This window comes from Bufo gargarizans, chromosome 4, assembly GCF_014858855.1.
Source record: "Bufo gargarizans isolate SCDJY-AF-19 chromosome 4, ASM1485885v1, whole genome shotgun sequence".
Classification (NCBI taxonomy): Eukaryota; Metazoa; Chordata; class Amphibia; order Anura; family Bufonidae; genus Bufo; species Bufo gargarizans.
The window spans coordinates 284,569,740-285,723,172 of record NC_058083.1 but is presented as its reverse complement, the minus strand read 5'-3'; the positions used below and the strand labels follow the sequence as shown (position 1 = coordinate 285,723,172).

General features: G+C 42.8%; 7 protein-coding genes and 1 long non-coding RNA gene across 17 annotated transcripts; 4 read left to right on the top strand and 4 right to left on the bottom strand.

The window, feature by feature from the left end:
- The first annotated feature begins 30,295 nt into the window (after positions 1-30,295).
- BEND3 (BEN domain containing 3) lies at positions 30,296-51,277 on the top strand. Its single transcript, XM_044290892.1, has 4 exons — positions 30,296-30,643; positions 39,012-39,071; positions 39,697-39,893; positions 48,812-51,277. Exons 2-4 carry the CDS (start codon positions 39,029-39,031, stop codon positions 51,041-51,043), a joined length of 2,472 nt encoding a protein of 823 aa, XP_044146827.1. The 5' UTR covers positions 30,296-30,643; positions 39,012-39,028; the 3' UTR covers positions 51,044-51,277.
- Positions 51,278-70,694: 19,417 nt separating this feature from the next.
- On the bottom strand, positions 70,695-88,978 carry MTRES1 (mitochondrial transcription rescue factor 1). Its single transcript, XM_044291822.1, has 4 exons — positions 88,882-88,978; positions 81,468-81,934; positions 79,085-79,157; positions 70,695-71,107 (listed from the first exon to the last, which is right to left on the bottom strand). Exons 2-4 carry the CDS (start codon positions 81,920-81,922, stop codon positions 70,892-70,894), a joined length of 744 nt encoding a protein of 247 aa, XP_044147757.1. The 5' UTR covers positions 81,923-81,934; positions 88,882-88,978; the 3' UTR covers positions 70,695-70,891.
- Positions 88,979-109,692: 20,714 nt separating this feature from the next.
- LOC122935844 lies at positions 109,693-114,759 on the top strand. Its single transcript, XR_006388833.1, has 2 exons — positions 109,693-110,038; positions 112,000-114,759. It is a non-coding gene; the product is annotated as an uncharacterized LOC122935844 (long non-coding RNA).
- Positions 114,760-334,921: 220,162 nt separating this feature from the next.
- Positions 334,922-389,772, bottom strand: QRSL1 (glutaminyl-tRNA amidotransferase subunit QRSL1). The gene is made up of 11 exons (XM_044290260.1): positions 389,620-389,772; positions 385,056-385,215; positions 382,478-382,576; positions 382,064-382,160; positions 365,835-366,011; positions 363,012-363,187; positions 362,811-362,923; positions 355,657-355,849; positions 353,917-354,034; positions 343,732-343,937; positions 334,922-335,162 (listed from the first exon to the last, which is right to left on the bottom strand). Exons 1-11 carry the CDS (start codon positions 389,641-389,643, stop codon positions 334,951-334,953), a joined length of 1,575 nt encoding a protein of 524 aa, XP_044146195.1. The 5' UTR covers positions 389,644-389,772; the 3' UTR covers positions 334,922-334,950.
- A 58-nt stretch (positions 389,773-389,830) lies between these two features.
- RTN4IP1 (reticulon 4 interacting protein 1) lies at positions 389,831-432,612 on the top strand. The gene is made up of 9 exons (XM_044290261.1): positions 389,831-390,288; positions 391,050-391,201; positions 395,336-395,404; positions 397,579-397,703; positions 399,229-399,277; positions 399,379-399,515; positions 420,771-420,954; positions 422,336-422,428; positions 432,002-432,612. The coding sequence occupies exons 1-9, from the start codon at positions 390,030-390,032 to the stop codon at positions 432,119-432,121; spliced, it is 1,188 nt and encodes a 395-aa protein (XP_044146196.1). The 5' UTR covers positions 389,831-390,029; the 3' UTR covers positions 432,122-432,612.
- Positions 432,613-455,371: 22,759 nt separating this feature from the next.
- On the bottom strand, positions 455,372-782,364 carry CRYBG1 (crystallin beta-gamma domain containing 1). 3 transcript variants are annotated; one of them, XM_044292529.1, is made up of 23 exons: positions 782,325-782,364; positions 761,594-761,636; positions 645,403-645,529; positions 534,158-535,824; positions 500,764-503,590; positions 491,326-491,373; positions 491,116-491,234; positions 487,968-488,118; positions 486,075-486,214; positions 481,222-481,348; positions 480,709-480,744; positions 479,938-480,092; positions 478,572-478,698; positions 478,195-478,340; positions 476,566-476,692; positions 475,104-475,133; positions 474,183-474,295; positions 472,336-472,465; positions 471,789-471,928; positions 468,788-468,911; positions 468,217-468,375; positions 460,246-460,408; positions 455,372-456,640 (listed from the first exon to the last, which is right to left on the bottom strand). In XM_044292529.1, exons 1-23 carry the CDS (start codon positions 782,347-782,349, stop codon positions 456,552-456,554), a joined length of 6,813 nt encoding a protein of 2,270 aa, XP_044148464.1. In that variant the 5' UTR covers positions 782,350-782,364; the 3' UTR covers positions 455,372-456,551. The 3 variants fall into 3 exon arrangements, with proteins under 3 accessions (XP_044148464.1, XP_044148463.1, XP_044148466.1); XM_044292528.1 differs by lacking the exons at positions 761,594-761,636; positions 782,325-782,364 and adding an exon at positions 723,086-723,850; XM_044292531.1 differs by lacking the exons at positions 645,403-645,529; positions 761,594-761,636; positions 782,325-782,364 and adding an exon at positions 585,902-586,194.
- A 138-nt stretch (positions 782,365-782,502) lies between these two features.
- Positions 782,503-934,795, top strand: ATG5 (autophagy related 5). 3 transcript variants are annotated; one of them, XM_044289697.1, is made up of 8 exons: positions 782,503-782,526; positions 793,492-793,670; positions 800,969-801,096; positions 810,722-810,800; positions 814,565-814,727; positions 858,819-858,913; positions 898,395-898,512; positions 932,948-934,795. In XM_044289697.1, exons 2-8 carry the CDS (start codon positions 793,563-793,565, stop codon positions 933,082-933,084), a joined length of 828 nt encoding a protein of 275 aa, XP_044145632.1. In that variant the 5' UTR covers positions 782,503-782,526; positions 793,492-793,562; the 3' UTR covers positions 933,085-934,795. The 3 variants fall into 3 exon arrangements, with proteins under 3 accessions (XP_044145632.1, XP_044145630.1, XP_044145631.1); XM_044289695.1 differs by lacking the exon at positions 782,503-782,526 and adding an exon at positions 782,698-782,762; XM_044289696.1 differs by lacking the exon at positions 782,503-782,526 and adding an exon at positions 790,156-790,216.
- Positions 934,796-1,040,785: 105,990 nt separating this feature from the next.
- PRDM1 (PR/SET domain 1) lies at positions 1,040,786-1,055,508 on the bottom strand. 6 transcript variants are annotated; one of them, XM_044289587.1, is made up of 7 exons: positions 1,055,386-1,055,508; positions 1,050,502-1,050,753; positions 1,048,192-1,048,311; positions 1,046,455-1,046,704; positions 1,043,578-1,044,680; positions 1,043,361-1,043,489; positions 1,040,786-1,043,243 (listed from the first exon to the last, which is right to left on the bottom strand). In XM_044289587.1, the coding sequence occupies exons 2-7, from the start codon at positions 1,050,682-1,050,684 to the stop codon at positions 1,042,683-1,042,685; spliced, it is 2,346 nt and encodes a 781-aa protein (XP_044145522.1). In that variant the 5' UTR covers positions 1,050,685-1,050,753; positions 1,055,386-1,055,508; the 3' UTR covers positions 1,040,786-1,042,682. The 6 variants fall into 6 exon arrangements, with proteins under 6 accessions (XP_044145522.1, XP_044145520.1, XP_044145519.1 ...); XM_044289585.1 differs by lacking the exon at positions 1,055,386-1,055,508 and adding an exon at positions 1,052,021-1,052,291; XM_044289584.1 differs by lacking the exon at positions 1,055,386-1,055,508 and adding an exon at positions 1,052,087-1,052,291.
- Positions 1,055,509-1,153,433: the final 97,925 nt, after the last annotated feature.

The window sequence follows — 1,153,433 nt, the reverse complement described above, 5'->3', positions numbered from 1 at the left end:
AGTTCAAATCCAACCAAAGACATCTGCATGTAGTTTGCATGTTCACCTTGTGTTTGCGTGGGTTTCCTCTGGGTACTCCGGTTTCTCACACTCCAAAGACAAACTGATAGGGACCTTAGATTTGGGGACAAAAAATTATAAATATGGGATAATGCTATGGGGTTGTTTTTCAGGGGTTGGTCTACACATCTTAGCTCCAGTGAAGGCAAATCTTAATGTTTCAGCATACCAATTGCTTTCAACTTTGTGGAAACAGTTTGTGGAAGGCCCTTTCTGTACCAAAATGTCTGTGCCCCAGTGCACCAAGCAAGGTCCATAAAGGCATGGTTGGGTGTCTATGGTGTAGAACGGAGGTCCCCATCCTTTTGTATGCTGTGAGCCACATTCAACTTTCAGTGATAGTTATGAGCAACAGCCTATTCAAAAATAGAGGATAGCACTTTTGAATGTGGAGAAAAAAAAAAGAACGTTTGCTGATAAATATTTTTAAACTTTTACACTAATATTATACCATCTAAATTGGCACTATTCAGTGATAAATATAGGATAGTTCTGCAACAATGTCAATTACCAGTACATATGGTCATAACTTAAGACTCCCATTGTGAGCCACACAGCAAGGGTTCGCGAGCCACATGTGGCTCCTGCGTCACTGGTTTAGACCACTTGTGTAGAAGAACTTGACTTGGAGCATCCAGTACTTATGCACCTGGCTGGCAGAAGAAAGCGTCTTCCTGCATTCAACTGCATCCTCAGTATTGTACTGTGTATTTGGTTCTGCAGAGGCAGTATTTTGTGCTGCATTACAGTATTGTTGTTCCTTCCTACTTTTGTTGGCCCTGCGCCTTCTGTCAAAGTGGACCCACCTACTTTTAGTGTTTTTTTTTCAGGGCCACTTTAGGTTCCCAAGCCGCCCCTGGGGCCGAGGGCCGTCTTTACCAAGGGGCAAAAGGGGCAGCTGCCCTGGGCCCAGTTCCTCCTGGGGGGCCCGGGGCAGCTGCCTCTTGAGCCCTGCTAGCTACTGCCCCGGGTGTCAAGCTGTCTGTGTACTTTAACGTTGTGATCTAGGACCTTAGATGACATCATCACCATGTGACCAGTAACCTAGCAATTACTGGTCACATGGCTATGAGGTCATCACAGGTCCTAGCAGGAGTGTTGCAGAAGTTAACTGTGGAGCTTTTTTGTGTGAAGATTACATCAGAAAAAGGTGACAGGGGCTGTAATGTTAATATACTGTAAACTACTGTATAGTGGGGTGCTGTATATTGTGTGGGGGCCTGTATACTGTGGGAGGCTGTATATTGTGTGGGACTGTATACTGTGTGGTGGGCTATATACTGTGTGGGGCTGTATACTGTGTGGGGGCCTGTATACTGTGGGGGGGCCTTATACTGTGTGGGGGCCTGTATACTGTGTGGGGGCCTATATACTGTATGGTGGGTTGTATACTGTGTGGGGGCCTGTATACTGTGGGGGGCTTTATACTCTGTGGTGGGCTGTATACTCTGTGGGAGGGCTGTATACTGTGTGGGGGGCCTGTATACTGTGTGGGGGCTGTATACTGTGTGGGGGGCAGTATACTGTGGGGGGGCCTGTATAGTGTGGGGGGGCTGTATATTGTGGAGTGCTATACTGCTTTACTGTATACTGTGGGGGTCTGTATACTTTGGGTGCGGTATAGTGTGGAGTGCTATACTGCTGTACTGTATAGTTTGGGGGGCTGTATACTGTGAGGTGTTGTATACTGTGGGGTGCTGTATACTGTGGGCTGCTATACTGCTCTACTATATACTGTGGGGTACTGTATAGTGTGGGGTGCTATACTGCATACTGTGTGGGGCTGTATACTATAGGGTGCTATACTGCATACTGTGGGTTGCTGTATACTATAGGGTGATATACTGCATACTGTGGGTTGCTGTATACTATAGGGTGCTATACTGCATACTGTAAGGTGCTGGGGTGCACTGTAACACTAGGGTGAGCCGAGCCCCAGTCTCCTTCCTGCAGAGCGGTGCCCACTTCCAGCCTGAGCCCAGAGCTCTGATCCTGAGCCGCTGGAGTCTTCAGAAATGGAAGTATTTACAGTCATTCACTGGACTCTACCAGATGTGTGGATTTTTTGTGTGTGTGTTGTGGTGGAGGGCGCGATTGCCTGCTAAGGTGTGGGAAGGCGGGATCCAGGGGGCCCAAGTCAATTTTTGCCCAGGGTCCAATCAATATTAAAGACGGCCCTGCTGGGGCCCTGGCTTCAACCACATCAAACACCTTTGGGCTCAACTATAATGGGGACTGCGAGTGACAACTTCTTGTTTAACATCAGTGTCTGACTTCGCAAATGCTCTTCTGGATGAATGGGCAAAAATTCCCACCCAGACTCCAAAATCTTGTAAAGTGCCTTCCCAGAAGAGTGGAAGCTGTTTTAGCTGCAAATATGGGACCAATTACGTATTGTCTATGCATTTAGAATTGGATGTCATAAAAGCTCCTGTATGTATAAGTACCATATTTTTTGCCCTATAAGACGCACCTAGGTTTTAGAGGAAAATAAGAAAAAATATATATTTTTTATCAGACCACAGCCCCAATCAGATCCCCAATGTTAATCAGACCTCATATCAGACCGTCAGTGTTAATAGGACCCCCAATTAGAACCCAGATCGGACCCCCATTCAGACACTCAGATCAGAACCCCAATGTTAAGACCCCTATTCATACCTCAGATCAGACCAGCATGTTAATAGGACCCCTTTTCAGACACTCATATCAGGCCCCCATTCAGACCCCAGATAAGACAAAAAAATAAATCAACTTACCTCTCATGCTCTGGACGCCTCAGTCTCTCCGGGGATCCAGCACTCTTCTAGCTCTTCCTGCTGCACTGTGCTTTGACCCGACACTGCACAGCGTGAGGTCACAGGGTGCCGACGTCCTCACGCTGTGCATGAGTCACAGCACAGCGTGGAGCCGAAAGAAGATCAGGAAGTGGTGAGTACAGAGCTCAGGGAGCACCACATTCACCGCTTCCCGATACTACTGTACTAATGAGCGCTTCCATAACAGAAGCGGTCATTAGTATTCGCCCCATAAGATGCCCTGACATTTTTCCACCACTTTGTGCGTCTTATAGGATGAAAAATTTTATAGGTGTCCTTATATTTTTGACCGTACAGTGTATTTGCAGGATTATTTTGTAATTTGCTTAGTATATTAGTCTTCAGGTTGACGTTATACTAGTAGTAAACATCTAAAATGCTCATTCTCACTATTGTGAGCAAAATAATTAGTCAATAGCAGTCATTTAATTGTACATTCTCTGTTGGATGCATTCAGCGGGTTTGGAATTCATTTTATCCTGTCTAAACAAAGAAATAGCATGCTCACTGTGAATGCTGCTGGGAGTGCAAATAGGTCATTGAATTCAATGGACACAAGAGCGACTGGCAGAAAACACGATCAATTAAGCTACGTCTGACATGCTGCAACATTTCTTCTCTCTCTAGTAGTATAAATAATTCTTAACATTTATAGCATGAAAATATTTGGGTTTAATTTCATTTCTTCTGTCTGAACGATCACTATGTTACCTTTTCTTTTCCTTAGTATAATTAGTGCATGTAAAAGGGTGTGGGCAGATTTATTAATACAGTCTATTAATAAAGTCAATGTAAACTGTGCCAGATTTATCAGTGACTGATAATGGATGATAAATCTGTCACATATTTAGACTGTCTAGTCTAAGTTTACACCACCTACCTGTTGGCTACTTTTACCCAAAAACGCAAACATTTTCCCACACAAAGGCTCATTTAAACCACACCCCTTTCCCACAAAGCCACTCCCCTCTCCATTAAGGTGCAAACCCTTGACCACAGAGGCATAAAAAGATTACAACAGTATCTAAAACACTTGATAAATGAAGTGTAAACCATAATTTTCAATAGTAATTCTGACCCAGAATGTTTCATTCTTAATTTCTTACTTGTTGCCTTCCAAAAGCCATACATTTTTTACTTTTCCATTCACAAAGCCATAGGAGAGCTTGTTTTTTGCAGGACAACTTGTACTTTTCCTGAACCACCCTGCTTTTAATAAATTGATTGGATCTTCTGCCAATAGGGTTTTTACTAACACCAGTGTGTGAAACCCCAGTCTTAAAGTGTGCCTAAACCTTTACGTATGCTTTATTGAAACCTTTAGTAAATGTGCTAAAAACAAATATTTATAATGCACTTTAATAATTTTTTACTTGTTCATACAAAATAGGCACCTGAAGTTCAGGTGCCGATTGTGCTTTATAATCTGTACTGCCATACAGCGCTGCATTTGGGAATACGGATACGGATTGTCCTGTGGCAGTACTAAGCGCTGTACAGGCAGGCGTCCCATAGCTCATTGCTGCTCCTGTCTGTACCAGAGCTGCTCTGCTAAAGCCTGGCATGGAAGTGTCATGTCAGGCTTTAGCAGAGCGGGCACAAGCAGTAGAGCAATGTCTTATGTGAGCTTCTGCCCTGCTCTCACTTCGCTCAGCTAATAGCCTGGATGAAGTACTCAAAGGTTTAGGTACACTTTAGGCAAATGACCCCACTGTTTTCAATTGTACAGCATAAAAAACTTGATACATTTTTAAAGTTGTTCAATATCTGTTTAGTAGTCGCATTCTTTTATTTGAAATATTGAAAACAATGGCACATATGGTATTTGCAGTACATAGTCTATGGCTGAAACTAGACCCAACAACAAATTTACATTAACGGAGGTATTACCTTCATAATCATGAAGTCATTGGCCGCTGATGGTGGGTGGGGTCTTCAGCCACACACAGCGGCCACATCGCGACGACATGGAAACCCAGTCTAGTTTACGCAACCTGATAGTTGGGCAGATTATCAGGGACGAACGTTCCTGCAAACACTCGTTCTCGGGAATCTACCTGTTGAAACTGCTGTTCATACAAGCAAGTAAACTATAGTTTTTGGGCAGCAGATTGTGCTGTCTAAACAGCGATCTGCTGCCCAGAAATAATGCAGCTGCATAAGGACGAGAGATTGCAGTAGTAAGTTTTTGTTCTCATACTATGGAGGTGATCGCTGCATGTAAATGCAGCACTTCACTCCCAACGAATGAGCAGCCGATAATCGGCTGCTCCTCGTCCCGTGTAAACCCACCATAATAGTGCAGTAGCAGATTTTCAAAAAAATTAACAGCTGATTTTTTTTTTTCTATCTTTATACATTTTTTTTTTTATCGTTATCCCTGTAGAACTGATTCTCTTTTTCTCCATCTGCATGTGGTCTTAGTGTCCTGCCACATACGGTATACCCCATATGGGTATAAAAATATTTTGAGTATATGGATAACATGAACAGCTCAAACTCCTCCCTCCCAGTATAAGCAACAATTAGTCTTCAGCAAAGAGGAGAGACGGTGCTCTGTTGGAATGCTTCTGTCTCCTTGTTTTAGCTAAGCAATACTTTTCCTCTTGAAGGTTGTGGGTACATCAGCCTGGCAAGAACAATTTTATTAATTAAGTTTTAACCTCCTAACGGTCACGCTAGAATTATAAAAACCCTCCCAATTTTTTTTTATTTATTGTAGATAAATGTGTGTGTAACAGCAGGGGAGCACCCAGGAATTTTGTCTAGGGGGGGTCCGAAAGGCAAAAAAATGTGGCATGTGTAGTGTGCTGTGCTAATTAAATTTTTCAAAGCCCCCTTTATATTTAAAACTGCAGGGACAGGGGTGTAGTGTGTTGCGCTGATTCTTTTACTTGGCAATTCTAAAAGCTTTGCAGGAAAAGAACAATGCAGCGCGCGAAGCGCGCCGCAATTTTTTGGCCCTGCCCATTATTAAAAGCCCCTCCTACATATAATAGGCCACTCCCAACAAACACTGTACAGCTGACATTCTATAGTTGCGGCCTGTCTCTACACATCATACTGAGAGAGGGGGAGTCTGTCCTGGCTGCACTGCCTGCTTCACATCATACAATAGACAGCCGGCTGCAGACAGGAAGCTCCTCCGCTCTCCTCCCTCCCCAGATCCTGCTCAAGGCCTGTGGTTCCCCCCACCATCTGCCTGCTGCCCCCTTTGGCTGTCCTCACCCAGCTCTGAATCCTCCTTCTGCAAATGGCAAGGGAGGAGCCGGAGCATCTCCTCTCCTACATAGCGCCCCCTACCTCTTACATCCAGTGATGTCACCTTTGTTGTAGACGTTCTCTTTCCTCATCTTCTCCATTCAGACCAGACCGCCATAATGATTTTTCAGCCATCTCCCGTCTCTGCAGAGATTAACAAACAGACATTAGTTTCCCACATTTCCATCATCTTCTGAACCCCCTTTCCTGCCACCCCCAATACTGTGCCCGCTGTGCCCCCAATACTATACTGCTGAAACAGTCCCCCTGGAAATACTACTACCACACAGATAGTGCCCGCTGTGCCCCCAATACTATATTGCAGAAACAGTCCCCCTGGAAATACTGCTACCACACAGATAGTGCCCCATTCAACAATTATTGGCACACAGTTCTCTAAAAAAAATAACTGCGCCCAGACACTAATAGTATAAAGATAATGTCCCCCAAAAATGATTGTACCCCCGCTTAGTACCCGCTGTTGAGCTAATGTCCCCATAATGTATGCCAGTATAAAATACCCCTATATAATGCCCCAGTAAATGCCCTCATAGTGCTCCTCTCCCCTTCCCCATAGTGTCGCCCATAATATGCCAGTAAAAAATGCCCCTTCTAAGTGCCACCATATTCCCCAATAGTGCTCCTTTCCCCCATAGTGCCTACCATAATGTGCCAGTAAAAAAAATGCCCCCTTAGTGCCACCAGATGCAATAATGCCCCCATAATGTGCCAATAAGAATAAAGAACACTTTAGAGCCCCCACTTCCCCTTAGTGCTTAGTGCCCCTAAATAATGTCCCTATAGTGCCACCAGATGCCCCATAGTGCCATTCTCCCCTATAGTGCCCCCCCATAATGTGTAAAAAAAAAAGCCCCTTTAGAGCCCCCATAGTGCTCCTCTCCCCCATGGTGCCCCCCAAATAATGCCCCCATAGTGCCGTTCTCCCCTTTACTGCCCCCCATAGTGCCGTTCTCCCCTTTACTGCCCCCCATAGTGCCGTTCTCCCCTTTACTGCCCCCCATAGTGCCGTTCTCCCCTTTACTGCCCCCCATAGTGCCGTTCTCCCCTTTACTGCCCCCCATAGTGCCGTTCTCCCCTTTACTGCCCCCCATAGTGCCGTTCTCCCCTTTACTGCCCCCCATAGTGCCGTTCTCCCCTTTACTGCCCCCCCATAGTGCCGTTCTCCCCTTTACTGCCCCCCCATAGTGCCGTTTTCCCCTTTACTGCCCCCCATAGTACCGTTCTCCCCTTTACTGCCCCCCATAGTGCCGTTCTCCCCTTTACTGCCCCCCATAGTGCCGTTCTCCCCTTTAGTGCCCCCATAGTGCCGTTCTCCCCTTTAGTGCCCCCATAGTGCCGTTCTCCCCTTTAGTGCCCCCATAGTGCCGTTCTCCCCTTTAGTGCCCCCATAGTGCAGTTCTCCCCTTTATTGCCCCATAGTGCAGTTCTCCCCTTTATTGCCCCATAGTGCAGTTCTCCCTTTTAGTGCCCCCATAGTGCAGTTCTCCCCTTTTTTGTGTGCCCCCATAGTGCAGTTCTCCCCTTTTATAGTGCCCCCCATAGTGCAGTTCTCCCCTTTTATAGTGCCCCCCATAGTGCAGTTCTCCCCTTTTTTAGTGCCCCCATAGTGCAGTTCTCCCCTTTTATAGTGCCCCCCATAGTGCAGTTCTCCCCTTTTATAGTGCCCCCCCCCATAGTGCAGTTCTCCCCTTTTATAGTGCCCCCCATAGTGAAGTTCTCCCCTTTTATAGTGCCCCCCATAGTGCCAGCTCCCCCCCCTCAAAAAAAATAAAAAATAAAAAAATACACCGATACTTACCAGCAGCGATGCGATGCAGCCTCTTCCGGCCCGTGTCCCTGCTGTGTGCTTCCCGGCTCAGGCAGCACGATGATGACGTCATCGCTCCGCCAGAGCCGGCCTCTGATAGGCTGCAGGCATATGTGCCTGCGGCCTATCAGAAGAACAGGGGAGGGACACACCTCCTCCTCCCCTGCCGCAGCACAGATATGGAGATGAGCGCTTCCACAATGGAAGCGCTCATCTCCTACTGCCCCCCGCCGTAGCCGCCACTACAATTACATCCAGGGCCGCGCCGCCTGTGGTGATCGGCGGTGCGGCCCTGAAGGATTAAAAAAAATAATTTTTGCCTGGTTGTTCTAGGGGGGGTCCAGACCCGCTGGACCCCCCCTGTAGGTGCGCCAGTGTGTAACAGATCTCCTGCCACCCCAAATGGGTACCTCCGTTGATGGATGCTCCCAGTGCTTCCCAAGGACTCCAAGCACTCCACTTGACACCGTAAGCTCTGCAGACCCCACAAACTGCCACAGCTTGGTTGGGGTCTTGCCGTCTCCTTCCCACCTTGGACCTACGACAAGGCTCCAGTGGGTGAACCTCTCTTCCTTCAGAGAGCGAGGCAGGAACAAGCTCTTAAAAGAGCTCATTGATTATAGCCAGGGGAGTATACAGCGTATAGCATTCCCCAGTGTAGATACAGCCTTTCCCCCCACACATGAAACGAGGCTCTATGTTGAGGGTAAAACAGGCACTTTTTAATAGGGCTACAGGTCAGCCTTTTATGCAGGTCTTCCAGCAAGGGAAACTCCCCCTGGGGACCTTGTGGAAGACTGCGACAGTTTATACATTAGCCAATCACATGCATTTACAGTATTGAAACCTTCCCAGCAACCACCCCCCTCTGTCTGTGACGCAATCAACAAAATACAATGGGCATTGCCTGTGATACAATTACCAAACACAATTAACAAAACAAGATAGGCTCTGCCTGTGATACAATTACCAAACATAATGGGCTAACTTGTCTTAATCACTCACAGGCAGAAAACACACATTTTTCCTAAAACACAGAAAACACCTCAAAACCCCACATATCCCCATAATTTATACATCCACGGATAGCTCTGATTTGGGCAAACAACATATCCAAAAATCACCCAGATCCGAGGAGGGGTTACCGAATTCCATGGAAGTCACAAGGCCGGTCTATCTTCTCATTCAAAGTTAGTATTGGGGCCATCATCCTCAGGCAAGAGGCTGGCAAACAGGCCCCTCCAAAACCCAGTGGCGAGGTTAGTTTCGTCACACATCTCCCCCTTCCAGGGAAGACTAACAAGATACCTGACCTCATGCCGGTCGGTACCTGAGTTAGTCTGGCAGCCCACCCACAACCAAATATTGGACCTGTTGAAATGGGTAGCCTGTCTCTGTCCAGCGAGTCCTCCAAGGTTGAGTTGGTAACTGGTACTCCCGGTCTCTGTGTCGCTCTCTGGCTGGGAGTGGAGGTTGCTTTGTGGGCAGGGATCAGCGGTACTCTGCCCTGGTGCCAGCGCATCAGCTAGGGTAGCCTGTGGGAAGTCAGGCTCTAGACAAGAGGATAGGGGAGGGCAGAGGCCAACTGCACTCTGCCCAGATGCCAGCTCTTCCGCTGGGGTAGCCTGTAGAGTCAGGCTCTGGACAAGAGGATAGGGAAGGGCAGAGGCCGACTGCACTCTGCCCAGATGCCAGCTCTTCCGCTGGGATGGGGTCAGGGAATCCTACCCCCAGGACCTTGTTGCAGATCGGCTGTGGAGAGGAGGGACCGCTTACCTCCTCCTGGCATTCCTATCCTGTTGGTTGGGGATCTGTACCGGCCGTCCAGCATCCCTGTAGGTCTAGTGCAGAGACCGCGGTCCCATCTGGACCATCAGAATTAGGGGTGCTGTCCCCCTGTGGTTGGGGAGAGAGACCGGTTGTCTTCTCTCCCTGCAAGGTACACTGCCGCTGGGGAATGGAGACGATGCTCTCCTCTCCCTACAAAACATACTACCGCTGGGGAGCAGGACTGACTGTCCCTACTCCCTGAGACTCCGGCTGCCGTTGGGGATCTGGGCCGACCGCCCAGAATCCCTGTAGGCCCGGTGGAGAGACCTCGGTCCCATTTCCACCTGCCATATGGGGTTCTCCCCAGGACCAGTCTATGAGGTCCCCTACCTCCGCAGCTGGTACTGAAGCAGGGGATACTTCAGTAGTGTCTTCCCAGCTGTACGGTTGTAGGTCTGAGACTGCCACTCAGCTCTCCGGCAGTGTATATTGGGGCCGAATTGAGCTGAGGAAGTATTGCTAATTGTGATCCAGCTCCCACTCTATTGTCACTAGAGATGCCAGGTCTTGTTTCACCTCTCTCGCTGAAGCCAAATCATGCATACCCTCCCTGTAGTCATAGATATCCCAGAACCGGGACTCTCCAGCATCTCTGAACTCTGGTTCTGCGAAGGCCTCAAACAACAGGCCAGGGCCATTGTAATCCTCACCCTTGGGTCTGTCGTGCTGAGTCATCCAGGGGGAGTGCCGAATCAAGTTCCACCAGAGTGCCTGGTTGGCGTCATCTAGCCAAAGCTCCTTCCATACCAGGCTCTCGAGTTCTGTCACCCACTCATCCAGGGGCTGCTCTCCCAGAAGAGGCATTTGCAGGGCCACTCCCATCTGCAACCGCTGCTTCTCACTGGGAGACTTTCGCCCCGCCGACGCTGTACGTCTGCCAGGGCCAGACGCCTTTCCGGACTGCATCCCTCTAGTCCGGGTCATCCTCCTCCTCATAGTGGAACGCTGTTTGGGAACTAGCTGATTCCATACTACTGTAGCCAGGGGCACTGTACGGGGACAAGCGTTGCCCTCAATTTTGTAAATCCACGAACGGTGTCTCTGAGCTGCTTCTACGCTCACTAGGACACCATCCCACTGCTTGCCACCAATGTAACGGGTCTCCTGGCACCCCAACTGGTTACCTCCGTTGATGGATGCTCCTAGTGCTTCCCAAGGGCTCGAACCACTCCACTTGACACCGTAAGCACTGCAGACCCTACGAACCGCCGCAGCTTGGTTGGGGTCTCGCCGTCTCCTACCTACCCTAGACCTACGACAAGGCTCCAGTGGGTGAACCTCCCTTCCTTCAGAGAGCGATGCAGGAACAAACTCTTAAAAGAGACCAATGATTATAGCCAAGGGAGTATACAGTGTATATCATTCCCCAGTGTACAGCCTTTCCCCCCACACATGAGACGAGGCTCTATGTTAAGGGCAAAACAGGCACTCTTTAATGGGGCTACATGTCAGCCTTTTATGCAGGTCTTCCAGCAAGGGAAACTCCCCCTGGGGACCTTGTGGAAGACTGCGACAGTTTATGCATTAGCCAATCACATGCATTTACAGTATTGAAACCTTCCCAGCAACCACTGCCCTCTGTTTGTGACGCAATCAACAAAATACAATGGGCATTGCCTGTGATACAATTACCAAACACAATTAACAAAACACAATAGGCTCTGCCTGTGATACAATTACCAAACATAATGGACTAACTTAATCACTCACCGGCAGAAAACACACATTTTCCCCAAAACACAGAAAACACCTCAAAACCCCACATATCCCCATAATTTATACATCCATGGATAGCTCTGATCTGGGCGAACAACATATCCAAAAATTACCCAGATCCGAGCAGGGTTACCGAATTCCATGGAAGTCACATTTGGCCGACCGCAAGCATGGCTTTCCCATCCAAAACAGTTCCACAGATTTAGGCTGTGTGGCCGGTCTATCTTCTCCTTCAAAGTTAGTATATGGGCCATAATCCTGAGGCAAGAGGCTAGCAAACAGGCCATCCAAAACCCAGTGGCAAGGATAGTTTCGTCAGTGTGTCTGCAGTAAATCTTGTGGGCGCGTAACTCTGGGAACACAATTGCATTTTTAACCCCATAGGAACAAATCATTTTAACCTTAAGGACCATTAATATTTCTCCCTTTGTGTTTCAGCAGTGATAACTTTTTATTTTTTATTTCTAACATTTTTTATTTATTTAGCGGGATTAGTTGTAGGTTTTTTAAGGAACCATTTTGTGGTATATATAGTGTATTAAATAATTTTTATTATTTTATTTATAGAGGTAAAGATAAAAAAAGCAATTTTTACATTATTTTGTTGATTTTTTTTACACAGTTCACTATGTGGTAAAAATAACATAATTTATTATGTTGGTTCGTCACATTTCTATATATTTTCACTATTTATCCTTTCCTCCTGCAGGCTGTCAGCTCTCCAACTGCCCCCCCCCCCCCTTCTCCTCCAGACTGAAGGGGGCGGGGGGCTGCTTTAACTGCTCATATCTCTGTATTGGTACTAGCTAGAGATATGATCTTCGTATTGTTTCAAAGCTGGCAGAATGACAGCAATCTGTTCAGTACATGGGAAGATATCACTTTTAGAAATCAGGATGCAGTTAATGTATCTGAAAGTGAAAGTAAAAGCAGGTTTTACCCACGATTATTCCCAAATCGATTTCTAACAGTGATATCTCCTCTGTTGCTTGGACTTTAGCTCACTTTGGTCTTGAAAGTCTGGAATATCAGCTTTCAAACAAGACCAGTTCTATGCTTCTAGCTGCTACCATTGAGAAGATATCGGCATCTAAAGCAGCCCTCCCCCACCACTTTCTGCCAGGGCAGAACAGTTAAAGGGGTTCTCATGAATAAAACATGACACCCTCTTTCTAACAAAGCTAGAACCAGCCCTGCACCTCACATGGATCCAGAGATCTCCACATTCTTTGTTCTGCTAGATTTATATCAAGCTGACAGCTCAAGGGGAGTTTCTTTTCTGCTGCAGCTCAGGGGGCGTGTCCATGCTCTCCCAATCACAGCTCAGGAGGCAGTTGAATGATGAAACCGAGCATGTGCGGCCTCTCAGTGAGCAGGACAAAGAAATAAGAAAAAGAACAAAGAGCAGGTGGCGCTATACAGATACATTTAATTTAATAACTCAATGTCTATGCTAAATTTTAATTACATGCAATTACAAAAGTATTCAGATCAAGGAGCTGGTTTCAAAAATGTTTAATATTTTTTGTGGGACAACCCCTTTAAGTACTTTTCTTACAGCCCAAGCTGAGCTCGGGCAGAACAGTTAACTAAGTAGATAAGGGAGAGTCCGCACTGTAGACAAAACAGCTTGAAGTTGGATGGAACTACAATTCTGGTTGCACCCCCATGTGTCTGACCAGGTCTATGGGAGAAATTTACCATGAGGAGAATTTTTAAAGTCAGTTTTACAGGAGTCTGACTTGCCATAATTTTCACCAAATATATCAAATTTTTCACAATGTGTGATAAATCTTGTTCTTCTTTAAGTCTAACACTTCTGTCTTGAGATGTTACTCCACTTACTACCCCACGCCATCACTGGAGTAAGATTGCAACAATTATTTCAACTTTTTAGAAAGTTCCAGTTTATAAATCTGGCTTAAATCTGCTCAACAGGCTAACCACGCCTCTTTCCTACCCACTTTGAAAAGTAGAGTGTTGTAAAAATGCAAAATGTTTAAAAATCTTTGCACACATAAGCCCAAAATGTTGAAAAGCCCGATTGTGTGAGTTTTTGAAGCCAGAAGTGAAGTGCAAGTCTTGATGACTCCCCTTTGCTATGGGCAGCATAGTACATTGACAGTCCCACTCATTTCAGTGGGCTGTCACATCTGGGCTAGTATTCAGTGCTTTTATAATACTGACAGGCCAAACCTCGCATTGTGCTGTCTGCATCAATATCTCCATTTCGCCGGCCCAGAAATAAAAATAGAACATGTCCTATACCTGTCCGTTTTGCAGACAAGGGTAGGGCATTTCTACAGAAGGGAGAAAGAAAATGGCAGCATGCATAAAAACTGGCACACAACTTAAATAAACTCACCAATAGATGACAGGAAGTTAAAGGGGTTGTCTCACGTCAGCAAAGTTAATACTAGGCACTTACTAATGTATTGTAATTATCCATATTGCTTCCTTTGCTGGCTGGATTTATTTTTCAATCACATTATACACTGTTTATTTCCATGGTTTCGACCACCCTGCAATCCAGTAGTGGTGGTCATGCTTGCACACTATAGGAAAAAGCACTAGCCTATATGCGCTCCCATGATTCCGGCCACCAGAGAGGCCGGTGCTTTTTCCTATAGTGTGCAAGCACGACCACCGCTGATAGATTGCAGGGTGTTCATAACCATGGAAAAAAGCAGTCCATAATATGATGGAAAAATGAATCCAGCCAGCGGAAAAAGCAGTATGTATAATAACAATACATTAGTGTCTTGTACTAAATTTCTCTGATAACTACCAGTTGCTTAAGCGAGACAACCCCTTTTAGTAAAGATAGCCATGGATGAAGGATATGGGAGTCTGGCAATGGAGTAGAAGTTAGACAGTAATGGCATGTACTGTAGGTTGAATGTGGCTGACTTACAGTGAACAGAAATAAAGATACACTGGACTGACCCTGCTCTGAAATGCAACCTACCGTATTTTTCGCCCCATAAGACACACTTTTTCACCCCCAAAAGTGGTCGGGAAATGCCCCTGCGTCTTATGGGGCGAATGCTGCCATTTTACATCGCAGACTGCGATTTATCAGCTGGAGGGGGAGGGAGGAGGGGCCAGTGTCATGCAAATGCGGCAGGGCCGGTGCGGTCACTGTACTCCGGCCCTGCCGCTCACTCACTTTCTTAATGCCTAAACCTTTTATATTAAACCTTAATTTAAGTTCCGATCCCCAGCCCCATCTGTACTACTTACTAAATGTCCTGTAGCAGGCCGAGCAGGGCGGGCGGCCGGACGTAACTCACTGATGTCACGTGCCTGCGCCACCTACTTTATGAATGAAGTAGGCGGCGCAGACACGTGACATCCGTGCAGCATCCGGGATTCTGGGCGCGTCAACTCTAATCTTTGTGGAGTAGAACATGAAAAATGTGGCAGGGCTGCTGGCCCCACCCCCTCCTCATGCCCCCTTTTCGGAAAAGTGGCGGGGCCAGTGGAGAAATGCCACTTGCACAAACATTTTTGTGCAAGTGGCATTTTAAAAAGTTTCATATACGTGACTTTTTCAATCCACAAAAGTGGAATTTCCTCATGATAAATCTGGCCCTATATGTATGCCTGTCTGTCCCAACTCAGTATATATCCTAAATGTGTCTGTGTGTCTCCCCACATAGTATATACCCTGTATGGATGAAAAGTACTATTTTTTTATTTCCTTCAATGGAGATGTTATTTTAGGAAATGTTATGTATAGTGCAGATTAAATTTTTTTGCATTTTTTTTATATTGCTGTTGTTTCCCCCTTTTTTATTAGCATTTTTTTACTGTTTTTGTCTAATTTTAGGGCTACACAGCAATCGTCGTACGATCACGAAACGCTGAGTAGCACTGCAATCATGTGTGAATGATCTTTTATAGGGAAATAAATTCTTCTTTAAAATGTTTAGGCCATGTTTACATGGTAGATTTAGCACTGGAATTTTGGCACTGATTCAGGGACCGTTCCTGGGTGTCCCTACCTTCTAGATCACTGAAAATACAGCTTTGAAGGAGAGCTGTGTATTCAGCTAAGGAAGCAATATGCCGCTTCCTGTTCCGGACCAGTGGTCAAGAGCAAGGGGAGTGCAGAGGCTATCGGGTCTTCCTTAGACCTCAATCAGCCCTGCAATAAGGCTGAACAGCGTTGTATAGTGCTGTACAGCCTCTCTGGGGGGTGTATTCCCCCTGTAACTGAGGCTACTATGTCAGCCCCAGTTAGAGGAGAAATCAATAGTGTGGGAAATAAAAATAAAATTATGTTAAATATCCCCTAGAGGTCTTGTGTGACCTTATCGTGGGCACAAAGTGTAAAATAAAATAAAAATGTTTTATAAAAATAAAAACTAAGTTTTACATGTTAAAAAAGCTCTCTTTTCCCCAATTAACCCCTTAAGGACTCAGCCCTATTTCACCTTAAGGACTTGGGCATTTTTTGCAAATCTGACCAGTGTCACTTTAAGTGCTCATAACTTTAAAATGCTTTGACTTATCCAGGCCATTCTGAGATTGTTTTTTCGTCACATATTGTACTTCATGAGACTGGTAAAATGAAGTAAAAAAAATGATTTTTTTTGCATAGAAAAATACCAAATTTACCCAAAATTTTGAAAAATTAGCAAATTTCAAAGTTTCAGTTTCTCTACTTCTGTAATACATAGTAATACCCCCAAAAATTGTGATGACTTTACATTCCCCATATGTCTACTTCATGTTTGAATTATTTTGGGAATGATATTTTATTTTTTGGGGATGTTACAAGGTTTAGAACTTTAGAAGCAAATATAGAAATTTTTCAGAAATTTACAAAAACCCAATTTTTAGGGACGACTACAGCTCTGAAGTCACTTTGCGAGGCTTACATAATAGAAACCACCCAAAAATGACCCCATTCTATAAACTACACCCCTCAAGGTATTCAAAACTGATTTTACAAACTTTGTTAACCCTTTAGGTGTTGCACAAGAGTTATTGGCAAATGGGGATGAAATTTGAGAAATAAATTTTTTTGCCTAATTTTCCATTTTTTCCACTAACAAATCAAGGGTTAACAGCCAAACAAGACTGTATCTTTATTGCCCTGACTCTGCCGTTTACAGAAACACCCCATATGTGGCCATAAACTACTGTACGGCCACACAGCGGGGCGTAGAGTGAAAGGTGCACCGTTTGGTTTTTAGAAGGCAGATTTTGCTGGACTGGTTTATTTACACCATGTCCCATTTGAAGCCCCCTGATGCACCCCTAGAGTAGAAACTCCCTAAAAGTGACCCCATCTAAGAAACTACACCCTCAAGGTATTTAAAACTGATTTTACAAACTTTGTTGACCCTTTAGGTGTTGCACAAGATTTAATGGAAAATAGAGATACAATTTCAAAATTTCACTTTTTTGGCAGATTTTCTATTTCAATATTTTTTTTCAAGTAACAAAGCAAGGGTTAACAGCCAAACAAAACTCAATATTTATGGCCCTGATTCTGTAGTTTACAGAAACACCTCATATGTGGTTGTAAACCGCTGTACGGGCAAACGACAGGGCGCAGAAGGAAAGGAATGCCATACGGTTTTTGGAAGGCAGATTTTGCTGGACTGTTTTTTTTGACACCATGTCCCATTTGAAGCCCCCCTGATGCACCCCTAGAGTAGAAACTCCAAAAAAGTGACCCCATTTTAGAAACTACGGGATAAGGTGGCAGTTTTGTTGGTACTAGTTTAGGGTACATATGATTTTTGGTTGCTCTATATTACACTTTTTGTGCGGCAAGGTAACAAGAAATAGCTTTTTTGGCACCGTTTTTTTTTTTTTGTTATTTACAACATTCATCTGAAAGGTTAGATCATGTGGTAATTTTATAGAGCAGGTTGTCACAGATGCGGCGATACCTAATATGTATACAATTTTTTTTATTTATGTAAGTTTTACACAATGATTTCATTTTTAAAACAAAAAAAGTTTTAGTGTCTCCATAGCCTAAGAGCCATAGTTTTTTCAGTTTTTGGGCGATTATCTTAAGTAGGGTCTCATTTTTTGAGGGATGAGATGGCTGTTTTATTGGCACTATTTTGGGGTGCATATGACTTTTTGATCGCTTGCTATTGCACTTTTTGTGACGTAAGATGACAAAAAAATTGCTTTTTTTAAACCGTTTTTATTTTTTTTACAGTGGTCACCTGAGGGGTTAACTCATGGGATAATTTTATAGAGCCGGTCGATACGGACACGGCGATACCTAATATGTATACTTTTTTTTATTTATGTAAGTTTTACACAATGATTTCATTTTTTAAACAAAAAAAATCATGTTTTAGTGTTTCCATAGTCTAAGAGCCATAGTTTTTTCAGTTTTTGGGCGATTATCTTGGGTAGGGTCTAATTTTTTGCGGGATGAGATGACGGTTTGGCACTATTTTGGCGTACATGCAACTTTTTTGATCACTTTTATTACCTTTTTTGGGAAGTAAGGTGGGGAAAATTTAAATTTTCTCATAGTTTTTATTTTTTTTATTTTTATGGCGTTCACCGTGCAGGGAAAGTAACATGATCGTTTTATAGATCAGGTCGTTACGGACGCGGCGATACCAAACATGTGTAGGGAATTTTATTTTTTTCATTTTTAATTAGTGATAAATGTGTTTTTTGATTTTCACTTTCTTTTCACTTTTTCTTACTTATTTTTTTACCCAGACCCACTTTGTTCTTGAAGATCCAGTGGGTCTGATGTCTGTATAATACAGTACAGTACAATATATATTGTACTGTACTGTATTTTACTTACACTTTGTCTGAACAGATCTATGTCTTTAGCATAGATCTGTTCAGCACCATGGACAGCAGGACGCCTGAGAAGGCGTCATGTTGCCATGGGAACCTTCCCCCGCTGCGAAGTTTTGGCCACAACTTCGCAGACGGGGAAGGGTAAGGACTGGGGCTCCCTCCCTCTGTCACCCCATCCTGTTGGGGGGGGGGGGGCTGCAAAGGCACAGCAGCCCCCCGATGGGAGAGGGAGGGAGCCGCATCTTACTGTTAACTCTTTCCATACAGCGGTCCGTATGGACCGCTGTATGGAAAGGGTTAAACGGCTGACATCCATTCACAGATGTCAGCAATGTGCTGACACCCTGGTATACCCACTAGAAGCCAACGATTATTCGGCGGGAGGCTTCTAGTGCCGCACCGCCCGCAACACCCCCCCTGCACCTCCCACCAGGCTAAAATCATGCAGGGGTGCAGGGGGGGGTGGGGTGATACATATATATTTGTGCCACACTAAAGTTTCTGATGGCCGCGGATCAGAAACAGCAGAAATCGCAACAAACCGCAGGTCTGAATTCGGCAATTGTTTAGGATTTTTGGCCAGAGAGAAAACTGCAGCATGCTGCGGTATTATCTCCGTCCTGAAAAGGCAAAGACTGAACTGAAGACATCCTGAACGGATTACTCTCCATTCAGAATGCATGGGGATAAAACTGATCAGTGTGAAAGTACCCGAACAGCAAAAGATAAAAAAAAAATTGTTCATACATTAATATTCGCTTTATAGCACACGCTGTAACTCTTATGACATAAATTAAGAGTCAAGCTGCTTTGAATAGGTGCCAGTAATTGGACCCCCTCATATACAGTGGCATGCATACGTTTGGGCATCCCTGGTCAAAATCACGTTTAGGCCGCTGGCCGTGGCCGTATTGCGGCCCGCAAACAGCGAGTCCGCAAAATGCGGGCACCGGCCGTGTGCTCCGCGCATCACAGATGCAGACCCATTCACTAGAACATGTAAAAAATGTTTGCGGTGCGGACGGATCATGGACTCATTCAAGTTGAATGGGTATCGATCCGTCCCGGCCGCCGCACGGACATTGCCCCTGAATTTGCAGTCCCCAATGCACGGAACGTCCGCGTGCATGAGGCCTTACTGTGAAGTTAAAGAGCATCAGTCAGCAGATTTGTACCTATGACTCTGGCTGACCTGTTACATGTGCGCTTGGCAGCTGAAGACATCAACCCATGTTCATATGTGCCCGCATTACTGAAAAAAAGGATGTTTTAATATATGCAAATGAGCCTCTAGGAGCAATGAGCTCAGCTCACTCTGCAATGTCAACGCCCCCGTTGCTCCTAGAGGCTCATCTTCATATATTGAAACATAATTTTTCTCAGCAATGCAGGCACATATGAACATGGGACCAACACAGATGTCTTCAGCTGCCAAGCGCACATGCAACAGGTCAGCCAGTTTCATAGGTACAGATCTGCTGTCAGATGCCCTTTAAACATGTTCAGGCCCCCTGCACACGAACGTGTGCTTCCCATTGCCGTATTGCCGACCGCATTTGCGGATCGGCAATACACAGGTGCCGTTCTGTGGGCATTCCGCATCACGGATGCGGACCCATTCACTTGAATGAATCCGCAAATCCGGAGATGCGTAATGGTACGGAAGCACTATGGAGCGCACACGTTCGTGTGCAGGGGGCCTTAAGATGAGATGAACTCCAATGATTGAAGCATAAAGTTAAAGCTGAAACACACTCTTTAACATTTTAAGCAACAGCAGTGTATTATTTGGGTTTTGTACAATTTTAGAGTGAAAAAAATTAAAGGAGTACCTTGCAAAAGTATAGGAACTGTAAAATAGCATACTAACACCTTTTAGTAATACTAATAAGGCAAGTTAGGGGTATTTTGAGGACCATGTGAGGCCAGCACTTGTGTTGAGTGTCAATTTTTGACAGATCTTAAGACTTCAGTAATAGGTGGCAGGTTATAAACCCACCTACCTCATCATGTCATTGTAAATATTTTATTATATATTTTGTAAAGTAGTCAGTGTTTAACTGTTAAGACAGTGTTGTGTCCTCAAAATAACAACACACAGCCATTAATGTCTGAACCGCTGGTAACAAAAGTGAGTACATCCCTAAGTGAAAATGGCTAAATTGCGCCTAAAGTGTCAATATGTGTGTGGCCACCATTATTTTCTGGCACTGCCTTAACTCTCTTGGGCATGGAGTTCACTAGAGCTTCACAGGTTGCCACTGGAATCCTCTTCCACTTCTCCATGATGACATCACGGAGCTGCTGGATGTTAGAGACCATGCGCTCCTCCACCTTCTGTTTGAGGATGCCCTACAAGAGGCCCAATAGGGTTTGGGTCTGGAGACATACTTGTCCAAACCAGCACCTTTACCCTTGGTTTCTTTTGCATGGCAGTGGTCGTCTTGGAGGTGTCTTTGGGGTTATCATGTTGGAATACTGGCCTGCAGCCCAGTTTCCAGAGGCAGGGGATCTTGCTCTGCTTCATTATGTCACAGTACATGTTAACACTCATGGTTTCCTCAATGAACTGTAGCTCCCCAAACAGCCCAAACCATGACACTCCCACCATGCTTGACTTTTGGCAAGACACAATTATCTTTGTACTCCTCACCTGGTTGCCACCACACACGCTTGACACCATCTGAACCAAATAAATTTACCTTGGTCTTTTTATACCACAGGACATGGTTCCAGTAATCCATATCCTTAGTCTTCTTGTCTTCAGCAAACTGAGGTTTCCTTCTGGGTTGACAGCCATGCAGACCAATTTGATGCAGTGTGCAGCTTATGGTCCGAGCACTGACAGGCTGACGGGGGGTCTCTTTAACCTCTGCAGCAATGCTGGCAGCACTCATACGTCAATTTTGAAAAGACAACAATGATGCACAGCACATGCACTCAACTTCTTTGGTCAACCATGGCAAGAGGCCTGTTCTGAGTGGAACCTGTCTTGTTAAACCGCTGTATGGTCTTGGCCACCGTGCTGCAGCTCAGCTATAGCCTCGGCCATCTTTATGTAGAGCAACAATTCTTTTTTTCAGATCCTCAGAGAGTTCTTTGCCATGAGGTGCCATGTTGAACTTCCAGTGACAAGTGTAAGAGAGTGAGAGCGATAACACCAAATTTAACACACCTGCTTCCCATTTGCACCTGAGAACTTGTATAAGTAACAAGTCACATGACACCAGGGAGGAAAATGGCTAATTGGGCACAATTTGCCCATTTTCACATAGGGGTGTAGTCACTTTTGTTGCCAGTGGTTTAGACATTAATGGCTGTGTGTTGAGTTATTTTGAGGGCACACCTAATTTACACTGTTATACAAGCTGTACACTGACTACTTTACATTGTATCAAAGTGTCATATCTTCTGTGTTGTCCCATAAAAAGTTATAATAAAATATTCACAAAAATGTGGGGGGTGTACTCACTTTTGTGAGATACTGTGTGTGTTAGGATGTTAAATTTGGGATACAATGTAACTATGGGGATTCAGACTTTAACCGCCTAACGCAGATCTGCAGTCCGGAGGCGGCAGCTCTGCGCAGAGTCACGCATATATGCGTCATCTCGCGAGAGCCGTGATTTCTTGTGAACGCGCGCACACAGGAGCGCGCGTTCACAGGATCGGAAGGTAAGCGAGTGGATCTCCAGCCTGCCAGCGGCGATCGTTCGCTGGCAGGCTGGGGATGTGATTTTTTTAACCCCTAACAGGTATATTAGACGCTGTTTTGATAACAGCGTCTAATATACCTGCTACCTGGTCCTCTGGTGGTCCCTTTTGTTTGGATCGACCACCAGAGGACTCAGGTAGCTGTGTAAAGTACCACAAAACACTACACTACACCCCCCCCGTCACTTATTAACCCCTTATGAACCCCTGATCACCCCATATAGACTCCCTGATCACCCCCCTGTCATTGATCACCCCCCTGTCAGGCTCCGTTCAGACGTCCGTATGATTTTTACGGATCCACGGATACATGGATCGGATCCGCAAAACACATACGGACGTCTGAATGGAGCCTTACAGGGGGGTGATCAATGACAGGCGGGTGATCACCCATATAGATTCCCTGATCACCCCCTGTCATTGATCACCCCCCTGTAAGGCTCCATTCAGATGTCTGTATGATTTTTACGGATCCACGGATACATGGATCGGATCCGCAAAACACATACGGACGTCTGAATGGAGCCTTACAGGGGGGTGATCAATGACAGGCGGGTGATCACCCATACAGATTCCCTGATCACCCCCCTGTCAGGCTCCATTCAGATGTCCGTATGATTTTTACGGATCCACGGATACATGGATCGGATCCGCAAAACACATACGGACGTCTGAATGGAGCCTTACAGGGGGGTGATCACCCATATAGATTCCCTGATCACCCCCTGTCATTGATCACCCCCCTGTAAGGCTCCATTCAGATGTCTGTATGATTTTTACGGATCCACGGATACATGGATCGGATCCGCAAAACACATACGGACGTCTGAATGGAGCCTTACAGGGGGGTGATCAATGACAGGCGGGTGATCACCCATATAGATTCCCTGATCACCCCCCTGTCAGGCTCCATTCAGATGTCCGTATGATTTTTACGGATCCACGGATACATGGATCGGATCCGCAAAACGCATACGGACATCTGAATGGAGCCTTACAGGGGGGTGATCAATGACAGGGGGGTGATCACCCATATAGATTCCCTGATCACCCCCTGTCATTGATAACCCCCCTGTAAGGCTCCCTTCAGACGTCCGTATGATTTTTACGGATCCACGGATACATGGATCGGATCCGCAAAACGCATACGGACGTCCGAATGGAGCCTTACAGGGGGGTGATCAATGACAGGGGGTGATCAGGGAGTGTATATGAGGTGATCACCCCCCTGTCAGGCTCCATTCAGACGTCCGTATGCGTTTTGCGGATCCTATCCGTGGATCCGTAAAAAACATACGGACGTCTGAATGGAGCCTTACAGGGGGGTGATCAATGACAGGCGGGTGATCACCCATATAGATTCCCTGATCACCCCCTTGTCAGGCTCCATTCAGATGTCCGTATGATTTTTACGGATCCACGGATACATGGATCGGATCCGCAAAACGCATACGGACGTCTGAATGGAGCCTTACAGGGGGGTGATCACCTCATATACACTCCCTGATCACCCCGTCATTGATCACCCCCGTAAGACTCCATTCAGACGTCCATATGCGTTTTGCGGATCCGATCCATGTATCCGTGGATCCGTAAAAATCATGCAGACATCTGAATGGAGCCTTACAGGGGGGTGATCACCTCATATACACTCCCTGATCACCCCATCATTGATCACCCCCCTGTAAGGCTCCATTCAGACGTCTGTATGATTTTTACGGATACATGGATCGGATCCGCAAAACGCATACGGACGTCTGAATGGAGCCTTACAGGGGGGTGATCAATGACAGGGGGTGATCAGGGAGTGTATATGAGGTGATCACCCCCCTGTCAGGCTCCATTCAGACGTCCGTATGCGTTTTGCGGATCCTATCCGTGGATCCGTAAAAATCATACAGACGTCTGAATGGAGCCTTACAGGGGGGTGATCAATGACAGGGGGGTGATCACCCCATATAGACTCCCTGATCACCCCCCCTGTCATTGATCACCCCCTGTACGGCTCCATTCAGACATTTTTTAGCAGACAAGTTAGCGGAATTTTTTTTTTTTTTTTCTTACTAAGTCTCATATTCCACTAACTTGTGTCAAAAAATAAAATCTCACATGAACTCACCATACCCCTCACGGAATCCAAATGCGTAAAATTTTTTAGACATTTAGATTCCAGACTTCTTCTCACACTTTAGGGCCCCTAAAATGCCAGGGCAGTATAAATACCCCACATGTGACCCCATTTCGGAAAGAAGACACCCCAAGGTATTCCGTGAGGGGCATATTGAGTCCATGAAAGATTTAAAGATTTGTCCCAAGTTAGCGAAAAGGGAGACTTTGTGAGAAAATACCCAAAAAAAAAATCAATTTCCGCTAACTTGTGCCAAAAAAAAATAAAAATCTATGAACTCGCCATGCCCCTCATTGAATACCTTGGGGTGTCTTCTTTCCAAAATGGGGTCACATGTGGGGTATTTATACTGCCCTGGCTTTTTAGGGGCCCGAAAGCGTGAGAAGAAGTCTGGGATCCAAATGTCTAAAAATGCCCTCCTAAAAGGAATTTGGGCCGCTTTGCGCATCTAGGCTGCAAAAAAGTGTCACACATCTGGTATCGCCGTACTGAGGAGAAGTTGGGCAATGTGTTTTGGGGTGTCATTTTACATATACCCATGCTGGGTGAGATAATATCTTGGTCAATTGCCAACTTTGTATAAAAAAAATGGGAAAAGTTGTCTTTTGCCAAGATATTTCTCTCACCCAGCATGGGTATATGTAAAATGACACGCCAAAACACATTCCTCAACTTCTCCTGAGTACGGTGATACCAGATGTGTGACACTTTTTTGCCGCCTAGGTGGGCAAAGGGGCACACATTCCAAAGAGCACCTTTAGGATTTCACAGGTCATTTTCTACACATTTTGATTTCAAACTACTTACCACACATTAGGGCCCCTAGAATGCCAGGGCAGTATAACTACCCCACAAGTGACCCCATTTTGGAAAGAAGACACCCCAAGGTATTCCGTGAGGGGCATGGCGAGTTCCTAGAATTTTTTATTTTCTGTCACAAGTTAGCGGAAAATTATGATTTTTTTTCTATTTTATTTTTCTTACAAAGTCTCATATTCCACTAACTTGTGACAAAAAATAAAAAATTCTAGGAACTCGCCATGCCCCTCACGGAATACCTTGGGGTGTCTTCTTTCCAAAATGGGGTCACTTGTGGCGTAGTTATACTGCCCTGGCAATTTAGGGGCCCATATGTGTGAGAAGTAGTTTGAAATCAAAATCTTTACAAAATGGCCGGTGAAATCCTAAAGGTGCTCTTTGGAATGTGTGCCCCTTTGCCCACCTAGGCGGCAAAAAAGTGTCACACATGTGGTATCGCCGTACTCAGGAGAAGTTGGGGAATGTGTTTTGGGGTGTCATTTTACATATACCCATGCTGGGTGAGATAAATATCTTGGTCAAATGCCAACTTTGTATAAAAAAAATTGGAAAAGTTGTCTTTTGCCAAGATATTTCTCTCACCCAGCATGGGTATATGTAAAATGACACCCCAAAACACATTCCCCAACTTCTCCTGAGTACGGCGATACCACATGTGTGACACTTTTTTGCCGCCTAGGTGGGCAAAGGGGCACACATTCCAAAGAGCACCTTTAGGATTTCACCGGCCATTTTGTAAAGATTTTGATTTCAAACTACTTCTCACACATATGGGCCCCTAAATTGCCAGGGCAGTATAACTACGCCACAAGTGACCCCATTTTGGAAAGAAGACACCCCAAGGTATTTTGTGATGGGCATAGTGAGTTCATGGAAGTTTTTTTTTTGTCACAAGTTTGTGGAATATGAGACTTTGTAAGAAAAAAAATAAAAATCATCATTTTCCGCTAACTTGTGACAAAAAATAAAAAGTTCTATGAACTCACTATGCCCATCAGCGAATACCTTAGGGTGTCTACTTTCCGAAATGGGGTCATTTGTGGGGTTTTTCTACTGTCTGGGCATTGTAGAGCCTCAGGAAACATGACAGGTGCTCAGAAAGTCAGAGCTGCTTCAAAAAGCGGAAATTCACATTTTTGTACCATAGTTTGTAAACGCTATAACTTTTACCCAAACCCTTTTTTTTTTTGCCCAAACATTTCTTTTTTATCAAAGACATGTAGAACAATAAATTTAGCGAAAAATTTATATATGGATGTCGTTTTTTTTGCAAAATTTTACAGCTGAAAGTGAAAAATGTCATTTTTTTGCAAAAAAAAATCATTAAATTTTGATTAATAACAAAAAAAGTAAAAATGTCAGCAGCAATGAAATACCACCCAATGACAGCTCTATTAGGGAGAAGAAAAGGAGGTAAAATTTATTTGGGTGGTAAGTTGCATGACCGAGCAATAAACGGTGAAAGTAGTGTAGTGCAGAAGTGTAAAAAGTGGCCTGGTCATTAAGGGGGTTTCAGCTAGCGGGGTTGAAGTGGTTAAAAAAGCTTCACCTCATGACATTGGGAGGGCATTTTTTGGCAGACACCCGTTGCTCTCTTCACACACACATTTTTCTTTGGGGAATTACTTTTTCATTCATTTTATACCATTTGAACTTCTTTATTGCTTGCATGTTTTCTTTGCTATGTTCTCTCTCTAAATTTTGTAACCTTTTTCTTTTTGTGCAAATTAAATAGTTTTTACTTTTATTTTTCACCAAGAACTCTTTGTATTTTATTGGGCTCATCCTTAAACATTTCCTGCAAACTGAGAAGTGCTGGACAATATTTAACAAGAACCAGAGGAGATTTGAGCACTCAGATAACATTAACTGAGGTCTCACACCTTAGGCCGAGTTCACACTTTAGTTCTTTGGTCAGTTATTACCATCAGTTAGGCCTCATGCACACGACCGTTGTGTGCATCCGTGTCCGTTGTTCCGTTTTCCGTGATTTTCTGCGGACCCATTGACTTTCAATGGGTCCGTTGAAAACTCGGAAAATGCACCGTTTGTCATCCGCATCCGTGTTTTTTGTCCGTCAAAAAAATAGGACCTGTCCTATTTTTTTGACGGACAACGATTCGCGGACCCATTCAAGTCAATGGGTCCGTGAAAAAACATGGAGGCACATAAGATTCTCATCCGCGTCCGTGGGCTACTTTCGCACAGACGGATCCGCAGATCTGTCTGCATAACAGCTTTTCAGATCTGAGTTTTCACATCGTTGAAACCCCCCCCTCCTCTGTATTAAATTCATTGGTGGCCAGTGTGGCCCCCCCCTCCCTCGTATAAAATTCATTGGTGGCCAGTGCGGCCTCCCCTAATTAAAATCCCCCCCCGTACATTGGTGGCAACGGAGAGTTCCGATCTGAGTCCTAGTTTAATCGCTGGGGCTCCGATCGGTTACCATGGCAACCAGGACGCTACTGCAGTCCTGGCTGCCATAGTTACTTAGCAATATTAGAAGCATTATACTTACCTGCACTGTCTGTGACTGGCTGGGCGCTCCTCCTACTGGTAAGTGACAGGTCTGTGCTATAAGCAATGCGCCGCACAGACCTTTCACTTACCAGTAGGAGGGGCGCCCGGCCGATCACAGACAGCGCAGGTAAGTATAATGCTTCTAAAATTGCTAAGTAACCATGGCAGCCAGGACTGCAGCAGCGATTAAACTGGGACTCCGATCGGAACTCTCCGCTGCCACCCATGATTGGGGGGGGGGGCGCACTGGCCACCAATGAATTTAATACTGGGGGGGGGGGCCGCACTGGCCACCAATGAATTTAATACTGAGGAGGGGGCCGCACTGGCCACCAATGAATTTAATACTGGGGAGGGTGGGGGGTCTGCCCCCTGCTGCCTGGCAGCACCTGATCTCTTACAGGGGGCTATGATACATACAATTAACCCCTCAGATGCACCCCTCAGGATCACAGCCCCCTGTAAGAGATCGGGTGCTGCCAGGCAGCAGGGGGCAGTCATGTACACAGTTCTTAGTATACCTCTGTGTTAGAATATACTGTCGGATCTGAGTTTTCACGATCTAACTAAAATCAGATGGTATATTCACATGGTGATGGGGACGCTTCAAGTTAAAATATACCATCGGATTGGAGAAAACTCAGATAGGGACTCCTGACTTTACATTGAAAGTCAATGGGGGACGGATCCGTTTGCAATTGCACCATATTGTGTCAACGTCAAACGGATCCGTCCCCATTGACTTGCAAGTCAGGACGGATCCGTTTGGCTCCGCACGGCCAGGCGGACACCAAAACGACTTTTTTTTTAACTCTTCTTCATGTCTGGTGATCCTCCAAAAATCAATGAAGACACACAGAAGAAAAAGCGGACACAGAACAACGGAACCCCGTTTTGCGGACCGTGAAAAAATACTGTTGTGTGCATGAGGCCTTATTGTGAGCCAAAACCAGGGCAGGGTCAAGAACACAGAACAGGTGCGGATCTTTCCATTACACCTGATTTCTGTATAGGCTTCACTACTGGTTTTGGCTCACAATAATTAATCAAAATAACTGAAGTGTGAACTCAGCCTTAGGGCTTGTTCACATGAACGTATTTTGCCTTCCGTATATGGGCCGTTTTCTGCGTTCCTTATACGGAACCATTCATTTCAATGGGTCCGCAAAAGATGCTGACAGCACTCAATGTGCTGTCCGCATCCGTTGCCCCGCAAAAATGATGAGTCCTGTCCTATGCTTGTCCGTTTTGCGGACAAGAATAGGCATTTCTATAATGGGACTCCTGTTCCGTTGCCATCCGTTTTTTGTGAATCCGCAATTGTGAACTGTGACTGTGAATAAGCCCTCAGTCTGTTAGGGTTAAAGCTTGTTCACAATCATCATTAGGCCAGGTGATGTACATTTCAAACCTTTAGGCCTCATGCACAGGACCGTTGTTGTGTTCCGTTATCCGTTTTTGTTTCCGTGTCTTCCTTTATTTTTGGAGGACCACCAGACATAAAGGAAAGTAAAAAAAAAAGTCTAAAGACAGGTTTGCCATGCAAATGATAGGAAAAAAAAACGGACACGGACGACAATCCTGTGTGTCTCCGCGTTTTTTAATGGTCCCATTTACTTGAATAGGTCCGCGAACCATTTTCCGCGAAAATAATAGGACAGGTTATATTTTTTTGACGGACTGGAACCACGGATGGCAAACGGTGCATTAGCCGAGTTTTCAACGGACCCATTTCAATGGGTCCGCAGAAAATCATGGAAAACGGCACAACGGACACGGAATAAAACAACGGTCGTGTGTATGAGGCCTAAGAAATACCCAGACTCCTCTAACCTTGTCCCAAAAAAATATAAAAACTGCCATGGGTTCTTCTAAGCAGCTGCCTGTCACTCTGAAAATGAAAAATGGTTGAGGTTGACAAAGCAGAAGGCTATAAGGAGATAGCAATGCATTATTTCCTCCATTTGAAATGTAATGAAGAAACTACAGTAACAGCGGAGGTAAAAGAAGGTCTGGAAGACCAAGACAAATTTCACAGACAGCTGCTTGTAGGATTGCTAGAAGGGAAGATTTAGCAGACTCTGGAGTTGTGGTACATGGTTCTACTGTTCGGAAACTCCCGCACAAATATGGCCTTCATGGAAGAATCATCAGAAGAAAACCTCTCCTTCATCCTCACCACAAAATAGCATCAGAAGTTTGCAAAAGAACAAGCCTAATGCATTTTGGGAAGAAGCCTTGGCCCAATGATGACCTGCTTCGTATTTTGATAGAGTAATTTATGTCAATAAACAAACTGATGTGATAGAAGTGAGACAATATAAGTCTCTGCAATATTTGTAGAAACGCCAGAAAGACCTCCGCGGAGGACATACATTTTAGAGTAAGGCGGAGCCGATATTATTAACAATATTTGAAATTCATATCCCAAATTTATAAAGGTCCACGTGCCTCAATTGTAAATGTCTGACATTATGACTGAGATTTTTATTCTTAGAGCGCGATAGTAAATGTGCCCCAATGTGAACACAGCCTTATTAGTATCTCCAGCCATACCACAAATCTAGGTGTGCAGTAGCTCCATTCACTTCTATGGGAAGGTGTGCACACTGGATAAATACATCTGCATTTAGATGTGAAATGCCTGCTCTATATGCTGTACCTAGTCTATCCAGAGTAAACGTCGCAAACACAAGTGTGAATGTCCTCAACAAGAGGAAGGAGTGGGGTTTACAGCGTGGACGTGTCTGGGCGGGGAGGCAGACAGAAAAGTTTGCTGAAAGTCATGTGAGGGCCGCGTGTTACTATGGAGCTGCCGTTCACCCTCCAGTGGGCAGCGCACAGGGACTGTGTCCTTGAGAAGTGATTCCCCCCACCCCCCGCCGTGTCCTGGCAGCCTGAGTGGAGAGAGGGCAGGGGGCTGTTCCCACCGCAGCCTCGGTCTCTCTGTGTCCTTCTGCGGAAATGACACACACGGAGTCCCGTCACGTCACGCGAGAGCGCACGGACACGCAGCACACAAAGACACGCAGGGGGGAGGCAGTGGGGAAAGAACCCGACAAAAAGCTGAGGCGAGCCCCTCTCAGACTGCGCCTGCACCACACACAAGCGCGCGGCAGATCCACAGCAAACACGTCTCTATGTGAGGTAAGTGGGAGCTCGCAGCGCGACCTAGAACACAGACTCGGCTCTCCGGGCCACTAGGTGAGCACCTAACAGCTGCTAGAAGAAAGCCGTCACCAGACAGAGCGCGCCCTGCGGTGAAGCCGACTCGTTCACCTCACACATTGCCTTGTGACGTCATAGCCCACCGAACCGCCGCCTTTATAACGTGCGGGGCGTGGTCAGCTGACGTCCCCGCCCCTCCGCTATTAGCAACTCTTTAATGGGCCGTGTCTGGATGTGCCTGGCCGACCCACGCGCTGCTCCACAGGAGGATGTCCCAGCCCAGGGAAGGCAGCCCACAAAGAGCACTAGAAGTTATCAGTGCAAAGAAATATGGGCATCACTGACCTATAGACAAATAGAGGATGCAGAGTGGAAACTATATAACATGGTGGAAGGGATTGTGGTAGATTTGTGGGGACTGCCCCTACTTTTCACAGCCAGTCCTGGCAAATTTGGGCTGTCAGAGGTTGAAAATGGGCAGGGCTTGTGTAAGTCATGTTGTGGTTGGTCCCATGCAGGTTTGCTCTCTCTGGGGCGGGGTTTACATGCCCCCAATTTATCAACTGCGATATTGGTAAGTATATTTTAGGGCAGGAGTCTCAAATTTGGCCTGATATATGGGCCAAACATAGAAAAAAAAAAATCCAGCTGACATGCCATAATCAGGGGCATACATGTAAATGATTGGGCCCAATAGGGAGAAATTGAATTGGGCCCCATGCCCTGTTTTCATGCCCCTTCCACTACCCACACCTGACTCTCCTACTTGCGTGGAAACCCAATGGACCCCATTATAATGAATGCAATCAAATGAGTGTCGGCAGTGTTCTGCATATGGCAGATACAGCAATTCAGGTAATTCTTCTTGTATGCTGGAACAGAATACCAGAATCTGATCACAAAAATTCACATAGTCTTACCCAATTAACTGTGCCTCCTGATTATTACATAGTGTGCCACTGCCACCCCCCCCCCCCTCATTAACTGTGCCTGCTGTGCTGCTTATTATATAGTGGTGCACTATATAATAGGAAGCACAGCAGACCCAGTTTATGGGGTGGGGGGGCTATGGTGACGCACTATATAATAGGAAGCACAGCAGACACAGTTTATGGGGTGGGGGGGCTATGGTGACGCACTATATAATAGGAAGCACAGCAGACACAGTTTATGGGGTGGGGGGGCTATGGTGACGCACTATATAATAGGAAGCACAGCAGACACACTTTATGGGGTGGGGGGGCTATGGTGACGCACTATATAATAGGAAGCACAGCAGACACAGTTTATGGGGTGGGGGGGCTATGGTGACGCACTATATAACAGGCAGCACAGCAGACACAGTTCGTGGGGTAGGGGGGGCTATGGTGGCGCACTATATAACAGGCAGCACGGCAGACAGTTCATGGGGTGGGGGGGCCATGGTGGTGCACTATATAACAGGCAGCACAGCAGACACAGTTCATGGGGTGGGGGGGCTATGGTGACGCAAAATATACCAGGCAGCACAGCAGACACAGTTCATGGGTTGGGGGGGCTATGGTGACGCACAATATAACAAGCAGCACAGCAGACATAGTTCATGGTGTGGGGGGGCTATGGTGATGCACAATATAACAGGCAGCACAGCAGACACAGTTCATGGGTTGGGGGGGCTATGGTGACGCACAATATAGCAAGCAGCACAGCAGACACAGTTCATGGGGTGGGGGGGCTATGGTGACGCACAATATACCAGGCAGCACAGCAGACACCGTTCATGGGGTAGGGAGGCCATGGTGGTGCACAATATAACAGGCAGCACAGCAGACACAGTTCATGGGGTGGGGGGCTATGGTGATGAACAATATAACAGGCAGCACAGCAGACATAGTTCATGGTGTGGGGGGGCTATGGTGATGCACAATATAACAGGCAGCACAGCAGACACAGTTCATGGGTTGGGGGGGCTATGGTGACGCACAATATAGCAAGCAGCACAGCAGACACAGTTCATGGGGTGGGGGGGCTATGGTGACGCACAATATACCAGGCAGCACAGCAGACACCGTTCATGGGGTAGGGAGGCCATGGTGGTGCACAATATAACAGGCAGCACAGCAGACACAGTTCATGGGGTGGGGGGCTATGGTGATGAACAATATAACAGGCAGCACAGCAGACACAGTTCGTGGGGGGGGGCTATGGTGACGCACAATATAACAGGCAGCACAGCAGACACAGTTCATGGGGTGGGGGGGCCATGGTGGTGCACTATATAACAAGCTGTGCTGCCTGTTATATAGTGCGCCACCCTAGCCCCCCCACCCCACGAACTGTGTCTGCTGTGCTGCCTGTTTTATAGTGCCCCAATATTGCCCCCCCACCCCACGAACTGTCTGCTGTGCTGCCTGTTATATTGCCACCTTAGCCCCTCCTTATGTCTGCTCTGCTGCTTATATATGCAACCATAGCCCTGCCCCCTATAAATGAACTGCGCCTGCTATTGGTGCTTATAATGAATACTGCCCCAACTGATGAACTTTGGCATGTCAGTGCACACTGCTGCTAACTTGCTGTTGCTCTCACTGTGTGGCAGAGCGGCAGGTAGAGCAGATCTGGAGGAGATGACGAGTCACTCTGTGCAGGAAGACTGGTGCCTGGAGGGTGATGCTGGTCCCCGGTCATGGCAGTCAGGTCACAGCAAGAAAAAAACAAAACAAATAACCCTTTAAAACAATATTACACAGCCCACTCCAATTGAACAACAACCTATACAAAAACCCTATAGCAGGGGAAAAAATAGGCAGAACTTAGAACCTTGTATATAAAAAGTATCTTTATTGCAGCATATATAAATAAATATGTAGACATAAATCATGTAAAATGGGGACAAACATCTAGATATGGAGCAATGTACACAGATGCCATACTGAGTATGGATCCCAAAGCACTCACAAAACATGGAAATACATGAACACACAGCTAGGTAAGTCTGTTCCAATCCAAATAGTATCAGGAAATAATGATATCTGTGGGGTACTCCCCGCTGTGCTGCCACTCTGCCTAGTTTTTAAAATAGCGCTGCTGGGCCCTATTATGGCTCCCCGCAAATTTCTCGCTCAGTAGAGGGAGGAAAAAGCTCCCTGGCTGTGACTCTCTGCCCTGCGATTGGACAGCGCTACAGCCAGGGGAGAAGGAGACGCCCACAGAGAAAGACTGTGTCTCCTCCCCTTTGCTCCGATGCTCAGTATTAGCATTCTGAGCGCGAAATTTGCAGGGGGCCATAAAGGGGCGCAGGAGTGCTATTTTAAAAAGACAGGCAGGGTGGTAGCATAGCGGGGGGGGGGGGGGGGTTGTACCCCGCAGGTACAGATATTTATCTCCCTTACTACAAACCCATGAAAGGTCCTCTTTAACCACCCCTAAGTCATTGTAGGACTCGGAGAAACATAATAAAATAAATAAAAAATAACTAACAAAAACCGAGGTCAGGACAATAACCAACCTGTGGATGTGTTTGAGGGAGTGTGGGGCAAGGGGTCCAAGAACACACCTCGGCGCGCGTTTCACTTGGCTTCATCAGGAGGCTTAATATGGACGGCGTGGGGACGATTATATAAAGGGGGGAAAGGCCAATCCGCTATAGAGCACACAGTGACATGCATCAAAACATCTGAATGTGACAACACCAATCCACATTTAAGTATGCAATCACATGTTCAGAGATAAGTGCATGTGATCCAGTATTCGGCGCATGTCCAATGTCAGTTCGCCACATCATGGCTACTTCCGCCCCAACCTTGAGGTCAGTCAGCCAGTGATGGCAAACAGCCCAGAAGCACGCTTCATAGCCGGTATCAGACGTCACATAGACCCCCTATGGGAAGGAGTGGACGCGCCCATTGTACTTGCACCACGCCATGCACACTCTGGATACAGCAGGGACAATTACACGTAAAATATACACAGATAAGGAAAAACCAAGAGTAATAATTAGAGATGAGCGAATTTCATGTTATGAAATTAGATTAATATTGCGTATGATGCAGTAAGCTGGAAAAAAAATTCCAAATGGTGTGAAATTGGGGAAAAACAAACTCTCCATGAAAACTAATGTGTGGCAGCCACATATCATTGAGGAATACAGAGGCTGACACACACACTCCGGCTTTCCCAATCCTCACCAGGGGGAGCTGGAACACAATAGGAAGTGCACACTTCTGGGTTTTTGCGCCTCCAGATGTCGTCGTCAAGTTTGACAACAGCATCTGAGGGGTTAAAAGTATGCGATCAATGTTATTGTTGATTATATACATCAGTCCTGAGTGTCTGCTGTTTAAAATAGTAGGCACCCGGCAGCTATGGCGTCTGCCGCACTTGCGACCGGGCGGCGTTTCTAAAATACATGTACGCTGCTGGTCAGGAAGGGATTAGTAAGTGATAACGTGTTGTTTCTTGTCAGTTGATGCTGAAAATTGCAAAACTGGAATACCCCTTTAATGGCCTTGGCAGCATTTATTGACAGAACTACCCCATACAAACCTCTCGTGGAAATGGCCAAATTGTTTGCTCAGATTGACAGAAGTTGATATAGATTGTATAAAATCAGTTTGGCCCTCATCATAAAGGGCATAATTACTATTGTTAAACAGCTTGCCAATAGTCTTGCAAGAATTTTAATGTCACTATTTAAAAAGGAGGTGTGACAATAGGAAACCATGTTCAAGAGATCCTTGTTCTACTCTAAAATCACAGTGATTAACGCCTTTCTCATAGACCTTGGAACACCAGGGGAGTAGCTATAGGGGTCTCAACGGCTTAAAGGGATGCTGTCACCTCTTTTTACCCTATAGAGATGTGGATATGCACGGCTAGATTGCCACTAGCATGTCCGCAATATACCTGTCCCATAGCGCTGTGTGGTTTTATTTAGGGGAAAAAAAGATATTTTATATATATATATATATATATATATATATGTAAATCAACCTGGTAAGGAGCCCAAGGGGCTGTACTAACCGTTCTGGAGCCCAGACACGCCCCCTGTGTAGGAGTCCAGCACCGCCTGTAATCTCACGATCTGCAGTGCCGGCATAGTGTTCCTTCCCTGTGCTGGCCATCAGCCTCAGGGAAGGAACTGCGCATTGCGAGATTACGGCGATCTGACTTCATGAGCAAGGAGGAGATTCCTGGTTACAGGCGGTGCTGGGCTCCTTTACAGGGGGACGTGGCTGGGCTCCAGAACGGTTAGTGCAGCCCCTTGGGCTCCTTACCAGGCTAATTTACATATATATAAAATCATTTTTCCCCCTAAATAAAACTACACAGGGCTATGGGACAGGTATATTGCAGACATGCTAGCGGCGATCTAGCCGTAAATGTCTGCATCTCTATAGGGTAAAAAGAGGTGACAGAATTGCTTTAATTGTAACCGGGCCCCTAAGCCAGGGGGACCCACAGGGCTCCCCTTGATAGTGGTATACCATTAATTATTTATCGTCTTTGTCAGGTCAGTGATACAGTTAGGAGCTGCGTCAGGGCATGGGAGTGATGTCTCCTTGCCCAATCATTCCCTCTTATAGGCTTCAGGCCTAGAGCCCAACACAGGTGGCGTAATGACGTAATCATCATTGCGCCTCCTAAGCCAGGCAGTGTATAGCTCAAGAAACAGGCTGGAAGAGGCCTGCACTGCATCGTTGAGAGCCGCATGGAGGTGGGTATTTGACTTTATTGTTTTTTTATTTGCCACCACGCTGTTCGGCCACCGCAGGTGGGATAGGAACACTTTGGGGTCATTGGTACTGGCACACATTACGGGGGCACCATGGTGATATTGGCTCTATTGGGGGCACTTAGTGGGAGCATTTTATACTGGCACACAGAAGGGGCAATTTTTGTACTGACACACACATTTTAAAGGAGCATTTTTTACACTGGAATGCTTTATAAGGGGGCATTTGTTGCACTGGGGCACATTTTAAGGGGGCATTTTATGCAATGGCAAAAATTATAAGGGGGTATTTTCTTTACTGGTGCACATTGTAAGGGAGTATTTTTGTACTGGCACATGTGGGGGGAATTTTTCTACTGGCACACATTATAAGGAAAATTATTATACTGGGAGGGGAACATGATTACAATTCTGGGCACAATAGGGGTATTATTGCTATTGGGGCCATTGTTAACACTAAGTGCAGATCATTATTTCTATTGGTGGGACTTTGGGGAGGACTATAACTGTGAGTGGCACCCTGGCACAGTTGCAGCTTAGCTGAATTATTTTTGGTGGGCATTGTTTACACTTGTAGTGTCGGGACACTATTTGCTGGTTGCAATTTTTTTTTTAGGGCACTGTGTGCCAGTAATTATTGACAGGAGCACTATCATTGTGTACTAGTATTTTCAAGGGGACTGTTTCTCCAGTATAATGAGAACAGTGGCCACAGAATTGGAGGTGGCAGGATGGGGTGTTGAGAAGGTGGGAGGATGATGGAAAAGTAGTAAACGAAGATGTCTGTCAGATTCTGCAGAGATTAGAGATGGCTGAAAAAACAAATCATCATGGCTGTTTAGTCTGAATGGAGAAGATGAGGAAAGAGAAGATATACAGTGTAGACATCACTTAGGGCTCTTTCACACTTGCGTTGTCCGGATCCGGCGTGTACTCCATTTGCCGGAATTACACGCCGGATCCGGAAAAACGCAAGTGAACTGAAAGCATTTGAAGATGGATCCGTCTTCAAAATGCGTTCAGTGTTACTATGGCAGCCAGGACGCTATTAAAGTCAGGGTTGCCATAGTAGTAGTGGGGAGCGGGGGAGCAGTATACTTACAGTCCGTGCGGCTCCCGGGGCGCTCCAGAATGACGTCAGAGCGCCCCATGCGCATGGATGACGTGCCATGCGATCACGTCATCCATGTGCGTGGGGCGCCCTGACGTCACTCTGGAGCGCCCGGGGAGCCGCACGGACGGTAAGTATACTGCTCCCCCGCTCCCCACTACGCTTTACCATGGCTGCCAGGACTTTAGCGTCTTGGCAGCCATGGTAACCATTCAGAAAAAGATAAACGTCGGATCCGGCAATGCGCCGAAACGACGTTTAGCTTAAGGCCGGATCCGGATTAATGCCTTTCAATGGGCATTATTTCCGGATCCGGCCTTGCGGCAAGTGTTCAGGACTTTTGGCCGGAGCAAAAAGCGCAGCATGCTGTGGTATTTTCTCCGGCCAAAAAACGTTCCAGTCCGGAACTGAAGACATCCTGATGCATCCTGAACAGATTTCTCTCCATTCAGAATGCATTAGGATAAAACTGATCAGGATTCTTCCGGCATAGAGCCCCGATGACGGAACTCTATGCCAGAAGAAATAAACGCAAGTGTGAAAGAGCCCTAAATGTAAGAGGTATGTGGTGCTCTATTACCTGTATGTTTTGTAGAGCTGTATGTAATGTTTTCCAAGTATGTCTTTAACAGTGGAGTTGGAGGGAAGGGGTTAGGTTGAGAATTTGGCATGGGGGGAATGCCGTTTCAATGTTTGCCTCAGTCAACGGAAAGGCTAGGTACATTCCTGCCACAAAACACTGAGGTAAGGGCGGCCCAAGTTGAACTCTTGCACCAGGGCCCATGAGCCTTTACACATTTTTGGACTTATTTAGATTGAAAAGACAAATGATGAGCAATTGTGGAAGTCAGTTTAGGTTCAAAATACATCAAATGCAAAGATGGTAATTAGAAAAAACAAAGTTTGTCACTTATATTGATAACCAACTTAGTTTTTTCTATAACAAAATGACTTTACCATTAGTTTTCACTTTTTTTTTTACGTCCCCCCCCCCCCCCAAGTGTTTACTTGGAACAGTTTGTAAATTGACTCATCCCCCCCCCACCCCCAAATCAAGTGTAATGTGATGACTTCATCTTAAAAAGGGGTTTTCCCACAAAAAAATATTCTACAGTTTTTAAACCAGCACCTGGATCTGAATACTTTTGCAATTGCATGTAATTAAACATTTATTATTGCTACTGAGTTATTCAATAAAATATATCTGTATAGCGCCACCTGCTGTATTTTTCCTTTTTTTTTGTCCTGCTCACTGAGATGGCCACACATGCTCAGTTCCATCCTTCAACCTCCTTCTTAGCTGTGATAGGGAGAGCATGGACACGCCCCCTTAGCTGCAGCAGAAAAGACACTCCCCTTGAGCTGTCAGCTTGATATAAATCTAGCAGAGCTAGGGCTGGTGCTAGCTTTGTTAGAAAGAGACTATGTACTATGTGGTGTCTGATTTTCATTTTTTTACATTATCTATGGGATAACCCCTTTAAGTTAGCCTGGTGATAATATTTTTTTATTTTCTTATACAGGAAAAGTAAAAAGGAAAATGAATTCAGTTGAATTCCGAGACGAAGATGATGATACTGAAGGTATGTCCTTAGACTTCTTCACAGTTTGCATTTTTCAAGAGCACTACAAAAAAAAGGCTAATTGTTGGTTGCGTGCCGTAACCAACAGACAGTTTTTCTTTTAGACAGTTTTCGTAAATCTCTGGTGGACAGCATTTATCTCTTCAAGGACGTTTCTGAATAAAAAGGTGGCTTGGCTGTTGCTCTGACTGTGAAAGGAGAGAGCCATGCACTTGCACGGCCACCTCTTCGCTCACTGTCCACCCAAATTTAGCAGCCAATGGGCCCCCCCCGTTATGGAGATAGACTGGCTGACAAACACAACTGATCATGGTGGTATCGGACAACAACTGATCTGATATTGATGCTCTATCTTGAAGAAAGGTCATCAGAAGCTACATCTTGGAAACCCCTTTAACTGCCATCTCCTGGGCAGGAATAAGTCCATATAAAAGTCAAGCGTAATACTTACTGACTTATGTAGCATGATTACATTTCTTGCAAACTGAGGCTTGCATTATTGTAGGACCTGACATCGGATATTTAGAGCAGTTCCAGCATCCACTGAATTACTGTTGCATGAACTGTATACCTAGGTACCGTAATTGTTCAGAATGTAATGTCCGTGTTATCTAAACTTTTACAGTCAAAGTTGTAAAAGTGGAATCGTCAGGTGAAGAAGATCGACTGGTTTATTCCCGGTCTGTTTCTGTACGGAGGCTGATTCCAGAGACTACCCTTAACTGTCAGTCCAGTAAACGGAAAGTTCATAACGCATCTGAAAGTTCAAGCAATGATGCTGAAATTCTTACAATTTTGAAGAAAAAACGACTCGTCCAAGAGGTGATTGAAGCACGTTTTCTGGGAAACATTTGGGCAAATTTACTAATTATTGTCGAAAGTGTAGACTATGTAAACTTATACCAGTGTAAAGATACGTCAGATTTATCACTGTGACTAATGCTGGATGATACATTTGGTAATCTTTACTGTCTAGTGTAACTTTATACCATCTATTGGTTGGCTTACTTTGCATTAGTGGTGCAATTTTGGCGCACTTTGACTCATCTTAAGTCACTTCTTTCCTTCACATCCTGCTAAGCTACACCCCTTGTCATATGAGCCAAGAAAATGTCTAAAGCACATAAAGGAGCACTAGCACCTGTAACTACTTGCATTCCCCATGTCATAACAATTCTGGATCATCTTTTCTTATGACTCTGTGCCATTTCTCTGTTTTTCCTACTAGACGTTTCTGAATGAATTGGCAGCAGCCTACAATAAAGGTCCATCTGGGTGTTTCCAGTTGGGGGATGTGTCACTGCATAGTGTGATACTATCTTATCAGCGCTGCCAGTGACAGACTGCAGGGACATACCCCCAACTGGTAACAGCCAGTTTGACCTTTATTACAGATTGCTGCTAATTCATTCAGAAATTTTTAATGGGAATAAGAGAAGAATGTCATAACATAAAGTTATATGAAAAGATGCTCCAGAATTGATATTACACGAGGAATGCATGTAGTTACTAAAACTAACATGTCAGGAGGAGACAGGTCCTCTTTAATAAAAGTGGCACAAAGCATGCATGCTAGGTTTTTGGTACACATTTTTGATTGGTAAAGTGTTTTTTTTTTTTTTTTGCTTTAACTATATACTCGAGCTTGGTCATAAGCAAGAAGAAAACATTGGGATGTTCTAAAACTAATAGGTAAAGTAAAGTCTATAGGCTTGGAAAGTATAGTTTGTAATTGGATTGAAAACTGGCTGAAGGACCGTGTCCAGAGAGTTGTGGTCAATGATTCCTATTTAGAATGGTCCCGGGTTATAAGTGGTGTACCCCAAGGTTCAGTGCTGGGTCCTTTATTATTTATTTATTAATGATATCGAGGACGGGATTAATAGCACCATACCTATTTCTGCAGATGACACTAAGATACAGTGCGGAACAGAAGTATTTGAACAATCTGCGATTTTGCAAGCTCTCCCACTTAGAAATCATGGAGGGGTCTGAAATTCACATCGTAGGTGCATTCCCACTCTGAGAGACAGAATAATAAAAATAAAAAAGGAAATTACATTGTATGATTTTTAAAGAATGTATTTGTCTTGCACTGCTGAACATAAGTATTTTAACACCTGAGAAACAGCAAGAATTCTGGCTCTCAAAGACATGTTACTGTGCCTTTAAAAAGTCCACCTCTACTCCACTCATTGATCTAACTTAGTAGTACCTGTCTGAGCTCTTTAAAGATCCCTGTCCACCCCACAGTCAGTCAGACGCCAACTACTACCATGGGCAAGACCAAAGATCTATCAAAAGACATCCGAGACAAAATTGTGGACCTCCACAAGGCTGGAAAGGGATACGGGGCAATTGACAAGCAGCTTGGTGAAAATAGTTCAACTGTTGGAACGATTTTTAGAAAATGGAAGAGGCTAAAGATGGCTGTCAGTCTCCCTCGGACTGGGGGTCTCACCTTGTAGGGTATCATTAATGATAAGAAAGGTTAGGAATCAGCCCAGAACTACAAGGGAGGAGCTGGTCAATGACATGAAGAGAGCTGGGACCACAGTTTTAAAGGTCACTGTCGGTAGAACCCTACGCCGTCATGGTTTCAAATCATGCATTTCACAGAAGGTTCCCCTGCTCAAGTCATCACATGTCCAGGCCTGTCTGAAGTTTGCCAATGACCATCTGGATGATCCAGAGGAGGCATGGGAGAAAGTCATGTGTTCAGATGAGACCAAAGTAGAACTTTTTGGTCTAAACTTCACTCGTCATGTTTGGAGGAAAAAGAAGGATGAGTTGCATCCCGAGAACACCATCCCTACTGTGAAGCATGGGGGTGGTAACATCATACTTTGGAGATGCTTTTCTGCGAACGGAACAGGACGACTGCACTGTATTGGGCCTCATGCACACAGCCGTTTTTTTTTAAGGTCCGCAAAAACGCGGTCCATAGGTCCGTGATCCGTGACCGTTTTTTCATCCGTGGGTCTTCCTTGATTTTTGGAGGATCCACGGACATGAAAAATGAAAAAAAAATCTAAGTCAAGTTTTCCATTGAAATGATAGGAAAAAACGGACACGGATCACGGACGCGGATGACAATCTTGTGTGCATCCGTGTTTTTTCACGGACCCATTGACTTGAATGGGTCCGTGAACCGTTGGCCGTGAAAAAAATAGGACAGGTCATATTTTTTTCACGGCCAGGAAAAACGGATCACGGATGCGGCTGCCAAACGGTGCATTTTCCGATTTTTCCACTGACCTATTGAAAGTCAATGGGTCCGCGAAAAAAAACGGAAAACGGCACAACGGCCATGGATGCACACAACGGTCGTGTGCATAAGGCCTTAAGGAGAGGATGAATGGGGACATTTATTGTGAGATTTTGAGCAACAACCTCCTTCCCTCAGTCAGAGCATTGAAGATGGGTCGTGGCTGGGTCTTCCAACATGACAACGACCCGAAGCACACAGCCAGGATAACCAAGGAGTGCCTCCGTAAGAAGCATATCAAGGTTCTGGAGTGGCCTAGCTAGTCTCCAGACCTAAATCCAATAGAACATCTTAGAGAAACCTGACAGATCTATCGGTGACTACAGGAAACGTTTGACCTCTGTAATTTCAAACAAAGGCTTCTGTACCAAATATTAACACAGATGTTTGTCATGCAATGTGATTTCCAGATTTTTTTTTTGTAAATTCTCTCTGAGTGGGAATGCACCTACAAGGTGAATTTCAGACCCCTCCAAGATTTCTAAGGCCTCTTTCACACTTGCGTTGTCCGGATCCGGCGTGTACTCCACTTGCCGGAATTACACGCCGGATCCGGAAAAACGCAAGTGTACTGAAAGCATTTGAAGACGGATCCGTCTTCAAAATGCTTTCAGTGTTACTATGGCACCCAGGACGCTATTAAAGTCCTGGTTGGTTACCATAGTAGGAGCGGGGAAGCGGCATACTTACAGTCCGCGCGGCTCCCGGGGCGCTCCAGAGTGACGTCAGAGCGCCCCATGCGCATGGATGACGTGCCATGCGATCACGTGATCCATGCGCTTGGGGTGCCCTGACGTCACTGTGGAGCGCCCACGGGAGCCGCACGGATGGTAAGTATGCTGCTCCCCGCTACACTTTACCATGGCTACCAGGACTTTAGCGTCCCGGCAGCCAAGGTAACCGACGACGGAACTCTATGCCGGAAGACAAGAATGCAGGTGTGAAAGAGCCCTAAGTGGGAGAACTTGCAAAATCGCAGGGTGTTCAAATACTTCTGTTCCTCACTGTATGTAGTACTGTGCAGTCTATGGAAGATATCCATAAACTACAAGCTGACTTGAACACTCTGAGTGATTGGGCATCAACTTGGCAAATGAGGTTCAATGTGGATAAATGTAAAGTTATGCATTTTGGTAGTAATAATCTCCGTGCTTCATATGTCCTAGGTGATGTAACACTGGGGGAGTCACTTATAGAAAAATATTTGGGTGTCCTTGTAGATGGTAGATTAAATAACAGCATTCAATGTCAATCAGCTGCTTCTAAGGCCACCAGGATATTGTCATGCATTAAACGAGGCATGGACTCGTGGGGCAGGGATGTAATACTACCACTTTACAGAGCGTTGGTGCGGCTTCATCTGGAATATGCAGTTCAGTTCTGGGCACCAGTCCATAGAAAGGACGAACTACAGCTGGAAAAAGTACAGAGGAGAGCGACTAAACTGATAAGGGGAATGGAGGGTCTTCGTTATAAAGAAAGATTAAAATAATTTAATTTATTTAGTCTTGAGAAGAGACGTCTAAGGGGGGACATGATTAACCTATGCAAATATATAAATGGGCCATACAAAAAATACGGTGAAAAAACGTTCCATGTAAAATGCACTCAAAAGACAAGGGGGCACTTCCTCTGACTGGAGAAGAAAAAGTTCAGTCTCCAGAAGCGTCAAAGCTTCTTTACTGTAAGAACTGTGAATCTGTGGAATAGACTTCCTCAGGACATGGTCACAGCAGGAACAGTGGACAGTTTTAAAAAGCGTTTAGATGAATTCTTAAAAGTAAAAAACATTAATGCTTATGAAAATCTGAGTCTCACTTCCTTCTGGGATTTGTGTCACTACCTGTGCCTTGGTTGAACTTGATGGACTTATGTCTTTTTTCAACCGTATTAGTATATAGTATAGTATAATATAGTTATGTTAAAGGTACATTCACAATAGCTCATTATCATGATTAGCTTGGTTTCCAGTGGGAATGCAGGAACAGGTGAATGTTAAATAATAGATCTATCTTTTATCTTGATTGTTCCCACAGTAAAAATCCTGTTATGAGTGGAACTATCTGTAAATGTCAGTGCGGCTCTTAGTGGCATTTACAGCAGACATGGGTATCTAGCATGTGGCTCTAGTAGGAGCCAGTGATGGTCAGTTCGCAGTGTTCGCCAAAAAACACATGCGGGCTGCCATCTTGACTCACCCGTCCGGCGATGCACAGGTAAGCCCTTACCTGTGACGGGAGCCGGTCTGAAATCAAATGCGGTCACCATGAGCAGGCAGTTCCGAGAACAGCCCGATGAAGGCTCCCAGCGTCTGTTTTCGGATCTGCCTGCTCCCGGTGACCGCATTTGATTTCAGACCGGCTCCCGTCACAGGTAAGGGCTTACCTGTGCATCGCCGGACGGGTGAATCAAGATGGCAGCCTGCATGTGTTCTTTGGCGAACAGGTAGGAGCCATCATTAAAAGCAACAGTGACATTTTAAGGAAATCTGACACTCTGGCTTTTAAGGGGTTGTGCAGTTGAATAATATTGATGACTTATCGTCCGGACAGGTCATCAATATCAGATCAGTGGGCGCCTGACTCCTGGAACCCCTATTGATCAGCTAGTTGAAGAAGTTGCAGCACTCATGCAAGCGCAGCTTTCTCTTCAAAGTTTACCTTTGTAGCGGCGGCTCAATGTAATTACTCCATCCCATTCAAGTGATAGATGACAAATTGCTTCACAGCACAACCCTTTAAGCCATTCCTGCATTTCCACATGCCGGTACATTTACGTTGAGGGAAAAATAAATTTCCCGCTTGCTGACAAACATGTAGATGACTGTGCTTGTGTGAGCATTATGGGTATAATAATGGGATTCTTGTCAGTGTTACATTTACAGGCATAATACATTGCAGTAGAAAAGTATACAAACTATGAGGCCAGAGTCACATGTGACTGATTGGCTGAGGATTTGCCTGTGCAGCTTTTCAGGCAGCAAATCCGCAGCGTTGTATACTTATCAGCAAAGTGGATGAGAATTTCTGAATTCTCATCCACATGCTGCGTAAAAAAAACTGCAGCAGAAAAGCTGTGGTATTTGTGGATTTGAAATAAATCAGCAGCATGTCGATTTATGCAGCAGATTTTGCTTGTGGATTTCACCCTTCTCAATGGAGAGGGTAAAATCGTCTGCGTTTTTGAAGCAAAAAAGGCATGTAATACGTGCGGTTTGGTTTTGTTGTATGTTGCGCAGATTTTTCAGCTATATTTTCCATCATGTGTCCTTACGCTACTCTCAGAAAGAGGTATTTTTCTATTCATATAAAAAAAATATATATCATTTTGGCAGTAATATACCATTGAAAATTCAATATTGTCCTTGTGTAACAGTCAGCATAGAGAAAGTAAACTCCTATAGAGATATTTAGTTTGCTGCTGCTGTGGAGGAAAGATGTTCTCTATTAGTACAGGGCGGCCCATGAAAAAGTAGCCTTCCTTCAGCAGTAGTATGACAAGATGAACGAGCAGGTGGATTGCTTTTTTGTTTTCTAATTACCCACACTGTTCACCTCTATGTATCTTTGGGCACATCGGATTATTTGGCTAATACTGCCCCCAGCTCTTCAGCAGTGATGCTGGAGAAGAAAAAATGTCCTGCCTTTTTCAACAAGGTAGGGCAGCATGCCACACCTCACGGAACTCACTGGCACAGGTTCATTAACTATTTACAGAGAAGTGAACTGTGAACAAGGAGTTATGGACATCACGTTCCCCAGACTTGTCCACATGCTAACAATCCACATCCCCTGGATGAACTTCAGGAAAGCATCACAAACACTATCTGCAGCATCACTGCTAAGGACCTATCATCCAAGCAAGCAGTATCATCCAACATAATCCAACGTGCCCAAAGATGCGAAAGGGAACCATTTTCACCATCTTTTGTGACTTGTGAGTAATAAAATAAAAAATAATCCACTTGCTCGTTCATCTTGCCATACTATCGCTGGAGGCGGGCTACTTTTTCATGGGCCATCCTGTATAATAGCTGATTGTTGAGTTTAAATAACAGTATGACAGCTTTATGTTCTCTTGATAGGCCTCAGTAAAAATGTTGACAGTTGTCCCTTAAACTTATCAGTATATGGTGTGATGCTCTTATTAAGTCTCCCCTTCCCTCTGCGGCCACAGTGAGTAGTCAGACTGAGAAAGTCAAGTGAGGCTGTTTGCCGGGCTAAAAATGCAACCAAAGGACAGGAAGTATAATACATTGACTTCCAAAAATTATGTGCAGAAAACCATGATGATGCATGTGATCAGTTGTTTGAGGAAACTGACGATCTATTGAGCGCCGCTGTCTCCTTTAAGATTACCAAGCACAGTGCCGTACATTGTATAGTGGCTGTAGATAGGACACAGCTGCAGTACCAGTCACTTGAATGGGATTGAGCTGCACCTAGGGTCATTAGTATAAAATTTTAGAAACTTAAAAAAAAAAAATATAACTCACCTGCTCAGTGGTCATGTGCCCTTACTGCACAGGTTATTGCTGAGGTCATTGATTGGCTGACAGAAGCAGTGTTCCCTCTAAGCCTTGGCAGCTGCTGAGCGGGGTCGGCTCAGAGCTGGGCACAGCGCCATCAAAGATGGGCGATAGGGAAACCTAAGATAATTATCACATTAAAGAGCATACATTGTAACCCCTACGCCATACCGTACAATACAGTATAATGCCTGCACCATGCTGTATAATATACAGTATAATACCTACACCATGCTGTAGAGAATACATTATAATCCCTGCACCATGCCGTACAATATATAGTATAGTTCATATACCATGCTATACAATATATACAGTACAACTCCAGCACCATGCTGTGTAATATACATTATAATCCCTGCACCATGCTGTAATATACATTATAATCCCTGCACTGCTGTACAGTATACATTATAATCTCTGCACCATTCTGTACAGTATACATTATAATCCCTGCACCATGCTGTACAATATACATTATAATACCTGCACTATGCCGTATAATACACATTATAATCTCTGCACCATTCTGTACAGTATACATTATAATCCCTGCACCATGCCGTACAGTATACATTATAATCCATACACCATGCCGTACAATGTACACCATAACCCCACAGTGTATATTGAATGGCGTGGTGTATGGATTATAATGTATATTGTATAGCATGGTGCAGGGATTATAATGTATACTGTACAGCAAATGTATGGAGGTTTTACCATGCAGGGCAATATAACCGCTGTGGGATGGAGAGATATACTTATATACGCTGTATATAGGTATAGGCAGTATATAGTTGTAGGCTGTGTATAAGTATAAGCTGTGTGTAGGCTGTGTATAGGTGTAGGCTGTATAGGTATAGGTGGAGGGCATGCTGCTACAGAACACAAGGGGTGAAACCACTGGCAGGAACACACCATCCCAGTGATAGTCTATCGATGGGATGGTGTGTTCCTGCCAGTGCACCCCTTGTGTTCTGCAACACCATGCCCTCCAGGTCTGGTCCCAGCATACTTATGTAGCAAGCAGCTCTCAGTCTCAGGAGAAGTCTAGCTTCTAAGATGGTGCCAATGCCGCCTCCACGTTACCTCTCCCTGTGCACTGCTGCTCCTCCTCTTCGGTCAGAAAAAGGAAGCAGCAGTAGCGCAGGAATATGTGGTAGGCGGCACCCTGCTTACCAGGCACACAGAAGGAGGAAGTTTGCAAGAACTCATCTCTAGTGTGGGCAAGTGTATGGGCATTTTGCAAGCAGGGTGAGCGGGTGCTGAGCGGACTTATTAAACTTGTGAGCGGGGGCACAATAATTGCTGCGCGGCCGCTCACCCGCGCAGCTTAGAGGGAACATTGGACAGCAGTGACATTGCATACAGATGGCACATCACGTTTCATGTCCAATGAGGATCAGAAGTGGTAGAGACCGACGTCTTGGAGCTGGATCTGCCGCCCACTCTGAGCATGTTTGCTTTTTTTGTTTAATTTGTACTTTTGCATCTTGCCCGGCTCCATTGGTTCTGTCTGTGTACCCCTTTAATGTACTTTTAACATTTTTAGTATTTAAATTTCTCTTGATATCATTAAGGCTCCATTCACACATCCGTAATAATGGGTCCGCATCCGTTCCGCAAATTGCGGAACTGGTGCAAACCCATTCATTCTCTATGGGGACGGAATGAATGCGGATTTCCGGAGCGCGCCCCTGATCTTCCGGCCCGCGGCTCCCCATAAAAATAGAACATGTTCTATTCTTGTCCGCAATTGCGGACAAGAATAGGCATTTCAATGGGGGTTCCAGCCGGGTGTATTGTGGATCCGCAATGCACTACGGATGTGTTAATGGACCCTTAATCAGTTATAGATTCATGCTCTTACCATATACCATCACACTTTAGTGCTTCCAACACTGGCTCACATGTATTGATTACCTATCTTTTGCATTTTAGAATCTTCTGTCATGCATCAGAAATAGAGAGTCTGAACTTTCAGACCTGGAGTTAAGAAATAATTCTGAGCGCAGTAATGCTTCTTCAGATGGAGATGAAATGTTCAACGAATTTTCATCATCTCACAAGAAACCTTTATATGGGATTTCACATAAAATAACAGAGAAAAGAAACCCTATTACATCAGACCTCGTGTCCTCTAATGACCATTATGAAAGAGGAAATCAGGTCAGCACTTCGAATATCCGTGTATTTACTGACTTGCGAAAACGAGATTCTAGTAGCAACGGTATGGGCTCTCAAATGAGTGATGACTCAAACATATATTCTTTAATACAAAAAATGTTTTTCACACTCAACACTCTTAATTCCAATATGACACAACTACACAGTAAAGTTGACCTTCTGTCTTTGGAGGTAAATCGAATAAAGAAAAAAGTGAGCCCCCATGAAATGGTTGCAGAATTTCATCCACCACCTGAGTATCAACTAACTAATACTGAGCTAAAGCAGGTGATGGACCAAAGTTCCTCGGCAGGTGATCTGGCATGTCGGTTATTAGTTCAACTGTTTCCAGAGCTTTTTGGAAGTAATGCATTGCTTAGAAGCTGCAGCACTTGTGGATTCTTTAGTAAAAACAAACTTGAGTCCCTTCATCTCCAGCTCATAAGAAACTATGTTGAAGCATGCTATCCATCTGTCAAGAACAATACTGTATGGCAAGTTGATGTCTTGCCTCAGATCAATGACTTCTTTAACAGATTTTGGGCTGAAAGAGAAATGGAGAGTAGCCACCATGGAATACAAGCCACCACTTTTTTTGAAAGTTCACCAAGTCAAAATGCTGACTTTGTTGAAAATAAGGAGCAGGAGGAAAATGGAAGTTTGGAGAGGGTCAATCCTCTTGTCTCAGAGTATGCTCTTAATTCACAGGACCTAAATGAATATTTAGAAGAGGCCTCATCTCCCGGTGAATTTGCTGTGTTTTTGTTTCATCGATTATTTCCTGAAATATTTAACCAAAGAAAATTTGGAGAGAGGTATTTTGGAGATCTGGAAGGTTTTACTCTAGACCCACATCGGTTGCAATTGATTCGCCAATATACTGAAATATATTTTCCAGAAGTACAAGAAGAAGAAGTTTGGCTACAGCAGTGTATACACAGAATAAATGATGAGCTAGAAAGCATGTTTATGGACGGTAGTGAATGTGATGATGCTAGGGATGACAGCTTTGAGTCAAACTTGCCTGATGATTTGTCTATTGTAAAGGTAGAAGATGGTGCAGAAACTGAAAAGCTAGGAAGGAGATCTAAAAAAATATGGCTTGTTCCATTTGACTTTGATAAAGTTGACATTCCCCCACCAGACTTTGAGGTTCCTTTTCCACAATTCCTGCTTAGCAAAGAGCAAATTAGAAGTATATATGAGACTAGTTTGTCAATCGGTAATTTTGCATCACGACTTTTGGTTCATTTGTTTCCTGAGCTATTCACACATGAGAACTTGAGAAAACAATATAACTGCAGCGGATCACTAGGAAAGAAACCGCTTGATCCTGTTCGTGTAAAACTTATTCGACATTATGTTCAATTACTTTATCCCAGGGCAAAGAATGACAGAGTTTGGACTCTGGAATTTGTAGGAAAGCTGGATGAGAGGTGTCGCCGAAGGGATACTGAACAAAGGAGATCTTACCAGCAGCAACGGAAGGTCTACGTTCCAATGCCTGAGAGGCAAGACTTTGCATCCTTTGATTTGAATACGGATAGATATAGAGATCTGATTGAAGGACCACCACTTCCTCCTGAACGTAGTACAAAGGACTTCTGCAAAATACCACTAGATAAGATTGCAGTTCCTCCACCAGACTTTCCTGTGCCTTCAGTGTATCTTTTAAGTGACAAGGAAATTAGGGACATTGTGCAGCAGAGTCTTTCTGTTGGAAATTTTGCCGCCAGACTGTTGGTTAGACTTTTTCCAGAGTTATTTACGCCAGAAAATTTAAGACTTCAGTACAACCACTCGGGTGCATGCAATAAGAAACAACTCGATCCTGTAAGGCTGAGGCTAATTCGGCATTATGTCGAGGCAGTGTACCCTGTGGACAAGATGGAGGAAGTATGGCATTACGAATGCATTCCTAGTATTGATGAAAGGTGCAGACGCCCAAACAGAAAAAAATGTGATATACTAAAAAAAGCTACAAAAAATCAAATCAACACCTGCTGATAAAAACCATTAGTAAAATATTTGAATTGTCTTTGTAGAAATTTTAGAGTGCTGCTTTAACGTGTTTGTCTTCTGAATATTACAGGTATAGGACAATGCTTTTAGTACTTTTCCAGAATGTGAGACTGACTGCATATTTGCACTCCATTTTTAAAATTAAGGATTTTTGTTTTGTTTTTACTTATGTCTATTGTATTTTTTTAATCTGTTGATTTCCTGGGTTTTGTTATATTTTGTAATTTTTTTTGTTTTCTATATTTTATTTTTAATGGTATAATATTTCAGCAGCTTGTATTATTTTTTTTAGCCCCTAGGGCAGCAGTGGCGAACCTATGGCACAGGTGCCAGAGGCGGCACTCAGAGCCCTCTCTGTCGGCACCCGCGCCCGGGAAAAAGTCTATGGTGTACCAATATGCCTTAGACTTTTCCTGTCATTCATCAGCTCAGGGCACACTATGCACGGCGCAGGCAGCGCATTGAATGTAGGCAGGCTATTATAGCTAAATGATAAAGTACATGGAAGATACACTATATTGGACTGTAATATTCAGGTTAAATTGCCATCTTGGCACTTTGCCATAAATAAGTGGGTTTTGGGTTGTAGTTTGGGCACTCGGTCTCTAAAAGGTTCGCCATCACTGTCCTAGGGTATTTGGTTTGTTGACTGGTATATTTACTGAGTAGCAAAAGATTTATTACAAACATGAAAACATCATATAAACTTTGTTTTACTGTCTTGGTTTTCCACAGAACAGTGTTTAAGCCCAGGTTGTAATAGTTTCACTATTTTTCTGATTATTTGTGCTAGAAATACTATATTTTATTAAAAAATAAAAATGTTGTTGAGCTTCAAAGGGTTGAATTGGGTTTCAAAAATAGGGTCATATATATTTTGAATACATAACAAAACAGTATCTTCTTAGATCTGCAGATTTAGATTTATGTTTTTCTGTAATATACGTTATGCAAATGATGCTTAATGTGGTGTAAAGAGTGGATACTAGTAGATAACACTAAGTACATGTTTACACAAGCGTACTTTAGCTCTGCATTGCCTTACATATTTAGTTTTTCAACAAAAATCAGGAATGGAACTCAGCAAGACCAAGTATGAAGTCCCATAGGCCCAGTTTTTCCTACAATTTGACTGCCTGGAGTAAAATGTATAACATATATATATATATATATATATATATATATATATATTTATTTTTATCCATTTCCAGTGCACATGTAGGCAAAGTGTGAGCTTGAGCTTTAAAATCGTCCACTTTACAAAATATTTTTGGTAGGAGAGTGCCAACTGCTAGGACCCCAAGTGATGCAATCAGTACAGGAACCTAGTAGCAACCATCCAGTTCCCATGAAGCATCATTTCACATTGCTGGTTGAAATCGGTTGTCCATGTAATCCAGTGGTCTGCAATGCTGTTTGACAAAATCACAGAATAGCTGATTTAACTCAAAATGTATCCTAATCTTATCCCTTTGCAAAAACACTAATTTTCAAACAAAACCTTAAAGGCAACAAATATTTTATCCTTAGGGCAGAGTACAGAGAATAAGGTAAATTACCCTGTAGACCCTGCAACCATCTACTGAATGCACACATGACACATCCAAGCTGCATCCCTGCCATATATATATTACATTGAAGCTGGTTGATGGTTCAACAGTCATATTATTAATATTATATATATATATATAATTTTTTTTTTTTTTTTTTTTTTTTTTTTTTTATGAACAATCTTTTTGTACACCTTTTAGCCTATACTGGCAATTGTAGTTGTTTAAACTGGCCATACACATTCATTGGAACTAGAAGATAAATAAAAGATCTTTCGGAGAATGTTCCTTCAATGAAAGATCTTTGTCTATGAACAATCTTTCTTTGAACAAAAGATTATCGGATGAAAATTTCATACACAAATAAAGGTCTTTCATCAGACTGCAAAGGCGACTTTCACATTTGCGGCACAACTCTCCGGTAGGCTGTTCTGGCAGAGAATAGCCTGCCCGACTTCTCCAGATCCGGCATTGCTGGATGTTACCAGAATGGCTGCCGGCCCTTTTGACTGTAACACTGGACGCAGTGATTTTTGTCCAGCCGATTCCTGGCATTCTATGCCGGAACAGCCTGCTGGAGAACTGTGCAGCAAATGTGAAAGTAGCTTAAGGCCCCTTTATCACGGGCGAGAATTCCGTGCGGGTGCAATGCGTGAGGTGAACGCATTGCACCCGCACTGAATCTGGACCCATTCACTTCAATGGGGCTTGTGCGTTGCGTGAAAATCGCAGTATGTTCTATATTCTGCGTTTTTCACGCAACGCACACCCCATAGAAATGAATAGGGATGCGTGAAAATCGCATAACATCCGTAAGCAAGTGCAGATGCAATGCGATTTTCACGCATGGTTGCTAGGAGATGATGTTAGTAAATTGATAAAAGTCAATTTACTGTATTATTTTCCCTTATAAAAATTAACTCACTCCATCCACTTGTTCGCTCAGCCAGCATAGTCTTTTTTCTTCATCTTTCAGGACCTGCAAAAGGACCTTTGATGATGTAATCATGTGGTGAGCGCGGTAACGTCAGCGCAGGTCCTGCTGAATGAAGATAGAAGGATCTACCACGTGGTGAGCGCGATTACATCATCAAAGGTCATTTTGCAGGTCCTGAAAGATGAAGAAAGAAGACTATGCCTGCTGCGCGAACAAGTGGATGGGGTGTTAAATTATATATTATTTAACCTCTCAAACAACATCTTAGTAAGCATTCTGTATTACGAATGCTAATATTTTCCTTGATAACCATGTTATAAGGGAAAATAATAAAATGAATAGAACACCTAACCCAAACCCGAACTTCAGTAAAGAAGTCCGGGTTCGGGTCTGGGTACCACATTCATTTTTTTCTCACGCTCGTGCAAAACGCATTGCACTCACGTGTAAAAAACTGAACATTGGAACGCAATCGCAGTCAAAATTGACTGCAATTGCGTGCCTACTCGCACGGTTTTCCCGCACACGCGACACATCCGGAGCAAATCCAGGACGCCTGTGTGAAAGAGGCCCAAAACTATTGTTCTTTGTTAAATTTCACCTGATGAATGATAGTTTTGGTTGAAATCATCTGTTTTGATCAACTTTAAACTAATGTGTATGTGTACATTATTTGCAGAGAATGGAATTCCTTCATTAGCTGACAGGTCCGTTCTCTCTACCCCGAACTGATCATATATCTTAATGCAGGTTTTGGAAGATAGATGAATAGCAATGTGCATGGTCATCTTCTAAACTCAGTGTGACTGGTCACACAAGCTCAGCCACTCTCCCCACTGCCATGTTTATGCATAGTGATCTTCTGTGCACTGCAGAGCAACTATTATGAATGGCTTACTGCAGGGGAGATAGACATTTTTATTAGCAAACAGCAGGTGGTGCCATGTTATTTGAGTAAACATGAGATCTCTTAACCAGATCGTTATTGACATGTAATGATGGGACAACCCCTTTAAAGAGGACCTTTCATCAGGCTAGCTCTAGTCTTAATTATTTTCCTACCTTATAGGGCGGCCCCCACTGATGCCATGCCGTTCGTCCGCTGTTCACCCCGTATATTTTGGCGCCTTATATTATAATGAGGCAACTCGGTTATACTAGGCGGAGACATGTATTTTCCCTGGAAGTGGTTATCTTCTCCCTGGCTGTGAGCGCATCCAATCAGAGCGCCCTGCTCTTAGCAAGGGAGAATGAGCTCAAGGATGTCTATACGCTCAAGTACTCGCAATTCTCGCGAGAACTTGAGCAAATTCTCCCTGGCTAAGAGCGGGGAGTTCTGATTGGATGCGCTCACAGCCAGGGAGAAGATAACCACTCCCAGGAAAAATACAAGTCTCCGCCTAGTATAACCGAGTCGTCTTATTATAAGGGGCCAAAATATACTGGGCCAACAGCGGTTCTATAGAAAAAAACAAAAATGCCATTACATCAGTGGGGGCCACCCTATAAGGTAGGATAATAATTAGACTAGAGCTAGCCTGATGAAAGGTCCTCTTTAAGCAACTTTTGATATGTCATAGTAACATATCAAAGGTTTTGATCAGTGGAGTTCCGCGCACTGAGACCCTCACTAATTGCTAAAATGAGAAGTTAGTAGCGCTCATTTGAGAGCAGTCGCTTCTCTCTGCAGGAACTTGAACAAGATGGCCTCAATAGAAAGTCTATAAGCAGTCTTCAGCAGCGAGGAAAGACCGCTCTCAGCTGAGCTCTTCTGACTCCTCGTTTTCATGATTGGCGGGGGAAGTCTCTGCACCCTGATTCCCCACCGATCAAAACCTTTGATATTTCGCTATGACATATCAAGTGTTCTGGTAAAGTGCAGTTAAACTTTAAGTAATTCAGGCAAATTTGTTTCTGCCTTGTGTCTAGTACAGGCCTGAGGGAGTGGTGCATGACTGGTATTGTCTCTTTTGGTGCCATGCAGTCACTTTTACCTCGTGCTCTTATAGTCAGCTAGCTGTTATCCCTTGAAATATTCTTTCAAAAGGAGTTATCTAGGAATTTAATATTGATAGCCTATTCTCAGGATAGGTCATGACTAACAGATTGGTGGGGGCACCCCGACTGATCAGCTGTTTGCCGTGTCTCTTTACAGCTTACCAAGCACAGTGTACTCCATTGGATAGCGGCTGTACTTTGTATTACAGCTCAGCCCCGTTCACTTGAATGGGGCTGTGCTGTCCCTTGGCCATGTAACCGATGTACAGTGATGCCACTGGCCTAGGAAGAGGCTGAGAGATGTTGGAATTGGGTCATCAGACATGTGTCTGTTACATAAGTCATATGTTGTTATATCACTGAACCTAGGCTTTAATAATCGCTGTATTCATAATATCTCTTTTTCTTTGCCTTTGTAGTCTTCTCCATGTGGCAAGAAGCTGCATTAAATAAGACAGAGATCTTAAAAAGGTTTTCCAAGACTTTAGGATAGGTCATCAGTATCTGATCGGTGTGGATCTGACACCCGGGAGCCCCAAGATCAGCTATTTGAGAAGGCACCGGCGCTCCTGTGAGCGCCGCGGCCTTATTAGTGCCTACGAAGCACAGCGCCGCACATTGTATAGCGGCTGTCCATGGTATCGCATTCAGTCTATTCAATTCTAGTGGTCTGAGCTGCACCTAGGCCATCTGACCGACGAACGTGTTGTTACAGGCTTAGAGAAGGTTGCGGCGTTACTGCGAGAGCCGCTGCCTTCTCTAACAGCTGATCGCCAGGGATTCCAGGTGTCAGATCTCCACCAATCAGATACTAATGACCAGATTAATTTAAGTATTAATTGTTCCCACAATAACCCTAATCTGTACAGGAATCCACAGAGTACAGTATCTTAGAGAAAAAGAACTGCACAAATATAACAACAATGTGCTGTCCGCATCCGTATTTCCCTTCCACGGATCTGCAAAAGAATAGAACATGTCCTATTCTTGTCCATTTTGTAGACAGGGATAGGACTGTTCTATAGCGGCCAGGACGTTCCATAAAACGCGGAACGTAATGTTTTGTGGAGATCCGGCAATGCCCGTGTGCATGAGCCCTCATTCTGATTGGCCGATTGGAATCTGGAAGGAACTTTTTTCCTCTAAAATGAGGACATTTGGCTCCTACCTCTTGTTTTTTTTTTTGCCTTGCTCTGGATCAGCTTGCAGAATAACAGGTTGAACTAGATGGATGGATGTCTTTTTTCAGCCTAACAAACTATGTTACTATGTTTGCTGCCATATAGGCTTTGTTTGCACAGTAATGGCACATGGATGGACCCTAGTGACAAAAAAACTGAAGTTATTGAAGCAATGTATTTATGAAACAGATTTTTATAATGGCTTTAGGTGTGGGCCAAAAAGCCTTATACACTGCGTCATGTGCCTAGTAAAGTCTACACATGTATACCAGTAATTCCCATATGTTGAAACGTGGCATTTACTAATATGAATAATTATCTCCTAGCAAATCTTGCCCGACTAGATGTTTGGTTATAGTGCCAATGCATATGCAACATGCTTAATAAAGTGTACCTATTCTGTCGGATAACTTTTCAGAATGAGTTGCCCGTGTACATGAGTAACAAATTGGCCATTATAATAACTTGTATGTGCCATTTTTAGCAGTTTTCTCCTCTTCCGGCTATATTTCTTATTCTCAGTTGTCTCTGAGCTGCCCATGTGTACATGAGTAATAACGCGATTTCTGGCCATTGGAATGACTTTTGTGTGCCATTTTTTAGCAGTTTTCTCCACTTCAGCCTTCTCTGTTTTCTCTGAGCTGGTGGGTGGAAAGATGTATTCGATACAGATCACATATAAAGCAGAGGAAAATCAGCTCCCATGTCACTATCTTAACCATAAAAAGCAGAACAGAATTTATGTGAAACCAATAGCTGTGAGGCAGTAAAACACTGTTAGCTGCTGAAGCATGTCTGGCTCTCTCACTCTGCAGTTTACTCCTCCTCTCCTCTCAGACTTTTATGGGAGTTTGGGATCTGGTCTTTCATTGAGCCAAAAGCCCGATCAAGACGGATTTATCACAGAGCTCAGAGTGGATGTTAATTTAGGAGGGGGTTGAGGAAAAAAAGCTGATAACTGGAGAAAGAAAAAGCATTTTTCTCTGATGAAATATATCACAACATTTCTTATAGTCACCTGTACCATTGATTTATGCAAACTTGTCTGAGTGACCATTCAAACCAGAATTTGGGAAATGTTTTTTTTTTTACAGTACAAATTAATTTATGAAGTTATTGCGCGAAGTCTGGAACAAAGTTTTATGCAAATCGACTTCGGATGTTTCATCTAAAGTCGATTCGCTCATCCCTAATTTCTATCATAGGGCAGAACATACCAATCCGCAAAATGCGGAACGCTCACGAACGCATCTGTGTTTTGCAGGTCCGTGTGAATGACCTCTAACTCTGAAACAACATAGCTTGCTTGTGCTACACTGTTTTCATTGCACCCATGTACTGCCATAGGAGCTACTGAAACAGTGGAGAGTCAGCCCGCTCGGGTGTTTTCCGACCACCATGTGTTCGAAGTCTAGTCCCATCTTACCTTCGTAACATTGAGATGAGAGAACCATTTTAAGGGAAACATTACATTTACTTTCACATGGAAAGGCATTGTCTTCATTAGACATATTTTTTTTTTAAAGCCCAAATTTTGTGCTGTGGGTGCTTAACATTTTTTCACACGCTTAATAAAGGGCCTGGAAACAGCACACACATGGAGCTAGTAAGATGTGCAGATGTCCAATGGTGTAATATGCCTAATTTATGTTATTAGCAGATCCTAATCCCTTCTAGTCGGCACTGCAGTCCCAAAATGGCTGCTGATGGAGTGTCATGTGGCCAGTCCCAGACATCTGCAGTGTAAATAAATAGAGGATGGAAATGGTTACATGACCATTTTGGGACCACAGTTCCGGCAAGCAGGTAAGAGGACTTTCTAATAAACATAACACAGGTATAATACACCATTAGACATTAGCACCAATGGTTTAATAACCCATATTACAGTAGTTGCATGTATGTACTGTACCGGCATAAATGTAGCTAGTAATGTAAATACTGGCCAACTCCTTTGTGGAATGAGATTTCCATAAATACATTTATTTATTTTTTAAGAAGAAAAAAAGTCACTAACTTTCAATGCTTTATTTTCATTTTACATTTAGCTGTATGATACAAAAAAAGATTGTATTTTGTCTGTGTTCGTTTTAAGTCACACATTTTTATTCTGGCAACTTCTATCTGACTGACATTCCTGTAGCTATGTTTTCTTAGTGTGATTCCTACTGAATTATTATTATTGTGTAAAGATATGAGATGCCACATTTACATCTGCGTGAGAACTTTTTTTTTAAATGCCGTGAGGCAACTACAGTAGCAGTGTGATATTTGCACTGAATACTGTGCTACATCTCAGGTTAGATATTCGATATGCAGACATTGGTTTGTTTTTTTCATATTTATAGTTTCACCTGTGTCATCTTTTTGCTTTCAGGCCTCAGGCACACAACTGTAGTTTCTTCAGTGTGCTTGCTGTCTGTTTCTACAACAGATATCACAATGACCCATGCAAGTCATTGGTCTATACATCCATGTGCCTGATCCAGGAATCTCACTGCAGGTCCTATTCTTGTTCGTTTATACCAGGTATCCTCAAACTGCGGCCCTCCAGCTGTTGTAAAACTACAACTCCCACAATGCCCTGCTGTAGGCTGATCGGGCATGCTGGGAGTTGTAGTTTTGCAACAGCTGGAGGGCCGCAGTTTGAGGATGCCTGGTTTATACGGATCAGAATGACCCTTTCTGCTGATGGGAGTGAGAAAAAATAATGCACACATAAGCTATCTGTTTTTTAAGGATCTGTTATTTGCAGATTGAAAATCTGATATGGCCATGTGCATGAGGCCTTTGTATAATCTGTTATGTTAATGTTTTCTATTAGTAGTAAAGTGTAACGCACCAATGTTGTTAGCCTGTACTAGGGTTAAGTAAACAGGATTTTTACCAAAGGAAACAGACTTTGTGTGTTTATTTCATACTGGACAAGACCTAACGTGTTCTTCAGCTTCTCTAACTTGGACTGATGCAATCAAGCACTACATTTACAGGTTTTAATAAAATATTTCTGTTGAAAATGTAGTTAGTCCTCCATTCTTCTTCACCAACTGGCTTCTGTAGGTACCAGTCTTGTGAATGAGCATTTGCCATGACCCGATTTCCTCTATTTTGCCAATTTGTCACATTTAAATGTTTCAGATCATCTCTCTCATTTTAACATAAGATAAAGACAACATGAGACGACATGGGCTCTCACAAGCGGTCCAAAACGGATCAGTTTTTTTTTCCCCTAATGCATTATGAGTAGAAAAGGATCCGCTCAGAATGCATCAGTTTGCCTCCAATCAGTCTCCATTCCGCTCTGGAGGCAGACACCAAAACACAGCCTGCAGAGTTTTGCAGTCCGCTTGACGAAACTGAGCCAAGCGGAATCCGAGAAAACTGATCCATCCCTATTGACTTACATTGTGTGCCAGGATCAGTTTTCTCTGGCACAATAGAAAACTGATCCGTCTCTCATTGACTTTCAATTGAGTTCATGACTGATGCGTCTTGGTTACGTTACAGATAATACAAACGGATCCGTTCATGATGGATGCATGCGGTTGTATTATTGTAACGGATCCGTTTTTTGAAGATCCATGACGGATCCGCCCAAAACGCGAGTATCAAAGTAGCCTAAACATAAAATTAAGCTTTTAAATGATCACTCCATTTATTGAAGATAAAAATTACGGTAATTGAAAACTGGTATCATCCATGAAAAAAAGTAATTGTCCCCCTAAGTCTAATAACTGGATGTGCCGCCCGTGGCCATAACTATTGGCAAACATGTGATGTGTCTTTTATGCTTCATGCACACGGACGGTTTTTTTTGCGGTCCGCAAAAACGGGTTCCGGGATCCGTGTCCGTTTTTTCTTCCGTGGGTCTTCATTGATTTTTGGAGGATCCATGGACATGAAAGAAAGTCGTTTTGGTGTCCACCTGGCCGTGCGGAGCCAAACGGATCCGTCCTGACTTACAATGCAAGTCAATGGGGACGGATCCGTTTGACGTTGACACAATATGGTGCAATTGCAAATGGATCAGTCCCCCATTGACTTTCAATGTAAAGTCAGGGTATATTTTAAAGGGAACCTGTCACCCAAAAAATCGCTTACTAAGCTGTTAATAGTACCTTATAGTGCTGCATAGTAGTTTCCTAATGCACTTTTTCATCGTTTAGCCGCATCTAGCCTCCTTGAGAAATCAATGTTTTATTCAGCCGCTGCACTTGCTTCAAGTCAGGTTTGAAGGCAAGGGGGAAGCGGCCTAGGCGTCTCCAATCCTGCTCTCCCCGCCTCCCGCTGCCTTTATTGACACGGCGGATCTCGGTGCCGGGACTGCGCTCCCAGCCCGCATGCGCAGTAAAGGGCTGCTGTAGTGCAATCCTGGCTACGGCTCGTACACTCAGCCGGCTTCAGTTTCGCTACTGCAGAGCAGGATTGGAGACGCCTAGGCCACTGCCCCCTTGACTTGAAGCAGGGGGCAGCGGCTGAATAAAACATCGATTTCTCAAGGAGGCTAGATGCGGCTAAACGATGAAAAAGTGCATTAGGAAACTACTATGCAGCACTATAAGGTACTATTAACAGCTTAGTAAGCGATTTTTTGGTGACAGGTTCCCTTTAACTTGAAGCGTCCCCATCACCATGAGAACACCTCTATGTTAGAATATACCATCGGATTTGAGTTACATCGTGAAAACTCATATCCGACAGTATCTTCTAACACAGAGGCGTTCCCATGGTGATGGGGGCGCTTCAAGTTAGAATATACTAAGAACTGTGTACATGACTGCCCCCTGCTGCCTGGCAGCACCCGATCTCTTACAGGGGGCTGTGATCCGCACAATTAACCCCTCAGGTGCGGCCCCCCCCTCTCTCTACTGTATTAATTTCATTGGTGGCCAGTGCAGACCCCCCCTCCCTCCCATGTATTACATTCATTGGTGGACAGTGCGGCCCTCCCCTGTATTACATTCATTGGTGGCCAGTGCAGCCCCCCCCCCCTCCCTCTACTGTATTAATTTCATTGGTGGCCAGTGCAGGCCCCCCTCCCTCCACTGTATTAATATTATTGGTGGCCAGTGCGGACCCCCCTCCCCTGTATTAATTTCATTGGTGGCCAGTGCGGCTCCCCCATCATTGGTGGCAGCAGAGAGTTCTGATCGGAGTCCCAGTTTAATCGCTGGGGCTCCGATTGGTAACCATGATGCTACTGCAGTCCTGGTTGCCATGGTTACTTAGCAATATTAGAAGCATTATACTTACCTGCTGCGCTGTCTGTGACGGGCCAGGAGCTCCTCCTACTGGTAAGTGACAGGTCTGTGCGGCGCATTGCTTAAAGCACAGACCTGTCACTTACCAGTAGGGGGGGGGGCTGCACTGGCCACCAATGAAATTAATACAGTAGAGGGAGGGCCGCACTGGTCACCAATGAAATTAAAACTGGGGAGGGAGGGGGGTCTGCCCCCTGCTGCCTGCCAGCACCTGATCTCTTACAGGGGGCTATGATACGCACAATTGGCACCTGAGGGGTTAATTGTGCTGATCACAGCCCCCTGTAAGAGATCGGGTGCTGCCAGGCAGCAGGGGGCAGTCATGTACTCAGTTCGTAGTATATTCTAACTTGAAGCGTCCCCATCACCATGGGAACGCCTCTGTGTTAGAATATACTGTCTGATCTGAGTTTTCACAAAGGGAAAACTTAGATCTGAAAAAGCTTTTATGCAGACGGATCTTCGGATCAGTCTGTATGAAAGTAGCCTATGGACACGGATCACTGACGCGGATGACAATCTTGTGTGCATCCGTGTTTTTTCACTGACCCATTGACTTGAATGGGTCCGTGAACCGTTGTCCTATTTTTTTGACGGACAGGAAACACGGGCCGCGGATGAACAACGGTGCATTTTCCGAGTTTTTAACGGACCCATTGAAAGTCAATGGGTCCGCAGAAAATCAAGGAAAACGGCACAACGGACACGGATGCACACAACGGTCGTGTGCATGAGGCCTTAGATTGCTGTGGAGGAATTTTGGCCAACTCTTCTTTGGAAAATTTGGTTACATTGTAGGGTTTCAAGCATGAACTTCCTGTTTTAAGGTCTTGCCACGGCATCTCAATGGGATTTAAGTTCAGGACACCTTAATGTTTTTTCTTTTGAACCATTCGGAGTTGGACTTTTCTTGTGTGCTTCAAATCATCGTTCTACTGCATTAACTGAACTGCACTTTGGCTTTAGGTAAGGATTTTCTGATAGCAGAATTAATGGTTCCATCAATTATAAAAGCTCCTCCAGGTCCCTCAGAAGCAAAAGCAGCCCCACTATGGCTACTTTCACACTAGCGTTCGATCGGATCCGTTCTGAACGGATCCGATCATAATAATGCAGACGGAGGCTCCGTTCAGAACGGATCCGTCTGCATTATATTGGCATATAAAAGCTAAGTGTGAAAATAGCCTCGGACGGATCCGTCCAGACTTTCAATGTAAAGTCAATGGGGGACGGATCCGCTTGAAGATTGAGCCATATTGTGGCATCTTCAAACGGATCCGTCCCCATTGACTTACATTGTAAGTCTGGACGGATCCGCACGCCTCCGCACGGCCAGGCGGACACCCGAACGCTGCAAGCAGCGTTCAGTTGTCCGCCTGTCCGTGCGGAGGCTGAACGCCGCCAGACTGATGCAGTCTGAGCGGATCCGCATCCATTCAGACTGCATCAGGGCTGGACGGAAGCATTCGGGTCCGCTCGTGAGCCCCTTCAAACGGAGCTCACGAGCGGACAGCCGAACGCTAGTGTGAAAGTAGCCTATATTTGACTGTTGGTATGATCTCATGGTGGATTGCAGTGTTAGCTTTACTCCAGATGTAACAGGACTCATGTCTTTCGAAAAGTTAGAATATTATCCCATAGGTCTTGGGGGGTCATCTAGAAGTTTTTTGGCAAATGCAAGAAAAGCTTTTGTGTTCTTTATGGTCAGTGCATTGCAACTCTCCCATTTTTGTCCTGTTTTTTTTTTTTATGTGCAATTGTGTACACTGACCTTTAAGTAAGGCCTGCATTTTTTTTTTTTATGGTTTGAGTTCTTTTATGACCTTCTGGATGAGTCATCAATGCGCTATTTGTGAAATTCTGTGAATAGGCCTGCCACTCCTGGGAAGGTTCACAACTAGTTTTCTCCTTTTGTGGATAATACCTCTTAATAAAGTGGTTCACTGGAGTCCCAGAGCCTTAGGAATGGTTTAGTAACCCTTTCCAGGCTGGAATATTTCATTAACTTTATTTCGCATCTGTATTTGAATATCTTCAGAACGTGGTATCATATGCTCTCTGAGACATTTTACCTGCTTCACATTGCCAGACAGGTTCTAATTAAGTGAGGTATAGATTCAACAGATTAGGCAGTAAACATGCCTGTGCATAGCTAGTGAAATTTAACTCAAATGAAATTGGTAAAAAGGGTTCTCTGGGCTCTCCTATATTATTGATCTATCCTCAGGATAGGTCATCAATATCAGATCGATGAGGGTCTCACACCCGGCACCCCCAACGATCAGCTACACGAGGAGATGGCGCGCACGTGCCGTCTCCCTTCCTGCTCACCGTTGCCATCTATGGTAAAGCAGCGGTGAGCAGGAAAGGAGACAGCACATGCGCACTGCGTGTCCTACAGCTGATCATCAGGGATGGCGGGTGTAGGACCCCCAACGATCTGATATAGATAGTTCATCAATATAGGAGAACCCCTTTAACTGATTGATTTTGTTGTTAAGGGGGCAATCACTTTTTTTTTTTTTTTCCCCCAGGTAGGGCTGAACAGCACATTTCCTTCAGTAAATGAAATAGTTTAAAACTGAATTTTGTGTTTACGTGGGTTATTATCTAATATTAAATGTAATTTAATCATATATGGAAAAGTAGAACACTTTCGGAAAAAGTGAGGATGCGTTTTAACAGCAGTGTAGGATATATACATACATCAGGTTCATAGATTTAATTGAACTGTCATTTTATATTACTTTCCAGAATAAGCAACTGTGTGTACATGAGGAATAACACTACATATGACTTGTATCCTACACTTTTTCAACAGTTTTAAACTTTACAAGCTCCAACTCTAATTGAGGTCAGCTCCCATATATAGCTGTGGCACACCGTGAGAAGAAGAAGCAGCTGCTGCAGCATGAAAGATATACAGCAGTGTAGCTGTAAATCCAGGATTGGGGCGATTAAAGCACCCCGTGACAGAACTGTGAGACTGCAGGAATACCAGCACAAAAACATTTTTATATTCCCATAAAAACAATTCTTAGAAATGATTGCATGCAGTTGTCATTGTGGCTTGAATGATAAAAATTGCAGGAATAAAACAAAGCAGTATAGGGCATTTTCAGAATTAGTAAAATGAACCTACTAGGGTCAAATTAAAGGGAGTCTGTCATCAACTTTTCATGTTTTACACTGCTTATATTGCGTTCTTGCACACACACGATAATAACGGTACCTTTCCCTTTTTGGTCGAATTCTGTAAAGCTGCAAAAACAGGGTTATAATAGTATGAAAATGAGGGCTCGTAAGTGCCCAGGCCCCTTGGTGTTTTGCGCGCCTAACTCCTCCCGAGTGTATCATCTGGGCAGCCCTTTCATGATGTTACATCATCCTCTCCGATTCCCAAGATCCCGTGCGTTCACAGTTCACCACCTGGCCTGGGCAAGCGCACTCTGATAACCATGTTGCTGTCTCTTCCCGCTCCGTGTCTTCCATCTTTGCCAATTTTGCACCAGTCGCATGCATACTGCTGCAAACGTAGCCAATGCCCTCAGTGGTTTTTGGAGAATGCATGCCTGGGTCAGGCAGTGACCTGTGCACACACATCATGAAAGGGCTGGCCAGATGATACAATGGGGAGGAGTTAGGCACGAAAAACACCTAGGGGCCTGGATGCCTATGAGCTCTCATTTGCATACCATTATAACCTTGTTTCTGCAGCTTTACAGAATTGGACCAAAACAAGAAAGGTACCGTTATTATTGTGTGTGTGCGCGCAGGAACACGATATAAGCAGAGTAACACATGAAAAGTTGGTAACAGACTCCCTTTAACATAGCAAGGCTAATAATTCAGCATTATGTGTTGTGTATAGGGATGAAAGAATTTCATATTTTGAAGTTCGTGTGCGGGTTCATGGTGTGGTATTTACTGAATTGCGTTATGGATTCCGTTACCATGGGCCATAATGCAATTCCACGACACAATGCCTTTAGAGGCATTCCGTTATTCATTCCGTCATAATAGAAGTCTATGAGCTGCAAAACGGATCCGTCATGCTGGAGTCCTCTCCTATACAATAAAATGATATTACTTATTCTTTATAATGAACATCATACAATTTTTTTTTTAAAACGTTTCAAAATTTCCAATTTTTTTTTGTCCATCAACCTCATGAAAAACGCATCTGTGAATTCTAGGTGATGACCAGAGGTGCCCTTTTGCCTATGCATATGTGACTCTTCACATATAAGGGGAGATTTATCAAAACTTGTGTGAAGGAAAACTGGCTTAGGCAAGATTCATATCACCATTTATTTTGCCGTTCTTTTGATCCATCAGAATAAAAGAAAAATAAAGAATAAAACAGATTCTGTATTTAAAGCATTTGTTATGCGCATTTATGCACATATGGCCTCTATTTTAGCCATTTCCATCTGAGATCCATTATTTTATGAAGGAACTTTTTTCCCCCGGTCTAAAATAATGGATCTCAGATGAAAATGGCTAAAACGGATACCAAATGTGCATAACAGGTGCTTAAAATACAGGATCACTTTTTTTCTTGTTTTTAATCTGTTCTTCTGACGGATCAGAAAAATGGAAAAAATAAATGGTGATGTGAACCCAGCCTTAGCTGCGCAGAGCAACCAATCAGATTCCACCTTTCACTTTCCAAAGGAGCTCTGAAAAATGAAAGGTGGAATCTGATTGGTTGCTATGGGCATCTAAGCCAGTTTTCATTTACACCAGTTTTGATAAATCTACCCCAATTGTCTTGTACCATGCTTGATTGTGAGAGCCAAGTAAGGGTACTTTCACACTAGCGTTTTTCTTTCCTGGCACTGAGTTCCGTCCTAGGGGCTCTATACCGGAAAATAACTGATCAGTTTTTATCCCCATGCATTCTGAATGGAGAGCAATCGGTTCAGTAGGTCATCAGTTCAGTCACTGAATGGCTTTTTGGATAGAGGAAATACTGCAGCATGCTGCAGTATTATCTGCGTCCCAAATTCCGGATCAGTTGCAGGAACGCTGGATCCGGCGTTAATTTACATTGAAATGTATAAGTGCCGGATCCGGCATTAAAAATACTGCAATGCCAGAGCCGTCCTTCCAGTCTGTGCATGCGTTGACCGGTAAAAATGTAAAAAAATATATATATATATATATATATATATATAATGCATTTGTAAGGCTGATCCGCATGCGGGTCCATCTACAAATGCTGTCCGTTTGCATGCAGATTGCCTGATCCGGCAGGCAGTTCCTGCGACGGAACGGCTTGCCGGATCACTCTGCCGCAAGTGTGAAAGTAGCCTAATATTGAAAGCTTGCTATTTGTTATCATTGTTTCAGTTTACTATTAAAATCTATTACTAATGAGTATTCTCCGTTTTCACTGCCCGGGATGAAATCAAAATAGGGGTTGTTCGGAATTTAGGAAGATTTTGTTGGCTTAAGGGCATTTTACGTTATTAGATTATCTGCTGAAAAGAACATTTGAAGCTAACCATTGGACCATGGAGAAGGCCTGCAAATGCTGGTTTGATGGTTGACTGGATGATCTTTTGGTGGCAGCACATCTCCCTGTGTAAACAAGCTGTATTGTTGCTGTGCCAGCATACAATCATTCATACGTCTATTCATTCAGGCAATTATCCGCTTTGTGAAGGTCCTCAAACGAACGCTAGTCGACATGCTAGATCATCGGTCGGCGCTTGTTTCCAGAAATCTGCCTGTGTAAAGGGACCCTTAAACTGTTTCATTTATATTGAAATAATCATATGTAAACTCTTCATATATGTGTTAAGTTGGAGCTTATTTCTGTTTCAACCAAGTGGGTCACACATCAGGCTTTTTTTTTTCACTTTAAACCAAAGTTGGTCCAAAAAAGAGCAGATATATCTTAATCCCCGTTTTATAAATTTCCTTCCTCTTGAATCCACTGCTGGCTTTGGCCTAAAAAAATAAAAGTGCCTGCAAGGATCCAACTTAAGAAAGTTTCAATCCAACAACTTACTGCATGAATCTCAACTTGCCAACACAGTAATTACTTGGAACAGGATATGATGACCATGGCGCCTTCCTGATTTATACTAGAATATAACATGTGGGGTAGTCTAACGCATTCACTTTAAAAGGGAACCTGTTGTCAACTTTATGCTGACCGTACTGAGGGCAGTATAAAGTAGTGACAGAAATGCTGATTTCAGCAGTCTGTCATTTATGAGCTAAAAGTAAGAGGTTCCTGAGAACCAGCATCATAATCATTGCAGACTGGGCCTTGAAAAGAGTCCCGGCCACCTGAGAAGAGTCCTGGTTATTCATGAATTCCTGCTCTCCTGCCCACCTGCTGATCACGGACAGCATACAGTGCAGTAATGCCGGCAAGGGACCAATCAGAGTGGCCTCCTGCCGGCAATCGATCCGATTGGTTAGTCTGTGCAGACTAACCAATCGGATCACGGCATTGTTAAAATGCCGGTTTCAGGCTCTGATCTGTGCTCTGCAGATCAGAGCCTGAAAGCCGATAGTGTTCCTCATGCCCCTCGATCCTCCAAGCCCTTGGTGCCCCTCTGTGCCCCCCCCCCCCCCCCCGAGATCTGTGCCCCCCCCCCCCCCGAGATCTGTGCCCCCCCCCCCCCCCCCGAGATCTGTGCCCCGCCGATCTGTGCCTCCTGCGCTCATCTCCTTCCTGCCCTGATGGCATGCGATCCGCCCCCTCCCGCATTAATTTTCTAGCCGCCCCTCCTGCCCCATTGTAGTCTGTACCCCCCGACTCCCCCCCCCCCCCTTCCAGTGCTGCCCCCGATTCCACATTCTGTGTGTGATGGCGGCGGCAACATTACTGAGCCGCCGCCATCAGCAGAGAGTGTCAGCTCTATGCTGACACTCCTGTAACCCCATAGATGCCGCGGTTGCGGCATCCATGGGGTTAACAGAGGGAGGGATTGCAGCACCCGATGGTTGCCATGGCAAAGGCGTCCAGTGCTGCCACCTACAGGCAATCTGGAAGTATTATACTTTGCAATGCAAGAGCATTGCAAAGTATAGTACAACTATCAGCCCCACTGGATCTTCAAGATCCAAGAGGGAACTGATAAAAAAAAAGTGAAAATAATAAAAGTAAAAATAAATAAATAAAAATGTAAATAAAAATAAAAAAAAAAGACATTGCCTTTTCCTATAAAAAAAATGGAAAAATAAAATAAAATACACATATTAGGTGTCACCGCATCTGTAACAACCCTCTATAAATATATCACATAATAGACCCCGTCCGATAAACACCATAAAAATTAAATTAAAAAAAACTGTGCCAAAAAAGCTATTTTTGTCACCTTACATCACAAAAAGTGCAACAGCAAGCGATCAAAAAGGCTTATGACCCCCATAATAGTACCAATCAAACCGTCACCTCATCCCGCAAAAAATGATACCCTATTTAAGACAATCGCCTAAAATATAAAAAAGCTATGGCTCTCAGACTATAGAGACACTAAAACATCATTTTTTTGGTTTCAGAAATGCTATTGTGTAAAACTTAAATAAATAAGAAAAAGTATACATATTAGGTATTGCCACGTCCGTAACGATCTTCTCTATAAAACTATCACATGACCTAACTCCTCAGATGAACGCTGTAAAAATAAATAAATTAAAACTGTTCCAAAACAGACAGTTTTTGGGTCACCTTGCCCCATAAAGTGTAATAATGAATGATCAAAAAATCCTATGTATTCAAAAAAGGTACCAATAAAAACCTCAACACTTTCTGCAAAAAACGAGCCCCTGCACAAGACGATCGGCAGAAAAATAAAAAACATATGGCGTTCAGAAAACCAATCCAGCACAATTTGCCTTCCAAAAACCGTATGGCATTCCTTTCCTTCTGCGCCCTGCCGTGTGACCGTACAGCAGTTTACGACCACATGTGGGGTGTTTATGTAAACCGCGGAATCAGGGTAATAAATATTGAGTTTTGTTTGGCTGTTAACTCTCAATGTGTTAAAGAAATAAAAATATATAAAATGGAAAATCTGCCAAAAAAGTGAAATTTTGAAATTTCATCTCCATTTTCCTTTAATTCTTGTGGAACGCCTAAAGGGTTAACAAAGTTTGTAAAATCAGTTTTGAGTAACTTGAGGGGTGTAGTTTCTACAATGGGGTCATTTATGGGGGTTTCCACTATGTAAGCCCCACAAAGGGACTTCAGACCTGAACTGGTCCTTAAAAAGTGGGTTTTGGAAATTTTCTTAAAAATTGTAAGAATTGCTTCTAAAATGATGCCAACATAAAGTAGACATGTGGGGAATGTTAAGTAATACATATTTTATTAGGTGTGACTTTCTGTTTTAGAAGCAGAGAAATTGAAATTTGGAAAATTGTGAATTTTTCCTAATTTTTGGTAAATTTGGGATTTTTTCATAAATAAAAGGTGAAATATATTGACTCAAATATATGACTATCATGAAGTACAATGTGTCACGAGAAAAACAATCTCAGAATGGCGTGGATAAGTAAAAGTGTTCCAAAGCTATTACCACATAAAGTGACACGTCAGATTTGTAAATTTTGACCTGGACACTGGGGCATCAAAGGGTTAATGACACACCGCTGAAATCAGCATTTCTGCCACTACAGTAGCCCTCAGTAATGTCAGCATAAAGTTGATGACAGGTTCCCCTTTAACATACATAAAAAAACAACTTCTTGGTAAAGTATTTTTATGAAAACAATAACATTATCTGTGCAGTATGCAAAAGCCAGAAGGACACTTCAAAATCCAAGAAACACTCAAATTCTTGCAGTGGGATATGACTCTTGTCTCCCAAACATCATGCATGGGTATAGTAAAAATACCATTTTAATGTCTCTCTGTAGAATTGTTCTTTTCAATGGCAGTGTCAGTTGTCTAAATCAGTTGTGTGCATACCAGTTGGTTTTGGAGCATCTGAGGTCTTTGGGACAGTTAGCCTTTTCCATCGCCGCAGCAGAACTTTAAATTTTTCTGTTGAAGTTTTATCCTTTAGCACATCGTTTAAGATCGTTCTCATCACAGTTATAGTCCCTGCCTCCCGGTTTTCTTCAACAATTAAGTCCAAAGTGTCTCCAACTTTCACCTGAAAATAATTACAAAAAGGATATTCAATATATTTCCCAATATATTAGACTTTGCCTACACCTGATAGAAAACGCAGCGGAAAAGTGCACTGCAGAAAAAAACAATAAAAAAAACCCTATTGCCAATTTCACATGACCATATTCAGTGCAAGAAATGTGTGTCAGAGGTACTTCCTGCACTGAATGCTGCTCCTATGACATGGACACACGACATTATTATTTATAATGCTGTTTCCGGCCTGATCTCAATGCTATTGAATTATACTCAATGCAGTTATACATATAATTAGAGTTAAGGTCAGACAGGGTTGCACCGGGTATCGAATTTGAGACTTCTGTATCCAGATCGTTGTCCTGAGTCGACACAGTGGATGAGGAGGGAGTCCCTCCCCACTTTGACGCGGCTGCCGCTGGCCAACAATGAGAACATAATACTGAGGAGGAGGGGAGGGGCTGTATCACACATTGGCCTCGAAGACACTTAATCCTGCGAACCGCGTCTATTAACCCCTCAGGTGCCGCACAGCCCCTCCCCTCCTACTCAGTATTAAAATAAATGTTAATTATATTCATTGGTGGCCAGCAGCTACATGCACCGCACCATTTAAAGAGAACCTGCCACCACAAAATGCAGTGCAATCTGCATGCAGCATGTTACAAAGCAGGAGGAGCTGAGCAGATTGATATATGGTTTTATGGGAAAATATTCAGTAAAACTTGTAATTTATACATTTATATATTTGCTTTTCCTAACAGATCAAGTTAAACAAAGCAGAGATACAAATTTATCTATATATATCTTGACTGAGCTCATCTTGCTCTGTAACATGCTGCCTGTGTATTGCACATCCTTTTGTGGCGACAGGTGCTCTTTAAGGCCTGTTTAACATCTGTCACCTCCATTTGGCCATATACAGCGCTTACATGGCTCTGTAGCACACCTATACAGGATTGTAATGGTACCTTTGTTCTTTTCTTTATACTTGCACCAGCAGGAAAAACAAAGTTCAATTCATATGCAAATGCGCACTCGCAAGTGCCCAGGGGCGATGTTCAGTGTGTAGGTGCCCAGGCTGCTCTGCCTTCTTTTCACTTTACTCCTCCCCAGTCTCTGTCTTTGCCCGCCCTCCAAGTCTCTTGCCTCATCGATAGGTCTGGACTTGGAGGGCCGGCAAAGACAGAGACTGGGGTGGAGTAAAGTGAAAAGAAGGCAGAGCAGCCTGGGCACTTACACACTGAATGCCGCCCCTGGGCACTTGCGAGTGCTCATTTGCATATCAATTAAACTTCGTTTTTTCCTGCTGGTGCAAGTCTAAAGAAAAGAACAAAGGTACCGTTACAACAGGGCTTGACAAATCCCAGGTGCCAGGTCGCCATGGCGACCAGGAATTTAGTCCTGGCGCTTGGGAATTTGTCAGCCCGTTTTCAAAGGTGCCCGGGCGATGGGCGCGGAGCTGCCGTTCTGTCCGGAGGCAGCACCGTTTGAAACAGCTCCGTCACAGCACACAATAGCAGAGCCGCTGGCAGCAGGGAGGTGAGGGACTTGGGAGGAGTGTAATCTGATCCTAGAGTGGAAGCTGCTTCTGCCAGCTCCTCCCCTCCCACCAACCAATCAGAGTCTGAGTCACTGACACAAGTACAGGGAGTCTAAGAAAGAATCGAATGAGTCTCAGGTTAAGAGAATCTAAAGATCCGACTTAGGCTACTTTCACACTAGCGTTCAGAGCGGATCCGTTCTGAACGGATCCGCTCATATAATGCAGACGGTGGCTCCGTTCAGTACGGATCCGTCTGCATTATATTGTCAAAAAAATGTCTAAGTGTGAAATTAGCCTGAACGGATCCGTCCAGACTTTTACATTGAAAGTCAATGGGGGACGGATCCGTTTGAAGATTGAGCCATATTGTGTCATCTTCAAACGGATCTGTCCCCATTGACTTACATTGTAAGTCTGGACGGATCCGCTTGCCTCCGCACGGCCAGGCGGACACCCGAACGCTGCAAGCAGCGCTCAGGTGTCCGCCTGCTGAGCGGAGCGGAGGCTGAACGCCGCCAGACTGATGCATTCTGAGCGGATCCGCGTCCACTCAGAATGCATTAGGGCTGGACGGAAGCGTTCAGGTCCGCTTGCGAGAGCCTTCAAACGGAGCTCACAAGCGGACAGCCGAACGCTAGTGTGAAAGTAGCCTTAGTTAGTGACTCATTCGATTCTTTGAGTTAAAAGAACTGTGAGTCAGACTCTAGAACAGTTTACACTGAGGCTGATGCTTTTGTTGCAGCAGTGATAAGATTAAGGGGCAGGGGCAGGAGCAGAGAGATAAGAGAAGTGACAGGACACACAGCTTAGATTACAGTTTGAATTAACCCTTTAGGATCAAATTGGCTTCTCAAGGAGATATATATGTTAAAGGCATCCCTTCTTCTGTCTCATTCAGTAGCTATATAACTAAGGGTACTTTCACACTTGCGGCAGGACGGATCCGGCAGGCTGTTCACCCTGTCGGATCCGTCCTTCCGCTGTTTCGTCGGACCACCACTCCGTCCCCATTGACTATAATGGGGGCGGAGCTCCGGCGCAGCACGGCAGTGCATGGCGAAAGGCCGCCGGACTAAAAGTACTGCGTGTCCAACTTTTTAGTCCGGCAGCCTCTCACCACGAACTGCCGTGCTGCGCCGGAGCTCCGCGCCCGTCCCCATTATAGTCAATAGGGTCCGGGGACGGAGCGGCGATATATGTAACATGGTATACAGCATTATTGGGGGGGGCTCTATGGAGGCACCTACTGGGGGCTTTATGACGCGGCTCCGCCTGGCTCCTAACTTTTTTAGCTGGCTCCTAGATTCCAAGGAAATTTTTCAAGCCCTGCGTTACAATCCTGTATAGGTGTGCTACAGAGCCATGTAAACACTGTATATAGCTCGCTGGAGGTGAAAGACTCCCTTTAATAAGATCAGGCAGGCTGTTCCAGACGGGAACAGTCTGCCAGATCCATTACTGCCATGCACTGCCGGAATTGCGTCCAGCCCAATTCACTATAATGGGGACCAGTGGAGACTCGGCCACAACCCAGCAAATACGCCGAGAAGCGGCTGAACGAATACCGCTGCAATTAATACATTGACTACTGGGTTCAACGGAGTTCAAAGGATTCATCTTTGGACTCCTTTTAACTTACTTTCCGTAGATGAATGCTTATGAAATCCATTTAACTCATTAAAGTCAGTGTACCAATCAGGATATATGTCTGAATACCATTTTCTGGTATTCAGATGTACATCCCGATAGAAACAATGTGAATTATTTCCAAGTAAAACTTTATAGTTGCAAATGACCCAATAGCAGAGAATTATCTTGTAGTCCTGAAAAAAAGCTTGAGATAGCGTATTTTTCGCTACATAAGACACACATTTTTCCCCCAAAAGTGCGGGGAAAATGGCAGTATGTCTTACGAAGTGAATTTTTAGTTTTTTATATTGAACATTTAATTTATTTTGGTACAATGTTTATCATAGCCAATTGGCAACACAAAATATTGTATAATAACAATTTACCATTCTAACCCTACTAAAGTTATTTCCAAACCTTATTTCAACTCAAACCCCCCCCCCCCCCCGGTCTGGATCTGCCTCCAATCTAAGTCTCATAGTCCAATACAATGTGATAAAGTATCTATAAAACCTTAAGATGTCCCAACTGTCCTTTGATATCCTTTGTCAGGTCCCATTCTGTGTGTTGAAAATTATGCATGAGATTTTGTATTTCTACATTTGCCAATAAAGGTCTGCCATTTGTTCAAGAAGATAGTTAAAATGTTTTTTTATTTTTTTCTGCTTCCAATTGGTCCATTAATAAAAAGTATCGCATTTTCCCCTGGAACTTCCTGTCAGATGGTGTATGTGGCGTTAGCCATTTGTTTAATAGGCATCTCAAAGCTACCAATAAAACCCCATCTATCAGTCTCGGTATCTTTTTCCCTTCAGGAAAACTATGAAACAAAACTACGAGTGGCTCACATGGTAGTTCTATCTGCCAAGTCTGTTTGATCCAAAATAATATCCAAGTTCAGTAGGTTTGTACCATTGGGCAGGACCATATACAATGATCCAAATCTGCCCTTGATTGGTTACATTTTGGACATGCTGTTATTCTTTCGGGAGCCATATCCGAGGCAGGTAGATTAAACGCAAATATTGCTCTGGGTGTGAGCGTAAACTGCGTCTCTCTCCATCCCTCACGAAGTGAATTCTAATGAGCGCTTCTATTATGGAAGCACTTGCTAGTACACAGTAGGACTGGGGAATGGTGAATATAGTGGGTGCTGGCTGTACTTACAGCTCCCTGGTCTTCTGCCAGGTGCCCGCTGTGCCTCGACAGGACGTAGTGTGCACTATGACCTGACTCTGTGCAACGTCAGTGCAGAGCAGACAGAAGACAAGGGAGTGGTGAGTGCAAAAAGAAAACGCTTTTACGTCTTATCTGAGGTCTGACTTGGGGGTCTGATCTGAGGTCTGATGAAAAAAAATATATTCTTATTTTCTGCCTCTAAATCCTAGATGTATCTTATGAAGTGAAAAATACAGTAAAAATACAGGATGAGGCTTTAATATTGTTACTGAAATATTATATTTGGATTTTGCCAAGTACAGAGGAGGAACATACCATGAACATTGATGGGCTTTATGCAGAAAAATGTTTAGATACCAGCCTTATACAGATACATTAAAACATACATTAGCAAACAATTTCTGTAGGTGGGCTTGAAAATGAGGGAATGGGGGGGCAGTTTAGAAATCATGTCCTGATTTTTAAGCTCACACTCTAGCTTTTGTCACTCTGCTGGCTGCTCACACACCTGGGTTCCTATGGCAACTCAGTCTACAGCAAGGGCAGAGAAGAGCATTAAAAATAAACTGCTCTAACTTGCTCACTTCACTGGCAGTTGCCATCTTCAAACAGTTGTAGTTTAAAAATTATAAATGCTACAGCGAAGAGCTTTATATTGTGAGAATCACAAGACCCAGACCTACATTTTGATGCATGTATGTCTCTGAAATATAAAAAATTTAAAGGCACAGTCGCAGTTTAGAAATTTCCCTTCAAATTTTAGGTAGCTAGAGTGGAGTTTCACTGAATGTCAATGGGCGGCGTGAGTTGCAAACAAATGGTCATATTGTGAAAAATATCAGGACTATGGCTTAGCCGTGGACATTTTTTGTGGCAGCAGGGATAGCTGAACGAATTTGTGTAGGTGGGCTTGAAAATGAGGGAGTGGTGGCAGTTTAGAAATCATGTCCTGATTTTTCCACTCACTCTAGCTTTTGTCAGCTCCCACTCTAGTTTTTAACATTCCACCATTCATTCCTATGGGACCAATTTCGCCACAAAAACGCTGATATTTCGTGAACCATTTGTCGAAACGTTCCACAAAGTAATAGCACACCAATCGGGAACAATCCGCAAGTTTCGGTATATTAATGCCTATATAGTGTAAAAACTGTGGGAGGAGTTAGGGTGGTAAATTTGGCTATAATAATATATATGTGAGATAACAGTGGTCTTGCCATGCAAGAACACTTAAATAGAAGAAACAAGGGGATAGTTGCTATGGTTAACTGATACTTTATTAAAATTTCTAATGGAGTACCACAAAATGTTTCACCTCTAATACATCTACTACATTTTAAAACTCTTCTTAGCCATGAGTCTTTCCAAAATTTTTGAGGTAGGTATCCTTTAGGCTACTTTCACACTTGCGTTCAGAGCTGATTCATCTGGTGTCTGCACAGACGGATCCGCTCCTATAATGCAGACGATGGGATCCGTCCAGACTTTACATTGAAAGTCAAAGGGGGACGGATCCGTTTGAAATTGAGCCATATTGTGTCAACTTCAAACGGATCCGTCCCCATTGACTTACATTGTAAGTCTGGACGGATTCGCTTGCCTCCGCATGGCCAGACGGACACCCGAACGCTGCAAGCAGCGGAGGACAAACGGTGCCAGACTGATGCATTCTGAGTGGATCCGCATCCACTCAGAATGCATTAGGGCAGTATGGATGCGTTCAGGGCCGCTTGTGAGAGCCTTCAAACGGAACTTACAAGCGGAGCCCCGAACGCTTGTGTGAAAGTAGCCTAACATGTTTAGTGCATTTTGCTTAGCAAATGTACCCCCAGTGAGTGTTGTCTATACTGTAGAGGAGAGAATGACTGATCACATGATCACCATACGAGCAAATAATCAGACCCAGTACAGCTCTAATAAATTAGTTAAATACAGTTGCAAGAAAAAGTATATGAACCCTTTGGAATTATATGGATTTCTGCACAAATTGGTCATAAAATGTGATCTGATCTTTATCTAAGTCACAACAATAGACAATCACAGTCTGCTTAAACTAATAACACACAAAGAATTAAATGTTACATTGTTTTTATTGAACACACCATGTAAACATTCACAGTGCAGGTGGAAAAAGTATGTGAACCCCTAGACTAATCACATCTCCAAGAGCTAATTGGAGTGAGGTGTCAGCCAACTGGAGTCCAATCAATGAGATGAGATTGGAGGTGTTGGTTACAGCTGCCCTATAAAAAAAATAAAAATAAAAAAACAACATACACCAGTTCTGGGTTTGCTTTTCACAAGAAGCATTGCCAGATGTAAATAATGCCTCGCACAAAAGAGCTCTCAGAAGACCTAAGATTAAGAACTGTTGACTTGCATAAAGCTGGAAAGGGTTATAAAAGTATCTCCAAAAGCCTTGCTGTTCATGAGTCTATGGTGAGACAAATTTTCTATAAATGGAGAAAGTTCAGCACTGCTGCTACTCTCCCTAGGATGACTGCAAGAGCACAGCGCAGACTGCTCAATGAGGTGAAGAAGAATCCTAGAGTGTCAGCTAAAGACTTACAAAAGTCTCTGGCATATGCCAACATCCCTGTTAGCGAATCTACAATACCTAAAACACTAAACAAGAATGGATTTCACGGGAGGATACCACAGAGGAAACCACTGCTGTCCAAAAAAAACATTGCTGCATGTTTACAGTTTGCACAAGAGCACCTGGATATTCCACAGCAGTACTGGCAAAGTATTCTGTAGACAGATGAAAGCAAAGTTGAGTTGTTTGGAAGAAACACACAACACTCTGTGTGGAGAAAAAGAGGCACAGCACACCAACATCAAAACCTCATCCCAACTGTGAAGTATGGTGGTGGGGGCATCATGGTTTGGGGCTGCTTTGCTGCGTCAGGGCCTGGACGGATTGCCATCATCGAAGGAAAAATGAATTCCCAAGTTTATCAAGACATTTTGCAGGAGAACTTAAGGCCATCTGACCACCAGCTCAACGACCCAAAGCACAGAAGTAAATCAACAGCAGAATGGCCTAAACAGAAGAAAATATGCCTTCTGGAGTGGCCCAGTCAGAGTCCTGACCTCAACCCAATTGAGATGCTGTGGCATGACCTCAAGAAAGTGATTCACACCAGACATCCCAAGAATATTGCTGAACTGAAACAGTTCTGTAAAGAGGAATGGTTAAGAATTATTCCTGACCGTTGGGCACGTCTGATCTGCAACTACAGGAAACATTTGGTTGAAGTTATTGCTGCCAAAGGAGGTTCAACCAGTTAATAAATCCAAGGGTTCACATACTTTTTCCACCTGCAATGTGAATGCTTACATGGTGTGTTCAATAAAAACATGGTAACATTTAATTCTTTGTGTGTTATTAGTTTAAGCAGACTGTGATTGTCTATTGTTGTGACTTAGATGAAGATCAGATCACATTTTATGACCAATTTGTGCAGAAATCCATATCATTCCAATGGGTTCACACACTTTTTCTTGCAACTGTATTATATTTGCCCTAGATGACTTACCTTAACCGGGGCTGCTACATTTTCTAGAACCTTTACATGGCCACTAAAATACACTGAATATAAGATGCAGTATACAACTAGTACCTACCGCTCGGCTTTTCTTCCATAGCTTTTCTCCATTAAGGCGTAACTTGCCATCATAAAATGCTTCTTCAATTTTGCTTCAAAAGTAAAAAAGAAAATAACAGAATTGCACAGCAGAACAGAAAATGTACAGTGGAGGTTACAAATGGCATAGATGTAAAAAAAAAAAAAAAAAGCTAAAACCCTATATGCTGGGAAAAAGGAAAATCCATTCAGCACATTCAAAGAAATTGGTCCATTGGAATAGGCCATCACTGCATCTCTAAATTGCAGGATGCTTTTAACATCAACAAATCCTGCATTTATCAGCATTAGACTTCAGTCCCGTCCCCGTCCCCCAATTACAAGATGCTCTTAAAAAAAAGACTTGTGTATATAATGGAGGGGGGGGGGGGGGGGGGGGGCGCGGAGTGTTTCTCCATTCGGGACCTCCCTGTATGAGCAGAAATGGAGAGCTGCTTTATACAAATTCCTCCCATTCTGGGGAACTCACGCCGTTCTTGTATTACGCGGAAGACCTATTAGTCCTAATGGCCACCACACAATTCTATATTTCCAAGGTTTCATTTTAATTTATCCTCATTTTACGGTGGGAAAAAAAATCATCTGTTTGCCAACTGTGCTGGGAGTGGGGAGAGACATTCGGCAGCAATAGGTGTGGATTAACATAACAAATCTTAACAGCAAGTATGTCATCTCAGTGAAGAATGGCAAAAAGGTATATATGTGTGTGTATGTCAACTGTTCTGGTTTAGTGACAGGTCCTCTTTAACCTGTCCATATAGGTGCTCATTAAAATTGAGTAATTATTTATTTATTTTTAATTAAGTGTATTTATAAAATCCCTCCCATGGTGTCCTCAGCATTGAAGATCGCGGAAATGTTAACATGCAGAGGCGCTCAGCTCTCTTAATGCCACGTATGATTTTTCTTGAATACATGCAATTCAAAAACCTTCTTATTTAATAAAGCAGCTTTAAAAAAAATTAATAAATAATAAAATAAAAATTTGAGTTGATGGAAGCGAGCTTCAGATGATTAATCCGAAGTCGCTTTGTTCAAAACTTCGGAATAATACTGTACGGAGATTCGTCTAATGAGCCGAAGTTAGTTATTCACAAAGTCGCACATGACTTTGATGAATAACTTTGGTAGTTGATAGGTGGAAAAACACTTTAAAACTTGAACGTTTTCCACTTTAAAAAATCAACTACCGAAGTTATTCAACGAAGTCACGTGTGACTTTGTGAATAACTAACTTCGGCTCATCGGAGCCCATACATTCTAATACTGTACAGAGACGAATCTCCGTACAGTATTATTCTGAAGTTTTGAACAAAGCGACTTCGGATTAAGCATCTGAAGCTTGCTTCGCTCAACTCTAACAACAATCATGGACAACCCCTTTAATGGGCCTTAGGCTAGGCCTACACGGTGACCTATAGGGTACAACTACACTGCAACATGTGTCACGCAACATATTTTATAATGCTAGCCTATGGTGTGGCACTGTGACATGCTGCAACTGCGACAGTCGCACAAAAATCCATGCAGTGCGACACCATAGACTAGCATTATAAAATATGTCACGCAACATTAATATCAGATAGGCAGGGCTCCGACACCCGTCATCCATGGCAAGCAGCTGGTTGAAGAGAAGGAAAGACATAATACAACCGGATCCGTTCATGACGGATGCATGCAGTTGCATTATTGTAACAAAAGCGATTTTACAGATCCATGAAGGATCGGCAAAAAACACTAGTGTGAAAGTAGCCTAAGAGTCTCTCTTTAAAAAGTATATGAGTCTGAAGTCTTGCTCTTATCAGAGAGGAAGGGAACAGAGAAGCTACTGAGCATGTTAGTCCACGTCTGTATGCAGGACAAGGTAGACCAGAAAGAAACAGCAGAGGGTGATACCAGAGAAGAAAATGTAATGTACATATAAAACCTTACAATATATATTTTTTCATGATAACACATCATTTGCCCTATTTATTGCATAGTAATACTTTTAGCAGGATAACTCCTTTAAAGGGATTATCCAGCCACTTTTTCTTTAAAAAAATGCTTTAATATAATAATCAGAATGCTTTAATATAATAAAAGTAATACTCACCTTACCGATCCCCCGCCGACCCCGGTCTAAGGCTTCTGTGGTCCCCGCCGATCTCCGTCAACATGGAAGTATACTGCTCAGCTAATCACTGGGTGTCACGGCTGTATCCAGTGTAGGTATGGGAAGGCGGCAGATCGATAAGGTATTGCTTTCTTTATTATTTTAAAGCATTCTTCTGCATGTTCTGAGTGGCTGGACAACTCCTTTAATGCCACCACTTCAGACACTATGGACTAAAGTATAAGTAAGAAGACCTTGCAGCACTTACTTCCGTGACATGTCTAATCCAGCAGTGAGTATAACATCAAAACGAAAAGACTGCACAGCTTTTTCTAGGTCTTTATAGTCCTTTGGTATGCTGGGGTCTTCGGCTGGCTCATCGTCATAATCACTAATGTCTTCTTGGTCAGCCTCTTCTTCATCTTCGTCATCATCTTCTTGAGATGACTGTGACTTGTTCTGTTTTTTACTTTTCTTACCTTTATGTCTCACAGCATATAGGAATGGCTTTACAGGTGAAGTAGTCAAAAATCCATTGGAGTTTGTGTGAAGTAAGCCATTGCTTGGTTGTCTGTTGGCCAAACAGTTTGATAAGGGTCTACAATGTGTCCAACATGTCAAGCATTGTGTGGAGCTGTATGTGAGTGAACTGGGTCTCTGACAAAAACTTGAATAAAGTTGCAAGTTTTTGAAAGCTCTGATGGACAGTCTGATTCCGGTCATTTCATAGCCTGTCTAATAGAATAAAACATATCAAATGGTTAAGTGTACACATGCACAGACACTATATGGTGGCACAGGCTCTTACAGAAGGAACCATACATGGTGGCGCATTATGAGTCAGTAGGCTTGGGTGCTGATTTACAGATTTGTAAACCACAGCAGGGTGCATGAAGCCTATGTGGTTCCTAAGTACTCCCCCACGTTATTGCACAATACATACCATACACAAAGTTCCTAAAATAAATGTATTATCTATGTATTGCATACATTAATGTGAATATCATATACAATCATATTTACTAAAGGGGTATACCCCCTAGTAGACATAAATATATTTAGAAGGTGTACCCTCTCACTTTAAAGGGGTTTTCCGGGATTTACATATTGATGACCTATCCTGAGGACTCCCGGGACCCCCACCAATAAGCTGTACAAAGAGGCTGCGGTGCACTTAAGCCTCTTTCTAGGCCATGACGTCACGTTCATCGATCAAATGGCCTAGACAACTGCAATACCAAGCACAACCACTATCAAATGGACGGCACTGTGCTTGGCAACTGCGAGAAGGCACTGTGACTTCCTCAAACAGCTGATCGGCAGGGGTGCCGGGAATCAGACCCCCCCCCCCCCCCCCCATCAATCTTATATAAATTCCGGAAAATCCTTTTAAAGTGGCACTGTACTTTTGATCTGTCGTAGTGAGTGACATATGAAAATTTTGACTGGTAGCTGAGAGTGACCCTTAGCAGATCTCTAGAATGAGGAGAGAAGTGCTGATATAGCGCACTCTCTCCCTGCAGGAGACAGATTTAAGATGGGCACATAGACTCCATAGAAAGTCTGTCTCCTGCAGTGAGGAGAGAGGGTGCACTATGTAAGCACTTCTCCCTCCTAGTTTTAGCCATCCGTGGGGATTCCACCACTTAGACCCCTACCGATCAAAACTTTTCATATGTCGCTAGGACGTTTTCGCAAAGTGACACTAGATAAATAAGAATGCAGACATCAGCTTTCCACAAAGCCATGAGATTTCCCGGCCGCTATGGAAGTGTCGGCCTACTCACAGTGCTACTGATTTTATAATGTAACAGCTCAGCCATGAAAAAATAGGTCACAGTAGCTTGGAGATACATTTTCAACAAAAGCTAAAGCACACTCATAGTGTGTAAGGCTACTTTCACACTGGCGTTTCTGGGTCCACTTGTGAGATCAGTACTTTCAGGGCTCTCACAAGCGGCCCAAAACGGATCAGTTAAGCCTCAATGTATTCTGAATGGATAAGGATCCGTTCAGAATGCATCAATTTGGCTGCATTTGGTCTCTGTTGCATTTTTTTTAGACGGTCACTAAAACGCAGCTTGCAGCGTTTTGGTGAGCGTCTAACGATGCGGAGCCAAGCGGATCCGTCCTGACTTACAATGTAAGTCAATGGGGAAGGATCTGTTTTTCACTAACACAATATGGTGCAATTGACTTAGACTTTTCTTTGAATAAATGATGCAAACGGATCCGTTATTAATGGATACAAGCGTCTGCATTATTCGTGCGGATCCGTCTGTGCAGATACAAGACGAATCCCCAGCAAACGCGAGTGTGAAAGTAGCCTAAGACTATATTCACACGCAGCAGATTAGTTGCAAAAATTTCTACAACTGTCCCATTGATCCAAACCGGGCTTGAAGAAATCAATGTGCTTGGAAACAAAACCACCCCATTTCGATATTTTCAGTTGCAGAAGTACAAATATGACATGTGTGATTATATCTAGGGATGAGCGAATTGACATCCGAAGTCGATTCGCATAAAACTTTGCTTCAATACTGTACGGAGCGAGGGCTCCGTACACTATCACAATGTATTTGCTCCGATGAGCCAAAGTTATTATTTTGCGAAGTCTCACCAGACTTCGGGTAATAAGTTCATAAATTGATTTCTACTGTAAAAAAAAACATTTCCCGAACTCGGGTTCGGTTCCAAGTAGTACCTTGGAACCGAACCAGAGTTCGGGAAATGTTTTTCTACAGTATGGGGGCATGTCTGATAGGTGCACCTCCAACAAGAATGGAGCGGGGAATTGAATAGAGGGCGCACTGCGCATGCACCGCCGCCCTCCATTCATTTCAATGTGGCCGCCGAAAATAGCCAAGCGCTGGCTCGGCTATATCCATCTGCCGATAGAAATGAATGGAAGCAGGGGCCACGCGTGCACGCGTGTAGTTGCGGGTCCCAGAGGTGGGACAAGTACGAATACCCCTTTAAGGAAATTTTTATCATTATCAATGCAACTGTTGTAACTCACATCCAGTGGGTGGGGGGTGGAGGGACAAGATGAAATTAAAATATATTTCACACTTAGGCTACTTTCACACTTGCGTTCAGGGTTCCGCTTGTGAGTTCCGTTTGAATGCTCTCACAAGCGGCCCCGAACGGATCCGTACAGCCCCAATGCATTCTGAGTGGATGCGGATCCGCTCAGAAAGCCTCAGTTTGGCACCGTTTGGCCTCCATTCCGCTCAGCAGGCGGACACCTGAACACAGCTTGCAGCGTTCGGTTGTCCACCTGGCCGTGCAGAGCCAAATGGATCCGTCCAGACTTACAATGCAAGTCAATGGGGACGGATCCGTTTGACGTTGACACAATATGGTGCAATTGCAAACGGATCCGTCCCCCATTGACTTTCAATGTAAAGTCAGGAGTCCCTATTAATATACCACCGGATCGGAGTTTTCTCCAATCCGATGGTATATTTTACCTTGAAGTGTCCCCATCACCATGGGAACGCCTCTATGTTAGAATATACCATCGGATTTGAGTTAGATTGTGGAACTCAGATCTGACAGTATATTCTAACACAGAGGCGTTCCCATAGTGATGGGGACGCTTCAAGTTAGAATATACTGAGAACTGTGTAATAACTGCCCCTCCTGCCTGGCAGCACCTGATCTCTTACAGGGGGCTGTGATCCGCACAATTAACCCCTCAGGTGCCACACCTGAGGGGTTAATTGTGCATATCATAGCCCCCTGTAGGAGATCAGGTGCTGCCAGGCAGCAGGGGCCAGACCCCCCTCCCTCCCCAGTTTTAAATTCATTGGAGGCCAGTGTGGCCCCCCCCTCCCTCCCTCCCCAGTATTATATTCATTGGTGGCCAATGCGGCCTCCCCTCTCTCCCCCCCCCCCCCCCCCCAATCATTGGTGGCAGCGGAGAGTTCCGATCGGAGTCCCAGTTTATTCGCTGGGGCTCCGATCAGTTACCATGGCAGCCAAGACGCTACTGCAGTCCTGGCTGCCATGGTTACTTAGCAATTTTAGAAGCATTATACTTACCTGCGATGTCTGTGGTTGCCATGGTAACCGATCGGAGCCCCAGCGAATAAACTGGGACTCCGATCAGAACGCTCCGCTGCCACCAATGATGGGGTGATTTTAATTGGGGGGGGGGGGGGAGAGGGGAGAGGGGAGGCCGCACTGGCCACCAAATGAATTTAATACTGGGGAGGGAGGGGGGCCACACTGGCCACCAATGAATATAAAACTGGGGAGGGAGGGGGGGTCTGCCCCCTGCTGCCTGGCAGCACCTGATCTCTTACAGGGGGCTATGATACGCACAATTAACCCCTCAGGTGCGGAGGGGTTAATTGTGCGGATCACAGCCCCCTGTAAGAGATCGGGTGCTGCCAGGCAGCAGGGGGCAGTTATTACACAGTTCTTTTAGTATATCCTAACTTAAAACATCCCCATCACCATGGGAACGCCTCGGTGTTAGAATATACGATCTGAAAAAAACTGTTATGCAGACGGATCCGTTCTTAACGGATACCATCGTTTGCATTATAGGAGTGGATCCGTCTGTGCAGACACCAGACGGATCCGCTCCGAACGCAAGTGTGAAAGTAGCCTTAGTATGTTATAAAAATGCTATGCTTTTTGCTTTGTTATTTATTTTAGTAACAATACTTTTGCAGAAAATTGTAAACTTTACCATAAAAGAAAAAATGCTGGAAAGTAAACAGTCTATCCTTCTGCTATAACTCTTACTATAAAAACTATTCTACAGGTCTCAATGAGATTTTAACCCCAGACCCTCTGTACAGTAAGCAGCTGCAATACCCACTTCTCTATAGAAAACCTCTGCAATTTGCACATTGGATGCGGACTCATTCATTCACTGTGTCCTGTCCGCATCCGCTTGTCCATTCTGCGGCCCCGCAAAAAAAATAGAACATGTCCTATTCGTGCTTGTTTTGCGGACAAGGAAAAGACATTTCTAGAGGAGTTTGAAAAAAAATGGTTGCACTGAACTCGCTCGTCTGTGTCTGGCCTTAGGCACTCAGTTGAGGCCTCCTCAAATGGCTGATCCGACCCCCATGATCAGATAACGAGGACCTATACTGATAGATCAATATTAAACAATTAAGGATCTAACGCCCTTTTATTGAATCCTATTCAATTTGCAAGAGTATATACCGGTAAATTATTGGTGGTTATTATCACGTTTTCCTACAGTTTACACTTGGGAGAGGTCTGTCTCGAATTTTATATTACAGAAGTTTAGTCTTTTTAGATCTATTAACCGGGCTAGAAACTGTTCTGCAATGTGGAAATATTGGAGTAAATTGAATTGTTAGAATTTGAAATTATATTCTCAATCTCTCCTGTCCTGGTGGCTCATCTGGGTGGGATATTGGGGGGGGGGGGGGTAATTTATTTGTATTTTTTATATGTTACCAATTTACTTAACATCCAACTGTCAATTTCATTACTTTTTTGTAAGGGGGAGTGACAAGGAAAGTTTTTCTGATTTACTTTCAGCGAATTTGTAAAAAATTGGCTTTAAAATATCGTTTAGCAGCGTTCTCAAAATGAGTGTTGTTAAAGGGGTTGTCTCACTTCGGCAAATAGCATTTATTGTGTAGAGAAAGTTTTGGGTTTTTAAATAGACATCTGTTTATTACAACACATTGAGAACAGGATACACAAGAAGTGGGTGGTGAGCTTAATGCTGTGATTCTTCTATCAATCCATTGCAGCAAGTCAAGGATGACATTACATTGTGATCTTACTAATAAGGTGTATCCATTAAGTCACAGAAAGCAGGTGAGACTTGTCTCGCACAATGGAATGCTCATGGGCCATTTTGCAGGCCTCAGTGAAGAATCTGTGTTCTGGGCCTCTCAAACTCTCTTCTACTGCTACATGCGTTTCCCCCCACAATTCGGTTGAGGTGCTCGAACAAAGTGTCAGCACCTTGGTCAAAAGCCCGTTCAAACAGCACAACCCCGAGCATGATGCTGAGGGTGAAGGTGCGGCGGAAAACAGAGTGGTACACAGTGTTCAGCAGAGACATGGTGACAGTCGGCTGCATATGAGAAATAGTTAATACAAGGCACTTACTAATGTATTGTGATTGTTCAGATTACTTCCTCTGCTGGCTGGACTCATTTTTCCATCACATTATATACTGCTTGCATCCATGGTTACGACCACCCTGCAATCCATCAGCAGTGGCCGAGCTAGCACACTACAGTAAAAAGCACCGTGCCTATGTGCGCTCCCACGCTCCTAGCCACAGAGAGGCCTGCACTTTTTCCTATACTGTGCAAGCATAGCCACCGCTGATGGATTGCAGGGTGGCCATAACCATGGAAACGAGCAGGGTGTAATGTGATGGTAAAAGTAATTAAGTCAGCAAAGGAAGCAACATGGGCAATCACAGTCATTAGTAAGTGTCTAGTATTGTCTTTCTGTACATGATAAATGCCATTTGCTGTAGTGAGACAACCCTTTTAAGAAAAACCCAGCGCACTGAATAACTAAGGAGCCGCCAGAAGGCCTCATGCACAAGACCGTTGTTTTGGTCCGCATCCGAGCTGCCGTTTTTGCGGCTCAGGTGCAGACCCATTCCCTTCAATGGGGCCGCAAAAGATGCGAACAGCACTCCGTGTGCTGTCCGCATCTGTTGCACCGTTCCATGGCCTCGCAAAAAATAAATAAAAAATAGCATGTCCTATTCTTGTGCGTTTTGCGGACAAGAATAGGCATATCTACAATGGGCCGCCCATTCCGTTCCGCAAATTGCGGAAGGCACACGGGCAGCTTACGTTTTTTGCAGATCCGCGGTTTGCGGACCGCAAAAAAAACAGCACGGTTGTGTGCATGGAGCCTAAGATGCAGGAGCTCGGCCAGTCAGCACTCGCTATTGAGAAGGCAGGGAGAATACACCATATTTATATAGCTATCCCTGTAGACTGTAGAACAGCTTCCCTATTAGCTCTGACTGCAAGAAGACAGGGCTATGTGTGTATATATATATATATATATATATATATATATATATATATATATATATATAGTCAGTTCTAGCGATATATATATGGGGGCAGCGAGTTCAGCAGCAGTGGGCCCAGCTTCTTCACAGGTCAGTACTGTGCTGTGAAGGCAGGTCTCATTTAGACAGAGCTGCTAAGGGACACGTCATTCACTTCATAAAGTATATTAGATAAACTTTCCTTACTCTACACATTGCAAAAAATATATAAAAAATGACAGTAACACTTTAAAAATAAATAAAATTAATCAAACCCCTTTAAACTCAACACGTCCGCTCCTTCTTCACCTGTTATCTGCAGTGAGGGGAGAATCGCCCCCATACATGTTAGAGAAGTTCAGCTATGGGCCCCTTAAGACTGAGCAGGTAAGTAGATGCAAGTGACAGGTGACATAGCTTGCAGGCAGGGAAGGGCATTATAAAATGCAGAGCCTGATGCACAGAAACCTGAGGAGACATACCCAGCCCTCAATAAGATGCAGCAAAAATAGCTACACTGCACCCACTGCCACAATGTCAGCAGCCGCGGCCATGCCCACGATTACCTAGTGGGCATATGGCAGGCAGCTGACATGACTGGAGCCGCTGCACAATACTGCAGTCTTCCGCAGCCAGGCTCGCACTCACTCACCTCACAGGTCGGGGAAGAGCCAGAAATCCGCACACTTGCCCGAGTGTTGACCTCCCCGCAGCTCTGCGCTCCAAGCCTCCTTCTCAGTCCTCTTCCTGTTCCGCCCTCCGACCCGTTCTCTGTACTTCGCGGGCATGCTGGGGTGCGCCACCTGCTGGCAGCACGCCTCACTGCAGTCTGGGGGCCCCGGAGTAGGAAGGTTGTGATTTACCGCACCCACGAGTGTGAACAGGGAGATGATTTGTGTATAGAATTGTAGATTGTATACAATCGCTACAGCCCTGTATGTGAATGCGTGTACCTCAGCAGTTTCTTTATAGTCCATGTATAGTTTGGTAATTTTATCAAATCCAGGCAGAGTGCCACATAGAAGCTAACGATAAAAAAATGGTGACACTTCTATAAGCATAAGGCCTCATGCACACGACCCTGGTGTGTTTTGCGGTCTGCAAATCGCGGATCTGCAAAACACGGATGGTGTTCGCGGACACAATTAGGCATTTTCTATTATAGTGCCGGCGATATGCTGGCGGACTGCACATTGCCAGTGCTTGTGTTTTGCAGGTCCGTAATTTGCGGATCCGCAAAACACTTACGGACGTGTGAATGGACCCTTCGGCCTCATGCACACAACCGTGCCGTTTTTTGCGGTCAGCCAACTGCGGATCCGCAAACAACGGAAGACGCCCGTGTGCCTTTCGCAATTTGGAACGGAACGGGCGGCCCATTGTAGAAATGCCTATTTTTGTCCGCAAAACGGACAAGAATAGGACAGGTTATCCGGAATGGTGCAACGGATGCGAACAGCACACGGAGTGCTGTCCGCATCTTTTGCAGCCCTATTGAAGTGAATGGGTCCGCACCCGAGCCGCAAAAAATGCGGCTCAGATGCGTACCACAAAAACATGTGCCTTAACAACATGTCCTGGGTACACGTACAGTACTAGTAAGGCCTCTTGTACACTAATGTAATTCCGTGTCCGTTCTGTTGTTTTTTTTTGGACCGTATATGAAACCATTTATTTCAATAGGCCCGCAAAAAAAAAAGAGGAAGGTACATTCCATTTCCGTATTTCCATTCCGCAAAAAAATAGAACATGTCCTATTATTGTCCGCATTACGGACAAGGATAGTACTGTTCTATGAAGGGCCAGCTGTTCTGTTCCACAAAATGCAGAATGCACACGGATGTCATCCGTATTTTTTGCGGATTCGTGTTTTGCAGACCGCAATATACATACGGGTCCGCAACACACCAGCCCGGCACCCCCATAGAAATGCTTATTCTTGTCCGCAAGCTGCGGACAAGAATAGGACATGTTCTATCTTTTGTGGAGCTGCGGACCCGAAGATCGGGGACGCGCTCCGCAATTGCGGATGCAGACAGCACACTGTGTTCTGTCCGCATCCATTCCGTCCCCATAGAGAATGAATGGGTCCGCACCCGTTCCGCAAAATTGCGGAACGGATGCGGACACATTCTGCGGACGTGTGAATGGAGCCTCATAGGTGCTTGCACTTCTTGCTATAAAAATATCTCACATTAGCAAATATTGAACATGTGTAAAAATGTCTGCAATGTCTGTGTTGAATTTCATATAGTAGCCAGCAGATGGCAGCATAACTCTGGAAGTGACTATCCAGTTTAGTTCCACTTGGAATATACTATCTGGAGAAAAGTATTGGGACACACCTGTTAATGATTGAATTCCTGTGCTTCATTTAGGGCTCATGCACACGACCGTTGTTGTTTTGCGGTCCGTTTTTTTACGGATCCGTTGTTCTGTATCAGAGTTTTTTTTTCTCTGATTTAAGTTCTCTTCCGTTCCGTTATTCCACAAAACATATCCGTATGGTTTCTGTATGCGATTTGTTTTTTGAGAATCGGAAACAGTAACTTATCAATCACCAAACACATGAGTAATATGGGCTGGGCATAGCATTTCTACAGTATGGATCTGCAAAATACGGATGACATACGAATGTGTTCTGTGTGCGTTCCGTATTTTTTGCGGACTCATTGACTTGAATGGGGCCTCGGACCGTGATTTGCGGGCAATAATAGGACATGCACTACTTTTTTTGCAGAACGGAAATACGGAAATGGAATGCACACGGAGTATCTTCTGTTGTTTTTGCGGACCCATTGAAGTCCGCATACGGTCCGCAAAAAAACGGAACGGAAGCAGAAAGAAAATACGTTCGTGTACATGAGCCCTTAGTCCCATTGCCACAAGAGTATAAAATCCAGCACCTATCCATGCTGTCTTCCTTTTCCGACTTGAAAGAATGGGTTGTTCTAAAATCAACTGTGAGTGGTATTATTGTAAAATTGAATCTTTTAGGAACCACAGCACCTCAGCTACAAAGTGGCAGACCACGTAACGTTACAGAGTGGTCGAGGAGCAAAGTGCATAAAAGTCACCAACGCTCTGCTGACTCGATAACTGAGTTTAAAACCTTCTCTGCCATTCACATCAGCACAAAACTGGAGCTTCATGGCATGGGTTTTTAATGGCCAAGTGCAGCACCCCAGAGCAAGGGGGTATCTGCAAACGATTTGTTATTCAATGTGTTGTATTGTTATTTAAGGTATACCCAGCATAGCAATGTATTGATGGCGCAGCCAGGGTTAACAATCCTGGATCAGCCCTTGCACGTTACTACATGGTGGCTGGCTCCACCCCTTGGGAGTCCAGAGTGATAGTTCAGAGAGGAAGGAAAAAGTGACCTATGTTCCTTCTTCTCAGGCCCAAAAAGCCACAGAGACTAACTGATCTCTACATGATCTACAGAGGGAGAAAGACAAAGATTTTACTGCTGTGAGGGACACCATTAAGACCCTGCACACTTTGACACCTCCTTGCCAGATGTGCCTTCAAAACACTGTATCCCACAGTCAGGGCCGGCTTTTGGGGTGTGCGAGCTGTGCGGCCGCACAGGGCGCCATGGCAACAGGGGCGCCCGGCGGCCGACACAGCTCGCAGTCGGTCTCTTACAGCAGGCCGGCCCGAGATTGTGTGAGGCAAATATGCAAATTACCTTGCTACCAGCAAGTGTTTTTTTTTTCTCAGGCTATGAGCTGAGCGCTGCGATTGGCCAGCACTACAGCCTGGGAGAAGGAGACGCCGGCAGGCTCCACCCAGTTGAGCCGAACATATGAAGATACCGGAGCCTATACCGGCAGAACGGAGCGGCGCCCAGGGATAATAGTAAGTGCAGGGAGATCCCTGGGCGCCGCTCTCCATGTCTGTATGCTTAGTTTACATTTTGTATTCTAGTGAAAGGTCCTCGTTAACATCCAGGAAAATGGATTTGGTTTTCCTGGCTAATCAAAATTGGGTCATATATTTTTTTATTATTACTTTTTATAATTATTTTAATGTATTGCTTATTTGGGCAAAAATCAGCAAACAGTAAGATTTTTTTGAGATTTTATTGAAATATTTAAAATAACTGCTTCTTTTGACCATTTTTTTAAAATGTAAAGGATGGTCTAAATATGAAAAAAGCATAATATTACATCACCCTCTGGAAATAATTCTGTAGGAGATCAACCCATACCTGGACAAAAACTGAATTTCCTAGTTCTTTGCCTTGATATTTACTTTAACCCCTTGCTAGACATGTATGGAGGATGTTGGGTCTTTAAAGGGCATCTGTCACTCCCAAAACACAATTTTTTTGGGGGGGCTTGTTAAAATCCTTATTTAACGACTATTCCCTATATAGGGCTCTTACCTTTGTCTGTGGCTTTGTTTCCTTAAAAATTGATCTTTTAAAATATGCAAATCACTTCACTACCAGCAAGTAGGGCGTCTACTTGCTGGTAGCCGCCGCAAAAAACCGCCCCCCCCCCCTCCTCCTGTTAATTGACAGGGCCAGCGAATGCTCTCCTCCTCCGGCTGGCCCTGTCAGCATTTCAAATCCCGCGCCTGTCTTCATTCCGCGCAGGCGCTCTGAGAGAAGGAGGCTCGCCTCCTCAGCACTCCCTTAGTGTGCCAGCGCCGATGATATCTTCTCTTTCAGTGACGTCATCGGTGCAGGCGCACTGAGGGAGTGCTGAGGAGGCGAGCCTCCTTCTCTCAGAGCGCCTGCGCGGAATGAAGACAGGCGCGGGATTTGAAATGCTGACAGGGCCAGCCGGAGGAGGAGAGCGTTCGCTGGCCCTGTCAATCAACAGGAGGAGGGGGCGTTTTTTTGCGGCGGCTACCAGCAAGTAGACGCCCTACTTACTGGTAGTGAAGTGATTTGCATAGTTTAAAAGATTGATTTTTAAGGAAACGAAGCCATAGACAAAGGTAAGAGCCCTATATAGGGAATAGTCGTTAAATAAGGATTTTAACAAGCCCAAAAAAAAAATGTGTTTTGGGGTTGACAGAAGCCCTTTAACCACTTCAACCCCGCTAGCTGAAACCCCCTTCATGACCAGAGCACTTTTTACACTTCTGCACTACACTACTTTCACCATTTATCGCTCTGTCATGCAACTTACCACCCAAATTAATTTTACCTCCTTTTCTTCTCGCTCTTTCACACCTGCGTTATAGTCTTCCGGCATAGAGTTCCGTCGTCGGGGCTCTATGCCGGAAGAATACTGATCAGGATTTTCCTAATGCATTCTGAATGGACAGTCCGTCCTTCAGGATGCATCAGGATGTCTTCCGTTCCGGAACGGAACGTTTTTTGGCCGCAGCAAATAGCGCAGCATGCTGCGCTTTTTGCTCCGGCCAAAAATCCGGAACACTTGCCGCAAGGCCGGATCCGGAATGAATGCCCATTGAAAGGCATTGATCCGGATCCGGCCTTAAGCTAAACGTCGTTTCGGCGCATTGCCGGATGCGACGTTTAGCTTTTTCTCAATGGTTACCATGGCTGCCGGGACGCTAAAGTCCTGGCAGCCATGGTAAACTGTAGTGGGGAGCGGGGAGCAGCATACTTACCATCCGTGCGGCTCCCGGGGCGCTCCAGAGTGACGTCAGGGCGCCCCAGGCGCATGGATGACGTGATCGCATGGATCACATGATCCATGCGCATGGGGCGCTCTGACGTCACTCTGGAGCGCCCCGAGAGCCGCGCGGACTGTAAGTATGCTGCTCCCCCGCTTCCCACTACTACTATGGCAACCAGGACTTTAATAGCGTCCTGGGTGCCATAGTAACACTGAAAGCATTTTGAAGACGGATCCGTCTTCAAATGCTTTCAGTACACTTGCGTTTTTCCGGATCCGGCGTGTAATTCCGGCAAGTGGAGTACACGCCGGATCCGGACAACGCAAGTGTGAAAGAGGCCTTATAGAGCTTTCATTTGGTGGTATTTTATTGCTGCTGACATTTTTACTTTTTTTGTTATTAAATCGAAATGTAACGATTTTTTTGCAAAAAAATGACATTTTTCACTTTCAGCTGTAATATTTTGCAAAAAAAAAAGACATCCATATATAAATTTTTCGCTAAATTTATAGTTCTCCATGTCTTTGATAAAAAAAAAATGTTTGGGCAAAAAAAAAAAAATGGTTTGGGTAAAAGTTATAGCGTTTACAAACTATGGTACAAAAATGTGAATTTCCGCTTTTTGAAGCAGCTCTGACTTTCTGAGCACCTGTCATGTTTCCTGAGGTTCTACAATGCCCAAACAGTAGAAAAACCCCACAAATGACCCCATTTCGGAAAGTAGACACTCTAAGGTATTCGCTGATGGGCATAGTGAGTTCATAGAACTGTTTATTTTTTGTCACAAGTTAGCGGAAAATGATGATGATTTTTTATTATTATTTTTTTTTCTTACAAAGTCTCATATTCCACTAACTTGCGACAAAAAATAAAAAAATTCTAGGAACTCGACATGCCCCTCACGAAATACCTTGGGGTGTCTTCTTTCCAAAATGGGGTCACTTGTGGGGTAGTTATACTGCCCTGGCAATTTAGGGGCCCAAATGTGTAAGAACTTTGCAATCAAAATGTGTAAAAAATGACCGGTGAAATCCGAAAGGTGCACTTTGGAATATGTGCCCCTTTGCCCACCTTGGCTGCAAAAAAGTGTCACACATCTGGTATCGCTGTACTCAGGAGAAGTTGGGGAATGTGTTTTGGGGTGTCATTTTACATATACCCATGCTGGGTGAGAGAAATATCTTGGCAAAAGACAACTTTTCCAATTTTTTTATACGAAGTTGGCATTTGACCAAGATATTTTTCTCACCCAGCATGGGTATATGTAAAATGACACCCCAAAACACATTCCCCAACTTCTCCTGAGTACGGCGATACCAGATGTGTGACACTTTTTTGCAGCCTAGATGCGCAAAGGCGCCCAAATTCCTTTTAGGAGGGCATTTTTAGACATTTGGATCCCAGACTTCTTCTCACACTTTCGGGCCCCTAAAAAGCCAGGGCAGTATAAATACCCCACATGTGACCCCACTTTGGAAAGAAGACACCCCAAGGTATTCAATGAGGGGCCTGGCGAGTTCATAGAATTTTTTATTTTTTTTGCATAAGTTAGCGGATATTGATTTTTTTTGTTTTTTTCTCACAAAGTCTCACTTTCCGCTAACTTAGGCAAAAAATTTCAATCTTTCATGGACTCAATATGCCCCTCAGCGAATACCTTGGGGTATCTTCTTTCCGAAATGGGGTCACATGTGGGGTATTTATACTGCCCTGTCTTTTTAGGGGCCCTAAAGTGTGAGAAGAAGTCTGGAATATAAATGTCTAAAAATGTTTACGCATTTGGATTCCGTGAGGGGTATGGCGAGTTCATGTGAGATTTTATTTTTTGACACAAGTTAGTGGAATATGAGACTTAGTAAGAAAAAACAAAAACAAACAAAATTTTTTCGCTAACTTGGGCCAAAAAAATTTCTGAATGGAGCCTTACAGGGGGGGGGGGGGGGGAATGATCAATGACAGGGGGGTGATCACCCATATAGACTCCCGGATCACCCCCCTGTCATTGATCACCTCCCTGGTAAGGCTCCATTCAGACGTCCGTATGATTTTTACGGATCCATGGATAAATGGATCGGATCCGCAAAACACATGTGGACGTCTGAATGGAGCCTTACAGGGGGGTGATCAATGACAGGGGGGTGATCACCCATATAGACTCCCTGATCACCCCCCTGTCATTGATCACCCCCCTGTAAGGCTCCATTCAGACGTCCGTATGATTTTTACGGATCCATGGATACATGGATCGGATCCGCAAAACACATGCGGACGTCTGAATGGAGCCTTACAGGGGGGTTATCAATGACAGGGGGTGATCAGGATGATCATCCTGATCACCCCCTGTCATTGATAACCCCCCTGTAAGGCTCCATTCAGACGTCCGCATGTGTTTTGCGGATCCGATCCATGTATCCATGGATCCGTAAAAATCATACGGACGTCTGAATGGAGCCTTACAGGGGGGTGATCAATGACAGGGGGGTGATCAGGGAGTCTATATGGGTGATCACCCCCCTGTCACTGATCACCCCCCCTGTAAGGCTCCATTCAGACGTCCGTATGATTTTTACGGATCCATGGATACATGGATCGGATCCGCAAAACACATGCGGACGTCTGAATGGAGCCTTACAGGGGGGTGATCAATGACAGGCGGGTGATCACCCATATACACTCCCTGATCACCCCCTGTCATTGATCACCCCCCTGTAAGGCTCCATTCAGACGTCCGCATGATTTTTACGGATCCATGGATCGGATCCGCAAAACACATGCGGACGTCTGAATGGAGCCTTACAGGGGGGTGATCAATGACAGGGGGGTGATCAGGGAGTGTATATGGGTGATCACCCGCCTGTCATTGATCACCCCCCTGTAAGGCTCCATTCAGACGTCCGCATGTGTTTTGCGGATCCTATCCATGGATCCGTAAAAATCATACGGACGTCTGAATGGAGCCTTACAGGGGGGTGATCAATGACAGGGGGGTGATCAATGACAGGGGGTGATCAGGGAGTGTATATGGGTGATCACCCGCCTGTCATTGATCACCCCCCTCTAAGGCTCCATTCAGACGTCCGCATGTGTTTTGCGGATCCGATCCATGTATCCGTGGATCCGTAAAAATCATACGGACGTCTGAACGGAGCCTGACAGGGGGGTGATCAATGACAGGGGGGTGATCAGGGAGTTTATATGGGGTGATCAGGGGTGATCAAGGGTTCATAAAGGGTTAATAAGTGACGGGGGGGGTAGTGTAGTGTAGTGTTTGGTGCGACTTTACTGACCTACCTGTGTCCTCTGGTGGTCGATCCTAACAAAAGGGACCACCAGAGGACCAGGTAGCAGGTATATTAAACGCTGTTATCAAAACAGCGTCTAATATACCTGTTAGGGGTTAAAAAAATCAGATCTCCAGCCTGCCAGCGAGCGATCGCCGCTGGCAGGCTGGAGATCCACTCGCTTACCTTCCGTTCCTGTGAGCGCGTGCGCCTGTGTGCGCGCGTTCACAGGAAATCCCGGCCCTCGCGAGATGGCGCGTATATGCGTCGTCGTGCGCAGGGCTGCCGCCTCCGGACCGCCCATCTGCGTTAGGCGGTCCGGAGGCGGTTAAAGATGGCGCTGATGAGCTGAGCGAGTCACCATGTTTCTGATGTTTTGCACAGTTCACACCTAGAGGCAAAGTCTGTGATTGATGGTAACACTGATCATGGACTTCTTAACTCTCAGTTGCTGTGGTCAATTGTGACCACAGCATCTGAGAGGTCTTTTCTAAGGGTCATCTCACTCCCAAGGCCCGAATGGCTCCCTAACAGCAAGATCGAGCGAGCTGTTTGGTTGCTATGGCATAGGAACATAGCACATCTCCCATAGGCTGCATTGGCTATTCACTGCAATCCCTAGAGGGGCTTAAAAAAAGTGTAAAAGAAAAGTAAAAGAAAGTTTAAAAAATATAAAAATACCCCAAAAATATAAAAATGCAAATCACCCCCTTCTCCTATTCTAAAATTAAAGAATAAAAAAATAAATAAATCATTGACATTGTCGCGTCCTAAAATGACCGAACTATTAAAATATCAATGTATTTATCCCATACGGTGAACGCTGTAATTGAAAAAAATGACTGATTTACTGTATTTCTTTGCTTCATTTCCCCCCAAATAAAAAGTGGTACACCTGAATATGGGATCACTAAAAACTTAAGATCACCACACAAAAAATTAACCCTCACACAGCTCTGTAGACATAAATATAAAAAAGGTATTGGGGTCAGAATATAGTTATACAGCAAAAAAAAAAACGTTTTTAAAAGTTTTTGTTAAGTATTAAAACAAGTAAAGTTAACTTCTCCGTTTTAACGCATAGGGAATATAAAAAAAAAAAAACTGTGGCAGAATTGTGTTGTTTTTTTTGTGGTCAATATCCCCTTATTACATTGTGTATAATACAAAAAAATTATGGCTCTGGAGGGAGGGTGTAAAAAACTAAAATGGAAAATCGTTCTTTTAGGAAGATGTTAAAGGGGTTTTACGATTGCATCAACATCTTTTAAAATAATAATTTATGAAGGTAGCTGTAATTTTGTAATACCAGAATATCACATACTGTACACTACACAATAGAGATTATACCGCAGGGAAGCCACGTGACTAGATACTGGGGAGCAGCATGGAGCCCGTGCACTGCTGTAAGGCTTCTATAAGCCCTTAAAATCGATAGTATAAAAAACATTATATCTTCCACTTTTGCATTCCTTTTGTAGATGAAATCTACCAAGCTAATGATCAACGGGTTATTAATGAGCTTGTTCCATTTTATAACTCTGCCGACCAAATAAGTGGGTTTCTAGTAAATGTATCCCTTATCAGCAATTTTTTTTATTTTGTAAATGACTCACATGGAGCTTTGTTAGATTGTAAAAATCCTGGAGAGTTTCATGCCTTTCCACTAGGATTTGGTTACATGACTCATTGCCATCACCAACAAATATAGATCAGAGTTAAATGTTACATAAAGTGCCTTCTGAAAGTATTCACCCAATGTTTTCTGTTTTGTTGCATTTCAACCTGGAAGTAAAATTGATTTTTTTATGGATTTTGTACGCTAAATAACATCATGCAGTGTCAATGAGCTGCCAGCAGAATACTGTTGGTTATAAAAAATGATATGGTCTTGAAGGACGGAGGCATTCAGGGAGGAGGGAACATGATTAATTTATATAGAGTACTGGGCAAACATTTTAGGCAGGTGTGGAAAAAATATAATCGGCTTGTACAAAAAATATAGCGAAAAGCTGTCCGATGTAAAATCCCCTCAATAAACTTAGGGAAAGCTGCCTCTGTCTGGAGAAGAACAAGTTCAGTCGTCAGAGGTGATAAGTAGTGATGGACGAACATTAGCCGGGATGTTTCACGAACGTGCGTTCGCGATCAAATGTTTGCGAACCACGCGTTCGTGGCGGACCCTATTGACTTTAATGGCAGACAAACCTGAAAAACCTTCAGGTCATATTTGCAGCCACCAAATACTTACTAGAAGTGCACAAATAGTCCCACAATATGGACAGTGATATACCAGAGGGGGATCTTTGGCAAAAATTCCCACAAAAAATATGTCGGGCCATTTTAATCAGGGGCCATTTTTATGCGTCTTAAAGGGAACCTGTCACCGGGATTTTGTGTATAGAGCTGAGGACATGGGTTGCTAGATGGCCGCTAGCACATCCGCAATATCCAGTCCCCATAGCTCTGTGTGCTTTAATTGTGTAAAAAAGAGCTATGGGGACTGGGTATTGCAGATGTGCTAGCGGCCATCTAGCAACCCATGTCCTCAGCTCTATACACAAAATCCCGGTGACAGGTTCCCTTTAAAGGGAAACTCTCAAAAATGTGTCATGCTGGGGCCTAGAATTTTTTTTATTTTAGGCCACGCGAGTACAGGCCCCAAAAATTAGGCATTCACCTGACAGAAAATAACTTGTGATGATGTGGCTGGAGGTACATTTGGTGGGCACTGGATAAAAATGTTACTGTAGGCCAGTACAGGCCCCAAAAATTAGGCATTCACCTGACAGAAAATAACTTATGATGTGGCTGGAGATACATTTGGCGGGCACTGGATAAAAATTTTACTGTCGGCCAGTACAGGCCCCAAAAATTAGGCATTTATCTGACAGAAAAGAACTTGTGATGATGTGGCTAAAGATACATTAGGCGGTCACTGGATACAAATTTTACTGTAGGCCAGTACAGGCCCCAAAAATTAGGCATTCACCTGACAGAAAAGAACTTGTGATGATGTGGCTAGTGGTACAATGGGCGGTCACTGGATACAAATTTTACTGTAGGCCAGTACAGGCCCCAAAAATTAGGCATTCATCTGACAGAAAAGAACTTGTGATGATGTGGCTAAAGATACATTAGGCGGTCACTGGATACAAATTTTACTGTAGGCCAGTACAGGCCCCAAAAATTAGGCATTCACCTGACAGAAAAGAACTTGTGATTATGTGGCTAGATGTACATTAGGTGGTCACTGGATAAAAGTTTTACTGTAGGCCACTGGAGTACAGGCCCCAAAAATTAGCCATTCATCTGACAGAAAAGAACTTGTGATTATGTGGCTAGATGTACATTAGGTGGTCACTGGATAAAAGTTTTACTGTAGGCCACTGGAGTACAGGCCCCAAAAATTAGCCATTCATCTGACAGAAAAGAACTTGTGATTATGTGGCTAGATGTACATTAGGTGGTCACTGGATAAAAGTTTTACTGTAGGCCACTGGAGTACAGGCCCCAAAAATTAGCCATTCATCTGACAGAAAAGAACTTGTGATTATGTGGCTAGATGTACATTAGGTGGTCACTGGATAAAAGTTTTACTGTAGGCCACTGGAGTACAGGCCCCAAAAATTAGGCATTCACCTGACAGAAAAGGCCTTTTATGCCGCTGTATATACATAAGACAAGGACCATTCTTTTTCTGGGTGGTAGTGGATATGCGTGGGCTGGCATGAGGAAATTCAATTACACGTGGTCGTCACAGGTGTTGTATTCCTCAGAGATCCATGCCTCATTCATTTTAAGAAATGTTAGGTAGTCCACACTGTCGTGAGCTAGGTGAGTGTGCTTATCAGTCACGATCCCTCCTGCTACGCTGAACACTTGACGAGGGGCAAGCCAAGAGTTCCATGGCAAATTGTGCCAGCTCAGGCCACAGGTCAAGCCTGCACACCCAGTAGTCCAGGGGTTCCTCACTTCACAGAGCATCCATATCGGCCGTTAACCCGATGTAGTCGGACATCTGTCGGTCTAGGCGTTCTCTGAGGCTGGATCCGGAGGGCGGCTGTCAATAGGTTGGCTGCAAGAATGATCTCATATCCAAAGTGACCAACACATCTTCAAACCACCCTCTTCTTGCAGGTGCGGTAGGATTGGTACCCGCACCTGTTTCACTGTTGTTGGAAATTCCTCTGCCAGTGCCCGCAACAGCAGAATGCAGCATCTCTCGCAGCAAGGCCTGGAAATGCTGCATTCTGACAGCCCTCTGTAATGCTGGTAACATGTCTGCATTTTATGTTTGCACCATTGCCACCTGGTCCTTGCCCTTTATGCTTTTTATACGGGGGTCCCTCTTCAAACACTGGAGCATGAAGGCCCCCATTTGCACTAAATTGAAAGCGGTGGACGGCCCTGGCTCCTGCTCATCGCCGAGGAGAATGTCGTCCTCGGTCTCCTCCCCCAGCCACGGACAACACCAGGGATCCCCGAAAAGTTTAAAGTCCCCCTCTAAGCCTACTCTTCTTGCTCCTCCTCCCCCCAGCCACCATCCTCCTCTGACTCATTCTCAGACTCCTGATGACTTGTCTCAGATGGAGTAGCCCCACCATGGAATTCATTCAGCATTACGACTTCCTCATCTTCCAGCTCCTGCTCCTCGACAGCTTAACATAGAAACATAGAATGTGTCGGCAGATAAGAACCATTTGGCCCATCTAGTCTGCCCAATATATCTGAATCCTATGAATAGTCCCTGGCCCTTATATGAAGGATAGCCTTATGCCTATCCCATGCATGCTTAAACTCCTTCACTGTATTTGCAGCTACCACTTCTGCAGGAAGGCTATTCCATGCATCCACTACTCTCTCAGTAAAGTAATACTTCCTGATATTACTTTTAAACCTTTGCCCCTCTAATTTAAAACTGTGTCCTCTTGTGGTAGTTTTTCTTCTTTTAAACTACCACCAGCTTGATCAATGACACGATGCAATGCACGCTCCAGAAAGAAGGCGTAAGGTACGATGTCACTGATGGCGCCCTGGCTGCGACTGACCAGTTTGGTGATCTCATCAAATGGCCGCAGAAGTCTGTATGCATCACGCATGAGCAGCCACGGGTGCGGTGAAAAGAAACCAAGCTCCCCAGAACCTGTCCTGCTGCAGAGTTCATACAGGTAGTCGTTAACCGCACATTGCTGCTAGAGCAGCCTATCAAGCATATACAAGGTGGAGTTCCAGAGCGTCGGGCTGTCACAAGTCAGACGTCTGACAGGCAGGTGGTGTTGCCGCCGAACATCAGCAAGGCGAGCCATGGCCTTGTAAGATCTATAATGGCCAGAGATTTTCCTGGCCTGCCACAAGACGTCCTGGACCCCGGGGTATTTGGCAACGAATCGCTGCACAACTAAGTTCAGGACTTGTGCCATGCACGGCACGTGTGATATTTTGCCCTGTTTCAGCGCGCTCAGCAGATTGGCACTGTTGTCGCACACCACTTTACCAACTGTAAAATTGAGCGGGGTTAGCCACTGATCGGCCTGTGACCGCAGAGCTGAAAGCAGTGCAGGACCTGTGTGGCTCTTGGCTTTCAGGCACAAGAGCCACAGCATGGCAACGTCTCACCTGGCACATCAAATAGGTTCTGGGGAGCTTGGGGGACGCAGCGGAAGAGGTGGTAGCAGTGGAAAAGGAAGAGTCATCAGAGGAGGGGATGGAGTAGGAGGAGAAGAAGAAGAGGCAGGCCTGCATACAATCCGTGGTGGTAACACCAAATCCACACCAAAGCCACAAGCTACATGCTTGACAGCCGTCAGAAGTTTCACCCAGTGGGCAGTAAAAGTTATGTACCTTTCCTGGACGTGTTTGCTAGACCACGTGTCTGTGGTCAGATGTATCTTGGCACCGACACTGTGTGCCAGAGATATATTCACTAGCCGCTGAACGTGGCCATATAGCTCTGGGATGCCCTTCTGGGAGAAATATTTCCTTCCGGGGACCTTCCATTGCGGTGTGCCAATGGCCACAAATTTTTTAAAGGCCTCCTAGTCCACCAGTTTATATGGCAGTAGTTGGTGGGCTAGCAGCTCCGACAAGCCAGTGGTCAGCCATTGGGCAAGAGGGATGTCCGGCGTCATTAACTTTTTACGCTCGAATATATGGGCCACTAAAGCCTGCTTTCTGCCAGATGAACGTGACGATGGTTCGGTGGAAGGTGGAGTGGAGGACAAATGGGAGGAGAGAGGAGAAGGATAAGAGGCAGGACGTGGAGTGCTGGGAGTGTGGCTTTGTGGGTTCTGACAGCATTGCTCCCACTGGGCTCGGTGATGGATAGCCAGGTGCCTTCTTAAGGCGGTCGTCCCTATGTGAGTGTTGGGCTTACCGCGACTTATGCGTTGACAGCACAGATTGCAGATGGCAATCTTATGCGTTGTCAGCAGCTGACACGTTAAAAAAAAAACACACTGCGGAGCCATGTGCTGGCATCTTGGGAGCGCCAAAAGTGACCGTGCATGGTGGATGGCTCGTTCCAGATACATTTGCAGTTTGCTTTTTGGCTCCTGTGCCCTGCGAACTCTGCCTGCTTCTCCTCCCTCTATGCTGCTCCGTCTCTCCCTCTGAATTCCCCTCCTCTTTCTCTCTTGTGTGCACCCATGTGACGTCCATCGACACATCATCATCGTCACCTTCACCACCACTGACATTTAAGATCTTGAAATAGGCAGCAACAGTGGGGACCTCCCTCCTTGGGCTGATCTGGGTACTGTCATCAGACCTCTGGGTGGCGGCCGTTGCAACCTCCTGTTCCTTATTCGATGTCAACAATGGCTGCGCATCGGTAAGGTCTGGGAATGGATGGGAAAATAACTCCTCTGACTCGAGTGGAGGGGCTATGGTGGTGGTGTCTTTTAGGGGGCACACAGCAGAGAGTGAGGAGGGTGCAGATACAGAAGATGAGGAGGGTGCAGAAGCGGAAGGCTAAATGAACCACTCAACCAACTCTGGTGCGTCCTTTGAAGTAATCACATGCGCCTTCTCCAACTTCCCACTTAGGCTCCGGCATGGTGCATCTGCCCAACCCCTACCACCCCTGCGGAACGATCTGCATCTTCCTCTGCCTGTCATTTTCAAAATGACCCTGTGCCTAAGTCCCTAGAGAAGAGCAGTATTTGTGGAAGCAGGTATATCGTAGGCCTCAATCAGTATTTGTTTGAAACAGGTTTATCAAACCCCTTAATCAGTATTTTGTGGAAGCAGGTTGTGACAAATTCCCCTCTTTTGAGTTTGCCACGAGTACTTGGAGAGGACTACTTGCCAGCCTCTTACCATGTGATTACGGTCCCATCTTGAATGTACCTGTTTTATGTAATAGCTGCATAGTTATATAAGTTCAGGTATTTTGCTGTCTTTTGCTTCCATGTGGCTTTGTTGTGACGGTATCATCCACATCACATAGGTATCTTGCAGGCCACAATCAATATTTGGTGGAAGCAGGTATATCGAACCCCTTAATCAGTATTTTTTGGAAGCAGGTATATTGCAGGCCTCAATCATTATTTGGTGAAAACAGGTATATAAATCCCCTTAATCAGTATTTTGTGGAAGCAGGTATATCACAGGCCTCAAATCAATATTTGGTGGAAGCAGGTATATTGAACCCCTTAATCAGTATTTTGTGGAAGCAGGTATCTCGCAGGCCTCAATCAATATTTGGTGAAAACAGGTATATAAATCCCCTTAATCAGTATTTTGTGGAAGCAGGTATATCGCAGCCATCAATCAGTATTTTGTAGAAGCCGGTATATCGCAGGCCTCAATCAATATTTGGTAGAAGCAGGTTTATCAAACCCCTTAATCAGTATTTTGTGGAAGCAGGTATCTCGCAGGCCTCAATCAATATTTGGTGCAAACAGGTATAGCAATCCCCTTAATCAGTATTTTGTGGAAGCAGGTATATCGCAGCCATCAATCAGTATTTTGTAGAAGCAGGTATATCGCAGGCCTCAATCAATATTTGGTAGAAGCAGGTTTATCAAACCCCTTAATTAGTATTTTGTGGAAGCACGTATATCGCACCCCTCAATCAATATTTGGTGGAAGCAGGTATATCAAACCCCTTAATCAGTATTTTGTAGAAGCAGGTATATCACACCCCTCAATTATTATTTTTGCCACAACAGTTATATCACACCACCCTGTTTATTTGGGGCAACAGGTACGGTATATCACAGCCCTCAATCATTATTTTGTGGAAGAAGGTATATCACACTCCTCAATAGTTGCTGCACAATACAAATGCACTATATACTTTCTAAGTTAGAAAGTATACTATAGGTATTTCACACCCCTCAATCAGTTTTTTTTTAGGCAACAGGTATATCACACCCGTTCCAATTAGTTGTTCCAATAGCACTTGTCCCTCTATATAGCTGCGGTATCGCAGCAGAACCGCACACAACTGCTGCACAATACAAATGTACTATATACTATGTTAGAAAGAATATTATATATATAGGTATATCACACCCCTCAGTATATCACACCTATCATTAGCACATTTATACCAGTTCTTAAAAGGACTTTTGTGGCCCTATTAGCTAGCGTTTGGTGTCCCTAACAGCCTGTCCCTGCTCCACAAAGCAACCTCTCCCTACACTGGCAAAACACAGAATGAAAAATGGCTGCCAGATCAGGTTCTGTGATAGGGTGGGGGTGTGTACATGTGCTGAAATGTCTCAATTGGCTGTCCTGTGCCTAATGGATGTGTCATGGGTCAAAATTCGGCGCAATGCAAAAGAATATGGCGGCGACGGACATCACCATATGTTCGCATGTTCGGCGAATCGCGAATGCACAAATTTCGCCACGAATCGACCGCCGGGCAAACCGCAAGACCATCTCTAGTGATAAGGCTTCATCACCATGAGATCTGTAAATTTGTGGAATAGTTAGGACTGGTGTTGAGGGAATCAAGCTTCGGATCCAAGCTCTTAAGTCGATTAGTTTAGAATTTCATTTACAGCATTAAAATGTATGGGCTCAGGCGATGTGAAATTTGTTATCATCAAAGTCTTGCAATAATTCGGTGAATAACTTCAGTCATCGATTTTTAAACTTAAAAAACATTTTAAAACTTGGATCCCAAGTTGGCTTTGGTACCAGCTGGCACCTTGGTATCGAAGCCAACTTCGGATCCAAGTTTTGAACTTGTTTTCAAGTTAAAAAATTGAAATCTGAAGTTATTCACCAAAGTCTTGCGGGACTTCAGTTAATAACTTCAGACTTTTTACAGGTCTTGAGCCCATACATTTGAATTCTGTATGGAGGAGGATCTCCATACAGCATTCAAACAAAGTTTTGACCCAAGCAACTTTGTAGTGGCAGTCACTACCACTGAGGAAGGGGCAAGTACCTCGAAACGCGTTTGGTGAAGAGACCCCCAAAGTAATCCCAAAGCAAGTCTTACTGGAACTTCAAAAGCTGTGCTGCTATTTCGGACCAACCGAGGATCCTGTGCCTCACTTAATCCCTGATACATCGGCAGCTACAAGCGCAACACACGAGGCTACCTAGTATCTTGGCGCAGTTTATCCGACGTGGGGAGAGCGAATACAAGCCCTAGTGCCTGCCGGCTCTTAGACACTACGGAGCGGCAGCCAGAGGACCAGACACGGGCAAGCAAGCTACAGCAGTATCCAGTGGCGACAGGAGCGGACAAGAGCAACCTTTGGATTACAAGCCGATGATCTGCAAAAGACTGCACTGCACAGTGAGTACAAGCGGGACGCCGCGAATATACTCACTCAAGTGAATTTCTATAAACCGCAGTATCGATACTTTTCTCCAAAGGAGTAGGACTGTGTATTGTATAGGACACTGCAAATTCCATCTGTAATCACCAATTATCGCCAACTACCAGTCTGATGCATATGGATTGACTATCCCTCATTTTTGGATCCATTTTTTAGCATTTAGTGATTTTAGGAGTTTTTTATCTATTATCTATTTTATTATATTATTGGGATTGTGCGTTTATGGGTGAATTGATTATATGTACTGAAATAAATTGTATGTTTCTGCATAAGTGAGAGTGCCCAGTATTTTTTAATTTGTATTTATTCCTTACTAGAGGAAGGGCGGATCCTCTTTACTGTGAGCACCTCCTCCATATTTTTCCTCAGTCCTGTGCGTCTCACAACTCTTTGTTCTAAATAACATTAATGCTTATGTAAATGTATAGAATTCTGGTTCCCACTTCCCTTCTCTTAATTCAGATTCCATCCCACGTTGAAGTTGCTAAATATTTTTTTCCTTTGAAACAAAGAATAAATAAGACAAAAAAATTGAAACTTATGGGGTCATTTATCAAACTGGTGTAGAGTAGAACTGGCTTAATTGCCCATAGCAACGAATAACATTCCACCTTTCATTTTCCAAAGGAGCTGTCAAAAATGAAAGGTGAAATCTGATTGCTTGCTATGGGCAACTAAGCCAGTTCTACTTTACACCAATTTGATAGATGACACCAGTAATGTGCATATAAATTGAACCCCTGAAATTGAGAGCCATCATTTGCTGAAATTACAGATGCAAGTCTCTTAAGGTATGTCTCTATTAGCTTAACACCTATAAATTGAGATTTTGCCCATTCTACTAGGTAAAGCTGCTGTAAGGTTTGTTTCACACTGCCGGCAGCCTGTTTCAGCAGCCTGTTCTGGCCAAGAAGGCTGGGAATTGGCCGGACAAAAAAAGCTGCATGCAGCGATATTTGTCTGGCCGATTCTCAACACTCTATGCCGCATCACCGCTGGACCCCATTATACTTAATGGAGTTGGACGGCATTCCGGTAGTGTCCGGCAATGCTGGATCCAGCACGCTGCTCCTGGCCGGAACAGCCTGTCTGATCAGCAAACACAAATGTGAAACAATCCTAACTCCTTCAAGTTAGATGGATTGTATTGGTATTACAGCATGAAGAAAAGATGGCTTGAGGATTGAGACAATTTAATTGAGGTCTGGGCTTCACTATGTCATTCCAAGACAATTTTTTCTCCTTGAACCACTCCATTGTTGCTTTAGATCTATGTTTAGGGTGCTGGCACCTACCAGCCAGCATTGTAATATAATATTAATGGCCTGTGAATCTTATACAGGCTTAGGCCTATTACCAGTATGGGCTATCTTCCCCAGTCTCAGCCAGGGAAAGGCGGCCTGGGCCAGAAAGCATGCTGCTACGGGTTTTAGCATTCTCAGATGCCATGGTGACATTTGTCTGCGGCATCTGAGGGGTTAAATGGATGTGATCGGCATTACCACTGATCGCAGACATCAGCCCCAGGCCTCTGCTGTTGAAGACAGCAGAAACCCGGCAGTTGTGGCATCCGCTGTGTTTGTGAGCGGTTAAGCAATGTCTTTTTGGCCACTGATCACTTTTCCATAAAGCTCAAGTCTAAAAGTGTACGGCTTACAGTGGTCCTGTGGACAGATACTTCCATCTCTTGCAAGATTTTATGAGCTCCTTCAGTGTTATTATTGGTGTCTTTGCTGAATTTATGATTAATGCCTTCCTTGATGGGTTTGTGAGTCTTAATGGGCAGCTTTCAGTTGTTAGGTTTGTAGTTTTGCCATATTCTTTCATTTTGTTATATTGGACTTAATGGTGCTATGTGGGATGTTAAGTTTGGGTTGTTTTTTGCAACCCAACCCTGATCTATACTTTCTCTCTGACTTGTTTGGAGAGATCCTTGGTCTTCATGTTGCTCAGTAGTGTTGCAAACCCGGGTCTTTCAGAACAGGTGTATTTATTTTCACATCATGTGATATTTTGTTTGCACATTGGGGAGGGTGGGTAGGAATCATATTCAACTAATTACATGACTTAGGATGTTTTATTCACTTATTTTCTAAACAAAGTTTTTATATTTTTTCCATTCCTCTCTAATAATATGAACTATTTTATCAGGTCTGTTACATTAAATCTAAATTAAAATACATTTTAATTTCAGATTATAACGCAAGAAGACAAGAAAAAACACCAAGGGGCTGCATACTTTCACAAGACTCTGTACATTAGGGCTTTATGTTTGCTGCAGCCAAAACAAGATGCAATGTAGCATTTGCATTTTTAGTTCAGATCAAAATCTCAGGAATGTGTCTCATTTTCTACTTTACTGGTTTACAGATAATAGTGACAACCTTTAGGTGTCACTGTTGTCATTACTGACACTGTGCTGTGCTTTACCTAATTACACACTTCTAAAACGTACTATTCTAGTAGACAAATATAACAGAATAATTGTCTTATGTTAAATGTAGAACAGTAATTTTTTAAATATATATTAGTAAACAGTTAAATATTAATAACAATAATAATGTTAATCCAATTTAAAAACAGCCAATGTTAAGTAAACTAAAAAGGTACAGTAATAAAAATTAGCTAAAAATTAAATTGTGTATTGTTTAGTGAAAGGAACTGTAGATATAAAAATATATTATAAACATGCCAGGATTATCATTGTCATAGTATTGCAAATGTCATAAGCTGCAACTGCAAACAGATTTAAAAAAACATCATATTGACTAAACCAAAATAGTAAGAAAAACAATAAAGTTCAGAAACAAAGGCAATAAGCACAAAAAGGTGAATAGAAAGCGGTCTGGATGAAGGAGGTGTAGTACCATGTGATGGGGAGGGAGGAAACCTGCACGTCATGGGTATTGATATCTCCTGCATAGCACATAAAAACCCCTAGCAGAGTCAGTCAGCCTTCTAAACCGTAAGGAACACAACAGCTGCAATAGGAGCGAGACTAAGAGTACTATTGTAAGAAATTGAAATCAGGGGCACAACAAGAACTGTGGACAAGATGAAACAGATCACAATTCTCTGTCTAGGAATTGTCCTTTTGGCTTTACTCCTACCCAGCCAGGTGAGACTTCTACATTCATTACATTGTTCTGCACAATGCTGATGCACATAATGCACTTTATTGCAAGAATAACTGATCTTATTCCACTAATATATGATTTATTTAATGCTTTTGGTCCTAAATGGTTAATGAGGTTGAATATACTACATACTTAGACATATTGGCATTTAAAGAGTGTCTTAAAAATGACAAATGTCCAATGCGATCCAGATTTTACACCAGTTTACCATGTAACATAGGATTCACAAATGATCCTTATTACTGGATATGCTAAATATCTGAGTTACAATCTAAAATGTGTACTTGTAGAGCCTGTTCCCCTGAAATTTTACTCCAGACCTAAGTAACATATGGACAAGAGTCTAGATTCTTTTCCTGATTTACAGCTGAGACATGAAAAGGATTATATAGATGTGACTCTAATAGAATATAATACAGATTTCAAACATGTCAGCAGAAAAAGCTATAAATTGTAAGTTTGTCAAAAACAACTTCTGTAGATATAGTCCATCAGTTTCACAAGTTATGCATTGGAAAATATACATTTAGAATCCTTGATTCTGATATTTTGGCTACATTTAGTTTCAGGTCCATGATGCTAGTTTATTCCATATGAAGAGTTCTTCTTTTCATTACTGCTTCTTTAGATGTCACTATAACTAAATACTGCACTTTGCATTGGTCTCATCTTTTTTACAACTAAAGGAACATGTTTAATACACAGATTTTGTAATAAGATTCTCTTTAGTGAAAGTTTTATGTCTCTCTTTATGCAGTGTCATCTTCGCCTGACGTGTACAATTAACCGATTCCCCTCCCGAGCTTCTATTCTGTTTCCTTTCCTCATGTTCCTTCCTAATATAAATTAATATTCATTTCTATTGTCAAATATTTGCTGACTACAATGTGAAAGATAAATTCACTAAGGAACTGGAATGAGGACAATAGCATGTTCATGTTACATATGGCACAGTCTAGGTGGGATACTGCACTCATACAGTAGCAGATGTTGACTGTTGAAGCTACTAAAATACTCAATGGCCTAAGTAAGGAATCCCACATTCAGTTTTTGAGACAATTTTGGATGCAAATTTGAATGCAGTTTTTTCAGTAAAACACAACAGTGAATACAAAAAAGGGAGGATGTATAAGTTGTTCTCAACATGGCAAAAATGATTTTTCATGAGGAGTCAGGAATATTATTTGTGGCTGTAAGATATGTTGTTGGACAAAACTCATCATTACGATTGTGTATTAGACCAAAGGAGCACATTTAAAGATAGAAGGTGGGGAGCCATGTAACCTAGTAAATAAAAGTCCATAAAAGATGGAGTAAAACATGTTTTTAAAATAGATTTCAACAACTTGCTTTACAATTAATTACTAATAAGAAATGAAAGCAACACAATGAAAATCCCAGCATGAGATTGCCAAAGAGCAACGTCCACTTGAGTGGTGCTACCTGTAGGGGTAATCTTCTGTATTGTGATATGGCGTCACTGGTGAAGAATAATATTTGCACCAGGGCATGGAAATACTTGTGGGGAAACCTGTATTAGACCAATTGGCATACCTATGCTGTATTAGGCTAGTTTCACATATCCATGGCATGGTATCCGGCAGGCTTTTCTGGCATAGAGCTGCCTGCCAAATTCTCTGGATCCGGCACTGCCAGATGCAACCGGAATGCTCGCCGGACCCATAAACTATAATGGGGTCAATCCAGCCGCAATCTGGCAAATATGCAGAGAATCGGGCAGACAGAAACCACTGCACGCTTCGATGTCCAGCCAATTCCTGGCATTCTCTGCCGGATCACAGTGCCGCAGATGTGGTAGATGCCTTAGTATCCTATCTCTCTGCCATCTTTATTTTCTGTCTGCCTGCCCATCCTGTATAAAGTACAGTACTACATGGTTTTGAATGTATAACCTATTCTTTTTTATATACACTTATTTTAGGTCCACAGCCAGTCTACTCCAAAATACAATACTACCGGTACAACTCTGGCAGGGAAAAATGTGTCATCCTCTTCAAACTCTAGTGGAGCATCACTCGTCACAACCTCCACGAACATTACAACAACGCATGGGAGTGCAGGTTCCCTGTACTCATCCTCTGCTCTCATCCTGCTCATTGCCTCCGTCTTGGTTTTAAATGTTTGCTGTTAATAGATGATGTAAATGCAATGTAAATTCAACTATAGCACTCTCTCACCCCTCTGCCCTCTTGTCTTCTCATAATCAAGCACACCGTGGAATGGCACATGTAATCCTAACCAAGTATAATGTACAGCCCGTCTGACTGAGAGGCTTGTCTTCACTTACTCAGGCTTCCCCCACTCCGAATGAGCATTGTGCCGACACAGGGAACTGAAAACCTTGAGCGTCTACAAAGAATCTCCAAAAACGTCCAAAAGTTATGAATGAATTGATATTCCACAAAGAACTCCAGCCAACAAGACATACAGTTGTGGCATGTTTGAAACCTCTTGCTGGGATAAAAATCACCTATGAAACTGGAAGGACTTGCAGACCGCATTGTACATATTTCTGAATAGTAGCAGATAAATTCGACTCTATTACGTACCATTTGTCATTTTACTGAATGAAAATATGTGGTAAATGCTACTTAGATTATTTTTTTACAGTGGAATATTCCACCTGCAGGTATGTCAATGACTGCTACATAATCTGTACCTATATGAAGCCTCATGGAAACTTCCGCTGAGATGGAAGGGCGAGCTCCTCGACATGAAAGGAGTCATTGTACTAGTATTATGGACAAAAACTGCATTGTCCTTTTCGACTTATCATCGCCTCAATCTGGAGTCATAGCCATGCCAGCTAGTCTTTCCACAAGTATGTCTTGTCAGTTCTGATTTGAATCACTTATTTTTACCAGAGCACCACTAAATAAGGTCCCATAAATGGGACTATAAATCTAATTTTACAAGGGGGTTTCAAGGGTTTACCAAGATGAGGGTGCAATATTTGCAACGAAATACTGAAAGTTTTTGAGGTCACCTCACACAGTAACATCAGTACCACATAAAAAAATGTAAAATCTCCTTTTGCAATGCAATGATTTGACTGAGCCATCTTACAGTATGTGTACCCTCAGTTTTTTCCATGTAAAGGGGTTATGCCATCTCTGATGTAAAAAATGAAAATCAGCCCTGTACCTTACATGGACCCAGAGACTTCCCCATTTATTGCTCCAATTTCTCTGCTGTATTCTCTTCAGGCAGGCATGCCCTGTTCAGGCGTGTGTCCTTTCTGCTTCAGCTATCGTTATTACAGCTTGGGGTGTTTCCTTTCTGCTGCAGCTCTCTATCATATCTCAAGAGGCATGTCCTTTCTCAGGGGGCATAGTCTTTCAGCTGCAGCTATCTCCCTATCACAGCTCGGGAAGGGGGGGGGTGTCCTTTCTTTTGAAGCTCTCTCCCTGTAACGGTCGCAACTTCTAATTCTAGATACGGCGGGTGGCAGTTGAAGGAACTGAGCATGTGCGACCACCTCAGTAGGTGCACATGCACTTTACTACAGAGATTAAATACCAGGGGGCACCATTATAAAGAAGTAAAGAGAATATCGGCAACTGGAGTATTTTTGTAACAGAAAGTAAATTACAAAAGTAAATAGTATACTAAAATAACATTTAATGGTGACTTATTCTCATTGAAGTAGATACAATACATCAATAACAATGGAAATTGTGTCCTTTCCTTTAACTTTGGTCATGTAGTGCAGGTCAGGATAGATATGTAATGTCATCTATGCAGTGGGTTGGTATGAGTTACCACTGAGATGTTCTTTTTTGCTCCATAGACCTAAAATTGTAGTTTCTCATTGAGAAAAAATTCCTGAATTGAAACACGGAATTTGTGAGTTTGCACCAACTTTAATTCTCTTTTTTTAGGTGTACCATATAGAACACTGCTTGTGAAGTTATATTGCTTATTAACTTTTGTTGCAGAGAGAACTAAATATCACAAACACTTTTCTTTAAAATTATAGGAAAAATATGATGTCTCCTACGTAAAATAGAATGTGTGAGGTTTCCCAACATATAGTATATGCAGTAGTTTTCTTTACAATATTAAAACATTAAAGGGACTCTCCGAACAAAACTGACGTTTTATGAAGCGCCTGAGAGAGCGGGACATGACACAAGCATTCTGTGGTCTTTTTTTAATCCAAATTTTATGCATTGCCCCTTGGACCATGTATTAGACATAACACAGTGTATATGTTATGCTCAGAGCATTCCTTTAATGATTTTTATGTTCTCACATATGTTTTGCAAATTTATAATTCTTAAATTTACTAAAATCGCTTAGATAGCTGTAAACCAAATTTATATGGAAACCTTTCTTTTGCAATGTTTATGTGGGGGAAATTATATTTTCAAGTGTCATTAACCTGTAGTCATTGACTGTGCTGTGATACAACTTATTGTTGTTGGATATGACCGGTACAGAGTCATGATATACTTGTTACCCAGAATACCAGCTAAATCCACTGGTTGAATGCCATTCTTTATATTAGCATCAACATAGGAATATATATTTTAGGACTCAATTGACTGGGAAATCTCTGGGTATGATGTTCTGTTAACTGTCTTACTATATGTGCCAGGATATATATTGACCTCTACAATAGTGACTTATCATTTTGTAAGTTTAATTTAATCAAATTAAATAAAATCAAATAATGAAATGTGGTGTTCTTTAAATGAGTCCACACATAAATCTTTATAATGCTATGTCTGATCCTCTAAACAACCCATATACATAAGTTTTTGATTACCCAGAGTGTGACTGATAAATCATCTATGGGATTGTTCGCACAAACAATCCTGCAATCAGCCATTATAGACTAACCTGCATGATCAGGGATTCAGATTTAAAAACCTTACTCCCTGAGGCTTGTGCAAAGTTTCAAATAATCGGCTGACCACAGCCTAAATTTTCCAGTTCACAATTGACCAGTTCAGCCGACTTTTATACTATGCGAATGGGAAGCTTTACACACAGAGCAACATTTAATATACCTATAGGCATATCAAGCATTGGGAAGGTCATCTGCTTTGAACGTAAGACTACTATCATTTTATAGACAATCATCGTGGCTATCTCATACATAAATTGGACTTGAAACTATTTGGCATATGATTAGTTATGCAGATTCTTGTGATGCAACTGCATTGTTACTGTTTTGCTCCTAAAATTCAAAATTGAAACTTTTATTTTTTTATTAGTATTTTGTAAATCCACCTTTGCCTTTCAACACTGCCTGAATCCTTCTGGGCATGCTCTCGATCTAATTCAAACATGTCTTGACCAAAATCTGTTCCTAGGTCTCTTCTACATGTTCCCAATGTTGTGCATACTGGTCGACTCACTAGGGTACGAATACAGCTTTTTCTTCAACTCTACCCACAAGTGTTCGATTGGGTTTAGGTCTGGCGACTGTAGGGGCCAATCCAGCACCTCTACTTCATTGTCATTGAACCATTTCTTCGCCAATCTCTATGTATGCTTTAGGTTGTTGTCCTGCTGGAACACTATGTCATCCTTTTCATACCTATAGTTCTCGAGTGTACGAAGTAGCTCGTCTTGTAGGATACTCACATATAGCTCAGCATTAAGACCACCATCGATCCTGGGCAAGTATCCAACTCCGTTAGCTATGAAACAACCCCATATCATCAGGCTTCCCCCACTGGACTTGACAGTTTCTTCAATTTCTTGATCCGTTAGCCCCCTTTTCCCTTGTTTCTTCCAGACCCATTTGCACCCATCAAAGCCCAGTCTAGTGACTTTTGTCTCATCTCTCCAAATCAACCGTTTCCAATCTTCTACTGTCCACTGTTGTACAAACTCAAGCCAACGCTTATGACGATATTGAAGTCGAGGCTTCTTCACCATTTTTCGTGCCACCATTCCAGACTTGTGTAATGCACATTGCATGGACGTCTGTGATCTTACTATTATGAAGCATATGAGCCACACCCACTGCCATGTTTGTCGCACCAGAACTGATAGACCTGGTGATGAACTGACTTGTTGACTCCAATATTTTGCCTGGATGTCCACCTCTTGGTTTTGGAATGGATGGACAGACTTCATTTTGTATTCTTCCAACTGTCATTGCACAAACATGATGCATTTTGACAATTTTATTGGCCAAGATACCGCTATCGATGAGCTGGATGATGTTTTCTCTTTTATAGGGAAATCTTCTTCATAGCTGCTCTTGGATTCAAACCAGTGACCTTTCACTTGGGAATGAACCTAATACCACACTGAACTATTAGGGAATGTGAGAACAGGTTGTAATTTGTAGTATACAAGAAGAAAAAGATTGTTCCACCACCAGGAGCAAAACAGTAACAATGCAGTTGTATGACAAGAATCTACAAAACTAATCATATGCTAAATAGCTGCAAGTCCAATTTATGTATGAGATAGCCAAGATGATTGTCTATAAAATGATGGTAGTCTCACGTTCAAAGCTCTAGTGGACGTTGAGATAGGGAGCCTGAAAGCAAACAGTGTTGTGGGAGTGACGGAAGGACACTGGGGAGGGACTAGTGGAAGACTAAATAGGATGACAGACATGAGAAGTGCACCACAATGTCCTGCTTTATTTTGTAAGAAAATACATTTTAAAGCCGTACATCAGCTGTTGTTGGAACTCCCACAGTGGTAAATGGACTGTGACCATGCATGCACGGCTTGCTCTTCCTTCCCTCTGGGGTCCCATTCTGGAGATAGGTGCAGGTTCCAGAGATGGAATTCTAACATTTGTGGCATATCCTAGTGATATGCCTTAAAGAACCTTATCTATCTCCAGAACAAGCGTCCCGAAGGGAAGGAGAGCACATGGTGCATGCGCAGGTGTTCTCCATTCACTTATTTGGGAATTTTGAAAATAGGCGAGTGAGCATCCTCTGCTATTTTCTGAAGTCCTATAGAAGTGAATAAAGAATGCGCCACAAATATAAAGCCACCTCTCTGATAACCACTATGCGACTGCTGGAAATATGCTCGGCTATTTTCAGAACTCCCATAGCAATGAAAGGAGGATGGCTGCACTTGCACAGTGCATTCTCCTTCACTTCTGGAGATAGGTGTGGGTCCCAGAGGTAGGACCCACACCTATCTACTTTGATGGGATATCCTAGCGATATGCCATCAACGTCTGACATGAGACAACCCCTTTAAATGTTCCATAAAGGACACCCCCTTTAAGATTTAATCTCCACCACTAAGCAACTTTCACACAAGGCATATATCTGAATATTAGCCATGAACTATATCTTACCAGGGCTTTCAGTAGAACATATGAAATAGGAAAGCTTAACCAGATACATTTATACTTTATATTTGACTAATTTTTAATGAGCATGAAAATGAGATCCGTCTCATTGTATATATATTTTTTTAATACGCGTTTTGAACTAAAATTCAGTATTTTTTTAAAAGAAGTTAATTGGCAATTAAAGTAACATTGTTATTTTTGGAGTTAGAATTTGTTGAGACTGAAATTAAATCATAGGAAACAAAAAATCTAAAAATTCATGTTTGTCTGCAGTTAACCCCACCCTCACCAGCTTCTATCTAATTTAAAAAAACATGCATTAGCATAGTTGTTTTTTATTTTATCAAATATAATGTACATTATTTTATAGAGCAAAAATATTTAGATGTTAAGCTGCCAAAAATATGCCAATAGATAAAATTGTATAGGTATATTAAGTTAGGAGTTAAATGGGCCTTCTGCCTAGCATCTGCACTGATGTTCCTACTTCAGTATAGAGGTGCAGACCACTAATTAAAATAAGCACAAAGGCTTACTTTGAGGAAATAATATGCACAAGGGAGGAAGAATGGAAAAAATCTGTGTACTTTTATTTTGTATATATCCCAGGTGCCCAAACACAGTTTATCACAGTCTATGTGGTTTACCTGTATCTGCATTGAATTGAATGGGATGTCATTTTTTCCTTCAATATTTTTTTTAATAATTTTAGATCAATGGGAGAATGTATGGAAAAAAAACAGACTTTCTGTTGTTTCTGCTGTCTTATGGAATCCAATTAGAAAAAAAGCTTAAATTAACATTGCTTGCCCTGTTTTATTGTATGTTGAAAATAATAGTTGTTCCCAAAACAGAACATGATATTTTATTTCGAGTCATTCTGAGAATGAAAAAAAACAACTGAAAAGCAGGGTCAGACTGGCCCACCAGAGTACCAGGGATCCTCCAGTAGGACCAGACCATAATGGGCCCCAAAGATTCAGGAGAAAAATAAAAGCAATTGGCTGTCTTTGGATCTGATCACTTGCCACTGGGATCTATTTCTTTGATTCAAAACATATTAAACTTTATGGATGATATAGGGGTTGGGCCTTGGGAATCATTTCCTCTGGTGGGACCAAGGAAACCCAGTCCGACATTGAATAAAGGGACATTCGGACTTCTCTTTTTAAATGTATTTTGGAAAAAAATAAAGGTTGTAATAGTTGACATATTACGGTTAACATTTTGCCATGAGACTTTACTGGAAAACAGTCACACATTATATTATTAAAGGGTATCTGAATTTTCAAATGTTTTTGCATAATGGCTCTGCTTCTTTGTACAATCATAACTGTGAAGGAATAGGTCATTTTGGCTTCCCTAATGTATTTTTTAGCCTAACTATTCTCCTCTTCAGCTGAACAGCTAGATGCATTTCTATCAAAAGCGGGGGGGGGGGGGGGGATCTGACTTCTGTCGAATTGGCCACCACTGCATTGCTGTGACGTCCATTCCCTTACGTCCAATTTTTTTTTTTTTAGCTCTGGAGCTCACAGAACAGTTAAGGAGGGGAAATCACACTTACAGAAATGCAGGAGGTTCCTATAAATTCAGAAGTAGTATAAAAGCATTTATTTTATTAGGCTCAGGGGATGTAGCCCTTATCTTTGCGTTTCAAAAAGCTCATATACACTCATTTAAGGGCTCTTTTACATTGACCTGTGTAAAGGTGCCGCCAATAACCATATGAATGAGCAAAAGCTCATTCATTGGATGTAAGCCTCATTGAAGATGACACCAAAGCCATAGTTTCTGGCCAGCAGATTTACTGTGTAAACAGCAATCTACTGCCCAGAAACGATGATTCACTCTTGGATCCAAGCTGAGATAAATCTGGCTTTAAGCTAGTGTCAGTGCGTTTTGATACGTATGGATAGTGTGTTAGTACCCCGGCAATTGTTCATGCTGGTTGTTTGCTCTGTGTGTGGATCTGAACTACATTTGTTCTTCTCTGTAATCCTTGGTAAAAAGGAATAAAATGCTTTTAAAAAAAAAACTGGTTGGGTACTTTTGCTTTGGTTCACTCTACAGGCCAGCAGGTTTTTCGTTAAACATTGATATGTGTATCCCTCACTTTTTAACCTGAAAAGAACCATTGTCTGTTTCCGAACAGCAGCCACAGTTGCATTTTCTTTCACAATTGAAAAGCTGCCAAGTGTGAGGCCCTGGTAGTATTTGGTTTCTCTGGGTTATGTATATATCGGATATAAAGCTAACTACAGAGACATTTATAAAGCAATACAATTCTATATTTACCTGTTAAATTCTGTATTGTATAATAGCATCTCACTTCTATTCTCAGATGTTATCCACCAGAGGGAAAAAAAACTTACAAAATGGAAAATGAATGCAAATTAAATAATAATAAGGCATGTTATGCTCTTCCCCTGCCATTTAATTATGCATCTTGTACAGGAAAGTGGCACAGAGAACAATTTGTTCTTAATTAACTGTCAGGGAGAAAATAAACAGGACTTAACTGTTTAGTGGAAAGTGAAGAATGGCATAAAGGCAGCAAATATATTCCTCATAATATATTTAAATGGGTTCTCCTTTACCTAGGTCTTTACCTACAGTTAGATCCATATATATTTGGACACTGACAAAACTCTTGTTTTTATTACCTGTTTACTAAAAGATATTCAAGTTATAGTTATATAATGGACGTAACCATAAAATCCAGACCTTTAGCTTTCATTTGAGGGTATCCACATTAAAATTGGATAAGGGTATAGGAGTTTCAGCTCCTATACATGTGGCACCCTGTTTTTAAAGGGACCAAAAGTAATTGGACAATTGACTCAAAAGCTGTTTTGTGGGCAGGTGTGGGTGATGCCTTCATTATGTTTTTCTTAATTAAGCACATAAAAGGCCTGGAGTTGATTTGAGGTGTGGTGCTTGTAATATAAAGATTTTGCTGAGAAGTAAACATGCGGTCAAAGGAGCTCTCCATGCAGGTAAAACAAGCCATCCTTCATCTGCGAAAACAGGAAAAAAACATCCGAGAAATTTGCACACTATTAGGAGTGGCAAACTCTACAGTCTGGTACATCTTGAGAAAAAAGAAAGAAAGCACTGGTGAGCTCAACAATGCAAAAAGACCTGGCCGCCCACGGAAGACAACAGTGGTGGATGATTGCAGAATAGTTACCATGGCGAAGAGAAACCCCTTCACAACAGCCAACCAAGTGAACAACACTCTCCAGGATATAGGCGTATCAATATCCAAATCTACTATAAAGAGAAGACTGCATGAAAGTATATACAGAGGGTTCACTGCACGGTGCAAGCCACTCATAAGCTAGATTGGACTTTGGTAAAAAAAAATCTTAAAAAAACAGTACACTTCTGGAAGAACATTCTTTAGACAGATGAAACCAAGATAAACCTCTACCAGAATGATGGAAAGAAAAAAGTATAGAGAAGCCATGGTACAGCTCATGAGCCAAAGCATACCACATCATCTGTAAAACACGGCAGAGTCAGTGTGATGGCTTGGGCATGCATGGCTGCCAGTGGCAGTGGTTATTGATGATGTTACACAGGACAGAAGCAGCCGTATGAATTTTGGGGTTTTCAGGGACATACTGTGTGCTCAAATATAGCCAAATGCAGCCAAAACGAATGGTCGGCGTTTCATAATACAGATGGACAATGGCCCAAAACATAAAGCAACCCAGGAGTTTATTAAAGCAAAGAAGTGGAATGTTCTTGAATGGCCAAGTCAGTCACCTGATCTGAACCCAATAGAGCATTTCACTTGTTAAAGACTAAACTTCAGACAGAAAGGCCCACAAACAAACAGCAACTGAAAACCGCTGCAGTAAAGGCCTGGCAGAGCTTAAAAAGGAGGAAACACAGCGTCTGGTGATGTCTATGAGTTCAAGACTTCAGGCAGTCATTGCTAACAAAGGGTTTTCAACCAAGTATTAGAAATTAACATTTTATTTACAATTATTTAATTTGTCCAATTACTTCTGAGCCCCTGAAATGAAGGGATTGAGTTTAAAAAATGCTTTAGTTTCTCACATTTTTATGCAATCATTTTGTTCAACCCATTGAATTCAAGCTTAAAGTCTGAACTTCAACTGCATCTGAATTGTTTTGTTCAGAATCCATTTTGGAAATGTACAGAGCAAAAAGTGTCCAAATATACATGGACCTAACTGAAAATCCTCTTTTTCACCGAACTTGTGGAAGGAAAAAAGTTTTATCAGCACTCACCCTTCCATTGCACTGCCGATTCTGCAATCTCAGCTGTGATCAAGTACATGTATAGCTGAGCAGGAAGACAAAGGAGCTGGTTGGACTTCAGCAGAAGAGCCCACATCAAGTCTGGCTGTCGTGTGGTCACAGTCGAGATTGCGGAATCGGTGGCTCAACAAAAAGGTAAGTACTGCTGAAACGCTCTTCATTCCACAGGTTGCCGAAACAGAGAATTTAGGTAAAGCCCCGGTGAACCCCTTTAAGCAGCACACAGAATTAGGATGAATTCACGAGTGGCAGATTTGTTATATTTTCTGGGACTGTCCCATGGGGCTTTCAGAAAATTGCTGCCTAAACAAAATTATTCAGATGAATGGCACTGATTTTCATTTGCAGAAATTTTGCAATAATTGTGCCACATGTGACTATACTCTTGAACAGCAATAACTTATCAAAGTTAATGGAAAACTGTTATCACATTTTCAGCCCCTAAACGACATCTACAGCCCACTACATGATGGTAATCTCTTTCTAAAGGTGCCACTGTATGGGTACTGTATGTCCGCACAGAATTGCTCCATTGAGAATTTTCCTCGTTGGAAAATCCACAATGTAGCTGCAGGAATTGTGTACCAGATGGTGGGACTGCATTGCTGATCACCGTGGAAATCCACAGCATAAATTGACGTGCTGTGGGATTAAAATCTACACCACAGTTCAATTTAATGTGTGGAATCCAGATTTTTTTTTTTTTGCAGTGTGGATTAGATTATTTATAATGTCATACACTTTGCTGCTACTGTATTACACTTTAGATTTTCTGCATGCTGTGTATACAGAGCCTTGCTCACATACTCACTTAGTTCCCAAGATTTCAGCTACATGCTTGCCACATATTCCCACTATATTAAACTATTTTCACATGATCTGTATTTTATCTAGCAATCTGCACAGCTTCAATTTGCATTCCTTTCTGTTCAATAATTTCCCTCTTTGGCTAAATCTTTCAGTGACTCCATTGTAGCTAAAACAATTGTAAATCTCTCTCTTTTATTCTTCCAAAGACCTCTGAAACTGTATCCAGCCCTACTTTTATTACACACCCTTACAACACCACAAGTTGCTGTGCCAGAGCGGGGTGTTGTTTATTAGCTATGTTACTAGGACCGATGGACCTAGTAAAGTAAGATCCAATAATCTTATGTATTTAACGCGTCCGATCAATGCAAATTGATCCTTGTTTCCATTTACTAAGTTCTGATTAACCAAAAAATGTGTCAAGGAACTTCCTGCCCAATGAATAAATACTCGGCAAGTCTTTTGTTTCCTCTTTGCTCTTTCTAATTCTTCACTCAATCTTTCAAAACAGGATGTTATTATCATGTCACAGAGAGGAACATATGTAGACTGAATCCACTTTAAAAACAAGAAAATTATAATAATACCTTTTCATTCTTCCTGTTTCTTTCTCTTGCTCTTTCTTGTCTCTTCTGCTACAATGACACAGATTGAGGACGTAGATCCCCGTCACCATTCTCAAGTTCAAATTGTGTTCCTTAAAAATTTGATATGTTTTTTTTAAATACGTTATTTTATATACTTATTGAACATTTCAATCAATACTAATTTTGGGGCTCAGCGCTTTAATATTTTTTCCTTATCCTATCTCAATTTAGTCTCTGGAGCTCGGAATAGTACAAACAAGAGCAGCTAAAGTGAAGTCATGTCGGGTCTTGGGGCCCTATTACACTGCCCGTGTTTCAGGCAGTGTGAGCGCGGTTCGATGATAACACATCCATCGGCACTCGTCTGCACCAGCCTGATTACACAGGCCAATGCAAACTGGATTTGGGAGGAAAAAATTGCTACCGCTGTTGTTCTTCCCTTCTGCTATATTCATTATTGGTAGCACATTCCTGATTACACAGGGAGATGTGCTGCTGATAATCGGGCATCTTTCATCCCAATGAAATATACAAACCAGCCAACAAACAAGCGCTTGCTCGTTCATCAGCTAACCGGCTGTTTGATTATATGGGCCAATTTTCAGGAACAAACGTTCCTATGAACGCTCATTGCCGATAATTGGCTCACAAATCGCGCAGTCTAATAGGGCCATTAGTTATGAGCAAAGATTAAAAGAATTACATTTATATAGTCTTGAAAAGAGATGTCTAAAAGGGAAATGATTAACCTCTATAAATATATAGCTGGCCGATATAAAAATATGGGAAAAGCTTTTTCATGTAAAATCCCCACAAAAGACAAGGTGCACTGTCTGTGTCTGTCTGAGAAAAAGTTCAGTGTCCGGAGGCAACAAGGCTTCTTCACCATAAGAACTGTGAAATAGTCCTCAGTTGACAGTATAAAAAAAGGCTTAGGTCAGGTTCACATCACCATTTACCTTTCAGTTCTTCTGAAGCGCTGTCAGTCACAGCAAAGGGGCAGGGAAGGGGGCGTGGTTATTGTGACTTGAAGCAAGGAGGCCGCTGCCCCCCTGACTTCAAGCATTGCTAGAGAAGCGCGAAGGTAGGGAATAAAAGAACGTTTTCTGAGCTTTAGCCGCATCGGCCTTCAGGAAGGAAATTATCGTCGGAATCACGCTGCTGGCTACTGTCCGGTACTGCTGGCGGCTTGGGATGGTTTTTGGAGGTGACAGGTTCCCTTTAATCATACGTCAAGGCCAGGGCTATATAGCAACTTGACCATTACAAATGTCGTGCGACCAAAGAGATTGCCACAGTGTCAAAGTGCTGTGTATATCCAATATCCAGCAGAGGAAGGTGGAAACTATGTTCAGGACACTGCTGGGAAAGATGTTACAGCCTTGACAGGAAGAGGTCTGTAAGAGTGTTAGGGAAAGAGACGCATGTGAGTTCTGTACTCATAAGTAGCAGTTTCTGAGGACCACCCACCACCAAATGTATCCACCTTAGTCCAGTGAGCAAAAACAGTGCAGAGGGTACTATAGAGAATCACTGCAAGCTGAGGTGGCAGTACAGAACCAGATCACAACCGGTGTACCTACCTCATAACAGAGAAGTGGGCGTGATTATAGCGCTGCCTATGCCATCAATCAAGTGAATTGTGACCACCCCCAGAATGAACTGAAAGTGCACAGCTAAAGATCCACGCTGTGCTCAAATTGCAAGGTGAGACAACCCCTTTAACTAAAATGTCACCTAGTGGAAACGCTGCTTAAAGAAAATCACAGAAATAAGATAATAATGCACTTAGTAAAAGTAGATGCAAGCACTATGTATGGACAAAGTCCTCACTCTGATATGATAAAATCTGAGACACTTAGCCAATATATTTTGATCAAAACACATCTGAGCCCGCCTACCAAGCGCCAAGGTGGTCTCAGGTCAGGCGGGTCCTACGCTAAACCTACCTAAGCCATTGGGCTTCTATGTTCAGGAGCGCAGACGCCGCACATATGGTGTGCTGGTCCTAGTCACCTCCATGTGCATCAAGCAACCAATGGGAGGAGGAGCAAGCACACCTATATGTACCACCTAATCAAGGCGCTCTATTGGATAGGAAGGGCAAAAGTGCAGAGGAATGCTACTCCCAAGATAAAATAGGTGCGCATTCACACTTGAAGGTGCCACTCCCTCAAGCAAATACTACATAGACAAAAAAATCCACAGACAAAACTAAGATAAAAACATCCTGCACGTTATGATATACAAATGTGCGGATGTCCCTGGCCATATTATTGAAGAAAACCACAGAAATAAGATAATAATGCACTTAGTAAAGTAGATGCAAGCATTATATATGGACAAAGTCCTCACTCTGATATGATAAAATCTGAGACACTTAGTCAATATATTTTGATCAAAACACATCTGTGCCCACCTACCCAGTGCCAAGGTGGTCTCAGTTCAGGCGGGTCCTACGCTAAACCTACCTAAGCCATTGGGCTTCTATGTTCAGGAGCGCAGACGCCACACATAAGGTGTGCTGCTCCTAGTCACCTCCATGTGCATCAAGCAACCGATGGGAGGAGGAGCAAGCACAGCCATATGTACCACCTAATCAAGGCGCTCTATTGGATAGGGGAGGGGGGCAAAAGTGCAGAGGAATGCTACTCCCAAGATAATAGGTGCGCATTAACACTTGAAGGTGCCACTCCCTCAAGCTGCTTAACTATAGATAATCTTTAGGACTATGCTGGCTGTCTTATATTGCTGTGATTGTCACTGGCAACTGAATATTGCTTCTAGGGACTGTTCTCATACATATTTAGATGCAGACATTTCCAATTTGTGTGATGGTTGCACTTTTCCAGCTGGTTGTTGTATTATAGTAATCGTCATAAAGGAACTGTTAATTTCACAACCATCTTTAGTGTTATTGTCACCATAGTTCTGCATCATAACATGGCTTTTATGTAATAAAAGGTAAATAATATATCACCTTATTTGTAAGCGTGCTTTTAGACAGGCCAATGTCCAGCCTAAACGAGTTCTGATCTACTATATAATAGGTCAACTGGAACCTGTTAGGAGATTTATCCTGTTTTAACCACAAGCAGCATGAAATACTGACAGGCTCCCTTATTACAGTGATCTGTTTTCTACTTTGAAACACTTTCATTGAAATCATGGTTTGGAATAAGGAGCCGAGCCACAGGGAGATGTGTCTTCTGGGTGGGCCTCCTGTAGTTTCTCCCTGTCTCACTGAACTTGATTGACCTCCATGTTTGCCTATAGGGAGAGACCAGTTAAACTAAGCTAAGCAGAGGGAAGCCGAAGAGACACTTTATCCTGTGCCAGAATCTTTCTCAAAGCGTTTTCTCTGAAACTCTGCAGTGTTTCAGAGCAAAACAGATCTGTCTAATGGGGGATCTTGATGTAGTGTCCCACTAGGTAAATGTGGGCACTACACAAGGGTCAATTGGGCCACGTTGTTACCCACTTTTTGGGGGTGATTTAGGCAATTTTGAGCGTGGCATGGTTGTTGGTGCCAGACGGGCCGGTCTGCGTATTTCACAATCTGCTCAGTTACTGGGATTTTCACGCACAACCATTTCTAGGGTTTACAAAGAATGGTGTGAAAAGGGAAAAACATCCAGTATGCGGCAGTCCTGTGGGCGAAAATGCCTTGTTGATGCTAGAGGTCAGAGGAGAGTGGGCCGACTGATTCAAGCTGATAGAAGAGTAACGTTGACTGAAATAACCTTAGTGCCAATTGGCCATTGTTTAAATGCCACGGGCTACCTGAGCATTGTTTCTGACCATGTCCATCACTTCATGACCACCATGTACCCATCCTCTGATGGCTACTTCCAGCAGGATAATGCACCATGTCACAAAGCTTGAATCATTTCAAATTGGTTTCTTGAACATGACAATGAGTTCACTGTACTAAAATGGCCCCCACAGTCAGCAGATCTCAACCCAATAGAGCATCTTTGGGATGTGGTGGAACGGGAGCTTCGTGCCCTGGATGTACATCCCTCAAATCTCCATCAACTGCAAGATGCTATCCTATTAGTATGGGCCAACATTTCTAAAGAATGCTATCAGCACCTTGTTGAATCAATGCCACGTAGAATTAAGGCAGTTCTGAAGGAAAAAGGGGGTCCAACACTGTATTAGTATGGTGTTCCTAATAATTCTTTAGGTGAGTCTATATCTCTGTTCTTTCTGACTTCAGTTGTACATGGCAGCCATCTTATCAATTATTGATAGCATTCTCTGTGTAAGTGTGTATACAGAGATATATGTCAGTCACTGATGGTTGTACACAGGTGATGTATAATTAGTGATTGATAGCATTCTATGTGTAATTGTGTATATACTGATATCTGTCAGTCACTGATAACTGTAGACAGGGAGGTGTTATCAGTGATTGATAGTATTCTCAGTGTAAGTCTGTATACATACATAGCTGTCAGTCACTGATAGCTGTACATGGAGAAGGTGTTATCAGTGACTGATAACATTCTCTGTGTAAGTGTACATTCATAGATATCTGACAGTCACTGATAGCTGTACATGGGGTAGGTGTTATCAGTGATTGATAGCATTCTCTGTGTAAGTGTGTGTATACATAGATAGCTATCAGTCTCTGATAGTTGTACACAAGGGAGGTGTTATGAGTGATTCGTAGCACTCTCTGTGTACAGGTGTATACAGAAATAGCTGTCAGTCAATGATAGCTATACACAGGAGAGGTGTTATCAGTGATTGATAACATTCTCTGTGTAAGTGTGTATACATAGATAGATGTCAGTGACTTATATTTATACACAGGGGAGGTGTTATCAGTTATTAATAATATTCTATGTATAAGTGTGTACACAGGGGAGGTGTTATCAGTGATTGATAGATAACATTCTCTGTGTAAGTGTATATACATAGATAGCTCTCAGCCACTGATAGCTGTATGCGGGGGAGGTGTTATCAGTGATCAATAGCATTCTCTCATAAGTGTGTATACAGAGATAGACGTCAGTCACATAGCTGTGTATACAAAGTTCTATAGGAATTTTCCTTTCTACAAAGCAATTATTATTTTATGTATCATGATGTCATATTTAGTAGAAGTACTTGAGGCGCATATTCATACTTAAACCAGAAATTCCATTTTTGCTGCCAGATAGGGGAAGATGGCAGCCAGTTCCCAACACTGGATTTCCTGTTTCTTTGCAGCTATGGGGGAGGTTGTGAGTGAGGTAGTGCCAACAGAGGACATACTGTGTATATCTTCCAGAGTTCTTTATGTAAGTACATAGTGCACAGCAGTGGAAGTTAATTATCATTGACAGCCAGTCTAAGAAAAAAGTATTATTCTATTATACGGTATGTTGTCTGTTTCTGTTGTTTTAGCTTCTAATTATCCACTACATTTTCTGCTTCTTATTTAGTTTCCATGTTAACATAAAATGTTTATAACACATGACATCAAGAAGAGATGGGAGGAAATATATATCGATAAAGAAATCAGCAAATTTCACATAGTTATAACCTCACACTGCACAATTGATGTAATCTGCTAGAAGCATCTCAGAGACCCTTTTCAATACTGTGTAAATTAGCAATTATAGCCACAAAAATGGAGGATCTCTGTTAGACCTGGCTTCCAGATCTGGATAATAATGTACCGTATTTTTCGCCCCAAAATGGGGCGAATACTAATGAAGCGCTTCCATTATGGAAGCGCTTCATTAGTACCGGAGGACTGGGAAGCGGTGAAGGCTCTGTACTCACCGCATCCTGGTCCTTGGCTCGGCTATCGGCTGTGGAGGGCTGCGCACAGCGTGAGGGAGCTCTGTAACCTCACACTGTGCGCCGCGATACACAGCCGACAGCAGGATGAAGAGGATCGCGATAATGAGGAGTGGTGGCGTCCTGGAGCAGGAGAGGTAAGTGTTTTGCTTTTTTTTGCACTGTAGGCTGATGGCTGACATATAGGGATTGATATATGGGGCTGATGGCTGACATATGGGGGCTGATGGCTGACATATGGGGGCTGATAGATGGCTGACATATGGGGGCTGATAGATGGCTGACATATGGGGGCTGATAGATGGCTAAAGGTTGGGGGTTGATCTGAGGCATTGGGGGTCTGATCTGAGGTCTGATTGACATTGGGGGGTCTGATTGGGGCTATAAGCTGAGATCTAAATAACTTTGGGGGTCTGATTGCTGGTCTGACCTAAGGTGTAATGGAAAATATTTTTTTCTTATTGTTCACCTCTAAAACCTAGGTGCGTCTTATGGGCCAGTGCGTCTGATAGGGCGAAAAATACGGTAGTTCATATATATATATAAGAATGACCAAAAGTTACAGATAAGTATACACAAATAAAGTGTCCGAACATTAAAAAGGGTTTTCCAGGAGTTGATACCAAGCAGAATGGGACTGAGCTGCTGAAAATAAGGAGAGAATAAAAATGCAAAAAATCCCAAAACAACACCTTTATATCACCTTTATATCACATTTCGAAATTACAGACCAGCCACTTGCCCTATTTATCAAATCTAAAAAGTCTAAATAAATAGTAATATAACATTCAAGTAAGACCTCTTCCAATCCTGAATTGCAGAAAAACTAAAGGTCACCAATAGTATTGTGCACCACAAATTACAAGCTATATACTCTTATAAATTAAATAGGACTTAACAAATGCAGAGTTAAATTCCCCAGGATACAATACCATGGATCAAAGGGGATACTAACCCCGCATTGTCATAAATATTCTTAAGAAACTCTTGCCATGATGAAAAGGTTTGCGGAACGCCACACTTGGGTACTGGTTAGAATCTCCCAATTTAGTATAGAGAAATTTGGCCAAATAATATATTCTATGTATCACCTTCATTTGCGTTAATCGGTAGTTAGAATTCTTTTATATGACTTAACCATCTATCCAACGTGCAAAACAGAATTCAGATGGATCCAGGGGGGAGTTGGCAATGTACCCCACCATGAATTTTTCAGGTGGGCTGATTGCCTCTTACTATGCATTGGGACACTGGCCTTCAATGTGCATTACAGTGTATGTGATGTGTATTACAGTGTACAGAGACACAGGGCCTTGTTCTGTCATGGGTCAGTGTCTTAAGGGTTCCAGTGCTTCTTAGGAGTCCCTACTCTGGGAGTCTCCTGCCTGACTCCATGTTTGGCTATCTCCATATATGGAGTCACTGCTTTGGGAGTCCCATGCTGACTCTACACATGGCTATTTCTATATATAGAGTCATCCATAAACATTGTTAGTATTCTGGCAGGGATACACTTGTATGTATAAAATTTAGGCTACTTTCACATTAGCGTTTTTGCTGGATCCATCATGGATCAGCAGAAACACTTCAGTTATGATAATACAACCGGCTGCATCCATTATGAACGGATCCAGTTGTATTATCTCTAAAATGACCAAGACGGATCCGGCACTAAAACCATTGTAAGTTAATCATTTAAAAGTAGAGACAGAATAAGGCTACTTTCACATCTGCATTTTCCTTTCCGGTATTGAGATCCGTCATAGTATCTAAAACCAGATGAAAACGCTTCAGTTTTGCACCCATTCATTATCAATGGGGACAAAACTGAACTGAACGGAGTGCACCAGAATGCATTCAGTTCTGTTTAGTTGCATTCCCATGATGCACAAAAAAGCTCTGCAAGCAGCATTTTTGAGTGCGTTGTGGGATACGGAGCAAGATGTTTTCTTGGGGGAAAATCGGCTTATTTTGCCCTTTTGTTGATTTACTTCCCCCCAAAAATGTAATATAAAGTCATCAAAAAGTCATACATACTCCAAAATGGTATGAATAAAAACCACAGATCGCCCCGCAAAAAAATATAATAAAGTAAAAATATTTTTAAATTCAAATCACCCACTTTCCTAATATTAAAAATAAAAATAAAGAATAAAGAAATAAAGATAATTTTCATACTCGCATCTCAAAATGCCCATAATATTAAAATATAAACATATTTATCCTATACATTGGACAACATAGTGGGAAAAAAAATGGCTGATTTTCCTTTTGATTTTACCCCCAAAAATGTAATATAAAGTCATCAAAAAGTAATACATACTCCCCTCACACAGCTCTGTATATGTAACTATAAAAAATTATGGTAGTCACAATATGGTGAGCCAAAGCAAAATATTTTTCCCCCCCAAAATTTTAACTTTTTTTAAGTATTAAAATGCAAGAAATACTATATGAATGTCATATCATTGGAATCATACTGACCTGGAGAATAAAGGTAACAGGTCAGTTTTACACATAGGGAATGCCGTAAAAACAAAACCTATAAAACTATGGCAGAATTGAATTTTTTTCCAATTCCGCCCCATTTAGAATTTTTTTTCAGCTTACATTGTATGCAATTTTAAATTTGTAAAGTACAACTAGCTCCCAAGTCATATCACATTACAAGTCCTAGCTCACTATATAAAATCACCACTGGAGGTTGATGTATGACATATATCGCAGTCTGCCGGCAGCCCGGCTGTGCTGTCATTATCATGTATAGGATAATAACTGACAGCAAAGCAGGGCAACCTGCTGCCTTCCCTAACTGCTCAGATCAGCAGAAGTGCCTATCCCAGCTTAGATGTCAATAGCAACTGCGGTATCTAAATGGTTTCAGAGGGAAGGGGCTCATGCCATCATCCATTGGCACCACTACTATTGCGATCATAAGGCCCTCTTGTGGGACTACTCCGTGGTGAAACTAAGAAATACAGTTTTGTTTTTAAAAAAATCAGTTAGGCCTCTTTCACACGGGCGTGAGTTTTTTTGCCCGGATAAGAGCCGGGTGCGTTGCGGGAAAATGCGCGATTTTCTCGCGCGAGTGCAAAACATTGTCATGCGTTGCACTCGCGTGAGAAAAATCGCGCATGTTTGGTACCCAAACACGAACTTCTTCATAGAAGTTCGGGCTTGGGATTGATGTTCTGAAGATTGTATTATTTTCCCTTATAACATGGTTATAAGGGAAAATAATAGCATTCTGAATACAGAATGCATAGTAAAACAGCGCTAGAGGGGTTAAAAAAAAATAAAAAAAATTTAACTCACCTTAGTCCACTTGCTCGCGAAGCCCGGCATCTCCTTGTGCCTCCTCTGCTGATGAACAGGACCTGGGGTGAGCTGCTCCATTAAATACAGGTTATCACATGGTACGTCACATGATCTTTTACCATGGTGATTCACCATGGTAAAAGACCATGTGATGACCGGAGTGACGTCATCGAAGGTCCTTAAGCTCTATTTAATGGAGCAGCTCACCCCAGGTCCTGTTCATCAGCAGAGGAGGCACAAGGAGATGCTGGGCTTCGCGAGCAAGTGGACTAAGGTGAGTTAAATTTTTTTTTATTTTTTTTTAACCCCTCTAGCGCTGTTTTACTATGCATTCTGTATTCAGAATGCTATTATTTTCCCTTATAACCATGTTATAAGGGAAAATAATAATGATCGGGTCTCCATCCCGATCGTCTCCTAGCAACCGTGCGTGCAAATCGCATGGCATCCGTACTTGCTTGCGGATGCCATCCGATTTTCACACACCCCATTCATTTCTATGGGGCCTGCGTCACGTCGAAATCGGACAATATAGAGCATGCTGCGATTTCAACTGAACGCACAAGTGATGCGTTAAAAACAACGCTCATGTGCACAGCCCCATAGAAATGAATGGGTCAGGATTTAGTGCGGGTGCCATACGTTCGCCGCACGGATCGCACCCGCACGGAAAACTCGCCCGTGTGAAAGGGGCCTTAGGGGTTAAACACACACTCAATTGAAAAAATACTCAATGAAATCAATGAAAAAAAATGAAAAAAATAAAAACCCTTTCACATATCACCACATCTGTAATGACCCAAACTATACAATCATCATGTTATTTATCCTGTCTGTTGAATGGTGTAAAAAAAAACCTCTCAGATTAGCTTTTTTTTTTTTTTTTTTTTATCTGCCACTAAACAAAGGGAATAAAAAGAGCTCAAATGTATATACTCCAAAATTATACCAATGAGAACTGCAAGTCGTCTCATAAAAATCAAGCCTTCTAGAAAGCCCTCACACGCCTCTCTAGGAAGAAAAATAAAAGAGTTATGGGTCTTGGGATGTGGTGAAAATGGGTTTTTATTGTGCATAAGTAGTAAAATGTAAAAAAAAAAACTAAGGACCTGTATATATTTGGTATTGCTGCAATCATACTTAAGTAGAGAGCAAAGTTATCATATTATTCTTTGAATGTCGCAAAATTTACAACTTCAAACTTTACCCTGTATTCTGTTAAATATTTCTGATACGTCACCTAGATCTGATACTTGTGCTCCATCCACCAGTGTACTGACCTATTAGCATGCTTGCATCACCTACAGTTCTATTGCTTTGGCCCTGTCTACCAGTGGAATGCCTTGCTTACTTCTACATTAGACGTGCCTAGGGAATAGGCTCATTGTTTGCATTGGCCCCACCAGCTAGCATTATGGCCATGCCTAATGGTTTGCTGACCATGTCTACTTGGCTTGGCCACACCATCTATCAGTTTGGCTCCACCAACAACTTGGGGCTACACTTTAAGTTCTCAATGCCCCTGCATGGTTCCACCTTCAGTAGCACCAAATGCAGCCTAGATCTGAAGTCTTTATTAAGGGAACTTTGACTATAAACTGTTGGACTGTACCTGGAACAAATACTAATGTTTAGTGCTACAAAAGGCATAATGTAGTTGACTATAACAAAATCAATGAACTTCTATTTTCAGTAGCACCAGATACAGCTTAGATCTGAACCTTTTATTAGGGGGATTTATGACCATAAAGTCAATTGAACAGTTGGATTGTACCAGGACAAATACTTATTTTTGTGGTAGAATATAACAAAATCTGTGAACTTCTGTACAGTCTTGAAATGCTGTAAAACCCTCAAAGGAAATAAAAGTACCCTCCCTGAACAACTGTGAAATCAGTGTCACCCCCTTCTTTTTAGTGCCTTAATATTAAAATGATCAAAGTTATACTCACATAATTATTCCATAACGGTGAAAAAGATAAAGACCAACCAACATCTAGTTTCATTGCAAACCTGATATGATAGTTTATATAGCCCTACCCTACTTAAATGCAATCTAGTGTATTAAGATGTTCTGCATTCAAGACCTGAAACATTGTGTATGGATAATATACAATTTTATTAGGAGCCAACTGATCCCATATTTTCAGAACCCTCAAGCCACCATGAGATTTATCCAACTGACAAAGTGCAAGTTTCATTCTAGCAAGCTTACCCTTCCATATCACTATTAATTGCCTTTCAGACACCATCCAAACCGGGATATTTGACGGGATATGCAAAAGTTGCGGCAGGTTAACCATGTTGATCAATGCCAACCTATCAGCCATACTGAGGTAATTTAATTCATATTTTAACCTTCCTACGAATATCGGCTAATACTGGAAAGACATTTGAAGAGACATATTCAGGTTATCATGAATAAGTAGACCCAAGTATTTAAAATTCCCCCCTGGCTAAACCACCTGTAATTCAAAGGAGTTTATAGGAAGTTTATGTAAGGGGATAAAAAAAATAGGGAACTGAGGTATTTTTTTTTTAATAGCGCATCATCCGCACAAAAGAGAAGTCTTTTTTATTGACCCTCCAAAGTCAAAACCCCTTATGTGTCTATCCTTTTTAACAGCTATCGCTAGTGGCTCTATAATGAATGAAAAGAGTAAAGGAGATAGAGGGTATCCTTGCCTGATACCGTGCTGCAAGCTAAACTGAGATAACAATTTCAAGTTAGTCTTAACCTGGAATTCGCTAAAAATGGTGCACTACACTAGTAAATGCAATTAACAACATAAGTCTAAACCCTCACACTGATATTAAAATGAGACTTTCACTAATATATTCTTATATCAAGAACATATCGGAGCCCGCGCACCCTACTAAGTTATCTTAAAGTGGCACGGGACCTAACACTAACCTACCTGTGCCATATGGGCAATTACAGGGGCATAAGGTCCGACACACAGCGAATAACTCCCAGTTACCTCCAGCATGAGATCACACATACAATGAAATTAGGGAAGAGGCTGTGAGTCCCACCTTTCACTGACTCATGTGACGCAGGCCACACAGGTGCACCTGAATGTTACCTATAGATCAAAGCACATTTAAACCTGGAGTTGCCACACCTCCAGGCAGGCATGTACAAACAGAATAACAGAATAAAGTGGTCTTAGGAGGCAGAAAATGCTCAATACCCCATATGCTATTGCACATTTCTAACTGGGGGAGCAAATCCTGCACATGTGGTCCGTAGCTAACAGTAATCCCCAGCAAAAGTGCATACAATGGAGGATGCCCGCAGAAGACCACATGTACCACAAGGACATCCTACACAAAAGATAGCCAAATGTGTGGATGTAATTGGCTATAATAAACAGAAATTTACAACAAAAAAATGGTGCACCACACTGGTAAATGCAATTGACAATATATGGCTAAACACTCACACTGATATTAAAAGACTTTCGTCAATATATTCTTATATCAAGAACATACCGGAGACCCGCGCACCCCGTCAAGGTATCTCAAAGTGGCACGGGACCTAACGCTAATGTACCTGCGCCATATGGGCAATTACAGGGGCATAAGGTCAGACACACAGCGAATAACTCCCAGTTACCTCCAGCGTGAGATCACACATACAATGGAAGGAGGGAGGAGGCTGTGAGTCCCACCTAGCAACGGACGCCCAGTTAGAAATGCGCAATAGCATATGGGGTTTTGAGCATTTGCTGCCTTCTAAGACCACTTTATTCTGTTATTCTAGTCTTAACATGGGCAACAGACTGTCAAAAGCCTTAGATATATTCAATGTCAAAATTGAGTAGTGTGTACAATCACACCCAAATGCATCAGGCAATTGAAGATTAAGAAATAAACGCCTTAGATTTAGATCTGGGGTGCACAACCTTTTTTGGTTTGGGGGCAACATTGTCACATCGCACTATTTCAAGGGGCCGCAAAATCAGCTAATCAGCGCTTGTTTGCATCAGACTATTACACAGGCTAATGCTAATGCATTTACTTCTATTGATTATCAGCAGCACATTCCTGATTACACGGTGAGATGTGCTGACGATAATTGTACATCTTTCATCCTGATAAAATATGCAAATCAGCCGACAAACGAGATTCCTTATTTATCGGCTGATTAGTGGCACGATTATACCACCAGATATCAGGAATGAGCGTTCCTATGAAGACTTGTTCCCAATATCGTGCCGTGTAACAGGGGCTTAGAGATTTCTTGGTAAAAAAATTATTTTTAACACGTTTCTGCAGCATGGCCCTGAAACAGAAGATTCGTACTTTCCTGCTCCCTGCTGCTCCCGCTGTCTCCATCTTCTGGTTCCGGCACTGTTTACATCCAGTTGGATATGGGCCTAGTCACTTGTTTACATCCAGTTGGATATGGGCCTAGTCACTTGTACCTCTCCAGCCCATGACTGGCTTCAGTGGTGATGTGGCCACAAGCAGCGTGTCACCGCTAATGTCAGTCATTTTCTGGAGAGGTGCTCCGGGACCCCAAGATGGAGACAGCGAGAGCAGCATGGAGCAGGAAGGTAGGGCTCTTCTGTGTCAAGGACTACGCTGTAGGAACTTGTTAAAAATCATTTTAACTAGGAAACTCCTTTAAGTGGTGACATTTCCTTCCTGCCTTGTATTCACAAATAAGTGCTTTACTTCACTGCAGAGGACGGCGCTCACTGGTTATTACCACCTCCTGCACCCCCAGATATACTGTAGGTGCCCTGCAATAACCAGTAAGCACTTTCCCTGAGGGCTCACGCACACAGCCATTGTTTTAGTCCGCATCTGAGCCGCATTTTTTTTTATGTGGCTTGGATGTGGACCCATTCACTTCAATGGGGCTGCAAAATCTGCAGACAGCACTCCATGTGCTGTCCGCATCCGTTACTCCGTTCTTCAAAATACAGAACACACATGGCTGGTGTCCTGCGAACCAAAAGAAAAGGTAGTCGTGTGTCTGAGGTCTTACTAGCCGGGAAAGCACTTATTGGTTAACCCTTTAATGACCAGGTCTGAAAAGGCCTTAATGACCAGTCACTTTTTTGTGAATTAGCACACGTGGTTTAATTTTTGGACTACCAAATAACTTTTGCAGCTTTTTATTACATAACACAGGGAATTTTAATATTTTTTTTAGTTTTGTTAGGGGAAAACTGTACAATTATTTTCTTAAGTCATATTTATTTAAATATGCAAATGATTATCATTAGTTCCCTATATGTGTTGGATCATTTTATTATACAATAAGTATAGTTTCACATGAATGGGGTGATAATTGTAATGGTTTTGGTTGGTGTGGGCATTTTTTTCTTTTATGTATTTTACTATTTATTCTTTTTTTTACTTTTTAAAAAAAATATATTTCTGCTACAAAAAGATCTTTGGGGCACTGCCCTTTTTTTTGCACATTTTCCTTTTCTTCCTTTTATTATATTTTTTTGTATTTTTTTATTTTTTTATCCTAAAATATATTTTTGCCACATGATATGACAGTGAACTATTTTATTTTGCACTTTTTCCCTTTTATAGTTATTTTACTTGTTTATTTATTTTACAACTTTTTGCTAAAATGCTTTCTTTAGTTTTATATATATTTTTGTAGCACTGTCTGTCCCCCAAGAGGTCTTTAAAAGGGACACTGACTTTTTTTTATTTTGCACTTTTTTTTCCATTTTTATTTGTCTATTTTTTTAATTGTGTTTAAAAAATTTTTTTTTACTTTTAATATATATATTTGCCACTTAATCTGTCCCCAAAAGGTCCATAAAAGAACTTTGGGGCACACACTTTTTTTTTGCACTATTTCCTCTGTAACTGGAGCATCCAAAGGAGCCTCAGTTACAGGGAAAACCAGCCTGCTGAAGGGGCTTTGTACAGGGTAGAGCTGGTGAGGCTCTGCAGTCCTCTGCCCCTGACACCCGGCGATCACGTGATCGCCGGGTCTAAACTGCACAGTGCGCAGCTCACCTGTGTAAGGAGAAGGCAGAAGCGCTGATACACTGCTTCTGCCTTCTCCTCAGCTCCCCCGCTGTCTCTGACAGCCAGGGACCCGTCCTGCTCCTGCTACCAGGGGCGTTGCTAGGGTCTGAAAACATCCGGGGCACAAGCCCACTGTACCACGCCCCCATGAAGCCAAGCCCAACCCCATGAAGCCACGCCCCCATGGGGGGCCTTCACAGTAGTTATTAACCCCCTTCAGCAGACCCCCCTTCAGTGAATGGGGGACTGCCGAAAGGGGTTAATAACTACTGTGAAGGGCCTAGCCATCTGGGCAACCCCACAGATCATCCCCCGACCCCCCTTGTACTTGTTCCGCTACTTAACTGCTGCGCCGGCATGAGTTCAGTCACTTCGGTGGCATCGGTGCTCAATCGTGCTATAACGCCTTTCAGCAGTCCCCCCTTCACAGTAGTTATTAACTCCTATCAGCAGTCCCGCCTTCACAGTAGTTAAGGTGGGAATGGGGGACTGCTGAAAGGAGTTAATAACTATTGTGAAGGGCCTAGCCGTCTGGGCAACCCCACAGATCATCCCCCCACCCCCCTTGTACTTGTTCCGCTACTTATCTGCTGCGCCGGCATGAGTTCAGTCACTTCGGTGGCATCGGTGCTCAATCCCATCCTGCAGCGCATGATCCCGCGAGTCCCGTGACCTCCCTCGGCAGGTCTCACAGGATTATGCGCCACAGGACGGGATTGAGCACCGATGCCACCGAAGTGACTGAACTTATGCCGGCGCAGCAGGAAAGTAGCGGAACAAGTACAAGGGGGGTGGGGGATGATCTGTGGGGTTGCCCAGGTCCAATCAATATACACTCACCTAAAGAATTATTAGGAACACCATACTAATACTGTGTTGGACCCCCTTTTGCCTTCAGAACTGCCTTAATTCTACGTGGCATTGATTCAACAAGGTGCTGATAGCATTCTTTAGAAATGCTGGCCCATATTGATAGGATAGCATCTTGCAGTTGATGGAGATTTGAGGGATGCACATCCAGGGCACGAAGCTCCCGTTCAACCACATCCCAAAGATGCTCTATTGGGTTGAGATCTGGTGACTGTGGGGGCCATTTTAGTACAGTGAACTCATTGTCATGTTCAAGAAACCAATTTGAAATGATTCGAGCTTTGTGACATTGTGCATTATCCTGCTGGAAGTAGCCATCAGAGGATGGGTACATGGTGGTCATGAAGGGATGGACATGGTCAGAAACAATGCTCAGGTAACCCGTGGCATTTAAACGATGGCCATTTGGCACTAAGGGGCCTAAAGTGTGCCCAGAAAACATCCCCCACACCATTGCACCACCAGCCTGCACAGTGGTAACAAGGCATGATGGATACATGTTCTCATTCTGTTTACGCCAAATTCGGACTCTACCATTTGAATGTCTCAACAGAAATCAAGACTCATCAGACCAGGCAACATTTTTCCATTGTTCAACAGTCCAATTTTGGTGAGCTCGTGCAAATTATAGCCTCTTTTTCCTTTTTGTAGTGGAGATGAGTAGTACCCGGTGGGGTCTTCTGCTGTTGTAGCCCATCCGCCTCAAGGTTGTGCGTGTTGTGGCTTCACAAATGCTTTGCTGCATACCTCGGTTGTAACGAGTGGTTATTTCAGTCAACGTTGCTCTTTTATCAGCTTGAATCAGTCAGCCCATTCTCCTCTGACCTCTAGCATCAACAAGGCATTTTCGCCCACAGGACTGCCGCATAATGGATGTTTTTCCCTTTTCACACCATTCTTTGTAAACCCTAGAAATGGTTGTACGTGAAAATCCCAGTAACAGCAGATTGTGAAATATTCAGACCGGCCCGCCTGGCACCAATAACCATGCCATGCTCAAAATTGCTTAAATCACGTTTCTTTCCCATTCTGACATTCAGTTTTGAGTTCAGGAGATTGTCTTGACCAGGACCACAACCCTAAATGCGTTGAAGCAACTGCCATGTGATTGGTTGACTAGATAATCACATTAATGAGAAATAGAACAGGTGTTCCTAATAATTCTTTAGGTGAGTGTAAATGGCCCCTGGAATAGCCAAAACAATGCTACCAGCAATCCAGCATAACAATCGGGGCACGGGACAAAACACCCGGGGCTCAAGCCCCGAATGTTTGGACCTAACGACGCCCCTGCCTGATACAGTGCGAGAACAGGAGCTGTAAGCCTGCAATTGTGCGGCGCTCCGGGCAGAAACACAGCTGATCACACGATCAGCTGCGTTTCTTCCAAGCAGGACGGGGGCAGCAAACCATGGCTCTGACTGGCCAAAACTTTAGCCAGTAGCTTGACATTGGCATTCATAAGGAAGATAGGCCTGTAAGACCGTGGATTACTCAGATTACAACTTTCTTCCAAGATTGGAAAGGTTTATTAATAATGAACACTCCCTTTAGAGTTTAAAAAAAGAAAGGAAGCAAGGACTCTTGGTGTCTTTGCAAAATATCAAAAAAAAGAATCCATTGGGGTCAGAAGCCTTATTACAGAGATGTTATTCAAATCTTCCTCCAGAGACACCAGTAGACTAATAGGAGCCCCTAATAATTTTGCCTCCTCCTCTAAGAAACAAGGGAGATTAAACCGATGTAGATATGAATCTATTTCAGATGCAGTAGTAAGAGACTTGAAAGTATAAATCTGCTTATAGCAACTACTAAAAACATTATCAATGGAGACCGGATTATTAAACAAAACACAGCTTCTACTCTTAATATAGGGTATGTGACAAATCTTTGCAATTAATCACATAGGCCAGTAATTTACCCAGGCAGCCTGCCCCGCTAAAATGCATATATTCTTGGAGAGAGAACGCTATCTGCCTTGCATTGTGCCAATTGCAAAGTTTGTCGGATGAGAAATATGCTATAGTGTTGTTTTTTTTCAGGGGTTGGCCTAGACCTAGATCTTTTAGTTCCCCTTCAGCTTACCAAGACATTTTGAACAATTGCTTCCAACTTTGTGGGAACAGTTTGAGGAAAACCCTTTTCTGTTCCTTCATGACTGTGCACAAAGCAAGGTCCATAAAGGCATGGTTGAGTGAATTTGATGTGGAAGAGCTTGATTGGCCTGGCCGGAGCCATGACCTCAACCCCAATGATTGTGAGCCTGGCCCTCTCATCCAACATCAGTGTCTGACCTCACAAATGATATGCCTGATGAATGAGCAAAGATTCACACAGACACACTCCAAAATCTATGTTAATATGTTACTAGCATGCACATGAATTTCTTTAAACCCCATTGAGATGAATGGAACAGTTACAGAAAGTTGTGCTACAAATCCTCTGTAGTTAAAATACCCTATTTGTCGTCTGTCCAGATCAGTAAATGTAATGGAAATTATTACAGAGATATACCGATATATTTTCATTTTTTCTTGTCTTTCTCTACAGTATATCTATAGTAAAGTACTGCAGAGTGGGCATGTTGACCTGTGTTACTTTATTTTACTGAAGGAAATGTGGATTTTGGAAAAGCGAAAAGTGGAAAAGTAAAGACCATGTGGGATTGTATTGTGAAGTGAATTTATTGTGCTTACGTCAAAGAACTGCCATCTATAAGCATCTGACCTATGAAATTAGTAATATTGTACACATGAATGTATTCATTAGATCATATGGGTGATATTTTATACTTCATATCTTCACTTTTCACCTTGACTACTATGTTTTCGGTAGAAATGTATCTAATATATAAAGCTGAGTGCATGTGTGTATGTATGTCCGCTAAATGAATCCGCACCATTGCATTTACAATCATGAAATTTGGCACACAGGTACATCAGGTGTCCAGGAAGGTTTTAGTCTGGGTCTCAGCTCTCTAGCATGTACCATTCCTGAGATATTCCCAAAAGATGCATTAGCCAATAGAAGCCTGGTCACATGACCCTTATCATCCAATAGAAGCTCACAGGCCCTTAGTCTCTACATACACACAGTTTTACGCCAGGTTTCCATAACAACCCAGTGATTTTTCTTCACTGCTGTAGGTCATCTTTAAAGGGGCAGGTCGCTGTGGATGACACTGTTAAGGGAGCGGAGTGCTGGGGAGGTCACAGTTAAGGGGGCAGGTAGGGTGGCCATTCAGGCCACCATCAAAAGACTGACTTAAAATCTCTGCCCCCAGGCCCCGCTAAGTCATGCCCTGACCTGTTAGGCCACGCCCCTCCCACTCCACAGCTGAGGGGATTTAAAAAAAATGAAGGTAAAAATCAACTCCTGTCAGCTGCAGGGGTGGGAGGGAGGGTGACTTTCTCCCTGCAGCTCACGTTCAGACAGCACAGTGCTGCTGTCTGAGAGTGAGCTGTTCAAAAGGACATTCCTATGTTTATCCAGCCCTTGCGCCAGACAGAGGATAGAAAGTTTGAAAGCCGGACCGTCCAGCTTAAAACTGGACCTCTGGCCACCCTAGGGGCAGGCTGCTGTGGAGGTCACAGTTAAGGGGATGGTCCGCTATGGAGGTCAGTGTTAAGGCGGAAGTTTGCTCTAGAGGCCACTGTTAAGGGAACGGGGTGTTGTGGTAATCACTGTTAGGCCTCATGCACACGACCGTTGCGTGAATCCGCAGCCGTTGTTCCGTTTTCCGTTTTTTTCCGCTGACCCATTGACTTTCAATGGGTCCGTGGAAAAATCGGAAAATGCACCGTTTGGCATCTGCGTCCGTGATCCGTGTTTCCAGTCCATGAAAAAAATATGACCTGTCCTATTTTTTTTACGGACAACGGTTCACGGACCCATTCAAGTCAATGGGTCCATGAAAAATCACGGATGCACACAAGATTGTCATCCGCGTCCGTGATCCGTGTCCGTGATCTGAGTCCATTTTTTCCTATCATTTCAAAGGCAAACTTGACTTAGATTTTTTTTTTCATTTTTCATGTCCGTGGATCCTCCAAAGATCAAGGAAGACCCACGGAAGAAAAAACAGACACGGATCACTGAACAACGGAAACCGTTTTTGCGGACCGCAAAAAAAAAAGTCTGTGTGCATGAGGCCTTAAGGAGATGGGGTACTGTGGAAGTCACAAATAAAGGGGCAGCAACTGTGTAGGTCACAAATAAAGGGACGGGCTGCTGTTAGGGTCACTGTTAAGGGGGCGGGATGCTATGGAGGTCACTGTTAAAGGGGCGGGCTGCTGTGGAGGTCACTGTTAAGGGGACGGGATGCTGTGGAGGTCACTGTTAAAGGGGTGGGTGCTGTGGAGGTCTTTGTTAAGGGGGGCAGGGAACGGTGGAGGTCACAGTTAAGGGGACAGTCCGCTATGGAGGTCAGTGTTAAGGTGTGTGGTGCTGTAGAGGTCACTGTTAAGGGGGCGGGGTGTTGTAGAGGTCACATTTTAAGGGAACAGAGCTCTGTGGAGGTCACTGTTAAGGGGGTGGGTTATTGTGGAAATCACTGTAAATGAGACGGGGTACTGTGGAGGTCACTAATAAAGGGACGGCCGCTGTGAAGGTCACTGTTAACTGGAAGGGCGCTGTGGATGTTAATGTTAAGGGGGCAGGACACTGTGGAGGTCACTGTTAAAGGTGCAGGTTACTGTAGATGTCACTGTTACAGTGGATACTGTCAATATCTTTTAACCATACACACAAACATTAAATGAAATAGATGAAATATACCCGTGCGAAAACTGGATATCTCTCCTTTTACAGGAATATGTAGTTATTAACACTAACAATTTAAATAATGCAATCTTCTATGGAAAGATCAGATTTCTTTTACACTCACAATTGTTGCACTTAATTATATGTATCAGTGTTATCCTTGTGTAATATTAGTATACCTTTAACTTCTTTACTAGGTTTAGCTTGAACAGTTCCTGACTTCTCTGACCTTTCAGTCTACTTTCACACGATACCATGTATACAAATGAATGCACGTCATGTAACCTGAGAAGAATCTGGTTTAGCACAGTTTATATAATGGGACAATGAGCTAAGAAGGGATATAGTAATCCAGGATAAAGTAATGGCTACTTCACAAATGCTGGTAAAGTTAAAAGCAGTGAACTACTTTGCTGAAACGCAGTCTAAATGGAAATGTTATATACTGGGGGGACATTTTCTAAACCTGTAGTAGCTCAGGCTGTATGACAAATTTGGTGCATAGCTAGGTAGTTTTGTCTACCTCTATATAACTATTGGTTAGCTTACAGAATTTTCCTAGTAAGTCCCATGTTCCATTTTTGAGCTAGACGCAGATAATTTCTATAAACCTAATTACCCCAAATTGTGCCACATTTTAGCACAATTTCCACCATAATCCAGGTGAAATCGCATTAGCAAATATGGGCCATCGTACAGTAATGTTGTTGGCAGAAGTCATAATAATGCATGTGCAAGCTTTTTTACTCTCTAAAAAAAAGTCTCATGTTTATTAATACACATGCAGACCTCCCAAGAGTCCCTTTTTTGGAGGGACAGTCCCTCTTATTCACCCAAGTCCCTCTGTCCCTCTTAGCTCCTTATATGTCCCTCTTTTTAATTTAAAGTATAGATTTGCATTATTACAGTTACAATTTTGATCCAGAAAATGCTTGTCTAGTTCCCCTCTGTATTTAAGAGCCGCCTTGTATATTACTTTATTATTTGATGCAATTAGAATATTTGGAAATTTCTATATTCTGATAATTTTTGTGCTATTGTGTAAAATAAAACTATTGAGGTGTATAAATATGCAGGGGAAATGGTTATTTCAGACAGTGAATCAAAATTGTTCCTCTTTGACCTTTCAAAAAGTTGGCAGTTATGCGCATGAGACTTTCCTCATTATTAGGGTCCATTCACACGTCTGTAGAATCTCTATGGGGCCGGAAGAGATGCGGACAGTGTGCTGTCCGCATCCATGTTTCCCGAGAGCGGCCCGATCTTCCGGTCCGCGGCTCCCGAAAAAATAGAACATGTTCTATTCTTGTCCGCAATTGCGGACAAGAATAGGCAGTTCTATAGTTCTATGGCAGTGCCGGCCGGGTGTATTGCAGATCCGTAATTTGCAGATCCGCAATACACTACGGACGTGTGAATGGACCCTTACTGAGCCCACTGCACGCTGTGATTAGGACAAGCAGCACAGCAATACTATTGGTGCCTGACATATCCAATAATGAAGCTCCTTACAATAAGAAGATTTGTTATTTGTAAGGAAGCTGCTGATTGGTCAGTCTAGGCAGGCCCCAGAACCATTCGGCGCACTGCTCTTAGACAGCTGTGGAAGGAAACGCAGCCTGGTATGATAAGCAGCCTCCCAGTGGGCAGTGGACATTAGTTTGTAAGTCCCTGGCCTGTAGTGATAAAGGACAGAGAAGTCAGACTACATTGGACTGTGCCACAGTACAATATATTGTGTATGAAACTATTTTATGACTTGGCTATAGCTGCCTGCTGTGCATTTACTCCAGACCCCTCCCAGGAGCTTATTAACAGTAGCCTGGAGGGAGAGGAGAGCTATTATTTACAGGAGATTGTATGTTGGAGCTGTGGAAGGAGACCAGTGGTGTTATTTACATGGAGCTGTATGTTGGAGGGGCTGAAAGGAGGGAATGATGTGTTTTACATGGGACTGTATGTTGGAGGGGCTGAAAGGAGGGAATGATGTGTTTTACATGGGGCTGTATGTTGAAGGGGAGTGATGTTTTCATGGGACTGTATGTTGGAGGGACTGAAGGGAGTAATGTTTTTCCTACATAAATACCAATCTGCGTTCACTCCACCACCATTTATTTCGGTTGTTCTGTTCCATTAGAGCAGCAAAACAAAAATAACGAAAATTCTGGATTTGTCACATAATTAACACAAACTGAGCTAAACAGACTCCATTGACTATAATTTAGAATCATTTTCTTTACCGTGCACAAAAAAAGTCCTGCATGCAGTACTTTTTTTGCCTGGTCTTTTTGATAGAAGAGAGTCTCCAATGCATATGCGAACAATCTCATAACATTATGCATGCATGCAAGTTTTGTACTTCTCCTCGGCTAAAAATACGGATCCAAAATACTAAGAAGAAGTATTTTTTGTGTGAATGTATGTGTAACGGATCTCCTAGCACCCCGATCGGGTACCTCCGTTGATGGATGCTCCTAGTGCTTCCCGAGGACTCCAAGCACTCCGCTCTACACCAAAACCACCACAGGAGCCAGGAACAGCTCTTACAAGAGCTAGTAGTTATAGCCAGGGGAGTATAGCAAATCTTCAGCGTATAGCAATCCCCACACACATGAGACGAGGCTCTATGTTGAATGTAAAATAGGAACTCTTTAATTGGTAATTTTTCAGCCTTTTATGCAGGTCTCCTAGCAAGGGACACTCCCCCTGGGGCCCTTGTAGACGACTGTGACAGTTTATATTTTAGCCAATCACATGCATTTACAGTATTGAAACCTTCCCAGCAATTGTACACAAAACCCCCTTCCCTCTGTCTGTAACGCAATCAACAAAATACAATGAGCATTATCTTTGAGGCAATTAACTAACACACTGGCATTGTCTGAGACGCAATCAACAAAATACAATTACCAAGCATAATGGGCTAACTTAATCACTCACAGACAGAAACCACACATTTTTCCCAAAACACAGAAAACACCTCAAAACCCCACATATCCCCATAATGTATACATCCATGGATAGCTCTGATCTGGGTGAACAACATATCCAAAAATCACCCAGATCCAAGCAGGGGTTCCAGAATTCCATGGAAGTCACATTTGGCCGGCCTGCCCAAAACAGTTCCACAGATTTAAGCTGTGCGGCCGGTCTGTCTTCTCCTTCAAAGTTAGTATGGGCCATAATCCTGAGGCCCCTCCAAAAACCAGTGGCGACGTTATTTTCGCCACAGTAGGATAAATCAGGGCCTCAGAGTTTAGACTGTCATGAGGAAGAGATTCAGGCTGAGGCGAGGGATCCCATGCATAACTGTGTTGTTGATGGTGGTTTTAATAGTGTCACTTGTAGCCACGGTAGTGGCAGAAGGGGCAGTGGTAACACAGTGACACTTGGGGCAAATACAGAGCAGTGAATCGAGAGGGAGCCAAGGAGCTCATGATGACATATTCCAGTCTGATAAAAGTGTTGGACAGGACCTGGGAGCTGGACCATGGTGCTTCAAAGGGAGGAGGTGTCATCAGAGGAGGAGGGAGGTGGTCGCAGCAGTGGCAATAAAGAGCCAAACCTCCCAAAAAACTGCCAGGGCCAGATCTACTTCTATTATGGTCAGTTCAGGAACTACTGATGCTGCTGATACTGTGGGAGCAGGCTTGGAACGTGCCAGACCTAAACAAGCTTGGCTGCCATTAGCTCTGTACAAATATCTCCCATCTGGCAGTGCTGGAAGACAAAAGCATTGCCCTGTGCAAAATCAGCAGGATTAAAATAAGGTAAATCTAACTAAGTTACAGTGGCTCTACCAACCTAGAATTATAGTATAGGCGCACTCTCCATGACACACCCACTGTCAAATTAACAAAGAAATTAGAATATATAGGTTGGAGGGCACTTAGTTATCTCGTGTTACATAGTAGTAGTCAGATGTATATTTGTAAAAATATAGATATATTTTTATTACCAATAAAACATAAAAATGGATACAAAATAAGAGAAATAAAAAATTTGGATAAAAAAATAAAACTAAAAGACCTTTCAAAAGGAAATTAGATCCGCATATATCATAGTGAGCTGTGCATCAGCCTTATACAGTGGTGATTCACAGTCTTACAGTCAGTAATACTGTGAGGGTGTAAATCTGCATAGTAACATAGTATATAGGGCTGAAAAAATACATTTGTCCATCCAGTTTGGCCTGTTATCCTGCAAGTTGATCCAGAGGAAGGCAAAAAAACAAAAAAACAACTGTGAGGTAGAAGCCAATTTTCCCCACTTAAGGGAAAAAAATCCTTCCCGACTCCAATCAGGCAATAAGAATAACTCCCTAGATCAACGATCTCTCTCTAGTAGCTATAGCCTGTAATATTATTACACTCCAGAAATACATCCAGGCCCCTCTTGAATTCCTTTATTGTACTCACCATCACCACCTCCTCAGGCAGAGAGTTCCATAGTCTCACTGCTCTTACCGTAAAGAATCCTCTTCTATGTTTGTGTACAAACCTTCTTTCCTCCAGGCGCAGAGGATGTCCCCTTGTCATAGTCACAGTCCTGGGGATAAAAAGATGATGGGATAGATCTCTGTACTGACCCCTGATATATTTATACATATTAATTAGATCTCCCCTCAGTTGTCTTTTTTCTAAAGTGAATAACCCTAATGTTGATAATCTTTCAGGGTACTGTAGTCCCCCCATTCCAGTTATTTCTTTAGTTGCCTTCCTCTGTACCCTCTCCAGCTCTGCTATGTCTGCCTTGTTCACAGGAGCCCATAACTGTACTCAGTACTCCATGTGTGGTCTGACTAGTGATTTGTAGAGTGGTAGGACTATGTTCTCATCACGGGCATCTATGCCCCTTTTGATGCAACCCATTATCTTATTGGCCTTGGCAGCAGCTGCCTGACACTGGTTTTTACAGCTTAATTTGCTGTTCACTAAAATTCCTAGATCATTTTCCATGTCAGTGTTACCAAGTGTTCTACCATTTAGTATGTATGGGTGGCTTGCATTATTCTGTCCCATGTGCATAACCTTACATTTGTCAGTGTTAAACTTCATCTGCCACTTATCTGCCCAAGCCTCCTATCTATCCAGATCCATCTGTAGTAGTATACCGTCCTCTTCTGCATCAATTACTTTACACAGTTTAGTGTTATCTGCAAAAATTTATATTTTACTGTGCAAGCCTTCTACAAGATCATTAATAAATATATTGAAGAAAATAGGGCCATAACTGACCCCTGAGGTACTCCACTAGTGACAGTGACCCAATCTGAGTGTGCACCGTTAATAACCACCCTCTGTTTTCTATCACTGAGCCAGTTATTTACCCACATACAGACATTTTCTCCCAGTCCAAACATTCTTTTTTTATATACTAACCTTTTATGCGGTACAGTGTCAAATGCTTTGGAGAAGTCCAGATTTACGACATCCATTGATTCGCCGCTGTCAAGTCTAGAACTTACTACTCATAGAAACTGATTAAATTAGTTTTACATGACCGATCCCTCAGAAATCCATGCTGATATGGTGTTATTTGTTATTTTCATTGAGGTACTCCAAGATAGCATCTCCTAGAAAACCTTCAAACAGTTTACCCACAACAGATGTTAAACTTACCGGCCTATAGTTTCTGGGCTCTGTTTTTGGACCCTTTTTGAATATTGGCACCACATTTTCTATGAGCCAATCCTGTGGAACACTCCCTGTCAGTATAGAGTCCTTAAATATCAGAAATAAGGGTTTGGCTATCACATTACTTAATTCTCTTAGGGGGTGCATGCAATCTGGTCCTGGCGATTTGTCTATTTTAATCTTTTTAAGACGCCACTGTACTTCTTCCTGGGTCAGAAAGGGCACTTTTAATGGGGAATTAACTTTTACATTCTGCATTTCATCTTACAGTTTATTTTCTTCAGTGAATACAGTGGAGAAAAAAATATTTATTAGCTTTGCTTTCTCCTCACCGCTCTCTGCTTACTATATTTATATAAACTGAAAAACATTTTAGGGTTAGTTTTGCTCTCTTTGGCAATTAATCTCTCGGTCTCCATTTTAGCTGCTTTTATTAGTTTTTTACATATTCTATTTTTTTCCTTATAGTTTTTCAGTGCTTCCCCGCTACCCTCCTGTTTTAGTGATTTAAAAGCTTTATTTTTGTCATTTATTTCTTTACAGTTCTATTTATCCACATTGTTTTTTCTTGTTCCTTAACCTTTTATTCCCATAAGGTATGTACCTCTCACAATTAGATTTTAGGATGCTTTAAAAAATATCCCATTTTGTGGCTTATTTTTATTTTTAAGGACTTTATCCCAGTTAGTTATGCCTATGGCCTCTCTTAGTTGGATAAATTTAGCTTTTTTGGTATTTTTGTTCCTCCCGGAAGAAAGACTCTTTTGAATGATAATTGGAAGGTTATTACTTTATGGTCACTATTTCCCAGGTGTCACCCGACCTGCACATCTGTTATTCTGTCAGGTCTATTGGTTAATACTAAGTTCAGTATGGCCGTACCACTAGTCGGTAATTGTCTTTGGTTATTGACAAAACCTGTTTCCTTTATGAGATATACAAGTTTCAGTTTCCCAGTCTATATCTGGGTAGTTGAACTCCCCCATAATAACCACCTCATTATGATTTGCCGCCTTGTCGATCTCATTTAGTAATAGATTTTCTGTGGACTCTGGTATATTAGGTGGTTTATAATAAACTCCTATTAGTAATTTACTATTGTTTTTGCCTCCATGTATTTCTACCCACAGTGACTCCACATGTTCATGTCCCTCACTTATATCTTCCCGAAGTGTGGACTTTAGACAGGACTTTACATAAAGGCAGACCCCTCCCCCTCCCTTGTTTTGGTGACCTTTGCTAAACAGACTGTAACCCTGTACATTAACCGCCCAGTCATAGCTATCATCCAGCCATGTCTCAGTTCTTACCACTATGTCATAGTCCTCCTCACACATCACTAATTCTAGTTCCCCAGTTTTATTAGTAAGGCTTCTGGCATTAGTATACATGCATTTAAGAGGTTTATGTATATTTTGTACCCTACACTTTTCCTTCTGAGCTGTTCTAGTCCCTCCTTCCATTTCTCCCCCAGTCCCATTACCTTGCCCCCGATCTCTATCTGCATCTTCACATCCTATAACGTAATTCACCTCCCCAGTCCCTAGTTTAAACACTCCTCCAACCTTCTAGCCATCTGCTCCCCCAACACAGCTGCCCCTTCCCCATTGAGGTGCAGCCCATCCCTACGATAGAGCCTGTAGCCAACAGAGAAGTCAGCCCAGTTCTCCCAGAACCAAAACCCCTCCTTCCTACACCAGTTCTTGAGCCACTTGTTAACCTCCCTAATCTCCCGCTGCCTTTCTTGTGTGGCTCGTGGTACCGGTAGTATTTCAGAAAATACTACCTTTGAGGTCCTTGCCCTAAGCTTTTTACATAAATCCCTAAAATTATTTTTAAGGATGCTCCACCTACCTAACTTTGTCATTGGTTCCGATATGGACCATGACCGCTGGATCTTCTCCAGCCCCTCCCATTAATCTGTCAACCCGATCCGCAATGTGTAGAACTCGAGCACCAGGAAGATAACACATTGTTCGACGATCCCGGTCTTTGTGACCGATTGCCCTATCTGTACCCCTAATAATTGAGTCTCCCACTACCAGCACCTGTCTGGCCTGCCCTGCTCTCCTGGTCCCCTGCTTACCGGAGCTGACATTCCCCTGACTGGCAGAGGAAGTGTCTGGCTGCAGCAGTGATCTCCCTGAACGGACATCCCCCTCATCTGTCAACCGTGCAAACTTGTTGGGGTGTTTCAGATCAGGGCTAGGCTCCCTGGCACTCTTCCCTCTACCCAGCTTTCTAACTGTTACCCAGCTAGCTAGCTCACTTTCCTGAGCCTCCTCGCTACCACCCTCCCCCACATCTACTCCATAGAGTGCTTGCTCAGTGAGCAGCAAACTCTTTTCCAAATTGTCAATGCATCTCAGTGTTGAAATTTGCCTGTTTAGATACTCAATGTGCGATTCCAAACAGGCAATTTTCTCACATTTTGATCAAATGGCTGTTCCAGGACTGCATATATTATACAAGATGTGCACTGGACTGCGCTGTCAATAATGGAACACATACTAAGTGAGGATTACGCAAGAAAAGAGAAAAATACAATATAGTGCAGTGATAAGAATCTAACTGACTGTAGTCTCCTCCTAAAGTCCCTGAATCTCCAGTCACATAATCTAAAGTCACACACAAACACACACTTGAACTCAAACACGCAAACGCTCACAAACTCGTGTTATTTGCCTGCTTGTATAAATGAAGCTCTCAAACCAGCCTGCTTTTTTTTCCTCTGGATTCAAAGGACTGAGCTTCCCTCAAGACTGTCTATTTAACTTCTAAATTGACAGCCTCACCCTAATTACTCACCTGGTCAACACCCTGGAGAAGGAAGAGAAAAAAAATATATAATCAAAGTATACTCTCAGCTGCTATGCAATAAACCTGGCAGCAAAAGCAAGTCACAGTGTACAATAAAGTCAGGCACAGCCACTCAGCAATGCACACAAATAATTTAGCCCTCACAGATACTCCCTCACGTAATCTAAATTCACTCACTTAATTCAAACACACACTTGAACTCAAACACGCGAGCACTCACAAACTTGCGCTATTTGCCTGCTTGTATAAATGCAGCTCTTAAACCAGCCTGCTTTTTTTTCCTCTGGATCCTCTATATTCAATAAAACCTTAATTATAGGCATAAGAATATAAAGAAGACAGTCCTTATAATGACATAAAAATGCAGTTAGTAGACAGAGAATGGATCACTCTATTTGATTTTCCTCCAGCTTCAATATGGTAACAATAATATAGTGACAGAAATATATGTAGCTATCAGTTGTCCGCAATTTTCACACACCAACTGTTAGTATTTGCAAATGCTGTGACAATATAATCCTTCTTTTGTTATTTGTACAACTGGTATGTAGATCAGAGATATCCAGTATAGCATTTATAGTCCCATTTATTTAATGAAGGAGTTTGTGACTCTGAAACGCGTCTGGTGCCTTTGAAGCAGTGGATTGAAGAACACAATATGTTAATTGTGGCTTCTATCAATATCGCAATTGAACATTTGCTCCAATTTAAGGGATCGCTACAGCACAACAGAAGGGACCGACTGAGTCTTCTCTAACACTCTGTGAACAGGGGATTCAAGTCGAGCCACATACATACCATTACCTTGTGGTCGAATCAAGCAACAGCTTCCCGAACATGTGGAATGCCATGTGGCACGCTGTACAAGCCAAGCCAGCACATCTCAGCAGTGTTTCAAACCTAGCTGCATCCCAGACGCAGAGACGGCTAGCTCACACAAAGAGTAGTAATGTAGACAGCCTGTTTGTAACAGTATAAAGCAACTTATGCGCTATTAACAGTCACAGAGCTTAAAAGATCTAAGAGACTGGCTGCACGTTAGGTTATCTGACAGCCTATCTGTTTTCACTTGTTGCAGTGTTGTTGTTGGTAATGACCACACCTCTTGTCTCAGGTGTAGCTTGTGGTCATTACTGCTCCTCTATTTAGTCTGGACTCACACTTCATACCATGCGGTTGATATTCTCTGCCTGGAGTTGGAAGAGCTGGTGTTTTGTCCTCATCTGAGTTCCTGCTCATCCATTTTCTATTGAAGATAAGTGTACTTTTCTTGGTATTTTGTTGCTCCCATTTGCTTGTTGTTTACTAGGCCTAAGGGAGACGCTGGTTCGTTCATCTGGGAAGGAACCAGTAGTCTCACACTCTGTCACTAATCCTAGGGATTTTCAGGGTTTTTAGGGTATGATTATTCCCACCTTCAGGGTCTATTCATACTGACAGGAGTCAGGGCTAGCTTTAGGGTTTCCTTAGATGTCACCATTTCCCTTTCCCTAGCCTTAAAGGCCTAGTTCCTGGTCATTTTCCTTCTGTTGACATTCTAGTGTTCCTCCCCTCCCTCTACACTGTGACATTAATAATAGCTGCTACAGTTATAGACAAACTGTATACAACTAATACTATGTCATTATTATAGAAGACATATGAACTACCTCTAAGTATAAACTTTGCAGTGGGATCGCAAATTCAGGACATGGTACTATAAATGCTAGACTGGATATCTGTGATCTACATACCAGCTGTACAAATAACAAAAGAAGGATTATATTGATACAGCATTTGCAAATACTAACAGTACTTCAGTTGGTGTGTGAAAATTGCGGACAACTGATATCTACATATATTTCTGTGACTATATTATTGTTACCATATTGAAGCTGGAGGAAAGTCAAACTGAGTGATCTATTCTATGTCTACGAACAGCATTTATATGTCATTAAAAGGACCGTCTTCTTTATATCCTCTTGCCTATTATAAAGGTTTCATTGATTATATGTAGATTTACACCCTCACAGTATTACTGACTGTGAGGCTGCGAATCACCACTGTATAAGGCTGATGCACAGCTCACTATGATATATGGGGATCTACTTTTCCTTTTAAAAGGTCTTTTAGTTTTATTTTAGTTTTATCCGAATTTTGAATTTTTCTGCTTCTCTTGTTGAGACTAGTCCTACTCCACTCCATTGTCAGCCATTGATAACAGAATGTGTGGCCAAGAAACAACTCCAAGCACCCAGCAATCCGATGACAAGCTGATAACAGTGCAGTCGCTGCCTTAACACTTAATGGATTCTGCTGCCTTTAGGAGTGGATGGAGTGTGCTTGGCCTTGCTGAAAGATACCTAGTAGCCATTATTTTTCAAAAAAAGAAATCCCTGCGTTGTACTATCACGTGAACATGAGAACATAGGCTGCTCCATGCAAATCTCACTGTGCAGAAAGGTGCACACCACCATGGGCACCTAGAGTAGCTGTTACATGTCTTTCATGGCCCACTGAATCAGTTTTTTGCAGTAACACAATACTGCAGCAACTAGACCAGGTCCTACTGACACCTCCACGTTTATGTGTTTTCAAAAGGTCGGCACTGCTCCTTAAGCGATATGGCGGTGCACGTGTCAGCGGGCAGGATTCCCAATAGACAATTTGTAGAGAAAGGACCGGCACTCGCACTGTTGATATATCATGCAAATTTATTCTGTCACATATTATAGTATTATAGCATAGTGACGCGTTTCAGCACACAAGTGCTTTCATCAGACTATATACATACATCCTACCCTTGTACCTTTTATAGACACAAATGGATACAAAGGAACTGACGTCACATCATTAGACTCCTCCCACATCTGAAATTCTACGGAGTATAGAATAATCGAAAAAGATCTCCCGAATGTGATACATGTTTCGCTATGAAGAAAAAGAAGGGAACAAGATTTCAGACAATCGTATCATATGAAGCCACATACATTTTAATCTCGATTTAGGCCTTTTGGATCCATGGTTTGCAACCGATGGATCCAATATGCCTCTCTTTTCAATAACAATTTATTTCTACCACCACAGAAATTCCAGGATTCCTTCTACCAGCAGTGCCGTGGGACCGCAATGGGATCGAACGTTGCACCACCATACGCAAATCTGGCATCCACTAAAAAATCTATCACTTTTTCTCAGGTCAAGAGGATTGTCAGTAATCCAGAAACCGGCGTAAAAAAATTGGAAGAAATGACCAATACATTTTTAGAAAGAGGATTTTCTAGACGGCTGCTAGAGGAACAGAGGAATAGACTGGAGGGTCCACAAGAAGAGAAATCTGCGAAATTACCACGGGTCACGTTGGTGGTCAAATACCACCTCTGGATCCAGAAGGTTAAAAGCATTGTTAACAAACACTGGTAGGCAGTCTCCCGGTCATATCCTCAAATTGATGAATTTCAGAGGCCCCCTATGATGTGCTTTAAAAGAGCAGACAATTTACGAGATAAGATAATCAGAGCGGACATAGGTAGTAATAAAACTGGCCTTCGACAAACTACACTATCCTCCCCCAGACAAGACACATTCCCATATTTTGAATTGTGTTAATTGTTCAAGCGTTATTAAAGGTAATCATTTTTCACATCCGCATTCTGGTGAACAAATTCCAATTAGGGGAGTCTTCACCTGTGATAGTAGATTCATCGTATACATTCTGAAATGTCCCTGCAGTTTGCTGCATGTGGGAGAAACCTCCATGAGAATTAAAGATCGATTGAGCAAACATAAATCGACTATTAGAAAGGAGAATTTATTACTCCCACTGCCGTCTCATTTTCATAAAAGGGACATGCAATATCAGAATTACGCTATCAAGTCATTGAGAGTGTTCCATTACCTCGACGCGGTGGTGATAGAAATAAATGGTTATTGAAAAGAGATTCATATTGGATCCATCGGTTGCAAACCATGGATCCAAAAGGCCTAAATCGAGATTACAATGTATGTGACTTCATATGATACGATTGTCTGAAATCTTGTTCCCTTCTTTTTCTTCATAGCGAAACTAGTTTTTCGGACCATGTATCACATTCGGGAGATCATTTTCGATTATTCTATACTCCGTAGAATTTCAGCTGTGGGAGGAGTCTAATGATGTGACGTCAGTTCCTTTGTATCCATTTGTGTCTATAAAAGGTACAAGGGTAGGATGTATGTATATAGTCTGTTGAAAGCACTTGTGTGCGGAAACGCGTCACTATGCTATAATATGTGACAGAATAAATTTGCATGATATATCAACAGTGCAAGTGCCGGTCGTTTCTCTACAAACCTCCACGTTTATGTCAGTCTGGTTCCCACACCAGGTGCTTATTCGCCTCCTCCACATCCTCTTTCATGGACATGCTACTATCTGCAGTGCAACAAAAGCAGGGCAAAGTTTCACCCCCACTCCCCTCCCTTCAATTATATCTGTAAAGTGAAGCATTACCATGCGATGTTAGAGCTGATTAGCCTGGGCAAGAGTAGCCTCACAGACAATCAGTTACTAAAGTGCATCCAGCAGAAAACATGCCACTGGCTGTCTCCCCACTAACTCCAACTGGTAAGGTGGTCAGTAGTGTTGAGCGCAAATATTCGTATTGTGAATTCTAATTGCGAGAATATGAGAATATTTAGAATATAGCGCTATATATTCATAATTTCAAATATTCTTTTTTTTTTTTAAACAGTACACATGATCGCTCCCTGCTTCTAGATTGTGGGCCAATGAAAAGGCTGCAGTATCTTTGTCAGAGCTTAGCAACATCCCTAGCAACCAATAGAAAAGTTGCCTATCCCTTCCTATATAAGAACCTCCCCAGCAGCCATTTTGTGCTGTTTCATGCAGTTGTGAGAGAGAGAGAGAGAGAGAGAGAGAGGAGTGTAATTTTTGTGCTTTGCTGAATTCCTGTGTCATATTACATCTGATACCTCATATATATAATCCAGATAGTTAGTGGTAGATAGTGTAGGTTAGTGAATAGGTTAGCTGATAGGTTCCTGTGGAGGGTGTTAGGTACATTAGTTAGTTAGCTCAGTCATATATATAATCCAGATAGTTAGTGTGAGATAGTGTAGGTTAGTTAGTGAATAGTGTAGCTGATAGGGTCCAGTGCAAGGTGTAGTGTAGGTTAGATAGAGATACAGTTGCAAGAAAAAGTATGTGAACCCTTTGGAATGATATGGATTTCTGCACAAATTGGTCATAAAATGTGATCTGATCTTCATCTAAGTCACAACAATAGACAATCACAGTCTGCTTAAACTAATAACACACAAAGAATTAAATGTTGCCATGTTTTTATTGAACACACCATGTAAACATTCACAGTGCAGGTGGAAAAAGTATGGGAACCCCTAGACTAATGACATCTCCAAGAGCTAATTGGAGTGAGGTGTCAGCCAACTGGAGTCCAATCAATGAGATGAGATTGGAGGTGTTGGTTACAGCTGCCCTATAAAAAACACAAACCAGTTCTGGGTTTGCTTTTCACAAGAAGCATTGCCTGATGTGAATGATGCCTCGCACAAAAGAGCTCTCAGAAGACCTACGATTAAGAATTGTTGACTTGCATAAAGCTGGAAAGGGTTATAAAAGTATCTCCAAGAGCCTTGCTGTTCATCAGTCCACGGTGAGACAAATTGTCTATAAATGGAGAAAGTTCAGCACTGCTGCTAACTCTCCCTAGGAGTGGCCGTCCTGTAAAGATGACTGAAAGAGCACAGCGCAGACTGCTCAATGAGGTGAAGAAGAAACCTAGAGTGTCAGCTAAAGACTTACAAAAGTCTCTGGCATATACTAACATCCCTGTTAGCAAATCTACGATACGTAAAACACTAAGCAAGAATGGATTTCATGGGAGGATACCACAGAGGAAGCCACTGCTGTCCAAAAAAACCATTGCTGCACGTTTACAGTTTGCACAAGAGCACCTGGATGTTCCACAGCAATACTGGCAAAATATTCTGTGGACAGATGAAACCGAAGTTGAGTTGTTTATCAAGACATTTTGCAGGAGAAAGGCCATCTGTCCACCAGCTGAAGCTCAACAGAAGATGGGTGTTGCAACAGGACAAAAACCCAAAGCATAGAAGTAAATCAACAACAGAATGGCTTAAACAGAAGAAAATACGCCTTCTGGAGTGGCCACAGTCAGAGTCTTGAGATGCTGTGGCATGACCTCAAGAAAGCGATTCACACCAGATATCCCAAGAATATTGCTGAACTGAAACAGTTCTGTAAAGAGGAATTGTTAAGAATTACTCCTGGCCGTTGTAAGCGTCTGATCAGCAACTACAGGAAAAGTTTGATTGAAGTTATTGCTGCCAAAGGAGGTTCAACCAGTTATTAAATCCAAGGGTTCACATACTTTTCCACCTGCACTGTGAATGTTCGCATAGTTTAAGCAGACTGTGATTGTCTATTGTTGTGACTTAGATGAAGATCAGATCACATTTTATGACCAATTTGGGCAGAAATCCATATAATTCTAAAGGGTTCACATACTTTTTCTTGCAACTGTATAGTATAGTGTAGCCTTTTGCTGTTTGTTTAGTCTGTGAAAAAAAAAAGTATTTTGCTGTGTTTTAGGGTTTCGTGTGCTAGGATTATTGTTAGCGTCTTTTGTCTGTGAAAAAAAAAACTAAAAAAAAGTATTTTTCTGTGTTTTAGGGATTTGTGTGCTAGGATTATTGTTAACGTCGTTTGTCTGTGAAAAAACCCTAAAAAAAAGTATTTTGCTGTGTTTTAGTGTTACTGTTTTAGGGTTTTGTGTGCTAGGAAGGGATCATTGTCAGCGTCTTTTGTCTGTGAAAAAACTAAAAAACATTTAAAAAAAAGTATTTGGCTGTGTTTAAGTGTTACTGTTTTAGGGTTTTGTGTGCTAGGGTGGGATTATTGTCAGCGTATTTTGTCTGTGAATTTTTTTTTTTTAATTACAAAAAGTCTGGCTGTGTTTTAGTGTTACTGTTTTAGGGTTTCATGTGCTAAGGAGGGATTATTGTCAGCGTCTTTTGTCTGTGAAAAAAGATGAAAAAAAGTCTTTGGCTGTGTTTTAGTGTTACTGTTTTAGTTTTTTTTGTGCGAAGGAGGGATAATTGTCAGCGTATTTTGTATGTGAAAAAAACAAAAAAACAAAAAAAAAAGTCTTTGGCTAGTGATGGACGAAAATTGTCCGGGACGGTGCGCGAACGCGATCAAATGTTCGCGAACCGCAAGTTCGGGGTGGGCCCCATTCACTTTAATGGCAGGCGAACCTGCAGCCAGCAAACACTTACTAGAAGTAAACAAATAGTCCCACAACATGGACAGTGACATACCAGAGGGGGATCATTGGCAAAAATTCCCACCAAAAATATGTATTTAAATCAAGGGCCATTTTTATGCGTCTTAAAAGGAAACTCTCAAAAATGTGCCCTGCTGGAGCCTAGAAATTTTTTATTTCCTATCGGTTTGATGTATTCAAATGTGCAGCACTCCACGTTTTTGTATCTTACAGAGTCTATTAAAAAAATGCATACGTTAACGTAATTTTTTTTTCTACCATGGAACTGTATGGTGAACGGACGCCACCGTACTGCATCAGTCTGAGGCATCTGTTAACGCATAAATTTTTGGTATGCATTAAATGGATGGCACAAATGGGATGTAAACCCAGCTCTAGTGTCAGAATAAGCACCAGTACACAGCGGAGCAGCGTGGTGGAAAGGGGAGGCCGCCATGTCCTGACAGAGCGCTACCTGGTCCTGGTGGTTAGGGAGGAGGACTGTGTTTCACAAGGATCGTTTTCTACTGGGAAATACAGGGCACAGTATAATACACTAGAATCTATATAATATAAAGATATTAGCCCTACCCCCGAATGATAATACAATTAGGTGTGCAAAGAAAAGGGGGTTAGTCAGCACCTCCCAATGCGCAGGTGCACGCTGCCATGGCAAAAACCTAGAGGAAAAAAAAGACAATGCAACAGCACCCTGCTAACCAGATAAAGTACAATAATGCCATAGTCACAAAAATTATTATAGTGCTAATGCTAAGCTTATTTATAAAGAAAGATGCTTGGCAAATGCATTTTGTACAAAACCATCTGAGCCCGTCTGGTCCTGGCGGTCAGGGATGAGGACTGTGTTTCGCAAGGATCATTTTCTACTGGGAAATACAGGGCACAGTATAATACACTAGAATCTATATACTATAAAGATATTAGCCCTACCACCGAATGATAATACAATTAGGTGATCATTTTTTATATAGAAATACGTCTATGTTAGGCGTATTTCTTACACAGATTGTGGCGCAAAAGACCTTAGCACCGCAATCTGCATATTTTTACCGCTCATGCCAGGTGTAAAAATGGATTGCGTGGGCAGGGAAAGGGATACAATTATGGCCACCCGGATATCAGATATTGGATACCACCGCCATACATTGACCAGATAACACTGCCATAATGTGGACGGATAAAAGAGTATAAAAGGGCACAGTACAGGGAATGACTAGGGGCACTGCACAGGGTGTGGTAAGAGGGCACAATGCAGGGTATAAGGGGGAACAGTATGGGGTGAGGAGCACAGTACAGGGTGGGGGCACAATCACATGACCCTGTGACATTAGAAGGTCCTTATGGTGAATTTGGTTCATACGCCACCATAATGAGAGGCAGAGGAGTGAGACAAGGGTGTGATTATGTGGCTATAGATAAAAAATGTAACTGTCGGCCAGTACAGGCCCCAAAAATTAGGCAATAGGCATTCACCTGACAGCAAAGAACTTTGGATTCTGTGGCTGGAGGTACATTAGGCGGTCACAGGATAAAAATATAACTGTCGGCCAGTACAGGCCCCAAAAATTATCCAATAGGCATTTACCTGACAGCACAGAACTTTGGATTCTGTGGCTGGAGGTACATTAGGAGGTCACAGGATAAAAATGTACCTGTCGGCCAGTACAGGCCCCAAAAATTATCCAATAGGCATTTACCTGACAGCACAGAACTTTGGATTCTGTGGCTGGAGGTACATTAGGCGGTCACAGGATAAAAATATAACTGTCGGCCAGTACAGGCCCCAAAAATTAGGCAATAGGCATTTACCTGACAGCACAGAACTTTGGATTATGTGGCTGGAGGTACATTAGGCGGTCACAGGATAAAAATATAACTGTCGGCCAGTACAGGCCCCAAAAATTAGGCAATAGGCATTTACCTGACAGCACAGAACTTTGGATTATGTGGCTGGAGGTACATTAGGCGGTCACAGGATAAATATGTAACTGTCGGCCAGTACAGGCCCCAAAAATTATCCAATAGGCATTTACCTGACAGCACAGAACTTTGGATTCTGTGGCTGGAGGTACATTAGGCGGTCACAGGATAAAAATATAACTGTCGGCCAGTACAGGCCCCAAAAATTATCCAATAGGCATTTACCTGACAGCACAGAACTTTGGATTCTGTGGCTGGAGGTACATTAGGAGGTCACAGGATAAAAATGTACCTGTCGGCCAGTACAGGCCCCAAAAATTATCCAATAGGCATTTACCTGACAGCACAGAACTTTGGATTCTGTGGCTGGAGGTACATTAGGCGGTCACAGGATAAAAATATAACTGTCGGCCAGTACAGGCCCCAAAAATTAGGCAATAGGCATTTACCTGACAGCACAGAACTTTGGATTATGTGGCTGGAGGTACATTAGGCGGTCACAGGATAAATATGTAACTGTCGGCCAGTACAGGCCCCAAAAATTATCCAATAGGCATTTACCTGACAGCACAGAACTTTGGATTCTGTGGCTGGAGGTACATTAGGCGGTCACAGGATAAAAATATAACTGTCGGCCAGTACAGGCCCCAAAAATTAGGCAATAGGCATTTACCTGACAGCACAGAACTTTGGATTATGTGGCTGGAGGTACATTAGGCGGTCACAGGATAAAAATATAACTGTCGGCCAGTACAGGCCCCAAAAATTAGGCAATAGGCATTTACCTGACAGCACAGAACTTTGGATTATGTGGCTGGAGGTACATTAGGCGGTCACAGGATAAATATGTAACTGTCGGCCAGTACAGGCCCCAAAAATTATCCAATAGGCATTTACCTGACAGCACAGAACTTTGGATTCTGTGGCTGGAGGTACATTAGGCGGTCACAGGATAAAAATATAACTGTCGGCCAGTACAGGCCCCAAAAATTAGGCAATAGGCATTTACCTGACAGCACAGAACTTTGGATTATGTGGCTGGAGGTACATTAGGCGGTCACAGGATAAAAATATAACTGTCGGCCAGTACAGGCCCCAAAAATTAGGCAATAGGCATTTACCTGACAGCACAGAACTTTGGATTATGTGGCTGGAGGTACATTAGGCGGTCACAGGATAAAAATATAACTGTCGGCCAGTACAGGCCCCAAAAATTAGGCAATAGGCATTTACCTGACAGCACAGAACTTTGGATTATGTGGCTGGAGGTACATTAGGCGGTCACAGGATAAATATGTAACTGTCGGCCAGTACAGGCCCCAAAAATTATCCAATAGGCATTTACCTGACAGCACAGAACTTTGGATTCTGTGGCTGGAGGTACATTAGGAGGTCACAGGATAAAAATGTACCTGTCGGCCAGTACAGGCCCCAAAAATTATCCAATAGGCATTTACCTGACAGCACAGAACTTTGGATTCTGTGGCTGGAGGTACATTAGGCGGTCACAGGATAAAAATATAACTGTCGGCCAGTACAGGCCCCAAAAATTAGGCAATAGGCATTTACCTGACAGCACAGAACTTTGGATTATGTGGCTGGAGGTACATTAGGCGGTCACAGGATAAAAATATAACTGTCGGCCAGTACAGGCCCCAAAAATTAGGCAATAGGCATTTACCTGACAGCACAGAACTTTGGATTATGTGGCTGGAGGTACATTAGGCGGTCACAGGATAAATATGTAACTGTCGGCCAGTACAGGCCCCAAAAATTATCCAATAGGCATTTACCTGACAGCACAGAACTTTGGATTCTGTGGCTGGAGGTACATTAGGCGGTCACAGGATAAAAATATAACTGTCGGCCAGTACAGGCCCCAAAAATTAGGCAATAGGCATTTACCTGACAGCACAGAACTTTGGATTATGTGGCTGGAGGTACATTAGGCGGTCACAGGATAAAAATATAACTGTCGGCCAGTACAGGCCCCAAAAATTAGGCAATAGGCATTTACCTGACAGCACAGAACTTTGGATTATGTGGCTGGAGGTACATTAGGCGGTCACAGGATAAATATGTAACTGTCGGCCAGTACAGGCCCCAAAAATTATCCAATAGGCATTTACCTGACAGAACAGAACTTTGGATTCTGTGGCTGGAGGTACATTAGGCGGTCACAGGATAAATATGTAACTGTCGGCCAGTACAGGCCCAAAAAATTAGCCAACAGGCATTCACCTGACAGCAAAGAACTTTGGATTCTCTGTGGCTTGAGATACATTAGGCTGTCATAGGATAAAAATGGAACTGTCAGCCAGTACAGGCCCCAAAAATTAGGCATTCAACAGAAATAAAAGGCCTTTTATGCCGCTTTATTTACCTAAGACAGGGACCATGATTTGTTCTGGGTGGTGGCGTATATTTGTGGGCTGTCATGAGGAAATTCAATCAAACGTAGTCGACTCGTCATATGTGTTGAATTCCTCCAAGATCCATGCCTCATTCATTTGTAGAAATGTGAGGTAGTCCACACTGTCATGAGCTAGGTGAGCGCGCTTATCGGTCACGATCCCCCCTGGAACGTCCTTACGGACTGCACTACCTAAATGCACTATATAGAAAGTATATTATTGGTATATAACACCCCTGGTTTTTTTTGGGGGGTGGGGCAACTTGTTAATCACACCATTAGAAATCATTTCTTCAAATAGTGTTTTTCACTCTGTGTAGATGCGGTAACACAGCAAAACCGCAGACAAATGCTGTACTACCTAAATGCACTATATAGAAAGTATATTATTGGCATAGAAAATCCCTACTTCAATCATTTTTTGGGGGGCAACTGGTAAATCACACAAGTAGAAATTATTTCTTCAAATAGGGATTTTCACTCTGCGTAGATGCGGTAACGCAGCAAAACCGCAAACAAATACTGCACTACCTAAATGCACTATATGGAAAGTATATTATTGGTATATAACACCCGTGCCTCAATCAGTTTTTTTGGGGGGCAACTGGTAAATCACACCAGTAGAAATTATTTGTTCCAATAGTGTTTGGCACTCTGTGTAGCTGCAGTATCACAGCAGAAACGCACACAAATGCTGCACAATACAAATGCACTATAATATACTGTACTTTCTATGTTAGAAAGTATATTACACCCTTCAGTATATGCTGATCATATGCTGATGATCAATCTAGGTGATAGATCATCAGTTAAAAAAAAAAACCCGCAGAACCCCTTTAAGTGTTTGAATGGGAAATATTAGATTTAATGTTACCGTTATAAGATCGGATTGTATTGCAATTATATGTGTGTGGGGTCTGAGCAATCGGATATTGGCCAGCTGAGCAAAGATGTACCTGTCTAGTGAAGTGACGGTACGGTATGGGGTGTAAAACTGAATATGGTTGTAAGGCAGCTCTCACCTGCGTTGTTGTAATCACCCTTTGTGCATGGATGCCGCACCTGGATGCAGTAAAATCCAGAAATTTTCAGAGAAAATATCCAGCTCAGTTCAGGTGAAGTATGGTAGACTTTATTCCAACATCTAAAATCCGTACAGCAAGTGTATATCTACGCGTTTCAGACCTCTTAAATATATGGGTCCTTCCTCATGACAAGCATGAATATGAAGTGGGAGCACCTATATATATATCCTGAAACTAACCCTAGGTTGATAGATATCACCTGGGAGGAGGAGACATTAGGAGGCGTTCCCCTACAAATTAGATAGGTTAAAAAACCTACAGGCCAAAGCATGAAAAAACTATGGAAAGAGGCTGAGGTATAAATCCTGACACTAAAACAATAGTGATGAATAGGATTCAGTGTTCATAAATAAACAATATGGGAATATATATAAATTAGAAAAACAAATATAGCATATAATCAGTACTGCAAAATGAGGTCATGACGTTTGTTAAGTCCCTGTGGCTGGCGGGATCCCAGCTGGAAGATCCAGAAGGCTTCCCTATTCAGGAGCTTCCTTCTGTGATCTCCCCCCCGGGTGGCAAATGAACCCTTTCTATGCCTTTAACTTTTAAACAAGACACATCACCCGCATGTGCAATTGCAAAATGCAGGCTGGCTGCAGAGACATTACGGTCCCTGTAGTGTGGCACGTCGGATATGTGTTTACGTATCCGATTTTTTTATGGATTAACAGTACAGCCTACATATTGCAAAGAGCACATTGTGCATGTGATAAGATAGACCACATGTATAGTGTTACAATTGATGTAGGATTGTATTTTGTATTCTTTATTATTCAGTAGTGGTGTGCTCGCAACAAATACATTTCTTGTGTCCACATTTAAAGCTGCCTTTAATAGTGGAGCCATGTGGCTTGTGGTCTTTCCCCATCTGAGAAAAAACTTGGGCTGATAATATTGCCTAGAGTGGGTGCTCTCTTAGCCACACATTTTATTCCATTAGACACAGTTGCTGACAAATTGTCATCAAAATTGAGGATATGGAAATATTTTTTCATGATCCTGCAAATGGCAGGAAATTCTTGGCTGAACTGTGTAATGAAATAGGTGGCCTGTTTGTTGTTACCAATATTTCCAGAAAGTCTGGATTTTGGAAAAAATTCTGGGAAGACTAGGGATTGTCTATTCATGTCATAAACCATTTTAGTAGCCCACTCTATATTAATGCGTGAATATTCCCTGCGTAGGAGTCTATCACTTATATTGGAGGCTTCCCTCTCAAAGCCCTCTTGGTCAGTGCAATTGCGGCGGGCACGAATCAATTCCCCTTTGGGGATATTGCGAATGGTGTGGGAGGGGTGACATGAGTGGGCTAATAGTGTGGTATTTCCAGCAAGCTGTTTCCAATAAGTAGACGTGCTGACTCTGTGGGTGGAAGTATTCCCCCTCAGGCACAAATCCAAAAACTGAATTTCAGTGTCATTCGTTTGGAAAACAAATTGTATGCAGTCAACACTAGAGTTAAAATATCTAATAAGGGACTTCCGGTTCCGGCGCCGCCATGTGAGGACGCAGCGCTCAGAGCTCCTGCATATCGCCGAATACCCTTGTCATTTTGCAGCGCAGGGATCTGCTAACCGATCCTGAGGGACGTCTGACTGACACCACTTACCTGCATTAAGGAGCTGATGGAAAGATACCTCCTCCGGAGCGGGCAGAAGATCACAGGTGCGCAGCTAGCAGCCTCACAGAGCGGGGCAAAAATGGCGGACACTCAGCCACTATTATTTAGGGAGGAGGGCTCTCAGAGCACCCAGGGAGAGGGGTCCCCGTTAGGTGGCTCGGCCACGCTGGACTATAAACAACTAGCCATTGAAGTGGCGTTACGCATAATGCCGGACATCCAGAAAACGCTGGAAACAACAATACTGGCCTCATTTAACTCCCTAAGGGAGGAGGTAAACCAGACCAGCATGCAAGTGGGGGCCCTTGAAAAAGAGTTACGCTCCTTGCAGCAGCAAGCAGGGGACACTGAGGCTGTTTTGAAATCTCAGCAGCATGACCTGGAATACCTGCGGTTTAAAGTTGATGATCTTGAAAACAGGTCACGCCGCAATAACCTGAGGGTGGTTGGTTTGCCTGAATCCATTAAACAGCTGGACCTTTTGGATATATGTGAGAGAGAACTGCCTGAGGCCCTGGGCCTAAAGTTTTTCTGTCGAGTGGAGAGGGCCCACAGGATCGGCCCAGATAGAGGAGTTTCTAGGGACTCAAACCCTGAGTCTCCCCATGGTGGGGATGGGAGGCCTCGTCAGGTTATTTTTAAATTGCTGGACTTCAATGATAAGGTGGCGTTACTCCGCAGTTTTCGAAAAAGACGGCATCAGATAACAATCAGGGGCCACAAAATCTTATTGTTTGAGGATTTCTCGGCTGAGGTGGCGAAGAAACGCAAGGCTTTCAGCCCAGTCTGCACTGAGCTATACCACAGAGACATCAGATTTCAGCTTCTTTTTCCGGCGGTATTGAAGATTCACAGAGCAAATGGGGGGACTATTACCTTTAGATCCCCCACTGAGGCAAAGGAGGCCTTGGATGGGATTATGGATGCGGAACCGCATGATGTGCCCCTCTCTCCCCAGCGGTCTACTTTGAAGGACTCTTTGGATCCAGCTGTTCGACGAGGGAATGACCGTTTGCGCAGTGGCCTGGAAAGGCCCTCCAGAAGAGGGCGTTGATACTCCTCAATTTAAAATGTGGTTGGGACTCAATCCTGAGGGGCAGTATTTGTCAGTGTTGCTGACTTTGTTCGAGATTAAGGTTGTTTTGTTATTTTGCTCTGTGCTCCACGCTAAGGCCTTTACTGTTCAGTCGTACAAATTGTTATTGTTTTAGGCCAGGTATGTGAGAGCTCTGCCATGGCGGAAAAAAGGAAAGTCCATAACTAGATTTAGTTACAGCTGCCATCATATAGCTGTATCCGGCCTGGCGGTTTGGCTTCTGCTGCCACTCATCTAGGCAGGGCTATTTGGTTGCTCGTATTTTGGTTTTTGTCTTGTGTTTTTTGTTCTCCTTCCCTCCCTCCTTTCTCCTTCCTTCCTCCCCTCTCCCTTGGCTTTCTCTGCTCAGGGATCCGCACGTACCAGGGCTACAATGAAAATGATCTCCTGGAATGTCAAGGGTTTGCGCTCCCCGCAGAAGCGGTCAAAGATTTTGCGCCACCTGAAGCGTTTTCAACCTGATATAGTTCTCCTGCAGGAGACTCATTTGGAGGATAAAGATTTCTTCCGAATGAAAAAATTCTGGGTTGGTTCCGTGTGCGGATCCTCGGCCAGGGAGCGCAAAGCTGGAGTGCTCACATTGCTACATAGGAATTTTTCAGGGAAAATATTATCAGAATCTCATGACAGTGAAGGCAGGTGGCATAGGTTATTAGTGGAGATTGGTGGAATTTCTTATAGCATCCATAATGTGTATGCCCCGAACGATAATAATGCCCCCTTTTACGCTCTTCTGGAGAACAGACTGCATCTGGATGGAACTCACAACAGAATTGTGGGTGGCGATTTTAACTCAGTCGCCTCTGTTCTGGAAGACCGGAAGAGGGATTGTATGATACCTGGCGCTCTATACACCCTGATGACAGGGAATATACGCATTTCTCGCATGCGCATAATGTGTGGTCCCGTATTGATTATCTTTTCCTTCCCTTACACATGTCATCTAGGGTGGTCTCCGCTGAAATTCATGACTTACTTATTTCCGATCACTCACCTATTTCCATTTCCCTGCAGGATACCTACCCTAGAGGAACTGATTTTTTATGGCGCTTTCCTTCTTTTCTGGCCAGAGATGACAACTTTAAAGATACACTGCAAGGTTGGTGGTGGGAGTTTCAGGGTGACAATCCCCGGGATGCATCAGATGTTTCGACCCACTGGGAGACTGCTAAAGCGGTCCTGAGGGGTCGAATTCTCAGTTATGTCAGCAATTTGCGCAAGGTGATAGCTAAACAATACCAGGAGGCTAGCTCGGCCCTTAGACAGGCATACACTCAGTTCCTTCGGGTGGCCACCACTCGGAATAAGGAGGCCTGGATCGCAGCTAGAAACAACTTTGAAGTTTGGGTGGATAAAAGGGAGGCGATGTACAGGTCGGAGTTCCAGACAGATCTGTTTAGATTTGGGAATAAGTCAGGCAAAATGTTGGCTAACTTAGCGCGGGGCAGAAGGGCTCCTACAGTCATTACAGCTCTGAAAGAGGAGGGGGGAGTGACCCAAACAAATCCTAAGTTGATAAATGATTTGCTGGGAAAATACTATGAGCGTCTCTACAGTGACACTCCAGTGGACCCTGAAAAGGGTAGGCGGTTTCTGTCAGACGTTAAATTGCCTTCCCTGACGGAGGAACAACAGGGATCTTTGAATGCGGAAATAACTGCTGAGGAGGTGCTACATACAATACGTTCCTTACATAATGGTAAGGCGCCAGGCCCTGACGGATTCTCAGGAGAATTTTATAAAGTCTTACAGGACAACCTTGCCCCCACGATGACGGATTATTTTAACCATCTTCTGCACACAGGTAGTTTTCCAGCTCATGTTAATGTTGCCCACATTAAACTGATACTTAAACCTAATAAGGACCCGCAAGATCCAGGCTCGTATCGCCCGATATCACTCATTAACCAGGATCTCAAGATATTGACTAAAATATTGGCTGACAGATTGAGTCTCTTAATGCCTGCCCTGGTAGGCCCTTCCCAAGTAGGTTTCATTAAAGGGAGGTCGGGGGTGGCGAATATTAGGAAGGTATTGGCAACATTGGACTGGGTCAGGCGCCGCCCTCAGCCAGCCTGGGCCCCTATTTTGTTGGCTTTAGATGCGGAAAAGGCTTTTGACTCAGTGCGTTGGGACTGGTTGGGGGCGGTGCTAGATAAATTCCAGATTGTTGGGGATATCCGTACTTTTTTGGGAGGTCTTTATTCTAGTCCAGCGGCGCGCATTCACACGGGAGGTTTTTTGTCTCGGGTTTTCCCCCTTCAGAGAGGGACTAGACAGGGCTGTCCGCTTTCCCCCCTTCTTTTTTTTTTTTTTATAATAATTTTTTTTATTCAGATCAGGCATTTGGCAGAAATGTACAGAAGGAAAGTTACAATACATTCCATGATACACATCATACAGAGAGACATGACAAATATATATGTCATAAGATGCAAAGTTGACCTTAATCACAGCATACCAAAGAAAGGACGGCCTAGATCTTTTTTTTCAATTTTCAACCCTCCCAACCCCCCCTCCCCTCCCCCCCGAGAAAACAAAAACCAGTCAAGACCCTAGCGACACGTTGATATTGATTTCACAATCAGATTCAGACTTATATGGTCTCGACATCTATATCCCCTCCTCTCAATTAACCAACAAGAATGTAGAACAGCACCACAAATAATCTAGAGTATCTTTCCTGAGTCATATCAATAGATCTCCCAAACTACCTGCCAATCTCGCTTTCATGTACCATGTCGTATCCACAAATGGCTTAATAACTTCTTTCTTTTCGTACATTGTTAACGATTTCTCAATGAACGGCCTCCACTTATGGACAAAGGATTTGATGGATAATTCCTTGTTACGCTCCGCATCTAGTCTATCCATATACATGAGCACTTTCACCGTGCCTATGACTTCCTCCAAAGTGGGCACCTGGGGTTGAAGCCACTTCCCCAGAATGCACTTCTTTGCTGCGAGTAGTATTACATGAGGCCCCTTGGTGCCCACTATGGGTGAATCCACTTCCTCCTGGTCTCTAGGAATGAATTGAAAAACACATTGTTGAGGTGTATCTTTGACTTCAACCTTCCAGACGTCATGGACATATCCGCAGATTTGCTCCCAATACGATCTAATTTTACTGCATCCCCAAATCCCGTGCAGAAGGTCAGCTTTGTACAAATCACACTTGGGGCAGTTTCTCAAGTAATGTGCTGGTGCATTACCATAAGATAAGTTATAGGCGTATGTAGCCCTATGAATTATCCTGAATTGAGATTCTCTCCAATGCTCACTACTGATAGCACATCTAATTTTATCCATCCCTTCCCGTATCTTAAAGGTAAGTTTACCATCCTTTATCTGTTTCTCCCATTCCTTGAAAACCATCTGCGCAACCCCTTCGAGTTTGACATTCATCAATCTCTTATATAGTGTAGAGATATTATCCACAGTGTCTCCTTGGTTCATCAAACTGGCAAACCTAATAACAGAGGTTTCAGTACCAAGAGTTCTCGACTGGGCTGCACAAAATGTCTGTATCTGCAAATATTGTAAATACTGAGTTGGTAGTATGGAGTGTTTGGCTCGCACTTCCTCCCAAGACAGTAACTTTAGTCCATTTGCCGTCAAAAGATCACCTAGGGTCCTCACATTTTTCCTACGCCACTCCTGGAATAATCTGTTAGAGCTTCCCTGCGGAAATGATGGGAGGGACCATAGTGGCATGTAGGATGAGATGTATATCGGTAGTTTATATAATTTTCTGACATGTTTCCACGTCATTATTGTATCCCTCAATATCAAAGCCTGTTTGGCTTCCTGTGGGAGTAACGGAAGTTTTGTGTGCAATAGAGCACGTAGTTCAAGTGGCGCTACCAGTTCCTGCTCCAAAGCCCTATCAGCGTAGTGTGAGGTCCCTCCCACCCAATCCCGTACATACCGCCATAGTGCAGCCAAGTTATAACCCCAGATATCAGGCAATTGCAAACCCCCTTCCCATTTTAAAAGGCAAAGTTTTCTGTATGCAATACGGGGTCGTTTTCCCTTCCAAAGGAAAGTTATAAACGCGGATTGTAATTTGTTAACATCCGTGTGTTTCAATAGAAGCGGCACCGTCTGCAATGGGTATAAGAGCCTGGCAAAGCTCGTCATTTTAATAAGGCTCGCTCTCCCTAATAATGTGAGTGGGAGTTCTTGCCATTTCTGTAATTCTTGAATAATTTTAGTTATCAAGGGGTCGTAATTTAATTTGTACATTTTGGTTGGGGACTTGCCTATTTTAATACCCAGGTACTTTAAATGGTCTCGCGCTATAGTAATCAGACCATCATCGAACTGCACTCCTATTCCTCTCCCTATGTCTAACAGCTGACACTTAGCCACATTGATCTTATATCCCATAAAAGTACGCACTTGATTAAGGGCCTCTAGGACCTTTGGCATATCTGTAGTGGGATCATGCAGAAACAAAAGCATATCATCCGCGAAACATGTCAGTTTAATCTCCCTATTCCCCACCTTTATTCCTTCATACACCCCCGAACTCAACAGGTATCTGGCCAGTGGTTCCAGAGCAATGTTGAACAAAAGCGGGGAAAGCGGGCACCCCTGTCTCGTCCCCTTCTGCAACTGGAACTGAGCAGACAACCAACCAGGAACACAAATCCTTGCCTGCGGTGTGGTATAAATCGCACGAACAAAGGCCCGAAAAGGACCCTGAATTCCTATTTTATCCAATACTAAATCTAGCCACTGCCAATTCACATTGTCGAAGGCTTTTTCGGCATCTAAAGCCAAAAGAGCCTCTCTTCCCATCTCACCCGTCTGCCGCCTCCTGAGGAGCCAGTCCTGCACTACCAGAACAGTTCGTATGTTAATTGTGGCTGACCGACCTTTTACAAATCCAACTTGATGTGGTCCAATTATCTTTGGCAAAATATTAGCCAGTCTGTTCGCCATTAGTTTCGCTAGGATTTTCAAATCCTGATTTATCAAGGAAATGGGTCTATAGGAACCCGGAAGAGTGGGATCTTTATCTGGTTTGGGTATCAATTTAATATGTGCCAAGTTTCCTGAGGGCATCACCGTACGAGTTTGAATAATAGAGTCAAATAGTTTCAGCAAGCTAGGAACTATCTCCGGGCCCATGGATTTATAAAATTCCGCAGGGAAACCATCGGGTCCCGGGGCCTTCCCATTATGTAGGGATTTTATCACTAAGCTAATTTCTTGTTCTGTAACCGGACCATTCAACATCAACAAATCCGACTCCTCAACAGACGGCAAAGAGACCGAGTCTAGGAAGGCGCGGCCTTCCGTAATATTGCAAGGGTCTTGGGCATATAACTGCTCATAATATCTTTTAAAAATCTCCAGTGTGACTTTTGGGTCACTAGATATGTCCCCCTTCTCTGTTCGTAATTTGGGAGGCGGTATCTGTGCTCTTCTCCCTTGTGCAAGCCTAGCCAGTAATCTACCCGACTTATTACCAAATTTAAAAAAATAAGCCGACGAGTGATCAGCATGGATCCTTTCTACTTTTTCAGCATAATGGTCGTAATTATGTTTGGCCGTAACCCATTTAGTTTTATTGGCCTCTGTGGGATTTTGTTGAAACTCCGTATATAGCGTCCTTAAATTATTTGTGGCTTCTAACAACTTGGAGCGTAAATCCCTCTTTTGGGCTAAAGTGTAAGAAATAATCCTTCCTCGTAATACAGCCTTAGCCGTGTCCCAAAAGAGGGGGGGATTGTCCTGATGTTGCCCATTCGTATCTTTATATTCCCACCACCACCCTAGTAGTTTGGACTTGAAAGTTTCATCCATGGCTAAATATCCCGACAATCTCCATAGAATATCCTGCCCTTTTGCACTAACCTCTCTCAGTCTCAATGATACCGGCGAATGGTCAGAAATCACCATTTCCTCTATCTTCACCTCACACACTTTGGAGGTCAGTAGACTGGAGCCTAAGAAGTAATCTATCCGCGACCAAGCACATTGAGCGTGAGAGAAGTGAGTATATGCCCGCTCCGAGGGGTTGCAGTGCCTCCAGATGTCTGTTAATTTAGTGACTTCCATCATATTTGGCAGTATGGAAAGCACGCTCTGTTTATCTTTTGTGCCAACCTTTGTTCGCTTTCTATCCTCCAGGACCGAATGTACCATGTTCAGGTCCCCACCTACCAGCACTAGGCTATTGGGGTCTTGCAAAATCTGTCTTTCTAAATTCCCGATAAAAGGACCTGCGTGTGCATTGGGGGCATAGACATTATAAATTGATAGTGTCCCTGCAGGGGTTTCAACGGTTAGGGTGACCAGTCTTCCACTATCATCTGCCTCCTTCGTCAGAATTTTATAGTGCAATTTCTTATGCAGCAGTATAAGTACTCCTGCCTTCTTCCCCTCAGATGGGGATCCAACCACATCTCCCACCCATAGTTTCTGCATTCTCTTAAAATCTGCCGCCTCCAGATGCGTCTCTTGCAACAGGGCAATATCTGCATGTAATTTTTTCAGATGATGTAGAACCATCATTCTCTTATGTGGAGAGCGTAGACCTTTAACATTCCATGTAACTATATTGACCATATTGATACCTCACTAATACCCTTACCACGTGTATGTAGATTATCTGTAGTGCTATAGGAGCCCAACTCCCTCCCTTCCCAACTGAACAAAAACACAATAACTACTGTATCACCAAAAGTGAATGCGAACTTATGAATCTCTGACTTCACTTTTTTCTCGCCTATTTAGAGACTTCGCTATCTCTCCACCTCCTATATTCCTATTTACCAGAATATACAATAACTTCCTCCGTCCACCGTTAGAACCTTTGCTCAGTAGACATACTAGAGGTCTTCTACTCAGCCCCTATGTATACACTCCGTTTGTATTTCCGAGACAATCACGAAGGCGAGTCAACTTCAAAGCTGACTAAGACGCGTCCATGAGAGACACGGAAATCCAATATAACATAGCCCATCAGTTAAACCGCAAATAGATCAACCGCAGCATATGCTACAGCTGCTGAACATAGCTACCATCTCACGTAGAATCAAAAAGTTCCTCAGAACCGTTAGTTATCATTTTAGTCCCTTCTGGCACGCCGATCTTCATAACTTCTATTCCCATTCCCTCGCCGGCGTGGTGATCGTGGCCTTTGTGAGGCGGGCCTGTCTCTCTGTGGCGACGGTGTTCTTCCCGATGATGTAATCCGTGCAGGGGGCCTTTCTGCAGTGTCTTGTAATGTTGACATGTCCATACACTTCTCGGTCTCCTCTGGTGTCTCAAAAGTCTCTGATGAACCATCCTCTTTAAAAACTTTCAATAACGCCGGGTAAATTAGAGCAAACTTTCGTTTCTTCCTTACAAGGCTCGAGCATATCGCCGAAAAAGCCCTCCTTCTTCTCGAGACTTCCGCACTGTAATCTCCGAACAGCAGAACTTTATAGCCTCTTACATCGATCGGCTTTCCTCTTTTCTTAAAATGTCCCAAGATATCCGCTTTCTCTGCGTAATTCAGATACTTGACAATAGTGGGACGGGGCCTCGCAGATATCCCCCCTTCTTTTTGACCTAGCCATCGAGCCTTTAGCCAGATTTCTAGAGGATTCTGACTTATACAAGGGCATTACCATAGGCAAGAAGGAGGTCAAACTAACCTTGTATGCTGATGATCTTTTGATTTTCATGGATACCCCCCAGCGTCACTTGGGCCCCTTAATGGAGTTCCTGAGTTTTTTTGGGTCCTTCTCGGGGTATAAAATAAACTCGTCTAAAAGTGAGATTCTTGAGCTACACGCCACTAACCCACCGCAGCTTTGGCGGGATGCTGGTCTCTCTTTATCTGTTGTTAAGAAACAGGTTACGTACTTGGGGGTCAAAATCGGTAAGCTCCCGGGGTCACTGTATTTGCTAAATTATCCTCCCCTCATAACGAAAATAATTTCTGAACTAGAGAGATGGCATTCACTCCCCTTATCCCTGCTGGGGAGGTGCCAGCTCATCAAGATGATGAGTTTTTCTAAGCTGCTCTACCCTCTCCAGACGCTTCCGATCCTACTGAAACATACAGATGTCACTGCACTAAATAAGGCTTTTACCAAGTTTTTGTGGTCTGGCAGGCGCCCTCGTATCTCTCTTTCGAAGCTTATGCTATGGAAACCAGAGGGAGGAGTAAAATTCCCGAATATACGGGGATACAATCTAGCATGTCTCATGCGTCACGTATCCGACTGGGTCCACGACACGGATCTTTTCTCTAATAGGGAGGTGGAACAAAATCTGGTTGCCCCATGGAACTTGGTGTCGTGTCTTCACTCTAACCTGTCTGCATTACCTGGGGATATTAAATCTTTGCTTTTATTGAGAGATACGATAGCAACCTGGAAGGCGGTTAGGAAGACATTTAACTTGCCTCATGCAATCTCCAAATGGATGCCGTTATGGGGTCATCCGGACTTCCCTTCCGGAACTAGTTTGAGACCTCCTGAGCTGTGGATATCTAGGGGTTTGACTAGGGCGGAGCATCTGATGCATCTGGGGGACAAACGCTGGCTGACTCCAAAAGAGCTGAAGGAAAAATACGCTCTGCCGGATTCCCATTTCCTGCAAATACTGCAGATTGTGGGTTTCTGTTCACATAGATTGCGCAATTTGTCGAGGGAGGCGACCAAAAATTCCTTCGATGAAGTCCTCAGTTTCTCCCCCCAAACAGTTTCGCTCTCTAGGCTGTATAGGGCCTTTTCAGGAAATTTCACGAAGGTCAAGGCTTCCACACTTTTTAAGAAATGGGAACACATCACCATGGATGATGAGATTGGGGTAAAGATCCTGGAAGGTTGGAGTAAGGTACGCCAGTGCGTGATAGGTGAGACTTGGCGTGAAACTTTTTTTAGGATGATGCATCGGGCAATCTATGGTTTTAACTTTCCGGCCTCTCCCCAGTTTCCGGATCGTATCACACATTGTCCCAATTGTAAGTTGGCGGCTACGGATTTCTGGCATGGCATTTGGACGTGTCCTGAGGTAGTCAAATTTTGGGCCGCTGTGATAGATTATATTAAGAAGAACTGGTCGGTGAAATTGTCTATGGAACCCCAGGCCCTGTTCTTCCATTATATCCGCCCGGTGAACCAAACTCGGATCCCGATTTTGTTGCACTCAGTCTTATTAGTAGCCAAAAGAGTCTTGCTCCAAAGGTGGCTTACAGATGCCATGCCAGACATCCCTGATGTGGTCTCTGAATTGAAAGTTCTTTTGGGATTTGAAAGGATTGAAGCGTCTAGGCACAAAGAAGGTTCAGCTTCCAAATTCTTTAATAAATGGCGTACTTTTATTGCCGCGCACTTTAATCCGCCAGAGACTAGGGAACTGGTGAAGCCCTTTCAGTATACCTCGTGGTATCTTAAAGCTTCTCTGGGTAATACCCTGGGACCCCTGGCAGTATAGTCCTGCCTCCCCCCCCCCTCCCCCCCCTATTTCTGTCTCTCCCCCCCTCTTTCCTTTCTTTTCTTTATTTCTTTCTGGTTTCTATTTGCTTTTACTTCTTTCAGGAAAATTGAAAAATGCAGTCAGATTCATGTATACTAAACTCATGTTCCTCATGTAACTGTTTGTGACCCCCTGGCTTCCTCTGGAGACCATGTGGGGAAAGTATGTGTAATCTATGATATGTGGGTACATGACCCGTGCCTTGTTTCTTTTTGATGAATCTGCTCCAAATAAACAGACTAAAAAAAAAAAAAATATCTAATAAGCTCTGGTATGGACGCCACATCACCAGACCATACTATCAGCAGGTCATCGATGTAATGTCCATACCAGAGCAAATGATCCAAAAAGGGAGAGGTGTCGATGAGGAGAAATATATTAGCAATGGAGGGAGAGAACTTGGCCCCCATCGACACCCCCGACACCTGCAAATAAAAAGTATCATCAAATAAAAAATAATTGTGCCTGAGGAGGAAGTCCACCACCAGAATAGCATTCCTTGAGTACCGCAGTGTAATCACTATAATGGTCAAAAAACCAACTCAGTGAGGTGATCGCCAGGTTATGGGGGATGTTGGTATAAAGGGACGTAATGTTGGCTGTTATTCACAAATGCCCTTCCCTCCAATCATAATCTGAAAAAGCCTGTAACACAGATCTTGTATCCTTTAAAAAAACAGGGATTAATGGTACCAAGGGTTGTAAAAGAGAATCCACCCACTCAGAGAAGCACTCAGAATAAGAGCCTATTCCAGCCTGAGGGGTGGAGGGAATACATTTTTGTGGACTTTGGGTAGCGCATGAAAAATATGAGCTATGGATGTTCCACAAAAATGTATTTCTTTTCTCTGATACTGAGACAACCAGATGATAACCCCAGCTCCAAAACCTTCTTCATTTCAGACTGAAATGACAATAGTAGGTCATTGGATAATCGGGTATATACCCTAGTATCACTAAGCATGGTGGTCACAAGACATTTGTATAATCCCCTGTCTAAAACGACCACAGACCCACCCTTGTCTGCCTCCCTGATAATGATGTCGTCCCTCTCCCCTAAGACCCGTAGGGCAGTTCTTTCAGCTGGAGTTATATTGGATTGACCCCGTGCCCTGGTGGTGTCATATAAAAGACATAGATCCCTTTCCACCAGTTCTTGATATTTATCAAGAGCTGCCGACCGGGACTGTATTGGGTAAAAATCCCTATTGTGTGTTCTAAAATGTGGGGAAGAGTTAATATGACCCCCCTCATTTTGAATTGCAGTCTGCAAAGAGCTACAGTGAACCATTTCAGCGAAACTCATTGTGTTGCTACACAATGTAGGTACAACATTATCAGTATCAAAAGCATTGTGGTGATTACATACAGATGCAGTTGGAGGAGCCGTACTGTCAAGTCCCCGAGCTGTATCAGAGTCCATTGACACTTGCGAGCAGGAAGGCATAGTGGTATCCGGTGTATCCTCAAAGGGTTCCCCCTGGAAATGCTTCCGCAGTGTGAGGTTTTGGGCAAACTTATTAGCGTCCAAAATGGTGCGGTAAAGATCGAAGTGGTGCGTGGGTGAGAATGATAGTCCCTTTTGTAAGACTTTTATCTGCTTCAATGTAATAGTGGATGCCGACATATGGGTGTAAAACTGGTTCGCCTCCCCATGGTGAACCCTTGGTAACTCTAAATGAACCAGCAAGTACTGGCGGTAAGACAAAGAAAGCTTCTCCTGAGTCCTGACCAAACCCTAATCTTTAGAGTGTGTGTGTGTGTGTGTGGTATATAGTGTGCGACAGGAAAATGAATGTGCATGTGAGAGATATTTCTATGCTGTCCATACATACATGCTACAGACATAGTGCTGTGATGTCACAACAATACTTAGTGCACCAATCAGTAATATCTACTTAGACCTGATAAAATGTGAAGTTGTATGTATTGCGAAAAAACATTTGCATCATAAGTGGCGATTTTCGCAATCGTGAATATTTTATAACACTCTATCTGCATATAAAGCGATTGTTCTGACATGCATGTGACATGTAATCAAATACAGTGCTGTAATGCCAAATTACTTACAGTGATCAGGAGTTCTTCCTCAGTGTCGCGAAAATTGCTACCAAGCATGTTTCCTAATCTCCTCAAATTTTAGACACACACACACCTTTTTCGCATGCGCAGTAAGCAAATTTTACATTACGATTTTCGCATTGAAAAAAATAATGAGCGTAGATAGCGAATTCGCGAATATATTTAAATATTTTTTATATTTAAATATTTTTTTATTTCATTTTTTTATTTTAATAATTTTTTTTTTCATTTTTTCCGGTCTGAGCATGCACAGACCGCAATGCCGGATCGAAGTGAATACATCCTGATGCATACCGAAGTGAAGACATCCTGATGCATCCTGAATGGATTGCACTCCATTCAGAATGCATTAGGATAAATCTGATCAGTTCTTTTCCGGTATTGAACCCCTAGGACGGAACTCAATGCCGGAAAAGAATAACGCTAGTGTGAAAGTAGCCTTAGACTGTTTTTTGTTGCATTCCCGGGGCACACAAAAAATGTGACAGAATTATTATTTTCCATTCCCACTAAAGAAAAATTAATAAGTGGCAACAAAAAAAAACTAAAATAATTTTATTTGCATAAGATTCGCTATTAATGTCTAAAAGTAGTCAAATATAAAAAAATCTACACATGTTTGGTATCATTATACAGACCCATTATCCCCAAAAATAAGAAAAATTAATCAATAAATTCTTCCCCAATCACACCAGGTCTAAAAAAGTGGGCTTGTGCATGGGCGTGGAAGGGGCAGGCCGGTCTCATTTACCAGAATTATAGCTTGCAGCATTCTCAAAGTGCAGCATTACTAAGTGTATCTGAGATACTCAGGAGGTAATCTGAAGGTGGATACTTGAAGTCTGAGATTTGTAAATTAACTGTTAAACAAATTCAGACTGGGAACGTTGCAATGCCACTGCCACAGAGGCCCCCTAGAAATGGAAGATGGGTTACTGCAGGTTTTGGTAGACTTAGAGTTGTGGATAGAAGACATGTCCCACAGTCTGTGGCTCTCCATAATTCATTTGCAGCACTTTCAGAGTGCAAGAGCAACATGGAGGATGTCTCAGGCACAGTGAGTGAGGAACAATCATCTTCTATGCCTAAAGTATGCAAGACTGCAGCCAAAGCCAAAAAGGATAAGGTGAAGACTGATAGTAAGCAGCTGTTGGTGGGTGATTCTATCATAAGAGGTGTGAAGTTTGAGGGAAATGGTTTTGTAAGATGTCTCCCTGGTGCTACCGCTAGCAGGGACAGACGACGCATCCTTAATATTGCTAGGCAAGCAAAGCAGGAAAGGGAGGTGGATGTTATTGTCCATCTTGAGACAAATGATCTGGCTTGCAATGAGGTTTCAAAGGTGAAGGAAGCTTTTCACACACTTGGTAATGATATACGGGAGATTGGGAGATTGCATGGACTGTTTCATTATTTGCAGCTTTGCCTGTGCATAACCTTCAGCATGACAAGAAGATGCGCATTAACCCCTTAAGGACTCAGCCCTATTTCACCTTAAGGAATTGGCCATTTTTTGCAAATCTGACCAGTGTCACTTTAACTGCTGATAACTGATAAATCTGATAAATCTCATTTAGCATGTCTTTCAGAAAAGTTTCTCCTTTCACATCAGAGGCAAAGCATTTACCCACACAGCTATGAGAGCTGTATTACCAGTTACTTAAAAAAAAATATAAGACTTCTACTGTAGGTAACTTTGATACCTAGTGTACATACACATGACAGCTGCCTCAGCACACTGTGTATGGATGTAGCAGAGCTGGGTGTGGTTGGGGCAACTGTCATGTGTATGGTTGTACACTTGGTACCAAAGTTATCTACAGTAGAAGTCTTATATTTTTATTTAATTTTTTTAAGTCACTGGCTGTCATAGCTGTGTGGGTAAGTGCTTTGCCTCTGATACAGAAGGTCATGGGTTCGAATCCCAGCATAAACTTTTCTGAAAGACAGGCTAAATAAGAACACGAGCACCAAATCTTCAACACTAGAGGCTGCATCGCTGACATGGAGGTAGGTATAAAAGTGTATATATATTTTTTTTAAATACCGGACTGTTACTTTACTGCCACGGGGAGGGGGGACTATTGGCGCCATGATACTGGCACATGGAGGGGGGGAGGAGAGAGGCACTTGATACTGGCACATTAGGGGGCAGGGGAGAGGATGGCACTATGATATTGGCACATGGGGGTGGCAAGAAATGGACATGAATCATGACGGGCAGAAATGTGAAATGATGGGGGGGCAAGAAATGGACATGAATCATGAGGGGCAGAAATGTGAAATGATGGGGAGGCAAGAAATGGACATGAATCATGAGGGGCAGAAATGTGAAATGATGGGGTGGGGGCAAGAAATGGACATGAATCATGAGGGGCAGAAATGTGAAATGATGGGGGGGCAAGAAATGGATATGAATCATGAGGGGCAGAAATGTGAATGATGGGGGGGGCAAGAAATGGATATGAATCATGAGGGGCAGAAATGTGAAATGATGGGGGGGCAATAAATGAACATGAATCATGAGGGGCAGAAATGTGAAATGATGGGGGGGGCAAGAAATGGACATGAATCATGAGGGGCAGAAATGTGAAATGATGGGGGGGCAAGAAATGGACATGAATCATGAGGGGCAGAAATGTGAAATGATGGGGGTGGGGGCAAGAAATGGACATGAATCATGAGGGGAATAAATGTGAAATGATGGGGGGGCAAGAAATGGATATTAATCATGAGGGGCAGAAATGTGAATGATGGGGGGGGCAAGAAATGGATATGAATCATGAGGGGCAGAAATGTGAAATGATGGGGGGGGGGCAAGAAATGGACATGAATCATGAGGGGCAGAAATGTGAAATGATGGGGGGGCAAGAAATGGACATGAATCATGAGGGGCAGAAATGTGAAATGATGGGGGGGGGGGCAAGAAATGGACATGAATCATGAGGGGCAGAAATGTGAAATGATGGGGGGGCAAGAAATGGATATGAATCATGAGGGGCAGAAATGTGAAATGATGGGGGGGGGGCAAGAAATGGATATGAATCATGAGGGACAGAAATGTGAATGATGGGGGGGGGCAAGAAATGGACATGAATCATGAGGGCAGAAATGTGAAATCATGGGGGAGGCAAGAAATGGATATAAATCATGAGGGGCAGAAATGTGAAATGATGGGGGGGGGGGCAAGAAATGGATTCGCTTGTGTTGACAAAAATCCTTGCACCGGCCCTGGATAGGTGTATAGTGTGAATCCAGCACAGTAGTGTGTGTGGTGTATGTAGCAGAGCTGTATGCGACAGAGGAATGTATAATGTGCACAGCACAGCTGTGTATGTAAAATGTGTAACACAGTGATATATAATGTGCCACTCAGAGCTGTGTGTGTAGCAGAGCTGTGTATGTAAAATGTGTAACACAGTGATATATAATGTGCCACTTAAAGCTGTGTGTGTAGCAGAGCTGTGTATGTAAAATGTGTAACACAGTGATATATAATGTGCCACTCAGAGTTGTGTGTGTAGCAGAGCTGTGTATGTAAAATGTGTAACACAGTGATATATAATGTGCCACTCAGAGCTGTGTGTAGCAGAGCTGTGTTTGTAAAATGTGCAACACAGTGATATATAATGTGCCATTCAAAGCTGTGTGTGTGTGTGCGCATGTAGCAGAGATGTGTATGTAAAATGTGCAAAAACCCTGATGCTCTCTAAAAGAGCAAGCAATATAAAACATTGTAGTTTGATACCTTTTACCCCTTGAAGACCGGGCCCATTTTCATTTTTACATTAGCCATAACCTTTTTATTTTTCCATTCACATAGTCATATGAGGGCTTATTTTGTGTGGGACAAGATGCATTTTTTTAAATGTCGCCACTTAATTTACCCTGTCTTGTATCAGAAAGCAGGAAAAAAATAAATTCTTTGTGGGTTAAAAAAAATAAAATAAAAAACACACACAATTCCGCCAAGGTTTTTGAGGTTTTAACATCACGGTGTTCACTAAAAATTACGTCTTTATTCTGCGGCTCAATACGATACAAAACTTGTATAGTTTTATTTGGTTTAATTACTTTAAAAGATTACTTTTCTATATTTCGGTCTATGTGACGGCTTGTTTTTGTGTAACGATCAGTAGTTTTCTTGGGGGGAGGGGCCCCATACAAAAATTTGCTGTGGGGCCCAGTCACTTCTAGTTACGCCCCTGAGTAAGGGTTAACAGCCAAACAAAACTCAATATGGGTTGCCCTGATTCTGTAGTTTGCATATGTGGTCCTAAACTACTGTTTGGCCGAATGGGAGGATATAGAAGGAGGGGAACGCCATATGGGTTTTGGAAGGCAGATTTTGCAGGACTGGTTTTGTTTATACCATGTCCCATTTCAAGCCCCCCGTTGCACACCTAGAATAGAAATTCCAAAAAAGTGACTCCATCTAAGAAAGTAGAACCCTTAAAGCAGGGGTGTCAAACTCAAATTCATCGGGGGCCGCATCAGCAGTTTGGTCACCCTCAAAGGGCCGGTTGTATCTGTAAGACTATGTGTCCACTCTTTATTATCATAAATTATTGTCACTGCATTCAATTATTACAGTTTTTGTAATAATGTAAGTAATAACTAGCTCTGAAAGCTTGACCTGCAAGCGCTGACTGGGGTCACATAGCATTATACTGATTTATGATGCTATGTAACCCTTACAGTTCTGGAATGTGTTGGATAACACTGACATAATGCTGTCAGTGTTATCCAACACATTCCAGAACTGTAAGGGTTACCGTATTTTTCGCCCTATAAGACACACCGGCCCATAAGACGCACCTAGGTTTTTGAGGAGGAAAATAAGAAGAAAAATATTTTGAACCAAAAGGTGTGCTTTTGGTGGGTTTTGAACTAATTGTGGTCTGTGGGTGGCACTGTTATGGGGGATCTGTGGATGGCACTGTTATGGGGGATCTGTGGGTGACGCACTGTTATGGGGGATCTGTGGGTGACACTTATGGGGCATCTGTGGGTGACACTTATGGGGGATCTGTGGGTGGCTCTTATGGAGGATCTGTGTATGACTGTTATGGGGGGATCTGTGGATGACACATATATAGCATCTTATGCTATGTGTCATCCACAGATCCCCTCCATAAGTGTCCCTGTAGTGAATGACCCTCAATACACGGCTAGGGGTCAGCATCTGATTTTATAATGACAGCGGGGCCCGTGCAGTGACTATTCTACTACACGGGCCCCGCTCACTGTATAATCGTATCTCTAATAGTTAATGGTTACCGTATGTATATAATCGCATAAGGAGCGCTGTGTATTACCGGTACTTACAACTACAAGCGCTCGCTGAGAGGAGGGAGGAGGCAGGAGGCAGGCCGGGAGGACAGGCGCTGGCAGTGTGAGTCATACGTCATGCGCCCACGCCGCCTGCTTCATTCATAAAGTGGGCAGCGCGGCGCGTGACGTATGACTCACACTGCCAGCGCCCATCCTCCCAGCCTGCCTCCTCCCTCCTCTCGGCGAGCACTTGTAGTTGTAAGTACCGGTAATACACAGCGCTCCTTATGCGATTATATACATACGGTGACCATTAACTATTAGAGATACGATTATACAGTGAGCGGGGCCCGTGTAGTAGAATAGTCACTGCACGGGCCCCGCTGTCATTATAAAAGCAGATGCCGGCCCCCAGCCCCTCCTCCCTCACAGCTGATACACCCGATACAGGAGCCGGGAGGAGCGGGAGCCGCCTGCAGGAAGTGATAATAAAAGGTGAGGTCTGGCGGGCCGGATTCGGCCCGCGGGCCTTGTGTTTGACACCCGTGCCTTAAGGTATTCAAAACTGGGTTTACAAACTTTGTTAACCCTTTAGGTCAGGGGTGGCCAACCTTACAGACACAAAGAGCCAGAAAAAAAAAATCGTATGACTGCCAGGAGCCACAAGCTATCCGTTTACACAAATATGCGTGCACACGACAGTATTACTGCAATTGAGTTATCAAACATTTAAAAGTTCCACCTTTCCTACCTGTAGTGTAAACAGCTTTAGTGAGAATTCTGGCAATCTTTGTTTTTCACAATGTGTTTCAAGATTGCTCAGATGACCGCCCCATGCTCAGATGACCGCCCCATGCTCAGATGACCGCCCCATGCTCAGATGACCGCCCCATGCTCAGATGACCGCCCCATGCTCAGATGACCGTCCCATGCTCAGATGACGCCCCATGCTCAGATGCTCAGGGGTGATTTGACATAGGGGAGATGTGAGCATGGGGTGTCCGATTTTTCGTGTCTTATATGAGCACTGGTGAGGCTTATTTTGTGGGTCTGATGAGGATTTGGGGGTCTTATCTGAGCTCATACTACACCCATGTCAGATAAGACCCCCAGATCAGTACTTTAATAAAATAAAACTGTGTAGGAGGCTTATCCTACCTCTGCTGCCGCTGCTCTGAAGACTTTGGCGCCCTCTCCACAGTGACCTGACGTGCACAGCGTCAGGTCAGAGCGCGGGCCTTCACGTATTAAGGGGGGGGGGGCACTGCGCCACCAATGACATGTCAATTAACTGCCGCGGATCTCAGCTATAGAGGTCGGGTGCGGGCTAAATTATTCTGCAGCCTGCACCCGCCTCCTGTATTTGAATAAATGAGTGCGTTACCTTCATTGGTGGCAGTGGCCACAGCCCCTCCCCTCCTCTTTCCCTCTGTCTTCTTACTGGTGGCAGCGGCAGCAGCACAGGGGGTAGGGCGGACTGCTTTCTTCTTCCTTCTCCCCTGTACTGCTAATATTTTGATCCCCGATCCCCTGCGAGCCGCATATGTAAACGAGAGCGCGCTCCTCTGAGAGCCGCAGGTTAAGGTGCAAGGAGCCGCATGCGGCTCGCGAGCCGCGGGTTGGCCACCCCTGCTTTAGGTGTTCCACAAGAGTTAATGGCAGATGGAGAAACAATTTTGGAATTTCTATTTTTGGGAAAATTTTCAATTTTAATCAATTTTTTCCAGTAATAAAGTAAGGGTTAACTGCCAAACAAGACTCAATATGGGTTGCCCTGATTCTGTAGTTTTCAAAAACACCCTATATGTGGTCGTAAACTACTGTTTGGCCAAACGGGAGCACATAGAAGGAGGGGAACGCCATATGGGTTTTGGAAGGCAGATTTTGCAGGACTGGTTTTGTTTATACCATGTCCATTTCAAGCCCCCCGTTGCACCCCTAGAATAGAAATTCCAAAAAAGTGACTCCATCTAATAAAGTACACCCATCAGGGTATTCAAAACTGGGTTTACAAACTTTGTTAACCCTTTAGGTGTTCCACAACAGAGATGGAGAAACAATTTAGGAATTTCTATTTTTGGGAACATTTTCCATTTTAACCCTTACTTTATTACTGGAAAAAATGGGTTAACAGCCAAACAAAACTCAATATGGGTTGCCCTGATTCTGTAGTTTGCAGAAACACCCCATATATCGTCGTAAACTACTATTTGGCTAAACGACAGGACATAGAAGGGGAATGCCATATGGTTTTTGGAAGGCAGATTTTGTTGTACTGGTTTATTTACACCATGTACCCTTTCAAGCCCCCTGCTGCACCTCTAGAGTAGAAACTCCATAAAAGTGACCCCATCTAGGAAACTACGGGATAAGGTAGTTGTTGTTTTGGGACTATTTTAGGGTAAATATGATTTTTGGTTGCTCTATATTACACTTTTTTGAGGCAAGGTAACAAAAAATTTAAATTCTAAAATTGTTTCTACATTCGCTATTTAGTTTTGTGGAACGCCTAAAGGGTTAACAAAGTTTGTAAAGTAACTTTTGAATACCTTGAGGGGTTTAGTTTCTTAGATGGGGTCACTTTTTTTGGAGTTTCTAGTCTAGGCTACATCAGGGGGGCTTCTAATGGAACATGGTGTAAAATAAACCAGTCCATCAAAATCTGCCTACCAGAAACCATATGGCGTACCCTTCGTTCTGTGCCCTGCTGTGTGGCTATATAGCCATTTACGACCACATATGGGGTGTTTCTGCAAACTACAGAATCAGGGCAATAAATATTTAGTTTTGTTTGGCTGTTAACCCTTGCTTTATTACCGGAAAAAAAGGATTCAAATGGAAATTTTGGCAAAACATGGGTGTTTTGGCACAATTTTTATTTTATATTTTTAACGCTGTTCATCCGAGGGGTTTGGTCAAATGTTATTTTTATAGGGCAGATTCTTACGGATGCGGCGATACCTAATATGTCTACATTTTAAAATGTATTTAGATTTTATACTATATTATCATTTTAGGAACAAAAATACATTATTTTAGTATTTCTATAGCCTGGGAGCTACAGTTTTTTGTTTTTTGTTGGGCGAATATCTAATGTAGGGGCTCATTTTTTGATAGATGAGATGGCGATTTTATTGGCACTAATTGGGGATGCATATGACATTTTGATCGCTCGCTATTACACTTTTTGTGATGTTAGGTGACAAAAAAATGTTTTTTTTTACACTTTTTTTTTTAGCGCTGTTCGTCCGGGGGGGTTGGGTTAAATGTTATTTTTATAGAGAAGATTTTTACTGATGCGGCGATGCCCAATATGTATGGCTCTCAGACTTTGGAGATACTAAGCAGGCATCCTCAAACTGCGGCCCTCCAGATGTTGTAAAACTACAATTCCCACCATGCCCTGCTGATAGCTGTAGGTTGTTTGGGCATGCTAGGAGTTATAGTTTTACAACATCTGGAGGGCCGCAGTTTGAGGATGCCTGCACTAAAACTAATATTTTCGGGAAAAAAAAATTGTTTCCGTGTCTCCAAAGTCTGAGAGCCATAGTTTTTTATGTTCTCTAGGGGACTGTTGGGGATTATAAAAATGTTGTACTCCATGGAAGTGTGATACTCCCTGAAGCAATCGATAACGCAGAGGCCCGGATGATCGGGGCAAGTGTCACATTGAGTGGTGGTGTCCTTCCGTATCCCCCTCCTGTGACACACTCTGCATCTAGACCCATGTGCAGCATGAGGCCCCAAAAAGTCCTAATCTCGGCTGCACTGACTGGCGTCCAGCCACCGGGTCTAGCCAAAAAGCAGCCGGTGCTGAGCAACCAACTGTTGGGCGTGCAGGTTCGTCTGCTCCACCATCAGATTCACAAATGGGTCACTGAAGAAAAAAACTAAAAAAAGTCCATTTCAGTGAAGCCCACTGTTGGAATCTGGATTGCCAACAAAATCCGGAATCTCGGCCGGCCACAGTCAGCGCACGCAAAAAAAAATGTGGTGTGGTGGCTGATGGTGGGGGATGCTGGGAGGCTGGGGGGGGCAAGTGGCAGCACTCCTGGGTGGGTCTAGGGTCTCACAGCTAAGTGCTGTGGACCCCAACCACCAGAAATAATAAATCATATAAAACATTTTTTTTAAAATTCCCCCCCTAACTAACTTTTCCTTCTATCCCTGCCTAATCGTGCCTCTCCCTCACTGACCCTAACCTACCTGGAGGGTGATGGGTGCCGACGGGCGGATCACAGGAGCTGGTGCAGAACGGTGCAGGAGCAGCAGCAGGAAAAGGAGGGGAGAGAGGAGCGCCGGGAGTTTGAATCTCCCACCTCTCTCCCTGCACCAATCAGCACCAAGGACAGCACCGCCAGCACCAAGGACAGCACCGCCGCCCCGAAATGCTCGGACTGTGATTAGTGGTGTGTAATCACCGTCCTTTTGCGGTTCATCGGGTCACCGGAGACCCGAATGGACTGGAAACGCAGCAAACCGCAGGTCTGAATTGACCTGCGGTTTGCTGCGATCTCCGATGCGGGGGGGGGGGTCACATGACCCCCCGGCGTTGTAACAGGATGCCCGCTGAATTATTTCAGCGGACATCCTGTTCCAATTAACCCCCGCAGCGCCGCAATGTAGTTTTAAAGTTATGACATACCGGTACGTCTTGGCTCCTTAAGGACTCGGCAAACATGCCGTACCGGTAGGTCCTAAGTCCTTAAGGGGTTAAGGAATTCAATGAATGGCTTGGTAAATTGGTGTCCGAACCAAGGCTTTGGCTTTGTGTCTCATGCTAGCTCTCGTTGGAATCGAATAGAACTGTACAAGAAAGATGGTTTGCATCTTTCTCTCAAGGGAACGAATGTCCTCAGTGAACAGTATATATAGACCACCTAGCCAAGTCAAAGAATTAGATGATCTACTAGTTGAGGAAATAGCTAAAATGACATTGAAAGGGGAAGTTATCATTATGGGAGACTTTAATCTTCCTGATGTAAACTGGAAAACCAAAATAGCTAGTTCTGCCAGGAGTACAGATATTCTAAATTCCCTACTGGGATTATCAGTAGGAGGCAATTTTAGACTTAGTATTAACAAATGGGAATTTGGTATCTGATATTACTGTAGGGGAAAGCTTGGGATCTAGTGATCACCAGTCAGTGTGGTTTTCTATAAGTACTGAGTCACACCACACAAAAACAAAAGTTTTAGATTTTAGAAAAACTGACTTTTCTAAAATTAGATTAGTGGTATACGAGTCCCTATGAGATTGAAACAGTTTCAATGGAGTCCAGGAAAAATGGGACTACTTAAAAGTGGCTCTATTGAAGGCAACAGATAATTGCATTAGGCTTGTCAGTAAAAGCAAAAAAAGGAAGAGACCACTGTGGTACTCAGCAGAAGTGGCCAAAATCATTAAAAACAAAAAGATAGCATTTAGTAATTATAAAAAATAAAAACAAACGAGGATGACAGGCAACTTTATAAGATTAGGCAGAGAGAGGCCAAGCAAGTTATAAGAGCTTCTAAAGCACAGGCAGAAGAGAAATTAGCTCAGTCAGTGAAAAAAGGCGATAAGACACTCTTCAGATACATAAATGAAAAAAGGAAACTTAAACAAGGAATTACCAAATTAAAAACAAAAGAAGGAAGGCATATGGAAGAAGATAAAGAACTAGCTGACTGCCTCAATGAATACTGTTAAGTTTTTACATAGGAAAATGAAGGAAAAGGACCTCAGTTAGGAAGGAAGACTAATGAATCTTTTGATGCATGTGTCTTTACAGAGGAAGAGGTTCTAAGTCAACTGTCTAAAATTAATACAAATAAGTCACAGGGGCCTTATGGGATACACCCAAAGCTATTAAAAGAGCTTAGCGGTGAACTAGCAAAACCATTAACAGATTTATATAACCAATCACTGGTAACAGGAGTCATCCCAAAAGATTGGAAATTAGCAAATGCTGTGCCCATTCACAAGAAAGGAAGTAGGGAGGAATCGGGCAACTATAGTCCAGTAAGCCTGACATCAATAGTGGGGAAATTAATGGAAACCATACTTAAGGAGAGGATTGTGGAATATCTAAAATCCCATGAATTGAAAGATGAAAAACAGCATGGGTTTACTTCAGGGAGATCATATCAAACTAATCTTATTGATTTTTTTGATTGGGTGACTAAAATAATAGATGGTGGAGGTGCAGTAGACATCGCTTATCTAGACTTTAGTAAGGCTTTTGATACTGTCCCACATAGAAGGCTTATCAATAAACTACAGTCTTTGAGCTTGGACTCCCATATTGTTGAATGGATTAGGCAGTGGCTGAGGGACAGACAACAGAGGGTTGTAGTCAATGGAGTATATTCAGACCGTGGTCTTGTTACCAGTGGGGTACCTCCGGGATCTGTTCTGGGACCCATATTGTTTAATATCTTTATCAGCGAAATAGCAGAAGGCCTCGATGGTAAGGTGTGTCTTTTTGCTGATGACACAAAGATTTATAACAGGGTTGATGTTCCTGGAGGGATACACCAAATGGAAAAGGATTTAGGAAAACTAGAAGAATGGTCAAAAATCTGGCAACTAAAATGTAATGTTCATAAGTGCAAGATAATGCACCTGGGGCGTAAAAACCCAAGAGCAGAATATAAAATCAGTAATACAGTCCTTACCTTAGTATCTGAGGAAAGGGATTTAGGGGTCATTATTTCAGAAGACTTAAAGCTAGGCAGACAATGTCATAGAGCAGCAGGAAATACTAGCAGAATGCTTGGGTGTATATGGAGAGGTATTACCAGTAGAAAGAGGGAGGTGCTCATGCCTCTCTACAGAGGACTAGTGAGACCTAATTTGGAGTATTGTGCGCAGTACTGGAGACCATATCTCCAGAAGGATATTGATCCTTTGGAGAGAGTTCAGAGAAGAGCTACTAAACTAGTACATGGATTGCAGGATGAAACTTACCTGGAAAGATTAAAGGATCTTAACATGTATAGCTTGGAAGAAAGACAAGACAGAGGGGATATGATAGAAACTTTTAAGTTTCTATCATATAAAACACTGCTACAAGAGGACATAGTTTTAAATTAGAGGGACAAAGGTTTAAAAGTAATATCAGGAAGTATTACTTTACTGAGAGAGTAGTGGATGCATGGAATAACCTTCCTGCAGAAGTGGTAGCTGCAAATACAGTGAAGAAGTTTAAGCATGCATGGGATAGGCATAAGGCCATCCTTCATATTGTCACCACCAGACATCTGAGAAGCTCTGACAGACGTTCTTCAGAACCTCCTGCTTGAGGTTCCTTTTGTTTTGCTTTCGTTTTCTCATCTTGTTAGCCTCTCTCAGCTGTCATGTAGTTGCACTGATTGCATCCCTTTAAATCCCTTCCCATACTGCATTACTTTGCAGTTTATACAACTTCCCGGAGTGTGTGCATGCTGGATGCTACTACTGAGTCTTCTACAGATAAGTTTGTTCATTCATTTGTGTTTTCCTGTTTGCTGGATCCTAGGTGACCCTGACTCCCTCCGTATTAAGTGTAGGGAGCCGGTGGTCGTGTCCCCTCACTATTATAGGGTGTTCAGGTGTAATACAGTCGAGGAACGAGGATATGCAATCATCTACCATAGAGATTTTTGCATAGGCTGAGCAGTAAGGGAGAGAGCCAGGTTTGTTACAGGGCTTACCCTCTGGTTCCTTAGTTTTGGATCCAGTCAGTCGGATCTTCATTTTGTGTCTTCTAGCTTCTGTACACCTTCCGTGACATTATAAACTGCCAAAACCGTCTCAAGCATGGATCCGGTTTCACTTTTGACTGAACACATGCAGGGTCTTTCATTGGAGGTAGCAGATCTCCGTAAAACTGTTTCTCAGTTTCAGTTGACCGGTTCAGCTTGCGTTCATGGAGTTTGTTCTGAGCCTAAGATCTCGCTCCCGGATACGTTCTCCGGGGGTAGTGAGAATTTTGTTCGTTTTAGAGAGGCTTGCAAACTCCATTTTCGCCTACTTCCCCATTCCTCTGGTGATGAGGAGCAGAGGGTGGGGATCATCATCTCGCTGCTCAGGGATAACGCTCAGTCCTGGGCCTTTTCGCTGCCGGTGGGGGCACGGCCCCTCTGTTCAGTGGATGATTTTTTTTTAGCCCTGGGTCAGATATATGATGATCCGGATCGTATTGCTCTGGCTGAGTCTAGACTACGTCTTTTATGCCAGGGTAAACAGTCCGCAGAGATATACTGTTCAGAATTTCGGAGATGGGCAGCTGATACTGGTTGGAATGATGCTGCACTCCGAAGTCAATTTTGCCATGGTCTTTCAGAGGGATTGAAAGGTGCATTTGCCTTTCATGAGAGACCTACCTCCTTGGACTCTGCCATGTCTCGGGCCGTTCATATTGACAGGCGTCTTAGAGAGAGAGGAGAGATCACTCCTTCCTGTCATACTCAGTCCAAGGACAGTGAGGCGGTCTCATTCAGTGCACAGGGGTCTCAGTCGCTCTCAATCCCTTCTGAGCAGGAGCCCATGCAGCTGGGTTTGCTTGCCTCTGACAATAGAAGATTCAGCTCTCATAGGAAGGTTTGTTTCTGTTGTGGAGGTATAAATCATTTGGCAAATGTTTGTCCCTCTAGGAGATTCAGGCAGGTTTTTTAGAGTAATAAAGAAACAAAAAGAAAAAAATCCTCTAAAAACGTTCCATCTGTTACTATTGGCAAGGTTGATGCGGAAATTGAAGGTTTTCCGTTTGCTTGTAGTTCCCGTTTTGTCCTACCTGCCAGGGTGGCGCTAGAGAGCAAGAAAAATTTTTGTGAGATTTTTGTAGATAGTGGAGCAGCTGTCAATCTCATTGATAATCAATTTGCTATAACTCATGGTTTCCAGGTATGCACTTTGGGAAAGGATATACCTGTTTTTGCTATTGATTCCGTTCCACTTTCTCAGAAATCGTTAAAGGGCATAGTTCACAATATCCGTTTGATTGTGAGTGATACTAATGTTGAGGATGTGTCATGTTTCGTCCTAAGCGGGTTTCCTACTCCTCTAGTGTTGGGGCTACCCTGGCTCACTAAACATAACCCCACCATTGATTGGCAAGCGAGGCAAATAAATGGTTGGAGTGACTTTTGCAGAGAGAATTGCCTCACAACATCTGTTTCAGAGGTTTCTACTAAGACTGTACCATCTTTTCTCTCTGAATTTTCAGATGTGTTTTCTGAGAGTGGTGTTCAGGACTTGCCCCCTCACAGGTAGTACGATTGCCCTATTAATCTCACCCCAGGTGCCAAGCTGCCTAAATCTCGTTTATACAATCTCTCCCAACCTGTGTCTTCTAGTTTCTGTACACCTTCCGTGACACATATAAGATAGGGCCAGAGGCTATTCATAGTATTCAGTATATTGGGCAGACTAGATGGGCCAAATGTTTCTTATCTGTCGACACATTCTATGTTTCTATTTTCTACACCTGTTTCAAGGGTAGAAAAAGGTCTAAATGTACAACAGCTAGGAAGCTGTCTCCCATTTAGAACTGGCAGGCTGGTGCCTCTTCATAACTTTGGCAGAACCACCACCACCAGCTTAGGGGTTGATTAGGACCAGCATCTAAAACACTGGTCTTAATAAATGTGCCTTAATGTTTTTAATGTTTTATTTGGGAACTTTATGGTTCAATATCTTTTTATTGGAATGCAAAGTAGATATTAGCATAAATCAAGAGAATGCTATCATGAAGATGATGGCTTCATTAGGTATCAGGAATAAATCTTTCTAGGCTAATATTGTCAATGTATTAAACCTGAGAGACCAAAAGTATAAATGACTTGAGGGAAAAAACTTACATAACAATCAAGCTAACTAAAAAGGGGGGAGAGTGGACAGACAGGAACATAAGGAAAAAGGGGGGAGAGGTAGGAAAAAGCTAGAGCTTCAACCAGGTAATATTACAAGGCACCTGATGATACGTTGCCAGTAGTTAACCAACCCGAGAATGCTGTTGAGGAGCGGAACTGATACCAAGATTCCCAAATCCGCAGAAAGGCCGGATTTGTATTACGGTCAGTAGCACCGAATTCCTCCATGTGAACCAGGAGGTCAAGCGCTGTGGCCCAATGAACCCTCTGTTTCTCGGCTAGGACAAACAATCTCAACAAACCCTTTTTGACCTGGGAGATTCGGCCAGGGAAAATTTACAAAAGAGATATAGCAGGAGATGCCTGTATATTAGATCTGTAAATATGATGGTGGAGAGAGAAGACTTCACGCCAAATGGGGGGCGACTCCCGGACAGTCCCACCAAATATGAGACATTGTACGCACATCCGAACAGCACCTCCAGCACGTGTCTGATACTAAAGGATAAAACTGATGTAACTTAACCGGGGTCCTATACCATTTGGTGAGTACCTTATAATTAAGTTCTTGTAAGTTGCAGGAAACCGACAGAGCATGGGAAAGAAGTAAGGACCTTTTTCACTGCTCTGTGGTAAAGGCGCATCCCAGTTCCGCTTCCCAATCAATCATAAATTTAAGTTTGGAGCGGAAGGGGTCAGTGGCGGTAACTCCAGGCTCCTCAGTGTTCAGCATGGCATATATCAAAGAAACAATGTGTCTAGGCGAAAGTCCGCAACACACATTTTCTCAAAATCTGTTAGCGGAGGGCATGACTGTAATCCAGGTATCAGGGAGTTTACAAAACTGCGAAGTTGTAGATGAAGAAACCTCTGTCCTGGGGCAGAGGGAATAATGTGTGAGAGGTCGCTCAAGGATAGTATACCCTTTTGATTACATATGTCTTTCAAACGTAATGAGAGCTCACTCTGAGGTCTGAGGGCCAGTATTTGTTTGAGGCCTGATGGTAAATCTGGTTGATCAGTCAGGACAGTGAGGGGGCCTGGTAAATTTGTAAGGTGGAGTTTTGTGGCGAATCTGTTCCACGTTCTAGCTAGCGAAAAAAGAAGTAAGTCTGATTGTGTGAGGCAGCTGGTTCAAAACATTCCACGGTAGCCAAAATATACCATTCGCCAAATGAGTGGTAATTTCGTGTTCAATTTACACCCATAATTTTGAAGAGCAGTTGTGATAAAGGTCTAGGATACAGGTCATAATCGTAGCTCTGTAGTATGTGAGGAGATTACGTAGGCCTGTTCCTCCCGCGTTTTTAGGTCGTGTCAGTAAATTATAATTCAGTCTAGCCCTGGAGTTTTGCCAGATGAAGAGTGAAATTAGACTTTTAAGTCGGCTGAAGTAGTTGAGGGGCACACCACAGGGAATTGTTTGAAATACATATAAAAGATGCGGCAAAATGTCCATCTTGATGGCATTGATTTTACCAAACCATGATATGTAAAGTGGTGACCACTTTTGAAGTTCCGCTTCTATAGATCTAATCATGGGTTGGTAATTCAATTTAAAAAGAAGAGAGATTTGCTGGGATATGAACATCCAAATGTTTGTGGCCCACAAGGAAAATTAATCCTTAAGAGAAGCGGTCTCCCGTTGTGGAAGTGTGATATTCAATATTTCTGACTTCTGAATATTAACGTGGCGGCCGAAGAGCTCAAATTCTTTGAGTACAGATGGCAGACCAATTCTAGGGGATGTCAAGTATATAAGCAAATCATATGCAAATAGGGATAGTTTATGTTCGGTCTTACCTAGTTTAAATCCTTGTATGGAGGGGTTAGCTCTGATGGAGTTCGCAAGGGATTCCATCACTAAAATATAGATAAAGGGTGACAAGGGACACCCCTGGCATGTTCCATTTTGTAATCATAAAGGGAGTAGATAACAATCTATTTACCCGCACACAGGCCGAAGGGGAGGAATATAGCGCTAGAATTCTATGTAGCATCTTAACCCCAGACCAATATGAATCAGTGTTTCTTCAAAAAAACGCCAATTTACTCTATCAAATGCCTTCTCGGCATCCACTGCGAGAAGGCACAAGGGCAACTTATGTAATTTTGCTCTGGCTATCAGACCTATGGATTTAGGGTATTGTCCCGGGCTTCCCGTCCCGGCACAAACCCAACTTGTTCTCTATGTATACAGTTTAGGATAAGAGGATGTAGTCTCAAGGCCAGAAGCTTGACGTAGGCTTTAAGATCTATATTTAGAATCGACTTAGGATCTCGCCCGGGTTTGGGAATAACCGTTATATGTGCTTGTAAAGCCTGAAACGGGAAGGGACAGTCTTTGGAGATAGAGTTAAATGTGTCAGCCAATATTGGAACTAAGTCCTCCTCCGTCTGGGCCAGGGCACTTTCCATTTTTGAAGTCCCTAATGGCATATCGAATCTCGGATGGGTAAAATCCTCCTCTAAAGAGGCCGCCATCGTATTGGAGATAGGGGAGGGGGCCATATTGTGACAGGTAGTGTCGGATATCGTTCCCATTAGGGGATACGTGTGTGTTTCCCCCGGGTTTGAAGTTGTCGAGTAATAAGATCTAAACTCTGAAGATATCTCTGATGTACCAGTCCTCCTGAGGGTGTGTTGAGGGCCGCTAGATGGGCTAGGAGAATCCTAGGATTCTCGCTAACCATTTCCCACTCTTGTTGCTATATTCAAAATAACCGTGTTTAATTTTATCCCTAACACATAACGATTTCTGGTCTAAGATCTGTAAGATTTGATGTTGTATGAAGGAGATATCTGTTTTGAGGATATCTGAAGGGGATATCTTATTCCGGGACTCTTTTATATTGAGATCGGAAATGAGAGCCGACAATTTACTTGTATGCTTTCTTTTCAGTCTGGCGCCATGAGAAATACAAATGCCTCGAAGCACACATTTAAGGGCTTCCCATTTCAACGGGGTAGAGGTAGGATCAGCTTGATAATGTATTCCAAAGTCTTTGACTGCTCTTTTGATGTCAGCTAAGCAAATAATATTGTTTAGTAGGTCGTCGTTTAATCGCCACGAAAAGGAGTGTGGGTGAGTTCTGTGAGCTGTAAAGAGGCCAAAGACTGGGGCATGGTCAGAACAGATACGCGTATCTATGGAGCATTTGGGGCCTGTAGCTAGGAGCTTTTGTGACACAAAAAGAAGGTCTAATCTCCTGTAACTGTTATAAATTTGAGAGTGGAAACTATAATCCCTGATACCTGGATTCAGTGTATGCCAAAGGTCAACCAGCCTGAGAGACGATAGTTCAGCTTTAAATTTGTGAAGAGACACCAAGGAGACTGAAGACTTACCAGAGGAAGAATCTACAGCTGGATCCATCACCATGTTCAAGTCCCCTCCGAGAAAGATTGAGGATCCCTCTGCGAATCTGGAAAGCCGTCTCAGAATTCTAGACCCAAATGATAGACACTAGCCACCATAATAACAGATTGATCAACCAAGAGTTTCAGAAAGAGGAATCTGCCATTAGGGTCAATATCGGAAGATAAAACCGAGTACCGGAAATTCTTGTGAAAAGCCACAGACACATCCCTAGCCTTGCTGGTAGGACTGGGACTATGGGACCATGTCTGATAGTATCTATTATCACATTTTGGAATGGAAGTCGCCTTAAAGTGGGTTTCTTGGAGCATAGCTATCATAACCCTTTTCTTATGTAGGCGGTACAGCACCTGACTCAGTTTCTCGGGTTTGTTAAAACCACGCACAATACAAGTACAAAATGATAGGGGTGCCATCATGAATTACGTGTAAGGACCCAACTATAATTAAAGGAAGCTCACACCCAGAAAAGCAGAGAATTCGTACAAGGGGCAGAAAACACTAGGAGTGACAGACAAACACACAAAAACATAAGAAGGGGAAATAAAAAGGAAATACAAGAGTATAAAGGAGTCAACTCAGTGGTAACCTAAATAGTGGCTGCAAATAGTAGCCTCAAAGTCAACTCAGTGGTAACCTAAATAGTGGCTGCAGTCACTAGCAACATCTAACGTCGCCGTCCCTAAGTGGAGGAGAAGAGGACAAAGGCGCAGCAGCCACCTTACTAAACTCAACGGCATGTAACAATTAACATTAGACTTAACAGGACAAAGAAGGCAGTGATAGAAAAATCACGGCATGTAATATCTATAAAAGGATGACATTAATAATAGATTAATCTCAATGAGATAATAGGACAGTGTCCCCTGCTACAAAAGAGAGGATATATATCTAAAACGGCATCAACATTCAACAGTCCGGGCCTTGAGAGCATCTGGAGGGCCTCTTCTGCTTAGGTGGATTCTTCTGCCATTGTTCCCTGTGTGAAATGGATAAGGTCTCTCTTGGACGTGGCCAGTCTGGCAGTTCAAAGCGAGGAAGATCAAAGGTCGCCAGGAAGTGTGGCAGGTTCACTAAGGATTTGAACACCGCCGACTTGCCGTCCTTTTTAGCTATTAATTGGAAAGGATAGCCCCATCTGTATACAATGTTATTGGTCTTAAGTGCCTCTAGGAGTGGTTTCAGGGCTTTACTTAGCATCAAAGTACGCCTCGCCAAAACTAGGATCTCTTTATTCTCGAATAAAGTTGGTTCTGCATTCCTGCACGCTTTCAAGATTGCTTCCTTATCTTTGTGAAAAAAGTATCCTACAGATGACATCTCGCTGACGGGAGGGGACCCCGGATTTAGGGCCCAAGGCCCTTTGTATTCGGTCAATTTCTATAGGATGATCAGCTGATCTAGATAGTAGGGAACCAAAAAAGGAAATGGCCCATGGCAGGACGGATTCCGGAAGTCCCCCGCGTGGGATTTTATGGGCACATAGGAGAACTAAGACATCAATCAACTGCACATGGATGTGCCAAAGGGTGAGAAGACAGAGCCTCTAGGTGCTGCAGCAACGCCCCACTAGCACCTAGAGGCTCATTAGCATATTGAGGGAACAGCGGCAGAAAGGGAGTTAAAAATCATACAGTTATGTTCTGCTGACAGCCAGATACATAACGATTTTTCTGATGACAGAAACCCTCTAATGCAAATAAGATAGATAATTTATATAAATGTAAACATATCACATTATCATGGGGCTTAAAATATTATTTAAATGATTAAAGAGCAAGTGACTTTAAAAGGGTTTTCCAGTTCAGTAAAATCTAGGGCAATAGGTAAATGTGCTAAAATAACAAAAGAGATACTTACTCCTTCTCTCCCCTGCTGCTTCCAGCGATGAGCTCCAGTTCTCACTGCTGCTGTGTTTTTCCTGGCTGCAGCAGTGACATTCTGTGCACACAGGTCACTGCTGCAGCCAGTCACTGGTCTTAGCACTAATGTCCTGCATACTGCTGAGGCCAGTGATTAGCTGCATGGTGACCTAGAAGTACGGAATATCACCGCTGCAGCCTGGAAGATTACATCAGTGGCTGGAAGGTCTGGCAACATAGAAGCGGCAGGGGAGAAAAGGAAAGAAAAGCGTATTTAGTTTTGTTAGCACAACTTCTTGTGTGAGAGCAGTTTGAAGATTTTTTTTTTATTCTTTGGACTAGAGATTAGCGAATCGAAGTTGACAAAGTGGAATTCGATCCGAAGTTCAGGAAAAATTTTATTCGCCCCAAATCCGAATTTACTCACGCTTCTTTGCTTTTTCCTAAAATGGCTGCCGCACATGTTTGGACATGGAGAACTCTGGGAACAAGAGATCACCCACAATGCCATGCATACAGACAATCAGCAGCCAGCCCTGTGATGTCACAGCACTATAAATAACCTCAGCCATCTTGGATTAAGCCATTTTCCAGTGTATTTTGTGCAGGGAGAGACGTCAGCAGGCGCTAGGGACAGTGGTAGAAAAGACTGTAAAACTTTTATTTTGCTATATAGAAGTTCAGGGAAAGGATAGGGAGGAATCATTCCACAGTATTGAAACAGAACAAGGTTCAGTAGAGAAGTTACAGCCTGGGTAATAGGAACAAACCTATTACACCTTGCTGCACTGACTGCGGATCCAAATTGCCATTATACAGCTCAGTAATTCCAGCAAACCGTTCTTGTTATTGGGGTGCAAGTGCTGTTTGATACAGCCATTAACAGGGTTTATTACAAGGAAATATTTATATGTCTTATTTGCCCTTGTGCGGTGCAGTTATATGTTCTAAAGCATTTTTTTTTTGGCTTGTATTAGTGGGAAAAAAAGGGCTTATTAGCCATTGTGTGGTGAAGTTAGAAAATTACAGCCCTTTTTGGCGTGTATTAGTGGCAAAAAATATATATATTTGCCATTCAGCAGTGCAATTATATGCTCTAAAGCCCTTTTTGGCTTGTATTAGTGGCAAAAAAAATATATATTATTTGCTGTTTAGTGGTGCAGTTATATGTTCTAAAGCATTTTGTGGCATGTATAAGTGGAAAACAATAAGGGCCTATTTGCCGTTAAGAGGTGCGGTTATATGTTCTAAAGCCCTTTTTGGTGTGTATTAGTGAGGAAAAAAAGGGCTTATTAGCTGTTGTGTGGTGAAGTGAGAAAATTGAAGACTTTTTTGGGGTGTTTTAATTTCATCTTTATTTATTTTTTTGATCTAACAGTATGTTAGACAGAGAAGTGACAGGCCCTGCACAGGGGAATGGCAGAGGCCTAAATGTTTCTGGCGCAGGCACAGGTCACAGCAGAGTAAGGGGGCGTGGCATCAGGAGTCGCAGCAAGAGGCCTGAGCTCCTGGTGTCATCTAGCGGTTGTGTCTTGACCAGCAACCCAGTGGTTCTTGATTGGTTGACCCGGTCATCCACTTCGTCCCAAGTGACATACACTCCCAGTCAAGGGTCGGTGGGTTCCTCAGACACAAGCCTTAGTTGGCATGGCCCGGGAGAAGGCCCTGTGCCCTCACCTGTCCTTAACCTGCCTCTGTCCTTTTCTGTTCCCTTAGCCAGAGAAGTATTATATGCGGTGGGCTCAGCACCACTATACAGCGAGGACAAGCTACTAGAGGACAGTCAGCAGCTACTGGCCAGCCAAGATATGGAGGAGACATCCGCAGCTTCCTCCAGTAGCCGGGCAAGTAGTGATGAGGAGAGTGGCGTGGGAGCTGGTGTTTTGAGCGGTCAGGCTCCTGACCCAGAGACCGTTGAGGAGGACATCAGTGACGGGTAGACAGTACTCGATGATGTAGCTGGGATCCGGGTGAATTAGAGACTTCATCATCATTCATCATCATCGGGAGAAGAAGGTGGCAGCTTGCCCATAAGGCAGCGGTGAAGCCAGCAAGTTTCTAGCATGGCTGGGACTGGGAGTCAGTAGGGTGGCAGCAGTGGGAGGTTGGGAGCCAAATGTGCCCAGGGTAGACCACCCGCTTTGCAGGAGCCTACCTGCCCGGAAAGTAGTGGTGCAGGGGTTCACGGAAGCAGCAGCGGTAGCAGTCAGTCAGTGCGGAGTGTTGGGGGTAAAATCATCTACTCAGCGGTGTGGCAGTTTTTTGTTAAGCCGCCGGAGGAGGTGAACATAGCTATTTGTAGAATCTGTGGGCAGAAGGTGAAGCGTGGCCAGGCACCACGGCCCTGCATAAACATATGCAGTGTCACCATAAAGTGGCCTGGGAGAACCGTGGCTCCGATGTGGTAGTGCAGCCTGCTCAGCATTTGCTGCATCACCCAGTGGCACGCACCTGATTTCAGACAGTCAAGGCTCCACCACCTCAGCCAAAGGGAGCTGTCTGTCCTTCCCATCATCTGCTGGTCCTGATGCTCCTGCTCCCCCTACTCCTTGTCAGTCATTCCATCAGCAATCGATCACTGAAGTGATTGCCAAGAGACAACAGTATGCATGCACTCATCCAACGGCGTAGAAGCTGAATGTGCTTCTGGCCAAGTTGCTGATGCTGCAGTCCTTCCCTTTCCAAGTGGTGGTCTCTGCACCTCTCAGAGAACTGATGGCTTGTGCTGAGCCGAGGTGGAGAGTCCCAAGCCATCATTTCTTTGCCAAAAAGGCAGTACCAGCCCTGCACACGTATGTAGATCAGAAGCTGGGCCAGTCCTTGAGCCTGTCGATGTCGGCCAAGGTGCACGGCAGCGCCGACTTGTGGAGCTGTAACTACAGTCAGGGACAGTACATGTCTTTTGTGGCCCACTGGGTGAATGTGGTTTCTGCACAGCCACACCAGCAACTTGGCCAGGTGATGCTGCCTCCGCCTCCACATTCTCACGCCGTTGGTCCTGTAACAATGTCCGCCTCTGGCTACTCATCCTCCACTGCAGGGACAACTCACAGTGCCCCTCCAGCATACCACATGTGCGGGGCACGGTGGTGTCACGCTGTCCTGCACCTTGTTTGCCTGGGCGAACTGAGTCGCGTCCTTCATCAAGAAATCAAATCCTGCCTTTCTCAGCGACAACTCAAAATTAGAACCATGGTGACCAACAACTGTAAGAACATGGTGTCGGCACTGTGTCAAGGAGGGCTGAGCCATGCACCCTGCATGGCACACATGTGCAATCTGGTTGTCAAGCGGTTGCTGAAGTCTTCCACCCATCTGCAAGACATCCTAAAAATGGCGAGAAAACTTTGCACGCACTTCAGCCACTTGTACACCTTGAGCTGCAGCGGCAGAACGGCATCCCCCAACATAGGCTGATATGCAACGTTTCCACCCGTTGGAATTCCACCCTCCATATGTTGGACCAACTATACGAACAGAGAAAGGCCATAAACAATTTCTTGATAATCCAAGCGAACAGGAGTACTCCCCTGTGTAACTTCGATGTCAGCCAGTGGCAGCTCATGCGTGACACCTGCCATTTGTTCAAGCTCTTTGTCAGTCACCAGGACTACGGGATGAACAACGTCATTCCACTGTTTCATGTCCTGGAACAGATGCTGGTAAATCTGGCTGGTCAGGGAACTGGAGACGTGGCACCTAGATCTTACGGCCACATGAGCCCTGTGGGGGCTGAACTGGAGGAGGAGGACATTGGAGCACAACCAATGTGTAGCAAAATGGGTGTTTTTTCTACACAGATGACAGAAGAGGAGGAGCAAAAGCATCCAGAGATGCTACAGGGCGATGAGTAAGACGAGGCAGAAGACCTAGACACACCGTGGCAGTATGCATTGGAGATGGAGGCAGGGAGTCCCTCCGAGTCACTTACACAAACGGCCCAATGCATACTCACTTGCGTAGTGACAGCAGAATTGTCACCATTCGGCAGAGGGATGACTTCTGGCTCTCCACCTTGTTGGACCCTCGCTACCGGTCCAAAATGGGGGCCTTTTTTACACCCGCTGAGAACGAGAAAAAACTGAACTACTATAGAGACATCCTATGTAGTCAGTTGGGCGCTGCCTATCTGCGCCATCGTCCATCCTCTTGCAGGCCTGACCGGGAGGAGGGCCCTCTGCGCTCACGTTCCTCTGCCATGGCTGCTGTGGCAGGGTGGGGGGGTAGGAGCAGTTCCAGCTCCATCAGCAGCAACTTGAGTCTAGAGTCGCTGATGACCAGCTTTCTTCACCCCCCTAGTGAAGAAACTACTCACCAGCAGCAGCAGCTAGACCTGGAGCAGGACCTGAACCAGCAGGTGGTGGCATACTTGGACAGCACCCTGCCACCCTACATTGAAGATCCACTGGACTACTAGGCAGCCAAACTGGATTTGTGGCCGCAACTGGCAGAGTTTGCCCTAGAAAAGCTGTCCTGCCCGGCCAGTAGTGTGGCATCAGAGCGGGTGTTTAGTGCGGTGGGGGCCCTAGTTACCCCAAGAAGAAATCGCTTGTCCACTCAAAATATGGACAGACTGACCTTTTTCAAGATGAATCAGGCGTGGATTAGCCAGGATTCCCACCCACTAATGCCCGATGCATCAGACTAGATCATCCATGGTGCCACACCAACACTTTGACAAAAAAGACCGGTTTCTTCTGGCTACCTGCCTCAGCTACACTTCTGATGCTGCCACCCGCCTGATACCACACATCTGATGCCAGGTGCTCCTTCTTTCACCCAGCATCTTCAGCTGGTACTGGTATTGCCACCCACCTCCCCACTCTGTCACCAGGTCACTCTGCGGTCTCCTGATGCTGCTAACACCTCCACACTATGTCACCTTGCTACTAGTGTTGATCGAGCACCAAAGTGCTCGGGTGCTCGAGTAGAACACCTCAGAATGCTCGGTTGCTCTACCGAACACCCAAGCACAATGGAAGTCAATGGAAGAACTTGAGCATTAAACCAGGCACCCTCTGCTCTGAAGATGGTAGGGTGTCTGGTTCACATAAAAAGGTCAGAAATTGATGGAAACACCACTGAAATGGTTCGGGAACAGCATGGGGAGGATGTCTGGATGCATCTTGGACTCCCAGGTCGCTGCTGGGAACGATGTTGTCTGAGTAGTGCGCCAATTTTACAGACTAACAATAATACGCACAAAACCGAAAATCAAATACATTTTTGAGGAAAAATTATTAGGAAACATTCTTTCCTGTATATTTACTTGTATATAAAGTGCAAGTGCTGCGACAAATTACAAGGAAAATGCACTCTGATACAACCTGTATATCACACTAAGGAGGGCCTCATTCACATTGTGGTACAATTTATGAGACTATGCACTAAGTGAAAGGGCTGCCAAAAATTACAAGGAACTGGCACTCCAATACACCCTTTATTACATCATACATCATACACACCCTTAAAAAATTATGATTGATGGCCTGCTGGTGACCCTCAAAAACATTAGGAGCAAGGGTCTGCTGGTGACCCTCTAAAACATTAGGGGCGAGGGCCTGCTGTTGATCTGACCATGGAAAAAATTATGGGCGAGGGCCTGCTGCTGACCTGACCATCTAAAACATTAGGGGTGAGGGCCTGATGCTCAGCTGACTATCTAAAACATTAGGAACGAGGGCCTGCTGCCAAGCTGACCATCTAAAACACTATGGGCGAGTGCCTGCTGCTGGGGTGATCATTAAAAAAATTATGGTTGAGGGCCTGCTGCTGAGCTGACCATCGAAAAAGTTATGGTTGAGGGCCTGCTGCTGAGCTGACCATCGAAAATGTTATGGTTGAGGGCCTGCTCATGAGCTGACCATCGAAAAAGTTATGGTTGAGGGTCTGCTCATGAGCTGACCATCGAAAAAATTATAGTTGAGGGCCTGCTGCTGAGCTGACCATCGAAAATATTAGGGGTGAGGGTCTGCTGCTGAGCTGACCATCTAAAACATTATGGGCAGGGGCCTGCTGCTGAGCTGACCATCGAAAACATTAGGAGCGAGGGTAGCCTAATAAGCATGTTGATATGATGGAGGAGGAGGACGACGAGAAAAGGAAGATTGAACCATATACTCTTTTTTGTGGTGGAAGGGGTGCATGGGAATACAGTGTATTCAATACACCATAAAAGCCACATTTAAAGTGCCTATGTTCAGCCGCTTTCCTATGGTGGAGTAGAGAAGTCAGGGGCAATCCAGGCCTTGTTAATTTTGATAAGAGTTAACTTGTCAGCATTTTCAGTTGATAGTCTGATGTGCTTATCAGTTATTATGCCCCCAACAGCACTAAATACCTGCTCTGACAAAACACTGGCAGCAAGGCAGGCCAGCACCTACAAGGCGTAGAGCGCCAGTTTGCGCCACGTGTCCAGCTTGGACACCCAATAGTTGTAAGGCACAGAGGGAACATTGAAGATGCTGACATGGTCTGCTGTGTACTCCTTCACCATCTTCCAAAACTTTTCTCTCCTTGTGACACTAGGCTGTGCATCAGGGTGAGGTTGCTGGTGGTCATCAGGGTGAGGTTGCTGGAGTGTTGCCTTGCCTCTGTTGGAACTGCTGTGTGTTCCCCTCCTCAGTTGCCCAAGGAACTACGTACTCTGCTGCTAGCGTTGTCAGCTGGAAATGTTTTGAGCATTTTTTCCACAAGGACCTTCTGGTTTTGCCCTATTTTGCTAGTCCTCTCCACCACAGGAATGAGAGATGAGAAGTTCTCTTTGTAGCGGGAGTTGAGAAGAGTGAACAACCAGTAATCGGTGTTGGCCAAAATGCGTATATTGCAAGGGTTACGGGAAAGGCAGCATAACATAAAGTCAGCCATGTGTGCCAGAGTCCCAACAGACAAGACTTCGCTGTCCTTATCAGGAGGATGATTCTCAATCTCCTCATCCTCTTCCTCCTCTTCAGCCCATCAACGTTGAACAGATGGAATTAACCTGCTGTGGATATTACCCTCTCTAGCGGAGCCAACCGTCTCCTGCTCCTCCTCCTGATCATCATCATAATCCAATTCGCGCTGAGAAGACGAACGGAGGGTGGTCTGGGCTATCACCCTGTGTACTGTCTTCCGCCATTTCCACCTCTTCCACATGCAAAGCGTCCTCCTTCATTGTGAGCAGCGAGCGTTTCAGTAGACACAGAAGTGGGATGGTTATGCTGATAATAGTGGCATCGCCACACACCATCTGTGTTGATTCCTCAAAGTTGCGTAAAACCTCACTGAGGTCAGACATCCATGCCCACTTATCACTTGTGAAGAGCGGAAGCTGACTGGAAAGGCGACGACCATGCTGCAGCTGGTGCGGATGTAGTAGGGTTAAGACTCATGCTTTATGAGATGTGTTAACTAAACTAAAGTTAACTAAACGCGTTAAGCAATTGCTTTTCAATGGCTTTTGTTTCAAGATAACACGATGAGATAATGAAATTTGAATTAAGGGTTTGAGTGTTACCCCTGCTACATCTGTATTGGAGGCTTGGGCAGATAAGTGGCAGGTGAGGTTTAACACTGACAAATGTAAAGTTATGCACATGGGAAGGAATAATGCAAGTCATCCGTACTTATTAAATGGTAAAACACTCAGTAACACTGACATGGAAAAGGATCTAGGAATTTTAATAAACAGCAAACTAAGCTGCAAAAACCAGTGTCAGGCAGCTGCTGCCAAGGCCAATAAGATAATGGGTTGCATCAAAAGGGGCATAGATGCCCGTGATGAGAACATAGTCCTACCACTTTACAAATCATTAGTCAGACCACACATAGAGTACTGTGTACAGTTCTGGGCTCCAGTGAACAAAGCCTACATAGCAGAGCTGGAGAGGGTCCAGAGGAGGGCAACTAAAGTAATAACTGGAATGGGGCAACTACAGTACCCTGAAAGATTATCAAAATTAGGGTTATTCACTTTAGAAAAAAAGACGACTGAGAGGAGATCTAATTAATATGTATAAATATATCAGGGGTCAGTACAGAGATCTATCCTATCATCTATTTATCCCCAGGACTGTGACTGTGACGAGGGGACATCCTCTGCGTCTGGAGGAAAGAAGGTTTGTACATAAACATAGAAGAGGATTCTTTACGGTAAGAGCAGTGAGACTATGGAACTCTCTGCCTGAGGAGGTGGTGACGGTGAGTACAATAAAGGAATTCAAGAGGGGCCTGGATGTATTTCTGGAGTGTAATAATATTACAGGCTATAGCTACTAGAGAGAGATCGTTGATCCAGGGAGTTATTCTGATTGCCTGATTGGAGTCGGGAAGGAATTTTTTATTCCCCTAAAGTGAGGAAAATTGGCTTTCACCTCACAGTTTTTTTTTTGCCTTCCTCTGGATCAACTTGCAGGATGACAGGCCGAACTGGATGGACAAATGTCTTTTTTCGGCTTTATGTACTATGTTACTATGTATTCTACTACTGCCCTCTCCTGCTCACAAAGCCAACATGTGTAACGTGGAGTTCCAGCACGTGCTCACGTCGCACAACAGTCGGTGAGCTGGCAATTACAAGCGCTGCTGCAGCGTTGCCAGACCGGCGGCAGCTGTAGATCACTTTTGGAAATGGGCACACAAGCGGCGCACCTTCACCAGTAGCTCAGGCAAATTGGAGAAGGTTTTCAGAAACTGCTGAACCACTAAGTTGAGCATGTGGGCTAGGCATGGTATGTGTGTGAGCTTGCCAAGCTCCAAAGCCGCCACCAAGTTACGGTCATTATCAGACACAACCATGCCTGGTTCTAGGTTGAGTGGCGAGAGCCACAGTTCAGTCTGGTCCCTTATACCATGCCACAGCTCTGCGGCGGTGTGCTGTTTGTCACCTAAACATATTAGTTTAAGCTCGGCCTGTTGCCGCTTCCCCACTGCAGTGCTACACTGCTTCCAGCTACTGGCTGATGGCTGACTGGTGGCAAAGATGATAATTCAGAGGTGGAAGTAAAGGAGGAGGTGGAGGTGGATAAGGGGGGTTGCAGCCACTAATGTACGTGGTGGCGTAAATCCTGGTGGAAGTAGGGCCCGCAATCCTTGCCGTCGGTAGCACCTGTGCCATCCCAAGGTACGACTCGCTCCCGGCCTCCACCACGTTCACCCAGTGTGCCATCAGGGAAATGTAGCGTCCCTGGCCACAAGCACTTGTCCATGTGTCAGTCGTTAAGTGGACCTTCCCAATAAGTGCGTTGGTCAGGGCATGGGTGATGTTACCGACACATGCTGGTGTAAGGCCGGGCGGGACGGCACACTGGGAAAAATAGTGGCGGCTGGGAACTGAGTAACGAGAGACCGCCGCCACCATCATCAGGCTGTGGAAAGCCTCACAAGTCTAAATGCTAACATTTCCAGGGCCAGCAATTTGGAAAGGTGCGCATTTAGTGCTATAGCCTGTGGGTGTGTGACTGGGTATTTGCGCTTTCGTTTAAAGGCCTGGGGTATGGACATCTGTACTCTGCGCTGTGACACAGAAGTGGATGTGCTAGATGATGGTGCTTGCGAAGGTCCAGGTGCGGGGCGGGAGGCATACGGGCCTGCGTCTTGGACAGGGGATTGGCCAGCATGTAACATAGGGAAAGAGGAGGCAGTGGTGTGACCAGCAGACGCTGATTGCGGACAAGGCTTTGGGCCCACCTATTAGGGTGCTTTGATGCCATGTGGCGGATCATGCTGGTGAGGTTGCTAGTGTTCACGCCCCTGCTCATTCTTTCATCGTCCGCACTTTCCTTAAAAAAGCGCCAGACTTCAGAACACCTAGCCCTTGGCAAGGGAGATTGTCAGAAGGGGGTGCTCCGGGGAACAGTGGCGGGCCTGTTTGGTGTGGTACTGCTGTCCTCGCACGGCTTGCCACCTTCCTAGGTTGGGTCAGTGATTTCATCATCCACCACCTTCTCTTCCACTTCCTCACTCTGGTCATCCTCCTAACAACAACTTCACCTATTGACAACTGTGTCTCATCCTCATCATCAACCTCTTGAGACACAAATTGCCATTGACTTATTGGCAACTGTGTCTCATCATCATTATCCACCTCGTGAAACACTAACTGCCGTTCCCCACCACCATCTTCTTGTGACTGTGGATGCTCAAGAGTTTGGGCATCAGTGCACACGATCTCCTCATATCCCTCTTAAAGCGGGCTTGGCGAGAGGTCCAAATCAAAGAAATGGCGATGAAAAAAGCTCCTCGGAATATCCAAGTGTGGGATCACTTGTTTGCCAAGACTCTCCATGGTGGGAGGAACGAAGATCAGGGTTAGGATTCTGTTGACCAGACTCTTGGCTACTGAGACTGGACTTTGTGGAAGACAGGGTGGTGCTTAACCGACAGGAAGCATTATCTGCTGCAATCCAACCGACCACCCGGTCGCACTGGTATGACTTTGAGAGTGGTGTCATCAGCCACCCTGCAAACTGGGACATGAAGCTAGGTATCGTGGATGAGTGTGTTTCTTGTGCTCTTGCAGCAGGCACAGTTTCACCGCGCCCAGAGCCACGGCCTCTGCGTGCACCATCAGCAGCACGGCCACTTTCTTACTGCTCGCCTTCTGCATATTAAATCGTACATATGCTTGCAAGTATGTCACACGTACACTAGCGCAGGTTTTGTAAGTGTATGCGCAAATAAATTAAACTGAATGTCACTGATATTTAGGATGTGCAAACGCTATACAGGAGATGTAGCGCAGGTAATGTAACTGTCCGCAGCGTCTACAGAAAAAGTACACTGGATGTCACAGATATTTTTAATATGCGCACACTAAAATAGGAGATGTAGCACAGATAATGATGCTGTCTACGGAAAAAGTACACTGGATGTCACAGATATTTTTAGGCTGCGCACACGTTACACAGGAAATGTAGCGCAGGTAATGTCGCTGTCTGCAGTGGCCAAACAATTGCAAGCTATTTAGCGCAGATTGCGCTAAAAATATATATTGCTGCCAGATACAACAATAGTCCTTAAAAGGACTTTTGGGTCTCTAATCACAGCTTTCCCTGACTAAGATTGGGCGAACCACGTGTCATCGGGTGCTTTATAGCACCCGATGATGCATTCCGGTCAGCCAATTAATGTGATGCCAGTAACCAACATGGCTATGACATTGCAGTGAGTGGCAATACCTACCTGCAATTTTATTGGCTGCTTAGCAGCCAACAAATGCGCGGGGAGGAGACTCAAGCATGTCGCTCGAGCACACGCGGTATTCAGCCGAACCCCGCGATGTGCCGAGCATCGTGATGCTCGAGCTGAACTGGTGTTTGGTTGAGCATGCTCGATCATCGCTACTTGCTATTCTGTGGTCTCCTGATGCTGCTGCCACCTCCACACTATATCAACTTGCCACTATGTGGTCTCCTGATGCTGCTGCCACCTCCACACTATGTCACCTTGCCACTCTGTGGTCTCCTTATGCTGCTGCCACCTCAACACTATGTCACCTTGCCACTCTGTGGTCTCCTGGTGCTGCTGCTACCTCAACACTATGTCACCTTGCCACTCTGTGGCCTCCTGATGCTGCTGCCACCTCCACACTGTCATTGTGCTACTCTGTGGCCTCCTCCTGATGCTGATGCTGCCGCCACCTCCACACTCTCTCATTGTGCCACTCTGTGGCCTCATGCTGCTGCTGCCACCTCCATACTCTATCATTGTGCTACTCTGTGGCCCTCCTGATGATGCTGCTGCCACCTCCACACCATCATTGTGCCACCCTGTGGCCTCCTCCTAATGCTGCTGCCACCTCCAAACTCTGTCATTGTGCCACTCTGTGGTTTCCTCATGCTGCTGCTGCCACCTCCACACTGTCATTGTGCCACCCTGTGGCCTCCTCCTGATGCTGCTGCTGCCACCTCCACACTCTGTCATTGGGCCACTCTGTGGTCTCCTCATGCTGCCTTCAAGCTGTAGGGCCTGCATGACATGGTCCCTATTTTGCATCAGAATTGGCTTGTGATTTGGTAGACAAAAGCAGGAGTGGGTACAAAACACAGAAGACATGCAAATATTCCATTCACATGTCATATTTTAGATCCACTCCTGTTTTTTTGGGGCTTTAGCAATACTGATGGATTACTGACCAAATGCTGACCGAGTGAAGGCGGATGCTCCACAGATAGCATCAGTTTTTTGGGGGTTATTGTTCTGATGGATCAGAGGAAGGGCAAAATAATCAGTGACGTCAACACAAACTTACTGCTGACACCCTCCCCACTTTGTCGCAGGGGTCTACTTGTATAAGCATTTAATAGAACAAGTTCTGTAGACATCTATATGGAATCAGCTGCCGACGGTGTAAAAGGAGTGTACTTCTTCTTAACGCTAACATCGGCCTGTAAGGCTGAGTTCATACTTGAGTTATTTGGTCAATTTTGGCCCCGTAACTCCCCAAATAAGTAAAGCGTGCAGTGATTCCTAGAGCAACGCCTGTCATCTGTATGTCATACTGACTCACAGTATTGTTTCACTACCACAGCAGACTCCCTATGCGTGTTACTGCAAGGCACAGTGTTCTACACACTATACAGGCTCTCTGCAGCCAGGAAATAGCTGTTTTTTAATGTGCTTCGCCACAAATAAATTTGGATCAAACTGAATTTTTTCAAAAAATAGGCGAACCGGCAGAATAGAATTTTTGAGAAATTCGCTCATCTCTAATTAGGACATTATTGCAAAATTGAGATTGTATAGGCAATGCCATATTTCTCAAGATTCTTAAAACTTCCCTTGTTTTCTCTTACTACTTCTCTAACATTTCTTACTGCATTTAGTGGTATAATAACATTGTATTTGCATACATTTATTCAATGGTTTATGTATCAAGAACTAAGCTTGCATTAGGGCCACACTGAAAGAACTGTGTGGAGGAGTTTTGCTCCCCTAAAGCTGATCTGACAATTGTATCAAAATACTGTCACATGAAACGAGGAAGGACTTATAGTGACACACAGTGCTGATTTAATAGTACCATACTGTAAAAAAATAACAGTGCCATAAAATGCCTTAAAATATCACAAATCCAGCTCAGACTGACAATATGTTGTTTCTGTTGTTTTTCCAAAGTGCTGCTCTGAGTAACCACAGCAGGACCGGTAGAAAAAAAAAGCAAAAAATAAAATAAAATAAAAAACAGCACTGGTAAACAGCACTGTGGCTCCACTTCTCCTGGTGGCCACGGACTGCTGCCATAACAGCCTAGAATCCGAGGTTTCCCTGTAGAACATTGCCTAGATCATCACACTGTCTGCACTGGCTTGTTTTCTTGCCATAGTTCATAAAAATGCAAAAGTATGTAAAACACAGGCACCTGGCATCCCAAAATGTGATCCTTAGTCCAATTCTGTTGCTCACATACCCATTGTAGGTGCTTTAGCAATGTACAGGGATGTACGGTACACTGACCAGTTTGCTGCACTGTCTGTTCAGTTTTTATTTTTTTTATCATAGTCAGTGTTATCATTTTCACAATTGTATACTACAATAGCTCTTCTGTGGGGTCAGACCAGACAAGCTAGCCTTTGCTCCCCACGTGCATCAATAAGGGCACTTTCACACTTGCGGCAGGACGGATCCGACAGGCTGTTCACCATGTCGGATTCGTCCTGCGGCTATTTCGCCGTGCCGCCGGACCGCCGCTCCGTCCCCATTGACTATAATGGGGACGGGGGCGGAGCTCCGACGCAGCACGGCAGTGCACGGTGAAAGCCGCCGGACTAAAATTACTGCATGTCAGGCTTTTTAGTCCGGTGGCTTTCTCCGTGCACCGCCATGCTGCGCCGGAGCTCCACCCCCGTCCCCATTATAGTCAATGGGGACGGAGCGGCGGTCCGGCGGCACGGCGAAATAGCCGCAGGACGGATCCGACATGGTGAACAGCCTGTTGGATCCGTCCTGCCGCAAGTGTGAAAGTAGCCTAAGCCTTTGGGTATCCATGAGCCTGTTGCCATTTCACTTGTTTCCTTCCTTAGTGTTGACCACTAAACAATAACAAGACCCTATCTGGGAAGGGTTTACTATAAATAAACAATTCTATCCTGTTAATGCTAATGACCTCTCTTATCCCGGATAATAAAACTTAACTTTTATTAAGTCTACTAAGATTCCTGAGTGAAATAAATGTGAGCACTACTAAACTTTCTGATGTCCTGTCAGTATTTCAGCAGTAATGTCCTAGGTGCACATCCCATTCATTCACACACTATATTGCTGTATTCACAGACACATGTAGTATCATACTATCTATTTTCCATGGAAGATTCCACATGCAGACACTGAATGTGTTGAAGGCTTGCTATAGCAATCTTACTGAAGGCTGACACTGACAAAGATCTCAGAACCTAAAACATAAGACTGTCCCCAACATGTTTCGCCAGCTAATCTGGCTTCATCAGGGGTAACGGACAGAATTGAATGAAACGCAGTTTGAGGACCTTAAAAAGGCAGTCACGTGATTGGAGGCATGTTACCAAGACCAATCACTTTAGAGTATACTGGTAGGTGAGTATCAGATAGATGCAAGTAGCCAATGAACGGCCTGTAAGTTGCCTCTGACGCTCCACTAGCATCATCCATGTGGGAGTGTTCAGATACGTCAGATGTGCACACGCCCCCTGCACCAAGCCTTACCTTACCAGACCATTCTATCTAGGCTCTGCGACTGCACGGGGACTTAGCATGTGGAATCTTCCATGGCAAAATAGATAGTATAATACTACATGTGTCTGTGAATACAGCAATATAGTGTGTGAATGAATGGGATGTGCACCTCAGGTTCTCATGCTAGCTAGGACATTACTGCTGAAATACTGACAGGACATCAGAGAGTTTAGTAGTGCTCACATTTATATCAGGAATCTTAGTAGACTTAATAAAAGTTAAGTTTTATTATCTGGGATAAGAGAGGTCATTAGCCTTAACAGGCTTGAATTGTTTGTTTAGTGTTGACCACTGCACATTGTGACCACCTCACAAGAACCATGGCTTTAGAGATGCTCTGACCCTGTTGTCTAGCTATTACAATTTAGCCCTTGTTTAAGTCATTCTGGTTTTTAGTTTAGTGTCATCTGCAAAAATTGGTATTTTACTGTGCAAGCCTTCTACAAGATCATTCAAAATATATTGAAGAGGATAGGGCCCAATACTGACCCCTGAGGTACTCCACTAGTGACAGTGACCCAATCTGAGTGTGTACCATTAATAACCACCCTCTGTTTTCTATTACTGAGCCAGTTACTTACCTACTTACAGACATTTTCCCCCAGCCCAAGCATTCTCATTTTATATACTAACTTTTTATATGGCACAATATTAAATGCTTTGGAGAAGTCAAGATATACGACATCAATTGATTGGCAGCTGTCAAGTCTAGAACCTACCTCCTCCAAGACATTCTGAGATTGTTTCCTTGTGACAAATTGTACTTCATGTTAGTTGTAAATTTGAGTTGACACGTTTTACCTCTATTTATAAAAAGTCCAAAAATTTACAGAAAAAAAAAATCCATTATTTTCTTAATTTGAATATCTCTGCTTTTAAGACAAATAGGGACACCTCATAAAATAGTTATTAACATTCACCATATGTCTATTTTATGTTGGCATCATTTTGTAAACTAAACCCGTCAAGGAATTTATTGAGGGATGCAGTGCTTTGACCCAATAGGCATGTCACAGGATTTAGAAACACTTGGCTGTGAAAATGAAAAATAAAATTTTTTTTCAAATCAAATGTTTCTTTAGCACCACATTTTTAATTTTCAATACAGCAACACCTCATATATGGTTGTAAACTGCTGTATGGGCACACCACAGGGCTCAGATGGTAAGGAGAGCCATATATGTTTTGGAGTGCAGACTTTGCTGGAGCATCATGTCACATTTGAAGAGACCTTGAGGTACCCCAAAAATTAACCAATTTTGGAGCTACACCCTGATGGAATTAATTGAGGGGTGTACTGAATACTTTGATCCCACACATGTTTCATAGAATTTAGAAACACTTGGCTGTAAAAATGAAAATTACAATTTTTCTTATAAAATATTGTTTTAGACCCACATTTTTCATTTTTACAAGGGGTAACAGGAGAAAAGTGCTTGTTTTTATGGGATGAGGTGATATTTCCATTAGTACTATTTTGGGGTACATGATTTTTGGGAGGTGAGGTGACAAAAAATGGCTGTTCAGGCATGGTTTTATATATATTTCTTTAGAGCATTTATCTGATGGCATTCATGTAATAATACGTTTATAGGGAAGTGGTTACGGATGCGACAGTACCAAATATGTCTTTTTTTATTTTTATTCAGTTTTATATAATAAAATAATTTTTAAAAGAAAAAAAATCATGTTTTTGCATCACCATTTTCTCCATATTTATATTTTTTTTTCCTAGCGATTATCTGGTGTTAGTGTTCATGTTTTGTAGGAGGAGGTGACATTTTTATTGATACCATTTTGGCTTTTTGATCATTTGATATTATGATTTTTGTGACTATATGAGCTGAAAACTGTCAAGATGTTTCTAAAGTTATCTATAAATATGTTAGCTCTGTTCTTATGGAATATCTCCCAGCTTTTGAAGGCCACTCTCAATCTTATTATTTATAGCCAAAACACAGTGTTTTAATATGAAATAGGAAGTTGAACAATATGCCACATTCTCTTTAATCAGCCTTTGTCCAGATAGATCTTCAAGACATGTAAATAAATAAGGAAAGTCAAGACATAGATGATTTCCTTGTTTCACATAATAACGACTCCGTTCATGTAAACTTGGCAACCCAAACTGAAACTTTGTCACAGTTCAGTTGAAGTTTTGGTTGGGTGGTTGCATCATGAGGCAAGCGATAAGCAGCAGGTTTCTTAAGTATCAACTTCTTCCTTCAGTTATCATAATTTACAGTGTTGTTTCTCAAGTACAAATAGTGGAATGCAGCAAGAAGACCTTAAATGACTGTTATATTTGAAACATTTGCTGCATGTTGCAACACTGATAAGAATAGAAAAGATGTGAATGCCATCAACATGTCAGCTATATACTAATTTATAAAGCAGACCGTTTACTTACTTTTAATATATACTTTATATATCATTCAAAGTGTATTTTGGACTAAAGCTGGTCATACACATTAATGCTTGCTGAATCAGTTGATTTCGGTGTGAATGGCCGACCACCTTCTATGTATAGGGGCCTCATAACTGTACCCTGATGGCAGGTATCAAGAAAGAGAAGGACAATGCTGTTGAATTTTCAATTTAGAAAATGTGGATATCTCATCTAGTGCTAGGCCAGGAGTCTGTGCCTGCCATTGTCCAGCTGTCCTCGGCAGGTGGGGGTGTTGTTCATCTCTCCCTGTGTGTGTTAGAACTAGTAGTCAGTGAACTTTCTTTCAGCGCCGCAGCAGATAACTCTTTTCTCCTGCTCCCTGTTCAGTTTCTGACTAAGTGCTAATCAACCTCTCAGCAACGGCGTGATCTTTCATCTGACTACCAGTGTACTGTACACTACCAATTCTGCTTCTTGCCATCTGCCCCGAACTAGGAATTGCTGACCTTGGACTGTATTCAGATTATGGCTTGTGTTGGATTCTTGGTCCTTTACACCAGTGTCTCTTCCCCCCGTGGGTCAGCTGCCATCTACACCAGTTCTACCCCCGGAGATAGCAGCCTGGTTGGGTCCCTACAGCAAAGTTTAGATCCCTGTACAGGGTTTAAAGGGTGAATACCAGGACAATCTCATTAAGATTACAAACAAACAATATCTTGCTTTCTCTCCAAGTTCCTATCTGACCTGCATTTAAGGACTGAAAAAAGCATATCTCTATCCTGACAATAGTGGAATTACATTGAGTCATTTAATTTCTAAAATCATGTATGGCTTATGGACTACTATACCTAAGCCTATGATTGGACGGTTTCACTACATTAGTGAGGAAAAAGAAAGATCATTTCAGTTTTAAAGTTTACAGTCACAGCATGGAGCTTAACATCTTTGGACTGCCCAAAGATCGCCAGGAGGTCAGCGTTGAGCTCTTCAAGAACTTTCGTAAATGTCCTTGCGAAGAGAGCACTTGCATCTTAAGTGTGCAGCTCTAGGAGCAGAGAGCCCACTGTCACTGACTGCTCATAGAGAAAGCACAGACTTTTTTTTTAACAATCCTTGCCTTCTCCATCACTGTGTATACATATCAGGCAGTGATAATGCTGCTTCCTGCTCCAGTCCCAGCGACCACATGATCGCTACATGCTGGGTATCCACACAATCTACTTGGTCTTAGCTGATGCACATCAGCTCTGTAGGCTGTATTTCTCCTGTAACTGGGGATAATATATCGGCCCAAGTTACAGGAGAAATCCACATACAAAAAATGGAAGCATAAAGCACACATCCTGCCGCACTGACAATACAAGAAGAAAGCATGTATCTCCAATATGGTGGCCACCCCAGGATATAAAAAAAAAAACAAAAAAAAAAACGAAACTAAATAGCTACAACATTTAAAGGGATTCTATCAGCACGATTTTTCATATAAAGCTGCCAACAGGTTCATGGAGGCCTCCTTGTGTATGTTAGAAATATACCTGTGTTTTATAAATTAATGTTTTTGCTTGCCTTAAAAAACTAATTTTATATTTATGCTGATTACCTGTGAAAAGAGCCCTAGGAGCTGTTGTAATGGTTAGTGGAGCTGAACCGCGCCTATTCTGACTGAGCCCTACACCTCCCATCCTGTAGTCCCCCCCCCCCCCCCAGCTCCTCTGATGTCAAGCAGACCCTCCACCGTTCTCCTGAACGCAAGTATTAGTACAGTCACTTCCAGTTCAGAAGAACTGTGCACACATCTGGCGCATACTGCCTGTTAGGGTTGATGATGGTGAAAATGATATCCTTCTTTTGTTTTTAGCTTGTACCACTGTGAAGATATCATTACTTTTATATTACAGCTTTCATCGGATCCAGGGATGCAAGTACCAACATGCATGCTGGCTCCAGGAGAAGTATATAGTGGGCTCAGCAGCATGCACTTTGTGTGGCTGTCATGGCCCATAAAAGGTAGGAACTAGTGTTAGGGACCACTCATTAAGGCGACCTTGACGTGGTGAGTGGCTTATTACGCTTTGGCCAAAATGTACACCAATGCCTTATTCAACATCCAGCATAAAGGCAGGGCAGAGTACTGGTTGCAGAGTGCAATTGCATTTTGTGTTTTTGCGTTTGTATCTGTACTTCGCCATAGCAATCTGCACCTGCTAGGGGTTGTGCGGGCTGAATCCCCCATATTTACTTTATTGTGTTTCCTTCCTGGCTTGATTCTAGGTGACCCTGACTCCATCCGTATTAAGTGCAGGGAGCCGGTGGTCGTGTCCCCTCACTATTATAGGGTTTTCAGGTGTCACAAAGTATTAGGTACGTGGGCATGCAATCGTCTACTATACAGACCCTTGCATGTGCACAGCAGTCAGGGACAGCTTTTAGGGTTTTATAGGGCTCACCTATAAGCATCTTGGTTTGGGATCAAGCCAGTCGCTCGTTTATTTCTATGTTCCAGCTATCTGCTAACTTCATCCGTGACACACTGGTGCTCAGTACACTCCCCCCTCTCATTCGATGGCAAGACATCTTGTCTTGCCCTGGCTTCTTGTGGCTCACAAACTTGAGCTCCAGATCTACTGTGGCTGTCATAGCCCATAAAAGGTAGGAACTAGTGTTAGGGACCACTCATTAAGGCGACCTTGACGTGGTGAGTGGCTTATTACGCTTTGGCCAAAATGTACACCAATGCCTTATTCAACATTCACAATAAAGTAAATTACTTATCTGAACAAACAGCAGAAGCAGCCTGCAGCAGTGAACACCTCATCCAGGAAGTAGTATAAACCGCAAAGTGAGGCAGTATGGGAGGTATTATAAAGGAAGACGATTAGTCGAAATAAGTGACAGCTAGCAGAAGGGAATGAGATGAGAAAGTGAAACCAAAACAAAGAACATCATACAAGAGGTAGAGAAGAACGTCTGCCAGATCTTCTTACAGAACTGGTGGTGACAGTACTCCTCCCTCTACAGCTGGACTCCGGACACTCAGAGCCCACCTTCTCAGGATGAGACCTATGGAAAGCCCTGATGAGACGAGTGGCCTTAATGTCCGCCACTGGGACCCATATCCTCTCCTCAGGACCATAACCCTCCCAATGAACGAGGTACTGAAGAGAACCGCGGATAATGCGAGAATCCACAATCCTAGAGACCTGAAATTCAAGATTACCATCAACAATAATCGGAGGAGGAGGCAAAGAGGAGGGTACAGTGGGTTGGATATAAGGTTTTAATAGGGACTTGTGAACAACATTATGGATCTTCCACATGACGGACAAGTTCTTGTAAGGCCCAATAAACTTAGGACCCAACTTCCAGGAGGGAACCTTCAGTTTGATATTCTTTGTAGACAACCACACCAGATCACCAACATTCAAGTCCGGACCAAGCACACGTCTCTTATCCGCTACACGCTTATATCTCTCACTCATCCTCTTCAGATTACCCTGAATCTTTTGCCAAATAAATGACAAAGAAGAGGAAAATCTCTCCTCATCAGGTAAACCAGAAGACCCCTCTCCAGAGAATGTCCCAAACTGTGGATGAAACCCATATGCACCAAAAAATGGTGACTTATCAGAGGACTCCTGGCGACGGTTATTTAAAGCAAACTCAGCAAGGGACAAAAAAGAACACCAATCCTCCTGATTCTCCGCCACAAAACAGCGCAGATATGTTTCCAGATTCTGATTGATGCGTTCGGTCTGACCATTCGACTGCGGGTGAAAAGCAGAAGAGAACGACAACCGAACCCCCAAGCGAGAACAGAAGGCCTTCCAGAATCTGGAAACAAATTGCGTGCCCCTATCAGAAACGATGTCTGAAGGAATGCCATGCAATTTAACAATATGATCAACAAACGCTTGCGCCGGCGTCTTAGCTTTGGGTAACCCAGGAAAAGGAATGAAATGTGCCATTTTGCTAAAACTGTCCACTACCACCAGAATTACAGTCTTCCCCGAGGAACGAGGCAGGTCCATAATGAAGTCCATGGACAGATGCGTCCAAGGACGGGAAGGAATGGGTAACGGGAGGAGAGAACCCGATGGCCGTGAATGAGGGACCTTGGCACGAGCGCAGGTCTCGCAGGCTGCCACAAAATCCTCAACCGTCTTACGAAGAGCCGGCCACCAGAATCTCTGAGCAATGAGATCCACTGTGGCTCTACTCCCCGGGTGCCCAGCAAGGAGCGTATTGTGGTGCTCCTTAAAAACCTTGTGTTGTAAAGCGAGAGGCACAAACAACCTCCCAAGAGGACAAAGATGAGGAGCCTTTGCCTGGGCTGCCTGAACCTCTGCCTCCAAATCAGGATAAAGAGCAGAGACGACCACCCCTTCAGCCAAAATGGGACCCGGGTCTTCAAAGTTCCCCCCTCCTGGAAAACAACGTGACAAGGCATCCGACTTCACATTTTTAACCCCAGGGCAGAACGTAACAACAAAATTAAACCTAGAACAGAACAAAGACCATCTGGCCTGTCTCGGGTTCAGGCGCTTGGCCGATTCCAAGTAGGCCAGATTCTTATGGTCGGTAAACACAGTAATAGGGTGTCTGGCTCCATCTAACCAATGGCGCCATTCCTCAAAAGCTAATTTGATGGCCAAAAACTCTCTTTCTCCCACATCGTAATTTCTCTCTGCAGAGGAGAGTTTCCTTGAGAAAAAGGCACACGGTCGCCATTTGGCAGGAGAGGGACCCTGAGATAAGACCGCACCCACACCCACCTAAGAAGCATCCACCTCAACAATAAAAGGTAGAAAGAGATCAGGTTGTACCAAAATGGGAGCAGAAGCAAAACTCTCTTTAATACTAGAAAAGGCTTTAAGCGCATCTACCGACCACGAGGAAAAATCCACCCCCTTTTTAGTCATATCAGTGAGTGGCTTAACAACAGAGGAATAATTCAAAATGAACTTTCTGTAATAATTGGCAAAACCCAAAAACCGCATCAGCACCTTCTGATTCTCAGGAAGCTCCCAATCAAGCACAGCGCTCAGGGTCCATCCGAAAACCAGAAGTGGAGAGAAGAAAACCAAGAAATTGAATCTCCAGAACCGCAAACACACATTTTTCCAGTTTAGCGTACAATTTATTCTCCCGCAGAATCAGCAAGACCTGACATAGGTGGTCCCGAAGAGTCTTGAAATCAGGAGAAAAAATCAAAATGTCATCTAGATACACCAGTACAAATTTCCCCATTAAATGATAAAAAATGCTGTTCACAAAATGTTGGAAGACGGCTGGAGCATTCATCAAACCAAAGGGCATAACCAAATTCTCGAAATGACTCTCAGGGGTATTGAAGGCCATCTTCCATTCGTCCCCTTCCCTGACCCTGACTAGGTTGTATGCCCCTCTTAAATCCAACTTAGAAAATACTTTAGCACCAATAATCTGGTTAAACAGGTCTGGGATCAGAGGAAGCCGATATGGGTCACGAATCGTGATACGGTTCAGCTGCCTGAAATCCAGACAAGGTCTTAAAGAAGCATCTTTTTTCTTAACAAAAAAAAACCCCAGCAGCAACAGGTGACTTCGAGGGCCGGATGTGTCCCTTTCTCAGGCTCTCAGAGATATAAGTATGCATAGAGACTCTTTCAGGTTGGGAGAGATTGTATAAACGTGATTTTGGCAGCTTGGCGCCTGGGATGAGATTAATAGGGCAGTCGTACTCCCGGTGAGGGGCAACTCCTGGACACCACTCTCGGAAAACACATCCGAAAATTCAGAGAGAAAAGATGGCACAGTCTTGGTAGAAACCTCTGAAAGAGACGCCGTGAGGCAATTCTCTCTGCAAAACTCACTCCAACCATTTATTTGCCTTGCTTGCCAATCAATGGTGGAGTTATGTTTAGTGAGCCAGGGTAGCCCCAACACTAGAGGAGTAGGTAATCTGCTTAAGACGAGACATGACATATCCTCAACATGAGCGTAACCCACAGTCAAACGGATATCGTGAACTATGCCCTTTAACGATCTTTGAGAAAGTGGAGCGGAATCGATAGCAAAAACAGGTATATCCTTTTCCAAAGTGCATACCTGGAAACCATGCGTTGTTGCGAATTATCAATGAGATTGACAGCTGCTCCACTATCTACAAAAATCTCACAATGGTCTTGCTGTCTAGCACCACCCTGGCAGGTAGGAGAAAACGGGAACTACAAGCAAACGGCAAACCTCCAATTTCCGCATCAACTTTGCTAATAGTAGCAAATGGAAAGTTTTTAGAGTTTTTTTTTTTGTTTTTATTACCCTCAGAAAACACCTTGAATCTCTTAGAGGGGCAAACATTAGCCAAATGATTTATACCCTCACAACAGAAACAGACCCTCCTCTGAGAGCTGAATCTTCTACTATCAGAGGCAAGCAAACCCAGCTGCATGGCCTCCTCCTCAGAAGGGATTGAGACAGACTGAGACCCCTGCGCACTGAATGAGACAGCCCCACTGTCCTTGGGCTAAATATGACAGGAAAGAGTAGTCTCCTCTCTCTGTCTAAGACGCCTGTCAATACGAACAGCTAGAGACATGGCTGACTCTAACGACGCTGGTCTCTCATGAAAAGCGAATGCATTTTTCAATCTTTCCGAAAGACTATGGCAAAATTGACTTCGAAGTGCAGCATCATTCCAACCAGTATCAGCTGCCCATCTCCGAAATTCAGAACAATATACCTCTGCGGACTGTTTGCCCTGGTATAAAAGACGCAGTTTAGATTCAGCCAGAGAAATACGATCCGGGTCATCATATATCTGCCCCAGGGCTACAAAAACTTAATCCACCGATTTGAGGGGCCGTGCCCACACCGGCAGTGAAAAGGCCCAAGACTGAGCGTTATCCTTGAGCAGCGAGATGATGATCCCCACCCTCTGCTCCTCATCACCAGAGGAATGGGGAAGTAGGCGAAAATGGAGTTTGCAAGCCTCTCTAAAGCGAACAAAATTCTCAATTATCCCGGAGAACGTATCCGGGAGCAAGATCTTAGGCTCGGAATAAACTCCATGAAAGCCAGCAGAACCGGTCACCTGAAACTGAGACACAGTATTTACGGAGATCTGCTACTTCCAGCGAAAGACCTTGCATGCGGTCAATCAAGGCTCAAACCGGATCCATGCTTAAGACGGTTATGGCGGTTTATAATGTCACGGATGAAGTTAGCAGATAGCTGGAACATATAAATAAACGAGCGACTGGCTTGATCCCAAACTAAGGAGCTTATAGGTGAGCCTTATAAAACCCTAAGTGCTCTCCCTGACTGCTATGCACATGCAAGGGTCTGTATGGTAGACGATTGCATGCCAGCGTACCTAATACTGTGTGACACCTGAAAACCTTATAATAGTGAAGGGACACGACCACCGGCTCCCTGCACTTAATACGGACAGAGTCAGGGTCACCTAGAATCAAGCCAGCATGGAAACATAATAAATTAAATGACTTATCTGAACAAACAGCAGAAGCAGCCTCCAGCAGTGAACACCTCATCCAGGAAGTAGTATAAACCGCAAAGTGAGGCAGTATGGGAGGGATTATAAAGGAAGGCGATTAGTCGAAATATGTGACACCTGGCAGAAGGAAAGGAGATGAGAAAGTGAAACCAAAACAAAGAACATCATACAAGAGGTAGAGAAGAACGTCTGCCAGATCTTCTCACAGAACTGGCAGTGACACAGTGCGTAGCTGTGACAGTGCTACAAAATAAGAGCCAAAGAGAGGAGGAGATTAAGGGAGGAATTAACTAGGATATTTCTTCGTTTCATTGTTAAATTTCTACAAATTAGGTTTAGAGTTCCTTAATTAGATTAATTGAAATAGACGTTTACATGAATTTGAAATTAAAGGGGTTGTGGCACAAAAAATATTTACTTTTTTTTTTAAACCAGCACTGGGATCTTAATACTTTTGTAATTGCCTGTGTGAGGAATATGGATTAATATTTACTGTCAGCCATGTCCTCACACCCCCATCTGCTGACAGATAGCTCCACAGGAGGGCCCTGCTTCAAAGATCCAGCCCTGATTGTAATTTGATACACCTCTTGGCATGTTCAGTGTACATGCAAAATGGGTTTCCATTTTGGCAAGAAGGGAGGCCCCCAGGGGGTCCAGGCTTCAAGGAGAAGGTCACACCTCAGTGCACCAGTTTGGAGCCAACTGAATCTTGCAGGAAAACCCCCAGCGTCGGGTATCTGCCCTTGCCCAGGATCAATGAGACCTCCCAGACATGTTGGCACCTACCTTTTATAAGGAATTATGAATCGCCTGGCCATCGCAGGCGCAAACCGGATACATATTTGTGTCCCGGTGGCCACGAGGTACGTTCCCATGGTCTTTGATTACTGGGACAAGGTCGGGGTAGGGAGATATCCATATCTCCCCATAGAAACCACATAACAGTACCAGGTTTGGGCTCTACTTGTAGCCGGAACCCAGGCAGGTCCATTGGTCCCAGAACCATCTCCCTGTGACCCTCTGGTCTGGAGCTATGAACCCTAAAGGGTTTCATGGGTCATTTGCTGCCAGCCCAGAAGAGGGGGAGTGGACCCATCCCTGAGGCCGGGAGGGGAGGGGCCGGCTACAGGTTAAAAGTCTGGTGCCAGCAAGTAGGCGGGTCTTTCTCTGAAGAGGGGTCACATCCTACACATGTGTTTAGAGGGACCCAGGAAATAGCTGAGATCACGGCCCTTCATGTGGACTCCAGCAAAGAACATCTCAAAGGAACTTTCATCATACTCGGTAACTGACTTTTACCCTGCTTAACCCCGTTGTAACCATATAACCTGTATCTGTAACCTCAGGCCACTGTATATATTGTCTGTGTATATTGTGTTAAATCTAGTGTGCCTATACAGCGATTAAATCTATAATTTAATCTTGTGCTATCTTGTATCTCGATCACGAATCCCCACGTCCGTGTTTTGGCCTAGTTATAAGCTACCGCGGGTTGGTTTCTGACCCTATATAATCCCGTTAGCGGACCGGGCTTATATCAAACGAGACTGGTGGCAGTTACCCGGGCTGAGGGCGTGCTGTTTTCACTGCAGTGAAAAGGCTCTCTCAGCTTGTTGCCTCTCTGTGCCCGCGTGGACAGGGTGTGTGTGTGTAAACTATACCAGCCTGACCTTACGTGCTCCTCTGGAGGGCGTAACTTCACGTTTTTGGTAAACCCTGTGATCATACCAGGTCTCGTGAGCTCGACGTGGTTGACGTCAAGTGGGCACGAGCTGTGGTATTCATCACAGCCTGTAATTAAAAATTTAGCATAGCCACCAAGCTATTAAAAAGACATATCTGTACAGTGCCCTGTGCTGTTTGTTCTTTTCCTTATTTTTCTCTCCACCTCACTCAGATGGTCGCACATGCTCAGTTTAAATCTTTAACTGCCAGCAGTGGTATCTTCTATTAAAAGCTGTGACAGTTACAGGGAGAGGGCTCTAGCTGAAAGGTCATACCCCTGAGCTGTGATAGGCAAAAAGAACAATTGGAACAATGAATGGGGAGGTATCTGATTCCATGTGAGGTGCAGAGCTGGTTCTAGCTTGGTTAGAAAAAGATTGTTATGTACTATATGACATCTGATTTTAATTTTTACTCAGTCATGACATAACCTCTGTAAATTGCTGCAAAGTGATCTACTTTCATTACAATTACTAAACTTAAAATCATGAAATGAGAAACTTCAATAGTCTTAGGAACCACCGAATGGCAAGAATAAAGGCTAAAGAATAAAGACACCCCGATGTGGCAGATGATTGTGAGGAGGGAAGTATTCCTTCCATGCAATCACCTGCTCACTAGAGGAGGAGACCGCTGCTATTACATGCAGCGATCTCCTCCGCAGCATGGGGAGGAGCCATCTCTATGCCATCACTGGTCCCCATGCAGTGGTTTGCCAGCAGCAGATAGTAATTAGCACAATCTGCTGTCGACAAATCTTGATCTTTCAGCATGCTGGAAGATCTAGATTGCCTGATGAATGAGCGTTTGCTTGTTTATTGGGTAATCGGTGGCAATATTACACTGCAAAATTATCGCTAATGAGCGTTCATACCAACGATCGTTAGCGATCTTCTGGCAGAAAATCTGCCCATGTAATACATCCTTAACATACTGAAGTAAAAAAAACACTTAAGATGAGTTAGTGAGAAAGTTATTGAAGGTACCTGTCAGGGACTGGGTACAGGAAAAAAATCAATAGATATCTTGATAAAATATGAAAGAAAGTAGAAGACTCCTGTTGAGACATGTCTGCATTATAGACATATCCATTTATACCACTAGTGTGCTTAGTTATATTATTTGACTTGTATTATAGTAGACAGAAAATGTCATGGTTAGCTGACTACATTCCAGACCTATACTGGTCTAGTCAATCCATTCAGGGCCGTCTTTAATATTGATTGGACCCTGGGCAAGAATTTACTTGGGCCCCTTGGATCCTGCCTTCACACACCCTAGCATGCAATCACGCCCTCCACCACAACACACAGTGAATGGGTCCGCATCCGAGCCGCCAATCGGAGGCTCGGATGCGGACCCAAACAACGGCCGTGAGCATGAGGCCTAAGCACATGCAGTCTCAGGAGTCGTCCACACCACACCCCTGCCTTGCAGCCTCACAGGAGTACAGGACCAGTATCTGTACACGTATGTATGGTATAATTGGGATGCACATCACACATGACATGACACAGGTCTTTACCAGACACATTATTATTGCCACATGTGTCACATGCCACTACCGACTGTACAGCCGTTCAGCGTTCAGACAGTTCAGAGTTCCACTTCCTTCAGAAAAGCGAGCCTGCCGTGCACTCCAGCGACTTACAGATAGAGACAGTGGCGTTGCTATGGCTGGTGTCACCCTTTGCTCAGGGGGGTCCTCATGGTGTGGACTTGTCATTTTTTTCTAAGGAATATAGTTTAACCGTTTATGTGCAAAAGAGAAAAAAAGAGGTCACTAAGTCAGCTCCAATCAGATATCTGCATAGACCCAGAGTCTTGGTCTATGTGCAGATATCTGATTGGAGCTGACTTCTTATTTTCTCTTTTGCACATAAATGGTTAAACTATTCCTTAGTGAAAATTACCAGTCCAGTCCACACCACACCATGAGGGCCCCCCAGGCCCCCCCGAGCAAAGATTAGTAAATGTGGCAAGTGGTGGCCCCAGGCCACAGTTCAGCAGCACAGTCAGACAGAGAGAAGAACCCAACCCCTTATGTATCCTGGGGCTCTCTATAATAATCCCCCACTAATTTATGAATGGTCGGATCTGGTGACCTGACCGGATTAGGTGACCTGACCGGTTTCTTCTAATATAAAATAAAGTCAATATATATATATTATTATTATTATTTATTATTTAAGCGCCATTCATTCCATAGCGCTGTACATATGATAAGGGGTGCACATACATAATACAGACAATTGCACTAATCATAAACAAAATGAGTTACAAACTGGTACAGAAGGAGAGAGGGCTCTGCCCGTGAGGGCTTACAATCTACATGGTATGGGAGAAGGACACAGTAGGTGCGGGTTAAGTTGGTCATGGCGGTATAGAGGCAGCAGGGTCACTGGTTGTAGGCTTGTCTGAAGAGGTGGGTTTTCAGGTTTCTTTTGAAGGATTCCACTGTAGGTGAGAGTCTGATATGTTGGGGTAGCGAGTTCCAGAGTATGGGGGATGCACGGGAGAAATCCTGGAGTCGATTGTGGGAAGAGGCAATAAGAGGAGAGGAGAGAAGGAGGTCTTGTGAGGATCGGAGAGTGCGTGTGGGGGTGTATCGGGAAATTAGCTCAGAGATGTAGGGAGGGGACAGGTTATGGACGGCCTTGTATGTATTTGTAAGTACTTTGAAGTGAATTCGTTGGGCAATGGGGAGCCAGTGAAGGGATTGGCAAAGGGGAGAGGCAGAGGAATAATAGGGTGAGAGGTGGATTAGTCGGGCAGCAGAGTTGAGGATAGATTGGAGGGGTGCGAGAGTGCTAGATGGAAGGCCACAGAGGAGAATGTTGCAGTAGTCTAGGCGGGAGATAATGAGGGCATGTACAAGTATTTTCGCAGATTCAAAGTTAAGGAAAGGGCGGATGCGGGAGATGTTTTTGAGTTTGAGACGGCAGGTGGTGGAAAGGGCTTGGATGTGCGGTCGGAAGGAAAGGGCAGAATCCAAGATCACTCCAAGGCAGCGGGCTTTGTTGACTGGGGATAATGTGCAGCCATTGATCGTGATAGATAGGTCTGTTGGGGGGGTTGAACAAGATGGGGGAAAGATTATGAATTCTGTCTTATCCATGTTAAGTTTAAGAAAGCGAGAGGCGAAGAAGGATGATATAGAAGATAGACATTGTGGGATTCTAGATAGTAAGGTGGTGATGTCTGGACCAGAGAGGTAGATTTGTGTGTCATCAGCGTAGGAGTGATACTGAAAGCCATAGGACTCTATGAGCTGTCCCAGGCCAAAAGTGTAGATAGAGAAGAGCAGGGGTCCTAGGACAGAGCCTTGCGGGACACCAACAGAGAGGGAATGAGACGAGGAGGTGGTGCGGGAGTGGGAGACGCTGAATGTCCGGTCTGTGAGGTATGATGTGATCCAGGAGAGGGCCAGGTCAGTGATGCCAAGAGATGAGAGAGTTTGCAACAGAAGGGAGTGGTCAACAGTGTCGAAGGCAGAGGACAGGTCAAGGAGAAGGAGGACAGAGTATTGTTTCTTGGTTTTGGCTGTGAGTAGGTCATTGGTGACTTTGGTAAGGGCAGTCTCGGTCGAGTGGTGGAGTCGGAAGCCAGATTGTAGGCGGTCAAAGAGGGAGCAGGAGGAGAGGTGGGAGGACAGTTCTGAATGGACATGTTGTTCAAGTAGCTTTGAGGCATACGGAAGAAGTGATATGGGGCGATAACTGGACAAGGAAGATGGGTCAAGTGAAGGTTTTTTGAGGATGGGTGTAATGGTAGCATGTTTAAAAGCAGAGGGGAAGACACCAGAGTTTAGTGATAGGTTGAAGAGATGAGTTAGGGCTGGGATAAACACTGCAGTGAGGTTAGGGATGAGGTGGGATGGGATTGGGTCAAGTGCACAGGTGGTCAGATGAGATTTGGAGAGTAGAGTGGAGAGTTTACCTTCTGTAATGGTAGAGAAGTGGGTTTTGGGAGAAGAGGACCGAGCAGTTGTGTAGAGGGTCTGTGGGGACTGTGTAGTAAAGCTTTCTCTGATGTGGACTATCTTTTGTTTGAAATATTTGGCAAAGTCCTCAGCTGAGAAGAGAGGAGAGGGTGGGGGCGCTGGGGGACGGAGAAGGGAATTAAAAGTGCTAAAAAGTTGTTTAGGGCTGTGGGACAGGGAAGATATGAGAGATGAGAAGTAAGCCTGTTTTGCATCAGCGAGTGAGGATTTGAATATGAGGAGGGATTGCTTGTATGCGGTGAAATGATCTTTAGAATGGGATTTCTTCCATTGCCGCTCAGCAGCCCTGGAAGCTTGTCTGAGTTTTTTGGTCAGGTTGGTGTGCCAGGGTTGACTGTTGATTTTCCGGATTTTGTTGTGTGTGAGGGGGGCAACAGTGTCCAGAGCTGTACTTAATGTGGTGTTATATAGGGTGGTAGCAGCTTCTGGGTCTTGGAGGCAACAGATGGTAGAGAGTGGGAGAAGAGAGTCAGAAAGCAAGCAAAAGTCAAGCTGTTTGAGGTTCCTGCGGGGGTGTGCTAGTGTGTGGACTGGGGGAGCTGCAGAAGAGACCAATGAAGAGAAGGTGAGTAGATTGTGGTCGGATAGGGGGAGAGGCAAATTAGAAAGGTTAGATAGGGAGCAGAGGCGGGAAAAGATCAGATCCAGAGTGTGACCATCTCTGTGGGTGGGAGCTGAAGACCACTGTGATAAGCCGAAGGAGGAAGAGAGCGACAGGAGTTTAGAGGCGGCCGAGTGGCATGTGTCAATAGGGATGTTGAAGTCACCCATGATGATAGTGGGGATGTCGGCAGAAAGAAAGTGTAGTAGCCAGGTGTTAAAGTGGTCAAGAAATATGGTGGCTGGGCCTGGGGGGCGGTAAATGACTGCTACTTGAAGGTTGGAGGGAGAGTAGATGCGAACAGAGTGTACTTCAAATGAGGTGAGCGTAATGGAGGGTGGCAGTGGAGTTGGGCTGTAGGAGCAGGTGTCTGATAGGAGAAGACCAACTCCTCCACCATTTTTGCAGCCAGGGCGGGGGGTGTGAGTGAATTGAAATCCACTATAAGAGAGTGCAGCAGGGAAGGTGGTGTCTGAGGGTGTCAGCCATGTCTCTGTGAGACCCAGAAAGGAAAGGTTTTGAGAGATGAACAGTTCATGGATGTATGACAGTTTGTTACAGACGGAGCGCGCGTTCCATAATGCTCCTGCAAGAGGAACTAAAGGCACAGGGGTCAGAGGAATGGTTATTAGGTTTAAGGGGTTGTAGAAATTTGTAGACGGAGATTTGTAGTGGGACATGGAGGTGATAATGGGGATTTGCTGAGGGGGTCCTGGATTTGGAGAGATATCACCAGCAGTAAGGAGAAGCAGAGAAAGTGTTAATAGATGTGCCTATGCGCAGCGTGCCACTGCTTTTTGCTTACCTCCTCCTCAGTCCTGTCCTCCCCTCCTGGGCCTGGCGCGGCAGTGTCAGGTCGACTCTGGCTGGCTGACTGTAACTTAAGGTACTATTAGGTAGGTCAGGTCAGCAGGTGACGTGAGACTGGTCTGGTTCTTGTCTGGTCAGTGGTCACATGAGGCTGTGACTCACTGTGACTCACCACCACCGAGACCCAATCCCTTTAGCTCCGGACCGGAGGTGGGGACTTAGTCCCTGCTGCTGGCTGCTCCGCCGTGGTGCCCCACCAGGCTGCGGTGGGTCACACACACGACACCCCCCCCCCCTTTTACCACGTAAGTGATGGGGGCCGAAGTGCTTCGCTGTAAGTTCAAGTTGTTCTAGTGAAGAAGAGTAGACTGCTGCGCTGCTGCATAGAGTCAGAGTCGCGAGTCGGGACTTGGGAAACGGAGCTCCCTTGGGCCCCCAGGAGCAACTGGGCCCAGGGCAGCTGCCCCTTTTGCCCTGCGGCAAAGACGGCCCTGAATCCATTGACATCTGACAACTGGTATTTCTGCTTCTATTGGATGAGACAGATCGGCTCTGCCTTCAACAGGCTTCTGTGTTCCCCTGTAAGCGAGCTGCTTATTTAAAGGGTTATATCCATCCCAGACATGAATGGCATATCTTTAGGGTATGCCATTAATGTCAGATAGGTATAGGTTCCACCTTGGGACCTGCTCCTATCTCCAGAATGGTGCCCCCGAAGTGAAGGAGAGCACACCATGCAGGATCTATCCATCCTCATTAAAGGGACTCCCCCCCCCCAGTGTGTCCTGTGAGCATAGAGGCAGCAAGAAAACCTCTGTACAGCTGTAGCCTCTGATCACAAAGATCACACTCCTCCTAAAAAAATGAGTAGTGTTGAGCATGAATATTCAAAAAGCTATTTTTTCCTCGGGAATATCGACACTTCGAGAATTTGCGAATATTTAGAATATAGTGCAATATATTCGTCATATCGAATATTCGTCATTTTTTCCATCTGAACACACATGATTCCTCCCTGCTTCTTTCTTGTGGGCCAATGAGTCATTGGCCCACAAGCAACTTAAGTAGGGAGGAATCATGACTTCCGATGGAAAAAAATTATTAATATTCTAAAAAACAAATATATAGCACTATATTCAATATTATCTACCCGCTGGATATACAGTCTTAATTGTTGGATTCCTTATAATAATATTTCACATAGAAATTTATGGGATTGTATACAGAGCTCTGCTATGTCTAGCAGAAGAAGGCTTTTTTTCCCCGGTAAATATTATACTTTTTCTTCTGGGATGACTATAGCACTATAGTACTTTTTTGCTTGTTATGCACTCTAGTATATGGGACATCTCGCTGAGTAGGTGCATCCGTTACTCTATGGGTAAATGCATTTTTTGTGCTTCCTGGTGGCGGGCACATTTCGCTGTAACCCCTAATCTAGGTATCCTTAAACATGCACTATTATATTTGTTCTTTATTTCCTTAGTCCCTTTATATAATATAAAAATAAATACTTTATTAATGATGGCATGTTGTATGGTAGCGCAGGGTAGTTTAATGATGGTTGTGTGCTGTGTGTGTGTGCGCTGCCCATATGCTGCGCACTGCCGTCTCTGGGGCTGGTCCATGTCACTGATTGATAGTGGTGCATATCCACCATCTGCCATCTGCTCTACTATGAGAAGGAGAAATGAGGATTCGAAGCTAGTGGAATGGAACAGAATCTTGCCGTCAGAGTTCAAGGTGAAATCTTTGTTGGTGAAGTGTTTCAGCACTGAACCAGTGTCTTCATCAGGCTGTAATACAAGGCGGATTATATCTATAAATGTTCCAAGGTCTGATACTAAGCTCTACCATCTATTAGAGTTAAACCCCATATAGTTCCACCACAACCTTCTTAAAAATATGGTGCAGGAGGCATATGTTGCTGGTATATTGAATAAGTATGATTACATTATTCCCAAAAATACCTAGATCTATTTTGTACTGGCTTTAGAAAACTCATAAATATACAGTACATCCCCCTGGCCGACCATATCAGGGTTAGGGTCGTAACCTGTATCCTTTCTCATTATATAGACATACACTTACAAAAATTTGTAGTACAATTGCCCCCATACTTACATGACTCCTTCCAACTTATTTCCAATTTGAGACTTTTGCAGTGGGATGCCACTAAAAAACCCAAACAGAGCCAATTTATACTTGATGGTATCCAGTTTATTTTAGAGCATAATGTGTTCTCATTCCAATCCCAGGTTTATGTACATACTTTTTTTACGCGATACATTGATGACCTTATTACCATTTGGGAAGGTACCAAAGCAGAGGCCCATTAATTTGTAAAACTCAATCAAATTTGTTGGGGCAATAACTTTATTTTTTATGATTTTTTTCTGACACCCAAATTGAATATTCAATTCCTAATCAAAGGTGATCCGAATGACAATTCCATCAGTATAGAAATATTCTTTAAGAGCATATATACGAACAGCTTTTTGGATTTCTCTAGCTTTCATTACCGTAAATGTTCTATTCATGCAGTACAAAAGAATTAGAGGGAATTGCTTCTGACGTTTCCTTCAAGCAACAATTTAAGATCTTGTTGAATCACTTTACCCAAAAGGGCTACCCAAAAGCTATCCTTCAAAATGCTTACAGCAGGAAAGTTAAGTTGACACAAGAACAATGTCGACAAAAAAACAAGTTATCACCTATACCACTGAGGACCAACAGATTAGGAAAGCTCTCAGTACGCACTGGCACATTTTGAAACAAGATTGTTCAGTAGGCAGTAATTTCCCTCAAGAACCTATGGTCACATTTAGGAGAGCACCTACACTGAAGAACATCTTAGCACCAAGCAGATTGCGCCCGACCAGACGAAAAACAATTTCTGATCAGCCATCTATGTGTTCATCCATTGTGCGTTCCTATTGCGGTGGACCTCCTAAATGTCTGACTTGTCATCCGGCATAGGGTGAAGTTAGTTACATCTAGAGCCAATTCTGCCACATTACCAATCATGTCATTCATCAACTGCTCCCCAGAATATATGGTGTCTGTACAAGAATGCCCACGTGGATTTCAATAAGTAGGATGCACATCTCAATCCCTGCGAGAGTGTATGAATACACATAGGAGAAAAATAAAATCAGCATATCCACTACACAGTGTGTCCAGGCACTTTTCTATCCACCATAAATCCAATCCCAACCTGTAATTTCTCTTGAATAGATCTCCCTGGGACATCCAATCAGACTGGGTTCACTTGCTGAAAGGGAGAACTATTGGATATTTAAATTAGGCACCCTACACCTAGGGGACCTCAATGAATTTATTGAAAATGTCTGATCCCCCTTTGCAAAATAGGTGGCATACGTTTTTAACATTGTTTGTAGTATTTGTATAATTTTAATTTCTTGTTAGTTTTAATGTATTGCATTATTTTGTACATTGTACTCCAGAAAGAAACATTATTGGCTCCATTTGGATTTATCACTGTTTATCCCTCATATGTTTATACCCCATAGATAGTATACCTTTTTCAACTAAATGTCCAACTATTTTATTTCACATAAAATATGAGTGTCCTAACCTGTTTTATGCAGATCACGTTAGGGGTCAAAAATATTTGCCACCTTCCTATACACATACAGCCATGCTGGCTTAGTCTTAGTACTTCATCTTCTCACTGTTGGAGTTATGGGTTAAAATCCAACCATTTAATTTTTATTTTTATTTCGAACCTTGACCTCATTCTATGATGAAATTTCCTATTCCTGTTTTATCTTGTATAAAAAATCCCCATTTCTAGTGGTAACTGTATTACGACCAACTGAAGGCACTTGTTCAGAGCCAAAATGTGTTGTCAGTAATAAGGCTTTCATCTTAAACCCTGGCGGCAAGATTCTGTTCCATTTCACTGGCAAAGCGGCTCCAACTCTTCATTTCTCCTTCTTATTGGATCAGCTTTGCTTTCAAGGAAGATGCTACGGCCAGCCATGCTTGGTTTTTCACCACATTGCCTTCATTAGAGTGCCTTTATTAGCACAACCGCTCAAGGTGAGCTTCCACCTGTTTGATTTTTATATTATGTCATTCCTATTGGCAATACTACCTAAGGTGCACTGTGTGTGATCTTCTCATCTGGTCTACTATGACAGCTTTGAGATGCTTTGTATTTGTGTCACTGACAGCGCTGTGTGGTACCATGACAACATAACTTTTTGTATGCATTTGATGCATCACATTCCTGACATGCGTAGTGTAGATGTAGATACACAGATGGTGCCATGTTTGTAGCTACAGAGACTTACTAGCATGCATGTGGGCTGATACTGGTGAGTGTGCCAATTCTACCGGTTATTATTTATACATATATGTGATGGTGATCGATATGTTCGATATTATCACTAATTAGCATGTATATTTCAGGCTTTTTAATACAGACCTTGTATCTAGTGTTGAGCGAATCAAAGCATCTGAAGAGGAATTCATTGCGAAGTTTAGGAAAAATTAGAACTTCCTCGTGCTTCGTGGTAGCGAATCAATTCTTCTTAAAATGGTGGCTGAAAAAAAATTATACTCACCTCATCCACTTGTATCACAATGTTATCATGACATGATTTGCACTTATACACTTTATCTATAATGATAAATTGATTGTATACTGTATATATTTGGATACATTTGTTTTGTGTCTCATTTCCATTTATCTGTCTACCTCATATCCATTGTGGGGATTCGCTCTGGTAGGCAGGGTAAGCAGACGCAGTACAGAGAAAACTACCAGTTCTTAAATCAAACTTCAGTGTTTATTGACACACGAGGCACACTCACAAAACAAAATGTCACTTTGCAGTCTTAGTGTTAATTCACACACAATGGCAAGTTCATACAGCAAAAATCACCTTGTAGTTTTTTTGGTGTTGGTTCACACCTTGCTGGCAGTTCTGCCTCAACAGTCCATAGCATTGCACGTGAAAAGGGGGGCAGTGACTTTATAAAACTTAACTTTTAATAATATTCTTAGATAAAGGCTCCTACTTGACAAACGACACAAAGAAACAAAAAACTTGTGTGGGGGGCTCAGAGCTCAACTGGCCGTCGGTATAGGACTGTCTAAAGCACTGGGTGGCCCGTTAAAGTGGCTGGATGGGTGCTGAGTATGACTACTTGACACAAACTAACATTAATAATTGTTGTGTCACCATTTTGGAAGTATCCACAATGGAACAAAGTGTCACGGATGGCACCTTACGCGGACTAACGGGTGGCTGGTGAAGACCTGAGGGAGGGAAGCTGACCCTACCACACCCTACTTGGCCTAGTCCACCCTATAGAATTCTAGGTGCTGGGTCCAAAAAGCAAACAGTCCATAGCAGGCTTTAGGCAGCCTGTTTCCCCCTCACACGGGTCTCAGCCCTCCAGCACGGCACAAGCCTCAGATCCCAGAACACACACTTTGTCTTTTAAGGACAGCTAGGTGCTGCCAAACCCGGACCGGTACTTAAAATCCAGTCCGGTGTTTCACCCCACCTTGCTGCAAATCAGCCCAGCAGCGCACACTGGGAGGAAAATAACTGTTTTCCCAGACCATACCCTTCACTGTGTCACACCATCTATACCCAATAAGGAATCCCTCCAGTGTGTCCTGCGAGCATAGAGGGAGCTGGAAAATCTCCATACATATGTGCTGTAGCCTCTGACAGTGTAGGTCAGCCTTCTGCAAAGAAATGAGCAGCCCCAATAGTGTATGGTATTCTGATACAAAGGTCATCATTGTGATGTCATGGAATGCTGAGACATCATGTGTCCATTTGCATATGAAGCTGCTATCTATCTATCTCATACCTATCTGTCTGATAGATATGAGGTAGATACATAGTTAGATATCTATTTACAACCAATAATAAATACCCCCAATCAGGGCGTAGATAAAGGCTCATGAGCCCTGGTGGAAGAGTTCAGCTTGCCCCCCCCCCCCCCTTCCCTCAGTGCTTTTTGGCCAGGGGAAGGGGAGCAAAATTATGGACCTAACCCAGGGGCGTACATAGAAATCACTGGGCCCCATAGCAAAAATCTGAATTGGGCCCCTTAACCCCGCCCACTACCCACCATGGCCCCTCCCACTTCCTGACCTGGCTCCTCCCATGCCACACCCCCATTAAATAAATTTATACATGACCTACAGAAACTGTTAGGGATAAACATTTTTATTTTTTTTATATTTTCATACAATGGGCATGTCACTTGCCAGGCTTTAGCAGAGTGGACACAGGGCGCAATATGTATGCCACACAACTGAGTGAATGCAGGGCAGGAGCGCATACACATCACTCCTCCTGCCTCTGTCCACTGTGCTAAAGCCGGACGTAAGCCATCCCCCACATCTTAACCCCTTTGCTACCTGCGCCATTTTGTCATCACTTCTCTTACCCCAAACCCCTTTAACTCCTTGCTGCTGAGTGTGCACATATACGCATGTGTTTGTGTGGGGGGGTGGGGGGTTGTTAGGAAGGAGTAGGTGTAGGAGGAAAGCACACTGTCCTCTATGAGCCCCCCCAACCCCTAATGCCCCCCCCAAAATTCTCAGGACAGTGTGCTTTCTTCCTACTCCCCCCCCCCCTACCCCGGGCACGCCCCTTTTAACAAATACTGTAGTAGATCACTAGCAGTCCTATGTAACACAGTGATAACTCTCTGAGTACAGATAATGTAGATGGGTGTGAGGCCCCAGAATTCAGAACACACACAGTGTGGGTCAAATTCTATATACCCCTTACCCTACCGAAAATACAGATATGTGCATGGATAATATTATTACAGGAGAATGCCGCACCATACCTGTTACTTCCAGTGACGTCTCCGGTGATGTAGACTTTTCTCAACGTCTTCATTCGGAGATAAGATCGCCATGATACCTTCTTTCAGCCGCTTCTCGTCTCTGCAGAATTTCACAGAAAAAAATTTAGGTTCCTCACTTTACTATAAACCTCTCCTTCCTGGTGTCTCAACAACTCCTCCTGCTGCCCCCCAATATTGTGCTAGAGCCAGACATATAGTCCCCCATTCCCCATAATATTATTCCCCCTGTATATTATAATGGCCCCCACTTTGTTATTAATATAATGGCCCCCACTTTATTATTAATATAATGGCCCCCACTTTATTATTAATATAATGGCCCCCACTTTATTATTAATATAATGGCCCCCACTTTATTATTAATATAAGGGCCCCTCTTTATTATTAATATAAGGGCCCCTCTTTATTATTAATATAAGGGCCCCTCTTTATTATTAATATAAGGGCCCCTCTTTATTATTAATATAAGGGCCCCTCTTTAATAACAAAGAGGGGGCCATTACATTAATAATAAAGAGGGGCCCAGGGGGCCATTATATTAATAATAAAGAGGGGGCCATTATATTAATAATAAAGAGGGGCCATTATATTAATAATAAAGTGGGGGCCATTATATTAATAATAAAGTGGGGGCCATTATATTAATAATAAAGAGGGGGCCATTATATTAATAATAATGTAATGCCCCCCTCTTTATTATTAATGTAATGCCCCCCTCTTTATTATTAATGTAATGGCCCCCTCATTCATACTATGACGTCCACTGACTGAGTACTGTCAGTGGTCCTCCTCTCGTGCCCCCAGTGCCTCTGCAATAAGGGAAGAACGTAGGGTACATAAAAAAAAAATTATTACTTACCTCTCTAAGGACAGCTTGTGGCATCCTGGTACAGGATCGCTCACTGTGCCTTCCCGCGCCGCGTCATCGCGTCATCTCGCGAGATCCGACGCAGGAGGTCACAGTGAGGTACGTGACTAAAAGTCCTGCGTCGCACCTCAACTGAAGCCGCTCCCCAGGCCCCTCCTCACTTCGCTGCGTCACGCAGGGCCCCTCCTCTCGCCGGCCTCCGCTCCGCCCCCTGTAAATCTTATTTTAGTTATTCAGCTGCGGCTGGCCGGCTGCGTTCTAACTTCTCCTGGCTTGAGGGGGCCCTGGGAGCCGGGGGGAAGAATAGTTGGCTCAGGGCAGGCTGAGAATAAAAGCAGCCGCATAGCGCTATAGCCGCATGTCAGTGGGCGGGGCCAAATAGTGTGGGCGGGGCCTTATCTGCGCTCCGGGCCCCCCAGTGCCGCGGGCCCCATAGCAATGGCGTGGTCTGCCTCTATGGGCGGTACGCCACTGACCTAACCCCTTTCTTCCAGCCAGAGGTGTAACTTGAGCAGCATGTACTTTCTATAATACCAGTGTCTTCTTATACAACACAAGGGTCTTTGGGCCCCCTCAGGCTCCTGGACCCGGTAGCGACTGCTACCTCTGCACCCCCTATAGCTACGCCCCAGCCCCCAATGTGTCCTGTGAGCATAAAGGCAGTTAGAAGCCTCCATCCATACCTGTTGTAGCCTCTGACCACACAGGTCACCCTCCAGCAAAGGAATGCGCATTCCCAATATTGTTTGGTGTTTTGATACATTGTGATGTCATGGAATGCTGTGATGTCATGGAATGAAGTGACATCATGTGCTCATTTGCATATGCACCTGCCAATGTGTTATTCAAACTGTGGAAAACTCATTTTATTGTTTCCCAGACTAACAACTGCCCACCCATTAGCTCCTGTGTACCCAATGTGAAAAGAGGACAAGGTCAGCTATCAGCTACTACAACTATCTATCTGATAGCTATATATCTACCTCATATATATATCTATAAACCCAATGTGATCATTGATCGCATACATTAGCCCCAGGTGTCTGCTCTAAAAGAGCAGGCACCCGGCGGCTATGGTGTCTGCTGCCCTCAAGAGCGGGCACCATCTTTAAATACCCACCCTGCACCATACATGTACGGCGCTGGGTAGAAAGGGGTTAAAAAGCTGTTGGCCAAACACTTATGCAGCTGAAAGATCTCTCGCCCAACTCCCCCATACACATACACGCTTGACTAAATTAGTCATGCATGTACAGTATATTCAATGGAGAGAGATGAGAAAGCTGCTACCACACATTTCTGGTGGCTTTTCTCTTCGGAGAACAAATGGTTAGGGCACTGAAATTGAATGCACCCAATCCTTCTCTCCTCCAGTATCATCTGTAGTGCGAGAGTTGGGAGCTTCCAATACACAATAGATTATCAGCTGACCTCACTGAAAATCAAGGATTCTGCTGACAATAGGGCACGGATGCTCAACCTGTGGCCCTGCAGCTGTTGCAAAACTACAACTCCCAGCATGTCCTTACAGCTGTAGGCTGTCCAGGCATGCTGGGAGTTGTATTTTGCAACAGCTGCAGGGCCTCAGGTTGAGCATCCTTGCTCTAGGGTGTATGGGGACCTTTACTCTGAACTGTCCTTTCTATATTCATGGGGGGTGGGGGTGATAGAGAGTGCTATAAACAAAGTCCACAGAGAAGTAGTGTATTGTTAACTGTAACTTAAGAACCAGACATGTACTGGGATAGCATAGGGGTGGTGTGGTGCTGGTTTGACTGCCATGCTAACATTCAATAGAGAAAGTTAAAGACTCCTGACAGGAAGTAGTATACATGGAATGACTTCAAAAATGATATCCATTACATTTTTTTATGTAAAAAAACAAACTTACTTATAGTAGTTACTGTAGTTACACATGAATTGCTAGAATGTGATAGCAGTTTCCTGATGGAGGTTTCCCTTTAAGAACACTGGAAGGTATAAAACAAAAGACACCTGAGTATATCTCCATCTCTACTAAAGATATATTCCAGTAACTGGATTCCCAAGTTAACCAATGCATAATACAACAGTCTATCTCTATAGCAACTAGCTCTTCTGATAAAAATTAGACTTTGTTGTTCTGTAGAAGTTGGAATATTACTATATCCCAAAAATTATTTACTGCATCCTGTTACTGGGAAGATTTCAGCATGCTATGTCATGCAGTCATGTTCGTTGGCTACTACTTTACCTTCTGATTTACTATATAATGTGTCTATTTCTAGCAATTCTAGCCAGCTTAATTGCCCATATAAAGTTAGGGAATAGAGATGTGAGAGAGGTGAAAATGTAGCTTTTGTCCAAGCGGACAAGTCTAGAGGACCTGTCAACACTCCTGACATGTCTGTTTTAGTAACTACTAGTATTCCCCATGTAATAACAATTCTGGAGCATAAGTATTCGTATGCCTCTATTTTGTACCATTACTTTATTATTTCTGATAGAAGTTATGAATGAATTGCTAGGAGTCTTCAGTAAGGGCACAGAAGGGTGTTAACCAGTTGGGGGTGTAACCCTGTGCAGTCTTGACAATGGTAGCACTGACTCTTTAAAGAAAACCTGCCACAATGGGAATGCAGTCCAATCTGTAACATGTAAGTAAAGCATACTGGAGCCGACACCATTATTGATAAAGCAGGGGAGAGACTACTGTAGCTGCAGAGTGAAGGTGCCTACCGCTCCCGGCACCTCTGAATAAACTACAGTACCGCACACTAATTCCACACTGCATGTGGTACTGTAGGCAAGCCCCTAAACTGGAGTATACATTATAAGGCGTCTAACTGGGGGAACAGTACATGTAGCTAGAAGTGACGCCACTCAAGAGCCAGACAGCAGTGATGCTCTTCCCAACATATTTCTGAGATAAAGAATCCTACTTCATCAGGGATACGTAGCCCCACTGCCTTTCTGACCTAAATACACACTGAAATACTTGGAAAACCGGAGATGGAATCAATGCCTTATCTAGACGTCCATATAGAGATTGTTTAGAGTGACCTGGCTTCCCTAGGTGCTGATAGTAGTATAGTGATGGATAACTCGTCAAACTCAAAGTGACAGATGGCCACGCCCCCTTTCTGCCCATAACCCCGCCTACAATCCCACCCAAACCACGCCTAAAATACCGCCCATTCAAATCCCCTTTTATTCTTTTAGAACCGATAAAACCTCAGCAATTTAATAAAGTTTTAATATGTTTAAAAATAAAATGATATTAAGCTTGTATCAACCTCTTATTAAGCGATTATAAATAATGACAATAGCTATTTGATCAGTCTATCTAACTATCTATAGGACCTTCGATGATGTAACGAAATGTCATGCAAGGTATACGATGCAGTTCAACACGTCAGTAATTTAATTAAGTTTAATATGTTTAAAAATAAAATGATATTAAGATTGTATTAAACTTATAATGACCTCTTGCTAAGCTATTATAAATATTGATCAGTCCAGCAGGAGTACCCTGTTTATTCGTTAGATAATTAAATTTAATAAGAAGTTAAGAATTTACATATACACATACATATACGGTTCTATGCAATTGATCCAAGGAGAGGCCAGAGTATGAATCAATACTTAAGGTGAAGGTATATAAAGCGGGAGGCCGGGGAAGAATATCCCTAGCACTGATTCCCTGAACTGGTCCTCTGCCCAGGGACGTCTCCTAGTGGTGGGGGCGCCCTGTCCACGTGCCTAATCTCCAACTCCTGGCTATCCCTGGTGAGGTGAGTGGTGGAGTGAGACGGTAATGCGTGGTGTCTAAATGGATCACTAACACAGATAGAAAGGATTAGTTAAAGAGGTGTCCACTGTATACTACCCTCGTGGCGTATCCAGGAGGTACAGGGCACACCAAGAGGATAAAATTATTGTTAGAAATAAATAAACGCACAAGCATGGATATATTGAGATAAGTAACCTACAAGCCCCGACGCGTTTCACCCATACAGTGGGCTCATCAGGGGGTTATATGTGGTAGGTGTATTGAGGTACTGGGACCCTTGCCAGTGGTTGTGGCCGTCCCAGTTCAATGATATGTGCGTAAATAAATACAAGAAAAAACAATCCTTTTTGACACAACAGACCCAGAGTAATTAGATGATTGCCACATGGCAGTTTACATACGGTTTTTTGGCGGCATGGTTAGTGACCTCGACTGCCTACATACACACTGAGGTTGGCAATGGAAGATTGCGTACAGATCGTTATTGAGAAGGCTCATAGATAAGAGCATGTATCTGACTGGCTGAGATGCACCACAAAAGATACAGGTGCCCCAGTTTAAATCAGACCCATTCCTCCACACTACTGATCACACTATGTATCTCCTAGGTGGCTAGCCCTGCATCTTGGGTGATTTAAACTGGGGCACCTGTATCTTTTGTGGTGCATCTCAGCCAGTCAGATACATGCTCTTATCTATGAGCCTTCTCAATAACGATCTGTACGCAATCTTCCATTGCCAACCTCAGTGTGTATGTAGGCAGTCGAGGTCACTAACCATGCCGCCAAAAAACCGTATGTAAACTGCCATGTGGCAATCATCTAATTACTCTGGGTCTGTTGTGTCAAAAAGGATTGTTTTTTCTTGTATTTATTTACGCACATATCATTGAACTGGGACGGCCACAACCACTGGCAAGGGTCCCAGTACCTCAATACACCTACCACATATAACCCCTGGCCCCTGATGAGCCCACTGTATGGGTGAAACGCGTCGGGGCTTGTAGGTTACTTATCTCAATATATCCATGCTTAATTGTGCGTTTATTTATTTCTAACAATAATTTTATCCTCTTGGTGTGCCCTGTACCTCCTGGATACGCCACGAGGGTAGTATACAGTGGACACCTCTTTAACTAATCCTTTCTATCTGTGTTAGTGATCCATTTAGACACCACGCATTACCGTCTCACTCCACCACTCACCTCACCAGGGATAGCCAGGAGTTGGAGATTAGGCACGTGGACAGGGCGCCCCCACCACTAGGAGACGTCCCTGGGCAGAGGACCAGTTCAGGGAATCAGTGCTAGGGATATTCTTCCCCGGCCTCCCGCTTTATATACCTTCACCTTAAGTATTGATTCATACTCTGGCCTCTCCTTGGATCAATTGCATAGAACCGTATATGTATGTGTATATGTAAATTCTTAACTTCTTATTAAATTTAATTATCTAACGAATAAACAGGGTACTCCTGCTGGACTGATTGTTTTACACACTGATACCCCGTCTTAGTATAAGCTTGCTATTTGTATTGCTGGACTTCTACTATTATAAATATTGGCAGCGACTAATTGATCCTTCTATCTTCCTAAAAGCTAAAAGACCTTTGATGATGTCACCGAAAAGCCCACTCAGACCACAACCCCACCAATCGTGATGTCATCGAAGGTCCCGCAAGGCAGCAGTCCCTTTGTTAGTGGACAAGTGATCTTTGAAATTTGCTTTTAATTATATACGATCAGGTTTATTAAATCGAAGGCTGCCGTGATTTAAGCAAAATATTTGATCACCGCATCTAACACAGAAATGTATCATTTATAAATATTAACAATAGCTAATTGCGGCACCCAACTTTCCCGGGGCCAATTCTGTCTACCCATTTGTCCTATTTCATAGCCTATGAACAGAGGTTCACAGACATGTCCAGCGTCCATTTTGCGAAGCGCGTCAGGGTACGTCCGAACGTGTTGAAGACATGTTTGGGCATGTCCTAAGATGCTATTTGAGAGTTCATAACCACGCCGTACGGTGTCCCCATAACCCCTACCAGTCCAGACCATAGGAAATTTGTTTTGTTACGTAATTATGTTTAATAGAAATCAAAGGCATACGTGATTTAAGCAAAATGTCTTTATTTACGACGCATCACGGTGAATTTTTCAATAACTCAGTAGGGTAGACGTTTTTGTGCTTAATCACTGCAATGTATACATAATTGTTTCATGCGCTTTGTTACAAAGGAGAGTACAACACGGTAATTTTTTCTAAAATCACTCGTAAATATTTTTGATACATTTTCAAAAGACATGCCTTTAGCGATACAATGTAAGATATATATGCAGTAATGCCCGCAGATGGAACTAACGGCGTTCTGTATTTGTCTCTTTTAATACCTTATACCTTAGAATTTTTAGATAAAAATGTCATAAATTCCCGGCAGGAAATATTTCATTCGCGGGCGATAATCCATAACTATCAAATGCCATTCGGGTATAATATAATTAAAATCCAGTGCTTTCCCCGCTGATACGAATTGTCCGTATTTACAATATAGGTCGCCGGGCGGTCGATGATTTTATTTTCCGGTACGGAAATACACCTTTAAATATGCGTCGGGCATGAAAGTCAGCTTTGATAACACAGGTCATTTCATAATTATTAATTTTATTGAAAATTAAATCATATAAAACTTCTATTGTTTATTTCAATAAACGGAATACACAATCATATTAACCCCTTCCCTACCAGCGCCGTAATAGTACTGCGCTGGCCGGGTCTTTAAAGATGGTGCCCGCTCCTGAGCGCTGCGGACGCCATAGCTGTGGGTTGCCGCCTGCTTCTTATAGCAGACACCAACGGCTCATGTCCGCCACCAGCAGTAATACCAACCGCGGACATTTAACCCCTCAGGATTGACTGAGGCATCTGAGCGCGCTGAAAGCCGAAAGCGCGCACTTCCAGTTATGCTCCGGCTCCCCCGTGCAGCAATCGGAGGAGCCGGAGCGTGTGTGCCGCACCCCCTGTCTTTGTGAATGACAGGAGGCTGCTGCATAGTATTTCCTATAGAGTCCTTGCCTGTAATAGGGTTCCATAGGAAAGTAATAAAATCATCATAGATTCCACTGCAAGTGCAGTGGAGTCTATGATAATACAGTGGGATGCGAAAGTTTGGGCAACCTTGTTAATCGTCATGATTTTCTTGTATAAATGGTTGGTTGTTACGATAAAAAATGTCAGTTAAATATATCATATAGGAGACACACACAGTGATATTTGAGAAGTGAAATGAAGTTTATAGGATTTACTGAACGTGTGCTATAATTGTTTAAACAAAATTAGGCAGGTGCATAAATTTGGGCACCACAAAAAAGAAATGAAAAAAATATTTAGTAGATCCTCCTTTTGCAGAAATTACAGCCTCTAAACACTTCCTGCAGGTTCCAATGAGAGTCTGGATTCTGGTTGACGGTATTTTGGACCATTCCTCTTTACAAAACATCTTTAGTTCATTCAGGTTTGATGGCTTCCGAGCATGGACAGCTCTCTTTAAGTCACACCACAGATTTTCAATTATATTCAGGTCTGGGGACTGAGATGGCCATTCCAGAATGTTGTACTTGTTCCTCTGCATAAATGCCTTAGTGGATTGTGAGCAGTGTTTAGGGTCGTTGTCTTGTTGAAAGATCCAGCCCCGGCGCAGCTTCAGCTTTGTCACTGATTCCTGGACATTGGTCTCCAGAATCTGCTGATACTGAGTGGAATCCATGCGTCCCTCAACTTTGACAAGATTTCCAGTCCCTGCACTGGCCACACAGCCCCACAGCATGATGGAACCACCACCATATTTTACTGTAGGTAGCAGGTGTTTTTCTTGGAATGCTGTGTTCTTTTTCCTCCATACATAACGCCCCTTGTTATGACCAAATAATTCAATTTTAGTTTCATCAGTCCACAGCACCTTATTCCAAAATGAAGCTGGCTTGTCCAAATGTGCTTTAGCCCACCTCAAGCGGCACTTTTTGTGCTGTGGGCGGAGAAAAGGCTTCCTCTGCATCACTCTTGCATACAGCATCTCCTTGTGTAAAGTGCTCCGAATGGTTGAACGATGCACAGTGACTCCATCTGCAGCAAGATGATGTTGTAGGTCTTTGGTGCTGATCTGTGGGTTGACTCTGACTGTTCTCACCATTCGTCGCTTCTGTCTATCCAAGATGTTTCTTGGTCTGCCACTTCGAGCCTTAACTTGAACTGAGCCTGTGGTCTTCCATTTCCTCAATATGTTCCTAACTGTGGAAACAGACAGCTGAAATCTCTGAGACAGCTTTCTGTATGCTACCCCTAAACCATGATGGTGAACAATCTTTGTCTTCAGGTCATTTGAGAGTTGTTTGTAGTTGTTGCTACTCTTCAGAGAAAATTAAAAGAGGAGGGAAACTTACAATTTACCCCCTTAAATACTCTTTCTCATAATTGGATCACCTGTGTATGTAGGTCAGGGGTCACTGAGCTTACCAAGCCAATTTGAGTTCCAATAATTAGTTCTAAAGGTTTTGGAATCAATAAAATGACAACAGTGCCCAAATTTATGCACCTGCCTAATTTTGTTTAAACAATTATAGCACACTTTCTGTAAATCCAATAAACTTCATTTCACTTCTCAAATATCACTGTGTGTGTCTCCTATATGATATATTTAACTGACATTTTCTATCGTAACAACCAACGATTTATACAGGAAAATCATGACAATTAAAAAGGTTGCCCAAACTTTCGCATCCCACTGTAGCTATCTAGTGATTGCCTGTTATAGTTCCCTATAGGAACTATAAAAAAAAGTGTAAAAAAAAGAAAAAAGTTTTTAAAAATAAAACAAATTTATGTGAGGACCCATTCACTTCAATGGGGCCGCAAAAGATGTGGACAGCTCTCTGTGTGCTGTCCGCATCCGTTGCACCGTTCCGTGGCCCAGCAAAAAAAATATAACCTGTCCTATTCTTGTCCATTTTGCGGACAAGAATAGGCATTTCTACAATGGGCCGCCCATTCCGTTCCACAAATTGCAGAAGGCACACGGATGGCTTCCGTTTTTTGCAGATCTGCGGTTTGCGGACCACAAAAAAAGGCACAGTCATGTGCATGAGGCCTTAGGGTAATAACCTGATTTAACAAATAACTCTCTGACAGGGTCATCGCGCCGGGTGACGTAGAATACACTATCGCCGGTCCCAAAGGTTTTCCACGTATAGGAATAATGAATCTCGACTAACGCTGCTTCATAAGGACCACGAAGATAGACCGATTTTGCTAATTTAGTGGTGTAATCGGTGATGGTATTTTCGGGGTAAAGTTTGGCGGAGGCGTTGCAGTGTAGCGTAATAAAAAACAAACCGTCTTCCATAGTTTACACGCTCACCAACTGCTTTTCCGGCACCCAAGAGTTAAAATTTTCGTGGTAACCGACCCACTTTACAAAATACTGCGTTTTTCCCCTAACCTTCTTTTTCAAGATTTTTTCTATCCAGTAAACGCACCGCCTATCGAGGGGTACTTTTTGGAATTCTTCCGCATAGAACGATCCTTCAATGATCTCGTCGGACAGGTCTTTGAACATATAAAGGGGTCTGAGGCCCCTAGTGTTTACAATGTAAATGGTAAATATCTCGTCCGTACAGATTTGTTCATAACCCTTCGCGAACGTCCCCTTATAGCGTACAATTCTGATGTGGTCACCTATTTTTTAATAACGGTTTCACTTTTTTAATAGAGGCGTAATCGCCGTTGATATATTTCCAAACGGTTAAAGAGTTCCCTTTTGTTACATCAACAGGGCGACACCTTATGGTTCTGTGGTACGTGTGATTATAGCTATACACCAGGTCTTGTAACTGTATGTGTTTTGTTCTCTAAGATAACGCCACTTTCTTGTTTTCAGCATTCCATTAAAATGCTCCACCAACGACTCTTTGACTGTATTCAAAGTTAAAAAATGATGCATTTTAAAGGTTTCAACAAAGTTTTCTCATAGGTTTGTTGATAAACTCTCGACCCCGATCTGTCTGAAGTTTCCTGGGGGACCGCCCACTTAACGTAAATACTGTATCTGCTCAAAAGCGGCGGCCACTGTTGTACCGGATTTATTGGAAAGATCCAGACACACAAGCGTATCTGTAACAGAAGCGGAGTTCTGCATTTTTCCTATACCTTAGGCCTTATACACACGATTTGCGGAACGGAACGGGCGTCGGCAATATAAATGCCTATTCTTGTCCGCAAATCGCGGACAAGAATAGGACATGTTATATTTTTTTTTGGAAATTAAATGAATGGGTCTGCATCTAAGCCGCCAAAACGGCGGCGGACCCAAACAACGGCCGTGTGCATGAGGCCTTATATTAACATTGTCAAGTATCTCTTTAACACGTTAGTGTATCTCTTAATTTTTTCATCATCTGAAAAGTCATTTCTGTGTAGTATTTCGCTAATTTTGACGTCCAAACGCTGCGTAATGGTTTAGCGTATGTCTTGTGTTTCTACAACAGTTTTTTTTTTAAACAGTCCAACTCGTGTTTGGAAACCAGGAACATTTTCTCAGCATACCCCATTATGAGCCGCCGACTCTATTAGCTATCAAGCTAGTGATTAAAAGTATCGCAAAGCCTCGCTGGTTCACAATGCGCTTCTTGTCTTTAATGGGACAGCTTTTATCGCTTAATTTCTTTATAGCCTTGCACCATATTTTTTTGTCGCTCTCTAAGAGGTATTTTCCTTTAAGGATATTGAGAGCCTATAGCGGATATCAAATCATTACTGGCGCTGTGTAATATTGATTTTCGGACCGTCGGTTTTGTTTCGACCAACGCTCTTATAAGATCCCAATTACGTCGGATCCTGTTCAACATCTTTACAGGAGCGGCGATGCTACCAAGAATGACAGTCGAGATGAGAAATAATAAATAAATAATTTAAAAGGGAATAAACTAGTTCTTAGCCATAGTTCCTTGGGCGTGTCAAATCTTAAATCTACGAGTAAATAGCCGTAAGGCGCGTGTGTAGCATCTTCAAAAGCTTCTAAAAAGAAACGCGTTTTACCGGGGTGCATTTGCCAAGCCAACGTAATAACTTATATAATTTATCACGCGGGTTCTTAAAAAGGACCATGTATTTAGTGTTTTAATTTATGGTCTGGCTTTTCTTACTCTGACAAAAAACGTTTTGAACGAGATACATGATGCTCAAATTTCTGTGGTGCACGTATTTGGTGAAAGCGCTTTGCATTTCAAGATTTTCTCAAGCCGACTCCATAAGATCATCGACGACCACCAAATTGAACTTGTCCTGCGGGAATAGGTCATCGTCTCAAAAATTTTGCGGTATTCCCTTGATAAACCTGATATTTGTAAACAAACCGGTTAGCACATCGTATAATTTCTGCTAACACGCGTAAAGCCAAATGACATTGTCGGGTTTGCGTGACATTAGCGTATCCGCTTGTATTAACAACCGTTTTACAGAAAAAACTCTTTCCGGAATTTTAGGGCCCTGCTAAAATACAAGAAAACGGGTGTTGAAATTGCGCTGCCATGTATAATAGCCGAAAGGTAGCGTCGTAAAGTCGGTCCTCAGTCGTCTCTTTGTGTACACGCACTTATGCATTTTAGGTAGCAGTCTTGTCCCGATGCTTCCTATTTCTGAAAATGCAGTTTTGCTCTATACCTATCATTTTCAACTTAAGAATATGAAGAAGTCTATGTCGTGATAAAGACAACGTTCTTGCAATCTGTCTATGAGGCTGTATAATTCGAGTCTGGCATAGCCGGATGTAAAACAGGCTATAAAAATATTAGCGTTTTTGTTAAGCGTGTAGTGCTCTTTTATATAACGCTACGGTCGTCTCGGCATAGATTAAATTAACCTCGGAGGGATCGTAGTATGGTACAAACGCTAATTTGAAAAGCTTGTCAGGATCTGTGACTATACTGGTGCGCGGCAAGTTAGAACGCTATCGTGTCTAGCCAATTATTGGCCATCGTCTCTTTTTTCAATCTCGTCGATATGGGTGATCAGGCTTGTATATTTGAGATAGGTAGATAGATATGTAGATAGAAAGATAGATAGATGGATAGATATATAGATAAATAGATAGATATTAGAAGTTTATATTTTGTATATTTATATAGATTTATAGTTTTTAGTTAGATTTTTATATTTGCATATTTTGGAAAGATAGTTAGCTGTATAGACTGTTAATAGATGGATAGCTGTGTAGATAGATAGATATGAAGAAGCTTGATTTAACTGTGTTATTCTGGCTCCTTATTGTTTCAGCTGTTTGTGCAGCATGATGCCTATGCCTTGTAACACATGTATAAACAGTACTATTAGGTTTGTGGAACGCTTGGGTGGGTTATGGGTGGGGAAAGTGGCTCATCAAAGGTCCTAGATAAAATAGATAGAAAGATATATAGATGGATAAGTTGATAGATAAATTGATAGATAGATATGCTTAAACCACGGCAGCCTTCGATTTATTAAACATGATTGTATATAATTAAAAGCAAATTTGAAAGGTCGAGGTCCACTAACAAAGTGACTGCTGCCTTGCGGGACCTTCGATGACATCACGATGGCCGGGGTTGTGGTCGGAGTGGGCTGGAGTTATGGGCGGAAAATGGGGCGTTTCAGTGACATCATCAAAGGTCTTTTAGCTTTTAGGAAGATAATAGGATCAATTAGCCGCTGCCAATATTTATAATAGCTTAATAAAAGCTTAATACAAGCTTAATATCATTTTATTTTTAAATATATTAAACTTAATTAAATTACTGACCCGTTGTCACAGCTAAAAGAATAAAAGCGGATTTGAATGGGTGGTATTTTAAGTGTGGTTTGGGCGGGATTGTGGGTGGGGTTATCGGCAGAGCGGATGGGGTTATGGGCAGAAAAGGGGCGTGGCCACATATCACTTTGAGTTTGACGAGTTATCCACCATTATACTACTGCTGACAAATAGCAATGTGCATAGGATATATGTCCCTTAAACTTTCGAAAGGCAAACAAGTCTCGTTATTTAATGCATTAGTGTCACCGCCAAACATCTGAGAAGCTCTGACACACGTTCTTCAGAACCTCCTGCTTGAGGTTCTTTTGTTTTGCTTTCATTTTGTCATCTCGTTTCCCTCTCTCAGCTGTCATCTAGTTGCACTGATTGCATCCCTTTAAATCCCCTCCCATACTGCATCACTTTGCGGTTTATACAACTTCCTGGAGTGTGTACATGCTGGATGCTACAACTAATGCTTCTACAGATAAGTCTGTTCATTGATTGTGTTTTCCTGTTTGCTTGATCCTAGGTGACCCTGACTCCCTCCGTATTAAGTGTAGGGAGCCGGTGGTCGTGTCCCCTCACTATTATAGGGTGTTCAGGTGTCATACAGTCGAGGCACAAGGGCATGCAATTTTCTATCATAGAGATCTTTGCATGGGCTGAGAAGACAGGGAGAGTTTCAGGGCTTGAATAGGGTCACCCTTTTGTTCCTTAGTTTCGGATCAAGCCAGTTGGATCCGTATTTGTAATTTCTTGTTTTTTGTTACACTATCCGTGACAATTAGGCACTAGGGTTGTTGCGGGTATCGAAATTTCGATACCCAATCGATACTTTTGTCCCGGTATCGATACGATACCGGGATTTCCGTTTTTTCGATACTGGGCTGCGCTTCTGCGCAGTCTAGTATCTCTGAACATGAGCGCGCTGCTATCCGCGCGCTCATGTTCTCTCAGCAGCACGGGGAGAAGGAAGCTGTCCTCCCTCCCCCCTGTGCTGCTGCCGCTGCCACCAATGAGAAGAGAGGGGCGGAGGAGGGGCGGCAATGAGAAGAGAGGGGCGGAGGAGGGGCGGCACCACGGAGGAGGGGCGGCAATGAGAAGAGAGGGGCGGCAATGAGAAGAGAGGGGCGGCAATGAGAAGAGAGGGGCGGAGGAGGGGCGGGCGCACTGCGCCACCAATGATAGGTTTATTTCCACACAGAGCGGCGCCCAGCGATGTCTCAGCACTCACCATTAGTCCTGGGCGCCGCTCCGTTCGCCTGCAGTGCTCCATTACTGTCTCCTCTCCTGCTCCACATGCTGCTGATTACTATCGGAGCGATGGGAGGAGACATCAGCTTCACTAGTGGGCGTTCCTTTTCCCTGCGCTGCGATTGGACAGCGCTACAGCCAGGGAGAAGGAACGCCCACTAGTGAAGCTGATGTCTCCTCCCATCGCTCCGATAGTAATCAGCAGCATGTGGAGCAGGAGAGGAGACAGTAATGGAGCACTGCAGGCGAATGGAGCGGCGCCCAGGACTAATGGTGAGTGCTGAGACATCGCTGGGCGCCGCTCTGTGTAGCCTAATAGTGAAAGTCTGGAGTCCCATATAGTAGTCAGTCTTTAACACATACAGGAGGCGGGTGCTGGCAGCAGAATCGCATTGCCGGCACCCTGCCCCTGACAGGGAGCTGCGATCAGCGGCAGTTAACTGCCGCTGATCTGCCAGTACCCGCCTCCTGTATAAAGGGGTAATTATCATTGGTGGTGCAGTGTGCCCCCCAACCCATTAAAATCATTGGTGGCACAGTGCGCCGGCCCATCTCAACCCCCTAGTATTAAAATCAGGGACCTCTCCCCTCCCCTCATTGGTGGTGCAGTGGCAGCTTCTGATCGGAGCCCCAGCAGTGTAATGCTGGGGCTCCGATCGGTTACCATGGCAGCCAGGATGCTACAGAAGCCCTGGTTGCCATGGTAACATCCCTGATGCTGTGTGCACAAAGCACAGAGCAGCAGGGACAGTGTGAAGTCCTATTCACCCTGATAGAGATCTATCAGGCTGAATAGGAAAAGGGATGAAAGATCCCAGGTTCTAGCCCCTAAGGAGGGGAAATAGTTATTAAATAAAAAGTGTAAAAAAAAAACAAAAAAACACTAAAATATGAAGTATAAATCACCCCCTTTTCCCAATTTCACATATAAAATATATAAATAATAAACATATTACGTCGCCACGTCAGAAAAGTCCAAACTATTAAAATATAAAAAAAAATCTAGGTGGTGAATGCCGGAACAGAAAAAATAAAATAAAAACTGCGCGATTCGCCATTTTTAAAAATGAGGAATGCACGTGGCTTTTTTTGTTTATTTTTTTTGCGTGGTATCGAATGGTATCGAGTATCGCAATACTTTTTCATGGTATTGAAACCGAATCAAAAATTTGGTATCGCAACAACTCTATTAGGCACCAAAGAGTTTAGGTAAAATATCCACTTTCAGCGAGAGAGAGAAAGAGATTTTTTTATTCTAGTTTCATTATATGCCCCACACTTCCTACAGGAAAAGAATGGGTGGTTGGACTTAAAGGGGTTTTCCAAGACTTATATACTGATGACCTCAAACAGCTGATCGGCGGGGGTCCTGGGTGTGGGTGCTAAACAGCCCAGGTTTATGCTCCCTGACTCCTATTTATTATTTAAATGAGCTCAGGGAGTTATACAGAATGCACCACACAAGCATAGTTTCATCTTATCGTATGCCAGGTAGTCATATTCATTAGGTATCAAACCATAGAGCCTTCATGTTTGGTGAACTATAAATGCTATGTATGTTTTAATAAAGGCGGACTCAATGTTTTAATAAAGGCGGTATGCTTTGAAGCTACTTGTGTGGAGCATTCTGGACACATGGCCTAAGTGCAGCTCAGCCCCATAAAAAAGAATGGGGCAGAGCTGCAATTCCAAGCACAGCTGCTGTACAGTGTATGACACTGTGCTTGGTAAGCATGGAGAAAGCTGAAGTGCTCACAGGAGCACCGATGTCTTCAAAAACAGCTGATCGGCAGGGATCCCGGGTATATATATGTATACTAGCAGAAGGACCCGGCTTCGCACGGGTATATTTCATTTTATGTTTCCATGTGTCGTAAAAAGATATCGACAGTTTCCCCCATAATAGTGACCTCTACAGTACCCGCCCCTTTAACAATGACCTCCACAGTGTCCGCCCCTTTAACATTGACCTCCACAGTGGCCGCCCCTTTAACTGCTACCCGACCGCCTAACGCAGGGATGCGTCCTGCGGGCGGTCGGGTTATTCCTCTTCGAACGCATCGGCGCGTCATCTCGCAAGACTGCGCATGTGCAGGCCGGGAAACGTCGCAGCAGAAGTTCGTCACCAGCCTGCCAGCCAATGATCAGCGCTGGCAGGCTGGTGACTTTTAAAAAATCGAATCAAAAGCCATATAACACATTATATTTATAAATATAATGTGTTAAAGGGTTTCCACCACTTGCTGTGGACACATTTCGTTTTCAGACACTAGCGATCCGCTAGTGTCTGATGTACCATACAAGCCAAGTATTATATTCCTCCGTTCCGCCGTTTTCTTTAAAAAAGCACTTTTATATTTATGCAAATGAGCCTCTAGGTGCTATGTGGGCGTCTTTTCAGCACCTAGAGGCTCCGTCTACCTTCATAAACTGCCGCTCAGACATTGACTGCGCCTGCGCCGAATGCCGCCGAATGCAGAGACGAACGGCGCAGGCGAGAGATTTCGGACGCCAGAAGCAGGGGGAGGATCGATTTCACTAGGAGATGGGCGTGCTGGAGCGAGGAGCTGGGCGGCAGTTTATGAAGGTAGACGGAGCCTCTAGGTGCTGAAAAGACGCCCACATAGCACCTAGAGGCTAATTTGCATAAATATAAAAGTGCTTTTTTAAAGAAAACAGCGGAACGGAGGAATATAATACTTGGCTTGTATGGTACATCAGACACTAGCGGATCGCTAGTGTCTAAAAACGAAATGTGTCCACAGCAAGTGGTGGAAACCCTTTAAATGGCTTCTGTGCTCTCTGCTGGTTCCTTTTCGTCGGTTGGTTCCAGCAGAGAGCTGGACCCCCTTGATCACCCCTGTCAATCACTAGTGAACGGGAAAAAGTGATCAGTGAAAACTGTCACTTTTTTTTTTTCACCAGTATTGACTGTTAGGTTTTAGGTTAGTTTAGGCCCCTTTGGTAGGTAGTTAGCGTCGGTTAGCGCCCAGCCCACCGCACCGCAGTCACTGATTCGCTGATTAGCGTATCGCTAATCAGCATTGGTACTTTTATAGTATCTGTAAGTGATCAGAACTGATCAAAGTCAGATCTATAAATAGTATTAGTGTCACCTTAGTTCGCCCTCTACCCAAAACACAGTGTTTGCCCGATAAAGCCTGATCAGTCGCCCACACGTGCGTTCACCCACGCCCGCCCCGCCGCAGGGACAAAAATGTTATTTTTTTTTTATCACTGCTCAATCAATACACAAGCGCTGCGGCGATAAAAAAAATCAGTTTTGATATTTTTTTATCAATCGCAGCGGCTTCCTGTACTTCGCTAGCCTCCCATTTGCAAGACAGGCTTGCTTTTTTTCTTGGGTAGTCTCAGGGAATACCCCCTAAATTTAGTTGACCAAATGGCAAGTAAGGGGTATTCTTCTGAAGAGGCCTACAGGCTTCTGACCCAGTTGGATGAGGAATGGGAACCCTCATCTGATGAATCCAGCGGGTCAGAATACGAACCTGTAGAAAGCAGTGGCAGTCTGACCCAAAGTTTGGACGATGAGGTTGAGGTCCCTGATACCACCAGGCGTACCCGGCCCCATGTTGCTAGACCACAGGTTGCGCAGGATCCACTTCAAAGGCAGCAGAGTGGGGCTGGCACTGTTGGATTATGTGGTGAGGCATACACCAGCAGCGCAGCCCATCCTGGACCTAGTACCAGCACTGCCGTAGAACATGGTGAAGTGGCGAGCACCAGAAGGGCAGTTGAAGCTGGTACGGTGGCACGTGCAGTAGTTCCCCCGTCGCAACCACCGCACAGACAGGCCCGTGGAGCCCCTAGAGTCCCTGAGGTGCTCGCAAACCCTGATAAGCAGCCCCCATCTTCAGCCGCACCAGTAGTTCCCCCTTTCACCGCCCAGTCTGGAGTTTGGGTTGAGACAGCTCAAATCGGATCGGCACTGGGGTTTTTTGAGCTGTTCTTTACTGCGGAGCTCTTTGACTTAGTCGTGGCAGAAACAAACCGGTATGCCACTCAATTTATAGCCGCCAACCCAGGAAGCTTTTATGCCCAGTCTTTCCGGTGGAAACCCGTCCAAGTTTACGAATTTAAAACTTTTCTGGGCCTTCTGCTCAACATGGGCCTGACAAAAAAGCATGACTTGCAGTCATATTGGTCCACGAACCCAATTCCTCACATGCCTGTGTTCTCTGCTGCCATGTCCAGGACACGATTTGAGACCATCCTGAGTTTCCTGTACTTTAGTGACAACAGCACCTCTCGTCCCAGAGGCCACCCAGCTTTTGACCGGCTCCACAAAATTCGTCCCCTCATATACCACTTTAACACCAAATTTGCAGATTTGTATACCCCTGAGCAAAACATCTGCATAGACGAGTCCCTGATACATTTTACCGGGCGCCTTGGCTTCAAACAATACATCCCAAGCAAGCGCGCCCGGTATGGGGTCAAATTGTATAAGCTCTGTGAAAGGGCCACAGGCTATACCCACAAATTTCGTGTCTATGAGGGTGAAGATCAGACCCTGGAGCCGGTCAGTTGCCCTGACTACCTGGGGAGCAGTGGGAAGACAGTCTGGGACTTGGTGTCACCCTTATTTGGCAAGGGATACCATCTTTATGTGGACAATTTCTACACAAGTGTGCCCCTCTTCAGGCATTTGTTTCTAGAACAGATTGGCTGCTGTGGCACTGAGCGATCTAGTCGCCGGGGCTTCCCCCAACGGCTCGTTACCATCCGTCTTGCAAGGGGGGAGAGGGCTGCCTTGTGTAACGAAGAAGTGCTCGCGGTGAAATGGAGAGACAAGCGTGACGTTTACATGCTCTCCTCCATTCACGCAGACACGACAATACAAATTGAACGAGCAACTGGAGTCATTGAAAAGCCCCTCTTGGTCCACGACTATAATTTGCTCATGGGAGGGGTGGACTTCAATGACCAGATGTTGGCTCCTTATTTACTCTCCCGCAGGACCAGACGCTGGTATAAGAAGGTGTCTGTATACCTAATTCAATTGGCGATGTACAATAGTTTTGTTCTCTACAGTAAGGCTAAAATTTCAGGAAGAGATCATTGAGAACCTCCAGTACCTGTTTTTTTTCTCCCTTACAAAGTCTCATATTCCACTAACGTGTGACAAAAAATTAAATTTTACATGAACTCGCCATGCCCCTCACGAAATACCTTGGGGTGTCTTCTTTCCAAAATGGGGTCACATGTCGGGTATTTATACTGCCCTGGCATTTTAGGGGCCCTAAAGCGTGAGAAGAAGTCTGGAATCGAAATGTCTAAAAATGCCCTCCTAAAAGGTACTCATTAGAATTTGGCCCCCTTTGCGCACCTAGGCTGCAAAAAAGTGTCACACATGTGGTATCGCCGTACTCAGGAGAAGTAGGGCAATGTGTTTTGGGGTGTCTTTTTACATATACCCATGCTGGGTGAGAGAAATATCTCTGTCAAATGACAACTTTGAATAAAAAAAATTGGAAAAGTTGTCTTTTAAAGAGATATTTATCTCACCCAGCATGGGTATATGTAAAAATACACTCCATAACACATTGCCCTACTTCTTCTGAGTACGGCGATACCACATGTGTGACACTTTTTTGCAGCCTAGGTGCGCAAAGGGGCCCAAATTCCAATAAGTACTTTCAGGATTTCACAGGGCATTTTTACGCATTTGGATTCCGAACTACTTCTCACGCTTTAGGGCCCCTAAAATGCAAGGGCAGTATAAATACCCCACATGTGACCCCATTTTGGAAAGAAGACACCTCAAGGTATTCTGTGAGGGGTATGGTGAGGTCATGTAAAATTTTATTTTTTGGCACAAGTTAGTGGAATATGAGACTTTGTAACAAAAAAAATAATAATTTTCCGCTAACTTGTGACAAAAAATAAAAACTTCCATGAACTCACTATGCCCACCATCATACCTTAGGGTGTCTACTTTCTGAAATGGGGTCGTTTGTGGGGTGTTTCTACTGTCTGGGCATTGTAGAACCTCAGGAAACATGACAGGTGCTCAGAAAGTCAAAGTGCGTAAATAGATTTTTTTGCACCATAGTTTGTACATAGTTTGTAAACGCTATAACTTTTACCCAATAAATATACACTTATTGCATTTTTTTTTATCAATAACATGTAGAACAATAAATTTAGAGAAAAATTTATATAGAAATGTAGTTTTATTTGAAAAATTTCACAACAGAAAGTGAAAAATTTCGATTAATATAAAAAAAAGTTAAAATGTCAGCAGCAATGAAATACTACCAAATGAAAGCTCTATTAGTCAGAAGAAAAGGAGGTAAAATTCATTTGGGTGGTAAGTTGCATGACCGAGCAATAAACTGTGAAAGTAGTGTAGTGCAGAATTGTAAAAAGTGGTCTGGTCATTAAGGGGGTTTAAGCGAGGAGTTGAGGTGGTTAACATTGACCTCCACAGTGCCCCCCCTTTAACAATGACCTTCACAGTGCCCGCCCCTTTAACAGTGCCTGCCTCTTTAACAGTGACCTCCACAGTGCCTGCCCCTTTAACAGTGACTTCCACAGTGCCCGCCCCTTTAAAAGTGACTTTCACAGTGACCTCCCCTTTAACAGTGACTTTCACAGTGACAGCCCCTTTAACAGTGACTTTCACAGTGACCGCCCCTTTAACAGTGACTTTCACAGTGACCGCCCTTTTAGCAGTGACTTTCACAGTGACCGCCCCTTTAACAGTGACTTTGACAGTGACTGCCCCTTTAGCAGCGACTTTCACAGCGACCGCCTCTTTAACAGTGACTTTGACAGAGATCGCCCTTTTAACAGCAACTTTCACAGCGACCGCCCCTTTAACCCCATAGGGACACAGCCTTTTTTCACCTTAAGGACCAGGCCATTTTTTGCAAATCTGACCAGTGTCACTTTAAGTGCTGATAACTTTCAAACGCTTTGACTTATCCAGGCCATTCTGAGATTGGTTTTTCATCACATAATGTACTTCATGACACTGGTAAAATTAAGTCAAAAAAAATATTTTTTTTTTGCACAAAAAAATACCAAATTTACCAAAACTTTCAGGTTCTCTACTTCTGTAATACATAGTAATACCCCCAAATTATGATGACTTTACATTCCCCATATGTCTACTTCATGTTTGAATTATTTTGGGAATGATATTTTATTTTTTGGGGATGTTACAAGGCTTAGAAGTTTAGAACAAAATCTTGAATTTTTTCAGAAATTTACACAAACACAATTTTTAGGGACCAGTTCAGGTCTGAAGTCACTTTGCGAGGCTTACATAATAGAAACCACCCAAAAATGACCCCAACTACATCCCTCAAGGTATTCAAAACTGATTTTACATACGTTGTTAACCCTTTAGGTGTTGCACCAGAGTTATTGGCAAATGGGGATGAAAATTGAGAATTTCATTTTTTTGTCTAATTTTCCATTTTAACCCATTTTTTCCACTAACAAAGCAAGGGTTAACAGCCAAACAAGACTGTATCTTTATTGCCCTGACTCTGCCGTTTACAGAAACACCCAATATGTGGCCGTAAACTACTGTACGGCCACACAGCAGGGCGTAGAGTGAAAGGTGCGCCGTTTGGTTTTTGGAAGGCAGATTTTGCTGGACTGGTTTATTTACACCATGTCCCATTTGAAGCCCCCCTGATGCACCCCTAGAGTAGAAACTCCCTAAAAGTGACCCGATCTAAGAAACTACACCCCTCAAGGTATTCAAAACTGATTTTACATACGTCGTTAACCCTTTAGGTGTTGCACAAGAGTTATTGGCAAATGGGGATGAAATTTGAGAATTTCATTTTTTTGCCTAATTTTCCATTTTAACCCATTTTTTCCACTAACAAAGCAAGGGTTAACAGCCAAACAAGACTGTATCTTTATTGCCCTGACTCTGCCGTTTACAGAAACACCCAATATGTGGCTGTAAACTACTGTACAGCCACACAGCGGGGCGTAGAGTGAAAGGTGCGCCGTTTGTTTTTTGGAGGGCTGATTTTTATGAACCAGTTTATTTACACCGTGTCCTGTTTCAACCCCCCTGATGCACCCCTGGAGTAGAAACTCCCTAAAAGTGACCCCATTTTGGAAACTACAGGATAAGGTGGCATTTTTGGGGGGGCTATTTTTAGGGTACATATGATTTTTGGTTGCTCTATATTACATTTTTGTGAGACAAGGTTACCAAAAATTGAAATCCTGAAATTTCATCTCCATTTGCCATTAACTGTTGAGGAACACCTAAAGGGTTAATAAAGTTTGTATAATCAGTTTTCAATACCTTGAGGGGTGTAGTTTCTAAGATGGGGTCACTTTTAGGGAGTTTTTACTCTAGGGGGGCATTAGGGGGGCTTCAAAAGGGACATGGTGTCAATAAAAAAGGCCATCAAAATCGGCCTTCCAGAAACCATGTCGGTCCTTTCCTTTTGCGGCCTCTCTTTTACTGATACAGCAGTTTACGACCACAAATGTGGCATTTCTGTAAACTGCAGTATCAGGGTAATAAATACTAACTTTTGTTTGGTTGTTAACCCTTGTTTTGTTACCGGAAAAAAACAGATTGAAATGGAAAAGTGCCAAAAATAGCGGTTTTGGCACCGTTTTTTTTTTTTTACTGTGTTAATCTGGTCATGGGATATTTATAGAGGAGTTTCTTACGGACGCGGCGATACCAAATAAGTCTATATGACTTTTTGACTATATTATCCTTTTTGATACCCAAAATTTTTTGGGGTATCTCTAAAGTCTAAGTGTCATTTTATTTGTTTATTTTTTATCCGATTATCTTGGGGGCTCATTTTTTGAGGGATGAGCGGACGGTTTTATTGTCACTATTTTGGGGGCTATATGACTTTTTGATCGCTTGCTATTAAACTTTTTGTTATGTAAGGTGACAAAAAAATATATATTTTTTTCATATTTTTTTTTCTTTTTTTTGACCATGTTAATCTAGGGGGTTGGGTCATGGGGTATTTTTATAGAGGAGATTCTTACGGACGTGGTGATACCTAATTAGTCTACTTTTTTACATGTATTTAGGTTTTAGACTATATTATCCTTTTTGATATAAAAAAAATATTTTTTGTATCTCTAAAGTCTAAGAGTCATTTTTTTTTATCCGATTATCTTATGTGGGGGGCTAATTTTTTGCGGGATGAGACAATGGTTTTATTGGCTCTATTTTGGGGGCTGTATGACTTTTTGATCGCTTGCTATTAAACTTTTTATTATGTAAGGTGACAAAAAAAAACTTTTTTTGCACCTTCTTTTTTTTTCTGGACTGTGTTAATCTGGGGGGTTAGGTCATGGGGTATTTTTATAGAGGAGATTATTACCGACGCGGCGATACCTACTATGTCTACTTTTAATAAATTATTTTAGTTTTTTTGGGTGTCTCAAGTCTGAGAACCAGTTTTTTTATCCGATGTCAGTGCTAAATTGGGATATAAATTTAGTACTCCATGGAAGTGTGATACTCCCTGAAGCAACCAATAATGCAGAGACCCGGATGATCGGGGCACATGTCACATTGAGTTATGGTGTCCTTCCGTATCCCCCTCCTGTGACACACTCTGCACCTTTTTTGGGTTCGTCCTTTCTTTCCAGTATGAGGGACCACACCTGGAAAGTGTTGGCCAGGGACGATCCGGGCACCTACAGTTCTCGAGGTACTCCGGCCTGCTCTTTCCCGGTTCGAAAAGATCAGGGCCTTGAGGACTGCCTCATAGAACTGGAGGAATGTCCCTGTGTTGCCAGCACTCTGGGACAGCACAAAAGAGATGTACATAGCAACCTGTACCAAGTAGACCACAACTTTTTTGTACCATGCCCGGGTTTGGTGCATGGCATTATATGGCTTGAGGACTTCAGAGAGATCAACTCCTCCCATATATATTGTAGTCGACGATACATTCGGGCTTGAGGACCGTTGCCGCAATACCTTGCACAGGGACAGGGGTGATGCCGTTACCATGAATTGTGGACAGCATAAGGACATCCCTCTTGTCCTTATACCTGGCCAGCAACAGGTTTCCAGTGGTAAGGGCACGGGTCTCACCCCTGGGGATACGTACCTGGAGGGGGAGGGCAGGGAGGCCGCGTTGATTTTTCCGCACGGTCCCACAAGCGGACGTGGATCTGGCGGCAAGGGACTGGAACAAAGGGATACTGGTATAAAAGTTATCCACGTACAGGTGGTAACCCTTATCCAGCAGTGGGTACATAAGGTCCCACACAAGTTTCCTGGTAACACCCAGAGTGGGGGGACATTCTGGGGGTTGAATCCGGGAATCTCGGCCCTCGTATATATGAAATTTGTAAGTGTACCCTGAGGTACTCTCACAAATTTTGTATAGCTTCACGCCATACCTTGCCCGCTTGGAGGGCACATACTGGCGGAAAATGAGTCTCCCTTTGAACGCAATGAGAGACTCATCAACCGCGACTTCCCTTCCAGGTACATAGGCCTCCATGAATTTGGCCCCAAAGTGATCGATGACCGGCCGTATCTTATACAGACGGTCATGGGCAGGATCACCTCGGGGGGGACATGCTGCATTATCGGAATAATGCAGACATTTCCAGATGGCCTCAAACCGGGAGCGTGTCATGGACGTACTGTAAAGTGGGGTCTGGTATAGGACATCCCCACTCCAGTACAGCCTGACACTGGGTTTCTTGACCAGGCCCATATTTAGCATGAGGCCCCAAAATGTCCTCATTTCAGCTGCACTGACCGGCATCCAGCCTGGCCAAAAAGGAGCCCAGGTGTTGAGCAATGAACTGTTGGGCGTACAGGTTCGTCTGCTCCACCATCAGATTTACCAGTGGGTCACTGAAAAAATGACAAAAAAAAGTCATATTCAGTGTAGCCCACTGTGGAAATCTGGATTTCTGATTGGCCTACAAAATCAGGAATCACGGGTTCGTATCGCTCTGGGCTACACCGGTGGATTTAACTGGTGGGCCGGGAAACCAGTACGAGCCCCATAGCTGCTCGTACTAGGCTGGGCCACAGGGTCCCTAACATGGCGGTCCCCTTGCTCCGCCTGGCGGCATCTCCGCCGCCTTGGGGGCTCATCATCATCGCTAGATGATGAGGAGGACGCGGATGACAACAGGAATGTGGGGTCATCCTCATCCTCACTGGGACTCTCGCACATACACACGCAGAGGTGTGTCTGCGTGTGTATGTGCGTGTGTGTAAATCTTTATTTGGTGTGTGTGTGTGTGTGTGTGTGGGGGCACGGGTGTTCACGGACTTAACCCTAAAACTAACAGAAAAAATTAAAAAATTAAAAAATAAAAAAAGGGCAAAAAATTAGATTTTTTTTTTCAAAACCGCTGATCAACCGTCCGAAGTTGATCAGAGGTGGGGTGTGCGATTCGCTAACAGTGGCCGGACGCTAAGAGTGCCGGCCACAGTCAGCGTACAAAAAATGAAAAAAAAAAAAAATCCTGCACCCCAAAAAAGTGGGGGGGAGGGGCAGCACCCCTGGGGGGTCTAGGGTCACACAGCTGTGCTGTGGACCCCAGACACCCTAACGTAGGGTGATGCAATCAAAGCTAATGCAACTAACTTTCCCTTTTTTTTCCCTGCCTAACCCAAACTTTCCCTATGCTTTCCCTATGTACCTGAAGTTCAGATGGGGGGTGCTGGGGCACAGATTGGGTCCTGGGGGGCACATATGGGGTGATGCTGGCACCGATGGACGACACGTGTAGGCAGCTTCTCTCTCCTCTGGCTCCGGAACACAAAAGGAGGAGGAGAGGAGTGCTTGCATCATTTGAACAGGAATGTGGGGTCACAACGCAACACCTCCTGACGAAGCTGAGGCAAAACGCGCATCGGGGTTCCAGCCTGTGTGTCCGCTGTCTCTGCCCTCCATCATGTCTCTCGGTATGTTATGATTTTCCAGCAGGTGCCTATGGGCGAGTTTTAGTTTATAGCCTCTATTAGATGGTTTGGTGTATGGGGACTTATTTATCTGAGTACGTCAGATTGATATTGTGTAACTTGTTTGTTACTATTTATGTATCACTCAGGCTCCTATACCTGTATATACCCGCTTAATGGCTAGGCAATGGAGTGATGATCACAGTTACTCGTAGCGGTTAAGTACCAGATACTGCTTACTTGTAAATCACCCCACTGCACATTATACATACACCTGACATGTGTTCCACCTTTTTGGCGGGTTATTGAGACACAGGCCGGGGGACTATGGCATCCAGGTTGTTTGCTGACTTTTTCAAATGAATTTGGTGTAATCTCTTATCTGTGCAATCATGATCTATTTATGATATAATAAAGTATATATATATTTTTAATATACTGGGCATTCTATGGTTGTTTTTTTAGCAACGGTTTTTAGGTTTATACGATTGGTTCTTCGTTTGCCCCACTTTACGGGTTTGTAGTGAGGCCTTCTTTTTTGGTTCTACATTAATGATTACTGTTCTAATATTCAAGTATCTTACATTTCAGAGTTATCATTTGACTCTCATTGTGAATATAAAAATTGTGATGGGGGTCACTCAATATTAGGCAAACACACGGTGATTGATATCCATATAAATTTTTATAGGCTACATATAAATTTTATAGGCTACAAATAAACAGTTTTACATATAAAACATTTCATAAAAATAAATGAGTAAAAATATACTTATAAAGCCGCACTAAAGACTTTTAGCTCTACAATTCGATATATAAAGTCTCTCAAGAGCTATTTTCTAATAGCCCTAATTCATATCCAGGGGCTATAACTGTTGGCAGGTAGCTGCAAGTTCAATATTCCAGAGATGGCAATGATGGTAAGGATAAATCTCACAATTATATTATAATGTACTTTACCGGGGGGCGTGGCCTGCGCGTTGATGGCGGCGGCTGCTTGAGTCTGTAGCTCCGCTTACCGCATATCCACAGCGGCTCATATATTACTTCTGAGAGGTCCTGACATATACTGTGCTCTCCTACCTGATTCCCAGAATGGGGAAGATTAGAAAGAAGCAGGCGCCGAAGAAAATGACAGAGTTCTTCCCCAGAACGCCACCGTCAAGCGCCGGTCCTGAGGGATCTCCCGCCTCTTCTCCCCGGCACCCTGTGACTTCTGCTCCCTCCCCTGCAACGTGTAGAGGCCCACCGCTTCTCCTTTCTGCTGCAGATGGGGTTCTCCCGATTACAGAGGACACACTGCGTACATTACTGGATTCCTTGAGATCCTTGCTGAAAGCGGACATCTCGAGCATGTTTAAAGATCTGCAGCGTGATATACAGGGAGTAGGTGACAGAGTCACACACGTGGAAAACAAAATGGCTGAATATGCTATGTCACACAATTCACTGATTGATGCGCATGAAGCGCTGGAAGAGGATGTGGCGGCCATAAAAGAAAAGATCCAAGATATGGAAGATCGTCATCGGCGTAATAATGTGCGCATTAGAGGAATCCCGGAGACGGTAGGCCCAGCAGAGCTGGAATTTTATCTGCAAACCCTGCTTAAAGAAGCTGTGCCTGAATTATCTGAGCGAGACTTGCTGATTGATAGAATTCACCGCATCCCTAAGCCAAAGGGACTAGATCCTTCTCTTACGCGTGACGTTATAGCGCAAATTCATTTTTACCATGCCAAGGATCACTTTCTCCGAAACCTGCGGCAAAATCCGACACCAACTGAATCCTTTAAGGACATTAAAGTGTTCGCAGACCTGTCCGCAGCCACGCTAGCGAAGCGGAAGGAGTTTGCGCAATATACACGTACCCTTCGTGAAAAGAACGTCCGTTATCGTTGGGGCTTTCCTGTAAAGCTGCTGATCTCGGTGAAGGGGCAGATGATCGCCTGCAACACTCCACAGGATGCCTCAGTCCTTCTACATAAGATGGATCTGCTCTCAATTGGAGAAAACGCCAGTTCTGCAGAAGACCGTGGAAATAAGTCGGCAAGAATTGCGCCAGAATGGGAACAAACATGATTTCCAGGACTCCCTCACCTACTTTATCCTTCTGGATGTGCGGGATAGGAGATACGTAAGAACTTATCTCTTCTCTCCCCCCATTAGGTCTGCTCTCCTGGTATTAGGGTGGTGGTCACCCCCCTAAGCAGACCCCCCGCTTTTTAGACTCTAGAATCCTGCTCATTGCAGTTTTAGGATGTCTAACCACTGTTTTCTTTCCGTTGTTACCAGTGGCGACTCTAGGAACAATATATAGGGGGGGCACAAAGATACCACAGTCAAAAATGGGGGGGCACAAACAAAATAAGTATATATCAATAAGATTACAAAATACGAGAGAATTGCGATATGCAGGGATACAGTTATAATAAAGCAATTTACTTACAAAAGAAGCTATTCAGTCGTCTGCAGTGCCGTCCTCTGTTTGCTTCCACGGATTCTTTCCCCTTCTTTCTGTCTCTCGTCAGTGCACAGGCGCACTGTTATGGTGGATCTGTGGAAGACACACTGTTATGGGGGCATCTGTGGATGACACATTATGCCTCTCATTAGCCCTCATTATGCCTCTCATATCAGCCCCCATATCAGCCCTTATGCCTCATTAGCCCCCATATCAGCCCTTATGCCTCATTAGCCCCCATATCAGCCCTTATGCCTCATTAGCCCCCATATCAGCCCTTATGCCTCATTAGCCCCCATTATGCCTCTTATTAGCCCCATTATGCCTCTTATTAGCCCCATATGCCTCCTATTAGCCCCCATATGCCTCCTATTAGCCCCCATATGCCTCCAATTAGCCCCCATATGCCTCCAATTAGCCCCCATATGCCTCCAATTAGCCCCCATATGCCTCCAATTAGCCCCCATATGCCTCCAATTAGCCCCCATATGCCTCCTATTAGCCCCATATGCCTCCTATTAGCCCCATATGCCTCCAATTAGACCCCATATGCCTCCAATTAGCCCCCATATGCCTCCAATTAGCCCCCATATGCCTCCTATTAGCCCCCATATGCCTCCTATTAGCCCCATATGCCTCCTATTAGCCCCATATGCCTCCTATTAGCCCCCATATGCCTCCTATTAGCCCCCATATACCTCCTATTAGCCCCATATGCCTCCTATTAGCCCCATATGCCTCCTATTAGCCCCATATGCCTCCTATTAGCCCCCATATGCCTCCAATTAGCCCCATATGCCTCCAATTAACCCCCATATGCCTCCTATTAGCCCCCATATGCCTCCAATTAGCCCCCATATGCCTCCAATTAGCCCCCATATGCCTCCAATTAGCCCCCATATGCCTCCTATTAGCCCCCATATGCCTCCTATTAGCCCCCATATGCCTCCTATTAGCCCCCATATGCCTCCTATTAGCCCCCATATGCCTCCTATTAGCCCCATATGCCTCCTATTAGCCCCATATGCCTCCTATTAGCCCCATATGCCTCCAATTAGCCCCATATGCCTCCAATTAGCCCCCATATGCCTCCAATTAGCCCCCATATGCCTCCTATTAGCCCCCATATGCCTCCAATTAGCCCCCATATGCCTCCAATTAGCCCCATATGCCTCCAATTAGCCCCCATATGCCTCCAATTAGCCCCCATATGCCTCCTATTAGCCCCCATATGCCTCCTATTAGCCCCATTATGCCTCATATTAGCCCCCATATGCCTCCTATTAGCCCCATATGCCTCCTATTAGCCCCATATGCCTCCTATTAGCCCCATATGCCTCCTATTAGCCCCAAATATGCCTCCAATTATCCCCCAAATATGCCACCAATTATCCCCCAAATATGCCACCAATTAGCCCCCATATGCCTCCAAATGCCCCCAAATATGCCTCCAATTAGCCCCCATATGCCTCCAAATGCCCCATATGCCTCCAATTAGCCCCCATAATGCCCCCAGCAGCCACATTTTCTATAAAATAAAAAATAAAAACACTTACCTCTCCTGCTCCTGGACGGACGCCGCCTGCCATTTTCTCCTCAGTCGACTGTGCTCTAAACTGGCGCGCACAGCGTGAGGTCACAGAGCGACCTTACGCTGTGCGCAGCCCTGCACAGCCGACAGCCGAGGACCAGGAAGTGGTGAGTACAGAGCGTTCACCACTTCCTGGTCCTTCGGTACTAATGAGCGCTTCCATAATGGAAGCGCTCATTAGTATTCACTCTGGGGAATCAGCGGGGGGGCACCCGGGGGGGCAAGGGACAACATAGGGGGGGCAATTGCCCCCCCTCGCCCCCCTCTAGCGACGCCACTAGTTGTTACCTTTGCTAATGTTATGTTGTTTTTTGTTGTCCCAACTTGCTTGCGCTCTGATATGTGGCCCACATATTATGGTCTTTACCTCAACCTCATAGTGCCCTTTATGCTCACACCTAGGTCGTTATGTATTTTCTTATGGCGGGGCTGAAATTTTATTCTAACAATGTTCACGGTCTGAACTCCCCATTTCGCCGCTCTCAGTTGTGGCGGGATCTGCTTCGCAGCAAATGTGACGTGGCTTTCATCCAAGAGACGCATTTGGTGGAAGCAGATCAGCACAGATGTACTCATCGATTGTATCCGCATATTTTTCACTCTCCTGCTGCCCAAAGACGCAGAGCTGGCACCCTCATATGTATAAGGGGCTCGGTTGCGTTTACATTACACCAAAGCATCACAGATAAGGAAGGAAGATATGTTATCCTGATCTGTTCACTTGAAGGTAAATTATGTACGATGGTTTCGGTTTATGCACCAAATAACAGACAGATTTCCTTTTTCAACAGATTACATAAGAGAGTCTTAAAGGTAGCGAAAGGTGCTATTATAATGGGGGGGGGACTTTAACGTCCCAATTGATGTGGAGATGGACTGTCTCACTCATGCTGAGCCCCGACGGAAAGGCCTAAAAGAAGCTCTAAAAAACACTTCTTTGCATGACATCTGGCGGTACCAGCATGGGGGAGAGAGAGATTTTACGCACATTTCTTCTGCGCATCACACGCAGTCCCGGATTGATTACTTCCTGGTATCTAGGGATATCTTGCAAGGGGTACTTAGGACGGACATTCTGCTAGCCACTTGGTCTGATCATGCCCCTATAGTAATGGAACTTAATATGGGCTTGCCCTCTTAATCACCCCCAAATTGGAGGCTGAATCAGTACTTGCTCAAAAGTGCTAAGAGATTAGAAGAATTCCGCGCTAGTCTGAAGGAGTTCTTCCTTCTGAATAGCACCCCTGATGTTTCGACATCTACCCTATGGTTGGCCCACAAGGCCTATATGAGAGGTATATTCTTGCAGGCAGCCTCTCGTTTGAAAAAAGCTAGAGATCGGCAGCTTAATGAGACGTTATCAGAGCTGGAGTCAGCACACCAACGATTCAAGGATGATCCCTCTTCAGGTCACCTTTTGGAACTGCAGAATGTCCGTTCTAAGCTGAGGGCGCATCTCTTATATGATCATGAGCGAGTAATCAGCAGACTGAAGATGTCTCATTATCATATGGGAGATAGGGCAGGTTCCCTGTTAGCTAATAGACTTAGGAAAAGGGCGGCTAACTCCAGAATAGAGAAAATGCATTATAATGGATCTGTTTTTACGCATCCGCAAGAAATCACTAATGCCATAGCTTCATATTATGCGAAACTTTACAATTTGAAGGACGATGATGCAACCCCTCAACCAACAGAAGCGTCCATTGCAGATTTTTTAGAGCACCTAAAACTTCCCACGCTGTCCGACGCGCAATTAACTACCCTTAACTTGCCAATTGAGGAAGCAGAGATACAAGCAGCTCTAAAAACTACCCCTGCGGGGAAAGCACCAGGGCCGGACGGCTTTATTGTGGCATATTACAAAGAGTTTTTGCCCCAGCTCCTACCTAATTTGTGCTCGATATATAATACCTTTTTCCAAACAGGGATTATTCCAGCAGAAATGCTTTCAGCTACGGTGGTAACCATCCCGAAGCCGGGCAAGGCCCCGGATGCGCCTGCCAATTTCCACCCCATATCCCTGCTTAATGCGGATTTAAAATTATATGCAAAAATATTGGCCACTAGGATAAATCAGTTTCTGCCAGAACTAGTAAATTCAGACCAGGTTGGGTTTGTGCCTGGAAGGCAGTGCAGGGATGGCACTAGACACATGCTTGATCTTATCCAGATTGCAGGGAGGTCCAGGTCCCCCACAATGTTTATTTCCTTAGATGCAGAAAAAGCATTTGACAGGGTGCATTGGGGGTACCTGGACCGGGTGCTTCAGACCTTTGGCTTCTGTGGTAATATTAGGGCTGGTGTAATGGGGCTATATACAACCCCCTCGGCTACTGTTCTTGCCTCAGGTTTTATGTCTGAATCTTTTAAGATAACCAATGGGACCAGACAGGGGTGTCCATTATCGCCGTTGATTTTTGCGTTGATGATGGAACCTCTGGCTGCTAGGATTTGGGCATGTCATAGCATTCGGGGAATTACAGCGGGAGATACTTCCCATGTGATTGGATTGTATGCTGATGATGTTGTATTAACATTATCAAACCCTGAGAGCTCCTTAATAGCACTACATCAAATACTGCAGCAATTTTCCAACTGTTCTTATTATAAATTGAATGAGACCAAAACCAAGGTTTTAGATCTCCACTTACCTGTAGCCACAATAGATAGGTTGAAGCAAATGTACCCCTTTCAATGGTCAGACCGGTCCATTCCATATTTAGGGATAGAGTTAGCACGAAGTTCGGCTGAGACAGTTTCCATTAACTTTAATCGTCTAAGAAAAGACCTACTAGACGACTATTCTCGTATGGCGCAGGTGCAGTTATCCTGGGTGGCGAGAATCAATGCTGCAAAAATGTTATCCTTACCAAAAGCACTCTATTATTTCAGATGTCTTCCATTGCAGGTTCCTAAAAAATTGATAACCACACTACAAAAAGATCTCTTGGCGTTTATTTGGCAGAATAAGCACCCTAGAATCCCGAAGGCTTCCTTGTACCCTTCGGTTAGAGCTGGGGGGCTTGGGGTACCAGATTTGTATAAGTATTATCTGGCCTCCTCAGCGGAACAGGCGATGGAGTGGTGGTCTCCATCCGCTCCCCATAAGTTGCTTGAGATAGAAAGTGCGTTTGTTAAAAAGCATTCACTCCCAGCCATTCTAGCAGCTCATGAATTGGGAAGACTTTGCTATGAGGTTCCTCTCCCTACGATGAGAGCATCTCTTTTCATATGGTCATATTTGAGAAACATAAAGAAGTGGTTCACAGTGCCAAAAGGCAGCATCCCTCTCATAGCACTTGAATACCATATTTCTGATTTGAACCTAAAAGGGTGGATGGATAAAGGAATAGATAAGCTGGGGGGTCTTTATACAATCTCTGGCCTAAAAGAATTCCAGTCTTTGCATGACACATACTTCATCCCTAATACCCTTTTTTACCAATATCTACAGATACGTCACTTGTTAAACAACTCCCCATTAACCCAACCTCACTCCTGTAAGAGTCTTTTGCAGCCCTATGTTGCATCATCCCTGCAATTAAGAGCGAAGATCTCTGATGTATACTTGAACCTACTATTAGACCAAGATAGTGGGAAACAATCTTTTATGTTAAGATGGGAACAAGAGCTGGGTGCCGAATTTTCCATGAGTCAGTGGAGGGATGCAATGTCATGGTCCTACAGGTGCACTAAATGTCTAAATCATATAGAGCAGGCCAGGAAAATACAACTCAGGTGGTACTTGACCCCTAATAGACTAGCCCACTGTTCACCTGGCTACACCCCATTATGTTGGAGGAAGTGTGGGTCAGTTGGTACTCCCTTACATATGTGGTGGGAATGCCCTTACACTAGAAAATTTTGGCACGCGATGGAAGCTCTAGTCCGGAAGGTCACGGATTCAACTATCAATTTGACCCCTGCTCTTACCATTTTGGGAATAGGCTTAGAAGTCATCCCTTCCAAGATGAGATGGGTAACGGCTCATTTGATAAGCGCAGCACGGAATGTAATAGCGAGGAGATGGAAATTACCTTATACTCCGACAACATCGGAAGTAGTTGAGTCAGTTAATCACCACATGCATTGCGAACTAATGTTTGCTTCCTCTTCTTCTGTACGCATACGATGTCTTAATAACTGGATGCTTTGGTTATCTAGTCCCTATGCTGATCCCTTGCCGGAATGTCTTTGGTGACTCAGGTACATTTGGAGGTTGTGGGGCAGATCTGGGGAGGGCGAGGTTTGAGACATAGGTGGGGATCTACATATAATGCTACAACACTTACCTCAACATGGGCAAGATTATTGTGGGATCTGTTGGGACCTCTTTTTTTTTTTTTTTTGTTTATGTTTTCTGTTATGTACTTTATGTATGTTTTCTCCCTGAAAAATGTACTTTGATATGTTTCACACTGTGATATTATGTCGTGATGGGCATACATGTACTGTATTATGCAAAGTACTCAATAAAAAACTATTGAATACTATAATGTACTTTACCGCTCCTGCAGTGGATCCACATATACGTCAGATTTTCAACAGAGTGTGCTGTTGTGAGCTGTAAGGACCTGTAGGTAGGCTCTGTATATGAAGTTCCCCACGCTGTTAGTAGCGATGCAGCTTGGTATTGCCGCTCTGACCTTCCAGGACCTATGTGGCGTCCCACGTGGTTTACTGGGCGGTCACGTGATCTGTATTTCCAGGCGGGGTTTTCAAACTTCTTTAACGCAAATTCATGAAGATATGCGATTGTAGAGTCTTTTCTTTAGTCGTCCCTCACTGTCATTCACCACTGGTGAGGGACTGGACGTGACCTAACTAAGGTGGTCATACTCATTAGATAGAAGTTGGCTGATGGTTGAACAGCGGTTGAACAATCATTTCTCAGACACGGCCATACACATTTTAGTCCATATTCGCCGTTAGTTGTTCAAAAAGGCAATACATGTTCAATGAAACCGATGATGGGCGAAAGAGCTTTAATCCATGAACGATCTTTCTGTGAACAAAAGAACTTTCTTCTTACTAGGGAAAATTTCAAACACGGTCGACTTCTTTTCAGACAATGATAGTCAGTCATCAGTCAGCTAAAATGATTGTTCATTATTGAATTTCACCCAAAAAAAACAATTATTTTGGTTGAAATCGTCAGTTTTGACCAACTTTCGACTAATGTTTATGGCCATCTTTATTTTGGTACTTAATAATGTTGGATTTTTTAGTTTTTTAACCTTCTTTTCAAAGCCGCAACTTTTTTAAATTTTTCTGTTATGTAGCCATACGTGTATATGAGTTTGCTTTTTTTTTGCAAGATTTTTTTATGGTGTACATATGGGATACATATTATGTAAGAGTTTGCACTGGGACCAAGTATCCCCAAGTTAGGCCTAAGGCCTCATGCACACGACCGTTGTTCTGGTCCGCATCCGAGCCGCAGTTTTTGTGAGCCAAAACACAGACGGGGCAAATCTTTACATTATACCTTATCTCTGTGTAGGCTCCACTTCTGGTATATGCTCACAGTCGCAGATAGAAATCACTGAAATGTGAATAAGACCTTTATAAACCTTGGAAGATTACATATCCTAATTAAAGGGAACCTGTCACCAGAATTTTGGGTATAGAGCTGAGGACATGGGTTGCTAGATGGCCACTAGCACATCCGCAATACCCAGTCCCCATAGCTCTGTGTGCTTTTATTGTGTATAAAAACCGATTTGATACATATGCAAATTAACCTGAGATAAGTCAGAGCTTGAAAATATGACTCTTCTCTGGTCACACAAGTAAGATATGACTCTTTTATGTTCATTTGCATATGTATCAAATCGGTTTTTTTACGCAACAAAAGCACACGGAGCTATGGGGACTGGATAGTGTGGATGTGCTAGTGGCCATCTAGCAACCCATGTCCTTAGTTCTATACCCAAAATCCTGGTGACAGGTTCCCTTTAAAGGGGTTGATTACAGGGAGTGCAGAATTATTAGGCAAGTTGTATTTTTGAGGATTAATTTTATTATTGAACAACAACCATGTTCTCAATGAACCCAAAAAACTCATTAATATCAAAGCTGAATATTTTTGGAAGTAGTTTTTAGTTTGTTTTTAGTTTTAGCTATTTTAGGGGGATATCTGTGTGTGCAGGTGACTATTACTGTGCATAATTATTAGGCAATTTAACAAAAAACAAATATATACCCATTTCAATTATTTATTTTTACCAGTGAAACCAATATAACATCTCAACATTCACAAATATACATTTCTGACATTCAAAAACAAAACAAAAACAAATCAGTGACCAATATAGCCACCTTTCTTTGCAAGGACACTCAAAAACCTGCCATCAATGGATTCTGTCAGTGTTTTGATCTGTTCACCATCAACATTGCGTGCAGCAGCAACCACAGCCTCCCAGACACTGTTCAGAGAGGTGTACTGTTTTCCCTCCTTGTAAATCTCACATTTGATGATGGACCACAGGTTCTCAATGGGGTTCAGATCAGGTGAACAAGGAGGCCATGTCATTAGATTTTCTTCTTTTATACCCTTTCTTGCCAGCCACGCTGTGGAGTACTTGGACGCGTGTGATGGAGCATTGTCCTGCATGAAAATCATGTTTTTCTTGAAGGATGCAGACTTCTTCCTGTACCACTGCTTGAAGAAGGTGTCTTCCAGAAACTGTCAGTAGGACTGGGAGTTGAGCTTGACTCCATCCTCAACCCGAAAAGGACCCACAAGCTCATCTTTGATGATACCAGCCCAAACCAGTACTCCACCTCCACCTTGCTGGCGTCTGAGTCGGACTGGAGCTCTCTGCCCTTTACCAATCCAGCCACGGGCCCATCCATCTGGCCCATCAAGACTCACTCTCATTTCATCAGTCCATAAAACCTTAGAAAAATTAGTCTTGAGATATTTCTTGGCCCAGTCTTGACGTTTCAGCTTGTGTGTCTTGTTCAGTGGTGGTCGTCTTTCAGCCTTTCTTACCTTGGCCATGTCTCTGAGTATTGCACACCTTGTGCTTTTAGGCACTCCAGTGATGTTGCAGCTCTGAAATATGGCCAAACTGGTGGCAAGTGGCATCTTGGCAGCTGCACGCTTGACTTTTCTCAGTTCATGGGCAGTTATTTTGCACCTTGGTTTTTCCACACGCTTCTTGCGACCCTGTTGACTATTTTGAATGAAACCCTTGATTGTTCGATGATCACGCTTCAGAAGCTTTGCAATTTTAAGAGTGCTGCATCCCTCTGCAAGATATCTCACTATTTTATGACTTTTCTGAGCCTGTCAAGTCCTTCTTTTGACCCATTTTGCCAAAGGAAAGGAAGTTGCCTAATAATTATGCACACCTGATATAGGGTGTTGATGTCATTAGACCACACCCCTTCTCATTACAGAGATGCACATCACCTAATATGCTTAATTGGTAGTAGGTTTCGAGCCTATACAGCTTGGAGTAAGACAACATGCATAAAGAGGATGATGTGGTCAAAATACTCATTTGCCTAATAATTCTGCACTCCCTGTACTTATCCTCAGGATAGGTCATAAGTATCAGATCAGTGGGGGTCCGACTCCAGCACCCACGTCGATCAGCAGGGAGTGCTGCGTTCTCTTCAAACAGCTGGTCAGCAGAGATGCCAGGACCCCCACCGATCTGTTATTGATGACCTTTCTGATGATAGGTCATCAACAAAGGACAACTGACAACCCCTTTAACATATTTTGAAACTCTAATATTTGTTTGCATGAACTAATGTCTGTGGACATGGATTCAAATTTTAAGAAAATGCAAAATGAGGAAATAGAGGTAAAATGTAGAGATAAATGTAGAAGTAGAATGTAAAATGTAGAAGTAAAATGAGGGCTTGACCACGTGTAAATAAATAAATGCTGTATAAACTTAAATCTGTCATGTATGTATGTGCAGGGTCGTATTGTGGTTCTTTGGGCCCACCAGAGGAAACTATTCTCAGTGCCCAACCCCCATATCTATATATATAAAAAAGGACGTATATATGTATATATGTGTGTATGTATGTATGTGTGTATGTTCTGTGAAAACTCAAAAACGCAACCATCCATTTCAACGAAACTTGGTATACACATCCCTTGCTACCAGGAAAGAAATCTCTCTAGAACCATTCTCGAGATATTCCCAAAAAATGACCTGCATTAGCCATTACAAGCCTGCCAGCCTTTCACTTAAATCCTAACTGCCATACACACGGTCACATGTCCCTTATCAGCCAATAGAAGCTCGCAGGTTCTACTCCAGGTTGCCATAAAAACTGATCACAGGTTTTAGCAGTTCGCAGGTCCTAAAATATTCAGTCATATGACGTATGACGGCACAAATACACTGCTACATGCATGGGGGGCAGGGGGCACTATTAAACGGACAGGCGCTGTGGAGTTCACTGTTAAAGGGGCGGCGCTGTAGAGTTCACTGTTAAAGGGGCAGCCACTGTGAAAGTCACTGTTAAAAGGGCAGTCACTGTTAAAGGGGCGGCCACTGTGAAAGTCACTGTTAAAGGGGCGGCCACTGTGAAAGTCACTGTTAAAAGGGCGGTCACTGTTAAAGGGGCGGCCACAGTAAAAGTCACTGTTAAAGGGGCGGTTACTGTTAAAGGGGCGGCCACTGTGAAAGTCACTGTTAAAGGGGCGGCCATTATGAAAATCACTGTTAAAGGGGTGGTTACCGTTAAAGGGGTGGTCATTGTGAAAGTCACTGTTATTTAATATACAATTGCAATAAATAAATACCCGAGCAACGCAGGGGCATCAGCTAGTCATCAATAAAGTCTAACAGGCTTTTATTCAAGGAAATAGCCCATTGAGGCAAGTAATTGGCTCCAAAAGCAGATTTAAGGAGATGCATCCAAACTGGTGCAAAGGAAAACTGTTATAGTTGCCCATAGTAACCTATCATATTCAGCATTTCATTTTTCAGAGCTTCTTTGGAAAATGAAAGGTGATTGGTTTCTATGGGCAACTATACCAGTTTTCCTTTGCACCAGTTTTGATAAAACTCCCCTAAGGGTCCATTCACACATCCGTTGTTTCTTTCCTGATCTGTTCCGTTTTTTGCTGAACAGATCTGGACCAGATCTGGACCCATTCATTTTCAATGGGTCCTGAAAAAAAATCTGACATTGTGCTGTCCGTTTTTTTTCAGGACCCATTGAAAATGAATGGGTCCAGATCTGGTCCAGATCTGTTCAGCAAAAAACGGAACAGATCAGGAAAGAAACAACGGACGTGTGAATAGACCCTAACAATGTTTATTTTCTCCTGGACCTTTTGGCCCACTATGGTATCAGAGCCTGGACCCGTTGAAGGAACTTCTGGCACTGTTTTCCTGGACTGCAAATAGTTTCTGGCTAAATGCTTACAACTCACAGTGGTAATTTGGGATGAGCAAAGTTTTCAAAAACTCGATTAGGCTGCTTTGTGGAATTTCTCCAAGAAATTTGCTTTGTCATGAATTAATTCATCACACAGCATATTAAATCAGGTGTATGCCAGCCTGCAGTTAAACTTTAGGGAGAGTGTATCTCGATGTACATCACTGTGCATTGCAGCAACCTGCATAGCTAGTCCTTTCTGGTGGCCAAACAGTTACTCTGCAGGCAGGTCTCGTTTCTGGACGTGCTCATCATTGTGCACTATGCATCACCAAGGTTATTCCTGGGCCATGCCAACTAAGTGTGGTGTCAGAGGAACCCAACGATTCCTGGCATTGTGTGTCTGACGTCACTTGAGATAATGTTGAAGATACAGTCAACCATTCCAGTACAGCTGGATTATTGGTCAAAACACGACAGCAGGCTGAAAGTGGCAGCTCTGGCACTGAATCAGTAATGTAACTATGTAACTAAGTATGAATGGCGCAGCAGTTAAACTAGATAAATGCCACTATATATTAGACCACCTGTTGAGTCTGATGCACAGTACGTCTATGTATAACAGGACAAATTAAGTCTTAATGGCGCAGCAGGTGAACTGGATAAACGCGCCAATATATTAGACCGCTGTACACTGTACCTGCGCTTTCCGTATCCAATATTCTACAATGAAAAGCTTTCTGAAAAAACGTTCCTAGCGCTTGCCAAATCTCTCCCTATACTCAGTTTACATTGAAATAGCGGAGACTGTGCGGGATGATGCTTTTATAGGGCATCACAGGGGAAGTTATCTTCTGCTGGTTGCACGGCATTATGGGTGATCTCGAGTTCCCATGCTTCTTAGGCCTCATGCACACGACAGTTGTTTTGCTTGTCCTCCGTTCCGTTTTTTTGTGGATAGGATGGGGACCCATTCATTTCAATGGGTCAGCAAAAAAATGCTGATAGTTCATCCGTTTGTGTTCCGCGTCCTACGTTTTTCACATTTGCGGACAAGGATAGGCATTTATTACAAGGGATCTGTGGAAATAAACGGATCCTCCAAAAAAAAGGGATGCCGCATCTGTTATTTTTAGCGGACGCACAATTTGCAGATGCAAAAAAACCTGTTGTGTGCATGAGGCCTTACTTTCACTTTGTAACACGTGTAGCCACCATTTTAGGAAAAAACTATTTATTACCACGAAGCGTAAGGAAATTCGGATTTGTGGCAAATCAAAATTTTCCTGAAATTCGGATTGAATTCCATTTTGTTAACTTCAATTTGCTCAACACTAGTGGTAACTGGTAATGTTAGCAGGACTGTAACATTTGCATGAGAGACTGGATCATCTGTAAGTAGCAAATTTATGAAGAGCTGCTTTCAGAGAAACTTTTTCGTGAATTTAGATGGCCCTTTTTGCAGATGTATTGTTTTTGGAATTAGACATTTCCATATTTTTAAATTTGGATAATTTCATATTTTTTTATTTTGGTGGTGTTTACTTAATTATAAAGGAGTGAGCCACCTTTCTGGATCTTGTCTACACCCCCCCACCCCCCTTCCCATCTGTGCAGACCCGGTTTTTTGGACTTTGCCTGTACCCTATAGATTGATTGCATATGATTTTTTTTATACCTGTTGCATTTTTTATGCTTTACCATGTGTGAAATAAGCAAGAACATTGTTTTGTCCTGTGTCTGATTTTCTATTTGGTATACTTAACCCCTTGAGGACAGGACAATTTTCTGTTTTTGCATTTTCGTTTTATACTCTCTGCCTTCACAGAGCCATAACTTTTTTCTGTTCATGGAGACAAGTGAGGGCTCTGTGAACTGAAGTAAGGGCTTGTTTTTGCAAGAAAAGTTGCCATTTCTATCATCACCTTTTAATTTTGCATACAATGTAGTTAGAAACTGGAAAAAAAAAATGGAATTGAAAAAAACAAAAACAAAATTGTGCCATAGTTTTATGGGTTTTGTTACCTTTTTTCTTATTTTTTAACTTTGTATTGCCATATTCTGACCCCATAACTTTTATGTTTGCATTTAAAGAGCTGTGCAAGGGCTCACATTTTTGCCGTTTAATCTGTAATTGTGATTGGCTTGTAGCTGCCATGGGGAGCTCACTGGCTACACATTTATACAGCTACCACTGCACTCAGTACTGTCCAAATGAATGGAACATTCCCTTGTCTTATCTGCAGCGCAAAATAATTCATTTAATTTTTGTGGGCAAGTGGCACAACAATGTCAGCATTTGTCCAAACTCCTGAGGGCAGTACCACCTGTACTGTAACCATATTTCTATAACTGTACATATCACACTGAAATATACAGTGGGATGCAAAAGTTTGGGCACCCCTGGTCAAAATTACTGTTACTGTGAACAGTTAAGCAAGTTGAAGATATTCAAAAGGCATATGTTAAAGATGACACAATCCCATTGTATTTTAACCATCCCAGGACCGCCGCACGCAGGATTGCGTCCTGGCGGCGGCCCTGTTGTTCCTCCTAAACGCGCCGGCGTGTCATCTTGCGAGAGGCGAGATTTCCTGTGAACGCACGCACACAGGAGCGTGCGTTCACAGGATCGCAAGGTAAACCAGTGGATCTACAGCCTCCCAGCGGCGATCATTCGCTGACAAGCTGTAGATGCGATTTTTTTAACCTTTGAAAGGTATATCAGACGCTGTTTTGTTAACAGCGTCTGATATACCTGCTATCTGGTCCTCTGGTGGTCCCTTTTGCTTGGATCGACCACCAGAGGACCCCATTTTGGAAAGAAGACACCCCAAGGTATTCCGTGAGGGGTATGGTGAGTTCATGTAAAATTTTATTTTTTGTCACAAGTTAGTGGAATATGAGACTTTGTAAGAAAAAAAAAAACATTTTCCGCTAACTTGTGACAAAAAATAAAAACTTCCATGAACTCACTATGCCCATCAGCGAATACCTTAGGGTGTCTACTTTCCGAAATTGGGTCATTTGTGGGGTGTTTCTACTGTCTGGGCATTGTAAAACCTCAGGAAACATGACAGGTGCTCAGAAAGTCAAAGTGCATAAATTCACATTTTTGTACCATAGTTTGTAAACGCTATAACTTTTACCCAAACCAATAAATATACACTTATTGCCTTTTTTTTATCAAAGACATGTAGAACAATACATTTTGAGAAAAAATTATATAGAAATGTAGTTTTAATTGAAAAATGACATTTTTTTGCAAAAATTTCGGTCAATTTCGATTAATATAAAAAAAAGTAAAAATGTCAGCAGCAATGAAATCCCACCAAATGAAAGCTCTATTAGTGAGAAGAAAAGGAGGCAAAATTAATTTGGGTGGTAAGTTGTATGACCGAGCAATAAACCGTGAAAGTAGTGTAGTGCAGAATTGTAAAATGTGGTCTGGTGATTAAGGGGTTTAAGCTAGGGGGGCTGAAGTGGTTAAGCAAAAACATTTTTTTTATCATCTTTTACATTTTCAAAATAAACAAAAGGAAAAGGGTCCGAAGCAAAAGTTTGGGCACCCTGTATGGTTAGTACCTAGTAGCACCCACTTTGGCAAGTATCACAACTTGTAAATGCTTTTGAAGAGTTTTTCAATTCCTGTTTGAGGGATTTTCATCCATTCTTCCTTGCAAAAGTCTTCCAGTTCTGTGAGATTCCTAGGGCGTCTTGCATGCACTGCTCATTTGCGTTCTATCCACAGATTTTTAATGATGTTCAGATCAGGGGACTGTGAGGGCCAAGGTAAAACACTTCAGCTTGCACCTTTGGACTGAGTTTCAGGTTGTTATTTCCTCAATTTGAAATTTAATTAAAGGGATTAATTTTTTTATGTAAAAAGATGAAAATCAGACATCATATGGTACATGCCAATCTTTTTCTAACAAATCTAGAACCAGCCCTGTATCTCACCTGAATCCAGAGAGCTCACCATTCACTGCTCTGCTCAAGCTCAAGAGGAGTGTCTTTTCCGCTGCAGCTCAGGGGGCATGCCTTTTCTGCTGGAGTTCTCTCCCTATCACAGCTCAGGGGGCAGTTGAAGGATGAACCATAGCATGTGCGGCCATCTCAGTGAGCCAGACAAAGAAATAAGAAAAAGAAGAGCAGTTGGTACTCTACAGATACATTTTATTGAACTAGAAAAGCTACAATTTATGGGGAAATTGTGTCAAGTGTTCTTGCCTCCACCAGTAGTCTACAACTGGAGTGGGCGGAGTAACTGTTGTGTGGTTGGAGTGGCTGGAGTAACTGTGGAAAGGCTGGACTGGGCAGAGTAACTTTATGGAGTGGGCAGAGTAACGGTGTGGAGTGTTTGGAGTAAGTAAAGATAGTAAACATTACACTAACCAATTGATTGATCATATTTAAAAAGTGCACATGGCAAGCTTGATAGAGTGAGAAATGCATTTCAACTTTTATTTATTTATATAGCACATTTAATTGCAATGTTGTTGCCCAAAGTGCTTCACAGTTACATTAAAACATACATTTATAAAAACATTAGCAGCATTATCAAGCCTAGCAGATAAAGGTATGACCACATGCATTTGGGGGGTCCCAGCATCTTGACGTAGAATGTAGGTGAAGGTGTGCTATCTGTTTGATGATCAGTGTTCACAACCACTGTTTCCTGTCAACGCTCATGCCCCGTTTATGCAGGCTCTAAGCGTGTGACACCACATCACTATGTACCTCCTGGGCACATTCAGTCACAAACCTGACATGTTCCCCTGAGGAGCTTCCTTAGACAGGCTGTATGGGCGGAGCAGCTGTAATGTGAAATTAAACATCCCAGCATGCATTACAGCAAGCATCTTCAGAGGAGTAGTCACATGACATCCCCGCCCACATCTGTTTCTATAGAGACAAGAGCCCCTCAGACTTCTGTACAGACACAGCAATAGAAAGAACACCCCAGTCCCAGCAGTAAAGAGAGGTCACTTCATTGGCGGTTGCCATCTTCAAACGGTTGTAGTTTAAAAATTCTAAATCCTACAGAGAAGAGCTTTATATTGTGAGAATCACAAGACCCAGACCTACATTTTGTTGCATAGTATGTCTCTGAAAAGCACAGTCGCAGTTTAGAAATTGCCCTTCAAATTTTAGGTAGCTAGAGTGGAGTTTCAATGAATGTCAATGGTTGGCGTGAATTGCAAATGGTCATATTGTGAAAACTATCAGGACTATGGCTTAGCCGTGGACATTTTTTGTGGCAGCAGGGATAGCTGAACGTTTTGATATAAGATTTGTGTAGGTGGGCTTGATAATTAGGGAGTGGTGGCAATTTAGAAATCACGTCCTGATTTTTCAGCTCCCACTCTAGATTTTGTCAGCTCCCACTCTAGTTTTGAACATTCCGCCATTCATTCCTATGGGACCAATTTCGCCACAAAAACGCTGATATTTCGTGAACCATTTGTCGAAACGTTCCACAAAGTAATAGCACACCAATCGAGAACAATCTGCAAGTTTCGGTATATTACTGTACATGTAGTCTAAAAACTGTGGGAGGAGTTAGGATGGTAAATTTAGCTATATAAGAAGTTTTGAACATTCCGCCATCCATTCCTATGGGACCAATTTCGCCACAAAAATGCAGATATTTTGTGAACCATTCGGCGAAATGTTCCACAAAGATATAGCACACAAATTGGGAACAATCCGCACGTTTCGGTATATTACTGTCTATGTAGTGTAAAAACTGTGAGGGGGTTAGGGTGGTAAATTTGGCTATAATAATAAGAATACAGTCAGGTCCATAAATATTGGGACATCGACACAATTCTAACATTTTTGGCTCTATGCACCACCACAATGAATTGAAATGAATCGAACAAGATGTGCTTTAACTGCAGACTGTCAGCTTTAATTTGAGGGTATTTAGATGTTTGGCAGATACTTCACCCGCAAGGTAAGGATTACACATTCTTTTTACCTCCTCACCAGTCATACAGCCATATTGACCTCTTCGATGTCAGTCACCATATTTTGGCATGGGACCCCAGGGCCTTTATCGGAGATATTTTATTTTCTGACCATGCACCTATATATTTTACAATAGAGCTGCCTGGTACGACGGCTAATCCGTGGAACTGGAGATTAAATAATAATCTTCTTAAAGATGTAGCACGGCAGACATACAAAATATTACTAGGGAATTCCTACAGATACATGCCTCTGACCGTACACCCCTCCCAATCCAATGGGAGACGTTGAAATGCCTTTAGGGGAACCTTCATAAAACATGGCACCAGACAGAGAAAAAGCTATTACACTCACTAATCTCCTGGCTCAAGCATATGATCTAGAAACACTACATAAGACACTTTCCACCACTACGCATGTAGAGTTACTCAAAGTCAGAGACTCCATCAAAACCTTAATAGCTCAGCAATTTAGGAAATATCGTGAGTGTGGGAACAGGCTCTTTTATTAATTCTCAAATAAATGTGGCAGTCCCTTAGCATGCCTACTACACCCCAGGGGGCCACAAACCTTCATCCCATACATTAAAAATAGGAATGGCATTGACACACACAACCCGACAGAGATATTGGAAGTATTCAGAGAATATTGTTCTAAATTATATAACCTCAAAGGCCAATTCTCGGACTAACCTCACTGGGGAAGTTTATTGAAGAGTATATCTCTGAAACAGCTTTGCCCACAATATCTGTAGCCGATAGGGAGCAATTGGATTCTGACATCACTGAGGGGAAGTGCGTGGGACCAGACGGCTTTACAACTCCTTTCTATAAGCAATTCAGTGACCTCCTGTCTCCCTTCCTCGCAAAGGTTTTTAATAGCATTGGTCCAGAATCCCCATTCACTAAACAATCACTGGAAGCTCATATCAGTGTGCTACCTAAGCCTGGGAAGGATAATTCCCTTTTTTCTAATATCCGGCCAATATCGCTGATTAACATAGACATCAAATTATACTCCAAGATCCTCGCAGATACAGGTGAAACTCGAAAAATTTGAATATTGTGCAAAGTTCATTTATTTCAGTAACCTAAAAGGTGAAACTTACATATGAGATAGACTCATTACATGCAAAGCGAGATATTTCAAGCCTTTATTTGTTATAATTTAGATGATTATGGCTTACAGCTTATGAAACCCCAAAGTCACAATTTTGAGGTACCCTTTACTCAGGGAGTATGGATTAATTAGCTGACTAGGTTGACACTTTGAGCCTAGAATATTGAACCTTTTCACAAAATTCTAATTTTAAGCTGCACTAATGCAATTCCTTTTAATTTGTATTACTGAAATAAATGGACTTTTGCACAATATTCTAATTTTTCGAGTTTTACCTGTAGATTAGCACCTATAATCCCCGATATAATACATACAGATCAAGTTGGGTTTGTACGTGGGAGGGAAGCACGGGATAACACGATTAAAACCCTAATTCTCGTGGATATAGCGAGAGGCAATGCATCCCCTCTTTGCCTAATTTAAGTTGATGCCGAGAAGACATTTGATAGGGTGCATTGGACCTTCTTAGACACTACCCTGAAGCAAATTGGGATTGGTCCCAAGTTTTCAAACGGTATCCATGCCTTATATCCAGACCCTACGGCCAAACTGAGAATTAATGGGCTTTTGTCTCCATCCATACAGATTCGGAATGGGACCAGACAGGGGTGTCCCCTTTCCCCACTTTTGTATGTTCTAGTAATGGAACAACTGGCCATTGCCCTTCGTAATAATCCGTCCATTCATGGTCTTCCATTAAAAAATAAACAGTATAAAACGGCATTATACGCAGACGATCTTCTGCTCTATATCACTCAGCCACATATTTCCGTCCCCTCAATACTATAAGAATTTGAGCAGTTTGGCCATTTAAGTAACTTTAAAGTTAACTATACAAAATCTGAAATTCTTAACATAAATATCCCCCAAGCTGAATTTGCCAGACTTCTGACCTCATTCTAATTCAGACACCAACCCACTGCTCTCAAATATTTAGATATTTACATTCCAGCTAATGGAAACCATGTATTAAGGTTAAATTATCTTGTTACGTACTGTATACATGGTTACCTATTTTGTCAAAAGTGAATTAAAACCATTGTTCACAAAACATTTTTTATCTTTCCTTATTAGATAAGATATTGAAAGACCTTTCAGCTTTTAATAAACAGGAGTTATCTTGGTTTGGGCGGATTAATGCCCTGAAAATTTTAATTTTGCCCAAATTTCTCTATATCTTCCAAGCAATCCCCTTTATACCACCATCTTCCTTTTTTTGGAAAGTGAAGACGGCATTTTCCCGTTTTATTTGGGGACAGGGTAGACCACGGATAGGCTTTGCCACATTGATTAGACCAAAGACACAAGGAGGTGTAGGCCCCCCAAGCCTTCAGTTATATCATGCGGTGGCGGCCCTTACTAGAATACTGGACTGGCAACACAACGAACGTACGAAACAATGGGTGGGCCTGGAGCAAACCTTGTGCTCTCTCTCGCTCAAACACATCCTGTGGATTGCACCAGAGGACCGTCCACAACTAACCAGACAACACACGTTATTACGACAAACGCTTAAATTGTGGGATTCGCTGATCCAGAAGGGAATGGGCATTAGAAGGCTCAGCCCACTCACTCCCATTCTACATAATTCAGCATTTCCTGCAGGTATGAGGAGGGGCTTTTTTCTAGGCATGAGGGTCTCAGATGATTCTCGCTTTCACCATTTTATGTCAGGCAACACATTCCCTTTTCTTCCCACAATTTCCACTAAATTCCCTGATACACAGATTTCATGGTTAGAGTATGAACAACTAAAATCCTTTGTTTTGTCCAGGGGAGCGCAGTGTTCCTTCGTGGCCACACTAACTGAGATTGAAAAGCTGTCCACTATATCCTCTCCACCAACTCACCTCATCTCTCAGTTGTATCAGATTCTATTGACTGGTTCATGCAAAGACAATCTAAATTTCATCGCTGGATGGGAATTGGAACTAGACATTACCATAGAAAGATCGGATCTACAAACAGCATTTCTATTTTCCCATAAGCTTTCTTTGGCTTGTGCCGCTCAAGAAAAAAAACTATAAGATCTTATCCCATTGGTACAGATACCCAGTGAGACTATATAGAATCTTTCCCTCGGTATCAGATTTATGCTGGCACTGCAACAAGGAAAGAGGTACTATTTCATCCCAAAAAGGGATTCTTTATTACAGCCGCTAGAGCAGTAATTCCTAGACACTGGCGTTCGGCGCATGTGCCCACCATGAGAGAGTGGTTACAGGAAATGCAGCAGATAGCTAGGATGGAGGAAATTGCTGCGGAAGCCTCAGACCTGTCCTCCAAATACCACAAGACTTGGGCATGTTAGATAGATGGCAGGAATCCCCTGACTTCCTTTCTTTATTGGCTGTCTAATCTGCTCTCAGTTGAGCTGAGATATCAAAATATAATATACGATACACAATTAAGACTTACTTCTTCTCCCCTCTTTCCTATTTCTTCTCTTTCTTTCCACTCACTTATTGTTCCTTTCTTCTCCGTTTTCCATATCAATGGTTTGAAGGCAAATTGGTTCACTGGGTTTCATTGAGATTTGATAAAGCATGTTGTTTTAGGCTATTTACTGTGGTATAATGTTACCTTAATTCTCACTGATATAGCAGTTATTATACACTTGCTTTGAACACTTACTTAAAATGTGTTTAATTGCCTTATTGTACTTTGACTTTCTGAAAAAGTTCAATACAAATCTGTTTAAACATAATTTGAGGGTATTTACATCCAAATCAGGTGAATGGTGTAGGAATTACAACAGTTTGCATATGTGCCTCCCACTTGTTAAGGGACCAAAAGTAATGGGACAGAATGATAATCCTTTGCAGTCAGTTACAGCCTTAAGTCTGAAACGCATAGACATCACCAGAAGCTGGGATTCATCCCTGGTGATGCTCTGCCCTCTACTGCAACTGTCTTCTGTTCCTGCTTGTTCTTGGGGTATTTTCCCTTCAGTTTTGTCTTCAGCAAGTGCAATGCATGCTCAATCGGATTCAGGTCAGGTGATTGACTTGGCCATTGCATAACATTATACTTCTTTCCCTTAAAAAACTCTTTGGTTACTTTTGCAGTATGCTTTCGGTCATTGTCCATCTGCACTGTGAAGCGCCGTCCAATGAGTTCTGAAGCATTTGGCTGAATATGAGCAGATAATATTGCCCTAAACACTTCAGAATTCATCCTGCTGCTTTTGTCAGCAGTCACATCATCAATAAATACAAGAGAACCAGTTCCATTGGCAGCCATACATGCCCACGCCATGAAAGGAACCACCACCATGTTTCACTGATGAGGTGGTATGCTTAGGATCATGAGCAGTTCCTTTCCTTCTCCATACTCTTCTCTTCCCATCACTCTGGTACAAGTTGATCTTGGTCTCATCTGTCCATAGCATGTTGTTCCAGAACTGTGAAGGCTTTTTTAGATGTCGTTTGGCAAACTCTAATGGTCTAAAGATGTAAACCAATGGTTTACATCTCGTGGTGAACACTCTGTATTCACTCTGGTGAAGTCTTCTCTTGATTGTTGACTTTGACACACATATACCTACCTCCTGGAGAGTGTTCTTGATCTGGCCAACTGTTGTGAAGGGTGTTTTCTTCACCAGGGAAATAAATCTTCGGTCATCCACCACAGTTGTTTTCTGTGGTCTTCCGGGTCTTTTGGTGTTGCTGAGATCACTGGTGCATTCCTTCTTTTTAAGAAAGTTCCAAACAGTTGTTTTTTGCCACGCCTAATGTTTTTGCTATCTCTCTGATGGGTTTGTTTTGTTTTTTCAGCCTAATGATGGCTAGCTTCACTGATAGTGACAGCTCTTTGGATTTCATCTTGAGAGTTGACAGCAACAGATTCCAAATGCAAATAGCACTCTTGAAATGAACTCAGGACCTTTTATTGTCTCACTGTAATTGGCATAATGAGGGAATAACACACACCTGGCCATGGAACAGCTGAGAAGCCAATTGTCCCATTACTTTTGGTTCCTTAACAAGTGGGAGGCACATATGCAAACTGTTGTAATTCCTACACCGTTCACCTGATTTGGATGTAAATACCCTCACATTACAAGTTTTATTTCAATTCCATTGTGGTGGAGTATAGAGCCAAAAATTTTAGAATTGTGTCGATGTCCCAATATTTATGGACCTGACTTTATATATGTGAGATAACAGTAAGTGGTCTTGCCATGGCTATACAAGTGGCTATACAACATTTTTAATTACATGTAACTGAAAAAGTATTCAGATCCAGGTGCTGGTTTGAAAACTGTAAAATATTATTTGTGGGACAACTCCCTTTAAGAAATGGCAGTTAACAAGAACAGTGGAGGTCAAGAGAAGGTCTGGAAGACCAAGAAAAATGTCAGAGACAGCTGCATGTACGATTGCTAGAAAGGCAAATCAGAACCCCCACTTGACCGCAAAAGACCTTCAGAAAGATTTAGCAGAATCTGGAGTTGTGGTACATTGTTTTTTTTTTATCAACTATGTTTTTATTGACAAAAACATTCACATAGCCAATATAATAGGATTAGATGCATCAAAATGAATAAGAGTGTTACAGCTCCATGTTAACAATATCAACCGTTGACAGAGTAGTACTGGTGATGTGAACGTTAAATCGCCGACAAGCCCAGCTCTCACAAATAACAAATGCAACTACAGGTACATATGAGCCATATCAGAGCAATAATAATCAATAGTCAATAATAAACAAAACAAAAAAGTACGGTGATTGAGGAGAAGAGAGAAAGTGAAAAGGGGGGGAAAAAAAGAGGAAAGGATTGGGGGGGCACAACTCAATTCAGCATGCTTCATAAGTGCACTACTCTGGCCTCTGAGAATGTTACTTGTTCAGTGGGCAATAGGAGGAAGACAACCAGGGCTTCCAAATCAAGAGGTATTTGTGGTGGGATCTGTAGGTATTTGTGGTGGGATCTGCTACACATCTCCTTGAATCTTCAAATTTGGCCTATTTTCTCTCATGGGAGGTGATGTATCTAGCCATCTCAAAGGGATCAGGGACCTGGCCGCCATCAGCAGATGAGTTGTTAAGTTTGAGGAGGAAGGTCTATAGTTTTCCGAGACACAATCTAGGAGGGCTATAGAAGGGGTTAAAGATAAGTGTTTGCCGCTTAATTCATTTATCACTCGTTCCACTTCTCCGCAAAAAGGTCTAATTAAAGGACAAGACCATCATAGGTGGGTGAGCAACCCAATCGGTGTTTTGCATCTCCAGCATAGGTTTGTGGATGATAGGCCATAAGTGTAAAGGAACTCAGGTGTCTTATACCATCTAGAGACAATTTTGTAGTGAGATTCCTGAAGCCGAACACACCTGGAAAATCCATGTGAGTTTTGAAGTTTGTGAGATTTTTCTGCATTTGTCAAGGTAATATTCAGTTCTTTTCCCCAGGAAGCTATATACCCCGGTGTGCCGGTGTTCAGGATATCCCTACAAGTGCGCAACAGTTTTGACAGCTTCTTTTCACGGCCTTCAGGTGTTGATATAGATATCTTGAAGTTCGTCAGTTTCCTAAATGGGCGAAATCTACTAACAAAATCTCTACAACAGCTATTAAAATTAGCTATATGTAAAAATGTGAGTGTGAATTTTGGTAAATATTCCTTCAGATTCGTTAGGTCAGGAACCACTCCGCCGGCGAGGAACTCCCCAACCGAAAGATGATCCAGATATTCCCACATTGGCCTAAAGGATGGTGAATCTTTCCCTACAACCACAGGTATCAGGCTCGCAGGAAGCAACGGCGAGGGCTTTGGAGCAAGGTGTGGGGCAAGAGAACCCCAGGTTTGTGAGGCGCCTCTAATCAGCAGACCCGCTTCAGATTTAGCATTCTGGTTATTGGATTTAGGGGGAATCCACAGGTTTTTAAGTAAGTCTCCTTTTATGGTGTCTGAGACCTCTGACCTCCTGGAGCTATAATCAGGAAGGAAGGAAGGTTAAGTTCATCCATTGACCTAGTTGTATTGCTTTATATAGGGTCTGAACATCGGGTAAACCCCGTCTCCCCTTGTCTTTAGTTTTAGTTAGCAAAGAATGATCTAGGCGTGGCCTTTTTAATTTCCACAAGTACCTCGAGAAGATAGATCTCATGGCCTTGAAGAAGGATTGGGGCAGTGCAATTGGGAGCATCTGTAATTTATAGGTTATCTTGGGTAATACATACATTTGTATAACATTTTTCCTGCCTATCCACGAAATTAGAGGTAAGTCATATTCTGTCAGAGTTGATTGGACTTCTTCCAGAAGGGGCTTAAAGTTGGTATCATATATTTTAGATAGATTGGGTGGAATGTGAACCCCTAAATATTTAATGGTGGAAGTGGCCCAAGCGAAAGGGGAAGCAGTTTTGAGTAAACAGACGAGTCCCTTATTAAGTGTTATATTTAAAATCTCAGATTTTGAGACGTTGACTTTAAAGTTTGAGGCCGCACTAAAAATGTCAAATAACTCTACTAGCTTCAGGAGTCCCTTCATGGGGTCAGAAAGTAGAAAAAGTAGATCATCAGCGAATGCTAACATCTTAAGCTCACCTTTGAGTGTAGGAATTCCACTAATAAGGAGATGTTGTCTGACGCATTGTAACATGGCTTCCATTGCCAGTATGAACAGTGAAGGGGACAATGGACACCCCTGACGCGTGCCATTCGTGATCAAAAAAGGAGCAGATAGGTGCTCATTGACTATTATAGAAGCTGATGGTTGAGAATATAGAGTAAATATCGCTTCCAGGAAGGGGGTTGGGAATCCAAATTTGAGTAGAGCAGATTTCAGAAACGCTCAACTTACTCTATCAAACGCCTTCTTTGCGTCTACTCCGAGGAGCAGGGGCGGACTGAGAACCCTCAGGGCCCCCAGGCAAAATAAATCAAGGGCCCCCTTACAGGCCCCACCCAAGTTCTGCTGCAAGCCCCACCCTTGTCCCGCCTCCATGCCCCGCCTTCAGCAACACCCTACACAATCTTACACAAGTTAAAGTGACACAAAAGGCACCCAGACCACTTCAGCTCATTGCAGTGGTCTGGATACAGTGTCTCTTTTGCAAATCGAGCTGCAATGTTATAGAGAAACTGCATTGTTTACGTTCCAGCTATAAGTCAGCATCTAGTGGCTGGCAGCCACCTGAGAGCTTCCTGGATTAAAACAGACCTTTGGTCTGGTATCTGACGCTGGACGTCCTCACACCCTGCATGATGACCTCCAGGGTCAAATTGATTCAATGCTTTCGTATGGGGTGATCTAATCTCAGCGTCCATTAGTGAGCCTCTGTTAGAAGCAGTGTGGGCATAACTACTGTGAAGGGGGCACATATCTGGGCATAACTACTGGGAAGGGGGCACATATCTGGGCATAACTACTGGGAAGGGGGCACATATCTGGGCATGCCTACTGTGAAGGGGGCACATATCTCGGCATAACTACTGTGAAAGGGGGCACATATCTGGGCATAACTACTGTGAAGGGGGGGGGCCCTTCACAGTAGTTATTAATCCCTTTCAGCAGTCCCCCCTCTTCAGTGAATGGGGGACTGCTAAAAGGGGTAAATATCTACTGTGAAGGGCCTTGCCGTCTGGGCAACCCCACAGATCATCCCCCCATCCACCTTGTACTTGTTACACTGATCCGCTACTTGCGGGCTACATGGGCATGAGTTCAGTCACTTCTGTGCGCAATCCCATCCTGTGGCGCGTGATCCCGTGAGACCAGTGACCTACAGCAGCGGGTCTTGCGGGATCACGCGCTGCAGGACGGGATTGCCCACCAAAGTGACTGAACTCATTCCCGCGCAGCCCACAAGTAGCGGAACAATTACAAGAGGGGTGGGGAATAGCCAAATTAAAAAATATTTTGAACTAAAAGGTGTTATGGGGGCTCTGTGGATGGCACTGTTATGGGGGCTCTGTGGATGGCACTGTTGTGGGGATCTGTGGATGGCACTGTTGTGGGGGGGGATCTGTGGGTGACACATATATAGCACCTTATGCTATATATGTGTCATCCACAGATCCCGCCATAACAGTGTCCCTGTGAGTGAATGATCCCCAATACAGGGACTGGACCCCACAGCAAATATTTGTAAGGGCCCCCCAGCGCGCTATGCACCTCCCTCCTCCTGTGTAAACCCCACTCCTTTGGCACAGTATAGCGGTATACTGTATATTGTGTGGCACAGTGTAGGCTATATGTGTATAACATAAACATATTTCATATGAAAACTTACAGTTACTTGGCCCTTGGGGATCTCAGACGCCACTCGGCGGAGCTGATGATGTGTTTTATCCTAATGAGAAAGATTTCATAATAAGGATTTGGAGAAGGGGCAGAAGGATAGCAGAGCAAGGAGAGGCTGGTGCTTCCAAGTACCTTCAGGTTCAACCTCTAGCGTAGGTGGTGCTCCGGCCGGCAGCAAATCACACACGCGAGGGAACCCCAGTTGAAGTCCGGGAACTTGGCGTGTGACGTCACCGCACTGAGTATGGAAGCCTTCAGGGGACAAATTCAATTTGACGCGTTTCTGAGCCAAAACAGGCTCCTTCGTCAGGGATGGTAAGGTTTGTCAGTCCTGAAAGTAAATAGGCTATACTACATAAGAAGGAGTCATATACTACATAAGATGCCCATGTCAAAAAATCTATGTGGGAAGGACCAAAAGACAACTAAAAACAAGAATTACAGAACATGTGAAAAATATACATAAAAAATTTGAGGGACACCCATTATCCCGTCACTATGCCCAACACCATGTGAGCAAATTTATGGGATCCACTTTTGGAGGGATTGAAAAAATACCGGTCAATAAGAGAGGTGGTGACTACTTAAAAGAGATGTCAAGACAAGAAAGTAAATGGATTTTCAAATTAAACATCCTGGCCCCATATGGCCTCAATCAAGGAATTGAATTGTTTGCGTTTGAGTAAAATATGGATTGGATCAGAAGGGGTTAAGTGTTCCTAGTGTCACTAAACTAGTAGTTGTCATGGGAACAATAGCCTATTTACTTTCAGGACTGACAAACCTTACCATCCCTGACGAAGGAGCCCGTTTTGGCTCAGAAACGCGTCGGATTGAATTTGTCCCCTGAAGGCTTCCATACTCAGTGCGGTGATGTCACACGCCAAGTTTCCGGACTTCAACTGGGGTTCCCTCGCGTGTGTGATTTGCTGCCGGCCGGAGCACCACCTACGCTAGAGGTTGAACCTGAAGGTACTTGGAAGCTAACCTCTCGGATCCAACAAGAAGAAAACTCCACGGACATATTGCCTGCTATAGAAGGTAACTACTCCGAAAATCACTGTGAATATCCCTTCCCTTGCACATCTACCCATCATTCTGAATCGTATCGGAATCAGCGCAGGTTCCGATTCTGATTTGAATACAAATTCTTGGTGATATTTTAACATTACGGTCACTGCAGCAGACCGTGGCAGTGACCCTTGCAGCGATTCCCTGCTTGATACGTAGGGTTGAGTGAATCCGGGAGCGCAGGTGGGCTTGTATACACTCTACAAACACTCTCATTGTGCTGCGCGCACACCCTGCAGCAAACCCACAAGATCACTTGACCTAACCTTAATAAAATAATAATAAAATTATAGACAAATACTAAAGGAACTAATACACCAACTACAAACATTAAAACCAATTACCATAAAACCGAATAAAATAAAATAATATAATCTACACTTGGATCTCTTGACTATGACTGAACTATGGGGTGACCGGAGACTGAGGATCCAACTGGTACAGACCTTTTTTAACCCTCACAAGGACCGGACTACAGATGATGACCCCCCACATGATGCGGTTTTAGAAGCAGTACAGCATGTTAAACACCTGGAGAGACTGCTGATTAAAGAAATGAGGGATCTATGGGAGGTAGCCTCCCTGGAAAACTACCTCAGACATGACACTGTACCGAAAGGCCTGAAAATTACTAAGGCACTTAATGGCGACCTAGGAGATAGTGATAATCTGAAGGAATGGGATGACCTGTTCCATGAATTCTCTAAAAAAAAAACTGTACTTTTTATCATAACAAAAAGGAAAAAATCAGTAAGAAAAAATAACCAGGAAATCATGGGACTATTCGATAGAATAAGACCGTATAAAGATCATCCTGAGATTAAAAGAATCTCTAAATCAATAAATATGAGAATTAAAACGAAAGAGGATGAAATTATTCAAAAAAAAAACTGTAAACACAATAGAGATTTGCCAAATAAGGAGAACACCAACATTAATGATTCACCAAGCACTGACAACACAAACAATATGAAAGATCAAATAAAGAATATCATAGGAGGAACACCAAATAGAAGCGGTTCGGAATACAACACCATCGACGATACAATATGCGACTGCACATTAGCAAATATCTCCACCTATGAAAATAGTTCAGAGGATGACAACCCCCAGGAACAAATAGCAGTAAACCAAATCCACCCTCTCCCCTCACAAAGGGTGCACTCACATGGACCAACTGATAATGCTACTGGTACACATAAAAATGGTTGCATTGTAGTAGAAAATAGATTCGAAATTTTACCGGTGGATGAGGAGGTTAACGTGGAAACAACAAGCGAGGCCACAGAGATACACACCACAACCAGGGACTTACCAACACAGAATAAAACCTCTGACCCACACATGGAGGTGGAACGAGTACGAAAAACCACATGGAATAGGAGAAGAAGCAATACAGATACTAACACTAATGATGATGTCACCAATAAAAAGGATGAATATAAGAAAATAACAAAGAAAACAGTGAATAAGGATTTTTTTCATGCAAAGGTACCAGCAAAAAGAAAAAAACTCAAAGAGGGAGAAGAGGGAAAGGACTGACAAGAAAAACACAATTACAGGACCCAGCAGGCCTGAATATCTGTAATCTAAGCTCATATACATTAAATAGGGAAGAAACAAAATTATTAGAAAAAGGCCTGAAATTTGCCCCATTGTCAAAATTTTGCCCGTTTAATGCCTTTATTGGCATAAGAAAATTCACCCGCAAACTAGCACTCAAAAAATACTTCCTAAAAAATGCCTCTATGAAAAAAGATGGAACCCTGAGAGAAACAAACAGTATAAAAACCAGATACAATAAGGAGAGAATACCATCCAAAAATAAGGTGGAAAATGGTGGTAATGAACAGAAAAAAACAATAGTTAATAAGAATGATAATGATAATGATGAGGGCAAGGATCATGCAGAATATGACAACATAAACCAGAAACCAACGGACACTGATCACTTCATCCATACGGCATAAAACAAAAATCCAACTTTGTAAGGGTGAACTGAAAGCTATACAAACACTACAAAACAACAACGGGATAATTATTAAACCAGCCGACAAAGGTGGCAGCATAGTAATACTGGAACAAGAGGCATATCACAAAGAATGTGTGCGGTTACTATCCGATAATAAAACATATAGGAGACTCCAAATAGACCCGACGGACCCCATCAAGAAAAAACTAAATAATCTAGTGAAAAACGGCAAATCAAAAAGAATTTTAACATTGGAGGAAGCGACCTACATTAACAATGAGAATCCTAGGATCCCAATTTTTTACTATCTGCCCAAGATCCACAAAAACAAAATCAACCCCCCTGGAAGGCCCATAATTTCAGGAATTGATGGACTGACATCCAATTTATCAAAATACGTTGATGTCCTATTACAGCCTTATGTCCAAAAACTACCCGCTTATCTCAAAGACACTAAACATATCCTACAGATCTTGAAGGAGATAGAATGGAAAGACAACTACATCCTGGGAACCTTAGATGTGACCTCACTCCATACCGTAATTGAGTACGAAAAGGGAAGAGAAGCAACAGAATTTTTTCTGAGGAAAGATGGCGTTATGCCAGAAAATCAGATTAACTTTATCGGAGACTGTATCACTTTTATCTTGAAGCATAATTATTTTAAATACGGATCCGATTTTTACTTGCAGACGTGGGGGACCGCGATGGGGACCAGATTCGCACCGAGTTTCGCAAACCTACATATGGGTCGATGGGAGGAGCTCACTTACCAGACCTCGGGCGGGATCGGTGCGAATCTGGTCCTATGGAAACGTTTTATTGACGACGTGATTTTTATATGGAAGGGAGATGAACTTTTACTGGATGAATTTTTAACGGATTTGAATAAAAATGACTTTTATCTTAATTTTAGTCCTACTTGGAGCAGGACCCAGATTAATTTTTGGGACCTAACCATCTCCATTTCAGAGGGCTCCATTTTAACAAAAACTTACCATAAACCCACTGACACTAATAGTTTCATACCCCTAAACAGTTGCCACCTACCCATCTGGCTGAATAATATTCCACGCAGTCAATATATACATGCTAGGAGAAACTGCACTAATGATAGGGACTATGAAGAGGAAGTACAGAAACTTAATAAGAAATTTCTGGACAAAGGATATGACATAAAGAAACTGATACCAATCACAGAGCAAATCAACAGCCTGGACCAACGTGTGCTACTACAGACAAAACAAGCTGAGATAATGAAGCAAACAAATGATGACCACCCACAAATAATTGATATCCCTATAATTAGTAATTACAGTGAAGGCACGTCCATTTTCAAGAATATCATCAAACGACATTGGGAGATACTAAAACAAGACAAACAAATCGGCAAAATGCTGACATCCCACCCAAAATTTATATTTAAGAAGGCCCCTAACCTCTCTAACCTAGTGGCACCCTCCGTTACAACAAAAACACCATTCACAAATAAATGCAACATGAAGAAGGGCTTTTTTCTATGTAAATTATGCCCAAATTGTAAATTAATCAATAAATTTACAAAAGGACCCATATTAGAAGTAAAAGTAAAAGACTCCTCTTTTAAATTAAACCACTATATGACATGCAATACGGCAGGAGTCATATACTACATAAGATGCCCATGTCAAAAAATCTATGTGGGAAGGACCAAAAGACAACTAAAAACAAGAATTAGAGAACATGTGAAAAATATACATAAAAAATTTGAGGGACACCCATGCGAGAAGAAGGAGTAGTCACGGGCGGAGGGGTTCCAGGTGCGCCAAGCATCTACAAGAGAAAGTTCAGCCAATTTAGAGCGTAGCTTAGCTAAAGCTAAGGTAGAGGATCTGTTAGTAGATGAGTCCAGCAAGGGGTTAAGAGATGTGTTTAGATCTCCCCCTAGAATGATTGGACCTTCCGCAAAGAGCTGTAATGCGTCCAGCGCCTTCAGGAGCCAGGGTACTTGGTCCTGATTGGAAGCATATAGTTTGCTAATGTTATTTTCGTTGTGTAAATCTGAGCCCTTAAGAATAATAAATGACCCTCAGAGTCCGAGTATTGTTTTGTGATCCTCAGTGGCAGAGACTTGTGTATGGTTATGGACACACCTTTGGAGGCGGAGGTAGGGTGACACAAGTGAAACCAACTGCTAAAAAGTTTAGTAGGTAGTTTAGGTATTTTAGTCTGCTTAAAGTGTGTCTCCTGTAAGAAGACTATAGAGGCCTTCAGTTTCTTTGCAATATCAAGAACATGATACCGGTTGCTAGGGGTATTTAGACCTCTTAGGTTAAAGGAAACTATTCCCAGATTACTCATTGTCAGTCAAGCCCGGGTCCCAATGAGATGGCAGATAGCAACAATTTGGGTGTGGTACGAATGCACGGAGAAGAGACGTGCAGCCGGCCACCCAACATCTCTGGAGTTGTATAGGGCTAACAAAGTCTATGAGCTTAATGAAGCATATAGCTAGTGCACACTATGAGATATGGAATGAATAGGGGGGGAGAGGGGCAAGGGAGTAAATGAGGAGGGAGGCCTATGTACAGGTGGGTATTAAAGGAGAGGAGGAGAGAAGATAGAAGAGGTTTTGGACAGTAGAGGAAGTAGAGGGAGAGATAAACAAAAATACTAGCAATTCAATGAAAAGTAGATTGACCTAGGGAGGTCAAGTGGAGGATATGAAAATTATATACGATTGTATATGTTAGGGGTTGGTGAGTTTGAATGGTGTGCCTTGACCTGTGGCACACACCCACATAGCGCTCCAACAAAAAGCAAACGTCTAGAAGAATAGAGCATATAGCCTATAATATAAGAGGGGTGAGGAAGGGGGGGGGAGAATTCCCCATTTAGGGTCTAGTGATAGGGCAGTTAAGGAACCGCCCTTAATCAACAAGTCCGACCGGTGTGGACCTTACAGGCGAATGATAGCATTACCAGTGATCCAAATATGTTTGTTGGGTAATTAGTTAGGTGAGCCCACCTTTCAAACTGAACCACGTGAACTGAATATTTAAGACAGTACTGCACACTTTAGCAGGTTAAACAAATCAGAACAAATCAGTATAGATCAGTATAGAACTCTGCCAGGTTTGGTAGAAGACCACCAGGACACTTATTTTGAAGTGACTAGGGACAACTAAACAATAGGATGGAAACAAAGGATAAGGGAAAAGGAAGTGAGAAAAGGGTAGGCAGACGGAAGATCTTATGCGAAGGCCACCATGGAATTACATTCAAATACATGAAATACTAACAACTGTGTATAACTACACTCTGGAGACCAGTCGGGAACTGCGCAAATTATAACATCACGTGCCGGCACCTTAGGACCCAGTTCTTAGATTGGAGGCCTAACTGGAGAGTGACTTATCATTATGATTAACATTATGAGCTCCGTAGGATGGGGGAGGAGGCGGGGGGGGAGGGAGGAGGGATGCAGAGGGGAGACAATGAATAGGTTACTAAAAGGCATATCATGCACGATACTGTACGTGTCCCGGACGCGGAATGAAGGATGACTCTGTGTCCTCACATAACTGTCCACATGCTGTAATCTGGCAGAAGATCAGTTCAGTTCAGCGTTCAGGTGTTAGCTCGAGGGGAGAATGTCCATCTCAGGTATGGGGGAGAAATCACCCACGTGGAGCACCGTCAACGATGTGGTGTAGACGGAGTACCTCTGTACGGCCTGGATCTCTGGGGTTTAGGACGGGTCATGGTGATCTACTCCTCCCTGGCTGGCAGGGGAGGTAAGGCAGCTACATCCATCTCAAGTGACCAGGAGGGTATGTCCATCGGATCCATCTCCAGCTTCAGCCACGCTTCTTCGAGGTCCAAGGGGGTCTTTATTATAATGCGTCTGTTACCTTTAAGCACAAAGGGAAATAACCATGAGTACTGCAAGTCTCTTGCTCTCAATTGGTCCAGCAGAGGTTTTAGCATCCTGTGTTTCCGCAGCGTTGATGGTGCTATGTCTTGGTAAAGAGCAACTTCCGCATCACCATAGTGTATGGGAGCTTGTTCTCTTGCCATTTGCAAAATCAGGGCAGTGTCCACATAAGACAATAAGCCGCATATGACATCTCTGGGTGCCTCGTTGGGTTTGGGTCTGGGTCTGAGAGACCTATGTATGCGCTCAATAATGTATGCGTTCTGGGCCTAGCAGGTTGGCAAATATTTCCTGAGCAACTTTGGGGAGAGCGTCCCTAGCCCAGGATTCTGGAATCCCCTTAAATCGGATATTTCTCCTGCGACTTCTGTTCTCCTGATCCTCGATCAGGGTGAGAGCAGTATTAACGTGCACCTCTAACTGTTTAGATCTGGCTGCTAGAGTCTCTGCATGTGAGGTGAGGCTAAGGCACGTACTATCCAAGGCCTCTGTTCGGGCCTGGAGATCTGCTTTAATGTCTGTGAGGTCTTCTCTTACCGGCTTAAGAGCCTGCAGCAGGGTTTCTTTTAGCACAGCTGCCGTGAGTGTCTTTTCTCTGCTTGAGTCCTCATCATCGCTCGAGGCTCTCTCCTCTTCCCGCTCTATCTGCAAGCTGAAGTCCTGCGCCATCTTGGAAGTAGACGCGGTGGTTTGTTTATGGCGCTTTTAAAAAAATTCTGGGACATCTGCCTGGTTCACTGTTGGTTTGTTTTCCAGGGCCTCTACCTTAACCCTGTTGATACCGTCCGACTTTGCCCATTTTCAGACGAAAAAAGAGGTTTTCCAGGCTATATGAGTGTGTGTGAGGCGGGAAAGCTCAGTCTCACGCAGCCATAACAGTCCACGACCAGGCTCCGCCCCCGTGGTACATTGTTTTTATTGTTCACTGACACCAACACAAATATGGAATTCATGGAAGAGTCATCAGAAGAAAACCTCTCCTGCGTCCTCACCACAAAATTCAGTAACAGAAGTTTGCAAAACAACATCTAAACAAGTCTGATGCATTTGGAAAACAACCCTTGTGGACCAATGATGTTCAAATAGACCTCTTTGACCACAATGAGCAAAGGTATGTTGGGAGAAAAAAGGGGACATAGTTTCATGGAAAGAACACTTCTCCTACCATTAAGCATTAGGGTGGATCAATCATAATTTGGGGTTGTGTTGCAGCCAATGGCATGGGGAACATTTCAAAGGTAGAAGGAAGAATGGATTCAATGAAATTCCAGCTAGTTCTAGAAGCAAACATAACACCAACTGTAAAAAAGTTGAAAAGAGGATGGTTTCTACAAAGGGATAATGATCCTAAGCACAGTTCAAAATCCCGAAAAGTCTACCTCAAAAGGTGCAAGCTGAAGGTTTTACCACGGTCCTCAAGGTCCCCTGACCTGAACACCATTGAAACTCGGTGGATAAACCTCAAAAGAAAAGTGCATGCAAAACGGCCCAGGAATCTCATAGAACTGGAAGACTTTTGTAATGAAGAATGACTATAAAAAGCATTTACAAGCTGTGATACTTGCCATAGAGGGTGTAACTAGGTATTAACCATGCAAGGTGCCCTAACTGTTGCTTATTTTTTATTTTGAAAATGTTAAACATGAAAATATATATTTTTTTACTTCAAAATACAAAGGGAATGTGTCATCTTTTGGAGATCATTTCATCTTCAACTTGCTTAACTGTTCACAGTAACAGTAATTTTAAACAGGGATGCCCAAACTTTTACATGCTGTTGTATATGTGAATAGAATGAAAATTCCAGCTTCTGAAAGCAAGGCAATAGATAACCTATTAAATAAATCTTATCAGTCCACAATATGTTATCAGATAGTCAGACAGGAATGCTCACTGGGGGGTAAAATACCATATTATTTACTATACTGCAGCTACTATGTAGATAACGGATGATAAACTAAAGTAATAGATGTCATGCTGAAAACTTTTTTTAATGAATACCATGCTGAAAAAAAATTAAATGAATACCAGGAATCTAACTCTACTGCAAGAGAAAGGAGGAAGGAGACAGGCTGAGGTTGAAGTACAATGTGTAGTATGGATAGTTCTAATACTTGAAGATGACTGGTTGTTACAACTAGCCTCATAAATTTATGTATGTGTAGTCACTAATATGCTTTAACTCTTTCAGGACCAAGCCATTTTTCACCTTAAGGACCAGGCCATTTTTAGCAAATCTGACATGTGTCGCTTTATGTGGTAATAACTTTAAAACGCTTGTACTTATCCAAGCCATTCTGAGATTCTTGTCTCGTCACATATTGTACTTCATGACAGTGGTAAAATTGAGTCAAAAAATTAAATTTTTATTTATGAAAAAAATACAAAATTTACAAAACATTTGGAAAAATTAATATTTATCTACTTTTATAATAGATAGTAATAACTCCCAAAAATTTTATTACTTTACATTCCCCATATGTCTACTTCATGTTTGGATCATTTTGAAAACATTTTATTTTTGGGGACGTTAGAAGGCTTAGAAGTTTAAAATTTTTAAGAACCGCAATTTTTTTCAGGACCATTTCAGTTATGAAGTCATTTTCAGGGGCTTACATATTAGAAACCACCCTTAATTCACCCCATTTTAGAAACTACACCACTCAAGCTATTCAAAACTGATTTTACAAACTTTGCTAACCCTTTAGGTGCCCAACGAGAATTAAATGAAATGGGAATGAAATTTAAAAATGTAATTTTTTTTTAGCAGATTTTAAATTTTAATCAACTTTTTTCTGCAACACATCAAGCGTTAACAGCCAAACAAAACTCAAAATCTATTACCCTGAATCATAAGTTTACAGAAACACCCCATATGTGCTCAAAAACCGATGTATGGGCACACAGCATGCTTCAGAGTGGAAGGAGCACCATATGACTTTTGGAGAGCGGATTTAACTGGAATGGTAATTGGGAGATATGTCGCATATGAAGACACCCTGATGTGGCCCTACAGTGGAAACCCCGAAAAAGTGACCCTATTCCAGAAACTACACCCCTCAAGGAATATTTCAAGGTGTGTAGTGAGTACTTTGACTCATCAGGCGTTTCACAGAATTAGGAAACGATTGGCTGTAAAAATGAAAAATGAAATTTTTTTCTAGAAAAAGTTTCTTTATACCCACATTTTTCAGTTTAACAGGGAGTAACAGGACAAAATGCACCCCACATTTTTTGCTCAAAAAAATTATGTATGGGTGCATGGCGGGGCTTTAGAGTCAAACAGCTTAATATAGATTTTGCTGACCTGAATTGGCAGACAGGTATTTCTGGTGCCATGTCGCATTAAATAAATTCCTGAGGTCCCCAGAAACGAAAAACCCCAACAAGTGACTCCATTTCAGAAAGAGCACCCCCGTTCGAACATTTTAAGTGGTAGAAAGGGTACTTTTCAGCAAACAGGTGTCTCACAAAAGACAGAAACACTTGTGAAAGCATTTCAAAGCACACATTTGTAAAAATGAAAAATTACTAGCAGACCCCAATTTTTCACTTTCACAAGGGGTTAAAAGGAGAAAAAGCATCCCAGTATATGTTCCCCATTGAGGAAACACCCCATATATGCTTGCAGCCTGCTGTATGGGCGCACAGTTAAATGTGAATTTGGCAGGCCTAAATTAACAAACATGGATTTGAGGTGCCATGTTGCATTAAATACACTCCTGAGGTTGTTGTTGGAAAGTGGTTATGCATGGACTTATCAGAGATATAAAGTGGAAATATTACAGGGAGCATAAAGGATGAAATTAAATTAATACTCCATGGATGTGTGGTAGATTCTGAAACACTCCTGCATGCAGAGGTCAAGTTTTTCAGGGCAGGTTCCACAGTGGTAAATTGTGTCTTTCCTTATCCCCCTTTTGGAACACACTCTGCATCTTTTTCGGGTCCTTCCCTTCCTTGCTGTCTGGGGGACTTGACCTGGAAAATGTTGCCCTGGTACAACACGGGCAACATGACTTTCAGAAGTACTAGGACCCTACCTGGGCTGGGCTTGAAAAATTAGGGCCTTGATAACTACCTCTTGGAACTGAAGGAAAGTTCCTCTGTGCCCTGCAGAATGAAATAGCACGTACGCATTGCACATTGCCATCTGTTCAATGTGCACGGCTAGCTTTTTGTACCACACTTTTGTTTTTCGTGTGGCACTGTAGGGCTTCAGAAGTTGATCTGAAAGAGCCACCCCTCCCATGTGCCTATTGTAGTCCAAGATGCAAATTGGTTTGGGAACAATGGTAATGGTACCATGTACAGGGGCAGGGGAGCTGGAGTTAGTGTGAATGTTGGTCAGTACAAGGACTTACCTCTTGTCTTTGTACTTAACCACCAGCATGTTATCATGGAGGAGAGCCCTACTTTCACCCATTCTCAGTGGTTGCTCCCGAGGGATCTAGGGAGGTCTCTCTGATTTTTGAGCACTGTGCCACAAGCCACAGTACCTCTGCCAGTTAGGGACCTGAATAGGGGTATGCTGGTATAATAGTTATCCACATAGAGGTGGTAACCCTTATCCAGCAGTGGGTGCAGTAAGTCCCACACGATCTTCCCACTAACTCTGGAATTTGGGACTGATAATCATCATGGGGTGGGGTCCATATGGGGTCACTCTAGGGGGCTGCCTCCGCTGCTACCCTGGGGTGCCTTCAAGAGGGTCCCTCATCAGCGGATGATGATGATGAGGGGTTAGAGGAAAGTGGCATCCTCTTCTCCCTCACTGGCAGACTCAGTATCGGAGGCAAGCATGGCGTATACCTCTTCAGCTGAGTACACTCTTTGGGATGGACGGGCCATTTTTATTTCATTGGGGTGTGACGTGTGAAATGTGGAAACCTTTATTGAGTGTGAGGGGTGTGTGTTTTCCCACTTGAAGGGGCTTGTAATAAATTTGAAATAAAATTTAGAAGAAAAGTAGAAGTAAAAAAATTTTTAAAAAAGTATTTTCTGCACAAAAAAAGTCTTTGCTGCACATAAAAAAAAGTATTTTCTGCAACAACAAAATACTTGCAGTGCAAAATGAGCCAGACGCGATCAGTAACAGACACTACTGATCAGTGGTTGCAAAATGCACGTATGCAAATGGTGCGTTCGTGCAAAAACCTAAACTGACACTAACTGAAATTGATATAGATATACTAGCAGAAGGACCCGGCTTCGCACAGGTATATTTCATCTATTTCATTTTATGTTTCCGTGTGTCGTAAAAAGATATTGACAGTTTCCCCCATAACAGTGACCTCTACAGTAGCCGCACCTTTAACATGACCTCCATAGTGACCGTCCCTTTAACAATGATCTTCACAGTGCCCGCCCCTTTAACAGTGCCTGCCCCTTTAATAGTGACCGCCCCTTTAACAGTGACCTTCATAGTGGCTGCCCCTTTACCAGTAACCTTTACAGTGCCCGCCCCTCTAACAGTAACTTCCACAGTGCCCATCCCTTTAACAGAGACCTCAACAGTGCCTGCCCCTTTAAAAGTGACTTTCACAGTGACTGCCCCTTTAACAGTGACTTTCACATTGAACGCTCCTTTAACAGTGAATTTTACAATGACCATCCGTTTAACAGTGACTGCCCCTTTAATAGTGACTTTTACAGTGACCACCACTTTAGCAGTGACTTTCACAGTGACCACCCCTTTAACTTCTTAAGGACACAGCCTCATTTCACCTTAAGGACCAGGCCATTTTTTGCAAATCTGACCAGTGTCACGTTAAACCCAATTTTTAGGGACTAGTTCAGGTCTGAAGTCACTTTGTGAGGCTTATATAATAGAAACCACCCAAAAATGACACCATTTTAGAAACTACACCCTTCAAGGTATTCAAAATGGATTTTACAAACGTTGTTAACCCTTTAGGTGTTCCACAATAGTTAATGGCAAATGGAGATTACATTTCAGAATTTAGATTTTTGGGCAAATTTTCCATTTTAATCAATTTTTTCCAGCAACAAAGCAAGGGTTAACAGCCAAACAAAATGCTATATTTAGTGCCCCAATTCTGTAGTTTGCAGAAACACCCCATATGTGGCCATAAACTACTGTACAGGCACATAGTAAATGCGTAGAGTGAAAGGTGCGCCGTATGGTTTTTGGAAGGCAGATTTTACTGGACTGTTTTATTTACACCATGTCCCATTTGAAGCCCCCCTGATGCACCCCTAGAGTAGAAACTTTATAAAAGTGACCCCCATCTAAGAAACTACACCCCTCACCCCTAAAATCAAAACTGATTTTACAAACTTTGTTAACTCTTTAGGTGTTGCACAAGAGTTTTTGGCAAATGGAGATGGAAAATTTGTCCAAAAATTTGAATTCTCAAATTTCATTTTAATCAATTTTTTCAGTAACAAAGCAAGGGTTAACAGCCAAACAAAATGCTATATAGGTCCTTCTAAAAAAATTTGCATATTGTGATAAAGTTCATTATTTTCTGTAATGTACTGATAAACATTAGACTTTCATATATTTTAGATTCATTACACACAACTGAAGTAGTTCAAGCCTTTTATTGTTTTAATATGGATGATTTTGGCATACAGCTCATGAAAACCCAAAATTCCTATCTCAAAATTTAGCATATTTCATCCGACCAATAAAAGAAAAGTGTTTTTAATACAAAAAAAGTTAACCTTCAAATAATTATGTTCAGTTATGCACTCAATACTTGGTCGGGAATCCTTTTGCAGAAATGACTGCTTCAATGCGGCGTGGCATGGAGGCAATCAGCCTGTGGCACTGCTGAGGTGTTATGGAGGCCAGGATGCTTCGATAGCGGCCTTAAAGGGACTCTGTCACCAGTTTCTAACCCCCCCTTTTAAAACTATTGTTCTCTCCATGGTGCCCTTGTCATTACAAAGCTGTTGTTATAAGATAAATCCGCCGTGTAGTTTTGATCAAAATCGCTTTTATCTAACCTGTCAATCTTCTGGATAAGGTGCCCAGGGCGTTTCTGAAGGTCTGAATCTGCCGCTCTCCGCCGCCGCCGTTGGTGCCCAGCTCCTCCCATGATCCTTTCAGCGCCACCTCGATGTAATGTAATCGGCCTCCGGCTCTCCTCAGTGCCCCCTCCTCTTTTTCAAAGATCCCGCGCGTGCGCACAGGCCTGTGCCTGATGCGCCCGTGCGGACTTTTAGATTCTGCCTCGTTGAGCAAAGCGCGCATTCGCGCATTCGCGCGCATGCGCACTTCGCTCAACGAGGCAGAATCTAAAAGTCCGCACGGGCGCATCAGGCACAGGCCTGTGCGCACGCGCGGGATCTTTGAAAAAGAGGAGGGGGCACTGAGGAGAGCCGGAGGCCGATTACATTACATCGAGGTGGCGCTGAAAGGATCATGGGAGGAGCTGGGCACCAACGGCGGCGGCGGAGAGCGGCAGATTCAGACCTTCAGAAACGCCCTGGGCACCTTATCCAGAAGATTGACAGGTTAGATAAAAGCGATTTTGATCAAAACTACACGGCGGATTTATCTTATAACAACAGCTTTGTAATGACAAGGGCACCATGGAGAGAACAATAGTTTTAAAAGGGGGGGTTAGAAACTGGTGACAGAGTCCCTTTAAGCTCATCCAGAGTGCTGGGTCTTGCGTCTCTCAACTTTCTCTTCCCAATATCCCACAGATTCTCTATGTGGTTCAGGTCAGGAGAGTTGGCAGGCCAATTGAGCACAGTAATACCATGGTCAGTAAATCATTTACCAGTGGTTTTGGCACTGTGAGCAGGTGCCAGGTCGTGCTGAAAAATGAAATCTTCATCTCCATAAAGCTTTTCAGCAGATGGAAGCATGAAGTGCTCCAAAATCTCCTGATAGCTAGCTGCATTGACCCTGCCCTTGATAAAACACAGTGGACCAACACCAGCAGCTGACATGGCACCCCAGACCATCACTGACTGTGGGTACTTGACACTGGACTTCAGGCATTTTGGCATTTCCCTCTCCCCAGTCTTCCTCCAGACTCTGGCACCTTGATTTCCGAATGACTTGCAAAATTTGCTTTCATCCCAAAAAAGTACTTTGGACCACTGAGCAACAGTCCAGGGCTGCTTCTCTGTAGCCCAGGTCAGGCGCTTCTGCCGCTGTTTCTGGTTCAAAAGTGGCTTGACCTAGGGAATGCATTTGTAGCCCATTTCCTGCACACGTCTGTACACGGTGGCTCTGGATGTTTCTACTCCAGACTCAGTCCACTGCTTCCGCAGGTCCCCCAAGGTCTGGAATCGGTCCTTCTCCACAATCTTCCTCAGGGTCCAGTCATCTCTTCTCGTTGTGCAGCGTTTTCTGCCACACTTTTTCCTTCCCACAGACTTCCCACTGAGGTGCCTTGATACAGCACTCTGGGAACAGCCTATTCGTTCAGAAATTTCTTTCTGTGTCTTACCCTCCTGCTTGAGGGTGTCAATGATGGCTTTCTGGACAGCAGTCAGGTCGGCAGTCTTACCCGTGATTGCGGTTTTGAGTAATGAACCAGGCTGGGAGTTTTTAAAAGCCTCAGGAATCTTTTGCAGGTGTTTAGAGTTAATTAGTTGATTCAGATGATTAGGTTAATAGCTCGTTTAGAGAACCTTTTCATGATATGCTAATTATTTTAGATAGGAATTTTGGGTTTTCATGAGCTGTATGCCAAAATCATCAATATTAAAACAATAAAAGTCTTCAATTACTTCAGTTGTGTGTAATGAATCTAAAATATATGAAAGTCTAATGTTTATCAGTATATTACAGAAAATAATGAACTTTATCACAATATGCTAATTTTTTTAGAAGGACCTGTATTTATTGCCCCTATTCTGTAGTTTGCAGAAACACCCCATATGTGGCCGTAAACTACTGTACGGGCACACAGCAGGGAGTAGAGGGAAAGGTGTGCTGTGTGGTTTTTGGAGGGCAGATTTTGCCGGACTGGTTTATTTACACTGTGTCCCATTTGAAGCCCCCCTGATGCACCCCTAGTTTTGCAAACCTGTTCATGGCTTACTGGGAATATAAATATATTGATTCAAGGGCTTATATCCCTATGATAAAAGGCACTCTATGTTTATGGAAGAGATATATTGATGATTGCCTGTGTATATGGCAAGGGGATGAGTTGTCAATAAAGGATTTTTTATCTTATATAAATAATAACAGCTGGAACATTGTTTTCACGGAAAACATCAGCAAAGAAAAAGTCCAGTTCCTAGATCTTGAAATTTCCTTGAATAAAGAAAAGATCCAAACTATAACATATTTCAAACCCACTGATTAGTTACATAGATAAAAGTAGCTGCCATTATGATCCATGGATTAATAACATTCCAAAGGGCCAATTTCAATGGATAAAGCGTAATTGTACTAATATAAAGGACTATGAAGAGCAAAGCAATATAATATTGAAGAGATTTAAAGAAAAAGGCTATGGTTCTGAGCTATTAGATAAACAAAGAGAAGAGGTCAGGGTTAATAATAGCATTAAAGATGTTAGTAGGATAGGAAACAAAATGGAGGTTAAGGAAGACAAGTATAAATTTGCTTTCATGACTACCTATTCAACTTTCTGCCCACAAATAAAAAAAGTTATACAAAAAAATTGGGATATACTAAAAAATTATCTAGTCATTGGTGATTCTGTACCCAGTCGCCCCCCTTTTATATTTGGAAAGGCACCTAGCTTGAGGAACAAAATGGTGCACAGCTATATTGGAAAACAGTCCAAACCCAATGCTTATACGGACCGATTTACATGGTGCGGTTTTTGCAGTGGGTGCAAGAATAGAATTAGTGCGGATAAAAAGATCAGGAATGCCAATAAAGTTATAGTGGGGACAGATACAAAAAAGAATTCAGAATAAAGGGGAATATGTCCAGCGAAACAGCAGGGGTCATATATATTCTGGAGTGTCCCTGCGGTTTGTAATATGTGGGGAGGACCCTGCGCAAATTAAAAATTAGGATTGGTGAACACATTAGAAATATTAAAAAAGGTTTAGAAACTCATAGTGTCTCAGCACATTTCAAAAGTGTTCACCAAAAGAATCAGAAAGGTCTCAAATTTTTAGGGGTGGAAAAAGTGACAAGATTCTGGAGAGGAGGCGACCCAATCAAACAGATAAATAAAAAAGAGGCACAATGGATCTTTGATATTGATTGTCTCCAACCCAGGGGGCTTAATATAGAATGGGACATTAGGGCAGCGATGTAGCTTTCTTTGGTTTTGATTAGAATATTTTAGGGTATTTTCTTGTGGCTCTTTTTCAATATATGCGATTATTTTATTTATATATAATATATCCTGGTATTTTTTTCCTATGCTTGTGATTATTGATTAGAATGTATGCTTCCCTTTTTTTTTAGGATTATTATACTGTTTTTATCCTGGATATGTAATTTTATATATTATGTTATCTATAGAAATGATGCATTAATATGAATGTATTTATGAATTTTTTATATATATATATATATATATATATATATGTTTTTATGTGTATGTATTTATTATTGATTGTTTGCTATGTAGGATATTTTAAATAACATGGGATCACTGCCGATGTTAATGGCCTGATAAGGGGGCTTGCCGGACGGGTTAGGGTTAATACCTGACACGGAAGCACTTACTTGGATGTATAAATAGACACCAGCACATAGCTATGTAGAGCCCCTGACAAAGCCTTTGGGTGAAACCCGGGTCGGGCAGTGATATTTCAGATGGTTTTATATGCTGATTACTAGCCGTGTTTTTTGTGAGTATAATAAAGCCTTTATTCTTTGACATAGTCACGGGTACTGCACTATGTTGCTGATCTTTTGAAAGGTTACCTCTGTCCTGTGAAGTTTCGGTTGGCAGTGTGGAGTGTTTCTTGTGGGAAAGTTTCAGCGTGGGATACGAATTAACTGCGCTTTCCTTCAACAAGGCGTTTTCCAACTCTATCTCCTTAGAAACGCGGACCTGGACTTTTGGTTTTGTTGATTGCATGTGATAAGGAGGGAGGATCGACTCCTTTTCTCAGGACTGCTGCTTAGTCTGCGACTTTTACACATAGAACGTTTTATATTTAACCCCTAGAGTAGAAACTCCATAAAAGTGACCCCATTTTGGAAACTACAGGATAAGGTGGCAGTTTTGTTGGGACTATTTTTAGGGTACATATGATTTTTGGTTTATCTATATTACATTTTTGTGAAGCAAGGTTACCAGAAATAGAAATTCTGAAATTTCATCTCCATTTGCCAATAACGCTTGTGGAACACTTAAAGGGTTAATGACGTTTGTAAAATCAGTTTTGGATACCTTGAGGGGTCGCTTTTATGGAGTTTTTTTTAATCTAGGGGTGCATCAGGGGGGCTTCAAATGGGACATGGTGCCCAAAAAAAAAGGCCATCAAAATCTGCCTTCCAGAAACCATACAGCATTCCTTTCCTTCTGCACCCTGCCGTTTGGTCATACAGCAGTTTACGACCACATATGGGGTGTTTCTGTAAACTGCAGTATGAGGGTAATAAATATAAAGTTTTGTTTGGCTGTTAACCCTTACTTTGTTATTGGAAAAAACTGATTAAAATTGAAAATTTGCCCAAAAATTGCTTTTTTGGCACAGTTTATTTATTTTAATTTTTTACCGTGTTCATCTGAGGGGTTAGGGGGGTATTTTTATAGAGCAGATTCTTACGGATGCGGAGATACCCAATATGTCTACTTTTTATTTATTTATGTTTTACACTATATAATCTTTTTATAAACAAAAAAAAAACATTTTAGTATCTCCATAGTCCGAGTCATTTTTTTTTTTCAGTTTTTAGCCGATTATCTTAGGTAGGGGCTTATTTTTTGCGGGATGAGAGGACGGTTTTATTGGCACTATTTTGGTGGGCATATGACTTTTTGATCGCTTGCTATTATAATTTTTGTGATGTAAGGTGACAAAAAAAAAACTTTTTTTTGCACCGTTTTTATTTAATTTTTTTGACCGTGTTCATTTGAGGGGTTGGGGGGGTATTTTTATAGAGCAGATTATTACGGATGCGGCGATTCCTAATATGTCTACTTTTTTTAATTTATTTTAGTTTTACTAAATAATATTTTTGAATAAAATATTTTTTTGTTTTAGTGTCTAAAGTCTGAGAACCAGTTTTTTATCCGATTGTCAGTGGCTAAATTGGGATATAAATTTAGTACTCCATGGAAGTGTGGTTCTCCCTGAAGCAACCAATAAAGCAGAGGCCCGGATGATCGGAGCACGAGTCACATTGAGTAGTGGTGTCCTTTCCGTATCCCCCTCCTGTGACACACTCTGCACTTTTTGGGGGTCTGTCCCTTTATTCCAGTATGGGGGACCACACCTGGAAAGTGTTGGCCAGGGACGATCCGGGCGCCTACAGTTCCCGAGGTACTCCGGCCTGCTCTTTCCCGGTCAGAAAAGATCAGGGCCTTTAGGACTGCCTCATAGAACTGAAGGAATGTCCCTGTGTTGTCAGCGCTCCGGGACAGCACAAAAGAGTTGTACAATGCAACCTGCACCAAGTAGACAGCAACTTTTTTGTACCATGCCCGAGTTTTGCGCATGGGGTTATATGGCTTGAGGACTTGATCAGAGAGATCAACTCCTCCCATATACCGATTGTAGTCGACGATACAATCGGGCTTGAAGACCGTTGCCGCGGTACCTCGCACAGGGACAGGGATGATGCTGTTACCATGAATTGTGGACAGTACAAGGACATCCCACTTGTCCTTATATCTGACCAGCAACAGGTTTCCAGTGGTAAGGGCACGGGTCTCACCCCTGGGGATAGGTACCTGGAGGCGGTAGGTAGGGAGGCTGCGTTGATTTTTCCAGACGGTCCCACAAGCGGACGTGGATCTGGCGGCGAGGGACTGGAACAAGGGGATACTAGTATAAAAGTTATCCACGTACAGGTGGTAACCCTTATCTAGCAGTGGATGCATAAGGTCCCACACAAGTTTCCCGCTAACACACAGAGTGGGGGGACATTCTGGGGGTTGAATACGGGAATCTCGCCCCTCGTACACACAAAACTTGTAAGTGTACCCTGAGGTACTCTCACAAAGTTTGTACAGCTTCACGCCATACCGGCCGCCCGCTTAGAGGGAACATACTGGCGGAAAAAGTCTCCCCTTGAATGCAAAGAGAGACTCATCAACCGCGACCTCCCTTCCAGGTACATAGGCCTGTACAAATTTGGCCCCAAAGTGATCGATGACCGGCCTGATTTTGTACAGGCGGTCATAGGCAGGATCACCTCGGGGGGACATGCTGCATTATCTGAATAATGCAGGCATTTCTGGATTGCCTCAAACCGGGAGCGTGTCATGGCCGTACTGTAAAGTGGGGCCTGGTAGAGGACGTCCCCACTCCAGTAATGCCTGACACTAGGTTTCTTGACTAGGCCCATATGCAGCACGAGGCCCAAAAACGTCCTCATCTCGGCTGCACTGACCGGGGTCCAGCCACCGGGCCTAGCCAAAAAGGAGCCTGGGTGTTGAGCAACAAACTGTTGGGTGTACAGGATTGTTTGCTCCACCATTAGATTTACAAAGTGGTCACTGAAAAAAAAAGACTAAAAAAGTCGTATTCAGTGAAGCCCACTGTGGAAATCTGGATTCCTGATTGGCGTTCAAAATCAGGAATTACGGGCTTATAACGCTCTGGGGTACACCAGACAAGTTCACCGGCAGGGGGCTCCGGTGGATTTAACTGGTGGGCCGGAAAACTAGTACGAGCCCCAGAGCTGCTCGTACTAGGGTGGGCCACAGGGTCCCTAGCATGGTGGTCCCCTTGCTCTGCCTGACGGCGTCTCCGCCACCTTGGGGGCTCATCATCATCGCTAGATGATGAGGAGGACATGGATGACAAAAGGAAAGTGGCGTCACCCTTGTCCTCACTGGGACTCTCGGATACGGAGGCAAGCTGGGCGTATGCCTCCTCGGCCGAGAACATCCGGCGGGCCATAGGGGAGTGTGTGTCTGCGTGTGTGTGTGCACGTAAATCTTTATTTGGTGTGCGTGTGTGTGGGAGCACAGGTGTCCATGAACTCACCCTAAACCTAACAGACAAAAAAAAATAATACAAACTAAAAAAAAAGGGGGAAAAATGTGAAAAAAAATAAAAAAATCCGAAGTTGATCAGCAGTGGGGTGTGCGATGCATTAACAGTGGCCGGACGCTAAAAGTGCTGGCCACAGTCAGAGTACGCACAAAAAAAACTGCCTGCACCCCAAAAAAGTTGTGGTGGGGAGGGGAAAGTTGCAGCACCTCTGGGGGGGTCTAGGGTCACACAGCTGTGCTGTGGACCCCAGACACCCAATTTAGGGTGATGCAACCAAAACTATTTTTTTTTCTTCAACTAACTTTTTCTAAATATCCCTGCCTAATCTAACTTGTCCCTAGCCTTTCTCTAAATACCTGGTGGTGCTGGGGCACAGATGGGGTGCTGGCTGGATCCTGGGCTTTGAACAGATGGGGGGTGCTGGCTTTGAGACACGACGCAGCGCTCCTGTCCCCTCGGGCTCCAGACTGAAAAGGAGGAAGAGAGGAGCGCTGCGATGATTTAAACCTCCCGCCCAGCCGACCAAAGAGAGCAATCCTGAAAGGTGATGTCACCATCACCTCTCAGGATCTAAGGATGGTGATTGGTGGTGTATTATCACTCCACCGATTACCATCCTGTTCCAGGTTATCAGGTCCACAGAGACCCAAATAACCCGGAAACGCAGCAAACTGCAGGTCTGAATTGACCTGCGGTTTGCTGCGATCGCCTACACGGGGAGGTCACAGGACCCCCCACGTATTTAGCCAAGGTGCCTGCTCAATGATTTGAGCAGGCACCGGGTTCCGATCACCACCCACCGGTGTTTGGAAATACATAGGACGTACCGGTACGTCCTGTGTCCTTAAGGATCAGGAAATCAGGGCGTACCGGTATGCCCTACTGTATGTCCGGAAGAGGTTAAGAGTGACCGCCCCTTTAACAATGAATTTTGCTAGGAGACGATCGGGATGGGGACCTGATCATTATTATTTTCCCTTATAGCATTTTCCCGTGACGCACCCGCATCTTATCCGGCCCAAAACCATGACACCCGTGTGAAAGAGGCCTAACAGTGACTTTCACAATGACTGCCCCTCTAACAGTGACTTTCACAGTGACCGCCCCTTTAACAGGGACTTCCATAGCGCCCGCACATTTAATAACAGTGACCTCCACAGTGCCCTCCCCTTTAACCCCTTATGGACCGGGTTCATTTTCACCTTAAGGACCAGGCCATTTTTTGTAAATCTGACCAGTGTCACTTTAAGTGGTCATAACTTTAAAACGCTTTGACTTATCCAGGCCATTCTGAGATAGTTTTTTTTTTTCCTCACATATTGTACTTCATGACAGGGTAAAAAAAAAAAAAACATTTTTATTTATAAAAAAAATACAAAAATTTTCCCAAAATTTTGAAACATTTGCAAACTTCCAAGTTTCAATTTCTCTACTTCTATAATACATATTAATACCTACAAAATAGTTATTACTTTACATTCCCCATATGTCTACTTCATGTTTGGATCATTTTGGGAATGATATTTTATTTTTGGGGATGTTACAATGCTTAGAAGTTTAGAAGCAAATCTTGAAATTTTTCTGGAATTTTCAAAAACCCACTTTTCAAGGACCAGTTCAGGTCTGAAGTCACTTTGTGAGGCTTACATAATAGAATCCACCCAAAAATGGAACTACACCCCTCAAGGTATTCAAAACTGATTTTACAAACTTTGTTAACCCTTTAGGTGTTCCACAAGAATTAATGGAAAATAGAGATACAATTTCAAAATTTCACTTTTTTCCAGTTACAAAGCAAGAGTTAACAGCCAATCAAAACTCAATATTTATGGCTCTGATTCTGTAGTTTACAGAAACACCCCATATGTGGTCTTAAACTGCTGTGCGGGCACACGGCAGGGCGCAGAAGGAAAGGAATGCCATACGGTTTTTGGAAGGCAGATTTTGCTGGACTGTTTTTTTGACACCATGTGCCATTTGAAGCCCCCCTGATGCACCCCTAGAGTAGAAACTCCAAAAAAGTGACCCCATTTTAGAAAGTACAGGATAGTGTGGCAGTTTTGTTGGTACTATTTTAGGGTACATATGATTTTTGGTTGCTCTATATTACACTTTTTGTGAGGCAAGGTAACAAGAAATAGCTGTTTTGGCGCCGTTTTTATTTTTTGTTATTTACGACATTCATCTGACAGGTTAGATCATATAGTAATTTTATAGACCAGGTTGTCACAGACGGGGCGATACCTAATATGTATACTTTTTTATTTATTTAAGTTTTATACAATGATTTCTTTTTTTTTAACAAAAAAAATAATGTTTTTTGCGGTATGAGATGACGATCGCATACATGTGCCGCGGGTCTCTGCTATTTAAAGTAAAAGTAACCCCACGGCTAAGGCGCCTGCTGCACGTGTGAACGGGCACCATGTTTGGGGATTGGACCTCCGCCATACATGTACGTCGGAGGTCCTTAAGGGGTTAAAGACCCAGCCAGTGCTGTACTATGACGGCGCTGGTTGGGAAGGGGTTAAAAATATGTTAAACATAAAAATGTGATGTATACAATAGGCCATTTTCTGATGACACATTCCCTTTAATTGCATGCTGCCCTCTTATCTCTGGAGTGGTAATGATAGCGTGCTGTGTATCTGTGAGCGAGATGTTAACGTGTCAGACTGTAGGGCTGAATGTACAGATTTTGTCACCTAAACAGCTCTTTGTTTCCAGGAATGTGTAGCAAGAATTGCGTAGTACCGTGTTAGCCAGAAAAAAAAAAAAATAAGGGATGCTGAAACTTTCGCGTGCCAGTCTTTGTGATCTGAAGATTTGCAATATCAAGCTTTATTTTTTTCTGGTTAGCCAATAAAGTTGTCAATCTTATAATACTTTTGTATTTATTAGCACAAAAGTATTCAACATCACTTAGTTTCCTGGAATGTGACTGCATGGAAAAACTATGGGACTTGTGAGACGAATGAAAGAGGGGGTGTGGTGGTGTCTGATGCCTGGGGCAGAGATGGCCAGCCATTCCATAGAGAGTGGCTGGGCTCACTGTATGTAAGCATTCATGAGCTGTGATCAGCATGGTATAACGTTTTATACTGATCATGGTTCCTATGAATTTATCACCTCCTGAGTATTTTAGATGTCCAAAGATGGGTGCCTGAAAGGTGTCTCCAATTTAGGTCTAATTTGCCTAAAATAAAGCTATATTAACTTTCCACGTATATTCTTGTAAATGTACTGTAATATAATAATGCACTGCCTGTACTGGAGATTGTATGCGTAACACACATGGTAAAATATATCAGTAGTACATTGCTGTACTGGGGTCTGACGCAGGTGTAAACTGTAAACTGTATTATGGCTGCTAGGTTTAGGATACATGTGCTGTCCATCATGTTATGTTATATTACAATGCACCATTGTGACAAATTCAGCCCTGCTACATCCGCTTTGTATACATAACTTTGATAAACATTATTTGGTACTGCGGATAGAAACAATGACCAAAAGGGCAATCAAAAGAGAGCACATATGAAGATGTATTAGAGCTGAAATTGTCACCACAGATGGGTGGGTGTAACCCCTAGATTCAAGCAGTGAATAATGTGATTGAAAAATGAATCAAGCTAGTACAGGAAACAGTATGGACAATAACAATATATTAGCAAGTGCCTTGTATCAACTTTCTCTACATGATAAATGTCATTAGCTGATGTGAGATAACTTTAATTTGGCCCCGCATGCTGTCACTGCTTTTGCTTTCATGAGGATCTTCCCATGTTTTCTGTACATTCATCTTGCCTGTGGCAATCTGGTACTGTCCTACCTTAAAGGGGTGGTCTGGCTTCAGAGCTGAACCCGGACATAACCCTTTCTTCACCCATTCGGCCCCTATGAGTGGAGCATCGGAGCATTTCATGCTCCGATGCTCCCCCTTGCCCTGTGCTATACAGGGGCTTATTCTTCAGATCCGGTGACATACCGGGCTTCTGATGGGCAAGCTAGGCAGAGGTTTCCGCCTAGCAGTGAGCGCGGTGAAGGTAACGTCACCGGCACTAATTGGTGGTCATTAGGGCTGCCCTAGCCGGTAAAACAGCCTAGGGCAGCGCTAATGACCGCCCATTAGTGCTTGTGACGTCACCGGACACATTGCTAGGTGGAAACCTCCGCCTAGCAGTGTGTCAATGCAAACAAAACAGCCCTTGCCCAGGATAAGGGGAGCATCTGCTCCATCCATAGAGGTAGAATTGGTGAATAAGGGGTTATGTCTGGGTTCAACTCTGAACCTGGACAACCCCTTTAATACTACCTGTTCCTGACCACCTTCATGTTCCTGAATATTATATTATTTTAGCCTCGTTTCTTGGAACGTTCGTCTGGTACCTGTTGCTCCGTTCCTGACTAAGCTCCTGTCTTATCTCCTGGCCTGTCGCATCCGGACTGCCTTACCAGTGACAATTCTTGGCTTCATTCTTGACTACACTTCCATTGCATAATGGAGCCTTTATGCTGGCCGAGCATCGGGCAGATCAATGCTAACGAGCATTCTTAGGAACTCTCATTAGCAACGATCTGCTGGCGCAAAGGTGCCGCAGATTACCAGATGAATGAGCGAAACGCTCATTAATTGGGTAATAAGATATTATTATATATATATTATATATTATTGCCGACACCTAAATCATCGTTCGCAAGCAATGATTCTATATGGGGACAAGCAATGGTATGGAAGATATCGCAGCAGCCTCCTTCACTGACAAGCAGACATTTGCTGGGAAGAAACTTTCCTTCCCGATAAATGTCTGCTTAACTGAGCAGTGTAAAGGGGCCTTTAGTGTTACTGCCACCAATTTGGTGTCACCGCCAGTTCTCTGAAAAGGTTTAGCAGACGTTCTTCCCTATCTCTTGCATGACGTTCTTTGTTTTGGTTTCAATTTGTCATCTCCTTTCCATCTCCAGCTGTCACCTATTTACACTAATTGCCTCCCTTTATATTCCCTCCCACACTTAAGTGCAGGGAGCCGGTGGTCGTGTCCCCTCACTATTATAGGGTTTTCAGGTGTCATACAGTATTAGGTACGTGGGCATGCAATCGTCTACCCTAAAGATCTTTGCATGGGCATAGCAGTCAGGGAGAGCTCTAGGGCTCACCCATATGCTCCTTAGTTTGGGATCAAGCCAGTCGGATGTTTATTTATACGTTTCAGCTTTCTGCAACACCATCCGTAACATTATAAACCACCATAACCGTCTTAAGCATGGATCCAGTTTCAGCCTTGATTGACCGCATGCAAGGTCTTTCCCTGGAGGTAGCAGATCTCCATAAAACTGTGTCTGTTTCAGGTGACCTGTTCCGCTTGCGTTCATGGAGTTTGTTCCGAGCCTTCCGGATACGTTATACGGGTGTAGTGAGAATTTTGTTTGCTTTAGAGAGGCTTGCAAACTCCATTTTTGCCTACTTCCCCATTCCTCTGGTGCTGAGGAGCAGAGGGTGGGGATCATCATCTCGCTGCTCAGGGATAATGCTCAGTCTTGGGCCTTTTTGCTGCCGGTGGGGGCACGGCCCCTTCGATCGGTGGATTAATTTTTTGTAGCCCTGGGGCAGATATATGATGACCCGGATCGTATTGCTCTGGCTGAATCTAAACTGAGTCTTTTATGCCAGGGCAAACAGTCAGCAGAGATATATTGTTCTGAATTTCGGAGATGGGCAGCTGATACTGGTTGGAATGATGCTGCACTTCGAAGTCAATTTTGCCATGGTCTTTCGGAAAGATTGAAAGATGCATTTGCTTTTCATGAGAGACCAGCCTCTTTAGAATCTGCCATGTCTCTGATCGTATTGACAGGCGTCTTAGAGAGAGAGAGACTAGTCCTCCCTGTCATATTCAGTCCAAGGACAGTGGGGCTGTCTCATTCAGTGCGCAGGGGTCTGTCTCTCTCAATCCCCTCTGAGGAGGAGGCCCTGCAGCTGGGTTTGCTTGCCTCTGATAGTAGAGGATTCAGCTCTCAGAGGAGGGTTTGTTTCTGTTGTGGGGGTATAAATCATTTGGCTAATGTTTGCCTCTCTAGGAGAGCCATGGGGTTTTCTAAGGGTAAAAAAACGAAAACAAAAATAAAAAACCCTCTAAAAACTTTCCATTTGCTACTATTGGCAAGGTTGATGCGGAAATTGAAGGTTTGCCGTTTACTTGTAGTTCCTGTTTTCTCCTACCTGCCATGGTGGCCCTAGACAGCAAGAACATTGTTTGTGAGATTTTTGTAGATAGTGGAGCAGCTGTCAATCGCATTGATAATCAATTTGCAATAATGCATGGCTTCCAGGTATGCACTTTGGAAAAGGATATACCTGTTTTTGCTATCAATTCCGCTCCACTTTCTCAAAGATCGTTAAAGGGCATAGTTCACAATATCCGTTTGACTGTGGGTGACGCTCATGTTGAGGATATGTCATGTTTCGTCTTAAGCAGATTACCTACTCCTCTAGTGTTGGGGCTACCCTGGCTCACTAAACATAACCCCACCATTGATTGGCAACCAGGGCAAATAAATGGTTGGAGTGAGTTTTGCAGAGAGAAGTGTCTCATGGCGTCTATTTCAGAGGTTTCTACCAAGACTGTGCCATCTTTTCTCTCTGAATTTTCAGATGTGTTCTCCGAGAGTGGTGTCCAAGAGTTGCCCCCTCACTGGGAGTATGACTGCCCTATTAATCTCATCCCCGGCGCCAAGCTGCCAAAGTCACGTTTATAAAATCTCTCCCAACCTGAAAGAGTCGCTATGCGTACTTACATCTCTGAGAGCCTGAGAAAGGGACACATCTGACCCTCGAAGTCACCTGTTGCCGCAGTTTTTTGTTAAGAAAAAAGATGGTTCTTTAAGACCTTGTCTGGATTTCAGGGAGCTGAACCGTATCACGATTCATGACCCATATCCGCTTCCTCTGATCCCGGACCTGTTTAACCAGATTGTTGGGGCTAAGGTTTTTTCTAAGTTGGATTTAAGAGGGGCATACAACCTAGTCAGGGTCAGGGAAGGGGACGAATGGCAGACGGCCTTCAATACCCCTGAGGGTCATTTTGAGAATTTGGTTATGCCCTTTGGTTTGATGAATGCTCCGGCCGTCTTCCAACATTTTGCAAACAGCATTTTTTTATCATTTAATGGGGAAATTTGTACTGGTGTATCTAGATGACATTTTGATTTTTTCTCCTGATTTCAAGACTAAATCAAGACCACCTACGTCCGGTCTTGCTGATTCTGAAGGAGAATAAATTGTACGCTAAACTGGAAAAATGTGCGTCTGCGGTTCCGGAGATTCAATTTCTTGGTTTTCTTCTCTCCGCTTCTGGTTTTCGCATGGACCCTGAGAAGGTCAGCGCTGTGCTTTATTGGGAGCTTCCTGAGAATCAGAAGGCGCTGATGCGGTTTTTGCCAATTATTACAGAAAGTTCATTTTGAATTATTCCTCTGTTGTTAAGCCACTCACTGATATGACTAAAAAGGGGGTAGATTTTTCTTCATGGTCGGTAGATGCGCTTAAAGCCTTTTCTAGTATCAAAGAGAGTTTTGCTTCCGCTCCCATTTTGGTACAACCTGATGTCTCTCTACCTTTTATTGTTGAGGTGGACGCTTCTGAGGTGGGTGTGGGTGCGGTCTTATCTCAGGGTCCCTCTCCTGCCAAATGGCGACCGTGTGCCTTTTTCTCAAGGAAACTCTCCTCTGCAGAGAGAAATTACGATGTGGGAGATAGGGAGTTGTTGGCCATCAAATTAGCTTTTGAGGAATGGCGCCATTGGTTAGAGGGAGCCAGACACCCTATTACCGTGTTTACAGACCATAAGAATCTGACCTACTTGGAATCGGCCAAGCGTCTGAACCCGAGACAGGCCAGATGGTCTTTGTTCTTTTCTAGGTTTAATTTTGTTGTTACGTTCCGCCCTGGGGTTAAAAATGTGAAGGCGGGTGCCCTGTCACGTTGGTTTCCGGAAGGGGGGAACTTTGAAGACCCGGGTCCCATTTTGGCTCAAGGGGTGGTCGTCTCTGCTCTTTATCATGATTTGGAGGCAGAGGTTCAGGCAGCCCAGGCAGAGGCTCCTGATCTTTGTCCTCTTGGGAGGTTATTTGTGCCTCTCACTTTACAACACATGGTTTTTAAGGAGCACCACGATACTGTCCTTGCTGGGCACCCGGGAAGTAGAGCCACAGTGGATCTCATTGCTCAGAGATTCTGGTGGCCGGCTCTTCGTAAGACGGTTGAGGGTTTTGTGGCAGCCTGCGAGACCTGTGCTCGTGCCAAGGTCCCTCATTCACGGCCATCGGGTTCTCTCCTCCCGTTACCCATTCCTTCCAGTCCTTGGACGCATCTGTCCATGGACTTCATTACGGACCTGCCTCGTTCCTCGTTCCTCGATTCTGGTAATAGTGGACCGTTTTAGCAAAATGGCGCATTTCATTGCCTTTCCTTAGTTACCCAATGCCAAGACGCTGGTGCAAGCGTTTGTTGATCACATTGTTAAATTGCATGGCATTCCTTCAGACATCGTTTCTGATAGGGGCACGCAATTTGTTTCCAGATTCTGGAAGGCCTTCTGTTCTCGCTTCGGGGTTCGGTTGTCGTTCTCTTCTGCTTTTCACTCGCAGTTGAATGGTCAGACCGAACGAGTCATTCAGAATCTGGAGACATATCTGCGCTGTTTTGTGGCAGAGAATCAGGAGGATTGGTGTTCTTTTTTGTCCCTTGCTGAGTTTGCTTTAAATAACCGTCGCCAGGAGTCCTCTGATGTCACAATTTTTTGGTGCATATGGGTTTCATCCGCAGTTTGGGACATTCTCTGGAGAGGGGTCTTCTGGTTTACCTGATGAGGAGAGATTTTCCTTGTCTCTGTCATTTATTTGGCAAAAGGTTCAGGGTAATCTAAAGAGGATGAGAGATATAAGCGTGTGGCGGATAAGAGACGTGTGCCTGGTCCGGACCTGAATGTGGGTAATCTGGTGTGGTTGTCTACAAAGAATATCAAACTGAAGGTTAATTCCTGGAAGTTGGGTCCTAAGTTTATTGGGCCTTACAAGATCTTGTGTCATCAATCCCATTGCCTTCCGTCTTGATCTTCCTCAGACTTGGAAGATCCATGTTTTTCACAGGTCCCTATTAAAACCTTATGTCCAACCCACTGTACCCTCCTCCTCCGATTGTTGTTGATGGTAATCTTGAATTTCAGGTCTCTAGGATTGTGGATTCTCACATTATCCGCGGTTCTCTCCAGTACCTCGTTCATTGGGAGGGTTATGGTCCTGAGGAGAGGATGTGGGTCCCAGTGGTGGACATTAAGGCCACTCGTCTCATCAGGGCTTTCCATAGGTCTCATCCTGAGAAGGTGGGCTCTGAGTGTCCGGAGTCCACCCGTAGAGGGAGGGGTACTGTCACCACCAGTTCTCTGAAAAGGTCTGGCAGACGTTCTTCTCTACCTCTTGCATGACGTTCTTTGTTTTGGTTTCACTTTGTCATCTCCTTTCCTTCTCCCAGCTATCACCTATTTACACTAATTACCTCCCTTTATATTCCCTCCCATACTGCCTCACTTTGCGGTTTATACTACTTCCTGGATTGTGTTCACTGCTGCTGATTCCTCAGATAAGTCCTTTTCCTTTATTTGTGTTTCCTTGTTGGCTTGATTCTAGGTGACCCTGACTCCGTCCGTATTAAGTGCAGGGAGCCGGTGGTCGTGTCCCCTCACTATTATAGGGTTTTCAGGTGTCATACAGTATTAGGTACGTGGGCATGCAATCGTCTACCATAAAGAGCTTTGCATGGGCATAGCAGTCAGGGAGAGCTCTAGGGGTTTTATAGGGCTCACCCATATGCTCCTTAGTTTGAGCTCAAGCTAGTCGGATGTTTATTTATAAGTTCCACCTTTCTGCAACACCATCCGTGACAATCTGTGACTGTTCTGTATACCATGATCTGGGGATCCTCCTACAGCAAAGTCCATACCTCCTTACAGAGAGCAGAGGATCCCTTATATTCCACAACCCAGTCTTGTCAGAATCAGGTTGCAGAGAATCCATATCTTTGGCACGTGACTGTAACAACATAGCTATATAGCATAGCATATACCCAAGTATCCTGTTTATTCACAACCCTCATAGAGAAATACAGTGTGTTCTAGACTTAACTATATCTATGTAGCCAGCGCTAATTAAAGCGTGCTATGGGGACAGTCATGGCTGTTTCTTCCAAGTCTGTCAGCAGTCTATTCTTTGTACAGAATAGAAGAAATTACACTCCTTGTGAACAAACAGAATACTTGTTTGTTAAAAACTCCATTTGATTATCTTACTCTGTTGGAGAGGGAGAACATTTTGGTTGTCATGGTTACATAGATTTGTTCTGCAAATGTTTAAGAATTATTTTTCTGAAAAAGGCTATAATAACTAGATATAATATTTAAAGTGATAGTAAAAACAGGGCCTTGCACTTAGCTGGAATGACTCTAGACTTGGAAGTTTCCATCTGTGCCCCAGACCTTGAATGCTTTGTCACCGCTCCATGCTAGATGAGGTCACCTTCTTGTGGCAGGTGGAGGCAATTTAATAAAAATGTAGGTCAAGGACCTCACATTAAAATCATAGCAAATGTAGCAGTAAAGCAAGGCCAGACAAGGTAGATAACCTGCATCATGAATTTGGTCATGAATCCATTTCTAACCCTCATGATTGATCCAGTCCATTGCAAAAGGTGAATTCTACGTTGAAAATCCGTGTCTTTTTCACAACATAATGAGCATGCTGCAGATTTGAAAGTCTGAATGATGCTCAAATTTCCATGCTGATTTTTTCTGCTACATTCGAATGGGGTTTTAGAAATTCCGAACCAAAAATTTGTGTCAACTCCACGTCTGGACCTGGCCAAATCAAACTTAAAGGGACACTGACAGGCCCAATTAGCATATTGAGTTATATATATCACAGTACAGGTCATATAAAGTGTATTAGAATCATGTAAGTATCCCCCCTGCCCACCTTATAAATACGGAAATATAAAGTTTTATAACCTGCTTGTCCGGTCTCCAATCTGCCCAAGGGGCGGCGTTTCATCTGAAAATGCGCCCAGCCAGCCGCTCCCAACTGCCGTTCTGAAGCCCCGCCCAGCTTATCAATATTCACTTCGCTGGGCGGCGGCTACAACTCTCCAGGTCACGATCCTGCGCATGGGCAATCGAATCCTCCTGGCATCGTTCGTGTGTAATCTTCTGCGCCTGCGCCCCGCCGTGGTTAGATCGCGCCTGCGTACACACCCTGCCTGCGTCCCCGAGCCTCTGCCTCATGCGCATGCGCCAGACACTGTTCATAGCAGCAGCAGCGCTTCAGAGCGTCTAAGTGTCTAAAATTATATTTAAAAAATTCATTTACAATTGCAGGGAAAAAAATGTATAACAGAGACTAATGGGGGGAACATTATTTACCTTTTTATTATGAAAAATTGGTCCACCAGAAATTGACACTAGACGTACTCGAACCTCCAACTCTTCCTCCACCTCTCTTTGTCTGCACTGTGTACACACAGACAATGAGGGCGGAGTGAAGATTTGGAGGTCGGACGCACTATCATTAACCCCTTTTGAGATGGGAGTGAGCAGCGCTCTGAAGCGCTGCTGCTATGAACAGTGTCTGGCGCATGCGCATGAGGCAGAGGCTCGGGGACGCAGGCAGGGTGTGTACGCAGGCGCGATCTAACCACGGCGGGGCGCAGGCGCAGAAGATTATACACGAACGATGCCAGGAGGATTCGATTGCCCATGCGCAGGATCGTGACCTGGAGAGTTGTAGCCGCCGCCCAGCAGTGAATATTGATGAGCTGGGCGGGGCTTCAGAACGGCAGTTGGGAGCGGCTGGCTGGGCGCATTTTCAGATGAAACGCCGCCCCTTGGGCAGATTGGAGACCGGACAAGCAGGTTATAAAACTTTATATTTCCGTATTTATAAGGTGGGCAGGGGGGATACTTACATGATTCTAATACACTTTATATGACCTGTACTGTGATATATATAACTCAATATGCTAATTGGGCCTGTCAGTGTCCCTTTAAAAATCGTACAGAGATTCACTATTTACAATTGCTATTTTAGTGCCAAGATAGTGTTGTCTCGGAGCAGGAGGCAGGTGACCCACGAGCAACTAGGAATCAGAAAAGGGAATGTGTCGCCATTTCTTTTTCCAGATAGTGACACACATCCTTTTTTTCTAATCTGTTTTTATTTTCTGATTACAGATTTTCTTATTCTATTTCCTGAACATGATTATGGGGGCTGCTATCTTGTCTGAGCTGTTCTTACCAACATTTAGAGAATTACTTTACGGCAGCCACATGGGACATAGACACAATGCTCAGGAGGCGACCTCATTGACGTCTATGGGAGAGTTATTTAGGCATGTTCTGTGACCCGTGCAGAGGTCAAGAGGGAGACAAGCTTTGACAATCACCTATAGTGAATGGTGGATCCTATGTTATCTATACACAGAGGTGATACCTGTAATTCTTAGTCTGCCTGTAGTGACAAAAACTCCTTAGAATAAAGACCCAGGCTAAATATATATAAGCTGAGCACATTTACAACATAGCTTTTACTAGTAATATATAAAAGATTAAACCCACAAACTGCTCAAATAAACGGTGAGAAAAAGTATCAAAAATATGACACAAATGGACGTATAAAACTACAGACAGACTCAAGCCATAAAAATGTAAGGGTGTTATCAGTTAGTTGAGAAAATGCTCAGGTCAAAGTCTACCTTTCAATCGTCCTAAGTAGCCAAAAAGCCTGGTGACGGGGTCCATATATTGCTGTAATTCTTCCGGGGACAGAACGTTCATGCCCTAACACTTGGTTGGGATAGGGGTATGACGTCCCTACCTAGCAATACGGAGCACCCACCCCAATAAGGACGCCGTCCGGAACCTTTCCCTTATAGGGGCCTAGTCCCTAAACATATCCCTCAATCTCATGTCCTGCCTGTAGTGATGAGCAGCTAACTGTGATCTGTACAGACCAAGAAGGAACCCCTATCAGTGGCCAGTGCAAAAACTGCAGTATTTTATGGTTTTTGTTTAAATATAGATACTGACATGGAAAATTAAAAATAACATCACCAAAAATTCTTTAAAAGTGTGTTTAACATAAAAAACGTGATTTAAACAGTAAGTCATTTTCTAGTGACATATTAACTTTAGGCTACATGCACACGACCGTTGTGTGTTTTGCGGTCCGCAAGCCGCGGATCCGCAAAACACAGATGGCGTTCATGTGCGTTCCGCAATTTGCGGAACAGCACGGACAGCCTTTAATATAACTGCCTATTCTTGTCAGCAAAGCGCGGACAAGAATAGGACATGTTATTTTTTTTTGCGGACCACAGAACGAAGCAAGGGATGCGGACAGCACACGGGGTGCTGTCCACAACTTTTGCAGCCCCATTGAAGTGAATGGGTCCGCACCCGAGCCGCAAAAACAACGGTCGTGTGCATGAGGCCTTAAGAATAAATGTCTGTTTAGAAGGGTTTAAAGATGAGGGCTTTAACTCCAATACCAAATTTGTCTTTACAAACAGGCTTCCAGAACAGCACTAACATGTACTTGGAACAACTAACTTAAAACAGAATTGTCTTAAAACAATGATACAGAGGTTCTACAAAAATATGGTCAATGCAGCTGTAAAAGATGGAGAAAGGGCCTTTAATGTACTGCCAGGTCTCTTTGCCACATTCCTGCCTCATTTGGTGGTAATTCTGATTTTAAGGAATGGGTGAAAAATATTTTTCTGACTATAAGACGAAGAAGACAATTTTCGACAACAGAAAAAAGAAAATGAAGTGGTTTAATGAAGTGGAGTCATCAAGGTTACTAACTTTAGGGTCTAGCGTAGAGGGGATTAATGGTTTTGATCAGCTCCTGTTAACCTTAGAATGTCATCTCCATGATTACACACACACACAATCAGAGCACTACAGCACGCACATTATACACAAAGCTCGGCAGTACACACATGATAAAGACACACTCAGGTCTGCTGCATACACAAACCCAGCTTTGTAGCATGCACATTATACACACACAGCTCTACAGTACAAATATTATACACATTTGTAGAGAAAACCAAGCACACTCTTGAGAGTTTAGATATGCCAGATGGAATTATTGTGAATCGTACACTCCAAAATGTGAAAAAGGTGCCAGCAACATTTGGCAAGAAAATAATTCTGCTGGTAAGATTACTAAATACTGCCCCAGTCGGGCATTTATTGCTCCGATATTAGAAACTTGTGTCGCGCCGTGAGTAGTATGGAGGGCTGCGATGTTTCAAGACGTTTCGATCATATGGGATCATACAGCTATGCAGTATGCACATTATACACACAGAGACTAAGAGATTGCAGCTTGTTTGTAAATGATTTACTGTCTTATTTAACTGCTGTACTCACATCTAAACTGCTCAGTACTGCTGTATAATGTCCTCCATTACTACTGCTGCTTCTGAGGGTGTACTACACAGAGTGAGGGAGCAGATTATCCTGTTTATCCGAGTAATCTGCCTGGGCAGACATGATCCCATAACTGAAAATTACAAGCAGATTGCAGAGAGAAAAACTGCAAAATATTCCGTATACAAGTCATGTAATGGCCAGAAATAGCGTAATTCCTCATGTACAACCTGTGTGTACAGCTTATCTGAAAAATTACCTGAAATGACAGTTACACTTCTGTTCCTCTACAGCAGGGATGTCAAACTCGTGGCCTTCCAGCTGTTGCAAAACTACAACTCCCATCATGCCTGGGCATACTACAGCTATCAGGGAATGATGGGAGTTGTAGTTTTGCAACATCTGGAGGGCCATGAGTTTGACATCCATGCTCTACAGTACTTCACAGGGGTACAAAGAACTTATGGTGCCCCCCAGCACAACTCAGAAATGAGCCGCACAATAAAAAGTAGAAGTATTACAGCTGATTAGTGCGGACACCAGTTGTTGAGTGATATTGATGAAGAAAACTGCTTTAATTGAGAAAAGTGGTTTTGGTGGGTTTTATGTATTATGCTTGCTATGCCTCCCATACAGCATCTTAAAAGTTTAACTTCCAGTTAAAATCCAGAAGTGGAACTAGCTGCAATCCTGACAGCAGTAGCAGTGTCTTACACCAACAGCTGATGGGGCAGGCTCAATTTCTGAGCCTGCGTCATCATAGCGCTGTACATGTACAGGAAAAGTTTATTTTTTTTATATATATCTACAGTACAGACCAAAAGTTTGGACACACCTTCTCATTCAAAGAGTTTTCTTTATTTTCATGACTATGAAAATTGTAGAGTCACACTGAAGGCATCAAAACTATGAATTAACACATGTGGAATTATATACATAACAAAAAAGTGTGAAACAACTGAAAATATGTCATATTCTAGGTTCTTCAAAGTAGCCACCTTTTGCTTTGATTACTGCTTTGCACACTCTTGGCATTCTCTTGATGAGCTTCAAGAGGTAGTCACCTGAAATGGTCTTCACTTCACAGGTGTGCCCTGTCAGGTTTAATAAGTGGAATTTCTTGCCTTATAAATGGGGTTGGGACCATCAGTTGCCTTGTGGAGAAGTCAGGTGGATACACAGCTGATAGTCCTACTGAATAGACTGTTAGAATTTGTATTATGGCAAAAAAAAAGCAGCTAAGTAAAGAAAAGTGAGTGGCCATCATTACTTTAAGAAATGAAGGTCAGTCAGTCTGAAAAATTGGGAAAACTTTGAAAGTGTCCTCAAGTGCAGTCACAAAAACCATCAAGCACTACAAAGAAACTGGCTCACATGCGGACCGCCCCAGGAAAGGAAGACCAAGAGTCACCTCTGCTGCGGAGGATAAGTTCATCCGAGTCACCAGCCTCAGAAATCGCAGGTTAACAGCAGCTCAGATTAGAGACCAGGTCAATGCCACACAGAGTTCTAGCAGCAGACACATCTCTAGAACAACTGTTAAGAGGAGACTGTGTGAATCAGGCCTTCATGGTAGAATATCTTCTAGGAAACCACTGCTAAGGACAGGCAACAAGCAGAAGAGACTTGTTTGGGCTAAAGAACACAAGGAATGGACATTAGACCACTGGAAATCTGTGCTTTGGTCTGATGATCTTTGGTTCCAACCACCGTGTCTTTGCGCGACGCAGAAAAGGTGAACGGATGGACTCTACATCCCTGGTTCCCACCGTGAAGCATGGAGGAGGAGGAGGTGTGATGGTGTGGGGGTGCTTTGCTGGTGACACTGTTGGGGATTTATTCAAAATTGAAGGCATACTGAACCAGCGTGGCCACCACAGCATCTTGCAGCGGCATGCTATTCCATCCGGTTTGCGTTTATTTGGACCATCATTTATTTTTCAACAGGACAATGACCCCAAACACACCTCCAGGCTGTGTAAGAGCTATTTGACCATGAAGGAGAGTGATGGGGTGCTGCGCCAGATGACCTGGCCTCCAAAGTCACCGGACCTGAACCCAATTGAGATGGTTTGGGGTGAGCTGGACCGCAGAGTGAAGGCAAAAGGGCCAACAAGTGCTAAGCATCTCTGGGAACTCCTTCAAGACTGTTGGAAGACCATTTCAGTTGACTACCTCTTGAAGCTCATCAAGAGAATGCCAAGAGTATGCAAAGCAGCAATCAAAGCAAAAGGGGGCTACTTTGAAGAACCTAGAATATGACATATTTTCAGTTGTTTCACACTTTTTTGTTATGTATATAATACCACATGTGTTAATTCATAGTTTTGATGCCTTCAGTGTGACTCTACAATTTTCATAGTCATGAAAATAAAGAAAACTCTTTGAATGAGAAGGTGTGTCCAAACTTTTGGTCTGTACTGTATGTACTCAAAACATGCAAAAATTAGACATTACTCTAAAGTACAGTGAAAGGGGTGTTAGACCTGCATTATTCCCATGCATTATTTCAGCAGCCCAATGAGTCATTTTGATGGGCTAAAAGATTGTGTGGGGAATAAAGCGAGTCCAACACCCTTTTCACCATACTTTGGAGTGCAGCCTCATTTTTGCATGATTTGAGTATCTTGTAGCTGTATTGCACGCTGCTGTTTTCTTCTATGCTTTCAATATCTATCTATCTAGAAATAGCAGCACTCCTAAAAAGCTGTTCAAAGAGTGTGGGTTCCCATGTTCTTGATCCCAATAAAGTATCCAAACAATTGAGAAGAAAATCCGCAGCACTCCTGTAAGGGTTCAATGTGCAAACATTTTTATTCGCCCATGTTCCAGCAATATTTTATCCCTATCACAGGATCTTTCTCTATCTATCTACCCATCTGTCTAATCTATCAGGTTCTGAGTGGGATCCCAGTCCCTGTCCATTACTGCCCTATTAGAAATAGGCTATTACTAATACGGCAATGAGAAGCAGGGACTGGATCCCCCTCAGAACTTAAGAATACGTTGAGGGGGCGGTTGTATTTCTACGGGGGTGCTGTGTGCCTTGCACTTAAAATAAGCTACTATTGTGGAGGCCACAGAGACCCTCCCCATATTCAAGCACAGAGTGCTGCTGACTGCTGCACTTGTGTCTGCTGGGTGCTGGTTGAGTCAGTAGGAGTGGTAACTTTTCACTACATGTCTACAGCATCCAGCAGGTTGTCAGAATGCCAGCCCCAGGCTGCACTGAAGCTATAAGGGCCCTCTTACATGTCACTACTCCTGTAATGGCGCAGGAATGTAATGCGCCATGCAGGCAGAAGCAGAGCCCAGGGCGGAGGTCAAGTGTCAGCTGGCCAATAAGTGGCGCTAGCAGCACAGCATCTCCCTGCTTATTGGCCAGCTGTATCTGACTTGTTCTGACAGACAGGAGCCATTAGGAATTAGGCGGCATTTGCAAGGAGGAGGGGAGGAATCAGGAGGACGACAGGGGCCCGGGTTTATCTGTCTAATGCTACTGGTTATGAGCACATGTAGTCAGGTCGGAAAGTGGGCAGAGCCTTGTAGCTTGGCCCGGCCCCCCAACCTCACAGGCCGAATATCGACTGCGTGGTCTGCCTCTATTGATGGTACGCCACTGGTATTACAGCTGCCGTATGACACTGCACTGCTGCTGTCAGCTCCAGGTTTCTCAGACTGCGGGTGAAACTGAAGACTGGGGACAATTTATCGTGAGGGGAATATTTGAAGTCAATTTTGCTCGAGTATGCATTGTTGTACTTCATGCCACATTTATCAAATGTTGCACCTGGGTTGATAAATTTGTCTCATTCTTAAATCTGACACTTTTGTCTAGAAAATATAGTGCAGTTTTTTTCTAAAGTGCAGAGAAAAAGGGCGTGGCTGTAGCTGGCGTAGACTTCCCTTTCTGGCACACAGCAGGGCAGAGATGCGCCTGATTTGTTAAGACTGGATCCGCCAGTCCTGATATATCTCCCCCAATGACTTTTTTGCGACTCCAGATTTATCTTAATGGGGTTGTCTTACTTTGGCAAATGGCATGTATCATGTAGAGGAAGTTAATACAAGCCATTTACTAATGTATTGTTATTATCCATACTGCCTCCTTTGCTAGCTAGACTCATTTTTCCATCACATGATACACTTCTCGTTTCCACGGTTACGACCACCCTGCAATCCAGCATCGATGGCCGTGCTTGCACAGTATAAGAAAAAGCAATGGCCTATGTGTGCTCCGATGGTACGGGCCACCAGAAAGGCTGGAACTCTTTTCTATAGTGTGCTAGCACGACCACTGATGTGGGATTGCAGGGTGGTCATAACCATGAAAACGAAAAGTGTATAATGTAAAAACACAAAATGCAATCGCACACTGCAACCAGCACTCTGCCCTGCCTTTATGCTGGATGTTGAATAAGGCATTGGTGTACATTTTGGCCAAAGCGTAATAAGCCACTCACCACGTCAAGGTCGCCTTCATGAGTGGTCCCTAACACTAGTTCCTACCTTTTATGGGCCATGACAGCCACATAAAGTCCAGGGAACGCAGGTACAGCATGCACGCCAAGCACACTCTGCTTTTAACCCCGTCCGGTGCCATTACAGCTTTTATCGGATCCAGGGATGCAAGTACTCACATGCATGCTGAGCCCACTTTATACTTCTCCTGGAGCCTAATGGCTACTGGTAGGTGCTGTATAAGCAGACTCAGTTTTATAGGCTCCAGGAGAAGTATATAGTGGGCTCAGCATGCATGCGAGTACTTGCATCCCTGGATCCGATGAAAGCTGTAATGGCACCGGACGGGGTTAAAAGCAGAGTGTGCTTGGCGTGCATGCTGTACCTGCGCTCCCTGGACTTTATGTGGCTGTCATGGCCCATAAAAGGTAGGAACTAGTGTTAGGGACCACTCATGAAGGCGACCTTGACGTGGTGAGTGGCTTATTACGCTTTGGCCAAAATGTACACCAATGCCTTATTCAACATCCAGCATAAAAGCAGGGCAGAGTGCTGGTTGCAGTGTGCGATTGCATTTTGTGTATTTACATTTATATCTCTATTTCGCCACAGCAATCTGCACCTGCTAAGGGTTGTGCGGGCTGAAATTTTCCAGAAAAGTGTATAATGTGATGGAAAAATGAGTCCAGCCAGCAAAGGAAGCAATATGGATAATCACAATACATTAGTAAGTGCCTTGTATTAACTTTCTCTACATAATAAATGCCACTTACTGAAGTGAGACAACCCCTCTAATGATAAATCTGGTGTGAAACTCATGAACATAGCTAACCATGCCCACTTTTCCATCCATATTTCAAAACTGGAGCGTGTGGTGTAAAGATGCAAAAACTCGCAAGATTTTTGCACAAATTCAAGTCCAAAACATTTTTTAAAACTTTTTGAAGCCAGAATTCTGGAGTGAGGGCATGATAACTCAGGGCCTGTGTCTCCTAACCGATTGCTCTCTGCCTCTTGCCTGGCACAGTTGTTATTTGCATACTTCAGACAGTGGCAACACTCCAACAGGAACATATTCTGAGCTTGCAGAACAAAGCTGTAAATGTCCTAAATGTAAAAGGTGGCTCCTGGATTGATGCAGAAGCTTTCTGCAAGGTCAAGTGGTAAGATATATTTAATTAACCAAAATAACGCAGCACACAATTTCCACCCCGTCTACACGGCACATCTTGCAGGTGATACACTATGACAGTATTTTTATGTCAAAGTAATCTGAATAGCAGTAACAAGATTCATGTAGTTCCACAGTTTTAACCTCATACTTTTTATTGACTACAGTGAAGAAGCAGATTTACTGTGTCTCTTAACTAAGTGTCCATTTTCACGATTTTTATGAAACACTAAGGGGCAGAAGTCAGTTTGTTTTTCAAACCATTTTGCGACGCTGAGAAGCTGTTGTTCACAAAAGGCCTGTCCAATGAACTGAAGGCCAAGTGGCAGTCCTCGACTGGAAATGCCCGCAGGAACGGTTATTGCAGGAACACCTTTAGAGAGAAAAAAAAACAAAAAAACATTGAAGCAAGAGTTAAAGGGGTTGTCCCAGGAAAAATATTCTACATTTTTCAAACCAGTACCTGGATCTGAATAATTTTGTAATTTCATGCAATGAAAACTGTAGGATAGTTCCTGGTTATTCAATATAATTTTTTCTGCTGTTTGTTCTTTTGCTGATTGCACATGCTCAGTTCCATCCTTCAACTGCCACCAGTTGTATCCTCCGTTAGGTGACAGTTACAAGACACTGCCCGATGCAAAGCTGACCTGCCAGCTTGAAATGTCTGATTTTCAATTTTTACATCAATGATGGTACAAAGCTAAATATAACAAATAGTACAACATATTCCCCCATGCTTTAAAAAATATTGTCAGTTGTGTCAGCAACAAATGGGCAATGTTTAATACAGCAGTGAGGTCTGTATGTCCATGTAGAACATGGACCTAACGGCTCAAGGAGACAATAGTCTACAGGGGTTTTCAGTCTACATGGTCCAAAATAGGCCATACTCTAAGTAAAAAATGGTGAGTAGCACCACTTCTCTCTATGGGTCCTTGTGCTATCTGCCTGTATTCCGTTGTACACACAAGATAGCACATGGACAAAAAAATACAGCTTGGCCCATCTCTTACATTGGTGGCATATTGCTAGGATATGCCACGAATGTCTGATAGGTGCGGGTCCCACCTCTGAGATCCACACCTACTGTATTTTTAGAACGGAGGCCGCTAAGTGGAGGACAGCAGACAGCCCACGGGCACCTATTCATTTCTGTGGGAGTGCCAAAACTAACTGCCCGCTGGCAACGCTATTTTTTTTATTTTTTTTTATAATTTTTATTGAAAATAAAGAACAAAGAAATTACATACATTTCTTGTACAAAGAAATAGTTAACATCATTCCAATTACCGTATAATAAAATGTTACCAAATTACAAATATTGCATATCTTGTCATTCTCAAAAATACAAATCATAGTTGTTGAGTACAAAAAAAGAAAAAAAAGAAAAAGTGCAATACATACACACAGTAATAACTCCTCACCCCACCCCAACTTTCTTGCAGAGAGACGAACTTTCTATCCCATATTAGAAAAACATTATGTTGTGATGCTTGGCGAGCATAATATAAACACTATATATACCTTTAAATAGGTACCTAGTCCAAAATGTCAGGACCAAACAGCTATTCCTATTTAATTTATGTTAGGGTTCTCCTCAACTCACTATACTTGCCCTAGTGCAGAAAGCCACCGCTTCCAAATAGTTAGGAATTTGGCTGGGCATCTTCTTTTCAAATATATTCCTCTTTCCTATCTCAGTATGTTGTTAATTCTACTAATAAATTCCCGTTTAGTGGGTGGGTTCTGTTCTATCCAATGTTTAGCTATTAATATTCTAGCTTAAAATAGTAGTCTTTGTATACTTAACATTATTCCACTATCACCATTTATCACATCCATAGTATGCATAATCTCAAATCACTCACTAGCTGTATTTAGGTTGTCTGGGCAATTATCTTCAAAACTTCTTTCAAATATGGTCCTAACTCAAGACATTCCCAGAACATATGCATCAAAGAAGCCTCCTCCATCCCACATTGGGGACAGCATGAGTTCGGTTGTATACCCATCTTGTGTAGAAATACAGGGGTTTTGTATACTCTGTGTTACGGGTGGGCGATATGGCCTAAAATCTATATTGCGATATAATTTTAAGCATGTGCGATATGCAATATATATCGCGATATATTGTTTTCTATATTTCGGGGGGGGGGGGGGGTAAACTTTTTATTTTTTACTTTCTATTTAATAACTATTACCCTTCTTAAGGGCTAGAACCCTTGTCATATTCACCCTAATAAAGCTCTATTAGGGTGAATAGGACTTTACACTCTCCCTGCTGCCCTGTTCTTTGTGCACACAACAGCAGGGAGCTGACCATGGCAGCCAGCCTCTGATCCGCCCCCCAGCCCCTGATCAGCCCCCCAGCCCCTGATCCGCCCCCCAGCCTCTCCCTCTTATCAGCCCCCTCTGGTAACTCAAACCCACCCTCCCTCCCTCCCCAGTATTAATCATTGGTGGCAGTGGCCACAGGGTCCCCCTCCTCCCCATCATTGGTGGCAGTGGGCAGTTCCGATCGGAGTCCCAGCAGTGTAATGCTGGGGCTCCGATCGGTTACCATGGCAGCTAGGACGCTACTGAAGTCCTGGCTGCCATGGTAAGTTAGTGAGCAGCATTATACTCACGTGCGCCGTGGCCGCCGGGCGCTCCTTCTTCTCATAGGTCTGTGCGGCGCATTGCTAATGCTATAAGCATTAGCAATGCGCCGCACAGACAGAAGAAGGAGCGACCGGTGGCCACGGCGCACGTGAGCATAATGCTGCTCACTAACATACCATGGCAGCCAGGACTCCTGACTGCCATGGTAACCGATCTTCACTACCGCTCCGTGGTCATATCGCGGTCTGGCGATATAGGTGATATGCACAAAATCCATATCGTGGCACAAATTTATATCGCATATCGCCCACCCCTACTCTGTGTTTCAAATACAATTGGGAGAGACGCTGGGCTTTACTAAGCTAGGATTTAATGCGAGGACATTATCCAACTGCTCCTGCGTAATAGTCCCAACATCACGTTCCCATTTATCTTTGATAGGTAGACAGCACGATGTAGTTTTGTCAAACAGATGCCTATAGATCATAGAGATAAATCCCTTAGAACTGCCACTGCGCATTACCTGCTGCACTATTGGAGGGGATGGTGACATTGATACGCCTTCCTTGAACTGCGCCTGGTACGCATGCCTCAATTGTAAGAATTGAAAAAACACAGTATGCGGAAGAGCAAATTCCTGTTGTAGTTGTGCAAACGATTTCATAACACCTTCCTTCTGAATTTGATGAAGTGAGAAAATACCCTTATCTTCCCATGGAGAAAAACCTTCTAACCTAAATATCTCAGACAACCGTGCGTTACGCCATAAAGGCGTATTATCATATAGACCCTGGACACCAACCAAGTCCAAGTCCTTAAATTTAGACCAAATTTTTGCTATTAGTGATATTGTGGGATAATTCCCAGGCCATGTCTGCAGTTTTCCCCAGGCCGCCATAGAAATGGGTATTCTTTGTTTCATAATAAATGACGCTATCCTAGCTGGGGGCCCCAAATTAGTATATTATCCCCATCCCTTGAGATGCTGTACCTGTGCGGCTATAAAATACAGCCATGGATTCGGCAGAGAAAGGCCCCCCTCCTCCTTACCCCTTTGTAGTGTCTCCATATGGATTCTAGGCTGCTGTTTTTTCCATACTAGGGAGCAAAAAATACCCTAGATCTTGTAAAATACCCTTTGAGGGATCCATATAGGAGAATTATGTAATACAAACAGTAATAGAGGCATCGGCATCATTTTAATTAGATTGCACCGACAACTACTGATGAAGGGAGTTTACACCAGGCATTTACCTTTTCTGTAAATTTATGATTCAGGGGGTCCATATTTACCTTAACATAATCTGTGATTGTTGGTGTTATCATGATCCCCAAATATTTAAAGCTATGCGCGATTTGTAGCTGAATCTGCGTCCAATCCAACTGTAGTGGAAGGGGGTCAAGAGGAAGGATCACTGACTTATCCCAATTAATTGTTAGTCCGGAACGCTTTCCAAATTCGGTGATGCAGTTCATAATTGGGTGGATAGAGTGTGCTATATTTCCTGTATATATCAGCATGTCATCAGCATATAGGGAGATTCTCTCCTCCAGGGGATCCAGTGGAAACCCTCTCCAATCGGGAGACGCACACACCCCGTTTGCCCTAATTCTGGCCAGCGTCAGCGTTGAGGGACACCACCGCGCGGCAGCCCCCAGTGTCCATCGGTCTCTGGAGATTAAGAAATAATCTCCGAAGATTAATGGAGGTACTCTTGTCCAGCATAAATCCCGACTGATCCTCATGTATAATGGAGGTAATCACTTTATTCAGGCTATTGGCTAGTACCTTTGCATTATTTTCCCATCAGCAGTTAAAAGGGAGATGAGCCTATAGGAGTCTGGTAAAGTTAGGTCCTTCCCAGGCTTTGGAAGTACCACCCCCACCGCCTCCCACATGGATGTAGGTAGTTTTCCCAATCGCAAAGCATCTTTAAGTGAGTCTAATAGGTGAGGGAGAAGAGTTTCCTGATAACATTTAAAGAATTCAGTCAGCAGACCACCAGAGCCCTGGGCCTTCTTGTTAGGAAAAGACCCAAGAGCCGCTCTAAGTTCCTACATTTCTAAGGGCTCATCCAGATATCGGGCTGATTCTGGTGACAGCATTGGTATAGGTATTTTGGCAAAATAGGACTTAAGGTCACTAGCTTTCTTGTTTAGTTTTGAAGTGTATAACTCCTTGTAATATCTATAAAACTTATTAAGGATAACAGAGTCATCTGTAGAGTGGATTCCTTCTTTAGTTCTAATAGACATTATTCTAGATGGGCCCTCCTGCCAGCAGACCACTCTGGCCAGTAAACTGCCCGCACAGGAAAAACTGTTTGTTGTCTGCAGTATGGGTCAGATGTTCCTTCAATTTATCCTGTGCCTCCCTCCATATAAGCAGCCTCAGAGTCTTTTACCTCCCGCTGCAAAGAGTTTGAAAGTTCCCTACTTTTATTTTTCCGCCTTAAAATTTTTTGTATGTATAAACCCCGGACATAGGCTTTCATGGTGTCCCAGATCATCCCCATGGTGTCCCAGATCGTGAGTATAATGCTGCTGAACCTACATTAGAGAGAAAAAATTATCTGATCTGCTCTGTCAGGAGTTCCCCCTCATCCAATTGCTGGATCCAGAATGGATTAAGTTTCCAGAGAGAGGGTCCACTACGTTCCCCGCCCCTCACCAGATGCATTTCCAGTCGGATAGGGGAGTGGTCTGATAAACTACGTGGTAGGTATTCTATACCGGAGATAAATTATGAAGCCTCCAAGGACCCAATAGGCGAATCTATTCTGGAGAGAGAGAGTTATAAAATGTTGAAAAACAGGAATACTCGCGTGTATCTGGATATCGGATTCTCCACAGATCATGAAGATCCAGTTCGCGCAATAGCTTTGCCAATGAGGTCTCCGGGGTACCCGTTAGAGTGGGGTCCTGATGAAATTTCAAGGAGGGATCCAAATACTTTAATTGTACTTTATATATAGAGCAATATTAGCAAACATATCTCCCATCAGGATCGATCTCTGAAGAGTAGCATTCAAAAGGCAAAGCATTGTGTACCAGAATGTTAACCCTTCTAGCATGTGAAGAATAGGTGGAATGATAGGCAGCATGCAAGATCTAGGAGTTACTAAGTAGTCTCTAAGAGTGCTTAGACAGATGTGTTTCTATGAGACACAATATGGCCGGTTGGTGCAGTTGCATAGCCATAAAAACTGCCTGACGCTTTGTGGCATCAACCATGCCTCTAAAATTCCACACTATGACCTGAGTCTTACCAGCCATATTTTAGAAAATAATAGATATACGTAGGTTATTTACGACCATATAGATTATTCTCTATCCAGTGGCCAGCTAAACAAAAAGGTAAGTCGTCTCTCCGCAAAGTCCCCCCCAGTACAAAAAATATAATAAAAAAGAACTCCAATAAAGAAACTTTCCTTTTGTCCCAAAAAGGGGACATGGAGCACAAAAGTTTTCTGTAGCGGATAAACAAGAAGAGGCGGCACCAGGGACCCGCCCCCAACAGTGCAATGCAATCGAACAGGTGCACTATGAATATAAGGGTATCTTTTAAACATAGTACCCAGAGCAGCAACAATTCTAATGTAACAAGCGGCTTTTTGGTCATGTAATATAGAGATATAAAAAGGAAGCAGATAACTAATCAAGAAGAGTGACGGCTAGGGACATCAGTCTGCTCATTATAACTGACCATCCGGCAATATATCTTAACTAAAAGAGGAGAGTAGTGTGATGCAGAGTGAAGTACATGGATGCCAAAATACTCATCGTTATACTATGGTGACCGCTGTGATGTCCTCATTGACAGACCCCTTTTTCAAATTTTGATCCAATGTTCAGCCAGTCCCAGAAAAATGTTCAGCCAGTCCCAGAGCTCTCATGTAGGTGCATCCAGCGGGTGGCATCTTCAGGCGATTCAAAGAAGTGAATCTTCCCGCCAGCGACTACACGTAGCTTGGAGGGATAGAGCATAGAGTACTGCACATTTTTAATTCTTAGGTGTTTTTTAACATCCAGAAATTTTGCCCGTCTTCTTTGGACCTCCGCCGAGAAGTCTGGAAAAATGGATATCTTATTGCCATGGATAGTTAGATCCGCATGATCTCTTGCATTGCGGAGAATAATGTACCAGTCTTGAAAATGCAGGATCCTAAGCAGAATTGGTGTGGGGGGTGCCCCTGGTGGTGGGGGGCAGAATGGCACCCTATGTGCCTGTTCAATTGCAAATAACGGAGACAGGGAATTTTGACCAAACTTATCCTTGAACCACTCCTTAAAGAATAGCGTACCATTAACCCCTTCTACCTTTACTCCTACCAAGCGAAGATTATTACGGCTTGATCTGTTCTCCAAATCCTCCGTTTTATTTATAAGAAGGGTGATGATGTGTATAACCTTGGCCAGGTCCCGTTTTACAGGGGGTACTTGATCTTCCAAAAGACCCACTCTTTCCTCCACCCCAGCAACACGCTGATTAACTTTTCTTACGTCTTGCCGGATAAAAGATACACTTTCTTGAAGGGACCCCATAGATGTATTTAGGGTCATTAATGCAGAGATGCAGCTTTGTACTGCCAGAAATATATCTTTATTTGTAGGCTCTGAGTCTTGTGGCAGAGCATATTTAGATAACTGTGACTGTGTCAAGGGCTGTGTAAGTGAAGCTACACAAGCTCCCCCTTCATCAACTCCCGCCTCTTCCACGGGGGGGGGGGCCATCTTGGCAATCGCATTTTCCCCTGGAGACATACATATGAGGGCGTATTTCTGTTCCCTCTATCTTCCCCTGCTGTCCTAATTGTTCCAGGTGGGAGGCCACGTCTGCTGACCTAGTTGACGCGGCGGCGCCATGTTGCTTAGCCGGAGTTGGACCCGCGCCCTCCTGATCTTTCCTTGTTGTGTGGGTCATGGCTGAAAACACTTGTGGGGCACTTGTCCACCGTCTCCGACCTCCTTCCTGTTGATTTGGAGGCTCCAGCCCCAGGATGCCTGAGGATATTGTTAGTTGCCGCTCCGGAGCTCAAGGCGCACGTCTCCTCACATTGCCAGCCAGGCCACGCCCCCCGGCTCAGCTATTTTTAGAAGTCCCATAGAAATAAATGGGAAGCACACTGTGCAAATGCGGCCACCACTCCATTCACTTCTATGGGGCTAATAGAAATAGCTAAGTCAGCGCTTGGCTATTTTCAGCAGTCTTAGGCCTCATGCACATGACTGTTCCGTTTTTTGCGGTCCGCAAATCGTGGATCCGCAAAACACGGATGGCGTCCGTGTGAGTTCCGCAATTTGTGGAACGGCACGGACAGCCTTTAATATAACTGCCTATTCTTGTCCGCATGCGCGGACAAGAATAGGACAGGTTATATTTTTTTTGCGGGGCCACGGAACGGAGCAACGGATGCAGACAACACACGGAGTGCTGTCCGCATCTTTTGCGGCCCCAATGAAGTGAATGGGTCCGCATCCGAGCCGCCAAAACTGCGGCTCGGATGCGGACCAAAACAACGGCCGTGTGCATGAGGCCTTATAGATATGAATTGAGGGTAGCCATGCATGAGCAGTCTGCTCTCCTTCACTTTGCGGGCTCCGGTCTAGAAATAAGTGTGGGTCCCAGAGGTTTAAAACATCAGTGCTACAGCTGTAAGGTTTAATTCACATCTGCGTTGAAGATTCTGTTAAAAAAGCTGTGTTATTTAGCCCAGTAAAATGCTGGTTCCTTTATGGATATGCAAGGCGATGTTTGTTTAAGTCATAAGACAGATCCAGTGCTGCAGTTTTTTTTTAGCTTTTCTATTCCTAGTAAGGAGCAGAAAAATTGAAAAAAAACAACAACGCAGATCTAAATGTACCCTAAATCATGTGTACCTAAACCACATTATCACAGCTTGAAACTCACTTCATATGAGGGATATTAATCAACTGTAATGTAAAAATACCATGCATATGGTATTCAAGGCCATTCTTAAAGGGTTTGTCTGAGATAATTATAAGTCTTTGACAAGCCCCTGAAAAGGTCTGAAATAAATAAATAAAACAAAAAAACAATGCTATACTTACCTCTTTCTCCACTGCCGTTCTGGTCTTCCTGCAATTGCTTGTCTACAGACTGCAGTGGTGACATGCAGGTATATGGTACGTGACTGCTGCAACCAATCACTGTCCTCAGTGGTATACTGCTGGGGACAGTAATTGGCTTCTCTGGTGACGTGCCACATAACTTCATGACACTGCCGCAGTCTGTAAACAAACAGCGGCAGGAAGACTAGAACGGGACTATTCAGTGGCTTCTCCGCGATTTTTAAATCTTCTTAAATAATGCTTACCAGCCATGTTGGCACACTGTGTAAACACATCCTCCTGGGCACTGCGAGTTCTGTTATCCTCTTGGATGAACTCTAAGTAGGGAGTTGCATCTCCTAGCGTGGTTGGAGTAAGTAAGACATCTACACCAGATTTGAAGACATTCACAAAGTCATCTGCTATCAAACGTCGCACTTTCTGAGCCTTCAGAAAATACTTTTCATAGTTTCTGAAACAAAACAAACGAAACTTAGTAAGGAGATTGTCTGTAAAATAAACCAAGATGCTATGAGCAATAAAGCATAAAGACACTGTGCAAGTGAAACTGCACAGAAGGTAGATGTGCCATGAGCACAACAGTTTCAAAGGCTGCAGAGAAACATATCACAATTTTTCTTTGATTAAGGTACACGCCAGGAGAAAAAAGGCAATACAGTGACCACCAATAATCTCCAATATAATATACAGAGAAAGTATAAAAATAAAAATAAATCTATATTTTATTAGACATAAAATCAGAACAATAATAAACTGGTGAAGACGAGGGCAAGTTACTGCTACAGAATGGAAAGCAAACCAATAGGACATAGGATTCTATAAATACTGACTGATACAGGAACAGTAGTTGTATAGTACCACTTCAATAAATAAAGTTAAGCTAAAATACCCCCAAAGCTTATCGTACGGAGAGATTCCTGACAAAGCCAGCTCGGTGGTGAAACAAGCGCCGAGGACACATCTCATTATGGGTATACTTTGAAGACTTTATCTATGTGGTTCACATATTTGTGCCACGTAGGAACATCCATTTTTTGGTTCCCTTTTATTTCAGTGAGATTGACACTAATTCTGGAGGGCCCGGTTAAACTCTAGCACTGCTATATATTTTTATATATTAATATATATTTTCCATCTACCGTTTGGTGCCAATAGGAGTCTCTCAGTACGATAAGCTTTGGGGGTATTTTAGCTTCCCTTTATTTATTGAAGTGGTACTATATAACTACTGTTCCGGTATTCGTCACTATTTATATAGTCCTATGTCCTATTGGTTTGCTTTCCATTCTGTGGCAGTAACGTGTGGCTATACTAACTTTCCCTCTTCTTCACCAGTTTATTATTGTTATGATTTCATGTCTAATAAAATATAGATTTTTTTTTATACTTTCTCTGTATAGTTTATTGGGGATTATTGGCGGTTATTGTAGGTTTAATATTGAGAGTAGCTGGGCCCCTGTGTAAGCTTGTTATGTGCTTGTTACTTTTTGGTAATGGATTTATAGCTTTTTAGCCTGATGATGTGGTGCACGACTCAAAGAACACCAAAGACGTGGATTGCCCCTTCACAAGACATAACATATTGGATCAGTACTTCCTGGAGTGTTCCTTTAAGGGGTCATGGGACCTAGCCTTGTTGAGCTAGGTATAATAAAGGGGTATTCTGTTCCGGGGACTGCACGTGCTGTAAAAAAAATAACAGACCTTAAACTCGCTGACCCCCAGCAGCTTCCATTTTGATGGTGCCAGGATCCCCACTGTGCTCCACTTCCTGCTCCGGTTCTCAACACAAGGACTCCCCCAGTGACTGGCAAAGCAGCAGTCACAGTCGTGTTGAGAACAGGAGCAGGTAGTGGAAGGCAGTGTGAACCTCGGCACCATTGGAATGGCAGCAGAAGGGGATCTGTGAGGACAGTTTAAGTTCTGCTATTTTCTTAGATCATGTGCAGCCCCTGCGACAGCTTTTTTCTTGTGCTGGAACACCCCTTTAAGTATATATAGTATATTAATATACAAAGGTAAATGCAGCCCTGCCATTAATATTTTTGTAAACTGAAATATGAGCACTGGGCCAAGACAATGGAGAAAATATGATACATAAATCTTCTGCATGAAACTAGTGAATATAAAAACAGATACATTGTATCAGCTTACCTATTGTTTTTTTAGGAGATCTGGTGACTTACCGGACTCTCTATAGGAACTGCTAGGCAGAGGCTTCCACCCAGCAATGAGACCGGTAATATCATCGGCACTAATGGGCGGGCTTTAGCGCTGCCCTAGCCTGTAAAACGGCTAGGGCAGAGCTAGAGCCCGCCCATCAGAGCCAGCAACGTCACCGGGAACACTGCTGGGTGGAAGTCTTCACCTAGCAGTGAGCCATTGCAAACAAAAAAGGCCATGCTCATGTCAGGGGGGCGGGAGGGGTGAAGATGGGGATATGTCCAAGCCCTTTAAATCACATTTTTATGTTTAATATATTTTTAAAGAATTTTTGCTGATGTTATTTCAAATTTAAATATCTAGATTTAAACAAAAAACGAAAATCCTGCAGTTTTTGCACTGGCCACTAAGCGCAATAATAGGCGCCACTTCTTGGTCTGTACAGATCACTTTACTGCAGTTATATATTATTCTAATCCCGCCTACAATGATAAGGAGATATCCCCTCTGTGTATAGATAAGAATCACAGATCATTCCTAGACAACTCTCCTATATAAGTTAATAGTCGCCTCCTGACCACTGTGTCTATGGACTATGGGGCTGGCGTAATTTTTTTTTAATGCTTTGTAAATGTTGTTAAGAACAGCTCAGGCAAGATGGCCACCCCCATAATCAAGTTCAGAAAACAGAAATCAGATTAGAAAAAAAGCATATGTGTTACTATCTCGTTTTATCTGGCAGATAAAATGTTGGTGACACATTTCCTTTAAGTTACAGCTAGAAGCTAGCCTGTTTAGTTTGGGCATTTCCCTGACATGGCATCACCTGCAGTTTGAAGAAAGATTGTGAGGCTTCGTGTAACTGACGCAACCATATCAGATTTTTTCTTTGGGCGGTTTTGTAACACAATTTATATCTTTGTGGAGCCCGAGTGTAACTCTAATGAATGAACAGGTTCTTCCAAGTCTTAGGTCAGACAAAACAGCACAGCTGACCTATCAAATGTCTTTTCCTGCTGCTCTCCATACTCTCTTCCCCTCATTCACTAACAAGATGAGTGACTGGAAGAGGATTCCCCCTCTACCCCTCTCACAGCTTAAGGTCTCACTGCTGTAGCTTCTCACTGTCTTGTAAATATGGTTCAATCCAGAGGGATTTTTTAGGCGAGATAGAAGATATATGAACATTTATATAAGAAGCCACTTTCATCTAATTGAGATAAATTAAAGACTTTTAGATCCATAAGTGCTACTGATTTATGTTTAAAAAAAAAAGTTATTTTAGTAATGACAGGTTTTCGTTTTATGTCTTTTGATTCCAAATGAACAGTATATTCTGAAACAGAAATAACTAATTATTAGATAATATTCATAATCTATTGTTCCCAAAAGACAATACATCTGCTAATCACCAATTGTCCTTTTTAATTCCTGCTTTTTCCAGTAAGTCAATGTACATCATTAGGCCTCATGCACACGACCGTTTTTTTTTTACGGTCCGCAAAAACGGGGTCCGTAGGTCCGTGATCCGTGACCGTTTTTTCGTCCGTGGGTCTTCCTTGATTTTTGGAGGATCCACGGACATGAAAAAAAAGTCGTTTTGGTGTCCGCCTGGCCATGCGGAGCCAAACGGATCCGTCCTGAATTACAATGCAAGTCAATGGGGACGGATCCGTTTGACGTTGACACAATATGGTGCAATTGACTTTCAATGTAAAGTCTGGAGTCTCTTTTATACCATCGGATCTGAGTTTTCTCCAATCCGATGGTATAATTTAACTTAAAGCGTCCCCATCACCATGGGAACGCCTCTATGTTAGAATATACTGTCAGATATGAGTTACATCGTGAAAACTCATATCCGACAGTATATTCTAACACAAAGGCGTTCCCATGGTGATGGGGACGCTTCTAGTTAGAATATACTACAAACTGTGTACATGACTGCCCCCTGCTGCCTGGCAGCACCCGATCTCTTACAGGGGGCAGTGATCAGCACAATTAACCCCTCAGGTGCCGCAAACCCCCCCCCTCCCCAGTTTGAATATCATTGGTGGCCAGTGTGCGGCCTCCCCCGGCCCCCCTCCCTCCCTCTATTGCATTATTAACATTGGTGGCAGTGTGCGGCCTCCCCCGGCCCCCCTCCCTCCCTCCCTCTATTGCATTATTAACATTGGTGGCAGTGTGCGGCCTCCCCCGGCCCCTCCTCCCTCCCTCTATTGCATTATTAACATTGGTGGCAGTGTGCGGCCTCCCCCAGCCCCCCTCCCTCCCTCTATTGCATCAATAACATTCAGGTTTTTGACGGACAGGATACACGGATCACGGTCTCAGGTTTTTGACGGTGCATTTTCCAATTTTTCCACGGACCCATTGAGAGTCAATGGGTCCGCGAAAAAAAAAAAGAAAACAGCACAACGGCCACGGATGCACACAACAGTCGTGTGCATGAGGCCTTAGAGAAAGAAACCATTACAAGGACTTGTGTACAAAAGATGCTTATGTCTGAACAGTGTGTGATGCATTTTAGTATGCCAGTCATATTTTTTGATACTGCAGAATATTTACCTACATTTCTAAAAACATACTGCTACAAAATGGCATTAATGTATATTTACACCTTACTGATACGATTTGCCCAAGGTCTGAAAATGAATTACTGGGAGATTCTGATGACCATTTGTCAGGTGAATGGTATGGTCTCATATCACTATATGCATCAATGTCCCAACACATACAACATTACAGATAACATTATAATTTAGCTAAATGTATAAATATATAATAATAATATAATACCAATATATAATGATATAATAAATTGGAACCACACAAAATCTATCAGTTTACAGAAAATACTGTTGTCTGAATTTCTCAGTAGAACAACTTCAAGCTTTGGGGCTCAAACTTCCGACAATTATGTCTTTTTTTTTTGTTGCAGATTTCAGGTTTGATATACACTATATCAGGCATCCTCAAACTGTAGCCCTCCAGCTGTTGCAAAACTACAACTCCGAGCATGCCCGAACAGCCTACAGCAGGGCATTGTGGGAGTTGCAGTTTTACAACAGCTGGAGGGCCGCAGTTTGAGGATGCCTGCACTATACGGTGTTGGGAATTTTCTTCTGTGGGTCTCCTTGACATATATTAGAAAGGGTAAAGACTATAGAAGCTGACACTATGTTGAGATATTTGTTTACAACCCCTCTAAAATATTGGTGCTGTAGGCTTGTTAATTATCTTTCCCTCTTTGTAATAATTAAAGGGGTTCTTTGGGTTTTTAGTATTTATGACCTATCCTCAGGATAGGTCATCACTATCAGATCGGCGGGAGCCCAACACCCCCACGGATCAGCTGTATGAGAAGATGGCGGGCGCAGTGTGCACGTGCCGTCTCTCTTCCTGCTGCTATGTCTATGGCAAAGCAGCAGTGAGCAGGTACACGACATGTGCACGATATCGGACCCTCCACCAATCTGATATTGATGACCTATCCTAAAAGACTGAAGAACCCCTTTAAGTTTAAGCTACACGTGATTTAAGGAGTTTCCGGCCTAGGAGTCAACCAACTCAACACTGTAAAAGCATGTCACTAGCAGTGATGTGTCATCCTAGCACATGTGACTGCTGAATCCAGTAAGTGGCTGCATCCGTCATGGGACCAAGTCTCTTTCAGTCTGGCAAGGACCGGAAGCGGCCAGGAACCAGGCAGCGGCATGGGAATGATGGGACTCCAGACAGGCGATTATTTTTTAATTTTTTTATTGAGCACAAGTTCAGAGAGTTGGGTTGATTGACTACTACATCGGACAACCCCTTTAATAATGTTTTCATTCCTCACTATACACCAATGAGGGATTTATAAATTGGAACTTTTAAATCACAAAACAGACATAAAATAAATGTAAGGCTACAATGTAAGAATGATAAATGTAAGAATGATAAATAAGTAAGGCTACGTGCACATTTGTGGTGGATGTTCTGGCAGGAGCCTCTGTTGCAGATTCTTGCAAAAAATAAAGGAGGAAATAGTGCTGCATGCAGTAGTATTTCATCCGTCAAAATGCCAGCACTCACACTGGAACCCAACAGAACCTATTGTAATGAATGCTAAAAAAAAACAAGGTCTGAGCAGGTAGGTCCCCTAAATAATGGTAAAGGGGGGTTAGTCACTGAAAATAAGGAAAAGGCAGAGTTACTAAATGTTTTTTTTTAGCTCTGTATATACAAAAGAAGATAAATGAGATGATATCTGTGGTGCTGGGGCTGTTAGTACATCAGTAATATATTCAATTGGCTAACTGTCGATGTCCAAGCTAAGTAAAATAAAGTAAATGTGAACAAGGCTCCAGGTCCAGATGGATTACACCCAAGAATGCTTAAAGAGCTCAGTTCAATCATTGCTGTGCCCCTGTTTATAATTTTTAAAGGGTAACTGTCATATTTTTTATTTATTTGCTAGTTTATTAGAGCTAGGCATGTATACCCGAGTTAGTCTGTCAATGGTTGTCAAAAGATCTGTAATTACCTTATAATAACAGCTTTCATTAATGTCCTCTGTCCCTTTCCACTGCTCCCTTAAAAGATCATTGCTAGGGCTTGTCTGTCTTTCCTTTAGTATAAACAGAAGAAAGAGGGGCGGTCCGCCACACTGCATGTCTGCATTAGTCTTCAGAGTGAAGAGGTGTGTCTCTCAGTAATCCAATCTGATTGGCTGGCAGGGAGCTGATGGCTACAGCAAATGTGTATGGGAAGTGAGTGAAAGCAGCTTTGGCCTCAGAGAACTGGCGGAAGAGCCATCTTGAGAAGGTCCTCACATTGTAAATGTTTAAACAGCCGTAACTAAGGGAAAAACTCAAGGAAAACAGTGGTATGTGAAGAAACTAAAGATTGCTTTATGCATAATGCTGCTGCAGCAGTAACATATGCTAAAATAGATTTTTTTTTTTATGAAAACATGACAGTTACCCTTTAAAGATTTTCTAGGTACTGGTACAGTGCCAAGTGATTGGCGCAAGGCAAATATGGTGCCCATATTCAAAAAAGGATCTAGGTCCTCCACAGATAATTATAGACCAGTTAGTTTAACTTCTGTTGTGGGAAACATGTTTGAAGGACTCTTAAGGGACTATATACAGGAGTATAAGACTGTAAATAATATTATAAGTGATAACCAACATACCGTAGGTTTACCTAGGACAGAAGTTGTCAGACTAACCTGATTTGTTTTTATGAGGAGGCGAGTAGTAGCCTGGACAGAGTGTCAGCTGTGGATGTAGTGTTTCTGGATTTTGCAAAGGCTTTTGATACTGTCCCTCATAGACGTTTACTAGGTAAATTAAGGTCTATAGCAGGGATGGCCAACCTGAGGCTCTCCAGATGTTGCAAAACTACAACTCCCAGCATGCCTGGACTGCCAACAGCTATCAGCCTACAGCAGGGCATGGTGGGAATTGTAGTTTTACAACAGCTGGAGAGCCACAGGTTGGCCATGCCTGGTCTATAGGCTTGGAAAGTATAGTTTGTAATTGGATTGAAAACTGGCTGAAGGACTGTGTCCAGAGAGTTGTGGTCAATGATTCCTATTCAGAATGGTCCTGGGTTATAAGTGGTGTACCCCAAGGTTCAGTGCTGGGCCCTCTATTATTCAATTTATTTATTAATGATATCGAGGATGATATTAATAGCACCATAACTATTTTTGCAGATGACACTAAGCTATGTAGTACTGTGCAGTCTATTGAAGATGTCCATAAAATACAAGCTGACTTGAACACTCTGAGTGATTGGGCATCAACTTGGCACATGAGGTTCAATGTGGATAAATGTAAAGTTATGTATTTTGGTAGTAATAATCTCTGTGCTTCATATGTCCTAGGGGATGTAACACTGGGGGAGTCACTTATAGAGAAGGATTTGGGTGTCCTTGTGGATGGTAGATTAAATTACAGCACACAATGTCAATCAGCTGCTTCTAAGGCCACCAGGATATTGTCATGCATTAAACGAGGCATGGACTCGCAGGGCAGGGATGTAATATTACCACTTTACAGAGCGTTGGTGCGGCTTCATCTGGAATATGCAGTTCAGTTCTGGGCACCAGTACATAGAAAGGACGCACTACAGCTGGAAAAAGTACAGAGGAGAGCGACTAAACTGATAAGGGGAATGGAGGGTCTTAGTTATGAAGAAACATTAAAAGAATTGAATTTATTTAGTCTTGAGAAGAGACGTCTAGGCTACTTTCACATTTGCGTTCGGGGCTCCGCTTGTGAGTTCCGTTTAAAGGCTCTCACAAGCGGCCCTGAACGCATCCGTCCAGCCCTAATGCATTCTGAGTGGATGCGGATCCGCTCAGAATGCATCAGTCTGGCAGCGTTTGGGCTCCGTCCAGACTTACAATGGAAGTCAATGGGGACAGATCCGTTTGAATTTGACACTATATGGCTTAATTTTCAAACGGATCCGTCCCCCATTGACTTTCAACGTAAAGTCAAAAAGGATCCGTTTGCATTACCATGAAAAAAAACGGATCTAAGCGTTTGCATTATAGGTGCGGATCCGTCTGTGCAGATACCAGACGGATCCGCTCCGAACGCAAGTGTGAAAGTAGCCTTAGGGGGGACATGATTAACCTGTACAAGTATATACATGGGCCATACAAAAGATATGGAGAAAAACAGTTCCATGTAAAATGCCCTCAAAAGACAAGGGGGCATTGCCTCCGACTGGAAAATAAAAAGTTCAGTATCCAGAAGCGTCAAAACTTCTTTACTGTAAGAACTGTGAAGATGTGGAATAGACTTCCTCAGGACGTGGTCAAAGCAGGAACAGATTTAAAAAGGGTTTAGATGAATTCATAAAAGTAAACAACATTAATGCTTATGAAAACATGTAGAAATCTGAGTCTCACTTCCTTCTGGGATTCGCGTACCCACCTATCCCTTGGTTGAACTTGATGGACTTATGTATTTTTTCCACCGTATCAACTATGTAACTATGATGGGAGCCAGTAGTGTCTTGCATGTACCAGAATCTAGGTGCACCTAGCCTAAAGGCAGACCCAGTATTGATTACTGATTTAAGAATGTTTAAAGAGGACCTTTCATTACAATAAAAAAATCTAGGGATCGACCGATATAGATTTTTTAGGGCCGATACCGATAATTTGTGAACTTTTAGGCCAATAGCCGATAATTTATACCGATATTATGTGAATTTTCATTTTTGAAAAAAATATAAGAATCCTGCTGAAAATGAATATGTTTATTGTTAATGTGTATTTTTTTTTTGTAAATCTTTCTTTTTCATTTATACTTTTATATTTCATTTATATTTAGGCGTTTTTTTTTTTTTTACTAACTTTTCGCCCCCTTAGGGACTAGAACCCTTGTCCTATTCACCCTGATAGATCTCTATCAGGGTGAATAGGATCTCACACTGTCCCTGCTGCCCTGTGCTTTGTGCACACAGCAGCATGGAGCTTACCATGGCAGACAGGGCTTCAATAGCATCATGGCTGCCATGGTAACCGATCGGAGCCCCAGGCTTACACTGCTGGGGCTCCGATCGGAGGAGGAGGGGAGAGGGGACCAATGATTAATACTGGGGGGCTTAGGGGGGGGGGGGACACTGCTTCCTTCTCCCCTGTGCTGCTGAGGGAACACAGAGAGCGCTGTCAGCAGCGCGATCAGTGTTCCCGATTCGTTATCGGAATATCGGCAAAATAAATGCCAATACCGATAACAGTCAAAATCCTCAATATCGGCCGATAATATCGGTAAAACCGATAATCGGTCGATCCCTAAAAAAATCTAAACTATATATGCTGACATGGAGAGCGGCGCCCAGGGATCTCCCTGCACTTACTATAATCCCTGGGCGCCGCTCCGTTCTCCCGGTATAGGCTCCGGTATCTTCCGATTTTCGGCTCAACTGGGAGGAGCCTGCTCTTGTTCTCCTGGGCGTCTCCTTCTCCCAGGCTGTAGCGCTGGCCAATCGCAGCGCTCAGCTCATAGCCTGAGAAGGAGACGCCCAGGAGAACAAGAGCAGGCTCCTCCCAGTTGAGCCGAAAATCTGAAGATAACGGAGCCTATACTGGGAGAACGGAGCGGCGCTCAGGGATAATAGTAAGTACAGGGAGATCTTAGTTTAGATTTTTTATTGTAATGAAAGGTCCTCTTTAACTGGGTACAATGAATACATGAAACTGCTATTGATCAGGATAAAAAGTGTCAACACTGCATTACAAAAAAACAATGACCTACTGTTTCAGAAGGAAGAAGTTTCCAGATAATATTCTGCCCCTTACGACATCATTAAATCCTTCTCTTCTGGTTGCAGAATACATGGCTTCTGTCGAGTCTTTGACATTAGCTCGATGCCCTGTAAAGCACAAAAGAAATATGTCAAGCATAAAAATAAAAAAATCACATGGCTGAAAACACAAACATGGCAGACCATGAAAGCTTGTTTACATGTGCAGCTGAAAAGCGAAGCAAAGTAAAGACAAATGAAAGACATAAGTCATGGAGAGTGATTGGATATGTAAGAGGCAAAGGCGGTAAGTGCTCATCAAATATTGTCAGACATGTTGTAGTAGTATACAGCTGAGGTTATACACAGTAGTCACATAATTACAGTTCCATCAATTTCAATATTTCTCAGATCAATTATATAACAATGTTAGATTATTTATAAAATTCAATGCCATTTTCTATTAGATAAGCATCTAGATACATACATAGGGGGTCATTAATTATGCAGAAATACGCCTATATTAAATTAATCTGCAAGTTCTCCCCGTTCACGCCAGGTCTAAAAAAAGTGGGTGTGGTGTGGGTGGGGAAGGGGACGGGCTGGCAAGCCCATCTCATTCATCATTTCCTACGCCTGTTTTAGGCTACTTTCACACTTGCGTTCATTGCGGATCCGTCTGGTGTCTGCACAGACGGATCCGATCCTATAATGCAGACGATGGGATCCGTTCAGAACGGATCCGTTTGCATTATAGTTTAGAAAAAATTCTAAGTGTGAAATTTGCTCAGACGGATCCGTCCAGACTTTACATTCAAAGTCAATGGGGGACGGATCCGTTTGAAATTGAGCCACATTGTGTCAACTTCAAACGGATCCGTCCCCATTGACTTACATTGTAAGTCTGGACGGATCCGTTTGCCTCCGCACGGCCAGGCGGATGTCCGCCTGCTGAGCGGAGCAGAGGACAAAAGGTGCCAGACTGAGGCATTCTGAGCGGATCCGCATCCACTCAAAATAGAAACATAGCATGTGTCGGCAGATAAGAACCATTTGGCCCATCTAGTCTGCCCAATATACTGAGTACTATGAATAGCCCCTGGCCCTATCTTATATGAAGGATGGCCTTATGCCTATCCCATGCATGCTTAAACTCCTCCACTGTATTTGCAGCTACCACTTCTGCAGGAAGGCTGTTCCATGCATCCACTACTCTCTCAGTAAAGTAATACTTCCTGATATTACTTTTAAACCTTTGCCCCGCTAATTTAAAACTATGTCCTCTTGTAGCAGTTTTTCTTCTTTTAATGCATTAGGGCAGTACGGATCAGTTCGGGGCCGCTTGTGAGAGCCTTCAAACAGAACTCACAAGCGGAGCCCCGAACACTAGTGTGAAAGTAGCCTTAGGCGTAGAAAAGGGTCTAAATGCAGAACCGCTAGGAAGTGGTCTTAAATTTCGAACTGGTGCTAGATTCGCCTAAGTTGTGTAGAGGCCAGCGCCTCTTCATAAAAACTCCGGCAGATCCACCGACTGACATAGGGGTTATTAAGACAGGCGTCTAAAACGCAAATCTTAATAAATGACCCCCATACTATGTGCCATTTCATACTTGACTAAACTCTAAGGGGGTCATTTATCAAAGTGGTATAAAAGATACAGCATAACATAAGACAGTGTCAAAAGCCCTGTTACAATGCTATTGACAAGAAAACATTATAATACCGTGTATATGAAATGAGAAATGTTTTACCATATTCCAGTCCGTCAAATCGAGCCATATTTGAAGCTACTTCAGCTGTGCACAAAACATGGTAGCAAACAATAGAGTAGCGCGTGTGAGGCATCGAAACCTCAACCACCTTGGCTCCAGCATCCTCCAATAAATCTGCAGCTTTTGACCAGAGAGAAAGGGCTTCTGAAGATAATCCAGGGGCATGATATTCCTGTAAAGGTCAAGTAAAAGATGAAAAGCGCAATATTTTGTGTATGGAAGTGTTTCAAATTACAAAACAATAAAGGGGCTTTCCAGTACTTAGATATTGATGGCCCATCCTCTGGATAGGTCATTAGTATTAGATTGGTGGGAGTCCAACACCAGGCACTCCCACCAATCAGCTGTTTTGGGCAGCCACCGACGCTGGAGACTATACAGTGGACGGATCAGCAGTACAAGGATCTGCCCACTGTGTAGTGGCCACGCCAGGGTACTGCAGCTAAGCCATGCCAGTGGATGAAGCCTGTATAGTTTCCAGCACTGACTGCTACCCAAAACAGCTGATCGGTGGGGGGGTCTAACAATCTGATATTGATGACCTATCCTGAGCATAAGGTCATCAATATCTGTCCTGGAAAACCCCTTTAAATGAACTAAAACAGAAGAACAATATATGTACAGGAAGGTAACTACTCAGGCTCAGCCTTCTGAACAGCATCTCGCCCACCTAACTAAACTTACACGTGTTCTTTAATCTCCTGTTTCTTAGGATCTATGCACATGGCATTGCTGCATGCACAGGCACCCACTACAGGACTCTGTGGGAGAATCCTGTGCTATTAGGCTACGGATGTAGCATGGTTAGCAATCCTTTTTTCTGAGATTTTTGAGTTTGGTTATCTAATCTAAGCAAACACCTTCAATTGCTTTGCAATGGCTTTTGTCTTAAGATAATGAAATTAGTTAAGAAATTTGAGTTAACAGCGGGAGTGCTAACCCTGCTACATCTGTAGTTTTACACTAGCATTAAAATATTCCTCTGCTGGAACAGCCTGCCCTGCAAAGTGGCAAGATCCCCGCCAGGTCCCATTATAGTTATTGGGGCCTAGCAGTGCTCCGGCCCCTTGTGGCTATGCCAGATACGATTAACTTTTAATGCTAGTCACAATTATTAATACATTTTCACAGAACTCGTGAGCAACAAAAAGTAAACTTTTGTAAAATCACAGACTGATAAAATACAAGATATATAAATTATTAGCCCATAGCAGACTTGGCTATTGTGCATGGACTCTTATAGTCTATACAGCATTGTGCGCTGGGGCACAAACCTATGCAACTGTTAGCCATTTTAAATGCTATAGAGAACTGTCACTGAATACATGTATACATGAATATTTCCATGTACCCTCATACCTCCCTTCCATCTGTCAATCTGTGTTTCTTTGGCATCTTTGCATGCTGTACATATGTAACTGAATTTCTGCATACGGAATATACATATATACAGCAAAGTAATAATGGAGAGAACACATTTTTAAAGGGTTGTCTGGAAGTAGGAAAAACAAACAAACAGCAAATACACTAAAAACTAGATTTTTGTACTTACCGTAAAATCAGTTTCTCTTCCGTTCGTTGGGGGACACGGGCATAGACCATGGGTATAGCTGTCGCCGCTAGGAGGCGGACATTAAGCACACAAAGTGTAAGCTCCTCCCTCTGCAGCTATACCCTTCCTACAGGGACCGAGCTAATCAGTTTAGTGCAAAAGCAGTAGGAGAAGCCGGACATAAGAAAACTACACTATGTACAAACCCAGAACCACACAGGCCTGAAAAGGGGCTAAACAAAAGAACGGGTGGGAGCTGTGTCCCCAAAGAACGAAAGAGAAACAGATTTTACGTTAAGTACAAAAATCTAGTTTTCTCATCCGTCTCATTGGGGGACACAAGCTTTGACCATGGGACGTTACAGAGCAGTCCCTGGGGGTGGGCATAACAAGCAGCTCTCCCTTCAATCAGAGAACTGCCATCTGCAAAACTCTACACCCCAGAGACGCGTCAGCAGACACAAAAGGTGTGCACTCTATAAAACTTGGAAAAAGTATGCAAAGACGACCAAGTAGCCGCCTTGCACACCTGAAGGGCCGAAGTCCCGTGATGCACCACCCAAGAGACCCCCACTGCCCGAGCCGAGTGAGCAGTCACCCGGAAGGGCGGGGCCCGGTCCTTAACGTGGTACGCTTCCACAATAGCCAAATAAATCCATTGGGAAATGGAAGTCTTTGACGCTGCCAGTCCTCGTATCGGTCCTTCTGGAATCACGAACAGGGAATCCGTTCGCCAGAAGATGCCGTCTGGGACAGATAGACTCGAACGGCTTGTACCATATCCAGGGAATGGAGCAACTACCCCTGAGGATGAGACGGGTCTGGACAGAACGGCTTGTACCATATCCAGGGAATGGAGCAACTACCCCTGAGGATGAGACGGGTCCGGACAAAATTAAGGGAGAATAATCTCCTCATTAAGGCCTCTTGCACACGACCGTATGGATTTTTCAGTATTTTGCGGTCCGCAAAAAATACAGATGACATCCGTGTGCATTCCGTTTTTAGCGGAATGGAACAGCTGGCCCCTGATAGAACAGTACTATCCTTGTCCATTATGCGGACAATAATAAGACATGTTCTATCTTTGAACGGAACGGAAAAACGGAAACGGAAGGCATACGGAGTACCTTTTGTTTTTTTGCGGATCCATTGAAATGAATGGTTCCGTATACGGTCCATATACGGAATGCAAAAAACTGAACGTAAACGGAAAAAAATAAAACGTTTGTGTGCACGAGGCCATAGATGAAATTACGACACCTCCTTCGGCAGGAAGGACTGCACAGGGCGAAGTACCACCTTATCCTGATGGAGGATCAGGAATGGCGACCGACATGACAGAGCCGCGAGTTCCGACTCTATGGATAGAAGTAATTGCAACCAAAAAAGCCACCTTATAAGACAGGAAGCGCAGAAACACCTGCTGCAAAGGCTCAAACGGAAAAGATTGGAGAGCGATAAGCACTAGATTAAGATCCCAAAGATCCAATGGAGGACGGAAGGGGGGCGCAGCATGCGCCACCCCCTGCACAAAAGTCCGAACTGCCGAAAGGAAAGCTAAATTCCATTGAAAAAGAATGGAGAGAGCCGACACTTGCCCTTGAGGGAGCTGAGAGCCAGCCCCAAGTCCATGCCCGACTGCAGGAAAGCCAAAAGTCGCGGCAAAGAAAAATTAACGGAGACAGCTGTCGCCGCTCGCACCAACTAAAGTAGGACTTCCAGGTCCCGTGGTAGATTCTGGAAGACGACGGCTTACTGGTCCGAATCATAGTCTGGACCACCGCATCCGAAAAACCCAGAGTTTTCAGTACGGAGGGTTCAACAGGCATGCCGTTAAATGCAGCGACCCTAAATTTGGGTCCAAGATCGGCCCCTGCAACAGCAGGTCCTCCCGGAGAGGAAAATGCCAAGGTCCGTCGGCGAGAAGGGCAACTAGGGACGCGTGCCACACCCTGTGCGGCCAATCTGGGGGCACGAGAATGACGGGTAGTTCCTTTGGACCTGGTCTTCCGGAGAAGACGCAGAATGAGAGGAAGAGGTGGGAACACTTAAGGAAACGTGAACCGACTCCATGGCATTGTCAGCGCATCGCATGCCAGGGCCATGGGGTCCCTGGACCACGTAAAGAAGTCCTCGACCTTGTTGTTGAACCGTGGGGCCATGAGATCCACATCCGGCCGACCCCACCTCTCGCAGATGTCCCGAAAGACCTGCGGGTGAAGAGCCCACTCACCGGGATCGAGACGCTCCCGGCTAAGGAAGTCTGCGATCCAGTTGTCGACGCTGGTTATGTGAACTCAGCACCGTCTCCGCCATGACTGCCGGGCTACGGGTGCCGCCCTGGTGATTGATGTATGCCGTGGAGTTGTCGGACTGCATCGGACAACCCCCGAGATGGTCGACCCAATGCCGCAGAGAGAGCCGAATCGCCCTCAACTCCAGAACATTGATTGGAAGGGAGCACTCCTCGTGTGACCATACCCCATGAACAGAGAGATTTTACAACACTCCCCCCCCCCAACCCTCCCTTGAGGCTTGAGTCTGTTGATAACACCTTCCAAAGGAGAGAGAGGAACGAGCGACCAGACGTCAACATTGGAGAGACCATCCACCATCTGAAGGCCCGGCGCACTGGGGCAAGGAGACGCATTGGCCGATCCAAAGAGGCTGGGAAACAATCCCAGCTGGACAGAATGCCTCGCTGAAGCGTTCTGGTATGAAATTGAGCATCGGGAACTGCTTCAAAAGGCAGAGACCATGTGACACAGAGCCCGCATGCAGCGACGAATGGGAACCGGACCTGGCTGCAACAAGGGGAAAATCTGAAGACGAAGAGCAGATAGCTTCTCCGGAGGCAAGAACACCTTGGCCTGACAAGTGTCCAGTACCATACCCAGATAAGTCAACCACTGCGATGGATAAAGACAAGACTTCTGCCTGTTCAGAATCCATCCGAAGCGCTACAGGGTGTCTAGAACAATGTTCAAGCTGTCCGCTGTCCCCTGGAACGACGGACCCTTCACCAGGATGTCGTCTAAGTAAGGGATCGCCACGATCCCCCTGGCATGGAGCAGGGCCAAGACTGCCGCCAGAACCTTCGTAAAGAACCTGGGAGCCATGGCCAGGCCGAACGGGAGCGCTACAAACTGGTAGTAAAATGGACCCACTGCGAATCTGAGAAACCTCTGATGACTGATGCATATGGGCACATAAAGATAAGCGTCCTTGATGTCTTTCGAGGACAGGTACTCCCCCGGTTCCATGGACGCAATGACCGACCTCCATGACTTCATCCGGAATCTGTCTTGAGGTCCAGAACGGGATGGACTGTCCCCTCTTTTTTGGGAGCTACAAAGAGATTGGAGTAAAACCCCTGAAAACGGTCTTGTGCAGGAACGGGAACAATCACACCTTGCTGCAGCAGCATGCGAATTGAAAGAAAAAAAGAATTTGTGGCTGCGGGAGAGGCTAGAGGAGACGACCGAAAAAAATGGGAAAGAGGGGAGGATTTGAAATCCAGCTTGTAGCCCTCTGCAATGACCTCCCTCACCCACTCATCTGAGACGTAAGCAAGCCAAACATGCCGAAACACACAGGACGGAGGGCGCCGGGAGCCGCCCGTCATGCCGCAGAGTTCTTAGGGTTAAAGGACTTGGAGCCCGGTTGACGATAACGCCAGGAAGGGGAGTGCTTGAAGGAAGGGTTGCGCTTCTGATCCGTGGCTGACTTGTCGGACGCCCTCTTGGGGCTGGAAAAACTTTGAAACTGGCAAAAAAAAGGCTTCCGCTTTTTTTTTACTTATTAGACCGCCCCTGTTCTGTGGTAAATGGGTGCTCTTACCACCGGTAGCGTCCGAAATGATCTCATCCAGGTGCTTACCAAAAAGTCTGCTGCCGGTAAAGTGGAGGGCCGTCAGGGTCCCTTTTGAAGCATTATCTGCCGCCCAGCAGAAGAGCCATAGGGTACGGCGAATAGCCACCAACAGGGCTGATGAGCGAGCCATAAACCTGGCCGCGTCCAAAGATGCTTCACAAATATATGCACTTGCATAAGAGAGATGCAGGGCCACATCTGCAAGAGTCGAGACCCTGACGTAAATTACTTGCCCACTCTCCCATAGCCTTGCTCACCCATGTAGAGGCAAACACCGGCTTCAGCGCTGTGCCCACTGGTTGCAAACGCTTCCAGCTTCTTATTTTTTATATGAGAAAAAAGAAGCCCCATCTGCCATTGGCTAGGTAGTATGTTTAGCCAAGCGGGAAACTGGCGGGTCCACTATAGGTGGAGCAGACCATTTCTTAGTCAAATTCTCCGGAAAAGGATAAAGGACGTTCAAGCGTTTTGGCAACATAGAACGTCTATCCAGGAAATTCCACTCCTTGGAGAGAGATGAATCAAACTCCTGGTGGTTGGGGAAACACTTGTGCGAGCGACTGGACCTTCTATAGGAAAAACCAGTCAGCAGATGATGGTGCGGGATCCTCAACCTGCAACGTCTCAATAACTGCGGTAATTAGATTGTCCACCATGGAGGAAATTTTGGACGACTGACCCTCCGGCGAGACAACATCCTCATCTGACCCTCTCTCCTCAGAAAATGCCTCTTCAACTGAGGACACGTCAGAGTGAGACTCTCTAGTAGGAGGAGGAGAGGCCGAGGAAACGGGAGACACAGACACCCTTTTGGGGGAGGATGTTCTGGCCCGTTTTGTGGGATGCCCGTGATGGGCACGCACCCCATCATCCCGAGAGTCAGACCGGTCAGAGGACTGCTTTGCCGACAAACACCCCAATATATCCACAATAGCTTTGTTGGTATTGGAGACATTCTGTACCACCCTAGATAGGGAACGTGCCCATTTCAGTTCTTCCGTAGGTTGGGCAGCGGGAAGCAACAGGTATGGGGCCGAGCCACTTGATGGCGGAGCAGCACATGCAAAGCAGAGGGAGTCTGACTGAGGGGATGGAAATTATGCGCGACACGACGCACAAGCAAAATAACGCACCAAAGGGACCGTTGTAGGACACTTCTTTTTTTTCTTCTTTTCTTCTTAGCGGGAAGCTTCAGGCAGTCCGTAAAACTGCCTGCACTCCCACCCAGGTGACCCCCCCCCCCCCCCCCCGGTCTCCTGGGTGGGAGTGCAGGCAGTTTTACGGACTGCCTGAAGCTTCCCGCTAAAGAAGGAAAGAAGAAAAAAAAAGAAGTGTCCTACAGACACTAAGCTAAGGCTCCTGTAGGAATGGTATAGCTGAAGAGGGAGGAGCTTACACTTTGCGTGCTTAGTGTCCGCCTCCTAGCGGCAACAGCTATACCCATGGTCAAAGCCTGTGTCCCCCAATGAGACGGATGAGAAATATCCATACAAACAGTACTCTCCACCTCATTTCCCTGCCGATACAGCGCAGCTGCTCCAGAGGTCCCACTCCAGTCTTTGTCTACAGGCTGTCAGTGATTACATGCCATTTCAGCATGTGTTCGCTGCAGCAAATTATTGACTTCAACGGTTACATACTGTACTTACTAGTATCACTGCTAGGCATATTATGAGAAGTAGGGTAGCTAATGATTTAGTATTACCTTTGGAATTCCTACACAGAGATTAGTCACATCTATCACATCTGGAAGAGTGAATGGCTGGAAGTGATCATGGACTGTCGTTGAGTCTTGTTGATCGTGTCCAGAAAGTACACCTTAAGAAAAAAAAACAAAAAAAAAACGTTTGTTAATCAGAAGTGAAAGTACTTCAAAGTTTGATGCCAAAGATATATTTTATTTTACCTAGCACAGTTGCTGCATCATCCACACATCTTGTTAAAATACCAGGTACATCCATTGAGTTTACCAATGGGATAAGTCCATGGCGAGACACAAGCCCGTAGGTTGGTTTCAAGCCCACTATACCGCAGTGGGATGCTGGGTTCCGGGTTGATCCTCCAGTATCTGATCCCAGAGCCCTGTTTGATAATCAAGACTTTTAGTGATCATGCTTTTCTATAAAATTTATGACATCTGTATATACTGTATTTCTAGGAAATGTCTCATTTTTTCATGTTAGTTTGATTATGCAAATGTACACCGATTAGTCATATCATTATATCCAGCAGCATGTTGAAAGAGGCCACTGCCATTAGTGGATGGTGCTGTCATGGAGGGGGTGTACCTGGTTTTTAACCATGTTTAAGTAGGTGGTACTTGGCAAAGTAACATCCACATGAACACCAGGACCTAAGGTTCCCCAGCATCACACTTCTCCGTCAGCTTGCCTTCTTTCTATATTGCATCCGAGTTAGGCCTCATGCACACGACCGTTGTGTGCACCCGTGGCCGTTGTGCCGTTTCCCGTTTTTTTCTGCGGCTCCATTGACTTTCAATGGGGCCGTTGAAAACTCGGCTTGTGCACCGTTTTTACCCCGCGCCCGTGACCCGTGTTTCTAGGCCGTGAAAAAAATATGACCTGTCCTATTTTTTTCACGGCCAACGGTTCACAGGCCCATTCAAGTCAATGGGTCCGTGAAAATCACGGATGCACCCAAGATTGTCATCCGTGTCCGTGATCCGTGTCCGTGATCCGTGTCCGTTTTTTCCTATCATTTCAATGGCAAACTTGACTTAGAATTTTATTTCATTTTTCATGTCCGTGGATCCTCCAAAAATCACGGCAGACCCACGGAAGAAAAAACGGGCACGGATCACGGTACAACGGAACCACGTTTTGCGTGACGTTAAAAAATACGGTCGTGTGCATGAGGCCTTAAGCAGTGTATAATTTGATTTTGGAGCAAAACTTTGGAGTAAACTTATCCAATAAGCGGTGTAAAGTTAGACAAAAATGTATAAAAGTGCACAAAATTTATCATCCAGAGTGAGTCACTGTGATAACTTTGGTGGATCTTTAATCTGTCTAGGTTTACTTTGTGTGAATGTTAAACAGTAGTAGTAAGTCTGCCTCGTAGGGTTTTATTATCCTGCCTCCAGCAGCACAACAGACATGTCATTTGGTCACTCACCTTCTAATGATAATGAGAGGGCTATGCTCATTTTTCACCAATCATTATGGTAAAGGTAAGGGGTGATTATTTGTTTTTATAAAACATCTTTTTAAAATATTTAACATTTAATAGATTTTTTTAATCAATTTTTATATTTTTTTTAGTCCCAGTAGGGGACTAGATCATAGGATCTCTAATCGCTAATATGATACTGTGTTTCTGTGTATTACAGTGTATTAGCAGCATAATGCTGACAGGAATTCTATTAGGCCATGCCTCTGTCAGGCCATTATACATGTATGAAGCTGCCTTGATGGCCCATGGGAGGATGGAAATTCGATGGTTGTGTCTAGTAATACATAATTTCCAACAGGTGCAGCAGGATCATACTTACCTGCACCCCACCGCTCTGGTCCTTTGTGCTTGCTTCTGTGTCTCCATCTTCTGGCCCTGGTCACACAATTCTCTTGAGCCACCCACCGGCTTCAGCAGTAAGGTGTCTCTTGTGGACACATCACTGCTGAAGCCAGTGGTTGGTGGCTTGCCCATGTCAAGGAGGAAGAAAACAAACCCTGGGCTTGAAAGTGAAGACACAGGAGTCAGCGTGAAGAACCGGAGTGGTGGGGTGCAGGTTAGTATGATACTTTTGGTAGGGGAGGTAGGCTGCTGATCCAGGTGCCCTGGATCATCAGGGGGTCAGTTGTATGTCATAGCCGACACCCGCTACTCATGGTTTGGCTCAGCATCTGTACATGTGAACCACCTCCCTTTGTGCCATACATGTATGGCACAGAACAGGAATGGGCTGAAATGTATATCGTATAATATATCATATATTCTGTTTAAGAAGTTATATGATATGCCACAAATCTGCAGAATGGGGCTCCCCTGTCCTGCACAGTAAGACTACATCAAGCCGCATCCATTCACTTCTATGGGACAGACAAACATTCTTGCTTGGTTATCTCTCAAAGAAGTGAGTAGAGAGAGACACTTACATGGACAGCTCTCTCTCCAGGCTGGATGTTGGGCTAAAACCCCCATTATAAAGACTGGGGCAGTTACCACAAGTGGGACTTGCATCATATCTGTGGATTTGTAGAAATGTCCAGTATGGTAATACCTCTTTAACAACTCAAGCAGTATAAAGCAATTACCGTATGTATGTACATTTACACAAAGCATTTTTTTGCAGAAACAACAATGAAAATCAATGACCCATGAAACTCAGCTTCATATGCCATTTTTCTTTATATTTACATGTGCAGACCTAAATGCAAAACTAGAGCTATTTACAGAACAAACATGCTAATAGGATATTTGCATCCCCTCCAAATGGGATTAGCTTAACGTGAATGCATCTACTCTGATAAGCTATAGCATACACGAGAACACAAGAAATGGACCACAGAGAAAAAATATATATATAGCATACCTACATACCACAGCAATACATAAAGTTTTTGCTGAGTGAAATAAAATGCAAAAACTGTGTAATATATACAATTTTCTGTGCATCATCTTCCAGCTTGTAGATTTTTTTAATACCATGCCTAATATGCTTTATCTGTAAGGTCAGAGAACATCATGGCCATTATATTCAGTCACTCACACATAGCACGTTCCTGCTGACACAGAAGCAGCGCTGCCTCCTGAACTTCCTCCAGTTATCACCCAATCAGAATTTACGTCGCTATCAGGACAACAGTCTTTTCTCTTCTCTCTGTATTGCTTTGAATAGCTCCATGGATTCTTCACTGGTCCAAATATGCTATCCGTGCTGCCAGACCTGTTGAAAACAAAACATATGTAACTTTAGATGTCATACATGACAAGCATCAGGTTTCCCCCTAACAGAACTCTGTTATTATATTACTAGGCTAAAGATCTGAGCAACACAATAGTCTGTACATGATCAAATACAAAGTGCTTTATAAGGTACATGTTGTTCTGCCGATACCAACTAAGGCTCATTCTACATTGCGTTTTAAATTCACGTCAGAGGTATATGTTGGAAATATTTCCCAATGTATGCCGGCAACATATTCCACAGTAAAGTCATACAGTGGCATACAACGGCCTTATGGTTTCATTGTGTGGTGGTCCACTGTATAAAAAGGTGTACTCTTCTGCACTTTCCCATACTGTAGAGAAAAAAAACACTCCAACGGAGGCCAAAAAGACACGATTCATTGGGCGATTGTGGCCTAGGGCTAGATTTGGCTATGCCATGGGAGCTTTCCCAGAGCATTTGCCAAATGTGTTTAAAATAAAGGGTTTAACAGAGTGTATGCTGTATGCTTAAAAAGGTTATAAAGTCTTGTGTTTATGAAATATAAGTTGAACACAGCCTAAACTGTATGATTGAAAAAAGAGCTAAAAAGGCTTTTGATTCTAAGATATAAGTTGAACACATCCTAAACTGTATGATTAAAAAAGGAGCTATACAAGTCTTGTGTTTCTAAAATATAAGTTGAACACAGCCTAAACTGTATGATTGAAAAAAAAATTATACAGTGTCATATTATATAGTAGATGAAAACAAACTGGCACCTATTGGCACGCAGGAATCTCAGAATCAAATCAAGAAATACATTTTTAACTAATCACTCAACATATCTTACCAACCACTATGACCGGGGGGGGGGGGTCAACCTACACTTTTCCAAAACAGAATTTTCATAAGCTGCATAATGAGGTCAGTTATCCTCAGCAGGACCTGTAGCCCATTCATTCTGAAAGATTACCACCTATGAATTCACAAGGAACACATTTCTGGGTTCTCTCAGCCTGCTATAACAGACACTTTAGGATGCGTTTTGTCTGCCCCAACATATTTTATTAACAGTTAAGTGAATCCCACCAATCAGAAAAATGGTGCTGTTCCTCCTCATTGAGGAGAAATGTGAATGGAAAACATAGTTGACTGCTACAGGAGTTTATGTTCAATTCCAGAGTTGAAATGTTTCCAGCATTCGCAATCACCACAATTCACACTATGCAGAAAAAGAAGTTCATGCACATTCATACAGTATAGAGCAGTGGTCCAGCAAACACAGTGTTTCTCTAGTCGCCATTGGGGCTAACTGATACAGTCCAGGACAGTGCTGAGTTCTGGTGATCAAACATTTATCACCTATTCTGTAGGTGGGTAATAAATGCCACTGTGGAACAACCACTTAAGGCTGGGTTCACACCTGAGCGTATTCGATAAGCGCTGTTTACAGGCGTTTTTATCAGGCGTTTTTGAGGCGTATTTTGGGGTGTTTTTGTATTTTGGAAACGCGCGTCGTACGTGCGTTCTTGCTATTGACCACAATGAAAAACAGAGGTGTTACGTTCCTGTACTTCTTGGGGCGTAGGGCGTTTTACAGCGTGTTCGTACGCGCTGTAAAACGCTCAGGTGAGAACCATGCCCATAGGGAAACATTGGTTTTTGCCTGTTGAGCATTTTACAGCGCCTAGGAACGCGCTGTAAAACGCTCAGGTGTGAACCCAGCCTTAAGATGTGGCCTTTCATGGGCAGAGTCTAAGATGCCAATTTGTTCCTACAGGCTCCTAAGATATAAAGCTGGTACTGGGGACGGGGCGAGGCAGCAGGAGTGTGTGCCTGGTATCTTCTCCCCATTTGAACATGCTGTAGCAAGCAGAGTTAGGATTATCTTTGATGCTAATATTGGAACTAATATGAGCTCAGGCTGGACTATTGAGTGCGAATCAAAAGGCATTGGTACTTTATAAGCAGCAAAGTAGTCAAAAGACAATTTATGGCAAATCTAGTGACGCTAGAGAGTAAAATCCATAAAATGTGCTAAAAAAAAAAAAAACATATAAAACTAACCATACAGTAACTAGCCACGAAAGTGTATGAAATTGCTTGCCTACCGCCGATTCATATCAAGAAGAGAGCTCCTATAGCCAGACCTGAAATGTTGTGTAAAGCATTGAAGAAGTGTATGTGTCACCTTTCCCAGAATGGAGGGTATTTCTCATAAAGTATTGACAAGTCTGCTTTCACTTGGAATAAGATAAGTCAGGTCAGTTTGCTGCGTATCAAATCTCCCCGTTTCTCGGAGCAATGAGCGTCGCCTGTGGTCACAGTGTGCTTAAGTAAATGATTAGCCATTCATGAGCTTTCATAGCAGCTGCCTCTTTATTTATTCACACCAGAATGCAGGTGCATGAAAGCCATTACAGCAGACACGCTCTTCAATTAGACTTCATGTTAATTATAGCAAAACAAACAACAAAATACAAGCAGCTTGTGCTACCAATGCCATCCTATACAAATACAAAGGAAAGGCTATAGGAAACTTGGCTTGCCTAATTAAAGCCTTTCTCACATTTCCGTGTCGGCTTGGTGTCTGTGGAAAATCCATACACGTTTCATCTGTGAAGAGGTTCGTGAAGGATCTGTTTTTTGCCCTCTGTGTGTCATTCGTATTCCACATACAGACGTGGACAAAATTGTTGGTACCCTTTGGTCAATGAAAGAAAAAGTCACAATGGTCACAGAAATAACTTTAATCTGACAAAAGTAATAATAAATTAAAATTCTATAAATGTTAACCAATGAAAGTCAGACATTGTTTTTCAACCATGCTTCAACAGAATTATGTAAAAAAATAAACTCATGAAACAGGCATGGACAAAAATGATGGTACCCCTAACTTAATATTTTGTTGCGCAACCTTTTGAGGCAATCACTGCAATCAAACGCTTCCTGTAACTGTCAATGAGACATCTGCACCTCTCAGCAGGTATTTTGGCCCACTCCTCATGAGCAAACTGCTCCAGTTGTGTCCGGTTTGAAGGGTGCCTTTTCCAGACTGCATGTTTCAGCTCCTTCCAAAGATGCTCAATAGGATTGAGGTCAGGGCTCATAGAAGGCCACTTTAGAATAGTCCAATTTTTTCCTCTTAGCCATTCTTGGGTGTTTTTAGCGGTGTGTTTTGGGTCATTGTCCTGTTGCAAGACCCATGACCTGCGACTGAGACCAAGCTTTCTGACACTGGCTAGTACATTTCTCTCTAGAATTCCTTGATAGTCTTGAGATTTCATTGTACCCTGCACAGATTCAAGACACCCTGTGCCAGACGCAGCAAAGCAGCCCCAGAACATAACAGAGCCTCCTCCATGTTTCACAGTAGGGACAGTGTTCTTTTCTTGATATGCTTCATTTTTTCGTCTGTGAACATACAGCTGATGTGCCTTGGCAAAAACTTCGATTTTTGTCTCATCTGTCCACAGGACATTCTCCCAGAAGCTTTGTGGCTTGTCAACATGTAGTTTGGCATATTCCAGTCTTGCTTTTTTATGATTCGTTTTCAACAATGGTGTCCTCCTTGGTCGTCTCCCATGTAGTCCACTTTGGCTCAAACAACGACGGATGGTGCGATCTGACACTGATGTTCCTTGAGCATGAAGTTCACCTTGAATCTCTTTAGAAGTCTTTCTAGGCTCTTTTGTTACCATTCGGATTATCCGTCTCTTAGATTTGTCATCAATTTTCCTCCTGCGGCCACGTCCAGGGAGGTTGGCTACAGTCCCATGGATCTTAAACTTATGAATAATATGTGCAACTGTACTCACAGGAACATCTAGTTGCTTGGAGATGGTCTTATAGCCTTTACCTTTAACATGCTTGTCTATAATTTTCTTTCTGATCTCTTGAGACAGCTCTTTCCTTTGCTTCCTCTGGTCCATGTCGAGTGTGGTACACACCATATCACCAAACAACACAGTGATTACCTGGAGCCATATATATAGGCCCAATGGCTGATTACAAGGTTGTAGACACCTGTGATGCTAATTAGTGGACACACCTTGAATTAACATGTCCCTTTGGTCACATTATGTTCTGTGTTTTCTAGGGGTACCATCATTTTTGTCCATGCCTGTTTCATGAGTTTATTTTTTTACATAATTCTGTTGAAGCATGGTTGAAAAACAATGTCTGACTTTCATTGGTTAACATTTATAGAATTTTAATTTATTATTACTTTTGTCAGATTAAAGTTATTTCTGTGACCATTGTGACTTTTTCTTTCATTGACCAAAGGGTACCAACAATTTTGTCCACGTCTGTACATTGAAAATTAATATCCATACCATCTCCGGCCAGCGAAAAACGGGCCACACACTTCAATGGGCGTGTTTGGTCGGCGACATGGATCAAAGTAGTACATGTCTCTCGGATTTTACGGATATGTGGACAAACACATTAAAATGTCAACGAGGCTTAAAGCAGTACATTAGATAGAGAGTGGTTTAGGTTTAGGGTCAATGCTTGTGCAAAGAGATGTATCCGTCATGACTTCACTGTAACCGAGCTAATCTATCTCGCTGCTGTATATTACTCACAGATACACAAGGAAAATATGTGGGCAACTTCATTTTGGGATTTGATATTTACCCAAGCACTTAAAAAAGTTAACGTTTAATGGTCATATTTTGTTTTAATTTTTTTGCTGATGTGTAGAGATAGAGATGGGGAACATTTTTCATAGTTTATTTTTCAAGAAATCGTATATTTATACTAGAAAACTTGGGCAGAAATGCCCCTTACCAGCACTTACTAGCGTTACTAAGGGACATCAGTCTTCTTAATCCAGTGCTGCACTGATTGGGAATATCGGCTGGGCGTCTGCCCTCACATAGTGGGGACAGTAGATTAATATCTGTAAATGAAATATATATATTTATACACTTTCCCAATGACCAGTGTGGCCACCTCTGTCAGTGAGCTCTTCTGCTGTATTTCCGGCGCACCGAGGAATTAACCAGCCACCAGTAAGCGCTCGCTATTGGCAATGCAAGGAGGCAGGGAACATGTTCTACTGTATATAAGGACAGTCTTAACGCTCGCTCAGATATCTCTCCCGGCGGCTGGTTATTTACCGGTACTCAGTGGCTGGAAATACAGCAGAAGCACTCATTGACAGAGCTGGACCCACTGATCAGCGAAAGATCAAGGTGTATAAATATATATTTCATTTACAGATATTATTTACTGTGCCCAGTCTGTGAGGGAGCAGCGAGGGCAGAAGTCCAGCCGATCTTCCTAGTCAGCACTGCTCCGTACTGGATTAGGAAGACAGATGTCCCTTAGCAATGCCCATTTGAGAGAGCACTGGTAAAGGGCATTTCTGCCCAAGTTTTCTAGTATAAACATACAATTTCCCTAAATAAACTATATTAGCAACAAAAAATAAATAAGATATATATATATATAAATAAATAAATGTATATAACACTTACACTTAACTGAACGGTTTTAATAGCTAGGCAGCAACCTAGATGAGAAGGATTTTAGCCCATACTGATTATATTATTGGTTCAGTTAAGTTAAAAGGGAATGGCGTTTATCAGTGTCTCTTATGTCCTTGAGCACATATTCTACAGGCTGAAGGGACAAATACTGGTCTCTGCTGACACCTGTGAACTAGCAATGACATGGCACCTACCCACAAGCCCTTCGTAAGAACACTAAAGTTAGTTTACCTGTTGTTGTTACACATATAGCTTTTATTTCATGGTGTAACCATCTGTAATACATATGGATAGATTAGGGGTATCGGGTTGGCAGCACCCGAGCGGATGCCCTGATACTGACACATGAGGATGGATCTCCGGTAGTACTGGTTTACATTACTAATGTTTCATGAGACTGATGTTATGCTGTGGATCCTGACCAGTGGTTGCGCCCACTGAACAAGATGGTATGTTTTATTGTTCTCTTTAAAACCTTAATAAAAATCTATTGAACTATAGAACACTAAAGTTAGTGCCCAGTGGTTCACACCGGGTATGGTGCTACCAAGTCTCCCTTAGTGTATGCTGTGACAAAAAAATGCTAAATGTTTTTGTTCCCCCTATTCCCCGCTTAAACAATACAATAATAAACTATACCAGTCATTGACAAAGTTATGGCTCTCAGAATGTGGTGACACAAAAATATATATTTTATTTCCATAAAACAATCCTTTATTGAGCAAAACTACTCAAACATAAATCAACTGTATATATTTGGTATTTCCTTAATAGAACTGACCCTTAGAATAAACATATTACAGTAGATATACTACTGGATCTGCCTCAAACTGAGCCAGATGTTTTTTTTTTCATTTTTGCTTCAGCCGACACGGGGAGTGAAAAGGGGCATGACTTTGTGGCACAGAGGAGTGGCTTTAGATGCGCCAAAATTGAGATGCACAATTCGAACACAAAGTAAGCCACCAAACAGGGTTTAAAAACTTAGACTGGACAGGCTAAAGATACGCCACATTTATCATCCAGAATCAGCTATTGTGTGAAATGTGGTGGATTTTTAGAGCTTCTAGCCTAACTTTGCTGTATTAGTAAATCTGCCTTAAAGGGATTCTGTCAGCTAGTTTGAGCCTAATGAGCTGAGGACACGCGCTGCTAGATCGCCAGTAGCACGTCCACAATATACATTTCCCATAGCTACGAGTGTTTTTATGCAATAAAAAAAACCTGATTTGATATATATGCAAATGAGGCTAGTAAGGAGCCCAAGGGGCTGTTCCCAACATTTCAGGAGCCAAGCCACGCCCACTGTGAAGGAGCCCAGCACCGCATCCTCTGAATCTCTCCCTTCCTCCGCTGATGTCACAGAGTTGAAGCGTCGTAATCTCGCGCATGCCAGCTAGCACATGCGCGGTTCATTCCCTGAGGGTGATGCCAGCACAGGGAAAAAACACCATGCTGGCACTCACATGCGGCATACTCGCGCATGGGCGAGATTACAGCAGTTCAACTCTGTGACGTCAGGGGAGCAAGGAGGAGATTTGGACGATGCAGGGCGGAGCTGGGCTCCTTCACAGTGGGCGTGGCTTGGCTCCTTCCATTTAAGTGTATATTACAGAGCCCTCCTATAGAAGTTAATGGGATGGATTAGGTGTAATTACACATGCTCACCACTACAGATGTGATGGCGGGCTGCCTTAACTTCAAACAGCTGATCCTCGCGGGTGCTGGGAATCTGTCCTCCGCCAATCTGATTATTGATAACCTATCCTGAGGATAGGTCATCAATATGAATACATTGAACAACCCCTTTAAAGGGCAGCTGTCAGCAGATTTGTACCTATGAAACTGGCTGACCTGTTACATGTGCACTTGACAGCTGAAGACATCTGTGTTAGTCCAATGTCCATATGTGCCCGCATTGCTGAGAAAAATGATGTTTTAATATATGCAAATGAACCTCTAGGAGCAACGGGGCATTGCAATTGCTCCTAGAGGTTCTGTTTTCTCTGCAACAACTGCACACTCTCGACTTTAATTGACAGGACCAGATGGGGAAAAAGTCATCAAGCCCAGTCCAGTCAATCAAAGTGCAGAGGGGGCGGCTGTTGCAGAGAAAGCAGAGCCTCTAGGTGCAACAGCAACGCCTCCATTGCCCCTAGTGGCTCATTTGCATACAATAAAACATCATTTTTCTCAGCAATGTGGGCACATATGAACATGGGTCCAATACAGATGTACAAATCTGCTGACAGATGCCCTTTAATATTCATACCTTATAGCAAGTGTTGTAAAAAAAAATAATAATAATAATGGAAAAATACCCATTGGCTGACTTACATTTATTTTTTTCAATAAATCAACAAAAAGTTAATCAATAAATTATATGTACCCCAAAATGGTGCCAGTAAAAGCTACAACTCATCCACAGATAAAACAAAATACAGTCATATGGCGTTGTCGATGGAAAAATAAAAAAGTTATGAAAAAATTAGAACAAATTGCTCCATCTTGAAGGTGCAAAATAGTCGAGTCCTGGAGTGTAGTCACTGTATTTCACGAGGCAAAATCTCAAAAACATCTGAGACTACTTTCACACTAGCGTGTTTGTTGGATCGGTCAGGGTTCAGCAAAAACGCTTCCGTTACTGATTTAACAACCATCTGCATCCGTTAAGAACTCCATTGAAATTCAATGGGAAACGGATCCGTTTTCTATTGCGTCAGGAAAGCACAGCATGCTGCGGTTTGCGCTCCGGTATGAGAACGGAATGCATTCTGGAGCACTCCGTTCTGTTCAGTTACATTTTGTCCCGATTGACAATGAATGGGGACAAAACGGAAGCGCTATTTTCCGGTATTGAGACCCTATGATGGATCTCAATTCTGGAAAATATTAACGCTAATGTGAAAGTAGCCTGAATCAGATTTGGAAATAGCAGGCTTCCTGTGTTCTTCTAACCATATTATTACTAAGAAGTCTGCACCACATCCTCACAGAATTTCAACAGTCAAAGTATCACTTTGGGTTCACACCACGTTTTTACATGTTGGGAAAAAAAGGATATAAGAGCATAGAACCCTACACTTTTCCATCCTGCAGATTCCAGTAAAAAATGCATAAGTTAACGTGTACATTTTTTTTACAGTGGTACTCTATGGTGACAGATGCCACCGTATATGTTTTTTTGTATATGTTAAATGTAAGACAAATACATGATGTGAACCCAGCATTACTCTTGTAGCGTTTTTTACCCCTTATCTTCTCCTGCTCTGCCCGCTGTCAGTGCTGTTAGTTTCAGCACCTGATAGCAGTGAATTGTCAGCTGGGTCCCCGGCACTCGGTGTCAATGGCTGAGATAACACTGCATTGACACACAGCGCCGGGGACCTCTGCCTAGAACAAATGAAGTAGTAATAATGTAGGGATCTAGACTAAAAAATAATAAAAAATAGTTCCCCCAGTATTAATAATGTCCACTATGGAAACACAAAAGGGGTTGGTCAGCACATCCCATCCAAATGCGCAGGTGCACGCTGCTATGACTGGAAACAGTCTCTGCGAACCAAATAAAGTACAAAAACATATTATAATGCTTACGCTATGCTAATAAAGTAAAGATGCTTGGCAAATACATTTTGTACAAAATTATTTTAGCCCGTCTGCCACACGTCAAGGCGATCTCTGTAAGACGGGAACCTAACACTAAGTTCTACTTGTTATGTGCCATGACAGCGACCATGAAATTCAGGGGGTGTAGGTTCCACATGCATGCTGGGTCCCTGACCAGCCTGTCTGCCTCATAGGCTGATTTTAATTAGCACGAGTATAAAGATTAGCCTGCTCCTCCCCCACTCACTGGAAGCCCCTGACACCAGGAGAGGTATGGAGTGGGTAGTGGACTCGGCATGCATGTTGGTACTTGCATCCCCTGTATTCAATGGAGGCCATTTTGGCGCCAAAAATGATAAAAATCAAAAGGGGACCCAGCATGCATGTGGAACCTACACCCCCTGAATTTCATGGTCGCTGTCATGGCACTTAACAGGTAAAACTTAGTGTTAGGACCCGTCTTACAGAGATCGCCTTGACGTGTGGCAGACAGGCTCAAATAATTTTGTACAAAATGTATTTCCCAAGCATCTCTAATTTATAAGCATAGCATAAGCATTATAATATGTTTTTGTATTTTATTTGGTTCGCAGGAGTGCTGTTGCATTATATGTTGTGTTGAATAATGTCTACTATAGTGCCCCCAAGTAATAATGCCCTGTACAAAACATCCTGCTATAGTACCCCTGTATTAAAATGCCCTCAATGCCACCAGAAATTCCCCATATTAAAAAATGCCTCCTATAGTGCCTTAGTATTAAAAGTCGCCAGTGCCACCAATAATGCCCCTTATACTGTTCCCAGTATAAAAAAATCTCCAGAGTGCCCCAATGCTGCCAGTTATGTCCCCCACAATGTCCCTCCATTAGTAATGTCCTCCCCAAGTGCCCTTTCAGTAGTAATGCCCCCCAGAGTGCTCCTCCAGTAGTAAAGTCCCCCATGGTGCCCCGTCAATAGCAATGTCATTCACAGTGCCTCTCCATTAGTAATGTCCTCCATAATGCCCCTCCAGTAGTTATGTCCCTAAACACTGCCCCGTCGATAGTAATGCCCCCACAGTGCCCCACAGTAGTAAATGTCCCCACAGTGCACCTTCAGTAGTAATATGCCTCACAGTGCCTCTCCAATAGTATTTTCCCCCACAGTGCCCACCCAGTAGTAGTGTCCCCGACACTAACCCATGTAGTAATGTACCCCCCAGTAATATCCCCCACATTGCCCCCCCCCCCCAGTAATTTCCTTCACAGTGCCACTTAAGTATTTATATTCCCCAGTGCCCCCCACAGTGCTCTCCTTCCTGGCAGTAATGTCCACCAAGTGGGCACTGAAAAAAAAGCTACAAACTAATAGTCACCTGTGTCCCATTCACAATGCAGGTCACAATCTCTTCTGGTCTATGGCCTGGGATGGATGGCCAGACACACACGTCACTGTGCCATGTCCCGCAAAGGCAGGCGCAATTACGTAATCTTGCCTGCTTGCACCAGGATTTACTACTACATAGGCCTCAGGCCTGCTTTTCCTGAAGCCTATGAGGGTGATCGGCGGGGCAGGGAACTCTTTGCTCCCATGCACCGCCACAGTATTCAACTGCATCACGGTCCGAGGCGGGTCTAGTCGCAAAAGGCGACAAGACTAAAAAGTCTATTTTGGTCACCATCTGGAGAACTGTAATGAAATTTTTAATTTTTTTTTTTTGCTATCGATTTATTGTTGCATTATAGTGCTATGTTATACCTAAACTCTGCATATTCTAAATTTGATAATAACATAATATCTAAATTAGGATGCATTAAAATTTGCCTGACAGAGGCCAAAACAGTGTCCTTTTGGTCTTCTCCTGGTTGGTATACGCAAGTATACTTCCAACAAAAAACATTATAGAATAGTGTATTATTCCATGCAGTGGTATAGAGTAAAAAAAAAAAAGTTAAACTTATAGATCTTGTAAAAGGGGAACCTATCAGGAACCGGTGCACTTGCCAGGGATGCTCAACCTGCGGCCCTCCAGCTGTTGCAAAACTACAACTCCCAGCATGCCCTTATAGCTGTAGGCTGTCCAGGCATGCTGGGAGTTGTAGTTTTGTAACAGTTGAAGGGCCACAGGTTGGCCATCTCTGGTTTAACGTATACATTCTGTAGAGTGGAACGCTGGTAATATATGCAGGATAAAGGTCCTATGGTGGTCAGAAATAGTATTCTTCATATACACAGGATGGCTGATTCTAAAAAGTCACCTGAAACTACAGGTAAGCTTAACGCCTCAAAGGACATCTGTCAGCAGATCTGTACCTATGAAACTGGCTGTCCTGTTACATGTGCACTTGGCAGCTGAAGGCATCTGTGTTGGTCCCATGTTCATATGTGCCCGCATTGCTGAGAAAAATGAAGTTTTAATATATGCAAATAAGCCACTAGGAGCAACAGGGGAGTTGTCGTTACACCTAGAGGCTCTGCTCTCTCTGCAACTACTGCGCCCTCTGCACTTTCATTGACAGGGCTAGGTGTGATGATGCTTTTACTGCCCAGTCCTGTGCAGGCCATAGGACCAACACAGGTGTCTTCAGATGCCAAGTGCACCTGGAACAGGTCAGCCAGTTTCATGGGTACAAGTCTGCTGACAGATGCCCTTTAAGGACCGGGTCCATTTTGTTTTTGCATTTTCGTTTTTCTCCTTCCCACATTCCAATAGCCATAGCTTTTCAACTTTTCAGTTCATATACCCATATGAGGGCTTATTTCTGAGGGATAAGTTGACTTATATCTGAAAAAAATTATTTGTGGCTTGAAATTGAAAAAAAACAAAAACAAAACACAATTCTGGCAAGGTTTTAATATTATGGCCTTCACTGTGCACTAACAACGACATGACGTCCTTATTCTGCAGGTCAATACGATTATGGCAATACTAGACTTAAATAGTTTTTATTTTGCTTCGTTACTTAAAAAAAAAAAAATGTGAAAAAAAATAACAAATCATTGCCATTTACTGACAGACATAACTTTTTTAAATTTCCGTCTACAGAGCTGTGTGGGGGCTTGTTTTTTGTGGGATTAATTTTAATTTTTATTGGTACCATTTTTGGGTTACGTGTGACTTTTTGATCACCATTGTTCAAATTTTTTTTTTTTGCGCAGGCGCAAAAGGTGACCAAAAAATGGTGAATTGTGTGTATTTCTTTTTTTTTTTTCCATTATGGCGTACACTACGCAGGAAAAATATTTTTATATTTTAATAGTTCTGACATTTTAGGGCACAGTAATACCTGTTATGTTTATTTTTCTATGTAAAATTGGGAAAAGGGGATGATTAACATTTTTTATATATTTTTTTATTTTTATTTTACTTTTTACAGAACCTGTGATCTTTTGATCGATTGTCTTATAGACCCATGTGCCTCTTGCACAGCTTTACAGGCAGTTAGCCACGTCAGCCCTGAGAACCTTCAGAAGGCACAGGGCTGTCATGGTAAACCAGTCGGAGACCCGTAATTTCACTGCAGGGACTCCGATCGCATAACCCCACAGATGCTGCAATCGCTATTGACAGCAGCATCTAAGGGGTTAAATGACCAAATTCGGCGTCATTGCCAATCCCGGTCATTGAAGCCGGGTGCTGGTTGTATTATACAGCCGCCACCTGCCATGTATAGAGCAGGCTCAGTGTAGTAGTCTGCTCCATACATCCCCTCAGCCCTAATGACATACAGGTACATCACTGTGGCTGAAGTGGTTAACCTGTGTTATTCATAATCAGTTTATGGAGGATCATGATTAATGAAGTTAATGTTAGACTGACTGAAAAAAATTGATGGAATCTGATCAGGCGCAGAAAAAACTGGCCTCACGCTGGTAATTAAAGGTTGTCTTTTATGACAACAATGTCAAATCACTAACATCAGTATTTGTAAGTCAAAATTAGGCGTGGAACCTACACAGGAATATATAATGAACAGCTCTGACCCTGCTCCATGTTCTGGAACCACTAGTGGTTTTGGCTTACAAATTCTGATGCAAAATACTACCCAAATACTGACTGTGTCGAAGTGGCCTTAACCCTTAGGATACCAGAGGTTTTTTTCGTTTTCATTTTTCTATTTTCCTTGAGCCATAACTTTGTTATATTTCCAGTCACATAGCTGTATGAGGGCTTATTTTTTGAGGGACAAGTTGTACTTTCTAATGACACCATTAAATATGGCATGAATTTCCTATTCCAAATGGGGTGGAATTGGAAAAAAAATGCAATTCCTCCACCGTTTTACGGGATTTGTTCCCACAACATTTCGTTTACAGCAAAACTGACCGATTCCCTTCATTCTCTGGGTCAGTACGATTACAACAATGCCCCAAAAGTATAGGATCTTTATGTCTAAATAGTGTAAAAATAAATGTAAACTGTGATACATTTTTTTTGACCCCCATAACTTTTTTATACTTGTGTCTACTGGGCTAATTAGAGGCTCATTTTTTGCGGAACAATCTGTAGTTTTTATTGCTACCATTATGGAGTGTGTGTGACTTTTTGGTCACATTTTATAAAAAAAATTTGAGTAAGAGAAGCAATGAAAAAATGGGAAATCGGCCATTTTGACCCTTTTTTCACTTACGCCATTCGCCGTATTGGAATTTTTTTCTCTATAAACCCATGATGTTTATATGACAAATAATCCAACCCAAGAGAGAGTCAAAAGAGCCACCCCATAAATGCACATCCAACCATTAAAGGATAAAAAATATATATATAAAGTTTATTGGACACAACAACACACACGCATTAAAAAATTGTATACAATGTAGAACAAAGTGCGGTATGCAATAAATATATGTAACCGACACACACAGGTCCACTGAATTATCACATGAAAATGTATGCGTTATCAACCAGCATATAAAGCAATACAATAAATCACATATAGCAAATGCAAGGTAAGGTAAGACCACTAGAATTAAAGGTGCAATAAGACCGACATAGGGTCAAATATCAAGAGCCAAACCTACATAGCCAGCTGGTACAGTGGACCTGGAAACATAGCAAGCGCCCAACGCGTGTCGCCGGAGCAATCCGGCTTCCTCAGGGGTAAAGGACTGTGTGTTGGAGCGTCAGTTAATATAGGGTGTAATGATGTTTATATTTATTGTTATTTGGGCATTTATTTAATTATACGGAAAGGGGGGTGATTTCAGCTTTTATATATTTTTTTATATATAGTTAACATTTTTATATTTTTTTTGTGATGATTTTGTGACTCATATATGAGCCTATAAATTATGTTTTTTAATTTTGTTCAATCAGGGATTTTTCAAATGCCATTTAAACTGAATATTGCTCATTTCTTATCCTGGCCTGCCATCTGGTGGCCAAAATAGGAATTGCAGCATAAACACTTCAGTGCATAGTGTTCAGAGCAACTACCGATGCCCCAATTGGCCACATGGAGCATCGGTAGGAAGCCATAGCTTCCAGGTTTTTGCGCATTTAAATGCCGTGATCTCACTTGGTCACGGCATCTAAAAGTATTTAATCACCATGATCGGCATTATTGCCGGTTACGGTAATAAGCCGCAGGTCACTGCTGTTTGAAACAGCAGAGATCTGCCGGCCATGGTGCCTGCTGCATGTGTGAGCGGGCGCCATATTTAAACATCGCTCCAGTGCCATATGGCGATGGTAGCGAATGGGTTAAAGGGGCTGTCTCACTTCAGTAAGTGGCATTTATCATGTAGAGAGTATTGTGATTGTCCGTATTGCTTCCTTTGCTGGCTGTATTCATTTTCCCATCACATTATACACTGCTCGTTTCCATGGTTACAGACCACCGTGCGAACAGTCAGCCTCTCTGGTGGCTGGCACCATGGGAGCACACATAGGCAAGTGTTTTTTCTTATATTGTGCAAGCAATATTAACTTTCTCTACATGATAAATGCCACTTACTAAAGTGAGACAACCCCTTTAATCTATGACCTGGTCTGGGTCTTTTTATGAGGTGTATGTCTTCATACTGTATATTGCCAACAATTGCACCTGATTGTAGAAACCAGTGACCAGTCTGCACCCTGGTTGGCCAGTTCACAAAAACACTTTATCCGCCTTCATTGGCCAATTAAAGGAAAAACATTAATTTTAAATTTAAATCTGCAGTAGTTCCTGTGCTGCAAAACAGTCCTGCAGAAGTGGGTGCAACTGATACATAAACTTCTTCACTTGATTCAAAATATAAATTTCTGTGTACAGCTCATTTACAGACCCATAGATCACCATAAAAGATAGATAGGATCTATTAACATAGTTACTTCATTGTACTGTTAAGAATAGGACAGATTATTTTTTTGCGGACCACAGAATGGAGCAACGGATGCAGACAGCACACGGAGTGCTGTCCGTATATTTTGCGGCCCCATTGAAGTGAATAGGTCTGCATCCAAGCCGCCAAAACTGCGGCTCGGATGCGGACCAAAACAACGGCCGTATGCATGAGGCCAAAGGCTGAGTTCACATCACCGTTCAGCCCTTCCGTTCTCCTGCTCTGTTATAAGAGCAGGAGAATGGAAAGGACGGATACGGCACATAACTGAGCCGAACGGAGCCTACAGACCCCATAGACTATAATGGAGTCCGTTAGGTTTCCGCTCAGGAGATGATTTTGGAGCGGAGACAAAAGTTGTGCGCGCAGGACTTTTGTCTCCGCTTCAAAAATCTTCCTCTGAGTGGAAACCTAACGGACCCCATTATAGTCTATAGGGTCCGTAGGCTCTGCTCGGCTCAGTTATGTGCCGAATCCGTCCTTTCCGTTCTCCTGCTTTTATAACGGAGCAGTAGAACGGAAAGGCTGAACGCTGATGTGAATTCAGCCTTAGATGAAATGGTTACAAAACTGTATGCCATAACACCTGGCCTAAAGGTAATAAGCCATGGAAGATTTCATCAAAGAATGCAGACTGTCATGGGAATTACTAACCCCATAGCAAATTCATCCATATTTGTTTTTCCCGTAAGCACTGCTCCTTCATCAAGAAGTCTCTGGACAACTGTAGCATTATAGGGGGGGATATAACCTGAGGAAAAACAGCAACAAACAGTGTGGTCACTTACATGTGCACAAATATCAGGCTCTGTTCACATCTGCATCGTGGTGTCGACTCATTACAGAAGCCACGATACTGTGCTGAATCCCATTCTCTTAGAAATGGGCCTGTTCGGGTCCTGTTGAGGCTTCCATTATTTTGACATCAAAAATAGCACTGCATTCTGCACCATTCTCAGTATCAAAAGTGACGGAACAGCTAATGGAGCCTCAAAACAGCAGTGTGAACATTGCCTTACAAATATACATTTTTTTTCATTTATAATTAATATAGAAAATAATATTTACCTTTTAACATTTTTGATGCACATGTTGTCTCTATATTTTTGGTGCTAAAGTTGTCTTTAATGGCAATGGGAATTCCATCTAGGATGCCAAGGGGCTTACCTGAAAATTAAAGTAAATTATGAAATACATGACTAAGAGCCCTGAAAGAAAGGAAGGCGGTACAAGAAGCAGGTATACCCTGCCAACATTTGGTGGCCAATGAGCACATGATTTATATAAACGTTTTTTTCTGTTTATTTTTTTTTTCTCTTTTATTTAACCCATGATAAAATGCTATACTATAATAAATACTATATAATCATATCATAACAATAGTAGGCCTTACTATATTGAGAATGATATTTTTTTTTTCTTAGAAACCTAAAACCTATTACCGGTTTAGGATTATAAAGAAACCATTAATATTTATTAGCTTTCTTAAAAACATTTACTAACAAATATTTGCGACTTTTCCCGGCTCGCGACAAGTCCAAAAAAGGGGGCGTGTCGTTGGCGGGCCAGCAGGCCCATCTCATTTATTGTTTTCTAAGCCTGTTTAAGGAGATTTAGGCAGGCGGTGGATACGCCGAAGTTATGTAGAGGTACATAAATTTGGGGCATCCACTGCCCGCTAAAGGGGTCTAAAACGCTAGTCTTAATAAATGACCCCCATTATTCTCAATATGATAAGGATATAGACTTTTATCAGCGGTTAAATGTGGAATTTAAAAAAATGTGAAGAAATAACCCGGCAGTGTTTCCCAGGATTCAAACCTGGGATCTCTACATGCAAAACCAAGTGCCTATGACCAAGCTATAGCATTACCACATACAGAAGCATGTATTTTTTATACTTATACGCCAAGGGTACTTTCACACTAACGTTAAAGTTTTCCGGTATTGAGTTCGGTCATAGGGGCTCAATACCGGAAAAAAAAATGCTTCAGTTTTGTCTTAATGCATTCTGAATTGAAAGCAATCCGTTCTATATGCATCAGGATGTCTTTCGTTCCGTCCCTTTTACTGTATTTGGCTGGAGAAAATACCGCAGCATGCTGCAGTATATTCTCCGCCCAAAATTCCGAAACATTTGCCGGAATGCCGGATCCGGCATTAATTTCCATTGAAATGTATTAATGCCGAATCTGGTACCAAGTGTTCAGGAAATTGCCGCATTGACGGATCCGATTTTCCGGAGGACACCGGAGGGACGGATCCGGAATTTCAATGCATTTGTCAGACGGATCCGCAAACAAATGGTATCCGTTTGCATACGGATTTCCGGATCCGGCAGGCAGTCCTGGCAACGGAACTGCCTGCCAGATTCTTCTAACGCTAGTGTGAAAATGAAAGTACCCTTATACATATTATTGGTGTCTGTATAATAATTTATTGTGTAATCTAATGTGATTTTTACCAGACACATAAGACCTTTGATTTGTGCAATTAAATGCTAGATATAATTTTTTATTTTTTTTTATATCTAATGTAAAAAAAAAATATATATATTTACCTTTTTTCAATCTAAGCACTTTATTCTAGCTGTAATAAAAGAATTGAGAGACAACACCTTTCTGAAACCATTCCCCTTTACTTGTACTGTGTGAAAGGATACTACTTGTGTAATTTACCTGCTGGCTTGGTTCACCACATAATATGCTCCCGTCACTTGCACTGACATCCATGTAAAGTATGCACTTTTTACATGTTGCTTGGGCTGACCATAAGACCCGAGATGTCTGGAGCGCGTAAAGGATTCATGAGGCCTATTATTCTATTGCTAGATGTCGGCACTACGTCCCACTCCAATGACAGAGGGGACCCCTCATTCCCAGGATTCATGAGGGTCCCAGTGGTCTGAACTCTTAGGCTAGGTCTACATGACGACATTTGTCGCGCGACAAAAAGTCGCGCAACATTTTGTTGCACTAATGTCGCGCGACAATTTTTATAATGGCAGTCTATGGTGTCGCACTGCAACATGCGACATGTTGCGACTGCGACGCGAAGGTCGCAGAAAAATCCATCTTGAATGGATTTTCTGCGACTGTCGCGTCGCAGTGGCAGCATGTCGCATGTTGCAGTGCGACACCATAGACTGCCATTATAAAAATTGTCGCGCAACATTGGTGCAACAAAATGTCGCGCGACAAATGTCGTTGTGTAGACCTAGCCTTAGGCCCCTTGCAGACAAGCGTGTCCGGATTAGGGCCGGATGCGTTGCAAATGTGCTCAGTGAGAAATGTGCGATTTCGCAGGCAAAGTCATTCAGTTTTGCCTGCGATCTTGTTCAGTTGTTCAGTTTTTATCGCGTGGGTGCAATGCATTTTGCACGGGCGTGATAAAAAACTGAATGTAAACAAAAACCAAACGCACATGTACACAGCCCCATTGAAATGAATGGGTCCGGATTCCGTATGGGCGCAATGCGTTCGAATTATGCATTGCACCCGTGCGGAATACTCGCTCGTGTGAAAGGGGCCTTGGATTTATTATTTATTAGCTACCTGTGGAGACTTTTTATGGGAAAACCTGTTTAATGTCTTTGACACGACTAACAATGAGTGGAGGAAAAATCTCTATTACTATTAGACTGTACCTTGCTTGAAGCGCTCGTCTGCTTCTGCTGCCTGTTTAAGGGCAACCTCTTCAGTTATAGTTATGTAAGCATTGAGAAATGATGTTTCCTTGATGAACGATAGGCACCTCTGACATAACTCTGTTGGGGTCAGTTGTCCGAGTCTAAAGGCAGCAGCTGCCTGTGTGAAACAAGATAAAACATTATACAGCATTCACACTTTTATGCAAAAAAAGTTAAAAGGTGTAGGCCCAGGAGGACATTTAGGGCTTGTTCACACGACCGTATGGCTTTTTCAGTGTTTTGCGGGCCGTTTTTAAACGGATCAGTTTTTCAGTTTTTTTTTTCAGTAGTGTTTCCGGTTTCATTCAGTTTTTCCGTTCCGTTTTTCCATATGGCATATACAGTATACAGTAATTACATAGAAAAATTGGGCTGGGCATTAACTTTTCAATAGATGGTTACGCAAAAATGGAACGGATACGGAAGACATATGGAGTACATTCCGTATGTGTTCCATTTTTTTGCGGACCCATTGACTTGAATGGAGCCACGGAACGTGATTTGAGGGCAATAATAGGACATGTTCTATCTTTGAGCGGAACGGAAAAACGGAAACGGAATGCATGTGGAGTACATTCAGTTTTTTTTTTGCAGAACCATTAAAATTAATGGTTCCGTATACGGACCGTATATGGAACGCAAAAAACTTTTGTGTGAACGAGCCCTTATCTACAGGAAATGGCATAAATGTCCACTAGGTGCAGGTCCCACCTCTGAGATCCGCTAGTAACTCAAGAACGGGGCTCCGATGCACTCCGCCTCCAATCCCAGCGGTACGCTCAGGGCCTTATCTTTGAGATAGGAGCACTTTTCAGAGGTGAGACTCACACCTTTTGGACATTTATGGCACATCCTGTGGATATGCCTTAGGGCTCGTTCACACGACCGTTGGTGTCCCGTTCCCGTATTGCAGACCCGCAATACACGGGCACCGTTCCGTTGTTATTCCGCATCACGGATGCAGACCCATTGATTTCAATGGGTCCACAAATCCGGAGATGCGGAACGGAAGCACGGAACGGAACGAAAGCACTATGGAGTGCCTCCGCACCGCAAAAAGACAGAACATGCTCTATCTTTTTGCGGAACGGAGGGATCGCGGACCCATTAAAGTGAATGGGTTGGCGATCCCCATGCGCCTGCACGCGCCACGGAAGGTGCCCATGCATTGCGGACCGCAATTTGTGGTTCACAGCATGGGCACGGGTCACCAACGGTCATGTGAACGAGCCCTTAGACGGATAATCCCACCTCAGACACTGATGTTATCTCGCTAGGATATGCCTTCAATGTCAGATAGGTTACTCTCCAGAATGCCCCCCCCCCCCCCCCCAAGAAAAGGAGATGGGCATAACCCTTTAAATATCCAGATAGGTATTTACCATTATTCATTAATCACTGAATAATGAAAAGTTCTGTGGTCAGCGAATGGAAATATTCAGAGGTTGTATGTCCAGAGGTCTCTGCATTGAGACCCTGTAGTCCAGACAGTTTAGCTTACAGAGACTGGATAAAGTGGAAGAAAATGCCGCCGTATTAAAGGAGACAAAGAATGTCAACAAGAACTATTAAAGTCAATGACAGCAAGCAGAGATCTTGGTGAAGAATCAAAAACCTATATTATATTAAAAAGTTGCCAGGTTTTTTATTATGTGGTGCAGAATGAATGGACGAGCCTTTTAAAAGCATCTGTAACACCTTCCCATACTTACGGGTGGGTTCAGACGGAGGATTTTGAATGCAGGTTTCAGTGAGGATTCAGAGCTGAAAATCGGCCCAAATCTGAGCTGAAACCACTACCCATTGTTTTCAATCGGAGGCCACGCCACAGTTAATGCGGCCGAGGGTTTTCAAGACATAGGTAGTTTAAACGTATGTACAGTTTATCGCCCATCCTAGTGCAATTGCGAAAGAGAAACAAATGCTCAGATTTGCTTAAAAAAGGGTCCCCCAAAAAATTGCCTAAAAAAGTGGTGCAAATAGGCACTTCTAGGGTTTCTACAGTTTTTTCCAACACGCTCAAAAAGGAGGTGGGTTTAGTAGAAATGGACGTGGCTTCATGGAAAAGAGGGTGTGATTCTGGCGTAAAAATCTGTCTGAAAATAAGCCGGCCAATAGTTGGTCTAGAGTCAGAGAAGACGTCTATCCTGGCACCAGCCTGAGCCCTGTGAGAAATCTGGAGCAGGTCTGGACAACGTGTCTGAGCTCACGCCATCTTTATGCCTCCTGCACACAACCATATGGTTTTGCGGTACGTTTTAAACGGATCCGTTTTCAGTTTTTCTGTTTCACTAGTGTTTCTGTTCCGTTTTGCCGTTCCATTTGGTTTTCATTTGTGATCCAGAAACGGAAGCATACAATAATGTTTAAACAGCGAGTACATACACACGGAGTACCTTCCGTTTTTTTTGCGGATCCATTGAAATGAATGGTTCTGTATACGGTCCATATACAGAACGCAAAAAAAGGAACGTAAACTGAAATAAAAACCGTTCGTGTGCAGGAGGCCCTAAGATTAGGAAATTTAGTCCAAAGTTGAATACCTTGCAAGCCACAGGCAAGTGTCCACTGAGCTTTCCTGAAACCCTGAGGTGACTCTTTTTCATGAACCCTCCCCCATGCGGCAGACCACTAGATTAGGGTTGCCACCTTTACCAACAAAAAATACCGGGCAAGTTAAGCCACACCCAAAGGGTGTGTGGTTGTGGGTGCGTGGCTTAAAGGGGTTGTCCGGGTTCAGAGCTGAACCCGGACATACCCTTATTTTCACCCCGGCAGCCCCCCTGAGCCTAGCATCGGAGCATCTCATGCTCCGATGCGCTCCAGTGCCCTGCGCTAGATCGCGCAGGGCACAGGCTCTTTTGTTTTTAATAACACACTGCCGGGCGGTAACTTCCGCCCAGCAGTGTGTTCGGTGACGTCACCGGCTCTGAGGGGCGGGCTTTAGCTCTGCCCTAGCCGTTTTACTGGCTAGGGCAGAGCCAAATCCCGCCCATCAGTGCCGGTGACGTCACCGGGGTTCCTGTCAGCCCCATGGAGAGCCCGGTACGTCACCGGAACTCTGAAAAATGCCTTTGCCCTGCGCGATTTAGCGCAGGGCAAAGGAGAGCATCGGAGCATGAACTGCTCCGATGCTCATGTCAGGGGGGCTGCCGGGGTGAAAATGGAGGGCTGTCCAGGTTCAGCTCTGAACCTGGACAACCCCTTTAATACAGGGTGTGAAGTCGCTGTCATACTGGGCTCCCCAGGAATATTAAAGCCCCCATGTAATAGTAATGCCCCCATTAGTGTGCCTCAGTAAGAGCAATGGCCCTATTAGTGTAGCCCAGAATGAATAATGCCCCCTATTAGTGTCCCCCAAAAAGAATAATGCCCCCAGTAAGAGTAATGCCCCCCATTAGTGCCACCCATTAAGAATAATGCCCCCATTAGTGACCCCCAGTTAGAGTAATGTGGCCCTCATCCCCCGGGAACCGTCACTCGGGGCCGTCACACTGACTGTAGAGTGTTGTGTGAGAGTCCGGCAGCTTTCCTGGGCCGGTAACAGAGACCGGGGGAAAGGGGAGGTGTCGTGATAGGAAAGGAGCGCAGCAGAAGAGTCGGGGATGGGAGGAGCGCAGGCCCGCAGCTCGTCTCATTGTTATCCGGCCTGATCTGGGAGTGAGAGCAGCTCAGTCCTGGCGCAGCCGCCATGCCGTGGGGCGAGGGTTTGCTGCTCACCTTCAGCAGCGTCTTCGTGCCCCTGCTCCTGACCACCCGCAGCCCCCAGCTCTCCAGCTTCCAATCCATCCTGACCGGCGGCCTCATCCTCTTCAGGTTCGAGCCGGTCCCGGAGTGCCTTCCGCTCACCCACCGCCAGCTGTCAGAACCGTGACCGAGCAAATCACACAGTCTGCACTGCAGTTTGAAATGAATCCTGTGTCCGGGTCTAAGACAGGCTTGTACCCGGACACAGGATTACAAACCCGGACTGTCTGGGTCAATCCCGTATGGGTGGCAACCCTACACTAGACATGTCAACAGCCCATGGGAGGGGGCAGGGTGAATTTTCGGTCACTTCAGTGTTTCAGGAACACTTAGCGGACACCTACCTGGTAATTTCTCCTCTCATCAGAGAAGACTACACACGGTATACATAATATACCATTAGGGTCATTTATCAAGCTGGTGATAAGTAGAACTGGATTAGTTGCCCATAGCAACCAGATTCCACCTTTCATTTTTGACAGCTCTTTTCCAAAATGAAAGATGGAATCTGATTGGTTGCTATGGGCAACTAAGCCAGTTCTACTTATCACCAGCTTGATAAATGACCCTAATGATATATTATGGTCTATCACATATAGACACTACATGACCCTATTACAAGCACTGAAGGTTGTGCTGGCATGGGGATAGCCACTATGTTGTGGTATTAGTCTAGCTTTACTATGCCAAAAGGCAATGAAACCCCCGCCACTGTTTCAGACGGCAGCAGTCTTTTCATTAGACAGTCTCATAGGTGTGCACGCTCCCCACTCACCTCCCGCAGACTGGCCCCCAGCATGTCTTATAGTCCCCAGCATACATCGACACAGACCCGTGATCCTACTGGAAGCTGACATGTGTTGGTTGGCAAATAAGGGACAGCAAACTAGAACGTTTCCGATAGGTTGGCGGTTTAGTATGCATTGCTGTCATTGGACTACGCAGGAATGAGGCTAGGAACGCGGAAGTTCCTAGAGGACATAGAAGGGACAAGACCTGGATGTGTGAAGAACCGAGGACAAGTGAAGCAGAAGGGCTGAGGACCGCAGGCTGGTGGCAGAGCGTCACCTTCGGAGGCCTCGCTGCATTTCCTTGCTCCTGTTTCAATGACATGAAGCTGTAGACTGTGACAGTGTTGCTCTAGTCCTTTGTGTTGTATATTGGAGGTCTTCTGTGCTGAGCAGGATGAATATTGTGTGCAGGAGATCTGTCTTACATTTGTGTAGAAGACCCAGTCTAATAGCAGATGCTGGGAAAGAGAGGGGCATCCATTGCTCAGGTAGGAGGAGCATGGTTATGCCAGCCTGGGTCATTGACAAGTATGGGAGCAATGATGTTCTGCGCTTCAATGAGAATGTGCTGCTGCCAATTATCCATTATCCCAATGAAGTGATCATTAAAGTCCATGCTGCCAGTGTAAATCCTCTCGATGTGAACATGAGAAGTAAGTGGCCGGGATAATGTGCTTGTCTTTAAACGGGTTCTGTCATCAGAAAAGGACTTCTTGTTTACAACAAGTTTTTATGTTAAACATATTTGAAAGAATTTTGGTGATTTTATTTTTAATTTTCCATGTCACTATGTGTATATACCGGTTTATGTGTGTGTGTGTGTATGTATGTGTATATATACACACACTCATGGCCGTAAATGTTGGCACACCTGAAACTACAACTCCCACAATGCTCTGCTCTAGACTGATAGCTGTAGGCTGTTCGAGCATGCTGGGAGTTGTAGTTTTACAACAGCTGGAGGGCCGCAGGTTGAGTATGCCTGGTTTAGAATATCTCATGATCTAACCAGAGGTGTAACCACCATAGCGGCAGACTGCTATGGGGCCCGTGACAAGAGGGGGCCCAGTTGGGATTATCTCCTCTTCTACTGTGGGAGAAAACTTAGTCAGGACTCTACCCTCTAAAGGAACAACTTTTAGCAAATGAGGCAGGGTCATTGAAAGGGGTTTAGGCAGAAACCCTTCTGTCCTGTGTGGAGGGGCCTGGTTTGATCCATGCTATGAGGACCTTACTTCTCTATGTACACCACTGGATCCAACCTGTATGTTCACTTTACTGCAGGAATGTTTCTGTACATGCAAAAATGTATTGTTATGTTCAGAATGATTTTCTCTAAAAACTACTTAGAAAATACTAGGAGCCAGTTAGAAATTTCCAACTCCATCTAACCCTTTCCCCATTTATCTTCTAGGTGGTTATGGCGTAAAAAGTCTGAACATGAGTCGGGATCCTCTTCATATAAAGACATCTGGTAGTGAATTTCCTTTGATTTTGGGCAGAGATGTTTCAGGAACAGTCATGGAATGCGGACTTAATGTGAAGTACTTTAAACCTGGAGATCAGGCATGTATATGGAAGAGAAGTGCTGAATACTGATACTGACTGACATGCATATATAATTGAGATGTTAGTATTTTCGGTACCATCCAAAACGTGCTGAAGAATGCAGGAAGCTAACAGACACTATGACCATCCAGTTAAAAGCAGGATTGCAAAAATCATATCAGATTATTTAATAAAAACTGCTACACTTTTTGAGATTGGTCTGACCTTTTCTTCAGATATCTGTGGCAGAGCCCATTGGATTCCTGCATTGTTCAGCACTTTCTGATATTAACTTTGATTTCTTGGCTGTAGAGGCCTGCAGGTATATGTGTGGATCTATATATATATATATATATATATATATATATATATATATATATATATATATATATATATATATATATATATATATATACACACACACGATATAAAAAGTCTAAACACCCCTGTTAAAATGTCAGGTTTCTGTGATGTAAAAAAAATTAAATTGAAAAACAGTGTGCACACCCTTAAACTAATACTTTGTTGAAGCACCTTTTGATTTTATTACAGCACTCAGTCTTTTTGGGTAGGAGTCTATCAGAATGGCACATTGTGTCCACTCTCTTTTGCAAAAACACTCCAAATCTGTCAGATTGCGAGGGCATCTCCTGTGCACAGTCCTCTTCAGATCACCCCACAGATTTTCAATCTGATTCAGGTCTGGGCCGTTCCAAAACTTTAATCTTCTTCTGGTGAAGCCAATACTTTGTTGATTTGGATGTATGCTTTGGGTCGTCATGCTGAAAGGTGAAGTTCCTCTTCATGTTCAGCTTTCTAGCAGAAACCTGAAGGTTTTGTGCCAAAATTGACTGGTATTTGGAACTGTTCATAATTCCCTCTAGCTTAACTAAGGCCCCAGTTCCAGCTGAAGAAAAACAGCCCCTTGGCATGATGCTGCCACCACCATGCTCCACTGTGGGTATGGTGTTCTTTTGGTGATGTGCAGTGTTTTTCCGCCAAACATATCTTTTTGAATTATGACCAAAAAGTTCAACCTTGGTTTCATCAGACCATAACACCTTTTCCCACATGCTTTTGGGAGACTTCAGATGTGTTTTTGCAAAATGTAGCCTGGCTTGGATGGTTTTCTTCGTAAGAAAAGGCTTTCATCTTGCCACTCTACCCCATAGCCCAGACATATGAAGAATACGGGAGATTGTTGCCACATGTACCACACAACCAGTATTTGCCAGATATTCCTTTAATGTTGCTGTAGGCCTCTTGGTAGCCTCCCAGACCAGTTTTCTTCTCATCTTTTCATCAATTTTGGAGGGACGTCCAGTTCTTGGTAATGTCACTGTTGTGCCATATTTTCTCCACTTGATGATGACTGTCTTCACTGTGTTCCATGGTATATCTAATGCCTTGGAAATTCTTTTGTACCCTTCTCCTGACTGATACCTTTTAACAATGATATCCCTCTGATGCTTTGGAAGCTCTCTGTGGACCATGGCTTTTGCTGTGGGATGCGACTAAGAAAGTTCCAGGAAAGACCAACTAGAGCAGCTGAACTTTATTTGGGGTTAATCAGAGGCACTTTAAATGATGGCTGGTGTATGCTGACTCCTATTTAACATGATTTTAAATGTGATTGCTTAATTCTGAACACAGCTACATCCCCAGTTATAAGAGGGTGTGCACACTTATCCAACCACATTATTTTAGTTATTTTTATATTTTTTTCTTCCCTCCACCTAAAAGATTTCAGTTTGTTTTTCAATTGAGTGGTACAGTTTATAGGTCACATTAAAGGTGGAAAAAGTTCTGAAATGATTTATCTTTGTCTCATTTTTTTTACATCACAGAAACGTGACATTTTAACAGGGGTGTGTAGACTTTTTATATCCACTGTATAATCTGGTTACACTGACCCCTATTTCTTGCTAATGTACATTTAGTACATCAGTTAGTAAGAAGTAGGGCTGCAGGTGGAGGGTAACATGACCCTAGGATCAGACAATGACTGATTTGTATAGAGTTTGTTACCATGGAGACACACAGATCTGCATAAGACACAAATTGATAGGATGTTTTTGATCTGGACAATTTCCAAAGTAGCTCAATTTTTTTACTTTAGATACATTGGGGCTAGAATAAATAGTTGCAAATATGTACTGTAACGGATCTCCTGGCACCCCGACCAGTACCTCCGTCGATGGATGCTTCTAGTGCTTTCCGAGGACTCCAAGCACTCCACCTGACACAGTACGCACTGCAGACCCCACTAACCGCCGCAGCTTGGTTGGGGTCTCACCGTCCTCCACCCACGCTGGACCCAAGACCGGGCTTCAGCTTCCAGTGGGTGAACCTCTCCTACATCCAGAGAACAGGAACCATGAACAAGCTCTTACAAGAGCTTATACTCTTTATACTCTTATACTCTTTGTATTGTGATATAGCCAGACACATTCCCCAAACATGAGCCAAAACTTCATGAAGGTATAAAGCAGCCTCTTTATTTTAACACACAAGCATTTTATACACATCTTCCAACAAGGTTACCACCCTCAGGGTTTTGTAAAAACAGCCAATGACCACGTACAATACACTCAGACACTCCCACACAAAATCCTTCCCTCTGCCCGTGATAGAATTACCTCACACTGGGTTGATGCAATCATCACAGGCGAATACACAATATCCTCTGTCCGGGAGACAACCGAGAAGTAATTAAATTATCTCTCAGGACAAAGGACATCGCCAATACACACAGAGAGACAATGGAACAGACCTCCCTACTCAACGTATACAATGTCCCACCCTTTTCAATACACATAGACATTTAACATCCCAAAATGGCACGAATTAGACCAGAGGGTTCAAGTTAGTCCAAGTCCTTTGTGAACAAATGAGGCCTGGCTGATGAGATGGCCCATAATCCTGGGGCAAGAGGCTGGTAAACAGGCCCCGCCAAAATCCAGTGGCGAGGTTGGTTTCGCCACATGTACTTATCCTATATAGGGATGTTATGTAGAATTATTATTTAGAAGGTGAATCCAATTTAGCATATTTTATTCCGGCAGCACTTGTTTCCATGTATTCTCATACTTCACCTATTATAACCATGTTTTTGTTGTATGAGTGACTTTTGGATCAAATACCTTTCTTCTCTTGGATGACTGTTATTATGCAATTGTACAGGACACAAAGTACAACATTTACTAATAGTTTTGTCCAACCAACATTTCCTTTATGGGGCAAGGGTGCTAATTATGGCATCAGACTTTAAGATTGTCTTGGGTGTAAATTTCAAGAGGACCTTTCTATGCTCCTGACATGCCTGTTAGCTTCATGCATCCCCCATGTAATAACAATTCTGGAACATCTATTCTTATGTCTCTACGTTGTGCCATTCCTTTATTATTTCAACTAGAAGTTATGAATGAATTGCCAGCAGTCTGTAGTAAGGGTACAGAGGGGAGGTAACAAGTTGGGAGGGGGGGTGTCCCTGCACTGTCTCACTTTATCCGGCCAGTGCTTCCATTCTCAGACTGTGCAGCGACCCCACCAACTGGTTAACACCCCTCTGTACCCTTACTGCAGACTGCTAGCAATTCAGTCATAACTTCTAGTAGATATAATAAAGGAATAGCACATCATAGAGCCATAGGAATAGATGATCTGCAATTTTTATTACATGGGGAATGCAAGTATCTGTTAAAACAGGCACGTCAGTCAGAAGTGGTGACAGGTCCTCTTTCAGTCAGACATGCAGTATGCCCAAAGGAACCATATTACACAACCTATTGACCTGTGTCATACAAATGCCGCATACTGCACAGTATTCCACTCTAGCAACACTGAGAATCCGGTGCATTACATCCCATCTAATGAAAAATACTGCACATGGAATATTATACAGTGCCCACAGGATAAGCGGAGCTGTGAACACCTATATAATATAACACAGGCACTTTTTTAGTGTGGACATAATATTGATTGGTTAATTTACTGTTTAAGTACTGCTCAGAATATTCCAGGGTAACTGAATAGTAATGACTCCGCCATGCAATAAGTTTATTAACCATTGAACTAAAATAAACCCAAATAACAGTAATGATAGAATACACTGATGTGCTACTTGATAATCATCCTTGGTTTTATTGACAGGTATGGGCAGCGATCCCTCCATGGAAGCAAGGTACATTTGCAGAATTTGTTGTTGCAAGTGTTAATGAGGTAAAGATACAAAGTTCCTGCTAATTTCATGTTACATCTATCGACCTACTACAGTGTATGAGTCTCTTAGGCCTCATGCACACAACCGTTTTATTGGTCCATATCAGAGCCCCATTTTTTTGCGGCTCGGGTTCGGACCCATTCACTTCAATGGGGCCACAAAAGATGCGGACAGCACTCCGTGTGCTGTCTGCATCCGTTGCACCGTTCCGTGGCCCCGCAAAAAAAATATAACCTGTCCTATTCTTATCCGTTTTGCGGACAAGCATAGGCATTTCTACAATGGGTGAACTGCAAAAAAACGGTACTGTCGTGTCCATGAAGCCTTACTAGAATGAGGATATCATATCAGTCGTAAGGCTGCCTCCCTTTCTGCATTTTCTATTTGCCACCCTTCATGGAACCACATGTCAGTTCTACTAAGCAAGACACTAGCACCTAATGAAATTGCTTCAATCCAGCATTTCATTATCCAACTTATTTCCAGTAACAAGAAGACTGAGCAGAAGACACCAATTAAAACATTGACAGTAGCATATTTTTGCATATTATTTTGGGCTCCAGGTGAATTTAACCTACTTGCTATGACTGTCAAATAAATCTGAATATTTAATATGAGAGCATTTGTGTCCCCTTAGATATTGTGTACTTTTTATAGGACATAATTTAAGTACGTCCTATATGATTTTCCGTTTTACATACATCTATAAGGTCCCCTTTCACACTGGTGCAATGCGTGACGTGAACGCATTGCACCCGCACTGATTCCCGACCCATTCATTTCTATGGGGCTGTGCACACGAGCAGTGATTTTAATGCATCACTTGTGCGTTGCGTAAAAATCGCAGCATGTTCTATATTCTGCGTTTTCCACGCAACGCAGGCCCCATAGAGAGGAATGGGGCTGCATGAAAATCGCAACCATCCACAAGCAAGTGCGGATGCGGTGCGATTTTCACGCACGGTTGCTAGGAGACGATCGGGATGGAGACCCGATCATTTTATTATTTTCCCTTATAACATGGTTATAAGGGAAGATAATAGCATTCTGAATACAGAATGCATAGTAAAATAGCGCTGGAGGGGTTAAAAAAATAAATAAAATAATTTAACTCTCCTTAATCCACTTGCTTGTGCAGTCGGCATCTCTTCTGTCTCTTTCTTTGCTGATTGCAGTCAAAGGACCTGTGGTGACGTCACTCCGGTCATCACATGATCCATCACCATGGTAAAAGATCATGTGACGACCGGAGTGACGTCACCACTGGTCCTTTGACTGCAATCAGCAAAGAAAGAGACAGGGGAGATGTCGGCTGCGCAAGCAAGTGGATTAAGGTGAGTAAAAAAAAAATGTTTTAACCCCTCCAGCGCTATTTTACTATGCATTCTTTATTCAGAATGCTATTATTTTCCCTTATGACCATGTTATAAGGGAAAATAATACAATCTACAGAACACCGATCCCAAACCTGAACGTCTGTGAAGAAGTTCGGGTTTGGGTACCAAACATGCCGATTTTTCTCACACGCGTGCAAAACGCATTACAATGTTTTGCACTCGCGCGGAAAAATTGCGCGTGTTCCCGCAACGCACCCGCACATTTTCCCGCAACGCCCGTGTGAAAGAGGCCTAATAAAGGACTTTTTGTCCTAAGGAAACAAGTTCAAATGATTGAGCCTGTATGACATGCTTAGATCATAGAGATTACCCAGTATTCAAACAGATAACTTGTATTTTTTTCATGTGCATTCAGGATGCTTTGTGACATTAAAGATGACCTGTCACCGCTTTTTTTTCTGGTTCTTCTTTTGCTGGAACCCTGTACTGGGACTTTCGTTTTGTATTCTTGGGTGTTGCCAGTTATGGCTGTGTCTGACATTGACGTTGTCCAATCAATACTGTGCCAGACTGAGTAGGGAGGCACACTGTTCACAAGTAGAATGGTAACTCCCAATTGGCTATTTATACATTTCTAGGCGGAATAACAGAGCAACGCCACAAAACAATTCTAAGAAAATATTCTCCAGTATTGTCAGTAACAAGTATTTAGTAAACCAGACAGAGGAGTGACAGGTCCTTTTTAATGGATTTAATGATCTTCTCTAAAGACTGCATAGATTCCAGCTCTACAATAAAAAGGTAGATTATAATTGTAGTGTGTGATTTATTTTTAGGTATCCTTGAAGCCAAAGTCACTTAGTTATACAGAAGCTGCATCTTTACCCTATGTGATGCTTACTGCATGGGCAGCCCTTGTTAACAGCTGTGGTTTGAGCAAGGAAAAGTGTCCAGGGAAGCGGTAAGTGTCACTCACTGTTTCCTAAAAAGACAATTAAGTGGTAGCATTTTCAAATATGTTTTCAGTTATTATTTGCCGCTTTTATGTTAACCTGTGTGGGGATTCGCTCTGGTAGACAGGACAAGCGGATGCAGTATAGAGGCAAAGACACGTTTGTAACTCAAAAACTGCAGTGTTGATTCACACTAGTTGCAGGTTTACAGTATGACAGTCCATTTTCAGTATTGGTGTTAGTGCACACCCAAAACAGTTCATACAGAAAAACATTCACCTTTGATCCTGGGTGTTTAATCCACACCTGGCTGAATGCTCAGACTCAGAAAGTCCACCTGCAGGCTTTAGGCAGCCTGCTCCACCTGACACTGCTGGATGTTTTTTTTATAGCCCTGTCAAAACCGATCCTGGACCATGGGGAGTAGTCACCCACCCAGCACTTTGACTACTCCCAGTAAGAGCGGTTCCGGATCAGTTATTTACAGCCATAGTAGATAGAAAGGTGTCACACAGCAACTGCTGCTGACAAAAACTGTCTCTTACTCCACTGAGGCCAGGAACCTCGGTGACATGTACCTATCATCCACAATGATTCCTTGTACCTTCTTACCCCTGTTAGGGACTGCCAATACACCTTTTTATGGCGGTCAGTAATGGAGGCTAGGCCTCTACTTTTTAACGGAAGCCTAGTCTAAGTGCTACATGAGTCTCCTGAGCCGTTTAGTCGCTTAGATGCTGAGGTCAATAACGGCCACGGCATATAGGTGATTGTTAGAAAGACATCAACACCCTTGTGAATGAGATTTCTGGGTGCCAGTGTCTTAGTATGGCAGGCAAGGGCCTAATGAAGGCCCCCAGGTGTGCCTGGATTGTATGCCTAGAGGCTGTGCTAGAGGTGCTGACAGTATAAAGTACACTATACAACATAAGTAGTTGATCAGCGGATCACAAGTTGCAAAATAAACACTTGATCTCGCTGTGTCCATAATGATCCACACGGTGAATTATCCTGCATGGTGAACGCCATAAAAGAAAAAAAAAAAAACAATACCCGAATACCTGGTTTTTCCTTATCCACCTGAAGAAAAAAAAAAAAAAAAAAAAACTATAAAAAGTCATCACAAATTATCATGTAACCACAATGATACCAATGTAAACTACAAGTCGTCTTGCACGAATCAAGCCCTCACATACTCCGTAAAAAAAAAGTTACAGAATTTGCTTTTTTTATTATATTTTTTTTATTAGTTTTTAACTATCACTTATTTAGTGCCATCTCCTATCTGTGCCCACTTTTTCCTAATCTTAGAAACCCCACTAAAACTCTGCGCATAGAAGGTCATTAGATTTCTAGGTGTTGTGAAAGCTATGCCATGGTTACACTTCATTTTTTCATTTATGTGATACTTGGTTACCTTATCAGATAACTTGTTTTTGGAAACGAGAGCTGGTTTGCACGTGGTGTGCGTGAGTGTCAGCATCAGGTATCACATAGTGGAGGATATAAGTAACCTTTTTGTCTTTTTTTCAGTGTATTAATTATTGGGGCATCAGGGGGAGTTGGTACAGCAGCCATCCAGGTATTTTCATCCTAGTTTATATACCAAACACATGCTCCTGTGTTTGTTTTTATGAATGTCATCGTTTTCTATGAATATTAATTTATGATACATTTATTTAGCTATTAAAAGCCTGGGGTGCTCATGTAACAGCTGTTTGTTCTGGGAACGCCGTTACCTTGATGAAAGACCTTGGAGCTGATGACATAATTGACTATACAGTAGCCAGGTTGAAGGACCAGTTAAAGACACGGGACCAGTAAGTAAAGTGCACTGAAACATCTTATGGGTAGGGTTTCTTCAAATGATTCTATATTGTCTGCCCTATGATTTGTAAGGTTCTTTGCATTTGTCAGAATAAAAAAAGAATTTTTTTATCATGTAAATAGAATATAGACTGGCTTGCTTCATATCCAAGGGCAACTGTATAAAATGTGGTTTTTCCAAAGTTGGCCTTTTCAAAGCTTCAGACAGACCAGTGCTGCGTATAGCCAGGAGCAGTAAAGGGTCACAAAGTTTTCAAAAACCTTTTGATGCGTCTTAAATACATATGAAAAGTTTTGATTGGTGGGGCTCTGAGTGCCTAGAATTAGGAGAGAGAATTGCATGGATGGAATTCCATTGAGCCCCTCTCCTAGAGTGAGGAGAGAGAGAACAGTATACAAAAGATTCTGTCTCCTAATTCTAGAGATTGGTGGAGGTCTCAGCACCGATAAAACTTTTGATATGTTTCTATGACATAAAAAGTTTTTTGAAAAGTCAGTGACCCTTAAGGCAAAGCTCGAACACCTGTATCCAGTATAACTATCAGGAGGTTCCCTCACCATGAACTGTGCCCCAGTGACCTTTATGGGGACTAGGTTTGAGGATGATGCTTGACGTCATGATGCTGTTTTTCTCCACCCTCAAAGAGTTCTCGCTGACTCCTAATTTTGACAGCTTAACAGGGAAGTCCTACCAAGGTTATACAGTCAAGCTTTGGGTGTGGTAGTGGCTTGCTTGTAAGAGGGTATCATGATCCTTTTTCTGTGTGTATAATGAACTCTAGGTGGATTTACATGGTCATATTCTCTGACAGATTATCGAGAACGAACATAAAGGTGCCGCCAATCACCCGATAAACAAGCGAAACATTCGTTCATCGGGTGATCCTGTCGTTCATGCAGACACCTAAATAATCATTTCTGGGCTGCAGATCATGCTGTCTATACAACGATCTGCTGCCCAGAAACAATGCAGCTGTATGAACACAAGCGATTGCAAAAGCTACAGTTCACCCTTATACTGTGGGGATGATTGCTGCATGTAAATGCAGTGGTCTCCTCCACTGAACAAGCAGCCGACCAACTGTCGAGAAGTAACGGATCTAAATGCGCCTTAATTTGCATCTCTGTTGCATCCCTTCAGTGCCTCGTTGCAACAACTGTCAATGGACAGTTTCATTCAAAAGCTTCCTGTCTGAAGTCTATTGATCTGGATACAGGGATGGGCAAACTCGGCCCTCCAGCTGTTTTAAAACTACAAATCCCATCATGCCCTGCTGTAGGCAGACTGGGAATGATGGGATTTGTAGTTTTACAACAGCTGGAGGGCCGAGTTTGCCCATCCCTGATCTAGAACAAGGATCATCACCCTCCGACACTCCAGATGTCCTGAAACGACAACTCCCAGAATGCTCCATTCACTTCCATAGGAGTTGTGAGAACAGCCGAGCGTGTCTGCATGCTGGGAGTTGTAGTTTAACAGCAGCTGGAGTACCGAAGGCTGCTGATCGCTGATCTAGAACAATTATTTTAAGGTCACGATAATAAGACCTAGTTGCTCAATGTCAGAATCAGAGGGCTATGTGAGAAGACAACCTTTTGGGTTATTTTTCCTAGGGTCTCCCCAGATGATCTTTACTGAGGGATTGAAGGCTTCCAGGGAGTATCCTGACTTATTGCCTCACAATACCATATACATGCTTGCCTCTGCGGAGGATTACCAGGATCTATCCAGTTACACACAATCAGAACAGGTTTTAAGCCTTTGGAGGCAAACAAGAATGCTTCCATTCAATAACTGCAAGCAGACTCTTGAAAATGGTGAGGAATTGAAACACTATAAGTATATTAGAAAACTTTATGTACATAAAACTCTAAATGTATTTAGTAGATGTTCCAGCATTAGTGCACTCTTCCAAAAGAGTATGATACAGTTGCTCCCAGTTGCAGTCAGTTTGTTGTGTTTTAAACTTTTAAAGGGTTTCTACCACTTACTTTTCACATAATTAGCTTTCAGGCACTAGCGATCCGCTAGTGTCTGCTCTGCCAAACAATCCTAATATAATAGCTTTTGGGGCAGCCGTTTCGCTAAAAAAAGAACTTATATTAATATGCTAATGACCCTCTAGGTCAGGCATGTCCAAACTGCGGCCCCCCAGCTGTTGCAAAACTACAACTCCCAGCATGCCCTGATAGCTGTAAGCTATCCAGGCATGCTGGGAGTTGTAGTTTTGCAACAGCTGGAGGGCTGCAGTTTGGACATGCCTGCTCTAGGTGCTATGGGGGCGTCATTAGCACCTAGAGGATCGGTCTACCTTCACAAAATGCCGCCGCCCAGCGCGTCCCTCCAGCCCGCCCATCTCCTCCGGAATGCGATCAAGCGGACGAATTCTCGTGCATGCGCCGTGCGTGTCTGTATTCGGCGCATGCGCAGTGAATGTCCGACCGCTTCCCTGCTCAGACATCTCCACTGCGCCTGCGCCGATGACGTCATAGTGCTCCGAGGAACAGCCGCAGTGGAAATGTCTGAGCAGGGAAGCGGTCGGACATTCACTGCGCATGCGCCGAATACAGACGCGCACGGCGCATGCACGAGAATTCGTCCGCTTGATCGCATTCCGGAGGAGAATGGAGATGGGCGGGCTGGAGGGACGCGCTGGGCGGCGGCATTTTGTGAAGGTAGACCGATCCTCTAGGTGCTAATGACGCCCCCATAGCACCTAGAGGGTCATTAGCATATCAATATAAGTTCTTTTTTTAGCGAAACGGCTGCCCCAAAAGCTATTATATTAGGATTGTTTGGAAGAGCAGACACTAGCGGATCGCTAGTGTCTGAAAGCTAATTATGTGAAAACGAAGTGGTAGAAACCCGTTAAGGAATAGAGTGGCCTAACTGGGAGGAAATGCTCAAACCCCAAATACTGTAGCGTATTAATAACCGGGGAAGCAGATCCTCCACATGTGATCCGTTGCTAACGGTAATCCCCAGCAAAAATGCATACAATGGAGGATGTCGGCAGCGGACCACATGTACCACAAAAACATCCTACACAAGATGAAATAATGTGTGGATGAAAATATAAGAGTAAATAGATCACTGCAAATGCTGCACCACAATAGTATATATGTAGGTTATCGGTAGGTCCCGCGCTACACTGAGAAAACTTGGCGGGGTGCGCGGGCTCCGATATGTTCCTGACAGGAATATATTGGCTAAAATCAAATTTTTTAACATTAGTGTGAGGGTTTAGCCTTGTATTGTCAGTTGCATACTAAGCAGAAGACAAACAAATAAAGCTTAAAGGGGTTATCCCATCTTAGAGAATGGGGGCATATCGCTAGGATATGCCCCCATTGTCTGATAGGTGCGGGTCCCACCTCTGGGACCCGCACCTAAAACGAGAACGGAGCTGGGGAGAGTTGTGGCTGGAGGACCCCGGGTTTCCCAGGGTCCGTCCACCACCAGGCACAGCTCCCCGCCTCTCCCATTGAAGTGAATGGGAGCACACCGCGCATGCGCGGCCAACGCTCCCATTCATTTCTATGGGGCCGACGGAAATAGCCGAGCCAGCGCACGGCTATTTTCGGCGGCTCCATAGAAATGAACGGAGGGCGGCTGCGCATGCGCAGTGCGCCCTCCTCCACTTTCTCTGCTCCGTTCTTCTTGTAAGTGCGGGTCCCAGCGGTGGGACCCGCACCTATCGGACAATGGGGGCATATCCTAGCGATATGCCCCCATTGTCTAAGATGGGATAACCCCTTTAAGTACAGTATTTAAAAGCCAACTTCAAAAGAAAATAGCTATGTATTCTTTAATGGGAATCTGTCACCTCCAGACCTTATGAAGTAGATTAATAAACGTGTAGAACACCTGCTGCTGACTCCAGGTCAGTCATTTCTATGTTGATAGTCATCCCCAATTCACTGCTGTGTGCCTGCAAAACGGCCATGGAATATATAGAGAGGACTTCTCCTGGAACCCTTTCCATTACGTGTGTGTGCGCACAGTAGTCTTCTCTCTGCGTTCTGTGTCTGGTTTGCGGGCACACAGCATGGAAATGGAGGTGACATACAAATTATTAAATCGGCAACAGTTGTTCTACACATGTATTAATAGACTTATTAGGGTCTGCCGGAGGTGACAAACATAGGTGTTTTGTGCAAAAGAAAAATTATATTAAACCATCTTTTGATAGAAAACAAAAATAAAATCTATTTGCATATTTAATGGTTCGCACATCCACAATGCTATGCTTAGATCTAATTAAACTCTCTTCTCAGCACAATATTAAAGTGTACATCCCCCTATACTACATGCTGTACAAGAGGCATTAGTGTACATTTTGATCAAAAGGCATAAGCCCACTCACCACGCCAAGGTCGCCTCTTTGAGTGGGACCTACTCTGACAAAAAGGCGCAGCACAATGCGGCACTGTCCTAGTAGGCGGCAGGACCCAGGAGTCAAACAGCAACCCTGCTGTCTGACAATGCCACCCATGGCACTGGGTCCTACCAACCCACCAGCACAGCGCCACAAAAACAAAGGCCACCACGCAGTACTGCACCATGTGAACAGTTGTCTAACACAACATGTCCATTGCTATCGGGAACTGCAGGTCGATTACCACTTATATGAAGACTTCTGCAAAATTAAAACCACCTGTGCCGTATATGCAGTATAGGGGGCTGTACATTTTAATATTGCACAGAGAAGCGAGTTTAATTAGACCTAAGCATAGCATTGTGGATGTGCGATCCAGTTCTGTTTTTATCCCCTTGATATACCTACAGTACCTATGTTGCTGTGCAGCCTGCTTATCTGTGCCTGTCTCTGAGTTCCTGCTCACTCCTCCCCTCTCCATAGACTTACATTGACATCTGTAATATGATCCTCCTGCAGAGAAGATCCTGTCCTGGATGAGGGAAAAAAGGTGTTTAAAAGCAGTTAGCAGGAGGGAGCTGGTACACAACTGATAACAGAAGAAGTATACATTTCTCACTTATAAAACATATTACAAAGTTTCTTGTGGTCGTGTATACTGATTTCTGCAAGGTTGTATGAAAAGTTAGTGACCATTTAACCCTATGTATGAGTGATTACAAAACAACATTAGTTCGTTGGTGCTGTGATATTGTTTTTGGCAAACAGCCCTCTTTATATTTGCATATTTTGACTTACAAAAGTATTTTCCATTATACCAATTATAACCAGACAACTGGATAACCTGATAATAATTTGAGTCTGGACAATTCAAGAGAGCTTTTTTTTTTTTTTTTTTTTTTTTTTTTTTTCCTGAATCTACTTGTGGGTTTTATATTGCTTACAGAGGTAGTGACATTTTTTTTTTCTGTTCAGACAACCATGTCAGCAAGCAAGATATGTTTCTGCAGCATGTCCATTCAATGACAAAGTGTCAGTTCAGCATCTCTAGACTTCCCTTTTGTCACTTCTAACCACTGAAAAACAGAAAAATATTTCTGTATGGAAATAAAACATTATTGCTAGTTTTCACCTTAAGAGGGTTTTGCGAGACTTTTATACTGATTGGTGGGGTTCCAACAGCCAGGACCTATGCCAATCATTTGTTTAAGGCCTCATGCACACGACCGTTGTTGTGTTCCGTTCCGCAAAATGGAGTTCCGTTGTTCTGTGATTTTCCGTGTGTCTTCCTTTATTTTTGGAGGACCACCAGACATAAAGGAATGTAAAAAAAAGTCTAAGACAGGTTTGCTATGCAAATGATAGGAATAAAATGGACGCAGATGACAATCTTGTGTGCCTCCGCGTTTTTTAGCGGTCCCATTGACGTGAATGGGTCCGTGAACCGTTTTCCAGGGAAATAATACAGGTTATATTTTTTTGATGGACTGGAACCACGGATCATGGACGCAGATGGCAAACGGTGCACTATCTGCATTTTCAACGGCTCCATAGAAATAAATGGGTCCGCACCTGAAACGCTAAAATCGGCGGAACGGTCGTGTGCATGAGGCCTAATAAGGCAGCTGTGCTCACTGGATGTCCTGGGTATCATTCCCCATCAATCAGATACTGATGACCTATCCTGAGAATAGGTCTTCAGTGTAAAAATCTCTGAAAACCCATTTCAGCCTAATGTTGCAAATCTGACATGTGACACTTGGTGGTAATAACTTTGGAATGCTTTTACTCATCCAACCGATTCTGAGATTGTTTTCTCGTCACACATTATACGTCATGGTAGTGGTAAATCTGAGTTAATATTTTTATTTATTAAAAATCCCAAATTTACAGAACATTTGGAAAAATTAAAATTTTCTGAATTTGAATTTTACTGCTTTTAAGACAGATATCGATAACTCATAAAATAGTTATTAATTAACATTCACCATATGTCTGCTTTGACATTTTGTTACAAAATACATGTATTTTTTTTATTTATTTTTTACAAAATACATATTTAGTAAATTATTTTTTAGGCCATTAAAAGGCTTGGAATTTTAGAAACAATTTTTCAAACTTTCAAAAACTTACTTTTTTAAGGACCAATTCAGTTATAAAGTCACTTTAACCTCTTAGGGACCCGGCTCATTTTCACCTTAAGGACCAGGCCATTGTTTGCAAATCTGACCAGTGTCACTTTATGTGGTGATAACTTTAAAATGCTTTGACTTATCCAGGCCATTCTGAGATTGTTTTTTCGTCACATATTGTACTTTGTGACACTGGTAAAATGGAGTAAAAAAAATAAAATTTTTAGTTATAAAAAAATGCCAAATTTACCCAAATTTTTTAAAAATTTGCAAATTTTTACGTTTCAATTTTTCTACTTCTATAATACATAGTAATAACTCCAAAAATAGTTACTTTACATTCCCCATATGTCTTCTTCATGTTTAGATCATTTTTAAAATGATATTTTATTTTTAGGGGATGTTGCAAGGCTTAGAAGTTTAGAAGCAAATCTTGAAATTTTTCTGAAATTTTTAAAAACCCACTTTTTAAGGACCAGTTCAGGTCTGAAGTCACTTTTTGAGGCTTACATAATAGAAACCACCCAAAAATGACCCCATTCTAGAAACTACACCCGTCAAGGTATTCAAAACTGAGTTTACAAACATCGTTAACCCTTTAGATGTTCCACAAGAATTAATGGAAAATAGAGATACAATTTCAAAATTTCACTTTTTTGGCAGATTTTCCATTTTAATATTTTTTTTCCAGTTACAAAGCAAGGGTTAACAGCCAAACAAAACTCATTATTTATGGCCCCGATTCTGTAGTTTACAAAAACACCCCATATGTGGTCGTAAACTGCTGTACGGGCACACGGCAGGGCGCAGAAGGAAAGGAATGCCATACGGTTTTTGGAAGGCAGATTTTGCTGGACTGTTTTTTGACACCATGTCCCATTTGAAGCCCTCCTGATGCACCCCTAGAGTAGAAACTCCAAAAAAGTGACCCCATTTTAAAAACTATGGGATAGGGTGGCAGTTTTGTTGGTACTAGTTTAGGGTACATATGATTTTTGGTTGCTCTATATTACACTTTTTGTGAGGCAAGGTAACAAGAAATAGCTGTTTTGGCACCGTTTTTATTTTTTGTTATTTACAACATTCATCTGACAGGTTAGATCATGTGGTATTTTTATAGAGCAGGTTGTCACGGACGCTGCGATACCTAATATGTATACTTTTTATTTATTTATGTAAGTTTTACACAATGATTTCATTTTTGAAACAAAACACAAAAATCATGTTTTAGTGTTTCCATAGTCTGAGAGACATATTTTTTTTAGTTTTTGGGCGATTATCTTGGGTAGGGTATGATTTTTGCGGGATGAGATGACTGTTTGATTGGCACTATTTTGGGGTGCGTATGACTTTTTGATCGCTTGCTATTACACTTTGTGTAATGTAAGGTGACAAAAAATAGTTTTTTGTTTTTTTTACACCGTTTTGTAACGGTAGTCACCTGAGGGGTTAGGTCATGTGATATTTTTATAAAGCATGTTATTACGGACGCGGCGATAGCTAATTTGTATACTTTTTTAAATTTACTTAAGTTTTACACAATAACCGCTTTTTTAAAACAAAAAAATTATGTTTTAGTGTTTCCATAGTCTGAGCCATATTGTTTTCTTTTTTTTGGGGGGGGGCGGGGCATTTTCTTAGGAGCTTATTTTCTGCGGGATGAGGTGACGGTTAGATTGGTACTATTATGGTGGGCATACGCCTTTTTAATCGCTTACTGTTGTACTTTTTTGTGATGTAAGGTGACAAAAAAATTGTTTATTTAGCACAGTTTTTATTTTTTACGGTGATTTGAGCAGGCACCTTGTTCCGATCACCGCCCGCCCGTGGCGGTGATCGGAACTACATAGGACATACAGGTACACCCTGTTCTTAAGTACCAGGACATCAGGGCGTACCTGTACGCCCTATGTCCCAAACAGGTTAAGGGGCTTGCATAATAGAACCCACCCATAAATGATCCCATTTTACAAACTTTAATCCTTTAGGTGTTCCACAAAAATTAAAGTAAAATCGAGGTGACATTTAAAAAATATTAAATTTAACACAGTAAGGGTTTTATAGTAGAAAAAAACTAAACATTTATTACCCTGATTCTGCAGTTTACAGAAGCATCCCGTATGTGGTTGTAAACTGCTGTATGGGCACACAGCAGAGCTTAAAAGGAAAGGTGCGCAGATTTTGCTGGAATGGCTGACTTTGCTGGAATGGTTTTTGGGTGCCATGTCACATTTGAAGAGACCCTGAGGTACCCCTACTGTGGAAACCCCCAAAAAAGAGAGCCTATTTTGGAAAGAACACCCCTCAAGGAATTTATTGAAATGTGTACTGAGCGGTTTGACCCCACAGGCGTTTCATAGAATTTATGGTTCAATCATATTTATTGAAGCAAAAATGAAAAGGAGTTACAAAGTCACGCAAGTGAGGAAAAGGGCACTATGGCCTGAGCCCAATTATGAAGGAAACATGACTATCATAAATATGCCAATAAGTGTGACGAATCCGAACAAATAAGACCACGACAAGGGCTGAAAAACAGGGGGTAAGGAGATACAGGGGAGGGGGGGGGGGGGCGAGGGTATGTGAAGAAAAGAAACCTGAACTTCACCAGATACAACAACCAGATTCTAGCCAAGTGTGAAATCGAGGAGAGCTTCTGAATTGCAGCCAAGGGTCCCATGTTTGCGAGTATGGACGCACCTGATTGTGGGCCTCAGCTCTCAGCTCCTCCATCCGGACCAGAGTGTCCATAGCGTGGACCCAGGTAGATCTCCTCAGGCTATCTGCTGATTTCCACTGACGCGGTATGATCTGCCTTACAGCCTGCACAAACAGCCTAAGGGCACCTTTCTTAACAAGTTTAATTCTACCAGAGTAGATAGAGAGTAGAGCTATCTGAGGAGATGGTGCTATAGAGGTCCGGTACAAAGCATTATGCAGAGCAAAAACATCCTGCCACAGAGGGGCAACCCCAGGACAGTCCCACCAGATGTGGAGCATGGAGCCCACTGCATCGTGGCATCGCCAACATGTATTGGGAACAGAAGGATAAAACTGATGTAGCTTGACCGGAGTCCTATACCACCGTGTAAGGATTTTATAGTTTAACTCTTGTAGGCGGCAAGAAACCGTCAACTTATGAGTGAACAAAAGGGAGCGATTCCATTGTTCAGCGGAGATGGTAACCGCTAATTCACCCTCCCAACCAGACACAAACCCCACATCCTTCAACTGTTCGGCTAATGTGCCATCCCCTACCTCCCCGGCACCGATCAGACCGTATATCAGAGATATGCCATGACAGGGTCCTGATGCCGCTGTGCAGAGTTTTTCGAAGTTAGTCAGAGGGGCGGATAGTTGCGAACCGGGAGCCAAGGAGCTTACAAAGTTGCGGAGTTGAAGGTATCTGAACCAACGACCCGGGGAGTCAGAAGAGATATGCGATAGGTCACTGAAGGGTAGAAGGGTTGAGTCCCTGAATATGTCCTTAATTAAGATCTGTGAAGGGGAGGAAATCTGAAAAGCCGGCAAGGACCTAATATAAGAAGGTAGGCCAGGATGTATGGCAATAACCGTGAGAGGGCCTGGTATTGTGGCTAGTGCGGTTTTAGAAGCAAATTTACCCCAGGAATACACCAATGTCTGAAGCAATGGTGATTGCAGGGTCTGCGTAACAGTGCCATTTGCGCCGTTAGGGAGCCAAAATATCCCAGGTAAAAGGTGAGGAGCCAGGGTATGCTCAATGTCAACCCACAACTTTGAAGCCCGGTTGTGGATTAGATCTAGTATGCAATTTGCTATGGACGCCCTGTAATAGGACTGAAAATTGGGAAGGCCTGCCCCCCCCCAGTTGTTTTGTCCTAGAGAGAATTTTATAACTAATCCTAGCTCTGGGGCCGTTCCAAATAAAACGAGACGCTATGGATCGCAGTTGAGCAAAAAATCTGTTAGGAATATTGCACGGGACCGTTTGGAACAGATAAAGTAGTTTGGGTAAGGTGTCCATCTTTAGGGCGTTTATCTTACCGAACCAGGATATATGGAGAGGCGACCACTTCTGGAGGTCCGACTCAATAGACCTAAGAAGTGGTGTATAATTAAGTTTAAAAAGGTGACTAGGGTTGGAAGGAAGAGCAATACCTAAATGTCGGATTGAGTCTTTAGCAATCTTAAACGAAAACGAGTCTCGAATGTGAACCACTTCCCGTTGCTTGAGCGATATGTTCAGGATTTCAGATTTTTGGATATTTACTTTGAAGTTGCTTAACTTCCCAAATATCTCAAATTCCCGAAGGACCGAAGGGAGTCCAATCCTCGGGGAGGAGAGATAAAGGAGCAGATCGTCCGCAAAAAGGGAAAGTTTATGTTCTACTGAGCCAACAGTTACTCCTTTTATAGACGGATTATTCCTTAGAGCATTAGCAAGGGACTCCATGGTTAGGATATAAAGGAAAGGGGAGAGAGGACACCCCTGGCGCATTCCGTTTTTTATGGCAAAGGGCTTCGACAAGAGGCCATTGACACGGACCTGAGCTGAGGGAGAAGAATATAAGGCCATGATGCGGTTGAGTATTTTGGGGCCAAGACCTATATGTTCTAAAGTCAAAGCCAGGAATCTCCAGTCGACCCTATCAAAGGCCTTCTCTGCGTCCACTGAAAGTAGACACAGAGGAGAACCAACAGACCTGGCTCTGGCTATAATGGCAATAGATTTCAGAGTACTATCTCTTGCCTCTCGGACGGGGACAAAGCCCACCTGTTCTTGGTGGATACATTTTGGAATGTGGGGGTTTAATCGCAAGGCTATCAACTTAGCGTAAATTTTTAGATCCACATTTAAGAGGGAAATTGGTCTGTAGTTAGTACAATGGGAAAGATCCTTGCCGGGTTTAGGTACTACCGCTATGTGCGCCTGTAGGGATTGAGGCGGGAACGGAACATCCGATGTGATGGAATTAAAAGCCTGGAGTAGGACAGGGGATAATTCTTCAATGAGAAGCTTGTAGAACCTGGCTGTCCGACCATCTGGGCCCGGGCTTTTCCCATTCATGAGATTGTTCACAACACATATGAGTTCCGACTTAGAGAAGTCTTCCTCTAAATCTGGTAGGGCCTCGGTAGGGAGACGCGTAGGGCCAAATTGATGAATATAGTCACGGGTATCTGACACCAACTGATCAGAAGCAGGGTCCCTCCCTGTGTTAAGGTGGTAGAGGGCGCCATAGTATGCTTGAAATTCTGATGAGATATCAGAGGGAGAATGTACAAGGCCTTTACTGGAGGAATTGATCGAGGGCACATGGGTCTGCGGGAGACGAGGATGGAGTGCCCTAGCTAGCCATTTCCCACTCTTATCTCCATACTCAAAAAAACCATATTTAATTTTATCCCGGAGACACAGGGTTTTCTGGTCTAGAATTTGAAGTATCTGATGGCGGAGAAGAGAGATATCAGCTTTCAATTGGTCTGATGGGGAGAGCTTATTCAGTGCTTCTTTATCGTCAAGAGTCAAGAGGAGGGTGGAGAGCCTTGCAGAACGTTCCTTCTTAAGCCTAGTGCCATGAGATATGAAAAGCCCCCTTAGGACGCATTTTAGGGCTTCCCATTTAATCGGAGGTGGGGACGTGTCAGATTGATGGTTATTGATAAATTCCGCGACGGTGGTGCGAATGTCCGTCATGCACACCAGGTCATTTAGGAGATTGTCATTTAGCCTCCATGTGAAGGGGCGTGGGAGTGGTGGAAGGGTTCGGAGGCGGCCATAAACAGGAGAGTGGTCAGACCAAAGAAACCCGTCCATCGAGCAATGGGGATCCAGATCTAACAGATTGTGGGAAACAAAGAGATGATCTAATCTAGCATAGCTGTTGTGGGCCAGGGAATGAAAGCTAAAGTCCTTGACTCCTGGATGCAATACCCTCCAAAGATCAACTAGGCGAAGGGAGGAGAGGTCTTTTTTGAATCGGTGCTGAGATGCCGGGGAGATAGAGGACTTACCAGTCGAAGAGTCTACAGCGGGATCCATCACCATGTTGAAGTCGCCACCCAGTATGATGGAAGAGCCGTCCGCAAAGCGGGCCAGATTCCTCAGGATCTTGGAAGCGAAAGGTATCTGCCCCTGGTTGGGAAAATAGACATTAGCGATTGTGAAAATGCTTTGGCCCTCTGATAGCTTAAGAAAGATATAGCGCCCCCTAGTGTCAGTCTCTGAAGATAGGACAGTGGGGTGAAAGGCTTTATGAAAGGCTATAGACACACCACCAGCTTTCTTGTCCGGATGGGGGCTGTGGAACCAAGTGGTGTAGTACCCACGGTCACACTTAGGAACTGAGGATGCTTTGAAATGGGTTTCCTGAAACATGGCCAGCATTACACGTTTCTTGTGAAGGCGATATAGAATCTGACTACGCTTTTCAGGTTTGTTAAAGCCTCTAACATTGTAAGTGCAAAAAGACAGTGAGGCCATCTCGTGTGAGAGGTGAAACCTTTATGTGTATAAGGGATAGGGTGGAAACAAGAAGGGTAAGAACAAGAGGAAATAGGAGAGACACGGGACAAGACAAACAAACAGTTAACAAATAAACACAAGTAAACTCCGAAAGGAGAGAGCTAGAAGAGCCGGCTCAGTAGCAAACTAAAGTGTGACAACAATCACTACCGACACTAAGTGCCGTTATCCCTATGGGGGAAGTGGAGAAGTCGAGGACAAAAGCGGCAGCCTTACTGACCCCCGACCCAGAAACAGACTGAGGACAGTAGAACACACATAGCATGTAACACTTGAACAAATAAGAAAACAGTTGCTGAACGCGTATAAAAGGAGAAGATCCCGGGTAGGCTAAACAGGTTTAGGCCGTCGGTCTCGGTTGGCGTCTAGCGGATCTCTGGGGTTTCGGCGCCGTTGTCTGCCATTCTTCACGATTCACTGTGGGAGGAACCAGCAGGGGTTTGGGCCAGTCCGGAAGATCCACATTGGGCAGATCAAACGTGCTCAGGAACTTGGGGAGATCGTCCAGTGATCTGAAGGTCGCTGACTTCCCATCCTTCCTAGCAGTGAGTTGGAAAGGAAAGCCCCATCTATACATAATGGCGTTGTCCCGTAGCATGGACAGGAGGGGTTTCAGAGCCTTCCTAAGTTGTAGAGTGCGCCTGGCGAGGTCTGGGAGGATCTGGATAGGGTTAGAGTCCATTTCAGCGCCAACTGCTTCACGAGCTGCTTTAAGGATAGATTCTTTTTCCCTATAAAAATGGATACGGCATATGACGTCCCTAGGACGGTTCGGATCCAACGACTTGGGACCAAGCGCCCGATGAATGCGATCAATTTCAATTATGTTGGAAGGATCCGTATGCAGGAGCACTGAGAAATGGGTCTGAGCCCAAGCGGCCAGGTCGACGACGGTTTCAGGTAGCCCTCTGATGCGGAGGTTATTCCGCCTGTTCCGATTTTCTATATCATCAATATGGGCTAAAATGTCCTGTAACTGCACAGCGTGAGCATTTATGATCTGGGAGTGACAGTCCAGGGAGGTGAGGATTTGTTCCTGCTTGTTTTCAATGTCCTCCACTCTCTGCCCTACATGTTTAATGTCCTGATGCAAGACTGCCATGTCCTGCTTATGAGAGGCCTCCATTCTGCTTAACAGGGCCCCCACCTCAGCAGCTGTAGGGAGAGATTTAAGGTGCTGCTTCCAGTCCCAGTCATCTAACTGGACTGACCGATGGAGAGATCTGCCAGAACATGCTGACAGAGCCGGGGAGCCACGCAGCTGCTGGTCTGGGGACTCATCAGGGCTTCTGGATAGGGGGGAGGAAGCCGCCATAGATGTTGGACTCACCGCTGCTGCATAAGAGACAGGGTGTCCTCCGGTGAAGCTGTCTCCCTGGACATGTGCGCTTGAGGCTGCCGGCGGTGCGTCGGACCCTTGAGCTGTCTCCGCCATCTTGGACACTGTTCCCGCGCCTGAGGGTACCGCCTTAGCTGCTGGGCTCACCGCTGCTGCGTAGGTGATAGGGAGTCCTCCGCTGAGTGTGTCCCCCTGAACATGCACGCTGGAGATTGCCGATTTCCCTCTGGTCACCGGCGGTGAAGCGCTGGGATCTTGCCTTGCTTCTGCCATCGCGGACGTTGCGGTTCCCGCGCTTGAGGCTCCCGGCTGGCTGGACGGACCAAAGAAGCGCGATATATCGCCCGGTTCACGTACCACAGGTGCTGGGGTGGAAGAGGGACCTCTCCTGCGGACCATGACGAGTTCAGCGTTCAGTTTATCGCTATGGTGGGGTTTATTAGGTCGGTGGTGGTCAGGAGCGCAGACCGTGTGCTGCTCACTCCGCCATCGGCAAGCTCCGCCCCTCGCGTTTCATAGAATTTAGAAATGCTTTGCTGTTAAAATAAAAAATAATGAAAAAAAAATTTCAAGCAAAATTTTGTTTTAGTCTCAAATATTTAATGTTCATGAGAGGTAACAGGAGAAAAACCACCCTGCAATTTCACGCATTTTCTTCAGAATATGGTCATAAACTACTGTATGGGCACATCACAGGGCTCAGAAGGGATGGAACGCCATATAACATTTGGAGGGCAAATTTTGCTGGAATGGTTTTCATGGGCCATGTTGCATTTATAGAGACCCTGAGGTATTCCTACAGTGAAAACCCCCCCAAATGTGACCCCATTTTGGAAGCTACACAACTTAAGGGATTTATTGTGGGGTGCAGTGAGTTGGCTAACCCTCATAGGCCTCTGTAGCTGGCAGGGCCTGAGGCTTTTGTAAGGACTTCGGCTGCCTTAGCAATCATACTGCAGAGAGCCCCTGCCTCTGCAAACTGCTTAGATGCGGCAGTCAGTGTTGACCGCAGCATCTAAGTGTTTAATCCGCTGGCATCGGAGTTTTCAGAGATGCCAGCTGATACAACAAGTGTCTGGATGTTACTAACAGTCGGGCTCCCGCCACTGATTGAGCAAGTGCAGCTTTGTTGCAGCTCAATCACTGCACTGGTTCTGGGGGTTAAAAAGGAACTTTAAGACATTCTTCATGAAGTAATCAACACACAACAAGTGTTTCCCTGCACATCATAGACATAGGGTCAAGGATCATTGCCCAGATTTGCAAGAGTCCAGTGTATAAACTGTGTGCTTAGTCTCGTTTACACAACTAAATTTCCTTCCAGACAAAGTTACTCGCTTGTTACCCATTTGCATAGTGAATTGCATAGGGTCTTTTCCAGTTCCTCTTTTATTCCAGTTCCTGTAAAACAATCATCTAAGTAGCATTCCATTCATACTACATCCAAAAGTTTGCATTTTATAGCCAGCTTTGGAAATATTGACCTTCTGTCAGTTCTGGATAAGCATACATAAATTATACATGCTTACTGCTTTTTATGCACTCATTCCAATTACAAAAAAAAAAAAACAACCAATGCCTGCCTCTCCAGTGACCTCCCCCTTTTTCGCCGATCCAACAAAGATGCTCCATTGGTTCATTCAGTCTTTGAATAGAAACATATGACCACTGCAGACAGTCAGTGGCCCCAGCAGTCATGTGCTTTAGTACTGCTATTACCACAGTGTTGGGAGCCATGATGCCAGTATTTTATTTATTTTTTTATTTATTTTTTTCCTGAGGTCAGATAGCCTCCTTTATATCAGGATAGGTCATCAATATCTGATTGGCGGGGTCCAACACCCAGCATCCTTGCCCATCAACTGTTTGGGAGTAGCTCTGGCAAAACATTGGGCACCCCTGGTCAAAATTTCTGTTACTGTGAACAGTTAAGCAAGTTGAAGGTGACATGATCTCCAAAAGGCATAAAGTTACAGATGACATTGTCATAAGAAAAAACAAAAAGGAAAAGGGCCCAAAGGAAAAATTTGGACACCCTGCATGGGTAGTACCTAGTAGAAACCCCTTTGACAAGTATCACAGCTTTGAAATGCTTTTTGTAGCCACCCAAAAGCCTTTCAATTCTTGTTTAAGGGATTTTCATCCATTCTTCCTTGCAAAAGTCTTCCAGTTCTGAGAGATTTCTGAGCCGTCCTGCATGCAGTGCTTTTTTGAGTTTTTTCCACAGATTTAAATGATGTTCAGATCGGGGCACTGTGAGGGCCATGCTAAAACTGACAGTTTGCACATTTTGAGGCATTTAGGATCATTAACCATTTATAGAAGCCATCTTCTTTTCAATTTCAGCTTTTGTTTGGTTCTAGAATTGGCTGGAATTTCTTTGAATCCATTCTTCTCTCCATTTCTCGTGAAATGTTCCCTTTGCCATGGGCTGCCACACAACCCCAAAGCATGAGTGATCCACCCTAATGCTTAATAGTTGGAGCCATGTTCTTTTCATGAAATTCTGTGCCCTTTTTTCTCCAAACATACCTTTGCTCATTGTACCACAACTCCACAGTCTGCTAAATCTTCCTGAATGTATTTTGCAGTCAAGAGGAGGTTCTTTCTAGCAATTCTATGGGCAACTGTCTGTGAATTTTTTGCTGGCTTTCCAGACTGTCTCTTGACCTCCACTGTTCCTGTTTACTGCCATTTCTTAATTACATTTCAAACTGAGGAAATGCTTTGCTATTTTCTTACAGCATTCTCCTGCTTTGTGGGCCTTAAGCATTTTCATAATAATAATATAATATAATAATAATGATTGTGAACAAGCCTTAACCCTAACGGACTATTTAAGGTCTGAAACCTCTGTCAATGTTATCCGATTGCTTAAATCTTCTTGGGTTCCCATACTTTTGCGAGTTACTCCTTTCCTTTTTTCACTCTAAAATTGTACAAAACCAAAAAAATACACTGATCACTTAACCCCTTCAGGACCCTGCCATTTTTCGACGGTTAGATTGCTACTATTTTGGTGGGCATACGCTTCGTTGAGCGAAGTGCGCATGCGCACTTCGCTCAATGAAGCCGCTGCCAGGAGTTCGTGGCGCATCAGGCTGAGCATAGTGCGCAGGCGCCGGATCTGGCGGAGGCGGCGCTGAGGTGAGGAGGGCGGCGATTAAGACTGGGAAGGTGGGCACCAGACGGCCGGGCACCCTGTATTAACTGACGTCCCCTTGGGCACCTTAGGTAGGCGATTGACCGGTTATAAAAACCAGTTTTTTGGGCTAATAGAGCCACAAGCAGGTTTAATAAGGCCAGTTTAGGATTCATGTTATTAGTACGGACATGGGCATATGTTTAGCTTATAGGGCTAAAATCTCATGACAGAATCCTTTTAAGGACCACTTCAGTTATGAATTCACTTTGTGGGGCTTACCTAGTGGAAACCACCCATAAATGACCCCATTGTGTAAACTACACACCTCAAGTTATTCAAAACTGATTTTACAAACTTTGTTAACCCTTTTAGGTGTTTCACAAGAATTAAAGGAATAAGGAGATTACCTTTTTAAATTTCACTTTTTTGGCAACCTCCATTTTAATTAATTTTTTCCTGTAACACATCAAGGGTTAACAGCCAAATAAAACTCAATATTTATTACCTAGGTTCTGCACTTTATAGAAGCACCCCACATGTGGTCGTAAACCGCTGTATGGGCACACAACAGGGCGCAGAAGGAAATGAGCTCCATATGGATTTTGGAGGGCAGATTTCACTGGGATAATTTTAAATTGCCATGTCACATTTGAAGACCCCCTAATGCACCCCCTGGGGTAGAAACTCCAAAAAAGTGACCTCTCTTTGGAAATTATAGGATAAGGTGACACTTTTATTGGTACTGTTTTGTGGTATATTTGACTTTTGATTGCTCTATATTACGCTTTTTGTGAGGCACTGTAACAAAAAAAATGGCTGTTCTGGCAAAGTTTTTGTTTTTTACGGTGTTCACCTGACATTAGATCATTTTCTATTTTTATAGAGCATGTTGTTATGGAGGCGACAATATCAAATATGTCCACTTTTATTTTTTTTGTTTCAGTTTTACATAATAAAGCATTTTTGAAAAAAATCTTTTTTGTGTCTCCTTTTTCTGAAAGACATATTATTTTTATTTTTCAGGCGAATATCTTATGTAGGGGCTCAGTTTTTGCGGCACGAGGTGACGGTTTGATTAATACTATTATGGGGTACATTGATTGGTACTACTTTTTGATCGTTTGGTATTACACTTTTTGTAATGTATGGTGACAAAAAAATATATATTTTTTGCACGGTTTTTATTTATTTATAGTTTTCACCTGACAGTAAATCACATGATATTTTTTATAAAGCAGGTTGTTATGGATGCAGCGGTACCCGATTTTGTCTTTTTTTATATATATTTTATTTTGGTTTTATGCAATAAAAGCATTTTTGAAAGAAACAATTATGTTTTTTATTAGGGATCGACCGCTTATCGGTTTTACCGATATTATCGGCCGATATTGAGGATTTTGACTGTTATCGGTATCTGCATTTATTTTGCCGATATTCCGATAACGTATTGGGAACACAGATCTCGCTGCTGACAGCGCTCTCCGTGTTCCCTCAGCAGCACAGGGGAGAAGGAAGCAGTGTCTCCCTCCCCCTGTGCTGCTGCTGCCACCAATGGGAGGACAGGGGACAAGAGAAGGGGAGGAGCTATGGCCACTGCGCCACCAATGAAGATAAGTCTCTCATTCATTCATATACAGGAGGCGAGAGCTGGCTGCAGAATCACATAGCCGACTCCCGGTCTCTATGAGCAATAGCTGCGATCTACAGTAGTTAACCCCTCAGGTGCCGCGGATCGCAGCTAACGCTCATGGAGGTCGGGAGCCGGCTATGTGATTGAGCAGCCAGCTCCCGCCTCCTGTATACGAATGAATGAGAGATTTATCTTCATTGGTGGTGCAGTGCGCCCCCCAGTATTAATCATTGGTGGCGCAGGGCGCCCGCGGCCCCCCACCCCCACCCCAGTATTAACAACATTGGTGGCAGTGGCCACAGGATCCCCTCTCCCCTGCTCCTGTAAACCTGGGGCTCGGATCGGTTAACATGGCAGCCAGGACGCTTCTGAAGCCCTGGCTGCCATAGTAAGCTCCATGCTTAGGGACAGTGTGAACTCCTATTCACCCTGATAGAGCTCTATCAGGGTGAATAGGACAAGGGTTCTAGTCCCTAAGGGGGCTAAAAGTTAGTAAAAATAAAATAAAAATGTAAAAAAAAAAAAAAAACACCAAAATATTACGTATAAATGAAAAAGAAAGATTTACAAACAAAAAAAATACACATTAACAATAAACATTCATTTTCAGCAGGATTTTTTTTATTTTTTATTTTCAAAAATGAAAATTCACATAATATCGGTATAAATTATCGGCTATCGGCCTAAAAGTTCACAAATTATCGGTATCAGACCTAAAAAATCAATATCGGTCGATCCCTAGTTTTTATGTCTCCATTTTCTAATGGCCATATCTTTTTTTTTTTTTTTTTTTTTTTTTGCCTATTGTCTTATGTAGGGTCTCATTTTTGCGGGATGACATGACAGTTTGACTGGTATTATTTTTTGGATACTTATGACTTTTTGATCACTTGGTATTACACTTTTTGTGACGTTAGGTGATAAAAAAAATTGCTTTATTGACACTGTATTTATTTATTTTTTTACTGGGTTCACCAGACGGGTTAGCTCATGTGATATTTTTATAGAGCAGGTTGTTACGGACACGGCTATACCTAATATGTCTGGTTTTTTTTTTAAATATATTTTATTTTTTTAAACAAAAAGTTATGTTTTTATGTCTCCATTTTCTGAAAGCCATATCAATTTTTTTTTTTTTTTTATTTTTTTTTTTTTCGGAATGAGATGACTATTTAATTAGAATTTATTTTTGGGTACATATGACTTTTTGATCGCTTGGTATTACACTTTTTGTGATAAAGTGACAAAAATTACTTTTTTTAGCACAGTTTTAAATTATTATTATTTTTTTTACCCTGTTGGCCATATGGGGTGGATCATGTGGTATTTTCATAGAGCAGGTCGTTACGCATGCCGCGATACCTAACATGTCTTTTTTTAAATTTTATTTTTCTCTTTTTTTTTTTTTTTTTACAATTTTATATGTCTCTCTTTTTATGGGAAAGGGGCTTTTTTTTTGACTTTTTTACTGTTAAAAACACTTTTTATTTCACTTTTTTTATTTTATTTTTTTGTCCCACTATGGGACTTCAATATTACAGGGTTTGATCCCTGTTTCTATGCAGCACAATACATCTGTTTTGTACTGCATTGACTATCAGTGTATTACACATTGTAATACACTGATAGTTTGCCTATGAGACCGTGTGGCTGGTAATTGCACTGCTTCAATCCACCTCAGTGGGGAACAGGTAATTGGCTGGGTGTGGGGTGTCAGACCTCCGGTCAGATATTAATGGTCTTTTTAGAGGATAGACCACCAATATAAAAAATCGGAGAAAACCCCTTAAGGTTTCCACTGCTCATTATTTAAATGAAAGACAATAACCTGTTGATGCCATATTCCATGACCATGGCTCATTGCTTCCAGCATCATTGATATTTTGCTGCTAATTGTATCATGTTCACATGTAATCTAATCACATAGCACATTGAAATCTATTAGTAATGTTTTTTTTAGAAATATTATTAGAAAGAAATGTGAACTAGTATCTGCTCATTACAAATTCCAATATGAGAAAAATATGAACCTTCCCAGGTAGAAAGCACAAAGTCTAACTGTTCATGTGTTTACTTTTTGGATATTTTTCTAAGTGTTTTGAATTTAATTTTCAGCTTTGATGCCATTCTTGATAACATTGGAGGAACAAGTGAAGAGTTGGCTCTTCAGTTTTTAAAACCATGGTCTGGAGCTACGTTTGTTACACTAGTCACTCCTTTTCTGTATAACAATGACCAGCTGGGGATAGCAGATGGAATGATGCGTACAGGGGTTACGTTGGCGTCAAAAGTAATAAAGGTATGGTTTCCCATTTCTTGTAGGTCAGCATGTTGAAGCTTTGACATGTGAAAGCTATACAGAAATATTTGCTTCATATTCACAAAAAGTGGGGACGCTGTGTAAAACGTAAAAAAATAAAAACAGAATACAATGATTTGCAAATCTCATAGACACATATTCTTTTCACAGTACAACATAGAACACCTAACACACAAAAAAAATATTTAAAACGAATGTAAAAAAAACTGAGACAGGGCCGTGTCTAAAATTGTGTAGCATCCCCTCTTCTTATGACAACAGTCTATAAACATCTGCGAAGTGAGACCAATTGATGGAGTTTTGGTAGACGAAGGTTGCCTCATTCTTTTTGTCTGATGTAGGAATCTAACTGCAGTCCTGGGCTTTTGCTGGATTATTTGTTTTATGATCCGCCAAATATTTTCTACTGGTGAACAGTCTGGACTGAAATATGCAAGGCCTTCCCTGGAAGAGACGTTGTCTGGATGGCAGCATATGTTGTTCCAGAACCTTGGCACTGCTAACAAGCTGGATGGCCCCCTCCTCTTGAGTCTGCAGAACCAAAGTGTGGTTTCCAAAAACAATTTAAAATTTTGATTCCGCTGACCACAGAACAGTTTTCATTTCTTCTTAAGTTTAATTTTGAATGATCTTTGGCCCAGAGAAGATGGCAGTGTTTCTGGATCGCGTTGACATATGGCTTTTTCTTTGCATGATACAGCTTTAACTTGCATATGTGAATTGCATGGAGAACTGTGTTCCTGAGCCCATGCAGTGATTTCCAGTACAGAATCGTGCTTGTTTTTAATGCAGTGCCACCTGAGGTCACGAGCATCCAGTATTGATTGTCTGTCTGTCTGCTTTTTCCCTTAAGCACATGAATTTCTCCAGATTCTCTAAATTGTTTGATGACATTATGTACTGTAGACAGTGGGATATTCAAAGTCTGCAATTTTCTTGTTAAGGAGCATTTTTCTTAAATTGTTCCACAATTTTTAGATGCAGTTTTTCACAGGTTGGTGAACCCCTGCCCATCTTTTCTTCTGAAAGACTTTGCCTCTCTAACATGCTCTTTTTAAACTAGGTCATGTGACCCAGTAGAAAATGGCTCCTCCAGCAGTTTTTTTTTATTAGTACCACTTACTTTTCGAGCCTTTTGTAACCCCTGTGTCAACTTTTTTGAGATGTGTTGCTGCCATCAAGTTTTTTTTAACATTTGATATGTGTTCTATGATCTATTATAAACAAAATATTGGTTTATGAAATTTGCAAATCATTGCATTCTATTTATATTTATTTACATTTTACACATTGTCCCACCTTTTTTGGAATTGGGATTGTACTACTAAAAGTAAGTTCATGGCCATTTTCTTTGTCTTAGCACTACTACAAAGGAATTCACTACCGATGGGGATTCTTTGCTCCCAGTGGACCATCTCTAGATGAAGTAGGAGAGCTTGTTGATGCTGGCAAGGTAGGTGTCAGATCACTGAAAGTGCTTTTCCCACTGAAGTCTAATGTCTAAAACATGCTCATAGCCATTTATGCATATTATACAACTTCGAAGTGGTGAATGATTGACAGTATGACTACATACATGGCAGACTATGGAATTATTATGTTTGGTGTTTGCTTCAATAAAGGTGACAAAATGGACAGTTCCATCAGAAAAGGGTATTTTTAAACTCAATAATCATAGAAATGTAATTTAGGAATTTTGAGCTGTTTTTTTCTTTTTCACTTCTTCAGTACTATACCATTAAAAATGTAATACAAATGTTTGTCCTTCTGTAGCAGTCAGCAGAGAGGGCAAAACATCCTATATAAATAACGTGATGGGAAAATGTAATTTGTTAGTATAATGTTAGATTAGTGAAATTTAGCTAAGAATATGACAGCTCTATTGTTCTCTTCATAGGCCTAGATAAAGATGCTCACAGAAGAGCACTTTTTAGTTTAACCCCGAGCCATTTTGGACCTTCGTGACCAGACTTATTTTTGAAAATCTGACATGTCACTTTATGTGATAATAACTTTGAAACATTTTTACTTATCCAAGCCATTCTGAGATTGTTTTCTCATGACACATTCTACTTCATTCATGACAGTCATAAATTTGAGTCAATATATTTCACCTTTTATTTATGAAAAAATTCCTAGTTTACCCCAAAATTTAAAAATACGCAATTTTCTAAATTTCAATTTCTCTGCTTTTAAAAAAGAAAGTGATACTTCATAAAATATTTTTTACTTAACATTCCCCATATGTCCACTTTATGCTGGAATCATTTTGTAAATATAACTTTATTTTTTTGGAACGTTAGAAGGCTTAGAATTTTTACGAAAATTTCCAAAACCTACTTTTTAAGGACCAGTTCAGGTCTGAAGTCACTTTGTGGGGCTTACACAGTAGAAACCCCCCATAAATGATCCTATTTTGGAAACTACACCGTCCAGTTACTAAAAATTGATTTTAGAAAGTTTACTAACCCATTAGGTATTCCACAAGAATTAAAGGAAAATAGAGATGAAATTTCAAAATTTCACTTTTTGGGCAGATTTTCCATTTTAATTCATTTTTTTTTTTTTTGTTTAACACATCGAGGGTTAACAGCCAAACAAAATTCAATATTCATTACCCTGATTCTGCTGTTTCACCCCTCATGTGGTGGTAAACTTCTGTATGGGCGCATGACAGGGCACAGAAGAAAAGGAGCGCCGTATGGTTTTTGGAAGGAAGATTTTGCTGGACTGGTTTTTCAACACCATGTCCCATTTAAAGCCCCCCAGATGCACCCTACAGTAGAAACAATCAAAAAGTGACCCCATTTTGGAAACTAAGGGATAAGGTGACAATTTTATTGGTACTATTTTTGGGTGCATATGATTTTTAATCGCTCTATATTATGTTTTTTGTACGGCAAGGTAACCAAAGAATGGATGTTTTGGCATTGTTTTTATTTTTGGTTTTTACAACGTTCATCTGACAGTTTAGATTATGTGCTATTTTTATAGAGCAGGTTGTTACGAATGCGATATCAATTATGTCTACTTTGTTTCAGTTTTACATGATAAAGCATTTTTGAAAGAAATTGATTTTGTCTCTATTTTCTGAACACCATAATTTTTTTAATTTTTCTGCCGATCGTCTTGTGCAGGGCTTGTTTTTTTGCAGGAAATGTTGACGTTTTTATTGGTACCACTTTTGGGTGCATATAATTTTGTAATCCTTCATTATTTCACTTTTTGGGGCAAGGTGATCCAAAAATTGATCATTTTGGCACAGTGTTTTTTTTTTGTTTGTTTTTTTACGGCGTTCACCTGAGGGGTTAAGTCATGTAATATTTTTATAGAGTAGGTTTTTACGGACGTGGCAATACCTAATATGTATACTTTTTCTTATTTATTAAAGTTTTACACAATAGTAGCATTTTTTTAAACAAAAAAAAATGTTTTCGTCTCTCCATAGTCTGAGAGCCATAGCTTTTTTTATTTATTGGCTAATTGTCTTAGGCAGGGTCTCATTTTTTGCGGGATAAGGTGATGGTTTGATTGGTACTATTGTGGGGAGATACACCCTTTTGATCGCTTTTTGGCACTATTTTTTATTTTTTTTATTTTTTACGATGTTCAACTGAGGGGTTAGGTCATGTGATATTTTTATAGAGCTGATTGTTACGGATGCAGCGATACCAAACATGTTAAGGGTATTTTATTTTCTTAATTTTTACCCAATTATAAATTAATGTGTTTTTTTTTTTTTTTTTTACACTTTTTTGACTCAGACCCACTTGGTTCTTGAAGATCCACTGGGTCTTATGGCTGTACAATACACTGCAGTACACTCTTTAGTGTACTGCAGTGTATTTTTATTCACAGTAAGCCTGATCGGGCTCCTGCCCCCTGTCAGGCTTACAAGCCTGGATGCCTGTGTAAGGCGTCCAGTTGCTATGGTAACTATTGGGACGCTGCCACAGCAGAGCAGCGGCCCGATGGGAGGGGGGAAGGAGGGAGCTCCCTCCCTCTTTTATGATTAATCGGGACGATGCCACAGAAGCGCAGCAAACGATGGGGGAGGAAGCTTTCTCCCTGTTAATCCCTTCCATAACAGTGGTCCCTACAATGTCGGCCGTTACAGTAGATTGTCAGCTGTATGTTACAACACTCACTGAGGAGATCGAAGCTGCGCTGCTGAACGCTGCGATTGGTCAGTCAAATCTGACTGACCAATCGCAGTGATCCAAAGGCAGGGACCGCTGTGATTGGCCCCCTGCCGGGTGCCCGGACAGCTCAGCTGTCTGTAGCACTTGTTTAGATGTTGGTGTCACCGCAAGGGTGACACTTTGATCTCATAACGTACTATGCACGTCATGATGCAGCAACTAACAACACATCATGATGTACGTCCTTGTTCACTAAGGGTTTATTCACTAAGGGTTTAATGTTCCCTCTTTAGTCACTGTGAATAATCTTACTGAGAAAGTCAAGTGATGCTATATGCAGTGCAAACAAAGTACAATAAAGGGGAATTAAAGCCAGAATGCAAACACAAAAAGGACAACTAATAAAACTTAACATAATCTCCTTTATGTACCTTTTTGTTATTTGCTCTTGTTGCCTTGGATATTACAATTGCAGACCATGAAAAATAAACTAGAAAATCAGTGTACTGTTGCCTCAGGCTGCAGCCATATCTATACCCCCTCCCTCTCTTATGCTAGTGCATGTAAAGGTGGATTTACACCTGCCGATTATTGGGTTTGAACGTTTCTACAAATGCTCGTTCCCGACAATCTGGCCGTGTAAAGGTGCTGCCGATCACCTGATGAACGAGTGAATCGCTCGTTCGTCGGGTGATCCTGTCGTTCATACAGGCACTTAAATGATTGTTTCTGGGCAATAGATTGTGCAATCTAAACTTTTCCCTGCTGCCCAGAAACAATGCAGCTCTATGAGGATGAGCGATGGCACTAGCAATCCCACGTCCTCCTACTGTGAAGGAGACTGCTGCATGTAAACACAAGTAATCAGTTTTGCCCGAAGTTTTTCTTTAAAGGGGTTGGCCACTTTCTGGCTACTATTGACAGATGTGTTTATAAGATGACTATATGGTACTTACTAATATAAGTATGCCTTTTTCTATATTTTACAAGATATGCTTCCTTGTTTGCCAGGTTTTTTTGTGCTGTTCACAGGGAAGTCCTGTCCATAAAAAAAACTGCTGATGGAGGGTCATGTGACCAGGCAAAGGCAGATTTTGCTGGACTGGTTTTTTTGACACCATGTCACATTTGAAGACCCCCTGATGCACTCCTAGAGTAGAAACTAAAAAAAGTGTCCCCATTTTAGAAACTACACCCCTCAAGGTATTGAAAACTGATTTTAAAAACTGTGTTAACCCTTTAGGTGTTCAACAAGAATTAATATAAAATGGAGATGAAATTTCAGAATTTCACTTTTTTTGGCAGATTTTCCATTTTAATCCATTTTTTCCCAGTAACAAAGCAAGGGTTAACAGCCAAACAAAACGCAATATTTATTGTCCTGATTCTGTAGTTTACAGAAACACCCCATATGTGGTCGTAAACTGCTGTACGGCTACACGGCAGGGTGCATAAGGAAAGGAACGCCATATGGTTTTTGGAAGGCAGATTTTGCTGGACAGTTTTTTTGACACCATGTCCCATTTGAAGCCCCCCTGATGCACCCCTAGAGTAGAAACTCCCCAAAAGTTACCCCATTTTGGAAACTACGGGATAAGGTGGCAGTTTTGTTGGTTCTATTTTAGGGTACATATGATTTTTGGTGCTCTATATTGCACTTATTGTGAGGCAAGGTAACAAAAATAGCTGTTTTGGCACAGTTTTTATTTTTATTTACAACATTCATCTGACAGGTTAGAGCATGTGCTATTTTTATAGAGCAGGTTGTTACGGATTCGACAATAACAAATATGACAATTTATTATTATTTTTTTTCTCCACATTCTTCTTCTTTTTTTGGGGCGACTGTCTTATGTAGGGGCTAATTTTTGGGGGTATGAGATGACTGGTACTATTTTAGGGTGCATAAGACTTTTTGATCGCTTGGTATTACACTTTTTGTGATGTAAGGTGACAAAATAGCTTTTGTGACACCTTTTTTTTTTTTTTTTTATACGGTGTTCATCTGAGGGGTTAGGTCATGTGATATTTTTATACAGCAGTTCTTACGGACACAGCGATACCTAATATGTCAACTTTTTTTTTTTTTAAGTTTTACACAATAATATCATTTTTGAAACAAAAAAAAAAATCATTTTAGTGTCTCTTCGTGGTCTGAGTTTATTTTCTTTTTTTTTTTTCTGAGCGATTGTCTTATGTAGGGTATCATTTTTTGCGGGCTGAGATGTTTGATTTGCACTATTTTGGGGTGTATATGACTTTTTGATCGCTTGCTATTACACTTTTTGTGATGTAAAAACAGTGTTTAAAAAAAAAAAAATTACGATGTTTACCTGAGGGGTTAGGTCATGTATTAATTTTATAGAGAAGGTCGATACGGATGCGGCGATACCTAATATGTCTACTTTTCTTTTTTTTTAACTTTATTTTGGGAAAATAATGCTTTTTTTTGTGAAATATTATTTTATTAGCTTTTTTTTACACTTTATTTTTCATCCCACTCTGGGACCAACTTTTGGAGGTCTGATCCCCTTTACAATGCATCACAATACTTCTGTATTGTAATGCATTGACTGTAAGTGTATTACACACTCTAATACACTTACAGCCTGCTTGCCTGTGAGATCCAGGAGGATGTATCTCACAGGCTCTCCCGGAAGGCACCCATGATGCCTAAGGAAGGCATGAATTCCCTGCCATTGGGTCCCCGTCACAGCAGCACGGGGACCCGATGGAAGCTCCGATCCCCGTACGGACATTGCACGTACCGCGGTCAGCGCTGACCGTGACACATCAAGGGTTAATGCGTCGACATCGTTTATTTCATCTATGTGAGCGCATGCAGCAAGGGTCCGGCTATCAGTGACTGTTGGACCCCTGCCTCGGATTGGGTGGACGCGTCTCCTGCACCTGCCTGACCACAGTGGCCAACCCCTTTAATATTTTGTGTGATACAGAAGTGACTATCGTTGGAGCCATGCCTCTTAAGACCCCTTTACACTGCCCATACTTTGTACTAATGCCCATTAGTGATGATCCCCCGGTGTATTGGCGCCGCCGATTACCCGATGAGTGTGCAACAAGCTCGTTCATCGGGTAATCGGATGGTTCATCTGGTTACCAAAATTTTTTTGTTTGCCGACAACAGATCGTTCTGTCTGACTCTGCTGCTGGCAACAATGACTCTGTATGGGGACAAGCGATGGCATTAGTGATTACTCCTGCCATACTGCAGAGGAGTTCTCCTTTACTAATGAGCAGCTGATTGTCGGGAAGGAGCGCTTCCGTCCTGACAATCGTCTGGTCAGTTGAGCAGTGTAAATGGGCCTTTAGTGTAGACTGGTGGGGTATTCCAGTCTGAAGCATTTATGACTTATCCACTGAATAGGGGATAAATGCTGGATCAGTGTTGTCTGACTGCTAGGTTCCCGGTTTCATTTTTGTGGCTGGGGAGAATGGGGGACCACTGTTCCCATTCTGGGGATCAGTGGAAGGACCTAGCATTCAGATCCCCACTGATTTAGTATTTGACAGCATCCACTGTATAAGCAATAAATGCGTCAATACTCCTTTATTTCTAGACCGTTTAATCCCTTGCCAGTATATCATTGAAATAGTGTTTCTAGTGGAGGTCAATGAATAATTTCCTAATTGTGATTGTCAGTGCAGAATCAGTTTTGTTTTCGGGAAATAGAGACAGTAACAAGCATGCGGAGAGTAAACTCGGTGTCATCCATGGTATTTTTGCATAAACAGATGTATATTTGTGTAATCCCTGCTTGCTGTAGACCTTCATGTTAATCCCTTTTCCCAGAACACAACAAAAGTGCCTTGTGCTGGGAGTCTGATGTTCTGCTGTAAATAGGCTGTGATTTTATTATTCAGATAATCTCCCCTGATCATTTGTGTATTCATCCTGCACCAGGCCTCCGTCGCCTTTGCTGCCGTAATACAGGAAGGACTTTCAACTGACTCAGATGATTTCAGCAGTGGCTCAGTGTTATGTTGTCCCGCTGTATGGTCAGCCGTTCCAGGATTAAGTAGACAATGTAGCTGATCATTGCAAATAACACAGTTGTACAATGCTAAAGAGTGGGGATCATCACTTTGGTATTCATGTCTCAGTGTTTTTACCATTGAATAGAGCAGAATTACTTGAACAATACGTGCGATAGAGTGATATGAATCAGACCTACTAACATGTTCGTTTTATGGTGAAAAACAAGTCACGTGTGCCTTTATTAACTGTATAAAAAGCATATCCACATTCAGTTTCTGGTAGAAAGTTATGAATCGGTGCATTTTTATACCTGTATATTTGGTAATGCATTTTGGCAAGCATGATCATAATTGCCAAGGATAGCAGTCTCTCTAAGGCCTCATTCAGACAGCTGTGGTGTTTTCTGGATCCGCAAAAAACACGGATACCGGCTACGTGCGGTCCGCTATTTGTAGACCGCGTCTGGGCGCAACCATAATAGAAAAGGGCTATTCTTGTCCGCAATTATTCAAATGCTTCACACTAACCTTCATGTATTTTCAGAAAATGCCACTCGGCACTATATACAGGGTCACCTTAAAGTAAAGTTCATTCATTTTAAAATTCATATTTGTGGCTAATATCTGACCTAGGCAGAGAATTTGATGCGCCACACCTCCTAAAAATGTTCAGTGTGTGCAGAGCTCACACATTCTGTGTATGCCTATGTCTTTATGACTATCTTCACAAAATCACCTGAATTAAAGAGAGCAAAATCTGGTTTTGTGCTGAAAATGAAAACAAACAGTTTATAAAAAACAAAGCAAAACGGATTAAACGCCTTGAAAAGTAAGGGTACTTTCACACTTGCGGCAGTGTGATCCAGCGGCCGATCTGCCGCTGACTGAAAGCATTTGTGAGACGGATCCGGATGCGGATCCGTCTCACAAATGCATTGCAAGGACGGATCCGTCTCTCCGCTTGTCATGCGGACAGACGGATCCGTCTTGTACATTTTTTCACATTTTTACCAATATGCGCATGCCGGAACGGCGGATCCGGCATTCCAGTTTTCTGAATGCCGGATTTGGCGCTAATACATTCCTATTTGAAAAAAATGCTGGATCTGGCATTTAGGCAAGTCTTCAGTTTTTTTTCGCCGGAGAGAAAAACCGTAGCATACTGCGGTTTTCTCTTTTGCCTGATCAGTCAAAATGACTGAACTGAAGACATCCTGATGCAAACTGAACGGATTACTCTCCATTCAGAATGCATGGGGATAAAACTGATCAGTTCTTTTCCGGTATAGAGCCCCTAGGATGGAACTCTATGCCGCAAATGAAAAATGCAAGTGTGAAAGTACCCTAAGTGTATCCCCAAACCTTTTATATTTTCTGGAAGCAGACAAGTTGATGACAGTTGTCTTGGAGTGTTGTGATGCACACCTTCATGAAATTTGACAAACAGGTATTTAATAAACTACGTTTAAATCATACATGTGTGACTAAAAGTCACACCTACACAGACAATGTAAAAATAATAGATTAGGGTATGCAAAGTTTGTATACACCACAGCGGGGGATGATATCACAGCTAGTCATACATTAGGTGCAGCTCTTGCAGTCCATGAGCCCCAAGCTGGCGTAGATTTCAATCTTCTTTTTTATACCAGAAAACAGAAGATAAATATGCAATGATGTATTGTGGCTTAAAAAGTTGTAAATTATGGCACACACCTTTCGCTTGTCTTGTCACTTTTTAAAAATGGCGAAGAAAAGTTGGCGGCATTTAGCAGGAGAGGGCTTGGCTTCCCTTGGCCCGCTGGAACTTCTCATAGTTGACATAGATTTGAAAGTCTGGCACACAGACTGCCTGGAAATGCACCGAATTTATTAAGAGACCTATGCCTCTTAAAGAAGAACTCCCAGAAAGAATTGTATTCTCTGACCTGCTAGAAATGTACATGATGTAATCTGTAGTGAATGTAATTTTCTTACCAGTGTCTGTATTTGTGAGAGATCCCCTCCCTTCTGATCCTCAGCTGTGTCATGTGTCCAGCAATCAGACTTTCCAAATGACACAGGTTATGTGTGGACAGGAAGTCAGTTTCTCTATGTATTCCTATGGGAGCCTCACTCTCCGTCTCATAGACATTGGGCCAGATTTATCATTAGCTCAAGTCAGAATAATGGAGTGAAAAATGTGCAAATTTTTGCGCAATCACTCAAACTGCGCAAAAATTTGCGACTTTTATTTGCTCTGCACTATGCTCGCCAGTTTTCTGAAAGTGGGTGTGTTTTCTTATGTAAATGAATCTCCAGACAGATTTACTATTGCGACTATTTAAAAAGTCACAAAAAATGCGCAATTTCACTCCAGTGAGGACCATGCTTATCTTATGCGACTTTTTAATAGAACATGCAACTTTTTCGTAAAGACGTGCGACTTTTGTAAAGCTGCTTACTGACGGATAAACTGCTACCGTCAAACCACATTTATTACAGTCTTAAAGGGCTGATCATAAATCTGACTTGGCTAAAACTGACCTTAGCCATATGTGAAAGTGGAGTGAGCTGTCAGTCATGATAAATCTGGCCCATTGACTGGAGCGGCACCATGCATGTGTGACTGCCACTCCATTTAAAGCTCTCCTCACATTGGTTGTGCACAGAGGGGGAACAGGCATTTGGGACCATTGTTCTAGTGATCAACAGGGGACCCCAGTGAATCATACATTTATCACCTGTTCGGTGGATAGGCAGTATATGTAATTGTAATTTGTTGGACAACCCCTTTAATAGTTGAAGTAATTTATATATACGGTGTATATATATATATATATAGTGACTTGCTGGTATTTATTTTGTCTTTTTATATCTTACCGTTTCGTTTTCCTTATCCTTAGATACGTCCTGTAATTGAAGATGTATTGCCATTTTCTGATGTCCCTAAAGCCTTTCAGAAGCTAGAAGCAGGACATGCTCGAGGAAAAACTGTTATCCAAGTTGTTGATCCCAAAAAATAATTAGAATAATTAATACATTTTTATACTTCTTCAATTTTCCTGAAAATTTCTGTGTGCTTTATTCTTTTTTTGCATGGGAGCAGTGTTACAATCTTCTAAATTGTGAAGCGTTTCTATTTAAAAATGCAGTATAAATTCTGCTCAATACATGATATATAAGTAGGTTAGGCTACTTTCACACTTGCGGCAGAGGAATCCGGCAAAACGTATGCCAACTGATTGCATTTTAAGACTAATCACGATCCTGATCCGTCTTAGAAATGCATTGCAAGAACGGATCTGTCTGTCCGTTTGTCATACGGACAAACAGATCCGTTTAGATTTTTTTCAAATTTTTACCGGTCTGCGCATGGGCAGACTGGAAGGATGGATCTGGCATTCCAGTATTTTGAATGCCGGATCCGGCACTAATGCATTCCTATGGAAAAAAAATGCCGGATCCGGCATTTAGGCAAGTCTTTAGTTTTTTTGGGCCGGAGATAAAACCGTAGCATGCTGCGGTTTTATCTTTTGTCTGATCATCCAAAAAGACTGAACTGATGCATCCTGAACTGATTTCTCTCCATTCAGAATGCATGGGGATATAACTGATCAGTTATTTTCCGGTATAGAGCCCCTAGGACAGAACTCAGTGCTGGACAAGAAAAACGCTAGTGTGAAAGTACCCTTAATATGAGTCGCTGACTGAGTCATTAAATACTGAGTAAGTAACTTCTTAAGTTACTTGGGAGTCTAGGATCCAGAAAACTGTTAGATGACAATCCCATGGATAACACAAAAATATTGCTTGTAGAGATTTCACTCAAGTAAGTAGGGTTATTCCCTGGACAATAGTAGTGCTGTTTTAAAGGGGGGGGAAGGGGTTGGCAAAACTTTTCCCCTTCACCCTTTGAAAGCACTCCTGCAGAGAATCCCTCCTTCGCCCTTGGACAGGAAACGGGAAATAGAATAATTTAAAGAAGGGAATACCCCCCACATTCCCAGTTGCTATCCTTGGAAGACAGTAGGGATCTAGGATTATTCCAATGGAAAACTGCAGGGGCCCAGTAAGGATTGAAGTTAAAGGGGTTATTCAATTTCACAAACGGCCTCCCCCATGTGCCAGGCACCTCACAGGTAATATACCCGCTCCCTGCGCCGCTCCTGGTCCCCGCACCGCCAATGCTGCTTCTCCCTGTACATGGATGAAAACATCTGGTATCGGGGGGGGGGGGGGGGGGGCAGCCAGGGGGGGGGGGGCAGCCAATGGCATGAGCCTCCCTAACACTGTGGGATTCAGAGCCCACTCCACCAAGTAAATTTCTACCTCTTGAGTAGATATTTAAAGGGATTCTGTCAGACAGAGGGACAGTCCCTTGGGCTCCGTATAGAGGTAATTTACATATTAATAAAAGCAATTTTTACTCTAAATGACAGGACAGATGGGGGTAAGACTAGTAGATTTTAAACTAAATTGTGGAGACTGATGTGATAGTGTGAAAATCTCGATCGCTAAAATCCAGGTGACAGAATCCTATTAAGGCCCCATGCACACGGCCGTTGTTCACAGCCGCGTGCGGGCCGTGGAACCGCGGCCTGGATCCCTCCTGAGAGCAGGAGCGCACGGCGTCACTGGTTGCTATGACGCCGTGCGCTCCCTGCTGCCGCCGCAATACAGTAATACACTGGTATGATCTATACCAGTGTATTACTGTACTGTGTCAGCAGCAGGGAGCGCACGGCGTCATAGCAACCAGTGACGCCGTGCGCTCCTGCTCTCAGGAGGGATCGAGGCCGCGGTTCCACGGCCCGCACACGGCCGTGTGCATGGGGCCTAAGGCAGCCACCTGGAGTTCCCCCACATACATTTATTTAGACATTATAAACTTCCGCTTCCTTCTAATGATGGTCTATCCTTTGGGAAAAAAGTCTTACAGGCAATGGTCCCACCCTAATTCTTTTTCTTTCCCACTCTCCAGGAGTGCTTTCATATGGCAAAGGGGACAATTTAGATTACACTAACCAATAATTGGTTTGCCTTTAGCCTATATGAGCACCTGCTTTCTTCTCATCGCCTTGACTAACATATTTTCTGTTAATAGACACACAACTATATATATATCTCTTATTTATATAAAAATGAGTTTCTGTCTGTTCTTTATGCGCGACCAAACGACTGGACCGATCTTCACCAAATTTGGCACACGGGTACATTAGGTGTCCGGGAAGGTTTAAGGCCAGCTCTGTAGGACGTACCGTTCCTGAGATATTCCCAAAAAATGACCCACATTAGCCATTACAAGCCTGCAAGTCTTTCTCTTTAAATTTCAACTACCATAAACAGTTTTACTCCAGATTTCCATAACAACCCAGCCATTTTTCTTTACTGCTTAAAGGGGCGGGTACTGTGGAGGTCACTGTTATTAAAGGGGCTGGCGCTATGAAGGTCCCTGTTAAAGGGGCGGGCGCTATGAAGGTCCCTGTTAAAGGGGCGGTCACTGTGAAAGTCACAGTTAAAGGGGCGGTCACTGTGAAAGTCACAGATAAAGGGGCGGTCACTGTGAAAGTCACAGATAAAGTGGCGGTCCCTGTGAAAGTCACAGTTAAAGGGGCGGTCACTGTGAAAGTCACTTTTTAGGGGCGGGCACTGTGAAGGTCTCTTAAAGGGGCGGTCACTGTGAAAGTCACAGTTAAAGGGGCGGGCACTGTGGAGGTCTCTTAAAGGGGCGGTCACTGTGAAAGTCACTTTTATAGGGGCGGTCACTGTGAAAGTCACTTTTATAGGGGCGGGCACTGTGGAGGTCTCTTAAAGGGGAGGGCACTGTGGAGGTCAATGCTAAAGGGGCGGTCACTGTTAAAGGGGTGGGTACTCTAGAGGTCACTGTTATGGGGGAAACTGTCTATCTTTTTACGACACACGGAAACCTAAAATGAAATAGATAAAATATACCCGTGCAAAGCTGGGTTCTTCTGCTAGTCTCTTATATACAGTGTGTGTATATATATTTATATATATATATAAATGAGTTTCTGTCTGTCTGTTCTTTATGCGCGACTAGACCGATCTTCACCAAATTTGGCACACAGGTACATGAGGTGGTTCCTCCGGGAAGGTTTTAGACCGTCTCAGCTCTCTAGGTCGTATCGTTCCTGAGATATTCCCCAAAAATTACCTGCATTAGCCAATACAAGCCTGCAAGTCTTTCTCTTCATATCCTAACGGCCATACACACGGTCACATGTCCCTTATCAGCCAATAGAAGCTCACAGGCCCTTAGTCTCCACATACACACAGTTTTACTCCAGGTTTCCATAACAACCCAGACATTTTTCTTCACTGCTGTAGGTCACTTTTAGGCTAGGGCTACACAACAACAATAACTACACTGCTACATGCACCCATCTTGGATGGATTTTTTGCGACTGTCGTGTCGCAGTCGCAGCATGTCACAGTGCGACACCATAGCCTATCATTATAAAAATTGTTGCGGGACATTGGTACGACAAAATGTTGCGCGACACATGTCGTCATGTAGCCCTAGCCTTAAATGGTCAAGGTGCTGTGGAGGTCACTGTTAAGGGGGCAGTGGCCACTATTAAAGGGGCAGCTGCTGTGGAGGTCACTGTTAAGGGGGCAGGGGCCACTAGTAAAGGGGTAGCTGCTATGGAGGTCACTGTAAAAGGGGCGGGCACTGTGGAGGTCACTGTTAATGGGGAAGGGCACTGTGGAGGTCACTGTTAAGGGGGCAGGGGCCACTATTAAAGGGGCAGCTGCTGTGGAGGTCACTGTTAAGTCAGCAGGGTACTGTGAGGTCACTGTTAAGGGAACGGGGTACTGTGGCAGTCACTGTTAAAAGGACGGGTGCTATGGAGGTCTCTTTTAAGGGGGCAGGGAACAGTGGAGGTTACAGAGAAGGGGAGAGTGCACTATGGAGGTCAGTGTTAAGGGGTGGGATGCTGTATAGGTCACTGTTAAGGGGGCGGGCCCCTGAGGAGGTCAATGTCAAGGGAGTAGGATGCTGTGAAACGCACTCTTAAAGGGGCAGGCTGCTGTGAAGGTCAAAGTTAAGGGGATGGGCTGCTGTGGAGGTCACTTTGATGGGGGATACTGTCAATATCTTTTAACGACACAGAAACATTAAATTAAATATACCCGTGCAAAGCCAGGTCCTTCTGCTATATATACACTCACCTAAAGAATTATTAGGAACACCATACTAATACGGTGTTGGACCCCCTTTTGCCTTCAGAACTGCCTTAATTCTATGTGGTATTGATTTAACAAGGTGCTGATAGCATTCTTTAGAAATGTTGGCCCATATTGATAGGATAGCATCTTGCAGTTGATGAAGATTTGAGGGATGCACATCCAGGGCACGAAGCTCCCGTTCCACCACATCCCAAAGATGCTCTATTGGGTTGAGATCTGGTGACTGTGGGGGCCATTTTAGTACAGTGAACTCATTGTCATGTTCAAGAAACCAATTTGAAATGATTCAAACTATGTGTCATGGTGCATTATCCTGCTGGAAGTAGCCATCAGAGGATGGGTACATGGTGGTCATGAAGGGATGGACATGGTCAGAAACAATGCTCAGGTAGCCCGTGGCATTTAAACGATGGCCAATTGGCACTAAGGGGCATAAAGTGTGCCCAGAAAACCTCCCCCACACCATTACACCACGACCACCAGCCTGCACAGTGGTAACAAGGCATGATGGATACATGTTCTCATTCTGTTTACGCCAAATTCGGACTGTCCAATTTTGGTGAGCTCATGCAAATTGTAGCCTCTTTTTCCTATTTGTAGTGGAGATGAGTGGTACCCGGTGGGGTCTTCTGCTGTTGTAGCCCACCTTTCTTTCCCATTCTGACATTTAGTTTGGAGTTCAGGAGATTGTCTTGACCAGGACCACAACCCTACATGCATTGAAGCAACTGCCATGTGATTGGTTGACTAGATAATCGCATTAATGAGAAATAGAACAGGTGTTCCTAATAATTCTTTAGGTGAGTATATATATATATATATATATATATATCACACAAAGAAAAACATCAGCACTAAATGGTAAATTCCTGGTGCAAAATCCTCAGACCATGGGCAAGACGGTCATCAATGGTTGTAGTTTTTCAAAAATGAGGCAGCACTCCAATGTAAAAGTGAAATGACCCGCTTTATTTCCCTCTGCAATGTTTCAACTGCTAATTGCTTGATAAAGACTGCAATGAGCAGTTGAAACGCTACAGAGGGGAATAATGCGGGTCATTTCACTTTTACATTGGAGTGCTGCCTCATTTTTGGAAAACGAATATACAGTACAGACCAAAAGTTTGGACACACCTTCTCATTCAAAGAGTTTTCTTTGTTTTCATGACTATGAAAATTGTAGATTCACACTGAAGGCATCAAAACTATGAATTAACACATGTGGAATTATATACATAACAACTGAAAATATGTCACATTCTAGGTTCTTCAAAGTAGTCACCTTTTGCTTTGATTACTGCTTTGCACACTCTTGGCATTCTCTTGAGCTTCAAGAGGTAGTCACCTGAAATGGTTTTCACTTCACAGGTGTGCCTTGTCAGCAGTGGCGTAGCTATAGGGGTCGCAGCAGTCGCAATTGCGACCGGGCCCCTAAGGCCCCCGCATCAAGCCAGGGGAAAGCGGGCCAAAGGCGCAGCTGATAACTGTCTGAAATCAGATTCACGGGACAGGGGCAGAGCGGAGGCTGAGATCCTAGCCCTGCGTGACGCGCACTGTGCAGGGCAGGGCCAGGCGAAGTGAGGAGGGGGAGCGGCTTCAGCCTTCAGTTGAGGTCGGAAGAGGAAGCTGCTGTGTGCAGCGTGCGGTGCTGCGAACTTGCGAGACGAGTTAGTGACTCACTCACTCACTGACTCCGACCTCTCTCCCTATCCTGCGAGTGCGACTGCGAGACAGTCACTGACACTGACTGATTGACTACTGACTTACTCAGGTGAGCACGGCGCCGGCCCGGCGGCGTGATAAACTGCCCGAGCCCGACTATCCGACCGGGGTCCTTGTCTGGTCCAGGCTCCAGTGAGTGACTGTCTGTGAGTGACTGTCCCTGAGTGAGTCCGGGCCCCCCTGACCCGCCTAGTGGGAGCGCCGGTGGTGAATCGTGATAACTTAAGCAAGCCCAGACCAGTCAATACCCCCTTTAGGAAATCTCAGGGAACTCCTTCAAGACTGTTGGAAGACCATTTCAGGTGACTACCTCTTGAAGCTCATCAAGAGAATGCCAAGAGTGTGCAAAGCAGTAATCAAAGCAAAAGGTGGCTACTTTGAAGAACCTAGAATATGACATATTTTCAGTTGTTTCACACTTTTTGTTATGTATATAATTCCATAGTCATGAAAATAAAGAAAACTCTTTGAATGAGAAGGTGTGTCCAAACTTTTGGGTCTGTACTGTGTGTATATATATATATATATATATATATATATACACACACACACACACACACATCTTATTGCCTGTCTAAAGGGGAAAAGAAAGTGTTTTTTTTTTTGTGCTGTCACAAGCTCAAGGAAAACAGATTAGGCTACTTTCACATCTGCGGCACAGAGATCTGGCCGTCTGAGCCAGCAGAGAATGTCGGGAATCCACTGGACACAAACCGCATCGATTGGTAGGTATTCTGTATTCTGGATCCGGAGAATTCTGGCAGGCTGTTCTCTGCAGTACAGCCTACCGGAATACACACCACAGATGTGAAACTAGTCTAACCAGTAATTGTAATCTAAATGTTTCCCCATATCTATGCATTCATATGGCTTTATTTGCATTGCAGTATATCAACCAGCACCTGTGGCCCATCATGCTTTTCTATGCTTCTGGAGAGATGTTCTCAGCATACAATATATCTTTTCAAAACCTTCTTTATTGTTAGTTCAGTAGCGCTAAAGATGACATATCGACTTTTTAAATTAAGGCTACTATCGCATCTATAGCAGGGTGATCTGGCCGCCCGTTCTGGCAAAGAATCCCAAGAATCAGCCTGACACAAACCGCACCATGCTGCAGTTTCTGTCCGGCCAATTCTCAGCATTTTTAACAGATTGCGGCCAATCTCTACCAGACCCTTATTATAGTTAATGGGGCTGGCTAGCATTCCTGGTTGCATGCCATATACAGACAACAACGCCGTCTGGCTTTTCTCTGCCAGAATTGCTGCTGCCGTAGATGTGAAACTAGCCTTAAAAAAAAATAATCTATAAAAAAAAAAGATTTGTAAATAGAAGTTGTTAAAAAAAAGTTGTAAATGGTCATAAATCAGCTTAGAAGATCTTTCTTGAGAGGTCAGAGAGGGGCTGGGATCATGAGAATAGGGATCCTGTTCCACGATCTCAATGGACCATTGGTTGAACATGCATGCTACTACTCCATTTATTCTATACAGATCACAGCAATCTCTGGAAGTTCCTTAGAGAATGGAGCAGCCAGCAGTAGGCATGCTCATTCAGGCAAGGGAATTGGACCCCCGTTCTCACTCTTTTTATACAGCACCATACAGTTTGATTGGCTGTAATGAAGAAAGCATGAAATAATATAATTGATTTTATTCTTCAAGTTTATATCAATTGTATCTAATCTGATAGTTTATTATTTCATTTATCCTGTTAAATGCAGCAACATTTTGCCATATTTGTTTAGCTAAGAGGTGATTGTTACATTTCTCCCTTGAAGTACTTTTGCATTGGTTGGACACAAGATGGCAGTGTTGCCATAATAACCGATGCACCATTATATAGGAGCAGAAATACATTTACCATCATTGTCAAGTGTTATTATCCCCTACAGCAGTGTTCCTTAAGTCCAGTCCTCAGGGCCCACCTGCTGGTCATGTTTTCAGGATTTCCTCAATATTGAGCAGGTGATATAATTAGTGTCAGTGCATCAGGACTTACCTCAGGTATTCATTCTGTGGGATATTCTCAAATCATGACCGACAGTTGGACCCTGAGGTCCGGAGTTGAGGAACACTGCCATACAGGAATAAAGGGACGATGAACATTTTCATTTAAGTAGTTGTCAATAAGTGTCATAACTATAGGGAGGACAGCACCCAGAGCCCGAGAGGGGCCTTAAAGGTTCTTCTGTACTATACGAGCAGAGACCAGTACTATAAATGATGAGTGATAGTTGATGGCCTTGTTACAGATTTGATATTGGAACTGAAGGAGTGCTGCAGATTCTTCTATTTGGATTCTTATCTGGGACCGTGAGCCAGGGTCTGCCACTGCTTGCACCAGTAGGTCTTTTAAAGACCATTATCTGAATGGAACATGAACATTTTTTGCTTGTTACAGATTTTACATTGGTGTATTGGAGCTTCAACTAACCCATCTACCTATGCATTACACAGCATTGTACACTGCGCCTTCCCTGGACACGTGCACCACAAGCAAACCGCAGTGTCAACCCATCTTCTCCGAAGATTTTGTCAGAGCCTTCTGCTGGGTCTCGTCTGAAAATGTGATCTGTTACTTCTAGTTACGCCACTACATGTGCCTGTACCCTCTAAAGTACCACATGTTGGTAAACATTGCTGATCAGAATAAATGGCTGTGCATACAGAGTGATGACGGAGCCAAACTATCAATACAGCATTTGGCTATCTCCGGTAGTCCCATAGAGTTCAATGTAGCGGCAATGCGCATGCGAAACCACTGCTCCATTAATTCCATTTCATTAGTGGGGGGTTCCAGTGATCACACCCCACTGATGTGATGTCCATCCATAGGATAGGGGATAGGATATTACCCACAAAGAATTTAAACTTAAAGAGGACCTTTCACTCAGTGCTGTGGAAAATATCGCAGGAACTATCCTTAATAGACGTTTGGAGATATCTTTATGACGACAAGCCAGGGTTCTCCTGTTTCAGTCGGGGAAATAAAATAATGTCCAGGATAGATCTGGCACTGGTAAGCTCAGAAATGGTACATAAAATCTCCAGCATGAAGTATGAAGTGAATAGTATCTCGGATCATTCCCCTGTGTGTCTGCGGTTTAAAACAAATCTAAGACGGACAACTTGTGAGTTTCGTCTGAACCCTCATTGGTTGAACTTAATTAAGGAGGAAGATGACATTAGAGGGAATATAGAGGAATTCTGGAAATATAATATAGGTTCAGCAGGCTCAGGGCATGTTTGGGATGCCTTTAAGGCATTTCTACGTGGTATTTTGATAAGTAAAATTAAGGGTCTGAAAAGGGGATTTGCAGAACAGGAGAGAAAGCTGACAGATAGGATAAAAGAAATAGAAGCAGAATTTATGACTAAGAAAACCCCTGAATTGACAAGCCAGCTGGATCAGGCTAAAAATACACTGAGGAACTATCTGAGCAATAAGGCACAACAAAAAGTTTTTTTTGAGGGGGAACGATACTTTAGAGAATCCGGGAAGTCGGGAAAACTGTTGTCCACACTTATACGGAATCAAAGGGGGGGTAATAGGATTCACGGTGTTGAGGGGAGAGCTGGGGGGATGGTATCCAGCCAGGGAGAGATGGAGCGAGAATTTGTGGAATACTACGCGGGCCTCTACTCCTCGGAGGGGGGGGGGGGGGGCCTGAAGAAATTAGAATCTTCATGGAGGGAGCTCCGATTCCCAGACTCTCGGATGAGGAGAGGGATTGGTTGAACGGCCCTATTGAAGTTGAGGAACTACGGGACACATTGAAAACTATCCAGGGGAATACCAGTCCTGGGTTGGATGGCCTACCCTTTGAGATATATAGAAGGTATGGAGAGGTCATTCTCCCAGTGTTAGTACAGGTCTTAAATGAATCAATGGATAGTGGCGAGCTCCCGTCCTCTCTCTCCGAGGCTGTAATAAGTTTGATAGTTAAAAAGGGGAAGGATGAGAAAAAGGTGGAGTCATATCGCCCCATCTCTCTCCTCAACACCGACTTTAAGATATGTGCTAAGTTGCTGGCAAACCGCTTAAAAAAAGTTATTGAGACATTAATACACCCAGATCAGACTGGTTTTGTACCCAAACGTCAGGCGAGGACGAATATTAGACGGACATTGTTGAATATGCAGATGGCTGGGGAGGGTGCCCACTCCATCCTGTCTCTGGACGCTGAAAAAGCGTTTGACAGGGTGGAGTGGGCATACCTCTGGAGGACTATGCATGAGTTCAATTTGGGGGAGAAATTTATTAAATGGGTACAGCTTTTATATAATAACTCGAAAGTTAGGGTTAGGATTAATGGAGTAATATCAGAGGCAATACCCCTGCAGAGGGGAACCCGTCAGGGGTGCCCACTCTCCCCACTATTGTTCGCTATATTTGTTGAGCCATTAGCTTGTAAGATCCGAGCAGATGGAAAAATAAGGGGATTTGGGGGAGATGGTGCACTGGATAAGATATGCCTATACGCTGACGATATTCTGTTTTTTGTGGATGGAGGAATATCAATGGTACAGCATCTGATGGAGGTAGTTAACCAGTTTGGCCATGTCTCCGGCTTTAAGGTGAACTGGACGAAGTCGGTGCTGCTTCCAAGTGGTCAGGAAATTGGGCAGGAGGAAATTAACATTAAAGTCTTGAAACCTACGGAATCGTTTGAATACCTGGGAATAAAAGTTAGCTCAAGGATACAGGAGTATTTAGAACTCAATATTGAACCTCTATTAAAAAGGGTTAGGGAAAAAACAAGTGTCTGGCAAAAGCTGCTGATTCGACAAGCGGACCGAATAGCAATAATAAAGATGGTTTTATTACCACAGATTTTGTATGTTATCTCCTCGTGCCCAATTTGGATAGGCGACCACTTTTTTAATGCATTAGAAGGTGTGATGAACGACCTTATCTGGGGAAGGAAAAGGGTTAGGCTGAAACAAAAATACCTATGGCTGGGTGAGGAAGACGGAGGTCTGTCCATCCCATGCTTTAGGGGCTATTACTTTGCATCACAGCTCCAGTGGCTAATGATGGAAGACGATAGACTGCGACGCTTCCTGGAAGGGGAGTTGGGAACGCCCCGATACAACATCATTGGTACATTGGAAGCAGGAATTATAAAAATTAAGGGGAGGCAATGCCCAATTAATAAGATGGTACACTTAGTTTGGGTGAATATAAAAAAATTACTAGGAATAAAGCACACATTAAAGGTTTCACCCATTTGGGGAAATATTAACTTAAAAGAATTCTTGAACTTTGAGGATTATTTGTTTTGGGAAAAAAAGGGTATTAGATTTGTGTCTCAAATAGTAGTGGAAGGAAAGTTGAAGACACTAGAGGAAATGGGCTTAAGTACAGATAAAGACTATCTCACATGGTTTAGATATAGTAGATTGAAACACGCTTTTGACAAAACGAAGAATAAAGAATACTTTATCATAAAGCACTCAGATTTTGTTGATTTTTGCTATCAGGGAATAGGGAGTAAAGTCTCAATTTCACAGATTTATAAAAGGATAAAGAAGGGTTTGGGAGGGGTGATTAGATTCAACAGTGAAAAGAAATGGGCACAAGAGGTGGCACCCTTAATTTTGGACTGGAGAAATATATACAAAAATGTTAAAAGGAGTACAATATCCAGCGGTTTTCGATTGACGCAGTTCTTTATTCTTCACCGGACCTATGTTACCCCAAGGGTTAAGAGTAAGATGTATAAAACTGGTGATGCAAAATGTTGGAAGTGTGGAGAGGAGAGGGCCGATTTTGTTCATTTGATCTGGTTCTGCCCGATTGTACAGGGGTATTGGTCGCAAGTTTTTCAGTACCTTGAGAGAGAGACAAGGAAACCGGCCCCTTTTGAGATTAGTATTGCAGTTCTGGGAGACACTAGAAGAATTGGGGGGGACAGAGAAAGTGAAAGAAAATGGGAAAAAGGTCTGATGTTGGCACGCGTTGTCTTGGCCAGAGGATGGGGAGCTGACAGCCCGCCAAATGTGGCGGACTGGAAAAATTTATGTGAACGGGTGACAAGTTACGAGAAAGCCAGGCAGATGAAGCCATGAACAAATAAGGAAAAGTACAAGGGGGGGAACTACAAGGTTTCTGAAGAGAGGTTACTGAAAGGAAAGGCCTTTTGGATACTCCCAAGACAACCAAAAAGGGGTGGAGGGGAGGGAGGGAGGTTTTTTTGGGGAAGGGAGGGGGGGGGGGGGGGATGCTATATGAGGTTTTCTAAAAGCTAAATTGGGGATAAATTATTGGGGCATGTCTTCGTAGTTTATAATGGTGTATAACTGTATTGTTAAGATACCCGCTTGTAATTTATGATGGCATATATATGTATCTTTGTAATGGTTAATTATGTCATGTTTTAATAAGAAGAAAATGATAAATAAATATAATTAAAAAAAAAAGAGGACCTTTCACCGCTCCTGACATGCCTGTTTTAATAGCCTTATGCATTCCCCATGTAATACCAATTCTGATACATCTATTCTTATGGCTCTGTGTTGTGCCATTCTATTATTATTTCAACTAGAAGTTATGAATGAATTGCTAGCAGTCTGCAGTAAGGGTACAGAGGGATGGTAACAAGCTGGGGGGTGTACCTGCACAGTCTGAAAATGGCAGCAATGATTGGATAGAGTGAGTCTGTGCAGGTACACACCCCAACTGGTTAACACTCCTCGGTACCCTCACTGCAGACTGCTAGCAATTCATTCATAACTTCTAGTAGCAATAATACAGGAATGGTACAACATTCATAAGTCAAAAGAATCGATGTTCCAGAATTGTTATTACAAGGAAAAGGCATGAAGCTATTAAAACAAGCATGTCAGGAGTGGTGACAGGTCCTCTTTAATACTATATCTTTGCATACTTGCATGCTTTTAAACATATAACAAGTGTAGAAAGATGGTCCAATCAATACTAATGACGCCTTTGCCTTTGGTAATCACGCCTTCCAGCATTGTTGACTATTATATATCAAAGCTCCTCTTTCCAGCAGATTATAGAAGGCAGTGTTTCTTCATGTACATTGATGCAAACCATAACTATTTTATTGGGATAAATAACATTAATAGGGATGCTTTGATATAGGGGCTGTGCCTTCAATAGTTTACAGTAGCTGTTAAAGTGCTTAGCTTGTTTGGACACCACCCTGTTAGTCTACCTCTGGTGAAATCAAAATTTCTTGTGTGCGTTGGTGTGGTGTCTTGTGCCAGTACCACCAACTACTAAACTGACTAGGCTAAAGGCACTATTCTGAGTTCTGTGTCGATTCAGTTTATGCAGAGATCCTATTCAAGTCTATGTGAACATGAGCTCAGAGATGAGAAGAGTTCTGAGCTATCCGTTGAAGTGGAATGGAGACTGTGTGTACGTTAATAGCTTGGTCTCTAAGTCTATGTGAACATGAGCTCAGAGATGAGAAGAGTTCTGAGCTATCCGTTGAAGTGGAATGGAGACTGTGTGTACGTTAATAGCTTGGTCTCTAAACCTATTATCAATATTAGCTGATCAGGGGGCTCAGAAAACAAAACTTATCGAAACACTGCAACTCCTTTAATATTACATCATGTTAAAAAAGAAAATATGTAACACACTTCATTTAGTTTGTTCTTTTATTAAGAATGTTTCCCATCACGACACACTAAATTTAAAAGGGTTGTTCACCCTTTTTTTTTTTTTTAGACCTCCTCCCAGCATGGTCAGACCTGTGGCGGTGAGCATATTTACCTGATCTCCACTGCTGGGTTCTGGCCAGGGGCTCCTCCCTCCCATTAAGGACTCATGCACACAAATGTGTGCTGGCCAGGCCCGTGCTGCAGACCGCAAATTGCAGCCCGCAATGCATGGGCACCGACTGTGGGGCAGCTGCATGCGGATCGCGGACCCATTCGATGGTCTGCACTGCATAAAAGTAGTGCATGTACAGTCGTGGCCAAAAGTTTTGAGAATTACATAAATATTGGAAATCTGAAAAGTTGCTGCTTAAGTTTTTATAATAGCACTTTGCATATACTCCAGAATGTTATGAAGAGTGATCAGATGAATTGCATAGTCCTTCTTTGCCATGAAAATTAACTTAATCCCCAAAAAAACTTTCCACTGCATTTCATTGCGGTCATTAAAGGACCTGCTGAGATCATTTCAGTAATCGTCTTGTAAACTCAGGTGAGAATGTTGACGACCACAAGGCTGGAGATCATTATGTCAGGCTGATTGGGTTAAAATGGCAGACTTGACCTGTTAAAAGGAGGGTGATGCTTGATATCATTGTTCTTCCATTGTTAACCATGGTGACCTGCAAAGAAACGCGTGCAGCCATCATTGGGTTGCATAAAAATGGCTTCACAGGCAAGGATATTGTGGCTACTAAGATTGCACCTCAATTAACAATTTATAGAATCATCAAGAACTTCAAGCAATGAGGTTCAATTCTTGTTAAAGGGCTTCTGTCACCCCACTAAAGTGATATTTTTTTTTTGGGCTAGTGAAATTAGTTATATTGCGATATATGACAATATAATTGTGTTACTTACTTTGATCCAGCAGTTTCTGCAAAAAACGAAGTTTTATAATATGTAAATTCGGTCTCTACCAGCAAGTAGGGCGGCTACTTGCTGGTAGCTGCTGCAGAAATCCGCCCCCTCGTCGTGTTGATTGACAGGGCCAGCCGGGATCTCCTCCTCCGGCCAGCCCTGTCGGCATTTCAAAAATCGCGCGCCTGTGTTGATTCGGCGCAGGCGCTCTGAGATGAGGAGGCTCGTCTCCTCAGAACTCCCTCAGTGCGCCTGCGCCGATGACATCACCGAAATAGAAGACGTCATCGGCGCAGGCGCACTGAGGGAGTGCTGAGGAGACGAGCCTCATCATCTCAGAGCGCCTGCGCCGAATCAACACAGGCGTGCGATTTTTGAAATGCCGACAGGGCTGGCCGGAGGAGGAGATCCCGGCTGGCCCTGTCAATCAACACGACGAGGGGGCGGATTTCTGCAGCAGCTACCAGCAAGTAGCCGCCCTACTTGCTGGTAGAGACCGAATTTACATATTATAAAACTTTGTTTTTTGCAGAAACTGCTGGATCAAAGTAAGTAACACAATTATATTGTCATATATCGCAATATAACTAATTTCACTAGCCCAAAAAAAATAAAACACTTTAGTGGGGTGACAGAAGCCCTTTAAGAAGGCTTCAGGGCGTCCAAGAAAGTTCAGCAAGCGCCAGGATCGTCTCCTAAAGAAGATTCAGCTGCGGGATCGGAGTGCCACCAGTGTAGAGCTTGCTTAGGAATAGCAGCAGGCAGGTGTGAGCGCACCTGCACGCACAGTGAGGCGAAGACTTTTGGAAGATGGCCTGGTGTCAAGAAGGGAAGCAAAGAAGCCACTTCTCTCCCCAAAAAACATCAGGGACAGATTGATCTTCTGCAGAATATATGGTGAATGGACTGCTGAGGACTGGGGCAAAGTCATATTCTCCGATGAAGCCTCTTTCCAATTGTTTGGGGCATCAGGAAAAAGGCTTGTCCGGAGAAAAAAAGGTGAGCGCTACCATCAGTCCTGTGTCATGCCAATAGTAAAGAATCCTGAGACTATTCATGTGTGGGGTCGCTTCTCATCCAAGGGAGTGGGCTCACTCACAATTTTGCCCAAAAACACAGCCATGAATAAAGAATGGTACCAAAACACCCTCCAACAGCAACTTCTTCCAACAATCCAACAATAGTTTGGTGAAGAACAATGCATTTTCCAGCACGATGGAGCACCGTGCCATAAGACAAAAGTGATAACCAAGTGGCTCAGGGACCAAAACGTTGACATTTTGGGTCCATGGCCTGGAAACTCCCCAGATCTTAATCCCATTGAGAACTTGTGGTCAATCCTCAAGAGGCGGGTGGACAAACAACCCACTAATTCTGACAAACTCCAAAAAGTGACTATGAAAGAATGGGTTGCTATCAGTCAGGAATTGGCCCAGAAGTTAATTGAGAGCATGCCCAGTCGAATTGCAGAAGTCCTGAAAAAGAAAGGCCAACACTGCAAATACTGACTCTGCATAAATGTCATGTAATTGTCGATAAAAGCCTTTGAAACGTATGAAGTGCATGTAATTATATTTCACTACACAGAAACAACTGAAACAAAGATCTAAAAGCAGTTTAGCAGCAAACTTTGTGAAAACTAATATTTGTGTCATTCTCAAAACTTTTGGCCACAACTGTACTACTTTTTTGCGGTGCGGAGGCACAGCCAGAAACACCATAATGCTTCGTGGGATTCCGATCCGTGCTTCCGCACAGCATCTCCTGGCGGGGCAACGGCCGTGTGCATGAGCCCTAATAGTGAGAGTACATCCCCCTCATACCCTTCCCACTTGCATCCATGCAAAGGCATACATACTTCATTCATGATCTACTATTGGTACTGGGTCATCTGTATTTTTTGCGGATCCGTTATTTGCCGACCGCAAATACATATGGTCGTGTGCATGAGGCTTATTTGTATAGGTCAGTGTAATTTGAGTGTGTGCAAGTTTGTGTGTATGGATGTTTGCATGGTGTTTGCCTGTTTCTGTGCATGTATGTATAGCTGCTTACATGTTTAGGTGTAGGTATGTTGGTTTGTGTGCACTTTGCATGTTGTGGTGTGTTTTGTATATTTGTGTGCACAGATGTTTGCATGGTATTTGCCTGTTTTTATGCATGTATGTATGGCTGCTTACATGTTCGGGTGTAGATATTGTAAGAAGGTACCTGGAATCATCGTGAATGATAGGTACGCATCACCTAGGTTCCTGGTCTCGGTGGAGTAAGAGACGTTTTTTATGTGTCAGCAGCAGTTGCTGTTTGACACCTTGATACTTAGTATGGCTGTAATAGCTGATCTGGGACGGCTCTTACTGGGAGTAGTGAAAGTGCTGGGTGGGTGACTACTCCCCATGTTCCAGGCCGGGCTTTGCCAGGCATAAAAAACAGCCAGCACTGCCAGGCGAGGTGGATTACCACAGTGGAGCTAAGGAAGTCTGTGTGCTGTGATCTGAGGGCTGTGTTGGGATCTGCAGCTTGAGCTGGGCTGGAGGGCTCAGACCCCTGTGAGGGCGAACAGGCCACCTAACGCCTGCCTGTGGACTTGACAAAGCAGAATTTCCAACAGGGTGTGAAGTAACACCCAGGAGAAAAGGTGACTGTTTTGTATATTAACGTTTCATGTGTGTGAACGATGACCAAGCAACTTGCGTTTTTGTTTTGCCTTCACGTGTGAATAAACACTGATGTTTTGAACCAAGAACTTGTACTTTGCCTCTGTGCTGCACCCGGTAATCCTAACTACCATAGCGAATCCTCACAGTATGTTGGCATGTTTGTGTGTACTTTGCATGTTGTGGTGCGTTTGCATGTTTGTGTGCATGGATGTTTGCATGGTATTTGCCTGTTTTTGTGAATGTATGTATGGCTGCTTACATGTTTGGGTGTAGGTATGTTGGCATGTTTGTGTGTACTTTGCATGTTGTGGTGCGTTTGTGTGTACATATGATTTCCAGGTGTTTGCATGCGTGTTTGCCTGTTATGTTGTGTGTGAATATTTATATTTTAATTTTTTTCCCATTATAATTTTATCATGTCCAGGTGGAATCTCAACCTGTGTTATGGGATGCTACTGAAGGGGGTTATTGTGATAGGCACCAAACCAAAGATGCTTGGGCCAATGGGATTCCGCCACAGTCAATGAATAAGATGTCATCCGTAAGTACTATTCTATTTTCCACTTAAAATGTTATTCTATTTTAAAGTGTTAATAAAAAAAAAAAAGACTCTAGTTAAGGATGTGAAAAATCATTGGCAGACTGTCAGAGACCGTTTTAAGAAATGTCTTGACAAGCATGAGCAGAGTGGGTCATCACCTAGCAATAAGGAGTGCCCATACTATGACGAATTGCAGTTTCTGCTTACTAGTCATGAACTTAGAGCGTAAGTAGGATCTTGTTTTTTTAACATGTTTGCACTGGCTAAAAATGTGCTCCTGGAGGAATCCTAATGTTTGAACCTTATTAGGATATAGGTCTAAAGGAAATATTCAGCTTGCTAGGCAGACGTCTTCAGAGGAATTTGAAGGGACATCAAAGGATGTGGACACCCAAGATTCTTCTAACTGTCTACTTGAAACTAGTGATGACCAGGCTGGTCCATCCACATCTCACTCTGAAACACAGGCTGCATCACAATGTCAGCAATACATCAACCACTCTGGTGGCTCCCCGGAGGGGAAACTGCAGAGGCAATAGAAGCTCTACTGAGCCATCGGTTAAGATTGAGGCTCTAACAATGATCCAGAGGGTAAAAAGGGAGGATGAATTTGACCACATGGTAAACCATATTCGCAGCTTACCAAAGCAACGGCAACCATCATTTATGGCATTTATACCCTGTTAGATGCCTATGAAAACCCCTCTCAATTACCCAGTGCGTCTGCAATTGTATCTGCGATTCAACAGTGTTCTCGTCCTCCTCCACCTACTGAATACTCTTCTGTCCGTCATTCAAATCCTGCTCCTCCTCCTAACCCACCCAGTCAACCATATGGTATAACTCAACATGCTCCTGGATATTCTGCAACTTATCAGCCTGGCAATACTTCCTATTCCCCATCTTTCAGGTCATACCTTTCAATTACTCCCTCTCTATCTAGCTCTAGTCAGTCAGCATTTGTCAATTCAACTCCCTCAACAGGAAGTTCTAGCAGCTGTAAGTATAGCTCAGCTCCTTGTCTACGTACTTTTGATTAAAGTATTTGGAGGGCCTGTTGGATATTGAAATTTGCACTAATGTGTTTGTATTTAAAAGTTCCAGATTAAAATTTTTGCTTTCAAACTTTACAATGTAAAGTGAAAATTTTCATTTCTTTAAGGATTTCAAAAATTTCAAAAAAAATTTGCGTCTAGGCAAGAAATTTTTGTTCACATATTATTGTGAAAGCACTTCTTTACAGCAATACTTTGACTGGTTTTGGCAATTTTTGGCAAGTTTAATTGAAAACTCCAAAAATGTGTCTTCAATTAAATTTTTAATAAATCATTGATGTAAACACTATTATAGCCTTCCTAGTAGAGTTCCGGAGGGCCTCTCTCAAGGCAGCTAATGCACGTGCTGCCTTGAGAGAGGCTCTCAGGGAGTATGATGAACCTTGCTTACCGGTTGCTTTTGCATTTAAAAAAATTCACAGAAACAGAACATTCAATTTTATTTGTATATAATCAATTAGTTCACTTGTATATAATCAATTAACAATCAAAGGGAATACTTTATTAAAAATAAAAAAGGGTCACTTCAATAAAAACTAAGTCTTCTACACAAGTGTCAAGAGCCTTAAGCCTGAGAAGGCGAAATCCGCTAGACAGCCTGAACATTACAGACACAGGAGTATTGCCAGGGCTCGGCACCTTCAGGAGTCAAGAAGTAGTTAGCAAAGATATCTCGTACACGGACACCCAAATTGGTTGGATGTCCTGGGCCCAAGTTTATTGCTGTGTTAGTAACTGGTAGCTGTGACTCCATGTCCATGTCCATGTCTTGACTATATTCTCAAGCATAGTTGTGGAGTACACAGCATGCCTTAATCACAGAATCAACTGTGGCTGTGTCTAATTGAATGGCCATGGTAAAGACCCTCCACTGACTGACCATGATTCCAAAGGTGCATTCCACGAGTCTTAATCCTCTTCCGGGCATTAAGTCCTCTTCGTGGGTATGGGCGCAGCAGGTTTGTCATTAGAGGAAAAGCCTCATCCGATACCATCACAAAGGGGACTAGATGCGTGGTTCCCTGAAGTGGTTGAGGGGCTGGGAGCGAAACATTTTCAAAGAATTTGCAGTCCAATCTGTGAATTCCGCAGCACCCAAATGTCGCCAGTGCTGCCGTAGTCACTATCACCAATAGCAACAAATTTGTAGTGTGCATCAGCCAGCTCCATCAACACCACAAAAAAATACTTCTTGTAATAAGAAGCATGATCCTGAGTGTGGTGGCTGCTGCACACATACGTGTTTACCATCAACTGCGCCTATGCAGTTGGGGAAGTTGGCAACAGCTTGAAAGTCTGCTGCAACCTGACGCCATGTCTTTTCGGTAGGTGGAGGCATTACTTTGGGCTGCAATTTCTGCCAGATTGCATTGCATGTGCACTTCACAAGAGCCACATTCTCTTCATACAGCAGATCAGAGTGCCAGGAGTCTGACCCAGCAAGCGGATATTGATGACCCATCCTAAGAATAGGTCATCAATATGAGAAAACGGGATAACTCCTTTAACCCGCAAGATACCAGCACCGTATATGTACCCTGCAGCTGATCGGCGCTGGGAACTGGGTCTGATATCAGCTGCAGGGGTCCGGCAGTCACTGATAGCCAGACTACTGCTGTATGAGCCGGCATCAGTGAAAACACAGATCCCGGGCATTACCCTCGCACTGCCATGGTCAGCGCTAACTGCAGCATGTGCGGTATCCTCTCAGGTCCCGGGTGTCCATCGGGTCCCGCCATTGCTGTGACGGGGACCGATGCCTGGGACATCAGCCCGATGCATTCCTTAGGCATTGTGGCTGCCTTCCTGTAAGCCTGTGAGATCCAGCCACCTAGATCTCACAGAAAGCAGGCTGTCAGTGTATTACACAGAGTAATACACTTACAGCCAATGCATCACAATACAGAAGTATTGTAATGCATTGTAAAGGGGATTAGACCCCCAAAAGTTGAGGTCCCAGAGTGGGACAAAAGAAAAAAAATTTAAATTTTTTTTTGCTTTAATTGGGATGTAACAAACCCGGAAGTGGTAGCTAGGGGGTTCGTCGGTTTTGAAGCCAGAGAGCCAGAGTGATTATTGCTCACCGTTGGGTTTTCCGTTCGCCAGTTTAATCCAAAAGAAGTGAAAGGTTGTAGCTGAGATTCTCCCAAGTAGCGATCAGTTACCCAAACACCAGCCAAAACATGATGAAGGGTGTAGCAGACAGCTTTATTGATGCCACACTGGCTTTTATGGAAGTCCCCCTGCAAGAGGACCTCCCACAGTATACAAACATAATAACTAATCACATTATTCATTTACAGTCTGGAGACATTCCCAACAAATGTACAAACCCCCCCCCCCCCCCCCCCCTCTGCCTGTGATACAATCAACAACACAACAGGCATTGCCTGTGACACAATTAACAACACAATAGGCATTGTCTGTTACACAATTAACAAAATAAAAGTAATGAATCCAGGGGGTTTATACAAGGTTACAGTCTGTGGTCCAGGCAATAACAGGTATCGCTGCATCCGTATCAACCAGCTCTATAAAAATATCACATGATCCACCCCGTCAACTGAACTGAAAAATAAATAAAAACAATGCCAAAACAGCCATTTTATGGTTACCTTGCCTCACAAAAATTGTAATACCAAGCGATCAAAAAGGCGTTTTTAGCCCAAAATGGCACAAATTAAACCATCATCTCATCCCATAAAAAATGAGCACCTACCTAAGACAATCACCCAAAAAATAAAAAATAAATAGGGCTCTCAGAAAATGGCAACACAAAAACAAGATTTTATTCTGTTCAAAAATGCTTTTACTGTGTAAAACTTAACACAAATCTAAATAATAGACACATTGGCTATATTCACATGAGATGCCCCCTCAGGTGTATGTTGTAAAAAAAGTTTAAAAAAAACCTATGCCAAAACCTTGCTTCACAAAAAGGGATCAAAAAGTCTTATGCACCCCGAAATGGTGCCAATGAAAACATCACCTCATCCCGCAAAAAATGAGCCCCCACATAAGACAATCACTCAAAATAAAAACCAATGGCACCCGCAAACCAATCCATCAAAATCCGCGCTGCAAAAGCCATATGGCGTTCCTTCCGTTCTGAATCCTGCAATGTTCCCCCCTGCCCCCAGCAGTTTACCACCACATATGTGGAGTTGCCGAATTCAGGAGAAAATAGGTAACAAATTATGGGGTGCCTTTTCTCCTGTTATCCCTTGTGAAAATGAAAAATGTAGGGCTAAAGCAACATTTTATAGGAAGAATTAAACTTTTCATTTTCACAGCCAGGTGTTTCCAAATTCCGTAAAACTCTTAGGGGTCAAAGTGCTCAGTACCCCTCTTAATATATTCTTCAAGGGTGTAGTTTCCAAAATGGGGTCACTTTTTGAGGGTTTCCACTGTAGGGGTACCTTAGTGTCTCTTCAGATACAAAATGGTGCCTAAAAACCATTCTAGCAAAATCTGCCTCCAAAATCCACACGGCGCTCCTTTCCTTCTGACCACTGTCACATGCCCATAGAGCAGTTTACCACCACATATGGGGTATTTCTGTAAACTGCAGAATCAGAGTAATGTATATTGAGGTTTATTTTGCTGTTAACCCTTGCTGTGTTGCAAGAAAAAAATTCATTAACAAAAAAAAATATACCAAAAAAGTGACATTTTGAAATTTCACCTCCATTTTCCTTTCATTCTTGTGGAACACTTCAAGGATTAATAAAGTTTGTAACATCAGTTTTGAATAATCTGAGGGGTGTAGTTTCTAAAATGAGGTCATTTATGGGTGGTTTCCATTAGATAAGACCATCAAAATCACTTTATAACTGAATTGGTGCTTTAAAAAATGGTTTTGGAAATTTTGTTGAAAATTGGAAAAAGTGCTTCTAAAATTCAAAGCCTTCGAAAGTCCTGAAAAATAAAATTACATTTAAAACATTATGCCAACATAAAGCAGACATATGGGGAATGTTGTTTGTTGACTACTCTAGGAGGTATTCCTATCCGTCTTAAAAGTAGAGAAATTCAAATTTAGAAAATTGTGAATTCTTTCAAATTTTGGGTGAATTTTGGATTATTAAATAAAAGTGAAATATATAGATTCAAATTTACCACTGTCATGAAGTACAATGTGTCACAAGAAAATCTCTGGAAATCCATTCTAAATTACCACATAAAGTGACATGTCAGATTAGCAAACACTGGCCTGGGATTTAAGGTGAAAAGTGGCTCTGTACTGAAAGGGTTAATGACAAAGTGTTATCTGTGTTTTTCTCTTTTATATAGTAAATCTATTCATGCAAGAATAAGTATTTCACTACTATAGATGTATAATGTAATTTGATTCTACAGCTCTGGCCCCATCCATGGGGCGCAGTATCACAAAATCTACTAGTGTATTATACTTTCCTTTTTTTTTTTTTTTACTTTGAAAAACCCATAACCGTTTTAGTGAAACATAATATATTTCTCAAACATAGACTATTTTATATTTAAATAATGAAATAAATACAACTTTAAAATTATATTTGTCTGATTTATTTTCCAAAATGTTGCATTTGTAGAAAAAAAAACACCAAATGTAAGGAAACGTACAGAAACAAGATTTACATGGAACCCCTTCTATTTTTCCCTACTAAAAGACATTTTAGAATTGATAAGGCACATACGGTTTCAATAGAACTGCTTAGATTGACTTAAATATTCTAAAAGAAGACTTTATAATTCCAGTGAAAATCTACCTAAGGTGCCGAGTTCATGTCAGTGCTGGCATAAAGAACAATATGGCCTAGTGAGGAACCAATTTACTTTCTTGCTTCCAGAGGGAAAATCCTATATCACCAATATACCAATCGAAAGTGCAGCTATAATGTGTGCATATTAGAGAGACTGTCATTTACAACATAGTATCTGTTGAACAGTAAAAAAAAACACTGTCCAGGAATCCTGACTGTGAATATCCATAATCTGCAAGCAGTGCTATTACTATAAAGACATACTGCTAAACTCATGGGGGTAACAATGCAGATATATTTCCATATGTATTCTATTCTACCTTAGACAAGATGCTCTAAATTAAGACAAATGGCAGAATCCAAAGTATCACATGTTCTAAATAATAGATCCCATGTAAAGACACACATTAAAATGTATTTATAGAAAGAAAAGCCTGGCTGAATAAAGGATAATACATATGGAATGAAGCCTCCTATGAATTATGTTCTGAATTATACAACCTGCAGGGCTTTTGAATACTCTTAGGTTTTGATAACACCCTTGACATGTAGGCCTTTGAACATTGTCACTTTAGTGTCTACCAATAAAAACAGTTCAGATCCTTGAGATGATAACATTTCCATGGTGAAGTATCTGTTCTGGTATACAGTCGCTACCAATTAGTCTCTTGTAGGTTTGCTTCCACATGTTGACCCCAATAATTGGGGATGAGCTAAAGGTTCACATGAAATTCATCTGGTCGTTACACATGCTTCAAGTTTTAAAACTCAAATCCAGGGGATCAGAAAACATCCTGAATGAATTTCCACATAGGAACCAGGGCACACCCATGTCTGTACTTAGGTAGTAAACATTATTTTATGCAGGATACAGGACTCCTAGTAGCAGTGCAGAGTGCATAGCACCAAAAAGCATTGAGTGCCATAATATCTTGGCCTCTAGTCCACAGTGGTGCCTGGTTATAGCACACATATTTCCCAAAGCTGGCTAAGCTTGCCCTCTGTAACATGATTCAGAACAATGTGTTGCTGATCATATTGGCTGCCACCTACAAGAGAAATACATTTAAATATTAGAGAAGTCTTACAGCACAGTTTCCCAACCTTTGTCAGCTCAAGAACCCAAATCAAAATAATCTATAAAATGTTTGACCAAAGTTTAAAGGGAGTCTGTCACCTCCATATGGCCATATACAGCGCTTACATGGCTCTGTAGCACACCTATACAGGATTGTAACGGTACCTTTGCTCTTTTCTTTAGACTTGCACCAGCAGGAAAAACAAAGTTGAATTCATATGCAAATGCGCACTCGCAAGTGCCCAGGGGCGGCGTTCAGTGTGTAGGTGCCCAGGCTGCTCTGCCTTCTTTTCACTTTACTCCTCCCCAGTCTATGCCTTTGCCCGCCCTCCAAGTCTCTTGCCTCATCGATAGGTCTGGACTTGAAGGGCGGGCAAAGGCAGAGACTGGGGAGGAGTAAAGTGAAAAGAAGGCAGAGCAGCCTGGGCACTTACACACTGAATGCCGCCCCTGGGCACTTGCGAGTGCTCATTTGCATATCAATTAAACTTCGTTTTTCCTGCTGGTGCAAGTCTAAAGAAAAGAACAAAGGTACCGTTACAATCCTGTATAGGTGTGCTACAGAGCCATGTATATGGCTAAATGGAGGTGGCAGACTCCCTTTAATGATGCCACGACATCCATGATGTTGTTTGTTCACAAGCATGAAGCCCCAAAGCCAAATGTGGGCCCTCAAAGCCATTGGTTGGAGACTATAAGACTGCGTTCCTCAATCTGTTGCTTTTAAGAATAAGGTTGCACGACTATAATGCATGTTTTGGAGGTACAGTAGTAAAAACAGCACAAAGCACCAGCATAATACTATGGAACTAGCATAAAGTTTGGGCAGAAATTGTAAGTTTTGTTTCTGTATCCTAATTATATTTTCTAGACATTTGGCAGACATTGACCAGATAATATAGGCATACAAATAAATACAGCACCTGCTCACTGAACGCACCATTTCCACAATACTGATCCACAAATAAATCAAGTATCTATAATAAAATCTGTATTAGCTAGTGGTTAATATGGCATACATTGACTTGCATACCATCACGAAAAAGCAGTGAAACACTTCTGAAGGTTTTTGTTTCTGAAATAGTTCACTGGTTTTTACAGAGTTTTTACACTAAGGGTCCATTCAGATGTCCGCAAAATCGGTCCGCATCCGTTCCACAATTTTGCAGAACGGGTGCGAACCCATTCATTTTCAATGGGGCCACAAAAGATGCGGACAGCACAGAGTGCACTTCCGTTCCGCGGCCCAGCAAAAAAATAGAACATGTCCTATTTTTGTCCGCAGCCACAGACAAGAAAAGGCATTTCTATTATAGTGCTGGCCATGTGCAGTCAGCAAAATGCAGAACGCACATGGCCGGAGTCCGTGTTTTGCAGATCGCAAAACAGTTGCGGAAGTGTGAATGGACCCTAATAAACAGCTCCTGTACAGGGCCATCTGAATGCACCTTTTGGGTCTTTTTACACTGCATAAACAGTGTAAGTTTACTGTGCTGGGAAAACGCCCAGTGCATATAGTAAATCCTTTTACCACGATGGAGGCCAAAAGAGTGTTGGGCATGTTGTTTTTTACTGTATAAAGTAGGACAGCAGACTGCACTATTAAACATAGGGCATCCAGTAAAACAAGTATACTGACCAGTTTACTTTTTTAACATTGGCTATGTTTGATAGGTCTATGGGCGATAGATGCTGTTAAACATACAGGTCCTTCTAAAAAAATTAGCATATTGTGATAAAGTTCATTATTTTCTGTAATGTACTGATAAACATTAGACTTTCATATATTTTAGATTCATTACACACAACTGAAGTAGTTCAAGCCTTTTATTGTTTTAATATTGATGATTTTGGCATACAGCTCATGAAAACCCAAATTTCCTATCTAAAAAAATTAGCATATTTCATCCGACCAATAAAAGAAAAGTGTATTCATATAAAAAAAGTCAACCTTCAAATAATTATGTTCAGTTATGCACTCAATACTTGGTCGGGAATCCTTTTGCAGAAATGACTGCTTCAATGCGGCGTGGCATGGAGGCAATCAGCCTGTGGCACTGCTGAGGTGTTATGGAGGCCCAGGATGCTTCGATAGCGGCCTTAAGCTCATCCAGAGTGTTGGGTCTTGCATCTCTCAACTTTCTCTTCCCAATATCCCACAGATTCTCTATGGGGTTCAGGTCAGGAGAGTTGGCAGGCCAATTGAGCACAGTAATACCATGGTCAGTAAACCATTTACCAGTGGTTTTGGCACTGTGAGCAGGTGCCAGGTCGTGCTGAAAAATGAAATCTTCATCTCCATAAAGCTTTTCAGCAGATGGAAGCATGAAGTGCTCCAAAATCTCCTGATAGCTAGCTGCATTGACCCTGCCCTTGATAAAACACAGTGGACCAACACCAGCAGCTGACATGGCACCCCAGACCATCACTGACTGTGGGTACTTGACACTGGACTTCAGGCATTTTGGCATTTCCCTCTCCCCAGTCTTCCTCCAGACTCTGGCACCTTGATTTCCGAATGACATGCAAAATTAGCTTTCATCCGAAAAAAGTACTTTGGACCACTGAGCAACAGTCCAGTGCTGCTTCTCTGTAGCCCAGGTCAGGCGCTTCTGCTGCTGTTTCTGGTTCAAAAGTGGCTTGACCTTGGGAATGCGGCACCTGTAGCCCATTTCCTGCACACGCCTGTACACGGTGGCTCTGGATGTTTCTACTCCAGACTCAGTCCACTGCTTCCGCAGGTCCCCCAAGGTCTGGAATCGGTCCTTCTCCACAATCTTCCTCAGGGTCCGGTCACCTCTTCTCGTTGTGCAGCGTTTTCTGCCACACTTTTTCCTTCCCACAGACTTCCCACTGAGGTGCCTTGATACAGCACTCTGGGAACAGCCTATTCGTTCAGAAATTTCTTTCTGTGTCTTACCCTCTTGCTTGAGGGTGTCAATGATGGCCTTCTGGACAGCAGTCAGGTCGGCAGTCTTACCCATGATTGCGGTTTTGAGTAATGAACCAGGCTGGGAGTTTTTAAAAGCCTCAGGAATCTTTTGCAGGTGTTTAGAGTTAATTAGTTGATTCAGATGATTAGGTTAATAGCTCGTTTAGAGAACCTTTTCATGATATGCTAATTTTTTTAGATAGGAATTTTGGGTTTTCATGAGCTGTATGCCAAAATCATCAATATTAAAACAATAAAAGGCTTGAACTACTTCAGTTGGTGTGTAATGAATCTAAAATATATGAAAGTCTAATGTTTATCAGTACATTACAGAAAATAATGAACTTTATCACAATATGCTAATTTTTTTAGAAGGACCTTTTACATGTATGAAGTTTCCATGAGAAAATTCTCTCAGCAGAATTCTTGGATGGACAATGCAGGCACAGTATGAAAAGGGTCTCCTATTCAAGTAAAGTGCACATTCTCTATAGATGACCTCCATTGTTCATATAAACTAAAATTATGTTATTTATGATTCTTAATAGATATTTTATCTTCCACATAGTGTTTGGGCAATATCATCAGCTCACATGCAGGGCTGTGCATAAAGAAGCTATATATCCCCAACCAATTCAGCTTACCCTTGATGTCTAAGACAAAGTTGGGCTTGGAGCGAGAATAGATCCTGCCATCCGGGCTGATTTTCCACAGCATGCTTGCTCCACTCTGTTCAAGGCTCAGGCCAAGCTTGCTCCCGGTAGTTATAACACTTCCAGCAATAGCCAGGCTGCAGTCTTCAGCAATCTTTGGGTTGAAAGAAGAATGTTGTCAATCAAGCCCAGACGTATAATCATAAATTTTGCCCTATTATCCTTATTCTTTCTAAAACATTAATTAACCAGCTCGTTTATTTTATGTCATTTTTATACTAATATTTTTAATGTTTTTGCTATATTGTGGATAATATATTAAATAAAACAATTAGGTATCTTTTTTTTTTAATAGCACACACTGGCACTAGAATACATATTTAGAAGGAATCTGTCACCAGAAATATGCTGTTAAACCAGGCACAATGCCTTGTAGGGCTAGCTACGCCGAATGCAATGGTACATTTTACTTAGTTTCATTCTGGAGAAAAGGTACTGTTAATGCAGATGAAAATGAGCAGTTTAGCGCGCCAAGGTTGATCCCCAGCTACTCTGTGGACCCTTGCTCCTCCTGCTTCCTCTGCCAGCCTCTACTCTTCTTCTTGACTTGCAGAGCCAGGTTCCTGCACAGTCATCTTGTGTGGCCTTGTCTATCAAGGAGACAGAGGGGCTAACAGAGGAAGCAGGAGGAACAACTGTGCACACATTGGCTTAGGCCAGGGGTGCACAACGTTTCCCGGTTGGGGGCCACATTGCCAGACTAAACCAATGACGAGGGCCGAAATTAAATTTTAAAGGTGTAATAACAACTGAAATATTGTACTTATGGCATATTGAACACACATTATATACCATTAATGTCTAGTTACACTTCCAGGACTCCCCTCTAATGGGAGAAATACATGAAAAATACATGTGAGCAGCAACAAGACATAGGCATACATGTCTGTTACCAGATGGTTGGGGGCCGCATAGAATGGTATCAAGGGCCGCATGTGGCCCCCGGGCCGCAGGTTGTGCACCCCTGGCTTAGGCCCTCCTTCAGTGCACTTAACTGCTCACTTGCATATGGATTACAAAATGTTTATACAGAATGAAGCAACGGATCGCTAAGTTAAATGTATCATCATATTCAGATGCATTTGCTGTACAAGACACTGTACCTGGTTTACCAGTGAAATTCTTGGTGATAGACTCCCTTTAAGTTTTGACCCCCATTTCTTTTATGGTCATTTTTATACAAAGGGTGTATACTCTGGGGTAGTTGGGTGGGGCTACAGGTGTAGTTAGTTTTGGCATCCTTTTGTTCTATGTATTTATTTATTTTTGTAGTCGTTTATTTTATACTTATGTTTCATATACATTTTGCTCCTACATACCTTATAGGAGTAATTTACACCACACTACAAAACTCCAATGTCTTTAACCCCTTCAGGACCCTGCCATTTTTCACATTAAAGGGAACCTGTCAGCGGGATTTTGTGTATAGAGCTGAGGACATGGGCTGCTAGATGGCCGCTAGCACATCCGCAATATCCAGTCCCCATAGCTCTGTGTGCTTTTATTGTGTTAAAAAAACGATTTGATACATATGCAAATTAACCTGAGATGAGTCCTGTCCCTGAGAAGAGTCATGCACAGGACTCATCTCAGGTTAATTTGCATATGTATCAAATCGTTTTTTTAACACAATAAAAGCACACAGAGCTATGGGGACTGGATATTGCGGATGTGCTAGCGGCCATCTAGCAACCCATGGCCTCAGCTCTGTACACAAAATCCCGGTGACAGGTTCCCTTTAAGGACCAGGCCATTTATTTGCAAATCTGACATGTGTCACTTTATGTGGAGATAACTTTAAAATGCTTTTACTTATCCAAGCCATTCTGAGATTGTTTTCTCGTCACATATTGTACTTCATGATAGTGGTAAATTTGAGTCAAAATATTTCATTTTTATTTATAAAAAAAATACCAAATGTACCAAAAATTTGGAAACATTCGCAATTTTCAAAATGTCAATTTGTCTGCTTTTAAAACAGATAGTGATACCTCCTAAAATAGTTATTACTTTACACTTCCCATATGTCTACTTCATGTTTGTATCATTTTGTGAATGCCATTTTTGGGGGGACGTTAGAAGGCTTAGAAGCAAAATTTTTTGAAATTTCCAAAACCCACTTTTTAAGGACCATTTCAGGTCTGAAGTCACTTTGTGAGGCTTACATAATAGAAACCACCCATAAATGGCACCATTTTAGAAACTACACCCCTCAATGTATTCAAAACTGATTTTGCAAACTTTCTTAACCCTTTAGGTGTTCCACAAGAATTAAGAAGAAAATGTAGATGAAATTTCAGAATTTTACTTTTTTGGCAGATTTTCCATTTTAATCCATTTTTTCCAGTAACAAAGGGATAACAGCCAAACAAAACATAATATTTATTGCCCTGATTCTGTAGTTTACAGAAACACCCTATAATTGGTCGTAAACTGCTGTACGGGCACACGGTAGGGCGCAGAAGGAAAGGAACGCCATATGGTCTTTTGAAGGCAGATTTCACTGAGATAATTTTAAGTTGCCACGTCACATTTGAAGAACCCCTGATGCACCCCTAGAGTAGAAACTCCCAAAAAATTTTGATTATGAAAATTGTGAATATGATTTTTGGTTGCTCTATATTACACTTTTTTTGAGGCAAGGTAACAAAAAAATAGCTGTTTTGGCACCATTTAAATTTTTTGTTATTTACAACATTCATCTGACAGGTTAGATCATGTGGTATTTTTTTTATAGAGCAGGTTGTTACGGATGCAACAATACCAAATATGACTACTTTTTTGGGTTGTTTGTTTCAGTTTTACAAAATAAAGCATTTTTTAAATGATTTTTTTGTGTCTCCATATTCTGAAAGCCATAGTTTTTTATATATTTTGGGCAATTGTCTTAGGTAGGGTATCATTTTGGTGGGATGAAATGACTGTTTTATTGGCACTATTTTGGGGTCCATATGACTTTTTGATCGCTTGCTATTACACTTTTTGTGATGTAAGGTGACAAAAAATGGCTTTTTTGACAGTTTTTATTTTATAATTTTTACGGTGTTCATCTGAGGGGGTAGGTCATGTGGTATTTCTATACAGCAGGTTGTTACGGACGCGGCGATACCTAATATGTCAATTTCTTTACATTTAACACAATAAAAAGCATTTAAAAAAAAAAAAAAAAAAACATGTTTTAGTGTCTTCATAGTATGAGAGCCATAGTTTTATTTTTTTTTTGGGCGACTGTCTTGGGTAGGGGCTCATTTTTTTCAGGGTGGGGTGATGGTTAGATTGGTATTATTTTATGGGGCATAAGCTTTCTTGATCGCTTGGTGTTGCACTTTTAGTAATGTAAGTGATTAAAAAAAAAATCTATTAGCATTTTTTTTTTTTTTTTTTAAGGTGTTCACCTGAGGGGGTTAGGTCATGTGATATTTTTATAGAGCCGGTCGATATGGACGTGAATATGTCTACTTTTTTTTTTCCATATTTTTTTACTTTATTTTGGGAAAAGAAAGCTATTTTTTTGTAAAACTTAATTTTTTTAACTTCTTTTTCACATTATTTTTTGTCCCACTCTGGGATTTTAACTTTTGGGGGTCTGATTTCCTTTATAATGCATTACAATACTTCTGTATTGTAATGCATTGGCTGTAAGTGTATTACAGCTTCCTGCCTGTGAGATCCAGGGGGCTGGATCTCACAGGCTGTCATGGGAGGCAGCCACGATGCCTAAGGCCCCTTTCAAAAAAAAAAAAAAAAAATTATTTAACTCACCTTAGTCCGCTTGTTCGCACAGCCCGGCATCTCTTCTGTCTTATACTGTGAGCAATAGGACCTTTGATGATGTCACTGCATTCATCACATGATCCATCACCATGGTGACGAACCATGTGATGAACGCAGTGACGTCATCAAAGGTCCTATTGCTCACAGTTAAAAACAGAAGAGATGCCGGGCTGCGCGAACAAGTGGACTAAGGTGAGTTAAATATTTTTTTATTTTTTTTAACCCCTCCAGTGCTATTGAGAATGCTATTATTTTCCCTTATAACCATGTTATAAGGGGAAATAATAATGATCGGGTCTCCATCCCGATTGTCTCCTAGCAACCGTGCGTGAAACTCGCACCACATCCGCACTTGCTTACGGATGCTTGCGATTTTCACGCAACCCCATTCACTTCTATGGGGCCTGCGTTGCGTGAAAAACGCACAATATAGAGCATGCTGCGATTTTCACGCAACGCACAATTGATGCGTGAAAATCACCGCTCATGTGCACAGCCCCATAGAAATGAATGGGTCGGTATTCAGTGCGGGTGCAATGCATTCAACTCACGCATCGCATCCGCGCGGAATACTCGCCCGTGTGAAAGGGGCCTAAGGAAGGCATCAGGCTGCCTTTCCTGCCATCGGGTCCCCTTCACAGCAGTGCAGAGACCAGATGGCACCCCGCAGGATCCCGCACGTGCCGCGATCAGCGCTGAACGCGGCAGTGCGAGGGTTAATGCGCCGACATCAGTGTTTTCACCGTTGCCTGCCATACAGCAGGGGTCCGGCAAATCTGTGACTGCCAGACCCCTGCCGCTGATTGGGCGCAGCTCCTGCACCCGCCTGATCAGCCTACCATTACATGTACGGCGCTGGTCCTTAGGTCACGTCCACCAGTGCCAAACATGTACAGAGAGGGTCCTTAAGGGGTGAAACATTGAGCTGGTCCACATGGCATTTTTATGTTGATATTTTTATGCTTCAAGTGGACCGGCCCAACATTTAAACAATTCTATAGTCTTAGGGCTCGTTCACATGAACGTGTGATTCCTGTTGCCGTATTGCGGACCGCATTTGAAGATCCGCAATACACGGGCACCATTCCGTGGCCATTCTGCAACATGGATGCGGACCTATTTATTTCAATGGGTCCGCAAAACCTGATGCATAACAGTGCGGAACAGAAGAACGGAACAGAACACTATGGAGTGCTTTCTGGGGTTCCGTGCTTCCGCGCCACAAAAAGATAGAACTTGCTCTTTTTTCGGAATGGAAGGTTTGCGGACCCATTCAAGTGAATGGGTCTGCAATCCCCATGCACTTGCCCCATGGACGATGCCCGTGCATTGCGGACCGCAATTTGCGGTCCACAGCACGGGCTTCACACATTCGTGTGAACGAGTCCTTAGGCTGAGTTCACACTACAGTTATTTCATCAGTTATTTCCATCAGTGATTGTGAGCCAAAACCAGTTGTGAAGCCTACTCAGAGATAAGTTATAATGGAAAGATTTGCACCTGTTCTGTGTTTTTCACCCGCAACGTGTTTTGGCTCAAATTAAGGGCTTGTTCACATGATCGTATGGCTTTTTCAGTGTTTTGCGGACCGTTTTTTACAGATCCGTTGTTCCGTTTTCTGTTTCCGTTGGGTTTCCGTTTTTCCGTATGGCATATACAGTATACAGTAATTACACAGAAAAAATTGGGCTGGGCATAACATTTTCAATAGATGGTTCCGCAAAAAACAGAACGGATAAGGAAGACATACGGATGCATTTCCGTATGTGTTCCGTTTTTTGGGCGGACCCATTGACTTGAATGGAGCCACGGACCGTGATTTGCGGACAAGAATAGGACAAGACTCAAAATCTAGCGGAACGGAATTGCGGACATACAAAAATGGAATGCTCACAGAGTACATTCCGTTTTTTTGTGGACCCATTGAAATGAATGGTTCCGTATACGGACCGTATACGGAAAGCAATAAACGGCCCGTATACGGAATGCAAAAAACGTTCGTGTAAACGAGCCCTAACTGATGGAAATAACTACTCAAATAACTGAAGTGTGAACTCATGTAAATAAAATGTATTAATTATATCAAAAAAGTTATACAACTTAGTAAGATATTTGTGTTTCAATATCACACTGTTTTCTAGGTCTCTGCCCCTGCCAGTGAATGGAAATGTCCTGCCTATATTCTGCTCATACAGCTTCTCAGGTTGTATCAATGAAACACAGAAAAGGTACAATATTTATCCAGTCCTAGACTTCAGTCGGAGACACTGTGGAAAAACCCCAGCAGCTGCAGCAGCAGGATGTAGTAAGGATAGTTTTTGGTCACCAGATGTATAAAATGAATATTTACTTACAATTACAGCGAGTTTTAATTCTTTTACTGTCAATTTATATGTCATGAGTCTTAAAGGGATTGTCCAATGAGTCTTAAAGGGGTTGTCTAATTTCAACAAGAAACTGTGCAACCCCTTCAATATTTCCCAAGTTTAGAATATAAGTCCTAGAGCTTGATTTCACATAAAAGCCCAGGATCTTAATTAATGATATCAGGCACATCATTCTTGATGTAATATTCAGGGTGCACCACTAAGTCAGTGAGCAGCAGCTTTACTACAAAGTTCTGTGTGTCTGTATCAGAGGGAAACTGCAAAATACATCAGGAAAAAGATCACAGCCGCTTACTGACAGCTCTCCCCAGGGACATTTCTTAAAGTTATCAGACCTCTTTCCAGGTACTGTATGTGTGTGTGCCCTCTGATTGTCCCATTTGGAAGGAGGTCTTTTCTTCCTACTAAAGGAGTGAGAAGTCGAGCAGTTTCCCCTAATCAGACCATTTGTCAAGTCAAATGTTTACTGGACTCTGGATCATGGACGTGCTTGTTCTCTTTAGTTTGGATGAAGGTGTAAATAGTGGCAAAATGTGAATTCTGCACATCTTGAACCTTTTTCTTTTAGTTTTAGAAGGATTTGTGTTCCTCAGGCTTTGCTTGGGTCAGATGTCTAGTCACAAACCTGAATATTTATGCATTTTTTACAAAAGACCACTTTCAATACAAAATTACATAAAGGTGATAATGACTGCAAAGTGCTGGGTAACATTTTTACAATATGCCAGGTGCCCAATTAAAAAAATATAATTTTAGGGGTATAAAATAATATTTATTTTAGAATGTATTTTTTTTTTATGTTTGGCAAATGCGTCTTGACAGTGAAATTGTTATTACAACCAAGCATACATAATCTTATCCTTGGTTCACCTGTGCAGCAAACTTTATAAAATATTCATAAGATCTAACAGCAATACTGCAATAACAACTAATAATGGCAAAAGCTGCCAAGTGTCCTTTTATACGTGAAGATAAATTTGTAAAAACTAGTGCCAGTCAATGATATAGTGAGGTTTAACGTTTAAAGGACAGGCATACATATGTATCAATAATCATACATTTTTTCGTAATTTTTATTGCTGTTGAAATTGCCAGCCTATCCTCCTTTCATCATTTCTCATTTGCTAAGGACTAAAAGATATCTATCTACATCAGGGGATATAATGCAGACAAATGCTATCAAGCAAATTCTCACTGATCGTGCAATCGCTGCACAACTTTACACTAGACAATGATTGGGAAAGTTTTCTTGATATAACTATTTATTTTTACATGATCATCGTCCTGTGTTGAAGAGACAGTGCTCTGTATATGAGTAAGTACATTTTAACTGAAATGGGGTGATCAGACATGTGTCATAAATCTGGTTAGATACACTCTGTCCAAAAGTTATCTAATTTTGAGGCCAACTTAAAGTTGAAGTCCCAGAGTGGGACAAAAAATAAAGTGAAAAAGAAGTAAAAAAAAAGTTTTACAACAAAAAAAGATACATATACACACATATATATATATGCACACACATGCACTTGCATATGCAAAAATATATACAGGAGGTATGCAAGCTACTTGAAGCATGTTACCATTTGCTTCTGGGCCTTGTCTAATCCCTAAATTCATACCATATATTGTTTGTAAAAATGACCCATTTCACATTAGATACTAGTAAAATAAGAAAAATGACCAGTAAAACTTGACCTAACCACTTATAAAATGCTTACAAACGGAAAACAAAAAAACTTACACGGCATCTAAAGACTCCTTTATGGTAAACCCAAATCTGATCTTCAGCTCCTGTGTCCTCCATGACCTGTATCCTTAGAAGTTTGATATCATCCAGGGTCCCATTGGTTGACATAAGCATTCCACTGGCCTTATTCCGAAGCTTGAAGTACAGTCGTTTCTAAAATAAAAGGTGCATTTCCTTTAGTATAAAGTTAAAATAGTGCTGTAAACATTATGAGCTGAGGAACTTTATATATGCTTTTCTTTATCTATACTGTCGTGATTTTTAGCTATATGTAGTTTTTAGAATTATCCATTTCATATTGTAGGCCATTGTCAAGTTGGATGTTTCCAAGCAAAGTTTGATTTACTGAAAAGTATATGAATAACACTTGCAATAAGTGACAACAAATAAAAAGTAAATTAAATAGCAAGTGAATCAATTAAGAATGGATATTTAAGACAGCCTCTTATTTTTCGGCATGCAGCAGGTATGATACATTTGCTAGGCGGCTGGAACAACAGATTACCTAACCTCATCAGAAGACAAATGGGAACAATGAAGGTTTTAGTAAATGGCATAAGAATACCTGTCGAACTGGACGCAGAGATCCAATTTTATTCCATCCGCTGAATTGCGACCACTGTGCAATCTTACTTGGTGAAATTAGCAGTTGTCTACCTCTGTAATTTTCATATTCATAAAAGACCCATCTGAAAACAGCAGTAGCACAGTTAAGATGAAGTACAACATTCTCCTAAATAACTGTAAGCAAAGCATATTTTTTTTTTCATATTTATAGCACAGTTTTCCACTGCTACTACCAGATTATGTTGCTGCCATGCTGCATTGTTCAGCTGTATCTTTTCTGTTTAAATTACTGTATTTTTCGGACTATTGTTTCTCCTCAATCTTGTGCTGCTATCTTCTGGTGCATCTAATATTCCACATGTCACCTTTAGAAGCAGGAGACACTGAGCTCTGTTAGTAACTGATTGCTCTGTCAGTGCATTTGAGAGGACACAGAATGTACTGTGCTCTGTGTACATAATCTGTGTGTTATCTGACTGAACTGTCACATCTTACACACATATTTCTACAAACTGTGACTATACAGTGTCCATATAATACACACATTGGTACACACAGCAGAGTAAAGGTCCCTTTAGACGGGATGATACAGCAGGTGATTGTCCTGCCCGGCAATCGCCTGCTCGTCAGTGGAAAAGACTGCTGCATTTACATGCAGTGATCTCCTGCACAGTATGGGGATGATTGATTGCCAATGCCATCGCTCATCCCCATATTGACTATTTGTTTGCCGTCAGCACAGGCCGTTTATACAACATGATCTGCTGCCAGCAAACGACAATTTTTGTGTCTGCGCAAATGATCTATTACCCTTTGGGTGAGCATTTCACTCGTTCATTTGGTAATTGGTGGCACATTTATACCGCCAGATAATCGTTAACGAGCGTCACAATGAACACTCGTTAGCGGTTATCTGGCGGATTCTCGGGATGTGTAAAGGGCCCTTAATTGTGTGCAGTGTTTGCCCTGCTAGGTCCTTTGCAGACATTCCATCCTCCATGCTGTGCACCAACTGATCCATCCCAGTAACTCCAGACTCCTACTACTGCTTATGACTAGGTAATCTTAGGCAGCAAAGCTGTCCCTATTAATGATAGTGCTCTGTGGCTGGCATAGTCAGAGAGCACTGTTATAAAACACTGAGGCTTGTATTTTGAAAAGGCACTGTGGCTGGCATAGCCATGTGGCACTGAGACTGGCATAGTCAGGAGGCATTGTGGCTGGTAATATGATGAGGCACCGTGGCCTAGTCAGGTGGTAAAATGGCAGGCAATGTGATGGGGCACTGTGGGTGGCTGTCAGGTGGCACTATGGCTGGCAATGTGATGGGGTACTGTGAGTGGTAGTCAGAGGGCACTGCTGCTGGCATAGTCAGGCGGCACCATGGCTGGCAATGTGATAAGGCACTGTCACTGGCATAGTCATGGGGCACTGTGGCTTGCAATTTATAAGGCATTAGCTTTTATACTGTGTCTATACCATATCAACGGTACATCACATCACATAAAAAATTTATTTTTTATTTTTATGCTTCTACTTGTGGATGCATCTTATGGGCTGGTACATGTTATAGTCCAAAAAATACAGTAGTTGTGCATCTCAGCGCATGCAAATCCAGTGTGGAGCCTGCTGTAGCTTAGGTTCCTTTTCAAATCCAGGATACTTTTAATTCTGGCTATTGTTTATTAGCCAGAATGTATATAGATAGATAGTGTTTTTTTTATATATAACCTCTAAAAGCCCAAATAAAAATCACCCATGATTAGAAAAACCTTCTGAGTTTGTTTTTGGGGACTCTAAAAGAGTAGGAGAGCATGTGGAGATGTGTTATTGAAGGCCATTTATTAACCCTGAGAGGACTGGGCTATTTTCCATTTTCGTTTTTCACTCCCCAGTTATGCATACAGAGCTGTGTGAGGGCTCATTTTTTTGCTGCCATTTTTTTTCTGCCATTCGCTGTATGGGAATAATATTGTTATATTTTAATAGTATGGGAGTTTTCGCACACGGCGATGCCCATGTAGTATACATTTTTTTTATTGATTAAGTATTTTTATTTTCCTTTTGGGGAAAAGGGGGTGATCACTGAACACTCCATTCTCAACATAACAATACAGTGCTGCCGCCTAGTGGCCTGTATTGGTATATTCCACTAATAGCTGCTGAAGCCTGCTTGAGGTTTCGGGCTATACGCAGACTATTTTTCAGTGGGATCGGCTGGTAATCAAATGTGTGCAGTGAGTTCCCGAATCTTCCCTGACAAATTATGTTGGAGGTGTAAAGGATTGGGCACACTGAATTTCACTGCCAGAAACTTTTATTCTCTTGGGAGATAAGCCATTGCCAGGTGTGTCTGGCAGCAGCTTTCTCCTCTCTCCTAATTGAAATCACATACATACTCAGCTGAACTGAACATGTATGCGTATTGGGGGTTTATTAGCATTAGGGATGAGCGAATCGACTTCGGATGAAACATCCGAAGTCGATTCGCATAAAACTTCGTCTGAATACTGTACGGAGCAAGCATACAGTATTAGAATGGATTGGCTCATATGAGCCGAAGTTATTACTTTGCAAGTCTCGCGAGACTTCGGGTAATAACTTTAAAAATTAATTTCTACTGTTAAAAACCTTTTCCCGAACTCAGATTTGGTTCAGTTCCAAGACTTTGGAGAAGTAATAACTTTGCCTCATCTGAGCCAAGACATTCTAAGACTGTACGGAGCGCCTCGCTTCATACAGTATTCAAATTAAGTTTTATGTGAATCAACTTCAGATGTTTCATCCGAAGACGATTCGCTCATCCCTAGTTAGCATGTATAGTTATGTTATTCATTAAAAATCTTTCCAGACTTGTTTTTATAATGGCAGCAGCAATAAGCAATGCTGCTCTGTGTGTGGATTTCACTTTTTAACTGTTGAGGTATTCCCCATGGCTGGAAACAGTTTGCCAAAGGAAGGTGACCAATAACAGAGACAAGGAAAGCAATGTAACTCACATGCCACCTAGAACCTCAAGAGACCGTAGATCTGGAGAGTAGCCCATTGCCTGTAAATCAGTTGTTTCTTTGTTAAATTTCACTCTTCTTCCTCTGCAGTTCTCTTTTCCATAAAGTACTAGACTGGGGTCTGAAAACTCCTATAAGACAACAGAACCGTTTCATCAGCCATCATAAATAATTCTTAGAAAACCAGTCAGAAGATCTTAAAGGGGTTGTCACTTTACAAGTGATGGCCTATGCAGGGGTCCAACATCCCTCACCCCACCAATAAGCCGCTCTGCAGTAGCTCCAGCACCGGAACGACATGGGTCCTTCCACTGTGCACCGAGTAGCACTGGAGCTAAAGCAGTACAGCAGATCGTTGAGGGTGGGGGACCCCTGCAAATCAGATACTGATGGCCTATCCTGAGGGTAGGCCATCACTTGTGAAGCATTGGAAACCCCTTTGAGGTAAAAACCTCTGCACTATGACAAGTTACTCAGCCTTTATAAAATACCTGCTCATAGTCATGTTTTATATTTAATAATCAGGTAAAACACTTACATAATTTATAGTCTTCATAGATCTAATAACTGTGTCATGTGGACATCCCATAGCACATAAATTAGGGTACCGTCCTTCTTCTAATACCCATAAATTCCCTGAGAAATCAGCCTGGTCATATGCAGTCCACCTGGAAGCAAACAGCATTTAAAATTAATATCAAGACAGACAGAAATGCCAATATCATAGATAAAATATTTATTTTAATAAAAAAAAATACAAATACCATATGAAAACTTAATAAACCAGTGCAAAATTAACAATCATCAATAAAGCATATATTAGAAGGTCAAAGGATGCTGACAGAACTAAATGGGTGCCGCTGAAGCACTGCAATAGGTCAATAACCTCAATAGTATCCAAGTACATAGGTGATGGATTGAGGTAAACTAAACAAAAGAGCAGTCTAACCAGTTCCTTAAGATCTCTCCCACAACCATATTCTAGGAGCCTGTTATCCCTTTTGCTGCATCCAAGAAGGTGGGAAATACTGTCCCTGTTACTTCCTAAGACGGCTCATCTGCCTGTTGTGTCATGCAGTTTAGTAACCGTCCTGATAAGGGCGACCCAGAGTCTATCCCTTGCACTAAGGAGATCTGTCAGTTCCTATAACAGGGGTTTACTTGCAGGCCACTTGCAGCAGTATGAATCGCCAGGGGTCCATCTGCATATGTCATCAGTGCTCCATGGGCATCCCACATGGTTTCATATATCAGTCATATACAAGTCCCACCTCCAGGAAGGAAACTCATGACAGATCATGTCATATAATGTCAGGGAAGCCCAGAATTCAGGGTAGGGGATGTAAGGGGTCATGCACACGACAGTATGCAGACCGTGTCCCGCCGTTTGCAGACCCATTGACTTCAATGCGGTTGGTGATCCACATCCGAGGGTCCGCACAGCAAAAAGTAGTGCATGCACTACTTTTTTGAGGTGAGGAGGCACGGACAGAAAACCCATGGATGCACTCCATAGTGTTTTCGTGGGCTTCCCATTCGTGCCTCTGTTCCAAACTGCACCTTCCGGATTGCAGACCCATTCGAGTGAATGGGTCTGCATCCGTAATACGAGTGACGGTGATAAAATATTAAAGGGCTTCTGTCACCCCACTAAAGTGATTTTTTTTTTTTGGGCTAGTGAAATTAGTTATATTGCGATATTTCACAATATAATTGTGTTACTTACTTTGATCCAGCAGTTTCTTCAAAAAACGAAGTTTTATCATATGTAAATTCGGTCTCTAACAGCAAGTAGGGCGGCTACTTGCTGCTAGCTGCTGCAGAAATCCGCCCCCTCGTCGTGTTGATTGACAGGGCCAGCCGGGATCTCCTCCTCCGACCAGCCCTGTCGGCATTTCAAAAATTGCACGCCTCTGTTGATTCGGCGCAGGCGCTCTGAGATGAGGAGGCTCGTCTCCTCAGCACTCCCTCAGTGCGCCTGCGCCGATGACGTCTTCTATTTCGGTGATGTCATCGGCGCAGGCGCACTGAGGGAGTGCTGAGGAGACGAGCCTCCTCATCTCAGAGCGCCTGCGCCGAATCAACAGAGGCGCGCGATTTTTGAAATGCCGACAGGGCTGGCCGGAGGAGGAGATCCCGGCTGGCCCTGTCAATCAACACGACGAGGGGGCGGATTTCTGCAGCAGCTAGCAGCAAGTAGCCGCCCTACTTGCTGTTAGAGACCGAATTTACATATGATAAAACTTCGTTTTTTGAAGAAACTGCTGGATCAAAGTAAGTAACACAATTATATTGTGATATATCGCAATATAACTAATTTCACCAGCCCAAAAAAAAAATATCACTTTAGTGGGGTGACAGAAGCCCTTTAAGTCTAAATCTTACCTGCCAGAAGTAACCTTGCATGACTTTACTTTAAAGGACTCCTCGATGATACCTGAATCCTCCTCTAATAATTGGCTTTGACCTTTGAAATCTGCCTCTGAAAACAGCTCGACCTTAAAGGGAGACAAATATTTCAGAAGAAAATGTTTAACTAATGATGATATACAATACAAAACCTGAGAAGGACAAGTAAGTAAGGCACATACAGTAACATTATACACAAGTAGAATCTAATCCCTGCACTAACCTTTGAGTAAAAAAAAGGACAATATGTATGCTTTGTATTGATGGCATGATTTATCTGTTATTTCACATACCAATACATAAGCTTATGGCACTATGCTGTGCCAGAGGAGACACAGCAGGATGCTTACTATCATGAAATGGTTACCACAGCACATTATTCACATAAAAGTAAGGATGTTTAAAATGCTGCTGACTTTAGAACGCAGACGGATGTTTTGTCAGCTTGACATACCCACAACAAATACTTGGGTACATCAGGGAAACAGTTTTAACTGCAGATGTGAAATATCAGAGTCTAATACCCATTAGGTATTCCCTGAAAGTCAACATATAATGGACATCTCAAAATGGCAAAGGGTCAACGTTAATGGATCAATATATTAGGCTATGCACCCAAGATCCTCCTGTACTGTATGTTTTGGTGTTGAATGAATTAAAGAAATATCCAGATTTCACTTTATAACCAAATCACAACATTCTTCATTTGAATAATTCATCAAAGTAAGGATGCAAAATCTGATTAGTAAAATTGGTAATTTTCTTAAACAAAGGAGCTGTGAAAAATGAAAGGTGGAATCAGATTGGTTGCTATGGGCAACTAAGCCAGTTCTACATTGGACCAGTTTGATAAATCTCTCCCTATGTGAGTATTACAATATATACATATATACATACCCTAAAATGTCCTGCATTTTCAATGGATTCCTGTTTATAAGTAAGAAAAACATTGCGTATATAAGTGGAATAATTGTGTAACAAAAACTGTCATTTATAGGCTGCACGTCTGCCTGAGTGCAAGAAACAATAAGGTTGTAACCACCCCTAATATTATTCAAATTCAATAAAGTAAAAAATTCCCAACACGCACGTTTTGCGTGATTCTTCTTAAGCTTTTATTTAGGCACACAGCACATATAGCAGGACACATTTCGGCCCATCCATAGCCGTTATCGACTACTTAATGGGAATTATTTGCTGTATTGTAAGAACCACTAGGACAGAGTTTAAAAAACATAAAACTGGCAGCAGAATGTGGAACAAAATAAAGAAAAAAAACATTCCTTGCAGCTCCAAAGCCGATGCTCTAGAGCCGGGATGGCCAACCTGAGGCTCTCCAGCTGTTGCAAAACTACAACTCCCATCATGCCTGGACAGTCTACAGCTATCAGCCTACAGCAGGGCATGGAGGGAGTTGTAGTTTTACAACAGCTGGAGAGCCGTAGGTTGGCCGTGCCTGCTCTAGAGGTCCCCCACTGGTCTTTGCTCACATATCAGCGGACATAATCTGATGCACTTACTAGTATCATCAGCAGTGCCATTTCATCACTGCTGGTAAGTAAGCAAAGACTGTGGGCAATCACCCATGCTTTGGCACTGGAGTGGCAGAGGATTAGTCAAGTTAGTTATATGTTTTTCTTCATTTATTACAAATTTTGCAGCTAGTTTTTAGCACCATATCACATCCGATGAGATCAGGAAAACTTTTGGCAAGCAATCTTTGGAAAAGGCTTTCCTGATCTCACAAGCTGGGAATAAAAATGGTCAAATACACATTGGAGTGCACTTATCAAAGCAATTGTGTCAGTCTTCTTTTTCATCTGAAAAAACATATTTATCGAACCTTCTACTACTTTTTCTAACATTTGCTGAGGATATGCCACACTGATGAATATTGTGCACACTATACTAACACTATATACAGGCACACTGCCTTGGGATACACTGATCTTCATAAGTATGTTCATTGCCCTATATAGTATTGCATAAGAAGAATAAAAACAAACGCTGCCAACAATTTCATGCAATTTCTCTGGCAATATATGTGTCGAATTTCCATAATGAAACAATTATATATGTTAATCTTTCATTTAGTAATTACAAAATATTTTTCCAGCTTCTTTTGCACCAGAGTGCCAAATTCAAACTTCTCCTTGCCTGGGCAGAGTGCCATGTGAGGGAAGGGCAAACACTAATCATTTTCTTTCAAATGATTATATAAAGATACCAATGAAAGCATAAAAACTGAACATAAGAAGACTGGGTTGGTATTTCTCAATCTGCCCTGAAATGGGTGATACACATGTTTTTACAAATGGGCATTAGATTTTGTGTAATGTGCTTTAAGCAATGAACTGACCATGTGTATTGGCTGCAGTGAGGAAATCTTGTAGTTCTTGGCTCCCCAGTCACTGAAGTTTGCATACATTCCTTTCTCCAGGATGTACTGCGCCCCAGTAAAGTCAGGGCTTTCATAGGCCACCCACCTATTGTGCGACAATGACAAAAATGTTTGTTATCACTCTCCAGCAAACAAATATTTCTTACTATAGAAGTCCAAGTCCCATATAACATACGATCATTACATTATTATTGAATACAAATACAATAACCCACATATATCTGACAGCATACCTATTATAGAGAATTATTATGTGTTGTAAATAATTGTTTCTTATGAAAGTGGCACCTAAAATGCATAAAAACACCACACTTGTATTGAGACTAGCGTTGAGAATATTCTGGGCAGGTAGCCAGTCCAGTGCAATGACATGCAGGTAAGTGGCCAGCTTTACACTTGGACCCAAGCAGCAGCACCCTGCGCGTTTAGGATCTGACAGTGGTTTTCTTCTGGTCGATTCTCAGTATATATGCCGGATCTCTGCCGGTCTCAATTATAGTTTATGGTGCTGGACGGGGACGTTCAAGCTTCTGGAAATGCAGTAATGCAGAGAGATCGAGCAGGCTGTTTCCTGCCGGAACAGCCTGCCGGATCCTAAATGCTAGTGTGCAACTACCCTAAGGTTACATTCACACAACAAACAGACGTTTGATGAAAGCAGATTTGTGATGGGCATTTTTTTAATCTCTTTTAAGAGCAGTGGTAGTCTATGAGGTTATTTACAAGGGCCCTTTTTAGAAGAGCAATGAACAAACAGATGTAAAAAAATAGAATGTTCTATTTTGTCCGTTTTCGCAGATTGATAGACTGCATACAATTTAAGGGGGCTGTTTCTCAGAAAGGTATCAGTGGAAAAAAAAGTCCATTGAAAACAGACGTGTGATTTTAGCCTACCGTGATATCTGTTGTCCTCCTCAACATTTCCAATTCAAATAAGTTTTTTCTATATCCTTGTATATTGGAAAATGGCTAAAATAACAGTGGGTAAAGATTTCCATGAACAAATACTTCCTCCTGACTAGTATGATCATTTCTGAGCAGATGCTTGAAATGCAGCATAACCAACAGGAAAAAATCAGTCCAAATTGAATATTTTTAGCTATTCACAATGTTACTTGGAAAGCTAAACCTCTGTTGAACTAGTATAAACATATCCCAGTTACTGGCATGTAAAATAATAGATGTAACTGGTCTAGTATGATTTATTTCTACTTTGCAGCTGCTTGTCAGGAGGTACACCTTTTGGAAATCTCTGGCATTTAGATTGTGGTGGCGGTCATGTTTGAGCACGGTACAACAAGCTTTCATGCCAGGAGTGTCTAAGGACTGCAGATTCAGATCTATTCGGTAGGCTGAATAGATAGTTTAGCCAAAGAGTTGTGACTGAAAACGGAAGATCTCTGCACCTCATCATATTTTAGCCCTTTCACCTCCAGTACCGTTATTATTTCGCCCAGTAAAAGCTTTGGAAACACATGACATTGTTTAACATATACCTAGTTTCAAACATTTTACATTCCAAGAAAAGTGTGACAAAATGTATAACAAGAATAAATACAAGCAAACACAGATAAAAGGGACACTTACACTCCACTTAACACATTAATGGATTGAATCTTCACTCCAAAACCTGTCTCCTCCATGTTTGATATTATACCCAACACATTGATATTTGATGCCTTCTCGTCAAAGTCTTTTTCACTATACATTACCATATGTGGCGTGGAAAAGTCCTGTGAAGAATCAGCAGGTAAGTTTAATAAACATGTATTCATATGCTCACATCCAGCAATATAGATGATCTGTACCATGTCATGTACATGTACAAAGGTTTTCTATCCTGAACAGGTCACATAGATAATAAACAAGCCGAAGAAAATGAATTATGTTCTTTAGCGTCACGTATAGTATAGTATAGACATATTTTCAGAATTGTCAGGTTAGTATGACAATAAAACACTTACAGATAAAATGGGACGTAACGATTGTAAAAGTCCATTGCAGCCACCCCATTGACTCCAGTCATCATAATCACCTTCTTCAAGCAAATATTGGTGACCTTCATAGCTAGGTTTCTCATAACCAACCCACCTACAACACAACATTATATAGAAAATATTACCAATTCACATATCTATTTGTATGGTATTGTGTTACTTTTGTTGGGACAAGCTGCTGTGAACCCTCTTAGGCTACACTAGCGTTTTTACTGGATCCGCAGGGTTCAGCAAAAACGCTTCCGTTACTGATAATACAACCATCTGCATCCGTTATCAACGGATCCGGTTGTATTATATTTAAAATTGCCAAGACAGATCCGTTATGAACTCCATTGAAAGTCAATGGAGGACGGATCCGTTTTCTATTGTGGCAGATTGTGGTAGAGAAAACGGATCGGTCCCCATTGACTTGCATTGGGGGTCATGCCGGATCCATTTTGCTCCGCATCCCAGGACGGAAAGCAAACTAGAACATGCGGTTTGCTCTCCGGTATGGGAACGCAACTAAATGGAACAGAATACATTTTGGAGCATTCCGTTCTGTTCAGTTCAGTTTTGTCCAAATTGACAATGAATGGGGACGAAACTGAGGCGTTTTTTCCGGTATTGAGCCCCTATGACGGATCTCAATACCAGAAAACACTAGTGTGAAAGTAGCCTAACTTTGGACTTCTACCTTCAGTTCTACCACAAAGGTAGCATCTGCTCTTTCCAAGAAAATGTATACAACTATGCCCTAGAAAGTGTATAGAACTAAACAGATTACCCACAAGTGATTAGTGGTCATAACATGAAAGAAGCTTAAATGCTATGTACACCTTTGGGGCAATTTTTATTATTATTGCATTGTACTTATTTTGAGCTAAAAATCATTTTTTAATTGGTCTTTATTAAAAATATGGAGTCTTTTTCTCTGTACAGAGCGGAGATGCTCTCTCTGCTCCATCACAGGCTACTTATCTCTGCTCTCTGACCTTATAAACACTCATTACAGCTCAGTTCCTATCTTACTGATAAGAATGTGGCTTAAATAAGTATTTATGACCTTGTAGTAATTTAGAGATAAGGGTTATTAGATGATAGCACAAAGTGAACTTACCAGTCACACAGTTAGAAAAACAGTTAACCCTTAGTGACAGAACAGCTCAATATTTTTAATAGAGGCCAATTGAAAATATGAATTTTAGCCAAAACCAGTAAAATGCAATTATAAACAAAAATTACCTCCTGAGGTGTACATAGCCTTAAAGTACACTTTAATGTCACATAAGGGCATATAAAACAAGGAAAACTGTTCACAAAAATTATACTACAGTATAATAATACTCACAACCCACTGAGAACTCTCATTGACCCAACAGTATCAAACACCATTTCTTGCTCTTCTCCAGTTCCTTCTAGTATTTCTAGATTTTGAAGTGTCAACATTTCCTTGTCCAGCTCCACCTGCCTGCCTTCACACATGGGCTTCTCAAAAATAACTATCTGTAAAAGGCATAAAATTACACCTTAGACATTACTTTAAAAGGGACAGTGGAGGGATCAATAGAGGTTGTTAAGAGCAGGAACATATACGTACAATCTAATTCTTTTTCATTTAAATTGGTCCAAAATCCTTTATAGGAAGCTAGAGCTCTGTTTTATGATGCAAAACGCCAAATCCCAATTTACACAGCAAATATACTATAGTGAGCCAATAAAAATCCTGTTTGCAGCAACAACTAGGTGAAACTCAATGTATAGAGATTCATACAGCTCCCTATTGCACTCCACAATAAATCCATATGCAGTCTGTTACCCCCAGTAGCAGTAGTAAGGATTTTATCACTTGGTTTCTCTGAAACAACTCTGGGGGTTCTCACATAGTAGGAATGTGAAAACCCCCAAAAGTATGCAGGGACACCCCTCAAGAGTGTCCCTGCATACTTTTGTTCCATTCATAAAAAAATACATATTTTTTAAAAAAAAAGATATATGTATATATGATATAGTATATATAGTCTAGGGATCAGTAACATGGAACTCCCATAGAAGGGAAAGAACCATGGCAACTGGAGTGCCGGAGATTGCTGACCACTGACATAGTCTGTAATGGTCTTACCTTGGGTTCATAGGGGATTTCAACCTTGCGGCTTCCCTGTAAGGAGATCAGAAATGTTTTCAATACATTTAAATGTAAAAAGCATGAAGACATAGATCAGCACAATGGAAGACAAATTTATTGTAGCCTTGCTGGTCTATTTCCATAGCTCAGGCCACCCTGGCCATTTCATAAAACAGATATTCTGATGAGAACAGAATACCCCTTAAATTCTGGCTGTTGAAATATAGCATATTTGGTTCCTTTCATGGTAGCAAGAACTAACCAGTAAGAACACAAATGTATAAACCCATATGTACAGAATGTTTTCTGAACATACAAGGCCACAAAGAAGTGAGTCAATAGGAATGATACCACAATGTTTTGGACTACTGATCCAACATGCAAATCTGAGATATTTCCTGGTATTAGGACCTTTAAACTAGCCTTTCTCAGTTATAATATCAAATTAGCCCATTCACTACTGGTGCTTCTGCAGTATTACTGATGCTTTGCTATATCAAACAGTCTTACCATTTTCAAAGGCCTCATTGAGCCAATATATGCTTCCTGGATGTTTAAAAAGGACAGATCAGGATATTCTGCTGGCTCCAAAATGAAAGGTACCCCCTGGAACCCAGATTCCTCATAAATAAGCCACCTGGAACAAAAAAAAACGTATGCTATGTTAATTCAGTAGACCAATATTACATACAGTTTAAATCAGGATTACACACAGAAAGCCGAACCAGGTCCATCGCATAAAGCATGCTTAGTGTAAAGCTGTCTTTTTACCAGTGAAAATACTCCAACCCTAAAAGAAGGGAGATCCTACTTCCACCAGAAAATACCAATTACTATTAATTCTTATGCCAGGAATTAATTTATTTAGTTCCTTGGCATATTTATGTAGGCCATATTATTTATATGCTCGAAAAAATTAGAATATCGTGCAAAAGTCCATTTATTTCAGTAATGCAAATTAAAAGGAATCACATTAATGCAGCTTAAAATTAGAATTTTGTGAAAAGGTTCAATATTCTAGGCTCAAAGTGTCACACTCTAGTCAGCTAATTAATCCGTACCCCCTGAGCAAAGGGTACCTCAAAATTGTGACTTTTGGGTTTTATAAGCTATAAGCCATAATCATCTAAATTATAACAAATAAAGGCTTGAAATATCTCGCTTTGCATGTAATGAGTCAGAATTTCCTCTCTGAGCTATGTATCAGCCCTCAGATTAATAATGACTGGAACAGATCTGTGCATATTGACAGAAGTTAGCATGAGGGATGTTTATACCTTATAGCAGTACTGCACTTCTGCCCTCTAGTGGCAGCCTATGGGCTATAAACAGCTGTGCATTTTAGCTGAAAATATCATGCAAATAATCCTTGTTTCGAGCTGCCATTTTCTCTACTTAAGTGACAAGGAAGGAACAGTAGGTGTGCCGACAATAAAACAGAGGAGACAATACCATATAATAACGTGTACGCTCACACCCATACTACAAAGCCATGTGAAACACCATACACTGTGTGATCCGTGCAGGGGAATGTGCAATCGAACACATTTCACATATTTAAAAAAGCTAAAGTTTGGAGCAAACTTCTCACCAGGCACGGTTCCTATACTTGTTCACAGCGTAAATGCTTCCTACATCTGTATTCCAACATGTAGAAATTATAGCGCCAATGTCCGGTTAAGCTTTTCTTGCAGTGCAAGTTAAAGGGAATCTGTCACCTGCTTTTAGCATTTTAAGCTTTCAACATTGCCATGTTCAATAAAGTACCTTATTTCCCGCAGTGGTCTTCTTACTTTATTTGGTTTTGTCATTTTGAAAAAAAGCTCTTTTTCTGATATGCTAATGAAGCTCCAAGGTGCCCAGAGGGGCGTTTTTTTCCCTCTCTGGAGCCCAGTAATGCCCCCCTGCAGTGCCCGTACGTCACCTTCTAGCTTCAAGAAATGCCCCGTTCTTCTTCCTGTCCGCCACCAGAAATCTCGCGCAGGCGCAGTACCGCCTACGGCCTGCGTGATCATCAAGCTCCTGAGACAACAGCGCTGAGATTATGTCACTGGGCTCGGCGCATGCCCAGTGAGACTTTTAAGGCTGTTGCCCTCTGGAGCTTGATGATTGCGCAGGCGCAGGCCATAGGCGGTACTGTGCCTGCGTGAGATTTCTGGCGGCCGACAGGAAGAAGAACGGGGCATTTCTTGAAGGTAGAAGATGACGTGGAGAGGGGGTGGAACCATTTGCCGGGGCTGTGGGAGGTTATTTCAGGATCAGGAGGCGTTCTTGGGCTTCAAATTAAGGCGGGCTGGGCACTGCAGGGAGGGAGTTACTGGGCTCCAGAGAGGAAAAAAACACCCCTCTGGGCAACTTTGAGCTTCATTAGCATATCTTGGAGCTTCATTAGCATTTCAGAAAAAGAGCTTTTTTTTGGTACCACTGAAGAAGGGGACACTCCAACCCCGAAACATGTCTGGTCAGACCCCCCATCTCTCCAAAAGTTAGTGCACTACACAAAGGATTAGGACCGGTGCCGAACATTTGTAAAGGTCTGCGTGGAAGGCATTACTACATTGAGTCCGGAGCCAAACCGGCGGACTTATGCAGAGATCCACAACGCGGAAAACAAATATCCTGCTGGAGATAAAAGAAAGACTCCATTGAAGATTGCAGGACGGCCAAGGTCGCACTGTGCGGGTAAGACCGTTCCGACATTGAGGTTGGCGTGACTAAGTTTTAGCTATACAGATACTGTTAGCGGGAGACCGCTAAGTTAGATACACAGCGGGACGCCGCTGTTTATCAGTCTGTCTGTTTTCAAGCAAAACAATATCTCTGTGTGCGCTATACAGGTGGTACAAAATCGCCTTGGTAGTTGCTGGCAATTGAAACTGTGCCACGAACCTGAAGTTACTTTGTTGCTTTGATTCTGCTTTGCTGCTAGGATCGATATCTCTGCTGCTACTCCTAAAGAACATTGTTGCTAAATATGGTCCTCTAGTTCTTATTTGCAGTTGTAACTATATGTTACTGGGACCAAGCCATTCAATTGCACATGCTCTGCTGCTCCTATTTATGATCTAGCTGTTTAATTGAGTATATTGCTGCTATTTATGACTTCTACGGTTATTAGAGGCTTATGTTGGTATTTTAGAGTGACTGCGCCGTTATATTAATTTATCTATTTTTATTGCTATTTCTATTTTTATTGAAATTTTTATGGAATTGTAAACTGTACTTTTTTCTATCCCATGAGGAACTAATTTGATCTAATTTGTTTCAATATTGTACCTAATAAAACATAGTGGCCCAATATTCTGAGGTGTGCCCAGTCTTCTATATATTGCTTTTTTCTCCTATTTTTAGTAGTGGGGTGTTACTACTCGACTGTGGGCACCCCAGTTGGTGGTCCAACAACCCTGTGCGTCTGACTACCTTTTGATTGAACTTTATTGAACATGGCAATGTTGAAAGCTTAAAATGCTAAAAGCAGGTGACAGATTCCCTTTAAAGTGTACCTCAACTTATAAATAAAGTTTATTAAAACATACTACTGTAAATGTCCTAAAATGATTTTTGTCTACAATAATTTTTTTTTTTTGTTTTCCTGAAGTTTAGGTGCCTATAGCGCTAGCCTATCTGTACTCTTGTATACCGTACTTCCAATTAATTTTTGGCTAAAAAACTATATCACAAACTGCCTCAAAAACTTCAGCTTTCTGTCCAAAAAAACTAGCCTTGATGACAGATGAACTTTAAAATAAGCAAACAGATGAACCTCACATTTTCCCTGGTATTTGCTAAAAAGGAGTGTTAGTGTTGCACCAGGATATATGCAATTTGATTGCTACCTGTACATATGAGCACCTGTTGTGTACTGTGGTTGCAGATGAACAGGTGCATAGCATAGAGCCTGCATATAACCGGCAAAATGAGTGACGCATGGAAGACTAAAGAATGTATTTACATGTGTTTTTTGTAGCTTTGATGTCATTTTTCTGTGATTTTCATTTTCCTTACACATTTTGGCAAAACACAAATAAAACCTGTACTTTAACTTAAAAAAATCATATTATACTGCCATACCCATATACTTTCCGAATGTAGACAACCGGTACATTGTCAAAATGCCACCTAGAGGGAACTTTCTGTATAACATTATGCTCTGAACTCAATAACACAGGAAGCTCTCAAGCACCCTCTAGTGGTAGCTGTGGGCACCCAACATGGTATCTTCTAAATCTATGTCTACGCAGTGGATTTGGATCTAATTATCAGAAAACTAGAGCATCAAGCACTATAAAGGTATGTGGAGAAATGACCACACAATTTTAGGCCTAAATTACATGAAAATAAAAGGTGGAGCAATTCTGCATAATTGTTTAATTGTTCCTCTGCTGCATGTTGTTATGGTGTTTTCTAAAACCCATGCAAATTTGCTTCATAAAGTCTACATTTTTAAGACTTAGGCCAAGGTGACTGAGTTGTAATACCACATTCAGCCATTACTAACAGTGCAGCACTGTTAATGGTTAACTATGAAGTGGATATGGCACTCTCTAGAGCCCCGCAGCCCCTAAAAACCGCTAATTGGCAGGGGTGCTGATAATATTGATGGCCATCAAGTCCTAGATACCCCTGTAGTCATGTTCTATATGTCAGTTATGATATTTAGAAGTAGCTTAAAGTAACACTACAGATTATACAGTTAAGGAATTATTCACCTGTCCATTTTATGTCCATAAAAAACGGTTAGCAATTCATCCATGAGGAAGGGGGACGCCGCCGACTATTTTTGGCCCCTTTGCCATCCATTTTCCATAAGCACAGCTATGTTGAACATGTGCTTCCAGAGCATGACCTACCAATGGTTCATCCATGTTCTGTCAGTGATTTTCACTGACCCACAGACTTCAATGAGCAGGTTTAGTGTTCAAAATGAACTAAAGTAGTGAATAGTTACATTGTTGTGGATCAGTGGAAAAATAAGGATGTGTGAATAAATACATTAAAATCAATGGATATGTGTGCTGTCCAAAGAGAAATGATGTGTGAATACGCCTAAAGACATCCATTGAAATCTATGGGTCTGTGAATACCACTGACATGGACAGCTTCAGTGTTCTGTCAGTGGTTTTCTTTTCACTGACCATTGCCTAGCAGTGCACATGGAAACCAGATGCCACATGGAGGGCAAAAATGGAGACCCTGACCATAAACTGACCCTTAAAGGACATATTCACAGACGAAACACTGACTGGACATGGATGTGTGAATAAGGCCTATAGAGGAGAAAATCATTTTCCAGGAATGGCCAACCCAGACACTCAGTCAGGGTATGATCAGATGTACGAGTATGATTGGATTTCAATCCTTACACTCCGTGATGCACTTTAATGGAACAGGTCCTCTGCAGCCTCCCATACACCTGCACTTCTTCTGTATCATCATTATATGAAGTCATAGTTCCAAGACCATCTGGATCTGTGAACAGATCGATTCGGCAAACACTATAATCCTAAAACGATAAAACTGATGATTACATTCCTTGTACTGTGCATACAGAATACACAATGCTCAGTGTGACCATGATCTAATAAGTGTGTATGTGCAGAATACCACAGTGGATTGTAAAACTAGTTCTGACTTCACATCTGACCACATCGTCCAGGTATCAATAAACTGTCAGGAGCTGTTTCAAGAAGTAGGACTCTGGGAATCTGTAATTATTCAAATGGGAATCTACGGCTATCAAATGCTCTAAAACACACAAAATTACAAACCATATACTGTATTATAAAAATAACATACAATTAAGTAAAGCTCCTGTTTGGGGGAATTTACTGCTGGAGACTATTTACCAGGATTTATAACCAGCACTTTACTATATTATCTTTTAAATATAAAGTCTGCATATAATAATGTTTTAAGAACTGTAAATGAAAAGACATACTTATACATAAAAAAGGACAGGTTGACAACCTGAAATTAGCATACAGCTAAAGCAGCTTTGTGAGTTCTTCCATGCTACCCTACCTGACAACAGCATGGGATAGAGGGCTAGACGCGGAACTCATGGATGTATAGTATTCTATATGATTTATTATTTTCTTGTAAAAAAGCTGTTTTAATGCTGGTAACGCTCATAGAAAAAGCCTGCGAGTCCTGCCCTCACATAGTAATTACCAGCATTACTTGTTTGCGTGCAGGATTAGCTGTCAATCACTATGTGTGGGTGGGAAGAAGTAGGACTCACAGACTTTCTCCATAAGTCCAGGCAGTAGATAATCAGCTTTTTACTTAGAAACACTGAATCAAATTATGAAAACTATATATCCTGTGCTCAGTCTCATTGCTTTCCAAAGCTGCCCTCATATAGGGTACAATAGCAGACCTGACAGAGATAGAGTACAATAGGAGACCTGACATAGATAGGATACGATAGGAGACCTGACATAGATAGGATACGATAGGAGACCTGACATAGATAGGATACGATAGGAGACCTGACATAGATAGGATACGATAGGAGACCTGACATAGATAGGATACGATAGGAGACCTGACATAGATAGGATACGATAGGAGACCTGACATAGATAGGATACGATAGGAGACCTGACATAGATAGGATACGATAGGAGACCTGACATAGATAGGATACGATAGAAGACCTGACAATTTGGCTCAGATAGGAGACCTGACATAGATAGGATACGATAGGAGACCTGACATAGATAGGATACGATAGGAGACCTGACATAGATAGGATACGATAGGAGACCTGACATAGATAGGATACGATAGGAGACCTGACAGAGATAGGATACGATAGGAGACCTGACAGAGATAGGATACGATAGGAGACCTGACATAGATAGGATACGATAGGAGACCTGACAGAGATAGGGTACAATAAGAGACCTGACAAAGATAGGGTACAATAGGAGACCTGACAGAGATAGGGTACAATAAGAGACCTGACAAAGATAGGGTACAATAGGAGACCTGACAGAGATAGGGTACAATAAGATACCTGACAGAGATAGGATACAATAAGATACCTGACAGAGATCGGGTACAATAAGAGACCTGACAGAGATAGGGTATGATAGGAGACCTGACAGAGATAGGGTTCAAAAAGAGACCTGACAGAGATAAAGTACAATAGCAGACCCGACACAGATAGGGTACAACGGCAGACCTGACAGAGATAGGGTAAAATAGGAGACCTAACAGGGTCACTTTAAATAGTTGGTAAACTTTTTTACCTTTACTACTTGTCTTATAGAACCAATGACAAATGGTGATCGAGAATTTTCATCTTGGGATTCATCCCCCCATGGGCTAGTGACTTCTATGTCTCCTTCCTCCAGTGCTATGGTACGCCCCTCAAAATTCGGAAGTTCATAAAGAATCCAGCTAATAAGAAAGAACAATAGACTCATTAATATAATGAATGACAGTTCATTCTCTTTACACCAGTGTTTCTCGACATGGGAACCACTGAAAACAGTTTTCACCCCTAGAGAACTTTAATGGAATTCCAGCTTAAAGGGAAACCTGCATCCAGTTTATGCTCTCCTCACTGATTGCAGCATATAGTGATAGACATGCTGATTTCCATGGTGTATTACTCATGAGCTAGAAGTAAATGGTTTCCAATAACCAGTAATATAATGATTACAGGCCAGGCCTGGAAAAGAGTCACGGCTACTAGAGAAGAGTCATGGTTAATCATGAGCTTCTGCTCGTCCCGCTCACCTGCTGATAATTGGCAGCTCTCTCCTAGGGAAAAAACTAATGGTATTTTCACACATTGGATTTTTAGAATGTTGTTCAGCAGGAAACCGAGTGGCATCTGCGCTGAAACCACCTCCCATTGTCTTCTATGGGAGGCCACGCTGCAGTTCATGCGGCCAAGGATTTCTCATGTGTAGTGATGAGCGGCATAGGCAATATTCGTTTTCACAATACTTCACTAATTTTTCACATAATATTCTACATCTTCGCAAAGTGGCGATATTCGCGATTAACACTACGCGATCAACACTACTCGTGCAGTTTTCCTGTTCATCTATTTAATGGAGCTAAACCAAGAGTGGGAATGCAGCACTGAAAATGAAAAATCATGGCAGAAACTACAGCGCTTTCTGCTGTGGGATACATAATGGATTTTTACACGGTCATGTGACCAAACCCGATGGATAAAACTGTGAATTATCTGTGAGCAGGAGCTCATGAATAACCAGGACTCTTTTCTAGGCTCAGGCATTAATATAATGCTGGTTCTCAGCAACCACTTACTTTTCGCTCATGAGTGGCACACCGCTGAAATCAGCATTTCTGTCACTACCTCAGTGAGGGCAGCATAAAGTTAATGACAGGTTCCCTTTAAAGAAGCTTGGCGTAGGGGTAGGTAAAGCATTCTATCATTTCTGCTGAGTGCTATAATTTGGCTCAGATAGGTTTACTGCATTGTAAAGTGGATGGACCTGTTTACTTCTGAACTGCTCCCACTCTGCCCACTACAGCTGTGTCTGTGAGGAAGCTGCTCAGATATTGATGGTCTATCCTGAGGATAGATAGGCTATCAATATTAAAATCCTGAAAAAACCCTTTAAGGAACTCCAGCATACCTTCCAACTTTTGAAAGTTGCAAGAAGGGACAATATGTGCAGCTCGCATCGCTTCACTTTTTTTTTTATATTAGGCCACGCCTCTACCCAAAGCATAATTACTGACTCTGCAGCAGCTGGGGATCGGTTAGGTGAGTGTAAGTGCCTTTATTTCTTTACAGCAAGTGGAGCCCCTGGGACAATTTTTTTCTTGCGCTTCAATATCCATTTAAATATAAGCACATAAATCATCAGATTATAGATAATTTAAGGTCCAAATAATGAAGTAATGGTCTAATATACAGCTAGAAACCATACAGATAGTTTAGTAAGGAGCAATTTATTAAATGTATTAATGCACATTTAAGCATTAATTCCCCAGGTAAAAAAAAAGTACATTTAAGGATCAAAGAAGGACAGAGTGACTTGGGTCAAAAAGAGGGTCTGTCCCTCCAAAAGAGGGACACTTGGGAGGCATGCGCCAGGGTTCCTGGGAACCATAGTGGAATGTATTAAATTGGCCAGAACTAAGATGAAAGCACAGTTTAGTAAAGTACAGCAGAGCTGTCACACAAATGCCTCCTTATTATCATGAGATTCCTGCAAAGCTATGGTGACCAATAAGGCTGTATAATAAATGCTGTGAGATAGCCCCACAGCTCCTGAGCATAGTCATAAGTCCACATTTAGGCTAGGTCTACACGACGACATGTGTCGCACCAACCATAGGCTACCATTTTTATAATGGTAGCCTATGGTGTCGCAATGCAACATGCTGCGACTGCGACGCGACCGTCGCAGAAAAATCCATCTAGAATGGATTTTTTGCGACTGTCGCGTCGCAGTGTGTCGCAGTGTGACACCATAGACTATCATTATAAAAATTATGGCGCGACATTGGTGCGACAAAATGTCGCGCAACAAATGTCACCGTGTAGACCTAGCCTTAAACCCGTATGACAATGTGTTTACCCAAAATCTGCATATTATTAGCTATTACTACCACTGTTTTCTTATTGAACAATATGCATGCTCAGCCGAACCAAAAGTGTATGGGGGAGACAGGCAGCTCAGCGAACAGTACGTAATGAGTAAAGCTACCCTTAGTTAGGTCCTGTATACATGACATAAGCTTCAGGGTATGTTCACACTGATTCAGCAGCAGAAAACGGGCACTTTCAGCTGCTAAATCCATATTCAAAACTCACCAACAGTTTCCCCATTAACCTTAATGTTAAACACTCCACCTTGTGCACACAGAGTTTAATAGTAGAGGTTTTTCCACAGTATCTGATTTGAAAAACACTTGAGAAGTGACATGTTACTTCTTGGAAGAAGATTTGCTTGTGGATTTCACAGACGTCAATGAAGAAGCAGAGAAACTTCAACCAAATGCTTTTCTAATATTTGTAAAAAATTCTTCTAAAACCTCCTCCAAATGAGAAATTTGCCACAAAAAACACCCTGTTTTCAGCTAGTAATGTGCTACTAATCTACTGCTAATTATGCTGTGTGAACTCTGCCTCTGGCTGCATGACATGTAGGGTGTGTACTATGACACATTAATTATAGCGTGACACTGATACAGCGCATGTCCTGTGCCTCATTAGCAAGTCTAGTATAAACCTTACTACTGCGCAGTTGTCATCTAGATTCCACACAATGGTAAATGGTTCCCATCTAGTCTGTGAATACTAATAATAAGGTACACATTATGATGTTTCTAGGCACATTTGGCATCCAATATAAAAAAAACTGAAATGATTAAAAGAGCAATCCATATGAAGGTGTCATTTCTTACCATCCTCGTATGGTTTTAATAAATATAGAAGGTGAAAGCTTCCAAGAAGTACAATCAATGACATCAGAAAAGATTTCAAACATAGCATCTCCATGCTCAGGATCTGTAAAGATTATCACCTGCAGAAAGGTAAGCATAAAAATAATAATTGTGAGGTAATTTAAAGTAACAATTCATTTTATAGATAGCATAAGAAAGTATTCACGTTACCTTTCCTGGTCTAGGGTTGATTTTCTCTGAATGGTTCAATGAAAATCCCTAATATAAATAATACAAAAAATATTTGATTTAATTCAATAAGAAAATAAATAAATATTTTCCATTCCATTGTTTACAGCAAATATAGGTTTCATGGACTGTAGTTACATCTCCTAGCCTGCAGATGTCACTGTCACCATTATGGCATGCTAATCATATATGTAAACATACAGACCTTCCCATAGAAATGAGTACACATAAGCACATGGATACACGGAGGTGAACAGTAACCGCAGTGCCTTGATATTTGTGTATTGTGTGCCAAGGAGGGGGTAATCAATCTAGCTAGTAATCTGGAACCTATAAATGCTGATTTTAGAGTCTATCTTTAGCTTTCTGGTCTTCTAGCATTTTCTTTTAAAAGATATAGCTGTGAGCATGTTCTCTCATAAACAGACAGATCCAAAGAGATTGGTTATGTCACTGACCAGATGATGCAGCCTAAGGGACTACTTCAAAAAAACTAAATATCAGTGAATTTCCATTGAAAGATGGGTATTTTTAATTTATTTTGCACGAAATAACCAATATTAAGAAATATATGCGCGGGGGGGGGGGCAGGAAGAACGAGTGGAGGATAGGGGTGGTTGCAGCTCTGCCGTTGATAATTGAAAACACGGATCACAGTGGCTATCCTCACACAGATACCCACTAGGGCCAGGAAGTGACAGGAGGGTGTACATTCTCTTCCATCGCAGCTCGCGCTGGTGTTGGGGCTCCTGTCTGGTGGTAGTTGGGGTGCCCTTGGTGTTATGTGTTTTTTGCAAAGTGCAAGACTGCCACACTGGAAGCAGATGCAAATGGTGATGGAGTTGTAGCCAAGCTAGTTGGCGCAACTAAACAAGTCTCTTTACTAAAGTACAGAATAGGAGTAGTAGCATATCCAACAGTATTGAGGCGCAGTTCCAAGCAAATTGGCACAGTGCAATTTTTCCCCAATAGCAATATATGGATAGCAGCAATGATGAGAGTTGTTGTACAGTCTTTCTGACATCTCTTTGTAGAACCTTAGGCATGCAATTGAGGTTCTGGGTATGTGTTCTGCAATTTCTGTGCTGAAGGGGTACAGAATTAATATACAGCTGGCCAAAACGTCCCTTAGAGTGCATTAGCAATATTCCCTTTCTCATCAGCAAAGTCTCTTCCTGCCATAAACAAGCCCAAATCTTGCCGACAGACTCTAATGCAAAGCCTTGTAGATTCTTGACCTTCAAGTTTCTTTACTCTCGGAAGCACTTTGGGAGCTCTGATGAACTTGTACCACATAGCTGTATATTAGACCATTACTTCATTATTTGGACCTTAAATTATCTATAAATCTGATGATTTATGTGCTTATATTTATATTTAAATGGATATTGAAGCGCAAGAAAAGAATTGTCCCAGGGGCTCCACTTGCTGTAAAGAAATAAAGGCACTTACACTCACCTAACCGATCCCCAGCTGCTGCAGAGTCAGTAATTATGCTTTGGGTAGAGGCATGGCCTAGTATAAAAAAAAAAGCTAAGCACAGACTCTCAACTGGCTGATTTACCAGGGGAAGGAACCAAGTTCATCTCCTGGCAACCTAAAGAGGTTGAGTCAAGGTGTTAACCCTGACTTATCCATACAACGCTGTTGGATATACAAATTTTGCATCAGAACATTTCAATTTAACATTACAACAATGAATCTTTTGCACTGATCCTATTCTATTTTGAGTGACTTGAAATATTCAAGTCACTCAAACCATGCTTGAGAACGAAAAATTGCATTTGGTGGGTTCTGAAAAGTACCTTAGGGTATTTCACATGTTTATCGAGCTGAGATGCGTACATTCTCTGCAAGTCTAAACATAAAAGCTTTCTTATTTAACGATATTGAAAGAAGAATGTGGGTTGTAATGGTAACAAAGAATGTAAATGTAAGTGAAATCTGGGGGAAATTTAAGGAACAAAAAAAGGTAATATTTTAAAGTATGAAAAATTGCCTCCGCTCCTAACCACATGTTACTTGTAGCCTGATGGTGTTAGAACTTCTTATATGAAGAGGCTATGAGTAAAGTTTGCAAATTTATACAGTGATTACAAAAAATAGCTGAATTTAATTTTAATAATTGTGAACTACAAATGGTTTAGCATTGATTTGAGAGCTGTTCACGTGTGTGGGTGGAACTTTTACCCGATTCTACCTTTCAGCAAATTCCTTTTCTATTCCCAAATCACTGACTCATTCAGTGAACAGCTCCATTAGGTTACAGTCACATATACGTTGACATTTCAATGGGATTCTATTATTTTTTTATTTAAAAATTGTGCCGCCTGCATGCAACGTGGTCCATCTGATGCCACTGGTGTTAGTTATGTATTGGATCTGACACTGTGTTGTAAAAATGAAACCACGGTCACCTGACCAAAAACTCCTTTTAGGGGTCCTATCTACATAACTAGATAGGACCCCTAAAAGGAGTTTTTGGTCAGATGACCATGGTTTGATTTTTGTTACAATCTCCTAAGGGCCCTATTGGGAAAAAAAATCTGGTTCTTTGACACTGAGTTGTGGTTTACATTTATAATGGAAACTGTCAGCAGGTTGTAAACATAGCCTTAGGTTTTGGGCATATGGTTTCTTGCAGAAACTGCCAGTAGGTATGGGGAGTCTTACAGGCAGTGCACCCTGTAATGCAAGTTAACGCTCCTCTAGAAAACTGTCTCTCTAATGCCACCCATAGGTACATAGCTACCCTTTAGATCAATGTCTGACCCATTAAAAGCCTTGTAACACGGCTAGAAATGTTAGCCAACTCAGAATTTGTCCGTAAAGAAAGAGACGCCCATCTGTAGAAGGCTGTTTTGGGGGTTCTGGCCTCTCATCAGGTACATAGCAGGATGCTGGTTGAAAAGCATTTGACTTTGTTCTCAAGGGTGATGTTTCTGCTTGTGGAGACCCCCAAGAGACTAAGGCTAGTTTCACACTAGTGTTAAAATCTTCCAGCAGGCTGTTCAGGCAGAGGAACAGCCTGTCGGAGTTCATCGTATCCGACATAACCTGATACTGCCAGCAACCGGACAGCTACCTCCTGGGATAGGTCCGGTGTAGTTGGCAGCTGACTCACAGGGGTCAAGGACTAAGGTACAAATACCAGAAGCTCAGAATACAGAAAATGCACAAAAATAGAGAAAAACCTCAGGTATGGTCTGAACAGTCACTATGACTTGAATGCAGGTTTCTGAGATCCAGACAGCACACTTTAAGCATAGATGGTGGGAAACATAGGATAAACAGGCAGGCAAAGTGAAAGTGAGGATAAATACAAGGCAGAAGTGCGTACCCTCGTCCTTTAAGAGGCCAGAGGTGAACGAGCATGTGCCCTCGTACCCTGGTCCTTTAAGAGGCCGGAGGTGAACAAGCATGTGCCCTCGTACCCTGGTCCTTTAAGAGGCCGGAGGTGAACGAGCATGTGCCCTCGCACCCTGGTCCTTTAAGAGGCCGGAGGTGAACGAGCATGTGCCCTTATTAGACAGAGGCTGGAGCACAAGGCAAAAGCATGGAGGCAGCAGCATGGTGAGTAGTGCGGGTATCATAATCACAGTGGAGAGCAGAGCAGTGGAGGACATAGTCAGCTGGCTTAAAGGGGCTGTGTCACTTCAGCAAATAGCATTTATCATGTAGAGAAAGTTAATACAAGCCACTTACTAATGTATTGTAATTATCCATATTGCTTCCTTTTCTGGCTAGATTAATTTTTCCATCACATGATACACTGCTCATTTCCATGGTTACGACCACCCTGGAATCCATCAGCAGTGGCTGTGTTTGCACACTATAGGAAAAAATGTCGGCCTCTCTGGTGGCCGGGACTGTGAAAGCTCACATAGGCTGGTGCTTTTTCCTGTAGTGTACAGGCTTTGCCACCGCTGATGGATTACAGCGTGTTCATAACCATTGAAACAGGCAGTGTATAATGTGATGGAAAAATTAATCCAGCCAGCAAAGGAGGCAATACATTAGTAAGTGCCTTGTATTAACTTTCTCTACATAATAAATGTGTTGAACAGCAACACAACCCCTTTAACAATTGAATCATCTTTCATCCTTCCATCACAATGCTCAACAAGACAGTGAACTGATTTCTACCATATGTATTTTATGTACATTGGCCCAGATTTACTATAAGTTAGAAATGTCTTCTATGCCTCCTTGACAAGCACTATATGTGACTTTTTAAACAAAATTCTGCCACTTTTGTGCCATATCGATTATGAGTGAGGATTTCCTATTGACACGACAGGAGGTGCATTAAAGACCCATCTTTCCTTTATTTAATCTTCATACTCAAGCTTTATAACATGTATACTGAGGACGCTGAACTTCCTGTCCCATCCCAATGTTTCGGGGGACACGACCCCTTATACGTGCTTTATGATAGGAGGTAACTATGCATTTAAATAGGTTAAACATTACTGGGTCAATAACTAACCAATATATACTTATATACAAAAATTAATAGAAGGGATAGAGGAATAAAAAACTCATAATAAAATCATTATAAGAATACCTTAAAGCCGAACACTTCATTTAATCCTTTAAGTGCGATCATGTCCATCATAACCCGATCCAATAGTCTTTTCTTGTTCTCTTCCTGGCAGTCAGCAATATTTATAGGTACAAGACAGCCCTTTTCAAACTGCTGATGGTTCATCTCTATACAACGTGTCATTAACATAGCGTCACCAAATTAATGTTTCCTTCTAATTGCCATTCCAGTTGGAAGAAAATGTTAATTAGTTTGGTGAAGCTAAGTTAATGAGACATTGTATAGAGATGAAACATCTGGGTTCTATGATTTTATTATCTGAGTTCTTAATTGCTCTATCTTTTCTATTAATATGTCTATACGAGTATATATTTGTTAGATCTTACACAATGATGTTAGCCTTTATAAATGTATAGTTCCCTCCCATCATGAGTAAGGGGGCGTTCCACCGAAACATTGCGTGAGATAGGACAGGAAACTGGGCATCCTTGGTATACGCAGGGGCGTAACAATCGCAGTCCACAACCTGCCGCAAGTGATTTGAATTTTTAATGGTTTAATGGCCAGTCGGGTCAGGCCCGGCCTCTGTGCCTGGCCGGCGCCACAGCACGGCACAGATTAGTTACCCCCTGTCCTGCTAACCACCACCCCCGGCCCACCCCCACCCATCCGGCGCTGCGCTATTCTTGCTGTGATGAATGATCCAGACCTGTGACCTCAGCACCGGTGTAACGTTATATTACCCTACTTCGTGATATTTCCCTACCTCCTAACTTCCTGTCGCACCGGAAATGACGTGTGGAGGCGTTCCTTAGTTTTGACAATCTGTGCATGCGCAAAAGAACAGTTTAGGGAAAATCTCACTGCAGAGTTCAGCTGCCCACCGGGACACTGCGCATGCACCGGAGAGCCGAAGTAGAGAAATATTACGGCCCATTGCACAAGCACAGATAACTCCTTAAAATCCATCCGATCTCCGCGCCTGCGCAGTGTGGGGGTAGGGAAAATTTACGTCCCAGTGCGCAAGCGCCGAGGGTAGTATAAATATCCATTTTACAAGCGCTGCTAACCCTTTGCTGGATCTATATGAGAATAGCTCCAGCAAAGGGTTAGCAGCGCTTGCGAAATGGATATTTATACTACCCTCGGCGCTTGCGCACTTGGACGTAATTTTTTCCTACCCCCACACTGCGCAGGCGCGGAGATCGGATGGTTTTTTAGGAGTTAACCGCGCATGCACAATGGGCCGTAATATTTCCCTACTTCGGCTCTCCGGCGCATGCGCAGTGTCCCGGTGTGCTGCTGAACTCCGCAGTGAGATTTTCCCTAAGTTGTCCTTTTGCGCATGCGCAGATCGTCAAAACTAAGGAACGCCTCAACACGTCATATCCGGTGCGACAGGAAATTAGGGGGTAGGGAAATCTCACGAAGTAGGGTAATGTAACGTTACACCAGCGGGTTTCACGGGATCACACAGGCCCGCGGCACACGCCGGATGGCGGGATTGTGCGAGAACAAGAGGGCGGGAGCAGAGCAGTATCAGAGCAGGTAAGTTTTTTATTTTTTTTGTATGTGTAAATGTGCACACACCGCCGGCTTTATACTGACAGGGGGGCACCTGCCAGTGCGGCATGCCGACAGAGCACTGGCAGCAAATACTTCATAGGGACCCGGCCTCGGGGGCAATATCATGTAATATAGGGGCAAAAATACAAAAAATTTAAAAAATGTAATATATACAGAGTATACAGTCACTATGATGGGGGAAGGGCCGCTGATGTGGCCGCAGCACAGCAAACATGCCAAGAGGTGGTTGGACAATGTTGTGTTTGGCAACTGATTTTCCCAGGGACAATTGGCTGTAAAACTGCATATACCTACTGATGGTCTCCCAAAGGAGATACAGAACCCCTTGACACTTATATCAAAGGTTTCTCATGTAGTACAGATGTCTGCTGATGGGTGTCTCTTCCTTTAGAAGCCCTAGTGTTCTTCTTTCTGTGCAAAGCCTCAGGGCTCATGCACACAAACGTTTTTAGCGTTCCGTATACGGACCATATTTTGATTCCGTATATGGTCCGTATTCGGAACCATTTATTTCAATGGGTCTGCAAAAGATGCGGACAGCACTCTGTAAACTATTCTTATCCGTCTTGCGGGCAAGAATATGCAATCCATCTCTATAATGGGCCTCCTGTTCCGTTCCGCAAATTGTGGAAGCCACACGAGTGGCATACGTTTTTTGTGGATCCGCAATTTGCGGACTGCAAAAAATGGCGTGGTCGTGTGCATGAGCCCTCATTGACATACTTCTCATGTTTTCTTCCTTAAAGGGAATCTGTAACTACATACCTTGACATGAATCCAAATGGATTCTTAGGCTACTTCCACATCTGCGTTTTCCTTTCCGGTTTTGAGATCCATCAGAGAACCTCAAAATTGGAGGAAAACACTTCAGTTTTGTGTCCCATTCATTGTCAAGGGGGACAAAACTGAACTGAACTGAACGGAGTGCACCAGAATGCATTTCGTTTGGTTTTGTTGCGTTCCCATGACTCACACAAAAGCGCTGCAAGCAACGGTTTTGTGCACGTCATGGGATACTGAGCAAAACGGATCCAGCACAATTACATTGTGTTTCATGCCGGATATGTTGTTTTGAACACGAAAGAAACGGATCCAGAGCCCATTGACTTACAATCGTTTTAGTGCCGGATCTGTCATTTTGGACATAATACAACTGGATCCGTTCTGAAAGGATGCAGACGTTTGTATTATTTACCGGGTGCATGTTTGCTGATCCCCTGACGGATCCAGCAAAAACGCAGATGTGAAAGTAGCCTTAGATTTGTGTTGGTCCCTTCAGTAAAATTCTGTTTTTCCCACCCAGGGATGCATTGTTGGATACATTCTGTAGATATTCTTTTTATTATATGCAGAATTTTCAGCTTGGCGCAATGAGGGCATCACTGTTGCACCTCTTTGCAGTGTAAACCACTCTCATTAGTCCTGGCCTCTCTGCCCACCAAGCTTCGAGTGACAGGGCCAGGTAGTGATGTAGTCTTGCTTGGCTCTATTTTACTGCATGTGTGCCATCATTTCGATATTCACTGCAGTACAACGAGGAGCCCATTACAGAAGCAATAGCGCACTCATGCGCAGCACAGATGACTATCGACAATTACTGAAGTGACAGCACATGAGCAGTAACACAGGGCCAGGCAAGACTACAACACTGACTTGCCTTGTCACTCAAAGCTAAGGAGACCCGGACTAAGTAGCGTGGTTTACAATGCATGAGGTGCAAGGGTGATGTCCTTGTTGCACCGAGCTGTAAATCTGCATATTATAAAAAGAAGAATTTCTACAGAATGCAGCCAACAATCTAGATAGAAGAAACAGCATTTTACTGAAGGGAGCAGTGCACAACTAAAAATTTATTTGGATTCATATCAAAGTATGTAGTGACAGATTCCCTTTAAATGCTTACAATTAGGCATCTTGCACATGACGTATGGCTTTTTAAGTATTTTGCGTTCCGTTTTGAACGGATCCGTTTTTCAGTGTTTTTGTTTCAGTAGTGTTTCCGTTTCCATTCCGTTTTTCCGTTTGTGATCCGTTTTTTTTGAGGATCACAATCGGAAATGTAAGCATACAATAATGTTTAAACAGTAAGTACATAAAAAAAATTGGGCTGGGCATAACATTTTCAATAGATGGTTCCGCAAAAACGGAACGGCTACGGAAGACATACGGATGCATTCCGCATGCATTCCGTTTATTTTGCGGAACCATTGACTTGAATGGAGCCACGGAACGTGATTTGCGGGCAATAATAGGACATGTTCTATCTTTAAATGGAAAAATGGAAATACGGAAACGGAATGCATACGGAGTACCTACCGTTGTTTTCGCAGACCCATTGAAGTGAATAGTTCTGCATAAGGACCGCAAACGGAATGCAAAAAAAGGGAACGGAAACAAAAAAAAAAGGCCAAATTCGACTGAACTGTATCACACCCATTCCAGGATGTTTTTTGATCCCGATTTGATATATGCAATAGCTGAAATAATTTTGACTTTCTTTTGAATCAGATTGCAAATGACATAAATTCTCTTAGCAACCAGTATCCTTCAATAATTATACTAAAATCGCACCCTATTTATAATTCATTTGGCTTTCTGTCACTAGGGTAAACTAGCAAAAAGCAATGCAACGCTAGGGAAGAGGTTAATGACCTGCAATAAAAAAAAAAAAAAAAAACTGGCGTGTCAACTATTATGGGCTAGACCTGATGCAGTTGCAGTTTATGTGACATTTCTAGAAGCTGCCTGTGCAGTTTGCCAAGGTTTTTCTTATTTCGTGTATGAATATTCAAATGTCGCATATAATGGACCTGCAGAATGTGTCCGTACCTGTAGCAGAGTTAGTACTGTTCATTTCTAACCCCACCTACTCACTATATATATATATATATATATATATATATATATATATATATATAGACATACTAGGTGCTTGGAGGAACAAAAACTTAAAGCAAAGGCAGTTACTAAACTAAGAAAACCACATGGCGGTTAGGGATTAAATTCCCTTATACTGCATTCCAGTCTTATATTTCTGTAGGTGAACATAGACTATGTTATGCTAAGAAGTAGGAAATATAGGAATAATGCAGTTTCTTTAACACCATTGCTGTGATTGGTTATGGACCCCAAGTGGTTGCCATCTTATTTCACAGATCAGCGAACATCAATAAGTCTGTATAGACACTGAATCAAATATCCATTATGCACAACGGAAACAAAGGTGCAACAAATGCAACAAGCCTAAAGCAACTGATGCAGCAGCACAATAAACAGATAGCACTCACCTCTAGGATATTTGTAAGGTTTTGCTCTTGGCCCTTAAAATAAAAAATCTCTGCAGGCTTGTCAAGTGCTGAAATGCTGTCAAAAAGGGGCACTGTCCTGTTCCCTTCAGGTGTAGAATGATTTACGTCTAGGTGGCCATTAGATTGTGGCAGTGTTTCTGACAATCCACCATCCGTATGGCTTTTGCTTTCCACGTTGCTGTCCATGCTCTGCACAGGTATGGGTACTGACTGCTTTAGTGAGTCACTGTGCAAAGATTCTGAAGACGGCTGTGAGGAGGCACCTTTACCTTCCCTAACTGACGAGTGAGCTGTCTGTACAGAGTCTGTAGTTGTAAGATCACAGCTTTTGCTTGAGGGAGTAAACTCCTTCCGGGGTGTGTCAAAGGAGGTAGTTATAGTGCTGACTGTTGTGATAGAAGGGGAGAACACGTTCTCTTCAGACCTTGCTGCAAAGGGTGACTTTAAGCCTGAATACATGGACTCTATGCGAGATCTCTTCACAGCTATATCAGTGACATCTGCATTTTCTTTGTCACACGTTTCCTGAGGTATCAAAAGTGGTTCTCTTTTTGATCTCAGAGATTTCAAAAGCAAGCTTTGCTCGGCAGATGCCCGCTTTGGCCTTAATTTCTCTGCAGTTTCTTTGCTTTGCATCTTAAACAATGCCATTGGCGCAAGGTTCTTTGATCTATCTTTCTTTCCTAAGCCGAAGGAGAATGCCTCATTATCCAATATCTTTTCCAAGTAATCCTCACGGATAGGGGGCAAACCACAATATGGACCTGGTGATTTAGGAGCTCTGGGCGTTTTTCTCTTCTGAGCCAATGTTATTGGGCTTTCTAGTTTCCTGATAGTTTCAGCAAACTTTTCCATGTCTGAAGAGGAGTCTAAAGTATATTCCTCATTTGTCACTGAGTCATTAAAACTGCTTTCAAGGCTACCTTGCAGGTTAGTGAAATTTTCACTTGTACGTTGTATGCTTTCATTGGTATAAGTAATGGTACGAGAGTCAAAAAGGCCTCCATTCTGAAGTACACTAGGGTCTGGAATGTCAGAATCATTGCTATTCACTTCAATGGAAACTGTAGTTTCCCTCATATTATCTCCATTTAACACATTAACCTGCTGAACTTCGGTGTTCTTGTGCTTTTCAGACATTTCATCACCAGCCTCAACAACAAGTTGTAAGTCAGAGACATTTTCTGTGTCTGAAAGATTTAGTGTGCTTTTCAAATCACCTTGCTGTTCATTTGTTTCATATATAGATCCATCCACCTTCGCAGGCTCTGGACAGGAAACAGTGTCGTTTGTAACATCCAACAAGATTTCTCTGTCTGGTTTTGGTGAAACATTCTCATGATGGATAATAGATGGCTGACCTTTGTCAGATTCTTCTGGAAGCTTGTTCTGTATTGAGAAACTACTGGGAACAAAGCACTCACCAGATTCGAGCTGGGGGCTTGGTGAAGGCTCGTGTACACTATCTTCACTTTCTGGAGAAGTATTTTCAGTATATGATGAACCTTCTAACTTCTCCGTGGCATCTTTTGTAGGGTTTTGTGGGTGATGGGTTTGAACAGAGGTAGATTGTTCCTGTCCTGCAGGAATAACTGCATCTAAAGCCAATGATCCAGTAATTGGTAGGATTTCCTTTTCCTGGTGAGTGACAGAACTCAATACATCTAGATTTTCATGTAATGAAGATTTTTCCTTAACCTCTCCCCCACTGGATTGCATTTGCTCTGTATCCGTTAACTCTTGAGAGGTATCATTTGTGATTTCCTTTTTTACAAAATCACTATTCACCTTATGGATTTCTCTTGAATCTGTATTAAGTTTTTGAACATCTTCTTTGGCATCAGCATTTAAAACGTCTTTCGACTTGGAGCCCATTTGCTTTGAGTCCATTCTTGCTTTGCGTGACTTGCCTGTATCTTTTCTTTCAGAGGGAGCTTTTTGAGCTTCTCTTTCAACTTCAGTAATTTCTTTACTGACATTAAATAGTGACTGATCTTTTTCAGATGGTACAGTTGATGGTAAAGATGAATCTACATCATCTGAATGCAGTGCGTTAGATTCCTTAGTTACAGCCACATCGGTTTCGTCTCTTGTAACAGCTACAACGGTTGGTTCTTTCATGGAGCTATGTTTATTGCCCATATCGGGAGGGTCTAAGTGTGAAACACCACCACCTTCTGAACTACCTGAATCCTCAACTAAATGATCAGAAGTATTTTCAGAAAACTGTGACAAAGTATCTTTGGTATTTCCATCCAGCTGTAAATCATTGGTCTGTTTGCTAATACTCTCACTTAAAACATTGACATTACTGGTTTGCTCAGAAGTAGGTTCCTTCTGTTTTCCATTCTTCTCTGAAGGCAAAATACTTTCTTTCAAAAGCTTATCTGATTCTGCTAACTCAAAGCCATTTCTGCTGTCTTCCATCTGCGTCTGGCCTGGAGGGGTCACAACAGTGCCTTCTTCTTTCTTTTTATCTGCCTTTATTCCATAATGACCATTTTCAGTCTTTTTACCAAAACTAGAATAGCTGGCTGGTTTACTTGACGAGCTATTGTCTTTTGACCAAGCCCCTTTTACCTGTTTACCAAAGTTCAGTTTGGCTCTTTCAACATATTTCTTTTGCTGGGAAATATTCTTTGTGGCATAAAAATCAATTTGCTTGTGGCTTGTTCTTTTACTCTCAAATAAAGAAACTTTGCTTGCAATGCTTCCTTTAGGGATGAGTGCTGCAATGGCATCTTCATCTACTTGATCAACAACCTTAGGCTTAATAGGCAGTTCCACATTCTTTGGTTTTGGAGGGCTAAAAATAAAATAAGAACAAAACTGTATTAATACACATTTTCTATTACGTCTGTTAACTAATAAATAGCACATTGTTGTAATAAAGTCATATTAATAATGTTACTAAAAGCTGCCATAAAAACTGAACAAATTAGCTGGAGACACTATCACAATTACACAAGGAAAATCATGAAACAATAAAAGAAACAAAGTTACCCTCCACAATGTATAAAACATATTTCGTGTTCAGCCGGGATTCCAAATTGACATCATATTTAGCTATTTTAAAGAATGTAATAATTGCCAGCTAAACATATAGGCCCACATTTACTAATGTGAATGCACCTATATCTTGGTGTAAATTGTGCTAAAAAGTGGCACAATTTGGAACATCTAAGTCTAGAGAAATCATCTATACCTAGTCCAACAAGGGGTGTGGCTAACACGAAAGGAGTGTGACTTCATGGCAAAGGGGGTGTGGAATAATACGCAACCTTTTTCATCAAAATGGCACCACGATTCCGGTCTCAAACAAAGCCAACCAATAGTTGGTATAGAGCTAGACAAAGGTGTATATTCCTGCACCACAATTATCACATAAATCTGCCCCACAATGTGGAAAAATGAATGAATTACATTACAATTGACTAAAATGAAGTCTAAAAACTAAGTTTTAAATTAACAGCCTTTAAATCTTGAAAATCAGAACTGGGAAGACCTTTGAAAACCATCAGAAAAGTGGCAGTAAATTGGAAGGTGACTATTTAACACTGATTTCAGTTAATGTTTACAGAAGGACAATCTGAAACCTGTAGTTCAGCATTCCAGGGAATAACAATGACAATGCTGTGACATGTTTTTTTTTTTTTTTTTAAACGCACCCCTCACATATTTAGGACATAGTGCTTTAGAATTATTTAGTGATTTCTTTAAAACAAGTCAATTTCAAGATAACGGCATTTTCATTAATACAATTGACCTTTTAGGTTTGATAGCTGGAATGATTCTTGAACAAACAGGGCAATGCACACTGTGGTGGGAAAAGAATATTACATTCTTAAAGTGCTGCACAAAGGATCTGGTTCCCTAAGAAACCTGACGTGCAAGGTATGGGACAAAAATAAAAACCGGTATTAAATGTGCAGCAAAAATGTATTTAGGTGGTAAGAAATGTAGAAAATGTAAGCTTGTTGTCATACTGTCAATATTAGAGATGAGCGAAATTCATATTTTGAAATTCGTTCACACTTTGTTGGTTAAAGGTGAATTGCGTTATAGATTCCATTATCACGGACCATAACGCAATTCTGTAATGGAATGCATAACGGAATTCCTTTAGAGGCATTCCTTTATTTATTCCGTCATAATAGAAGTCTATGGGCTGCAAAACGGATCCGTCCGTTTCCGTTATGCAGGGGAGTCCTCTCCTGCATAACGTAAACGGGATGGATCCGTTTTGCAGCCCATAGACTTCTATTATGACGGAATAAATAACGTAATGCCTCTAAAGGAATTCCGTTATGCATTCCATTATAGAATTGCGTTATGGTCCGTGATACCGGAATTCACCTTTAACCAACAAACGAAGTGTGAACGAATTTCATAAGCGGAAATTCGCTCATCTCTAGTCAATATCACAGGGTATGAATTCAGAATGTCATTCATCAAATAGCATCCTAGTGTCCTCCAGTGACATAGCTAGTGGCAGAATGCAGTTAGACTTTAGTTTCACAAATTGGACATGCCAGGATCAAAGCAAATTTAAAACAGGGGCCTTCAGGGTTGTCCATTATTCACCACTTAATCTTGTGCAAGTATTAAACATAAACTATATCAATTTATTATCAGGTAATCATACTAACCCTAACAATAAAGTTAACGGCATTTAAGAAAAAAATGTATTAAATGTTTTTCATTTTTATTGAGCATTTTGTTTTAAATAAAGATTTTTAAAAGGAACGCAAATTCTGTAAAAGCAAAATAAAGAAATACTAGTAACACCATTATACCCTGAAATATTGTAGGAAGGTTTTTCCCATTCATTTCACTGTCCCTTTAAAGAAACACTGCCAGGAATTCCAACCCAACCCCCACTATTTGGAAGTGTGCTGGTATACAGTGAGGAACAGAAGTATTTGAACACCCTGCAATTTTGCAAGCTCTCCCACTTAGAAATCATGGAGGGGTCTGAAATTCACATTTTAGGTGCATTCCCACTCTGAGAGACAGAATAAAAGGAAAACTCAGGAAATCACATTGTATGATTTAAAAAAAATGTTTGTCTTGCACTGCTGAACATAAGTATTTGAACACCTGAGAAACAGCAAGAATTCTGTCTCTTAAAGACCTGTTACTGTGCCTTTAAAAAGTCCACCTCTACTCCACTCATTGATCTAACTTAGTAGCACCTGTCTGAGCTCTTTAAAGACCCCTGTCCACCCCACAGACAGTCAGACACCAACTACTACCATGGGCAAGACCAAGGAATGGTTAAAAGACACCAGAGAAAAAATTGTGGACCTCCACAAGGCTAGAAAGGGCTACGGGGCAATTGCCAAGCAGTTTGGTGAAAATAGATCAACTGTTGGAGCAATTGTTGGAAGAGGCTAAAGACGACTGTCAGTCTCCCTCGGACTGGGGCTCCATGCAAGATCTCACCTCGTGGGGTATCACTGATGATAAGAAAGGTGAGGAATCAGCCCAGAACTACAAGGGAGGAGCGGGTCAATGACATGAAGAGAGCTGGGACCACAGTTTCAAAGGTCACTGTCGGTAAAACACTAGGCCGTCATGGTTTCAAATTATGCATTGCACGGAAGGTCCCCCTGCTCAAGTCATCACATGTCCAGGCCCGTCTAAAGTTTGCCCATGACCATCTGGATGATCCAGAGGAGGCATGGGAGAAAGTCATGTGGTTAGATGAAACCAAAGTAGAACTTTTTGGTCTAAACTTTACTCTTCATGTTTGGAGGAAAAAGAAGGATGAGTTGCATCCCAATAACACCATCCCTACTGTGAAGCATGGGGGTGGTAATATTATGCTTTGGGGGTGATTTTCTGCGAAGTGGACAGGACGACTGCACTGTATTAAGGAGAGGATGAATGGGGCATTTATTGTGAGATTTTGAGCAACAACCTCCTTCCCTCAGTCAGATCATTGAAGATGGGTCATGCTGGGTCTTCCAAAATGACAACGACCCGAAGCACACAGCCAGAATTACCAAGGAATGGATCCTTAAGAAGCATATCAAGGTTCTGGAGTGGCATAGACAGTCTCCAGACCTAAATCCAATAGAACATCTTAGGAGGGAGCTAAAACTCCATGTTGCTCAGCAACAGCCCTGAAACCTGACAGATCTAGGGGAGATCTGTGTGGAGGAATGGGCCAAAATCCCTGTTGCAGTGTGTGCAAACCTGTTCAAGAACTACAGGAAACATTTGACCTCTGTAATTGCAAACAAAGGCTTCTGTACAAAATATTAACACTGATTTTCTCAGGTGTTCAAATACTTATGTTCAGCAGTGCAAGACAAATCAATTCTTTAAAAATCATACAATGTGATTTCCAGATTATTATTTTTTATTCTATCTCTCAGAGTGGGAATGCACCTACAATGTGAATTTCAGACCACTTCATGATTTCTAAGTGGGAGAACTTCCAAAATCGCAGGGTGTTCAAATACTTCTGTTCCTCACTGTACATACACCGTCAAACCACATTATTATGACCACAGACAGCAGCTACATGGGCTGGGATTGACTCAATAATGTCTTTATAGGTGGTCACGGGTATCTGGAGCGATACTGACTTCAGTGCATCATACAGCTGCTAGAAGGTGTGTGGGGGAGGATCCATAGAGCGAACATTATGATCGAGGTGGTTCCACAGATGCTTAATTGGGTTCAAGGGTAATTAAGGGGCCAGGGTAGTACTTGGAAGTCTTGACCATGCTCTTCCAACCAATGTCGAACATTTCTTGCAGTGTGACACGTCGCATTGTCCTGCTGGAAGATCCCATCCACGCTAGAAAAGACAGTCAGCGTGTATGGGAGTACAAGATCTGCAAGGATAGATTCATACCCAAATTGGTTGAGAAAGCCTTCCACATGCATGAATGGGCCCAGAGAATGCCACAAAAACATTCCAGACCATTACGCTACCACCTGTTCACTACTATGAGATTGACATCGACTTGAGTCTCATTTAGTAATGAATACAGAAACTGACTTCCTGTCCTTACAACAGACAAAATGGCATCCAGCGAGTCTCATCGATATGTAAGTGTGTTAAGCAAACAATTATGTAGACCAGCACATTTACGAGGTTTTTCTTCGGGGAGTGCCTCTTCAACAGTTATGCAGTTCTTCCATGGGTACTGGACCAGGGATTGAGTGGATACAATGTACACATACAGTTTTGCAGCACTTATGAGGGTTGTCATGCTGCCAATGTAGACAATAGCAGAGTGCGAGACTGGATACATGTAATGCAGTGCTATTTGTTAAATGTACAGAACTGGAAGACAGGATGAGGTTTTTCCTATACAACAGTAAAGGCATCTGATATTGCTGAAGGTATAAAATGACAACCAAATAAGGCAATGCACAAAGGTCTCCGATTGTATCTGCATGGCTAGGTTTATGAGTTTAAGCATATATATATAATACCATGTCATACAGAGAGGTTCTCCAGTCTAGTCCTGAATAAATGCTTCGAGCGCAGAGCACACATAATCTGAGCACACAACCACACAGTTTCCAGATCAGGTTACTACTCCTTACACACATTGTGTGCACTTTAAATAATTAATCTGCACAAACCTGTTGTTTGGTCCACGTTACTAGGCTCCTCAAGCCAAAAAGCCTTTTTTCTCGCCCTTCCCATTGTCTAGCAATGAACACTAACTCCTTCCTGACCATACCACAGAAATTAACAGGCTAATGGAGTTTTCCTGTAAATTTATGTGGTGAGCTTGATAGCACTGTTCCAATGGGAGGGTCGAGTGGTCACACTGACATCCTAATCCTGTGAGAAGGAATTAAAATAATCAGTTTGTGGAAGAAACATTTTTTTCAAAAGGCAGAAAAAAAGTGCCTTTCCAAACCTACAATCACAATTTTAAATATTCGGCATGCCGGGCAGGTTTTGCATGGGCGTCAAGTGCTCAGGAATTTACATGCTTCTGTCAGGCAGAATATAATAATTACCCCTGTCCATAGCAGCAGACTGGATATAGAACAGGAAAGTTTCCCGGTGGGCTGAGGCCCAGGGGGCCACCCAAGCCTCCTCACGGCTGCTGGCTGGGTACATAACGATCTGATGCTCTCAGCATTAATTCATGCTAGGAGTATCAGGATCTTATGCTCCTGGCCAGCAGCCAAAGGTGCCCTTCTGACTGTCCTCAGAATGGTGAAAGGGCAGTATTTTATGCTGCACTGTGGTATTTGGTTCCGCTGGGGCAGTATTTTGTGCTGCACTACGGTACTGCTGGCCCACCTACTTCTGGCTTCTGTTGGCCCTTCTGTCAATTTGGACTCTCCTACAAAATGGAGCCACTTTTAGGGTTTTATTTCCAGGGCCACTTTAAGTTCCCTGTTCGTACCTACCTGTCATCTAGATTTTGCCTGTCCTACCCTGGCCCTGTCTACTTTTGCATCTTTACTAAACATTTCTGTACTTGAGGATTATCACCAACATACAGATGCTGCATCTAAAGCTAAAGGGAGGGTAATACATGACGACTTATCCACAGGATTGGGGTTAAGTGTCTCAATGCTGGGGGTCCAACCACTGGTACCTAGATCAATTATGAATGCTGAGGTGCCAAAATCCTGAATGAGAATGGAGCATCCATGACCAATTATTCAATTTTCATAGGGAAAGTCAGGACCCATTTTTGTCATCTCTGGGGTCCTGTGTTCAGACACTTATCCACTATTCTGCGGATGGAGGCTAAATGTTCTTAGTGGTAAAATCCTTTGGAAAGCCTATTACCTCCAAAGATCTCATAGATGGATCAGTGGGTACAATATGTAAAATCATTAAAAAAAAGCTTGTATGGCTTATTTGAAAATCTGGCCAGTACCCAAAAGTGTAATGAAATAATAAAAGATCAGATACTCACCACTTACTCCCCTGCCATTTCCAGTGGCGTTAGTCCGTTCCTCACCTCCAGTATGTGTTCACAGACTTCAGCGGTAACATATCAGTATAAGGCTACATGCACACGACCGTGGACAAGAATAGGACATGTTATTTTTTTTTGCGGGGCCACGGAACGGAGCAATGGATGCGGACAGCACATGGAGTGCTGTCCGCATCTTTTGTGGCCCCATTGAAGTGAATGGGTCTGCATCTGAGCTGCCAAAACTGCGGCTCGGATGCGGACCAAAACAACGGTCGTGTGCACGAGGCTAAGACACGTGACTGCTGCAGCCAAACTGGCCTCAACGAAATAAGGCACGAGACGTATACTGCTGAGGCCATTGTTTGGCTGCAGCTGTCACTTGCCATACGCAGCTACGTCACAGCTGAAGTCTGCAAACTCAAACTGGAGGTGAGGAATTTAAAAGAGTGACGTACAAGTAATACTGAATTTTTTCCCAGAAAACTATATATATCAATCCACTGAACTCATCCAGCTCTGTAACATGTTGCTTGCATCTTTTTTGAACAAGACGTTAAAGTCTCCAAATATAACAAGTTTTCAAAAATGCAGTTTCTTTCTACTCAAGCCCCCCGTATAACCCATGCCAAGTCTTTACCTGAAGCTGGGAAGAGATGCATAGCGCTTCTGTGAGCTGTACTTTCCCAGTTAGAAACCATATTTGCATGTTCTTAGCAGCAGGACCGCCCTGTTTGCTCTGAAGAAAGCTGATCAAAGATTCAAGGGAATCGCCAAGTATGTTTATGAGAACAGTATACCATTACATGCTCAAAGTACTGAATAGAGGGTGGGACACATACAATCTTAGCTAACAGCTACTTGGTGGTGGTGTCCATATAGCAATAGGACACTTTTATACACTGAACAGAGAAGGGGTTTAATATATTATTTCATAAGAATGCATTGTATACCTGCTGACTATACTGAATGTTACTGAAGGGAGGAACTACACCTTAAACCACAGGACAAAGTACAAGAGATATGGAAATATACATATCTATGGAAAACTGTGCAAAGTGCTTCACACTAACAGCATAGTTGATAAACTTGATAACTTGACTGGACTTTACTTAACAAAGGGTAGAATGTGATATATATATATATATATATAATATGTATATCCTCCTCAATGCTCCCTTGTCTGCTAATAACCCTTCAAGTAGGAAGTCTGATTGCACAAAACTGACACTAAAACAAATCATGTGCATGATGCCAGTGCAGTGTACCCCCAATATGGATGAAATGCACAGAAACATTTCATAGTACAGAAAGATTGTCTACCATTTAGAATATGCTAGAACGTGTGTAGGTATGCTCTACCAAAGGCAAAAACCAGTCAGTCACCGACAGCATTAAGGAAATGATGAAAAACCTGACATGGAGCTGCCAGCTGCCAACCCCAGGAAGACGGCAAGAACAGGAACAGCAGAACGGATATGATTAATGAGCCTGACGCATTTTCACTTCTGTCCTATTATTGACTCATTCAAAGCATCGTGTAATGTAACCAACTTGCTTTCAAATGGATCTTTCATTATTGTTTGTGCCATGTGTTCATTTCTGGGGATAATCAAGTACCGCGCACCCTACTACCAAAGCCGTTTTATGGCTACAGCACCTGGTAAAATGACACAGATCAGCCATAACATTAATGGGAAACGGTTAGTGACTGATCCCCTTGGCAAAACGTGGGGTGACTTTTGACTACTAATATTCACAAGTTCTTGGTTCTGACTGTCAGCTGCTGATTTTTATTGCAAAATCTGTCAATCAGTGGCAGGGGGTGGGGAGAGCTGAGAATTCATGAATGACAGCATGCATTGGAGCTGTTAGGACTTAAAAGTAAGGGCAGCATAAAACTAGTGACAGATTGCCTTTAACACCACTGACGGTAGGGTGAATTACATTGATGGTCCTGTGACAATGGTATCTGTCGAGAGATGGGATATAGTAGGCAGCAAGTGAGCAGTCTTCAAGCTCAACTCATCCAATTTCAGATATATAGGCAAAACATCAGGTCCCACTACTACTATTTTCCTCCAGATGTTTCTGTGGGATATCAGAAAATACACTGATAGTGAAGCACTGTATTCCACTACTAATACCACTCATGGTTGTACTCACAAGCGTATTAGTTATGCAGGCACATCACACAAAATCAGAGGTTTCGCTTTCTTTCTTTTTCTTTCTCTTCAACAACCCTGTAAAAAATATTTAAACCGCTCCAATAGTGAAGCGCCGCTTTAAAAACCAGTATAAAATTGGGTTTATTATACTCACAAACATAAAACGATAACAGGCAATGTAATAAAACAATCCAACGATCCTGCCCGACCCGGGTTTCGCTCCAAGCTTCATCACGCCCCTGATGAAGCTTGGAGCGAAACCCGGGTCGGGCAGGATCGTTGGATTGTTTTATTACATTGCCTGTTACCGTTTTATGCTTGTGAGTACAACCATGAGTGGTATTAGTAGTGGAATACAGTGCTTCACTATCAGTGTATTTTCTGATATCCCACAGAAACATCTGGAGGAAAATAGTAGTAGTGGGACCTGATGTTTTGCCTATATATCTGAAATTGGATGAGTTGAGCTTGAAGAGGTTTTCCTCTGATTGGATAGGGAACGTGCGGTCCGATATAACGCATTGACTGAACTGGTCTGGGGTGTTACTGGTATGCAGTGGTTATTACCTACCAAAAGTGGTCTAAGGAAGGACAACTTGTAAACTGCCCAACAACTCATGGGTGCCTAGAGCTCACTTATGTTCATGAGGAGCAAAAGCTAAGCCATCTGGTCCGATCCGGAAGAAGAACTAATGTAGCACAAATTGATGAAAAACTTAAATTGTATGCCCAACCCCTATATTTTTTTTTATTAGAGAGGGCCAGTGTATAAACTAAAGAAAAAAAACACCAACCTACTGAATGCAGCTCCATTTCACCACCAACTCCCATCCCTTATCCTTTATGTTCCCCAGCTGGCTAGAAGTCTGATGTCACATGCACTGCTGCAGTCAATCACATGCCTCAACGCACGTGACCACTGAGGCTCAACAGTACATGAATGCTGACTTCATATATAAAAGGTCATAATAAAACCATTTACATGTACATATGCATTTGCAGGCTTAAAGGGGTATTCCTAGTATATGTCTGAACCCGCACCTATACTTAGAACAGATTCGGTAAGGTGCCGGAGGGCGCACAAGGCATGTGCGATTGCCCTCTATTTATTCCTATGGAAGTACCAACAATTGCTAAGCACTGGCTAGGCTATTTCCGTCAGCCCCATAGAAGTGAATGGAGAGGTGCCCATTCATTTAAATAGGACTTCCGAAAATAGTATGCGGCTCTCTATTTTCGGTCCTCCCCTAGCAATAAATGGAGGGCAGCCGCAAATGCGAGGTCATGTTCTAAGTACAGGTACTAAGTCCCACTTCTGTCTATCAGATACTGGGGGTATATCCTTTAAAGGGGTTGTCCCATCTGGTCATTTATGGCACATTGACAGAGGTGAGGTCTCCACAGATAGGAGTGAATCCCGGTGGCGTGACCTACACCTATCTAAAAAAACAGGACCCCACTGTGAATGAAGAGTACACTGCGTATGCATGGCTTCCATTTATGGCATATCCTATTGTTCGTATGGGACAGCCCTTTTAAATTCCATAATTGATATAGCAATAAACGTAGCCAATAGAATCAGGCATGTCAAAATCCTACTCTAGCCCCATGACATTGGGAGGGACTCGGGAGTCCGTCATACAGAAGTAGATTTGTCTGACATTTATCTTGTGTGTGGCCAGTTTCAGGGAATACTTGTTTGAAAATAAGGTTTGGTTTTCCAGTGACAGACAAGTAATTTAATCTCAAATAGACGTAAATTAAATTCAGCTTACCATACGTGGTCTTGTCATTACAGAAATACCGGCAGATAATGTAATCTCTTGGGCACCTCCCAGTTAACACAGCAAAGATACACCTTTCAAATGCCAGATTTTGTTTTTGTTAATGGATAAAAGTACTCAAAATATGCTAGGTGGGCTGGTTAATATTGAACCAAAGAAAATAATGTAAAGGGGAACAATTTACTGGAAACATGAAGAACAGTAGATAAGTGTAATCTGTAAGCAGCATACCAGTAAAGGAGCAGCAATAAACCATTCTCTCACTCCCTCTACTGGGCACTTTGCAGTCATCGTGTGTAGTCGTGTGCACTGGAGGTTTTTGATTTAAAAAAAGCCAAACTTAATAGTGCATCATGCTGTGCTATTTTGGCTGCTAAAAATGTGGAGACCATAAAGAAAGCCCACCTAATCCCATTATAGTCAATGAGCAGAACTACAGAAATAATAAGTGAAAGCCTGGAGCTGATGTGAGCGAGCCCTTAAAGGGGTTATGCTGTTACAGCTTATCTCCTATTCACAGGATATGAAGTGTCACGCAGGGGTCTAACTGCTCAGGCCCCACAGATCACTAGAATGGTGGTCATGCATGCTGCCACTCCATTCAAATCTATGAGGCTGCCAGAGATATCCGAGAGCTTGTACTCTGCTGAACAGTGCAGGAGACAGGCATGTGTGTCCACATCTCCATTTAAACAGGGAAATATGGCCCAAGGGGTCAGACCCCAACCAATCAGACACTTATCCCCTGTTACAGAAAGGAGATATAGTTTAAGAAAGTATTTATTTGCACTTTGTGCTATTAAAAAGAATGAAAAAATGAGAAAAACATACTATGATGAAGCCACTGTATATAACAATACGTGTAGGGTTATAAAACTCCCCTTTCCTTGTCTACCTTTGGAGTACTGCAGAATGAGTTATTGAGTAACTAAACTTTTATTTAACTTTTTTTTTTTTTTTTTAATTGTCCCAAATGCCTTAACCATTTCCCATCAGGGCCATTTGCCCCCTTCCTGACCAGGCCTAATTTTGCGAATCTGACATATCTCACTTTATGTGGTAATAACTTTGGAACACTTTTACTTATCCAAGCCATTTAAAGAGATTGTTTTCTCGTGACACATTGTATATCATGATAGTCATAAATGTGCATCAATATATTTCACCTTTAGTTATGAACAAATCCCAAATTGACCAAAAAGTTTGAAAAATTTGCAATTTTCACAATTTCTATTTCTATGCTTTTAGAACAGAAAGTGATACCACATAAAATATTTATTACTTAACATTCCCCATATGTCTACTTTATGTTGGCATCATTTTGGAAATGTCATTTTATTTTTTAGGACATTAGAAGGCTTAGAATTTTAGAAGCAATTCTTAAAATTTTTAAGAAAATTGCCCAAACCCACTTTTTAAGGACCAGTTCAGGTCTGAAGTCACTTTGTGGAGCTTACATAGTGGATACACCCATAAATGACCCCATTGTAGAAACTACACCCCTCAAGTTACTTAAAACTGATTTTACACACTTTGTTAACCCTTTAGGCGTTTCACAAGAATTAAAGGAAAATGGACATGAAATTTTTTAATTTCACTTTTTTAATTTTAATCAATTTTTTTTCATTAACACATCGAGGGTTAACAGCCAAACAAAACTCAATATTTATTACCCTGATTCTGCAGTTTACAGAAACACCCCACAGGTGGGCATAAACTGCTGTATGGGCACACGGCAGGGCGCAGAAGAAAAGAAGCGCCACATGGTTTTTGGAAGGCAGATTTTGCTGAACTGGTTTTAAAATGCCATGTCCCATTTGAAGACGCCCTGATGCACCCTTCCAGTAGAAACTCCCAAAAAGTGACCCCATTTTGGAAACTAGGGGATAAGGTGCCAGTTTTAATGGTACTATTTTTGGGTACATATTACAGCGTTCACCTGAGGGGTTAGGTCATGTGACATTTTTATAGAGCAGATCGTTACGGACCTGGCGATTCCTAATATGTATACTTTTTCTTATTTATTTAAGTTTTACACAATAATAGCATTTTTTTTTAAACTAAAAAATTATGTTTTAATGTGTCCATGTTCTGAGAGCTATAGTTTTTATTTATTTTTTGAGCGATTTTCTTATGTATGGGCTAATTTTTTGCGGAATGAGGTGACGGTTTTATTGGTACCATTTTTTGGGTCTGCGTGGATCATGTGATATATTTATAGAGCCGACCGTCATGGACGCGGCAATACCAAATATGTCTATTTTTTATTTATTTTTCTATTTAACCGCCTCCGGACCGCCTAACGCAGGATCGCGGTCCGGAGGCGGCTGTCCCAGGCAGAGTCACGCATCTATGCGTCATATCGCGAGACGCGAGACTTCCTGTGAACGCGTGCACACATATAGACTCCCTGATCACCCCGTCATTGATCACCCCCCTGTCATTGATCACCCCCCTGTAAGGCTCCATTCAGACGTCCGTATGTGTTTTACGGATCCATGGATTGGATCCGCAAAACACATACAGACGTCTGAATGGAGCCTTACAGGGGGGTGATCAATGACAGGGGGGTGATCACCCCATATACACTCCCTGATCACCCCCCTGTAAGGCTCCATTCAGACGTCCGTATGTGTTTTACGGATCCACGGATCCATGGATCGGATCCGCAAAACACATACGGACGTCTGAATGGAGCCTTACAGGGGGGGTGATCAATGACAGGGGGGTGATCACCCCATATACACTCCCTGATCACCCCCTGTCATTGATCACCCCCCTGTAAGGCTCCATTTAGACATTTTTTTGGCACAAGTTAGCGGAAATTTAATTTTTTTGTTTTTTCTTACAGTCTCATATTCCACTAACTTGTGTCAAAAAATAAAATCTCACATGAACTCACCATACCCCTCACGGAATCCAAATGCGTAAACATTTTTTAGACATTTATATTCCAGACTTCTTCTCACGCTTTAGGGCCCCTAAAATGCCAGGGCAGTATAAATACCCCACGTCACCCCATTTCGGAAAGAAGACACCCCAAGGTATTCGCTGAGGGGCATATTGAGTCCATGAAAGATTTAACTTTTTGTCCGAAGTTAGCGGAAAGGGAGACTTTGTGAGAAAAATAAAAATAAAAATCAATTTCCGCTAACTTGTGCCCAAAAAAAAAATCTTCTATGAACTCGCCATGCCCCTTATTGAATACCTTGGGGTGTCTTCTTTCCAAAATGGGGTCACATGTGGGGTATTTATACTGCCCTGGCATTTTAGAGGGGCCCTAAAGCGTGAGAAGTCTGGAATCCAAATGTTTAAAAATGCCATCCTAAAAGGAATTTGGGTCCCTTTGCGCATTTAGGCTGCAAAAAGTGTCACACATGTGGTATTGCCGTACTCAGGAGAAGTAGGGCAATGTGTTTTGGGGTGTCTTTTTACATATACCCATGCTGGGCGAGATAAATATCTTAGTCAAATGCCAACTTTGTATAAAAAAAAAATGGGAAAAGTTGTCTTTTGCCGAGATATTTCTCTCACCCAGCATGGGTATATGTAAAATCACACACCAAAACACATTGCCCAACTTCTCCTGAGTACGGCGATACCACATGTGTGACACTTTTTTGCAGCCTAGGTGGGCAAAGGGGCCCACATTCCAAAGAGCACCTTAGGATTTCACAGGGCATTTTTTACACATTTTGATTTCAAACTACTTCTCACGTATTAGGGCCCCTAAAAAGCCAGGGCAGTATAACTACCCCACAAGTGACCCCATTTTGGAAAGAAGACACCCCAAGGTATTCCGGGAGGGGCATGGCGAGTTCCTAGAATTTTTTATTTTTTGTCACAAGTTAGCGGAAAATGATGATTTTTTTTATTTATTTATTTCCTACAAAGTCTCATATTCCACTAACTTTTGACCAAAAAAAAAAAATTCTAGGAACTCGCCATGCCCCTCCCGGAATACCTTGGGGTGTCTTCTTTCAAAAATGGGGTCACTTGTGGGGTAGTTATACTGCCCTGGCTTTTTAGGGGCCCTAATGCGTGAGAAGTAGTTTGAAATCAAAATGTGTAAAAAATGCCCTGTGAAATCCTAAAGGTGCTCTTTGGAATGTGGGCCCCTTTGTCCACCTAGGCTACAAAAAAGTGTCACACATGTGGTATCGCCGTACTCAGGAGAAGTTGGGCAATGTGTTTTGGGGTGTCATTTTACATATACCCATGCTGGGTGAGAGAAATATCTCGGCAAAAGACAACTTTGTATAAACAAATGGGAAAAGTTGTCTTGTGCCGAGATATTTCTCTCACCCAGCATGGGTATATGTAAAATGACACCCCAAAACGCACTGCCCAACTTCTCCTGAGTACGGCGATACCACATGTGTGACACTTTTTTGCAGCCTAGGTGGGCAAAGGGGCCAACATTCCAAAGAGCACCTTTAGGATTTCACAGGGCATTTTTTTAACTACCCCACAAGTGACCCCATTTTGGAAAGAAGACACCCCAAGGTATTTCGTGATGGGCATAGTGAGTTCATGGAAGTTTTTATTTTTTTGTGGAATATGAGACTTTGTAAGGAAAAAATAAATAAAACAAATCATCATTTTCCGCTAACTTGTGACAAAAAATAAAAAGTTCTATGAACTCACTATGCCAATCAGCGAATACCTTAGGGCAGTGATGGCGAACCTTTTAGAGACCGAGTGCTCAAACTGCAACCCTACGACTCACTTATTTATCGCAAAGTGCCAACACGACAATTTACCCTGAATACCAGTATAGTATATCTTCCATGTACTTAATCATTTAGCTATAATAGCCTGCCTGCATTCAGTGCACTGCCTGTGTCGTTCATAGTGCGTCCTGCGCTGATTATCGTCAGGAAAAGTGTATGGCATATTGGTACACCATAGACTTTTTCCAGGCCGCGGGTGCCCACATAGAGGGCTCTGAGTGCCGCCTCTGGCACACGTGCCATAGGTTCGCCACCACTGCCTTAGGGTGTCTACTTTCCGAAATGGGGTCATTTGTGGGTTTTTTCTACTGTCTGGGCATTGTAGAACCTCAGGAAACATGACAGGTGCTCAGAAAGTCAGAGCTGCTTCAAAAAGCGGAAATTCTCATTTTTGTACCATAGTTTGTAAACGCTATAACTTTTACCCAAACCATTTTTTTTTTTTACCCAAACATTTTTATTTATTTTTTATCAAAGACATGTAGAACAATAAATTTAGCGAAAAATTTATATATGGATGTCGTTTTTTTTAAAAAAAATTTACAACTGAAAGTGAAAAATTTCATTTTTTTGCAAAAATTTCGTTAAATTTAACAAAAAAGTTAAAATGTCAGCAGCAATGAAATGCCACTAAATGAAAGCTCTATTAGTGAGAAGAAAAGGAGGTAAAATTCATTTGGGTGGTAAGTTGCATGACAGAGCAATAAACGGTGAAAGTAGTGTAGTGCAGAATTGTAAAAAGTGGTCTGGTCATTAAGGGTGTTTAAGCTAGGGTTTAAGCTAGGGGGGCTGAGGTGGTTAAAAAAAAAAATGTAATTCCTTACTTGGGGAATTATTATTATTTTTTTTAACATGTGAAACCTTTTTCTTTATTTTAACACTTAATTTTTTTATTTTACACTTTTCGTCCCCCATAAGGTCATACAAGACCTCTGGGGGACATTTAACTTCATATTTTTTTTTTTCACACTTGATTTCTCCTGTCACTGGGGTTGACATAGTAGCCCCAATTACAGGGGAAATACACCCCCCAGAGAGGCTGTACAGCGGTATACTGCGCTGTACAGCCTCAGTGCAGGGTTGATCGAGGTCTGTGAAAGACCAGACAGCTTCTGCACTCACTCGGCTCCGGCGGACACATGACCTCCCGGCTGGAACAGGAAGCGCATAGCTGTGTGCATAGCTATACAGCGATCTAGAAGTCAGGGACACTGTCCCTGCCTTCTCTAAAGGGTTGCCCTGCTGTCACTGACAGCAGGCAACTCAATCTGCAGCTGAAGGTTGGCGTGCAGCTGCGATCTCTGAATAGACGTTCAGAAACATCCATTCAGAGATAGAGAACCAGCGGCCGGACGTTTATAGACAACGGGCGGACGGGAGGTGGTTAAAAATAATTTTTCTTATATACTTTATTCATTGATTTTGACTTTTTACTAAATAAATTTGCACCTAAAGTCCTGATTTCAATCGCGCTTTAAATTCACTAAATTTGCACCACTGACTTCTCAATGGAGCATGGATTCCTTGCACTACATCGATGGGGCCACAGAGAATGACATATAAGCAGGAGCACACGTTGCTGCTCCTGCCTGTGCCCCCTGATGTTGGCTAAATGCTGACACCGCACATCAGTACCCTGTAACCATGTGCTATGCCAGGATTAGCTGAGCGGAGCAGGCGCCTGCCTGTGCCTGCCTCGCTAAGCTAAAAGTCCTGCATGTCATCTTTTAGCTTAGCAAAGCTAAGGATATGCATGCCACTGGGCCTTGTTATCACACTGCTGTTTTAGGGTTCTGCTACTACTCTGATCTGCCACCATCTTGTGCTGTATGCCACTGCTGCTCCCCCTCCCTACTTTGTAATGGGCCCACTATTGTCACTGCTGCTGCTGCCCCCCCCCCCCCCACTCTGTCATAGGGCCACTATTGTCCTTGTTACTGCCACTCCTGTTGGCCCCCCATCCTCACTCTGCTATGGGGTCACTATTGTCCCTGTCACTGCCACTGCTGTTGGCCCACCATCCCTACTCTGTTATTGGGCCACTATTGTCTCGTTTGTCCATGTTGACATCACCGTTTATTTTTACGTTCTTCTTATCAAGAAATATACAGAAAAATAAAAAAAAAAGGATCCTGTATTTTGAGCATCCGCCACACCTCTTTCACAAAGTATTTGATCAGTATTTGTAAGCCAAAAGCAGAAGTGTGTTCAAGACACAAATAAGATGCAAATATTTCCATTACATTTTATTTCTGTTTTGGACTCACTTCTGTTTTTGGATTACAAATACTGATCAAATACTGACAGTGGAAAAGAGGCCATTAAAGTCTTGCATCCAGGATTTTTTTTTTTGTGTTGAGCGAACTTGTGTTTTAAGTTGTGCGTCCAAAGTCCGGGTTCGGGTTATCGAAGAATCCCGTTATGGCTTTCAAATTCCATTATGGTCCGTGGTAGCGGAATCCATAACGAGATTCTTCGATAACCCGAACCCGAACTTTGGACGCAGAGCTTAAAACACAAGTTCACTCAACACTACTTTTTTTTTTGCTTCAAAAAGAACTGATTTCAGATGTAAATGGCCAAAACGGATGCAAATTGATCATAGCCTCTTCCATCAAATACTGACTGTCCACCCTCTGGTGGACAGTACTGACAGGGTGGACAGTACTGAGGCCTTTGATGCTGCTGCCACCCTCCTCACTTTGTCATGGGGGTTCCTATTTTCATTGTTACTGTCACTGCTGCCACCCTCCCCACTCTGTCATGGGGCCACTATTTGAATCTTGGGGTACTGTCCGGTTCAGTCCACGGCGATAAATTAGACTTGACTGTAACAGTGACCTGGAATACTGACGCACAGTAAATCTACAGCTAACAGAAGGGATTAAAAAGCATGTGTTTGGACTGCCACAACATGCATTAAAAAAGCTTTTTTTCCCCCACTACTTTATTGGCGCTGCCTCCATTTCTTTATTTTGTTTCACTAAGGAGCCATTTAGACACAGCTCCTGCAGGGGCACGCACAGGTATTTGGCTTTACTGAAGGGTGCTGTATGCTTTTCTTTTCTTTTTTTAAGGCTCCATTCACACGTCCGCAATTCTGTTCGGCATTTTGCGGAACGGAATTGTGGACCCATTAATTTCTATGGGGGCCACACTATGTGCTGCCCGGATCCGGAAATGCAGATCCGCACTTCCGGGTCTGCAATTCCGTTCCCCCAAAAAATAGAACATGTCCTATTCTTGTCTGCTATTACGGACAAGATTAGGCATTTTTTATTATAGTGCCAGCGATGTGCGGTCCGCAAAATGCGGATCGCACATTGCCGGTGTCTGTGTTTTGTGGATTCGCAAAACACATACGGATGTGTGAATGGACCCTAAATCAGATATTTTTTATTAAACAAGTATTCAAGATAGCCAGCATAGTTATCATGTCCAATCCCAGGCTCGTATATGCAAACTCAGAAACCACGAGCAGCTCCGAGGCCTTTTCTTCCATCACAGCCAAGGCAATCATAAGCCAAACTATGCCGCATTGATCCTATAAGATACCCACTTGTCCCAGATTTTTGTGAACTTGGCCAAGCACTGCCTTTTAATATAGACTCCTTTTTCCAGACGAAAAATCTCATCCATTCTGTTCAAAAATTCAACCCTAGAAGGGGGCTGGGGTCTAAGCCGGTATTTAGCAATTCATTTCCTAGCCTGGAAGAGCAAATGCTGCTCCACATGGGGAGAAGTAGACAAGCTGCTGCCAAATACCTCTCAAAATCAAGGGACAGTCTGCACATCTGACTACTGCCATCTGCAAACATTAATCCAGTGTGTATAGTGACATGACCACCAGGGCCGGCTCTATCATAAGGCAGCCCAAGCGGCTGCTTGAGGGCGCAGAGGAGGGGGGGCGGCGCCGCGGCAGAAAACAATTAACTTGTTAACTTACATTTACCTTGCTGAGCCTGTGTGCCGAGCAGCCCGGCCGCCCCCCGCCCTCACTGTCTCAGTCACAGAGTGGCATGCAGCTGACAGGCTGAGGCAGCAGCCGCAGAAACACACTCTGAGCTACGAGACCCTGGTGTATTTAAATCTCATTTAGCATGTCTTTCAGAAAAGTTTCACCTGGGATTCGAACTCGTGACCTTTCACATCAGAGGCAATGCATTCACCCACACAGCTATGACAGCTGTATAGCAAGTTACTTAAAAAATAATAATATATAAGACTTCTACTGTAGATAACTTTGATACCTAGTGTACATACACATGACAGCTGCCCCAGCACACTGTGTATGGATTTAGCAGAGCTGGGTGTGTTGGGGCAACTGTCATATGTATGGTTGTACACTAGGTATCAAAGTTATCTACAGTAGAAGTCTTATATATTTTTTTTAAGTAACTGTCTGTACAACTTTCATAACTGTGTGGGTAAGTGCTTTGCCTTTGATACAGAAGGTCATGGGTTTGAATCCCATCACAAGCTTTTAGGAAAGACAGGCTAAATAAGAACACGAGCACCAAATCTTCAACACTAGAGGCTGCTGGGAACACAGGAAGAGTATGAGGCTGCATCGCATCGCTGACATGGAGGTAAGTATAAAAGTGTTGTTGTTTTTTTTAATACCGGACTGTTACTTTACTGCCATGGGGTAGGGGTGGGGGGGGGGGGGGGGGGGGCTATTGGCACCATGATACTGGCACATGGAGGGGGAGGAGAGAGGCACTTGATACTAGCACATTAGGGGGCAGGGGGAGAGAATGGCACTATGATATTGGCACATGGGGGGGCAAGAAATGGATATTAATCATGAGGGGCAGAAATGTGAAATGATGGGGGGGGGCAAGAAATGGATATGAATCATGAGGGGCAGAAATGTGAAATGATGGGGGGGGGGCAAGAAATAGACATGAATCATGAGGGGCAGAAATGTGAAATGATGGGGAGGGGGCAAGAAATGGATATGAATCATGAGGGGCAGAAATGTGAAACGATGGGGGCGGGGGGAGAAATGGATATGAATCATGAGGGGCAGAAGTGTGAAATGATGGGGGGGGGGCAAGAAATGGACATGAATCATGAGTGGCAGAAATGTAGATTCGCTTGTGTTGACAAAAATCCTTGCACCGGCCCTGATGACCACTAGCTGCCTCCAGAGTATATAATATGAGTATTATGGCAAAATATCTGTTTTATTCTTTAACTGCTCTAGTTAATGGTAAAACAGAGAAATCAGAAAAATATAACCAAAGTATATGTACACCTTTGGGGCAATTTTTTTTATTATTGCATTGTACTCATTTTGAGCTAAAAAAAATTCAATTGGTCTTTATTAAAAATATAGAGTCCTTTTTCTGTACAGAGATGATGTGCTCTAGTAGCAGCCTCTGGATTTTCTCTCTTTTCCATCAATTGGGGAGCTGACGGGTTCTTTATCTCTGCTCTCTGACATTATAAACACTTATTAAAGCTCAGTTCTTATCCTACTGATAAGAATGTGGCTTAACTAAGTGTTTATGATCTCTTAGTAGTTTAGAGATAAGGGTTTGGCACAAAGTGAGAGTGAAAGTCCCAGTCACACAGTTAGAAAAACAATTAACCCTTTGTGACAGAACAGCTCAATATTTTTAATAAAGGCCAATTGAAAATAGATTTTTTAGCCAAAAATGACTAAAATGCGATCATAAACAACAATTGCCTTCGAAGGTGTACATAGCCTTTAACAATGCCTGGTGAATACATCTGTCATTGGAGGGTTCTCAATTGTGCACAGCAACAGAGTTAGGCATCATTTACACGTCAGTGTTCAGTCAGTGATTTTCATCAGTGACTGTGAACCAAAACCAGGTTTAGAGCCTCCAGAGACATAAGGTCTAAGGGAAAGATCTGCACCTGTTCTGTGTTGAGAGCCGCACCTGGTTTTGGCTCAGAATCACTGAACGAACACGGACTGTGTAAATAAGGCCTTATCCATAGCTAGGTTATCGTGGGTACCTAGTGTACCTAAAAGTGGGAGAGCCTCCATAATACACAGTTGGGCTCCTGCCATAATTGACAGGATCTGAAAATATTTTGATCATTTAACTCCCTCCAGTTTAACCACTTAGATGACACAGTCAATGGTGACTGCAACATCTAAAGAGGCTAGACAGGCCATTGGTGCTCCCCCTTCGCTGCACTGATTTGCCTATTAGGTCATGCTAGAGGCAAGTAACACTGACAGATAGGAATGACAGGTAAGTAACACTGCCAAGCAATAATGCTTTGGAATACTAACCATTCTAAAGCATTATAAAAGCAAAGAAATGCTGCTTCAATCCCCTGTGTTGAGGCCCAAAATAAAAAAAAGAGGAAAAAAGGCTTCTGAAAAAACGAATTATAATAAGCCACCTTCTTTCACTAAAAAATAATTTTAAAATATATTTGGTACAGCTGTAATAGTAATATATAGTATATAATGTAGAATAATGCAGTTTTTTCCATTAATCCCCCCTCCTCTCCAATAAAAACTGCAATTCATTCTGTTAAAAAACAAGCTCCACATACAGCTACATTATTGAAAAAAAGGTATATGTAATAGCTCATGGAATGCAAAAAGAAAAAAAGAAAATTAGCTTGGTCCTTAAAAGGGTTTTCCAGGACTTTAAAACTGGTGACCTATCCTCTGGATCAGATGTTTGAGAAGGCAGCGGTGTTCCTGAGTGCCACGGCCTTCTCGCAGATTACCAAGCACAGCACTGTATATACTATAGTGGCTGTGCTTGGTTTCACAGCTCAGCTCCATTCGCTTCCATGGGGCCGTCACATTAACAGGAGCGCCAAACCTTCTCAAACAGCTGACTGGCGGGCGTCCGGGGTGTTGGACACCCACTGATCAGATACTGATTACCTATCCAGAGGATAAACTCAGTAAACCCTTTTAAAGGGGTTGTTCCATAACAGAGACATATATCTTTTTCCACTATCTTCAGGCCCCAGAGGTCAGACACTTTTCACCATCCTGTGGATAGGGGATGCATTTGTATTGGTAAAAGCCACTTACGGCCCAAGATAGGCCTGTCTTTAAGGGGTTAATACTTTCACACACTAAAACATTAGGTCTATATGCATAGAAATGCAAAAAAGGTTTGGATAAACCCTCTGGTACATAATAGATAATGGTTCTTTATATAGTGGGGCGCTTCCATCTTGATACCCTCTATTCAACCATCTTGCCTCTCCTGCCTCTACTACTTTGTTGTTTTTCAAAGATATTTTTTATGATATTGTAATGCAATACAAATTAAAGGAATACTTTCATCAGTTGTTTGCTGTCCTAACTAAGGGTAGCATAAACTAGAGACAGATTCCCTTAGTAAAACACTGGGCCATTTTCTTTCATCTAAAATCTTATACTGAACAGCAACAGTGCTGGAGATGTTCAGTACACAGTGTGCGCCTGAGAGTCCTGATATTCCCAGCTCTTATAGACCCCTGGCTATGGGAAAAAATATGTAAATCAGCAGTATGGGTAGGGAGAGCCCGGTCATCGAGAATCAAGACACATTGGATTGGCATATGTAATAAACAGCTCCAGCTTTTCAATATAAGATTTTAGCAAAAAGGCTTGATCAATTAAAAAAAAGGTCATCAAAATACTAGTGAGTGATTCCCTCTCTCACCAGTTTTATGCTGCCCTAACTGCCAAGTCCTATTAGCTCTAGTGCATGCCAGTGAGTTCTCATATTCATCAGCTCCCAGCTCTACCACTGCTGATTTACAGTGTGTCCCAACTAGAATCAACAGCAGGGGGTGAAGAGAGCTGGGAGCTCATGAATATCAGGACTCATCGGCATGCGCATGGCGCAGTATAGTACAGCGAAACAGATGAGACATTTACAGAGAGTGATCCAACTTTTTGCTAAGGAGATCTGTCACTAGTTAATGGCGCCATTAGTGAGGACACCATAAAACAGGTGACAGATTCCCTTTAATAACTGACAATGGCCTTCCCCATGTCATGGTAGGACTATATACTAATGAGTCTATAGAAAAAGACGTTTAATAAAAGCATATGGTTTGATGGAATAAAAAAACAAAACAATGTAGCCATTAAACTAGCACATACTACGTAAGGCTAAGCAGAGTCCAAAGGTGTTAACCATCAGTTTTTTAATATATATTCAAATTATAAACCTTTACCTAAGCAGGGTTGTTATCTCTCCTTCTATATTCTCTCTGCTGTTTCAGTACAGGCTTGGATGGACCCACCAGGAAGCACGTAAATCCACTGGTGGGCCAGGAAAAGACCCCCAGACACCCCCTCACATGGTGCATGGCACATACATTGGTTGCACTACATATAGATAGGCAGCGGATAGCATTTCAGCTAGCCTATGCGCCCATATAATATACTTACCCTAGTCTACCCAGTTAACTATTATAGTGATGCATAGGCTGGCTGAGATGACACCTAGGTACAATGTACCTAGGTAAGTATCCTACCACTGTCTAGGCTCACCACTTTCTTGGAGCCCTTGCAACCAATGACCTTGCAGCTTCTTACCTCTTTATGAGGCCTGCTACTCCAGGAGCACATGTCCCCAGACAGAGATAAGAGGGCCTATAGTCCATGCCAAAAGCCAGACAGCAGGCTAATGAGACACCCCAAGACAGAAAGAGTCTGCGGGAAGGGCTAGGCACAGGATAATGAGAGGCACCCCAAGACAGAAAGAGTCTGAGGGAAGGGCTAGGCACAGGCTAATGAGAGGCACCTCAAGACAGAAAGAGTCTGAGGGAAGGGCTAGGCACAGGCTAATGAGAGGCACCTCAAGACAGAAAGAGTCTGAGGGAAGGGCTAGGCACAGGAAAATGAGAGGCACCCCAAGACAGAAAGAGTCTGAGGGAAGGGCTAGGCACAGGATAATGAGAGGCACCCCAAGATAGAAAGAGTCTGAGGGAAGGGCTAGGCACAGGCTAATGAGAGGCACCCCAAGACAGAAATAGTCTGAGGCAAATGTGTCTCCTACTCTGTAATTAAATTAAATTAATTTTCAGATTCCTACTATCACCTTCCTCTCTATAGGAAACTATAATTTCCAGGATGACCTGACAGCTGCAGAGACCTGCTAGGAGATGTACTTTTCCCCAAAGATTGCATTCCATAATGAACCTACTTCATACAGAGGCCAGAGTGCAGCTTCAATAGGGCTAAATACATCTGTATGAGGTGGTTGGAAGGAATAAGTGCTGGCTGAACAAGTAAAAGATATAAACTATCATGCTGCCCCTCATTCAAAGCAATAATACCGTAAAAAAGAAGCCTTCATTCACACACTGCGGTCTTGTCACCAGCATTCATAGACATCAGTAGATCAGTTTATCACCCGTTTGTGTATACACAGCCACCGTCAGAAGCCTATTACTTATTTATTCTAGGCTAGTTACTCATTGCCTTTTAGGTAATTAACTAACTTCATATAAATCCCAAATTACAGGAACCAAGTTACTTTACCTTTTATTAAAAAAAATAAGAGCTGCCTATAACTTTGCTATATGACACCACCTAGTTTCTCTGAAGATATTCCTAATCTACCATTCACACAGAATGTCTCACACAGGAAATGTTCTTAAAAGTCAAACTCTCCTCACCATGCATTTTAATAGCTTTTATGACTATTTGTATGATGATTAAATAGGGAAAATGGCTGCACAGCAGTGAGGCTTCCCTTCCTGGTGTTTCCTGAAAAAAAAAAAAAACACATAGACAAGCAATTCATGTGTCACAAGCATGCACAGTGGGGGAGGGGATTGGCCCATGATTGTTCCCCTCTGGTTTCTGCTGGCCATCAAAAGTTCCTGTATCTGGCCTGTCTTAAGTGTCCTTATACATGGGAAGATAAAGCGGAAAAACAAGCACTGATCAACAGTCATAACATTTTTAGCTATTATAGCTAGTTTCCTGCTACTAGCAGCAAAAATGCTGGTTTGGTCTGGGAAAACAGGTATTTTCCTCCCTGCATGTGCTGCTGGGCTGATTTACAGCCAGGTGAGGTGAAATACCGGATCGGATTTTAAGTGACGGTCTGGGTTTTGGCAGCACCTGGCTGTCCTTAAATAGGCAGCTGGGCTCAGAAGCGAGGTCTCTGTGTTGGCTTGCTACCTGTTTAGCGTGAAAACAGGTTGGTGCTTCTGTGCTCAAGGACTCTTTGAGGCAGAATTGCCGCATGGTGTGAATTACCACCAACACCGCAAAGTGACTTGTTGCTTGTTTATGACTGCTTGTTTTGTTACTTGCCTAAAGTGTGAATAAAACACTGAACTGTTTGATCCAAAAAACTTGTTGTAGCCTCTATACTGCGTCCGTTAATCCTGCCTACCAGAGCGAAACCCCACAATATACATACACTACTCACAAAAAGTTAGGGATATTTGGCTTGTGTGTGAAATTTCAAGAGGAACCTGAAATGCACTCTAACCTTTACAGGTTAACTTAATATGACTTTCTCTAAACTTTTTAATACACATTGTTCAATGTTTCAGTAGTTTTTGCACAACTTGCTGTTCTCTAACAAGGAGCTTAACGGCAAAATTCACAACAGATCTTTGATCCATGAATCGCCACATAAATTGCCTGGTTCAATTACAGTATTTAAACAGTCCTCCTCATCATGTGTTCACATTTTAACATCATGAGACCAAGACAACACCTAACAATTGAGCAACAGTACCTTGCCACTGCGTGGGTTCAAGCAGGATATTCTCAGATGGAAGTGGCCACTGAGCTTAGAGTGTCACAGAGTGTCATCAGCAGGTTGCAACAGAGATAGAGAGAGGCTGGAAGAGTCACAGAAAGGCATAGTGGACGTCCTTTGGCCACATCCCACATTAATGACTGCTTCATTGTGAACAATGGCCTGCAGAACTGAATGATGAATGCCACACAACTCCAGGCACATTTAAGGGAGGTGAGAGGCACCTGCAAGGGTACCTGACCACAGATGTCATCGTCTTGCATGGGCCAGGGAGCATCTACACTAGACAAAGGACCAGTGGGCCTCAGTGCTGTTCACTGATGAAAGTCGGTTCACACTGAGCAGAAATGATGGCCACCAACGATTTTGGAGATATCAAGGAGAGTGCTATGCATCAGCCTCTGTTGTCACCAGACAAACCTTTGGTGGTCGTACAGCGTGGGCAGGTGTGTCTAGTCAATACAGAACTGTGAATGGTATAGTGACAAGCCCATACTACTTGAATAACATCATTAATCCAGTCATTGTGCCTCTGCATGAACAACACAGGGCTAATTCCATCTTCATGGGCAACAATGCGCCAGCTCATCATGTTCACATCATTAGGGAGTGGCTGCTGGAGACTGGGGTACCTTAAATGGAGTAGCCTGCACTTTCTCTAGTGAATCCAATTGAAAACCTATGGGATCAGCCGAGTCGCCATGCACAGGCTCGTAACTCATGCCTCAGCAGACAAAGTCGAATCGTGAACAGCATGAGAAGTCATTGTCAAGCTGTAATTGATGCTCAAGGTAGGGGTGGGCGATATGGCCTAAAACCTATATTGCGATATAATTTTAAGCATGTGCGATATATTCTATATTTCGGGGGGGGGGGGGGGGGTGTAAACTTTATTTTTATTTTTTAATAACTATTAGCCTCCTTAGGGGCTAGAACCCTTGTCCTATTCACCCTACCTATTCACCCTAATAGAGCTCTATTATGGTGAATAGGACTTCACACTCTCCCTGCTGCCATGTGCATAGTGCACACAGCAGCAGGGAGCTGACTATAGCAGCCAGGGATTGAGTAGCGTCTTGGCTGCCATGGTAACCGATCGGGGCCCAGCGATTACACTACTAGGGCTCCGATCAAAAACTGCCACCCTGGGGCCACTGCCACCAATGATTTAATCGTGTGGAGGGGGGGGGGGGGGGGGGGGGCGCAATTAATATAATACTTAGAAGAGGGGGAGTAGAAGGGAGGGGCTGTGGCCACCAATGACCTGAGGGGTTAATTAAGGCGGATCACGGCACGCAGTAATAGAGGCACATGCAGGCTACGTTTGTATTCAGGCATATTAACTATATTCATTGGTGGCGCAGTGGCCACAGTCCCTCCCCTCCTTCTCCTCTCTGTTCTCATTGGTGGCGCAGTGGCCACAGTCCCTCCTACTCTGTTCTCATTGGTGGCGGAGTGGCCACAGTCCCTCCCCTCCTCCTCCTACGCTGTTCTCATTGGTGGTCAGCGGCAGCCGCACACAGTGGGGAGGGAGGGACTCCCTCCTTCTCCACTGTGCCGGCTCAGGAGAACATGGTGCGTGCCGAGAGTGGCGCATGCCACGTTCTACCATGATATGGTGATATAAATGAAATCTCTATCGTTGGCCAACTTTATATCGTTTATATCGCATATAGTCTATATCGTCCACCCCTAGCTCAAGGCAACATGACGAGTTATTGAGACATTGATATTTTTGTGGGGGTATACCAACCACTGTTGTTGGCTTTTGTTTCAATAAATTGTTTGAGTTGAGGAAATCACTGTTGCATGCTTCTACTTAAATGCCCTACTTTCATGATATAATATCACTGTAGCATGAACTTTTTAAGTTTTACATAAATTTCACCCGAAAGCCAAATATCCCTAACTTTTTCTGAGATATATATATATATATATATACACAGTACAGACCAAAAGTTTGGACACACCTTCTCATTCAAAGAGTTTTCTTTATTTTCATGACTATGAATTAACACATGTGGAATTATATACATACCAAAAAAGTGTGAAACAACAGAAAATATGTCAGATTCTAGGTTCTTCAAAGTAGCCACCTTTTGCTTTGATTACTGCTTTGCATACTCTTGGCATTCTCTTGATGAGCTTCAAGAGGTAGTTACCTGAAATGGTCTTCCAACAGTCTTGAAGGAGTTCCCAGAGATGCTTAGCACTTGTTGGCCCTTTTGCCTTCACTCTGCGGTCCAGCTCTAGCCAAACCATCTCGATTGGGTTCAGGTCCAGTGACTGTGGAGGCCAGGTAGTCTGGCGCAGCACCCCATCACTCTCCTTCATGGTCAAATAGCCCTTACACAGCCTGGAGGTGTGTTTGGGGTCTTTGTCCTGTTGAAAAATAAATGATGGTCCAACTAAACGCAAACCGGATGGAATAGCATGCCGCTGCAAGATGCTGTGGTAGCCATGCTGGTTCAGTATGCCTTCAATTTAGAATAAATCCCCAACAGTGTCACCAGCAAAGCACCCCCACACCATCACACCTCCTCCTCCATGCTTCACGGTGGGAACCAGGCATGTAGAGTCCATCCGTTCACCTTTTCTGCATCGCACAAAGACACGGTGGTTGGAACCAAAGATCTCAAATTTTGACTCATCAGACCAAAGCACAGATTTCCACTGGTCTAATATCCATTCCTTGTGTTCGTTAGCCCAAACAAGTCTCTTCTGCTTGTTGCCTGTCCTTAGCAGTGGTTTCCTAGCAGATATTCTACCATGAAGGCCTGATTCACACAGTCTCCTCTTAACAGTTGTTCTAGAGATGTGTCTGCTGCTAGAACTGTGTGTGGCATTGACCTGGTCTCTAATCTGAGCTGCTGTTAACCTGCGATTTCTGAGGCTGGTGACTCGGATGAACTGATCATCCGCAGCAGAGGTGACTCTTGGTCTTCCTTTTCTGGGGCGGTCCGCATGTGAGCCAGTTTCTTTGTAGCACTTGATGGTTTTTGTGACTGCACTTGGGGACACTTTCAAAGTTTTCCCAATTTTTCGGACTGACTGACCTTCATTTCTTAAAGTAATGATGGCCACTCGTTTTTCTTTACTGAGCTGCTTTTTTCTTGCCATAATAGCCATAATACAAATTCTAACAGTCTATTCAGTAGGACTATCAGCTGTGTATCCACCTGACTTCTCCACAACGCAACTGATGGTCCCAACCCCATTTATAAGGCAAGAAATCCCACTTATTAAACCTGACAGGGCACACCTGTGAAGTGAAAACCATTTCAGGTGACTACCTTTTGAAGCTCATCAAGAGAATGCCAAGAGTGTGCAAAGCAGTAATCAAATCAAAAGGTGGCTACTTTGAAGAACCTAGAATATGACATATTTTCAGTTGTTTCACACTTTTTTGTTATGTATATAATTCCGCATGTGTTAATTCATAGTTTTGATGCCTTCAGTGTGAATCTACAATTTTCATAGTCATGAAAATAAAGAAAACTCTTTGAATGAGAAGGTGTGTACAAACTTTTGGTCTGTACTGTATATATATAGTAGTTTGGCTACCAGCTGACAGAATGAACTGCCTATTCATGAGCAGAGTGCTCCCACTTTTGGAACGGTGACTTACAGGCTGCTTTGTATGCACACGTATACACAGCATACTACCAATCATTGATCCAAGGGGTGGGTTAGACAGGGATAGGTGGGAGAAGCAATGTGCTCATGAATACATCAGACTCCTAACTAACCAGACCCCCACTGCTCAAATGATGCCTGATAAAGGAAATATGTCTTCCTCATCATACCTGTAAGTGTTACTAAAACACAAAGAACACATCATGTCTGCCAACTACCGGGTCCGTCTGCTGCCCATATGTAGGTAAACTGTAATCAGTGATAAACGGGAGCTGTTATTTACTTTCTGTCACTTATTATCTACCTACCTCTGACACACCCACATCCCCTGTCTTTGATCCCATTACTGCATAATAGCATCTGGCAGACAAATAGTAGATTCTCAATATGAGTCAGGAAACGAGCAGAGCTTGCTTGATATTGACAGATTCAGGTTCTGATGACAGGTTATTTCATATGGAGCTGTAAAAAGCTGAATTTTGTTACGATTCCATTCCTGGAATCCAGTTTTTACTTTTGCTTATCTTTCATATTCAGTGCATCTCGTGCATAACACATTACTGTCTATGTTCTCTACTTGTGTCCTATCAAGCTGAAGTCATACATGCCTGACCCTTCTTTCACCTGATGTCATAATAGCATGGGAGCGTTGGGACACCACTATAAACATTAGTGCTACTAAAATCGATCAGTTCAGCAGACATTCATCTAGTAGGTATGAGGTCAGACCTTACAAAGTCATGCACCTTGGAAAGGCTTCTGTTTGCTTTAGTTTAGGTTGTATGATTGTTTAGTTGCATCATTAGATATAAAATGTCACCTCTCTATAATGCATCTAATATAGCACATAGGAAAAAAATACATTGCATTTGACTGTAACATAGCCCAAACTGTGCCTAGTTCAAAGGGATGTGTCACTAAATGTCATTGTCTTTGCCTGAAACATAACAAACATAGAAGTCTTCAGTGTAGAATTCAATGGTCATGTCTTTCCTAGAACTGCTTCTTTAACAAAAAAGCTACGTGGGGTTTTTCTATGTTTGAAAATCTCAAAGGAGTATTTAAGCTGCATGCCTTTCCTATGAGTGATGGAAACGAAGGAGAAAAAATAAGGCTTCATAAAGTATTTTTAGAAAAATTCAAACACATGAAGAATATTTTATGAGAATATACAAACATCTGAGCTCTTCAAATATGTGCACCAACCGTCTGGAGGGAATGCATTGTGTTACTGCATCTGGATGGATTCAATTACCGAACATACAAATTAGTGCTGTGAACACTTTACTATGCACTACATATTTATGGCGTTTCATTTTAACACTGCTAAGAATACTGTGGTCTGTGAAATGAATGAGCATTCAGATGTCAAAATATTTCTAGAAGTGCGGAGAAAACATATGGACTTACATGTTGAGCTTTGATGTTACTGTAGATTTGGAGTTGTCGTTCAGAGAAACCGCTTTTGCTGCATTTATATCAGAAGGTTTGTTTGTATTGCTTTGAGATTTCTGTTCTCCCTGGTTGCTTTGCTGCTTTGTCCTCCTGTCCACACCACCTACAGCTGTAGCACTGCTATTCTCTCCCACAGTATTACATGAAGTTTCTCCAGCATATCCAGCTAATGATTCAGAAACCTTTTCCACGTAGGAGTCTTTTGTTGTGGAAACAGGAACAGGCTGGCTAAACTCGCTTGCTTTGGCAGAGGCTGTCTGATTTCTGAACAGAGGATCTCTACTATGTGCCCTGCGATCTGTTGGAGAAGAGGGAGCATACACATTTTTTTTCCTCACAGGGCTGGAAGCTGGGTGTTGCTGTTTATCTTTGTCTGATTCACCCTTGGGCGACGCTTTGTTATTAGCTCCCGCCTTTAATTCTTGGGTAGGTGAGGTTGGGCCGTTAGACTCAGGTGACAGAGTTGTCAGATCCCCATCTAGAGTCTTTGAAAACTCCTTAACCCCCTCAAAGGTACTCTCCTCAAACACATTGTCTTGCAATGCAGTGTTCTCTGCTTTATTTTCCTCGTGACTATTCTGAGACTTAAGGGAGCGTCTCTTTCTGTTAATTTTTCTCATATTAGGACTGTTCTCCACTGTGTCCCCGTTGCTGCAAGTGTTTAGGGATGACTGAGAATCGGTTCCAGCACTTTTACTCAGGTAGATATCAAATGCTAAAACTCTTGCATTCTCACTAGCATTTTCCTCTAGGGGTTCTATAAAAACCTCACCTTCTGAAGGACTACGAGCAGGTGAGTTGTCACCAATACTTACTGGTTCACTTAAACTGCTACTGCCGCTTGTGGAGCCTGGGCATGTGTTATCACTGCTAAATGCAACCGGTGAGGATACTTTTGCTGAATGAAATTTTTCTGGGCTTCCCAATTTTTGAACAGATCTTTCAGATATTCTAATTTTTGGATCGCTTGCTCTGCTGGAGAATTTGGCAGTTTTCTTGGTCAATACTTTGGGAGAACCATTTTTGACTATATGAATTTCTTGAGAAACCTTTCTTACACCTAACTTTCCTTCACTGTCACTGGAACTTCTCCTTACAGGTGATCGTATAAACTGTGGGACAATCTTCTCATTGCTTTGTCTGTCCACGTTAGAAGTAGGGCTCAATGTCGATGTTTGACCAGAGGCCGAAAGAACTTCAGGGGAAAGAACTGAACTTTCTGCCTCTACTACCCTTGAATCCTTTTCTGGTTTAACTGCTGAGTCTTTTCTCTCACTGGTATGTTCGTTATCAACGTTTCCATTAGAAGTCACCTTTATACTTTTATCTACAGGCGACGTAGGCTCGGGGACCAGCTGGGAATGCTGATCTGATGCACAATCAACACTGGGCGTAGCAGGAACCTGATTGTGTGCATTGGAGCTGGAGGCTACTAAGACCTGAGCTCTTTTTCTTTCTAAAGACTTATAAGTCCCTGTTTTTTCATTTGTTGGGCTGGTAGGAGACTCAGGGGCACCTTTGCTCGGTTTCTTCTTAGTAGAGTAAAAAAGATTCCCGAACTTCCCCAAAACAGGTTTTTTAGTGCTGTCTTTCTTAGGCAATTCTGCAGATGGTGATCTAGACTAGAAGGAAATAAAGAAAAGGAAATGTATTTAGTTAAAAATAGGAAACAGACTGCTACAGTTTCAATTTACAGAGTGGGAGTAACCCTTCTCCCAACATACCTCTGATACATTATCATTATTTATTTAACCTCTGTTACATGATATTGGTATGCCTTGGTTCACGAGCTAATGACAAAGCATACAATGATGAGTATCAACACAATGAAATATTTAAAGACGCTTTAAATTCTTTAATACCCCCTCATTGTGTAAACTATTACTTTACATTTATGGAAGAGCTCTACTAATAAACAAAGGTAACTTCAGCAATATATGGGGAAACATGAAGAGGAGTCATTGGAGAGTGAAATCTGTAGTTTACTATCATAAACATAGGAGCCCATTAGCTTAAAGGGGTTGTCCAAGTTACATTACACCTCTGGGAGCAACAGTAAACATGCTAAAATATCAAAAGAAGTGATACTCTCCACTTCTCTCCACTGACGCTTGCTGCCCCGAGTACTCCTTGCCAATATCAGGTTCTCCTAGGTGCAGCAGTGACATCCCACACATGCCACGTCACCGCTGCAGCCAAACACTGGCCTAAGCAGGCAAGTGATTCATCACTACAGGACCGAAGAGTTGCAGGCTGTAGCGCTGCAGACACACTATTTCTGATTTAGCAGATGTTGTAGTTTAATGGACCCAACTTTTGCAAGGACTTGTAGGGCCATTTATTAATGCATTTAGTAAAGGAATCTTTTCCTTTTTCAGTTTTGAGAAAAACGTTAAAATTTTTTTTAAATAAAATACAGTGCTTCTTTTCCTCCATTAACGGATTAGTGCTCACTGAGGATAGGAGAAAACAAAAGTGCTAGCAAGCCGCTTCTGTTATCTCCTTGGGATTCCCGTCTGTCACCTCTCTAGTGACTTCTGCTGCCCAGTCTTGGAGCAGGATGTGACAGAAGGATAGAAGACTGTGATGTACAGAATTACATGATTTGGAGCAGGATTTCAGATTAAAAACCAGAGTAAATCCTGACAGGACTCCTAGTAGAGACAACAAGAATCCTGATCACCCTGCCAACACAAAATGATTAATAGACTTTTGTGTAAATACATTGGTACAGGGATAGTTTTTTTTATCTTCCTGCGTGGGTGGGTCAGCAGGACTATTATGGGGTCATTTATCAAACTGGTGTAAAGTAGAACTGGCCTAGTTTCCCATAGCAACCAATTAGATTCCACCTTTCATTTTCCGAAGGAGCTGTCCAAAATGAAAGGTGGAATCTGATTGGTTCAGCCAGCTCTACTTTACACCAGTTAAATGATAAATGACCCTCCTATGAGTCCTCTCAGGATTTACCCTGCTTTTTATTCAGAAATCACATAAACATATTAGTCGTGATGGATTGCTGCATTTTACATTTTTATAAATAATCTGTACACAGAGGGGCATATTCAATGGGTCATATTTACTAAGGCCAGTTTCACACTGGCGTTAAACTTTTCTGGTAGGCTGTTCCGTCAGGGGAACAGCCTGCCGGATCCGTACTACCGTTTGCACATGTGTCCTGCTGGAAGTTCGCCTGGCCCTATTCACTATAATGGGGAGCGGTGGAGATCCGGACACAGGACAGCAAACATGCCAAAAGGCGGCCGGACAAATACTGCTGCGTGCATATTTGCTGTGCTGTGGCCAGGTCTCCACAGCTCCCCATTTTTGTCCAGCCGCCTCTCAGTTTTTGCCGATACAGCCTGCCGGACAATCCCAACGACAGTGTGAAAGAAACCTAATGTGTGTGCACCTAGATATCGTCATAAACTGCACCAACATTTGGTGCATATTGGTAAATTTGACACAATTTGGTGTATATGGTTATAGAGAAATCTTCTGAGCCTACATGGCTTGCCAAAGGGGGCATGGCCTCACAGAAAAAGGCCATGGCGTAAGTCAACCAACACTTGGTATAAGGTTAAAAAAAAGTGTCTAGACATGCACTAAATTTATCATCCAACCTGAGCGACTGTGATAAAGTTAGTGCGTGTTTAGCTAGCCTGCTTAAGTTTACGTCATCTACATTATTAGTAAATCCCTAGTGAGTCCCTGTGTAAGCTTTCCCTGCTTAGCAGCTCTTCTGGCTACCCAACTGCTCCGGGAACTGCAGTTAATTCTGTTCACTTGCATGGGGCTGTGCTGAATTTCTATGCACAGTGGGTGTCTAGGGTGCAACTTATCAAGGAATACCAGTAAAAGGGTTGCAGCACTGCATCTCTTTAATTCTCAGGGTCAGTGGGTTCCTACAGGTCAGACCCCTGCTACTTATAATCATAATGTGATTGCATACCCTAAGGCCTCATGCACACGACCGTTGTTGTGTTCCGTGTCTGTTGTTCCGTTTTCCGTGATTTTCTGTGGACCCATTGACTTTCAATGGGTCCATGGAAAATTCAGAAAATGCACCGTTTGTCATCCGCGTCCGTGATCAGTGTTTCCAGTCCGTGAAAAAAATAGGACCTGTCCTATTTTTTTCTCGGACAACGGTTCGCGGACCCATTGAAGTCAATGGGTCCGTGAAAAAACACGGAGGCACACAAGATTGTCATCCGCGTCCGTGATCCGTGTCCGTTTTTTTTTTCTATCATTTGCAAGGCAAACTTGACTTAGATTTTTTTTCTATTTCCTTCATGTCTGGTGATCCTCCAAAAATCAAGGAAGACACACGGAAACAAAAACGGACACGGATCACGGAACAACGGAACCCCGTTTTGCGGACCGTGAAAAAATACTGTCGTGTGCATGAGGCCTAAGGATCACTTTATAAGATGGGAATAACCTTTTAAAGTATGGCATCATTCATACTATAACTTATTAAACTTATTATTGGAATGCTGAAAGAACAGCAATTCCTCAATGACCTTCTAATGTACTATTAAATAGTACATAACTATGTTATCACTCTGTAGCTGATTATGGTCTGACTGCTGAGGTCAATCGTGCTAAAACCTATTTGTATATACACTATCAGCACTTACAGTTGACTGGGGCAGATCTAAAAATGATCTGAACTTTTATGCTCTGACTAGTGGCAAAGGTAGGATCTTAAAATTAATTATATTAACATGCACTTTGTCATTCAGAAATGTATTAAAATCTAGTGCTTTAATTGGATATAAAGAAAATAAATATATAGATAGAACGGGTAGAGACTGGTTACTATAAGTAATAGGCAATATAGATACAATTAGCAAAATATTTCATTGACCCTAATACATATAATATTTTCACTAATTCATATATAAAAAACACAGCAGTAAAAAAAATAAAAAAAATGTAAATGTATAAAAAGAGAGGAAAACAAGAAAAATATATAAAATAGGAAAAATATAGTCCCAAAAAAGCGCAATTCCCAAATCAATTATTGATAATTAGTGTTCTTTTTGTTGCTCCATAATTGCGCCCAAATCAAATATCTTCACGATTGAGGCAAAGAGTTCTTATTTAACATGATTAATCAAGGAAATAATATTTATCGAACCCAATGAGTGTGAAGGAATGTAAAATTGTAAAATTAGGAATAAAAATGAGTTTCAGTTAATCATAGTGATCTGTGATTTGTTCAATTGTTATTTCTTGATTTGTTCAAAATCTAATATCATTTAATATATTCTATTTCATTAAGTGTCCTTTAATATATTCTATTTGTATATAGTCTCTCTTGGTGCAAAAATAAAGTAAAAAAGTGATAATATCCCTTAGATCATTAGCTTAGTTCTACAATGCCCCCTATTTCATTCGGAGCAGAGTATTCATTCAGAACATAATATCCAATAGAGTATGGTTAGAGCGTTATCGCTGCTGAGCAACTATATTACCGCCTTGACGTCTTTAACAGGAACAGCTCCCCATATACCGAGCAACGTAGCCGCAATGGTGTCCTTTCCAGGTTTGGCGTCCCCCGTGTTAGTAACTCCACCTTTCCACTGGGTTAACAGACCAATACTAAGTCTGGGACTACTAAATCTTGACCCAGACCGAGTCTTTGTAATATTTCCTTCCGTTTGTCTTTAGTAAATGTCGATCCCCTTTTTTTTTGTTTGGGTTTTGTTTGTGGCTGTAAATCTCGGTATATAATCCTTTAGGGCGTCCTAGATTGCATTTAATCTGTTACCAAACACGTTTTGGAGCCTGCATGCCCCTTACTCAGTGGTATAAAATGAAATGCAATCTATATAAAAAATAGCCTTCTTAAATTATGGCTACATAAGGCAGGGTCATCCAGGAATATCAATTAGAAAATCCAGGATGGATCACCGCTCCCATATTCAAAGACATCAATCCACAAGGTTCTCCTCACATATACAAAATATCTATCTTCTATAAAATGAATTAAAATAACTAATGAAATAGGAGTAAAGATGACGATAGATATAGATGTCATAAGGCAGACTCTTTTCCACTATCGCATATTTAACGCATCTAGGTTTTGCTCACAACTTCAATGTGCAGTCAGGGCAATACTGTACATGTTTGCACCAGAACCAAATGCGATATATATCTTTCAATCTTTTGGAGTTGTTCTCACCTCAATCTTAGTTTATTACTCTCTACCATTTATTTTATGTTCATACCGTATCATATGTATGATTGTTCATATAATGGTGAAGAAAAACGCTTTTGCGGTTCTAATGCGTTTTTCTTGCGTTATCTTGTGGGAGGATATTTATTAATCAATTGCAAGAAAAAAAAATTCTATCTTAAGATATTTATTTTATGTTATTATTCTTTTTGTTTTATTCTTTCAGGTGTGAAGGTTCAAGTGGATGAATAGGGGTGGGGGCCTCCCACGGAGGAGAGACCGAGGTGCTCATAACACAGCCTGACCTCGATGTGTTGTCCATGAAGGGCATCCACCCAGTTTCTACAGGAATCTGAAGAGTTCCATTTCTGCATTAAGTCCATTTAGTAATAATGTATGGAATTCAAAGATTCTTCTCGAATCTGTTCTTGACATATGTGCAATGTGATTTCCTCCCCTCCATTGTCTCGTTACTTTTTCGAAAGCTGCAAAGGTGAGTGTTGATGGATCCTTATTATGGCGTTCTTTAAAATGTTTCGATAAAGAGTGTTGTTCAAAGCCTTATCTTATATTATTAACTCCTTAAGGACACAGCCTTATTTCACCTTAAGGACCAGGCCATTTTTTGCAAATCTGACCAGTGTCACTCTTAGTGGTAATAACTTTAAAACGCTTTGACTAATCCAGGCCATTCTGAGACTGTTTTTTCTTCACATATTGTACTTTATGACACTGGTAAAATGAAGTAAAAAAAATATATTTTTATTTATAAATAAAATACCAAATTTTTAAAAAATTGCAAATTTCCAAGTTTCAATTTCTCTACTTCTATAATACATAGTAATACCTCCAAAAATAGTCATTACTTTACATTCCCCATATGTCTACTTCATGTTTGGATCATTTTGGGAATTATATTTTATTTTTTGGGGATGTTACAAGGCTTAGAAGTTTAGAAACAAATCTTGAAATTTTTCCGAAAGTTTCAAAAACCCAATTTTTAGGGACCAGTTCAGGTCTGAAGTCACTTTGCGAGGCTTACATAATAGAAACCACCCAAAAATGAGCCCATTCTAGAAACTACCCCTCAAGGTATTCAAAACTGATTTTACAAACTTTGTAACCCTTTAGGTGTTCCACAAGAATTAATGGAAAATAGAAACATAGAATGTGTCGGCAGATAAGAACCATTTGGCCCATCTAGTCTGCCCAATATACTGAATACTATGGATAGCCCCTGGCCCTATCTTATATGAAGGATGGCCTTATGCCTATCCCATGCATGCTTAAACTCCTTCACTGTATTTGCAGCTACCACTTCTGCAGGAAGGCTATTCCATGCATCCACTACTCTCTCAGTAAAGTAATACTTCCTGATATTACTTTTAAACCTTTGCCCCACTAATTTAAAACTATGTCCTCTTGTAGCCGTTTTTCTTCTTTTAAATATTCTCTCCTCTTTTACCTTGTTGATTCCCTTTATGTATTTAAAAGTTTCTATCATATCCCCTCTGTCTCGTCTGTCTTCCAAGCTATACATGTTAAGGTCCCTTAATCTTGTAGAGATACAATTTCAAAATTTCACTTTTTTGGCAGATTTTCCATTTTAATTATATTTTTCCAGTAACAAAGCAAAGGTTAACAGCCAAACAAAACTCAATATTTATGGCCCTGATTCTGTAGTTTACAGAAACACCCCATATGTGGTCGTAAACTACTTTACGGGCACACGGCAGGGCGCAGAAGGAAAGGAATGCCTTACGGTTTTTGGAAGGCAGATTTTGCTGGACTGTTTTTTTTTGACACCATGTCTTATTTGAAGCCCCCTTGATACACCCCTAGAGTAGAAACTCCATAAAAGTGACCCCATCTAAGAAACTACACCCCTCAAGGTATTCAAAACAGATTTTTTACAAACGTCGTTAACCCTTTAGGTGTTCCACAAGAGTTATTGGCAAATGAAGATGAAATTTCAGAATTTCAATTTTTGGGCAAATTTTCCATTTTAATCCATTTTTTCCAGTAACAAAGCAAGGGTTAACAGCCAAACAAAACTCAATATTTATGGCCCTGATTCTGTAGTTTACAGAAACACCCCATATGTGGTCGCAAACTGCTGTACGGGCACACAGCAGGGCGCAGAAGGAAAGGAATGCCGTACAGTTTTTGGAAGGCAGATTTTGCTGGACTGGTTTTTTTGACACCATGCACCCCTAAAGTAGAAACTCCAAAAAAGTGATCCCATTTTAGAAATTACGGGATAGGGTGGAAGTTGTTTTGGCACCGTTTTTATTTTTTGTTATTTACAACATTCATCTGACAGGTTAGATCATGTGGTATTTTTATAGACCAGGTTGTCACAGATGCATCGATACCTAATATGTATACTTTTTTTTTATTTATGTAAGTTTTACACAATGATTTCATTTTTGAAGCAAAAAAAATTATGTTTTAGTGTTTCTATAGTCTCAGAGCCATAATTTTTTCAGTTTTTGGGCGATTAACTTGGGTAGGGTATGATTTTTGCGGGATGAGACGACTGTTTTATTAGCACTATTTTGGGGTGCGTGTGACTTTTTGATCGCTTGCTATTACACTTTTTGTGATGTAAGGTGACAAAAAATTGTTTATTTAGCACAGTTTCTATTTTAAATTTTTTACGGTGTTCATCTCAGGGGTTAAGTGCATTTAGCCGAGGTGCCTGCTCAATGATTTGAGCAGGCACCGGCTTCCGATCACTGCCCGCCGCGCAGCGGTAATCAGAAATACACAGGCATAAGGGCGTACCTGTACGCCCTGTGTCCTGAAGAGGTAAATATGTTCAGTTATTCTCTTTTTTAGGGTACGTTTTGTTCTTTCAATATATTGTTTGTCGCATGAACACTGTATAATATAAATCACGTCTGTTCAGTTGCATGTTAAACAGTATTTTATTTCTAAATTAAAAGATTTTTTGTGGACTGGGTGTTGGTAATTTTCTTTGTAAATTTTGTGGTCCTACAGTCGCAGCAGAATCCACATCTAAAAAAAACTTTCAGGTTTAACCAATTGTGTGTCGTCTTTGCCCTTTTAAAAGTTGGTGCAACCTTTAGGCCTAAATTTGGTGCTCTAGTATAGGTTATTTGTGGAGTTTTGGTTAATAATGGTTCTACTGTTTTGTCTTCTAAGATGTAACAGAACTGCCAGCTGGATTCTTCTAACGCTAATGTTAAAGTCACTTATACAGTAGTTTCACCATTGTGTATCATGTCTGTTTCTCTGAATTTGCCTAAACACAAATAACCCTCGCCTACGAATATGTGCCATGGGCCAACCTAGATGTTCACACACACCTAATTTGTTCATTTTGTGAAAATAACACATCCACCAAAGAATAAAAGACAAGTAAACTTTTAAGTCTATGGTTTAGGGGGAAAAAACGGTAAGACCATTGTTAAACTGAAGAAATATGCAAAATGACCGTGGACCCCCAGTTAGGTCTTCAACACAGTAAGAGCCAGATATCCCTCCAGGGAAGGAAGACCAAGCAAAGGGGTATCCCTATTTTAGAGATCACCAAGTCCACCATATTAATTGGCCCCTATGTCAAAATCCAGCTCTGTTACAAGTCTTAAGGATGTTGACAAGGGAAAACGCCTAAGCCAGTTATCCATCCTACTCCACACTGATGAGGGGCAACACCCTGAAACAGCTGTCTGTGGATGACTGCCTGGCTTAGGCACTTTCTCTTGTCACAGAGCTGGATTTTGACATAGGGACCACTTAACATGGCGGATCTGGTGATATCTGTAACAGAGACACCCCTTTGCTTGGTCTTCCTTCCCTGGAGGGCTATCTGGCTCTCACTGTGTTGAAGACCCATAACTGGGGCTCCACAGTTATTTTGCATATTACAGTTTCCCAGGGAGCTTTGCACTTTGGATTGCTGCTTTGAGACTCTTAAATGAGGCTCCGCAGTATTTTTTGTAGCTTGTTTAGAGGACCTTTCACCGATCCTGATATTGTGAACTAAGTATACAGACATGGAGAGCGGCGCCCAGGGATCTCACTGCACTTACTATTAGTTAGGCCCCTGGCTTAGAGCATGGCTCTAACATGGGCTGTTGCTAGGCAACCATGATGCTGTTCACTGCAACCATGAGAGCTCACAGCCTGGGAGGTTCTTTTCTCCCAGGCTGTGAGCTCTGTGCTGCGATTGGCCAGCGCTACAGCAGAACAAGGGCAGACTCCGCCTACCATAACTTAATGACTGAAGATACCGGAGGGCATAGCGGGAGAACGGCGCGGCGCCCAGGGATAATATTAAGTGCAGTGAGATCCCCGGGGCGCCGCTCTCCATGTCTGTATACTTATACTACTTTCACACTTGCGTTCGGAGCGGATCTGTCTGGTGTCTGCATTATATTTCAGAAAAAATTCTAAGTGTGAAAGTTAGTCAGACGGATTCGTCCAGACTTTACATTGAAAGTCAATGGGGGACGGATCCATTTGAAATTGAGCCATATTGTGTCAACTTCAAACGGATCCGTCCCCATTGACTTACATTGTAAGTCTGGACGGATCCGTTTGGTTCCGCACGGCCAGGCGGACACCCGAACGCTGCAAGCAGCGTTCGGGTGTCCGCCTGCTGAGCGGAGGCCAAACGGTGCCAGACTGAGGCATTCTGAGCGGATCCACATCCACTCAGAATGCATTGGGGCCGTACGGATGCGTTCGGGGCCGCTTGTGAGAGCCTTCAAACGGAACTCACAAGCGGAGCCCCGAAGCCCCCTAGTGTGAAAGTAGCCTTAGTTCACAAAGTCAGGATCGGTGAAAGGTCCTCTTTAAGGCTACTTTCACACTCGCGTTTTGGGCGGATCCGTCATGGATCTGCAAAAACTGATCCGTTACAATAATATAACCGCATACATCCGTCGTGAACGGAACCGTTTGTATTATCTGTAACATAGCCAAGACAGATCAGTCACGAACTTCATTGAAAGTCAATGGGAGACGGATCCATTTTCTATTGTGGCAGATTGTGTCGGAGAGAACGGAACCGTCCCATTGACTTACATTGTGTGTCAGGACGGATCCGTTTGGCTCAGTTTCGTCAAGCGGACAGTAAAATGCTGCAGGCAGCGTTTTGGTGTCCATCTCCAAAACGGAATGGAGACTGATTGGAGCCAAACTGATGCATTCTGAGCAGATCCTTTTCCATTCAGAATGCATTAGAATGCAAACTGATCCGTTTTGGACTGCTTGTGAGAGCCCTGAACAGATCTCACAAACGGAAAGCCAAAACGCCAGTGTGAAAGTAGCCTTAAACTTAAGAAACAAATTACTGGTGATTAAAAAGTCAGTATTTGAAATTATATTTATTGGGTAGCATTGTTGTTTCAGATGTTGAAGATCCAAGAGTAATGCGTTATTTCAAGTTGGTTTCTTAGGATACCTTGTACACACTAATAAAGGCGGAAATAAATTAGGTCACATAAACAGGAAACATTGGAGCGGATGCATTATGAATCACAAATAATCATGTACACTAAGCCTCTAATAATGGGCTCTATAAAAATCCAGAGACGTTTGTTAAACATAATGAAGAATTTGCTGGTCACCATGTTACTTGAGATCACTATTACACGTGCCAAGCCTGGTACACCTCAAAACGAGAGCACAATCGGCAGAAGATGTCACTGCAGCATTGTAGCTCCTGGATTCCACCAACTACATGCATCAAAAGAAAAACCTTTACAAGACATTTCGTATTCACATTAATCCTATCTAGAACCTGAAAAGGCACCCTTGGACGAGTGGAAGTCAACCTCAATGATCCACCTACTACACAGAGACTTTCGAAGCAGTCTGAAGATGGTGCATTATTCATTTCAGGTGCAAGATTACAATAGCCACTGAAAAGTAAATGGAGCCTAGGTGAGAAGATATGTCACAACATAAGGACTGTATAAAGAAACATATCTCTTTGTAATATGCCTGTAACAATGCAGTTGTTTGATCTTTTGAGAAGATTTGGTTAAAGATGGCATGGTAAACATCATAATTGCAGTTTTTGACTGAATATAATAGTCACACTTTACTAAAACATACTTTTCAAGGGGTTATCCCATCTTGCTCAACATGAGTCTCCTAACCACTGACAATTAAGTGATGTCCATTGAAAGGTGACCTTGTAATAGATGGACGCGTCAAGCCGTCTAGAGTAGGAGCTGCTCTTTGTTCTCTCCACCAACGGGGACTCAGAAGTGTGGGGTCCTCCTCTATGACCTGATATGTCCTAACAGAGCACATGCTTGGTCACATACTTTAGAGAAGGAGGTTGTGGGGCAGTTTAGAACAACCTGAGAATGTATCTCATACGTTGGTTAGGTCTGATACACTTATGCAAAAGTCCATATTTATCAATTTATCATTTATCTTTTTGCTGCATTTTACTACAAAATTGTGTCTTATCTGCTATTTATATAAATTTACTGTTAGATCACATGAACTTGTAACAACTGGAATAATTTAAAAACATTTTCCTATATTGCTATTACATAGTTATTATAGTGCCCCCTGCTGTTCTTTTGATATCCTTGCTGAACCTCCACATCAAGAGTCAGAACTCAGAACCACCACCTGGGTCCTCCTTTACATGGGCAGCAGAGTGACTTCTGCTATTGTACAGACCAGAGTTTCTCACCAGCAATGAACACATGTTCACATCCCATTTTTATTCCCATTTTTATTCCACATTTAACATGTACATTGGGAAAATAGGATGCAAAAGCATAGTATGCTACACGTTTCCATCCTGGAGAATCTAGCAAAATGGACACGTTAAACAGATACTTTTTTTTTTCTTTACAATGGAACCCTATGTTGATGGATTTACGGCGTTCGTCAGAGGCATATGCTTAACATATACATCATGTGTATACATTAAAATTGTGACGTGAAAGTAGCCTTAGATGGACGTTCTAAGATGGAAGTAAAAGGAACAGCAGAGGGTGCATGACATCGCGCAACAGTGATTTATACTAAAATGAGCGCGCTGATTCCAAATATAAACTCGGAATTTGCCTGACACGTCTAGATTTTAACCCCTTAAGGACCCTGGGATTTTCCATTTTTGCATTGTCGTTTTTCACTCCCCGCCTTCCCATAGTCCTTTTTTATTTTTCCATTCACATAGCCTTATGAGGGATTATGTTTTGCAGGACAAGTTGTACTTTCTAATGCCATTTACAGTTGCATACCATGTAGTAGGAGGCGGGAAAAAAATTCCAAATGGGGTAGAATTGGGAAAAAACGCAAGTCTGATAAAGGTTTTTGTTTTGTTTGTTTTTTACACTGTACACTATGTGGTAAAACTGACCTTTTATCTTCATTTTCCAGGTCAGTATGGTTACAACGATACCACACTTGTATAATTTTTCTTGTGTTTTAATACAAAAATAAAATAAAATTAAAACCTTTGAGAAAAAAATAATAATAATTTATAACCATATTTTTACCCCTATAACTTTTTTGTAGTTATGTGTACGGGATTGTGTGAGGGCTCATTTTTTGCGGGACGATCTGTTCTTTTCAGTGATACCAATGTGAAGTGTGTGCGACTTTTTGATCACTTTTTATAAAAGAAATTATTGGGTAGTTGAAGTAACAAAAAAATAGCAAATTGGCTGTTTTTATTTTCCCGTTACGCCAGATTTTGATAAAGTGATCTGTTATAGTGCCATCAGTTTTGAAACTTAAGATGGATAAACGCAAATGTGTTAGGCTACTTTCACACTGGCATTTTGGTTTCCGTTTGTGAGATCCCTGAACGGATCTCACAAGCGGTCCAAAACGGATCAGTTTTGCCCTTAATGCATTCTGTAAATATGATCCGGATCTGAGGATCCGCTCTGAATGCATCAGTTTGCCTCCGTTCCGCATCCATTCCGCTTTGGAGGAGGACACCAAAATGCTACTTGCAGCGTTTTGGCATCCATCTGACGAAACTGAGTCAAACAGACCCGTCCTGACACACAATGTAAGTCAATGGGAACGGATCCGTTTTCACTGACACAATATGGCACAAAAAAAAATATGGATCCGTCCCCCATTGACTTTCAATTGTGTTCAAGACGGATCCGTTTTGGCTATGTTGAAGATAATACAAACTGATCCGTTCTGAACGGATGCATGCAGTTGTTTTATCTGAACGGATGCGTTTGTGCAGATCCATGACGTAGCCGCACCAAACGAGAGTGTGAAAGTAGCCTAAACGATCCAGACAATTTCTGCTACATGTGTGGCAAATACACTACTTATGATCAGCGCAAGAATCTGACTAAGCGAGTGTGTCTTGCTAGTAGTGCAGAATTCCTTGGGAACAGACAGGTTGCAAAGTAAACTATGCTGAATTAGTAGACGACATGCTTACAATATACAGTCCTGATCAAAAGTTTAAGACCACTTGAAAAATTGCAAAAAATCATATTTAGCATGGCTGGATCTTAACCAAGTAGAGCTTCAACATGCAACAAGAAGAAATGGGAGTGAGACAAAACATTTTTGGAGCATTTAATTTAATGAAAACGTATAAACTGAAACAGGCTGTTTTTCAGCTGATCATAAGTTTAGGACCACACCTCCAAAAAGCCCCTAAACCCCCCCAAAACAGTAATCCAACTTCCAAACATGAACTCAGTAATGAGTAGCTCCGCCGTTATTGTTTATCACTTCCAAAATTCGTTTCGGCATGCTTGATGCAAGCGTTTCCATGAGGTGAGTGGGAACATTTCTCCAAGTGGTGAAGATGGCCGCACGAAGGCCATCTACTGTCTGGAACTGTTGTCAGCAAGCGTTTTCATGAGTTGTAAACTTCCCTTGCCATCCGTCCCCAAAGGCTCTCAATTGGATTTAGATTAGGGGACACCTGCAGGATGGGCCAAAGGAGTGATGTTATTCTCCTGGAAGAAGTGCCTTGTCCTGCGGGCATTGTGTACTGTACAGTTGTCCTGTTGAAAAACCCAGTTGTTACCACACAGACGATGGCCCTCAGTCATGAGGAATGCTCTCTGCAACATCTGGACATAGCCAGCGGCCGTTTGACGCCCCTGCACTTCCTGAAGCTCCTTTGTTCCACTGAAGGAAAAAGCACCCCAGACCATTATGGCGCCCCCTCCACTGTGGCGCGTAGAAAACATCTCAGGTGGGATCTGCTTGTTATTCCAGTAATGTTGGAAACCATCAGGACCATCAAGGTTAAATTTTTTCTCATCAGAGAATAAAACTTTCTTCCATCTTTGAGTGTCCCATGTTTGGTGCTCTTTTGCAAAGTCCAAACAAGCAGTTCTGTGGCGTTCAAGGAGACGAGGTCTTTGAAGACGTTTTTTGTTTTTGAAGCCCTCCAGTCTCAGATGCCGTCTGATGGTTATGGGGCTGCAGTCAGCACCAGTAAGGGCCTTAATTTGAGTTGAGGATCGTCCAATGTCTTGACGGACAGCCAATTGGATCCTCCGGCTCAGTGCTGAGGAAATTTTTTGGGGTCTTCCACTTGACTTTTTTGTTCCATAACCCTCAGGATCATTTAAGAAATTCCAAATGACTGTCTTACTGCGTCCCACCTCAGCAGCGATGGCGCGCTGTGAGAGACCCTGCTTATGCAGTTCAACAACCCGACCGCGTAGGGAGAGTTTTTTTGCCTTTGCCATCACAACGTGTGACTACCTTACAGAAAATGACAATGAATCCACATCTTTGCACAGATTTGGCCTTTTAAAGGCATGTAGTCCTAAAATTTGGATCAGCTGAAAAACAGCCTGTTTCAGTTTAATCGTTATTTTTAATTAATTGAATGCTCAAAAAATGTTGTCACACTCATTTCTTCTTGTTGCATGTTGAAGCTCTACTTGGAACCTTGTTAAGATCCAACAATGTAAAATATGATTTTTTGCCATTTTTCAAGTGGTCCTAAACTTTTAATCAGGACTGTATGAACAACGTGGCTGCCAAATGTCATTAAAAGTGCATTTCTTACATTCCCATCTTGACTATATAAGAACCTCCGCAGCAGCTATTTTATAAAAGTTTATTGCAGTTCTGAGAGAGACAGCAGTGTCATTGCTGTGCTCTGTGCTTTGTGTTATTACATTAGACAGAATTCAGATAGATAGGGGGATATAGTCAGTGTAGGTTAGATTGATCTATAGTGTAGCTGATAGGTTCTGCTGTCCATACATACATGCTACAGACATAGTGCTGTGATGTCACAAGTTACACGTATTGCGAAAAAATATGCACATCATTAATTGCCCAAAATTCGCATTGGAGCACTCTATCTGCATATAAAGCTACAGACGTGGACAAAATTGTTGGTACCCTTTGGTCAATGAAAGAAAAAGTCACAATGGTCACAGAAATAACTTTAATCTGACAAAAGTAATAATAAATTAAAATTCTATAAATGTTAACCAATGAAAGTCAGACATTGTTTTTCAACCATGCTTCAACAGAATTATGTAAAAAAATAAACTCATGAAACAGGCATGGACAAAAATGATGGTACCCCTAGAAAACACAGAACATAATGTGACCAAAGGGACATGTTAATTCAAGGTGTGTCCACTAATTAGCATCACAGGTGTCTACAACCTTGTAATCAGCCATTGGGCCTATATATATGGCTCCAGGTAATCACTGTGTTGTTTGGTGATATGGTGTGTACCACACTCGACATGGACCAGAGGAAGCAAAGGAAAGAGCTGTCTCAAGAGATCAGAAAGAAAATTATAGACAAGCATGTTAAAGGTAAAGGCTATAAGACCATCTCCAAGCAACTAGATGTTCCTGTGAGTACAGTTGCACATATTATTCATAAGTTTAAGATCCATGGGACTGTAGCCAACCTCCCTGGACGTGGCCGCAGGAGGAAAATTGATGACAAATCTAAGAGACGGATAATCCGAATGGTAACAAAAGAGCCTAGAAAGACTTCTAAAGAGATTCAAGGTGAACTTCATGCTCAAGGAACATCAGTGTCAGATCGCACCATCCGTCGTTGTTTGAGCCAAAGTGGACTACATGGGAGACGACCAAGGAGGACACCATTGTTGAAAACGAATCATAAAAAAGCAAGACTGGAATATGCCAAACTACATGTTGACAAGCCACAAAGCTTCTGGGAGAATGTCCTGTGGACAGATGAGACAAAAATCGAAGTTTTTGCCAAGGCACATCAGCTGTATGTTCACAGACGAAAAAATGAAGCATATCAAGAAAAGAACACTGTCCCTACTGTGAAACATGGAGGAGGCTCTGTTATGTTCTGGGGCTGCTTTGCTGCGTCTGGCACAGGGTGTCTTGAATCTGTGCAGGGTACAATGAAATCTCAAGACTATCAAGGAATTCTAGAGAGAAATGTACTAGCCAGTGTCAGAAAGCTTGGTCTCAGTCGCAGGTCATGGGTCTTGCAACAGGACAATGACCCAAAACACACCGCTAAAAACACCCAAGAATGGCTAAGAGGAAAAAATTGGACTATTCTAAAGTGGCCTTCTATGAGCCCTGACCTCAATCCTATTGAGCATCTTTGGAAGGAGCTGAAACATGCAGTCTGGAAAAGGCACCCTTCAAACCGGACACAACTGGAGCAGTTTGCTCATGAGGAGTGGGCCAAAATACCTGCTGAGAGGTGCAGATGTCTCATTGACAGTTACAGGAAGCGTTTGATTGCAGTGATTGCCTCAAAAGGTTGCGCAACAAAATATTAAGTTAGGGGTACCATCATTTTTGTCCATGCCTGTTTCATGAGTTTATTTTTTTACATAATTCTGTTGAAGCATGGTTGAAAAACAATGTCTGACTTTCATTGGTTAACATTTATAGAATTTTAATTTATTATTACTTTTGTCAGATTAAAGTTATTTCTGTGACCATTGTGACTTTTTCTTTCATTGACCAAAGGGTACCAACAATTTTGTCCACGTCTGTATTTGAATGTTCTGCCGTGCCAACCATTTTCTCCAGTCTCAGGAAACTTACACCAGCTTGAAAAATGTAGCATAAGTGACCCACGCCGGTATTTCACGCGCATTACGCAAATAATACCTTGCTGTTTTCCACAATCAAGAATACAATCTCAAATTCTCAAATATACTACAAAATATTCGCGATATTGCGCAAATTCGAATATTGCCCCTGCCGCTCATCACTAATTTTTACGTTACCTACTTCCCTGTCTGTCCTCCAGTCTGGCTGCACTGTTGTGGTGCCGCCGGTTTTGCAACCAGCCAGCCTGCCAGTGGTTCTGGTAGACCTATCAGGAAGCAAGCATGCCGTACCAGGCTCGGTGCTGGCGTCAAATGCTTCCAGAGGGTGGGCTATTCAAACAGGCAGCTACTGGCCACCGTTGGTATTCCTGTAGCCAGTTTTGTGTTTGTTTCTCTGTATCGCTGACCTTTCGGCTGTTTCTCTGACTGAGGTGACATCCTGGTATTTGACCTTGCTTGATATTGGACACCGTTTGGTATTTGACTCTGCTAGTTTGTGACTTCACCTCTGCCTAGTGACTTTGTCTCTAACATTATCTCCTGGTTTCACTTTGCTGTGTATTTGAATCAGATTTTTTTTAATTATGATTCTGTCCTATTTTTGCCTGTTTTTCACCTCTTCCTGTCTGACTACTCTTTGCCCATTTGGTTTAGGTCGCTGGACTTAGTCAAGTCAATGACTGCCACCAAATTGTAGGCTGCTATTTAGGGCAGATTGCACAAGTAGGTAGGTACTGTGGTGCGGGTGGAGTACAGGCCTGCACTGTTCCTTACCCTTTCATGACAGCACACCTTCACACGTGTTTAATTTTATAGGGTGTACTGACTGTGTTTTTGCAGTATTTATTTGGAGGTGTGGCTGCCTCCATCTTGGTCTGGCACTCCTATCTTTTCCACAGGAGCCTGCTCTCCCTGAATTCAGTTGAGGACAGTTGGAACAAAGTAGAGTCCCATCTGAATGAAGTCAACTTGTCATGGTAGATGGGCACAAATGATTTTAAACTAAATATATTTGCTAAATACCTCATATTTATTTATATAGTGAATATAGCATTAGTTCATATATTCAATGTTTTTGGAGTGCTGTTGCCTCTGTATACAGAGGATTGCTGGGAGAACACAGGTCATGTCCTCTCAGCATGCTCCTCCATCAGACTTTTGGGAGTCCATGGTGTCATACAGCCATCACATGTTTCCATGACACAGCCAGAAGGCAGGAAGAAAGCTTTCATTGCAAAACTCAGTGTTCACTTTGAGAGTTGTCAGGGGGTCATTTATCAAACTGGTGTAAAGTAGAACTGGCTTAGTTGCTCATAGCAACCAGATTTCTCCTTACATTTTGTCAAAAATGAAAGCTGGAACCTGATTGGTTGCTATAGGCAACTAATCCAGTTCTACTTTACACCAGTTTGATAAATGACCCCCGTTGTTTTTAGCTAATTCAGCTCACTCCAGGAAGATCAGGCTGACTAGTGTGAGTATATGCACATGGTGTCCATAACCCGCGGATTAATACATTACCAAGCAAGTAGATGACATTTTCAAAATCTCATGTACACAGTGTGGAAATTTTCGGCACAGAATTTGACCTGTGGTGCGGATTTTAAAATCCACAGCATGTCAACCGTTTGTACGGAGTTTTAGTGCAGATTTCCCTCTTTGCAATGCAAATGGGGAGATTTGGAGAAAATATGTGTCAAAATACTTGACAAAATCCACAGTAACATATGCAGGATTCCATGCAAACAGCTGTACGGGCACACGGCAGAAATTTTGCTGGGCTGGTTTTTTGACACCATGTCCCATTTGAAGCCCCCCTGATGCACCCCTAGAGTAAAAACTCAAAAAAGTGACCCCATTTTAGAAACTACGGGATAAGGCCCCATGCACACGGCCGTGTTTCACAGCCGTGTGCGGGCCGTGGAACCGCGGCCTGTATCCCTCCTGAGAGCAGGAGCGCACGGCGTCACTGGTTGCTATGACGCCGTGCGCTCCCTGCTGCCGGCACAGTACAGTAATACACTGGTATAGATCATACCAGTGTATTACTGTATTGCGGCGGCAGCAGGGAGCGCACGGCGTCATAGCAACCAGTGACGCCGTGCGCTCCTGCTCTCAGGAGGGATCCAGGCCGCGGTTCCAAGGCCCGCACACGGCTGTGAAACACGGCCGTGTGCATGGGGCCTAAGGTGGCAGTTTTGTTGGTACTATTTTAGGGCACATATGATTTTTGATTGCTCTAGATTACACTTTTTGTGAGGCAAGGTAACAAGAAATAGCTGTTTTGGCACCGTTTTTATTTTTTTGCTATTTACAACATTCATCTGGCAGTTTAGATCATGTGGTATTTTTATAGAGCAGGTTATTACGGACGCGGCTAATATTTTTTGTTGTTGTAAGTTTTACACAATTATTTCATTTTTGAAACAAAAAAAATCTTGTTTTAGTGTCTCCATAGTACGAGAGCCATAGTTTTTTCAGTTTTTAGGCGATTATCATGGGTAGGGTATGATGAGATGACGGTTTGATTGGCACTATTTTGGGGTGCGTATGACTTTTTGATCGCTTGCTATTACACTTTTTGTGATGTAAGGTGACAAAAAAAATGGCTTTTTTTACACCGTTTTTTTTTTTTTACGGTATTCACCTGATATTTTTATAGAGCAGGTTATTATGGACATGGCGATACCTAATATGTGTAGTGCATTTAATTTTTTATTTTTAATCAGTGATAAATGTGTTTTTTTATTTTTACTTTTTTTTTGACCCAGGTCCACTTGGTTCTTGAAGATAGTGGGTCTGATGCTTGTATAATACAGTACAGTACACTTTACAAAGTCTGATCAGCACCATGGACAGCCGGAAGCCTGTGAAGGCGTCCGGTTGCCATGGTAACCATCACCCGCTGCCACAACAGAGCCGCGGGTGATGCTAAGGGAGGGGGGTTCCCTCCCTCTGTGATCCGGTAAAGAATCGGGGGCTGAAAAGGCACAGCAGCCCCCGATGGGAGAGGGAGGGAGCGGACCGCGGCATGGAAGGGGTTAAACGGCTGACATCACAGCACAGATGTCAGCCATTTCAAGCAAAGTGTCAGCAATGTGCTGACATTCTGCTTGCTAACCACTCGGCCATCCTGGAAATGAGAGGGGGTGTGCGGGATGATTCCCTTCTATAGGAGTTATGGAAACAGTGTAGCATAGCCAGTTTGGCTGTTTTCGTAACTCTGCCACCTGTGACCTTCGCATACAATGGGCATTTTCAATCGTAAATACCCCTTTTCATTTCAAATTTTTATATAGGCACTTTATTTTTTTACAGCATGCAGCCCTTATTGGTACCATTTTAAACCTGTAGAAATTAAGGTGTTTAATTTAAAAACACTTGTTCTACGTTTGCATAGTCATATGTGCCAATTTTGTTCCATTTATTTTTTTATCGTTATCACCTACATTTTCGTAACAATACAAAAACAATAAAAAACATGCGCGTAGTCATAATTTAGGAGTATCTTCAGCAGTCCGTGTGCCTGGTGGAAAAACTAGAACCCGTGGCTGGAATAGTTTTTCGCCAACATTTGTGCCGTTTCAAGGTGTAAATGCTGGTAAATTTGCTCCGGTCATATTCCTAGCCCCCACCACTCCTATGTGTCAAACATGGTACAAAAACGCCTGTGCAAGTTGTAAAAAACTAGCGCCCCATTGTTCCCAAGATAGGGCGCATGCATACGACCATAGCCTGTAAAACATGGATACCGGCCGTGTGTTTTCTGCATTTTGCGGAATGGAATGTCCTGCCCTTTAAAGAACAGTCCTATCCTTGTCCGTAAAACAGACAAGAATAGGAACATGTTCTATATTATTTTTTTTTTGCAGATGTATCAGAATAGACATACAGTGTGTTGTCCGCATCTTCAGCGGTCCCACTGAGGTGAATGGGTCAGCATCCAACCAGCACAAAATGCAGATCAGATGCGGAAAAAAATACGTTTGTGTGCATGAGCCCTTCCTTGTCTTCAGAGCTGTCAGCTGGAGAGTGTTGTCCCCACAACTATATACAGAGCATAAGAACAACGGCGGCACTCCCCCTTGTGGAGGAGAGGTGTCACTGCGGGCTCATTTATTGGAAATGAGTCGTAACTAAGAGATTTTAGAAGATAAAACTCAAGTACAGTCAAGAACAGATACCATTTTACACAAACGTCCGGGTTAAAATAACATACTGAATGTGCCTGCATGGGAGCCTCGTCTAGGCGTTCAGCCCACAGTTTGGGCGGGAAAAATAGCCGGCAATAATAACAACGAACGTGTGTTTATACAACCAGGGAAGTCAGTTACTACAGGAGCCCTTCTCTTCTCCTCAAAAGCAACCGCACAAGTTTTCCCCCAACAGCCCAGAGAAAGTCATTACCTGAGGCTGTCAGTCAGGTAGAGCTGGACGGGGAGCCGGTTCCAAAGTGCAGGCGACGTCCACGTGTATGGATTCCTGCAGCACCAATATGTCACAGCTATGTGATACGAAGATATCCAGTATGACCGCTGTGTGCAGGGTGTAGTCTATGAACATGACTACACTCCTCCCATGTACTGCACCTCTGGTCAATCATACACCTCCTCAGCAGGGAGCAGCTATAGCTTCCCACCTAATGACATGAGGTAAATGCTGCAGGCAGAAGACATGGGCATAAGGCTGTCAGGTTCCTAAAATGAATTGGTACTTTCCTGCTGACACAGTGGAAGATTTGGGGGTGAAAGGGTAAATCCCATGTGTACAGCTAATTTTCTCCTCAGATTCTTTACAATGCTCTTTTAATGCAGTCTTCAGTGTTTACTGTACAGGTAGGTGAACTACATTTAGAAAAGGGCAATCAATCCCTATCTGCTTGTATTCACAAAAGGTAGGTACCCACATATCATATCCAATATAGTTTTTCAAAATCCTCCTCAAAAGACCATCAGTTAGCGCTCATAATTGTGGTCCGCATCCGATCCGTGTTTTTTTGCGGATCAGACGAGGACCCATTCACCTCAATGAGGGTCGAAAAATATGCGGACAGCACCACGGCCCAGCAAAAAAATAGGACAGGTCTAGGGATGAGCGAATCGAGTTCGGATGAAACATCTGAAGTTGATTCGCATAAAGCTTTGCTCTAATACTGTACAAAGCAGGAGCTCCGTACAGTATGTGTTGGCTCCGATGAGACTTCGGCTAATAACTTCATAAATTAATTTGTACTGTAAAAAACCATTTCCCGAACTCGGGTTCGGTTCCAAATGGTACCTGGAGCTGAACCCGAGTTCGGGAAATGCTTTTTTACAGTACAAATTAATTTATGACGTTATTGCGCGTAGTCTCGCGAGACTTCACCAATACATTCTAATACTGTACGGATCTCCTGCTCCGTACAGTATTCTAACGAAGTTTTATACAAATCGACTTCGGATGTTTCATCCAAAGTCGATTCGCTCACCCCTAGACATGTCCTATTCTTGTCCGTTTTGTAGACAAGGATAGGACATTTGTGAAGGAGTAAAAAAAAAAAAAACATGGACCGCAAAACACTGTTTCACACGAGCGGATGCTGTGCGTGACATCCGCTGCGTGAATGACAACCAAGACCCGATGCAGACTGCAGAAGCACGGAGCAGTAACATGACTGTTAATGCTCCGTGCCTCTCTGTCATCTCTTTACTACGAAATCACAGTGACAACTTTATCTCACTGTGATTTCGTAGTAAAGAGATCACAGAGAGCATTATCAGTCATGTTACTGCTCCGTGCTTCTGCTGTCCGCATCGGGTCTCGGCTGTCATTCACGGAGCGGATGTCACGCACGGCATCCGCTCGTGTGAAACAGCCCTTACAGCTGTGTGAATGAGGAGCAATATTGTGGATCTCAAGCTGGAGGGTCACAATGGTGATTTTTGGAAAAGTAGTGGGGGTGTCAGGGGAAAAAAAAAGCTAAAACGTTGCAAATTTTGGCGTAAATCGGTACTTGTGACAAAATGTGTGACTTTTCTTTGCTAGAAAGCTGATATAGACATATAATAAATCTCCCCCACAGAAATGTGTCCTAACCGTAAATGAAAACTAATGTTATGTAACAAGACCACCTACTCGTCTTTCACTTCACAGACACAATGAACACCAGAAGTTCCGCTACCTCATGGATTTGGCGTTAAAATTTCGCAAACCCCAGTGTCAAAGAAGGCAGGGTGTAGGGAGGGCCATCGGTCCCGGCACATTTATCATTATGTACGCCAGAAACTGACGTAAATAATGACTGGCGCCAGCTAGGAGCTCACGGACTGCTCCTCATCATAAACTAAATGCCCCTCCGGGCAGCGCATGTAAGTTGTCACATCACAACCTGCAAGTTACATCGAAACACCAGTCACCAGAAGTCCAACAGGTTTGAATTCCTAGAGACGTGAGTGTTGTGTTCATGGCAATTTGTAGGTTGTAACCGCATTCACTTTCATTATATTGAGATGTAGTTATCGCAGTACTGCAATCTGTGGATGTGTAGCGTGGCCAAAGTCGCCATGTAGCCCTAGCACCTGTCAGCAGAATCAACCCTATTAGGCCCCTTTCACACGAGCGAGTTTTCCGCGCGGGTGCAATGTGTGACGTGAACGCATAGCACCCGCACTGAATCCTGAACCATTCATTTCAATGGGTCTGTGTACATGAGCGTTGTTTTTCACGCATCAGTTCTGCGTTGCGTGAAAATCGCAGCATGTTCTATACTATGCGAAAAACGCATTGCATTCGCAAGCAAGTGCGATGCATTTTTCACTGATGGTTGCTAAGAGATGTTTTTTTGTAAACCTTCAGTTTTTTATCACGCGCGTGAAAAACGCATCAAAACGCATTGCACCCGCGCAGAAAGAACTGAACAACTGAACGCAATCGCAGCCAAAACTGACTGAACTTGCTTGCAAAATGGTGCGAGTTTCACTGAACGCATCCGGACGTAATCCGTCACGTTCGTGTGAAAGGGGCCTTATACCACCAAACTTTTTTACACTGATTACAGATTTGTTTTATTCTATTTCCCATGATTATGGGGGCGGCCATCTTGTCTGAGCTGTTCCTCAAAGCATTTAGAAAGCATTAAGAAAATTACTTTACGGCAGCCACATGGTCCATAGACACAATGGTCTGGAGGGGACCTCATTGACTTCTATGGGAGAGTTTTCTAGGCATGCTCTGTGCCCTGTGCAGAGGTCAGTGTACTGGGAAAGAGAATAGATAAGATCTGACAATCACCTATTGTGAATAGTGGATCGTGTCTTATCATAGGTGATATCATTACAGGCAGGTTTAGAATGACAGATAGGCAGATAACTGCAGTAAAGTGATCTGAAGTTGTGCTTATCGGGTTTAGTTGGCAGTGTAAAAACGGCAGGATTTTATCGGTTTTGTTTAAATAAAGATATTGACATTTTCTTTAAAAATATGTAAAACGTGATTTAAACAATAGTTAATTTTCTGATGCCACATTCCCTTTAACAGGGTTGCTCCTGCTGACACGTGCTCTTTAACAGCTGGTATTAGCTCACAGAGCCTGAAGCTTCACCTCAGCACATCTAAGGACATACTGAGCTCTATGAAAGATGTCAGCTTGCCGTTACTGATTCTGTTATGGGGGCACTGGGGCTGGAAGTAATGGGGGTTTTGGAGTGGTTAAAACAGAACTGGCCGACAACTTATTGGAGCACTATGGCTGTCACTGTTGTTGGTGCTTTATGGTACCGTAGGATGTCACTTGCCATGTTACCCACTGTATGACCACTTCTTGACTCACTATATCTGTTGACGTCTCAAATATTTTTAAACATTTTTCACATAACTGAAGTTATGTCACCGCTCACACTACAAGTGGGAACCAGCAGGGTGGAAAATGCAATAAAATCTGTCATCTATGGCCCCATAGGCCTTTTTCTGACTTTTTGTGAGGATACCTTATATCAGGGATCAGCAACCTCCGGCACTCCAGCTGTTGTGAAACTACAACCTCCAGCATGCCCATTCACTTCTGTGGAAGTTCAAAGAACCGCTGAGCAAGTGTGCATGCTGGGAGTTGTAGTTTTACAACACCTGGAGTACCTTATATGAAGAAAAGTAAGTAATAAAGTGAGAAAATAATGGCACTCTCTATCCCTATAGCCTCGTGGCCATTACCATGCAATGTGCTAAATCTTCATGTCTGCAGAGATAGAGCGGCACGTGACCCATGGGTAAGTACCCCATTTTACGAGCGCCACAGAGGCACAAGAGTTACTTGGATTTTCTGTGGCACGAATGGTAGACACAGACTTCATTACATCTATATGTCGCAAGGGGCGCTAAATGTGACCCCATGCTATTTGCAGAATACAACCCTTGGATTTACCTCATTAGTGCTGACGCCTGGAGCAAAATTTGCAGTTGAATACCCTATTGTAGCCACAATGATATCTATCTGAAGTGACAATCTGAAAAAGCCTACTGATAATTCCAGGAGCGCAAACGTGGAAGAAGCAGTAATGCTACATTTGTACAACAGTGGAAAAAAATGGCTATGTGACGGCTGTTGTTTTAACGTCCGTCGCATGGCCATTTTCAGAAACATTGCAGTCTATGGGGTTATTCAAATAGCTGTTTTTTAACAGCCATCTGAGGGACATTATTACTGTTGGTGGCAACTGTGATGTACAATATTACGGTTAGTGGCCGCTACGGCGGACGTTATTACTGCTGGTGGCCACTATGGGGTACATTATTATTGCTGGGGGCCATTATGGGGGGGGGGGGGGCATTATTGCTGCTGGGAGCCACTATTGGGGATATTTTTACTGCAGGGAGCCACTATGGGCAATATGATTACTGCTGGTGGCCACTATAGGGGACATTATTACTGCTGGGAGCCACTGTGGTGGATATTTTTACTGCTGGTGGCAACTGTGGGGGACATTATTACTGCTGGTGGCAACTGTGGGGGACATAATTACTGCTGGTGGCCACTATGGGGTACATTATTATTGCTGGGGGCCATTATGGGGGGGGGGGCATTATTGCTGCTGGGAGCCACTATTGGGGATATTTTTACTGCAGGGAGCCACTATGGGCAATATGATTACTGCTGGTGGCCACTATAGGGGACATTATTAGGGTCCATTCACACGTCCGTTTTTTCTTTCCTGATCTGTTCCGTTTTTTCAGGAACAGATCAGGACCAGATCTGGACCCATTCATTTTCAATGTGTCCTGGAAAAAATCGGACAGCACAATGTGTGCTGTCCGTTTCCGTTGTTCCGTTCCGCATGTCCGTTTAAATATAAAACATGTCCTATTCTTGTCCTGAAAAATCGGATCCTGGTACAATACAAAGTCAATGGATCCGCAAAAAACGGATGACATTCGGATGTCATTCCGTATGTCATCCGTTTTTTGCGGATTCCGTTCCTGGAAACACATAACAATTTTTTTTTATTTTTTTATTTTTTTTTTTCAATTTTTTTTCAAAGAAATCCAAACAACTTTATTTGATTATTGAAGTGTATACATGTTTCCGTTTTTTGCGGATCCGCAAAAAACGGATGACATACGGAAGCATTTTCAGGAACAACGGATCCGCAAAAAACGGACCGTTTTTCAGGATGAAAAAAAACAGGACGTGTGAATGGACCCTTACTGCTGGGAGCCACTGTGGTGGATATTTTTACTGCTGGTGGCAACTGTGGGGGACATTATTACTGCTGGTGGCAACTGTGGGGGACATAATTACTGCTGGTGGCCACTTTGCGGGGACATTATTACTGCTGGTGGCCACTGTGGGGGACATTATTACTGCTGGGGACCAATATGGGGGACATTATTATTGCTGGGTGCCACTATAGGGGACATTATTACTGCTAAGGGCCACTATGGAGGACATTATTACTGTTGGGGACCACTATGGTGGACATTATTACTGAAGGGGGCCACTATGGGGGATGTTATTACTGCTGGGAACCAATATGGGAGACATTATTACTGCTGGGGGCCACTGTGGGGGACATCATTACTGCTGGTGGCCACTATGGGGGCATTATTATAACTGGGGACCAATATGGGGGACATTATTATTGCTGGGGGCCACTATGGGGGAAATTATTACTGATAGGGGCCACTATGGGGGCATTATTACAACTGGGGACCAATATGGGGGAAATTATTACTGCTGGGGGCCACTATTGGGGACATTAATACTGCTAGAGGGCCACTATGGAGGACATTATTACTGTTGGGGACCACTATGAAGGACATTATTACTGCTAAGGGCCACTATGGAGGACATTATTACTGTTGGGGACCACTATGGAGGACAATATTACTGCTAAAGGCCACTATGGAGGACATTATTACTGTTTGGGACCACTATGGTGGACATTATTTCTGCTGGGGACCAATATGGAAGACATTATTACTGCTGGGGGCCACTATAGGAGGACATTATGTATACTGCAGGCGTTGGGTTTTAACTTTAAAAAAACCTATTAAAATCATCCATCGTGTGAATGTAGTCTAACAGTGCCACAAAAGGAGCATTGCAGAAATATAGAATATAAGAATCTCTTTATTCATTACAATGCATCAATGCAACTTCATGGCAAGATTCTACTTTGAAAAAAGCTTACTAAACTGTGAGGTGTATATTGCTTTAAGATTACAGTGAAGTCATCTTTCAGGGCAGTGTTTTACCAGTGGAAATGCTTGTTGAAAACGTTTTACGAATATCCTAAATCCTCACAAGTCATTATTCATCACCTGATGAAGGGATTAAATACCAAAGATTTCTATTGTGCAGTCAGCATTTGTATCACAAAAGGAAAACTAAAGAAATATTTTAAAAAAAATACTCAGACATATGCAATAATCATATGCAATTATTTAAATAATGTTTATTGTTAGTAGGAATAAAAGAAAATATGATATATCTAATTTACCAATATTAGCCAACGCTTCATTCACACCTGCGCTGGAGACTCCAGTCAAAGCCTCCATCACAGATTGCCTAAAAAATAAAAAATAATAAACATACTGTGCTATTTTATCTGGAAAAAGGCTGCACACCATGGCGGGAACCCATCAGACCTTATAGTTAATGTCCATCTGGCGCTGTAGGTTTCCATCATGTAAGAGATCTCCATTATTTTAGTTGTTCTGCTAGTTTAACGGAGCAAAACAACAATTTGAACAAAGCCTAACAATACGGCTTCTTTCACACTTGCATATCCCCGGAAAAATAAAAATAGTCTTCTAAAAGTATTGCCTGTATAAAAATATCACATGAGCTACCCTGTCAGATAAACACGATAAAAAATTGTGCCAGAACAGCCGATTTTTAGATCACTTGGCCTCACAAAAAGCATAATATCAAGCAATAAAAAAAACTCACGTTTCCCCAAAATGGTACTAATGAAAATGTCACCTCATCCCACAAAAAACAGCCCCTCACACAAGACCATCACCAGAAAAAATGTATAGCTCTCAGAAAATGGAAGCACAAAAACATGTAAAATGGAAAAAAATAGATATTTGGTATCACCATGTCTGTAATGACCTGCTTTATAAAAATGTAAAATATGACACAATCTATCCTATCAGGTGAACGCTGGTCACCTCGCCTCCCAAAAATCATAATATCAAATCGTATGTACTCCAAAATAATATCAATGAAAAGCTCATTCCTCAAAAAACAAGCCCTCACACAAGACCATTGTCAGAAAAATAAAAATATATTTCTCTCAGAAAATGGTGACACAAAAACATGATTTGTTTTTCAAAAGTGATTCATGTAAAAGTTGTAAAACATAAAAAAACTATATAAAAATGTTGGTATGTCTAATCGTACTGACAAGCAGAATAAAGTTAACATCATTTTTCACGCATGATGTACACCACAATAACAAAATCCAAAATTGCAATGGCAGAGTTGCTGCCTTTTCTGCATCCTGCTTCTATCAAGAGAAAAAAAAAAAAACATACTGTAGTCAGAAAATGGCTGTAAGTAGTACCTCAGAGGCTGTTCAAAAGCAACATGGCACTCGTAAACCAATTCATCAAAATCTGCACTGTAAAACCCTGCAGCGTACCCAAACAGCAGTTTATGTCTCCATTTATGGAATTTCCATACCCAGTAGAATCGTCTAACAATTTAAAGGGGTTATCCCATCTTAGACAATGGGGGCATATCACTATGATATGCCCCATTGTCTGATAGGTGCGGGTCCTACCTCTGGCGCAGCTCCCCGCCTCTCCCATTGAAGTTAATGGAAGAGCACCGCGTATGCGCAGCCGCCCTCCATTCATTTCTATGGAGCCGCCAAAAATCAGTCGGCCCCATAGAAATGAATGGGAGCGGTGGCCGTGCATGCGCGGTGCGCTCCCATTCACTTCAATGGGAGAGGCAGGGAGCTGTGCCTAGTGGTGGGTGGACATCGGAAAACCCAGGATCCTTCAGCCACAACTCTCCACGGCTCCGTTCTCCTTATAGGTGCGGGTCCCAGAGGTGAGACCCGCACTTATCAGACAATGGGTGCATATCCTAGCGATATGCCCCCATTGTCTAAGATGGGATAACCCTTTTAAGGGATGTGATGTGTCTCAGATGGCACAAGCTGGGCACAACATATTGGGCACTTATATCTGTGTAAAACTTTTAAATCTGTCTTCTGCTTAATAATTTCTGCAAAATACCTGTACCTGTGGTGTCAAAATGCTTACTCCACCACTTAAAAATTACTTGACGGTGTAATTTCCAAAATGGGGATCACTTATTGGCAGTTTTCACAGTACAGGTACCTCAGGGGCTCTGCAATTGTGATGTAGCACCCGAAAACCATTCCAGCAAAACCCATGCTCCAAATGCCAAATTGCCCTCTTTCCCTTTTGAGCCCTGCCATGTGCCCATACAGCAGCTTATGTTCACATTTATGGCATTTCCGTACCCAGAAGAACCTGCCTATAAATTCAAGACCTGTGGTGTGAGTCTCAGATGGCAGCAGCTGGGCACAACATATTGGCCACTGAAATGCCATATCTGTGGGAAAACTTGCAATTTTCACTTTGCATGGTCTGCTGCGCATTAATTTCAGCAAAATACCTGTGGCATCAAAATTGTGTAATTTCCAAATTTAGGTCACTTCTCAGGGATTCCATTTATTATTTCACTCCAGAGCATCTACAGTTGTCAGCACAAGCTGCGTAAATCACCACATTGGTCCTCAAAATGTGCATGTTCAGGCAAAAGAATACAGCCACATATAGGGTGTTTATAAGACCAGGAAACACCATGGGGGACATTTACTAAGCATGTTTCGCAGGAATTATGGTGTAAAATGAGCCAAAAAGAATGGTGTTTTGATTTGTGCCAAATATATCAACTGTTTTCTCCAGAATCTTCACCATAAAGAATGCATTACACCAGAAATGAATTATAAATATCAAAGTGGGTGGGGATACCAAATTTGCGCATATTATGCCTCATTTATCACCCTCTTATGGGCAGAAATGGCTCAAATTGTTGCAGACAATTAAGCCAGCTTATGTGGTGGTGTTTTATGTAAAAAATCACATTTATGGCATAAAAATTTGACTTTTTCTCAAAAAGTCACATTAATGAAAGAAGAAACAACTCATTGTGGGAACAAGTGATAGGTAAGTATTTACACAGAAAGCATTTATTTTTATCTAATATAAATGAGCCAAAGAGCATTGTTTTGTCAGTAAATTGACAGTCAACAAAACAATAAAAAAAAGTCCCGTCTGAGACAAAAGTCGCAATTTACCACTGCAAATGTCGCAAATACCGTATGTTTCAAAAGTTGCAAATAAGTTTCAAAAGTAGAAAGTTCAGTCTTTCATGGGGTTGGCTCAAATGGCGCATTTCATTTTTAAAAAGTTGCAGTTTAGAGCTATTGGCATTACAATGTCCCAAATCGAGAGAAATAGGCGGATAATCAGGTTTATATTTTAAAAAGTCACATTTTAAAAGTGCCGTGCACCTTTTGATATATGAGGTGAAACAAATCACCACTTTTTATTTGTAATGCTGGTTTTTTGTTGGTACAAATTACGCCATTATTGATAAAAGTGCAATTTTTACTTTGCACCATCTAATGTCAATTCATTTTTTCAAAACACTTGTGGTGTCAAAAGGCTCATTACACGACTTGATAAATTCTATGAGGTGTGTGGTTTCCAAAATGGGCACATTTATGGGAAGTTTCTTTTTTTATTTTAACCTTAGAGCCTCTGCCAAACTAGGCCTCAAATGCACATGGTTCTCTTTTTTTTTCCTGAACCCTGCAGTGTGCCCAAACAGCAGTTTACAAGTACAACCACATATGTGAAGTTAATGTATTTAGGAGAAAATGAGTAACAAATTGTGGGGTCCTTTTTCTCCTGTAAACTCTTGTGAAAATGAAAAATCTGGGGCTAAATTTTTTTTTTTATTGGGAAAAAGGTGTTTTTAAATTCTAAGAAACGTCTGTGGGATCAAAGTACTCACTACACCCCACCCTTTCCAGCAAAATCTGCCCTCCAAAAGTCAAATGATGCTCATTCTCTTCTGAACCCTGAAGCGTGTCCATACCACAGATGGGGTATTGCCATGTTCAGGAGAAAATGGTTAACAAATTGTGGGGTGTTTTTTCTCCAGTTGATCCTTGTGAAAATGAAAATGTGGGGCTTATGCAATATTTTATTATGAAATTTTTCATTTTCACAGCCAAATGTTTCTAAGGCTACTTTCCCACTTGTGGCAGAGTATTCCAGTAGGCAATCCGGACGCAAACAGATGCATTTGTCAGATAGATCCAGATGCGGCTCTGATTGACAAAAGCATTGCAATGCCGGATCCGTCTTTACGGTTGTCATCCGGAAAAACGGATCAGGTATTTATTTTTTCACATTTTTAAAGGTCTGGAAGAACGGATCCGTCAATGCAGCGATTTTTGGCTGGAGATAAAAATGCAGCATGCTGAGGTATTGTCTCTGGCCAAAAAACGTAAGAGGGACTGAACTGATGCATACTGAACGGAATGCTCTCAATTCAGAATGCATTAGGATAAAACTGATCAGTTTTTTCCCAGTATTGAATTCTGTCCTAGGGGTTCAATAAAAGAAAAGGGCTAGTGTGAAAGTACCCTGAATTCGGTAAAATGCCTGAGGGGTCAAAGTCCCCTATACACTCCATAAATTCCTTAAGGGGTGTAGTTTCCAAAATGGGCACATTTTTTAGGGGTTTTCCACTGTAGACTACCTCATGGTCTCTTCAAATGTGACATGGTGCTCAAAATCTGCCTTCCAAAAACTATAGAGCGCTCCTTCCCTTCTGAGCCCTGCAGTGTGCCCATACAGCAGTTTACAACCACATCAAGGTAATACATATTGAGGTATGTTTTATTAACCCTTTTTGTGTTACAAGAAAAATTGCATTGAAATGGAAAATTTGCAAAAACTTGAAATTCTAAAATGTCACCTCCATTTCCTTTAATTCTTATGGAATACTTAATGAGTAACAAAGTTAGTTGAATAATTTTAGAGGTGTAGTTTCTAAAATTAGGTAATTTGGGTTCGTATTATGTAAGCCCCTCAAAGTCACTTTAAAAGCAAATTGGTCCTTAAAAATTTAGAATATGGAGATTTTCTTGAAATGTGAAAAATTGCTTCTAAAATTCTATGCCTTCTAACATCTAAAAGAAAATAAATAAAATTACAAAATGATGCCAACATAAACTAGACATATGGTGAATACTAAATAATAACTATTTATGAGGTATCACTGCCTTAAAAGCAGAAAAATTCAAATTTAGAAAATAGCAAATTTTTTAAATTTTCTGTAAATTTTAGATTTCTTAAATAAATAAAAAATAAAATGTATCGACTCAAATTTACCATTAACATGAAGTACAATGTATCTCGGCTTGGATAAGTAAAAGCATACCAAAGTTATTACCACATAAAGTAACATGTGAGAAGTGTAAAATTAGGCAGGAAGGTGAAAAATGGCATGGTCCAGAAGGGGTTAAAGTCTATGGCTACATGTGCTGACCACGGACAGCACACAGCCATGATTCACTGGCAAGATAATGAGGCCGAAAAAAAGCTTTCAACAGCCATTCATCAAGATGGAAGATTGGGGAGGATGAGTGACACCAGCATCATGGCAGCCATTAATATCAGAACCATGACAGCTATGCCACTTCGGTTTTGGATGGATACTGATGAAACCTGGCAGACTCCATGAGGTCCATCAGGTTTCTTTCTAGGCTTCAGTTCTCTTCACAGGAAGAAAAGATCTGCAGACTGTGATATTGTTGCCATCAAAAACACCAACAATCCAGACAAACTTGCAAAAATTGCTGTGTAACCCGCCTTAATTTGTATAGATACCTCCAACTGGGTATGTGTGAATCACTTGGACTTGAGCAGTAAATAATCTGCAAAATAGGAGACAGACTCATAAAGTTGAAAGAACTTTGTCTTGAGCTATGCCGAGATCTTGATTTCTAAAGCAAAACAGCCAATAAACATATTTGTATATAGTTGGCAAAGACTTAATGGAAAAATAAGTCTAGCGTGGAGGATTAAGAAAGGGAGGAGATAACCTGCCCCAGGCACATTCCAGAGGTGCCCTCCACCCCATTCCTCAACAACGCTCCCTCTGGAGATATACTGGGTAGCATCTCCAACACAGGTGTGCCTCTGCAATATCAACACTGTGGTAAGAGAACCATGCTTCCTGTGCTAAAAACCATGAACCATGTGATCTGAACAACCAGAATTTTATCTGACAACAGAAACAAGTGCATTAATAATGCAAAATACCAATCATCAGGTGAGTCTCCAACCTACCCGCAAATTAAATATTTGCTTTTTTTGTTATTGTATTCCTTCAGAGCCAAGAGTAGTTCCTGTGACCTCAAAATATCTGACTATATAACATGAGGATATTGAGATCAGCTTTCTGTGACCTGTTTTTTTTTATTTTTGGCCCATTAAAAAAAAAATAATAAGCTAGATAGATGGAAACTGTTTTACTGATAAAACAAAAACTCTGTTAAAGCTATGTGAAAAAGTTACATTTTAACATACCAATGTACTTTGCACCCTGCCACACTCCTCTGTTCCTATATGCAACTGCTCCATGAAGCCCACTGCCTTGCACCATGTTTTAAGGGGTTGGCCACTTCCTGGTTACTGTACTGATCATTGTGTATGTAAGATGTGGATATGGCACATACTAATATAGTCTTTGTTGACATTCTGCTCCATTTTCTACATTTCATAAGGTGTGCCGCCTTGTCGGCCACGTTTTTTGTGATGTCCATATGGAAGTCCTGTTCATAAAATGGCTGCTGATGGAGGATCATGTGACCAGGCAAAAATAACTCCAGACACATCACTCAGCCCTGTCCATTCAAATACATTGCACTTGACTGTTGGGAGTTGGGAACAGGTGCAGTGTGTTCGATTAGGGGATGTTGGCATTACACCTAGAGGCTCAGCTCTCTCTGCAAATGCTGCGCCCTCTGCACTTTCAATGACTTTAGGAGAAGTCAGAGCCAAGTACGATGATGTCCACAATGCTTGGTCCTGTCAATCAAAGTGCAGAGGACGCAGCAGTTCCAGAGAACGCTGAGCCTCTAGGTGTAATGGTAATGCCCCCATTGCTCCTAGAGGCTCATTTGCATATATTCAAATATAATTCTTCTCAGCAATGCGGGCACATATAAACATGGGACCAACACAGATGCCTTCAGCTGCCAAGTGCCCATGTAACAGGTTAGCCAGTTTCATAGGTACAAATCTGATGACAGATGCCCTTTAACACATTAAGTGTAATGTAGAGAAAGAAGCCTGAATTCCACTAATTTGCTTTAAGTGCAGTATTTTATTGCATAGGAGGTTTTCCAGTTTACATACATTAAACGTTTTTCGGCGTGTAGCCTTCCTCACATCACTGGATGAGCCGCTTGTGTTCTAATTAGTTCAGTAGTGACCGCTGTGGTGCGTTGTATGGGGGCTCTGTTGCCAGTGGCAGCTTGAAGAATGTAGGCAGTTGCCCTTTTTTTTTTGTCGCCATAGCGCTCCCTACTGAGCTAATTAGAACACAAGCGGCTCATCCAGTGATCTGAGGAAGGCTACCCGCCGAAAAACATTTAATGTATGTAAACTGGAAAACCACCTATGCAAATAAAATACTGCACTTAAACGGCTTCTGTCACCCCACTAAACCATTTTTTTATTTTTTTTGGTTTACTTATAATCTCTATAGTGCGATTTCTGCATACATAAGCTAAATAATCATTTCGGTTCAGTAGAATTTGTTAAAAACGTAATTTTAAAATATGCAAATTACATTGCTACCAGCAAGTAGGGCGGCTACTTGCTGGTAGCAGCCGCATCCTCCGATCCTAAAGACTCTCCCTCCGCATGTTGATTGAACGGGATCGTTCTCTGCTGGCCCTGTTTGAATTCAAAATCTCGCACCTGCGCCATACCTGTCTTCAATCGGCGCAGGCGCACTGAGAGGCGGCCGCTCGCTCGGCTGCTCCATCCTCAATGCGCCTGCGCCGGGTGTAGATGTGACGTCATCGGCGCAGGCGCATTAAGGATGGAGTGGCCGAGCGAGCGGCCGCCTGTCAGTGCGCCTGCGCCGACTGAATACTGTTACGGCGCAGGCGCGAGATCTTGATAGCAGACAGGGCCAGCAGAGGACGACCCCATTCCCTGGCCCTGTCATTCAACATGCGGAGGGGGCGTCTTTAGGATCGGAGGATGCGGCTGCTACAGCAAGTAGCCGCCCTACTTGCTGGTAGCAAGGTATTTTGCATATTTTAAAATTACGTTTTTAACAAATTCTACTGAACCGAAATGATTATTTAGCTTATGTATGCAGAAATCGCACTACAGGGATTATAAGTAAACCAAAAAAAAAAAAAACGGTTTAGTCGGGTGACAGAAGCCCTTTAAAGCAAATTAGTGGAATTCAGGAGTCTTTCTCTACATTTTAACTCGGCCTGGGAACCGTCTCCTGACACCCACACAACTTCTCTATTCAGAGTGTGATCCAACTATTCATTATCTTTAACACATTAAGAACTGATCTGAACCTGTTTAAAAACTGGACAATTTTGGCATTCGGGGTCATGTGATACCACAGGCTTCTATTTCTGCAGACGTTATTCACCTGTACATGGAACCTAGAAAGTGTGCCTGTTATCTAATCAATGTATTAAATTTTAGAGCAGGGAGGCCCAACCTGCGGCCCTCCAGCGGTTGCAAAACTACAATTGCAAGCATGCCTGGACAGCCTACAGCTATTAGGGCATGCTGGGAGTTGTAGTTTTGCAACAGCTGGAGGGCCTCAGGTTGAGCATCCCTGCTTTAGAGAGATGAATCGCCGTCTGAATTTCTGTATCCTGCACTTTTGATACATACAAAAACAACCTGTTTACAGTCTGCAGAAAACAGTTCATGGAGTTTTCATATTGATTGTTATCGGTCTTGTGGTTTTGAAAGCAAAACCGTTGTTTACTTGCAAAATTGTGTAGCCATTAATGAATAGACTCCAAAATCGTTTGCCATTTACAATCAATTTTGACTCCCCCTACTGCATGTTGACATGGTTTTTGCCAGTTCCATGTGGTCTTAACCTAAAGAGAAGTTCTACTGATTTTGTATTGCTCCAATGTAAGTAAAATAAAGGAAGGACTTTTCAAATAGTTTTGTGTCCAAGGTTACAAGCAAACCATCTGCAGCTACTTACCTACTGAATAAAGAATAACAGTTAGGATCCATTCACAGGTCCGCAACTGATTTGCGCTCTGCAAATTGCGGATCCGCAAAACACAGACACCGGCAAAATGCGTTCCACATTTTGAGGATCGCACATGGCCGGCACTATGATAGAAATGCCTATTCTTGTCCGTGGCTGAGGACAAGAATAGGACATGCTCAATTATTTTTGCAGGGCCGTGGAACAGAACTGCAGATGCGGACAACACACACTGTGCCGTCCGCATCTTTTGCGGACCCATTGAAATGAATGGGTCCGCACCCATTCTGCAAAATTGTGGAAAGTATGCAGACCCATTAAGCGGACATGTGAATGGATCCTTAAAGGGCTGTTCCAGGATTTAAATATTAATGACCTAGTTATAGGATTGGACATCAATATAAGATCAGTGGGGGTCCAACTCCCAGCACACCAACTGATCAGCTGATAGAAGGAGCCAGGAAATGTACTGCAAGTTCAGTCCCGAGCATAGGCCATCATATTTATTTCCCACAATCCAAACCTAGGGGGTCAATTATCAAACTGGTGTAAAGCCCATAGCAACCAATCAGATTCCACCTTTCATTTTCCAAAGGAGCTGTCAAAAATGAAAGGTGGAGTCTGATTGGTTGCTATGGGCAACTAAGACAGTTCTACTTTACACCAGTTTGTGAATGGAGCAGCAGATCAAGCATGCTCACTGTCGGTTCACTCAGTATGGGATTCCTAGAGATAGTTGAGTGCTGCTCCATTCATACAGGGACATGAGATCTCCTGATTTTACCCATGTGAAACAACCCTGAAAGGGGATTTCCAAAAAGAAAAATGTATCCCCTTACCAAAGAATGATAAGAAGAGATAAGTATCTAATCAGTGGGGGTCGATTGCTGGGACCGCCGCTGATCGAATACTTATTCCTTAAAGGGGTTTTGCCATCTCAGACAATGGGGGCATATCGCTAGGATATGCCTCCATTGTCTGATAGGTGCGGGTGCCACCTCTGGGACCCAAAAATAGCCAAGCGCTGGCTCGGCTATTTCCATCTGCCCCATAGAAGTAAATGGGAGCAGCGGCCGCGCGTGCGCGGTGCGCTCCCATATACTTGTATGGGAGCAGCAGGGAGCAGGGCTTGGTGGTGGACAGACCCCGGGAAACCTGGGGAGACCTCCAGCCAATGCTCTCCCCGCTCCGTTCTTGGCGTAGGTGCAGGTCCCAGAGGTGGGACCCACACCTATCAGACAATGGGGGCATATCCTAGCGATATGCACTCATTGTATGTGATGGGAATACCCCTTTTATTTGTGGTTAGAGGATACGTTTGTATTGTGGGAAAATATTTTTAAGGCCTCCTGCACATGACCATATCCGTTCTGCAGCAGGGCCGAATGGATGCGGAAAGCAGACAGTTGGCGTCCTTGTCCTGTCCATTTTTGGGGTGGACCTATAGCAATGAATGGGTCCATGTGTGATCCACAAAAAATGCGGATTGGACATGGACAAAAAATACAGTCGTGTTCATGATACCTAATATTAAGGCTAAATGGTGTGGCCGAACTTCACATTGGTGTTCACATTACATTTCTGTAGTATGTGAGGGGGGGGGGGGGGACTGTATGTGGCTGCAGATTTTACGTGAGAAATCCATACTGCAAAACTACCATATGGCTTTTGCTATTAAAAGGTATTTCCATCTGAGATTGAAAAACCCATGTAATGCGGCAGCCAGGATGGCCGGATTTATGGAAACAGCCAAGTGGGCTTTGTAACGCCAGGCTGTTTCCACAGAAATCCCATACAAGCAGAATCTCTCCTTCTCTGTGTGTGCTGTGTATGTGAGACATCATAACAGCTAGCCTCCTCACATACAGCCTGCATAGGGGAAAACTAGTGAAAAATACAGAATACAAGTCGTACAATGGACACAGGGTATGTATCAGGTAGAATTTTTAAAGTTCTGAGATCTGGATTCATTATTAAAATTATTAATATTTGAATTTATTTCCTTTTCCTGGGATTCAGTTTTGCGTTAGAGATCCATAACTGTTACTGTAGTTGGAGATCTTTTGAGCCTGTTACTGTGCTAGCTTTGACCTTCATGTTCAGAAAGCATGGGTTTGTTATAATCCACCCCTACCCAGCTTCAAGTAAGTACGCAGCTGCATTTTCAGTTTTGCCTGGAGTGTTTCTTCAGCCTGTGCACCAAACAATAACATGCTTAATGTGCTTAATGCGTGGTGGGGTTTCTTTTTGTAAATCTCTGGAAGAGCTGACAAAACCTTTAATTTTATTTTTGTTAGATGTAGTTATACTGTACTGTCTGGCTTGTAAAGAAAAAGGCAGAAGAAGAATGAATAATTGCTTTTAGCCTATTCGTTACAGATAGCTCAAATTCCTCAGCTCAGTATAGGCAATACTTCAATATACAGGCACGGTAGGAGTAGTGTTGCTACCCTGTAAGCTCATAAATCTCTCACTGAAAAAGTTAGGAATATTCTGCTTGACACTGCCGTTCAGAACAATCTAAGAAATATTAGGGTATATTCACACATGGCAGATTACTGAAAATAAGTTTCATCCTTCTGAATGAGATTGTTTAGGCATCAAGCATGTGGATTTCTGCGAGTTCCATTTGGGTGGATAGAAAAATCTCAGAAAAGGAAGGACCGAACTGAGGACTGCAAGCTTAGAGGGAGGCCCTCATGACTGTGGAGGAAGTGGATGGTTAGCATAGGGACAAGTTAAATGTTAGGGAGGGTGCAGTTTGGAGAGTGGGCAGAGAATGGGGGCTTAAAAAGCACAGGCTGGCAGCCATTTTAGGTACCTGCCACAACCCCTGCTCACCCTCTTTTTTACTGGAGGTGATGAGTGGGGGTGGTTGACCATGCCGTTGGAAGCTTGTCATAGCAACCAGGGCGTTGAGTAGGGGGTCCTTGGAGTTGGTGGTAATTGTGGCTCTGGTGTTATGGGAGAGAGTTTTAAATGGCTCTGGACTCCTAGGTGCTGGAAAAGGTATGTGATGTAGTGGAGATCTGCCCAGGGTCATTGTCCTAGGGCCCCCTGGTTTATCGTACTGCCTCTGAGCTGCAATTTACTGGCTAGAGGTAATATTACAGCTGGGCAGAGTACTGTATGATTTTTCGGGGCTCCAAGGACCCTCCCCTGTCTGATATGTTATATTCAGAGAAGGCTGTTACCTTGTTGAATGTTGTATATTTTGGGGGCCTCAACATGCTGATTCCTGAATGTTATTTATGTCTTGTTTCTTTAATTGGTGGCTGATGTGGCCAATAAAATCCTCTCACTGGTGTTATTGAGCTAAGGGAAGAAAGTATTTATTGGGGGTTTAAAACCAATAGCGGGAACAAGTCTACATTACCCTTAGTCATGTCGGCAATTTACCCTAAAATACTTTATTACTCTAATAATGCCTTGCACTAAGTTGCATAAGTCTGCATATTCTCCTGAAGGGTTCAGCACTGTGCCTAAGGTGATATGGCCTGCAATAGAGCATATTCTATGGCTCTAATAGAGCATTTTATTTGTCTGGATTCTCATGGAATTCATCAGGAAAAAACAGACTCTATAAGCCTCCATATAAAATTGGAAGCACATGGAGGTACATTGAGTTATTTAGATGCTCTATTATACTGTAAATCCATACCACATTATAATATGGCCATCTACATAAAACCTAATTTTCCAAGTTTGTGGAGGGTGAATAGCACTTCTCCTGGCCTTGATGGCCAACAAGCTAAGCAGACTGAAGCACAATGTAATACACATCAGTTACTTTACATGACTATGTTCCCAATCAATGTCAGAGCCCCCATTACAGATCTTGTCAAATCTTTTGGGAAAATAATACTGCAAGTGCAACAACCCACTAGGGAAAGCTGTGAATGGGAGTTGTAGTGGTTCATGGAGGCTGTACTCACTCCAATGCTCACTGTGGCTGTGCAGTGAATGGAGGGTGCACCCCTTCTTCCCTTGGGGCACACCTAGACCTTTCTGAGGCTCCTGCTTGGTGTTAGGTGGGTTGTCATTGATGTTGCATAGGTGAGTGCAAGGCAGGACTCCCTGGTAGTGCAGGCAATACTATAGTGACAGCCAGACAATAATCAGCCCAGTGTAGCGGTAACAAATCCAGTATTTTTTACTTATGTAGTTTAGACAATTCCTAAACAAAATCACTGGTAGCATTCAGTTCGGACTCTCCAGAGTACCTACACATTTCCAAGGTTGAACATGGGATAACCAGCAATAAGATGGCTGACTATGGGTACTTTCACACTAGTGTTATTCTTTTCCGGTATTGAGTTCCGTCATAGGGGCTCAATACCGGGGGAAAAAAAACGCTTCAATTTTAATCTAATGCATTCTGAATGGAAAGCAATCCGTTCAGTGTGTATCAGGATGTCTTCAGTTCAGTCCCTGCTGCAGTTCATGCTGCAGTATTTTCTCCGGCCAAAATTCTGGAACACTTGCCATTTCCCATTGAAATGTATTAATGCCGGATCCGGTACCAAGTGTTCTGGAAAACCGGATTCGTTTTCCCGGTCTGCGCATGCACAGACCTTTAAAAATGTGAAAAAAATAAATACTGGATCCATTTTTCAGAAGACACCGGAGAGACGAATCCGGGAATTTCAATGCATTTTTCAGACGGATCCGGATCCGTCTACAAATGATAGCCGTTTGCATATGGATTTCCGGATCCAGCAGGCAGTTCCGTCGCTGGAACTGCCTGCCGGATACTCACAACGCAAGTGTGAAAGTACCCTAAGTCTCTCTATAAGATGCAAACTACTTTTCAAGTTGACCAAAGAGGTGCACAATCCCAATATTTACTACAGTTACCACTGTGAGGTGTAGATTCTCCAACAGGTAACTAATCTGTGGTAAAAATGTGGTGGGCTCCTGAGGCGATGTACTGGTCCTCTAAATATTCTGTAATCCTACGGCTGGTGGAGTTGTTGAGATGCAAGGATGAAGGTTCCTGGCAGCAGGTTTCACTTCTGCACAGGCAGATGCTTTCTGGCTCTTGGACTGCTTGAACTCAACTACCTAGCTACTGACCCAGATGAGTGCCCACCTTCTCCCACTGAGCAGGGCAACATAACTAAACGGTGTTCTCATTCCAGCTCTTCGATTACAAACATCACATAAAAAGGTGCATTACCAATGGACATTAACCCATTAGTAGCAAATGAACCTAATTGTAGTAGCCTTCTGGGGTACTGCAAAAGCAGTGCTATGTTTCCCTTCAAAATTACAGGCACCCCAGCAGAACTAATGGACCCCATTGTAAGTCATCAATCTAGTGTTATAACACTGATTGTTAAGGGGTTTGAGGTGCTAGTGTTATATGACCATCATGGGTCTCTATTGCTTCTGAAGTTCACTGGATGACATTTGCTTGTGATCTACAGTTAGCATTAACCCCAGGGACAACAACAGGCCAACAAGTAAAGGAACAAAGGCCAAAATAGTATCCCTTTGGTATGTATAGGGTATAATTGTATGGAAAATCATAGTAGACTACATTACTCCATAGAACTGTATTTTTTATTTTGAAGATGGATCACTATGGGCATTGTATCCCACTGTATCCTTATACAATGAGATATGTCGTAGATGCCTCAATAAATTAGGCAAATCTCTGTCCTGTCGTGCTCCGGAAACTGAAGTTTAGCTAGGGCATGGCGTACACTTCAGCTATAACTTATGTTCGTTTCTGGAATAAGTTGTATTAAATCCGGCGGATCACACTAAACCCTGCTCCTTTTCTCACCACTTCAGAATAGTGTAGAGAAGTTTAAAAAGTCGCATATTATTGTGCACATATGGCGCGCGCCATAATGCGCAACTTTATTTACGTAACTATTGTTGCATAAAGACATTAGTAAATGCCAAGGAGAGACAATCCTTTTGATGCCAGGCAAGGGTGGCTGCACTTTATTTATTACTATGCACTGTGTGTACCGTACTGAAGAATCTCCTGTCCTCAATATAGAAACTAATTTACATCTTCTAGCAGCTATGTATGACCTTAATATGTAAAGAATTCATTTATCTCTATTTCTTATCTGCTTATGTTGGGTTCACAATATGGGGATACTGTAGCCAATTACTAGTTTTTGATACAGCTCTGGTCTCAATTTACAATTTAATTTACAAAGGTCATGTTACAGCAGTCAGTAGGAAAAAACATGGACAGTGAGCCCTAACTGGAACCCCGCACGCTTTCCCTGCCTACTTGCAGTGCAAGTCCAGAACTGGTCAATGTTCCCTATCCTGCTAAGGTGAAGACGATGAAACACAGAGTAGAGAACCACACAAAAGTAGAGTTGTACAGGAGTGGGTTGGAACCAGGACAATACAGTACCAAATCAAGAGACACAGGTAGTCAAATAATCAGGCCGAGATCAGAACCAGACCAAAAACACGAGGTCAGAGAGTGCTCAAAAGCAAGCCGAGGTCAATAGTATGAGCAATCCAAACACAGACAGAGCTGGAACCGGGAGCCCAGCTAGGGAGTCACAGACTGGCACTGATATAAGGCCAGGAAGGGGCTTAAATAGAGCACTGAGTCCCAGGATCAGAACCTGAGAGGTCATGATAGGACGTGGTCATTCAGCGCTTCACGGGTATTTTTAACTATTTGCATGCCACTGAGTATTGTTTAAGTTGTGCTGGAATACCCCTTTAATATTGTAACTTGATGGATCATTGTAGCGTGATTTGAACAGGGGCTTACATACTGTATAGCCTGCAGAGCCTGTTGCTGGACAATAGCCCATCCATTTTCAGCAGCTACCTAAGCCTTCAAAATAACCATAAGGGTCCATTCACACGTCCGTTGTTTCTTTCCTGATCTGTTCCGTTTTTTGCGGAACAGATCTGGACCCATTCATTTTCAATGGGTCCTGAAAATAATCGGACAGCACAATGTCTGATTTTTTTTCAGGACCCATTGAAAAGGAATGGGTACAGATCTGGTCCAGATCTGTTCCGCAAAAAACGGAACAGATCAGGAAAGAAACAACGGACGTGTGAATGGACCCTAAGGCTGTCCATAGAATCCTGAAACTGTGTGTAATAGCTGAGTGATTTGAGAAATATTTGTAATCAAGTTAGTTGCATTTCTCTAATATATAAGCATAGGTTCAACAAAGAAGAGGCTACAATCTGATATTAATTTTCTGCCTATCAAACTAAAGTACGGTACCTACCTTTTATGCTGGGGCTACACAGCAACATGTGTCACTCAACATGAAGATTGCAAAGTCACATTGCTACATCATATTGAATGATTGTCAATGAGGTTGTGAATCACACAACTTTGTCATCATAGACCACAATACAACTCGTGTGCGATTGTGACTTTTCTGTGATATTGCTTGGTTTTAGACTCAAATAGTCATGTGACAGCAAATTACAGACAAGTCACACAAGCGTTCTTGGTCGCGCAACTTTTCTGAAGTTGATGTCGCATAACATATGTTGCTGTGTAGCCCGGCCTTATGGTTACTGTGTTACCAATTTAATAAGTACTGTATGATTAATAACACTATCACCACGGGGTACAGAATCAAGAAATATAGTAAACGGTGATTCCTCATAAAACATAACTTTTAATCAGTCAGATTAATAAAAGTCCCTAAGAATATAACAGATCAACAAGAAAAAATATTATAAGAGTGCTCAATGACACTCAAACATAGTGGTGCACGGCGGCACCTAAAAAAGTAACCGGTAGTCCTACCATATCGTGAGGTTCCTCCGGACTTTGTGGATACACAGCAGATTATATGATCCTGAAAAATCAAGGCAGGTAACGGACAGGTGCGGAAGGGGGCTCTAGATCCCTAGAAAGCCCTAAGGTACGGGTGCTATGCTGGCCCTATTGTCGGAGCACCCATCCTACAAAAAAAAATGACCCCGTCCGGAACCTTGCCCTCAAGATGCTTGGCCCTAAAATGCCCTAGTGCAGCTAGTCCTTACATGCATGTCATCAGGGGAAACGTAACAAAGACTGGAAAGGAACAAAGACCATATCCAGAAGAGCATGAGTTAAATGTGGTCTAACAACATAATGTTTATACAAATGGATACTAATACATAATGTAAACAAATGCCAAACCGGTAATTAAGGCTATTTCAATAGAGGTGGCAGCCCAAAATGTAGGCTCCACTACTAGATGCTGGGCCTATGCAAGTGCCGTACGATATGGGGCACTTGCCGTCCTATGGGGAAACCTTATAAAAAGAAGAAACCTCCAGTCTGGTGGGCCTGTGCATCTCTCGAGGCAGTAAGATGACCAGCATAGCACCCGTACCTTAGGGCTTTCTAGGGACCTAGAGCCCCCCTCCGCACCTGTCCGTTACCTGCCTTGATTTTTCAGAATCATATCATCTGTTGTGTATCCACGAAGTCTGGAGGAACCTCACGATATGGTAGGACTACCGGTTACTTTTTTAGGTGCCGCCATGCAACACTATGTTTGAGTGTCATTGAGCACTCTTATAATATTTTTTCTTGTTGATCTGTTATATTCTTAGGGACTTTTATTAATCTGACTGATCAAAAGTTATGTTTTATTAGGGATCACCGTTTACTATTTTTCTTGTTACTGTGTTACCACCCTTTCCAATGCACATGTAAATTACTGTGTCAATAGACAGGTCTGGTACCATTGAACGGTTATTTTACATCCCCTGGCACTGCATGCTTTTGCGTACGGTGTCGTCAGCTGCAGTGATGGCCAGTTCGCAGTGTTCGCCGACGAACACATGCGATCTGCCATCTTCACTCCCAAGTCCGGCGATGCAGAGGGAAGTTCTTACCTGTGCCTGTGCCGCGAGCCGCTCTGAAACACATGCGGTCACCGGCAGTTCCGAGAACAGCCTTCATCGGGCTGTTCTCGGAACTGCCTGCTCCCGGTGACCGCATGTGTTTCAGAGTGGCTCGCGGCACAGGCACAGGTAAGAACTTCCCTCTGCATCGCCGGACTTGGGAGTGAAGATGGCAGATGGCATGTGTTCGTCGGCGAACACTGCGAACTGGCCATCACTGGTCAGCTGGAGCGGCCTGTCACAATGATAGACAGATTCTGGAAAGTGAAAGGGAATTGAAACAACCACTTCCATGTTGTTAAAGTGCTGTGTTCACAAATCCAGAAGCAGTTGTCCCTGCATACAGGTTATTGACCTGGGCGGCCATAATGTCACTGATGATGTCATAGGATTCTCTGTGGAAGAAAGGTCTAGAGAACATGCTGTAAAGAAAGTCTTCTGTGCCTCATTTATCAAAATGGTCTTAAAAAAAGGTCCGAGTAGCCTATAGCAACCAATCACTGTGCAGCTTTTATTTTCCAGGTGTAGTTTAAGAAATGCAAGTTAAATCCTGATTGGTTGCCATGGGACAATTTTTCTGTCAGTATTGATAAATGCAGCCCACTGGTGTGTATAATCTGCATGTCGCTTTACAGAGATCACTGGTAACTGTTATCTAATGGACAGTTATTATTATATCATGGTCACCAGTTACCCATATATAGAAACAGGAAACACTCACATGTGCTGTCTGCCATCTCATAGAATATATAATATATAGAGTATAATGAACAGAAAAAATATCAATTAAAAAAGTGATTTTTACCCCAATATACACTTAGAAATAAAAATCTTGAGCCTCGCTAAAAACCATATATACGAGAAAAAGACAACATGCTTGATGCAAATAGTGTATTTAGACAACATTCTTGACCTTTATCTTTTGTATGGGCACTAAGTACTTGTGCAGGTCTCACTTCAGTAAATGGCATTTATCAGGTACAGAAAGTTAATACAAGGCACTTTTGTATTGGGATTGTCCATATTGTCTACTTTGCTAGCTTGATTCATTTTTCCATTGCATTATACACTGCTTGTATCCAGGGGTGACAGCCACCCTGTAATCCATCAGCAGTGGCAGTGCTTGTACACTATAGGAAAAAGTGCCATCCTATGTGCACGCCTACAGTCCCTGCCACCAGAGAGCTCAGAGCTTTTTCATGTAGTGTGCAAGCAGGGCCAGTTCCAGGTTCATGTGGGCCCTTGGGCGATAAAGTGCCCCCAGTAGATGCGCCCATAGTGCTCCTTTTCCCCCCTTCCCTATAATACCCCCCCCCCCATAATGTGTGCCAGTATAAAATGCCCCCTCTTAGTGCCCCCAGTAGATGCCCCCATAGTGGTTCTGTCCTCACCTTCTCCATAGTGTCCCCCATAATGTGCCAGCAGAAAATGCCCCTATATAGTACCCCCATAGTGCACCCAACAGCATTGTGCCAAAGTAAAAAAACAAACACTAATACCTCCATGCTTCTGTCCAAAATGGAAGCGCATATTTCCCGGGGCCCTGCTGCCGCCAACCCCCACTTATCTCCAGGGTTGCGCCCGCCGAGGCAATCCCCTCACCTCGTTTAATTGGCGGTGCGGCGCTGACTCCCCTCACCCCCCAGGAGCAGTGGGCCCTGGCATTTGCCCAAGTATGCTGGGTGCGGACGCCGGCCCTGTGTGCAAGCACAGCCATCACTGCTGGATTGCAGAGTGGTCGTAATCTCTGGAAAAGAGCAGTGTGACGCTGGGTTGACACCTGAGCATTCTGAAAGGAGCGCTCTGTATGCGCGATTGTACCGGCGTTTACAATCGCGCATACAGAGACAAGCGAACGCCCATTGTCGCGCGTTCCCGAAAGTCTATGTACGGGAACACGCGACAAAACGCCCCAAAGAAGCTCAAGAACTTTTTTGAGCGTAGGGCGTTTTTCAGCGCGTTCAAACGCGCTGTAAAACGCTCAAGTGTGAACCAGGGCCATAGGGAAGCATTGGTTTTCATGTGTTGAGCGTTTTACAGCGCGTTTGAACGCGCTGTAAAATGCTCAGGTGTGAACCCAGCCTTAGGCTATATGTACACGACCGTTCCGTTTTTTGCGGACCACGGAGGCACACGCATTGAAGTGAATAGGTCCTCACCCGAGCCGCAAAAACTGCGGCTCGGATGCGGACCCGAAAAACGGTTGTGTGCATGAGGCCTTATCCCTCATTCACACATCAGTGTTTTGGTCAGTGATTTTGAGGCAAAACCAGGTGCAGCTGTAAACACAGAACAGGTGCAGATCTTTCCCTTAGGCCTCCTGCACACGAAAGTGTGCACTCTGTGGCGGTATTGCGAACCGCATTTGCAGATCCGCAATACACGGGCACCGTTCCGTGTGCATTTCGCATCACGGATGCGGACCCATTCACTCCAATAGGTCCGCAAATCGGAGATGCGGAATGGTACAGAACGGAAGCACTACAGAGTGCTTCCATGCGGTTTCGTCCCGCACTTCCGTTCCGCAAAAAGATAGAACATGTCCTATTTTTTGGCGGAACGGCCAGATTGCGGACCCATTAAAGTGAAAGGATCCGCGATCCGCTGCGGCTGCCCCACGGATGGTGTTCATGCATTGAGGCCCGCATTTTGTGGGCTGCAGACGTTCCTGTGCCTTATACTGGATTTGTGTGTAGCCTTCAATCCTGGTTTTGGCTTACAATCACTGATGTAAATCAATGACCAAAACACTGATGGTTTTATAATGTGAAAAAACAAATCAAGCCAGCAAAGGAAGCAATATGGACAATCACAAGTGCCTTGTATTAACTTTCTCTATATGATAAATGCAATTTGCTGAAGTGAGACAACCCCTTTAATATATTCCTGAATTGTGTATGTTACCCAAACATACAATCATTATAAATTAATATTAAATCGTCTGCTTTTTGTCAGTTCTACCCTGGCCATATCTGCTTTTGTCTTCACAAAAAAAAAAACTCCAGTGCCTGGATTATCATCACAGATTTGCTGAGACCGTGTATAATGTAAGGCAGGAAGACACATGTATAACTAAAATGGTGGTCTTTCTTAGTTCTCAGCAGTATGCTGATGTCATACATTAGGCAATGTACACATATTTGACATCTATATGTATAGGAGACATAGAAGATTACTGGTTGAATATTGGCTTTCAAAGACTTGTTTTTATTTATTTTACACTCTTTATTTGCTAATATAATGTTTTGTCTTCCGCTTGCATGTAAGGGTCAATTCACATGTCCGTAAGTGTTTTGCAGATCCGCAATACACGGACACTGTCAATGTGCATTCCGCAATTGCAGACAAGAATAGGACATGTTCTATTTTTTTGTGGAAACGGAAGCACGGATGCGGAAGTGCGGATCCGCAAATGCGGATGCGGACAGCACATTCTGGCCCCATTGGAAATGAATGGGTCCGCAGCCGTTGCAGACCTATTTTGCGGACGTGTGAATGGAGCCTAAATTATACCTACTAAAATCAGGGCAATGTGGGAGCTTGGCTAAAAGTTGCAGACGAGTAGATAATATATAATCATTACAATTTGAATGCTAATGGTTAATGTTGTACGATAATCGTGCAGTGTAAAATAAGTAGATTGTACTAAACACTTGTTCATTGCTTGTAATTTGTTTACAACTTAATTTTCCTTTGTCGTTATTGGATTGTGATAATGTAAAGGTACATTGTGTGAACGATGTAAAATCTGACGTGTTTTTTATGTAAATTGTTACATTACTATACCTGTCTAAATACAGTGGATGATCCTCGATTAAGCGAGTAAATCACATGGGAACGAATTTGTGCACAATAATCTGGTCTGTGATTGGCTTTAAATGGCTAAGTGCTATCATGTCATTAATCACCTATACGATTATCCAGTCATCTAAATGCACCATTACCACTATGTCATATATCTGACAGCAGAAGGGGGCTGTTTCTCAGGGCAACCAGCAAAATCTTTGCAATCATCTCTTTGAGAAAACCACCCCTTATCTAGACCGATTTTTTATTTTAGAGGACTACCCCTCTAAAAGATTTGTTTTCAGTGTGATTTTTTTTTAAAGACGTTTCACTGCATTTAGATTGATGACATGAGCGAGAAATATAAAATAATATCTATACTAAACCAGTGAATATTTAGAGCATTCGTTGTTTTATATAATAGACCCAATTATCTTTGCATTCTTTTCTGATTGTTGTCAGTCCAAAACTGAATACTTCCGGGATGCAATTCTCACACAGTTTTGTGAAACTATGGATCCTTTAGGAAATTCAGTGCTATGTATTGTAATAAGAATAATATGATTGTTTCTTCGAGTACACCGAGTGAATACCAGTAATAGAATAAACACTGCATGTATCTGTAGAGTGCATTGTCTATTAAACAAAGGGTGATAGATTGGGTTAGGTGTAGGAAATAAACTACATTATTATTCTTTTTAGCTTTTTTTAATTGCACGTTATTCAGTACTAGTGCTATCTTTGATCCTAAAACCAGCCATCGGTATTGTGGTGGGAAAAGTTCCCATCCAGAGCACATTTCACATTTTTGTCCTAAATAGCACTCTTTGGCAAGACAAACACATACTGGTCAGACAAGCTTCACGGGGCACAAAGAAGTATCTGTTTTCAGCATACACTTCATCAACAAGACTTTAACCTACATCTCTTACACACAAAAAAGCGCAAAGGTTACCCAGATTCAGAATACTTATATAATTTAAGAAAATAAAGGACCTCAAGAGAAACGCAATCACGTTATGATGTGTTCTCTTACTTACCATGGCAAAGTGAGCAGTCCAGCCTTTGATCTTAGAGGAGAGTAGACATCAAAGAATAGAAGAAGAGCACGGCAGATAACCTACAACTGTATTAATCTATGAGATAGGATTGCTTCGACTCCTCTGGGACTTTTTCCAATTGTAAAATGTCCGCTTTCCTGTCTTTTGATTATTGGTGCTGACAGATGAATTATCTTCTGTGATACACAAAGCCTACTTTAGTGTGCAGATGGATCAGATGACACAGCTGAGTGCTAGCTTCCACTTTTCAGTTTGCCGATGATTGTATACCTTTGTTTTGGTGAGTGGCAAGGGTTAACTAGGTGTGTTCCAGGGTGGGTGTGCCAATAAACTTCCTGACAAAGCTTCTAGGACATGTACAGAATCGTCACCTGGCAGAAGATGCTGAATGAGCCTAACATAATTACTAGGTTGAGTGCGTTATTAAGAAGAAAAATCCATGACTTCATTAACAGAAAAAGTGAAATCTATTGTCAGTTATCGAGTCGCTTTATGCATTGCCTTATGGCAGTCATCTCCTTACATGCACATACCTCCCAACTTTAGAAAATTGGAACGAGGGACAATATGTGTCATTTTTTTTCATACTAGGCCATGCCTCTAACTCCACCCAAAGCATAACTATTCACACCCAGTCCCCTTAATACCCTCACATAGTAATTATTCCCCCTTTGTGTCAGCACACAGTAGTAATGCCCACATTGTGCACCCTTCACAGTAGTAATGTCACGCTTCGGTGTGGGAGGGAAACACCACACCGAGCATAGAAGGGAAGGGGGCAACAGGAAATCAGGCCTGAGAACTAGGGAAGGAAGATGGACACCTCCTAGTGAAAACCCTAACCAAAATCCTGACTGACTACGAGTATGAACAGACCCCAAAAGGTAGGTGAGTTGATATGCAGGAATACCTAGAGTCCTATCAAGCCCTATAGGACCCTGGTACTAATGGCAGGGATCAGACTACCTGTTACTCCAAAAGGAAGGACGAACAGGAGTATCCTACAGGCCAAATACAAACAATAGGGAAATGCAACACTCAGAACCCAAACAAAATACAAAAGGGAAAGGAAAGACTTAACTTCAAAGGAACAATGGAAGCACCAGGAACTCAGCCGTGATCCAACCAGGGCCGTCTTTAATACTTGGGCCCCCTGGATCCCGCCTTCCCACACCCTATCATGCAATCACACCCTCCACCACAACACACACACAAAAAAATCCACACACCTGGTAGAGTACAGTGAATGACTGTAAATACTTACAGTTCTGAAGACTCCAGCGGCTCAGCATCAGTGCTCTGGGCAGCTGGGCTCAGGCTGGAAGTGGGCACTGCTCTGCAGGAAGGAGACCGGGGCTCGGCTCACCCTAGCATTACAGTGCACCCCAGCACCCCACAGTATGCAGTATAGCACCCTATAGTATACAGCACCCCACAGTATGCAGTATATCACCCTATAGTATACAGCACCCCACAGTATGCAGTATAGCGCCCTATAGTATACAGCACCCCACAGTATGCCCTATAGCACCCTATAGTATACAGCACCCCACAGTATGCCCTATAGCACCCTATAGTATACAGCAACCCACAGTATGCAGTATAACATCCAATGCTATACAGTATACAGCACCCCACAGTATACAGCACCCCACAATATACAGCACCCGACAGTATACAGTAGAGCAGTATAGCACTCCACAATATACAGCACAAACTATACAGAATACAGCACCTCACAGTATACAGTAGAGCAGTATAGCACCCCACAATATACAGCACAGTATACAGTAGAGCAGTATAGCACTGCACAATATACAGTACCCCAAACTATACAGAATACAGCACCTCGCAGTATAGCACCCCACAGTATACAGTAGCTTACAGTATATTAGCATAACAGCCCCTGTCACCTTTTCCTGATGTAATCTTCACACAAAAAAAGCCCCACAGTTAAGGCAAATTTCTCCTGCAAGAAACACTCCTGGTAGAAAGAAAGGACCTTTGATGACCTTATAGCCATGTGACCAGTAATATTGCTAGGTTACTGGTCACATGGTGATGATGTCATCTAAGGTCCTTTCTCCTAAGAGAATCACAGTTCGCTGCCTTGAGTGCCGGCAGGCAGGCATGGCATGTCAGCACCCCCCTGTGTAGCTGACAGCCTGACACCCGGGGCAGTGGCCAGCAGGGCTCAAGAGGGAGCTGCCTTGGGTCCCCCAGGAGAAACTGGGCCTGGGGCAGCTGCCCCTTGTTAAAGACGGCCCTGGATCCAACCACAATCTATCCAGAAGTCCAAACAGAAGCTATAAACCGCACAGCATTATGGGAGAAGCAACTATAAATAGAGAAGGTTAAATGACCCTAATAGCCACACCTAGGAAAAGAAGGTGTGGCAAGCACCAGAAACAACACAGACGTCACTTGATCCAAACGGAAAACATGTCAGATTAAACCACGTGTTGCTAGTCTCACCGATCTCCTGCCACCTGTCACGGGAACATCCGTGACTGTACCCCCACATTCTACAGGTGACCTCTGGACACCCAAGACCGATCTTATCTGGGTAAGACCTATGAAAAGCTTTCACCAAACGACTGGCATTCACGTCAGATGCCGGTACCCACATCCTCTCCTCTGGTACATAACTCTTCCAGTGAACAAGATACTGAATAGATCCACGGAGAATTCGAGAGTCAATTATCTTGGCGATCTGAAATTCCAAACTGCCGTCGACCATGTCAGGAGTGGGTGGCCAGGAACACGGCTCCTAAGGTTCAACATATCTCTTCAACAAAGATTTATAAAATACATTATGAATTTTCAGGGCCTGAGGGAGTTCAAAATAAAAAGCTACAGGATTAATAATGGCAGTGATCTTATATGGACCAATGAATCTTGGCCCCAACTTTCAAGACGGTACCTTCAACTTAATGTTTCTTGTGGACAGCCACACAGAATCACCCACTCTTAGGTCTGGACCTTTCATACATTTCCTGTCAGCCACAGGTTTATACTTGTTGCCCATATTCATCAAATTATCTTGAATTTTCCACCATATAGATGACAATGATGATGAAAAACGTTCCTCCTCAGGGATACCAGAAGTATCTGAACCAGAAAATGTGCCAAACTACAAAAAACTACAACTTCCCAGTGGATTTCTGTCTACGATTATTTATGGCAAACTCTGCCAAAGACAAAAATGAAGACCACTCCTCCTGGTTCTCAGAGACAAAACATCTCAAGTAAGTCTCCAGACTTGACTGAGAATGAAAAGCCAAAGAAAAGGACAGTTGTACCCCCAGTCAAGTACAGAACGCTTTCCAGAATCTGGAAACACGATCTGAGACCACGTCAGAGGGAATGCCGTGGAGTTTCACAATGTTGTCAACAAACACTTGTGCAAGTGTTTTAGCATTAGGTAGGCGCGGCAACGCTATAAAGTACACCATTTTACTAAAGCGATCAACTACCACCAGAATAACTGTCTTTCCTGAAGAATTAGGTAGATCAGTGATAAAATCCATGGATAAGTGAGTCCATGGTCTGGATAAGATGGGCAACAGAAGTAGAGATCCGGAAGGCCAAGTATGTGTCACCTTAGCGCGTGCACAGGTACTACTGGCTGACACATAGTCCTCAACACACTTACGCAACCCCGGCAACCAGAATCTACGAGAGACTAGGTCAGCAGTGGATCTGCTCCCAGGGTGTCCTGTAAGAACCGTACAGTGATGTTTCTCAAACACCTTGTGACGCAATTCTGATGGCACAAACAGTTTCCCAGAGGGACAAGAATCTGGTGCATCTCCCTGGGCCTCTAACACCTTCACCTCTGGGCCAGGGTATAGAGCGTATATCACCACCCCTTCCGACAAAGACTCGGATTTTCAAAATCACCACCTCCAGGAAAACTACGTGACAAGGCATCCCCAGGACGATAGGTGACAGTGAAATTGAATCTGGTCAAAAACAAAGACCATTTGGCCTGCCTTGAGTTCAGTCGTTTAGCCGACTCCAGGTAAAGCCAGGTTTTTGTGATCTGTGAACACTGTGATCGGATAAATAGCTCCTTCCAACCAATGACGCTATTCCTCAAAAGCCAACTTAATGGCCAGCCACATCATAATTTCTCTGCGCAAGAGAGTTTTTTTTTAGAGAAAAAGGCACATGGACGCCATTTACCAGGTGACGGGCCCTGCGATAAAACTGCTTGCTCCTACCCCCACCTGGGATGTGTCCACTTCCACAATGAAAGGTTGTGATACATCCCGCTGCACCAATATAGGGGCGGAAGAGAAGCATTCCTTAATCGCAGAAAAGGCTCGCAACGCCGAATCAGACCACACCCTTTCCTATTCATGTCCGTTAAGGGTTTTACTATTGTCGAATAGTTCTAAATACATTTTTGGTAATAGTTGGTGAACCCCAAAAACCGCATAAGAGCCTTCAGATTTTGGGGGTCCCAGTCCAATACAGCACGGACTTTCTCTGGATCCATTCAAAAATCTGAAGATGACAGCAGATAGCCCAAAAACTGCACCTCGTAAACAGCAAAAACACATTTCTCTAATTTTGCGTACAATTTATTATCTCTTAGGATCTGTAACACCTGTCTAACGTGATGCTTATGTGTTTCCACATCTGGAGAATAAATTAGAATGTCATCCAAATACACGACTACAAACCTCCTCACAAGGTGATGAAAAATGTAATTCACAAAATGCTGGAAAACCGCAAGAGCATTTGTCAACCCAAAGGGCATGACCAGGTTCTTAAAGTGCCCCTAAGGAGTATTTAAAGTCGTCTTCCATTCACCCCCCCTTCCTTGATCCTAACTAGATTATATGCCCCCCCTTAATTCCAACTTGGAAAACACCTTGGCGCCAACAATCTGGTTAAAGAAATCGTGAATCAAAGCAAGAGGGTAAGGATCACGGACAGTAATCCGATTGAGTTCACGGAAATCCAGACATGGCCGAAGACCTCTATCCTTTTTTTTTACAATAAAGAACCCTACTTCCACTGGAGATTTGGAAGGTCTTATGTGTCCTTTAGCCAAAGTCTTGGCAATATACTCTATCATGGCCAGTCTTTCAGGTCCAGAAAGGTTATACAATTTAGATTTTGGCAATTTAGCTTCGGGAATAAGGTGGATAGGACAATCATATTCCCAATGCAGAGGTAAATCCTGGCATCCACTCTCAGAAAATACATTGTCGAAATCAGATATAAAAGAGGGTAATGTCTTAGTAGTTAAAACAGAAAAAGATGTATTCAGACAACTGTCAATGCAATAATAACCCCAATCCAAAATCTGTCTAGATTGCCAATCGATAGTTGGATTGTGCTTGCTTAACCACGGTAAACCCAGAACCACTGGAGCAGGGAGACCCTCCAACACAAAACACGAGATAAATTCTTGATAAAAGTCACCCACTCTTAATCTGATATCATGCACCACTTAAGATAAACACTAATGAGTTAGAGGTGCAGAATCATTAGCAAAAACTGAAATGTTTTTTTGACAACCCGTGCATACGGACGAACTGAGTATCAATCAGGTTCACCCCAGCCCCGCTGTCGATAAAAACCTCAATCCCCACAGCACCACCGCGCAGCAGTCAGGAGAAATCGGGTACTACCAGTCAAAGACAAATGCACATTTTCTGACTCTCCTCTTACCCCTTCAAGAGTCGGATGGGAATTAAATGTCCCTCTTTTTTCTTTTTGTCATTGAATATATGGACATACTCTGATAAAATGTCTATTCTGTCCGCAGAAAAAACACTCCCTTCCTATTAGCAGTATGCTTAAAAGCGGATCCAGGAGTAGCTCCCCCCAATTGAATGGGTTCGTCCCCAGACATAAACCCAGGAGTAGCTTCACCCAAAGTGTCAGAGGAGGACGATACATGTGATAGTACGTCCTGAGAGTGGGGGACCCCTAGATCTCTCTCTCTGGCGTCTATCAATGCGTATAGCAAGAGACATAGCAGCCTCCAGAGACACTGGGATTTCATGAAAGGCCAAAGGGTCCTTCAGCCTCTCTGATAACCCTTGACAAAACTGGCTACAGAGGGCAGGATCGTTCCACTCCGTATCTGTAGACCACCTCCTAAACTCAGAGCAATAAATCTCAGTGGAAGGATCATCATAGATAATTTCAAAGCTTTGAAAAATTCATCTACTGACCAGAGAGACTGCGATCCGGTCGGCAGAGAAAAAGCCCATGACTGCGTATCCCTCTTAAGCAAGGAAATAACCACACTGACTCGCTGTTTCTCATCCCCAGATGAGTGTGGACGTAACCTAAAATACAGTTTGCACGCCTCCCTAAACAAAATGAAACTATGCCCCAGAAATTCTGTCCAGGAGGGAAATTTTAGGCTCCAGATAGGCCTGATCTCCACCACTACCACCAGGACCAACAGCCTGTTATCTCTGCATCTGTGAGACGGTCGTGCAGAGGTCAGCTATCTCCAAAGATAGCCCTTGCAACTGACCTGCCAGTGCAGCAATAGGATCCATGGCTGCACACAAACAAAAAATGGCGGTTTATAATGTCACTCTTCGGTGTGGGAGGGAAACACCACACCGAGCATAGCAAGGAATGGAGGGAACAGGGAATCAGGCCTGAGAACTAGGAAAGGAAGATGGACACCTCCTAGTGAAAACCCTAACCAAAATCCTGACTTACTACCAGTATGAACAGACCCCAAAAGGTAGGTGAGTTCATACGCAGGAATACCTAGACTCCTATCAAGCCATATAGGATCCTGGTAATAATGGCAGGGGCGAGACTACCTGTTCCTCCAAAAGTAAGGACGAACAGGAGTCTCCTTCAGGCCTAATACAAACAATAGGGAAATGCAACACATAGAACCCAAACAAAATACAAAAGGGAAAGGAAAGACTTAACTTCAAAGGAACGATGGAAGCACCAGGAACTCAGCCGAGATCCAACCACAATCTATCCAAAGGTCCAAACAGAAGCTATAAACCGCACAGCATTGTGGGAGAAGCAACTATAAATAGAGAAGGTTAAATGACCCTAATAGCCACACCTGGGGAAAGAAGGTGTGGCAAGCACCAGAAACAACACAGACGTCACTTGATCCAAACGGAAAACATGTCAGATCAAACCACGTGTTGCCAGTCTCACCGATCTCCTGCCACCTGTCGCGGGAACGTCCATGACAAGTAATGCCCACACTGTGCTCCCTTCACAGTAGTAATGCCCACATTGTTCCCGTCACAGTGGTTATGTCAATATATGCCCCCACACAGTAGTTATGCCTGCATTGTGCCCCCGTTTACAGTAGTAATGCTCACATGTGCCCACTTTACAGTAGTTATGATCAGATATGCCCCCTCATAGCAGTTATGGCCAGATGTGCTCCCTCACAGTAGTTATGCCCAGGTGTTCCCCCTCACAGTAATTATGCCCAGATATGTGCACCCTCACAGTAGTTATGCCCAGATGTGCCCCCTTCATAGTAGTTATGCCCAGCTATGCCCCCTCAGGTTAGTCATGCCAAGATATGTGCCCACTTCAAAGTACATATTCTAAGATGCCCCCCCTCAGAGTAGTTATGCCCAGATGTGCCCCCTCAGAGTACTTATGCCAAGATACGTGCCCTCTTCACAGTAGATATGCCACAATGTGCCCCATCAAAGTAGTTATGCCCACGTGTCCTCTTTACAGTAGATATGCCCAGATGTGCCCCTTCAGAGTAGTTATGCCAAGATATGTGCCCCCTTCACAGTAGATATGCCAAAATGTGCCGCCTCAGAGTAGTTATGCCCACATGTGCCCCCTTCACAGGAAGTAAAAAAAAACTCATACAATAAATACTCTAAATACCTAGTTCCATCGATGATCACAGCTCAGCTGCCAGCGCACCCCAGGATACTGTCACACCTCCGATCCTACTACATAGGCAGCGGTGGGATGTGTAAAGGCATCGTGCTGCTGTTGGGGAGCTTGGGCAGCTGAGAGAAATTGTAAAGCGGGGAGTGGGTGGCTCCCTGCTTTACCATTGCAATCAGCTGAGAGTGGGACCACGGGACAGCCACTGAAATCCAGGACTGTCCTGCCATATCCGAGACGGTTGGGAGGTATGCATGCAGATGGTACAGTTATCTAAATAATGATTAACCTCCTGGTAAAAATTTATAAGGGGATATCGTTTAATAAGATCAGAGAGGGTCCTGTTCCTGGAGTTCTTGGAGTTGTCAGACATTAAATAGGTACTAGCATTTTACCTATCCAGTCCTGCCCAGTTTTTTAGTTAGGCCCCATTCACATGTCCGCAATTTCGTTCCGTATTTTGCAGAACGGAATTGCGGACCCATTCATTTCTATGGGGCCACATAATCTGCGGCCCGGCTCCGGAAATGCGGACCCGCACTTCCATTCCCGAAAAAAAAAGAACATGTTCTATTCTTGTCCGCAATTGCGGACAAGAATAGGCATATTCTTATAGTGCCGGCGATGTGCGGTCCGCAAAATGTGGAACGCACATTGCCATGTCCATGTTTTGTGGATCCGCAAAACACGTTACAGATGTGTGAATGGACCTTTAATGACATGGAATAAATTTTAAAGCAGGTCAGGCTACTTTCACAATCGCGTTTGGTGCGGATCCATCATGGATCTGCACAGACGGATCCATTCAGATAATACAAACGTCTGCATCCATTCAGAACAGATCCGTTTGTATTATCTTTAACATAGCCAAAACTGATCCGTCTTGAACACCACTGAAAGTCAATGGAGGACAGATCAGTTTTCTATCGTGCCAGATTGTGTCAGAGAAAACGGATCCGTCCCCATTAACTTACATTGTGGGTCAGAACGAATCAGTTTCGTCAGACGGAGACCAAAACTGATGCATTCTGAGCAGATCCTTTTTCATTCAGAATGCATTAGGGCAAAACTGATCCGTTTTGGACCGCTTGTGAGAGCCCTGAACGAATCTCACAAACGGAAAGCCAAAACGCCAGTGTGAAAGTAGCCTTAAAGAAATTGTTTTCGACCCATGCAAATCTATTCCTTGTTTGAATAATGAGCACCCAGTTCAAAGAAAGCATATTACTGACTGAGTACAATCTCAAAATGGGTCCCCTTGGCCCAAGTGCAATTACTTCCATATTTAAATTTGATCATCTCATATCTGCGCCACAGCAGTGGTCGTAACCATTGGAGACGAGAAGTGTATAGTGCGATGGAAAAATAAATCAAGCCAGCAAAGGAGGCAATATGGACAATCACATTAGTAAGTGCCTTGTATAAAAGGGCTTATCCCATGAATAATGTAAAAAAAAGAAAATCCGACATCATATAGCACGTCACCCTCTTTTTAACAAATCTAGAACCAGCCCTGTACCTCACATGGATCTAGATCCTTCTGAACACTATGAACACCCCCAAATGGACATTTATACAGTTGCAAGAAAAGTGAACCTTGATTTGTGCATTGATTACTAATCAAATGTGATCAGCATCTCAGTAGGGTTAAAGGAGTTCTCTAGTGTTGTGGAAATTTTATTAGGATGTGTATTTAATATGTTGTGTATTGTCACCATGTCTCTCAGTGTCAGGGTAAACCATTGGAGTGGATATCTTCCCGTGTATGTCCTGTCACGCTGCTGGGCGCAGAGGTCTCCGTCGGCGAATGGCACTGGGCTGTGGGCCGGGGAGACTGATGTGTTCAGCAGAGCAGTGTTTTGTTGGCTGATGTATGGACGCCAGCTAGGGCCCCCGCGCAAGACGTGGATGCATTTGTTAAGAGAACAATATATGAAAGGAACGTGCGTTTGTTGTCTCTAGTGCGCCTGATCAGCCGCTGGAGATAATGACGTTGTCCTGTAAATAAACATGCATGAGGATCATAGTAACTTTATCTGGCATTGATCACTGAGCAAGGCTGGATAAAGTTCGCTCCAGTGGTAATGGTAGGTTATAGTATACATGTGTTTGTTAGCTAGAGTATTCTAAATGATGGTGTCTTGTCCTCCTATGTCATCACTTCCTGTATGTCATCACTTCCTTCATCCTTGTTATGGGCCAGCCCCTTTTACACCTTTTGTGAGTAAATAAAAGTGAACAGACTGAGCAGGGCGGGGGAGGCAAGAATTCAAGCAAGATGGTAACACCTGGGTCTGCTTCTGACTGCGATTGAGATTTTTGCCTTTCCTTACACAAAGACATTGGAGAGCAGATTTCTAATATTAATATTTCTATGACAGATAATATTTCTACAACACCAGGAATGCTTTAAAATAGCCACCAGTAATCTGTCCTAGAATATGAGGAATATGAGCAGGACTGGCTGCCTGCACTTGCAGAACTGCCTAGGGAAGTGATGGGCAAACTGCGGCTCTCCAGCTGTTGCAAAACTACAAATCCCATCATGCCCTGCTGTAGGCTGATAGCTGTAGGCAGACTGGGCATACTGGAGAGCCGCAGTTTGCCCATCCCTGGCCTAGGGCATTGAGGGGGAGGGGCCGCAATACACCCTAGACTCTGGCACTTGCATATGACTGCTCAGACATGATGGTATATCATAGACAGGATCACATCATTAACATCTATTGCAGAGCAGTGTAGTGAGGCTACGCCCCATCATACCCCTAAGTGGCTCTGCAAGTGGAGAAAACTAGTCCTGCTCACCAGGAAGGGCTGCTTTGACCATTTTAAATCATTCCTGGAGAACCATTTCTGGAGAACCATTTGAAGGGGTTATCAAGTAATATATAATTATCAGATCAGCGAGGGTCTGAGTCCCGCACCCCTGCCGATCAGCGGTTATGGTGAGCCAAGCCAGCTCCCAGCATCTCTCCCAAGCACCTCACTGTACACAGTACAGCGGCTTTTCTTGGTATTCCAGCCCAGCCCCATTGAAATGAATGGTGAGCTTGGCCATGTGACAATGAATGGTAATGTCACTGGCCTAGGAAGAGGCCCCAGCGCTTACGGAGCACTGACTTCTTTTGGCCGCTGATTAGTGGACATCCCGGGTGTCCCCTGCCGGACAATCCTAACGCCAGTGTGAAAGAAGCCTAAGGTAGAAAAGCAGCCCCAAAGCATGATGCTCCCTCCTCTACGCTTCACACACGGGATGAGGTTTTTGTGTTGGTGCGCAGTGTTTCTCCAGACACAACATTGTGAATTTGTTCCACTTTTGTCTTATCTGTCCATAGAAGATTTCCCAGAAGCATTTTGGAATATCTATGAGGTCTTGTGCAAACATCAGATGGGGTACAATTATTATTTTTTTTGGGACAGTAATGGGTTCTTTTGAGGGGTCTCTCCATGAACATCACACTTTCTCAGTGTAACCGACAAAGGAACAGAGGTTTTTGCAGTTTTCTGTAGGTCTTTTGCTGCTACCTTGGGTTCTTTCTCATCTCTTTCAGAATTGCCTATTGTGCTGTTTGAGTGATCTTAACAAGAAACCCACCTTTGAGGAGAAGGGAAAGTAGCAATAGTTCCGAATTTTCTCCGCTGTAGATCATTTGTTTAGCAGTGGAGTAATGTACACCCATTCTTTAGCAATGCTATTAAAGCCTTTTCTAGCTTTATACTTCGTTATAACACGTTTTCTGAGGTATTATGAATTTTCTTCACATTGACGCATGGTTCACACTAACTACTCTTTATTTAAAACAGATCTGTCAGTAACCAGCTTTTTCCCGTTTTTAGTGAGCAAAGTATCTGTGAAACCCACACTTCCAATTTTATCTTCCTAAACTGAAATAACCTTTGCCAGCTCTCTCAGATGTCATTAAGGCCTCATGGACACGACCGTTGTTTTGGTCCGCATCTGAGCCGCCGTTTTTGCGGCTCGGATGCGGACCCATTCACTTCAATGGGGCCGCAACAGATGCGGACAACACTCCAAGTGCTGTCCGCATCCGTTGCACCATTCTGTGGCCCTGCAAAAAAAATATAGCATCTCCTATTATTGTCCGTTTTGCGGACAAGAATAGGCATGTCTACAATGGGCCGCCCGTTCCGTTCCGCAAATTGCGGAAGGCACCCGGGCGGCATCCGGTTTTTGCTGATCCGCGGTTTGCGGACCGCAAAAAAAAGCGCGGTTGTGTGCATGTAGCCTATCACAAAAGTTCACTTTTATTTCTGCACTATGTTTAATGAAAGTGCTCAATAAAAAATATGACTGGTATGACTGATTGTGTGTTATTTAGATTGTGTTTGTATATAATTGTGCTTTAAATGACAACCAGACCACATCATATTAGTAATCTTGATCTCAGGCCCCAAGGAGGACTTGCACCCGTGTTTAAAGGGACACTGACAGGCCCAAAAAGCATATTTAGGTATATATATGACAGTGCAGGTCATATAAAGTGTATTAGAATCATCTACGTATCCCCCCTGTCCACCTTATAAATACAGTAAAAAGAAGTTTTATAACCTGCTTTCATCGTGTTCAATCTGCCCAAGGGGCGGTGCTTCATATCAACTTGCGCCCAGCCAGTCTCGACACAACTGCCGTTTGAAGCGGCGCCCAGCTAATCAATATTCACTTCGCTGGGCGGCTACTAGTGTCCCCGGCCATCTTCAGCGCATGCGCCCGGCACCCTCACTGGCCGGGATCGCATCGTGCCTGCGCACAGTCTGATTCCCAGAGGCCGATGCAGCCTCTGCTTAATGCGCATGCGCCGGGCACAGCAGCGCTTCAGAGTAGCTGCCCAGCGAAGTGAATATTGATTAGCTGGGCGGCGCTTCAAACGGCAGTTGTGGCGAGGCTGGCTGGGCGCAAGTTGATATGAAACACCGCCCCTTGGGCAGATTGAACACGATGAAAGCAGGTTATAAAACTTATTTTTACTGTATTTTGCAGAACGGGTGCGGAACCATTCATTCTCTATGGGCCCGGACGTGAAGCGGAGAGCACACTATGTGCTCTCTGCTTACGCATTTGTGGAGCGCGGCCCCGAACTTCCGGGTTTCGGCCCCGAACTTCCGATCCGCAGCTCTGCAAAAGATAGAACATGTCCTATTCTTGTTCGCAGCTGCGGACAAGAATAGGCATTTCTATAGTGGGTGGCGGCAGGGTGTTTTGCGGATCTGCAATTTGCGGGTCCGCAACACACTACGGACGTGTGAATGGACCCTAACAGTAACATCCACAGTGAACACCTCTTTAACAGTGACCTCCACAGTACCAGCCTGAAACAAACTAAAATCTTTTAGGTGGAGGGAAGAAAAAAAAAAAAAACTTACTGCATAAGTGTGCACACCCTCTTATAACTGGGGATGTTGCTGTGTTCAGAATTAAGCAATCACAATCATGGTAAATAGGAGTCAGCATACACCGGCCATCATTTAAAGTTAAAATATTTCAGTTTGTTTTTTAATTGAGTTGTATATCCACTATATAGATATATATATATATATATATATATATATATATACACAGATATATATTTTATATATACAGAAACAGTATCCAAACAGTTAAATGAAAAGTGGTCCATACAGCAGATTGAAAAAAGGGACTACGGTATAATATCCATATAAAAGTTTATCTTTTTATTGTCATTACATTTTTGTAGTCTGCTGCCTAGTACAAGGTGGCTGTTACAGATTTTACATTGGGACCCAGGATGTTCAAGTTACGCCTCTGGGAATACAAATTGTATTAATTTGTAACATGGGTAATAATGGAAGTACAGAATAATAAAAATTGCTAGCACACCTTAGTAATCCACTAATATGATACAGATGTCATTCTATTCTCAACATGAATTGTCTCCAGAGTATTGATGGATATCATCACAGAAACAATAACTTTTTTTTGTTATTATTAGAAAAGCCTAATAATAAGTATGCTTCAGTATAATTATGAAGCAGTGCGAAACCTACATGTCCAGATTTTCTTGTCCTACATGATATGCCAAAAAGATGCATATGATGTAATAGTGGACAAAAGACTACATAAAGCATGACACATGAGTAGCAGTGATCACACAGCATATCAATCACTTTATAATCAATGCTGGTCCGACTGCTGGGAACCCCAGCCTAAGGCTGGGTCCACACCTGAGCGTTTTACAGCGCGTTCCTACGCGCTGTAAAACGCTCAACAGGCAAGAACCAATGATTCCCTATGGGAATGGTTCACACCTGAGCGTTTTACAGCGCGTACGATCGCGCTGTAAAACGCCCGACACCCCAAGAAGTACATGAGTTTCTTTGGGGCGTCTTGTCGCGCGTTCCCGTACATAGACTTCAGCGGGAACGCGCGACAATGGGCGTTCGCTTGTCTCTGTATGCGCGATTGCAAACGCCCGTACAATCGCGCATACAGAGCGCTCCATCGCGAACGCTCAGGTGTGAACCCAGCGTAATGGAGTTGTGCTGCAGCAGAACCACTGTACAGGGGGAAAAGGAGACTGACTGGGCACTAAACTACAAATGCAGACCCTTCATTCAGGATATTGGGGGTCCCAGAGGTTGGATCCCAACCGAACAAAAAAGTGATGAAACATACTATTAATATGCTATCAGTTTGTCTGACGGGCTAAGGGTATGTTCATATGGGGGAAAGAATCAGGTGTACAATTGCAAGAAAAAGTATGTGAACCCTTTGGAATGATATGGATTTCTGCACAAATTGGTCATAAAATGTGATCTGATCTTCATCTAAGTCACAACAATAGACAATCACAGTCTGCTTAAACTAATAACCAATAACACACCATGTAAACATTCACAGTGCAGGTGGAAAAAGTATGTGAACCCTTGGATTTATTAACTGGTTGAACCTGCTTTGGCAGCAATAACTTCAACCAAACGTTTCCTGTAGTTGCAGATCAGACATGCACAATGGTCAGGAGTCATTCCTCTTTAGCCCTCATGCACACGACCGTTGTTTGTCTCCGCGTCCGTTCCGACGATTTTAGCGTTTCAGATGCGGACCCATTCATTTCTATGGAGCCATCGAAAATGCGGATAGTGCACCGTTTGCCATCCGCGTCCGTGATCCCTGGCTCCAGTCAGTCAAAAAAATATAACCTATCCTATTCTTGTCCACGGAAAACGGTTCGCAGACCCATTTAAGTCAATAGGACCGCTAAAAAACGCGGAGGCACACGAGATTGTCATCCCCGTCCGTCTCCGTATTATTCCTATCATTTGCATGGCAAACCTATCTTAGACTTTTTTTTTACCTTCCTTTAGGTCTGGTGGTCCTCCAAAAATAAAGGAAGACACATGGAAACAAAAACGGAAACGGATCACGGAACAACGGAACCCCATTTTGCGGAACGGAACACAACAACAGTCGTGTGCATGAGGCCTTACAGAACTGTTTTAGTTCAGCAATATTCTTGGGATGTCTGGTGTGAATCGCTTTCTTGAGGTCATGCCACAGCATCCCAATCGGGTTGAGGTCAGGACTCTGACTCGGCCACTCCAGGCGGCGTATTTTCTTATGCTTAAGCCATTCTGTTGTTGATTTACTTCTATGCTTTGGGTCGTTGTCCTATTGCAACACCCATCTTCAGTTGAGCTTCAGCTGGTGGACAGATGGCCCTAAGTTCTCCTGCAAAATGTCTTGATAAACTTGAGAATTCATTTTTCCTTCGATGATAGCAATCCTGACGCAGCAAAGCAGCCCCAAACCATGATGCCCCCACCACCATACTTTACAGCTGGGATGAGGTTTTGATGTTGGTGTGCTGTGCCTTTTTCTCCACACATAGGGCCAGATTTATCATGACTCTGACAGCTCACTCCACTTTCACATATGGCTAAGGTCAGTTTTAGCCAAGTCAGATTTATGATCGGCCCTTTAAGACTGTAATAAATGTGGTTTGACGGTAGCAGTTTATCTGTCAGTAAGCAGCTTTACAAAAGTCGCATATCTTTACGAAAAAGTTGCACGTTTTTATGAAAAAAGTTGCATGTTCTATTAAAAAGTCTCATAAGATAAGCATGGTCCTCACTGGAGTGAAATTGCAACTTTTTTGCGACTTTTAAAATAGTCCCAATAGTAAATCTGTCTAGAGATTCATTTACATAAGAAAACACGCCCACTTTCAGAAAACTGGCGAGCATAGTGCAGAGCAGAAAAAAGTCGCTAATTTGTGCGCAATTTTAGTGTTTGCGCATTTTTTAGGGACTTTTTCACTCCATTATTCTGACCTGAGCTAATGATAAATCTGGCCCATAGTGTTGTGTGTTTCTTCCAAACAACTCAACTTTGGTTTCATCTGTCCACAGAATATTTTGCCAGTATTGCTGTGGAACATCCAGGTGCTCTTGTGCAAACTGTAAACGTGCAGCAATGGTTTTTTTTGGGACAGCAGTGGCTTCCTCTGTGGTATCCTCCCATAAAATCCATTCTTGTTTAGTGTTTTACGTATCGTAGATTCGATAACAGGGATGTTAGCATATGCCAGAGACTTTTGTAAGTCTTTAGCTGACACTCTAGGATTCTTCTTTACCTCATTGAGCAGTCTGCGCTGTGCTCTTGCAGTCATCTTTACAGGACGGCCACTCCTAGGGAGAGTAGCAGCAATGCTAAACTTTCTCCATTTATAGACAATTTGTCTCACCGTGGACTGATGAACAGCAAGGCTTTTGGAGATACTTTTATAACGCTTTCCAGCTTTATGCAAGTCAACAATTCTTAATCGTAGGTCTCCTGAGAGCTCTTTTGTACGAGGCATCATTCACATCAGGCAATGCTTCTTGTAAAAAGCAAACCCAGAACTGGTGTGTGTTTTTTATAGGGCAGCTGTAACCAACACCTCCAATCTCATCTCATTGATTGGACTCCAGTTGGCTGACACCTCACTCCAATTAGCTCTTGGAGATGTCATTAGTCTAGGGGTTCACATACTTTTTCCACCTGCACTGTGAATGTTTACATCATGGGTGTCAAACATGCGGCCCGCAATGAATATCTTTGCGGCCCGGCAGTCTAGTATCTCTGAACATGAGCGCGCTGCTATCGGCGCGCTCATGTTCTCTCAGCAGCACAGGGAGAAGGAAGCTGTCCTCCCTCCCCCTGTGCTGCTGCCGCTGCCACCAATGAGAATAGAGGGGGGGGAGGAGGGGCGGGCGCACACTGCGCCACCAATGAGGAGAGAGGGGCGGAGGAGGGGCGGGCGCACTGAGCCACCAATGATAGGACTATTCCCATTTCCCACACAGAGCGGCGCCCAGCGATGTCTCAGCACTCACCATTAGTCCTGGGCGCCGCTCTGTTTACCCGCAGTGCCCCATTACTGTCTCCTCTCCTGCTCCACATGCTGCTGATTACTATCGGAGCGATGGGAGGAGACATCAGCTTCACTAGTGGGCGTTCCTTCTCCCTGCGCTGCGATTGGACAGCGCTACAGCCAGGAAGAAGGAACGCCCACTAGTGAAGCTGATGTCTCCTCCCATCGCTCCGATAGTAATCAGCAGCATGTGGAGCAGGAAAGGAGACAGTAATGGAGCACTGCAGGCGAACAGAGCGGCGCCCAGGACTAATGGTGAGTGCTGAGACATCGCTGGGCGCCGCTCTGTGTGGCCTGATAGTGAAAGTCAGTCTTTAACACAATACAGGAGGCGGGTGCCGGCAGCAGAATCGCATTGCCGGCACCCTGCCGCTGACAGGGAGCTGTGATCAGAGGCAGTTAACCCCTTAGGTGCCGCACCTGAGGGGTTAACTGCTGATCTGCCAGTACCAGCCTCCTGTATAAAGGGGTAATTTATCATTGGTGGTGCAGTGTGCCCCCCCCCCCTTCAACCCCCCATCCCATTAAAATCATTGGTGGCACAGTGCGCCAGCCCCTCTCAACCCCCCAGTATTAAAATCATTGGTGGCAGTGGCCACAGGGACCTCTCCCCTCCCCCTCATTGGTGGTGCAGTGGCAGCTTCTGATCGGAGCCCAAGCTGTGTAAGCCTGGGGCTCCGATCAGTTACCATGGCAGCCAGGACGCTACAGAAGCCCTGGTTGCCATGGTAACATCCCTGATGCTGTGTGCACAAGGCACAGAGCAGCAGGGACAGTGTGAAGTCCTATTCACCCTGATAGAGCTGAATAGGACAAGGGATGAAAGATCCCAGGTTCTCGCCCCTAAGGCTACTTTCACACTTGCGTTCAGAGCGGATCCGTCTGAGACGGATCCGCTCATATAATGCAGACGGTGGATCCGTTCAGAACGGATCCGTCTGCATTATATTGTAAAAAAAATATTATTTTTTTTGATGCGGCCCACATAAACTTAAATTTTGTTTTTTTGGCCCATGTTAGCCTTTGAGTTTGACATGCTTGGTTTACATGGTGTGTTTAATAAAAACATGGTAACATTTAATTCTTTGTGTGTTATTAGTTTAAGCAGACTGTGATTGTCTATTGTTGTGACTTAGATGAAGTTTAGATCACATTTTATGACCAATTTGTGCAGAAATCCATATAATTCCAAAGGGTTCACATACTTTTTCTTGCAACTGTGTATTTGCTGTGGAATCCACACAGCAGTTTACACATGGAGAAAGAACTGACTCTGAATTCAATCACATGGGAAAAAAGCATAGTAACATCACAGATTCTATTTTAACAAATGGGATACGTATTTTAAGCATTTTTTTGTTGCTGCAGATTTCAGTAAGAAGAATGAGCCAAGACCCACATACAAAACACAGTGTGAATATAACTTGGATAACCCCTTTAATTGCCTTTTAAATGCAAAGAAATCTAGCAAGATGCAGGTTGTTTTCTTACTCTTAGAGAAGAGCAGTTATTGCTTGCTTGCTATTTCTCATTTAGCAAGGTCAAGTTTTCCAACATGGCTGTATTTTATATTAATTTACAAACAAAATTATTTAGAATGTGAGCAAATACACTATCTAATTTACATCATGTACCATAATCAGTATTGCATAAATCAGCCAAGTTGGGACTTGCACCTAAATATTTGCTTTCATTAGATTACTTGAAAAACACAGATTAAGGCCTCATGCACACGGACGTTTTTTTTCACGGTCCGCAAAACGGGGTTCCGTTGGTCCGTGATCCGTGACCGTTTTTCCGTCCGTGGGTCTTCCTTGATTTTTGGAGGATCCACGGACATGAAAAAAAAGTCATTTTGGTGTCCGCCTGGCCGTGCGGAGCCAAACGGATCCGTCCTGAATTACAATGCAAGTCAATGGGGACGGATCCGTTTGATGTTGACACAATATGGTGCCATTTCAAACGGATCCGTCCCCATTGACTTTCAATGTAAAGTCTGGAGTTCTGTTATACCATCGGATTGGAGTTTTCTCCAATCCGATGGTATATTTTAACTTGTAGCGTCCCCATCACCATGGGAACGCCTCTATGTTAGAATATACTGTCGGATATGAGCTACATCGTGAAACTAATTTCCGACAGTATATTCTAACACAGAGGCGTTCCCATGGTGATGGAGACGCTTCAGGTTAGAATATACAAAAAAACTGTGTACATGACTGTCCCCTGCTGCCTGGCAGGTGCTGCCTGGCAGCTGGGGGCAGACCCCCCCCCCCTGTTTTTAACTCATTGGTGGCCAGTGGGCCCCCCCTCCCCTGTTGTTAACTCGTTGGTGGCCAGTGTGCGCACCCCCCTCCCTCCCTCCATCTATTGTAATAATAGCATTGGGGCCAGTGTGCGCGCCCCCCCAACCCCCCCTCCCTCCCTCTATTGTAATAATAGCATTGGGGCCAGTGTGCCCCCCCCCCGATCATCGGTGGCAGCGGAGTAGAAGATTCATACTTACCTGGCTGCTGGCTGCTGCGATCTCTGTGTCCGGCCGGGAGCTCCTCCTACTGGTAAGTGACAGGTCTGTGCGGCGCATTGCTGTCACTTACCAGTAGGAGGAGCTCCCGGCCGGACACAGAGATCGCAGCAGCCAACAGCCAGGTAAGTATGAAAATCTTCTACTCCGCTGCCACCGATGATCGGGGGGGGGGGGGGGGTGCGCACACTGGCACTGGGGCAATAATGGGAGGGAGGGGGGGTGCGCACACTGGCCCCAATGTATTAAAACAATAGAGGGAGGGAGGGGGGGGGGTTGGGGGGGCGCGCGCACACTGGCCCCAATGTATTAAAACAATAGAGGGAGGGAGGGAGGGAGGGGGGTGCGCACACTGGCCACCAACGAGTTAACAACAGGGGAGGGGGGGCCGCACAATGATATTCAAACTGGGGAGGGGGGGGGGTCTGCCCCCTGCTGCCTGGCAGCCCTGATCTCTTACAGGGGGATATGATAGTACAATTAACCCCTTCAGGTGCCGCACCTGATGGGGTTAATTGTACTATCATATCCCCCTGTAAGAGATCGGGTGCTGCCAGGCAGCAGGGGGCAGTCTTGTACACAGTTTGTAGTGTATTCTAACTAGAAGCGTCCCGTCACCATGGGAACGCCTCTATGTTAGAATATACTGTCGGATCTGAGTTTTCACGAAGTGAAAACTCAGCTCTGAAAAAGCTTTTATGCAGACGGATCTTCGGATCCGTCTGTATGAAACTAAAACCTACGGCCACGGATCACGGACACGGATGCCAATCTTGTGTGCATCCGTGTTCTTTCACGGACCCATTGACTTGAATGGGCCCGTGAACCGTTGGCCGTGAAAAAAATAGGACAGGTCATATTCTTTTCACGGCCAGGAAACACGGCTCACGGATGCGGCTGCCAAACGGTGCATTTTCCGATTTTTCCACGGACCCATTGAAAGTCAATGGGTCCGTGAAAAAAAAACGGAAAACGGCACAACGGCCACGGATGCACACAACGGTCGTGTGCATGAGGCCTAACATGCCCGATTATTTTCTGCTGTTTTACACCTTTATTAAAGAAATCATCAGATTGCTGCAGGTGCCATATGAAACAGGTCCAATATGTGATACTACCACTAAAATGATTTTATAGTTAATGTTTGACAACATCTAATTGCAAAGCTTAAAAAACACATTAAGCCGGGTCATAAAAACTGTTCCAAAGAACAGAACTGTTCCAAAGAACTGATATCTCAATTCCTTGAGGCTTGATCACCCTTAGGCCGAATGCACACGGCCGTATTTCACAGCCGTGAGCGGTCCGTGGAACCACGGGCTGGATTCCTGCTGAGAGCAGGAGCGCACAGCGTCATTGGTTGCTATGACGCCGTGCGCTCCCTGCTGCCGCCGCAATACAGTAATACACTGGTATGATCTATATAGGCCTCTTGCACACGAAAGTATTTTCTTTCCGTGTCCGTTCCGTTTAATTTGCGGACCGTATGCGGAACCATTCACTTCAATGGGTCCACAAAAAAAAAACGGAAGTTACTGCGTGTGCATTCCGTTTCCGTATGTCCGTATTTCCGTTCCGCAAAAAAATAGAACATGTCCTATTATTGTCCGCATTGCGGACAAGGATAGTACTGTTCTATGAAGGGCCAGCTGTTCCATTCCACAAAATATGGAATTCACACGGATTTCATCCGTATTTTTTGCGGATCCGTGTTTTGCGGTCGTGTGCAAGAGGCCTTAGGCTACATGCACACAAACGTTGTTTGTTTCCGTGTCCGTTCCGTTTTTTTTTAAGCATATGATGCGGAACCCATTAATTTCAATGGGTCTGCAAAAAATGCGGATAGCACATAGTGTGCTGTCCGAATCAGTATGTCTGTTCCGTTGCCCCGTAAAAAAAATAGAACATGTCCTATTCTTGTCCGTTTTAGGCATTGTTACAATGGATCTGCAAAAAAAAAAAACGGATGGCATACGGATGTTTTTTTTTTGCGGATCTGCAATTTGCGGATCGCAAAACACATACGGTCGTGTGCATGTAGCCGTAGGCTTCTTGCACATGACCGTATGGCTTTTTCAGTATTTTGCGGTCCATAAAAACTGATCCGCAAAAAATACGGATGACGTCCGTGTGCATTCCGTTTTTTTTGTGGAACGGAACAGCTGGCCCATGATAGAACAGTACTATCCTTGTCCGTTATGTGGACAATAATGGGACATGTTCTATCTTTGAGGCCCCTTTAACACGGGCGAGAATTCCGCGCGAGGTGAACACATTGCACCCGCACTTCAATGGGGCTGTGCAGATGAGCAGTGATTTTCAAGCATCACTTTCTGCATTTTTCACGCAACGCAGGCCCCATAGAATTGAATGGGGCTGCGTGAAAATCGTATAGCATCCGCAAGCAAGTGCGGATGCAATGCGATTTTTACACATGGTTGCTAGGAGATGATGTTAGTAAATTGATTAAAGTTAATTTACTGTATTATTTTCCCTTATAACATGGTTATAAAGGAAAATAATAGCATGCTTAATACAGAATGCTTACTAAAATGTTGCTTGAAGGGGTTAAAAAATAAAAAAAATTAACTCACCTCATCCATTTGATCGCGCAGCCGGCATCGTCTTCTTCTTTGAGGACCTGCAAAAGGACCTTTGATGACGTAATCCAAAAGGACCTCTGATGACGTCCCTTTAGTATTTGGCGCAGTGAGTGAAAGACGTGCTCCTGCTGCCGGCTACCTCACTGTGCCTGCGCCGAAGGAAGCCGGCAGCAGGAGCACGTCCTTCACTCACTGCGCCTGCGCCGAATACTAAACGGGGCGGTGCAGGAGCGGGATTTACGGGACATTGAGGAGAATTCGAAAGTCAATCAACTGGACCTGGGCGTGCCAAAGCGTGTGTAGACCGAGCCTCAAAAATTCATAGAAGACCATGCATTCTAAATACAACCATCCCTTTAACTATCAGCTTGGGACACTGCACTGGCCAACACTAAACTACTGATCTGTATAGATGTCATAGCCAAGATCCCATGCACATAATTGATTTATTAAAATTGGCTACATGGCAGTTCTGGTGATCATCTATAGACTGGACAGGAAAGCTCAGACTTTTTTGTGCAAGTTAAGAATCTGACAGCTCCCATAGAAATTAGACTGACATAACCAGAGGGGTTGTCTCATATCAGACAATGGGGGCATATCGCTAGGATATGTCCCCATTCTCTTTTAGGGACCTGCACCCATATCGGGAACGGAGCCCCGCAAGGTGGTGGCTGGAGGACTCCGGGGTCCGGCCACCACCAAACACGCTCCCCAAAGAAGTGAATAGGAGTGCACAGCACATGACCGGCCACAGCTCCCATTCACTTCTATGGGCCCGACGGAAGTAGCCAAGCCAGCGCTCATCTACACTGAGCAAAAATATAAACGCAACATTTTCGGTCTTGCTCCCATTTTGCATGAGCTGAACTCAAAGATCTGAAACATTTTCTACATACACAAAAGACCCATTACTCTCAAATATTGTTCACAAATCTGTGTTAGTGAGCACTTCTTCTTTGCCAAGATAATCCATCCCACCTCACAGGTGTGGCATATCAAGGTGCTGATTAGACAACATGAATATTGCCCAGGTGTGCCTTAGACTGCCCACAATAAAAAAACACTCTGAAATGTGCACAGTTTTGCGATCTGGTTGTTGATTGTGGCCTGTGGAATGTTGGTCCACTCCTCTTCAATAGCTGTGCGAAGTTGCAGAATATTGTCAGGAACTGGAACACGCTGTCATATACGCCGATCCAGAGCATCCCAAACATGCTCAATGGGTGACATGTCCGGTGAGTATGCTGGCCATGCAAGAACTGGGATGTTTTCAGCTTCCAGGAATTGTGTACAGATCCTTACGATATGGGGCCGTGCATTATCATGCTACAACATGAGGTGATGGTCGTGGATGAATGACACAACAATGGGCCTCAGGATCTCGTCACGGTATCTCTGTGCATTCAAAATGCCATTAAAAAAAAAGCGGAGAGAGAGAGTATGAGGGTTATACGGATACTGTGGAATGGGTGTCCAGGAGACCTGAAGTAACTCGAGGCATCAGGGGATGGAAGAGGGAGACAATGAAGGGTCGGGGGCGTGAAGAGGCTGCTAAACAGGGTCTACCCTGCAGAAAGGGGGTTTACTCGGATAAGCATAATACACCGGTAAACCTATACCCCCACCAGCCAGGATCGCCTCAAGATGGTGAAAGATGAAGGCAGCCATAGACAGGAAGCTTCTGTTCAACTTTATTTTATTCTAATGTATAAAATCCTGCTCAACGCGTTTCGGGACACAGTGTCCCTTCATCAGGAGCAGTTTGCATGTGTTGTGGAAAGTGGGGGCTATATATGGCCTGGGTAATGGGTTAAATCAGGGAAAAAAGGGGAAAATAAGCGCAAAAATAACGGGAGTGGTCCAAAAAGGGCGCCATGAAAGGTGGGCGTATTCCGCCGCTCAGAGCACGTCACCTTTGGTGCGATGGGGCACCTCCCTGCACGATGCGTGTCAGACCAGAACGCTACAAGCTACTGCGCACGTCCGGAAGTGATGGCTGAGAGCGATGCGTTCCAGGTTAAAACGCACGCACCGGAAGTGATGACACGGCTGTCAGAGTCAGCCCGAAGGACGCATGTGCTGGGAGTTCGGGGTAAGATGGTATTTAACCTGTCATTAGAGGTGGATATGAGGACTAGCATGGGTGTTCGTATCATGGCGAGGACCCTTTTGGTAAAAAGTGTATTTTAAAAACCATAGATGGATAAATATGATTGAATTAAGATCATGAGTGTAATCGCAAATCGGATGGTGGTAAAGACAGGGAGATGTAATCATCATGATGGTGATGTTGGTAATAAAAATAAAAGTAAAAATAAAATTACAAATAAAAATATATAAATAATAAAAAATGGAAAATATATACGGGGTATATATATTGTGAGGGATTATGATGGAAAGATTATAACTAAAGATGATATTGGATGAAAATGAATGTATGTAAAAATATGAAAATGTGATGAATACATAATTACTACATGATGAAGAGATGGTGAGTATTAGGACGAAGTGTTGTGGAGTGTGTATGGGTGCGTGTACGTCAGGGTATGTCACTCCGATTCTGAACTGATCTGTGTGTGATTGTGAAAGGGCGGGTAGGGAGACTGCATGTATTTAATAATTAGTATGTTCCAACATTTTGTTTAAGCCAAAGGGGTGAGGGTGTTCAGGCGATTGATCCAAAACATCTCTTTCTGGCAGAGCTGTGGCAAGATGATGTGACCAGTTTGAGTGGGGTTACCCTAAGGCCAGTGGGGTTGCCATCATGTGCTAGAGAGAAGTGTCGTGATATGCTGTGTGTTTGAATTCTATTGATGTGGATCGGTGTTCGTTCATGTGTTCTCGGAGGGTTTGCGTAGTGCGGCCAACATAGTAATGGGTTCAAGGGCATTGGAGCAGGTAAATGATGTTCCTCCTACTGCAATTCATTGATTGTTTAAAATTCAGTGTTCCTATAGAATGTGGAAAGTCAATCTTCTCTTCGGATGTGTTCATCATCTGGCAACATTTACATTTACGGGCACCGCATTTGAACAAGCCACTTGGTTCTGTCCCTGTTTTCTGATTCTGTGACATAAGAGTATTGTGTATCTTGGGACAAGATGGGGCCAACAAATTTTTGAGGGGTTTTGCCTTGCGGAAGGTGAGTTTGGGTTGTTTGGGTATTGTTTTACTTAGTATCGGGTCTTTGAGTAGTACGGGCCAATGTTTTGTGAGAATTTGTCTGAGTTTGTGATTCTGATTCTATCGGGTTATGAGGCCTGGTCTAAATGGTGTCTCTTTAGTACCTTGGGTCGTGATTTTCGGTTGTAAGCTCTCTTTTTGGTCAATTTGTGAGATCCTATTTCTTGAATCTTTAATAAGTTGGGAGGGATAACCTTTATCTGTGAATCTTTTGCTGAGGATATCTAATTGTTTGTGCATGGTAATGTCGTTTGTGAAGTTCCATCTTATTCTCTTCATCTAACTGAACGGTATGTTTGTCTTCCATTTGTGATAGTGGCTGCTTTTGAAGTCTAAGAAGCTGTTGGCATCTACTTTTTTGAAATGTGTACCGGTGGATATGATATTATTGCTGCTATTAAGCTGAAGGTCGAGAAAAGTGGCTTCTGTGGGATGGGACTCGAAGGTGAAGTGTAGGTTCCACTTATTTTGGTTAAGTGTCTCAATATATGTACAGAGGTCTATGTTGTTTCCCTGCCATATTAAGATGATGTTGTCGATGTATCTTTTGTAAAACACGACATGAGGTCGATTCTGTAGGTTAAATTGGGATTCAAAAGCTCCCATAAATAGGTTGGCATATTTTACAAAAAATACATCGACAACATCATCTTAATATGGCAGGGAGACAACATAGACCTTTGTACATATATTGAGACACTTAACCAAAATAAGTGGAACCTATGACAGCCGCAGCGTCACTTCCGATGTGTGCGTTCCAACGTGGAACGCATCACTCCCAGCCATTACTTCCGAGCATGCGCAGTAGCCTGACACGCATCGTGCAGGGAGGCTCCCCCTCGCAATCGCCGGCTCGGACCTCTGACATCACCAAAGGTGACGTGCTCTGAGTGGCGGAATACGCCCATCTATTTTGGCGCCCTTTTTGGACCACTCCCCTCTCATTTTGGCACTTTTTGTTCCCCTTTTTTCCCTGATTTAGCCCATTACCCAGGCCATATATAGCCCCCACTTTCCACACCACATGCAAACTGCTCCTGATGAAGGGACACTGTGTCCCGAAATGCGTTGAGCAGGATTTTATACATTAGAATAAAAGAAAGTTGAACAGAAGCTTCCTGTCTGTGGCTGCCTTCATCTTTCACCATCTTGAGGCGATCCTGGCTGGGGGGGTATAGGTTTACCGGTGTATTATGCTTACCCGAGTAAACCCCCCTCCCCCGTGAAGTGAGTAGAATCTCATTGTTTATATTATATACAGAAGTATATATTTCCCACCACCAGTTTTAACTTCATTTTTTAACCTTTTATACATTATTTTTATTACTTTTATTATATTATTGCACTGTATTCCAAGACCATCTCCATCATTTGTTCTACCTGCCATCACACCCAGTGGACTGGCGCTCTCCCAGGGTCACCTCTGCGGGATATTGGGGGTGTTCCCCACACTCAATCCCCCCGCCTTTTCTGCTCTTATCAATAAAATGCACCTGTGTTCGTTGTCCATAACATACGCCTGCCCATACCATAACCCCACCGCCACCATGGGCCACTCAATCCACAACGTTGATGTCAGCAAACCGCTCACCCACACGACGCCACACACTGTCTGCCATCTGCTCTGAACAGTGAAATCCGAGACTCATCTGTGAACAGAACATCTCTCCAACGTGCCAGGCGCCATCAAATGTGAGTATTTGCCCACTCAAGTTGTTTACGACGACAAACTGCAGTCAGGTCCAGACCCTGAAGAGGACGACGAGCATGCAGATGAGCTTCCCTGATACGGCTACTAACAGTTTGTGCAGAAATTCTTCGGTTATGCAAACCGATTGTTGCTGCAGCTGTCCAGGTGGCTGGTCCCAGACGATCATGGAGGTGAACATGCTGGATGTAAAGGTCCTGGGCTGGTGTGGTTCACGTGGTCTGCGGTTGTGAGGCCGGTTGGATGTACTGCCAAATTCTCTGAAACGCGTTTGGAGACGGTTTAAGGTAGAGAAATGAACATTAATTGTACGGGCAACAGCTCTGGTAGACATTGCTGCAGTCAGCATGCCAATTGCACGCTCCCTCAAATGTGGCGACATCTGTGGCATTGTGCTGTGTGATCAAACTGCACATTTCAGAGGGACCTCTTATTGTGTGCAGTCTAAGGCACACCTGTGCAATATTCATGCTGTGTAATCAGCACCTTGATATGCCACACCTGTTAGGTGGGATGGATTATCTTGGCAAAGGAGAAGTGCTCACTAACACAGATTTAGACATATTTGTGAACAATATTTGAGAGTAATGGGTCTTTTGTGTATGTAGAAAATGTTTCAGATCTTTGAGTTCAGCTCATGCGAAATGGGAGCAAGACCGAAAATGTTGAATTTATATTTTTATTCGGTATACATATATAGATGGATAAATAAATAGTGGAGATAGATAGATAGATAGATAGATAGATAGATAGATAGATAGATAGATCCTTATATATTATAAAACTGTTTATTTGAGAAGAATACAAAAATACAACCTTTCCTTGAGCACTACAGAAGAATATTTATTGTGAAACCAAAATGACGATAAAGGGTTTAGAATGGCAGCCTGAAAATGGAAATGATTTTAATATTTTATTAAGTCAAAAACCTGCATGATGGTTAGATATGAAGGGCAGTTAGGGCAGAGTTGTTAGCATTTTTTCTTCATGCAGGTTTATAATGGTTATACGATGAGGCATCAGACCTCCAACCCGTGAATATTTCCCTTTGCAGTGAATATCCTATTTGCACTGGCCAGGAGATATCAGCCACCCAGACTCAGCTCAGGTAGCCGATATCTGAAATCTTTATTCCACAGCACATACTTATAGGGCATTGGGGGAGGGAACATCGAAATTACTGGAGTACGTGACAATATACAGTTGAAACTTTGTTAAACAATACTGGTATCTGCTATATACAATACATGAAAGGGTTATTTTACATATTGGCCAAGGTTAATCTAAATGCTAACAAGTTGAATGACTTGTCATAGGTTGCTGTCATTGTATGTGACATGTGATTTTAAATAGCCTTTTGTTAAGGGAGGGAGGTGCTATTGTGTCCACCAACTGGCAAAGGGTGTGAGATGTGCTAATTTGGGGTACTGCATTCCACAAGAGATGAGGCCTGTAGGCCTTGTATAATCCATGATGTCTAAATAGTAAAATTATGAAAAATCCCTTTCAAGAGTAATGTGTCTTTTGTGTATGTAGAAAATGTTTCAGATCTTTGAGTTCAGCTCATGCAAAATTGGAACAAAACTGAAAGTGTTGCGTTTATATTTTTGCTCAGTTAATTTTCAGCTGCCCCATAGAAAATTAATGGAGGGCGACTGCGCATGCACAGTGCGCTCTCCACCACTTTTGGGGCTCCATTCTCGATATAGGTGCGATTACCAGTGGTGGGTGCATATCCTAGCGATATGCTCACATCGTCTGTGATGAGACAACCCCTCTAAACACCTCCTCATCTTTAGAAAGGTTCTCCAAGATACCGGTTATATCTGACAACAGTGAAGGTATCTGCAACACTATCCTACACTAACCCTAATAACTAACATTCTTTTCCAGTGAATTAGAGACATGACAATCTCTAGGGTACGTTAAAGGAAACCTGTCATTATGAAGTTCACCGGTAAACCTCGCACAATGCCTTGTATGGCTAGTTCAGAGGAATGTAATGATACCCTTCACGTAGCAAACTGTTGCTTCATTGTGGAGAAAAAGTATTTTTTATCCATATGCAAATATATGGTTACAAAATACAGGGACAGATGAGATGACTGTGCAGGTACCTGGCCCTGTCAATCAAGGAGAGGCAAGGGCTGGCAGAGGAAGCAGGAGGGTAAGGGTGCACAGGGGAGCCTGGGCCCACCCTCTGTGCACTTAACTACTAATTTGCATAAATACTCCAGACTAGAATGGGCAGTTATTGCCCCTCTCTCATGTATTATATGTATTACAGATGTCAGCACAATCGTAATGGGGTTTCCAATGTGGCCTCCTCCAGTCTTTCCTTGGCTGTGGGATGTCATGGTTATTGGTCGCGTGGCCTAGGCGCAGCTCGGCCCCCATTGAAGTGAATGGGGCTGAGCGCTATACAAGCACAGCCGCTATACAATGTACAGTGCTGTGCTTGGTGAGCTGTGAGAAGGCAACACAACTGCGAATGCCAGTGCCTTCTCAAACAGCTGATCATGGGGGTCCCGGGTGTCAGACCCTCAGGGATCAGATACTGATGAGCTATCCAGACTCTGATAAGTCACCGGTAAAAAAAAACTCTCAGAAAACCTCTTTAAGACTACCAGTTCCTCCACATATTGCCACTGGAGGGAAGTGGAAGACTGAAAGCCATAGGTTACTGCTAGGGTCACAATAGCTACTAACAGCCACTGATAATAGCAATTCAGCCCTGACAACATATCTAAAGTGACTACTTATTTAGAAGTTGCATCTATAGGTACAATTGCTTAGAATCTACAATGACATTTCCTTGTTCACGGCTTGTCAGCTATATATCAGCAGTTAACCCCAGACACCCGTGTGTTTCTCTCGTATTTTTAATCTGCTACAAAGGAAAGAAGTGGTCTGGCACATAGGAAATCCCTGGAAGGAGGAAGGAGCACTTATACATGGCAAGGAGGAGGATGTGAGTGCTGGGAGAAGTGGAGGTGAGCCTGCCTGCACCTACTTACATAATACCTGGAGGTTGGCTTTCTGATCTCCCAGTCTGACACTGTCATTATTTCGTAGTGTAATAACAGATGACTAATTATGATAAGAAACAGGAGGAACAAGTGAATATTTAGGGTATGGTCACACCTTGTTGCTTTTGCTGTGTTTTGTGTACTGTCTTTTTTTTACGTGTATGCTGTTATTTATTTTTAAATGTGAAAATTATGAGGGAAAAAAACCCACTGTGAAAATGCCACATATGATCTCTGATATGTTTAGGTCTTGGGCTAGAGCTGGACTTGCGTTGTGGTAAAAAGTAAAGGGTCAATTGCACTCAGTTGGCATTCTTTCATTTGTTAAAGGGATTCTCTGGGAATTGATAAAAATAAACTACTGTAAAGGGGCACAATGAGGGCATAACTACTGAGGAGTGCAATGAGGGCATTACTGAGGGGACACAATGTTTTAAAGTGTAATATGGGGGGGGGGGGGGGGCAGAGAAAGGACCCCCCCAGGTGCCAAACACCTTAGGCACGCCACGGATTTGGAGATTATTATTAAGCATTATTAGAGGAACATAAACCATTTTGCCAAGTTTCCTACAGAACCCCTTTAATTAACTTTAGTAATATATGTTGTATGTTAGCTATAGCTTTCCATCTAGCAGGCACTACAGAGACTAGACCTGGTGTGCCCAGTGTTTTATCAATGATTATAACAGTACAATGTTCTTACTAAAGCAGTTTAGGAGTTCCAGAAATAAGTACATTATAAGGCTGCACCCACAGGAGACAGCATTGTACTGTAAAATCTCATTCACACACTGTTAAAAACAAAAAAGCTGTGAAAAATGACCTACGGTGTGGATTGCATGTCAGTCTAGGTTGAGGATTTCACCCTTTGCAATGAAGCAAATCCATAGCAAAATCTGCAATACATCCACAGCTCTTGGGGACTGGATTTCAAAAGAATTTATACCGTTTACTATACTTTACAGTATTTTTACAGTTTTATGGTGCTTACTGCTTAACCTATGTCACTGTTTCCCAACCTTTTCTAGACCCCTGGAATTCTTTGGAACTTGCCATGGATCTATGGAACAAGTAGCCTCAAGACCTCAGTGTTACAGTATGGATACTGCTCATAGATATATAAATATATGTGTTTCATTTTTTATTCAGTGCAAGAAACCATATCTATTGCTATTAGTTTTTTCTCACAAGTGTTCGTTAAGCACTTAACTGCTGCAGTGAAATCCACTTGTAGACATTGTTCTTTAATAAATACCTCACATTCCTAAGAGGTTGTACTTGTAGGTTGACACCATTTTACAGGTTCATACTTGTTTTGGCCCACCGTACAGGGTCCACGCACATAGAATTGCTGTGTGCATGAACTCTGAGTGTTCTCATCACATACCTGTGGACGTAGAGAAGATACATTTAGCACTTAAAGGAATTGTGTCACCAAAAATGTTATCTGCCAGTTAAAACCAGATAGTAACACATCTTCTTTTTTTCTAATCTTTTTTTTTTTCTGATTGTAGATTTATTTTATTCTATTTCCTGACCATTATTATGGTGGCAGCCATCTTGTCTGAGCTGTTCTTAACAGCATTTAGAAAGCATTAAGAAAATTGCTTTACAGCAGCCCCATGGGCAATAGACACAATGGTCAGGAGGGGACCTCATTGACTTCTAGGGGAGAGTTTTCTAGGCATGCTCTGTGCCCTGTGCAGAGGTCATTGTACAAGGAGAGAATAGATAAGATCTGACAATCACCTATTGTGAATGGTGGATCGTGTCTTATCTATACACAGAGGTGATATCATTACAGGCAGGTTTAGAAGGAGTTAACTGCAGTAAAGCGATCTGTACAAACCAAGAAGTGGCGCCAATAATTAGACATAGTGGAAAATGCAAAAACTGTAGGATTTTATCTTTTTTTTTTTACATATATGGAATACATGGAAAATTTAAAATAACATAATCACAAATTATTTAAAAATGTTAAACATAAAAAAGTGATTTAAACAGCAGGTCATTTTCTGATGACACATTCCCTTTAAAGAAACACCCCTGGATATTTGTTTTATCATTTCCTGTTTGTAGCTTACAGGTAAGGCTTTATGCACATGGCTGTGTCAGTATTTCGGTTCACAAACAACGGATCCGCAAAATACAGATACCTTCCATGTGCATTCTGCATTTTTCACACTCCCACCAGTAAAAAAGACTGTTCTGATCTACAATATGGACCAGAATAGGACATGTTCTGTAATTTGTGAAATGGCGACACAGATCCGCAAACAATACATATGTATGCATGGCCCCATAGAAATTAATGGGTCAGTGTACTATCTGTGAAAAATGCTAATAGCAAACAGTTGAAAAATATGGTCGTGTGCATCAGGCCTAAATAATAGTGCAGTTCATTTTCTTACCAACCACTTTATTCGTGATTTATTTGCTCCATTATTCTCTTTTTACCACATGACTCTGGCTCTTTGAATTTTACGGAGTACCGACACTTAGGTGTAAAGTGGAAATCAGTCTCTCTATTCATTCATAGGGGACTGACATTGAGTGACTCAGAAGAAAGCATACACAAGAGCCTGTATGAATATTTCTCAGTCACATGGTACAATGGAAAAAAAAAGAATGAATAAATCACAACTGAGTGCTAAGAAATAAAATTCAAGAGGCTGTCCAGGATTTTCATAAATGATGGTCTCCTCAGGACAGATCATCAATATCTAATTGGTAGGGGTCCAACTCCCGACACTCATGCTAATCAACTGCTTGAAGAGGCTGCGGCAGTCCAGTTAGTGCTGCGGCCTCCTAGCAGCTTACCAAGCACAGCACCATACATTGCACATAGACAACTCCTTTAACAGCACTGCTATCTTCATCATGTACACTCACGAGCAAAAGGGTAACAATATTTTGAACTTTTGGCTTTCCAGCTCCATATCTCACTCTCCACTACAGCTTCAAACGTGAGACTACCATCATTTTATAGACAATCATCTTGGCTATCTCATACTTTTATTAGACCTGCAACTATTTAGCATATTATAAGTTATGCAGATTCTTGTCATGTAACTGCATTGTTACTGTTTTGGTCCTGGTGGTGGAACAATCTTTTTCTTCTTGTATACTATAAATTACAACATGTTTTCACATGCTCTTATATCTCAATGTGTTATTAGGTTGATTCCTAGACCTAAGTTAAAGGTCACTGGTTTGAATCCAGGAGTAGCCATAAAGATTTCCCAAGAAAAGAGAAACAGAATCATCCAGCTCATCAATAGCGGCATCTCGGCCAAGAAAATTGCCAAACTGCATCATGTAAGTGCCATGACAGTTGGAAGAATACGAAATTAAGTCTGTCCATCCATTCCAAAGTCAAGAGGTGGACGTCCAGGCAAAATATTGAAGTCAACAAGTTGGCTCATCACAAGGTGGATCAGTTCTAGCGGAACAAACACAGCAGTGGAGGCGGCTCGTATGCTTCATAATAGTGAGATCACAGACGTCCATGCAAGTACAGTGCAACACTCATTACAAAAGTCTGGAATGGTGGCCCGAAAAAAGGTGAAGAAGCCTAAACTTCAATATTGTCATAAGAAAAACCGGAGGAAAGTAGAAGATTGGAAATAGGTGATTTGGATCGATGAGACAAAACTCAATAGACTGGGCTCTGATGGGTGCAAATGGATCTGGAAGAAACAAGGAAAAAGGGGACTAACAAATCGATAAATTGAAGGAACTGCCAAGTTCAGTGGAGGAAACCTGATGACATGGGGTTGTTTCACAACCAAAGGCATTGGATACTTAACCAGGATCGATGATGTCTCAATGCTGAGCTATATGTGAGTATCCTACAAAACGAGTTACTTCATACACTTGAGTACTATGGGTATGAAAAGGACAACATAGTGTTCCAGCAGGACAACGACCCGAAGCATACATCGAGATTGGCAAAGAAATGGTTCAATGACAATGAAGTGGAGGTGCTGGATTGGCCCCCACAGTCCCCAGACCTAAACCCAATTGAACACTTGTGGGTAGAGTTGAAGAAAAAGCTGTATTCATACCCAGGTAAGTCGACTAGTATGCACCAACATTGGGAACGTGAAGAAGAGACCTGGGAACAGATTTTGGTTGAGACATGTTTGAATCTGATTGAGAGCATGCCTAGAAGGATTCAGCAGTTTTGAAAGCCAAAGGTGGATTTTCAAAATACTAACAAAATAATAAAAATTAACATGTAGAATTTCAGGAGAAAAACAGTAACAATGCAGTTACATGACAAGAATCTGCATAACTAATCATATGCCAAATGGTTGCAAGTCCAATTTATGTATGACATAGCCAAGATGATTGTCTATAAAATGATGGTAGTCTCGCGTTTGAAACTGGAGTGGATGGAGTGCTTCTTTAACTAAAGGTCTATTTATACGGAGAATTCCTAAAACCACTGTAAAAAAATCAGTGGTATGAAATATTTGCAGAAAGTATCTGTTTAATGTAAATGACACAGAAAGTGGTATTTGCGTTTACAGATTGTCCGCCAAAAACATTTATTTTAACACTGGCACAATTAATGAAAACCTACATGAAATGATAGTGTCTTTATTTATTTATACAAAAAAAGAAAAGAAATGAATCGCACATCCAGCTGTTATGCTATGATCTCATCCCTGCTATTTTAGCAGAAAACAGCACTAAATAGCGCATGTGTCTTTATTTATTGCTGATCTTCTGCGTATACACGTGCTATTTATGATTATGATTGCTGAGAAACTAGTATTTCACAATAGTTGGCCAGAGAAAACAAGATTTTAGTTCCAGGCTACACAGTGACTCATGTTGAAGAGCAGTAAAGTCACAGGACTTCCATGACTCACTTTTGGCCATATACCTAGGCAGTAAGTTAGGCAAATATCTGAACAGGATGATGAATTTGGTCTACTTAGGGCATCACTTCGTTTTTTTTTTTTATAAGAAACAGTCACCAGAGACAGCCTGTCACCAGTCCAAAAAAAATGTGAGATATTTATATATTCTAATTGGCCATGCGTCTCTGAGCAAGTCATACTTTCACTTGTGAATATGCATGTCCCCCCTTCCTTTTTGCAGTAATGCCCCCCTAGATTTTGGCACAACACATGTCAATCTGAAGTGACTTGCCGCAGAGGTGTGGCTAGTCACTTTTCTTCTTTGCTAGGGGAGGTTTCTCCATGCTGTTGCGTTCTCCATCACACAGCCTCCTGATGCAGTATGACCTTGCAAAAACTAGGACCTTTTGGGAGACCATGCTGTACCATAGCCTCTAACGGGACAGCATCTCACTCAGACCGGAGGGCTCTTCTCTCCAGGGTCATCTCACTGTGGTTTGAGTGAGATGGTGTCCCATCGGAAGCTATGGTACACCATGGTCTTGCAAGATCATGCTGCATCAGGAGGCTGTGTGACAGAGAACGTCAAAATGTGTAGAAACCTTGCCTAGCTAAGAAGAGAAGTGACTTCTCACCTCTCGAGGGTGGGGAGGTACCCGTGCATATTCATAAGTAAAGTGATCAATCCCTAGTGGTAGTACTAAGCAGCAGATATTTTACAGGTGAGAGTGTGAAAGGGACAAAGGAACGGTGCTATGTATTTAAATGACAGTACTACAGCATTATCATGTACATTAGGAAAAATCTACTAATAATTTATGGTACAGTTTTTAGAAACGAAAGTAACGGAATTTATACTTTAAGCTACCCGAAAAGAATGTTTCAGGTCAAATACCTGCCAATGTTGTTTCGCAATCAGACATTGATAAGTAAGTGTTGGATAATCATTGAGAACTAGGGAGCAGTAGAATAATGAATAATGTTTTACATCGTCAAAGGCGGAGATACACCCATTAGTGACACCATAATTCTTCACGGTTACAGTTGCAATAGGAAGTTGTGCAAGACAGTTAAATGTAACTCTGTCATATTTTTCACAATACAGAACATGGGAGATAATTGACACTACTGGTTTAATTTGATATATTCTGTAATACTAAATGGGTTTGCATCAACATCCTTTAAAACAATTATTTATGAAGGTAGCTGTAATTTTGTAATGTATTTCTTTTACCTTTATTGCCCCTATCTTCTGTGTTATAGTCACATGACCATGTCCATGCAGATTTCCCGTGATATTATGTCCATGGGCGTATCAAAGCAGTAACAGGGGCAGTAATAGGGAGCGTCTATGTAATAAGTTGGATGAGAAGAGCTATAGGCTAGCTGGGTGTTGTTAGGGACGGTGCTGGAGCTGGGGCAGAGAAAGGAGAAGTGCATCATGGGTTTGGATACAGCAAAGGGAAGTGCTACATACAGGATGGAAAGAAACCAGCCCAGAGTGATTTGTGTATATGGTGAAAACAGATCAGGAGAGTCCAAATTGAAGAAAAAAAAAAAAACACAGGAAAAATGTACATGAGATTAAAAAGCATATCTGTTAAAACCAGAGTAATTGCGGAAAACCCCTTTAACCACTTCAGCCCCGCTAGGTGAAACCCCCTTCATGACCAGGCCACTTTTTACACTTCGGCACTACACTCCTTTCACCGTTTATCGCTCGGTCATGCAACTTACCACCCAAATGAATTTTACCTCCTTTTCTTCTCACTAATGGAGCTTTCATTTGGTGGTATTTTATTGCTGCTGACATTTTTACTTTTTTGTTATTAATCAAAATGTAACGATTTTTTTGCAAAAAAATGACATTTTTCACTTTCAGCTGTGAAATTTTGCAAAAAAACGACATCCATATATAAATTTTTCACTAAATTTATAGTTCTACATGTCTTTGATAAAAAAAAAATGTTTGGGCAAAAAAAAAAAAATTGTTTGGGTAAAAGTTATAGCATTTACAAACTATGGTACAAAAATGTGAATTTCCGCTTTTTGAAACGGCTCTGATTTTCTGAGCACCTGTCATGTTTCCTGAGGTTCTACAATGCCCAAACAGTATAACTACCCCACAAATGACCCCATTTCGGAAAGTAGACACCCTAAGGTATTCGCTGATGGGCATAGTGAGTTCATAGAACTTTTTATTTTTTGTCACAAGTTAGCGGAAAATGATGATGATTTATTTTTTTTATTTTTTTCTTACAAAGTCTCATATTCCACTAACTTGCGACAAAAAATAAAAAATTCTAGGAACTCACCATGCCCCTCACAGAATACCTTGGGGTGTCTTCTTTCCAAAATGGGGTCACTTGTGGCGTAGTTATACTGCCCTGGCAATTTAGGGGCCCAAATGTGTGAGAAGAACTTAGCAATCAAAATGTGTAAGAAATGACCGGTGAAATCCGAAAGGTGCACTTTGGAATATGCGCCCCTTTGCCCACCTTGGCAGCAAAAAAGTGTCACACATGTGGTATCGCCGTACTCAGGAGAAGTTGGGGAATGTGTTTTGGGGTGTCATTTTACATATACCCATGCTGGGTGAGAGAAATATCTTGGCAAAAGACAACTTTTCCCATTTTTTTATACAAAGTTGGCATTTGACCAAGATATTTTTCTCACCCAGCATGGGTATATGTAAAATGACACCCCAAAACACATTCCCCAACTTCTCCTGAGTACGGCGATACCAGATGTGTCACACTTTTTTGCTGCCAAGGTGGGCAAAGGGGCACATATTCCAAAGTGCACCTTTCGGATTTTGCAGGGCATTTTTTACACATTTTGATTGCAAGGTACTTCTCACACATTTGGGCCCCTAAATTGCCAGGGCAGTATAACTACGCCACAAGTGACCCCATTTTGGAAAGAAGACACCCTAAGGTATTCCGTGAGGGGCACTGCGAGTTCCTAGAATTTTTTATTTTTTGTCACAAGTTAGCGGAAAATGATGATTTTTTTTTTCTTTTTTCCTTACAAAGTCTCATATTCCACTAACTTGTGACAAAAAATAAAAAATTCTAGGAACTCGCCATGCCCCTCACGTAATACCTTGGGGTGTCTTCTTTCCAAAATGGGGTCACTTGTGGCGTAGTTATACTGCCCTGGCAATTTAGGGGCCCATATGTGTGAGAAGTACTTTGCAATCAAAATCTGTAAAAAATGACCGGTGAAATCCGAAAGGTGCACTTTGGAATATGCGCCCCTTTGCCCACCTTGGCAGCAAAAAAGTGTCACACATCTGGTATCGCCGTACTCAGGAGAAGTTGGGGAATGTGTTTTGGGGTGTCATTTTACATATACCCATGCTGGGTGAGAGAAATATCTTGGCAAACGACAACTTTTCCCATTTTTTTATACAAAGTTGGCATTTGACCAAGATATTTTTCTCACCCAGCATGGGTATATGTAAAATGACACCCCAAAACACATTCCCCAACTTCTCCTGAGTACGGCGATACCAGATGTGTCACACTTTTTTGCTGCCAAGGTGGGCAAAGGGGCACATATTCCAAAGTGCACCTTTCGGATTTTGCAGGGCATTTTTTACACATTTTGATTGCAAGGTACTTCTCACACATTTGGGCCCCTAAATTGCCAGGGCAGTATAACTATGCCACAAGTGACCCCATTTTGGAAAGAAGACACCCTAAGGTATTCCGTGAGGGGCACTGCGAGTTCCTAGAATATTTTTTTTTTTGTCACAAGTTAGCGGAAAATGATGATGTGTTTTTTTTTGTTTTTTTTTCTTACAAAGTCTCATATTCCACTAACTTGCGACAAAAAATATAAAAAATTTTAGGAACTCGCCATGCCCTTCACAGAACACCTTGGGGTGTCTTCTTTCCAAAATGGGGTCACTTGTGGGGTAGTTATACTGCCCTGGCAATTTAGGGGCCCATATGTGTGAGAAGTACTTTGCAATCAAAATGTGTAAAAAATGGCCTGCAAAATCCGAAAGGTGCACTTTGGAATATGTGCCCCTTTGCCCACCTTGGCATCAAAAAAGTGTCACACATCTGGTATCGCCGTACTCAGGAGAAGTTGGGGAATGTGTTTTGGGGTGCCATTTTACATATACCCATGCTGGGTGAGAGAAATATGTTGGCAAAAGACAACTTTTCCCATTTTGTTATACAAAGTTGGCATTTGACCAAGATATTTATCTCACCCAGCATGGGTATATGTAAAATGACACCCCAAAACACATTCCCCAACTTCTTCTGAGTACGGCGATAGCAGATGTGTCACACTTTTTTGCAGCCTAGATGCGCAAAGGTGCCCAAATTCCTTTTAGGAGGGCATTTTTAGACATTTGGATCCCAGACTTCTTCTCACGCTTTAGGGCCCCTAAAAAGCCAGGGCAGTATAAATACCCCACATGTGACCCCACTTTGGAAAGAAGACACCCCAAGGTATCCAATGAGGGGCCTGGCAAGTTCATAGAATTTTTTTTTTTTTCGCATAAGTTAGCGGAAATTTTTTTTTTTTTGATTTTTCTCACAAAGTCTCACTTTCCGCTAACTTAGGACAAAAATTTCAATCTTTCATGGACTCAATATGCCCCTCAGCAAATACCTTGGGGTGTCTTCTTTCCAAAATGGGGTCAGTTGTGGGGTGTTTGTACTGCCCTGGCATTTGAGGGTCTCCGCAATCATTACATGTATGGCCAGCATTAGGAGTTTCTGCTATTCTCCTTATATTGAGCATACAGGTAATGAGATTTTTTTTTCCGTTCAGCCTCTGGGCTGAAAGAAAAAAATGAACGGCACAGATTTCTTCATTCGCATCGATCAATGTGGATGAAAAAATCTCTGCCAAAAAAAAAAAATGGAGGGGAAAGGCGTCTGCCAGGACATAGGAGCTCCGCCCTACATCCATACCCACTTAGCTCGTATGCCCTGGCAAACCAAATTTCTCCATTCGCATCAATCGATGTGGATGAATAAATCATTGCCGGGATTTTTTTTTTATATATATATATAGATAGCAAAAGGATGAGGCAGCACTCCAACTTCAGGGGAAAACCGTGGATCCTTTATTCCCTTGTGCAACGTTTCAATCGCTCATTGCGATCTTTATCAAGCATGGTTTACAAGTGTCATACAAGGGTATATATACCCATAGTGCATTGTGCCAATAAAAGTGAAAATTATTCAATTACATCAATATATAAACATAAAAACACATTTTAGGCTAACAAAAGTGGTTATAGAAGTAAAACCAACATTACAGTGGAAACATACAATTGTACATATAATGTGAAATATCAGTATACATGATCGTATAAATGCCGCAGCATTGATATTCTAAATGAGGCTCATTTAGCCAATGATCCACCACATGTGTAAAAGTGTTGATTATAATCATAATTATAGACATACAATAAACTTACACAGCAGTAGTTGACTAGCGGCGCCAAAATCCGCGTCCTCTCACTCCAGCTGCGCATGTCCAAGCACCAAGCTACGCTACCCACAAGGCCAGACAGGAGGCGTCACGCCGGTCACGAGATCAATCACCTGATCAACCACATGACCAGAGCAACACCCACCCGTCACGTCAGAGGGCGGCGCCGGACCACGTCATCAGGGCGAGAGAGTAACGAACGTCAAAGTGCAAACGGCGTCAGCTAACTGGCGTCGTTGTCACAGTAACCATCCGCACATCCCCGCCCACCAGACGAGCCCATGCTAGGGGCGGGCATGAGCAGCCGGAGACCACAAGGAGAGGGAGAACCAGAGGGCACAATCTGATAGATGGTCAGCAAGGATAAAATGTACAAATGCAAGTCAACACAAGCAATGTGTTGACTAAACATGCAAGATCGCTGTGATAAGAGCTCAAAAAACAGAGTGAACGTGGTACACCGTATATCAGCACCATATAAAATCAGTCAGTGCTATACAGCCCAATATGTGAAGGAGAAGAGAGGGGAGGAGCCAGTGGTTATCCCATTTCCATGGTCATAGCCAGAGGCTCATAGAGGGTAAGAGGTAAAGGGCATGTGAGTGCCCCGTACCCCAACACCCAGTTTCACCCCATATTCTCAAGAGAGAAGATAAGAAGAGACCACCACTCCATATATAGAGCCATCAACAGACAACCAGCATAGTATTCATAGATATTTATTATGACATTTAACACAATTACTTAGTATATAATTATTGTGCCCCTTGGAACCCCCCAATCACAAGATAGCATAAACGGAGAATGGCAGGATTCCGGAGCCGCCGTACAACAGAACCGCTGTCAAGACATTGATAGAAGTAATCTAGAGGAAAAAACCAAAAAATGGTTTAGAAAATACTGTAAAATCAGTAATTGTAATAAATGGTAAAATATATGACACTTATACATCTCACACATACACAGATAGAACTGAGGAAAGGAAAAGCAGAACCGACAGGCCAGCCCTACATTATATCAAACTCCACTTGAAGTCAACATTAAGGCCAGAGGGTCTCAAGGTGTTGAGGCGATGTATCCATCTAAGCTCCCTCTGTTTGAGAGCCCTTGTCCTATCACCTCCCCTCCTGGACTGAGTGATCTGATCCAGAATCATAAACTTAAGATCCTTCTCTTTATGATTTGCTTCAACGAAATGTTTGGGGACTGGCAAATCTCTTCTCTTACGTCTAATAGAGAAACGATGATTGTTGAGACGTGTCTTCATGTCACATGTGGTCTCCCCCACATAGAGGAGACCACATGGACAGGAAAGCACATACACGACAAATGAACTGTCACATGTCAAATAGTGACCAATGGCATAGGAGACTCCTGTTTGGGGATGAATAAATTTCTCTCCCTTTGTCATGTACGAACAATTTACACAACCAAGACAAGGGTAACTCCCTTTTCTCCGCGATCCAATGTATGTTTGTGCAAAAACTTTAGTTGGAATGTCAGCCCTGACCAATTTATCACGAAAACTCGTGGGGCGTTTATATGAAAAAAGAGGGGGTACAGTAAACGCTGCAATATTAGGGAGATTACTCTTCAGACTGGACCAGTGTTTACGGACAATTTTAGCAATACATCCACTTTGCTCTGAATAAGTGGATATAAAAGGGATTCTCTCCACCTTGTTTTGTGTCAATGTTGGTGACCCCTGCTGTGTCTGTTTAACCTTCTTGAGATGTTTCTCAATGACTTGGGAAGGGTAACCTCGTTCCTTGAACTTATGTGTCATCTGTGTATATCTATCAGGTAATTTATCAACCTCCTGTACCACTCTCTTCACCCTAAGAAGCTGACTATACGGCAATGAGTTAATAGTTGACCTGGGATGACAACTGTTGTAATGCAACAATGTATTGCAATCTGTAGGCTTTGTGTAAATATCGGTAAGTAATTTATCTCCAACTATCATGACTGTGGTGTCAAGAAATTGTACTTGGGTCTCCGAATAGACCAAAGTGAATGTAATATCCGGATCCAATCCATTCAAAAATTTATGAAATGACTCCAGAGAAACTGGGTCACCATGCCAAATAAGGAAGACATCGTCTATGTATCTCCACCACCCCAGTACCTTACTGAAGTGGTGGGATACATAGACAAGGTCCTCCTCGAGGGCCGCCATGAAGACATTGGCGTAGGTGGGCGCCACATTTGACCCCATAGCGGTCCCTCTCAATTGTAGATAGAAACTATCTAAGAACAAAAAATAATTGTTCTTCAGAACAAGATCCAACAACTGGACAATGAAGTCCTGACAATCACAGGAGTAGTTACTTCCGGATAATTGTCTCCGGACAGCAGACAAACCTCTTGTGTGGTCAATGGAAGTATATAAACTGGTAACGTCAAAAGACGCCACCAGACATCCATCAGGTAGTCTAATACCAGAGATCTTGTCAAGGAAATCCCCAGTGTCCCTAATGTAGGATCTAGCATCAACTGCATAATGGCGAAGCAGACGATCTAAAAAAATAGAGATGTTAGAAAAGATGGATCCGGTGCCAGCAACGATAGGCCGGCCTGGAGGGTCTATCATAGATTTGTGTATCTTTGGTAACACATAAATGACCGGTGTCCGTGGCTGTGGTATAATCAAGAAAGAATAGAGCTCATTGTCAATAATGTCCTGACACAAGGCTGCATCTAGGACCCTCTTGATACAACGGGCTATATCAAATCTCGGATCACCTGACATGACCCTATATACATTATCATCATTCAGTTGTCTCCTGATCTCCTGTATGTACTTGGGGGTGTCCATAACAACAACCGCACCCCCCTTGTCTGCAGGTTTAATCGTGAGGCTGTTGTCATGGCAAAGTCCCTCAAGTACAGCAATCTCAGAAGTGGTCATATTGGGATGTCTCAATGGCGTATCAATAACCTCATTGCGTAGGGTGGCCATATCAACTGAGATAGCCTTTTTGAAGGTGTCGAGTGCAGGTAAATTGCTGGATGGTGAAAAATCACTTTTAGTGAAAAGTCCAAAAGCCCCCAACTTTAACTCAGAATGTGTCAAACAATCAGTGGATTGGTCAGATGGAGGACGATCAGCGAACCATAACTTCAGTTCAATATTCCTGTACAGGCGCTGCAGATCGACCTCCAACTGAAACCAATCCACTTTAGTGGCGGGACAGAAGGACAAACCTTTAGAAAGCACATTAATTTGTACATCAGATAAACATACAGACGAGATATTTACCACAGTAGACACATGATCAGATGCATTGATCATGGGACTTAGTTGGCCTTCCTGCGTCGAGCCATGGGTTTCACTAGTTTGGGGGATTTTGGATTTCCGCCATCTGTGATGTCTGGTGCCACCCCGTCTGGTTCTTTTGACGGCAATGGGCCCACCTCTAAAAAAGACTGAGTAGAGGAAGGGTCATGAGTGGCTATAGACCCTGAATGTCCAGGTGTTTGTGGTTTCCGATTTGACGGCCGATATGCAAAAGTTTGTTTCTTGGGTCCATCATTCTGCCACGTGTACACTTTACCCTTTGCATAGTCATCCGAATCACGTAGCCACTTTTTCCTTTTAGTGGCTTCTTGTTCTTTGACGAATTTAGATAAATGTTCCATGCAATGTTCGTCATAGGTTTTCCAATCTTCAGGCCCCAACATGGTTTTTAAAGCCAATATAGTTTCAGATTGTCGTTTTTTACTTATCGCCAGTTCATGTTGTAAATATTCAAGGTTCAGCAAAATTATATCGAAGGCATATTTATTTGAAATCTGGATAAACTTTTGAGCAAAGGCTGATTCCGTAGGGAATAAATTAGGTTTGAGTTGGGAACGGATCCCTCTGGGGATTCTGTGTTCCTTGAAGTATTGACCAAGGGTCATAAGATGCAGGTCAGTCGAAGCAATTTTCTTGGCGTCAGCCTCATAACACTTTTTCAAATCAATCAAGGTCGGAGTGGATAAAAATGACGGCTCACTCACCAGACCTTGCAAAATCCTTTCCTCATCGTCTCTAGTGTACGTGAAGACATCAGGGAGATCCATTGAGGTGATGATTTGAGCACGTAAAGGTAGGTGCACGCTGGAATGAGTCCAGGTAATACAAAAAACAAAAAAGCAAAACCAGCAGCACAAGACCAAAAAATGATGTGGGTGCAAAATATCCTCAAAGCCGCAGGCTCAAACGGCTATAGATAAGTATAGATAGCAAAAGGATGAGGCAGCACTCCAACTTCAGGTGAAAACCGTGGATCCTTTATTCCCTTGTGCAACGTTTCAATCGCTCATTGCGATCTTTATCAAGCATGGTTTACAAGTGTCATACAAGGGTATATATACCCATAGTGCATTGTGCCAATAAAAGTGAAAATTATTCAATTACATCAATATATAAACATAAAAACACATTTTAGGCTAACAAAAGTGGTTATAGAAGTAAAACCAACATTACAGTGGAAACATACAATTGTACATATAATGTGAAATATCAGTATACATGATCGTATAAATGCCGCAGCATTGATATTCTAAATGAGGCTCATTTAGCCAATGATCCACCACATGTGTAAAAGTGTTGATTATAATCATAATTATAGACATACAATAAACTTACACAGCAGTAGTTGACTAGCGGCGCCAAAATCCGCGTCCTCTCACTCCAGCTGCGCATGTCCAAGCACCAAGCTACGCTACCCACAAGGCCAGACAGGAGGCGTCACGCCAGTCACGAGATCAATCACCTGATCAACCACATGACCAGAGCAACACCCACCCGTCACGTCAGAGGGCGGCACCGGACCACGTCATCAGGGCGAGAGAGTAACGAACGTCAAAGTGCAAACGGCGTCAGCTAACTGGCGTCGTTGTCACAGTAACCATCCGCACATCCCCGCCCACCAGACGAGCCCATGCTAGGGGCGGGCATGAGCAGCCGGAGACCACAAGGAGAGGGAGAACCAGAGGGCACAATCTGATAGATGGTCAGCAAGGATAAAATGTACAAATGCAAGTCAACACAAGCAATGTGTTGACTAAACATGCAAGATCGCTGTGATAAGAGCTCAAAAAACAGAGTGAACGTGGTACACCGTATATCAGCACCATATAAAATCAGTCAGTGCTATACAGCCCAATATGTGAAGGAGAAGAGAGGGGAGGAGCCAGTGGTTATCCCATTTCCATGGTCATAGCCAGAGGCTCATAGAGGGTAAGAGGTAAAGGGCATGTGAGTGCCCCGTACCCCAACACCCAGTTTCACCCCATATTCTCAAGAGAGAAGATAAGAAGAGACCACCACTCCATATATAGAGCCATCAACAGACAACCAGCATAGTATTCATAGATATTTATTATGACATTTAACACAATTACTTAGTATATAATTATTGTGCCCCTTGGAACCCCCCAATCACAAGATAGCATAAACGGAGAATCGCAGGATTCCGGAGCCGCCGTACAACAGAACCGCTGTCAAGACATTGATAGAAGTAATCTAGAGGAAAAAACCAAAAAATGGTTTAGAAAATACTGTAAAATCAGTAATTGTAATAAATGGTAAAATATATGACACTTATACATCTCACACATACACAGATAGAACTGAGGAAAGGAAAAGCAGAACCGACAGGCCAGCCCTACATTATATCAAACTCCACTTGAAGTCAACATTAAGGCCAGAGGGTCTCAAGGTGTTGAGGCGATGTATCCATCTAAGCTCCCTCTGTTTGAGAGCCCTTGTCCTATCACCTCCCCTCCTGGACTGAGTGATCTGATCCAGAATCATAAACTTAAGATCCTTCTCTTTATGATTTGCTTCAACGAAATGTTTGGGGACTGGCAAATCTCTTCTCTTACGTCTAATAGAGAAACGATGATTGTTGAGACGTGTCTTCATGTCACATGTGGTCTCCCCCACATAGAGGAGACCACATGGACAGGAAAGCACATACACGACAAATGAACTGTCACATGTCAAATAGTGACCAATGGCATAGGAGACTCCTGTTTGGGGATGAATAAATTTCTCTCCCTTTGTCATGTACGAACAATTTACACAACCAAGACAAGGGTAACTCCCTTTTCTCCGCGATCCAATGTATGTTTGTGCAAAAACTTTAGTTGGAATGTCAGCCCTGACCAATTTATCACGAAAACTCGTGGGGCGTTTATATGAAAAAAGAGGGGGTACAGTAAACGCTGCAATATTAGGGAGATTACTCTTCAGAATGGACCAGTGTTTACGGACAATTTTAGCAATACATCCACTTTGCTCTGAATAAGTGGATATAAAAGGGATTCTCTCCACCTTGTTTTGTGTCAATGTTGGTGACCCCTGCTGTGTCTGTTTAACCTTCTTGAGATGTTTCTCAATGACTTGGGAAGGGTAACCTCGTTCCTTGAACTTATGTGTCATCTGTGTATATCTATCAGGTAATTTATCAACCTCCTGTACCACTCTCTTCACCCTAAGAAGCTGACTATACGGCAATGAGTTAATAGTTGACCTGGGATGACAACTGTTGTAATGCAACAATGTATTGCAATCTGTAGGCTTTGTGTAAATATCGGTAAGTAATTTATCTCCAACTATCATGACTGTGGTGTCAAGAAATTGTACTTGGGTCTCCGAATAGACCAAAGTGAATGTAATATCCGGATCCAATCCATTCAAAAATTTATGAAATGACTCCAGAGAAACTGGGTCACCATGCCAAATAAGGAAGACATCGTCTATGTATCTCCACCACCCCAGTACCTTACTGAAGTGGTGGGATACATAGACAAGGTCCTCCTCGAGGGCCGCCATGAAGACATTGGCGTAGGTGGGCGCCACATTTGACCCCATAGCGGTCCCTCTCAATTGTAGATAGAATTGTTGAACTGGCGATAAGTAAAAAACGACAATCTGAAACTATATTGGCTTTAAAAACCATGTTGGGGCCTGAAGATTGGAAAACCTATGACGAACATTGCATGGAACATTTATCTAAATTCGTCAAAGAACAAGAAGCCACTAAAAGGAAAAAGTGGCTACGTGATTCGGATGACTATGCAAAGGGTAAAGTGTACACGTGGCAGAATGATGGACCCAAGAAACAAACTTTTGCATATCGGCCGTCAAATCGGAAACCACAAACACCTGGACATTCAGGGTCTATAGCCACTCATGACCCTTCCTCTACTCAGTCTTTTTTAGAGGTGGGCCCATTGCCGTCAAAAGAACCAGACGGGGTGGCACCAGACATCACAGATGGCGGAAATCCAAAATCCCCCAAACTAGTGAAACCCATGGCTCGACGCAGGAAGGCCAACTAAGTCCCATGATCAATGCATCTGATCATGTGTCTACTGTGGTAAATATCTCGTCTGTATGTTTATCTGATGTACAAATTAATGTGCTTTCTAAAGGTTTGTCCTTCTGTCCCGCCACTAAAGTGGATTGGTTTCAGTTGGAGGTCGATCTGCAGCGCCTGTACAGGAATATTGAACTGAAGTTATGGTTCGCTGATCGTCCTCCATCTGACCAATCCACTGATTGTTTGACACATTCTGAGTTAAAGTTGGGGGCTTTTGGACTTTTCACTAAAAGTGATTTTTCACCATCCAGCAATTTACCTGCACTCGACACCTTCAAAAAGGCTATCTCAGTTGATATGGCCACCCTACGCAATGAGGTTATTGATACGCCATTGAGACATCCCAATATGACCACTTCTGAGATTGCTGTACTTGAGGGACTTTGCCATGACAACAGCCTCACGATTAAACCTGCAGACAAGGGGGGTGCGGTTGTTGTTATGGACACCCCCAAGTACATACAGGAGATCAGGAGACAACTGAATGATGATAATGTATATAGGGTCATGTCAGGTGATCCGAGATTTGATATAGCCCGTTGTATCAAGAGGGTCCTAGATGCAGCCTTGTGTCAGGACATTATTGACAATGAGCTCTATTCTTTCTTGATTATACCACAGCCACGGACACCGGTCATTTATGTGTTACCAAAGATACACAAATCTATGATAGACCCTCCAGGCCGGCCTATCGTTGCTGGCACCGGATCCATCTTTTCTAACATCTCTATTTTTTTAGATCGTCTGCTTCGCCATTATGCAGTTGATGCTAGATCCTACATTAGGGACACTGGGGATTTCCTTGACAAGATCTCTGGTATTAGACTACCTGATGGATGTCTGGTGGCGTCTTTTGACGTTACCAGTTTATATACTTCCATTGACCACACAAGAGGTTTGTCTGCTGTCCGGAGACAATTATCCGGAAGTAACTACTCCTGTGATTGTCAGGACTTCATTGTCCAGTTGTTGGATCTTGTTCTGAAGAACAATTATTTTTTGTTCTTAGATAGTTTCTATCTACAATTGAGAGGGACCGCTATGGGGTCAAATGTGGCGCCCACCTACGCCAATGTCTTCATGGCGGCCCTCGAGGAGGACCTTGTCTATGTATCCCACCACTTCAGTAAGGTACTGGGGTGGTGGAGATACATAGACGATGTCTTCCTTATTTGGCATGGTGACCCAGTTTCTCTGGAGTCATTTCATAAATTTTTGAATGGATTGGATCCGGATATTACATTCACTTTGGTCTATTCGGAGACCCAAGTACAATTTCTTGACACCACAGTCATGATAGTTGGAGATAAATTACTTACCGATATTTACACAAAGCCTACAGATTGCAATACATTGTTGCATTACAACAGTTGTCATCCCAGGTCAACTATTAACTCATTGCCGTATAGTCAGCTTCTTAGGGTGAAGAGAGTGGTACAGGAGGTTGATAAATTACCTGATAGATATACACAGATGACACATAAGTTCAAGGAACGAGGTTACCCTTCCCAAGTCATTGAGAAACATCTCAAGAAGGTTAAACAGACACAGCAGGGGTCACCAACATTGACACAAAACAAGGTGGAGAGAATCCCTTTTATATCCACTTATTCAGAGCAAAGTGGATGTATTGCTAAAATTGTCCGTAAACACTGGTCCATTCTGAAGAGTAATCTCCCTAATATTGCAGCGTTTACTGTACCCCCTCTTTTTTCATATAAACGCCCCACGAGTTTTCGTGATAAATTGGTCAGGGCTGACATTCCAACTAAAGTTTTTGCACAAACATACATTGGATCGCGGAGAAAAGGGAGTTACCCTTGTCTTGGTTGTGTAAATTGTTCGTACATGACAAAGGGAGAGAAATTTATTCATCCCCAAACAGGAGTCTCCTATGCCATTGGTCACTATTTGACATGTGACAGTTCATTTGTCGTGTATGTGCTTTCCTGTCCATGTGGTCTCCTCTATGTGGGGGAGACCACATGTGACATGAAGACACGTCTCAACAATCATCGTTTCTCTATTAGACGTAAGAGAAGAGATTTGCCAGTCCCCAAACATTTCGTTGAAGCAAATCATAAAGAGAAGGATCTTAAGTTTATGATTCTGGATCAGATCACTCAGTCCAGGAGGGGAGGTGATAGGACAAGGGCTCTCAAACAGAGGGAGCTTAGATGGATACATCGCCTCAACACCTTGAGACCCTCTGGCCTTAATGTTGACTTCAAGTGGAGTTTGATATAATGTAGGGCTGGCCTGTCGGTTCTGCTTTTCCTTTCCTCAGTTCTATCTGTGTATGTGTGAGATGTATAAGTGTCATATATTTTACCATTTATTACAATTACTGATTTTACAGTATTTTCTAAACCATTTTTTGGTTTTTTCCTCTAGATTACTTCTATCAATGTCTTGACAGCGGTTCTGTTGTACGGCGGCTCCGGAATCCTGCGATTCTCCGTTTATGCTATCTTGTGATTGGGGGGTTCCAAGGGGCACAATAATTATATACTAAGTAATTGTGTTAAATGTCATAATAAATATCTATGAATACTATGCTGGTTGTCTGTTGATGGCTCTATATATGGAGTGGTGGTCTCTTCTTATCTTCTCTCTTGAGAATATGGGGTGAAACTGGGTGTTGGGGTACGGGGCACTCACATGCCCTTTACCTCTTACCCTCTATGAGCCTCTGGCTATGACCATGGAAATGGGATAACCACTGGCTCCTCCCCTCTCTTCTCCTTCACATATTGGGCTGTATAGCACTGACTGATTTTATATGGTGCTGATATACGGTGTACCACGTTCACTCTGTTTTTTGAGCTCTTATCACAGCGATCTTGCATGTTTAGTCAACACATTGCTTGTGTTGACTTGCATTTGTACATTTTATCCTTGCTGACCATCTATCAGATTGTGCCCTCTGGTTCTCCCTCTCCTTGTGGTCTCCGGCTGCTCATGCCCGCCCCTAGCATGGGCTCCTCTGGTGGGCGGGGATGTGCGGATGGTTACTGTGACAACGACGCCAGTTAGCTGACGCCGTTTGCACTTTGACGTTCGTTACTCTCTCGCCCTGATGACGTGGTCCGGCGCCGCCCTCTGACGTGACGGGTGGGTGTTGCTCTGGTCATGTGGTTGATCAGGTGATTGATCTCGTGACCGGCGTGACGCCTCCTGTCTGGCCTTGTGGGTAGCGTAGCTTGGTGCTTGGACATGCGCAGCTGGAGTGAGAGGACGCGGATTTTGGCGCCGCTAGTCAACTACTGCTGTGTAAGTTTATTGTATGTCTATAATTATGATTATAATCAACACTTTTACACATGTGGTGGATCATTGGCTAAATGAGCCTCATTTAGAATATCAATGCTGCGGCATTTATACGATCATGTATACTGATATTTCACATTATATGTACAATTGTATGTTTCCACTGTAATGTTGGTTTTACTTCTATAACCACTTTTGTTAGCCTAAAATGTGTTTTTATGTTTATATATTGATGTAATTGAATAATTTTCACTTTTATTGGCACAATGCACTATGGGTATATATACCCTTGTATGACACTTGTAAACCATGCTTGATAAAGATCGCAATGAGCGATTGAAACGTTGCACAAGGGAATAAAGGATCCACGGTTTTCACCTGAAGTTGGAGTGCTGCCTCATCCTTTTGCTATCTATACTTATCTATAGCCGTTTGAGCCTGCGGCTTTGAGGATATTTTGCACCCACATCATTTTTTGGTCTTGTGCTGCTGGTTTTGCTTTTTTGTTTTTTATATATATATATATATATACAAAGTGCTTGCCAAAGCATAGGAACGCCGCCTCCTCCTCAGCTCGTATGCCTCGGCAAACATATCTGTTACTGCAGAGGAGAAAATCCCGTCTTGCAGCGCCGCATACACCGACTTGCGTGTAATCTGACAGCAGCGCAATGCTTCTGTGGGTGGGTGTACGCACGTGTGGGCGACCGATCAGGCCTGATCGGGCAAACACTGCGTTTTGGGTGGAGGGCGAACTAAAGTGACACTAGTACAATTATAGATCTGACCGTGATCAGTTTTGATCACTTCCAGATACTATAAAAGTACAAATGCTGATTAGCGATACGCTAATCAGCGAATAACGGACTGCGGTGCGGTGGGCTGGGCGCTAACCGATCCCTAAACTACCTAACCAAGGGGCCTAAACTACACTGAAACCTAACGGTCAATACCAGTGAAAAAAAAAAGTGACAGTTTGCACTGATCACTTTTTTCCTTTCACTAGTGATTGACAGGGGGGGATAAAAGGGGTGATCAAAGGGTTAATTGGGGTGATCTGGGGGCTAAATGTGGTGTGGTGGGTACTCACAGTAATGATGTGCTCCTCTGCTCCTCTGCTGGAACCAACCGACCAAAAGAAGGAGCAGAGGAGCACAGCAGCCATATAACCCCATCATATTTACTAATATGTGGGGTTAAATGGCTGCTGATTGGTTTTTTTGAAAATCAGCAGCCTGCCAGCCAATGATCGTGGCCGGCAGGCTGCTGACGAAATACTCTGCAGTGAAATGCCGGCCCGCGATGCGCATGCGCGGGCCGGCTGTGACGTAATCTCGCGTCTCGCGAGAGGACGCGCCGATGCGTCCAGGAGGAACTAATCAACCACCTCCCGGACGCATCGGTGCGTACAGCGGTCGGGAGGTGGTTAAGTAATATTCAGATGCCAGAGATAAATGTCTTAATTTATGCTTGAAGTAAAACAGACCGTAGAATGTGTCTTTGAATACAGAAAAGTGAGCTTCATACAAAGGGGTATAATGAACAATTCTGTTAACATAAAGTATAGCAATCCAATAATAAGACATGAGTGAGGACAAGCAACCCCACAGGCAAGGAGGCTGATTCACTGTATAATCAGATCTAATAAGTCAGTCTTTTTGACACTATCATGTACGTTACCTTATATAAACTAGCTCTAGGTGGTAATGTTTCACTGCAAGTCTTGTAATAAACTATCACCCCAATTTCTAACTGTTGAATCACCCCTATGTCCTCATAGATAGTAAGCTCTTGTGAACAGGGCACTCTCCCCTATACTTTGAATTGATGATTAGTTTTGTTCTGCAATCATTTTGTTTGTACATGGATCCTCTGATTGTTAAGTGCTGTGGCATATGTTGGTGCTATATTAAGAGTATTATTTTTACGTGAGAGTACCTAAAATCATCAGGTCACAAGCTTGCGCCTAAATTTTTTTTATTTTTATGAACTACTATGCCATCTCTGGAGCATGTATGGCCTATGCTGATTAAGGTGCTCTTTATAAGGAGATACAGTACCCCCCAAATCCTGACTGAGGCCTCTCACTCAGTTAAGCCAATACTCTCTGCTCTGCACAGATGAGGGGCAATCACCCCAAAACAGCTGTCTGCAGATGAGATGCTGGCCTAATTGTGTGATAGCGCTGCATTACTCTATTACACTCAAAACATTATTTTCACCTATGTTCAATTTTGAGTAGGTCCTTTCTATTATGCAAGATAGCCCTTACTAGAAGATAGTCCAACTCTTCCCTGGCTTTCTCTACTGCACGATTGGAATCCAGAGTGGTGTGTCATTGCACTCTTCTGGCTCTGTAAATGACGAACACTCACATTTTTTAGTTATCAGCCTCTATGAAGAGTTTGCTGGCTGTGTTTGACCCAGCATGACTTGACTTTATGTGTACCAACTCCTAGCTTGGCTTTCTGCCACTTGATAATGATCTTATAAGTTGATCTTTACTTGCCTGTTACCGAACCACTTCCACACTTTCTTACAGTGGTTAAGGGCAAATAATGGTGGACATCTAACTCCATACCCCAGGTTAGCCAGTGCCAACCTACTAATAGTCTTTCAAACTGTTTTCTACTTTGCTGTCAAGTCTTGCCTCTGACAAAGATAGAGACAGAGTCCTGTCTGCCAATACTGTATACATGCTACCAGCTGGCCAGGAACTGGCATCAGGTACACTTTTGTATTAAAATACCTATGGAGCACTTAGTATATGTTCACACAGAGGTTTTTTTTCAATGTGGATTTTGCCATGGATTCTGCTCTTTTGTTCCATATGCTGTTTCAAAAACGAAGTGACATGTCCATTCTTGATGTAGGTTCCGCATCCTGAGACACCATTAAAAAGGGCCAGATGAAAAAACACATAAAAACTGCATAAAAGTTATGAAAAATTGTGTTGGAATAAAAATATTAAACAAAAAAATCATGAGGAATTCTGAAGTGGATTCTACATCAGATTTTCTTCAGCACAGTGTTAACATACCCTTGTGTATCCAGATAGATATCGAGAAATGCCACAAAACAATGATTTCATTGTTTTTCACGGATCCGTTGTTATGTTTTTTGTATCAGTAGTGTTTCCGTTCCGTATTTCCGCAATAAATCTCTGTATGGTTTCTGTATGCGATACGTTTTTTGCAGATCGCAAACAGAAACTGAAAATTTGTAGCCATTACTGTAATGTACTGTAACGTTTGTAAACAGTAAACACATGGGCAAAGTGGGCATGGATCCGCAAAATACGGATGACATACGGATGTGTTCCATATGCATTCCATATTTTTTGCAGAGCCATTAACTAGAATGGAGCCACGGAACGTGATTTGCGAACAATAATAGGACAAGACTCAAAATGTTGCGGAATGGAAATACGGAAACTGAATGCACACGGAGTACCTTCAGGTTTTTTTTGCGGACCCATTGAAATAAATGGTTCTGCATACTGTCCGCAAAAAAAAAAAAAAAAGGGACAGAAACTGAAAAAATATACGGTCGTGTGAATAAGCTCTAACACTGTTTATACCTCTGCTCTTCTGGTTTAATTATCTGTGTCACACCCTGTACTTGATTAGAAATTTATAGTTCTCAGTTCTCACACAACAAAGCTAATTACTAGGGTGGGAAAGTATAAGAAAGCACAGGAGAATGGTTGTCTGTAAACTATGTTTTATGTAAAATCTGCATTGGCGTTATGTAGTGTTGCCTTCAATCCAAATTTCAGGAAAAATGTGATTCATCACAAAGCCGAATTTCCTTGTGCTTTGTGGTAACAAATTATTTTTCCTGAAATGGTGTTAAAAAAACATACTTATCTCAACCAACTGCGTGTGAAGAGGCCGCCGCAGACATCTTAAATGCAGAAACAGCGCAAAATCTCGTCATCAGTAATGACGTCACCACGCCCAGCCAGCAAGATGATATCAAATCACTGTGTAAGATTTAGCGCCGTATCTTCAATCAAGATGGCTGCGATGGGCTCTATGCAAACAAATGGATAAGGCGAGTATTTATCAAATTTTTTTTTTACCCTGATTAATACCTGAAAGGCCAAAGTTGTAGCCTCAGATGCGACGATCAGCGATGAACATGGCATCTGAGGGGTTCAATGACAGGGGCGGGACAATCGTCGTTCCTCGTCATTGGGTCCGCTACATACAAAGGAATGCACTTTGTGACAAAGTAATTTGTCACAAATTTCTTTGAAATTCGGTGAAGCAGCCGAATCTAATTTTTCATAACTTTGCTCATCTCTAGAGTTATGCTTTCTGCAACTAATCTTCATATTTATGTCATTTCCAAAGCAAAATCCTTGCTCCGCAATTTTATTTAAAGGCTATGTACACCTTTGTTTTTTGTTTTTTCATTATTATTAATATTATTGCATTTTTACTTATTTTGAGCTAAAAATTGTTTTTTCAATTGGTCTTTATTAACAGTGCTAGAATCCTTTTTTCTGTACAGAGCTGACATGCTATACCAGCAGCCTGTGGATTTCCTTTATTTTCCGTCATCTGGGGAGCAGACAGACTTCTTAACTCTGCTATAAACACTCATTATAGTTCAGTTCTTATCTTACCAAATTTCTTCTAGAGGTGAAATATATAAATAAATTGACAACTGGGTGTTTCCAGTTGGGGTTGTGTCCTACACAGTATAACATTGTCCTATCAGTATCAAACTGCAGAAACACTGCCCTTTGACAAGGAGAATGGTAACACCCAGTTGTTAATTTATTCATACATTTCAAGGTGGAATAGCAGAGGAATGACACAACACAGAGATCTAAGAAAAAAGCGCAAGGATTGTTATTTCTCATGGAATTCAACTAGGTACTAAAACAGATATGTCAAGAGTGGTAACATGTCCTCTTTATAGGAGTCTTATGGGACTAAGCATTCATGACATATCCCTAGAATATGCCCTCAATGTGTGCAACCACTGAGATTTCAAAGTTCGAACAAAAAAGTGTGCTATGGCAGATGGAGTTGCTGCACAAGAAAAAAGGGATATGACACCACTGTAAAGTTTTACCAGACCTAGCTCATTAGTGAGTTATGTACAGTATTGAAGCTCAGCCATATTCAAGTGAAGAAGGCTGAGCTGCAACTGAGTTGGCAACACCACGCAGAGTCTGTTTGAAGGAGGTTCTGCATCTGATAAAATCCAAACTTTAAGCTGAAACTTGTTTTATAGAAAACATTGTTTTACAACAGGCTTGTGTTGATCAAGGAGCCACCCGGACTTCTGAACTACAGACCGTTGGCCCTTGACCAGGATGCCAGCCTTCTGAGAGAGAGGGGGACAGCTAGCTCAGGCCTTTTCTCAGCATCAAACCCTTCTTCTGCCAGGGAGGAGACTGTGCCAGACTACTGAGTGACCAGAAGAAGACTCTGAGACGGGAATACATAGCCATAGACCTTGGATCACAAGCCTTGGACCAGGGTACCAGACTTCTGAAGAGAAAGAGGGACAGCTAGCTCAGGCCTTTCCTCAGCATCAAACCCTTCTTCTGCCAGGGAGGAGACTGGAGAAGCCAGCCCGATGCCTCGCCTGTATTGTTTTATACCTGAATTCCTCCAATAAAGAAGCACCCTGGTTTACTGCAGACCCTGACTCTCTGGACTTATTTCCCATTGGGGTGCACCATGCCTTACCATCCTGGAGAGCAGCAACACGTGGTGACACCTTAACGGTGTCTGGGGGACCCAGCGTAGCGTTTGGGCCACCCCAAACCCGGCCACTGCACTTGCTGCCATTGTAATGTGCACAGGAGTAGTGTCCACTTTGCTACACCGCCCCCCACTCCCCCGACACAAATAAGGATAAACCTCTTTTAGTGCTGATCATGGAGCCACTGAACAAATCTTACAGTTATTTTGTTACCGTAATTTTGATAAATTTCAGTGGTAGATTTCTTTAGCAGTGGTTTATGTAAGTAAAGATTCATTGCCACAATATACGAATATGGCCTTAGTCTATTCTGCCTTAGGCCTGATCCTTCCCTGCACTACCTCTCTGCCCATAGGGCGTGCACTCATGCACCTTGATTTCCCCCACCCTTAAGCTGTCTGCCCCTCAGTATTTAAGGCACCTTCCCCTGTGGGAGGATGCTTGAGCAATAGGTTCTAGTACTCTAGCTTCCTGCAAAGGTGCTCTGTTTGTCTTCTTCACTCTCCTGTGTACCATCTGTCTCCTAATTTGACCCATTCGCTGATTGACCTCTTACTGATCTCTATACTAACCCTAAGCCTGACCCTCGGACTGACTTTGGATTTCACAAGCTCTGCCTGTTCTCTGTTTTTCTCTGACCACAGTTTTGTTCGACCCCTTGGTGTTTCACATACAGGTCTCTTGACCCCCATGGGTCAGCAGTCTACTGAACAGAAACGACTCCAAGAGGTAACAACCTGGTGGTTTCCCTGCAGTGGATTCTAGATCCCTATAAAAGGATATGAGGGGGAAGACGGGGGGCACTTAAATAATGCCCTTAGGCAGGGTTGCACCACCAATGAGGCCAGGTGAGGCGATCACCTCAGGCAGCACAAGGAAGGGGCAAGATGGGGGCAGCAGAAGGACCATGGGCAATAAGCGCTTTCATTGTGGCAAAGCGGTTAGATTTAGAAATTGGCATGGGGGGGACGCCGTTTCAGTTTTTCGCCTCAGGCAGCAAAAAGGCTAGGTGCACACTCCCCCTGCCCTTAGGAGTAGCCCCATGTCTAATATGTTTAGTAGACGCAGAGGATCCACGTGCTCTTTGTAACAGAGGTTACTTGGAAAACAAAGGGTATTCAGATTCATGTATCTATCTGCTATATAATACCCTGGCTTGTTTTAGTTGCATCTGAAATAAGGAGGTAATGCAAGGTATCAAGTGGCTTCTGTTCTGAAAAGGGAGGTTTGGAAAGCCATTAGGAGAATACAATTTGTGCAGAGGAAAAGTGGAATAGTTACATAAGGTCAGAAAATACACAGGTTCCTCAAGTCCATCCTATAATCATACAGTGTTGATCCAGAGGAAGGCAAAAACGTCCATGAGGTGGGTGCCAATTCAAACCATAGCAGAAGAAATGGCTCACCAACTCCTATTATTCAGAATTAATCCCTGGATCAATGTCTCATCTCTAGATATCATACATATAACCTGCAATATTATTACTTTGAAGGAAGGCATCCAGACCTTCTTAAACTTGAATCAACCATCACAACCCCATGTGCCAGAGAGTGCCATAGCCTCACTTCTCTTAGGCCTCCTGCACACAACCGTTTTTTTTTTTCTATTTACGGGCCGTTTTTTGCGTTCCGTATACTGTCCGTATACGGAACCATTCATTTCAATGGTTCCGCAAAAAAAACCTGAATATACTCCGTATGCATTCAGTTTCCGTATTTCCGTTCCGTTAAAAAAGATAGAACATGTCCTATTATTGCCCACGAATCACGTTCCGTGGCTCCATTTTAAGTCAATTGGTCCGCAAAAAAACGGAACACATACGGAAATGGATCCGTATGTCTTCTGTATCCGTTCCGTGTTTTCTGAACCATCTATTGAAAATTTTATGCCCAGCCCAATTTTTTCTATGTAATTACTGTATACTGTATATGCCATACGGAAAAACGGAATAGAAACGGAAACACAACGGAGACAAAAAAAGGAGCAACGGATCCGTGAAAAACGGACCGCAAAAAACACTGAAAAAGCCTTATTGTTGTGTGAAAGAGGCCTTACAGTAAGGAATCTCCATGGACACCATGGAGTTTTTTCATTTATGTAAATAAAAGTTACGTTTTATTTTAAATTCCAAGGCGCTGGATCTATTGAAAATTTGTTACTGAAGAATCTCTGTCTATGATGATGGGGAAACCTTCTTTCATCTGGACACAGATGATGCCCCCGTTGTCATAGTTACGGATATACATCTAAATAAATCATTAGAAAGATCCCTGTACCATCCATTTAGCTACTTGTACATTGTAATTAGATTGCCTCTAAGCTGTTGTTGTTCCAATCTAGTAACATGCATTGTACTGCAATTCACCCCTAGGTACAATGTATATACATACACACACGTCTCTGGGGGAACAAAGGACTCTTAATAACCACCAAGCTACATATTAAACTACTTTACCATATTCTCCTGCAAGTTGGTATTGGCTTCCTTTTGGTTGGAGCTGAGGATTTGAAAATCTTCAGTGGAGGTTACAGTTACTGAATATGGTCGCAATTGATGATCGCCCTCTGTAGCATCAAATGATCTGTAATAAGAAATAAAATAGGTTGCAAAGTTTACCTTCCATTTAAAGATTGGACATTGTTTATCTAAGCTTAAATTTCTTCATAATGAATCACAAACTTTTAGGTATCTGCAAAGTTATTGAAAGCAGGGCACACTAAATCTGTGCTGCAGGTTGCCGGTTTACCGTCTCTAAAGTCCCATCTTTTGGTAGGGCAGCATTCACCAACCTATTGCACAACTGAAGTGCTCATACACATTCGATATTATTCAGCAAAACCACAGATTTTGGCAGGACTGGTCAAAGATATGTGTATGGGGATGTGACGTCCTGACTTTCTCTCATCTGTTGGTGTTGGCGGAAATAAAGTTCAGGCATGCTGGATTTTAACATGCCTTATCATTATTATTTTTTGAGTGGGAGACAAGTTGCAGCCAGGGGAATCTAACAGGAACTTTGTCCCTCTCCGTATTGAAAATGCATGCATGATTGTCAGGAGATATAGGTGTCTGCTGCTCCGTTCCACAAAATGCTGAATGCACATGACTACGGCCGTGTGCATGACCCCCAAGGGGCACATTTATTAAGACTGCTGTCTTACATTTAGACCATTTTCTACACCTAAACCAGGCATAGAAAATTATTAATGAGACGGTCCTGCCAGCCCACCCCCTTCCCTGCCCACACCACGTCACCTTCTTTAGACCTGGCATGAGCCTGAAAGAAGTCGCAGATTCTGCTGCAACATGGAGTTTGACAGAATCTGCGCCAGATATATGCCACAAAAGTGCCGTATATCTGTTCATAAATGACCCCCTATGAGTACTGGCCTGCCAAAGCCCACACCAGAAATGCTGCAGAGATGAGTCTGATGTTGCACACTGGCTTCGTCCTCTGCCAGCCTCCAGACGACGATTGAGTTTTCTTTCCTGTTCCGCATAGGAAAGAAAACTGTCAATCGCTGTCTGAAGGTGACGCAATGTGTGGCTGGTGTGAGCTGTGGGCTTTGGCTGGTCAGTACTCAAAGTACTCCGTGAGGACAGCATATGGGAGCAGACAAGTTATTTTTAAAGTAGTCCAATCAGTGTTTATAACTGGTGGGTCAGATCCATGTAAATCTAAACTACAGGTAAAATATGTCTTGCCTTTTCCAGTTAATTCAATGTAGGGCATGTTCAGAAACAAATTTTCCAGTGATATTCCATTGTAGGCACAGAATGGGTACAATGTGTCAAATCACATAGGCAGGCTATAAAAATAATGACAAGCGTTTTGAATAATTCAAAAGTTACTGATTTACCGGCTGGTTCAGAACCTTTTTACAGACTCTGTTTGTTAAAGTAGGTTGCAGTCAACACCGCCACCTAGTGATGTTTATGTGTCATTGCAAATAACTATAGCAAACTCAAATACTAGATGGCGATCACAAAAAAAAACTAAAAAGCAAGAAGGCTAATATGGAGGACGTTTAGACAGAATACATCACTGACTAAATCACTTAAAAATAAAATAAACACTGCTTGTGAGCCAAAACCAGAAGTGGGACCTGAACAGAATTAGTAATAATAGAAAAAAACATTGCACCTGTTCTGTTTTTCTTTCACCAGCATCTGGTTTTGGTTCACAATCACTGATGAAAATCACTGACCAAACACTGATTTGTAAAAGAGGCCTGACCCTTCCTGAGCCTAAAATATTAATATCTCTCTAAGTATAAATAAAAAAACAAAGGGAAAATTAACAATTAAAGAGGAAGCCAAGTTTAAAAAAAAAATTAAAGGGACACTGACAAGCCTTCTGAGCATAATTAGATCTTTATATGTCCCCCTAGGTCTTATAATAAGTTTCCAATTCATATAAGTATTATCCCTGTGCGCATTGTAAAACGTTAAAAATAATCTTTATAATCACCTGTCCTTTCTGCCCAAGGGGCGTTCTTTGTGCCGCATTTGTGCCCAGCCGCGTCCCAACTGCCGGATCCTGAGACACGCCCATCTCATTAGTATTCACTTCGCTGGGCGGTATCCTGTCCCTGACATTCGGAGATCCCGCGCATGCCTAATACCAAGTTACGGTCATCGGCCTCAATAGGGGACGCAGGCGCAATGTGATCCCGGCGAGCGAGGGTGCCGGGCGCATGCGCAAGATCTCCGAATGTCGGGGACAGGAAAATACCGCCCAGCTAAGTGAATACTAATGAGATGGGCGTGTCTAAGGATCCGGCAGTTGGGGTGCTGGCTGGGCACAAATGCGGCACAAAGAACGCCCCTTGGGGATTATTTTTCACGTTTTACAATGCGCACAGGGATAATACTTATATGAATTGGAAACTTATTATAAGGCCTAGGGGGGCATATAAAGAGCTAATTATGCTCAGAAGGCCTGACAGTGTCCCTTTAAACTTATTCATTGTACAATGAAAAGTTCTTTACATTTTTTTAAAATACAGATTGTGTTTTAATCCCTCACCATTTTATCTGCTGTCACAGTATGAGAACATGTTTGTTACCAGAAGGTGATAACTACTACAGCCCTACTTCTCTTTACAGCTTTTCCATGATTTTGGTAGAAAGGCTAAATATCTCTAAGGCCTCTTTCACACGAGCATGACGGATTAGGTCCGGATGCGTTCAGGGTGCGTTCAGTGAAACTCGCACTATTTTGCAAGCAAGTTCAGTCAGCTGTGTCTGCGATTGCGTTCAGTTGTTCAGTTTTTTCCACGCGGGTGCAATGCGCTTTGATGCGTTTTTTTACGCGCGTGATAAAAAACTGAAGGTTTACAAACAAGCAACCATCAGTGAAAAACGCATCGCATCCGCACTGCGTGAAAAACACTGAATATAGAACATGCTGTGATTTTCACGCAACGCAGAACTGATGCATGAAAAACAACGCTCATGTACACAGCCCCATTGAAATTAATGGGTCAGGATTCAGTACGGGTGCTATGCGTTCATGTCACGCATTGCACCTGTGCGGAAAACTCGCTCGTGTGAAAGGGACCTAAGGCCCCTTTCACACGGGCGAGTATTCCGCGCGGGTGCGATGCGTGAGTTGAACGCATTGCACCCGCACTGAATCCGGACCCATTTATTTCTATAGGGCTGTTCACATGAGCGGTGATTTTCACGCATCACTTATGCGTTGCGTGAAAATCGCAACATGTTCTATATTCTGCGTTCTGGTTCCCGGGAAGGAGGCCTCCTGGTTGCCTTGGGGACCAGGGGGTGGTCCTACCTTCCCTGGATATAAAGACCTGGCCTGAGCTCTAGCTCATTGCTGAGTTATTCCACCTTATGGTAAACACCTAGCCTCCCTACGATCCTCCTATTTGCCTGTTGTTTCTTTGTATCCTTCCCGGTTACTGACCCTTGGACTGTCTTCCGCCTTGAACCTTCACTGCCTGCCTCGACCCGGATTGGACATTGACTACCCTTCTTGGATTATCCCTAAACTTGTACCGCGTTTCTGGGCTGTCAGCTGCTTACTGCCAGTGGGTTGGCTCCCTGGGACGCCTGACAAAATAACTCAGCCTTACACCATGGAACCCGCAAAAGCAGTGGATCCCATGACGGCCCTGACCCAGCAACTTAACCTCATGACGCAGGCCTTCCAGGAGATACAAGCCAGTCATGAGCACCTACTGCAGAGGGTTGCCACACAAGAGCAACGCATCACAGAGCGCATTGCACTACCACCCTCGCCTACCCCTACGCCGGCGCGCACCCTGGAAGTGGTCTCTAGCGAGCCGTCAGTCAGCCTCCCTGAGTGGTTTTCAGGCGATTGGAGGAAGTACCGCTCCTTCATCATCTCCTGCGAGCTGTTGTTTTCCCTGAAGCCTCGTACATATGTCACGGACTTCGTCAAGGTACACACGACAATTTCCTTGCTCTCAGGGCCTCCCCAGACCTGGGTGCACAAACTCCTACTAGCCGATGACCCAGTGCTGGCATCTTGGAAGTCCTTTGCTGCAGCTATGCAAAGACTTTATGATGACCCCCTGCGTTCTTCAACCGCCAGGGGTACCTTGCGCACCCTCTGCTAGGGAAGACGTCCAATGGAAGATTACAGCATGGAATTCCGTGAGGTAGCCCCGGATACGGGCTTGAATGAGGTGGCCTTGATTGACCAGTTCCGCATCGGTTTGTCCGAGCAGCTCAAGGATGAGCTTGCCCGCATCAGGGTGTCGGGCTCCTTGGGGGGCCTGATGGACTCAGTAACGCACCTGGATCGCCGCTTCCGGGAAAGACGACAGGAGCGACAACAGACCCCGCCTTTACCGGAGCGCCGGTCGGAGTCCTTCCGGCTTCCGGTTCCTGTGGTAACCAGGAGGAGCCGATGCAGATCGGGGCTGTTCGGTGTCCCCTGTCCACGGTGGAGAGAACCAGGAGACGAACCCTGCATCTGTGTTTATACTGCGCAAAACCGGGCCATTTCCTGAAGGACTGTCCCATCAAACCTCCTACAGGTAGGCCGGAGACACCTACGATATGCATTAACCTACCTATGTATAACAACTCGTCTCATCTCACCATCCCTGTTTCCCTGCAGCTGGGCAACAACAATATTGATCTCTCTGCCATCATTGATTCGGGCGAAAGCAGCTGTTTTATGGACAAGGATCTGGCTTCCCAACTAGGCATCCCGTTGCGCCCTAAGAACCCATCCCAGCTGCATCTGGTGGATGGCAGCACCCTAAAGACGGGATCTATCGCCATGGAATCCTATCCCTTGTTCCTCCGCATCGGCATTTACCATTCCGAGAAGATCGTGTGGGACATCGTGCCTTCCCTTGTTTCCAGTCATTCTAGGCATCCCCTGGCTTAGGAGACACAACCCCACGATCAACTGGACCTCTGGCTCCATCACCTTCACGCCCCGCATTCCGGACCTCCTGTTCACGGGTCTCCGGCTCCAAGCCCTCCTACGGTTCTGGGCACAGTTGAACACAGACTACCCAACAAATATCGGGACTATGCAGACATTTTTGAAAAAAAAGGAGCAGCCTCCTTGCTGCCACACAGGCCCTATGATTGCCCCATTGACCTGCTCCCTGGAGCCCCACTGCCGTACGGGCGCTTGTACAATCTGTCCGAACCCGAGACCAGGGCCCTGAAGGACTACATAGAGGAGAGCCTAGCAATGGGGTTCATCCGTCCCTCGACCTTTCCAGTTGGGGCCGGCATCTTCTTCGTGGCAAAAAAAGATGGGGGTCTCCAGCCCTGTGTCAATTACCGGGCCCTGAACAACATCACCAAGAAGAAGAAGAACCGGTACCCGCTCCCTCTCATTCCCGACTTGCTGAACAGAGTGCAGGATGACCATTTCTTCACCAAGATCGACCTCCGGGGGGCCTACAATCTGATTCGTGTCAAGGAGGGGGATGAGTGGAAGACAGCATTCCGCTCACGGTTTGGGCACGACGAGTACCTCATCATGCTCTTCGGGCTCTGTACGCCCCTGCCACATTTTAGTGCTTCATCAATGACGTCTTCCGTGACCTGTTAGATACCCATGTTGTGGTATATCTGGACGATATCCTTGTCTTTTCCAGATCACTGCCACAACACGAACGGCATGTCAAATCGGTGCTCCAGCGTCTGCGGACCCACAGTCTCTATGGCAAGCTTGAAAAAAGCACCTTCGAAGTCTCGTCCACCGAGTTCCTGGGCTACATCCTATCCCCAGGCCGAGTGGAGATGGACCCCAGGAAGATCCAGGCCGTCCAGAATTGGCCTGTCCCCCACAATCGGCGGATGGTGCAGCAATTCATTGGTTTTGCCAATTTTTACCGCCGATTCATTTGGAACTTTTCAGCAATCTGCGCTCCCATCACTGCGCTGACCAGGAGCAACACCCTGTATGAATGGACCCCGACGGTCCAACAGGCATTCCAGCACCTCAAGAGGCTGTTCACACAGGCACCTATACAACCGGACGCCTCTTGCCCGTTTTTTCTGGAGACCGATGCCTCTGAGGGGGCTATCGGGGCTGTTTTGTCCCAGGTCCAAGGGGAGAGGCAGCTTCTCCATCCCGTTGCCTTTTATTCCGGCAAACTCACCGGGGCCGAACGCAACTATGATGTGGGTGAGAGGGAGCTGCTCGCCATCAAGGACACCCTGGAGGAAGGGAGACATTTGCTGGAGGGAGCCCAAAACCCTGTGGTGGTGTACACCGACCATCGCAACCTCGAGTATCTCCGCAGTGCCAAGCGACTGCGTCCTCGACAAGCCAGATGGGCTCTCTTTTTCTCCCATTTTTGCCTCCAGATTACCTATCGACCGGGATCCAAGAACGGCAAGGCTGATGCCTTGTCTCGTATATGCTCCTCCGAGGCCGATCCTGCACCTCCAAAACCGATCCTGCCAGCCGCATACTTTCTAGCCACCCAACACTCCTTGATTGGGAGGATCCGACGGGCCAGCACACCAGCTCCAGAGAAGGCAGCCCATCTGCCAATGAAGCAGGGGCTTCGTTACCACCAACAGTGGATCTATGTCCCAGTCTCCCAGCGACTGCCTGTACTTCAGCATCACCATGACCACCCCACAGCATCCTACGTCGGTTTTGGTGGCCCTCCTTGGCAGCCGACGTACGCTCCTTCATCGAGTCTTGTTCCGTGTGTGCACTTTACAAACGTCCCACCTCAAAACCCGTTGGGTTATTACAGCCTCTGCCAGTGCCAACCCTTCCATGGCGCAACATAGCCATGGATTTCATTGTGGACTTACCACCTTCACAAGCCTGTACCACCATCATGGTGGTGGTGGACAGATGTACCAAGATGTCCCACTTCATTCCGACCTCCGGTCTCCCGACAGCCCAACAAACCTCGAAGTTGTTCCTCCAACACGTGTTCCGGTTGCACGGGCTCCCTGATTCCATCGTCTCAGACAGGGGCTCGCAATTCACCTCCCGCTTTTGGACCCAGTTTTGCCGTAGCCGTCATATCACTCGCAGCCTGTCTTCTGCCTATCACCCCCAGTCCAATGGGCAGACCAAAAGGACCAACCAAACCCTCGAGCAGTTCCTTCGCTGTTACACATCCCATCTGCAAGACGACTGGATGAGCCATCTCCCCTTCGCGGAATTTACCTTCAACAATCAGCTTCATTCCTCCACCGGGCTCTCACCATTTTATGCCAACTACGGCTATCATCCCTCAACTCTCCCGGATCTCCCCCTTGATGTCCCAGGGCCTGAAGTGGCTTAACGGCTCCGGCTCCTACAAGAACTGAGGCGGACCCTAACACAACAACTCCAGGCGGCTCAGCAGCGGAACAAAACACAGGCAGACCGTAGACGCACAGAGTTCCCCAGATACAAAGACGGGGAAAAGGTGTGGCTTTCCACACAGCACCTCAAGCTGTCCTGTCCCTCCCGAAAACTGGGACCCTGTTACGTTGGTCCCTTCGAGATCGTGAGTATGGTCAACAACTTTGCAGCCAAGCTCCGGTTGCCTACTTCCCTGGGAATCCACCAGGTACTCCACGTGTCCTTGTTGAAACCACACTGTGCCAACCCGTTCCCGGTCCGGGCGCCTGCTCCACCACCTCCCATCCAGGTGAATAACGATGACGTGTACGAAGTCCAGGAGATCCTGGACTCCCGCCGCCGGCGTGGGGTCCTGGAGTATCTCGTCCACTGGAAGGGGTACGGTCTCGAGGAGCGTTCCTGGGAGCCCACGAGGAATGTCCATGCGGCCGCCAAGGTGCGGGCGTTCCATCGGGCTCACCCCGAGAGGCCTTCCCAGGGTCGCGTCCGGAGGCCGCTCCTTGGAGGGGGGCTCTGTCAGGAAGCAGGGGGTGTTACCCCTACTCGGGGACCGCGGGCATGGCGCAGGGCACGGGTTCCCCTTCAGCTCGGTAGAACACCTGGTGCCCGAGGTGCGGGTGTGCGGCGTATGCAGCGCATTCCCGGGAGCATATCGTTCCTGCATACATAGTTAGCAATAAAAGGTATGCTGGCACATACCTCCTGAACATGTGCTAAAGGGACATAAAGGACGCTCTTTAGCATATGCTGGTCCAATTATCTGCAGCAAGACAGAAGCATAATTCATATATGATCCATGGAACAAACATGACGATCAAGGTGTTTCCACGTATGCTAAATTGGGTTCAAGTCTAGGAAATTCGGGGGGCCAGGATGGTACTTGGAAGTCTTGGTCATGCTCTTCCAACTAATGTCAGACATTTCTAGCCATATTACATGTCACATTGTCTCTCTGGAAGATCCCATCCGCCCCAGGAAAGACCACATGTATGGGTGTATGTGATGCATTTATACCCAAAGCGGTTGAGAGTGCCTTCCACATGGATGAGTAAGTCCAGAGAATGCCATAAAAACAGATTGTGTTCTTCCAGCAATGGTTGAAGATGTTTGTTCTCTGATGTTTTTTACCTGGCACACCAATATCCATTTGTTCGATGAAGCAGAAAACGTGAGTCATTGGAGAATGCAACCCTTAGCCTTGTCTGCTAATGCAACTTTGTTAGCAGAGGTGCAGTGACCACCCATCTGCTTTGGAGCCCCATATGGAGAAGGATTCGCTGAACTGCTTTTTTTAGCCATACGTCTGGTAGCCCCCTGGTTCATTTTGGTAGAGAGCTGCCCCAAAGTAGAGTGTTGGTTCACCACGTACACTATCGTAGCCAGCTTTCACCTCTCACATCAATGGCACGTGGTGCTCTGTAGTTTCCACATCACTGTTTTGGAAATACTTCCACCCTTTGTTTGAAAGCCAATAATCATCCCTTCTTGCAACTCTGATAAATCGCCCCTTTTATCCATGAGAGCAACAAAATATATATGTGCAGACAACCCATCACACACCTTATATACCCACCAAGCCAGCTCATGACTTCCTTTATGACCTACCCGATGCTGATATGAAAAGTAGGAAATGGTCATAATAATGGGACTTTGTGTATAACAAAATAGGATTTTGAAAGATGTTTTTAAAAACTTTTTGTCTCTGTGAGAGCCTTTACTTTGCTCAGTCAGAGCGTCACTAGCACAGATGTGGTGAGAGAATTGTGAGGAGTCTCATAATGCAATCATGCACACCATTGCATATACTGAATTGATGTTATACTGGGTTGTGCCACCAGATGGCAGTTTAAGAGAAACAGACAGTTTGATAACATTTGGCAAGTCTTCAATATCTTGTAGTTTATCTTGTTTTCCTTTGCCAACACCTTTTGGCTGGATTCACACGCACAGTTAAACCAAAGTCAGGAGTGGATACAAAAGAGGTGAGGCATCAGTCTTTCCTTAAACTTTTCTTTACTTTGTATCCACAACTGGCTCTGTCTTAAAGCAACTGCATCAACAACTGCGTGTGTGAATCCAGCCTCTCCTTGTTTCTTCAACTTTTCTTTTTGTTTTCTTCTTCTTTTTTCCCATTGCTCCCTCACCCATTAACATGATGGGTACATTAGAATTTTTTTTATTTTTTGTTTTCCATTCTTTGAATCATCAGGACTTTTATTTCTTTTTCATTCGAGTATGATAGTGTTATACCTGATTAGTCCTATGAAGTAAGGGTTTTGTGATATTTATATTTCAATCCCATACTATGTAGGTTGTGCTTAGTGGACTACACAAAAAGTCATGTGCAATCATAAAACACCAATCCTCTAACACAGGGGTGCACAACCCAGTCCACCATGCCACTGTTTGTGACCCTCGTTCTGCTGGACAACAACATAGCTGATCGCCTGCTCGTTGAATCAGCTGTGTTTCTGACTGCAGTGCCCTATGTGTATGGCCCAAGATGAAAGCTCCTGCTCCTGAAATCTAGCAAGAGCAGGTAAATTCCATTTAAAGGAGAATGAACTATTGTTTGAAAGAAAATACTTATACCAAATATAATTAAAAAAGAAAAAGAAAATTCTCTACAAAACATTAAGGAAAATATATTTGTCACGTGTCACGTAAAATACATAGCAAAAATTATTTTGGCAGTCCCAAAAATATAAAAGTTAGGAATGGTAAATCACCACGTGTGCTAAATGACAAAACAAAGGTTTCAAGTGATTCTAGTGTACCTAAACTTTCAAGTACAATTTTTTAACTGTTAGAAATACCCAAATAATAATTTCTCTACTATACTTTAATTATTGATTTTAGAGTTTCACAAGCAAAAGAGGCCCCCAAAATTCAGGCCTTCCTGAAGCGATTTTCATTACAGTGCACACAGAATCTGTACATCGTAGCCATATATATGGCATATGGATTCTGATACAATATGAGCTGCAGTAAGCTCTGTACTGGCAGGAGCACACCTCGCAGCTCCTGCCTGTGCCCACTCCGCAGAGAGCTTCACTTAGCACATTGGGCAGGATACCAACTCAAGGCCCTTTTACACCACACAATTTTTGGGAACAATCATTCACAGAAATGCTTTATTCCTCAAACGCTGATTTGCATCTTTCATCAGTATGGAAAATGGACGATTACTGGCTGTATTTCTCCCTGTGTAATCAAGGATGTGCTGCCAATAATAAATAGAACTGAATGGGGGAGGAACAACTGTGGTAACAATTTTTCCTTCCCCAATCACTTTGCACTGTCGTGTGCAATAGGCTGATCCCAACAGGCGCCAATCTCCTTTTTTTACAGTCCCATACAATAGCACAATGTGACAGTACAGCTCTCAGATGAATAAAGCATGTGCACCCCTGCTCTAACAGAAGCACTGTCTCTCCCTTTATATTTTTGAAAAAAAAATTCATACTGAACATACTGTTTCTTGTTTTGGCGACAACCAGCAAGAACTATTTGTAGAATTGGAAAAATGACTACTAGATTACGTCATATATCACTTCCTAGAATCCTGTGAAGGTCTGTACCTGCAGCCAAGGGGCAACTCCAAAAGCAACCAGACAAGTTTCTTAAAAGAGGTAAACCACTGGGCTACATTGCATAATACAGCACATGCAGGTAATGTAACACCTAAGAATTGTTTTATTAACTTTTATAACATCTTTAGGAAGCTCCGACTGACCCACCTCCTCCCCTGCATAAAGGAAACGGGACAGATCCGTTTTGCAGCCCATAAACTTCTATTATGGCGGAATGAATAACGGAATGCCTCTAAATGCATTCCATCATAGAATTGCGTTATGGTCCGTGGTAACGGAATCCATAACGCAATTTACCTTTAACCAACAAATGAAGTGTGAACAAATTTCATAAGAGTAAATACACTCATCTATATTGTTTACAGCAAATCCATAGAACCTGAGGCAACTCATAACATCCTGTGGATTTGTCCAAAGGGCAAGGGTAAGCTGGCAGGGCAGGTTTCGTTAGGCTACTTTCACACTTGCGTTGTTGTTTCCTAGTACTGAGATCAGGCAGTATTCCCTTTCCGTTTAGTCCTCATGCATTCTGAATGGAAAGAGATCCGTTCAGGATGCATCAGGATGTCTTCCGTTTCGGCAACATTCCGGACATAAAACCGCTGCAAGCTTATGGAGCCTAAAAAAACAATCCATCACACATTGATCAGTTTTTTTCCATTTCGATTTCACACAAGCATCCTAACGGAACGGAACGGCTGCATCCTGATGTGCAAAATCAAAACGGATCAGTTTAATTCCATTATTGAGATCCTTTGCAGAATCTCCATACCAGAATTAACAACGCAAGAGTGAAGGTAGCCTTATACAGATGTGAATCAGCACAACAACACACTGTTAAAGGGATTGCCCAGTCCTTTTTTGTCAAAGGCTGAAAATTCGGTAAATATTCACCTTACAATCACCTGGTGCTCTTTGTATCCCCTGTAGGTTTCTGTATCTTGGCCTCCAAAAATGACATTTTGACTTGAGAATTCTGCAGCAGATACCATTATGATCCAGTCAGTGATTGGCTACATTGGTCGCATAATCATGTCAACTGCCATCGCTTGTAACCAGTCAGGAACTCAAGTAATGGAGCCGTGGGGGATTGGCAAGGTGAATATTACTCAGCTTGTTATTTTATAGCCTTTAAAGGGGTTGTCTCATGAAGACAACTTATCCCATATCCACAAGATAAGGGGTAAGTTTCTGATCGGCAGAAGTCCGATAGCTGGGGGCCGTCCAGACTTACAATGTAAGTCAATGGGGACGGATCCATTTGAAGTTGACACACTATGGCTCAATTTCAAACGGATCCGTCCCCCATTGACTTTCAATGTAAAGTCTGGACAGATCCGTCTGAGCAACTTTCACACTTAGAATTTTTTCTGAAATATAATGCAGACAGATCCGTTCTGAACGGATCCCATCGTCTGCATTATAGGAGCGGTTCCGTCTGTGCAGACACCAGACGGATCCGCTCCGAACGCAAGTGTGAAAGTAGCCTTAAATGGCAGGGTTTTTAGCTCCCTGTAGTCAAAACTGTGGCTCTGAAAACCACATGGCGGTCAACTGCACTGTATGAATGGGATTTCATAAAGTCAGTGTAACATCTAATCTCTACAGTAATTTTCCATAGCTGGAAAATGATGTGTGAATATACAATTGACTTATAGCAGCAGCACAAATGACAAGTGCACACAATAATCCTGTGCAATACTTTATACTTACCACCTGCAGTATACAGGCAAAGAATTTGACATCACACTCACAAACCCGAAAACAATGCACACATTTATGACTTGGGGAAATAGTCCAAACCAAAAATGAAGGACTGTAAGTTACAGACCTCAATCAAAAAGCCCTCTGATCAGTCAGGCCACTGACAATGTATGATTCATTCACACTGTATGATAGAAACTCTAAAACAGTAGTTTTTGGAAAAATAAATATCTTATAGATGTGTATAGCATAGGGAATAGTTTCAACCGAGACATTTTTTAAATCTCTAGAAATATTAGTCTGGCAGGGCTCATATGCCACTTTTTTTCTACATCAAAACCCTATAAAAATCAGCAATAAATCCGCATGTGTATTTTACTAGGGATTTACTGTGAATTTAACTTTCCAGGATAAAGTAACATGCTCTCAAATATCTTAAAAAGGTCTTCTGGGAGTATGTTGATGACCTATCCTCATGATAGGTCATCAATATCTGATCAGTGGGGTCTGACGTCCTACACACCCGCTGATCAACTGTTTAAAGAGACCGCAATGTTGTGGTGATGTCATTGGCTTCTTCCTAAACCAGTGACATCACATTCATTGGTCACAGGGCCTATGTTCTGCACAGTCCCATTGAAGTGAAGGGGCCTGGGCTGCAATACCAAGCATAGCCGATATGTGCTTGCTATGCTTTGAGGATCCCACAGTGCTCACTGGAGTGCCAGGTGTCGTTCCACCCACTCATCAGATATTGTTGGCCTATCCTCAGGATATGTCATTAATATTCTACTCCCTGAAAATCCTTTTAACTCCTTTCTGATGCACTGTCCTGCTGTTTGTTGCAGACTGTCTACCTACAATCTCAGATATTCCATATGTGATCATTCACCAAATTGCATTGTGGTTAGTTTGCTGGGGTGATGATGATCCTGAGATGATCGGCGTACAACTTTCCTTTACTCCTACCTTCTCTGTTTGAATCAATATCAGTAATGGAAAAGAATATTAATTATGAATTAAGTAATTGATATCAATATGAAATATATTAATATGGAAAATCATCTGGCCTGCAAGCTTACAGAAACACACATTCAAATAGGATTCATACAACCGTAGCATTTAAAATAGCTCATCAGCAGAAGTAATCCATCAAAAATGCACTTGATCTGCTTAAGGTGACTAAAATGTGTGGTTTTACATTAGCGTTCTGATGATGCACATGATTAAAAGCAAAGCAGCAAACACATCAAGAGTATATTCGTGTAATGGCTGATCTGACATGTACTCACTATTTCTTAACTGCATTAAATTGCCAAAACAGGTGACATTACTCACTAAATCAGCCAAAATTACAGTGTTAACTTTTCAAAGAACAAGTCAAAGGGGTTTTTCCGGGAGTTTAACACTGACGGTCTATCCTCAGATAAGTTAACAATATCAGATGAGCGGAGTCTGAATCCCAGCACCATGCTGATCATGTTTGAAGAGAAAGCAGCGCTTCATGAGCGTTGGAACAGCGCTGTATATCGGCTGTGCTTGGTATTGCTGTCCAGGCCTTTGAATGGGACTGAGCTGCACCAAGGTCATGTGACTAATGACCATGACGTCACTGGCCTAGGAAGAACCTGCGACCTGTTGTGGATAGGTCATCAATAGAGATCAGCGAAGTATTGGAAAATTCGATTCGGCTGCTTCGCCAATTTTACATTAAAATTTGCTTTGTGGCGAAAGCACATTTCTTTGTGAGTAGTGGGTGCAATGACAGGGAGCGGCCCAATCAAAACTCCTTGTCATTGTACCCCTCAGATGCCACGTTCATAGCTGATCAAGGCATCTAATAGTTAGAAGAAAAAGAAAAAAAAAACATTGTCACCTCATCCATTTGCTAGCAATGGGCTGGCCGCCACAATCTTGCGCGGCCTGTAATGTCGTCATCACGTTGGCCGGCGTGGTGACGTCATATGTCACCGCGCACAGGATTTTGTGCGAGATCTTCAAGCAAGATGGCGGCAGCTGGCCTGTCAAGAGCAAATGGATGAGGTAAGTGTCATTTTTTTTGTTTTTTACACTACTTCAGGTAAAATCGATTTGCTACCACGAAGCACGAGGAAATTTGTATTTATCCTCAAATTTGGATCGAAGTCCACAAAGTGGACTTTGATTCGCTCAACTCTAGTCATCAATACTGAACTCCGAGAAAACCTTTTAAAAATCAGTGCTTTGTAAACTGTACATAAAGTCTAAGGAGGAGATTTATCAGAGAGGCTCATGCCTCGTCATAAGCTAGGCACATGCTCCGGCTGTCCGTGCCCCAAAATCAAATCTGTCAAATGAAGATAAATGTCCTGGCTTCTCCCACTCCCCCACCCTCACTAAGCCCCCTTTTCGGAAAGAGATGAGGACAGCACAGAAGTGCCACTTGCAACAAAATTTGTCGTAATTGGATTTTAAAAAGTCGCAAACGCAGTTTGCATCTTTTTTCCACCATTTTTCAGGCACAAGAAGATGATAAATCTCTCCCTATGTAGTGTAGTGGCAGCCGTGTGCTGGAAAAACATGCAAAATGATGTAGCTGGAAGAACACCACTGTCCATGTCTTTTCAGGTCACATAAATGTATTTGAGGAGAGTCTAATGTTTTGAATGTTTTTTAATTAGCTGAAGCGGAAATTACCTATAAAGAGATTATGTAATTCTTAAAAGGGCATCTGTCAGCAGATTTGTACCAATGAAACTGTTTGACCTGTTGGATATGCTCTTGCATATATTAAAACATCACTTTCCTCAACAATGCGGGCACATATGAACATGGAACCAACACAGATGCCTTCAGTTGACAAGCGCACATGTTCGGCTACTTTCACACTCGCGTTTGGTGCGGATCCGTCATGGATCTGCGCAAAAAAGCTTCCGTTCAGATAATACAACCGCATGCATCCATTCAGAACGGATCCATTTGTATTATCTGTAACATAGCTAAAATGGATCCGTCTTGAACACCATTGAAAGTCAATGGAGGACGGATCCGTTTTCTATTGTGACATTGTGTCAGTGAAAACGGATCCATCCCCATTGACTTACATTGTGTGTCAGGACAGATCCTTTTGCCTTCGCATCATCAGGCAGATACCAAAAGCGGAATGGAGGGAAAACTGATGCATTCTGAACGGACCCTTTTCCATTCAGAATGCATTAGGGCAAAACTGATCAGTTTGGACCGCTTGTGAGAGCCCTGAACGGATCTCACAAACGAAAACCAAAACGCCAGTGTGAAAGTAGCCTAACAGGTCAGCCAGTTATATAGGTACAAATCTGCTGATAGATGCCCTTTATAGGGGTTACTCGAGACTTTTTCACGGATGACTTATCCACATATAGGTCATCAGTATCTGATTGGTGCCAGCGATCCCAATAGAGCCATGACCTTCTCTCAGCTCGCACAGGAGTGCCATACATTGTACAACGGCTGTGCTGGGTATCACAGCTTAGCCCCATTCACTTCAATGCATGTGACCGATGAACGTGACGTCACACGGCCTAGGAAAAGCTGGAGAAGGCCGCGGCTGTGAGCGCCAATGCTTTTTCAAACAACTGATCAATGGGAATCCCAGGTGTCAAATACTGAGGACCTCTCCAGAGTAAAGTCTTTTTACGACCTTGACGTGGTGAGTGGCTTATTACGCTTTGGCCAAAATGTACACTAATGCCTCATTCAACATCCAGCATAGAGGCAGGGCAGAGTGCTGGTTGCAGAGTGCCATTGCATTTGTGTTTTTATCTTTTTATACAGTGCTGCTGCAAGTGGAATGAAAACTTGCAGACTGATTCCCCTAGCAAGATTTAATTCATGCTCTGGCATCAAAACTACACCAGAGTGTTACTGTAAGTAACGTACATGTCCACGGCCCTATACTGATATACAGACTTGGCTGTTGTCACTGCCGTAGGCTTTATGAGTTGACGAGTGGCCAGAGCTGCATGCGTCATTTGTCCCATTCACTGTAGTCACATTGCAGTGATTTGCACCTGTATTTCACTTTGCTAGGATGTGATGAATGACTTTCTTTTTTGCATAACTAATCAATGTCTTAACTTGTTATTTTGATTTTGAACATTAATCTGCAGACAAACCTTGTGGCTGAATCATGAATTTTCATTACGGTATCAGCAAATTTTGAAAAGAAAGTCATCTGATTCACACCACAGTTATGTAGGTGTAGTTAAATGAACCTGAACTTGATCTCCTTTTATTGTACAACTACTTGGAAATATATTTCCGCTGCAAGTTACATAAAGTAGTTTAATAAAATGTAGGTATTAGGAAGAAGGGAGGTTTGATGAGTTTCATAATATATCAACAAATTAATGATGGTTATTCTAAAAGGGAATTCTACTACATCTCTTAGCAACCATCAGTGAAAAACGTATTGCATCCGGAATCCGATTTTCATGCAAGCCCCATTGACTTCTATGGAACTAAAACTGCGTGAAAACGCTGAATATAGAATATGCTGTGATTTTTCCTGAACGCAGAAATTATACATGAAAAACAACGCTCATGTGCACAGACCCATTGAAATGAATGGGTCAGGATTCAGTCCGGATGCTATGCATTTGCTTCACGCTTGGCTTCAGGACAGAAAACTCGCTCGTGTGAAAGGGGCCTAAGAGACACCTCCCTTACCTCGATTAGCGCTGGCCTGTATAGAAATGAGATATGTGACTACTGAATACAGCATAAAATCAACTGATTAGGTTTTCCATGCATGAGTTTCAATGTGAATCCACATAAGAATGGGAAAATCAAGTGATCTCAGTGATGTTGAATGAGGGTTGATCATTTGTGCTACAGTAACTGGGTCCAGTATTTCAAAAACTGGCAACCTTCTGAGCTTTTCTAATGCAACAGTGTTGAGAGTATACAGAGAGTGTTGTGATTGAAAGCCAATTCACTGTCCATGGCTGTGATGTGGACTGCAAATTGTGGTCCGCAATGCACAGGCACTGGTGGTGTATATCCCATATTGCAGCGCAAACCCATTGACTTCAAAGGGTCCGCGATCGGCAACATACGGCACAAGATGGGACATTTCCTATCTCTTCCGTTGTGGAGGCATGGATCAAAAAGCCCACAGAAGTGCTTTTAAGTGCTTCTGTGGGCTTCCAATCCGTGCCTCTGCTCTGCACCATGCCATATCTTGTGGATTGAGGACCCATTCAAGTAAATGCAGTCCACAATACGGGCATGGACGGCCTACGGTTGTGTTAATCGACCTTGAGTAAAAACATCCAGTAAAAGGGAATCCTGTGGATGTTAACAACTCATAGACGAAAGGGATCATAGAAGGATGTCAATATGAATAGGCAGTGGAGAGTCAAGCAAATTGCAGCTGAAAACAATGCTTGTGCTATAACAAATTTGTCCGAATGCACAACTTCTCATTCCTTAGTATAGATGGCCTATATTAGCAGACGGCCAGTTTGGATGTCTATAGAAAACCGAAAAGCAAGATTCCAGTGGGTAAAAGAACACAAAAAACATCACCTGTGTTAAGGCATTGAGTTCAAATCCACTGTGTCAATAACAAATTTGACTGGGCTACTCCTGAGGGAGTCATTCTGACAATTCCCTGGTCATTACTTTTTAACCCCTGTACAGGAATCTGGATTTTGCTGCAGGGGAACCACCAGGCTGCTACCTCCTGGAACAGTCTCTATATGATTTATAGCTGACCCACCGGAGTCAGAGACACTGATGCAGAGGTCAGGCAAAATCATAGTCAGGGAGAGGCCAAGGTCAGGGTAGGCAATGTACGTGCTATAAAGAAAATGGTCTGAAGTCCTGGCGGGCAGCAAAAGGCGCAATACAGAAGTCAGCCACAAGTCCATTCAGAAAGCATAGGGTAGCAATCCGAGAAATATGCAGAAACTCAGTACACAGCCCGAAAACAGAAACAGCTCACTTTCTCCATATATAAGCAAGCTAGGAACCCTATTGCTCAGGCACCTTCCCATAATGCCTAAAGCACTGCAAGGTTGCCAGCCATTGGCTGGTGAGAATTAGGGAATGTGCGCTATCCCATTAGGACCCAGAAGGAACATGTCTGCGCACCCTATGGGCAGAGGAGACAACAGTAGGCGGTCCATTCTGCTGGGACAGGAGAACAGAGAGGCAGCGGCAAACTGGACAGATATCCTGATTTCTGTTGCACCATGCTACTTGGGAGGGTCAAAATTTGGCTTAAGTGGCATGAATCGATGAACCCTATCTATCAGATGTCAATAGTTCAAGGTGCTTGAGATGGATTAATGACATGGGGAATGTTTTCTTGGCGCACCCTGCATCCTCTGATACCTGTGGATAGATGTTTGTACAGTAGGGCATACCTGAGCGTTGTGGCTGACCAAGTTTATCCCTTCATGTCAGCCGTTTACCCTTTGGCAGAAAGACATTTTCAGCAGGCCAATACACTATGTTACAAGGGTCGTATAGTCATAAACTGATTCCAGTAATATGTCAGCAAATTTTTAAAGCCCAAAATAAGAAGGAATTTAAATTAATTACTGAATCTTTTTCCATAAACTATATTTCAATCTGCTCAGCTTCTCCTACGCTATAACATGGTGCCTGTAAGCCTTCATTGCATTTTCATGGAGACCGGTCCCCTTAAAGCCCTGCCACAGCAAACATATCCATTATGAAGACTCAAATAATAAATGTAGCATACAAATAACAGTATACCAGAGCGAATACATTGTAATCTAGGTGCATTACAAGAAATCTCAATGTGTAAGATATACTTATGGAAGGAATATGCTCATATTTAAATGTATGAATACGTAATAAAGCAAAATGATGAAACATTTGTTGGTTCTGTAAAGCTTTTTCGTACAAAGTTCAGAATAAAAGTACCTCGTCTCGTTGCAGCAATGACTACAGAACAATTCACATAACTGTGCTCTAGGTCATTGTATGTGCAATACCATTAAAGTATATAAGAAGGACTACAATAATATAGCTTGCACTTTTTATGGCTTCTGATACTCTATGTAGTACGCAGCTTAATGCATTTACTGGCTGATAGTATATCACTGTTTATGGTAGCAGAGAATTTAACCTACCAATATTCCATTGAAAGCATCTACGGTAGGCAAATGTTATATGGTGGTGCCCTTTGCCAGGAAAGGTGAGAGCTGCAAAATTACTGCATATGGCATTGTACAAGTTAATATGTGTTTTTGTTTTTTGCAGTGTTTTTACCACAATTGGGGTTTACATCAAAACCACATGAAAATGTGAATATTTGTTGCTGTAGTTTCATGGTGTTGGAAGTAAAAAAAATCAACCTGATATTGGCCTAATATTGTGTCACACAACCTTATACATTTACATCCAACCAGGGGCACAACTAGAAAACTTTGTACCCCCCCTTTCTCGCCAGCATATTGTCTTATTCTCTAGATCGGAACAATTATGACAATACTAAATATGTGTAGATTTTTTTATGTTTTACTACTCTGGAACAAAGGGACAGTATAAAATGAAAACTTCACTGATGTTTGTGTGAGTGTGGTCCGAGTGTTTGGTAATCACCTCGGTTAATAAAAGGTCTAAGTAGGTGCAGAAGGGGTGATTAGATAGATAAGTACTCATCTTCTCAGGTCTCCATATGTGACAAATTCAATCAGAAAGTGAGTACACTCTGTTACTGATGATATAACATGCACAGAAGTCAACCTCCTAATAGGGTTATGTACAGTGGTTATGCAGGGAGAGAAAAATGTATATCTCTCTCCTCTTTCTGCAGCCTCTCCTCCTCCATACTTGCAGCCAGATAGAACCTTTAGAAACCAGGTCAAAAATGATATCTACAGGTAGTACTTGTACAGTAGATCTCACTCCTGACCCAGTAAGGGCTCATTCACAAGACCAAATATTTGAGTCCCCATCTGTTCCACAATTTTGCGGACCCATTAATTTCAACAGGGCTGCAAAAGATGCGGACTGCACACCGTGTGCTGTACGCATTCGTACTTCCATTCTGCGTCCCCATAAAAAAAGATAGAACATGTCCTGTTCTTGTCCGTTTTGCGGACAAGCAAAAGCATTTCTATCATAGGGCTGGCCGTTCCGCAAAATGCGGAATGCACACAGCCGGTATCCATGCTTTGTGGATCAGCAATTTACAGACCGCAAAACGGATTCGATCATCTGAATGAGCCCTTACTAAATGCTCTGTCTCTGGCTGTATGGTGGCTACCACCACAATCTTAGTCTTGTTTTAAAGCTTAGATTGTCAGATTTAAATGAAGACCTGGCTCTCTAGTCCCCTTCACCTGGCTATGGTCTCAGCTACTAAAGAGAAAATTACTGCTTGACTGGCCTCCTTAAAATTGCAGGCCCTGAAGCTGCCGCAATGGACTTATTGGTCTTAAATTGGTCTTTATTACAAATATGGAACCCTTTTTTTCTGTACAGGGCTGAGATGCTCTCATAGATGGATCTGAATTTTCTGTCTACTCTTTCAACCAGCTAATCTAAAGGTCTCCTTATCTCTCCTCTCTGACATTATAAACACTCATTATAGCTCAGCTATAATTTTACTGATAAGAATGTGGCTTAAGTAAGTATTTATGACCTCTTATTAAATTAGAGATAAGAATGATTAGATGACTGGCACATAGTGAAAGTAAAAAGTACATTTCACACAGCTAGATAAAAGGTTAACCCTTTGTGACAGAATGGCTCAATATTTTTACTAAAGACCAATTGAAAAAATATTTTTTTTACCCAAAATGAGTAAAGTGCAATCACTAGCTGTAAATTGCATTTAACAACCATCAATATGCCTTCTAATGGTAGTCATTCGGTTAATAACCTGAAGTATTAATTTAATAGTTTATTCAGTGTTAAATGTGGACAGTATAAAAAAAATAAACCGAAAAACCATGCTGAAATTTGCACAACAAAACAAAAAAAAAAAAAAAAAAAATTCCCGCATAAAACAAAGACTCATACATCCATGCTAATGTAACCATATAAAAGGTTATGGTTGCTGAAATGCAAAGGCAAAATAAAAAGATTTTAGATTTGATGACCTCTCCTCAAGATATGCCATCAATATCAGATGGGGGTCAAACTCCAAGCATCCCCGTCAAACAACTATTTGAAGAGGGGGCAGTGCTGAGCTGGTACTTCCTATTCAAGATTACACTATGCGTCATCTCATCTCTCTGTAATTACAAGTGTTGATCCCATTCATGTAATTACACTGCGCTGCTGCTGCAAGCGAGATGACATGCAGTGTAATCTAGAAAATGAAGCAGCACTGGCACCTCCTCTTCAAACAGCTTATCAGCCAAAGCGCTCACGGGGGTCTGTGGCCTCTTCATAAAGCTGATTGAAGTGAGTCTCGTGAGTCAGACCCTGCCAATCTGATATGAATGACCTATCCTGAGGATAGGTTATCAATATAGTCCCTCTGCAAAACCCCTTTAAAGAACATGTGTCGGCATGATCAACACTATTAAAAGGCATCTATCAACACGTACCACTATGTCAGACAGTCAGCAGCTTTCCATCCATGTTTGTAAGGAGAGTTCCATGATGTCTCTGGTATCTCCATATGTTCCATCAATCCTGCGAAAAACATACTTTTTCTAATATGCAAGTTACCTGCTAGGTGTAACGAGGTTGGTGCCTTTGCACCCAGAAGATCCTCTCCCTGTCTTCTATGTCTTGCCCCCCCCCCCCCTCCTCGCTGTGATGGACAGGCCAAGCAGTCCCTGAAGTCTCACAGGATAGCGTTTTGTACATGTGCAGTAAAGGCATGGAGGTTGTCCATCTGCCCGGCGATCTCCATTCCTTTACTGCACATGTACAGAATGTTATCCTTGAGGCCATCCTGTATTTCCCTCACTTCCCATAAGCCCTTGCTCTCCTAACATGAACTAGCAGGACCAATCAGAACGCAGATAACTTCCCACAGTACCCAGAGCAGTGTGTATCCTCACATACAGCTAACCAGAGACAAGTCCTGCAATTACATTAAATCAGTAAGCATTTCTTTTAACCTCTTAATAGCCAGCTGTCCCTCATTTTCTTCCAGACTGACAGGGAGGGGGGTAGCTTATATCTCTGGTTTGGTACCAGCTAGAAATATGCACTGTCTGAAAGCTAACATTCCAAGCTTTCGGACAATACCTGAATAACATAAATCTGTTCAGTACAGGGGAAGATATCAATGATCGAATTCAGGATGCTGTGAATGAAGCTGAAAGTGAAAGTAAAAGCAGATTTTACCCTCGATTATTCCCAACTCTATTAATAACAGTGATTTCTCCTCTGTTGCTTGAAATAGAGCTGTCATTCTGGTCTTATATGAAAGCCTGGACTGTCAGCTTTCAAACAAGACCAGTTGCATATTTCTACTACCATTGAGAAGATATCATCATCTAAAGCAGCCCTCCCCCTACACTTTCTCCAGGCTGTCAGGGCTGAGCTCCTCAGTCTCTTGTTATAATACTGAGAAGACGGACTGCACATGGCAACGCTGTGAGGTGAGAGCTGCTTAATAGGAAAGTAGCATGCATTTGTGGGAGTTTTTAGCAGGCAAAACTGAAAATGATCAAATTTTAAAGCACAAAAGCACTTATACAGCAGGGTGTACTATACAATTAGGGAATAAAAAAATGAAACAGCAGTTACACTTTAGGTATACATAAAACATAACTTTTAGGCCCCATGCACACGGCCGTGTTTCACAGCCGTGTTCGGGCCGTGGAACCGCGGCCTTGATCCCTCCTGAGAGCAGGAGCGCACGGCGTCACTGGTTGCTATGACGCCGTGCGCTCCCTGCTGCCGGCACAGTACAGTAATACACTGGTATAGATCATACCAGTGTATTACTGTATTGCGGCGGCAGCAGGGAGCGCACGGCGTCATAGCAACCAGTGACGCCGTGCGCTCCTGCTCTCAGGAGGGATCCAGGCCGCGGTTCCACGGCCCGCACACGGCTGTGAAACACGGCCGTGTGCATGGGGCCTTAATAGTATTATCTTCTAAAATAGATGTCCCTCAAGATAAATAATTGTAGTACAAATGAACAAACAAAAACCAAAATCTTCTGTCAAAATGAATTATCACGGTACCAATGGACAAACAAGGACAAAAAGCTTTTTGTGTAGTAGGAATAATGGTGCACGGCGGCACACTAAAGTGAAAACCGTTTGTCCTACCACTCCGTCAGTGCGTTCCAAAATGCATCAACTCTTCCGGCAAACAGGATGAGGATGGAATTGGTAGGACAATCGGTTTTAACTTTAGTGTGCCGCCGTGCACCATTATTCCTACTACACCAAAAGCTTTTTGTCCTTGTTTGTCCATTGGTACAGTGATAATTCATTTTACAGGAGCTTTTGTTTTTGTTTGTTTATTTGTACTACTATTATTTATCTTGAGGGCCATCTATTTTAGAAGATAATACTATTAAAAGTTATGTTTTATGTATACTTAATAGATTTTGGATCACTTTCTTAGTCACTTATACGTTTCACCAAATATATCCGTAAAATTTTTAAGTTAAGAATTTTGTTCAGCTCCTGAACGATGTTACAAATATCCAAATGGCCCTCGGCAGCAAAAAGGTTCCTCACCCCTGCCATAGACGTTAGATGTTTTGTATCAGATGAATCAGCAGGTTTGGCTGATGTTCATCTACTATGTATGGGCACCAAAACATGAAGATTGGGGCAAAGTGAAAAAGTGTAAAGAATGTTATCACTTGCGGGTGATAGGTGTAAGATGAATAATCATTAGGCTGGCAGCTATCTAATGTCTAAGAGCTGCTTACAATGTCTCAGAGAGCATAACGGCTATTACAGTAAGCTAGGCATTTTATGTACTTAGAGTGAGTCACCATTTTACCTTTTCATTACTGTTAGCATTTCACAATATTCTCTCATTCAGTTCCTTATTATTGAGAATTGTTTGGGTGTCAGATCGAAGGTCGATAGACATTAATATATAAAGGTCAATGTTTGCTTAAAGTGGAAGCTCACCTTAAAATGCTGTTTTTATTAATGCACAGATAAACAGGGTAGGATAATCATTCATAATTATGTCATCAAAAATATATGTTATATAACTATGTAATCAGAGATTAAAAGACAAGAATGTCTCATTCCTGTCTCTCGTGCATCGCACTAGTGGTTGTCTCACTTCAGCAAGTGGCATTTATCATATAGAGAATATTAATACAAGACACTAATGTATTGTTATTGTCCATACTGCTTCCTTAGCTGGCTTGATTCATTTCTCCATGCGTGCAGTGGTTTTCGTCTGGCCGCTTCTCACGTTGCGGCTGAATCTCTGTTGGTCCCTATTGTAGTAAATAGGCCTGGCAGGTATCAGGTTGCATCTGGCAGTGCCGGATCAAAACATCTACAGCAGGCTGCCCCTCTGCCAGAACAGCCTGCCAGAGATGTTAATGCAAGTGTGTCACGAGGGTGTCAAGACCTACGCCAGACTCCGTTATACCCGGGGTCAGGAAGTCGCAGCGGTTGGCTGCGCGCTCTATGTAAGATAGGGCTGTTTCCTTATGGTAGCTTTCTGGGTTTGCTTTGCAACCCTTTTTGGCTCACTCAGGGATCCGTAGCTCTTTCTCCTCAGCTGTTCCTTGTCCAGCACTCCCAACCTCCTTATATTCCCCTCTCACACTTCTCTGGTTGCCAGATATAGAGCTTCCTGCCTGGACTTCTATACTGACCCACTGGAGCTGTGTTGCTGTGTTCTCTGGTTGTTGGTCCAGAACGTTTCCCTCCGGATCCCTGTTGGACCTTTGGGGGCTGCTGTGGTCGCCCACCTGGGTTTATGTGTTTGTCTGTATTGTCTGTCCTCTCCCTGGTGTTTCCCTCTTAGTGTCAGTGGTGCGGACTAGCGATCCCACCGGCCCGTTCACTATCTAGGGCTCATTTTAGGGAAAGCCAGGGTTTAGGCATGTGATCGCCGCACGGGTGAGGAACCCGTCTAGGGACGTCAGAGCAGTCAGGTGCCAGCTGCAAGGTGAGTCAGGGGTCACCACCCTTCACTCTCCCTTGGGCAGGGCTTTCCCTTTTCCCTCCCTGTGCGTGACGCCAGTCATTACATTATATCTGGCCCTTATTTTGTGTAGGTAAAAAAAAAATATTTTTTTTACCTACTTAGAATCCAGTATGGATCCAATTGCTGCTCTGTCCAAACAATTTCATGGCCTGTCTTTGGAGGTGGCAGGATTGAAGGCGTCGGTCCTCCAGCAACAGCAGCAATTACAACTGACCGCAAGCCCAGCTGGTAACCAGGTTGTTGCGGAACCCAAGGTCTCTCTCCCTGACAGATTTTCTGGGGGAAGGGACACGTTTTTGACATTCCGTGAGGCCTGTAAATTATATTTTAAACTGCGCCCTTACTCCTCTGGTAATGAAGAACAGCGGGTGGGGGTTGTTATTTCCCTGCTGCAGGGGGACCCGCAGTCCTGGGCGTTCTCTTTACCCACTGATTCCCAGGCTCTTCGGTCAGTGGATGAGTTTTTCGGGGCCTTGGGTCTCATATATGACGACCCTGACCGAGTCGCACTGGCTGAATCAAGATTACGGAGACTCCTACAAGGAGAGCGGCCGGTAGGGGAGTATTGCTCTGACTTCCGTAGGTGGGCTACGGATACCCAATGGAACGACCCGACTCTCAGGAGTCAGTTCTGCTCTGGGTTATCCGAAAGGGTTAAGGACGCGCTTGCATTATATGAGACCCCCCTTTTCCTTGATGCGGTTATGTCCCTTTCTATCCGAATTGATAGACGCCTTAGGGACAGGTTGAAAAAACCGGAGCAATTGGTAACCCCTCCCAAGCAGCAGTTAGTCTGTACGGACTTAGACGAGCCTATGCAGCTAGGAGGAACCACTCGTCAGGTCCGTCCTCCTGAGGTTCGCCGTAGGCGTGGGGTTTGTTTTTTTTGTGGGGAGAGCGGTCATTTCATTAATGTCTGTCCTTCTTTCCTCAGAAACAAAAAGACCGTCGGAAAACTACTAACCCCAGGCTGTGTGGAGGATGTCAGCCGGGGGGTATATGTTTCCTCCATACGTACATCGCAATTTGTGTTGCCAGCGGTTATTGTTTTTGGTGTTAAGACTGAGACTATTTCTTTCTTTCTAGACAGTGGAGCAGGGGTAAATTTGATAGATGCCCATTTTGCCCGCACTATGGGTTTGTCTCTCTGTACGCTACAGAGACCTATTCCCATATTCGCTATTGATTCTGCTCCTCTGTCTCAGAGAAACCTCACCCACATTGTTCATAATTTACACCTTCAGGTAGGGGACCACCATAACGAGATGCTTTCATGTTATGTTCTGGAGGGGCTTCCCACTCCGGTAGTGCTGGGCCTTCCCTGGTTGGAGCGCACAATCCAGTGGTGGATTGGCAGGCCAGGGAGATATCGGAGTGAAGTGAGCATTGCAGAGAAAATTGCTTAAATAGTAATTGCTTAGTCGCCTCCATAACTACCCTACCTACATTTATTTCGGATTTTGAGGACGTTTTTTCTGAAAAGGGTTGTCAGAAGTTACCACCTCACCGTCCTTATGATTGCCCGGTTAACCTTATTCCCGGCGCAAAATTACCCAAGACCAGGTTATATAATCTTTTGGGTCCAGAGAGACAAGCCATGAAAGATTATATCTCCGAGAGTTTGGCTAAGGGACACATCAGACCCTCTTCTTCACCCGTGGCTGCAGGGTTCTTCTTCGTTAAAAAGAAAGATGGGGGTCTGCGTCCTTGCCTAGATTTTTGCGAATTAAATCGGATAACCATCCGAGACCCATACCCTCTTCCTCTCATTCTTGACCTGTTTAACCAGATTGCGGGTGCTAGGTGGTTCTCCAAACTTGATCTTAGGGGGGCCTACAATCTGATTCGTATCAAGGAGGGGGATGAGTGGAAGACAGCTTTTAACACCCCTGAGGGGCATTATGAAAATCTAGTTATGCCTTTCGGTCTGACCAATGCTCCTGCCGTCTTTCAACATTTCGTTAATGACATTTTTAGTCATCTAATCGGCAGGTTTGTGGTAATATACCTAGATGATATTTTAATTTATTCGTCTGATCTGAGAACACATGAGGCGCATGTCAGACAAGTACTGCAGGTCCTACGGACGAATAAATTATATGCTAAAATTGAAAAATGTGTCTTCGCCGTTCAGGAGATACAATTCCTAGGTTATTTTTTATCTGCTTCAGGTTTCCGTATGGATCCCAGGAAGGTCCAGGCAATTTTAGATTGGGATCTTCCTGAGAACCTCAAAGCACTGCAACGGTTCTTGGGCTTCGCGAATTTCTATAGGAAATTCATTAAAAATTATTCAGTTATTGTAAAACCCCTTACTGACATGACTAGGAAGGGGACTGATTTTTCTAAATGGTCTGACACCGCTAAAGTTGCTTTTTCCTCTCTAAAAGAGAGGTTTACCTCGGCACCTGTACTAGTCCAACCTGATGTCTCTCAGCCTTTTATTGTTGAAGTTGATGTGTCAGAGGTGGGAGTGGGGGCTGTACTGTCTCAGGGTCCGTCTCCTGGCAAATGGCGCCCTTGTGCTTTCTTTTCTAAAAAACTATCTGCAGCAGAAAAGAACTACGATATTGGCAATAGGGAACTATTAGCTATTAAACTAGCGTTTGAAGAATGGCGTCACTTTTTAGAGGGGGCAGTCCACCCCGTCACTGTGATTACGGCCCACAAAAATCTTCTGTACCTCGAATCAGCTAAGCGTCTCACTCCTAGACAAGCTAGGTGGTCGCTATTTTTTTACCAGGTTTAACTTTCTTATTACCTATCGTCCTGGGGCAAAAAATACCAAGGCTGATGCACTCGTTGTTTCCCTGGAGGTGGTAATGTGAGTGATCCGGTTCCCATTCTTCAAAGAGGAGTGGTTGTTTCTGCGGTACACTCTGCTCTGGAGGGGAAGGTGTTAGAGGCCCAGGGGGACGCCCCGGTCTCTTGCCCCTCAGAGAAATTGTTTGTACCGTTGAACCTGCGTTTCAAATTATTAAAGGAACATCATAGTTCGGCGCTTGCTGGGCACCCGGGTAGTAAAGCAACCTTGGATCTATTGTCTCGTCGTTTTTGGTGGCCAAGGTTGCGTCGGGATGTATTGGATTTTGTGTCTTCTTGTTCTACCTGTGCGCGCGCGAAAGTTTCGCATACACGTCCTGCAGGGTCTCTATTACCACTCGTCATTCCCAATAGACCATGGACACATCTGTCAATGGATTTTATCACTGACTTACCTTTGTCTGCGGGTAAAATAGTTATTTTGGTAGTAGTGGACAGGTTTAGCAAAATGGTACACTTCATTGTGTTACCCGCACTACCTAATGCTAAGACTCTTGCTCAGGTATTCATTAGTGAAATCATGAAGCTTCACGGGGTCCCTTCCGATGTTGTTTCGGATCGGGGTACCCAGTTTATTTCTAAATTTTGGAAAGCTTTTTGTTCCCGTTTGGGGGTACACTTGTCGTTTTCCTCAGCTTTCCATCCTCAGTCGAATGGACAGACTGAGCGTACCAACCAAAACCATGAGACATATCTAAGATGTTTTGTGTCTGAAAACCAAGAGTTGTGGTCATCATATTTACCGTTAGCGGAGTTTGCCATAAATAATCGTCGTCAGGAATCCACTGGCAAGTCACCATTTCTTGGTGCATATGGTTTTCATCCTCAATTCTGTACTTTCAAAGAGGGGGGGTCTTCTGGGGTTCCCGAAGAGGAACAGTTTTCGTCATCTCTTTTATCGGTATGGCAGAAGGTGCAAGCTAACTTGAAAAATATGGGAGGTAAATACAAATGCATGGCTGATAAGAGACGGTCGCCAGGTCCGGACCTAGGAGTGAATGACTATGTGTGGTTGTCTACTAGGAATATTAAATTGAAGGTTCCCTCTTGGAAACTGGGTCCTAGGTTCATTGGCCCTTACAAAATTGTAGCCATCATCAACCCCGTGGCTTTTCGCCTGGAGCTACCTCAGACATTTTTTTAAATCCATAACGTCTTTCATAAGTCGTTACTCAAAAAATATGTTCCACCTCTAGAACTGTCACCGCTGCCACCCCCTCCTGTTGTTGTGGATGGTAATCTAGAGTTTCAGATATCCAAAATTGTTAATTCTCGTCGGGTCCGCCGCTCTCTTCAATATTTGGTGCATTGGAGAGGTTACGGTCCCGAGGAAAGAATGTGGGTTCCTGCGTCTGAGGTAAACGCCGACAGGCTAGTTCGGGCTTTTCATGCCTGAGAGACCTGGTCCTGAGTGTCCGGAGGCCCCTCGTAGAGAGGGGGGTACTGTCACGAGGGTGTCAAGACCCACGCCTGACTCAGTTATACCCGGGGTCAGGAAGTCGCAGCGGTTGGCTGCACGCTCTATGTAAGATAGGGCTGTTTCCTTATGGTAGCTTTCTGGGTTTGCTTTGCAACCCTTTTTGGCTCACTCAGGGATCCGTAGCTCTTTCTCCTCAGCTGTTCCTTGTCCAGCACTCCCAACCTCCTTATATTCCCCTCTCACACTTCTCTGGTTGCCAGATATAGAGCTTCCTGCCTGGACTTCTATACTGACCCACTGGAGCTAGGTTGCTGCGTTCTCTGGTTGTTGGTCCAAAACGTTTCCCTCCGGATCCCTGTTGGACCTTTGGGGGCTGCTGTGGTCACCCACCTGGGTTTATGTGTTTGTCTGTCCTCTCCCTGGTGTTTCCCTCTTAGTGTCAGTGGTGCGGACTAGCGATCCCACCGGCCCGTTCACGATCTAGGGCTCATTTTAGGGAAAGCCAGGGTTTAGGCACGTGATCGCCGCACGGGTGAGGAACCCGTCTAGGGACGTCAGGGCAGTCGGTGCCAGCTGCAAGGTGAGTCAGGGGTCACCACCTTTCCCTCTCCCTTGGGCAGGGCTTTCCCTTTTCCCTCCCTGTGCGTGACGCCGGTCATTACAAAGTGTTAATCTTGCCTAAGGGAGTGCTGAACAGCATGAAATACATTAAATAGGTAGGACTTTAGTTCACTAAACCTTAAAGAGAACTTGTCACCATGCAATGTAAACTGCAGGCAGCATATTATAAAGCAAGGGGGGCTGAACAGATTTTTATATCATTTTATGGTAAAAGGTTCAGTAAAACTTGTATTTCATGTATTAAAATTCCTGCCCATTCTGGGCTTTTGAAGCCCTCTCACAGTACTATGCCCAACTGTGCCCCCTCATAGTACTATGTCTCAGCTCTGCCCCCTCACAGTAATATGTCTCAGCTGTGCCCCCTCACAGTAATATGTCTCAGCTGTGCCCCCTCACAGTAATATGTCTCAGCTGTTCCGCCTCACAGTAATATGTCTCAGCTGTGCCCCCTCACAGTAATATTTCTCAGCTGTTCCCCCTCACAGTAATATGTCTCAGCTGTGCCCCTCACAGTAATATATGCCCAGCTGTGCCCCCTCACAGTAATATGCCCAGCTGTTCCCCCTCACAGTAATATGTCTCAGCTCTGCCCCCTCACAGTAATATGTCTCAGCTGTGCCCCCTCACAGTAATATGTCCCAGCTGTTCCCCCTCACAGTAATATGCCCAGCTGTTCCCCCTCACAGTAATATGTCTCAGCTGTGCCCCCTCACAGTAATATGCCCAGCTGTGCCCCTCACAGTAATATGCTCAGCTGTGCCCCCTCACAGTAATATGCCCAGCTGTTCCCCCTCACAGTAATATGTCTCAGCTGTTCCCCCTCACAGTAATATGTCTCAGCTGTGTCCCCTCACAGTAATAGGTCTCAGCTGTTCCCCCTCACAGTAATAGGTCTCAGCTGTTCCCCCTCACAGTAATATGCCCAGCTGTTCCCCCTCACAGTAATATGTCTCAGCTGTGTCCCCTCACAGTAATATGTCTCAGCTGTTCCCCCTCACAGTAATATGCATCAGCTGTTCCCCCTCACAGTAATATGCCCAGCTGTGCCCCCTTCCAGTAATATACCCAGCTGTTCTCCCTCACAGTAATATGTCAAGCTGTGCCCTCTCACAGTAATATGTCTCAGCTGTGCCCCCTCACAGTAATATGCCCCGTTGTTTCCCCTCACAGTAATATGTCTCAGCTGTGCCCCCTAACAGTAGTATGCCCAGTTGCGCCCCCTCACAGTAATATGCCCAGCTGTGCGCCCTCATATTAATATGCCCAGCTGTTCCCACTCACAGTAATATGTCTCAGCTGTGCCCCCTAACAGTAATATGTCCAGCTGTGCCCCCTCACAGTAATATGCCCAGCTGTGCGCCCTCATATTAATATGCCCAGCTGTTCCCACTCACAGTAATATGTCTCGGCTGTGCCCCTTCACAGTAATATGCCCAGCTGTGCCCCCTCACAGTAATTTGCCCAGCTGTGCCCCCTCACAGTAATATGCCCAGCTGTGCCCCCTCACAGTAATATGCCCAGCTGTGCCCCCTCACAGTAATATGCCCAGCTGTGCCCCCTCACAGTAATATGCCCAGCTGTGCCCCCTCACAGTAATATGCCCAGCTGTGCCCCCTCACAGTAATATGCCCAGCTGTGCCCCCTCACAGTAATATGCCCAGCTGTGTCCCCTCACAGTAATATGCCCAGCTGTGCCCCCTCACAGTAATATGCCCAGCTGTGCCCCCTCACAGTAATATGCCCAGCTGTGCCCCCTCACAGTAATATGCCCAGCTGTGCCCCCTCACTGTAATATGCCCAGCTGTGCCCCCTCACAGTAATATGCCCAGCTGTGCCCCCTCACAGTAATATGCCCAGCTGTGACCCCTCACAGTAATATGCCCAGCTGTTCCCCCTCACAGTAATATGTCTCAGGTGTGCCCCTTCACAGTAATATGTCCCGCTGTGCCGCCTCACTGTAATATGCCCAGCTATGGCCCTCATCACAGTAATATGCCCAGGATTGTGACCCCGTCACAGGCAGTAGAAATAATAAACTTTACATACTCATCTCATTCCCCAGCAGCAGCAGGATGATACACGGAGCTCCCGGTAGGGAGAGGAATGAAGGAGCAGGGAGCGGACGGATGGTTCTCTGCTTCATCATTACAGGCAGCTGTCTCTGCTTCCAATGGAGAGCCAGAGACCGAGACATACCTCCCCTGTACCAGGACCGCGGGACAGCCACTGAAATCCGGGACTGTCCAGCCGGATCTGGAACATTTGGGAGGTATGCATTCGGTGTTGGAGACGATCATCAAGGCAATGAATGAGAGCGTAAAAACACACCAAAACACTTAGAATAAAACATGATTAGCGAGCCCAGGATTTACATTTTCTTACATAAATGGATGCCGCAACTTGGTCATCAAGAATCTATGACAAAAGTAGCAATTCATTCATGGGCAAACCATCTTGCCACATTGATACTGTATTAGGTCAATATGTTGAAGATACTAGCACCTTAATACAATGCTGTTTGATCCTGGCCGTGTGCATTCCTGGTGCGGATGCAGACCCATTGACTTGAATGGGTCCACTATCTGCAAAATACCACAAAAGATAGGACATGTCTTATTTTTTGCGGTACCCCATATCCCATGAAAGCGCTTCTTAGCACTTCTGTGAGCTTCTGATCCGTGCCTCCACGCAAAAGATATGTGAAGTCCTATCTTCAGTCTTATCTTGCGGATTGTTCTTACCTGCGACACAAAGTGCACACGGTCGGCGTCCGTATATTGCGGGCCAGCCGCTTACAGTCCGCATCATGAGCACGAAGCTCTTACATTCAGTAACATTTGACATATCTACTGAGCCCATTTGGTCAGATTACTTTTTTAAGAACACTTTGGATTGAAAAAGTTATACAAGCAGATTCAAATGAAGCAGAGCCTTCCACTTGAACATACGCATTGAGCATTATGAGAAGATCCCTTTAAAACAATTGTGCTGTCCCAGCATTTATTTCTTCCATTTAAGATTAATTGTGGTCATTCTTGTTTTAGGTTTCCTGAATGTATTATGTAAATCCTTTTGCCTTTGCTCTCTGTCTACTCCTCCCTTTTGGTGATATCACATCCTGTTTGTTCTGTTCCTGTGTGCTTCTTCTTCTGCAGCAGACTCAGAGCTGGTGAGAGCATTCATTTTGACCTCTAATGTCCTCAATGTGTTTTGCTCAAGGTAATTTCAATAAATTACCAAAGCATCTCCATTGTATTCTCCTCACTGGATTATCACATGCAACTGGTACCACGACCTAGGGATATTAGTCAGTTCAGCTATCTACCATTGCTTGTACAGAGATTACCACTCACAACCAGTCACAGACTTCTTAAACATACATCTCTGGCAGAATAACAATTATGGAAAAGAAAATTATTGACTCAGGACAATTTGGATAAACACTAGTATTCATTAGATCATAAGAAATTAATATTGACTAGATGGTGCTTACAGACACATTCTGCATTACACACATAACCTTTTGATTTCAATGGGCACTATGCAAAACTCAGCATCGCCTGTGGTGGTCTGCAGGGAAGTTGAGCACTTCTTGCCAGGTTTCCAAACAGATTATAGCTGATTGCTGGGGTCCGAGCTGGGTGACACCTTATGATCAGTTTATTGTGTACTTTACAGCAGCTGAAATGCCTGGAAGACTGAAACGTCATAGGCTATTACAGTCTTCAGAAAATGGTGGTTCCCAGCCCCTCCTATGGTAACCACAGAGTGATAGCAGAAACGCATACAGAGACATCAAGCAGTACAATAGAGCTAACATTTATTCACATATCTGCTAATAATGATAAGGTGACCCTGCTAATATTGTTCCAATCTATATATCAAAGCTGATAATTGAGCTACAGCCAACAAAGTGTCAACCTATTGGCCCACATTTATCTTTAATATATGCCACATTTGCGACTTTTTCTTCAGCACTTGAGCAAAAACTTTTGCAATGCTGTGCAATGATAAATCTGCCCCATTGTGTCTGCTCTAGTGGCTGCAGTGGAATATTTCAAGATTTTTTTTATATGGCAAGTAAAAAAAAAAAAAAACATTTAAAAAACATGGCTATTATACGCCTGAGTTAAATATGTGATATGTTGATGATACAGTCAACTGAGACTCAATCTTTCTTCTTGTTTTATGATCTACATCCTATAAAAAGGCTGGTGATCACAACATAGATTTTTAACATTTTGCTTGTTAAGCTCATCTGAATGTGACAAGTCCTATTTTTCAGTTTAGGGTAGAAGTAGATGTTAATCCAATATAGGAACTTTCAGGTTTGATACACAAGACAAAACATGATGTATGTGCCCTACACTGCTGGAAAAGTCTGTGGGCTGAATACAGATCTTTTCTCCTGAACACACTGGTGATGCCACACTGATGTGCTACGCTTTTAATTATAAATGTGCACTCAATATATTTGCAACTAACTGCTGGTCATATGTGTGCTATGTTGTTTGAAAGCAAAATAATATTTGAGAAATCAGACATTAAAGGGACACTGACAGGCCCAAAAAGCATATTTAGGGGTATATATGACAGTATAGGTCTTATAAAGGGTATTAGAATCATCTAAGTATCCCCCCTGTCCGCCTCATAAATACAGTAAAAAGAAGTTTTATAACCTGCTTTCCTGGCGTTCAATCTGCCCAAGGGGCGGAGCTTCATATCAATTTGCGCCCAGCCAGCCTCGCCACAACTGCCGTTTGAAGCGCCGCCCAGCTCATCAATATTCACTGAGCTGGGCGGCTACTCTGAAGCGCTGTACTAGTGTCCCCGGCCATCTTCAGCGCATGCGCCCCGGCACCCTCACTGGCCGGGATTGCATCGCGCGTCTGCATTATGCGCATGCGCTGAAGATGGCCGGGGACACTAGTACAGCGCTTCAGAGTAGCCGCCCAGCTCAGTGAATATTGATGAGCTGGGCGGCGCTTCAAACGGCAGTTGTGGCGAGGCTGGCTGGGCGCAAATTGATATGAAGCTCCGCCCCTTGGGCAGATTGAACGCCAGGAAAGCAGGTTATAAAACTTCTTTTTACTGTATTTATGAGGCGGACAGGGGGGATACTTAGATGATTCTAATACCCTTTATAAGACCTATACTGTCATATATATACCTAAATATGCTTTTTGGGCCTGTCAGTGTCCCTTTAACCCCTTCATACAAGGCCTGTTTGGGCCCTGGAAGGGTATTTCAGATTTTAGTTATTGATGACCTTTTCTCTAGATATATCATCAATATCAGATCACTGGGGGTCCAAGACCTGGCACCCCCACAATCGTCTGTTTTTGGCTCTTGCCAGTGCCAGAAACTAAACAATGGATGGAGCTGGAAGCAGCAGGCTGTTAATAGTCTAGTGGCCATGCCAGAGTACTGCAGCTCAGCTCCCAATCACTTAAAGGGGTTGTGAAGCCTGTTTATATTGATGACGACTTATCCTCAGGATAGGTGATCAATATCAGATTGTCGGGGATCCAACACCCAGGATGCTTGCCAGTCAGCTGTATGAAGAGTCAACAATGCCTTGAAGCTCTTAGGCCTCTTCCCAGGCCATGTGACATCATGTTTATTGGTCACATTGCCTAGGTGCTGCTTAGTCCCATTCAAGTGAACAGGGCTGCCCTGCGATACTAAGCACAGCCACTATCAAATAGTAAGCTGCAAGGAGGCCACTGCGCTCACCGAAGCTCACAGCTGATCGTCAGGGATGCATGGAGTCAGGTCCCAGCTAATCTCATAAAATCTCAGAGAACCCCTTTAATTCTTTTGTTATTTGATGGAAGCACTTCCATATACAGTGGACAATTGTCAACTGAACCCATTTTCAGCGGGATCAGGATTGGGTGCACTGAATTCAGTCCTTTTTCCCCCCCAAGAGGTTAGTTACTGCCAGACACCTCTCTCTCTCTTCTCTTTCCATTGAAATGCAATAAAACAATGAGAAAAAAGAACATTCCATGGGCTACTCAAGCGAAAAGTATAAAACTGTATGAATGTGTTTTCATGTTTTATGGTTTCTTCAGATACAATTCAAATGGAGAAAACACAAATACTAATTTTATTGCCAAACCATGGTAAGGATCGCACCTCTTGTTAGCAATCAATCCAAAAGACCTACAGGTGGCTCTATTAACCCTACATAAACCAAACATAGTATATGAAAAAGCCATATGATATGTATAAGGCTGCATTCACACAGTAGAGACAGATGGGGTCATTTATCAAACTGGTGTAAAGTAGAGCTGGCCACATTTAATTTTGGACAGCTCCTTTGGAAAATGAGAGGTGGACTCTGGTTGCTATGGGCAACTAAGCCAGTTCTACTTTACACCAGTTTGATAAATGACCACAAGAGTGCAGCTCATAGCCACAGCTGTAGGAGTGGGAGGAAAAGAGCAGGGACCGAAGAAAAGAAGAAGAAAAATAAAATACAGGTCGCCTAGCAAAACCTCCCAGTGTGAACACTGTCCAAATTACATAAATGAATAAAGTAGAAAAACTAGCAGATAGTGTGGCTGCGGGGCTTGGTCTGAGAGAGAGATCTTGACTGGCGGCAGAAGTGAGGGTTACATGGAAAGAGGGGATTGCTAAGGGGGTTTCCATTCAAAAATTTGCTGCGGGGCCCGGTGAGTTCTAATTATGTCATTGGTCCTTAACCACTCCAGTACTTTAATTTAGTAATGTATCTAGAAAGAAATGTCGGCTCTACCTTGTTGTAGTTCAACAATGTTATGATCCAAGACAAGATGGGTCGGAAATGAATAGCTCGGTGGTGCTCAGCAAAGTACCAAGAACGAAGAAAAATGTGGCACTCACCACTGAGAAAACTTCAGACTTTTATTGGTCCCTTAAAAATTGGGTAAATGAACATACAGAAAATGCAATCTAGGAAACAGTCGTTTCACGACTTTGTGCTTCTACATGTCCATCATCATTTTTCTTTATTCTTGGAATCCTGCACATAAGTAGTGTTTTCTTTTTGAAAACAGCATGGTCCACGGTACATGTATATGCCACATATGACTTTTACATCTGATATTTTTGGTCGCTGATTTTACACTCATTAGCGTACCCAGTAACTATGCAGATGCTGCTGACAACAAATAACTGGAAATATTAGAAGGCGAGTATACGACCATTTTAGCAACAACCAGAGGGTTAAGACATAATGGGGGAAATTTACTACAGAATTCTAGTATATTTGCCAGCACCAGATGTATTACGGGGGAGATTTATCAAAACTGGTGTATAGGAAAACTGGCTAAGTTGCTATGCCAATCAGATTCCACCTTTCATTATTCACAACTGCTTTGGAAAATAAAAGGTGAAATCTGATTGGTTGCTATGGGCAGCTAAGCCAGTTTTCCTTTACACCAGTTTTGATAAATCTCCCCCTATGTGTTTTAGACACTGCGGTAAGGGTGTTGCTTGCTGGAAAGGAGTGGAATTTAATATCGAATAATAAGCGTCAAAATTGCACCAATTATTTTGTACAGTATTCTAGTGCAAAGTAAGCTAATTGTACTGTACATATGCAAATTTAAAAAAATTCAATTCAATCTTTTAAAACCGTGAATTCCACGTATCGGACTTGCAGCGTGAGTATGTGGCAGCTCCCGTCCTGACCTCCCAGCACTGCCAGGGTTGCATAGCATTATATTGATTTATGATGCTATGTAACCCTTACAGTTCTGGAATGTATTGGAAAACACAGACTGATTAGTGCATGGAAGGAATCACATAGGAAGTAGAGATGAGTGAATTTATAAAAAATTTGATTCGGCTGCTTCTCCGAAGTTCACAAATAAATTTGATTTGTTACGAATTACTTCATCATGATTTGCATTCCATTGTTGTCACGGCAAGTGGGGATAAGAGGAACACCAAGTAAACAAACAACAACAGGTAAACAGACTGGGCCCCAAAGCTAGGGAGGAGGGAATGGTAACCTCATAACAATCCCTGAGCCTCTCTCTGACTGCTGACAGTATGACCAATCCTGGTGGTGAACGAACTCATATGCTGGAACCTAAGCCCTGCTGACACTGTAGCAAACCCTAACTTAGGTAGAGGGGAATGAGACAGCCGGTACCTTCCATCGTGAAGGGACCAGCGTCTCCCTGAGACCTAGCAGCAACACATGCACAAAGGAGAAAACAGGAGGACTTAGCTTGAGACGAGCGGGAAGTAGAGGATCCACAAACAACCAGTATAGAACTCCAGAAGGAAAATATCAACCGCAAAGTCAGCAGTAAGAGGTGGACTTAAATAGAGTCTCTTAAACAGTTAATGAGCAGAACCTGTGGAGAGGTGGGATCCAGCCCACAACAACAAACAGAAAGGAAACATAGAAAGACCTGTCAGATAGACTCACGTGCTGCAAGTCTATCCAATCTTCTCAGATCTCTCACGGGGCAGGCAGTGACAATTGCATGTTGACAATTGCACAATGACAGGGAATGGCAATTGCATCACCCACCCCGTCATTGAACTCCTCAGATGCTGTGTTCTACGCTGATCGAAGCATCTGACAGTCACATTCAGGCCTTTAATGGGTTAAAAAAAAATATATACATTACACACCTAATTTATTTGCTTGCGGAGAGGCTGTAGTGGCCATCTTGATTGATACTGGCACTAAATACCAGTGAGCTGGTATACTAACACAGGAGTTCATGTTGACAAATAGAGCTGTGGGAACATAGTGCTGGGGTCGGCAACCTGCAACACACATGCTAAATATGGCACACCAGCTGGCAGTATTTCAGTCTTGTCACCATTTGTTAGTAGCTGCATCACACTGCACCTTAAAGGGCAACTGTCATGTATTCATCAAAAAATCTATTTTAGCATATGCAGCAGCATTATGCATGAAGCAATCTTTAGTTTCTTTACATATCACTGTTTCCCTTGAGTTTTTCCATTAGCTACGGCTGTTTAAACATTTACAATATGAGGACCTTCTCAAGATGGCTCCTCTGCCAGTTCTCTGAGGCCAAAACTGCTTTCCCTCACTTTCCATACACACTTGCTGTAGCCAGCAGCTCCCTGCCAGCCAATCAGATTGGATTACTGAGAGACACGCCTCCTCACTCTGAAGCCTAATGCAGGCATGCAGTGTGAAGAACTGCCCCTCCGACTTCCTGTCTTAGCCGGAGACAGACAAGCCATAGCAACTGTCTTTTAAGGGAGCAGTGGAAAGGGACAGAGGACATTAATGAAAGCTGTTATTATAAGGTAATTACAGATCTTTTAACAATCATTGACAGACTAACTCAGGTATACATGCCTAGCTGTAATAAACTAACAAATAAAAAAACAAATATGAGAGTTACCCTTTAATCAATAAACCTTGTGCCACACAGAGAAGGTCTGCTAGGTCCACTCATCACTCTTCCCCCATGCTGCTGGCTGCCAAAAAGGAGCTACTGTATACCAAAGAGTGGAACTCTGCTATGCCACTGGCTGCCTTTAAACCTCACTGCTGCAATATTGTTTCTTGTACATGTCATGGAACCATGAACCAGACGTACAACAAGAGATGAGTGGAAATAAGAAGGCTTTATTGAAAATAAAGCTGTAAGGCAAAAGTCCAAACGGATGGCTAAACCGAAGCAGGGTCTTGCGAAACCAGGGATCAGGAACCAGAAGGGTAGTCAGACGAAGCCAGGATCAGGAACCAGCAGGGTAGTCAGACGAAGCCAGGATCAGGAATCAGCAGGGTAGTCAGACGAAGCCAGGATCAGGAACCAGAAGCAGCAGCAGTCTTAGAAGCATGTGAGCACAGGAGGACCAAGCAAGGAACTGAAGCCACAGACCTCCTATATATATGAGCTAGGCATCCAGCTCCTCCCAGTGGGAAGGAGGAGCCGCAAGGTGGGAGGCTACAAGAAACCCAGAAACCAAGATGGCCGCCAGCACATGTCAAACGAAGGAGAACAGCAAGGAGGTAAGACCATGACAGTACACCTCAGGACCACCACAAGTTAAGAAAAGTATGTAATGGACTGGAAAGAAGATGTTGAGCTTGAATGGCTGGAATGAGGATGATGAGCTTGGGGGAATGTGGGGAACATGCATTGTGACTAGATTGGGGGCGGGGGAGGATGTTGAGCTTGCATGAGATTTATGGGGGGAAAAGTGGACAATTGGGAACAAGCTTTCTGACTACTTTGGGGGAGTGGGGATGGTGAGCCTGCAAGTGATTGCTGGGGAGGGATGATGGGGAGCAAGCTTTATGGCTATTTTGGGGGTGGGAGGAGTATGTAAGCCTGAACGTGATTGCTTGAGGGAAGGGGAGGCAGGTTATGATGGGGAACAAGCTTTCTGACTACTTTGGGGATGGGGGAGTGGTAAGCCTGATTGCTGTGGGGATGGAGGTATGGGTTACAATGGGGTAACTAAACGTGATTACTCTGTGTGGAGTGTTGAGATCTGGATGTGATTGTTGCATTGGGGTAAACACTGATTGTTAGTACTGTGGAGGAAGGGTGGTGACCAGTGTAGTGGAGCCAGGGTAGCCACCCACCAACCATACAAATATGGTGGAGGAGAGCAGCCTCAGCTAGTTAAAATAACTGCGGGCCGCCCTCCCCCACTAATGTCAGTAAGTGTTACTGGTCTCCCACATAACATGGTCTGTTGGATGGATTCAGAGGAGCAGTGACATGCTTTATTATGCATATATTTTACGGAAGGCAATAAAAAAAAAAAAAAGGAAACCTCCTTAAACAGTGCAAGTCAGGCACTATTGTTAAGAATTTTGGGAAGTAGATAGTAAACATCTTTTTTATTTTTGCACATTTTTGTTCATTATAGGCTATTCGGGAGTGTTTAACCCTAGTTTGCATGTGCAATGCTGTCATTGGGTGGATGTATTTGTGCAAGCAGATCTTCTCCCATAGGAATGCTATCCTATGTTACTCATGAAGCAGGCTTACTGCAGACCACTCTGAGGCCTGTGCCCAGCTCAAAGTCACCTCACATCAACCACAGCTGGATTGTCAGGGACAAGGGTCACACTGAATGGTACATTTAACTAATTATTTATTTAATGTTAAATCCAGTGTGTGCTACATGACTTTCCTGTATTGCAGGGCACACTGAGCGCCACCCAACTTATTGGAAAGTCCAAAAGGAAAAATTACTACTCATTGGCTGCTTTTTCACTAGCGTATTTGAAATCCATATATAGGCCAGATTTTATGTACCGGAATCCACTGCTAATGTTAATGAATAGCGCTATATACAAAGGAGTATTATTTCCGTCAGTATTTGAAATCCACACCATGTCCAAGTTTTCGGCAGATTTGTTTCCAAATATGCCTATTACAGTCTATGGGAGTGCATGAAAAATGAAAGGAGGAAAGAATACGCATGTAAATCCTGATGAAATCCCGAAGCCATACTGTTGACAATACTGATGGTATACAATCTGGAATCCATGCATATTCCAGAGCCAGAATACTGACGGATTTCAATACGCTCATTTGAAAGCGGCCATTGTGTGAAAGATCCAATCACTAGCCGAAATGAATCGCGGCTGCAGCCAGTGATTGGTTGGGCAGCATTCACAGCTGTTTCCTGCAGCGTTGAGACAGGACGCGAGGACAATCAGAACTGCAGTGGTGGGGGATTGGTAAAATGTGCATAAGTTGTGTTAGGCTTGTTTCACATACACGTGAAACAGATCCGGGACGCTGTCCTGGCCGAGAACAGTCTGTTGGATACATCCCTGCCGGCCGCAACCGTGCGCTGCCAGAATTCCGTCCGTCCCCATTTACTATAATGCGGACAGGCAGAGATCTGTCCGCAAATATGCTGAGGAGCGTCCGGACAAATACTGCTGTACAAGCAAGTAAATAAATTCCTGCTCATTATGGACTTTGAATTCCAGAAGTCGGTCCCATCAGTGTCTGACAGCCTTCGCTTTATGACTGTTCATAAAGACATAGGTGTCAATCACTGATATGAGCGCCTCCTTGATTTCAAAGCTCAGAATGAGCAGGACAAGTTTATAAAATTATATCAATCTGCTCTATAACATGTTGCTGGCAGATTACATTGCCTTTTTATGGTGACAGGTCCCCAGGGGTGGATTGGCCATGGCCCTTACGGGAAAATTTCTTGGTGGGCCGATGCTCAGGAGGCCACCTGAGTCCTCCTCATGGCCGGCCAGTGGAAGGTTTTGGGTATGTATTTTGTGCTGATGGAGGTAGTATTTTGTGATAGACTGGTATTTGGCTCTGTTGGGGTGGTAAAATTTGCCGCAATATGGTATTGCTGGCCTCGCCTACTTGTGTTAACCCTGCCTTCCATCAATTTGGGCCCAACTACAAAACTGGGCAACTTTAAGTATTTTTTCCAGGGCTACTTTAAGTACCCAGTCCGCCCCTGCATGTTCCCTTTAAATTGACACACTTTTCAAAAAAAGGTTGCCGATCCCTGATATAGTGTCTCTGTTTTGTCTATGTTCCCCTGAAAATATATCCTTCTAGTGGAGACAATACTTAGATATTGATGTTTTGTTGCTCTCTGCCACTTTAGAGCAGCTGTTGATACATTGGTTTTCAGCTTGGATGCACTTTTAATACATGCCTATAAAGTTCAATAGCTTTTAAAGGGGTTTTTCAAGATTTTTTTTACTGATGACCTCTGGAAATTTCTCACAAAACCCTTTTAATCATTCAGTCAGTGAATACAAGTCAGCGCCTACCTTGCTTCCCTGTTTTCCTTAGTTTTTTTTTCTTTTTTAACTCGTTTTATTGATGAATAAAACATATTGATTTAAACAAACAAAGTAGAGCAATAATACATGCAAAAAAGAGCAATACAATATAAGCACATGCATCTAACAGTACTGTAGCTTAAAAGATACTATTGTATTATACCTATCGACAGTGAGTAATCATGAAGTATCCAGTATTAAATATAGTCGTTTACCATGGAAGTATGTTATACAGACACTTGTAAAACCTCATATGCAAAACATATTTTGATACTCCTCTGAGAGAAGCCTGTTGGGGTATAGAAGCTGCAAAAAATCAGTGACCAGGGAGATAACGCTTTGTGTGTAGACTGTTAGTGGAGATTGGCACCGAGACCTTGTGAAACGTTATCATACAGTTTTTATTTTTATATACAATTTTCTCATATGAAATAACTATATTGACTAAAATTACTCCATTGAAAAATAGATGGAGGACATTTAGCCATTCCCCTCAGTGATAGCGCTTTACGGGCTAGGAAAAGCAATAAAAGCAATAAAAGCCATGTACGATATGGCCACCGGTCTTCCTCCATAAGCCCCAAAATAGACATCTTGATAGTAAAAGGTTCACCACCTACGAAAGCGTATCTGTCACTGCTTTCCAAAACTTCTGCAACTCCGGGCAGTACAATAAAAGATGTAGAAAATCGGCATCTGGGGATAGGCACCTATGACACTGATTAGTGGGAATCTTACCCATCTTAAACAACCGAATGTGCATTAAGGTTTTAATTAAGGACCCTTTACATGGGCCGACAATTGAACAGAAGACCATCGCTAACCAGCGTTACTCGTTAAGCATTACAAAGATAGGTTATGAATGGTAGTGTACATTTATATTAAATTACATATTAATATCTTATTATAATTGAGGCTAGTTCTTAAATATTATATTTGGGGCTGGTTCACACCTATAGACTGAAACAAAAGTTGGAAGGAAACTCATTTCTAAATGATTTATTTTCAATAGGAAATGTTTTAACCTAGCATACAACATTAATATGGCCAGCGGGGCTGAGGTCATTGACATTAAAAGGGTTTTCCAGGATTTTTATACTGATGACCTATTCTCTGGAAAGGTCATTAGCAGTGGCGTACAGCTAGAAGTAAGAGCCCCATAGCGAGGATCAAACCAGGCCCCTCACACAGGACAGAAGGGTTTCCGCCTAAGCCGCTTTCAATGACTCTTGGGCCATTTTTTCCACTGCCTCATTTGCTAAAAGTTGTTCCTTTACAGGTTGGAGTCCTGACCAAGTTTTCACCCCCAGTAGAAGAGGGGATAATCCCAACTGGGCCCCCTCTTGCCCTGGACCCCACAGCAGTCGCATGGTCTGCCACTATGGTAGTTACACCTCATTAGTATCTGATTGGTGGGGGTCAGCTGAGGAGGCACGGTGTTCCTGTGAGCGCCACTGCTTTCTCGCAGCTTACGAAGCCCCACTGCTGCACATTGCATTGAGCTGTGCTTGGTATCGCACTCAGCTCCATTCACTGGAATGGGGCTGAGCTTCTCCTAGGCCAAGCGACAGATGAATGTAACGTCACTGGCCTAGGAAAAGCTGAGAGAAGGCCTTGGCGCTAAAAGGAGAGCTACTGTCTTCTCAGACAATGGGGGCATATCGCTAGGATATGCCTCCATTGTCTTATAGGTTAGGGTCCCACCGCTGGGACCCGGACCTATATCGGAATAGGAGCCCTGCAAAGTGGTGGCTGGAGGACCCATAGAAGTGAATAGGAGAGCACCGCAAATGAATGGCCACCGCTCTCATTCCCTTCTAGGGGCCCAACGGAAATAGTGGAGCCCGGTGCCATAGGAAATGAATGGAGGATGGCTGCACATGCCCAGTGTGCCCTCCACCACTTTCGGCGCTCCGTTCTCAATATAGGTGCGGGTCCTAGCGGTATGTCCCCATTGTCAGAGATTAGAATAACCCTTTAAATATTGTTCAAATGCAATCAATCTGATAATAAAGTAGGCATGCAAAAGTACATTTATAGATTTTTGTTTACTAGACATACCCCTCAATGTCATGGGAGAGAACCGCTGGATTTCAACATTCCAGACTATCTAATGTATACGGTCAACCTAGGGAAATTCTGATTGTGCAGTTATCTAACATACAGGTATAAGATCACCGGAGGTTACGCGACAAACTGCTATTCCAGGTCATTAATCTCACCGTTCACTGCTGAAAACAAGAAAATCTTGATCAGCAGGTCATCAAACTAACGATGTATAGTATCTACAGCACAGGTAGCAACACATCCAGAATTAGAAAGAGAAAACCAGATTACATTTGTGCTAATTAATCCCCAATATTCCGGCTGCATTATGGTTGGAGTTAGGAAGGAAAGGCATATCTTAATTGGTGTCTGTGGAAAGAGGATAATACTGAGTTCGTACATCCCTAAATCTAAGTCTGAGTACGGTTTAAAGGGGAACCCTATCTGTGTTATTTGATGTTTTGTACAGACATGTGAGAATGTGTTGAAATGAAAGGGAGTAGCTCCTTCCACAACATAGTTATCTAGTTCCATCTCCTATTGTGCTGGAGCTACTCTAAAACAGTTGATGGATGGGGGTGCTGGGAGCCGGACCCCTGCTGATCGGATACTGATGTCCTAAACTACCGGTAGTTATAAGTCATCAAAATTATTAAACCCTGGTGAACCCCTTTAAAGTCTTATTCCAATCACAGCCTTTCATGGTCGAGATGGGAATCACCATAGTAAGCACTGGCCGGGTGTGACCAGAGATAACATCTGAGCCACTGTGCTTCGTAGTTTCCGTAATTCCCATAGAAGTGAATAGGAGCTACAAAAACAGTGTAGCAAAGCAAGTTTATTGCAATGCCAGTTTATTGTGATCTACTGAGATAAAATTACACTTTTTTTTGCCTAAGGCCTCATGCACACGACAGTATTTTTTCACGGTCCGCAAAAACGGGGTCCGTAGGTCCGTGATCGTTTTTTCGTCCGTGGGTCTTCCTTGATTTTTGGAGGATCCACGGACATGAAAAAAAAGTCGTTTTGGTGTCCGCCTGGCCGTGCGGAGCCAAACAGATCCGTCCTGAATTACAATGCAAGTCAATGGGGACGGATCCGTTTGACGTTGACACAATATGGTGCCATTTCAAACGGATCCGTCCCCATTGACTTTCAATGTAAAGTCTGGAGTCCCTTTTATACCATCTGATCTGAGTTTTCTCCAATCCGATGGTATATTTTAACTTGAAGAATCCCCATCACCATGGGAACGCCTCTATGTTAGAATATACTGTCGGATATGAGTTACATCGTGAAAACTCATTTCCGACAGTATATTCTAACACAGAGGCGTTCCCATGGTGATGGGGACGCTTCTAGTTAGAATATACTACAAACTGTGTACATGACTGCCCCCTGCAGCCTGGCAGCACCCAATCTCTTACAGGGGGCCGTGATCAGCACAATTAACCCCTTCATGCCGCACCTGAAGGGGTTAATTGTACTATCATATCCCCCTGTAAGAGATCAGGGCTGCCAGGCAGCAGGGGGCGACCCCCCCCCCAGTTTGAATATCATTGGTGGCCAGTGTGGCCCCCCTCCCTCCCTCTATTGTAATAATTTGTGGGTGGCACAGTGTGCGCCTCCCCGCCCCCCCCTTCCTCCCTGTATTGTAATAATTATTCGTTAATGGCACAGTGTGCGCCCCCCATCGCCCCCCCTTCCTCCCTGTATTGTAATAATTATTCGTTGGTGGCACAGTGTGCGCCCCCCATCGCCCCCCCTTCCTCCTTGTATTGTAATAATTATTCGTGGGGGGGGGGCGATGGGAGGCCGCACACTGTTCCACCAACGAATAATTATTACAATACAGGGAGGAAGGGGGGGGGCCCGATGGGGGGCGCACACTGTGCCACCAACTAATTATTACAATAGAGGGAGGGAGGGGGGGGGGCCGCACTGGCCACCAATGATATTCAAACTGGGGAGGGGTCTGCCCCCTGCTGCCTGGCAGCCCTGATCTCTTACAGGGGGATATGATAGTACAATTAACCCCTTCAGGTGCCGCACCTGAAGGGGTTAATTGTGCTGATCACGGCCCCCGTAAGAGATCGGGTGCTGCCAGGCAGCAGGGGGCAGTCTTGTACACAGTTTGTAGTGTATTCTAACTAGAAGCGTCCCCATCACCATGGGAACGCCTCTGTGTTAGAATATACTGTCGGATATGAGTTTTCACGAAGTGAAAACTTAGATCTGAAAAAGCTTTTATGCAGACGGATCTTTGGATCCGTCTGTATGAAAGTAACCTACGGCCACGGATCACGGACACGGATGCCAATCTTGTGTGCATCCGTGTTCTTTCACGGACCCATTGACTTGAATGGGTCCGTGAACCGTTGTCCGTCAAAAAAATAGGACAGGTCTTATTTTTTTGACGGACAGGATACACGGATCACGGTCTCGGCTGCAAAACGGTGCATTTTCCGATTTTTCCATTGGGTCCGCGAAAAAAAATGGAAAACGGCACAACGGCCACGGATGCACACAACGGTCGTGTGCATGAGGCCTAAAGGACCTTTTTACTGGGGCCGAGGATCTGAACAATTGTCAGGTAGGAAGGTTGATATGATAAAACGCTTGTTCGTAAATAAAATCACCATTTGTCAGCAGCACATTGCCCTATGCAAGCAGTGATGTGCTGCCCACAAACAATGAAACTGTATGGAGATAAACAATCGCAGTACCGATCATTCATCACCATACAGAGGGATGGCTTCTTCATGTAAGGCCTCATGCACACGACCGTTGTGTGCATCCGTGGCCGTTGTGCCATTTTCCGTTTTTTTTCGCGGACCCATTGACTTTCAATGGGTCCGTGGAAAAATCGGAAAATGCACCGTTTTGCAGCCGAGGCCGTGATCCGTGTATCCTGTCCGTCAAAAAAATATGACCTGTCCTATTTTTTGGACGGACAACGGTTCACGGACCCATTCAAGTCAATGGGTCCGTGAAAGAACACGGATGCACACAAGATTGGCATCCGTGTCCGTGATCCGTGGCCGTAGGTTGCTTTCATACAGACGGATCCGAAGATCCGTCTGCATAAAAGCTTTTTCAGATCTAAGTTTTCACTTTGTGAAAACTCATATCCGACAGTATATTCTAACACAGAAGCGTTCCCATGGTGATGGGGACGCTTCTAGTTAGAATACACTACAAACTTTGTACAAGACTGCCCCCTGCTGCCTGGCAGCACCCGATCTCTTACAGGGGGATATGATAGCACAATTAACCCCTCAGGTGCGGCACCTGAAGGGGTTAATTGTACTATCATATTCCCCTGTAAGAGATCAGGGCTGCCAGGCAGCAGGGGGCAGACCCCCCCCCCTCCCCAGTTTGAATATCGTTGGTGGCACAGTGTGCGCCCCCAATCGGGCCCCCCCTTCCTCCCTCTATTGTTAGAAATCGTTGGTGGCACAGTGTGTGCCCCCCATCGGGCCCCCCCTTCCTCCCTCTATTGTTAGAAATCGTTGGTGGCACAGTGTGCGCCCACCATCGCCCCCCCCCTCCCTCTATTGTAATAAATCGTTGGTGGCACAGTGTGCGCCCACCATCGGCCCCCCTCTCTCTATAGCAGTAACAACATTGGTGGCAGTGTGAGGCCTCCCATCTCCCCCCCCCCCCCCCGATAATTGGTGGCAGCGTGGTTCCGATCGGAGTCCCAGTTTAATCGCTGGGGCTCCGATCGGTAACCATGGCAACCAGGACGCTACTGCAGTCCTGGTTGCCATGGTTACTTATCAATAGTACAATAGTAGAAGATTCATAGTTACCTGCTTGCTGCTGCGATGTCTGTGTCCGGCCGGGAGCTCCACCTACTGGAAAGTGACAGGTCTGTGCGGCGCATTGCTAAAGAACTGTCACTTACCAGTAGGAGGAGCTCCCGGCCGGTCACAGACATCGCAGCAGCAAGCAGGTAAGTATGAATCTTCTACTGTTGTACTATTGCTAAGTAAACATGGCAACCAGGACTGCAGTAGCTTCCTGGTTGCCATGGTTACCGATCGGAGCCCCAGCGATTAAACTGGGACTCCGATCGGAACTACGCTGCCACCAATGATCGGGGGGGGGAGATGGGAGGCCGCACACTGCCACCAATGTTGTTACTGCTATAGAGGGAGGGGGGCGATGGTGGGCGCACACTGTGCCACCAACGATTTATTACAATAGAGGGAGGGAGGGGGGAGGGCGCGATGGTGGGCGCACACTGTGCCACCAACGATTTATTACAATAGAGGAAGGGAGGGGGGGCGATGGTGGGCGCACACTGTGCCACCAACGATTTATTACAATAGAGGGAGGAAGGGGGGGGCCCGATGGTGGGCGCACACTGTGCCACCAACGATATTCAAACTGGGGAGGGGGGGGGTCTGCCCCCTGCTGCCTGGCAGCCCTGATCTCTTACAGGGGGATATGATAGTACAATTAACCCCTTCAGGTGCGGCACCTGAGGAGTTAATTGTGCTGATCACGGCCCCCTGTAAGAGATCGGGTGCTGCCAGGCAGCAGGGGGCAGTCATGTACACAGTTTGTAGTATATTCTAAGTAGAAGCGTCCCCATCACCATGGGAACGCCTCTGTGTTAGAATATACTGTCGGAAATTAGTTTCACGATGTAGCTCATATCCGACAGTATATTCTAACATAGAGGCGTTCCCATGGTGATGGGGACGCTTCAAGTTATGTTCGGGTGTCCGCCTGGCCGTGCGGAGGCAAGCGGATCCGTCCAGACTTATAATGTAAGTCAATGGGGACGGATCCGTTTGAAGATGACACACTGTGGCTCAATTTTCAAACGGATCCGTCCCCCATTGACTTTCAATGTAAAGTCTGGACGGATCCGTCTGAGGCTACTTTCACACTTAGAAATGTTTTAACAATATAATGCAGACGGATCCGCTCTGAACGGAGCCACCGTCTGCATTATATGAACGCAAGTGTGAAAGTAATGCCTCATTCACACGTCAGTGTTCGGTCAGTGATTTCCATCAGTGATTCGTGAGCCAAAACCAGGTCCGGCTCTAAACAAAGAACAGGCAGAACAGGAGCAGATCTTTCCCTTATACGTTATGTCTGTGGAGGCTTCTCTTCTGGTTTTGGCTCATAAATCACTGATGGAAATCACTGACCAAACACTGAAGTGTGAACGAGGCCTTAACCTCCCTGGCGGTATGATTATGTCAGGAATTTTGTTCCAAAAGCGGTACCATTTTTTTGCATGGAAATTTGGTGTTATGTATTGTAGGCCTGCAATTCTTAGTAATTACTTACTTAAACCTGACCAAAGAAGACTCTAGTAGACCTCTCAGATGTGATAAAGTTCGAAAAAATAAAATCAAGAGTTATAATCTGATAAATAATATAATTTTATTCAGTAATGTAATTAATAATGAAATTTGTCAAACAAAAGAAAATTCAGTAAACATCCTGGGTGTGGTAAATTTTGAAGCATGGGACTGCACATAGACCAACGTCACAATCAGGGCAATGGAACCTGGTTTCCTTTCGGATTTTTTTTCCATTTCCATCTCGCTTTGAGCAGCAAACTACACACATCCTTGTAGGTGCTGCCTTTTTTGCGCTTGGCGGGATGTAATCCATAAAGTGACGACCAGTCAGCCTCTCTGGGTTTACAACGTCATCAGCGCGACGTCCAGATCTGTTCACGGCCACTGATGGCGTTTGGTAGTTCACAAAAATCTGCTCCGCCACCTTCCAGATGAAGTCAGAGTGAACAAGAGGCTTGTCACTCTTTCCTTTGTACAGTATATAGGCATTCCACAGACATTGTTCCAGGAGATGCCTGAATATTTTTTTGTAGTATTTTTTTTGTTGCTTCCGCATAGCTGGATAGAATGTCATCGCCTGATCGGCTCTATCGACTCCTCCCATGGTGTTATTATAGTCGATCACAAGTTGTGGCTTTATGACATCTTTCCCACCTCTTGTGTGGACCGTGGTAGTGGAGGTGTTATGTACTGTACTCATTAGGCACACGTCTTTTTTGTCACGCCAACGCATTGCCATCATCTTTCCTTTCTGCCAGGCCACCATTTCTCCTGTTTTCAGTTTTTTCTTGGAAAACATACATGGCAGGCCACGTCGGTTGGCCCTAACGGTTCCATATCCGTCAGTCTTGTTTTTTAGTAGAAACTCGTACAGCTCAGGCGACGTGTAAAAGTTGTCTGTTGTCACACAATACCCCTGATTGAGCAATGGTTCAAGCAGTGAAAGGACTGATGATGTTGCCATCCCATAGCCGCTGTACCTGGGGTTGAATTGTGTTCCTTTGCCGGTGTATATGATGGAATTCCATATATAGCCAGTTGTAGACTCGCAGAGCATATAGGATTTTATTCCAAACCGCGCTCTCTTGGATGCGATGTATTGAATCCAGCTGAGGCGTCCTTTGTAAGCCATCAGACTTTCATCAATGCTGATGTCTCTGTCTGGCACATAGGCCTGCTGGAAATTGGTTATGATCATTTGGAATACTTCCCAGATCTTCTTCAGTTTTGGCGCTGGATGTGTGGCTTCGTCAAATTCCTCATTGTTGGTGAAGTGTAAATTCTTCATTATGAGGGAAAATCGGTAATCGGACATGATGGTGCCAAAAAATGGGGTTGCCAGCAATTTATTGGTAGTCCAGTACCATTTCTGCAGGGGTTTCCCCACCACCCCCTGAAGAAGTATTAGCCCCAGAAATTTCCATATGTCCTCCTTACTCACTGGTTCCCATTTTCTGGTTCTGGAAAACTTGCTGTGCAGAGTAGTGGATTGCTGCTCTTTGTAGCGGTTTGTCTCCGTGACAATCTTTTCAATGACGTCATCAGTCAGAAATAATTTTAGGTACGCCAAAGGATCATTGTGATCAACGTCTACCTTCATCCCAGGCGATCCTGTAAATGGGAATCTTGGCGGTGGTACTGCATCCATACTGCAATCAATAGGGCACCAAGAGCGCACCTCACTGAGCTCAAGTGCAGATTCGTCGCTGTCGCCACTTCTCTGGTCAGGTTCAGAGTCGGATGATGAATCTTTCCACGAATCTCTATCGCTGTCGCTCAATTCTGCGAGGGGCTCTGTGTCGCTGTCGCTGTCACTTATCTGATCCAAACCCGCTTTGGTGATGCTAAAGTGACGCTTTGATGCCATGGTAAAAAAAAAAAATTTTTTTTATATTTTTGTTTTATATTTTTTTTTTTGCTTAGAAAAAACAGCCAGGGCAGTCAGGGCAGTGTAGAATGATCAGATCAAATCTGTCAAATCTGAGGTGATAGTGTAATCTGACAGGATTGTATCACCTAACTTTATGTGTGTGTTTGACTTTTATATACAATGTATTTTTTTTGAATCTCCCGCCCAGTTCCGCCTCTGTGACGCGCTGCGGCTCACAGAGTCGGAACCAGGAAGAGAGATGAGACATCCGCCGGGGCTCTCACCGGCGATCACAGCGGGGAACATCGCCGGATCGCCGGGATTAGGTAAGGACACCCGCGGTTCCCTCTGCAATCTACCCCGAGCGCGACTCGGGGTTACCGCTTCTGGCAGCGAAAATTAACCCCGAGTCACGCTCGGGAATACCGTCAGGGAGGTTAAGGGACTCCTGACTTTACATTGAAAGTCAATGGGGACGGATCCGTTTGCAATTGCATCATATTGTGTCAACGTCAAACGGATCCGTCCCCATTGACTTGCATTGTAATTCAGGACGGATCCGTTTGGCTCCGCACGGACAGGCGGACACCAAAATGACTTTTTTTTCATGTCCGTGTATCCTCCAAAAATCAAGGAAGACCCACGGACGAAAAAACGGTCACGGATCACGGACCCACGGACCCCGTTTTTGCGGACCGTGAAAAAAAACTGTCGTGTGCATGAGGCCTAAGGCTACTTTTACACTCGCATTTGGTGCGAATCCATCATGGATCTGCACAGACGGATCCGTTACTGATAATACAACCAACTGCATCTGTTCAGAATGGATCCGTTTGTATTATCTGTAACATAGCCAAGATGGATCCGTCTTGAACACCATTGAAAGTCAATGGAGGACGAATCTGTGTTCTGTTGTGCCAGATTGTGTCATAGAAAACGGATCTGTCCCTATTGAATTACATTGTGTGTCAGAACAGATCCGTTTGGCTCAGTTTAGTCAGACGGACACTAAAACGCTGCAAGCAGCATTTTGGTATCCGCCTCCAAAGCGGAATGGAGACGGAATAGAGGCAAACTGATGCATTCTAAGCGGATCCTTTTCCATTCCGAATGCATTAGGGCAAAACTGATCCGTTTTGGACCGCTTGTGAGAGCCCTGAACAGTTCTCTCAAACAGAAAGCCAAAACGGCAGTGTGAAAGTAAGTGCAGCTTTAATGCAGATCAACATTCGGGCAATGATCGGGAACAAACAGTATATTCCCAATGATGGTCCTCTGCACTGGCCCATGTAAAATGGCCCTAAGTAGGTCAGGGCAGTCTGATAATATCCATAGTTGTGTACACCAGGGGCGTTGAAGTGGGTATGGGTGTGATATCAAGAAGTACTTTATCAGCATTTTTTTAAATTCCCATGTGTTTGAATGTCAGCGTTCAAGAAGCCGGTACTGGTTTCTATATCATATAGAATACAGGTAGTTTTACAGGTTTCATTGCTGTAGGTCATACTGAAGCACAAACAGACAAATATGCTCAGAAATAAGAGAGGACCAGTCATGAGGTTTCTAAATGTAAATGGCTTACCTAAAATTATTCCTGCTGCCCCCTGATCACAGTGGTTTTTTTTTTTTTTAACTTCTACCTCCTCCTGGCCCCTGACTTGGCTCTCTATATGCAAATAGCCAATGTCTATAAGGGTGGAGACCAGCTCTCTTCTTGTTATACCAGGCCGCGCTTCTGTCCGCTAATATTGGGCAGGATGAAAGCATAGAACTGGACCTTGGCACTCTATTTGCATATAGAGCGCCAAGCAGAAATGGGGGGTAGATCTCAGGAATGGGGAAAGGGGGGGTACATAGAATAATAATAAAAAAAATAAACACTGTGATCATAGGAGCACTAGGAATTATAGAAGATAAGTCATTTACATTCCCAAACCTCATGACCGGTCCTCTGGTTCAGAGCTTTATTTTATCCCACAATCTTTACAGCGCTGCCTCTGCTCCCATATCACTAGTGTAGACAGACCTGTACACATATGTATTTAGTCAAATCGCTTAACTCCTTTGTACACAAAGAAAGAGATACAAAAGAGAGCAGAGGCTTGTGACTGTTTGTGTAAGGCGCCATTGTTTCAACAAACACACAGTTTATATTTGTGGACAGTATAGTTAGTATGGATGGGGTATATAGGTGTGCAAATATTCAATATTGAAGGACAGAAAGTTATGCCTCATTCAGACATCAGTGTTTGGTCAGTGAAAAATCGGAAAATGCACCGTTTTGCAGCCGAGACCGTGATCCGTGTATTCTGTCAGTCAAAAAAATATGACCTGTCCTATTTTTTTGACGGACAACGGTTCACGGACCCATTCAAGTCAATGGGTCCATGAAAGAACACGGATGCACACAAGATTGGCATCCGTGTCCGTGATCCGTGGCCGTAGGTTACTTTCATACAGACGGATCCGAAGATCCGTCTGCATAAAAGCTTTTTCAGAGCTGAGTTTTCACTAGTGATGGGGACGCTTCAGGTTAGCATATACTAAAAGAACTGTGTACATGACTGCAGGTGCTGCCAGGCAGCAGGGGGCAGACCCCCCTCCCCCCTGTAGTTAACACATTGGTGTCCAGTGCGGCCGCCCCCCCCCCTCCCTCCCCTGTAGTTAACTCGTTGGTGGCCAGTGGGCCCCCCCCCTCCCCTGTAGTTAACTCGTTGGTAGAAAGTACCCCCCCCCTCCCCTATAGTTAACTCGTTGGTGGCCAGTGGGCCCTCTCCCCTCCCTCCGCCTCCTAATTAAAATCCCCCCCCCTATCATTGGTGGCAGTGGAGCGTACCGATCGGAGTCCCAGTTTAATCGCTGGGGCTCCGATCGGTAACCATGGCAACCGGGACGCTACTGCAGTCCCGTTTGGCATGGTTACTTAGCAATTTGTCGAAGCATCATACTTACCACCTGCGAGCTGCGATGTCTGTGTCTGGCCGGGAGCTCCTCCTACTGGTGACAGGTCTGTGCGGCGCATTGCTTAATGATCTGTCACTTACCAGTAGGAGGAGCTCCCGGCCGGACACAGACATCACAGCTCGCAGGTAAGTATGATGCTTCTACAAATTGCTAAGTAACCATGGCAACCGGGACTGCAGTAGCGTCCCGGTTGCCATGGTTACCGATCGGAGCCCCAGCGATTAAACTGGGACTCCGATCGGTACGCTCCACTGCCACCAATGATAGGGGGGAGATTTTAATTAGGAGGGGGGGCCCACTGGCCACCAACGAGTTAACTACAGGGGAGGGGGGGGCCTACTGGCCACCAACGAGTTAACTACAGGGGAGGGAGGGGGGGCTGGCTATCAACGAGTTAACTACAGGGGAGGGAGGGGGGCCCACTGGCCACCAATGAGTTAACTACAGGGGGGAGGGGGTGCCGGCCGCACTGGCCACCAATGAGTTAAAAACAGGGGGGGGGTCTGCCCCCTGCTGCCTGGCAGCACCTGCCAGGCAGCAGGGGGCAGTCATGTACACAGTTCTTAGTATATTCTAACCTGAAGCGTCCCCATCACCATGGGAACGCCTCTGTGTTAGAATATACTGTCGGATCTGAGCTTCACGATGTAGCTCATATCCGACAGTATATTCTAACATAGAGGCGTTCCCGTGGTGATGGGGACGCTTCAAGTTAAATGTTCGGGTGTCCGCTTGTGAGCTCCGTTTGAAGGGGCTCACAAGCGGCCCCGAACGCATCCGTCCAGCCCTAATGCATTCTGAGTGGATACGGATCCGCTCAGAATGCATCAGTCTGGCAACGTTCAGCCTCCGCTCCGCTCAGCAGGCGGACACCTGAACGCTGCTTGCAGCGTTCGGGTGTCCGCCTGGCCGTGCGGAGGCGTGCGGACCCGTCCAGACTTACAACGTAAGTCAATGGGGACGGATCCGTTTGAATATGACACACTGTGGCTCAATTTTCAAACGGATCCGTCCCCTATTGACTTTCAATGTAAAGTCTGGACGGAAATTAGAATTTTTTTTAACAATATAATGCAGACGGATCCATTCTGAACGGAGCCACCGTCTGCATTATATGAGCAGATCCGTCTCAGACGGATCCACTCTGAACGCAAGTGTGAAAGTAAAGGGACTCCTGACTTTACATTGAAAGTCAATGGGGACGGATCCGTTTGCAATTGCACCATATTGTGTCAACGTCAAACGGATCCGTCCCCATTGACTTGCATTGTAATTCAGGACGGATCCGTTTGGCTCCGCACAGCCAGGCTTTTTTTTCATGTCCGTGGATCCTCCAAAAATCAAGGAAGACCCACGGACGAAAAAACGGTCATGGATCACGGACCTACGGACTCCGTTTTTTGCGTGAAAAAATACTGTCGTGTGCATGAGGCCTGAGGCATACGGTTGGGATCGAAACTTCATTTGAATGGTTTTTGCCCGATCATTATCCCCTTGTAACCACGTTGCTTTTTGTTGTGTGATTGCATCTTTTATGTGGCATTAAAAATGCTCATTTTCAGCAGCACATCACCCGACTAAACAGGAGATGTGCTGACAACAAATGAAAACTATGTAGGGACAACTATACTAAGCATAATTGCTGCATGTAAATACAGGTAACGAGTGCCCATAGATATGCTGTAAGTATCACCAATATTATATCCAAGACAGTTATGTATCCATTCATGTACCAGTAGTGACTTGGTAGACCTCCGGAGGAGCTGAGCAAACTGATGAAAAGAATCAGTAAAACATGTACGGTAATTTATACATTTAAATCTTTGCTATTTCTGACTTCAGCTGTACACAGGGCAGGGGTTATCAGTGATTTGATGGCACGAGGCCAAGCAACTTCAGTTTCAGCGGTCACATTGACTAGGTGCAGCTCAGAAAACCGCTTTAATGTTTGATTGATGGGTTCACCAATGATCAATAATTTCTGACACATCTTATACATATGTCATAATGTATGTGGTAGAAAAACAACTTTTAAGTCACTGGTGGTGACAGTTGTCAGCCAAATGATACCGTAATCTGATATCTATGGTAGGCTTTAAAAAGGGCTATTGCCATCTTGCGCATTTAGAGCATACACACAGGATAAATAATAATAGTCTGATCATAGGGGGCTTGCCGTTTTCTATCATTTCCTTTTGTCTGATGGAAGGCTGCGTGACTCTTTCCAGCAATATTCCAGACTGGAAACCAAGGAGTCTTTTGAACACAACTGCAACGGTACTGAGAATTGCCAGAAGTCTGAAGGTCCATCTGGGTGTCACCAGTTGGGGGGGTGCCCCTGTGTCCTAAGGTACGGCCACACATTCAGGTTTTTTATGCAGTTTGCTAAACCAAAATCAGGAGTGGATTATAAAAGGGGAGAAAGCATAAGGCCTCATGCACACGACTGTCATGTGCATGAGGCCTAAATGACAGATACAACTTCTCTTTTTTTATATTCACTCCTGGTTTATGCTTCCAAAACTGCATCAAGAAAACTGAAGGCATGGCCGTACCCTTAGGCTACTTTCACACTAGCGTTTTTTGCGGATCCGTCATGGATCTGCAAAAACGCTTCTGTTACAATAATATTACAATATATTATGTCTTCTGTAGCCATGACGGATCCGTATTGAACACCATTGAAAGTCAATGGTGGACGGATCCGTTTTTTATTGTGCCAGATTGTGTCAGTGAAAACGGATCTGTCCCTATTGACTTACATTGTGTGTCAGGACGGATCCGTTTGGCTCAGTTTCATCAGACGGACACCAAAACGCTGTCATCTCCAGAGCGGAATGGAGACTGAACTGAGACAAACTGATGCATTCTGAGCGGATCCTTTTCCATTCAGAATGCATTAGGGCAAAACTGATCCGTTTTGGACCGCTTGTGAGAGCCCTGAACGGATCTCACAAATGGAAAGCCAAAACGCCAGTGTGAAAGTAGCCTTGGGGTGCCTTAACAAGTGGCAGAAAAGATAAAGACTTCCCTCATATTCATTTATGGGCTTGAAAAGTGTCAGTCCCTGCCCTGTGTTTCAATGAGGAATTTCTGCCATGTGTGAAGGCATCATTACACTGGCAGCATTGATTGGATAGTGTCCAACTGTGCAGGGACGCACCCACCCACAACTGGTAACATGTGGATGGGCCTTCTTTGCAGACTGCAGGCTATTCATTCGTAAACTTCTAGTAGGAATAATAAAGGAATAGCACAGCAGACTCATAAGAAAAGATGCTGCAGAATTGGTATTAATGCAAGTAGTTACTAAAACAGACATGTCCGGAGCGGGGACAGGTCCTCTTTAACAGTAGATATTGGTGCATTAAAAGGGGCTCACTCTCAGAGCTCTGCACCCTTCTACCAGACCTGCCTATAGATCTGCATAGATACTCATCTCTATACTCATGAGGTCAACACTCTGAAAATACTGCTGCCCTATGCCGTGTTCAAAAGCCTTTTATAACTTTAGCAAATATTATTGTGGCAAACAATTTCCATAGCTATAAAATACTGTAACACGGCAGGGTGGGGTCAGCTTTCACCAAAAGAAAATCAATGATTTATGTTTTCACAGTTAAAGATGTGTTGAGCTAACTAGTTAATCAGTTCTTCTGTATTATAAAAGATTTAAAGTACCCACATATGCATTAGATGAATGTCAGTCAACCCTGACAGTTCTGGCAGGACCTGCAACCATCTAATGGAACCGTATAGTCACTTGTACAAAACATCATGTGACATCTTCATTGCTGCCCGTCTGCTTGCTGGTATGAATAGACAGTTGTCTAATATTTGCCTATTACAACTGGCTTATTGAGTTAAAATGGACAACTTCTTAATGGGCATTGAGGCGTAATACAACATTTTCCTATATTTGATTACATCTTGAGAAATATTTGAGACTATGCAATCCTCACAAAAATGATATTCCCAATTTGCAATTAAAAGTTGGGTAAATTGAAAAAAGAAGTATAATACTCTTTTATATAGCTACTAGAAAATAAGCACTCTCTGGCATAGCCAACAATTCGCTATTACAGAGTAATATTTAATGTAGTAGAAAGTACTAGCTGGCTATGATATAAGTATTACACACACAGACACCTGAGAAGATCCCTCTGTTTTTAGACTCCCTGGCAGCTACTCCTGTACTTAGTAACCATCATCAATGGTGTGCATAGAAGGATTAAAACCACTGTTTTCCCAAAAAAAACATTGCTGCACATCTGCATTTTGCTAAAGATCACCGGGAAAATCCAGAAGGCTATTGGCTAGTGTTGAGAAAATCGAACTCCACAAAGTGAAATTCGATCCGAATTTCAGGGAAAAATAGATTTGTCACCAAGCCGAATTTCCTTGCGCTTCATGGTAACAAATCAATTTTACCTGGAATGGGGTAAAAAACAAACAAAAAAATCATACACTTACCTCATCTGTTTGAGTGTGAATTGCCGGTCACCGCCATCTTGTTTAAAGATCTCTCACGAAATCCAGTGATCGGTGACGTATGATGTCACCATACTTGCAAATTCCAAAGGAAAATGTCAGGACATCTGTCCTTGAGCTGAATCTCAAGAAGATGTGGGTCATGCAGCAAGACAACGACCCTAAGCACAAGTTGGTTTACCAAAGAATGGTTAAAGAAGAATAAAGTTAAAGTTTTGGGATGATCAAAAACCCCTCAACATAACAGGGTTGATGCTGTTTTTTGCAAAGGAATTTGTCCAAGCCGATGTACAGATCAACAATTACCAGAAATGTTTACTTGCAGTTATTGCTGCACAAGGAGGTTACACCAGATACTGAAAGCAAATTGTCTAATTTTCCTCAAGTCTTATATTTTTGATGTGTTTGATTTGGTTATATTATCTCTACTTTTTGAACTTGTGTGCTCACACATATAACCCTACATATAAAAGAAGTTGTCTCATCATACACAAATAGTGGGCTTCCCTAGCAAAATCAGCAGACTCTGCAGGAAATTGTATTGCATTATGGTCATTCACATAAATGGTCATCGAAGAAATTCCATGACAGCACAAGTCTGCTAGAATAGGAGCTGCTCTAACACAGCAAATCTCAGTTATGGTTCCTAGAGGGGAGTCCCAAATGGGGAAACAACCTCTATGAAGTCTACATGCATTAATATGTAATTACACAACCCAACCGCGTAAAGGGGTTGTGCAGACCCCCACCGATCAGCTGTTTGAGAATTCAGCGTGCTCCAGAAGCGCCGCGGCCTTCTCTCTGTTTCACTCAGGCCCAGAGACGTCATGACTAGTATCACTGGCCTGGGCGCGGCTAAGCTCCATTCAAGTGAACTGGCCACACCCAGGCCAATGATACTAGTCGTGATGTCACCGGGCCTGAGAGAAACAGAGAGAAGGCCGCGGCGCTCCTGGAGCACCACTATCTTCTCAAACAGCTGGTCAGCTGGGGTCTGGGATGTCGGACTTCTGCTGGTCAGATGCTAATGATCTATCCATAGATTATCAGTAAAATAAAGAACGGCAGAACTCCTTTAAGGACCAGGAGAATTATTGCTTTTACATTTTTTACTCTCTGCTTTCCTGAAGCCATACCTTTTTTATTTTTCCGTTCACATAGCCATATGAGCAGTGGCGTAACTAAAACTGACTGAGTCTCACAGCAAATTTTTGAAAGGGTCCCCCCCAGCAACCCCCTTCTCCTGTGCAACCCTCACTCCTGTGACTAGTCAAGATCTCTCTCTCAGACCAGGCCGCTCCATCAGTTTCCCCACTGTATATAATGTCATTGTATAATACTGTTGAGGGGGCCCTGACAATAACATTTTTCAGTCTTCCTCCTGGGTGGGCCTCTTCTGAGTTCGGTCCCCATAGCAGCCGCTTCTCCTGCTTTCATAATAGCTATGTCCCTGCATATGAGGGCTGTTCTTTAAATGGCAAGTTGTATTTCTAACGTCCCCATTTTATATTGCATATGACGTAGTGGGAGGCTGGAAACAAAATATAGATTGGAATTGGCAAAAAAAAAAAAAAAATCTGCAATTGCTTTATGTGATTCCACATTTATATTGTTTTTCTTGTGTTTTAATACTTGAAAAAAAAAAGAAAACTTTGAAAACCAAACTTTTTCTTTGCATCGCCATATTCTGACCTCATAACGTTTTAATATTTATGTCTAGGGAGCTGTTTCATTTTTTGCGGGTGATCAATTAGTTTTTATTGATACCATTTTGGACTGTCTATGAAATTTTTATAACTTTAAAAAAAACATTTAGGTAGTTGTAGCGATGAAAAAAATGTGAATTGTCAATTTTTATTTATATTACGGCATTCACTGTATGGGATAAGTATTATTTTAGGACAATGATCGTCTGATCCCTTCTCCTATAGACTGCAATGATTCAACATTGTAGTCTATGAGAGATGCACTGTGTTCCTATGGAGCTCTGCCATAGGAACTCCATAGGAACATTGCTGTTGCAGACTTGGATCCATTCGTTTCCCATGGAGCATTGCAAATATTTCTCCATACAATGGAGAACTTCCAGTAAGTGTCCATACAGGACTAGTCTCTTTAAGGCTACTTTCACACTTGCGTTCAGAGCAGATCCGTCTGGGGTCTGCCCAGACAGATCCGCTCATATAATGCAGACAATGGGATCCATTCAGAACGGATTAGTCTGCATTATATTGTAGAAAAAACTCTAAGTGTGAAAGTAGCCTCAGACGGATCTGTCCAGACTTTACATTGAAAGTCAATGGGGGACGGATCCGTTTGAAAATTGAGCCATATGGTGTCATCTTCAAGCGGATCCGTCCCCATTGACTTACATTGTAAGTAGTGATGTCCGGTTCATGAACGTATCGTTCATTTGAATCGATTCAGTTCAGTGAACCGGAGGAGTCGATTCACCTGACTGAGCTGATGTGAAACGGCTCAGCTCAGTCACACAGACAATGCAGAGACGCTGGCAGCAGGGAGCCTGAGGGAGGGACGGGGAGGAGCGTAATATGATCTCAGAGTGGAAGCTGGCTTCTGCCAGCCCCACCCCTCGCCGCCCACCAACCAATCACCGACCAGAGCTGAGGGGGCAAGGCAAGCACTAGCAGCTCTGAGTCGTCTGAGTCACACAAGTGCAGGGAGTCTAAGGCCTCTTTCACACTTGCGTTGTCCGGATCCGGCGTGTACTCCACTTGCCGGAATTACACGCCGTATCCGGAAAAACGCAAGTGTCCTGAAAGCATTTGAAGACGGATCCGTCTTCAAAATGCTTTCAGTGTTACTATGGCACCCAGGACGCTATTTAAGTCCTGGTTGCCATAGTAGGAGCGGGGAGCAGGGGAGCGGTATACTTACAGTCCGTGCGGCTCCCGGGGCGCTCCAGAATGACGTCAGAGCGCCCCATGCGCATGGATGACGTGCCATGTGATCACGTCATCCATGCGCCTGGGGCGCCCTGACGTCACTCGGGAGCGCCCCGGGAGCCGCACGGATGGTAAGTATACTGCTCCCCGCTACACTTTACCATGGCTGCCAGGACTTTAGCGTCCCGGCAGCCATGGTAACCACTCTAAAAAAGCTAAACGTCGTATCCGGCAATGCGCCGAAACGACGTTTAGCTTAAGGCCGGATCCGGATCAATGCCTTTCAATGGGCATTAATTCCGGATCCGGCCTTGCGGCAAGTCTTCAGTTTTTTTGGCCGGAGCAAAAAATATTTTCTCCGGCCAAAAAACGTTCCGTTCCGGAACTGAAGACATCCTGATGCATCCTGAACGGATTTCACTCCATTCAGAATGCATTAGGATAATCCTGATCAGGATTCTTCCGGCATAGAGCCCCGACGACAGAACTCTATGCCGGAAGACCATAACGCAGGTGTGAAAGAGCCCTAAGAATAGAAATGAATTGAATGAGTCACAAGTTAAAAGAATCTAAAGATTCAACTTAGTTTGTGACTCATTCGATTCAGTGTAGAACAGATTACACTGAGGCAGCAGTGATAAGATTAAGGGACAGGAGTAGAGAGATAAGAGAAGGGACAGATGACACAGAGTTTAGATTACAGGTTGAATTAAATTAACCCTTTAGGATCAAATTAGCTTGTCAGGAGATATATGTTAAAGGCATCTCATTCAGTTAAGTAGCTAAGGGTGGGTTCACATCACTTCACTTGGTTCATTGTACTACTGTCAGTGTCAGACTGCTGTCACTGTGGGTAACAATGCACACCACAGTGACAGCTTCTGACTCCTGTCCTGAGTCCTCCTGTCCAGCGTCAGCTTCCCTTCACTATCACTATAACACACATAATAAATCACTCTTCCTGATCCTGACTCACTCATTACTAATTAGAGAGCTGAAGACGAGCCGACTGCAGCAGCAAGTGATTGTGAATCGACTGTATAGCATCTGCGCATGCGCTCCGGCACCTAGAGTCTTCGGTTCACTTGCGAGTCAGCTCAGCAGTCAGTGACTCACAAGTGAACCGAAGATCCGATTCATGAATCGGTTCATTTGAATCAGCTGATTCAAATGAACCGATTCACCTAAAAGATCCGAACTTCCCATCACTAATTGTAAGTCTGGACGGATCCGTTTGCCTCCGCACGGCCAGGCGGACATCCGAACGCTGCGAGAGTAGCGGAGGACAAACGCTGCCAGACTGATGCATTCTGAGCGGATCCGCATCCACTCAGAATGCATTAGGGCTGGACGGATGCGTTCGGGGCCGCTTGTGAGAGCCTTTAAACGGAACTCACAAGCGGAGCCCCGAACGCTAATGTGAAAGTAGCCTAAGGAGTTTCAGTACTCTGCCTAGTTTGAACTAATGGAAACTAATGTGAGGAAGCACAATATGAACTCCTCTGGAATTCTGGGAAGAAAATGGATGCAAATGAGATCTTAGCAAGCTCTGCATCTAATGCCAGCAGATGTAAGGCAGCTATCCTATCAGTCAACGTTGAAACCTTTAAATAACCCTTGAGACATGACTCGGATATTAAATAAGCCAGCACCTCATCTGCAGACAGCAGTTTTTGGGTGATAGCCCCTCATCAGTGCAGAGCAGAAAGTACTGGGTGAGAGGCCAGTTGTGGAAAAATTATTGTTCGCCATATGGTCGCCATCTATCCTATGGAGATGCGCAGATTCGTTCGCATTCACATCACATCTGCACAGAGACTTTCGCACGATGGTCTGGTCGTCCCGACCTGTAGCTGATTTGTGCCCGGCCTGGTATTACTGCAGGATACCAGTGTCATGGCGCTGGCTGAGGTGGGAGGGATGGGGACCGTTGAACAAAGGTTTCTGCATCCACGAGGATAAGCGCGGCAGCGGAAAGGGCGTGAATAAGTGTGCGAACGCGCGAACATAAGTTTGCGCGATCATTCACATCTTCGCCAGTCAATCACTTCATACCATAACCTGTCTCCTCATTGGTCATGATTGTAAGACCACCCTCCAGCCAATCACTTCATACCATAACCTGTCTTCTCATTGGTCATGATTGTAAGACCGCCTTCCAGCCAATCACTTCATACCATAACTTGTGTCCTCATTGGTCATGATTGTAAGACCGCCTTCCAGCCAATCACTTCATACCATAACCTGTCTCCTCATTGGTCATGATTGTAAGACCGCCCTCCAGCCAATCACTTCATACCATAACCTGTCTCCTCATTGGTCATGATTGTAAGACCGCCCTCCAGCCAATCACTTCATACCATAACCTGTCTCCCCATTGGTCATGATTGTAAGACCGCCTTCCATCTTCTGGTATAAATAAACCACGCCTAGTCATTGGAAGCAGGCACATTATTGGATCCTACTTGAGAACGTCTCTGTGATGTTATTTTGGAGGAATTGCGCACACATCGACGCACACTACACCAAGGATTTCCCGATTATGCTTCTGGCGGTCGTTTTCGGTTGTGGGAACGAGACAAAAGACCACACGGCGATATCAGGCCTAAGTCAGGATTTGAGGGGTACACCCAGCTAAGCCTCTTAGTACTCTCTGCTCTGCACTGATGAGGGGCAATCACCCAGAAACAGCTGTCTGCAGATGAGGTGCTGACTTATTTAATAATTTAAAATCCGTTCCTAGCAAACACCAGACTAAGCAAGTTAATAACAGAACACAGCAACATAGCTGGTGAGCAACAAGCAAGACATTCCTGTTGTTCATAACACAATCAAAATGATGTTCCAAGTGAATATAATATTAAACATTGACTAGAGAATAATCAAGGCTTTGAATTATTTGCATGTAGTTTAGATATTCATAGGCTATTTTCTCATGTTACGGATTTTCCCTAAGTAAATATAGCATGGATTTTTCAGAAAATCCCCAGCAGAAACTCTGCTTTCTTCCATGGATTGGCCAGCAATGGACACGTAGCTTAAACTGGTCATTCACATAAATAATCTGCCGACCAGTCATCTCTGGGACTGTTCATATAAACTATCCCACCAACTACATGCCAGACTAAACTGGCTTTTTTTTTTAAACCAATTCTCTGGTCCTTTAGTACAGTTGGAAATAATCGGCCAAATTTGACTGATCACATCAGCCACCATGAAGGTTTGCAACCAATTGATGGTCAACTTTAATCTCGGTTATGGTCAGCTTTGGTCTCATTGTAATTCAGATCGGCGGGGGTCCGACACCTGACACCCCTGTCGATCAGCTGTATGAGGAGACGGCCCCTGAAGTGCACAAAAGCCATCTTACGTCTCTCTTCTTGCTTTCCGCTGTTGTCTATGGCAAAGCAGCAGCAAGCAGGAAGGGAGACACACTGCACGCTGTCTCCTCATACAGATGATGGGAGGGGTGCCAGGTGGTGGACCCCTCCGATCTGATATTTATGACCCCTGAGGATAGATCATTAATATTAAAAATCCGGAGAACCCCTTTAAAGAAGACATGTGATCATGAAACATGGTACAATCTGCAGGCAGCATGTTATAGTGCAGGAGAAGCTGAGAAGATTAAGGGCTCATGCACACGGCAGTTGCCCGGCCGCGGCGGGTCTGCAATACACGGGCTCCGGCTGTGTGCACCCCGCATCATGTGGCCTTTCATGTGGTTCACTGTTTATCACCGAGCCATTGACTTCAATGGGCAAGACTTGTGTGAAAAATGCAACGCAATGCATGCTCTGCTCTTGGTTGAATTTTTACACAGACCGATTCATTTCTAAGGGGTTCTTCTTGCGTGAACAATGCAAAAAACAGAACATGATGTATTTTTTCCATGCAGAGCGAGAAAAAACACCTCTGTACATAAACACTCACGCAACCTACGCATGAAACTCGCTCATGTGCATGAGCCCTTGGGCAGACATCTCATATGAAGTTACTGGCTAGGAAACTTGTGTCCACACATTCTAATATACCGTACATACTGAGTACTGAAATTACAATAATTCAGAGTGGTCACACAATACAATCAAAGCTATTTTCCTTTTAAAGGAACGCTAAATCTGGAAATCACAATAGAAGTAATGTTGCCAGTCTGTAAGGTTTTCTACATATTCCTGATGCAAACAGTCATGTATAACTCCTACGTAGAACAAATTTTTGGCAGGGGAATGATGGTGGATGACAGGGCTTATCTATGGGCAGGCAACAAGATGAATATAGAAACAGAGGTGCACACGAGTCTATCACGTACTTACTATATCTATAAGACATATAAATCATGTAAAAGGTGGCATATTTACCGGTATGTCATAGAAGCCAAAAGAGGTAGTCAGCACATACTAGAAAACTAAATAACCCAAATATATATATATATATATATATATTCACAAAGGAAGCAAAAATAATAATAGAATACAAATAATTAAAATGGAAACATAAGAATATATTAACGCGTGGGTGCATATACAGGAAACTATTCTAAATGACTAAAATTAGCCTTGTGCCAACTATTAATGAAAATGTATCATAGCTATATTACTCTATAACCAGTGTGACTACATTGGTAACATTTGCATGAACCATAAAAAAATAGCAAATACATACCCCTATACAGTATATGTTTTCCAGGTCAAAGTTAGCAGCAGAGAAAACAATGTTCAGTGCGGCTTCATCAGGTGGAACACATAGTAAAAGATAGAGACATTTAGAATTTAATAAGTATACGCTTCTGGGTGGCAATCAATTGGTGCGAATCCAGTGTTGAAATCACCCTTTGAATGAAACGCACGGCATGACCTGGCACCGGGACATACAAGTGGTGTGCTGAGCATTCACGTCACCTAAGGGGCTTGCTTTAACAATCTTTGATTCCTTCTGTAGACAGGGTAAGGGGGCTCTGAGATCCAGATGGTGCTCCACTCTTTTTTCAATTACAGTCCAATATTACAGGGACATCTCTACATATCTCCCTGACCAGGAGATCATAGCACAGGAACTCAGAATCTGACCTCATCTCAAATCTTCACCCTTTCAGTAAACATAGCAACATCAACTAATACCCACAACTTCCTCTGCCTGCCCTTATGATCAGGCTGATCAGCCCATGTAGAGGCATTAACAACTACCAGCCCCCAACCATCCTTTTGTGTCCTTGAGCAAAAGGTGATGAAGTTCATACCATCTCCCTCCTCCACAACATTCCAGGTCTTGTATCTGGACTGTCCAAGCAATGTTTACCCAGTAAAGCCCCAGGGAGACACAAAGGCCTCACATCCCCCTCCCTCTGAACTCCTGCAGGACACATGAAACAGGGGACATGATGCCATGTCACATCTTGGAACACAAAGAGAAGATATATTTCTCAGTTTTAATTGTACTATGAGACAAAAATTTGTTTAATGGAAAGGAACAGATTAAGGCTACTTTCACACTCACGTTTGGTGCGGATCCGTCATGGATCTGCACAGACGGATCCATTCAGATAATACAACCATCTGCATCCGTTCAGAACGGATCCGTTTGTATTATCTTTAACAAAGCCAAGATGGATCCGTCTTGAACACCAATGAAAGTCAATGGAGGACGGATCCGTTTTCTATTGTGCCAGATTGTGTCATAGAAAACAGATCCGTCCCATTGACTTACATTGTGTGCCAGGACGAATCCGTTTTGCTCAGTTTCATCAGACGGACATCAAAACGCTGCAAGCAGCGTTTTGGTGTCCGTCTCCAAACCGGAATGGAGACTGATTGGAGCCAAACTGATGCATTCTGAGTGGATCCTTTTCCATTCAGAATGCATTAGAATGCAAACTGATCTGTTTCGGACCGATTGTGAGAGCCCTGAAAGGATCTCACAAACGGAAAGCCAAAACGCCAGTGTGAAAGTAGCCTAAGGATGAAATTGTTGAGAATTGTTTTGTGTGAATTTTCTATGTTTAAAGGGGTTCTCTGGGATTTTCATATTGATGGCTTATCCTTAGGATAGGTCATCAATTTGAGATTGGCGGGGGCCTCAGCCATGTGTACGATGAATGTGATCTGGCGGGGGTCTGACTACCGTCTAGTGAGCTCCGTGGCCTCCTCACAGCCTGCTAAGCACAGCATCGTTCATTTGATAAAGGTTATGCTTGGTATTGCAGCTCAGCCCCATTTACTTTGTTTTATAGAAGACTATTATTTGAAGCTGCAGGGGACTTCAATAGGGTCCTCCGCAGCACCGAGTTTTCACCCCCCCATTTCTGAGCAACAATGTTATATGTCTCAGATATGTGAATGACATCTTTTTGGCATGGAGAGGGACAGAAAAAGAGCTGGCAGAATTCTATCAGTTCCTAAATCAGTGTCATGAGAACATTAAATTTACCCCATTCAATATCATATTTGGACGTGAGATTATTTAGAAATAAATTATAGGTTTCAAACAACTATTTTCATCTACTTTTTTTTTATAATCTGCTGCATTTTTCTAGCTTCCATGCCCCCCATGTTTTTGAAGGCATACCAAAAAGCTAGATAACAAGGGTGAGCATAATATCTAGTACACCCGAGTCCTTTGAAGACAATAAAAGAGACACCATGAATGAGGATGAATAATGGAGAAAAATAAGCATGAAAAGAAAAAGAATACATTTGCGTTTATCAGCACATATAATCGACACAGTGATGAGATCAGAAAGGTGTTAATCAAAAAGGTGTTCTGGGGAATATTGCAGAATGACCAATATGGATATGTTTTTAAAGAAAAAATATTGATGGCCCACAGAAAAGATAAAAGCATGAATAATTATGTAATAAGAGCAGATATACCGTATGTAACAAGAAGAAAGGGAACGACAGACAACAAAGATTAAAAACAATAAGAAAAGGCACATATCCATGTCTAAATTGCCAAACTGCAACTCAGTGATAAAGGGGGACACTATATATCACCCTATGAGCGAAAGAAAGATAAAACTACACCACTATTGTACATATGATACAAAATCAGTCATTTACTTTAATTAAAATGCCCATGTGGCAAATGCTACGTAGGGCAAACATCAAGTGTAATTAAAATAAGGTTAAATGAACACGCCATCTATAAAAATATATAAAGAGAAAATGAATAAAAAGAAAGGAATAATAAATAAAAAATAACAAGTAGAACATGTTGCTGGAGCTCCCTGTGGCTAGTTGGAATATGAAAAAATGTTTTCACACAACCAAATTACTATGGTCAATTACTAGTTGTACTAGACGGATAGCAGGAGGATCACAAACTAATTTACAAACAGGTAACCTCATTAAAATTTAACATTTAATACATTATCATTAAAAACAGCCCAAGTATTATGTAAAAATCAAGAATCCAACAACCACCACAAATGTTGCGCGAAATGCAAACACTGGTTAGTGTACCTATATTTCAGCCACGCCAACGCAACCTTAGAAAAGGATAGAGGAGGATAGGAAAGTTGAAAGGACACTGGTGCTGGGTCTCTCGCCCTGCCTAACCCTATATCTACCTCCTTATATCCTTCACTCTATGTGTCTCTTATTGTCCCTAACAGTGGCCAGCGTTGACTGCCCAGCTTCGTCAAAAGATTAGAAAGGGAACGCAGGACGCCATGAAAGCTACTTGTCCAGTTACCTGATCAAATTTATAGATAAGCAATCATTGCTGGCGATTGATCACTGCTATATATGCATTTGATGACTGTTGATTTTGGCCTTAACGTACATTGGGGCCATTCAAGCATTGGAATACTATCTTATGAATTAGTCCCCTGATGATTTGGCCTATGCCAAAGAAAAGCGCTGGGACGGGATATCTGTATTGAGTGGACAACAGTGTACCCATTTTTCTCTTTCTAATCTTTTGACGAAGCTGCGCAGTAAACGCTGGCCACTGATAGGGACAATAAGGGACACATAGAGTGAAGGATATAAGGAGGTAGATATAGGGTTAGGCAGGGTGAGAGACCCAGCACCCGTGTCCTTTCAACTTTCCTATCCTCCTCTATCCTTTTCTAAGGTTAGGTTGGTGTACCTGTGATATAGGTACACTGTTTGCATTTGTACTGTGCAACATTTGTGGTGGTCTTTGGATTCTTGATTTTTACATAGTACTTTTGTTTTTAATGATTCTGTATTAAATGTTAAGGCTACTTTCACACCTGCGTTCAGTGCGGATCCGTCTTGTATCTGTACAGACAGATCCGCACCGATAATGCAAACGCTTGTATCCGTTCAAAACGGATCCGTTTGCATTATTCATTCATTACTTTGAAAGTCAATGGGGGACGGATCCGTTTGCATTATTCATTCATTACTTTGAAAGTCAATGGGGGACGGATCCATTTTCAATTGCACCGTATTGTGTCAGTGAATAACGTATCCGTCCCCATTGACTTACATTGTAAGTCATGACATATCCATTTGGCTCCGCCTAGTCAGGCGGACACCAAAACGCTGCAAGCTGCATTTTAGTGACCGCCTAAAAAAAGCAACGGAGACCAAACGCAGCCAAATTGATGCATTCTGAACGGATCCTTATCCATTCAGAATGCATTGGGGCTGAACTGATCCGTTTTGGGCCGCTTGTGAGAGCCCTGAAACGGATCTCACAAGCGGACCCAGAGACGTCAGTGTGAAAGTAGCCTAAGTTTTAAGGAGGTTACCTGTTTGTAAATTAGCTAGCGGGAATATGCCCTAAAGAAAAAGACGCTGAGCGGAGTGGACTGAGTATGCATGAAAATGCCAGTATACTACAGCAAATTGCATGGACGCCAAATAAGCAGAAGGACTAAGGCCTTAACACCTATTTTGCTAAGCATGTTTTAATCTTTTTTTATAATAAAGGGTAAAAAATGGAATGAAATAGTCCAAATTTTATACATTTATGTGCATCTCCTTTTCATATGTGCAGCACCATGGCATTAATAGCGCTTTAATAAATATTACTACTACTACTAATAATTATTATAATAATAATAAGTAAAGCACTTTGCCTTTATAATATTTGTAAACATGTAAGTTTATTACATGTTATTTTCTATCTGGCGCCACCCTTCTAACTGTAAATTAATGTCACTAACCTCATTTGTCTCTTGAGAATAATAAAACCTTTCACCTTAGAAAAAAGTAGAACAAATAAATCATTTTCACAATCTGCTGCCCAGAAACAATGCTTGAGGTGTCCACCCAAAAGATCATTTCACCTGAAGAATGAGTAAAAAATATGGGGGTCATTATACTGAAATATGCCTATATTAGACGTATTTCAGGCACAGTTGCGCCATAATCTGTGACTTTTCACCGCTCACGGGGCATAGCATGGCATGGTTTAGGGGTAGAAAATGGTCTAAATATAAGCCAGGTAGGAAGCCGGCTCACATTTAGACTGGCGCTGGATGTGCCGAAGTTATGTAGAGCCTCTTCATAACTTCGGTAATCCACCACCAGCTACGGGGCTTTATTAAGAACGGCGTCTAAAATGCTGGTCTTAATAACTGACCCCCTATATCTCTACAGTGTTAGCTAGTATATGGAAGATTTATAAAAATAAGAGAATCCTTTGGGTATGGCCACACAGTCAGGTTTCTGCTTGCAGTTTTAAACGAGAGAAAGAATAAACTTCTCTTTCTTGTATTAACTCCTGGTTTTGGCATCCAAAATTGCATGCAGAAACCTGAGTTTTTGGCCTGGCCATACCATTAGTGGTTCCCACCTTTTAATAGGTAACTATAGACCTGAATAGTCTCGAAAGCTCGCAGCTTTGTCATCAGTATCTGTGTGGTGGGGGTCTGACACCCAGGACCCACCGATCAGCTGTCACAGGACCTAGGCAGGATGGAAACAGAACTTGGAGCATGGCAGGAACACAGGTAGGAAATAGAGCAGTATAAAGTGCAATAGCACTAGACTATTAAACACCTTGACTGGTCACCGGGAAATCTAAATTTCAGGAATCCTCTGCCTTGAAAGGGAGCCTTAAATACTTAGGGAACTTCAGCCATTGGCTGGAGAATTTGGGGAGATTTGGCAGAGTGCACACTGGCCCTTTAAAAGGCTAGAGGTGAGAGTACGCACCCTAAGGGAGCATCAGGTAGGAGTATGGAGGCAACAGCATGGAGAATGTGCAAGATACCAGATGGCATGATGAGTGGTAGGCGTCCATGCCTGCAGGCGACAGCAGAAGAGTGGCGAGCATGGACCGCAGATCTAAAACATAATGGTATCTATATTACAGCTACAGTAGAATTCATATTGCAGATACAGTGGTGCCTAATAAAAACAATAGTTTGTAACAACACAGGTTTTTCACAAGACTGAAGTACAGGACTTCACCTATAGCAGTTGCCTTTCCCAACTATTAAGTGTCTCTTGGTACTCAGATACCCCTTTAGAGTAGGGCTGAATTGTATAATAACCAAACAATATATGAATAACGTCTGAACACTGGCAAACAACAACATACTGAAATAAACTCACTGATATATGACTAGAACTAAATGATGATGGCCATGATGAAGGCAATAGGAGTCTGGTAATAGAGTAGATGGGAGATGGTAATGGCTTAAAGGTTCAGAGCAGATGAATGGCAGAGAACAGAAATAAACATATACTTAACTGACCTTGAAAGCCAAGACAAATGAAAAACCAACTCAGCAAACAGACCAGAGTTCCCAGGATACACTGACACAACACAATATGTCTACTTTCACACTCGCGTTTTGGCTTTCTATTTGTGAGATCCGTTCAGGGCTCTCACAAGCGGTCCAAAACGGATCAGAATGCATTCTGAAGGGAAAAGGATCAGCTCAGAATGCATCAGTTCAGTCTCCATTCCGCTTTGCAAGCAGCGTTTTGGTGTCCGTCTGATGAAACTGAGCCAAACGGATACATTCTGACACACAATGTAAGTGAATGGGGACGGATCCGTTTTCACTGACACAATCTGGCACAATAGAAAACGGATCCATCCTCCATTGATTTTGTTAAAGATAATACAAACAGATCCGTTCTGAACGGATGCAGACGTTTGTATTATTTGAACGGATCTGTCATGGACGGAGTGTGAAAGTAGCCTATCCAAGATCAAGGTACTGAATCTGGAAACAAATGCACAGAGCATAAGCTATCTCCAGCAACCAGAAAAGCAAAAGGTCTGGACCAATAAAGGCTAAGCAATCAACAGCTCCATCCTAAATTGACCAGGCCAAACTAGGTGATAACCTAACCCAGACTAAGATGCAACAATGCTAGTAAACAGGTGACCACGAGGCAACAGAGAAATCGCCAATATTCTGAACACTGTTAAGAATATTGGATACACAAAAAAGGCAACTTTTAGTTTAGGCAACAATGAAGGATGGAACATGGATGTTAAAGAGAGTTGGCTGGGGATATACATTTTTCCTTTTTTTTTTACAGGAGTCTATGGTAATGATATAAACTTGATATACTGACATTGTGTTAACAGTCTTATGAGTGCATTATCTACCAGTTTGGTACCAGCTTTTAGTCTTATAGGGGAGGCCAGTTATACCAATAATAACTGTTAATGTGGCCATACACTTTAGGTAAAAAAACATCCCCCCATCCACAAGTGACTGCTTTCTATGTCATTTCCCGTGACAAGAAAGGATAAGACCCATTGAAATCCAGCATGTCTGATCCTTCTTTCTGCCAACGTCTGAAGTTGTAAGAGAGTTGGCATACCACAATACACATATATGCATGCCTCTTCCCAGCTACATTGGTAGGTTCGAGGGGTGGGCTATATAGCAAAGAAAAAAAAAATAGGACCCTAATCATGTTACTGGATTTTGATAAAACACAAAAAACAGCCTGTTCTTGTTTCCTCCTCCAGAAACTTTCTATGAACCATGGGCCAATTGCCCACCAACTAATAATGAAAACAATGCATTTCCTCCTGGAGAATCCTATACAAGCTCCCAATAAAAAAGATAATGGGAACAACCTGGGTTGGATCCCCCTTTCCAGAGCAGCCACATGGTCTGGCACTATAGTATTGTATGTCCACCTTTCATTTTTTAATCGTTTGGGTCTGATGTTTGATCATGTGTGTGTTGAATGACTGCATTAACCGGCAGGTTTTATTGTGGGCTAATCCTAAAGGCGTTATTCTGGCAGTCTCATGACTTTCAACTTTTAACCCCTACACAGGGATCTGGACTGCTCTGCAGGGAAGCCACTAGGCCAATACCTCTTTGAGTAGTCCCTTTGTGGTTGACAGATGACCCACAGGGTCAGAGCCGGGGAACACGCATGCACGTCCTACAGGCAGGTTGGAGAGGCCTAGCCGGCAAGTGCACGCTGCAATTTGCATTCGGGGAACGAACATGGGATTCTGGTGGGCGACCTGCTGCTGGTGAGCAGAGGAGAGCCAGTGAGTCTGGACCGCCATACAAGCGGAGGCAGCAGCGGAGTGTGACGAGCAGTGCCCGTGAAGCAGGATAGTGGCAGGCATGGGCCGGCAACTTACCTGGTATGAAGTACATGGCCGCAATAGTAGAACTTTATGTGGCTAAACAGATGATGATGGATATGAGATACAGGATTACGTACGATAGGAAAAGCTCATTAGTTTAAGAATCCTGATAACCTGAGAGTCAAATCTACATGCAGGTTTTGAGCTTAACCTTTTGCAACGTCAATACAACAGTGTACGTTTTATGATGCCAAATGCTCTCCTCAAAATCAGGGCCTATAATAACTCAAATAAATAATAAAATAAAAAAACTAACTGACCTTAATTATTTTCTGTAATAGAGCAAGCCACACATAATTGATGCTAAGGTTGACTGTCATTGTCTTTATTTACCTGTATGGCATCCATTGTTTAGCTTGAGTAAACTTAGTTTATATTCCAAGCACGTGGTGGTGGTGGCACATTTTCTAAACCCATTCATTGGCATACCAATTAAAAAGGTTAGCTAAGCAACACCACTTCCTAAATGTCCCAACATGCCAAGAAATAACAGCAGGCTATTATACAGTCAACTAAAGGCAGAGAAGCCTATTGGGTAACACTGTGGACCCAAACTCAAGAGTGGCAGGTCACACATTGCTTCACCAGCCTTAATCTGCCACTGTTTGCATTTTGGCAGTTGCTGCCTTTACCAAACAGTTTAAATTATGACACCCATATCTACAAAGGTGACACAATATCAAGAGACAGGACTTGTTTTCGGAAATTGTCATGAGTCCTCACAGTATCTCTTAACATATAGCATCATAAGTTTCAGATAAGGATAGAAATACATAAACTTGGATATCCTTATTAAGTCAATAGTTTGCTGATTCATAGAATAATAGCTGTACAGATCACTTAGTCACCTGGAATTATGGAAGTCAGACATGTGTAACAAAAACTCCAAGATTGTTAACAGTTGTCGTTGCTTAGATGGGTTGTCAGAGATCTGATAAAATCTAGGCAAGGGTGATGTTAAAGATCTATTACTTACCTAATAGGGTCCCCCATACACATTACTGTATTGTCGGCCAAACCCACTTAAGAACAGTGGGTTTGTCCGACAGTTTGAAGTGTACGGAGAGCTCCCAACTCCCCCTCGACAGATTGTCTGGGAAGAGACCAAAATATTCATTTAGTCTGATCTGAACTGTCACTAGGAGTGTATGGCAGTGGCGTTCTCCCCATAAAATACACAAACGTTTGGCCGGCCAAGGTTGTTGTGAGGGAGTCAGGAGAGATTGAACCATTGTTCGGCCAAAATGTATTGAATGTGTATGGCTGCCATAAGTCCGCGCAGTTCCAGTGGCACTGCTCCAGTCCACCATGTGGGGCTATGTTTACTCAGCTCAGCTACGTAAACAACATGTGCCCTCTGTAGCCAACCACTAGCCAGTGACTGGCTGCAGCAGTCAGGTGTTATCAGTGTGATGTCATTGCTGCAGCCAAGTAAACATAGCTTAACATGGAGAATCAAAGAGGTGGGACTCAAACAATGAGGGATTTACTGTGTAAGCAATATATATTTTGGGGGGAGGGGGTTGTGCCATCTTCCCCTTGGATATATTTTATTCAATCTGTGTCAAACCCTCTAAATTACAATTTCATAAAATACTAAAAATCATTTAAATGTAGGAGGAGTTCTCTATACTGTTTGCATGAAGTAGTCATCGGGATCATCATGTGATTACAGTGCTTCTGTGTACACACAACTGTATTGTGGATCTACTGTATTGAATTGTAATAACAATTTTGAATACACAGACATGTAATGCAGTGAAAACTCTTTGAGACAACAACCCAATACTGTATTAATAAGTGGCCTTCTAGAGGGTGGCACTCTCTAAGAAAATTGGCAGTGTGCATAGTAGATGGTGGAACTGAAAATCTGTCACACCAAAGCTGGTCTAGATGAGGGGGTGGTCTTCTCGACGATTTGGTCTTTTGGACAGCAAGCAGTACATTTACCTAATTTTATGGGCGAATTACTATACACATCACTTATTATTAGATACCTGAATCCAAACCATCAGAATCCATCAGAATATATTTTTGTTACAGAAACACAGTATGTACTAAACATGCGTTCTCCTAATTCCAGGCACTTACCTGTCACTAGATTCAGAGTGGCCAGGAGATGAAGGAGGAGACAACGTCAGAGAATTGCGACTTTTCTTTTTGTGCCTCCAGCTACCAAATGGCTTTTTTTTGGTCTCCATGTATGCATCCACATGTGAAATGTGTGCGTCAGATGCAGGTGGCTCCTTAACACAGGCGTCGTCTCCAGGCCCTAAGTGTACCTCCTTTATGTGGACTTCATCAACTGCTTTCTCAGGGTCTGCAGATTTGCCCTTGAAGAACTTCCCCAGTCTTTTAAAGCTACTGCTCTTCTTTTCCTTTTCCATTCTGACTACTAGTACTACACCAGTAGGCTTCAAGAAGAAGACAGTTGGCAGCTACTTGAAACAATGGATTTCCAAGTTCCAAAAGTATTAAGCAATCCTACTTTTGAGAAAAGCAGTGTATTATTATAAAATGACAGGTAGTCCAGAAACAGGTAAGACTTATTCCAGTGCCAGTACAAAATAGCTTCAGGTATATAGAAATACTTCACATGTGAACATGGTCTCCAAGTTCCCAGAGATTGTATTAATCCATAATGTGTCTATAGATGTTCAGCACCATACAACCAGCAGGTCAATGCCATTATCCTACCTATCTTTTGACAGCAGAGTTGTTGTAGACCTTTTTCTTGCTATGTGTCCAGGCATGAGAAGAAGGACAGGAGCTACATTCGGTAATGAGCTTTGGATAGGTTTTCTTCGGTTCTGCTCCGCTGTGTTGTGTTCCTATACAAATGTTTGTGCTGTGCTCTTTGGAAGGCACAAGGCATGTGTGATCAGCTGCAGTTCACAGAGGAGGAGTCTCCCTGGAGGCTCATGTTACCAGGCTCTACCCTGTCATCATCCACTGGAAGGAATGGGAGGTGTACTCTGGTAGTGACTACTGGCTATTATTGCTGCTGGACCTGTATAGTCATTCAGAGGCTTCAGGAATTTTGGAATGAGTCGTGCTTACTTGGAAATCAACTGTTTAGGCGGTCACTGGGTATATGTGACAAAGATGTAGGTGGAATGTCAGACATGTCACTTGGAATTTTGTTGGTCTGATTACCAGTGAAGCTTCACGTTCAGAGTAACTTTAAAGGTGGCAGCACACAGTGCAGAAAATCTGCATGAAATATGCACCAAAACTGCACAATAAAACGCACATAAATCTGCACTACTTATTGGGCCAGATTTACCATGACTCTGACAGCTCACTCCACTTTAACATATGGCTAAAGTCAGTTTTAGCCAAGTCAGATTTATGATCGGCCCTTTAAGACTGTAATAAATGTGGTTTGACGGTAGCAGTTTATCCGTCAGTAAGCAGCTTTACAAAAGTCGCACATATTTACCAAAAAGTCGCATGTTTTTATGAAAAAGTTGCATGTTCTATTAAAAAGTCTCATAAGATAAGCATGGTCCTCACTGGAGTGAAATTGCGACTTTTTTGCGACTTTTTAAATAGTCCGAATAATAAATCTGTCTAGAGATTCATTTACATAAGAAAACACGCCCACTTTCAGAAAACTGGCGAGCATAGTGCAGAGCAGAAAAAAGTCGGAAATTTGTGCGCAGTTTTAGCTTTTGGGACTTTTTCACTCCATTATTCTGACCTGAGCTAATGATAAATCTGGCCCATTGTGTTTTGGTGCATTTTGTGTGCCTTTTTTAATATATATTTTTTTTGGTGCAGATTTGATAAGGATTTTCTGCAGATCTTACTCTTCTATTGCAAAGCGTGAAATCTGCACAAGACTAACAAAACAACAATTGACAGAAAGGAGATTTCAAAATCTGCACAGCAGGTCAATTTCTATACCTAAGAAAAAAGCAAAGTGTACATGAGATTTGTCTAATCCCTTGAAAAAGCGGAGCGAAATGCGCGTCGGGGTGCGCTCCATGCAGGTCTGGGTTCGATCTCCCATTTACATCACTATACCAGGTATACGCTGCCATCAGGCTACACTTAGGTTAGATTATTTGCAAGTGGTTTTCCTAGTTGTTACTTTTCTTGCCTACTGGGTTTATGCAATTGTGGCCTTTTTACCTTAATTACTAGCTGGAGTGCATTTTCTTTTTGGGGGGGGGGGGGGGGGGTTCTTTATGTCCTTCTATGTATTATACTGATGGACATATAGGTTACTCCCAGGGGGCATCCATTATCCCTGTGTACCTGCTGGGGAGCTGCTTTTTCGCAGCGCTGACCACATTGCTGCTACATACTTATTCATTTATTTATATGTTGTTTATAATTCGCGTCCCCACCTATCCCTTGGTTGAACTTGATGGACGTATGTCTTTTTTCAACCGTATTAACTATGTAACTATGTAATAATTGATGTAACTCAATAAAATATGTCATTGTAATACATGTGTGTCTTTTGTCTTTCGGTGATATCACAAAGAAGTATGTTGCATTTTCCAGGACTCATAGAGCATCCTTCAGTCAAACCCGGTATGGGTGAATTGGTGGGTGAATACCCACTGAGCACTTATCGGAGAGGGGGTAATCTGAGGGAAAAATTGGTGCATAGCAAGTTTAACACTCCCATTACTGACACCTGGCTCCCTAAGAGACCACCGGGCACTTTCAAATGTGGCAACTGCATCCCTGTAATCCGGGTGATCCTCCTCTTCCTCATGGAACGCTGTCCAAGAACTAGCTGATTCCATTGCCCTAATTATAAATCCACAGTGTCTCTGAGCTGTTTCTCCATCCCACTGCTGCCACCACTGTAACGTATTTCCTGGCACTCCAACTGGGTACCTCCATTGATGGATGCTCCTAATGCTTCCCGAGGACTCCAAGCACTCCACTTGACACTGTAAGCACTGCAGACCCTAAGAACCGCCACAGCTTGGTTGGGATCTCGCCGTCTTCTACCCACCCTGGACCTACGACAAGGTTTCCAGGTTCCAGTGGGTGCACCTCTCTTCCTTCAGAGAGCGATGCAGGAACAGGAACAGCTCTTACAAGAGCTAGGGATTATACTCTGGAGAGTATAATGATTATAGCAATCCTCAGAGTGTAGTTCTCCAATCCCCCAAACATGAGCCCAGACTTCATGAAGGGTAGAACAGGATACTTTAATGAGGCTACATGCCAGCCTTTTATGCCGGTCTTCCAGCAAGGGACATTCCCCATGGGGACTTTGTGGAAGATTGAGACAGTTTTTACATAAACCAATCACAATGGGATAACGTAATCACTCACAGGCAGACAACACCCACTTGTGATACAATTGACCAACACAATGGGATAACATAATCACTCACAGGCAGACAACACCCACTTGTGATACAGTTGACCAACACAATGGGATAAAATATCACTCACAGGCAGAAACTACCCATTTTTCCATTTGTAGGATAATGAGCTGGGGGGCAGGGGGTCTCGATAGTTCTGGGTCCATAGTCCATAGGAAGGAGGCTAGCCCTCAGGCCTCTCCAGCAGCCCCAGTGATGGTTCAGTCCGTCACAGCATCTTTGTCTATGCCTCGGATGGATGCGTTCTTGTTTTATTCCATCTTATGGGGCATCCACTTTGGGTCCAGTATGGGTGTTTCTGTCGACAGGTATATTAACCTACTATTTGCATGTATACTGAGGGACACTTGGAAGGCCATCCCACATTGTTTGGTCATACCAGGGAGACAATGTTGATGACAGATTCACTAAAATATTATATGCTCCTCCCCCTGTCCTGTTTACTGTGGTCCTACTCTGATGTCACCGAGATGACACATCTGACCACTCATAGGACGGCATACACTAGGCCACCCCAGTCAATGACTCACAATGAGAGGGACCAACAAATCCACCTTTTCATGTTCCAACAATCTCATGCGATGACTGCAATATATAATGTTTTTATGAGAGTGTCGCGTCTTCATGGTGACACCTCTCAATGGTTAAATTATCTTAACGCGATGATTGCATCATACTTCCATGAGAAATGTCACAATGCTGTACTGCGCTATATCATATGGCACACCGGTTCTCTGTATGCACCTAGCATTATACCTGGAGGTGCTTATTAGCATGTAGATTCCGCTAGCTGTCAGCAACTCATCGTTGCAATGTCACACGGTAACTGGTTCTGACATGTGCGCCCAGTATTATATCAACTGACACCATATATCGCAGGTTCTAATAGGTGGTTGCATATCAATAACTTAGTGTCGTTTTTTATTTCTAGCAGCGGCTGTCACGTATCACCAGATCCTTATAATCGCTCCCTAGGGGTCTTTATGCTCTTTCTTGTGTTTCTGAATTCATCTCCCCCGCATGCCCAGTGGTTTAATGCACTGTATCCCGCATCTTGACATACGTTATACAGCCACCTGTGATTCACCTCTCACCAAGTATTGCATCGCCCTTTGGAACCACGCCGATGACCTGACTGACGAGGGGAGGTTTGTTTCTCTCTGCCTCCCCTGTCCTGGTTGGACGGCCCGGAGGCAGGCTCCTCCTTTAGGGTGTAGCTATTGCCATTTAAGCAGCGGGACTTGGCGGCCGTGATATGGCCGTCATAGTCCCGGAGGCTATGTCTGTGTGGCGCGCACACCATCAGGGGCGCGCAACACGCTTTATTTGTAATACATTATATCAGTTCTCCAGCGCCGCTCCTAAAGATTTGCTGCTACTTTAGCAATGAAAAGCGTTGAGTGCCTAGGAGAGGGTATCTAGATAGCCTATATCAGTGATGGCTAACCTTGGCACTCCAGCTGTGGTAAAACTACAAGTCCCAAGATGCCCCCCTTGCTTGGCTGCTCTCAGAACTCTATAGAAATAGATTGAGCATGCTGGGAGTCGTAGTTTCACCACAGCTGGAGTGCCAAGGTTAGCCATCACTGGCCTATATACTGAGGGTTGAATAGGGAAACAGGCGCTTTAGGTGTACTACACAGAGCCATCTATCTAATGAGTCCTTTCAACTATAGGGCATTGATAGGTATATGGCTGAATGTGGTGACCCATTCTGTGTTTGTGGTTGCACTCCCAGTATAGTGCACGTATGCGTGATAAGGTGCCAGCTTGCCACTGATTTAAAGAGAGTTAGGTGGCTGTGTGACTGAGCCCACCAACCCCATACTAAGGGGCAGGACTGGCACTGGCAGCCCGGTCTAGCATTACGGTCCCTACTCACGTTTTTAATTTACTTTATTGGGCGGATAGCCTTTTATGTCATATTTCTTAATAAAGTTTTTTTCTTTTTTTCTTTTCTTAACACTGTCCACCTTACAGTTAACACCTGTACATGTTGCGGAATACGTGCAATTTTTTATACGCGCAAAAAAAATCTCATGTACACTTTGATGATTTTTTCAGTGCAGAAATTAACCTGCCGTGCGGATTTATAATTAAATAACATGTCAATTGTGTTTGTGGTTTTAGCTGCAGATTTCACCCTTTTCACTCTAAGGGTAAGATCTACGGCAAAACCACATCAAATCTATACCAAAAACCCCTGTTAGGCCTCATGCATACGGTCGTTGCCGTATTGCGGCCCGCAAACAGCGAGTCTGCAATATGTGGGCACTGGCCGTGTGCTCCCCGCATCAACCGAGGTGGACCCATTCACATGAATGGGTCCGCAATCTGGAGCTGCGTGGCGGAACGCAAAAAAATAGAACATGTTCTATTTTTTTTCTGATGCGGATGGATCACGGACCCATTCAAGTTGAATAGTTCTTGATCCGTCCTGGCCGCTGCAACAACTGTGTGCATCAGGCCATAGACATTGCAGATTTTGGTGTGGATATGCTGTAGAAATGCACATAAATCCGCATGAAAATTCTAGGATAGTACAGTTCTATAGAGTGCAGGAAGTTCTATTCTGCAAAATGTGGAACACACACCCAATAACCGTGTTTTACGGATCCGCAATTTACGGACCACAAAAATGGCAACGGCCATGTACATGCACCCTAAATGCATTGTAAGAAAGTGAAATCTGCAACCAGAATTGACATGCTGTGGATTTAAAAGCCACTGTGCATGTCAATTTATGTGCAGATTTTCTTGTGGAAAATGTCTGCAGCGGGTGCATGAGATGTGTGATAATCTCATCCACTTTGCTGCTACTGTAAGCGCTGAAGATTTTCTGGACACAGTTCTGTGGAAAATGTGCAGCATTTACACAATGGTGTGGCCATATATTCTTTAGTTTAAATTCATAGGATTTTAAGATGTCTGAACACAGTGTCAGTGAATGGAGATAATTTTTGTTTACATTCAATGGCTTGAAACCTGTCTTGGTCTAGTTCTGCTGATACATCTGCCCCCTTAGATCGCTGAAATATTCCACTGAAATGAGGGGCTCAACTAATATAAATCTAATCTATATGATTAGCTAAAGTCTAAAAGGGTTTTCCAAGATCTTTATATTGATATCTATCCTCAGTGGACGGTGATTCTCTTGGTGAGCAGAGAGAAGACCGTGGCACTGCTGCTAGTGCCAGTACCTTCTCAAACAGCTGATCGGCAGGAGTTCCAGGAGTTGTACCCCAGAGACAGGGGGCCACCCAAGCCTTCCTCTCTGCTGCTTGCCCAGGACATAATGAGCTCTCAGTGGTAATCAACACTGTAAGAATCAGGTACTTTTGTACCCGGCCAGCGACCGCACATGGCCTCAATTCAACTGCTATGTCCCGCACCACACCTCTTAAGCCCCCTGCACCATCTCTAAATCAGCCATGTCTTATTCAGGGACAACTGGAGAAGAAGGACATAAAATGTCATCTATTAATGGCCACCACAGATTTTTGGGGCAGAGGAATAGCTTTTGGGGCAGTGTATTGTGCTGTTCTGCAGTGTATGGTTTTGCTGGGATGGTATATTGTGCTATGGTATTGCTGATGCCGCTTACTTTTGTTGCCCCCCCTACAACATAGGGCCACTTTTTTTTTCCAGGGTCACTTTAAGTTCCCAGTCCGCCCCTGCCCACCGATCATATAATGACGACTTATCCAGAGGAGAGGTCATCTGTATAAAGATCTAAGAAAACCACTTTAAGTTTGCACTAACATTGCAAACTTTAAGTGGTTGGTGTTTGGGTCAGTGATTTCCATCAATGATTGTGAGCCAAAACCAGGATTGGAGCCTACTCAGAAATAAGGTATAGAAAGATCTGAATCTGTTCTGTGTATAGAGCCGAACTCGGTTTGGGCTAGAAATACTGACCAAACACTGACTGTGTGAATATGGCATAAGTCATTGCAATTATGATTGAATAGTTACTGGGGTTACTTTTAAAAAACAATATAATACATGCAATACAAAATAAAGAAAATATTACAGCAATAGTCATATTTAACAGCAATTGGAATAGTTTTAAAATACATTTCATAACACTAACTGTAGGGAATTTTGGAAGCAAATCTCTAAATGTATAAAACACTCTGGGGGAGATTTATTAAGACCGGCATTGTGCAAGATTTGTTCTGCGCTGGAGTGAAATGTGGCACAATTATTAAGAGGTGCATTCCTCTTAATAACAGTAGAGCATGTCAGGCTGTGTCAGAACTGAAATCTATTCCAGCCTGGAGCTAGAGTACCTTTCTGGTGTAATGGGGGACAGTTTTCCAGCATGCATGTTGTTAAATGAGTCAGGTCCCACATGCCCTACCTGTGGCCCACCTACTTCTGCCCACTTTTCAAAAAAGTGGCAAGGGTGTTGGAAAACTCTAAAAAGTTGCACACTGTTTTGTACAAAACAGGACTTGTGACAAAATGTGTGACTTTTCTATGCTATAAATCTTGTGTAAAAGCTTGATAATTCTCTCCTATAGTCTATGTCAAATAACATACAAAAGCTCTAAAGAGCCAAACAAGCCCCCAAAAAGGACATTTTTTTATATCACTATTCTAACAAGGGCCAACATTTACTAATGTCAGTACACCTAGATTTTGGCATAAAATTCAATTTGGGTAATTTAGGTTTAGAGAAAGTTTTGCCACCTAGTCCCAAAATAGGCATGGCTTAGCAGAAAAGGGTCATAGCTTTGTGGGAATGGAGCATGGCCTAAGATCCAATGTTTACCGTCACAATTTCTCCACAATTCTGATGTAAAATTCTGTCCCAAAGAAAGCCAACCAATAGTTGGTATAAAGTCAAAGAAAAGTATTTATCCCTGCACATTTATCCTCCAGCCTGAGCCACTATGATAGATCTGGTGCAGCTCTAGACAGCCTGTCTATGTTTTTTGTCATCTACAGGATTAGAAAATCTGCCCCACTGTGCTAAAAGGCAACTAAAACAATTTCATAGGATGACTGGCTTCTATGGCCATCCTATAAGTATTCTAATACCTATCAAAACAAATACTGTTAATCGAAACATAATCTAATAAATTAAAATTGCTCCTACATTTATTTAGTGAAGTATAGTAAGAAAACAAAAGGAACATAGTAAGTCAAATACACTGCCTGTCCCCCCCAAAAAGTCGCCACCAAAAAAATTTGATTCTTAATGGGGTTAATGGGATTCTTAATGGGGTTAAGGTCTAGACTATGTGGTGGCCAATCCATGTGTGAAAATGATGTATCATGCTCCCTGAACCACTCTTTCACAATTTGAGCCCGATGAATCCTGGCATTGTCATCTTGGAATATGCCTGTGCCATCAGGGATAAAAAATCCATTGATGGAATAACCTGGTCATTCAGTATGTTCAGGTAGTCAGCTGACCTCATTCTTGGAGCACATACTGTTGCTGAACCTAGACCTGACCAACTGCAGCAACCCCAGATCATAGCACTGCCCCCACAGGCTTGTACAGTAGGCACTAGGCATGATGGGTGCATCACTTCATCTGCCTCTCTTCTTACCCTGATGCACCCATCACTCTGGAACAGGGTAAATCTAGACTCATCAGACCACATGACCTTCTTCCATTGCTCCAGAGTCCAATCTTTATGCTCCCTAGCAAATTGAAGCCTTTTTTTCTGGTTTGCCTCACTGATTAGTGGTTTACTTACGGCTACACAGCTGTTCAGTCCCAATCCCTTGAGTTCCCTTCGCATTGTGCGTGTGGAAATGCTCTTACTTTCACTATTAAACATAGCCCTGAGTTCTACTGTTTTTCTTTGATTTGATTTCACCAAACGTTTAAGTGATCGCCGATCAAGATCATTCAGGATTTTTTCCCGCCACATTTCTTCCTCGAATACGATGGGTTCCTACTATCCTTCCAGTTTTTAATAATGCGTTGGACAGTTCTTAACCCAATTTTAGTAGTTTCTGCAATCTCCTTAGATGTTTTCTCTGCTTGATGCATACCAATGATTTGACCCTTCTCAAACAGACTAACATCTTTTCCACGACCACGAGATGTGTCTTTCGACATGGTTGTTTAAGAATTGAGAAGCAACTCATTGTACCAGTTGGGGTTAAATAACTTATTGCCAGCTGAAAGATAATCGCCCATGCAGTAATTATCCAATAGGAGTCTCATAACTACTTGCTTAGTTAAATCCAGATGGCAACTTTATTTTTGGACAGGCAGTGTATTATCGAGGCCATCGGTACTGGATGAACCTTCTACATTCTTTTGCCTGTGGCTTTTTCAAAAGACGTCATACAGGTGAAATTCTATGTTGGGGACTTTTCCAGCGTCCAGACCAAACAGTAATATGAAGCATGTAACTGGTCACTTGGGCCAGTTTTGACTTATTTAATCATATTGTGATTAATAGTATTGATATTGATAGTTACTGGAATACTTTTGAGAGGGCCATAGTTTTTAGGCAATTGTAGCATACATCCTGTGCTGTACTGTAGATAATGCTTTGTTAATGATTTTAATTGTTTAAATAACGATTATAACAATTTCTCTTAACTTTCCTGGGATTTATTTGTCTCTTCGGTGCTTTTGTAGGTTATTTAGCTATATGTAACCCAGTGTGAACTTTTTTGTAGGTATATACATAGCCTACGTGAAGTCCTCAGCAGATGTATTTGACAGATGATATGATCACTGCATTTGCTAGTCAAGGTCACAACGTTACAAGGCCTCAGGCATTTTTTGTCACGTTTTCTAATGTCACGTTTTCTCCAGAAATTCTTTGTTCTCATATTTAATATGCCCGGCTACTATTTTTGTTTTTTTCTTTAGCATTCTTTTAGCATTTTATTTATTTTGGCACATATAGTATTAATATGGCCCTGGCTATGTCTTTCACAGCAGAACTTCATAAAACTTCTGCTGAGTGATAGGGGATGATATGAAGGGATATAATCCGGGAGGGATTTCCTGTCCTTTTAAAAGGAGTCATGCTACCCAAGACAGCACGAAAGCCCTAGTTCCTCACCACAGACAGATATACGATACTCTGAAACGGATCATAAGAATAATAATAATCTTTATTTATATAGCACCACTATTTTCTGCAGCACTTTACTTTTCAGGGGGTTCATGTACAAAATAAAATACAAAATTACAGGCTAATATACAACTGAAACACTAGGGGTAAGGGCCCTGCTCGCAAGAGCTTACAATCTATGAGGACAGGAGGGGGGGGGACATACACGGTAAAGCTGATTTTTATATGAAGTGGACCAGCCATCTTTGTACTAATAGGGTTGATGCAGGCCGAGCTGCGTGAGCTAGTGCTTTGGGGTCTGGGGATTACTGTCAGAAGATTACATTAAATTCTGAAGAACTAGCGTTGGGAAGGGCTGGGGGAAACAATGAGGTAGGGAACATGATAAGGCTACTTTCACACTCGCGTTTTGGGCGGATCCGTCATAGATCTGCAAAAACTGATCCGTTACAATAATACTACCTCATGCATCCGTCATGAACGGATCCGTTTGTATTATCTGTAACATAGTCAAGACGGATCCGTTATGAACTCCATTGAAAGTCAATGGGAAATGCATCCGTTTTCTATTGTGCCAGATTGTGCCAGAGAAAACGGAACCGTCCCAATTGACTTAAATTGTGTGCCAGGACGGATCCGTTTTCTATTGTGCCAGATTGTGTCAGAGAAATTGGATCCGTCCTCATTTACTTACATTGTGTGCCAGGACAGATCCGTTTGGCTCAGTTTCGTCAAGTGGACAGCAAAACGATGCAGGCAGTGTTTTGGTGTCTGCCCCCAGAGCGGAATGGAGACTGATCGGAGGCAAACTGATGCATTCTGAGCGGATCCTTTTCCGTTTAGAATGCATTAGGACAAAACTGATCCGTTTTGGATCGCTTGTGAGAGCTCATGACGGATCTCACAAACGGAAAGACAAAACGCAAATGTGAAAGTAAGCCTGTCTAAAAAGATGTGTTTTTAAGGCAAAATGTTTGCTGGCAGAACAGAGAGCATGAGTAGGGTAGTAAAGAGAGGATACATACGGAGGTGCACCACTGTGGAGGGCTTTGTGAGTGAGCTGTATTCTGTGGTGGATCGGCAACCAGTGAAGTGACTGGCACAGGATAGAGGCATCGGTGGAGCAAGTGGAGAGATAGACAAGCCTGATTGCTGCATTTAGGATAGACGGAAGGAATGAGAGTTTAGTGAGAGGTAGACCGATTAGTAATGAGTTACAGTAGTCAAGACGGGAATGAATCAAAGCAACAAGAGTTTTGGCAGTTTCCACAGTGTGAAAAAGTCGGATTCTAGAGATGTTCTTGAGGTGCAGACAACAAGAGCGTGCAAGTGATTAAATATGGGGAACAGAGTAAAGATCAGAGTCAAATATAACCCTAAGACAGCAGGTGTGCTGCCCACGGGTTATGATAGTACCAAAGACTGAAATTGAAATATCAAGTTTAGGTGGGTTACAGGCAGCTGTCAGACAATCACTGGTGTTTTACAGTAAAGCAGGGGTGATGTCACGGGATGAAGTGTATAGTTGGGTGTCATCAGCATAGAGATTATACTGAAAACCAAATCTACTGGTATTCTGCCTGACTGGGGCTGTGTAGAAAGAGAAGAGTACAGGACTTTAGACTGAAACCCGACGAACCCCAACATCAAGAGGATGAGGAGGAGTAGATCATAGAAAAAATACATTAATACTGAGCGGGTAGTAGGAAGAAGTGCCATGGGGTCGGCTCCATAATAGCTTCTCCCTTCTCCTGGGTCTCTTCCTATACACAAAGAGGGAGAGACCTGTGAATTAAGCCAAGATGGTTGGGTATAAGCTGGCAGGGAGCCGCCCCAGACAACTCTTCTCCCCATTCCCAGCTTGTTTAGAAACTGTGGGCAGATTTACTAATCCTCCACAATAATGTATAATACGGATGGTACTCCCACTTACGTATATATCAACCACCACACAACCACTTTTGCGGTAAACCACCAAAAGCACAGCGGGGGTTCACCAACAATCTCCCAAGAAAGGCTCAGACTACGCAATAACCCATGCCCTTCAGAAAACTGAAGATACCAATGCTATACCTGCTGGATACTAATAGAAGGCTGTTCCCTTGTATCCTATTAGAGCTGTAGTCCTCACAATTCGGTATGGCTGAGGTCCTGTATAAGACCTCATGCTCACTACCATATTTTGCATCCATGTCCAATCTGCCTTTTTTTTTTTCCGTATTGCACATGGAACCGAACATTTCCCTGGCTCAGCAAAAAAAAAAGGATGTTATCTGTGTGCTGTCTGCATGTGTGTCTGTCCTGCAAATGATAAAACATGCCCTATTCTTGTCAGTATTAAGATCGTTATTTCTAGTAATGAGAGTGACAAAGTGTGGCTTACACACAGGTGTCCATATTTTGTGGAGTATAGACACGATCATGAGGCCTAATGCTGTATCTCCATGATCTCCTTTGTGGACTCAATGTACGTTGACACACGCTAGGCTTCTGTATATAGGAGCTGCCGGGGCTTGCAGCATGCTCCAAGAACAAGAGTGAAACTGGAAGAATGGCGGGTGACGTCCCCGCTACTTGGAACAATCCAGAAATATAGAGACTGTATCCAACTTGTTTCAGAAGGTACGCCTTCCTTCATCAGGGATAGCTTCCATCCACATCTGTTCTCAAGTACTTTCTCCAGCCAATTAGTAACTGATCTCCCGTTACTTGTAGTCCCTAAAATGTTGCAGCAGCAATCACACCTCATTTCACATTAAACCATGCCTTTTTCCCCTCTCAACCCCTTCCCCTTGGAAAACTAGGTGTTTTTTTTTTTTTTTAAACTAGATGCCAACCAAATTGCGCTAAAAAAGTGAAAAAGGTCTAGTTACTATCACATTAGTAAATGTAGGACTATAAACCATAACAATTTGTAATGATGGAGCCTGTTGGGATTTCATGGTGCCCAAGTACCCACTGAGTATAATAGCCTAAACAATTATCATTGGCAATCAAAAATGATCATTATATTGTGCCATAGTAATCGATTTACCGTGAATAATCAATGCAATTCACTGTGAATAAGAGAAGGTGGGCTAGGCAGACCAGTGGCGTAACTTGAAGCTCCAGGCCCCAGTGCAATTTGTGTAACCCTATGCAGTTTATAATATTTTTGTGTTCTTACAGGGCAGTTGTACGTTTTTGGCCCCCTATGGCTCATAGACCCATGTGCAACTGCCACGTCTGCACCTCCTGTAGTTATACCTCTTATGCAGGCAAAGTAATACCAGTAAAATAATGTAGTATCACGCTGTACAGCCTCATGACCCCAAATTTTAGGAACATGAAATTGGGCAAAGTCTGCCTCAGCTTATTCTTCTTGCCTAGGGGGCGCATAACAAATGTCTCCTGCCAATTCAGTCACTAAAAAGGATTGTTCATGTGCGCCAAGTTGTGGAGCATAACATAAAAAACAGCTCCTTCATGCAGTGGCGTACATAGAGAAGTACTATGACTGGGCCCCCTCTCGTCCTGGGCCCCATAGCAGTAGCCTGGTCTACCGCTATGGTAGTTACGCCACTGCCTTCATATCAAACGAGAAAGCAGGAACTCTTAGATCACAGCAGATCCCTTCACATTATAGGATACAGTATATTGCCTTTCTCTAAAGCCTCATGCACATGTCCGTATTCATTTTGCTGTCCACAAACCACAAATCCCCAAAATACAGATACTGGCCATGTGCATGCTGCATTTTTCTAACAGAACTGCCTATTCTTGTCCGCAAAACAGACATGAATAGGACATGTTCTATAATTTGACGAAAGGTCACACAGATGTGGACAGCACACAAGTGTCCGCATTTTTTACAGACACATAGAAATGAATGGGTCCTTGTACGATTAACAAAAAACGCGGATCAGACAGTCATGTGCACTGGGCCCTAAGAGAAAGACTAGGAACTTGGGAACCGCCCTAGTAAATACAACTCCAGAAAGAAAGGTGGAGGGGTTGAAATAGGACAGCCGTGACCGAATTGTTGTTTGGTCCTGTCACTGATTGCAAAATATGAATACACGTTAAATAAGAGCATTGGTTTTGTAATTGGCTACTAAACTACATGTTCAGCTATGAATATAAATTATGAGATAGCCCTTTTAAATACAGAACAGAGTGCACTTTCTTCCCCTGTGACTCTTAAAAGTCTGTGAGAAGAGTTGGGGCGCTATAGATGAATTGATAAATGAATAATGAATTGCCTTGCAGCCAGTCTGCTAAAAAAATGGCTATTTTTCTTTTTGTAAGTAAGAGCAAAAGAAAGAATTGTCAGAGCTTGTATCAGCTTGTTAAGTAAACCTTTTGAAAATAGATTCTTGTCAGGAAGCCATTTCCCATTCGTCATATTGACATAACCTTTGTATTTATTTTATGAGAAAAATGTAAAGTCTTATACAAAACCAACAGAATTTTTAAGTAATCTGAGCAGTAAAATGTACTAAAAAGGTAAAAGGGGCTAAAAAAAATTATGTGTGGATGGTAAAATAATGGTAAGGCTAGAGCTACACGGTGACAAGGTGACAATGGTCGTGCACCAGCTTTCGTGGCCAGGATTGCAGAGTAGTGGGGAAAGGAAACAGTGTTGCGCGACCATTGTCGCCATGTAGCCCTAGGCTAAAGGTCAGTAATATGATTGCACGCTGAAACCAATTCATGTGCTTGAAATTTCAAGATTTGTAGACTAAAGATACCCGTGTGCCTTCAATAGCTGTCAGATGGACGCTCATTTGGCCGACAGATATCTCTCCTGGCTCCCCGATACACAAATGTGCTCGGCTCACCTGAGCGAGGAGAAAGCTGCTGTCAGACACTTCTAACAATGGCTCCTCTCCCAGGAGAACAAAAGGAAATTCAAAGCGCCTGATCCTTCCCTAACATCGTCTTCTGGGAAGACTCAGGAGCTCTCATACACATTAGATTGTAAGCTGATCCTGCCAACAATAATATGTACAGGGTCCTTTACACCACAGACTTTAAAACCAAATATATATGCAAATAAATTAGTAAGATGACAGATAAGAGCATTCTCCTAAAATAAAAAAAAACATGCTCAGTGAAAATGAGTTCTTAAAGTTTGCCTCTTTAAAGCCATTAAGCTGTTTCTTAGATCTGTATCTAAGACAGCTGAGAGATCCAAAACATGACCACCATTAGGCCAGTTTGACACGTGCGTGAGACACTCTCCATGTGATAACCACAGTTCCCGGATTGAACACTGCTCCTCTAACCCAAACTGACAGCATCATGATGATTTCTGTTGCTGTGACCACAGGTGTACTGTACACCTGTGGTATTCTATGAGTACAGTACAGTACAGTCGACCCACGGACAGGCACTGGACCGAACACGCTTGTGTGAAACAGGACATTCGTTTGCCAATGGCAGTACTAGTGAAACTACTACTATAGCAAACATAGGGGCAATTAACGAATTCTGTAGATAACAAAACCTTACACAGGCTGTCTAGAGCTGCACCAAATTTATCACAGTGGCTCAGATGATAAATATACAAAGAAGATAAAGCTAAAAAGTTAGACACTCACCATAAAATTCAATGTCCTTTATTTTATAAAATACAGCACAGGCGGGAAGGATTTAGAGGATGCTTCTTCTCTACATCCTTTCCGCCTGTGCTGTATTTTATGATGTATTTTATGAAATAATGAAATAAAAGACATTGAATTTTATGGTGAGTTGGTCTGGTTTCTCCACTGAGAGTGCACTCTGTAGATGCCCGGCAGTGCCAATGACTCTTTCAGTGGATGATAAATATGGTGCAGGGATAGACACTTTTGTTTAACTTTATACCAACTATTGGCTAAGTTTGGGACAGAATTTTGGCACTAAATGTCACATATTAGGCCACACTGCCTTAAATTGGTTGTCTCATCTTGCTGTTACTAAGGCAAGATGAGAAACAGTCCCGACCACCTCCTGGCGGGGTAAAAGCAGAGCACTTTGGCCGGGAGGTGGTCAGGACTGTGTCTCATCTCGCCTTAGTAACGGCATGATGAGACAACCCCTATAAGTCACATCCACTTCTCAGATAATTCCTCTAAATCTACTGTAGATGTGTCAAAATGTGCAACAATTTATGTCAGAATCTAGGGAGGAGATTTATCAAACTGCTCTTTTGAAAAATGAAAGGTGTAATCTGATTGGTTGCTATGGGCAACTAAGCCAGTTCTACTTTGATAAATATCCCTCATTATTCTGGACCTATAAGCACTCTGGGGGTCATCAAACTGCTGTAAAGTAGAACTGGCTTAGTTGCCCATAGCAACCAATCAGATTACACCTTTAATTTTTCAAAGGAGCTGTGAGAAATGAAAGGTAGAATATGATTGGTTACTATGGGCAACTAAGCCAGTTCTACTTAATACCAGTTTGATAAATCTCCCCCAATATATTTTCGGCTCATCTTCACTCTGTGCAGTGTATGAGAAGTTATTATGTCAACATTTACTTATATTAATGGTTAATGTACCTATTAATATTAACAATCTACACTGAGCAAAAATATAAATGCAACACTTTCGGTTTTGCTCCCATTTTGCATGAGCTGAACTCAAAGGTCTGAAACATTTTCTACATACACAAAAGACCCATTACTCTCAAATATTGTTCACAAATCTGTCTAAATCTGTGTTAGTGAGCACTTCTCCTTTGCCAAGATAATCCATCCCACCTCACAGGTGTGTCATATCAAGGTGATGATTAGACAGCATGAATATTGCACAGGTGTGCCTTAGACTGCCCACAATTAAAGGCCACTCTAAAATGTGGCCACCATTTGCCTCACGCAGTGCAACACATCTCCGTTGCATAGAGTTGATTGTGGCCTGTGGAATGTTAGTCCACTCCTCTTCAATAGCTGTGCGAAGTTGCAGAATATTGGCAGGAACTGGAACACGCTGTCGTATACGCCGATCTAGAGCATCTCAATCTCACGGCCTTTGGTGTGCGCTGTGACACTTATGCCACGCTTGCTGTTGCCTGTGGCAACGTGTTGCTGTTTCAGCATGCGGGGGCAGTGTCATGGCCTTTGTGGTGTGTGCCGTGACATGGTTACCTTGCATGTTGTTGCCTGCGGCAACGTGTAGCTTTTTATGCTGGTGTGTGCACTTCCCCTTTCAGTTGTTTCCTCCTCTGTTCGGTGCTGGAGGGGTTAACCACCTTGTTGGGCGTGGTCACTAGGTGCTTCATCTTACCTGTGGCTAGAGGCCAGGGGTCAGTGGTACTCCAGCTATGGTGTGTGTTGGAGTTATGCTCCTGGTCTTCATGTTTCCATCTGTCCAGTGAGGGCCTCCTAGTTGGACATCGAGGTCTCCAGCGATGTCTTCCCTCCCTTACATGTGTTGTATGTTTGGTGTGGGGTTATGATTTGGTTTGTTGTTAGTGAACCACAAGCCTGTATGCAGTGCCACCTGGGGCTGCCATGCACCTTGTGGCATGTGGGTCCTAGCGGAGTCTGGTGTGCTGGATACCTGTGAGAGTTGCTGGTATGGTGTCCTGTTTGGTGTTAGGGCTCCGATACGTATTCACGGGTTCCAGTCATTATAGCAACGGCAGGTAGGTGTGTTGTCTTGTTTTCTTACCTGCCATTTTTCTTGCTGCATATGGTCTTTTCCTTTCCCTGCTTCTAAGCCTTTTGAGACTCCTGTTCTTCCATGTCCTGGAAGAACAGGGCGCCTCTCCTCAGCTCCTTTGTGAGTGATTCTCAGGGCCTTAGGTATCCAGGGTATGATCCGTCCTACCATCCAGGTCCGCTCATACGGTGAGGAGTTAGGGCTAGGTATAGGGACGCATTAGGAGGTGACCTGCTCCCTTATCCTTGTGTTCAGGCCTAGTTGCTTTCCTTATCCTCCAGTCATCTTACGGTGGGGGGGTTTTCCCCACGTGACACCGAAACATGCTCAATGGGTGACATGTCCGGTGAGTATGCTGGCCATGGCAGAACTGGGATGTTTTTAGCTTCCAGGAATTGTGTACAGATCCTTGCAATATGGGGTCGTGCATTATCATGCTGCAACATGAGGTGATGGTAAGATGAATGGCACAACGATGGGCCTCAGGATCTCGTCACGGTATCTCTGTGCATTCAAAATGCCATCAATAAAATGCACCTGTGTTCATTGTCCATAACATACGGCTGCCCATACCATAACCCCACCGCCACCATGGGCCACTCGATCCACAACGTTGACGTCAGCAAACCGCTCACTAACACGACACCAAACACGCTGTCTGCCATCTGCCCTGAACAGTGAAAACCGGGACTCATTCGTGAACAGAATGCCTCTCCAACATGCCAGACGCCATCGAATGTGGTTACGACGACGAACTGCAGTCAGGTCCAGACTCCGATGAGGACGACGAGCATGCAGATGCGCTTCCTTGAGATGGTTTCTGACAGTTTGTGCAGAAATTCTTTGGTTATGCAAACAGATTGTTGCTGCAGCTGTCCGGGTGGCTAGTCTCAGATGATCATGGAGGTTAACGTGCTGGATGTAAAGGTCCTGGGCTGGTGTGGTTACACGTGGTCTGTGGTTGTGAGGCCGGTTGGATGTACTGCCAAATTCTCTGAAACGCCTTTGGAGATGGCTTATGGTAGAGAAATGAGCATCCATTGCACGGGCAACAGCTCTGGTAGACATTCCTGCAGTCAGCATGCCAATTGTACGCTCCCTCAAAGGTTGCAACATCTGTGTGTGCTGTGTGATCAAACTGCACATTTCAGAGTGGCCTTTTATTGTGGGCAGTCTAAGGCACACCTGTGCAATATTCATGTTGTCTAATCAGCACCTTGATATGCCACACCTGTGAGGTTGGATGGATCTCTCGGCAAAGGAGAAGTGCTCACTAAAACAGATTTAGACAGATTTGTGAACAATATTTTAGAGTAATGGGTCTTTTGTGTATGTAGAAAATGTTTCAGATCTTTGAGTTCAGCTCATGCAAAATGGGAGCAAAACCGAAAGAGTTGCATTTATATTTTTGCTTAGTGTATGATGCTGAAATAAAGGCCACAGTGATATACAGGTCCTTCTAAAAAAATTAGCATATTGTGATAAAATTCATTATTTTCTGTAATGTTCTGATAAACATTAGACTTTCATATATTTTAGATTCATTACACACCAACTGAAGTAGTTCAAGCCTTTTATTGTTTTAATATTGATGATTTTGGCATACAGCTCATGAAAACCCAAAATTCCTATCTCAAAAAATTAGCATATCATGAAAAGGTTCTCTAAACGAGCTATTAACCTAATCATCTGAATCAACTAATTAACTCTAAACACCTGCAAAAGATTCCTGAGGCTTTTAAAAACTCCCAGCCTGGTTCATTACTCAAAACCGCAATCATGGGTAAGACTGCCGACCTGACTGCTGTCCAGAAGGCCATCATTGACACCCTCAAGCAAGAGGGTAAGACACAGAAAGAAATTTCTGAACGAATAGGCTGTTCCCAGAGTGCTGTATCAAGGCACCTCAGTGGGAAGTCTGTGGGAAGGAAAAAGTGTGGCAGAAAACGCTGCACAACGAGAAGAGGTGACCGGACCCTGAGGAAGATTGTGGAGAAGGACCGATTCCAGACCTTGGGGGACCTGCGGAAGCAGTGGACTGAGTCTGGAGTAGAAACATCCAGAGCCACCGTGTCCAGGCGTGTGCAGGAAATGGGCTACAGGTGCCGCATTCCCCAGGTCAAGCCACTTTTGAACCAGAAACAGCGGCAGAAGCGCCTGACCTGGGCTACAGAGAAGCAGCACTGGACTGTTGCTCAGTGGTCCAAAGTACTTTTTTCGGATGAAAGCAAATTTTGCATGTCATTCGGAAATCAAGGTGCCAGAGTCTGGAGGAAGACTGGGGAGAGGGAAATGCCAAAATGCCTGAAGTCCAGTGTCAAGTACCCACAGTCAGTGATGGTCTGGGGTGCCATGTCAGCTGCTGGTGTTGGTCCACTGTGTTTTATCAAGGGCAGGGTCAATGCAGCTAGCTATCAGGAGATTTTGGAGCACTTCATGCTTCCATCTGCTGAAAAGCTTTATGGAGATGAAGATGTCATTTTTCAGCACGACCTGGCACCTGCTCACAGTGCCAAAACCACTGGTAAATGGTTTACTGACCATGGTATTACTGTGCTCAATTGGCCTGCCAACTCTCCTGACCTGAACCCCATAGAGAATCTGTGGGATATTGGAAAGAGAAAGTTGAGAGACGCAAGACCCAACACTCTGGATGAGCTTAAGGCCGCTATCGAAGCATCCTGGGCCTCCATAACACCTCAGCAGTGCCACAGGCCGATTGCCTCCATGCCACGCCGCATTGACGCAGTCATTTCTGCAAAAGGATTCCCGACCAAGTATTGAGTGCATAACTGAACATAATTATTTGAAGGTTGACTCTTTTTTTGTATTAAAAACACTTTTCTTTTATTGGTCGGATAAATATGCTAATTTTTAGAGATAGGAAATTTGGGTTTTCATGAGCTGTATGCCAAAATCATCAATATTAAAACAATAAAAGGCTTGAACTACTTCAGTTGGTGTGTAATGAATCTAAAATATATGAAAGTCTAATGTTTATCAGTACATTACAGAAAATAATGAACTTTATCACAATATGCTAATTTTTTGAGAAGGACCTGTAAAGTCTGAACAGTCTGACTAGTATCTTAAAGGGAACCTGTCATGTTGATATTTGATTATAATCTAACTAATCATATAAAATCATTAACTACTAAAAAGTACCTTAGATGTATTCACTTACTGGTGTGACAGATGGTTATCTCATAATATACACACAAAGATGCCACATGCCGCATGCTAATGAGCTGATTTGAGTCCAGCGTGATGTCATTGAGTCCAGCGTTTATTTAATTAACAGCTATAGCCACCCCCCTGCCCACCTGCTGCTGATTCATATGGAAAATAACTGTCAATCAGCAGCAGGTAGGCGGGTAGAGTCAGGAGCTCATAAATATTCATGACTCATCATTATCAGCTGGAGCTTTTCAATACAAGATGTTGGCAGATTGACTGAGTCAATTAACCCCTTAAGGACACAGCCTTATTTCACCTTAGGACCAGGCCATTTTTTTGCAAATCTTACCAGTGTCACTTTTAAGTGCTGATAACTTTAAAACGCTTTGACTTACCCAAAACCGTTCTGAGATTGTTTTTTCATCACATATTGTACTTCATGACACTGCTAAAATTGGGTCAAAAAAGTTTATTTTTTTTGCATAAAATTTCACAGTTTCAGTTTCTCTACTTCTGTAATACATAGTAATACCCCCAAAAATTGTGATGACTTTACATTCCCCATATGTCTACTTCATGTTTGAATTATTTTGGGAATGATATTTAATTTTTTGGGGGGATGTTACAAGGCTTAGAAGTTTAGAAGCAAATCTTGAAATCTTTCAGAAATTTACAAAAACCCAATTTTTAGGGACCACTACAGGTTTGAAGTCACTTTGCGAGGCTTACATAATAGAAACCACCCAAAAATGACCCCATTCTATAACTACACCCCTCAAGGTATTCAAAACTGATTTTTACAAACTTCGTTAACCCTTTAGGTGTTGCACAAGAGTTATTGGCAAATGGGGATGAAATTTGAGAATTTCATTCTTTTGCCAAATTTTCCATTTTAACCCATTTTTTCCCCACTAACAAAGCAAGGGTTAACAGCCAAACAAGACTGTATCTTTATTGCCCTGACTCTACGGTTTACAGAAAAACCACATATGTGGCCGTAAACTACTGTATGGCCACACAGCGGGGCGTAGAGTGAATGGTGCACCGTTTGGTTTTTGGAAGGCAGATTTTGCTGGACTGTTTTTTTGACACCATGTCCCATTTGAAGCCCCCCTGATGCACCCCTAGAGTAGAAACTCCATAAAAGTGACCCACCTAAGAAACTACACCCATCAAGGTATTCAAAACTGATTTTACAAACTTTGTTAACCCTTTAGGTGTTGCACAAGAGTTATTGGCAAATGGAGATGAGATTTGAGAATTTCAATTTTTGGGCAAATTTTTCATTTTAATCCATTTTTTCCAGTAACGAATCAAGGGTTAACAGCCAAACAAAATGCTATATTTATTGCCTTGATTCTCTAGTTTGCAGAAACACCCCATATGTGGCCGTAAACTACTGTACGGGCACACAGTAGGGCGTAGAGGGAAAGGTGCGCCGTATGGTTTTGGAAGGCAGATTTTGCTGGACTGGTTTTTTTGACACCATGTCCCATTTGAAGCCCCCCTGATGCACCCCTAGAGTAGAAACTCCATAAAAGTGACCCCATCTAAGAAATTACACCCCTCAAGGTATTCAAAACTGATTTTACAAACTTTGTTAACCCTTTAGGTGTTCCACAAGATTTAATGAAAAATAGAGATACAATTTCAAAATTTCACTTTTTTGGCAGATTTTCCATTTTTATATTTTTTTTCCAGTTACAAAGCAAGGGTTAACAGCCAAACAAAACTCAATATTTATAGCTCTGATTCTGTAGTTTACAGAAACACCCGATATGTGGTCGTAAACCGCTGTACGGGCACACGGCAGGGTGCAGAAGGAAAGGAATGCCATATGGTTTTGGAAGGCAGATTTTGCTGGCCCGTTTTTTTTTTTTTTTACACAATGTCCCATTTGAAGCCGCCCTGATGAACCCCTAGAGTAGAAACTCCAAAAAATTGACCCCATTTTAGAAACTACGGGATAGGGTGGCAGTATTGTTTGTACTAGTTTAGGGTACATACAGTACAGACCAAAAGTTTGGACACACCTTCTCATTCAAAGAGTTTTCTTTATTTTCATGACTATGAAAATTGTAGATTCACACTGAAGGCATCAAAACTATGAATTAACACATGTGGAATTATATACTTATCAAAAAAGTATAAAACAACTGAAAATATGTCATATTCTAGGTTCTTCGACTACCTTTTGCTTTGATTACTGCTTTGCACACTCTTGGCATTCTCTTGATGAGCTTCAAGAGGTAGTCACATGAAATGGTCTTCCAACAGTCTTGAAGGAGTTCCCAGAGATGCTTAGCACTTGTTGGCCCTTTTGCCTTCACTCTGCGGTCCAGCTCACCCCAAACCATCTTCATTGGGTTCAGGTCCGGCGACTGTGGAGGCCAGGTCATCTGGCGCAGCACCCCATCACTCTCCTTCATGGTCAAATAGCCCTTACACAGCCTGGAGGTGTGTTTGGGGTCATTGTCCTGTTGAAAAATAAATGATGGTCCAACTAAACGCAAACGGATGGAATAGCATGCCGCTGCAAGATGCTGTGGTAGCCATGCTGGTTCAGTATGCCTTCAGTTTTGAATACATTTCCAACAGTGTCACCAGCAAAGCACCCCCACACAATCACACCTCCTCCTCCATGCTTCACGGTGGGAACCAGGCATGTAGAGTCCATCCGTTCACCTTTTCTGCGTCGCACAAAGACACGGTTGTTGGAACCAAAGATCTCAAATTTGGACTCATCAGACCAAAGCACAGATTTCCACTGGTCTAATGTCCATTCCTTGTGTTCTTTAGCCCAGTGGTCCCCAACCTTTTTTGCGCCAAGGACCAGTTTCATGCAAGACAATTTCCCCAGGGACCGGGTGGGGGTTCTTGGGCGAGGCTTATGAGGTGGGCAGGGCTTAGCGGGTGCTGGTCGGCGCTGACTGATTCATGTGCATAATAAAACACAAGGTGCATATCCCATTGACAGTAGTTATTAACCCCTTCAGCAGTCCCTACTTCACAGTAGTTATTAACCCCAGAGACCTCCACACTATGCTCCCCACAGAGACCTCCACACTATGCTCCCCACAGAGACCTCCACACTCTGCTCCCCACAGAGACCTCCACACTCTGCTCCCCACAGAGACCTCCACACTCTGCTCCCCACAGAGACCTCCACACTCTGCTCCCCACAGAGACTGTCACACTATGCTCCCCACAGAGACTGTCACACTATGCTCCCCACAGAGACCTCCACACTATGCTCCCCTCAGAGACCTCCACAGTATGCTCCCCACAGAGACCTCCACACTATGCTCCCCACAGAGACCTCCACACTATGCTCCCCACAGAGATCTCCACACTATGCTCCCCACAGAGACCTCCACACTATGCTCCTCACAGAGACCTCCAGACTATGCTCCCCACAGAGACCTCCACTCTGCTCCCCACAGAGACTGTCACACTATGCTCCCCACAGAGACGGTCACACTATGCTCCCCACAGAGACCTCCACACTATGCTCCCCTCAGAGACCTCCACACTCTGCTCCCCACAGAGACCCCCACACTCTGCTCCCCACAGAGACCTCCACACTCTGCTCCCCACAGAGACCTCCACACTCTGCTCCCCACAGAGACCTCCACACTCTGCTCCCCACAGAGACCTCCACACTCTGCTCCCCACAGAGACCTCCACACTCTGCTCCCCACAGAGACCTCCACACTCTGCTCCCCACAGAGACCTCCACACTCTGCTCCCCACAGAGACCTCCACACTCTGCTCCCCACAGAGACCTCCACACTCTGCTCCCCACAGAGACCTCCACACTCTGCTCCCCACAGAGACCTCCACACTCTGCTCCCCACAGAGACCTCCACACTATGCTCCCCACAGAGACCTCCACACTATGCTCCCCACAGAGACCTCCACACTATGCTCTCCACAGAGACCTCCACACTATGCTCCCCACAGAGACCTCCACACTATGCTCCCCACAGAGACCTCCACTCTGCTCCCCACAGAGACTGTCACACTATGCTCCCCACAGAGACTGTCACACTATGCTCCCCACAGAGACCTCCACACTATGCTCCCCTCAGAGACCTCCACAGTATGCTCCCCACAGAGACCTCCACACTATGCTCCCCACAGAGACCTCCACACTATGCTCCCCACAGAGACCTCCACACTATGCTCCTCACAGAGACCTCCAGACTATGCTCCCCACAGAGACCTCCACTCTGCTCCCCACAGAGACTGTCACACTATGCTCCCCACAGAGACGGTCACACTATGCTCCCCACAGAGACCTCCACACTCTGCTCCCCTCAGAGACCTCCACACTCTGCTCCCCACAGAGACCCCCACACTCTGCTCCCCACAGAGACCTCCACACTCTGCTCCCCACAGAGACCTCCACACTCTGCTCCCCACAGAGACCTCCACACTCTGCTCCCCACAGAGACCTCCACACTCTGCTCCCCACAGAGACCTCCACACTCTGCTCCCCACAGAGACCTCCACACTCTGCTCCCCACAGAGACCTCCACACTCTGCTCCCCACAGAGACCTCCACACTCTGCTCCCCACAGAGACCTCCACACTCTGCTCCCCACAGAGACCTCCACACTCTGCTCCCCACAGAGACCTCCACACTCTGCTCCCCACAGAGACCTCCACACTCTGCTCCCCACAGAGACCTCCACACTCTGCTCCCCACAGAGACCTCCACACTCTGCTCCCCACAGAGACCTCCACACTCTGCTCCCCACAGAGACCTCCACACTCTGCTCCCCACAGAGACCTCCACACTCTGCTCCCCACAGAGACCTCCACACTCTGCTCCCCACAGAGACCTCCACACTCTGCTCCCCACAGAGACCTCCACACTCTGCTCCCCACAGAGACCTCCACACTCTGCTCCCCACAGAGACCTCCACACTCTGCTCCCCACAGAGACCTCCACACTCTGCTCCCCACAGAGACCTCCACACTCTGCTCCCCACAGAGACCTCCACACTCTGCTCCCCACAGAGACCTCCACACTCTGCTCCCCACAGAGACCTCCACACTCTGCTCCCCACAGAGACCTCCACACTCTGCTCCCCACAGAGACCTCCACACTCTGCTCCCCACAGAGACCTCCACACTCTGCTCCCCACAGAGACCTCCACACTCTGCTCCCCACAGAGACCTCCACACTCTGCTCCCCACAGAGACCTCCACACTCTGCTCCCCACAGAGACCTCCACACTCTGCTCCCCACAGAGACCTCCACACTCTGCTCCCCACAGAGACCTCCACACTCTGCTCCCCACAGAGACCTCCACACTCTGCTCCCCACAGAGACCTCCACACTCTGCTCCCCACAGAGACCTCCACACTCTGCTCCCCACAGAGACCTCCACACTCTGCTCCCCACAGAGACCTCCACACTATTCTCCCCACAGAGACCTCCACACTCTGCTCCCCACAGAGACTGTCACACTATGCTCCCCACAGAGACTGTCACACTATGCTCCCCTCAGAGACCTCCACACTATGCTCCCCTCAGAGACCTCCACAGTATGCTCCCCACAGAGACCTCCACACTATGCTCCCCACAGAGACCTCCACACTATGCTCCCCACAGAGACCTCCACACTATGCTCCCCACAGAGACCTCCACACTATGCTCCTCACAGAGACCTCCAGACTATGCTCCCCACAGAGACCTCCACTCTGCTCCCCACAGAGACTGTCACACTATGCTCCCCACAGAGACGGTCACACTATGCTCCCCACAGAGACCTCCACACTATGCTCCCCTCAGAGACCTCCACACTATGCTCCCCACAGAGACCTCCACACTATGCTCCCCACAGAGACCTCCACACTATGCTCCCCACAGAGACCTCCACACTATGCTCCCCACAGAGACCTCCACACTATGCTCCCCACAGAGACCTCCACACTATGCTCCCCACAGAGACCTCCACACTATGCTCCCCACAGAGACCTCCACACTATGCTCCCCACAGAGACCTCCACACTATGCTCCCCACAGAGACCTCCACACTATGCTCCCCACAGAGACCTCCACACTATGCTCCCCACAGAGACCTCCACACTATGCTCCCCACAGAGACCTCCACACTCTGCTCCCCACAGAGACCTCCACACTCTGCTCCCCACAGAGACTGTCACACTCTGCTCCCCACAGAGACCTCCACACTATGCTCCCCACAGAGACCTCCACACTATGCTCCCCACAGAGACCTCCACACTATGCTCCCCACAGAGACCTCCACACTATGCTCCCCACAGAGACCTCCACACTCTGCTCCCCACAGAGACCTCCACACTATGCTCCCCACAGAGACCTCCACACTATGCTCCCCTCAGAGACCTCCACACTATGCTCCCCTCAGAGACCTCCACACTATGCTCCTCACAGAGACCTCCAGACTATGCTCCCCACAGAGACCTCCAGACTATGCTCCCCACAGAGACCTCCACTCTGCTCCCCACAGAGACCGTCACACTATGCTCCCCACAGAGACCGTCACACTATGCTCCCCACAGAGACCTCCACACTATGCTCCCCACAGAGACCTCCACATTATGCTCCCCACAGAGACCTCCACACTATGCTCCACACAGAGACTTGCCGCAGCTCACATGACTGGTTACTACAGGCGACACGCGCGCTCTCGACGTCTTCATTTCCATGGATATAATGGCTCTCATAGCAGATGACCGGACCACGTGACTGACCATATGACAGGTAATATAAGGGACGGGCCGTCCTCATCACATGATGCGGGAGTGAGCGGCGTCTCGGTGACAGTTGCTAACGCTGGTCTGAAGTACTCAGCAGGTGGGAGGAACTCAGAGCGGCTCGTGCATACTGCGAGTCCTTTAGGCTGCTGCGCATTGAAGGGGTGGGGGCGCTCGGATGTAATTGACAGCTGCAGAGACCAATAGTCATTCTGAATTTATATTCAGCCTCCAATCAGAGAGTTGTGCGGGGCGTTGTGTCTGGCAACCCTAATTGCCGCGGCCCGGCAAACAATCTTCCGCGGCCCAGCGGTTGGGGACCGCTGCTTTAGCCCAAACAAGTCTCTTCTGCTTGTTGCCTGTCCTTAGCAGTGGTTTCCTAGCAGATATTCTACCATGAAGGCCTGATTCACACAGTCTCCTCTTAACAGTTGTTCTAGAGATGTGTCTGCTGCTAGAACTCTGTGTGGCATTGACCTGGTCTCTAATCTGAGCTGCTGTTAACCTGCGATTTCTGAGGCTGGTGACTCGGATTAACTTATCCTCCGCAGCAGAGGTGACTCTTGGTCTTCCTTTCCTGGGGCGGTCCGCAGGTGAGCCAGTTTCTTTGTAGCGCTTGATGGTTTTTGTGACTGCACTTGGGGACACTTTCAAAGTTTTCCCAATTTTTCGGACTGACTGACCTTCATTTCTTAAAGTAATGGTGGCCACTTGTTTTTCTTTACTTAGCTGCTTTTTTCTTGCCATAATACAAATTCTAACAGTCTATTCAGTAGGACTATCAGCTGTGTATCCACCTGACTTCTCCACAACGCAACTGATGGTCCCAACCCCATTTGTAAGGCAAGAAATCCCACTTATTAAACCTGACAGGGCACACCTGTGAAGTGAAAACCAATTCAGGTGACTACCTCTTGAAGCTCATCAAGAGAATGCCAAGAGTGTGCAAAGCAGTAATCAAAGCAAAAGGTGGCTACTTTGAAGAACCTAGAATATGACATATTTTCAGTTGTTTCATACTTTTTTGATAAGTATATAATTCCACATGTGTTAATTCATAGTTTTGATGCCTTCAGTGTGAATCTACAATTTTCATAGTCATGAAAATAAAGAAAACTCTTTGAATGAGAAGGTGTGTCCAAACTTCTGGTCTGTACTGTATGATTTTTGGTTGCTCTATATTACACTTTTCGTGAGGCAAGGTAACAAGAAATAGCTGTTTTGGCACCGTTTTTTTTTTTTCAACATTCATCTGACAGGTTAGATCACGTAATATTTTTATAGAGCAGGTTGTCACGGACGCTGCGATACCAAATATGTATACAATTTTTATTGGTTTTACACAATGATTTCATTTTTGAAACAAAAAAAATCAAGTTTTAGTGTCTCCATATTCTGAGAGCCATAGTTTTTTCAGTTTTTGAGCGATTATCTTAGGTAGGGTCTCATTTTTTGCGGGATGAGTTTGATTGGTACTATTTTTATCACTTTTATTACTTTTTTGGGAAGTAAGGTGGGCAAAATTTCAATTTCATCATAGTTTTTTATTTTTATGGCGTTCACCGTTCGGGTAAAGTAATATGACCATTTTATAGATCAGGTTGTTACGGACGCGGTGATATATAACATGTGTAGGGAATTTTATATTTTTCATTTTTAATCAGTGATAAATGTGTTTTTTGATTTTTAAATTTTTTTTTCACTTTTTTTTTACCCAGACCCACTTGGTTCTTGAAGATCCAGTGGGTCTGATGTCTGTATAATACAGTACAGTACATTATATAGTGTACTGTACTGTATTTTACTTACACTTTGAACAGAGCTATGCCTTTTGCACAGATCTGTTCCGCACCATGGACAGCAGGATGCCTGAGAAGGCGTCCTGTTGCCATGGGAACCTTCCCCGTCTGCCACAACTTCACAGACGGGGAAGGGTAAGGAGGGGATCTGTCTGAGGGCTCTCTCCCTCTCCCATCGGGGGCTGCAAAGGCACAACAGCCCCCCGATGGCAGAGGGAGGGAGCCCCCTCTTACTGTTAAACTTTTCCATACCGCGGTCTGCCGGCCGCACCGCCCGCAACCCTCCCCCTGCACCTCCCACCGGGATAAATTTACTCAGGGGTGAGGGGGGGTAAAAATATATTTTAGGAATACTAAAGTTTCTGATCCCCGCGGATCAGAAACTGCAGAAAGCGCAGCAAACCGCAGGTCTGAATTGACCTGCGGTTTGCTGCGATTGCCGACATGGGGGGGGTCACGGGACCCCCCGCGCATTTGCCCCAGGTGCCTGCTCAATGATTTGAGCAGGCACCGGGTTGCAATCACTGCCAGCCGCACTGCAGGGATCTGTGGATGACGGACACTGTTATGGGGGGATCTGTGGATGACGGACAGTGTTATGGGGGGATCTGTGGATGACAAACACTGTTATGGGGGGATCTGTGGATGACGGACACTGTTACGGGGGATCTGTGGATGACGGACACTGTTATGGGGGGGATCTGTGGCTGGCACTGTTACAGGGGGATCTGTGGATGGCACTGTTATATATGTGCCATCCACAGACCCCCCCAACCCATAACAGTGCCATCCACAGACCCCCCAGCCCATAACAGTGCCATCCACGGATGTTATCCACAGATCCCCCCCGCCGCTCCAGTGCTCCAGTCACTGACATCACTTGCCTGCGCTTCCTGCTTCATTCATAAATCCATGATATCAGGGAGTTACGCTGCCGCCCGCCCGGCCTGCCTGCATTCTACTGAAGCTGTTAGGATGTACGGTACTACTAGGAGTGAGGGGGCATGTGTAATCACTTTTAATTGAATAAGACATTTTATATTTGTGCAGCACTGGAGCGGCGGGGCTATAGTACAGTGACTGCACCGCCCCGCTGCAATTGCCAGCTCCTCCTCCCAGTCCCTCCCCGCTCTCACATACATCGCAGCCAGCAATGTTAAACTGTCAGCATTCGCCCCATAAGATGCAGGGGCATTTTCCCCCCATTGTGGTCTTATGGGGCAAAAAATACGGTAAGTTGCCCTTAGTTAGGACACCACAAAACTGGTGACAGGTTCCCTTTAAATAAGTAATTTAATAAAGACAATCCCTTTCCACGTAACATATTAGGTCTTATGGGCCTCAAAGATGAGCGGCCACCATCTTGTACAATGAGTTTGCAGTGGACACTTGGCCTGTTCTTGGATGGAGGAGTGAGCCTGCTAACAGAGCTGTTCGGTGCGTGTGGCAGCTAGCACTTGTGGAGAGGATATGTGGACAAACTGGACCTCATTTCTCAAAACTGCCTAAGAGTAAAATTGTCTCAGTTGCCCATAGTAACCAATCAGAGCTCAGCTTTCATTTTTTTCAGAGCCCTTTAGGAAATTAAATGTGAGCTGTGATTGGTTGCTATGGGCAAATAAGACAGTTTTACTATTAGACAGTTTCAATAAATTGAGACCCACTATGTAATGGGATGGGTCTGCTGGAGCGCAGTGCGCCTCAACAACTGCCTGCCTTGGTCAGGTGCTGACGCCGTCCCTGGTTGTTAGGGTTCATAGCTTTCAGGCACGTAAAGCATGGTGGCAGAGCAGCCTTATGTTAGATGTGGCTCGATGTTACACAATGACATACAAATGACTACAGCACATCACTTCTACAATGCATATACATTGTGATGTATATTAGACATAGTGCATGTTAGACACTTAGGTGGAGGGCCTAGGAACAAGCTTCTGACCCTGGAGCTTCAAGCCGCTCTATGCAAAATCTGAGGTCATTTAAAAAAAAAATACTAAGCAAAAGTGCTAATGTGCCAAGCACCATGCAATGTTTGTATGTCAAAGTTTGCTTTGGGCGATGTCAAGAATGAGTTGAAAACAACGGCTTTTATTTGTTGCTATATCAGTATTTGCATTAAATTTAAATGAGATACCTCCGGGGCTCACAGGAGCAATTATAAACCTGTTTATGCAGCCACCTGTGCAGCCACAAACGGGAACCTTCCATCGGATCAGCAGCAGAGCATTGTGCCGGGCACATGGCACTGAAAGCCACCCAAGGGGTTTTCTGAAAGCCTTCAACATAATTATTGATAAGCCTTTGGAACAAGACCAAAAGAATAAAAGACGCCGAGGATTATGACGGGTGAAAAGGGTATAACCTCTTCCACCGCAGAGACAGACAGTGGTGTATATATACATCCCCATTATGACTACTAACTAATTCCAAGTTGCACAGAAATAATAGACTTCTACATGACTGTGCCCCTATGTAGGAAATAGTGGGGACCAGGCTGCCTGGCATTTACATTTTATTATTTTATTCATTAGTTTATTTTATTCTTTACTATTACATTTCTTGCTTATAGAATGTCAAGTAATTAGACAGCAATTAGGTTACTGTAATAAATCAGGAAAAGAACAGATGCTGTGGCGGGAGACCTTTTATTGTGCTATGAATAGTTGTGCACCACATTAAAACCCATTTAGATAAAGAAAATCAATGAATAATCACCTTTGGGCCTCATGCACACGGCGGTTGTGCGGCTGTTCCGTGCATTGGGGACCGCAATTTGCGACGGCCGGGACGGATCGAGACCCATTCAACTTGAATGGGCGCCTGATCCGTCTGCGCTGTAAAAAAATAGAATATGTTCTATTTTTATTTTTTTTGTGGTGCGGACAGAAACACCACGGAAGCACTCCGTAGTGCTTCCGTGCCTCAGTTCCGCACCGCAGCTCCAGATCACTTGAATGGGTTCGCATCCGTGATGCGGGGAGCTCACGGCTGGTGCCCACATATTGCGGTCCGCAATACGGCCACGGCCGGGCAAAATATTCTGCAGCACTTTGGAAATCAAAGGGTGCATGAACAGACAAAATCAGACGTGACAAGTTCTCTTAGGCTACTTTCACATTAGTGTTGGCAGGGAAACAGCCTGCGGATCCGTACTAACGCTAGCCCATGTGTGCCGCTGGTAGTCCACTTCAGCCCCTTTCACTATATTCCGGTATGCTGCAGTTTTGGGGCAGGAGCAAACTTCCTGCGGCACACATGGGCTAGCGTTAGTACGGATCCAAAGGCTGTTCCCCTGCTAACGCTAATGTGTAAGTAGCCTTACATGGCTTGGACTAATAACAGACTCTGATCCACTAATTTTTACACATTTTTCTGCTGTTTTTATTTAGCATCAGTACTATAGATACAAGACCTTGGATCTCATCAGTTCAGGTGAACCTACTGTAGATAAATAGTGAGCCCTATGTATGCAGTATCTATTTTACTTCTATAATAAATCTACAGCATTTTAAATTACCTGTGTAGATATAGTGAAACTCATACCCATGTTGTCTCTATGGTTTCTGAAAAACTAACTCTGACCATTAAAACGTTCAGTTTTCTGTAATACTGCCTCCACAATTTACCTTGTTCTGGATCTAAATTCTCAGCAAATGAGTGCAGCAATTGTCTGGGAATAGAAAGCCAGGAGCCAAAAGAAGTATAGTAATAAGCATGTTTCATCCTGTCATGTCACAGTTTATTGCAGAACATTATAATATACCTGATATCATGTGATAAGATAATGCTGCGTGAAATCAGCTGCATATTCCCAAGTATTTTAAAAATAGAATAGCTTGAATGTGAGGGTCTAACACTGCCACCTGGTGGACATATTTCAATATTTCATCTTGGATATGACCCACTCTCAGAACTAGTCTGTACTCTATAAGCATGTTTCTCACACTTGTTTGTTTTACCAATCATCTATACAGCACCCTAAAAGTGCTATAAAATAAATAATCTTCATCACTTTTGGCTACATGTGCTCAACATGTTGACAGTAATAAAAATGTATGTGACTGGTTCAGAAAGGTGTTGTTATGGCATTATTAACAACTATTTAAAAGTAAAGAAAAATAAGTTATAAATTATCTTTTATGCCTGAGCATTATCCTTATGCCTGAAGATGTTCTTTCATTTTAAGGCATCTTTGACACGGGCGTCGCGTGTGAGAGCCAGATAGGATGCGGGTGCGTCACGGGAAAATTAGTTTAATTTTTTGTTTAACCCCTCCATCCCTATTTACTAAACATTCTGTATTAAGAATGCTATTATTTTCCCTTATAACCATGTTATAAGGGAAAATAATAAAGATCGTGTCCCCATCCCAATCGTCACCTAGCAACCAGATGCTTGCAATTTTCACGCAGACCCATTCACTTCTATGGGGCCTGCGTTGCGTGAAAAAATGCACAATATAGAGCATGCTGCGATTTTCACGCAACGCTCATGTGCACAGCCCCATAGAAATGAATAGGTCCGGATTCAGTGCCAGTGAGGTGAACGCATTGCACCCGCGCGGAAAACTCGCCCGTGTGAAAGAGGCCTAACACTGGTCTAAAATCCAAAGTGCTACAGAATTGCTGAAGGAAAATTCTCCAAGGATTTTTTATTTTTTTTAAAATCTGCAGCAGAAATCCACAGCTGAAACTTAGATTTCAACAGCGTATTGGCTCGTGAAACTGTATGCAAATTAAATTAATGGAGCTCAGAATCAATTACTACTAGGGCTCACGCACACGACCGTATGTATTTTGGGGTCCAGATGACGTCCGTGTGAATTCCGTATTTTGCGAAACGGAACAGCTGGCCCCTAATAGAACAGAACTATCCTTGTCTGTAATGTGGGCAATAATAGGACATGTTGCGGAACGGAAATATGGACATACGGAAATGGAATGCACACGGAGTACCTTCGTTTTTTGCTGACCCATTGAAGTTAATGGTTCCGCATACAGTTCGAAAAAAAACTGACACGGAAATAAAATACGTTTGTGTGCATGAGCCCTTATGCCGTTGAACAGGAAGACTGAGTGAGTGCAGCGGAGATTGCAGCACGACAGACAGGTATTAATCAAACTATTTTACTTCCACAGGGTAGAAAAAGCCTAGAGAACCCCTTTAAAGCAACTTTTTATAGGGGAAAAGGCCACCGATCATCTGCTTTTCTACTGATCATCAGTAGTCCAAAGAATAGCGATTGTCTATTTGGCCACTTTGTTCTAAAAACAATGCAGTAAGGATATAGCAATCATTATATTCATATAGAAATGTATAATACAAAAATGTAATGGAGTGGCGTAAAGTCCGAGACCACTGGACTCTGGATCAGTGGAAACATGTTCTGTGGAGTGCTGAATCACACTTCTCTATCTGACAGTCTGATGGATAAGCCTGGGTTTGGCAAATGCCAGGAGACCATCACCTACCTGACTGCATTGTGCCAACTGTAAAGTTTGGTGGAGAAGTGATAATGCTATGGGGTTGTTTTTCAGGGGTTGGTCCCTTAGTTCCATAAAAGCATGGTTGGTTGACTTTTATGTTGAAGAACTTGACTCAACCCCATCGAACACTGTTGGGATTAACTAAAACAGATTGTTGGCCAGGCCCTCTCGTTTAACATCAGTGTCTGAACTCACAAATGCTCTTCTCGATGGATAGACAAAAACTCCCACAGACACTCCAAAATCTTGTAGAAAGCCTTCCCAGAAGAGTGGAAGCTGTTTTAGCTGCAGTGGGGGAAATAAAAGCTCCTGTAGGTGTAAAGTGTAAGTGTCCTAATACTTGTGTCCATGTACATGATATACAATATATAATAAGACATTGGTTTTTAACTATATACTTTATTTGCAAAAAAATAAAATTGGATTCATGATAGATTCTCATTTGACTACCTGCCGGGTTTGGTATTCAGTATACTGGACAAACCCACTACATTGTCCCTGGACTTGAAAAATTAGACAACACAGGAAGGTGCCAACAGTTCCACCAATGAAAGCAAACACATTCCACCCAAGTCATCAGAATAACAGGCGCTTGAATTCCATCGACCCATCAATGTTATTGTACTGTATTTGGAAGAAAAATACACTGTTGAAGACGAAGTGATATTCAATAACATATTATACAATGTATTAGACCACACACTAAATAGTATGTAGGATTCCTTCAACTTATATAGAAATGCTCACAAAATGCAATCTGTATGAAATATACAGTAGGGGTGATATACCAAGACACACAAATAAATTCCATGGTTTAAAACAGAGAAAGTAAACAGAAATTGTGATTCCAGCCCAAAGATGCCCGACAACACAGTTCACCCAACATGTATACTTCCAAAGTCTCAGAATCCAAGTCATTATTTCTGTGGATTTCTATGATTAAAATTAAAAATTTGGAAGTATGTCAAAAATAAACGAATACATCTATAGATCTACTGTATATACGCTGGTCGGGTTTCTTTTTAAAGACAGGTCAGAGATGCATACTGTACATTTTTCTTTGTATGGGCTCAAGCACATGAACATATTTTTGTCTCCCTGTCCGTTCCGTTTTTATTTTTTTGCAGCCCGTATGCGGAACCATTCACTTCAATGACGCCAAAAATGACTCTGTGTCCGTATGTCCCTATGTCCATTCCGCCAAAAAAATAAAACATGTCCCTATGTCCATTACGCAAAAAAAATTAAACATGTACTATCATGGTCCGCATTACGGACAAGGATAGGACTGTTCACATGGCCGGTATCCGTGTTTTGCAGACTGCAAAACAACAACGGTTGTGTGCATGAGCCCTATAAGAGAGAACTTGTAAGGTCCAGGCAGCCTAAAGTGATTTCAGTGATCATGTACAGGTATGTGTTAAAGTTCCGCAGATTATAAGGCCTCACACATCAGTGATTTCCATCAGTGACTGTAATCCAAAAACATGGGGCGGGTAAAAAATACAGAACATATGCAAATCTTTTCATCATACTTTATATGCCACTGTGTAGATGCCACTACTGGTTTTGATCCACAATCACTGATGAAAATGACTGAAAAAACACTGATATGAATTAGGCCTGACTGTGTATATGGAGAATTCTGTCAATTAGCAACAGCACGGAAGAATGTAAAAGTCATGAATGTCATTGGACTCCATGCTGCAAGGATTAAAATCTAAGGGGAGCCGGAATAATCCTCTGGCACACTTGGTTGAACTTGATGGACTTGTATCTCTTTTTAATATCACAGAAAAATATAGCTACCCGTTTTAAAATTTAACTTTTACTAAATGATATTTTAAAAGAGCATCATTCCAAATATTCCATGATATTATATTTGTAGGGCAGACTAAAGATGAAGTGAAACCCACCTTTAGCATCAGGGTAACAAAAATACTTTGTTGGTAAGAAGGTAGAGAAGGAAATGGCACTTACGATTTGAAGATGTTCTTGAAAGATAGATGTAATACAGGTGCGATCTGAAGGTTAGATATCCTTATAGGTACCTGTTAACTAAACCCTTTACTTACCCCTACATGACCCTAAGATGCTTTCTCACAGTAGGCTGCTTGTTTTGAGGACAAGGTAGATTGTCCTATAAATGATGGTGAAAATGTCCCAATGATGGTGAAAATGTCCCGACGCGTTTCCCCAAGTAAAGACTTGGTTCGTCAGGGGACTTTATGCGATAGGCATATCATCAGCCTCTGTTACCGCCAGAACTTTTAGCCACCATCCTTCGGCTATGAAAATCTAATATAAAGTCCCCTGACGAACCAAGTCTTTACTTGGGGAAACGCGTCGGGACATTTTCACCATCATTGGGACATTTTCACCATCATCTATAGGACAATCTACCTTGTCCTCAAAACAAGCAGCCTACTGTGAGAAAGCATCTTAGGGTCATGTAGGGGTAAGTAAAGGGTTTAGTTACCAGGTACCTATAAGGATATCTAACCTTCAGATCGCACCTGTATTACATCTATCTTTCAAGAACATCTTCAAATCGTAAGTGCCATTTCCTTCTCTACCTTCTTACCAACAAAGTATTTTTGTTACCCTGATGCTAAAGGTGGGTTTCGCTTCATCTTTAGTCTGGCCTACAAATATAATATCATGGAATATTTGGAATGATGCTCTTTTAAAATATCATTTAGTAAAAGTTAAATTTTAAAACAGGTAGCTATATTTTTCTGCGATATTATTGATGATAGCTTACCACTATAATATATGACACTCTGTGATTTTGTATCTCTTTTTAACCATATTAACTATGTAACTCGTGGTCTTTAAAACTTCAAGAATCTGTTATATACGCATTAAAAACATCCAAAGTGTATGGTGGTAGGCAGACATGCTACGTGTTTCTGATGAATAGAATCAGCCTTCCTCAGGGCATACCAATGCATATATGAATAAAGGATTCATTATTTCAGTTTCAAGTTGATGACTAAGGACTGTGCTGACACAGTATGGCCTGGTTTCCCCGAAAGCACAGTAGACGCTCTACTGGTGCAGTACTGGATTGCAGGGTGAGCGACCACATCTTTTTTTTCTTTTATGTTTTGACATTTATCAAGACCAGCATTTTCCACACCAGTCTTGATCCCCCCTGCCAGAGGTGTAGCTAGGCTTTCCAGCACCCGGGGTAAGGATTTAGAATTTTTACACTAAGCCACTTCTCTAACTCTGCCCAATACATAATTTTACTCACCCAGTCCGAACTTATAAAATCTATTATAGGGTACACAGCAGTACCAATACACCTTGCAATAAATGAAATAACCAACTGGTCCTACCTCATCCAGGGTGTTGCTGGCGTCGGCTGGATCCGGAAGGTCACTGTGGTGATAGAGCAAAAAAGAATAATCACATAAGGAAGGGATGGTAACTGTACCTGGTAAATACCTACATGGGGACGGTGTGCTGCCCTGTAAGACCGAGCCATCCCAATGTATAACAGGGTAATCTAGGGCATTTCCCCTTAGTGCTTCCACACACTACTAATGCCCACATTATGCCCCCTCACAGTAGTTATGCCCATCTTGTGGCCCCTTCACATCAGTTATGTCCATCTTTGTGCCTATTCACAGTAGTTACGCCCACCTTTGTGCCCCTTCACTGTAGCTATGCCCACCTTTGTGCTTACCACAGTAGTTATACCCACCTTTGTGCTTGTCACAGTACTTATGCCCACCCTTGTGTCCTCTCACAGTAGTTATGCCCACCTTATTGCCCCTTCACATTAGTTATGCCCACCTTTGTGCCCCTTCACATTAGTTATGCCCACCTTTGTGCCTCCTCACAGTAATTATGCCTACCTTTGTGCCCCTCACAGTAGTTATGGCCTCTTTGTGGCCCTCACTTCAGTTTTGCTCACCTTTGTGCTCATCAGAGTAGTTATGCCCACCTTTGTGCCCCCTCACAGTAGTTATGCCCACCATTGTGCCCCCTCACTGTAGTTATGTCCTCCTTGTGGCCCCTCACTGTAGTTATGATCACCCAGCTCTATGAAAGTAATAAAACACAAATGCTTACATGCTTTTCTGACCTGACGACGGGCTCCCACACACATCGCGCTGCAGGCTGTGCAGGAGACTGATTCTCAGGCTTTCTGCTCTCCTCCCACAGCGAGCAGTGTGATGTGCAGTCTGAGAGGGGGGTAGCGCTGGAGATCAGCAGAACAGTGAAGCAGGGAGCGGACAGCTTCCTGCTTCACTATGGAAACAAACTGCCCTGAGGTGCGCCGTGCCCCGTCTTCCTCCCCTCGCTATGCCTCTGCGCAGCCAGAGGATGTGCCACATTTAAGTAGTGGGGCAGGCCTCTCATAGATTTGTCGCATCCTCTGGCAGGCCGTGCGACAGTCTAAAATCTATGGCAGCCTCCTAACTACCGTAGAGTTCTATCTATATTCCTTCCAAATAACTGAACATGAATAAAGAGAAATGTGGAGGACCTACTACGATGCCGACTTTTCTCGTCACTTCAGAAAAGTGCTGTGAAGGGGGAAAAGTAACTATTGTGGAGTAGATCACTTCAGATTCGCCATTGTGAAATAGTTTGTGTCAAATCCACGTTTTACGGTACCAGAAATGTGGATGAGATTTTAAGAAATCTAATCCACACTCACTGCATAAAAATTGACCTGTTGTGCAGATTTTAAAACTCCAGAATGTAAATGTCTGCAGCGGATTTGCACTGCAGATTTCACCCTTTGCAAGAATTTCTACTGCAAAAAGCTAAATCTACAGCAGAAATTTCACTGTGAAAATCTGTCAATTTGGCTACACCCTAACACGTAAGTGGCAGATCACCGAGATCAGTATATCTGTCACTACTTTATGCTGCCCCCAATGGGAGCAGCATAATGGACCTCCCAGGATTCCTTTAAAGTATTCTTGAGGAAAGGACAAGAATATGCTATAGCTATGCAAACAGCTCACAGCATGAGATCTCATAAACTGCATTAGAATAAATGTGAATGAATAAAATGTATTTCTTCCAACAAGTCACGTCCTTCTTCAATCATCTGTATAGATTTCCTTTTCTTCTAATGACCTGTTTTGCCAGTGGGCACAGTCATACTTTCCTGGCAGCTGAGGAAGTTAAACATGTCATTGCTAGCCATGATAAGGACAGTAATTTAGAGACTATCAGCATAGGTCCAGGCTTGCAGGGTTTCTGCTCATACCACTTTTTGTCTTCTATTTGCTAACAAGACACAAATAAGTAAAACTGACTAATAAACTGACTGAAACTTATTTGCAACCATTTAAATTCTAGGTCAGTAATGATATGCTATGTAGTGGCTTTTCTTCAACATAATGGCTTTCTTCTACTGTACATAATGGCCACCTTTCGGAAAAATATGGAATCTGATATAAGGAAATTAAAAAGGAAATCATCGTCCAATAATTTAACAAGATTAGAAATAAAAGCAATAAAACAACTACAATAACAACACACTATAACCATTAGACAAGCTGATAAAGGAGGAGCGATAGTTATTCTGGATACGGAACAATATGATGGAGAATGTAATAAACTATTAACTGATACAGACACATACAAGAAATTGATATGACTCCACTTATGAATATCACAGGGAATTTATAAAATATTGTGATAAGGGACGTGATGATGGGATCCTTCTAGGTCGCGAATATAAATATAATATACAAATATAGTAGGGACGCCAAAGAGATTACTCATTTTCTACGGCATTCCAAAAATCCACAAGAATTATGATCAACCACCAGGATGACCGGATCAGGTATAGATTCCATCTCTTCCAATCTTTCACAATATATAGATAGACTATTACAGCCAATAGTCAAATGGATTCCGTCATATATCAAAGACACAACAGAGATCATATCAATATTAGAAAAACTCGATTTTGGGGAAAACTGGATACTTGGCACAATGTAAACACCTAATATACTATTATAGATCACAATCAAGGCATGGAAGCCTTGAGGACACAACTACAGATTAATAATCAGTTACAACAAGACCAAATAGAATTCATAATTGAGGGCGTTAAATACATAACTATTTTGCGGATCAATCAGATTATTACGTCCAAGAAAGGGGCACTGCCATGGGTACCAAATTCGCCCCTAGCTATGCCTCGGGACAGATCTGGTACTCTGGGGTTGATACATTATTTTCGTCTCGCAAAATACAGAAGAAATTCTCAACATCTTTTTGAATGAAATGAACGCTGATCATAAGAATCTTAACTTCGAGACCAACACTAATAAATCCCATATAGAATTCTTAGATTTAACTATAACCATTGGGGATCACAAACTAATATGTAATACTTCCCACAAACCTGTCACAAGGAATAGTTATATCATATATTCGAGCTGCCATCTGCCTAGATGGCTTATCAACATACCAACTAGTCAGTTTAGAAGATTGAAACGGAATTTTACACTCAATGAGCAATTTGAAAGATAGGCTACACAATTAAAACAACAATTTCACGATAAACAATATCCAGATAGGCTAGTGGCAGCATCCCTAAATAGGGTTAGAAATATGAATAGAGACATTTTTCATACCCGAAAAAAGGAGCTTTGTATTGTATTACCGTTTCACTCACAGTATCGAACAATTGAAAAAATTATAAAAAACAAAACAAAAACATTGGCATCACCTTCTGAGGGACAAAACTGTGGGACCCCTATTGACACCCAACCCTTTAATTACATACACTAAGGCACCTAACTTAGGCCTATTAGTTGCTTCTTCAATAAAGAAGAAAAGATGGGGGACAAAACCCAATTTTTTCTAGGGGATTCCACAGGTGTGGCAGTTGTTCCAATTGCAGAATTACACATTCAAGTTCATTCAACACATAACTCATTCTGTTAAACAATCAAGGACAGCCTAACTTGTAACACGACTGACGTAATTTATATCCTTGATCCTAGATTAATCAAAAACGCACATAAAACAAAAGTGCGTTTTTTCACATAAAATTGATATTGCCTTGTCTATTTTATGGTTTTTAGTTTTCACCTCTATATTCCCTTGATTGATTGGATGTTATTGTCAATTGTCTTACCGTTATGAAGCATCTTTTATAAACCACTGTTGGGTACTTTCACACTTGCGGCAGAGGATTCCGGCAGACAAGTTTGTGTTATATGACTTTTCTGTATTGCTCAGCATGCTGAGCGCTTTAACCTTGATTTTTTTTTGTTAAATTGGCACTCCGTCCGAAAAAGATTGCCGACCCCTGGTCTAGAACTTGCCATATAGCCCCATCGATGCAGTGGCAATTCTAGAAATAGTACTAGACTAGACAGGTCAGACCTATAGTGAAAAGACACGGAAGTCATAACCTATCGATATGCAATCAGTGTTAAAAACCAATTTAAAAAAAATTGAAGAATATGAACCCCTATCTATAGCGGACATCTGAACAGATGGTTATTGTTAGAGTCTGTAGGGGTTTGAGTTGGTCACCATTATGGACAACTTTTGATGCAACAGAATTACTCTTTCAATTATGGCAACCTCTTGTTGAGTTACTAAGAGTTTCCATCATATAAGTTCTTTTAAAGCTGATTATGTACATTTTCATTCACTTCCAAAGTTTTCTAATGAACTTACTTTTGAGGAGGTTCAATAATGAGTAAGATAAAGGAAATTAAGTGATACCTAACTGGAACCTACCACTCAAAAGAACAACTAACTAAAATGAATGAGGCTACATTCAAGTGACAGTGAAAACTGCTGTGTTTAGAACCAATTGAAGTCAACAGGGCTATTCACACGACCAGCGAATAGCAGCCATCAAAAAATAGGGCATGTCCTATTTTGGCCCATTTTCCAGATGGACCCCACTGAAATGAATAGGACCATATTTAACCCCTCCAGTACCAGCCATTTTTCACCTTAAGGACCAGGCAAAATTTTGGAAATCTGACAGGTGTCAACTCATGTGGTAATAACGTTGTAACACTTTTACTTATCCAAGCCATTCTGACCACACAACGCTCAAGTTATTCAAAACTGATTTTACAAACTGTGTTAACTCTTTAGGTGTTCCACAAGAATGAAAGGAAATGGAGATGCAATTTCTAAATTTCACTTTTTTGGCCATTTTCCATTTGGCCATTTTTCCATTTTAATCCATTATTTCCTGTAACACAGCAAGGGTTAACAGCCAAACAAAACTCACTATCTTTTAGGGCCCATGAGCACTAACATATTTTCTTCCCGTGTCTGTTCAGTTTTTTTTGCAGACTGTATGTGAAACCGTTCATTTCAATGGGTCCACAAAAAAATAAATAAGGAAGTTACTTCCATATGTCCGTGTCACAAAGAAAAAAAGAACATGTCCTATTATTGTTTGCATTAGGGACAAGGATAGCACTGTTCTATTAGGGGCCAGCAGTTCTGCTCTGCAAAATACGGATGCACACGGACGTCATCCGTATTTTGCGGACCGCAAAATACATACGGTCGTGTGCATGAGCCCTTACCCTGATTCTGCAGTTTACAGAAACATGTGGTCGTAAACTGCTGTGTTGTATGGTTTTTGGAAGGCAGATTTTGCTGGACCGCGGCATGGAAGAGGTTTAAAAGCCGACATCGTTGCCAGCACCGATGTCGGCTGTTTAAAGCAGATTGTCAGCTGAATGTTACAGCTGACACTTTGCTTGTACCGCTCAGCCATCCTGAAAGAGATCACAGTGGGGGAGATGAGTGCCGCCAGGCATCCTGAACGATACACTATTTTTATACATTATTCAAGGTTCTGATCCCCACAGTCATGAACTGTGGGGATCAGAACCTTTTACCAGTGGGACAATCCAACTAGCCAATCAGAGCGATCACCGTCCCGGGACTACCCTGATTGGTCCTGGGCCAGTTACCTCAGATCCCTGGCTGTGTGTAACAGCCGGGATCTCAGCGCTGTCACCATGTCTGCAGATTGTGGTGACAGGCTGCTGTCATGATGAACCTGTACGTCACTGAGGCTTAAGGCAGTGCAATGCATGACATACAGGTACGTCATAGAGGCTTAAGGGGTTAATGGGCGCTTAGACAGGAGTGCAACCATCTAGCAGCCATTAAAACAGGTATACTAGTGAAAAATGGCTTTTAAGGGGTTAAAATAAAACACTCACCTCATCCACTTGCACGTAGAGAGACAGTAAAGGCCTTTTTCACACGAGCGTGACGGATAATTTCCGGATGCTTTCAGTGAAACTCGCACCATTTTGCAAGCAAGTTCAGTCAGTCTTGTCTGCGATTGCGTTCAGTTTTTCTGTTTTTTTTTCCGAGCGGGTGCAGTGCGTTTTGATGCGCTTTTTAAGTGCGTGAAAAAACCTGAAGGTTTACAAACATTTCCTAGCAACCATCAGTGAAAAACGCATTGTGCCCGCACATACTTCCGGATGCAATGTGTTTTTCACTGAAGCCCCATTCACTTCTTTGGGGCCAGGGCTGCGTGAAAAACGCAGAATATAGAACATGCTGCGTTTTTTGGCGCAACACAGAACTGATGTGTGAAAAAAAAAAGCTCATGTACACAGACCCATTGAAACTAATGGGTCAGGAATCAGTGTGGGTGCTATGCATTCACATCATGCATTGCACCCGCGCGGAAAACTCGCTTGCGTGAAAGGGGCCTAACTCCTCTCTTGATACAAAAGGACCTATGCTCCCGCACCATTCGATCTCAACATAATTGCTGGGAGCACATGATGATGTCATTACACTGGGAGCGTAGGTCCTCCTTAATCCAGTGAAGAACGACTGTCCCATCACACGCAAGTGGATGAAGTGAGTCTTTTTTGTTTCGGCATAAAAAATGCTGTACTTTATTAATGCTAGAGCCACTCTGGGGGATATTATTACTGCTAGGGGCCACTATGGGGGATATTATTACTGCTAGGGGCCACTATGGGGGATATTATTACTGCTAGGGGCCACTATGGGGGACATTATTACTGCTAGGGGCCACTATGGGGTATATTATTACTGCTAGGGGCCATTATTACTGCTAGGAGCCACTATGGGGGACATTATTACTGCTAGGAGCCACTATGGGGGGACATTATTACTGCTAGGAGCCACTATGGGGGACATTATTACTGCTAGGAGCCACTATGGGGGACATTATTACTGCTAGGAGCCACTATGGGGGACATTATTACTGATAGGAGCCACTATGGGGGACATTATTACTGCTAGGAGCCACTATGGGGGACATTATTACTGCTAGGGGCCACTATGGGGGAAATTATTTATAGTGCAAAACAGCTGCTAAAAATAGCCAGAAAATAGATGCATAAATGGTTAAAAAATTGGCATTTTTTTCACGTGTTTGTGAATGTAGCCTAAGACTACTCGAGGACATGCTTCCACCTGCCCATGGAGAAAACACCATAGTTTGGGAGAAACTTAGCTGTCACGGAAGGTGTACAGGAAACAAGACAACACCAAATGAATATATGACTCACTGGAACAAAAAGGGAGACCCCTGCATCAGAACTGGCACTCTCCCTGACTGCTCAGCCTATGCGAAAATCCCAATGGTAGATGATCGCATATCCTCGTACCTCGACTGTATAACACCTGAACACCCTATAATAGTGAGGGGACACGACCACCGGCTCCCTACACTAGACACGGAGGGAGTCAGGGTCACCTGGGATCCAGCAAACAGAAAATCACAAATGAATGTACAACACTTAACTTGTAGAACACTGGGAAATAGGATCAGCATGCACACACACTCCAGGAAGTTGTATAAACCGCACACTAATGCATTATGGGGAGGAATTTAAAGGGATGCAATCAGTCCAACTACATGACAGCTGAGAGAGGCTAACGAGATGAGGAACTGAAAACCAAAACAAAGGAAGCTCAAGGAGGAGGTTCTGAAAGGCATCTGTCAGAGCTTCTCAGATGTCTGGTGGTGACATTAGCTTTATGGTAGAGCTGATATTTCTAAGGCTACATGCACACGAACGTTGTTTGTTTCCGTGTACGTTCCGTTTTTTTGTGTGGATAGGATGTAGACCCAATCTTTTCAATGGGTCCGCAAAAAATGCGGACAGCACACCGTGTGCTATCCACATCCGTATGTCCTTTCCGTAGTCCCGCAAAAAAAATATAACATGTCATGTTCTTGTCCGTTTTAGGCATTGTTACAATGGATCCGCAAAAAAAACGGATGGCATATGGATATCATCCGTTTTTTGCGGACTGCAAAACACATACGGTCGTGTGCATGTAGCCTAAGTGGAATTATTTTGCAAACAAAAAATGATTGTGCTTCAGATTAAAACAAACTAATCTGGCTAATTTTTTCTTCATTCCTTTCCTGGTATATACGCTCATCAGTCCTTGGATTGGGTTTTCTTGTTGGCTCTAGAGCATGAAACTATTTCTCTATCTGCTCTACATCAGTTTAACAAATGATGTTTCCTGATAATAAAAAAAAAGTCAGATGATTTTTTTGTCCTGGGCTTAATATCCGTGCACTAAATTTATAAAACCAAAGAGGTTTCTGATGGAAGGCCAATCAGATCTCAGATTCTTGTTGGAAAATATATCTAAAAGATACCTTTCATGCTATTTCTATTGCTCTGAAATACTAAAGGATGGCTGAAGAGTCCAAACCGAATTTTTTGCAGTTTGGGCACAGACCCATTTATCTCTATGGGGCCGCAAAAAACGCGGACAGCACATGGATGTTACCCAGTGGAAAAGTTGCTTACATGACAAGAGGAGGAGGAGGGCCCATAAAAGGCTGTAACGATGCTGCAGGAGATTCCTCCTTCCTGAGACATCATCCACACTGCAGACTGTGCCGTCCATCGTGATGCCCCCATCCATTAACCATGCTTTCAGCTGCCTGGTATGTGCACAGTGACTCTCCCCCAAACTCCTCCAAAAGGTTGTGTAGTGAGGTGAGGGTAGGTCACAAGCACATGGAGAAGAGCGGGTTGGGTGAGGAACAATGCTTATGGTTAATAGGGATAGCCACTTATATAATCATCTGAAATGTGTTAGAAATAGGGATCGACTGATATTGATATTTTAGGTCCGATACAGATACTGATAATTTGTGAACTTTTAGGCCGATAGCCGATAATTTATACCGATAATATGTGAATTTTCATTTTTGAAAAGAAAAAAAAAATCCTGCTGAAAATGAATGTTTATTGTTAATGTATATTTTTTTTTGGGGTAAATCTTTCTTTTTCATTTATACTTAATATTTTTTTTTTTTTTTACTAACTTTTAGCCCCCTTAGGGACTAGAACCCTTGTCCTATTCACCCTGATAGATCTCTATCAGGGTGAATAGGACTTCACACTGTCCCTGCTGCTCTGTGCTTTGTGCACACAGCAGCATGGAGCTTACTATGGCAGCCAGGGCTTCAGTAGCATCCTGGCTGCCATGGTAACCGATCGGAGCTCCAGGCTTACACTGCTGGGACTCCGATCGGAGGGGGAGAGGGGATTAATACTGCGGGGAGGGGGGGAGCTTGGGGGGGCGCACTGCGCCACCAATGTTGTTAATACTGGGGTGGGGGGCCGCGGGCGCACTGCGCCACCAATGTTGTTAATACTGGATGGGGGGCGGCGGGCGCACTGCGCCACCAATGAAAATAAATCTCATTCATTCATATACAGGAGGCGGGAACTGGCTGCAGAATCACATAGCCGGCTCCCGACCTCCATGAGCGGTAGCTGCGATCCGCGGCACCTGAGGGGTTAACTACCGTAGATCGCAGCTACTGCTCATAGAGGTCGGAAGCCGGCTATGTGATCCTGCAGCTCCCGCCTCCTGTATATGAATGAATGAGAAACGTATCTTCATTGGTGGCGCAGTGGCCATAGCTCCTCCCCTCCTCTTGTTCCCTGTCCTCCCATTGGTGGCAGCAGCAGCACAGGGGGAGGGAGACACTGCTTCCTTCTCCCCTGTGCTGCAGAGAGAACACGGAGAGTGCTGTCAGCAGCGCGATCTGTGTTCCCCATAAGCTATCGGAATATCGGCAAAATAAATGCCGATACCGATAACAGTTAAAATCCTCAATATCGGCCGATAATATCGGTAAAACCGATAATCGGTCGATCCCTAGTTAGAAACATGACTATATCTTTTTGATAAGTTTTGCGCTCCTTTGGACCGTTCCTGAAGCCATGCCCCCTTGTTAGACAGACCTCCTGACTGCATACTGTTTCCATCCTGAAGACGGTTGCTGATGGAGGTGCATGTGACGTTACCCATCCATTGAAATGCACTCCAATCTGCACGTCCAGGAGCTGAGCAAATGCAGATAAAGCTAGGTGTAGGACGGGAATGACATACAAGGGCTAACCAGGGGGCATGACTGCAAAAAGGGTCAAAATGGTGCAGATCCAGTAGTAAGTTCAGGTTTCTAGCAAGTAAGCAGCTAAGGCTTGTTTCACATTTGTGTTTGACAGATCCAGTAGGCTGTTCTGGCCGGGAACAGCCTGCTGGATCCGTCGCTGCATGAATTCCATCCGGCCCCATTAACTATAACGGGGACCAGTTGAGATCCAAGTATGCTGAGAACTAGCTGGACTAAAACCGGTGATAGAAATCCACGGCAGTTAGGAGGCTTCCAAAGCTTTTAGCCACAGCATCACTTTGGTGCATCAGGGGGATGAAAATGACGGTCTTGATAAATGTCCCCCATTTTCCTCATTAACTGTTCCTATAGGGGCTCACAGTCTAAATTCCCTATCAGTATGTCTTTGGAGTGTGGGAGGAAACCGGAGTACACAGAGGAAACCCACCCAAACACAGGGGGAAATTAGAAACCCAATGCAGATGTTGTCCTTAGTCAGATTTAAACCTAGGACTCCATCACTGCAAGCCACCAGTGCTAACCACTGAGCCACCATACTTGATGTGCAAGTATCTTGTTGGAGGCCCACACACTGATTACTATAAGTTGCCAGCTGAACGTTTGTTTAATGCAAAGAATCCTAATACTGGGAGATTAAAGGGGTTATCCTATGACTAATGTAAAAAATGAAAATCAGACAGAGGATTGATGAGCTATCCTCAGATCGGTGGGGGTCTGACAACTGCACGCCCCCCAATCATATGTTGACAGCAGGGCCAGCAGCATGCTGGTGTTCGGCAGAGCTATAACTAACATCAAAAGTTCTGACGTTTCATCTGACAGTCTCAAGATGAGAAGCAGAAGAGAAAGAACGTTTTCCCATCCTAAATATCAGTGACATTCTGTATACTTTATCGTATTTATTCTTAACGTACCGAGTCCTACCTGAGATACCCTACTCTTATGCGGTTAGAGTTAGGGACGCCTGAAAGAGGGCATCCCCTTTGAGAGTAACAGGTGAAAAGGGGTGGGCGGGAGGGGGAACTCTGCACGTCGTACGATTTGTGGGAGGGCGCCGGCCGTTGAAGTAGGCAGCCCAGCCCCTCCCACAAATACAGGGCAATGAATCGGCCTTACACTTGTGGTCGTGGCAACCAAGAACGTACCGAGTCCTACCTGAGATACCCTACTCTTAAGTGGTTAGAGTTGTGCCACAACCGCGTCGTGGAGGGACGCCTGAAAGAGGGCAAAAAGACATACCGATTGGCAGGAGTAATTTTATTACAACGTAATTACAAAACCAGACTCTGGAAAGCCATTGACATTTCAGTTTCGGGGTGAGGTATGATGTAACGGTTAAAACATGTGGAGTGCCAACGTCCTAATTTCTGAACGACATGCGCTGGCACCTGGTTCTTGGAGGCCGCGGATGCTGCACCTATGCGGAATGAATGTCCCGAGATCGAGGTGGGGTCGCCGCCCAAGCTGGCCACTAGGGAGCGTACGTGGGACACGAGCTGATGGGTGGTGAGTGGTGCCACCCCAAAGGGCAACAGTGGACTGTTTGGCCCGGACCCCGGCAAGGCTGATAGTAGCTGATGGAGAACTGTGACGGGGCACCACTGATGAGACGTAGGGAAATAGGACACCGGGACTGGGGGGCTCACCTGTGAGGTTTTGGACGTCCTCAGCAGCACCACGTAACCTTCGGCGTTTTGGACCAGCTGGCCGACTGTGAGAAACCTGCTGCCGCTAGGAGAACAAGTGAACTCCCCAGGCCTCAAGAAGCCATAGAAAGCTAGATAGATGGCGGATTTGAGCACCAGGCTAGGTAGAACCCCAAAAGGATTTCTATCCAGGACGTCAGATAGTCTACGGAAAAGGAGCCCGGTGACAGCCTGCCTACGCACTTGGCCTTGGGGCCCGCATTTGCTCAAACCCTTAAGTGCGGCTTTGACGGCATGCATGGAGAACACCGATGCCCATTCGGGATGACTGATGGAGAAGAAATGTTGCACTCCCAACAAGTATGACCTCACCGTGTTGTGGGAGAGCTTGAGTTCTGAGTGGCAGTAGCCAATGAACGCCAGGATGTACTCTACAAAACTGGATTCTCCCTGAGGACATTCCCTCTGAAACTTGCAAAACGCCTTCCACCCGGTGTTATATGCCCTGGTGGTGTTAGGGGAAAGGGACTTGGATATCAAGGCGTGGGCCGTCTCTAGGTGATTGGTCACGCTAGGATTAAGGATTCGTGAGGAGGGACGGTAGCGCCCACTACATCTGCCTCTGGCATGACCTGCAAGAAAAGGGAGAAATTAGCCCTCGATAAGGCATCAGCAGCCATGTTTTGCGAACCTGGCACATGCGCACTATGGACATGGAAATGGTAATGTAGGGAGAGTTGCACTAATCGTCTTAAGAGACACATGACATGGGATGACTTGGACGACCCACTGTTTACAATGTCTACCACTGCTGTATTGTCAGACACGAACAAAACAGACCGATTTACCCAATGATTGCCCCATATGTGGGCAGCTACCACAATGGGATACAGTTCGAACAGTGCCGAGGTGTGGAGGAAACCTGGGATCTGTCTCACCTCGGCAGGCCATTCACCTGCGACCCAGTGGAAGCCAAAAATAGCGGCAAAACCTGAGCTCGCAGCCGCATCTGAGAAGACTACAGGAGATTGACATGACAACTCGGGAATGAACAAGGACACCCCATTCTACTGACAAAGAAATTGGTCCCACATGTGGAGATCAGCTAAGGCCTGACTATCCAGACACACTGGGCTGTCCTGCTCCGGGGCCGTGGCCAGGAGCGCCAGCAGGCGGGATATGAACGATCTGCCCTGCGGGATGATGCGCATGGCGAAATTTAACATGCCTAGTAGTGACTGTAAATCAGCCTTAGTGACCACGGTCGTGACTGCAAACCTATGGATGACTTCTCTAATTCTCACTAGTTTGTCCGAAGGTAATCTGGCTAACATGTCCTGTGAGTCTAGTTCAATGCCCAGAAAGGTGATAACTGTGGACGGGCCCTCTACTTTTTTTGGGGGAGACCGGGACACCTAACTGGGAAAAACACCTCAACAACTTCCCCAACCCTAGGGGAGCTGCCCTTGGCCTCTCGATCAGCAGAAAGTCGTCCAAGTAGTGGATAACAAATTCACAGTGGACCTTGTGTTCCAGAACCCAGTGGAGGGCCTGAGCCAACTGGTCAAAGAGCCACGGGCTGCTCTTGGAACCGAAGGTGAGTTTGGTGGAAAAATAGTAAAGATCCTTCCACTTGATGCTGTGCCATTGCCAGAGTGCTGGCATGATGGGAAGCAACTTAAAGGCATCCGATATGTCGGCTTTGGACAACATCGACCCGGGACCTGACTGCATGATGATAGCGATAGCCTGGTCAATCGAAGAATATCTCATGCCCACTTCTTCTGAAGGAATAAGGGAGTTGAGGCTGGGGACCTGGGAACCATGTGGGGCTGACAAGTCGATGATGAGTCTCTCCTTTTTGCTAAATTTGCCCGTGACCACCCCCACGGGACTGACTCTCCACCGTTGGAAAGGAGGCACTTTGAAAGGACCGATCAGGAAACCTTTGTTCAACTCGGACTCTATCATTGTATCTACGGAATTGGGATTCCTCTGGGCAGACTGAAGGTTCTTGCACTCATACGTGAATTCTGGAGTCGTGACTAACCCTGTATGGAAGCCCTCGTGAAACCCTGAGACCAGGAACTGCACGAACCCTGGATTGTGATGACCTCGCAAGAACTCCTGTAAGCAGCTGGTATTGACCACACTCATGTAATTTTTAACTGACTTTAATGAGCACGCGACTCTGGGATGGGCCCTGAAGCAGTTTGTGCAGATGTGCAACAGACGACATTGCCCGAAATTACAAGACGCGTAATTGTAGTTGTTACAGATCTGGGCCCTACCTAGCTGAACAATGGGCTGGCTTAGCTTGTCCACGGAACTGGGGGGTCTGAAAACATTGAGTGGCCCGGCTGACGAGCTGGAAGGGTACGATGAAGTACTGGCGGCTGACTTGTGGCACCACTCTACAGAGTGGAAGATGGACTGACAGGCGGAACAGGAGGGAGCTTTCAGGCCTGCAAAGTGCCTGCAGAACAGTTCTGTATCTAGGTTGGACCAATCTGTAACATGTTGGAACTGAGAAAGAGCAGCTGCTGCTTTGGCTGAAAACGAACAATGATAGTCGTAAAACGAATTTCCTCCACACTTGTAACCCAACTCTGTAACCCGAAAGAGGTACAGATCGAGTTCCTCCCTCCTGTCAGGCCTGGCAGAACATACGACATCCCTAAAAAGGCTAAACACCATGACGAACTCCGGGATGGTTAACTTGCGGTTAAGCCTGTGGTCATGGCCTCTCAGCACCACCGAGACTTCCCCGCAAGCTATGCCCTTGTTGTCAGACAAGTCTCTGGAGGCTATCACCAACGAAGCGAGGTTAACATCCCTACCCTCTAGGATGTCTTTCCTGATGCTGATCGGGACGAAATGAGATGGAGCCACATTGGGGATGGCCTGGACAGTACAGGTATCCCCTACAGCAGAGGTGGTAGCGACCGGGACCTCAGGGGGAGAAACCGGAACGACCGAGCCGTGAGACTCGATTAGCTCCAACCTCGCCTGTATCGAAGTGACCGCCGATGTCAGACTGTTCAGCATGACGTGCAACTGAGCAAGTGACGTTTGCACCGTGGTCATAGGGGGATCGTCACTACTGGACACTAAAGAGTCTTTCCACAGTCGATACAACTCTGCCTTCCTGGCGGAAGCTGGGAAAGGGACGCCCTATTTCGTTAGCTCCGACATGAGCTTGGGAATGGTCCATGCTCGTAGGGACGGTATACTGTAATGTAAGTGAACGGCTGAACTGGGCGACCACCAGTATCCGTGAAACTGTTCGGCAACATGAAAAAAGGTGCACTACCCCGTGGTAGCTACGCACACAAACACCAGAGGAACCGTGAAGGAGTGGCCAGGAACCGCCACCCAGAAATGCACACCGGGGACATATGATCTACTTACCTACTCAGAAATCTACACACTGACCACCGCGGAAAGCTTGTGAAACAGCACAACCTGGACGTGAGATACCGTATTTTTCGCCCCATAAGACGCACTTTTTCTTCCCCCAAAATGGGGGAGAAATGCCCCTGCGTCTTATGGGGCGAATGCTGCCACTTTTACATCGCAAGCTGCGATGTATGAGCAGAGCGGGGACTCGGGGAGGGACTGGGAGGAGCTGGGGGCCGGCAATAGCGGCGGGGCGGTGCAGTCAGTGTAGTATAGCACTGCCCCGCCGCTCCAGTATACTAATATAAGATCTCATATTGAAGTAATAGTTATTAAACATGCCCCCCAACTGCTATTACTACCTTACCTCCTAATCGCTGCTGTAGAATTCAGGCCAGGCAGGCAGGCAGGCGGCAGAGTAAATCGTGTCACGTGCCTGCGCCGCCTACTTTATGAATGAAGTAGGCGGCGCAGGCAAGTGACGTCAGTGAGACGCGCCGGCCGTCCTGCCTGCCTGATTTCTACAGCAGCGATTAGGATGAAAGGTAGTAATAGGAGTTGGGGGGCATTTTTAATAACTATTAATTCAATATGACAACTTATATTTTGTGCGGTTCGGATTGCGATCTGTGGATGGCACTGTTACAGGGGGGGGGGGGGGATCTGTGAATGGCACTGTTATGGGCTGGGGGGTCTGTGGATGGCACATATATAACAGTGCCACCCACAGACCCCCCCCAGCCCATAACAGTGCCATCCACGGATCCCCCTGTAACAGTGCCATCCACAGATCCCCCTGTAACAGTGTCAGCCACAGACCCACCCCCTGTAACAGTGCAAGCCACAGATCCCCCCCCATAACAGTGTCAGTTATCCACAGATCCCCCCATAACAGTGTCCGTCATCCACAGATCCCCCCATAACAGTGTCCGTCATCCACAGATCCCCCCATAACAGTGTCCGTCATCCACAGATCCCCCCATAACAGTGTCCGTCATCCACAGATCCCCCCATAACAGTGTCCGTCATCCACAGATCCCCCCATAACAGTGTCCGTCATCCACAGATCCCCCATAACAGTGTCCGTCATCCACAGATCCCCCCCATAACAGTGTCAGTCATCCACAGATCCCCAGTAATAGTGCCATCCACAGACCACAATTAGTTCCAAACCCACAGCACACCTTTTGGTTAAAAATTTTTTTTTTCTTATTTTCCTCCCCAAAAACCTAGGTGCGTCTTATGGGCCGGTGCGTCTTATAGGGCGAAAAATACGGTAGTGCATGAGACACATAACCCACTGGTGGGTACTTCCTTTCCCCTCCCCCAACGTGTACCCCTACTACCTTACCAACAAGCCACAATCACGGAAATGAGATCAAGACAAACTTGGACCTGAAAGCAAAACAATTTAAGGTGTCAACTGTGGATCGTGCATGCCGTGAGGAACTATGTAGGTAAAACATAAAATGACTGGACGTGAGCTGTAAGCTGCAGGCGACCGATAGAAGGGAGTTAGTTGCTGGCTAACATGTTCCCCCCTGACCGTTCCTGGCGTTGTCACGGATCCCTGCGGCACGGCGGCCCGTGCCAGACTTTAGTGAAGATGCGGAGCGTGGCCAATGCGTCCCCCGCATCCCTCCATGATAACCGCCTGGCACCGTGGACCCGAATGGGGGGACCCCTTTGCGCAATGGCCTCCGCCCCACATCAACACGGTGCATGAGCCACGTGGAGGGCTAGCGTGGCTCCCTGGTAGAGTGCCTAGTGCGGGGGTGCCCTCCTTCGCCCGCCCAGGGCCGACCCACCTGCCGGCTGAGCACTTCTACCGCGTGGGGAGTAGCGCAGCTCTCTGGCATGAACCGGTGTAGGGGGGCCCCCGAATCAACGCGGGCCCCGCCACACTGGTCGATGGATGTTGCCGCGTGGGGGGCCTCACCGCTCCCTGGCAGTGCTCCCAGTGCAGGGGTGCCCCCCTTTGCTTGAGGGGCCGACCCGCCGCCGGCTGGGCACACCCACCACGTGGGGAAACGGTGCAGCCCCCTGGCATCTGGGAGCCGGGACAGGGGGGAGGCCTTATGTGACACGGCCCCCACCCTTCACCGGTTGAAGACGTGCCGCGTGGCGGGCCGTGCCGCTCCCTGGCAGGGTGCCCAGTGCAGGGGTGCCCCCCTTGCTTGAGGGGCCGACCCGCCGCCGGCTGGGCACACCCACCACGTGGGGAAACGGCGCAGCCCCCTGGCATCTGGAAGCCGGGACAGGGGGGAGGCCTTATGTGACACGGCCCCCACCCTTCACCGGACAAAATGTATGTGCCGCGTGGCGCCGCACTTGCTCCCTGTAAGGGCGCCCAGTGCGGGGGTGCCCCCCTTCGTTTGGGGGGCGGACCCACCGCTGGCTGAGCCCGCCCACCACGTGGGGAAGCAGTGCGGCGCTGGCCAGATATCAGAGGGGAGGGGGGCCCTCTCCCTCGCGGGCCCCGCCCCCCGCTGGTAATGTGAAACTCTGTGGGACCTCCGAGCGGGGAAGGAGGGGAGCGCCGCCACCGTCGTGGCTCCGCCCCCACCGCCGGAGGAGGGCAGCGCTCGGGAGCCCTGTGGACGGGGGAGGAGGGGAGCGCAGTCACTGTCGCGGCTCCGCCCCCCCGCCGGTGAATGACGGCCAGAACGCAGCCCCGTGGATGAGGGAGCCTTCCCTCCGTCATGGTCCGCCCCCAGCCTGGAAGAAGGAAGCGATGCAGTCCGGAGCGTGGCCCCCACTCACCTAGAGGCCAGCCGATCGGACTCCAACTTACCCTGCCTGCTGGAGGAAAATGCCAGGTACGAGCGCACGCTTCCTGCAAAACTCTGCACGTCGTACGATTTGTGGGAGGGCGCCGGCCGTTGAAGTAGGCAGCCCAGCCCCTCCCACAAATACAGGCCAATGAATCGGCCTTACACTTGCGCATAGACTTACAAAACCTGCGCTACTGTACGTGTGACATACTTTCAAGCATATATCACATTTAATATGCTCAAGGCGAGCAATAAGGGTTGGGGAAGTAGCCGTGCTGCTGATGGTTTACGCAGCGGCCGTGGCACTGTACGTGGTGAAACTGTGTCTGCTGCCAGAGAAACACACTCATCCACGATACCTAGCTTCATGTCCCAGTTTGCAGGGCGGCGCACGACACCACTCTCAAAGTCACACCAGTGCGCCCAGGTGGTCGGTTAGATTGTAGCAGATAATTCTTCCAGTCGGTTAAGCACAAAGTCCAGTCTCAGTAGCCAAGATCCTCCTTCCTCCCACCATGGAGAGTCTTGGCAAACAAGTGATCCCACACTCAGATATTCCGAGGAGCTCTTTTCATTGCCGTTACTTGATTTGGGCCTTACGCCAAGCCCGCTTGAGGAGATCTTGTGCCCTGATTCCCAAACCCTTTAGCATCCACAGTCAGAAGAAGATGGCGGTGGGGAACAGCAATTAGTGTTCACGAGGTTGATCATGAGGATGAGACACAGTTGTCAATAAGTGAGGTTCTTGTTAGGTCAACAAGTCAGGAGGATGACCAGAGTGAGGAAGTGGAGGAGGAAGTGGTGGACGATGAAATCACTGACCCAACCTGGGAAGGTGGTAAGCTGTGCGAGGACAGCAGTACAGAGGGGGAGGGATCCGCAGCACCGCAACAGGCTGGAAGAGGCAGTGGGGTGGCCAAAGGGAGAAGGCGGACCACACCAAACTGGCCCGCAACTGTTCTCCAGAGCACCCCCTTGCGGCAATCTCCCTTGCCAAGGGGTAGGTGTTCCACAGTCTGATGCTTCTTTGAGGAAAGTGCGGACGATAAAATAAATGAATACCGGATCCATTTTTCCGGATGACACCGGAGAGACACATCCGGTATTGCAATGCATTTGTCAGACGGATCTGCATCCAGATCCGTCTGATAAATGCAATCAGTTTGCGGCGACGGAACTGCCTGCCGGAATCCTCTGCCGCAAGTGTGAAAGTACCCTTATTTAACCTTATATTACACTCGTATGATCTATACAAGTGTATTACTGGAGTGCAGCGGCGGCATGAAGCGCACAGCGTCATAGCAACCAATGACGCCGTGTGCTCCTGCTGTCAGCAGGAATCCAGACCGGGATACCACAGACCGGGATACCACGTGTGCATTCTGCCTTATCAGTAAAATCATAACTGAGCTATAATGAGTGTTCAGCAGGTCAGAGATAAGAAGCCATCCGCTGAGCTGCCTGATGGAACAGAGTGAAAATTCAGATCCTGTTACTAGAGAATCTTAGGCCCCATTCACACGAGCGAGTATTCCACGCGGGTGCAATGCAGGATGTGGACGCATTTCGCCTGCACAGAATCCGGACCCATTCATTTCAATGGGTCTGTGTACATGAGCGATGTTTTTCACGCATCACTTTTTGCATTGCGTGAATATCGCAGCATGTTCTATATTCTGCGATTTTCAAGCAACGCTGGCCCTATAGAAGTGAATGAGGCTGCATAAAAATCGCATTGCATCCACAAGCAAGTTTGGATGCGATTTTCACGGATGGTTGCTAAGTAGAGATGAGCGAACTTCTGTTTTAAGTTCGGCGTCTAAAGTTCGGGTTTGGATTAGCGGAGAATCCCGATCTGGAACCGGATATGGATTCCGACTTCCGTTGTGGTCCGTGGTAGCGGAATCAATAATCGGCCATTATTGATTCCGCTACCACGGACCACAACGGAAGTCGGAATGCATATCCGGTTCCAGATCGGGATTCTCCGCTAATCCAAACCCGAACTTTAGACGCCGAACTTAAAACAGAAGTTCGCTCATCTCTATTGCTAAGAGATGTTATTTGTAAACCTTCAGTTTTTTATCATGCACGTGCAAAATGCAATAAATCGCAATGCACCTGCACGATAAAAACTGAACGCGATCGCAAACAAAACTGAATGTACTTGCTTGATATATCACGCATTTTTCACTGAACGCATTTGCAACTAATCTGCTCACGCTCTCCTGTAAGGGGCCTTAAGGCTGTACAGAGACAGAGGTTCAATTATTATTTTTTAAGACTAATTGAAAAAAGTGATTTTTAGCTAAAAATGAGTAAAATGCAGTAATAAAAAAGGCCCCAAAAGTGTACATAGCCTTTTAGCAAAGGAACAGGATTTGTGATACAACAGGGCCACCAAAGTAAAATTATATGTGCCCTATTACAAGCTGCAAGTGGGTTACTTTTCACATCTGTGCCACTGGGCACCTGATGGTGGCATTGAACCTGACTAGGATTTCACCAGGCAGAGTCAATGTTCACTCCTCCCCTACATCCCTATATACACAGAACAGCTACTGCCTTTGCTTTTCTCCACTCACCGTATACACATTGGTCTATTATAGTTTATAGGTGTCTAGTAGACAGTATGATGCCTCATTCACACATCAGTGTTTGGTCAGTGATTTTGAGCCATAACCAGGTGCGTCTCTAAACACAGAACAGGTGCAGAGCTTCCCCTTATACCTTATGTCTGTGGAGGTTCCAATCCTGGTTTTGCTCCCAATCACTGACCAAACACTGACATGTGAAAGCTGTCTAAAGTATAGCGATGACTATGTTACACTACCTGTAAGGCAACACCCTGCACCCATTCAGTGCCCACCTGAACTTCAGGGAAACATGGGGGAAGAAGCAGCTGCGCTGTGATTGGACAGAATGCTGCCCAACATAGCAATGCATTCTGGGATGTAAGGGAAGGGGAAAAGTGCTCCCAAGTGAGGGCAAACGTCACAGATGAGCCTGCCCGCCCACTGAAGCGCAGCTCTGAGGTAAATAATGTGAAGGAGGTATAAGGAGAGAGTGGCTAACTGGACTGTGACTTACAGACACGTGTAACCTTCCTACTCCAGCACCTACTTCCTTGGTGTAATGATAGTTGCGCGATCGCATCCAATATGTACCTCAGCGCTATCCGTATACGATGACGTAATGTAGGTGGGCGGGGTAGAGAGCAGAACCCGGAAGCTGCTAAGGGTGCCGGGGAAGACAACTGCCAGAAATTCGGGTAACAGCCGCTCGCTCGTGTGTATGCCCCTTACCGAGTAGACCAGCGTGTACGTGCGTGTCAGGGCGTCCAGGGGGCGCTCGTACGTGCAGTGTCACATCTGGTAGCGTGTGAGAGTGTGGTGGCATGTGTGTGCAGGGACTGTAGTATGGAGCGTCCTGGTTGGGCTAGACTTTTCCTCTCCCTCAGTGCTGAATGTTTCCTCTCCATCATGGCAGCCTGTGGAATGAATGTGAACAATGTCCAACTATAAAAAGTAATGTCCACTATCCTTGTTGTCAGGCAATGTGTCCTTCAAGGGGTTGTCCATAGAAGATCCAGGAACCTGTATAAAATAGAAAAAAAATGCCCACTGTACCAGCCTTCTGAATTTTTTCCCTCTGCCTCTCAGCGCCAGCATGTAGTGGCCCAGTAAGATTGATTAGATGTTAGTAGATCCGTAGTGTCACGGGACCGTGGTGTCCAATGGCAACAAGCTCTGAACCTTCCAGTTGATGGGCAGTGGCATGAAGAAGTGCCAGAAAGCGCGACACCCTAAGAATGCCCCTGCCCTGCCTACTGATGTTTAGTGATCATAGCCGCCAAAGTTCTATTAAAGCTTCATTTATTACACTGTGAGCCAGTGCTAGCCTGTTAGGCCTTATTCACACAGTCAGTGATTGTGATCCAGGACCAGGTGTGGGTCTAAACACAGAACAGGTGTAGATCTTTCCCTTATATCTTATAGGGTTGTCACGATACCAAAATTTTGATTTGATTTCGATGCCATAAAAAAGTATTGCGATACCACACAAAAGAAATAAAACATAAAAAAAAGCAGCATGCATTCCGCATTTTATGGAACGTCCAGCTAGGGTTGGACGATATCAAAACTATTTCCACGATAATGATATTAAGAAATTTATTGTGATAACGATATATATCGCGATATAGCCCATTTAGAAAAAAAAAAACACTTGGGGCCACAAGGAGACATTATACTGTATAGGGAAAGCCACAAGGAGACGTTACACTGTATGGGGCAGCCACAAGGAGACATTATACTGTATAGGGGCAGCCACAAGGAGACGTTACACTGTATGGGGCAGCCACAAGGAGACATTATACTGTATAGGGAAAGCCACAAGGAGACGTTACACTGTATGGGGCAGCCACAAGGAGACATTATACTGTATAGGGGCAGCCACAAGGAGACGTTACACTGTATGGGGCAGCCACAAGGAGACGTTACACTGTATGGGGCAGCCACAAGGAGACGTTACACTGTATGGGGCAGCCACAAGGAGACGTTACACTGTATGGGGCAGCCACAAGGAGACGTTATACTGTATGGGGCAGCCACAAGGAGACGTTATACTGTATAGGGGCAGCCACAAGGAGACGTTATACTGTATGGGGCAGCCATAAGGAGACGTTACACTGTATGGGGCAGCCACAAGGAGACGTTATACTGTATGGGGCAGCCACGAGGAGACGTTATACTGTATGGGGCAGCCACGAGGAGACGTTACACTGTATGGAGGCAGCCACGAGGAGGCGTTACACTGTATGGGGCAGCCACAAGGAGACGTTACACTGTATGGGGCAGCCACAAGGAGACGTTATACTGTATGGGGCAGCCACAAGGGGATGTTATACTGTATGGAGGCAGCCACAAGGGGATGTTATACTGTATGGAGGCAGCCACAAGGGGATGTTATACTGTATGGAGGCAGCCACAAGGAGATGTTACTCTGTATGGGGCAGCCACAAGGAGACTTTATACTGTATGGGGGCAGCCAGGCAGCCACAAGGAGACGTTAATTGTTATACTTTTTATGTCATTTTTCACCATTTCAGGTATCTGTAACTAGTCAATTGACTTCTAGTAACAACAAAAACATTACAGAGTTAATTCTGTACCAGAACGAGTGGTTTATAGTAGGGATGTCCTGATACCATTTTTTTTTAGACCGAGTACCGATACTCTTATTTAAGTACTCACTGATACCAATTATAACAGTTAAATAAATAACACATTTATTTTGTGACCACTGACCAACCAAACGCTACTGAAGCCCTGGCTGCCATGGTATGTTAGTTAGCAGCATTATACTCGCGTGCGCAGTGGTCGCCGGGCACTCCTTCTTCTGTCTGTGCGGCGCATTGCTAATGCTTATTAGCAATGCGCCGCACAGACCTATGGGAAGAAGGAGCACCCGGCGGCCACGGCGCAAGTGAGTATAATGCTGCTAACTAACATACCATGGCAGCCAGGGCTTCAGTAGCATCCTGGCTACCATGTTAACCGATCAGAGCCCCAGCATTACACTGCTGGGACTCCGATCGGAACTGCCCACTGCCACCAATGATGGGGGGCCGACCCTGTGGCCTCCAATGATTAATACTGGGGAGGGAGGGGGGGCGCACTGCCCACTGCCACCAATGCAGAGACTTAGGTCCCTTTCACACGAGCGTGATTTCCACGCGGGTGCAATGCGTGACGTGAACTGAATCCTGACCCATTCATTTCAATGGGTCTGTGTACATGAGCGTTGTTTTTCATGCATCAGTTCTGCGTTGCGTGAAAATCGCAGCATGTTCTATATTCTGCGTTTTTCACGCAGCCCTGGCTCCATAGAAGTGAATGGGGCTGCGTGAATAACGCATTGCATCCGCAAGCAAGTGCGGGTGCGATGCGTTTTTCACTGATTGTTGCTAAGAGATGATGTTTGTAAACATTCAGTTTTTTATCACGCGCGTGAAAAACGCATCAAAACGCATTGCACCCGCGCGGAAAAAACTGAACAACTAAACGCAATCGCAGACAAAACTGACTGAACTTCCTTGCAAAATAGTGCGAGTTTCACTGAACGCACTCTGAACGCATCCGGCCCTAATCCGCAACGCCCGTGTGAAACCAGCCTTAAGAACATTCCCGGCACCCAACCTCTGAGAGGATGCTGTGATCACCTGAGGGGTTAATTGCGCGGATCACAGCGTCCTCTCAGAGGTCAGGTGCCGGGAATGCGAGTCACAGAATTCCTTCCCTCCCCCACGCCGGCCAAACTGCTAAGAGCGCCGCCGCAAGCAGCCAGCAGGTATCGGGGACATTTGTACAAGTACTCTGCAAATGTCCCGTATCGGTTCATGCTGGGGCGGGCAGCCGCGGACGCAGATTTAGAAGCGGTCAGCGCACGTGACCGCTTCTATGAAGTCACGAAATACCGCGGTATTTAGTTACTTTTTATTTATTTAAGTATATAGTTACTTTTTATTTAATAACTATTTCCCCCCTTCTTAGGGGCTAGAACCCTTGTCCTATTCACCCTGATAGATCACTGCGCCACTAATGTTCTTAAACCATTAATACAAATGCAGGAGGCGGGTGCGGCACCCGAGGGGTTACCTGCCGCTGATCGCAGCTGCCTGTCAGAGATTGGGTTTCAGCTATGTGATATCGTCGCCGGCACCTGCCTCCTGTTTTTGTATTAAAGGTTTAGTTATCATCATTGGAGGCACAGTTGCCACAGCCCCTCACCTCCGCTCCTCATTTGTGGCAGCGGCACAGGGGGGAGAGACAGACTGCTTGCTTCTCCCCTGTGCTGCTGAGGGAACATGGCACGCTCTGAGAGCAGCGCGCCATGTTCTTTGACACTAGGCTGCGCACTAGCGCAGGCTAGTATCGGTAAATGTCAAATCCCGGTATCGAATTGATACCGGTACAAAAGTATTGATAATGCGATACCCGGTGCAACCCTAATACCTTATGTCTAATACCTGCACTACATCTCCTGTTTAATGTTTGCGCATCCTAAATATCTGTGACATTCAGTATAATTTTTTTCTTAGCCATTGGTGACAGCGACATTACCTTTGCTACGTCTCTTGTATAACATTTGCCCATCCTAAATATCAGTGACATTCTGTGTACTTTATTTGCGCATACACTTGCGCTACTGTACGTGTGACATACTTTCAAGCATATATACCATTTAATATGCTCAAGGCGAGCAGTAAGGGACGGGAAAGTGGCTGTGATGTTGATGGTGCACGCAGAGGCCGTGGCCCTGGGTGCGGTGAAACTGTGCCAGCTGCCAGAGCACAAGAAACACCCTCATCCACAATACCTAGCTTCATGTCCCAGTTTGCAGGGCGGCTCAGGACACCACTCTCGAAGTCATACCAGTACGACCAGGTGGTCGGTTGGATTGCAGCAGATAATGCTTCCAGTCGGTTAAGCACACCCTGTCTTCCACAAAGTCTAGTCTCAGTAGCCAAGAGTCTGGTCAACAGAATCCTCACCCTGATCCTCCTTCCTTCCACCATGGAGAGTCTTGGCAAACAAGTGATCCCACACTCGGACATTCCTTGATTTGGGCCTTACGCCAAGCCTGCTTGAAGTGGGACATGAGGAGATCTTGTGCCCTGATTCCCAAATTCTTTAGCATCCACGGTCAGATGACAGTGGGGAACAGCAATTAGTATTTCACAAGGTTGATGATGAGGATGAGACACAGTTGTCAATTAGTGAGGTTCTTGTTAGGTCAACAAGTCAGGAGGATGACCAGAGTGAGGAAGTATGAGAGGAGGTGGTGGACGATGATGTCACTGAACCAACCTAGGAAGGTGGCAAGCTGAGCGAGGACAGCAGTACAGAGGGGGAGGGATCCGCAGCACCCCAACAGGCTGGAAGAGGTAGTGGGGTGGCAAAAGGGAGAAGGCGGGCAACACCAAACTGCAACTGTTCCCTGGAGCACGGGTATTCCGCAGTCTGACGCTTTTTTGAGGAAAGTACGGACGATAAAACAATTGTCATTTGCAACCTGTGCCGTACCAAAATGAGCAGGGGCGTGAACATTAGCAACCTCACCACCACCAGCATGATCCGCCACATGGTATCAAAGCACCCTAATAAGTGGGCCAAACGCCTGGGTCCACATCCAGTATCTGCGGGTCACACCACTGCCTCCTCTTCCCCTGTGTTATGTGCTGGCCAATCCTCTGCCCAAGATGCAGGCCTGTATGCCTCCTGCCCTGCATCTGGTCCTCCGCAAGCACCAACAGCTAGCACAGGGATGCTCAACCTGCGGCCCTCCAGCTGTTGTAAGACTACAACTCCCACCATGCCCTTCTGTAGGATGATAGCTGTAGGTTGTCAGGGAATGATGGGAGTTGTAGTTTTGCAACAGCTGGAGGGCCGCAGGTTGAGCATGCCTGAGCTAGCACATCCACTTCTGTGTCCCAGCGCAGCGTATAGATGTCCTTACCCCAGGCCTTTGAACGAAAGTGCAAATACCCAGCCAGCCACCCACCCAGACACAGGCCATAGCACTGAATGCGCACCTTTCCAAATTGCTGGCCCTGGAAATGTTGCCATTTAGACCTGTGGACATTGAGGCTTTCCGCAGCCTGATGGCGGCGGCCGTTCCTCGTTGCTCAGTCCCCAGCCGCCAATATTTTTCCACGTGTGCTGTCCCCGCCTTACACCAGCATGTGTCCCGTAACATCACCCGTGCCCTGACCAACGCAGTTATTGGGAAGGTCCACTTAACGACTGACACATGGACAATTCCTTTAGGCCAGGGACGCTACATTTCCCTGACGGCACACTGGGTGAACGTTATGGAGGCCGGGAGCGAGTCGTACCCTGGGATGGCACAGGTGCTACTGATGCCAAGGATTGCGGGCATCACTGCTGCTGCCCATTCATAAAATGTACTCCGTACACCGCTGAGCTGTCAGAGAACAGAGTTTTAAGCGCACAGTGAATGGTTCCAAAAAGTGTAGTAAAAATAGAAAATTCATTAATAAAGTATATTAGCGCATTAGGGAGAACAACATATATATATATATATATATATAAAAAAAATCTTCTTCTAGTCTTCCCTTTATACAGAGCTGCTCTGTGTGACACTGGTCCGGTTCTCCTGCCGCTGCATGTTTCCAAACTACAGCATTGATGTGCTGGTATACAGCATATCCAACATGTGACCACTGCAGCCGGTTTGGCGCACGCAGTGATGTGCAGGTATATGGAACATCACTACTGCAGCCGGTCACCACTGCACTCTGCTGTCTGATGTGAACAGTGCCATGCAGGTATATGGAACAGCACCACTGTAGTTTATCACTGTCCTCTCAGCATTAAGCCTTATTTACAGGTCAGTGACTGTGAGTCAAAACCAGAATTGGAGCCTACACAGACATAAGGTATAAGGGCTCATGCACACAAATGTATTTTTCTTCCATTTCCTTTCCTTTTTTTACAGGTCCGTATACGGAACCATTAATTTCAATGGGGCTTGAAAAAAATGGAAATGACTCTGTGTGCATTCCATGTCCTTATGTCCGTTTCGCAAAAAAAAATCTTGTCCGGAAGAGGACTGTTACGATGGATCCGCAAAAAAAAAAAAGATGCATCATGGATGTCATCCGTTTTTTTTTTTTTTTTTTTTGCAGACCGCAAAATACATACAGTTGTGTGCATGAGTTCTAAGGGAAAGATCTGCACCTGTTCTGTGTTTAGAGCCACTACTGATTTGGGCTCAAAATCACTGCTGGAAATAACTGAGCGAACACTGTCTGTGTGAATAAGGCCTCATGCACACAACCGTATGTAAAAAACGGATCTGCAAAAAATACGGATGATGTCCGTGTGCATTCCGTATTTTGCGCAACGGAACAGCTGACCCCTAATAGAACAGTCCTATCCTTGTCCATAATGCGGACAATAATAGGACATGTTCTATTTTTTTGCGGAATGGAAATACGGAAACAGAATGCACACAGAGTACCTTTGTTTTTTTTTGCGGACCCATTGAAATGAATGGTTCTGTATACGGTCCGTAAAAAAAACCCGGAGCAGACACGGAATTAAAATCGGTTTGTGTGCATGAGGCCTAAGGCATCAGACTGCTGAGGACATGAATTGGCTGCAGTGGCCTTGTGCTGTGTGTTGGCACAGCCTCACTGCAGCAGCAGAAGACCAGTGCTGCAGCGAAGAGAGCTGGAGAAAGGGCTATAACACACATTTCTTATTTTAAGCTATAGAAAGGCTTGTTCAAGATTTTTAATGATCTCAGACAACCCCTTTAAGGCTGGGTTCACACGGGCGTTGCGGGAAAAGATGCTGGTGCGTTGCGGGAAAATGCGCAATTTTTCCGTGCGAGTGCAAAGCATTTTAATGCGTTTTGCACGTGCGTAAGAAAAATCGGCATGTTTGGTACGCGGACTTCTTCACAGTTCGGGTTTGGGATCAGTGTTGTGTAGATTTTATTATTTTTCCCTTATAACATGGTAAAAGTAAATTAGGGATGGAGGGATCAAAAAATGAAAAATATTTTTTTTTAAACTCACCTCATCCACTTGTTTGCGCAGCCAGGCTCGTCTGCTTTCTTCTTCTTTGAGGACCTGGGAGGAAAAGGACCTTTCGTGAAGTCACTGCGCTCATCAACATGGAACAAGTGGATGAGGTGAGTTAAATAAAAAAATAATAATTTTTTAACCCCTCCATCCCTAATTTACTTAGCATTCTGTATTAAGAATGCTATTATTTTCCCTTATAACCATTTTCACGCAATGCACAAGTGATGCGTGAAAATCACCGCTCATGTGCACAGCACCATAGAAGTAAATGGGTCCGGATTCAGTGCGGGTGCAGTGCGTTCACCTCACGCATTGCACCCGTGTGGAATTCTCGCCTGTGTGAAAGGGGCCTTAGGCGTGATGGATTAGGTCCCGATGCATTCAGGGTGCGTTCAGTGAAACTCGCACCATTTTGCAAGCAAGTTCAGTCAGTCTTGTCTGAGATTGCGTTCAGTTGTTTAGTTTTGATGTGTTTTTCACATGCGTGATAAAAAATGTAATGTTTATAAACAACATCTTCTAGTAACCATCGGTGAATAACGCATCGCATCTGCACTTGCTTGCGAATGCAATGTGTCTTGCACTGAACCCCTATTCGCTTCTATGGGGCCAGGGCTACGTGAAAAATGCAGAATATAGAACATGCTGCGTTTTTCACGTAACGCAGAACTGATGCGTGAAAAAAAACACTCATGTACACAGACCCATTGAAATGAATGGGTGAGGATTCAGTGCGGGTGCTATGCGTTCACGGCACGCATTGCACCTGCTCTGAAAGCTCGCTCGTGTGTAAGGGGCCTAAGGCCTCTTTCACATGGGCGAGTTTTCTGTCTGGCGTTTAGTGCAGTGTTCCTCAACTCCAGTCCTCAGGGCCCAACTGGCAGTCGTGTTTTCAGGATTTCTTTAGTATTTAGGAGATGATATAATTGGTGTCAGTGCATCAGGACTTACCTCAGCCATTCCGGACTGAACCCTGACCCTTTCATTTCAATGGGTCTGTGTACATCATTCCTGCTTTCAGGAAAAATCCCAGCATGTTCTATATTGTCCGTTTTTCACGCAGCCCTGGCTCCATAGAAGTGAATGGGGCTCGTGTGAAAAAAAGGGGGATCTGAATGTAGTGAGTTTTTCACTGATGGTTGCTAAGAAAATGTTGCCTGTTTGCACACGAACATATTTTTGGGCCGCATCAGAGCCACATTTTTTCCAGGTCGGATGCGGACCCATTTACTTAAATGGGACAGCAAAAGATGTGGACAGCGCACCGCGTGTTGTCCACATGCATATCTCCAATCCGCAGCCCCACAAAAGAATAGAACATGTCCTATTCTTGTCCGTTTATAGATGACAGGATGTTCCGTTCCACAAAACGCGGAACACACACAGCTCAGTACTGTAATATAGTGCTCTTAAGTGCACATTTATTAAGATTTGGATAAAGAGTGAGTGATATGCACCAAATTGTTTAAAAGTTTCTCATCTCAAGCATGCAGAAAATCAAATTTTTAGTACATTCACCTAATATGGCATGAAATACATCTTCTTGAAGACCACACCCACGATTTGTCACTCTTTAACCCTTTCACTACCGGAGGTTTTTTGTTTTTGTGTTTTCATTTTTCTTCCCTATCTTCCCTGAGCCATAACTTTCTTTTATATTTCAGTTCACATAGCTGTATGAGGGCTTATTTTTTGCGGGACAGGTTGTACTTTCTAATGCCACCATTAATTATGCATACAATGTAGTGGGAAGCGGTAAAAAAAAATTCTAAATGGGGTGGAATTGGGAAAAAAAAAACACAATTCCTCCACCGTTTTAAGGGTTGTGTTCTCATGTAATTTCTTTTGCGGCAAAACTGACCCATGTCCTTCATTCTCTGGGTTTAAATAGTGTGAAAATAAATGTAAACTTTGAAAAAAAAAATATTTTTATATTTTTTTTTTACATCACCATATTCTGACCCCCATAACTTTTTTATAGTTATGTCTACTGAGCTGTATAGGGGCTCATTTTTTTCACACTTTATTACATTTTTTGGGTAAGTGAAGCAATTAAAAAATGCCAAATTGCCCATTTCGACCCTTTTTTTTCCATTACACTATTCGTCGTATTGAAAAAATATTTTTAGATTTGAATGGTATGGGCCTTTTCAGTCGCGGTGATAACCCATGATGTTTATATTTTTTGTTATACGGAAAGGGGGGGGTGATTATTTTGAAGCTCATATATTTTTTTATCTTTCTGAGTTTTTATTACTTTGCTCATTATGTTTGCCTGCCATCTGGTGGCCAAAATATGAATTGCAGCATAAATGCTGTGGGTCTTGTCAGCGACCCAGCAACTACTGACTTCCCCATTGGCCGCAGGGGATGTCAGTAGGAAGCCCGGAAGTGCGAGCTTTCGGGTTTTTGACACTTTAGATGCCGTGATCTCACTTGATCACGGCATCTAAAGCTTTTAATTACCGTGATCGGCATTATTGCGGGTCATGATAATTAGTGGCCGGTCTCTGCTGTTTGAAACAGCAGTGACCTGCCGGCCATGACGCCTGCTGCACGTGTGAGCGGGCGCCATTTTTGCCTATCGCTCCAGCGCCATATATGTACGGTGCTGGTAGTGAACGGGTTAAAGTTGAAAAGTAAAGTTTAGTGAAACTTTTGATATATCACAATATGGGCTCATTCACATGACCGTGTGAATGGGACCGCATCTGTTCCGCAAGAAAGATAGAGTAAGTCCTATTCTTGTCCGCAATAGTGGCGGCCATGTGCGGTCTGCAAATTGTGCAACGCACACGGACCGGTATCTTTGTTTTGTGGATCCACAATTTGTGGACCACAAAACACTATGGTTGTATGAATGTAGCCTAACGCTGGGTTCAGACCTGAGCGTTTTACAGCGCGTTCCTACGCGCTGTAAAACGCTTAACAGGCAAGAACCAATGATTCCCTATGGGAATGGTTCTCACCTGAGCGTTTTACAGCTCGTACGATCGCGCTGTAAAACGCCCGACGCCCCAAGAAGTACGTTCCCGTACATAGACTTTAGCGGGAAGGCGCGACAATGGGCATTCGCTTGTCTCTGTATGCGCGATTGCAAACGCCCGTACAATCGCGCATACAGAGCCTACGTTCAAGTACGCTCAGGTTTGAACCAAGCGTAAAGGGCATCTGTCAGCAGATCTGTACCTATGACACTGGCTGACCTGTTACATGTGCACTTGGCAGCTGAAGACATCTGTGTTGGTCCCATGTTCATATGTGTCCTCAATCCTGAGAAAAATGATAAATATGCCATGTGTGAACCTGAACTTACCATTCTGTAATTTGTCAGCTGGGCAATGCTCTTTAACTTCCAGTAAAGGATGGTTCTATCTTTCAGATCACATTTTCATCACATAACTGGTGAATGAACCCAGCTGGTCTATATGTGCAGCCCAAACTGCTGGAAGAATGACAGATGACAAGGATGTACTGCGAGATGTCTGGTCCGGGCGAATCCCGACATGCTTCACGTTATACCAGGATGAACTCACTGAAAGGGAAGCTGAACCTTATTATGTAAGTCCTGTTAGGGCAGGTAGGATGTGCACTCAAATAAAGCATGAAGAACATGGCAAATGGGGACATGGCTGAGGTGATACCCACATGGTGTTTTTTTTTGTTTAAGGGCTCTTTCACACGAGCAGATCCGATGCGTGAAATAGTGCCAAGCCCCGTTCCGGACACCAGAGACACGGAGCATTAACATTATTAATAATGCTCTTTGCCTCTCTGTGATCTTTACTATAACATTACGGTGACAACTTTATCTCACTGAGATCTTGTAGTAAAAAGGTCACAGAGAGGCACGGAGCATTATTAATCATGTTAATGCTCCGTGTTTTTGCTGTCCGGAACGGGGCTTGGCTCTCTTTCACACAGCAGGTTACCTGCACAGCATCCGCTCGTGTGAAAGAGCCCTAAGGCCTCTTTCACACGAGCATGTCCGGATTAGGTCCGGATGCGTCCCGGTGCATTACGGCAAACCCACGCGAGTAGGTACGCAGTTGCAGTCAGTTTTGACTGCGATTGCGTTCCGTTGTTCAGTTTTTATCTCGCGGGTGCAATATGTTTTTCACGCCGGTGATGATAAACCGACCGTGGTACCCAGACCCAAACTTCTTCACAGAAGTTCAGGTTTGGGTTCAAGGTTGTGTAGATTGTATTATTTTACCTTGTAACCTGGTTATAAGGGAAAATAATAGCATTCTGAATACAGAATGCATAGTAAAATAGGGCTGGAGGGGGTTAAAAAAAATATTTATATTTTTTTTAACTCCCCTTAATCCACTTGTTCGCGCAGCCGGCATCTCTTCTGTCTTCATCTGTGAGGAAAAGGACCTTTGATGACGTCACTACGCTCATCACATGATCCATCACCATGGTGATGGATCATGTGATGAGCGTAGTGACGTCACCACAGGTCCTTTACCCAGGTCCTGAAGAAAGAAGACAGAAGAGATGCCGGCTGCGCGAACAAGTGGGTTAAGGTGAGTTAAAAAAATGTTTATTTTTTTTTAAACTCCTCCAGCCCTATTTTACTATGCATTTTGTATTCAGAATGCTCTTATTTTCCCTTATAACCATGTAGCTGGACGGATCCGCTTGCCTCCGCACGGCCAGCTACATCGTGAAACTCAGATCCGACAGTATATTCTAACACAGAGGCGTTCCCATGGTGATGGGGACGCTTCAGGTTAGAATATACTGAAAAACTGTGTACATGACTGCCCCCTGCAGACCCCCCCCTGTTTTTAACTCATTGGTGGCCAGTGCGGCCGCACCCCCCTCCCTCCCCTGTAGTTAACTCATTGGTGGCCAGTGCGGCCGCCCCCCCTCCCTCCCCTGTAGTTAACTCATTGGTGGCCAGTGCGGCCGCCCCCCCCTCCCTCCCCTGTAGTTAACTCATTGGTGTCCAGTGGGCCCCCCCTCCCTCCCCTGTAGTTAACTCATTGGTGTCCAGTGGGCCCCCCCTCCCTCCCCTGTAGTTAACTCATTGGTGTCCAGTGGGCCCCCCCTCCCTCCCCTGTAGTTAACTCATTGGTGTCCAGTGGGCCCCCCTCCCTCCCCTGTAGTTAACTCATTGGTGTCCAGTGGGCCCCCCCTCCCTCCCCTGTAGTTAACTCGTTGGTGGCCAGTGGGCCCTTTCCCCTCCCTCCCCCTCCTAATTAAAATCGCCCCCCCTATCATTGGTGGCAGTGGAGAGTACCGATCGGAGTCCCAGTGTAATCGCTGGGGCTCCGATCGGTAACCATGCCAACCGGGACGCTACTGCAGTCCCGGTTGCCATGGTTGCTTAGCAATTTGTAGAAGCTTCATACTTACCTGCGAGCAGCGATGTCTGTGACCGGCCGGGAGCTCCTCCTACTGGTAAGTGACAGGTCTGTGCTATAGGCAATGCACCGCACAGACCTTTAACTTACCAGTAGGAGGAGCTCCCGGCCGGTCACAGACATCACAGCTCTTCAGGTAAGTATGAAGCTTCTACAAATTGCTAAGCAACCATGGCAATCGGGACTGCAGTAGCGTCCCGGTTGGCATGGTTACCGATCGGAGCCCCAGCGATTACACTGGGACTCCGATCGGTACTCTCCACTGCCACCAATGATAGGGGGGGCGATTTTAATTAGGAGGGGGAGGGAGGGGAGAGGGCCCACTGGCCACCAACGAGTTATCTACAGCGGAGGGAGGGGGGGCCCACTGGACACCAATGAGTTAACTACAGGGGAGGGAGGGGGGCTGGCTACCAACAAGTTAACTACAGGGGAGAGGGGGGGCCCACTGGCTACCAACAAGTTAACTACAGGGGAGGGAGGGGGGCCCACTGGCCACCAATGAGTTAACTACAGGGGAGGGAGGGGGGGGGCCGCACTGGCCACCAATGAGTTAAAAACGGGGGGGCACAACGGCCACGGATGCACACAACGGTCGTGTGCATGAGGCCTAAGCCACATTCTTATTAGTAGGATAAGAATTGAGCTATAATGAGTGTTTAGGAGATCAGAGATAAGGAGCCGTCAGCTGAGCTACCTAAGAGGAAACTAATTAAAATACAGAGCCTGCTACTAGAGAATCTCAAGGCTGTACAGGGAAAAGGGCTCACAATTTTGAATAAAAAATTATTTTTAGCTCAAAATGAGTACAATGCAATAACCACAAAAATTGCCCCCAAAAAGGTGTACATAGCCTTTAAGCTTTTAACTAGGTTTCCTTTAATATTGTATACAATGCAGTAAGAAGACATGGTAAAATGTCTCTAAGAATTGAAATATTTTGCACTACGGTCAAGATAGTTTTACTTATAACTGTAGAATAAGCTGGACATTACTGGGTGGCACTTAAAGGGGTTGTCAAGAGACATAATGAGTTGTTTGGTTGGTTTGCAAATTAATTAATCAAACTTAATAATATGCTGAAAGGGTAGCTGCACACATTGCCTATTGCATAAGATTTGCAGTGCAGATACTTGAACGATGAATCTGCAGCCAATACAGTACCAACCTATTTCAATTGTTTTTGCCCTTTTTAAGCGCAGACCACCTTTTGCAGTACAAAGGATGAAATATGGGAAAATCTGCAACAAAATAAGAAGTATTAACTGTCGATGCATGCGGTTATCTTAGAAACATTTGTTGAAAGGCAGTTTTTCAGTTCATGTATTTGTTTATGAGCGTGTATGCATTTATGCATGTGGTTATTTCTTCTGTATTTACTAGAAAACAATCCAGTTCTCAGAACAATACAGCTGGGCAGTCCTGTGAGTAATATCTGGTTCCTGCCCAATAAATGACATCTGCTTATCTCCAGAAAGCTCCATGCTGTTCACCAGTACTGCTATGAATTACCAGAAATAGATTTATTATGTGGGTGTGTTCGGAGTATTCTACAGTATGGGCTATATTATGGACCAGACCAATGCAAAAGGAATGTCATTTTGAAACATGTCTGACTGTTGTGTGTCTGCTTGTCTTTCTTTTTTTTTTTTTGCTGTATTGAAAGGCATAGTTGAGTATGTTTTTCAATGCAAACAGGTGTTCAAATGCGACATGGCAACTTAAAATTATCCCAGTAAAATCTGCCCTCCAAGATCCATATGGTGCTCCTTCCTTTCTGTGCCTTGTCATATGCCGATATAGCAGTTTATGACCACATATGGGGTGTTTCTGTAAACTGTAGAATCAGAGTAATAAATATTGAGTTTTGTTTGGCTGTTAACCATTGCTGCCTTACATAAAAAAAAAAAATTGATTAAAATTGGGAACGAGCGAATCGACTTCGGATGAAACATCCGAAGTCTATTTGCATAAAACTTTGTTCCAATACTGTAAGGAGCAGGAGCTCCATACAGTATTAGAATGTATTGGCTTCGATGAGCCGAAGGTCGCGAGACTTCAGGTAATAACTTCATAAATTAATTTGTACTGTAAAAAAACGTTTCCCGAACTCGTTTGGTTTCAAGGTACCATTTGGAACTGAACCGGAGTTCAGGAAATGGTGTTTTACAGTACAAATTAATTTATGAAGTTATTATCCGAAGTTTCACAAGACTTCGCGAAGCAATAACTTCGGCTCTTCAGAGCTAATATATTCTAATACCATACAGGGCTCCTACTCCATACAGTATTGGAACGAAGTTTTTTTTCGAATCGACTTCAGATGTTTCATCCGAAGTCGATTCTCTCACCCCTAATTAAAATGAAAAATCTGCAAAAAGTGAAATTTTTAAATTTCTCCTCTTTTTTTCCTTCAATTCTTTGTAGTTTGTAAAACCATATTTGAATAACTTGAGGGGTGTAGTTTCTAAAATTGGGTCATTTCTAAGTGGTTTCATTTATGTAAGCCCCACAAAGTGACTTCATAACTGAATTGGTCCTTTAAAAAGCGGGTTTTGGAAATTTTCTTAAAAATTGCATCTAAAATTCTAATCCATCTAACATCAAAAAAATAATTGACACTTACAAAATGATGGCAACATAAAGTAGACTTGTGGGAAATGTAAAGTAGTAACTATTTTATGAGGTATCACTATCTGTCTTAAATGCTGAGAAATAGAAATTTTTAAAATTGCGAATATTTCCAAATTTTGGGTCAATTGTAGATTTTTGATAAATGTGAAATATATCGACTCAAATATCGAATATCAAATTTACCACTGTCATGAAGTACAAAGTGTCACGAGAAAACATTCTCATAATGGCTTGGATAAGTAAAAGATTTGCAAAAAATGGCTCGGTCGTTAAAGAGGACCTTTCACCGATTGACACTGTGAACTAAGAATACAGACATGGAGAGCGGCGCCCGGGGATCTCACTGCACTTACTATTATCCCTTGGCGCCGCTCCGTTCTCCTGCTATTCCCTCCGGTATCTCCGGCCACTAAGTTATAGTAGGCGGAGTCTGCCCTTGTTCTGCTGTAGCGCTGGGAGAAAATAACCTCCCAGGCTGTGAGCTCTGCGCTGCTATTGGCCAGCGCTAGAGCAGAACAAGGGCAGACCCCGCCTACCATAACTTAGTGACTGAAATCTCTGCCTACTATAACTTAGTGGCCAGAGATACCGGAGCTTATACCGGGAGAACGGAGCGGCACCCAGGGATAATAGTAAGTGCAGTGAGATCTCCGGGCGCCGCTCTACATGTCTGTATTCTTAGTTCACAGTGTCATAATCGGTGAAAGGTACTCTTTAACCCTTTCATGACCAAGGGTCATGGATGCCCTAGTGTTCAGGTAAAAATTTACAAATCTGACATGCGTCACTTTATGTGGTAATAGCTTTGGAACACTTTTACTTATCCAAGCCATTCTGAGATTATTTTCTCGTGACACATTGTACTTCATGATAGTCATATATTTGAGTCAATATATTTCACCTTTATTTATGAAAAAAATCCCAAATTTACCCAAAATTTTGAAAAATTCGCAATTTTCCAAATTTCAATTTCTCTGCTTCTAAAACAGAAAGTCATACCTAATAAAATATTTATTACTTAACATTCCCCATATGTCTACTTTATGTTGGCATCATTTTGGAAATGTCATTTTTTTTTTTTAGGACGTTAGAAGGCTTAGAAATTTAGAAGCAATTCTTAAAATTTTTAAGAAAATTTCCAAAACCCACTTTTTAAGGACCAGTTCAGGTCTGAAGTCACTTTGAGAAGGAAAGGAATGCCATACGGTTTTTGGAAGGCAGATTTAGCTGGATTGGTTTTCTGAACGCCATATGTTTTTTATTTTTCTGCCGATCGTCTTGTGCAGGGGCTAGTTTTTTGCAGAAAGTGTTGAGGTTTTTATTGGTACCATTTTTGGGTACATAGGATTTTTTGATCATATATTATTACACTTTATGGGGCAAGGTGACCCAAAAATTGGCTGTTTTGGAACAGTTTTCATTCATTTATTTATTTTTACAGCGTTCATCTGAGGAGTTAGGTCATGTAATAGTTTTATAGAGCAGATCGTAACGGACGTGGCAATACCTAATATGTATACTTTTTCTTATTTATTTAAGTTTTACACAATAATAACATTTCTGAAACCAAAAAAATTATGTTTTAGTGTCTCTATAGTCTGAGAGCCATAGCTTTTTTTTTATTTTTTGGGCTATTGTCTTAAATAGGGTATCATTTTTTGCGGGATGAGGTGACGATTTGATTGCTACTATTTAGGGGGTCATAAGCCTTTTTGATTGCTTGCTGTTGCACTTTTTGTGATGTAAGGTGACAAAAATAGCTTTTTTGGCACAGTTTTTTTTTTTTATGGTGTTTATTGGATGGGGCTATCATGTGATATATTTATAGACGGTCGTTACGGACGCGGTGACACCTAATATGTGTATTTTATTTTTTCATATTTTTTTTTTATAGGAAAAGGCAATTTCTTTTTTTAATTTGCATTTTTTTTTTCATTTTATTTTTTTTTTTCCCATACGGACATGGCGATACCTAATATATGTCTACTTTCCTTTTTTCCCTATTTTTTTAAAAGTTTTATTTTTTTGCTTTATTTTGGGAAAAGGACACTTTTTTTCTTTCTTTTTTTTTTTACTTGAAACTTTCAATTTTTTGTAAAACTTTATTTTTTAAACTTTTTTTCCACTTTATTTTTTGTCCCACTATGGGACTTCAACTTTTGGGGGTCTGATCCCCTTTACAATGCATCACAATACTTCTGTATTGTGATGCATTGGCTGTAAGTGTATTACACACTGTAATACACTTACAGCCTGCTTGCCTGTGAGATCCAGGGGGCTGGATCTCACAGGCTGTCGCGGAAGGCAGCCACGATGCCTAAGGAAGGCATCGGACTGCCTTCCCTGCCATCTGGTCCCCGTCACAGCAGCGTGGGGTCCCGATGGGTGCTCCCTCCTTCTACAGACATTGCACGTGCTGCGGTCAGCGCTAACCGCGGCACCTCAAGGGTTAATGCACCAGGCATCAATGTTTTCACCGATGCCGTCGCTTACAGCAGGGGTCCGGCTATCAGTGACTGCTGGACCCAAGCCGCTGATTGGGCAGGCCCGGCTCCTGCAACCGCCCGATCAGCCCACCATACATGTACGGCGCTGGTCCTTAAGTCACGTCCCCCTGCGCCGTACATGTACGGCGGAGGTCCTTATGGGGTTAAGGTCTGCTAAGATGTTCTTTACAGTAAAAATAGCACTGCATGCAGCATTGTTTTTCTCATCAAGATAAAAGATTCTGTGTGGATTTGGGTCATTGGACACAGAAATGAGCCTCACATTTACAAGAAGGAACTTTTTAAAACAAGTATTGAATGTTCTTTATATCATAATTAAAAAAAAAAAAAACTTTCTTTACAGCTGCTCCTGCCTCGTGTGAGCTACCTGACCCTGGTAACTGATAAAGTGAAAAAACACTTTCAGAAAGTTATGAGGACAGAAGACATAAGTGAGATTTGGTTTGAATTTGAAGACATTCCTCTGAAATGGTGAGTTGCACAAAGGCACAACTTAACTTTGGAGCCAATTGCACTGGAAATCTTACTTTCTTTGTTTAGTTTCTTGCTTCCTGATCTGCAGTAACTCCAATTTTTTTTAATAAGAGAACCTGTCACCTCCAAATGCAGTGGAATCTGCAGGCAGCATGTTATAGAGCAGGAGGAGCTGACCACACTAATATATAATTTTATGGGAAAAGATTCAGTAAAACTTGTAATTTTATACATTTATATTTCTCCTTTTATTTTTTTACTACAGTTGTACACAGGGGAGGTGTTATCATTGATTCATAGCATTCTCTGTGTAAGTGTATATACAGAGATAGCTGTCGTTCACTGATGGTTGTACACAGGGGAGGTGTTATCAGTGATTGATAGCATTCTCTGTGCAAGTGTATATGCAGAGATAGCTGGCAGTCACTGATAGTTCTCACAGGGGAGGTGTTATCAGTAATTGATAGCATTCTCTGTGTAAGTGTGTATACATATATAGCTATCAGTCATTGATAGTTGTACATGGGGAGGTATTATCAGTGATGGCATTCTCTGGGTAAGTGTGTATAGAGACATAGCTGTCAGTCGCTGATAGCTATACATGAGAAAGGTATTATCAGTAATTGATGGCATTCTGTGTGTAAGTGTGTATACATAGATAGTTGTTAGTCACTGATAGATGTACACGGAGAGGTGTTATCAGTGATTGATAGCATTCTCTATGTAAGGTCTCTTGCACACAAACTTTTTTTCCGTTTACGTTCCATTTTTTGCGTACCATATACGGAACCTTTCATTTTAATGGATCCGCGAAAAAAATGGGAGGTACTCCTCATGCCTTCTGTTTCCGTTTTTCCCTTCCGTTCAAAGATAGAACATGTCCTATTATTCGCATTACGGACAATCATAGTACTGTTCTATCAGGTGCCAGCTGTTCTGTTCCGCAAAAAACGGAATGGACACAGACGCCATCCGTATTTTTTGTGAATCCATTCCTTGCGGACCGCAAAATACTGAAAAAGCCATATGGTCGTGTGAACAAGCCCTAAGTGTGTATACATAAATAGCTGTCAGTCACTGATAACTATACATGGGAGAGGTGTTATCAGTGATTGATAGTATTGTCTGTGTAAATGTCTGTACAGACATAGCTGTCAGTCATTGAAAACACTTCCTCCATGTTGAACTGAAGTCAGAAAAATCATGGATTTAAATGTATAAATGACAGGTTTTACTGATTTTGTTTTCCCCATCCGCTCCTCCTGCTCTATGACATGCTGCCTGCAGATTGCATTGTATTTTGTTGTGACAGGTCCTCTTTAAAATGTATTAGGAAGTGCTGTTCATACTCAGTGGAGCGGCCTTGTCATCCGAGGGTAATTAGGGTACCTTCACAAGGTTCTTCATCATGCTGCTTAAAGTACAACACCTCACTGGCTTAGGCCTTTTTCACAACGTGTGTCCCCCGTGACAATGCTGCGAACCGCAAATTGCGGTCCACAATGCATGGGCACCGACAATGGGCCAGCTGCATGCCGATCGCGACCCCATTCACTTGAATGGGTTCCACGATTCCTCCGTTCCGCAAAAATATAGAACAAGTTCTATCTTTTTGCGCAACAGAAACACGGAACGGAAGTACTCCGTAGTGCTTCTGTAGGGTTCCGTCCCATGCTACCGTTCCGTACTGCATCTCCGGATTTGCGGAGCCAAAAGGCATGCTTCAATGCACACGGCCGGTGCCCCGTGTATTACGGACCCACTATATGCGGGCAGCAATACGGCCACGGGGTACACAAGATCGTTTGAAAGAGGCCTTACTCTGAGGAACATCAGGGATAAAAAAAAAAAAAGGGAAATGTAGAAGATTTATACCGTATGTCAGGTGCTGCTTTTGTTTGACTTTCTGTCACCCTTTGTGGGGTTGCAGAGGATTAAAGTGGTTGTCCAAGATTAGGGAAACATGGCTGCTTTTTGCTTTTTTTCCAAAAACAGGGCTGGAGATGTTTCTGCAAAAATCTGCCACATTTTTCTAACCCTGGACAACCCCTTTAATTGCATAATTACAGGTTCATTTTATGGCCTTAGATAAAGCTGCCTATAAGTAAAATGATAGTCTAATGCAGCAGGCATGCTCAACCTGCGGCCCTCCAGCTGTTGTAAAACTACAATTCCCACAATGCCCTGCCGTAGGCTGTTCGGGCATGCTGGGAGTTGTAGTTTTGCAACAGCTGGAGGGCCGCAGGTTGAGCATGCCTGGTCTAATGCAATGTCCTCCAACCTGTGGCTCTCCAGTGTTTGCAAAACTACAACTTGATTGCTGGTACCGCTTGTGGAAAATTGACGTGATGTTTATGGGGGCCTCCAAAATGTCCCCTTGTGGCAGATTGCAGTGGAAAGAAGGGTCAGACATATTGGATTTCAGCAGGCCTGAGAAGAAATATTATACTTTGTTCCAATATTCTAATAAACAGATATCTAATAGACATTCGCCCCAAAGACTGCAACAAAGATTATTCCTCCTATTGACCTTCAAGATACTTGCCCTACTAAGCCTGCCATAAAAGGGCATTTTACAAAGCTCTGCCCAAAAGTCTGCTCAGCACTGACTATTTTCTTTATTTGTATCTTGTGATTGATAGCTTGCCGTCATTCTGCGTTTTCACTCTAGATATGACTTTACTGTGAAAGTTAATTTACTGCAGAACATATTGCCTAACCGTCAAAGTGTTACATCTAGGTTTTAGTCAGAAAGACTGATCAGGAGTTTCAGAAATTATTTTTACTGCTTTCACTATCCCGTGTGCAATCTTTTTTTTTTCTACGTTGCGTTTGTACTCCCTGATTTTTATTTGTGTAAGGTTTCACTGTGATACAATGTAATGCACCGTAATTGTTTAATCACTATAAATCCAGTGTTGTAAATAGGAAGTGCAGATAAATAAAGATTGGGCTCCAGATGGAGATATAAAGGGTCACTGACGTTGCAAAAAACTTTTCATAGGTCAAAGAGACGTATTAAAACTAGATTGGTAGGTGTTTGAGGGGAGAGAATTGTGCCCTCTCTCCTCGTTCAAGACGACTGACTCAAGACGTGCCCATAGACTTCTAGCCAGCGCGTCTCATGCAGTGAAGAGAGAGAGTGCGATATGCGTGCACTTCTCTCCCCTCTTTCTCGCTGAGACCCCCACTGATTTAAACATATGACATACCAAAAGTTTTTGGAAAAGTTAGAGAGCCTTTAAACTTAAAGGGGTTGTCCCACTTTGCTTTTTCAATCTTACCAGCAGTAGATGTCCTGATAACTTCCTGCTCCGGCAGTTGAGTGAAGGCCGGCCACGCCTCCTCATGACTCACCCTGAGAGCTCAGTCCTTGCGTGCTCGTTCATGTGGATGAGTCATCCTTCTGGAGCCGACAATGTATGAGGCCCCCCCCCCCCCCCAGTATAATAAACATTGAGTGCGGGCCCCCCCCAGTATAATATACATTGAGTGCGCCCCCCCAGTATAATAAACATTGAGTGCGGCGCCCCCCCCCAGTATAATAAACATTGAGTGCGGCGCCCCCCCCCCCAGTATAATAAACATTGAGTGCGGCGCCCCCCCCCCCCAGTATAATAAACATTGAGTGCGCCCCCCCCCTAGTATAATATACATTGAGTGCGGCCCCCCCCCCCCCCCAGTATAATATACCTTGAGTGCGGGCCCCCCCAGTATAATAAACATTGGTGGCACAGTAGGAAGTGCCAATGAGGGTTAAAAAAATTAATAAAAAATTAACTCACCTCCACCAATTGATTGCGCAGCTGCCGGTCTCCTGTTCTTTCTTTAGGACCTGTCAAAGGACCTGTGGTGACATCACTGTGGTCATCACATGGTACATCATATGAACCATCACCATGGTAATGGACCATGTGATTAGCTCAGTGACGTCACCACAGGTCCTGAAGCAAGAACAGGAGACCGGCAGCTGCGCGATCAATTGGTGGAGGTGAGTTAATTTTTTTTTTTTTTTTTTTTTTTTTTTTTTTTAACCCTCATTGGCACTTCCCACTGCGCCACCAATGTTTATTATACTGGGGGGGGGGGGGGGGGGCGCACTCAATGTTTATTATACTGAGGGGGGGGGCCGCACTCAATGTTTATTATACTGGGGTGTTGGGGGGGCGCACAGCACCACCAATGTTAATACAAATGCAGGAGGTGGGTGCCGGAGTGAAATAGCCGGCACCCGACCTCTATGATAGGGGGCTGCGATCAGCGGCAGTTAACCCCTAAGGTGCCTCTCCCTGTCATAGAGGTTGGGTGCCGGCTATTTGATTCCGGCACTCGCCTCCTGTATTTGTATTACAGGTCAGTTTTCATTATTGGTGGCGCAGTGGCCACAGCCCCTCCCCCCCTCCTCCTCCCATGTCTCTTCTTATTGTCGGAGGCGGCGGCAGCAGCAGCCCTCCCCCCGCCTGCCTCTATGGAAGCACCGCCGGAATACAGTGATACTCTCTTATAGATCATATCACTGTATTCGGGCGGCAGGAGGGAGCGCACGGCGTCCTCGGTTGCTATGACGCCGTGCGCTCCCTCCTGCTACAAGAAAACAGTAATACATTGATTTGATCGGGCGCCCGCGCATGCGCAGAACTATGCGACGTGCGCGCTCACAGTGTGAGTGAGAGGCCGGCTGTAGGATCGCAATAGTTACCAGTGCGCAGGTGCGGCATGGATGCGGCCGGCGAGATGCGGCCGTATCCATGGGATACCAGCACAAACAAAGGGGAGTGAAAGGAGCGTTTTTAGACTGAATGCTATGTTTTTTTTAATGACATGTATTAGAAGAAATGTTCAGTGGGGGGCAATGATTTAATGTAACCCTATTTAATGAAGTGGGACAACCCCTTTAAGGGTCCATTAGTGAGATGGAGGAGAAAGTGTCCTTTTAGCCCCGGTCTGTCTGGCATACTGTATGTCAGTAGTCAACCAATAAATACCTCAGCCTTCTCATTATAAACGTATAGGGTCTAGTGTCTGAATAACCATGTAATCCTAGAAAGAATAACTAATAACCCATACACAATACCATACCAATATAAAATATATCAAAATTTATTGAGACAAAAATAATGTATGCAAATAATACATAAAAAAATAAAAATAAAGGTGAAAAGGGGGGGGGGGGGGCAAAGATGTCAAAGTCCCTCTATACCACTGAAGATCGGAAGCACTGCAGGTGGAAATGCTCCACTAATCCTAAATATAAACGATCTCTAAGGACAATCACTCCTATAGCAATTACATTCGATTATATATAACCCAGTCGCAGTTAGTACAAAAATATTAATGCACAATGGCAATCAAAGCGACAGTGTTAACTATAACCACCAATGTAGATGATAATATAATGCAGAGTATAACATATTAGATATAGTCGCATAATGTGCACATGGTAGATCCAAAACAAGTCCCCCAAAAATATAACATCCACAATGGATATCCACATAGAATATACAGTATGGATGCTAATATATAAACAAATAATCGTGATAGAATGGGAATGTCGCTAAGTAATGTCTCTGCAATACAGAATCACATATATTGGCATAGTGTCATTGTATACAAAAATCATCTGCATGTATTACCCATGTCCGGAAGAGGTCTGGTCCCCCTGACAGATATGGAATACCTTGACGCGCTTTTCGCCAACCCACTGGCTTCGTCAGGAGGCAATAGTATAGTGAAAAGTGGGGTATTAAATATTCAGTCGACCACAGGTGAGCTTGTTGGTTACCACCCTATTTAATACCCCCACTTTTTAATATACTATCGCCTCCTGACGAAGCCAGTGGGTTGGCGAAACGCGCGTCGAGGTATTCAGTACAGCCAAAATATTAACAGTACTGAATCATGTTCTACACTATGGCAGTCAGTGGCATTCAGATCCAACTGTATAGGCATCCATTCTGTTGCAGCAGTATACTTCATTTATTTTTTGTAAACTGTAGAAAATAAAAGTATGCATCAACTGTATGAAAAACTTGGTGGGAACCTACTAGAATGGGATAAGTGTAGAACTCTGACGGATATGCATGGGTACAATGTTGCTGTATTGATTATAATCTCCACAAGATGGCGCAAGTGCTTTTCTCATTTTGGTGAGCTGTGCATCATAATGCCTAAACTCAATTACAATACTGTAGACAATTGTTACAGTGTGTTATCCAATAATACGAACCATACAAAAGAATCTGAATCTTCCTTAGTTATCAGCCCGTATAAACATTGGTTTATTAAGATCTTGCTAGTAACCATTTCCAAGAAAAATGTGTGCATTTCATCATTACTTCTTTATTAGCCCATTCACACCGTGTTCAGTGTGTATATTGTTGTATGTACCAGGAGGTAGATCCAGAGCATACGCTGAATGGATCCACAGGTCCTCTAAAGAACTGACAGAGCTCAAAGACTGAGCCAGTATACCATCTTTATTTTTTTTATATAGGAAAGTACAGCCACTACAAAAAATGTGCAATACAGTCTATGGATGACATATGTGAATAGACACGATAATTGTATAGTTATCCTATAATAGATTTCGTTTGTGCAGAATTGTTAAAATAGTATTAGGAAACTTCTACAATGCAGCCCTGGAACCAGACAGCCGTCCTCTTCTATGTACCTCCCCTATAACAGTCAGTCTGGCTGTGTAGTCTGGACCTCCTCTATAACAAGCAGTCTGGACCTCTCCTATACTAAGCAGTCTGGCTGTGTAGTCAGGACCTCTTGTGTAGTTGGGACCTCTCCTATACCAAGCAGTCTAGCTGTGTAGTCTGGATCTTTCCTATAAGAAGCAGTCTGGCTGTGTAGTGTGAACCTCCCCTATAACAGGCAGTCTGGCTGTGTAGTCTGGACCTTCCCTATGACAGGCAGTCTGGCTGTGTAGTCTGAACCTCTCTTATGACAAGCAGCCTGGCTGTGTAATCCAGACCTCTCTTATAACAAGCAGTCTGACTGTGTAGTCTGGACCTCCCCTATAACAATCAGTCTGGACCTCTCCTATAACAGGCAGTCTGGCTGTGTAGTCTGGACCTCTCCTATAGCAAGCAGTCTGGCTGTGTAGCTTGGACCTCCGCTATAATAAGTAGTCTGAACCTCCCCTACAACAGGCAGTCTGGCTATGTAGTCTGGACCTCCCCCATAACAGACAGTCTGTCTGTGTAGTCGGGACCTTCCCTATATTAAGCAGTCTGGCTGTTTTAATCTGCACCTCTCTTATAACAAGCAGTTTAGCTGCGTAGTCTGGACCTCTCTTATAACAAGCAGTCTGGCTGTGTAGTCGGGACCTCTCCTATAACAGGCAGTCTGGCTGTGTAGTCTGGACCTCTCCTATAACAAGCAGTCTGGCTGTGTAGTCGGGACCTCTCCTATAACAGGCAGTCTGGCTGTGTAGTCTGGACCTCTCCTATAACAAGCAGTCTGGCTGTGTAGTCTAAACCTCCCCTATAACAAGCAGCCTGGATCTCTCGTACAACAGGCAGTCTGGCTGTGTAGTGTAAAATATAGTAAAAACACACATTTGTTTTTGCCCTAATTTCACTGACCCATAAAATAAAAGTAACATGCAAGTTATGACACACAGTGAATTCCATAGATTTAAAGTGCAAAAAGCAACAGCAAAATGGGGATCTTTTCATCCCTTGTCCTATTCACCCTAATAGAGATCTATTAGGGTGAATAGGACTTCACACTCTCCCTGCTGCCCTGTGAGCCAGGGTAATCTGAACCTGCCACGGCACCACCAATGTGGAGGAGGGGACCCTGTGGCCACTGCCACCAATGCCTTTAATACTGGGGGGGTTGGTGGGGGAAGGGGGGCGCACTGCGCCACCAATGAAGATAAGTAACCTTTTAATACAAATACAGGAGGCGGTTGCAGACGGCAGAATCACATAGCTGGCACCTGAACTCTATGACGGGGTTAACCCCTCAGGTGCCGCATCTGAGGGGTTAACGGCCGCGGATCGCAGCGCCCTATCATAGAGGTCAGGTGCCAGCGGCAGAATCACATAGCTGGTACCCGTCCTCTATGACTGGGCGCTGCGATCCGCAGCTCTTAACCCCTCAGGTGCGGCACCTGAGGGGTTAACTGCCGTGGATCGCAGCACCCCGTCATAGAGGTCAGGTGCCAGCTATGTGATTCTGCTGCCTGTATTTGTATTAAAAGGTTACTTATCTTCATTGGTGGTGCAGTGGCCAGAGTCCCTCCCCTCTCTTCTTATTGGTAGCAGTGGCACAGGGGGAAGGGAGGGAGAGACTCTTTCTCCCCTGTGCTGCTGAGGAGAACATGGCGCGCGCTGAGAGCAGCATGCGCCATGTTCTCTGATACTAGGCTGCGCAGTAGTATCGGTAAATGTAAAATCTTGGTATCAAATCGATACCAGTACAAAATTATCGATTGGGTATCGATAATTCGATACCCACTACAACCCTATATGGACCTCCTCCTATAACAGCAGTATGGCTAAGTAGTCTGGACCTTCTCCTATAACAGTAGTACAGCTCAGTAGTCTGGACCTCTTCCTATAACAGCAGTATTGCTAAGTTGTCTAGTCCTCTTCCTATAAGAAGCAGTAAGGCTAAGTAGTCTGGACCTCCTCATAAATAAATCCATTACAGCTAAAGCTACAACTTCACCTATAACAGCAGTCTGGTTCAGTAGTCTAGACCTTCACCTATAACAGCAGTCTGGTTCAGTAGTCTAGACCTTCACCTATAACAGCAGTCTGGTTCAGTAGTCTAGACCTTCACCTATAACAGCAGTCTGGTTCAGTAGTCTAGACCTTCACCTATAACAGCAGTCTGGTTCAGTAGTCTAGACCTTCACCTATAACAGCAGTCTGGTTCAGTAGTCTAGACCTTCACCTATAACAGCAGTCTGGTTGTGTAGCGTAGACCTTCACCTATAACAGCAGTCTGGTTGTGTAGCGTAGACCTTCACCTATAACAGCAGTCTGGTTGTGTAGCGTAGACCTTCACCTATAACAGCAGTCTGGCAGAGTACTGTGGATGGCACCTGTAAAAGCACTATGACTTAGTCATCTGCATTGCCCTGACTTCTAGCTGTTTAGTCTGTAGCTCTTCCTATAACCGTGACTTGACCATTCAGACTTGACCTTCTATAGCAGACAGAATACTGGTATGTTGTTTAGCCCAGAATTCTTCTCAGTAACAAACAAAGCAGTTGTCAAATACTGAACTTTGGAGCCATATATTGGTAGCATCTTTGGGCCCCGTCTTGTGGTGCCCATAATTATTGTGACGTCCCTTCTTCCATACTCTATAGTGACACAGAAATCCTCGCCCAGCCAGGATTTGATATTTTGGTATAGGTAATAGTTTTTTTTAATTAAATGTAATCAACCCTAATTTTATATACACAGATATGTTGTCCATGCCTGTTTATTACATTTTATGTGGATATTCTCGAATTCTAAACTTCTGATCTTTTATAAACACTCTAAAACATTTTGCTTGACAAAAGACAGTATCTCTTGCATTTGAAAAATGAATTGTCTCATCTTGCAAAAACTTATTTTTTGGCACTTTTTGTCTCATTATGTGTTCTTTTAAGGCATTACCCAATTGGCTTACTTTTTGATCTGCATGCGTCAAACACATACCTCCCATGGAGCATCACTGTCCACTTTAAGGTACGTTTATAATAGTGTCATATGGAATATCCAACACCCATAAAATGTATGACGTTTACTCATGCATACTATAATGTATTACATAACCATGTGAGCATGACTTGAATAGGAAATAGAATGTTAATTGCCATTAGTATAGATGGTCATGTCCTTGCTGGCACAGGTAGAGTCTGATTGATGTCACGTTTCACTGTCACATAGAACTGTTGCAGCAAATCCCTGCAGAAGTAGCAGTTATCAGTAGAATCAAGTGCTTTCATACACCTGCACCCACTTCGATATCCTGTATCCAAATTGAAAAGGGTTGTCCCACGATTGAACATTATTTTTCTCTGTGATATCACACAAAACAGCAATTTTTCATTTTAGTATCATTTAAAAATGCTCCTGTGTCTAGATATTGGCTCTAGATACTTTATATGGCGCGCTTTTGTGTACATTTGATTCCGTGTCAAATTGTGTACATGCTTCGCCTGCATCTTTTGTACACAAAGGGGCGCCATAACTATTTTGTAACAGGATTATTATTATTTTTTATAATTCCAATTGATACATTTTTATGTTTTGCCTGATCTAACTAGAAATGTAATATGTTATCAATATCAGATCAGGGGGTCCTACACTCCACACTGCCAACGATCAGCTGTTTGAAGAGCCCATGCTGCAGCCACTTTACAGTTTGCCAAGCACAACGCCATTCATTGTATTGAGGCTGTGATTGGTATTGCAGCCCAGGCTCATTCACTTGAATGGGACTGAGGTGCGCCTAGGCCATGTGAGCAGTGAACGTTAAGCCCTTGGTCTGAGAATAGGTTGCAGCGCCCACCAGGGCACCGCAGCCTCCTCAAACAGCTGATCAGCAGGGTTGATGACCTATCCTGAATATAGGCCATTAATATTAAACTCCCAGAAACCCCTTTAATCATGGGGCAGCATCTTAAACATTTTTTAGTGAATTTAGTAAAATTGTCACAAAAGCTGCAGTTTCATTAAGTCACTCCAGAAAACAGCGGCATGTCTCAATGCACTCTTGGTATGACGTTCTTGCAGTGTTTGGCGATTTTTAGTCCTTGCCCAATACTGCCGTCAGTTTATTAAAACATCTTGATGATGTCCTATTGTCATTTGGGATCTCAAATAGTTTTTCAAGCCAGTGTTATGCACACCCACTATGTGAATCACAAAGCAAATGGGTGAATATGGCAACTTTTTATAGGCGAGTGGTGTAACTTCCAATGTGGGGACATTGATCATCCCCTGTGTGCCAGAACACTGTTCTGAAAAAGGTTCCGTTCACGCTTTCAAAGTGGCGGGTGGTGTTGGGTGGCGGAGCCGGCCCCTCACATTTACTATAATTTTTGCCAGTAACATTACATAGATGATGGCGGCGACACGTAATTTGTAATATACAGAATTATAAAAGATCTGCATATAAAATCTCTATGTAATATTTGCCATTTATAAATTGTGTAAATGGTGTTTTACGAGGCCTTTTAGAGTGTACGATAACATGAGAAGTTACAAATGCTGACTAGGAACCTTTTGAGTAGGTGATTTCTGAACCATGAAAGTGTTCAGCTGAAAACAGACCCATGACTATTTTATTCAGAGTCATCTCCCAATCTCTCTTGCAGGGCATGACTTAACATGTTTTTATGTCTCTCGATTTACTGAACTGACCTTGATAACATCCAAACGGTTTATCATAACCACTGTACTCTGAGACGCAGCCCTTTCAGTATGTGAAGCTGTGGCTCTAGTTCTGAGTCACTTGTTCCACTGTGCTGCACGCATACATCTCATATAGGTGCTGTCCTTTTTTTCTGCACTCCAGTAACAATATGTCATATATTCATTTGACCTCAGATAAAAACTGTCCGGTCCAGGTTCGTATCGCAGTTTTTGATGGATCGAAAAATCCAGAAAGGATATACTTCTCAATGCAGGCTGATATGACTTTGTACTGCACTCCAGATCTTCTTGGCTTCCAGTACTTTGTGTGTGTGTGGATTTGTTTGAAGCAGGTGCAAATACAGAGGATCCTGCTGCCTCTATCTGCACATGCATTGGACACATCCAGTTAAGATTTGGAACCTGCGCCAAAAATAGTGGAAGCCAGGGACAGCCTGAGGAAGCGACCATGTGGGGCATTGCTGTTACGCCTAGAGGCTGCATTTTCTGTGCCACTGCCGCGCTCTCTGCACTTCGAAGGAGCCAGGCAGTGAAAATATCATGATGCCTGGCCCTGTCAATCCAAGTGCAGAGGGTACAGCAATTGTAGAGAGAGCAGAGCCTCTAGGTGTAAGGCTGGGTTCAGACCTGAGCGTTTTACAGCGCGTTCCTACGCGCTGTAAAACGCTCAACAGGCAAGAACCAATGATTCCCTATGGGAATGGTTCTCACCTGAGCGTTTTACAGCGCGTACGATCGCGCTGTAAAACGCCCGACGCCCCAAGAAGTACACGAGCTTCTTTGGGCCGTCTTGTCGCGTGTTCCCGTACATAGACTTCAGCGGGAACGCGCGACAATGGGCGTTCGCTTGTCTCTGTATGCGTGATTGCAAACACCCGTACAATCGCGCATACAGAGCGCTCCATCGCGAACGCTCAGGTCTGAACCCAGCGTCAAGGCAATGCCCTTGTTGCTCCTAGAGGCTCATTTAAAAAAACATAATTTTTCTCATCCAAGCTGACACATATGGACATGAGATCCACACAGATGCCTTCAGCTGCCAAGAACACGTGCAGTAGGTCAGCCAGTTTCATAGATATGAATCTGCCACAGATGCCTGATGCGCCACAGGCAGGGCTCCATAGGAACTTCACTTTGACAGTCCCTGGAGCTCTCAGAAGGCCCAAGGCTACCATAGCAATTGAGCAGCTACCCCGATCTTGATGCAGCACTCCTGGGATAATACAGATCACATGCTTTGGTCACAGTGCCCCTGGGTGTCTGCTTTGTAAAACAGCAGAAACCCGGCGGCTATGGCACACAATCAACTTTTGAGCGGGCGCTATCTTTAAAGACCCAACATCCACCGTACATTTACAGCGGATGTCAGGAGGGGTTAAGCTGGACTTCACTGGGAGCAGTGCTGCAGTGACAAGCTCAGACAACTACAAATTAGAGGGGGTGGTCTGCATCTGGAGACCACAGATTAAGCCCTCAGAGCAGCTCCATGATGGATTCATTATCAGGCAGAGAGCTATAATCTGTAGATGCACAGAAACTGAAAGCTGTAGAGGAAAAACTGTTGAAAATGTTTATTAAAAACCTATTGGAAAAAAAAAAGATTTTTATCCCCACATGAGTAAAATACAATGATAAAATAATGTCCCCAAAGATGGCCTTTAAGCTAGTGTGTATGTGTACCTGTTTATAAGCTTGTCCCATTCTCATAACCTGAAACAATTTCCAAAAACTCCCAGTAGCATTGATAACTTATTGATGATTTACTGTTCTCTTAGGCTCCATTCACACATCCGTGGTATATTGCGGATCCGCCATACACCCGGCCGGCACCCCCATAGAAATGCCTATACTTGTCCGCAATTTTTTTCCAAAGCGGACCAAAAGTTCGGGGGCACGCTCCGGAAATGCGGATGCGGAGAGCACATAGTGTGCTCTCTGCATCCATTCAGCCCCCATTGAGAATTATTGGGTCTACACCCGTTCCGCACAATTGCGGAACGGACCCAGACACATTCACGGACGTCTGAATGGAGCCTAAGGGTTCTAATACATGGATGTTATTTTTATCACAGAATTTTCCATCAAAAGACCTTTTACATTGCCAGTCCAAAGATGTGATTGAAGCACACTTTATGTCATCTGTGAAGGAAGCTGATGTTTTGAAGCACAAAAGTCAAGTCATAAATGAAATGCAGAAGAAAGACCACAAACAACTGTGGATGGGTTTACAGAATGGTAGGTATGCCCCTAGAAATGTGTTTGTTGTTCCTCGCATTCCTTTACCAATGGATTGTGTATTTTAGATCGGCATATTATCACAAATGAGTTCCATATATGTCTACCAGTGAAAAAGATTTAGACTGAAGCAAAATTAGTTGCGCATTAGACAACATTTTTAGATCTTCATTCACCTGCCATTCTATTGCATCTCTCTGTTTATTTCTGGATACTGTGAAATTCCTTTAAAGGGGATGTCCAGGGGGTAAACGTTTGAAAAGGGTTCAGAGTGGAAAAGAACAAATTCAAGAAGCAATCCTCTCACCATCATTGATCTCTCTCTCGCCGCTCAGCCACTCATTGACTGTGGCAGGACACCCCTGCGCCCAGTGATTGGCTGAGCAGGCATCTCCAGGCATTTCCTTCATGCTGAGATGAGAACTTCGAATTGTACTCATATGGAGACACAGGTTGTGTTACTTTGGCAATTTTGCAGTGACTTATGGGTGCCCACTAGTAACCACAGAGTTCTAGCTTAATGCATCAATATAAAAAAAAAATGAATTAAATGGATTGGCCCTTCTGGGACCTTGATGATGTATCGCTAGGATATTTTCAAAACTAATAGACCACAGCACTCAATCTAAAACTGGCAAAGTTGGGTGCACATCCAGGTTTTTGTTCTGTAGTTCCACCTCAAGAACTGAGGATCTCACACAAATTTTTAGACAGCACTCCATCAATCAAATGCGGTCAGACAGCAATCAAATGCGGTCAGCGGGAGCAGGCAGTTCCGAGAACAACCCGATGAAGGCCCCGGCAGATGTTCTCGGAACTGCCAGCTCCCGGTGACCGCATTTGATTTCAGACCAGCTCGCGCACAGGCACAGGTAAGGACTTACGCCTGATGAAGGGCGTATGTTAGCCCAAAATGTTGCAAGCAACTTGTGTACCACTGTGCCCGGCTGAAATAATATGAAATGTGCCGGTCTGAAATCAAATGCGGTCACCGGGAGCTGGCAGTTCCGAGAACAGCCGCTGGGGCCTTCATTGGGTTGTTCTCTGAACTGCCTGCTCCCGCTGACCGCATTTGATTTCAGACCGGCTCGTGCACAGGCACAGGTAAGGGCTTACCTGTGCCTTGCCGGACTTGTGAGAAAAGATGGCAGCCCGCATATGTTCGCGGGCGAACAATGCGATTTGGCCCCCACTGATATTCATCATTATCACGGAGTGCTGTCTAAAAATTTGTGTGGTGTCGCTAGGATATGCCATCAATGTCAGATAGGTTTGGGTCCCGCCTTAGTAGATAAGTAGTAATAGTTCCTGATTTGGGGACAGCTAATGTTTTCCTTCCTTTATGGGAAATAACCTGCTCCTTCTCATGAACTGGTCCTTTTCCTTGCAGTGCTTTGTAGGCCTAAACAGAGCTTCTTCGAATAGAAACTTTCTATAGATTCACAACTTTTCCTTTCAAAGAGGTCGACTTTTCTTTGCAATGTGATTGGGATTTTTTTTTTTTAAGTTTTCTTCTATTAAGCATTGTTTTTGGCTGTGCTAAGTTATCATACAATAGAGTGTAGTTTTTTCTTATAGAAAATCTGGGGCTTTGTGACACTTTTACATGGATCACCTCTTGACCTCTTCCACACCCTAGCAGATGCACAGAAAAAAAAAATGATAAAAATGGGCCAGCTGCTGGGTTCCAAGAAGCAAAGCATGTGGGCTTTGGATGGCATTTGGTGTCCTCCATCTGCTGACAAACAATGACTCAGATGAGTAGTGACATCTTTCTGTTGCAGTATGACAGATTGTGTGTTTCCAGGTGCGGGGAAGATACATGAAAAAAACGTATTGCTTTTAATGCTGGCTTAACCCCTTCAAATTATCAAACATCCCATTGTAGTTTATGTACTTTATAGCAACTCCATAGTTTCCATGTACAAATAAAACCTAAATTACAAAATAAAAATTGTATCCTCCCCACATTCATACATTGTCTGAAAGTAGACATGACTCATTATTAGAATGCCACCCAGCACTTTATTCACACACACCTGCATGCAATTTCGTCTACAAATATAATTTTTCATGAAAATTGCAAAAAACTGGATGTAAGTGAGTAATGTGTGACCCAATAAGAAATGTATTTCCACCGCACCTCCTAAAAATAAAAATTCATCATCTCCAGAGTTCATACACATCACTAAGGCTACTTTCACACTCACGTTTGGTGCGGATCCGTCATGGATCTGCACAAACGCATCCGTTCAGATAATACAACCGTCTGCATCCGTTCAGAATGGATCCGTTTGTATTATCTTCAACATGGCCAAAACGGATCCGTCTTGAACACCACTGAAAGTCAATGGGAGACAGATCCGTTTTTCTATTGTGCCATATTGTGTCAGTGAAAACGGATCAGTCTGGCTCAGTTTCGTCAGACGGACACCAAAACACTGCAAGCAGCGTTTTGGTGTCCGCCTGCAAAGCGGAATGGAGACTGTACGGAGCCAAACTGATGCATTCTGAGCAGATCCTTATCCATTCAGAATGCATTAAGGGCAAAACTGATCCGTTTTGGACCGCTTGTGAGATCCCTGAACGGATCTCGCAAACGGAAACAAAAACGCCATTATGAAAGTAGCCTAAGGCCTAAATTTACTTTCACATATTTTCATAAAATAACCAGAACTGGAAAGACCAAAAACCTGTGTATTTCCTAATGGCAATCAACCTGATAATTGCAGTTGTGTTGACGGACTGCTGACAACCATGTCCACAAAAATCTACATTTTCTTAGAGCGTTTATAAAAATATAAAAATAAAATAATCAGTACACATAACCTTTATGCAACTTTGCGACAAATAGTGATTATTAGCAAATATTGGATGAAAAATTTTCAGATTCAGGCTGAAATGGGTAACTCTAGCAGAGTACTTATGCAAAAATATAGTCATACATACCACACAAGTTTATATTCAATTCTGCTTGTGTTAAAGAAATTTTAAAACCACAGGAATGTGCCAACCAAGTACTGGGCATTATGTAGTATATAATATAGCATCCCCTATACAAGCTAATTAAAAAAATGATCAATTTCTAATATAGTGCATTAACTAAGGCGAGTATAATATGGGTGCTTTATTACTCCCCTATTATGGACCCAACATCTGAACCTCCTGCATTGCATCAGAAAATGAGTAGAGTTATAAGCTATTGCTATTACAGTAGCATGTCAAGGGTATCTCTAGAGAAATGGTCTATGTATTTTTCTCTAAAGGGACTTTATAAAATGTAAACAATATGTGCCGAATACCACGCCTCGTGCCCGCTTGACATCACTTACGTCGAGCTCACGAGACGCGGTATGGTCACTTCTTACCAAAGCATGATGTTACACCCTCCAGAGGAGCAGGTAAGGTCAGCTTGGTACAGTTTACACCTACACCTCCTGTCCACGTGGGCACAGAGAGGCAACAAGCTGAGAGAACCTTTTCACTGCCGCAGTGAAAACAGCACCTCCCCAGCCCGGGAAATCTGCCACCAGCTTCTCGTTTGATATAAGCCCGGTCCGCTAACAGGATTATATAGGGTGAAAAACCAACCCGCGGTAGCTTATAACTAGGACGAAACACTGACGTGGGGATTCGTGATCGAGATACAAGATAGCACAATATTAAATTATATATTTTATCACCTTAAGGGCACACTAGATATAACACTATACACACAGAGAATGTATACAGTGGTCCGAGGTTACAAATACAGGTGATATAGGTACAACAGGGTTAAAGGGATTCTGTCACCAGGTTTCACCCCCTCCAGATAAAAATATGGTTATGTTCAGGGAGCTTTAACCATTTCTAATGTGGTCTTATAAATGTAATCTGTAGGCTAATTTTGCTAAAAATACGCTATTACTAACCTGTCATTCATAAAAATAAGGTGCCCAAGAGGATGTGAGTGGATCCAAGCTGCCGCCCGCACCCGCCGCCGTTCGTGCCCAGCTCATGTTACATTGCAATGTTACAGCAGGAGGAGGGGGGAGGGAGGGAAAGCGGGAGGCATCACAGCGATGTTACAGCAGGAGGAGGGGGAGGCGTCACAGCGATCTTACAGCAGGGGGAGGGAGGGAGAGCGGGAGGCGTCACAGAAGATTATGAGGCGGCGCTGAGGTTGGGAAAGGCGGAGCTGAGCACGAACGGCGGCGGGTGCGGGCGGCAGCTTGGATCCACTTATATCCCCTTGGTCACCTTATTTTTATGAATGACAGGTTAGTAATAGCGTATTTTTAGCAAAATTAGCCTACAGATTACATTTATAAGACCACATTAGGAATGGTTAAAGCTCCCTGAACATAACCATATTTTTATCTGGAGGGGGTGAAACCTGGTGACAGAATACCTTTAAGCAGATCATAGGTCAGTTACCGGGTAAGATAAAAGTTCCTTTGGGTTATAATGGTGGAATAGTCCTTGGCTGCAGTCACATGGGGGTAGTGAGGTCAGCTGGTTCCTGGTCTCTCCAAACACATTGGCACGATGTGACCCCTTTAGGGTTCGTAGCTCCAGGCCAGCAGGTCACAGGGAGATGGATCTGGGACCAACGGATCCGCCTGGGTTCCGGCTACAAGTGGAGTCCAAACATGGTACCGTTATTTGGTTTTTGTGGGGAGATATGTATATCTCCCTTCCTGGCATCCTATCCTCAAGCAAGTACAACGTGGATGCTTGGCTTTGCCCCAGGATTACAAAAAGATAACCAAATTATGCCTGGGATGGACGGACGATTCACAATTCCTTATGAAATGTAGGTGCCAACATGTCTGGAAAGTATCATTGATCCTGGGCAAGAGCTGAGATCTCCTGCTGGGGTTTTTCCTGCAGGATTAGCTTGCCTCCAACCTGGCTGGTTGAGGTGTGACGTTATCCACCTGGGGCCACCTTGAAGCCTGGTCCCCTGGGCCTTCTCCCTTGCTAGCTGACAATCAGATGACTGGGGGGTGGGAATATATTTTGCATGTACACTGACTGTGTACATGCCAAAAGGTGAATCGAATGACAATCGGGGCTGTCAATAAATGATGATCCATATTCCTAACACCTCCCCACTTTAGAGGGCGATAGGGGGCAGCACCATCCCGTGTTCCCCCGTGCGCCCATCCACACGCTCTCCTTGCCAGGATAGCCCGTCTTGTGGCGAATGGTCAAGTCATACTGCTGGAGAGCTGGGCTCCAGTGTAAATCAGCAGGCCATTCGTACTGGATACAGTGTTTAACCAGCTGAGGGGGTTGTGGTCAGTCTCCACAGTGAAGTGGCGCCAGTATAAATACGGCTGCAACCGTTGCAGTGCCCAGACAATGGACAGGCACTCCACGCCACCTCCCTCGGCAGGGCAGCTTCTTTTTGGTGAGGTCCGTCAAGGGATTCGCCAGGCTACTATAGTGGGAGACGAACCTCCTATAGTACCCGGCGGTGCCCAGTAAGGACATCACCTGTTTCTTGGTCCTGGGGGTGGGCCAGGATGCGATAGCATCCACTTTCCCGGGCTCTGGCTTCAGGGTCCCCCCGCTTACCTGGTACCCCAGGTAGTGGACCTCGCTCATGCCCAGCTGGCACTTTTCCGGCTTGATGGTCAAGCCTGCCTGGATCCCAGGGGTGGCTACGTCTCCTGTCCAGGCCTCTGTCTTAGCGGCCCCTGGGTATCTGTTCCCCCGGAATCTCATGCGCAGCCCGCAGAAATTCCAACCCTGAACGGATAGGGTACCACAAATTGTCGGTCCCTCTGGTGAGCCCTGTTGCACCGTTTCCTGGCAGAACCGTCCTTGGTCCCAGACCACCCTCTGGAGGTCTGAATCCAAGGGAGGCTGTGCTACCTGCTCCATGAGATCTTTCAAGCTGGAGCTAGTCCCTAGCACCACCTGAAACCCCTGGTGGGACATGGTCAGAATAGACGAGACTGCCATGTCCCCTGTCAGGGCTGCTACCTGCCGGTCCCTAGGCCACTCCTCTGGTGAGCCCTGCTGGGCCGTGACCTGGTCCAGCCTTCCTTGGTCCCCGACCATCCACTTGAGGTCTGAGTCCGAGGGGGGCTGTTGTGCTTTCTCCTTGAGAGCGTTCAGGCTGGCGTCAGTCACTAACGCTGCCTGAAACTCCTGACTGGATGTGGCCAGAATAGTCGAGACTGCCACGTCCCCTGTCAGGTCCCCGGGACCTGTCTCCTGGCCTCCATCTGACTCGAAAGCCACTTGGTCCGAAGGGGGAAAGCCATCAGACCCCTAGGGCCTCAGCACTCCCACTGCGCGTGACAGCAGCTATGGCTGCTGCCACCGCTGGTAGTGCCTTCTTCCCCTCAGCTCCCGACCAAGTCGCCAGTCCAGACGGACTAACCTGGCCCTCTGACATCCCAGTGGTGGAGGAACCCTGCATTGAGGCTTCACCTGGCAGCCCTACTCCTGGGACAGCCCTGACCTCATTTGCATCCTCCTCCCCGCAGCTGTTTTTTGCGGATACCTCCACCTCCCTTACTCCTCGACCGGCGCCCCAGTCCAAATAGACCTTGGCGACGGGCAGTGGCAGTTCTATTCCTCCAATCCCGGAGACAGTAAGGGATCTCCCGGGCAGTAAATCATGGGGTGACACCAGTTCAGGCCGTACCAGTGTCACCTCAGCGCCGGTGTCTCTAAGTCCCATGGCCTGGCCCACGGTGTACGGTTGAACATTGTCAAGGGACCTCCCACAACCCCCACCAACACACAACACAGTGGACGGTTTACGGGTCGATGACTGGGACGGGTCCCTTTGGGCGCTGTGGACAAGAGGCCTTGAAGTGTCCTGGCTGTTTACACAGGTGGCAAAGTCGGTGTTCCCTCACCGACGTGGAAAGTGAAGCCGGGAACGGTTCCCACTTGGGCCTTGCAGCAGGGGCAGAGTGTGTCTTACCACCTCTCCAGCCGACAGGTTTCCGGGCCTCTGAAGTCCTGTTGTTGCTGTATTCATTGGCCAGGGCTGCTGTTGCTGGAGATCCTCCGGGCAATTCCACAAGAACTGTTCTGTGGCGACGAGCTCCTTCAGCTGCTGAATGGTGGTGAGCTCCAATCCTGTGGTCCATTGGTCGACCGCTCTCAGCAAGGCCCACATGGGATCGGCCCAGCTCTGGGTAGAACCCTGCTGCAGATTCCTGGGCTTTTTCCGGTACAACTCAGGGGTTAAGTTATACTGCCTGACCAGAGCCTGTTTGATGTCCTCATAGCTCAGGATGGTCTCGCTGGGCAGGTACCCGAAGATTTCAAGGGCTTTTCCCCTGAGCCGTGGCGTGAGGAATCTGACCCACTGGTCCTCTGGCAGCTGGTACTGATGGCAGGCCGTCTCAAATGCCAACAAAAAGGTGTCCAGGTCCCCATCCTTGTCCAGTAGGGGAAATTCCTCCGCCTGCAGTTTGGGAATCCGGACCTCTGGAGACTCGCATGGGGGCTGGGGAGGGCTGCTAGAATTGGAGCTTCAGCTGGACCATTTGTAGCTGGTGCTCACGCTCTGTAGCTTCTGCATTCACCCGACGTTCTGCAGCTGCCAGGAGGAGCTCAGAGGCTGCCTGGTCTCCGGCCTGGAGACGGTCCAAGGCAGCTTGTAGGAGAGCAGCCGAGCCGGCCAGGCTGGGCTGATGGGCAGGTGGAGTGAGGCCCACCACGGACCTCACCTCCGGTAACTGGCTCCTTGGGGAACTTTGGCTGTGCTCCCCCTCGCCTTGAATAAAGTTGCCTTCTACCTCCTCTCGGCCCCCGATCTGGACTGCATCCTCCCCACCATCATTCATAGCCTCGGCCATCTCCTTAGCCTTGCTTTGTGTGTAACTGGCCATCATTGCCACAGATGGTCACTGACACAGACTGCCACCTGATGCACACACACCTTATTGTATTTGCACACTAGTATCTCGATCCCACTTTGCTGCCAAGGATATGTGACGAATACTACGCCTCGTGCTCGCTTGACGTCACCTACGTCGAGCTCACGAGACGCGGTATGGTCACTTGTTACCAAAGCGTGATGTTACGCCCTCCAGAGGAGCAGGTAAGGTCACCTTGGTACAGTTTACACTGACACCTCCTGTCCACGTGGGCACAGAGATGCAACAAGCTGAGAGACCCTTTTCACTGCCGCAGTGAAAACAGCGCCTCCTCAACCCGGGAAATCTGCCACCAGCTTCTCGTTTTTATATAGGGTGAGAAACCAACCCGCTGTAGCTTATAACTAGGCCGAAACACGGACGTGGGGATTCGTGATCAAGATATAAGATAGCACAATATTAAATTATATATTTTATCACCTTAAGGGCACACTATATATAACACTACACACACAGAGAATATATACAGTGGTCTGAGGTTACAAATACAGGTGATATAGGTACAACAGGGTTAAGCAGAGCAAACGTCAGTTACCGGGTAAGATGAAAGTTCCTTTGGGTTATAATGGTGGAATAGTCCTTGGCTGCAGTGACGTGGGGGCAGTGAGGTCAGCTGGTTCCTGGTCTCTCAAAACACATTGGCACGATGTGAGCCCCTTCAGAAAAGACATGCCCGCTTGATGGCACAAACCTTTTGACCTGTAGCTGGTCCCTCCCCTCCCGGCCTTTGGGAAGGGTCCACCCTCCTCTCTGCTGGGCTGGTAGCAACTGACCCAAAAAAACCTTTCCCTAAAGTTCATAGCTCCAGGCCAGCAGGTCTCAGGGAGATGGTTCTGGGATCAACGGATCCGCCTGGCTTCCGGCTACAAGTAGAGTTCAAACATGGTACCGTTATTTGGTTTCTGTGGGGAGATGTGTATATCTCCCTTCCCTGGCATCCTAGCCTCAAGCCAGTACAACGTGAATGCTTGGCTTTGCCCCAGGATCACAAAAAGATAACCAAATTATGCCTGGGACAGACGTACGATTCATAATTCATTATGAAATGTAGTTGCCAACATGTCTGTGGGGGTATCATTGATCCTGGGAAAGAGCTGAGACCTCCTGCTGGGGGTTTTCCTGCAGGATTAGCTTGCCTCCAACCTGGCTGGTTGAGGTGTGGCGTTATCCACCTGGGGCCACCTTGAAGCCTGGTCCCCTGGGTCTTTCCGCTGTGCTAGAGGTCTATTTGCACTGTTATGGAGGGGATCTGTGGATGACACTGTTATGGAGGGGATCTGTGGATGACACTGTTATGGAGGGGATCTGTGGATGACACTGTTATGGAGGGGATCTGTGGATGACACTGTTATGGAGGGGATCTGTGGATGACACTGTTATGGAGGGGGTCTGTGGATGACACTGTTATGGAGGGGATCTGTGGATGGCACTTTTATGGAGGGAATCTGTGGATGGCACTGTTATGGAGGGGATCTGTGGATGGCACTGTGATGGGGGAATCTGTGGATGACACATATATAGCATCTTGTGCTATGTGCCATCCACAGACCCCCCCCCCCCCCCTTTCCATAATAGTGTCCTTGCAGTGTGAAGGGGCTGGGGGCCAGCATCTGTATTAGGAATGACAGTGGGGACCGGTGCAGTCCCTGTATTCTAATGCATCGGCCCCGCTCACTGTTGTATAATATTATTTAACATGTAGGCATTATTAAAATAAGTTCCGTAGAAGAGAGGAGGGAGGAGTCAGGCCGGGAGGACGGGCGACGCGTCACTCACTACGTCACGCGCCGCGCCGTCTGCTTCATTCATAAAGTGAGCGGCACCGGTGCATGACGTAGTAAATGATGCGCCGACCGGCCTGCCTCCTCCCTCCTGTCTTCTATGGAACTTAGATGTAAGTAATACAGCTGGATTATACAGGATTATTATACTTTAGCAATGCCTACATGTTAGATAATATACAACAGTGAGCGGAGTAGGTGCATTAGAATACAGGGACTTCACCGGTCCCCGCTGTCATTCCTAATACAGATGCCGGCCCCCAGCCCCTCCTCCCTCTGTGTATAGGTAATCGCAGCATTTTTGGGTCTGCCAAATCGTCATATCGCAATAGTCGATTATCGCCATACGATTGCTTTGGCGATATATCGTGCAGGCCTAATTCCTAATATAGTGCATTAACTAAGGCCACTTTCAGACGAGTATAATATGGGTGCTTTATTACTCCCCTATAATGGACCCAACATCTGAACCTCCTGCATTTCATCAGAAAATGAGTAGAGTGCCACACTTCTGTTTCTTATAAACCACAGGAGGTCTGGATGTTTTGCCCATAATATTGGCACAAAAAAGCACCTGCATTACACCTGTCTGAAAAGCAGCTATAAACTGTTTTTTTAAGCTACGATAATTGAAAATTATTATTTATGACGACAGTCAGTTAACAAAAATGTATTTTCTGACTGATCTGTCAAAAGTCTATTAGAGTCCTCTTTAGTTATAAGCTATTGCTTATTACAGTAGCATGTCAAGGGTATCTCTAGAGGAGTGGTCTATGTATTTTTCTCTAATGGGACTGTATACAATGTAAACATTATTGGTATTTGTGTGTTTGATGTTACTTATTGTCATGTCATGATCTGAACGCTGGTAAATAGACCACAGCGTCAGTAAACAGCCATATTAGGTACAAAAGGGGGATTAAATGAGTAAGCACTCTTCTTTTTTGGGGGAAAAAAGAAACTCCCATATACAATAATCCCTCCTCTCTTCCACCTGGCAGAGAAGATATAGATGGTTGCTTTCATTTAGAATATCTCAGTATTTGTCACAGCTAGAGTTGTGAGCCTGGTCTTATTTTAAAGACCAGGATCATGGTGCTAACTGCTCTTCATCCAGAGATACATAATTGAAGTTAGTTGGTGGTGTACCTGTGACAGTATTGTAAGGCCTACCTTCAATCTCTACATGCCTCTTTGCGTAATCATTATGGGGTCGGCCAAGATATCTGTTAAAGAATTGTGGACCTCCACAAGTCTGGTACATCATTGACCTGAATTTCCAAACATCTGAAGGTATCTGGTTCATCTGTTCAAACTATAAAACATGTTCTTTCTCTTGAGATAAATGTACTTTGGTGCAAATAATCCAAATCGATCCAAGAACAACAGCTAATAACCTTGTGAACATGCTGGAGGAAACAGGTAGAAACAGGTATCTACACCAGCAGTAAAACATGTCCTATATCGTCATGACCTAAAAAGCAGCTCAACAAGGAAAAATACACTATTCCAAAACCACCATAAAAAAGTCAGCTTACAGTTTGCAACTGTACATGGAGACAAAGATCTTACCTTTTCTAAAAATGTCCTTTCATCTGATAAAACAAAAATGGACCTGTTTAGCCATGTTGATCATCCTTATGTATGGAGGAAAAAAGGGGAGCATGGCAAGCCAAACAACATCATCCCAGCTGTAAAGCACAGTGGTGGCAGTATCATTTTATGCAGGGGTGGTTTGCAGCAGGAGGGACTTCTGCACTTCACAAAATAGATGGTATTGTAAGAAAGGAAAATTATATCTCGAAGCTTAATCTCAAGCTAGCAGCCAGTAAGTTGACGTTGGGTGCAGTTGGTCTCCCAAATGAACAGTGACTGTAAGCATACTTCCAAAGTTGTGATGAAATGTTTTAAGGACAACAAAGTGAAGGTAATGGAGTTGCCATCACAAAGCTCTGTCCTCAATCCCAATTAAACGTCCTCCACGGACAGGGTAATGAGCTGTAATCAATGACTGGCCTCAGCCGTAATGTGGCACGTGACCCGGCAGTGTGCAGCTTGAGGACACATCACCACTGAGGCCTGTCATTGGCTGCAGTGGTGCACTTGACCACTTCTGGTGCTGTCAAGGGACAGAGGAACCTCTTGAGCAGTGGTGCCAGCCTCTTGCTGCTTAAGAAGTCTGTTTGATGAAGAATGGAATCTAATTCTGATATTTCACATTCTTGAAACATATTAGTGATCCTACCTATCCAAAGTAAGGGAATTTGTACTAAGATGAAATGTCAGGAATAGTAGAAAAAAACATACACCATGGTTCTGTTCTAGGTGGACTGTTCCCAAAGCTTTTAATGTGAAATAGGGGTGCTTGCTTATATTAACCTTTTCCCAACAGCCTCAGTAACCTGTAGGTGAGATAGCAACATTTACAATGACCACAGTAGGCCAAATCCTAGCTGCATTGCCCCAGATTGTCCAGTCACATCAATAGGTCAAACTGTTGGGTAAACTTTAACACATACTGGTTTTTCATCTTTAAAGAGGTTATCTTATTGAGGCAATTTCTCCCCTATCCAGAAGATAGGGGATAGACATCTGATTGTCAGGGGTCTGACTTCTGGGGCCCCTGCCGATCATGAGAACGGGGCTCATGCTCTTTATTTGAATACTGCGGCAAACACATATGCTCCATTTATCTCTATGGGAGCCAAGTACAAGTGCTAAGCTATCTCCAGCATAAACCCAAGTTCTCATGCACGGCTGGGGCCCCAGCAGTCGGACCCCCATTAGTCATACAATTATCTGCTATCCTGTGGACGTTTGAAGTGCCGCTATCCTTTGACTGAACTAGTACGTGATGTTTTGTCATGTCTTAGAAACTGTTGACCGACTTTCTAACAGAGCATGCAAAAAATGTTCTTGAAACATACAGAACAGCTTATGAAACATCTTTCGAAAGCTTTCAAAAGCTAATTTAGATCTCAGCTATTTGCAAAAGAGAAATAAGAAAAGCTAGTGAAACCAAGATACAATGTTCTTTTCAGTTTTTTTTCTTCTAAAAGCTCATAAAACATGTACTTATTCAGATGTGATAATTTCTAATGTCCCAGTGAAACACTGTAAATGACCACAAAGTCGAAAAGAAAGTACCATTTGTGATAACGGACTCACCGTACATGGCTACATCTGCTGCTGCTTATTTTGAAACTGTTGGGCTGTTTAAATTTGGGCTGAAACAGAGAGATAACATTTGCATTTCTACGTGTCTGCTCCATTCCTGATTGCCATAATCAAATTTTTTTTAAGGTCAAAGAAATTTGTGTTTTCCCCCCTTTTACTGTAGTTATTCGTAGAAAGTGGATATGAGAAGTGTAGGATTTTGGTGGTCTCCATGTCTGTCCAGTACAACCGCAAAAAATAAAAAAAATCCCTGTTGTCAAATGAAGGTCTCTAACAAGCAATCATGCTGCCCTGCACTCCTTCAATCATCTCTGTGAGTGAGCTGAGGTATCATGTAGTAATAAGCTCAGTCAGATAAAGGAGTGCTGGGACCACTAGTGTTCAGTCACCCATTGTTAAATTCTGGAGAAAGATGGTTCTACAGTATCCTTAGTTCTTACTAGGGCTGCAACGATTAATCAATGTAATCGATAATAATCGATAACTGGATTCGTTGTCGACGAATCCAGTTATCGAATAATTGCCGATTCGTTGCTATGCAGGCGGGCGGTTTTTACTTTAAGTCGCTGCATCTTTATTTTACCTTACAATTGTGACGCTCCAGTAACAACTACAGGCAGAGCGGAGGGTCGCGTAACGTCACTTACTCACGTGACGCACCTGCTCCGCCTCCTTCATTAATAAAGTGGGCGGAGCAGGTGCGTCACGTGAGTAAGTGACGTTACGCCGCCCTCCTCTCTGCCTGTAGTTGTTACTGGAGCGTCACGATTGTAAGGTAAAATAAAGATGCAGTAAGTGATTAGTCTGCTGTGAGCAGCCGGGCCGGCACTGCTATGGAGAGGGGGATCTGTCTATGGCACTGCTATGGGGAGGGGGGAGGATCTGTCTATGGCACTGCTATGGGGAGGGGGGATATGTGCACTGTTATGGGGAAAGGAACCTGTGCACTGTTATGCCCATAACAGTGCACAGATCCCCCTCTCCATAACAGCGCCACCCACAGATCCCCCTCTCCATAACAGCGCCACCCACAGATCCCCCTCTCCATAACAGCGCCACCCACAAATCCCCCTCTCCATAACAGCGCCACCCACAGATCCCCCTCTCCATAACAGCGCCACCCATAGATCCCCTCTCCATAACAGCGCCACCCACAGATCCCCCCCATAACGGTGCCATCCACAATTTGTTTTAATATGGCCTTTGAACATAATTTTTCTGGTAAAATCATATAAACCGCTTTGTTTTGTAATTTTGGCGTTTTTCCCGATTAATCGTAGAAATTATTCGGCAACTAATCGATTATTCGAATAATCGTTAGCTGCAGCCCTAGTTCTTACAGAGGCCACCACACTACATACCTCTATTAGTACATGGTTAGTGTGAGCAACTGGCGTTCAATGTCTGTTATGAGATCATCATCCGGAACTTGCAAAAGATTCCTGGCTCTGTTGATGTATGTTAATTACGGAAACATTACTTACTGATTTATAAGGTCCCATGTTTAGCTGTGAGCATATCTTTCATAAATCTGTTATCAATAGTAATAATCTAATATATAAAGCTGAGTGTATGTATGCATGTCCGGTAAAGGAATCCGCACCATTGCATTTACAATCGCGAAATTTGGCATACAGGTACATCAGGTGTCTAGGAAGGTCTTAGTCCGGGTCTAAGCTCTCTAGCACATACCGTTACTGAGATATTCCCAAAAAATCCATTAGCCAATAGAAGCCTGGTCACATGACCCTTATCAGCCAATAGAAGCTCGCAGGCCCTTAGTCTCCACATACACAGTCTTACACCAGATTTCCATAACAACCCAGCCATTTTTCTTCACTGCTGTAGGTCAGCTTTAAAAGGGCAGGGCGCTCTGGATGACACTCTTAAGGGAGCGGAATGCTGTGGAGGTCACAGTTCATGGGCAGGTAGGTTGGCCATTCAGGCCCCCCTTAAAAGATGGACTTAAGAACCCCACCCCTGGTCCCACTAAGCCACACCCCAACCAGGTTAGTCAACGCCCCTCTCACTCCACAGCCAACGGGGATTGAAAAAATGAAGGTAAAAATCAACTTCTGTCAGCTGCAGGGGTGGGAGGGAGGGTGACTTTCTCCCTGCAGCTCACGCTCAGCACAGTGCTGCAGTCTGAGAGTGAGCTGTTCAAAAGGACATCCCTGTGTCTGTCCAGGCCCTGCAGGGGTTCTGAAAGCCGGACTGTCCCCCCTAAAACCGGACCTCTTGTCACCCTAGAGGCAGGCTGCTGTGGAGGTCACAGTAAAGGGGACGGTTCGCTATGGAGGTCAGTGTTAAGGGGTAGATTGCTGTAGAGGCCACTGTTAGGGGGCGGGGTGTTGTGGAAATCACCGTTAAGGAGATCGGGTACTGTGGAGCAGTGATGGCCAGTTCACAGTGTTTGCCAGCGAACACATGCGGGCTGCCATCTTGACTCACAAGTCCGGCGATGCACAGGTAAGCCCTTACCTGTGTCGGGAGCCGGTCTGAAATCAAATGCGGTCACCGGGAGCAGGCAGTTCCGAGAACAGCCGATGAAGGCCACCGGCGGCTGTTCTCTAAACTGCCTGCTCCTGGTGACCGCGTTTGTTTCAGACCGGCTCCCAGCACAGGCACAACACTGCGAACTGGCCATCACTGCTGTGGAGGTCCCTAATAAAGGTGCGGCTTCTGCAAGGGGTGGGCCACTGTGGAGGCCACTATTAAAGGGGCAGCGGGGTACTGTGAGGTCACTGTTAAGGCAGTGGGGTACTGTGAGGTTACTGTTAAGGGAGCGCTGTACTGTGGCAGTCACTGTTAAAGGGGCAGTTGCTGTGGAGGTCTCTGTTAAGGGGGCTGGGAATGGTGGAGGTCACAGTTAAGGGGGACTATAATCTATAGTCAGTGTTAAGGGGCGGGTGCTGGAGAAGTCACTGTTAAGGGGGCGGGCCCCTGTGGAGGTCAAAGTTAAGAGGGTGGGCTGCTGTGGAGTTCCCATTTTAAGGGGGGGGGGGTCAGTGTTAAGGGGCGGGGTACTGTAGATGTCACTGTTATAGTGGATACTGTCGATATCTTTTAACGACACACAAATATACAATGAAATAGATGAAATATACCCGTGCGATGCCAGGTCTTTCAGCTAGTAATCTGTATATAGTGCTAACATGTTTACGAATCAGAGAATACATGTACAGACAAAGTAAAACATTACATGGTAACAAATTAATAACCAATCCAGAAAGGAGGAGTGAGGGCTTACAAGCTTAGGAAAGGGGCAATATGTGCTACTGTTTTGAATCATGCTTCAGATTAATGTTAAGTGGTTACATTTGGGGTTATTTGGGACCAGTGCTTTAGGCTAGTGTCACACTAGCGTTTTACTTTTTCGTGGGCCACTCTGTAGTAAGGCCTGTTTCACATAAGCTGTAAAAGGGATCTCTCTGCGTTCTGGCATTGCCCAAATCAACTGCAACGCCGTCCAGCCCCATTCACTATAATAGGGACCGGCAGCAATCCGGCCACAACCTGGAAAACATGCCGAGAAGCAGCCGGACAAATACTGCTGATCGCAGCAGTATTTGTCTGGCCACTTCTCTGCATATTTGCAGGGTTGTGGCCAGATTGCCGTTAGCCCCCATTATAGTGAATGGGACCAGACTGTGTTGCAGTTGATTCGGGCAATGCCAGAAAGCAGAGACATCCCTTTACTGATTATGGCGAACAGGCCTTACTACAGAGTGGCCCACGAAAAAGTAGCCAGCTTCCGAAGATAGTATGACAAGATGAATGAGCAAGTGGATTGATTTTTATTTTATTTTTTATTACCCACAAGTCAGAAATGCTGAAAGTGTTTTCATTCACATCTATATGCATTTTCCGGCTTGGCGGATTATGTCTGCTGATACTGCTTGCAGCTATTCAACAGTGATGCTGCGGATAGTGTTTGTGATGCTTTCCTAGAGTTCATACAGGGGATGTGGATTGTTAGCGGACATGAAAAAGCAGCACCACTGTTGAAGAGCTGCATGCAGTATTAGCCATCATAATCCAACGTGCCCAAAGATACATAGAGGTGAACGGGGACCGGTCTTGTGGGTAATTAAAAAAACAAAACAAAAACAATCCACTTGCTCGTTCATCTGGTCATACTATCGCTGGAGGCAGGCTACTTTTTCGTGGGCCCCCCTGTAGCTACAGTCAACTCATATCCAACTAGATTTAGAGAGCTTGAAACATCCTATATGCCATCTTAAGTGGTGTTTCCCAACAAGGATTCCATTAAAGGCATAGTACGGTGGATCTTACTGCATAGATTCAGTACCAAAACCAAGCTTACTCTATAGCTATGTAACAGAACCAAGCTTACTGTATAGATACGATACTGAGGCCAAGCTTGCTTCATAGATACATTTGTAGAGCCAAACTTATTGTATAGAACCAACCTAACTACATACATACAGTACCATTAAGATTGTAATGGAATCAGATTTACTGCATAGATACAGTACCTGAGTTAGGGTACTTTCACACTAGCGGCAGGACAAATCCGACAGGCTGTTCACCCTGTCGGATCCGTCCTGCCGCTATTTCGCCGTGCCGCAGCTCCGTTTCTATTGACTATAATGGGGACGGGGGCGCAGCACGGCAGTGCGCGGTGAGAGGCCGCTGGACTAAAAAGTTGGACATGTAATACTTTTAGTCCGGCGGCTTCTCGCCGTGCTGCTCTGGAGCTCCGCCCCTGTCCCCATTATAGTCAATGGGGAAGGAGCGGCGGCACGGCGAAATAGCAGCAGGACGGATCCGACAAGGTGAACAGCCTGTCTGATCCGTCCTGCTGCTAGTGTGAAAATAGCCTTACGCTTACTATATAGATATGGTTCCAAAGCCAAGCTTACTATATAGAGTACCAGAACTAAGCAAACTACATAGTGTACCAGAACTTACCTTACTGCGTAACTACAGTGACAGAACCAAGCTTACTTTATAGATATGGTTACAGAACCAGATGTACTTGGGGATGGGCAATTATGGCAAAAAAAAATCTATTATTTCAACTTTTGTGAACAATTATCAATTATAATCAAAAAATAATAAAAAATTCTTGCTAAATTTACTATAAAACACGTCCAAGAGAAAAAAATTGGATCTGCAGACGTGATGGTACAGAACAGGCCTTCAGGGTCTATCTGCAGACATAGTATAGGGTCCATGTGTGGATCTGATGAAAATGGTTGTCTACATACAGTATGTGTACATAGTAAGCTCATTGGTAACACTCTTATCTGCAGATGCTAAACAGCACGGCATTGCACACATTGTGGAGTTTGCCACATGGCTGAGGAGGAAAAAGTGTTTGACCCCACCGATCTAATAGTTATCCCCTATTCTGTGGATAGGGGATAACTTAACAACTGGAATACCCCTTTAAGAAGCTAATACTTCTCACAACTGAAAGTAAGCAAGAATGTTTCCAGCAATCAGTCTTAAATACATACAGTCCTGATCAAAAGTTTAAAGGGGTTGTCCGGGTTCAGAGCTGAACCCGGACATACCCTTATTTTCACCCCGGCAGCCCTCCTGAGCCTGGCATCGGAGCATCCCATGCTCCGATGCGCTCCCGTGCCCTGCGCTAGATCGCGCAGGGCACAGGCTCTTGTGTTTACAATAACACACTGCCGGGCGGTAACTTCCGCCCAGCAGTGTGTTCGGTGACGTCACCGGCTCTGAGGGGCGGGCTTTAGCTCTGCCCTAGCCGTTTTACTGGCTAGGGCAGAGCCAAATCCCGCCCATCAGTGCCGGTGACGTCACCGGGGTTCCTGTCAGCCCCATAGAGAGGCCCGGTACGTCACCGGAACTCAGAAAATGCCTTTGCCCTGCGCGATTTAGCGCAGGGCAAAGGAGAGCATCGGAGCATGAACTGCTCCGATGCTCATGTCAGGGGGGCTGCCAGGGGGAAAATGGAGGTATGTCCAGGTTCAGCTCTGAACCTGGACAACCCCTTTAAGACCACTTGAAAAATGGCAAAAAATCTTATTTAGCATGGCTGGATCTTAACAAGGCTCCAAGTACAGCTTCAACATGCAACAAGAAGAAATGGGAGTGAGACAAAACATTTTTTGAGAATTTAATTTAATGAAAACAACGAATAAACTGAAACAGGCAGTTTTTTAGCTCATCAAAAATTTAGGACCACACCTCCCAAAAAAACGAAACCCCCTAAAACAGAAATCCAACTTCCAAACATGAACTCAGTAATGAGTAGCTCCGCCGTTATTGTTTATCACTTCGAAAATTCATTTCGGCATGCCTGATGCAAGCGTTTCCATGAGGTGAGTGGGAACATTTCTCCAAGTGGTGAAGACGGCCGCATGAAGGCCATCTACTGTCTGGAACTGTTGTCCATTTTTGTAAACTTCCCTTGCCATCCATCCCCAAAGGTTCTCAATTGGATTTAGATCAGGGAACACGCAGGATGGGCCAAAAGAGTGATGTTATTCTCCTGGAAGAAGTCCCTTGTCCTGCGGGCATTGTGTACTGTAGCGTTGTCCTGTTGAAAAACCCAGTCGTTCCCAAACAGACGAGGGCCCTCAGTCATGAGGAATGCTCTCTGCAACATCTGGACATAGCCAGCGGCCGTTTGACGCCCCTGCACTTCCTGAAGCTCCATTGTTCCACTGAAGGAAAAAGCACCCCAGACCATTAAGGCTCCCCCTCCACTGTGGCGCGTAGAGAACATCTCAGGTGGGATCTGCTTGTCATGCCAGTAACGTTGGAAACCATCAGGACCATCAAGGTTAAAAAAAATTCTCATCAGAGAATAAAACTTTCTTCCACCTTTTGAGTGTCCCATGTTTGGTGCTCTCTTGCAAAGTCCAAACGAGCAGTTCTGTGGCGTTCAAGGAGACAAGATCTTTGAATTTTTTTGTTTTTGAAGCCCTTCAGTCTCAGATGCCGTCTGATGGTTATGGGGCTGCAGTCAGCACCAGTAAGGGCCTTAATTTGGGTCGAGGATCGACCAGTGTCTTGACGGACAGCCAATTGGATCCTCCGGCTCAGTGCTGGTAACATTTTTTGGGGTCTTCCACTTGACTTTTGTGTTCCATAACCCTCAGGATCATTTAAGAAATTCCAAATGACTGTCTTACTGCGTCCCACCTCAGCAGCGATGGCGCGCTGTGAGAGACCCTGCTTATGCAGTTCAACAACCCAACCACGTTAAAAAAAGGGGATTTTTTTGGCCTTTGCCATCACAACGTGTGACTACCTGACAGAAAATGACAATGAATCCACATCTTTGCACAGATTTTAAAGGCATGTGGTCCTAAAATTTGGATCAGCTGCAAAAACAGCCTATTTCAGTTTAATCGTTATTTTCAATTAATTGAATGCTCAAAAAATGTTTTGTCTCACTCTCATTTCTTCTTGTTGCATGTTGAAGCTCTACTTGGAACCTTGTTAATATCGAACCATGTAAAATATGATTTTTTGCCATTTTTCAGGTGGTCTTAAACTTTTGATCAGGACTGTAGTATAGTGCAGTGGTAACCGGCTGCACCAATGCCAGTAGAGACTAAGCATGTTCTTTTAGTATATTTTGGAGCTTGATGACTGGAGCAGCACAAAACTCTCCCATCTTGCTGTTATGGTAGCAGAAGCAAGCTTACTACATGGATACTGGAGCAGCACTGAGCAAAAAACATCAGTAGGGTAACAGAACTAAGTTTAATACATAGTCACAGAATGTACATGGTACTCTTCACTGCAAATTTGTTATCCTGTTGCCTGTTATCTCAAGGCTGGACTCACTTCCTTAAAGGGTATTCCCATCTGAGACAATGGGGGCATATCGCTAGGATATGCCCCTATTGGATTATGGGTGCGGGTCTCACCTCTGGTGGTGGCTGGAGGACCCTAGGTTTCCGTGGTCCGGCCACCGCCAAGCGATCTCCCTACGAAAGCAAACGGGAGTGCACTGCTCTTGCGCAGCCACCACTCCCATTCATTTCTATGGCGGCACTCTGCTATTTTCGGTGGCCCAATAGAAATGAATGGAGGGTGGCTGCGCATGCGCAGTGTGCCCTCCACAACTTTCATGGGCCTGTTCTCGATGTATGTGCAGGCCCCAGAGGTGGGACCTGCACTTTTACCTATCAGACAATAGGGCATATCCTAGCGATATGCCCCCATCGTCTGAGATTGGATAACCGCTTTAAGTAAAATATGTAAAAAGATTAAGCAACAGCACCAGGACTTCAGAAAGACGTTGTGCACATGTGGTGAATACATCTAGCTTGCATTTAGAGTCTGAAAATCCTGGTGCTCTCACATTATCTTTTTGCATACTGTAAGCTCAATACACAGATTCGGTACCAGTTAAACCAAGCTTACTAAGATATATATATTGTAAGACTTATAAAGAAAGGGAGGGGGCTACTGTTACTTTGTGTATATCCACTGTATGTGTGTATATAAACACATATTTGTATATACACACACACCCAAACAGTGTACATCTATATATACAATACAGACATACACATGTATATTTACATCCAACATGCTTATGGGTTTGAAGATCCTTACAGATGGTTGTGGTGCTGTTGACACAGGTTTCTTTACACACACCCTCCATATCTGATAAATTTAAAGACCGTTTAAAAATATAAAAAAATCTCATTTTTGTTCATGTTAGTAATATGTGAGTCTGTGGTTACCTCCCGAAACTGATAGTGGTTGTCGACATAAAGTCACTACATTGTCACCATAGTGAATTGAATGCACTTACAAAGCAATTATGACTTTACAAGGCGAATAGGAAAGTTGATATTTTATTTAATAAAATCTTAATATAATATTGGGATTGGTGCCGACAATTATGTGTTGTAATCTGTAGAGTATGACTGCAGATGTCGCACTGAGAGAGATGGTCAAGAGCCACATTCTAATTAATAGGATATGTGCTTAGCAACTGTCCCACCCAACGTGCAGTAGAGCCTTTCTGCACCTATGTCCCCCTTAGGGTGTGCAGCTGAGGCTCATCTAATATCAATAGGCTCTTTTCTAAGACCACCACAGCTCCGGGAAGCAGGTTAGTTATGTGCTGTATGTGTGAATGACACCGCCACACAAGCATACTTAGGCCTCGCTCTCACTGACTCTTTGCTTGCTCCTCTTACTGACCAGAGACAGTGCAGTGATGGAATGTAGTCGTGATGCAGTAGGGTTGGATAGGAGTAATGGCGTTAAGGTTGCAGTGTATTCGAGCTGTAGCGGAGCTAGGCTGATGCAGCAAAGGTGGAATTGTGGAACTGAACTAATGCAGCGGAGCTGGAATAGGGGACTGAGAAGTAGCGTGGAACTAGCAAGAAGGAACGCCAAGAAGATTAGCGGAATAATCCAGAGCCTGGTTTCAAAAGCTTGGCGACTTGATGTCCTTAGTGTGCACTGGGTCGCTGTCAGGTAGAGAAGATGAGGAATTATGCCTTTGGCGCTGTATTCAGGAAAGGTGAAAGGTGACAGCAGATTTTCACATCACACATTATCTGATGAAATTTACTTTGGGAGAAATATATGACAGAACTATTATAGGGAATCTGTCAGCAGTTTTCACCTTGGGTAATAATATTGTACGTTGCAGGCAGTTTTTACCTTGGAATAATATTGTAAATTGCAAGAAATCCAACTTTTAATCCCACTAGCCCAGCAGTTGCAATGTAGGGGAAGGGGTCCTTTCATATTCAGCCCTCTGATTGGTCTGCATTGGACCCAGGCTTCAGAGCAGAGGGGAAAGTTTAGGGATGTGGTCAGTGCAGAGGCCACTGAATATGAAAGGACTGCCCCCATGGCACCAGGGGGAATAAACTTTGAATTTCTTGGTCTTGCAACCTGCATGACCATTGCACCAAATATGCTTACTCTTCTCCACTGTTACCTATATAGAACGCTGTCAGCAGTTTTGAGGGGGTCCAAACTACTGACAGACTCTGTTGAACAGTTTTAGATATAACCTCTTCCCCCTCTGTCATCCTGTGAAATTGGGAGATCATTTGTCAGCAGTTTGACTTACATGTATGGACGTGTTCCCTATGAAGGTGGCGGAAGTCCAAGCTCTTACTGATTTATTGTTTTCTGTTGACTTTGTTGGTGTACAGCAGAGGCAGTTCAAAAATTTCATAAGTGAGAGAACACTTCATTTACCAGTACAACTGCTCAATTATGGCCGCAACTGGAAGAGATCCATCTAAAACACAAGCGCAACACGATGCTTCATGTGGTTTGCCATGGGTGGGAAAATGCAACTTCAATTGGGTTTTTGTTTTTCAAATCCACCTAGTACATGTTTGTGGTTGTGGGCAATGCCATTTTCTTTTGTCATAGGTACATTTGAAAGGGTTAGGCAGTCCAAGTTGTTTCATGCTATCTAGGTCAATGTATGCCCTTCTTCCACAGTTCACAAACAAAGTAGTACATCCTCGTAAGGTTGCTCTTCAAGCTTTAGAGCTTCTGAGAGAGGTCGATTGTGTGATTTTATGTGTTAAATGAAATCCCTGTCTTGCTTATCACTCCTGTCATTCTGCAAGTATCTACAAATTCCTAGATTTTTGGTTGGTTGTTTTGGAAAATGCAAATTTCTCCATTACATAAGATACTCACCTAAAATTTCTTAGATTTGGATGAATTTAGTCTAATCTGGACGTCTCCTGCGTTGTTGAATGGCTGGATCAATAGGAACATATTATGATTTTTCTGCATGTACGATACTACGATTTACTTCTGAATATGAAGCTTTTAAAGGGGTTGTTTCATCTGGAAAACACCTTCTCAGCTTTTGATGAAGGGGAAAGCTGTGAGAACAAGCACATTTCCCCTACAGTGACTGCTGCAGGAGACATGCGGTGTAACGTGGCATCCATTAAAAGAATGGCACTTTAAGTGGTGAAAAACAAGAGCGTGTGCGCCCTAGGAAACAGACCTGGAGGCCTTCACATTGGAGCACAGGCCATTGGAGTATTGAGTGCAGATTGATGGGGCAAAACTTGATTTATTTTCAAATTTTAGCACACGGCCGCAACATAAAATGTGAAAGGGTCTGAAGGCCAAATGTATTGTGCATATGTCCTAAAAGGGCAAATAGAAAGGAGAATTTTTGATGAGGAACCTTTTGAGCAATAGAAGAAAGCATCTCTCTCACATCAGCAGAAATACAAAGGGTTCGTGCAAGTGGGACCGATGCATTGCAGATTTGCATACGTATTATAGTATTGGCAAAGTGGATGGGATTTTATCAAATCTCATCCACACTCTGCTGAAGATATCCGCAGTGTAAATTGGCCTGCCATGTGGATTTTAAAATCGGCACTTAAATGGATCCGCAATCGGGAAGGATTGGTGCATGCACTACTTATTTGCGGACCATCGTATGCGGATCGTGGACCCCATTCAAATGAATGGGTCCGCATATGACGGGCACATGGTTGGTACCCGTGCATTGCAGTCCCCAGCACAAGCACAAGCCAAAAACGGCTGTATGCTTGAGGCCTAAAAAGAAACTGCAAAAAAAATAATAAAAAAAACACATCGCTAAACCGTGTTCATTTTTAACCGTGCATGCCACATTGTTTGCCCACACGGTATTTAAAGGAGAACATTAATTTTACATGCTCCATGTGTACAAACCACACAAGCAATTACTGCATCAGGAAACTGCACAAATGCCATAAAAATGCACGTGTGGCTTTAGTGTTTTTTCTTACTGCAAAGAACTTGTAAACCCAGCCCTAGCTCCTGCTCATAGATACATTGAGAAACTACAATGAATCTCTCGCTGCCCCACACGCATCTCTCGCTGCCCCACACGCATCTCTCGCTGCCCCACACGCATTTCTCGCTGCCCCACACGCATTTCTCGCTGCCCCACACGCATCTCTCGCTGCCCCACACGCATCTCTCGCTGCCCCACACGCATCTCTCGCTGCCCCACACGCATCTCTCGCTGCCCCACACGCATCTCTCGCTGCTCCACACGCATCTCTCGCTCCACCACACGCATCTCTCGCTGCCCCACACGCATCTCTCGCTGCCCCACACGCATCTCTCGCTGCCCCACACGCATCTCTCGCTGCCCCACACGCATCTCTCGCTGCCCCACACGCATCTCTCGCTGCCCCACACGCATCTCTCGCTGCCCCACACGCATCTCTCGCTGCCCCACACGCATCTCTCGCTGCCCCACACGCATCTCTCGCTGCCCCACACGCATCTCTCGCTGCCCCACACGCATCTCTCGCTGCCCCACACGCATCTCTCGCTGCCCCACACGCATCACACACTGATGTACAGCATGTAGTGCAGGGTGTGTGATGTATGTGCTGTACTGTGTAGTAAATGCACAGCAGGCTATTATAGCCAAGTGATAAAGTACAGGGAAGATCCACCATATTGGACTGGACTTTATCACTTCGCCATAATTGTTTCATGTTATTTAGATCAGTAATGGTTCCCTGCATACCCACCTCTTAGGCCCCGTTCACACCACCACTATTTATTTCTGTTGTTCTGCTCCGTTAGATGAGCAGAACAATGAAAATAATGGAAGTGTTGGATTTTTGTCACATGTATAACGTATACAAAAAAAACTGTATGTTAACGGACGCCTCAGACAGATGCCATACTGTGAAATCCATCACCATAGAGTTCCATTGTAAAAAACAAAAACAAAAAAACATATATGTTAGTGTATACGTTTTTTGGGGGGGAGGATGGGAAATCGTATAGTACCACATCTTCCCATCCTGCAAATTTCAGAAAAATAAATAAATATATTTTGTACAATGGAACTCTATGGTGACAGATGCCACAGTATGGCCTCTGTCTAAAGCTACTTTCACATCTGTGTTTTCAATTCCGCTATTGAGATCCATCATAGGATCTCAATAGCGTAAGAAAACGCTTCAGTTTTGTCCCCATTCATTGTCAATGGGGAAAAATCTGAACTGAACGAAATGGAATGCACCAAAATGCATTCAGTTTATTTTGGTTGTTTTACCCATTGCGGGAAGAAATATGCTGCAAGCGATGTGGTGCGGAGCAAGACGTCCTGACACACAATGTAAGTCAATAGGGACGGATCCGCCCCCCCATTGACTTTCAATGCTGTTCATGATGGATTCTTCATGGCATAATAAAACCGGATCCGTTCATGACAGATGCATGCGGTTGTATTATTGTAACAGAAGTGTTTTTGCAGATCCATGACGGATCCGCAAAAAATTCTAGTGTCAAAGTAGCCTAAGGCGTCCGTTATAGTATAAGTTTTTTCATGTACGTTAAACGTATGACTGAAACATGATGTGAACCCAGTCTAACTGGCAGGAACGGAGCTGAACAGACTCCAATAACTATGATGGGATCCGTTCGGTTTCTGTTTGGGATCCTCTCTTTTTACCGGACAAAAAAGTCCTGCATGTAAAGATTTTTTTGTCCAGTCTTTTTAACAAAATCTGTGATGGAGGCTCCAAACGCAGCACGTATTATGTATTACAAATGACTACAACTTAAGTACCCCTCGGCTAAAAATACTTCTCAAAAGTGGTAAGAGGAGTATTTTTAAAAATGTAGCGTGGCCTCTGGATGAAATATAGTTATACACCTTGGGCTTTCTCACTAATCAGTGTGGCCACCTCAGTCAGTGAGTTCTTCTGCTGTATCCCTGGTGCAGTAAATAATTACCCAGCCGCCGGAAGAGATATCTATATAAGCGCTCGCTATTGGCAATACAAGGCCGGGAACACGTTCTACTGTATATAGGGACAGTCAGTAATATATTAAACTGCTGCTATATACAAGTTGGCTATGCTGATCAGTGAGAAACAGTGATGGTCAGTTTGCACTGTTCGCTGGCGAACACTGCGAAATGACCATCACTGGTGAGAAATACTTGGGAATATAAATATATATTTGATCTACAGCAGTGGTGTACATAGAGAAGTAAGGGCCCCATAGCAAGGATCAACCCAGGCCCCCCACACAGGACAGAAGGGTTACTGCCTTAACCACTTTCAGTGACCCTTGGGCCATTTTTTCCACTGCCTCATTTGCCAAAAGTAGTTCATTTTAAACCTCATTCACACAGTCAGTGTATGGTCAGTGATTTTGAGCCAAAACCAGTATCGGAGCCTCCACAGACATGAGGTATAATTGAAAGATCTGCATCTGTTCTGTGTTTAGAGTCACACTTGGTTTTAGCTCAAAACCACTGATGGAAATCACTGACCGAACACTGACATGTGAATGAGGCATTAGAGGGTTGAGTCCTGACCAAGTTTTCCCCCCAGTAGAAGAGGGGATGATCCCAACTGGGCCCCATGGCAGTCGCATGGTCTGCCGCTATGGTAGTTACACCCCTGATCTACAGATATTAATCTACTGTCCCCACTATATGAGGGAGCAGTGAGGGCAGACGGCCAGCCGGTCTTCCCAATCAGTGCAGCACTGGATTAAGAAGACTGATGTCCCTTAGTAACGCTAGTAAGTGCTGGTAAGGGGCATTTCTGCCCAAGTTTTCTCTAAATAAACTATATTAGAAAAATGTTCTCTAGCTCTGTCTCTACACATTAGCACAAAAAAAGTACAAACATGATAGTTACACTTTAAAAATAATCCTATAAAATTCGGTGCAATCTGCAGGCAGCATGTTCTAGAGCGGGAAGAACAGATTGATATACAGGTGAAACTTGAAAAATTTGATTATTGTGCAAAGTTCATTTATTTCAGTAATGCAACTGAATATATGAGATAGACTCATTACATGCAAAGCGAGATATGTCAAGCCTTTATTTGGTATAATTTGGATGATTATGGCTTACCGCCTATGAAACCCCAAAGTCACAATTTTGAGGTATCCTTTGCTCAGGGGGTATGGATTAGTTACCTGACTAGAGTGTGACACTTTGAGCCTAGAATATTGAACCTTTTCACAAAATTCTAATTTTAAGCTGCATTAATGCAATTCCTTTTAAGTTGCATTACTGAAATAAATGAACTTTTGCACGATATTCTAATTTTTCGGGTTTCACCTGTATAGTTTTGTAGGAAAAGATTAAGTATAAGGCACAAGGCCGTAAGTGTTTTGTGAATCCTGGCCGAGCACATTCCACCATTTACAGTATTTATTAACTTCTGTAGAAATGTTCTAGCCTTGCCCGCGGACAAGAATAGGACATGTTCTATCTTTTTTGTTGCCGAAATGAATGAATCGGATGAACGCGGATAGAACATACGGCCGTGTGCCTGAGCCCTTACTTGTAGTTTATTCATTGAAATGTCTGCACTTTCTGAGCTCAGCAAGCCAGCGGTCTAAGGCTAGTTTCACACTAGCGTTCGTCGGTCCCGAACGCCTCCGTCCAGCCCTGATGCAGTCTGAATGGATGCGGATCCGCTCAGACTGCATCAGTCTGGCGGCGTTCAGCCTCCGCTCCGCTCGCCTCCGCACGGACAGGCGGACAGCTGAATGCTGCTTGCAGCGTTCAGCTGTTCGCCTGGCCGTGCGGAGGCGAGCGGATCCGTTCAGACTTACAATGTAAGTCAATGGGAACGGATCCGCTTGAAGAGGTCACCATATGGCTCAATCTTCAAGCGGATCCGTCCCCCATTGACTTTACATTGAAAGTCTGAACGGATCCGCTCAGGCATCTTGCGCACTTAGAAAATTTTCTAAGTTATTAATGCAGACGGATCCGTACTGAACGGAGCCTCCGTCTGCATTAATATGATCGGATCCGATCAAGCGCTAGTGTGAAAGTAGCCTTATTCCCTGTATTAGTGTATTCAGTTGTATAGTTGTCAGCCACTAATAAGATGGTCTACTTCAGCAGCTGATCTCAGAAAGATAAGATATTTTAAATTACAAGCTGAATCTTTTCCCACAAAACTATATATCGATCTGCTCAGCTTCTCCTGCTCTATAACCTGCCGCCTGCACTGCATTTCATGGTGACAGGTTCCCTTCATGGTTCTTGGCCTGCTACATGCCATTGAGATTTTTTATTAATCCTAGTCTCTTCTGGGTAAATTACTTCTGCTTGGATTCTTCATTTATGGAGACTAGAATAAGGCCTAGTTCACACAAACGTTTTTTTTGCGAGTGTACGGGACGTTTTTTTTTCTGGTCCGTATACGGAACCATTCTGCAAAAAAACCGGAATGGTTTCCTTATGCATTCCTTTCCGTATTTCCGTTTTTCCGTTCCGTTGAAAGATAGAACATGTCCTATATTTGGCCGCAAATCACGTTCCGTGGCTCCATTTAAGTCAGTGGGTCCGCAAAAAAAAACAGAACACCTACGGAAATGCATCCATATGTCTTCCGTATCCGTTCCGTTTTTTCTGAACCTTCTATTGAAAATGTTATGCCCAGCCCAATTTTTTCTATGTGATTACTGTATACTGTACATGGCATACGGAAAAACGGAAAGGAAACGGAAACACAACGGAACTCAAAAACGAAACAACGGATCCGTGAAAAACGGACCGCAAAAGACTATAAAAGCCATACGTTCGTGTGAACTAGGCAAAGGCGATGCAGTGTGCAGTCTTAATATCCAGAAGGTCGTGTCCACCTCACCATTACTTTCAGGAATTACTGTTGTAACATGGAAAGTATCTGGACTAGGGTCAATGAGAAATGCATTGTGTAATATTTACATAATGTGCTTTTGATGTGGTTCAGTTTTATGTGGAGACATTTACAGATTTTGTTTGAAGGCAGGAGCCAAATGTAGCATTTTCCTTTTTTCACATTAAAGAGACCACGCTGATGTTAGTATGTCTTGTGATATCACGTAAGCAATGGTTTATTTTCATTCTGAAGTGTGTAGGCATTCACGGGACGTCTTGTTCCTACCCATGCCTTCTTTGTTGTTTTCATGTCTGCGGATTTCAGGTCTCATTGAGTTCAGTCTAGTGATATTTCACTTTCCTGACTTCTTTCTGAACAATTAATTCCTTAACCCTTTCAAGGCCAGGCCATTTTTCACCTTCATGCCAAGCTTAATTTTGCAAATGTGCTAATAACTTTGGAATACTTTTATTTACACAAGCCATTCTGACAATGTTTTCTCATGACATTTTGTACTTTAATATTAGGGGTAAATTTGTACATTAACTTTTACCTTTTATATTATAAAATCAAAAATTTACAGAAAATTTTGAAGAAAATTTTATTTTCTAAATTTGAATTTCTACGCATTAAAGTCAGATAGTGATACCTCATTAGATAGTTTTTACTTAAGATTCCCTATATGTCTACTGTATGTTGGCCTCATTTTGAAAATCAAATTTTATTTTTTTAGGACGTTAGAGGGCTTAGAATTTAAGAAGCAATTTTTCAACTTTTCTATAAAATTTTCAAAACAAACTTTTTCAAGGACCAATTCAGTTCTGAAGTCACTTTAACGTCCTTACATAATAGAAACCACCCATAAATGACCCCATTTTAGAAGCTACGTCCCTCAAATTACTTACACCTGGTTTTACAAACTATGTTAACCCTTTAGGTGTCCCACAAGAATTAAAGGACAATGGAGGTGAAATTTAAAATTTTCAGTTTTTGTGCAGATTTTTAATTTTAATCCATTTTTTTCTATAACACAGCAAGGGTTAACAGCAAAATTAACCTTAATATTTATTACCCCTGATTCTGCATTTTACAGAAACACCCCATTTATGTTTGTAAACAGCTGTATGGACACACGGCAGGGTTCAGAAGGAAAGAAGCAACATATGGTTTTTGTAGAGCAGATTTGCTGGAATAGCTTTTGAGTGTCATGTCATATTTGAAGGCACACTAGGGCAGTGGCACCCCTACAGTAAAAACCGTCCAAAAGTAACTCAATTTTGGGAGATTACACCCCTCAAATAATTCATTGAGGGGTTTACTGACCACTTTAACGTCAGAGGCGGTTCATAATATTTAGAAACACATGGCTGTGAATATGATATGAAAAATTATATTTTTTACAAGAAAAATTTGTAAAAAAGCCAAAATTTTTCACTTTAACAAGGGATAACAGGAGAAAATGCACCACATAATTTACCTATCTTCTCCTAAATACGGCAACACCCCATATGTGGTTGTAAACTGCTGTATGAGCAGATGGCAGAATTCAAAAGAAAAGGAGCCACATCTGCATTTTCTAACATGAAATTTGCTGAAATAGATTTTAAGGGCCATAACTTATTTTTTTTGTTTGTTTTGTTTTTTGACTGAGCTGTGTTGGGGCTCATTTTTTGCGGGGTGAGCTTTAGTTTTTAATGGTACAATTTTTGGATACATATAGAGATGAAGTGGCTAATATTGCAATTCTGGCATTTTTTTTTTTTTTTATGGGATTTTCAGTGTGGTATACTTGATAAGATGGTTGTATTCTGTGTGTTGATACGTTTCTGGCGATACCAAATTTATATTGTTTTATTCATGTTCTACCACTTTTATTTCATAAAATCACTTTTTATTAAACATTTATATATATATATTTTTTTTTTTGCATCACAGATATTGGTCTTCGATTTGAAGACCAATAACTTTGATTTTCCCATCAATGTAGCTGTGTGAGAGTTTGTTTGTCAGGATGGGATGTAATTTTTATTGGTGCAATTTTGGGGTCTATATGGCTTTTTTAGTGCTTTTTATAAAAACATTTAGGTGGTGAAGCGGGCAAAAATTGTGGTATATTTGAGATGATAATTTTATTCTGTGGGATGATACGGTTATGGCAACACCAAAATTGTATAGTTTATTTCATTTTCTACCACTTTTAAATCATAAAATCACTTTTAAGGCTACTTTCACACTTGCGTTCAGAGCTGATCCGTCTCAGACGGATCCGCTCATATAATGCAGACGGTGGCTCCGTTCAGTACGGATCCGTCTGCATTATATTGTTAAAATATTTCTAAGTGTGAAAATAGCCTGAACGGATCCGTCCAGACTTTCAATGTAAAGTCAATGGGGGACGGATCCGTTTGAAGATTGAGCCATAGTGTGTCATCTTCAAACGGATCCGTCCCCATTGACTTACATTGTAAGTCTGGACGGATCCGCACGGCCAGGCAGACACCCGAACGCTGCAAGCAGCATTCAAGTGTCCGCCTGCTGAGCGGAGCGGAGGCTGAACGCTGCCAGACTGATGCATTCTGAGCGGATCCGCGTCCACTCAGAATGCATTAGTGCTGGACAGAAGCGTTCGGGTCCGCTTGTGAGCCCCTTTAAACGGAGCTCACAAGCGGACACCCGAACGCTAGTGTGAAAGTAACCCTATTAATAAAAATTTTTTGCATCACCAAAATCTAAAACCTATAATTTTTTTTTATTTTTCCGTCAACATAGTTTTATGAGAGCTTATTTTTAGCGGGATGGACTGTAGTTTTTATTGGTATCATTTTTGAGATGCATATGACTTTTTGATCACTTTTTCTTAAAGGGACACTGACAGCCCCAATTAGCATATTTAGGTATATATACGTGAGTACAGGTTTTATAAAGTCTATTAAAATGATCTAAGTATCCCCCCTGTCCACCTTATAAGTACCAAAATATAAAGTTATATAACCTGCTTGTCCGGTCACCAATCTGCCCAAGGGGCGGCGTTTCATCACAAAATGCGCCCAGCCAGCCGCTCCTAACTGCCGTTCTGAAGCCCCGCCCAGCTCATCAATATTCACTTAGCTGGGCGGCGGCTACAACTCTCCCGCCTCAAGTGCTGCAGCCTCTGCTTTATGCGCATGCGTCGGGCACTTGAGTCGGGAGAGTTGTAGCCGCCGCCCAGCTAAGTGAATATTGATGAGCTGGGCGGGGCTTCAGAACGGCAGTTAGGAGCGGCTGGCTGGGCGCATTTTGTGATGAAACGCCGCCCCTTGGGCAGATTGGTGACCGGACAAGCAGGTTATATAACTTTATATTTTGGTACTTATAAGGTGGACAGGGGGGATACATTAGATCATTTTAATAGACTTTATAAGACCTGTACTCACGTATATATACCTAAATATGCTAATTGGGGCTGTCAGTGTCCCTTTAAATATTTTTGGGAGGTGAAGCAAAACTGCAATTCTGCCATTTTTTTTATTAATATTTATTTTTACAGCGTTCACGCGGGATTGGTACCGTCATCATTTTATAGATCAGGTCATTACGGACGCGGTGATACCAATTTTAATTATGTGTAGTTTATTTAATTTTTTTCATTTGTTAATCTCTAAAGGGTACTTTCACACTAGCGGTTTTCTTTTCCGGCATAGCGTTCCGTCACAGGGGCTCTATACCGGAAAATAACTGATCAGGCATATCCCCATGCATTCTGAAAGGAGAGTAATCCGTTCAGGATACATCAGGATGTCTTCAGTTCAGTCGTTTTGACTGATCAGGCAAAAGATAAAACCGTTGCATGCTACGGTTTTATCTCCGGCGGAAAAAACTGAAGACTTGCTTGAATACCGGATCCGGCATTTTTCCCCATAGGAATGTATTAGTGCCGGATCCGGTAAAAATGTGAAAAAAGATACAAGACGGATCCGTCTGTCCGCATGACAAGCAGAGAGATGGATCCGTTCTTGCAATGTATTTGTGAGACGGATCCGCATTCAGATCAGTCTCACAAATGCTTTCAGTCACATCCAAATGGGCGGATCCAGCTGGCAGTTCCGACGACGATGGAACTGCCCGCCAGATCATACTGCCACAAGTATGAAAGTAGCCTTATAAATGAGCGGATGTGGGAAAAGGCAATTTTATTATATTTTTAACCTTTAAAAAAAAACATTTATTTTTTTATTTTCACACCTTTCTTTGTTTTAATCAAGTCCCGCTTGGATCTTGAAGATCCAGTGGGGCTTAATGGCTTTACTATTCTTTGCAATGCTCTTACATTGCAAAGTATAATACTATCAGTTTTACACTGATAGAAGGCAACACTGGACACCTTTGCAAGCTGTCCGGTTGCCATGTGTCTCTGCCATCACAGCTCTGCATCCCCATGGTTGAGAGAGGGAGCCACCTCCCTCTGTTAACCCCTTGTATGCCGCTGATAGTGGCATCTAAGTGGTTACAGCAGAGTGTCAGCATACAGCTGACACTCGCTGCTGATGGTGGCTGCTCAGGAACAGAGCCGCCGCCATCAGATACATCAGGCGCGCACTGCGCAAGGGGGCACAGATGAGAGCTGGGGAGGGGACTCTGATGGCAGGGGACATGAATGGAGGCGCAGGCGGGCCTATTTTCAGGCACATACACAGTGCACAGCCGGCAAAGGTGGAGGCAGGGGGCACAGATTGGGGGCACGGAGGATATGGTACCTGATTTTAGTATGGCAGTCAGGAAGGGGTTGTCTCCCTTCAGCACATGGCATTTATCATGTAGAGAAAGTTAATACAATGCACTTACTAATGTATTGTGATTGTCTATATTGTCTCCTTTGCTGGCTTGATTCATTTTTCCATCACATTACACGCTGATTGTTTCCAGGGGTTACGACCACCCTGCAATCCACTAGAAGTGGCCGAACTTGGACACTATAGGAAAAATTGCCAGCCTCTCTGGTGGCCAGGACAGTGGTAGCACACAGAGGCATGCATGTACAGCAGTGTCTGTCCTGGCCAGTTCGTATCTGCGCTGCAGCGGTGGTCATAACCCCTGGAAACGAGCAGTGTATAAAACGGACAATCAGAATACATTAGTAAGTGTCTTGTACTAACTTTCTCTACATGATAAATGCCATTTATTGAAGTGAGACAACCCCTTTAAGGAAGGAGGGTTTCTCATGGTAGTTCCTAACACTACAGTATATATTTTTTATTATTATTAAAATAAATTGTGAAAAGGTCACAAACTTTGCCAAAAAGTTTTGATATGTCATAGAGACATATCAAAAGTTTATATCAGTGGTGGTCTAAGCGCTGAGACCCCCATTGATCCCTAGAAAGAGTAGAGAAGCACGCACATATCTCTCTCCCCCACCGATCTAAACTTTTGATATGTTGCTTTGACATATCAAAAGTTTTTGGAAAAATTAGTGACCCTTTAACAATTTGTTTAAGAAATGTTCTATGATTTTAATAAGAACATCTTTCTGTACTGTTGAAATCATTTCTCAAAATACGAATACTTAGGATACTGCTTACAGCCTTTCTTCACTTTCCACAACAATCGGAATGTAATTCATAAGAAGTTTCCATAATTGGCACTGATGACAAACACACCTTAGATAACCACGCTCAACCGACCTGTTTTGATCATCATTTTATTATTGCATCACTTCACAAGATCAAAGGCATTAGTGCTATATATGGATATTCTGAATGAGTCATTATAAAAAAAAGTTTCTTCAATCATTGTGACAAATAGTGTATGCAATTTAACTCCAACTTGCATAACCGTGATTATAAGCTGCTTGGATTGGAGCTCAGTATGATACAGGTTGCTGAAATACAGTGGAAGTGGTAGGCTTTTGTTCTGCTAATTTCTGGGTAGTGGCATGCATGATCTAAGACAAAAGTGATATCGCCCGGGCCATCAAAGGAAGGCTGATGGAAAAGAATATAAAGGGGTTGGCCCATCTCATACATTGGTGGCATATCGCTAGGATGTGCCACCAATGTCTGATAGTTGCAGGTCCGACCTGTGGGACCTGCACCTTTCTGTAAAACAGAGCCCGGCACGCTCAGCTATTTCCAGTCCCATAGAAATGAATAGGTGGTACACCGCACAAGCGCAGCGACCATTCTATTCACTTCTTTGGGGCTGACAGAAATGGCCGAACTAGCACTTGCCTATCCCATAGAAATAAATGGAGAGCAGCTGCACATGCATGGTCTGCTCTTCTCCACTTTACGGGCTCCGTTCTAGAGATGGGTCAACCCCTTTAAGACCTAGCTTTCTGAATTCTTGCCTTGGTTACTGTAACAGATAACTAATTGGTCTTCCCTTCAACCAACTCTCCCGATTGTAGCTGCCGGACTCTTCTTTCTGTCCGTCCCCTACACTGATGTCTCTACTTTGTGTCATTCACTGTGTGCCCACAAGTGACCATTCACTTCATAATCACATTTAGGACTCTTTCACATGACCGTAGCCTGTTTTGCGGATCCACAAAACACAGATACTGATTGTGTGGATTCTGCATTTTGCGAAATGGAATGTCTGGCCCATAATAGAACAGTCCTATCTGTAATACGGACAAGAATAGGACATGGTCTTATTTTTTGCAGATGCCACGGAACGGATATACGGATGAGGACAAAAAATACTTTTGTGTGCATAAGCCCTTAAACTGATGACTTTCACCTGCAAAGCTTTTCACAGTGCTGGTCATAGATATTGGCTAGGTAACTGATTCATTCAACTTTATATGTACTTGCATTGTTTTGTAGTAAAGGGGTTGTCTCACATCAGCAAATAGCATTTATTATTTAGAGCAGTGTTTCCCAACCAGTGTGCCTCCAGCTGTTACAAAACTACAACTCCCAGCATGCCCGCATTGCCAAATGCTGTCCGGGCATGCTGGGAGTTGTAGTTTTGCAACAGCTAGAGGCACACTGGTTGGGAAACACTGATGTAGAGGAAGTTAATACAAGGCACTTACTAATGTACTGTGATTGTCCATATTGCCTCCTTTGCTGGCTGGATTCACTTTTCTATCACACTACACACTGCTCGTTTCCATGGTTACGACCACCCTACAATCCATCAGCGGTGGCCGTGCTTGCACACTGTAGGAAAAAGTGCCAGCCTCTCTGGTGGCCTAAACTGTGGGAGGGCGCATAGGCTGGTGCTTTTTCCTTGATAAATGCTATTTGCTGAAGTGAGACTACCGCTTTAAGAGGGCTCAAGAACAGGAAGCTGTCCTGTAGGGTGGATCTATACTTTTCTGGCAGCTCATAAACACTCATTTAAGCCATATTCTTTTCAGTTTGATATGAGCTATAATTAGTGTTTATGAGCTGTCAGTTGAGAGTTAAAGAGGACCAGGGATCTCACTGCACTTACTATTATCCCTGGCCGCCTCTCCGTTCTCCCGTTATGTCCTCCGGTAGGTTCGGGGACTTGGTTATAATAGGAGGAGACTGCCCTTGTTCTGCTGGGCATCTCCTTCTCCTAGGCTGTAGCGCTGCCCAATCGCATCACAGAGCTCACAGCCTGGGAGAAAAAACCTCCCAGGCTGTGAGCTCTGCGCTGCAATTGGCCAGCGCTACAACCTAGGAGAAGGAGACGCCCAGCAGAACAAGGGCAGACTCCGCCTACTATAACCAAGTCCCCTAAGTCTCTGCCTACTATAACCAAGTCCACGAACATACCGGAGGACATAACGGGAGAACAGAGCGGCGCCCATGGATAATAGTAAGTGCAGTGAGATCCCTGGGCACCGCTGTATGTCATGATACTTAGTTCACAATGTTTGGACCGATGAAAGGTCCTCTTAAGGGCTACAGATTGAGCTGTCAGTGCAGCTCCCTGATGGATTCACTGTGAAGCAGAAAGAAATGGTCTGCACACACACTGAAAGTGAAGGTTGTATAACGAAAACTGATGACATTTTTTAATAAAGACCAATTAAAAGAAAAGATTTTAGTGTAAAATGCATGATTAAAAAAATTGCCCCCAAAGCTGTTCATAGCCTCTAAGAAAAACATGGCCTTCAAGCTTTATTAACAAATGATCCACAAATAAAGGCTAACAAAAACGTTTTTTTCTCCCACATTTCTTTGAGGTCATGCAGTCGGGTCCATAAATATTGGGACATCAACACAATTCTAGCATTTTTGGCTCTATACACCACCACAATGGATTTGAAATTAAACGAACAAGATGTGCTTTAACTGCAGACGGTCAGCTTTATTTGAGGGTATTTACATCCAAATCAGGTGAACGGCGTCAGAATTACAACAGTTTGCATATGTGCCTCCCACTTGTTAAGGGACCAAAAGTAATAGGACATAATAATACTCATAAATCAAACTTTTACTTTTTAATACTTGGTTGCAAATCCTTTGCAGTCAATTACAGCCTGAAGTCTGGAACGCATAGACATCACCAGACCCTGGGTTTCATCCCTGGTGATGCTCTGCCAGGCCTCTACTGCAACTGTCTTCAGTTCCTGCTTGTTCTTGGGGCATTTTCCCTTCAGTTTTGTCTTCAGCAAGTGAAATGCATGCTCAATCGGATTCAGGTCAGGTGATTGACTTGGCCATTGCATAACATTCCACTTTTTTCCCTTAAAAAACTCTTTGGATGCTTTTGCAGTATGCTTTGGGTCATTGGCCATCTGCACTGTGAAGCGCCGCCCAATGAGTTCTGAAGCATTTGGCTGAATAGGTGCAGATAATATTGCCCGAAACACTTCAGAATTCATCCTGCTGCTTTTGTCAGCAGTCACATCATCAATGAATACAAGAGAACCAGTTCCATTGGCGGCCATACATGCCCACGCCATGACATTACCACCACCATGCTTCACTGATGAGGTGGTATGCTTAGGATCATGAGCAGTTCCTTTCCTTCTCCATACTCTTCTTTTCCCATCACTCTGGTACAAGTTGATCTTGGTCTTATCTGTCCAAAGGATGTTGTTCCAGAACTGTGAAGGCTTTTTAGATGTCGTTTGGCAAACTCTAATCTGGCCTTCCTGTTTTTGAAGCTCACCAATGGTTTACATCTTGTGGTGAACCCTCTGTATTCACTCTGGTGAAGTCTTCCCTTGATTGTTGACTTTGACACACATACACCTACCCCCTGGAGAGTGTTCTTGATCTGGCCAAGAGTTGTGAAGGGTGTTTTCTTCACAAGGGAGAATTCTTCTGTCATCCACCACAGTTGTTTTCCGTGGTCTTCCAGGTCTTTTGGTGTTGCTGAGCTCACTGGTGCGTTCCTTCTTTTTAATAATGTTCCAAATAGTTGTTTTGCCCACGCCTAATGTTTGTGCTATCTCTCTGATAGGTTTGTTGTGTTTTTTTCAGCCTAATGATGGCTGGCTTCACTGATAGTGATAGCTCTTTGGATCTCATCTTGAGAGGTGACAGCAACAGATTCCAAATGCAGATAGCACACTTGAAATTAACTCTGGACCTTTTATCTGCTCATTGTAATTGGGATAATGAGGGAATAACACACACCTGGCCATGGAGCAGCTGAGAGGCCAATTGTCCCATTACTTTTGGTCCCTTAACAAGTGGGAGGTACATATGAAAACTGTTGTAATTCCTACACCCTCTGCAGTTAAAGCACATCTTGTTTGTTTCATTCCAAATCCATTGTGGTGGTGTATAGAGCCAAAAATGTTAGAATTGTGTCTGTCCCAATATTTATGGACCTGACTGTATATCAAACTAGTGTAAAGTAGAACTGGCTTAGTTGTCCATAGCAACCAATCAGATTGCACCTTTCATTTTTGACAGCTGCTTTGGAAAATGAAAGGTTGAAGTTCTACTTTACACCAATTTGATAAATGACCCCATATGTGTTTAGTTCACTTCATGGAATATGTTGTAACAGTTTCCTGGACACAAACCGGTACAGGTTTGATGGTTCATGGAGTTCAGTTTTACATTTACCTGGTGTGTGGGGGTGAAGTTGGGATTGAAGGATGGGTCGGCCGGTTTAAGGGTTTATGCCTTAGAAAATTCCTCTGTGCTATGCTATATTACATACTTTCATTGATATATATATGTATTTATGTTGGTGACCTAATAAAAAAAGAAATTATCTGCAGTAAAAATCCTTTTGCTGAATGCAGCACAAAAACTGTTATTGCTGAGAAAACACTTTCAATCCACAAACTGAAAACATACTTTCTTTTGTTTAAGTCTTTGGTTTACTCAGTGTTCATAAATGCATGTAAGAAAAGTGCTTGTTTACAGCACGGCATAACAACATAGCATGATTTCTTATGTCAAAATTGTTACCTACAGGATGTGGTTACATTTCTTTGTGCCCCTTGCTTAGACCCAGTCTGTAGAAATAACAGTTTTGTCTGTATTTGTTTTTTTATGTCCGATAACATTACTTTTTTGAAGCAAAGTCTATATACTTTTTTTTAATTTTATTTTTTATTATTATTATTTATGTATATATATTTTTTTTCCTTTTAAGGGCAACCTGTCAACATCATAAAGGCCCCACAATCTGTCCCCAGTGATGTTTTAAGTAGTTTATCCAGTGGATAACTTTACCTTTAAAACACTTTATTCCCCTTGCACACTTTGTGTATATGAACTGTTTGAAGTCAGTGGGGGCAGTGAGGATGCTCCAAGTCAAGCTTGCCCCTCCCGCATCCTACCTCTTCCCTCTTAAGCTTGTGTACAACAGATACATTGCACCTGAGAAGAGGTGGAAGTGGGGAGGTGAGGCAAGCTTGGCTTGGAGCATCAAGACTGATCCCCTCTTGACGGTCCACGTGCATCTGGAACTTGAGGGGGTGGGGTAATAAAGTGGTTTTGCATCAAAGTTATTAATTGCACAAACTACCCAAAGATATCATTGGGGACATGATGACCAGAGCTGTGAGGTAGTCTGAGAGGTTGTGGGGAGCCATTATAGTTGTGACAGGTTCTCTTTAAAATTCTATTATTCGTCAAACAATTTCTGTGGCTCAAACAATGCCTTCTAGTATGGTCAGAGGATAGGTTATCAGTATTGGAAACTGAACAACCCATTTAAGTACAACACATTTGTGGCAGCCCTCCTAAGCACTGTAACCAGAGTTGTCTTGCCATACACCTGCTTTAAAGGCTATCGACACCTTATCTCTGAACTCCTAACAGCTCATAAACACAAATTATAGCTAAATTCTTATCCGTTTGTTATTAATTTATCTTAAATGAGAGTTTGAACTGTTAGAAAAGTACAGATAAAGGGCTACAGATCAAATAGTTAAAGAAAAGAAGAAATGACAGTCTGCAGAGTCAGTGAAACCCGAAGCATGTAGGAGGGAAATGGTTGAAAATGTTTAACCTTGTAATGGCCAGCCTGTTTTGGACCTTGGTGACCAAGTGATTATTTTTTTTTTTTTTATTGTCGCATTCCAAAACCTAACCTATAACTTTTTACTTTTCTGTCAATACCAAATATATATATTCTTTTTCTCGTTTTAGTACTTTTGCACAATAAAACCTTTTAAAAAAAACAAAAACCAGAAAATGTTTTTACATTGCCGCATTCCGAGACCCATAACTTTTTTTGTGGGACGACTTGTACTTTTAGTTGGTATCATTTTAGGGTACGTAACCCTTTTTAGTCGCTTTTTTATTTATTTCTTTGGTGGCGTTTAAGAAAAAAAACAGCAACTCTTGCATTGTTTTTTTTCTCTTACGTCGTTTACCGTATGGGATAAATTACATGATAATTATGTAGTACGGGTTATCACGGAGGCAGTGATACAAAATATGTGGAGTTGGTTTTGTTTTACCGATTTTTTTCAATGGAAAAAGATGTATTTTTTTTAACTTTAATGGAACATTTGATTGCTTCTATAATATATTGCAATTGCTTATGCAATGTATTATTCTGTAAGTGCGAAACTGACATCCACCATCAGGCTGCAGCAGAGGGGTGCACCCTGATAGAATATGTGGCAAGCGGGGCTGTGGCCTTCATTGGGAAGGAGCCCGACTTTTAGGTGAGGGAGAACCTTGAAGAGTTAGACTGGGCCACCATAAAAAGGTGTATTGGTGGTCATCAAGGGGATGATGAGGCCAGCTGGAAAAATGATTTTAGCCCAAGATATGTTAAAGACGAGAATACATTTTTTTTTTTAAATGGTTATCATTGCATTTAACATAGCATACCTGTATATCCTGAAAATGTCTGGAAACATGAAATTGAATTCCTGCCTCATTACTTAACTACCAACCTGGCTGATGCCAGGTTCTGCACTATGGCACCCATTTTTACATGGCTGTCTCATGAATACTTATAGAGTACTGGGAGGATAAGTGCGGTAGCACAGCTGTATATGATCCTTAATATAGTTGTACAGCAGGTCCATTTACAAATTGTGAAACAAACATTAAAGGGGTTATCCAGCAATTTGATATTGATGACCTATCTTCAAGATGGGTCATCAATATCAGATCAGCAGGGGTCCGACTCTCGCCAATCAGCTGTTTGAAGATTGGTCATCAATAGGAAGTTTCCAGATAACCCTTGAACAATATGAACAGTAAAAAAATATGGAGCATTATGACATGTGTTTGGCACAGGACATTACACGCTAAATATTAGTTTCTTCTGTTTTATATTGATGGAACCAAATTGTCCAAAAAATACTGAACACTTGTAATCCAGGCGGAATGAAGTAACTGTTTTCATCAAGGAGGAATGTTGGAATTTTTAGAGCTCGTGAAAAGCTTGGTCATGTTTTCAGTGAACATAACTAAAATTGACATTTCGTACGCCCCCACATAGTTTTTTTTTAGCAGTATGTACTCAGATTTAGTAATTCTGATTCATCATTACTGTAGGTTATTGTAAATGATTTTACACACTTTGTACATCATGACAAAGTATGTTCTACTTTGAAAGACTTTTTGTTTGTCCTATTGAATTTGTGTTCTCATTTCTACTACTGTAACCTGTCAGTTATTGTTAGTTTTTTCAATGTTATTTTACTTCAGTATTCAAATCCAATGATGCTTTTGGTAGGGTATTTATTTGTGTTCTATGATGTTGAAAACACATTCTTAAAGGATAACTGTCACACTTAGACCCTAATTTCAATTTTCATATATGTAGGTAGTTACTAATAACATGATATTCCAGAATCAGTTACTATTAGACTGACTTACCCCATATTTAATAAGATTCAGCCCTTAGCAACCAGTCTGCATAAAACTGCAATTTCACTATTCAGTTAAGATGGCCGCCACTGCCCTCACCCTGAGGCTAATCCCACCTGCCCTCACTAGCCAGTAACAATAGCCCCCCAAAAGTGTCAGTAACCAGAGGCCCCCTCCCCAAAGGGTTAATCTCCTGCAGCACAAAGGGGTCCTCTTACCACATGTTGCTTTCATTTATACACTGAGCAGATGGCAGATCTCCCTTCCCTGGTCTGCGCTGCTCCAACTCTGCATTGTCCCAGTCTGCTGAGTGAGGGAGCATCTGCAAAGCTCAGGGACAGGGAGAAGTGCACACAGCCCAGGCACTGTTATCAGCTGCTGGGGAGGACCTGGCTTTAATCCTTTACTTACAGTCCCTGGCTGTCAGTAACCTGAGCCTGCACGCTGCGTGCTTCTGCGTCCTCCGTCCTATAACACATAGACGGACCATGCCTAGCAACCCTATCTTAAGCACAGGTAAAAGTAGGCAGTACAGGGAACAAAACTGTGGAATTAAGGGGTAATTGAATACACAGTGCACAGTGAATATTAATCACCACAATCCAATACTCCAAAAATAAATAATATGACAGTTATACTTTAAGGATACCGTAAAGGGATTTTCCATTGCTATGATATTGATGGCCTATACCCAAGATAGGCCACCAATATCTGATCAATGGGCGTCTGACACTCCGCACGCCTGATAATCAGTTGTTCTGTGGTAGCGCTGAAAGTCATTGGCGGAACTACAGCTCTATCCTTTGTGTCATGGTTACTGTCAGTAACCAGCTTTGTCTGTGACACAAGGGGTGCGGGGTATTGGACCCTTGCTGATCAGATAGCCTATCTTTAGAATAGGCAATCAGTAAAGGCCTGGAAAACACCACTAGGTTTTTCCTTGTGGATTTTCGTGTGTAAAAACCACAGCGTAATACAGTACTAGCAAAGTAAATGAGATTTTACAAATCTTATGTACACTTTGTGTATTTTTGCTCAGTGAAACTTGACCTGAAATCCACAGCATGTCAACTGTTGGTGCAGATTTTTAGTGCGGATTTCACCCTTTGCAACGCATAGGATGAGATTGCAACTCCACATCAAAATCCACAAGTAACACATCCAGATTTTGGTGCAGATTTGTTACGGAAACGCAGAGAAATCTTCACAAAAATTCTGTTTCCGCATCCATGTGCAAGTACCCTTAAAATTCCTGGAACAGAAGTGGTTGTGAGTCTGTTAGGTGTCATTTAACTCATTTTTTATTTTTTTTATTTTTAATACTATACCTCTGTATTTCAGTTTTATAGTATTGCCATAGTGTTCACATATTCCTTTCAGTGAAAATGTTATTAGAAAAGTTAAGCATTCATTTTTCTTGTGCTGTCCTAGATAAGTTTGACCAGTTTTGGGCAATAAATCGAAAACTTATGGAATATTCGCCAGAAGACAGAGGCTTTCGTTACATACCCTTTCGAATATATCAGGTGAGTGTTTTTATCAGAACTTTAGCATAATACATTCAACTTTATTACTGACTGGACGATAACAAAAAACTTAGTGGTTTTAAACTCCAGTATGTAGGGGGAAGTTGTGATACACAATAATTACCACAATACTAATTAATTTATCCTAAATATATGATTCATTCAATTTATTTCATGCCTGTGTTTTTACTCCTGTGAGTCTGGGGCCAGGTCTTTTTTGTGTTTTATTTCTGATTACTCCTAATCATTCATAATCTAATATGCCTACTTCAGGGAACCACATGTTAGGACTGATTTTACTGGAAGGCAGTTAGCCTATTGGTATGATTTTGAGGAATCGGAGGAACCTGAAGCACCTTTAGGAAATTGACTCAAATGTGGAAAAGGCATACAGACCCCATGCAGAGCTGGTCTTTGGTCAGATTAGTCAGGTTAGATTAACACCAACTATAAATTATAGATGCATTCATATTACTACACAATTACAGTGATAGTGGGAAAGCCTTTGGCAAGCTTTTATTATTAGATTAAAATGGTGGTCTTACAAAGACAACTCCTGTCCATAGGCCTTAGGGATAATTATGATATAGAGGGATGTTCTTATTTGGGACCGCCTGTATGAGTCAGAATAAAGAGCTGTTCTGTAAGAGCCGCTAGTAGCCTCAGCTGGCTTTTATCCATGTGTGGCCAACCATGGTCTCCTCAAGCTATCTCAGCCATTTAATTTGAATGGCATTGGGGAAGATTTATTAATAATGTCGTTCTTTCCAAGAATACGAATCAGTCTTAATGTTAGATACATTTGCTATTCTGACGCATGGACCTTTGTAAATTTGGAGTCTCGTAAATCCTGCATCAGATTTATCCTAGAATTTTGTCTGTGCAGCATAAATTCTGCCCATGCGCCAAAAAAACCTGTCTAGTCTTAGTCTACATCACCTATAGGTTGCCGTATAGTTCCTCTGAGAATGCGCCAAAATGTTAGTGCCTTTTTGGCACACTGGGCGGCAATTAGGTCATGACCCCTTTCTAGCGAAGCCGCATTTCTATTTAGCAAAGTCACACTCCCTTGTCGGACGAGGCAGAAAAAGCTTAGAAAAGTGTGTCAAATGGATAGTAAATGTGTTGCAAAGCATGCATGACAGTTTTTTGGTGCAAATTGCACTAGAAAAATGGCACATCTTCATTAGTAAATATGCTGATTATGTCCATGAGGACACCACTCAGTTGCAGCCTAGTCTCTAGCTGTTGGACAACTTAATACTTTGGACAAGGAATGAGGAATTTAAATTGAGTTGACGTGTGCTCTTAATGGCAGAAATATGTACTCATACCGAAACTAATGATTAATTGGGAACGGAAATTGCAGCTATTATCGTGAAAGCTACCCGACGTATAAGCAATTGCCCACTTGCACTTCTTTATTTAATGTACAGTAATCTTATTTGAATTGTGCAGTCTTTTTTCCCATTATGAACAAAAATCATCATGTTTTAAATAGGTGTTAACCACTTGCTGCTTAAAAACTGTCTACACCCTTATTGAAAGAGAGAACTATCGAACATGAAACTTTTCATTTTGCTTGCATTCTGGGATTATTTATTGAGCAATTGCCACGCGTTGTTATACAGAGTTCTCCTGCTATAATAAAAGGCTAACTGAAACCCTGTTGGTATTAATTCAGTGTCCTGTTGTGGGATTAGAGCGGTCAGTTCTTACCCTTCCATTGGGCCACCGATTCTGCTGTCTCCACTGTGCTCACCCTGGCTGCGGCATCTTCTGCTTAGGTCCCGACCATATGTGTTGAGGTGTATTCCTGTTCAGCTGCACATATTGTATATGGAGGATTCGTGAATACATCCATGATCAAACTCTCTTCCCACAACAGTTCAGAAGGCAACTCGATTTTTTTTTAAAAGCCCAGAGATCTCCTTTAAAGGGGACTTGTCAAGTTGAACATGGTGTCTGTGCTGCAGGCAGCATGTTATAGAGTAAGAAAAGCTGAGCAGTTTTATGGGAAAAGATTCAGTAAAACTTGTACTTTATTTAAATTCCTGCTCATTTTGGGCTTTGAAGTCAAGGACTTGGTCCTATCAGAGGGAAGGGTCAGAATTTTTTTTTGAAACAACACTTCAATGGATAGTTCACAAATAGGTGTCTTGATTTATTGCATAAGCAAAAGCATATTTAACAGATGGATATGCTTTTGCTGATGCAATAAATCAAGACATCTATTTTTCAACTACCAATTGGAGTGCTGCTCAACTTTTTAGGCGTAATACACACGGCCGTTGGGTGGCCCGCAAACGGCGGGTTGGCAATCCACGGCCGCCGGCCATGTGCACGACGCATCACGGATGCGGACCCATTCACTTGAATTCCGGAGATGCGGAACGGAGTCACGGAACGGAACACCAGAAGCACCACGGAGTGCTGTGCGTGGTGTTTCTTTCTGTTGTTCCGCACTGCGAATAAATATGACATGTTATATTTTTGTTGCGGTGCGGACAGACCACGGACCCATTCAAGTTGAATGGGTCCGGCCCGCTGCACGGAACGGCCGCACAACGGTTTGAGGCCTTATTCTGGAATTTGGACCAAGGGGGAGTTGGGCTAAGCACCACTGAATCGAGCACCCACTATTCCTGCTCTTTGATGCATTATTCTACTTGGAGTGCTGTTCCCCTATTCTTTACATAGAGGAAAGGCTGTCAATCGCTAATAGGACGGACTCCTTGACTTCAAAGTCTAGAATGAGCAGGAATATAAATGTATAAATTACAAGTTTTACTCTCTTCCTATAAAACTACACACCAATCTGCTCAGCTCCTCCTGCTCTATAACATGCTGCCTGCAGATTACTTTGCACTTTCATGGTGACAGGTTCCCATTAGTGTTCACTATTGGACAGTTGGCCCCCTCTGATTTGTTTTTTTTACTAACAAATAGCAGCTTTTCAGTTTCAAAAGCCTTTCAGGGTGAACTCGACCATGGAGATGACATAGTCTATTTTTGTAGCATACCATTCCAAACATATTGGATCTTGAACTCAGATTGACAAGTACACAATTGAAATACCTTAATAGGTGCTATTTTATAGCTTCTAATCAGTTACAAATTATATTTATAATATAAACTCGTGAGTTTTAACTAACTACTGATGGGAAAAAAGTCCAATACTGCAGAAAGAAAAGGAACAATTAATGGCAACAATCAGGAGATCCAGTCAAGATCATCCTTTCCAGCTGGCAGCTGTAGCCAACTCTACTTACTACATAAAAGCACGTTTTGTCAGCAGCATCAGAGGTTTAAGATTATTCCGGTTGTAAGAAGTACGTACTGTGTGTGATTTACTTTGCCCTTTCACAGTTTCTTTAGTTTGGGCATACGCTCTGGATAGTTGTCATTTCAAGTCATCTTTGACCTGCCCAATGGTATTTTGTTTTGATTGTGTAAGGTACCGTACCTAAGAAGGTTTTCTGGAATACTTCCCACCCCAAAGCTCACCGATTCCAGGCTCTCTTCTCCCATCAGTCTCCTCTCTTTTCTAAAGACAACAACAAAGAAGAAGATAAAAGTACCAGGGCATAGTCAAAGGAAAGGGATCGGGTATACATTATGTGGTGCAAAATGGTCAAATCACTGCAAATAATACAGCATAAGATCTGGAAAGTTGAAACAATAAGAGAATGAGAAGAGAAATCTCCTCTTATGTGTTTGTACCAAGAATGGCACAGACACATCCCCCAATGTTTTTCCTGTTTTGTTGCATTACAACCTGGGATTAAAATGTGTTTTTTTTTTTTTGGGGGGGGGGGGGGGGGGGGGGGGAAGAGGCTTGTACCTTTCCATTTACACAACATGCTTGCCACTATGAAGGTACAATTTTTTTTATTTTTTTTTTACTGGAACAGAATCAATGATTTAGACAATAAACTGAGAGCTATGATGCGTCTAAGTATTCGCCTCCTGAAAGTCAGTACTTTGTGGAGCCACATTTTACTGCAATTATAGATGAAAGTCTCCCTGGGGATATCTCTATTAGCTTAGCACATCTAGACACTGGGATTTGTGCCCACTCTTCCGGACACAGCGGCTTTAAGTGGTTCAAGTCACATGGGTTGCATTGTAACAGCCACCACTCTGCTTCACTGTGGCAAAGGTGATAGGAAGTGCCTGGTTTGCGCCACACACATTTTCCATGATGGCCAAAAAGCAAAATTTGACAGGAGAACCTTCTTCCACATGTTTGGGAAGTCTGCGTCATGCTGTTTGGCGAACGCCAAAGTATTTTCTTACGTTCTTCTTTAACCTCTTAATGCCCATCCACTGTCTTTTGATGGAAAAGTCCTCAGATGTCTTTGGCCATCGCTGCAGTAGAGGGGGGTTGTCAGCTGCAGGAGCACCCCTGCTCTCTAAGAACCAGCTTTTACTAACAGCTCCTGCTTTATAGACATGGTGAGAGGAAGTGTCTGTGTCAATGGAAATTAATGCCGGCAAGTGCGGTAGTGGTGTTCTGGAATTTTGTCCGGAAAAAATACTGCAGCAAGCTGCGGTATTTTGTCCGGTCAAATACCGTACAAGAGATGGAATAGAAGACATCCTGATGCATACTGAACGGATTGCATTCCATTCAGAATGAATTGGGACAAAACGGAAGCGTTATTTTTTTTCTGGTATTCAGACCCCTTACCGGATTTCTTTCAATACCGGAAAAGAATAACACTAGTGTGAAAGTATCCTAACAGTTTATTAGAATGCAATCAGTTGGCATACGTATTGCCGGATCCGGCAGGCAGTTCCGGCGACGTAACTGCCTGCCGGATTCCTCTGCCGCAAGTGTGAAAGTACCCTAAGGCTGAAAAAAGGCATCTGCCCATCCAGTTCAGCCTGTTATCCTGCAAGTTGTTACGAAACAATATGTACGAATTTATATCTACTCCCAAACACATTCTCCTGCATAAAACAAGGCCTCAGACAGCCATGTAAATAAAATAAAAAACTGACTGCTGAATTTCAGAGGGGCCTGGGCATTAAAGGGTTAAGTATTATTATTTTTTTGTCTGGCCGTTCTTTCATAAAGCCCCACTCTGAAAGGTTTACAGCTTATAGTGGTTCTGTGGACAGATACTTCCATCTTCGCTGTGGATTTTTGGAGCTCCTTCAGGGTTATTGTTGGCGTCTTTGTTGAATGTCTGATTAAGGCCTCATTCATTTGACCTTATTTTTTATTTCCTTCTGATCCACGGACCCATTCATTTCTATGGGGCCACAAAAATGCGGAAGCAAACATATGTCATCCATTTGCTGTCTGCTTCCATGTGACTGTGCCACAATTTATAGAACGTGTCCTGTTCTTGTCCATTTTCCGAATAAGAGTGCATACAGCCAATATCTGTATTTTGTGAATCTTCAGTTTGCGAATCACAGAATGGAAGTAGCCATCTGCATGGGACCTAATGCTGTGAGTTTTGGTGGGTGGCTTTCTCTTGTCAGGTTTGTAGTTGTGCCATTATCGTTCAGATTTGTTAGAATACATTTAAGGGTCCATTCACACGTCCACATGAATGGGTCTGCATCCGTTCTGCAATTTTGCGGACCCATTCATTTCAATTGGGCCTCCATGTGCTGTCCGCATTCGCACTTCCGTTCCGTGGCCCCACAAAAAAAAATAGAGCATGTCCTATTCTTGTCCGCAGCCACAGACAAGTGGATGAGGTATAACTTTTATATTTGCTGCAAAACTGCATGTGCAAAAGAAGACATTGATATCTGTAAAAACACCCTAAAATGCATTTTAGGATAGTGCTAGCATGTTATGTGTTTGCTGTGCAGTTTTCAGCGCCCACAAAAGGTAGCAATGTCAAGTGCCAAGTGCCACATTGAAAATTCATTAAGGAAGAAGTCTGTAAGATTCCCATTTCTACCTCAAGAGGGCAGATCTGCACTGCATGTATCGGATAACTTGTGTCTTTACTGCTATGAAAGCTATACAGGTCACTTACCAGACAAGAATTATTTCTTTGAGTAATACAAATTTTACTAAATGGAGGTGATATGCCTGGTCACATGACCCTCCATCAGCAGCCATTTTCTAGACAGGATCTCTGTGTGGACCGCAGAATAGATGTTGTAAACAAGGGTTCATACCCCATGAAATATAGAAAATGTAAGTGCTGTGTAATTATCTCATAAACACCTTGATCAACAGTAACCGGAAACTGACCAACCCCAAAAAGAAAGATCCCCTACTCACTATATATGGTTGACATGGTGTAGGAAACTACTAAACAGCGTTGTAGCATTGTATACAGCAGGGACAAAGTCATGTAATGAATGTAAGACCCACGTGATCTTTCCGACTAAGGCCTCATGCACACGACCGTGCCGTTTTTTGGCGGTCCGCAAACCGCGGATCCGCAAAAAACTGAAGCTGCCCGTGTGCCTTCCGCAATTTACGGAACGGGCGGCCCATTGTAGAAATGCCTATTCTTGTCCACAAAACAGACAAGAATAGGCCAGGTTATATATTTTTAGGCGGGGCCACGGAACGGTGCAATGGATGCGGACAGCACACAGAAGTGAATGGATGCGGCCTCATGGAAGTGAATGGGTCCGCACCCGAGCCGCAAAAAATGTGCATGAGGCCTAATAAAAGTGAGCTGAGCTTTCTGCTTCTGGCTTCGTCCACTGTGTAGTTTCTAGTGCCGCAGCTGCCCGAAACAGCTAATCATTGGGGGTGCTGGGTGTCTGACTCCCACCAATATGATATTGAGGATCTAACCGGAGGAAGGAGCTAGAATACCCCCTTAATGACCAGCTAGTTTTTTTCCCCATTTTTAGCTCTCTCTATGTCAGCAGCAGTAATGTTATTATTTTGCTGATTGTATGAGACTTTGTTTTCATGAGAAATTGAACCATTTTTCACTGCTGCTTAGCTGTTGATATAAATAGGTGCCATTTACATAATTTTGAGGGCTACTTTTTTGTAAACGTTTAGCTTTTTTATTTTTCTTACATTTTTTTTTTTAAACTCGTATTTGGTATATATTCCATAATATACCCCACATGATGTCGTAAAAGACCTCTTAGGGATAGCAATATATATAGCTTTTTACTGTATTTGGAGCATGCATAGAAGCCCCAGTTACAGGGGAAAATAGATGGTGACACTGACGGAGCTGACCTGGGTCTGCCAAGCTCTTCCATGAAGGAGGGTGTTTGGCGATCATGTGATTGCCTGGTCCAGTAGAGGCTGCAGCATTGCCACTCCCTGATGCTCCATGATGCTAACTGAGCACTATGTAGGCTGGAAAAGAGAAGAAAGACTTATAACCCACCGCTCCTATTTTCTCCTCAGGGTCTCCCCACTGTCTCTGACCACCGGGCACCCTACTAGATTGCAGGAGCTTTAGAGAAGTTTATTTTAGGAAGAAACTGGACAACACTTAAGATGTGTCTGCAATAAAGAATAGGTGATCACTTACTTTGCAGATCCCACACTGCTGCTCTGGTTCTCCTGGCCGAGCTTTGTTTACCAGGGTTAAGCGGTGATGTCATGTTGACAACATGTGACCTCTCTAGCCAATGACTGGTCTTAGCGGTGCACCATTCTGTCGGGATCCCACCAATCCAACACCCTTTACCCTTACTTAAAGGACATGAAACACTGCGAGATGGTTTGACTACTGCAAGTGTTTGATTCTGAGGAGCTAGACAAGCAGCTGTGAGTTTTATCGGAAAGCACCTAACATCTAATCAGATGTCTGAGAATAAATTGTATACAGATAGTAGCGGAACAGAACAATGAGAATATGGGATATGACATCATGGTCTAGGAATATGGAAACCTAAAGGAAGTGTCTGCTAATTCCAAAGCACAGGAGTTGATTAGCAGCGCACAGACAGCCACATGTTTGATGGCTTTTTTTCTTTTTCTTTTTTCGTTTTTGGACAAGGTCAATAGCTAATTCTTAGCCACCGCCTATATTATAAGCACCTTTTATTGTAATAATGTGACTTGCAGTGCTTTCTCTTAGCAATACTGTAGAAATTTGACATGTCAAACACTAGTATTAGGCGTTATGCACACTACTGGATCCGAAAAAGCACAGATCCCCGCCACGTGCATGCTGCCATTTTTTTAAACCCTTCCCTGCCGCCCCACGTAAAAATGCATTGGCAGTTGGGAATTTTAAAATGGCACCCATTCGTGAGCGGAGCAAGCGCCATAGCCATCGGGTGCCTTCTGTTTCATACAACAGGTATGAAACAGTAATACCGGCCGTGGACTTTTAACTCTTCGGATGCCGTGGTCAAACGTGATTGCTGCATCTGAACGTGGTAAAAGCTGGAAGAGCTCGCTTCTGGGTGTGCTCTGGCTCCACCTGGCGAGAAACTGGGAGGCTGAATACACTGCAGCAGCCCCTTTCCACCTGTGTGACAGGAGGCTGCTGCACGTTGGGCTACTTTCACACTTGCGTTTGGAGCGGATCCGTCTGGTGTCTGCACAGACGGATCCGCTCCTATAATGCAGACGATGGGATCTGTTTAAAACGGATCCGTCTGCATTATATTTCAGAAAAAATTCTAAGTGTGAAAGTTAGTCAGACGGATCCGTCCAGACTTTACATTGAAAGTCAATGGGGGGACGGATCCGTTTGAAATTTAGCCATATTGTGTCAACTTTAAACGGATCCATTCCCATTGACTTACATTGTAAATCTGGATGGATCCGTTTGCCTCCGCACGGCCAGGCGTTCAGGTGTCCGCCTGCTGAGTGGAGCGGAGGACAAATGGTGCCAGAATGCATTGGGGCCGTACGGATGCGTTCGGGGCCGCTTGTGAGAGCCTTCAAACGGAACTCGCAAGCGGAGCCCCGAACGCTAGTGTGAAAGTAGCCTAAGTTCCTAAGGAGCCCCTGCCAGTATGAAAAAAAGCTAAAAAAAAGTGTAAAAAAAAAGTTTCAAAATCAAATCACCCCCCTTTCTCCAAAATGAAAACAAACAAACATATACATCATGGGTATCACTGAATGCAAAAATTCCCCGTACTATAAAAATATTTATCCCATACGGAAAACAGCGGAATGGAAAAAAAAAATTAAAAATGGCCAATTTGCTTCTCCTCCACAAAAATAATTAAATAAAAAGTGATCAAAAAGGAGTAATACACACCCCAAAATGGTATCAATAAAAAATACAGATTGCCCTGCAAAAAAAATGAGCACAGCTCCACACACATAGTTGCAAAAAAGTTATAGGGGTCAGGATATGGTGACTAAAAAAAAAAATTTTTTTTCCCTGTATAAAAATAGAAGAAAAAATACATATGTGGTTTTGCTGTGATCGTACTGGCCTAGAGATGAAAGTAACTCGTCAGTTTTACCATGCAGGGAACGCCGTAAAAACAAACGCATGTTACAGAATTTTTTATTTTTTTTATCCAATTTCACCTCATTTGGAAATTTTTCCCCACTTCCCACCACATTGTATGCAACTGTAAATAGTGAAATAGTAAATAGTGAAGTTAAAAAAAATATTAAAAATTGAAAGTCACCTGGTCTTGAAAGGGTTAAACCCTGGTAGAAAATTCCTATCATTGTATGCAAGATGGACAAGAATAGGACATGATCTCTCTTTTTTGCGGGGCTGTGGAATGGACATACGGATGTGGACAGAACACGGTGTGCTGTCCACATGTTTTGCAGCCCTTTAGAAATGAATGGATCCGCATCCAATCCCCCCAAAAATGCAGATCAGATGCAGACAGAAAATATGGTTGTGTGCATGAGGCCTTAAAAGGAGTCTGTCACCTCCAAGTCCGTTTCAGAGTAAGCATACTACCATGTGAGGTAGGTTACCTAAAACATACCCACATCTTTCTAGTGAAAGTTCGGTCCTCTGAGCCCGAGAATAGCTGCCTTTTTATTTTTATTGAAATAGGGTTTTCGGTGCACCATGGACGGAACTGCTCCGTTCAGTGCACCTGGCTTCCCCTTCGTCATCGCTATTGGCTCTAAAATCGGCATTTTTACATTAGACATTGTTACAATGGGTCCGGAAAAAAAAGAAGGCAGCCATACAGACGTCATCCGTGTTTTTTGGAGATCCGAGTATTGCGGACTGCAAAATACAGGCGGTTGTGCGAATGCACCCTTATAAGAAAAAAAATAAAATAACCAGAATTGTTGTTTTATGGCAAGCAGGTAAGGCTACTTTCACACTTGCGCTTGATCGGATCATATTACTGCAGACGGAGGCTCCGTTCAGTACGGATCCGTCTGCATTAATAACTTAGAAACATTTCTAAGTGCGAAAGTAGCCTGAGCGGATCCGTTCAGACTTTCAATGTAAAGTCAATGGGGGACGGATCCGCTTGAAGATTGAGCCATATGGTGTCATCTTCAAGCGGATCCGTTCCCATTGACTTACATTGTAAGTCTGAACGGATCCGCACGCCTCCGCACGGCAAGGCGGACAGCTGAACGCTGCAAGCAGCGTTCAGCTGTCCGCCTGGCCGTGCAGAGGCGAGCGGAGCGGAGGCTGAACGCCGCCAGACTGATGCAGTCTGAGCGGATCCGCATCCATTCAGACTGCATCAGGGCTGGACGGAAGCGTTCTGCTCCGCTCGTGAGCCCCTTCAAACGGAGCTCACGAGCGGACAGCAGAACGCTAGTGTGAAAGTAGCCTAAGCTGACAGGTCCTCTTTAAAGGGTTTCTGTCACCTGAAAAATGGGTATTAAGCTGGCTGACCTATGTCAGCTGAACATAACTATACTAGTGCCATCTCACTGCCTGCCGCCGTTATTCAGAAAAATTAACTTTTATAATATACTAATTAGCCTCTAGGAGCGGGGGGGCGTTGCCCCTGCTCCTAGAGTCTCCGTTCTTTCACCTCTGGCCACGCCTTGCTACAGTAGATTGACAGGGCCAGGCAGCGTTGGTCTCCTACCTCTGGCCTGTCTGCTGTGTAAATCTCGCGCCTGCGCCGTCCCGTTCAGTATATGGCGCAGACGCAGTGAGTGAAGGGCGTTTGCTGGCTGCCAGCCTCCTCACTGCGCTTGCTGAACGGCGCAAGATCTTCCCATTGCACAGGGCCGGCTGGAGGATGTTTTAAGATATACAAATGAGCCTCTAGGAGCAACGGGGGCACTTTTCTGCAACTGCTACGCCCTCTCGACTCTGAACTACAGGGCAAGGTGTGATGATGTTTTCACAGCCTAGCCCTGTCAATCAAAGTGGAGGGGGTGGCGTGTCAGTTGCAGAGAGAGCAGAGCCTCTAGGAGTAAGGGCAACGCCCCCGTTGCTCCTAGAGGCTCATTTGCATATATTAAAACATCATTTTCCTCAGCAATGCAGGGATATATGAACACGGGACCAACACAGATGCCTTAAGCTGCCAAGCAAGCATGTAACAGGTCAGCCAGTTTCATAGGTACAGATCTGCTGACAGGTCTTCTTTAGGTAATGCTTGCTGCACTGCAGATTATAACTTTTTTTAGTGAATGTGCAAGCCAAAAGGTTTCAATTTAGATTGTGACTTTATTACCTTCTTCGTATGATAAAAGCAATATATGTAAAAAGGGATATATGATGCAACTGGTTAAAAAATAGCCGTTGGTAATTCATAATTGTTCAGTTCCATTAAGTCATTTAAGGAAAAAAAAGCTCTGAAATACACAGATCATGATGGAACTGATGTAAACTTTGGCATCAGTTTGAGTCCCCTAGATATTATTATTCATCAGCATAAAATTTCAGTTTGATCCCAGCCTTAGGGTACACATCAATTTTTTATTTTTTATTTTTTTGCTGCTACAAAAAGTCGTCTTTTTTTTGCCTTTTTCTCTGATATGACCTTTCACTTGTCTCCCGTACTTTTCAGATTATATATATATATATATATATATACATACACACACACACACACGTTAGGAAAGAACAGTACTCATGAGTAATATAAGACAGCGTAGAAGACAAGCCACTTTGAGCAAGTGTGAACTCTTATGGCTCACGTTGTTTTTGATCTACGCCGTTTTATAGACCTATTGTAATAAGAAGACATCTCCATTACAACACGGTCACGTGAAACAAAGGCATGCTTGTGTGTAAAGCTTTAAGGAAACCATGCAAACTTAAGTTCTGAGTTATTAAGGTTGGCGTGTGCAGCAAGGATGATTATTGTTTCAACGAATGGATCAGTTAGGTCTGATTGTTTTTTAAACCGTAGATGTAACAATTAGCGAGTATTGTAAACTTGGTTGGATTTTTAACCCCTTCCTCCTCTGTGACATACTACTAGGTCTCTGACCGCTCTGTACAATAAAAGTTAATCACGGTTCTGTTATGCAACAGGAACTCGGCTCTCACTTTTGGGATCGGACACCTCAGATAAACTGATATGTCACAGCCAATGTCATCTGTAGCTTCTGAGAAGCTGCCTGCGAACGCAATCGCAGTATGCCATCTGAAGCCATGCCCCGACCGCTATTACATCCTGCCTGTCAGAATGGTTATGCACTGTAATTCAGGAATATTGCAGGAGTTTATAGTGCAATGTATCAAAGATGGCAGATTCACTAAGACAACTACCGGTAAATAAAGTTTAAAAGTTTTAAAAAAATCGTTTAATGAAATAAATAATAATAATAATAATTATACCCCATGATGTAACCCACACAGTGTATGCCATAAAGAAAAAGGAATTTCCCAGAGCTTTGATTTGATTTTGGTTACCTCACTTCCCCAAAAATGTTAAATCAAAAATTATATAAAGGTCCATGTATCCCAAAATGTTATCAATAAAAACTATAGCTCACCTTGCAAAATATAACCCTCCACGTAACTCCGTTGGCAGACGTTTACAAAAACTCTTTTGTTAAGAGCTTTTTTTTCATTTTTTTTAAAGTATTAAAACATAACAGAAATCATAAACAATTAGTATCTCTATAATCTTACGGACCCTCAGAATAAAATTTAAATGTCATTATTCCTGTCCCATCAACGCCATAAAAACTGTGGTAGAATTGCATTGGTTTTTTTACACTTTCGTTCCAATTTTTCTTAAAGTTATACAACACCCCTAATGTACCCCAAAATAGTATCATCAAAATATATATCTTACCATGCTGGCAGACGCTCCATCCTGCCACTCGTAAAGCAAGCCCTCACACAGCTGTGTCGACAGAAAAGTAAAAAAAATGGCTTTTGAAAAGCGGAGAGCAAAAAATGAAAAAAATAAATAAATAAAAATTGGCACGCTTATGTTAACTAGGTTACGTCCCCTAATAATCATTATTACGGGTTAGCAAATCAAGCTTTGGATCCAAGATTCAAAGTCGTTTTCTTCCCTAACTTTGTTTTAATGCTGTATAGAGAGGCAAACTTCATTAGCATTGAAATGGCGAGGCAAAATTCGTTAATCCAAAGTCGCGCAAGACTTTGTCGAATAACTTCGGGCTTTGATTCTACATCTTTGGTACTGAAACCAACTTTGGATTCCTGTTTTAAAATGTTTTTAAAGTAGTAGAATCGAAGCTCGAAGTTATTCACCTTAGTCTCGCGCGGCTTCAGATTAACAAATTTTGCCTCGCCATAGCACATACATTACAATGCTAGCAGGTCTCCGTACAGCATTAAAAAGAAGTTGGGGAACGAATTGACTTCAGATCTTGGATCCGAAGCTTGATTCACTCACCCCTAATTATTATGTTTGAGGTAAGCTTTAGTTATATATGTGTCTGAAAAAACTGCTTAGTTAAAGAAACCCTGTCACCACAAAATGCAGTGCAAACTGCAGGCAGCATGTTATAGAGCAGGAGGAGCTGAGCAGATTTCTATATAGTTTTGTGGGAAAAGATTCCGTAATACTTGTAATTTATTCATTTAATTCTCTCCTATTTCTGACTTAAGTTGTACATGGGGAGCTGTTATCAGTGATTGGCCATGGCACTCCAGGTGGGTGTTACGCAATTAATTCATCTTTTATTGTATAGGTTCGTTAAACCTCCAGAAAATGAACCAACATTATGTTAGAAGGTAATAATCATAAGCCACAATGTAGTTATGCCGAATGTTTCGGTCCCTATGGACCTTTCTATGCGGTTAATCTCTGTGGCACAGTAGTGTATCTGTATAGAGTGTTGGATCGATGTGGAGTGTTGAACCATCCAACACTCCATACAGATACACTACTGTGCCAAAGAGATTAACCACAGGGAAAGGTCCATGTAGACTGAAACATTCGGCATAACTACATTGTGGCTTATGATTATTACCTTCTAACATAATGTTGGTTCATTTTCTGGAGGTTTAAAGAACCTATACAATAAAAGATGAACTAATTGCATAACACCCACCTGGAGTGCTGTGAATAATTTTAAACTAGAGGTTGACTGACTAAGGCCCCTTTCACACGGGCGAGTATTCCGCGCGAATGCGATGCGCGAGTTGAACGCATTGCACCCGCACTGAATACCGACCCATTAATTTCTATGGGGCTGTTCACAAGAGCGGTGATTTTCACGCATCACTTATGCGTTGCGTGAAAATCGCAGCATGCTCCTATATTCTGCATTTTTCACGTAACGCAGGCCTCATAGAAATAAATGGGTTTGCGTGAAAATCGCAAGCATCCGCAAGCAAGTGCGGATGCGGTGCGATTTTCACGCATGGTTCCTAGGTGACAGTCTATTCACTGTATTATTTTCCCTTATAACATGGTTATAAGGGAAAATAATAGCATTCTGAATACAGAATGCTTAGTAGGTGATCAATTGAGGGTTAAAAAATAAATAAAAATTAACTCACCTTCTCCTCTTGATCGCGTAGTTGCCGGTCTCTTCTTTACTTCTTTAATGATGAGCTGTGGGCTAAAGGACCTGTGGTGACGTCAGATCACATGCTCCAATCACATGGTCCATCACCACGGTGATGGACCATGTGATCTGACGTCACCACAGGTCCTAGCCGGTAGTTCATCATTAAAGAAGTAAAGAAGAGACCGGGAACTACGCGATCAAGAGGAGAAGGTGAGTTAATTTTTTTATTTTATTTTTTAACCCTCAATTGATCACCTACTAAGCATTCTGTATTCAGAATGCTATTATTTTCCCTTATAACCATGTTATAAAGGAAAATAATACAATCTACAGAATAACGATTCCAAGCCTGAACTTCTGTGAAGAAGTTCAGGTTTGGGTACCAAACATGCGCGATTTTTCTCACGCGTGTGCAAAACGCATGACAATGTTTTGCACTCGCGCGGAAAAATCACACGTGTTCCCGCAACGCACCCGCCTCTTATCCGGGCCAAAAATATGACGCCCGTGTGAAAGAGGCCTAAGTCCTTCACATGCACCCACATCTCATAAGAGTGTAGACCTTAACTCCCATTCTTTTTTATCAGTGATTGGCATTCTCTGTGTAGGTTTGTATAGTGAGATGGCTTAAGTCACTGATGGCTGTACATCAGGATGGCCTTAAAGAGGCTCTGTTTGCCCGGGGCACCATAGCCCTACTGCCTTTGCCTCCCAGCACCTCCCTCTTTACCTTTGTTGACAAGACCAGGCTTTCCCATGGTAATAGTGCATGACTCTGAAATCCTGTACCTGTAGCCGTTATTCCAAATCTTGGCAGATGCACAGTACATCACTCTGTGTTGGGTCAACCTTAATGGATAGTACTTACATGTGCTGAGATTTCAAGCAACGGCACAATCACAGGATTTAGAGTTAGGGACAATAACAATAAGGAAGCCTAGCCCGGTCAAGCAGATGCAGGGAGGCTATGGTGCATCGAGTGGCATGGAGTACTTATTTTGCATGTGGAGTAATTTCCTCGTATTGCAGTATCACATTTGGCAGCAGAGGTAGGTGGACAGTACAAACATTGTGGATAGTTTAGTAGTAACTTTGCAGACTCTTTTTAGGCATAATATTGGAGTCAGGATGTCTTTGTGTAATACAACAGCAGAAACTGTATTGTTACTTTTATTTTATGTGGAGATCCTCTATAGAGTGGAGATCTTTTTTTATTTTTTATTTTTGGTAGAAAGTATTGTTATGGAATAATATCTTAGCTGCAAAAATGTGAGCATGTTCTGGCTTTGAAGAGGGCGCACACATCTGTTCTTGAAGTGGTTGACATCGGTTAGTTTTATCTAAATATAAAATACCAGTGAGAACAAAACACATCAAAGACCATTTTTTCTATTAGAAAGGTTTATAGCTTTTTCAGAAATATACTTTCATTTTAAATTGTTGCGTTGTAGTGAAGGTTTTGCATTTTCTTTGTGTTTAGCCCCCCCCCCTCCCCCTCCCAACTATAAAGGAATATAGGTCATCTATGAGGTGAGCCATAAAAGTCTGAGTTGTGTCTTGGTCTTCATCCTGTCTTCTCTTATGAGAGTATTTGCATATGTTATAGCCCTGGTTCCTCAAGACATCAAAAACTAAACCAAAGTACCTTGCAACGAATGCGAGGAATCGGTCATTACGACTGTATCTTTTACAGAATAAAGAAACTTAAGCAATATGGGGAATTTTTTCTTTTCAGTTCAGCATTCTGAAAACTTGCTTTGTCATTGCAGTGTGTCAGTCCATACATTTTTGCCTGCGTGACATAACGATCGTCTGATTTTTATAACCAGTGAGTAGTTCTAAAAAGGTATGAAGCAGAAACACTGCAGTGCATTAGTCACCACTGGCTGTACCATAAACTTTCACTTCAGATTGTACTTGTTCTTTTTTGTCATGAATTGCTTCATTTGACGACAAATTGTAAGCTGCAAAATCTTAAAAGTGGGGTGACCCTGCAGTTAAGGAGGTTGTCCAGCGGGAGAGAATTTTTAGGAAAGTGCTCTGAGTGATGTAAAAAATAAATTAAAAATAATCGATACTTACCCTCACCAAACTCATACTGCTAGTGCTTCAATGCTTAGAGGGTCTCTACTGGTCTCTGCTTTCTGGTCCCACTTCAATATGCGGGAAATGCCAGGAGGGGCTCACTTCTTTAGGTTGATTTATGCACAATGCCTATTACTCAAGACCAACAAGATTTGGAACTTGCAATTGCTGGGGACTACATAGGACCTCTCTGCAATGCCAGCTAAGTGTGAACAGCTTCCAATATTTATTTATTTGACTCTGGGCTATAAAAGTGACTTGCACCTTGCTTGCAAGTTCTTAATCTTGGTGGCTTTCAACGATTAGGCATTGTGCGTAAATTGTTCTAGGTAGGAGTCCACCTGATTTTTTTTCCCCCTTTTTACCTAGTCTGCTCACCAACAATTAAAATTAGGGCAATATGCTCTTTCTTGTAATAATTCTACTTGTTGAGGATGATCACAACTGCGGCCAGTGATTGACTCGACCGGTCATCTCCTGGCATTTCCTGTGTGTTGTGCTCAGACCAGGAATTGAAGACCAGAAGGACCCAGTAACTGCTGAAATGAGATGAGCAGGGGACTGGTGAGTATTAATTGTTTAATTTATAGATTTTTAACCATTTTGAACTTTTTAATAAAATTTAAGTATACCTCCATAAGTGCATCTGGCTTATGATGAAACTATAGGATTCTCCTCCATAGGGGCTTTGCAAGAGAAGCTTCCAGCATCAAATGGTTGCCTCATTAACAGCTTCTCTTGTTCTGCCTTTGAAGCATCCAGTAGCAATTCTGGAGGTAGTCTTTAACCCCAAAATCCTTCACCATTTACCACACTTTCTGGGGTCCAGAAATCTGATCTATGAAATTTGTATGATGGGTCATCATACTAGATACAAAAAACGGATCCGCCAAAAATATGGATGATGTCCGTGTGCATTTCATATTTTGCGGAACAGAACAGATGGCCCCTATTAGAACAGTACTATCCTTGTCCGTAATGCAGACAATAATAGGACATGCGGAACGGAAATACGGACATACGGAAACAGAATGCACATGGAGTAACTTCCATTTTTGTTTTGTTTGTTTTTTTTGACTCATTGAAATGAGTGGTTCTGTATACGGTTTGCCCCAAAAAACAGAACAGACACGTAAATAAAATACATATGTGTGCATGAGGACTAAAGTTGTATTCCAGTTCCAACTTTCTCCACCCCTGCCGATCAGCTGTTTAAAACTGCTGTGGCACTAATACAAGAGCTGCATTTCCTCCAATTTTACCTGCATGCCAGTGCCATCCACATTGTAGTGGGTCGAACAGCTGTAATTACATTGCACCACCACTTCAATGGACGCAGCTCTTGCATTAGCGCCATGACCTCATCAAACAGCTGATTGGCGGTGGTCGCTGAAAGTCAGACCTCCACCAGTCTAAAATTGATGACCTATCCTGAGGATAGGACAACAGTTTCATGAACCGTAATACCCCTTTAATATCAATAATATTTTATTTACAGAAAACATGTTCCCAGGCCGTGAAACTGACCTCCTTATTGGTCAGAATGTAAAACGCATTTCCACTTTTGTATGCCTCCATTGCCGTTACTCTGTGCTGGAGGTAGTTACCTCAATTGTTATCCTCCTGGACTCCACCTATTTTTATCTCCTATATGGCAATAGTGCATACTTCCTGTTCACAGACATTAAAAAATTGTTCTTGTTCATTCTGGGAAGCATGAATCACATCAAACAGCGTTAAGGATGAAGACCCACTCTGACGGCTAGTTCAGTCTTGAGGATATGAGAACACCGTGAGCTGTTTCCCAGGAATTAAGGATCAAGTTGTTTCTGAAGTTTATGAGGTGAAGAGTTGTCCAGCAATGTTGTCTAGAGAGAAATAGGGTAAAACCAGATGTGCACAATTCACATTTAATGCAACGTCTTAAAAACCGAAATTAGAACTGTTGTTATTGTGACTACTCTGTATAGACCAAGTCTAATGACAATGTTTAGGAGAATAAGTCCTGTCCGTTCTAGGCCTAAAACCCTTGTATTTAGCGACCATTGATAGCAATATTCTAGACAAATCTATGGGAGACTATAAAGAGATAATTACTCAAATTAACACTCTGCTCCTCCTCAGTTCCTCTGTGAACTCCTCACCAGTAAGATGATGACTTAAAAACTGAGATGATTATTTATTATTATTTATTTTATGCACATATAGCGCTGCTATATTCCACAGCGCTTTACAAACATTAGCATCCAACTGTCCCCAATGGGGTTCACAATCTAAGGTCCCTATCAGTATGTCTTTGGAGTGTGGGAGGAAACCGGAGTACCTGGAGGAAACCACGCAAACACAGGGAGAACATACAAACTCCATGCAGATGTTGTCCTTGGTCGGATTCAAACCTAGGACCCCAGCCCTGCAAGGCACCAGTGCTAACCACTGAGCCACCGTGCTGCCCTATAGATGATGTAATGTTTGATCTATTCTCACTTGTGTAAGGAGCTTCATTTCTAATGCATAAAAGCAGTAAAGTATGTATGACAGTCAGATCCAAATGGTAAATCTTCCTGTAAACCATGGCTGGCATGTTGCCTGCTGGAGATTTTACACGCCTTATTTTTTCTGTTTCATATATGTTAAAGGCCGTTTACACTGAGCAATAATTATTAGGATCATTTGGAAACCAAATTTATGGTAACATTAATAACCAGTGTAAATGAACAAAAAGGTCAAGGATATAACTATCACTTACAGTATTGTGCATGTATAAAAAGGATTACATAGTAACATAGTACATAAGGCCGAAAAAAGACATTTGTCCATCCAGTTCGGCCTGTTATCCTGCAAGTTGATCCAGAGGAAGGCAAAAAAAACCTGTGAGGTAGAAGCCAATTTTCCTCACTTTAGGGGAATAAAAAATTCCTTCCCGACTCCAATCAGGCAATCAGAATAAATCCCTGGATCAACGACCCCTCTCTAGAAGCTATAGCCTGTAATATTATTACACTCCAGAAATACATCCAGGCCCCTCTTGAATTTCTTTATTGTACTCACCATCACCACCTCCTCAGGCAGAGAGTTCCATAGTCTCACTGCTCTTACCGTAAAGAATCCTCTTCTATGTTTGTGTACAAACCTGCTTTCCTCCAGACGCAGAGGATGTCCCCTCGTCACAGTCACAGTCCTGGGGATAAATAGATGATGGGATAGATCTCTGTACTGACCCCTGATATATTTATACATAGTAATTAGATCTCCCCTCAGTCGTCTTTTTTCGAAAGTGAATAACCCTAATTTTGATAATCTTTCAGGGTACTGTAGTTGCCCTATTCCAGTTATTGATAAATTTTGTAAACTGGATTATTTAAAACATAACCTTTACTAGGTCGCTTAAAATATATTTCATACTGGGTGAGAGACAGAAATAACAACTAACATAACAACCTCCACTGTATCTCATACACCAATGAATATATGAAAAAATGGTTGGATCTCACCTCATCCGAGTCTGATCCACAATCGCAGAGGGTGGTCCTGGCAGTTGGTGGTGCCTGAGATCGGTGTGACCGGGGTGCTGCGTAAGTGATGGCAGTGTTGACCTCCTATTAAACCCTATTCTGGCTTTCCTGCCTGTCTAGGGGTGGGGAGCTATTATTCACACCTACCTACCTACCACAATGGAGCACCTGCCCCGACAGGGGCGACCCCACACCGAACCTTACCCTCGGTATGGGTCTGGTATTCTATGTAACCCTATTACATTGCCCTACATGCCATGTTTCCATCTTCTATCACAGACATCATCAGGGGACTTCACATGTATTCAAGGGTATTCAAAGATCAGGGTGGTTTTAACCTCCAATCAACTACAAATAAAATTACAAACATACACTCAGTATGGGTCACTTATATTATTGAGCAATGCAGTCAATTCCATTCAGTGCACTTACTCAGAGATCAGGGTGGTTTTCGACTCCAATCAGTAGGATAGTTGGTGACTCTTATCCTCACTGGAACATGGGAAGTGTCCCATGTCAGTAACTGTCTCACCCAAACTAACAATGGTCCGGGTGAGCATTAGGTAGTGTTACTTGCCTCCTCTTATCCCCCTCTTCCGCTCGGTATCCGCCCTCCCTGATTAGTTAACTCACCTGTCCGAGTCGCATGTTGCTCCACGTGGAACGCACGCCGCTCGCGTGCGTTCCACCGGACCGGAAGTTCAGGTCACATGGTGCGGACCGAGCGGAAGTGAGGTAGGGGTCTGCGCCTGAGCGTTGCTCGTTATATAGCAACACCTAGGCTCAGAGCGCACGGCCCAAATACAAAGCAATTGATGACTTGCCTCTTGTTTATATACATGCACAATCGCGTCCAAAAATGGGCACGCTTCATTGATGATGTCTTTGTTATCTGGAGAGGAAGTATGGAGACCTTCTCGTCCTGGGTTCGACAATTGAACCAGAACGAGATAGGCCTCCATTTTACATCCGAATGTCACGCCTTAAAACTCCCCTTTTTAGACATCGAAGTAAACATTAACAATCGCGGTTGCCTCGAAACATCCATATTTCGCAAGCCCACCTCAACGAATTCCCTCCTGCGATGGGAAAGCAGCCATCCATATCCCCTCAGGAAGGGAATACCGAGAGGCCAATACTTGCGACTTAGGAGAAATTGCTCGAAACACTCAGAATTCATCAAACAAGCGAGTGACCTAAAAAATCGTTTCATGGATCGCGGATATCCAGTAGGTGTATTAACACCGGCATTTCAGATGGCCCGGAATAAAGATAGAATGTCTCTTTTATCCCCACCAGCAGACACCCCCATGTATGGTAGTTCTAGTGAAAACAGGGAGATTCGCCTCATTAGCACATACAATGGTTGCTCCTCGGCTATAAGAGAGATTATATCGAAACACTGGCATGTGCTCCTAATGGATCCTGATATTTGTAAAGTGGTAAAAACGCGCCCCAGTATTACGTATAGACGCGGAAGAAGTATCCGTGACATGATGGTGCACAGCCACTACACACCAGTACCCCAGAAAAAAACATGGTTAGAGAAGGGGATTAGTGGTAATTTTAAATGCGGAAAATGTGTAGCGTGCCCCTTCATGACCAAAGCAAGGTCATTTAGAAGTAATAACACAGGCAAAATATATCCCATCAAGGATATCATCAACTGTAGAAGCACAGGTCTAGTATATAAAATCACATGTGAATGTGGAAAAGAGTACGTGGGAAAGACAGGCAGAGAACTAAGGAGAAGAGTTGGAGAGCATTTAGGCGATGTAAGAAATGCGAGAGACACATCAGTGGCACGTCATGTGAACACTGAACACAATGGCAGACTTGACTGCCTATCTTTTATGGGAATCGAATTAATCAAACCAGGAATTAGACGAGGGGATTTTGATAAGAGAATTCTACAGTGCGAAGCGAAATGGATTTTTTATCTTAAAACAGTTCACCCGGCAGGCCTAAATGAACAACAAAATTTTTGTTGCTTTTTATAACACTTTTATGAATGGTGTTGTCATAGGGGACTGTATCCTATCTGTGCCTTCCTCGGACTTCATGCGCTCCCCTAGACATATGCGAGCTTATGTGGTCTGACAGAGGACGCAGACGGGGCGGACCATTGGTACCCGGACCATTGTTAGTTTGGGTGAGACAGTTACTGACATGGGACACTTCCCATGTTCCAGTGAGGATAAGAGTCACCAACTATCCTACTGATTGGAGTCGAAAACCACCCTGATCTCTGAGTAAGTGCACTGAATGGAATTGACTGCATTGCTCAATAATATAAGTGACCCATACTGAGTGTATGTTTGTAATTTTATTTGTAGTTGATTGGAGGTTAAAACCACCCTGATCTTTGAATACCCTTGAATACATGTGAAGTCCCCTGATGATGTCTGTGATAGAAGATGGAAACATGGCATGTAGGGCAATGTAATAGGGTTACATAGAATACCAGACCCATACCGAGGGTAAGGTTCGGTGTGGGGTCGCCCCTGTCGGGGCGGGTGCTCCATTGTGGTAGGTAGGTGTGAATAATAGCTCCCCACCCCTAGACAGGCAGGAAAGCCAGAATAGGGTTTAATAGGAGGTCAACACTGCCATCACTTACGCAGCACCCCGGTCACACCGGTCTCAGGCACCACCAACTGCCAGGACCACCCTCTGCGATTGTGGATCAGACTCGGATGAGGTGAGATCCAACTATTTTTTCATATATTCATTGGTGTATGAGATACAGTGGAGGTTGTTATGTTAGTTGTTATTTTTGTCTCTCACCCAGTATGAAATATATTTTAAGCGACCTAGTAAAGGTTATGTTTTAAATAATCCAGTTTACAAAATTTATCAGTATATTGTGGGTGTAAACCGATACCACCACACTTATTGGAAGTGGCGGTACAATATAATTTTCGTTACTATTCCAGTTATTACCTTAGTTGACCTCCTCTGGACCCTCTCCAGCTCTGCTATGTCTGCCTTGTTCACAGGAGCCCAGAACTGTACACAGTACTCCATGTGTGGTCTGACTAATGATTTGTAAAGTGATAGTACTATGTTCTCATCACGGGCATCTATGCCCCTTTTGATGCAACCCATTATCTTATTGGCCTTGGCAGCAGCTGCCTGACACTGTTTTTTGCAGCTAAGTTTGCTGTTTATTAAAATTCCTAGATCCTTTTCCATGTCAGTGTTACCGAGTGTTTTACCATTTAGTATGTACGGGTGACTTGCATTATTCCTTCCCATGTGCATAACTTTACATTTGTCAGTGTTAAACCTCATCTGCCACTTATCTGCCCAAACCTCCAGTCTATCCAGATCCCTCTGTAGTAGTATAATGTCCTCTTCATACAAAGTTTAGTGTCATCTGCGAAAATTTATATTTTACTATGCAAGCCTTCTACAAGATTATTATGTAAAAGGACAATAATCGCCCAAATGATCACTCGTAACTTGGATCGTTTACCATCGTTGTAATTATGTCCAGCGATCAAACCACAAATAATTGCACACACGGGACACATGAACAGTGTTGATGCACACTATCGTAGTTGGTGGGCTCAGCTCAGTCCAGATTATTTAGCAATTGTATGTTGGGCTGTTGGAATTCCTGATTTATTACTTGCTGAATTAAAATAATTTTACAGAAAATTGGAAGACTACCCTAACAAATGTTGTTTGTGGGGCAGCTGTCTGATGTTAAAGTTCATAGTTTCTGCATGCAAAATTATTTACAACATAGAATCATATATTCTGAATTCATGAAAAAAAATATAGCTCTGAATTCATGAAAAAAGTATATAGTGGTTACTGCTGTGTATTGTATTTGTATTGCAATTAGATATGTTTTTATAGATACTGCATATATCACGTCATAATCAGGCAGTTTAGTTTATCTAGTATATACTAATATTAGTATATTAGCACATTTACCATATCCATTTAAGGCTACATGCACACGACCGTATGTGTTTTGCGGTCCGAAAATTGTGGGTGTGCAAAAATAAAATAACTGCTGACATCCGTATGCCATCCGTTTTTTTTTTTGTTTTTTTTTTGTGGATTCATTGTAACCACGCCTAAAATGGGCAAGAATAGGACATGTTCTATTATTTTTTTATTTTATTTTTTGCGGGGCTACGGCACGGACACACTGACGCAGACAGCACACGGTGTGCTGTCCGCATTTTTTTTGCGTACCCATTGAAATGAATAGGTCCGTATCATATCTGCAAACAAAAACGGAACAGACACGGAAACAAACAACGTTAGTGTGCATGTAGCCTAAATGTGTGAAATTTTCATATTTAGGCATCACGTACAGTACACTTATATCATCTAATGTTTATAATGTTTTTTTTTTTTTTTTTTTTTAATCACTCCCACGTCAATAATTTATTATCCTTCTTAAACATTTATTTCAGTGCCTTATAACGTAGTCCCTCTTTGGACATGTAGTTTAATCCCCCAGATCCGTCACATCCTGCCAGTGAGTCACCTTTACTGGTAACTCAATAGTTACACGATCAGCTTTACGCCATCCTCATCTTCTCTGGTTTAGGTTACAAGTTTTGCTCCATTGTCCTTTCCCGAGCCTTTTGTCCACTGACACCTTGATCTAAGTAATTACATTATCAGTCTGTGTGAATTTTTCGGACTTGTAACATTCAGTTTGTATGGAAAGAAAAAATCCTTGCACAGCCACACAACAGCTGGAAGCTTTCCAACAGAGCTGTGTTTCTAAATTTATTGGGGAGTTCTTGAAATAACAAAATGTAACGTGGTTCATGCGCTAGTTATCTGTGTAAACCGTAAATACGTAATCTGTATGCAGTTCTGCTGACATCACATGCATGGCAATAAAGCCTCAGTATGTGAATTAGTATCCTGTGTCATTTCCTTACCTTGAGAACTGTGATGGATAATAATCAGGAGTTTTACTGTAATGCCATTTTATCATGTGGGAATTTTAGACATGGTTTAACGGGAGCTCGGAATGCCAACTTTTTTTTTTTTTGGAGTTTCACTGCTTTGTCCCAATGCTGAGGCTACTTTCACACTAACGTTTTTACTGGATCCGGCAGGGTCCAGCAAAAACACTTCTGTTATTGATAATACAACCGTCTGCTTCCGTTATGAATGGATCTGGTTGTATTTTCTTTAACATTGAGAAGACTGATTCGTCATGAACTCCATTGAAAGTAAATAGAGGACGGATACGTTTTCAATTGTGGCAAAGAAAACGGATCTGTTCCCATCGACTTGCATTGGGGGTCATGCCGGATCCGTCTTGCTCCGCATCCCAGGACGGAAAGCAAACTAAAACATGTTGCAGTTTGCCCTCCGGTCTGGGAACGCAACTAAACGAAACGGAATGCATTTTGGAGCATTCCGTTCTGTTCAGTTCCGTTTTTCCCCCATTGACAATGAATGGGGACAAAACTGAAGTGTTTTTTTCTTTCCAGTATTGAGCCTCTATGACGGATTTCAATACCGGAAAATGAAAACGCTAGTATGAAAGTAGCCTGAATCAGTCTTTTTGCCCATTTATTTAGATTTAGTTTATTACATATTCATTCCTTTTACTAGTAATGTATGATACATTTTTCGCAGTTGAATAAATCATTAAATGCAAGTGATGACTCGTGTCTGTGTGGCAATTGCTTTGGAATTATACCAGGCTTTTCTTTAATAAAAGATATTTCTGTTGTAGAAGTAGACTTATGGGGAGGTTATATCACAATATCTACACTAGCTCTTAACTGTTATCAATTTCAGTTTCTGGTGCATGGAAGACCAGAATTTATTTAGAGTCCTGGCTTTTAATATATTTGGCTCTTCTTAATCCAGTGTACTAAGACTGGTATCGGAAATGGCAGTCTTAGTAAATCGCCACCTTAGGGTCCATTTACACGTCCGCCAGTGTTTTGCTGTCCGCAAAATGCACGTCCGCAAAACACGAAGACTAGCCATGTGCGTTCTGCATGGCTGACACTATGATAGAAATGCCTATTCTTGTCCGTGGCTGCGGACAAGAATAGGACATGCTCTATCTTTTTTGCGGGGCCACGGAACAGAACTACGGATGCGTACACCGCGCGGTGTGCTGTCAGCATCTTTTGCGGCCCCATTGAAAATGAATGGGTCCGCACCCATTCCACAAAATTTTGTAACTGATGCGGATCCATTCATGCGGACATGTGAATAGACCCTTAGTCTTTGTCTTGGAATTTTGCTACATACAGTAGTCTGATTTCTGGCAAGCCTATTTTTTTAAAATGTTCCCATTCCAGCAAATAACTAATAAATTACAAAGCTGTTTTAGTAAATACTTGTAGTCCCTATGATTATGGTGTACCACCTTTCTAGAGCAGTTTTGTGTTGTGCCATTCCTCTGGTCTTCCTCCTCAACTGACTGCTGGATGGTACCAGTCTGAGATGAGTCCTTACATAATCTAACACTGTCTAATTTGTGTGGGGACACAACCGTTTGACAAAGTGAATGCTAACACCCGGTTGTCAATTTACTCATACATTTCTAGAAGGAATGACACAACCCAGATTTCTCAGAAAAGATGCTCTAGAATTATGTTATGGGAAGTACAACTTTGAACTAAAACTGAAATGTCAGGAGAGCTGACCAGCCCTCTTTAAAGGGAACCTGTCAGGTTCCTCATGCTGTCCTCTCTGAGAGCAGCACAGTTTACACTCAGCAGCCCATGGCCTGGAGTTGATATTCATGAGATGCAGGCCCTCCCCATGATGATTGACAGGTCTCTACTTAAAGCTGTGCATACAGAGAAACCTGGCCATCAGCAGCTGGAGGGTGGAGGAGCCCACATCTCATGAATCTTATCAGACTCCTCGTTGCAGTGGGCTTCTTGATGGCCACTTAAGTAACAGGATAGTGTGTTGACAGTCTACTATCAGAGAAGGTAACATGAGGGTCCTGGTTTCCTTTCAGTTTGGAATTTACAATATTACAAAGTTGCATAATCATCTGAAATTAATGGCAATCACAAAGAGCAATCTGGGTAAAAAACACAAGGCACTCAGGGGGATTTCAAATTCCTCATGTCTCCCTTGACACATACTCTGGACGTAGTGTAGCTTGGAAGCCAAGTGTTTCATTCTATAGGTGTCTTTCTTGTGGATCCTGACTACCCAACCCCACCCCATAACAGAATTCAGTGAAGGAGGCACTGGATTCTTGACACTATCTCTTAGCCTGGTCTGTCTGTTATATTTTCTGCTCAATTTATTTTCTCCAGTTTGTGTAAGACAGTGAAGTATAAATTCAAGAGATATCCTTCAAATGTGTTTGGCTATGTTGGGTATGTAGGTGACACATGTTTTTTTTTATTTTTTTATTTTTTTAAATATATCTCACACATTTGTCTACGTGTCTGCCTCTGTCTGTGGCAGGATGAGCTGCTCTTTTGGGTGTCAGGTAAGGGCAGCGCCATGTTATTTGTCTGGTATACTGTGTGTACACTACAGGACCCTGAAGAAGCTCCTGTCCTCATCATAGAGAGGGATTTATAGCTTCCAAGATATCTTCCTGACTGTTATATGTAAGGGCTTGCTTTATCTGTCATAGTTATCTCCTTTTTTTTTTGCTTTTTTCTTAAAGGGATGTTCCAGCTGGTTAAAGTTATCGCCTATCCACAGGATAGGCAGTAACGATCAGATCGGTGGAGGTTCTACCGCTGGGACCCCCACAGATCATGTGAACGGGGTCCCCGTACCCCCTATAACTCCCCTGAAAAGAACAGAGTGGCCGGTCTCACATGTGCGCTGCTCCTCTTTTCACTTGTATAGGAGTTCCAGAGATAGCCGGATACAGTGCTCAGCTATCTCCGGAATTTCCATAGACATGAATTAAGCAGCCGTGCACATGTGTAACCGGCTGCTCCATTCTTTTCAGGGGAGCTGCAGAGGGTACGGGACCTTCATTCTTAGCTGTAGGACCCCCACTGATCTGATCCTGTGGATAGGGGATACCTTTAACCATCCAGAATACCCCTTTAAATCCTGATTTCTACTTATCTGGGATGATATTTTGGGGCTTTGGGACCAATTACTAGTGTTCTATAGAGTTCTAGACTCAAGTTGCAATGGTTTCAACATACAGTGTTCATTCAAGAACATTTTCACAGAATAGCAGAATTTAGGAGGATGATGTAAAGCAATGTTTTGTAAATTATTACCTGAAAGGTACCTGATGGGAAAGAATCCTATAGCAAAGTGTTATAGTGGAATAAGTCCACCATCATTAAATGGAATCTGTTACCAGATATATAAATTTGAATCCAACTTAAGCCATCTTACACTGCGTGATAATTGGGCAAATTATCTGGAACGCCCACTCACGATAATTGACCCTTATAATCAATCAGCTGATGAACGAGCTAATGCGCATCTTTCTTCAGGATGAAAGAAGCCTGATTATCGGCAGCACATCCCTGTGTCATCAGGAACGTGCTGCTAATAATGAATAGAAAAGAATGAGGGAGAAATGAATGTGTTCTCATCCATCAGCGTTCACACTGCCCTAACATTGGGCAATGTAATAGAACCCAATCCGGCGGTCTCCATCCCTGTACGGCATGTGCACCGAACACGCTGCCACAAGGCGTGGACTTCAAGACCAGGTGTGTCTTCCCTGCCTGTCCTTGGGCAAGGCATCAGGGGCACTGGCACAGCCTTCACTGCACCCAGGGGCTAATAGCAGAAAATAGAAACACAGATTTCTACACAGTGGGTCCACATGTTGAAATAGGACTAAGACCATTACAAAGATCATCATATTTAAGCCTCATGCACACGTCCGTGGAACACGGACCGTGAGATACCGGCATGGATTCCTGCTGAGTGCAGGAGCGCACGGCCTCATTGGTTGCTATGACTCCGTGCGCTTCCTGCTGCCGCTGCTGTACAGTAATGCACTCGTATAGCTAATACGAGTGTATTACTGTACAGCAGCGGGCGCACGGCGTCATGGCAACCACTGACGCCGTACGCTCCTGCACTCAGCAGGAATCCATGCCGGTATCTAACGGTCCATGTTCCACGGACGTGTGCATGAGGCTTTAGCCAACAGCTAAAACAGATCTACACATTTTCCAAATAATCTCCTTATATACAGGGAGGACTGTAGAGCAATGTCCAGAGATCACTTGCATACATTTTGGGCAACAATATGCATTTTATACATATGTACATGTATAGTAGATTTATGTGTGTGACAGGCAAGATGGGAAGATTTTAAGATGTTTATCTTCTAAAATGGAGCTACCACCTTAAAAAGTAAAATCTTAAAATAAGCAGCTGAAGGGTTAACAATGCACCCCATCTTCATTTCATCAGTGAAGAACTGCCCTGTAGATGTGATGATAAAAGTAACCATATGTCCATAATGTAGTTATGTCTTTGGTTTTATGAGGGGTAATTCTGTATACTTAATTTTTTTCATTTATTAAAGTTTATTTCTCTTTGGAATTTTATTTTATTTTTCTTGCTCGAGGAAAAAGGATGATATATGGCTTGCAGCAGAGAACATGGTTTGATCTGGTATGCAGTTGTGGGCAGTAACTTCAATGTGCAGCGTTACAATACTTTTTACACAGTAATAAGAATCATGCCTGACTCATGAAGAACTTTGTAATTTTATTTTTCACTTATGCCTTTGCAATTAACAGAATAGTACATAAATGTTTCCTTATGCCATTAGATCTGTATTTAAAACTGTTGCCTAAACTTGCTTTAAGTCAGGCAGACACAGTATAGGGCCCCTGAGCGAGGGCAGTGCATGGGTGATAAAAGCAAATAATATATAATATAAACATAACTGCTATATAAAAGAGAAAACATAACAGACAGATTATAATCTAATTCCTGTTTTTATTCATGTTCAACTGGCATCCATGTTCCTTCCAAAAATGGCAACATGTGTCGGCATGTATAAGAAGGAAGACTTTTGAAAAAGGCTTACTATTTAACTGCGCTGGGTTCCATATCTTAAGGGGTTATCCACAATTTTTTAATGGTCTCCCCTTCGTGTGATTAAGCATTTTAACAGTGACAATGTTAAAAATATTTCTACTGGGCCAGAGCTGTGTTCTCTGTTGTAATTACGTTGCAGGCACTTCCTAGATCACGTGCCGTACATATGGTACATGATTCTAGCCCAGTTACGACCCATGATGCATGTGGCTTGTGCCTGTGCAATCAGCGGCCTCGGGCACTGACTTTTCAAAGCGCCCGGGGCTGCCTTAATGCACAGAAGCAACCCACTTACATAGTGGATTGTAACCAGTCTAGGATCAGGTTCCGAATGCACGACACATGATCCAGGAATTGATCCATGTAATTACACTAGGGAGTGTAGCGCTGGCCTGATAGGAATATTTTCAACATTATAACAGTTTGTGTCTTATCACATGAAAAGACGACCATAAAAAAAAAAAAATGTGGATAACCCCTTTAAATATGTTCTCTAATTTCCTCTGAATTTTTTTATCTGCTACTCTGGAAGTTTCTCCCATCTGCTCACAGGTTCTTTGGACCTCAGCCAGAGTGGCCATTCGGTCCTTGATCATCTCTCTTACCAAGGTCCTTCTCTGCCGATTACTTAGCTTGCGGGGGCGGCCAGCTCTTGGAAGGGTCCTGGTTTTTCCAAACTTCTTACGTTTAAGAATTATGGAGGCCACTGTGCTCTTGAGAACTTTCAATGTAGCAGAAATGTATTTGTACCCTTTCCCTTATCTCTGCCTCCACACCATCCTGTCTTTGAGCTCTACACACAATTTTTTTTTCTCCTCATGGTTTTTGCTCTGATATGTATTGTCAGCTACAATATCTTATTGTCACGGCACGGTGTGGGTAGTAAACTCCACACTGAACACAGGAGGGAAGGGAAAAGGTACTAGGCATGGAAACAAGAGAAAGGGGAAAGGTCACCACCTAGAGAATCCCTAAACCGAGCCCTGACTACTATCAGTATGAACAGACCTTGATGGTAGTAATGTTCATACGCAGGAACCTAGAGCCCTATCTGACCCTAAAGGGCCCTGGAAGTACGCGGACGAGCAGGAGAACCAAACACCATCAGTTCCACAACCAGAAGGGAGCTATCAACCGCATGATCGGTGAGACTAGACTAAATAGAGGAGTTGGAATGACCACTTAAGCTACACCTGAGACAAGAGGTGTGGTCATAACCAGCAACAACACAGAAACAAGTGAAACCAAAGAGGCTGTCAGATCACATCACGTGCAGCCAGTCTCTTAGATCCTCTGACCCCTGTCACGAGAGAGATTGTGACACTTATATAGACAGGGTGTGTCTTTCCAAATCATGTCCAATCAACTGAATTTAAGCCGAGGGAAACTTATTAAGGTGTAGAAACATCTCAAAGATGATCCAGAGATATGGGACATCCCTAGAGCTGAATTTTGTCCATGCGAAAATTTAGTTTCTCCGTCTTATAAATTCTGTTTTTGCTTTCTCATTATAGGGTATTGAGTGTAGATTAACATAACAAAATGTGAAAAAAGTGAAATGGTCTGAAGACTTTCTGAATGCATTGTATATACAGTTTACAGGTGAAACTCTAAAAATTAGAATATCGTGCAAAGTTAATTTATTTCAGTAATGCAACTTAAAAGGTGAAACTAACATATGACATAGACTCGTTACATGCAAAGCGAGATATTTCAAGCCTTTATTTGTTATAATTTGGATGATTATGGCTTAAAGCTTATGAAACCCCAAAGTCACAATTTTGAGGTATCCTTTGCTCAGGGGGTATGGATTCATTAGCTGACTAGAGTGTGACACTTTGAGCCTAGACTATTGAACTCCTTTTATGTTGCATTACTGAAATAAATGAATTTTTCAAGTTTCACCTATATATGTGGCGCGTTTCATTGACTGGCGCATTGTGTACCACCATGTTAGAGACTTCAGCAGATAATATTATGGAAATATGCCGTGAGTATCCGAATGGGGTCAGCTGCAAAAAAAAAAACAGTATCCATTCTGATGGTGACTGGGGCTCCCAGATGTTGGATCCCCTAGCAGTATGCCATCAGTCTATGAGATGGAAATGCTCCTTGAACCTAATAGCTTTGCTGATTTACATAGCTATGTGTGACTCCTTGTGAAAAATCTGTCACACCGTGAAAGCTTGTTTCATCAAATTCGGTGTCTATTACCATACTAACATTGGGTGTCCAGTTTCTAATCTTTATATGAACAATATTAACAACCGGTCAGAAGGTTGGAACAAGGGTACTTTCACACTAGCGTTTTTTTATTTTCCGGCATAGAGTTCCGTCCTAGGGGCTCAATACCGGAAAAGAACTGATCAGTTTTATCCTAATGCATTCTGAATGGAGAGAAATCCGTTCAGGATACATCAGGATGTCTTCACTTCAGTCTTCTTGACTGTTCAGGACGGAGATAATACCGCAGCATGCGATTTTATCTCCGGCCAAGAAAACTGAACACTTGCCTGAATTTTTTTCTATAGGGAATGTAAATCCGGCATTAAAAATACCGCAATGCTGGATCCGTGCTTCCGGTCTGCGCATTTAAAAATGTGAAAAAAATAATAATATAGAAACGGATCCGTTTGTCCGTATAACAAACAGACGGATCCGTTCTTGCAATGCATTTGTGAGACGGATCCGCATCTGGATCCGTCTACAAATGCTGTCCATTTGCATGCAGATTGTCGGCGATGGAGCTGCTTGCCGGATCACTCTGCCGCAAGTGTGAAAGTAGCCTTACTGATGGTTTTTATTTGACAGGATTTTTTAAATTAATAACGATTACCCAAAATTATTGAAATCATTTGATCGAAAATGCCTTCAAGACATAACTTTTCTTCCACGTGAACATTGCAGTCAACATACTGAAAACCCTCACACGTGTTGTTCATGTGTGTCTTCTCTTGTAAATGACATGATCACTGTCTTTTGTGTTCTTACAATATCTTTCATATGGTGGCAGAAACAATTAGAGACTCTTCTGGTTTATATTTTGAAAACATGAATTTTTTATATTACACTATTTTCCCAAACACACTGCAAAAGAGTTCTTCATTGTGGTGCCATATAACAAGGCACCCTCTTGTTGAATATGCTATTTGCCTTTGATTGTGTCTCCGTGGTCAGGTCAGATCCATGACACCACCTGGTCATTTGCCCTTTCTGGTTTTTTTTTTTTTGCAGTTAGTGTACTTTCACACTCGCGGCAGAGGATTCCAGCTGGCAGTTCCGTCACCAGAACTGCCTGCTGGACCCGGCATACTGATGGCATTTGTCAGTCGGATCCGGATTCGTCTGACAAATGCATTGAAATACAGGATCCGTCTCTCTGGTGTCATCCGGAAAAACAGACCCGGTTTTCATTTTTTTGCATCTTTAAAGGTCTGCGCATGCGCAGACTGGAAAGCTGGATCCATTTTGCCGGAACACTCAATGCCGGATCCGGCCCTAATACACCTCACTATAAATAAATGCCGGATCCGGCATTCCGGCAAGTGATCAGTATTTTTGGCCAGAGAGAAAACTGCAGCATGCTGCGGTATTTTCTCTGCCCAAAAAACGTAAAAGGGATCATTTAGAATGCATTAGGATAAAGATCAGTTTTTTTTCCAGTATTCAGCCCCTAGGACGGAACTCAATACTGGAAAACAAAAACGCTAGTGTGAAAGTACCCTTATATGAATGTTTAGTGTATTTAACAAGTTTCCAAAATGTAACTTACTTACTAGTTATGAGGATCAACTATATGAAAATTAACAATTTCTGTGAAATATGATCTGAACACTGGAATGTGTAAATAACACCAAAATAAGTAAATTCCTCTTAAACTGGGACTGGGAAGGTAGTTTTTTTTTTATTCACTTATTTCTCTAAACCACTTTGGAACTGGCACCATTTTTAGTTGTGGTTCTGGAGAAGAAGTGCTTCCAAGCGGGGCTTCATACACACCGTATTTTTGGTGAACGTTTAAAATAATACCTTTTTACAAAACGCCATTTATGAATTTCACAAAATTCAGTATGGATTATAGGGCATTTTCAAATGTGTATCATGCCATATATGTTGCATATATTTTTCTGGAATTTGCCATGTATTGCACCCTGTGCAACGCTTGTGGATTTTGCCATGAATTAGGTGTGATATCCGCAGCAGAAGTTTTCTGCCATTCTGAACATACCCTTAAGTTCCTTTTACATGCACAGATTCCCTTCCCATAATGAGCACTGATTGGCCATACATTGTAGCTTAATTTAAAGAGGTTGTCCAGTTTTCTGATATTAATGAGGGACACAGCACACATGAGAGCGCTGCGTCCTCTTCCATGTTTACCTGTACAATGTCGACCTTTGTAGAGGTGATGCAGTGTAATTACAGCTTTTTCATCCTATTGGAATTAAAGGGACAAAAAAAAGCTGTAATTATACTGCAGTGCCGCTTCAATTTCGATGGCTTACAGGTAAACATTGAAGAGGAAGCCATTAAAGCACAAGCACTGTGACCCATTCTAACAACTGATTGCTTGGAGTCGGACACCCAGCCAATGTGATATTGATGACCTATCCTGAGGATAGATAATATCAGAAAACCATTCAACCCCTTCAAACAAAGCAATCATTGTGCATGCAAAATGTATGGAGATGAATGATCTTTAATAGGATAGCTTATCCCCCATTCACTTTGCAGATTCCATCAGGAAAAACATACAAAAAAAGTCCTGCATGCTGAAAAAAAAAGCAGACACCCGAAACCAAACTGACCCGATTAGAGTCAATGGGATCCTTTTGGCTGTTTGTTACAGTTACATGTTGCAGCACACACTTTGGCTCTGTTTTAAGGAGCAGAGCAACGAAAATAACAGAACAGCGGAAATGACTAGCGCAGATATGAACCTAGCCTCAGCAATATAACTTTACTTACCCAAATAACGTACAAGTAGACAAAAAAGCCTTCCTAAGTCTCTCGATGCCTGTCGCTGTAGTGTGTTGTACTACATGCACCGTCCTATCCCTTCATACTCAGAGCGGTGTGCAAGATCTGGGATCACGCCTAAAGAACAAACCGCATGTTATTAAGTGAAACAAATAAAAATCTAAGCCATTTCTCTTTAATTTTCAATGTTAAAACAGCTGTTCTCTGACCTTTTTATGATTTGCCAATTGTTTATTTCCCTTGCTCCAGCAGACAATGTAGAACACCTGCAAATGTTAATGTATTGTTGAGCTGTGTCATTTCTTAACCATCTAATATTGTACCTTTTTTCCAGGCTGACCGTGTTTTTGTTTTATGATGTCATATACTTATTGTACATTGCATGTCCTGCTAGGATTACTGATGTAAGCCTTCACTCCCTTTAAATCACCCGGTAAACAGTATAATTAGAGGGCTCGTTAGAAGGTAAACACCTCCGAATTGGTTCTTTCCTTTCTAACAGGTGGTTATTGTTTATGGTATCCTTTTGTAGCACTCGTGGAAATCTCCCTCATATACCTGGTCGTATGTGCTGTCACTTCATTTAGTCGAGGCAAGTAGCAGAACTAGGTTAAACTCGAAACTGAGACCCTTTTCACAGCATGTTTTTTTAATTCTTGACTGTACGTGTAATTTGTGGTTGATAATTTTTCCCACACCGTTTCTATTTTGTTTAAAGTGTATATCAGTTTACAATCGCAAATTACTCTACAGAAAAAGTTTTACACGAGCTCTTCTAGTAAAGAATGTCATCTTTGGAGATTGAACCTTTAGTTTTGTCCAGCCGGAGGGAGTACTTCTTTGTCTATGAAGAAAACTATGGGAACAGCTTTTCACCATATTTTTTTCTGAACCAAAGTGTAAAATGAAACAATGGATCCCGCTTTCATCAGATCGCTGAGATGTCCTAGTAATGCAGTCTATATATATATCTATGCCATCAGGTGGTTTGGGGGATCCGTTTTTTACATGAGTGCAGGTTCCAGGTATGGGACCCCCATCTATCAGAAATGTATGACATATCTACAGCTGGAAATAATTCCTTAAATGTTTAAAAGGGCCTGCCTAGTCTTTAAGTTAATTATCATTATCCTGCTAGCCCTAGAAGAAGTTGATTGAAATTAGACCCATTCACATGGTAGTTATCAGGAGCGATCCGTTAGCTCCCAATAACAGCTCGTCAGAGGACCTGTGAATTGTATGAGGACAAGCTATCTATTGCTGCTGTGATCGCTTGTCCCTATACCGATTTGTTGTTTCCTGGAAGCAGTTCACTGTTGGCATAGGTCAATCTGCTGTCCAGAAACAAAGCTTAGGTGTCAGCATCAACAATGCTTTCACATTGCGATTGAGCGTTTGCTTGTTCATCAGCTGATGGGCTGCACCTTTACATCGGCCAGTTATTGGGGAGACAAATGCTGGAAATTCACATTTCCCTCAATATCGTGACTTTACAGTACCACCAAAATGTCCCTGTGGATAATGAGACAAATGGCATTATTTCTCGGGAACTGACAAAACTGAATTTGGCTGGTAGAAAATCAGATCACTGGCAGAATTTTTTTCCCCAAGCTAATTTTATACAGTGAAGGAACTCATAGATATTTACATTTATGATCAGTGGTGCGTCAAGTAGTCATTTTTGCACTATATAAAGTAAGGCAATTTTCACAATAGCGTTTTGCCTTTCCGTTTTTTCGGGGATCCGTTCAGGGCTCTCAAAAGCGATCCAAAACGGATCGGTTTTACCCTAATGCATTCTGAATGGAAAAGGATCCGCTCAGAATGCATCAGTTTGCATCCGATCAGTCACCATTCCGCTCTGGAGGCGGACAGCAAAACGCTGCCTGCAGCGTTTTGCTGTCCGCCTTACGAAGCGGAGCCAAACTGATCCGTCCTGGCATTGTAAGTCAATGGGGACGGATCCGTTTTCTCTGACACAATCTGGCACAATAGAAAGTGTCATGGCTATATAAGACATAATACAACCGGATCCGTTCATGACAGATGCATGCAGTTGTATTATATTAACGGAAGCGTTTTTGCAGATCCATGACGGATCCTCAAAAAAAACGCTAGTGTAAAAGTAGCCTATGTCAGGGTGGTCTTGCCATATTAAACTTCAAAAATGGAAGGCTTTTATGACTATAGACACCTATGGTATAGTCCTATCATATGGCATAAATGTCTGAGTTCCACATACAGTATACGGAGTACAGGGGTCCACTGAGCTCTGTCCTGTCTTTTGAGATGGCCATTCGTTTACTTGGCTGTTCTCTCCCATAGACCTTTACAGCTGAGGTGTGATTTGGGTAGAGAAACCCCCATTCTCGTGATAAGTGAATGTTCAAGGGAGGGAACCTGCACCTAACAGACACTTATGACATATCATGAAGAAAATCCATAATTCTTTATAGCTAGAATACAGCTTTATATGGCTGTGGATGGATACAGAATTCTAAACTGTCCCTGGAAGTGGAATGTGCTGGAGGAGGGGTAATGTTATGGAGGTATTTTCCCACTATAGTTTAAGCTTAATGTTACAGCATACAAACATGTTAGACAATGATGTGCTTCTGTCACAGTTTCCCCTTTGCAAAGAAAGAAGTCCACAAAGTTTGTGTGGAGAAATTCAAGAGGCCTGACCAGAGCTCTATATTGGAACACCGATTGTGAGCCACATCTTCTCAACAGCATCGGTGCTGATCTCACAAATATTCTGCTGGATGAGAACTAATTCCCATAGACACACTCACAGAAGAGTAGAAGCTCATATGACAGGCCACATCTATGTGACCTTGGAATTATTTTCCCCTCCTGTATAGAAAAGTGCAGCCAATGAAAAATAAAAGTATACCACCCTGTATTTTTTTTCTTTTTTTTTTGTTATATCATGTAGGCATTGGCGAACGTAAGGCACCAAATATGCATTAAAGTGACCTAGAACTCCAGTGTTTCCATTCAGTGCGCACATAAACTGCATTTGTTTACATTCAGTGCAAAATACCTAAAATGTCAGAATCCTATCCATAAAGACAACAACAAAAATACCAAAACCTGGAAGTAAATCCACTACTATGCTAAAATGTGCATGTATGTCCTTTCCTTTATTTTGACTACAAAACACATGTTGCAAGAACCAAAATCATCATGTATTAAACAAAAAAATGTTGTAAATAGTTCTGACTTGATATACCAGTTAGTCACGGCATTAAACTTGTATTTGTGCGTAATTAGCCTGTAATTAAGTGCGTTACTTCCTTTTGCGTGAAGTGTAAAGTCTCTGGGTGTAAGTTTTTGTATACAAGACGAGGAGATTATGATCACAGTATCTGAGTACTGTTGTGCTGTATTCTAGCAAGCTTCCAGGTTAGAGCCCAGATGTAATGCCTGGGACTCAACCTACAGACATTGTGTGGCCGCTTATTTGTATCGCTGACATATGCCATTCCTATTCTATCCGACTTCTCCTTTACATTGCCCTTTAGAGAATAGACATGTTTTACTGACGTGTTTGGAACAACAATGATAGGCAAGTCTTGTCTGAAGTTTTCAAACGTGTTTCGATTTTCATTGCAATCTATTCTTTTTCAGTCTCAGTATATGATGTACAAGGAAGCAATTTAGTGATTATGTTATTATCGAGGTGGAGCAAACAAGTGCCAGTAACTACCGCTCCACCTCAGCTTCCCTTTCTATATACTTTGCTATATGTATTATCTTCTTTCACCAGCTGGATTACCCAAGTAGCCTTTTCTTATTCTTATGTATAGTACTGTGAGGAAAACAGGAAGGAACATGTTGGAAGGGTAAATCTGAAAAATGGCAGTACAATAGCGGTACACATGGAACTGCCTACACAAGAATAAGTGGATTGGCCTGCCGCAGCAAGATCTAGATCTCGTATTTGGTTGCTGTGGGCAGCTGCTCCACTTTTCCCTAGCGCTAGTTTTAATAACTGTCCTCAGTGTCTGCATGCAGCTAGAGTTTTGCGGTAATAATTCTCTCTCTCCTACTATATTTACAGGCAATCAGTGAGCGTCCTTTTGTGCAAAAGCTATTTCGGCCATTTGCCAATGATGGAAAGCCTCATACGCTTGGTGATTTAATAAAGGAAGTTTGTCCTGCAGCAGTTACACCTGAAGGTACAAGTTTAGACAATCCTCTAACACTGAGGGTACATTCACACGTGGTGAATAAGTCCCAGATTTGTGCGGCAAATTCACAGCGTTGCCCAGTACCGGCAAATTGGATGAGATTTTAAGAACTCTCATCCCCCCGCCGCACAAAAAATCAACGGCGTAAATTGACCTGCAGTATGTCCATTTATGCTGTAGATCTCCACCAGGGATTTCACCCTTTAAAATGGAGAGGATGAAATTCATAGCCACTTCCGCAGCAAAATGCATTCTGCGGATCTGCTGCAAAATCAGCAACAGACTTTTCCGCTGTATTTTCCATCCCGTGTGGACGTACCCTTACAATTTGAAATTTTTTGCATAGTTACTTTCATGTCTATTTGTATTTCTATACTTTTGCTTTTATAGAGCATATACATATAGAGCATTACAGAAGATGAAAAAACAGTGCTCTATGTGAAATGGCCATAAATAACAAGTATTGTAGACCCGAAGGAAGAAGATTTACCTAGTAGAGTTTATGGTGTTAACTGTATGATGCATATATTGAATTAAAGGGCACCTTTATAGAGTTATTTAATGCTTAATGCCCTTATTTTTTTTATTTTCCTTAGGCCTCATGCACACGACTGTTGTTTCATTCCGTGTCCGTTGTTCCGTTTTTCGTGATTTTCTGCGGACCCATTGACTTTCAATGGTATAGTGTATTACTGTACAGCAGCGGAGGCATGATGCGCACGGCGTCATAGCAACCAATGACGCCATGCGCTCATGCTGTCAGGAGGAATCCCGGCCGGGTTTCCACGGTCCGCTCTCGGCCGTGGAATACGGCCGTGTGCATGAGGCCAAAGCAATATGCTCTAAGTATACTCCCTACTTTAGACCAGACAACCTGCACCAGGTCGAGCACAATTGTTCATGTTTAGAACAGAAGGCACAATTCTGTGTCAGATCCATCTCATGACTCCCACCACCTGCACATAAATGGACCCCATTGACTCAGTTGCTATTGTTACCCTTCGAAATCACAGAATCTGTGACATTTCTCAGACACAGACATGAACATAGAGTAGTCTAATAGATGCAGATGTAAGTGAAGGCCCTGTCTCCATAAACTTTTATTATTGCACACCTATTATTTTTTATTACTTTTAATTTTCAAGTTGTGGTAAAGTTAATTAAATAGAGATTATTATTAGTTGAGCATGATCCTAGAAAGTGGCGTCCCCGCTTGTTTTTGCAAGGGAAGTAGTTACCTGTTCAAAGCATTGAGTGTACCTCTCCTTGAAGAATATGGTCACATTAAAGGGGTTGTTCAGGTTTGGAGAGCCCTTCTTCTCCCAACCCCATGATTCCAGACATCCATACTTACCAGCTCCTTGACGCTGGGTTCTGGCTCCTTAGGTTGTTCAGGTTTGGAGGCCTTTCAGTCTGACTTCACCCCCCCCCCCTCCCCCCCCCCCCCCCTCTTCCAACATGCAGAGTGAAGAATACCTGCTCCCCACGCTGGCTTCTGGCTTCTTTTGTACTCTGCTGCCACTGACACACCCCGATCCCGGGTTGCCAACCAGAATTTTTCTTTTTTTCTGCACAACTTGTCCCAAAATCACGGACATCCAACATTCTTTTATGGACAAATCGGAAAACATAATAAACGATAAAGATTATAAGTAATGCATGTCTATAGCTCAATATATAGATAAAAACTTGTTACCAGCATTTACTGTGAGCTGTAAAATGATGATAATCAACACCAAAATAATCTAGTCAAGTACCACCGGGCTGAAAAAAATCACGGACACGTCACCTATTTTTACAGACTATCCAGAAATTTCTGGATGGTTGCCAACTCTGCTCTGATTCCGCTTGTCAACATCCAGTTTGATTGGGGAGGGTTCACATGTGCCACTGCAGCCAATGACTTGCCGCAGTAGTGACGTGTCCCTCACATTAAAGGGGTTATCCAATTACTCAAAACTCCCCCCACATCTGCCGGGCCCTTTACCGGTAACATACTTACCCCGCTCTCGGCACCGCTCCTGGTCCCCACACCACCACTGCTGCTTCTCCCTGCACACGGATGAAAACATCCGGTGTTGGGGGAGGAAGGGCAGCCAATGGCAGGCGGGGACGAGCCCCCTAGCGTCACCCACGATACTTTAAGGAAAATAGGAGACTTTCTGATAGGCTGCTTCAAGTACTTAATATGTATACATTACTTAGTATCTGAGGTGCATGCTTCTTGCAGTGTAAAATCAAAGTCTCTTAAAAACAATCTGTTCACCCTTTATTTACGCTCTTTAAGTATCACTTGGTATGGCAGCACGCATAGAGGAGGGGTAATGAGTGAGTGCCTGTGAAGACACCTGTCTGGGGTCTGACATAAGGGAAACCACAGACACTTAGGCATCTAAAGCTTACAAAACATTGAAACTTTATAGAAGAAAGCAATGTGCAGGGGATAAAGCTTGGCTTTTCTTGTCAATAATTGACAGGCTATAGGGGTGGAGCAAAGGAGAAGTAAAACAGAGACAAGGTACCTGCAGATTCATGTGTATGAAAAGGCAGCTATTATAGACGTCTCTTTGAAGATTTAGAACAGGTAAGATATTCCTCTTTGGCAGATGAAAGAAGGCTTTTATTATCCGCTCTGTTTGAAGATCTGAATATTATCACCTCCTTTAATTTCTTGCCTAGCAGTGACCCTCTTTTGTTTTGTATGTGTTTAATCTCTCATGTGTTACTATGTTTAGGCCAACACTGGTTAGTACATAAGTAAAAGGATTGTAATTAACCATTTTACTGTGTGGCTTATTGGATATTATACCTAAAGAACAATCATGAGTAAATATGGTATCTATTTATAACGTTATTAAAACAGGTTTGGTTTTTCCTATACTTCTAGACAAACCAGTAGGGGTTCACTCAGCTTTCCAAGAATCCTGAACAATAGATCTGTCTTTTTCTGTAGTTAATTATTGGTGCAAAGGCACAGGAAGTACCACTCCATGACACTAGGCCCATTTTTCTGTGGGAGCTGGGATTTTTTTTTCTATAAACATTTTGCAAATACCAAAACAGAACTCCAAATTATTTCATATCACAGTACATAGACTGACTTTAAATGGGTTGTCCCACAAAAAATATGCATCATTTTTCAAACCAGCACCTCAATCTGAATTCCTTTTTTAATTGCATGTAATTAAAAATGTAGTAAAGCCACTGAGGTATTCAAAAATAAATGTATCAGTATAGCTCCACCTGCTGTTTGTTCTTTTCGTCATCTCTCTGTCCACCTCTCTGAGGTGGACGCACATGCTCAATTCTAACATTCAACTGCCACCAGCCATCTCGTCTGTCAGACGCTGTGATTGTCATAGAACATGCCTCCTGAGCAAGAGTGCACAGTCTAAACTGCCATTTAGCAATAAAGAAGGTGAGATACATGGATTTTTCTAGCTTTGTTAGAAAGAGATTGCCATGTACTATATGATGTCTAATTTTCATATTTTATATTAATCCTGGAATAACCTCTTTAACCCCTTAAGGATGAACACGGCACATGTACAGCAGAAACCCGGGGTTTAAAGATGCCATCTGCTCAGAAGCTGAGCGGGATGCATAGCCTCCTGTTTTCTGCTGTTTTGAACAGGAGACACCCGGAGGCATTGTTCATAATTTGCACCTGAGCGGTGAAGTCTCGGGACTGCTGCAGTTCCAGGGCCCAAAAGCCTCCCCGTGCCTGCTGAAGATCTAGGGAGCCATTGGGTTGCTAGGACAGCCTCTGGTCATCTGAAGGCTTGTTGTAACGAATCTCCCATAGATTGCAATGTTAAATCATTGCAGTCTACGAGTGAAGTGATCAGGTGATTACATGTTCAAGTCCCCAAGGAAAACTTACCGTAATAAAAAATAAAGAAATATTAAATTTTTATTGTTTTCCAAAACGCCCGAAGTATTAATATATGAACATATTTATCCTGTACTGTAAACGTCATAATTGAAAAAAAATCAAAGTTTCCAAGTTGCCATTTTTTTCTTTTTCACCTCCCAAAAAATGTAATAAAAAGTCATACACACCCCAAAATGGTATGAATAAATACAGAAATTGAACCCTAACACAGCTCTGTAGACATAAATATGTAAAGAAAATAAATAAAAAAAGTTAACGTTTTTATTTTTTATAAATGTGGTATCGCTGTAATTGTACTGACCTGGAAAATGAAATTAACATCTTAGTTTTCCCACTTTCCCTTCATTTACAATATTTTCCGCTGCATGCAATATTACATGGTGATATTAGAAAGTACAACTTGTCCCGCAAAATACAAGCCCTCAGCTATGTGAACAAAAAAAAAAAGTTATATAAATATAAAGTTATGGCTTCGGGAAAGCAGAGACTAAAAGAACTAAAAGAAAATGTAAAATTCGCCTGGTCCTTAAGGTGGTGGAGCACGATAGGGCATCAATATCTGATCAATGGGGGTCTGACACCCATATCCCTTGCTGATCAGCTGTTTGAAGAGGAGGCGGTGATCTTTTCAACAACTGCCTCCTCTTCACTAAACTGTCCTAGAAGTTGCAGAGGTACAGTGTAATGACAAGTACTGGCTCTATTCACTTGAAGAGAGGATATAACGCGTAGTGTAATGAAGAGGAAGCAGCGCTCCCATGGAACACCACTTCCTCATCAGATGATTGACGGGGGTGCCGGGTGTCAGATCCCCTACGATCAGATATTGATGACCTATCCTGATAGGTGATCAATATGCATTGGCTGTACAACCCTTTTAAGGGTTTAAGTTATCACTTATTGTATCTATAAGATGAGGTATAAGACACGTATTTGTGACCAGCATAATTCTATATAATCCTTGTGCATATCTCTAAAGTTAAGTCCCCAAGTAGGGGCAGGCAATTGTGCCATTGTATTACAGATGAAAGAGAAAGAAAAGAGGCAAGGTGGAGTCGGGGGCTGCGAAGTTGAATATATTTGTTGTCATCAAGTTCACTAGGAACAAAATTCTAATACTGCTGTACGGCCTCTGTGCTGTGTTTAGGCTTTAAAGTGAGGCTCCCTCTTTGCAGTTATAAAAAATGATGGGGCATTGCATAAATCGTCAGGACACGTTGTAATAATATCTATAACGCTTGCCCCATAGACCTGTTATAGGAATGTAATCTACAGTATTACTTTAGAGCCTGTAGTTTGCAGGCCATTGACAAGCTAAATTCTGAATTTAATAGTTCTGCTGATTTGTTCCAAGTTTCCAAATGGGCCCCATGTAGTGATGATGCTTTGATTTGCAGATGTCATACAGAATAATTAAGAAAAATGTCACTATAAACTGCTTGGTGTAGCCCTTTTTTATATTCGGATACTCCTCTGTAGAAGCAGAAGAAACTGTACAGGAGTGATTAACTAATATGGCTTGTCCTTTGACCCAAACAGCATAGTTCAGTATACTTAATCCAGGATATAGGCATCAATTTCTTTGGTAGGTTTGACTTTGCAAAGCTGAAAACATTTTTTAGATTCCAGAGGTGCACATTACTGAGAATTTATTGGTGTCCATTTACAATTCAGGCAAATTCTGGCTTTACATGTTACAGGAAAATCTAACCATTTAATGCGCATGGATGTGTTCCAACTACCCCCAAGAGCTTTGTGCCTGGAGGCAGTTTATTGCCCTCTCCCCATTAAATATACTTGCATGCATGTGTATGGAGGATTTTGGAGGAACAGTTGTCAGTCCGATGAATGTTTGGCCAAGAGCTAGTGTAACTGAATGGGCAAAGTAACATTTGCATCATAAAGATATACTGTTCATTCATTAATGTGTTCTGTTTACAACCACATAAAATAGAATATGAGAACAAGTTATTCTCTGCCATCATTGGATAATTTCTGAGACTTATCCCCAGGATAAGTCATCAGTATGTGATCGGTGGTGGTTTGACAACCGGAACCCCTGCCGATTGGCTGTTCGAGCCGTGCTCCTGTGAGCTCCCTGCTTTTCCTAGGCCAGTGACGACACGTTAATCAGTCCCGCGGCCTAGGAGCAGCTCAGCCTCATATAAGTGAATGGAGCTGAGCTGCAATACCAAGCACAGCCACTATACAATGTACAGCGCTGTGCTTGGTGAGCACGTAGAAGGCAGCAGCGCTCACAGGCGCGCCAGTGCCTTCTTGAACAGATGATCGGTGAGGGTCCTGGGTGTTGGACTCCCACCAATCAAATACTTATGACCTATCCTGAGGATAGGTCATCAGTATTAAAGTCTTGGAAAACCCTTTTAAAGTGTTGGCAAACTGTAATGAATGTTTCAGAAAATGATAGAAGGTGGAATTTGAGAGCAGTTATGACTTTGAATCTCAGGGAGGAAATTGCCCCTGTCTGAGACTCTTTTCTTTTAATACTTCACACAAAGGGACTGTCTGTAATCCAGGCTTCACCTGAGCCAGGTAATGGTTTCTGTTGATGACATCAGTAAGGTCACTGAATACCAGAAATATTCCAAATAACTTTGTCTATCTTTCTTACTTGGCAGTGTCATTGCGTTTGTTTGCTGGTGGATAAAAGTACAAATGTAGCATTCAAGATTTGGGAACACCAATAGAGCTTTGCATTTTTTCTTGTACATTTTATGGTCAAGCTAAAGGTCACTAGGTTATATAATTTAAGTGTTCAATGTGTATGGAAGGAACATTGATTGATGATTACCGATATTTCTAATCCACTTGGGTATCATCTTTGATAAGTAAGGTTCCAACAGTTAGATCGATCATTGTTAAAAATTGTCATATGGAGCATTACATTTTATATCTCAAATTCAAATATGAACCTCACTGTCACTTGCTCCTCACCTGCAAGCTACAAACGGTCAGGTTTTTAGTTTTTTTGGTGAATATTTACAGTAGCAGCTTTAAGCCTCATTCACACGTCTGTGTCCTTGCTCAAATTTGTGAAAAGCTGGTCAGTAATGCCTCCATGAAGATGTCCGTGAAGGATCCGTGTGTCTGTTTTTTTGTATCCACGTGTCATCCGTGTTTCACAGACACTCTGCAGCAAAAAAAAAATATGAAACACCGATGGCATCCAGGTTGCATCCGTGGTTTTCACTGACCTATAGACTATAATGGGCGTGATGGATCTGTGAGCACAGACAAAAAAAGAGCATGCTTCCGTACTAGACCCACGGACCGTGCTAAAACACGCTACTTGTTTTTTGTTTGGTTTTTGTCACATCCGCAGTTGTAAACAGTGGCTTTACTGTTTGCTGCACATTCATATTACAGTGGATAGCTAGCTTCACCCACCTGTCCATTTGGCATTGCATGTCCCCATTCTTCATTTTAATGTTCAGACTCTCTGGAAGCGTCCTGCTCCATTTATTCATATGCAGTCTCCAGTCATATGCTTTACTTACAAAGAGCTTAGCACCTGCGCAGTAAATGTGATGATGTAAGATGGGACTGGAGAAAGCGGACTCTGTGCAGGATGCACAGTAAAATGAAGGGCAGGAGCGCACAGTTCCCAATGGATGAGTGACCCTGGGTTCACACCTGAGCATTTTACAGCGCGTTCCCACGCGCTGTAAAACGCTCAACAGGGAGAAACCAATGCTTCCCTATGGGAATGGTTCTCACCTGTGCGTTTTACAGCACGTACGATCGCGCTGTAAAACGCCCGACGCTCCAAAAAAGTTCTTGAGCTTCTTTGGGGTGCTTTGTCGCGCATTCCCGTACATAGACTTTCGGGAACACGCGACAATGGGCGTTCGCTTGTCTCTGTATGCGCGATTGTAAACGCCGGTACAATCGCGCATACAGAGCGCTCCATCGCGAACGCTCAGGTGTGAACCCAGGGTGAGTGAAGCTAGCCATCCCATGTATGACATCATATGAATATGCCGCCAACTTCACAGCCACTGTTCAGTGGGACACTAAATGACAAACCGTAAAGAAACATAAAATGAGACAAAAGTGACCAACCCATAGGCCTCTTTCTACGGGGTCACGGGTGAGGGCCGGATGCGTTCAGAGTGCATTGCGCGTAACCCGCGCGAGTAGGCACGCAATTTCAGTCAGTTTTGTCTGCAATTGCATTCCATTGTTCATGTCTGCGAAGGTTCTCATTTATCCATGTCATGGTATATCAGTAAAGAGTAAATCAAGGCAACTGGACGTACTCGTACTGTAGATTTCTTGAAAACGTTTCACTCGTTCTTCCAACAAGCTTTCTCAAGAACAGTCACTCAGAATTGAGAGAGCTTGTTGGAAGAACGAGTGAAACGTTTTCAAGAAATCTACAGTAAGTCCAGTTGCCTTGATTTATTCTTTACAGATATTCCATTGTTAATTTTTTTCCACGCGAGTGCAATGCGTTTTGCACGCACGTGAGAAAAAACTGAATGTGGTACCCAGACCCGAACCCGGACTTCTTCACTGAAGTTCGGGTTTTGTGTTCTGTAGATTTTATTATTTTTCATTATAACATGGTTATAATGGAAAATAATAGCATTCTTTAATACAGAATGCAAAGTCTAATGTCAATTGAGGGTTAAAAAATAATAAGAACATTACTTACCTCATCCACTTGATTGCGCAGCCGGGATCCTTTTCTTTGTTCTTCTTATAGGACCAGCAAAAGGACCTTCTCTGACGTCATCGTGCTCGCTACATGGGTCCCAACTTTTATCTCATAAGGCATATAGAGGGTAACTACATCTAACCGAAATACCCCTTTAACCACAACAAAATCAGCAACTTGTGCTGCTTTGGACATATGCTACGAAGCAGCACATGTTTTTGATTGTATTGTCTTTTTTCTATAGGAGGTGACCTACTTCTAACAGACACTTCATTCAGACTAGGACATATCATACGTTTTTATTTTCCTTTATTGTGTTTTTAGGCGCTAACCACAGCACACCTTGAAGATGTAGCTTTGTCAGGGGCTGTTTGTGCTGTCTGTCTACATATACACATCCGCACACAAAGATATGCAAAGGTCAAACTAAATATTTCAGGCCAATTACTATTAAGCTGCTTGAATATACAGGTCCTGCTATTGCCAGATTGTTGTAGCTTTGTATATCGATAATTTTGTGGTGCATTATACAGGTGAAACTCGAAAAACTAGAATATTGTGCAAAAGTTCATTTATTTCAGTAATGCAACTTAAAATTAGAATTTTGTGAAAAGATTCAATATTCTAGGCTCAAAGTGTCACCCTCTAGTCAGCTAATTCATCCATACCCCCTGAGCAAAGGGTACCTGAGATTGTGACTTTGGGGTTTCATAAGCTGTAAGCCATAATCATCCAAATTATAACAAATAAAGGCTTGAAATATCTCGCTTTGCATGTAACGAGTCTATCTCATATGTTAGTTTCATCTTTTAAGTTGCATTACTGAAATAAATAAACTTTGCACAACATTAACATTTTTCGAGTTTCACCTGTATATAGAACTGATGCAAATTTTCATTTCGCTGTCATTTGTACTGTTATGTGCATTTTTCTTGTTGACAAAACATTTATGCAAAATGAGGGATCTGGATATTGACAACCTCCGGCCCACTTATGAGGATAAAGATGGTTTTCAATGCAGAGCTCGGCCTGCATGTGTAGGCACTATCAGTCAAAAAATAGAATGCTACCTGTTTTCTTGCTTAAAATTTTGATTACAGTGATCACACCGAGAATTGAAAACATTATCGCTTACGAGTGATCATCACTAACACTGGTTAGTGATGATCTGGCAGTGTAAATGTACCGCAGATTACCCGATGAACGAGCAAAACGCTCATTCATTGGGTAATTGGATCGTTTGTGCAGCACAATAATCCTTGTTTGGCAGTGGCAGATGGTGCTGTGTAACCACGAACTGCTGCCGGGAAATGACGAGACCGTATGGGAAAGAGCTATGGCATTTGCGATTGCTCCTCCCCATACTCTTGAGGAGATCGCTGCATGTAAATGCATCAGTCTCCTCCACCAGTGAACATCAGATTGTCGAGAAGGAACCGCTTCCCGACAATCTGCTTGTAAAGGGACCATTACACAGCTTCTTTTTAACAAGGAATGATACTCTATTGTTCTCAAAACCAGTGCAAGTGGACATGTTATAAGGACAGTTTGTGGACTCCTATGGCTTTTTAAAACTGTATAATACTGTATATACTTACTAACATATATTGTTTATGTTAGTGATGGTAGATTCCAATTCGTCTTAATTCAACGAATCTGAATCTTTTGTGTGTGTACATTAAATATAATGAGTTCCCGATCGCCGTATTCAATATGTATTTCCCCTGATGAGGCCGAATGAGCAAGGACATTAGTAATGCAAGACTAATGTAGTCTCGCACATGCGCAGTTACTGTAAGTAGTGGCACATGCCATACTGTATTAAAGAACAAATCCGAATTCGGATTTGTTATGGATTGCACTGCAATCAACGAATCTGTATTTGGATTAGTTCTTTAAAGGGGTTGCCCGAGTTATGAAAAAAACAAAAATATATATAGCACTGTAAATCTGGTGGACAGCAATATACAACTAAGCCAAGCAAGTTTTAGGCAAAAAAAAATGATATGTCCTAATTTCCCTGGTTCTCTTCTGGCCCTTTGTTTATCTGCAGTAACAACAATCTCTGCCCCTCCCCCTGCTCTGCTAAGTGCGTGAATACAAGTGCTGCCCTGAATGACATGTCTGCCTGCTGGGAGACTCAGTAGCATGTTATATGTGTAGTACTACAAGTCCCATCTGTACAATGACACACATAATCTTCTCCCTACCTGTTGTTGTGCAATGCTCTGCAGATCTCCTCCAGTCTGTCAGCTGCTGAAGGGGTTAATGTTTTCCCTGAAGAATACAGGGAGAGAGCAGACAGCAGTGCAGGGGGGCGTGGCCAGCACAGTGACGTCTCGTGCACAGGCACAAATCTGCTCTCTCAGGCTTGTGCACAAAACATCATCAGAGCAGAGAGAGAAGCTGACATCACAGGTCATGTGACCCTTGGTGAGATTTGAGAACGGGGCCACTACAGATGAAGGAAATGCATGGTAAAGCCTTTACATTTGATTAGTTAGAAAAATACAAAGAACAAAAAAAATAACCTGGACAACCCCTTTAATACAGTTTGTTCAATATCCTATTCTCTAAATAAAACCAGAATACTCTTTAAGGGAAAAGCCAATTTAGTTGTATAAAAGGCAGTTATATCATTTACTAATGTGAGCCAGGAGGTTTATTTTTTGGACAAATTAAAAATTTCCTTGTAGCCATTTGGGGTTATAATGTGGTTGACCCCAATTATGGATTCACTTATATTGTTATTCCATAGCATTTACATGGGCTTCATGGTCTATATTTGTAAGTAATTTAATGTCCCTATATCCTATTAACGTGTCAGTTACATGTTTCAGACATAACAATTTATCATTTTGTAAGGTTAGCAGAATTACCAAATGCCAGTGAAAAAGTTAATACTGTAAGTAGTTTTTGTAAGACTCAACCAAGAAAGAAATATGTTATTAGGTGTACCACATTATTGACTGATGGAACAACCACTGCTGGGCAGTCATCCAGTGTATTCAGCCTAGAGGTTTCACAAAGAATCTAGTGTGAGCTTCTAACACATTGACAGCACCTTATTGCCAGCTCCTTCTATGAATGCATGTATTTGCTTGTTTTACAAGCTCAATATACAAGGTGCAGACCGCGCCATCCAATATCAGGTTATGGGTAAATGCATACATAAGACATTTACATTGGGAGATCCTCCTGATGAAAGCATTAAATGGACACTGCTGAATGCAGAAAATCCTGATTTAAAGGAGACAATTGATATGTCTGCTCTTCAGAATCTCTGCACTCACTGAAAAACTAAAACTATGAATTATAAAGTCTTTTTCACACTGATGATGTGATGAAGAGGGCATCCGATTGAGCAACACCGATATGTTCTGGAGGAGAGCTATTTTGTCTGTTGTACAGGTGATAATCTTGTAGGTATTAGACTACCTCACAACAATACTTGAATGATGTAGTGAGGACAGCACAGCACAGCTCAGCTTTTAGTGTAAAATCATTTTATATTGTGCTAAGCATTATGCTACTATGTCTGTTTGGGACAGAGGTAGGCCTGCAGACCACCAGCTGCCATGTTTCATGGAAATGTATATTATTGTACACAGTATTGAGGCTAGGAGAGCATAGGAAGCTCACCTAGGACTCTGATCAGAACCTTTTGTAGGACATTAAAGGGAATGTCTCAACAGAAAATAACCTATTCTTTAAATAATGTTTGTATGTTAAACATGTTTTTTTAATAATTGTTGGCGCTGTTATTTTTAATTTCCCATGTCCATATCTGTATTTAAACAAAAAACATAAAATCCTTCAGTTTCCACACTTGTCACTAAGCCTAATAATAGCAATCACTTTTTGTTCTGTACAGATCATTTTACTGCAGTTATCAGCTTGTCATTCCAAGCAGGATTGGAATGACAGATATCATCTATGTAAAGATAACGCCGGATCCAACAGTCACAATAGGTGATATCATAGCTTGTCGGCTCCCTCCTGACCTCTGCACAGATCACAGCGCATGCCTAGAAAACTCGCCCATAGACGTCAGTGATTGTGTCTATAGCCCATGCTGCTGCTGTGAAGCAATTCTCTAAATGTTCCGTAAATACTGATCAGGCAAGATGGCAGCCCCCATAATAATGTTCAGTAAATAGAATAAAAAAAAGGATACCTGTTACGATCTGATTTAACTAGCAAAAAAAAAAGTTGGTGATACATTCCCTTTAAATGTAGGCGGAGAATTGGGGGGGGGGGGGGCGCGTTTGGATCAGTGCTCATGAGTGTGGGAGAACATCATAGTAATGTTTTGGTGGTGAGCTCAGAACAAACTGACAATTAGGGATGGAGTGAAAACTGGATGTTTTTCTCTTATTTTATTCATTCTTTCCTTCATAATATACTTAAAGGGGTTGTCTGGGTTCAGCTCTTTAAATGTGTTTAATCTCAGCATGTAATATTTAGAAGAATTGTTGTATATCATATATAATTAGAATTTAAATAAATATAATAATGTATTTCTATCTATTTGACTTAAAAGTCTGCTTCTGCCAGGTGGTTTAAAGGGCATCTGTCAGCAGATTTGTACTGATAAATAGGTTGGACAACCCCTATAAGTAGTTGGCAGATTCATACCGCATCTTGTTGTAAAGATGTATTGTGAGTACCCTATAAAGTTTGATTTTTAATAAATGTATTATCTGTTTCTGTAATAGCTTTTGTGTAATATAAAGAGCATCCTGTATCTGTAGAAGCTCTGAAAAATGTGTGCGGTGTGTCAGTTATCCATATTCTTATATATCTACACTATTATTTTCTATAGTATAATATCATTGAGAAATGTCAAGTTCCTTATAAATGATGTAAGTACAGCTTTCTTTAGTACTGATGACTTATTTTATTTTTAGCCAACAACTTGTATTCAACAGAATTTCCAGCTAAATGTAGGTAGGAATGAATGCTGTCAGCATCCATATTAAAGGGATATTCTGATTGCATCAAGTTGTGGTTAGGGGATAACTATTAGATCAGTAGGGGTCTGACCGCCAGGGCCTTCCGAAATGAATGGAGTGGGAAGTAGAGTATGCGCACTGCACTCCATTGTTCTGTATTGAACTGCTAGAGATAACTGAGTACAAGCAATTAGCTAGTTCTTCCATTTCCATAGAGATAAATGAAGCAACATGCTCGACTTTCTGCTAAGCCCCCCCTTCCTGTATATAATCCAGATGATGTATCAGTTGATTGATGCAGGTACAGCTTAAAGGGAATCTGTCAGCATGAAAATGCAGTGTAATCTGAAGGCAGCATGTTATAGAGCAGGAGGAGCTGAGCAGATTAATATATAGGTTTATGGGAAAAGAGTCAGCAAAACTTGTAATTTATACGTTTATATCCATGCTCATTCTGGGCTTTTACGGCAAGGAGGCGGTCCTATCAGTGACTGACAGCTACCTCTGTATACACAGTCATAGAGGGAAGGCTGTCAGTCACTGATAGGACCGCCGCCTTGTCTTCAGTCAGTGACTGACAGCGATCTCTGTATACACAGTCATAGAGAGAAGGCTGTCAGTCACTGATAGGACCGTCTACATGACTTCAGTCAGTGACTGACAGCGATCTCTGTATACACAGTCATAGAGGGAAGGCTGTCAGTCACTGATAGGACCGTCTCCATGTCTTCAGTCAGTGACTGACAGCTATCTCTGTATACACAGTCATAGAGGGAAGGCTGTCAGTCACTGATGGGGCCGTCTCCTGGTCTTCAGTCAGTGACTGACAGCGATCTCTGTATACACAGTCATAGAGGGAAGGCTGTCAGTCACTGGGCTGTCTCCTTGTCTTCAGTCAGTGACTGACAGCTACCTCTGTATACACAGTCATAGAGGGAAGGCTGTCAGTCACTGGGCCGTCTCCTCGTCTTCAGTCAGTTACTGACAGCTATCTCTGTATACACAGTCATAGAGGGAAGGCTGTCAGTCACTGATAGGACCGTCTCCATGTCTTCAGTCAGTGACTGACAGCTATCTCTGTATACACAGTCATAGAGGGAAGGCTGTCAGTCACTGATAGGACCGTCTCCATGTCTTCAGTCAGTGACTGACAGCTATCTCTGTATACACAGTCATAGAGGGAAGGCTGTCAGTCACTGATAGGGCCGTCTCCTTGTCTTTAGTCAGTGACTGACAGCTATCTCTGTATACACAGCCATAGATGGAAGGCTGTCAGTCACTGATAGGACCGTCTCCATGTCTTCAGTCAGTGACTGACAGCTATCTCTGTATACACAGTCATAGAGGGAAGGCTGTCAGTCACTGATAGGACCGTCTCCTTGTCTTCACTCAGTGACTGACAGCTACCTCTGTATACACAGTCATAGAGGGAAGGCTGTCAGTCACTGATAGGACCGTCTCCTTGTCTTCACTCAGTGATTGACAGCTACCTCTGTATACACAGTCATAGAGGGAAGGCTGTCAGTCACTGATAGGACCGTCTCCATGTCTTCAGTCAGTGACTGACAGCTATCTCTGTATACACAGTCATAGAGGGAATGCTGTCAGTCACTGATAGGGCCGTCTCCTGGTCTTCAGTCAGTGACTGACAGCTATCTCTGTATACACAGTCATAGAGGGAAGGCTGTCAGTCACTGATAGGACCGTCTCCTTGTCTTCACTCAGTGATTGACAGCTACCTCTGTATACACAGTCATAGAGGGAAGGCTGTCAGTCACTGATAGGACCGTCTCCATGTCTTCAGTCAGTGACTGACAGCTATCTCTGTATACACAGTCATAGAGGGAATGCTGTCAGTCACTGATAGGGCCGTCTCCTGGTCTTCAGTCAGTGACTGACAGCTATCTCTGTATACACAGTCATAGAGGGAAGGCTGTCAGTCACTGATAGGACCGTCTCCTTGTCTTCAGTCAGTGACTGACAGCTACCTCTGTATACACAGTCATAGAGGGAAGGCTGTCAGTCACTGATAGGACCGTCTCCATGTCTTCAGTCAGTGACTGACAGCTATCTCTGTATACACAGTCATAGAGGGAAGGCTGTCAGTCACTGGGCCGTCTACATGACTTCAAAGTTCAGAATGAACAGGAATATAAATTAATGAAATACAGGTTTTACTGAATCTTTCTCCATAAAACTATATATCAGTCTGCTCAGCTTCTCCTGCTCTATAACATGCAGCGTTCAGCTCAGACACCATGTTCAGTGTGACAGGTTCCCTTTAAGAAGTCAATTTCAATCAGCCTTTCATACAGGGAAGCTGCATTCAGCCACTGCAGAGGTAATGAATGAGCTGTGTCCACAAGAGTGAGAACAGCTATTTATTATATGGTGGGGTTTACCCCTTCCATGTACTCCCTATGCCCTTAAAGGACATATGGAAAGGGGCTGTCTTCAAAATATAGTCACTTTAGAAGTGGCCACATGTTAGGCCTGTTTCACACTGCGAGCACAGCCTTCCGGGAGGCTGTTCTGGTACAGAATGATGGGATTTGGCCAGACAAAAACCACTGTGCGCAGTAGTATTTGCCCACCCGTTTCTCGGCTTATTTGCCGTATTACCGGATCCCATTATAGTTAATGGGGCCGGACGGTATTCTGACAGTGTATGGCAATGGCAGAGCCTACAGGCTGTTCTCGGCTGGATCACTAAACGCTAGTGTGCAACTAGCCTAAGTAATGTAGAAAATAGAGCGGCAGCAAGGTTAGATATTGTGTTTCCTTTGTCCTACACGTTCTGCCTCACTATTAATACATTGTCATCTATTTTATTAGCTTTTTGCTTGCTAAGTTTTAGGAAGCTCTCAAATAGCTACCTGCAGATTCTCTGCTTTTAGCTTCTTTCACATTTTATGTGCTGGAATCCACTGCTAATGTATTTGAAATCCGTATATAGGCCGGATTTTATGTGCCGGAATCCACTGGTAATGTATTTGAAATCCGTATATAGGCCAGATTTTATGTGCTGGAATCCACTGGTAATGTATTTGAAATCCGTATATAGGCCGGATTTTATGTGCCGGAATCCACTGGTAATGTATTTGAAATCCGTATATAGGCCAGATTTTATGTGCTGGAATCCACTGCTAATGTATTTGAAATCCGTATATAGGCCGGATTTTATGTGCCGGAATCCACTGGTAATGTATTTGAAATCCGTATATAGGCCGGATTTTATGTGCTGGAATCCACTGCTAATGTATTTGAAATCTGCAGCATGTCCAAGTTTTGTTTCCAAATACGCCCATTATTGTTTATGAAGTGCATCAGAAATGCAGGGAGGAAAGAATACGTATGTGAATCCTGATGAAATCCTGAAGCAATACTGATGGTACCGGTATATCATCAGGAATCCGTGCATATTCCAGAGCCAGAATACTGACGGATTTCAATATGCTCGTGTGAACGAGACCATTGATGGAGCATTTTATGGCACAGTTTTATTTCATTTTCAGATGAATGTCCATCAGTGTAATGCATGCACATGCCCTGTTCCCTGGTCTGACACATAGAGGTATTTAATGCATTAGAAATGGAATAAATGGGGTTTCTAGTAATTCACAGACAGGAATATCTAGTCTACGCTGGTGGTTGTCAGTGAGTAGTTTTCCCATCACTGAATAGTGAAAACCTGGCAATCCCACAGCTAGGAATTTCCTGGTGGATAAGCCTGGGAAAAGCTGCTTTATCGAGCCTTTCTCTGGTCATGGGATTATGCTGTTAGGAGTCCATGAATATCAGTAGATCTTTACGCACTTGAACAAGCTTGATAGTATAGAAAAGATGAAGGATTTATGCTTTAAAGAAGTGTACAATACTATCACATGGCTTGTGTAGATTCGTGGACGATAGGATGCCTTGTAAAAGCAGCTCTTTATCATTTGTACTATGTCTTAGTTAATGAATAAATGTTGAAACATACATTTCCTAGGAATTGCGCTGGTACATATTTCATTGTATTGCATATGCGCCACATTCAATGTCCATACAGAGATATGTAACCAAAGAGAGTCAGTTCTCAGGAAGAGCAAGGTCGGACCACTACAGAGCTTATGTTATCACATTTTAGCCATATGCCATACCATTTTTAGATGAAAATAAACCTGCACCTCTTTCACTACCAGAGGTACTGTAACAATTTTTACACCTATGACCTTAGACATACAGACATCCGGCAGGGGACCAATTAGGGCAGTCCCTGCCTTTCGATCTCTGTGATGCGTCAGTCAGATTTGACTTGCCAATCTTGGCAGCAGGCTCAAACTCTACATCACAGCTCTGATCTTCTCAACCTGTCAAGTAGCCCCCCAGTATCCCCCAAATTCAGGATGACTGCACCCCCCCCCCATCATTTTTCAGGATGGCCGAGTGGCAGCAGAGTGACAGTTGTAACATACAGCTGACACTCTCCTTTAAGGGCTGACAGCGGTGATGGCACCGATGTCGGCTGTTTAACCCCTTCCATACTGCGGTTCCTAGGGACTGCTGTATGGAAGGAGTTAACAGGGAGGGAGCTCCTTCACCAACAGGCCACTGTGCTGCGGAGGCAGCGTCCCAAGGGTTGGAAGCTCCCTCCCCCCTTTGGGCTGCTGTGGCAGCATTCCGGTGGTTACCATGGCAACAGGACGCCTAATCAGGCTTGGTGTAAGTGACAATGCACTGCAATACACTACACAGTGTACTGCAGTGTATTGTACAGCCATCAGACCCACTGGATCTTCAAGAACCAAGTGGGTCTGGATACAAAAAATTTAAAAAATAAAAAAGTTATCTAACTTTTCCCCATATCCGCACATTTATAATTGGTTGAAAATGAAAAAAATAAAACACACTACACGTTTGGTATTGCATCCGTTTTGGTAGTTTGTCAGTAGCGACCTGATCTATAAAAAGATCATGTTACTTTTCCTACACGGTGAACGCCATAAAAAAGAAAAGCTATGATGGAATTGCAATTTCGCCCATCTCTTTTTCCAGAAAATGGTATAAAAAGTGATTAAAAAAAAAGTCATATGTACCTTAAAATAGTACCAAACCGTCACCTCGTCCCACAAAAAATGTTTCCATACATTGCGCCAAAAATAAAAACATATGGCTTTTAGAAAATGGAGGCACAGAAACATGATGCTTTTATTGTGTTAAACCAAAATAAATGACCGTAACAACCTGCTATATAAAAATATCACATGATCTACCCCTGAAGGTAAATGCCATAAAACAATTAAATAAGAACTGTGCCAAAAAAGCTATTTTTTTGTCACCATACATCACAAAAAGTGTAATACCAAGTGATCAAAAAGTCTAGTATAGACCAAAATAGTACCAATCCAACAGTCACCTCAACTCACAAAAAATGAGCCCCTACATGAGACAATCACGCCCCCCCCCCCCCCAAAAAAAAATATATATATGGCTTTCAGAAAATGGAGACATAAAAACATGATTTATTTTCAAAAATCCTTTATTATGTAAACTGAAACAAAAAATTGACATATTCAGTATCAACATGTCCGTAACAACCTGCCCTATAAAAATAGTGCATGATCTAATCTGAACATCTTAAAGGGACACTGACAGGCCGAATAGGCATAATTAGCTGTATAAATGTATGCACACGTCTTCTATTTTGTAATAAAAACATATAAGTCTAACCCCTGTCCACCTTATGAAGACTGTAAAATGATGTTTTATAACCTGTTAGAATTGCTAGTCTTTCTGCCCAAGGGGCGGCGTTTCAGCTTTACTTCTGCCCAGGCAGCCTCCCCCAACCGCCGTTCTGAAGCGCCGCCCAGCTCATCAATATTCACTTTGCTGGGCGGCTTCTTCTGTTCCCGACATTACAAGATCCGGCGCATGCCCAATACAAATCAGTGAGGGTGCCAGGCGCATGCGCAGAAGATGAAATGGAGTCCGATGCCCATAGATTTTTATTGGGCATGCACCGGATCTTGTAATGTCGGGAACAAGAAAATACATTTTCTATGAGGTTGCCGGAGATGTGCGGTCCGCAAAATGCGGAACGCACATTGCTAGTGTCTGTGTTTTGCGGATTCGCAAAACACATACGGACATGTGAATGGACCCTAACTGAACTAGTCCCTTTAAAAAGTAGGTTTTTGAAATTTTCTTATACATTTTAAGAATTGCTTCTAAAAAATAAAAATGACATTTTCAAAATGATGCCAACATAAAGTAGGGATAAGAGGAATGTAAAGTAATAACTATTTTGTGATGTATCACTATCAGCCCTAAAAGCAGAGAAATTCAAATTTAGAAAATTAAAATTTTTCCAACTTTTCTGTAAATTTAGGATGTTTTTATAAATAAAGGTGGTTTATATCGACTCAGATTTACCACTAACATGAAGTACAATGTGTCGCAAGTCTCAGAATGGCTTGGATAAAAAGCATTCCAAAGTTATTACCACATAAAGTGACACGTCAGATTTGCAAATAGCTGCCTGGTCACAAAGTTTCAAAATGGCCCGGTCATTAAGGGGTTAACTGAATACGCTCAACATTCCTCCATATATCCCAATATTGTACATGAGAAGAGAATCTTGTATTTACATTTTGAATAATATTACACACTTTGCTCATATACAACCATAGATGTAATTTCACCTTTTGTGCTTCTTCAAACCTATTTTGTGCAAAATGGTGTTATATAGTCTTTTACACTAAACCTAAAAATGATGCCCTATTCTACAGTATGCCATCCCAAAACTGTGGACATTTCATCCCCATAAACTTATTACACAGTATGCCAAGCATAGTGGTGTACTTTGTAATATTCTTACTCTAGTTTACCGGACCAGCATCCAACACTGTACGTCTCATCTGCAAAGGTCTTAAAAAAGATCCAGGAAGATTTTCCAGATATTTGCGAGTGGATTCACCTATTTGATTTTATGCTGGCCTAATCAATAAAAAGAATTCATCTGCTCTTGTAATTAGAGTGATGAGGTCTTTCTCTAAACTTCTGTGGATGTTCCTACCATCGAGCACCTATTAACATTAGCAACAGAGTAACCAGAAAGTTTGTATAGGTGAGAAAATATCTGTGTGTGTGATATTTGTCATAAGTTTGTACGTGTGTATTTTTTTTGTGCATTAACGTGCTTAAAAGGTTCAGTCTCTTATAAAACTCGTATGCTTTGTGAGTGTCATCAACCTTCAGTCCCAAACAGTGAGAAAGTCTGGTTAATGCATGAGCCTTGACACTATGTAATCCCAACATTTGTCTTTTATACAGTGTGTGCACAAACAAGGCAGTGATTAAATGATCCAGCACAGCAGATTACATTAGTGAAACCATCAGTTGCGGAATAGGAAGGGCCCTGGTATCTTCCTTTTGACCTCAGGAACTGGTATTGTCTTGTCTGACCTGTCCTGAAAGAATTAAATTAATATATACTTGTCTTCTCATAGCAGAGTTTCCTTTATTTATACAAACTCTGGGGAATCTAATTTCTGTGACCTGATAGAACAGTATCATTTATCTTCATTATTATATTTGTACAAAAATCTTCTTCAGTCCTGAATATCAAAAACGTGAAAAACATCTTTTTTTTTTTCTGAGTATAAATAGAAATTACATAAAAATAAAACCCCATGTATCACCGAATAAAGGAGAAAAATGTTATGGCTGTCAAAGATGCACGTGCTAAAAAAAGAAAATGTCTTGGACTGGTTTGGTTGTTCGGTGCATCTAAATGATAAAAGTCTAAAAAGGTTCTCCCAAACACTTGGCCCAGAAAACACCACACAAAGTGGTGCACTAATCAGTGTGGACCACTGTATTAAGCTTTGTGTTAATCTATTGTCTCGTTTTTCTGAAGGTATTGATGCTTGAGATCATTTAGTCTTTTAAATTCATGGTTTGATGTATGCACATTCACAAAGTGTAGCCCTCCAACCATTACTGTCAGCTCTTACAACTGATCTTTTTTTTTTCTTTTTGTCATGTGATGATGTACATGCAGATTGTTTTTTGTACTTTCTCTCTACAACCTACCCTTTTCATCATGCAAAATTAGCCATAGTTATTAACCAGTAACGTCCATTTTTTTCTGAAGAAATGTTTGGTTCAGACCTCATGCATTCATAACATTGAGCCAGACATCGGTATGTAAGCAAACTTTTGTTTCGTTCCAAATTTACCGTGGCTTTTATTTTTTTATTTTTTCCGTACACCCCCTCAATACAGCCTCATCAGTTCTGTTCACTTACCAGAACCAAGCCATGTGTCTTCCTCAAATTTAATTTCCACCCTCCCATGTTATGCCATATGATAGTAATGACTCAGAATTATAATGTGTACTTAATATTTGCCTGCTTGTTCATTTCACCCAGTTATGTGAATAAAAATACACGACTTTGCAAGATATTTTGTTTTATCTGTTAAAGGGTTTTTTCAAACTCCTAAAAAAAGTATATATAAATACTAAAAGTATATATAAAAAAAAACCTAAAGAAGTAATACCCTCTTGTGTTGTCATACTCCCATGCTGCTGATCACTGGGGTCTCCATTATTTTTTGTAATTGTTGCATGATGATGTGTCAATCAACTCTGCATTACTGGACGTGACTGTGGTATTATTATTGACACATGACGCAGGGCAACACATAATCCGCTAAAAGATCTAGAACTTGTGAAGGATGATGGTGACCAACAGCTCAGTAGGGTAAATCTATTTGTTTTTTAGCATTGTTTGTGTTTAGAATCCTTTTCTTATGGGTTGGAAACAACATCTGCTGTCTGTGGAAGAATTGGATTGGACAACTAGTTTTTTTTTCTGCCCAATTGTATTGTTTCCTGTGTGACGAGGTATGCTGCCACCATTTGCCTTCCCCCTCCAAATAATTACATTTGGCCAAAGAATACATGCAGGTTACAAGAGACATCTGTCATTTTAATTTTTCGACATAACATGTTTCAGACATATATTTTTATCCAACTTTACTGTACTCAAAGGGACTCTCCAGTTTTATGTGAATATAGCTTAATTACTTGAAATGTAATAGTTTGACATCTTTCCCACATACTTATACATAGCTTCATGTCCTCAGCTTAAAGGGAACCTGTCACCAGGATTTGGGGTATAGAGCTGAGGACATGGGTTGCTAGATAGCAATATCCAGTCCCCATAGCTCTGTGTGCTTTTATTGTGTAAAAAAAAAACGATTTGATATATATGCAAATTAACCTGAGATGAGTCAGAGCTTGAAAATATGACTTTTGTATGTTAATTTGCGTATGTATCAAATCATTTTTTTTTTTTACACAATAAAAGCACAGGGAGCTATTGGGACTGGATATTGCGGATGTGCTAGCGGCCATCTAGCAACCCATGTCCTCAGCTCTATATCCAAAATCCTGGTTCCCTTTAAGGCCCTTTTACATGGCCCGATTGTCAGGCAGATTTCTGGGAAGAAAGTTTGTACAGGCACTCGTCCCAATAATCAGCCAATTTAAAGGTGCTACCAATCAATGTCTGAGTCATCGGGTCGTTCATCGGGTAATACAATCAATGGCTGAGTCACCTAAATGATAATTTTTGGGCAGCAGATCGTGCTGTCTAAACAGCACTCTGCTCCTCAGAAACCATGCAGCCGTGTAAGGGCGAGTGATGGCATTAGAAGTTACCCTTGCTCATACTGTGAAGGGGATCAGTGTATGTAAATGCAGCTTTCTCCTCCACTGACAAGCAGGCGATTGTTGGGAAGGAATACTTCCTTCTTACAATTGTGTGCTCCATCAGGCAGTGTAAAGGAGTCCCATGCTAAAATAAGCTAACTAACTTTTCATTGAAGAGTTTAAAGGGAATCTGACAGCAGATTTGACCTCAGTAAACTCTTAATTTCTTTAAATAGGTGCTGGAAAATCTGGTTTAATCATCCCAATGATTGCTATAATAAAGCAAGTTCACTGCAGAAAATGATCTTTGATTCACTCTTGTTTCGTAGTGGCTGCTTGACGTTCTTTTATCTGTTAAGGGTCCTGTGTTATCTGTGGAAACCTCTCCTAATTGTCATCTCCCGAATAGGACATTGGTTGAGGCAGAAGAGGCCAATAAACAGAAGAGAGAGGTGTGAGAGGTGTTGCCACCAATAAGTAAGAACCCTTAACATATGAAAAAACATCCTTGGACGTTTAATAATTCATAAGGATGTGGTGCCTAACTGACTAAAATCCATATCTCTAGTACGCTTAGTTTATGACAACAGACATGTTTTTCCAGCGCCTTTTCAGACCCATACCTTATTTTACGGTCGGCAGTTTGTATTTGGAGAGAGAGGTCCTGACTCCACCCAATGGCAGATGTTGAGAGAAAGAAGAAATGGCATGTTGCATGTCAGAAGTGTATGGCACTGCTAATTCCCCTCTACCCATTGGAGAACACATGCCTGCCTGGGCCAGCCCAAGTAGAGTTGAGGGTGCATGTGTCGGACATCTGTCTAAAGCTGGGGTGCACAACCTTTTTTGGTCTGAGGGCCGCATTGTCACATCACTCTATTTCAGGGGGCCCCAAATAAAAAAAAAATTTGTTTGGCGCTCATTTCCATCAGCCTATTACACAGGCCAATGTAAAGTGACTGGGGAGGAATGATCACTTTAGAGATGAGCGAATAATTGAAAAGTTCGATTCGGCTGTTTCCTTATTAATTATTTCGTCAAGGAGCGCATTTTTTTGTAAGTAGTGGATGCAATGACAGGGAGCTGCTATAGCGCCGCCCCCGTCATTGTACCCCTCAGAAGCCGCATTAATACATGATTGCGGCATCTGAGTGTAAAAACGTTGTAAAACTAACAATACATTTTTTAAAATCAAACTTACCGCCTCCATTTGCTCACGACGGGCCAACCGCTGCCATCTTGCTTGAAGATCTAGAGCGAAATCTCTTGCGGCGCGAGATTACGTCATCACGAGCAAATGGAGGAGGTGTCATGGAACCATGAACCAGACGTACAACAAGAGATAAGTGGAAAATAAGAAGGTTTTATTGAAGAGCAAGCCGTAAGCAAAGTCCGAACGGATGGCTAAACCGAAGCAGGGTCTTGCGGAGACAGAGGTCAGGAACCAGAAGGGTAGTCAGACGAAGCCAGGAACAGGAACCAACGGGGTAGTCAGACGAAGCCGGAATCAGGAACCAACGGGGTAGTCAGACGAAGCCGGAATCAGGAACCAACGGGGTAGTCAGACGAGGCCAGGATCAGGAACCAGAAGCAGCAGCAGTCTTGGAAGCATGTGAACACAGGAGGACCAAGCAAGGAACTGAAGCCACAGACCTCCTATATATATGAGCTGGGCATCCAGCTCCTCCCAGTGGGAAGGAGGAGCCGCAGGGTGGGAGGCTACAAGAAAACCCAGAAACCAAGATGGCCGCCAGCACATGTCAAACGAAGGGAACAGCAAGGAGGTAAGACCATGACAGTACCTCCCCCTCAAGGGCCCCTCCTCCGCGGAGTAAGGAACGGTTTCTGAGGGAAGCGTGCGTGGAAGGCTCGGAGCAAAGCAGGAGCATGGACATCTGCGGAGGGAACCCAGGAACGCTCCTCTGGACCATAACCACGCCAATGGACCAAAAACTGCACCCGGCCGCGGACCAGGCGTGAGTCCAGGATATTGCTCACCTCATACTCCTCACGATTGCCCACTTGGACCGGACGAGGCCGAGGAATCGAGGAAGTGAAACGATTACACACCAGTGGCTTCAACAGGGAGACATGAAACACGTTGGAGATCCGCATGCCAGGAGGAAGCGCAAGGGCATAGGCTACCGGGTTTACCCTGCGAAGCACTCGGAAGGGACCAACAAAGCGAGGCGCCAGCTTGGGAGTGGGCACTCGAAGGTTGAGGTTGCGGGTGGACAACCATACGCGGTCTCCGACCTGGTAGGAAGGAGCGGGCGCTCGTCTGCGATCAGCCTGGAGTTTCTGGCGCTGCGCAGAGACCTCAAGGGACCTCTGGATCTGTACCCAAGAAGCACGTAGGACGGAAAGGTGATCCTCCACAGCCGGAATATCCTGGGGAGAGAATACCTCCGGTAACACGGCAGGTTGGAACCCATAATTGGCCATGAAGGGAGACGTCCCAGAGGAAGAGTTCACCGCCGTGTTCCTGGCAAACTCAGCCCAAGGCAGGAGGTCAACCCAATTGTCTTGGTGATCGGAGACATAGCAACGAAGGAATTGCTCCAAGGCCTGATTGGATCGTTCTGCGGCCCCATTGGACTGAGGGTGGTAGGCCGAGGAGAAAGAGAGATGAATCCCCAACTGGGAGCAAAAGGCGCGCCAGAACCTGGACACAAACTGACTCCCCCGATCCGACACAATCTCCTTGGGCAAACCGTGCAACCGGAAGACCTCCCTGGCAAAAATCGAGGCCAACTCTTGTGCAGAGGGTAACTTCTTGAGAGGAACACAGTGGCACATTTTGGAAAACCGATCCACAATCATGAGAATGACCGTATGGCCTCGGGATGCAGGGAGGTCCACAATGAAATCCATCCCCAGGTGTGACCATGGACGCTCCCCGGTGGCTATGGGTTGCAAAAGGCCCAACGGAAGGTGCCGAGGGGACTTACTCTGGGCACAAACGGAGCATGCCGCTACATATGCGGCGATGTCGGAACGTAGAGAAGGCCACCAGAACAGACGTGAAACCGCCCAGGACAGCTGATTCTTTCCAGGGTGCCCCGCGGCCTTGGAGTTATGGTAGGTTCGCAACAACCGAGTGCGCAACTCCTCAGGCACAAAACATCTGCCGTTGGGTCTCCCAGAGGGAGCACCAGATTGAGCCGCCAAAATCTGCTCACCCAGAGGAGAAGTCAGGCTGGTGCGAATAGCGGCCAGGATCTGATTCGGGGGTATGACCGTAGTCGGAATCGACTCATCCCCGGACAGCTCGGAGTACTGCCGTGATAAGGCATCCGCTCTGATGTTCTTGGAGCCGGGTAGGTAGGAGACCACGTAATTAAAACGTGACAAGAACAGAGCCCATCTGGCCTGACGTGGTGTCAATCTCTTGGCCTCAGAGAGGTAGGTCAGATTCTTGTGGTCCGTCAGGATGAGAACCGGAACCACCGAGCCCTCGAGCAAGTGCCTCCATTCTTTAAGGGCCTGCACGATGGCCAATAACTCCCTGTCACCAATCAAATAGTTGCACTCCGCGGAAGACAGTTTCCGGGAGTAAAACCCACAAGGAAGCAGAGGACCCTCTGGTGTTCTACGCTGAGACAGGAGGGCGCCTACTCCCGTCTCAGACGCGTCCACCTCGAGGACAAAAGGCAACCCAGGGTTGGGATGCGACAGAATCGGAGCCGACACAAAGGCGGACTTTAGAGCCTCAAAAGCTCGGATGGCCTCGAGCGGCCAGACCTGAGGATTACTGCCCTTCCTGGTCAGATCCGTGAGAGGCTTGGCTAGCATGGAAAAGTCCCTGATGAACTTCCGATAATAATTGGCGAAGCCCAAAAAGCGCTGCAGGGCACGAAGCCCACTGGGCTGGGGCCACTGTAAGACAGCCGAAACCTTCTCAGGATCCATGGAGAACCCCTCAGCGGAAATGATGTAACCTAAGAAGGTTACCTGGGATCGGTGAAATTCGCATTTCTCAAGCTTACCGAACAGCTTGTTCTCTCGTAAGCGTTGCAACACTCGTCTGACATCCAGAATGTGGGCCTCCATGGATGCAGAATATACCAAGATATCATCCAAATAGACCACCACACACTGCTGCAACAGGTCACGGAAAACATCGTTGATGAATTCCTGGAAGACTGCGGGCGCATTGCACAACCCAAAGGGCATAACCAAGGATTCATAATGACCGGTCCTGGTGTTAAACGCGGTCTTCCACTCATCGCCCGCCTTGATCCTTACCAGGTTATATGCCGCCCTCAGGTCGAGTTTGGTAAAGACCGTGGCCCCTTTGAGGCGATCGAACAGCTCGGAAATCAAGGGTATCGGGTAAGCGTTCTTGATCGTGATGCGATTGAGACCCCTGTAATCGATGCAAGGCCTCAACTCGCCGCCCTTCTTTTTCACAAAGAAAAATCCAGCCCCTGCCGGGGACGAGGATTTGCGAATGTGTCCGCGTGAAAGCGCCTCCCTCACGTACTCCTCCATGGCCTCATTCTCCGCTACCGACAGTGGATAGACTTTGCCACGAGGAGGAACGGCACCGGATTGTAACTCTATGGCACAATCGTATGGGCGGTGCGGAGGTAGGGCAACCGCGCACACCTTATCGAATACATCCCGGTACTCTTCGTATTCAGGAGGCAACAGAGAGTCCGAGGAAGTACACAGCAACTTGACAGGCCCATGGATGCAACTAGCCCCACACTGCGGTGACCACGAGAGGATCTCGACCGATCTCCAATCGAAAGTCGGATTATGCTTCTGGAGCCAGGGGTACCCCAAGACCACCGAGTAGTGTGGAGACGAAATAACCTGGAGACAGACCGACTCTCTGTGAACGGCACCAATGGCTATCCCCACTGGAAGGGTCTCATGAGTCACGTGTGGCGGCAGAAGGGGTCTGCCGTCTATCGCCTCAAGAGCCAGTGGGGAACCTCGAGGCTGCAGAGGAATGGAATTGGCGGCAACGAACACTCTATCAATGAACAAACCACCAGCACCAGAGTCCACCAACGCCTGGGTCGTCACCGAGCCCCCGACCCAGGAGAGGACAACCGTGATCAGTGGTTTGTCAACACGGGAAACCGGGGACGAGGAGACTCCACCCAAGATCTGCCCCCGACAGGACCTCAGGTGCGAGCGTTCTCCCGGACGGTTCGGACATGCCAACCGAAAATGCCCACTGAGACCACAGTACATGCATCGGCCCTCGCGTCTCCGGAGTACCCTCTCCCCCTCAGACAGGCGAGCAAACCCCCGCTGCATGGGTTCACCCCCAGACAAGTCATCCCCAGGAGGCGTGGGAGGAGAGGGAGGCACGGGTGGGACAGCAAACGTAGGCGCCAATCTGTTAGGAGACCTCCGCAGGCTCTCCTTAAAGGAAGGTCTCTCCCTGAGTCTGGTGTCAATCAAAATCAGGAAAGAAATAAGAGACTCGAGCTCCACTGGTAGGTCCTTAGCTGCAACCTCATCCTTCAAGGCATCCGAGAGACCATGAGAGAAAGCAGCGACCAGAGCCTCATTATTCCAGCCCACCTCTGCTGCCAGGGTACGAAACTCAATGGCGTATTCAGCTACGGATCGTGAACCCTGTCTGATGGACATAAGGAGCTTCGCAGCAGAGGCAGCACGAGCCGGCACATCGAATACCTTCCGAAGAGAAGCCACAAAACCGGAAAACTCGGCAACCACCGGATTGTTGTTCTCCCATAAAGGGCTGGCCCAGGCCAAGGCCTTGTCCGAGAGCAGCGAGATCAAGAAGCCCACCCTTGATCTCTCAGTAGGAAAGGCATGTGGCAGCAACTCGAAGTAAATGCCCACCTGGTTAAGGAAACCTCGGCACTGAGTTGGCTCTCCCCCAAAGCGCTGTGGAAGGGGGGCAGAACCGGTCATACCCTGAAACACCACAGGCGCAGCAACAGGTGTCAGGGTAGACTCTGGCGCAACAACCGGAGCGGCAGTAGGAGCGGGCCCAGGAGCGACAACCGACCCATCGGCAACGGTAGCTAAATGAGCCGTGCGTTCAAGCAGGGTTTGCAACGCCACAGCGAACCGACCCAACAGGTGATCCTGCTGATCAAGTCTGGCAACCAGCGTAGGTAGCGAGGGTGGCCCTGTACCGTCAGAATTCATGGCTTGGTCCTAATGTCATGGAACCATGAACCAGACGTACAACAAGAGATAAGTGGAAAATAAGAAGGTTTTATTGAAGAGCAAGCCGTAAGCAAAGTCCGAACGGATGGCTAAACCGAAGCAGGGTCTTGCGGAGACAGAGGTCAGGAACCAGAAGGGTAGTCAGACGAAGCCAGGAACAGGAACCAACGGGGTAGTCAGACGAAGCCGGAATCAGGAACCAACGGGGTAGTCAGACGAAGCCGGAATCAGGAACCAACGGGGTAGTCAGACGAGGCCAGGATCAGGAACCAGAAGCAGCAGCAGTCTTGGAAGCATGTGAACACAGGAGGACCAAGCAAGGAACTGAAGCCACAGACCTCCTATATATATGAGCTGGGCATCCAGCTCCTCCCAGTGGGAAGGAGGAGCCGCAGGGTGGGAGGCTACAAGAAAACCCAGAAACCAAGATGGCCGCCAGCACATGTCAAACGAAGGGAACAGCAAGGAGGAGGTAAGACCATGACAGGAGGTAAGTTACATTTTTTTTGTTTTATATTATTATAGGTTAAATTAATTTGCTGACACGAAGCACAAGGAAATTCAGCTTTGAGGCAAATCAAATTTATCCTGAAATTCGGATCGAATTCCACTTCGTGGGATTTCATTCACTCATCTCTTATCGCTATCACAGTCATTTTTCCTTCATTTAGTTACATTGATTATCAGTAGCACATCCCTGATTACACAGAGAGATGTGCAGCACAATTATACAGGCCAGTTATCATGAATGAGCATCGCTATGAAGACTTGTTACCAGTAATTGACCTGAATATCTCGCAGTGTCATAAGGACTTAAAGCACAGGCGAACTGGGAACTTGAAGTGGCCCTGGAAAAATACTAAAAGTGGCCCCGTTTTGTAGTCGGGTACAAATTGATGGAAGTTAGGGACAGCAATACCATATTGTGGCACATTATACCACCCCAACAGAGCCAAATACGACAGTCCATCACAAAATACTGCCCCCATGAGCACAAAATACTTCCCCAAAAACTTTCATGGCCAGCCGTGAAGAGGACCCAGGCGAGCCTGCCCCTGGCCTAAAGGGATTGCCCTGTAAAAATGAATTTTTAACAAGTTCTTGCAGCATGGCCCCTGAAACCGAACAGATATACCTTCCTGCTCCCTGCCCTGTTTTTACTTGGCAGTGCATGGCTATGGTCACATGCACCTCTCCAGCCAATCACTGGCTTCAGCGGTGATGTGGCCACAAGCAACGTGTCACTGCTGAAGTCAGTCATAATATGTATAGTTTCACGTGAATGGGGCGATAATGGCAACGGTTTTGGTTGGTGTGGGTGTTTTTCCTTTTATGTATTTTATTATTTTTTATCTTTTTAACTTACCGTATTTTTCACCCTATAAGACACACTCCTCCCCCCCCCCCCCCCCCCCCAAAAGTGGGCAGCAGTGTGTCTTATGGGGAGAATACTGCCATTTACACTGATACATCGCCAACTGTAATGCTTCATTCATAAAGTGGGAGGAGCAGGCGCGTGACGTAGTGAATGACGTTACGCTGCCGCCACCTGCCTGGCCTGCCTACAGGAGTTTCAAGTGAGTACCGTACTACATGGATTTCTCTATGCTGCAGAGGATTGCTATAGTTTAAAATAGCGGCCATGCCTACAGCGGGGCCCTGTGTAATAAAATACAGTGACTGCACAGGGCCCCGCTGCCATTACAACACCAGATGCCGACCCCACCCCCTGTATTGGGGGTCATTCACCATTTTACACAGGGACACTGTTATGGGGGGGATCTGTGGATGACACTGTTATGGGGGGGGGGAATCTGTGGATGACACGTATATAGCATAAGATGCTATATATGTGTCATCCACAGATCCCCCCCCATAACAGTGTCATCCACAGGTCCCCATAACAGTGCCATCCACAGATCCCCATAACAGTCCATCCACAGATCCCCCATAATAGTGTCATCCACAGACCACTATTAGTTCAAAACCCACCAAAAGCACACCTTTTGGTTCAAGATATTTTTTTTCCTTATTGTCCTCCTCTAAAACCTAGGTGCATCTTATGGGCTGGTGCGTCTTTTAGGGCGAAAAATACTTTTTTTTTTAAAATATATTTCTGCTACAAATAATATCACCCAAGAGGTCATAAAAAGACTTTGGGGGACACTGACACTTTTTGTAAATTTTTCACTCTTTCCTTTTTATTTATTAATTTTATTTGTATTTTAATAATATTTTATTGTATTCTTTTTTTATAATTGGTTTATTACTTATTATTTAAAAAAATTTGTCACATAATATCTCCCCAAGAGGTCATAAAAAGACTCTTGGGGGGGACAATAAACACTGTACTATTTTACACTTTTTATTTGTTTTCTGTATTTGTATTTTTAAATTTAAATTTTTAAATTTATTTATTTTTTAAATATATTTTTGCCACATAATGTGTCCCCCAAGGGATCATGAAAATACTTTTAGGGGGCAGTGAACCCTCTTTTATTTTGCAATTTTTCATTTATTTTTTTTCTTTTATTTGTATATTTTTTTATAATTTTCAATTTTTTAGGCTCATCATATTTTATTATTTTTTTTTCTTTTTATTTGTGATTATATATTTTTTAAATGATTTTTTAACTTGTTTTTTTAATATATTTTTCCACATAATTTGTCCCCAAGAGGTCACTGAAAGACCTTTGGGGACACAGACTTTTTTTTTTTTTTGCACTATTTCCACTGTAACTGGGGCATCCAAAGGAGCCCCAGTTACAGGGGAAACCAGCCTGCTGTGGGGGCTTTGTACACAGGTAGAGCTGATCAGGGTCTCCTGACCCTGCATCTCTTCGCTCCTCTGCCCCCAAGCTGGGTCCACCCTTCATAGCCCTCATCTATCTGAGAAGGCAGAAGAGCTGATGCACTGCTTCTGCCTTCTACAGCTGATCTCACGATCAGCTGTGTTTCTGTCCAGGAGGACGGGGCCGCAAACCTTGGCTCTGGGGGTTGCACGCAGCCCGCAGGTTATGCACCCCTGGTCTATGGGTGTGTGTGCCTTTACATTCACTAATGTATAAATCTGTAGATTTTTACTACATAGAATACATTTATTAGCATAGTGCAGTGTTTGTGCTATATGCATATACTGTAGTTGTTTTAGTTTTTTTCCTAAAAAAAATCAGAATAGAAGCTACTACTGTGAATCTCTGTTTAAGGCTCCATGCATACGTCCGTTGTTTTGGTCTGCATCCGAGCCGCATTTTTTGCAGCTCGGATGCGGACTGATTCACTTCAATGGGGCCGCAAAAGATGCGGACCGCACTCCGTTGCTCCGTTACGTGGACCGCAAAAAAATATATAACATGTCCTATTCCTGTCCGCGCTTTGCGGACAAGAATAGGTAGTTATATTAAAGGCTGTCCGTGCCGTTCCACAAATTGCGGAAAGCACACGGACGCCATCCGTGTTTTGCGGATCCACAATTTGCAGACCTGTGCTTATAGCCTAACAAGAAGACATCCAGCAAACAGTTACAGCACTGGTTTGTTTTCAGTGCCGAGATCTTCTTCTCTGGGTTAGGACTTTTGTAAAACAAAAGGTTTCCTCTGAGTAATTTGCTTTAGTCCCAGCAGAGAGGTAAAAATAAAGTGGCTCTTCTCCAACGATGTTGGTTAAAAACCACAACAGATTTATAAAGATAATGCCTTTTAAGTCACTGAGACGGATTCCTACAGTAATTCTGGTTCCCAATCTGTCTGCTCGGTGGAATGTGCATTATACATTTTTAGGGAGCTGACTGCTAGGATCTGTCCATTAAGGTTTTTAGTATGAATGTTTAATTGCACAGAGCTACAGGAAAAGTAACTTTTCCTAATAATGAATGTGATTTATGAAGTTAGTGTATACTGTGTTTGAGATGTCTCCTTCGAAGAAGCATTCCATGCAGTTTGGGCAGACAGACTGACTCAGCTTCAGTTTTCAAGCCATTTAACCAAACAGCTTAGATTGTCTCTTCTCCCCTGGAGTTGGATTTGTGTAGACCGTCAGATGAATAATTGAAAACGAATTTGTAATGTATGAGAGCTTTGTCATCAATGACTCACAAACACTTTTTTTTTTCATTATTGATTGCTCCTAAAATTAGCCAAACCATAAGAATATTACACAGCAATCATTGTCTGTGAACCTATAGTAGCTTGATTTCCAGGCTGCCTACAGTGCTAATTATCAGTCCTCTATTGGATTTGTATTACAAAATGAAGAGAAACCAACACTACACATATCATTTCAGCTGTAGTAAACAATACACACCTAATCAAACAAACAGCAGTGGATTTGATGTCCATCCATTGTGATGGGACACATTGTGTCTCATTACGATCCTGACAGCACACTCTACAGAACATCAATCCGGAACATTTCACGCTATGCTCAGATCACCACGTATTGCCAGGGAGTAATTCGGACATAGGTTGCTGCACATGTATAGTATACGCTGGTTGTTTGATAAGGTGTGTACTCTTCCCTTTGGGCAGAGATCCTGTGTGTAGTTTTGGATTCTGTACCACAGATCCAGTGGTGCAAAAGCTGTAAGAGTGTATGTTTTTGTGTGATTTGCCAGGTCCTGCACATTTTTTGCAACAAGAATTTCAAAGTTTTAGGTAGGGAAAGTATGGCACTCCTATTAATATGTTATACATTTGTATTTTAGCTTCTTTGCAATTGGAATTTTGTGGTTTACGTCACATAATCAGTCTATTATTAAGTATTAAAGCTGTAACTGTCCAGTTTTGTATGTAGATGATATAACCAAAACATCTTTACATTTTAGTAGTTGGATATATTGAGTTATCTGCACTCCTCTAAAAGAAGCTCCCTTCCATATCCAAGTTGTAACCTATATTTTATTGATTCCAGAGTTAGTGTCCATGACACCCTATGAAAGTCCATTTTGTGTAGTGATGTAATCTAGTCTTGTTTTCATAAAGCCATTATATATATCTCTATTTATGACTTTATTTCCTTGTCTTTGTTTCTAGATGGAGAGAAGAAATATCAGGTGATGATCCACGGCATTGAACCTTTGTTGGAGACCCCATTGCAATGGCTTAGTGAACATTTCAGCTATCCAGACAACTTCCTCCACATAGCTGTCATTCCCCAACCCACTGACTGAAGGGCACGTGATATACAGAAGCAAAAAAGACCCTCTGACATGGACAGGATGTTCCAAGATCACTTCACTGGCCTTGGGTTGCCAGGGGCCACTTTTCAGAGAACAAGAAGACAGCTTGTCCTTGCAACTCCTTGCAGGCTATTGCTCTGCAACAACTTGAGCTTTGTCTCCAATGGAGAATCTGCTGAAGGCATTCTGTTGAGTTGTAGCCAAAAAAAGACATGCCCAATGTGGGAATGTGCCTCTCCTGTCTTCTAGTTTGTGGTAACAAATGTGCTCAAATATTATCCCCACTGACCTCCTGTGTGTGGTTAAGGTTTAGCATTAAAGGGAAAAAAAATATCTTTGGCCTGGTATGGTAATACAGAAGTCAGTACTGAAAACGGCACTAAATGTGTGTTCCAGCTTTACTAAACATTCAGTTCCAATAAAGCTGTTCAGTGCTGGTGGAGTACTTGTTTACAATACAATTCGAGGTCTAATAGAGCATGAGCGACAGAAAACGTCATCATCTGTAAAATAACCTAGAATGCAAGACTTATCCGAGCCAACAGTAATATCCATTTAAGCCTGTGAAAACATAATGGACTACTTTTTTTTATGACAGCAGTTTATGGTAACAATCTATAATCAGTAAAGTGAAACATGTAAAAGAACAGTACAACAAAATCTTCAGTTATCATTTATTAAATGCTATAGTATTTCTTTGCAAATCTGTATATTTATGGTATGCTGCCATATAGGTGAATTTTTTTTTTTTTTTTTTTGTTGAAGTGTAGAAAGAAGTATTTGTTATTTTTTGATGCAGCTTCAGATTAATCTTGAAACCATGTAGATCAGAATGCCTTGTGCAAGTGTTTATTGGTGGTTGCTGTTGGTTGGAGGCAATAGGCCAATAAACATTGCCCTTCAGGAGATTATAGACCTGATGGCTTAGTTGAACACCTAATGCACACTCATGAAGTCTGGTCATGAAAATTGATTGCCCTACAATTAAAATATGAGAATTAGTCAACCTTGTGTAATATGAATTTCTACATATCCATGATCATTTTTTTCATTTACTGTATATATAATCCCTTAGATGGAATATGCAGTCATTTGTGCTTTCATTTTCTGCTAAAAAGCAGATATACATTAAATGGGATGTCCAGGATTGAAAAAAAAATGATCTGCTTGCACATGCGATTTTTCCGGTGTTGAAGGTCTATCCCTCTCACTTTAGCTGGGATGAGTTGCAATACCAGATAGAGCTCATGGACTAGATTGGCTCTGTTTCTAGGGGAAAATGCTGATCATGTTTTCTAATCCCAGACAAACCCTTTAAAAAGATGAGCCACCTACAATCCACCATTTTTCTTCCATCTTTTATCATATAAAAAAAAATCTAACTTATAAACTGTGACACAGTTGCCCATGGGAACAATGAACTGACCTTGTTTGCCCTTATATTAAAGAATGTGATCCTAGCTGCAGTTGCACCTGCACATTTTGGGGGTCATTTCTGTTGCACGTCATGGTGTGGCAGAATCTGTGACTTCTTCCCTGCTCAGGCCAGGTCTAAAGTGGGCGTGATGGGGAAGTGGACAGGCCGTCTCATTCATCATTTTCTACACCTGTTTAAGGCCTCATGCACACGGCCGTTGTTTTGATCTGCATCTGAGCCGCAGTTTTGGCGGCTTGAATGCGGACCCATTCACTTCAATGGGGCCGCAAAAGATGCAGACAGCACTCTGTGTGCTGTCCGCATCCGTTGCTCCGTTCCGTGGCCCCGCAAAAAAAATATATAACCTGTCCTATTCTTTTCCGCGCTTTGCGGACAAGAATAGGCAGTTATATTAAAGGCTGTCCGTGCCGTTCTGAAAATTGCGGAAAGCGCACGACCACCGCCGTGTGCATGTAGCCTTAGGTGTAGAAAATGGTCTAAATGTAAGACAGCTAGAAAGCTGTCTTACATTTAGAATCTTTGCTGGATGCGCTGAACTTATGTAGAGGCCGTCTCTACATAACTTTGGCGATCCCATGTCAACTATAGGGCGTCTAAAATGCCGATCCTAATAAATGTGCCCCTTTGTTTTTTGTCCCAATTTTTTCATATAACTTTCTTTTTGTTATTGTATTTTTGAATATCTTGGTCTACATGTTCATACCTTTTCTTTACTTTACTTCACCACAAGCTACATAACCAAACTTCTCTTTGCTGCAGGTTTATTATAAAAGGCTCTTTATATCACATACCACTGTTTTTATAATGGTTTGCATTCTTTAGTAAAGGAAACATTTCCAAGTATCTGTAATGAAACAGTTGTGTAGATATTACATTTTGTGTTGCATTCATTATGATAATGCCTCTTTTTCAGACTACAATATATTTATGGGCACCTGTAAACGAGTCCAGCGTATGGAATGATGCTAGCAGGATTAAAAATTTGGTGAATGACATAGATCATAGTTCTAAAATATTTTACTTTCTAAAGCCTGCTATTTATTATGGCATGCTTCCAACCAAGAATGTAAATTGGATTGTACTCCTGAATTTATATTGTAAGGGTACTTTCACACTTGTGTTAAACTTTTCCAGTATTGAGTTCCGTCCTAGGGGCTCAATACCAGAAAAAAAACTGATCTGTTTTATCCTTATGCATTCTGAATGGAGAGCAATCCGTTCAGGATGCATCAGGATGTCTTCAGTTCAGTCACTGTACAGTTTTTGGATGGAGAAAATACTGCAGCATGCTGCGGTATTTTCTCCGGCCAAAATTCCGGAACACTTACATTGAAATGTATTAATGCCGGATCTGGTATCAAGTGTTCCGGTAAAACGGATCCGGTTTCCAGGTCTGCGTATGCTCAGACCTTTAAAAATTTGAAAAATAATAAATACCGGATGGCACCGGAAAAACAGATCCGGTATTGCAATGTATTTGTCAGACTGATCAGGATCCTGATCAGTCTGCAAATGACATGCGCTTGCATACAGTTTTCCTAATCAGGCAGGCAGTTCAGGCAACTGAACTGCCTGCAGGAATCAAACGCAAGTGTGAAAGTTTCCCAATACGAGTATTAAAGAAGTTGTCCTTTCTAGGCAGCACCCTTTCCATTCGCTGCAGCACACAATGGGGTGCCATTCTTTATATAGGACTGTGACCTAGAGGTGAGACCCGAACATTTATGACATATCCCGTGGATATGCCATTAATGTCCAGATGCTACATCTCCTTTAGCTTTTTTGACACAAGACGTTACTTCCTGTCAGCCATAATATCCAAGTCAGTGGATATGCCTCTATACATTGAAATTGGTAGTCTGCCACCTGTGACTCACTTTTTACAAATGTATAAGTACCACTATGCTATTAAAACACTGTATCCTGCCATGACGCAACACCTGGAGAGCCACAGAGTTCAGTCCATTTACCTGAATGCATAAAGGTAATCCATAAACAGCTAATTGTATACAGAAGACATCAATAATCAATGTGCCGTGCAAAGGATTCATTGAATAATCTATAGACAAGCATTACTAGCTATCCTGTTAACCTCTCAGACATGTTTGACAATCTAGTTCAGTGGAAGTCACTGATGCTTGCTATTAGACTTTTCCTTTCACAAAACAATGCAATGTACAGCTTGTGCATTGCATATTACATAGGAATGTGCAAAATAACAAAAAAAAATGTGAATAGCATCTTTATTATAGACCCTATAATGCATAACCAGGTTTACCTTGAGCATGTGTTATAGAGAGGACATCTATCTAGTAACCCCCTTCTGTATAAGCCAATAGGTATCCTCAGGGGCTGCCCCTATGATATGTACAGTCGTGGCCAAAAGTTTTGAGAATTACATAAATATTGGAAATTGGAAAAGTTGCTGCTTAAGTTTTTATAATAGCAATTTGCATATACTCCAGAATGTTATGAAGAGTGATCAGATGAATTGCATAGTCCTTCTTTGCCATGAAAATTAACTTAATCCCCCAAAAAACTGAGGGACTGTGATACTCACGGAGCTCTGTCATCTTAGACCCGCAACAGGATGAACCTGGAGGAGTCTCCTGAGATCTTCACTCTGAACTGGGGGAAAAGGCACGCAGCCTGTGAGCCCCTGCTACATCCCAGGAGGCATCTGAACTAAGGGACCTCGGGGAAAAGCTGTGAAAAGATACCTCTGAGTTGTCCTGATCACTCAACACTGGGGGCTGCGCTGTACATGCGGTACTGCCATCTTGGACCCCCCCCCCCCCAGTAAGAGGAGAGGACGGTTACTGCTCGCCTATATCTGGTGAAAGTCTACAATCAACATTGACAGAAAGGTAAGAGAACTCCCCTGAGATCCGCTGCAGTTTAACACAGAGAAACGGGGTGTGCGACCCCCCTGCAACTCAATATTTCTGACCTTAATTACATGGGCCACAAGACAGGCACTTCCGCTACTACCCCTACCCCTAAAGGGATGGTGGATGTCATGAGCCAAACAGAAGAGACAGGGAAGGGAAGAGCTCCAGACCAAGTGGAGATAGACCTAAGTAAAATAATGTCTGCCATTACGAATTGCCAGTCAGCACTTACAGCCACAATAGATCACCTTCAAACGGATCTAACCTGCCTCCGCCATGATATTGATAAGATACGAGACAGAACCACAGAGGTGGAGAGGCGACTAGTAGAGGTGGAAGATGTGGTGCACGTAGGAGAAAACAAAGTAAGGGTCCTCCAGCAACAAGTGAAAACATTGCAGGCAAAGGTTGAAGACACAGAAAACCGAAATAGGCGTAATAACATGCGCATTCTGGGCCTGCCAGCGAGGGCTGAGGGTTAATCACCTGAGGACTTTGTGGAACAGCTCATTAAACAAAGTCTGGCCCCCATTAATCTGTCCTCCACACAGAATACCCTGCTCCTGCACACCTTTTTATCCTGAAAGTCCTGAACTACCGTGACTGAGACACTATACTAGCGGCAGATCACCAGCTAAAAGAGATAAAGTTTGAAAACTCCAGAATCTCATTCTACCCAGACTTCACATCAGAGGTCCAGAGGCAAAAGTGACAGTTTACGGCGGTGAAAGCACGGCTACATGAGAAGGGCCTCAAGTACGCTATATTATATCCATCCCGCCTCAGAGTTCAAGATGGGGATTCTGCAAAATTATTTTCTACCCCTGAAGAGGCATCTGACTGGCTGGACTGTAGAGGCTGACCATCCGCGGGTTTCCAAGTATCCACGACACTGCAGACTCTACGGATGGACGATTTATGGGTGAGGAGCTTCAGATGGACTGGACACCTTTGTTGACCCATGGATTCGTTCGACAATACCGAGGACTTGGTGACTGTCCATGTTCGATGTGTCTCCCTGTGTTTTTAAAGGAAGGTTAGCTTGACGGTTTGGGATGCTAGGCTAGGATAAGTTGGGGGGGTCTGGGCAGAGAGGGGGGTTATTTCTACTACTGATATGGGTTAATCTGTTATGTTCGTCTATGTCATGTGTCTTGTGGTGTGTATGCTTGTATGATTGGCCTGGGCACTCTGGGGTCCTCCTATGTCGATTCATAAGGTTCCTCTTTTTGAATGGCCACCTGTAGGAATGTCCGGGGGCTGAATGACAGAGTGAAATGATCCCTTGTCTTCAACTACCTGAAGGGATACAACCCAGATGTGGTAATCTTGCAGGAGACTCACCTGAGAGGGCAGAAAATATTAGCTCTAAAGTGACCGTGGGTGGGGTCTGCATATCAACCAGTATATAGCAACTATGCTAGAGGAGTCTCAGTGCTTATAGCTAAAGGGCTCCCTTTTCAGTTACATTCAGTGCAGGTAGATATCTCTGGCCGATATGTCATTGTTTCTGCTGCTATGAGGGAAATAGATTATGTATTAGTTGGTCTGTATATCCCTTCCCCATTTCAGCGAGGCGTATTAGGCGACATAATGGGAAAAGTGACGATCTTACCGATCACCCCCCTAATTATGCTGGATGATTATAACACTGTCTTAGACCCGATTGCGGATAGACTCCAACCCCAGGGTTGCATTGACAATCCAACACAATGGGCAGCACATTGAACACATTTTATAAGTGGTCAGAAACTTGTAAAGTTACGTGAAAACCAAGCACGCCATTGTTTTTCTTGTGAAATTCCCAATAAGTTTGATGTGTCACATGACCCTCTTCCTATTGAAAAAACTAAAGTTGGATTCAAAATGGCCAACATCAAAATGACCGCCATGGTCACCACCCATCTTGAAAAGTTTCCCCCCTCACATATACTAATGTGCCTCAAACAGGAAGTTAATATCACCAACCATTCCCATTTTATTGAGGTGTATCCATATAAATGGCCCACCCTGTAGATGTGGACAGGCATTGTACACGGCTCATAAAGCTGTTTGATTATGCCTTTGAACACAATAGGCTCCCCCCATCTTTCATGGAGGCGACTATTGTGGTAATCCACAAACCTGGGAAGCCCCCGGACCAGTGCAGTTCATATAGACCAATTTCCCTTCTGAACATCGACACTAAAATCTCGACGAAGGTTCCGGCTAGACGTATTAGTGATGATATAATCTCGGTGATAGACCCTGATCAATCCGGCTTTATGCCAGGTGAGGCTACTTCACCGTCATGGATCTGCAAAAATGAATCTGTTACAATAATACAACCGCATGCATCCGTCATGAACGGATCAGTTTATATTATCTGTAACATAGCCAAGACAGATCCATCATGACCTCAATTGAAAGTCAATTGGAGACGGATCTGTTTTCTATTGTGCCAGATTGTGTCAGAGAAAACTGATCCGTCCCCATTGACTTACATTGTGTGCCAGGGCGGATCCGTTTGACTCAGTTTCGTCAAGTGGACAGCAAAACGCTGCAGGCACCGATTTGGTGTCCGCCTCCAGAGTGGAATGGTGACTGATCGGAGGCAAACTGATGCATTCTGAGCGGATCCTTTTCCATTCAGAATGCATTAGGGCAAAACTGATCCGTTTTTGGACCACTTGTGGGAGCCCTGAACGGATCTCACAAACAGAAAGCCAAAACGCCAGTGTGAAAGTAGCCTAAGAACACAGATATAAACCTCAGGAGGCTCTTTACAAATCTGCAAGTTAGACATGAGAATGCTGGAGCCCGGGCGATTGGCTCCCTACACAATGATAAAGCTTTTGATTCTGTTGAATGGCAATTCATGTTGGAGACACTATAATGCCTAAAGTTCCCCCTGTCTTTTGTACGGTGGGTGCAGTTACTATATCAGGCCCCAAAGGCAAGAGTGAAGGTAAATGGATACCTGTCACACCCTTTTAGGTTACATAGGGGCACCAGACAAGGGTGCCCCTCGTCACCTATGCGGTTTGCCCTTGTTATGGAACCTCTAGCCCAACTGATAAATAACAGTATGCTGATAGAGGGTTGGACAATAGCAGGAATACAAGAGAAGATATCGTTATATGCAGACTTTGTTAGTATACTTGGCAGATCCTGGTCCCTCCCTAGAGGCCCTCCTGGTTACGGTAGACAACTTTGAAATGTACTCGGGACTTAGGGTTAATTGGGCAAAGTCTTGCCTGTGCCTTGTTGATGAGGTGGAAAGAGCAGACATGTCTCTACTTTCTCGTTTGGAGGTGGTTGATAGCTTTGTATATTTGAGGATTCGGATACACAGAGACCCTAGTCTGAAGTATATGACCCGCAAAATCGAGGCCTGGGATAACTTGCCACTGTCGCTGGTGGGTCGAATAAATATTGTCAAAATGGTATTATTACCTAAATTGCTATATGTCTACAGAGCAACTCCAGTGAAAATTCCCAAATCCCACTTTGAGTCTTTAGATAGAGTGCTGTCACCATTCTTGTGGAGGCACCAGGCTCCTAGGCTAGCTAGGAACTCTCTAAAGGCTCTATACACGCAGTGGGGACCTGAGGCTGTATATTTATTATAGTGCCTCACAACTGTTATATGCATCATGGTGGATCAGGGCAGATGCGAATAACCCAGCAGTGGTCCTTGAGGCGTCTTTAGTGGGCTCATACGAGGCACTGGCAAACCTGGTATACCGGGGAGGGGCATATAAGGTGAAACACTCTATGGAGACTATGGCGAATGTGGTGGCGGCATGGAAGGAGTTTGTAGAGGTACATATAGTGAGTGCGGATGTAAGAGTTTCTATCGATACATCCAGTTGAGACACGCCTGTGAGACAGTTTAAAAATTTTCCTCTACAGCTGAAATGTGGTCCCCTCAAATCTATCGCTAGGCGGGCACAGCCATATAAACCAGTTTCTTCTTTCTACGAGGAGATAATGAAAATGCGAGATTCACCACTCTGGTAATCATTTGAGTGCTGGTCTGTGGATATTCCTGACCTGAAGGAGTCTCATCTGGAGGAATTGAGCTCTGTGTGGAGATCTACTGTAATTAATGCTCAAAATGGACCCAAAATGTCAACGTTTTGGTCCCTGAGCCACTTAGTTATCACTTTTGCCTTATGGCACGGTGCTCAATCGTGCTGGAAAATGCATTGTTCTTCACCAAACTGTTGTTGGATTGTTGGAAGAAGTTGCTGTTGGAGGGTGTTTTGGTACCATTCTTTATTCATGGCTATGTTTTTGGGCAAAATTGTGAGTGAGCCCACTCCCTTGGATGAGAAGCAACCCCACACATGAATGGTCTCAGGATGCTTTACTGTTGGCATGACACAGGACTGATGGTAGCGCTCACCTTTTCTTCTCCGAACAAGCCTTTTTCCTGATGCCCCAAACAATCAGAAAGGCTTCATCTGAGAATATGACTTTGCCCCAGTCCTCAGCAGTCTATTCACCATATTTTCTGCAGATGATCAATCTGTCCCTGGTGGGGTTTTTTGGGAGAGAAGTGGCTTCTTTGCTGCCCTTTTTGACACCAGGCGATCTTCCAAAAGTCTTCGCCTCACTGTGCGTGCAGATGCGCTCACACCTGCCTGCTGCCATTCCTGAGCAAGCTCTGCACTGGTGGCACTCCGATCCCGCAGCTGAATCCTCTTTAGGAGACGATCCTGGCTCTTGCTGGACTTTCTTGGACGCCCTGAAGCCTTCTTAACAAGAATTGAACCTCTTTCCTTGAAGTTCTTGATGATCCTATAAATTGTTGATTGAGGTGCAATATTAGTAGCCACAATATCCTTGCCTGTGAAGCCATTTTTATGCAACGCAATGATGGCTGCACGCGTTTCTTTGCAGATCATGGTTAACAATAGAAGAACAATTATTTCAAGCATCACCCTCCTTTTAACAGGTCAAGTCTGCCATTTTAACCCAATCAGCCTGACATGATGATCTCCAGCCTTGTGCTCGTCAACATTCTTACCTGAGTTAACAAGACGATTACTGAAATGATCTCAGCAGGTCCTTTAATGACAGCAATGAAATGCAGTGGAGGTTTTTTTTGGGGATTAAGTTAATTTTCATGGCAAAGAAGGACTATGCAATTTATCTGATCACTCTTCATAACATTCTGGAGTATATGCAAATTGCTCTTATAAAAACTTAAGCAGCAACTTTTCCAATTTCTAATATTTATGTAATTCTCAAAACTTTTGGCCACGACTGTAGATTACTGGATCCTGCATGTTTGAGATGCGAGGAGTCGAGATGGTCCTTGTACCATATGATATGGGCGTGTCCCACTATGCAGCTGTACTGGGGTCAGATATGCACTTTTATTAATACAAGACTGGGGATCTGCTCTCCTATGGTATGCTTGCTGGGCTTGTGGTAGACTTAATGCCCACTAAATATGGCATAAAACTGCCTACTCTTGATCAGTGGATACAACTCATAAATGCTGATCTTCACATGTATAAATTAACTTACGCTGGTAGAGGAACTCTAGGTCGTTTTGAAAAGATCTGGGGCGTTTGGTTGCATGAGCAAAATACTGTTTAAGCATTGATTTGGGTGGGATAATGGAGTGCTCAGGTGTGTGTGTGGTGTGAATGAAGTCTGGTGATCGCTTAATATGTCTGGGGGGATACTGCCATAAAAAGATATACGCATGTCATTTGGTGTGTTCCTCCTTATTATCAAATTTTCCTAATTACTGCAATACCTAGGCTTGCTGCCTTTCAACAATGTCTAATGTTTTTGTTTCATTGTTCTCTTGCATCCCGATTGGGACGCTGATGTACTGGAATCTAAAATGTAAAAAAAAAAAAACACTATTAAAAAAAAATATATAATATTCATCCCAATTCAATAGTGAGCAGAAACATCCATTGCACATACATTAAATAAGAATGGTCTTACTTTCTCTTTTAAAGCGAATATTTGGTTATAAGGTTCAGTTCCTCATGAAAGAGGTTAAGGTCGGGCAGGATTGCTGTCTCTGTTATCCCCTACTTGTTCAATTTTTATGCCAGACAAGCAGAGCACCCGTCCTGAGAAGATGCCCAGATCCCTGTTTTCTCTTCAAGGACAATATAATAGTCCCTACATATTTCGTATCAGTGGTACTGCTCAGCCTCATCAGGGACTTGTAGCATGGTAGCACAAAGATATGTGCAAACCTGGATACCACAGTAACGTGTGCAATGGTTGCAGAGTGGTCTGTATCATGTTGGCGTTTCACGTGCTTATAAAATGCAGAGCGCTATAAAGTGTATATCCCTGAGCCGCACTAGGAATCCTCAGTGATGTCAGCAGCCAATGAAAACAGTGGGTTTGTTGATCAGATGACAAATGTACAACCCTATTAGTTGTTTTCTTGTCTGGCTGAAGACAAGTTGCTCATTTTCCTGAGAGGGAAACAACAGATAATAAACCTACCAGCACTATGGAGACAGTCAACTTTAGTCACCTATCATAGAATCAGTGATACAATGGCGGATGTCAATGTTCTTATTCCAGATGTTCTTCCGCCTGTCTACATAATTCCCACGTGGTCTTTCCCACTTGTAGATGACCCCCAAGGAAAGCAAGTCAAAAAGCTCTCTATTTTGTATGTGTATCTGCTCAATCAGCTAGTGGATTCATGTCCCTATTGAACAAACTCACAGGCTACATACCCACTACAATGAAATTAAAGGGGTATTCCAGTTACCATAAATATAACCTATGTTTTAGACAAATTTATCATCAATAACCACCTAATATAATGTAAATTTCACATATTTATCGTTCAGTAGTTAGAAAAGTAATTTTCTTCCTCTGCTACCCACTGTGTTTCTTCACAAATTACCATGGCATCCACCCTTAGTTCTGAGCCTTTGTTAGGTCGAGCATTCTCAGTGTCTTGCAATAAGTTCTCTAGCTAAACGTCTTGTGAAAGAAAGGGAGTGTTAGGCCTCTTTCACACAAGTTTTCCTGCGCGAGTGCAATGCGTGACGAGAACGCATAGCACCTGCACTGAATCCTGACCCATTCATTTCAATGGGTCTTTGTACATGAGCGTTTTTTATTTTCATTATTAAATGCAGCATGTTCCATATTCTGCGTTTTTCACGCAGCTCTGGCCCCATAGAAGTGAATGGAGCTGTGTGAAATCCGGATGCAATGTGTTGCATTTTAAATGCAAGTAACTTAGCAACAGTAAAGGGATTTTCAACAGGAAGTAGTGTTTCTCTGCATGTGGCTCCAGATAGTGAAGTGAGAAAAGTCTGTTTGGAGACTCCCTAGCATAGCACATGTCATACGTTGTCCTTCCTAGCATAGCACATGTTATATGTTGTCCTTCCTAGCATAGCACATGTTATATGTTGTCCTTCCTAGCATAGCACATGTTATACGTTGTCCTTCCTAGCATAGCACATGTTATATGTTGTCCTTCCTAGCATAGCACATGTCATACGTTGTCCTTCCTAGCATAGCACATGTTATATGTTGTCCTTCCTAGCATAGCACATGTTATATGTTGTCCTTCCTAGCATAGCACATATTATACGTTGTCCTTCCTAGCATAGCACATGTCATACGTTGTTCTCCCTAGGATATGTTTTTTAGGTAAATTTTCCTCTGTTGTATTTTTTTTTTTTAAGTGGATGAAGTCAAGAATCGTTGGCGGAGCTGCAAGGACCAGTTCTGCAAAGAAATTCATCACCAAGGCCGCAGTGGGTCCGGCCCACCAAAGAAAAGGCCTTACATGTTTCGGGAACATCTCATTTTCCTGCATGATGTCATGGAGCTGCGTCCGTAAGTTCATTCTAAACAATGACCACTACATGTTTATCAATATACACTGTATGTTGACTATTTTGGTAATTTAATAAACAATTTGTAAATTAGAAATGTCATTGTTGTCGCTAGCAACCAAGCTGATTCTTCCTTTTGTTTGCAAAAGTAGGTGACCAACATTACAAGTGGATTCTGATTATTTGCTTTGGCCAGCTATGACACTTCTAATTTACCCAATGTTGCTACATGACTACATATGTAATATGTTGTTGGGTAATGAATGTAGTACTATGTGCCGAATGTTGTTTGTTGTTGATAGTAATATGTGACTATATTTGTAAAAAAAAAGTTTGCTCATCTTTTAATTTCCATGTTCTGTTATTTTTTAATGTGAAGAACGGCGGGCAACCTTTAGGAGGAAACAGAAGAGGGCGTTCCGCAGCACTTAACTACCTGCGAGGAGGAGATTCCCTCTTCCCAACCTCCTCCAGAGAGTGGTGAAGGACCTCGCACCACAGTGGGCTCTCGTCCCGCAGATTCGGTAGTGAATTCTTCCCCCTCACTTTTATCTTACAAAGCCGCAGAAAACGCCATATGCCTACAGCCGAAGCATTGGTCAATACGCAGGTCCTAGACTATTTGTCTAGAGCTTGCCAGGAAGACCACTTTGAGCTGTATGGCAGGACTCTGGCACCTCATTTGAGGAACCTGCCTCCAGAACGATTGTTGCGAATGCAAGCCGCTATAGGAATCCTTCTGGAGGCAGCAACTCCTCCTAATGACCCCACAGAAATATTTGTGGCACTTGAGAATTGGTGCACCCATGGGCACCTGATTGGCCCCCTGGCCAAAGCCAACTCCCCCAGTTTCTCAGCGACCGACACAATACCCTCCTCCAAGGGAACATTATGCCCCACAAAGTCGGCCATATGGGCAAACCTATCATGGTGAGACCTCATATACCAGCCTGTCCCCTCCGCATCACAACTAGGCCCATCTCAACCCTCAGTGCCCGCATCACAAACCGCCTACCATGGCACTCAGTTTCACGGTCCACCATCGCCACCTGTGCGTTTTTTCCATTTGTAATTTTTATTTATTGTTTATTTTATTTGTTACCTTAGAAATAAAAGTCAAGTTGATGACTCTGTATGAATAAACAGATTTTTTTTTCGTTCATTTTATTGTTCGTTTTCTTTATTATATACAGTTCATAATGATATTTGTAGGACAAACACATTGAACAGATTAATATTTTGAAATGTTTAAAATAGATTAATATAACCAAAAGTCACTTACAATATCAACATGATTTTTTAAAATTTACACACAAATATAACATTTATTAAAAACAATATTAATACATTTTTGAACTTTATTAAACATATTTATTTAGAATACATATCTGCTACCAAAATATCAAGAGTATAATGTCCATTATTAACACGGTAGTAAACACAATACAGATAGAGTTTATTGACATGACGCATGTAATGATAAAGTTGATGAATTATTATTGAGGCCAACTAACTTTATTAATGATGATGCTGATACTGGCATACATATAGTATGAGGTATTGGTACATATTTCACATACCGTGTTTTAAACAATATATGTCAGCAAAATATGTACGCTCGCAACCCACATCAAGGGTCCTCATTAAAAATAAATATCTGGCAATTACAACCTTCCACGTGTTGAGTACTGCTGCTGGAAAGGGACAGAACCGAGAGGGGACATAAAATAATCCGAAATTAACTCCCTCACTCTCAGTCCAGCAGATCCTGATCTTCCAAGGTGGAAAGGGTCTCTTTCAGATACCAAACTAAGTACTTGGGCGTCTTTATCAGGTGTCGACTAATAGGTGCGTATGTAGTTGTGCAGCACTACACATGCTTTGATGACCACATTCACATTTTCGGGGGGCAGCTGTATGGCAGAAAGAAAAACACGCCATTTGCTAGAAAAAATTCCAAAGGCACACTCCACAAACCTTCTGATCCTACTTAAATGAAAATTAAAAGTGCGCCTCTTTTCATCCAAACTTCGCCTAGAAATGGGACGCATGAGGTTGGTAGAAAGGGCAAACCCCTCGTCCCCTACAGCCACATAAGGCGCAGGTAGACCAAAGGAGCCAGGAAGGTTTGCTGGCTGTGGTATGTCTGGTTGGTTGGACTAAAGCCACCGACCCATTCTGGAAGCCCTGAAGATGCGAGCATCTGCAGAACTTCCATAGGACCCAATATCTACAATACAATACAAGTATGTGCTTCCCATCAAGGGCATGGGCACCTATACAATTTGGGAATTGTGGCCTCTCCAGGAAGCCCTGGGCTTCTGCCTGGTTGGATGTGGCAGCACCGAAGCTTTCAGTCTCAACCAAATGGTGGCACATGTAGCCCATACCACGCCAGCCATTGTGGAGGTCCCCATTCTAAACTCTAAATGTAAGAATGAAAAAGAATTGCCAGTCGCCAGATACCTGAAAAGAAAAAAAAAAACAGCACCAAGAATACACAAAATATTACATGTTGAAAAAACTTAAGCATTACTTATAAGTATTTCATGGCAATGTGTCTGGCAAGTTGAAATAAAATTATACCATACAACAAGATTGGGACTCAAAACATTATATTGAAATACACTTTAAAGTATGGAAAACCATTTAGCTACATCAACTTTCAGACCATTACCATATACACACAGGTGACATATCCTCATCATTACAGCCAGGATTTAAAAAGATATAATCCACTGAACTTTTATATGGTCTGACAATTACTTGGTAGCACACCAAAGTACACTATAAAAAGTGGCCGGGGAAAAGCATACACAGTTTCTTACTGTAAATTTACAATATATAATACATGTGTAATACTATTAAAGGGGTTGTCCAGGTTCAGAGCTGAACCCGGACATACCTCCATTTTCACCCAGGCAGCCCCCCTGACTTGAGCATCGGAGCAGTTCATGCTCCGATGCTCTCCTTTGCCCTGTGCTAAATTGCTCAGGAAAAAGGCATTTTCAGGAGATCCGGTGACGTACTGGGCTCTCCATGGGGCTGCAAGGAAGCCTGGTGATGTCACTGGCACTGATTGGCGGGCTTCAGCGTTGCCCTAGCCAGTAAAACGGCTAGGGCAGCGCTAAAGCACGCCCATCAGAGCCGGTGACGTGACCGAACACACTTCCGGGCGGAAGCCTCTGCCCGGCAGTGTGTTATTGTAAACAAAAGAGCCCGTGCCCAGCGCGATCTAGCTGGGTCACAGCTTGCAAAATGGCGCAATTATCACTTAACGCACCCTGAGCGTATCCGGTGCCAATCCGTCATGCTCGTTTGAAAGATGCCTTAGTGTGTTGGTGATTACTGAGTAGAGGGGGCGTGACTGGACTGTATATCAGACAGCCAATCAAAAAACATCACAGCACGAAAGCTAGGGATTGTGGGGATTGTAGTCTTTGAAATATTGTGAGGGAAGATCAGGCGCTATGATACTCTCAGTCTGTTGCAGGCTCACATGGTAGCTAGACAAATAGATTGCAAGGTAAATTGAAGCTCTGGTTATATCTATATATCTATATTATATCTATAGGTATGGGTTCTGTTGGGTCACAGCTTGCAGCCTTAATGCAGTTTAAAAAAAATTAAGTTACTTTACCAGAATACCCCTTTAAGCATTTTCTCTGTCACTGTAACCATGTCTGACTAGATATTCCATGAAAATGAAAATCGATCAGACAATCCCTAAGACTACAGCACCATGTAAAAATAATTTGGGGGATACCTTAACTGCATCCCTAAGGTTTTGGTCCATTCTAAGAATGTCCCATTGACATGAGATTATTTGTTTAATCTCCTGGGATACACCATCAAAAGTGTCCATCAATCTGATGTTATCAGTGCCCTCCTCCTTCTTTTGGAGATGCAGTAGCTGCATAGAGTCACTCATGAGACCCTTCTAGTAGGCATGTCTCAGTATTGAGTCCGGATATCCCCTTGTAATTAATATTTTTTATCAGATCACCTACCTGGTATGTGAAATCTTGTTTTCATGAGCAATTGTTTCTCAACCTGAGCTCCAGGCCATAAAGTTAAAGGGGTTGTATCACTTCAGCAAATGGCACAAAGCTACTCACTAATGTATTGTGCTTGTCCATATTGCCTCCTTTGCTGGCTAGACTCATTTTTCCAGTATAGAAGTGATCTGACTGGTAGTCACTAGGATTGAGCGAATCGAGCTTCGGATCATAGATCTAAAGTCGATTCATTAAAACACTTAGTTTGTAATATACAGTATATAAAAAGTCTACACACCCCTGTTAAAATGTCAGGTTTCTGTCATGTAAAAAAATGAGACAAAGATAATTCATTTCAGAACGTTTTCCACCTTTAATGTGACCTATAAACTGTACAACTCAAATTTTTTAGGTAAAGGGAAGAAAACAAAAAAAAACTAAAATAATGTGGTTGCATAAGTGTGCACAACTGGGTATGTAGCTGTGTTCAGAATTAAGCAATCACATTCAAAATCATGTTAAATAGGAGTCAGCATAGACCGGCCATCATTTAAAGTGCCTCTGATTAACCCCAACCCAAATAAAGTTCAGCTGCTCTAGTTGGTCTTTCCTGAAAGTTCCTTAGTCTCATCCCACAGCAAAAGCCATGGTCCGCAGAGAGCTTCCAAAGCATCAGAGGGATCTCATTGTTATTATTATTATTTATTATTAAAGCGCCATTCATTCCATAGCGCTGTACATATGATAAGGGGTGCACATACATAATACAGACAATTGCACTAATCATAAACAAAATGAGTTACAAACTGGTACAGAAGGAGAGAGCGCCCTGCCTGTGAGGGCTTACAATCTACATGGTATGGAAGAAGGACACAGTAGGTGCGGGTTAAGTTGGTCATGGCGGTATAGAGGCAGCAGGGTCACGGGTTGTAGGCTTGTCTGAAGAGGTGGGTTTTCAGGTTTCTTTTTAAGGATTCCACTGTAGGTGAGAGTCTGATATGTTGGGGTAGCGAGTTCCAGAGTATGGGGGATGCACGGGAGAAATCTTGGAGTTGATTGTGGGAAGAGACAATAAGAGGAGAGGAGAGAAGGAGGTCTTGTAAGGATCGGAAAGTGCATCTGTGGGTGTATCGGGAAAGTAGCTCAGAGATGTAGGGAGGGGACAGGTTATGGATGGCCTTGTATGTATTTGTTAGTATGTTGAAGTGAATTCGTTGGGCAATGGGGAGCCAGTGAAGGGATTGGCAGAGGGGAGAGGCAGAGGAGTAAAAGGGTGAGAGGTGGATTAGTCAGCAACAGAGTTGAGGATAGATTGGAGGGGTGCGAGAGTGCTAGATGGAAGGCCACAGAGGAGAATGTTGCAGTAGTCTAGGCGGGAGACAAGCATTTTCGCTGATTCAAAGTTAAGGAAAGCACGGATGCGGGAGATGTTTTTGAGTTGGAGGCGGCAGGTGGTGGAAAGGGCTTGGATGTGCGGTCGGAAGAAAAGGGCAGAGTACCAAGGTCACTCCAAGGCAGTGGGCTTTGTTGACTGGGGAGAGTGTGCAGCCATTGATCATGATAGATAGGTCTGTTGGGGGGGTTGAACAAGATAGGGGAAAGATTATGAATTCTGTCTTATCTATGTTAAGTTTAAGAAAGAGAGAGGCGAAGAAGGATGATATAGAAGATAGACATTGTGGGATTCTTGATAGTAAGGTGGTGATGTCTGGACCAGAGAGGTAGATTTGTGTGTCGTCAGCGTAGGAGTGATACTGAAAGCCATGGGACTCTATGAGCTGTCCCAGGCCAAAAGTGTAGATAGAGAAGAGCAGGGGTCCTAGGACGGAGCCTTGCGGAACACCAACAGAGAGGGAATGAGACGAGGAGGTGGTGCGGGAGTGGGAGACGCTAAACATCCGGTCTGTGAGGTATGATGTGATCCAGGAGAGGGCCAGGTCAGTGATGCCAAGAGATGAGAGCGTTTGCAACAGAAGGGAGTGGTCAACAGTGTCGAAGGCAGAGGACAGGTCAAGGAGAAGGAGGACAGAGTATTGTTTCTTGGTTTTGGCTGTCAGTAGGTCATTGGTGACTTTGGTAAGGGCAGTCTCGGTCGAGTGGTGGGGTCGGAAGCCAGATTGTAGGCGGTCAAAGAGGGAGCAGGAGGAGAGGTGGGAGGACAGTTCTGAATGGACATTTTGTTTAAGTAGCTTTGAGGCATACGGAAGAAGTGATATGGGGCGATAACTGGACAAGGAAGATGGGTCAAGTGAAGGCTTTTTGAGGATGGGTGTAATGGTAGCATGTTTAAAAGCAGGGGGGAAGACACCAGAGTTTAGTGATAGGTTGAAGAGATGAGTTAGGGCTGGGATAAACACAGTGTTGAGGTTAGGAATGAGGTAGGATGGGATTGGGTCAAGTGCACAGGTGGTCAGTTTAGATTTGGAGAGTAGAGTGGAGAGTTTTTCTTCTGTAATGGAGAAGCGGGTTTTGGGAGAAGAGAACTGAGCAGTTGTGTAGAGGGTCTGTGGGGACTGTGCAGTAAAGCTTTCTCTGATGTGGACTATCTTTTGTTTGAAATATTTGGCAAAGTCCTCAGCTGAGAAGAGAGGAGAGGGTGGGGGCGCTGGGGGATGGAGAAGGGAGTTAAAAGTGCTAAAAAGTTGTTTAGGGCTGTGTGACAGGGAAGATATGAGAGATGAGAAGTAGGCCTGTTTTGCATCAGCGAGTGAGGATTTGAATATGAGAAGGGATTGCTTGTATGCAGTGAAATGATCTTAGAATGGGATTTCTTCCATCGCTGCTCAGCAGCCCTGGAAGCTTGTCTGAGTTTTTGGGTCAGGTTGGTGTGCCAGGGTTGTCTGTTGATTTTCCGAATTTTGTTTTGTGTGAGGGGGGCAACAGTGTCCAGAGCTGTACTTATTGTGGTGTTATATAGGGTGGTAGCAGCTTCTGGGTCTTGGAGGCAACAGATGGGAGAAGAGAGTCAGAAAGCAAGCGAAAGTCGAGATGTTTGAGGTTCCTGCGGGGGTGTGCTAGTGTGTGGACTGGGGGAGCTGCAGAAGAGAACAGTGAAGAGAAGGTGAGTAGGTTGTGGTCGGATAGGGGGAGAGGCGAATTAGAAAGGTTAGATAGGGAGCAGAGGCGGGTAAAGATCAGATCCAGAGTGTGACCATCTCTGTGGGTGGGAGCTGAAGACCACTGTGATAGGCCTAAGGAGGAAGAGAGTGACAGGAGTTTAGAGGCGGCCGAGTGACATGTGTCAATAGGGATGTTGAAGTCATCCATGATGATAGTGGGGATGTCAGCAGAAAGAAAGTGTAGTAGCCAGGTTTTAAAGTGGTCAAGAAAGATGGTGGCTGGGCCTGGAGGGCGGTAAATGACTGCTACTTGAAGGTTGGAGGGAGAGTAGATGCGAACAGAGTGTACTTCAAATGAGGTGAGCGTAATGGAGGGTGGCAGTGGAGTTGGGCTGTAGGAGCAGGTGTCTGATAGGAGAAGACCAACTCCTCCACCATGTTTGCAGCCGGGGCGGGGGGTGTGAGTGAATTGAAATCCACTATAAGAGAGTGCAGCAGGGGAGGAGGCGTCTGAGGGTGTCAGCCATGTTTCTGTGACACTTGTTAAAAGGTATCAGTCAGGAGAAGGGTACAAAAGAATTTCCAAGACATTAGATATACCATGGAACACAGTGAAGACAGTCATTATTAAGTGGAGAAAATATGGCACAACAGTGACATTACCAAGAACTGGACGTCTCTCCAAAATTGATGAAAAGACGAGAAGAAAACTGGTCTGGGAGGCTACCAAGAGGCCTACAGCAACATTACATGAGCTGCAGGAATATCTGGCAAGTACTGGCTGTGTGGTACATGTGACAACAATCTCCCGTATTCTTCATATGTCTGGACTATGGGGTAGAGTGGCAAGACGAAAGCCTTTTCTTACGAAGAAAAACATCCAAGCCAGGCTACATTTTGCAAAACACATCTGAAGTCTCCCAAAAGCATGTGGGAAAGGTGTTATGGTCTGATGAAACCAAGGTTGAACTTTTTGTCCATAATTCCAAAAGATATGTTTGGCACAAAAACAACACTGCACATCACCAAAAGAACACCATACCCACAGTGAAGCATGGTGGTGGCAGCATCATGCTTTGGGGCTGTTTTTCTTCAGCTGGATCTGGGGCCTTAGTTAAGCTAGAGGGAATTATGAACAGTTCCAAATACCAGTCAATATTGGCACAAAACCTTTCTGCTAGAAAGCTGAACATGAAGAGGAATTTCATCTTTCAGCATGACAACGACCCAAAGCATACATCCAAATCAACAAAGGAATGGCTTCACTAGAAGAAGATAAAAGTTTTTGAATGGCCCAATCCAGAGCCCAGACCTGAATCCAAATGAAAATCTGTGGAGTGATCTGAAGAGGGCTCTGCACAGGAGATACCCTCGCAATCTGACAGATCTGGAGGGTTTTTGCAAAAAAGAGTGGGGAAATCTTGCCAAGTCAAAATGTGCCATGCTGATAGACTCCTACCCAAAAAGACTTAGTGCTGTAATAAAATCAAAAGGTGCTTCAACAAAGTATTAGTTTAAAGGTGTGCACAATTATGCAACCATATTATTTTATTTTTTCTTCCCTCTACCTAAAAGATTTTTAGTTTGTTTTTCAATCGAGTTGTACAGTTTATAAGTCACATTAAAGGTGGAAAAAGTTCTGAAATGATTTATCTTTGTCTCATTTATTTACATCAGAAACCTGACATTTTAACAGGGGTGTGTGGACTTTTTATATCCACTGTATGTGCTCCATGTAGGGAAAACTTCATCTTGGACGAAGTTGCTTGAGACTTGGGTAAATTACTTCGGTATTCCTATTTGCGTGTTTAAAAACATTTTAAAATTGGAATCTGAAGTCGGCTTTGGTACTGAGGTACCCACGAGTACCTTTAATGTGACCTATAAACTGTACAACTCAATTGAAATATATATATATATATATATATATATATGTATTAAAAGTTTAAATCACCTCCTTTGCCAATTGTATATATAAAATATATAAACAATAAAAAATAAACATATTAGATATTGCCACGTCCGAAAAAGTCCAAACTAATAAAATATAAAAAAAAATATCTCCTATGCGGTGACCTTGTCCCTCCCCAAAAATAGGATAGGACTGTTCTATTATGGGCCGGATGTTCTATAAAATGCGGAATGCACACAGCTTTTTGGTGCTTTATTTTTTTTGCATGGTCTTGACTATCACAATACTTTTTTATGGCATCAAAATCGAATCAAAATTTTGGTATCGTGACAACCATAGTGTGAATACCTATGAGCAAGTAAACATCTATTCTGAGCTCAGCTGGGAGTAACTTCCTACTGCTGGTGTGAAGTTTTGTATTTTTGTTCCTCCATGAAGAACCACTCTTTTGAATGAGAATTGTAAGGTTATTTTTTATGGTCATAATTTTCCAGGAATCCCCCAACCTGCATGTCTGTTGTTCTATCGGGTCTAAGTTCAGCTCTTAAAATAAGCCTTGAGACATGACTTGGATATTAAATAAGCCAGCACCTCATCTGCAGACAGCTGTTTCAGGGTGATTGCCCCTCATCAGTGCAGAGCAGAGAGTACTGGCTTAACTGGGTGAGAGGCCTGTGTCCGGGCAAGGGGGGAACTAACTCTCCTTAGGGAGAGAGTACCTTAATCAGTGTGAGGAGACTTATAGGCCATACATGCTCCTCTGGAATTCTGGGAGGGAAGGGGCTCTGCACTGATGAGGGGCAATCACCCCGAAACAGCTGTCTGCAGATGAGGTGCTGGCTTATTTAATATCCAAGTCATGTCTCAAGGCTTATTTTAAGAGCTGAGCATTGACTTATAGGATAGCTGCCTTACATCTGGTGTCATTAGAGGCAGAGCTTGTTAAGAGCTCATTTGCATCCCTTCCCTTCTAAATAGACTGTAACCCTGCTCTTTAAGCACTTAGTTATAGCTATCATCCAGCCATGTCTCAGTTATTCCCACTATGTCATAGTCCTCCTCAGAAATTCTGACTTCCAGTTCACCAGTTTTATTAGTCAGGCTTCTGGCATTAGTATAGATATTATTAAGAGGTTTTTGTACCCTACACCTTTCCTTATGAACTGTTCTAGTCCTTCCTTCAACTTCTCCCCCAGTTTCATTACCTAGCCCCAGGTCTCTATCTTCCTCTCCTATAATTTAAATACCCCCTCCCCAGTCCCTAGTTTAAAAAATCCTCCAACCTTCTAGCCATCTTCTCCCACAAAACAGCTGCACAGAGAAGTCGGCCCAGTTCTCCAGGAACCCAAACCCCTACTTCCTACACCAGTTCTTGAGCCATTTGTTAACCTCCCTAATCTCCCACTGCCTTTCTGGTCTGGCTTGTGTTACAGGTAGTATTTTAGAAAATGCTACCTTTGAGGTCCTTGCCCTGAGCTTAGGACCTAAATCCCTAAAATAATTTTCAAAGACTTCCCACCTACCTCTAACTTTGTCATTGGTTCCATTGTGGACCATGACTGCTGGGTCTTCGCCAGCTCATACCAGTAATCTACCAACGCGATCTGTGATATATCAAACTTGAGCACCAGGAAGACAGCACACCATTCGACAATCCCGGTCTTTGTGACAGATCACCCTACCTCTACCCCTAATAATTGAGTCTCCCACTACCGGCACTTGTCTGGCCTGCCCTGCTCTCCTGGCGCCCTGCTTATTAGAGTTGACATTCTCCTGACTGGCAGAGGAAGCGTCTTGCTGCAACAGTGCTATCCCTGAACTGACATCCCCCTCATTTGCCAACCTTGTAAACTTGTTTGGGTGTCAGATTAGGACTAGCCTCCATGACACTCTTACCCTGCTTTCTAAATATAATCCAGCTACCTACCTCATGTTCCTGATCGTCCATGCTACCACTTTCTCTCACATCTACCCCATAGAGTGCCTGCTCAGTGAGCAGCAAACTCTCTTCCAAATTGTCAACACATATCAGTGTTGAAATTTGCTCTCTTAGATACACGATGTGCGATTCCAAACGAGCAATTAGCTCACATTTTGAACAAACATATGCAAACTCAAACAGCTATTCAAGGACTGCATAGATTTGACAAGATGTTTACTGGACTGCGTTTTCAATAATGGAACACATACCAATGGAGATTACACAAAAAATGAGACGAAAAAAATACAATAATACAGTGCAATGAAAAGCAACTGACTTACTGTAGTCCCCTCCTAAAGTCCCTGAATCTCAAGTCAATTAATCTAAAGTCACACACTTAATACAAACACACACTTGAAATCAAATAGGCCAGGAATGCCCAACCTGTGGCCCTCCAGACGCTTCAAAACTACAACTCCCAGCATGCCTGGACAGCCTACAGCAGGGCATGGTGGGAGTAGTAGTTTTACAACAGCTAGAGGGCCGCAGGTTGAGCATCCCTGAAATAGGCGAATGCTCACAAATATATGGGTGCTTCTCCATCAGACTGATGTTTTTTTTTCTTCTGGATACAATTGTCATTGTATGTAGTGTTTATGGCACCCATATTCAGACAGCTGCAAGGCCCAACAGCAGCAATAATGACCCTATGGTTCTGTGGGTTTTTTCTGGCAGGAGATAATTTGCTGGCAGAAATGTCTGCCAATGGTTTGCCTCATTCTAGTCAGCTAATAATGCATGTTCATGAAGGGGTCATTGATATGTCAATTGAACAAGCATATGACTACACTTTTTAGAGTAACCTGAAGCTCATGGGCAGATACCTGTCAAGTAAAATGTATAATAGTTACAAAGTGATGTAGTAACATAGTTTATAAGGTAGAAAAAATACATACAGTACGTCCATCTAGTTCAGCCTATTATCTTTCAAAGTTGGCCCCCTCATTTTAGGGGAAATGCTCCTTCTAAACTCCAATCGGGCAATCACAATAACTCCCTAGATCAATGACTATTCTCCAAAAATCTAGTAACTATAACATGTAACTTGAACTCTTTTAGTGAATTGACCATTACGACTTTCTCTAGCAAAGAGTTCCATAGTCTCACTGCTCTTACCATAAAGAATCCTCTTCTATGTTGATGGAGAAATCTTCTTTCCTGTAGACATAGAGGATGGCCCCTTGTCATGGTCACAGTCCTGGATATAAACAGATCATGGTCGAGTGTCTTAAGTGACAGATGGGTCATCAAGCCCCCCTAGGTGCCAGTGGTGTGGCTGTTAATACATCCATAAATGAGACCTACTGTTCTGTATGTATAAAGACTTTAATGAAGAAAAAGGATGAAATCCAGCTTCCCATAAAAACGATGGCTTTATTTCTTCAGCGGTAAAAACATATACATGGACACCACGGTCTACGCGTTTCGGACAGTTATATCTTAGTCCTTACTCATGACATGTATGTTTCATTAGCCAGACGGAGGACAAAAGAGTGTCCTGTTGTCTTCTGTCTGTCTGGTATACGGCCGTATACTACAAAAGAAAAAGCATGGAATAGCATGGTAGACTGCGCTATTCCATCCTGCAGTGTCATGTAAAAGAAAAGGATCTGTTTAACGGATGCTATAATAGCCTCTGTATGGCACCCGTCACTGGCCTTTGTCAAACAGAGGCCTCAGAGAGATCCTATGATATCATTGCCCATATATGAACAGTTGTCAAAGGATCTCCCCAAGGCAGAGAGCAGAGAGAGTGCGGTACTTGCCCTGTGGAGAGGAGCCATCTGCTATTCTCCTGCTGGCACAGTTGGAGGAGGATTTGTAACTCCTCTGTCCTACTGCTGTGACCTGATTATCTGGTACAGGTTGCTGCAGAAGGACAGAGGAGATATAAATCCTCATGGGCCACTGTGTTTGGGGGGGGGGGGGGGAGCTGACAGGAGGGGCAAAGGCAGTTCAACAGCCTATGAGCTGCATAACTGTCTGGGGAAAGTGATAAAGCAGGCGGACACACAGTGCAGTGGGAAGGGTCATAACGAGGAGTCATGTGACATCTCTCTGCTCAGTGTTCCCTGCGCAGTGAGCCTGCTGCTAGGTAGGAGGGACATATTAGCAACATTACAGCCTTCCGTCATAGGTATATGACGGGAATCCTCCTAGCGTCTACCTCTGATGGACAGCTAATAACGTGATGGGAACCCACCCTTATAAATGTAAAAAAAACTGGCACTACAAGGGCTCCGTAAATGAGACTAGTTATGAAGATCCTTAAAAAACATGTTGCATCCCTCTGGTGAGTGCAAGCCAGCTAGGCTTTGAACTATTTCTGGCTGGGATTTCTGGAACATAAATACTGCTTGTTTTTTCTTTATTTTTCTTTATTTTATTTTTTTGGGCACACCGCCAAGGCTAAACCTAACACTCAATTATGTACATATTTTACTTTCACTTTAAAGCACACAGGCATATTGTCATCAGCTTTCTGAAATTGATAGTGTTTGATTTACAGGCTCACCAAATAGCTATTCCATGACCACCCCCTTCCCCATCTACTGCACTATGGGTCAGTAAAGCAATACGTGTGCTGCCATCGGGTGACTTCCTAAGACATTTTGGAATATTTTGAAATCCGACTTAAACTCACCCATACAAGCTTATCTCACTCTTTATAAGGTTAATAGTGGCATGATCCTGATACAATATCTGGCATATTTCTGATCTTGTCTGTCCCTCTTCTGCTCAGTCAGTGACATCTTATTGGTTGCTTTTTGCATCGCCATTAAAAATTAAACAGCAAATCTGTAAACAAAAAATAATATTGATTAAAATGCAAAATGTAAGGCATTTTTTAAGTAGATCAATGAGGAAAAAAACAAGGTTAGAGCATGTAGGTCTCCTAAGGCTTAGTTCACATCTCCGTTTTGGAGATCTGGCTGCCTGATCTGGCACGAATGTCAGCTGGACAAAAAAGCTATTGCATGCAATAGTTTTTGTCCAGCCGAAACCTGGCACTTATGCCGGAAATCGACCAGATACTGGCCAGACCTCATTGCAGTCAATGGGGATCCAGCAGTGAAGAAGAGGATTCAGCAACGCCGGATGCTGTGAGATGTGGCAGGCTGCTCTGTGCCGGATCATCCTGCTGGATCTCCTAACGGAGATGTGTACGAGGCTTATGCAATGGTGATCACTAGGAATCAAGAAAAGGCAGAGCTACATTTTTTAACTCTGTATATACAAAATAAGAGAGTAGCTGATTAGGTGGTGCCAGTGCTGATAATACACTAACTGGTAATATACTAAATTGCAGTTAGTTGGACCAAGCTGAGTTAAAGACCAGATGGATTACATGCAAAAGTTCTTAAAGAACTCAAATTGGTTATTTTTGTGTTCCTGTTCATAATATTTAGAGATTGTCTTCTGACTGTTATAGTGCCAAAGGACTGGAACAAGAGAAATGCGGTAACCATTAGCAAAAATGCACAAGTCTTCACCAGGTAATTATAGACCAGTAAGCCTAACATTCATTGTAGGGAAAATGTTTAAGGGACCCCTAAAGGGACTTTATAGAAAATAAAATAAAGTTCCCTGACATAGATGAGTAAATCAATTCTAAACTAATTGGATTTGTTACGATGTTCCCCAAAAATGTTTGTGATTCATTTCAAATGACATCCACATGGAAGATGAAGAAAAAGACAGGCTTGCCCATGAAAACAATGATCTCAAACACACCAGCAAATCTACAGCAGAATGACTGAAAAAGTCAGTCAAGATGTAATGGCTTAACCAAAGTGCAGGTTAAGTTAAGTAAACAAAGTCCAGTATAATATACTGCACTAGTCTGTGATCAACTGAATTTTTTAAAGAAACTTTACAATATTTTTAAATGGTCAATTGGACCAATTAGAGTCCAGTACATGTCAACTGTGATGTCGAAACATTTATGAGACACTGGGATTAAAAGGGTTGTCTCATCATAGACAATGGGAGCATATCGCTAGGTTATGCCCCCATTGTCTTATAAGTGTGGGTCCCACACCTATATAGAGAACGGAGCCCCACAAGGTGGTGGCTGGAGGACTCCGGTCTGGCCACCACCAAGCTGGTTCCTCATAGAAGTGAATGGGAGCGTACCGCGCATGTGGGGCCCCGCTTCTTTTCATTTCTATGGGGCCAATAGAAATAGCCGAGCCAGCGCTCGGCTATATTCGCCGGCCCCATAGAAAATTAATGAAGGGTGGCTGAGCATGTGCAGTGTGCCCACCTTCATTTGCGGGGCTCCGTTCTCGATATAGGTGTGGGTCCCGGCGGTGGGACCTGCACCTATAAGACAATGGGGGCATATCCTAGTGATATGCCCCCATTGTCCATGATGAGACATCCCCTTTAATATTGTAAACAAGTTGCATCTGTAATTGTGAATTATGTGATGTACCCTGGGGTGATACACATTAATAGAAAACTGAATGGTATAGCTTTAAGTGCTGCTGCTGCAGCGCTCACTGAAAATGGGTGACAGCCTGACTGAGTTAAATAGCGACATACTACACTGACTCCCATCCTGTATGTATATACTACTGAACAAACCTATTGCTACTCCCCAAGAGGGCATATCGGTATTTCTGGACCATATATTAATTTTAAAAAGTAAAAAAAATCTAACAGTGTATAGATTTGAGTTGAATTTTTTCAGACCCAAAATTATGACCCATTCATACGAAGTAGACCTAAATTTTATTTTTAAAAATTTGCAAAGTTGTCCTGCAAAGTTCAGTGCTGAGTCTGCTATTATTTAACTTATTTATTAGTGATATATAGGATGAGGTTAAGAGCACTGTTTCTATTTTTGCAGATGACACAAAGCTATGTAGTATATGTTAGTCTGTAAAAGATATTCCTAAATTACAAGCTGAATTGGACACATTGAGAGTTTGAGCATCCACTTTGCAAATGAGATTCAGCATGGATAAATGTAAAATTATGCATCTAAGTACTAATAATATGCATGCAGCAGATATTCTGGGGAGAGCAAAATTGGGAAAGCCACTTGTTGAGAAGGATCTGGGTGTACTTGTTTATCACAGACTAAATAACTGTATGCAATGTCAATCAGCTGCTTCTAAGGCCAGCAGGATATTGGCGCGTATTTAACCACTTCAGCCCCGCTAGCTGAAACCCCCTTCATGACCAGAGCACTTTTTACACTTCTGCACTACACTACTTTCACCGTTTATCGCTCGGTCATGCAACTTACCACCCAAATGAATTTACCTCCTTTTCTTCTCACTAATAGAGCTTTCAGTTGGTGGTATTTCATTGCTGCTGACATTTTTACTTTTTTTGTTATTAATCGAAATGTAACGATTTTTTGGCAAAAAAATGACATTTTTCACTTTCAGCTGTAAAATTTTGCAAAAAAAACGACATCCATATATAAATTTTTCGCTAAATTTATAGTTCTACATGTCTTTGATAAAAAAAATGTTTGGGCAAAAAAAAAAATGGTTTGGGTAAAAGTTATAGCTTTTACAAACTATGGTACAAAAATGTGAATTTCTGCTTTTTGAAGCAGCTCTGACTTTCTGAGCACCTGTCATGTTTCCTGAGGTTCTACAATGCCCAAACAGTAGAAAAACCCCACAAATGACCCCATTTCGGAAAGTAGACACCCTAAGGTATTCGCTGATGGGCATAGTGAGTTCATAGAACTTTTTATTTTTTGTCACAAGTTAGCGGAAAATGATGATTTCTTTTTTATTTATTTTTTCTTACAAAGTCTCATATTCCACTAACTTGCGACAAAAAATAAAAAATTCTAGGAACTCGCCATGCCCCTCACGGAATACCTTGGGGTGTCTTCTTTCCAAAATGGGGTCACTTGTGGCGTAGTTATACTGCCCTGGCAATTTAGGGACCCAAATGTGTGAGAAGAACTTTGCAATCAAAATGTGTAAAAAATGGCCTGCGAAATCCTAAAGGTGCACTTTGGAATATGTGCCCCTTTGCCCACCTTGGCTGCAAAACAGTGTCACACATCTGGTATTGCCGTACTCAGGAGAAGTTGGGGAATGTGTTTTGGGGTGTAATTTTACATATACCCATGCTGGGTGAGAGAAATATCTTGGCAAAAGACAACTTTTCCCATTTTTTTATACAAAGTTGGGATTTGACCAAGATATTTCTCTCACCCAGCATGGGTATATGTAAAATGACACCCCAAAACACATTCCCCAACTTCTCCTGAGTACGGCGATACCAAATGTGTGACACTTTTTTGCAGCCAAGGTGGGCAAAGGGGCACATATTCCAAAGTGCACCTTTCAATTTCGCAGGCCATTTTTTACACATTTTGATTGCAAAGTACTTCTCACACATTTGGGCCCCTAAATTGCCAGGGCAGTATAACTACGCCACAAGTGACCCCATTTTGGAAAGAAGACACCCCAAGGTATTCCGTGAGGGGCATGGCGAGTTCCTAGAATTTTTAATTTTTTGTCACAAGTTAGCGGAAAAAGATGATTTTTTTTTTTTTCCTTACAAAGTCTCATATTCCACTAACTTGCGACAAAAAAAAAAAAATTCTAGGAACTCACCATGCCCCTCACGGAATACCTTGGGGTGTCTTCTTTCCAAAATGGGGTCACTTGTGGCATAGTTATACTGCCCTGGCAATTTAGGGGCCCAAATGTGTGAGAAGTACTTTGCAATCAAAATGTGTAAAAAATGGCCTGCGAAATCCTAAGAGTGCTCTTTGGAATGTGTGCCCCTTTGCCCACCTTGGCTGCAAAAAAGTGTCACACATCTGGTATCGCCGTACTCAGGAGAAGTTGGGGAATGTGTTTTGGGGTGTCATTTTACATATACCCATGCTGGGTGAGAGAAATATCTCTGCAAAAGACAACTTTTCCCATTTTTTTATACAAAGTTGGCATTTGACCAAGATATTTTTCTCACCCAGCATGGGTATATGTAAAATGACACCCCAAAACACATTCCCCAACTTCTCCTGAGTTCGGCGATACCAGATGTGTGACACTTTTTTGCAGCCTAGATGCGCAAAGGTGCCCAAATTCCTTTTAGGAGGGCATTTTTAGACATTTGGATCCCAGACTTCTTCTCACGCTTTCGGGCCCCTAACATGCCAGGGCAGTATAAATACCCCACATGTGACCCCACTTTAGAAAGAAGACACCCCAAGGTATTCCGTGAGGGGCATGGCGAGTTCCTAGAATTATTTTTTTTTGGCACAAGTTAGCGGAAATTGTTTTTTTATTGTATTTTCTCACAAAGTCTCCCTTTCCGCTAACTTGGGACAAAAATTTCAATCTTTCATGGACTCAATATGCCCCTCAGCAAATACCTTGGGGTGTCTTCTTTCCAAAATGGGGTCACATGTGGGGTATTTACACTGCCCTGGCATTTTAGGGCCCTAAAGCGTGAGAAGAAGTCTGGAATATAAATGTCTAAAAAATGTTTACGCATTTGGATTCCGTGAGGGGTATGGCGAGTTCATGTGAGATTTTATTTTTTGACACAAGTTAGTGGAATATGAGACTTAGTAAGAAAAAAATAAAAATAAAAATTCCGCTAACTTGGGCCAAAAAAATGTCTGAATGGAGCCTTACAGGGGGTGATCAATGACAGGGGGGTGATCAGGGAGTCTATATTGGGTAATAACCCCCCTGTCATTGATCACCCCCCTGTTATTGATCACCCCCCTGTAATGCTCCATTCAGACGTCCGTATGATTTTTTATGGATCCACTGATACATGGATCGGATCCGCAAAACACATGCGGACCTCTGAATGGAGCCTTACAGGGGGGGGGGGGGGGGTGATCAATGACAGAGGGGTGATATCCCATATAGACTCCCTGATCACCCCCCTGTAAGGCTCCATTCAGACGTCCGTATGATTTTTACGGATCCACTGATACATGGATCGGATCCGCAAAACACATGCGGACCTCTGAATGGAGCCTTACAGGGTGGGTGATCAATGACAGAGGGGTGATCACCCATATAGACTCCCTGATCACCCCCCTGTAAGGCTCCATTTAGACGTCCGTATGATTTTTTACGGATCCACTGATACATGGATCGGATCCGCAAAACATCAGTGGATCCGTAAAAAATCATACGGACATCTGAATGGAGCCTTACAGGGGGGTGATCAGGAAGTCTATATGCGTGATCACCCCCTTGTCATTGATCACCCCCCTGTAAGGCTCTATTCAGACGTCCGCATGTGTTTTGCGGATCCGATCCATGCATCAGTGGATCCGTAAAAATCATACGGACGTCTGAATGGAGCCTTACAGGGAGGTGATCAATGACGGAGGTGATCAGGGAGTCTATATGGGTGATCACCCCTCTGTCATTGATCACCCCCCTGTAAGGCTGCATTCAGAGGTCTGCATGTGTTTTGCGGATCCAATCCATGTATCAGTGGATCCGTAAAAATCATACGGACATCTGAATGGAGCCTTACAGGGGGGTGATCAATGACAGGGGGGTGATCAATGACAGGGAAGTGATCAGGAAGTCTATATGCGTGATCACCCCCTTGTCATTGATCACCCCCCTGTAAGGCTCCATTCAGACGTCTGCATGTGTTTTGCGGATCCGATCCATGTATCAGTGGATCCGTAAAAATCATACGGACCTCTGAATGGAGCCTTACAGGGGGGTGATCAATGACAGGGGGGTGATCAATGACAGGGGGGTGATCAGGGAGTCTATATGGGGTGATCAGGGATGATCAGTGGTGCATAAGGGGTTAAAAAGTGACAGGGGGGGTGTAGTGTAGTGTTTTCTGGTACTTTGCACAGCTACCTGTGTCCTCTGGTGGTCGATCCAAACAAAAGGGACCACCAGAGGACCAGGTAGCAGGTATATTAGACGCTGTTATCAAAACAGCGTCTAATATACCTGTTAGGGGTTAAAAAAAATCACATCTCCAGCCTGCCAGCGAGCGATCGCCGCTGGCAGGCTGGAGATCCACTCGCTTACCTTCCGTTCCTGTGAGCGCGCGCGCCTCCGTGCGCGCGTTCACAGAAAATCTCGCGTCTCGCGAGATGACGCGTATATGCGTCCAGGAGGAGTAAAGCAACCACCTCCCGGACGCATATGTGCGTACAGCGGTCGGGAGGTGGTTAAAGAGACATGGACTCATGGGACACAAACATGATATTACCACTATGCAAAACACTGGTGCAGCCTCATCTGGAAGATGCAGTTCAGTTCTTGGCACTGGTTCATAGAAAAGATGCCCTGGAGCTGGAAAAGTACAAAGAAGGGCAACTAAACTATGTGGCATGAAGGGTCTTATAAGGAATGACTTAAAGAATTACATTTATTTAGTCTTGACAAGAGATGGACATGGTTAATTTATATAAATGGCTCGTACAAAGAATATGGTGAATATCTGTTCCATGTAAAAGTTCCCCCAAAAGACAAGGGGGCACTGGCTCTGTCCAGAGGCGAGGTTTAAATTTGAGAGGCGACAAGACTTCTTCACCATAAGAGCTGTAAATCGGTGGAATAATCTAGCTCAGGAGGTAGTCACAGCAGGAATAACTGAAGGCTTCAAAAAGTCTTAAATAATTTCACAGGATAAAATTATATTAGCACTTATGGAACTGTAAAGAATTTTTGTTTCCCACACCTCTTTCCTTCATCCACATCCGCTCCCATGCCTTGGTTGAACTTGATGGACATATGTCTCCCTTCAAACGTACTTACTATAACTACTGTATGTTCTCTCTGAAGTCTTTAGTGCTGCTAAGAAACAGGTCCAAATGTTTTCCCAAAATGCAGAAATACATAAAAGGTTTGCATAGCTCACAACCTATTTAAAAGGATATTTTAAGTATTTTTATATTGATAACCTATCCTCAGGTACATAACTTGTAACTGAGAAATATTATTGCAGAATATAATATTTCTAATTAAAATCATTGCCTTGTTGTGTGCTCTACGTAGTAGTGATCTCCCACTGCGAAGGAAATTCCCACATTGCAGTCAATGTGTTGCTTAAAAAGAAAAAAGAACCAGTCTCAAATCTTTAGAAACGTTTATTTTATGTACTGCCAAAGCATCTGAAAATAATTACTAATTAAAAGGAAACTTTGACATGTAGCTTCCCACGCCTGGGACAAATGTGTTAGTGAAAGCTCAGCATCTGCTTTAGGATCACTTTGACATCATTCTGAACATTAAAAAAAAAAACTCTTCAAAAGTCTGTGCTTCAATGTTTAACCACATTAGGGGCGATATCTTATACATTGCTCTTTATTATCACTGGAAGTAATAGAATAAAAGGATACATAGCCACACAGTGTATTAATGAGGGATGTTCTGCAAACTGTGCGTGTCATTTGAGTTAAATCAATTTCAAAGAGTCCTTAACAGATACTTGCGTGACTGGGAACAGTAGAAACAAGGGACTCGAGAGATGAGCAAAACTCAGGCCCCTACCCCCAGGAAACAACATAAAGTAAACATGCAGTTCTATTTTATGTGACTCACTGGTTGAAGTACTGTGTGGAGCACAAAGCCAACATTTTTATACCTTTAGTGGCTGCAAATGAGAAATAGTGAGTGTCTAGTGACTTAGAAATATCACAAGGTTGGGTATTCCCAAATTTTTCCAATCATTCAGACCCATTTTTAATATCCAAAAGAACTACTTTCTACAGAATGTTTTCCAATCTGATAGATATTATTAGGCTCAGACTGGCCTACAGGGGTACAGGTGAATGCCCGATGGGCCTCTAATTCCCCAGCAACTGCACAAGTGGCACCTGGCACAGCAGTGTGACTGCATTCTCTATATATGTGCAGCGGATAGCATCTTAACCACCTGATATTATTAAAATATGGGTAGAGCTTTTAACAAACTACCCAGTTTACTGTTACAGATGCATTAGGTGGCTGAGATGACTTCTAGGTACAGTGGCAGGCCAGGCAATATTCTCTTTCCCCACAGGGAAACCTTCTCGTAGTCAGCGCAGGGAACCCAATAATGAATTATTTTGAGTGTTTTGCTGCTGTACAGTGGGACCCTGGAATACATTTTACTGATGGGCCGGCCCTAGGCACTCCAGTCTAACATTATCCTATTCACTATATACTGAGTTATCTTTTATAGATCTTTCAGATGGTCCACATTTATCTGGAAACATTTAAAGTAGTTTAGCATCATGGGTGTCTGCTACATGTCAAAGTTTCCTTTTAATTAGCTCCATAATGTATATTTTTCTCATAGACATCTCGTGGATGCTGTCAGTAGCCCTCCAAGATCAGAGGCAGGAGCAGCAGGTGGGCCTAATAGGCTGACTGTTTTATACCGACAGGCATACACTTCAGTACAGAGGTGTTGAAGTGTACTATATCAGCGATCAGGCCAATAGGAGATAAGGTTTAAAAAAAAAAAATAAAAAAAAATATATATATATATCTATATATAAAAACATTTTACCCAATAAAATGATTTATTTTATCATAAAATAAGGTCTGACCTACAGACCTACAAATAAAATTACAATGTCATATATATACTGCACAGTGTATATAATAAAATAGCCAGAATTGCCTTTGATTTTAATGCCTCCCCTCCATAAAAAAATCAATAAAGTTAATCAATGAGTTATCTACCCCAAAATTGTGCCTTTGAAAAGTACAACTCAACCCTCGAAAAACAAGACCTCATACAGTTACATTGATGGGAATTTAAACATGTTCTGGCTCTTGGAATGTTCAAGATGAAAAAAAAAGTCAGGCCCTCCCATTAAGGCCAAAAATAGGTGGACCATTAAGATGTTAAGAAAGCGACATGTCCAATCAGATGGAGACAGTACTATGAAACAAATGCCCTGTAGGATTTTTATCACTATGTCCCAATAGGATGATGTGGTGCATCTCCATTTCTGATGTTCCTGCACTTTCTATGCCACCTCTTTACCGGAGTAAGATTGAAATAAGTTCCGCAAGTCTCAGGTGAAAAATCTGCTTGAAATCAGCTCAGATAGAAATGTTTAATGTTGTGAGCCAGAATTCTTGAGAATTGAATTTATAATGTCAGTTAGTATTAAATCAGGCAGATATTGTAATCATATCCAAATTCTGGAACTAGTTTGGTGCAGTCAAAAATTATATAGGAAGGAGATTTTTTTCAGATCTGGTTTGTTGCCACCTATGATCCCCATCCCCAATCAGCAGAATGAATGTTCAGCACTGTTTGTTGGAGCCCAGCAACACCTTTACTGCACAGTGATGTCCATATAATAGTGTCTGTCCTTGTAGCTCAGCTCATTTAAGTGAGCGATCTCTGGCATAGCCAGACACTACAGTGCACTGCTGGATCCCCATTCACTATAACTGAATATACCGGGTTTCTGGCATATATGCATCAGTATTTCTCCAGCAATATAGTGAATAGGGATCTGGCATTGTCTGGCTATACTAAATATGGTATACTCTGATAGTCTGTTCCTCTGCTGGAACAGACTACCAGAGTACACAATGAAGATGTGAATGAAGCCTAAGTGAGACATTATTGTTTTTTATCATGGGGTTTCAGGTATGGGGGGGGGGGGCGGGAGTTATAAGAGATAAAACAGCTTTTGGCAGTGGAGAATTTACATTTTTAGTTGTCTGGAGTCCTTGAGAAATATTGCTTCAGACGTATGTAGGTTAAAGGGTTACTCTGGGACTTTAATATTGATTACCTATCATTAGGAAGGAATAGCCTTTCAAAACTTCAAAAGCAGGTTTGACCCTCTGGTTCATTGCCCCCAGTAAAGGTGCCCATACACATTCGGTGGAACCAACCAAGCCCTTGTAGCTAATCAAATGAGCCACCAGGTATCTCATGGCAACAAATTCCTCACAAATAGACTCTTATTGAAAATGTCAGAAGGCCATGAGTCTTTTGGTCTTGTTAACTGTGATATAGTGTGCCAAAATATCTAATCTTATGATTGGAGTAATGAAAGACATTTATTGGCTCCAAATGGACTTGCTAACAGGATAGGGTATGTAGTATTGCATTCCAGTAATTTAAATGACTTTCGAACTATATAATACATGGACACGCTGGTTCTACTCTTTGTGAATTACTCTTTTTTATGGCTAATAGAGGGGAGTCCTGAGTGGAGGACTTGCCTCTATGATGTCCATATGACCTAATAGAACATATGGCAAAGGGTTGTCTTCATGCAAGTTCAAACAGTACGACTTTTAGGAATCAGCGTACATAATGACTTCATTAAAAGCAGTGATAAAATAAATGAACTGAGATTACAAATCAGCTGTTTTATAGTCACTCATTTGTTCCGTTCATTTATTTATAGTGTTACCAGAAATTAGAAAGCTGTCGCTATCGCTCAGAAGCATCGTTAAATCTATTTTCAAATGTTTCCAGAATGTCAGCTTTACACAATATGAAAAGTATGGAATTAAATAAATGGGATTGCATAAAACACGACATCATATTCCATACACAAGACATAACTAGTACATGACAAATGCTTTGTCATCAATGTGACATTAGTGTTTCATCACAGATCACTGTGTTCTTAACAATCATTACATAAGTGATGCTGTTTGGGGTACTAAGAAACAGAGCAGTAGCGGAAGCCACATAGACGTGGGGGTAGTGTACTGTAGGTGTGATGCCAGGAATTGAGACATTTCAATAACAGAAAAAATTCCGAAAATGTTTTGAAAAACAGTAAATAAAATCGCGTTCAGTTCTGCAAATTGTATTTTGATGTTCTGGCACATATTTAGAAAACATGAGGAGTTCAATTTTGGGGTTTATCGAACATATATTTTTTATAGAACAGTAGAGCATCTGCTTTTGTCTTAATCTACATGAATATGCAGTTTACATAAGTATAATTTTTTAATTTATTGCATCTGGCATACGACCTTTCTAATAGAAAACTAAGCATAGAAAATGTGCAAAACAAAAAAAAAAATGCTTCTTTTTCCTTCCTTCCTTCCTTCTTTCTTTCTCTATGGATTGAAGGAGCTCTGCACATCTTACCTCTTCCTCCTCATTGTCCCGTGTCTGGCTGTAAGACAACTGGCTGGAGCAAGAGCCTCCTGATAAATCTGCCCCTTAAATAAGCTCCACTCCCTCTTCTGTTCTTCAGCCAGATCAGCAAGAGATTAACAATGTGTTCTTTGCATGATTTCTACAAGACTGGGTTGGGAACATACAGAAAATCCTGCAGACTAATAGATAGTAGGAATAACGCTACTTTACTTTTCTCAGTTGTTTTTTCCCAGTTGTAGCTTTAGTGTTCTTTGCCCACACAGTGGATAAAGAATGTTCACCAAGCAGACTCAAAATTCCATCAACATTGTAAGGTGCTCCGCTTTAGTCCTCTGCTCTGGCTCTCCTGTCTTCATTTTCCTGTCCCCTAGCTGTTTACATCTGGCTGGCCATAGACATGGTCACATGCACCTCTCCAGCCAACGAGGGGCTTTAAGCGGTGATCTGCTTCTTGTGGCGACATCACAACTGAAGCCAGGCGGATGCAAACAATGTGGGAATCGGAAGATGGAGACAGTGGGGGCAGCGCAGAGGATTGGAGCAGCTGGAGCAGGTAAGTATGAATCTTCTGTTTCAGGGGGCATGCTATGGGCACTTGATAAAGAATAATTATTACCAGAAAACCCCATTAAAGAATTCACCATGCAGTCTAAATGATATTTTAACTTTATTATGCAGGTCAGTACCAAACATTTATAATTTTTATGCTTAACAATTTTTGTACAATAAATACACTTAAAAATGTTTATTTTGAGTTGTCATAGTCTGAGAGCTATAGCTTTTTGAGTGTTCTATTGACAAAGCTGTATGAGGACTTTTTTAAGGATAAGGGTGGGGGGTGGGGGGGGGGCGGGGGGGGGTGGGTTATGTTTTTTTTTTCCTTTTTTTTTCACTGTGTTTTCTGGGCTGTGGATTCTGTGCCTATGAACTGGTAGTATAACCGGACTGCCCTGATTACAGCTGTTTTTTTTTTTTTTGTACGTGATTTGCTCTTTGGTATGAATATGATACACTGTCTGATATGTGATTAGAAACTTGTCTTTATACTGTTTATAAAAAAAAAAAAAAAAAAAAAAAAAAAAAAAGAAACAGATGAAGATCCTGGGACAGAACTCAATGCTGGAGAAGGGTGACGCTGGTGTGGGGGTACCCTAGACGGTAGAGTGAATGGGCCCACATTCTTCTAGTGACTATGCTTTATTATCAGAGTAAAGCATAGTCCCTATATAGATACGGGTGCATTCGCTTTGCCGTTTGGGGTACTTTCACACTGGCGTTGTTATTTTCCGGCATTGAGTTCTGTCCTAGGGGCTCAATACCGAAAAAGAACTGATCAGGATGTCTTCAGTTCAGTCTTTTTGCCTTTTCAGGACGGAGATAATACCACATTTTTTACAATTGAAATGTATTTATTCCGGCCCCGGCCCCGAGTGTTCCAGCAAGACGGATCCGTTTTTGCAGTCTGCACATGCTCAGACCGCCAAAAAATGTGATAAATAAATTGCGGATCAATTTTTCCGGATGACACCGGAGAAACGGATCCGTCATTTCAATGCATTTGTCAGATGGATCCTGATCCTGATCCGTATGACAAATGCCATCAGTTTGCATAAGTTTTGATGGATCCAGCTGTTTTTTTCTAGATGGAAACAAAAGTACCGCATGCATCCCGTTCTATTTAATTGTGTTCCCGTGACGCACACAAAGGTCATGACTCCCAATGTAAGTCAATGGTGACCGATCCATTTTCTCTGACACAAAAGACAGATCCATCATGGCTATTTTAGAGATAATACAACCTGATTTATAACAGATGCAGTCGGTTGTATTATTATGACGTTAGTGTTTTTGCTGATCCAGCAAAAACAGAGATGTGAATGTAGCCTTACTATAGGACTAGGTGTAAAAAGAGGAAGCAAGGTGAAACGCGCGTCGGGGTTAGTGTTCACTCCTGGCCTCTGGTCTGTATTGTTCTCTTATGCTACTTTTTGCACTTATCATTCAATGTTTGTTTTGTCCTTACTAAGGTATACGGGGTAGTATTCCAACCTATCAGGTTAATTCCTGTTGGGGTTTTTCTCTGTAAGGTTACAATAGCTACTGCTATGGCTACTTATGGGAATAGTGCAATATTATTTGTAGCTAGATGGGTACATAGGTGCACTTTAAAGGATTGTAAATGATATGTGTATAATAAATACTGGCACAGTATACCCTATGTAGATGTGACAATGCGGCCTTGAATGACCAGGGTGAACTAATACTGTCATAGTACCTTCATGTATTGCTGCTAATTATTTTATTTTGTGATATGTTGTTTGTTGTATGATTTGTTCTACTAATACATTTTTGTGTAATATCATAAAAAAAAAAAAAAAAAAAAAAAAAAAAAAAAAAAAAAAGGATAAGGTATAATTTTCGTTGGTACTTTGGTACATACAATTTTTTACTCCCCTTTTATTACATTTATGGGAGGCAACAAATCTGGCAACTCTGGCATTGTTTTTATTTTTCAGCACGCACCATACAGTGTAAATGAGTACACTTTAGCTGGTCGCACAATTGAGCTGCTGATTGCAGGTTTAATGTGCCCCTGGCTAACTCACTTGAAGCTGTTCAGCAGCCCAGCACTGGTGGCACAATATAACCACTAAATGAAGATACAGAGCAGTGAAGACGTGAAGATGCTGACCAGAGGTTCAGGGCAATATGCTTGTAATCTGGGGTCCAATCACTGGATTGACATGCCTAGCAACAGTCCTGAAAGTACTTATGACTTTTTGATAGCTTTTTATTCCATTTTTTGAGAGGCAGGATGTGCAAAAAACCCTGCAATTTGGGTATTTTTTTTCTTCTGCCTTTACCATATGGGTTAAGCATGGTGGCTCAGTGATTAGCACCAAGGACACAACATCTGCACGGAGTTTGTATGTTCTCCCCGTGTTTGCGTGGGTTTCCTCTAGGTACCCCGGTTCCCTCCCATACACCAAAGACATACTGATGGAGATCTTAGATTTTGAGCCCCATTGGGGACAGTGTGATGCTAATGTCTGTGAAGCACTGCGGAATATGTCAGCGCTATATAAGTGAGTATAATAAATAAATAGTTCGGGTTGTTACTGTAAGGGATTTTGTTTTCTTATTTTTTACATAATAGAAAAGGTTGTTTTAGTTTTGTTTAATTTTTTTACTTTTTTTTTTTTACTTTGTTTTGTCCCACTAAGGGACTTGGACTTTTGTATTGCAGTTTATTACAACTGCTAATATTTTACTGACCATTTGCATTTTAGACCTTGCCTCTGACAGGGCCTAATAGGTGCCCATATATGGCCAAACTAGAGGACTTTGTAAGGACTCAGGCCGCCATAGCAACCATCATTCCCGATTCTCCGGTATTGTATTGCAGGGGGCTGATGAGTTATAGAGAGGGTCTCCTCCCTCTGTAAACTACTTAGGTACTGACTAAGTGGCATCTAAGGGGATAAATGGCCATGATCAGAGTCATCTCCGATCCCAGCTGTTCTTGTGTCACCTGATTACTGTGATGTACATGTACACAGCGGCTTGAGGGAAGGTTTTCCCAGCTGCACCGTATGCATGCAATGTATTTTAGAAAGGGGTTAATGTGTATTTTGATATGAAACAAACACTCTGGGCAGTGCATGACACAAAAGGTCTATATTCTTAAATGAGTCATGCACCGTACCTATAGGTTTTGCTTTAGGCATCAATGTATACATTTTGTTGGATGCATTCTTTCAATAAGGACCCCATAACTGCACTTACTGATAGGTCTTTGCCAACATTGTTGAATTATAAACACTGTCAAAGTATGTTTGTGTAATCTTTTCCTGCTGTATATTTTGTTGGAAAGTTGAAAGTATAGCCATATTATTATTGCTTTTATGAAATTGTAGGTTACACACTAAATACTCCATAAATGTGTAGTTGTGGAGGAGTAATGGTCTCCATCGGTCTCTTCTATTACTTTATACTGTTCATAACAGTTTATAACCTATATTTTCTAAATTGAAAAATTACTATTTGCTAATGTCTGGAAAACTGGAAACAGTACTTTTATTTGTATTGCTTGGTAGTTTAGTGCTTCTAAACAGAAAATCTAATAGTTACATTTTTACAAGACCTTGAGAATCCAAACAGCGAAACATAGGTACATTAATAGATTGCAAGCCTTTGTGACCAGTAAGAAATCGACACAGTTTTTATTTTCTGAAGATTATTTTTTTTCATAGACTTACATCTGTAATGGTAATTCAAACAATCTATTTAAAGGGACACTGACAGGCCCAATAAGCATATTTAGGTATATATATGACGGTACAGGTCTTATAAAGTGTATTAAAATCATCTAAGTATCCCCCTGTCCACCTTATAAATACAGAAAACGAAAGTTTTATAACCTGCTTGACTCGTCTCCAATCTGCCCAAGGGGCGGCGTTTCATCTCAAATTGCGCCCAGCCAGCCGCTCCCAACTGCCGTTCTGAAGCCCCACCCAGCTCATCAATATTCACTTCGCTGGGCGGCGGCTACTACTCTCCCCGACTCAAGATCCTGCGCATGCCCAATTCAATCCTCTGGGCATCGTCCTCCGTCTAATCGGCAGCGCACGCGCCCGGCCGGGGTCACATCGCGCCTGCGTACAGACAGTCTGTGTCTTAGAGGCCGCTGCAGCCTCTGCAGGCGCAATGTGACCCCGGCCGGGCGCATGCGCTGAAGATTAGACGGATTATAAGGTGGACAGGGGGGATACTTAGATGATTTTAATACACTTTATAAGACCTGTACTGTCATATATATACCTAAATATGCTTATTTGGCCTGTCAGTGTCCCTTTAAATCCATTTTTAAATGATAGTTGAATACACAAATAGGGAGAGACATGTCAGTCAAGCCAAGCCAGGAGGTGAGAACCTGGGAAGCTGCCCAGAGGATGCTTTTTTTTTAAAGCCAGTAGTCAAGGGGTTCCTCGCTTTTCAGAGCGTCCACATCGGCCGATAACCTGATGTAGTCGGACACCTGTCGGTCTAGGCGTTCCCGGAGGCTGGATCTGGAGGGCGGCTGTCAATGGGTTGGTTGCAAGAATGATCTCATATCCGAAGTGACCAACACATCTTCAAAACGCCCTCTTTTTGCAGGCGCGGTAGGATTGTACCCGCACCTGTTTCGCCCTCTGTAATGCTGGTAACATGTCCGCCATTTTGTGTTTGTACCGGGGTCTAAGTACGTTGCCACCCAGTGCAGGTCCTTGACCTTTTTATACGGGGGTCCCTCTTCAAACACTGGAGCATGAAGGCCCCCATTTGCACTAAATTGGAAGCGGTGGCGCGCACTGGCTCCTGCTCATCGCCCAGGAGAATGTCATCCTCGGTCTCCTCCCCCCATCCACGGATAACACCAGGGATCCCCGAAAAGTTTAAAGCCTGCTCTTCTTGCTCCTCTTCCTCCTCCCCCCAGCCACCATCCTCCTCTGACTCCTCTTCAGACTCCTGCTGACTTGCCTCAGATGGAGTAGCCCCCCCGGGAATTCATTCAGCATTGCGACTTCCTCATCTTCTAGCTCCTGCTACTCGACGGCTTCATCAATGACACAACGCAATGCACGCTCCAGAAAGAAGGCGTAAGGTACGATGTCACTGATGGCACCCTGGCTGCGACTGACCAGTTTGGGGCTCTCATCATCCTCAAATGGCCGCAGAAGTCTGCGTGCATCGCGCATGAGCAGCCACTGGCTCAGTGAAAAGAAACCAAGCTCCCCAGAACCTGTCCTGTCACAGAGTTTATACAGGTAGTCGTTAACAGCACGTTTCTGCTGGAGCAGCCTATCAAACATATACAAAATGGAGGTCCCGTGTGTCGGCAATCATAAATCAGACATCTGACGGGCAAGTGGTGTCGCCGCTGAACGTCACCAAGGGGAGCCATGGCCATGTAAGATCTTCTAAAATGGCCAGAGATTTTCCTGACCTGCCGCAAGACGTCCTGGACCCCGGGGTATTTGGCAACGAATTGCTGCATGACTGAGTTCAGGACGTGTGCCATGCACGGCATGTGTGTCATTTTGCCTTGTTTCAGCGCGCTCAGCAGATTGGCATTGTTGTCGCAGACCACTTTACCAACTGTAAAATTGAGTGGGGTTAGCCACTGATCGGCCTGTGACCGCAGAGCTGAAAGCAGTGCGGGACCGGTGTGGCTCTTGGCTTCCAGGCACAACAGCAGCAGCACAGCATGGCAACGTCTCACCTGGCATGTCGAATAGGTTCTGGGGAGCTTTGGGGGTGCAGCAGAAGAGGCGGTAGCAGTGGAAAAGAAGGAGTCAGCCGAGAAGGAGACGGAAGATGGAGTAGGAGGAGGAGAAGAAGAGGCCAGCCTGCATGCAATCGCTGGTGTTAATCCGCACGGGTGCCACGGGTTACATGCTTGATGGCCATCAGAAGGTTCACCCAGTGGGCAGTAAAAGTTATGTACCTTCCCTGCCCGTGTTTGCTAGACTATGTGTCTGTGGTCAGATGTATCTTGGCACCGACACTGTGTGTCATAGATATATTACCTTGCCGCTAAACATGGCCATATAGTTAAGGGATGTCCTTCTGGGAGAAATATTTCCTTCCGGGGACCTTCCATTGCGGTGTGCCAATGGCCACAAATTTTCTAAAGGCCTCCGAGTCCACCAATGTATATGGCAATAGTTGGCGGGTTAGCAGTTCCGACAAGCCAGCGGTCAGCGGTTGGGCAAGAGGATTATCCGGTGTCATGATTTTTTTACGCTCGAACATTTGGGCCACGGAAGCCTGCCTTGTGCCAGATGAAGCGGAAGGTGGAGTGGAGGACAAATGGGAGGAGAGAGGAGAAGAGCCCACACTTTGGAGCAATGTGCCAGTGTCCTGGGAGTGCAAGATATGACCGTGTAGGATGGCTCGCTCCAGATACATTTGCAGTTTGCTTTTTGCCTCCTGTGCACTTAGAGTTCTGCCTGCTTCTCCTCCTTTCCCTCCCTATCTGCTGCTCCGTCTTTCCCTATGAACTCCCCTAATCTTCCTCTTTTGTGAGCACCCACATGACATTGATCAAAATGTCATCATCTTCACCTTCACCAACGCTGACATTAGAGATCTCGGAGTAGGCAGCAACAGCGGGGACCACCCTCCTTGGGCTGATCTGGGTACTGTCGTCAGACCGCTAGGTGACGGCCGTTGATACCTCCTCTTCCTCATCCGATGGCAAAAATGGCTGTGCATCGATAAGGTCTGGGAATGGATAGGAAAATAATTCATCTAACTCAAGTGGAAGGGCTATGGTGGTGATGGTATTGGAGTCTTTGGGGGTGCACGCAGCAGAGAGTTAGGAGGGTGCAGAAGCGGAAGGCTGAGTGAGCCACTCAACCAACTCTGGTGCGTCCTTTGACATAATCGCACACACCTTCTCCAACTTTCCACTTAGGCTCCGGCCTGGTGCACCTGCCCGACCCCTATTACTCCTGCGGAACGGTCTGCCTCTTCCTCTGCCTGTCATTTTCAAAATGACCCTGTGCCAAAGTCCCTATAGAAGAGCAGTATTTGTGGAAGCTGATATATGGCAGGCCTCAATCAGTTGTTAGTTGAAGCTGGCATATCACCCTCAAGCAGTAATTTTGTGGATGCAGGTATATGGAAAACCTCTATCACTATTTTGTGGAAGCTGATATATGGCAGGGCTCAATCAGTTGTTAAATAAAGCCGGTATATCACTCTCCAGCAGTAATTTTGTGGACGCAGGTATGTGGAAAATCTCTATCACTATTTTTGGAAGCTGATATATGGCAGGCCTCAATCAGTTGCTAGTTGAAGCAGGTATATTAAAACCCGCAATCTGCATTTTGTGGATGTAGGTATATGGAAAACCTCTATCACTATTTTGTGGAAGCTTATCTATGGCAGGCCTTAATCAGTTGTTAGTTGAAGCTGGTATATCACCCTCAAGCAGTAATTTTGTGGTTGCAGGTGTATGGAAAACCTCTATCACTATTTTGTGAAAGCTGATATATGGCAGGCCTCAATCAGTTGTTAGTTGAAGCTGGCATGTCACCCTCAAGCAGTAATTTTGTGGACGCAGGCATATGGAAAACCTCTATCACTATTTTGTGGAAGCTGATAAATGGCAGGCCTCAATCAGTTGTTAATTGAAGCTGGTATATCTCCCTCAAGCAGTAATTTTGTGGATGCAGGTATATGGAAAACCTCTATCATTATTTTGTGGAAGCTGATATATGGCAGGCCTCAATCAGTTGTTAGTTGAAACTGGTATATCACCCTCAAGCAGTAATTTTGTGGACGCAGGTATATGGAAAACCTCAATCATTATTTTGTGGAAGCTGATAGATCGCAGCCCTCAATCAGTATTTTCTGGAAGCATACAAATGCACTATAATATACTTTCTATGTTAGAAAGTATATTATAGGTATATCACACTCCTCTGTGTATCACACTTATCGATAGCACAACGTTGCCAGTCCTTAAAAGGACTTTTGTGGCCCTATTAGCTAGCGTTTGGTGTCCCTAAGTTCCTAACAGCCTGTCCCTGCTCCAAAATGCAACCTCTAATGTAAAATGGCTGCCAGATTGGGTTCTGTTATAGGGTTGGGGGGGTGTCCATGTGCTGAAACGTCTCAGATGGCTGTCCTGTCCCACCTGATGGATGGGTCATGGGTCAAAGTTCGGCGCAATGCAAAAGAATATGGCGTGCGCAAACATCGCCATATGTTCGCGTGTTCGGCGGATCGCGAACACGCAAAGTTTGCTGTGAACCGACCGCCGCACATAAAATAGTGACAGATTTTTTTTAGCAAAATGCACAGTCACTTTGTTTAATTGACCCAGGCGTTTTGTTAAAATCCTGTGCTAAACAGCTCCAGCGCATGCATAAAGAGCTCCCATATTTGTGAGCTCATGGCTGTACCCGTCCACCTACTGCTTATACATATGGGGAAAAAAACTGTCAGAGGCGGAGTAGAACTCCGAATGTAGAGTAGAGCTCATGAATGTGGGGACTCACTGACATGCGCTGGAGCTGTTAGAACCTAGCAGCAGAAAACTGCTGACAGACTCCATTTAATGTGTTGCTGATAGGCATCTTGTGGTACATTGTATGGCATCTTGCCTTCAGACTGCTTTATACAAAAAATACACCACTTTTTACAAAAAAATCATAGGTTTAGACACATTAAACAATCAAAGTACATACTGATCATAAATTTGACACTAGTAAAAATGGGACAGGCACAATATTCTTGAGAAAAATATATATTAAAGGGAATCTGTCATCAAATGCCTGTAAATAAAATCATCAGCCTTTGTAGATGTGTGCATGTTAGGAGGTTCTAATGCTCTTGGTCCCATCATAATTTTATGCAAATTAGCCCTTTGATGCAACAAGAGTGTTGCTCTTACACTGGAGGCTCCGCTAATTTTCATTACCAGCTGCTCTTCCACTGCTTTGACTGACAGGGCCAGGCAGTGTAGAGGAGATCATGCCTGGCCCTGAAATCTCATGACTGCACAGTACAGGACCGGAGATCACCAGGCAGATGTGCAATACAGATTCCATCTGCCTGCCCATCTCAAGTCCTGTACTGTTAAGCCATGAGATTTCAGGGCCCGGCGATTACCTCTAGCTTGGCCCTGCCAATCAAAGTAGTGGGGGCTCAGCCGGCAAAGAAAAGGGCGGAGCCTTGAGTGCAATAAGGTGCAATGGCAACTCCCTCATTGCACCTAGGGGCATACAATTAAATAGCCTGTTTCTCGGAATTAGGGTCATGATGGAAGATGGGACTAAAAGCATTAGAACCAACTGACAAGTTCACATCTACAAAAGCTAATGGTTTCATTTACAGGTATGTGATGACAAATTCCCTTTAATGTACTGGTAACAGACCAAGAAGTGGCGCCTATTATTAAGCTTAGTGGTCCGTGGGAAAACTGCATTATTTTGTTTCTTTTTTTCTTTTTTTTAAACATAGACATAGAAACATAATTAAAATCATTAAAATATATTTAACATAACGGTTTGATTTAATTAATAGGTCTTTTGTGGTGATATATTTTCTTTAGGTTTTATGAATCTCCATGAGAAATTCAATTATGTATTTTGAATACATTTACATATTAGCCTGTTTAATATGTTTATGTAAATATTTGGTACTATTATGTATTGCAAAGGCGTTTATTATAAAGGGGATCACATTACAGTAAAACCAACATTTTGTTCAAACTGGTCCACTTATTTATGTGCTACTGGTGATTTTAAGCTGTATTTTACTGAACTGTTTAATATGTCTATTATGTAATAAAATGCTTCTTGACACTTCAATAACATGAGCAGAAACTCAACTATGAATGACTCAGTAGGAGTTAATATGACATCATGTGACATTTCCCTTTCAGGTGGTCATGCCACAGTTGATTGAAGGCAGCTAAAAAAAAAAAATACAGAAAGTAAGAATGCATTATGTTGCATTCCTTAATCCATCCTTTGTTTAAACCTAACACTCATTTCAAGGAGAAACATTTCCAACACCCCTGTTTTTTTAAGACCAAAACAAGTTACCATGGAGCATTAAGAGGCATTGTTATGTAATCCTTGTAATCTACATGTAGCATTATATGAAGATCAGATTGCATTATATTGAAAAACAGCCAATGTCTACAGGGATACATAAATGGTCTCCAAATTCTACCAGTGTCATTCAGTATCACTTTTGTTTCCATGCTAAGAAATATTCCTTAATGACGAAGGTTTGATTTTAGAGGCTGCCCACATTTTGAAATACATTATAAACTGTCATAACTAAGATTTTCCATTATACAATACGTTCAAAAAGTCTTCAGACCCTTACATTTTTTTCCTATTTTGTTATGTTGCGGCATTGTGTTAAAATAAAACAAAGGCAAGTTGTCCCCATAATTCTGTACTCAATACCATATAATGAGAAATTGAAAACAGAATGTTCGGAATCTTTGCTAATTTATTGAAAAGTTAAAATCAAAATATTGCAATGAGATAAGTATTCAGACCCTTTACTCAGGACTTAGTTGAAGCACCTTAAGCAGTGATTACAGCCTCCGGTCTTCTTGGGTATGACAGTACAAGATTAGCACACCTGGATTTGGGGATTTTCTGCCATTCTATTCTGGAGATCCTCTCAAGCCCTGTCAGGTTGGATATGGACCATCAGTAGACAGCCATTTGTAGATCTCTCCAAAGATGTACGATTATGTTCAAGTCAGGGCTCTGGCTGGGCCACTCAAGAACTTTCGAAGAATTGTCCCTAAGCCAATTCTGTGTTGTCTTGGCTGTGTGCTTTTGGGTCTTGCTGGAAGGTGGACCTTCTGCCCAGTCTTAGGTTCAGAGCACTCTGGATAAGGTTTTCATTCTTTTATCGGCTGATCGATTATATGGGCTAATTATCAGACATGAACATTCGTATAAATGCTCATTCCTGATAATTGGCCATAAAATTGTGCTGTGTTGTAGGGCCTTAAAAGCAGCAGCATGTTCATTTAATGTATTCTTTCATTTGTAAGAATAGCGTTTAACACTACTGGATGGCTTTGAAGTGGACCTAGAAGTACAAAGAACTGAACACATTTAACATAATCCAATCTTTTGGCAGCAGGTTATAGAGCTGGAGGAGCAGAGAAGATTGATATATAATGTTGTGGAAAAATATTCAGTATAATTGAACCCAGTGGGTGGTCCTATGAATAGACTGACGGCAAACTCTGTATGCACTGTAGGACCACCCACTTGACTCCTAACTTCAAAGTGAGCAAGAATTTAAATGAATAACAAGTTTTACTAAATCATTTCCCACTAAACTATATAGCAATATACTGACCTCTTTCTGTTCTATAACAGCCTTCCCATGGATATATGTTCAACATGACAGATTCTTTTTAAGCCTTATAATCTTAAAATATCACCTTTTTTCAGTTTCCATCCTCCCTCTTTTCTTCCTTAATTTCATCTTCTTTTTCCCAAATACAGTAGTTCTGTATCAGGCTTGTTTTTCACTGGCCAGTTATCATTCAGCATGTCAATTAGAGAGAATTGTACTTACTAAAATGACCATTAGACCTTCAGCAATTATATTTTTAATCACAATGGGTGAATTGTGGAGTTTGGAAAAGTCATTTTGTACAGGCTCTATCTAATTTCTTTTATTAGAGGCCTCCCAAAGTTACGTGGTTCAACAGAAAAGGTCTTAACTCTTGCTCATAAATGTAAAGACTAGGGCTTGAAAGGTAGTTGAACATAAGAATCTACACTGGAGTTTTAATGCAATTAGAGCTCTATAACCTTGATACCAAACCAAGAACAATTATTATCTGCTTCACAGGGAAACTGAAAAATTGGAATTCCCCATGTTATAGTTGGGCTACTCCCACAACTAAAGGAAGCAATGCTGATAATAACATTACATTATATATTATTTCACAAATGGATCACTGAATAGCTTACACTCCTATGAGAACATGTTAATTATACTTACAAACCTATTTATATTTTCCATACCTCTGATGGAAGCCTTGACATATACAATTTATAGGCATAGAGTTGTGTATATCAGTCATTGGCTCCCATTGTAAATGAAAGAGTACACTGTGCAATATGTTGTTTACCAAATTTTTCTGTACAATGAAAGTCTTAATACTAGCCCATTCAGGGCCATCTTTAATATTGATTGGACTCCAGGCAAGAATTTATTTAGGCCCCCTGGATCCCGCCTTCCCACACCCTCGCATGCAATCACGCCCTACACCACAACACACACACACAAAAAAAAATCCACACACCTCGTAGAGTAGTAAACTTTAATAATGTAAACCTAAAGAACTGGTTCACAAATAAGTCCTTAGCTTGACCTATTTACCATCTGTAGCTCCCTCCCACTTCTCCATACCCCCCTTCTCCAACCACCCAGCACCCTTACTCACATAAAACAATATATATATACACTCACCTAAAGAATTATTAGGAACACCATACTAATACGGTGTTGGACCCCCTTTTGCCTTCAGAACTGCCTTAATTCTATGTGGCATTGATTCAACAAGGTGTTGATAGCATTCTTTAGAAATGTTGGCCCATATTGATAGGATAGCATCTTGCAGTTGATGGAGATTTGAGGGATGCACACCCAGGGCACAAAGCTCCCGTTCCACCACATCCCAAAGATGCTCTATTGGGTTGAGATCTGGTGACTGTGGGGGCCATTTTAGTACAGTGAACTCATTGTCATGTTCAAGAAACCAATTTGAAATGATTCGAGCTTTGTGACATGGTGCATTATCCTGCTGGAAGTAGCCATCAGAGAATGGGTACATGGTGGTCATGAAGGGATGGACATGGTCAGAAACAATGCTCAGGTAGCCCGTGGCATTTAAACGATGGCCAATTGGCACTAAGGGGCCTAAAGTGTGCCCAGAAAACATCCCCCACACCATTACACCACCAGCCTGCACAGTGGTAACAAGGCATGATGGATACATGTTCTCATTCTGTTTACGCCAAATTCGGACTCTACCATTTGAATGTCTCAACAGAAATCGAGACTCTTCAGACCAGGCAACATTTTTCCAGTCTTCAACAGTCCAATTTTGGTGAGCTCGTGCAAATTGCAGCCTCTTTTTCCTATTTGTAGTGGAGATGAGTGGTACCCGGTGGGGTCTTCTGCTGTTGTAGCCCACCTTTCTTTCCCATTCTGACATTTAGTTTGGAGTTCAGGAGATTGTCTTGACCAGGACCACAACCCTACATGCATTGAAGCAACTGCCATGTGATTGGTTGACTAGATAATCGCATTAAAGAGAAATAGAACAGGTGTTCCTAATAATTCTTTAGGTGAGTGTATATTATAGCTTACAGTGAATTACTGTAAATACTTACAGTTCTGAAGACTCCAGCAGGCTCAGGATTAGTGCTCTGGGCAGCTGGGCTCAGGGCTGGAAGTGAACACCGCTCACAGTTCAGGAAGGAGACCGGGGTTCGACTCACCCTAGCGTTGCAGTGCCTCAGCGTGACATCACGGTCCTCTGCGTACGCAAAGGACATGGGAGGTTGGGAGGAAAAAAATAAAACACTTACCTCTCCTGCTCCTGGACGCCACTGCTCCTCACCACCCGCGATCTTCTTCCTCCTATTGTCAGCTGTGCTCTGTGAACCGTCGCGCACAGCGTGAGGTCACAGAGCGCCCTTACGCTGTGCGCAGCCTTCACAGAGCTTTCACTGCTTCCTGGTCCTTCGGTACTAACGAGCGCTTCCATAATGGAACCGCTCATTAGTATTCGCCCGATAAGACACAGGGGCATTTTCCCCTCACTTTGAGGAGAAAAAGTGCGTCTCATGGGGCAATGGCCAGCGGGGCTCAAGAGGCAGCTGCCTTAGGCCCCCAGGAGCAACTGTGCCCGGGGAAGCTGCCCCTTTTGCCACATGTTAAAGATGGCCCTGAGCCCATTGTATTCTGAAAGGACACTCTTTTGGCATGCGATGGGTGCAGGGTGGGCTATAGACATGTTCCAAAGTAAAATAAAAACAAAATGTGAACACACCCTATCTTGGGACACAGGTTCAAATATGACAAGCGGTTACAATTTTGATCAAAATTAAATAATTCTTACATTTCTAGTCAACTAATAATAATTTAGTAAAGTTCAGTTCGGCAAAGTTGAATGACAGTAGCTATAAATGCCTGACCTAACAGTCAAGAAAATGCTTTGGTTCTGACCCAACAGTCAACAATATAGGGGGAGATTTATTAAAACTGGTCTAATGTAGAACTGACTACCATATGATGTCCATAGCAACCAATCAGATTCCACCTTTCATTTTCCAAAGGAGCCGTGAAATGAAATAAAAGGTGGAATCTGATTGGTTGTGATGGGCAACTAAGCCAGTTATACTTTACAACTGTTTGATAAATCTCCCCCATGGTTCTTAACCTGGTGTCAACTGCCAGTGATAACGTTTTGTGCAGAAGAATGAAAAGACAAAAATACATTTGTAGCGTAGTCGCCTCATACTTTCATAGGGTGCACTAAAGACTTGGGCAGATTAGATGGACCAAATGGTTCTTATCTGCCGACACATTCTATGTTTCTATGTCTTGACTACCCCAACACTGAACTATTTCTGGTGGCATCCTGGGGGTTCCTTTTGCAAAGTGAGGGGGCAGCCATTATTAATGGGCTAGTTGTGCTAGACTACCATCTTATATACCAGAGTATTCAGAATTATATCTGGTATTTTTCTGACTACGTTACACCCTTCATCTTTTCAGCTGCAGCTCTGCCAATTCCCAGGCTCCTCTCCTATCATCCAAGATGGCTGCGCTGATTCTCAGACTATCTGACGTACACTCTGTATTTGGTAGTGGACAACACTTCCTAAAGCTCTTGGATTGACTAGCACTGCTCATATGAGAACTGCTGGGCAGTTCAACAGCAGGACTAGACAAGCAGGAAGTGTCTTGGACTACTAATGTGCAGTATGCATCAGGCAGTCTCAGTAGTGGCACAGCTATCTTGGATGACAGAAAAGGAGCCTGGGAGTTGGAGGACCTGCAGCTGAAAAGATGAAAAAGAGGGCTTCAGGAAAGTGTTCTGTTTGTCCCCTAGTTGATGTGTTTTTTTCCTTCAGCCATAGGGTCTACTTAATTCGACTTCTTGATCCATGGATATGCCAGTTGGTACTTTTCCCATGAAACACATCTGTTTGTTTTGTACTTTTTCAGTAATGCTGTTTCATCAGTGGAGTCACTGGTTCAGGACAACATTTAGCTTTTTGACTTCTGGTTTGAGAAGGCTGCTATATTAAATATAAAATGAAGACACCAGGAAAGTATTAGGTTATAGCTACTAGAGATTGCATTTACACTTTGGATATGGTGCCTGAGGGTGCCCGAGGGTGCCCATAAGATGACACATGGTCACATGGTAGATGGTTTTTCCTGTTATAGGTTTTTGCATTGAGGCTTAAAGCTGCAAATCACCCCACTGGTAAAATACTAATGGAGGGAATATGTCCATTGGGATATGATCCTTACTACATCTCTTTGCATATGATATTACAATATAAAGTATCTCTTGTTTGTCTCTTTTTCATTTAAATGATGATGTAGACAAAATGACCCTGCAACATTGATTATGCTTCCTGACATGGATTATAGTTATAAAGCAGGCAGAAACCACAAGGAAAAAAAACAGAAAGGCGTAGGTGTAGTTAATGCTGTAGTCAGACAATGTTATTTTATATGGTGGTGAAAACACACCCTTTGCCTGTGTGGCTGTACAATACCTGTCTATACTTAGGAATGTCTGCTTGTGCGGATCCAGTATAGAAGACACATCATTCAGGAGCAGGTTCATCTGGAGGAACCACTTTTATTATGGCAGTAACAAGTGAATGATCACACTAATTGACCAGGAATGCTAACCCTAACTTCTAAGCTGTTTTGACTACACCAAGTCACGAGATATGGAAATGGTCATAAATATTATTGGGGTCATTTATTAAGACCGGTGTTTTATTAGATGCCGGTCTTAACACCCCTTGCGCTGGCGCATGGTGCGCCTAAGTTATGTAGAGGCGCTGGCGTCTACATAACTTAGGTGCATTCTCCGCAGGCCTAAATCTACACCATCCTCCCTTACTGGCGTAGATTTAGATCATTTTCTACAACCTGTATTATCTGTGCACTCTGGACGATTGGAGGCACGAGAATTTCAGGATGAGTGGTTCCATATATTTTTCTTTTTGAGTTATTCCGATGTCGGGAAATTAGATTGGGAGGCCCAAGGACAGGCATTAATGTGAGTGAATACATTTTGTGTGCAGCCCTGCAGAATATGTTGGTGTTATATAAATTAACTGGAAATCAAATAATCTCACTGTGATTTATAAAGTAACACATGTATTATATTACACGCCTAATATGCCAAATGTCTAAACTGTGTCTGTTCTTTTAATCACAATTATTTTTGGCAGCACATTAGAAAAGAAAGGAATAAAAACCCACAATGCATGATGCAGGCATGTCCCACATTGTTTCAGGCAAATACATCTTGTAGGAACAGCTGGAAGTTGCCTCTAGACGGAAGTGCTGCCTGTTCAACTTAAAAATGTGAGTTTTTAGTTTAAGTTTTACACAAGCGTTTCATAGTCTTACAGTAAACAAGACCCCATATATTTAAAAGATGAAACTATTTCTCTAGGCATAATGGATGCCCCTTTGTTACAGTTACAGTTGATTATGGGAGAAATCTCTGTACTAACCTTTGATATATTTATAAGATATTAAAGGAAACGTGTAACCTGCATTTTTTCTGCCAATTAAAATCAATAAAAATCAATAATGAATGGTGTGATATTTCGTTATCTAGAAATTCACTCGAAACAATAAAAATGCAACAAGAAGGACAAGCCATAAGGTTATTCAAATCGACGAAGTACCAGGTGTCACTAGGAAGCACATAAAAGATTGAAAGCAAAGTTTTTTAGCCACATGAAACTTGAAAACTTGGATTAAGTCACGTGGGATGATTATGTGATGCCCCCTGTTCGCCATTTATCACAACACTTCACAAACTGAGAGAGACAGAATCTTTGAACTGAAAGACCTTGGCCGTGCCTATGCCAAGACGTCAGCACTGTTCAACATTGTGTATCCCAGAGGTTGGGATAACAACAGTGAACTGGAGTCACAGTAAGAGGTTCAGAGGGGCAAAACTCTGCATAGATTGATCATCTTATTAGAAGAATGCTGCATAGTGAACCATTCAGTACTGCAAGTGAAATTGGATGTTCGAAGCCTGGGGCGGCAAACAGTACACAGACCATCAGAAGGTGTTTGCACTACACGGGGCTCGGAGCCAGGTTTCCAACTACAGGTGTTCCATTGACCTCTCCCCACCACTTTCAAAGGCTATCATGGTGCACAGAAGGATGGCGATGGAGGTTGGAATGGAGGTCTATCCTCTTCAGTAATGAGTCCTGCTTTTGCTTTGGATGCAATGATAGTTGGACATTGCACTGGATACTATGTGGACAGTGCCATGAAGAGAGTTTCACAAGAGAACATCACACCGGTCCTACTCCCCAGATGATGGTGTGTGATGGCATAATGTATGGTAGCTGGACCCCTTTAGTCTTTATGTCAGCTACACTAACAATTCAGCAGTGGTACGACCATTTCTCCAACATGTCGTAGGAGACATTTTTCAACAGGACACCACCAGGCCACATGTTGCTCGTACTACTGTGAGCAGCCTGTGTGATCTAAGCATCCCCTCACTTGTCTCCCATCGAGCATATCTGGGACATCATTGTTCAGCAATTGGAAAGGGAGCTACCAGCAGCAGATCTTGATGGTTTGCGTGACCAGGTGCATTCAGTGTGGAAGGAATTTCCTCAGACAACCATTAATAACCTCATTAATAGCATGACAAGGAGTGTAAGTGTGTGCATTTCTATGTGTGGCATACTGGATACTAAATAAATTGAGATGTTTTGAATATTGTTTCCATTTTTATCATTTGCATATCATTAACATGTCTATTGATCCTGTGATTTCCATAATTCCACGACTTTTCTCTCTTGGTGTTTCAATTTCAATGTTGAGGAGTATAGATGATACCTTTTATTGTAATCCTCCCTGTGATAATAATGAGAGGACTAGTGAAAAGTGATATTTCCAAGGGAAATTGAATTTCTACTTTAAGAAGGAGCGTTGCCAAAATGGTGGAGGCAGCATACATCCCTCAACAGTGAGACGCGGCTCCCTCTCACTCGATACAGGCGAGTTTGGAGAAGGTACAGAACCACTTACCTGATACCCGCCACCCGCTGAGAACGCTCTGACTGGAGCTGACAGCTCCCCAGCAGCCTCCAGATATCACAACCAAAGAGGAAGCCCTCGGTCTATAAGCCATGTGCTCCAACCACATGACTCCCTCACTAATAGCCGCCATGATAAACAGCTCCTCCAGCATGAGCCGCATACCGCCCCAAATAGATCCCCTTCTCTTTTCAATGGTAATCTGGAGCACAATGTTATCACACTCCAGGACTTTCCTACCACAGATATGCCAGTCTCAGGGTCCCTTTTAAAGGATATGTTGTTAGTACTAACAGATCAATGCATGGCAACTTAGCTTCGCTTATATCCCCCCTGCAGGGTTCCATCTCAGATTTAGATGGCAGAATGTCTCATGCTGAAAAAAAAATGGGTGAATTTGCGTCATCCCCATAACCAACTTATTGACGCCCATAACGAACTCACAGACGAGATGAGATGATAAAACACAAACTTATCGACCTTGAAGATAGGTCACGTAGAAATAATATGAAAATCAGAGGATTTCCAGAGGAAGAACTGCGCTCTTAATTACAAGGTCTGATGCAAGCTCTGATCCCTTCAATTTCTAAACGTGACCTCCTCATTGATAGAATACACAGAGTAGCATGTCCAAAAGATCTACCTTCTACTACTCCTAGAGACGTCCAATCCAGAATCCCCTTTTTTCAAAAAAGAGTCACTACTTCAAGCCAGCAGAAACAAGGGAACCCTTCCTTCCCCAAATGAGATCAAGCTATTCGCTGACCTATCTGCAGCTACTTTACAACAGAGAAGAAACCTGGCTCCCATAACCATAGCCTTACAAGACCATGCCATGCGCTACAGATGAGGCTTCCCCATGAGGATTTTAATTCAACATGGAGGTGCTCTACAATCCATCTCCTCCCTAGAAGAAGGTAAGCTGTTGCTGCAAGAATGAAATATCACAATCCCTGAAGCATTCCAAACTCAAAAATCGTCACCTACTCATCTGCACAAAGAATGGCAAGTAGTCTCTTCCAAGTGCAAATCCAGAAGCCAAAACCCTGACTAGCTGTGCAGGAAAGAGCTTGAAGTCACACTGCTACATCCGGTTGTAAACCATGAGTTATCTGGCTCCCCCCAGACATAAGTGTTGGCTCACATTATGCTGACAGCAAACTTTTATTTTATATTGGCTTTATTCCGCAGACATGCGCATCGAAGCTCCAGCTGCGATACAGAGCTGCAGGGGGGGGGGGAGGCGGGGGGAGTCATGTGGAGGTGACCAGTGCTGAACAAGTCAGCACCTGTCTCCTCCTAGGTCAGGAAGGGAACACCAGTATTTTGGGTCCTCTGCCAGCGCTGCTCCAGCCAATGGCAGCACTATAGCTTCACAGGAAGAGGCAAAAATTCCCTGCATGCAGCCATCCTACCTGGTGACTGCGTGCAGAGAGATTCTGTGTCTTTCTGTGCTCCTGTTGGCTTGCTGGGACTTGTGGTGCATCACCACTGTGATTTAATCTTTTCCTGCTGAAAGAAGAAGAAAAGAACAAAACTAGAAAGAAAAACATCTGGTATAGCTGCACAGATTTTTTTTTTTCATTTGCATCTGTTCTAGATCCCTACACCACCCTTTGTCCCTGTCCCTCAGTCAGAGCACTGAGGATGGGTCGTGGATGGGTCTTCCAACATAACAACGACCTGAAGCACACAGCCAGGATAACCAAGAAGTGCCTCCGTAAGAAGCATATCAAGGTTCTGGAGTGGCCTGGCCAGTCTCCAGACCTAAATCCAATAGAACATCTTTGGAGGGAGCTGAAACTCCATGTTGCTCAGCGACAGCCCCAAAACCTGACAGATCTAGAGGAGATCTGTGTGGAGGAGTGGACCAAAATCCCTGTTGCAGTGTATGCAAACCTGGTCAAGAACTAAAGGAAACGTTTGACCTCTGTAATTGCAAACAAAGGCTTCTGTACCAAATATTAAGGCTACTTTCACACTTGCGTTTGGTGCGGATCCATCATGGATCTGCACAAACGCATCCGTTCAGATAATACAACCGCATGCATCTGTTCAGAATGGATCCGTTTGTATTATCTTTAACATAGTTAAAACTGATCCATCTTGAACACTATTGAAAGTCAATGGGGGACGGATCCATTTTCTATTGTGCCATATTGTTTTTTTGTGTGTGAAAAAAAAACTGCAGTTAGTGGTAGTTAGTTAGATATATATATAAATTTCAGTTAGTGTCAGTTTAGATTTTTGCACGAACACACCATCTGCGAGCGTGCATTTTGCAGAGCACTGTAGTGAACTTTTATACTACAGTTTTTGCACGCGAGCACGATCTGTGTGCATGCGTGCGTGAATGCTGTAGAGCAGTGTTTCCCAACCAGTGTGCCTCCAGCTGTTGCAAAACTACCACTTCCAGCATGCCCGCACAGCCAAAGGCTGTCCAGGCATGCTGGGAGTTGTAGTTTTGCAACAGCTGGAGGCACACTGGTTGGGAAACACTGCTGTAGAGCACCGATCAGTAGTGTGCTCAGTAGCATCTGCACATTTGAGTTTTTTTGTTTTTTTTTGTGTGAATAAATACCTGCAGTTAGTGGTAGTTAGATATACACTCACCTAAAGAATTATTAGGAACACCATACTAATACGGTGTTGGACCCCCTTTTGCCTTCAGAACTGCCTTAATTCTGCGTGGCATTGATTCAACAAGGTGCTGATAGCATTCTTTAGAAATGTTGGCCCATATTGATAGGATAGCATCTTGCAGTTGATGGAGATTTGAGGGATGCACATCCAGGGCACGAAGCTCCCGTTCCACCACATCCCAAAGATGCTCTATTGGGTTGAGATCTGGTGACTGTGGGGGCCATTTTAGTACAGTGAACTCATTGTCATGTTCAAGAAACCAATTTGAAATGATTCGAGCTTTGTGACATGGTGCATTATCCTGCTGGAAGTAGCCATCAGAGGATGGGTACATGGTGGTCATGAAGGGATGGACATGGTCAGAAACAATGCTCAGGTAGCCCGTGGCATTTAATCGATGGCCAATTGGCACTAAGGGGCCTAAAGTGTGCCCAGAAAACATCCCCCACACCATTACACCACCACCACCAGCCTGCACAGTGGTAACAAGGCATGATGGATACATGTTCTCATTCTGTTTACGCCAAATTCGGACTCTACCATTTGAATGTCTCAACAATCGAGACTCATCAGACCAGGCAACATTTTTCCAGTCTTCAACAGTCCAATTTTGGTGAGCTTGTGCAAATTGTAGCCTCTTTTTCCTATTTGTAGTGGAGATGAGTGATACCCGGTGGAGTCTTCTGCTGTTGTAGCCCATCCGCCTCAAGGTTGTGCGTGTTGTGGCTTCACAAATGCTTTGCTGCATACCTCGGTTGTAACGAGTGGTTATTTCAGTCAACGTTGCTCTTCTATCAGCTTGAATCAGTCGGCCCATTCTCCTCTGACCTCTAGCATCAACAAGGCATTTTCGCTCACAGGACTGCCGCATAATGGATGTTTTTCCCTTTTCACACCATTCTTTGTAAACCCTAGAAATGGTTGTGCGTGAAAATCCCAGTAACTGAGCAGATTGTGAAATACTCAGACCGGCCCGTCTGGCACCAACAACCATTCCATGCTCAAAATTGCTTAAATCACCTTTCTTTCCCATTCTGACATTCAGTTTGGAGTTCAGGAGATTGTCTTGACCAGGACCACAACCTTACATGCATTGAAGCAACTGCCATGTGATTGGTTGACGAGATAATCGCATTAATGAGAAATAGAACAGGTGTTCCTAATAATTCTTTAGGTGAGTGTATATATACATTTTAGTTAGTGTGAGATTCATTTTTTTTGCATGAACGCAAAAGCGATTCCTAATTCTGTGAAATGCTTGATGGGTCAAAGTGCTCACTACACAACTTGATATATTCCTTGAGGGGTCTAGTTTCTGGAATGGGGTCACTTTTTGGGGGTTTCCACTCTAGGGGTACCTCAGGGTGTGTTCAATTGCAAGATGGCACCTGTTAATTTTTCCAGTGAAATCTGCCTTCCAGAAGCCATTTGGTGCTACTTTCCTTCTGACCCCTGTGGTACGCCCATATAGCAGTATACAAGCACATATGGGGTATTGCTGTAAAAAGGTGAAAATGGGCAATAAATTAGGGGGTGAATTTTCTCCAGTCCCCCTTGCGAAAGTGAAAATTTGGGCCTAAGGTCCATTTTTCTGGGATTTTTTTTATTTTTTTCATTTTCACAGCCAATTTATTTATTTATTTTATGCACTTATATAGCGCTACTATATTCTGCAGTGCTTTACAGACATTAGCATCCAACTGTCCCAAATGGGGCTCACAATCTAAGGTCCTTCCATGAATCCCCTTTGAGGACAAAGTTCTCACTACACATCTTGAAATATTCCTAGAGGGGTGTAGTTTCCAGAATAGGGTCACTTTTTGGGGGTTTCCACTTTAGGGGTACCTCAAGGTGTCTTCATATGCGACATAGCTCCTAAAAGCCACTCCTGCAAAATCTGTCCTCCAAAAGCCCTATGGCGCTACTTCTCTTTTGAACCCTGCCATGCATCCATACATCATTTTTTTTAGCACATTTGGGGTGTTGGCGTATTTGGGGGGAAATGGGGAACAAAATGTGGGGTACATTTTGTCCTGTTTTCCCTTGTGAAAGTGAAAAATGTGGGTGTTAATTTTTTATTTTCATAGCCAAGCGTTTCCTAATTCTGTGAAACGCCTGATGGGTCAAAGTGCTCACTACATACCTTGAAATATTCCTTGAGGGGTGTAGTTTCCAGAAGGGGGTTTCCACTGTAGGGCCACCTCAGGGTGTCTTCATATGCGACATAGCTCCCAATTACCATTCCAGCTAAATCCACTCTCCAAAAGCCATATGGTGCTCCTTCCACTCTGAAGCATGCTGTGTGCCCATACATCAGTTTTTGAGCACACATGGGGTGTTTCTGTAAACTCCAGATTCAGGGTAATAGATTTGGGGTTTTATAGATAAAAAGACTGGGCACACCTAGGATATGAGGACAAATGCTTTAATTAGTAAATATTTTGATAAAACAAAATTGAATAAAATGCAATAGAATAAAGTTGAATTACAATCGGGTAGATCAATTTAAGACATTCAATACCAATACTCTAAATTATAAAAATAGCAGCAATATGCAAAGTGCATTAGTAACAGTGGAGGTGGTAGCGGTTAAGGATAGTCTAAAGCTTCTGCAATAATATATCTACTTGAGGGAAAATAGATAGACTTTGTTACTTTGTAGCATACATAATGTTTGTGGATCCACCTGTGGAGAATAAGATAGTTTCTAGCCAGCGCAGTCCTAAATAAATCCTCGATGTATCCAAAGAGAGGGGGATTTAAAGTGCCGTCTGTAGAGTCCTTCAATATAGCATTTGTTAGATACTAATACACTGTGCACTTCGTAATCAATAATTGTTTGTAGATGTATCCTCGACACTAAGTGCACACCATATACCTAACTCGGCGGCGTCCCGCTAACACTCAAAGTTTTAAGTTAGGGTGGTGTGCCAACTTTAGCTGGATTACTGTGCCGGATTTATAAATGAAAACGGTCTTACCGGTCTGTTAGATCTCCGTTCTCAACTGCGGATGAGTTCTTCTGTCCAGGGGAAGCTTGCTCAGGTTAGTTTTTTCAGTTAGGGAGATATCGTCTTCACCGCGTTAGATGTTTGCTCCACGTGGGTTAGCTTGTGCCCGCGGTGACGCTTTACTCCCTTCACCTTACGAGCTAGAGCTTCTCACTGGTTTGTTGCAATGTCCTTAGGTAGGTCCGGAGATGTGGTGCACTCACATAGGTTCGGGGGTCTGACCAGACGCGTTTCGGGGTTGGGGTATCCCCTTCCTCAGTGGTAACCAGACCACCCGAACCAGCTCTCTTTTATATCTCAAGGTGTTGGTTGCAAGATCCGAAATGGATTCCGTTCCGGAAGTCAGCTGATTTTCTTTATCATGTGTAGTTATTTGGGTTTTCATTTTATTTAGTTTGGCTATAGTTATCTGCACAGGTCATTGCATTAATGTTTTCACTATGTCACTTATAATAGATTTATAATTATCTTCTTACTGCAACAACCGCAATTGTGTATATTCTTGATATTTTTATATTTCCATTGCGTTATAGTATGCCGCTTCACCTTCCACAATATATTATGGTATAGTCTATATGGTGTAGTGTATTATTAATCAATCATGAACTTTTGTTCGCTCATAACAAAAATTGGTTAATGCACATAGTGTGGAAGTGAACATATAGGGATAGACAATGAATATAAATAGTGGAATAAAAAATGATGATAATAAATGTCTAAAAATAGTGACAGATAAAATATTAAAATATTAAAAATAACAATAGTGTTTCTAATATAGGTAATATCAATTAGAGATGTAGCCTAAAAATATTAATATTAATGTAGCCTAAAAATATTCGTGTTGTACAGTGTTCAAGACAACATTATAAAAGTGACTTTTAGTTTCATTTAATATAGGAAAAAAAATTATTAAAAAATTATGCAGATAGGCATATAGTGCCTTATAGGCCACAGTTACACAGACATCGCAAATATTAGAATATAATAAAAATCTGCAGAGAAAAGCGTCGGAAATTTCCACAATGTCGGATTATAATAGTGGATCTCATCTTATGATATTTGGTTATGAAATATTTATTTGCCAATCCAAAAATTTAATTTTTATTGAATAATCCAATTTTCATTAAATAGAATAAAGTAGAATTTTCTGTTTTAAATTTGTGGATGAAGATGTTAATATTATATTTTCAGTACAATCATATAAGTGTATTGTCTACAAAAGTCTTCATATTCATCTTTATATTCATTATTCATATTTAATAGATTTTAAGAAATTTTTAAAAAATGCTTTATAAATATTTATGGAGACATTCATATGATGTGTGTGGGTGGGGGCCCACCGCCGAGGACGGAGCCCGCCGCAAAATGTTTTCTACGACGGGATCCATCCTCCGCAGTGGGTCCCCACCCCCCAGATTCTTTAAAGGAAGCCAAATATTTCATATTCCGCGTTGAGGCCTTCCGGAATCATGGTTTCCAATTCAAATATTCTTTGGGTCTCCATCCTTGACATTTTGCCTATATGATTGCCCTTCCTCCAGCTTTTCGGTATTTTATCTATCGCAGCGAATTTCAGACCAGATGGATCACTATTATGCACATTTTTGAAGTGTTGTGATAGCGAGTGTGTCTCCACTCCTTTTTTGATGTTAGATACGTGTTCCGCTAGACGTTTTTTTAGTGTCCTTTTGGTCCTGCCAATGTATTGCCTTTTACAGGGGCATTCTACAATGTATATGACGCTCTCTGTACTGCATGTTAAAAATTCTTTTATGGTATGTTTGTGTCCATTAGTGGTAGATGTTATTTCCTTAGTGTGTCTTCCAAAGGAAGTTAGTTTGCACATATTACATTGGCCACATCTAAAGAACCCCTTTAAGTCCATCCATCTACATAGTGATGTATTTTTATCTGTATTGTCTTCTTTGACTGTGGGGGCTATCTTGTTCCCCAGATTTGGTGCCTTGGTAAAAATAATCAGGGGTTTTGGAGGAATTATAGTGCCAATAGTTTTTTCTTTTTTTATTACTTCCCAATGTTTGTGTATGATGTTTCTTATTTTTTTGTGGTCTGCATTGTATGGTAATATTAGTTTTATTAGGCTTTCTCCCTGTTCTTTAGTGGTCTTCTGTTTTTCTTTAAAAATTTCTGTTCTTTCCATATTTTTCACTTTGTTTAGGGCTATATCTAAAATTTCTTCTGGGTATTTTTTTGTTAAAAATTCTGTTTTCATATTATCAGCCTCCAATTCAAATTTTTCAATAGTTGTACAGTTGCGTCTTAAACGTTGGAATTGGCCTTGAGGAATATTTGAAAGCCAACTCGGCAAGTGGCAGCTATTGAAAAGAATATAGCTATTGCGTGTTGAGGGCTTGATGTATGTACAAGTTTTAAGTTTATTTTCTTCAACATAAATATTTAAATCTAAAAATTCTATATTTTCTTTACTAGTTATACCCGAAAATTTGAGGTTTTGATTATTTTGATTAATAGACTTTAAAAATATATCTAATTCCTCACGTCCTGACCGCCAGATAAAAAATACATCGTCGATGTATCTCTGCCAGAGCACCAGGCTCGTCCCCAGTATGGGGGCCACATTTTGCTCCTCCCATTCTGCCATAAATAAATTTGCATAACTGGGGGCGAACCTGGTGCCCATGGCAGTACCTCGAATTTGTATATAAAAATTTCCATTAAAATAAAAATAATTGTGAGTTAAAATAAGGTCAATGCCTTCTATCAAAAATTCAATTTGTTGGTCTGTTAGTGTGCCCTCTATTGTTAATTGTTTTCCCACGGCTTCCTTACCTTGATCATGATCAATAATTGTGTACAAGGACTGGACGTCCAATGATCCCATTATCCAATGTTCTTCAAATATCATATTTTCTATCTTTTTTATAATTTGAGTCGTGTCTTTAACATATGATGGGATCTTTTTTACTCTAGTCTGAAGTAAGGTATCGATATACATAGAAAGATTTGCCGTCAAGGATTCTATTCCTGAGATAATTGGACATCCTGGTGGATTGTCCTTGTCCTTGTGTATTTTTGGGATACAGTAAAAAGCTGGTATACGTGGGTATTTGTTTAAAATAAAATCAAATTCTTCCTTATTTAAAATGTCACTATCTAATCCCTTTTTACAAAATTGTTCTAAATGTGTATAAAATTGATCAGTTGGATCCTTTAAAAGTTTCTGGTATGTGCTATTGTCTGCTAATTGGCGTGAACATTCCATGTTATATTTATCAACATCTTGAATAACTATGGATCCTCCCTTATCCGCTGGACGGATTACAATATTCTCCTTCTTTTGTAACGGTTTGAGGGCTGCAATTTCGCTTTGTGTTAAATTGTTTCGTTTATACTTAGTGTTATTTTTTATCTTTTTTATGTCCCTCATTACACATTCTTTAAAAGTGGTCATTTCCACACTTAGTGGAAATCGTTACAAAAGAAGGAGAATATTGTAATCCGTCCAGCGGATAAGGGAGGATCCATAGTTATTCAAGATGTTGATAAATATAACATGGAATGTTCACGCCAATTAGCAGACAATAGCACATACCAGAAACTTTTAAAGGATCCAACTGATCAATTTTATACACATTTAGAACAATTTTGTAAAAAGGGATTAGATAGTGACATTTTAAATAAGGAAGAATTTGATTTTATTTTAAACAAATACCCACGTATACCAGCTTTTTACTGTATCCCAAAAATACACAAGGACAAGGACAATCCACCAGGATGTCCAATTATCTCAGGAATAGAATCCTTGACGGCAAATCTTTCTATGTATATCGATACCTTACTTCAGACTAGAGTAAAAAAGATCCCATCATATGTTAAAGACACGACTCAAATTATAAAAAAGATAGAAAATATGATATTTGAAGAACATTGGATAATGGGATCATTGGACGTCCAGTCCTTGTACACAATTATTGATCATGATCAAGGTAAGGAAGCCGTGGGAAAACAATTAACAATAGAGGGCACACTAACAGACCAACAAATTGAATTTTTGATAGAAGGCATTGACCTTATTTTAACTCACAATTATTTTTATTTTAATGGAAATTTTTATATACAAATTCGAGGTACTGCCATGGGCACCAGGTTCGCCCCCAGTTATGCAAATTTATTTATGGCAGAATGGGAGGAGCAAAATGTGGCCCCCATACTGGGGACGAGCCTGGTGCTCTGGCAGAGATACATCGACGATGTATTTTTTATCTGGCGGTCAGGACGTGAGGAATTAGATATATTTTTAAAGTCTATTAATCAAAATAATCAAAACCTCAAATTTTCGGGTATAACTAGTAAAGAAAATATAGAATTTTTAGATTTAAATATTTATGTTGAAGAAAATAAACTTAAAACTTGTACATACATCAAGCCCTCAACACGCAATAGCTATATTCTTTTCAATAGCTGCCACTTGCCGAGTTGGCTTTCAAATATTCCTCAAGGCCAATTCCAACGTTTAAGACGCAACTGTACAACTATTGAAAAATTTGAATTGGAGGCTGATAATATGAAAACAGAATTTTTAACAAAAAAATACCCAGAAGAAATTTTAGATATAGCCCTAAACAAAGTGAAAAATATGGAAAGAACAGAAATTTTTAAAGAAAAACAGAAGACCACTAAAGAACAGGGAGAAAGCCTAATAAAACTAATATTACCATACAATGCAGACCACAAAAAAATAAGAAACATCATACACAAACATTGGGAAGTAATAAAAAAAGAAAAAACTATTGGCACTATAATTCCTCCAAAACCCCTGATTATTTTTACCAAGGCACCAAATCTGGGGAACAAGATAGCCCCCACAGTCAAAGAAGACAATACAGATAAAAATACATCACTATGTAGATGGATGGACTTAAAGGGGTTCTTTAGATGTGGCCAATGTAATATGTGCAAACTAACTTCCTTTGGAAGACACACTAAGGAAATAACATCTACCACTAATGGACACAAACATACCATAAAAGAATTTTTAACATGCAGTACAGAGAGCGTCATATACATTGTAGAATGCCCCTGTAAAAGGCAATACATTGGCAGGACCAAAAGGACACTAAAAAAACGTCTAGCGGAACACGTATCTAACATCAAAAAAGGAGTGGAGACACACTCGCTATCACAACACTTCAAAAATGTGCATAATAGTGATCCATCTGGTCTGAAATTCGCTGCGATAGATAAAATACCGAAAAGCTGGAGGAAGGGCAATCATATAGGCAAAATGTCAAGGATGGAGACCCAAAGAATATTTGAATTGGAAACCATGATTCCGGAAGGCCTCAACGCGGAATATGAAATATTTGGCTTCCTTTAAAGAATCTGGGGGGTGGGGACCCACTGCGGAGGATGGATCCCGTCGTAGAAAACATTTTGCGGCGGGCTCCGTCCTCGGCGGTGGGCCCCCACCCACACACATCATATGAATGTCTCCATAAATATTTATAAAGCATTTTTTAAAAATTTCTTAAAATCTATTAAATATGAATAATGAATATAAAGATGAATATGAAGACTTTTGTAGACAATACACTTATATGATTGTACTGAAAATATAATATTAACATCTTCATCCACAAATTTAAAACAGAAAATTCTACTTTATTCTATTTAATGAAAATTGGATTATTCAATAAAAATTAAATTTTTGGATTGGCAAATAAATATTTCATAACCAAATATCATAAGATGAGATCCACTATTATAATCCGACATTGTGGAAATTTCCGACGCTTTTCTCTGCAGATTTTTATTATATTCTAATATTTGCGATGTCTGTGTAACTGTGGCCTATAAGGCACTATATGCCTATCTGCATAATTTTTTAATAATTTTTTTTCCTATATTAAATGAAACTAAAAGTCACTTTTATAATGTTGTCTTGAACACTGTACAACACGAATATTTTTAGGCTACATTAATATTAATATTTTTAGGCTACATCTCTAATTGATATTACCTATATTAGAAACACTATTGTTATTTTTAATATTTTAATATTTTATCTGTCACTATTTTTAGACATTTATTATCATCATTTTTTATTCCACTATTTATATTCATTGTCTATCCCTATATGTTCACTTCCACACTATGTGCATTAACCAATTTTTGTTATGAGCGAACAAAAGTTCATGATTGATTAATAATACACTACACCATATAGACTATACCATAATATATTGTGGAAGGTGAAGCGGCATACTATAACGCAATGGAAATATAAAAATATCAAGAATATACACAATTGCGGTTGTTGCAGTAAGAAGATAATTATAAATCTATTATAAGTGACATAGTGAAAACATTAATGCAATGACCTGTGCAGATAACTATAGCCAAACTAAATAAAATGAAAACCCAAATAACTACACATGATAAAGAAAATCAGCTGACTTCCGGAACGGAATCCATTTCGGATCTTGCAACCAACACCTTGAGATATAAAAGAGAGCTGGTTCGGGTGGTCTGGTTACCACTGAGGAAGGGGATACCCCAACCCCGAAACGCGTCTGGTCAGACCCCCGAACCTATGTGAGTGCACCACATCTCCGGACCTACCTAAGGACATTGCAACAAACCAGTGAGAAGCTCTAGCTCGTAAGGTGAAGGGAGTAAAGCGTCACCGCGGGCACAAGCTAACCCACGTGGAGCAAACATCTAACGCGGTGAAGACGATATCTCCCTAACTGAAAAAACTAACCTGAGCAAGCTTCCCCTGGACAGAAGAACTCATCCGCAGTTGAGAACGGAGATCTAACAGACCGGTAAGACCGTTTTCATTTATAAATCCGGCACAGTAATCCAGCTAAAGTTGGCACACCACCCTAACTTAAAACTTTGAGTGTTAGCGGGACGCCGCCGAGTTAGGTATATGGTGTGCACTTAGTGTCGAGGATACATCTACAAACAATTATTGATTACGAAGTGCACAGTGTATTAGTATCTAACAAATGCTATATTGAAGGACTCTACAGACGGCACTTTAAATCCCCCTCTCTTTGGATACATCGAGGATTTATTTAGGACTGCGCTGGCTAGAAACTATCTTATTCTCCACAGGTGGATCCACAAACATTATGTATGCTACAAAGTAACAAAGTCTATCTATTTTCCCTCAAGTAGATATATTATTGCAGAAGCTATAGACTATCCTTAACCGCTACCACCTCCACTGTTACTAATGCACTTTGCATATTGCTGCTATTTTTATAATTTAGAGTATTGGTATTGAATGTCTTAAATTGATCTACCCGATTGTAATTCAACTTTATTCTATTGCATTTTATTCAATTTTGTTTTATCAAAATATTTACTAATTAAAGCATTTGTCCTCATATCCTAGGTGTGCCCAGTCTTTTTATCTATAATTTTTTACTCTATTCAACAGTGGGGTGACACTGTGGGACTGTGAGCACCCTTGTTTGGAGGATCAGCATTCCTGCGCATCTCCTTCACTATCGTTATATTGTTCACTATTTGTCACCCGAGCAGATAGCACGGTCTGTTGATCCACCATGGATATTTGGACACATGTGGAAAATCAAAAACAAAAAGTGGAAAATTTCCACTTTGAAAACACATCTGGAGACATTACACATGATGATATATGTACGTATAATGTGTTTAAAGAACTAGAAACACTTTTGATTCGTCAACTTAAACAAAGGTGGGAGATCAAAACGTTAAAAAGAAGCATTGAAATTAATAAAATCCCTAAAGGTCTATCAATTAATAAGACCCCTGCACAAGATCTATGCAGCATTCAATTTAACAAAGAATGGGATGAGCTGTTGCAGGAACAATCAGTTGCCTGCACGAAATTAGTAATCAAAAGACGCATAGAAATCTTGGAAGCAATCAATGAACGAATCTCCGAATTAAAAATAATAATGGACAAACTTATTAAGAATGAAGAATATAACAATTTACAATCCAAACTATGTGATAATCTAGATAAATTAGAACAAGAAATAATAGAGAAAAAGGTGAAAAAATTGAATTACAGAAGAGGAGGAGGCAGAGATAGGGAAGAAAGAAATAGAGAAAAACCAGATGAATATATAACAGCAATAGAGGCAGTTAGAAATATTGGGAGAGAAACTAGTATCACCGAAAAAACACCAACAATAAATGACAACTATAATATACCAACTCAAAACAGATTTGAAATATTAGAGGAAAGAGAGCATTTTTTAGATCGTACTCCGCCACATCACCGCTCCCGAATAAGACAAAGATCACCCCCCCCAAAAAAACAAATCACACAGAAAAAAACACATATAGATCACCAGTACAATCTGAGAAACAAACCCCAGAATGTACAACAATATCACAGGACACCAAATATGAGAGGAGCTTACACGACACAAAACGAATATCACAATCACAATCACTACCACAGAGAGAGAGAACACGAAGAAAGGGAAAGACAAGAAGAGGAACACGAAAAAAGACACCATCATTACAGACCACGTCACCTATAGTCACTAATGATGCAATTATAAATTTAAGTTCGGTGACACTATCAGAAACCCAAAAACAACTGCTTAATAAAGGCCTCAAATTCGCCCCAACAAAACCCCTCAATAAATTTGAAATTTTTATTGGGGTAGAAAAATTTCTTAGGAAATTATGTTTGAAAAAATATTTTTTAAAAAACCCATTAATCCGAGATACCAAATCTATTATACAAAACGATAAGATTGTCCACACATCACTTAAAAACAAGTCAAAAAATTATCCAAGGAACGAACTAAGTGTGGAAATGACCACTTTTAAAGAATGTGTAATGAGGGACATAAAAAAGATAAAAAATAACACTAAGTATAAACGAAACAATTTAACACAAAGCGAAATTGCAGCCCTCAAATCGTTACAAAAGAAGGAGAATATTGTAATCCGTCCAGCGGATAAGGGAGGATCCATAGTTATTCAAGATGTTGATAAATATAACATGGAATGTTCACGCCAATTAGCAGACAATAGCACATACCAGAAACTTTTAAAGGATCCAACTGATCAATTTTATACACATTTAGAACAATTTTGTAAAAAGGGATTAGATAGTGACATTTTAAATAAGGAAGAATTTGATTTTATTTTAAACAAATACCCACGTATACCAGCTTTTTACTGTATCCCAAAAATACACAAGGACAAGGACAATCCACCAGGACGTCCAATTATCTCAGGAATAGAATCCTTGACGGCAAATCTTTCTATGTATATCGATACCTTACTTCAGACTAGAGTAAAAAAGATCCCATCATATGTTAAAGACACGACTCAAATTATAAAAAAGATAGAAAATATGATATTTGAAGAACATTGGATAATGGGATCATTGGACGTCCAGTCCTTGTACACAATTATTGATCATGATCAAGGTAAGGAAGCCGTGGGAAAACAATTAACAATAGAGGGCACACTAACAGACCAACAAATTGAATTTTTGATAGAAGGCATTGACCTTATTTTAACTCACAATTATTTTTATTTTAATGGAAATTTTTATATACAAATTCGAGGTACTGCCATGGGCACCAGGTTCGCCCCCAGTTATGCAAATTTATTTATGGCAGAATGGGAGGAGCAAAATGTGGCCCCCATACTGGGGACGAGCCTGGTGCTCTGGCAGAGATACATCGACGATGTATTTTTTATCTGGCGGTCAGGACGTGAGGAATTAGATATATTTTTAAAGTCTATTAATCAAAATAATCAAAACCTCAAATTTTCGGGTATAACTAGTAAAGAAAATATAGAATTTTTAGATTTAAATATTTATGTTGAAGAAAATAAACTTAAAACTTGTACATACATCAAGCCCTCAACACGCAATAGCTATATTCTTTTCAATAGCTGCCACTTGCCGAGTTGGCTTTCAAATATTCCTCAAGGCCAATTCCAACGTTTAAGACGCAACTGTACAACTATTGAAAAATTTGAATTGGAGGCTGATAATATGAAAACAGAATTTTTAACAAAAAAATACCCAGAAGAAATTTTAGATATAGCCCTAAACAAAGTGAAAAATATGGAAAGAACAGAAATTTTTAAAGAAAAACAGAAGACCACTAAAGAACAGGGAGAAAGCCTAATAAAACTAATATTACCATACAATGCAGACCACAAAAAAATAAGAAACATCATACACAAACATTGGGAAGTAATAAAAAAAGAAAAAACTATTGGCACTATAATTCCTCCAAAACCCCTGATTATTTTTACCAAGGCACCAAATCTGGGGAACAAGATAGCCCCCACAGTCAAAGAAGACAATACAGATAAAAATACATCACTATGTAGATGGATGGACTTAAAGGGGTTCTTTAGATGTGGCCAATGTAATATGTGCAAACTAACTTCCTTTGGAAGACACACTAAGGAAATAACATCTACCACTAATGGACACAAACATACCATAAAAGAATTTTTAACATGCAGTACAGAGAGCGTCATATACATTGTAGAATGCCCCTGTAAAAGGCAATACATTGGCAGGACCAAAAGGACACTAAAAAAACGTCTAGCGGAACACGTATCTAACATCAAAAAAGGAGTGGAGACACACTCGCTATCACAACACTTCAAAAATGTGCATAATAGTGATCCATCTGGTCTGAAATTCGCTGCGATAGATAAAATACCGAAAAGCTGGAGGAAGGGCAATCATATAGGCAAAATGTCAAGGATGGAGACCCAAAGAATATTTGAATTGGAAACCATGATTCCGGAAGGCCTCAACGCGGAATATGAAATATTTGGCTTCCTTTAAAGAATCTGGGGGGTGGGGACCCACTGCGGAGGATGGATCCCGTCGTAGAAAACATTTTGCGGCGGGCTCCGTCCTCGGCGGTGGGCCCCCACCCACACACATCATATGAATGTCTCCATAAATATTTATAAAGCATTTTTTAAAAATTTCTTAAAATCTATTAAATATGAATAATGAATATAAAGATGAATATGAAGACTTTTGTAGACAATACACTTATATGATTGTACTGAAAATATAATATTAACATCTTCATCCACAAATTTAAAACAGAAAATTCTACTTTATTCTATTTAATGAAAATTGGATTATTCAATAAAAATTAAATTTTTGGATTGGCAAATAAATATTTCATAACCAAATATCATAAGATGAGATCCACTATTATAATCCGACATTGTGGAAATTTCCGACGCTTTTCTCTGCAGATTTTTATTATATTCTAATATTTGCGATGTCTGTGTAACTGTGGCCTATAAGGCACTATATGCCTATCTGCATAATTTTTTAATAATTTTTTTTCCTATATTAAATGAAACTAAAAGTCACTTTTATAATGTTGTCTTGAACACTGTACAACACGAATATTTTTAGGCTACATTAATATTAATATTTTTAGGCTACATCTCTAATTGATATTACCTATATTAGAAACACTATTGTTATTTTTAATATTTTAATATTTTATCTGTCACTATTTTTAGACATTTATTATCATCATTTTTTATTCCACTATTTATATTCATTGTCTATCCCTATATGTTCACTTCCACACTATGTGCATTAACCAATTTTTGTTATGAGCGAACAAAAGTTCATGATTGATTAATAATACACTACACCATATAGACTATACCATAATATATTGTGGAAGGTGAAGCGGCATACTATAACGCAATGGAAATATAAAAATATCAAGAATATACACAATTGCGGTTGTTGCAGTAAGAAGATAATTATAAATCTATTATAAGTGACATAGTGAAAACATTAATGCAATGACCTGTGCAGATAACTATAGCCAAACTAAATAAAATGAAAACCCAAATAACTACACATGATAAAGAAAATCAGCTGACTTCCGGAACGGAATCCATTTCGGATCTTGCAACCAACACCTTGAGATATAAAAGAGAGCTGGTTCGGGTGGTCTGGTTACCACTGAGGAAGGGGATACCCCAACCCCGAAACGCGTCTGGTCAGACCCCCGAACCTATGTGAGTGCACCACATCTCCGGACCTACCTAAGGACATTGCAACAAACCAGTGAGAAGCTCTAGCTCGTAAGGTGAAGGGAGTAAAGCGTCACCGCGGGCACAAGCTAACCCACGTGGAGCAAACATCTAACGCGGTGAAGACGATATCTCCCTAACTGAAAAAACTAACCTGAGCAAGCTTCCCCTGGACAGAAGAACTCATCCGCAGTTGAGAACGGAGATCTAACAGACCGGTAAGACCGTTTTCATTTATAAATCCGGCACAGTAATCCAGCTAAAGTTGGCACACCACCCTAACTTAAAACTTTGAGTGTTAGCGGGACGCCGCCGAGTTAGGTATATGGTGTGCACTTAGTGTCGAGGATACATCTACAAACAATTATTGATTACGAAGTGCACAGTGTATTAGTATCTAACAAATGCTATATTGAAGGACTCTACAGACGGCACTTTAAATCCCCCTCTCTTTGGATACATCGAGGATTTATTTAGGACTGCGCTGGCTAGAAACTATCTTATTCTCCACAGGTGGATCCACAAACATTATGTATGCTACAAAGTAACAAAGTCTATCTATTTTCCCTCAAGTAGATATATTATTGCAGAAGCTATAGACTATCCTTAACCGCTACCACCTCCACTGTTACTAATGCACTTTGCATATTGCTGCTATTTTTATAATTTAGAGTATTGGTATTGAATGTCTTAAATTGATCTACCCGATTGTAATTCAACTTTATTCTATTGCATTTTATTCAATTTTGTTTTATCAAAATATTTACTAATTAAAGCATTTGTCCTCATATCCTAGGTGTGCCCAGTCTTTTTATCTATAATTTTTTACTCTATTCAACAGTGGGGTGACACTGTGGGACTGTGAGCACCCTTGTTTGGAGGATCAGCATTCCTGTGCATCTCCTTCACTATCGTTAGATTTGGGGTTTTGTTTGGCTGTTAACTCTTGATGTGTTGCAGAAAAAATTGATTTACATTTAAAATCTGCTAAAAAAAGGGAAATTTTCAAATTTCGTTCCCATTTTCATTTAATTCTCGTGGGGCAGTTAAAGGATTAACAAAGTTTGTAAAATCAGTTTTGAATAGCTTGAGGGTGTAGTTTCTAAAATGGGGTGATTTATGGGTGGTTTCTAATATGTAAGCCCCAGAAAGTGACTTCATAACTGAACTTGTCCTGAAAAAAAAGTGGGGTTTGGAAATATTCTTAAAAATTTTAAGATTTGCTTTTAAACGTCTAAGCCTTCTAACGTCCCAAAAAAATAAAATGTAATATTCAAAATGATCCAAACATGAAGTAGACATATGGGGAATGTAAAGTAATAACTATATTTGGAGTTATTACTATCTATTATAAAAGTAGAGAAATTGACATTTGGAAATTTGCTAATTTTAATTTTTTGGGGTAAATTTGGTATTTTTTTAATAAATAAAAATTAAATTTTTTTACTTAATTTTATTACTGTCATGAAGTACAATATGTGACGAAAAAACTGTCTCAGAATGGCCTGGATAAGTAAAAGCGTTTTAAAGTTAATACCGCATAAAGTGACACATGTCAGATTTGCAAAAATCGGCCTGGGATTTTAGGTGAAAAGTGGCTCAGTAGTGAAGGGCTTAGGAGACCAGTTATGTATAGAGAGTTACTTGAAATACTCCTCCATGGTATGGAAATTTAGTGGCAATGCTCCACAGGAAACAAATATGCAAAGAGGTACCAAGAAAGAGAACCATCTCACCAATGTCACCTATTAGAAGTGGCTCCCTATGTGTATCCAACTTCCAATAGATAGCACTGGCGAGATGGTTTATCATGGAAGTTAACATAAAAATGAATATAAAGAATTCATAAGTGCTTTAAATGAACAATTCTAAATTCATTTAAAGTCTACAATCATTTCATATTTTATAAGCTCTGAAACCACACTTAGTAGCATGGAGTTTTAATGGACTATTACACTGGAAATACTTGGCTCTACTTTCTGTTCAAATGTTTTAAATAGCTGTCAATGACACAATTTCCAAACGGTGAAAGAATACTATAAATATTTCTTATGACAGCAGTGAGTAATACTGTGGAATACTCCCAGCTAATTATATTTGTTTGCCAATACTTGTGTTTGTTACCTCTCCTTAGAGGTGACAGATTATAACATTCAGCACCTTGAAACAAACAGCTTTTATTAAGTAACAGAAGGCGTAACATTGAGTAAAGATACTGATCCTCTGCTTCTATTGTAAAATAGGCACACAGTTGAACTAGTCCAATTTGCTCAAATTTGTTAATCACGTATAAGCTGTAGGCCCTAAAAGCTTTGTAGAACACTACAAATCAACAACAATGACAGAACATCTAATCAGAATCACAACATAACTCCAAAATATTCACCCCGCAAGGTGGCTATTTTTTATTCAGGTAAAAAATATCTGATGGTAAATGTGTTTCCTTCAGGTAACAGGAAATCCCAGGCACTTTCTAAGTAGAAGTGGCCATACACATTCCATAACTGTCACCTGAATGCTCACGAAGCCAGCAACTATTTGTCCTGGCCTCGCCATGTGCTCTAAATGGGGAGAGGGGAGGAAGCTGCTGCCAGACATTTCTGACGGCAGCTAATCTCCCTTAAGAATGGATAAAGGATCAGGCATATCGAGATCCAACGAACATTGGTTAAAAATCAACTACACTCTTGGAGGTTGTCTGGTATCATGTGTTCAGGTAATATTATTCTAATGCATATGGTCCGCTTAACACTGCAATGATCAAATGTCCCTTGTGAGTGAGAATATTGAAATTAAGGAGTTTTCTTCCAAAAAAAAAAAGTGTTGCACCTGTCTATATTCGGGAGATACTGTATCTCCTTATGGAGAGTGCCTAAACAGCATGAGGAGTCTTATAGACCAGATAATGCTCCTCTGGAATTCTGGGAAGAGGTTATGCAAATTAGATCTTAGCAAGCTCTGCCTCTAATACTACCAGATGTAAGGTAGCCATCCTATAAGTCAATGTTCAACCTTGTAAACAGGATGCATGACTTGGATAATAATCCAGCATCTCATCTGCAGACTCCTACTAGACTCCTCTTCCGTTTAGGCACTCTCTATAAGGAGATATAGTATCCCCTTGAATCCTGACCTAGGCCTCTCACCTAATTAAGCCAGTACTCTCTGCTTTGCACTAATGAGGGGCAAACACCCTGAAACAGCTGTCTGCAGATGAGGTGACAGCTTAGATAATATTAACGTCATGTCTCAAAGCCTGTTTAAAAGGTTGAACATTGACTTATGGAATAGCTACCTGACATTTGGTGGCATTATAGGCAGAGCCTGCTAAGAGCTCATTTGCATACCCTCACACCCGTGTCTGTAGGCTTTGTCTGGTATTGCAGTTCCATTCCATTGAAGTGAATGGTCTGAGATACACTACTATACTCAACCTGTTGACATGTATTGCTGCTTTTGCCCAATTTACATTGTCACAAGGACCCCTTCTTGGAGAAAATATAGCTATAAACTGCAGAATCCACACCAAACTTCAAACAATCACAAAAGTGCTTATTGAACTGAGCTTAAGTTAGTGAGCTACAACGCACCAGTGTGATCTGTACAAACTGTAAGCTTCCTTCTTGATTTATCTCTTCTGGTTATGGAGCAGCCTTTACATAAATTTCCCAATATATGTCAACTTTCAGAATAATTCCTTTTATGAACAAAAGATATACTAAAAATATTGAGTAGCACATGTCTGGGAAGAGAAGTTCTCTAAGGTTTCCCTGCATCAGAAGGGGACCTAAATCTCTTACTGCTGCACTAATCGACTATAAGATTTGTCTCTTGTCTTAAAGATGAACTTGTTTTCATAAATGGTTCCATAGTAATATTCTCCAACAACAAGCATAGAAATAATTTCACCAAGTGACAACTTGAAACTTTTTTTTTTAGAAGGAAAAGGATATAGACAGCAATTCACACATGTCTGCAGTTTTGGGCCCATGGCTGCCATTTTAGTAGAAACTGAAGACCCTATTACACCAATAGCTAATCGCTAAGATGATTGCTAACGAGTGTTTGCATGAACGCTCATTGGCGATCATCTGGCAGATAATGCTGCCACGATTACCCAATGAACGAGCAACCCTTGTTTATTGGGTAATCTGGATCTTTTAACATGTTTAAAAATTCTCGTTTGCTAGCGGCAGATTGCGTTGTGTAATAGGCACTCTGCTGCTGGCAAACAATGATAAGTATAGGGATAAGCGATGGCATTAACGATCGCTCATCCCTATATTGAGGAGGAGATCGCTGCATGTAATAGCAGTGGTCTCCTCCTCTAGCGAGCAGGCGAATGACGGGAGGGAAGCATTCGTCCGGCTGATCTGTCAGTATAATAGTACCTTAACAGTCAATAACGAAAGACCAACACAGTAGGTGGGGAGAGATATTGATAGAAGATAAAAGTAGTTAGTGTTAGTGCCCAGCAGAGGCGCTTAACAGTTTCAGCAACACATTAAATAGTAGTGATGAAAGCAAAAAGACACAACTCTACAGTTCGGCTAAAACCATTGCGAAGAACACACGTTCATAAGTGCAATTTCTGCATTATTAAGATATGAACTAGTACTGCTTTTGTCTCAGCTTCAAAAATCTTCCTCTGAGCAGAAACCTATTGGGGCCCGAAGGCTCCGCTCGGCTCGGCCGAATCCGTCTTTTCCGTTCTTCTGCTCCTATAACAAAGCAGGAGAACAGAAAGGCTGAACGTTTATGTGAACTCAGCCTAAGGCCTCATGCACACGACAGTATTGTTTTGCGGTCCACAAAAAGGGGTTCCGTTGTTCCGTGATCCGTGTCCGTTTTTGTTTCCGTGTGTCTTCCTTTATTTTTGGAGGATCTCTAAACATTAAAGGAAAGTAAAAAATCAAAGCTTAGTTTGCCATGCAAATGATAGGAAAAAAAACGGGCGCGGACGCGGATGACAATCTTGTGTGCATCTGTGTTTTTTCACGGACCCATTGACTTGAATGGGTCCGCGAACCGTTGTCCGTGAAAAAAATAGGACAGGTCGGAACGGAAACGGAAGACATACGGATGCATTTCCATATGTGTTCCGTTTTTTTGCGGACCCATTGACTTGAATGGAGCCACGGAACGTGATTTGTGGGCAATAATAGGACATGTTCTATCTTTAAACGGAACGGAAAAACGAAAATATGGAAACGGAATGCCGTATACGGAACACAAAAAACGGCCAGTAAACGGGGGGAAAAAATGGTTGTGTGCAGGAGGCCTAAGCAGTCTGCCTAGTTCTAAATGCAGTATTCAGTTTTAGAGTATAAATACAGCGCTACAGTGCTGGCAGGTGCACATGGTAATATGCTAACTAACCCCCATCCATGCTCGCAGTGCAGCCAATTATTTACGGCTAACATCATCCATAATCCGAGCCTCTCCCTCGAGTCTCCAACATTTCTCCTGAGCTGCACCACCATATTAAATGCTCCCTAAAAACACATATTGTTAGAGTGCCCCATCGCATCTCCTAATTTACCTTATCTCCATTCAACCCCCCCACCCTCCTCAACATTATTCATCAGAACCTGAACCATCATCCAACAGTGCCCACCACAATCCCATGCACTCAGAAGCAGTACAGATACCAAATGATGACTGGCTCATGCAACTGTACGAGTGTACTCCGCTGTTTTGCTATGGTTGCTGAACCATTGTACAAAACAAGTCCTTGTTACCTTTTGTGTCACCGTCTATCTCCTCATAGATTGTAAGCTCCTGTGAGCAGGGCCCTCAGTCCTCTAGTTTACTTGTTGATTTGTTTGTTACTCTGTAATGTTTGTACATGTTCCCACTGATTGTAAAGCACTGCAGAATATGGTGGCACTATAAATAAATATTATTAGTATACATATACCATAAATAAAATAAAATATAATATGCTTGTTAAAAAATAAAGCGCACACTTACATCTGGCTGAATTTTATCAAGACCGGCATTTTCTATACTGATCTTAATATCCCCTGCACTGCATCCTCCAGCAGTCAGTCCGCCTAGAAAGAAATCTAAGCTAGCTTGTAGAGGGCATAGATTTCATTAATACCACTCCTGTGCCATATGCCCTTTTCAGAAAGTGTCTTGAGAGGAGTAATAAGGCCATTTGCACAATTTTCTTTAGCACAAGCAGTGCTTAAAAAGTTGCACATCCATGGTTTGCAACGTTTTTTATGTCAGTTTTCTGAAGTAGGTGGTTGATAAATGACCCCAAGGAGTGCAACATGAAAGACACTGGTCTTAATAACCTCTATCAAGAAAAAAACTAAAAGGTGTTCCACCGCTCACCCTAAATTTTAGTAATCCGAAGGAAAAGGCAGCACAGATGAATCCCCCGGATCTGGGGTTATGAGAGACTTCAGTGACAAATTTTCAATGGACCAAGGGCTTTGGAGTTTTGGATAAAACATAAGTTTTATTTACATGTACAGTATATGCCCAAGGCACTGAATCCATTGAAAATGTGTCACTGAAGTCTTAATAACCCCTATAGCTGCTGCCGGCCTCTACATAGCTTTGGCATATCCAGCGCCGGTCTAAAGGTAAGCCAGCTTCCTTGCTGCCTTACATTTAGACCATTTTCTACTCCCAACGCAGGCATAGAAAATGATGAATGAGAGGGGCCTGACAGTAGTCCTGTGCAGTAGACTGTGGGGAAAAGTGATCGCTGAATTGTTCGCTTGTCCCATACGGCGGGAGTGATTGCTACATGTAAATGCAGCAGTCACCTCTGCAGATGATCTGACAGTGATCGGGAGTGTCTGCTGCATTCCTGATCATCTGTTAGATAATTGATTTGTGTAAAAGGAACCTAAGACCCTAAAATCATTATTCCTGCGCAGCAAATCATTGTTTATACACCACAATCTTCTATGGTTATAAGGGAAAATAATAGCATTCTGAATACAGAATGCATAGTACAATAGCACTGGAGGGGTTCAAAAAAATATATTTAACTCACCTTAGTCCACTTACTCGCGTAGCCGGCATCTCCTTCTGTCTTCATCTTAGCTTTTTGTAGCAACAAGGACCTTTGGTGACGTCACAGTCATCACATGATCCATCACCATGGTAAAAGATCATGTGATGGATCATGTGATGACTGTGACGTCACCAAAGGTCCTTGTTGCTACAAAAAGCTAAGATGAAGACAGAAGGAGATGCCGGCTACGCGAGTAAGTGGACTAAGGTGAGTTAAATTAAAAAAATTTAACCCCTCCAGCGCTATTGTACTATGCATTCTGTACTATGCATTCCCATGTTATAAGGGAAAATAATAATGATCGGATCTCCATCCCGATCGTCTACTAGCAACCGTGCGTGAAAATCGCACCGCATCCGCACTTGCTAGTGGATGCTTGTGATTTTCACCCAACCCCATTCACTTCTATGGGGCCTGCGTTGCGTGGATTATCGCACCACAACGCACAAAGAGGAGCATGCTGCGATTTTCACGCAACGCATAAGTGATGCGTGAAAATCACCGCTCATGTGAACAGCCCCATGGAAATGAATGGGTCGGTATTCAGTGCGGGTGCAATACGTTCAACTCACGCATCGCATCCGCGCAGAATACTCGCCCGTGTGAAAGGGGCCTAAAGGGATTTAATAAGTATGGCACTTGTAGCTAACACCATTTATTTTTGAAAATACACCAGATAACTGGTGTTATTGCAGTTTTAAATCTCCACTATAGAATATTTGTCTGTAAGGGGCCCTTTACACAGGCCATGAATCTGACAGATAATTGCCGTTCATAGGAACGCTTGTTGGTGATTATCTGCCAGTGTAAAAGTGCTACAAGTTACCCGATGAACAAGCAAAACGCTCATTCGTCAGGTAATAGATCATTTGTGCGGATACAAAAATTGTTGTTTGCGGGCAGCAGATAATCCTAAAAACACTGTCTAAACACGGTCTGCTGCCACCAAACAACGAGTCTGTATGGGGATGAGTGGCGACATTAGCAATCATCCCTTTCCATATTGTGGAGGAAATCGCTGCACTGACGAGCAGGCGATTGTCGGGAAGGAACGCTGTCTAAAGGGACCTTTAGGATTGCTGTCTCAAAGTGTAGAAGGAGGAATTCTTTTAGTATAACAACAAATTAACAAACAATTGAGAGAGTGTAAGCGAACAACAGTATATCTCGTGACAGATGAAACAGAAAGCAATACCATCAAGGAATTCACTAAAACAAAGTCCTTGTGATTCTAGAGCAGCACATGAATTAGGTGCAGCAAGTGTATTGTCGTGCATTACAGCCCACACACACATCAAAAGCCCATGAAAACAATCCTCAGCCTGTAGGGTTCTGCTCTAAAAAACATGTTACTCACTGGAAGAATTACCAGCACATAGATATTGAAAACACATTTACGTCTTTAAAGTTAAGGTCTTTTGTCTGCCTGAGGCTTATTTCAATGTTTTATTAAGATGCTAAAGCATGGTGTCTCTCCAGGGAGCTGCCATATTGTTAGCAGAGATGAAATGTAAGACACGCGCATCATATAAGTGTCTATTGTTCTTTTTGTCACTGTCTGGTGAGGAGAGGATACCCTATTATGATACCAGATTTTGCTACCCATGACAGAAGTCAGTGGTGTTTGTTTCCTCTACCCACTTTCTATAACCCGATCCCTTAGGCCATATTCCTCACCCTTTTTTTTATAGTTCTTCTGCAGAGGAAATGGCACTAAGCAGGACTTGGTCCCTCTAAGGGACCCAAAGAAGCCACATGGATTGCAAATATGGTATGAACACCCTTAGGGCTGTTTCACACGAGCGGGTGCCGTGCGTGACATCCGCTCCGTGAATGACAGCCAAGACCCGATGCAGACAGCAGAAGCACGGAGCAGTAACATGACTGATAATGCTCTGTGCCTCTCTGTGATCTCTTTACTACGAAATCACAGTGAGATAAAGTTGTCATTGTGATTTTGTAGTAAAAAGATCACAGAGAGGCACGGAGCGTTATCAGTCATGTTAATGCTCCGTGCCTCTGCAGTCTGCATCGGGTCTTGGCTGTCATTCACGGAGCAGATGTCACGCAAGGCATCCGCTCGTGTGAACCAGCCCTTAATGTTAGAATCTGCCATAAGTTCAAAATGTGTGTGCAGTGTAGTTATAGCCCAGAGGGTGGTTTTTGGTACTCTTAGGCTGGGTTCAGACCTGAGCGTTCCTACGCGCTGTAAAACGTTCAACAAGGAGAAACCAATGCTTCCCTATGGGAATGGTTCTCACCTGGGCATTTTACAGCGCGTACGATCGCGCTGTAAAACGCCCGACGCCCCAAGAAGTACTTGAGCTTCTTTGGGGCGTCTTGTCGCGCGTTCCCTATACATAGACTTTCGGGAACGCGCGACAATGGGCGTTCGCTTGTCTCTGAATGCGTGATTGCAAACACCGGTACAATCGCGCATACAGAGCGCTCCTTTCAGAACGCTCAGGTGTGAACCCAGCGTTAGGTGACATTTGCAATTTCTCCCTCTGGTACTCCCTGGAGCTGTGTAGAAACAGGGAAAAATACATGTCATACATTGTACTACAGCTACATTGTACTACAGCCATTTTACTGGGTGTAATAATAGGATAGATACGTATGTCCTATTAGCCATTCTGCGTTGATTTTACATTGTTTTACTGTTATTAGGGGGTGTATTAATAGAGAAAAAAGTATTTAAAAAAAGGGCCGAAAGATATGTACATCCTATTAGCCGTTCTGCGTTGATTTTACATTGCTTTACTTTTTTGGGGGGGGGGGTGTATTAATAGGAAAAAAAGGGAAAAATATATGTCATAACTGCCGTTCAGTGGTGAAGTTACATTGTACTACAGCCATTTACGGGGTGTATTAATAGGATAGATACGTATGTCCTATTAGTGTTCTGCGTTGATTTTACATTGTTTTACTTTTATTAGGGGGTGTATTAATAGAGAAAAAAAAGAAAAATAATGAAGTTATAAGTGCCGTTCAGCGGTGAAGTTACATTGTACTAAAAAAGGAAATATACGTACGCCGTTCTGCAGTGAATTGTGATTGTTATATTTATTTTTTTGGGGTGTATTAATAGGAAAAAGAATGAGTCTTAATTGCCGTTCTGCTGTGAATTGCGATTGTTTTTGTTGGGGGGGGGGGGGAGTTCATTAATCCGAAAAAAATATATATATCTTAATTGCCGTTCAGCGGCGAAGTTACATTGTACTACAGCCATTTGATTGCTGTATTAATAGGAAATATACGTACTTTCCATTAGCCGTTTTGTGGTGAATTGTGATTGTTATATTTCTTTTTTTGGGGTGTAGTAATAGAAAAAAGAATACGTCTTAATTGCTGTTCTGCAGTGAATTGTGATTGTTATTTTTTTGGGGCAGGGGGATTTATTATCCAGAAAAAAAAAATATATATGTCTTAATTGCAGTTCATCAGTGAAGTTACATTGTACTACAGCCTTTTTTGGGGGGTATTATTTAAATTTTAATTAATTTTTGTATTATTCAGTATGTCAGACAGATGACAGGCCCTTCAAAGGGAAAGGGCAGTGGCCAAAATGTTTCTGTCACAGGCAGCAGAAGAAGGGGGATGGCTGCAGGAGTCACAGCAAGAGGCCTGAACTCCCGGTGTCATCTAGTGGTTATGTCTTAACCAGCAACCCAGGCTGATATGCGACGTTTCCACATATTGGAATGGCACCCTCCATATGTTCGAACAATTATATGAACAGAGAAAGGCCATAAACGATTTCTTGATGATAGAAGGGTGGAGAGAGGTACTCCCCTGTGTAACTTCAATGTTAGCCAGTGGCAACTCATGCGTGACACCTGCCGTTTGCTCGGGCCCTTTGAGGAGGCCACTTCATTTGTCAGTTGCCAGGACTACAACGTCATTCCACTGTATCATGTCCTGGAACAGATGCTGCAAAATCTGTCTGGCTAGAGGACAGGAGATGTGGCGACTACATCTTACGGCCCTGTGGGGGGAAAACTAGAGGAGGAGGAGGACATTCGAGCACAAGCAATGCGTAAAGAAATGGCTCGTTTTTCTACACAGGTGACAGGAGAGGAGGAGCAAGAGCAGCCGGATGAGCTACAGGGCGATGAGAAAGACAAGACAGATGACACAGACACACCGTGGCAGTATGCAGTGGAGATGGAGGCAGGGAGTCCCTCCGAGTCAATTGTGCAAATGGCCCAATGCATGCTCATTTGCAGGTGTAGTAACAACTGAATTCTCACCATTCGGCAGAGGGATGACTACTGGCTCTCCATCATGTTAGACCCTTGCTAACGGTCCAAAATGGGGGCCTTTTTTACACCCGCTGAGAGGGAGGACAAACTGAACTACTATCGAGACATCTTATGCAATCAGTTGGCAGCTGCCTATGTGGGCCCTCACGTTTCACTGCCATCGCTGCTGGGGAGAGGGTTGGGGGGCAGGAGCAGTACAAGCTCCTTCAGCAGCAACTTAAGTCTAGAGTCGCTGATGAGCAGTTTTCTTCACCCGCCTACTGAAGAAACTACTCACCAGCAGCAGCAGCTAGACATAGAGCAGAAACTGAACCAGCAGGTTGTGGCATACTTGGAGTGCACCCTGCCACCCCACATTGAAGATCCCCTGGACTACTGAGGGCCAAACTCGATTTGTGGCCCCAACTGGTCGAGTTTGCCCTAGACAAGCTTTCCTGTCTGGACAGCAGTGTGGCATCGAAGAGGGTGTTTAGTGCGGTGGGGGCCATAGTTGCCCCAAGGAGAACTCGCCTGTCCACCCAAAATATGGAGAAACTGACCTTTGTGAAGATGAATCAAGCATGGATCAGCCAGGATTTTCAAACACCAGTGCCTGATGCATCAGACTAGATCATCCATGGAGCCACACCTACACTTTGACAAAAGAGACCAGTTTTTTCTGGCTATCTGCTTCAGCTACTATTCTGATGCTGCCACCCACCTGATGCCACACCTGCTGCCAGGTGCTCCTACAGCCACCCACCATCTTCAGCTGGCACTGGTATTGCTCCCCACCTCCCCACTATGTCACTGGGCCACTCTGTGGTCTCCTCATGCTGCTGCCACCTCAACACTATGTCACTGGGACACTCTGTGGACTCCTCATGCTGCTGTCACCTCACCACTCTTTTACTGGGCCACTCTGTGGACTTCTCATGCTGTTCCCACTCTCCCCACTCCATGCCACTATTTTGCCTTTTTAGCCTGGTCGACATCATCATTTATTTGACACTTCTTCTGATGGCAAAATAATCTGTGAGGTCAACACAAACTCACTGCTGACACCCTCTCCTCTCTGTCAGGGGGGGCTCTACTTGTATAAGCGTTTAATAGAACAGGTTCTGTAGACATTTATGTGGAATCAGCTGACAAATGTGTAAAAGGAGTGCTCTTTTTCAAGCTACAGTAGGATCTTGGGCCTCTGCATTGTTCTTTATATCTAGCGCCAACATTGACCTGTAATTAACCTGAGTTAACATTTGAGTTATTTGTCAGTTTTGGCCCCGTAATTCACCAAATGAGTGAAGTGTGAAGTGATTCTAAGAGTGACGCCTGTCATCTGCATGTCATACTGACTCATAGTATTGTTTCACTACCACAGCAGACTCCCCATGTGTGTTACTGCAAGGCACAGTGCTCTACACCATTATACAGGCTCTCTGCAGCCAGTAAATAGCTGTTTTTTAACACGAGTCGACGCAAATAAATTCGGATTGAATTGAATCTTTTCAGAAAATTTGGCGAACCGTCCGAATCAAATTTTTTTAGAAATTCGCTCATCTCTTATCATAATATGCGCCAGTACAAAAAATACCTCCTATAATGTGTGCCAATACAAAAAATACCTCCCATAATATGTGCCAATCCCCTCTACTGTGTGCCAATACAAAAAAAAATCTTAGTGCCCCCAGTTGAGCTAAGGTCCCCATAGTGCCCCATAATTTGTGCCAGTATAAAATACTCCTATATAGTGCCCCCAGTAGATGTCCCCACAGTGCACTATGTGTGCCACTATAAAATGCCCCTATATAATGCCCCCTACTAGATGCCCCCACAGTGCTCCTCTCCCCCACTTCTCCATAGTGCCCCCATAATGTGTGCCAATATATAATGCCAATATATAGGGCCCCCAGTAGATACCCCAATAGTGTCCCCCATAATGTGCCAGTATAAAATGCCCCCATAGTGCTCATCCCCACCCCCATAGTGCACACATAATGTGTACCAGTATAAAATTCCCCCCAGTAGATGCCCCTATAGTGCTCCTATCCACCACTTCTCGATAGTGCCCCTATAAATGTGTGCCAGTATATAGGGCTCCCAGTAAATGCCCCCATAGTGCTCCTCTCCCCCTTTCCCATACTGGGCAACCGCATAGTGTAAATGGAAAAAAATATGTGCTGCTTTCAGCCACGCGATGCAGGCCTCTATTAGCCTGTTTCCCGCGCTGTGAGCTGCCCTGTTATATAAATAGTATCTGTCAGATGGAGCTTCTCTACTACCTTAAGGGGTTGTCTCACTTCAGCAAGTGGCATTTATTATGTACATATTGCGTTCCTTGATGGCTTGATTCATTTTTCCATCACATTATACACTGCTTGTTTTCATGGTTACCATCACCCTGCAATCCATTAGTGGTGGTCGTGCTTGCACACTATAGGAAAAGCATCGGCCTCTCTGGTGACTAGGACCGTGGGAGTGCACATAGGCTAGTGCTTTTTCCTATAGTATGCAAGTACAGCCACTGCTGCTGGATTGCCAGGTGGTTTTGAAACAAGCAGTGTGTAAAATGTATCGAGACAGCAAAGTAAGTATTATGGACAATCATAATACATTAGTAAGTGCCTTGTATTAACTTTCTCTACATAATAAATGCCACTTGCTGAAGTGAGACAACCCCTCTAATGGACTGTGACCATAGCTAGTTTGAGAAGATATGCCTGGTAAGGATAGGCAGCAACCATTTACAGAGTATAGTAAAAAATATAGATAGTCTTTATAGCTGGCCTTACACACTTCTTATATGCCAGACAGCCATCTCTATCAGTCCTCCCATGCACAATGATGGTTGGCTTGGACATCTCTGGCAGTGGCTTATCTCCCTAAGAACAAATGGATCGGGCGTTGAAATGATAAATTTAATGTGTATAGACAGCTTAACTCCAAGATTATGTCACAGCAAGAATTTTGTCTAATACAACACTTACAGCTGAAGTTTTGCACTTTAATGGTACATAATTAACTTAATTGCACTGACTGACTAATAAAGCCTATAAATAGTTTGGCATAAAGTTACGGTGCTGGTGTAAGCAATTTAAACATTTTATTTTCTGTTTTATGGTTAAGGAACTCTGCTGGGCGGTTTTTGCATCAATCATTTCAATCAATGACTAAGTCGTCAGGTCATGTATCATATTCAGATTATAAAGTTTGTTTTTCGGTGGTGAGTACGGCATGTGCTAATTGGTGTCATTTTTCATTACCTATAGCATAGTTTACTGCTTATGCCGGTTATTATGACGCAGGTATGCACACAAATATAAGCTTTGATTACATAATAAGAATAATGATGAAAGTATTTGGTATTTTTTTCATTCTCAGTACTTGCATGTTACCAGAGATACAGAATATTGTTTGGAATTACGCATGATATATGTTTATACATGATAGTTTGTTATAGTGCTTGTTGCTACAGAGAATGGTAGTCTTCATCCATTTTTTACAGTTTTGTACATCAATTCCATTGTTTGTGATTTAAAGAATTTTGCCACAAAAGGGCTAGTGTAGCGTGAAACGTGTCAACGTTTTATGTGCGTTTGTATCTTGCAATGAAATAAAGAGTCCGGTTTCAATGTACACCTGAGTGAGCAGTGCAGTGGTGCACACATGGGACCATTTCTCCATTCACTTCTATGGGGGTAATGGAGAGATAACCAATTTCTGTATTCAGCAGTAAAATAGAAGTGAATGGAGTGGTGGTCACCTATGCACATCACCACTGCATTCAGACAGGGAACTCTGGGACGCCAGACCCCCAGTGATCATTCATTTATCAACTATATCTTTATATGTTGTTGATAAAAAAAAAATATGGGAAACCCCTTTAAGTGTCAAAATATTAAAATATTGTATTAACTGAATTTTGTTTTATAGCAAACAATAATTTTTGTCATATTTAGAAGTAATAAAAAAGTTACATACTTTCTATCTAAAATTACTGAATATTTTTATGTCTCTGACACTGACTTTTAACTAGATATATCTATTTCTTTTTTAATATGTCATATTATATTTATTATACTTTTATGATTGAATTATTATAAACAGGCTATGCTGTTTCTATGGGGCTTTGGTCTTAGAGCACTACCATGTCTCCCTAATGTGATAGATCAACCCTCCAGCTGTTGCAGAAATACAACTCCCAGCATGCCCAGGCAGCCTACAGCAGGGCATGATGGGAGTTGTAGTTTTACAACAGCTGGAGGGCTGCAGGTTGACCACCCCTGTGATAGATAATTCTTGCATGAGCACTTGACTGATAGAAAACAGTACCTGGAATAGATGGCCTTATTAAGTGTTCTTGCATGGCAAGACCACTTACTGTTATCTCACATATATATATTATTATAGCCAAATTTACCACCCTAACTCCTTCCACAGTTTTTACACTACATAGACAGTAATATACCGAAATGTGCGGATTGTTCCCGATTGGTGTGCTATTATGTTTCGCCGAATGGTTCACGAAATTGGTTCATAGGAATGAATAGCGGAATGTTCAAAACTAGAGTGGGAGCTGACAAAAGCTAGAGTGCGAGCTGAAAAAAACAGGACATGATTTCTAAACTGCCTCCACTCCCTCATTTTCAATCCCACCTACAGAAATCTCATATCAAAATGTTCAGCTATCCCTGCTGCCACAAAAAATGTCCATGGTTAAGCCATAGTTCTGATAGTTTTCACAATATGACCATTTATTTGCAACTCATGCCGTCCGTTGACATTCATTGAAACTCCACTCTAGCCACCTCAAATTTGAAGGGCAATTTCGAAACTGCGAATGTGCCTTAATTTGCATCAAAATGTAGGTCTGGGTCTTGTGATTCTCACAATATAAAGCTCTTCGCTGTAGGATTTATAATTTTTAAACAACAACCGTTTGAAGATGGCAACCGCCAGTGAAGTGACCTCTCTTTACTGCTGGGACTGTGGTGTTCTTTCTATTGCTGTGTCTGTACAGAAGTCTGAGGGGCTCTTGTCTCTATAGTATGTGACTACTCCTCTGAAGATGCTTGCTGCAATGCATGCTGGGATGTTTACTTTTACTTTACAGCTGTAAATGGATGTTTTAATGTAACTGTGAAGCACTTTGGACAACAACATTGCAATTAAATGTGCTATATAAAAAAATAAAAGTTGAAATGCATTTCTCACTCTATCAAGCTTGCCATGTGCACTTTTTAAATTTGATCAATCAATTGGTTAGTGTAATGTTTACTATCTTTACTCACTCCAAACACTCCACACAGTTACTCTGCCCACTCCATAAAGTTACTCTAGCCACTCCAACCAAACAACAGGTACTCAAGCCACTCCACCCAGTTACTCCGCCCACTCCCGTTGTAGATTACTGGTGGAGGCAAGAACACTTCACACAATTCCCCCAGAAATTGTAGCTTTTCTAGTTTTCTTTATTCTATGAGGCTTTCTCTATGCATTGTACATGCCAGCTGGTGATTAAAGTTAAAATTAACTATACAAATCTTGTTCTATAATAAAATCCAATATATGTTTTTATATGGGACAGAATCGGTTAAAAAATGAATTATTACTCACTCTTGCCTCACCACTGCCATTCCAATGCTTGCTAGGTCTCCACTGGTCTCTTCCTTCTGATCCTGTCTCAATACACAGGAAATGCTGTCTCAATACACAGGAGCAAGTGAGTGGTGAAGTGAGTAATGCCTTTTTTCTCACCTATTCTGGCCTTAACCCCTTCAAGACCAGGCCTATTTTCATTTTTACATTTTAGATATTTTTTCTCCTCATGTTCCAAAAGCCATAACTTTTTTATTTTTCCGTTCACATAGCTATATGAGGGCTTATCTCTAACTGGCAAGATCTCATAGGTTGCAATCCATCCTACAAGGGGTTGTGGGAATGTTATGTCTGCAGCACTGTGCATGATGGGAGCTATCAAAGAGCTCTGAAGGACAGTTCCCTATTTCCATAATAGCTGTGCTTCCTAAAAAATACATTTTTAATGTATTTTTTGCAAGACTAGATGCATTTTTTAATGCCACCATTTAACTCACCATGTCTTGTATTAGAAAAAAAATTATTTGTGTGGCAAAAAAAACCACAACAGAATTCCACCAAGATTAGTTTTTTTTTTACATCACAGCGTTCACTATGCACTATAAATGACCTGCGATTCTTATTCTGCGGCTCAATACGAATGCGGCGATACCAAACTTGAACAGTTTTTCTGGTTTTACTACTTAACCGCCTCCGGACCGCCTAACGCAGGATCGCGGTCCGGAGGCGGCTGTCTCAGGCAGAGTCACGCATCTACGCGTCATATCGCGAGACGCAAGACTTCCTGTAAACGCAAGCACACAGGCGCGCGCGTTCACAGGAACTGCAGGTAAGCGAGTGGATCTACAGCCTGCCAGCGGCGATCGTTCGCTGGCAGGCTGTAGATGCAATTTTTTTAACCCCTAACAGGTATATTAGACGCTGTTTTGATAACAGCATCTAATATACCTGCTACCTGGTCCTCTGGTGGTCCCTTTTGCTTGGATCGACCACCAGAGGACACAGGTAGCTCTGTAATAAGTAGCACCAAGCACCACACTACACTACACCCCCCCTGTCACTTATTAACCCCTTATTACCCCTGATCACCCCATATAGACTCCCTGATCACCCCCCTGTCATTGATCACCCCCCTGTCATTGATCACCTCCCTGTAAGGCTCTATTCAGACGTCCGTATGTGTTTTACGGATCCAAGGATCCATGGATCGGATCCGCAAAACACATACGGACGTCTGAATGGAGCCTTTCAGGGGGGTGATCAATGACAGGGGGGTGATCACCCCATATAGACTCCCTGATCACCCCCCTGTCATTGATCACCCCCCTGTAAGGCTCCATTCAGACGTCCGTATGTGTTTTACGGATCCACGGATCGGATCCGCAAAACACATACGGACGTCTGAATGGAGCCTTACAGGGGGGTGATCAATGACAGGGGGGGGGTGATCAGGGAGTCTATATGGGGTGATCACCCCCCTGTCATTGATCACCCCCCCCGTAAGGCTCCATTCAGACGTCCGTATGTGTTTTTCGGATCCGATCCGTGGATCCGCAAAACACATACAGACCTCTGAATGGAGCCTTACAGGAGGGTGATCAATGACAGGGGGGTGATCAGGGAGTCTACATGGGGTGATCACCCCCCTGTCATTGATAACCTCTCTGTAAGGCTCCATTCAGACGTCCGTATGTGTTTTGTGGATCCGCAAAACACAAACGGACGTCTGAATGGAGCCTTACAGGGGGGTGATCAATGACAGGGTGGTGATCACCCCATATAGACTCCCTGATTACCCCCCTGTAAGGCTCCATTTAGAAAAAATTTTGGCACAAGTTAGCGGAAATTGATTTTTTTTTGTTTTGTTTTTTTGTTTTGTTTTCTTACAAAGTCTCATATTCCACTAACTTGTGTCAAAAAATAAAATCTCACATGAACTCACCATACCCCTCACGGAATCCAAGTGCGTAAAATGTTTTAGACATTTATATTCCAGACTTCTTCTCACGCTTTAGGGCCCCTAAAATGCCAGGGCAGTATAAATACCCCACATGTGACCCCATTTTGGAAAGAAGACACCCCAAGGTATTCGCTGAGGGGCATATTGAGTCCATGAAAGATTGAACTTTCTGTCCCAAGTTAGCGGAAAGGGAGACTTTGTGAGAAAAAACAAAAAAAAATCTATTTCCACTAACTTGTGCCCCCAAAAAAATATCTTCTATGAACTCGTTATGCCCCTCATTGAATACCTTGGGGTGTCTTCTTTCCAAAATGGGGTCACATGTGGGGTATTTATACTGCCCTGGCATTTTAGGGGCCCTAAAGCGTGAGAAGAAGTCTGGGATCCAAATGTCTAAAAATGCCCTCCTAAAAGGAATTTGGGCCCCTTTGCGCATCTAGGCTGCAAAAAAGTGTCACACATGTGGTATCGCCATACTCAGGAGAAGTAGGGCAATGTGTTTTGGGGTGTCTTTTTACATATACCCATGCTGGGTGAGATAAATATCTTGGTCAAATGCCAACTTTGTATAAAAAAATGGGAAAAGTTGTCTTTTGACAAGATATTTCTCTCACCCAGCATGGGTATATGTAAAAAGACACCCCAAAACACATTGCCCAACTTCTCCTGAGTATGGCGATACTCACTATGCCCCATCAGCGAATACCTTAGGGTGTCTACTTTCCGAAATGGGGTCATTTGTTGGGGTTTTCTACTGTCTGGGCATTGTAGAACCTCAGGAAACATGACAGGTACTCAGAAAGTCAGAGCTGCTTCAAAAAGCGGAAATTCACATTTTTGTACCATAGTTTGTAAACGCTATAACTTTTACCCAAACCATTTTTTTTTACCCAAACATTTTTTTTATCAAAGACATGTAGAACAATAAATTTTGAGAAAAGTTTATATATAGATGTCGTTTTTTTAAAAAAATTTACAACTGAAAGTAAAAAAAATTTCATTTATTTGCAAAAATGTCAGTAAATTTCGATTAATAACAAAAATGTCAGCAGCAATGAAATACCACCAAATGAAAGCTCTATTAGTGAGAAGAAAAGGAGGTAAAATTCATTTGGGTGGTAAGTTGCATGACCGAGCAATAAACTGTGAAAGTAGTGTAGTGCAGAATTGTAAAACGTGGTCTGGTCATTAAGGGTGTTTAAGCTAGGGGGGCTGAGGTGGTTAAAGAAAAAATTAAACCTTTAGAAAAATCCTTTTTTTTTTGCATCGCTATATTCTGACAGCCATAACTTTTTTATATTGCGGTCTACACAGCTTTATAAGGACGTATTTTTTGCATAACGAACTTTAGTTTTTATTGATGCCATTTTTGTAGTATATACAATGTTTTGATCACTGTTTTGTAGTATATACAACGTTTTGATCACTGTTATTCAACTTCTTTTAGGACAAAATGACAAAAAAATGCGTTCACCCCACAAGAATTTTTTACAAATATTTTTATAGTTCAGACATTTTTGGACGCGGCGATACCCAATATGTTTATTTTTTTATTGTTTATGTATTTTTATATGTAAAATTGGGAAAGGGGGGTGATTCTAACTTTTAATATATTGGTGTTTTTTAACTTTTTAAAAAAACTTTATTTAACTTTTTTTTTTTACAACAATTAGCTCCCTTAGGGGCCTCGCACATGGGATCTTTTGATCCCTCTCCTATTCACCATAATAGAGATCTATTATGGTGAATAGGATTTTTACACACTCCATTCTGCGCTATGCCTCGTGCATAGCTCAGTATGGAGAAAGCCATGGCAGGCCTGGATCGCTTCAGCAGCGTCCAGGCTGCCATGGCAACTGATCGGAGCCCCGCAACTTCACTGCGGGGGCTCCAATCAGAAGGAAGATGGAGCCGCATCACTTCACAGGTGCCGTGATCAGCCTTGATCGCAGCACCTGAGGGGTGGCGCGATCGCCGCTTCCTGTCAGTGCGGCCGGATGCTGGCTGTATCATACACCCGGCAGATCGCGTGTATGGAGCAGCTCACTGCAGAGGCCCACTCCATACATCCCCTGGCATGCAGTGACGTACCTGTACGTCATAATGCGTCAAGGGGTAAAATAAAAAATAACCCCACTGAACATCCCCTTTAACTTAATTAGTGGATAGATAGGAGTTACACAGACATAGGTCGAAAATGGAACTTAACTGATCTGCTAAACTAGTTCAGTGTGTAAGTCATTAACAATGTTGATTGGTGAACCTTCAGACAAGTATATTCCTGTAACAGGTTTATGTCATTCGTGCAATAAAGTGATTATGTAGAGATACAAATTTTCAGTAAAGCTACTCATTACATTGCTCAGGTCTAAACTATTTCTTTAAAGTGGGTACAAAACACAGTAAAGTTCAAGTTGAAATATTCAGAACACTAGAAAAGTGCCTTACTATTAGCAAAGTAATGTTGTTAGGTCAGTGTTGATCATCACATAAAATCAACTGACGACAGTTATTGAAAAGCTGTTGAAAAATCAAAGAGCTTGAAAAAAGTATAGAAGAATCATTCCAGTATTGGTAACTTATACACCAACATATCCATCCTTCTATTAATGTTGTTATCTTCATTCAACAGCACATTTTATTTCTACACAAAAGTTACAGCTGAAAAATACTTTACAAATAGGAGACTGGGGTGGACTGGCCATAGAAACCACTGGGAAGATAACGAGGGTCTGTCTGAGTCCTCCTAATGGCCCTGATGGTCCCAGCATTAATTAATACTGGAAGCATCAGGTACTTATGTACCCAACTGGCAAGTGTAGGGGTTCTCCTGAATCCTGAGAACAGCAAATCAGTTGAATACTGGGGTGGGGCACAGAAGCTGATGCCTCCCTGCCTCGCCGTTTACCATCATAGGCCTCAGGTGTACGAAAGATACAGATGACATGATGACATCATCTCCCCCGCCTGTGGCCTGCACTGTAGGTGGTGGAGTGGCATGAGACTTGGGTCTTGGGGGCAGTATAGGGAATTTTAAGGTTGGAGCCTACAAATACATTAATAAGCGACATGTTAATACTGGGGCAATGTACGTGTCATTACTGGGTGCACCACAGGTGCCTTATTATTACTGTGGGCACAATAAGGGGGCAATATTATTGCTGGATTCACTGTGGTAGACATTATTAATACTCGGACACAATATGGGCATTATTATTACTGAGGCACTAAAGGACATTACTTGGGGTATGATGGGGAGGTTATTATTACTGGTGGCATTATTGAGGCATTTTAATTTATTTTTTACATTTCCTATTGTCTGCAGAGACTAAAGGGGCAATTTATCATTTATAGTATGTCTCTTTTTGGCAGCAAATGTTTTGGCACAGTTCTGTAAGTTTTTTATTTCCTCAAAATCCCGCAACATTTACCACCAACACCAGATCTCACCACAAGTGTTTTTGTTTTAGAGCAACTATTGTTATTAGACCTATTTCTTGGCACATTTACTATCTGCAACTTCTGTGAAAGTCACCAAAAAGATGCATCTCCACATTACACTTAAAGAGGACCTTTCACCGATTATGACAATGTGAACTAAGTATACAGACATCGAGAGCGGCGCCCGGGGATCTCACTGCACTTACTATTATCCCTGGGCGCCGCTCTGTTCTCCTGCTATGCCCTCTGGTATCTTCGGTCACAAAGTTATGGTAGGCGGAGTCTGCCCTTGTTCTGCTGTAGCGCTGGCCAATCGCAGTGCAGAGCTCACAGCCTGGGAGGTTATTTTCTCCCAGGCTGTGAGTTCTGCAGTGCGATTGGCCAGTGCTACAGCAGAACAAGGGCAGACTCCGCCTACCATAACTTAGTGACTGCAATCTCCGCCTACTATAACTTAGTGAGTGAAGATACTGGAGGGCATAGCGGGAGAACGGAGCGGCGCCCAGGGATAATAGTAAGTGCAGTGAGATCCCCGGGCTCCGCTGTCCATGTCTGTATACTTAGTTCACATTGTCATAATCGGTGAAAGGTCCTCTTTAAGCCAAATTTATTATTACTGTGAGCCATTTCATAAATTAGGATCACCTGCACAAACTAAAGACAGACCTAAAACTGGCACAAAAAAACACTGGAAATGATCAATTTAAAACAGGGGACCACTCTTGGTGATAGGCCATTGGTAAGGATGTATCATTGCATTCCAAAGCTATACAATTTTTTTTTGTTTCTGTTGCTACAACCAGATGATGGCTATATTTTTGCAGTATGTGTTGTTTTTTAATTACTCTAAGTTATTGAATAATAATATATATTTTTTATATTTTTTTATATGGGGAGATGAAAAAAACAGCAGTCCTCCATTGTTTCAAGATTTACTTTTATTTCATACTAGCGTATATACCCAGCACTGCCCGGGTGTACAGTTATCTATTTAAATATTTTCTAATGCTACTTCTTAACTAGAAATGCTCATTGTTGTCTTTAGTCCAATTAGAGAGGTAAAGAGAACATCCACCATTTTTTAAATAATACATTTTTTTCTTTAAGGCCTCATGCACGCGGCCGTTGTGCGGCCACATCCGTGCAGCGGGCCGGACCCATTCAACTTGAATGGGTCCGTGGTCTGTTCGCACTGCAAACAAATATGACATGTCATATTTATTTGCGGTGCGGAACAACGAAAAGAAACACCATGGAAGCACTCCGTAGTGCTTCCGGTGTTCCGTTCCGTGACTTCGTTCTGCATCTCTGGAATTGCGGACCCATTCTAGTGAATGGGTCCGCATCCGTGATGAGGGGTGCACACGACCAGCGGCCGTGGATTGCCCACCTGCCATTTGCGGTCCGCAATACGGCTACGGCCGCCCAATGGCCATGTGCATGAGGCCTTGAGGGCATCTGTCAGCAGATTTGTACCTATGATACTGGCTGACCTGTTGCATGTGCGTTTGGCAGCTAAAGGCATCTGTGTGGGTCCCATGTTCATTCTATATACCTGGCACTACTGCGGGCCCCAAGGAACTGGAGGCATTATATATACCTGGCACTACTGTGGGCACCAAGGACAAGAGGGAGAGTATTATATATGTCTGGTGCTATAGAGGGGGGCAATATTTACTAGCACTACAAGGGGGGGGGGCATTATGTACAGTGGATATAAAAAGTCTACACAACCCTGTTAAAATGTCAGGTTTCTGTGATGTAAAAAAATTAGACAAAGATAAATCATTTCAGAACTTTTTCCACCTTTAATGTGACCTATAAACTGTACAACTCAATTGAAAAACAAACTGAAATCTTTTAGGTAGAGGGAATAGAAAAAAAAAAATAATAATAATAATAATATGGTTACATAAGTGTGCACACCCTTAAACTAATACTTTGTTAAAGCACCTTTTGATTTTATTACAGCACTCAGTCTTTTCGGTTATGAGTCTATCAGCATGGCACATTTTGACTTGGCAAGATTTGCCAACTCTTTTTTGCAAAAACACTCCAAATCTGTCAGATTGCGAGGGCATCTCTTGTGCACAGCCCTCTTCAGATCACCCCACAGATTTTCAATCGGATTCAGGTCTGGGCTCTGGCTAGGCCAGTCCAAAACTTTAATCTTCTTCTAGTGAAGCCATTCCTTTGTTGATTTGGATGTATGCTGTGGGTTGTTGTCATGCTCAAAGATGAAGTTTCTCTTCATGTTCAGCTTTCTAGCAGAAGCCTGAAGGTTTTGTGCCAATATTGACTCGTATTTGGAACTGTTCATAATTCCCTCTAGCTTAACTAAGGCCTCGGTTCCAGCTGAAGAAAAACAGCCCCTTGGCATGATGCTGCCACCACCATGCTTCACTGTGGGTATGGTGTTCTTTTGATGATGTGTAGTGTTGTTTTTGCGCCAAACATCTTTTGGAATTATGGCTAAAAAGTTTAACCTTGGTTTCATCAGACCATAACACCTTTTCCCACATGCTTTTGTGAGACTTCAGATGTGTTTTTGCAAAATGTAGCCTGGCTTGGATGTTTTTCTTCGTAAGAAAAGGCTTTCGTCTTGCTACTGTACCCCATAGCCCAGACATATGAAGAATACGGGAGATTGTTGTCACATGTACCACACAGCCAGTACTTGCCAGATATTTCTGCAGCTCCTTTAATGTTGCTGTAGGCCTCTTGGTAGTCCCCCAGACCAATTTTCTTCTCGTCTTTTCATCAATTTTGGACGGACATCCAGTTCTTGGTAATGTCACTGTTGTGCCATATTTTCTCCACTTCATTGTGTTCCATGGTAAATCTAATGCCATGGAAATTCTTTTGTACCCTTCTCCTGACTGATACCTTTTAACAATGAGATCCCTTTGATGCTTTGGAAGCTCTCTGTGGACCATGGCTTTTTGCTGTGGGATGCGACAACTAGAGCAGCTGAACTTTATTTTGGGTTAATCAGAGGCACTTTAAATGATGGCAGGTGTATGCTGACTCCTATTTAACATTATTTTGAATGTGATTGCTTAATTCTGAACCCAGCTAAATCCCCAGTTGTGCACACTTATGCATCTACATTATTATTATTATTTTTTTAGTTTTTTTCCATCCACCTAAAAGATTTCAGTTTGCTTTTCAATTAAGTGGTACAGTTTATAGGTCACATTAAAGGTGGAAAAAGTTCTGAAATGATTTATCTTTGTCTCATTTTTTTACAGCACAGAAACCTGATTTTTTAACAGGGGTGTGTAGACTTTTTATATCCACTGTATATACTGGCACTATGGGGAGGAAGGAGGAGGATTATATATTTGAACTATGAGGGGGGCATTATATATTGGCACTACAGAGGGCATTAAAATACAGGGGCACTATTGGGGAGTTGATAACTGCAGGGGGACATTAGAACTACAGGGGGCACTGCAAAAGGAGCTTTAGTTAGTTTAGGGCACTATAGTTTTATTATTAGTACTGGGAGAACTGTAGGGGAAAGAAAATAGAAGAGAACAACTCAAATGCATGGAGATGTCACCTGTAACTCACTGGATCTGCCCTTGACTGCTTCTTTTCTAATGTGTTTTAATCTTTTTTATTAGAAAGCAGGGTCACTTTAAATTGATTCAGGGGGGAAGGGACATCTCCCCTACATTTTAGTCTGCCTCTCATCTCCCTGCAGGTGCTATCTAAAAGACTAAATGTTGCCAATAGCAACCAATCACAGCACATCTTTCATTTTACTACAGTGGTTTTCAATCTACCTCTCCTTACATGCTGTCAGAAAATAAGGTCCTTTATGATTCATAGTGGTAATTCCCCTACATGTGCTGTCTAAAAAACAAACTGTTTGTTGCCCATAGCAACCAATGATGCTGCATGCATTTTATATAATGTAACTGTAACTGCTGAGGCACTACTTCTCACTCTGCCTCTAATCTCTCCTGCATGTGCTGGCTACAAGACAAACGGTTTGTGTTTTTGATGGCACATAGGACTTTATTTTTTGACAACATACAGGGGAATGCAGTTTGAGAAGCCTCGTTGCAAAATGAAAGCTGTGATTTGTTGCTATGTGAGATGGGTAAACAGCTCTCCTTGTCTGAACACTGTTTGTGTAGATTAAATTAAATGATCTTGACTGACAGTCTGCTGTTTGGCCACAAGATGCCGCTGCTTCCTAAACACAGCTACAGAGTGCATATATTTCCATATTCATGAGAGGTAGAGTTACACAGAGCCTGGAGAGGAAGAGAAAGGAAGCATCCATCTTAGAGGGAGCTGAGACTGAGGAACTGTGTCAACAGAGGATCCGACAGCATCCAGGTGTGAGAACATCCCTCAGTGACCAGAGCTGCAGCTTAATGAAGCTGATCGTGTCCAAGACCCTGATCCTGACCAAAGGAACGAGGATTGCTTCCAGGAATGCTGATGAGAGCTGATGAGCAAAACTACATACACTGTGGGACCTCATGCTTGATGGAGAGGCATTTGTTCTGTTCAGAGTCACCAGCGGAGGCAGAGCAGACCCGGGTCGTTATGATCGTGCACGCACCTCATTACAGTGTTGGCGCCTAGAGACTGAGACCAGGCCTGTAGTTAGTTAGGGTCTCTGTGTCAGGCCCCAAGTGTTGCTATTGTTCATTTCAAGGACTCCATAATTTAAAGGGACATTTCACACTGGAGAGCTAATAAACTTCCCACAAACTCAAGCCAGGCTGACGTTTTTCTCATGGGGAATACTCAGGCACGTACTACAAGACCAGTTATGGGAGGGGAATACTGTAGAGCTTTGTAAGATTGTAAGCTGTTGTGCTGCACCGCAGGCTAGCCCGCGCCAGGCACCCAAACAGTTATTCTTGGTTTTTTAGGGTAATAACAGGTAAGGTGTGGCAGTTTAGTTGTGCCCACCAGTAGGTAAATTACCATTTATTGTATGTTCCCAGAATTTGTGGTTGTGTTCATTACCACGTTTAAGTAAAATTCTGTTATGGCAAAAGCTGGTGGTGGAGTTGTTTTCCTTGTTTGTGACTTTGCTGTATCCTTGGGAGCCCACCCGGGTACACGGCTTACAGCTATGGGCAAAAATGAAGGATGTGCTGTGATTAGACCCCAGCTGTTCGAAAAAGCAGCGGCGCTCAGTGATGTCACTTATCATTCATGTGGCCTAGGAGCAGCTCAGCCCTATTCAAATGAATAAGGCTGAGCTGCGATACCAAGCACAACTGCTATACAACGTACAGTGCATTGCTTGTTGAGCTCTGAGAAGGCAGCAGTGCTCACAGGAATGCTGCTGTTTTCTCAAAACAGCTGATTGGCGGGGGTTCCAGGTGTGGGACCCCACCCATCAGATACTGATGACCTATCTAGAAAATAGGTCATCAGTAAAAAAAAAAATAATATTAGAAAACACTTTTAAGTCCAAAATTTTAGTTTTCCCATTTTAATAAATTTGCTAACGTTTTTATAATTCTATTTTCTCGTTCTCATTATTATATTATATGTTATCTATTTAATTTAATGTTTGTGTGTGTCGTTAAAAGATATTGACAGTATCCACTATAACAGTGACATCTACAGTACCCCGCACCTTTAACAGTGACCTCCACAGCGCCCTCCCCTTTGACAGTGACCTCCACAGCGGCCACCCCTTTATTAGTGACCTCCACAGTACCCCGTCTTGTTAACAGTGATTTCCACAACAACCCGCCCCTTAACAGTGACCTTCACAGAACTCCATTCCCTTAAAATGTGACCTCCACAACACCCCGCCCCCTTAACAGTGACCTCTACAGCACCCCGTCCCTTAATACTGACCTCCATAGCGGACCGTCCCTTTAACTGTGACCTCCACTGTTCCCTGCCCCCTTAACAGAGACCTCCACATCATCCCACCCCCTTAACAGTGACCTCCACAGCAGCCCACCCCTTTATCAGTTACCTCCACAGTACCTTCCTTAACAGTGATTTCCACAACACTCCATACCCTTAACAGTGGCCTCTACAGCAATTTGCCCCTTAACACTGACCTTCATAGTGGACCATCCCCTTAACTGTGACCTCCACAGCAGCCTGCCCCTAGGGTGGCCAGAGGTCTGGTTTTAGGCCGGACTGTCCGGCTTTCAGACTCCCTGTCCTCCATCCATGCAATCCATGGACGGACACAGGGATGTCTTTTTGAACAGCTCACTCTCAGAAAGCAGCACTGTGCTGTCTGAGCGTGAGCTGCAGGGAGAAATTCACACTCCCTCCCACCCATGCAGCTGACAGAAGTTGATTTTTACCTTCATTTTTTCAATCCCCGTCGGCTGCGGAGTGGGAGGGGCGTGGCCTAACCGGGTCAGACGTGGTGTAGCGGGAGATGGGGTGGGATTTTTAAGTCCATTTTTTTAGGGTGGCCATCCTACCTGCCCCCTTAACTGTGACCTCCACAGCACTCCGCTCCCTTAACAGTGTTATCCACAGCGCCCTGCCCCTTTAAAGCTGACCTACAGCAGTGAAGAAAAATGGCTGGGTTATTATGAAAACCTGGTGTAAAACTGTGTGTATGTAGAGACTAACGGCCTGCGAGCTTCTATTGGATGATAAGGGTCATGTGACCAGGCTTCTATTGGATAATACATTTTTGGGGAATATCTCAGGAACGATATGTGCTAGAGAACAGAGACCCGGTCTAAAACCTTCCTGGACACCTGATGTACCTGTGTGCCAAATTTCATGATTGTAAATACAACAGTGCGAATTCCTTTAGTGGACATACATACATGCACTCAGCTTTATTTATATGCGCAAAGCCTTCTCCAGCACATCCCAAAGATTCTCAATGGAGTTAAGGTCTGGACACTGTGGTGGCCAATCCATGTGTGAAAATGATGTCTCATGCTCCCTGAACCACTCTTTCACAATTTGAGCCCGATGAATCCTGGCATTGTCATCTTGGAATATGCCTGTGCCATCAGGGATAAAAAAAATCCATTGATGGAATAACCTGGTCATTCAGTATGTTCAGGTAGTTAGCTGACCTAATTCTTGGAGCACATACTGTTGCTGAACCTAGACCTGACCAACTGTGGCAACCCCAGATCATAGCACTGCCCCCACAGGGTTGTACAGTAGGCACTAGGCATGATGGGTGCATCACTTCATCTGCCTCTCTTCTTACCCTGATGCGCCCATAACTCTGGAACAGGGTAAATCTGGACTCATCAGACCACAAGACCTTCTTCCATTGCTCCAGAGTCCAATCTTTATGTTCCCTAGCAAATTGAAGCCTTTTTTTCGGGTTTGCCTCACTGATTAGTGGTTTACTTACGGCTACACAGCTGTTCAGTCCCAATCCCTTGAGTTCACTTCGCATTGTGCATGTGGAAAGGCTCTTACTTTATTATTAAACATAGCCCTGAGTTCTACTGTTGTTTTGCTTCGATTTGATTTCACTAAACATTTAAGTGATCGGCGATCATGATCATTCAGGATTTTTTCCCGCCACATTTCTTCCTCAAATACGATGGGTCCCCACTATCCTTCCAGTTTTTAAAAATGTGTTGGACAGTTCTTAACCCAATTTTAGTAGTTTCTGCAACCTCCTTAGAGGTTTTCTCTGCTTGATGCATGCCAATGATTTTAAACTTCCCAAACAGACTAACATCTTTTCCACGACCACGAGATGTGTCTTCGTCATGGTTGTTTAAGAAATGAGAAGCAACTCATTGCACCAGTTGGGGTTGAATAACTTATTGCCAGCTGAAAGATAATCGCCCATGCAGTAATTATCCAATAGGAAGCTCATAACTATTTGCTTATCTAAATCCAGGTGGCTACTTTTTTGGGGGACAGGCAGTGAGTGTATATATATATATATATATATATATACAGTACAGACCAAGAGTTTGGACACACCTTCTCATTCAAAGAGTTTTCTTTATTTTTATGACTATAAAAATTGTAGATACACACTGAAGGCATCAAAACTATGAATTAACACATGTGGAATTATATACATAACAAAAAAGTTTGAAACAACTGAAAATATGTCATATTCTAGGTTCTTCAAAGTAGCCACCTTTTGCTTTGATTACTGCTTTGCACACTCTTGGCATTCTCTTGATGAGCTTCAAGAGGTAGTCACCTGAAATGGTTTTCACTTCACAGGTGTGCCCTGTCAGGTTTAATAAGTGGGATTTCTTGCCTTATAAATGGGGTTGGTACCATCAGTTGCGTTGTGGAGAAGTCAGGTGGATACACAGCTGATAGTCCTACTGAATAGACTGTTAGAATTTGTATTATGGCAAGAAAAAAGCAGCTAAGTAAAGAAAAACGAGTGGCCATCATTACTGTAAGAAATGAAGGTCAGTCAGTCCGAAAAATTGGGAAAACTTTGAAAGTGTCCCCAAGTGCAGTCACAAAAACCATCAAGCGCTACAAAGAAACTGGCTCACATGCGGACCGCCCCAGGAAAGAAAGACCAAGAGTCACCTCTGCTGCGGAGGATAAGTTCATCCGAGTCACCAGCCTCAGAAATCGCAGGTTAACAGCAGCTCAGATTAGAGACCAGATCAATGCCACACAGAGTTCTAGCAGCAGACACATCTATAGAACAACTGTTAAGAGGAGACTGTGTGAATCAGGCCTTCATGGTAGAATATCTGCTAGGAAACCACTGCTAAGGACAGGCAACAAGCAGAAGAAACTTGTTTGGGCTAAAGAACACAAGGAATGGACATTAGACCGGTGGAAATCAGTACTTTGGTCTGATAAGTCCAAATCTGAGATCTTTGGTTCCAACCACCGTGTCTTTGTGCGATGCAGAAAAGGTGAACGGATGGACTTTATATGCCTGGTTCCCACCGTGAAGCATAGAAAAGGAGGTGTGATGGTGTGGGGGTGCTTTGCTGGTGACACTGTTGGGGATTTATTCAAAATTGAAGGCATACTGAACCAGCATGGCTACCACAGCATCTTGCAGCGGCATGCTATTCCATCCGTTTGCGTTTAGTTGGACCATCATTTATTTTTCAACAGGACAATGACCCCAAACACACCTCCAGGCTGTGTAAGGGCTATTTGACCATGAAGGAGAGTGATGGGGAGCTGCGCCAGATGACCTGGCCTCCACAGTCTCTGGACCTGAACCCAATCGAGATGGTTTGGGGTGAGCTGGACCGCAGAGTGAAGGCAAAAGGGCCAACAAGTGCTAAGCAACTCTGGGAACTCCTTCAAGACTGTTGGAAGACCATTTCAGGTGACTACCTCTTGAAGCTCATCAAGAGAATGCCAAGAGTGTGCAAAGCAGTAATCAAAGCAAAAGGTGGCTACTTTGAAGAACCTAGATATGACATATTTTCAGTTGTTTCACACTTTTTTGTTATGTATATAATTTCACATGTGTTAATTCATAGTTTTGATGCCTTCAGTGTGAATCTACAATTTTCATAGTCATGAAAATAAAGAAAACTCTTTGAATGAGAAGGTGTGTCCAAACTTTTGGTCTGTACTGTATATATATATATATATATATATATATACACACACACACACACACATACATACATACACACATCATGCTGTATAAATTACGTATTATATTTATTCAGTGGGTCACAATTAAGGTAAATATAGACTATTCTTTGTGTATTATGCATATATTTTTGCACAATATATTTCACCAAGCAAAAATACCAACACAATGCATGTAGTAATCATGGTATCCAATCACATCTTTATTGTATGATTATTCTAAATAAAACATACAATAGAAAAGTAGATGCACATCAAAGACACTAGAGTCTTGTAAGGCAGGACCACCCTCTGTATAAAAATGTCAGTGATGTTTAACAGTGAACAACAGAATACAGTATGTGCTAACCAGCAGAGTTTGAAATTGTATAAGGATGGTCTCACCTCAATAGACCCTTGTGTGCATCTACTTTTACGTATTTTTGTATTGAATTTTTATTCAGATTGATTATACAATAAAGATGCAATTTTATATTATGATTACATTGTGCATTTCGTTATTTTTGCTTAGTTTATTTACAACACATGTTCATTTCTGTATGTCTCATTATTATCAGTGTATTGACTGCTTTTGCACCATATAAAACCAGTTTTTAAAATAATTAGGGTCATTTATCAAACTGTTGTAAAGAACCGGCTTAGTTGCCCATAGCAACCAGATTCCACCTTTCACTTTCCAAAGTAGCTGTTAAAAATGAAAGAAGGAATCTGATTGGTTGCTATGGGCAACTAAGCCAGTTCTAATTTACACCAGTTTGATAAATGACCCTAAGTCTACATTTTTTCTAATTCCCTTCACATAACTTTATAAAAACTTATATTTATTCATGATGACTTTCCTTGGGACTATTTTAGGATACATACACTTATGGTTGAGGATGAACAAAAACAATTATAGATTTTTTAAAAATGCTTTTTAAACATGCAGCTTGTTGTATGTAGGATTACAGTTGTGGTAATACTGAATGATAATGTATATATATTTTATAACTGGTAAATGATCTTTTGCAGCATTTTATTTAACTTTATATAAACTTGGAATGTAGTGTATTATGCCTGTTTTGTTAAATTGAAAGGCAACCTATTAGGCCCTGCTGTTGTTAGGTGCCAGCCTGCCAATGCAACTAACTGGCAGCCTGTGATCACATTGCGAGGGTGCCTTTGGGCTTACAGAGGAAGGCATGAATGGCATGGCATTGTATGACAGGGACTCACATCATTATAATGATTTATAACTCTAAGTCTAATGTATTGTACTCACATAATGCTGTCAGTACAAATCATTTGAGCTTGTGGTCAGGCAGGAACACACAGCATTATAAATCATTATAATGCTGTGGGTCCATGTCATAGGAGCAGCATTCAGGACAGGAAATACCTCTGACACACCAAGCGTATTTCTCACACTAAATAAGCTTGTGTTATATTGGCCAAAGACTGAAATCATGTAAAGATCATGCCTAATTGACAGTGTATCAGAACGTTCCTTGTAATGCTATCTACCTGTGCCAGTAGGACATGTTCAGGCCAGATTTTTAGCATCTGAAGGCACCTGTTGACTGTCAACAAGCAGCGATTGTGAGCATAGAAAAAAGGTTAATTTTGGTGGAAAATATAAATATAAATTCCAGGCACTCTACTTCATAAAAGACTTAAGATTTAAGGGTCTTGCGTTTGGAAAAATAGTTGAACTTTTTCAAGGTTATTGTAAGAAAAAAAAAAAAAAAGCCTTAAAAAAATTATATTGAAAAAAGAAACCTGGTCTCCTCAATCCAAATTCACCCAGACATAAACCATCTCACACACCAAAGCATCCTTGAGGTAAAAAGAGTAGAACATACGGACAACAGATGCTCTATTGCTCTGCAGTACAATGCTTATTACGAGGTTTGTGTGATGTGGATGGGCCTGTTTCTTCACAGATGTCTTCATAATATTTCAATATTCATATTTGTACCATGAAACGGACAAGAACCTCTCACATGTACTCAGTGTTTTACAATGACACTTTTAGGGAGAATGTTATCATTATGAAATCTATACCACTCTCTGTCAGTGATGCAGTCCATAGAAATGAGACAAAAAGGCCATATGTATAAAGAAACGCACATTTAGTTTTAATTTACATCTTTTGACAATTTGCACATAAATAACAATGTAAACCAAAATGTAAACATAAGAAATTTGTTGTTCTAGCAAAGTAAAAAGCCGGTTAACTTTGGTCAGATTTTCTTTCTTAGAAAAAGAAACAAAAATAGAGAAACCACTGTTTGCTACATTTACATGTAATAAAATCCTATAAAAAAAAAAAAAAGTAACATCTTGAAATAGTCATACATTAAGTCTTTGAAGTGAATAGAGAAAAGCACTACTGGCATTAAGTAAGGGAAGTGTGTGTCCAGAGACAGTAGTGATACTTTGGTATATATTACATTAATACTTTAGATCTTGCTACATTGTTTTCAGATTTCTGCTTGTACACAGTATAACAAGCTAGAATTCCAGTAAAGCTGTATTTTTTTTGGTACATTTGCTCGAGACTTTGGCATTGTGCTCATGGACGGCATAAGGATCAGCCCTTTTCAGACTGTACAATGCCAGCAATGATTTATAAATCAGTGCCACTGCTCTGTGCATATCTTAGGTTTATGCATGCTAAAAGTGTGCTTTGCCACATTAGGATGCTGGAGTACTTGGCTGGATAGAAAAGTGATGTCATCACGTCACCAGCAGGAGGAACCCCAGTGACAATTGTAAATTTTGATATGGACAATTCCATCATGTGGAATATGTCATTACTTTAAGTATATTCACTTCAGGATAGTAACCTAAACTAGAGTGCACACCGCAATATCCAGCCCGTACAACTGCAATATCTTTGGAGTCAGCAAGCAAAGCAACAGTACAAAGTGTAAGTGCAGTCTTTAGACTGCGTCTATTTGGTTTCTCCTTAAAAGTCACAAAGCTATTGGTTCAGCCAGCTTTTTTTTCTTCACCACTGGACAATGAGGTAAATTGTCGAACAACTTTGCAATGCCCTTTTCACTTAAATTAATCACAACAAATAAATGTACAAGACACAAAATACTCAAAGAAATGACTCACAGAAATATAAATGAGATGTGTGCCAGTAACAGGAAAAAAAAACAACCAAAAAAACAAACAAACACCTTATTACCCGTGTCTACTACTGGACCGTGGAGATGTAGCCAATCCTGCACTTGTCTATACTGTTACTTTATACAGTGTTAAATCTTGTATTTTCCCAAATCTTACATTTTGAAAAAGTGAAACAGATGTTCTGTAAGCTTGGTTTAAAATACAGAGCTATAACAAGGAGGATATTGTTACAAGCACATCTCGTGTGCAGTTTTTCGATGCTCTCAAAGGAAAGTGTTAAAAAAAAAAAAAAAATCTGACACTACAGTTGCTTGCAGTGAAATAAATACACAATTTCAAATTGTACTGTCCAGCTTTGGCAACAAAATATTGATCATTGGTATGGAGAGCTAAGGTGTTTAAAAAAAAAAAAAATTTAACTGAAAAAAATCAAAATAAAAAAATCAAAGACACTGCGAAAGTATCTATATCAATGGCCACATTAAATATATACATAAATATATATATTCCAAATTACAATGATTTTTTTTTCACGTCATTGTAAACGTTTCAAATTATTGCTTTTGTAATGATAAATTGCATAATAAATTATGAAGTACTTTTCAGTGACACAATTAGAAATAAATGATTGTCTTTTTAACAATAATAATAATAATTATTACAATAATATTAAGTGAGTAGGCAATACCCATATCCCTGTCTCTTTCCTCTTGCCCTGAGAATACGCTTATCTTGGAGTTCCTTCTTGGAGTTCAGGTTGGTCTTCTAGAAGAATTCTACCTTTCATAAGCTAAGACTATGCTGCAGCCTTTTCATTATGTACAAGGATGGGCTGCAATCACCTCAACTAACACTTGTTCCATGAGTCCATTAAGAGTCCATTTGGTCTATGGTTTCTTGTTTGACCTTAACTGGTAACAGAGGTAGTGGGGAGTTATGAGGCAGCTTTATGACAGAGTCTGATTGTTCATAAAAGTTGCAACCAGATGTGATTAACCCATTTCCCATACTCCTTGACACAGATACCTTCATACTTGCACCTTCTATTTCTCTTCGAAGAAGAGTCATTATTTCTTTCTCCACTGTAGGAGACATGTTACTTTCATCTAGTCTGTCTGCACTATCACTGATGTCAAATTTCTCAATCTCTTCATTGATCACTGTCAGGTCCTCCCTGGTGAGGCCGGGTCTTGGAGACACTGGACAGTTTCCCTTCATGTGTACTTGAAGACTGCACATGTGAATGTAACTTTTGTGGCAGTGAACACATTTATGTGGACGTTCTCTTGTATGAAGACGTTTATGGAGTTTGAGATGAACAAATTGGGTGAACTTTGCTGGACAGAGTTTGCATTGGTAGGGTTTCTCTCCAGAGTGCAGTCGTAGATGAGTTTTTAGGTTGCTTGTGCTGCTAAACCGCTTATGACATACCTAAAAAAGAAAAAAAAAAAATAATTAGATCATTCTTTGTATATGTAGATTTCCTTGTCATGAAACGCCACAAAAAAATAGTTTCTATATTTACAAAAGATTTTAATATATACACACCTGACATTCATGAGGCTTCTCCCCAGTGTGTACCAAAAAGTGCTTTTGTAGATGTGCCAGCTGGGTAAATCCCTTGTTGCAAGTCTGACATTTGAATGGCCGCTCCCCACTGTGAACTCGTAGATGGACCTGGAAAAGTAAATAACTATGAATTCATCTATTCTAAAAATGGAATTAAAACAGCGCCTTCTATACTATATATAGTGTATTCGCTTACCTTAAGATTTGACAATTGTCCAAAGGTCTTTGAGCAGATGTTGCACTCATATTTGATTTTCCCATTTTGCTTTTTAAGAGGGTAGGGAAGAGTCTTATATCCAGTCATGTTCCTTTTGTTTTTGATCAAATTGATGGCTTCATCACTGTTTGTGGTCATCACTGCAGAGGTAGGTTTAGGTTGCATAACATGCTCAGAACTTGCTGCTGTGCCAGCAGTGGGGGAGCCACTTGTTGGACTCATCTGCTTATCTTTCATACTAGCAGCTGCGCCTGTGATGGAAAAGGCACTATTGGGTGCAGGAATAAGAAAGTCTCGTGGCTGATCAGGCTGTAGCAGTCTGCATCCTCCTTCATGTGGGAGGGAACCAGGAATAGCCGCAGGGTTTAACATGTGATGAGAAAGGCTTCCACCTCCAACCATACTGCTGTAAAATGGATACATTCGTGGGATAATATTGAAATTATTCATGGCATTAATGTTATTCAATGTGTTAAGGCTACTGCATCCAAGACCGAGAGGCGGTAACAAGAACTTGTGGTAGGGAGGATGGTATGAAGAAATGAAGGTTGGAGGTAGATGACTTGCTGGAGGTGCATAACTGGGAAAAGATGCTAGTCCTTCAGCGCTGTATGGTCTATTAAGAAAGGGGTACAATTCTCTGTGCTCTTGTGACGTTTGGTGAGGGGATAATGCAGATCCTGGGCTACTGTGTGGACTTGAGCTTTTAAAACTGTGGTCTGGGCTGCTTCGTGCTGAAGGACTTGGTGGTGTCGATGGCTGAATTGGTGAATGCATCATATAATTTGGTCTTTCAAGGCCATATCCAATAGTGCCCTTTAAATAATCTTCATGAATGTTTGAGCGGAATGGATACACGACTCTTGGAAAAATTGGTCTTTCAGGGCTGGAATTTTTAAGTGGTTCTATGGCTTCTTTGTTGAGGTTTACAACATCAAAATTATTCAGTGGGGTGTCTTTGGGCTTTGAATGATTCGTGTTTTTTAGAATCTCCTTAACACTGTGCTCTTTCTTGGGTGTGTTTTTTTGAAGTGTCATCTCTTTCCGAGAAATCTGCTCCTCTGTGATAATCAAACTTTGCTCTAAAAAAATTAAAAAAAGAATATTTAACATGTTATTATAACCCGAAAATGTTTTTAAAATACATTGTTTAGTTAAATATTAGACTGTAATAGTATTCATATTACCAATAAGTGATACTAATTACAATGCCATTATATAACCATCCTACAGACTAGTAAGAATTTGCATGAAGTTATAGAATGCCTCTGGAGCCATTTTCACTAGCCCCTGACCAAAGTCCTAAGGACTTTTAGGAAGGCGTTGAAATGAGAGGCATTGAGAGCATTCACCAGCGAGACAACTTGTGCAAAATAAATACGGCTTATCATGTCGATCTGTCTTTCACTTAGCGTGACAAGAAGGAAGAGAGAAATGCAAAAAAAAACAAACAGGGGCTAAGGTAAAGGTGCTAGAGATTTCAGTGCTACCCATGTGAAATACACCGTAACCATCAGTTGGGCTGCCTATATACACTAGACAGCTGTTGAACAAATGCTATTCTATCTCTCCTGACCCCCCCCCCCCCGACCCATACACACTCAGGTCGGTTGAATGTGCATGTTCTTAATATGGAGAAGAGAATAACCTGCTGCCAGACACCTCTCGCAGCAGCTTATTTCAAGAGAACAAAAGGATTGTACATGCTGCAATTCAACAGCTCCTTTCCTCCATCTGCATTGGCATCCATACACATTAGGGTGCATTCACATGACCGTATATATTTTGTGGTCCGCAAAATACACGGATGACGTCTGTGTGATGCCCATGTTGCATCTGTTTAGTTTTTTCCTTAGTTAATTGTAACAATGCCTATTCTCATCCACAAAACACAAAAAGGTCAAGAATAGGACATGTTCTTTTTTGTGGGACTATGGAATGGACATACAGATGCGGACAGCACACAGTGTGTTGATCACATTTTTTGTGGACCCATTGAAATAAATGCGGATTGGATTGCACCAAAAATACAGTCGTGCGAATGGGACCTTAGATGGTTGACTGGTCCTGAAAAAAATAAATCAACAGTTTCAGCCATCATGTATCTAATGTCTATGGAGAACTTTACATTTTAGTCAAAAATTAGGTTTCCACCATACATTACAAATTAACAGCCTGATAAAGGCATGAGATTTTTGTTCGAGTTTTGTTGACAAGCTCATATCTATGGTGACATTAGTAGTACCAGAGGGGTCTGTCAGTTGCTTATCCAGATTTTTTATGAAAAGGGAAGAAAGCTTATTAACTTTTCCAATTTACCAAGATATATTAAAGAAGTTCACTGAAAAGACAAGCGAATGAATACAGTTTTCCATTGCCTTTTACAATAAAAATATTAAATTATAAGCTGAAGACATGCAATGCATAGCTACAAGAAAGCCACATAGGTGAAAGTTATGTTACAAAAAGCCAAAGACCAGAAACTGACAGAAAATGTGAGATGGAGAGATATCGCTTCTAAGGGTGAGAGATGCAATCGGCTTCACCCTAAGAAAGGAAGTGAACAACAAATTCTACAGAAATGTATTCAAAGACTGGTCAATGCGGTGTCTGTGAACGTGTGAAAAAAAAAAACTATTAGCTAGTTTAGTGTTCCACATTTTGAATAAAAAAGGGCAGAACACGCACTGCTGAGAATGAGCTGGCCACATCTATAAAGAGGCCAGGAAATATTGCTGGATAGGTAATACACGTCATTCTTTGGGTGTTGCACCCATCAAATGACAGGGTGAATATCATAGGCAGTACTAGAAACATTCCAAGCATTCCCCTCCATTGACACCTCAATCTACTTACTAAGATTCATCACCAGCTCCCTAGAGGAAGGATAGTCAAGTCTGTCTGCAAAGTCCCGACAGTACCATACAAGCAGTTCCTGATTGGCTGGAATAGGCTTGATGGTGTAGAAATAGATGCTCATGCCATTTTGGCAGGCCGCCAGATTCTGTTCTTGAATGGAGTGTGCTGGATTCACATAGCGCATCCAGTTACTCTTTTCTTCATTGTAGCCATCGATAAAATGGTTAAATTCGCCATTTAAATAGATCTACAAATACAAAGAAGTTTTAATTAGACACAGTGAGAAAATTATTTAGATACCTTGACAGATTTTTTTTCTGTTTGTACTGAGTTACTTCTCTAATAATAACCATACAGAGACAAACATGACAACAACGTCCTTGCAGTTATTATACAGTAAACGTCCCTCCTTCCTGTAATAGCCGCGTGATTGAATTGTTCTAACTTTATCTATGATTAAGCGCACACTAAAAAAGTACTGTCAGTGAGTCAGTACTGTCTCATTAACATGACTTCAAGCTAAACAGGCTTTTGCACTTGCAGTTTTCCTGGCGATCCCAAATTTCTTCCCCATCTGACGGAGTGCACATTAATCATATAAATACGTGGAGTGAAGTCATTTTGTCAGAACACTGGGTGGAGCAAAAGGTGAACTTCACCTGCCAAAACAATGACTAGAATTGGAATGGGGCCAGTTCTGTCACTCATTCCTCGCCAGGACACTCACTTTTCCTCATGCTAGACAAGCACTGTCTTGTGATGTTTTGCCCTGTGCTTTTACAGGGGAGGGACGTCTCATTTTCACAATCAGTGGTTAAAAATAAAAATACAATAGAGAGTAAAGATTGTATGATTAGACTAAAAAATGCCAGGAGACAAAACTTTTTATGCTTCTTTTAACACATTGTTCCGCTTATGAAAGTGAGACTACAGGAAAGGCTCATGCTAAAAACATACAGCGCTTTGTGTTCTGGTCAATGGACCCCAAAGAGCCTCTGTTTTTTTATTATAGAAAAGAGATCCAAAATCCAGTGCGCCTTAGGAGTTGTCTGGAGTTTTGAAATACTTGCATTCTGAGCTTTCAGATTTTTGCTCTGGTCTAGTTAACAACATGTTATACCATAGTGATAGATGCATCTTTACAGTGCATATACTGTATATCCACACTTGTATATACAGCAAGTAAACTCATTAGACTTTGCAGAGAAACTATGTGAGAAAGGAATACGTTGGTGGAAATTATCCATGCTGTTTGAACCTCCAAAGCTTCGTATGTCACCATGAAATCACCTGAATATTGATATCTTAAGAGAAAAATATGTTTTTCCATCTGCACCTGATTCTATACAGGAATGACTTCTTTTGTGGGTATTCTTTAGTAAGTAACTGAAAAGCATATCTAACCATATTCATACGTTTACAGAGAAAGAAACTACCTAAAACCATACTATTTCCATGTTACCCAGCGCAGTGATGGTGCTGACTCACAGTTCACTTACAAGAAATAATGTCACTTTAAGGGTTTGCTCAACCCCAAACATCCTCTCTTTCAATACATGAAATTAAAAAGACTTTCCTATAGACATTACTGTCACACCCTCTGGCCCAGATGAATAGTGATATGTTACACAAACGAAGTGAACTAAAGAAGTAGAAGAAAATAAATATAAATAAACTACAGAAAAAAAATAAAATAAAAAAAAATAAAGTATTTATAATAAATTAGAAGCTCACCCTCCAAAAGAATTTCCTATTGGCATTCTTGGGAACAGTATCATTTGTGTAGACCTCGCCTACAAATGGTCCAAAACGGGTTCCTTTTGGAATATACTCTTTGCTTAAAACACCAATCACCTGTACAAAAAAGGAACAAAAACTATTTAGATACATTCATTCATGTTAAGTATTTGGCATCCAGGTACACAACCAGAGTCAGTATTATGCACCTCTATATCACCAATATATTTCAACAAGAGATTATCCCAGTAGTCAGGGGTAATTCCTGTCCATTGTGCTGAATTCTTTTGAAAGTAGAGTGAATACGTATGGAATACGGTTGTTTGTCACCTATGTCAACAGAGGGCGATGTAGACAGAAAAAAAATCCACTGCACTGAATACTGTCTCAGGTCACATATTTCTACTCAAACGTGACATATTTAATAGTGTCGTTTTCTACTCATAACCGAAGTCGATTTCTAGAATCTGCATATTCTGCACTCAGACTACTCAATGCTAAAGTGACTATTTGAGGACAAATGTAACTAAGAACAGAAATTAATACATAGATCATGGAAGAATTGATCAGGCCAAGTCTCTATAGATGGTAGCAATTTGAAAAACGATGCCACACACAGATGTCTGACCAATTCCCACCTGCTGCTCTTAGTTCATAAACAGTTGGGTTTCAGACTACCCCACTACTAGCATCCTGATCGGTACTGTAAAATATTCTTTAAAAAAAACAAAAAACCTTACTTGAAAGAGTCATGGCAGACACATCTGGTGCTTCAGTTTCAGTGACACAGCAATACTTAGATGACTGGAATTGAGACACCAGTTTACAAAGCTAAAAGGAACATCTCGATTTCTAAAATCACTATATCAACTGCTGTAAAATATTAGGATTGGGGCAAAAGACCATCGACCTGACAAAAACGACTTGGCTGTTGATCACATCTGAAAGTTGTGCGCAGAATAAGTCTGGGCTCCGCTTTCTGCTTGCCATGAATCCGTTAAGTGCTTAGAAATCCATTATACAACTTCTAATCTAAACTAGGATGAATCTGCCACTGGAACTGACCCAGAAGTCCTTATGATTCATTGCCGGGGCAAGGCCTTTTCTATAAACACTTCAGGAGAGGGGGCAGAGGGCTTTTAGCAACTCCATTCTTAATCTTCCCCCTCCTTGACTATTCCATTTCTTTACAACCACCAATGACCTCTCTACCAATTTAAAAAATCAATCTTTGTCATTATTCTGATCCACGGAGTGCTGCCTGATAACCAGGGGCAAAAGAGACAAAAAACAGTAACCCATCTTCTCCTAACAAACATTTGCAGATCTGGGTGGAAGATCTAAATGAAAACTAAAACCTATTGCAGTCAATCTATGATAGCTAGTCCGTATCCAATATTATGCTAAGTATATAACATACCCCCCCCCCATGATTCGGCAACATACCAAAACACTATGGTCTAGTCATTTGCTTCTTTAAATACAAAGTATACCCCAAAATCTACACAACAGCCTTTTCAATCTTCTTTCACAATGAATTCAAAATTGACTGTACGAGAACATAGCAAAGTGCTAATATTGATGCTTTAGTGTGAATTAAACTTGTTTTTCAGCATGAGCAATAGAAAGCGCTGATTTATATATAGAAGGTATATAAAACAAATCTTGTAAAATATATCTACATAAAAAAAAGGTTAGCAAAGCTTTACTGACGGTACATCATATTAAATCTATGCCTTTATTAGATCTACTAAGCACACACAGGAAAACATCCTAGGAAGCTGCTCTGCCGGAAACCTGTGGAATGCAGTAGCATAAAGGAGGGTTTTGGAGATTACGAGACAGCTGATTTCAGTCGTACACCTCACTATAATTGCCATATAAAAATTTAAATAGCCCGTTGCTCACTTCACAGCCCTTATAAAAAGGAAAAAACGCAAAGAATGCACTCACTCTGTTCTGAGGTAAAAATGTAGACAACTAATCTACACTGGAACCCATCAAGGAATCTGAGGTGACACCAAACAATGCTTTCTCCTAAACTTAAACCTTATGACTAAAAGGTTGTTGTTGTAGAGATTACTATTCCTTCTTCTAATAAAGTGTGCACTTACCGGAAACAAACAAGCTATTGATGCCAAGTAATTATACAGCTATTTGAGGCCAAGAAACTTGGAAGACTATAGCACTGAGCTATGTTCAATCCAACTATTCAGAATGAAAGAAAAGTGGATATTTTCCACAGGAACCCAGTTTTTTTTTTTCCAGATAAATCTCGAAAGTTGATTTAAAGTAACATATACTAACCTCTTTAGAGCCAGGTACGTGCTTAAAAAGTAAGTTCCTCGGTAGAGAAGCTTGTGCTTGGACAAGGTTACTTCCATCTGAGCTGCTGTCCCATGGGTGATCCTTCACTATATATGTGCACTTTGCCTCAAATTCAGACTCTGTCCAAAGCGTCATATCGGCTCCTTCCACATCCATTTTCATGGTCTGCTAAGTCCCCTCTGGATGGGGCGATTCAGTACTTGTAATAACTGTAGTTTCTTGTGTGGCAACCTGGCATGGGCAGAAGTGGAAAAAGACAACCATAAGATCCCAAAGTTCTTTGTTGTGTGGTTTTCTCAGCAAATATGAAGAATTGATTTACCATCTAATGTAAAAAAATAAATACGTTTTTTTGATTAATACATGTTTATTTTCAATTGGCACCTCTTTAGTATCCATATATTGGTCAGCAATGAGATGCGTCACCTACCCGTGCTACTGCTAATGGTGGGGATTGGCTTCTTAGTATCCTACATGCCCCTTGGAAGTCCTGACTGCCAAACTACTCTGAACCCTTGGAAGCAGTGCCTTAGAAAGTGTCACAAACAAGGAAAGGAAGAGGAAGAAGCTGCTGTCTACGTCTGAATGAATCTAAAAATGGAACTTGCATGCTACAAGGAGAGGAACTCAGCCTGACTCTTTCAATGGGGAAGCCTGAACTTTCCCACCAGCTTCCAGCTCACAAACAACTTTCAAAACAATCTAACTCCTCTGACGTCGTTTTTTTTTTTTTTTTTTCATCCTGTTGAAGTTAAAGAAAATAGAAAAAAAAAAAAAAAAACTTCTACATCCTGCCAGCATCCCCTGCTGCAACACAATCTCCTAGGCTACTGGGAAGGGGGTCTTGTTAACTCCTTCATGACAACAATAACAACGAACAGGCTACCTGGATTTCCTAAAACAGAAAATCTGCACGGATTTCCATGCGTTTCCACTCAAAAAACCGCATGTGTAACTTGTGGATTTGTCGCTGAAAGGTTAAATCCTCATAAAAAATTTTTAAAAAAAGCACAAACAATTGACATGATGCAGATTTCTAAAAAAGTGTAGATAAGTGTAGGTGAGATTTGTGCTGTTACTGAATTATGTTGCAGTTTTGTGTAGAATATATATATATATATATATATATATATATATATATATATATATATAAAAAAAAGAATAATATATATTTGTTTAATTATGTGTGTGTGTGTGTGTATATATATATATATATATATATATGTGAAGTAAAAAAGGTGATCAATATAAAAACCATATACTGAAGCTTCCAGTGGATGTATAAGGTTTTAGGAGCATGTCCTTGCCCCCCAGAAGTCAGCAGTGGAGGATTTCCTGAGGAGCAGCAGCCCCAGTGCTAGCAGTCTTACCCAGTCAGTCCACACACTTCCCCAGCAGCTATCTCCCATAGAGCCCCAGTGCTAGCAGTCTTACCCAGTCAGTCCACACACTTCCCCAGCAGCTATCTCCCATGGGGCGCCGGTGCTAGCAGTCTTACCCAGGCAGAGTCCACACACTTCCCCAGCAGCTATCTCCCATGGGGCGTCGGTGCTAGCAGTCTTACCCAGGCAGAGTCCACACACTTCCCCAGCAGCTATCTCCCATAGGGCGCCGTTGCTTGCAGTCAGTGTATCATAGAGACGCGCAGAGACTCCACACCTTGAGCTCTGCTCTCCTCAGCTCTGCCTCTCTCATTGCTGCCTGACAGGTGCTGCCTCACAGAGACACTGCCGGCCGGCCCTGCACTCTGCTGCTTATGATCACTGTGTGAGCAGCACACGGGCTGACTTTCTCTTCCTGCTTTCAGGTTTCCGATTACATTACAAGGGTAATTTACCCTGCGCTGTCACGAGGGTGGGGCTATGGCAGCTCGGGCTACCTGGAATGCTCTGTGTCGGGAGTATCAGCAGCAGGGACTGCAGGTAGAGATGACATCACACGGCTCTATGAAACTACAACGCCTCAATGTCAGGGATGAACGGGTTATCCTCGGTGGACGGGTCCTGCTTTCTGCCGGGGAGCGCAGGGTTAAGCAGAGGCTGCCTCACACAAAAGCGCGCCTTGTGAGACAATGTGAGCGGACTGAAGGTGGCCCCAGCTCCGCACAGAACACAGACACTTTGACATGCAGATGACTCCATTCACCTTTAGAAAAACAACCCCGTGCCGTATAAAAAGTGCAAAAATGGCTGTTTTCTTATGTTAAATGACGCCTTTGAACAGAAACTCTGCTTTACTTGCAGTGCTGGAGCTGCTCTCATGCTCTGAGGTGATAGTTACCGCTGGAGTCAAGCGGGCTGTTCACACTGAGAGGAAAACCACAGCAAAACCCTAATGTTCAGAGCAGACAGCAGTCAGGTCACAGTGACTGTATGGGACAAGTGGCTTGTGGTACCCACTGTCTGTCATGGGACCTTTGTCACTGACTGGAATCTATGTGATTCGAAAATTATGACTGAGCTTTTCACTTGGTTTCTTCCTTCCTGGTGTCCCCAAAAGAACCTCAATTACCTCATTAATCAGCAGTTCTCATGCAGCGCACATCTCTTGCTCCTTTCACATTTGCGTCTGGATGTGACTGGCAATGTGCGCCTGATCTTAAGAAATTCCCAAGGCAGTAACCTTTGTGTTTGTTACCTTTCAGACAACCCTTCAAAATGACATTGAAAAGTGGTCTTCTCAAGAAATATATGGTGGGACTGGAAAACTGATCTGAATGAGGCAGTGGTCTTCTCAAAGAGGTGGTCTTTAGAAGAAGTTAGGCTTCGTTCACATCTCCGTTGTGTACTCCGGTAGAACAGTCTACCTGTATCCGGCATAGCTCGACACCACCAGATTATTATTATTTATTATTATAGCGTCATTCAGTCCATAGCGCTGTACATATGAAAAGGGGTATACATACATAATACAGACAATTGCACTAATCATAAACAAGACAATAAAAAATGGCATCCGGACGGTTTCCAGCATAAATTCTGACTTTCTGCCAGGAAAATACTGCTGCTTGCGGCAGATATATACACAGCAGAGCGTATATCTGAAGTACTAGAGATACTAGTCTCAGGTACTCCGCCATGCGCCATTTCACTATATGGATCCAAAATAGCGCAAGTGAATTATGGTATATGTCATTTATAACATAAATGCTATAACACATTTTTAATATACATCTTGCCACTTTACGTATTTCATTTGATCATTTTGACCATAGATAATATAGATAGGTATGAGATAGATAGATATACAGTCTATATATATATGTTCTAGAAAAAATTTACTTCTTATCTTTGTCTCAATATGTAGTGTGCGAAATTCAGGGAAGGTCGGGAAATGAAGGTGAAAAGTGACTCCTTAAGATAATGCCCTTGCTTATCTCAACCACTATCAAACAACCTATTGTTTTCTGATGGGTCCCATTGAGAAAGGTGGAGTAATGCGGTTAATGTTCAATAGGGATCTCCCAGTCCCCTCAAGGAATATGGTTGGTGACAGAAGGACAACACTGAGTCCTCTTTTAACTTCCTCTCTAAAATCAAGAGCAAAAAGAAAAGGAGCCGGCGCACTAGTGTCTCTTTTAACTCCCCAAGCAACTCTTCTTGAAGAAAGACATTGTTCTTAGAGGAGCTAATCCTACAATGGAGAGTCCATTAGAGGTATTAGGAGGTTGGCAGCAGCCGTGATCTGCAAGAAAGGCCCTGTCCTGACAATAGACAATTAATGCTGATAAATCTCCACGACTTGTTGCTGGTCTAATTCCTCATAATTGTGTGCTGCTTGTCTTGCCTCCTGCCACACGGGGATGATGCGTGGCTCCAATAATCTCTCCGAGTACCTGACCTACTTCCTGACACGGTCTTTTCAGGACCTGTCTTCTGCCCCATCTGGACTTTTGCCTGCCACCAACCCCCCCCGCTTCATCCTTTCAGAGTTCACTGCTACATTAAAAAGGCTGCCAGAAGTGTGGTGAAACCCATCGGCGCGACACACATCCAGATCAATACTCTGCAGCACCAGACAATACTGTCCGCTAATCTGTAATAACAGCTAATCATGCTCAATTTGGCTCACCAGTGATTAAAACGTACTTTTCATTAAGCTCAGAGGACAAGGCAGACGCACGCTGACAAGCTAAAGATTTAGTCGTCGAACTTGAAAAAATTGGCAACAGGAAGGATGATATCAGTTGACCTCTTTTTAACACATTGACTGTGTAGAAGTCTTGTTGATTTTAAAGAAAAGTACAAAAAATAAAACAACAAGCGAAACAGTAAATACGTAAGGTCTAAAGTGGTCAATACAGCTAAAAGACAGAGAGAACACAGATGGCTCATATCAGGAGCTGCTTTTGGTAGCAATATTTGGAATGCCATAAGACAGTGACGCTCCTTGAGACTCCTCAGCATCCGTGTGTATAGAGAGGCATGCCTTGTAGAGCGGGCTGACTGTACGTCACATCAATCTCTGCCAGGAAGGGTTGTCAGGCTGTTAACAGTATACCTCAGATAACTCTCTTTTTTGTGATAAAGCAGAAGCAAGCAGCACCCAGCAGAAGCTTAACTGATAAAACGGTGTCAAATCAAAACCATTTGTCAAGTGGGGGTCCAGGCTAAAATCCCGGGCCCAGGAAGTAGATTTATCTAGTACAGTACATTAACTAGTATAAATAACACTGACCAAAGTAAACACTGCTACTCAACAGTGTCTCCAGTACACAAAGCAAACCAGCAGGAGCCCCACACCTTTTACGCCACTCACTGCTGGAATCAGAAAAGCCATGTTCAGAATAAAAGCTATTTGACCACAATTTGACTTCTATTGATAAATAGCACATGTATAGAATGAAAGAATCGGAAGAAGTACCTTGGGTTATTTCCATACAGCAGGCATTCAGTGTGCACTGAGGGCATTCCAGTTTTAGTCCATGTGCAACATCTGTGACTAAGACACACGCGTCTTCCCTGTCTGCTGTATACACACTCTCACTGGCTCTTTAAATCTAACCCTCTCCCAGACTGCTTCAAGGATTTTAAAGTTTTTCCTTACTACAAGCTTCTCCCTCCCCTTGACTCAGCTCCTCCCCCATTTAGTAATTAGGCTTAACAAGAGCAATTAACAAAACAAACTCTTTTTGGCCCAGCTGATAATTCCGATGCCAAATTGTTTTAACATGTGCAAGACGGTTTGCTTAGGCTGAGTGAAATCAGGAAGAAAAGACAAGGCAAGAGGAAGAAAAAACTGCACAATAGCAGCCCGTCTTGGAGTATGAATTTGGTTTATGGACTGTTTGCTAGAAGGAGGGAGCAGAGCAGTTGTCCTAATTGGGAATCCTGGTTCCTAGCATCACATTAATTGTCACATCTAATATTAAATGAAAGACTAATTTAATCTGAAATATATTTAATCACAAGAGACACCTAAAGAGCTACTCTGGCCAGTCTTGAAATCCACAATTACAATATATTAGGGAGTATTTTATGTTGTTTTTTTGTTTTGTTTTTGTAATGTAGAAATGAAAATATATATTTTTTTTTAATTCTTAACTGATTTGTTAAGGATTTCAATGTTTTTTTAAATGATTTTTTTAATGATAAATATGGCAGTCCCAAATATAACATTTTACAAAAAAAACTCATTTTGAATAGCAAAATCAGAATCTAAAAAAAAAGATACTTTATATTTAAAAATAATTGGATCTTTTTTTTGTATTATAATATCTGTTATTTTGTTTGGCTTTTGGTTAATATAACTTAAATCTAATTATTATTCTAGAGGAACATAGATGTTTGTTCTTGTCAGATAACTATCTATCTATCTATCTATCTATCTATCCTTCTATTATCTATCATCAATCTTTATATCTATCTATCTATCTATCTATCTATCTATCTATCTATCTATCTATCTATCCTCTGTTATCTATCATCAATCTTTATATCTATCTATCTACATATCTATCTTTCTATTATCTATCATCAATCTTTGTGTCTATCAGCTATCGATATATCCTTCTATTATCTATCTATCTATCTATCTATCTATCTATCTATCTATCCTTCTATTATCTATCATCAATCTTTATATCTATCAGCTATCTATATATCCTTCTATTATCTATCTATCTATCTATCTATCTATCTATCGATCTATCCTTCTATTATCTATCATCAATCTTTATATCTATCAGCTATCTATATATCCTTCTATTATCTATCATCAATCTTTATATCTATCTATCTTCATATCTATCTATCTATCTTTCTATTATCTATCATCAATCTTTGTATCTATCTATCCTTCTATTATCTATCTAGCTTGCTATCTTTCTATTATGTATCATCATTCTTTATATCTAACTATCAGCTATCTATATATCCTTCTATTATCTATCTATCTATCTATCTTTCCTATTATCTATCATCAATCTTTATATCTATCTATCTATCTATCTATCTATCTATCTATATATATTTATCCATATATCTATCTATCTATCTATCTATCTATCTTATATTCATCTATCTGCCTACCAAGGGTGTAACTACCATAGTGGCAGACCATGCGACTGCTATGGGGCCCAGGACAAGAGGGGGCCCAGTTGGGATCATCCACTCTTCTACTGGAGGTAAAAACTTGGTCAGGACTCTACCCTCTAAAGGAACAACTTTAAGCAAATGAGGCAGCGGAAAAATGGCCCAAGGGTAATTGAAAGGGGTTTAGTCGGAAACCCTTCTGTCCTGTGTGGGGGGCCTGGGTTGATCCTTGCTATGGGGCCCTTACTTCTCTATGTACGCCAGTGCTGCCTACCTACATATTTATTTATCTACCTGCAATCATCTATCTAATCTATCTATCCTTCTATCATCAATCTTTCTATCTATATATATATCCTTCTGTTATCTATCTAGCTATCTATCAACTATTTATCAATAATCTATCTACCTTATATCTATCTATTTGTCTATCTATCTATCTATCTATCTATCTATCTATCTATCTATCTATCTGCATGTCATCTATCTATGTATTCATCTGTCTAATATCTATTCATCTATCTAATATCTATCTATTCATCTATCTAATATCTGTCTATTCATCTATCTAATATCTGTCTATTATCTATCTATCTATCTATCTATCTATCTATCTATCTACCTTATATCTATCTATCTATCTACCTTATATCTATCTATCTATCTATCTATCTATCTATCTATCTATCTATCATCTGTCTATCTATCTTAGTTATTAAGTTTAAATCCTGCATTTCATATCATGGTTAGATATAAGCAACCCAAGTTTTTTTTCCCGTTTCCTGTTGATTTTGTGGATTTAGTCTGGGCATTGCTGTCATTATAAAAGAAACATTTATCACAATAGTACCACTGTCTGCTGAGACACAGTATGTGAAAATCCAAGACTTATTACTGCAGGATTAAAGAAATTGTACTATTTCCCTCTAGATATATATGATATTCCTACACTGCAATACAATAGTTTGTTTTTTGTTTCAGTTTGTTGTAATCAAATGAAACCTTATTTATTATTAAAAACAGAAATGATTTAAATGCAGCCTAAAATATAAAATGAGATGAAAAAGTTAATAATCTGGCACATATACATGACATCTATTGGTTGCATCTTAGATTATTTAGTAACTTTAAGCACGGGATATAGAGGTACCATCAATAAAAACTGCTGGAACACCATGTGCTGAAGCATCTTCAGTCTTTATCATAGGCTTGGGTATTTCATATACTCAGTAAAGCATGACAGTCTAGAAGAGCAGGGCTGATGGAATCTGCATGGTGTTTGTATGTTCCTCCCGTGTTTTCCCTCTGTTTTCTCTGCTTTCCTCCCACACTCCAAAGACATACAGATAGTGAACTTAGATTGTGAGCCCCATTGGGGACAGCAAGCAATGGTAATGTCTGTAAAGTGCTGTGGAATATGTCAGCGCTATATAAGAGTAAAATAAAATGAAAAATATATAGCTAATTATCTGCATAACTATACAACTTCTAGTTAAGACCTGAATATATGCTGTGATCTATTTACTTAGTGCTGCCAGCTTCCTTTATTTATGACTCGATGGACCACAAGTTGCCCTCCTTTGCTCTCGTGTACCAAATGACTGACACTCTGGTGTGCCACCTGTTGCCATTCCAGCAATAGCTTAACAAATATGTTGTACCTAGTAAATTGTGTTTAATGTGCATTTTCAGCTAGATTGATGGAACCCCCGTGTCTGTATAGTCCAGATTTGTAGCATATGCATTTAGTCATATCTTTTTGTAATTTCAGTGATGTACATATGACTATTGATAGCTTGATTACTATAAGTACCTGAATAATTATCTGTAAATCTAATATCTATCTAATATCTATCTAATATCTGTCTATAGATCTATTATCTATCGATTTATCTTTTATCTAATATCTAGCTGTCTAATATCTATCTATCTGTCTATCTCATATCTATCTAATATCTATCTATCTATCTATTTATCTATCTATCTCATATCTATCTATCTATATCTTGTGATAATGTATGTTTTACAGTAATTTTCCATGTTGCTATTAGATGTAACATAAATAACGTGTGATATAAAATTTTCCTTTCTGATTCATACTTCTTCTCCTGGGGTCACATTGGTCTTTAAACCTCTGAAAGGAATAATTGAGTTGTACAATTCGGGAACAAACATTGGTATGAACGCTCATTCATCGGGTTAAAGCATTGTTAATACGGACACCAAAATAATAATTTCTGGACAGCAGTTTGTCCTGTGTAAAGTGACATCTGCTGCCCAGAAACAATGAATCTGTATGTGGATCACTCGTCCCCATACATAGGAGATGATAGGTGCATGTAAACGTAGCTATTACCTCCACTGATGATCAGGCAGTTATCGGGAACTATAATTGCCTTTTCAGTTGACTCATGTAAAAGGGACCTTTAATGAAGATATAAGGCTTTTTATATATTTAATTCATACACCCTAAATGCACAGAACTAACTACTACTATTTTGTTGGTGTTCAGGATTACCTAATTGTAGCTGGAAGATCATTCATTCACTAGCAGTGCAGATTGTAGTAGAAATGTGAGCCACCCAGAGAAAGCTCTGCAGGTAAGTACAGTTGTCTATACACATTTTTATTCAATCCCTCCAATTTCTTTTAAGCCTAAATTAGAGGTAAGTGGCAGTATGGGTGTCTGACACCTGCTTATTTGTGTATTGAATATGTATATATTTTCATGAGGAAGTCTGGAGTTATAGATGTTGGCTAAATAATGAAGTTTTGGTCATCTAAATTGACTCCTAGAAGTACATATGGAAGGTCATCTGTAATGCATCTGTAAAATATCATACCTTCCAACATGCAGCCGTAACAGAGCCCCCTATTAATCTTTTCAATTAATTGAATGCAGCACACGGCACAAGCCACGGAAGTCCATATGTTGTGTTCCAATCACCCAAATATTAAAGCCCCTCTAATTGATTTATCTAAAGAACATTCAGCAGATTCAAGGTGGCAGCCAGCCAGGAAATCCCAGGGGAAGATGACACTGAGGTGGAGGGCAAAACCATTTTACCAATTTGTTATTCTTTTTTTTTTTTTTTTGTTCTAGGTTCATTAAAATAATCCAGTTAAGGCTCACACAAGTATTTATCTTCTACTGCAACACAACCAATAAGAACATGCTAAGTAGATTCAGGAGAGCTACGAGTTTTGTAATTACTACATCTTTGCTTTGCGTCTTAAACAGCTAATATATTTGATTTACATTAACGACATGATCACCAGCACAGGCAAAATACAGAGCCAATCTCAGTGTCTGAAGCTTAATAAAACAAGTACTTGAAGTTTAGAGCCCGTTAAAACATTTTTATATCTGGAGAAAGTGCATCTACTTGAAGTTGTCTCCTGTGTGTTGAGGCAGGGATTGAATATGGCCAGAACACACAAGATGACACAGAGGAGCTCTGCTTGGTAGGAAAGCCCCCTCTGTCTCAGCTGCAGTTGCGAAGAGCTCAGTTCACAAGACTGCATTTTTTTTCCCAGCAGAAATATTTAGCTTGGCTGCCCGCCAGAGAATGCTGGAAGAATAGACTGAATTAGGGGATTTACCTTCCACGTGTTTGGCACGCGTTGTTAGAGACTCTTAGCAACTCTCTCTCCACTCTTTTACTCCCTCAGTGGACTTGCTGTGTTATACTGGATCAGTGGTTCACTAGAATTGAATTATAATCCTAGGATTCCTGTCCGCAACCATTTAATACTATACTATGTATCCCTTACAGTTACATGCACTTGTTTTCATGCCTAATATCGGTGTGCCTCTATCTTTGTTTGTGTTATGTTTGTGACAGATGCATCACTATATACTGTATATATATATCATACTGTAACATTAGGCTGCGGATCAGAACAACACCGCAAACTGTTACATAACTGGATGTGTGATTCCAGCCTTGCATAAGTTGTCGTTACTGCAGTGAAAATGTAGTATTAGAAACATAGAAACATAGAATGTGTCGGCAGATAAGAACCATTTGGCCCATCTAGTCTTCTCAATATACTGAGTACTACGAATAGCCCTTGGCCCTATCTTATATGAAGGATGGCCTTATGCCTATCCCATGTATGCTTAAACTCCTTCACTGTATTTGCAGCTACCACTTCTGCTGGAAGGCTATTCCATGCATCCTCTACTCTCTCAGTAAAGCAGTATTGCATGGTACTCATACATAACCATACTGAATTGCGCAGAATGTGAACCTTTCTTGCTAATAGAAGGAGGGTCTTAAGTAGGGGACCTGCATTGTGTCTGTATGCCCTCATAGTATTGTTGGGAATTCCTTTTTATTTTTTTTGCATTATTATATAGTTCTCCCATATTCTTGAGCATTGTACTTAGGTAGTAATTGTTCACATAAGTCCATGTGCCCAGTGGCACTTTAAAGCTAATATATCCCAATCTCACATGCACACAGGGACTATTCTGTAGGAAACCCACACAGAGAGAGAAATACAAGTGCCATGCCGATGTGCCTTCAGTTACTTTTATACTCAAGCTCCCATTTCTGCAAAATTACATAAGCACCCACAGAGCCTTATCCCACCCTGTGTATGCAGTTTGTTAAAATCTCTGCTTCCTTTGATATACAGACTGAATTGAAAAATGATAGCACTTTATATGCTGAAACGAATAGGACAATTTAGAGATCACAGGCTCCCCGTTAAGTTCCTCAGTACACACAAACTCACATCATTTTGTGTATTGTATGCAAAGTAAATGGAAACAGTTGTCAAACAGAGAAAAGAGAGCTGCACAGTAAGTAGACTGAATGTATTTATTAGTCAATCAGTGCTGTGTAATGAGTGATGCATGTTAGCACCACATTAAGACACATGAAGACATTTACACCCCATTAACCAAGAGCGCGGAGATATTCTCACTTAGAGTGCCAGTCTTGCTGCTGTGGAAACATTTCCTTACTTATTTTTTATTGGAAATATGTATCTGTCCAGAGCCTTATAATTACCACGTCACTGCCTTTTTACCTTAAAATATATGATGAACCTGCAGTTTTAAACATTTTTTGTATTATATGCATGTGTTAAATGTCTATAAAAATATGTTTGACTAAGTTATGTTATATTGAACGATTTTAAAGCATTCCTCTTTGATCACTGTTCTCATTAGCATTTATGAATAATTCTGAGCAAGCGCCTGTGCACAGGAAATGCAGTCATTGCAAACCTTTTTTAATAAAGTATACCTACATACAGTACTTCCATAATGCAAGGGAAATGATGAAGTACATGATCACATGTATGAGCTGCATGCAAATGACTTCTACAAAAGTTAGAAACCTCCTCATCTAGCAGGAACGCTCAGGGTTCTTTCATGATGGTTAAGGCCCCATTCACACGTCAGCAAAATGGGTCCGCATTCGTTCCGCAATTTTGCGGAACGGGTGCATAACCATTCATTTTCAATGGTCCGCATCCGCATTTGCGGAACCGCACTTCCGCATCCGTGCTTCCGTTTCCGCATAAAAAATAGAACATGTCCTATTCTTATATGCAATTGCGGACAAGATTAGGCATTTTCAAAACACTTACGGACGTGTGAATGGACCCTAAATGGCACAGTCACCATTTATAAAGCTACGCCCATAGAAATATTTTTCTTATGTTTTCCAGTTGAGGATTTTTGTACTTTAGGTAAATTTGATCAGCAATCACTAAACACAGGAGAATGTGTCAAGATCTCAGGGTGTCATTAGGAAATAAATGTGACTAACACATTGGGGTGTCTTACACATGTTTTAACTACTAAAATTAACTTTAGCAGCCTCAGCTTCAGTTCTTGGTGTGTTGGAACGTGCCATCAAATAGTTAATATACATATAGGGCCCATACACATTTGGCTGAAAATCTAACGTGTGTGGGGAGAGATGATGGAGAGAGAAGAATAGGGCTAATATTTTTTTTTTTCTCCCAATCCTTTTATTCTCCCCAGAGATAGGCCAGTTCTAGAAGTGTCTGGCTGAGGTTTTCTCCCCTCTCCACGTTGAATACACAAACATGTTTGGCTAAACCAAATGTGTATGTGTATGGAGGAGTCGAGATGGAGTAGAGAGACTGTCGCTCATCTGAAAGCTGTCAAATTTCTATGGCCAGCTTAAAGAGGACCGGTCATCACAAAATGCAGTGCAAACTGCAGGCAGCATGTTATAGAGCAGGAGGAGCTGAGCAGATTTAGATACAGCTTTGTGGGAAAACTTGTAATTCATACATTTGAATCTCTGCCTTTTCTGCCTTTAGTTGTATAGGGGTTGTCTTATCAGTCTTTGTGTGTGTGTATAGAGAGATAGCTGAAGTTTAAATGTATAGATATCAATCTTCTCAGCTTCTCCTACTCCATCGCCAGCAGATTGCGCTGCATTTCGTGTTGACAGGTCCACCATTTTGTGATACAGACTATTGTAGTATCCTTTTGGAATTTGGTAAAAAAAAAAATCATATTTCATACCAATAAAAAAAGGAGAAAAATGTCATCTTCGTGACAAAGTTGGGCATAGAGCGAACTGCAAAACAAGAGCTGCTACAAATGTAAAGTAACTTATCCTAGTGTAAAATGCCCATTGTATCTAACGAGTAGAATGTATAATTTAAGATCAGACGGCATTATTTTCTTGGTGTATCAGGACAAGAACCCTATAATTATGCTGCTGGTCACCCTACTTCCTTTATGTCTGTCCTTTGATAAGTGACTTATTTATTGCCTCCATAACACTAGGCCTGTCGCTAGTAGCATATAGCTTGTGGACATATTTCCTGTGCACTGTCCATCGCGTTTAAGACAACCTTTGTTAATAAGGGTTAAATTCCCAAAAGTCATGTTGTGTAGTGTTAATTAGTGAATGTCCCCTTGTGGACTGTTGTTGGCAATTATTAAACGCAAAATCAATATCTGCCAAGTGTCTCCTAACTGTTGAGAAAGCAACACACTGCCACTGAAAGAATATCCTCTGGTTTAGTGCATGGAGAAATGTAAAATTCATTTAAAGAATATTTATGTCCAAGTAGAACATTCCATACATGTAATAACATATGTCCAGCGTCATCTTCTTATGTAGTGTTTTCTTTTCAAATCTAAAAACCTTGTAATTAGGCTTACTATTAGCTAAAATACAGCAGCTGTGTTAGAGGAGATTTTGAAGCACTCCCTACTGGGGTTTTCAGAGTATAGTTGGCACAAATCATGGGCATCCATATGGCTTCACAAATAAATACTGTCAAAAAACAGTGCCATATCCAGCAGCATGGCATGCTGGCTGTCAGGGGTGGGTAGCACTAGTTAAGCCAGTGAAACTAGCCTGATATAGTCATAACAATATTCTGGAGACCTCACACGTTGAGTGAGTGGGTAGTGCATTGTACACAGTATCCATCATCTGTACAATAGTTATCCCTCTTTGTTCTGTGGAAGTCACTAAGCTCCCATTTTCTTTGCTCTGCATTAAATGTAGAGCACATGGCTTTTAGAAGACTCTGATTAAATAATGTGTCAGATAGGATTTCTGTAAAACTCGACAGGTGAAAAATATCTAATATTGCTCAGTAATACCCTGTTGCTTTAGTTGCATAACAATAGATATTACTTTTGGTAAAAGATAAATGATACAAATGATGTTTCACATTAAACGCTCAGATATAGCCACGTTTTTTGCAATACAAAATGAGTCAGATTGTTGCAAATTAAACAAAAATGGTGACTTTTCTGCACTGGAATAGAAGAGGACAGCAGCAAATTATTCACAGTCCTTTCTTCATTAAATTCTTATTTGCCTCATAATCTCCTTTTGATCTCTAAAGTTATAAGAATCTCCATCCACCTCCCTGATAGTATCAGCGCATGTTTTTTGACTAGGCAGCATGATGAATTAAATGTATGACAGTTATGACAGGTGAGGAGTGCTTGGTTGGGGCTTACGCAGCAGGGATAAGACAAAGCCCCCATTTAAGAACAAAACCTCCTGCCCGATTGTGATGCCATTAATGCCAAACCACAGAATCACTCTTTATTTGCCCTTCTAAATGAGGAGCAAGCTGATACCACAGACAAAGCATTGTTAGCAAAGAGGCCGTTTCTAAACCAAGCCGCACAAGCGACTAATTTAAAAGGGCTGCCTGCTTGCTCAGCTTTTGACGTAAGTGTGTCTCAACATTTTAAATGCAGGATCCTTCATAAAATGGTGTATTAAAATCTAGCCACAAGTTTACAGCTGGCCTGAGTGGAATTATAATATATAACCCTGAAAATCTATCTGCAGGGATCCAGCTAAGCCAAAGGGAGAGACCAGACTGGCAAATCCAAAGAATTTTGGAAGTCAATCCATTAGGATTATTAGGATAGCTTTATTAATTTTGGAAGCCACAGACTAAAATATAGACACTCTGAACTTTGCATTTGTGTTCTTTGGTTGTTCTTTTACTTAGGTCCTACACTACTTAGTTGCAGAGAATAAATTTGCGACATCATGAGGTGGTTCCTTCTAGAAGACACACAACTGACCCATTTACTCTTAACATTTGTTGCTCTACTATGGCACACACTGTGTCTTTATGTACATTTCTTGACCACTGTAGCTCAAGCTTTGTTCTTTTGTTTACATCTTTACTTTGGCTTATATGTAAATGTGAGATATTAACTGAACCACACACTCTCACAGAAGAAGAGCATACCTTTCTGTGTCTTAGCCAGCTTTGCAGGACATATTTGTGGTCATACCAGAGCACTAGGCTAGATGTATCAGAAAAACATCAGTCTCATATTAAGCTTCCTTTCTTCCCTTCCATGCTTACTTTTTTGTTGATGGTTATAAGGTGTATGCTGCCCACTGGACATAAAATGTAAACTTAGATTCTTAATGTACGCTGCACATAATTTATATATGCATTGTTTTGTTTTGCAGGATTGCATATATATAATAAAATAAATCATAACTGATTTTCATCATATTTGTGATAATTGGGTCCATCAGGGTTTTTGGTATTTTTGACAGCAAGAATAGCACTGCAGAATCCTATAAGGTTAATTAGGTCTGCCAGGGTTCACTGATATTGGTTTGAAAACCATTGATCATGACACAAGTGTGAATAAATCCCTGAACATGCAATGGCTGCATGAATTTGTGGGTTAGAGGGGTTACCCAGGAAATAATAATAATGACCTATCCTCAGGATAGGTCATCATTATCAAATCAACGGAGGTCCAAGTCCAGGCACCCCTGCCGATTAGCTGTTTCAGGAAGCTATGGCCTCCTGGTAGCTTACCAAGCACAGTTCTGTACATTATATAGTGGTTGCGCTTGGTATTGCAGCTAACCCTCTTTGACTTGAATGGGGCTAAGCTCCAACTAGGCCATGTGACCGATGTATGGTGATGTCACTCGCCTTCTAACAGCTGATCAGATAGGTCATCAATACCTTTTCCCGGATAACCCCTTTTAATTGAAGTATTACCTTCACATCTGTCTGGCAATTGGCTGTCACGGGACTGGCTATCAATCTAATGTGTATGGAGTTCTTCCAGAGAAAACTAACCTCAATACACGTGCAGTGTGTTTAAAAACTCTACCGTGTTTCCAGCCATAACACAGATGAGTTTCCAGTCGTTCATCTACTCTACAAGGACCTAAAGGGATATTATGGTATTAATACACACATAGCTCAGTAATAAAGTAAAAATCACAGTCATCTATTGACCAAGGCAGCCTTCATGTGTGTTATAGGATAGGCAGGTCTTTATTTCTAATTTTGCTACAGTCCTGAAGCTAAATGTTATTTAATAGGTGTCAGATACCTTTCCTAACTCAAGCCACTTGTCTGAAACTGCCCACCCTATGTTACTATTGGAGTAGAGGAAAACGTTCTTCCCAGTCCTATGTGTTGAGCAGGCCTGGCTTGTGTCTGTCCACAGCTCAGCACTCCAAGAGAGCTCAACTTGAAGACGAGTCAGAGAGGACATACAGGAAAGCAGCTTTCAGTACCTTATCTGAGTGACAGAACACTTAACTTTCACCACCTGGGTCTGGCCTTGGAAAGGAAACAGTTGTGCTTAATTATTGTCTCCTTACTGATCCCAGACAACTACTGTTTAATCATATGTCCAACTGATATAGGCTGGCAAAAAAGCTATTTTTAGAGAAGACAGTGATTTTCCTCCTTTCATCTTTGAGTAATGTACTTCCTCCTAGTCTCTGCCGTACCACAAGTCAGTCTACACCAGATGCTGGATATTAGGTAAAATTAGAGACCGGGCATCATATCCCATATGAGGTGCTTTGATGTCTGATCTTTACTCACTTAAAGCTATTTTTAATGAAAGATATCCTATGTTTTTCTCAGTCTTTCACAGTTATCTTAATTACAATTTCAGTAAATTTGCGCCAGTGCTCTTAGAACAAAGGAAACATTCAGTTTTACAGTTGAAGGGGTTGCGCTAGAGTACTTACAAACAGGATCAGTTGAGAGACAGGCTCATAAGGGTTCTGTGTTCCCCATAGATACATATATCTGCACTGTATGTACTGTACCTTCTATGTTTTTCATTCCACAGGCTGACAAGCCACAGGCATATTATCCAAAGAGTATATCTGTTGACATCCATAGAAAATTGTAAATTTAATTTTGCTGCTTTCGATATTTGATATACTATTAGACATCCCTTTTTTCATAAAATATTTCATCCACATTGCAAAGGTCATACATTCATAACTCTCCTATATCCTGTTGACTTTACAAGGTTTTGGATCAATGTTCCCTCTTAGCATTTGCAGTTGCTGAGTAGAGCAATTAGGTGGCTGGGCGATATATTGTCAAAGGTGGGTAGTCTTAAAAAGGTGTGGATATACCATAAAGTACTATAAGACAGAGAACAGAGAATTGCTGATTGGGCTGCCGCAATGTATGGTGCGGTGGCTCCACATGTGTGGTTCTCTCCATTTACTTCTATGGGAGAATTAGATATAGCCTTGTAGTGTGCAAGCGCTATTGACGCCTCTGAACCTGGTAGCCATCAGCTTAATCTGCAGTCACCTCCACTTCTGTGTTCAGTGACGTCAACAGCGCATGTGGACTAATCATCTTCACTGCTCGACAAGCAGCAGAAGACATGATGCGCACATGCACAGGCATGAGAAACATGAAGTCTAGCGCTGTCAATCTAAGGGGAGTGTGGCATGTTTTTAACAATGGAGGCATCTGTATTAAGCACCAGGGATGTCGCTGGAGCGGTGCTCAAACAGCATAAGCCTGGTGCTCCAATGCCTCATTTGCATAAAAATAAAAGTGTAATTATCCCCAAAACGCCTGCACCTACAAAAAAAAAAGACAAGTATTGTTTTAGTCAGCTGGATCAACCCTACCAAGCTGTATGGGTTGATCCTAGTGACATAGCCTCTTTAAGGCCCCTTTACATGGCACGATGTAGCAATTGATTGTCAGGACGGAAGCATTCCTTCCTGATAATCCCCTGCTTGTCAGTGGAGGAGAATGCTGTTTTTATATTCAGTGATCCCCTCCACAGTATGGGGAGGAGCGATTGCTAATGCCATCACTCGTCCCCATAAAGAATCATTGTTTGCTGGCAGCAAAATGCTGTTTAGAGAGGTTCTGCTGCCAGAAAACAATGATTTAGGTGTTCACTCGAATTATCCTATTATCCAATGAATGAGCAGCCTTAGAATTCGGAAGAGGAACAGTGTGACTTGGTGTACCTGATAAAGTGCCCTTGTGGCCTTACCTATGTAACACATACTTGTTACTCCCATCTCAACACCTATGGCCAAAGGATCTCTCAGTGGTTTCTTGCTTTTGTGTGCCGTATTATGCCTACAATTAAGTTGTCTTAAAGCCCTTTTACACTGGCTTGAGCATCAGCTAGATAATCTCTAACAAGAGTTCGTATGAACGCTTGTTATCGATTATCTGTCGCTGGAATGGTGCCACTGATTACCCGATGAATGTGCAATACAGTGGAAGAGATCACTGCATGTAAATGCAGTACTCTCCGTCACTGACAAGCAGGCAATTGCCAGGAAGGAACTCTTACTTCCCGACAATCGACTGCTAAATCTAGAAGTGCAAAGGGGCCTTTAGTGTCTTGCAAGGAGTGTGCTGCTGTTTTTTCCTACATCTCCTAGGATCCTAATCATACTAAAGTGTATAAACCTACAGTAGATATCACAGAGCCTGACTTCTCTCCCTGCTCTCAGGTAGGGTACCAGAAACCACCCTCAGGTACCCTTTAATATTATCAATATGTCTACTTGTGTAAAAGTAGAGAAAATGTCCTTTCATATGTTAAAATAAGTCAGTTATATATTAATGTATTTTGAAAATACACTATGTGAACAAAAGTATTGGGATACCTACACATTACACCTACAGGATCTTTTTTAACATCCTACTTTAAATCCATAGGCATTTAAAAGGGAACTAAAACCAGAATCCAAACACGTATACAAAAAGAGCAACCAACAAAATATAACATATTTCCTTATGTATATTTGTTATCTGCTCTTGTTTTATTAAATGTCACAATTGCAGACCATGAAAAATAGAATAGAAAAGTGGTGCATTGTTCTTTCAGGCTGTGGCCATGTCTACTACCCCTCCTTCTCCCACCTCATGCTAGTGTGCGTGAGCCAGGATGTATAGGAGGAGGGGTCTTAGTTTAGTCTGGATAACTTTTGTCTACACAGTGAACATGTCTATTAGTTAGTAATAGGATAAAATAAATTTGTTTACAACCATGTGGAACTGTAATAGACTACAGAATACTAGGTCTACCAAGTTCAATCCCCCTTTTCACTCCTAAATAGTGCCACTGCTTGGTGGATTTACCTTTCAGGTTCCTGGAAAAGCTGGGTTACCACCATTTGTAAGTGTAATAGACTGCAGAATGTTAAATGCCAAGATAAATCCCACTTTTCAGGTTCCTGGGAAAGCGGGGTTACCACTATGTGGAGCTGTAATAGAGACTGCAAAATACTAAATCTACCAAGACAACCCCCTTCCCCCATCACTCCTAAATAGAGTCATAACTAAGCAGATTTGCCTTCCAGGATCCTGGGAAAGCTGGGATACAACAATGTGAAACGATAAATCCCCCTCCACACACACACATATATGCAAATATAAAAAAATATGTATACAAATATATGCCAGACAATGGTTTGTGGCGGTAGTGAGAGAAAATGTCTGTTCTGAAAGAAACCTTCCCCTCTGTCAGAAATGTATTGGATTTTATGGGGCATCAGTGGTCATTGAATAGAGGAGATAACTGCAACTCCCATCATTTTCAGACTTTTCATGGGGCATAAGTGGACATTATATGGAAAGGGATATGATAAGAGAACTACAACTCCCAACATTTCTTAGATGTTATGGGCTATCAGAGGACATTACAGGAAGTGAGCATAAAGACAGAACTACAACACCTAGTATTTGACAACTTATAGAGGGAAACAACTAACTTCTCTCACACATGGCAGAGGAGCTCTACCCACAAGTGACCAGGTCCTATCAGTTCCTTCACCACATCTCTGTACTGCTGAGCTCTGTCTCAGTGGGTAAATGCCAGGAAATGAAATTGGCTAGAGTGGAATGAGTAAGGGCCCTTTCACACTTGCATTGTCCGAATCCGGCATAGATTATCCTAATGCATTCTGAATGGAGAGAAATCCGTTCAGGATGCATCAGGATGTCTTCAGTTCCGGAACGGAACGTTTTTTGGCCGGAGAAAATACCGCAGCATGCTGCGCTTTTTGCTCCGGCCAAAAATCCTGAACACTTGCCGCAAGGCCGGATCCGGAATTAATGCCCATTGAAAGGCATTGATCCGAATCCGGCCTTAAGCTAAACGTCGTTTCGGCGCATTGCCGGACCCGACGTTTAGCTTTTTCTGAATGGTTACCATGGCTGCAAGGACGCTAAAGTCCTGGCAGCCATGGTAAAGTGTAGCGGGGAGCAGCATACTTACCATCCGTGCGGCTCCCGGGGCGCTCCAGAGTGACGTCAGGGTGCCCCAAGCGCATGGATCACATGGAACACGTCATCCATGCGCACGGGGCGCTCTGACGTCATTCTGGAGCGCCCCGGGAGCCACACGCACGGTAAGTATACCGCTCCCCCGCTCCCCGCTCCTACTATGGCAACCAGGACTTTAATAGCGTCCTGGCTACCATAGTAACACTGAACGCATTTTGAAGACGGCTCCGTCTTCAAATGCTTTCAGTACACTTGCGTTTTTCCGGATCCGGCGTGTAATTCCGGCAAGTGGAGTACACGCCGGATCCGGACAACGCAAGTGTGAAAGGGCCCTAAGTTGAAAAGGTTGGAAGGCAGATGGTAGGTCTCAGGGGAGTAGAAGAGAAAGTGCCTGTGGGGACCAAAGGCAGAAACTCCTTTGGCAGTGCAGGCAGATTGATCTGCTAGCATTTCAGTGTGGTTAAGCCCTATCCTACTCCTGAACTCTCTGTTAACATCAGGGACGATCACCTAGCCGTTCAGTAGCCAAAGATGGAGAAGAGTGGAGGAAAGAAAGATCTCTCCTAAAGTCAATTTGATAGCAGCTTGGGGAACATGGATTACATGTATTTGTGTTTTTTATGTTTATGTTTAGTTCCCCTTTAATTTGGAATTGGTCTCCCCTTTGCAGCTAAATCAGCTCTTGGAAGGCTTTCTACAAGATTTTGAAGTGTGTCTGTGGGATTTTTTCCCATTCATCCTGGCTTGCAATTTCCATTCTAGTTTATCCCAACGGTGTCCAGGGGTGTTGAAGTCATGGCTTTGTGCAGGCTAATCAAGTTATTCCCCATAAAACTCACCCAATCATGCCTTTATTGACCTTGCTTAGTGCACTGGGGCACAGTCATGCTGTAACAGAAAAAGGCCTTCCCCAAACTGTTCCCACAAAGTTGGAAGCCTACAATTATCCAAAATACCTTGCTATGCTGAATCATTAAGGTTTCACTTGGACTAAGGGGCGTAGACCAACCCCTGAAAAATGACTCCATAGCATTATCTCTCCATAAAACTTTACAGTTGGCCCAATGCATTCAGGCAGGTAACATTCTAATGGCATTCACCAAATCCAGGCTCATCCATTAGACTGCCGGATAGAAAAATGTCACACAGAACACCTTTCCACTGCTTCAGAGTCCAGTGGTGACATGCTTCACACCTCTCCATCTGGCATTGTACTTGGTGATGTAAGGCTTGAATGCAGCTACCTAGCTATGGAAACCCATGCCATGAAGATCCCAGTTTTTATGTTGCTGTTAATGCCAGAGAAGGTTTAGAACTTTGCGGTTATTGTGTCAGCAGAGCTTTGGTGACTTTTATTGCATTATGCCCCTCAGCACTCGGTGACCCTGCTCTATAGTTTTATATGATCTGCTACTTTGGGGCTAAGCTGTTGTGTTTCCTAAACACTTTGCAATATCACTCACAGTTGATGGTGGAATATTTAGGAAGGAAGAAATTTTATCAACCCACTTGTTACAACGACGGCATCCTAATACCAGACCATTATGTAATTCAGCAAGCTCTTTAGAGCGACTAATTTTTTCACAAATGTTTGTAAAGGCAGACTGCATGGCTAGGTGCTTGATTTAAAAAAAAACTCTGGCAATGGGATTGAATGAAACACCAGAATTTTGTGATTAAATATCCCTTTACACTGGACGATATTACAGCAGATTGTCGGGAAGGAAGCGTTCCTTCCCGACAAGCTGCTAATTGCTAGCAGAGGAGATTTAAATGCAGTTTTCTCCTCCAGAGTATGGGAAGGAGCGATCGCTAATGCCATCACTGTTCCCCATAAGACTCGTTTGCCGGCATGATCTTCTGCCAGTAAACAATCATTTCCGCTCATTCCTTGGGTAATTGCCAGTACATTTACACCGCCCGATCATCGTTAATGAATGCTCGTTGGCAATAATCTGTGCGATTCTTGGCCCGTGTAAAGGGCCCTTAAGAGGAGCGTCCCAATACTTTTTTCCATATAGTGCACATTTTGTCATTTAGTGCATATTTTGATTTTTAGAACACTTTAGAATGCATTATCGTAAGCTGACTTACGTTGAGAGTCAAAGTGATCATTTTTGAGGACTTAACCATAACAATAATGCTTACAGTACTTAAACAGTTGGCTTAGACCAATGAAAATTTTAAAGTCGTGACTATAAGATTTGTTTATTGAAATCTATCATGAGAGCATTTAATAAGATAATGGACAAAAAGAACACATGTGCAATAATGTGCATGAATTAAATCAGCGTTAGTAAACAACTTTTTGGATGAGGGGCAAATCTTCTGCCTATGGACAGAACAACCCAACTCTGTCAATGTATACAGTTTGAGAAAAAACAATAAAATGATGATTTCCTATATACTCATGGTTAGAGACTTTTTTTTTATAATGTTCAATTACAAGGAGTAACATAATTGAACAAGATCGTAAAATCTAGACTTACGTATAACATAGGTGAGCTTGCTCATGGTGACCTGTTTCTGACCCTGTGCTGCAATTTACAAAGTTGCGCGCAGCGGTCACCAGCAGGAAGTACTTTTCTGAAACCTTGCCCTTTCAAAACAGGACAAGGAGAAGAAACAGTTCAGGCCGAATAGAAGCAATTCGTCCATATCTGCCACTCCTCGGGACATATCACTTCCATCCCTTTTTAAATCATCCATCTTCATTTGCATTCTCTTGCAGTTATTTCCTCTGGCTTACCAAACGCAGACAGTGGTAGCTATTATCCTCGTTTTCACCTTTCCATGGCTTGGCCTAAGAATATCAGAGTGCAGACATAAGCATACATCACTGTCAGTAAGAACATGAGTGCTCACATCACTGTTTTATTGGCTGGAATGTGGGGCCATTGTGGATGCAATCCATTGAAAGCTGAAATTGCATCTCTGAATTAGAATACGTAGAACCATATAATAGACCCAATAACAAAGTCTGTATCTTTGTAATATCTATAGTCACAGTAGAATGCTGTGGAGAGCATCATGCAGCTTAAAGGTTAATTAGCATTGTATGAAAAAGATATTTGACTGTGAACCCAATCTACATATACACTGATACGAGTTAAGATCTGTGTACAGCACTGTAAAATATGTGAATGTGATAAATCAGATGTTAACCGTTTTTTTAGATCCATTGCGCAAAAAGTGCTTTGGAATTAGTTGCCATAATTTGTTAAATTTGTAATGCATTCCTTCTTTTTTAGTCAGTTTCCAATTGAGTTCAAATTTTGTCCACTATTCAGAAAAACTGAGATTTTGAATGTCACATTTTTTTATCACTCATCAGAAAAAGTCTGAAGGGGTGACTCTTATACTAAAATTCAAAACAGAATCTACTTGTAGTAGTTGGGACAATTTTTTTGTCCGGTACTATGGGAGGAAATTTCACGCTCTGCACACCAGAATTTTGGCTTCAAAAAATCATAAAATACTTATTACTTACTGCTATTTTCAAAAGTGATTAGGGAAATGGCCATGGGTAGCCTGTTAAGCTAATGTAATTTTTAACTGCCCGTTTTAAAAAGTTGCAAAAATAGTCGCAGTCCTACTCCAGTAAAGGGCTGAAGTAGAAGGTGGAATAAAATCTCAAGACAGATGTGTTAGACTTAAAGATGTACCAAATTTCTCAAACATTGTGTGACACTTGATAAATTTGACTCAAATTATGGCAATGTAGACTCCTGTTAAACTGAAAAAAAATCTTCACATCTCAAATATCAAGTGTTTTGGCCATAAACATAGGACAGAAAAAAACTGTAAAACACTGTGGTATGAACAGAGCTTAACAACTTAAAATATATACTTTTTTAAAAACCATTTTAAAGTAATTTATTCAACTTGCCTGTGCCTTATTTTCCCTGATGGCCTGATGACAGATTTTGGAGGGAGGAGTGGTTTTGGATTAGTTACTCACATCAGATTGTCACCAGATCTACTGATATATTTAAAGTATTTGGTCAGCTTTATCATTAATATTTGCAATACTGTCTCCATTTTAGCATCTGTTACCATCCAAAAGTGGGACAATGTATGATTTCCTACAAAAAAAAACTTTTTTTTCTATTAGGAAAATCCCTTATATTGGAAAAACTGGAGGATAATCTTTACCATTTCAGTGTAGTCAGTACTGACTTGGTGGAAAATATCTCCAATATTTATGTTTTGTTCATACTAAACTCTCACCATGGAGTTTTTACTTTGGCAGAAATGGTTCAGAACCAAGTTTAATCTCAGCAGAGGTAATATGTTATTCTTGAATTGCGCGGTGACTTAAAGAAAGCAAACAGCATTTGATAAAATGCTACATTATGTACCCTTATGTAAGCAATCCCCTGGAGATTAACATATTGTTTCTGGTAGAGTACAAACATTCGTGAGATCCGTAAGTCCAATGTGGAAAACAGGCTTACGTCTTCTGAAGCAGGAACACGCAGTGTCCTGAATCATACGACCATCCTTGAGCAATTTCTCACACTTACAATACACTTATGCCTTATGCAAAACAGATGCATGCCTTTAGGGACAAAAATCCTCTTTTATTCTTGTACTGAGAAAGTCCTCTTTAATTAAAACAGGAAATACAAATCTCCTTGTCTAGATCTAAGGCTATAGAGACATACATGTCAAACAGCTGCCTGCAATTTTAAATTCAACTTTTGGCCACATACACTGCAGGTGAACAGCATTTCCTCAGCACCTCTCAAAATTAAGGTAGACAGCATATCTCTGGTGATATCTACACATCATCAAGATACCATTACAGAGTCCTCATGCAGTAGTAGCTCTCTAGCAGCCGGACTGTGACCTGGTGAGCCTGACAGCACAGATAATGGATTAGTACTAATGAGAACCTAATGGTTTGTAAAATGTAAAAATAATAAATAAAATAAAGAGTCCTCTACACAGCTATTTTGTATATATGGAACGCCTATAAAACTATAGTGCATATAGGTCTTAACAATAGTGTAACACTACCTTTACGTTTTTGATTAAGTGAAAGAAGGCTTTATCAGTCATGATTATGAGCTTGGTAACCCAAAGGACACAAATTTGAAACAAACTTATCAGAGCAGGCACATGTTGCAAGTATATCATGTTTAAACTGCTGCATTCTTTTGTGGGTTCAGTGCATCAGAACAGCCTTAACTACTTAAAGGAGTTATCCAAAGTCAAAAAGATCCCCCCCAAATGCCCAGGCCCCTCGTATACATAATACTTAACTACTCCCCGACACCCGAGTTGCTCTGAATCCCTGCTAGGATATCTGCTAGGGAGGCTCGGAGATGCAGCGGCAACAAACAACAAAAGTATTTAGCCTTTATGGGTTTTTATTAACTTTTCATATGTACAGTGACCAAGAGAGTCTGTCAGCAGTTTTGACCATGCTAAACTGCTGACATCACTAGGTAGGGGGGCTGGAGAGAGTAGTGAAAACATACCTTTTCTGGATCTTTTATTATCAGATGCAGTGTGAATATGAACTTTTATTCTGCCAGGTTATTCTTCTGCAAGTACCCTGGAGTTGGTGCTTCACTGTGAAGTACTTTCTGTATTGTACTGCTCTGAGTGACAGCTGTGCCATCCAATTAAGAAACTCTAGCTGTCACTCAGAGCAGGAAGGGTTTATGAAGACAGCACTTCACAGTAAAGCTCCTCCTCAAGGGCGCCTGCAGTAGCGGAATCTGGCAAAATAAATGTTCTTATTCACACTACTCATGATAATTAATGTTCCACAAAACAAATGTTTGTTCTGCTTTTCCCAGCCCCTATCTATTGCTGTCAGCAGTTTAGCATGTTCCAAATACCTGGCAAACTCTCTTTATAAATCAAAACTTAATTTAAAGGGATTGTCTTGGTCTTGAGCTGAACATGGACATATCCCTATCTCATGCTCTGATGCTCTCCCTTGCTCTGCGCTGTATAACGCAGACCAAGGACTTTTTTGTTTACTTTGGTACACTGCTAGGCAGAGGCTTCCACCCAGCAGTGTTGCCGGTGACGTCACTGGCTCTGATGAGCGGGCTTTAGCGCTGTCCTAGCCATTTTGCAGGCTAGGGCAGTGCTGAAGCACACCCATTGATGCCGGTGATGTCACAGGTCTCACTGGTGGGCGGAAGCCTCTGCCTAGCAGTCCCTATGGAGAGGCCGGTACGTTACTGGATCTCCTAAAAGTGCTTTTGCCTTGCGCGATTCAGCTCATACCATGCCCTGCTCTGATGCTTATATGAAGTCATTTGCTCTTGTAAATTTCCACCATACTTCTATGCACATGTAAATGTAGTAAGTCATTGTGTACTTTATTATTATTTGTTATTGTTCGCAACTTGTTGGAACATTTGATCCAGTCATTTCATAATGACATTCTTTGACAATTGTAGACACCATGACATCAAACTCATGGGAAATTTCATCAACTTGAGAAATGTGTGCTGATTGCTTGAGGTGCCTTAGAAAACTACTGTACCACAAACTGATGAAATGGAACCTTGAAAAGATGATAAATAAGTGAAGACCCCTTCACCAGGCCAATTATTGGAGCAATAATTGCCCTCTTTAAACGTGCCACTGTTCACCCGATTGTTCATTGGGTGAAAGCAACGCTGGTGCAGTCACATAAATCATTCTTTCTGGCCTGCAGATGTGTGCAGTAACTACTGCTTTGCCCCTTACCGTGGAGGTGATTGCTGCATGTAAATTCAACTCTCACCTCCTCTACTGAGCAGGCAATTGTCGGGAGAAAACAGTTCCTTCTCGATAATATTAATACTCAAGGTGGTGGCTCACTTCAGGCAGAGTTCTGGATAAGGTGCTACTAGCCCAATGAGAGGGACACCCACCCTCTAAAAGTGAATAATCAATATGTAACCAGAGTTAGGGCGAGCACACAACACTTGTACCACAATATTGATAATAATTATGCCTTCTCGATAATAGCCTGCTGTTGACCCGCGTGTTGGTGCCTTTAAATTAGTTTTGTTTGTGCAAGCTTATATCTGTGTAATAAATACTTACTGTGTACAAACATATTCATCATATAGTTGTTTATTCAAACAAACTGTGAAAAACTAAAGATCTAACTCATCAGTAGAATATTTTATTTATGTAGCTGAAAGGTTGCTCACTTGACAGTTAAAATTTACAGGAATTGTTCATGACATTCTAGTGATGTACTAAGTGATCTGGTAATCCTAAATAGCTGATCAGATATGCATGCTGGTGATTGGGTTAGATAAAGACCACTAACTGATTTTCACACCTGTCATACTTAGATTAATAAATCCACTAATTGCTCCCCAGGAGCAGCCAATTAGTTCTAGTGAACAGGTTTTCATGGGGGAGGTCAAAGATTTATCACAAATCAGGACTCTTTAGCCTCTGAATATGATCCACATGCTTCCCAGTTTGTAGGATTTGTAGATAAAAGACCATGTGAGAGAAAATCTGCATCACACTGATCACAGACTTAAAACACATCCTAGCATTTGACTGTATCCATAAATTCATTTAAATCATTCATCAAAACTGTCTTTCCTCAGGCAAAACTTGGAAGTACAAAGAATAATCACTGTTAACTTTACTGCCAGATGTAGTAACAAATTCTCCATTATAGGTTAATTACAATGTATATTATATGAAATATAACTATGAAAGATAGGTAAAACATACAAGTCTGAGGATAAATATATAGTAAAACTGGAAAATGTGGATCTGAAACGTGTACAATGGGACATAATGAAAGTAAATAAAGACCCTGGGGAGCTTTAACAAATGTCACTTATGCTATGTTTATGTTGACTTCCGAAAGGTCTTTTCACCATACAGCAAGTAGATTTTGCCACAGAGTATATTTGAAGTGTACAGTGTATTCTATTTGTTATCAATGCTTTCTGGCTTTTCTTTTTAATTAGTATGCTGTGATTTTGAAACCAGACTATGATGGTGGTAATGTGAATTTTATGTGTATATATTTTAGTGCGGACATAACCTTTCCAATCCAGGACTGCCACTCTGTCCCTTACGACAGTTGGTAGCAATGATGTCCCATATATGGGAAGTCACTGCCGCAACCACAACAATTTGTAATGGTTGCAACCTGGGGAAGAGGACAGAGCAGTGGTGCTGGGTTGGAGTGGTCGCAGGAAAGCGAGGTAATCAATAAGCAATGAGCAATAGTGCAATGAATCAGTCAACCTATTTAAAAACACAATAAGTAGGATATATTTGATGGAAAAATCTTCAAAAAATGTCCTTCATTTTCTGCACGCATTGGCTATAGAAAAACATGGCTGTTTTTTTCCAGAACAGTTATACTTTGGACTATGGACAGTGTCTAATATTGCAGCTCAGACCCATTAATTTGTATGTAACCTATATTAGCCCATCAATATACACGGTGGAGTCACATTATTATGAGCACTAGCTTACATCCAGAGTTCAGAACGGACAGCTGCTAGACGGGCTGGGAGTGACTCAATAAGGTCCTGGCAGGTCATCACAGGTATATGGAGCCATGATAACTGCAGACCATCTTACAGTTGCTTGAGGGGGCATGGAGGAGGATCCATAGAGTGAACACGATGACAGATGCTTAATTGGGTTCAATTCTGGGGAATTAGGGGGCCAGGGTAGTGCCTTCCAGTCTTCCAGACTTGGTCATGCTCTTCCAATCGGTGTTAGATATTTCTAACCATTTGATATGTCGCATTGTCTTGCTGGAAGATCCCATCTGCCCCAGGGGAGACAATCAGACAGGGGTGTACATGGTTTGAAAGCATGGATTTATACCCAAATGGGTTAAGAATGCTTTCCACATGGATGAGTGGGTCCAATGAATGCCACAAAACATTCCCTAGACCATAACGCTGCCACCATTTGCTTGTGTTCTTCCAGCAATGGTTGCAAGGTATTTGTTCTCTGATGTTTCTTGCCTGACATGCCAACATTCATCCATTCAATGAAGCAGTAAACGTGACTCATCAGAGAATGCAACCCTTTGCCAATCAGTGGAAGTCCAATTCTCAAATTCCTGCAAGAAATTGCAGCCTTTTCTGCTGATAAAACTTTGTTAGCAGAGGTACAATGACCGTCTGTCTGGTTCAGAGGGCCATACGGTGTATGGCCCCCAAAAGCCAATAATCATCCCATTTCATCAGGGGAATCATCTTTGGGGGAGGGGTCACAAACTAAACTTCATTGCTGGGACTTCTAACTGCATACAGGGTGACTATGGTGGGCTATTGTGAGCAAAACAACATTCCCATAGACATGGTGGAATGCCACCTGGCCAAGATGAAACACTTGAAATGCATTTCACCGTCTAGCTTCATCAGGACAGTGCCATGTAAAAACACTTTTCCTTACAAAATAATTGGTATAGAGCAGCAGCACATAATTGATCCACAATACATACGTCTGACCACAATCATGCTGGTTTAGAGAAGTGGGGAATAGGAACCTAAATACTAGTAAATCACAAGGGGATCCAGTAGTTGGGCCCCACGTGATGTAAATCCGGCTATACACTCCCAGTCTCCTACACATGCCTACTCTGCGCAGGAAGTTGAACTTACCTAATCGTTAATTCCCCTGACAGCTGCTGTCAGAGGGAAGTCAGGAAGCCCCATACACATTAGATGGCAGGGGTAGACTGGCCATAGACCCTACAGGGAATTTTCCCAGTGGGTCGATGCCCCATAGTGCCACCCAAGCTGCCCTGTGCTATTGGAGGAACTTTAGGGGTTGTTATTAGAGGATGTCCAAGCAGCATGCTGAGGGAAGGGCTGGGTTGATGTTGTGGCCCACATCTCAGCTCCTAAGCACTCTGCTCCATATCCATATTAGAGACAATTGGATGAGAAGGAGAACAGAACATGGCAGCTATTGATGGCCACTGCAGAGGTAAATCTTCTGGGGAGGTATTTTGTGCTGCACTGTGGTATTTGATTCTGTGGGATGGTATTCTGTGTTGCACTATGGTATTACTGACCCTGCCAGCTTGTGTTGCTCCACCTTCTGTGAATTTGGACCCACCTAAAACATTGGGGCCACCTTTAATTGTTTTCCAGGACCACTTTAAGTTCCCAGTCTGTCTCTGTTAGATGGTCTGCTGGTCCCACCTAAACCAGCAGGTTCTGACAATATAGATCTAATGTATATGGCCTGCATTATATTTAACACCTATCCTGTGGGTTAAGGGCCTTTTACTTTGGGTGACATTTGGCCGAACAATCATTTGGGCTAAATATCGTTGCCAAACATTCCCCAGTAAATATATGTACAGTTATTGCATTAATTAATTAATACAACCAAATTATTAATTAAACTAAGCCCTGGATGGTTGCTTCTATGTCGAAGGTTGTACCTAGTGCTGTCATACTGAATACTCTTACCACCATATATTTCTATTATTTTATGACATGTACAATCTCATATTGTATTTTTCCTAAGTGGACAGCAACATAAAATATATGAGAGAACAGTTCCTTAGCAAATAAGCAAAATCCACATAAATTACTATTCTTCAAATATAATACATTCATGGGGCAAATAGGAAAGTTTGAAAACATAGATATGGTTCAGTTCAAAGGTTGCGCACGTACCCAGTAAGTAAACATGCAAGGAAGACTAGTTAATAAACACCAGTGCATCCCCTCAATTACTGCAATAAAGTGTTCAATTGGTAAAATGACCACAGTTTCTGCTGAGAACATCTCTATAAACTGTTTAGCTAGCAAACTATTACATCACTCAACAAACACAAATGGTCAAGTAAAAGGACCCATGACCCTCTCAAATCAAGTGAACGGATCTTTCCTGATTTTACAATGCTTGCAATTGACTACTCATTAAAATAGCTCCTGCAGTTAAATAATGTGTTCTTGCTATATCATGCAAAGGCAACCATTGAATACACAAAGACTATCACTAAGAAGGCACATTGGTGACATTTATTTTGATCAAATGAGGTTGTTCTCAACATCTTATTTTTCTCTTGATCTGGACAGCTATTATTAAAGTGGACACTTTACATGTGTCTCAAGTTGGCCGTGGACATTAGATAGAATCAGCTATCCCCTGATGAAGCTTTCATTTTGAGAAGTGGAGGTCTCCTCATGTGATAATATGGTATTTTGTATGTGCTGCGTATAAATTTACTCTGTGCTTTCATCTATAAAGTTCATTGTTTATTTTACAGTATATTATACTCAATCTATTATTTCATGATAAGGCCAGCTTTCAACTGTTCAAATCAGTACTGTTCTGTCAATAATTTATCTTTTTGAATGCTACTGTATATTCAACTTGTTACTGAAACTACTAAAAGGAGGCCTGCTGCATAGCTAAACAGCAGCACAAGGTAGGGTCTGAAAAGTGCTGTATAAACTTTTTGTGGAATCTTTTTATCAGGAGTTTTGTGAAGAAGAGGTTTTATTCTGACAGATTCTGCTCCTTAACTCCACTGGAGGCAGAGTTCCACTATGAGATGCTTTCTGCATTGAGCTGCTTCACAGCCTCTCCTCTGTGCTCTGAGTGACAGTTGCAATGGTCTCCTGGTTTAATGCTACAGCTGTTGCTCAGAGCAGAAATGAGAGTCTGTGAAGCAGTGCAATGCAGAGAGAACTTCACAGTGAAGTTCCACCCCTAGTGCACTTGGAGGAGAGTTTGGCAGAATAAAAGTTCATATTCACACTACTCCTGATGATAAAATCCGTAGAGGTAGCAACAGACTCATTTGTTGGTAATGTGACCTCTGATATATGATGTTTGATGTAACGTTGCTGTACCTCATCCCTGCTTTGCAAGCACTGAACCTGGGTGCATGGCCAGTGTGTTTATTATGAAGACATCTCAGCCATTTTTGTTGAAGTATGGCATCCTAACTTTCCTACACATGACATCACTAAAATGACCCTCCCCTGATAACACCCCTAGGGAGGACCTTGGTGCATGACTGGCTTCTGTTGATGAATGACTTTAGTTTCCACCAAAAGGACAGTTTGTAAGGAAGGCAGAATGTGCCATGACACAGTGTAATCCAACATCAGAAGCATGGCGTATACACGTCAATGGAATATTGGCATATGCCGCCGTCCGGAGGGCTGCACATCTCTGTAATCTGAATAGCCATGTGAATCTGTCGCATACAGATAGATTTTAATAGACGTTTGATCATGAGGATCCCGGCTGATTTATCATAATAGCGTACATAGCAGAGGGACCTGGACTATTCAGTTGTGATCTATCTAATTAAGCCACTGGTGTTTTGTTGCACCAGTATCAAAGTGTATTATAGCTGGTGTTCAGTGGAGTGCATTATAGCTGGTGATCAATCGAATGTTCATCATCTGCATTTACAGCTTTCTTGTATACATACATTGTATGTTATCTTCTACTATAACTACATGCAATTTATTCGTCTTCTGATTTTTAATCACAAGAAAACGAGTTGATACTGATTGTATCTAGGGATTTATTGCAATGAAAGGGTTATTACTCTTCAAATATATATACAGTGGATATAAAAAGTCTACACACCCCTGTTAAAATGTCAGGTTTCTGTGATGTAAAAAAAGAGACAAAAATAAATAATTTCAGAACTTTTTCCACCTTTAATGTGACCTATAAACTGTACAACTCAATTGAAAAACAAACTGAAATCTTTTAGGTACTCTCATTGGATGCCCAAAAGGCATTTGATTGCATTGAATGGGAGTATCTATGGGCAGTATTAAGGAGATTTGGCATAGGGGAAGGATTTATAGGGTGGATTCAGCTAATTTATCGTAACCCTAGGGCTAGAGTGGTTGTGGATGGGAGCCTATCCCCCCCGTTTGCCCTATCACGTGGCACAAGGCAGGGATGCCCTCTCTCCCCATTGCTATTTGCAATTGCAATTGAACCCTTGGCAAATATAATAAGAAATGATAGGGAGATTAAAAGTTTTACATATGTGGGTGGAGAAGAAAAATTGTTGATGTATGCAGATGATATTTTACTTTTTTTGCAAAACACTGGGGAACAGTTTAACAAAATAGTAGAGATAATAGATAAGTTCGGTTTTTTTTCCAGTTTAAACATTAATTGGGGTAAATCACACATGTTATTATTAGGAGAGGGGCAACCACAGAGAGACACACAGGTGCACGTTTTAAAAAGGCACGAAAATTTTAAATATCTCGGTATACAAATCTCCGGAAACATAGAAGAATATGAAAAATTAAATGTTCTCCCCTTAATAAAAGAATTAAGAACTAAAATACACATATGGAAAAGATTACCATTGTCAATGCAGGGCAGGGTAAACTTAATAAAAATGGTCTTCCTCCCAAAGATACTTTATGTATTGCAAAATGCCCCAGTAAGAATACCACAAAATACTTTTAAACTATTTGATAGACTAATGGGGGATTTTATGTGGAAGGGTGCGATTCCTCGGATAAAGAAGGAAGTCCTTCAGCTCCCAGTGAAAGAAGGAGGACTAGCGCTTCCTAATCTATTTTTCTACTATTTAATAACACAATACGGGAATATAAAGGATAGTTTAGATAGTCAGATGGGTAGACAAGAATTAAATAGATGGGGATGGAAATAAAAATTTAATCACTTAGAGGTGTTGGAGTCAGGTTTTTTTGGGAAAAAAAATACTAGTAATAGGATATTTAATTTGCTAGAATACGTATGGGGGGAAATTAAGAAGATATTGGAGATTAAAGGGTTTTTGAAATATACACCGATATGGAAAAATCTTAATTTAAAGGAATTGGAAACAATAAGGGATTATATAGATTGGGGAAAAAAAGGAGTGAAATATCTAGAACAGATTTTCGAGGGAGATAAGCTGAAGGACTTTAATATAATGGTGTCGGAATTTGGGATCCCCCATAGTGACATGTATAAATATTTCCAGCTTAGGAATGCATTGCGTTCAGTGGTACAGGAGGATAGGTATCGAAGGGAAACATCAGATATGTTGGACAAGTTTATTGTAGCAGGGGAAGGAGGTGGAATAACTGCAAAGAGATATAGGATCTTGATGGAGGAAAAAAGAAAAACAATTACAATGCTTGCCGTGAAGAAATTGCAGAAAGACCTAGATTCCTTTACAGAGGAAAAATGGAGAGATGCCCTTAGAAATTATGCAACAATTTCGGATAGGGGTTCGCATAAGATCTCACAATTCTTTATAATACATAGATTACATCGATCTCCATGGATGCTAAAAAGAATGGGGGTGAGACCAACAGATAAATGTTCAAAATGTTGGGAGGAGAGAGCTGATTTGATACACTGTTTTTGGAGGTGTCCCAAGCTTCATAGATATTGGACAGAAATTATGGAAACTGTGTTTTCGCTACTGAAGGTCCGATTGCCAAATGACCCAGTAATTTGTATTTTAGGGGCAACTGAACATTTGAAATTAAATAAAAATATACGATTGGTTTTGAATAAAGTATTATTTCAGGCTAGAATCCTTATACTTAGGAAATGGATAAAGGTAGATCCACCGACGGTGGGACAGTGGAGGAAAGCAATAGACAATCTAATTAAAGAAGAACGTGGGACGAAGAATTATACCAAAAAGTCATCAAATCTCGACCAGGTCTGGAAAAATTGGGTACTTTAGTTTTTTTTTTTTTTTTTTCTCTCTCTCTCTCTCTACGTAGGGGGAAATGGGGGGGCGGGTGATGGGAGGTGGTTGGGAATGGGGAGAAAGAAAGAAGAAAGATGAACAGTAACTATCATCTGTTAATAATTTTTTCACGTATTGTTGGGGTAATGTTTTTTCTACGGATGTATTTATTGTACGTAATCGAAATAAAGATATATAAAAAAAAAAAAAAATCTTTTAGGTAGAGGGAAGAAAAAATATAAAAATAAAATAATATGGTTGCATAAACTAATACTTTGTTGAATCATCTTTTGATTTTATTACAGCACTCAGTCTTTTTGGGTATGAGTCTATCAGCATGACTTGGCAACATTTTGACTTGGCAAGATTTGCTTATTCTTCTTTGCAAAAACACTCCAAATCTGTCAGATTGCGAGGGCATTTCCTCTGCACAGCCCTCTTCACATCACCCCACAGATTTTCAATCGGATTCAGGTCTGGGCTCTGGCTGGGCCATTCCAAAACTTTAATCTTCTTCTGGTGAAGCCATTCCTTTGTTGATTTGGATGTATGCTTTGGGTCATTGTCATGCTGAAAGATGAAGTTCCTCTTCATGTTCAGCTTTCTAGCAGAAGCCTGAAGGTTTTGTGCCAATATTGACTGGTATTTGGAACTGTTCATAATTCCCTCTAGCTTAACTAAGGCCCCAGTTCCAGCTGAAGAAAAACAGCCCCTTGGCATGATGCTGCCACCACCATGCTTCACTGTGGTTATGGTGTTCTTTTGATGATGTGCAGTGTTGTTTTTGCACCAAACATATCTTTTGGAATTATGGCCAAAAAGTTCAACCTTGGTTTCATCAGACCATAACACCTTTTCCCACATGCTTTTGAGAGACTTCAGATGTGTTTTTGCAAAATGTAGCCTGGCTTGGATGTTTTTCTTAGTAAGAAAAGGCTTTCATCTTGCCACTCTACCCCATAGCCCAGACATATGAAGAATACGGGAGATTGTTGCCACATGTACCACACAGCCAGTACTTGCCAGATATTCCTGCAGCTCCTTTAATGTTGCTGTAGGCCTCTTGGTAGTCCCCCAGACCAGTTTTCTTCTCGTCTTTTCATCAATTTTGGAGGGAGGTCCAGTTCTTGGTAAAGTCACCGTTGTGCCATATTTTCTCCACTTGATGATCACTGTCTTCACTGTGTTCCATGGTATATCTAATGCCGTAGAAATTCTTTTGTACCCTTCTCCTGACTGATACCTTTTAACAATGAGATACCTCTGATGCTTTGGAAGCTCTCTGTGGACCATGGCTTCTGCTGTGGGATGCGACTAAGAAAATTTCAGGAAAGACGAACTAGAGCAGCTGAACTTTATTTGCGGTTAATCAGAGGCACTTTAAATGATGACAGGTGTATACTGACAAATATTTTGCATGATTTTGAATGTGATTGCTTAATTCTGAACACAGCTACATCCCCAGTTATAAGAGGGTATGCACACTTATGCAACCACATTATTTTTGTTTTTTTTTGTTTTCTTCCCTCCACTTAAAAGATTTCAGTTTGTTTTTCAATTGTGTTGTACAGTTTATAGGTCACATTAAAGGTGGAAAAAGGTTCTGAAATGATTTATCTTTGCCTCACAGAAACCTGACATTTTAAAAGGGGTGTGTAGACTTTTTATATCCACTGTATATATATATATATATATGATTTTATACTGAGATGCACCGTGTTATGACCAGGACGGGTATCATCGCGTCAGCTATTTTCACTATACCAAAAAATAGTTCTTAACCTAAAAAGTGGACTACTATGTCCGTTTTTTTATGTATTATCTTTGGACTGATGAATAACTTCTGTGTTACATAAGGTATCACTGATAGCAGGGGCGTCGTTAGGTCAAAACATTCGGGGCTTGAGCCCCGGATGTTTTGACCAGTGCCCCGAATGTATTGCTGCCACTGGCAGGGCCGGCCTGTGCTCTGAGTCTTCTGCACTACACCGGCCCCGCCGATCATGTGTAAATAATCCTAATCCGCCACGGCGCCGCCTGCCCTGTGCCTGCAGAGTGCAGATTTAACTTAACTTGAAAAATCATCCGCCGATTCTGCAGCCGGCTGCTCATCTCACTAGATTGCACTGCAGCTCCGCCTCCGGTAACAGCAGGCAGTGCGGGCGGCACTCGCTCACTGACGTCAGGCGCCTGCTTCTCCTACTAGGCGGCGCAGGCGCGTGACGTCAGTGAGTGAGCGCCGCCCGCACTGCCTGGATCTGACTAGCTGAGACTCTGATGTCAGTAAGACTAGGTCACTATACTAGGATTATTACAGTTTAAAATCATGTACAGTTGTACACTCCTGTGAGTGGAGGTGAGGGGGATCTGTGGATGGCACTGTTATGGGGAGGGGGATCTGTGGTGGATGGCACTGTTATAGGGAGGGCTGGGGGATCTGTGGATGGTATGGCACTGTAATGGGGAGGGCCGGGGGATCTGTGGATGGCACTGTTATGGGGAGGGGGATCTGTGGATGGAACTGTCATGGATGAGCTATGGGGTTGCCCAGACGGCTAGGCCCTTCACTGTAGTTATTAACCCCATTCAGCAGTCCCTCAGGGCCCATTCACTGAAGGGGGGACTGCTGAAAGGGGTTAATAACTACTGTGAAGGTCCCCCCTTTTGGTGGCGATGAGGTGGCTTCATGGGATGGGGGCGTGGCTTCATGGGATGGGGGCGTGGTTTCACGTGGGCTCGTGCCCCGGATGTCTACAGACCCTAGCAACGCCCCTGACTGATAGTATATGGGTTTGTTAATGATTTCTATCCTGTGACAGGGCATCCCTAAGGCACACTTGGAGGTTCCTAATACAGGATTGTCCTTATCAGGGCGGCCATTCCGTTTTGATATACTGACAGTGCCCGTCACGACCTTTGTGGTCTGGCAAGCTGGTGGATGTGAGGCGCAAATCACAACCGGTTTTGACAAGTACGGGTTTATTGAGAGACAACGCGTTTCGGGGTGCGCATGACCCCTTTATCAAGTCTGGTGTGCTGCAGCTGCAGGTACAGCTGGATGTTTCCTGTTCGTTTAATGCTCCCCGGTCACTTTTACTGACAATGTAGTACAATGCTTTGCCAGAGATGAATTAGATGTGGCTGAAGCGCTGTGGCTTTGCTATTATACTTGGTCAGGCAATGCTGTTGCGGTGGTGAGGCTGATGTAGCCTGGGGTATTCTGACCTGGCTACTGCACGTGGTGCTGCTCACGGTTGCAACCTAAACAGGTGAGCAGCAGGGTCATCATTAGGGATGAGCGAATCGACTTCGGATGAAACATCCGAAGTCGATTTGCATAAAACTTAGTTTTAATACTGTACGGAGTGAGCGCTTCTCAAAGTAATAACTTCAGCTCATCGGAGCCAATACATTTTAATACTGTACGGAGAGCTCAAAGTTTTATGATAATCGACTTTGGATGTTTTATCCAAAGTTGATTGGCTCATCCCTAGTCATCACAATAGGTTGGTCTCGTCTGCCGCATATCAATATAAATTTACAGTGTACATTCACAGTGACACTAATAAAGATTTTAATGGTGGTGGTTACACTCCCCACTCCTACCTAGTGCTGTCAGTTGTGTAGCATGGTTGGCCCTCAAATTGATCTGACAGTTATAATTTTACTCTGCCACTTCATTTAAACTGTATGGGACTGCATCCATAGCTGTACTGTGCCATCTTCAGTGGTTCCACAGACTTTGAATGGAGCAATGTTATGAATGCTCTATTATTGCTCAATTCAAATGAGAGTCACAAGACCCCCATTCTCGTGAATCGTAAGTTTGCAAGTAGTTGGACCCCACCAATCAAGCAATGGATAGGGGATAAGGGACCCTTTCTACTGACCTTAATTTTTCATCAGTTCTGTTTTGTGGTATTGTTGGAAAAACACTGAAACATAAATGGTTATTAAAAGAAAAGGGATTTACTTTTTCCATAAACAATCACATTGAAGCTATGATGATTTTGCAAACTGGAAAGAAGGCATCAGAATGTATTTAAGATAAAACTGAACTATAAGATTGTTTGTATGAAATGGGAACTGTTTCTGTTAGTTATTTTTATTTAAGATTTAAAGCTGTTCAACAGCTAGATTATAAGTGTATAGATCACATGCAGATCCCATTGGGTTGCGCATATTGTTTTAGGGGGACATGTCACTACTAAACACTACTGTATATTATGGCACCTACAAAGTGTCTTTTAAACTCCCTTTCACCAACAGATTTGGAGTTGCATTGATTTGCACTGAACCCATCTGGCTACTTGAAAGAACATAGGTTATGTGTGTAGTTGCATACCCTTCTAAAGACACATTCAAAGCAGGATCTGCTTATATTGAGTCTAGAGGAGATCATTTTAGCTTCCTTGCCATGCAGTAGGTAGCCTTTATTAACACACCTCGTAGATTTCCTTACATTGAGTTTCACACATTTAATAAATGTCTCTAAACCACAGATTGATGTCTGCTTGCCTTCGAGTCACTTCATCATAAATCATGGACAAAAATAATTGAGGTTTATAAGATATATTACAAAGATAGATAGATAGATAGATAGGTAATCAGAATAGACTCATAGTTATTGGATGTTATGATTAACCCTGGTGAAAAGCTTGGTTCTCAAAGTATGTTGTTACATTTGCTCATAGTCAGTACATATAACCCAACCACTTAAAACACTTAAGTGTGGATACATTCTGAAGTAGGTACTCAAGTACCCAGTTAAACACACTATACTAAACACACTTGGCAACACTGGAGGTGAAATTCTAGGCTAAATTAATACCATACCCACTGATTGAACAATTGTGGTGGCATGAGTGGATTTTTTTATGTTTCCTCAGGTTTGTTCTTGTTCTTTATGGATAATTCAGTATTATTAAATAAAGAAGGGAAAGTACAATAGGGTAGTGAAGATTAACACCAGACACAGGGAATATTATGCCTGACAGGGATGATGAGGCATACAGGAAACGGATCATAGACATATTGTATGGGATCAAAGAATCTAAAACGAAGTAAAAAGTTAACATAAAAGTCACTTGTAGAATAACATACAATAAAAATGGATTTTAATCTGAAGAAATGTTCAACAACAAATACGATGGTTACTTAAAGGGGTTGTCCTAGCTCAACATTTATGGCATATTGCTAGTATATGTCACAAATGTCACATAGGTAGCGGGTCCCACCTTTCCAACTCATCTCCAGAGCAAGGACCCTGAAGTGAAGGAGAGCACACTGCTTGTGACATCTTCTCCATTCACTACTATGGGACTTCTGAAGAGAGCCGAGCAAGCACCCTTGGCTATTTTCAGGAGTCCCATAAATGTGAATGGAGAGCAAGCCATGTAAGCACAGCCACCTCTCTATTTACTGCTATGAGACTGCTACTCTCCCTTCATTTCAGGGGCCCTGTTCTGGAAATAGTAGCAGCTTCCAGAGGTGGGACCTGCACCTGTTTGATATTTGCGACATGTGCTAACTATATGCCACAAATATTGAGATGGGCGTTTCAGTCATGCCCATATTGTATAACATATATCTAGGTTAACCTATTTGTATGTACAATTGGCATGGTAATAGGTATATTGAATACACACAATTCTGAATAATAACAGTTTAGTTATACCGTGGATAAGTCAGTCTATGGGACCTGACAGGGTACTGATGTGTGCCACCAGGGAAAGCATGGGTTCCACAGGAACAGGCTTCTCCTGGAAATATGTGCCACCAGAGGTGTCTAGAAGCCACTTTTCTGCCTAATCTATTAAAATAACATGCATATTTAGCGAAAACTAGCATACATGTTAATAAAGGGGATGGGAATGGGCCAGCAGGTCTGTCTTATTTATAATTTTATACACCTGTTTTAGGCGTAGAAAATGGTCTTAATTTAAGCCAGCAAGAAAGCTGTCTTACATTTAAACCGGCGGTGGATGCTCCGTCTAAAACGCCAGTCTTAATAAATTACCCCCTATAGACAACACCCTAATAATAACGCAGGGCTACATGTTATGTAAAAGAATCATGACTACATTGCTTTTGTTGCACCTCTAAGTATATTCTTTATTAGGTAATGGAGCAAGACATTGGGCTGAAAGTGCCACAGGGAACTAAAGCTTTGTCAGGCTTTGACTTCCATGGTTTGAGTGCAATTAGCAACTGATTTTTCTTAGGTGTGATGTGATTCAATGATCTCTAAACAGTCGAAGAGGAGGTCTTACCTGGGTGTGGTAAATAGCTTTGTCTTTACAGCTTTTTAACAATGTCCCAATCCCACAGAAACACTGAAGAGAGTGGCTGTTTTTTTCTTTCTTTACGCATGTATTGCTTTGGTTTTATGTGTGGGGAGTTAAGTAACTCTTCACACACAGCCTATTTAGAGAAAAAAGAAGCACTGGGATCAATGTAAAGATAATAGCTTACAGTCATCACTGAAAATTTTTTGAAACCTCATAAAACAGCATCACATTAGACAGGAGTTTTTTAATAAGCATTTTTATTTTACATTTTGAAAGGCAAGCCATCGTAAAAAGCACTTTACAACACCACACTCAAGTTTTATTAAAGGGGTTGCCCAGTTTAGTAAACCCACATATACCCTATTAGGGAATTCTAAGTCAAAGGGGTATTCTGGTTACATTAAGTTATCCCCTATCCAGATCGGTCAGGGCCCTAATGCTGGGCTCACCACCGTTCGCAAGAACAGGGGCCCTATATCCTCTGCACACCGTGAAATTAACCGAGCAGCTGGTCGCACATGCGTGTTGCCACTCCATTCATTTCTACGGGAATTCTCGGTATGCTGTACTTGGTTGGCTATCTCTGAAACTCCCATAGAAATAAATGGAGTGGTTCTAAAGAAACTGGGATTAATTGACATTTCATTAAGCTGACAATAAAAATATTCCCAAATTAAAACTTTATAACACATTCTGCTTCAGTTAAAACATATATGATAAGTCTTACTGTTTAATACATGACACATAAACCATGGGACATAGAGACCACCAAATACAAATGCAATCTCCCTCTGCAATCGAGCTTCCCCAGGGACTTTTATTTCAATAGGTTTTACAAGCAGTTCATAACCTTTCTACCCCATATGGCTTGTGTGTTATTTCTGATCTGTGTTTGACTGCTGATTTGACAGGAAGGAACAGTCTAAAATAGGGCAACCTGGTAAGCCTATGTAGATTAAATCTCTGATTACTATATACATGTATATGGTTTTATAACAATTATCTATTTTAAGAACATTACCAATGGTTTTATACCCTGTGTATTTGCTAGTTTGAATGTCTATATAACATATAAATAGCAGCAATAACATGTTGTAAAGGCAGTTACTGAGGTAGCAGAAGTAACAATAGATAATAGCTTCAAACCATTCAAAATACAATTTACTTTAACCACATAGTTATAAAAAGAGAATTGGACAGTTATAATAGTATCAATGCCAAGCCAGTCTTCAATTTTACTGCATCCTGCAAGATTTGCTAGAGAAGACCACATGCACACTGAGAGGCGGATTAGGTGTGGGGGGGGGGACGGGGGACGGATTTATCATTGTGTGTGTATTTGAGGTTAGTTAGTCTAGATTTCAGTTGGTATTTATGAAAATGTTATACAGTAATATAAAATTTGGTGCAAGTGCAATGTGGTTGCTACTATTTCAGTAAAGGTACACCTGGGGGAAACCCGCTGTGGAGTTGCAACTTTTTTAAAGTCCCACTTCATAAATGTGACACAAGTGATCTACTCTGAAATTCTAAACAAATTTCACTCCAAATCTGTTGGTGACCCTGAAAGTTGCAGTGCTCAAAAGGTCTGTGTAAGTGACCCCGAAAAGTAGCAATTTTTAAAGCCTGAATTCTGGGGTGCAGGACTGGGGTGTATCAAGAGAAATGTAAAGGAACTTATTTATCAATGTACCCTACTATGGGAAGTGTCCTTAAACTCACACCAATTTTAGTCTGTTTATCATGAATAGTGTTGAGTGAGTTGAAGCCAAATTAATTGACTTCAATCCAAATTTCAGGAAAAATTTGATTCTCCATTAATCTAAATGTCCTTGCGCTTTGTGTTTACGAATCAATTTTTCCATAAATGGCGGTAAAAATGAAAAATACATACTCACTTAATCGATTTGCGTGTGAAGAGGCCATGGCGGCCATCTTGATTGCAAAAAGCGCACAAAATCTTGCGCGGGGTAACATATAATGTCTCCATGCCGGCGCAGTGGCCAAGCGCAGTATCTTCAATCAAGACAGCTTAAACGCGAGCAAATGAATAATAAGGTCAATATTTTTTTTTTACCTTGATTAACCCCTGAAAGGCCTAAATTGTAGCTTCAGAAGCGACGCGATCGCTATTCCCCATCATTGCACCTGCTACATACAAAAGAATGCACTTTGTGCTGAAGTAATTTGTCAAAGATCAAATTTATTTTTTTAATTTCTCGAAGTAGAATGTTTCATAACTTAATTCTTCTCTATTTATGAATGGCCATGGTTTTCATGCTAAAAGTACATGTACACCAGTAGCATGTAGATGGCAAGCAATGTTTTAAACCACCATCAAATGTATGATTCTGTTTTAAACCTTGTTACTCCTGCAGGGAAGGTCTCGTTATGCTTTTTATTACTCTGAAACTTGAAGAACTAGTCATAGACTGATCAATTTATCACAAGCATTTCCCATTAGTCTAAACCTTCTAAGAATGCATCTTCTTGAATATGACTTAACTCTGCCAATCAGGATACACAAATTTGCAATAGCATATGCTATAATTAACTTTTGTTGCAACAGTTTTCTAAAAGGTTAGTATATAAAATCAGAATTGTCGGACTGGGAGAAACCGTCTGTAAGTGGGTAAGTAACTAGCTCAATGATAGAAAACAGAGGGTGGTTATTAATGGTAAATACTCAGATTGGGTCACTGTCATTAGTGGAGTACCTCAGGGGTCAGTATTGGGCCCTATTCTTTTCAATATATTTATTAATGATCTTGTAGAAGGCTTGCATAGTAAAGTATCAATTTTTGCAGATGACACTAAACTGTGTAAAGTAATTAACACTGAAGAGGACAGTATACTACTACAGAGGGATCTGGATAGATTGGAGGCTTGGGCAGATAAGTGGCAGATGAGGTTTAACACTGACAAATGTAAAGTTATGCACATGGGAAGGAATAATGCAAGTCACCCGTACTTATTAAATAGTAAAACACTCGGTAACACTGACATGGAAAAAGATCTAGGAATTTTAATAAACAGCAAACTAAGCTGCAAAAAACAGTGTCAGGCAGCTGCTGCCAAGGCAAATAAGATAATGGGTTGCATCAAAAGGGGCATAGATGCCCGTGATGAGAACATAGTCCTACCACTTTGCAAATTTACAACATACATTAGTCAGACCACACATGGAGTACTGTGTACAGTTCTGGGCTCCAGTGAACAAAGCAGACATAGCAGAGCTGGAGAGGGTCCAGAGGAGGGCAACTAAAGTAATAACTGGAATGGGGCATCTACAGTACCCTGAAAGATTATCAAAATTAGGGTTATTCACTTTAGAAAAAAGACGACTGAGAGGAGATCTAATTAATATGTATAAATATATCAGGGGTCAGTACAGAGATCTATCCCATCATCTATTTATCCCCAGGACTGTGACTGTGACGAGGGGACATCCTATGCGTCTGGAGGAAAGAAGGTTTGTACACAAACATAGAAGAGGATTCTTTACGGTAAGAGCAGTGAGACTATGGAACTCTCTGCCTGAGAAGGTGGTGATGGTGAGTACAATAAAGGAATTCAAGAGGGGCCTGGATGTATTTCTGGAGTGTAATAATATTACAGGCTATAGCTACTAGAGAGATATATCGTTGATCCAGGGAGTTATTCTGATTGCCTGATTGGAGTCGGGAAGGAATTTTTATTCCCCTAAAGTGAGGAAAATTGGCTTCTACCTCACAGGGTTTTTTTGCCTTCCTCTGGATCAACTTGCAGGATGACAGGCCGAACTGGATGGACAAATGTCTTTTTTCGGCCTTATGTACTATGTTACTATGTTACTCTATTAACACTATGCAGTTACTTTTTTCTTTGTTTCATTTTTTTAAGCTTCATTTTAAAATTGCAGATTTGTTATGACCCGTTTTACATGTATTGTCTCCATTTGTCAATTAGGTTAAAATTTTTCATTTACACTATAGAATAATGTGAAAGACTTTGCTACTCCGACTCTTGAAAAATAGATGCAAACCTGGTGAGAAAGAACTAATGCAAGCGTGAGTAAAGTTGTAGCATATGTTTTGAGTACTGTAAAAAAAGGTGATATATGGATGTAAGCCTGACAAATGGGTGCCAAAAGGATGCAATTATAACATAAATCTGTCCCTTACCAGTCTGTGGCATTGTACAGTATACATATGGGGGTCCTTTATTAAGACTGACATTTTAGACACTGGTCTTAATACCCCTTTAGCTGGAGGTGGATGCGCCAAATTTATGTATAGGCGCCAGACTCGACATAACTTCGGCGTATCCACTGTCTGTTTAAATCTACACCAGCTCCCTGCCCACGCTGTGACCCCATTTTTAGACCTGGCATGAATGGGAAAAAGTCACAGATTGCGGCACAAATAACCTTTGGGTCAGATATACGCCAACCCCCATGGTATTTTTTCCACGCATTGAAAATTGTGATGTTACATTTGTATGTGTAATATACACAGATTTTTTTTCACAGTTTGATGGATTTATACACGAATATAATATGATCACAATAGGTTGCAATCTTTTTTTTCTTTAACATTTTCTAGGCATTACATGATGGCATAGAACAGACCACAATCACTTTCCATCTGATAAATAGGTATAGGAAGATTGAAGAAAGCTACAAAGATTGACCTAATCAACAAACATTTTTAACTGAAAAAAGTTATGCCAGTCATCTTAGTCAGTTTGGTCTTGAAACAAGCACCTGTCCAGACAACAGTCACTTAAACAAGCAAAATAACAGCTGAACAATTCAGGACAGTTGGCCTGCTGCATTTTAAGACATCTCATGCGAGTCTGTCCTCTTCCCTCTATATGAAAATAGCCTTTAAGAAACTGAATATCTATCTACATGCTGATAGCAGTGAAAGCTTTACTGCTTCATCTGATGTTACAGATGAGAAGAGTCTAAACAGAGTTACAAAATAGGTTTACACAAGAATCTATTTGACTTGTTCTGTGGAATGAAAATTGTGTTTAAGTGTCCAATTACACAATAAAAAAATGGTAAAGAAGAAAAAAATAATAATAATAAAAAAAAATAAAAAATAAAAAATATATATATATATATATATATATAAAAAAATCTCTCATTTTATCATGTCAGTGACATGAGAATGCTCTTTTTATACTCACTAGTGTCAAGAATCCCTGGAGTGGATGTTCTCTGCTAACATCTCAGCAAGGTCCTGTACTTCAAACCACTTGAGCTGCTTTCGCTCTTCAGTGCAGTCAGGAAAGAACTTGTATTGACAACTTACTGCTTGTACCACTGTAAAATGTGGTTTTCGCTGCTTTGTGTTTCATCCCTGGGGTCACATGATGTGCTTTTTATGCATGTCTTGAAGGTGTTGAGGTGGTCATGGCCAGTGATTAAGATTGTATAATGTGAAAAGATGAAAAATGTTTAATCGGCATTCACAGCTGCCAAAGAGGTGGGTTTGGGATGTCATTTCACTCTGGGGTAATCAGAGTATATTACCTGTTCCTCCTGCTCTACTGACCCTCTTGGGCTTATAACATGCTAATTTCCAACCAGTATTCAACAAGCAAGTACAATAAACCATTGCAGCTGCAAAGAACGGCTGTATATTGATAACCCAGAAAACCATCTATCTTTCAGTGCTTAAAGAAATATCCACCTTCTTTTTCTTACTTCGTTGTGAACATCAGGCTAATCAGTAGGATCCAACCAATTTTAATTAAATTCTTCAACATTACTCACACTTTGACCTGTTCCTACAGGAGATATATCACTTTACTACAGCAAGTTTAAGTCTTTGAGTCTTAGGGAAAAAATATCTAAGGATACATGTTGGACAAATATGCTGCTTTTACTCTTGGAAGATATTCTGATTGACATGATTACAATCCTGTCTCCTACTTCTGAACTCAATGTACTTTGTGGCTTTATATTTCGCTTATGTTAAAACAGTTTAAACAATATTAACAAAAACATCAAGAAATATAAAAAGAAATCAAGTAAAGTAGCCTTCTGAAAAACAGTTTACTGCACATGCAAAGAATGTATAATAACTAAGGGAAAATATTGGTATCTGTGATGCCTGTTATATAACTAGTGTAGGTGCTGAAACATATACATATAGCATAATTAAATAAAAGAAACTGGATATTTTTCAACTGAGGAGCTTCTCTAATTTTTTATTATTTTTTCTTAGGCCATAACTGTGTGATGTGGAAACTCTGACTACAGAGACCCCCACTTATCAACAAAATGAAGAGACAGTTGTGTTATGTTCATTATTTATCTAGATACAGCAGTTTTTATGTATGTCAGGTTGTGCCTGGTAATCCATTTACTTTGGACTGTTAATCGGTGGTGGTCCTGCCAGATAGACCACTACTAATTACACATTGCTGGCCTATCCTAACTTTTAACAGACAGACCATATAGGATCACTAGTTCAAAACTGATGAATTTTCATTGTTTACCGGAGTAAAGTTAAAGCTCAACTTACAAAACTTTTTAAACCACCAAGAAGCAATTGGATATTTGAAATATTATGTGAAGAGGATCGGATACAGTTCTTCATTGTGATCCTCATTGTTGCCGAAGAGAAAACGTCCCCATTTAGTGGCGAGCGTCATTGTTGCCTAGTGACAGATCTCTCTATAAATGTCGCTCCAGGCAACATTTTCCAATCATGCCACTGATAATGCAGATTTTTACAGCAACATCATCAATCAAGATCAACCATAAATGATCATTAATTTTTTATTTATCTAAAGGGGTTGTCTCACTTCAGTAAGTGGCATTTATCTTGTAGAGGAGGCATGCTCAACCTGCGGCCCTCCATCTATTGCAAAACTACAACTCCCAGCATGCCCGAACAGCCTACAGCTATCAGCCTACAGCAAGGCATTGTGGGAGTTGTAGTTTTACAACAGCTAGCGGGCTTCAGGTTGAGCAGGTCTGATGTAGAGAAAGTTGATACAAGCCACTTGCTAATATATTGTTATTACCCATATTGCTTCCTTTGCTGGCTGGATTAATTTTTCTATCACATTATACACTGCTTATTTCCACCTTGCAATCCATCAGTGGTGGTCGCGCTTGCACACTATAGTGTGCAAGCACGACCACCACTGATGGATTGCAGAGTGGTCTGTGACCATGGAAACGAGCAGTGTATAATGTGATGGAAAATGAATCCAGCAATATGAATAATAACAATACATTAGTAAGTGGCTTGTATTAACTTCCTCCACATGATAAATGCAACTAAGGGTACTTTCACACTTGCGTTTTCTTTTCCGGCATTGAGTTCCGTCAAAAGGGCTCAATGCCGGAAAAGAACTGATCAATTATATCCCCATGCATTCTGAATGGAGAGCATTCTGTTCAGGATGCATCAGTATGTCTTCAGTTCAGTCATTTTGACTGATCAGGCAAAAAGATAAAACTGAATCATGCTACGGTTTTATCTCTGGCCAAAAAAACTGAAGACTTGCCTGATTTTTTTACCCATAGGAATGTTTTAGTGCCGGATCTGGCATTCAAAATACTGGAATGCAGGATCCGTCCTTCAAAAAAAGTTGAAAAAAATAAATGCCAGATCCATTTGCCAGATGACACCGGAACGATTTTTTGACTGATCAGGCATTTTTAAGACTTACAAATGTCCTCAGTTGGTATACGTTTTACCAGATCTGGCAGGCAGTTCTGGCGACGGATCTGCTTGCCGGATCACTCTGCCGCAAGTGTGAAAGTAGCCTTACCGAAGTGAGACAACTCTTTTAAATTGGGCAACTGACTATATATCTTCAACTAATTTTACTAGTGTAAATTGACCATGATGCTAGAGTAATCAGAATCTAAGGTCACAATATAACACAATATAATGTACCATGCCTTTGTACAACTTTCACACGATTTCCTATGTTAGAAGTGATACACTTTTAATTGCTTCCATTACTTAAAAAAATATAGCATACAGAAGTTCCAACAAAGATTCCCGACACAATACTGTTTCCCACATTACTTTATCTTTTAATCTTGGATAATTAACTCCAGGACCATGGACCTCAAATTGACCTGATTTTCGGGCTGTCGCCAGTTTATATGAAGTGTTGTTTATAAGTAAGCCACTTTCCTGTAAAGGATGGAATATTCTCTACTAGTAAAAATGATCATTAGTAATTCCTTTTTTTGCCCGAAGCTGCAATTATCCATAAAGGTAAAAGGTTTGAGTTATCAGGTATGTAAAAGTACAACCATATAATGTGTTCTAAAGCAAGCTTTATATATGCAGCTTTAGAAATTTTACAAAGTTCCTCTTTTAAGAACAGGGGTATGTTTACAAATGGCTTGTAGTGATGAACATAAACTATTTTAACATGTCTAAACATTTTGTTTATCTATTACAGAGAAATCCATTTTCAGTAAAAAGTGCCACCGCAGACATCCTCCTCTTTACCATAGATAGTTCTGTATCGTTGGACTTTCTTTTTTGTTTTATACAACTTAGGAAATACTTATCACTTGGCAAGCATTTTGCGACTACATTCCACATATGCTCGCATATTCCTGTCTTATGCAGATTTTATTGTCCTATAGATATTTCTAGATAAGCAATACAGTAAATCCAGAGGAATTTCAGAATTGTGAAATAGAATTGCTTTTCTCTAAGAGGAATAGAGACAAATGAAAGCTTTAAATGTGAAGACATGCATCTATTGTATCAGGGAAAAGGGGAAATCACATCAAAGAAGGATGACCTTCATGTTTCCTTGAGTCTTTCATTAAGTGTCCACAGAGGTGATGCTTGGCCAGAGACAGTCAATTTTGACCATGACAAGATGAATTACAAGATGAATTAAGCATTGCTGCCACAAATTTATAACTACCAAGGCCTTTCCTGATTAAATCTTCAAGACTTGAAAGCCATTTCACTGGCATTGCTGTTAATTTAGAACAGGGCCAGTGTCAGAGCAAATAAAGGAAGGGATAACACTTTTCCCTTCAAATTAACACAGTTAAGTGTTCAAAGCATATCATACAATTGAATGTAAAAAATTCTCAAGGCAATAAAAAGTTTGAGGTTTTCCCATTTGAGATATTATTCAGGGGTATAGACATCTCAAATCTCAATGTTTGTGGAGGTTCCGTAAGACAAGGGTACTTCCAGTTCTCTGTTCCCACCAAAGAAGACCTTGTAAGTTCACTGTTTATTATATTAAATTAGAGCATATCCCGTTCATTGAAATTAAGAGTAAATACGCATGAACAGGATTCGGGGAATACCATATCTTCTGCTATGGTCATTTCACTAAGCATTGTTGTTGAAACTGTGTGAACAGTCTGTTAGAGTGTAAAGTTATTCATAGGAAGCCTAATGGGCCTGCTTGTGTTATGAAATGTTATATTTCCCCAGGTTTTACTGACAGGAAACACAGTTTACTGAAAATCTTGTTGTGAAATTTGTGTCTGTGCTGTGAGCAAGGTGCCCTTTGGCTAGATGCGCTCATTCAAAAAAACCTGAATTGTCTGGTTTCTATAAGGATTTCAGAGTCATTCCTTCATTTCCCCCCAGGCCCATAAATTGCTGTGAATTACAGTTAGCCCTTATAAACAGTTCTCTACAAGTTTATGAAATAAAGCCAATATGGGTGATAAATAATCTCACATAATAACAATAATAATGGTGTAGGTACTGTAAGCACTACCAATCCAATATACAAAATAAAACCACTGTTCTTAAAAGTGATTTTTCCAATTTATTTAATCTCTCATATGCCAGAATATTAAACATGGTGGGTCTAGGAACTACCATTCTGAGTTCATCATCTGTTTGGAATCAGTGACCACTCTTCAGGCATGACATTTAGAATTAGAAAATTGCAAAATCCCATTTTCTGAAATCTGGGTCGCACAACAGTTTCACGTTTCTTTAATATCATGGATGAATTAAGTGTTTAGACAGAACCTGAAATGAGAGTACAAATAAGAAAACCCAAGTATTTGGGTATGGCTGTATGTAACTAGTTGGCTTTTGAGGCATAAGGTTGCTGTTTATCAATACTTCTTTCTAGATGTCTTTTTTGATTATATAAGGGGGTTGTCTTATGAAGACAACCATTTCTATAAAAGTAACTGGGCATATGGACATTGACTGTCTTTATGAGACGGCAATGTAGAGAAATCCGCAGCAATCGTCCAGTTCAGTCAATGGTGTTTTATTTAGTAGTTAGGCAGCACACATAGTGACGTTTCGACCCTCAGGTCTTTATCAAGGCTTGATAAAGACCTGAGGGTTGAAATGTTGCTATGCATACTGCCTAACTACTAAATAAAACACCATTGACTGAATTGAACGAGTGCTGCGGATTTCTCTACATTGCTGATTCTACTTTGATCCTGAGCCAGGACCCCTCACTGCGTGCATCACATTGCCATGGATGCATACCAGGTGTCTTGAACATTGAATATGGATTTATCTTTGTTTTGTATCTGTCCTTATGAGACAACCACTTTACATTGTGCAAGTCTCTTTAACAATACAGGTGAAACTCGAAAAATTTGAATAGCGTGCAAAAGTTCATTTATTTCAGTAATATAACTCTAAAGGAGTTGCATTAATGCAACTTAAAATTAGAATATTGTGAAAAGGTTCAATATTCTAGGCTCAAAGTCTCACACTCTAGTCAGCTAATTAATCCATACCCCCTGAGCAAAGGGTACCTGAGATTGTGACTAAGGCTACTTTCACACCTGCGTTAGGTGCAGATCCGTCTGTTATCTGCACAGACGGATCCACACCTATAATAATGCAAACGTTTCTATCCGTTCAGAACGGATCCGTTTGCATTATTCTTTAAAAAAAAGTCTAAGTCAATACGGATCCGTCCTGACTTACATTGAAAGTCAATAGGGGACGGATCCGTTTTCAATTGCACCAGATTGTGTCAGTGAAAACGGATCCGTCCCCATTGACTTACATTGTAAGTCAGGACAGATCCGTTTGGCTCCGCAGCAGCGTTTGCAAGCAACGTTTTTGTGACCTCATCTAGAGCAGAATGGAGGTGGAACGGAGCCAAACTGATGCATTTTTAACGGATCCTTATCTATTCAGAATGCATTGGGGCTGAACTGATCCGTTTTGAACCGTTTGTGAGATCCCTGACGGAATTCAAAACGCCAGTGGGAAAGTAGCCTTATCAGTAAGCCATAAGCCATAATCATCCAAATTATAACAAAAAAAGGTTTGAAATATCTCGCTTTGCATGTAATGGGTCTATCACATATGTTAGTTTCACCATTTAAGTTGCATTACTGAAATGAATGAACTTTGCACGATATTCAAATTTTTCGATTTTTACCTTTTTGTTCCCACAAATGGAAAATCTACAGTAGAACTCGCCACCTTCCATTGGAGACATTTTTTTTATCTCATCCACTTGGTTGCCACTGTACAATGCTCTGGGTTTGCCTCAGCATTTAGGCCACATTACGTACCCTTAGAACATACCCAAGCTATGCATGCACATCATATTTTTGTGAGCGTGTCCTACAGACAATCTAATGTCTATGGGATGTGGTAGACCATATGACAAGTGTTACTGCTGTGGGAAATAAATATCTGACAGGATGAATTTCCCTGCCCTATATCTTTGTTTCCTTAGCTCCTCTGAATTTATGCTGTGTCATAGGTTGCTTGCCTTCATTTGTTTAATGGAGATACCCTGCATGTATGACAGACCCAGCACTGGCAATCCACATTTAATGATGTTGAATTGGTGACAAATCATAGTGATCTGCTATCAATGTCTGTAATAGAAAACACCATTGATTTTAAATTAATAATTTGTTTTGGCCTTGCCCCATACAAAATGTAAGTCTAGATAAGTGTAACCATCAGAGGATGGTTTAATAATACATCATATAAGGTTCAGAAAGGGAGTAGACATGCTTAGAGCGAATCATTTATTCTGGTGTGCTTAGTGACATGCATACTGCTTGCTCACTTTGCTACATCTGTAGCTGTAAATGGCTGATGATGACATAAATTCGTTCAATTCTGTAATTCCAAGGCTGATGAGGAAATGTCTGCATATGTTAGGAAATAGTGGTAAAGATGTCTACAAGACAGGTTTAAATGTGTCAGCACATTATCTCCAGTAAAGTGTATCAAGACTGCATTGCCATATTCACATTGTGTCCCTGCCTGCATGCAAAAGACCTTATTAACTTAGAAAGTAGAGCACAAGCACAAGGGACATCTTTTAAGCAGGATACATGGGAGCCTCTTCAATCCCTTTACCAGACACATCAATACAATCTTCTTTTTCTCTATTCTAAAAATACAAGCACTTTGAACTAGTTGGACAGAGTGTACAAAGAGGAGGCCAGGGGAAATCAGTGCAGCAGGTCACCTTTCAGCCATCTATGACATCAGACTTGCTGCCCTGATTCTTACATTAATACCTTTGAGCTAAAAACAATAGTCCAGCCATTAAGCACCTCACAGTCTGAGATAAGAAAGCTCTAAGGAGATAATAATCAGTGTATTTATCTGGATTTCAACTATTCAGCTCTGTAATCATTTCTTCTCTTGTACCCCATCAGGAACATTAAGGAAGCTTTCCTACACTAGAGGAAGAAATATACTAAAAGAGAAACAAGGTGACATGAGGAGGCAAAAAGAAGAGAGAGAAGAGGTAAGTAATAGATAGGAAAGACAGACCCATAAAAGCAGCAACGTTAGAGTAGAAGGTAAGGGCGAGAGAAAGAAAGAGACTGAAAAAGAAAGAGTGATGGAAATAAAGAGAGACATTTAGAGATGGAAAAAACGAGAGAGAAAAGAAAGAACAGTTGAGAGGAGGTGGGGAAGACTGAGAAGGAAGGATTTCTCAGACAATCCCTTCATGTGAAATGAAAACATTTCTTAATTGCCATTAGGGAAATAGGTTAAATACCAGCTGTATAAGCCGCTAAATACTGGCAAACAGATTAAAGCAGGGAAGACATTTGGACCAGACACATCTCAAGCGTCAGTGTTTTGTGTCCTAATTTGTCCTTTTACTGGTATTACACTTAAAGAGGATATATCACTTCCTAACACTTTTTAAAGGGATAACTATAGCTAAAGTTTCACAGCCCGACAAATGTTAAGCCATAGTGGATCTCAGGTATGGACCACTCATTAACATTTGCAAAATGTACCTGAACTGTTGTGGAGAATCAGTAAATTAATAAAATAACTTGTGAAATGGAAATTATATAGCAGCAACATATTTAGGGGAAGCTTTACATTTAGGGAAAGCAGTAAACTCACAAGGTACTCATAATGTAAAAAAAATTACGAGAGTAATGATGACAATTTCAAGATTATGTAAAGTAGTCTGGTCATACCTTATCAACTTCAGTAGGATTGGAGGATCAATGCCCCATAGCAAAGGGGACTTTAGGCTTGTCCTCTTGCAGCCTCAGCCAGCAAATAGATTTTTTTGGGGAAAGCCCTTCAATTCCTTCAACTGTACACCCTCTGGGCTCTGTACACAAATTCACAAGACCACTTACTTTTCTGTAGCCCACCTAGGGAATTATTTTATTCTGAAATATGCAATACAGTTCAGTTGTGACATGAGAAGGCTAGCTGCTGAAGCATGTATCCTCACAGAATCCCAGTACGTCAGGAAAGCCTTGCCTGGCTGGACCTTTCCCCCGCAGTGCCCACAGTAATAATATTAAACTGTAGCCATATGAAACAGCTACCCATTTGTACATTTTTATTCTCTAATAGGGCATATGTAATAGGGTTTTCTGCAAGTATATTGAAAAGATTAATGAAACATAAAGTATATTTAATTAACATAACTGCACAGCTCATGACAACAAACATTTGCATGCTAACAGGGGCATAACTACCATAGCGGCAGACCAGGCGACTGCTATGTGGCCCAGGGAAAGAGGGGGCCCAGTTGTAGTTGAGATCATCTCCTCTTCTACTGGAGGTGAAAACTTGGTCAGGACTCTACCCTCTAAAGGAACAACTTTTAGCAAACAACGCAGCAGAAAAATGACCCAAGGGTCATTGAAAGGGGTTTAGGCGGAACCTCTTCTGTCCTGTGTGGGAGGCCTGGTTTGATCCTTGCTATGGGGTCCTTATAGGCTGAGGTCAGTAGGTGCTTAATGGTAAATGGTCCAAGGGCAGACAGCAGAGGATCAATACAGAGGTCAGGCACAGGTCAGGTCAGGCTGCAGAGGATCAGAAAACAGTAAACAGGCAGAGGTTAGTACACATACAGTGGAGAAAAACCAGCAAGCTATAGAACCTAATTGCTCAGGCACCTTCCCACAGGGATAGGTGTCTTAAGTACCCCATGGTTGCCAACCATTGGGTGGTGAAGATTAGGGTGTGGAAAATGCAGGAACAATCTGGCTGCCATGCAGGCTGTAGCCTGTGTGGAGGGACAGAGCAGGCCCAGAGGGTGGACCTAGCCCCTGCTGCCTTCTTCCGGACTGGTCCATACATTGTTCAATTAAACTGAGAAGGGATGAAAGATCTTTCTGGGAGCTTTCTTTCAAAGGAAGATCTTTCATCCACAAACGATCTTTCTTTGAGCAAAAGATCTTTCATCTGACTAGCGGACAAAATTTTAAATCACGCCTGACTTCTTTTCAGATGTCGTTGTCATTGTTTGTTGTTGATGAACAATTATTTTAGTTGAAATCAATAGTTTTGACCAATTAACACTATGGCCACCTTAAAGGGCTTCTGTCGCCCCACTAAAGTCTTTTTTTTTTTTTTTTTGGGCTAGTTAAATTCCTTATACTGCGATATATGAAAATATAATGGTGTTACTTACTTTCCTTCAGCAATTTCTTATAAAAATGAACTTTTATAATATGTAAATTAGGTATCTACCAGCAAGTAGGGCGTGTTGATTGACAGGGCCAGCCGCGATCTCCTCCTCCGGCCGGCCCTGTCAGCATTTCAAAAATCGCGCGCCTGTGTTCATTCGGCGCAGGCGCTCTGAGATGAGGAGGCTCGCCTCCTCAGCACTCCCTCAGTGCGCCTGCGCCGATGACGTCTTCTCTTTCGGTGATGTCATCGACGCAGGCGCACTGAGGGAGTTCTGAGGAGGCGAGCCTCCTAATTTACATAGCATTTCAAAAATCGCGCGCCTGTGTTCATTCAGCACAGGCGCTCTGAGATGAGGGGGCTCGTCTCCTCAGCACTCCCTCAGTGCGCCTGCGCCGATGACGTCTTCTCTTTCGGTGATGTCATTGGCGCAGGCGCACTGAGGGAGTTCTGAGGAGGCGAGCCTCCTAATTTACATATTATAAAAGTTTGTTTTTATAAGAAACTGCTGAAGGAAAGTAAGTAACACCATTATATTTTGATATATCGCAGTATAAGGAATTTAACTAGCCCCCCCCCAAAAAAATGACTTTAGTGGGGTGACAGAAGCCCTTTAAGTGTATGAATATTGGTATGTGCAAAAACTAAAGAAAATAAAAAATCTGAAAGTATGTTTCACTCCCACTACTTACTACAGTCTATATTAATTCCAAAATATATATAATTCTGCCAAAAAATGTATACAGTTGGCATACATTTGCTATCCATTTGATGGGTATATTTTACAGGGGGAAGTATTCTTTATTGGCTTGTTTTATCTTAACCCCTTAGTGACCATGCAAATATTTTTTTTATCGCATTCCATGAGCCATAACTTTTTATTTTTTTCATCAATGTACTTATGAGGTCTTATTTTTTGCAGGATAAGTTATAGTTTATAATGCACCATTTTGGGAACATGTAATGATTGATTAAAGCCAGCTGCTTAGCTAAAACCCCAGCATATTAGTGGTCACTAAGGTTTTAACCCCCTTACATGTACGGTGCAGATGTCTGTGACTTAAGGACCAACGCCGTACATGTACGGCGCGGTGATCAGGCGGGTGCAGGAGATGCGCCCGCCCGATCCACGGCAGGAGTTCGGCAGTCACTGATAGCACAGATGCCTGCGCATTAAACCTTGATGTGCCGCGGTGAGTGCTGATCGCGGCACATGCGATGTCCGTGCAGGGAGGAAGCAGCCACCGGGGCCCCACGCTGCTTGACAGGGACCCGATGGCAGGGAAGGCAGCCTGATGCCTTCCGTGACAGCCTGTGAGTTCCAGCCCCCTGGATCTCACAGGAAGCCAGCAGTGTATTACAGTGTGTAATAAATACACTTACAGCCAATGCATCACAATACAGGAATATTGTGATGCATTGTAAAGGAGATTATACCCCCAAAAGTTGAAGTCACAGATTGGGACGAAAACTAAAGTAAAAAAAAAAGTTTAAAAATAAAGTTTAACAAAAAAATTATAAGGTTCAAGTAAAAAAAAAAAAAAGGATCCTTTTCCCAAAATAAAGTAGAATTTTTTTGTAAAAAAACTTTTTTTGGTCACCTTACATCACTGAAAGTGCAACACCAAGCGATAAAAAGGCGTATGCCCCCCAAAATAGTACCAGTAATATCTAACATCATCTCATCCCCTGCAAAAAATTAGCCCCTTCCTAAGACAATTGCCCAAAAAATTTAAAAAACTATGGCTCTCAGAATATGGAGACCCTAAAACATCAGTTTTTTGGTTAAAAAAATGCTGTTATTGTGTAAAACTTAAGTAAATAAAAAAAGTATACATATTGGGTATTACCACGTTTGTAACAGCCTGCTCTATAAAAATACCACATGACCTAACCCCTCAGATGAACACCGAAAAAAAAGTAACATTTTTTGTCACCTTACATCACAAAAAGTTTAATAGCAAGTGATCAAAAAGTCATATGCACCCCAAAATAGTGCCAATCAAACCGTCATCTCATCCCGAAGAAATTATACCCTACCTAAGACAATTGAACAAAACATTAAAAACAATGGCTCTCAGAAGATGAAGACATTAAAACATGATATTTTTTTGTTTCAAAAATTATATTGTGTAAAACTTAAATAAGTAAAAAAAAAGTAGACAAATTAGGTATTGCCACGTCCACAATGACCGGCTCTATAAAAGTGCCACATGACCTAACCCCTCAGATAAAGACCGTAAAGAACCTGCTGTATTAATATATCACATGACCTAACCCCTCATATGAACACCGTAATTTTTTTAAAAAAAGGTGTCAAAAAAGCATTTTTTTGTCACCTTACATCACAAAAAGTGTAATAGCAAGCAAATAAAAAGTCATATCCACCCTAAAATAGTGCCAATCAAACCATCTTCTCATCCTGTAAAAATTATATCTTACCTAAGACAATCGCCCAGTAAATTTAAAAAAAACTATGGCTCTCAGACTATGGAGACAATAAAAAGATATTTTTTTTTGTTTCAAAATGATATTATTGTGTAAAACTTAAATAAATAAAAATAAAAGTAGACATATTAGGTATCGCCGTATCTGTAAGAACCTACTGTATAAAAATATCACATGACCTAACCCTTCAGGAAAAACCTCCCTGGCTGTGACCCTCTGCACTGCAATTAGACAGCGCTACAGCCAGGAGACGCCCACGGAGAAAGACTCAGTCTTCTCCTCATTGCTCCGATGCTCAGTATTAGCATACTGAGTAGGAGAAATCCGGCGGGGCACAGCAGGGCATAGGAGGCATATTTTAAAGAATCAAGCAGGACAGAGGAAATACAGTCTCCTCTGAATAATTTTAAACATACAGAATGGTACCTACGAAAAGATATTCGTGGAACATTGGGAAAGTTGAAAGTGTCATAAAAAGTGAGTGATGAGAATATATATTTTTTTTTCTGTATGATCACTGAAATATTTGTAGGAGAGAGGAGACGCATTCAGACAGTATAGGGGTCAGGGCCATGGTACACCGAGTTAACTTATCGACACATACAAACCCCTGGGAGTACTCAAACGGTCTGAAATGTGCCATGACCGCCTCGTCGAGAGTATACTTGAAAGAGGGCAAAGATACAGCATGATATCCAGAAAACTTTATTAACAAATCACAAAACCAAATTCTGAAAAGCACATGAAATCTCTTGTTCAGGATTGGGAATATATCTATGAAAACAAGATGAGCGCCACCGGCCTAATTTACGTATTATGTGAGCGGGTTCTTTGTTTTTGCTAGCCGCCTAAGCTGCTCCTATTCTAAAGGAATGCCCGGATATGGAGGCTGCTTCAATACCTAAACTGGTGGCCAATAGACGCACATGGGACACAAACTGAGACGTGGACAGCGGTACTGAGGGAAACGGTAACAATGGACTATCTGGACTACGGTCTGGCAGAGAAGTGGTTAACTGATGTAACACCTGAACTGGACACCAGCGGTGGATCGTACGGAAATATCTGACGTGCGTAGGTGAGAAGTTTTGGTGACAGGTAAAACCAGAGTGTACCCTTCAGAGTCAGGAACTAGTTGTTTGACAGTGGAAAATTACTGATGAGTGTTGTGCATGTTAACTCCCCTGGTCTAAGGAAACCATAAAACGCTAGGTAAATGGACGCTTTAATAACCAGACTATGAAGTACTCCAAAGGGGTTCTTATCCAGCAAGTCAGACATCTGTCTGAAAACTTCTCCTGAAATAGGTAACCTACGACAGTTATCGCTAACATGGCTATTTCGTAACCCTCATAACGTGGCTTTAATCACATGCACAGAGAACAATGAACCCCTTTCGGGATGCGAGACAAGAAAAATGCTGAACACCCGCTAGGTAAGATCTGATGGTACTATGACTCTGTGTGACAATATCCAATGAACGCGAGAATATGATTAATAAAAGGCAAATTGCCCTGGGGATGTATAAGCCGAAACTTAAGAAACAATTGCCACCCAGTGTTATAAGCTCTAATGGTATTGGGTAAAAGGGATTTAGCTATTAACTGGCGGGCAGTGTCCAGGTGTCTATTCAAACCAGTGTTAATTCCGAATGTGGAGGGCTCGGTGTTGGTCCAACATTTGCTTCGGTCATGACCTGTGAAAAAAGGTAGAAATTAGCCCTGGACAAGGAATCGGCTGCAGTATTAGTCGTAGTGCATATGTAGGAGCAGGTGAAATAGAAATTAAACTGTAGAGAAAGCCGTACTAGGCGGTGCATCAATGACATTACGTATGCCGATTTTGACTTGCCACTAATAGCAATATCTGCAGTGGCCGGACTGTCGGAACTGAACATTACCATCCGGTTAGACCAGGAACTACCCCAAACATATGTTGCGGCCACTATGAGGTATAAGACACAAAAGGCCGAGGAATGAATGAAACCTGTACGTGCTGCTACTTCAACTGGCCATGTCTCCCTAACCAATGCGTATCAAAAATAGCTGCAAAACCATTACTAGTAGCTGCTACAAAGACTACCAATGAACTACTTGAAGTCACCGGAATGAACATGGAGATACCGTTCCACTGATCCAAAAAATGTTGCCACATCACGAGGTCCGCCCCAGCTTCTCTGTCCAACTAGACCAGACAAAGGGCTGTCGCTAAGAGGGCTAACAACCATGCAATAAAGGATCTACCTTGCGGAATTACACGCATGGCAACTTAACCTTACAAGTTACCTTACTGACGGTAAATTTGTGTATAACTTCCCTAATCCTAGATAACTTCTCTTCGGGCAGTCTAGCAGTCATGCTTTGCGTATCTAACGTAATACCCAAAAAGTAAGGACCGAGGATGGTCCCTCAATCTTGTTTGGGGCTACTGGAAGATTGTTAGCTAGTAAAGCAAGCTAACAGTTTTTGCAAGTTACTTGAGTGACCCCCTGGTGGTTCGATCAAGAGAAAGTCATCTAAATAATGGATGACATGCTGGCAAAGACATGTATGCTCTAAGATCCAATGCAACGCTTTTGCCAGTTGATCAAACAACCAAGGACTACTCCGGGAACCGAAGGGGAGTTTGGTGGTGAAGAAATAGCTATTTCTCTATTTAATCCCATGCCATTACCAAAGTTCAGGTTTGATCGGGAGTAATTCGAAAGTGTCCGAAATATCAGCTTTAGACAACGCTGTACCTGGACCTAACTGTAAAATGATTGCGATTGCTTAATCGATGGACGCATACTCCATACTGACCTCTTTGGCAGGAATAAGGAAGTTGAGGCTAGGGATATGCGAGCCGTGTGGAGCGAATAAATCATATATCATCCTTTCTTTTTGCTGAATTTCCCTGTTACCACCCCTATCGGGCTAACTCTCCATCAATCAAATGGAGAAACTGAAAAGGGGCCTATAACGAAGCCTTTGTCTAACTCAATTTGTAAAAGTCTGTCTATTAAAGATGGACTTTTATCCGCGGACTGTAAGTTTTTACACTCAAAAGTAAGTTCCGGTAGGGCCACTAGGCCAGTGTGAAACCCTGAACTAAGACCAGAAACAAGTCAAAATCAACAAAACATGGATCTGGATGTGTCAGTAAAAGCGACTGCAAGGAATCCACATTAATAACACTCATGTCATTTTTATCTGCCTTTAACCACTTCAGCCCCCCCCCCCCTAGCTTAAACCCCCTTAATACCCAGACCACTTTTTACACTTCTGCACTACACTACTTTCATGGTTTATTGCTCGGTCATACAACTTACCACCCAAATGAATTTTGTCTCCTTTTCTTCTCACTAATAGAGCTTTCATTTGGTGGTATTTCATTGCTGCTGACATTTTTCCATTTTTTATATTAATCGAAATTGACCGAAATTTTTGCAAAAAAACAACATTTTTCACTTTCTGTTGTAAAATTTTTCAATTAAAACTACATTTCTATATAAATTTTTCTCTAAATTTATTGTTCTACATGTCTGATAAAAAAGTGTATATTTATTGGTTTGGGTAAAAGTTATTAGTGTTTACAAACTATGGTGCAAAAATGTGAATTTACGCACTTTGACTTTCTGAGCACCTGTCATGTTTCCTGAGGTTCTACAATGCCCAGACAGTAGAAACACCCCACAAATGACCCCATTTCTAAAAGTAGACACCCTAAGGTATTCGCTGATGGGCATAGTGAATTCATGGAAATTTTTTGTCACAAGTTAGCGGAAAATGATTTTTTTTTTTTCTTACAAAGTCTCATATTCCACTAACTTGTGACAAAAAAGAAAATTTTACATGAACTAACCATACCCCTCACGGAATACCTTGGGGTGTCTTCTTTCCAAAATGGGGTCACTTGTGGGGTATTTATACTGCCCTACTTCTCACGCTAAAGCGTGAGAAGTAGTTTGGAATCCAAATGTGTAAAAATGCCCTGTGAAATCCTGAAAGTACTCATTGGAATTTGGGCCCCTTTGCGCATCTTGGCTGCAAAAAAGTGTCACACATGTGGTATCGCCGCACTCAGGAGAAGTAGCGCAATGTGTTTTGGGGTGTCTTTTTACATATACCCATGCTGGGTGAGAGAAATATCTCTCTAAAAGACAACTTTTCCAATTTTTTTATACAAAGTTGTCATTTTGCAGAGATATTTATCTCACCCAGCATGGGTATAAAAATACACCCCAAAACACATTGCCCTACTTCTCCTGAGTATGGCGATACCACATGTGTGACACTTTTTTGCAGCCTAGGAGCGCAAAGGGGCCCAAATTCCAATGAGTATCTTTTAGGAGGGCATTTTTAGGCATTTAAATTCTCACGCTTTTGGGCCCCTAAAATGCCAGGGCAATATAAATACCCCACATGTGACCCCATTTTGTAAAGAAGACACCCCAAGGTATTCCGTGAGGGGCATGGCGAGTTTATAGAAGTTTTTTTTTTTGCACAAGTTAGCGGAAATTGATATTTTTTTGTTTTTTTCTCACAAAGTCTTCCTTTCCGCTAACTTGTGACAAAAAGTTAAATCTTTCATATGCCCCTCAGCGAATACCTTGGGGTGTCTACTTTCCGAAATTGGGTCATTTGTGGGGTGTGTTTACTGTTCTGGCATTTTGGGCGGGGCTAAATTGTGAGCAACCCTGTAAAGCCTAAAGGTACTCGGACTTTCGGCCCCTTTACGCACCTAGGCTGCAAAAAAATGTCACACATGTGGTATCGCCATATTCAGGAGAAGTAGGGCAATGTGTTTTGGGGTGTATTTTTACATATACTCAAGCTGGGTGAGAGAAATATTTCTGTAAATTGACAACTTTGTATATAAAAAAAAAAAAAGTCATTTACAGAAATATTTCTCACACACAGTATGGGTATATGTTAAGATACACTCCAAAACACATTGCCCTACTTCTCCTCAGTACGGCGATACCACATGTGTGACACTTTTTTTCAGCCTAGGTCCGCAAAGGGGCCCAAATTCCAATGAGTACCTTTTAGGAGGGCATTTTTAGGCATTTGGATTCCAGAATTCTTCTCACACTTTAGGGCCCCTAAAATGCCAGGGCAGTATAAATACCCCACATGTGACCCCATTTTGGAAAGAAGACACCGCAAGGTATTCCGTGAGGGGCATGGCGAGTTCCTAGAATATATTGTTTGGGCACAAGTTAGCGGAAAATGATTTTGTAAGAGAAAAAAAAAAAACATTTTCCCCTAACTTGTGCCAAAAAAAGGGGTGTCTTCTTTCCAAAATGGGGTCACTTGTGGGGTATTTATACTGCACTGGCATTTTAGGGGCCCTAAAGCGTGAGAAGAAGTCTGGAATATAAATGTCAAAAAATTTTTACGCATTTGGATTCCGTGAGGGGTATGGTGAGTTCATGTGAGATTTTATTTTTTGTCACAAGTTAGTGGAATATGAGACTTTGTAAGAAAAAAATAAATAAAAAATTCCGCTAACTTGTGCCCCCAAAAAAATATCTTCTATGAACTCACCATGCCCCTCAAAAGTGATCTATATAGCGCCGCAGCGATTTTACGGTGTTTTTGCAGTGATCAGGAAAAAAAAATTCTGTCACTGCGGTAGGGCGGACTGAACGCAAGTGTGCGCACAAGATCAGGCCTGATCGGGTGAACACTGCGTTTTTTGTAGAGCCTATAGAACATGTCCTATTCTTGTCCGCAATTGCAGACAAGAAAAGGCATTTTCTATATAGTTCTGGCAATGTGCAGATCCGCAAAATGCGGAAAGCACATTGCCGGTGCCCGTGTTTTGCAGATCCGCGGTGTCCGTGTCCGTGGATGCACGGATCCGCGGATCCGAAAAACACATACGGACGTCTGAATGGAGCCATACAGGGGGGTGATCAATGACAGGGGGGTGATCAGGGGTTAATAAGGGGTTAATAAGTGACAGGGGGGGTGTAGTGTAGTGTAGTGTGGTGCTTGGTGCTACTTATTACAGAGCTGCCTGTGTCCTCTGGTGGTCGATCCAAGCAAAAGGGACCACCAGGTAGCAGGTATATCAGACGCTGTTAACAAAACAGAGTCTGATATACCTTTCAGGGGTTAAAATAAATCGCATCTACAGCCTGCCAGCGAATGATCGCCGCTGGCAGGCTGTAGATGAACTAGTTTACCTTCGGTTCCTGTGAAAGCGCACTCCTGTGTGCGCATGTTCACAGGAAATCTCGCCTCTCGCGAGATGACGCGCTGGCGCGTCCAGGAGGAACAACAGGGCCGCCGCCAGGACGCATTCCTGCGTGCGGCGGTCCTGAGAAGGTTAATGTACAAGTCACTTTGGGATTCGCTCTGCAGGAGCCGACATTGACCATAATTGCAATTTGCGAAACTGTAATTATTGCAAATTTGCGATCTACCCAGATACTTGACTGGACGACCGAGCTTATCTACTGACATTACATTTCTACTGCTGTCTGATGGACCAGCTAACGGAGTAGTCGTACTAAGAGCAGCACGGGTAGCTACATTGTGACACCACTCTGATGAATGGAATATAGATTGGCATGATGAGCAGGCAGGAGCTTTAAGTCCTGCAAAATACCTGCAGAACAATTCGGTATCTAACATTGCCCAATAGACTGAAAGCTGAAATCTTTCTTGATATTGGGAGGGATAAAATGTGCCGGAGTGACATTAGGTGAACTAGCAATACCACCAAACGCACTTGCTACAGGTACAACTGTGGTTGACACCTCCGGAGATGAGCTGGACATAGTCGTCACCCTAGACTCCACTGACTCCAACCTTGCTTGCATATTTGTTAAGGAAGTTGTGACATTATTTAACATAGCATGCAGCTGGGATAATGAAGTCTGGACCATGACCATAGACACCACCTCCTGATTTAACTGAGCAGGGGCTGTCACTAAAAGACGATAAAGTTCCGCCTTTCGTGCAGTAGCCGGGAAAGGAATACCCCTCCTAGTTAATTATGATATGAGTCTTGGGATAGTCCAGTTCCGTAGTGAAGTAACGCTGCCAGATTCCGACATCCTAGAACCATTTTCTTCCACAGAAGCATCCACAATGTCAGACCCGTGAGACATAATAGCTGTAGAACAAAATACGTATTTAATGGGATCTGGGAACAGTGACTGACTGATACCATCACCGTACCTCAGTGAAAGTTTATAACTAGAAGGCTTACCAATATCATCCGAAAAGAGACTCTGAGAAATCCAAAACAGACCAACCGAGCAAACCTGCCCATATTAAAACATATATTTCCTTACCATGAGGAACATACTGAAACATACGAGATTGTACATGAGCCTAATGAACGTATGACATAATACATTTATCGAAAGCACATTGATCCCTGCCGAGCTAGAAGCTCGGTGGCCTGTGCCAGACATTTTGAGGAAGAATAAAACTTATAACCCCCCTTTTTTTTTTGCACCCCACCTCTCTCCTACCCCCCACAGTACGAGTAAGTCATGCGGCTCTGGTACATTATAGGCCTAAAACAATTGTGCACCTAAAATTCCCCAGCAAAGCCAGCGCAGCCTGGGGCCCCCAGAGATGACCCAGGCTCATAAGCTTAATTACTTTCATTCCTCTGTAGCTGACCCCCCCTCTTCCTAAACTTAGACACGGAGTCTCGCTGACTCTTGCACCCTAACGTGCCGGTCACGTGGGAAGCCGAACGAGACTTCCAGGCTGGCCGCTCTTTACCATGGGAGCCGACACTGCCGGGCCGGACTAGGGGAACGAAGGATGTTACACACCGGCTACTTACCTCCAAGGCTGCTCACTGCCGAATGCGCACCACACCGCTACTCACAAGCACGTGACCGGAAGTACAGACGAACAGGCAAACGCTCGAAACGAAATGCTGCCCCCCATGGTAAGATGCCGGTTTATAAGGGCAATAGGCCCCTCCCACGAATACAGGCCAACATATTGGCCTTAAAACTTGTTATTGTAATGGTATTCAATAAAAATCATGTTTTTAAATGGGAACTATTTTGAGTCAAAGTTTTTGGTTAATAATTAAAGCAGAGCTGCAACTTTATATGCTACAGGTTCTTACTGCTCTATACTTACTGTGGCAGGCGCAGCACTATGAAGTGCCTTTCGCACTGTGGCATTAGAAGATTTTGATATCTCTGACTTTTTAGTGTAACCAGACTGTCTATTACTCTGTAATTCCTCTTGCGCCGTTCTATGGAAACAGTAGGTTTAAAGAGCACACCAAATGCTTGAAATAACTTCTTTATTAACTTCAAATTTTCTTCATATAACACTGCCACTACAGCAGATAGTCCATGTACAAAACATGCGTTGAAAAGACATCACAAAATGGCGGAATGCATAAGATGGTGGTTCAACTGTTCAATCTTGTCATTCAACATAAAATAGAGAATATACAGTCAGGTCCATAAATATTGGGCCATCGACACAATTCTACGATTTTTGGCTCTATACACCACCACAATGGATTTGAAAGGAAACAAACTAGATGTGCTTTAATTTGAGGGAATTTACATCCAAATCAGGTGAACGGTGTAGGAATTACAACAGTTTGCATATGTGCCTCCCACTTGTTAAGACCTTAAAAGTAATGGGACAATTGGCTTCTCAGCTGTTCCATGGCCGGGTGTGTGTTATTCCCTCATTATCCCAATTACAATGAGCAGATAAAAGGTCCAGAGTTAATTTAAAGTGTGCTATTTGCATTTGGAATCTGTTGCTGTCAACTCTCAAGATGAGGTCCAAAGAGCTGTCACTATCAGTGAAGCAAGCCATCATTAGGCTGAAAAAACAAAACCCATCAGAGAGATAGCAAAAACATTAGGCGGGTCCAAAATAACTGTTTGGAACTTTCTTAAAAAGAAGAAACTCATCGGTGAGCTCAGCAACACCAAAAGACCCGGAAGACCTGGATGACCGAAGAATTCTTTCCCTGGTGAAGAAAACACCCTTCACAAGAGTTGGCCAGATCAAGAACACTCTCCAGGAGGTAGGTGTATGTGTGTCAAAGTCAACAATCAAGAGAAGACTTCACCAGAGTGAATACAGGGGGTTCACCACAAGATGTAAACCTTTGGTGAGCCTAAAAAACAGGAAGGCCAGATTACAGTTTTACAATCGACATCTGAAAAAAGCCTTCACAGTTCTGGAACAATATCCTATGGACAGATGAGACCAAGATCAACTTGTAACAGAGTGATGGGAAGAGTAGAGTATGGAAAAGGCAAGGAACTGCTCATGATCCTAGGCATAGCACCTCATCAGTGAAGCATGGTGGTGGTAGTGTCATGGCGTGGGCATGTATGGCTGCCAATGGAACGGGTTCTCTTGTATTTATTGATGATGTGACTGCTGACAAAAGCAGCAGGATGAATTCTGAAGTGTTTCGGGCAATATTATCTGCTCATATTTAGCCAAATGCTTTAGAACTCATTGGACGGCGCTTCACAGTGCAGATGGACAATGACCCAGAGCATACTGCAAAAGCAACCAAAGAGTTTTTTAAGGGAAAGAAGTGGAATGTTATGCAATGGCCAAGTCAATCACCTGACTTAAATCCGATTGAGCATGCATTTCACTTGCTGAAGACAAAACTGAAGGGAAAATGCCCCGAGAACAAGCAGGAACTGAAGACAGTTGCAGTAGAAGCCTGGCAGAGAATCACCAGAGATGAAACTCGGCGTCTGGTGATGCCTATGCGTTCCAGACTTTAGGCTGTAATTGACTGCAAAGGATTTCCAACCAAGTATTAAAAAGTGAAAGTTTGATTTATGATTATTACTCTGTCTCATTACTTTTGGTCCTTTAACAAGTGGGAGGCACATATGCAAACTGTTGTAATTCCTACACCATTCACCTGATTTGGATGTAAATACCCTGAAATTAAAGCTGACAGTCTGCATTTAAAGCACATCTAGTTAGTTTAATTTCAAATCCATTGTGGTGGTGTATAGAGCCAAAAATCTGAGAGGTATATCTGAGGTCTAACTAATAGTTCACTTGCTTTACTTTGTTTGCAGTTTCCTCTATACAATTGCTTATGATCTGGTACGAGCAGTTTGCATTTGTATGCAATTTGTTTTGATTGTATGATTGTATGGCTCAGTAGTTTGTTTGTATGCAATTGGTGGAACTGTACGTAAATATACATATAACCAGTTCAGTATACAGTTCTAATCACTATATTAACAGTAGGAACATTATATAACTGTTTTAAATACCTATTTTGGCATCTCTGCTTCCATAAAACACAGCTCTTAGTTGAGGGAATGTCTGTTCAGCTTTTCTCCTTTGCTGTAATGATTCTAGCAACTCCTGCTAGGGAGATTTCCCACACAGACTGTGTATGAGGCTGGCTGTGATTGGTCAAAACCCCTGCTGTGTGTGAGGCTGGCTGTAATTGGTCAAGACTCCTGCCCAGCAACAACAGTTTAACTCTATGCTTTCTGTTGTTTCTGCTGTGTGATTGAGCTTACCTCACATCCATATAATGAATCTTAAAGGCATATTATCTTTTCTGCTTCTGTGAACACAATATATAACAGTTATATGACATCCAAACATGAAGTCACAGTAAATAACTCTGCTTTTGTCTTTAACACACAAACATAGGAACGGTATTAAGGTTATTGGCAAGTCTAGCTGTATAAACACACAAGCTATATTAGAAACCTAGGACAGGTATTAGCTTGCCAGCTACACTCCCACCAAAATGACCTATAATTCTATGTTCTTAGTGGTAGGACTTGAACATGAATTTGAGGAATTTTCGATCAGGTTCTCAACTTTCAAGTGTCCTTTATTACTCTCAAGTAGAACAACTAACTTCTGTATAACACGTTCCAACTTGAGTGGAGTAGTGAGACAAATTTCCTTTTTGTCAATTTTTGAGTCTCCTATCTGTAACAACACTCTTCTTACTAGTTTGTCTTCATCCTTTTGAACTTCTAGAACTTTGGCAAATTTCCATTGACTTCTAGGTAAATTTTCTTCTTTCACTAACACTATGTCACTAACTTGGACATTTCTTCTGGGTATTTGCCATTTACTTCTTAGCATCAGATTGGCTAAGTACTCTTTCCTCCATCTATTACAAAACTATTCTGATAGATATTGAACTCTTCGCCATCTCCTTTTAGCATATAAATCCTCTTTAGTGAACTTGCCAGGCGGTTGCTGTATGTAATCAGACTTAAGGTGAAGTAGATGGTTGGGAGTTAAAGGGTCCAAACTTGTTGGATCGTTGATGTTATCAACTGTAAGTGGACGACTGTTAACAGTAGACATTACTTCATAGAATAGGGTCCTAAGTGAAGCATCATCCATTCTTCCGGCGTTCTTTTTTAACAGTGAACTTAACACATTTCAACAAGTTCTGACTTGTCTTTCCCAAACTCCTCCTGCATGGCTTGCATGTGAAGCATTCACATGAAAATCACACTGTTTCTCTAACAAATACTTTTTCTTTATCAATCTCTTTTAGAGCTTTCTTCAATTAATTTTTTGCTCTAACAAAATTAGATCCTTGGTCAGATCTAAGGTCTCTGACAGTACTTCTAATGGCTATGAAACATCTGAAGGGGTTGATGAATACGTCAGTTGACATATCCTCTAACATTTCCTGGTGAATTTCTCTGGAGCTCAGACATGTAAATATTAGTCCATATCTCTTGTACTCCTTGCGGTTCTGTATGGTGATGAATGGGCCAAAACAATCCATTCAGCTATAAAGAAATGGTGGTGATGGGCTTACACGATCTGCTGGTAAATCTGCCATTCTTTCTTCTTCGGTAGGTCTATGTGCCTTTCTAAAGACTACACATTTACTTATATGCTTTGCTATAACTTTGCTTCCTTTCACTATCCAGTAACCACCTTCCCTTATACAGCTTTGGGTAAAACTTCTTCCTTGATGCAAGGATTTGTTGTGGTAGTGATCAATAATCAATCTTGTGAAGGTAGAGTTTTTGGGTAGAATTGCTGAATGCTCCACTCTGCTAGGTAACAATGCATTTTCCAGTCTCCCTACCACCTTCAGTATACCATTCTGCAGAACAAGGCAACCACCCATTGTACACGCTTAAAGAGGACCTTTCATCGGTCCAAACATTGTAAGATAACTATCAGGCTGTGTAGAGCGGCGCCTCAGGATCTGACTGCACTTACTATTATTCCGTGGCGCCACTCCATTCTCCCACTATGTCCCCCGGTATTTTTGCTGACTAGGAGGAGCCTGCCGCTCTACACAGTCTGATAGTTATCTTACAATGTTTGGACCCATGAAAGGTCCTCTTTAAGCTTGTACAATGGGTGGTTTTTTGGAAGCCTTTTAGGTTCTTGACTAAGTCTCTTCAACTCTTCACTGTAGAATCTCTGTTGAATGAGTTTTATGACTGTTTCTTCAGCTTAAATTTTTTCTTCTACATTCAATGATTCCTTCTTTGTGATTCCTTTTGCCAAACGTTGAATTCGAGCTACTACATTTATGACTATATTCTAATTTGAACATCTTGCTAGTCTTTCAAGTATGTCACCTTGACACTTGGCAGCAGTGCTCAATGTTTGTACAACTTTTACTTCTGGATCACCCATAGACAATTCTGTGTAACCTTTACTGGGCGTAATTTCCTTTTCCCAAAGGAACTCTGGACCAGTGAACCAGTTTGAATTTTTCAATTTTGTTACATTCAGAAGCATGGTCTGCTGGGTTATGCTTTTTGTCAATGTGATGCCAATGTTCTGGATTTGTTATTTCACAAATTTTCTCAACTCTGTTGGCGACAAAGATATAGAATCTTCAAGCTTTGTTGTTTATGTATCCTAGGACAACTTGTTAATCTATTTTCAATTCCAATTTTTCTTTCAGAAACTTGCTTACTGATGCTGAAACAACAGCTGCTGTCAGTTCAAGTCTTGGTATTGTCTGAATACGGGTAGGTGCAACTATGGCCTTCCCCATAACCAGGGCACAGTGTATCTTTTCTTCTCCTATCACTCTGATGTAGGAGCACTGACCATAACCATAACTACTGGCATCTGAAAAGTGATGAAGTTCTATTTTCTTGTACTTTCCAAAATCATTAGGTACAAAACATCTGGGTATCGGAACTTCTCTCAAGTTTTGCAAGTCTCTTATCCAACTCTCCCACCTTGGCCTCAAATTTTCAGGTATGGGCTCGTCTCATCCCAACTTCTGTCTGCATAATTCTTGTAATATTTATTTTGCTCTGAGGATTACTGGGGATGAGAATCCCAATGAATCATATATAGAAGCCATGGTGGAAAGAACGGTGCGTCTAGTTGCAATTTTCTCTTCAATAGATTCTTCAAAGAAGAACTTGTCATTCTCTACATTACATCCCAACCCAAGTACGTTCTGAACTGGTAGATGATCATAATTGAGAGCTACATTCTTCATTGTTGATGCACGTTCAGAGTCACTGATGGATTCCAGTACCTCTCTGTTGTTTCAGATAAATTTATGAAGGCGCAGGTTTCCTCTTGCACATAACTCTTGGCTTTCTTTCACTAGTTTGATTGCAGATTCTGTGGACTCTAGACTTATAAGACCATCATCTACAGAATGGTTTTTCTTCAGAAAATGTGCTGCTGATGGCCAATCCTTTTCATTCTGATCGGTCAGGTTCTTCATACCATAATTGGCGCAACCTGAAGACGGTGCTGCTCCAAACAAGTGTACTTTAATTCTGTATTCTGCTGGCTCTGTATCTGTATCTCCGTCCTACCACCATAGAAACCTCAGGAAGTCTCTATCTTCATTCTTCACATGAAACTAGTGGAACATCTTTTTAACGTCACACATGACTTCTACGGGATACTTTCTGAATTTACAGAGTACTCCAGGCAGAGTGTTTGTAAGATCTGGTCCTTTTAGTAGATGATCGTTCAATGCAACACCATCATACTTTGCTGAACAATCAAATACTACTCTAATCTTATCTGGTTTCTTTGAGTGGTAAACACCTTGATGTGGGATGTACCACACCTCTCCTTCTTTAGGTTGATTATTAACTGTCTCTGCATGTCCTTCTTCAACGATGCCTTCCATGAATTTCAAATAATCATTTTTCAGTTTGGGATTTCTTACCATCCTTTTCTTCAAACATTTCAATCTTGCTAGGGCAAGATTTTTGTTATTTGGCAGACAAGGTTGCTCTCTAAAGGGTAAGGGCATTTCAAAATGACCTTGTTGATTCTGCTGAATACTTTCTTCTAGAGTGTATACGAACTTTATATCTTTTTGGGATGCACTCTTTTCTTTAGAACTTATATTTGCAAAGTTGGATTCAAGGATCTTGATTACTTTTGCTGGACTTACAGTTAGTAACTCTTGGACAGATATTTGATGACACAATCCTGTCACCTGTCTTGAGTTTGCAATCTGCTGTTTTCCTCCAACAACACCCCATCCTATATCAGTTTGAACAGCATAGGGTTCACCCTTTACTCCTGTGATTACCTTTCGTGGTACCAAGGCTTCGGGACAATCGCAGCCTATCAACAGTCCAACACCAAACTCCTTCAGCGGGGACATTTCATATGATATGACAGATAGGTGCTCCAATTTATTGGCTGTTTCACAGGTAGGTATGCGATCTCGAACTAGAGGTATATTGTTTTTTTATATAAGCTGGAGGTAGATCTAATGTGAAGTTTGAATGAAGTCCTCGAACTCTCAGTCCTTTGACCCTTTGACTGTTTACTAATGTGTCTCTCCCCGTTATTGTAGTGAGTTTGAGCTTCATTGGTTCTGTAGCCACTTGTAATTTCTTGCAGATTTCTTGATCAATGAAGGTGACGTCACTCTGGGCATCCAGTAGCGCAAAGGCGTATACCTTCTTGTCCCTCCTTTTAGGATTTGAAATGTAAACTGGTACAACCATTGATGTGCCATTGCTTTCTCCTTCCCTCACTCTGCAAGAGAATACCGATACTTTATTTCCTTCCTCAGTATCTTTAAGTATTGAGGATTTATCTATCTTTGGATGTTCTTCATGTAGTGGTGTAGGATTGCGTCCTTTGCAAATGCTGCATGTGGCCTTTTTCTTACACTCCTTAGTAACATGACCTTTTCTTTTCATCTGGGGACTTCTCCTTCAATTGTTGGCACTTTTGTATGGAGTGGCTCTCTCCACAGAAAATACACTTGAAGGTAGTCTGAAGATTTGTCGGTTCTGTCTCTCTACTGAAATTGCTCTCGTAGGTCTATAGACCTTTAGTTGCTGTGTTGGTTGCAAAGCTAGTTGCTCTTGCGCAACTTATCTCTCTTGCAGGCCTTTCTTCTAAGGATTTTAAGACGTAAGATGATGTTACTGGATTACATGCTATCCGCGCTTCCTTATTGACGAACTCAGAGAACTCTTTAAAACTTGGGAAGTTCTTGCCTAGACCTAACTATTCAGTTACATAGCGATTTCATCTAGAAGCCACTTCTTCAGGTAGCTTAGTTAGCATTCTGTGGTTTTCTAGATAGTCGTTCAGTACTTCTAGTCCTTGAACATGTGGGATGGCATTGCTGCATGCTTGCAGGAAGTCACCATACTTTTGGAGTTTGAAGTGTTCTTTAGGACCAATTTTAGGCCAGTTATTCAGTTTCTCTCTAAAGGCTCTTTGTACTAGGAAAGGATGACCATATCTTGCATTCAATTTTTCCCAAGCTTGCTTGTAGGCTTCTTTGTCTTTTCTATAGCAGTTACCTTCAAGAACTTCCTTGGCTTCTCCACCAACATATCTCTGAAGGTAGAATAACTTGCCGACTGGACTGAAGCAATGATGCTCAATTATCATTTTAAAGCTTGCCTTCAATTCTATGAACTTCAGTTTGTCTCCTGAAAATACAGTAGGTTCCGGAACGAGAAGTCTAGCGAGGACTGTTCTCTGTTGTCTTGGTGTGACAATGGTTGTAACATTCTCCTGACCGTTGCAGTGACATCTAGGAATAGAATCATCCAGTTTTATTTTCTCATTTAGTTATGAATTAGGTGAGTCCTCTTCTTAATTTTTTTACGTTAGAGATAGAAGGTAAGTTCACACACCTTTTTCCTCACACTGGACTAGGCCTCTCTTTGTCTTTCTGTGCAGGGATGGAAGGATAATGACTTATTTCCTCACTAAGTGCTGGAGATTTCCTTTCAGTCTCTTGAGCGTATGAAGGAAAATAGGAGTCTTTTTCTTCACTTAGTATAGATTTGAACATATGACTACTCTGACTCATATCCTCCTCGTGTACTCTCAGTCTGGCTTCTATGATCTTAACTTCTTTCTGCCTTTCCAGACTTTTCATCGGTTGGCACTGTGCCTCCATTTCAGCTTCCATCTGATGGCGTTGTGCATCCTTTTCAGCTTCCTTTTCAGCCATCAGTTGGTACTGCGCCTCAATGGCAGCTTCCATTTCAATTTCTGCTGTCTTGACAGCAAGTTGTTCAGCTAATTTAGGACTTTAATATGTGGGTGGAACTTCTGCTAGCGAAGGAAGTCACACTTGAGATTGTGGTACCACCTAAGGACCTAGCATAGTCTCTCATAAAAAGCTAATTCATTCTACTTCTTGCTTTAACTTCATCACAATTAGCTGCAGATGAAAGTTCTCTCATGAGCTTTACCAAATCTTTAGTGACCGCAGTACATGTGTCCATGTTCCTTACAGTATATTGGGAAGGTGTTGTAAATGACCGCAGGTTGACATATGCTGCCATAAGCTCTGATTCAGATTCTTCTACCGTCTCTACCATATCACTCAAGTTCCTTTTTATACTTTCTTGCTTTAGCTTTCTACGAATGTCTTTAATGTATGATTTCCACCTATCATACATCCGGGCTAACTTTTTCTCTTTTAATGCTGCTTCTTGCTCCAAATTTTCCAGTGTCTTTGAGGTCGGTTTTCTGGCACATGATGAACGTCTTAGTTCATCTGTTTGGGCTATATTTGTTTGAGGCAACACTAATGCTGCATCAGACTCTTCTACCTCACACAGGATCCCCTGCTCTTCAACTTCTACTCTATCTATCTTTGTATCCTCTAACAATGGCATGGTAATACTAGGCTCAGAAATTTTACTTTAAACTCTATAACAATCAATAAGAATATTAAGATGCCTTTCACTTTAAATGCAATGCTGACAAATGCAGGCAATATTTCTGAACACAAAAAAATTGTCTCTTTAGGCCAAAACCTATGTGCAATGATAAGTAATAAAAGGACAGCTCTGACCTTATTCTGAAGAGCAGGAACAAATGTCAGTCTTAAAGGAGACGTGTCTTTTCTTGATAATGCAATGCTCTGTAGTGACTTGTGATGCTCTGCGCTAACTTGTGATGCTCTGCGATGACTTGTGATGCTCTGTGATGACTTGCGATGCTCTATGATGACTTGCGATGCTCTGTGCAGACTTGCAATGTGCTGGCTTGGATACGCTGCTGCAGGCTTTGGGCCTAGTGGCAGGAAACTGGCTGGCTGCAGTATGTAGTCTCTCCGTGGATAGCGGTGCGGGCACTAGCTCTGGACTTTGGCTTCCCACCATGCGTCTCTTTCTCTCTCTAGGGATCGCAGGAGGGTTGGCGCTCTTTCTCTGACTATTTTGCCTTTGCCGTTCTGCCACTTTAAGAGTCAGCTGCAGTTTGACTAATGCACACGTTCTATGGTAGCTCCGCTGAGGTGTCTTGCTTGCTCTCTCACGGAAAAGTTGCTGCGCAAAGGTATATGCTGGCTCTACGCTGCTCTAATGCATCTTTACTGTGCAAGTTGAGGCGCTCTATCGCTTCGCCCTCTGAGGATAATAGTTCCACTGTGGCAGGCGCAGCACTAAGAAGCGCCTTTTGCGCTGTGGCATTAGAAGAATTTTGATAGCTCTGACTTTTTCATCTAAACAGACTGTCTATTACTCTGTAATCCCTCTAGCGCCGTTCTATGGAAACAGTAGGTTTAAAGAGCACACCAAATGCTTGAAATCACTTCTTTATTAACTTCAACTTTTTTCATATAACACTGCCACCTCCGCAGCAGATAGTCCATGTACAAAACACGTGTTGAAAAGATATCACAAAATGGCAGTATGCATAAGATGGTGGTTCAACTGTTCAGTTTTGTCATTCAACATAAAATAGAGAATTTACAGGTCCATAAATATTGGGCCATCGACCCAAATGGTGGATATATTTCTCTCTTGAGTATCTGTACTCTCACTTTAAGTTATTTAATCACTTTATGATCTCTCTGAGAGGTATATCTGAGGTCTAACTAATAGTTTACTTGCTCTACTTGGTTTGCAGTTTGCTCTATACAATTGCTTATGATCTGGTATGAGCAGTTCACATTTGTATGCAATTTGTTTCGATTGTATGATTGTATGGCTCAGTAGTTCGCTTGTATGCAAATGGTGGAACTGTAAGTAAACATGCATATAATCAGTTCAGTATACATTTATAATCACTATATTAACAGTAGGAACATTATATAACTGTTTTAAATACCTTTTTTGGCCTCTCTGCTTCCATAAAACACAGCTCTTAGTGGAGTGAATGTCTGTTCAGCTTCTCTCCTTTGGTGTAATGATTCTAGCAGCTCTTGCTAGGGGGATTTCCCACACAAACTGTGTGTGAGGCTGGATTAGTCAAAACCCCTGCTGTGTGTGGGGCTGGCTGTGATTGGTAAAAACTCCTGCCCAACAATAACAGTTTAACTCTATGCTTTCTGTTGTTTCGGCTGTGTCATTGAGCTTACCTCACATCCATATAATGAATCTTAAAGGCATATTATATTTTCTGCTTCTGTGAACACAATAAATAACAGTTATATGACATCCAAATGAAGTCACAGTAAATAACTCTGCTTAGGAACTGTATTATGGTTATTGGCAGGTCTAGCTGTATAAACACACAAGCTATATTAGCAACCTAGGACAGATCTTAGCTTGCCAGCTACACTTACTAACATTTAAGTTGGTAAATTCGAAGCATGTAAACCATGGCCCCTGTCCCAACTCCACCAGGGAGCACTCAGTTAGGGGCGGGGTATCATTAACCCTACCCATTTTCAGCCCAGGATATTCTGAATTTGCAGAGACTGTCTCTGAAAATCAGGGACAGTCCTGGAAAATTCGAGACAGTTGGCAACTATGCTGCTAGTAGTTAAAATTGCACAAAAAATGTGCCGCTGTGCTACTAGCAGCTCTGAAAGAATACATTGGTATCATAGTTTGAGTCTGGCTGTAATGAAAAGCATAGTGCTCACCCTACAACAGCCTGTTAGCCACCATGTCATGGGTAGAGGGGAGGCGACAAGATGACCATGAGACCTGTGTATTCTTTCAGCTCTGATAATAGCAAAATGGCAGATCCTGGTGCCTAATAGCAGTATAGACAAACACATACAGTACAGACCAAAAGTTTGGACACACCTTCTCATTCAAAGAGTTTTCTTTATTTGTATGACTATGAAAATTGTAGATTCACACTGAAGGCATCAAAACTATGAATTAACACATGTGGAATTATATACATAACAAAAAACTGTGAAACAACTGAAAATATGTCATATTCTAGGTTCTTCAAAGTAGCCACCTTTTGCTTTGATTACTGCTTTGCACACTCTTGGCATTCTCTTGATGAGCTTCAAGAGGTAGTCACCTGAAATGGTCTTCCAACAGTCTTGAAGGAGTTCCCAGAGATGCTTTGCACTTGTTGGCCCTTTTGCCTTCACTCTGCGGTCCAGCTCACCCCAAACCATCTCGATTGGGTTCAGGTCCAGTGACTGTGGAGGCCAGGTCATCTGGCGCAGCACCCCATCACTCACCTTACACAGCCTTGAGGTGTGTTTGGGGTCATTGTCCTGTTGAAAAATAAATGATGGTCCAACTAAACGCAAACCGGATGGAATAGCATTCCGCTGCAAGATGCTGTGGTAGCCATGCTGGTTCAGTATGCCTTCAATTTTAAATAAATCCCCAACAGTGTCACCAGCAAAGCACCCCCACACCATCACACCTCCTCCAGGCATGTAGAGTCCTTCCGTTCACCTTTTCTGCGTGGCACAAAATCATGGTGGTTGGAACCAAAGATCTCAAATTTGGACTCATCAGACCAAAGCACAGATTTCCACTGGTCTAATGTCCATTCCTTGTGTTCTTTAGCCCAAACAAGTCTCTTCTGCTTGTTGCCTGTCCTTAGCAGTGGTTTCCTAGCAGATATTCTACCATGAAGGCCTCATTCACACAGTCTCCTCTTAACAGTTGTTCTAGAGATGTGTCTGCTGCTAGAACTCTGTGTGGCATTGACCTGGTCTCTAATCTGAGCTGCTGTTAACGTGCGATTTCTGAGGCTGGTGACTCGGATGAACTTATCCTCCGCAGCAGAGGTGACTCTTGGTCTTCCTTTGCTGGGGCGGTCCGCATGTGAGCCAGTTTCTTTGTAGCGCTTGATGGTTTTTGTGACTGCACTTGGGGACACTTTCAAAGTTTTCCCAATTTTTCGGACTGACTGACCTTCATTTCTTAAAGTAAAGATGGCCACTCGTTTTTCTTTACTTATTTTCTTGCCATAATACAAATTATAACAGTCTTTTCAGTAGGACTATCAGCTGTGTATCCACCAACTGATGGTCCCAACCCCATTTATAAGGCAAGAAATCCCACTTATTAAACCTGACAGGGCACACCTGTGAAGTGAAACCCATTTCAGGTGACTACCTCTTGAAGCTCATCAAGAGAATGCCAAGAGTGTGCAAAGCAGTAATCAAAGCAAAAGGTGGCTACTTTGAAGAACCTAGAATATGACATATTTTCAGTTGTTTCACACTTTTTTGTTATGTATATAATTCCACATGTGTTAATTCATAGTTTTGATGCCTTCAGTGTGAATCTACAATTTTCATAGTCATGAAAATAAATAAAACCCTTTGAATGAAAAGGTGTGTCCAAACTTTTGGTCTGTACTGTACATATGGCAGCACATTGGTAACACCATCACTGGGATTCTAAATTGTTAGAATTTCCAAAATTGACCATCAGACTAGTTTGTACTTTTTCTTCAAAACAGAGCAGAGAACATATAGTAAAGCACCCTAAGTTATAACAGATTTTCTCTTGAAGTTATCTCTTCCACTAGGCAATTGTGAAAAGTATGCCCATGATAGCAGAAGCAGAGAAGCAAGAGTCCTTGTTTTGCACATGCAGTTGTTTCATGGTTGCTGTGATTTACTGTCTTAATTAAAGCATGAAAGAAGACGAGAGAGTCTTTACCGATGTCCCCCTCCTTTTACTCTCTAAAATGCAGAGCTCTTGAGGGCTTTTTGTGGACACTAAGCAGGAATCCCTAGCAGAAGAAAATGAAACAGATTTCATAGTACAAGCTTTTCCTTTACAACCATCACAATAAATCTGCTGTCACTCAGTTTGCACTAAGGTGGACATTAAAGGACCTCCCACTCCTTTTCCTCCCCAGCACTTCCCCAGTTTAAGCAATATAGGCTGTGCAGAGACAGCAGACCCAGTAAATCAATTTAATGAGAATTGATTCACTTGTAGAAATCCATGTGTAAAACAAATAGTGTGGTTGGATGGTGGTGAACAAACTTTAGGCCATAAAAGTACTATTGGGCAATACTGCTACTAGATAGTGATGCTGGCAAATAACAACAAGCTGTTCAGCCTTAGAATTAGAATTAGAACTTGTGAGTTCAAATGGTCTTAGGAAGGACATGTATGCACATTAGGGTGCATTTACTTGACTGTATGTATTTTGTGGTCCGCAAAACTCGGATGTGCAAAAAATACAGATAACGTCCCTGTGACGTCTGTGTTGCATAATTATTTTTTTTTTGTGGATCCATTGTAAACTATGACTTTTCTTGTCTGCAAAACAGACAAGAATAAGACATATTCTATGTTTTTTGATGGACTGCAGGATGGACATACAGATGCGGATAGCACACAGTGCTGGACCCTGGGGGAGGAGAATTTAAAGGGGTTGGCCACTTTCCAGCTTCTCTTGATAAATGTGTTTGTGAGATGACTATATGGAGCTTACTATTATAGTCTGATATTCTGTGCCATTTTATAAATTTTATAATTCTTCTTGTTGGCCATACAGAGTTCCTTTCTATAAAATAACTGCTGATAGAGGGTCACGTGATGAGCACAATCACTAAGTCTTCTCCATTAAAATACACCACACCTGCACTAAATTCTTAACATTTGCTAGTGCAGGTGGCAGATGTGGTGTATTTGGGTGGCAAAATACACCACTACATTTAAAGTTTGCCTGAACGTTTATAGATTTTGTTAACTGCTACAAATGCTGCAAAAATAATTTTTGTAATATATTTTATTTACAGATTTGTTTTACTAGAAAAACAGGCCCCCAAAGTTTGGGCCTTTGTATAGCTCTCTTAACTGCAGCCCATACAAAATCCAAACCCCATAGCCATATATAGGGTGCACAGATTCTGCGTTCTACAATATCTGCTGCAGTGACCACTGTACTTGCAAGGGCACAGATTGCTGCACTTGTGAAAATTGCTATAGAAAGGCCTGAACTTCGGGGGCCGGTTTTGCTAGTTATACAGTTAAATAAATCAATTAATAAAATATGTTACAAAAATGTTTTAGGGTATCTCTGACAGTTTAAAAATTGTTTAGACGTAGTTTAGACAGGTACACTTTAACGCCCCATTCAATAAAAATGCAGATGGGCAACTAACACATAGAATTATGCCTCATTCACACATAAGTGTTTTGGTCAGGGATTTCCATCAGTGATTGTGAGACAAAACCAGGATTGGAAAAACATAAGGTATTAGGGAAAGATTGGCACATGTTTTGTGTTTAGAGCCGCACCTGGTTTTGGCTCAAAATCACTGATGGAAATCACTGACCAAGCACTGATGTGTGAATGAGGCATAATTCTATGTGTTAGTTGCCCATCTGCATTTTTATTGAATGGGGCTTTAAAGTGTACCTAAACGTTTAAACATTTTTTAAACTGTCACAGATACCCTAAAACATTTTTGTGATATATTTTATTAATTGATTTAATTAACTGTATAACTAACAAAACCGGCCCCCGAAGTTCAGGCCTTTCTATAGAAATTTTCAGTACACCTCAAACAGAATCTGTACACCTTAGCCATGTATGCCGTGTACGGATTCTGACTTCTACAATATGCGCTGCAGTGACGACCATACTGACAGAAGCACACATCGCCGCTCCTGTCTGTGCCCACTCTACTGAAGTCTCTGCATAGCACCCTGCATCAATGTGCTATGCCAAGCTTTAGCAGAGCAATAACAAGCAGGAGATCTGCATAGCACATTACTGCTCCTGCTTGTCACAGAAACCTAGCCTAGCACATTGGTATGGGGATGTGCTATGAAGAACTATTTTTAAATAATTTTTGATGATATGATCTTTAATTTTTTATGTCCTCTTTGCTATTTAAACTAAAACCAAAAATCGTGCCATTTTTGCACTGGCCACTATGTCTAATAATAGGCTTGACTACTTGGTTTGTACATATTACTTAACTGCAGTTAAGGGTGCACTCAAATGACCATAGTTCTTGGTCCGCAGCCCCGCAAAAAAGATAGAGCATGTCCTATTCTTGTCCGCAATCGCAGACAAGAATAGGCATTTGTATCATAGGGCCGGCGATGTGCAAATTACAGACCACAAAACACATACGGTCGTGTGAATGTAGTCTAACTCATTCTAATCCTGCCTGTAATGATACAGTGTATCATTTCTGTGTATAGATGAGACGGGATTCACAATGGGTGATTGTCAGATCTTTTCTATTGTCTCCTTGTATGATGACCTCTGGACAGGTCACAGAGCATGCCTAGAAAACTCTCCCATCTTAGGCTACTTTCAAACTCCCGTTTTGGCTTTCCGTTTGTGAGATCCGTTCAGGGATCTCACAATCCGTCCAAAACGGATCAGTTTTGCCCTAATGCATTCTGAATGGAAAAAGATCTGCTCAGAATGCATCAGTTTTCCTCCGTTACGTCTCCATTCCGCTCTGGAGGCGGACACCAAAACGCTGCCTGCATCGTTTTGCTGTCCGCTTGATGAAACTGAGCCAAACGGATCCGTCCTGGCACACAATGTAAGTCAATGGTGACGGATCCGTTTTCTTTGACACAATCTGGCACAATAGAAAACGGATCTGTCTCCCATTTACTTTCAATGACGTTCATGACGGGTCCGTCTTGGCTACATTACAGATAATACAACCGGATCCGTTCATAACGGATGCTTGCGGTTGTATTATTGTATCGGATCTGTTTTTGCAGATCAATGATGGATCCACCCAAAACGCGAGTGTGAAAGTAGCCTAAGTTAATAGGGTCTCCTCCTGTCCATAGTGTCTGTGGCCCATGAGGCTGCCATAAAGCAATTTTTTTAATGGTTTCAAAATGCTGTTAAGAACAGCTCGGTCAAGATGGCGGCCCCCATATTATTGTTCAGGAAATAAATAAAAAACAATCTATAATCAGAAAATAAAAACTGATTAGAAAAAAAGAGATGTGTTACTATGTGGTTTTAACTGGCAGATAAAATTTTGGGTGACACATTTCCTTTAAGTCTAAGCTGATATATCAGACACAGCCCATGGATAAGAATGGTGCTGGTTCTGTAAAGGAAGACAGTTTTTTTCAATCCTCATTTGTCCTTTAACTCTTCTGTTTCTGAAATAAAGGTAAAAATTCACATTGTTACCTTCAATCTTACAACAGAACAGATGTCCACTTTTGATTGTAATATACTACAACGAGTACAATCTGTGAACTACAAGGTGCTGACGACTTTGCAGAAATGTAATGTCTCCCTCTGGATTAGTTACATTTTCTTTTGTATTACAGTTCTTACAAATTACATTCAACAGCCAAACTGAAGAATTTGTAACAGATATTCTTCAAGTGACAATGATGAGGACTGCATAAGTCAGCCAAAAGGAAGAGCTCAAGCAAGAGTAAAAATGGCCTGTCCCATTTGGTGGAGGTCAGTAATGTCATCTCTTGAAGACAGAAAATAAAAGCAAAAGTAGTAAGCTCAACCTCTTGGAATACCTTCTTGGTGGTTTCTCGTCGAGTGGTTATAAGTGTTGAAGTTTTTTTTTTCCAATAAAGGTCAACAGAGTATTTCCAGAACTCTCAAACTAAATGTGAGATCTATGAGTGCAGCCAAGTTTTATAGTCAAGTGAAATACTTTGAAGTTGCAATCCTAATGCTACTATGACTGTTAACTATAAATCTACAATGTAACCCTTGTCAGTTTAAACTGATCTCTTTTGCTAAACCAGTTGCCAAGTTATGTTAGCTATTCACTTTATTAGGAGACTGTCCTACTGAAAGAGTAGTGAATACTCGGAATGGAAATCCGGCAGTAGAACAAATGTCAGTGGGTCAGTCATTATTGACTGTTTCTATTTTACACGTCTCTATTGTATATTGTATTATATTTTGAAGAGTGTCCATTTACAAATCCGATTTAGTAGGCAATTATTGGGAAAGATCCGTTTTTTTTCATCGTTCATAGGAGTGCTTTTTTCCCAATAATTACACTGATCATTGGCCCATGTAAAGGGGCCTTTTATGTACATATTCCCTTCTGTGTCCTATGGGTTAAGCCACTGGCAGGATATATCACTAAGTATGGATATTAGTTATTCTAGATATCTATTATATAAAGCTGAGTGTATGTCCGCTAAAGGAATCCGCACTGTCGCATTTACAATCAGGGAATTTGGCACACAGGTACAGCAGGTGTCCAGGAAGGTTTTAGACCAGGTCTCAGCTCTCTAGGACGTACTGTTCCTGAGATATTCCCAAAAAATGCATTACCTAATAGAAGCTTGGTCACATGACCCTTAAAAGCCAATAGAAGCTGGCAGGCCGTTAGCCTCCACATACACAGTTTACTAGGTTTCCATAACAACCCAGCCATTTATCTTTACTGCTGTAGGAGAGCTTTAAAGGAAATCTGTCACAAGGATAATTTCTATTGAAGTAAAGCCATGGCCTAATAGCACTTAGTACCTTATTTCCAGATGTGCCTTTGTTCAAGCAATAGATGTTTTTATCCTCTGAAAATCCAGTTTATTCGGTATGCAAATGAGCCAGTAAGGTGCCCAGAGCGGCGTCACTCTTGCAGGAAGGAGCCCAGACACGCCCCTGCCACAATGTGTCCACCCTCAAAAGACTTAAAGAGGACCTTTCATCAGAAAATAGTGTGTTAAATTCTTATGCGACCTTATGGGGCTGCTATCACTGATGTCCGGTCCGTTTTTTTTTCAAATGGACCCCCTGTTCGGCCGCTACGCTCTCCGTTAGTTTCGTCGCCTCATATGCAAATCAGGCGACGAAGTTATAGTAGGAGTTGTTCTCTAAGTTCTGGTGGGTGCGGTTATGCTCTCCCTGGCAGCGAGCGCATTCAATCGCAGCGCCCCGCTCTTAGCCAGGGAGAAGGAGCTCAAGTTCTTGCGGGATTCGGCCACTGTAAAGGGGGCGGGCCCCTGTGGAGGTCACTATCAAGGGGGTGGTATGCTATGAAAGTCACTGTTAAAGGGGAAGGCTGCTGTAAAGGTCAAAGTTAAGGGGGTGGGCTGCTGTGGAGGTCCAATTTTAAGAGACGGGGCACTGTGGGAGAGGTCAGTGTTAAGGGGTGGGGGGCTGTCGAGGTCACTGTTTTGGTGCCGGGGTGCTGTAGATGTCACTGTTATAGTGGACAGAGTTGACATATTTTAACGACACATACACACATTAAATGAAATAGATTAAATATACCCGAGCGAAGCCAGGTCCTTCAGCTAGTATTTAATTAAATAAAAAAAAGTGACTTGTCTGATATCTTGTACAGATATTAAAACAATGTAATCATGGAGGTCCAACTGCTTGAGCCCCCACTGCATGATCACTCTCCATTGCAATGTGATATCTGATGTGATGTCCACACACATTAGATAGCTGTTGTCTGACTGAGCTTTTGGCCAACAACTATCTTTCCCGAACTCCCACACACATTCACACTCAACTACCTGAACCTTTTGAATTCCCCCTTACACATTAAATGATCAGTTCAGCCTTATATACTAAATTCTGCAGTTACTTAAAATGTAACAGTAGTTCTGTTTATATAGTTTGTAATTCATTTGTCATTTTAGCAGGTGCATGCAACTGAAGAAGTTATTTTTATGTAAGGGTCCTCATATGCACAGCTTGTGAATTTACAACTTTCCAGCAGATCAAATGGTTACACTCATTATGTTACTACCGGATCTGCTTTCAAGATAGAAAAAAAGGTCTGGTCACTGTAGTCCACAATGTGCACTTTGAAGTCAAAAGGGCAAAAAGCACTGTGAACTCAGTTCAGTGCAACTCAAGTTGGAATACTTGCACAGAGTAAGAAACAGCCAGCAAAATCCACTAAGACACTAAGATTCCTGAGCCAGTCACGGTCTTGCACGTCAGCAAGTCAAAGGCGCATTACTATCAGATCGGAATACTTGGTATTATTAAAGCAAAAGTTTATTTTGTGCTGAAATGTGTTTGTATGATCAGAAAATACTGAGATTACATTCAATATATTATTATCTATTCATATATTAGTAAGGCTTTTTGGATAATTATAAACACTTAAAGTGCTACATAGAAAGACCTTATAAAAAGAAGCAGTTTCTAAGTAGCAACAGGAGATTTTTTTTTTATAGCACTAGGAGTGAAAAATAAGTGAAAACATTAAACCTGCTAGATTACATTTGCTAACTGCTTACCTTTAAAAGAACATAAGACTGATCCGACTATAATATAAGTTACAGTCCCTGAGATTTTAGTATTGTTTCACATATAGTGCACCCATGTGTATATGTTCTTCATCCATGTATGCACTGTATGCAAACAGATGCTGCTGCCTTGACATGCTGAGATCAGAGCTATCCTGTTTCTGTTCTGTATTACTGCCTGTTTTATGTGTATTAGTAAAAGACAGTGTCAGTAAATACTAGGTTACAGTATTTGGTATACAGTATATTTTTTTAAATAAGTTGTCCATATTTTAAGACCTGCTTGTCAGGGTTTATGATTTATCAGACAAACAATGTATCAGACTTGGCAAAATGTAGCAAGCAGGATCCTTTTTTACTGCAACACCAAACATCAGTGAAAAAAAATCGAGCTGTTCCCATAGACATTAAGCTGCCCATACACATCAGATGCATGTTGTCCGAACCTTCCATGATGGGAGATGACAGGGAAGATTTGCAGGGTATAACTACCACCATATCAGCCGAATCAAGATATGGATAGGGTAGTTAGAGTTCAACTGCCTGATACTTTTGTTATAAGGGAGGTAAGCCAACCACCAGTTAAGTCTGACAGTGCTATAACCCATCTCCCATTTATAACACATGTGAACTGAGTGTGCATATGTATGGGGGGGATTGGGAGAGATAGCTATAAGACAAATGAAACAATGGTCATCTGATACAGTATGTACATTAAGCCTTAAAAGGGTTCTCTGGGAATAAAATAAAAAATGAAAATACTTAAATATTACTTTTTTTATAAATATATTCCCAAATACCTTTCATTATTTATAATGGCACGTTTTGACTATGGAGCAATCATCAGATGAAATAAAATGGCCGCTGTTCTATTAGTACACACAAAACCTGTCCTAATCACACAGAAGGGCAAGTTACTTCACAACACTGAGCTAAAGAGCTGCCTCATCCACCTCTCCTACTTATCATGGATTATGATCCTGAATACAGGAGGAGACATGAAGTACAGAGAGGAGGGGGGATGTGGCTAATGAGCAGCAGCACTTGTATGCAGTCTCCATTACGACAGTCTGTCCTGTCCGTCCTCTCTGTACTTCATGTCTCCTCATTAACGCCATTGCTATAGAGATATAGAGATCTTATCAGCTGTATTCAGTGTCATTGTCCCTGATAAGCAGAGAAAGATGATGTAGCTCTTTAGCTCAGTGTTGTGAAGTAACTTGCCCTTCTGTGTGATTAGGACAGGTTTTGTGTGTACTAATAGAACAGCGGCCATTTTATTTCACCTGATGATTGCTCCATAGTCAAAATGTGCCATTATAAATAATGAAAGGTATTTGGGAATATATTTATAAAAAAAGTAATATTTAAGTATTTTCATTTTTTATTTTATTCCCAGAGAACCCTTTTAAGGCTTAATGTACATAATGTATCAGATGACCATTGTTTCATTTGTCTTATAGCTATCTCTCCCAATCCCCCCCATACATATGCACACTCAGTTCAGATTACTCATTAGACAAAACAAACCATTATAACTAATGAAAGGTATTTGGAAATATATTTATAAGAAATTAATTTTTAAGTATTTTCATTTTCTTAATTTCCAGAGAACCCCTTTAAGGTGAAATAATAGTTTATGCAGACACCAAAAGATTGTGCTGTGTAAACAGATGCACAGAAACAATGAATCTGTATGAGGATGAGTGATCGCAGTGCCAATCACTTACTCTATACCAGTGATGGCTAACCTTGGCACTCCAGCTGTGGTGAAACTACGACTCCCAGCATGCTCCATTTATTTTTATAGAGTTCTGAGAGCAGCCAAGAAAGGGGGGCATCTTGGGAGTTTTACCACAGCTGGAGTGCCAAGGTTAGCCATCACTGCTCTATACAGTGGAGCAGATTGCAGCATGTAAATGTAGTTCTCACCTTATCTGATGAGCAGGCAGTTATAGGGAAGGAACAGTTACTTCCCGATCATTGTCTGCTTGATTAGTCCATGTAAATGTACCATTAGACTTCATCTGCCAACAATTATCTAGTATGCATGACCTCAATTCACCCCAGAAGCCTTGGATTGTTTTCATTACCCTAATAACAAGAGTATAAACTCTATATAATGTTGTTCTCCTGTTATTTACAGGACCGTTTATGGTCCATTTGGTGCAAGTTCTGCACCAAAATTCTTATCAACATTCTGTCTCCAATGATTTTTTGAAACCACATGCACATGCCCCTGAAAAGATCTGGGTGTAATTTTGCCTGTACCACAGAAAAAAATTATCTGCTAGAAGAATGAGCATGCTCTCATTTCATTTGGATTTGGCAGGAAAAAAACACGACAGCCCCATGCAGATTAGCGCTATTGAATGGGACTAATCCTCTTGTGATCTATGGCAAATCCACAACAGAAATCTAAGTGTCAGCCTTGGATTTTTGATGTGGATCCTCTTGTAAATACACATTGAATTTGCCATAGGCAAGTCCAGAGCATGTGAACATATTCTTATGGCTAGCTTGATTCTTGAAGGCATTACTACTTAAAGAGAACATACAATAGAGTGACATGGTGGCTGATAAATATGCATTAAATTCTAAAACTGTGTACATCAAACACACATAAAAACAACATACAGGAAAACATGAGTAAGAACCCAAGACCAAAACCCCCTGCTTTACTCCTTCTGTCTTGGTCCTGTCCCTCCAGGCTACTTCTACTCTAGTGACTTTTTTCCAAACAACATCCTGAGTGACTCAGTCTATAGTGCTAGAGAAATCCAGCTGCCACAAACTCCAATTGAGTGGGACCTCTGCAAGTAGCCCTCAAGCATATTTTTCTTATTATTAACCCCTTAAGGTAAAACACAAAATAAAAATTCACAAAGTCCACCACTGAATTGCTATTTTCAGTAGGCCTTTGTAATCATGGCTGAGTGGCCATTTCCATACAAGTTATTGCTAACAGATCAGTGCTGACCACCTTTTTAAAAATCACTTTTTTTCTGTTAAAGGGGTTATCTGCCTTATCATATTGGTCATTAAAGGGGTTCTCCGGGAATTAAGAAAATGAAAATACATAATATTACTTTATTATAAGTATATTCTCAAATACCTTTCATTAGTTAAAATGGCTTGTTTTGTCTGGGGAGCAATCATCAGGGGAAACAAAATGGCTGCTGTCCCATTAGTGCACACAAATCCTGTCCTAGTGACACAGCAGTACAAGTTACTTTGCAACACTGAGATAAAGAGCTGCCTCCTCCTCTCTACTTGTTAGGGGTTATGATCCTGAATACAGATGATAAGAACTTTAGCTGAATCTCTAGGGAATTTAGTTCATGAGGAGACATGAAGTACAGAGAGGACGGACAGGACAGGCTGTGGTAATGTGTTGCTGTGGTAATGGAGACTGCATACAAGTGCTGCTGCTCGTTAGCCACACCTCACCCTCCTCTAATGTCTCTTTATCATCTCCATTCCCACAGAGACTCACTTGTATTCAGGATCATGATTCCTGACAAGCAGAGCAGAGAGGATGATGAGACAGCTCAGTGTTGTGAAGTAACTTGTCCTCCTGTGTGATTAGGACAGGTTTTGTGTGTACTGATAGGACGGCTGCCATTTTATTTCTCCTAATGATTTCTCCCTAGGCAAAATGAGCCATAATAACTAATGAAAGATATTTGTGAATATATTTATTATAAAATAATATTTAAGTATTTTATTTTTTAATTCCTGGAGAACCCCTTTAACCAATCATAATGATTATTGCCCAGTAAAATACAGGAAAAGATCAGTGATAAAGCATATAAATATACTAATTAAAGCTGGCCATACACATCAGATAGAAGTTTGTTAATGATTGAACAAACATCTGGTGTACAGACACGACCATACAAATATTAGTCCATATTGGCCGATACAGTTGTTTAAACTGACCATAAACATTAAATGAAGCCGGGCGATGGACGAAAGATCTTTCTGAGAATGTTCTTTCAAATGAAAAACCTTTCGTTTACTTTGAAGGAAACTTTTATCCAACTATGAGGCGAAAATATTACACACAGTTGTTTTCACACATTTAAAAACAATAGGGACAGGCTCATGTCTACCAGTGAAGCATCCCCTTTTCCTTTAACCTCTTACGGACACAAGGCGTACCTGTACGCCCTGATGTCCTGGTACTTAGGGACACAGAGCGTACAGGTACGCCCTGTGTAGTTCCAATCAAATCATTGAGCAGGCACCTTGGTACAATGCCCAGGGGGCATGGCTTGGATAAGTCAAAGCGTTTTAAAGTTATCACCACATAAAGTGACACTAGTCAGATTTGCAAAAAATGGCCTGGTCATTAAGGTAAAAGTGAGCCCAGTCCATAAGGGGTTAAAGGGGTTTCCCATCTTGCCAATTCGTCCTCACTAGAGATGGCCTTGCGGTTCGCCCGGCGGTCGTTTCGCGGCGAACTTTGCTTGTTCGTTATTCGCCAAACATGCGAACATATGGTGATATTTGCACGCGCCATATTGTTTTGCATAGTGCCGAACTTTTACCCATGAAACATCCATCAGGTGGGACAGCCTATTGAGACGTTTTAGCACATGGACACATCCCCTACCCTATAAATAAACCCGATCTGGCCGCCATTTTACATTCAGTCTTTTGCCAATGTAGGGAGAGGTTGCTATGTGGAGCAGGGACAGACTGTTAGAGAGTATAGAGACACCGAATGCTAGCTAATAGGGCCACAAAAGTCCTTTTAAGGACTGGTATAGGTGTGCTATTGATAGATGTGACATACTGAGGGGTGTAATATAATCATAATATACATTCTAACATATAAAGTATATTATAGTGCATTTATATTGTGCAGCAGTTGTGTGCGGTTCTGCTGCGATACTGCAGCTATACAGAGGCACAAACGCTATTGGAATAACTAATTGCAACTGGTGTGCTATACCAGTTTCCCCCAAAAAAATCTGATTGAGGGAGGGGTGTGATATGCCTAGAACATAATTTATTTGTATTGTGCTGCATTTGTGTGCGGTTCTGCTGAGATACCGCAGGTATACAGAAGGACAAATGTCATTGGAACAACTACCGTAATTGCAACTGGTGTGATATAACAGTTGCCCCCAAAAACATCTGATTGAGGCAGGGGTATGATATACCTATAATATAATTTCTATATAGTGCATTTGTATTGTGCTGCATTTGTGTGCGGTTCTGCTAAGATACCGCAGCTATACAGAGGGACAAACGTCATGGGAACAACTAATTGCAACTGGTGTGATAAAACAGTTGCCCCCCAAAAAATCTGATTGAGGCAGGGGTGCGATATTTCTAGAATATAATTTCTATAGAGTGCATTTGTATTGTGCAGCATTTGTGTGCGGTTCTGCTGAGATACCGCAGCTATACAGAAGGAAAAACGCCATTGTAACTAGGGACGGACTGACCATTTAGGCACTCGGGCATGGACCGAGGGCCTGCTGCCAGTAGGGGGCCCCGTAAGAGGGGGGTTTAGGTCGGCCGCCCCGGGCCCGGCATCGCTGGGGGGCCCATTGCCAACCCAAACGCCCACAAACTACGGCGGGGCATGGGAGCGCATAGTTCCCTGCCCCGCTGATCACCGCTAAGCCTATGCAGTAGTATTCCCGGCGCAGGCTGGCACGATAACGTCATCACGCGCCTGTGTCTGGACGCAGCACAGTGATGTGCGCCGTGCATCTGCCTATCTACGAGTGAGCGCCAGGAGTCTAGGACACAGGTAGGTATTGGCTTTTATTCTATTTTTTTTGTGTGCCAAAATGGACAATGGGGGGCAAATTACTACATGGGGAGCAAACTTTGACATGGGAGAAGTGTGGGGGGAAATTAATACTGTGGGGGCATTCTGGGAGAATATGAATACTGTGGGGGCAGTGTGGGGACAATTACTACTGTGGGGCCAGTGTGGGGAAAAAATTACTACTGTAGGGGCAGTCTGGGGAGAAATCAATACTGTGTGGGCAGTGTGGGGGAAATTGATACTGTGGAGGAAATTGATACTGTGGGGGCAGTTTGGGGGACAATTGGTACTGTGGGGGCAGTGTGGGGGACAATTGGTACTGTGGGGGCAGTGTGGGGGACAATTGGTACTTTGAGGGCAGTGTGGGGGAGAATTGGTACTGTGGGGTCAGTGTGGGGGAAAATTACTACTGTGGGGGCAGTGTGGGGGACAATTACTACTTTGGGGGCAGTGTGGGGACAATTACTACTGTGGGGTCAGTGTGGGGGACAATTAGTTCTGTGGGGGACAATTACTACTGTGGGGGCAGTGTGGGGACAGTTAATACTATTGGGGCAGTGTGGGGCACAATTACTACTGTGGGGGCAGTCTATTACAAGGACATATTAGGGGACATTATTTTTCAGGGACACTATACAGGTATTATTACCTGGAGCACAATATTGGATGTTATTATAACTGGGGTGCTCTAGGGGACATTATAATTGCTGTAGATACATTTGGGGGTCATTTATCAAACTGGTGTAAAGTAGAACTGGCTTAGTTGGACCAGATTCCTATTTTAATTTTAGACAGCTCCTTTTGAGAATGAAAGGTGGAATCTGATTGGTTGCTAGGGGCAACTAAGCCAATTGTACTATACACCAGTTTGATAAATGACCCAAATTATGAGAAATCTAACATGTCTGTGTAACAAACTCTGTAGAGACGAGATGCGTCTGAAAGAAGTTGTCATGTCGGTCTGGGTCAAACGGAGGAGAAGAGGAAAGAGAAGATCTACATGACAGGAGATGTCAGAGGATGTAAGAGGTATGTGGTGCTGTATTCTCCTATTTGTAGTGCTGGCTCACTACTGTGACCTGCGTCTCATCTTCTCCTCCAAGTGTTTTTTTTTATTATAAGGCTACTATCACACTAGCGTTAAAGTTTTCCAGTATTGAGTTCTGCCATAGGGTCTCAATACCCGAAAAAAACGCTTCTGGTTTTTCCTTATTCATTCTCAATGGGGACAAAACTGAACTGAACAGAACGGAATCCTCCAAAATGCATTCCGTTAAGCGGCGTTCCCAGACCGGAGCGCAAACTGCAGCATGTATTTTGCTTTCCGTCCTGGGATGTGGAGCAAGACGCATCTGACACAATAGGAAACGGTTCCGTCCCCTATTGACTTTCAATGGAGTTCATGATGGATCCATCTTGGCTATGTTACAGATAATACAAACGGATCTGTTCATAATGGGTGCAGATGGTTGTATTATCAGTAACGGAAGTGTTTTTGCTGAACCCTGCCAGATCAGGCAAAAACGCTAGTGTAAACGTAGTCTAATTTATGTATTTTAAATTTGGCAACTAAAAATGTAATTTGGCTCCTTGGTATTTTTGCAGTCCTATGTAACACTACAGATAACATAAGGTAAAAGGGTTCTCTGGGATTTTCATATTGATATAGGTAATGTCGGTGGTGCAATAAGTGGGTGTGGCTTGAGGGTAGGCGGGTCCACAGGGGCAACATTATCTCCTATTGCCCGGGGGCCCCATGAGTTGTCAGTCCGCCCCTGATTGGAACAACTAATTGCAACTGGTGTGATATACCAGTTGCCACCCAAAAAATCTGATTGAGGCAGGGGTGTCATATACCTATTATATAATTTCTATATAGTGCATTTGTATAGTGCAGCATTTGTGTGCGGTTCTACTGAGATACTGAAGCTATACAGAGACACAAACACCATTGGAACAACTAATTGCAACTATTGTGATATACCAGTTGCCCCCTTCAAAATCTTATTGAGGCAGGGATGTGATATACCTATAATATAATTTCTATATAGTGCATTTATATTGTGCAGCATTTGTGTGCGGTTCTGCTGAGATACCGTAGCTATACAGAGGGACAAACGACATTGGAACTAATTGCAACTGGTGTGATATAGCATTTGCCCCCATAAACATCTGATTGAGGCAGGGGTGCGATATACCTAGAAGATAATTTCTATATAGTGCATTTGTATTGTGCAGTATTTGTGTGCGGTTTTGCTGAGATACTGCAGCTATACAGATGGACAAACGACATTGGAACAACTAATTGCAACTGGTGTGATATACCAGTTGCCCCCCAAAAAATCTGATTGAGGCAGGAGTGCAATATACCTAGAATATAATTTCTATATAGTGCATTTGTATTGTGCAACATTTGGGTGCGGTTCTGCTGTAATACTGCAGCTATACAGAAGGACAAACGCCATTGTAACTAGGGACGGACTGACCATTCGGGTACTCGGGCGTGGACCGAGGGCCTGCTGCCAGTAGGGGGCATATACCAGTTACCCCCCAAAAAAACGAATTACTGAGTTCTGTATACCTGTTTCCACAAATACTGCTCTTCTATAGGGACTTTGTCACAGGGTCATTTTGAAAATGACAGGCAGAGGAAGAGGCAGGCCATTCCGCAGGGGTGGTAGGGGTCGGGCAGGTGCACCAGGCCGGAGCCTAAATGGGAAGTTGGAGAAGGTGCGTGTAATTACATCAAAGGACACACCAGAGTTGGTTGAGTGGCTCAATCAGCCTTCCGCTTCTGTACCCTCCTCATCCTCTGTATCTGCACCCTTCTCACTCTCTGCTTTGTGCACCCACAAAGACACCACCACCATACCCCCTTCAATCAAGTCAGAGGAATTATTTTCCCATCAATTCCCAGACCTTACCGATGTGCAGCCATTCTTGGCATCAGATGAGGAAGAGGAGGTAGCAACGGCCGCCATCCAGCGGTCTGACGACAGTACCCAGATCAGCCCAAGGAGGGTGGTCCCACTGATTCTGCTGCCTACTCTGAGATCTCTAATGTCAGTGGTGGTGAAGGTGACAATGATGACGTGTCGATGGACGTCACGTAGATGCCCACAAGAGAGGAAGAGGAGGCGAGTTCAGAGGGAGAGATGAATCAGCAGATAGGGAGGAGAAGGAGGAGAAGCAGGCAGAACTAGCAGTGCACAGAAGGCAAAAAGCAGACTGCATATGTATCTGGAGCAGGCCATCCACCATGGCCATCACATCTTGCGCTCCCAGGATGCTGGCACATGACTCTGCAGTGAGGGCTTTTTTTTACCTTGTCAGCTGCTGATAATAGTGTTGCCATCTGCAACCTGTTCTGTCAACGCATAAGTCGCGGTAAGCCCAACACTCACCTAGGGACAACTGCTTTAAGAAGACACCTGGCCTCCCATCACCGAGCCCAGTGGGAGCAACGCCGTCAGAACCCACAAAGCCACACTCCTGGTGCAGCAAGTCCTGCCTCTTCTCCATCTCCTCTTTCCTCCCATTTGTCCTCCACTCCATCTTCCACCGTACCGTTGTCGCGTTCATCTAGCACAAGGCAGGCTTCCGTGGCCCAAATGTTCGAGCGTAAAAAGATTATGACGCCGGATGATCCTCTTGGCCTACGGCGGACCGCTGGCTTGTCGGAACTGCTAGCCCGCCAACTATTGCCATATAAATTGGTGGACTCGGAGGCCTTTAGAAAATTTGTGGCTATTGGCAAACAGCAATGGAAGGTCCCCGGAAGGAATTATTTCTCCCAGAAGGGCTTCCCAGAGCTATATGGCCACGTTTAGCGGCAAGTGAATATATCTCTGGCACACAGTGTCGGTGCCAAGATACATCTGACCACAGACATGTGGTGTAGCAAACACAAGCAGGGAAGGTAAATCACTTTTACTGCCCACTGGTTGAACCAGAGAGTTTTCTTTATTTTCATGACTATGAAAATTGTAGATTCACACTGAAGGCATCAAAACTATGAATTAACACATATGGAATATACATAACAAAAAAGTGTGAAACAACTGAAAATATGTCATATTCTAGGTTCTTCAAAGTAGCCACCTTTTGCTTTGATTACTGCTTTGCACACTCTTGGCATTCTCTTGATGAGCTTCAAGAGGTAGTCACCTGAAATGGTTTTCACTTCACAGGTGTGCCCTGTCAGGTTTAATAAGTGAGATTTCTTGCCTTATAAATGGGGTTGGGACCATCAGTTGCGTTGTGGAGAAGTCAGGTAGATGCACAGCTGATAGTCCTACTGAATAGACTGTTAGAATTTGTATTATGGCAAGAAAAAAGCAGCTAAGTAAAGAAAAACGAGAGGCCATCATTACTTTAAGAAATGAAGGTCAGTCAGTCCGAAAAATTGGGAAAACTTTGAAAGTGTCCCCAAGTGCAGTCACAAAAACCATCAAGCGCTACAAAGAAACTGGCTCACATGCGGTCCGCCCCAGCAAAGGAAGACCAAGAGTCACCTCTGCTGCGAAGGATAAGTTCATCCGAGTCACCAGCCTCAGAAATCGCACGTTAACAGCAGCTCAGTTTAGAGACCAGGTCAATGCCACACAGAGTTCTAGCAGCAGACACATCTCTAGAACAACTGTTAAGAGGAGACTGTGTGAATCAGGTCTTCATGGTAGAATATCTGCTAGGACACCACTGCTAAGGACAGGCAACAAGCAGAAGAGACTTGTTTGGGCTAAAGAACACAAGGAATGGACATTAGACCAGTGGAAATCTGTGCTTTGGTCTGATGAGTCCAAATTTGAGATCTTTGGTTCCAACCACCGTGTCTTTGTGCGACGCAGAAAAGGTGAACGGATGGACTCTACATGCCTGGTTCCCACCGTGAAGCAAGGAGGAGGAGGTGTGATGGTGTGGGGGTGTTTTGCTAGTGACACTGTTGGGGATTTATTCAAAATTGAAGGAATACTGAACCAGCATAGCTACCACAGCATCTTGCAGCGGCATGCTATTCCATCCGGTTTTCGTTTAGTTGGACCATCATTTATTTTTCAACAGGACAATGACCCCAAACACACCTCCAGGCTGTGTAAGGGCTATTTGACCATGAAGGCGAGTGATGGGGTGCTGCGCCACATGACCTGGCCTCCACAGTCACCGGACCTGAACCCAATCGAGATGGTTTGGGGTGAGCTGGACCGCAGAGTGAAGGCAAAGGGGCCAACAAGTGCTAAGCATCTCTGGGAACTCCTTCAAGACTGTTGGAAGACCATTTCAGGTGACTACCTCTTGAAGCTCATCAAGAGAATGCCAAGAGTGTGCAAAGCAGTAATCAAAGCAAAAGGTGGCTACTTTGAAGAACCTAGAATATGACATATTTTCTGTTGTTTCACACTTTTTTTTGTTATGTATATAATTCCACATGTGTTAATTCATAGTTTTGATGCCTTCAGTGTGAATCTACAATTTTCATAGTCATGAAAATAAAGAAAACTCTTTGAATGAGAAGGTGTGTCCAAACTTTTGGTCTGCCACATAATCACTTTATCATTTATGTACGTTGAATGCATAATTTTTGGGGCCTGTAATGTAACTGGCTAACAGTAAAATTGTTATACTGTGACCGCCTAATGTACTTCAAGCCAATTGTTCTTTTCTGTCCAGTGAATGCCTAATGTTTGAGGCCTGTACTACACTGGCCTGCAGTAAAATTGATATTGAATGACCTTCTATTGAATATACCTCCAGCCACATAATTATTTGTTCTTTTCTGTCCGGGGAATGCCTAATATTTGGGACCTCGGAGGAATTCAACACCTGAATTTCAGTTGAATTTCAACTATTATGATTTTTCAAGAGGGGGGATTTCGTTAGCCATGTTTTTAATCCAATTTTATATATTTTTTTATTTTAAACATATGTATTTGACATCTATTTGTACTGGCCTGCAGTAAAATTGATATCCAATAACCATCTAATATACCTCCAGCCACATAATCACTTGATAATTTCTGTCAGGTGAATGCCTAATTTTTGGGGCCTGTACTACCATGGCCTAAAATAAAATGTTTCTAGGCTCCAGCAGGCCACATTTTTGACAGTTTCCCTTTAGGACACATAAAAATGGCCCCTGATTAAAATATATATTTTTTGTGGGAATTTTTGCCATTGATCCGCCTCTGGTATGTCACTGTTCATGTTGTGAGGCGATTTATGCACTTCTTGTAAGTATTTGGTGGCTGCAATAATGACCTGAAGGTTTTTCAGGTTCGCCTGCCATTAAAGTGAATGGGGCCCACCGCAAACTTGCGGTCCGTGAACATTTGATCGCGTTCGCGAATCGTCCCGGCCAATGTTCATCCATCACTGGTCCTCACCTGCAGCCAGCTCTTCTGTTCACTTCCTAGATTCATGCTTCTACGTCTGGGTGCGCTTAGGCAGTTTTAGTGAAGCCCTGCCACGACTCTTTCTGACATCACACTCCTTGCGTGCTCATTCATGTGTCTCCTAATGCCACCTCTTCTCTTCCAAATCTCTGGGCCGCACTTGCGCAGAAGATCCAGCCAGCCACTCAATGCAGTCTTGAGAGCTCACCCTGCTGCGCATGCGCAAAGCTTATTTTTTTAGTGCCGTGCCTCATACAGAGCTGTGCTGCATACAGGGTATGCGCAGCATTGTATGAGACGCGGCACTGAAGAAATAAGCCTTGCGCATGTGCAGCAGCGTGCGCATAAGGGACTGCAATAAGCAGCTGGCTGGGTGAAAATAAAGTGTCTTCTGTGCAAGCGCTGCCCATGAATTTGGAAGGAGAGCGGTGGCCGTATCTATGGGATACCATATGAAAACAATGAGATAGGAAGGAAAGAATTTTATCAAGAATGGTGTGAATTTGCCAATATAATATATTTACAAAAATGATCACTGGCACATCATTAACATATTAAACAGTGATCATTGTGATGGGAATACCCCTTTAACAATAGTCTCTAAATGTGTGCGAAGTGAGGAGACCAGTTTCTGGAGTTTTGGGAGTTAAATGTCCCATTCTTGTCTGGTGTAGGATTCTAGCTGCTCAACAATCATAGTGTATAACATGTTTTAAATTGGTGAAAGGTGTGGACTGCAGACAGGCCAGTTCAGCAGCAAGACTCTTCTTCTGCGAAGCCATGCTATTGTTTTGCCATTTTTAATAGTACCACATAATTTTCAGCCTTTTGTTGTCCCTGTCCCAACTTTTCCCCTGAGATGTGTTGCTGCCATCAAGTTTGCATTGCATTCTGTTTTTCTTTACATTTATTTAGATTTTACACAGTGTGCTAGCTTTTCTGGAATTGGGGTTGTAAAAACTGTCTCCCCTTTGCAACACTAACCAGGAACAACGCTGGGGGTCAGGGCTGGTCACTACAGCTCTGCTCTAGTATTAATCGACCACCAAAGTCCTCGGGTGCTCTGGTCGAACACATCGGTATGCTCGTGTGTTCTACTGAGCACAATAGAAGTCAATGGGAGAACCCCAGGCACCCCCTGCTCGGAAGAGAAGAGGGTGTCTGTTTCACAAAAAAAGGTTAGAAATTGATAGAAACCCCATCAAAATGGTTTGGAAACAGCATTAAGAGGGTATCTGGATGCGTCTTGGACTCCTGTTATCTATGACATACAATAAACACAAAGGCTATATGCCAAAAGCCAGGTATATGCAAGCCATCAATCTATCCATGAGACAGATGACAGGCTTAGTCAGCATATCTTATAATTGCAGCCTTGTGCATTATGAGACATTCCAAACCAGCTCTCATCTGACTGAGAGCCAGTAAGCCTCAAAGTTACTTCAGATCTGTTGGATGGCTTGGGTGGACCTGTGCAACTAGATCAATATCATTAGGGAGACAAAAAGTCTTCTGATTGTCCTAAAATAATGGGCAATAACCTTTCTATACAGTTTTCTAATGTAAAAACGAATTTGCATAAACATGGGCAGATGGGAAAGACATGCAAATGAGCAGAATCTGCCTTGTTTTTCAGCTGAAAAACTATTTGCATGGAAAATTTGTGATCTACACTACTCATGAACAGCATCATCTATTGGTTTCGTAGTCTTATGACAAGAGTAATAGTATTGTCATAAGACTATGAAACCAATAGATGGCGCTGTTCATGAGTCATGAACAGCACCATCTATTGGTTTCATAGTCTTATGACAAGATTATTAGTGTAGCCTTTTGCATGGAAAATTCGCAATAAATATTCACAATTAGAATATTTGCGATCTACACTACTCATGAACAGCGCCATCTATTGGATTCATAGTCTTGTCATAAGACTATGAAACCAATAGATGGCGCTGTTCATGATTCATTACAAGCAGGACAATAGTCCTCAGATACACCCTAGCAAGCTCATATTACCACAGATAAAATGCTAGAAGATGTGTGAATGATAGCAGCAATCCGATATACACCTCAGTGTTAGCGCAGGCTATTATAGGCTGAGTGCTACACGGTGTGTGGAATCTGTTGAGCAGTGTGCCCCACTTACTAGCACCCAACACAGCACCATCTATTGGTTTTGTAGTCTCATGACAAGAGTAATAATATTGTCATAAGACTATGAAACCAATAGATGGCGCTGTTCATGAGTCATGAACCACGCCATCTATTGGTTTCTTAGTCTTATGACAAGAGTAATAGTCTTGTCACAAGACTATGAAACCAATAGATGGCGCTGTTCATGATTCATGAACAGTGCCATTTATTGGTTTCATAGACTTATGACAATACTATTACTCTTGTCATAAGACTATAAAACCAATAGATGGCGCTGTTCATGAGTAGTGTAGATCGCGAATTTTCCAGCAAATGGTTTTTCAGCAGCATTTTCCAGCAAATGGTTTTTCAGATTCTGCTCATTTGCATGTCTTTCCCATATGCCCATGTTTATGCAAATTAGTTTTTACATGACAAAACTGTATAGAAAGGTTATTAAATATTATGTTAGGACAATCAGAAAATGTTTTGTCTCCCTAATGATATTGATCTAGGTGCGCAGGTCCACCCAAGCCATCCAACAGATCTGAAGTAACTTTGAGGCTTACTGGCTCTCAGTCAGATGAGAGCTGGTTTAGAATGTCTCATAGTGCACAAGGCTGCCATTGTAAGGTATGCTGACTAAGCCTGTCATCTGTCTCATGGATAGATTGATGGCTTGCATATACCTGGCTTTTGGCATATAGCCTTTGTGTGGTTGTCTATTGTATGTTGTAGATAATAGGAGTCCAAGGCGCATCCAGCCATCCTCTTAATGCTGTTTCCAAACCATTTTGATGGGGTTTCCATCAATTTCTAACCTTTTTTTGTGAACCAGACACTCTCTCTTCTTCAGTGCAGGGGGTGCCTGGTTTGATGCTCAGGTCTCCCATTGACTTTCATTGTATTAAATTGTACTCGAGCACCTGCAGTATTCGGCCGAGCACTCAGATGTGCCGAGCATAGCGATGCTCAAACCGAACAGCAGTTCGGCCGAGCATGCTCTCTCAACACTACTCTGCTCCTCTCCAATTGCCCAGCAGCACCCCTGGTCAGTTAGCAAGTGCCGGGAAGATTGAAAATAACCCTATATTGAACAGTATGTGCTAAACATAGGCAAATAATATACTTACTGTCAGGGCTGATCACTGCAGCTGCTGCTTTCTCTTCCCAGTGAGTTTCCAGTTTATGCTTTTAATATAGAAAAGGAACAGAGCAGCATCATTCAACACTGATAACAAATTATATAGGCAGAGACAGGACTCAGTACAGGGAAGGGAGTCAGTAAAAATCATAGTAAACCCTAGTTAAAATAGGTTAGTTGCACATAGGAAATTGGCTGGGGAGAGCAGAGGCAGGCTTGCAAGCTAACTTCAGCATCTTACAGTAAGCAGTATTTAGCATTCAATAGAATGTTGAAAATGGATTATCTTTAATAATGCTCATTTAGAGTTTTACTAAAGTGACATTTTAGAAATATTTTAATAAATAAAATTACACAATAACATTAAGTGATGCTTGCAACATTACTTTCTTTATTGTTGAATACATTATAACTGAATATCTTCTCCAGAAAAAAAATGTCACCAGTCATTCATGGGTGTAATAGATCTTTGTAAAGACAAAAAGGAGCACCTCAAAAATGATCATGTAATGTTATCTGATAATGACATATATTGCCATCTCATAATTAATATACATATTATACATTGGATTCCAAATTGTACTTGCTGTTATGATTTTGCACTGATGTTTTGGGGTTTACATCACTATGTTACAAGCAGAGGTATTATGTGGAACTGAAGCAATATTCATGGCAGCATTATCATTCGGGGAAGAATTCAAATATTTGTCTAAAGACATGATTTGCTCTTTAACCTTAAAAGCTGTAAAGAAAAATAGGAAAATATTGAT

Coding starts and splice junctions, on each gene's coding strand:
- ATG5 (XM_044289697.1), top strand. CDS start 793,563: ATGACAGATGACAAGGATGTACTGCGAGATGTCTGGTCCGGGCGAATC. Junction 793,671..800,968: donor GGGAAGCTGAACCTTATTAT/GTAAGTCCTGTT, acceptor CTTTCTTTACAG/CTGCTCCTGCCTCGTGTGAG. Junction 801,097..810,721: donor GAAGACATTCCTCTGAAATG/GTGAGTTGCACA, acceptor TGTTCTTTTAAG/GCATTACCCAATTGGCTTAC.
- QRSL1 (XM_044290260.1), bottom strand. CDS start 389,643: ATGCTGGGGGCCAGTCTGCGGGAG. Junction 366,012..382,063: donor ATGGATGAATTTGCTATGGG/GTTAGTAATTCC, acceptor TGTTTTCAACAG/GTCTGGCAGCACGGATAGCA. Junction 354,035..355,656: donor ATTTGACGGACTGGAATATG/GTAAAACATTTC, acceptor TGTGCTTTACAG/GGCATCGAGCTAATGTCAAA.
- MTRES1 (XM_044291822.1), bottom strand. CDS start 81,922: ATGACCGGAATCAGACTGTCCATCAGAGCTTTCAAAAACTTGCAACTT. Junction 79,158..81,467: donor GGATTAGACATGTCACGGAA/GTAAGTGCTGCA, acceptor TTACTTTTGAAG/CAAAATTGAAGAAGCATTTT. Junction 71,108..79,084: donor TATGGAAGAAAAGCCGAGCG/GTAGGTACTAGT, acceptor AATTATTTTCAG/GTGAAAGTTGGAGACACTTT.
- PRDM1 (XM_044289587.1), bottom strand. CDS start 1,050,684: ATGAAAATGGATGTGGAAGGAGCCGATATGACGCTTTGGACAGAGTCT. Junction 1,044,681..1,046,454: donor GGAGCTGGTGATGAATCTTA/GTAAGTAGATTG, acceptor TAATTTTTTTAG/AGCAAAGTTTGATTATCACA. Junction 1,043,244..1,043,360: donor AGAAGCCTCATGAATGTCAG/GTGTGTATATAT, acceptor TTTCTTTTTTAG/GTATGTCATAAGCGGTTTAG.
- RTN4IP1 (XM_044290261.1), top strand. CDS start 390,030: ATGAATATTGTGTGCAGGAGATCTGTCTTACATTTGTGTAGAAGACCC. Junction 391,202..395,335: donor ACTTTAAACCTGGAGATCAG/GCATGTATATGG, acceptor TTTTATTGACAG/GTATGGGCAGCGATCCCTCC. Junction 395,405..397,578: donor TTGTTGCAAGTGTTAATGAG/GTAAAGATACAA, acceptor ATTTATTTTTAG/GTATCCTTGAAGCCAAAGTC.
- CRYBG1 (XM_044292528.1), bottom strand. CDS start 723,381: ATGGAAAAGGAAAAGAAGAGCAGTAGCTTTAAAAGACTGGGGAAGTTC. Junction 503,591..534,157: donor GTAACATCAAAGCTCAACAT/GTAAGTCCATAT, acceptor TTTTATTTTTAG/CCCTCCAAAACCAAAGAATG. Junction 478,341..478,571: donor CGTTACGTCCCATTTTATCT/GTAAGTGTTTTA, acceptor GATTCTTCACAG/GACTTTTCCACGCCACATAT.
- BEND3 (XM_044290892.1), top strand. CDS start 39,029: ATGAATTCAGTTGAATTCCGAGACGAAGATGATGATACTGAAG. Junction 39,072..39,696: donor CGAAGATGATGATACTGAAG/GTATGTCCTTAG, acceptor AAACTTTTACAG/TCAAAGTTGTAAAAGTGGAA. Junction 39,894..48,811: donor AAAAACGACTCGTCCAAGAG/GTGATTGAAGCA, acceptor TTTGCATTTTAG/AATCTTCTGTCATGCATCAG.